General features: G+C 40.3%; 3 protein-coding genes, 1 long non-coding RNA gene and 2 pseudogenes across 4 annotated transcripts; 5 read left to right on the forward strand and 1 right to left on the reverse strand.

Moving 5' to 3' along the window:
- Positions 1-12,060: 12,060 nt before the first annotated feature.
- On the reverse strand, positions 12,061-707,614 carry LOC127484919 (uncharacterized). Its single transcript, XR_011385634.1, has 5 exons — positions 707,242-707,614; positions 671,806-672,060; positions 669,317-669,445; positions 398,937-399,031; positions 12,061-12,906 (listed from the first exon to the last, which is right to left on the reverse strand). It is a non-coding gene; the product is annotated as an uncharacterized lncRNA (long non-coding RNA).
- Positions 315,539-319,927, forward strand: DDX53 (DEAD-box helicase 53). Its single transcript, XM_002719959.5, has one exon. It carries the CDS (start codon positions 316,957-316,959, stop codon positions 318,862-318,864), a length of 1,908 nt encoding a protein of 635 aa, XP_002720005.2. The 5' UTR covers positions 315,539-316,956; the 3' UTR covers positions 318,865-319,927.
- LOC127484917 (large ribosomal subunit protein eL15-like) lies at positions 365,266-365,863 on the forward strand (annotated as a pseudogene).
- A 751-nt stretch (positions 707,615-708,365) lies between the features above and the next one.
- Positions 708,366-768,316, forward strand: PTCHD1 (patched domain containing 1). The gene is made up of 4 exons (XM_008272447.4): positions 708,366-708,432; positions 708,861-709,212; positions 747,870-748,530; positions 761,380-768,316. The coding sequence occupies exons 2-4, from the start codon at positions 708,862-708,864 to the stop codon at positions 763,032-763,034; spliced, it is 2,667 nt and encodes an 888-aa protein (XP_008270669.1). The 5' UTR covers positions 708,366-708,432; position 708,861; the 3' UTR covers positions 763,035-768,316.
- Positions 768,317-853,463: 85,147 nt separating this feature from the next.
- On the forward strand, positions 853,464-857,300 carry LOC138847694 (dnaJ homolog subfamily B member 9-like; annotated as a pseudogene).
- A 114,667-nt stretch (positions 857,301-971,967) lies between these two features.
- LOC100342329 (melanoma-associated antigen B5) lies at positions 971,968-977,624 on the forward strand. Its single transcript, XM_017349934.3, has 2 exons — positions 971,968-972,164; positions 976,075-977,624. The coding sequence occupies exon 2, from the start codon at positions 976,138-976,140 to the stop codon at positions 977,152-977,154; it is 1,017 nt and encodes a 338-aa protein (XP_017205423.2). The 5' UTR covers positions 971,968-972,164; positions 976,075-976,137; the 3' UTR covers positions 977,155-977,624.
- Positions 977,625-1,086,439: the final 108,815 nt, after the last annotated feature.

The raw sequence follows: 1,086,439 nt of genomic DNA on the forward strand, positions 1-1,086,439 counted from the left end.
GCTGTGGCCCCTTCCCCCGCCCGTTGCCCTTTAGGTCTATGGGTTCTTCTGCCTCTCGGTAGTGGCCATGACTGCTCAGTTTACTCAGCCATTCAGTTTCCAGCAGCCCGCTGTCCCACACAACGGTGAACACCTAAGAAAAGGGTTTGCATGCACATGGCAAAGCTGTGCACCCTGGGCAGGCCCCAAAGCACAGAATGGAACATGCAGGGTGCTGCCCCTCAGCGAAGAAGAGAGGCAGTCACGCCGATCTTGACAAGTTCATCGTCAGAGCCGGGTTTTGCACTCTCGTGCGGAAAGTTTCTCTCTCCATATTGCTCTATCACGTCTCCTCATCTCTAGTCCAGAAACTTTCATTTCACTCTATTATTTCCTTCAGCCCTAATTTATTTTCTTACTTGTAAATTCACCATTAAAATGAAAAGCAAAGGCATGTGCATTCGCTAGGCAGCTTCTCTGAGGTTCTTAGAGCCCTAATTATGATATGGAAACATGATTTCTAACTTTGCAGATGATGCTAAATTGAGAGAGAATAAAAACAAATGAGGAATAATTAGGTGGTGCAGCCAGATATAAAAGGATTGCCATCATTTATGTTTCTGGACTAATAGATGGCAAATGCAGGGCTGCACAGATAAATGGAAGATAATTAGTCCCCGCAAAGTATCAAAGTGGGGATCTCGCAAGGTGCTGACGAAAAGTGGCGTGAGAGAGGAGAAGCACAGTAGGGTGTGGGGGTCAGGGAGGGCGATGACAGCCTGGGGATGATTACATCATGGAAAATCTCCAGAGATCTGGCACATTCTCCAGCTACCCTTTTAGTCTGTATCCCTCCCTCATCCTGTCACATGGAGGCATCCTGGTGTTCGCAATGTGTTTCTTTAAAGCTTTACCCAGAGCCTGGCTCTGTGCACTCTTTGCATTGCAGGCAGGCTCAGCAAAAAGGAGGATGCCTTCTGAGCAAGAACATTTCTGTCAATCAGGAAATTTCACCTGCTGGTGCACTATTGCAATCATTAAAAAAGATTTATTTATCTATTTGAAAGGCAGAGTTACACACACACACATGTAAACACACACACACAGAGAGAGAGAAAGTGAGAGAGACAGAGAGAGAGAGAGAAAGAGAAAGAGACAGAGAGAGAGAGAGAATATAGGGGCCCAAGAACTTGAGCCATATTCCACTACTTTCTGAGGAGCACTACTAAGGAACTGGAAAGGAAGTGGAGCAGTTGGGACTTGAACTGGAGCCCATATGGGATGCTGGCATTGCAGCAGGTAGCTTAACCTGCTATACCACAGCCCAAACCTAATTTACCCATTTTTAAAGGCTTTGGGGGATTAAGACTAAAATGCTCTTCTAACCATTCTGGTGATGCAGAAGAGAATATATACAAGCTATTTTGAGTTTTTAATAGTGCTAGAAGTCCTTTCTGTCCAGTATTCCCTGGTCCCCTCCGAGGGTACTCTGAAGAGTGCTTCAGGCTTCAGGATCTATCCCTAGACCTGAGAAGGAAATCCAAGAAACAATCATATCCTCTCTATCTGCAAGTACTCCAGCTTTGGCTACCATATATCTTCCAGTGACAATTACACAACACTCTCTGAGGTCCAGACCACTAAAACAAAAAGAAACCAAATCACAGAAATGTATGTATGCAGCCTAAGACCAAAAGCTAGTTACTGGGGCCAGCATTGTGGCACAGTGGGTTAAAGCCCCAGCCTGCAGGGCCGGCATCCCATATGGGTGCTGGTTCTAGTCCCAGCTGCCCCACTTCCAATCCTCCCCTCTGCTATGGCCTGGAAAAGCAGTGGAAGATGGCCCAAGTCCTTGGGCTCCTGCACCTGTGTGGGAGACCCGGAAGAAGTTCCTGGCTCCTGACTTTGGATCACCACAGCTCTGGCCGTTGAGGTCATTTGGGGAGTGAAACAGTGGATAGAAGATGTTTCTGTCTCTCTGGCTCTACCTCTCCCTGTAACTCTGTCTTTCAAATAACCAAAATAAATCCTTTTTTAAAAGAACGCTAGCTAGTCATAGACCAGTCCTCCCTTCTCACTGCTTTTGACCTTTCTGTGGCATTAGACACCCAATTATGGTGGATATTCATCAAAATCTAGTCTTCTTTCTCTTCTTCCGTTTCCTACTCTCTTTCGTGGAAGGCCCCCATTCCTTTGCTTCCTGCTATCACACATTATACTTCAGAACTAAGTTCTAATCATTTGTTATCCATCAATATTTTCTGATTTTTATTGCTTTAAATTTTTCTGATGCTCAAGCTATAGTTCATAATCTGGTTTTATATTTAAAATATATAAAACATCTCATTGCAGTTAAATATAATCTTGGAGATATGATGGAAAGACTATTCCTCTTTTTCTTCTGCAGATTTAATATCTCAACGGGCCTCTGTTCCAAAGGGATAGCTCCTTCTCTGAGCTTAACTTCCATGTCCTAACTCAAATACCTTGATGGATTAGGAGTTGGGCTTTTCCAGTCTCTGTTCTCCCACTGGTTTCCATTTACTACTAAGAATACTGACACGGTCTATCTATCTTCATCAATCGCCATTTGTTAGGGTTTCCCAGCTCTTTTTATCTCAGTGGGATAAATGTATTTTTCTATCTCTACTACTGAATTGGCAGATCGACTGTCAGGTTTAGTTCCTTGAGGACAGGTCTCTACTACAACCAGCTGAAGTAGCCCAGTCTCATCTGGTCCCCATCACTTCTGGCCAGCTAATTCTGAATCCCTTCCAAGTTTGCTATCTTTCCTTCTTCAGTGTCATGCTGGTACTTTCATCGGGAGCACAACTACTGCTCATACTCTCCTCCAGAGATGGCAAAACACCTTATATACTTCATTTTTATATGCGTGTATAATAGCGCAACACACAAACACACATCACAGACCGCCAAGTTCACCAGCACCCTACACTAAAATAGTTCCAGGATGAACAGTGGAATACTGTCATCTCTGTCCACACTCAGCCCCTCAGATTATTGATAAAATAAGGATTCCTTATGTCATAAAAATTCTCTCATCTGTCACAATGGAAGAGGAAGGCAACTAACACAAGCAAGCAGTTCAGCTCTCAATATCCAAAGACAAGACAAATCCATCTCTCAAATTTGCAGCACAGCTGATATGTAGACTGACGTAGACTTACAGTAACTATTTGGTAGATCATTTTCAGATACTTAAGTATGGGCCTATTTTTAAACTCACTCAAACAGCCTGGCATTGCAGTAGGTATGGAAATGCTCTTCCCACGTACAGCTATTCATGTCTGAAAGTCCCAGGGTTCCTAGGTATGTGCCTAAAAATAGGACTCATTCCTAGAACAGATCTCTGGGTTTCTGGAATGGCACCTTGCATTAGTGTTGTGTGAGGGTGACTGTTATCTCTCCAGGTACTTCTAAGGACCTAGAAGCCAGGATGTTACATTATTCATTAAATAAGCATGCCTTCCGTTAGTTCCAGTTCTTAAAGATGGTTACTACAGAAAGCATTAGGCTCAGGACAGCTAGGCGGGCATTGTAATGGAATGTAACTTCCTTTATTTATATGTCTACTATTTTTATCATGACAATTTCCAAACACATACAAAACTATAATAAATATACCAGCTTCAATGTTCCCATCATCCAGCTTCAAAACTTAGCAACACCTTGTCAATCTCATCTAATACATACACGCTAATTCCCATTATGCTTGAATATTGTGAAGCAAACCCAACACATCAGATATACGCATCGCAGATAATCTATTTTTAAAATAGAATTTTAAAATGTCAAAATGTAAACTATGTACAACAAAATTTACCTTAAGAATGTTTTAAAAATACTTTAATAAGGTATGACTGAAGACAACTTATAAGTTTAGAGATAAGTGCATACCTGTGAAATCATTACCACAATCAAGGCCATAAACAAGCCCATGATGGAATGCTTACAAAACAGTTACCATATTACCCTCTAAGCGAATTTTTAAGTATGCATTACAATAATAGTTGTAAGACCTATGCAGTATAGATTTCTTGAACCTATTCATCTTATTTAACTGAGACTTCATAACCTTTCACCAACATATTCTCCTTTCTCCCTCCACTTCACCTCTGGCAATTAACTTTTTATTCTCTGCTGCTGTGAGTTTGACTATTAAGATTCCTCATGTAATTGGGATTATGAAGTACTCGTCTGTTTGTGTCTGGCATATTTCATGTAGCAAAATGTCGTTCACATTCATATATGCTGTTGCATGTTACATGATCTCATTTAAATAATACTCCATTTTCTTTATCCACTAATTCATCAAAGAACATTTAGATTTTTTCCATAGCTTGTTTCTTGTCAACAACACTTCAGTGAAAATGAGAGAAAATAAACAAACAAAAAGAAGAGCCACTGAAATTGGAAGAAGTAAAATTATCTCTGCTTGCAGATAACATAGATAACCCTAAAGATTCCACCAAAAAAAAACTGCTAGAAAAAAATAAACAGATTCAGTAAAGCAGCAGGATATAAAATCAGTATACAAAAATTAATTATATTACTGTACAACAGCAATGAACTATTTGAAAATAAAATTAAGAAAAAATCCCATTCATAATAGCACCAAAAAGAAAAATGTTGATTAAATACTATAAAACATTGATGAAAGAAATTAAAGAAGACTCAAACAAATGAAAAGATCCTATCTTAATGTATTGGAAGAATTAATATTGTCAAAATGCCCACAATAGTCAAAGCTATCTAGAGAGTAAATGAAATTCCTATCAAAAACCTAATGCTATTTTTCAACAAAAACAGAAAAATAATTGCAGAATTCATATGGAACACCAAAAAATGCTTAACAGCCAAACCAAATGATGCATACAAGGATTTTTACCAAGTTCATGAAGAGTGTAACCCTGGCAAAGCTTTGAAAAAATTTCAATTTTTTGCACCAAAATAAATTTATCATTTAATTCAATTTTCCATAAACTTATTGAAGTGCTTTCATAGACTCACAGGACAGAATGAGAGAGCCCAAAAATAAATCCACAAATACACAATCAACCAACTTTCAAAGACTTCTAAGAACACACAATGAGGATACGATGCTCTTCTTCAACAGCATTGGGAAAACTGGATACTGACATGGAAAGGATGAAATTACACCATGCACAAGAATCGAACAGTTGAAATATTAAAATAAACTATCTGAAATAATAAAATTTCTAGAAGTAAATATAATTTTTGACATTTGTCTTGGCATTAATTTCTTGGATATGACCTCAGCAATATAGGCAACAAAGTAAACAACAGACAAGTGGGACTAATTCAAACTCAGAAGCTTCTGCATGGTAAACAATCAACAAAATGAAAAGGCAACCTATGGAATGGGAAAGGTATTTTTTAATCATAATATACAAAATATACAAGGAACTCCCACAACTCAGCAAAAAGAAGCCCCCAAATAATATGGTTAAAAATGGGCAAAGTACCTGAACAGACACTTCCCTGAAGACAGAAATGATTAAAAGGTATACCAAAAGATGCCCAAATCACTGATCAGGGAAATTAAGTCAAAACCATGGTACAATATCATCTCATACCTGCTAGGAAGGTTATGAGCCAAAAAACACAATGTACTCAATCTTAGCAAGGATGTGCAGAAAAGGGATTCCTTGTACATGGTTTATAGGAATGTGTACTGGTGCCAGCACTATTGAAAATAATATGCAGGTCTCTAAGTAAAGATCTATCAAATGATTCAAAAATCCTACCTCTGGGTATATCTCTAAAGGAATGCAAATCAGTACCTGGAAGAAGTAAGCACTCCTATATTCACTGCAGAATTATTCACAGTAGTTAATATATGAAAGCAAATTAATAGTTCACAGATGGATAATATCATATACAAATAATGGAATATTATTCAGCTATAAAAGAAAATTTTAATGCATTCACAACACCATCATGAACCAACTAAAATTAACTAATTTCTTGAAATCACCTAGTACCTGCTCTACACTCAAATTCTCTTAACTGTCCCCAGATTGTATTTTATATAGTTCAGTTGTTCAAATCAGGATCTCAACATGGTCCACATATGCATTTTTTTTTAGGTCTCTTTCAGTTTATACCAGTTCCTCTACTCCTTTTTTTTCCTCCTGTGAAGTGAATTTGTTAAAGAAAGCAGACCATTTTTCCCCTACAGATTGAATTCATTTACAGATTTGAACAATCACATCTTCTTTGTATAATGTAACATGTTCCTCCATCATTCATATTTCCTGCAAACTAGAAGTTGCAAGTAAAGGCATCATTATATTTAGCCTCCTTGTTTCTGCCAAATGTCTTTCAAGAGTGGCATGTGACTTCCTGCCGCATCTGTCAGGAGGCCCCTGAGGGCTGGCTGCTGGGCTCTCAGTGATGCTGTGATTGACCATGGTACAGACGATTGCAGACTGACCCACCCATTTGATAGTTCCCCATCTACATTTCACCTAAAAACCTCAGTGGCCTTAGATGGTTTCTGCCTAGATTCAGCTTTTTCATTAAGGATCACCAACTATAATTGCCGAATTTACCCGTTAGAGTCTTCTAAAAAGAATATTGCCTTAGAAAGTACTCAGTTACTCTAAAACACTGTTTGAGCACAAATGGCAGGCTCACTGCTGCAGTATTTCACTTTATTTACCAATTTTCAGAATATAAGAGCCCTTCAAAAAGTTCATGGACAATGGAATTAAGAGAAGTTTATTGTAGTGCAAATGGTTAGTCATGAATTAAGCCTGTGATGATAGAGTGGAATCAAAGTATGTCTTTTCAAAAATTATAGAAAAAAAAAGAAAAGAAACAGGAAAAGGGACTGAGGGAGTGATGGTGGGGGAGGAAAGTATGGTTATCTTCTTAGAACTGTAGCTTGAAATACATGAAATCTGTCCTCTTTATACTAATAAAAATTAAAATGTTAAATTATAAAAAATCCATCAAAAGAAAACATAGCATATAAAAACATAACATATGCTACAGCTGACAATATAAGCCAGTTAAGAAAACAGATTATAACATTATATATATTTGAAATTTATGCACAGTTTTTCATAGTATGCATTTCTGTGAATTTTTTTGAAGAGTTCCCTTAATAAATTCACTCATTCATGGCAAATGGAATTAAAATATTTGCCTTTTTGGTGCAATTTTATTTTTTAAATCCCTCCATACAAGAAGTCTTCAAAAAGTTAATGAAAATATGCAGCAGGCATTGTGGTGCAGTGGCTTAACCCACCGCTTGGGATGCTGGCAGCCCACACTGCAATGCCTGGGCTACACTCTCAGCTGCTTTTCATCCGACTTCCTGCTAATGAGCACCCTGGTATGCAGCCAATGACAGATAAGGTACTTGGGTCACTGTCAACCATATGAGGTACTAGGATGGAGTACCTGGTTCCTAGCTTTGGCCTGGTGCAACCCCTGAATCAGTAGATGGAAGATCTTTCTTTGTATATATCTCTATTTGTTGCTCTGCCTTTCAAATAAATAATAAAGTAATAACAATAAAGTGAATGCAAGTATATGCTATGAATAAACCATTTTTTAATTTTGACATCTGTTTCATTATTTCAAATATACATATAATGAGACAGTGTGATAATGCATGTATTCAATGTATACTCAGTGTGTGACTATCAAATCATGTTAACATTTCCACGGCTTTAAACATTTAATAATGCTTAATACATAATAACTGCACATAATTATGTGGTATAGTGTGACATTTTAATAAATGTGTACAATATTATGGATTCAAAAATTTTCTACTATAATAAACTTACTTTTTAATTCCACTTTTCCATGAACCTTTTGAAACACCCTCATATGTCTGTTGAAACTTAATGTTTTATTCACTCAATATTATGTTTCTAAGAGTTATTTATATTTCTGCATAGAGATGTACTCACTCCTTTTTCACTACCAAATAATATTCTACAGTGTAAAAAACAGATACATATATACGTATGTACAGTATATTTTACATACATACACATTTGTGTATTAAGTTAGATTTTATATATAAACGTACAAGTATATTATGTGTGTGTGTGTGTGTGTATATATATATATATAACTGCCAATGTCCAGATATTTGGAGTGGATTGTTTCTCATTAAGGCCTGTCAGAAACAGAACACCTATAAATGTCCCATACAGGTCTTCTGGTGAAAATGTGGAAGAAGGTGTTAGGGGAGCACGTGCATGTGTTATATGCAAAGAACACATCATTTTATCAAGGGACTTGAACATCCTACAATTTGGTACCCACACGGAATCCCAGAAGCAGTCCCCTGAGGCTACCAAACAGTAACTGTATAAGCATTCAAATTTCTTGACCCTCCGTTCTAATTCATTGTCCAATTCATTTTATTTTTAATTTATGATCATTGTATATATTTATGGGGTACAATGTAATGTTTCAATACACACATGGACAACTTGTTTTAACCAATTCCACTGTCACATTGTCTTAATTACAAGAGCTTTTTAGTAAATCTTGATATCTGGAAGTCTTGATATCATTGCAGACAGCTGACTGGGAATTTAAAAACTGCAACACTGCTTTTCTTCCTACTTTGCACTTGTTGAATATGATGACTAGTGGTACAGTAAGCCTGTGTTTATAAAGTACATTGAAATTGTTTTGCAAAAATTAAAATAAAAGAAAGGAAGGAGGGAGGGAAGTATGGTAATCTTCTTACAATTGTATCTGTAAAAACATGAATACTGCTTTTATATTAATAAAAATTTTTTTAAAGAAATCAACTCAGAAACCAACAGTGTATTTTCCTTTGTGCCTGTTTTTTTTTTGCTCATAATTATGTTTATCAGATTTATGCAAAGTATTAATCTAGCAATAACTAATTTATTTTCATCACTGTCATAGTGGTAATATTCTATACTATGAAGATCTCACATTTTTCCTCTATTTTATTGTTAAATGGACATTTGGATTATTTCCAGTTTTCTTTTTGTTTCTTTATCTTGATTTTGTTACTTTTGAGCTATTAATCAAAGAAGGTGTGTTAAAATTTTCCGCTATGTATAAAATGGTGAATGTATCAATTTCCCCATGTAACGATATAAACTTTTTACCTTATCAGTTTGGATGGATATTTTATGCTCATGCAAATTTAGAATTATGCTATCTTCCTGGTTAATTTAGCTTTCTCATCATTATGTAGTGAATTTCTTCATTTCTAACAGTGTTTTTTGTCTTACAATCTGTGCAGTAAGATATGAACAAAACAAATTCCTTTCCTTTTAGTCAGTATTTAACTAGTATATTCTTTTGCATATTTTAGTTTTCTAATTTCTATTCCCCATGCTTTGGGGATGCCTTTTACAAAGACCTAAAGCTCATTAATGTTATTCTGTTTTTATCCAATATGGTAGTCTCTTTTTTTAATCGATAATTCAGTCCATTTATATACACTGAATATACATTAGGACTTGCTTCTATTATCTTATTTTTTACTTCTCTATCAATTTGCATTGATTTTTTCTTTTAGTGTTCATTGATTTGCTATTATGCTTCCATTCTTTTATATTCACCCTTGAAATTTTATCCTGAACATTTAAATAAACAAGACTATGTTAAACAAGATTTTAACCTTGAACAAGCAATATAAAGACTTTAGGACCTGTTAACTCTAAACACTCTTAAAAATTTAAATGTTAGCATTCCAGAATTATAGTTCTACCCACTGTTATCATTTATATCGATGGTTCTTCAGCTTAGATTTGCTTTTGCTTTTTTATTTTCTCAGATGGTCCTTCTATGATCATTTTATTTCTTCCTGGAAAACAACTTTTAGAAGTTCCTTTATTATACATCACTGGTAATAAAAGTCTCACAATTCACATTTATCTTCCAATATTTTTATTTTATTTTATAGATAGTTCTGTAAGTACGTAATTCTAGGTTGTTTTCTCTAAACACTCTTTTTTAGTTTTGATTTTGCTATTTAGTAGTCTGCTACCAAATGATTTATCTTTCCTTTGTGAACAGCATTTCCTCTGTATTAACAAGATTTATAAAAGGCAGAGTGAGAAAGTCAGAGAGAGAGAGAGACAGATTTCCATCTGCTGGTTTACCCCCTAAATGTCTGCAATAGCTAAGGCAAGGCCAGGCTAAAGCAAGGATCCAGGAGCTCTACTGGATGTCCCATGTAGGTGGCAGGGTCCCAAGCACTTGAGTCATCATGTACTGCCTCCCAGTTACATAAGCAATAAGCTTTATCAGAAGCACAGGGTAGCCACAACCTGAACCAGCATTCTGAAGTGTGATGTGCATGTCTCAAGTGGTGTTCAACACTGCCCCACAATGTTCACCTCAATCTTTCCTATGTTTAAGGGGTGATTTTTAACATATTTTTATCATTGATATTCTTCAGCTTCTCTATCATGTGACTTTTATAAGTATTTTGATTTATCATCTTTTAATTCATTGTTTTCTATGTTTACATTTTCTATCACTCCTGGAAAACTCTCATCCTGGTGAGAATTTCAGAAGGAAAGAATAGAGAGCATGCAATGAAGGCAAGTTGGTGATATAACTGTAGTTCATTCATTTTCAAAGCTTATTAGCATTCCATTTTATGAATATATTACCGTATGCTTAACCTATTCGGTACAATTTTTGTTTCTGTAAGTTCTAATTTTATGTACCCCCAATCCCAGTCTGTCCCTAATGACTTCTTGTTTGCAATTGCTTTATTTTTCTTTTTGAAAGTCACTTCAGGGGCCGACGCCGTGGCGCAGTAGGTTAATCCTCTGCCTGCAGTGCTGGCATCCCATATGGGCGCCGGTTCTAGTCCCGGCTGCTCCTCTTCCAATCCAGCTCTCTGCTGTGGCCTTGGAAAGCAGTGGAAGATGGCCCAAGTGCTTGGGCCCCTGAACCTATGTGGGAGACCTGGAAAAAGCTCCTGGCTCCTGGCTTTGGATCAGTTCGGCTCCAACTGTTGTGGCCATCTGGGGAGTGAACCAGCAGATGAAAGACCTTTCTCTCTGTCTCTCCCTCTCACTGTCTGTGACTCTAGCTCTCAAATAAATAAGTTAAAAAAAGTCATTTCAAACATAAGAGTTCTATATGGTATGTCTTTTTTTTTTAAAGAATTATTTATTTATTTGAAAGGCAGGGTTACCAAGGCTTCTTTCATGTCAAGAGCCTCAGGTGGTCACTGACATCATACGTAAGAGTGTTGATTGTTAAATCAACAACAGGAGTCACTGTGCACTACTCCCCAAGCAGGACCTCTGTCCTCAATGAGTTGTATCAATGGGAGTTTTCTGAAACAGTCTCTCTTTTTTTTGTTTTTGGTGTGTGTGTTTGTGTGTATGTGTACAAATTGTTGAAATAGTTACCTAGTATAGAATTGGTCTTCTGTGTACAAAGTTAAGTGAAAATTAATCTTAATGGAGAATGGGAGTGGGAATGAGAGGGAGGAGGAGGAGATATGGGAGTGTGGGTGGGAGGGCGGGTATGGTGGGAAGAATAACTATATTCCTAAAGTTGTACCTATGAAATTTGTATTCCTCAAAAAATAAACAAATAAATACTTTTAAAAAACGTTTTAAGTGGTTTTTCTCCTTGAATTTATGATGGTAACCCACATATCTCTGAATAAAATAAATACAAGGAGACTTCAAACAGTCAATGGAAAAGGAATTAGAAGATAAGCTTATTTTGGTGCAAACATTCTGAAAATCCATGCTAGAATGGCCCTAAGGATCCTAAAAAAGTTCACGTAAAAAGTTCATGCATATGATTTAAAAACTATGCATGATTTCAAATTTTTGCATCAAATAACTTATTTCTTAATTCATTTTCTACTCTTTAAAGTATTTTTACATACTTTTATTTCTCAGTGGTTAGTTATCTCCTTTTCTATTTTCTTCACCCAAATTAATTTATCTATTTTTGACAACTGTATTTTCTTATTTTAGAAAGAAACCTAGAGAGATATAAGTCAAATATGTACTCTCTAGTGACTGTCTCAAACATCTATCATTTATTTTCAATGTATTATGTTACCATACAGTATTCATTTGGTCAGATGCTTAAAATGTAAGCAGTCAATAAATAAGTTTCAAAAAGCTGAAGGTCATATGAGGTAGCCCCTAAATTATGATAATGCATTTTTTAATTCCATGATCTTAGAAACTGTGGAATATTGATTCCCTGGGTTAGCCAAGAACAGATGCAGATTCGTAGGACCCAGAGACTCTAAAAAGTCCAAAGCTCAGAATCCGGAGGGATGGATTGGATCAAATATCTCTAAGCAATGAAAAATTTTAAAAGCACCAAGACCACTGTGAGGATGGGGAGTGAAGAAGTGCACTTATGGAAGAATTCTTGGTAAATATAGTTGTGAATTATCTTGCCCAAGGCTGCTTTGGACTGACAGTCACAACCTCTCTTGCCTGAGGCAAACAGGTAATTAGCAATGACCACAGACACTTGAGCAACAACCTGCAGTAGAAGGGAAGAAGGGTACACCCAAGGGAAATAAAAAGACCCATTAAAAGTTTCTGGCTTATGAAATACAAGTTGCATGGCCTAGCATATCTAATTAACTCCCACAGTTACAAACCTTATTATACTCCACATCCTGCCTGAGGTTTCCATACTTGGCATTCAACAAACTGTTAAAACTTCAAAGATGGATTGTTTTACTTCCTTACCTTTGGCACCCGGGTAGGACTAAACAGAGAGCTGCTTTTTACCTTCTCACAGGATGCTGTATTTCATGACTTCTTGCACGAAGTAAATACCAAGAAGAAATTTCAACCTGGACATCCATCACTCTTGATCTGCTTGTTTCAGGCAAGGAAGGCCCTCTTCCTTAGGAGATCCATAGATCTGTGGGAATCAAAAGAATGAATGCCATTACTTTCTTTATTTTGTTCAATATTTCCAACGATTTGTTTATTCATTTATTTGTTTATTTGAAAGGCAGAGCAACAAAGAGAGAGGGAGTGACTGAGATGGAAACAGATGGGGTGGGGAGATCTGCCATCCGCTGGGCCAGGCTGAAGCCAGGGGCCAGGACTTGCATCCTAGTCTCCCATGTAGACTGCAGGGACCCAAGAACGTGGGCCATCTTCTGCTGCCTTCCCTGGTACATAAGCAGGGGCTGGCTCAGTAGTGAAACAACAGGAACAGCACCTTCACCTGCTGCACCACACCAGCCACCATCAAGTAATTGCTGAATACTTGAGAAGCTTCAGGCTTTGCGTGAAGTCTTGGGGATATAATGGTGAAGATATGGACAGGTCAAGAGACTCTACTTTTTGTATACAAGCAGTGGCTTGACCTCTTACACATTCCAAAAACATGACAATAACTAAAGAAAACCCATATCATCCATCCTTTTAACACCAGATACCTACAAGGCCAAGACAGACATTCCCTTTGGTATAATCAACACAACTATCATTCCATTGTGTTCTATCCGAGAGCCTCTGGGAAACTGATAACCTTGGCAAAAGACAAAAGGATCTGAAGGCTTACTGTTCTAACAGTTCCGCTTGGGAAAAAGAAAAAGAGAAAGGGGAGAAGATAGAGAGGGAAGAGAGAGTTGCATAAACTAATACAAAGACGCAGCAGATTAAAGTGCACTTATTCACTCAGCAAATATGTACTGAGAGCCCATACTGTATCAGGCACTGTTCTAGTTATTAGTAGTGAACAGATAGACAGGCTCCCTCATGGAGTTTGAGTCCTACTTGAGGAGGGGGAGATAATATAAAGATAAGTAAATATAATATGCAGCCTTTTGGACTACGATAATAGCTTAGAAGAGAAATAAAGCAAGAGAAGCAGGAAATGCGAATTATTGTGAAGTATAATTTTTGATGTGCTCAGGGAAATCATCAATGAAAATATGATGCTTGAGTAGAGAATGGAAGGGAGTGAAACAACATATGTAATTGCATGAATCACTGGAGTAAAGTATTCCACGTAGATGGAAGGAACAGCGCAAAGGTTTGGAAGCAGAGGCACGTCTGGCCATTTCCAAGGGGTCATGGCGCTAGAGTAACTGCATCAAAACAAGCATGCGTGAAAGAAAGAGGTGAGGGAGTCAGGGGGCAGCAAGAGGCTGGATCATGCAGGAATTCGGGAGTTTTAAAGGGATTTTTTATTCTGAGCAAAGTAGCAGGCCATTAGAAGGATTTGAGGAATGTCATGATCTGATTTAGTTTTTAATGAGTTATTCTACAGGGGTGGAAAGGTTAATGCAAAAGAACATACTGCGGCTGGCACCGCAGCTCACTTGGCTAATCCTCCGCCTTGCGGCGCCGGCACACCGGGTTCTAGTCCCAGTCGGGGCGCTGGAATCTGTCCCGGTTGCCCCTCTTCCAGTCCAGCTCTCTGCTGTGGCCAGGGAGTGCAGTGGAGGATGGCCCAAGTGCTTGGGCCCTGCACCCCCATGGGAGACCAGGAGAAGCACTGGTGCAGCGGGCCAGCCGTAGTGGCCATTTCGGGGGTGAACCAACGGAAAAGGAAGACCTTTCTCTCTGTCTCTCTCTCTCTGTCTCACTAACTGCCTGGCAAAAAAAAAAGAAAGAAAGAAAAAAGAAGAAGATACTGCAAGTTCATATGAGAAGCAAAGGAAGGAGGTGAATAAAGAAAAAAAGGAAGGAAGGAAGAAAAAAATAGTGTCCTCCATGCTTTCTCAAAAGAAGGGTGAAATGCTGGCACTGCTTACAAATCTCTGATGGTCAGCAAATGCAGTCCTAAAAGAGTAAAAACTAACAATCAATGCGTTCAAAACGGCCGGAATGTGGACCACAGATAGGCTTTCCCAAGATACCACATTGTCTCGTACCTCAGACTCAATTTGCTCTTTCAGTCTGTGATGAGGCACAACTTTAATAGGGTGTGACAACTGACAAGAGAATTAAATTGATGCAAATTAAAACTTTAACAATAACATTATATGGAGCTTAAAATCCTTTGCACTTTTGACATTGAATTTATACCAGTTGCTAGAAAGTGCTAGAATAAAGGATCCTCACTAAATTATCAACCAAGGATAATCCATTGTCTTTATAAGGAAAACAACACAGAAATTCCTATTATCAGTGATAGACAGTGTTAATGAAATGAAGGTAGAAGCTTTGTCTCTTTAAGCAAGCCACCAGGTATATTTTAAAATTATAATTCCTTACTAGGCAAGACAGCAATTCTGAGTGTATCAGGAAAAGAGCGCAGGGATGGGGGTGGCAGAGCTGGATCTAGCAGTCATCATGACTGCTCATTCCCAGGTCTCTCAATGACCCAGCACCGAGACAGTTAGTGACAACTATGGGGGTACCTCAAACAATTCATGGGAAACAATTACAACTTTATCTGGAGGCAAAAGATGTTGAAATCTATAGTTTTTTCAGGATACACATACTAATGAACTTTGGAAACTGCTCTTAAGCAAGAATTTCAACTTTTTTTTTGCACCAAAATAAACTTATCTTTTAATTTTATTTTCCATGAACTTTTATAGTGTCCCCATATGTGTCCATGTAGATCCAGACGTGCAAACAGGATTTTGTGTGTACGTATCATTCTCCAATTTCTAGCTCTAACTCATTTTTTGTTTCATCAGAACAAGTCTGTGCCATTTTCTTTTTTAAATAAACAATAACGTATTAGTCCTATTCTATGTCTACTATTTGCTTCAACAAACTAATCAGTCTAAGATACCAAAAACCCAGGAGTATTTCTTGAACGTCTCTTCAAACTCTGTTTTCATTGCCTCTTCAATGTTTTACATCAAAAATCTAGAATACTCAGCTACATTTCCAAGGACTTTACAATCTATATTCAATTTCACCATCGAAATCTCTGCTGCTTATGTAGCCTGCTCCTGTATGGAACTTCTGAGCCAGCCTAGCTAGTATGGCAAATCACAGATCTGGAGTGTTCCTCAGTATTCAAGATCTTTTCTTAAGTTCATTCCTGTATTTGCTATACATTAACATGATGTAAAGTCGACATGTCCCTTGTGTTTATCTCCTCCTTCACCTTTGTCTCCACAAAAAATGCAATGTATATGAGTTAAATTGATACTTTGTGGTTTGACAATTATTAATAACCCTTGTCCTGAGGAACAGTGGCCTGTCTACCTACTGTTTTATTTAGTGGAGCATTGAGTTTGTGATGACAAACTAAACTCAAAGTGTATCATCACCAAAATTAAAAGAAAAATATGGAAGGAAGAGGAGGAAGAGTGGGAGTGAGGGAGGGAGGGAGGTTACGGTGGGAAGTATCACTATATTTTTAAAACTATATATTAAATACATGAAAATTTTTCCTTTATATAAATAAAAAATTTTAAAAACCCTGTAACCCTACTTCCATAATTCAGCACTCCCCCAGATTTCCAGCTCATATCTTTCCTAGGATCCCACAGCACTTACTGAATATATCATTTATTTTAATTTATTTTTATATTACTTTTGTATAACCCAAATAGAATATATGCATATTCTTTTTTTTTTTTTTTGACAGGCAGAGTTAGACAGTGAGAAAGAGAGACAGAGAGAAAGGTCTTCCTTTTCCGTTGGTTCACCCCCCAAATGGCCGCTACGGCTGGCGTGCTGCACCAATCTGAAGCCAGGAGCCAGGTGCTTCCTCCTGGTCTCCCATGTGGGTGCAGGGCCCAAGCACTTGGGCCATCCTCCACTGCCTTCCCGGGCCACAGCAGAGAGCTGGACTGGAAGAGGAACAACCAGGACAGAATCCAGTGCCCCAACCAGGACTAGAACCCAGGGTGCCGGCACCGCAGGCGGAGGATTAACCTAGTGAGCCATGGCACCAGCCGAATATATGTATATTCTAAAAAAGTTCAAAAGTTCTGGGATCATTCTGCTTATGTGTGTGTTTTTTTTAAATAACCCCTTTGACACTGTCTATAGAGTAAACTCATTGCTTTGGGAATACTCAAATGTCTCATTAATTTATTTAACAAGCATTTTCAACAGTTACTTGAAAAAAATAATAGACAAAACAAATTTTCTCTTTGTTGGTGCATATCAAAGACAAACTATAATAGCTGACCTTAGAAGAAAACAGGACATGTAATCATAACTTGTAGTGCTTTTGAACTATACATGGTTACTTTCTTCTGAATAATTAAGAATCTCCCTTTACATTTATGTTCATCAAAGATTTAGAGTTCATCTCCAAAAGAGAACAACAAAATTCACATTAACTAATATTAGAAGATGAAATGTTACATGTAGGACGATATGTCCCTTTATTTCCTCTTTTAGTCTATCACTGTAGATGGTTAAATTGTTGCAATTTTTGAGTCATCATTGCCCTCTTTAATCACATTTCCTACTGTGTTACCAACACTTAAGTCCAGGCCCTTCATCAGTCTATATGGCAAAATGCAGGCTTAAGATGGCAGTATCATGGTATTAATGGGATAGCTATCTGAAATTGTGGTTGAGCTCCACACTCCTAGTTCCAACCACCTAACTGACACTTTCATGTTGAATTCTCATAGGTACCTCAAACTCAACAACATATCCAATAGTCAAATAGTCACAGCTAACAATATTGCAAGTCTTAAATATCAGTTAGTTTTAACCTTTTTCTTAATCTTACTATGAATAATTCATTAAATCCTGTCAATTCCACCTCAAAAATATCTTTAAAATTTCTGCTCTCTCCATAAGGACTCATCAACACTCTAGAAACAGAATAGTTTTAATTTTGTCTGTCTTTCAGGTTTTTGTTTTACAAACACACATTTGATTACGCTATCTTCCCACTCAGAAATTTTCAGTGGGTACTCGTCACCTTTACACTAGAATCCATGTACCTTGCTCTTGGGTTCAAACTCTCTAGAGCTTCACCTCACAGATTTTTTTCCAACCTTCATATCTATCCATGGTAAATATACCTGGGCACATCCATCTCTTCCCAGAATAGCTTTTCAATTGTCTTGCCCTTACTTAACCCTGAATCTCCTCTAAAAATCCATTTTGGTAAAGTGCCAGAAAGTAAGTATTCAGGGCATTGTGGGCCGTCTGGTCTCTGTCCTTACTATTCGGTTCTGCCATTGTTGGATGAAAACAATCTAAGGCAATACATAAGCAAATCAATATGGCTGTGTTCCAAAAAACCTTTATTTTAAAAAAAGCCAGAGGCTGGATTAGGCCTGTGGTTCCTGGTTTGCTGACGACTGACACAGATTACAGAATAAATTGACAATGCTTCCAAGCATTTATCAAATAATCATCTCTTCATTGAAATGTAATTAAAATTTAAAAATCCTTAGAAAAACAATAAGGGAAAAGCTCCTTGATGTTGGTCTTACCAATGGCTTCTTGGATATGACAGAAAAAGCACAAGAAACACAAGCAAGCAAAGACAACTGGGAGTAAATTAAACTGCAAATCTTCTGCACAACAAAGCAGCATTCAGCAAAGGAAAAAGACAACCTGTGGGATCGAAGGAAATATTTTCAAACTACATATCTGATGAAGGGCTAATATCCAACATTATGAGACTCCTACAACTCAACACCATAAACAAACAAATGAGCTGGTTAAAAATGGCAAAGTACTTGAATAGAAATATCTTCAAGGAAACCATACAAACAGCCACCAAGGACATGAAAAAGTACTCAACATCAACAAGGAAATGGAAAACAAAACCACTAGAAATGTTACTATATACCTGTTACCAAAACAACAGGAGAAAACCATAGAAGAATTAGTGTTGGCAAGGATGTGGAGAAATCTGAACATTTGTGTACTGTTGGTGGGAATGTAAAATGGTGAAGGTGCTATGGAAGACAGCTTGGAGATTCCTCGAGAAATTAAAAATAGAACAGCTGATGATGTGGCAACCCCATTTCTGGAGATATATATAGATATGCAAACAATTCAAATGTTCACTGACAGATAAATGGACAAACAAGTGAGCATTCTCTTGCTTATAGATCAAAATAGTTACAAAATGTTAATAATGTGTTCATTTTAAAAATATTTTTGAATCTATACATTCGTTTTCATTAACAAGAGCAATAAGACAAGACAGGGAGCAAAGCACTACGGATCTTGAAATACCATTCCTCAAACTGCACAGGAACCTTTTTCTCAGAAATATTAAACAAAATATAATTCATTTTAAAAGATTAATTCATCAGGACACCTATTTCAATTACTTTTGGGATCCAATGATAGTATTTGTAACCTTTAAAGTTCTCTCTTGTCTTATTTTTTTGTACATATATTTCATTTGCAGTTTTCTAAAATCCCTAATGAATGTACTTTATGTTTATATATAAACACATTTTCCAGTTTTTCTTAGTCTTTTTGAGATGTTTATTTTTATCTGCTTGAAAGAACAAGAGAGATCTCCCATCTGCTGGTTCATTTCTCATACGCCAACGCCTGGCAGAGCTGCTGGGTCAGGCCAAAGGCAGGAGACAGGCATTCCATCCAGGTCTCCCAGGTGGGCGGCAAGGGCCTAAGCACTTGAGCTATCATCTACTGCCTCCCAGGATGCACTAGCAGAAAGCTGGATTGACAGTGGAGCAGCTGGGACTCGAACTAGCACTGATATGGGATGCAGGTGTCACAAGCAGTGACTTAACCTGCAGCTCCACAATGTCCATCCCGTCTTATTTACATGAGCTGTTGAATCTCTACCGCCTATGAATTATCCAAGTATTTGAATTTTACAGTTTAGAAATGATACAATGTAAAACCAGGAAATCAGAAGAGCACAAACCACTTTTTAAAAGAGAAAAAAGTGGGAGCCAGCGCTGTGGCTCAGCAGGTTAAAGCCCTGGCCTGAAGCGCCGACATCTCACATGGGCACCAGTTCTAGTCCCGGCTGCTCCTCTTCCGATCCAGCCCTCTGCTATGGCCTGGGAAAGCAGTAGAAGATGGCCCAAGTCTTGAGCCCTTGCACCTGTGTGGGAGACCCAGAAGACGCTCCTGGCTCCTGGCTTCAGATCCGCGCAACTCCAGCCGTTGCAACCAATTGGGGAGTGAACCAATGAATGGAAGACCTCTCTGTCTCTCTCTCTCTCTGCCTCTCCTCTGTGTAACTCTTTCAAATAAATAAATAAAAATTAAAATTAAAAAATGCAAAGGTAATTCAATGGATAAAAGATACTAATGCAGAGAAATGGTCCTCGAACAATAAGGCAGGAAGGCAGAGAAAGAGAGATCAATTATTTCCTCATACAATACACAAAAATTAACTTAAAATGAATTGTGGTCTTAAATGTGACATAAAGTATGAAGATTCTAGTTGAAAACATAGAAGACATTTTTGTGTTTTTGGGTTGAGCAAAGATTTGTTATACAAGATATAAAAGTTACAAAGCATAAAATAAAAAGTTAGATTTCATACAAACATAAAATATCTTCCTTTTTAGGAAAATGAACAGAGAAGGCACAGACTTGGAGAAAATATTTTCAAACATCTGATAAGGGACTTACATATAGAATATCTAAACAACTTGTACAGATTATTAAGGTAACAAATAAATTGATTAAAAATGACCAAGATTGTTGTGTAAGCATTTCATCAATGACGAGATATTGAAAACAAATAAGTGCATGCAAAGATGTTCAATATGATTAGTCATTCGGGAAATGCAAAATGAAACCACAATGAGATATTACTGCAGCCATCCCAGAATAGCTAAAATTAAAACCAAATCAAACAAAAGCCGATAATATTAAGCACTGATTAGGATGTGGAATGGCTAGAATTGTCTAAACAGAACAAGTTGAGTTTTCATACTTTCCTGGCAGGAATGACACAATTACTTTTTTCGAAAAACATTATGGCTATTTCTTATAAAGGAAAACATAGATTAACTGTACAATCCAGTGATGCCAGGTTAATGAACATATGTGTCTACAAAAAGGCTTGCATGAGAAAGTTTGCAGCAGCTTTATTCTTAACCACATACAGGAAACAAGCCAAATGCTCATCAATGGGTGACCGGATACATCCATGAAGGGAGTAATTCTCAGCCACTGGAGAATGCTTACATCCATACAACTGAAAAATATTCAGCAATAAAATGGAATGAACTGTTGATACATGCAACAACATGTGTGGATCTCAAAATCATTCTACTAAGTGAAAACAAGAAAGGATGCCTAACTGGTTCATTTTATGTGACATTCTGGTAAAGATAAAGCTATAAGGCCAGAAATGAGATCAGTGGTTTCCTAGGCTGCTGGATGGAGGAGGAAACTGAGTAAAGAAAGAATGTAAGAGAACTTCTGGAAGTGACAGAAATAGTCCACATATTGAATTTTGTGGTAGGTACAAAACTGAATATTTGTCATAACTCATTGGACTGTATACCTAAAAAGGATGAATTGTACTTTAAATTATATCTCAATAAACCCAACTTTAAAAGGATGGCATTGCTCTGAGAATACTCTGCCTATCCCTATACCTTTGTTAATTTCCTGTGAATTTTCATGAGTCTCTTCCTTACCTACCTGATCTCTGCATGGGTTCATTCCAGAGCCATGCTTCAGTGATCAAAAATAATTTTCCTTCATTAATTTTTCTTTGATAGCAATATCCTAGATCATTTTTTTTGAAATTTCTTCCCATGAGTGAACTCGGGAATTTATATTTTACTTCTCTGATAAGTTCCAAATGTAGAGTTTGCTGACATTCTGCCTGACCAGTGTATAGCTGAGCATTAAATTAAAGGCCTCGTGTTTAGAAACTCCTTAACTTTCATTCATCCTGAAGTCTCACTACAGAGTGGCATTCTTTGTGCCCCAGATAATAAACTGCTTATGGCTCTTCAGCTATTAAAATTACCTGGGTTTGGGGAGGATTTAAAATAGATCTTGCTAATATGTAAAATTTCACTTTATATTTAACAATGTAAGTTCAATTATGTTCTTGTCTACTGGAAAATTACAAATAAACTCAAGAACCCAAAACCTGACATCACTCCCTTCATTAAAGAAATCTGAGACATTTATAAGCAAAAGGTTGATAGTGTGTCACATCTCCTTTAGGTAAAAGGATCCCTAGCAAGGACACCATCTCAGGGAAGGAGACAAACCTTGTGTTATTGTGCATTGAGCTTATTTGCATGCCACCCATGTCACAATTCAGGATTAAAGAACTATGGGAACAATATTACCCTATGGCAAACCTGCACCTAATTTACAAAGCAGTGAGGGTGACAAAGTAGAAAGGACAGGATTTGCAGTTCATCTGCTCTGTCAACAGATCTTAGTCTCTATGTAAAGTCTGCAAAATTAAAAGCACAATTAAAGTAGATGTTTAAAGGGTAATGGTGCATGTGTTATTTCTAAAATGCCACATAAAATCAAGACCCTTGGGAAAGTTGAATTGTTAAGTAAGAAGTACTGATTTACATTACCCAAAAATAGCAAGAGTATACCATACACACGTTTGCCTCAAATACTGTCCTTTTTAAAATAGAAACAACAGTGATTGTCAGCAGATATATTCATTTCCAAACTAAAATGTCAACAATATCAAGAGCGTGGATATGAATGTAATATATCCTTCAGAAAGTAAACATTTCCAAAACTTCTGTGACACAGACTTGTCTGAATACTTTGGATTTGGCTAGTAATTTTTTTTCTATTAACACATTTTTGACCATTTAGGATAACTGAAAAAGATGAATAGGAACTCATTTTCTTGTTATCAAAATGAATGAACATTGTCTCATAGCTAGAAAACAAGGAAAGCGGAAAAAATGTAATTCCATGTTTACACAGAGCCATTTACTTATTAATTCCACAAGCATTTAAGACAGTGTTCTGTGGGCCAGGTAGTGTTTTACTGCTGGAGAGTCATCAGTAAAAAGAAGTTACAAAGTCTCCAGTTCCTTTAGAGTTTACAGAGACCTTAACAATGCATTGTATCAAATTCATGAATTCAGATATAAGTGTACACAGTACATAAACACACAAATATAGATACAGTTAAACCATGGTGCAGTCTATAGATATTACTCATAATTTGCTTTGAATATTCTACTGTGAACTCCCTTTCTTACTACCATATATGTTTATACTTTTATTTACAAAAACTGAATATACAATTTTATATTCTCCTAATTCACTTAAAATCCCTTCTTAGTGAACATTTAGGATGTTTTCATTCTTTACATTATAAATGATACTATGATAATACATAAGCATATTTATAATAACATATATTATAATTACACATATATTTACATACTTGTCCAATTATTTCATCACAATAAATCCCTAAAAGTAGAATTTTCATAGGCTAGGAATAATTTTAAGCCTTGCATGATTTTTCTCTAGGATTGAGTCTTTTCTAAAATAGAAAAAAGAAAGTAAAGTATAACATATGTGCTTCATTCAAGATGTGAAAATAAGGATAGAGATGTATAGCAGCATTTATCCTCTAAGGTTGCCATGATGATGCCAATGTCTTAGAGTACTAGCAAAATGATTAAAAGGACAGACCAAAATAAAAAAAAAAAAACGGTTTTGAAATCATTTTCCAGAAGTGTAATCTGGAGTTAAAAACAAAAAGCCAACTGAGATCTTTTGTACATTTCAAAGTATGTATTAGATAAAACCATTAAATTTCCATTCCAAAAAATATTTTCTAATTCCGTTTTGCTGCAATATCATGTAAGCACCACATCTTTTTCTTGTTCTTGAAATGCCTATAAACCATTTTCTAATATAAGGTATTTATAAAACATAATTAAACTATAATTACAAATAAAATACCACCATGTGAACTTTTTATTCATGTCATCTGAAATAAATTTGGTTGCTTTAGCATAATACTTTATTCTGCTTAAAGGATGTGCTTTTACTATGTATGATTTTGAGAGCCAAATTGATCAAGCATATTTTTGTTATATATTCTAGCTCTTCATATGTAAATTTTATATTACAGTGACAGAAAAATAAGTTGCTAATCATAGAAAATAACAAACAGAAGGTTTATGGTAAGGAAGCATGCTATATCAAAATCAGCAAAATCAGGAAAAACCATTGTGTAATACAGTTAAAACATTTAAAACTGAATAGATTTTTTCTGATTATGAATTCATAAGAAATCAGCTACAACTAACTACAATGTGAATAAGAAACTAGTCTACCTATTTTAATTCAACACAATACAATGGAAGCAGGATAACTGTAATGATTCATGAATTCAGCTTGATGATCTTTCAGGATGTTTAACATTTCCTTATTTCTCAACAGGGTCATGCTAGGAGAGACATATGATGAATATTTCCACAGGTGTAATTGTCTCCTATTTCTCCAGTTTATAGCATCTTTTGTTCCATATTCTACAGATTTATGCTGGAAACAGTAGATTTTGAAACACACAGTTTCTTATATAAGAACTGGTTGCCAAGTAACATCAGAAGGATTTCAGGACCAAAAGCATTCTATACTCACAGAGAATTAATTTTTGCCTTGAAAGACTTAACAGTTTCTCTGCTGAGTTGCACAAAAAGTATTTTTGGGGAGATACCCTTGAAAATAAGGAGAGATTTACTATAATTACTACTTCTGCCAAGAAACTTTTGGGGGATAACTGTGAGGAAGAAAAATTCAGTGTCACACGTGGTATACCTTCACTTACTATAAAACCAAGTAGTATAATACAATGAAACATAGTCAAAAGGTAAAAGGCACAGATCTAGTATAACAGCAAGGAAATGTAAGATTAACAGGATATTAAGGGGCCAGTGCTGTGGCACAGCGGGTTAATGCCCTGGCCTGAAGCATCGGCATCCCATATGGCACAGGTTCTAGTCCTGGCTGCTCCTCATCCAATCCAACTCTCTGCTGTAGCCTGGGAAGGCAGTGGAGGATGGCCCAAGTCCTTGGGCCCCTGCACCCACATGGGAGACCCGGAAGAAGCTCCTGGCTCCTGGCTTTGGATCAGCGTAGCTCCGGCCATGTGGCCAATTGGGGAGTGAACCATCAGATGGAAGACCTCAGTCTCTCTCTGCCTCTCCTCTCTTTGTGTAACTCTGACTTTCAAATATATAAATAAATTTTATAAAAAGAGGATATTAAAATAAAAAGAATAATGTAAGACAGAATCAAAAGTGGATTAAATAAGATCTATAAAACTTCAAACAAAATGATTTTGAAATAAAATATAAAAGTCTGAAATTGAAATGAAAGACTAGAAAATGGAGGTAGAGTTATAAATACATCTATAAAGAGAATACTTTTGAAGGTATAGAAATAAATTGGTTTTAATTTTAAGGTAATAATCTTTTAAGAGATATTGCTAGAGCTATACAATTTAATATACAAAAATTAGCAAAGAAAAATCTGAGACTGATTTGAAATAAATATAAGGAGACTCAGCTATAGGCTGCCATGGTTCACTGGCTTCTTCGGCAGTGGGGACATTCCAGAAGAAGAGGAAGTAGAACCTGAGAGCTATACTTTAACAGCTCATGAAGGGAAGGGATCCTAGAGACCCACGCCCTATTTCATTTTCATCTTCTTCATCTTCCTCTTATTCTTGTACATTATTGCAAATCTTTGACATATTTTCTATAATACTTTAGTATGAATGCTTAATATGTACTTTTATGATATAATCACAACATTACCACTGCATCTAATAAAACTAACAGTCCTCTAAAATTACCTAAAATTTGGGTTTTTAAAGATTAATTTATAAGATGGAGTTCCACAGAGAGAGAAGGAGAGGCAGAGAAAGAGAAAGGTCTTCCATCTGCTGGTTCACTCCCCAATTGGCTTTACCTGCTGTGCTACAATGCTGGTCCCTAAAATTGTTTATGCTCAAATTTCCACAACTGAATTTGTTCAAATCAAGACTGAACTGAAGTCCACATATTTCATGATTGATACTTCTTGTAGGTTTCTTCTAATTCATGAGTGCCCCTCACTTCCTTTTTCCATGACATTTAACTGCATTTGTCTTAGATTTTTCTTACATTTTGCTGATGGTATCTTAATGGATATTTATCCATCCCACATTTCCTGCCAGTTGGTAGCTAGTTCTAAAGTTTGATTAAATTGAGATTTTTCCTCTTTGATGGGACTTTTCAGAGGTCATGCTGTGTCTCTTATTGCATCATAGGAGAGGCAATTTCAGGGATGTTAATATTAGTAAGCGGATGGAAGTTTTGCAAGTCTGATTCATCCATTATAAAGTTTCCCATTGTTTACCTCATAGCTTTAGCATCTATCAATAATTTTGGCCTGTATTCATTTTTCTAAGATGCATTGCAAAATGGTAAATTTAAAATTCGATAATTTATTGGAAGAACATTTATTTTGAAATATATTTTTACAAAAAAGTAAAATATTGATTCTTATGCTTAATATTTTACAGAATATTGAGTTGATGTGGCAATGTCCAAAGGTGACCAATGACATTTATTATTTTTAGTATCACTCTAAATTCATGGACTTTTATATGTGATATAAACTATTACTTACATCATTCTTGGTACTCAAATTCTCCAAACCTAGGATATGTTCTTTTCATACATTCCCCATGGTCTTTTATTGCTCTAGCAAAATTAACAGACTTATCTCATACATTTCGTATCTCAGATTTATAGCTGGTCCATCCAACAAGCTCTGATTCCTACAAGTAGGAAATAGTTTTTGGAAATCACAACCTAGGGGTGCTCATTACTATTAGTTGCATTCTTTTTGTATTTCTCCTGTACAAAGCTAAAAAATAAGGCATTTCAGAAGTATAATCATAAAAACAAATCACAGGTCCACACTGGCACTTTCAATTTAAATTTAAGATTGCCAGACTTTTTTATTTATAGCTTCTTTGACTTATCTGTATCTTTTTTCTTCTGTTTAAAATTTTGCTTCCTAAATGACATTAGCTTATTTATGTACTTTATTCTACTATTATATGTATTATCACAGTTTAGAAATAACAATGCAAAAATTATCATTAGAAATAATACTCCTGAATGTAGTTTAGGACTTACTTGTGACACATGGAAAAATTTGGCAGTGATGGATATGAGTGTGGTGATGGTATCACGGGTGTATGTGTTCAAAGTCTTGAAATCTGTATACATTCAACATATGCAATTATTTTTACAGCAACTATATATCAAGAAAATTGTGAAAGCCGGCGCCGTGGCTCAATAGGCTAATCCTCCACCTTGCGGCGCCGGCACACCGGGTTCGAGTCCCGGTTGGGGCGCCGGATTCTGTCCCGGTTGCCCCTCTTCCAGGCCAGCTCTCTGCTATGGCCAGGGAGTGCAGTGGAGGATGGCCCAGGTGCTTGGGCCCTGCACCCCATGGGAGACCAGGAAAAGCACCTGGCTCCTGGCTCCTGCCAGGATCAGCGCGGTGCGCCGGCTGCAGCGGCGGCCATTGGAGGGTGAACCAACGGCAAAAAGGAAGACCTTTCTCTCTCTGTCTCTCTCTCTCACTGTCCACTCTGCCTGTCAAAAAAAAAAAAAAAAAAAAAAAAAAAAAAAAAAAAGAAAATTGTGAAATCAGATTTATTTGTAATTATTGTTTCCCATAGGACATATTTAGCTGGAAATGAAAATACTTAGAGTTACTTGAAATAAAAATTCTCAGCATAGTTGTGCCACCAAGTAGATAGACATCTGGGCTTATTTTTATGGCTTTTATTTTAGAAATGGATTCTTTCTGACTTTGTTTTATAATCAAGAAACCCATTTATATGATTCCAAGGTCAAAATTATGGTGCCAGGTACATTCATAGACATCAATCATCTAGCCTGACACACATAGCCATGTTTTAAAGCTTTTGCTTATTTAATCTACACTTCATTGGTTAAAAAATATAATCAAATCCCATCTTTTGCTACAGATAGTGTTGAAATCAACTATAGGCATATATTAATCCATTTTTTTTGCCAGTATGTCTTTAGGATAAATTCTAATCTGAATCCAAATGTTGGATCAAAAACTGTGAGAATGAGTAATGTTTGATATTGCTAATGTCTATATGGGGGTTATATCATTATCAATAAGAATTTGTGGGTACAGGCATTGTGGCACAATGGGTTAAGCCCCCACTTGGATGCCAGCTTAACTTATTGGAGGCCTGGATTTGAGTCTCAGCTCCATTTGCCATCCAGCTGGCTGCTCATGGGCTTGCTGGCTGGGGGCAGCAGATGACGACACATGGGCGACCTGACAGAAGTTCCTGGCTTATGGTTTCAGCCTGGCCCAGTCTTGGCTGCTGTGGGCATTTGGGGCGTGAACCAGCTGATGGAGGAAATCTCTATTTCTCTCTATCTCTCTCTCTCAACCCCCCCATCCCTGACTCCTGGCTCTGTCTCAGAGGTAAATAAAATAAAATATTTTTTAAAAAAGCAATGCACAAGAGCCTGTTTGCACACAGACTTGCACATCTATGTTGGATTTTGTCCAGCAGCCAGATGAGCAACAGTATTTGATTATTGTGCACTTAATTATGCTGCTGACTAAAGCTTTGATTTTTAAAACTTAAATGGGTCAAGAAGCTAGAAATTAACAAGAACGAGACAATGAGAAAATGGAAGACACATGGCTCTCAGAAGATTCTATACAATGATAAGAAAACCAGTGCCATTTGCATCACGTCTCCCCTTAGCCACTGACTAATACTACAAAAGTCATATAACCTCCATGAAAACATTTCCCAAACTACAATATGGCAATAGAAGTCTCTTAGATTAGTTTTTTAAAAAGATTGCATTTATTTATTTGAGAGGTAGAGTTGCAGACAGTGAGAAGGAGAGACAGAGAAAGGTCTTCCATCTGCTGGTTCACTCCCCAAACAGCCACAATGGCAGGAGCTGTGCCAATCCAAAGCCAGGAGCCAGGAGCTTCTTCTGGGTTTCTTATGCAGGAGCAGGGGCCCAAGGACTTGGGCCATCCTCCACTGCTTTCCCAGGCCATAGCAGAGAGCTGGATCGGAAGTGGAGCAGCTGGGACTCGAACTGGTGCCCATATGGGATGCGAACGCCACAAGAGAAGGATGAATCTACTGCACCACAGTGCCGGCCCCTTAGATTAATTTTGCAAAGTAACATTAGATAATGCAGTGTATGTTAGGAAACTGGCGCAGTTTTAGCCAGGTTGCCGCATGGCCCAGCTACCTGAGCCAGGCTCCACCCCCATCCCAATGGGATTTGCTGCTCCTGCTTCCCTGCCCACCCTCAGGCAAAGTTTTAAAAGGGCCTGTTCCTGAACACGTGTTCTCTTGGCCCTTCTCTCCTGCTCTCTTGGTTCTGCTCTCTAGTCTCCTCCTCTCATCTCTCTTCTCCCTCCTCTCTGTCTCTCTCTCTTATAGTCTCCTTCTGTTTTTCCTTCACCGCCCCTTCACTCCGGTCTGTAGGGTGTTCCCCAATAAACCCTTTCCCTTACTCCGGTGTCCGGTGTGTTTTGCGACGGCTAACATTAATATATAACAGTGTATAGTATCCAGCTCAGTACCTCGCTCAGAATAGATGGCAAATGCTTAGATCCCATCTCCTCTCCATTCCCAAACTTTCTTCTCCACAAGGTAAGGCCAAATGCCTATTCTTGAGAAGATGAAAATGTGACGTCAGAAGACCTAAGCATACGAGGGAGTGTCTTAGCACTTTCTTTTTTCCCACTTTTCAACTGGAGATCATTATGCTTAGTCAAAAAACCCAGACTCAAAAAGACAAATACCCCGTTGATTGATTTCTTTTGATTCGTGGTAGCTAATATATAGAGAGAGTACGACAACTTACTTTATGTGAGTGAAACTGATATCTTTTGATTTGATTATTGTTTATATCCCTTGTCGAAATTCCTGCTGAACAGTGGTCTTGTTTTGTTAGGCAGGAAGTCAGAATTTAGCCTATGTGTGTGTGAGAAAGGTCTGAAGACCAGCACCTACTTCGAAAGCTCCAGAAGCCCAGTATTTTGCACTTCAAAGTCCTGCTCAGACCCTGTAACCTCCCAGGTGGTCCCAGCCCTTCCCCCAGGGAAAGCTCCCAGGACAATTCTCTCCCCTTAAGACCAAATGGGTTACCTGCCCTGACAACAGGGGGCAATAAAACCTTTACAGATGCCCTAAGGGAAGCCTCCCTACTCTGCCCGGGAGACGGCAAATCTGGGGAGGAATTTGCTAATTTTCACCCAAAAAACCTATGCTTAGTCCTGGAGGAGTGGGGAGGTGGGTAAACAGACTCCCTTAAAAACCTAGGGAGTCCAAACAGACTGCTGCTCAGCCCTCTGCCTCTCAGCTGAGCCGCCGCCTGGCCTGGCCTGCCCAGGTGTATTCTCTCCACTCAATCTAGTAACCTCGCTCTCCCACTCCGAGCAACTGGGCACTCTCCCTGTCCCTTCCATTCTGACGGAAGCCCTATCCCCAGTAAAGCCTTATCACTCCGCTCTCTGTCTCACGCCTGAATTCTTCCTTGCATGAAGACGAGAACCCCAAGGCCTTCCCTCTGGTGACATTTCAACTCTTAATTTAGTGGAGGATTAAGCCTTTTGTTATGGGAAAACGGCAGGAGAGATATTATTGTTACCCAAGCAGACAACAAAGAGATTTTAAAGTATTTATTAGAGTCAAAGGCCTCCCGTGGAGGGGAGCTTCCAAGAGAGGAATAAACCCCAAGGGACTGGTGGCAGTGGGCTTTTTAAGTACAATTTTGAAGGAAAAAAAACTTGCCTTGCGGATCAGATGGGCTTGTGGGACAAAGACCATCAAAAGACCTCATTTACAATTCTCCATCCAGTGTGGGTACTGAGCCTGGGATAGCTCGGGAAGAGCTCCCTTGGCTATTCTCATGGTAAATTCGGAGATTCAGAAGGAAGGAGGCTGGCCTGTCTGTTCTTGGAAAGAATGTTTTGGGGAAGGAAGCAAATATTTTTAACCCCAAATTCCACTGGGATTCCCTGATTACCTACTAACCCATAGGACTTCTCACACTCTGACCATAAAATAAATTTTAAAATGTTATCTCAAAAATTTTAAGGGGCCAGTGCTGTAGCGTAGCAGAAAAGGCCGCCGCCTCCAATCCAGCTCTTTGCTACAGTCTAGGAAAGCAGTAGAGGACAGCTCAAGTGTTTGGGTCCTTGCATACGAATGGGTGACCCAGAAGAAGCTTCTGGCTTCGGACTGGCTTAGCTCTGGCTGTTTTAGCCATTTGCGGAGTGAACCAGCGGATGGAAGACCTCTCTCTACCTCTCCGTTTCTGTAACTCTGACTTTCAAATAAATAAATAAATAAATAAATCTTTTAAAAAATTTTTAAAAAGGGAAAGTGAAGGGGAGGAAGGAAGGGAAGTATCATATTCTTAGAATTGCATCTGCGAAATACATTAAATCTTTCCTCTTTACATTAATAAAATAGTAAATAAAAAAAGAACATTAAAAACATGAGTGTCTGTGTGCAATTGCAATTTTACTTATGGCTACCTACATTTAAATTTCAAACATTTTTATATGTCATAAAATACTCTTTAATATTATTCCACCAGTTAAACTGTAAAGACTATGTTCAGTTCAGGGAACATACAAAAAGCATGTAGGATCCTCAATTTTGCCTTCAGGCTGTAGTTTGCTGTTTTTTAATCTTGTACTTAAGAAATAAACCTGTTGTTTTGAACTGCATTTTAACACTTTGGAATCCTTTTTTCAAAGAATACCTTTCATGATAACCAGCTTTTATCAGAATTTTTATTATTGAAATGAAGATGGGGGTCTAGTATACCTCCTACTCCTTCAAGAAACTGTTGTAGGCAGGCATATAGAATAAAATTGATCATGTTTGTGAGCTGGAAGACCACGCCTTCACCATGCCCCAGTGTGACCTCCTGCCCCTGCCTGGCCACACCTGTGCAGCCACCGGCCAATCAGGTTAATTAACCACTCCCCTTGGGAAGTGGATTAAAAGCCTGGGACACCATGTGTCCGCCCCTTTCCTTTCTTTGGTCTTTTGCCAGTGTGGGGCTACCTGAGGCCCTGTGCCTCTAGGGTGCATGGCCTTTGGGCCACCTGCCCGGTGCTTCCTGGCCTAGATGCTCCTCCACATGGCTGGCTCCTGGTATTCGATATGAATCCAGATTTCTCTCTCTCTTTTAGATAGGGCCCTCTATGCATTTCTCTCACTGAATAAAAAGCTTAAAACGTATCATACTGCCTCGTTCACTTATGCCAGTATTCAGAATTCTTCTCTGAATATTAGGCAAGAACCAACACAGGCTTATTAATATTGGGAATTTATTAATAAACACATGGTGATATCATATAGCACCCCATATTCTGACATCATATTTTGGGGGGCCTATTCCAATTTCAAATCTACCAACCTACCAATACACACACACACAAACACAATTTCTTGGAAGTATTTTACAATACATATTTTTGAAAGTCATGCAATGAAACATCAAAAATACTGGCAATTTTATACTAGATGATTCCATTTAAAGCATACAAAATCCAAATATGAAAAATCTATGGGACACTAATTGAAAGAACTCTCCAAAGGCTACCCATCCTTCAAGATTTTTTTCACAGTGTTTATTTATGCTTCAAGACACATGCCTCTCAACTCAACACTTCTCTTATCTGGTATGTCTCTACCACTTTTAACACTGTAGACTATCTCTCATCACCACATGACGATTTGAGCCTCTCTCATTTCTGGTTTGGGTATTCGTGCAGTGGTCCTGAACACATGGCACAGCAAGTTCTTAGTCACTATGTTATCCCAGATCCATCACTATAATAGCCAGATATGAATTATGATAAATGTTCTATACTCTAATCAATTCAGTGAAAAGAAAATCCATCAAAGCAAAAGTCTCATCAAGACATCCAGGGAAGGCTATCAAATGTCAGATTACATTAATAAAGGATGTAAAAAAGGAAACATTTAGTCAGCCTGCTATGTGCCACGTGCTGTGCTAATCATTCATTCTAAAATTAAAAAAAATTTTTTTGAGAAGCATTTTTATGAATGGTATAAATTGCAATGCCGTACTAAGAAAGAAAACAAAAAGTGTGGCTGATCTCAGTGCTTCTCTTTCAGATAAAATATCAGGAGTTCCTTCCTCCATGGAGCTCTGTTGACACATTTTCTAGGAAGGGAGAGAGACCTCAAAAGAAATGGATCTAAGAAAAAACTATTAAAAAGCCACTAAATACTTCCTCTGGTATCTGAAAAAACCAAGCTGCTTTTATTGCTTAATAATGGGTACCATAGATGAGTTTGCATATCAGAGTTTGATAGAAGTGACAACCTCCTAGTGTCAGGCACCAGAGTGGGGTGACTGTGGTTCCCCATAACCTAGTGTTTGAGTCATTAGAAGAAAAGATCTCCAAGGCAGTAAGATCAAAGAAGGGCAAATGCTGATTTGATCAGTACACACTGTACACATGTATTGAAATGCAGTGAAAACTTGTGGTGCCCAATAACCTAGGATTTTATGAGTAATTAGAAGAAAGGGTCTCTGGGAGATCCAAGATGGCTGAATAGGGTATAGCCACACTAACTTAAGCTGCCCTGGGATATGACAAGACAAAGGACTGACTACATTTCCAGGGGTCTGACTGACAAATTTCTGGCAGCGAAGCAGAAATAAAACAGCGGAGACTCCACGACAAGAGGAGAGAAGGCAGGGACACCGCTGCAGCCCAGCACGCAGTGCAGCCAGCTGCCAGCTATGAGCCGCCATCTTAGCACCTTAAGGCAGGAAGAAATTGCTACATGCCCTGCTGTTCAGTTTTAGTTGAGAGGGAATTCCAGTTACCCCGCTACTTTTACTTCAGCCTAGAGAGCTGTTGGGGGTCTGAGCACCTGCCTTGCCTGGAGCAGGAAAGCCATGTTGCTTTCCTTTCCTGCACAGAGTGCCACACTGAGCAGTGAAAAGCCACGCAGTGCACCTCTATTCTCCTCCTACCAGCAGCATAGAGTCAGGGCACCACGTGGGGCAAAGGACAGATCTCCTATGTCCTCCAAGTGTGGGAGTTTCTGGAAATTGGCCCCAGAGCTATACTCACACACTCTATGTGAGCCAGGGAATTTGCTTAAGCTGCTGGGTACTAACACCAGAAGTAGCCCATAAAAAAAAATCCACTCCCACCCTGGGATATCTGGGTAATGACCCCACTATATCCAGCAAAACCAGGACTATAACAATTCATTCTAAATTGCTCAGTGCCACTGGAATCCACCCAGTGGGTATAGGGAAGAACCGACCTGCATTCCACCTCTCTGGACTCAAATCCTCCACAGTAAAATTTGTAAACTTTGTAGTCACCCTGTAGGATTGGAACAGGGTCCAGTTCATATCCCATAGTCCTAGGGCTAGGGCTATAGGTATTATAAGCCCCAGCACCAACTGGACTCTCCTAGAAGGAGCTGAGGAAGGGTCCATCTGTATCAGACAGTCCTAGAGCCACGGCAGTTGGTGCCACAAGCCCCGGCATCAATCAGGCTTTCCAGTAGGACAAGGGGGCAGCCACCCTTCTCTCCCTCAGCACCAAGAACAAGGCCCTGGCTATCACATTCACCAGGCAGACTGACACCAAACTCTCTGTGGTCCAAAAGACACACAGCCAAGGAAATCCTTATTCATCTCAAAGCCACACTTCTGTCCCAATGAACTGCAGCAGACTAGTCCACTGTGTCACTTACAGACACAGCTGACATTGATTAAGACAAAAGAAATCACTCAGGGACTACATTCCTGGACTCATGTAGAACCAAAGCCAAAGCAATAAGCCAAATGATACCTGCACCTCAGCTAAACCATAAACTCTTTTCCAATCAAACCTACTCAATAAACTTGAAGGGACAAGCACATCAGATGGGCAGATGTCAGCGCAGGAACACCAGAGACATGAAGAAGCAAGGTAGCATGACACCGCCAAAAGAACACAATAATCCTCCAGAATTAGATCCTGAACTGAAGGAAATGTATGAAATGACAGAGAATTAGAAATAATGATTATAAGCACTGTTCTCAATAGTAAAAATTTGCAATCAACCAAGGTGTCCATCATCATATGAATGGATAAAGAAAACATGTTATATATTCACAATAGAATATTATTCAGCTATAAAAACAGAATGAAGTTCTGGGGCCGGGGTTGTGGCATAGTGGGTAAAGCCATGGCCTACAGTACCGGCATCCCAAATGGGCACGGGATTGAGTCCAGGCTGCTCCACTTCCAATCCAGCTCTCTGCTATGACCTAGGAAAGCAGTAGAAGATGGTTCAAGTCCTTGGAAGCTCCCGGCTCCTGGCTTCAGATCAGCACAGTTCCAGCCTTTGCAGCCATTTAGGAATGAATCAGTAGATGGAAGATTCTTTCTCTTTCCTTTTTTTTTTCTCTCTCTCTCTCTCTGTTTCTGTGTAACTCTTCCTTTCAAATAAATAAGTAAATCTTTAAAAACAGAAAAAAAATCAAATTATACCATTTCCAACAAAATGGATACAACTAGAGGACATCATGGAGAGAAATAAGCCGGACCCAGAAAGAGAAATACCACCTGTCCTCCCTTATATGTGGGAGCTCAGATTCAAAAACCAAACAAAAAAAAAAAAAAAAAAAGAAAGAAAGAAGTGTCTATGTATCAGTATTTCTGCAAATAGAATTTTGTAAAACTTTGTTTTATACCTTTGGGAAAGCAATGGTTAAGACTGTTATATTACTACAGTTTTAATAATCTGTGATTACTTAACATGTATTGTATATGGGTGAAATGGTAATTTTTCTATTCAATTATTATTTATAACCATTGTCTATATTCCCACTAAACTAGGGTCTTTTTGCTTTTTACTTGATAAACTTCTTACTTGGCAAAGTACTAAGCCTTTTTACTGCAATGTAAATTTAAAATATATTTTCTCAAAAAGTAAAAAAAAAAAAAACAGAAAGAGAAAAGGAGAAGTTAGGAGGGTGGGAGGGGAAGAGGGAGAGAGAGGGAGGGAAGGAGTTAAGGAACATCATTGTGTTCTTAGAATTGTGTCTACAAATTACATTGATTCTGTTTAAAACTAACTAAAAATTAAAATAAAAGAATTTTAAAAACAGAAAAGAAGAGTCTCCAAGGCACCAGTAATAAAGTGATATCAAAGAAGGGGAAATGTTGATCTTTTAATCAGTACACATTGCACACATATACTGAAATCTTGTACCGTAGAGACTGAAAATAGAAACGTAAATGCTTATGTGACAAAGCTCACCCTCTAACACTGATACTAGGTAATGGATGAAGAGATCTTCCTATATGGATAACCCTAGTTTCACGACTGGGAGCCCATTACATTGGGGCAACTGAAGATGATATTTTTGGGTTTGAAAACGAACAAAGCCAACAAAATATATATGCATACAACAGGGCCCGAATGGACATACAAAACAATGTGTGCTTCATTGCATCAGGAAATTATAGTGATTATTTTTCTGTACTTTTCAAATTTTCTATAATATTTTATAAGGAAAAATATAGCCAATAATAAATAGTAAGTACTTGGAAGAAAAACAGCAATATCTTCTATCAAGTTCTAGTAAGCTTATGTAATTCATGATCTCACTGATACTCAGATCCATTGAAATGAGGAAATACCAAATATGAATTTAGACACGTGACTAAAGGTAAAAGGAGGAAGAAAATGCCCTCGTGTGCCAATGGGAATATCACTCTCCTATCACAATTATGTCATTGGAAGAGGACTTCAGGACACTTTTGGAGTAAGAAACTGCTTATAAAGCTGCCAAAGGTGAACTTAATTGTTCAGTCATGTTCTATTCAGAACCATTATTTCATTTTCACTTTCTATGTGCAGTAGCTGTGTGATATAGTCATGTTTAAAGGGGTAGTGGCTCTTCATTTTCATCTGCAGTCTCTCCTTTAGGCTGCTATTAAGATTTCATGGAGTTCGCGAAATGTCCGTCCCCTGAGACCTTGCACAATGAGTGGCAAGTACAAAGACGTTTTGATGCTCAATGTCAGGAAGGACGATTCACCTAGCTGTGCCGTAGCCCAGCAACAAGGCCTGTTACGATGAGGATACTTAATAACAAATATGCTAATTTTGGATTTATATTAACTGCCCACATAAATGAAGTATGCATAATGAAATTTATCTATTGAGAATATCATATGATAACATCATATTGATTCAAATAAACAAGGTAGGGCCAGTGTTATTCTTTATGACATAATATACCAATATCTAATATTGACATCTTGGTTTGTGTCAGGCAGCATGATTTTGCAACACACAGTCTACCTATTGTAAACTTTCCCTAGTGTCTCTCAAAAAATTAACCAGGGAGCAGGCGGTTAGCCTAGTGGTTAAGATGCCCACATCTCGCATGGGAGTATCTGGGTTCAAACTCTGAACCCAGCTCCTTACTCCAGCTTCCCAGTAATGCACACTCTGGGTACAGCCATGATGGCTCAAGTAATTGGGTTCCTGCCACCTTATGTGGGAAAATTTGATTTTCCAGCTCCCAGCTTCAGCTCCTGGACCTGGCCCAGCTCTGGCCACTGCAGACATTTGAGAAGTGAACCAAAGGATGGGAGCTCTGTCTCTCTCTGAGTTTCCATTTCTGTGTCTTTTTGCTTCTCTAATCAATCAATCAATAATTTAAAAACAAAACCTAGGTTAAGAAGAAGCATGGTTCCTATGACCCCTTTTCTCCATTAGTACAGGTACTCATTTTAAAATGGGTATGGGCATCCCAAGTGGCCTTTTAACCACTATACCAAACTCCTGTCTGACTCTGCCACTTAGACTGGATTTGTACTCCCAAGAAGGCGGATCAACGCAGTGCACTACAATGCCTGCCTTTATCCCTTCTTTCCCAGTAATATGTTATTGAGAAAATCTATCCCTGGTTTTCTTACACATATTCCTTTTAAAAATAATCTGACATATTCTACAGGATTCAGTGTTCCTCTTCTTTGACCACTAAAATGAAATAGTTAAATAATGGCAAAGACCCTAGTTTCTAGGACACATTCAAGATTCTAAAACAGACCTCAAATGAATCATCATTTTCATCTTTTAAATTTATTTTGACAACTTGTGTTTGGTCCAAGCAAGTCAAGTCAAATAGGCACACAATGTCTTGCCAAGATTAAGTTCTAAACGAGAGGATACTGTTTAAGAAAGACACATTGGAAAATTCACAGACCTCAAAAAGCTGTAATGAATAGGAAAACTAGATAGCCACCAGACAATCGCTATTAGCTGCTAAGAATTAACAGGACAATTCTAAGCATCCTGTGGCAAAGAATGGTTCCAAGAGATACAATTTCAAGAATTGTTTGTTTCTAGCTATAAAAAGGGCTGGGCGAATCGTAGCAAGTAAATGATTTCTTACCCTAAAATTTTGACTTGCTGTAATGCCTGCAATCTCTCCATTTCAGAAGCATGGTTTTAAAGTTTCAATACCTCTCAGTGTTCAACGTCCCCTGGCACCAATCCTCTTCACAGACCTGTTACAATACAAAGCCTTCGGGAGAGCATGATTGGTCTAAAATGAAATGCTGTAAAGGCTTTTGACAGATAGTAAGAGCTCCAGATGCTAGAAGATACAGAAAGCGAAAGAGATTGATTAACTAAATATAAATTCCACCCCATGTTCAACTTTCCTAGTACTGACCCTTCCAGTATACACTATCTTAGTTATTTTTACTTTTGGTTTATCTGGAAAGTTTTATTATAGACCTACCTATGGCCAAGATGGCCAAGTTCCTTTGTGAAATCAAATGCACTGGAATGAAGACATTTTATCAGGAATCGCCGCTTTCTGTACTTAAATCTTAGGAGATGCTCATGTAAAATTTATGTTCAATCAAGAATAACCTTAGAGATAACAGCTCTTTCCTATTCAGCTTTATGCTGAGCACATATTAGGTGCTAAATAAAAGCATTTTGCAGAGAATAGCTCTAGAAAATTTCTAATGATAAAGATAGTTCTTTAGTGAGTCATTTTTTCCAGCTACTTTCCCATTTGCAGACTTTCACTTTCTTTTTTTTTGACAGGCAGAATTAGTGAGAGAGAGAGAGACAGAGAGACACACTTTCACTTTCTATATTGACAAAAAGAATCTAAAATGAAGAACAGACTTCAAATTGACTACATTAAAAGAAACAAACTATTTAAATCCAGTTATAAATATAATACAGAAATTATTCACCTAGAAGTTGAAAGACTTATGTCACTTAAGTGCCTGGAATATTGAAAAGCAAAGTAGGCTCGATTACTAAAAATGGAGAGGCAGAGAGAAAAAAAAAAAAAAAACAGAAAAAAAAGGACTTACTTAATGATAAAGTGCTACACTATCATAATGAAAATATGTAGGCCTTTCTAGGTTATAAATCTTAAGTGAATTTAAATTTGCAAGCATGCAGAAATAAGTATCAAGTAACCCCATACTGCACAGACCAGAAAGGAAAGCATTAATAATCCATTAAAATGAATTGGTTTTTGCCTTACTCAGGGTTCCCTGAAAATCAGTGTCTAAGACAAAGACTGCCTAGCCTCTGAAGGTTAAATGCAGCTTAACAATCTCCCACTTTCCTCCACTGATACTAGAAAGCCCAGTTCCAGAGACACCTCCTCAACTCTGGCTTTCAGAGGGTACCTCCCACTGAGTCAAATATGTCATTGCTTATTGCTGGGACTTTGTTAGTGCCTGAGGGTAGGGACTCTCCTACAACCCTTCTGGGGAACATAGTTAGGATGCAGTTTTACTGATCACACAAAATGCATGGATTCTAAGGGTCCACTTCCCTAAGCCTTTCTCACTCTGCAACTATTCCTGGACCACCACCTTGCGTCCTGCAGGCCATTACTGTGTCAAAGCATCAAAAGCCAGCTCAGAGTATTTTGGTGCAAAATTCAGGCGTCCTTGCCAATATTTTGAACCCTAGATCACAGGTGATTAAGTATAAATCAAAATGAAAATACAATAAATATTTTGTAATTGGCATATATATATAAATATAAGTAGAAACAGAAGTATATAAATATATACTTGTGTGAGTGAAGATGATAAAGGTCATTCATTCATCCAGAGTGGACAAATATTATTGGATAAAACAGAATCATTTGATTATAAATGGATTCTTATTGCATAGGTTCAGTTATATGTAAAATTGGTTTCACTGAATATTGTTTTGACTTTATTGCCACATTAACATTTTTGAAAAAGTAGTATGAAAAGTATGTGAAATTTGAAAATATTACCATACTGAGGACAACATGTTTCATATTTTATAATAAACTCCTCATTAGGAGACTCAAGAAAAAATATGATTAAATTTTGAATTTTGCAAATATTGCTGTTTGTTTTGCTATGGCCACTGAGAAACTCAAAGTTGAACCTGCATTCTACTTCTTGTTATTGAATGGGATTTTATGTTTAGGCATTTCTGTAAATTAACTGCATCTTCTGGTTTAATGTTATTGGTCTACTCTTATATTTCCAATTGATCTTTTTTATCAATTTATATCTTATTTATAGTTTATGATACTTCAAGTCCTTATTTATACTGAGATGGGTATAAATTCATCTAATCAGAAATAATGTATGTAGAGAGCTATTGCATATACCTTATATTTCAAATTATCGAAAGTGACACGGCCAAGGTGGAAGAATATAAATATATACATGAAATGGTAAATTTGAAGAGCAGTTTGGCACTGATGAAGAATAAGTAGCTATGAAGTCATTAATCGGTATATACTTGTTTAAAATGACAACATTAGTAAAATTAACAATATGGCATTAGACTTTTGTTTTCTTTCATTACTTCAAGTACCAATAACATGTGAGTAGAAAACTAGAAATATTGATTTTACTCTACATGTCTCATTTACTGCCTAACTATTTAGCTCAGGGAATTTATTTAAAATAACTACAGTCATGAAAAATATTAATACTGAGGCCATGATATGAGTTTATTTAATTTGCTAATTGAAACAATTCAATATAAATCTGTAAGAGTATGTATTTGCTGGGCAAAGTGATTAAGATCCCGCTTAGGTCACCAGCATCCTGTATCACAGATCCTGGTTTGAGTCCTGGCTCCATCCCTGATTCCAGCTTCCTACTAATGTACACCCTGGGAAGCAGTCGTGATGCTTCAAGGAGCTGGGTTCTTGCCACCCACAATGAGGGACCTAGATTGAGTTCCAAGCTCCTGGCTTCAACCTGGCCCAGCTCTAGGTGTTTCAGGCATTTAAGGAGTGACCTAGCAAATAAGAGTTCTCTTTATCTCTCTCTCTCTCGCTCACTCTCTTTCTCTCCATCTTTCATATAAAATATGTAAATAAATAGGTATTTTAAAAGTAATAAAACTATCAATTGCATAATTCTGGCTTATAAGAGATGTAATCTTACATTACAACAAATAAAACTCATTTACAGAAAACTTACAAAAGCAATATTTCAGCAAAATATAATAGGCTACATTACAAGTGTAAAATATTATTAGAGCAATTGCCTAGAAATGACAGGCTCTGTCGAAATACTACTTCACAGCCAGTTTGAATATGTTCATGCTCAAGAAATCATGGAAATAAGAATTACTGAAAGGAATGGAGCAAAGAAATATGATAAGAATCACAAATTAAGGAGAGGAAAATAGGATCTCTCTCTACATGTGTATTTTGTATATATAAAATTATCCGCATATTAGAGGACTTACAACACTTAAAATCATGAATCATTTTCTGGAATGATGTAAGAATATTCTAGTCTTAGAATTGGAGCATTTGACAAAATCTCAATGTTTATCCAAAGCTAAGGGTCAATTCTCAGGAGAAATGATGTACTCAGTACAGCAATTAATCACAGTGATGAGGAAAAAATTACAGTGGCATCTCTGTGACCAGCGCAGAGGAGGGCGGAAAAAGTCCCTTTGGCAGCTGCCTGCCCAGCTAATGGTAATAACGGATGGGGAGGCTAGAAACAAATCCACCCTACAGCCTTGTGTTCAAACTGCTTCTTAGCTACTCGTATAAAGGTAGACTGGAGTAGGCCAAATTCTAGTAAAACACAAGGGCACTGATGGCTGTACGCCTCTGGAAGGAATAAGAAAATCATACAAGAGTCAGATATGAGGTATATATGATAAATTCAAAATGTTAACCATTTTAGCAGCTTTAAAGGGAGAAACGCATTTATAAAAAGCAATAAATAATATCTTTTTAAATACCTGGTGTCATCATTTGACTGGTAGCAGCTATGTGCTCAGTGCAGCTAGATCATGCAGATTTGTTAGTCATTCTGGAAGAGGTAGGCTGTGTGTTTGGGAGCCAGTTTTGGAAACCAAAAGATCATTTATTAAATTGTTCTATTCTTTTTTTTTTTTTTTTTTTTTGACAGGCAGAGTGGACAGGGGGAGAGAGAGACAGAGAGAAAGGTCTTCCTTTTGCCGTTGGTTCACCCTCCAATGGCTGCCACGGCCGGCGCACCGCGCTGATCCGATGGCAGGAGCCAGGTGCTTCTCCTGGTCTCCCATGGGGTGCAGGGCCCAAGGACTTGGGCCATCCTCCACTGCACTCCCTGGCCACAGTAGAGAGCTGGCCTGGAAGAGGGGCAACCGGGACAGAATCCGGCGCCCTGACCAGGACTAGAACCTGGTGTGCCGGCGCCGCTAGGTGGAGGATTAGCCTATTGAGCCGTGGCGCCAGCAAATTGTTCTATTCTTGATCATTTAGCTTGCACAGTAATCATATCAAATATTTATGTAGCACTTATCATGTGCTAAGACATTTTCTTGTGACATGTGTTTATTTAGTTACCACAGCAGCTCTGGAAGTAGGTACTACTATCATTCTGACTTTTCAGATGAGGAAACAATGGTTTTGAGTGGTTAAGAGAAGGCCCAATGTCTACAGCTCGTTGGAAAGCAGTGATTATAAGATTCAAGCATTTGACCACTCATGTGGATACTGCCTCTGAAACCACTCTCCAATCAGTCCTCCAGGGGACTTCATCCTTGCTTCTTGAAAAGTCCTGGTCATATTCTAGCTGATGGATTCTATAAAAAAACAAAAAGCTTCTAGGGGCTGGCTTTGTGGCATAGCAGGTAAAGCCACTGCTGGTATCCCATATGGGCAATGGTTCAAGTCGTGGTTTCTCCACTTCTAATCTAGCTCCATGCTACTGGCCTGGAAAAGCAGCAGAGGATGGCCCAAGTATTTGAGCCCCTGCCACCCACATGGGAGACCCAGAAGACGCTCCTGGCTTCTGGATCATTGCAGCCACCAAGGGAGTGAACCAGCGGATGGAAAGTTTCTCTCTCTCTCTTTCTCTCTCTCTCCTCCCTCTATCTCTCTTTCAAATAAATAAATCTTTTTTTAAAAGAGAGAAAATTTTCTATACTATTCCAAAAGAATAATACATGATTGACAGTTATATACATGGTAAAGTATCCTCTTACTTCATTTGCAAGATAACATCTCCTACTCCTCTTCTTTCTCCCCTCCTTCATTCTTCCTTGAACTTGAAAACTCAATTTCAGATTAGAAAAGGATCCTCAATTAGAAAAGGACTCCAGAGGCATTCTTGTTTTGTATTCTCATTATTTCACAATTATAAAACCAGGGCCAAAGAGGTCAAATGATTTTGGTTGGTCGAGCTCTCCAATGTCTGAATGCACCGGCTGGAGCTTTGTCCCAACATATTCAGTATTTTTCCATGTACCTGCTGAAGGAAAGGTGTTATGAAAATCATTTTTTCTTCAGTCTCGGTAAAGGGAGCATTGCCAGTGATATTTGGGCTGCTCTCACGGTGTAATGGGAACACTGAATGAAGCTTCACTGAGCGTCTCTCCTGCAATCGGAGGCTGTGACTCTGGACACAAACGGCTCTGAACACTAATCTCAGTTCTCTATTTGAACTGAAAGAGAGAACGCAAACACATGAACATGTCAGTCTGGGGATTTAACCTGCAAAAGAAATAAAAAGGCAGACAAAAATAGAAAAACAAGAAGGAACACAGGAAATATAAAGGGAAACACCAGCTATATAGATTAGATTAACAATAGGCTCCCTGTTCGTTTTTAAGTTTCACATTTCTGATCCATCAGACAGTTTTCCTTTGACCTCCCTACAACCTTTTTTCTGTCACTTTTGGGAAAATGAATCTTTAAAATGAGTACTGATCGACTTAAGATTAATTTAAAAAGGCAGTTGTACAAACAAACATACATACACGCTCACAGTAAACTTATGCCTCTATACAGTATGAGCAGGAATGCTGACAACTATTTAGACACAGGGCAAGCCTATTATAGAAATACATAATCTTTCTGGCAGCGTTTCTTAGGGTGACATGAGTAGCTGGGGTGAAATAATTGTTCCTTGGATCGAGTGTTCTGCACATAGCATGATTCTTAACACCTTTGCATTCTGCCACCAAGTTCCAGTAGTTGCACTTAGTTATTGTGGTGACAAGACAGCACCCTTAGGCAGTTCTAAATCCTACTTGGCGTGAGGCAATACTTTACCTGAGAAGTGCTGGGACTGAGAACATTCTAGGTCCAACTTAAAGGAATTACTAACAATAGATTTTATAATTTGATTGAAGACATATTCATTGAGTGTCTGCTATGCATAAGGGCTTGTTCTTGCTGCTGGGAGATTCATGAGTAAGTACAAACAGATACAAGTTTTACTGTGGAGCTGGCGTTGTGGCCTAACCCATTAAGCCGCCATCTGCAATGCCAGTGTCATATATGGGCACCAGTTTGAGTACAGGCCTCTCTGACCCAGCTCCCTGCTAATGTGTCTGGTAAAAGCAGCAGCAGATGACCCAAGTGCATGGGCCCATGCAGCCACATAGGAGACCCAGATGAAACTCCTGGCTCCTGACTTGAGCCTGGCCCAGCTTCAGCTATTGCAGCCATTTGGAAAGTGAAACAGCAGATGAAATATCTCTCTGTGTGTCTATCTGTGTACATCTCTCTGTCTCTGTAACTTTGTGTTTTAAATAAATTTTTAAAATTTTTTAAAAAACATTTTGCTGTAATGGGGCCTGTGAGATAGCGTGAGAAATAGATATTGATTAAATGTTCACACATACACACATTCTAGGTCCAACTTAAAGGAATTACTGACAATACAGATACACACACACACACACACATATATATGTACATATGATAACAGCAACAAAGGGACACAGCATTGTTCGCACCTATAAGAGGAGGATTTGTTTAGAACAGTTAGAGAAGGTTTTTTGGGGAAGTGATAGATGAGCTGAAGTCTGAAACATAAGTAAGAGTTTACTTAGGGATGATGGAAAGCAAAGGGAACAGCATGTGCAAATATCCGCTCATGAGGTATAGCATGACAAACATGAGCAATGTGCACAAAGCTACTGGGTCTAGACCTAAGACAATGAGCCGATTCCCACACAGCCTTGAGGCCTGTGTCAATAAGTATAATTCCCAGGAATCACTATATGAATTGGAAGGAGGAGGAGGTAGATTATGTAAGACATAACCTCACCACTGGGTATTGCTCTGTGAAGCTTATAATCAAATAGGTTCTCATCTGTGTGGATACAGAGCTAGCACCAATAAAACTAACTTCAGGGCAGAACAATTTTGTGGGATTTACTCAGTAAAACTGGGACCATGCAAGATTCCATGGAAGTCTTACTATGGAAGTGTACATACTTGACAAGGAATATTGTGGGGAATCTTAAGACAATCCAGAAAAGTCAAGTGTTCCAGGGCAAGGGCTCTGAAATCTATAAGCCCAGGAACTGAGTTTTGCTCCTCAACTTCTTGTCTCATGGTAACTCTGCCAGCACCTGATGAGGATTTTCATTAGTAATCCCCCAGAGTTCTAAGCAAGATTAACTGAACTATCCTAAGGAAGAGTAGCTAACTCAATACGTGGCACATCTCAGGTACACAGATCATGCTTTTAACAAGACAGAGTTTCTTCCGTTATAAAACGAGGCTACACACTCAGAGAGTGTTGTCACGAGGGCAAATGGAAAACACTGGTAAAGAAGCACTGGTTATTATTATTATAAATAATGGGATGTTCCATAAAGCCACTCTTCATTATTATCCCTTTGTTTTCCTGACACATGGGTAAATGGCTTTGTTTAACACTGCCTTCCTCCTGGCCTCTAGGAAAGTCATGGCTGAAGGTCAAAAGAAATGATGATATGTAATTTTTTGACCTTCTGATATAACTACTACTATACTGAGATAAATGCTATAAATATACATGCGCACAAATTATCACTGGATGTTTTACAGAAAATGAACTATTGTTTAAGGTAAAGTCTGAGACAGCCTATGGACCAACATTTTGTGATATACTGACTGGCTGCGGTTCGTTTTCAAATAAATACAGTTTATAGCAATTTCCAGCATGGGTCAGTACTGTGGGGGCCCCATCTTGTATTGCCTTGGTCCACATCTAAATGTTACTGTAATGTAAATATCTTATCTCAAAAACAAAAGAAAGAAAGAGATAAAGAGAGAGAGTGAGAGAGAGAGAGAGAGAGAACAAAGGGAGAAAGAAGGAGAGGGGGAGGGAGGGGGGAGGGAGGAAGACAGGAAGGGAATGTTATTATATTCTTAGAATTGTATCTACAAATTTCATTGAATCTGTTAAAAACTAATTAGAAAGTGAAACAAAAAAAACCTACAAAAAATAAAAATAAAATGTACCTACAAGTACAGAGACCAGTTCCCAGTACACGGAGAGCTTTCGACCTCAAGTCCCTCTTCTCAGTGTTTCTCCACCTAAGGGCTATTTCTGAAAACATGGATGCTTCTTCAACCTGTGTGCTGGATAGCCTAGAAGTATCTGAGACTTAACCATCCCAGGGACTGCACTCTACACATGGTGCCTTAGGGTTGGTGGATAAATGTTTCTTCTTCCGGTTTTCTTTGATGGAACAGTTCTGAAGCATACTCTACATGGTTCCTCATAGGGTTTGTAACAGGACTGAGTCACAGTTGCCTATCTCAATAATCTGCTCCTGAAAACCTTTTGGGGATTTTTTTCCCCTTTGCTATCTTTTTCTGCCTACTTTCTTTCTTGTGCTTCTTATAATTATCTCCCAAACTAACTATTTGCACTCACTTATTAATTCACAATGTGTTTTGGGGGAACCCAAACTTAGACATAAGATTTCTATAACTGTACAGCTCATAAGGCACAATTTCTATTTCTAATAATACAATGATACCTAGTCTAAAAAGAATTATTGCCCTGCCTACTGTAAAAAGGGATATGGCTACTGTGTACTTCTCCTTAAGGTAAAAGTCCAAAATTAAGGATACATTCACTAGGAAAGAGAGTATTATATATTTAGATTATCAACACTTTGATTCTAAACTGCATTTGAACATTAGGCCTCCCTAATGCTCACAAACTATGGAGGGTCATTTACTTTAAAAGCAATGAGTTGAACAGATTCAGCAATTTAATTTGATTGATGGCTTTCTGCCTGAATGTGTTTTAACACATTTTGATCCTAATTGCCTACATTGTAGGTGTTAAGTTTGGTTTGCTAAATAAAGCCTAGAAGGAGTTAACAAACATTTCATTCAAGTGACCTACAAATATCCCCCGTGCAAGTTTTCTGGAGTGCGTCCAATAGATACTAAACTATGCAACCCAGGTCATTAGCTAGTTTAGGTACTGAATTAGTAAGAGTGATAGACCGTAAGCTCCACAAGGAAAAGAGCAATGCTTGTCCTATTTACTTCTACATCTTTAGTTCCTAACACAGTGTCTCACTCTTACTGAGTGGTAAGTTTTCTTGAATGAATGAACACATAAGCAACATCCATTTAAATGATTTTTACTATTCTCTTACGTAAAAAGATGCAAGATGATTTTGTATCAAAATGGTTGTAGATCTAAGGAAAAAAATACTAGTTTACATCTGTTCTTTATCTTCAGTGAGAAGTTACAAAGCCAGAAAGCTGCTTCACTCCTTTCTGGTCCATTTTCACATCCACTTCTGCAAAGCGAAAAGCAAAAGAAAGCCGAAAGACCGCAAGATAAGTGACTCTTAAATCATTCACCCATGTACCAATGCCATCTCACTAGTCCAAGTGATCAATTTCAGTTCACAGTTGATCACACTGATAGGTCTAAGAGTCAAAGGGATAACACAAACAAGACTAGTGTCTGCTAATACTAACTGATAGAATAAAAAAGGGAGAGAACGATCCATCATGGGAAGCAGGATACACAGCCAACTCATAGAATGGCGGATGTCCTAAATAGCACTCTGGCCTCAGAATCAGCCCTTAAGGCATTTGGAACTGGCTGAAGAGTCCATGAGAGTATTTCAGGTATGGAAAGCCAAGACACTCTGGAAAAAAAAAAAAAACTAAATGAAAGATCTCTGCGAGTGAGATCCCAGTAGAAAGAATGGGGCCATCAAAGAAGGAGGTACCTTTCTCTGAAGGGAGGAGAGAACTTCCACTTTGACTATGACCCTGTCAGAATAAGATCGAAGTCGGCGAACTCAAAAGGTTTCCATAGCCTTGGCAACTCATGACTAGAGCCTAGGGAGATTACTGACGCCATAAACAAGAGTGTCAAATTGTTAAGTCAACAACAGGAGTCACTGTGTACTTACTTCTCATGTGGGATCTGTCCTTAATGTGTTGTCCAATGTGAAGTAATGCTATAACTAGTACTGAAACAGTATTTTTTTTTGACAGGCAGAGTAGACAGTGAGAGAGAGAGACAGAGAGAAAGGTCTTCCTTTGCCGTTGGTTCACCCTCCAATGGCCGCCGTGGCTGGCACGCTGCAGCCAGCGCACCGCGCTGATCCGATGGCAGGAGCCAGGAGCCAGGTGCTTTTCCTGGTCTCCCATGGGGTGCAGGGCCCAAGCACCTGGGCCATCCTCCACTGCACTCCCTGGCCACAGCAGAGAGCTGGCCTGGAAGAGGGGCAACCGGGACAGAATCCGGCGCCCCAACCGGGACTAGAACCTGGTGTGCCGGCGCCGCTAGGCGGAGGATTAGCCTAGTGAGCCGCGGCGCCGGCCCTGAAACAGTATTTTATACTTTGTGTTTCTGTGTGGATGCAAACTGATGAAATCTTTACTTAATATATACTGAATCGATCTTCTGTATATAAAGATAAATGAAAATTAATCTTGATGTGAATGGAATGGGAGAGGGAGAGGGAGTGGGAGATGGGAGGGGTGCAAGTGGGAGGGAAATTATGGCGGGGGGGAAAGCCATTGTAATCCATAAACTGTACTTTGGAAATTTATATTTACTAAATAAAAAATATTTCCATTTGAAAAAAAAAATTATTCACCCTTATAAATACTTGCCTATCATCTATTTCAGAAAAGTTGTGTGGAGGAATCATGGGACCTCAGATCAAAATCAGTTTTGTAGGATATTTTTCATCCTACATTAGTAGGAAAAAAAGGAGTTGAGAAGACCATGTACTTCATACTTGTAGCAACAAAGCAACAGTTCATCAAGTAACTGTAAATTATCATCTATTATTAGGAGGTGAACACTTGATTTATGAGTGGTGTACCTTGGATTATTTTGAATTTTATATCAGTCTCAGTGAAGCAATGTATTAGCAAAGTTCAAAGAATTAACTTATCAAAGTAGGTGTACTTTGCCTAAGAATTGAATCTGTAATGATCCAGTATTTCCCTGCAATGTAGGAGATCAGCCTACTCAGTCTTGGTAATTTTTGATACCTGCCCCCAATCTATCTTAATACATTAGCTTCAGAAGTTTTGAAATGTTGTCTACTAATACCTAGATAATCGTTCTTCTGTGCAATAATAAGACTTATAGAATTCAAGCTTCTGTTGTGATGCCTGCTATATTCAGCTCACAGAAATCTAAAGTGTTATTAGAAACATCTCATAGCGATGACTTTAGAGTATGCTAGAGAAACTGCATAAAAAATGTGAGATAAAGCAAAGGAAGAACAGGGGCTTAGAAACAGAATATTTCATAAACGGGATATCCAATGATTCTGGAATGTTATTTGAAGAGACATTATGACACTTCCACATTTTTTTTTTGACAGGCAGAGTGGACAGTGAGAGAGAGAGACAGAGAGAAAGGTCTTCCTTTGCCCTTGGTTCACCCTCCAATGGCCGCTGCAGCCGGCGCACCGCGCTGATCCGAAGGCAGGAGCCAGGTGCTTCTCCTGGTCTCCCATGGGGTGCAGGGCCCAAGCACTTGGGCCATCCTCCACTGCACTCCCTGGCCACAGCAGAGAGCTGGCCTGGAAGAGGGGCAACCGGTACAGAATCTGGCGCCCCGACCGGGACTAGAACCTGGGGTGCCGGCACTGCAAGGCGGAGGATTAGCCTAGTGAGCCGCGGCGCTGGCTACACCTCAGCATTTTTAAAGCTTCAGTACCTCACCCTTCTACTCCGCTGAACTAGAATAGCTATACTTTAATCTGAACTCACAGTATCCCATAGCCTGGGGATTCCCAGATTGCCTTTCTGACTCTCTACCACTGCTCTGTGCCCAAGGATGGCCAAGGATTTCTCGCACCATTAACACTCAACAAACTCATTGCACTTTGCTTTTTGGATTATCCAGAAATGTATACTTTGTCTGAGATTTGAAAGCATCCTCTCTTCTCTTCTCCTTCCCAGTGCCCTTCGTCCCTCACTCTTCTTTAAACACGTGTTTCCCGGGAAGATATAGTTCATCCAGGGCTATGTTGAAGAGCTCCCCCTGCTAGCAAGGTGGTTTAACTAGTCTGCTGGCCTCTCTAGGCCTTGCCTACTACAGCCACTTCACCTTTCTGCTTAGGAGCATCCTCTGATTCCTCAAGGCCCCAGCTATGCATCCACACTCACAGAAGCATAGGAGAAGTGATTTAGCCTTTAACCATTAGCTTACTATGGCAGATTGCTTTGCCCAGAGTATCCCCAACACCCACAATGATAATATGCAGCCCAGGTCCCTTTGAGGGGACGCTCGGGGCCTGCTGAGCACTACAACTTTGCCTTGTAGGAAATAAGCAGCTTTTCTTTTAGTATCTGTACTCACAAGGTCAAATGCCTTGCTTTTGCTTGTTTATCTCATACAATTATCTTATTTAGAAAACACATATGATGTTAATAGTTATCAACATTGTCAACATTTTAGGTTTCTCGGTCTTAAGAAAAATCACAGAAAAAGGACAAATGCTAAAGGCTGTGTGTTAGGAAAAGCAGGCATGATTTGCATGTTAATTGAATCTCTACAGGACTCGGTAGCTTCCTATTATGCAGGAGATCAGTATTGACTCAGTGAGAATACCTGTGAAGCAGGAGAAAAACATTTACACATTCTGAGGCTGGTGGAATGAGATCTTCAGTGGGGTGGGTGAGGACAGGGTTTTGACATTAATTGATAAGACGGGTTTTCAAGAATATTTCCAAACACTGCAAATTTGAATGGCTTCATTTGGTTTCTAATTCCTTGTTAAATTAACATTTAACAAATTTATTTATATTGACATTGAATCTATTCTCTCCATTCACATATGTATATACATATATATTTATGTATATTCATTCTTCATTTACAGAAGGAAAAATACTCTTCACTGTAATAATTATTTTTAGATCAGAGGACTGGAAATCAGTAGACCTGTGTTTAGGTTCTGTCCCAAACTATTTTTTGTGCTTACTTTAAATCACTTAGTGGGCCTCATTACCCATACATTAAAGTCAAAGATGGTAAATTACAAGGTCTTTTGCGACCCCAGAGTTCAGTGTTTTTATTATTCCTATGCAGTAAAAAGAGCCATTTATAAAAGAGCAGATCCCAAAACACAGCTTCAGTTCTACCTAAAGCCAGAATGCCTAGGAGCAGAGCCTGAGAAGATGAACTTTCTACCAGAAATTTCCTGAAGTATTCTCAGGAGAAACCTGAAAGGGACTGAGAGCAAAGCAAGGCAGGCCAGCACTAGGAACTAAGCAATGACATGATTTCAAGGGCAATCTAACCTCAGGCTGAGCCTACAGGGAGCTCTGTAGCATAAGCTGTACCAGGGAGTTTTTCCCACCTTGACGAAAGGAATATAGGCTTTAACATGACCATCATCAACACGACCAAGGCCAAGGATCATTTTGGGAAACATAAGCAGAGCTTCCCAGGCTTTCTGGGCTATGGCAATCCTCTGTAGAAAGGGATGGGAACTGCCCACACCCCAGCAGCCAGCGGGTGGTTGGCCAAGTCTGCCGCGGGAAATCTCGATGAGGCACGTGCAGCATTTCTCAACCTAATTTTGACATCAAATGGTATTACCAAGTTACAAAACACTCATATTATTTATCTTGTGGGATCTTACAATTTCCCACACAGTAGATATTTGAAAAACACATTTTAAAGTCATCTTTTACAAAAAAAATCAAAGGTTCCTGAATAGCTATAAATTACTTTTATAATATTTCACTTGCATAATATATTGTATTAAACGGTTATTCTATGAGATAGTAGAAACTCAAACTAGAAAATTAAGGTTTCTCAAAAAATATCTAAAAGAGTGCTTGGTTCTTAAATGAAGAGCAAATAATTAGCATTAAAATGGCTGGTACACATAAATAACATGGAGTTAAAGCACCCTGGAATTTTTTTTGTACTTTTGTTCAGTGACCTCATTCCAGAAATTCATATTGCTTTTAGACCGGGCTGATTACTAGATAGCTTTGACTAGAACTTTAACACAAAAAGCGTGTAAATAACAATGAGAAAATACTTTGTTTTGTTTAAAAAATGAAATCCTACCCTCAATCCTAGAGACGATTGGTTTTTACCTAATATGTTCCCCTTAAATAGACTACAACTTGAAAAATGACTTAGGGATTTAATTCTTTAGTACCCAGATAACTTGTTTAAAAGAACATGAATGATTTCTGAAGCTGTTAATAACAGCATAGACCTACTAATATTTAAGTTGTTTACATTCTTTAAAAGGAAACATATCAGTGGTCACAAGAGAACTGTGGACTAAAGATGAGCACAAGGGAAATGAATGTAATAAAGACAAATGTGGTTGATTTCCTCATGTTGTCTTGATAGTCTTAAATGATTCTGTAAAGTAATGACCCTTAATCTGTTTCAGGTCATGGACTCTGAGAACTTGATGAAAGTTACAGATTTCCTTCCCAGAGGGAAAGATGCATACGCATACAGAATGTTCCTATCAGTTTAGGATAATTATAGGACACTGAATCCTTCCATGAACCTCTATTGTGCACAAAAATACAAGAATATTTGAAACTATGACAAAGAAATGACAGTAATAGGCCGGAAGGAAGTTTCTGTTCTGAATACATATTTCTTTTTCTTTAACTTACAGAAAATACATCTCAGGCTTGATGACGTTAATGAAGTTTAAATGAATAAGAAATACAGTTAAGCATATCTGACACAAGGAGTTTTCATAAGAAAAGAAGTAATTACAGCTGGAGTTTCATTAGGAGGACCAAGGAGATATTTCATGACTGACTAGGCTGAGATTAGATTTCTGAACCAATAAAAACTACTCATTAGGATTAGTATAATAAAATGTTGCATCTATCTTTAAATTACCAAATCATACTCTGTTTAATTACTCTCTTGACATCATTGCAGCCGCTCTGTTCTGTGGATGCAGTCTCCAGGAAACCCTTCGCAGAGTGAACACCGGTCTCTCGCTCCTACTTCTGTAAGGGAAACCACTGTGATTTATGTTGATGCTGACCTGCCAGTGTTGCGGCTCCATTTACAACCACTGGCTTTTGGAGACCTCCAGGTACATCCCTTGCCTCTTCATAAAGTTTACTTACTGCCTTGATTTTGCACAACCTGACTTTCTTCTGTTTGTCATAATCTACCACCAGCTACTTTCTTCAGGTTTTTGTGTACTTCAGATCTCCAGCAAGGCCTGTAAGCAGAATTCTGGGAACAGGTCATCTGAACAGTCCAATTCAAGATTAAACATCTTAATATACTCTTATGGCACAATGTTCATACTTAAGGAGAATCTAGCTGCTGCAGATTTTCATTTCTAACTGAATTGCATGTAATAGGAGCACTTAATCATCGTGAGATTCACTTACGTGCTCTGCAGTGCTCATGCACTCCTTGTGCAGATAAGGAGCCAGACTCATTTTTCTTTCCTTCCAAATTATTAAAACAGGTAATGTACTTTTATTAATGTTAGAACCAACTGAAATAATTCTGGGAAATTAATGCTCCAAATGAATGCAATTTCAGAGCTCACTGAGTATATTATAGGATGATTTTTTTCTTACCCTGTATGGGATGCTATATTCAGCAGTTTTGATTTCTACAGAAGCCGAAGAATAATTTCTCAGTCTTTGCTGCATGATAACTTGGTTATCTGGCACTTTTCTTGAAATGAGCAAATATCACCTTAGCTTGGGATGCTATTATATTTGAAGAGATATTCAGTTAAAATATCAGAAGGCAATGCAAAATGACTTTTCTTGTTAAAATTCTCTGACCTAAGTCCAAAGATGTAGCCTACATGCATCCCCTTGTTTATATCTTTGTCTCTTAAAAACATGCACATACATAAGAGTACCTCAAAAAGTGTGTGAAAAATGAAACTAAAAGCTGAGTTTATTTTGGTGCAAAAATTTAATATCTATGCTTTGTTGTTCATAATAAACATTTCACATGAAGTTCAAGTGAAATCTCATACATAGGTTTACCAACCTAAATTTATCTTTTGATTTCTTTTTCTATAAACTTCTGAAGTTTCCTCATACAAATATAAATATATAAGCTACATTATGCCAATTATTATACAAAGTATAAGGCCCATCTATGGGAAAGGCAGAGCAGACAGTATCTTCCCTAATGGAGCTTTTTTTCCAACTGATGAAGCTCTTTGCTTTAGAGGAGGCAAAACTCTCCTTAAGACTTGTCAAGAGGGAAGATGAAATGCAGTAGGCTCCTAATTTGGTAGTGGGAAGAGGAGGAATCCTACTTGCTGCTTACTACTGTCACCAAGAAACTGGGAGGTGAATTCCTAAGCTCAGAGAATTGAGGGAGGAAAGAAGTAAAAAGGACTAAAGGAAGAGGAGAGGGGTTAAACTGGTTTTTGGAGCCTGGAAAACTATAGGGTTACTGTGCTAAGGAAGTAAAAAGATTAATTTAGGTTTGAGCTAAGGAAGTGAAAGTGAAAGAAATTTTTTTTTCAATCCTGTCCAACAAATTTAAGTGGATGGGATGCAAGAATAAAAAGGGTAAAATGGCTGGCTTAGACAAGAAAGGGGTTTTTCGAGGAAAATACAATGAAATGAGATGGGGCAAGCAACTTCAGGGTGTTTTCAAAGGAGCGCATATGAAGAAGGCCAAATGGGATCAGGTTACTCACGAGGGTAGAAATGAGAAAGGAAGGGTAGATATAAAGGACATCGACAGAAACAATGGATTTGAGGTAAGAATTTTTCTAGCGTAAATTTTAAAGAAACTATTAATAGCAGGGGAAGGAGAGAAGGGAGGGAAGTGGTTTGGGGGAAGGGAGAGGGAGGGTGGAGGTGAGAAGAGGAGAGAGAGAGAAAGAAAGAGAAAGAGAGAGAGAAAGAGAGGGAGGGAGGGAGGAATAGAGAGAGATCCATTCATTAGTATAAGTCTTAGAGTAAAGAATCTGGAAGGAAGTAAAGCTGCAGTAAGGGAGTGGGAGATTTGCATTTTTAAAACAAATCATTTATGTGAAAGGAAGAGGCAGAGAGAATGCTCCCATTAACCCATTCCTTCCCCCAAACGCCCCTAAGGCCAAGACTGGACCAGACCAAATTTTGGAACTCAATACAAGGTCTCCTATATTGGTGGCAGGGACCAAATTACCATTGTCCCCCAGGATCTGCATTAGCAGGAAGTTGGAAAGAGGAGCTAGAGCTTAGAATGAAACCCACGTACTCTGATATGGGTCACAGGAATCATGACCAGCATCCTTTGCCCGCCCTATTTGCATGTGCTGTTTTGGGCCTTGGTTCAGGGTGATGTGGAATGGAGGAACAGGGCAACGGTGACGGCGTGAGATAAAAGAACTGAGGACTTGGCCACACAGATGCTGAAATTGCTGAGGATGATAACAGCAACTGGAGTGTGAAGGAAGACTATGGCCAGGTGATAAATTTCACAGTGACTGGATGGAGGGACCAATAAATGTCATGGAGTAACCGCCAGAATGTGCAGACGGCTAGATTGTGTGCTTCTAGGAATCTAGAATTCCTTTTTTGTAGACATAAAAGGACAGTAGCATTAAGTTCGGGTATTGCAAATGGAGAGAAAGGGAAGCTCTCTGTCCTAAGATATTCCAGACTGTAGAGCTTTGCTTGAGGATTATAGCGATCTACATCCTCTGATGACAGCCAGGATTCAGTAAAAGTAGAAAGGTAACTGGCCTAAAACAGGTGTTTTTTTTTACATCAAAATTTTTGTTTTGAGATAGTTGCATATTCACACGGATTTGTAAGAAATAACACAGGATCTCAAGTAGAGTATTGACACAGATACTCTGCAGACATAGAACATTTCTGCCACCTTCAAGATCCTCATGCTACCCTTTCACACACCCCTTCCTTGACTCCCGGCAACCAGGAATCTTGTTCTCCATTTCTATGATTCTGTCACTTCAAGAATGTTATGTAAGTAGATTGCTGTATGTACATATGACAAATAGGGGTGTGTGTGTGTGTACACACATGCATAAAGATACATGGTCTTTGTATGGCTAAATCTTTTTGGTTTTCAAGAATGTGGTAGATACAAACAGAATTTTTACCCGAAAACTTTATTTTTGAAATATTTTTGCCTAAATGTCAATCACAAAACATAAGATATGTTTGTAGACTAACACCATCCACTTTAACACTTTAGGGTCTTACACTAAAAGGCTAAGCAATATACTCTCTTAAAAAATTGTGCTTATGTATCTCCTAAGTGGAAGCTCCTACATTTTCACTGGTAAAGGCCAGCAGTTTCCAAACTGAGTAACAAGGATCCTTAGGGACACTGGAGCTTTGAGGACCATTCTGAAATATTATTGGGCTGAGGTGAGATATCAAACAAATGGGTATCTAGACCCGCTCCTTCATGTTTAACTAGAAGGATTCTGTGTTTCTTTTATTCACTGAATTTCTACATTGTCTGTTTTATTAAAATATTTATTTAAAGGAAAGGCAGAGTTACAGACAAAGACACACACACACACACAGAAAGAGAGAGAGAGAGAGAGAGAGAGAGGTCTTTCATCTGCTCGTTCTCTCCCCCAAATGTCTGTAATGGCCAGGGCTAGACAAGGCCAAAGTCAGGAGATTGGAACTCTTTCTGAGTCTCCCACGTGGGTGCAGGGCCAGAGCACTCAGGTCTTCCTTCATCCACTGCTTCGCCAGGCACATCAGCAGGAAGTTGGATAGTAAATGAGCAGCCTGGACTTGAACCTGCACTCACATGGGATGCTGGTATCACAGGCAGTAGCTTAACCTGCTGTACCACAATGCTAGCCCCTGTACATTGTGTTTTAAGAAAAGCTTACTCATAAGAAAATAAGTTTGGGTGCTTTAGATTGAAGAGATGAGTCTCAGAATGTCATTAACCTGTCCAGGTTGTGAGCTCTAGTCTTTGTTCTTCTACCTTTTGCCTCAGTTCATCTACTTCATATCTCAGCACCATAATTTCTTAATTTATAAACTGGTAATAATAAGGCTTGCCCAGGGTTGCAGAGAGGTCTAATGAGATACTGCATGGGAAGTCGCTCTGTTTGACAGATATGTAATGGAATTTATCATAATTATTATCCAGGTGAGAGACTTTAATCACTGAGTAGTAAGTCAGTGGTCTCCTAGAGACCTGGTTATACTAAGGTCAAGAACTCCTCAACCACACAATTCAGTTCATCCTCTGAAACTTCTATTATTTGTAGCATATGGGGTATAAATAACTCTGATGTCAAATTTCCTCAAAAGCCATCTTCTCAATACAATTTTGTCAATGCTGTGTTTGGTTTTTGTCAAATACCCACATACGAACCACTGAAATAAAGAACACTGTGCACCTCTTCTAGATTCATTACTGGGAACATGGTTTGTTATATTGTTGAATATTCCTCGTATAAACACTCATATTATAGGTTTTCCAGTATCAGGAAAAATGTTTCCCCTTTAGGAAGAAAGAGTAAATCTTTTTGATCAGATTACATATTCTATTGTGTTTTGCTTTTTGCTTTAACTGCCAGGAAATTTTGAATAAAATTGAATGCTTTGATATGGTATCTGGAATCTGAATACTCTAAAGCCCTTATTCTCTTTTAATATCCTTTTCTCTCTCCACATACACACACAGATACAATTTTACTATCTATTTCTAGCAACCTTATAATAACTATGTCACTTATTTTCAGTCTTTTCCCATAATTTTTGAAAATCAAAATAATATACATATTAAATAAATTTAACCTATACACAGATTTCCAGTTTATACAATTTTATTCAGTTATTTCAGAGGAAGAGGTATAGAGAGAGACAGAGAGCTCCCATCTGCTGATTCACTCCCCAAATGCCCACAAGAACTGGGGCTGGGCCAGGTCAAAGCCACAAGTTGAGAACCCCATCTGGGTCTCCCATGCAAAGTGAGAGGAATTTAGTACTAGTACCTCCCTGAGGGTGCATTAGCAGGAAGACAGAATCAGGAGCTAGAGCCAGAGGTCAAACCCAGCCACTCTAATATGGGACGTAGGCATCTTAACAGCTACACTAAATGCCCAAACGCACCAGGTAAATGCACCAGGAGGGGAGCAATTCAAGGAAGCTCTGAGGCAAAGAACTCCACATCTTGGAATACATTATGGACCCTTCTCAAAAGTTTCTAACTACAGCAATATAATTTCTGCTCATAAATTGTTCAACTGGAAGATACTCCCTGTATTAATTAATATAATATTATTTATTCTTACATCCACAAACTTTCTGCTGATTAAATAGAATTCCAGAAGATGAAAAGAAACTTGTCATAATATTTTAGTCATTATAACATATTTCCAACCATATTTACCCTCAATAATTTGCATATGCAACTGTAACACAGCAGCCTGATCAATGATACTCTCAAAGAAGACTTTAAACTTGAAAACTTGTTTCTAGCAGGTATCTGTTCTCTAGGAGCACATTATAAATTCATAATTAAAAGAAAAGACAGCAAGAAATATGAAAGAAGCAGAGATTATGGGATCATCTAAGCAAAACAAGATTATTTCCAAACATACCTCTTCTAAAAGAATAGGATATGAACAAAAGCAGATTTTGATAATGTTTACTTATATCAGACACAGACTTCTGAAATAAATATCTGAAGCATATTTTATACAAAGATAATATTCTTGGGGAGGATATTTGGCCCAACAGTTGGGATACCTATATGCCAAAACAGAGCACCTGGTTTCAGGTTCTGGCTCTGTTCCAATTCCAGTTTCCTGCTAATGTAAACCCTGGAAGGCAGCAGGTGATAGCTAGGGTGGTTGGGTCCCCTCCACTCATGCGGGGAACCTGGTCTGAGTTCTGGGCTCCTGGCTTGACAGAGCCGCAGTGGGCATTTGGGGAGTGAGGCAGCAGATGGGAGCTATCCGCCTATTTATGCATCTGCCTCTCTGTGTCTCTTTCCATCTCTAAAGAAACAAAATAAAAATGAATTAAGACAAAAACAAAATTTCCTTTTTCTTAAATGTTAAGGGAATTTCTTTTAACAGAATTTTCCAAATTATAAGGAACTTTACATGGTCAAATATTACCTTTAATATACTCTAATAATAAACATTAAACTTATTTTATATCATAAAATGCAAGTACCAAAAATGCATTGTCTATAATATTCATAGTTATTAAAGATAACTTTCAGATATTTTTTGTTTGAATCAGCATGAAAAAATTTGTGCAAGGTTTCCATTAAATGAAATCAGCATATGAAAGAGTATGGGGATTCCTCAGCAACCTGAAAGTAGACCTACCATGTGATCCAGCCATTCCACTCCTGGGAATTTACCCAAAGGAAATGAAATCAGCACATCAAAGAGTTATCTGTACCCCCACAATTATAGCAGCTCAATTCAGAATACCTAAGATACGGAGTCAACCCAGATGTCCATTAACAGATGATCAGATAAAGAAATTGTGTAATTCTGTTATATATACACGATGGAATAATACTCAGCTGTAAAAGGAATGAAATCCTCTTTTTTTATGACAAAATGGATGCAACTGGAGACCATTATGCTTAGTGAAGTAGACCAGTCCCAATAAGACAAATATCATGTTTTCGCTGATTTGTGGTAATTAATATACAAATTACAAAAATACATAATGTATATAAGCAAAATTGACATTTTGAAACTTGATTAGTGTTGCAGTGTTTATAGCCCTTGTCTATATTTTTGAGGAATAGTGGTTTTTCTCCTTACTACTTGAATTCTTGATTTAGTGGAGTGTTAATCTTGTGATTACAAAGAAAACTGAAAGTATGTCACTGTAAAAACTCAAAGAAAAATAAGACAAGGAGGAGGAGGAAGGGTGAGAGTGAGGGAGGGATGAAGGATAGGGTGGGAAATATCATTATGCTCTGAAAACTATGTATATGAAATTTGTTCCCTTTATATAAATAAAAAAGTAAAAAAAAAAAAAAAAACTCATCCACATCATTAACATTAATAGTAAATCAAGTAATTTTGAAAAAAAAAAAAAAAGCTTACCACAGCTGTAGTCACTAACAAAACAATTCAGTACTCTGTTTTTGTAGTGGTTGTTGGTCTTTACAAATAGCCTTGACAAAAAGAAGTCCCCAGTCCTGGCTGCTCTGCTCCCTGCTAATTGAGCCTAGGAAAGCAGAGGATGATGGCCCAAGTACTTGGGCCCCTACTACCCATTTGGGAGACCTGGATGAACATCCTGGGTCCTGGATTTTGTCTAGCCCAGACCTGGCCCTTGAGGCTATTACTCCTTACAGGGGAGTAAACCTGTAAGTCCTGTAAGTGGAAGCTCATGCGCTCACTCGCTCGCTCGCTCTCTCTCTCTTTTCAAGAAATACATCTTGAAAGAAGAAAAGAATGAAATAAAGAAGAAAGAAAAAGAAACATAACATCTCATAAGTGAAAAAAAGATTTTGGGAGTAGTACGGAATACTTGAAGCAGGTGGCTTCATGCGTAACCACAGGTTCCGAATGAACTGCCAAGTGCTTAGCTACCTGACACTGACAACTGATGCTGTGTAGATGTGCGTTACATACTTATGCCCTTCAAAAAAAATCTGACTCTTTACATCAACACGTATTTTAACGTGATCATTTATCACCTCACTTTGTTTCATAACAAAAACAGAAGATCTATATCACGTTCCATGATGACCTCTTCCTTTGAATATTTATTAGTAGTTCAGCTTATCCTCTTTTTATCAAATCTTGGACTTCCATCATCTTGGACTTTCATTTTGCCTAATATCCTTTTAATCCTAAAGACCTAACACTTCTTCTGAAAATTGTTAAGACAGCAGAAATTAACGTTTAACTTAATAAATATCAAGTTTACCACTCGAATCCTAGTTGTAAATTAGTAACAGGGTGACCTTAGGAGGACTGTTAAACCTCAACTGGTTCATTTACAGAGTTAACAATAATAAATCACGCAGAATGTGCCAAGGGTTAAACGAAATATTGTCTTCCCAACAGTGCAGAGTCTGAAGCAAATAATTCACTAAGTGAAACACAGACTGAAGGCATGTCTTCTCTCTCAATCTGCTCCTAGGTCCTGCAACATTCACACATATGCACTCATGAACCTAGATAGTCTTCTGTATTTCACCTACTACCCTTGGTACTGGGTTGAGTGCTGACTCCCAACAACCATGTCCACCTCAAATCTGATGATGTGGCCTTACTTAGAAATAGAATTATTGTAGATACAATTATTTAGATGCTGTTACACTGGATTAAGGTAGGCCCTAAGTCAAACATGACTGTTATCCTTAGAAGAAAAGGGAGTGGACATAGACACAGTGAAGGCCAAGTGATGCCAGAGGCAGAGCTAAGCATGACGCTTCTCCAAGCCAGGGAACACAAAGGATGCCTGGCAACCATAGAACCTATGAAAGAGACGTGGAATGGCTCTTTCCCTAGAGGCGACCGAGGGAGCGTGGCCTGCTGAAACCCTGATATTGGACTCTTAGTCCCTCAAACTCTGAGGGAATATGTTTCTGTTGTATACGACACTCCATTTTGGGTATTTTATTACAGAATTATTAGGAAATTAACACACTCTCTGTTCAGTTAATCCATGTGATTGAATTTCCCCTTTTCCTCTTCCCTCACTTCCAGTTTTCATTATCTCATCAATATAGTAATATCTTGAAGAAAAAGAAGAGGTGAAGGGATAGATGGAATATTGCTAAGGATGCCTGCCATCCTGGAGTTGTGTACCAATTACAAATAAATCAATGAAGAGTGTGACAGAGACCGGAAAACACTGTACACTTCGGCAACATAGCCCTGTATTCAACATTCTACTTCTGCATTCCCAGCGTGCACCACTGTGGGGAATTAAGTAAATAAAAAAAATACCTCATTCCTTTCAAGTCAAACTAAGTTAGTCTATTGTATTTGTATATTAATTTTATTTATTTGTTTTTACTTAAAAGGCAGACAGAGAGGGAGAGGCAGGGAGAGAGAGCTGCTATTTCACTCCCAAAATGCCCACCACAGCCATAGCTAGGTTAGGCAAAGCCAGGAGCCTAGAACCCAATATGGGTCTCTCACATGGGTGTCAAGGACCCAATTACTTGACCCACTACCTACCGCCACCCAGGATGCACATTAGCAGGAAGCTGAATCAGAAGCAGAGCCAGGACTCAAACCAGGCACTCCAGTACGGGTTGTGGGCACCTGGAGCAGTATCTTAACTGCTGTGCCAGATGTCCACCCCTTGGGCTAATCTTTTTTTTTTTTTTTTTTTTTAAAGATTTGTTTATTTCAAAACCAGAGTTACAGAGAAAAGGAGAGACACAAAGAGAGTGAGATTTTCCATCTGCTGGTTCACTCTCCAGGTGGCAGCAATGGCAGGGCTGGGCCAGGCTTAAGCCAGGAGTCAGGGGATTCTTCTGGGCCACAGAAGAGAGCTGGACTGGAAGAGGAGCAACTGAGACTAGAACCCGGCACACATACGGGATGCTGGCGCTGCAGGTGGAGGATTAACCTAGTGCGCCATGGCTCCGGCCCCCTGCCTGTGCTTTAAGAATCAGCTGCAAGGGGCTGGCACTGTGACAAAGCAGATAAAGCCACCACCTGCAGTGCTGGCATCCCATATGGGCGCCGGTTCGAGTCCCTGCTGCTCCACTTCTGATCCAGCTCTCTGCTATGGCCTGGGAAAGCAGTAGAAGATGACCCAGGTCTTTGGGCCCCTGCATTCACGTGGGAGACCCAGAAGAAGCTTCTGGCTCCTGGCTTCGGATTGGCACAGCTCTAGCCATTGAGCTAGCTGGGGAATGAATCAGAGGATGGAAGACCTTTCTCTCTCTGATTCTCTGCCTCTGCCTCTTTGTAGCTCTGCCTTTCAAATAAAAAGAAAAAAAAATCAGCTGCAATGTGTGCAGAGGTTATATGCAGAATTTGGGCCTTCCACTCCATGACTTTCTCCTTTTCAAGTTCTTGGACTTTTTTTCTTTTCCTTTTCCTTTTTCTTCTCTTTTCTTTTTCTTTTTTTTAACCTTTCATTGGCTGTGTTTCCCCCTAACCTCATTGGTTCAGTAAGTTATGGCTTTTTAGCTGAATTCCAGATGCCTACCACTGTCTTCAAGACTTGTCCTAGGTTGAAGAGCCATGAAAATGCAAAACTAAACCAGTGACATTCCCTTCTAATGAAACCACCTGGCCTGAAATTTCCTTGTAGAAATATTTTTAATCAGTTATTATATAAGAGTAATGTTAAAAAATTCATCTAATCTATTCACTCTAACTACAAGGCACTTTGGTGGTTAGTCAACATTTTCCTTAGCAGTACGTTGCAATTTGTCCACATTTTCTCTTAATCCTATATGAAAGCAATTTTGATATAAGATTACATAAGTGCTTTTTACTTTATCATACCCTTGAGATAATTTCAACTTTTACTCTGATAATGCATATTTGATTTGTATTATGTTAAATTTGATCAAGTATCTGCAAATGAAGACTTAATAGAGCCGTATTGAATTTTAATTTTTGTTTCTAACAGTATCTGTAAATCCTATAGCATTATTAATCTCTATCTCTAAATTTATGTAAGATACATTTTGTAATATATTAACCACAATCAAAAATAAAATGAGGAAAGATTAGTCTGATACCCATATGCAATACAAAGAATTTGGATCCTTAAATTATACATTTAAAATAGTAAGTCAAAATATACCATATCCCTAAATATAAAAGCTTACATTATAATATGATAAGAAAGTGTTTTCTTGCTTTAGGCAATGATTTCTTAGATGTAACACCAAAAAAAAAATCCTAAAAACAATTATACAACCTCAAAAAAATGTTTTGGCAAATAGCAAATATGTAAAAAGACAACCCACTCATGGAAGAAAATGTATCTAGATTATCTAATATGGGACTTTTCTCTAAATAAAGAATTCTTACAACTCAAGAATATAAAAAGACAAATGATTCAATTAAAACTACGTAAAGACTTGAATAGAAATTTATCCAAAGGAGATATATAGAGGGCCAATAAGAATACAAAAGGAAGTTCAACATTATTGTATGAAATATAACTAAAAAACCACAATATAAACCACTTCACATCCACAAGGATATGTCTAATCAAAAAATGACAGATTATAGTAAGTGTTGGTGCGAAGAAATGAAGAAATTAGAACCACGATATATATCCAGGACTACTATCATGTCGTACAGCTGCTTTTGCAAACAGTATTGTAGTATATGAAAGTATGGTGTAATATTATCATTTTTCTATATATTCTAAACAATGACAGACTTTGAAAAGCAGTTACCTATCCAAGTTCTTTTTTCCCAATATTGCATTCAGTTTCCTTCAACCGTAGGCTAGTTTCTTTCCTCAGACAGACAGTATCAAGCAAAGCTCAATATGGTTTGAAGTGTCCATATTAGACTGGTTGAGACTGGCACTGTGGCCCAGCAGGTAAAGCTGTTGCATACAGTGCTGGCATCCTTTACAGCACCAGTTTGTGTCCTGGCTGCTCCATTTCTGATCCAGATCCCTACTAGTGCACCTGGGAGAGGCAGTGGAGGATGGCCCAAGTTCTTGGGCCCCTGCACCCACATGGGAAACCAGGAGGAAGCTCTTGGCTCCTGGCTTAGGATCGGCGCAGCTCTGGCCACTGTGGCCACCTGGGGAGTGAACCAATGGAGGGAAGACCTTTCCCTCTCTCTCTCACTGTCTGTAACTCTACTTGTCAAATAAATAAATAAAAATCTTAAATTCAATCCCATCAAGGTGGCCTGTACCAATGCCATCTCACTAGTCCCAGTGATCAATTTCAGTTCACAATTGATCATAATGATAGGTCTAAGAGTCAAAGGGACCACATAAACAACTAGTGTCTGCTAATACTAACTGATAGAATAAAAAAGGGAGAGAACGATCCAACATGGGAAGCGGGATACACAGCCAACTCATAGAAGGGCAGATGTCCTAAACAGCACTCTGGCCTCAGAATCAGCCCTTCAGGCATTCAGATCTGGCTGAAGAGCCCATGAGAGTATTTTAGGCATGGAAAGCCAAGACACTCTGGCAAAAAAAAAAAAAAAAAAAAAAAAAAAAAAAAAAAAAAAAAAAAACAAACAACAACAACAACAACAACAACAACCACCAAACCTGAATGAAAGATCTCTGCGAGTGAGATCCCAGTGGAAAGAACAGGTCTTCAAAGAAGGAGGTACCTTTCTCTGAAGGGGGGAGAGAACTTCCACTTTGACTATGACCTTGTTTAAATAAGATCAGAGTCAGTGAACTCAAAAGGCTTCCATAGCCTTGGTAACTCATGACAAGAGCCTAGGGAGATTACTGATGCCATAAACAAGAGTGTCAATTTGTTAAGTCACCAACAGGAGTCACTGTGCACTTACTCCTCATGTAGGATCTCTGTTCTTAATGTGTTGTCCAATGTGAAGTAATGCTATAGCTAGTACTCAAACAGTATTTTACACTTTGTGTTTCTTTGTGGGTGCAAACTGCGGAAAGCGTTACTTAATATATACTAAATTGATCTCCTGTATATAAAGAGAATTGAAAATGAATCTTGATGTGAATGGAATGGGGGAGGGAGTGGGAGATGGGAGGGTTGCAGGTGGGAGGGAAGTTATGGGGTGGTGGTGGGGAACCATTGTAATCCATAAGTTATACTTTGGAAATTTATATTTATTAAATAAAAGTGAAAAAAAGAAAAAATCTTAAAAAAAAGCACAGGCAGTTCATATGTGTAAGACATTATGAGAAGCCAGCTTAGGCTACAAGAAGTGACAGAGTTTTCAGTTGCTACCTATCACTGGAGAGACAAAGTTTTGAATTTGACTTCTACCAAATTCAACTCCCACTTTATGCAAAACTGTCAACACTCTTCAGGGAATCATGACAGAATACTTATTCTATAAAAAGTATCTCTAACACTGTCCAAGATGTGATTTAAAATTATTAGACATATGGGAATACACAAGTTCCTAAAACTATATTTAATTGAGGAAAACATGTTCAAAATAAATAGGCAAAAAGGAAACTTTAACAGATAAATATTTTAGAAAGGAATATTCTAGAACTAAGACAAAAACAGAACTAAAGATAATATAATAATAGAGGGAACAGTAAAAGAGTCTTTGAGATTTAACTGGAATAGGTATTAAGAGATAAATTTATGTTGGTACAAAAGTTTTTGAAATCGATATATAGTTTTTTCATAATACATGAAACTTTGAAAAGCCCCTATGTATACACACATATACACACAATGTATAGAATTCTAAATGAATTTGGAAAGAAAGGTAGATGTTTTAGTCCAGTGTGCTATTTGATAAAATATCTTCTAGGTTTGTTCTTATTTTGTTATCAATGTCACTGTCTTTTGGGTGGTATTTACGTGTTAATGCAAACTCTGTTTCCTTTTTCCTGAAAACCTCCCCAACTCTCCCGGTGGTTGAGTGATCCCTTATGATTTTGACATCGTCATCATGTAATAAAATGATGCTTACCCCCACACTGATATTCTCATGAAGATTTGAATCCCTTGATACTAGATCATACAATTTTAGCTTGTAATTTCAAAGTAGGTGGTAATTCACAAAGTCTGTGGAAAAAAATAAAGTCATCTTTTAATTTTACTTTCATGAAATTTTCAAAGTATCCTCATAACTATGTTCAGGCGTGAAAGAGTCTATCAATTTATTTATCTGTTTGCGAAGCAGAGAGAGACACAGAGCTCCCAGCCACTGGTTTACTCCCCAAATGCCTGAAACATCTAGGGCTGGGCCAGGCTCAAACTGGGGGCTGGGAAATCAATCCAGGTCTCAAATGGGTAGACCCAATTAGTTGAGGCATTGCCTGATGCTTCCAAGGGTATACATCAACAGGAAGCTGGAATCAGGAGCTGTTCCAAACCTCCAGTCCAGGCACTCTAATATGAGATGTGGGCATTTTAATCACTATGCCAAACACCCAACATCCTCTCATTTTATCATTTAATTATGGGGGGGGGGAGAGAATGCATTTAGTACGTTATTCAGAAAGGCTATGCTTTTTCAGTAAATTTTCTCTAAACACAATGATATTATTTTCTTAACTTATACTTAAAATCATAATTGGGAAAACTGTTTCCACTAAAGTAAGTTTCGGTTTGAAATGTGGATTATTTGTTCATGTACTACAAGTGTTACATTACCAGTATAAAGGCTTTAGTAAACTACCATTGATAATTACACAGGAATAACTTTACTACTGGAATTCACTACCATCATTTGATTTCTCCATAAGCCGTATACTCTCAGTTGTAAATGGAACTGGGGTAGTCACTGGGCAATTAGTCATTTGCTTAGTGGGTTCAGGGATCTATGAAATCCTGGGACTCAGATGCATTCCTTAGACAAAGACTAGAACATGGTCAAATATTTTTTAAAAAGCTGACATCGATGAGGTCAACAAAGTGAGGGCAATTAGGAGGTTTTGGGCCCTTGTGCTAACACATGTATATGAATAAAACACATAAATTTTACTAGTAACAGGCATGATGCAATGGATATATTTGCAGGTTGAAAGATGCTTCCTGTAAACATTTAGTTTAGTTTAGTTACTGGATAATGCATTTTTATAGTATGAGAAAATGTAAGTATTAGTCCAGGGAAGCCCTCATTTAAATTATCACAAAGTATGACTTTAAGGAGTCAAAAGATAAATACTAAGGGTATTGCAGTATGTTCTATGGTTATTAATAGTAAAACAGTTTATCTCCATCTTTGTATTAAACACGTATAGACTATATTTAACTGAGATAATGAAGCTAACAACATATAATTGCTTAAAATAATAGGTAGAATCAATACTTCCAATACATTTTAAATTAACTAGGCTCTCATGAAATGAAAACTTGCCTAGCTTAAGAACTAAATAGAATAGCTTTTCAAAGCACTCACATTAGCTTGCAGTTAAAGCCTTTAACTTTGTTAATATTATAGCTGTTGAAGCATAAAACATTCCAATGAAATAACATTATTTAGCTCCCCAAATAGTAAGCTTCCACAAGAATATGAATGAACTCAATAATAGAAATTAGTAGTTTTCTGTTTGGTAAACATAATATGAAGCTCTTATTGGGTCTAATTGATATTTATGCTTATAATTCCTCTGGAAAAGCTATTTTGTAAATTATTATGAAAGCCTTCTGGATTTACAGTTGGGTGAAGCTAGCAAATGCTTTAGAGACTAATTATGTTTGAATGTGCTACTTCACTAATTTATTCACTTGGTGACCATGACCACATTAACTGACCTCCATGAAACTTGGTTTATTCACCTGTAAAATGGGGTTGTAAAACTATCTGACCTTATTGGATTGTTGTGTGAATTAAATTTAAAAAATCATTTGATCTGTGCTGAGAAAATTTCTCGTCTAATGACTACCTAACCTGGATAAAGATAGAACAGGAAAGGGAGAAAGAAAATTAAAACTGAGATAGGCATTGGTTTGTTTATAAGCCTCTCTCCCTCTTTGAATGCTTTTTCTCATATGTAGAAGAATAGAAGAATAGCATTCAGATAATAACAGGCTGTTCTGAATCTTCTTTTTTTTGGACAGGCAGAGTGGACAATGAGAGAGAGAGAGAGAGAGACAGAGAGAAAGGTCTTCCTTTATTGTTGGTTCACCCTCCAATGGCCACTGTGGCCGGTGCACGGCACTGATCTGAAGCCAGGAGCCAGGTGCTTCTCCTGGTCTCCCATGCGGGTGCAGGGCCTAAGCACTTGGGCCATCCTCCACTGCACTCCCGGGCCACAGCAGAGAGCTGGCCTGGAAGAGGGGCAGCCGGGACAGAATCCGGCGCCCCGACCGGGACTAGAACCCGGTGTGCCAGCGCCGCAAGGTGGAGGATTAGCCTAGTGAGCTGCGGTGCCGGTCAAGGCTGTTCTGAATCTAACATGCCAACAATTGTATAATATGTCCCAATTTCAAGCAATTCAAAATGTGATCAAATGTAGGCCTTAAAATTGATGACTTTTGTTAGTAGCTTATATATACTGAATACTTACAGCATAGTAAATATTATTCTAAATGTCGCACATTTATTCTTTATTCTTCATATAGTAAAAACCTGTCAATTAGCTACTAACGCTATCTCTTTTTCTTTTTTCTTTTTTCTTTTTTTTTTTTTTTGACAGGCAGAGTGGACAGTGAGAGGGAGAGACACAGAGAGAAAGGTCTTCCTTTTGCCATTGGTTCACCCTCCAATGGCCACCACGGCTGGCGTGCTGCGGCTGGCGCACCACGCTGATCCGATGGCAGGAGCCAGGTGCTTCTCCTGGTCTCCCATGCGGTGCAGGGCCCAAGCACTTGGGCCATCCTCCACTGCACTCCCAGGCCACAGCAGAGAGCTGGCCTGGAAGAGGGGCAACCGGGACAGAATCCGGCGCCCTGACCGGGACTAGAACCCGGTGTGCCGGCTCCATTTTGCAGAGATTAACTCCTCCAAGGGCACTCAGCTAACACATATGTGGGAACTTCAAAATGCTTTTGGAAAATGGAATGAAAAGATAACTTTATTTTAAAAGAGAACTTCATTTTGGTATAAATATTTTAGAAATCTGTGTCTATGAAGAGTCTTCAAAAAGTTCAGAGGGGCTGGCACTGTGGCGCAGAGGGTTAACACCCTGGCCTGCAGTGCTGGCATCCCATATGGGAGGGAGCCAGTTTGAGTCCTGGCTGCGCCTCTTCCAATTCAGCTCTCTGCTATAGCCTGGGAAAGCAGTAGAAGATGGCACAAGCCCTTGGGCCCCTGCACCCGTGTGGGAGACCCAGAAGAAGCTCCTGGCTCCTGGCTCTTGGTTCCGGGCTCCTGGCTTTGGATAGGCCCAGCTCTGGCCATAGCGGCCATCTAGGGAGTGAACCAGCAGATGGAAGACCTCTCTCTGTGTCTCTCCCTCTCTCTTAATTCTTTCAAATAAATAAATCTTAAAAAAAATGGTATAGGCTTTTTAAAAAAGTTCATAGAAAGCGCATAGTATTAAGAACTATGCATAGATTTTAAAATTTTGGGCATCAAAATTAAACATTTGAATTATATTTGCAGAAATTTTTTGAAATGCCCTCACAGAGCTGAGCCATGTGTGGGGAGGAGCCCTGGCACTGAGGCTACTTATACCAAGTCATGGCCACTACCACCATGGCCACACCTGACATGGTAAGATTGTTCTACATAGGAGTAAAGAATAGAGGGATTGAAGGGGGAAATGAAGAATGTGAACTGGGTATCATTTTTGTGCTGTCTATTATGTTGATGTACCGATTACATGACCTATATATTTATTGATAATACCTAGCGTTAGAAAGAACTGAAGTTAGTATAACCTTATGAGTTAAGGAGAATTGAATCTGAGAGTAAATAATTTAAATTATCCCAGTGAGCCAAAGTGATCTATAGATTCAATGCAGCCTCCATCAAAATACCAACGACATTTTTCACAGAAATAGAAACAACAATCACAAAATTCATATAGAAGATATACAAGCACAAAAGACTCAGAGTAACTAAAGCAATCCTGAGAAAAAAGAAACAAATCTAGAAGCATTACAGTATCTGATTTCAAGACACACTACAGAGCTCTTAAAACCAAAATAGTGTGGTTCAGGCATAAAAACAGACACAAAGAGCAGTGGAACATAATATAAAAAATCCTAAAATTAATTCACATATTCACAGCCAACTTATTTTTTAATTAATTAGTTAGTTTATTTATTTATTTGAAAGGTGGAGAGGGAGAGAGGGAGGGGGAGGGGGAAGGAGAGAGGGGGAAGGAGGGAAAGAAGGAAAGGAAGAGAGAGAAAGTGAGGGAGGGAGAGGGCGAGTAAGAGAAGGAGAAAGGGAGAGGGAGGGAGAGAGGGAGAAGGAGACTAAGGGAGGGAGAAGGAGGGAGAGAAGGGGAGGGAGAGGGGGAAGGAGGGAGAAAGGGAGGGAGGGAGAGGTAGAGAGGAAAGAGGCAGAGAGGGAGAAAGAAGGAGGAAGAGGGAGGGAGTGAGAGAGAGGAAGGGAAAGGGAGGGAGGGAGAGAGAGGAAGGGAAAGGGAGGGGGAGGGAGAGAGAGAGGACGGGAAAGGGAGGGGGAGGGCGGGAGAGAGAGGAAGGGAAAGGGAGGGAGGGAGAGAGAGGAAGGAAAAGGGAGGGGGAGAGAGGAAGGAAAAGGGAGGGAGGGAGAGAGAGGAAGGGAAAGGGAGGGAGGGAGGGAGAGGAAGGGAAAGGGAGGGAGGGAGGGAGAGGAATGGAAAGGGAGGGAGGGACGGAGGGAGAGGGAGGGAGGGAGGGAGAAGGAGAAAAGGGAAGAGGTAAAGAGAGAGGGAAAGAGAAAGGAAGGGAGAGAGAGGGAAAGAGAGAGAGGAAAAGAGAGAGGGAGAGGGAAAGAAAGCCATATTCTATCCATTGATTCATCCCTCAAATGGCCACAAGAGCCAGGGCTAGGCCTGGCAAAATCCAGGAGCCTGAATTCCATCTAGGTCTCCCACTTTGATGGCAGGTGCCCAAGTACTTAGGCCATCTTCCTCTGCTTTCCCAGGCATATTAGCAGAGAGCTGAATTGGAAGAGGAGCAGCTGGGACTTCATCTAGTCCTCTGATATGGGATGCAGGTATTACAGTGGCAGCTTAACCCATTGGGGAACAAAGCCAGCCCTAGGCCACTGATTTTCAACAAAGGTGCCACAAACATAGATTGGAGAAAGAACAGCCTCTTACCAGTGCTGGAAAAAACTGGATATACATATGTAGGAGAATTAACCTAAGTCCCTTTCACCATACATAAAAAATAAACTCAAAATGGAACAAAGACTTAACCATAAGACCTGAAAGTTTGAATAAAACAGGAAAAACACTTCAAGGTGTTGAGAAAGACAAAGCCTTTTTGATAAGGCCTTCAAAACACAAGCAACAAAAGTAAAACTAGACAAACAGGATTATATCAAACTAAGAAGCTTCTATACACAATCAACAGAGTAAGGATACAACATACAGAATGGGAGAAAATATTTGCAAACTATTCATCTGACAAGGAATTAATATCCAACTCAAAAGCTAAACATAATCCAATTATAAATGGCCAAATGATCTGAAAAGTTTTTTCTCAAGAGGAGATACACAAGTGGCCAAAAAGTAAATTTAAAAGATGCTCAATATCACTATCAGGGAAATTCAAATTCAAAGCCACCATTAGACGTCATCTCATTTCAGTCAGCATGGCTATTATCAAAAAGACAAAAGATATTAAGTCTTGGTGAGGATGTAGAGAAAAGGGAACTCTTGCACACTCTTGTTGAGAACGTAAATTAGTACAATCATTCTGAAAAATACAGAGCTTCCTGAAAAAATTAAAAATAGAATGACCATATACTCTAGCAATCCCACTAGAGTGTATATATCCAAAAGAAATAAAACTAGCGTATCAAAGAGATCGCTGCATTACCATGTCTATTACAGCACTATTCACAATAGCCAAGACATGTCATCAGCTGAGATGTCTGTCAAGACGTAAAGAAAACATGCTGTATATACAAAATGGAATGTTATTCAGCCATAAAAGGATGAAACCTTGCCCTTTGCAGCAACATGGATGGAACTGGAGAACACTTTGTTTAGTGAAATAAGCCAGGCACAGAAAGACAAGCACCACATAGTCTCACTCATTTGTGGAAAATAGGTAAATTGATAACATAGAAGTAAAGAGTAGAACAAAGGCCACAAGAGGGTAGGGAAGGGGAATAGTGAGAAAGTGAATAATGGATGCCAAAACACAGGAGAAAACAGTCCTAACATTAAACAGAGTACTATAACTACAACTTATAAAACTTGATTACTCATCTCAAAATAAATAAAGGAGAAGACTCTGAAGGTTCCTAATACATAGAAATTGTAATAATTAAGATGGAAATGCTTTTTACCCTGGTTTAATCATTATTTATTATATATGTAATTAATTATAATCACCTACTCAATAAATAAGTACAAATGTGTCAATTACATAATAATTCCAATGAAACAATATGAAAAGAAAAATACAGAGTAGGTTCCCCTTATCCATAGTTTCAACTTTCTCAGTTTCATTTACCCTTTGCCAACAATGATGTGAAGATATTAAATGGATAATTCCAGAAATAAGCAATTCATACAATTGAATTGCATGCCATTCTGGGTAGTGTGATGAAATCCCACACTGCCCCATCTCCATCCCACCAGGGATGTGAATCATCCCTTTGTCCAGCGCATCCATGCCACGTATATTACCTGCCCATTAGTCACTTCCTGGTATCACAACACTTATATTCAAGTAAACCCTCTTTTCTTAACAATGACACCGCTGGTGCCGCAGCTCAATAGGCTAATCCTCCGCCTAGCAGCGCCGGCACACTGGGTTCTAGTCCCGGTTGGGGCGCCAGATTCTGTCCCGGTTGCCCTCTTCCAGGCCAGCTCTCTGCTGTGGCCTGGGAGTGCAGTGGAGGATGGCCCAAGTGCTTAGGCCCTGCACCCGCATGGGAGACCAGGAGAAGTACCTGGCTCCTGCCATCAGATCAGCGCGGTGCGCCGGCTGCGGCGCGCCGGCCGTGGCGGCCATTGGAGGGTGAACCAACGGCAAAGGAAGACCTTTCTCTCTCTCTCTCTCTCTCTCTCTCACTGTCCACTCTGCCTGTAAAAAAAAAAAAAACAAAAAACAAACAAAAAACGATGACACCAAAACATGAGAGTAGTTTTGTGAAGCAGGTACCAGGGCATAAAAGATGGAAGGACTGATTAACTCTGGTACTAGGTGGCAACACTATAGCGCATAGGAAAAAACATAGCAATATAAAATTCAGAATCATCATGCCTTTGTTTGGTTTGATTATTTCTTTTCATCACCAAATATTATTCCATCATACGGATATGCCATGATTTATCCATTCACCTGTTAAGGGATATGCTAATTGCTTTTACAGTTTCATCTGTGTATTCTATGTGATAACCACAACAAACTATCTTCAGGTCTCTGAATTTGCCATAACTTTTAGTCTTCTGTGACACTGCCCATGTTTTTCTCTGTTTAGAATTTCCTTAATGCTTTCTTTCACTCTACTACACATCTCACTCTCAGCCAGATTTTACTGAGTATCCTTCCTACATTTCTTTATATTATTGCTTCTCAAATGTCAATGTGATTATAGGTCCCCTATAGATTTTATTAGTCTGATTTATTTTAATAGAGTCTGATTCAGCAGTTCTATAATGAAGCCTGAGATTTTTGCCTTTCTAACAAGTGTCAAGGGGATGTTGATGCTGCTGATACATGACATACTGTGATACAATTGTTTTTCCTGGCTATGCCCACTAGACAAGGAATTTCTGGATTGTGGAATCTCATATATTTGCACTGGAGACAATGGAGTCTATATTTGCTCTATATGACTTATAAGGTCTTTATTTTTGTTTGTTTTTATGATTTATTTGTTTACTTATTTATTTCATAGGGGGAGAGAGGGAGAGAGAGGGAGTGGGAGAGAGGGAGAGGGAGAGGAAGAAGGAGAGGGGGAGGGGGGAGGGAGAGAGAGAGAGAGAGAGAGAGAGCGAGCCTCCAACCAGTGGTTCATTCCTCAAAGGCCACAATGACTAGAATTGGGCCAGGTGGAAGCTAGGAGCCTGGAACTCTACCCAGGTCTCCCACATGATGGCAGGGACCCAAGCACTTAGACCATCTTCGGCTGCTTTCCCGGGCACATTAGCAGGGATGTAGATCAGAAGTGGAGCAGTCAGGACTAGAACCAGTACTCATAGGGGATGCTGGCATCACAGGCAGCTACTCAATCTGCTGCACCACAGTGCAGGACCCAAGATCTTTCACATCATTCCAAATGAAATTTTCAGATCCATTTACTTCCAGTCAATTGTTGAAGTCCAGGTATTATTACTTGTCACAAGGTAGTCTCACTGTAACTGTATTTTATCAATGAAAACATGCTAACTAATCTACAAGTTATAAATCTCTAACAGGGAAAGCTGATGGCATATACATGTACTGATCATGGAAATCAAGATGATAAAGCAAATTCATAGTTGTCTATTTTTATGTGGAAACTAGTCCTATTAAAAATATCCAATGAATACTTAGAAGAATTAACAGTAGACAATTAGGATCAGACTTTTTCCTTCCATGTGTACTTATTCATAATGAATAGGCACACAAACGTAGTCAGTGACCCCACAGAAGTCGATTTTTTGCCCAGTGGCCATATGTCTCCAGATTTTGGTAGTATAGTCCTCTAGTTATCCATGATGGCCAAATACCCACAGAAGAAACACATACCCCAAAACAATTACCTAAGAAAGTATGAAACAGGAAGCATAACTCAGGATACAAGCTCTTCAACAGGAAATATGTTAAAATGCTTTCTTCTCAAGCAGATGGAATGAATTCAAGTCCTGTGTGCTGAAAAAGTAATTCCTCAAAGCTGTGAGAGGAAGCCTTCTCCCTTTTCTGGGCCATCCATATCTAGTAACTGTTTTCCTCACCTACATTTTCCCTACCTTAAAGGATGAGTTAGCTTCTTCACATGTCAATATGCAGTAACACTTCTGGGGGGAAATTAAGATTTTCATTAATTTCATCAATTAAGATTTCATTAGGATTTCATTTTATTTCTGTCCCTGTAATTGCCTATTCGATGTGTCATATCTCCAAAGAGAATGAAACATTGGTTATTTCAAGAGAGAAAAGAACAGAACTGAAAAGCCAAAAACCAAAGGTCAGTAAAATATTGGCCAAAACACAAAATACCTCAGTGAAAGCAGAGAATGGTGAAATCTACTAAAATATCTCTTTGCTTTGGTCAAATAATTTTATGGGAGATCACCATGTTAAAGATACTTAAAGATTTTGCTGTTTTTGTGTTTCTGTGTTTACCAATTACCTTGGAAGTTTTGTGTTAATTGTTTTTAATGCTCTTTTACATAAATGTAGCAAAGTTATTTGTATATTATATAAATGCAAAAAGGGGCTAGAAGTATCATACATTCAAGAATTTTCTTAATAACCCCAGAGGGCTCCTTACAGAAACAGTTAAGCTTATTTCACTTCCATTTCCATGTTTCATAAAATTTTAAAGATTCATGTATACATTTTAAGAGTTTAAGGTTTATTCTCTATGCTCCAAACCACAGAATCCGGTATTTTCCAAAAGAGGGATAAAATGAAAAGTGTATGAGTACTTCAAATAAATCCAAATATATATCAGGAACTTTTAAACACTTAATGGTGGCTGATATGGCCTTATGCCTCTATTTCATTATTAAACCCTTCTTTTATCCAAATTTGGCCATTTTTGTATCTCCATGGATGCTCAAATATAAATTCCTCATTTTATATATGGTTTCTCTGTAAATAACTCCAAAAATATTTTGAACATTCTTATGTTGTTATTTTTCTGGCCATTTATTACACTTGGCTACTTGGAAGACATGCTGTCAATTTTCTTTATAGGAAAAAGGAAGAGAAAAGAAAGAGAAAAGATTTCTAAAAACAATAATTTATTTATATCCAAATAAAATCAACACATAACTCAGACTGAGGACATGTCCTCATTATATCCAGAAAAAAAGATTTAAAGGTACAGTGCTATATACAGAAGAAAATTTACATTCTCAGAAGAAGTTAAAGGTAAGACAAATATTTGTGTTCATTAGTTTCCTGGCAGGAACATAGCCAGAAAAATAAAATTTGACTACTTTTTCCTCACCACCAAACACACACATACACACACACACAAAATTTATTTCCAGGAATACAGAGACACTAAGATTGTTCTATATCCATATGATTATGGTATGGATTTACTATAATTGATAAACTGACTCTCTTTTTTGACTTTGGAAACAGAAAGCAACAGATTATCATCTTTGGGATGATGATACTGAGTATAACCATAACTCAGGCTAGAGATACAAAAGATAACCCAAATAGTTACTTAAGTTGGATTTAAGCCTTTTTTTCCTCATTAGTCCCTAATTTGCATAAGTCCCAATGAAATAGGTTTTTAAAATGCTTGGTCCTTAGATGTTTTGTTCCACTGCGTGTTCTTATCACTCTTTGATATTTCTGCTGCTTGTACTGGATGAATTTGCATTCTCATCCGCAATTCCTATTTGCCAATGTCAATCAGTTAGTTTGTATTTGTCTCTTGATGTAGCTTCAAAAAGGAGTCCATACTAATTCATTAATTCACCCAACAAATATTTTTGAGCTCAAAAATTAGCCTAGCAGTGTGATAGATGCTACAGATACAACAGTAAACAAAACAAAGTCTCCATCAATTTGAAGCTTATATTTTAATGACCATGATAATATGGCTTAAGCAGAGTCCAAGTATTTTTCAGTGCTTTCTTAGAGTATAGAAGGAGTAACCACATCACCAGATACCCTGTCCATTCTACTCTTGCAGGACAAAGGTAGCAAGAATAGGCACCAGTGCTTGAGTTTACAGTTCTGACCAGTGTATGTGTTCCTTCATGGTGGTAGATGAAGAAAGAGAACACATCTCCTGATTATAGATCCATGAATATTTATTTTTAAATCACAGATAATAATTGTACATACTTACGGTATATACTGTAATATTTTGGGACATATAAATATTGTATAATGATCAACTCAATATATTAAGTTTACTCATTAACTCAAACATCTATCATTCCTTTGTGATGAGAACATTCAAAATTCTTATTGTTATATTGATATATGTAATATCACTAAATATAATCACTCTTCTGTGTAATAGTATAGCAGTTTTATTACTCCTTTCTAGCTGTGACTTTGAACCTGTTAACTTATCTTTCAAGGACAGTTCTTAAATCTTTCAAATTCCTCAATTTTCTGCCATTCAAAGAATTCAACTGCCTGATGATTTCAATCAACCCACAAATCCTCTGTGAACAGCCTATGTTTTTGTCCATTTTGCTAAGGTTCATTTTTGTAGGATACCCTCATCCATATACAGAAATAGTCCATGAAGTTACAGGAAATTCATGGTATTTAATAAAATTTCTGAGCAGCTTTTTACCCTCTTACAAATTCAATTAAATAATTCAAAATCCTAGTTTCCATCCTAGCTCTGAATGCAGTCGAGAACTTAAGTCAAAACATGTCATAGAATAATTAATCTACTACTTATCAGGACAGATGATCCTCATGACTTCCTCTTACTGTGTATATTTAAAAAAATTAGGACTCACTAAAGGGATTGTATGAGCCTTCTCCAAACAGGGACCCGTGACATCCTGTATATGACTCTTAACCACACATTCAATGTTTCTGAACATTATAATCTTTTCATATTTTTCTATTTATTAAATATGAAATGCAAGGAACAACTAAATTTTACAAGTTTCTGTCTATGGTGCTGTTTAGCCTATAAAATATGGGATAATTAGCTCACAATGCTGAATCTGATCAGCTTATCAGTCTCCCCTTCATTTAACTCTGATAGGGGCTCCTCTTGGTCCTCATCTTTACTGTAAAAACTCTGCTCATGAATTTTTTATCAAAAACTAAAATTAAGAATTATATTTCTTAATAAATTGTACTTTTACCAAATATGTGAGCTTCAGAAATGCTATCATTTAACATTCTGAAAACAATGGAACACAGATTCATTTAATTAATATAACACAGATGGTGATATTATATACTCAGAAAGACTGCTTACACAAGATTATTCAATGTTAGAAGAAAAGGTGACGTAAACATATATTAAAGTGTATAGTAATTGTGAATGCCACAATGGCATATATACCATGACTTCGTTAAATTGTCCCACATTCCCATACAACTACACTTAGTAGCTCCACTTAGCTGCAATCAATAGTGTATTTTTTATTGTCCTGAAAGTTAAGGAACATTTTTCCGAGAAGAAAAGGCATTTTCAAGGTTTAATTTAAAGAACTGGCATAGTGCCAGCGCCATGGCTCACTTGGTTAATCCTCTGCCCGCAGCACCAGCATCCCATATGGGTGCCTGGTTCTAGTCTCCGTCACTCTTCTTCCGAGCCAGCTATCTAATGTGGCCCGGGGTGGGGGGCAGTGAAGGATGACCCAGGGGCTTGGGCCCCTGCACCTGCATGGGAAACCAGGAGGAGACACCTGGCTCCTGGCTTCGGATTGGCGCAGCACCGGCTGTGGTGGCCATTTGGGGAGTGAACTAGTGGAGGGAAGACCTTTTTCTCTTTCTCTCTCTGTCTGTAACTCTGCCAAACAAATTAAAAAAAAAAAAAGAATTGGCATTACCAAGTACAGTATATATTCAAAGACAACAATAAAATTTCTCATGTCTAACTCATAAACCTCTATCTTTCAGACATCTGAAATTCTACAATTATGCATTTTCTTTTCAGAAGTAAAATCATTATTTTGTCTTCTACCAAGTATCTTTTGAAGAAAACATATTAAATCTAACAGACCAAGAAGAGCATTGTAGTTAAGCTTTAAATTTTATTTTGTGCAAAGTTCTGATGGATACTAAATAAAGACAATATTTTAAAATGTATCTGTCTTACTCCTTAGACATATTAATAGCTTAATAAGTGATTGTTCAATAAGTTTAGAAAACAGATATTATCTTCTTCCTCTATGCCTAACATAATGCTAAGAGGCAAGAAAACAAAGTTATCTAAAGGATAATCCTTGACATTAAACTCTAAAGGCAGATAAATGCACAACAAATTAGATTAGCCAGGCAATACATAGTGAATTCTGCTGAAAAGTGGAATTCTTCTGGAATGGATGTCAGAGGTAACAGTAATTGATTTGGGACTTGGGCCATCACTAGACAGATTTATGAAGGCCACATTCATAGTTAAAATCAAGACAATAACTCTAGTACATGCTCTAGCTAATTTTTCAATCTAAAACTTAATTTGATTTATATTTTATTCTACATCTCTAGTTGAGTTAGAATAAGTTTAGAAAGTTTATACAATTTTTCTTTCCTTTTGATGTAGTACTTATTCAACTAGAATACTGTCTTTAGCTATTATCACCTTTCATGAGTCATGAAATGCTAACAATTCATTAAGTTATTGATCATATTTTATAATTTCTTTTGACAAAATTCAGCTTTTTAGAAACTCATAATTATCTGTTCATATATCTTAATTTTTTAAATCACTGCATTCAATTCTGCAGAGAGCTCACCTACCTCCACTGGGCAGATTCACACGTTTTTTAAAGTTTTTTTTATTTATTTGAGAGGCAGAGTTACAGAGAGGGAGGGAGGGAGGGACAGAGAGAGATATTTCATCTACTGGTTCACTCTCCAAATGGCTGCAACAGCCAGGGCTGGGCCAGGAAAAAGCCAGGAGCCTCATCTGGGACTCCCATGTGGGAGCAGGGGCCCAAGCACTTGGGCCATCCTCCACTGCTTTCTCAGGTGCATTAGCAGGGAGCTTGATTGGAAGTAGAGGTCAGCATTGAAGATGGTGGTTTCACTCACTATGCCACAATGCCAGGCCTTGGTTATTCACATATTTTAACTGTATTTGCATTTGTTTTACCAGACACATACATGTAACACAAAGTTTACCATCTTACCCATTTTCAAGTTTACAGTAGTATTAAGTACATTCATGCTGTTGTATAATCAATCTCCAGATCTCTTTTTATCTAAGTTGGTACCTGCTAAATAACAACTCCCCCTTACTGCTCCCAACCCCTAGCAACGATGCCTCTACATTGTTGCTATGAATATGACTACTGTAGGTGGAAAATTGCAGTGTTTGTCTTTTCCCCAGTTAACATAATGTACTCAAGGATCATCCTTATTGTAGCATAAGTCTGAACGTCTCTTCTGTTTTAAGGTATATATCACTTTTTAAGATATATACTACATTCTATTTATCCATTCATCTGTTGATGTGGACTTGGACTGCTTCCACCTTTTGACTCTTATGAATAAAGCTGCTATAAGTGTGGGTGTAAAAATCTCTTCAAGACTCTGCTTTCAATTGGTATATACTCCTAAGTTAAATTGTTCAATCAAACGGTAATTCTAGCCCTAATTTTTTTTAGAGGAGCCACCCTACTGTGCTCTAAAGTGGTTGCAACATTGTATACTCCCATCAACAGGGCACAAAGATTCCAATTTCTTCACATCATCACCAATACATCTTGTTTTCTGCTTTTTCTTTAATAGTACCTATCTTAATGAGTGTGAAGTAGCATCTCAAAGTGTTCTGATTTGCATTTTTTAATGATAGCATTGTTGAGCATCTTTTTATGTTTGCTGGACATTCATTTATCTTTGGAGAAATGTCTATTCAAGTTATTTGCCCATTTTTAATTGAACTGTTTTTCTTGTTTGAGTTGTTGGAGTTCTCTATATATTCTAGATATTTACTTCTCATCAAATATCTGTTTTGCCTGTATTTTCTCCCAATCCATTTCACTCTAAGGATAGTTTTCAGATTTAATTTTCTGTAGTCCATGTTTTCTTGTCTTGCCTTTGCCTTTGGTCTCATATCCAAAAAAACTTGTCAAATCCACTGTCATGAAGCTTTCCCCATACTTCTAAGAACTTTATTGTTTCAGCTCTCACATTTAGGCCTTTGATCCAGTTTCAGATCCTTAGGCTTTTGATCCAGAATCATACGCACCACATGGGAAACCTGGAAGAAGCTCCTGGTTGCTGGCTTTGGCCTGGCCCATTTCCAGTTATTGTGGCCACTTGGGGACTGAACCAGTGGATGGAAGATGCTTCTCTTTGTATCTCCCTCTCTGTAATTGACTCTCAAATAAATTTTTTAAATGTTTTATTAAATTCTATAACTTTAAACTAATTTTTAAATTATGGGATATTCAATCTATACTTGAACTTTGGGTACATTCCAAATAAGACTAAATACAATTCCAAGTTTGAATTAACAATGCAATTATTTACAATATTTGTATGTATTTAACCCTAAAATTGAATTATTCCTTCTTAAAAATAAAAACAAAGCCAGAGGCATCACAATACCTGATTTCAAGACATACTGCAGGGCACTTATAATCGAAACAGCCTGGTGCTGGTACAGAAACAGATGGACAGAACAATGGAACAAAACAGAAATGCCAGAAATCAACCCATGCTTCTACAACCAACTTAGCTCTGACAAAGGAGCTAAAATCAACCCCTGGAGCAAGGACAGGCTGTTCAACAAATGCTGCTGAGAAAACTGGATCTCTTAATACTACAATAAACCTAAAAATGGGTAAGATGGTAAACTTTGTGTTACATGTATCTAGTAAAATAAATGTAAATACATTTAAAATATGTGAATAATCAGGGCCTGGCATTGTGGCAGATGCAGAAGTATGAAACTAGACCCATACCTTACACCTTACACAAAAATCCACTCAAAATGGAACAAAGACCTAAATTTACAACTCAGTACCATCAAATTACTAGAGAACATTTTGGAAAGTCTGCAAGACATTGGCATAGACAAAGACTTCTTGGAAAAGACCCCAGAAGCACAGGCAATCAAAGGCAAAATTGACAAATGGGATTTTATCAAGCTGAAAAGCTTCTGCACTGCAAAAGAAACATAGAAAATGAAGAGGCAACCAACAGAATGGGAAGAAAATATCTGCAAACTACACAACTGATAATGGGTTAACATCCAGAATCTATAAAAAGCTCTATAATTCAACAACAAAACAAGCAATCCAGTTAACAAACAGGCAAAGAACTTGAAAAGGCATTTTCAAGAGAGGAGATTCAAATGACCAACAGACACTTTAAAAAAAGCTCAGGAATACCAGCCATCAGGAAAATCCAAATCAAAACCACAATGAAGTTTCGCCTCACTCCAGTTAGAACGTCTCTCATTTAGAAATCAACAAACAACAAATGCTGGTAAGGATGTGAGGAAAAAGGTATCCTAATCCACTACTGGTGGGAATGTAAACTGGTGTAGCCACTGTGGAAGACAGTATGGAGATACCTCAGAAATCTGAATATAGACCTGCCATAAGATCCAGCCATTCCACTCCTGGGAATTTACCCAAAGCAAAAGAAATCAGCATATGAAAGAGTTATCCACACCTCCATGTTCATTGCAGCAAAATTCATAATAGCCAAGATATGGAATCAACCCAGATGTCCATCAACTGAAGACTGGATTAAGAAGTTATGATATATATACACTATGGAGTACTACTCAGATTAAAAAAAAAATCCTGTCTTTTGCAACAAAATAGATGCAACTCGAAACCATTATACTTAGTGAAATAAGCCGGTCCCAAAAAGACAGATATCATATGTTTTCCCTGATACAAGGTAACTAATAGAGCACCTAAAATGTAATGTGTTGGAGTGAAAAGGACATTTCTTAGAATCAATAATTGTTTACAGCCTTGTCTCTTCCGATGAGGAACAGTGTTTTTTTTTTTCCATACTATTTCTTAAACTCTTTTACTTAGTGTAGGGTTAACTATACAATCATTAAGTTAACTGAGAGTGAATCTTTGTAAAATTTAAGAGTGGGAATGGGAGAGAGAGGAGGAAAGGGTAGATAATTGGCAGAAAGGAGGGTGGGATGAGAAGTATCACAATGTTCCTAAATCTATATATATGAAATATATGAAATTTGTATAACTTAAGCAAAAATTTTTAAAAAATAAATAAATGACCAAAGTAATAGTGTTTGAAGTAATATATTTAGTATTCACATCATGGGTAAACCAGAAGGAGAGGAGGAGGAGGATTTGGATGAAAAGGTACTCCAATAAACAATGGCTAAATTTTTTCAAGGTTGGCAAGAGGCACAAATCTACAAATAAACAATCTAAGAAAATACTAAACAGAATAAATTTAAAGAAAAATCATGCTGAAATACATAACAATAAAACTTTGAAACACTAAAGACAAAGACAAAACCTCAAAAGCAGCCCAAGAAAAATAATTCCTTACCTGCAGGAGTAGAATACTTTGTATGACAACAGAACTCTTATCACAAACCACATATCTCAGAAGGAAATGGCATAATATTTTTCAAGTAATGAAATGGAAGCACTATTAATCTAGAATCCTATTCTCAGTGAAAATATCCTTCAGGAATCAAAGACAAAGTAAGATATTTTCAGATGAAAGAAAATTAAGGGAATTTGTAACAAGCAGAACTACCCTAGAAAAATGTCTACAGAAAGTTCTCCAAAGAAAAACAAAGGGCAAAAGAATGATCCATTGAATATCAGGAAGGAAGAAATAATATGGTAAGAAAAATGAATGTGAATAATAGGGTTTCCATTTCCTCTTGAATTTTTAAAATTACACTTAATGTTTGAAGCTAAAATAAAAACATTATATGATGTGCCTTAAATGTATGTAGAGGCAATGTCTAAGACAATTATAAATGAGGTGGCTAAATAGCTACAAAGAGAGCTACATTTCCTATCCCTTACTCAATCCAATGATAATACCACCAAACTTAAGAAATTTGTTTTATGCACACACACACATGCACACAGAGTTGTCAAAAGGTTTGTGGAAAATATATACTATGAAAAAATAGGCATAGATTTCAAAATATTTTTATACCAAAATAAACATTTTTTGATTCCAACTTCCATAAATATTCTGAAGTATCCTTATACAATAGAAAAGAGGAAAGATATCCACTAATGAGCCTAGGAAAATAAAGACAAAACCTAAGATGGAAGGAAAAAATACTAAAAATAAAGTCAAGACTATATAAAATAGAAAATGAATGAAACCAAGAGCTGTTTCTTTGCAAAGCTCAGTAAAATGGACAAAACTGTAGCAAAATTGACAAACACAAAAGAAGACACAGGGGCCAGCACTGTGGCACAGCAGGTAAAGCCACTGCCTGTAATGCTGCCATCCTACAGGGGTGCTTGTTTGCATCCCATCTGCTCCATTTCCAATCCACATCTCTGCTAACAGCCTGAGAAATCAGCAGAACATGGTGGAAGTACCTGGGTACCTGCCACCCACGTGTTAGACCTGGATAAGGCTCCTGTCCTGGCTATTGCAGCCATTTGGTGAGAAAACCAGCAGATGAAAGATCTCTCTCTCTCTATGTGTGTGTGTGTGTGTGTGTGTGTGTGTATTTATGTATGACTTCAAATAAATAATTCAATTTTTTAAAGAAAAGACACAAATTATAAATACCAGGAACAAAACAGAATATAGCATTACAGATTTTGCAGACACAAAGAAAATATTAAGGGAATACTACAAGCAATTCTATGAACATACACTTACATTAATGAGCTGCTTCTAAAAAAACACCAACTAATAAAACTTACCCAATACAAAACATTTAATTTGAATAGCTCTATAATTATTAAGAAAATTGAATTCATAACTTATAAACTCTCCTCAAAAAGAAATCTCCAGCTCTAGATATTTTCACAAGAGAATTCTAACAAATGTTTACGAATAAATGACACCACTTTCTACATATTCATGTACAGAGAATATCACAGGAGAGAACACTCACCAATGCACTTTATGAAGCTATCATCACCCTGTTATCAAAACCAAAGATGGGAACAAAAGAAAGAAAAATAAATACCAATATCTTTCATGAATATAGATGTAAACATTTCTTAGAAAACATTAGTGAGTAGAAATAAGGAATACATGAAAAGAATTACATATTATGACCAACTGCGATTTGTTCTAGGAATGAAACACTAGTTCAATATTTGAAAGAAACAATTAATGTAATATATCATGTTAATAGGTTAAAGAAGAGGCCGGCGTTACAACTCACTAGGCTAATCCTCCACCTAGCGGCGCCGGCACACCGGGTTCTAGTCCCGGTCGGGGCGCTGGATTCTTTCCCAGTTGCCCCTCTTCCAGGCCAGCTCTCTGTTGTGGCCAGGGGAGGCAGTGGAGGATGGCCCAAGTGCTTGAGCCCTGCACCTGCATGGGAGACCAGGAGAAGCACCTGGCTCCTGGCTTCGGATCAGCGTGGTGCGCCCGCCACAGCCCACTGGCCGTGGCAGCCATTGGAGGGTGAACCAATGGGAAAAGGAAGACCTTTCTCTCTGTCTCTCTCTCACTGTCCACTCTGCCTGTCAAAAAATAAAAATGAAAAAAAAACATTAAAAAATAGGTTAAAGAAGAAAAACCACACTCTCAAATAAATCAATAAAAAGAAACATTTCACAAAATTCAACGCCAGATGAAAATAAAACCTCTTAGCAATCTAGGAAGAGATAGGAACTTCCTTAACTAAAAGACATCCTTGAAAAGCTGCAGCAAAAACCATCCTTTATGATTAAAAATAAAACTGATTACATCAAATTGAGAAGTTTCCGTACTGCAAAAGAAACAGGAAAGTGAAGAGGCAACTGACAGAATGGGAAAAAAAATTTGCAAATTATGCAACAGATAAAGGATTAATTATCAGAACCTACAAAGAGATCAAGAAACTCCACAACAACAAAACAAACAACCCACTTAAGAGATGGGCCAAGGACCTCAATAGACATTTTTCAAAAGAGGAAATCCAAATGGCCAACAGACACATGAAAAAAAATGCAAATCAAAACCACAATGAGGTTTCACCTCACTCTGGTTAGAATGGCTTACATACAGAAATCAACTAACAACAGATGCTGGCGAGGATGGGGGGAAAAGGCACACTAATCCACTGTTGGTGGGAATGCAAACTAGTTAGCCACTATGGAAGTCAGTTTGGAGATTCCTCAGAAACCTGAATATAGCCCCACCACATGACCCAGCCATCCCACTCCTTGAAATTTACCCAAAGGAAATTATATTGGCAAATAAAAGAGCTGTCTGCACCTCAATGTTTCTTGCAGCTCAATTCACAATAGCTAAGACCTGGAATCACCCTAAATGCCCATCAATGGAAGACTGGATAAAGAAATTATGGGATATGTATTCTATAGAATACAGTGGTAACAAAAAAAAATGAAATCCGGTCACTTGCAACAAAATGGAGGAATCTGGAAAACATCACGGTGAATGAAATAAGCCAGTCCCAAAGGGATAAATATCATATGTTCTCCCTGATCGGTGACAACTAACTGAGCACCTAAAAGGAAACCTGTAGAAGTGAAACTGACACTATGAGAAACAGTGACTTGATCAACCCTTGTCGTGACTGTCAAGGAACAACTTACTATTTTATTCTTTTTAATATTTTTTGTTCTACTTAATACCATCGGTTGAACTCTGTAATTAACACACAATTATTCTTAGGCATTTAAATTTAACTGAAAAGTGATCGCTGCTAAATATAAGAGTGGGAATAAGAGAGGGAGGAGATGTACAGTTTGGCACATGCTCGCTGGGACTTAACCCTAATGGTAGAGCTAGAGACGTGCCAGCGGATTCCAAGTCAATCCCAACAAGTTGGCATGTACCAATGGCATCTTACTAGTCAAAGTGATCAGTTTAAGTTCATAATTGATCATAATGATAGGATTAAGAGTCAAAGGGATCACATAAACAAGACTAGTGTCTGCTAATACTAACTGATAGAATTACAAAGGAGAGAACGATCCAACATGGGAGGCGGGATACATAGCAGACTCACAGAATGGTAGATGTCCTAAACAGCCTTTAAGGCATTTTGATCTGGCTAAAAAGCCCATGACAATTTCTCAGGAATGGAAAGCCAAGACACTCTGGGAAAAAAAAAAAAATGACCTAAATGAAAGATCTCTGTGAGTGAGATCCCAGTGGAAAGGACAGGCCATCAAAGAAGGAGGTACCTTTCTCTGAGGGAGGAGAGAACATCCACTTTGACTATGGCCTTGTCTAAATAAGATCGGAGTTGGCGAACTCAAGAGGCTTTCATAGCCTTGGCAGCTCATGAGAAGAGCCTCAGGTGATTACTGATGCCATAAATAAGAGTGTCAATCAACAACAGGAGTCACTGTACACCTACTCCCTATGTAGGTCTCTAACCTTAATGTGTTGTACTATGAATTAACAGTAAAACTGTTACTCAAATAGTACTTTATACTTTGTGTTTCTGTGTGGTTGCAAACTGTTGAAAACTTTACTTAGTATATACTAAGTTGATCTTCTGTATATAAAGATAATTGAAAATGAATCTAGATGAAGAATGGGATAGGAGAGGGAGTGGGAGATGGGATGGTTGCGGGTGGGAGGGAGGTTATGAGGGGAGAAGCCAATATAATCCAAAAGTTGTACTTTGGAAATTTATATGTATTAAATAAAAGTTGAAAAAAAATCTTAAAAAAAGAAAAATATAGAAATGCATATATAATAAAAGTAACAGTCTCAATATTTTCACAAGGAATACTAGCCAATAATTTCTGCCTTAAATAACTTTCTATATATCAAGAACTAAGAATTTGTTACTATAATACTCTTTGATGTAATCTCATTATTTTCCTTTTACAGTCACAGAGTTTATTTTGGTGAAGAACTTTTGAATAGTGAATATGACTGTACAACATGAAAAAATCTATTAAATTTTGTTGGAATTAATACAAAAAAAGAAAACTGAATACTGGGTCAGGCATTGTACTCAATGGTTAACACACTGGTTGAGATTCATGCAGCCCAAAGAGTGCCTGGGTTCAATTCCTGGCTCTAACTCATTACTTCAGTTTCCTCCTAATGCAGACACTAGGAGGCAGGATGATGGCTCAAATAGTTGACTTCTTGTCACCTATGTGGGTGACGTGGATTGAGTTCCTGGCTTCTTCCTGGCCCAACCCCAGGTATTATAGATAACTGGAGAGTGAATCACTGGATGGGAACACTTGCTTTTCTCTGCCTATCAAATTACTTTCTTTAAAAAAGATTTATTCATTTATTTGAAAGTCACAGTTAGCAAGAAAGAGAGAGAGAGAGAGAGAGAGAGAGAGATCTTCCATCTGCTGGTTGGGAGAGAGAGAGAGAATCTCTTCCATCTACTAGTTCACTGCCCAGATGGCCACAACAGCCAGTGCTGGACCAGGCTGAAGCCAGGAGCCAGGAGCCCCATCTGAGTTTCCACATGAGTGACAGGGGCCTAAGGACTTAGGCCATCTTCTGCTGCCTTTTCAAGGTCATTAGCAGGGAGCTGGATGGGAAATGGAGCATCTGGGATACAAACTGGTTCCCATATGCGATGCTGGCATTGCATAGAGAGGCTTTACCCACTACGCTACAATGCTAGCCCCTCAATTTTTTAAAATTTAAAATCCTGAATACTAATCCTTTAAGATCAGGTACAAACTAAGAATGCCCACTCTTGTACCTTCTATCCAACATTGTTCTGCAGGTTCTAGTCTATACATTTAGCCAAGAAAAGGAAATGTGAGGCATAGAAAACAAAAAAGGAGAGAGGCCAGCACTGTGGCACAGTGGGTTAATGCCCTGGCCTGAAGCGCCAGCATCCCATATGGGTGCCAGTTCTAGTCCCGGTTGCTCCTCTTCCGATCCAGCTCTCTGCTATGGCCTGGGATAACAGTAGAAGATGGCCCAAGTCCTTGGGCCCCTGCACCAGCATGGGAGACCGGGAAGAAGCTCCTGGATCCTGGCTTCAGATCGGCGCAGCTCCGGCTGTTATGATCATCTGAAGAGTGAACCAGTGGATGGAAGACTCTCTCTGTCTCTCTCTATATATATAACTCTATCTTTCAAATAAATAAAATAAATCTTTAAAAAAAAAGAAAATAAAAAATGAGCAAGTTAAACTTTCCTTGTTACAAGATATGTGTTTTTCTATGCAGAAAATTACAAAGATTCTTAAAAATTATTTCTAGAACTAAAAAAAATATGTTCAGCTGAGCACAGGATATAAGACAAACATAAAAACAGTTCCATTTCTATATATTAGCAATAATACGAACACTGAAATAAAAAAATAATACCATTTGTAATAGCTTAAGAAGATAAATACTGAGGTAGAAATCTACAGGAAGTTTGTGATGAAAACCACATAATACTAAGGAAAGAGATTATCAAATGTATTAATAAATGGAGAAGCATACCATGTTCAAGGATGGGAAGACTCAGTATAGAGTTACCAGTTCTTCCCAAATAACATATATATATTCGATATAGCACCTATCAAAACCCAAGGAAATTGTTGTATAGACAGTTTTTATAGACAAGATTATTCTAAAATGCATATGTAAACACAATGGTACTAAAATAGCTAAAACATTTTAAAATAAAAGAATGATGTAGTAAGAATCAGTTTGTTCTAATTCAAGATTTACTGAATAGCTAGAGTAATCAAGACTCAGTAGTATATATCACACAGATCAATGGAACAAAAAGATGAATCCAGAAAAAGACCGACGCAAGTGTGGTCAAATATTTTGAAAAAGGTGCAAAACCAATTAAATGGATGAAAAATGGTATTTTCAACAAATGCTGCTAGAGAAACTGGATACTCAAGTGATCAGAGTTTCAGGCCTTACGTTTATATCTCTGATGCACGTATAGCTGATCTTTGTACAGGGTGACTGGTTACAGGGGGCTCGTTTTCCATATGAATATGAAAATCCAGTTTCCCAACATCATTAACTGAATCTTTCCCCAGTCTATGTTTTTGGCACCTTTGTCAAAGACCAGGTGGCAGTAGACACATGGATTAACTTCTAGCATCTCTGTTCTGTTCCACTGGTTTCTGTATTTGTTTCTAATCCATTACCATAATGTTTTGCTTACAATAGTTCCTTGGAAAGTTTTGAAATCAGGTATTGCATTGTGATGTTGCCAGCTTTGCTCTTTTGGTTCAAGATTGCTTTGGCTAGTCAGGGTCTTTTGTGTTTTCTAGTTCTATGAAGAAAGTCATTGATATTTAGATGAGAACTGTGTTGCATTTGTAAAATCACGCTGGGTAGTATGGCCATATTAATTCTTCCAATATAATAATACAAGAGATCTTTCTTTTTTTATCTTTTATTTAATGAATATAAATTTCCAAAGTACGACTCATGGGTTACAATGGCTTCCCCCCCCATACCGTCCCTCCCACCCACAACCCTCCCCTTTCCCACTCCCTCTCCCCTTCCATTCACATCAAGATTCATTTTCGATTATCTTAATATACAGAAGATCAGCTTAGTATACCTTAAGTAAGTATTTCAACAGTTTGCTCCCACACAGAAACATAAAGTGAAAAATAATAGATGATTTTTTTTAAATGATGATGAAATCAGATCAGACCTATTGTCATGTTTAATCCCAGTGAGAGTCAAGTTGGGAATTGATAATTTCTTTTTTTTTTTTTTTTACAGAAGATCAGTTTAGTGTACATTAAGTAAAGATTTCAATCGTTTGCACCCCCATAGAAACACAAAGTGAAATATACTGTTTGAGTACTCGTTATAGCATTAAATCTCAATGTACAGCACATTAAGGACAGAGATCCTACATGAGGAGTAAGTGCACAGTGACTCCTGTTGTTGACTTTACCAATTGACACTCCTGTTTATGGCATCAGTAATCTCCCTATGCACCAGTTATGAGTTTCCAAGGCTATGGAAGCCCCTTGAGTTCTCCGACTCTTATCTTGTTTAGACACGGTCATAGTCAAAGTGGAGGTTCTCTCCTCCCTTCAGAGAAAGGCACCTCCCTCTTTGAAGACCTGTTCTTTCCACTGGGATCTCACTCACAGAGATCTTTTTGCCAGAGTGTCTTGGCTTTCCATGCCTGAAATATACAAGAGATCTTTCTAAACGTTTTGTGTTGTCTTCAACTAGTATTCACTAGTATTTTGTAATTTTTGAATCAGATCACATCAAATTAAGAAGCTTCTACACAGCAAAGGAAATAATCAACAAACTGAAAAGACAACATACAAGCTGGTGCCATGGCTCAATAGGCTAATCCTCTGCCTGCAGCGCCGGCACACCAGGTTCTAGTCCTGGTCAGGGCGCTGGATTCTGTCCCGGTTGCCCCTCTTCCAGTCCAGCTCTCTGCTGTGGCCCAGGAGTGCAGTGGAGGATGGCCCAAGTGCTTGGGCCCTGCACCCCATGGGAGACCAGGAGGAAGCACCTGGCTCCTGGCTTCGGATCAGCGCGGTGCACCGGCCACAGCGGCCATTTGGGAGGGGTGAACCAACAGAAAAGGAAGACCTTTCTCTCTGTCTGTCTCTCTCATTGTCCACTCTGCCTGTCAAAAAAAAAAAAAAAAAAGACAACATACAGGATGGAAGAAAAATATTTTCAAACTACTTGGCTGACAAATGATTACTATCCAAATTGTATTAGGAGCTGAAAAAGCTCAATAACAAAAACTCAAATGATACACTTAAAAAATGGACAAAGGATCTGTGTTGACATTTCTCAAAAGAAGAAATACAAATGGCAAAAAAATACCTTAAAAATGTCCAATATTACCTGCCATCTAGGAAATTCAAACAAGAACACAATGACCTATCATCTCATTCCAGTTATATCTGTTATCAAGAGGTCAAAAAGGAACTAACACTGGTGAGGATGTTGAGAAAAGAGAACTCTATACACTGTTGATAGGAATGCAAATAAACACAGCCATTGTGAGGACCAGTATGGAAGTTCATAGATAAAAATAAAAATGGGTGTATCACATGACTCAGCTCTCCCACTTCCCTATAGGTTTCCCAAGGAAATGAGATCAGCGTACGAAAGAGACACCTGCACTCCGAAGTTCATTGCGGCACTATTCACAACAGCAGAGATATGAATCAACCTGTGTACCTAACGACAGATGACCAGATAAAGAAAATTTGTATACACAATGGGATATTATGCAAAAAGGAGTGAAATTCTGCAATTTCCAACAAAATGGATGGAACAAGAAGTCATTATATTAACTGAAATTAGGCAGACACTGAAAGACAAACATACATTCTCTCTCATGTGGGAAGTTAAAAACACAGTCAATCTGAACATAAAATATTGATTACAAGAGGCAGGGATGGGTAAGGGTAATGGGGTTGGCAGGAGGTTAGATAATGGGTACGAAATAGCAGTTGGACAGAGGCAGTGTGTTCTGGTAATCCGCAGTGCAGTGGAGCAACCATGGTTCACAATGCTGTATCACATCCCGAACAAAGAATGAGAAGAATGGAGCTAGTAGACTGCAAACCCAAAGAAAAGTTAAGACATTGGAAAGCTAGCTGCTTGCTACGATCAGTTTATACTGTGTATATGTGTTGAATTACTGCACTGTACCTCATGAAAGTGTACAAATGTTATATGTTAATCCAAAATTCAATAAATAAGTTCTTAAAAATTTGAAGAAATCACATCAAAAACATAAAAACAAGGGTCAATGTTGTGGTGCAGTGGCTTAATCTACCACCTGCAACACCAGCATCACATGAGCACTGGGTCAAGTTTCTTGCTAAAGCACCTGGGAAAGCAGCAGCAGATCCAAGTGCTTGGGCCCCTGCCACCCATGTGGGAAGCCCGGATGAAGCTTCTGGCTCCTGCTTCATCCTGGACCAGCCCTGGCCGTTGTGGCCATTTGGGGAGTGAACCAATGGATGGAAGATCTATCTATTCATCCATCCATCTCTCTCTCTCTCTCTCTCTCTCTCTGTTTCAAATAAATAAACAAATCTTTTAAAAATCATATAAGCAAAGATATGAACAAAATTTTGTTTATTTCAGAGGCACAGAGACAGAGACCCAGAGGCAGAGATGGAAAGTGAGAGAGAAAGAAAAACAGACAGACAAACACAAAGAGAGAGAGAGAGTGAGCAAGCTCCCATCCACTAGTTACTCCCCACGTGCCTGCAATGGCCAGGGCTGGGCCGGACCAAAGCCAGGAGCCAGGAACTCAATCAAGGTCTCCCATGTGAGATGCGGGGACCCAAGTACTTGAGCATCTTATGCTGCCTTCCAGGTGCATTAGTAGGAAGCTGGACTAGAAGTGCGAAATAACTGGGGCTCCAAACAACACATCAATGTGACCTTCTAAAACATAAAAACATAACACCTGGGTTTTTGTGAATCATAAAATTTGAGCTAGTCTTCGGAAAAACCAGTATAAAAAAGAGAAAGATTGTGTTATGTAATTTTCTTTATCAGAAAGGAGAAAATATTTTAAATTTCTTATCTGAGCATGCCAGGCATTGATTTCTTAGAACTCTGTTTTAAAATGATTACTTGGGTTTTTACATTGAATCCTATCTACAACATCAAAATGGTAGATCATGCACTCATACACAATGAAGAGTTAAGCCTGAAATGAGCCATGGGTACTTTTGCCAGTGCATGGGGTGAGTTGGGGAAATTAGAGCTAAAAGAGGGAGAGAAGATTTTGAAAACTAGGATCCAGCAGTGCTTGAAAACATCTCTGAACATTTAAGCTAAATGAACTGTCTCTTCCCCACATTTATTATTATTATTATTTTAGAATAAATTTCTCACACTTATAACTAAACTGTGACTATTTTACACTATTTCCTGTCTCAAAGTTTAACACATGTAAAGATTTAGTATGACATAGGGTATATACACACTAAATATTTGCTATGATAATTCCAAGGTTGTTATGAACATTGAATTAGATATATTTTCGATCTTTCCCTCATTCAAATATTTGCATTACTGTTATGTGTCAGGCACAAGCCCATCCCTGCTCCCCACCTCCCTAGCAACAGAACAGAGAATAAAAAAAGAAAAAGAAAAACTCTGCTTTTAAGGAACTCATCTTTTGCAAGACTTTTCCTTTACCAACTTGCTGGTTAAATATTCCTCTCTTTCAATGCATGAAAATTCCTACTTACGTGGATATAAATTGCAATTTACCACTTTGGATGGCATGAGAGGAAGGAATGGCTGGATAGTGCAAACTGGTGTTCTACCTATAGATTTCTACCACCTGTTAAAGCAGTTTTGTAACAATTTCCAAATAAGAGTATGGTTTAATATTTCTCAATATCATTCTTTACATTGTCCACTCCAAAATCCACCACACCAAGACTGATACTTAAAATGTATCCACCTTGATTTATCTTTCAGCTTTTTTTGTATGGCTTTCTATTGATTATCAATTCTATTGGGGCTAATTATCATACCTTTGGAAAACTAACTAGGCTTTAGAAATATTCTAAAATTTACATTGATATAACATTCCCAAACTCTTCCAAACTATTATTTTTTTAGTATTGGAGTATTTGGGGTGGGTGAGGTTCACTCCCCGGATGCCCACACTGATGCCCCCAATGACTGAGCCACAATGAAGCCAGCAGCTGGGAAGTCAATACAGGATTCCCACATGGGTGGCAGGGATCCAAGAACTTGAGCTATCACTGGTTGCCTCCCAAGGTGTGCATGAGCAGGAATCTGGAATCAGGAGCAGAGCTGGGACATGAAACTAGGTACTCACACATGCAATATGGGGATCTCTATGGTTAAGCCAAACATTCACCCCGGCTTCCAAGAACTTAGAAAAAATGAAATGAAATGGATAAATTGTCTAGAAATTATAATTGCTGCAAAGTGACTGGAGAAGAAATAGAAAATGTACTAATACCATTAACATTTGAAGAAAGTGAATTGTAGGGAAAAAAAGAATAATAGTGATTCCTGCTTCTTAAAGATAACAGGGTCAAATGATTTTGCAGGAAAATTTGTACTAAACATTTAAGAAATGTATCAGTCCTCTCTTACATAATATATCTTAAAATACAAAAAAGGAGAGAAAGCTAATTGTCATTTGATGTAGTCAATATAATTTTGATAATAAAACTGGACATGAACAGCAAAGAAAAAAATATAAACACAGACTGAAAACTACTACACATACTTCTAGCAGAGAATTCAGCAGTGGGAAAACATGGCTGACTAGCGCGATGTTTACCTGCAAGATAAACAGGAGGACTACAGCCCGCAGTCTCTGCTGGAGCCCCTATGGTAGGATGTCCTAAAGGCACAGTCACCACTCCTGCCGACCACCAAGGTCTCTCTTGCTCTCGCTCTTGCTCTCTCCCTGGGCATGAAAGTTGAAAATATACCTTTAGAAATCAACTATCAAATCCAAAATTTGCCACCCCTATTGCTCCACAGTTTAATTGACCCTGTTCCCTCTCTCCCAACCTATACATTCACTTATTTCCCCAGCATAAGACACCCCTTGTCAATCTAGCAGCTTGTTTGTTTATCTCAAACCCCAAACGCAAACCCTGATTCCTTACCAACTCTTGACCTGCTTCATGTAACCAGTCCCCCTGCAGCCCAACCTCACTTTTAATATCCCAGGCTCATCATGCAGCCACATAAATGTTAAAGGGACCACAAAACTACAATACCTTTTTCTAAAATATAAAACTTGGTGTTGGAGTTGTGCCATAGCAGGTAAAGCTACTGCCTGAGACACTGGCACCGCTTCATGTCCTGGCTGCTCCACCTCTGATCCAGCACCCCGTTAATGGCCTGGGGAAAAGTAACAGAAAATGGAACAAGTATTTGTGTCCTTGCCACCCACTTGGAGACCTGAATGAAGTTCCTGGCTCCTGGCTTTGGATCAGCCCAGCCCTGGCCATTGCAGCCATGTGGGGAGTGAACTAGCAAGTAGAAGATTCCTCCCTCCCTCCCTCCCTCCCTTCCTCCCCTCTCTTCCCTTCCTCCCTTCCTCCCTTCCTCCCTTCCTCCCTTCCTCCCTTCCTCCCTCTCTCTCTCTCTTTCCTTCCCTCTCTCCCTCCCTCCTTCCAATTCTGACTTTCAAACAAATAAACCAAATTTTTTTTAAATATAAAATTAGCAGGAAAAAGGAACCCAGTGGCCACTGTCAAAAGTTCTGTCTGTCTGTTGGTTGAAGATCTGGTGTTCAAAATCCTCTGGTCCAGGATTAAGTTTCCTTATTTTTAGCAGCTTTATTGAGGTGTATTTGATATACAGAAACATTGCACATATTTAATGTGAATAATTTGATGAGTTTTAAAAGCTGCTTTTCAAAGATGCTTTTCCTCACATTTTTGAAATTTTATATCAATTAAAAGTTTAAAGCAGCCTTTCTAAATATAGTCATTTAAATGTTAAAACCACCTGGTTTCAAGAAGAAATAGAAAAGTCTACAGTTTATACAGCTCCTATCTTTGAACCCCCTGCCAGTTAGAGCAGACACCCGACCCCTTCAATGTGTTCTCATTCTGTTATTCTTTCTCATTTGTAGTAAATTATCTACACACACACACACACACACACACACACTGCCATGTGTTTTAGAAAACAGCCTCCTATGCAGCTCTTGCTTGAAATGAATCCAAAATGTGGGTCCCATGTCTTTTGCTCTGGACACGATCTGTTGCATAATTCTAGTCAATGAAATAGTGAGATGAATTCTTGGAGTGGAAAAGGAGGATGCAACTTTGCTTGAAAAATTTTCTTGGTTTTTGAAAAATGAGACCAAAGATGAGATCAAGAAATATTTCCTGGGGCTGGCGCTGTGGCATAGTGGGTAAAGCTGCGGCCTGTAGTGTCGGCATCCCATATGGGTACCGGTTCAAGTCCTGGCTGCTCCACTTCCAATCCAGCTCTCTGGTGTGGCCTGGGAAAGCAGAAGATGGCCCAAGTCCTTGAGCCCCTGCACCTACGTGGGAGACCCAGAAGAAGCTCCTGGCTCCTGGCTTCAGATCAGCGCAGCTCTGGCTGTTGCGGCCAATTGGAGAGTGAACCAGTGGATGAAAGACACTCACCTCCCCCCGCCTCTGCCTCTCCTTCTCTCTCTGTAACTCCAACTTTCAAATAAATAAATAAATCTTTAAAAAGAAAAGAAATATTTCCCTGGACATTTTGGTGTTTTGATGTGATGCTTGGGACTCTGGCAGCCGTTTTAGTATTATGCAGAAAACTAGAGTCAAGATTCCTTGCAATATGAAGAAAAATGCAACAGAAAGTGGAAAAATCTGGATCCTTAAAACCCTGAAACTGCCCCACCTCGTCTTATTTTCCTATTTAGTGATATAAAAAAATAAAATTTATCCTTACTATTTCAATCTATTTGAATTTATTTTTGTTCTACCTCCCATCAAAGGTAGTCAAATTGATACAGAAGGAAACATTCCGCCTTCCTTTGTTCATCTATGCATGCAGATTACTGAGCTGATACACGTCTAATTTTTATGCGATAATTTTAACACAAAACATTTGCGTTTTCATTTAAGTGCTTTTGTTTTTCTTCAACAATAGGAGTTTGAACAAGAACCTAAGGTTCATAAGAAAGGCATGATTAACAATCTGGCCTGATGCTGAGCTATCCTTACAAAGCAGGCCAGGCAAATTCCCTCTGGATAGTTCAGGTTTTATCTATTCCTTTTTCAGTAACTCACTATCAAAGACAGAATTCTTGATTAAAAAATAAAAATGGATTCTGCCTTTAACAAGATCAGAGGCACTAACTAAAACTGATGCCAGGAACATTCAAAGAAAATGAATACTATTTAGATATATGGTGCACCAGAAAAATATGAATAGAGTTCAGCATGTTTGTTCATAACTTCTAAAAAGTTATAATGGAAAATAAAACCATTAAACTAGATCAAATTTAGAGACTGCAGAACACCATCTTTTTTTCATGTCAGCTTAGAACACTAAATCAAAAATGACAATTACTTTTGCCTGTGCTTATCTCAAAGACAGCCGAGTAATGGGACTGGATGTAAGCTTATTCACCCTCGTGAATGTGAATCTAACATTTAGAGATGCTGTATTCTCTTCTGCACTTGTTTTCCCTGAAGTTGGTAGTCTATTCAATTTAATAAATTCTACCATTGTCAAGTCTGTGCAGTAAGCTCCAGGGGGATGCAGAGGGGATGGAAACAAGGCAATGGACGGGCAAGAAAGCCACTTCAAAGCTGTCTGCAAAGCTAATTAGAACGTTCGTTTCTGATGCTCTTTAATGCTGTATCTAAACAAAACATCAAAGGGCAAACAGTAATGAGATGCTATCTTCAGCTGAGAAGGAAGAAAAATGTCAAAGAAAAGATAACACTTGAACCTGGGAAGAATATGGGGGTTCCAATAATTAAAAATTTGGGTGAGGTCCTCGCCTATTGGAGGAAATAGCTGAAAGATTTTTGTTCCAGAAAATAGTCAAAATTTTACATAGTTTCTAGAAGTGGATCTCAGCCTTGGACGTACATTCCATCACCTGGGAAACTTCTGACACACTAATGTGCATTGTACACCCAAACCAGCACCTCTGGGGAAGAACCAGGGATCAAGATTTTTTTTTTTTTTTTTTTTTTTGGACAGGCAGAGTGGACAGTGAGAGAGACAGAGAGAAAGGTCTTCCTTTGCCGTTGGTTCACCCCTCAATGGCAGCCACAGCCAGCGCACTGCGCTGATCTGAAGCCAGGAGCCAGGTGCTTCTCCTGGTCTCCCATGCGGGTACAGGGCCCAAGGACCTGGGCCATCCTCCACTGCACTCCCGGGCCACAGCAGAGAGCTGGCCTGGAAGAGGGGCAATCAGGACAGAATCTGGCACCCGACCAGGGCTAGAACCCGGTGTGCCGGCACCGCAGGTGGAGGATTAGCCTATTGAGCTGTGGCGCCAGCCAGGAATCAAGATTTTATAAAGCCTTACATGACTGCAGCCTGTGGTCAAGATCCTCTGGACTCTTGGTCTAGCCTGAACCCACTCCTCAGCTCGGCACACACTATTCACACTGCTCCCTGAGCTCCTGCCAGATGGACTGTTCCTTAAGAAATTATTTCCCCTCCTCTGACCTTCACCGAAACTGCTCCCTTTTTTTTTTAACTTTTATTTAATGAATATAAATTTCCAAAGTACGACTTATGGATTACAATGGCTTCCCCCCCATACCGTCCCTCCCACCCACAACCCTCCCCTTTCCCACTCCCTCTCCCCTTCCATTCACATCAAGATTCATTTTCGATTATTTTAATATACAGAAGATCAGCTTAGTATACATCAAGTATGGATTTTAACAGTTTGCTCCCACACAGAAACATAAAGTGAAAAATAATAGATGATTTTTTTTAAATGATGATGAAATCAGATCAGACCTATTGTCATGTTTAATCCCAGTGAAAGTCAAGTTGGGATTTGATAATTTCTTTTTTTTTTTTTTTTTACAGAGGATCAGTTTAGTATGCATTAAGTAAGGATTTCAACAGTTTGCACCCCCACAGAAACACAAAGTGAAATATATTGTTTGAGTACTCGTTATAGCATTAAATCTCAATGTACAGCACATTAAGGATAGAGATCCTACATGAGGAGTAAGTGCACAGTGACTCCTGTTGTTGACTTTACCAATTGACACTCCTGTCTATGGCATCAGTAATCTCCCTATGCTCCAGTCATGAGTTTCCAAGGCTATGGAAGCCCTCTGAGTTCTCCGACCCTTATCTTGTTTAGACAAGGTCATAGTCAAAGTGGAGGTTCTCTCCTCCCTTCAGAGAAAGGTACCTCCTTCTTCAATGACCTGTTCTTTCCACTGGGATCTCACTCGCAGAGATCTTTTGCCAGAGTGTCTTGGCTTTCCATGCCTGAAATACTCTCATGAGCTTTTCAGCCAGATCGAAATGCCTTTAGGGCTGATTCTGAGGCCAGAGTGCTATTTAGGACATCTGCCATTCTATGAGTCTGCTGAGTATCTCACTTCCCATGTTGGATCACTCTCCCCTTTATTTATTCCATCGGTTAGTGTTAGCAGGTACTAGACTTGTTTATGTGCTCCCTTTGACTCTTAGTCCTTTCATTATGATCAATTGTGAACTGAAATTGATCACTTGGAATAGTGAGATGGCATTGGTACATGCCACCTTGATGGGATTGAATTGGAATCCCCTGGTATGTTTCTAACTCTACCATTTGGGGCAAGTCAGCTTGAGCACGTCCCAAATTATACATCTCTTCCCTCTCTTATTCCCACTCTTATGTTTAACAGGGATCACATTTCAGTTAATTTTCAACACTTAAGAATAACTGTGTGATAATTACAGAATTAAACCAGTCATATTAAGTAGAACAGACAAAAAAACTACTAAGAGGGAGAGGGATAATGTATTAAGTTGTTCATTAATAGTCAGGGCTATGCTGATCAAGTCACCATTTCTCATAGTGTCCATTTCACTTCAGGAGGTTTCCTTTTTGGTGTTCAGTCAGTTGTCACCGATCAGGGAGAACATATGGTATTTGTCCCTTTGGGACTGGCTTACTTCACTCAGCATGATGTGTTCCAGATTCCTCCATTTTGTTGCAAATGACTGGATTTCATTGTTTCTTACTGCGGTATAGTATTGTAAAGAATACATATCCCCTAATTTCTTTATCCAGTCTACCGTTGATGGGCATTTAGGTTGGTTCCAGGTCTTGGCTATTGTGAATTGTGCTGCGATAAACATTAGGGTGCAGACCGCTTTTTTGTTTGCCAATTTAAACTCCTTTGGGTAAATTCCAAGGAGTGGGATGGCTGGGTCGTGTGGTAGGGTTATCTTCAGGTTTCTGAGGAATCTCCAGACTGACTTCCATAGTGGCTTGACCAGTTTGCATTCCCACCAACGTGGGTTAGTGTCCCTTTTTCCCCACATCCTCGCCAGCATCTGTTGTTGGTAGATTTCTGTATGTGAGCCATTCTAACCGGGGTGAAACCTCATTGTGGTTTTGATTTGCATTTCCCTGATTGCTAGTGACCTTGAACATTTTTTCATGTGGAGACTGCTCCCTTTCTAAGCATGTTTTTCCACCCAAACCTTTGTCACTGCTAATTCTATTAGTCTTTCAGGACTCAATGTCAATCCTTCTTAGGAACTGAACCAAAATTAGACTCAACTGTTAAATACCCACAGAGCCCCGTTCCTTGCCTTTTTAGCACTCATCACAGCTTACAACCACCGCTGTGTTTGTGTGATTGCTGGTTCAAGTCTTTCTTGCCTCTAATTTTAAGAACCATGCTGGTGAGGGGTATGTGAATTGCACTCACTCTTTTATCACCAATTTCTAAAGTCATGTCTAGTGGATAATACCTGTTGGATTAAAAGTTGTGTTGTGAGTAAATACAAGAATGAAAGCCCTAAGGAACCTGATAGCTCAGGGCACAGGAGGAGCCATGCGAACTGTCCACCACAGGATATGTGTCGATTGCCTTATCAGAGAGAAACCTCCTCTCTGTGTGTAAAATACTACCTACTCGTCTACTTGACTTTCCCTTCCTTCACTTTGCTTCACAGCAGCTATCCTTACTGGCATGCTTTGTTTATTTAACTTCTGTTTCCTCCAATTAGAATTTTAGTCTATGAATACAACTTGTCTTTTTGTTTACTGTTGGAACTCTAGTATTCAGAAAAATATCTGGCACATATTAGGTGTTTAATAAGTAGCCATTAAATAAATTATACAATGTCTATATGATGTGGATGTGTTTGTGTGAGAGAGACAATGAATGAATGAATGAGAGTTGTGGTGACCAACCATACAGATTTCCCCACATACTCAGGATTTCATTGCTCAAACCTGGAAAGTCCAGTGAAACTGGGATGCATTGGTCACCCTAGCCTGTGAGTATGTTTTGAAGGATGGGCAGATGCAGAGATTCAACTGGGCAAAAGTGAAGAGTCCTAAATAAAGCAAGTGTGTGCAAAATCATATAAAATCTTGAGATTATGCATGCATATGTGTTCTGGGAAAGAGTAGGGGGAGCTGATTGGATATTGGGAGTAGTAGAAAGGGTGGATTAGATTAGATTAGATTAGGAAAATGGGAGCTTCTTCTGTTGAATTTTTTTTCCAGTAACCCATGCAATGATAATGAGGACCCATGCGAGAGAAAAGGGTCAGCACGCAAAGGGAACGCTCCGGGAGATAAGATCAACAACCACTGAAGGTGAGGGCTGAGGAGAGAAAAGGAATTGATGAGTAACTGCTGCCTTTTGTGACTGGACTGGTAAGGGCAGTGAGAACTGGCAGTGGCGCAGAACGGGGGATGATCCTCACCGCTATGAGGCTCCAGGATTTATCTGAACTCAGGAAAATTGGAAGTGTCACACCGCTGATGCGAAAGAGTGACTCGGGTTCCTGAGCAAGACTGCCATGAGACTTCTTTAGAGGCATTTATGTGTCTACCCCATTGCAATACATAGGATTCCAGGAAAGATATGCCTACTGAGTGTGTGTGCTCCCTTCCCTCTGTGGTGCTGATTTATTCAAAACAATTTCCCAACATCAACTCTAGAACAACTGAAACTCATTTTGGCACAAAGAAGTGAGGATTATCTATGTGACTGATATATTGAAAGAAACTACTGAAAAATGTATGTATTATTAACCAAGCAGATTATGTGAATATTTTTCAATGTCCTATTCTAAAGCATCACAACTACAAAGGAGCCTGCTGCCAGGGGGAGGGGGTGGTGGGGGAGACACTGGAGAATCCTTATCACAAAAATTGATGCAGGTTATCTGGCTCATCGATCTGCTGTTGCTTTCTCCCCTTACCAATTGTTTTCCTCTTAAAGTTATAAAACATTACTTTATCATATAAGAAAACAGTATTGTATACTTTAAATGTCATGTATGTATGCATATATACTGTGTGTACATATGAAAATATACACACCTGAAAGGAGAAATGGAGATAATATGGCACATGAGATTACAAGATATGACAGATTAAATGAATAGCCACCATTCTTCCTCTCTGATTCAAGCTCACTTTCCATGTGACTTTGAAGTTCTTGAAGCTCATAAGGTGAAGTTGACTTCCCCGCTCCTTGATTTTGATCATATGAACTTTGGGGGAACAGTGGAATAATAGAATTCAGTCACTCAAAGATGAGATACGCTCTCTTATGATTGGTTTACCTGCTTACACTTTTGCCATTCCCATGACAAAAGGTGCCCAGGCTAGCTCTGTTATCTGAGGAAGGGAATGGAAGACAATGTGAAGCAGCTACACCAGCCAAATCAATGTTAACTTGGATCAGCCACCCTACAGTATACCCTTAGACATGCAAGAATGTGAGAAATAAATATGTAACAGATATGCCATCAAGATTTTTGTAGTGGGTTGTAACAGAACATGTTGTTGTAACAGCTGACTACTAGAGACACTAAATATAGTGGTTTGAAGAGTAAGTTAACAACTTATACCAAACAAATAACTAACTCCAAGTATTTAGAATTCATGCAAAAAAGAAGTACAAGAAGCAGTAATGTGGATGTATTTTCACATACCAACTTTGTAGAAATGCAAGCAACTTCCAAAATATATCTCTTGACAGCTTAGTGCATTACAAATTCAATTTATGTAAAAGAAAAAGTTACAGAAAAGGTTTTTTGTGAAGGATTTTAATCAAAAGAGAAAGTAGGAATGCTCAATAACAAAATGCCTAAGATGGAATTAGAGGAAGTTTCCTGTATATAACTTACTTATTTAACAAGTATGTGTCAATCAATCCCTCTTTCCATCAGCTAGGAAGTTTTCTTTTCTCCCTTCCCCCTTGCTTTGCTTACCTCACTAGAATATGGGAGCTTCTCCCCACCCGCAGGGTAATGAGCCCTCATATAAATGACCTAAATCAGCTATCTGTCAACAAGACCCTATAGTAGCAACAAGAGAAGCAGTGACAGTTAAAGGAAAAGAATAGGTGATAACAATAAAGGGAAAATACCAGTCTTCATTTCATCAGTGCCTCTAAGTCCCTCTGTTCATGTCTGCTTCATAATTCTTTGTCTTGTGTTATTCTTCTCTCCCCAACCCCTGGTGCTCCTACCCTGGTCCCTTGTTTTCCTACACATAACTCTTTTTTATTTATATCTAACATATGGGAACTACCATACGAGGCTTAGAACTGGGGACAAGACGAATGTGTCTTCGTACTGCAGTTGATGATGATGCCTTTTTGAAATGGAACTCAAATTTAGTTTCCCACAAAAAATCATGGGTATCCATGTACCGTTTGGCTATTTGTTTCTTATGTAAGAAATCCACAAAGTATAAAAGTAACACAGTGGCACTCAGGTGTAGTTTTTCTGATATGTTATAAAAACAGTACTTAGAATTTTTCCAAATCAAAGGTGGAACAATGTCAGCTCTTTAGGTAGATGCAAGTTACTCACAATCCTAGGATAGACTGAGACATATTTAGAAGTTGAACATGTGCCCAAGCCAAAGTTTACATGGACCTTCTTCCACCACAGAAAAATGAAGTTTGAGCAACCTTCATGATATTTCAGTTTTGTGAGGAGAAGTTTTCATAATTACTCATAATCTTTGCAGATATACTATCACAGTTACCAGAATGATTATCATTGTGAGCTACATAAAATTTATAAGGGAAGGTATTTGGTGCGAAGTTTTGGTATCAGAGTGCATGCTCTCCATTCTAGCTCTTCATTCTAGCTTCCCACTAATGCGCACTTTGGGAAGCAGCAGGTGATGGCTCAAGTGATTGGCTCTCACCACGGATGTGGGAGAACCTGACTGAGTTCCAGGCTTTTTTTCTTCAGCCTGGCCCGATCTAGGATATTGATGTTGAAAGTATTTGGGGAGTGAACCAGCAAATGGAAGATTTCTCTCTCTCTCTCTCTCTCTCCCTCAAATAATGAAAAAGTTTTAAATAGAGATTAGGAAATGTCCTATGGTACAGATCCAGAGCATTCATTGGCTTCTATTTAAATAAAACTGTTCTATGAGGATGTTAACTGAAAATTTTAAAATATCCTTTTCTGAATTCTTATTTCCATACACATTCTTCTAGAGATCAGACAAGACACCAAGTTCTGAAAATTCATCAATTCCAATTAAATTTGCATTAGCAACATCCACATTTATCAAAGTGAATTCCTCTAACTACAGCTATGCTCTTCTACTCTACTCCCCTTTAACATTATTAACATTAAACTGAGTATCAGTATGCAGCTTGTACACTCTGTCTACTGTCAAACATGTACTTCAATGAAAACGCTAAAAACTAAGAGAAAAAGACAAGGACGAGTTCATTTTGTAGGTCCAGAACATATCCATCTTTGTCTATTTTGTAGTCTCAGACTCAATCGGGCTCTATAACATGGGCTAGAACCCAACACTGTACCGGGTTAGTCCACATGAAAGGTCAGGAGCTTCAGACTCTAAGTTTGTGCTTGTTGTTCTGGTGAATCGTTCTTCTCATTGTCAGCACGATGGACAGGACGATATAAAAGCGAATACCTTTATGCACGAGGAAACTCCACAGTACATGATGTCAGAGAAGTCCACAGCACTTGAATTTCCTGAATTCAAAACCATTTTATGCTCCCATTGTTGGTTCTTGCCCAAAACAAATTCTGGTGAAAGTTACTGTCAGAGACCTACTCTCTAGAGTATTTGTCAAATATCTGTGATTTTTTTTAACATATTCTCTAATTAAACTGTTTTTTCCTCATTTCTATATCTGGTGGGTCACAATTTTCAAGAACTTCCATACACAAGGTCAAAGCATAAAGGATGCTTACATACCTGTCTTCAAGAAAGCTCTAATAATTTGTTTCTTGGAATAATCCCATGCTCCTACGCAGCTGAATCGCCTGATATTTCTCTCTTGGTACCATTTCTGAAGAATAGCTCCTTGAGATGGCCAGTGACAGTAACCATGTTAGGAACACTTCAAAATCCTCTGTTATATTGGTTAGAAATCTTGGATGATATCATACACAGTTAGCACATCATTTATAGTTATTTTCTCCCTCTCTTCCCTGCTTTGTGGTGTGTTACAGGTCCATCTTTTCAAGCTTGGGATGGGATAAAACTCCATATTTGCAAAAGCTGGACTCCCTTGTAGACACAATTATATTCCTTAACTCATCTAGGTAGAAACATAAGCATGGATAGCTGGAGAACATGCATACCTCTTCATATCACCTAAGGGAGTCAAATCTCATCAAGGTAGAGAGATAATTGGATTGATCCTGAAGTATACTGACATCATTGGAAAGTAGAGTGAGCTGCATGTTAGCCTTCAAATTTGATTATGATAATTCTAAAGCCAGTGGATTTTTTTTTTTTTTTGACAGACAGAGTGGACAGTGAGAGAGAGAAAGGTCTTCCTTTTTGCCGTTGGTTCACCCTCCAATGGCCGCCGCGGCCCGCGCACTGCGGCCTGCGCACCGTGCTGATCCAATGGCAGGAGCCAGGTACTTATCCTGGTCTCCCATGGGGTGCAGGGCCCAAGCACTTGGGCCATCCTCCATTGCACTCCCGGGCCACAGCAGAGAGCTGGCCTGGAAGAGGGGCAACCAGGACAGAATCCGGTGCCCCGACCGGGACTAGAACCCGGTGTACTGGCGCCGCCAGGTGGAGGATTAACCTAGTGAGCCACGGCGCCGGCCAAGCCAGTGGATTTTAAAACCTTTCTTTTTATGCTTATATATTTGCAATCACATACCTAATTTGATTTTATAGTGTTAATCTGGGTAAGCATGGAGATAGGGAAATAGATAGGGTATTTATCATCCAAGAAAGAATAAATATTGCATATACAGTTTAGTGTATCAAGTACTGTATACTGATAAGAAATATTTAATGATGAGCAATTTCTAGAGCTGGTCATATATAAGATCAAAAATCATCATACCAGTCCAATTGTCTTATCACTGTTCCCTTTCAGGCATTTGCCTACCAACCTTAAGGTTGGCAGTCACTATTCAAGGTCAGAGGGGTGCTGGCAATGAGACTAAAGTTTAGACTCAGTTGTGAGGATCTGATATGATGTCTCCATATTCTGCAGCATAGTCAAAGCAAAGCGACAGCATCTAGACACTTTATTACCCAAGGGACCCTATGTTCCAGTGTGGGAATATATTAAAGAATATAATTATTTACATATCTGTATTATCAGCATCCAGAGGGAAAGAGGGAATGGGGTGGGGGGGATGTTCTGTATATAATTGAGTTTCAGATAAGCTCTAAAATTAAAAACAAATGACAATGAAAACTATATACCTTACAATATATGGAGAGACGGCCGGCGCCGTGGCTCACTAGACTAATCCTCCGCCTAGCAGCGCCGGCACACCGGGTTCTAGTCCCGGTTGGGGCGCCGGATTCTGTCCCGGTTGCCCCTCTTCCAGGCCAGCTCTCTGCTGTGGCCAGGGAGTGCAGTGGAGGATGGCCCAAGTGCTTGGGCCCTGCACCCGCATGGGAGACCAGGAGAACACCTGGCTCCTGCCTTCGGATCAGCGTGGTGCACCAGCCACAGCGCACGGGCCGCGGTGGCCATTGGAGGGTGAACCAACGGCAAAGGACGACCTTTCTCTCTTTCTCTCTCTCTCACTGTCCACTCTGCCTGTCAAAAAAAAACAAAAAACAAAAAAAACACAATATATGGAAAGATATACTGTTTTCATAGTTAGAAAGAAAGTATTGTTCAAATCTTAGCTGTGTATAGAACTGATCTAAGGAAAAATAGCAAAACAAAGAAATATTTACACTCCACATAAGAATTCATGTTCTAGGAAATAATGTTCAAATGTTCTTGGTTTACTTTGATATATAATCAAGGTGATTTCATGGAGCAATGTGCGCTTGTATACATATTTCACCAACAGGCTTCCTAGAATCTTTACTGAAAAGTTTTATTCCAAGAGCCCTATGTAGTAGACTGCATTGTTGGCTCCAGTGCCTCACCCTTCCTAGCATCCAAACACTTTGCTCTGACTATGCAGTTCCCTACAGCCCATGCATGAGTCGGCAGAGAAGAACCCACGCCAATCACAAACATCTCAGAATAAGTGATTAGTGTTTAAGCCACTGGATTTTGGAGTGATATGTTATGCAACACCATTGTGGCAGTAGTATACAGTAGCAACTGATCCACCCCCATGAAGAAAGTCTAGATAGCACAGTTTCTTCTTAAAGCAGCATTTGAATATGTGTGCCTAACATTGTAAAAGCTGACATGTTATGTGAAATAAGATACATCACTGCCCTTGATGAACCTCTACTGTTAAAGGCAACCGTCTTCCCTGATATAACAAATGCTCATAGTAAGGAGGCAGACTTTTCTATGCTCTTTCATTGTGATGGCTCATGAATACTGCTGTCTGGTTGTTTTAAATATTTCAATTAGTTATCCACTTTACTGTACTTTTGCCCTGAGGCTTAAAGCTAACAGTGTAATTTAAGGAGAAAGAAAGAAGACACTAAAACATTATTCTTGCTGAAGCAATGATGGAAATCATCATAACTGTGTCAAGGACATTCTTGTCAGATATTCTGGGTTCTAACCGTGCAGCCTCAAGGCAGTTGGAGCAACCCTGGGGAGGAAGGCAATTGTCATACAATGTTCATCAGTGGGCAGCTTCATTTCTGAACCTTTCTCTCCCAGTGTACGATGTCAAAAATATGAGTCATTTCTGAAAAGCTTTCCTTAATCAGTGTCTCTATGACTTGAATATATAATGTAGCTAAGTTTTAAATCTCTCAGAATACTTTTTCTCAAAATTCAAAATTCATGAGGCCAATAAATTGGGCAGTAATAATTGTGTAGTCTAGGTAACATTCATTTTTGAAGTATAGCTTGTATAAATTAAAGAGATCTTAAGTATTCAGTGTAATGAGTTTTCACAATAGTATACATCCATGCAATGATCAACCAAAACAAAATACAGAACACCTGCAGCACCTCAGAAAATTCCCTTCTGTCCTTTCAGAGCCAAATGCCCCAGAGGCAACCACTTCAGATTTCAGTCAATATAGCTTAGTATTGCCTGTTCTTAAACTTAGATACAGCATGCACTCTTCTGTGTCTAGTTTTTCCTCGAGTTAATTTTGTGTTAAGTTTACCTATGTCACTGTGTGTCTCAGTAATTTGTTCCTTTTATATTGCTGAGTTAATATACCATTATAATCATATACTATAATTTGCTTATCCATTCTTATAGACACTTGGAGTCTTCAAAATGTTGCCTGGTATAAAAAGGCTACTATCAACATTCCTGGCCAAGTCACTCTGTGTACATAATTTTTAGTGTGACCATTTCACCTGTATACAGCAAATTTTAAAGCAATCACAAATCATTAAAACTACAGTAGTTTAACATTCTTAACCATCGGTTTGACAAAGTTAGAAAACAAAGTTTTACAAAACTGTATTTGCAGCAATACTGCTACAGACAGACATTTCTTTGTTTTTCCATTTTTCCATTCAATTACTATTTACGCCCATTGTCTATATTCCCACTAAACTAGGACTTTTTTTGCTATTTAATTGTTAAACATCTTATTTGGTGACATATTAAGCCTTTTTAGTGTAATGTAACTTTAAAATATGCTATCTCAAAAATTTAAAAAATGAAAGAAAAAAAGGTAGAAGGAAAGAGGCTAGGAGGGAGAGAGGGGAAGAGAGAGAGGATGGGATGAGAGAATATAAAAATGAATAAATTGCCCAAAAAATGAGGGAGCACCAGGAAATAAACTAACCTTTCATTAAAAATTATTTTTCAGTATGGGTCTATATGTTTTCAATTATTGATACTGAAACAAATTTTGACTGAGGATGTGTTGCATCTATAGACACATTTAGAGAGAATGGGGATCTCAGGAGTATTCGTTCTTCAGAGCCATGAACCTGCTATTTTTCTCCATTCACTTAGGTGTCCTTTCATTTCTCTCATTAAACATATCCTCAAGTACACTATTTAAGATCTTGTAGATTTTTTTAAAGATTTATTTATTTATTTGAAAGTCAGAGTTTTACAGAGAGAGGGGAGAGGGGAGAGGGGAGAGGGAAGAGGAGAGGAGAGGAGAGGAGAGGAGAGGAGAGGAGAGGAGAGGGGAGGGGAGGGGAGGGGAGGGGAGGGGAGAGGAGAGGGAGAGAGAGGTCTTCCATCCACTGGTTCACTCCCCAAATGGCCACAATGGCCGGAGCTGTGCCAATCCAAAGCCAGGAGCCAGGAGCTTCTTCCGGGTTTCCCATGCAGGTGCAGGGTCCCAAGGATTTGGGCCATCTTCCACTGCTTTCCCAGGCCACAACAGAGAGCTGGATTGGAAGTGGAACAGCCAGGTCAAGATCTGGTGCCCATATGGGATTCTGGTGCTTCAGGCCAGGGTGTTAACCCACTGTGCCACAGTGCCGGCCCATGATCGTGTAGATTTTTAAAACTTGATCTTTCAAATGTTTATAGTACACAGAAATACAATGATCTTTTGTATATAATGAGCTTTATCCTATTAATTTATTAAAGTAACATACTAGTTCTAGAAATTTTCTTTGAAGATTCTATAGTGCTTTCTACATAAAAAATCATGTCATCTATAAATTGGGACAGTTTTCCTTCTACATTTGTAATTCCTTTTCTTTTTATTTCCTTGTAATCAAAGTTAAAATTTTAGTACAATGGTAGATGGAAATGGTTAAAGTAGATATCCTTGCCTGCTCCATACCACACACATACAAATATATGATTAGATTATAGAGACAGCTGGGCGGCGCCGTGGCTCACTAGGCTAATCTTCCACCTGCGGTGCCAGCACACCTGGTTCTAGTCCCGATCGGGGTGCCGGATTCTGTCCCAGTTGCCCCTCTTCCAGGCCAGCTCTCTGCTGTGTCCAGGGAGTGCAGTGGAGGATGGCCCAGGACCTTGGGCCCTGCACCCACATGGGAGACCAGGAGAAGCACCTGGCTTCTAGCTTCCGATCAGTGCGGTGCACCGGCTGCACTGCACCGGCCACAGCGGCCATTGGAGGGTGAACCAACAGCAAAAGGAAGACCTTTCTCTTTGTCTCTCTCACTGTCCACTCTGCCTGTAAAAAAAAAAAATTATAGAGACATCTAACATATGAGAATTATATAAGCATGATATTTCTTTTCTTATTCCATACAGATTTATATCTCTTTTCTTGTTTTTTAGAGTTATAATTAATTTTAAAAATATTTTATTACACAGTACTAAATTTCACTTTTTTAAAGCATTCATTTATTTATTTGAAAGGCAGAGTTACAGAGAGAGAAGGGAGGGAGGGGGGCAGAGGAAGGGAGGAGGGAAAGAGAGAGAAAGAGAGAGAAAGAGAGAGAGAGAGAGAGAGAGAGAGATCTTCCAAATGCTGGTTCATTCCCCAAATGACCGCAATGGCTGGAGCTGGGCCAGGCTGAAGCCAGGAGCCAGAAGCTTCTTTCCCATCTCCCACAGGTGCAGGGGCCCAAGGACTTGGGCCATCCTTCACTGCTTTCCCAGGCCACAGCAGAGAGCTGGATCGGAAGTGGAGCAGCAAAGACTCAAACCAGCACCCATATGGGATGCTGGCACTGCAAGTGGATTGACAACCTCTTATTGGAATGGCGTGGACTAAAATGTGCAGTCTCTAAAAAAAAAAAATCAGCGTTTGTGGAGCAAGTCTTTTTTGTGTGTGCACCCAGGACTTTGAGTGTTTTTCCACATTTTAGGATGAATCCAGAGATATATCACAGACTAAGACAGAAGGAATAATACAGAAAGGCCACCTGAATCTAGAGCCAGGTCTAACGGCGCCTATGTTTATGTCAATCATTGCACTGGTATCCTCCAAGAGTTCTGCTGCTTTGTATTTTAAGCACATGGATGTTTCAATTTTTAATTTTTCATTTATATAAAGGGAAAAAGTTTCATGTATTTCATATATATATACAGTTTTTTTTAAAGATTTATTTATTTATTTGAAAGAGTTACACAAAGAGAGAAGGAGAGGCAGAGAGAGAGAGAGGTCCTCCAACCACTAGTTCACTCCCCTATTGGTCACAACGACCGGAGCTGTGCCAATCTGAAGCCAGGAGCTTCTTTCAGGTCTCCCACGTGGGTGCAGGGACCCAAGGACTTGGGTCATCTTCTACTGCCTTCTCAGGCTATAGCAGAGAGCTGGATCGGAAGTGGAACAGCCGAGACTCAAACCAGTGTCCCTATAGGATGCCAGCATTGCAAGTGGCAGCTTTACCCACTATGCCACAGCATCTGCCCCCATATTTACAGTTTTAAAAAGATGATACTTCCTACCATACTCTCCCTCCCTTCCTCATCCTTCTTTTATTTTTCTTTTAATTTTTGCAATGACATACTTTCAATTTACTTTATAATCACAAGATTAACCTTGTAACAAAGAATTCAACAATAAATATAAAAATCACTGTTTCTGGGGCCAGTGCACTGGCACAGCAGGTTAATCCTCTGTCTGCGGCACTGGCATCCCGTATGGGTGCTGGTTCAAGACCTGGCTACTCCACTTCCAATCTAGCTCTCTGATATAGCTTACGATATCAGTAGAAGATGACCCAAGTGCTTGGGCCCCTGCACCCGCATGGGAGACCCGGAAGAAGTACCTGGTTCCTGGCTTCAGATCAGCGGAGCTCCAGCTGTTGCGGCCATCTGGGGAGTGAACCAAGGGAAGGAAGACCTTTCTCTGTGTCTCTCTCTCACTGTCTGTGAGTCTAACTGTCAAATAAATAAATAATTTAAAAAAATACTGTTCCTCAACAATAGAGACAATGTCTATAAACAATTATCAAATCTCAAAATATCGATTTCACTCATATAATCAAAAAGTTTCAACGCTCAAAAAGTTTCAACTTTTTGTACTCTGCACATAGCTTCATTTTGTCTTATTTATTCTGCTCTTTCATATCTTCCTCTTTTGTTCATTTGCAGTTTTTTTTTTTTTTTTTACTTCTTCCCACAACTCTTCATGTCTATTCAAACACTTCTTCAACTCAAATTCCAGATTTTTTAAAAACAAATTCTTGACTTCCAGGCTGGCCATTGGTTTTCAGCTGGGCATCCGTGCGCCTATGCCTCTACTTGTTCTAGCTGCTCTGTGGCCATCTGCCAGCTACAGCGTTCAGTGACTTCTAACAAAGAACACAACACAGAACAATCCAGAATATCAAACTCCTGAAGCACTTAAGTCCTACATCGTATATTATCACAACAAAATTGTAACAGAAATCTGTAACAAAATGGTAGTTGGGAAATACCCAGCTTACAAATTAAGTAGAAAGTTTCTAAATATTTCACTGTTCAAAAAAGAAATTAAAAGGTAAATTAGAAAAGTATTTTGAATTGAAAGAAAATGAAAACACAACACAAAGTTTCTGGAGATGCAGCTAAATGAGCTCTTAGACATGTAACACATTAAATGAATGTATAATTAAAAAAATGGTTTCAAATCAACACTCTCGTCTTCCACCTTAGGAAACTAAAAATAAGGGCAAGTTAATGGGTCCAGCCCCGGGATGTAGTAGGTGAAGCATCCACCTATAGCACTGGCCTCCCGTATGGATGCAGCTTCAAGTCCTGGCTGCTCCTCTTCCAATCCTGCTCTCTGCTGTAGCCTGGGAAAGCAGTAGAAGATGGCCCAAGTGCTTGAGTCCCTGCATCCTCACAGGAGACCAGGAAGAAGCTCCTGGTTCCTGGCTTTAGGTTGGCCCAGCTCTAGCCATTGCAGCCATTTAGGGAGTGAACTGGCAGATGGAAGAACTTTCTCTCTGACTCTCCCTCTGTCTGTCTGTAAATCTATCTCTCAAATAAATAAAGTTGTTTTAAAAAGGGCAAGTTAAACTCAAATTAGACAGAAGCAGTGATATAATAAATATAAAAGAACAAATAGTGAAATAGTTAACTGAAAACTAATAAAGAAAATCAATGAAACCAAAAGCTATTTTTAAAGAAATTAATAAAAGTAATACATTTCTATCCAGGCTAATCGACAAAAAGACCCTAATTACCAATATTAGAAAATAAAAAGGGGGTGTCACTATAATGCTTTCAGATATTAAAATTCTAACAAGGGAATATTATGAGTATCTTTATGCCTATAAATTCGGTAACTTATATAAACAGGACACAGAAAGACTTGTATGTAAATTTTATGATAGCTTTATATATAAGATCAAAATACTAAAAAAATTTCATTGTTCTTCACCTGATAAATGGATAGATTAAAGGCAATACAGTCATGTAATATGTTCACCAATAAAAAGAAACATTATTAATAGAACATCATGGACGAATCTCAGAAGCATTATGCTAAATCAGATAATCCATATACCAAAAGCTACATTTTGGATGACTTCAATTTTATGACCTTTTGCAAATGTAGAATTAAAAGAAGATAAAAACAGAATTCACAGGGTCTGAGAAAGTGGGGACAGGGATTGCTGTTGAAAGGTACACAAGGGGAATTTCTGAAATGGAGATGTTGTTAGATCTTGATTATGATGGGAGTCACACAACTATATCCACTTGCCAAAACTTATCAAGCACACAAATAAAAGAATAAACACTTTCTGACATAACTTATACCTCAAGCAACTTGTTTAAAAATAAAGAATGAGGAACCAGCTTCTGCTTCGTCTATTATGGTGAATTGGGTGAAAACTCTTCCTGTTGTATTATTTCTAGAATCTGAGTGACATCACACGTCTAGAATTATTGCTTGGTTTGAAAGAAATTACATGAAAAGCTCCCAAAGCCCTCTCTCCCAAATGTATAGAGAATTAAAACCATGGAAGCAAACTAACATGGAATGTAGACAGAAAAAGCAACCAGAAAATAAAGGCCAAAAAACTATATACTAACACAAAGTAGTTCTGCTTCTGACGAACAGCAGCAATAAAATAAAGTAGGAGAATATTATTTTTTAAAGGTTGGGAGAAAACAATTTTCAGGCAACAGTTATGTAAGTTTAACAAGTGGTTTCAGTAATAACATTATATAAAGATACTTAAATATAAACACAAATTGTGTAAACTGAGCGAAGTAGACTTTCCCTTACAAAATGTCTAAAAGATGTACCCCAAGTAGAAAGAAGTACTGAGATTCATGAGAAAATGCACAAAAAAATCTCCAAAGCTGACAGATATGTGGATAAATCTAAATGATAAAACTGCTTTTGTAATTTATGGGTTTAATAAAGCAAAACAAAAATACATTCCTGCACAAAAAATATGTGACGCTTGGAGAGAGATGATTTGGATTAAAATAGAAGACAATTGTATTATGCAGTAATATGTAAAGGACATGGATTCAATTTAGAATTTTTCAAAGAAGTCATTTCAGGTAATGTTTTCATTCTCACCATCAAATTCATAAAACAGAAGGGGTAGAGGGAGTTTAAAGTTATAAAAAGAAAAACTCAACCCAAAATGGGGCAAGAAGGGAAAGAAGAAAAGAACTACATGCAAGGAAAAATAGACAAAGCACAAAATAGGATTTAGACTCTAATCAAAATACACTATACATAAAAAATCATGAAATATATATGCCAGTTACAAAGCAGAGATTTTGAAATAAGGTCATCTTAATAGCCAAGTATGTTGCAAGTAAAGAGACATCTAAATACAAGAATGCAGCAAGAAAAGTAAAAGAAGAGAAAGATAATCCAGGAAAATTCTAATCTAAAAAGGCTAGTTTAGCTTTAGTAATGTTAAATAATACAAAAATATTATGCAGGGTATGAATTAATAATGATTAAAGAGTTGGCCGGCGCCGCGGCTCACTAGGTTAATCCTCCACCTTGCGGCGCCGGCACACCGAGTTCTAGTCCCGGTCAGGGTGCCGGATTCTGTCCCAGTTGCCCCTCTTCCAGGCCAGCTCTCTGCTGTGGCCCGGGACTGCAGTGGAGGATGGCCCAAGACCTTGGGCCCTGCACCCCATAGGAGACCAGGAGAAGCACCTGGCTCCTGCCATTGGATCAGCGCCATGCGCTGGCTGCGGCGGCCATTGGAGGGTGAACCAATGGCAAAGAAAGACCTTTCTCTCTGTCTCTCTCTCTCACTGTCCACTCTGCCTGTCAAAAAAAAAAAAAAAAAAAAGAGTTAATTCACTGGGAATATATCACAGTTCTAAATGACTATGCACTATAATTATAAAGCCTCAAAACACAGGAAGTAAAAATTAATTGAAGTAAAAAAATCAATAAATCCAACACAATTCTGCCTATATGTTTCTTCTATATCCTTACCAGATTTTTTATCCGAGAATCTGGACATACTTATTAGAATTCCTAGACATATAGGACAAATTGTAAACTAATTCAAGAATAGCTATTTGTAAATATTATATTTTAATTTGCTTTTACTTGTTAGCACTGACAGAGCAATTAGAAAAGTTGATCACATTCTAAGTTATAAAGCAAGCATTAGCAAATGTCACACAATTGACATCATGCAGTCTATGTTCTCTGATCTCAGCACAACTAATGTCAGAACTAGTTCTACTTTTAATTTTATCAGGAAGCGCCACACTGCTTTCCATAATGGCTATACCAACCACCATTCCATCAGTGTTCACAGGTTGACTTTTCCCTCCACCCTTGCCCATATTTGTTGTCTTTTTAACAATACTCATAGCCATCTTTACACTTGTAAGGTGATACCTCATTTTAGTTTGATTTGCATTTACCCAGTGCTTAGTGAAATTGAGCACCTTTTAATAAACCTGTTGGCTATTCAGGTTTGTTCCCCATTTTAAATTTTTTTAATTGTTTACTTTTTAATTTTAATGTTTTGCTGTTGAGTTGCATAGGTTCCTCACATATTTTGGGTATGAATTTCTTATCAGGCATATGGTTTACAATTATATTCTCTCAATGTGTTGGCTGCCTTTTTCATTTTGTTGATCATTTCTTTTGCTATGTAGATGAAGTCCTAACTTGTTTTGCTTTTGTTGCCTGAGCTTTTGGTGTGATCTCTAAAAAATCATTATGAAGTCCAATATTGAGGACATTTTCCTTTGTATTTTCATTTAGAAATGTTACAGTTTCAAGTCTTATACACAGGTTTTTAATCCTTTTGATGCTGATATTTTTGTGTACTGTGTGAGATAAGGGTCTTAACACCATTTATTGAAGAAACTACCATTTTTCCATTGTGTTCTTGGTACTTTCTCAAGCATTAGCTTACCATATACATTTGAGTTTATTTCTCGGTGTTCTACTTCCGTTCCATTAGGCTATATGACCCAGCAAGTCAGTTTCACTACTGGCTATCAACAAAACAAGATGAAATTATCACCCTGTAGAGAGATCTGTGCTCTCCTGTTAACTATATTTTCCAAACTAAATGGATGAATGGATAATGATAAAGTATAATCGGCACATACTAATGACTTGAAGACAGGGTGGGTGGTCTCTGTGTTTCAAAATTTCACCTGAAATCTTATTTGCAGAAATAGTTGTATTTTAAATAGATCAGAGGAATTTCAGCCTATCCTACTTGATTTTTATAACAAATGCTAATTAATAGAATGCTAATTACTGATTATGTATAATCAGTCTTGTTGAATCAGATCTATTGTTTACTATTCATTGCTTTAAGATTATTTGGATTTGAGACTTCTGGATGTTAAGTTTGATAAATCAGATAAACAGTACTCTTTGCTTGAAATCAAAACTAAATTTAAATAAATAACTTCATCTAATTATCTCATTACTCCTGACTGATGATTCTCATTTTGTTCTCACATGAACAACATACTTAACCTCTCTTTTCTGGACTCAGCCAAATTCAAAACCAGGAGTTCATTTATTTAGGAAATAAGTTTGAATACCTACTATGTGCCAGACACTGTACAAGGTAAAGTGGATAAGTGGATATGGGGTAAACAAAACAGTCATGGTTCCTGAATTTACAGATCTTCTCTTTAGAGTCCATATTTCTGAAAATCACTTTGGAGTGCCAACGGTAAAATGCCAAGGGTTTTATGAGAGTGTATATCAGAGTGACCTGATTTAGCATGAGGACTAAGAGAAACTATTCTTGAGAAAGTGGCAATTAAATTTGGACCCAAGGGATAAATGAGAGTTACTCAAGAAGAGTGGTGTGAAGGGCACAGCCAAGATAGAAACGGAATGGGCGAAGGCCTTGCAGCAGAACAGAACCTCAAAGAGCAGTGCAGCAACAGCAGGGCGAGAGAGGAAACAGGAAGGAGCCAGACTATGCCCGGTAAACCTATTTTGGAGAAGTATGCTCTTTGTTCTCAGAGTCACTGGAAGTCACTACAAATTTATTTATTTATTTATTTATTTTTGTTTGTTTTTTTAACTTTTATTTAATGAATATAAATTTCCAAAGTACAGAATATGGATTACAATGGCTTCCCCCCCATAACGTCCCTCCCACCCACAACCCTCCCCTTATCCACTCCCTCTCCCCTTCCATTCACATCAAGATTCATTTTCGATTCTCTTTATATACAGAAGATCAGTTTAGCATACATTAAGTAAAGATTTCAACAGTTTGCTCCCACACAGAAACATAAAGTGAAAAATACTGTTTGAGTACTAGTTATAGCATTAAATCTCAATGTACAGCACACTAAGGACAAAGATCCTACATGAGGAGTAAGTGCACAGTGACTCCTGTTGTTGACTTAACAAATTGACACTCTTGTTTATGGCCTCAGTAATCACCCGAGGCTCTTGTCATGAGCTGCCAAGGCTATGGAAGCCCCCTGAGTTCACCGACTCTGATCATATTTAGACAAGGCCATGGTCAAAGTGGAAGTTCTCTCCTCCCTTCAGAGAAAGGTACCTCCTTCTTTGATGACCCATTCTTTCCACTGGGATCTCACTCGTGGAGATCTTTCATTTAGTTTTTTTTTTCCCCCCCAGAGTGTCTTGGCTTTCCATGCCTGAAATACTCTCACGGGCATTTCAGCCGGATCTGCATGCCTTAAGGGCTGATTATGAGGCCAGAGTGCTGTTAGGACATTTGCCATTCTATGGGTCTGCTGTGTATCTCACTTCCCATGTTGGATCATTCTCTCCCTTTTTTATTCTATCAGCTAGTATTTGCAGACACTAGTCTTGTTTATGTGATCCCTTTGGTTCTTAGTCCTATCATTACGATCAATTGTGAACAGAAATTGATCACTGGGACTAGTGAGATGGCATTGGTACATGCCACCTCGATGGGATTGAATTGGAATCCCCTGGTATGTTTCTAACTCTACCGTTTGAGGTAAGTCAGCTTGAGCATGTCCCGAATTGCACATCTCTTCCCTCTCTTATTCCCACTCTTACATTTAACAGCAATCACTTTTCAGTTAAGTTTCAGTACTTAAGAAGAATTGTGTATTGATTACAGTATTCAACCAAAAATATTAAGTAGAACAAACAAAAAAATACTTAGAGGGATAACATATTAAGCTGCTCATCAACAGTCAGGGTGAGGGCTAATCAAGTCACCGTTTCTCATAGTGTTCACTTCACTTTAACAGGGGAAGTCACTACAAATTTAAACAGAAGACTCAATTGACTAGATCTGAAATACAGTAAAACATCACTGCTTTTGTGGGGGATGAATCTGAAAGAAGACTAGCTTTGGAGAACAATGTACTTTGGGAGCTAACATGGGGCACTTGCAATGGCTCAAGTGAGAGACAATGGGAAGAGGAGAGAATGCTTTGGATTTGAGTTACATTTGGGAAGTAGCAGCAACAGAAGCTGAGGAGAAATTGAATGGGGAGAAGAGAAAAGCAGGTGACCTCAAGAATGGCTCCAGGGGTTCTGGCATCTGAATATTAACAGACATTTTTATAAGGGCAGGAGGGAGCATTGAAAAGAAGGAGGTCGACCAGGTACAAGTGGGAATAACAAGTTCAGCTTTCTGTAAGTTTAGATACCTTTGAAATATCTAAATAAAGATGAGATGTCAAGTAGTCTGTTGGATGCATTGGTTTAGATTTCAGAAATGAATTTTTTTCACATTTAGGAGAATGAAGAAAGTATTTCAAGATACGTGACCTGATTGTTAGAGAATGAGTCAGGGCTGAAATCTGAGAACCACTGGTATCTCAAGTTTGCTTGGAGGAAGATGGAGCCCGAGAAGAGATGAAGGAGCAGCCAGAGAGGTGGGGAACAATCATGTGTGCTGTCACAAAAGTTAAAGGAAGATAATACTTTATGAAGGAGCATGAGACCAGGTGAACTATGCTCCTGATAAGTGCTGAGTGAACTAGAGAGCGTTACTGGATTTAATCACGTGAAGGACAGTGCGACCTTGAACATATCAATGCAGTGGTTCACTAAGTGGGGAAATACACTTGATTCTATTAAGCTAAAAGGAGTCGGCACAGCATAACAAACTATAAGAGTGAAGCCACTCATGGCAAAAAGCGAGAAAAATTTGCAAACAATTCATTCTTCTGACAAAGGATTAATATCCAGAATATATATGGAATTCAAAAAACTCAACAACAACAATAACAAAGTGATCAAGCTAATAATCAAAGGAGGGGCTGGCTCAGCCAAGCAAACTCCCCTGAGACTACAGGCAGGCTGCCATTTCTGATCGCTTGCCCCCCAGAATAGGCCTGGGAAGGGCACACCTGCCCCCGAGTATTGTGGCCTCAGAGGCAGCAGGACCTTAACTGCTGCCAGAATTTGTGAACTTGCAGGAGCATTTGAATGGGCCTGTCTTTGAAGATGAACACCACCATTCTGTTCTCTGTCCTGGATCACCAGACAAGATTCCTTTCCCACCTAAAGGTGTACAGCAGCTGTGCCTACCTGCTCACTGGCTTGTAGACTTGCTGGTACCCTCTACTAAAAAGCACGGGCCAGAGCAGTCTGGGGATCACTCTTCAGGTGAAGATGTCCTTGTTCTAGCTCATTCATTTTTGAAACCCCACAGCAGTGTAGCAGGTAAAGTTGCCGCCTGCAGTGCTGGCATCCCATATGGGCACCAGTTCTAGTCCTGGCTGCTCCACTTCCAATCCAGCTCTCTGCTATAGCCGTGGAAAGCAGTAGAAGATGGCCCAAGTCCTTGGGACTGCATGGGAGAACTAGAAGAAACTCCTGGCTTCGGATCAGCTCAGCCCCAGCTGTCGCAACCATCTGCAGCGTCTCTCTTCTCTCTCTTCTCTCTCTCTCTCCCCTGCCTCTGCCTTTCAAATAAATATTTTTTTAAAAAAAAGCAAAGGATCTGAACATATATTTTTCAAAAGAAGAAATACAAATGCCCAACAAACATAGGTGAAAATTCTCAGTATCACTAGCCATCAGAGAAATGCAAATAAAAACCACAATGAGATATTATCTGACCCCAGTTAGAATGGCCATTATAAAAGAGACAAAAAATAGCGAATGCTGCTAAGATGTGGAAAAAGGGAATCCTTATACACTGCTGGTGGGAATGCAATTTAGTTCAGTCATTATGGAGAACAGAATGGAAGTTCCTCAAGAAACTGAAACCAAATCCATCATTTGACCCAGCTTTCCCATTTCTGGGACTATATCTGAAAGAAAAGAAATTAGAAAATGAGACAGTAGTACTTGTTATGTATTTCTGTTAGACCATCACAAAACACACCAAACACCGGAGTAAGGGAAAGGGTTTATTGGGAAAAAGCCAGCAGGCTGGAGGGAAGGAGCAAAAAAGGAAAAATGGAGGAGAGTATAAGAGAGACAGAAAGGCAAGGAGCTAGCGAGGAGAGAAGAGAGAGAAGAGAGACGAGAGGAGGAGAGGAGAGCAGACGAGAGGAGCCAAGAGAGCCACGTGTTAAGGAGCAGGCCCTTTTAAAACTTTGCCGGAGGGCGGGCAGGGAAGCAGGAGCAGCGAATCCCATTAGGATGGGAGTGGAGCTGACACCAGTGGTTGGGCCATGTGGCCACCTGGCTTCCAGCAATGGCTGGGGGGAACCAGGGCCTAGGTTGTAAATCAGGGAGTAGATCGCACCATAGATAAAACTGCGCCAGTTTCCTAAAATACTTCCAAGTTCCTTGCAGCACTATTCACCAAATCCAAGATATAGAATTAATCTTGGTACGTCCTTGTGGATAAATGAATAAATACAATATGTAGATATACACTGGCATATTATTCCGCGATAGGAAAGAGTGAAATCCTGTCATTTGCAGAAAAACAGATGGAACTGAACTCATTATGTTAAGTGAAACAAGCTGTACACAAGAAGACAAATACTGCGTGTTCTCATATGTGGAAGTTTAAAAAAACTCAGTTTAATCTTAGACTGGTGAACAGTGTACGCTGAGAAGGGTAGGGGGACAGGGGATACAGGTAGGTTATCTAACAGTACCGAAACAGAAGTAATAAGTCCTAGGGTTCCATAGCACTGTGGGGCTACGACAGTATACAATAATGTATTGTGTATTGTATGAAGAACTGGAAGAGCTCATTGGCTATGAATATAAAGAAAAGATAAAGAAAGGAAAATACTAATTATACTAATTACCAGAACTGAGCAGTTTATACTGCATCCATGTTAAAATATTACACTCTGTTCCATAAACAGGTACATGTTTTATATATTAATGCAAATTTTAAGTGAGGGGCCAGCACTGTGATGCAGTGGGTTAGACTGCCACCTGAAACCCTGGCATCCTATGTCAGAGCCCAGGTTTGAGTCTGGACTGCTGCATTTCTGATCCAGCTCCCTGCTAATGCACCTGGGAAAGCAGTGGAAGATGGCCCAGTTCCTTGGGCCTCTGCCACCCACAAGAAAGACCTGAATGGAGTTCTAGGCTCCTGGATTTGGCCTGGCCCAGCCCTGGCTATTGTGGCCACTTGGAGAGTGAACCAGCAGATGGTAGATCTCTGTGTGTGTGTCTCTCCATTTTTCTTTGTAACTTTGCCTTTCAAATAACTAATGGATTTGTTAAAAAATTAAAATAAACAATAAAATAGATAACATCTATAATCTACTAAATTAGTCATATTTTTTTTTAAGATGTGTTTATTTATTTAAAAGGCAGCGTTACAGAAAAAGAGAGGCAGAGAGTTCTTCCATTCACTGGCTCATTTCCAAAATGGCTGCAATGGCCAGGACTGGGTCAGACTGAAACCAGGAGCTCCAACAAGGTCTTCCACGTGGGTTGCAGGGGCCCTAGGACTGGGGACATCTTCTGCTACTCTCCTAGCTGTGTTAGCAGGGAGCTGGATTGGAAGTGAAGCAGCCGGGACTCACACCAGCACTCATATGGGATGCTGGCATGACAAGCAGCAACTTAACCCACTGTGACATGACATCAGCACCAAATCATAGTTTTTAAGCTGATTTGCTTTATGACACATAATATTTTAAAAATGTGCATATATTCATTGTTAGCAAAAGAGAATATATTCTACAACTGTTGCAGTATCCTACATATTTAAAACAGGGCATTTTATACATTTTATGCTTTAAATCCTTTATATATTCATTCTTCATGTATCATTGTTTTATCAGTTAATAAAAGGACTATATCAATATTTTCCACTACAGTGTTTATTGTTAATTTCTCTAGATCTCCATTCAGTTCTATCAATTTTTATTTAATAAAGGTTCATCCATTGTTAATAGCATGTATATACATATGTATATTGCATATATATATATATTTGCTTATACATATTTCATACATATATATCCTTACTTTATTTTGAAATGTCTCCTTCACGGGCATACCTAACTTAAAGGGGAAGTCCAGACATGCAATTTACCCGTGTGCACAGGAAGAAGAATAAAGAGGTTTACAGAATAGACACGCAATCTCTATTAGTAGGACAGTGTGAAACACTGGTGGGGCTGTAGTTTAAACATAACTTTTGGCCGGCGCCGCGGCTCACTAGGCTAATCCTCCACCTAGCGGCGCCGGCACACCGGGTTCTAGTCCTGGTCGGGGCGCCGGATTCTGTCCCGGTTGCCCTTCTTCCAGGCCAGCTCTCTGCTGTGGCCCAGGAAGGCAGTGGAGGATGGCCCAGGTGCTTGGGCCCTGCACCCCATGGGAGACCAGGAGAAGCACCTGGCTCCTGCCATCGGATCAGTGCAGTGCGCCGGCCACAGCGCGCCGGCCGCAGCGGCCCTTGGAAGGTGAAGCAACGGCAAAGGAAGACCTTTCTCTCTGTCTCTCTCTCTCACTGTCCACTCTGCCTGTCAAAAAAATAAATAAAAAAACATAACTTTTATACCCTGATGAGAGGAATACGAACTATTATAACCACATTGCAAAACCATGTAGCAATATATGCCCCAGGAGACAATTTCAAGAATTCTCTTGTTAGAGTTGGATTGCTCTTGCCACCCCAAAAACGCTCCAAGAGACCTTCTCTCATGCAATTAACAAAGGGTAAGGTTTATTGATGATCCAACATGTCGGGGCCCCCGTCCCAGTACAGGCGAGCGGCCCCAAATAGTCTTGGGTTGGGGTTTTTATACACGTTTAAACAAAGAAAATTAATCATTGCATAGATCAGACAGAGGTATAGGGTAAACAATTGATACAAGTTAAGTGATTTTACAACCAGTTGATTTATGAATACAGGGAGTACAGGATATCGAGTAAGGGCCTGATTAGACCTCAGAGAACCATATGGCCTATACAGGGAGTATCAAAAAGCCTCCTATTGCCAAAAGGGAGGGCCACACAACAAACACAACAAGGTTGCAGGAACTGCCTTGATGATACCTAGGAATGCAGCCGAATGGCGATAAGGGACACATGGTGGGGTCAGGGTTCCAGGAGGCAGAGATATATGGTGACTTCTTCTATCTCACTTAGGTGAAACTAAGGTTACGCTCACATTGGGGTAATTTACTGACTAACTTTATAGACAATGGCTATGCAGAGCAAGTCTAAGGAGGTCAGGAAAGTTCACCAGAGGAGGTGGGGGGGGCGGCTTTTAACTTTTTAACCCTTCACTCTCAACATCGTTATTTCTAAACCTGTCATTGTTACCTTTCAGCACTGTTATTTCCTTTCTCTTTTAAATTTTAAATCTATTTATTTATTTGAAAAGGAGGAAGACAGAGAGGGAGCACACACTCCAACCCACTGGTTCCCTCCCTAAATGCCCACAATGGTTGGGACTGGACTGGGCTGAAGCCAGGAGCTGGGAAGTCAATCCAGGTGTGGCATGTGGGAGACCAGCACTGCAGCTATGAGATCTGCATCATCAGGGAGCTGAAGTCAGGCGCTAGCGCTGGGCACCAACCCCGGCATTCTGACATGGGACACAGGCATTCTAACCAGCAACTTAACTGCTAGGCCCGACACTCATCATTTTAAAATATTACAAATCATTAAGAATCAAAGCCTAAAGAAAAACAAATTTTAATTACTTAATCAATGGCATCTTATAAGCATGAGAGACTTCAAAAATTGATGGAAAATGAAACTAGAAGATAAATTGATTTGTCACAAAATTTCCACAATACACATTGCCCATTAACTTTTAAAAGACATCACATACATATCTCACAAATTAGATGAGTCACAGAAATAATGAGTAAACAAATACATCAAAACACCGTATAGCACCATATAGGCTACACCATTTTCATAAAGCTCAAAACACCCCGGGTTCTAGTCCCAGTTGGGGTACTGGTTCTGTCCCAGATGCTCCTCTTTCAGTCCAGCTCTCTGCTGTGGCCCGGGAAGGCAGTGGAGGATGGCCCAAGTCCTTGGACCCTGCACCCGCATGGGAGACCAGGAGGAAGCACCTGGCTCTTGGCTTTGGATCAGCGCAGTGCACCAGCTGTAGTGGCCATTTGGGGAGTGAACCAATGGAAGGAGGACCTTTCTCTCTGTCTCTCTCTCTCACTGTCTAACTCTTCCTGTCCAAAAAAAAAAAATCAAAGAAGTCCCACAATTATACAAAGGGAAAGATTAATATAAAATAGTAGTAGTTCTTTAGGAAATAAATAGACAAGATGTGAAAGAGCTTACAGCAGGTCTTGGTTAATAATATTCTACTTGTTAGATTAATTTTTGGCATGCATTTTATTGTGCTCCCTAGCTTATAAATGCTTAATGCACTTGCTGTATCAAATAATCATCAGTTAGTAGATTTAAATAACTATAAATTATGAATGCAAAGTTGTGAAATAAATTCTTCATATACAAACATCGTTTTAGAAAACCTTGACTGTGAAGAAGAGAGTTGTGTTTGGAAGTGACTGGAACTCAAGGAGCACGTTTAATATTTTATTCAATAATGAGGGAGGCTATAGCATGTTTGGTGAAAGAATGATCCAACAGAGAAGGCAATTTTGAAGTTACAAAAGAGAAAAAGAGCTTATGGAATCATGTCCTTGAAAAGGGGGGAAATGATGGGATTAATTTAAAATGCTGATTACCAGAGCTGAGAAGTAGGGGAAAGGAGGCTGGGGAGGGATTTGATAATGGGCTCCCAAATGTAATGCATTCTAGGGTTTTGCAGCATCAGAGTTGCGACAGCAACACATGCTGATGTATAATATCCTGTAAAAAGAACTGAAACAAAGGAGTTGCTAGCTTCTAAACAAAGAATAGAAAAGGAAATGAAAAGGCTGATTGCCTGGTATGTTCAGTTAAAGATATGTATATGTATTAAAAATTTGCATTGTACTCCTGACAATGTCCAAGCACACATGTTAATACAAAATTTAATTTTTTGAAAAAGAAAATACGTAATCAAATGAAAAAAATTAAAAAGTAGACATGCAAGGACTATGGCTGGAGAAGAAAAGAAAACACATTTGATTGTGACTTGACTGAGGAATAAATGGGCCACTAACACTTCTAGGAAAAATTATCTGACTTCTTCCTTAAAATAAGACTTTTTTTTTTCAAAATGTGAGAAACTACAAGGAAAATGCCTTAGCACCCCTTGCACTTAAATTACTTCTTGAGGTGAAGTATCAGCAGCAGGTGTAAAAGCTAAGCGTGCTCTATGGCCTCACAAGTAGAAAAGTACAAGACTCACTCACACACTGATGATCCCTAAGCACTTTCTATCTTTAGCTTCTCTACTTGTCCTGGCCACCTTGCCTGTTAATCTTTCATGAAGTGAACCAGCAGATGGAATATACTCTTTGTCTCCCTCTTCCTCCTCCTCCTTCTCTCTCTGTGGCTTTCAAGTAAAATGTTTTTAAAAAGAAGGGATTTTGATACACTGCTTCTAATCTCTTAGAGACTATCTGAAAGACATCCCTATCTCTCTTTTCTCATCAGAGCCTTGGAAAATGGTCCTCAGAGATCTGCGTCTGGTCCACCACCGATTCCCATCCCAGTACTATGAGAAGCAGCCTAAAACACTAGCAATTCCCTATGAATTTTACAAGACTCACCAAGAAGAGTAGAAAACCACAATAGAAACATTTTAGGGTTTCTCCTAAGTTTCTTTTAGATTCTCAGAGAATATGGGGCAATGCTTATTTTCACTGTGAGTTTGTGTTTCTATTCAATTAAACATTTGAACACTTGCACAAAGAAAACTTTAGGGTAGAAATTATATAGAAACAGCAATTGATTTTTGAAGCAAAAGCTTCACCTTGTATCAGTCAAGTAAGTATAGAGACGTCACCAGTAGTGCAGTTACAAAGGTATGTTAACAAAAGAAGTCCACCGTAAGTATGAGGCAGGGCTAAGGTGCTCCATCTTGGAGAAAATATACTACTGCAGGACCTTATCTTCAGACTTCTAAGCCTAGACTCTAGATTATTTAAAATGTTGCTCAACCAAAGTTAGAGAAAACTGAATTCAGGTCATACACTTGATCTAAACCTTTTTTACAATAAATAAACTGTACTTGAGAAAATAACTAACATTACTCATTTCCTTAGTGCTCTAAGTACCAATAAAAAAACTTTCAGATTGCTAAGTCTGACTAGAACTAGGACTCATGGAGGTATGGGAAGCTATCTTACCTAGGTTGAGTGAAGGACTGTCTGTCTCCATTCTAGGTATATACAGCTGTCTAGAAAACGGATATAATCCCAAGACGAACTTCTTCCCTCAAAGTGACAGATACAAAGGGTATTTGAGGTTATCTTAACCACTGTCTCCTCTTGAGGGCCACTTGCCTATGCCGACACATCAGAACACTCATAGGATTTGATGCATTGTACCCATCACAGCGTATTTCCCCTTGGGCAAATTAAGATGCCAGTTAGAATTAAATGAAATACAGAAGGTGGACACCTAACTCCAGCATCCCTTTAGTTGATCTTCACCATTCTCATATAAATGACCCCCTTTTTTGTTCCTTCCCCTTGATTCCAGCATAGCAACTTCATTCCATTTCAAACACCCTGCCCTCAAATTGGCCATCCCATTTGAAGTTAGTGTAGCTACCCTTCTCCCTTATCCCTTTAGTTCCTATTCCATTCTATATTTTCTATAGCAGGACCTATAATACTGTTTTTGTTAGCCATGTCCCATGCTAAGGCTTCCACCAGAAAATTACAAGTCCTTGCATATTTCACAGAATAGTAAAGAAGTTCTCTTTCATTACTTGCTATTAATAATAAAAAGGTAGAAAAAGATTTCTTATTAGGTCAATTATAAAGGCATAAGCTGTTTTTATCCAATATCTTGGAATTCAGGGCATATATTCTGCCATGGTGATTTACATCTATCCTTAAACTGGTACAGTTTCAGTGTAATTGGGTAGGTTACAGTTGCTATGCCATAGGCCAACCTCCAGTACAGGCTTTAGACATTTATTCTGTACTTAAATATATCTCAATATCCTTATGGATACATTTATAGATATTCCTAGTATAGATAAATGATACATTTTAAAGGAATATATAATCATGATTCTCATGCAAACATAAGATGAATATGTCAATGACTATATTTTTCAGTTAATGAGTGAACCACTAAGATGTTGTACATGGTTCAAAGAAGAATCCAAGGAAAAGACAAATACATGTACAGTCAATATCTATTTGGGATTCTGCAACAAACTGCTGTAACCTGGTTTACTTATAAATAACAGAAATTTATTTTTCACAGTCGTGAAGGTTAGAGAGTCCAACAACAAGGTGCTTGTGATTTCGGAGTCTGGTTCATAGATGGCAACTTCTTGCTATATCCTCACTGGTGGAGGCATTGAACAAGCTTCTCTGGGCATTGTTTAGAAAGACAATAATCTGATTTATGAGGGTTTTGCCTTCAAGACCTAGTCACCTCCCAAAGGTCCCACTTCCTAATATCATTGCCTTCGAAGTTAGAATTTCAATATATGACCTTTCGGGAGATGGAAACATTCATATCATGGCATATGTCAACTAAGAATGATGAAATTCATTTGCTTAACTGATGCAAAACTGGTTAAGAATGACAGAGCAATAAACAACTGCTTCCCTAAATCTGTAAGTTGCATTTCTATGGACATGCATTATTTCCCTTATTATCAGCTTTCTATAACTTACAGTGTTGAAAAAATATCTCAAAGTAATGAAAGACTGATCTAACCAGGGAGGATGCTTTAGACAGGACATTCACTAAATCGTTTCCCCTTCATTTAAAAGTCTCACAATTTTTCATGACCATGTAGTAGGTTTCATAACACCTTCTTGGCTGGTATTAAATATTTTTTTAAAATCCAAGATCTGAGAGGACTTTTAAGAATGAAATCCGTGTCAAAAGGTATCTGTACTCCTGTGTTTATTGGGGAACTATTCACAACAGGCAAGAAATGGAAACAACCTAGGTGCACATCCACTGATGAAAAGGATGAATTCTTGTCTTTTTCAACAATATGAATGGACGTGGAAGTCATTATGTTAAGTGAAATAAATCACACAGAGAAATACAAGTATCACTTAATTCCCTCATATGTGGAGTCTAAATTAAATGTGATACCAAAGAAGCTAAAAGTATAATGGTGGCTACCAGAGGCTGAGGAGGGAACGGAGAAGGAAAGTTGATTAATGAGTACCAATGGGGATGGCGCTTTGGCGCAGTGGGTTGACAGTGCCTGCAGTGCCATATTTGCACCAATTCGAGTGATCCAGCTCCCTGCTATTACGTCTGAGAAGGAAACAGAAGATGGCCCAAGTGCTTGGGTCCTTGCACCCATATGGGAGACGCAGATGAAGCCCCTGGCTTTTGGCTTCAGCCTGGTCCAGCCCTGGCTGTTGTGGCCATTTGGGGAGTGAACTACAAGATGGAATATTGTTCCCTCTCTCTCTGTGTCTCTCTCTCTCCCCTCTTCTCCCCCCTCTTTCTGTAACTCAGCCTTTCACATAAATGAATAAATCTTTAAGAAAATTAGTACCAGGTTATAGTTATATGGTAGTAAGGATTTCTGGGATTCCTCTGCACATTTAGGTGACTATGGATAATACTTAATGTACTAGAAGAAATGATTTTGGATGTTTTTACCATAAGAAACGCTAAATGGTTGAGGAGATAACATATTTACCCTGTCTGGACATTATACAATATACACATGTATTGAAATACAACATAGCACACCACAAACACAATTTTTTTTAAATGACTCTTTTATACCAGCTAGAGGCACCAGAAAAAAAAGGGAAACAATTTTGTAGTGAAATGTTGTATTTTAAAAACACTGTACATTGACACAAATATATATGAAGTAACACAGAGATATTCTGTATATCATTTTCTCAGTTTCCTCTAGCACTAACATCGTTCAACACTATAACATAATATCACAACCAAGACACCAGACACTGATTTCCACCACTATAAGGATCTTTTCTGTTTCCCTTCTTTCTGGGATTTTTGATAAGTATTACATTCAAAATACATATTAACTTTGGAGAACTGACATGTATGCCATGCTCAGTCTTCTAAACTATAGATATGGTACACTTCTCCATTTATTTAAACCTTCAATTTCTGTCATCATTATTATACAATTATAGGCATACAAATCCTGTTCTTGTTTTGGTTAAATGTTCACCTAAGTATTTTTTTTTTCAGTAATTTAAATAGTTTTTAAAATTTCAATGTTTTAAATTTCATTGTTTTCTTATTTTTCCCTTATGGGCACCCACGGTGATTACATTGGGTCCACCCAGAAAATCCAGAAATTTTCCTTATTTCAAATTTCTTAATTTAACCACCTCTACATAGTATCTTTTGTCATGTAAGGTGACATATTAACAGTATTACATGTATGTTGTAACATGCAACTCTTCATGGGTCATTGTTATGCCTACTAAATTCTATCTAACAACTGCCATACAGGTATATCCATCCCACTAATGAAATACATTGACAATACCTCACGGTTCTCAAAAGTTTCAACCCATGCAGGGGTGGGAAAGTTCTGGCCCACAGGCCATATGAGGCCTGAAAATCATTTGAACTGGCCCTGTTAAGGCAACCACAGGGGGAACTCAAAATGCAATAAATTGATAGTAGGCTATTTTTCAGTTGATAATGGTGTATGATCCATGTGATAAATATCCAAATGGCCCTTTGCAGAATTAAAGGTTTCCCAACCCTTCTTGACAACTCAAGTCTAAAATCTCATCTCCCTCATGTCAAGGGGAGGGGAGGGAGTTGTTGGATTTGGTGAGAGAAACAGGGAAAAGTAGGTCTGCTCCATATTTTTGTAAGTCCTAGAAAGAATTTCCATAAAGCTTTCAAAAACTACTTTATATACGAACATCCATTCTTCTGATTTTGCTTTCAAATTCCACATAGCAGTATTTTCCCCAACAAGGTGTTTCAGTTTGTTCCATTAGTCATCAGAATGTAAGTATATTTTAAAATTTTGATCGATAGGATATAAAAGGCCAGTTTATCTTGCTGTAAGTATACCAGAGCACTTTGAACAAGTTTCTGTAGGAAGGAAGGAAATCATACTTAATTCACTGAGGTATTTATTTTAAAGCATTTTAGTTAGTGGAGACTAAATTAATTTTTAAGATATCTGTGTTATTGGCTGGCACTGTAGCACAGTGGGTTAAGTTGCCAACTGTGATGCTGACAGCCCAAAGGATAGCTGGTTTGAGTCCTGGCTGCTCCACTTCTGTCCCAGTTCCCTGCTAAAGAGCCGGGAAAACAGAAGATGGTCCAAGTACTTGGGACCCTGAACCCATGTGGGAGACCAAGATGGAGTTCCTGGATCCTGGCTATAGCCTGGTCGTGCCTCGACTGCTGTAGCCATTTGGGGACTGAACAAGCAGATATTCTCCCTCTCTCCCTCTCCTTCCTTCCCCCCCTTCCTCTCCCTTTCCCCCTCCCTTATTCTCTTCAAATCTTCTAATTTTTTTTTAAAAGTAAATCTATGTTGTCTTTCAAATTTATTAGGAATTTATTCTGTAAATTACTTCAAAAATAAATGCCAATGAATAATTCCTCAAATCATTCAACACTGATTTAAAAATGTAATAAAAGCAAAATTATTGATCAAAGTAAGTTCCTCAACTTAAAATGATATACATTTTTTTGGTTTGGCACAAGTTTTGCATATAGACTTTGAGGAATAACCCTTGGTTGGGCCCACATTCTAAGAATGTATGCATGAGTCACAGAATTTAGCCAATTAGTGTATACTGGACACAAATTATTTTTCTAGTTCTTTAGAGATACTGAATATGTGCCAATTATTATAGAATATATTAAGTAACAGGCATGGTGTTGTGTTGTGCTTCAAAAAGCATTAAGAAAATTTACAAAAAAACATTAAAACATTAAATTGCAAATTAATGTGTATTGTTAAAGCATTTTCTTTCATTGTTTGCATTTTGAAAAAAGAACTTTAAAACTTACATAAATATGTAAGAGGAAGATAATGAATTCCCAAATGTCCTTCAGTCAGATTTATTGTTTGAATATTTTGTCACATTTCCTCTCTCACATCTCTATATGCATGATCTATAATAAAATTATATTTTATTACATAAATAATACATCAAACATTATGTTTTATATTATAATATATAATAATGAAATAATGTTATTGATTTTGCTGAGTTGTTGACTTTAATAATTTGCCAGCAATATAATCCTTTGCTCCTCAATACATTAGCTGTATATCCTAAGAAGGCCATTCTCTTACTGGTACTATCATCAATTCTGAGGTAGACAATAGTGAAATATTATTATCTAATAAATAATATATATTCCAAATTTTCCAACTGTACTAACAGTATTCTTTATATTGTTTTCTCAAGTATTTTGTCCAGGACTCAACTGTACTTAAGGATCATGTTTCCTGAGTCTCCTTTTACATGGAAGGGTTCCTTACAGTAGACCAGTTGTAGAATTATCCTCACCTTAAGTTTCATGATTTTTCCTGTTTGTTTTTATTTTTTAATTAAGAAATTTTTAAATTAAAATGCAAATTCAATATATGTATGATGTACATGATGTCTAGAAGTATATATACATAGTGGAAGGGTTAAACCACACTGACAAATACAATGTCTCTTATAATTTATTTGTGGTGAAATCACTTAAAATTCTCATTCTTTTCTAGAACTTTATAGCATTCCATTGTGTAGATGCACTAGAGTTTATTCAGCCATCACCATGAATGGGCATTTAGTTGTTTCTGATACTTTACAATTGTAAATAATGCCACAATAATTAACTTAGTTCATATTTTGTCTCATTGGAAGTATGCAACATTTTAAAATGGGTTAAGTTACAAGTTCTATAACAATTAAAAATAAGTCTCGGGTTGCTACCAATGGAATTTTACAAAATCTAAATCAAATAATACCACCACGGCCGGCGCCGCGGCTCACTAGGCTAATCCTCCACCTAGCGGCGCCGGCACACCGGGTTCTAGTCCCGGTTGGGGCGCCGGATTCTGTCCCGGTTGCCCCTCTTCCAGGCCAGCTCTCTGCTGTGGCCAGGGAGTGCAGTGGAGGATGGCCGAAGTACTTGGGCCCTGCACCCCATGGGAGACCAGGATAAGCACCTGGCTCCTGCCATCGGATCAGCGCGGTGCGCCGGCTGCAGCGGCCATTGGAGGGTGAACCAACGGCAAAGGAAGACCTTTCTCTCTGTCTCTCTCTCTCTCACTGTCCACTCTGCCTGTCAAAAAAAATAATAATACCACCACTACTCACCCACCTATGATGCCATGTCAAAACAGAAATAGACATAAGGTAAGTGGAGATCAAAATAATTGATATAACATAGTTAAAGGAGAGGCTTTTGGTGCCCTAGACCAAATCCCTTCAACCCACCTTCAATTTAAGCTACATCTGTTGTGAGTACCTTCTGTGTCTTAACAACTCCCTACCTCAATCACCAACACATTTTCTGTAAAGCCTCAGAAACTTTCTCAAGAGTCCAGTAGAATACTCCAAATATGAGTTCTTAGGGGTACACTCAACCAGTGAAGGACAGGAGTTGGTGGGTAAACATAGCATCTCAGAGAGACAATTTCAAATGTACCCAACACAGTTTCATAGGATTGTGCTCCAATGGTGCACGCCAGTTACAAGTTCAATAACACATTTCTTACTGATTTTTCTTCCTCTACTGTTCCATTCTTCTCATTCCCTCACTTTGACTCACAAAGTATTATTTGCACTCAAGTCTTTTTTTCATACTGTGCTTTGGGAGGAAAATTGAACTAAGATTTACAGCAATTTACTAAGCAAGCAATTCCTGATCACTACAGTGCCTATAATATGACTTCCTACCTTTCTAAAACATTTGGCATGGATATTAAGACAATGTGAAAAGTAGCTAAGTTAGCTTAAAACAAAAGAGACTGAATCATCCCTATATAATTTTTCTCCCAAGTTCTTCAATAAAATAATTCACCACACTCTTTGGTAGGTATAAATGTGGGAGAAAAAGTCAGAAAATTTAATAATAATGATAATGAATATCAGAACAGGAAAAATATAATGTTGATACCTAATAACTTCTATTTAAAATCCTAGGGAATAAGTCATCTAAAATGAAGTCATTGATGAATATGACTAGCTCCACCTTTAAATAGTCTAATGGGGTGGTAAAACCACTGTCTTTAAAAGATAAACTTTCTTACAGGTATATATATATAAGAATTTTTCACAAGTAAAGCAAATCCAGAAAACAATCATCAAATATGTAGAAATCTAGAAGCTCTCCTCTCTAATACCTGTGCCCTCTCCCGGATACTACCACCAAAATGAAATTATTTGATTTGACTCCTCTCACTATAAATTACTGTTACCTCCTTTTGACCTTTATATGAATGGACTCATGCAGTATATATTCTTTTGCACTGAACTCTCTTTGCTTAGCATTGTAATTGTGATATTTAATAAAATAATTAGATATGGTTATAATTTATTTTAATTACACAATTTTTTTCATTTGGTTGTAGAATTGGATTGTTTCCAATTTTGAGTATTATGAATAATGGTACTATAACATTATATATCAGAGTTCCCTAAGTGTATGGTTGGGTCACAGATTATGTGAATATTCAACAATAGTAAACATTACCAAATAGATTTTGAGAGGTAATTTACACTCCTGCCAGTAGTATATTATGGTTCTAGTTGTTCTACACCCTTGCAATTTTACAGTCTTATCACAGTTTGTTTTGTTTTTAATGTTAGCCTTTTTTGGTGAACTTAAAATAGTAAACTTCTTTGTGGTTTTAATTGCATCTCTTTGCTGTGTTATAAGGCTGTTTCTTTTCATGTTTATTGTACATTACATATCTTCTTTTGTGAAGAGCCACTCAAATCATCTGACTACTTTTAAGTTGCCAGTCTACTTACTTTTTATTTTTGTTTTTATTATTTTTCATAGATTTTTAGATGTGAGCGTTTTGTCATGTGTGTGATATACACATACACATGAGAATATACATATGTGTGTGTTGATAAATATTTTTGTAATCTACCTTTTTATATTATTAATAAGGACTTTAATGAACATGCTTCATAATTTAAAGGAAGTCAAATTTATAAATAAAATTCTTTCATAGTTGTTACTCTTCAAATTCTAACATCAGGACACATCAAAAAGTTGATGGAGGATTAAATAAGTTTATTTTGGTACAAAAATATATGAAATTTATATATATGAGAGGTTTTCAAAAAGTTTACAAAATGTATATTATGAGAAACACTGTGCTTGAAATCTTCGCCTACCACAATATAGTGAAGTAATCCAGTGCTATCTTCCAGAAATGCTATTATTTTTCATATTCAGATTTAAAATATACCTTAAAACTGAGTTCTTGATGGTACGAAGTAGGGGTCAGAATTCATTATTTTGCCAAGTAGGCATTTAAAATCCCCAGTAACATTTATTGGAAAGTTCATCTTTTCCATATGGCATGGAAGTGACATAATCTATTGGAATATTTACTTATTTTTACACCAATACCACACTCTCTTTATTACTATAGTTTGACAGCTAGTGATATGTCTTCTGAAAGCTTTCTTAAGTATAGTGCTGAATTTCTTAAAATTTCAAGAGTCATCATTGTCAATTATCTTTTTTCTAAACAAAGCTACTGAGAAATCATTAATATGGTTTTTTGTCCTCAGGTTATAAACTCAGATAACCAATGTAACTCGAAGGCTATAAATCTAAATAAGAAGCTAGCTTGTAATTGTCTTTAAGAAACTTTCTAGCTCTGTGGGGAAAAGGTATGTTTCCGAACTGGCCATCAATCCGACCACGGCACAAGTCGGGTTTCTTAGGAAGCATATTCTGAGATTAGCGGGCCAGAGGCTTATTAGAGTGCACTCTTGGAAACACACTCTCTGGAAAGAAATAGAAGGGGATAAAGTACAAATGAGCAGAAAGATGGCCTGCAAGGAAGCCTCAAGGAAAGCCTCCACGGATTGTATTGGTAATTCTGAAATGAGAATGACCCTTCAGAATCTGTAAGTTGAACAAAAAGACCCAGGCCCCTTACCTGTCCTGATTAATCACTCCATGTATGCAGTCATTGAGCAGGTGGCAGCACCGGCCTTGTAAGAAGCAGGCAGTTGTAGGCTTCCTGCCAACAGCAACCCTGGCAGTTGAGGGCATTGCTCTGTTATTTCTATACCAGAATCTCACTAGCATATCACAAAAACCAACACAGGCCAGATACACTTGCATCAGCAAGATTTAGGAAAATAATTATCCACTCACTTTCACTTTAAATCTGTTTTGAGGCTTTAAAGTTTCTTACAGTTATTTATCATAACATACATCATTTTGGATTAAGCTTATTTCTCTACTTGTCTTTGTGCTCTAAGTTCTTGAGCTGAGAAAACAAGTTTTATTAGCGTTGGTATCCGCAATAGCTACCACCAGGCCTGACTTAGCGTAAGTGTTCAATTATTTGATGAAAGAATAAGCTCAAATGTGTAACTGTTTGGGTAATCTTAGCAAATGACTCAGAATTATATACACCTGTCTGAAGTAAATTTTAGTATCTACACAGAGCCTCTGTCTTCATGTCTATTCAAAACTACAGTTTTATCAGTGGTAAATAAAGAAGTGTGTGGGCCAGCAATATGGCACAGTGGGTTTAGCAGCCACCTGCAGTGCCAGTATCCCATATGGGCGCAGGTTTGGGTCCCAACTGTTCCACTTCCAATCCAGCTCCCTGCCAATGTTCTGTGAAAGCAGAAGATGACCCAGGTGCGTCAGCCCCTGCAACTGACAAGGGAGACCCAGATGGAGTTCCAGGCTCCTGGCTGCAGCCTAGACCAGACCTGGCCATTGTAGCCATTGGGGGAGTGAACCAACAGATGCAAGATCTCTCATTCTGTCTCTCTACCTTTCCATCTCCCTCTCCCTCTCTCTCTTTCAAATAAGTAAATAAATCATTTTTTTAAAAAAGAGAAAAAAGGGAGGAAGGGATAACGAGTAAATGTTCCATCTGTGAATAGCACGAGACAAAGGACAGCAGCTTTACTGAATGAAAGATTTGGGGCCAGCATTGTGGCACAGCAGTTTAAGGTGCCACTTGTAAAACTGGCATTCCATATGAGCGCTGGGTGGATCCTGGCTGCTCCACTTCAGATCACTGCTCCGTGCTAATGTATTGGAGAAAGCAGCGGAGGATGGCCCAGGTTCCTGGGGCCCTGACACCCACGTGGGAGATCTGCATGGAGTTCTAGGCTCCCGTATTTGGCCTAGCCAAGCCCTGGCCGTTGTGGCCATTTGGGGAGTAAACCAGCATTAGGAGGATCAGTTGATTAATTGAACAATCTCTCTCCCTCCCCCTCCTCTCCCTTCCTTTCTCTAATTCTGTTCTTCAAAAAACCAAATAATTAAAAAAAAAAAAACCATTTAAAAAGACTAAACATGGGCTGGAATAGTAGTATGCATCGAATGAGGTGAAATTCTAGAGGAAATCATGTAAGGAACTGTCAGTGCATTCACCCAGACAGGTTTTCAGCTGGTTCAAAGAAATTTCAGAAAAAGACCCAGGATTTTTGATGCCTGTGAGACTGACAAAAGTTAGCATTATTATTTACCTACTTTAAATATCCAGTGTCATCTTAGCACTTACCAGTAGAGACATATAACCGGGGATCCAGGGTGCAATGTCCTTGTTCTAGCTCAGACTGCCATATCACCTAAGATTTGGATTCTGAGCACTGCCATTAGAGGATAAGGATCAGACAATTTGGAATCCATTTGCAGGAAAGCAAGATGACTAATGGCTAAAGGAATGTTTGTGGAACTTTTGGCAAACCTTTTAAACATAGCTATTTTGGTAGTTAAGCTAACAAATATGAACCAAATAATTAATCACTCTAATTAAAATAGCTGAAGAAATTTGAAAAATGTACTTGCAAATGGAATCCAGCAACATGTTAAAAAGACAACATCACAAATCATAATATTTTTTCTAATAATATAGTGTAGTTAATTGTTAGAAATGCTATGGATCACATCATTGCTTCAGAGAAAAGATAAAATTGTTCAACCAGGAATTTAAAAAGCAATTAATGAAATGTAAGATCAATTCACGTTTTGAAAATTTAAAAAAGCTCAAATTAGAAATACATAGGCAGGTTTTGAACATTCTGGTTTATATATTTTTCATACTTAAAACATTGTCTTAACTGGTAAAGCTATATATGTACTCCCATTAGAATCAGAAATATGATGATTCTCCTTACTTTGGTTTGTCATTACAAAGTAATAGAGAAATCAATAGATTATAAATACAGAAAATGAATAAGCAACATCATCAGTGATCGAAAATGATAGCATTACTTGTTCTACAACAATAATAGCACAGACTGAAAAATATTTCAATTATTAAAATACTGGTAAGACAGTGAGTTATATAATAAGTATACAACTAAAAGGCAAACAGCTGAAAATATGATTGGGGGTATAATAGAATACACACTGCCTTCAGATTTAAAATAAAATAGATATTATCCAAAAGTAAACCAGATTAAAAAATGTGCAGGACCCAGAGTTAGAAAAATATCCAACTTGACTACAGACCGTAGAGGATACTTCCATAAATTGAAGAGAGACAAATTATGCTATTGGTTATTTTGAAGATGCTAACTATCTCCAAAGTACTCTCTAAATCAGATGTAACCCAAGAAGCCAGGCAGTTCTAATTCAAATTCTGTATGATGTTCATTTAGGGAAGGAAAAAAAACTAAGAATAAGCAAGAAGTGTTTTAAATGTAGGATTTGTCTAACCATATATCACAATGTGTTCTAAAGTTAGGGTAGTTAAAACACTGCAGTACTGTTATGGGAATAAACAAACTGAAAAAAATGCTAAAAAATCCAGAAGGATGTATATTTAATAACTGATTATGTGAATATAAACTGAACTAAAAGAAAGAAAAGACATGGTAGCATATGGTGCTGAAGCAGCACTACTGGGGAAACAATAGTTAACTTCTAAGTGCCAAAAACATCACAGGTAGACGAATGATATGTATTTTTAAATAGGTCAGTAATTTCTAGAAAAATAGTACATTATCTTAGAGCTAGTAGATCTTTCCAAAACCAAATGGGCATAAAAACAAATAGGGGAACTTTTTAAAAAGACATACACTTAACTTCACAATGCTCTTTTAAAAGTTACAAGAAGTGGAGTGGGCATTTGGTGTGGGCCACATCCCACACCTGAGTACCTGGGTTCGAGACCTGGCTATGCTCTCTACTGCACCCATCTTCCTGCTATTGCACACTCTAGGAGGCAGCAGCTGATGCCTGAAGTATTTGGGTCCCTGTCACCCATGTGGGAGACAATAACTGAGTTCCTTACTTGTGGCTTTGGCCTTGCCTAATCCTGAATTTTGCTGACATATGAAAAAAAAATTTAAGTTTTTTAAAAAATAAGCAGAACTAAGAGGGAAAATGAGAGCCAGGGAATTATCTGAAAAATGACAAAAGGTGAATAGTTTTACATGTAAGTAATTCTTAAAATGGATATCCTATATAGGAAATATGGGGAAATAACAAGAGTGGGCTATTAACAAAGGAAAAATACAAATGGTAAATAAACTTATAAATTTGTTTAATATTGAAAGAAATGAAGATATTTTATCCATATGCATTCACTTGTTCAAATTTCTGTCAGGTACTGTTGTGGGTGATGAAGAACAGAGATAAATAAGACAATACCCTGCCCTCATGAAAAATAGACAATAGTAATCAAAATCCACAGCACATATAAAGATACCATTGCATGCTTAAGCTCCAGAGATCTTGCAACAGAGTGCTTAAAATGAGCAATACATTTTTGTGTACTTAAAAATTTGTCAAGAAGACAAATTTTACCATGTGAAAGAGAAAAATAAAAGGATACAAAGGAACCTTTTGGAGGTGACAGGTATGTTGGTTAACCAGATGGTAGTGATGGTAACCTGAGCATACACTAATGTCCAAACTCTCTTACTGCATACACTAACTATGTACAGTTCTTTGTGTAACAATTACATATCAATGAAGCTAAGGAAAAATCTTAAAAGAAACACGCAGGCAAAATACATTCAGCATGATTTCAGAGAGTAAGTATATGAAAAATATAAAGTAGAATAAATGGATAGGGAGCAAGTAGGAGGACTAATGAAATGGGAGAAAATGACATGATCTTTCTGAAGGCTGATTTGGAAATGTGCATCAACCATATTACAAATTTCCATGCTTTTTAAAGCCTTTTTATCTCAAAATAATTCATAAGATTCATAAGAAACTGCAAAATTAGCCAAGTGAGACTACATCAAACTAAGAAACTTCTGCACAGCAAAAGCACCAACACTCAACTGAAAGAAAAGGCAACCCACTGAGTGGGAAGAAATAATGCCAAGTCAACCCAGGGCTTCTAGGACAAATACTGCATGCTTCCACTTGCTTCCACGTATAGGAAATCCCTCAAATAAAAAGAACTCATAAAAGTATAGAATAGAACAATGGTTTCCAGGGGCAGAGGGGAATGGGAAATGAGGAGTTCCTAACCAACGTGCATATAATTTCAATTATGCAAGATAAGTAAGAGCTGCAGTATAACATTGTACTTCCAGAGAGCAGTATGATATAATTATTAGACACTTAAAGTCTGTGATGAATATAGATCTCACATGAAGTAATCTCAAGGAAAACGAAATAAATCAATTTCTAAATTTAAAAATTAAAAAGTTACAAATGTAGGAAAGCTTGTCTGTGATTGCTTCAGCTGCCTTTCCCCAACAGTAGCGTCTTACATAGGCATGCTAAAACAGCACAACCAGGAAATCAACACCAGTATAATACTCTTAGCGAAAACTATAGAGCTAATTTCAGTTTCTCAGTTTTCACATTACTCATCCATGTCTTTCGCCTGTGGTACTGTGAAATTTTTCACATGTATAGATTCACATAACAGCCACCAAAATCAAGATACAAATGGGTTCCTGAACCACAAAAATTCTGTCATTATACCCCATTATAGTCTATCTCCCCAACCCCAAACCTTGGAAACCGCTGATTTCTTCTCCATCACTATAACTTTGTTATTTTGAAAGTGCTATATAAATGGAATCACAGAGTATATAATCTTATAAGAATAATTTTTCTCCCACTCAGCATAATACCTTTGAGATCCATCCAAGTTTTTTGTATTAATAATTCATTTTTCCTCATGGCTGAATAGTATTCCAATTACATGGATGAACAAGTTTCTTTATCAACTCACCCAAAAAGAACATTTGGATTGTTTCCAGTTTTGAGTTATTATCAAAAAAAAGCTGCTATGAACATTTATGTATGGGTTTTTATGTGGATACATGTCTTCTTTTTTCTTTTTTGAAACTGTATATTTACTTGAGGTATAGAGAAAAAGAGCTATCTCCTAACTGCCACTCCATTTCTCAAATGCTTGTAACAGCTGGGGCTGTTCCAGGCCAAGGTCTGGAGCTAAGAATACAATCCAGGTCTCCCATGTGGATGGCCAGGGACCCAGCAGGTTGAGCCATTACCTTCTGCCTCCCAGATATGCTATGCTTTAGCAGGAAGCTGGAAGAGGGAGTGGTACAAGACTCAAATCAACGCATTATGATATGGGATGTGGTCATCCCAACCGCATCCTAACCCCTAGGCCAAATGTCCACCAGCACTCCACACCCCCCATTTCCAAATCTATAGGGTTAACACTCAGGATCGCAGTTGGTAGGTCCTATGGCAGCTATACCACACAACTTGATAAAAAACTGTCAAGCTATTTTCAGAAGTTATTTCACTTTACTTTTCCACCAGCAATATATGACACATACAGCTATTCCCAATTCGGCTAGTATTTGACATTGCCACTGTCTTCTATTTTAGACTTTCTGACAGAGGTATATTGGTGTAGAGGTTTTAATTTGTACTTATCTAATGACAAATAATGCTGAACATATTTTTATTTGTACTCTGTCCATTCTCTTTGGTTAAATGCTTGGTCAAGTCTTTTTCTTGCTTTCAAACGTGACTATTACCTTTGAGTTCAGAGAGTTATTTATATATTCTGTAAGTAAGTCCTATGTCAGATACGTGATTTGAAAACATTTCTGATATTCAGGGACTTGTATTATTCTCTTACCAGATTCTCTCAGTAAGCAAAAATTTCAAATTTTTGATGAAGATCAATTTATCATTTTTTTCTTTTATAGATTGTGCTTCTGGTGTCATGTCTAAGAACTCAAATCATGAAGGTTTTCTCTTATGTTTTCTTATAAAAGGCTTACAGTTTTAGATTTTATATTTACATCTGTAATCCATTTCAAGTTAATCTTCATAGAAGGTATGGCGTTTAAGCTGAGGTTTAGTGTTTGGTCTAAGGAAAGAAATCATCATTCCTCCACTGAATTTCTTTTCCACTCATGAAAAAATAAGTTGTGTAGACTATGTATCAACTGTGGTACTCTCTATTCTATTCAACTGATCTACATATATGCTCATTTTTTATGACACAATCTTGCATTTGTATATTTTGATTCAACAACTTTATTTTTACGATTTTATTGATAAGAGATAAAGATAAGAACTGGACATTAGAGATACATGTACATGAAAACAAGCTCATGAGCTCCTGTAGTGCTTGGCATTTGGTGAAGTGTTTAAAGGCACTTACTTGGGATACCCTCATCACACACTGGCATATCTGGGTTTGAGTCTCGGCTCTGCTCCTAATTCTAGCTTCTTGCTAACGCCCTGGGAGGCTACAGATGATGACTCAAGTACTTGGGTCCTTGCCACCAGTTCCAGTCTCTGGCTTCATTCAGCCTGGCCCAGCCCCAGCTGTTGCAGGCGTGTTGAGAGTACACCATCACATGGGAAATCTCTTTATTTCTCTCTCTCTCCTTCTGCCGTTCAAACAAATAAAAATAAATTTTAAAAATAATCATGTCTTAGAAAAAGGAGAGCTGAAGTGAGAATGATCACTGCAGTACTTTTTGCATATTGAAAAACTAGAAACAATTTAATGTCTGACAACAGAACACTGGATAAAAATTTCAGATTCCCATAATACAGTTCACTCAGCTAGTGAAGAAATATTTATTTTATTTATTTGAAAGGCAGAGTTTCAGAGTGGGTGGGGGGAGAAATAGAGATAGAGAGAGGTTTTCTATTCACTGGTTCACTCCCAAAATGGCCAAAATGGCCCGATTTGGCCAGAGTGAAGCCAGGAGCTCCTTCCAGGTCTCCCACTTGGGTAAAGGGGCCCAAGGACTTGGGCCATCATCCACTGCTTTCCCAGGCCACATCAGCAGTGAGTTGGATTTTAAGTAGAGCAGCCAGGGCTCAAACCAGTGCCTAGCAAGTGGCGGCTTAATCTGTTATGCCACAGCACCGGACCCCTTTCTCCCTATAAAACCTAGTGATGGTAGATAAATATGTTACATTTTAACATACAAGGGTACTTTTAAAAATTAATGGGAAAACGATAGTATGAAAAATTTATATGTGGATTTCAAAAATTTTGCATCAAAACAAACATGTTTTAAATCCATTTTCCATGAACTTTTTAAAATATCTGCATAAATTCACTGGAAAAACTGCATTCTCCAGGAACTAGCAATGAAGAGGTTCCTGACAAAGAGAGAATTCCCAGAGGGAATGATGATTTTGTGGTAACCCTAGGCACATTACTAGGCCAATAATAGCAAGCTCTTGATTTTAATTCACATGAATTCATGGGTGACAATAGCTTTTCTCACTCAGGGTTGGACACAGAAAGTAAGATCTGGAAATGAGATCCTCGGAAGATTATGATCCTAGAAAACAGGAACTAAAAACACTCTACACACCTACTCAGGGAGCCAACAATAAATGTGCAGAGAGAAATTAAACTCCTGTAACTGGTCCTCACATAGGTAAAGTACACTTACCCTAAGGAGTCTGCAATGAGTAAGCATAAACATTTCAATTGTGCCTTCAACACACACTCTAAACAGTCTAGGCAGATTAAAAGGAACAAACACAGACTCTAGGCTGCCTAAAAAATTTTAAAAATATAGATGGCTGGAGCCGGTGCTGTGGCATAGCAGGTAAGGCCACTGCCTGCAGTGCCAGCATCCCATATGGGTGCCGATTTGAGTCCTGGCTGCTCCATTTCTGATCCAGCTCTGTTGTGGCCTAGGAAGACAGTAGAAGATGGCCCAAATCCTTGGGCCCCTGCACCCACGCAGATGACCCAGAAGAAGCTCCTGGCTCCTGGCTTCGGATTGGTGCAGCTCCAGCCATTGTGGCCAATCGGGGAGTGAACCAGCAGATGGACAACCTCTCTCTCTCTCTCTCTCTCTCTCTCTCTTTCTCTCTCTCTCTTTCTCTTTCTCTCTCTGCCTCTCGTCTCTGTGTAACTCTGACTTTCAGATAAATAAATCTTTTTTTAAAAAATAAAAATATAGATGGAATCATTAACCATGGTAAAGTCAAGATATACTACAAATAAGAGAAGACTTTTGTTATGAGTTTATAACCATACTGCTCAATACAAACATCAGGCAGGCCACAAGTAAGTATGAGTCATCTATGTAATTAATTTTAAATGTAATTAAATTTCCAAATTAAAAAACTAAATGGGTAAAAATGTTAATAATATAGTGTTAACTTCATTTTGATTATATCATGTTTTTCCATATTGTCATCGAAATCCATAGTATATCTTACACTTAAAACACATCTTAATTGGGGCTGGTGCTGTGGTACAGCAGGTTAAAGCCCTAGATTTCAATGCCAATATCTGATACGGGCACCGGTTCAAGTCTCAGCTGCTCCACTTCTGATCCAGCTCTCTGCTAATGGCCTTAGAAATCAGTGGAGAATGGTCCAAGTGCTTGGGCCCCTGCACCCACATGGGGGTCCTGGAAGGAGCTCCCGACTCCTGGCTTCAGATCAGCTCAGTCCAAGCCATTACAGCCAATTGGGGAGTGAACCAGTAGATGGAAGACTTCTCTCTCTGTCTCTACCATTCTCTGTAACTCCTTCAAATAATTAAAATAAATATTTTTAAAAACCGCACATTTCAAGTGCTCCAAGGCACTTGTGACTAGTGGCTATCAAAGTGGACAGCACAAGTCAAGGGAAAATATGTATAAAATGAGTAATGTTTCACATTCATTCGTTGAGCACCTGTGATGTGCCAGACACCAGGAAAACTGCAGTGTACTAAATAGACAAAGTCTCTGCATTCATGGGAGTTAAGTACCAGTTTATATGTAGGACAAGGAGGAGGGGACATGGAGCAATACGTAATTAACTGGAAAACATTTATTAGATGGTAATACATCATATAGCGAAAAGTAAAATAGGCCAAAAGCAACAAAGAGGATGTGCATGTATGTATGTTGTGTGTGTGTGTGTGTGTAAGGGGTTATGTAGATGTTATTTTATATTGGGAAATCAATGAAAGCCCCACTCATAAAATAATATTTGAGCAGGGACTTATAAATCAAGGACCAAATACCACAGAATATCTGGGGAAAATATAGTCAAAGAAGAGTTCAATGCATGGATTAAATAAAGGATTAGATACAGCAGAAGAGAAGATTAAAATACAATTCAGATAATACAAAAATAAATATTTTGAAAAGCTTTCCAGCTATAAAATAGCTATATTTTATAGAAATGGCCAGAAGGAGCTTCTAAAAATTGAGATTAATATTAAAAATAACTTGATAAGCACTGTCAAATCAAAATACAATGAGCCACAGAGAATTTTCTGTTTTCCAGCAGTTACATTGAAAATGTCAAATTAAATAGGTAAAATTAAATGATATATTTTACTAACAATTGAAAGATAGATTCAAAATATGATTTGAACATGTTGTACTATGTATGTTTCACTTGTTTAGTGGCAACATGTAACTAGTATTAATCATATTAGGCAGTAGAGTCTAAGATTTTGCATAAATTACTACAGACACTCCTTTAAATGCTTAGCAAACTGTAGACAAATTAAACTGAAAAATAAAAACCAAAAGATGGAGTTAATTCAATGAACATTTTAGGAGATGTTGCCTTTTTGGGGCAACTTGATTTCATTCAGTTTTTACAGCTCTGCAGGAATCAGGCTATTCAGTCTTGGACTAACCCAGTTGATGAGACCATTTCAATCCAGAAAGAGATAAAAACAAAAAGGAGGCAAGGTGAAACACTGAGACAGTGAGAGGGACAGAGAGAGAATGAGCCCATGTGCTTGTATGCACACACATAGAGCAACGGGATGGATGGCAAGGGAGTTGGGGAGCAGGGTCCTCCATTTTAAGTTGTGCCCCGTAGCAGAGATCACTACAGACTACAGCGGTCATAGTGTGAAACCCAGAGACAAGAATTCATCCATTTCCACCTTTCAGAAAGTCCCACTTCTCCAAAGAAAGCAGACTTGAAATCAGTCACTTCAGAGAAAATGGAGCTCAATTCAGCTAAGGCATTGGGGTGGTGCTAGAGTTATTTCCTGGCAGTACCTTAAATATGTAGAATGTGCACTAGTTATACGGTGAATTCACACAGTACAACACGGAGTGGGAGATAGGATGGTTGCAGGCGGGAGGGAGGTTATAGGGGGAAAAAGCCACTATAATCCAAAAGTTGTACTTTGGAAATTTATATTTATTAAATAAAAGTTTTTAAAAAATGTAGAATGTGGGGCCAGCGCTGTGGCGCAGTGGGTTAACGTGCTGACCTGAAGCACCAGCAACCCATATGGGTGCCGGTTCTAGTCCCAGCTGCTCCTTTTCCTATCCAGCTCTCTGCTATGGCCTGGGAAAGCAGTAGAAGATGGCCCAAGTCCTTGGGCCTCTGCACCCACGTGGGAGACCCGGAAGAAGCTCCTGGCTCCTGGCTCTGGATGGCTCAGCTCCGGCTGTTTTGCAGCCATCTGGGGAGTGAACCAGCGAATGGAAGACCTCTCTTTCTGTCTCTACCTCTCTAACTCTGTCTTTGAAATAAATAAATCTTTAAAAAAATGTAGAATGTGATTTTGCCTAAGAAGTACCTAAAAGAAAAGCCAGATCCTTTGCCCTGGGTTCCTCAACTAGGAAGTGTATACTATCTCGCATGGAAGGGACTCAATTCTTGAGCCGTCCTCTGCTGTCTTCCCAGGTGCAGCAGCAGGAAGCTGCACTGGAAGCAGAGTAACCAGGACTTGAACCAGGCACTCCAATATGGCATGTAGCCATCGCAAGTGGCAGCTTAAGCTGCTGCACTACAAGGTCCTCTCAAAGAGTAGTTCTTAAATAATGTGTAAGTATACTTCATAATAATTTACTTTTGATACACTAATAATATTCAATTAACATCATAATTAAGCTCACAAAAAGGATATTTACGTTTAGAAAGTTTCCCAACATCTGTTTCTCAGTTTCCCAATTTCACTCACAGTAGCCATGTATCTCTAAGTGTCACATCTTCAGAGACAACTTTATACCAAGTTAGGCCTTACAGTTATTTTCAGATTCTTCCTTATATCTGACAAGTTTTTTACCTAAAATGTTACTACCCATTTTCACAGATATTTTTTCATGGAGTGGTTTTATTTGCTGCTTTCCAAGTATATGAAAGCTGTGATACACATTTCCTTTGTATCATTTTGTTTTGGCATCTGCTTAATTTCCAAATATAATGATATATAAAAAGTGCTAGCTTAATTTAATATACAAACATCACAGAAGTCTCTATCCAGAAGAAGCCATCAATAGGACCAACACAACACTTCCAAACATTCCACAAAGCTGATTCAAACAATCAGAGAAATTAACATTTATTATTTAATAATGGTTGGATACTATTTCAAATTGAAAATGTAACTGGTTTAGAGTATTGTTATAAAGCTTTTGAGGGAAGCAAAGCTGATTTTACAGATGGGCAAAGGCCACCTAATATCGTCTACCACTTAGTTATTTGCTTGACAGCTAAATCCTCTCATTTACCCAGGTTATTGACACACGCGTCACATTATGTTACTAACCTTGAAATTTTCCAAGAGATTGTTCCATTCTGCAAATATAGAACCACATTAGGGAGAAGACTTGAAGGCTACCCACTTTGTTCCCAATACTCACAAATTCTTCAATTTGGTTCAAATGAGTCTTTAACTCAAAATTATACTGTAAATTGAATACTTCAACACTGTTGGAAAACACTGTGAAATTTATGGATTCCTGAGTAAGGCAGCTGGGTCTGAGGTTTGGCTCCAATCCTATCCACCACAATGCCACAAATCCAGCAGCTCCTCAGTTACTCTTTCCTTACGTTATTGGTTTTCCCTCTCAGCTAGGAGAATGGACTCCACTCCATGAGGAAGGAGGTGCTACTGAAAATATTCTTTCAATCTGGGAAAACCAGTAGGATATTTTAGATAATTGATAAAGAATAAAGGCAAGGTGAATGACTGATAGAACACGAACTATCATGGGGGCAAAGAGAAGCATTGCAGATTATCTATATAACCACTTATTTATCTATAAACGTGTCTGTTTTGAAAGAATACTCATATCATCCACAAAACACCTATGACACGGGTACTGTTATTCCACTTTTAAGAGATGAGAAAAGTGATGCTCAAAGAGGTCATGTATTTTTCCCAGAGACAACAAGACTAACAATGTTAGACTCAGAGCTTGAAGATGAAAGTTACTCGTGCTCAATCCTATAACGCGCCCAATCCCCTAAGAGGATCAAAAAGTATGAGTCCGATTATTGCATGTGGATGGGGTCCTGAGTGAAGAATCAAATCAGACTCAAAGTTTTTAAATGCTAATATTAAGAAAAATTAAAGTCAGAGAAGGAACTGATACTGTACAAGAAATGTAAGCAGGAGATCCATAGAATATTTAACATGGAACACACTGCGTTAAAGTGGGACTGGACATCCCAAAGGGAGCTTCCAATATGCTGCTGGAAATACTGAGTTGGAGACTCTCAGGCCTGACTCCACGTACAGTGAGACTGGAGGCTATAACAAGGCATATAAATTCTGGATAGGACACTTTCAGGTAGAAGTCACCAACAGAACCTGCTAAACATCTCTCTTTAGGCAAAAAGAATAAGTAAATGAATGAAATATACAGATAGTGATGAAGTAGGCAGAGATATGAAAAAGACTGTCAGGTTCATAGTGTTTTCTATTTATATTTGTTTACATATAAAAACTAATACCAGTGAGGAAATATAACCTTTCAACAACATCCAAAAATAAAATGACTTAATCAGGATTCCAAGTTAATTTTGTGAGACATGTGGGAAAAAGGGTACCCTACTGCACTGTTGGTGGGAATGTAAACTAGTACAACCATTTTGGAAGACAGTAGGGAGATCCCTCAGAAATCTGCAAAGAGAAATACTTTAGCTTTTTTAAGGAAAATATACAGTTCATTATCATTATCTATTTCCATCTTATTGTACAACAGAATACCAGAATCTCTTAATTCTAACTACAATGGAATATTATTTAACCACAAAAGGATGAAATCTTGTAATTTGCAACAACATAAATGGAGTTTGAGGCCACTATGTTAAGTGAAATAAGCCAAGCATAGAAATAGAGGAACCATGTGATCTCAATCATATGGGGAATCTAAAAAATAATCTCACAGAAGTTAAGAATAATCTTAGTCTCTTGACTCCTGGTTTAATTTTTTCAAAAGTGTTAACCATAGCACAATACTTTACCTATTTTACTATACCTAGGTCACACTTATCACGGACTTTGCCTGAAAGTCCTCTAACCTATATTTTCATCCACCTGTGGTCTAGACAGAATCTGCATGACTTCCTGCAAGAAGTAGTAACAGGGAGAAATGATTAAAGATATATACCTCTGAGTATAAATAATATGCACTTTAGTTAACTTTCAGAATTATACAATTTTACTTCCTGAATCTCAATATTCAAAGAATCTACTATGTTACTTAGCAGAGACTTACCATAGTTTTTCTATTATCTGCTGCTTTACTTACGAGCTTTTCTCTTCTCCTTTAGAACCTGAAATTCTTGAAGATGTAGACTGCTTTATGTGCTGTAGTTTTTTACAAGAGATAGCATAGCATGGTGTAGAGTATACATGGCATAATGAATGCATAATTTTTGAAATCCTAATACTGATACAAAATGTGAGAAAGCTTTGGAACAAATTTTCCAAAGGTATGTTTTAAGCAGTCATGATTCAATTGCCCCATGGAAAATGTTGTGTAAAATCAAATTATTTTTACATTTTTTGACACCTGCTTCATGCTTAATTCAAACAGGCAATTCTGAATACAGCAAAACTAAGTTAAAGAGAAATTCAGGTAATAAGCATACTAGTGATTTTTTTATCATTTTCTACAAATAAAAAGATAAAGCATCCTCATTATAGATGAGGTGGGCAAAGCAAAACTGAAACAGAAAAAAAATCACTAATAACCCCACTATCAATGCATAGCTACAGATGATAATCACTTTATTCTTTTTTATACTCATAGACACACATATTTTTACACAGTAGAGTTGAAAATGCATGTGTATTTTGTACAGGTTAAACAACATGCTATATTTGTTTCTAAAAATCCATCAAAACATTATTTTAAAACATGAATAATAACTCAGTATGCAAGAACTACAAAAAATTCATAGGAAACTCATCTCTGGAGCAGAACACGGGAACGGGTCGAAGTACAAAGATGTCCGGCTCAGAGGACTTCCTTCAAGGCAAATATAACAAGACATCACAGAGGAAAAGAACCGTATTCACTGATGAACAGCTTGAAGACTTGAACATCTTGTTCAGTAAGAACCCGTACCCAGACCGTGACCTTCAGGTAGAAGTAGCCTCCAAAATGAACATAGACCCCACGGTGGTGCAGGTCTGGTTCAAGAACCACAGAGCAAAACTCAAGAGAGCAAAATCCACTCAAGTTCCACCCCCGCAGGAAGCTCAGCACCAGACACCCCTGGAGGACCCAGTCACACCCGACTCCTTCCAGGCGCCAGTGGAAGCACCAGCCAGATACCATGACGCCTACCCCCAGGGCCTCACTTACCCGCACCTCAGCATCTACCCCAGGCTCAAAGTCCCCAGGAACCCCTCTGGAGGACACCAAATCATCCACTTCGGCTGCTGCGAAGACACCACCATATACAACCTCTACCCGCTCTGGGACCCCACGGTGCAGCCAGGACCCGGCTCTGCCGCTGCCTCTTTCTTTGCACAAAGCAGACAGAACCAGAACGATTTCCAGACACAGAAATAACTTCCAGCCATAAAGAACAAACAACGATATGGTGGCTGGGTTTCAAAAACACCCTGGGGCCGGTGCTGGGGCTCAGTGTGTTAAAGCCCTGGCTTGCTCCAGCTCGAGTCCTGGCTGCTCCACTTCCATCCAACTCCCTGCTAATACACCTGGGAAGGCAGCAGAGGACAGCCCAAGTCCTGAGGCCCCACATCCATGTGGAGACCTGGAGGAGGCACCTGATTCCTGGCTTCAGCCTGGCCCAGTCCCAGTCATTGTGTCCAATTGGGAAGTAGACCAGCAGATGGAAGACTCTCTCTCCTTTTCTCTTTCAAATAAATAAAATGAATCTTTAAAAAAAAATTCATAGGAAAGTAAAATTTAGAGATAAATTCAAATACTTTATACACAGGTTAGGGGTCAAACTCAATTAAGTCAATGATTTTCTCCAACTGATAGGGCAAACCTGATCATTCATTTGGCACCTATAACATAGGATAGTCTTTATTAATTCATCTTCTTGATAATTACCTTTCAAAGACGATAATTAAAAATGACTTCCACTCTGAGTTATTTTGCTGTGAGACCGCAAAGTTTTGTGTCAGCTGGTGGGTTTGGGTTGATTGACTCTTCTCAGATGCAAATTATATAACTGTGAGGTTAGAAAGCTGGGTTGTGGCTATGAAACTGTCTCTCCATATGCTTCGCTCAGATTCCACAAACCTCACCACTCTAGGCTTCTTCATTCTTAATAAGTTATCACTATCTATAGTGTTTGCAGGACTGAGAAGATGATGTTACTGTAAGAAACAGCATATGCTGCATACAAACAGGTCAATAACCAGCTCATTTTGATATATGTCAAAGCTTATTTTATCCAGGGACACAGTTTATCTGTTTTCAAAAATCCATTTTCAGGGGAATCCTGCAGGCTAAATCATAACATCATTCCAGTTAGGCAGAGAAAATAGCTTCAGCTACAATCTGCCTGATTGCATTCAAAGCACATACATGTTTGCAATCAGGTTCTCCCCGAGATTATACATATTTCTGCTCTGTCTGAGGAAAAGAAACATGAGATGCTTTCTGTGTAATTGCTAGATTGCGAATCTAGCTTGAAACTGTACCTAAAGGATCAACGAGTTTTCCATTTGAAAATGTCAGTATTAGAAAAGGGTAATTTTGCTTTAAAATTGCACTTAATGATTTTTCTGGTTACAAAAATAGCATTTGCTACAGAAAATTAAGAAAAAGGCATCAATAAAAATTATAAATGACTTCTAATCTTATAACCTAGTGAAACAATTGTTATTTATAATACAAAATCCATGCACGCAAGGACATCTTCAGAGTTCATGGAAAATGTCTAGTATGGAAAACCTATGCATAGATCTCAAAATATTCTGCAACAAAGTTTTACCTTTTAATTCTATTTTCCACATTCTAAAGTACCCTAGTACCTCATGAACATTCTGCATATGCAGCACATTTTACATACAACTCTTCTTAATTTTTCATAGTGACTGATGTTTTCTCTTGGCTTTCATAAGAAAATATAGAACTTATTTAACTGATACTGTACTTTTGAAGTTGAGTTCTTATCTATTTTCTGTAACTACAAATAAGACTATAACTAGCGTTTTGTATAGCTCTGTTTCTCTAAAATAAATTTCTAGGAACAATAAATGTAAAAAAAGGAAATGAACAGTCTAAAGTATTTTGACATATATTCCTATATTGCCATTTAAATATATAATTAGTTGACACTGAAACTGTACTAGTTGACTGTAGCAAATGCTCATGTTACCATAGCCATAGCACCAGCCTATACCAAAGACAGTATCCATGCCATCTTCTTGCATCTGTCTGCCTAGGACACTCTCCTGTCCCAGAACCCTGTTCGGTCCACTGGTGGGACAAGCAAGAAGTGTGTGGAGAACAATGAGAATTACTCTCATCTGTTTAGGATCAGCAGTTCATATATAAATTCCCTAGATGCTTTTACCTCTTCATGTGATGCCTTGGAGTTTGATTTCATCGTCTCTTGAGGATCTGCTGCAGGATTGAATTCCATCTCCCACAATTCACTGGTGCTCCTTGTTTTGCCTTTATTCCCTTCCCTGTCTCACTTTCTCATCCCCTTGCAATGATTCCTGAGACCACTTCCTGAAAAAAGTACTTATATCCAAACCCCCTGATCTGAGTCTGCTTTTGAGGGAACCCAAACAAAAATGAACTCCCATTTTCTCTTCTAGATTCAGGCTAACTTCATTCACGGAAAAAGATTAATAAAGATTAATATAGGATTGATAATACCTGGGGACTGAGTGACTATTCTAGAGAACTGTGAAGTGGTGGGGAAGTAAAGGTCTTAGAACACTAACAGGGTAGTTTACATTTTTAAGTAGCCTAAACACCATCAAAAAACTGCTCTTTACTCAATGCAAAATCGAATTCACATATTTATATCATAATTCTCTATTTAAAAATGAAAATTCTAATAACATGCCTATTTAGACTACAGTATTAAAGGTCTCGGGGTCCTTTTTGTGCCTGGCAGAGGAGTTAAGAGAGCCCAATCCAAAGAGAATGTATCTTGTTTGTGTTTGGCAAATCTATTTCTTTATCATGTGAGTAACTCCTAGATGACTAATATAGTATGAACTAAAAGGGAGGATTGCAGAGGAGGAAAGTGACAAGGATGGAAAACGCTCTCTGACCAGATTTATATGGTAGCTAGATACAAAGGAGTGGCACTGTTGGTTGTTTATGAGGACAAAGACACAAACAGAACATTAGATGCTAGCCATTAGTGCTGTCCCAAAGAATTTCCCGTGATGACGGAAATGTTTGATATCTACACGGCCCAGTGCAGTAACATTTGTAGGGTTAATGAGCACTTGAAATGTGGCTAGTGGGGGAGGCATCTTGTGTAGCAGTTAAGTCACAGCTGGGAATGTCTTCCTCTCAGCGGGGGTGCCTGGGTCTGAGTCCTGGCTTGGCCTCTGACTTTAGCTTCCTGGTAAAGAGCACCGTAGGAGGTAGCAGGTGATGGCTCAAGCAGTAGGGTCCCTGCTATTATTTGAGGACACCTAGATTCAGTTTCTGGCTCCTAGTTTCAGCCTGTTTCAGCCCTGGCTGTTGTAGATATTTGGGAAGTGAATTGGCAGATGGAACATCTCTGTCTCCCTCTCTCCCTCTCTCCTTCTTTTTTTCATTTCTAATTTTGAAAAAAAAATAAAAAAAATTTAAAAAGCAGTGTGGCTAGTGTAACTAGTATAACTAAAGAACTAACATATGAATCTCAATGAATGTAAATTTAAAGAATTACATTGGCTAGCGGTTATCCTATTGGACAATGGAAATATAGGCCCTACACTGACTATAACACACTCTACTTTCCAATCTGTGTTGTGAACCGAATTATAAAAAATGTTCTGTTCTACAAGAGCTACTTTAAATTCTTCCGCTGTGTATGCTGGAGGGTGGGGGTGGGAGGGAGAGATAAAGACATTAGTAATAATATCCAGTATTCAGGGCACTATGAATCAGCTACTCTTCTAAGCATGTGACGGATTCTAACTAGTTTAAATGTCATCACAACCTTCTAAAGCATATGCCGATATTACTTCCCTTTCACAACTGAGCAAGCTGATGCGTGGAGAGGCGAAATGACTAAATCACACAGCTAGGGAACTTCAGAGCTGGCAACTCAACCAGTCTGTGCTCCCAATCACTAGGCCACACTAGCTTGAGGGCTTCAGGGTTTAGCAAGAGGACTACTTCTCATCACCCAACATATAACAAAAAAGCAATGCTAAATCATGTGCCTTGTTATGAGCAAAGCAAGTCTCCCTGCATCTTTCGGGCTTAAAAAATATTTGGGTGCTTTGGTTTGCTAAATAGACCAATTCTACTTAAAAACATTCCGCAACAGCAAAATGTGAAAGAAGTCTTTCCTTCTGATCCCAACTGATGGCTTCCTGGATGAATATCTATTTTTATTGCTCTGGCTGAAGGAAATAAAAAAGATAACTCACACATTAAGTTCTCTCTTGGATCTCTGCTGTGTTGCTCTATCACACACTTTTTGTTAGAACTTGCACTGAAAGAGTAGAGAATTAGCAATGGAAATCCACAAAGAAATTTACAAAGAAGAAAACGCTACATTTCTTGAGGGAGTTGACAGGATGTTAAGGTGGTATATTCCAGTTTAAAAGGAAATACAAAGTCAGAGGTGGAATACTGAGGAAAATTGTGGAAATGATGGATTTTAATGTTTGGTCCCTGACAAGATTTGGCTGAACCAGGACAAGTGCGAGGAAAATCCTTTCACATCCATGTGAGGGACTCAGGCATAAATACTCAGGCAATCTTACTGCTTCTAACTGATTCTAAATGAACCTGAGTCTACTTTTCAGTCAGCTGCTTGGGACTGCCTCTGAAACAACAGGTTCAACAGCTGCGAGATGGCTCTCAAGGGTGGCTGTGGGCTGGGGCCAATGCGCCAGGGACAGGAAGTCCACTGGAGGTTGTTCACCACTGTGTTAGGTTTAAAGGTGAGGGCATCCACCAGAGCAGGTGGGCGCCCCTCCCGGGATGCCTAGGACGCATCTTATAGGTGATAGAGGGCAATTACTACAAGGCTGCTCCTGTAAGAACCCATGGAGGGGCAGAGTAGAGAGAAAAACTGGAGGCCCTGCAAGGAGACAATAACCGTATGTCCCCAAACCAAAAGCGAATACTGGAAGTGTCTAATCATGGGACTGTCAGTCAAATCGGCCTCAGGGATGAGGGGTCAGGTTGGGAGGTGTCTCAGGAAGTGTTCAATAGCATCTGAGATTATTGGGCCTAGAATCTTGCCTAGGAACTCCCAGGCAAAATTAAAATAATGGGGCAATGGTCACCTGATAAAACTCTCCTCCACCAGGATTAAAAGCTTCAATAGTCAAATGCAGTACCAGAGGGACCCTGGTGGCTCACTAAATAGACCCAAAGACCCTGTGACACTCGGGAAAAGAATGCAATGCATATCGGAGCACATGCAGGGAAACCGAGGCAAGAGGCCAGGCAGGAGACAGGGTTCTAACACGGGGAGTCGGAGTAGAGGGGCTGGCTCTTCACAACTCACTTGGGCTAACTCTAGCATGTCAGCAGGCCAGGTGGTGGTGCAGGCAAGAGGAGGCATTTTTCTGTAAGCTCAGGGGCCAAAGAAATAAAGTAGATGGTTTGCTTCCTGGCTGGAATGAGAGAATAAAAATAGCAGTGTACTTCAGGTCTTCTGTCTCTTGAGTTGGAGACATCTCTCAAAACTCTCTCGCTGTCTGAGGTGTCCAGACTGCACTGAGCCCACAGGGAAGGGAGGAAGGTGAGAGTGGGGCTAGCACGTGTCACTCACTCTGCTCAGCCTTCCACGCCTGTAGCCTAGCATATATATTTGTCAGAATAGCACATGCAGGGAGTGACCTGTTCCCTTACTGGTGGTGTGCTAGACCGGACCTCTGCCTGGTCAAATATATACTGTTGCTTTGTTCTTTTGCATAAGGAAAAATAGTTGACCTTTGCCTCTTCACCTTGAGTCTGGTGTAATAGGCCTGATTTCGACAATGAGCCTTCATGGCAAGAGCCTTAGCAGAGGTGTTTTTAAGCTAGAGTTTGGTGAAAGAGTGCCAGTCCTGGTGATCACCTAGGTTGGTGACTGGACAGGTGAAGTCACAAACAAGCAGAGTGGGGGAATAAAATTCTCCCCAGTAAACCTCCTCGGAGGTACATACCACAAATAAGTGACTCAAAAGAGGGAACTTGAGAAGGAGTCTAGGGGATACCAGAGATATGCGGAGATGTGTCTATATAAGGTCAAGGCCACGAGGTGTAATCATCTAATGGGAATCTAGACAGAAAAGCTACCTGTCTGCAAACGGGATAACTGAACTTTACCAGGACTAGCAAACAAGATATCTAGTAAACAGCTGCTAATGGGGCCAAGAAATCAAGTTTGTAGAAAGTGACACCTCGTGAGGTCAGGAAAGCATTTAGAGGAGCAGAGAGAGACAGCGGTCAGGAAAACATTGAGGCGTGGAGCCTGGAGTCCATGGCCTCGCTCCAGACTGCACCGTCTCACCGACAGATTCATCTTCGAGGAAGGAATAAAGCAGTTTTTGAATGCAGTTTTCGACCGACACCCTAATGGGCTATCGGGGTTCGGTGTCGAGTCAGGGAGTCCTTGAAAAACGCCTTCTCCCAGTTGCACACAAAGGGCTGATCCACACCGGAGAAGAGACGGGTTAGAATAGAGTGTCAGCGGCCGGTGCCGCGGCTCACTAGGCTAATCCTCCACCTGCGGCGCCGGCACACCGGGTTCTAGTCCCGGTCGGGGTGTCAGTTCTGTGGCAGTTGCTCCTCTTCCAGTCCAGCTCTCTGCTGTGGCCCGGGAGTGCAGTGGAGGATGGCCCAAGTGCTTGGGCCCTGCACCCGCATGGGAGACCAGGAGGAAGCACCTGGCTCCTGGCGCAGCATGCCGGCCGTAGCAGCCATTTGGGGAGTGAACCAACGGAAAGGAAGACCTTTCTCTCTGTCTCTATCATTGTCTAACTCTGCTTGGCAAAAAAAAAGAAAAAGACTAGAGTGTCAGCTCCAGGGGATTGATCTGGCCTTAATCAGCAAGCCTGGCCCCTGAGTCTTAAGACTGGTAGCCATACTGACTGCTTTTAACTGGTGAATAGAGACCCGGCGTTTCTGAGAAAATGTAGGTTACTATGGAGGAGACCGCATGCTCACTGCAGTTGCTATCCGAGTCATGGCACCAAAATATTATGGGAAAACAGTGGCACATAAATTATTATTACCTCGGTTTTTGTCTCACATGGAAGAATTTCCAAGCAGACAAGGCAAAGAGAAAAGCAAGATCCAGAGGTTTAAAAGCAAGACTTACTAGAGTCAGAGATCTCCAGCCGGAGCTGTTAGTAAAATGGTGCAGTCCCGACACCATCCGAGGCTCTAGCCCCCATCACCATTGCTGGGAGCCAGGTGGCCCTGATATCAGAATTGACCCCCTAAAATATGTATCAAAATGTGGCCCCTTAAAATTCCCCAGAGGTCGAGTCTGGGGTGCCACATATGTTATCGAAACTTGGGGTGCCATACAATACCACCATATGCTTATTAATAAATCCCCAATATTAATAAGCCCGAGTGGGTTCTTGCCTAATTAAAGAAGAATTCTAAATACCGGCATAAATAAACGAGGCAGCATGGTACATTTTAGGCTTTTTAAAAAGATGTACAGGAGAATGAGAGCTTTATCTAAGAGAGAGGGATAAATCTGGGTTCATATCGAGCACCAGGAACCAGCCACGTGGAAGAGCATCTAGGTCTGGGAGCCTAGGGCGGGTGGCCCGCAGGCCACGTACCCTGGAGGCGCAGGGCTACAGCCAGCCCCTACTGACAAGAAGCCAGGACAAGGGAAATGGAGGAAAGGGTTGGACACACCCTGGCCCAGGTTTTTAATCCACTCTCAAAGTGGAGTGGTTAATTAACCTGATTGGCTGGTGGGCACTCAGGCGTGGCCAGGTAGGGGCATGAGGTCACACAGGGGTGTGGTGAAGTCCTGGTCTTTCAGTTCACAAACAATCAATTTTAACCTGAATGCCTGTCTACTTTAGCCCCAGGGCCCAACCACCAAGCTTCACCCCCACCCTAATGGGATTCCCTGCTCCTACTTCCCTGCCCACCCCACTCCTATCCCCCTACAAAGTTTTAAAAGAACCTATTCCTTAACACATGGCTCTCTTTCCATCTCTTGATCTCTCTGTCTCTCTGTCTGTCTCTGTCTCTTGATCTCTCTCTGGATCTCTCTTACACTCTCCTCTTTTTCCTTGTCACCCCTTCCCTCCAGTCTGTCGGGTTTCTCCCAATAAACTCTTTCCCTTACTCCAGTGTCTGGTGTGTTTTGTGATGGCCTTACAGGAGCAACATAGAGATGGGCTACAAGAGAAGCAAAATCCCAAAGGACCCTGTGGCGCTGGGGTTTTTAAGCAAAATTTTGGGGATGAAACTGTCAATCAATAAGGTGAGGCCAGTGCTAAGAAAAGACCTGATTTACAATTCTTTATCCTGCCTGGCTTGCTCAGGATAAAGGAAAAATCCAGCACAAAGGTGGGAAACCCAATTTGTTTTCACAATGAACTGGTGGCTAGGAAGGCTGCTGTCACCACTCCCTTGCTATTCTCAGGATAAGACTGGAATCTCCCAAGGAGTGAGCAGGCAGGCACTTCTCATCTTGCTAGGGATAAATTTTTGGAGGGAACATTTTCCACTCCAATTTCCAGACTGCCTATTAAATCCATCTGACTGCTCATACCTGGGCCCCAGCACCCATGTGGGAGATCATGAAGAAGCTCTTGACTCCTGGCCTCGGCCTGGCCCAGCCCTGGTCATTGCAGCCTACTCCAAGGGGAGTGAACCATCAAGATGGAAGATCTTGCTCTCTGTTTGTCCCTCGCTCTCTGTAACTCTGACTTTCAAACAAATAAATCTTTACAAAAGTACTAATCTTGTTGGAAGTGTTCATATTTTTGAAGATAAGTAAATATATAAAGTATGCTAAGACAGATTCTCAGACACTGAGCTTGACACTAGCAAGACAAGATGGACACCACGACTAGACTGCGATCTCCAATCTTTCCAAAAATAATGACGGTACCTACACTAGAATACAACATTTAGTTTGTTTTCAAAGTTATATATTTGGTAATTATGGAAGCTAAACTCAACTCATAGGACCACAGATATCCAAGAGATTTTCCAGGTTCTCAGCATCTGAAAATACTTGGAAAACTATACCAGTTTTTTTATTATTGAAATTTTTAAAATGGCTAACCAAGTTCTAGTTTTTGTATTCTTATAAAAGGGGATTGGGCCGGCGCCGCGGCTCACTAGGCTAATCCTCCGCCTAGCGGCGCCGGCACACCGGGTTCTAGTCCCGGTCGGGGCGCCGGATTCTGTCCCGGTTGCCCCTCTTCCAGGCCAGCCCTCTGCTGTGGCTAGGGAGTGCAGTGGAGGATGGCCCAGGTGCTTGGGCCCTGCACCCCATGGGAGACCAGGAAAAGCACCTGGCTCCTGGCTCCTGCCATCGGATCAGCGCGGTGCGCCGGCCGCAGCGCGCCGGCCGCGGCGGCCATTGGAGGGTGAACCAACGGCAAAGGAAGACCTTTCTCTCTGTCTCTCTCTCTCACTGTCCACTCTGCCTGTCAAAAATAAAAAAAAAATAAAAAAAAAAAAAATAAAAGGGGATTGACATGCAAATGGAGTAAGGCCAGAAGAGGAAACAGTGTGATAATGCGAGTGGAATTTAGTGGCCAGAGTTGATACTGGAGATGGAGGAATTCTTCTAGGTCCCATGTTAAAAGATCTTTGGTTTTTGTCTTGAAGATGGAGAAATCTTATCAAAAGGTTTAAACAGGATTCAGTTTATATAGATTTTCAGTTTAGATTATAATTTTGGTAGAATTTTGAAGGATACTTTTTGAGAGACTGCAGATTTGATTCACAGAAAAGAATTCATGAAAGTTTTGCAATGATATTTGCTTAAATTGAATGCTTTGATATTAAACTATTAAAACTAAAAGCCACTCTTAAATGAATAGACCTGGGTTCAAATGATATACCTGAGTATAACTTCTAAATAATCATTACAATCAAACCAGTTTTTGATATTCAAGAATCAGCTATAAGTCAACTGTAAGTCAATTCAATATAGAGAATTTTTTATCTAATACAAATAATTAGGTAACAGATTCCTTTAGAAAAAAATTGAAGTCTCAAATCTAAACAACATTTTAATCTAGACTAAATGTAATCTAAATTAAATCTAGATTAAGAACTTGCTGCGAAAGCCAAAGTACTGCCCAAGGATATAAGACACTGAAAAATCCCAGTATTAAAAAGACCTGACACTTACTCTCAGCCTCTTTTGTTTAGAATTACATAATGTATTTCAGTACAAAGCTGCCAGTCACCATGAACATAGTTAGAAGGAAATTTAAAGGGGTTAATAGAAGATAAATTCTGTACTATATGAACATAATAGTAAAAGGGTTCTAGTAACACCATATGGATGGTCAAAATAGATTAAAAAACACTTTAAAAGAAATATAATATTCAGAGTCAAGTTACTATAGCATAATGCATGTCAGCGAAAAAGTAGGACAAGAGACAAAGGATCTTTACTAGTCACAGGAGGTGGTCTGGAGGAGGAGATTCAGTACCAACAGTGAGCAATAAATGCCAGGAGAAGATTTTTTAAAAATATATATTATTCAACTTGCGGGCTGCTTTATTTTTGTCAAATTGAGGGCAGGCCATAACCCTTGCCACCAACCAGACCCCATAGGAGAACATGTAAAGCATTGAAACAGAGAACAAGCAGCAGAAAGGAAATTTAGAGAGGGAAGAATCATTCCTGGGGAAACAAACAATAGATGTTCTGTCAAGGATACAACAGGATCTGTGTATTAGGAAATTCAAAGCAGCAGCAGTTGGAGCTTCAGAAAATCAACTGAAGATGTGTATTAAACAGTAAACTGAGAAAAATTGGATTAGGACATTGAGAATTTTTGCAGTTAGTATAAAAATCTCATAAAAAAAAAAGTGATAATCTGATGCAGATCAGTGTAGGTACCACAATGGCAAACAGAGAAGAACTATTATAGTCCTAGACCATGAAAATTTACCTTCAACTACTTCATTAAGGATTTCAAAGAGGAAATTATTTAAAGGGAACAGCAAAATCAAAATGTATGCTATTTGAAGTTTATATTTTAATATAATCTTATGGTTATATTCATCACACATATTCCTATGGATCTAAACAAACTACTTTATATTTAATTTGCCATTTCATGGATGCATCATCATATTTTCATTCCAATGTGTGGATAGTGTCATTTTCAAATAATCTTCTCTATTGGATTTACCTGGTCTGATGTTAAAAGAGGAAGTTTAGGGGCTGTTATTCAAACAAAGATACTCAAATAAAATCCCTTCATTGATGTTTGTCCTTAACATTCTCTTGGCCAAAAAGGATATACAAATTGAGCATCAAACTTTTAGTTCATCGATGTTTCTTAAGTGCCTGTCACAAAGTAGGTTCTGATGTTTTAAATCACTAATTTTTTTTACTGAATGGTACCTTAATAAACATTATTCGTGATCAATTATGTCATGTAAGTTATTCATTCATGGTATACTACAATCAACCCCTGAAGAGAGTCTCAGATAAAATTTTCATATTTATTAAATAAAATTCTGTAATTTATATATTCTAAAAATAAGAAACACACAGGAGTTCAAGTCCTAAAAGTCATGAACCTGATCACCATGGCTGATCTGAACTTGGGCCACAATGATTTTTGGCCTGGGGAACCTATTTTTTTTTTCTATTTATCAGGAGGCATCACAAGGATCAAGACCCCTGAAATCTCCTTCAGCATGACTTCTTCACCAGGATGTGGGGTTTTCTCCAAGGCATCTGTATACAGTCAGAAGATCCCGCATCCCTGGTAAAGAATTCATACTGTATCAATGAACAAAGTGGGTTAAAAAGGTCAGAAGCATGGTCCTGTTCTCTATATCAACACTGTTTCCACTTCTGGCCAGCACACCTTACATGAGAAAATGACAAACTAGAGTTTTTGTGGAGAAAATGCAACCAGAATGTCGAGGAGACTCTAAATATTGCTGTATGGAGAAGACTTAGAGGGACTCATGGCTTGACTCTTCCCCCAAAAATATTTCCTTAACACTTTTCCAACTTTCAGTAAATGATTCCTCTGTTCATCCAAATGTCAAACACTTCTTTTGCCTCTGAATTAAAGATCAATATTCAATCCAATTATAATATTAATGCTAATGCAATTATTGCTGATACTAGTTAAACATTCACTGAGTGCTATACTCTGTCAAATTTCATACCAGGAAATTTATATCTTCTTGCTTATCTTTATAACAATTTTACCTTCCACTTTTCAGTTGTTGACTTCCAGACTTAGATCTGATAATACACTTGCACATAGTCACAAATGGTAGAGTTGGGATTTAAATGCAAGTTTGTCAGATTTCACAATGTGAACATGTGATATCAGTCTCCAAAAGTATCGTACTTTTCCCCACTTTGCCTTCTATAATGCTACTAATCTCATTAAAACCAGCATCATCTCTTACCTAGACTATTCCAGTATTTTTGCAGTTGAAGTTGCGGTATTTATCTGCATTCTATCAATGAATCCTGTTGACAGGCTCACAATATGAGTATTTTATTACTGAAATGTGAAGAAATTTAGATCAGAGAGGTTAAATGTTCAGAGTCAAACAGCTGGTCAACAGAAAAGTCAAATCCACCATATAATATTCAACAACTTAAACTCATCTTGGACCAGTCTAAATGGATAAACTTAGTGGAATGAAACTAAATCATAGATTCTTCCCCTCTCCAACATTTAATACATTAATGAAAATAATAACAATACCAGAAAAATAATATTTACTATTTCCAGCCCAATGAAGCAACAATACTTAAAGCACTAAACTTCAAAAAATGATAACCAAGGAGAACAGCAGAATCTTTCAAGGAAGAAACAAAAGTTTTGTGACCAGAGAGTGGCCTGTGAACCAGTGTAATGAACTGGCAATGCCATAGAAATCCGTAGATATCCATGAGCTAGAAGAGAAGTAAACTCGGTGCTGCTCTCTCCTTCCTCTTCTGCCTGGGGATGGGTTATGTGATGCAGCAAACGTCAAATAGAATGACAAAAGAAGGGCTTTCTAAGAGAAGCAAAGGCTGCAGGATCATACAGCCAGGGAAATGATTTGAAGCCAGATCATATCTCTCCATCAAAACAGGACACTGCCCTGACTGGAGAACATTAACCTGGACTTATGCATTTTAATGAATTCTCAAGAAACAGAAACAGATCGCATATTCTACCAAAGACTGCACAGGACTTCAGTGGAATTTTCCTGCCCTCCCAGACTCCACACACCTTCAACATCTAGTCCCTAAACGGATGCTCAGATGTTGGAGAGAGTCAGCGCTAATCAGGCAAAGAGAAAACAGAAGTCTGCACTACATGTCTCAATATGGGAAGGAAGACTAGAATAAAAAAGATAAAATAATCTCCAAGTATGTAGACATATTACAAGAAGAAAAATAAAATATAAAGATGTGAACCCCTTTGATATAAAATATAATAGAATGAAAAGAAAGAAAATAGTATCTCTCACAGAACAATTTAATAAGAACTTGGAGTCATGAGAACAAGAAAAGATAAAATTAAAATCATTGAAACAAGGGGCCAGCATTGTGCCATAGAGGGTAAAACTACCTCTGTGACCCCATCCCATATGGGTACCAGTTCATGTCTGGCTGCTCCACTTCTGATCCAGCTCCCTGTTAGGGGCCTGGGAAAAGCAGCAGCAAGTATTTGAATCCCTGCCACCCACATAGGAAACCCAAAATAAGCATCTGGCTTTGGACTGGCCCAGCTCTGGCTGTTGCAGCCATCTAGGGAGTGAACCAACAGATGGAAGATCTCTCTGTCTGTAACTGTGACTTACAAATAAAAAAATAAATTTTTAAAAAATAATTAATAAGTAAAATCATATGAAAATGGAGATGGCCAGTCTTAGGAGCTGAACTTTAAAAACCAAAGAATATAATTTCATATTCAATAGAGAAATTAGAAATAGCAAAAACAGTAAACAGAAAAGATGAAAGTTAAATTATTGATATGAAAGGAAATGTTAAGATAATCAGGGTGAGAATTATAAATTAAAGACTATAAAGATAATTATAGAAAAAAAATAAGGTATAGATATTAGATAGGCCAATTTTAAAAATAAATTATTGGAAACAGCCAAGGTGACCTTCAGTAGATGAATGGATAAATAATCCGGGTAATCCATAAAAGGGAATATTATTCAGCACTAAGGGAAATGAGCTATCAAGCCATAAAAAGACATGGAGGAATCTTAAGTGCATATTACTAAGGGAAAGAAGCCAATCAGAGAGGCCACCTACTATCTGAGCCTGGCTACATGATATTCAAGGTAAGGTAAAACTATGGAGTTAGTAAGGTTTAAAGGGGGTAGAGAAGAGGGAGGGATGAAAAGGCAGTACACAGCAACGCACAGAACCTTGAAACTATTCTGTGTATACTATAATAAGAAATATACATCATTACATATTTGTCAAAACCTGTATAATATACATTACCAAATATGAGCTCTAATGGAAACTTTGGATTTGAGTGAAATAATGACAGATGGTGGGTATCAATGTAGGTTCACCGATGTTAACACATACATCACCCTGGTGTGGGATGTTGTTAGTGAGAGAGACTGTGTTGGGGGTTAGCAGGGTGTATATGGGAACTCTCTGTACCCTGCTCAATTGAAAACTTAACACTGTAACTATAAATAAAATCTACTAAAAATTAATGGAATAAAACTCACCAAGTATATATGATTATTAATATAAAATATTTTTCTGAATTATAAAAAAGAACTGAATCTGCAAATTAAAGGTTCAAGAGATATTCTTGAAAATATGAAAGAAACTCATTCTGGTAAAATTATTGAATTTTACTATAAAGACTTCTTCAAGTAACCAGCCAAAGCTAGAAATATACAGGCAGGAAAGCAGGATATTCTCAGATTTCTCCACAACAATCTTTAATGACAGAAGACAATGGGTAATGGTCCCACATTTTTAGTGAAAAAAGTTATAACCCCAAAACATTATAATAAGTCAAGAAGTTTTACCAAGACAAAGACAACAGGCATCAGTTTTCAAACAGGAAAGAATTAAGGAAGGTAGTAGTATACACCCTTCTTGAAAGAAGTATTTGATAACAGAACCCAGACAATAAAGCAATTAATCACAGGAAGTATTCAGTAATGGCTATAGCAAAAGTCCAGATGATGAGCATTAAACTCATGTAAGCACAGAAAAAATACTAAGCAGATGCAAAAACTAATGGTCTAGGGCGGAAAAAAAGAGTTTTAATGCCTAACAATATTCACATAAAAAAAACTAAACTTCACAAACAAATCAGCAAGTAGGGGTAGGGTGGGAGGAACCATGTAAAAAACATTATCTGTTTTTACATGCTATAAATTTAAACAAACTTTTCTAAAATTCAACCATACGGTTAAGTACTTGAGTGAAAAATATACAGATAAATGAAAACTAATAGGTCCAACCTCTTCAAAGTATTCAAAATCTATTTAAATTGGGAGGGAGCATCAATGAAACTCAGATACCATTAAACTGTTTCAATTTAAAAATTATACTTTGAGAGTTAAGAATAGCTTCGTGATGGACTACTAGTCAGCCATATAAAAATTTTAAAAACCATAAAAAATTAAAATCTGTCTTTTGCAACAAAATGGATTTAAGTGGAGACCATTATACTTAATGAAATAAGCCAGATCTTTCCCTCAAAACAATCAAAATATCATCTTTTCTCTGAGATGTGATAGATAAGAGTACAAAAATAATCTTAAAGTATAAAAATAAAACTGACATTTTATTATTTCATTATTGTTTATGGCCCTTGTCTGTATTTCTATGACACAGTGGTCTTTCTACTTTTCACTTCTTGATAATGGTGGTTAGTGGTGCATTAAGCCTGTGATTATAAAGTAAATAGAAAGTATGCTATTGTGAAAATTAAAAGTGAAAAGAGAAAGAAGGAAAGGGGGCAAGGAGAGAGAAGTATAGTTATATATCTATAAAACACATGAAATTTCTTTTCTTTATATTAATTTTAAAATGTCCATCAGAGTGAAAGAAACAAAAACGGTTTCTCATTTCAATAAATAAAATGCAAAATGATATTAACATCATTCCAATCTCAAAAATATTTCCTCATAAATTTATTTAGTTCTATATCATTAATTCTTCTGTTAATTTGCAATCTTCTATCATGAAATATCTCTGATATGAGACTGAAAAGATTACTTAAATTCCTAACAGTCACAGTATATCTTCACAGTATTATCAGCTCTAAACCTTATCTAAGAGTCAATTTTCTGAATATAAAAAGCTCATGGTATACAGTCAAGTCCTTCCCACTAGACTCTTGATCTTGTTTTAGTTACAAATTTTAGCCTGCACCTTATAGCAGAGCCTGAGTAAGCATCAGGTGGAAGGAGGAAACTGTTCAAAAATAAGATAGAGTAACTGTGCCTAATTTATCAGAACAACCAATAACATATTAACATAGAGGGGTAAAACTCTCTACTGGGATGTACCAAATTATATTTTATTTTTCCTAGAGTTGGATCATTGATTCCCCTAAAAGTGACACAATGTAAACTTATGGGCATTGTGAAATCTCTAGGATCTTGACATAAAACTTATGAATATTTCTACCAATAAAGATTTCCTTAGAGAAACTCAACCTTGTGGTCGGCACTGTGGCACAAGAGGTAAAGCCTCCACCTACAGTGCCAGCATCCCATATGGGTGCGGGTATGAGTCCCGGCTGCTCCACTTCCGATCCAGCTCTCTGCTATGGCCTGGGAAAGCAGTAGAAGATGGCCCAAGTCCTTGGGCCCTGGCACCCTTGTGGGAGACCCTGAAGAAGCTCCTGGCTCCTGGCTTCGGATGACTGGCACAGCTCCAGCCCTTGCAGCCAACTGCGGAGTGAACCAGCAGAGCGAAGTGCTCGCTCGCTCTCTTGCTCGCTTGCTGTCTCTCCCCCTCTCTCTCCCTCTCCCTCTCCCTCTCCATGTCTTCCTCTCCCTCTCTTCCTCTCTGCATCTTTCTCTCTCTGTGTAACTCTGACTTTAAAATAAACAAATGAATCTTAAAAAAAATTAACTCAACCTTGGAAAGGCTGAACATCTTTTTTGATTTGGCAATTCTTTCCATGAAACATTTATAATAGTGGTAAACTAAGATGTATAGAGCTATCAAAAAAACACTACGGCTGGCGCCGCGGCTCACTAGGCTAATCCTCCGCCTTGCAGCGCCGGCACACCGGATTCTGTCCCGGTTGCTCCTCTTCCAGGCCAGCTCTCTGCTGTGGCCTGGGAAGGCAGTGGAGGATGGCCCAAGTGCTTGGGCCCTGCACCCCATGGGAGACCAGGAGGAAGCACCTGGCTCCTGCCATCGGATCAGCGCGGTGCACCGGCTGCAGCGGCCATTTGGGGGGTGAAGCAACGGAAAAGGAAGACCTTTCTCTCTGTCTCTCTCTCACTGTCCACTCTGGCTGTCAAAAAAAAAAAAAACCACTAATTATTTCTGGCATCCCTTCATGATAAGGTCAAATAGCCAATTTTTATGTTTTGCAGGATGTCTCTAGGAAATCTCAGTTAATTTTAAGTGTTAAATGTAATCTAAAATTCTTGTTTATTAATGTAGCATTTGATCTTAGAAAGGCATAACAGAAATATTTCAGAGGAAATTTGGTCACTATACTAAGAGGGAATCATGGTTACCTGAGAAACAATACCTATTAATGAAAGGCAAAATAAAAACAAAATAAAAACAGAAAAAATAAATGTTTATAACGAATATTAACTCTTTCACATATGAGGAACCATTTTTGTTTGGTTCAAAAATTATAATCATTTCCTTTGCCACAAGTCACTCCTCTGAGCTCAACAACACGCCTGAATGTTCATTTACTTTCTATCAGGGAAGCCAGTTTCATTGATGGGGACAAATATTGTAACCGTCCCTCCCTTCCTCCCTTCTTTCCTCCCTCTCCTCCTCATTTCTCTCCTATCTTCCTTCCCCTCCAATTCTTCTGTCCTCTCACCCCTCCTCTCTTGTCTTCCTCCCCTTTTTTTTGGTAGATTTTATTTTATTTATTTGAAAGTCAGAGTTACAAAGAGAGGTGGAGACAGAGAAATGGCTGAAGCCATGCTGATCTGAAGCCAGGAGCCAGGAGCTTCTTCTCGATCTCCCACACGGGTGCCAGGGCCCAAGGACTTGGGCCATCTTCTACTGCTTTCCCAGGCCATAGCAGAGAGCTGGATTGGAAAAGGAGCAGCCGGGACTTGAACCTGCGCCCATAGGGGATGCCAGCACTGAAGGCCAGGGCCTTAACCTGCTGCGCCACAGTGCTGGCCTCTGAAATGCTATTATTTTCCTTCCCTGAAGTGTGCCTGCATATGGAGTTTCCACTTCTCAACAGAATCATATTTTCTACTTTTGTTGACTTGATGATTGTATTCTTTATTATTAATTTTTGAAGAGTGCTGCCTCTAAGAGAAAGAAAGGAGGACAAGGGGGCCAGCGCTGGTTCGACACCTGGCTGCTCCATTTCCAATGCAACTCTCTGCTGTGGCCTGGGAAAGCAGAAGATGGCCCAAGTGCTTGGGCCCCTGCACCCATGTGGGAGACCCAGAAGAAGCTCCTGGCTTCTTCTGGCACAGCTCCAGACATTGCAGCCATCTGGGGAGTGAACCACCGATGGAAGACCTCTCTCTCTGCCTCTCCTCTCTCTTTGAGACTCTGACTTTCAAATAAATGAATAAATATTTTTTTAAAAAAGAATAGCATTTCATCACTACTCCATTAGAAATGGAGTATTTCACATATAGAAAAAGGGTATTTTACATATAGAAAAAAGGGTATTTTACATATAGAAAGAGAAATTTTAGTTTTATATTAATATGATATTTGATTACAAAACTTACTCAAACTGAACCAACTTTGTCAGAATTTAACTACTTTGTTGCTTCTTTCCATACTCAAAATTGGAAGCTATTATAAACACAAATAAAAATTCACTTTTGCAAGCTTTTCAGCTTCCTGTATATAGTCTATGCCCACAGAGAATACAGTAAAACTGCTTTCTTCTCCCCTACAGAACAACATTCATTTCATTTACAAATGCAAGGAGGCAGCTTCAGTTCTCCGTCAGTAACGCTGCTTGCACAGTCTGAACCATATATAGCCAACATTAACTAACTTGAATGCTTATAGAGAAAGGCTGAAGGGCATATATTTAAGAACATTCAAATACAAGGATTTACCAGACTAACAAAGCCCATAAATACACATAGCACTACTTCTTGCAACTGGTCTCAGGCCTTTTACACCTAAACATGCCTTTTAAAATAACTCAAAGAATAAGCTATTCTATAGCATATTAGGAGGAAATAAAGCTAAATAAAAATATATAAGCATATAATCACTGTTTCAGTATCCAATAATTCTTAAATATTATCTTGGTAGTTAATAATTATCCATAAATTAATTCAAGATTAATCCAAGATTCTAAACTAATGCTGTTTAATATTGTGTCTAAATTGCTAAACTATAAAACATGATTATTGTTAGTACAAAAAGTTTGTCAGAATGAATCAATAAAGTTGGATACAAATTTATATGTTTCATAAATTTGAAAATTATGGAAGAGTAATATGAAGTTATTTTATTATTAAACCAAAATTAGAAGTTTATAAAATCCAGAATAAGGATTCTCTTTATGAGGGAAGATAAAATCTTATTAAAATTATAAAATATACACTGATATTATACCACATTCTGATAAACTGAAGGAAATAATACATAACTATTTTTCAACCAAAATTACTAATTTAAATCTCACTAGACAAAATATTCATCTTTATTATGTGTACTTGCCTTTTTCAAACATTACTAATTTAGTAATTTCTAGAATACTAGAAGTTCAATTTCTTTATTTCCTGTGAACTTCAACAATATTCCATTTATAAAAGTACACATTTATCTCTAAAACCAATTAGTACAGAGTTCCTTAAAGACATGTAATAATGTAATATATTGATTCTCTCTGAAGATAGAAAAATATTTCATACTCATATAACAAAAGATAAAGGTAAACAAGTATCTTTCTCAAGAACAGAGGGGGCCAGCGCTGTGGCATAGTGAGTAAAGCTGCTGCCTCAGCGCCAGCATCCCACATGGGCACCAGTTCAAGTCCCGGCTGCTCCACTTCCAATCCAGCTCTCTGCTATGGCCTGGGAAAGCAGCAGAAGATGGCCCAAGTCCTTGGGCCCCTGCACCTGCGTGGGAGACCCAGAAGAAACCCCTGGCTCCTGACTTCAATCCTCCCAGCTGCGACCATTGCAGACATATGGGGAGTGAATCAGTGGATGAAAGACCTCTCTCTCTCTCTCTGCCTCTGCCTCTCTGTAACTCTGCCTTTCAAATAAATAAATAAATAAAGAGAGAGAGAGAGAGAGAATGAATGAATGAGTTCTTCCATCCAATGGCCCACTCCCCAATCGGCCACAACGGCCGAAGCTACGCCAATTTGAAGCCAGGAGCCAGGAGCTTCTTCCGGGTCTCCTACACAGGTGCAGTGTCCCAAGGATTTGGGCCATCTTCTACTGCTTTCCCAGGCATAGCAGAGAGCTGGATAGGAAGTGGAGCAGCTGGGACTTGAACTGGCATCCATATGGGATGCTGGCACTGCAGGCGGTGCCTTTACCCGCTACGCCACAGCGCCAGCCCCTTAAGTAAATCTTAAAAAAATAAAAAAGGACACAGACATATGAAGATATTTTAAGTATAGCTCTACAAATTTAGCTTCAGGTCAGAAGTGAATATATAATAACAAAAATTCACTAGGAAAAATCTCCACGTTATTTTCTCTTTCCAAGATGGCAAGGAAGTCTTGGTTGATTTTTAGATCACAAGCAGAAGACAAGTCATAAAGACAAACACTCCAGATTTTCTGTTGTCCTCTATCCAACACAAAATACATATTCATCATTTATCCCACAGATCATCAAATGGTCACATGATAAGATCAAAGACCCAGTGATTGTAGCCACCAATACAGAAAAACTTCTCGGCCACGTATTAACCAGAAACAAAAGTACAAATCAATATGTACTCTAAAAAAAAAATTCAAAAACAAAAATAGCGAGTAAACAAAGCCATATTCCTATTGCTCGGGGTTTATTTTGAGAGGCTGATACTGTCCCTGTGGTGCACTGCCTCAGCACTGCCATTTCTTTGGCTCCATCACGTGATACCATGTAGGCATCCAAAGTAGATGAGTTTTAAAACTGTGCATTGTGGCACAGCAGGTATAACCGCTGCCTGGCATCCTGTATCGGTTCGAGTTCCAGCTGCTCCACTTCTGAACCAGCTCCCTGCTAATATTTGAGCATTTGAAAACCTAGGTATTAAGAGGCAATGTTACAATGAGCTTTCTGAGTTACATACAAAAGCACGCAGTGGCCTATGTGGCCAGAAACTGGAACTTCTGGGACAGGATTGGCTGGTAAAATACATGATATCCAGTTCAGAAATCTGTAGACTTCAGATCCACAATGAGGTGTTTTGGTAAACTATAAAGAACACTTAAATGTGTCTTTAGAAAAATGCAATTAAAATATATTTATTTTGCTAGAGTTTTTTTTGAAATCTGTATTTCATAAAGTGAATTTTCTATGAACAGTTTGAAGACTTCTTATATGCATGGATTTTGAGTTTTTTTGTACTAATTAAATTTATCTTTTAATTCCATTCTCCCTGAACTTTTTGAAGTCTTCTCCTATACAGCACATGGTGCATGCATTTTTATTTGTCAAAACCACCAGCTCTAAGATGGGGTGATCTGTCCCACTGGACAGAAATTACATGCGCTTCTTCCAAACAAAAATTTACATGTTAACCTGTGCCTCTCCAGAAATACAAGATAGTCCAGACAATACAAAATCGAATCCAGAACTGCACTGAGAGAACTCCAAGTAATCTCTAGTAGAATATGTTATTTTTTACAATATAATGTTGTGAACCAACATATAAACCATATCAATATAGATTATATACGCAAGTCCATTTATAGTCAGTTTGAGAGATCATTAGTCATTTCTTCCCGGGTACTGCTTGCATTCAAGAACTATTCTCATACTTGAGCCTGCATATCACAAGCCAGCATTATGGCGCAGTGAGTTAAGCCTCTGCTTGCCAAGCCACTATCTCATATCAGAGTGCCAGTTTAAGTTCTGGCTTCTCGACTTCTAATCCAGCTCCCTGCTAGTGTGCCTGGGAAAGCAGCAGATGATGGCCCAAAAACCTGGGCCCCTGCCACCCATGTGGTAAACCAGGATGGAGTTCTTGGCTCCTGGCTTCAGCCTGGCCCAGCCCCAGCCATTGTGGCTGTTTGGGGAGTGAACTAGTAGATCTAAGATCTCTGTCTCTCCCTCTTTTCTGTTGCTCTGCCTTTCAAATAAATAAGAAAACCTTTAAGAAGACCATATGTATAGGTATACAGATGCAGTTTGGAAAGGTTATTTTTTAGTATTGTGGGTTTTTGAATTGCAGAACAATATTTGCTTCAGGTAAAAAAACATAGCAAACTTTAAAATCAGATGCAAGACAAAAATGGCTCATAAGAATTACTTCAACAACACTAGTGCTGCATTCCCATGCTGTGTTCATTTCTCTCTAAAGGAGACTAAGATAGGCCATTCTGCACTTGTAATGTATGAGTCTGTCCGTAGAGAAAGCATCTTAGCCAGCAGGAAACTATGTGAGAACTATATAAATTTGGCTTTAAAGGAAAAAAAGATACTAAGTAAATGATCTTAAATGTAAAACTTCAGCAAAGCTAAAAATCTACCCAATAGCTAGAAAAACAAAAATAAACATATGGTAACTATATAACATTATATCTGTAATATAATCTGGCTATTTTATATGTTCATTCCTTTGTCAAGGATTTACTGGGCTCTACATATGTGTTAGACACAGTGACACCAAGTGGAATCCCTATCTTTGTGAGCTTATATTTTGTTAGTACGTACACAAACAAAGAGAACAAACAAATGAAAGACTACTAAAACAAAGCCCAGGACCCAAGCTTTAAAAAACTCTTTCCACCAAAGGATTTTAGAACTCAAAATTTATCTTTTAAAGCAGTGTCAGTTTAATAAAAGAATGGTGCTAGCTTCACAACAGAATTATGACGCTTGCTTGTTCGTTCAAACTTTGGCAACTCAGGAAGCAATGTCAAAAACATCATCGGACAAAACGTCATTTGCAGTAGGCAAAGAGTGAAAACCTAAATTTAAAAGTAGAATTGTAAAATATTAGAAAAGAACTAATATTTGGATTCTCAATTATAAAAGTAAAAGTAATGATTACTACAGAATAGCACCTCAGCAGGAGAAAAAAAAATCTCTATCTCTTCAGACATTATTTAAGCAGTGGTCAATTTACAAGATGAAGACTTACCTGAATTAACTGGAAAAAAATGATCAAAATACACAGAAACACCCCATGCTTCAGATATAAATACCCTTTCGGTAATTGCAATATTGAGTTGCTTATCCAGAACGGAATCTCTCATTGTGAGAATACAGATGTTACGGAGTGTGCTTTATCCATTTGTGTCCCTCTCTCCAAACTTCTATAGCTAAAGTTGACTCTGTGGCCCAATACAGCTAATCAGATGAAAGCAGAAATCTACTGAGAGGTCAGCTCGTAAATCTTCAGTTTTCCTGAAAAGTGAAATAATTCTAGCTGGCATGCTTTTAAGCCATTACCCTATTGTCCTTCTTCCTGCCCGGAATGGGGAATGATAGCTGAAGGCACTGTCACCGCCCTTCCAGCCTGAGGACCACAGCCTTACCTTGAGGCTGGCGGAGAAGGAAGCCAAAAAGGACTGTGCATTACAAGGACGTCCTTGAGCAGCTGTGTTTCCTCTGTGCTGCCTGTCTCTGGACTTCTCAGTCTTTGAAAAAAATTCAGGTAAACTCCTATGTGGCAAAGTCATGTGATGGGGTTTATCCTGCATGTGGCTGTATCCAATCCTAATAGTGTGATGAAAGTGGATGGAGAACGGGAAGGGAGAAGATAAACATTTGCATTTTGAAATTGTACCCCAGGGTAAGTCTCATGTGAATTTACATGCTCTATAAAAGAGAGACTATTACCCTACCTTCTATCTTCTAGAACAAACTTTAATACAAATCACTGGCGGTGACTGTTCGGATGCAAACTTGGATTCAACTGGTCTGCAGCAGAGCTCCTGGTATATGCAATTGGAGGCAGCTGCCAGGGGGCACTGATCGTACTATTCCCTGTACCACACTGAGTAGCATGAGGAGCTGGACACTAAAGTGAACAAAAATCTTAATTGCAATTGTATAACCAGTCCATTTCAATTTGGAGAGCTCTGCTTAACTGCATCTGAAAGGTTTCTTTGAGTCCAGGGCTTTATGATGAACAAATATACTGGAATCCATCATGTGGAAATAATAATACATGGTATACAGTGAACCCTCTAGCGCTCTCTCTCTCTGACATACACACACACACACACACACACACACCACACCACTAAAGTATAGTTTTCAACATTTACATCATTCCATGGCAAAGATTTGTTCAAAAATAATGAATAAATCATTAAAATGTTAAGACTGATTTCAGGGAACATTTGAGAAGCTAGCTATTTATAGGGAACTCAGTAAAGAATGCTAGCATAAGACTACTGGCCTCTGTCTATGGAGCAATAAACTAAATGGTGAAGTTATTTTTTCTAGGACATAGAAATGATTTGCATTTACACTGAATAAAAATATGCAATTTAGCATGGGATGTCACTATGTCCATTATCTTTAATCAACAGTGGCAATAGCGTATTCGTGAGTAAGATATACACACATGAGATAACATGATTACCAAGTGTTACTGGGACACAAATGATATTAAATCCAAACCAGACTTTTTGGGAAAAAGAAAATGCCTTAGCTCCAAGTATCTGGTGTAAATGTTATGTCCCGATTTGCTTCTATTCTTGTTCTGGTTCCTTCTTATCCACTGATCCTTGGCTGTGGCACAGGCTAGTTTACCATCCATGACATTCTATGGGGAACAGATCTCCTTGTTTGCCATAGGGAAAACCCCACTGACATCTCAGTAGTACTGTAAGCAACAGCTCAAAGTGGAGACTCAAGTACAGAAGCTATGCCCCTTTATTTTAAATAGTTCTGTATCTTAACTGCTAATTACTACTTAGCAAATGGGTAAGAATTCTGGTACAAGGGATATATCTCTTCCAACGCACCCTCCGCCAGTCAGAGTAACTAATGCAGTTCCGCGTGATGAATACACAGATAATTTCTTCTTTCAGCCTTTCAGGCCAAGAGCCTACCCTGGCTTTTGGAGAAAGAAAATAACTTCTTAAGGGAACACAGTCTCAAAACTTTTGTACACATTGCTAAAAATACCATAGCCCAAAACTCATTTCTGCTTATGGCTGAATGAGGAGGTGGGCAAATACTCCTCCTCAAAAGTAGCTAAAAGCTGAAGAAAAATGATAAAAGGCAACCACTAGAGTACTAAGGCAATAAGTCAAAGCCATGCAACAATGTAAGAAGCGTTTATGTTTGAAAAATTGCCGAAGTTTTTGTGAGAATAGCAGGAGGCCGTGGCATTACTGCCTGGGCTTGCACCCAACACCCTTCCCGTTCCATTGCCATGTATACTCTGCCATGAGGACTGACAGTTTCAGAGACGTGATCAAAACAGACTGAGCCTCTTTGACTGCACAACAGCAAAAAATACATTCATTCCAAGTGCACCAGGAACATTTACAAAGACAGACCATAAACTGGGCCATACTATACCCTTAAATGTAAATAACATTAAGAGGATTCAGATCACATTAAATATATTCCCTTATCACAATGACATTAAATTAGCTACCAATAATGAAACATGTCTGCAGAATCCCCAAATATATGGAAACTAAACACCATATTTCTAAATAAACCATGGGTCTAAGAAGCAAACCAAAAGTGAAATTTTAAGTCTTTGAAACTGAATTAAAACAAAAACATATTAAAACATGTGGGGTGCCTCTAAAAAGGTATTAAAGGACAAATGTGCATATTAGAACAAAGAGGATTCTCAAATCAATGACCACAACTTCTATCTTGAACTGAAAAAAAGAAGAGAAAATTAAGCCCCAAACAGATAAAGAATGCACTCAAAAAAATCAGAGTAGAAAGTGATGTAGCAAACATAGAGAAAAATTAAGGAAACTGGAAAATGTTGTAGAACTGATAAACCTTTTGCCATATTACCTGAGGAAAAAAATCACAAATTATGACTATCAGGAATAAAAGAAATGCATCAATACAGAGTCTAGAAAATTTAAGATTTATTATGAGTAACTTAGGCCAATAAATTAAAGAGTTTTCAAAAAATGGGCAAATTGCATAAACACATGACCAAAGCTCACCAAAGAGAGCACACTGAAGAAGAAATAGAAAACATAAATAATCATGAATATATATATACACACATACATACATATATATATATATATATTAGATATCCATATGCATATGAACTTAAAGTTGTAGTTAAAAATGACATTCTACAAAGATAACTCCAGGATCAGATGAGTCTATTGATAGATGATTTCTACCAAATAGTTAAGAAAGAAATAAAATCTATTATACAAAAACTGTTATAGAAAGTATAGTAGAGGGGCTGGCACTGTGGTGCAGTAGGGTAATCCTCTGCCTGCAGTACCGGATTCCCATATGGGTGCCAGTTCATGTCCCAGCTGCTCCACTTGCAGTCCAGCTCTCTGCCATGGCCTGGGAAAGCAGTGTAAGATGGCCCAAACACTTGGGTCCCTGTACCTGCGTGGGAGACCCAGAAGAAGCTTCTGCCTTCTGCCTTTCGATCGGCCCATCTCCAGCCATTGCAGCCATTTGGGGAGTGGACTAGCAGATGGAAGACTTTTCTTTCTGTATCTCCCTCTCACTGTAACTCTACCTCTCAAATAAATAAATAAAATCTTTAAAAAAAAAGAAAGCATAATAGATAGGATTCTTTCACTCACTCACTAAAGTCAATGTTATGCTATTACAAAAATAAGCCAAAAACATACAAGAAAATAAAAAACTAAGCACCAATATCATTTATGAATATACACGCAGTATTTCTAAAACAAAATCTCAGCAAATTTTATCCAACAATATTAACAGTAAGAACAAAAGAATAGACTTTCAAAATGGCAATGGATAAATCTGAAATGACTTTAAAAATTCTTGGTTAGAAACTAAGTGCTTCAGAAATTAACCCTGAGAACAAGAAACTTAGAATTGATACTAAACAGGTAGGGTAATTAGAAGGCATTTCCAAATTTTCCTTTTCTATTTCCTAAGATCATTCATGCCTCCTCTTTCTACCAAAAACCTCTCAATTTCATTCTACACAGAATCCTGAAAGTAAAGCGATAAACTACGGTAATGGAACATCTATTTTGTAGATGGAGAGGTAATGAGGACACGGTGGAAGAGTAACTTCAACTCTTAATTAACACTATACATAAAAAGGAATCCAAAGTAGATCACAGACCTAAATGTAAAAGTTAAAACTATAAATTTTCCAGAAGGAAACATAGGAGAAAATCTTCATAACCTTGTCTTGGGCAAAATTCTTTATGTGGTCAGGTAGCTAGATACAAATGACTGGGAAGTGGTTTTAACATCGTCATCCAATGGGAACTCAGTCAAACCAGAAAAGGCGAGTTCACGGAACATGTTCAGTGAGACCAGTTTTACACTGGCGCATCCCTACTTCATTATAAGATCATTATAATATAATTAGCATTGAGGTTTTGTCCCATTCCCTTGCTCCCTGCCATTCCCAGTGCCTGCTGGGAAGTCACTTGCACAAACAGCTTAAGGTACAATTCCCAGATAGTAGTCAAAAAAAGTCAATCAGGAGCATCACAGCCGCATCACCAGTCAATGGCTCTCACAATTTAGGGATAAAACCCCAAACCCCAAACCAGAGAAGAAGAGGGTCACATACACTCCACAGTGGACCAGAATGGGCTTCGAATGGATGTCAACAAACTTTTGCTTTACTATCCACACTTTTGTCTTCTGGAGTATAATTAATTACTCCATCAGTAAAAAGAAACCAAGGCAAGCCAGCTGGTGCAGGTTACAATATGACACGAAATCACCCTCCATAAAAGAACAAATTGATAAGCTGGACTTCATCCAAATGAAAAACTTCTGCATTTCAAAAGGTACTATTTGGAGAATGCAAGACAAAACAGATACTGGGAGAAAAATACTTTTAAAATTATATATATGATAAAGTATATCTACAAAGAAAAACAATTTTTAAAAATATACAACATATTAAAGTAGCCATTTCACAAAAAATATTATGCAGATAAAAACATGAAAATCAATATATGTTCAACATAACTAGCCATGAGGGTGTTGCAAACGGAAACAACAGTAGCATACCCTGCAAAACCATTAGATTGGATGAAATGCAAAACTCAGACCATGTCAAATGTTAGGGGGGATCCCTTCTTCATCACTGAAGAGTACCGCCTCTCTGGAAAACAGTTTGGCAGTTTCTCACCAATCTAAACATATTCTCGGTATATCATTCAGGAGCTGCTCTCCTTGGGATTTACCCAAACAAGCCAAAAACTTACCTTGACACGAAAGACTGCACGCGAATATTCTAACAGCAGTATTCGCAAGTGCCAAAATGCGGAAGCAACCAACACATCCTTCAATAGGTGAATAAATAAACAGACAATTGTACATGGTACAATACAGTATTATTCAACAACAACACAAAATCAGCTATCAAGCCATGCGAAGACACAGGGTAAACATAAATGCATATTACCAATCAGAGAAGGCTCTATATACTACACTTTCCCACATAAATGGCTAAGCAATTCTAGAAAATACAAAACTATGGAAATAATAAATATATCAGTGGTTACCAAGGACTTGGTGGAGGAGGGAGTAAGGAATAAATAGGTGAGGAATGGAGAAATTTTAGGGCAGTGAAACTATTCTGCTTGAAACTCTAATAGTGGACACATGCCACGACAGCAAGAGTGGACAGTAATATGTCAGTATTGGCTCTTCAACTATAACAAAAGTACTATACTAATGCAAGATGTCAATAACAAGGGAAACTCTTAAGAGAGTGAGTGGGTGTGTGGGAACTCTGTACTTTTCATTCACGTTTTCTGTGAACCTAGAACAACTCTACAAAGTTGATTAAAGTATACCCAGATAAATAAATTGATATAGATGCACACATAGATACTATCTAAACCATTATTATGTTATTACATAATCCTTGGGAAGTTTCAACAGATATGATTCCCTGTTTATAAATGTGACCAAGACATCCAAAATCCAATCGGTAAGGTTGTCAAAATAACAAATAAAAATGGGGAAGGTTCCTGTTCTTCCTATTTTTCAGGACCACTTTGCTACACTGACTTACTCATGCTGCTCTGCTAAATTATACTGAACAGGACCAAATTGATCTCCTATTTTTTAAAGATTGATTTATTTGTTTATTTGAAAGACAGAGTTGCAAAGAGGTAGTAGCAGAGAGAGATCTTCTATCTGCTGGTTCACCCCTCAAATGGGCGTAACAGACAGAGCTGGATGGACCTGAAGCCAGGAGCTTCTTCCGGGTCTCCCATGTGGGCGCAGGGACTTGGGCCATCTTCTGCTGCTTTCCCAGGCCACAGCAGAGAGCTGGATAGGAAGAGGAGCAGCCGGAACTGTAACCAGTGCCCATATGGGATACCAGCACTGCAGGCGGTGGTTTTACCCACTACGCCACAGCACTGGGCCCTGAACTCATATTTTACTACCTTCATGGATCTCATCATCTGTTCTTAAAATATACTGAGTATTTGCTATATATTCTAGGACTGAATCACGTCTTCTTGCTTGAAGAACACATTTACCTTCTCAAGTATTGCTTCTTATTCTTAAGGGCAGAGAACACGAATCTTCTTCAGTGTTCCTCATAGACCTCAATATCAAGAAAAATATAAAGCGGGTTTAAAAATATTGCTCGTTTATGCCTTCGAACAAGTATATTATAGCGTAAGAATGCCTGAATAGCCTGAACTTGCTATTGATTTCAAACTTACAGTATTTGAGTTGAAAACACCTCTTCTTAAAAATGCCCCCAGGGCCGGCGCTGTGGCTCACTTGGTTAATCCTCCGCCTGTGGCGCTGGCATCCCATATAGGCTCCAGTTCTAGTCCCGGCTGCTCCTCTTCCAGTCCAGCTATCTGCTGTGGCCCAGGAGGGCAGTGGAGGATGGCCCAAGTGCTTGGGCTCCTGCACCTGCATGGGAGACCAGGAAGAAGCACCTGGCTCCTGGCTTCGGATCATCACAGCGCCGGCCGTGGTGGCCATTAGGGGAGTGAACCAACAGAAGGAAGACCTTTCTCTCTGTCTCTCTCTCTCTCATTGTCTGTAACTCTACCTGTCAAAAAATGCCCCCCAAAACATAATGAATCTATGCTTTATAATTTTGCAGTTATATAAACCCTCAAAGTTTATGTCATCTCCATACAAGGCCATGACATTCATCATCTCTCCAACAAAAGGAACAACACTAAGACAGATTTTGTTTGTGTCTTCTGCTTGGACATTTCTGTTACTTCCTATCCTCCAGGAGGAGAGATGAGGCGCGGGGTGTGAAAGGGTAAATTGTAGAAGCCCCTGGAATAGTTAGGAAAATGGGGAATCACATATTAAGTGACAACGGACCTGAAGATGAGGACAAATGACTTAGAACTTATTTGAAGTAGGCATGCTAAGGGACTTCTCTATGTGATAAGTGCAAACAAAGGATATATAACTGAGGAAATAGGGTAGAAAGACTAGGTTGACAGAAAGAGGAGAGATTTAAACATTTTATATGCATTATAATTATAAAATGTTTCTGTATCTTCAAAGTCAAATCTATAAATATAAAATTTTCCAAAAATTTAGCTTTTATCTCTATCCTTTCTCCTTATTTTCTACCTACAAGGTAACAGGAATTTTAGCTTAAAATACTTTGGCTGGTAATCTCTGATGAAACTTAACCTGCAATGAAAATAACGTTGATGATATGAAAAAAAGTCAACCCAAACCAAGGAAAACTAACCTATTAATCTAATTTCAGAATCTGGTATTAGTGTTAGTTAAGACAAGGCAAAGAGAAAGAGAATGAAACCCTGTTGCTGATCCACCTTGGTAAGCTCCCCTAAAAGCGACTTGAAAGATCTTGTGTTCCCCTGAATCATTTATTCAGAAACTCAAAGCCTATACCAACTGGAGGGCTGGGTATTTAGCCTTCTACCTGATGGGGCATCAAACCACCTCCCACCCATCTCACCGGCCACTGTGTATCTTGCTAAAATGATTTGGATACTAAAAATTTCAGAAGGCCATAAGAATCAAAGTACATAGGAAGCTTTCTGCAGCATATTAAATTCTCAAACATGGTACCTGCATATAAACCATCATAGGCAGAAATAGATAACATAAAGATCTAAAGATAATGCACAAAGGAATTATATTTTTGAAACCTGGTAATTCCCTCACATGATGAGGATAAGGAAACATTCCAAATCAGCCCAATAATCTTATGTTGGAAAATACAATGAAGATTTCAGGGAATTTGTTGTAGATGTCAATCAATATTCTAGTTGTTGATACAAGATGCTCAAGCTGACTTACCTCAAACGGTAGAGTTAGAGACATACCAGGGGATTCCAATTCAATCCCATCAAGGTGGCATGTACCAATGCCATCTCACTAGTCCCAGTGATCAATTTCTGTTCACAATTGATCGTAATGATAGGACTAAGAACCAAAGGGATCACATAAACAAGAATAGTGTCTGCAAATACTAGCTGATAGAATAAAAAAGGGAGAGAACGATCCAACATGGGAAGTGAGATACACAGCAGACCCATAGAATGGCAGATGTCCTAAACAGCACGCTGGCCTCAGAATCAGCCCTTAAGGCATGCGGATCCGGCTGAAGAGCCCATGAGAGTATTTCAGGCATGGAAAGCCAAGACACTCTAGGGGAAAAAAAAAAACCTAAATGAAAGATCTCTGCGAGTGAGATCCCAGTGGGAAGAACGGGTCATCAAAGAAGGAGGTACCTTTCTCTGAAGGGAGGAGAGAACTTCCACTTTGACCATGGCCTTGTCTAAATATGATCAGTGTCGGTGAACTCAGGGGGCTTCCATAGCCTTGGCAGCTCATGACAAGAGCCTAGGGTGATTACTGAGGCCATAAACGAGAGTGTCAATTTGTTAAGTCAACAACAGGAGTCACTGTGCACTTACTCCTCATGTAGGATCTTTGTCCTTAGTGTGCTGTACATTGAGATTTAATGCTATAACTAGTACTCAAACATTATTTTTCACTTTATGTTTCTGTGTGGGAACAAACTGTTGAAATCTTTACTTAATGTATGCTAAACTGATCTTCTGTATATAAAGAGAATTGAAAATGAATCTTGATGTGAATGGAAGGGGAGAGGGAGTGGGAAAGGAGAGGGTTGCGGGTTGGAGGGACGTTATGGGGGGGAAGCCATTGTAATCCATAAGCTGTACTTTTGAAATTTATATTCATTAAATAAAAGTTTAAAAAATTAAAAAAAAAAAAGAGAGAGACTAGATAAATAGTGGGGCCAAAGGCATTCACATACTACCAATACACAAACATCAGCTTGGGATGTTTATTTATGCAAGTGAGGATGAGCAATACAGAAGAACAAAATACTATGATATCTATGAAAAATAGGAGAAAGCAATACCAAGTGTAAAATTCACAAAGGGTGAAGTTCAAATCCTTAAAAGATCACAAGATGCAACATCACAATGACCTAAAAGCACAGACAAAAAGAAGCGACAGTGGGACTATATACTGCATAAAGAAAAAGTGGATGGTACGAGAAAGGACTACAACGAAATTAAGAACACTATACACAGAATTAAATTCCACTAGAGGCAGTAAAAAGCAGAATTCACTCTGAAGATCATTGGATTAGTGGAGTAATAGTCACATTTTAGAAGCTCTTAGAAGGTAATGGAAAAAGGAGACAGAGTTTAAAGTAGTTGACAGTGCAAGGATATAGAATAAAGAGACAAGGCTGATTGAAGAATTAAAGTCTTTTTCAGGAAAACAAGGAACTAGAATAGAAGCAATGATCAAATGAATAATAAGGGGAAAAATTAACAGAAAAAAATACACAAAGCCACTGAAGGAGCTCACCATATCCCAGGCAAAGATTATTAGAAGAATCCTATTTCAGACATACTGACAACTTTTAAAATGTTGGCGAGGGAACCTGGGACTAGAAGGAGGACGAACTAACTCCATTCTCCCACTCTGTCAGAATGTGCACAATGAACCAAACAGGATACAAGTTTGGATGTAACAGCATTTGCCCATAAACAAGATATAGGTTTTGACAAAAACAAGTTAGAAAAGGTTCCATTAACACTGCCTCTGACTTCTCAGTGGCTAATATATGACCACTTCACTTACTCTTTGGAGAAGCCATGTTAGACTTGAAAATACCACTAGACTGTGAGACCTCAGTGGCTCAATTGCTTTTTCACCAGCCCCTTTCCTTTGCAGGGCGGTTCTCTGCTTCCTACTCAAATAAAACTTGGCATCTTCTCTTTTCACCATTGTGTCCTGTCTTATAAATTGTCATCAACACCAAGACACCAACCCAGTCTCATTTCACCAGTTGTGCTACAACATTATGGGGAGAGATTTATATGAAGGGTCTACAAAATGTTCATGGAAATGCTTATTATGAAAAAAATGCATGGATTCCAAAAAGTTTTGGCAACAAAAAAACTTACCTTTAAAAATTTCATTTACCGAAACCGGTGCTGTGGCATAGTGAGTAAAGCCGCCAACTGCAATACTGGCATCCCATATGGGCGTCAGTTCAAAAACCGGCTGCTCCGCTTCGGATCCAACTCTCTGCTATGGCCTGGGAAAGCAGCACAAGATGGCTCAAGTCCTTGGGCCCCTGCACCCATGTGGGAGACCCTGAGGAAGCTCCTGGTTTCTGGCATCGGATTAGCACAGCTCCAGTCATTGTGGCCGACTGGGAGTGAACCAGTGGAAGGAAGACCTCTCTCTCTCTCTGCCTCTCCTTCTATCTCTGTGTAACTCTGACTTTCAAATAAATAAATAAATCCTTTTTTTAATATTTTATTTATTTATTTGAGAGGCAGAATTACGGACAGTGAGAGGGAGAGGAGACAGAGAGTGAGAGAGAGGTCTTCCTTCCATTGGTTCATTCCCCAGATGGCTGCAATGGCTGGAGCTGAGCTGATCCAAAGCCAGGAGCCAGGTGCCTCCTCCTGGTCTCCCATGCGGGTGGCAGGGGCCCAAGGACCTGAGCCATCTTCTACTGCTTTCCCAGGCCGTAGCAGAGAGCTGGATTGGAAGAGGAGCAGCCAGGACTAGAACCAGTGCCCATATGGGATGCCGGTGCCACAGGCATTGGATTAACCAACTGTACGATGGGGCCAGTCCCAAATAAATAAATCTTAAAATAAAATTTCATTTATTTGTTTGATATGGGCTGTGGGCATCCCAAATGGCAGCTTAACCAGTTGGGCCACAGTGCCTGCCCCACACATCTACTCTCATATTTCTAAGCTTAACATAATTTGCAACATGATTAAAGAAACTTTCTAGAAATTACGAAATACACAAATAGGTACTAATGAGATCATTTATAAGTTTAAGATCTTACTGAAGACATCACAACGGAGAATAGAGTATCAATACCTTGAAGACACTGTATTTATGATATAATAGGTCCTAGTGACCTGATTTCAGCTAAAAAAGTTTCAATGGGTTATCAAGTGGATATATGCTAAGTTCCTAATCTTAGAGCTCTTAAATTCTCAGAATTCCATGATCATACAGAAACATCTTAAATTTCAAGAGTATTTTGGGTCAAAGTTCTAAAATATTTCAAAGAAATAAGTTAGGGCCAAATCATGCTATTTTAGGACCTGGGTCAGCTGATCTGCCATTATTAAAGGGTGACACATATGTGACTTTCCTAGACCTGGTCCTGTTTATACTATTGTTGATCACTAAATGTCTGCTACTCATATATACTTCTCCTTTTCATTCTCAAAAATGTTCCAGCTTAGACAAAAAAAGTAGAATCTATACTTAAATAATATATTAACATTTCTACAAATGTAATTTCACAAAATTTGCAGTAGGAGCCTAGCTTTGGTCAATATATTCTAGCAAGAGTCTTACTTGAAAACAATATGTTACTTTACAGACGTCAGCTTCTATTTGAAGTCTTTCCTTAGCTTTTCCAAGAGTTGTCAGACCCAGCATCTAATTTTACCTATGTTCACTTCACAACATTCAAATCACACTGTGATTCAGGACTGTGTACAGGTTTTCACAGGACTTGCTGTCAATAAGGATTGATCTGTAAAATAAGTCTGTTTCATTTGGTTATTTCCTCCCAGAAACTACCAGACAGTATTGTCTATGTTAAACATTCACTCACTCACCCCTAGGGCAGATTACTCTCTTCTAATTGGTTCCCCCTTTCTCCTCCTCTTGTCAATTGGAAAGTTGCACCAGGAAAAGCAAAGTCCCTGCTAAGAGCACATAAGGCATTTCCAGTGGGCCTACTTAAAAGGCAGACAACTTAAAATCCGTTTGTGTATCAATTATTTTTCTTCACATGTTTTAAGAACCATTACAGGGAGACAGGAAGGCCAGCAGCTGTTTATGATCCTCCTAAGGGTCCATCTGAGACTCTGCAATTTTATCCATTTCCAGGTGTGGTTTTCTTGTGCACTTTTTATTGATAGAAACATGTGAAAACTAGAAATCCTGCCCAAACTGCTCATCTCACAGGTAAGGAAACTTAGGTTCAGAAAGCTCACTGCCTTTCAAAGAACAATTTAATTACTGTTTTCTAGTTTTCATTGCACAAGAAATTCCAATAGAAAACAATTCCTTCTCATGCTAAACATTAAATGTTCTCTTAAGCAATTTTTACTACAAATTTAATCTGAACATTTTGGGAGGGGGCGAGTACTTTCTCAGACATTGGTTATAAAATAATCATCTGTTCACCTGTGCTGGTATGATTGTATTATAAAAGAGAGACACCACATACACCTATTAGGCTCAACTAATTATGCAAAATGATGTTTCTTTTAAAATACATTCATCTTTGTGGGAATAACAGAGCACAACCAAATGCCAGTCTTCCTTTCATTTTCCTTTTTCTTATGTCCTTTACTTCGAAAAAGTATCTTAAGAAACATAGCCTTTTTGTCTATCCTGACTTCCAGTAAGTACAAAGTTTCATATGTTACCATGACAACCTTTTTTCCCAGGGCTCCCTGCTGCACTTCATTTGCACTAAACAAGAATAATCATTATTATTCAATAAAAGATACAATAAATTTCTTTTGAATAGTTTGCAATATTACTCGAAGACATCCTTCCCACACAGTGAAATGGCTCTCTGAGGGAGAATATGCTGAGTTTTCCTAAGAGAATGTCACCTTGCCACCTCGCTACCAAGCAGGTATAGTCTTGAGTACAGCCTATGATATCTCTACCTTCCATGCGTTTGTTATTTATTTCTACTATGAATACATTTTTATTTAACTGAAAGTTCAGGTGATATTTCTGATAGTTGGTAACTTACCATTTCTTCAAATTACCGCATTTCTCTGTATGTATTAAATGATGGCCAGTGTATCAGGAATTTTTCTCTAAAAATAACTTAAAATTTTTAAAAACAGCTTTCAAAATGAGTACTTTTAACCTCACGAGATCAGCAAGATCAGAGGTGGAGTAACTTTGAGAAGGGGCCCGATCTGGAAATCAATTTCTTTTATTGTTCTCTGCCTTCCCCTGTATCTATTTCTTCCTTAGGTTACTTTCCCATTGTCAGCCTTTAGCTTCTAGGAATTCCAGGCTTCCTTGTTTGGGTTTGACATCAAATTAATGTAAGTCCGGTGCCCAAATTCTGGATCAAGCACTGTGGTTACACAGAGCCAAAAATCAAAAGCAGTCATACTGGTCTGCACTGAGTCAGTTTGTTAGCAGGAAACTGTGGCTAACCCATTGAAAGCCAACATCAGCCTATAAAACACTAAGCATTAATGTACAGCTAGAACTTAATGGAAAAATTCATCATATTCTCCTCCATACTAGGCTCTGTGAAATTATCAAAAAATAATAATTACAGAGAAAACAATGTACTTTAATTTATCTTTAGGGATTATTATTGGAAGGTTCTTCCACTCTATGATTTGCAATTTTTCACTAGAAGTATTTTATTTTTTTTAAACTTTTATTTCAAATATTTCCTGTTAATGTTAAATTTTCCAAAAGACTAAGCTTTTTTGAGTACAAATTTCATCATACTGACCAAGAATCTGAGCACATATTTCACTGAAATGTTCTCATTCGGAGACAAAGAGGATAAATCAGGTTAAAAACAGAGAAGTAAGTAGCTTGGAAAACGCACTCAGACACTTGGCTCAAAAAGTTGAGTCGGAGATCTTTCAATATTGGGTTGATTTTATTCAAGTTTGAGCAACCTAGATGTAAGTACCTACATACACACAATACTATCTGCTTCAGGCATCAGGAAAGCAAGGAGTTATGAAAAGATTTATTTTAAAATTATGAATATCACAAAGAAAACATTAGACCATATCATTGTAACAAAAACAAAATATGTCTATCAATATTAGCTATTATTTTTAATTATCTATGGGAGCAAGGACCATAAATTTTTTAGGGATAGGGTCTCTATCTGCACACTTCTTCAATAAAGCAGTTCCTGCTTCGACAGAACTCACAGGTGCTGTGGTATGTTCATTGCCCGTCAACCTTACCTCTCCCGTTCGCCTTGTTGGGGAGTGCCTGTACTGCCCCTGCTGTTGCCAGGGGCCAGCCTCGGGCTTGAGACCCCAACAAGTGGCGCCCAGCGTGGGGCATGACCGGCTCGAACGAGCCCTAAAGAAGGACTGACTCTGGCCCGGGAGGACTGACTCCGGTCAAAGCAAAAGTACCAGCAGACACGGCTAAGTGAGGCTCTCAAGGTAAGGTATCCCCGAAAGGATGGGGCAATCTCATGCTAAGTTTGAGGACCCAGCGCCTAAGGTCTTTGATCAAGTACACATATACATATGAGTACACACACATACATACACACACCCCACCTACCACACCAAACTAAGCAAAACTGATATATTTTTAATATTTGATTCTTAAGATTTTAAAATTAAATGACATTCAATTAAAATAATTTCCTGAAGACATAGAAAATCTAAATAGACAAATAACCAAGATGGAGAGTAAATCAGAAATAAAAACCCCCAAACAAAGAAAAGCCCAACACCAAATGGCTTCAATGATGAATTCTAGCAGACTTTTAAAAAAGAACTAACTCCAATTTTTCTCAAACTATTCAAAACAATTGAAAGGGAGGGAAGCTTTCTATGAGGCCATCATCACCTTAATTCCAAAACCAGAAAAAGATACAACAAAGAAAGATAACTATAGACCAACATCACTGATGAACATAGATGCAAAAATCCTCAACAAGGGCCCAGCACTGTGGCTCACTTGGCTAATCTTCTGCCTGCAGCGCTGGCATCCCATATGGGCACCGGGTTCTAGTCCCAGTTGCTCCTCTTCCAGTCCAGCTCTCTGCTGTGGCCCGGGAAGGCGGTGGAGGATGGCGCAAGTGGTTGGGCCCCTGCACCCACGTGGGAGACCAGGAAGAAGCACCTGGCTCCTAGCTTCAGATCGGCACAGCGCCGGCCATGGCGGCCATTAGGGGAGTGAACCAACAGAAGGAAGACCTTTCTCTCTCTCTCTCTCTCTCTCTCTCTCTCTCATTGTCTGTAACTCTGTCAAATAAATAAATAAATAATCTGTAAAAAAAATCCTCAACAAGATACTAGCTAATTGAATACCAAAACCCATCAGAAAGATCATTCACCTGGATAAGTTGGGATTTATCACTGGTATGCAGAGATGGTTCAATATATGCAAATCAATAAATGTGATACTTCACATTAGCAAACTGAAGAATAAAAACCAAAATCAATAGATGAAGAGGAAGCACATGATAAAATCCAACATCCTTGAGAGAGAGAGAGAGAGAGAGAGAGAGAGAAACAGATATCAAAGGGAAAAAATTAGAAAGGAGGAAGTCTCATAAGAGTCTCATAATGAAGTCTCATAAGAGAATTTGCTGAAGTTTTAAGATATAAAATCAACACACAAAAATCAATGGTCTTTGTATACACAGAAAATAAAATGGCTGAAAAATAACTTGCAAGATCAGTGCCATTCACCTAGCTACAAAAATTTAAATACCTTGGAATAAATTTAACCAAATAAGTGAAAAACCTCTAATATTAATAATAATTAAAGAAATAGAAGACAAAAAATGGAAAAATATTTCATGTTTATGTATTGGAAGAATTAAAATCATCAAAATGTCCATACTACTGAAAGCAATTTACAGAGTCAATGTGATTTCAATTAAAATACCTTCCCAAATTCTTCCCAAATCTGGAAAAAAATGCTAAAATTCATATGGAAACACAGAATAGCTAAGGCAATCTTAAACACAAAAACAAAGCCAAAGGCATCACAAAACCAAATTTCAAGGCATACCACAGGACAGTTATAATCCAGCCTGGTACTGGCACAAAAATAGACATGTAGACCAAAGGAACAAAATAGAAACCCCAGAAAATCAATACATTTATCTACAACCAACTAATTTTTGACAAAGGAACTAAAATCAATTTCTGGAGAAAGGATAGTCTTTTCAACCAATGGTGCTGGGAAAATTGGATGCAGAAGTATGAAACAAGACCCCTACCTCACGCATTATACAAAAATCAACTCAAAATGGATGAAGGAGCTAAATCTCTGACTGGATACCAACCAGTTACTCAAGGAGAACACTGGGGAAGCTCTTCAAGACATTGGCATAGCCAAAGACTTCTTGGAAAAGACCCCAGAAGCAAGGCAATAAAAGCAAAAATAGACAAATGGGATTATATCAAGCCAAGATGCTTCCGCACTGTGAAGGAAATGACAATATGAAGAGGCAATTGAAAGAATAGGAGAAAACTCTTGCAAACTATCCAACTGATAAAGGAATAATACCCAGGATCTATAAAGAGCTCAAAAAACTCAACAACAACAAAACAATCAAGTTAAGAAATGGGGAAAAGACTTGTACAGACATTTTTCAAAAGAGGAAATTTAAATGGCCAACAGACACTTGCAAAAATGCTCAGGATCACTGGCCATTGGGGAAATGCAAATCAAAACCACAATGAGGTTTCACCTTACCCCAGTTAGGTTGGCTCTCATACAGAAATCAAAAAAACAATAAATGCTGGAGAGGATGTGGGGAAAAAGGTACCCTAGTGGTGGGAATATAAAGTTCTACAACTGTTTAGGAAGACAGTATGGAGATTCCTCAGAAATCTGAAAATAGGTCTACCATATGATTCAGCCATCCCACTCCTGGGAGTTTACCCAAAGGAAATGAAATCACCATATGAAAGAGTTATCTGTACCCCCATGTTTATCGCTGCCCAAGTCACAATAGCTAGGTTTTGGAAGCAACCTAGATGCCCATAAACCAATGACTACATTAAAAATGTGATACACACACACATTATGGAATGCTACTCAGCCATAAAAAATAATTAAAGCCTGCCTTTTGCAACAAAATGGATGTAACTGGAAACCATTATACATAGTGTTGTAAGTCAGTCCCAGAAAGACAAATACCATATGTTACCATATGTTTTCCCTGATCTGTGGTAAAAGAGTACCTAAAATGTGTTTTGGGTTGAAATTGAAATTCTGAAATTCAATGATTGTTACAGCATTTGTCTTTACTGGTTGAAGAACAGTGTTTTTTTTTTTTTTTTTCATCTCACTATTTGCTGAATTCTTTACTTCGTATAGGGTTAATCTTATGATTGTAAAATAAACTGAAAGTATCTTATTGAAAAAATTTAAAGGAATAATAAGAAAGGAAGGATGAAGGTGGGTGGGAGGGAGGTTAGGATGGCAATATCACTATGTTCCTAAATCTGTGTATAAGAAATACATGGGGGCTGACGCTGTGGCATAGTGGGTAAAGCTGCTGCCTGCAGCACCGGCATCCCATATAAGCGGCAGTTCAAGTCCCGGATGCTCCACTTCCAATCCAGTAGAAAACAGTAGAAGATGGTCCAAGTGCTTGGGCCCCTGCACCTGCATGGGAGACCCGGAGGAAGCTCCTGGCTCCTGGCTTCAGATTGGCATTGCTCTGACCATTGTGGCCATCTGGGAAGTGAACCAGTGGATGGAAGACCTTTCTTTCTCTCTCTCTCTGCCTCTGCTTCTCTGTAACTCTGCCTTTCAAACAAACAAACAAACAAATCAATCTTTTAAAAAAAAGAAATACATGAAATTTGTTTACCGTAAATAAAATTTTTAAAAAGTACCTAAAAAATAAATAGCTCTTTGGAAACACTTCTGTTACATGAAAAAATAAACTATGATACTAGAGCTCATTATTAAGAACCTCAATCCTATTGAGTATTTTGCGTCCAATTTTTAAATTGCTTACAATGAGCTTTTCTTCAAAATAGAAAGCCATGATGAGATGAGGCAGGTTTATTACCAGTCATTTTGAGGAGAGAGAGGAAACGTTGAAGATGTGAATTGACTGATTAAATTAATACACAGTGGACCATGACCAAAACAGGATTATAAATTGTTTCTCAGATCTTCATCTGTGAAACCTAAAATTCATTTTAAAACACAACTAAATTATCAGCGCATGAAAGTCATGAATTTCTGTGGTGGGCACTTGGCCTAGTGGTTAAGATGCCAATTGGGACAACCATAGATCCTATCAGAGTGCTTGGATTCAAGTTCCGTGTCTGTTCTGGATTCCAGCTTCCTGCTAATGCACGGCCTAGGAGGCAGTGAACGATGGCTCAAGTGCATGGGTCCATCCTGGACTGAGTTCCAGGTTCTTGGCTTCAGCCTGGCCCAGTTTCATCTATTGTGGGCATTTGGAGAGTGAACCAGTGAATGGGAGATCTCTCCCTGACTCTATTTCTATATGTATCTCTCTCTGCCTTTCAAATAAAATATTTTATGATTAATTTCAGGTATTAAAGAGAATCTCCCAAGAGACTATGCTGAATGTGTAGAAAATGAAAATCCTAGTAGCTTCATGTTGTGATATCATGACATTAAAAACTTTCTCTAGTTTCTATATTTGTGTTAAATATTCTGTCTTCCAAGATTTCTCAGGAAAGAAAAAAAAAACACACACTGATCCAGGACAAGTTACTTGAGTTAATTTTAATTCTTGGCTCAGCAATTGTAAGAAATCTGGCAAATTACTAAAAACAATTCTGTTTCCACATGAAGATTATTAGCATTTTATAGTGATTTGTGTTTTATTATAGAATTTTTAAAATAGCCATCTGAACTGTTTTTAGTTACAATAGTTCTGACACCAAATGTGTAGGTTTTTTTTTTCCAATACCAACTACCAGTTCTGCTATGCTGCAGAAACCAATTGGGTGTCCTACAATTCAGCCCAATCCTGACAGCGACTACGGAGAGGGAGCACAGACCTCCCAGGGTAAGTGCTCAGGCCCACAGGACCGCTCTCACATCATATGCAGGGCACAAGTCTCAGGTTGCCACTTATATTTCCGACCAACTGGCTATAAACTGGGGTTCCTGTGACCCCCTTCCCAGGTTTGATAATTCGCTAGAATATCTCACAGAACTCAGGAAGGCACTTTTCTTACTTTTACTGGGGTGTTATAAAGGGTACAAGTCAGGAAGAGTTGATGAAAGAGATGCATAAGGAAAGGTTTGTGGGAAGTGAAGATACACTGAGCATCCTTGCCCTCTGCCTGCAGGTGCGCTACACTGCCAACATGTCCATGCATTCACCAATCAAGAAGTTGTCCGAACTGGATCCTTTTGGGGCTTTTATGGAGGCTTCATCATGCAGACACAATTCCCACTGGCAGAAGCTGTGGGTGGGGTTGAAATATAAAGTCCCACCGAGAGTAGAATCATCAAAAAGGGATGTTCCTAACCCCAGAGAACCCAGGGGATTTAGGAGTTCCAGATAAGACACCAGGGCAAAAGACATAATACCTATTTTTTATTGTATTGTACAAATTGATGAAGCTTAAAAACACAATTAAGAGTTTTGCTTCTTCTTTTGGTTTGATACATGACAACAGAGTCAGAAGCAACATTGATTTTTAATGACTATTTCATTAAAATAATTGAATTACAAACTCAGAAGCACCTTCTAGCAAATCATTGGATCATTGTGTTTGATATCTCATTGCCATATTAAAGTTACATAATTTGGGGTGCGCTTACATTTCTATCTATACTAATACCATAAATAGTGGATGAGATTCTGGGAAAATACATGTAAACCTATGGCACATTAAATACGATTCTTATCTGACAACAGGAGTTATGCATGTTTATTCTTTTAAGCAAACACCTAAGATACTCACTTATGTACTTTCAAATAGCTTCATTTATTTATATGTCCTGTGAGAGAAGAGAAATTATCTTGATAACAGTTATTTATTCCAAAGCCTGCTTTCCATGAGTTTTCAAACCTCTTGAAACACTGTTTCCTTTCACCATGCTTGAAAGGAAAACACTAGGCGTAGGAAAACGTTACCCTCCAGTTCACTCCCCATTTCCTGATGGATGTTCCTTTATCTCCAGGCGAAAAATATTCCCCTTCTCTTTTTCTTCTCTCCCTCCCTACTCTATCTCCCTGTTAATAGGATGCTCCTGTAAGTGAAAAGAGCAATGACTCAGCCTAGTGACCCAGGAGCCGCCAGCTGGTTCTCAAAGGGTAGGGCTGTCAAGGGAAAGAAACGAACAACATCCTTCCCTTTCACATTCTCCCCTACAATTTAAGTGCTTCCTGTTTTTAATTTCCCTGCCTAGATAAAATACTAGACAGGACTCTTTTCACTCCACTTTCTGCTTCTGTTGTCTGGTGCTTTTACTTCAGCTGAGGTCAAAGAGACGAATGTCCAGGCTATTAATCTCGTGCAAGGAGCAGCAAGTCTCTGCTCTAATGATGATGTATAATAACCATGAGTTAAGAGGAAATCTTCCTCTTTGTGCTTTATTAAGCACACTTCATTTTTTACACTTACCAAACTTAGTGCAACTTAGAAATGTATCAATATTTTCTCCCTATTATCCCCTCTTTCTTTTAACTAATGGGGAAACCACTTAAAATAATTAACTGTCTGAAATTGGCTTAGAATATGTCTAGTTGCCAAAGTCTAGTTTCAGTTCAACTCCACCTTCAATGGCATAATTTTTCTTAAAGCTCAGGCCCCGTGCACCTGACTGAAATTCACAGGTTTAAGTAAGCACTGTTCTAGAAGCCCATCAGCTTACAAACTCCACGAGGAGAGAGATCCCCTCTCTTCCAATCACAGTTAAATTCACATGATCCAGCACTGTTCAGGCACTTGATTCACACTGTCCAGTGAGTGAATAAGCAGATATCTCTCTACCAAGCCATCAAAAGCTTATTCCAAATAGTATTATCTTTATAATCTCATTTTACATAACAAAGAGCTCACTTAAATTCTTAAATTAAAGAGACATTTTATGCTAAACTACGGGGTATAGGACACTCACAGAGGATTTTGTGTGATTAAGTTATTATTATAACTGACACTGCACCAAGAGGATACTACTCCCCCACAGAAATCACGATCTACATCAGGAAATTAGAGCAGAACAGTCACTCAGCTGAGCTGTTGTTTGCTTGTTTATTACTAGTGTTCCATGTTTGGACCGCATCCACCGCCCCTCGTGGAGGGAACATTCTGTCAGCATTCCAATTTCCATGAATGTTCTGTTGCTGGGATCATATTCCTTAGAGGCTGACTAGTGAGACACTGTAGAGAGTAAATTGTGCTTAATTAGTTCCATAGACATTTGCTGAGCAACATTTATGTGCACGGAAATGTACAAGGTCCTATGGAATTCATCTGTGATTAGGAAAGAAACACATTAGTCAACAAAGCAAGAAAATAAAGAGAAACCCAATTTAGCTGCAACGCTAACCACTTCACCCTCTTCCATACACTTTGGAATATTCTCAAATGTAACCTGCAATATTTCAAAAGTGTGTATGAAGGAGAAAAATGGAAAGTCTAGAACATTTCATTATTATTCTGCTGGAGTATTCAAGCATATTCATGCAGATGCAGTAGTTACTTTAATTACAGGTGAGTTTAAACTTACCATTCCCATCTTTCATTCCTTCCTAAGAGCTATGATGTGGTCATGTCTTTGAAAAACTTCCCGCCTCAGCAGGAAACACATGGGCAACTTCTTAAGATACAGTTCACTAGTCCTCATTTATGGTTCACTTTCCTTTTTAAACACATAGATTGATTTATGAGGCAGAGTGACAGAGGGCAGGGGGAGAAAGAGCACAAGAGAGCGAGAGAGTGAGAATCTTCCGTTTACTTGTTCACGCTCCCAAACACTTGCAACACCCAGGGCTCAGTGAGGCCAAAGCCAGGAGCCATAAACTCCATGAGGGACTTCCATGTGGGTGGCAGGAATTCAAGTACTTCAGCCATTATCTGCTCCCTCCCAGGCACACTAGCAGGAAACTGGACGGGAAGAAGAGGCTGCACTCGATCCTAAGCACTCTGATATGGGATGTGGGCGTACCAAGCAGTAGTTTAATCAGCTATGCCACAACACCAGCCCCCGATGGTTAACCTTCATTGTTCTTGCTGCCCTCACAAGGTTTCCCCCAGTCTCAACTCCAGCGGTCTTTTCCCCATCATTTACTGTACTTCCGTCATCCTTTATTGCATTACAGGGTGTGGCATGAAATTGATTAAGTCTCAATTCTGTAAGAATCCCTTGTACAGTCCTGCTGTCTGAAGTGCAGCTGGCATCTTGTAAGTTAATCAGTCTCTGCAGTCACAGAGGACACCCGCACACAGCTTGGCCTCATGCTGTCACCATCTTGAAATTCTTCATAATTTTACCTTTGAACTTGTGCTTCCTAAGTCCAATGGGACAAAGGAGAATGCATGTGTAGAAAGAGGGTGTGTGGAAGAAAGACAACAGTTTGCTGGTACCCATAAGGCACCTTTTTCATGCTTTCTGAGCAAGAGCCCTGCATTTTCATTCTGAACTGAGCTCCACAATGATGCAGTCAGTCCAGCTTTAAGGAGAAATACCTGAAAATTGGATCCAAGCTAGACTTTATCCTAAAGAACACTTTAGAGCATTTGGTTCTCAAAACTGTTCTTGGAACACCCTTAAGAGTTTTGCTATAGTGAATCTTTATGATAAATACAGTGCCTATCTAGTAAAGCAATCTAATTATCACAGGCTGTATTAATTACCATAATAAACTTCACTCCAATCGGACTCTAGGTAGACAAGTCTTCCAGCCTCAGGCCTCTCCTCATTAAATTGCAATTAGCATGATAAATGGAGAGTGTGATTTTGCTGTAGCCAGTATTAGCCCTACTTACTCATGAGGTGACAGGAGAAGCCATCAGAGACAAGAATTAAAGATATTTAAGTAACAAGGAAAATGGCAGGATTTGCTGCCATCTGACCATTAGGCCAACACATCTGTGTGCAGGTATACCTTATATACTTCGGCTGTAATTGATGAAGACCTCCAATAAGCACTGGCATTAATATCAGTTAATACTTTGGGGTGACTAAGCACAATTTGTCCTTAGAAGGTCATAAGTGTTACAACACAGCCATAATATTAACAAAGCATTTATGAGAGATCTTATGGAATAAAATGGCTACAATGGACGACCCCTCAACTAGCATGTGTTCATAATCAGATGATGAGATAATTTATATTTGCCAGTGGTCTGGCTCCAATAGCATAGAAGTATCACATGTATTCACATTAATTTAAGATTCATCCCTTAAGAAGCTGACCTTGGTGCATACAAATTTATTGAAACATAAAGCTAAAACAAGTTACAAAATTTGATTTTAAAGTGTGAAGACATGGTGTCCTCCAGCAAATTCCAGAAGAATCCCTGCAGCCATGCAGCATACTCACTTCCACCCTGAGTGTCTCTGAATGGGTTTCTGTTCCTTCCTATCATTTCCTGAGATGAGTTATATTGAAAATTGTCATTTTAATAAATTTGCAGGAGAAGGCTACCTTTTTTACAAAATACCCTATCATATTCTGCTAGCATATTAAGTTCTTTAAAAAGAAGTATCATCTACTGTATTGATTTTACTTGGACAACTCTAGAAAGGTTGGTTATTTTTTCTTCTCTGACCTCATCCAAATATTCCATTACCAACTGTTCTTGCATCAAATGGAAAGGGCAGTCTCAGGTTTGGTTGCACTGACCCAACATTAACATCTGCTGAGAGATTTATTCCCCCAAGTGGAGCCTGACACTCAGGAAGTTTGTTTTTGACACTTGGTCATATCCTTCTATTTCCGTAAGAGTGATGAATCATATAGATGGATCTCTGGGTGCAGGCCCAGAACAGAAGATTCTTTTTTCCTCAACTTACTTCTCAAACTTTTCCTTTAATATGTCAGAAAACAACGCAAACAGCAAAGCACAGAACACACTTTATTGATGTTTCACGTGGTCTCAAGTGCCTCATGGCTAAAAGCATTCTATTGCTCTCTTCAAGTTGTTTGTCATTACATTTAATTAGAGGACAATATTCAGTATCGATCCACAAGCACAACTGCATTGCAAAAGCAAATGATGTGGAAGGAAAGAAAAGACTGACTATGGTTAGCTCTTCTTCCTGCTTCTTAATGTTCTCCAAGTCAATCTCGACTGAATTTTTTAGATCCCAGCAAGAGGATGGATAGTAAACTTAATTGTCCCTTTATCATCCCTCATACTTCATCCTTTAAAACACTTAACTGATTGTAGTTTCTCCAACAAGCCATTATTTTAACTCTTGGTGCCTCTGCATATATTTTTCACTCCCTTGTGCATCTGGCAAAGGTAAAGACACTTTAAAACCTAGTACAGATAATTTCCTTCCTCATCTATTCTTTCCCTGAAAGTTAAGCACATTTCAGTGATTAGCTTGGGTGTGAGTATAATATAGATAACACCAGAGTTACACTTACTGCACTGGTTCTACTATGCTTTTTGCATTGACATTTCTATTTCTCCAGGATATTAGAACCCATTCTCAGCAAAACTTTCTGGAATTCAGTAGTTTCATAATTTACAACATTTAGCTTTTGAACATTAACTGTAAAAGTCTCAAATTGCAGCAATTTTAGGTTCAAGGGTTTTTTAAATCCTGTAATGGACAAAATAACTTTTTTCTAATGCAGATACACTGTTTCCCCTTGACTCACTTCACCTGCTAGCACTAAAGTCTGTGCAGTGTCCAAGTGGACTGCTGATGGATAATTACTCTTGTCAGGTGCTTTTGACTAGCATCAAAATTGGGCCCTTTATAGCACATATTCAAATAAATGACAGCTCAAGTCAAACCTATCTATCTCCCTAAATAGGTAAAACCATTTCCCACCCTTCAAACATTCTTTTCTCTTCTCTAAGGTTATGTCAAAAATCATCATGATTAATAGTCAACATGTCCAATCTACTCAACGGAACTTCGGAAGAATTTATCTTTCTTTTAGAATTCTATGGGAAATAAAATCCTTCCAAAGAAACAGTACAGCTCCAAAAACTAGATGAAAATAAATCTCTCAGTAGCAGATAGTCATCAGCATTAACATAATTACTGCATGGTAAGTAAAGCTGTTATCAAACTACTGCATTTGAGTCAAGATGAAATCACTCATTGCATTTTCATTCATTTATACCTTTCTTATACTTCTTTCATAATTTGTGAGGATTTATAACAATTGAGAGACAGTAACTTGATAACTGGTATGCTTTCTTTTCCCAGGAGGATAGTGATGTTCCACAGACTTCTGCAAAAACAGTGTTGAAGAGCAAAGAGTTTCAATATTAATACAGGATCCCCTTTTCCACACTTGACCTAGAATTCTGTTCCTCAAAAGGGAATAGGATCCTTGGAAAGTCATATATCCAGAAAGAAAATATTTTCAAGAAATCATATTGAAAATAAAGGATGTTCATTTTCCTACATATGTGGCTTATTTATGTGTTTATTTATTTACTTTTTGAGAGGGATCTCACAGAAGAGAGATCTCCCATCTGCTAGTTCACTGTTCCAAATACTTGCAACAGCAGGAGCTGGGCCAAGCTGAAGGCAAGAGCCTGGAACTCAATTTGGGTCCTCCCGTGTGGGTGGCAGGGACCCAACCACTTAGACCATTACCTGCTTCCTCCCATGGTACACATGAACAGAAAACTGGAATCAGGAGTGGAGCAGGGGCTTGAAACCAGGCACACGATGTGGGATTCACTGTCCTAAGGGGTATGTTAATCGCCATGCCAAACACTCGCCCCTCATTTTCCTTCTTATTTCAATTTCCATCCACATTTGCTCTCCTTTTCTTTCTCTGATTCATGACAAAAGACAAGAATGCTTACCACATGTCCCAGGTATACACATGATCCATATTTCAGGTCAGGATGAGTAGGAGGTGTATGAAACAAGAAACTAGAGAAAAGCAAGTTGATGAAGGAGAGGGGTGAGAGATGGACACTATGTTAAATTTAAGTTCTGTTGAACAACAAACTTTCTAACTATGAAGGACATTCTTAAGTTTCTGTAAGATCTCTAAGACACAGCATCAATCAAGCAAGTTGCTGAAGAACCATGCAGGATATCTAAAGGGATAAGAACAGATTTATCTTTATAAAATGGGAAGACTGTCTATTGATTAAATGGCACTTGCTGTTCTAAGAAGAGATGACATTCCAATAGAAATTAAAACACACTTGCAGCTGCACATCACAGACTACTATTTATATGAGAAGGAAAGGAGGTCCCTCATGTTCTACTAATCACTGTCACACAGAAATGTTTCTACTACACAAACAATTGCACTTTGGAAAGGTAATCTAAGTAAGGCTAAAAATCTCCCATGTTGTGGCTGCTGTGATTTCTCAAATCAGCAACCATGCAGAGAAGAGTCTTAAATAAGAATTTTTCTCCTCTCTTCCCCCATCCTCTGCAGATTCTCTACTTTTCAAATGCCAGCAGACGGTAAATATCCGCACATCAGAGCGGTCACAATTGACAGTTATATTAAGGATGCATTTCTGTCATTTCCAGGGGAGATTTAGGAAATGCACCATAGTTCTGGGTAATACTAGAACAGCAGGTGAGTCTAAAAAATAATTTTGTTTTTATATTTCAGAAATAATTCTGTTTTATACTGACAGATTACCACTCTTCCAAAGATGTATCAAAAAGTCCTAAAATAAAAGCATTGTTTTCCCTTTTTGCCTCTTCTTCTGTCTTGCTGAATTTTTTAATTCAGCTATTCAACATTCCAATAAAAATGCCAATTTCGTAAGACCATAAATCATCAAGAAACAGATACACCACTGAATAGTAAAATGACCAAGGATTTAAACAGGCACACAAACATATCTAAATATCCAATGAATATATGTGAAGGTACTCCAAATTGCTAGTCACCAAAGAAATACATATTAAAACCTCAGTAAAATATCATTAAATATTCATTAGAATGAAAAAAATTAAAAGACAGCCATTATATAATATGATGGTATGGAGCAAGTAGAACTTCCATAAACTCCTGGTAGGACTGTAAATGAACTCAACTACTTTGTAAACTGACACCTCATCAGTGTCTATGTGAGTGGGACGTGGGCAAGTCTCAACTGTTTTTGAAAATAAATATGTAGGGGCCAGCACTGTGGTGTAGTGGGTTAAGCTGCCGCCTGCTGTGCCAACATCCCATATGGGCGTCAGTTCAAGTCCTGGCTGCTCCACTTCTCATCCAGCTCCCTGCTAATGTACCTGGGAAAGCAGTGGAAGATGGCCAAGTCCTTGGGCCCCTGCACCCACGTGGGAGACCCAGAGAAAGCTCCTGGCTCCTAGCTTCGGATCAGCGCAGCTCTGGCTATTTTGGCCAATTGTGGAGTAACCAGAGGATGGAAGACCTCTCTCTCTCTCTCTGCCTCTCCTTCTCTCTCTGTGTAACTCTGACTTTCCAATAAATAAATAAATCACCAAAAAAAAAAACCGACAAGAAATATGTATAAAATAAATCCATGTGCACAAGTGTTAACAGCAGCTTTCTTTGTAACAGCAAAAAACTAAAAACAACCTAAATGCTTTGCCACTGTAGCATATATAAGTAATTGTGATAGGATCAAAAGTGAAAGGTTATGCAAAAATCAGTTAATGATATACTGCTATACAGGGCAAAATATATGAAATTCCCAAATACTGATGTAAGGAAAGCCAGACCCCAATGAGCGATGGGAGAAATCCAGATGGCAGTTATCTTGGGGCAGGAAGTGGTGCTGGCGATCAGAAGGGGCGGCGAAGGAAGCTTCCTGGGTGCCCTGCATGGTCTGCTTCTTGGTTCATGTTCTCTGCGCACGTAATGCTTTGATGACATAGTTTATTTAAAAAAGAAAAACAATGAAGGACCATTGTAAGCACATTACACTTCTTTGAGATACATAATTTTTATTTCAACTCTCCAAATTGTTTCTTAAATCCGTTTTCTCTCCTCTAGACTCCTTAATTCTCCCCGATGTGATTCAGGCTGTCAACACTTCTTCCCTCGCAGCAGCCTGCAACCCAGTCTTCCTGCTTCCAGTCTGCTCTCACTCCCATGCATTCTCATTCTCACTTCACTTGGTTAATAGCACATTTGTATTTTACAATATATCATATACTAATATCATATGCTAATAAACGTGCACTTGAAGGGATAATCATAAACAGACAATAAATAAGATGAATGCCCGTGTACACATACCATCCTGTCTAGTAGACATTACTTAGAAGTTTTTTGTTGTCCCATAACAACCATGAACCCCAATGTCCCTGTCAGAGCCATTCAATATCATGAATTCTGTTAAACACATCTTTGCTTTTATTTATAGTTTTACAACATAACACAGTTAAACTAAACTAAAAACTGTAAGCAAAATTTTGCTTGATTTTGCCTTTTTTTGAAATTTTAATTAGTGGAATCATATTGGTGTTTTCTGTTGTGAACTTTCTTTCTTCACTCTGATACGTTAGTACATTACTGAGATTAGAACACACAAATGCCTATGCATTTACTCCTTTTTTCACCATCAAATAATATCAATTTTATAAGTACACCATGATTTACAGTATTTCATTTTGATATATGCATTTTTATAGTTTTTTTGTCATCACAAAGGGTAATCTTAAGAGCAATCCTTTGCATGTTTCAAATATGTACAAGAGTTTGGAGGGGATATGTCTATAAGTGGAATTACTGGGTAATTTAGTTGGTACTACCAATGTATTTTCCAAATTATTGTCCCACATCTCTGCTTAGTATTGTCATTATTTTTCATCATTCTTGTTACTGTATATAATTTCATTTCAACATTTTCTTAATTTTAATAGACATTTCATTTGTATTCCCCCTTCTATGAAAATACTGATCATGTTATTTGCATCTTTCCTTTTGTCATTTTCTAAATGACTTTTTTTAAAAAAAAGATTTATTTGTTTATTTGAAAAGCAGAGTTACAGAGAGAGAAGGAGGGAGAGAGGGAAGGAGGGAGGGAGGGAGAGGGAGGGAGAGGGAGGGGGAGAGAGAGAGAGGGAGAGGGAGAGGGAGAGGGAGAGGGAGAGGGAGAGGGAGAGGGAGAGGGAGAGGGAGAGAGAGAGAGAGATCTTCCAACCACAAGTTCACTTCCCAAATGGTCACAATGGTCAGGAATGGGCAGGCCGAAATCAGGAGCCAGGAGCTTCTTCCGGGTCTCCCACATGGGTATAGGGGCCCAAGGACCTTGGCCATCCTCCACTGTTTTCCCAGATACATCAGCACAGAGCTGGATTAGAAGTGGAGCAGCATCGCTTCTTGGCCTTTTGGCTAAGATCAAGTGTAGAAGTGGAGCAGCCAGGACTTGAACTGGCACCCATATGGGATGCCAGCCCTGCTGGCTGTGGCTTAACCCACTGTGCTACAGCATTGGCCCCTCTTGCTGATTCCTGATAGTGTTTATATACTCTGAAAGCCACAGTAGTCTGTTCTTCAGTTATCAGAGTTACAAATATCATTTCCCACCAATGCTCGTCTCTCCACATTTTTATTGTATCTTGGTGTTCTTAAATTTTATGCATGAAATTATCAATATTATTCTTAACAGTTTACATTTCTATGTTTAGTTTAAGAAGTTCTTCCTGATCCAGTGGTCATAAGGATTTATTCATTATTTATTCAAAAACTTAAAGTATCATCATGATCAATCTGGAATTGATTTTTGCATATGGATAATGTCTCTACTTTTATATTTTTTCCCATATAGTCTCCTTACCATTGGAGACTCCTTACCATCTAATGAATAGAACAGGCATGCCCAGCGATCTATAGTGCCTCTCTTTTATATATCAAGTTTCCATCTACATATGGACTATTTTTTCACCCACTTAGCCCTGAGCCAATACCAAAGTGTTTTAAGACATTTTTAAAGGACAAAGCTAAGACCATCTTTCATTTATTAAGTTAAGATGAATTGGAGTTAATAGCAATAATTTAATGATTACTTGTTTTATAGTGAAGAGCTACTAAACAAACAATAAAATGAAAAAGTAAAAATAGTTTCTTTTGCACAAAAAATTATCAGAAGACTTTCTTTGCACATAGAATTTCTCATCTACTCATTTGGAAATTCAATTAATTATGTTTTGAGCACTTTCAGTGCTTGCTTTCTAAATTGTACAACCTAGGATACTTCTTACTACATACAAATAATGGTTCCATTAAAATTCTTTCTGGGTCAAGTTACATTTTTCTTAACCCAGGACATATCTACTTAGGAAAAATATGAGAATGTACTAATGTTCAGTTCTTAATTATCAAATTTATTCAATAAAATTACTTCTGGCTGTGACTTCACACAGAAATTTTACAAATATTCATCACATCTTTATTAAAAACCAAAGGGCAGTTTTTCAGGGCCAGCACTATGGCACAGCAGGTTAACACCCTGGCCTGAAGTGCCGGCATCTCATATGGGTAAAGCCACCAACTGCAGTGCTGGCATCCCATATGGGTGTCAGTTCCAGACCTGGCTGCTCCACTTCCAATCCAGCTCTCTGCTGTGGCCTGGGAAAGCAGTAGAAGATGGCCCAAGTCCTTGGGCCCCTGCACCCATGTGGCAGACTCAAAAGAAGCTCCTGGCTTTGGAAAAGCACAGCTCTGGCCGTTGAGGCCAATGGGGAGTGAACCATCAGATGGAAGACCTCTCTCTCTGTCTCCCTCTCCTTCTCTCTGTGTAACTCTGACTTTCAAATAAATAAAGAAATCTTAAAAAAAAAAAAAAAAAGGCAGTGGGGCCAGTGATATGGCTCACTTGGTTAATCCTCCACCTGTGGTGCCGGCATCCCATATGGGTGCCGGATTCTGTCCTGGTTGCTCCTCTTCCAGTCCAGCTCTCTGCTGTGGCCCAGGAAGGCAGTGGAGGATGGCCCAGGTCCTTGGGCCCTGCACCTGCTTAGGAGACTAGGAAGAAGCTCCTGGCTCCTGGCTTTGGATCGGCATAGCTCTGGCTGTAGCAGCCAATTGGGGGATGAACCAACGGAAGGAAGACCTTTCTCTCTGTTTCTCTCACTGTCTAACTCTGTCTGCCAAATAAATTTTTAAAAAGGCAGTTTTTTTTTTTTTGTCTTTTGAAAGATTCTTAAAACTCTGCCATTGATACTTCCTGCATCCTCTGACATCTCAGGTGTATGATGAGTATTCCAGACTGGGGCCTGTACAGTCCTTCTGCACGTTATTTGTACTTTAGAATCGTGCTACACTAATCAAATCAGAATATCTGGGGCTAGGACTGAGGTATCAGCAGTTATTAAAGTTTCCTAGGTGTTTCCAATGCATACTCCTAGTTGAGAACCACTGCTCTACAGTAAGGAATTCGTTAGCCAAATGTCACTGAAAGTGCTAAGTAAGCAAATGATACAATTCTAAAGATCATATAAATTATTCGGTATACATACTACCATGATTTTTGTAATCTAAATAGTTGTATCAATTCATTTACTTTGCAGTGAAAGTCTAATATGTGGAATATCTGATCATCAGAACTCAAACAGTGCACACTAAGTAAACCTTACACACCAAAAGTGTAACACATCACACTCTACCATGTTTTCTAGTAGGTCATAAGCTTTTCCGGAGCAGAAGTCCCAGCTAGTTCAACTTTGTATCTTTGGAATCTAGCATAGTGACCTGGTTATAGGTAACATGAAAACTCATCAGTATCTATTTGCAATAATAGGGTCATAGACTATTCAGACCACACAGCTACCTAAAGCAAGCTTGCCTCTTTACTCTATTGTTTCCTAGTCTGATGCAATCCCATTTGCCTACTTTTTTTTCTTTGTGTTGTTTGAGCTTTTTGAGTCAAATAAAAAAAATATTGCCCATACCAATGTTACATAGTTTATTTCCCCTATGTTTTACTCTAGCAGCTTTATATTTTCAGATCTTATGTTTATGTCTTCAATTCATTTTGAGTTGATATTTTTATATATATATATAGTGTGGCATAAAGATCTAATCTCAATCTTCCGCATGTAGCTATCTAGGTGTCCCATTACCCATCATGCAAGACCCTCTGCTTTCCCAATTGTTTGTTCTTGGCAACTTTGTCAAAAACCAATTGACTATGAGCATGTGGGTTCATTTTGTGCCTTTCTATTCTTTTTCAATGATCAATCTGTCCATTTTTATGCCAGTGTCTTGCTTTTTAATGACTAGTGAGGTTTGCAATATCAATCAGGTAATATAATACCTGCAATTTTGTTCTTTTTGCTCCAGGTTGTCTTGGTTATTCAGGAATTTTTATGGGTGCATGTGCATATTTGCACAATTTTTTCTGCTTCTGTAAAAAATGCCATTGGAATTTTGATAGGGATTACACTGAATCTGAACATTGCTTTGGGTGATAGAGACATTTTAATAATGCTAATTTGTACAATTCATGAACATGGAACACCTTTCCATTTATTTGCGCATCCTTCAATTTCTTTTATCAGAGTTTCATAATTTTCAGTGTACATACCTTTCCATAGTATTATGGTTATTATGTTCACCTCTCTTATGTGGCTTTGATTGGGATGTCCATGACATTTTTTATTGTGGCTTTGAAATTTAAATAACCTGTAAACTGTGTTTTGTGTCCTAACACAAGAGTTATGATTTTGAAGGGCACAGGTTTGTTACATGACTCAATCAGCCCTGTGAAACCTTGAACTTAGACAATTAGCTAGTGTTTCATTTATGTGAGTAAAATCAGTTGTAAGTTGCTCCTAAAGCAGTAGTTCACAAACTTGAGCACACATCAGAATTACATGGAGGGTGACCAACAAAGGTTAAACACAGATTACTAGGCCCTACCCTATAGTTTCTTAATTCAGTAGCTCTGCAGAAAGGCCTGAGAATTTGCATATCTAACAAATTCCCAAGGAATGCTTATTCTTTCTCTCTTCATAGTAGCTGTTATAATATAGTCCTAATATGTGCTCCTAATTTTCTACATCAGTATTCTTCTCTTTGTTAATGAATTTAGAGGAGCCTGTAGAGAAAAATATATACTTAATCTCCATGAGCTTTCATGAAAAATGACTCCTTTTACAAAACCTAGCTACTCCCATGATTATAGGGTGGGCCATGGGTTCAGTAAGTCTTCTAAGAACCTGTAATCCTTGCTAGTCTCTCGATTTACTATATGTTTAGTTATCTTATTATTTTCTTAGCTGTGCTTTGTCTATGAAGTTTAATAATGTGTTAATGAAAGTCATACTCACATGCTGTTGTATTGGAGTACTAAATTGGTGGAACTGATTTTGAGGAAAAAAGGCAAACTACAATGAGGTTTTAAGCATGAATTGTGCATGAGAGGTGGGTATGATATTAAGAGAAACCCTAACATGTTTTCAAACTAAATTCAAAGTATGTTTAATAAAAAAAAAAAAAAAGAGGGTGGAGCTAGCATGAATGATCCGAGTGGCTGTATGGCACATTTTGGCTAATGTGATGGGCTGTATTGTGCTCAAGAATAATCATCCTGGAGGATGAATTGAGATGGAGAAGGTCAAATAATATTTCATCTAAAATATTCATTTCCGATTCAAGGTACATGTGGACAAGAACATCTTATGGGAGTAGGATGGAGATGTAGGAAGTGGCGGAACGTGCTTCCTGAGGTATTCTGAGTGACACTGATGCCATAATAATACACAGTGTTCTGGCTCCCCAGTGACACAATATGACAGAATGTATAATAATCATTCTCCCTACCTCAGTTCCTAGAGGACACTTGGAAACATAAAACCTTCTTGACACCTTGAAGGTTCTTCCTTGTGAATTCTGGGTGACAACTCCTTCAGCTCAGATAGCGGAGTTCATGTGAAAGGCACTGAAAACAGTGTCAGTGATGATGTATCAACTCCAAGTTCAAAATTAGCAAAGATGGTAGTTACAAAAACATAAGCAGAGCCAGAGACACACTCTCAAGTCTACAGTTTCTGAGTTGCCTTAGAAGGATTGAGAATTTCCAGAAAACACCTTGGCAAGAAAATGATGCGGTGACACGAATGGGATGACTTCTAACTAAACATGCTTGATTATCATTAATAGAAATAGGTCATGGACAATTTACTAATTACTGTTCATCGACAGCCTCAGACTGGTGAAAGTTAGGGAATCTCAGGTTTGGTTATACAGAATTATGGTAGATGAATCTGGAAACCAGCTACAGATAAGAAAATATATTTTGATTGCTTACTTAACTTTGCAATGAAGTCTCATGATCTAAAAGAACGGAACTGAGTATATCAATTTTTCAAAGAATTTGGTCATGTTGAACAATGAAAAAAATGAAAAGGGTTACAATAAAAACCAGGCTATTCTGTTATTTAAAATGAGTTTAGTTTGTTATTGTTATTATATTTCCTTGAGGCATAATATTAAAAAGTTTATCAGAGATCTTTCTAATTGCTTGATGCTGACATTTAGTGCTATAAAGATTTCTCTTTGAAACGTTTTTGCCATCTCCTGTAAGTTTTGGTATGTTTTTTCTACTTTTATTTACCTCAATAGATATTTAAATTTCCTTTTTAATTTATTCTGTGACTCATTTGTTGTTCAGAAGTAGGTTATTTAATTTCCATGGATTTGGATAATTTTTTAAAAGATTTATTTATTTATTTATTTGAAAGAATTACAGAGAGGCAGAAGCAGAGAGAGAGAGAGATAGAGAGGTCTTCCATCCTCTGGGTCACTCCCCAGATGGTCACAATGGCCAGAGCTGCACTGATTTGAAGCCAGGAGCCAGGAGCTTCTTCCAGGTCTCCCACGTGGGTGGAGGGGCCCAATGACTTGGGCCATCTTCCACTGTTTTCCCAGGCACATTAGCAGAGAGTTGGATTCGAAGTGGAGCAGCCGGGACTTGAACTGGCACACCCATATGAAATGCTGGTGCTGCAGGCAGCACCTTTACCGACCAAGCCACAGAGCCAACCCCAGGATTTGGATAGTTTAAAAAATTTTTCTTATTACAGATACAAGTATGGATGGGGAGAAGTGGGAACAGTTAGATGTAATTAGATAGCATTAATGCACCTCTTTGACACACAAAAAGGAATAAAAAATACTGAGTGTAATAATAAGTAAAGTTTAGTTGTGTGACTTTCTATTCTTTGTAACTTTAAATATTAAATACTAAGGTTAAATGTCCAATGTTCAATGTAAATATACATCAGCATCCTTCTAAACACCATTTCAAGAAAATTGAGTAGTTGTTTTTTGCTTTATAGCCTAGATCACACTTACAATGAAATAATTATGTGTATGATAATTTTTAAACATCCTATCCCTTTGCCAAATTTAACATTCTATGGGGGGGGGGACCGGTGCCATGACTCACTTGGTAAATCCTCCACCAGCGGCACTGGCATCCCATATGGGTGCCAGGTTCTAGTCCCAGTTGGGGCGCCAGTTCTGTCCTGGTTGCTCCTCTTCCAGTCCAGCTCTCTGCTGTGGCCCAGGAAGGCAGTGGAGGATGGCCCAAGTGCTTGGGCCCCACACCCACATGGGAGACCAGGAAGAAGCACCTGGCTCCTGGCTTCAGATTGGCACAGCGCTAGCTGTAGCAGCCATTTGGGGAGTGAACCAACGAAAGAAGACCTTTCTCTTGGTCTCTCTCTCACTGTCTATAACTCTACTTGTCAAATAAAATAAGAAAAAGATTCTATGAGGGAACAGACTCATTCTGTTCACAGAATTACCCCGAGTGGCTGGGACATTGTAAGTCCTCAAGAGGAAATTCACTGAATGAACGAAGGACTTACTATACCCCTATTTAACACAAATGTGGGAATGGTCATAATTTATTGACTTTTATTTACTCAACCATTTACAAACATATTAATATATGCATGTATACATATATATGCATATATTTAAAGGGTTATATTCTTTATTAAAAATCTACAAAGCATAGAAAAGGCTTAACTGGCAAAGCAACAAGTCTTCATCTGAAAAAAATAATCTTAGACCTCAAATATCTCACCTTCTGATGCCTCATATTCCAACATTTAAGATAACTTCATGGGGCTGGCGCTGAGTGCCGGCATCCCATATGAGCGCCGGTTCGAGTCCCGGCTGCTCCTCTTCTGACCCAGCTCTCTGCTATGGCCTGAGATGGCAGTGGAAGATGGTCCAAGTCTACGCACACCTGCACCTTTGTGGGAAGACCTGGAGGAAGACCTGGCTCCTGGCTTTGAATAGGCACAGCTCTAGCTGTTGCAGCCAAGTGGGGGAGTGAACCAGTGGATGGAACACCTTTCTCTTTCTGCCTCTCCTTCTCTGTTAACTCTGGCTTTCAAATAAATAAATAAATCTTTTAAAAAAAAGGTAACTTCACAATTTTCTACATTGCTAGTCCAAGGGCTCTATTTTATAATGCCAACTCTTTGGGGGAGGGGTTGTTTGTAGTCCAGAATATATTAATGCAAATTAGTTTTGCCCTTTCGCTTTCTTTTTTTAATAAATGTAAATTTACAAAGAACAACTTTTGCATTGTTGTGGCTTTTTCCCCCATAACCTCCCTCCCACCTGCAGCCATCCCATCTCTCACTCCCTCTCCCATCCCACTCTTCATCAAGATTCATTTTCAATTATCTTTATATACAGAAGATCAACTTAGTACACACTAAGCAAAGATTTCAACAGACTGTGGGCTTTTTGTGTTCCCCAAACTCTAGATTGAAATGATTTTGGTGCAATTTTCAGTCTCTTAATTAATACAGTAAAATTATATACAGATTACAAAGAGTGAAAGGCTTAAATACAATAAGAGGGTGATGAAAGGCCTCGTGTACTTCCTGCTTGGTTGACAACTCTCATGACTTATTCAGTAACAATTGCAACTCTTTAATAATCGGTTATTCATCCTAGAGGTAACTGATTGGAGTCATTAGTAGCTAAACCTTTCTGATATGTTTCTGGTAAAAGTATTATTGACATACAATACAGAAAAATGTTCAACGCACAAATTTACAGCTCCTTCAACGTTGACAGAGTTAACAAATTCCTATAACCAGTGCCCAAAACATTAGAAGCCCACTGAAACTCCCTTTGCAACTCTTCCAGTCACTGACTTTTTGCAGCACATATACATTTTCTGACATATTTTTTAGCATTCAGCTGCCTCTAGAATGTGTAGACACTTGTCATATTTTTCTAGCTTCTAAACGCTATCCAAAATTCTCAGACACTAAACCCAATCCTATTTGACATTCTCTGACAAATCTTTAAAGTTAAAAGACCAAACTTCTTAAAATAATTTTGATATCCACCCAACAAAGGAGAAATAACTAATTTTTACATTTAATGTCTGATAGTTTCCATTAAAATCATATCAGGGAATTTATTTCACCTGTTCTTACTACTTCTTGCCTTGAAAAATGGGAGAATGAGCACTGAAATTTTCACCTAGAAGTAATTATTTTCAGAGTCAGGTTCCAGTCAATGTTTTACTTGCACTAGGTTCAAGAAGAAAGACATACACATTCTTATCAAATTTTAGGTTTCAAGGATTAGACCTACAAGACACCATACTAATCATTAAATCCAAGCAACTCAACTTGCAAATGAGAAAGTGAATGCCCAAAACATGAAGTGTTTTATTATAATCGAGGTTAAGCAGACCTGCCTTAGAATGCAAGTCCCCCAAATGCAGTGCCTGGCTCTTCGCAAAGTATAGGCAGAAGCTCCTTCTACGGAGTTAGATGAACTAGATTTGATCTCTGGTTCTACCACTGACTAGTTATGTGAGTTTAGACAAACTGCTCATGTTTCTAAGCCTTGATTTTCTCATCTTCATAATGAGTTATCGTGATAATTGAATGAGATAAAGCAGGTAAAATATTTCACATAGTATTTGGCACATAGTAAACACCCAGAAGATGAGTTATTACAGCTGCTCTTGAAGCTTTCAGAAGAAAATCCATGTGACTTCACCATACCTTTCCATAAATATAAGACATCTGGCATTTTACAGAACTCTTAGCAATGTCACACTGGGTTTGGCTCTCACTGTCTGGCAGCTTTGTGACATGTTCTATAGTTTTCTCTAAAACTCATGAACAAGAGGGAAAGTAATATAAAGCAAACATCATCCTTGGTAGCTGGTGCTTAGTCTCCTTTGTGGTTTCAATATCATAAAATAATCTATTCCCTTATAAGATTCACTCTTGACTGTTAAGTATCTTTCTCTTTTTGAGATGTGGGAAATAAGGACTATTCACTGACCAGCAGTTAGGTAATTAAGTGTTGATGTCAAGACAGCTCAGAAAGACACTTCTGGGAGGTGCAGCAAAATTGCTTATAAAAGGATGAGAACATGGCTGTTCGCCACCCTCTCACCTCTTCCTTCACACATGAAGAGTTGTGGAACTCTCCTTCCTTGATTTGGACACCAGCACAATGTAGCTTAAGAGGAACTGACGTTATTAGCAAACACATTCCACCACTGGAACATTTTGTTCTCGCAAGATTTCTTTTTTGCAAATGTTCCATTGTTCAATAATATCTCCCACATCTCTATTTTTTTTCTTTGCATTATCCCACTAAAATTCATTTTGATTTAATCTTCTTTCAAACTATCACGGATGTTTTGGGCAGCAGTTTGACATTCAGTGTCAGGTATTCATCCAAGGTTTTTAACATCTGAGAATTTAATGTATTTATTATGCCAGCCTCTGAGTATTTTTATATTTAACAGAATAGAAGACAAGGTACGAATAGCATTTGATGTATAAATCTGTTCCTATCATTCAAATATTGATATGGTCCATTATCCAATGCACGTTGAATAGAGCCTTTCAGATACCTGTGAATCTAATTAAGTGTATAATTATCTTGTTCTTCAATCATTCTTTTGTCATCAAAACAAAGGGACAATGAATCTTGACTTTCCCCTATAAAAATAACATGACTAATGCCAGGCATTTTCCCCAGTATATGGACACTCACTCTAATACCAAATAACTGATATTGATCAACCATATTAGAACTATCTCAGGTCAAGTTTCTTGTTCTAAAACACTCTTATTTAGTTTCAATTTTGTTTTGTCAACTTGGAAAAGCAGAAAAAAAGGTAGAGTGTATTAAATTTTTCTAATTTTTGATTGAAATCTAAATATGAGTACACATTCCCTGGAATAAACACAAAATTCAAAGACATATTGGTCAGTTTCACACACTAGAAATAATTTTACACTCCGTACAGCATAACTGCCTAAAAAAAACTCTCTTGAATAATCCTTGGAGTAGACATCAGGTAAACAACTTAAGATCCTATTACATAGTTCTCAAAGGAAATACTTAAATGCCTCAACATCATTTTGATTCAGTAAATAAATGAGAGCCCTGGCAATCGAAGAACATATCTCTCACATGGAGGTTTACTTGTTCAACAATCTCCCTGGGAGTTTCAAGACACCCATCTGCAGATGTTGTACTTTTTACTGGACTTTATGAAACACATGCCTGACAACAAAAACCAATCTGTTCAGTCAGGAGCCAGGTAATACTACAGCATACTTCATGAGAGTAAGATAAGAGTGGTGGCTGGAAACGGATGTGGTTGTCCAGGGTCAGTTTAAGAGATCCACTGTTGGTGGGAATGCAAACTGGTAAAGCCACTGTTGAAGACAGTTTGGAGAGTCCTCAGAAACCTGCATATAGCACTACCACAGGACCCAGCCATCCCACTCCTTGGAATTTACCCAAATGGAATTAAAGGGGAGAAAAAAAGAGCCATTTGCACCTCAATATTTGTTGCAGCTCAATTCACAATAGCTAAGACATGGAATCAACCTAAATGTCCATCAACGGATGACTGGATAAAGAAACTATGGGATATGTACTCTATGGAACACTATACAGCAGTAAAAAACAATGAAATCCGGGCATTTACAACAAAATGGAGGAAGCTGGAAAACATCATGTTGAGTGAAATAAGCCAGTCCAAAAGGGACAAATATCACATGTTCTCACTGATTGATGGCAACTAAACGAGCATCTAAAATGATACCCATTGAAGTGAAATGGACACTATGAGAGACAATGACATGATCAGCCCTTGTCTAGACTGTTGAGGAACAACTTACTATTGTATTCCTTTTAGTATTTTTGTTGTTGTTGTTGTTGCTCTGTTTGTTCTACATAAGACCACTGGTTGAACTCTGTAATCAATGCACATTCATTCTTAGGCGTTTAATTTTTTATTTAACTTTTATTTAATGAATATAAATTTCCAAAGTACGGCTTATGGATTACAATGGCTTCCCCCCCATAACGTCCCTCCCACCCACAACCCTCCCCTTTCCCACTCCCTCTCCCCTTCCATTCACATGAGGATTCATTTTCAATTCTCTTTATATATAGAAGATCAGTTTAGTATACATTAAGTAAAGATTTCAACAGTTTGCTCCCACACAGAAACATAAAGTGAAAAATAATAGATGATTTTTTAAATGATGATGAAATCAGATCAGACCTATTGTCATGTTTAATTCCAGTGAGAGTCAAGTTGGGAATTGATAATTTCTTTCTTTTTTTTTTTTTTACAGAAGATCAGTTTAGTATACATTAAGTAAAGATTTCAACAGTTTGCACCCCCATAGAAACACAAAGCGAAATATACTGTTTGAGTACTCGTTATAGCATTAAGTCTCAATGTACAGCACGCTAAGGACAGAGATCCTACATGAGGAGTAAGTGCACAGTGACTCCTGTTGTTGACTTTACAAATTGACACTCCCGTTTATGGCATCAGTAATCTCCCTATGCACCAGTCATGAGTTTCCAAGGCTATGGAAGCCCCTTGAGTTCTCTGACTCTCATCTTGTTTGGACAAGGTCATAGTCAAAGTGGAGGTTCTCTCCTCCCTTCAGAGAAAGGTACCTCCTTCTTTGAAGACCTGTTCTTTCCACTGGGATCTCACTCACAGAGATCTTTCATTTAGTTTGTTTGGATTTTTTTTTTTTTTCCAGAGTGTCTTGGCTTTCCATGCCTGAAATACTCTCATGGGCTTTTCAGCCAGATCGGAATGCCTTTAGGGCTGATTCTGAGGCCAGAGTGCTATTTAGGACATCTGCCATTCTATGAGTCTGCTGAGTATCTCGCTTCCCATGTTGGATCACTCTCCCCTTTATTTATTCTATCGGTTAGTATTAGCAGGTACTAGGCTTGTTTATGTGCTCCCTTTGACTCTTAGTCCTTTCATTATGATCAATTGTGAACTGAAATTGATCACTTGGACTAGTGAGATGGCATTGGTACATGCCAACTTGATGGGATTAAATTGGAGTCCCCTGGTATGTTTCTAACTCTACCATTTGGGGCAAGTCAGCTTGAGCATGTCCCAAATTACAGAAAAGTGATCTCTGTTAAACATGGGAGTGGGAATAAGAGAGGGAGGAGATATATAGGTTGGCACATGCTCACTCGGACTTACCTCCAATGGTGGAACTAGAAATGTGCCAGGGGATTTCAACTCAATCTTACCAAGGAGGCAGATACCAATGCCAGCGCACTTGGTAAAGTGATAAGTATAAATACACAACCAATCAAAAAGATAGGGTATGTGTCGATGAGATTTCACAAATAAGACCAGTGTAAGCAACTAATAAAGGATAGAATTAAAAGGGAGAGAATGATCCTGCGGGGGAAACAGGACACACAGCAGACTCATAGAATGGCAGCACTCCTGCCTCGGAATCAACCCTTGGGACATTCGGATCTGGCTAAAAGGTCCATGAGAGTCTCACAGGCATGGAAAGCCATGACACGGTGGCAAAAAAAAAAAAAATCTAAATGAAAGATCCTGGTGAACAAGACCCCAGCAGAAGGAACAGGCCATCAAGGAGAGAGGTGCCTTTCTCCGAAGGGAGGAAGGAACCTCCACTGTGATACAGCCTTGACTAAACAAGTTCAGAGTCAGTGAACTCAAGGGGCTTCCATAGCCTAGACAGCTCATAGCAAGAGTCTCGGGTGATTGCTGACGTCATAGATAAGAGTGCCAATTGTTAAATCAACAACAGGAGTCACTGGGTACATGCTCCCCACGTAGGATCTCTGTCCTTAATGTGTTCTACTATGAAACTTAAAAACAACACTACTAGTCGAACAATACCCTATACCTTGTGCGGTTGTGTGAGTACAGCCTGTTGAAATCCTTGCTTAGTATATACTAAGTTGATCTTCAGTATATGAAGGTAATTGAAAATGAAACTCGATGAAGGGCGGGATGGGAGAGGGAGTGGGAGAGGGGAGGGCCACGGGAGGGAGGGAGGGAGGTTGGGGGCGGGGAGCCACAACAATACAAAAGTTGCAGTTTGTAAATTCACATTTATTAAATAAAAAACTATATAACAAACAAAAAGAGAAAAAAAAGAACTTAATACTTTACACTTTTAGTATTTTTTATGTTCTACTTAAAACTATTGAACTCTGTAATTAATACACAATTACTCATAGGTGTTTAATTAATGCTATAACTAGTACTCAAATAGTATTTTACACTTTGTGTTTCTGTGTGGGTGCAAACTGTTGAAATCTTTACTTAATATATGCTAAATTGATCTTCTGTATATAAAGATAATTAATCTTGATGTGAATGGAAGGGGAGAGGGAGTGGGAGAGGGGAGTGTTGTGGGTGGGAGGGAAGTTATGGGGGGGGAAGCTATTGTAATCCATACGCTGTACTTTGGAAATTTATGTTCATTAATTAAAAAAATAAAAAAAATAAAAAAAGAGATATATAGCAATCCATTTCCTGACATTATGAAAAGCCACACCTCATGTAGAGAACACAATTTAACTGTAATCTACTGAGGGATTTGAACAGACTTCAAAACTGATATTGAGAATTCAAAGAAATATTGGTAGTTACTGGTTTTTAGTTATATGTACCAATTATTTATCTCTTGTCTCACAGCTTCAAATATACAACATTATGGTTAGAACTCTAAAAACTATCTTTTTCACACTTTAATGCCACTTGAGAAAGACAAGAATGTGGGAGAAAAGAGTAGATTGTGTTTTGGTTTCATGTCCCAACATCAGCAATTCCTTTTGGTTTAATTTGTTTTTGAAATTTCCAGAACAAGCCTCATTATATGTACCCAAAGGTATCAAAAATATGCAGGTATTTCTACGTCTTCAGAGATCTGAGTACCAGCTACATGGAGTCTCTCCTCTAAGAACCTAAGGTATCGGAAGTAGCTGGGTGGTGAACTCATTCTGAGTAGGAATTCATCCAGTCCCTTCTTCCAAGCTCCTAAGTTCTGGTTGTCCTATCTCCCTTCCTTGTGCATTCCTAGACCTGGAAATAGTAGATGCTACCTTGAGTTATCTTCGGGTTACCTGGTTTTCTTTTTGCTGTTATAGATGTCTAATACATTTTTGTAGTTTCCTATATTAATTTTTTCTGTTGACTACCTAGTGAGATTTCTGCTTAATAAACTAGATCCTAACATTATAAAATGATATTTATGTTTTAAAAACTTTTTTTGTAAATTTTTTAAACTCTTAATTTTTTTCATAACATTAAATACAAGTCAAGTAGCTTTGGTGTACATTCATTTTTTGAGAAACAGAACATTTAGCATTTGTAAATTACCAAGTTAATGAAGTGGTTATTTGAATTTTAAATTTAAATTTAATTTAAAAATTTAAAAATTAAATTTCAATTTAATTTATAAATACTTGTTCAACAATTATAAACACTTGATTCAGAGACATTTTCTGAATTGGATTCAATAATAAACTTTATTCTTGTTGATTGAGAAAATGTTTTCCAATTAGTATTTGCTAACCTACCATCATGAGAAATGAGCCCGATACTCACTGAATGTGTCCACACAAGCAATTAGAAGGTGAGACTGATGGAGACTAGTGTTTGTTAACTGTCTATATGGCATCTGAGTATTTTCAACAAATGCATATTCCTTAGTTTGTCTTCATGGACTTCTATGAGGTAAATATGACTGCAATTTTATAGAATAAAAATATAAGGGATGAGAGGATAAATTATTGCCTAAGGTTATATAGTTGCTTTGGAGCAGAGGTAGAAGTTTAACCCAAAGGTCTTCTACCACTTGAATTATATTGCCTTTCTGATTAAAAGCCACAATTCCTAGCATCAATGAACTTATAGACACATGACACAATCATAAATATTACTTAACATTTATAAAATTAAAATATAAAAGTCTAGTGAGTAAAGACTTGATTATTTAATGTAACCATAAAATATTATATATTCCTTAATTTCACTATGTAAAGCTAAAATATAAAAGGTATAAAGAAATAATGTAGTTTGTCCTTCTGCTATTAGACAAGACTTCACCTAATGCTCATGATAAACTTATAAAAACAAAAAAGAACTAATTAGTATGGGAGAAGGAAGATACAACACTGAAGAGTCTAACTGGATTTTGTTGAAATAAGAAATGGCAGACTAAACAATAAATTGGGAAACTGTACAGTTATCTGAGTAGAACAGAAATAATACCTGATCAGGGACATAGACACTGTGATTTGAAATCCCATTTTGCCACTGACTCACTTGGTAACATTTGACAAGTAATAAACTGCCTGATTTTTACCTCTCCCTAAAGAAAACAGAGGGAAGATATGATAGTGACAGTCCATATGACAGGACCATTGTAAGAAATAACTATTCAAAGAAATAATTCTAAAGTAACTCAAAAACATCAAATAGTACATAATAATTTGATAGACAAAAATAATTCAAATTTCCAGGTGACTATAATGATTAAAGTGATTCTCTGAAAACAGGGCAAGATATTATGTTATATTATATATACTCTATTAAGAACTTGTTTCTATTTTCTTTCCACTCATTTCCATAGGAAAATCAGGCTTATGAAGTTTTGAGGAAACAGAAATTGTGCAAGCATTCCGATCCAGGTCTCCAGAGGCCACTGAGCCAATCTACACAATCCATTCCCCTGAATGTTCAGTTTTGTCCAACCCAGTCACACTTCCACAAATACACCCAAGGGTTACATGGAGACACTCAGAACATACACACTGTCTGTGAAAGTTTGACAGAACTCCAGGATACTCAAGTAAGTGCATAACTTGCTGGATCGTAGAAAGTCCTGAAGCAGAGGGAATCAATTTGCTGGCATGTGGGAAGGTCCTTGACAATAAGAGTGTTCAGAAAATAATGAATAGCCATAATCTGAGCCAAAATATAAGTAAAGTCTTAATCAGAATATATACCTAAAACAAAATCTAAGAGTCAATCTTCAATACAACTCACTGGATTCAGAATCTAAGATAATTTTGGTATTGTCACCTGGGAGAATGGGCTAGTCGCATGAACTTGGATATGATAACAGCATATACTGAGAAGAAGGGTTGTACCTAGGGCGATTTTTCTGATGTAACAAGAATATGTGGATCCAAGGACTCAGTTTTGGCTACTTTCATTAAGACAGAAAATCAGGCCCTCATCATTAAGCCAAGATACAGGTCTTTGCCCCTCCCATACTCTAGAAACTACAGACATCCAAGAAAATATGTGGATAAGCCCATGGTCTATCAGAGGAAGATTCAAGAATTAGATTCTAAAACTCTGACCAAGGTGTTGAGAACTCCTAGGGTCAGTTGGTTTTGAGTCACTTCAATCACTGCCTTCATTCCGACCCCCTACCTCCAGGCAGCTAAGGGCCACTGTAAGCCTTCTCTTGATCTCTGGAGGAGGGAGGGGGCGGTTGCTTGATGTTTTCTCAGTCTAGACTGCACTTATTTCAAGGCCAAGGAGAAGAAAGCTTCAGATTAATAGAAGATTAAAATGGGGAACTGTGCTGCAACATGGAAAGAAAGGGCAATAGAGACCTGGAATTCTTTATTAAGTGAGGTATGTATTCTTAAAATTATTAAAATAGCCCATTAAGTATCAAATTAAACAACACTAGAAATGAATATTAGCTTAAATTTAGCAGCTATTTTATAGAATTGATGCAACTGGCCTAGCAATAGGGCTAAAAAGAAAAACATACTTAAAAGGAAAAAATGAATAAAATTAATTAACTGAAGGATTTCTAACTGACAAACATTAGAAGCTCAAGAAAAGTTTGAGAGCCAGCACTGTGGTGTAGCAGGTAAAGCTGCTGCCTACAGTGCCAACATCCAATATGGGCGCAGGTTCGAGTCCTGGCTGCTCCACTTCTGATCCAGCTCTCTGCTGTGCCCTGGGAAAGCAGTAGAAGATGGCCCAAGTCCTTGGACCCCTGCAGCCACGTGGGAGACCCAGAAGAAGCTCTGGCCTCCTGGCTTCAGATCGGCCCAGCTCCAGCCGTTGCGACCATCTGGGGAGTGAACCGGTGGATGGAAAACCTCCCCCTCCCTCCCTCCTTCCCTCCCTTCCTCCCTCCCTCTCTCTCTCTAACTCTACCTCTTAAATAAATAAATAAAATCTTTAAAAAAAAACCTATCTGGAATTTAAAAAGAGATTCCATGTCACAGAAAGATGGAAGGTGAGTGTCTCTTAAAACGCAATGTTTTCATTTAACACTTCTTTAGACTTTGTGTGCCTAGAACTTTCTAAAATTATAAAAAAGTTATTTGAGAGATGGAAAAAGGGAGAGTTAGAGAGAGGGGAGTGGGCAGGGAAGGGGAGGAGGTGGGAGAGAGATCGCCCATTTGCTGGTTCTCTCCCCAAATGCCTGCTATGACAAAGCTGCACCAGGCCATAAGTGAGAGCCAGGACCTCACTGTAGGTCTCCCGTGAGGGTTGCAGGGACCCAACTACTTGAGCCATCACTGCTGCCTCCCAGGGTGTGCCTAAGCAGGAAGCCAGAGTCAGAAGCTGGGGCCAAGGCTGGAACACAGGCCTTCTAACACGGCATGCAAGCATCCCAACCAGCATGTTAACCACTAGGCCAAACACTTACCACTTCTAAATTTTTGACATTTATTCATTAAGTCCTTAAAACTACCCCATGAGATAGTTGCTGCTTTATATCCATTTTACAGGTGGAGAAACTGAACCAAATAGAGGTTAAAGGAATTGGCCAAAGGTAACATAGTTTAAAAATTGTGGCACTGAAATTCGATTCCAGGTAACCTGATTTCAGCATTCTGTATTGTTAATCATTACTCAACTTAATCAAGAGCTGACTTATGACTAATGATTCCAGGTATAAGATAGCTTTCTTCAATACCTCACTGCATCATGATGATTCTTGTTTTAGGACAAGATAATACAGATCTATTCAGAATAGATTGTGTCAATAATTAGGTTTAATCACCTGATGCTTCCACTTTGTAAATACAGTAGAGTTGCTGAACAAGGCTGTTATGTGGGAATCCAACCTGTACTTGAATAAAAAAATATATGGCTTTCATTTGTTTCACTAGTAGAATCTGTGAAGCACACTTGGATCTCTTATACCCAAACCATGAAGGAGTAGCACTCGAATCTAGTACCTTAGAAGGTCAGATGGAAACAATGTTTTACCCAAGTATCTGTGGCCACATGAAACAGATCAAAAATCAGTGAGCGCCAATGCTCAGCCAACTCTTAGTGCTGGGATTTCAGATGGCAGCTCAACCAGAAGCCATACTATTAGCTGTGTATTTGAATGATGTCCAGAGATGATCACTGTCCTCATTTTTTAGAAACAAACAACCGCAGAATGACAAATAGGCTGGCCTGAAGTCACAGAAGTGACTACGAACTGAGCTATATATTTCAAGCCAGTCTTCCAACCTTTGTCCCTTGACCCTGAAGCCTGCTTGCTTGCTTACCTCAATCTAATGTTGGCAAAAGTGATGTCAAAAGAGAGAATGAAGATAAAAATACAGGAAACGCTTCTTAGAACAGGTTTTAACATTGAAAGCTGGATGACAAAAACACTCTTTAGCTTATGATTTAGAGAAAGGCTCTATGTAATACCAACTTTTGCAGTATTGACAATTTATAACCAGGTAGTTGAAGTTATTTGGTGTAAATAACTCAGTGGTGTAAGATTTACCCTCTACACTGCAGAGACAACACAGGGAAAAGCAAACGCTGCCACGAAGTGTTCATAATTTGTGTTTGTATAAGTCAGGATTCCTAGGAAGAAACACAAATCATTCTAGTTGTTTTAAGAAAAAAAATGATTTAAATCCAGGACTTAGGTGTTATAAAATCACTGGAAGCCCTGAAGAAGTAGGAATCAGGTGCCATCACTAAAACTTAGATTTAAAATTATGCTGCCATAGATGTGACCCAAGGATCAAGAAGCCGTATTTGGACAACTGCCTCTGGAACCCGACAAAGTTGGTTACTTCATTCTAAGACCCGGATTTTGACTGACAGCTTCTCTACACTCTTGGTCTTTACAACCTTTGTAGAATTCTAGAATTCAGTCTCTGCCCAAAGCCTGCCTTCCAAACCTCTCATGAGGGAATCAAATTTAAGGGATGGAATTCTAAATCAATTAATAATAATATCAATCTAGAGTCCTAGCTCTAAGGGAGTGTGGAAAATGCAGTTGTTACTTTCTAGCCTTTGCAACACAGACAACATAGACAAAGGTAGGGATGGATGAGGAATTCCAATCAATCACATGCAGCATGGTATTAGCATTGTATAATTCAATTATAAGCAAAAACACTTTAAACACAGTTGTGGAAAAAACAAAAGTACGACTTAAGACAAATTCTGTTCACTATCTCACGTACAGTTAAATAGGCAGTGACGAAAGAAAATAGTCTGAGTATTATCTTGTGCATTTCATTCCTGTTGTCCAGCTCTGAAGTATGGAAGACAGCTTGGAGAAGAACCAAGAATGAAAGGACTTTTTTTATTATTCAGTTTTTCAATGTTAACTTCCCTGAGGCCCATTTTAAGTCCTTAGTTTAAACTATTCAAGTCATCAGCAGATATGGTGACTGGGATATAAATTTCATTCATCTCATAGTTCTGCCCTAAAGGGAATGTAAGGCTAAGTGTAATTCTGACCAAGAGCTGAATGTCAGACCCTCTACTCTTGTGGTTGTGTGTAACTTCATTGGATTTAAATATTTCAATGATGTTCTACGTTAAGGAAGAAAATAGTATACTTACAGGGTTTTCTCATGATCAAATTGACTAGTTTTAATAATGTTTCCAACATAAATGCTAAATGACAGGGCAAAAACAAATAGTAATCTACAAACAACCCAGTTAAGAAATGGGCAAAGGACTTAAACATGCAATTCTCAAAAGAGGAAAGGAAATCCAAATGGGCCAACAAACACATGAAAAAATGCTCAGGATCACCAGCCATCAGGGAAATGCAAATCAAAACCACAATGAGGTTTCACCTCACCCTATTAGAATGGCTCTCATACAGGAATCAACAAACAACAAATGCTGGTGAGGATGCAGGGAAAAAGGTACACTGTTGGTCGGAATTCAAACTGGTACAGCCACTGTGGAAGACAGTATGGCGATACCTCAGAAATCTGAATACAGACCCTACCATATGACTCAGCCATTCCACTCCTGGGAACGTATTCAAGGGAAATGAAATCAGCATATCAAAGAGTTATCTGGACCCCCATGTATATTGCAGCTCAATTCACAATAGTTAAGATATGAAATCAACCCAAATGTCCATAAACTGAAGACTGGATAAAGAAACTTTGGGATATGTACACCATGTGATACTACACAGTGGTTAAAAAAAATGAAATCCTGTTGTTTGCAACAAAATGGATGCAACTGGAAAACATTATACTTAGTGAAATAAGCCAGTCACAAAAGGATAAATACCGTATTTCTTTCTGATCTGTGGTAACTAATAAAACACCTAAGAGTTAATCTATAGATGTGAAATTGACACTTTGAGATATGATGACTTGAACAGCAGTTCTCTTGACTGTTAAGGGATAGTTTTTTTTTTTCATATTATTTGTTGCACTCAGTATATAGATAATCATATGTGTATAAAGTTAATTGAAAATGGATCTTAGTAAAAAATAAGAATGGGAATAGGAGGGGAAGGAGGGAGAAGCGGGGGGGGGGGGACTGCATAGGGTAGGAAGAATCACTATGTTCCTAAAATTGTATTTATGAAATGCTTGAAGTTTGTATACCTTAAATTAAAGGTTTCTGGGGGAAAAGTAGTAACCTATACTTCAGACAGATTATCAGGGCCTAGGATAAATTTAGGTCATCTGAGTCCTAATCAATACCCTTTCTATTATATTAGCTCACTAATTATATCTCTATCAATAAAGAGAATGCACATAGTCTTGTGCAGACTAAGCATACATAAATGTAGAGATTCTTTCAAGTGTAGAATACACCCGCCTGAGGCATTTAGAAAGTTCTAAAGAAAATTTGTAACTTAAAGAAAGAGAAACCTTTGTAAGTAATTCAAGTCATCTACATCATTAGTTGATTCAAATGGCTTTTCTTTAAGAAAAAATAAATCTAACATCAGAACAAAGTTATCTAATCACTTAGAAAATATATTCCATTGTTCATATGGATTTTGAAGTTTTCATCTTATATTGATCATTTAATTTTGGATGAATAAATTCAATGTTATCCAGTTAATTATATAGAAGAGAATAGTAGAATCATTGTGAGTGATATGTTGTAGACCCTAACATAAACTAATATTGGATGTAGAAAATTCTGTAACTCAATGATAGTATATAACTGCACAGAAATGTTAAGAAAAATAGATAGCATTAATTTTCTTATCCAATTACCCAGAAAACATATTCAATATCTATCCATACATTCATTTGAGAAATACTTATTGATCACCTACTGTGTCATGGCTTATTCTAAGTATTTACAAAATAAAAATGAACATCAAAAGTAATTTACAGCTAAATAGGCAAATAGATGGGGGGATGAAAATTAAATTTTGTAAAAGCCACAACGGTGGTGTTACAGGACAGTTTCCATGACTCTGAGAAGCCTAGTTTGGCAAGAAGTAGATTAGAATGTGCTATGTGGATCGCCACCTACAGAAGAATGGAAAGAAGAGGGCTTTGGCACTGGAAAGGTTTATCTGCCATGTAGTCTTCAGAATGTGCTCAGCCAATAAGGCGGGGAGCTCCGAAGCTGGCGCAGTGCTCCAGAGCTGCCTTCCCCCAGAACAAGAGCTCAGGCTTTGCCAAGGTCCGTAACATCTCAGATGTTCCATATCAGACGTCGCTGCTCCTGGGAAGGAGGCGTGAGGTTGGGGGAGGTAACTCCTTCCAGGACAGGGAAGTTTACAAAGATGGCTGACTCCCGAGAACCCTCAGTAGCCACAATCACAGCAGAGGAGGGGAACTGAGGCTGGAATAAGCCCTTCACTTCTAAAGCACAATTTGAGCGACCAGTAGAGAATCCACAAGTAGTATAGACGGAGTGTTCTGGGGGTTAGCCTAAGGCAGTAGTGATGTGGGTACAAAGTACTGGTTGGAAAAACACTGAAGAAGTATTTTAACCAGAACCTGAGCTATAGTGAGGATTCTTCCAAGTCACAAAGCTAGGAGAAAGCTTTCCAAGCAAAAGGAATAGATGTATAAAGCAATGGAGGTGAAAGAGCAAAGCATAATTGGAGAAAGGTGAAAATTAATCTGAGTGGAAACTGGAGCAATTTTAGGGAGGAAGCAAATGGAGCCAAAGGAAAGGGTCAGGGAAGGGATTTTTTTTTAAAACCCTGGAAACCAGGACAAGAAATAAGTACTCTGTTCTATTAAAAAAAGATCTAGCTCTACCCAGAGTTTTGAAGGAAGTAAACGATAGGATTTTTACCGCTACATACTATCTGCACACACCTGCAGGGTACAGAGTACACCGATGCCATGTGTGGTGATTAAGACCAAATAATCAGCATTTCCATCTCCTCAAATACAATTACTTCTATATATTGGAAATCTTCAAACTCTTCTTTTCTAGTTATTCTGAAATATATCATAGGTTGTCAGAGACTAAAGTTACTCCCTCTTAGGCTACGGAGCACCAGAACTAACTCCTCCTATCTGACTGTATTCTGGTATCCTGTATCCAACCTCTGTCTGTCCTCCAGCTCCTCTGCCAGTCACAGAAGCCAGTGATTTCATTTTATCTTTATTTTTTATTTAAAAGGCAGAGTTACACAGAGATAGAGAGGAAGTGGGAGAGAAGAAGGGAGGGAGAGGGGAAGGGGGAGAGGGAGGGGGAGGGGAGAGGGAGGGGGGAGGGAGAGAGGGAGAGAGGGAGGAGAGAGAGAGAGAGAGAGAGAGATATCTTCCATCCACTGGTTCACTCTCCAAATGGCCAAAATGGCCAGGACTGGGCCAAGCTGAAGCCAGCAACCAGGAGCATCATCTGGGTCTCCCACATAGGTGCAGGGGCCCATCGACTTTGGTCATCTTTCACTGCTTTTTCAGGTGCGTTAGCAAGGAGCTGGATCAGAAGAGGAGCAGCAGGTACTCCAATCGGCACCCACGTGGTATACTGGCATTTCAGTCAGTGGCTTAACCCGCTATGCCACAATGCTGGCCCCAGTAATTTTATTTAAAAAAATAATTCATTGAGCACTAAGGATGGATGTTTGGAACAGAGAGAAAGCAAGGGCAGGACAATGCATTCCCAAAATTTTGAACACTGAGTTGTGATAGTGAGTCGAAACTGTTTTCTCTTCAGGGAGAAAGGAGTTTAACGTGATGTAAACAACCAAGTATAGGTTCCATCATATCGTCAAGAAAAAAATTAGTCCCCTCTTGCCCCCAGACGCCACATACAACACTATCCAGGCAGCAAAAGCTTCTTTCTGTTTTCAGTACGAACAACAACTGCTAGCATTGAGAAATTCAGGCAGGAGAGGCAAGTATAGAAATGCCTGCCTGTTTAGAGAGAAAGGTAGATTTAAACAGCCACCAAACACAAATGGCAACCAAACATGAAGAAATACCAATAATAATCTGTCAATCTTATTAAGCACAATCAATTTCCTGAGTTATTTCTCATTCAATGACAGATGAACAAGGTGACAAAACTCCACACAACAGGACATAAGAATATTCTACTCTAGAACATTTGCTAAGCAAAAAAAATTTGCTGTGCACAGTGTGAATTATTGGTGACTTTAGTCAAACCCAGTAAAAATACTCTTTGAAATAAGAGATAAAATATGAGGTAGTAGTACAATAGTCTGACGAGAAAAGTTGGATGGCAAAGAGATATTTATGTATTCATTCAATAAATATTTATCGAGCTGCCATAGGTTGGCAGAGCTAAGAGGCAGACCCTGAAACAAGGATTTCTGTTCAGGAGGTTTTTAAGGAAGTGTTTCCAGAATAGATCAGTGAGGGAGTGGGGCAGCTTCAGCGTGAAGTGTAAGTTGCCCCCACTGCTCCCACCCCAGTATTCTCAGATCAGTCAGCCTTAGGCAAGGCTACACCCACAGTGGCTGTGTGTACTCTCAGGTGATTGCAGCTCTCAGAGCAAAGGAGCCAAGCAGCTGCAGAAGGCAAACAGTAACTCCCTGAAGAGAGCTGCACAGGCTATGCAGGTGTTTGAACAAAGGACACAGCAGCTGGGAGAGAGACACACGCAGACAGTACACGGGATCCTAGGTGATACAAACACCTGTTTTGAAATTGATGCTGGGGTGCCTACTATCAAAAAGATGAACAAAGCAGACCAGGATCCCTGCACTAATGCATCTTATATTATAGGCTAGGGAATAGAGACAATAAAGAAATAAACCAAAATGTAAACAGGATAGGAATGGATTACATGAGTACAATAAAGAAAATTAGCTTGTACTATGTAAGAGAGAACAAGGGGACTGGTGTTGTGGCATAGCGAGTAAACTCAGGGCCTGCAGTGTCAACATATGGGTGCTAGTTCATGTCCCAGTTGCTCCACTTCCAATGCAGCTCCCTGCTAATGCACCTAGGAAAAGCAGCAGAAGATAGTTCAAGTACATGGGCTCTTGCACACACATGGGAGACCTGGAAGAAGCTCCTGACTCCTGGCTTCAGTCTTGGCCCAGCTCCAGCTGTTGTAGCCATTTTGCAGAGTGAAAGAGTGGATCAAAGTTTCCTATCTCTCTTTGGTTTTCTCTCTTTCTGTGTGATTCTGCCTTACAAATAAATAAATAAAAAGAAAACAAATACATCATTTTTAAAAAGAGAGAATGAAAGGGCATTTTTCTCTTTAAGAGGCAGGAAAGCTTCTTGGCAAAGGAATATTAGAAAAGACATGGATTTTGTATCTTAATGAACTCTAGCACAGCTAGATTACATGAGAATATATAACAAAGTAAAAATCTAGTACTAGAATAAAATCTGTATTGAAAACATCAAGGAGAACTCAGTTTTACAAAACACAGACTCTGAAGTTCAACAGCAGATTTTCTAGGTTACTGCCTTACTCCCTGAATTATAACACCACACGTGTTGGGACAGCAAACAAAGTCTGAAATCCAAGAGGGATGGGGATTCGGATTAAAGACCCCACATATAGGTACAGTTGCTGAAAGGGCACAGAGTTAGTGGGCAAACTCGTGAAAAATGGTAGGGATGCATGTCTGTCTTGGTCATGATTTCACATGGAACTGGATGGCAAAATCTCAAGTGGCAACCCCTGAGCTGCAGCTAAGTGAGTTTGAGGTTTAAATCCATACTGTGTCTGTATGGTCCAAAAAACCCAAAGTGAAAATTAGATTACAGGATTCTGGGGTGAGAGTGTCTCTGGTTTACTGGCAAAAAGCAAACACAAATTCCCACTGGAACAGTGCACTTTAAATACAGGCACCAAAGTTCCAAAAAACATGAGCTCACAGTAAAAAAGAAATCATGAAATACATGAGCAAAACAGAAAAACCCTGAAGACAAACTAAACAGAACCGTAAAGTATAAAATCAGGCTCACACAGGTGGGAGATTTTGGTATTACCATATATAGATTATAAGTCTTTTTTATATAGTTATAGGACTAGAAAATCAAGGATATTTCAAAAAGTTTATGGAAATAAAATTAAAAGATAAGCTTGTTTTGGTGCAAAAATTTTTTGGAATCTGAGCATATTTTTTATAATATGCACTCCATGAGCTTCTAAAAGTACTCTTGTGTAACAACAGAAAAAGAGATTATAAGAATCACAAGAAAGATATGAATCAGAACCTGTTAAAACTTTGAGTTGAGGATGGCGCGGTGGCGCAATAGGTTAATCCTCCGCCTGCTGCGCCAGCATCCCATATGGACGCCGGTTCTGGTCCCAGCTGCTTCTCTTCTCATCCAGCTCCCTGCTGTGGCCTGGGAGAGCAGTGGAGGATGGCCCAGGTCCCTGGGCCCCTGCACCCATATGGGAGACCAGGAGGAGTCTCCTGGCTCCTGGCTTCGGATTGGCACAGCTCCGGCCGTTGTGGCCATTTTGCAAGTAGGCCAATGGAGGGAAGACCTTTCTCTGTTTTTCTCTCTCTCACTGTCTGTAACTCTACCTGTCAAATAAATAAATAAAAATCTTTAAAAAAAATTGAGTAATGAAAATCACGGTGAGGCAATATTGGAAAAGATAATGGATAAGAATATTCCAATAACAGAAACAAGACAGAGTTTATCACCTGTACATCCACCTCTTGCAACAGTATCTGTGTATCGCAAACTTCAAGAAGAAGTAAAATGGTCCCAGAAGGATGGACTGAAGTATAATAAAGAAGTTTAGAATTTAAAAAGGGGTTAGCATTGTGTCGCAGCAAGCTAAGCTGCTGCCATCAATGCAGGCATCCCATAATGGAGTGCTGCTTCAAGTGCCAGCTGCTCTGCTTCCAATACAGCTCCTGCTAACACACTCAAGAAGGCAGCAGAGATGGCCAAAGTGCTTGGACCGCTGTTCCCCTTGTGGCAAACTCAGATTCAGTTCCTTGCTCATGGCTTCAGCCTGGCCCAGATCTGGCCATTGGAAGATTTCTCTCTTTCTCTCCCCCCACCTCCCTCCCACCCTCCCTCCTTCCCACACCTTTCCCAATCCCTCGTTTCCCCCCTTCATATAAATAAATAATTTTAAAAAATAAAAAAGTAAACAAGTAGACACAGTATATAATGTTCAGTGTAAAAGACAATAATAATAGTAGCACTGACTAGATGAGTTTCAAGCAACCATGGAAAAATGGAAATCCTAAACAACAATTCCAATTAAAGAACAAGAGGGAGGGCAGGAGTTAATGATTTTGTTTTCCAAAGTCCATGTGTTTTTCAGAAAATTAGCAAATTATAAAATAATTTTAAACTTCAAATATTATTACAACCATTGAGAAAGAAAAAAATCAGTTCCTGACTGCTTTTAGTTCAGTGTCGGCCTGGCTGTAACAGCAAGGTCATAGTGTTCTACTGTTGAACCTAAACATCAACATCATATGAGGTCACTCTGAGATCATTATGGCTCAAGACAAAAACAGGCCCACAATGCAATCATGTCTGAACATAGGAAACACAAGAACCTTCTCGAAATCACAACCAAGTATACTCCATTGTGGCTAGTATAAATGGTTGTTGCTTCTCACCAATTACAGTTTTAACTCAGTTCCTTTACACTTCCTTTCTGTCTGATTACAAGTATGTGTCAGGTGGCCTTTGAGCCCTTTATCAGAATAATCACAAAAAATCAGAAATAGAACTTATCTCCAAACTAGCAGAGAAAAAATTGTGGAATGATGAGACTGAAGAGGTGAACTAAAAAAATCCAAAAATAAATTTTTAAAATGGGGAAGATGACAAAAGAAGGCATAAAATTATGTAGTAGAAAACTATATCCAAATACATTAGTAATTCTAATCAAGATAAGTTTACTGGGGCTGGTGCCACAGCATAGTAGCCTGCCTTTCAAATAAAATAAACCCTTAAAAAACCCCAAATATGTAAGTTTACTAAATTCTATAGATATAATAAAAGATTATCCATTTTGATAGGAAAATCATTAAGGGATGCAGAAAGACTTAGAATCAAAATTGGACAAAGAAATGGAAAAAATGATTGAAATAAAGCTGATATGTCTAAATTAATATTTGATAAAATAAATAAAAGCAGTATAACTAAAATGAAGTTATAAATGTTAGTGAAATAGTCACCTAGAACAGTTTAAGTTATTTTCACATGTGTGCTCTCTACTTCCTCCACAATAAAATTCAATGAAATTTTAGCTGGATATAGCACAGACCTGAATAAAGCATATTTCCTGGCCTCCCTTGCAGCTAGAAGTGGATATAAACAAAAGTACTATGGGCAAATAATCAGTATGTTAATAAAAATCAAAACCATAACATTTATAGAGAATAATTAATGAAATTAAAATAGGAATTTTAGTGAAGTTAAAGGAGGAAACAGGGACACCATGATTATCCTTAAATATGTGAAAAGCTGGCATATGGAAGAGGGATTAAGTTTGTTCTTTATGAATTTACAGAGTGTATTTGCTAAACAGTTGAAAATGCCAAAGTTTAGCTTCACACAATAAATACACTACATGGCTACAGACCTCTATAGTTTCAAAAGCAGGTTTGTTAATTCAGTTAGAACAGACTATACCTGAAGGGTTTCAAGCTACATGCATAGAGTTTTTCATCAGAAATACTGTATAAAGAAATCAACCTCTAGGCTCACTTCCAAATTTAAGACTCCACGACTCTTCTTGTCTAATTTAAAGTTCATTTGTCAAAATGGCATTATGATGTAACAACCAAATTTTGATCATTTCTATATAAATAGAGAACATTGAAGCAATTTCCCAGAAAACTCACTCTACTCTTTTTTATTCCTGTAAGCAGGTTCTTCACAGATGATCCAGACCAATCTTCATATGACTGCTTCCCCATCCCTTATGTAATGACATTCCATTCTAAAATTACATTGTGGGATAGATTTCAGGGCAATTGTTCTGAAGAGATCAGACAATATCTAGTCAAAAGTTTCTCTGAAATGTTAGCGTATTTTATTAAATACCATAGTTTAGTTAACTGTGCTAGTGCTTAGTTATTCAGAGAGCAAACGGCTCTAACTTTAAATTCATTTTTAATATAGGTATTTTATGAATGACATCAGTGCTGACTTCTCTCAGATGCTGATGCTATTTAGTACACATTATAGAACTGACAATATCCCTTCCACAATCTATCACAAGACTTGGAAGCTAAAAGAAAAGATGAGCCACTAACAAATGAGAAAAGATCAAGTTGATAAATGATTAGAAGTAGTATATTTGTCTTTATTATCGCTTCCTTTAAAATATTACATTTTTCTTCTTCCTCCTCTTCAAAACAATGAAACCATTATCCAGGCTCAAAAGCCATTTACATAAATACAAACTATTAAAGATCTCACGTGCAATACCTTCCATGTTTAGACAAGAACACAATCCATTTTTCTAATAGGGCTCAACAAAAGTTTACTGAATGATTTAACATGCCCACACTATTCTGCAGTATGTGAAGAAGTGTGCTGTAATTTGAATAGTTACAGGAGCAATCAGCTTTGGGAAATACTGGATTTAAAAAAGACAAAACATGATACTTTAATGTGTTCTCTGTAAAGAGTTTCATGAAGTAACTACATCAAAAAATAATCAAGAGGGAGAAAAACAATACACCCACCATTTTTCAAACTACATTTTTCTCATAGAACTGTCTTTTTGTCAGAATATCTAGTTAGTATCTTCCAGGCCACACTTCTGATGCTAGCCAGTTTGACAGACGTGAGATTAGTTATTTCCCAACTATGTATTAAATGATGGACAAAACATTAACAATTCATTTAGGAATTAGGTATTGATTCTTGATTCAAGGAAAATTTTTCTATAACTCTTCCCTGACAGAAATCTAGCAACTACATGTTGCAGACTCCATTGTCACCAGGGTTTTTAACAAGATCCTAACAGAGAGGCACCTGCCAGAGATGTGCACGGCACTAGACAATAAGAGCATTATTTTTCTCTGGCAACTGCATCGTGAAACATGGGCATCAGCAGATGGTAAACGTCCTGAAATTCCCTCATCTGACTTTTATTCCCCCAGCCTTCAGTGATTATGTGAGCCTTTAATTCCCAATATTAAACCTCTTCCAGCTTGGAAATACCTAAAAAAGCTGATGTTTTCTGAACCAAAGCTTAGCCAGTGAACTAACAGGCACAGTCAAGGACAAGAAGCCAGGGTGAATAAAAGTATCCACAGGCACTTTTAAAGGGAGTCCCGACACTGGTGATTTATAGTCAGAGGTGAATTTAGACAATTGGATTAAATCCTGAGATTTATAAACATGGGATCAGTGGTAGAGCAGCTGAGTAAACTCTACTCAACATTGTCCTTGCTGTCAAGACAAAACAGACACAAATAGATTCTGCAAAATAATTGGTGGAAATTTTTCAACTCATAAAAAATGGATCATCATAAATATCCCAAAAACCTGGACAAGATGTCAGGACCCCCCCAACCACCAGATTAATGTAATCACAAACAAGATGATAAATTAAGCAAATGTCAAGCTTAACAACCTAGGTCACTGCCAAAAGTTAGGCTTATTCCCATTGTGAAAGACTCTGGTGGTTATGTTAACTGATGACTCCCTTACTATCATATTATTTCAAGGATTTAATTAGTTGCATCATCTGAGATTTCAGAAAATGCTAACTGTTTTTAGACACTGCAAAGACTGCTGAACGTGGGCCCTGAGAGCTTGGGGAATATACTCAAATTTCCTGTAACACAGGCATTCACAGAAGTAAGTCAACTCCGTTATGTTCAGGCTTCTGGCTTGTACAGTTTTTTTGCATAAAGCAAAACAGCTAAGCCTTTAGAGTTTTCAATTATAAAAGACATATAAATTACTTGGTAATAGACTGATATTAAAATATAGGTAGGCTCTAAGCCATCTTTCTAAATATAATTTCCATCCACATCATAACAAATATATTAGAATGCACCACATTCCATAGTTAATATAAATATTTTGATATGTAATAGAATGTTTTCACAATTTTTATTTAATATTCTGCATAATTTATATAATTTGTGATTAGACACAACATCTCAGCAATCATGCTGCATACTGAAAAACTAGAAAAACCACAGAATCAAACTTCAGTAGTTTTCAAAGGTAACAAAGTTTCTAAAGACTACCAAAGTTAACAGTAAATGAACTTACGCTTAAAGAGAGTACATATTCTAGACATTCAATGAAATGCAACTTGACTTTGCAGCTTTCCTTTTCATATTTTAGTGCCAATAGTTTTTTTTCTTAGAAACTTTAGAAGCTTTTGAGAAACTGCTTGGTATGAGACCTGAGACCATTATAAAACAATTTCCAGCTTGGGCCAAGAGTATGAATTCATATGGTCATCTAAAATTTAACAAGACAAGCTTTCTTCTCAATCCAAGGCGCTAGAAAGGGATAAGGAGAAAGAAATGGATCTATCTGTTCATTTCTTATTGCAGTCCACTTAGAAATCCACATAGCCTCTGGTATTGTACTAAATACCATCTCTCCACTCCAATATCCCATAGTCAGAGGTGCTTTCTCTGACATTTTTTGGTCACTTCCTACAAGGCACAGTGATGGTCTGATCTTACCAAAGCAACCACAGGCATGACTCAAAACTCAGTAGATCTATAGCAGGCTAAGTTTTAATCTGATAACTTTGTATGGCCATAAATGCGGTTATAAATATCCATATGGCCCGTGGTAGAAAAAAGGTGCCCAGTGCTTAAATTTATGTTAATTAAATTATTTTTAATCTAAAAGGGCATGAAAAACTAGTCACATTGTGATTAAGCCCTCCCTTCCTACCCTTTTTTTTCTTTGTTCTCTCTCCTATGAAAAGCTGTCTATTTACCTAATCTATATAGATAGAAAGATACTAGGGACTAGGAATGAAGCTCATCAGAGTTAAATATTTAACATTCAAGCCGACTGTGGCAAATGATTTCTATGATATAAAAATACCAATAGACAATTGATTAATTAAAGTATAGTGCAGCTGATCGATAGAATATTATGCAATCACTGAAAATGGTCATCTAATCACATATCTTGGCAATATAATATAAAATACCTATTACGATATACAGTGTTTTCAGGGTTTATAAATAAATGTTTAAGAAAAACCTGGAATTATAAACACCATAATAATAGCAGAGGTACTGGCTCAGTGATAATTTTTCTTCCCTTATGTCTTCTCTATTTTTTGCTATTTTTTAAATAATAAGCATGTGGCACTCATGTACTCAGAGAGTAATCCTATTTCTAGTTTGGAAAAGACAGAGAGACAGAAATAAGGAAGGAAAGGGGAGGGTCGGAGGGGAATAGAAAAAAGAGAAAAGTAAAAGGGAGGGAAGAAGAGGAAGGGAGTAGGAGAGGGGAGAAAAAGTAGGAGAAAACACCCACCTTCCCCACCCCCACCCCCCACTGGCATAAAATGGCAGTACAGCTATCACTAACTACATTCCACCTCATTTGATGGAGGCTAAAACCACATAGAAACACATTAATTTTTTGTTATATTGAGTACCTATCAAATGTTTCACAAAATAACACCATGTCTTCTGGAGATCCCAGCTTCCCTTCAATGAACAAACTGGAGTGCTCCACAGAAACATATTCTACATTCAACTGCAAACATCTCCTGTAATCTCTACACTCAGACCAATTCAAGTACATTTTCTAAGTATTCTTCTTTGAGTCTCATTATCAAACATTAGTTCTATCGCCACTTTTGTATCAGGCTGCTCATCCTATGCACATTTTTCTCAATGACACAGATGTTAGTGGCGTTTTTACTAACAATCTCAATGTGTTTTTTATGCTTGATGCCATAACTTTCTTTGAATGCTGCCATACATGTATTTTCATCTTAATGTTAATATTTGATAAGACAATAAACAATGTCTGGAAATCCTAGAATTCCATAGAACAGTTTGAATGTGACTTGTTCAAAGGTTCCCTATTTTTTTTCTACTCTCGTAACGACAGGCGTACCTGTCTGAGGGCCACTCTTTCTAAGTCTTCAAGAGGAAATTGTCTTTGATTTGTTTTGACGGTTACTTTTCTTTAAGTCCAAGCTATTGTCTTTATTTTTCTCATTGATTTAGATATTGAGATCTGAAGGAATTGTAGTTTTCCCTTGGCCATGCAGCTCTGTCCAGCTGGCTGCTAGTCAAATTTCTATATTGTATCTAGAGATGAAATAGCAAGTTGGTGATGTCCATAGACCTTCAGCTAGCAGTCTTTTTCCAGTTCTTCTATGATTACTGAAACCAAATCTCCATTTTTCCTACTGTGGACACTCCTTTGTATTGTTCAGGAGAAGGAACAAATAATAAAAGGTGATAATAACAGTGAACTGTAAGTTATGGCACCTGTCAGCATGCAGCTCCTACTTCAGATCCAGCTTCGCCCAGGCAGTCTGTATTTCCTAGCATGTGATTGTCACGCCCCCTCCCTACTTGCTATTCAATTAGTTTCTCCAAGTTGTGTAACTGGAGACATACAGCGAGAAAGTACCTCTAGGAATGGAGAAGAGTGAAAGTTATACCAACCCACAGACACGGAGCCATTTTGTAGAAAGGCACTTTCATTTCCGGCCAATACAGTAGTTCCCCTTTTCCATAGCTTCACCTTCTACAGTTTCATTTACCCACCATCAACCATAGTCTAAACATATTACATGGAAAATTCCAAAGATAAATGTAGGCATCATATAAACACTGTATCACCTCACATCACAAGAAAATAATGAATGTAACAAATATTTTGAAAAATAAACCATATCACATAATTTTATTATAGTATATTGTTATAATTATTATTTTTTTAACTTTTATTTAATGAATATAAATTTCCAAAGTACGACTTATGGATTACAATGGCTTCCCCCCTATAACGTCCCTCCCACCCACAACCCTCCCCTTTCCCACTCCCTCTCCCCTTCCATTCACATCAAGATTCATTTTCGATTCTCTTTATATACAGAAGATCAGTTTAGCATACATTAAGTAAAGATTTCAACAGTTTGCTCCCACACAGAAACATAAAGTGAAAAATAATAGATGATTTTTTAAATGATGATGAAATCAGATCAGACCTATTTGTCATGTTTAATCCCAGTGAGAGTCAAGTTGGGAATTGATAATTTCTTTTTTTTTTACAGAAGATCAGTTTAGTATACATTAAGTAAAGATTTCAACAGTTTGCACCCCCATAGAAACACAAAGTGAAATATACTGTTTGAGTACTCGTTATAGCATTAAGTCTCAATGTACAGCACATTAAGGACAGAGATCCTACATGAGGAGTAAGTGCACAGTGACTCCTGTTGTTGACTTTACAAATTGACACTCCTGTTTATGGCATCAGTAATCTCCCTATGCTCCAGTCATGAGTTTCCAAGGCTATGGAAGCCCCTTGAGTTCTCCGACTCTTATCTTGTTTAGACAAGGTCATAGTCAAAGTGGAGGTTCTTGATCAGCATAGCCCTGACTGTTAATGAACAACTTAATTCATTATCCCTCTTAGTAGTTTTTTTGTCTGTTCTACTTAATATGACTGGTTTAATTCTGTAATTAATTCATTATCCCTCTTAGTAGTTTTTTTGTCTGTTCTACTTAATATGACTGGTTTAATTCTGTAATTAATACACAGTTATTCTTAAGTGTTGAAATTTAACTGAAATGTGATCCCTGTTAAACATAAGAGTGGGAATAAGAGAGGGAAGAGATGTACAATTTGGGACATGCTCAAGCTGACTTGCCCCAAATGGTAGAGTTAGAAACATACCAGGGGACTCCAATTTAATCCCATCAAGGTGGCATGTACCAATGCCATCTCACTAGTCCAAGTGATCAATTTCAGTTCACAATTGATCATAATGAAAGGACTAAGAGTCAAAGGGAGCACATAAACAAGTCTAGTACCTGCTAATACTAACCAATAGAATAAATAAAGGGGAGAGTGATCCAACATGGGAAGCGAGATACTCAGCAGACTCATAGAATGGCAGATGTCCTAAACAGCACTCTGGTCTCAGAATCAGCCCTAAAGGCATACGGATCCGGCTGAAAAGCCCATGAGAGTATTTCAGGCATGGAAAGCCAAGACACTCTGGCAAAAAGATCTCTGTGAGTGAGATCCCAGTGGAAAGAACAGGTCTTCAAAGAAGGAGGTACCTTTCTCTGAAGTATATTGTTATAATTATTTTTATTAGCTATTGTTTTTAATCTTTTACTGTATCTACCTTATAAAATTAAACTTTATAGTGTCTGTCATTGTTCCACAGTGGGATAAGCTTCTGCCTGCAAGAGAAATATACCATATAGGGGCTGGTTTGAGTGTTTGAGTCCAGCTGCTCCACTTACAATCTGGCTCCCTGCTAACGTGCCTGGGAAAGCAGTGGACAATGGTCCTAGGGATTGGGCCCCTGACCCCGATGTGGGAGACCCAGAAGGTGTTCTAGATTCCTGGTTCCCAGTTGTTTCAGCCATTTTAGGAGTGAGCCAGTGGATGGAAGATTCTCTCTATCTCTGTCTCTGTCTCTATCTCTATCTTTATCTCTTCCACTTTCTCTTTCTCTCTTTCTCTATCTTCGCCTTTCATATACATAAATATTTTAAAAATTAAACTTTATAAAGATATAAAGTTATGTTATTATGTATATATAGGAAAAACATACTATACAGAGTTTAGTACTCTTGGTGCTTACAAGCATCCACTAGGGGTGTGGGTATAAATCCCCCATGGATAATGGAAATCTACTATATTAACCTTTAGGTTCTGAGCAGAAGACATATTAGATGCAATATTCATATTGGACTAAGTCAAAGAATTATCTACCTATCTGCTTTTTCAGAATCACCACCTAATCACCAGTCCCTTTCAAATTCTCCATGGCCCAACTGAGCTAATTATCGTTCCTTTAATATGCTATTTCTTACTAAGTAAGCCCAGGGAAAGCTTCTGTCTTGTTTGCCATGACTTTCCTAGTACTAACAATGTGCACAGTATACAGCAGTAGCTGCACAAATATTTGTTGAAGCAATAAATGAGTATTTCTATGCTGCCTTTTCTCCTGTATATGTTTCTGATAATGCCCTTTGTCTCACTTTTCTATTTCTCATTTATAAAATTACTTCCTGTCATGTTCTGAGTAGAGCAGAATGAACATCTCCAAGCAATGGTAGTTGTTTTCTCACCTATTATAATACACACCATAGTATACACACCAGATTTATCCACGTGAGTGACCATTAGCCTGAGGGCAGTAATCATATTAATTTTATCTTTATGACCCCAAGCATGATGATACTTGGTGTTTAATAACTAATTATTGGATAAAATATCTTCTATCCTCAAATGTAAGCCTCTTTTATAATAACAATAAAATAACAAATATTTGTTGTCACATCATGGTTAAGAGCTAAACAGCTAGAGATTATACCCCAGCTTTAACCCTTACCAAGTAACATGTTCTTGGGTATCCTATTTAATAGTAATAGTATATAGAAAGTCATTAGAATACTGCACGACATTTCAAAAACATTCAATACCTGTTAGGAATACTGTTATAACCTCACAGTGTTACAGGTCCTATACAAAATATAATTCATTACCAAAACAAACGATAAAGGTAATTACTTTAAAGATGATAAAACTAGGGTAAAGAGAGATTCATCAGTTTGCTCAAGATTGCAAAATTATTAAGCATTAAAAATCTGTGTGACTCCTAAGTCTGAAACACACAAATTTCTAAAAGACCCTGAACACACAACAGAGGTTACATTGTATGAGTCACTATTTGTTCTATTTATTTGAAAAAACACACTCATATCCATCATACCTAGCATTTATCTCAGGTCATGTGGCATCATATTTAAGAGCTGGCCGGGGTGCTACAGTCAGACTAAAAAAGCTTTTAACCCTAGTTTGAACAATTTGTTAGCTAGTGATCTTGGCCAGTTGCATAAACTATCTAAGCCTCAGGATTTGTTTTTTAATAAGCATGATAATATTAAACTTAGAAAATTATTTGTTCTAAGGACCAAATTAAATCAACTGGTGCAACAAGCTTAGAAAAGTGCCTGGTGCACTCAAAGCTGTATAAAAGTAAGCTGCCATCCATCACTGGTTGTCAACCGTAGTTATTTTATTGGTTTCCTTTTTGAATTGTAGAACATTCTGCTAACATTTATAAATCATGGAGGTTTATCCTTCTCAGAGAATTCCCCCTGAGCCACACCACCTCCCTCTTAGGCTGGCTTAGTCCCATTTTCCCCTATGTCCTCATCATACATGGAACACACATCCACTTTCAGATAGGAGTACATGGGAAATGATCATTAGGTTCCCCCTTTATGGATTACAAGGGAGAAAGAGAAAACAAAACATTTTTCAAAAGGTGACCAACTGCATAACGAAGCATCTACGAAACATTCCAACAGCTTCATCTACGTGCCTGAAGCACAGGCTGCTTGTCCTAGGAGAGATGGCAGCAGCAATACTGCTGCCTCAGTATCACTGGACAGCAGCACCACTGGACAGTTTTGTGCTAGATAACGTGCATATGAACTAACCAGGTAAAGGAAGCCCTAATTTGTACAATTTGCCAATTTTCATAGCATAAATTTTCCTACCCTGGCCCATTTCAAATGATCATCATGGGATCATGGAAAGTGGAATTGGAAAGAAAAGTACAGTAGCACTTCATTATACAGTATTTCTAGCATGCAGATAGAATATATCTAAAGAACCTTAGGACTGAATGGGATTTGAGTATTTGTTTTATTTTATAACGTATTAGTTGTAAGTTCATAAAATTGTGTTCTCATTGGATGTGTCTGCTCACAAAACTGCTGAGAATATCCCATAAACTTTTTAAAAATATTTTTTATTCCGTGGCGGCCATTTGGGGGGTGAACCAATGGAAAAAGGAGAATCTTTCTCTCTGTCTCTCTCTCTCTCTAACTCTGCCTGTAAAAAAAAATATTTTTTATTCATTTGCTTGAGGTAGAGTGACAGACAGACAGAGGGAGAGACACAGAGAAAGGTCTTCCATTCACTGGTTCACTCTCCAATAGGTCACAATGGCAGGAGCTGAGCCAACCCAAAGCCAGGAGCCAGGAGCTTCCTCCAGTCTCCCACACAGGTGAGGGGGCACAAGCACTTAGGCCATCCTCCACTGATTTCCCAGGCCATAGCAGAGAGCTGGATTGGAAGAGGAGCAGCATGGAATAGAACTAGCACCCACATGGGATGCCAGTGTTGTAGGTGGAGGCTTAGCCCACTATGCCACAGCGCCAGCCCCGTGTGCCAGACTTTTAAAAGCTGGTAGAAGCTGCCACCAGCAAACACAAGAATTGTGAATCCTGGGCAGAAGAATGCAGGTTACTTGATTGAGGCGCCAACCTTAAGAAAAACACTGATGTTTAGACAGATGTAAAATGTCTATTTATTTATCAGTTAATTTACTGAGAAGAGAATGTTTATTTTGAATGCTCATGGCCACTCCAACCACTCATAGGAGAGAGTGTGTAAGAAAGGAACATAGAACGGAGAAGAAAAACAGAAGCATTAACCAGCTGAAGCTAAATTATCTAACTTTTTAAAATTCATTTTTAGTTGACACAAAGTTTACGGGGTTCAGTGATATTTTGATATATGTATACTACATGTAATGACTAAATTAGGATTACTAGTTCATCTATCACCTCCAACATACATCATTTCTTCACAGTGAAAACAATCAAGATCCTTTCTTCTAGCTTGAAATACCTGATTTCTGCAAAATTTTCTAAAACATTCTATCATCAGAATACATCACCAGAACCTCTCCAAGCTCCTCAGAGATCACATAAGAATGAGCCTCAAAGCTCAAACTTCATGAGCTCAATAGTGAGTTCACCTCTGATTCTTAGTTATGAAGACTGAGCTAGGTCACTTGTTTAGATCAGCGAGATATTGCATAACCTGGTAAATTATGAATCTCTGATGCACTTTCGAACTCTTGGTCAAAGCACACTGCATAATGATGTCCTCGTCGGAATGAACAGGCACACGAATGAGTGAGGCAGTTCTGCTGGGTCCTGTTGCTAATAAGGTAGCACATGCCCTGTTTAAAGTAGGTGCCAGTACCCAAACCAAAAGAGGTCAGCACGTGAACGAGTGACCTCTGCCCCCGTGTTCACTGCAGCTCAATTCACAGTAGCTAAGATATGGAATCAACCCAGATGTCCATCACCTGTTCACTGGACAAAGAAATTACAGTATGTAGACACTGTGGAGTGCTACTCAGCTGTAACAAACAAGTGAAATCCTGTCCTATGCAACAAGATGGAGGAAACTGGAAGCCATAATACTTAGTGAAATAAGCCAGTCCCCAAAAGACAGCACATGTTTCCCCTGATCAGGGGTAACTAACAGAGTGCCTAAAATGTAATGTATTGGAGTGAAACGGACATTTTGAGATTCAATGATTCTTTACAGCCCTTATCTACTGTTGAGGAACAGTTTTTTTTTTCTCTTCATACTATTTGTTGAATAATTTACTTAGTGTAAACTATACAATTATTAATAAATGGAAAGTAGATCTTTGTAAAATTTAAGAGTGAGAATGTGAAAGGGAGGAGGAGGAAAGGTTGGAGCATGAGGGGGAGGGAGGAGAGGGGGTAAGTGTCACTATGTTCCTAAATCTGTATGTATGAAACACATGGGACTTGTTTTTATATAGCTTAAATAAAATAAAAAATAAAGTAGGTGCCAGCTGCTAAACTGAGAGTTATTTTTGTTATGGTGTACTATGAGCTCAGTATTATCAAATATTCCAGTATTTTAGAAGAAATAAGAAATCTAAAATGTTATACAAAAATTCTGGATTTCTAAATTCTAGCAAACAATTTTTTAATCCTAAAGTTCAAATAGAACTAGGTCTGTCATTCTACAAACTCTGCCTAAGATACATTACTTGAGTTCATGGCTTTGTTTACATTTCACCCTGACTGCCCTTCATCCCTCATGACTGAGACGTGGGAGAATATGCACTATAATAACAATTATTAGGTGGTACTGTAATTGTGTATCAATGAGTTTGTCTCTCAACTAGGTCATGTGTTCTTTGAGACCATGGTTGACATATTTCTCTATTTTTCTGGTGTACAGAAAACATCCTGGTCGCTGAGCTGGGCACAGCATCAATACTGCACCTCTAGTCAGGGTAGCAAAGAGTTGATGAACATGAGCTCCAGGACCATTTACCCTGAACTAGAATTCCAGTTACTAGATTTATTACTTGCATGTCTTTAAGCAAGTTACTGTACCTCTCTGCAGCTCAGTTTCCTTATCTGTAAAATGGAAATGAAGTGCTTTGCAATAAGTCTAACATATAAAGCCTTCAGTAAACACCAGCAAATATTAAACTATTTGCATGTTTGTTTCTAAAATGCAAATACTACTTCTATCAGTTGATCATCAAACCTGAAAAGGCTATTCTACTATCTCCACATAAAAACAGGGGCCCATGTTGTGGCATACCTGATTAAGCTGCTGCTCACGACACCTGCAACCCATATCAGGGTGGTGCCTTGATTCCTGAATGCTTCCTTCCAATCCAGCTCCCTGCTAATGAACACAGGAAGGCAGCAGAAAATGGCCCAAGAACTCGGACCTCTGCCACCCCTGTTGGGACAACACGGAAGGATGCAGCCATCTGGAGAATGAACCAGCAGATATATATTCTCATATTCTTTTTTTCTCTCCCTTTCCCTCTCCTTCCATTTCTCTCTCTCCCACCCCACCTCCTCAGTCACTCTCCCTTTCAAATACATAGATATTAATAAATAAATACATTATTCCTGTTATTCTTACTAACACAATAGCTTGTATTGGTCTATGCTTTCCAATTTTTTACTTTTTTTTCATGCAGAATTGCATACTACTAATAAAGTATCTTACATGAATTAGTAGAGGTAACTTTGTACTGAACTATGGCTTCTACAATCTTGAGCTGAATATAAGGCCTGGACTATAAAACCTTTCACATGGGGCATGTACATGGCTTATTCCAAATTGCTTGCTTGTCTGGTTAATGTGGGACATGACCAAATATTCATCCAAAAACTCTGAGCTAAAAAGTGGGACAATTCTTAGCCATTCCTATGAAGGAAGTTTGGAGATTACAGAAGAAAGAGTTGATCTCATTTTTTTTTTTGATAACACATCTTTGTCCCCCACTAGACTGAATTTTAAGGCATATGCCAATTCCCATCCCCATTCTTAAGATCTAGCATCATGTTAGTTCTTAAATTTTTGATATAAAATCAAGAGAAATCCCCAAATAATTCCCACTTCCTATAATAAAGGACATTTGGGGGAAAATGAACTAATATTTACTGTGACTTCATTATGGGTCAGATTATTTGCTAGATAAATTACAAAAAAACAGTTTCATCTGTTCACAAACCTGATTTATGGTCTCTGTTGTTCAGAAAAGTAGACTGGTACTTGTTTTATGAAAGGATTTTTAAATTTTTAAAATTTACTTATTTTTAAAAATTTTAATACTCTGTATTCAAAGGCTTAATTCACTACTAACCATAATATTCAACAAGCAAAAAGTGGTAAGACCAGTTACACAGGAGTAGAAACAAGAGCTAAAAATGATAATCATATCCCCAAATGACTATTTCATTCATATACATTTTTTGATATTTCATGTTAACTGCCACACAGAGAAAACATGATATTTGTCTTTCTGAGACTGCCTTAGTTCACTAAGCAAAGTTGTTTCCAGTTGCATCAATATTGTTACAGAAGACAGGACTTAATTTTTTATGGCTGAGTAGTATTTCATAATACACACATACACACACACACATTTTCTTTATCCAGTCATCAGTTGATGAACAACTGGACAACTGGGTTGATCCCAGACCTTAGCTCCTGTGAACTGAGCTTCAATATACGTGGGGGTACAAATAGTCTTTCATATGTTGATCTCATTTCCTTTGGGTAAATTCCCAGGAGTGGGATGTCTGGGTCATATGGCAGATCTATATTCAATACTCTGAGAAATCTTCATACTGTCTTCCAGAACAGTTGTATTAGCTTATATTTTCACCAGCAGTAGATTAGGATACCTTTTTCTCCACTTCCTCACCAGTGTTTATTGGTCTTTGATTTTTGGATGATAGCCACTCTAACTGGGGTGAGGTGATACTCATTGCGATTTTTATTTGCATTTCCTGATAGCCAGGAATCCTGAGCATTTCTTTCATGTGTTTGTTGGCCATGTGTATTTCATCTTTTGAAAAATTGCCTTTTCTTGTCCTTTGTCCATTTCTTTAAAAAATAGATTTATTTATGTGAAAGGCAGAATTAGAGAGAGAGAAAGAGAGGTCTTCCATTCATGGATTCATTCCCCAAAAGGCTGCAATGGCCAGAGCTGGGCCAATACAGAGCCAGGAACAAGGAACTTCTTCCAGGTCTCCCACGCAGGTGAAGGGACACAAAGCTTAGGCCATCTTCTGCTGTTTTCCCAGGCACATTAGCAGGGAGCTGGATTGGAAGTGGAGCAGCTGGACTCAAACCAGTGCCCATATGGGATGTTAGTGCCACAGGCTGTGTCACAGCGCTGGTCCCCTTTGCCCATTTCTTAACTGGACTGTTTGCTTTGTTGTTGTTAAGCTTACTGAGCTTTTTTTAGATCCTGATATTAATCCTTATTAGTTGCATAGTTTACAAATATTTTCTCTCCCATTCTGTCAGTTGCCACTTGACTTTGTTGAGTACTTCCTTTGCAAGGCAGAAGCTTCTCAGCTTGATATAATCCCATTTATCTGTTTTTGTCTTTACTGTCGGTGTTTCTGGGGTATTTTGCAAGAAGTCTTTGCCTATGCCAATGTTTTCCAGTTTTCCTCTAGCAATTTGATAGTTTCAGGTCATAGATTTAGATCCTTGATCCCCTTTGCATTGATTTTTATTTAAGGTATAAAGTAGAATGTCTTTTTTTTAGTAAGATTTACTTATTTATTTATATGAAAGAGTTACCGAAAGAGGGGGACAAAGAGGAACAGAGAGAGAGAGACAAAGAGAGAAAGAAAGATGGAAAGAAAGAGAAAGATAGAGATTTTTTTCAACTGCTAGTTGACTCTTCAAATAGCTGCAGTGGCCAGGACTGGGCCAGGCTGAAGCCGGGAGCCAGGAGCTTCTTCTGGGTCCCTCACATGGGTTCAGGGATCTAAGGACTTGGGCTTCCTTCTGTTGCTTTCCTAGTTCCATTAGCAAGGAGATGGATAGGAAGTGGAGCTGGATTCAAACTGGCATTCATATGGAATATGTTGACTTCAGATGGCAGCCCAACCTGCTGCACCACAGCCCCAGCTCCAGTGTTCTTGTTTCATACTTCTGCATGTGTAGATCCAATTTTCCCAGCACAATTTGTTGAGGAAATTTTCCTTTTCCAAGGGATTAATTTTAGCTCCTTTGTCAAAGAATGGTTGGTTGTAGATGCATGGATTAATTTCTAGGGTTTCTATTCTGTTCCATTGGTCTACATGTCTATGTCTACTTTTGTGCCAGTACCAGGCTGTCCCATAGCATACCTTAAATTTTGATATTGTTTTGTCTCTAGCTGTGTTTTTGTTGTTTAAAATTGCTTCAGCTATATAGGGTCTCTTGTTTCCATATTAATTTTAGCATCATTTTTTCTAGATCTGAGAAATACCATTGATATTTTGATTGAGATTGCATTGAATATCTTAATTGCTTTTGACAGCATGGACATTTTGATGATATTAATTGTTTCAATACACAAATATGGAAGATTTTTCCATTTTTTGTGTCTCTTATTTCCTTCTTTAATGTTTTATAATTTTCATTGCAGAGATCTTTCACATTGTTGGTTAAATTTATTCCAAGTTATTTAATTTTTTTTGATAGCTATTATGAATGAGTCTGATCTTGTAAGTTCTTTCTCAGCCATGGTATTATCTATGTATATAAAGGCTATTGATTTTTTGTGTGTGGATTTTTTTATCCTGCCACTTTACCAAACTGTCCTATGAGCTCAAGTAGTCCCTTAGTTGAATCTTTTGGTTCCCCTCTATTTAGAATCATGTCATCAACACACAGGGACACTTTGACTTTCTCCTCTCCAATTTGGAACCATTTTATTTTTCTTGTCTAATGGCTCTGGTTAGAATTTCTAGAACTATATTGAATAGTAATGGTGAAAGTGGGCACTCTGGTTTGGTTTTGGATTTAGTGGAAATGCTTCCAACATTTTCCCATACTATATGATACCAGCAGTGAGTTGTCATATATTTCCTTGTTTGTTTTGAATAATGTTCCTTCCATACCCAATTTGCTTAAGATTTTTATCATCAAAGAGTATTGTGTTTTATCAAATGCTTCTTCTGCATCTATTGAGATAATCACACTGTTTTTATTCTTCAATTTGTTCATGTATCACATCCTCACCATTAACAATGAAGAAGATAGTATGAATCTATGCTCTTTACAACATGAATTTGACTCTTTTCATGTTAACTCAGCACTGAACATTTTAATTAGAAAAAAGAAAAAAAAACATTATTTAAGGAATCAGTAAATTAATTACAAAAATAATTAGTTGCACTAACATTTTAAAATTTATATTTATCCTGACAAAACACTTACCGTTTATCTCTGTTGAAAAAGATAGAAATAAATTTCTTGTTCAGGGATTTTAAAAATCAATGTTGTTAAAATGTCTACACTACCTAAAGCTATCTACAGATTTACTGCAATCCCCATCAAAACACTGATGACATTTTTTTACAGAATTCAAAAAAATGTAAAATATATATTGATCCACAAAAGACCCACAATATCATAAGTCATCCTGAGTAAAAGTAAGCAAGCAAGCAAGCCAGCAAGCTAGCTAGCTAGCTAGAGGCATCAAATGATCTGACTGCAAAGCATACAACAAAGCTACAGTAATTAAAATAGCATGGTACTGGCATAAAAACCAACACATAGGTCAATGGAACAGAATACAGATCCCAGAAATTGATTATATACATACAGCAAAATGATTTTTGACAAAGGTACCAAAAACAGACATTGGAGAAAAGACAGTCTTTTCAACAAATATTTAATGCAAAGCAGGATATGTGTGTATAGAAAAGTAAAATTAGATCATTACCTCTCATCATATACAAAAATCAACTCAAGATGGATCAAAGACCTAAATGTAAGTCATGAAACTATGGAATAGCTAGAAGAAAACATAGGTGAAACACTTCAAGACACTAATGTAGGCAACATTTCTTTGGATAAGATCCCAAAGACATAGGCAACAAAAGCAAAACTAGACAAATAGAGTTATATAAAACTGCACAGCAAAGGAAAGAATCAACAGAGTAAACAGACATCCAAAAGAATCGGAGAAAATCTGACAAAGAATTAATATCTAGAACATATAAACACCTCAACAAACTCAGCAACAAAAAGGCAAGCAATCTTGTTAAGAAATGGGAAAAGGACCTGAATAGGCAGTTTTCAAAAGAAATGCAACTGGCCAAAATGTTGATGATTAAAATATTCAGTATCATGGGCCATCAAGGTAACACAAATCAAAAACACAATGAGAGATCACCTTACCCCTGTAAGACTGGCTATGACAAAAGAGGCAGAAAATGACAAATCCTGGTGAAGATGTACAGAAAGGTGAACTATTAAATACGGTTGGCATGAATGTAAATTAGTGCTTTCACTATGGAAAATAGTGTGAAGGTTCCTTAAAAACTAGAAATAGAACTGAACTGTTTCAGCAGTCCCACTACTGGGTATATATCCAAAAGGTATGCAATCACTGCATCTAAGAGATACCTGCACTACCATATGTATTGCAGCACTATTCACAGTAGCTAATACATGGAATCAACCAAGGCGTCCATATTCAGATGAATGGATAAAAATAATGTGGTATAAATACACAATGGATTATTATTCAGCCATAAAGAAGAATGAAATCCTGTCATTTGCAGCAAAATAGATGGAACCAGCAGAGATCACATTAAGTGAAATAAGCCAGACACAGAAAGACAAATACTGAATGTTAGTCTTCATGTGGTCAATAAAACAAAAACTCTATCAGAATACAGAATGGCAATCATGAGAAACTGAGAGGGGGAGTACTGGGGATAGAAGGAGTTTGGATAATGGGAGAGGCAGATCAAAGGAATAGGTTCCTAACATTACACAGCATAGTGGAGAGAACACAGTTCATAATAACTTAGTATGCATTGTATGAACAAACAGATGAAAGAAGCTTTAAGTCTGCAATCATAAAGTAATTTTAAAGAATGGGAAATGTTGATTATCATGATTTCACCAGTATGTACTGAAATGTCACACTGTAGCCCATAAATATGTACAATTATTATTGATAAACATTTTAATATAAAGATAAATGCACACTAAGATGTGTCACTGAATTGGTTAGGAATATCTGCTACCTACAGCAATTTAAAACCAATCACTTTACATTTAAGCCAGATACAGATTACTTTAGATTCTAATAGAAAATGTATGTTGGATTTCAATGCCTGGAACATAAAACATAAAATGACTGAAGTGCTCTGGGTTTCTGTTGAAATACAAATCTGTCATGTCATCCACTTGCACCCCCACCAAGTAACTTCCACGTTTCTTCATGCAAGTTCTAATGTTCTTCAAAGGTCTGACTTTTGGCCCATGTCTGTATCTCATGCCTTACTTCGCCTCTTCTAGAAAACCTCATACTGCAATTCCTTCAGTAAGTCATACTCTCCCCTGATGTTGAATCTTTTGACGTATCCTGCTGCTCTCCCACTTTAGCCATCTAACCAATCTTCACCCTTCAAATCATCTCAGACTAAATATTACTGCTAAGCAAGACTTCTAGAATCCCAACATACAGGATTGGGCACTGAAACATATGTCCCCATACCCAGTCACCTCTTTTCAATATAGCTTTCATCTCACTTTGAAGCTATTGTTAAACCACCTCCCCTCCTTCTACCCTTGTTAATTATCTGTAGGCTTTGAGGGAGGGAGTGGAGAATTATGTTTACAATGCTTATCAGAAACTTCGCAGCATCTCCTAAAACACCTGACACCAGTGTGTACATATTGTATCCGTTGAAGTAACTTTACTTATAGCTGAATGAAGCAAGTAATTTGCTTGTTACAATAAAGAAATCTCACAGGTATCTGTGTAATATTAATATCTGATTTTGGATGTTGATAGTAGATTTATTCCATCTAGTTAAATACAGGCGATTAAAAGCTTAAATATAGATCCATAGGGCTGGAAAGGCCATTAGAAATCATCAGGTTTAACCTTTTTATTTTCCAGAAAAGGAATTTGGGGATGAAGTAGTAAAATAAATGATCCTTTTTGCATGGCTCCTTGGACCATCAACAAGCTATCTATTCACTGGATATCTAACAGATGCCGACTTATCACTCTACCAGCCAGTGGTAGATGAAGAGAGAAGAGACAAGAACAAAATCCCTGCCCTCACAGAGAATGAAATCCGCTTGAGCAAACAAGACTTTCATACATCAAACAATTAGAGGACAAGGAATAAACTAAGTGCTAAATTAGGCAGAACAGTCATTCAAAGTGAGGGGAAAGATAAATTACCAGAGGAGCTCAGATTGAGCACTGACTACCTCGTGACTACTCTTGGAATCCGTCCTTGTGTTTCTGACTGTCTCCAATGTCATGGTCAGCTCTTTCAGGAAAGGCATATTTTTGTTGCTTTCATATTTTCTTTGCCATGGATTAGTACTTATCAGTAGAAACAAAAAGAATGTATCCTGTCACTTGGATTTGTAAAAGAAACCCTTCAGAAATAACAATATTCTCTTCCATTTGATAATATTAAGATTTTATCAAAACAAATGAATTAAATTTAGCACTAATATTGTACTCAAATTTTATTAATCCTGTTAAACTATCACCAGATTTTCTTTCTATTTCCTTATATACAGCTACACATATACATGGATGTGTGTGAACACATGTATACATACACACACACACACACACACACCTTGCAGGCCTATGCGTCTTTAAGAACACAGCAACTTTTTTATATTTAAATAATTCAGTACTTTTAGAACTGTGACCTCAAGTTCTCCTGTAGATCTTTCTTGCCCGATCGATTAGAATATCTCACTATTCTCAAGAAGCTTTAGAATGTGTCCCTATCATCTAATTCCCTGGGAATCACATAGGTCTTCCTATCACTTCTAGAAGATGCCGTGGTAAGAAAAGACCAGAGACGTAACAGGCTGTATCTTCCCTGTGCGCATAGGATTCCTTCCCATTCCACGATGCTGCAAAGCCACATAAGAAAACAGCTCGATCCTCTCAATACTCTTTTCTAAACTGAGTTTCTTGTTCTTTTCAACCTTCCCTAAACTACTCAGGCAAGATTAGTCACTCTCCGTACACCTACAGCTCTCTATCGAAACATCTAAAGACATTTCACATAGAACTGAACTGCAATGATTCATCACCGGGTTTTTCCTGTGCTAATCTATAACTTCCTGAAAGCAGATCTCCTCAGTTAAATTTTTACCTAGCTAACTGCCTGACACATAGTCCCCGAATACGTTTTGCATGAATGAAGCCAGAAGTGATTTGAGCTTAATTTTCATTAAATCAATCTGTCTAATTTTTAAGCAACTTTCTTAACTATGGTACAAGCTAATTAGTTTTCTGGTACAGGCAGTCAAATTTTGAGTGCATCATACTCCTTTGTAGAAAAGTATTTTCAAGGGAACCATAACATAGGTATTTAAACAAAGATGGAATCAGAGTCCTAAAATTACAAGCCCTAGGCCAAAAGAGAATATAGTGCAAGTTTATAGAGTGAACTAGGTTTTTTATCAAAGCTCTCCCTTGGAAAATATTGGCTTGCTCAGTGGCCTGGTATCTTGAACATTGACTTGACCTGTTTTGAGTTGTTAGTCTGACCCCAAAGTACAACCAATAAAATATTCACAGCCTCCTCTAAGGTACATAGAATTTTATTAGTTTTATACGGTGCATACACTGCACATAGAAAAAAAGGCAATGAGATTCAGATGGATTGCTACCTCATGGTGACTGGGGCAACAACTGTGAATGCAATTTAATGTAGACAAATGTAAAATGCTAAGTCTAGAGACAATGAACCAAAGCAGAGTCCATATTAAGTGATAGCAATGCAATGCAATGATCAGGAAAAGGATTTAGTGATCCTCGAGTGATAATGCTAGAAGCTAAGTGCTCAGAATGGTTTGCCAACTGGGCAAAAGTCCTGTGTGAGGCACAGGATGCAAACCAAATTATCTGGTGACAGTGTTGTGAAATGACAGCAGTTACATACCAAAATCTCCGCATATGGCTCTGTCACCATTTCGCCAGAAGGAAATAAACATAGCCAATTTCGAGTTGGTGGGTTACAGAGAGCTGTGGCATATGAACACATTTAAGGCAGATACTAAGAAAAGCTTCCTGCCCCTATGGGTTGTGAAACATTAAAATTCCCTAAAAGAACAACTGCAATATCTTATTTTAAGTGAAATTTTCATTTATAGTGTTTTTGCACTAGCAATCTCCTTTGATCTTCACTATAAATATGCAGGTTGCATAAGAAAAACTGCATTTCCATTTTACAGAGGGTTAAACTGAGATTTACCAACCAAAGGTTAGTGCTGTTTCTTTTACCTTAACATCTCTTCTCTAGACATTACTAAGGGAAAACTTAAAACCCAGAATTTTAAGGAATCATACAGAAAGGGATATTTCCTTTGTGAAAACAGAAGACAGACTTTCATTTTTAAAGACACCCTCCCAGGGCAGCAGAGGATGGCCCAGGTGCTTGGGTGCCTGCACCCATGTGGGAGACCAGGAGGAAGCACCTGGCTCCTGGCTTCGTATAGGCATAGTTCTGGCCATAGCGGCCATTTGGGGGGTGAAGCAACAGAAGGAAGACCTTTCTCTCTCTCTCTCTCTCTCACTGTCAGTAACTCTACCTCTCAAATAAATAAATAAATAAATAAATTATTTTTTAACTTTAATTTAGTAGATATAAATTTCCAAAGTACAGCTTATGGATTACAATGGCTTTCCCCTCCCCCATAACTTCTCACCCACCCAATAAATAAAATCTTTAAAAAAAAGACACCCTCCAAGATAAAGCTGTAAATTCAGTGTGCTGGGCTACACACCTTGAACCCAGAATAGATTAAGTGTCCTAACTATGAAGAACAACTCTAGCTGCCTATATATTTACAAAGATGACCCATAATAGTATCTGCCATAATCCATGCCTTTTTACAGTGTGACCTTATTACTCTTCCCATGAAGACTTGGGGCATTCTTCTTATCTCCTTGAACGCTGGTGAGCTTTACGATGTGCATGTAAACAATACAATGAGGGAGAAGTGAAACTGAGTGTAGGTTATCAAAGGGGCTTCCGTCTTGTCAATGAGAGTATCCCGTATGGAAGACTTTAACCACCAGGAGGCTGCCATGCTGTAAATAAGCCCAGACTGGCCCACGCAGAGAAATCACATAGAGAAAACTGGCCCTACACAAAAAGAGAGGTTCCTGGAAAGCCCTGAAGTACCCCGCACTATTCTAGCTCTATCAGACTGCAAATACAAAGACTGGAAGCCAGAGTCATCCAACCAAGCACTTTCTTAATTCCTGTCCCACATGAGAGATAATAAAATGATTTGTTGTTGTGATGAGCTATTAAGTTTATAATGACTTGTTATGCATCAATAGTAACTGGAACAGAATGTAAATGTCAAAGAGCAGTAGGCATTTTTAAATGGTACCCAGAATCCTCTTTCCCTTCCTAATAGCACTATAATTTCCTTAAAGGATTAGATACATTCCCTTTCCCTCGGCCAGGGGGAAAACTCCCTCCCTGGACTTTTACTCTTAAACACAATGATAAGGGTGTCATCTATTCACCAAACATCACAGGTGCCCTGATGAGATGCTACCGAATGAGAGAACTCCTTCCTGAGCCTTTGAACTTGTCCTTTTGTTCTGCTCCACTCCAGGCTTCTCTCCTCAGTCTTCCTTACAGTGCTGTAAGTTCCCCCCATCCTTTCAGTGAGTTCCTGTTCATTTAACCCAGATCAAGTCACTTTATGTGACTTACAGTCAATGAATGCCGACTGATACATTCACTCTTATCTAAGGAAGAACACATTATCGTGGCTTTTGTAAGATAAAATGTGATACACAATAAACTACACATGCAAATATTTGTGGATCTCTGGCAAACTTTGGTGTTCCATGCTTTTGAATCTGTCACTACAAAGGAGGATACTGAACACAACTTTCACCCCTATAAGTTTCCTCATGTCTTTCTGTAAACTTTCCATCATGCCCTTCCGTAAACTCCATCCCCAAGCACCACTCGCCCAGAGAACTAGGTCATGAATGTGGGACTTAGGACTTCAACAAATAGAAGAGCTGAACTGATATGAAGGATGAGTTTTCATTTTCTAGAGTTTTATATCAATAAAATCATACACTTATTTTCACCTTCTTTCTTTCTCTCAGCATATGCATTGTGAGATTCATATAAGTTGTTGTATGTATTCCATTGCATGGATATTCCAAAGTTTATTGTGTATCCATTCAACAATTGGCAACAGACATTTGGATTGTTCCCAAGTTTTTAGTATTATGTTGAATACTATAATGAAAATTCATAAGTCTTTTTGCATTACATGCTTTTATTTTACTAGGTGAATGTATAAGAGTGAAATGGATGGGTCATACTATAGGTATCTGTATCTTTTTCAGATGTCATCTGCATATTTCACATATTACTACGTGTCCACTAGCATTGTGTAATAGTTTCAGCTGCTCTACTACATTGCCTACTGTAAACTTAAATTTTGATAATTCTAATGGGTCAATGACACTTTATTGCAATTTTCACTTCTTTCCCTAGGGCTTAACAATTTTCATTCTTATTTCATTTACGTTTGTCAGGTTCCATAAGGTTTCTCTTAATAGCGGGTTATTATATCCATCACGCAAATAGATTTCTGATAAGTCACCTTGTTTTTGCCCAGTTCTAAGCAATGGACATGGCTTAGGCTCAAACTATATATTTACGTAAAATAACATACAGAAAAATATTTTAAGATACCAAAAATGATAAATGATGGCCCTTGGGTGTTAGGACTACAGGCCAGTATTTTCTTCCTGGTTCTTTAAACTATTCTTATTTCTGAATGTTTGCAGTAAGTATGTACTTCTGGAGAAAAAAAATTAGATGGAGGCAAACGGAGCCATACTCCTTGGATACATAACTATCCTGCCAGAAATTATGTTCCTCTCATTCCTTGTGACATTAAGAAACCAAGTAGAAAATAATCATATGGTGGCCACTGGTTGTTTACTCATTTCCAGATTCAATTATCTAGAATGAGGGAAACATTCAGCAGAGTATGTTATTCTCCCAGAGAACTGAGTCATGGCCGAGGGGTTTAGGAGTTTGACAGAGAAGCCCTGAAATTAGATGAGGTTTACAGCACATGTAGCAACATCAACTCCTCCTCCACGTGAAGTATTGTTCACACTCTGAAGACAATAGTCAAAATTTAAAACCATGACAGCAAGAAACGCACACAGAGCCTCACTCAGAGGCACGCACGCATGTCTCAGTAGAAAAGTGACAATGTTCTCTACAGATATTCAAAACAGTTTCCTAAGTCCAGCTTTTGGAGACTCTTCCCTGGAAGAGCATCCACAGTAAGTGACACGTGGGAACCACAGAGCAGACTAACTTTCTAAAGGAAGCTCCAGTAATTCAGATGTGAAGTTATTTACAGAGGCAGGCATTTCACTCCTGTTATTTCGCAAACAGGAGTTCCAAGTCAAAGTTCTTTACACCCCTCAACTCATCTCGCAAAGGGAAGATGGATTCCTGAATCCAGATTTGTTACTAGTGACGATAGTGAATTCTAAGACTGCTATGAAATTTTTAAGATATAATTGCTGGGGCCGGCACTGTGACACAGTGGGTAAATCCACCACCTGAGGCCGGCACCCCACACAGGCTCCGGTTCAAGTCCCAAGTGCTCCACTTCTGATCCAGCTCCTTGCTAAGGTACCTGGGAAAGCAGTGGAAGATGGTCCAAGTGCTTGGGCCCCTGCATCCATGTGGGAGACCTAGAAGAAGCTTCTGGCTCCTGGCTTTATACTGGCCCAGCTCCAGCAATTGCAGCCATTTGGAGAGTGAACCAGCAAATGGAAGATTTCTCTTTCTCTCTCTAATAAATAAATATTTTTAAAAAGATATAATTGTGAAATGCTTTTATATTGGTGTCTCTTGGATTAGGACCAAAATCAAAAAGCATTTTATTTAAAACCCAGATGCATACAATTTGATTCATTATAACATTTCTGTATTGGCACATTCATATATTCACAGGTATCAGTGTGTATCTATAATCATGTATCTATAAAATGAGTAGTTAAGAAAAACTACAACAGCATATGGCATATGCTAGCATCTCCTTTAGACCCAGATATCTACTAGTGGTGACACTCAAAATAAGAAATAATTGTGTGTGTATGAATCAAGGCAGTAGTTACTTTGGAGATCAGATCTGGCACTCAGCTCCAGTCTGTGCAGGAACACAGAACAGCAGACACATTACACTCAGAGGGAACAAACACAGGACGTCCCAGAGCAAGCTTCATACAATACTATAGAGCAGCCAAAAGAAGCAGGAGTGGAAAAGAGACCATTTCTCCCTCTATCTTGTGGGGAGCAACTCGGACTAGACTAAGTTACTGGAATTAAGACTTATTCTATGCATCTGCTCTCCCACAATATGGCACTGGGAGAGGAGGAAACAGCTTCTACACAGCTGCCTCCAGTTCAACCAATAAACTGTAGGACCTGCTCCTGATTGGAGGAGAGCAGCGTACTCAGCGTTGTGGGTAGCAGAGTTGGGATTGGTGGAAGAGGACTATAAAGGAGGAGAGAGACAACATGCACCAGGAACATCTAAGGGGAACATCTATCTGAAGGAACACCTGTGCAGCCCCCGAGAGAGCCGGCCGGCGGTGTGCCGCTCCCCCGCGGAAGTGGGGAAGGTGGCAGGGGGAACTGCCCTTCCACGGAGGTGGAAGGGATGGTAGCCAACCCGGGAAGAACCAGCAGCAAACCCGGGAAGGGCCGAGCAGACAAAAAGAACAGCGCAGGGTTCTGTGTCGTTCCTCCACGAAGAGGGGGAGCGACACTATCTAGCATGCAAAAGTAGAAATTTCTATGTCTTCACGCTAGATAAGTCCTTAGTTTTTGGACAATTCAGAGATAAAGGAGAAGGCTCGTGTAGGTGATCTACTTATAAATACTAATACTTGTGGGATTACAGATCTAAACTGGAAAAACTAGTGAGTCATGAGTCAATTTATTCTACCCTTAGTTGCAGTGTACCAAATGATTATCCTACCCCAAATTTTCATGTTAAAATCCTAATCCCCAAAGTCTTGGCATTAGGAGGTAGGGACTTGGAGAGGTGCTTAGGTCATGAGAAGGAGTCCCTGAGAATGGGATTAGTGCCTGCATAAAAGGGGCCCCAGAGAGATCAGTTTACCCTTTGGTCATACGAGGTTACAATGAGAAGATGGCTCTCAGGAGATGGCCCCTCTCCAGACAGGATATATGCCTGCACCTTTATCTTGTACTTACCAGCCTCTAGAACTAAGAGGCAATTTCCTGTTGTTTTCAATTGATCCAGTACATAGTATTTTGTTATAGCAGCCCAAATCAGACTAAGACAGTAGTTATAAGAAGCCATAGGGGGCTGGTGCTGTGGCACAGCGGGTTAAAGCTGCTGCCTGATGTGTCGCATCTCATATGGGTGCCAGTTTGTGTCCTGGCTGCTCCACTTCCAAACCAGCTCCCTGCTAATATGCCTGGGAAGGCAGCAGCAGATGGCCCAAATGCTTGTGCCTGTGCACCCACATGAGAGACCCAGAAGAAGCTCCTGGTTCCTGGCTTCGAATCAGTTCAGCTCTGGTTGTTGCAGCCATATGGGGAGTGAACCAACAGATAGAAAACCTCTCTGTCTCTACCTTTCTCTGTAACTGTCATTCAAATAAATAAAATAAATCTTTTTAAAAAAGAAGCCATAGCATTATAGCAAGCATAGTTGGCAATTTCAGCACAATGCATCACAGTACAACTTACTCTGTAATTGTCAGGCTCTAGATAAAAAAAAAAAAAAATCACACTCTTTTTCCAACCACATTGGACTAGCTCTCATAGTACTTAGTCATGCAAGAATTGGTCCCCTGTAGTCCATGTGTCACGAAATACAAGTTAGAGCCCCAAAGATTGTATTTCTCTGTAATAAGCTTAAGCACAAACATTAGGAAAAAGGCAGTATAAATGCAGGACTGAGTTCAAAGGATGCAGTCTGGGAACACTCTATGTCCATGTATGTGTTGGTAGGCAGCACTGATCAGCACTCAAAACCGCAGTATCGGGGCCGGCGCTGTGCTGTAGCCGGCAAAGTCGCTGCATGCAGTGCCAGCATCCCATATGGTCGCCGGTTCTGGTCCTGGCTGCTCCACTTCCAATCCAACTCTCCTTTGCCTGGGAAAGCAGTGGAAGATGGCCTAAGTCCTTGGGCCCCTGAACCCACGTGGGAGACCTGGAAAAAGCTCCTGGCTCCTGGCTTTGGATCAGTGCAGCTCTGGCCATTGCAGCCAATTGGGGAGTGAACCAGTGGATGGAGGACCTCTCTGTTTCTCTCTGTCTCTCCTTCTCTCTGTGTGTAACTCTGACTTTCAAATAAATAATAAGTTCTTTTTTTTTTAAAAAAAAACTGCAGTATCCAAAAATTTCAGTGGCTAATCTCAGGTAACATCTATACCCAGGTAGGATGAAATGAGTCTGGTAGAAAACAGAAGAATAATAGGATTTCAAACCAAGCATAGTTTTCCATATTGGGCACAGACAACGGAATTAGGAGAGGGATGGTAATAGTGAAAAATAAGCAGGCAGAGAAGTATGCAGAGCTCACACAAGGCAATGTGGCACTGAGTTCTTGTCAACAGTAATTCTAAATGTCAGTGTCTAGTGGGTATTACACTATGAGCTGCTTGCCTTGGTCAAGAATAGATATAAAAATAAACTGGCTGAATGTTCTAGTTAAAGACATCAATGACTTCTGCAGAAAGTTGGAGAGGGAGAGAGACAGAACTTGACAGTCCCTAACTTTTTCATACATGCAATCTGCTTTTGTTTTTTCAACAGAAATTCTATCATCTCCAAGATACAGTGCTGAGTAGATAAAGAATGAAGGAGGCATGGTTACTGCACTCAAGAGTTTTCAATGTAGTCATTCCTCATGTACTTGAGCCATCTAAAAGTAAAGGAAGTTAGTGTTTTATGAGAATGATATGACAAACATTGCATCAAGAACATAAGGAAGGGAAGAGCTCTTAATATCAGAGGTAAAAAACAAGTACAGAATTTAGAGCAACACAACAGTTGAGCTAAGACATGAAGGAGGCATCAAAGGAGAAAAGGAGAGGAGTTGACATGCATAGAAAGAACAGGACACAGAAGGAGTAGAAAAGGCGGGAAGTGCATAGTTTGTAGAGAAATGTTCTTGCACTTTAATTTGCCTTTTAGAGAACAGGGAAGTGTTGTTAAATGCATACTGGGATTCAGTTGGGCCTATGCAAGTAGCCTGAAGCCCTGCCAAGATTACAGAGGACACTAGTGCTTCAGGTACATGGCAGACCAGCCTTTCTGTAGTAAGGTGTTGGGAAAATTTATACAAATATGGCCACAGTGACTGGTGTGGGGTTTAAAGTGGAATGAAGTGGGTGACAGAAGCTGAGATTGGATCATGGGTGACCTAGAATATCAAGTACAAGAACATAAACATTGTTACAGCAGGTTCTGGGGAAGCATTAAACACGGAGTAGTTTCATTGGATTCATCAGTATCATTACATGGTCGACAGCAGTATATTTTACAATACAGATCTGAGCTGGACATTCATCTTCACAGAATCATTTGGATTTAAAGAATGCTAGAGAAGGAGTCAAATGACTAAGGTAGCCTGCTTGAGTAACTGCGCCATAATGAGATAGAAGTGAGTAAGACAGGAGAAGCCTAAGAGAGAAAGAGCTGGGCAGTGTGTAGGGAAGGGAGGAGGGAAAAAGGAAAGAAGTTAATTCATATCCTTAAAGTGCAGTGTTTCCTAACCCTGAGTGTTTCCTAACCTAGGTGGCTTTCAAAAGTACTGATGTGGGGTCCGTGTTGTGGCACAGCAAGTTAAGCTACTGACTGCAACGTTGGCATCCCATGACTGCCAGTTTGAGTCTTACCTGCTCCATTTCTTATCCAGCTCTCTGCTAATGTGCCTAGGAAAGCATCAAAAGATAGACCAAGTACTTGGGCTCCTGTAACCCACATGTGAGACCCAAATGAAGATTCTGGCTCCTGGTTTTGGCCTGGTCCAGCCCCAGGAGTGAACCAATGCGTGGAAGTGCTCTTGCTCTCGCTCTCTCTCAGCCTTTAAAATAAAATAAATAAACCATTTTGAAAGTGCTGATGTTTGGTATCACTCATAAAATTTCTATAGTAATTGGTATGTGGAATAGACTGTGCATCAAAATATCCTAAAAGCCTTCAGTCAGGGCTGGCACTGTGGTATAGAGGGTAAAGCTGCAGCCTGCAGCAGTGGAATCCCATATGGGCAGTCAGAGTCCCAGCTGCTCCACTTCCTATCCAGCTTCCTGTTAATGCACCTAGGAAAACAGTGGAAGATGGCCCAAGTGCTTTGGCCCCTGTACCCACGTGGGAGACCAGGAAGAAGCTCTTGGCTCCTGGATTCAAACTGGCCCAGCTCCAGCCACTGCAAGCCTTTTGGGGAGTGAACCAGTGGATGGAAGATTCTCTCTCTCTCTCTCTCTCTCTCTCTCTAACTCTGCCTTTCAAATAAATCTTTTTTAAAAAAAAAAGTCTTTAGTTAATTCTAATGTGTATACAAAATTAGTAACCAAAATCATAGCTATGGAGCATGCCCTAATGCTGTACAATTTGAAAATGCTTCTCTTATTTTATTTTCACTGTAACTTGGCATAGGAATCTATCTCAAAGAAGTTCATACTAATTAAAACTAGGGCAATTTGAGCCTCAAAGGCTAATGCTAGAATAATTAGAACATACAAAATACTTTCTCAAAAATTGATGCATTCATGAGGTTTCTTTTTGAGGTGATGCAAATGTCCTGAAATCAGATTGATTCTGGAATTTTCAGCCTCCAGAACTGTGAGACATAAATTTCTATTCCTTATAAGTTACCTACTCTGTGGTATTTTGCAATGGAAGCACAAATAAACTGAGATAGCGTACCCACTTGATATGATGTGATGAGAATGGCACTTAAATTCTGTAATCTTCCTCCCTCAAACTCACAAGTACATCCTGACCACAAGCCAAACATCGGGTAACACTCATTCGAGGGATATTCTACAAAGTTCTTGACTGGTATTCTTTAGAATTATCAAGGTCACCATAAGTAAGTAAAGTCTCAGAAACTGTCAGAACCAAGAGAAATCTAAAGAGAGGTGGTGACTAAGCATAGGGTACTATCCTGGAAGGTATCCTAGAACATCTGAAGGGCATCAGGAAAAAACAGAAAATATTAAAAATATGACCTTTGGGCTAACTATGATAAGTGGGCCATATAAATGTAAGATGCTAAAAATAGGGGAAACTGGGAGTGAGGTGTAAGAACTCTCTATCATCCCATTTCTTGCGTGATTTTAAAAGTTTTAAAATAAAATATATACTTAAATAGCCCTATGTAAAAGCTCCTTTGCATATCCAAGGATCAAAATAATTCAATATCTTGGAGTTTTGGCAAACCCAAACAAAACAGGTGTAAGGACTAGATTCTAAGCCACCAGATGAGGCTGGACAATCAAGTATATTGTGAATGTTGAGGGAGGCCTCAGCCCAACATTTGGGAAAACAAGAGAAGAGGTTCTACAAGAGGACCACACTAGGAGCTGAGCCTCAAAATGTAACAGGTAAAATGGCGGTGCTTCTCTCCCCAACCACTCTGCATTCCTCAGCAAGTCCTGACGGTGTTCGATCAGTCCCTCTTATGATAGTCCCCTCCTCAAGGGACGCCTCTCAAGGGTTTTTGGTAAATCATGAACTGAAGATTCAATCAGCCTGCATTTGGCACCCTGGTATCAGAAAGACACTCATTTAACTTCCTCCTCGCTCTTAGAGAATTCCTTGTGGTCTTTCTCTAAGGACCTCTCCCATTAATAGTCACATCTGTCAGACTGGACTTTTTGTCCTCCTCTATCCCAGTGGTCTAAGCGCTGGTTCCACATTAGAGTTACCGTAGGAAACTTTGCAATTTCTTCATGTCTAGGGCACACATAGATATGTTAATCAGAATTGCTGGTGTTGGGATTCAGATACTCATATTTTTATAAATTTTATGCAATTTCATTTTACTTAGAATGAGGGAGGGGAGAGAGAGATCTTTTATCTGCTGGTTCACTTTCCCAAATGCCCATAACAGCTGGAGCTGGGCCAGGCCAAAACCAGAAGCCAGGAACTGAATCCAGGTCCCCCAAGTGGGTGGCAGGGGCCGAAGTACATGAATTATTGCCTGCTGCCTCATAGGGTGTGCATTAGCAGAAACTAAACTTGGAAGAGGCTCTGGGACTCAAACCCTAGCACTCTGGACATGAGACACTGGTGTTCCAAGTGGCATCTTAATTGCTATGCCAAATGCCCACCTGCCTGGATATCACGATTTTTTTTTTTTAAACTCCCCGGGTGATTCCAGTGTGTAGGCAGTATTGAAAGCCATCGCCTATCAACGCTTCTCTTTCCTTTAGAATCAAAGTTCTAACTAGAACAGCTCACCCTAGCCAGTTAAAAGCCCACACTTCCCAATTCATCTGCAGCCATTCCTCCTGTCTTTCCTCCCACTGCTGCATTGAGAATGATCTCTTAGTTGTTGGACCAGAAAATTGCTGCTCATGATTCCTCCTCTAAACTATGATAACACATCCCCAATGTCTATTTCTAACACTGTCCCTGGGCCCCTCTCATTCATTCTTATTGGTACTCAAAAAAGATGCTTCTGAATGCATATCTAATCATATTCACACTCCCCAGGTTAAAATAATTCAGTGCCTCTTCATTTCATTGAGGTTAAAAGCCTAAATCTTACCCCGCCATCCACAGCCTATAGTAGATACTGCCAGGGTTCCATTCTTCCACCCCAGCACTCGCCTTCCGTGTGTGTGCCAACAGCTTGATACCACAAGCATATGAAGGCCTCTGCCTGAGAACTTTTTCCAGCCTCTGGGGCAAGCCCGAAGTGCCAGTGAGTTACCCTTCCTGGGAGCAGCCCTCACTCAATAACAGATGGGAAGCATTTGCAAGAGATTTCTGCCAGTGTCTGCTGGTCAAGTGGGACAATTCAGAGATGGATATTCTTTCCAGAGGGAAGACTGAGACGCTCCTGTTGCACGCTTGCCAGTTGTCCAGTTGTAACCTGCTCTCCCACTGCCCTTCTCTACCAGGGTTTCTTGGCATCACCTCCCAAATGAACCACTGGCATCAAACTACTTAGGGTCTGTTTATGGAGGAATCAACTTGAGACACAGGCCCCTTCGATGTCTGCCTGTTCTCTACTTCAACTTTGCCATTCCTGCCTTGTCTTTTTAAGCTCCAGCTTACGGGACGACTTCACACACAGCTCTCCAAAGGTAACATGGCACCTTACACTCTGTTCCTTTGCAGATGCTACTCACTTTATCTGGAACACCCTTAATTTCACCTTTCTTCACCCAGAAAATTCTAGCCTGTCCTTGCAAACACAGCTCAGTATTCACCTTTGCCCTGATCACTGGCATCCTCTCCCTGGGGTATGAGGGTATGAGATTTTGGTGTGTTCTGATGTTACTCTGTGCATACAAACCTGCTCCCCAGTGGGCTGTAGGCTCTCTTAGACTCTTCTCCAGCCACATACCCAACTCCCATCCCACACCCACTCCCAGCAGGAGAAACAAAATGAGTCAGCAAGTGTGTGTTGAAGGGATATATTTTCCATGACCCACAGCCCCTTTTGTTCTCATCCCTTGAGAAAATATTCAATGAGGAACTCAGTGTCTTGGTTGAGAAACAAAACTATTCTTAGATTTCCCAATAATTGTTGCATAATTACAAACATTATCAGAGAACACATTATTTGCATAAATACAGCCAAACACATATTTTGGTTCAGTGCTGTTGATATGTTTCACCAAGAGTCTTAGCTTTCTAGCTTGGCATTTTCTTATTATCTCTGAATTTCAATGTTACCTTCCAGGCTTTGCAATTAAGTAAATTCTTAGAATTTTAAGCAAATAAGCTTGCACCATTTTAAAGTGACAAAATATCCACAGGCACTACTTAATCCTCTATTTTCCCTTTTGAAGGGGCTTCTCAGTTGTGGCTGACAGCTTTGTGACTGCAGATCCCCTCGTCCAGCAGGACTGGACTTTCTATTATCCACACCACAGCACTCTGCGTCCTCTGCAGAATATATTTCTTTGCAGTGTTTCAGCAGGAAGACCCTGGGAGGATGACTCATCGTCCTTATCCAGAGAATCGCCCTTGAGGCCACATTGAGCCGCATTTCTCACTCTTACAGTATAGAACAGGCTCTGATCAAAAGCCAGTGTTCTATTTACAGATAGGTTTCCTACCTAGGCAGGAAATGACACTTTCAAAATGCTTAACAAGGGAGATTCGATGTAATTTCTTAGGTCCAAATGCAATACAAGGCAATAAATCTACTTTAAAACACACTAAGTACTCACTGCACTCAGCCTCCAACCTGGGCAATTTTTAGTTGCATATTTTAGGGATATTTAAATACGTGTGCTGACAGTTTATAATTAATGATTAGTTTTAAATGGCTAACATTATCATGCTTGCATCCAAGTGGACAAATCTGTGAACATTTCAAACCATCTTTAGATTATCTACTCCTCTGTCATAACGATGGCTGTGCTATCCAGTTACTGTCCTTTGGAAGCCTTTTTCGGGGAACCCCCATGCTTATACCTCCTTCCTGGCACTGTTACTGAAATCAAGAGCATTGAGGCTATGGGTTAATTACTTAAGGAAACAGCGAAGTCCAAGATAAGGGTGAGGAGCAGGCTGCAAGGGGGTCAGAGGCAGAGGGTGAGAGTAGGACAAGCCTGAGGCTTGACCTTGGACAACAATAGCCCAGATAAGCAGAGCAGGCCAGTGCAGCATGCATGTATCAATCATGGGAGATTTACAAATTCCAAGAAGGCATGAGGTCTCAGCTCTCTGACAGCCAAGGGCACCACAAACCACTCCATGTGAGAAGCTAAGATTAAGGGATGCAGTAAATGAGCTTATTGAAAGCTTGCAACAGTATGGGGCACTGGGTGAGGGCCCAAACTCTGGAGTCAGACCTCCCAGGTTCAACTCCTTACTCTACCAACTGCTGGCTGTGAATTACATAATGTGTCTCTGCTTCAGGTCTATTATCTGCAAATGAGGGTAAGATAACACGTGATTTCCTCAGTTGTAATAACCCCTTGATTCTAAGGGCCAATATTAATGTGCCTCAAAGAACAGGAAAAAATTAACTATTAAACTTGTAAGATGCTATCCACTGCAAGACACACAGCTTTGAGATGTTAAAATTAGGGGGAAAGGGATGTCTTAGAGTCAATGAAATTCAAGTTCAGGAATGTAGGAGTATCAACCACATAGAGCTATTAGAAAAATTACATAAGCTATTGTATAAAAAGCACAACAGCACTTAGCACCAGATAAATGTTCCTTGCAGCCCATGGATGTGGACTGGTGAGACCTGTTTTACTTGTGACACTTAGGTGTCTGAACATGGGTGTTTCTATTACTATATTTCTCATCCTTGTCTTCAGTCCCCCTCCAAAAATACGAAGCCTTAAGAACTCAAACTCTTGTGATGTCAGAATGAGCCAATTCTCTGACTGCCAAAGTGGCTTCTGCTTCTGATTCCTAGTCAGACTTGGAGTTGAGATGATGGGTGGATATGTTATTGGCATAATGACAGTGATTATTTCACAATGTATATATATAGCAAACCACCATATTGTACATTTATATATATATATACATTTTAATTGTCAATCATAGCTTAATCGTCAAAAATTAAAAATTAGTTTTACTTTTTATCTGAATCTCTGTGTCCCCATCTTCACTAATTTTTGAACATCAATATCATATCATTTATCTGATTTTCAATGCCTTTAAGAACTGTTACAACATCTTATTTGTCATTTTTAAATTGACTTAAATGAGAGGCCAGTTCAAACTCATTAGGAACTCTTGAAAATACTTTAAAAATAGTTCCTAGGATAAATAAATTGCTACAAATAATATAAAAAATAGCTATTCAGTTCATACCCAAAACTGACAAAAGCAGTGCAAAAAAGAAAATTAGGGATCTATCCTACATACGAAAGTTATTACAAAACTCTATATTAAGAACTAGAAACGCCGGCGCCGCGGCTCACTAGGCTAATCCTCCGCCTATGAGCGCCGGCACACCAGGTTCTAGTCCCGGTCGGGGCGCCGGATTCTGTCCCGGTTGCCCCTCTTCCAGGCCAGCTCTCTGCTGTGGCCAGGGAGTGCAGTGGAGGATGGCCCAGGTGCTTGGGCCCTGCACCCCATGGGAGACCAGGAGAAGCACCTGGCTCTTGCCATCAGATCAGCGCGGTGCACCGGCCGCAGCACGCTGGCCGCAGCGGCCATTGGAGGGTGAACCAACGGCAAAGGAAGACCTTTCTCTCTGTCTTTCTCTATCTCACTGTCCACTCTGCCTGTCAAAAAAAAATTAAAAAAAAAAAGAACCAGAAAAAAAAATCAATGACAATACCAAACCTTATATGACAAGTAGAGTTTTTACTAAAATACATATGTAACTTAAGAAAATATTACATATATGGCATATCAAAAATTCAAAGTAAAAGAAACTATATATGTCACAGACATTTAGTAAAAAATTATTGTTACATAAAAATTATAAGAATATCATCTCATTTTGGTTAAAATGAAAAAAATATTAGAAATCACCAATTAACACAAAAGTCATCCCATTTAATTTAATTCCTAAATAAAACAATTTCCCTGTTGATCATATTGCTACTTTTGTTGGTGATCTGGAAGTGCCAGACAGTGCAATGAAAGAGAAAAATCATAACATTGAGAAAAAAGAAGACAATTTCCTTATAAAAAATACATAGTTTTCTGAAAAATCTTTAAAATCAATCAATATTTAGAAAACTCACAAAATAAAGCAATATATAGAAAAATTCAGTGTTCCATTTATCATAAAGTAGTAGCTAAATGAGAATAAAAATAAAACATACAGAAATACCCTAACAGATTTGGGGCATAGGTCGATCTAGGAAAGATTGTTTGTATAAATGGAAATACCTACCATGATCCAACTGTAATAAGTGAATCATGAACATTTCAGTCTCCTCCAAATTCATTGATAAACTTAGTAACAAAATTTCATGATTAATAAAATGGATCTCAAATGGGAGAACATCCTATTAAATAGCTTTTTTTTGTTTAAAAAAATGGTTTCAAAGAGTAAAAATGTTAAGCAGGGCAATGGACTTGGTTAAGTTTCCACTGCGACCCTAACTTTTTGATAAGATGGCGTATGAGCAGAAGTTCTCAGGCCAACTGGTTTGAATTGGTAAGATGCATGATGGCTGCCAACAGACCGAAAGCCTCATTATAAAATCATTTCCATGCTAAAAAAACAATTGCCATGAGCATGATACTTGACAACTCTCATGAAAACCAGAAGAGATCATAAAAGGACAAAAAGAAGGTATCTCCATGATTATGAGAATTCCACTGTCCTTTGCCCAGCTGTTAACACTCCTCCCACTTATCACCACATCCCTCTTCCTCTTTTCTACTGCCCTTTATCTGCCCCCCCCCCCAGTCCCCAGCAGGTTGAATTTATTTGTTGGGGGAGGGGGCTGGTGAGAGGAGTCCGGGTTTGTGTCCTGGTGTGGATGACAATTTACAAGACTGGACCCAGGGCTGGCACTGCCGTGTAGCAGGTAAAGCTGCTGCCTGCAGCACCAGCATCCCACATGGGTGCTGGTTCGAGTCCCAGCTGCTCCACTTCTGATCCCGCTCTCTGGTGTGGCCTGGGAAAGCAGTAGAAGGTGGCCCAAGTCCTTGGGCCCTACCCATGTGGGAGGCCGGGGGAAGAAGCTCCTGGCTCCTGGCTTCGGATCGGCTCAGCTCTGGCCGTTGCAGCCATTTGCGGAGTGAACCAGCAGGTGGAAGACTCTGTCTGTCTCTGTCTCTGTCTCTCTCTCTCTTTTTCCCTCCCTCCCTCCCTCCCTCTCTTAACTCTGCCTTTCAAATTAATTAATTAATCTTTAAAAAACAAAAAGACTATACCCATACAATGAAAGAGAAACTCCGAGTGAACAGAGTGGCTGGAACAGAGACCAAGCCACTGGGTCTCGCAGTCCGGGGCTATTTGCATGTTTTTAACATGTCATCTCCAAAGAGCAAACGCAGTGGTTACACATTAGATCAGCTACTGTGAAGACGGGGGCAGTCTTAATGGAGCCTTTTCTACTTTATTGCTGCCAAAACCTAAATCTGGATTGTCCGTTGGCAAATATTTCTAAGAATGGGCTTCCATCCTGATTTGTTTAGTGTGTACGTGCTGGCAAGAAGCTGCAGGATGGAGCCGGTGTGGCCTGCTTCTAGTCCCAGGCTCCCTGAGTTTGGAAGCCAGGCTCTCAAGTCTCCGATCCTTGGCGGCTGAATAAAGTTTCTGCAGTTGATGCTCAGCTTCAGTTTCCTTACGGGCTTTACTGGCACTGAACAACTGGGGGACCCGACCCAAAAAAGGAGGGTAACCAGAATTTGTCCCATGCTTAAACATACTGCAAAGTTAAAAGCAATTAAGATAACATGCCCAGATCACAATGGGTATTCTATACATCTCTCTCTAATAAATAGAGCATGAATTAATATACGGATCAATAAAATGGAACAATTAGTCTTGAAATGCACCCTAAACTATATGAAATGTGGTGTACTTTAAAAAAACAAACAGGGGAATCTTAGCAAGCAATGAAGAAGGAATACAAGCTCAAAAGTTAGTGCAAACTTTTCATGTTTGTAAAATGCCACATTAGGGCTTCATCTACTCACACATCAAAACACATCCTAGCTATAGGATTTATAGTAAAGTTTTTTAATAAGAAAATTGAAGCAAAAATAGTCAGCAAAAGATAAAAATTAATTCTTCTAAAATCTCAAAGTGTTTTCACCCCTAAGGCATCACAGTAGTCATACATGCAAAGATCAATTAGGGGGATATACCCGTGACAGGGAGCAAAACACAGCGGTTAAGAATATGGGTTCTGGATCCAGGCTTCCCATACCACAGCTCAGCCACTTACTAGATGTGTGATCTTAAACAAGTTCCTTTACTTCTCTATGCCTAAATTCCCTTATGTATAAATTGAGATTTAATGAGTTTCTACTGCATAGATACGCCATGAAGATAAAGTGAATTAAAATGTGAAAAATTTACAAAAATGCTTAGCACAGAGCAAGTACTGCAGACATTATTCTACATAGATATAAAAATCATTAATATATATGTACATATGAATGACAAGGACTGTGGGAAAAACTAAATATCAGATTGAAAAATATTACCAAAACATAACTGGGAAAATGGATTAATATTCTTATTTTTTAAGAGTATAACTCATTAAGCAAAGTGTTACAGTCAAGAAAACTTAGAAGGAGCTACAAATTCTAGACGATGGTAGCTTAAAAAGGCAGAAGACTGGAAGAGCTGCTTTGGGGACTTTGCAGTTCTCAGAAATGCAGGTTGCTTTTCTTTTTCTGCTCCCCTGTTAACCTTTCCCAAGGTCACTTCTTGGGGCACAGTAAGTAGAGTTGTAGCCATTATATTTTCATTCCAGGCAGCAGGGAAGAGGAAAAGGCAAAGGAAATCAAATCCCCTTCCTTTAAAGGTCTCCCCCTAGACTTTGCACACCCATTTGCTTGCATTATATGACCATGCACAATTGCATGGGAAGTTGGGAAATGCAGTCTTTATCTCCACAGCCACATGCTTAGCTAAAAACAGATATTTTAATACTTAAGAAAGAAGAGAGATGAGTCTCTGGGGAAGGAATGTAGTCTGCAGAACAGGCTCAACGCTATCCGGCAAGAATCGCATGAGAACGAGCGGTAAAATGTGCACAGCAAGAGAGCAGGGCTCCCAGGCTGCTTTCATGACTGAGACATACTATAAGCTCTTTAAAAAGCAAATTTTAATGCCTTTAAATGTCTTCAAATATCCTTATATTTTAACCCTACAATTACATTTTAGGAAAACACAGTATGAAGATAATCACAGATACAGGGCAAAATGAACATACATGATTATACAAGGATTATTTACTATATTACAGTACTGAAAAGTGGAAAATAACCCTAACTATCCACCGATATTAAGTATGGCCATAAAATGCAACGCTGTGAAGCCAGTGAAGACACAAAGAAACAGGTAAAGGAGAAGATGGGAAACAGGGAGGAAAAGAGAAGGGGAGGAGGAGATAAAACAGGATCAAATTAATCTAATGTTTCTTTTGTAAATACCTATTATATTAACATCTAACCTTTACTGAGCAGTATGGTAAGTAATTTTTAGTATCACCTCATTGAATCTTTTTTTAAAGATTAATTTATTTGGCCGGCGCCGCGGCTCACTAGGCTAATCCTCCGCCTAGCGGCGCCGGCACACCAGGTTCTAGTCCCGGTCGGGGTGCCGGATTCTGTCCCGGTTGCCCCTCTTCCAGGCCAGCTCTCTGCTGTGGCCAGGGAGTGCAGTGGAGGATGGCCCAGGTGCTTGGGCCCTGCACCCCATGGGAGACCAGGAAAAGCACCTGGCTCCTGGCTCCTGCCATCGGATCAGCGCGGTGCGCTGGCCGCAGCGCGCCGGCCGCGGCGGCCATTGGAGGGTGAACCAACGGCAAAAGGAAGACCTTTCTCTCTGTCTCTCTCTCTCACTGTCCACTCTGCCTGTCAAAATAAAAATAAAAAAAAGATTAATTTATTTATTTGAAAGGCAGAGTTACAGGGAGGGAGGGAGAGAAAGTGAGAAGGAGAGAAGGAGAGAGAGAGAGGTCTTCCATCCGCTGGTTCACTCCCCAAATGGCCACAATGGCTGGAGCTGTGCTGATCCAAAGCCAGGAGTCAGGAGCCTCTTCCAGGTCTCCCACACGGGTGCAGGGGCCCAAGGACTTGGGCCATCTTCTACTGCTTTCCCAAGCCACAGCAGAGAGCTGGACTGGAAGTAGAGCAGCCGGGGCTCAAACTGGCACCCATATGGGATGCTGGTGCTGCAGGCAATGGCTTTAGCAGCTATGCCACAGCACCGGCCCCCTCATTTAATCTTTACGTTACTCTATTAGCACATATTGTTATTAACCTCCTCTTGCAGATAAGAAAACTTTGGTATAGAGACTACCCAAGTTGTATGACTACCCAAAGTTATACAATTACCAAATAACAAAAGGAGGATATTACACCAGTAGGTTTAAATCCAAACAGGAGAAAGAGGCAAAGAGAAGGAAAATGCAACTAAATGCCAGGACTGGTAACATTGCTGATAACATTGATGACTTATTTTCTTCTTTATCCTTTTGTGAATGTCTAAAAATGTGACTTGATGAATATTCGCTTTAATAATGAAGATGATAAAAGAAAATCCAAGTGTTACTAGCATGTACTACATCAACTCAGGTTGTAGACTGAGATTTCACTTGTTTATAAATCTGTACTTATGCATAATTTATTGTACCTTATCTACAGAAATGTTATTTTTTTTTTCTTTTTGGCCATAGGAAGAAGAAAAATGTCTCCCACTTCATTGTTAAGTTATGCTCCTGATTGTCTCGGCAGAATGCCTGACAGATAGTAACTACTGCTACTCAGAGACACCTGAATATACTATACTAATATTCAGGGCCTGAAATGTAGGACACTCGGAGTAGAGGAAGAATGACAAGTTAATGAGTTTTTCTTCTGAGTAGTGGGCATTCGGTGCAGTCAACATATCTTTTCTTTATGGCGGGGCACAATGTGGAACACACAGGAGGCACGGGATCCCTACATGCTGAAGAAAGGAAATAAAGTGCTCTGAATTGCAATCTGGGATCTGTGCCATGCTGTATCTTTTAAACATGGTGGTAGTATTTTATTCCCCAAATATTTTGAGCCCAGGCTCTGTGGGAGGTACGGTGCCAGAGTCACAGAAGCAACAGTGAAACAAACAGGAGAGGCTCTCTGCCTTCAGAGGTGTAGAGCAGGGCTCAGGGGGCTTCGGCATGCAGGACAAATCCAGCATGCTGCTGCTCTACAGTCCATGAGCTAAACCACAAACTGCAAACCAAATAGCACAACACTAAGCGTACTTCATGCTATGGGAAAATGCATCTGAAATACAATTGGGGGGTCTGAAAATAAACTTTTATTCCCTTGTTTACACAATATTTTTATTCAAGGCCAATGAGGAATGAGACTTTATTTTTTATTAAATGGCACACTAGCCCTGCTCCTCAGACTTTTCCGGCAATTAAAATAGATGCCTCTAGGATAGGGGTTGTCAAACATTTCCATAAAGGACCAGATGGTAAATATTTGAGGCTTTCTGGGTCATATATACTGTGTTGCAACTACTCTACTCTTTCTTCCCACACAGAAAGCAACCATAGGTGATATGTAAACAAATGGGTGGGCTGTGTTCCAATAAACCTATATGTTAACCCTCATTTGTCAACTGACTTTGCTTGTTGTGCATTCTAAGCAGAGCCCAGGTAAACCAGTTTGCCCAAGAAAAGTGGGAAGGTAGCTATTTATTTACTACTATTAACTATTTATGAGGTGGATGCTAGCAGAAAAGTAATATATGGATGTGAATTATATTCAGAGAAAGGGAAAAAAGATAAACCCATAAACACTACTCTGTTTTAAAATAACTTCTTTGCACACTTAATTAGAACAGGATACTAATCAAGTATTCAGTTTTATATCCTCTAATTAAACACTACTGATACAAACATTATTGATACAAAATATAAAGTCTCTTTGAATATACTGCCCCAAATGGTGAATCTATAAACATTGTTAAGAAACAAAAACTGTATTCTCAACATCAGTTCTTGGCAAGGCTATGAGCTAGAACTCTCACGTGTTCCTGGCAGGAGTGTAAGTTGGTAAAACCACTTTGAAAAATATTTGATGCAAGTCTACCAAAGCTTAGTATGTGTGATGTGTGCTCTGATTCAATAAAGCTCCTAGCATGTGCTCAACAGAAATGCACACATACCTGCTGGATCTGTGCTCAGGCACGTGGGATGAGGAGGTGCACGGGGACAGAAACTAGAAGGACACTCATGAGTAGGACAGGCTTTACTCAGCCAGCACCCCGACAACCCACGGGGTACCTTGGACAGGCTAACGAGCAACTTCAGAGCCTTTCTGAAATTCATACCTCTTCATTCTCACAGGGGCAGGTGAAAGTACCCAGGAAACATATCTGCTTGCTTGTCCTGGCCCACGAGCTAGAGGAAAGAGATCTGCGCCCAACTCTGCCCACAGTTTCTTATGCATGTTTTACAGACAACAGCAGCAGGCAGTCAAGGAGTTACGCCCAGAATTGCATCAGTTTCCGGGCCTGCTGACCAGCAGCAAATGTAGCAGCTACTGGGCCTGCCCAGTTGCCATCACTCCTCTGTGAGACTTTTCCCTAATGTCATAATTGTCGAGAAATCTACAATTGGCTCTGTCCCATTTACATCCATAATCTCTGTATCTAGCAGAGTGCCATCACAGATAACACTAATTGGCTGAGTGAAATATTTTGTCTTTTAAACAAACCTTTTTTTGAAAGAGAATGATTCAGGAAAGTGCTCACAAAACAAAGTTAAGTGAAACAAACCAAGGTATAAATACACACACATATATTCACACACAATGATACCACTGCTATAAAACTCACAAAAAGTATATGCAAATGCCAAAGTAGAAAACTAGGAAAATAATTTCTTTAAAACAGCATGGAAATTATTTGTTTACTTGTTCTTGCTTTTCCTTATTTTCCTAATTTTTTAATATTTAACATATATGGATTTAAAATAGCTAAAAAAAAAAAAAAGACAAGAGTTCAAGAGTTTGATGGACTCTGAAGAATACCCAGATTGGCCCCGAGTAACATGCTGAAAGGCCAAGGATTCGACACAGGCACTAACCTGCAGCTCACCTTTGGGTCACCACCCGTGCCTCCTCTCCACTGACACTGACATGTGCTCTTCTGTCTCTCCCTTCCTCAAGGCCTGAGACCACATCTCCTCTATTCGTTTTTTTTTTTTTCTTTTTTACGGAGAAAGAAAATACCTTTTTTTCCTCTCTTCTGTTCCAAGACAGCAAGCAAGCCTCAGATGGCCTTTCCCTCCTCCCACAGTGGAAGCAATGGTTTAGCACTCCAGTAGACTTTTTCCTGCGTCTCCACACGTCTACAGATCCATTTCTTTTGTCTCTTCACTGTAGATTTCTGAAGCTTAATTGACTATGTGGGGGAAAAGCAGCCAGGCTAGTTTGCTAAGGTTCCTGAACCGGCACCTTCTGCCTCCTTCCTATCTTCCAGAACAATAGGTGTCTGCTTAGATTTCTCTCTGCCTCAAGTTTTCTTCTCTCCTGGAGGCAGCTTTCGGGCGTGAGCTCTCCCAGGTCCTGCACCCCATCGGGCTGTGAACCCAGACTGCCAGTCTCTACCGAGTGACTCAGACACACGAGGTGAAAGAGCCATAATTATTCCACAATATATCCTGTACTTTTCCCCCAATGCAACAGATTAAAGGATGATGAAGGAACACTTCATGCCCTCGGAATGGATATGTTTAGTGGGAAAATAGCCTCAGAGAGCTTAGGGCAGAGCTTGGGGAAATAGAAAGGTGTGAAAAAGAAAGACGCAGCCAGCAGCGAACATTTTCAATTTTCTAGTTTGAAAGACCCTACAGCCAAAGCAGATGAAAACTGCTAGACCTTAGAAGAACCCTTTTGGATCACTGACAGCCTTACTTTTACTCATAAGTGTGTGGAAGATCACAGGTTTAACAGGTTCCCTCGCAAATACATAGCCTGCAATCACAGAAGTATCTACACACTGCCTATGTCCTTGCACCTTCCGTGACAAATGAGTTCCCAGGAATTTGCAATAAATACAATCATGAACAGGAAAATTCCCAGCTGCTAGGTACATCGCCTAGTTGCCAACCTAGCATTCTGCTAATTTTGCGTTGTTAAAAGGAATATAAAGAAAAAAAAAACACCAAATTCTATCTATGTTGATTGGTGTTGGGGACCTACTGACCCTCTCTTTCCTGCCCCAGTTTATCAGTGAGTCACCATGCGTATGGACTCACCAGCATGCTAAGACCTGACAACGCAAGTTCTACCTCCACAGGCTCACCTTAGCAGCCAGTAGCAAATGATATTGACTGTCTAGTTTACTTCTAACCAATGTCTTAGCTTGGATTCTCAGAAGCAGAATCTGAGTCAATGGTTTGGATGTACACAGTTGATGTGGAGGTGATCTTAGGAAGCACCGAGAGATGAGTGGTGAAGTCAGGCAGGGACAGGAAATGAGCAACTATAAGGTGCGCTGTGGGTTACTGGGCTCAACAGGATATTTAATGATCAAATCTTTTTTTATTTAATAAATGTAAATGGATGACTGGATAAAGAAATTATGGGACATGTACTGTATAGGGTACTATACAGCAGTAAAAAACAATGAAATCCAGTTATTTGCAACAAAATGGAGGAATCTGGAAAATATCATGCTAAGTGAAATAAGCCAGTCCAAAAGGGACAAATATCACATGTTCTCCCTGATCGATGACAACCAACCGAGCACCTAAAAGGAAACCCAAATCTTGAGCCATCATCCGTGGGATCAGCACCCAGGAGCACTCATTCTCTAGCCCCCTACTGGCCTGCCCCTATGACTGTGGAGCCTGTTCCTGTAACTAGGCAAAGTCTTCAATAGAGAGAGAGAACTGTTTGTGTAAGAGTTCCCTGGGGGGTATGGAAAGGCAACCACAGCATTTACCACACCATTTTATGAAGAGCTCTCAAGCATACTGATTAATTAAATCCACATTAATATTGACATCACTTTTTTAATGCTAGAATTAAGTGGAAACTCTAAAGGTTTTCAAATGTGAGCACTGCCTATATTCTCGGGAGTATCCAAAAGTATCTGGGATATTTTGTGATCTCTCTTTCAGTAAGGGCTTGCCACATCCAGAAGAAACGCAGAAGGTACTGCAACTGACTTGTGTTGGCTTTTGCCTTCTTGAGCAGTTAGATAATGGAAAATAACCATTCAGACATAAGGGATTTAGGGACTGTCAGAAAGAGTTTGTCAAAAAAGTTGGATTTATTTCACCTTCCTAATAATAAGCTAAAATTAGTCACCACTGAATAAATCACAAAGGTTCCTGGAACCTCTTCTCAGAAGTTTGCCAAGTTAGGATGCATAAGGCCTTGCTGTTTGTGTTTCATTTTAACTTTGATTCCTATTTGGCTGTAGCATAGCTTTAGCCATGTTGTCTGCTCACATCTACATGTAGTCACATTGCCACATAAGGAACAACAGGGTCAGAACCTGCTGAGCAGATCCCACGAGAAGACTTACTTAGTCCTTCTTCCTAAAGATATTTGCTGAACCTGTATGATGTCTGGCAATGAGCATAGGCTGAGGATTCAAAGATCAGCTAGATGTTTACATGTTCTCAAGGACTTCACCATCTAACAGTCATAAAATCTGGTTATAACATGGAAAATGAGAAATTGGATTACCTATTGCTGTCAAATTAAATCCAAGTCTCAGGGTACCCCCCCAAAAAAAAACGTTATAAATGACATATAATGGCAACATCAATGAATGAGCCTAAAACTTGGCCAGAAATGAGACCTTGGCTTTCATGAGTCTCCATTCATGCTTTTCCCCTGGAAGACACTCTCCCTGCCATACTCCAAGTGTGGCAGAGCAATCAGCTTCACCACTAAGGTAGATTTAGTCCTGTTTTAGACTTCATAGCAGGAATGCAGGAGGTGATTCCTGGATACTTATTGTCCCCTTATGCTTGCGATATCTGCTCATCTTGCATGAATGAATTTTTGTCTTCGTACTATGTTAGTATTAAACATTTCCCTAAAACTCAGCCCACTTGACTGGAGCCCTAATTCTTTCCAGACATCTAAGTACATTCTTCTTCCCAAGATGGATGGGCCATCTTGCCATGTGTCTCTTCCAAAATGTCTTACAATGTTCCTAGATTCTATCATGATTAATCATCATGTCCCACAGTTGGATAACTTTGAGTACCAAACATGTCCCTGTTCCAGTACCTCCAGCTAACAGACAGGACATGTGAGAATATTAATGTTGCCAAGAACGAAAGAGCTAACATTTATTCACACTCACTATGTCCGAGATAGTAGATGATACCTGATTTTGTTTAATCCTCATCCTGTGAGAAATATATTCTCTGTAGCCACATTTTATAGAAGAGGAAATAGGACTTAAAGGAGTGAAGTAACATAGCTTGCATAAAGAATAACTGAGGCTAAGATTTGCTTATGTTGAAGTCTCCTAGTCATGCTCTACAGTGCTTTCACCGAACCATCTTTGCAGATGCTATAGGTAGGGGCAGGGGTGATGTCAACTCTCTTGGGGATACACCCTTTAGGAGTTGTCAGTTCCCAACCATGGGCCCACAAGGACCCTATATTCTACTTCCTTCCAGAAGCCCAAGTATTATTAAAATCCCAAGAAATCTCACAGAACATACATAATAACATATGTTATATGGCTTAATTTCCAGATTATTTTTTCCCAACAAGATAGGAAGTGTTTTCAGGATATTAATAATGAAAAATTAATCCAATTGCATACAGGAAGGTTAAAGCAGGCAGCTGCTGTCTGTGTATTTCAATAAAGAAACTTCTGAGGCAGGGGTTGTAGTACAGTTGGTTAAGCTACTGTTTGGGATATCTGTATCCCATATGATACTGCCTAGGATAGAGTCCTGTCTCCACTTCACATCCCGCTTCCTGTTAATGAGCACCCTGGGAAGCAGAAGATGATGGCCTAAGTGTACTTGTGTTCCCGCCTTCCAAAGGGGAGACAATGATGCAGCCCCTGGCTCCAGGCTTCAGCCTGGCACAGCCTCAGCTATTGCAGGCATTTGGGGAGTGAACCAGCGGATGGAAGAATCAGATCTCTCTCTCTTTCTCTCTTTCTCTCTTTCTTTCTTTCTCTCTTTCTCTCTTTTTCTCTTTCTTTCTCTTCCTCCCTCCTCCCCCCTCGCTCTGCCTTTCAAAAAAATAGACTTAAAAAAGAATCTCCAGAACAAGAGTCTAAAAACATTCTCTGATGAACTTAACTGCAGGACTGTCACCCACATAATTGAAATAATAACCAGAAGTGCTAAGTGTTCTATTTTCTGATTGTCCTTCTAATATAGCAATTATAACCAAACATCCAATATTGACCCTGGAAATAGTTTGAATTTAAGCCACAATATATATATGAGTAGCATAACCTACTGGCAAGAATGAGGGCAAAGTTCATAACTTCTCCTGGAATCATTTCTGCCACTCCCTCTGCAATCACCTTCTAGTTTAAGTGACAGTTTTTAGGTGGCATCTTACAATTTTGGGAACTGCTGGCATGTCATTGACAATAATTCTGCTTTATTATTTTGAAATTTCAGCTGCTCGACCACAGCACTATACGCCTAACCACAAGCCTCTGTGGACCAGCTGACTGCATGGCTTTGTGGTCTGGTGGTAAGGCCTTGGCAGGATTTCCCATTACTATTCAATTTCCTCCATCTCAATTACCCCATCATTTGGCACCATTGTGCATTAAAAAGGTCAATGTATAAGTAGAAACTCCATTGAAAGGTTGAGGGAAAAGCTCAGGTACTTTCTAGAACCATGAACATAATCATCAGACATTGAACTTTCGTGCTATCCTTAAGTTGTGACCATTCTTTTTCTGTTTTAAAAATAAGACATGGGGCAGAAGCAGTAGCACAGTGGGACAAGCCACAGCCTGTAGTGCCAGCATGCCATAAGGCTGCCGATTCAAGTCCAGGCTGCTCCACTTTCTGATCCAGCTTCCTGCTAATGGCTTGGGAAATCGGCAAAAGACAGCACAACTCCTTGAGCCTCTGCACCCACATGGGAGACCCTGAAGAGCATCCTGGCTTCTGGCTTCAGCCTGGCCCAGCCCTGGTTGTTGCAGCCATGTGGGGAGTGAATCAGCAGATGGAAGACCTTTCTCTCCATCTCTCTTTCTGTCTCTGTAACTCTGCCTTTCAATTACATAAATCTTTAACGACAACAACAAAAAACCCATGTAATACAAGTGATCCTAAAGAGGAGAATTTATGTAATTATTACTGATTATGCATTTTGGGGGGTGTGATATTCCAGTGTATGCAACGATACATATGACAATGTTGTGCTGATATTCCTTTATTCTAAGTGCTTTCCAGTTCTCTGTATGTGCAGCACAGTAGATGAGAGTAATCCATTCTTGGAAGGACACTAGAAACACACAAAGAAAATTCTTACTAAATGTGGGAGTTGTGAGTAGCAATGTGCAACAAGACCAACATTTACACATGAGAGTAAGATTACCTGGCTTTGTGGCAGATACATCCTCCCAGCTTCACTACCCGTATGTGCATCAATGTGTGTGCACATTCATACCACACACACACAGTACAAATAGCTGGCTGAGCAGATTTGCAGGCATAATCCTATCTCCCTGCAATAGTCCATCAGGAACAAGCCTATTTTCTCTACCTTTACATAGATGCATTGAAACACTTAGAGATATTATGATCCAAAGCCTCAACCCAGTTCCTAAAGAAGCCTCAACTTATAGTTTAATAATATAAACAAGGTCTCTTGGTGTATTTTTCCTTTTCACTACTGAATGTCCTTAACACCAAGCAGGTGAAAAGTCTTAAATGCAGGAGCTGACACTGTCAACAGCAACAGTGAATACAATACAGAACATTTTACTTTTTCAAATCCTTTTAAAACATGACTCACACATCATTCCCCCCTCATCATATCATTGACATAGAACACATGTAAACATACACAGATATACCCATTCCCATTCCTCAAACACACACAGTCAAATAATAGACATCCATACAAGCTCAGACACACATATACAAGGGTACTTCAATCGCGGAAAAATGAAATTAAAAGATACGCTTATTTTGGTGTAAACATTTTTAAATTCATGCAGTTTTTCTATAATATTCATTTTCCATGAAATTTTTGAAATAGCCTTTTACACTTAAGCCTACCCACTCTCCCTGCCTCCCTCCCAAACTTTGAGGCAAGGGCAGGAATTTCCAGGGAGCAACGATTTATCTGATAGAATCAAGCCTAAGATTTGGGATCCCAGGAGAATCAGAAAGAAAATGGGATATAGTAGTAAGTAAAGGAGAGTTTGGGGCTAAGGAAATAGGGCTGTAAACATTGGGTAGATATTTGCATATATTTTAGTTCGGGGTCCTCTAGAAGCAGAGCCTGAGATAAGGATTGGAGAGCAGGGAGTCCTCACAGAAGGGAAGCGGAAATGGGTGGGAAAGGGAAGACAACTAATAAAGGGAACACAGTGAGCAAAGGTCACTGTAGGGAACTAGAGCTTGAGTCCTCCAAGAAAATCAGGGACTCAGTGTAAGACAGGAACTCAGAATCATTGTTTCCAACTCAGGGGTGAGGGAGATAGAGATATGTAACTCAACTCCCTTCCACCACTGATTGAGGGCTGAAGGGGAAGGCAGTGATTAATTCCATGACATGCTTTATGACCCGGGTAAACAAGACTCTGGGAGACAGGGAATATTCTAAGACCAATCAATAAATGTACATGACAGCAAGTTGCATGAATGATGGGGAACACAAACAGTGTATGCTAAAACACACATTTTCTTCTGTCTGCATTTTAGTATGTTATAGCCTGTGTGTTTTAGTGTTGCTATGTGAGCCAAAGTGTGTCTATAACATACAGCACAAGACATTCTGTACCTCAGACAGAAGAGTAGGCCAACAGTGAAATCAAAGGGACTCTCCAAATGGCAAGGGAAAGATCTACTGAAAGGAAAAACAGAGTGACTCAATTGTACATCATGTACACCAGATGTTGGCTTTAAAATGCCACAATGATAAAATGTTTCTGCAGTAGACAGAAATAGCATTAGTTCATTCCAACACCATGAAAATTATGAAGAGAAACACATGCCAGAGTCACCAAGAAGTGACAGTTCTCTGGATTTTTAAAAATCTCATAGTCAAAGATCTCATGGTTTTCAAAGTTGATCTACAAGAAATAGTGTCAGAGAATTGGGATACCTAGCAATTTTGGGAAGAGACATGAACTTCCAGAGACTGATATAAAAAGTTCATAGTAGCAATATTCAGATGCAGAAGATAGTTCACTGGCTGCTCTAGAAATTGGCAGATGGCTCAATAAAAGAGAAAGTAGTCAATTAAGCAAGAAGCAACAAAGAACTCAAGGTAGACTGCAAAAATGGCCACAGGTCTTCCCTCCTCCTCACCAGATCCTTGCAAACACTGTGTTTTATAACTCTACCCGTCAGGTAGTGGTATCTGGTTCTTCACAACTCGAATTTGGGTTGGTATCCTGGTATAGAAGCTTCCTTAACACAGGCACAAGCCTAGATGATGATCAACAACAGAGAACCAGTGTCCTCCTCCTTTGTCCCTCCTTCCCAAAATGCTAGCAAACTGCCAGACACTTCAGACACGTAACCAAAGTCCAAGTAATATGCTGAGCCTGGCCCAGATTAGATGAACTGGGGGAAAGATGGTGGTTGTTATAAGTGACTAACATTTGGTGGGGAGAGAGGTAGGTTTGTCATGTAGCAAATACTTACTGTCTCAAGACCCTGTTAGGATTTCAATAACAACACCATTTCCAAATTCACAAATATTAACGGCTCTCCCATGGCCTCACACTATTCTAGGTTCAGAGGTTACACAAATGACAAAACAAAAGGTAAAGTGTCTATCATCATGGAATTTGTATTCAAGCTGTCAAGAAATCTCTAACCAAATAAAATAAGCATAAAATATGCCAGGTGGTGGTAAGTTTTAAGAAGGAAAGTAAAAGGAGGTAAGAGATTCAGCAACTGATGGAGGTCCTGGGCACTGTTACAAAGAAGAGTTAGGAAGGTCTCTGTGAAACTGCCATCTGCACTGGCTTCCAGCTGCTTCTGCAATTCTGTCTCCCACCCCTCTTCCTGTCGCTCACTCCATTACAATTGCACTAGCCTTCTCCTTAACCAGCCATACAAACTGTTGCCTCCATTTCATTTATGAGGGTATTTGCAAGAAGAACCTCTGACTGAGGGGAACCAGGAATAGATTTGATGTTATTAGAAGTGGGTGATATTGGAAAAAAGAGTAATACTACAAATGGTTAGCATCATTCTCTTCTACAGTCTTAAATGGAAGCCCTCTCGCCAAGTGGGTTGAAAGTGTGATTCCACGGAGAGCCTTCCTAAGATACAGCATCATCTACCTGGTAAATCGGGAAGAGAGATGTCATGACTGTATTTCTTAATGGGGATACATAGACATTTTCAGTACAACCAGCTTCTTACCATCAGAGAACCTTAAGCTAGGAGTGGATTCTCTTGATCTAAGAAACCTGATATACAGATTCAGTCCCTATTTAAACACTTGATTGTCACTGTGTTTCCTTTGCAAGGCTCCCAGTGCCACTGTTTACAACCTTCAATTGTCACAGAATTTAGAAAGGATGGTAAAGTTCTCTACTCTTTGTCCAGCCCCAAGAGGTAGTATTATCATTCCATTTTTCTAGATCAAAGAGCACAGGTTCAGTTAAATTTACATAGTAAATTATCTATGCAAGATTCAGAGTTAAGCTTGTCTCATTCCAATTATACTAGAGTGTTACATTTCCTTATCTGAGTCCCTCAATCAGTAAGTCTTGAACAATGCAAAATAAGCCCAGCTCCACTTCTTTTACAATTTGAGGACAGCTCTGATGTCTCATCTACATTTTCTTTTCTTTTCAAGGTTGGATGTCTCTCCAGTTCCTTTCATGTTTCTTTAGCTGTGTGGTTGGTAGCCCTATTTCTAAATCTTAGTGAGGATGTTCTAAGACGAAGGGGCCTTGTCTGATACACACAGTTTGAATGAACATCATTGTAAAACCTCACTTGAGCTGGACACTAGTTTTTCATTTTTGGAATCTGAGATGGGAATATTTCCTCTCCTCCATCATAGTGACTGGCTCACATTAAGTGTATGACTAATAAAACCTTTAGATGTTTTCATCCTAAACTGGTCCTCTCTCTCAGTTGCATGTAATTTATTTTCATATCTAAATGTATATCTATGAAAAAAAAAAGGAGTGCTTCCTGTGGGAGGTGACCCCAGCAAACTTCAGTACTGAAAGAAAGAAATGAGGCAGGGAAAAGAGAACATCTCCTAAAGCATCTCAGCCAAATTCCCACTATGGGCCACTGCAGCACTACTGCTCCAGAGAACTCTGGGCGACTGTGCAGAACACATCTCAGAGTTATGCCACTGTGCAACGAGGGGCTGGATTATTTTCCCATCAGCAAGCTAGAAGGAGATAAATACATCTTTATATTTTTACCCCCTGCCCCTCACAGAAAGGCCCACAAGGGCAAGCAAAAAGCCTTCAATTATTTCACCCAGGAGACACTAGTTGCCTGTGCTGCAATGATGTTAAAACAGTTGTCCCTTGACCAGGAGGAAGCACCTGGCTCCTGGCTTTGGATCAGCGCAGTGCGCCAGCTGTAGCAGCCATTTGGGGGGTGAACCAACAGAAGGAAGACTTTTCTCTCTGTCTCTCTCTCTCTCACAGTCTAACTCTGCCTGTCAAAAACAAACAAACAAACAAACAAAATGCAGTTGTCTCTCAATATCTGCAGGAGTTTGGTTCCAGGAGGTGTCCCTCCCGGCTACACATACCAAACTTTGATGATGCTCACATCCTTTCAAGGAAATGACACCGCATTTGCATATAACCCATGCACACCCTCCCGTATATTTTAAATCATCTCCAGATCACTGACAAAGCCTAACACAATGTGTTATGGAAATAGTTGTTATACTGTATTGTTTAGGGAATAATGACAGAAGAGTCTGTGCATATTCAGTACAGACACACTTTTTTTCCAGAATATTTTCAATCTGTGGTTGATTGCATTCACAGACATGGAACCCTCTGATACAAAGGACCGATTGTGAATCTATGTTGACAATTCATTAAGCAGGCCTGAAACACCTTTACCTTCTGAATAGTTATAGCACTAAAAAATAACCTGTTTTTTGAAAATGGCTATTTCTTCAAAATAATTTAGAGTTCAGAATTATGTAGACTCTCACCAAGCCTCCTTTCAGTAAATCAGGATTAATTCTCATTTGACATAACTTACAATCTAATCCTCTTTACCAGGAAAAGTTCAAGAAAATATTCCCTGTGTGGTGTACATCTTCTACGTCTTTTATCCTCAGGAAGACAGGAACAAGAAATGCTCACTGTCTCATATCCAGAGGACTTTTGGTTCTTTAGACACTTAACCAATATACCAAGTAAACAAATTCATACAGCAACAATAGGGCTGGCTTACTGTGCCAAATTTTATTTTCATTAGTTTTGAAAAAAGACTTTTAACATCCTCATATTTCCTATGCTGGGTGATTTTCTGACACATAACAGACATGTTGGAAATGAAAACATAAACAAGTTCAATGTCTTTCCTGCAACAAAAGAATCCGCCCTTCTTACAGAGAGACAAGGCTGAAGAGTGGCCTAATTTCATCCATCAGGATATGTATTCCAATTAATGAAACTCCACCAAGAGATCAATGATGAGCTAAGCCTAGAAGGGAAGAGCTCTGCTCTCTCATTTGCTAAGTGTGCCTTCTCATTTTCATCAGTATATCTGACTACGTTAAACAGACCAGAATATTAGACAGCTTTCATCATGTAATGTGCTTTGAGGTTTGTTTTTACAGTGAGATGTGGGTCTAAATGAAAAAGGTTGGAGAACATTAAATATCTATGAGATATTTCTGTGGTTTGACTTTCACTGTCATGTTCAAACTTATTCTCAAACAATACATTTCTTGGTTCCTCTAAAATATTTTGATCATTAACTTTTTATTATCTCCTTTGCAACAAGGTTAAAAATTATTGGCCTATTACAGCACAAAGCAGGATTGTTCAACGAATAGTATACAAATCTTCATGCTCAAAATATTGATGGTTCTTTCATGCCTCATAACATCCAAAGAACAACACAGTAGGATAGTTGGAAAGAGGCTTATCAAGATGATCTAATATAACCCTTCGGCAGCCCAACTTTTATCAAACTGTTCAGTTAGATGCTTTCATTCAGAACAGAGAAGGCGAATGCGTGGTGCCAGCATGCTGCCTCCCCTCATCAACATGTGACCAACAGCACAAAGCAGAACCTTCATAATTAATCCTTCTCAATTCCACCCTGCAGGCAGCCATGATCAATTGACCAAAGTGGGCACTGGGATGAAACCAGCAGCCCCCTCACTGTTTTTTGGCAGTTGATGCAATATCTAGATATGTTTCCCACCAGGAAACTTATACTCACTTCTAAGGCAAATATGCTCATTCCATAAAGACAAAGTAACAGGTACATATGTCCGCTCAACTGTTTCATCCAGTAAGAAAAATGTAAAGCAAGAATTGCAAAGGCGTTGGGCAATATACTCAGCTTCATGGATGTTTCATTAACTACAAAAGGTACAAAACATGTGCTGCCCCAGTTTATAGGGCAAAATTACTCTTGGAGAAGGAACATGACTTCCCTTTAGCATAAGCCTAAGCACACAGTAAACATAAACAGTGCTTTTTGGTGAAAGAATTCTTGAAAAGAACAATTCAGCTTGAAATTTATGGAGCAAAACATGCCGCTCCTCCATAGAATAAACAATTGAGACTTGCTGTAAGGGTGTGACTAAGAATGACAAATCTGAATTTTACTTATGTCCCTCTAAGAGGAAAGGGATACCTAATTTGGTCCCCTATTTCTTGAATGATATGCTGTTGTATTTCCAGCACGGATTTGCATCATCTCATAGTCCACGGGAGTCCTGACCTGGATATTTCAATCAGACTGTTACAATGCTTTATAAAGGAGCTCTCTGCTCACCTAGCACACTTGGAAGACCCAGTCTTCCTTAATTACCACTGCCAGCTATCAGCTAATATCAAGAGGTAAATACACAGAGAAAATTATGTTCTACTGGATACATTATTCCTCCTATTTCTATCCAGAAGATTTTCTTTGCAACATCATATCATCAAATAAAAAAGTTTATTCTTTCTAATCTGTATTCCCTTCTATAGTGCCCATTTTTCTCACATGTACATAATATAAGCCAGCAATTTCCAGACTTTTCAGGCAATCCTAACAGTCCAGCCAACCAACCAATTTGATAGTATATAACCTTTTGTTTTTCATTTCAAGGATGACACTTCCCATTGCAGACCAAACTTGCCATTATTATACCAGCCTATATACTGCTGGTTCCCTTGGAAATTGCCTTTTCCATTTCTGACATTGGTTGTACTCTTTTTTTTTTTAATTACTTATTCATTTGAAAGTCAGAATTACACACAGAGAGAGAGGAAAGGGAGGAAAGGCAGAGAGAGAGAGAGAGTGAGAGAGAGAGGTAGGCCTTCCATCCACTGGTTCACTCCCCATTTGGCTGCAAAGGCTGGAGCTGCACCGATCTGAAGCCAGGATCCAGGAGCTTCTTCTGGGTCTCCCACACGGGTGCAGGGGCCCAAGGACTTGGGTCATCTTCTACTGCTTTCCCAGGCCATAGCAGAGAGCTGGACTGGAAGTGGAGCTGCCGGGACTAGAACCGGCACCCATATGGGATGCTGGTGCTTCAGGCCATGGCATTAACCTGCTGCACCACAGCGCCAGCCTCTGGTTGTACTCTTAACAATTCCAGTGAGAGTCTTCTCATGTGGTTCTGAAAAAGACGTCTCCAAATCTTAATGGAACACAGAATCAAAAAGTGACTATCAATTTCCAAACACCTGAGGATTAGTCTTTTGTTCCTCTCTGAATGTTGTCTGCAACCAAAGATATCACAAAGTAATGTGATGTGTGGTGGTTCAATAATGAATATACATAATTCAGATACTGCTTGAATGGAGCTACTATTACTTGGCTTAATCAGGATGTTGCAATCTTTTTATAAAAATTTATTTATTTATTTGAAAACAGAGTGACAGAGAGAGAGGAAAAGACAGAGCAAGATCTTCCATCCACTGATTCACTCCCCTGAATGTTCAACATAGCTGGAGCTGCACCAGACCAGAGGCAGAAGCAGAAACTCCATTTGGGCCTCTGACCTGGGTTACAGGGGCCCAAGTACTTGGGCTGTCTTCTGCTGCTTTTCCAAGTGCATTATCAGGGAGTGGGATCAGACTCTAAACACACACTCCAATATGGGACACCAGCATCGCAAGCAGTAGCTTTCCCTGCTGTAATTGCAATGTGGCAGAAGAAACCAAAGTAGGCCTGGATTTCTTCCACTCAGAAAAGCTGTACCATAAGTAATTTTTACAAACTTGTTGGCTCAGTTTTCAGCAGATGAACTAGATGTGTTGACAGGAAAAGAAAAGAGGTCAAGAATAATGAACTATACAATTAATAATTGTGATTTATAAAACCGTTAATATAACCACACATACTACTAATAAATGCACATGGTAAATACAGCACCAACTCTAATTATTCATCCAAAAGGACAGGTGAGTTGTTGAGTTAGTGATTCCCCACTCTTCTTCTGTCCTTTCCTTATTTGTGTGCCAATTTGGAGAGGTCTCATCTTTGTACCAGGGACAATTAGCCAACTCCACAAAACTCCTACCCGGTCACTGATGATCTAACATTCTCTAGCTCTTGTCATTCCCAATCATCTCCAATTCAGTTCTGTGCTGTATTGCATACGGGCAGGATTTCTCTCTTTAAACAATATGCTTGCAAATAAGGGCTGCAAACAACCTCACTGTTTTCTTAAAGTAGTCCTTTTCTCCCAGCGACAGTGCAGGAGATGGAGTTCTCACCTACACAGTCCTGAATTTCTCAAAGAGATACAACACATTCTAGAAGATGCAGTATTCAAAAGAGCTCCCCAGCGGAAAACTGATTTTCTTGTCACACAATCAAACTAATATTTTCCATTTAGCTATTTCATGCCCAATCATGTATGGACTAGAGTAACCAGAATCTTATTTTTCTGGAAGAAAGATCAAAGTAGAAAAATATCTTACAGCACTTGTTCTAACCTCCAGGATTAGAGAATTCTAGTGTTCTTGGTTCATTTTGTCAGTCACTTCATCGGCATCGCTTACTGACTATCCACTATGACATTCTGTGCGGATCACAGTAGTAGGAAGTAGACATGCTGTGGAAATTCAAAAGCTTTTCTTAAGTTCCCATCTTAATGGAAAGATATGTCCAATAAATCCTCATAGTTCATTTCAGAAAAACACACAAGCACTGTAGACTATTCATTAATTCATCTCTCAGCTCCTAATCCACCCGTACACAGACAGGTGTGTGATGCGGCTGCCAGGGCGCTGCAATCCACATTTCAGCCTAGCTGGCTGGAGCCCTGTTAGGCTCTGGAAGGGATTGCAAGGCTAGGGGAAGAGGGATGGATGGACTTGCTCCTTCCTGTCTTCTTCCTGTGACTATTCTCAACCAATACTCTTCCGCCACTTCAGCGGCAGTGCCACCTCATGACAGCAGCTGTAGTCTTCGGTTTCTCAAATACCTGCATAGCCAGCTTCACGACTGTCTCTTTGCGAACACCAGAACCAGCCACCCATAGAGTTCTGGGCAAGTTCAAGTTCAACCCTATGGAGATCCTCCTCTGAGCATCTATATTAAGAATTTCAACCTCTTCTTTCTGTTTTCTTGGTCCCAGTGGTAGACACTGCTTTCTGTAGCACTGCTTTCCCTGATTCCCTAGTATTCTCTTCTTGTCTTTTTTGATTAGCCAAGGACTTGGGTGCCTTTCTCCCACGTGGGAGACCTGGATTGCGTTCTGGGTTCCCAGCTTCATCCTGGCCCAGCTCCAGATGCTGTAAGCATTTGAGGACTATCTCTCCCCCACCCTCTCCCTCTTCCTTTTCAGATAATTTTAACACATTTTAAATTAAAAATATAAGTGAAGAGAGCTATTACTTATTACTGGTACCTGATTGATCCAAACCCCAAGTGTACACAGACTTTACAATGCAACAGGTTTTTGGAAACCCTCTGAACAAATCAGGGAGCTTCAAAAGTCCTACAGAGTTGAACTGCTGGCAATATGTACCATTCTTAGCAACTTTTCAATGAGTATACAAACTTATGAGATTTAAAATAACTTATAGCATTCAATGATATACAAAAACCTCAAAACTATGTATATATATCTGAGTTTTCATGCCAGCTAGCCCTTCCTTCATACCCTTTCCCCACAAGAGACACAGAAGCCTCACAATCCTGAATTTAATAACAACATGCTGGGTAGTTGTACAAGGAGCCCCTGCAGCTGCAGCTATCCCCTGGTTTTCACTGCCATGCCCAGTTCCTATTCCTGTGCTCCTGTTCCACTATTGGATCGACTCCATCTGATGGCTTGTAGCCCCAAATCCCTTGCCAGATTGCTTTCCCAGAATGCCAGAACTGGTGAATTGACTTTGTCAGACTCTGCTTCAACCCAGATCATCTATCCTGGAAAAAACTGCCACCCAGAGTTTCCTGCTGGCAAGACTCCACTAGCTGTCTGAATCTTCTGGAAGACAATGGCAGCCCATTGTCTTAACATAAATCTATTAAAGCATAAAACACAAATTCTACAGCTCAGTCAATCCTTCTAGGGCCTCAAGGTCTCTACTTATGCCCTGCCCTTTGCTAATCAAAGATAAAGGCCTACCAAGTTTGCCAACTACAGCCATAACATTTACAGCAATATAATTAATTACTCAACTCCCCCTTGAACACAAGACTCAAATGTGGAGCCACTGATTGGATCTGTAGTGTGTGTTTATGGAAGAAAATTCATGTGTGATCCATATTATTTAAAGATTGCTTCTTGTAAATTCAATGAAACTCTCTAGAAATTTTTTAACAAAGTAGACTGGGGCAAGGAAGGTTCTAGACATGAAAAAACATTGCATGAGGAGAGGCTGCCCTAGCAGCAGACTCATTCCCAAGCATATCCATGGTGATAAAAAGAAAAAAAGAAGCAATGTTGACTTCATGCAAAAAATGTCTTCCTCTTCACTCTGCACATCTCAGTTCCAACAGATAGCTCATGCTATGGGCATCTGCTTCACTTTCAGATCCTCATAGATTCTGAAGAAAGAACTTGGGAGTCAGCTCCAAGATCCGCTTCAAATAACATGATCTACCACACCATTTGATTTGTTTGCTCCTTTATGTATCAGTTATGTCCATTCATTTACCTCTTATCTATGACTGCATTGCCCCTAACAGGGCATAGTTGAAGAGTCATAAAACAGATTGTATGGCCCAGAAACCAAAAGTAGGGGTGGACATTTAGGATGCCAATTGGAAAAGTCTCATCATCTATCACAGTGCCTGGGCTTGAATTCCAGCTCTGGCTTCCAATCACAGCTTCCTGCTAATGAGCACCCAAGGAGGCAGCAGGTGATGGTTCAAGTAATGGGGTCGCTGTCTTCCATGTGAAGTTCTAGGTTCCTGGCTTTGACCTGGGCCGGCCCTGGCTGTTGCTGGCATTTGAGAAGCAGCAAATGGAAGCTTTCTTTTCCTCTCTCCCCCACCCTCTCCCCCCTTCTCTCTCTCTCTCCTTCTCTCTCTCCATCTCTCCCTTTCTTTCTCTCTTCCTTGCAAATAAAAATAAAGCATTTTTAAAAACAATAATCACTACCTAGCTCTTTCCGGAAAAAGTTTTCTGATCGCTATTTGTAATCACTTTTAGAAATGTACTCTATCCTAAAATGAAGGAAAGTTATGTTTTAGTTCAGTACACTCTATTGCTATGTGTTTTGGGAACACGGTGAGGGATATATAAAACCAATGGCCTAGAATAAGCTGACCATATATGAAAGCTTGAAGATTATTTGTCATTATCATTTCCTAGCAGCCAGTTTTCACTATCTGTCCTGTATTAAGCACTCTGTATTATTTCATACTCTTTCAGCAACATAACATATATCATTTATTCTATTTTTATAGAGTGGGAAATAGAGAAGTTAAGTAATTTTAGCAAAGTGATTCAGGCAATAACTGGAGAAAACAGGGTACAAATCTTAAGGTAATCCATTTTATAAGTCTTCTCAAACCTTAATATGCATAGCAATTATGAATGGACTCTGTTAAAATACAGATTCTGATTCAAAAGTTTTGGGATGAGGCCTCAGATTATTTATTTTTAACAAGTTTCAAGTGATACTGCTGGATTGGAGACCACGCCAAGTAACAAAGCATTATAACATACTGCACCTTGTTGAATTTATTGGAAAATGTTCCATCTCTCCAGCTTGGTTGACAAAATCAATGACCAGAGTTGGAAGTACTAATTTAGTAATATCAGCATTAAGAATAGCTGATATTGACATGCTGTTATGAGCAAATGATTTGAATTACTTCATTCTATACTCACAGCCAGCCTATGAGGTAAATATCATTGTAATCCCATTTTACAAAAGAGGAAATTTAGGCTCAGAGAAGTGACTTATACAATGTCACACAAATATAACTAGAGGAAGCAAAAAATTCAACTGCACTCTGTCTGAGATGTTCCCTACTCAGGATCACTGGAGTTGACTACACCTTATTGCTTGTGTCTGGTTACACAACAATGACAAGAGCTGGCATCAGGTGCCTCAATCTTTACCTGCACTAAGAAAAAACTCCTTCATCAGATCTGATCACGGTATGAATTGGTATGAATTTTATAAACAAAACTAGCCCAACTTCCAGTGGTGTCACAATCAGTCTTGTTCTCACAGACATACACGATGCAAAACACAAGGACTCTGCCTTGCCTAAGTCCCATTGTTATAGGAAAATTCTTGTTACCTCGGCTCTTTGTCTCACATGGAAGAATTTCCAAGCAGATAAGCAGAGAGATTGAAAAAGATTTATTAGAGTCAAAGACCTCCAGCCAGAGCAGCATGGAGGGGGCTTCCATGAGAGGAAAGAACCCCAAAGGGTCCCATAGCAATGGTTTTTTTTTTTTAAGTACTTGACAATCAGATTGACATTCAGTTACCAGGTGGGGACAAAACCCAAAGGACTGATATATAATTCTCTATCCTGTCTGGCCTGCTCATGATAAAACAAAAGACCATCCAGAAGGGTGGGACAGGTAACTTGTTTTCACAGGAGGAGCTCCCTTGCTATTGGAAGGAACGAGTGTGGCCTGTTTGTTGTTGCAAAAGATAATGTTTTTAGGGAAGGAAGCAAATATTTTATACCCCAAATTCCACTGGGATCCCTTGACTACCTACTAACCCATCCAATTCCTCACACCATCTTATGTTGAAATATTTCACAAAAAGTTTCCATCTTGTTTTCTTCAATCAAACATTCCAATGTTCCACCTCAAACTACATTCTGCCTGGGTAGTGTTCTGACACCTCACCAATTACATTTATCCTAAGGTGCAGATAATAATACCAATGGTTCTCTGGCTGCTAGATCGTCTGTACTCGCTTGGTTTATGAGCCTAAATTTATGCCAGTACCATGCTATTCTAGATACTGTAGCTTTGTAATATATTTTGAAATCAGGAAGTGTGGTATTTCTATCTTTGTTATTTTTTCTCAATACCAGTGTGGCTCTTTGTCTTTTATGGTTCTATATGAATTTTAGAATAGCTTTTAATATTTCTTTAAAAAATGCCATCAAGATTTTAATAAGGAATGAATCACATCCCTTTGGGAATTATGAACATTTTAATAATATTAACTGTTCCAATCCATGAACACAGGACGTCTTTCCATTTGTTTGCATCTGATTTATCAGCATTTTGTTGTTTTCGGTATATAAGACTTTAATTTCCCTAGTTTATTTCCAGGTATGTTGTTCTTTTTGTGTATAGCAATGTACATATATTCTGTACTATTCTACATAGAGTCGCCAATAACCTGTTGCAAACTTAAGTTTGCTAAAAGGAGTAGATCTCGTGTTTTCTTACCATAATACTGACACTACTAATAAAAACTTCCATGTTTCATCACATTTGTCATTGATAAAATCTGTGCCACTCTATGAAGAGAATATTTAGATAACAGCCAGACAGCCTAGAAAATACCACTTGATGTTCTCTCTGAATGGTCTTTATATAGCCACACAAGTTAATTAATTTTCTGCCATACTTCACTGGGGTTATAATCTTTTTCAGCAAATTGAGACAAAGACTCCATAATGAGAACAAAACTGTATCAAGCACTATTTCAGCAAAAATTGAAAAATCAAAAGTGATAATATTTCTGAAGTAATGGCTATGTTGAAAAGAGTAAATACCATCAAATGCATCTATTTTCCTGTCAAGTGCTATAATGAGACTGGCAGAAAAACAAGATGCCACATTAATCCTCTCTTAAAGGCTGTTGCCTTTTCTTCCATCAATTTACTACTCCTATCATTTAGGAATATCAATAAACTCCCAAAGAGAAGCTCTGGCAGTTGTTAACATTGTCATTTTGTATTTTCCTTCTCCTACAAAGACTTAAGTCACTTGCTATCTCTCTCTGTAGTAATGCACACTGCAAAGAATTGAGCATAAGCCCTTACCCCAAATCCTCAGTTTGAATGGTTTTATCAACTACAAGCAGTTCTGAAGCCCCTAAGGAAAGCAATAACAACTTGTGTCACACCAGCTTGCCTTTTTTTAATCCCAGATTATCACAACTGAATATGTTTATTGGAAATGGTTTCCTTTTCTTGCTTTCCCCATGTTCCCACAGCCTATTGTTAATTGCCCTTGTGTGTTAGTCAGGAAAGCTGTTTAATTTGTGGCACTCAGGCTAAGCTGTGCAACCTTGGAAAAATAACAATTTCCTTGCACCTCAGCTTTCTTATTTGTGAACTGCCATGTTGTTAGAGGGAACTGTTAGATGATAAAATTAAATAACATGTAAGAAAAGGGAAACATATTCAGAAACCTAGGATTGACACAGTTTTAAATATTATTTCAAAATTGAGCTATAACTCACAAACTGAAATTCATCCAATTTAAAGTGCTTTATTCAATATTTTTAGTACATTTTCAGAGTTTTGCAAGGATGACCAGAACCTAATTTTAGAACATTTAATCCCCCCAACAGAAAAACTGTTAACAGTTACTACCCATTATTCCTCCCACCTTGCTTCAGAACTCACCTCCCCTCTTCCCTACCTCTCTAGCCCTAGGAAACCACTCATCTATTTCCTGTGCATAGTTGTCCAGTATTGACAGTTCATATACAACGAATCATAAAATGTGGTCTCTGTGATTAGCCTCTTGCTTTACTTAATATTCTACAGCATCATCTATGACATAGCATTTATCAACACCCCAATCCTTCTTACTGTTATTATTTCCTTGTGTGGATATAACATTTATTTTTCACAAAATCTAATCACAGTTGATAAACACTGTTTTTACTTTTTGATTGCTATGAATAATGCCTGTATTTACATCCACATGCAAGTTCTTATGTAAACATGTTTTTATTTCTCTTGACTAGATAACTGCAGTACTGCAGGGTCATATGGTAACTTTATATTAAACATTTTGAAAAACTGTCAAAATGTTTTTCAAAGTGTCTATGCTGCTTCACATTCTTACCAGTAATTTATGAGCTGAAATTTCCCCTCCATATCATTGATAACAGCTATTATTTTGTCTTTTATTCAAGTCATCTGAGTTGATGTAAACCACTAGCTCACTGCAGATGTGATTTCCCTGACCCTAATGACTTAGAATTTTGAAAATTTTTTCATGTGCTCATTGGCCATTTGTACCTCTTATTTGAATAAATGTCTATAAAGATTTATTCCATTTTTAATTAGGTTATCTGTTTTTAAATTCTAATTTTTTGAGAAGCAGAGAGAGAGAGAGAGAGAGCGAGTGAGCGAGCTGCTATACACTTGTTCACTCTCAGATAGCCACAATGGCCCCAAGCTAGGGCCAAAGCCAGAACTCAACTCAGGCATTCTACTTGGGTGGCAGGAACCCACCTAGCTGAGCTATTGTAGCTGCCTCCAGAGGTCTGCATTAGCAGGAATGTGGAGTCAGGAGACAGAGTCATGTACTAAACCCAGGCTTTTGGGTGAGGCACAGGTATCTTAACCGGTGTCTGAACTATTAGGTCAAATGCCTGACCCATTTGTCTTTTTGACTGGTAAACATTGTTTATATACAATCTGTAGACAATACCTTTCAGACAAATCATGTGCAAATATTTTCTCCCATTCTGCGTTATCTTCTCACTGTCTTAGAATGTGTGCTTTGAAACTAAACATCTTTAATCCTGAGGAAATCTGATTTTTCTCTTTGTTGTTTTGTTGCCCTTGCTTTTGGTACCATACCTAAGAAAACAGTACCTAATCTACAGTCACAAAAGTTTAAACTATAAAATTCTTAGAAAAGACAATATAGGAGTAATCTGTTACATTTAGGTTTACAATCCATTTTAATTTTGTATATAGTACAAGGTAGATGTTTAAATTTTGCATGTGTACCTCTAGTTCTCTCTGCACCATTTATTGGCACATAATAAGAGCTGCAAAATTTTAAACTGTTTGTTAGTACTTCCATCATTAATACAGATATTACTTTATCACAAGATATCCTGTTAGGGCAGCAACACAGTATTTATATATAAACTGACATCATTCTCTCTAAGCCTCTTAAAGGAAAATACTAGAAAACACACTAAATGGAATCACTGAGGAATAACACAAATCTCATGAATCTTAAAAATCTGTGAGTGAGGTCCTACACCCCCTCCTGCATTTGAAGCGCTTCAGAAAGTATGAGCCTGCCACAAATGAGCTGGTAAATACTGACGCAGGAAATTCTACTGAATCATTCCTTCCCTTGGGAAAATATAAAAATGTTTCAGCCTGTCAACCAAGGCCTTTTGCAATCTGGCCCAAACTTCCTCTTGACCATTATTCCCTAACTTCGGCCCTGGCCTGCCACACTCAGTGGACCGTTGCCCCTACTCTAAGAGTCTATATATCTAAGATAACATTGGATGTCTTGAAAATCCATGGATTTTCATAGACTCCTTCCTTCCCTGAGAATGATCCTTTCTTGTCTTTTCCCCAGTCTCTCTGCCCATCACAGATACACACAGATACTCTCGCAGTCATTGCCTTTTACTTAGTAATATCCAGTGCTTTTATATGACTTCTCCGGATTCCCTAAAGTGCAGCAAAGAGCGCTACCTCTTTAGTTCATCTGTAATGGAGTAAATCACTTCTCTTGCTTTATCTCATTGTGTACTAGATTCCTTTAAAATTGCCATGGAAAATGGAATTATAAATTTATTTTCATGTGAACGTTTTGAATTCCATGCATGGTTTCTCATAATATACACTTTCTGCAAATTTTAAAATTTTTTTATTAATATAAAGATAACAATTTCATGTATTTCATAGAACTGTAAGCTTCTTGAAAACCTCATATATATGAATTCCAGAATTCTTTGCACCAAAATACACTTATCTTTTAATTCTGCCTTTCCCCATTTTATAGTATGCTCGTTTATACTGTTAAATAAATTGTAATGCTTGCTTCTTAAATGTAATTTTCTTCTTCATTCTTCTAGTAATCTGTTGAATTTGAGTACAAAAGAGAATTCATCCCACCCCATAACAAATGGGAAACTTCACAGTCTTCTGCATCCGCCTATTCTTCTTTCTTGAAAGTAGCTCACTGGATGCAATGTTCAAAAAAGCAGCATTCAAAATACCCCCATACAATTTTACTTTGAAGCAGGTGTTCCTGACATACAACTACACTTAAACCCTGAATTTATCATGAGACTAACCATGAATCACAGCTATCTATCCCTATGAAAACACTTGGCTTTAGAGAACAGTCTGAGAGAAGCTATCTGGGGATGGGGTGAGAAGCAACACAGAGGTATGCAGTAACTTTTTTCTTGAGCAATGTTTATGAAGGTTTCTTATTTTTTAGGGTCGAGGAGCCTTAAAATGATTAACTGGAGCACATGAAACTAGGGCCCTTTCAAAACTATTATTTAACTTCACTGATGATCAGAATATCAAAGTGGAAAATAGATGAATTTATAAATAATGTAGTTTATTCCAGAGTCTTTGTTGATCTGTTTACCCAGAGATGATAACTCCCTGCTTTGTCAGCCACTTACCTTTGTACATATCTCAATGTTTGTACTTTTTTCACTGAATTTCGATCATTTAATTAGAGGACTCTCTTTGCTCTGTGAGACAAATGTCATTATTAACTCACTGTCCCTCACAGAATTCACGGCAAATAGTAGACTTTTAATTCTTTAATTCATTAAAGATGAATGAATAAATAGATGCTATGTTAGCTGTGTAACTTGGAGCAAATCACTTTTAATCTCTCCAGACCTGAGCTGTCTGGTACAATAGCCACTAGCTACAATGTGACCAGTAAGCCCTTACAGGCATCCCACATGGCTGCTGATGTGAGTACAGGCTGGTTTACTTCCTATCCAGCTCCCTTCCAATGTGCTTGGAAAAGCAGTGAAAGATGGCCCAAGACCTTGAGCCCTTGCACCCACATGAGAGATTGGGATGGAGTTCCAGGCTGCTGGCTTTGGCCTGGCCCAGACCAAGCTGTTGTGGCCTTTTGGGGGAGTGAACCAGTGGATAGAAGATTTCTCTCTCTCTCTCTCTCTCTCTCTCTCTCTCTCTCTCTCTTTCTGTAACTCTTCCTTTCAAATAAATAAATATAAATAAATAAATCTTCAAAGAAATGTAGCTATATGTGTCATGTATCATTTGATATTGAATACTTGATACAAAAACTAAAATGCAAAATACCTATATAAGAATAACCAAGTAGCCTAGCATGAAAATGCCTATGCCCCAAAACAGAGTTCCTAAGTTTGACTCTCAGCTCCAGTTCCTGGCTCCATTTTCCATTTTCCTGAATGCATACCATGGGAGGTAATGGTGAAGATCAAGTAATTGAGCTTCTATCACTCATGTGAAATATCTGGATTGTGTTCCTTGCTCCTGGCTTCAGCCAGATTCAGCTCTGATCATTGTGGTCTTTTTGGGGAGTGAACCACTGAATGGGAGCTGTTTTTTTCCTCACATATTTAAATTAATGAAATAACTCACTAATAAAGTTTTCACATTGACAGCATGTTAAAATAATAACATCTGGGGTATATTACATAAAATACACTATTTAAATTATTTCACCTGCATCTCATTATATTTTTCACTTATTTAGAAATAATTATGGATTCCCAAGAATTCATAAGAATATTACACAGAGGTTCTGAGCACCCTTCACCAAATTTTCCCCAGTGGTATCATCTTATATAACTACTACAGTACAATATTAAAATCAGAACATCAGGAAACGGATATTTATACCATCTACAATCCTTATTCATATTTTACTGGTTTTATATGCACATACTGGATTGTATGAGCATGTGTGTGAGAGGGTGGGAGAGAGTTTTGTGCAATTTTATTCCATGTTTAGCTGCATAAAATTACTACTACCATCAAGATATTGATGTATACCATGATATTTCAATGCAGGTATAGAATATATATGGAGGTGGTAGGTAGAGGGAGTCAGATAATGGGTACTAAAACCCAGATGGAAATTATAGGCTCTGGTGCTATTATTATTCCTCTTTCATAAGTGATGCATGCCCTGATAGTTATGGTTTCATTTCTGATATTTTAAGATATATGTTCTTTTATCTTTTTGTTAATTTATTTTTTATTTAGTAAATATAAATTTTCAAAGTACAGTTTATGGATTACAATGGCTTCCTCCCCCCCAATAATTTCCCTCCCACTCACACCCCTCCCATCTCCCGCTCCCTCTCCCATTCCATTCACATCAAGATTCATTTTCAATTCTCTTTATATATAGAAGATCAATTCAGTATATATTAAGTAAAGATTTCATCAGTTTGCACCCACACAGAAGCACAAAGTGTAAAATACTGTTTCAGTACTAGTTATAGCATTAATTCACATTGGACAACACACTAAGGACGGATCCCACATGAGAAGTAAGTACACAGTGACTCCTGTTGTTGACTTAACAATTTGACATTCTTATTTATGGCGTCAGTAATCTCCCTAGGCTCTAGTCATGAGTTGCCAAGGCTATGGAAGCCTTTTGAGTTTGCCGACTTCGATCTTATTCCGACAGGGTCATAGTCAAAGTGGAAGTTCTCTCTTCCCTTCAGAGAAAGTTACCTCCCTCTTTGATGGGCCCGTTCTTTCCACTGGGATCTCACTCGCAGAGATCTTTCATTTAGGTCTTCTTTTTTGTTTTTACAGGGTGTCTTGGCTTTCCATGCCTGAAATACTCTCATGGGCTCTTCAGCCATATCTGAATGCCTTAAGGGCTGATTCTGAGGCCAGAGTGCTATTTAGGACATCTGCCATTCTATGAGTCTACTGTGTATCCCGCTTCCCATGATGGATCGTTCTCTCCCTTTCTGATTCTATTAGCTAGTGTTAGCATGCATTAATGGTATTTTCCCATTGGGGCTGAAATATCCTTGGTTCTTCATACACTGATTTTAAATTCTGTCTTGGACATTCAATGTATTATGAGACTTTGTATGTTATTTATGTATTCTGTTTTTAATGATTTATTTATTTATTTGAAAGGCAGAGTTACAGAGACAGAGAAATGATAAAGAGAGAGATTGTCCATCCATGGGATCATACCCCAAATTGGCACAAAGATCAGAGCTGGGCCGGTCCAAAGCCAAGGAGCCAGGAACTTCTTCCAGGTCTCCCACATGGGTACAGGGGCCCAAGCACTTGGGCCATCCTCTGCTGCTTTCCCAGGTACATTAGCAGGGAGCTAGATCAGAAGTGGAGCAGCTGGGACTTGAATTGGTGCCCATAAGGGATGCTGGCACCACCAGTGGTGGCTTTACCTGCTATACCACAGCACCAGCCCCTGTATTCTATTTTAGCAGTGATCCATTGTCACTATCTTGGTAAGGACAGTTGGGCCCAGCTTCTTTACTATCAGGCAGGTATGAAAGGTGAAGTTCCCCATTCAGTCTACACATACAGTGTTTAGAGAGTATGGGAGGTATTGGCACTGTGACATAACAGGTAAAGCTGCCACCTGCAGTGCAAACATCACATATGGGCACTCGTTCAAGTCACAGCTGCTCTACTTTCGATCCAGCTTCCTGCTAATGAAACTGGAAAAACAGTAGAAGATGGCCCAAGTGCTTGGGCCCCTGCACCCATGTGGGAGACCTGGAGGAAAGTCCTGGCTCCTGGCTTCAGATCAGCCCAGCTCAAGCCATTGCAGCCATTTGGGGACTGAACCAGTAGATAAAAGATCTCTTTCCCTCTGCCTCTGCCTCTGCCTCTGCCATTCAAATAAAAATATTTTTAAAAAGGAAGCTTAATTAATTCCTTCTGGGTGTGTATGGAAATGCAGTCATCCCACGTGGTTTCTACTTGACATGATGGGAGGTAGTGGTATGCAAAGAACCATCTCATTACTTCTGAGAAGTGCTGAAAATTTAGTTTCTAAATTTTGTCTCATTGCACACCACACAGTGGGAAGACAGAGGAGCATCTCATCACCAGTAGATGAAGGCAGAAATCTAGGCTACCCACTTGACCTCTGCTGATAGGAACAGAATGGTGTGCAGTGATGTATGAGTAGGGAAGTGTGGAGAATCCCACAGGAGTCCCAAAAGAGTTATGGAGCACTGCTAAGCCAAAAGGAAAGAGAAAAAACAAAACCAATATTGAGTTACTTAAGCTAAGGCTGCAAAGCAAAACCAAAATGGAGTTACTTAAGCAAAGGCCACTAAGCACCAGGAACTGCCCAGACGATCTGTCAGAACAGACACGAGTGGTGGAGCCTGATAAGGACAGGAGGATATTACATCATAAGGAGAAGCCAACCAGCTGACTACTACATTACTTCACCCACACGACTGCACCACGATTGGCCACACCCAGAAGACCACCATTGGTCACACCCAAACGCCAACATATGGTTGGTGACACCCCAATAGATGAGCCTGTGATTGGTGACACCCCAATAGATGAGCCTGTGATTGGTGACACTCTAGAAAACACCACCCACCTACTCCACAGGGGGATAAAAAGGCAAGCCTCACAACTGCTCACCCCTCAGGGACCATGGCTCAGTGTGAGTGATGGTCAAGTGGATCCACCTCATCTTGCTGAAACTCTGCCCAAGTCTTTGCTAACCAAAACTCTGCTTGCCACTCCACTGAATCCAACCTCGCCTGGACATCCCAGCCGCTGCCAGAGGTGACATTGGAGCTGGACCAGACTTCTTAGCTGTGACTTCTCCAACCCTTCACCATCAAGCCTACTGCCCGGAGTGCCGGCCATCTCACAACTACTGCCATAGTGACTTCTGAGATCCGTCTCTGAGTGGTAACAGGGACTTTGGACTCTGGACTTTTCATGACTGTGATACGAACATTGAGAATGCAGCACTGGTATTACACCCTTAGCCATGAGTGTTTAGATAGATTATGCTTTCGATGCTTCATACATGTTACTATTGCTGGATATTTTTAGAGATTGTCTTACTCCTAGATGTGTGTTATGACCTGTGGACTAATAACATATTGAGTGGTACTGACCTTTACATGTGTGAATTGAATATATATATTGAGTGGTACTGAACAATAAATTATATTGAAAACACTTTCATGATTCTGTGTGATTTTTCCCCATGCTCCGTCCAACACGTTGCATTAGGCTTGTCAAGCTGCGTGGCAAGTGGCGCTCACGACAAGATGTTACTGTCAAAAATGTTTCTTTCTTGTTCAGCTGCTCATTTCCTGGACTTTTTGCCTAAGAACAAGTTTTTCTCATGCATTTCAATTTGGGGGAGGGGCTACGTGTATATGTGTTTCTGGGTTGCAGGCTTGTCCAGCACCCACTCTAGGGTATATGGGTTGAAGAAAGAAAACCCAGGAACTCACCATTGTGTCATTCCTGAAATGCTGAAGTGCCTGAGTGGTTTGCCTTCTTCCCCTCATATTTCAGAGTCTTACATTTGTTATATATGTATCCAGAATTTAACCTATATTTGGCAGATAGAATAGGGAGAAATGTGTCTATGCCATGATGACCCAAATGAGAAGTGTCCTCCTATCTTTTTGTAAAAATGTGCCTACAACAAAGTTTAAAATTTTATTTGTGACTTACCTCAAATGTTTGCCTTTTCAGTTTATGCTTCTGGTGTCTTTTCCAAGAATTCTTTGTGCTAATCACTTGCAGTGTTTCTGCTATGTTTTTCTTCAGTAATTTGATGGTTTTAGATCTTATATTTCGATCCTTGATCCATTTTGAATTGATTTTGTATAGAGTATAAGGTAGGATCCTTTTTTCATGTTTCTTCATGCAGAGATTCAATTTTCTCAACATCATTTCTTGAAGCTATCATCCTTTCTCCAGGGATTGACTTCAGCTCACATGTCAAAGGTTAGTTAGTTGTAGATGTGTGGATTGATTTCCAGGGTCTCTGGACTGTTTCATTGCTTAACATATCTATTCTTGTGCCAGTACCAAGCTGTTTTGATTACAATTGCCCTGTAATATTCTTGAAATTGGGTACTGTGATGCCGCCAATTTTATTTCTATTGTTTAGGAGTATTTTAGCTATTCCTACTCTCTTTTGATTCCTAGTGAACTTGGAACTAATTGCTATAAAGTCCTCAACACTGATTTCATTGTATTCCATAAATTTTGATATGTTGTGCTCTCATCTTGGTTTGTTTCTCCTTTGATTTCTTCTATGACTTGCTGTTCATTCAGGATCATGTTGTTTGCCTACATGTGTTTTCATATTTTCTAAAGATTCTTAAGTTGTTGATTTCATCTTCATTCCATTGTCCATTTGGTCAACTGTGTAGCCTAGTCCTCTTGTTTCTCCCATCCAAATACTAACCAGGCCCAATCCTGCTTGGCTTCCAAGATCGGGCTTGTTCAGGTGGTATGGCTGTAGACTAATTCTCTTCTTTCTTTAGTTGATTTTTTATCTAGTTGATCTACCTATTGACAAAAATTGGGGTGCTGAGGCCCCCCATTATTATTGTATTGAAGCCCATTTCTCCACCTATACCCATTAATATTTGTTTTAAAAATAGCCAAGTGCCATAGCATTGGGTGGATATACATTTACTACAGTCACATCTTCCTGTTGAGTTGGTCCCTCAATCACTACCTAATGTCCTTCTTAGTCTCTTTAACAGTTTTTATATTAAAGTCTTTTTTTGTCTGATATTTATATGGCTACTCCTGCTCTTTTCCTATTTTCCATTCACATAGAATATCATTTTCCGTAATCTCAACTTTCAGTCTGTATGTATCTTTATTGGTGAGGTATTTCATATAGGCAGCAAATGGATGTGTCTTGCTTTTTAATCCCCTCAGTGAATCTGTATCTTTTAATTGGAGAATTTAGGCCATTTACATTCACCATAATTCTTGGTAAGTAACAACTTGGTCCTGCCATTTTCCCATAAGTATTCCTATTATTTGAGTTTCCTTCCATGTTGCTATCTTTCTCTCTTTTTGTGTGTTGCACATCCTTAAGTACCAATTGTAAGGTTGGATGAGTTTTAACAAATTCTTTCAATTTCTGTGGGTTTTTTGGGAAAGTTTTTATTTCACTTTCATTGATAAATGAGAGCTTTGCAGGGTATTCTGGATTGACAGTTTCTTTTCTTTTAGCACTTGGACTATGTCTCTCCATTTTCTCATAGACCATAGGGTTTCTGATGAGAAATCAGCTGTCAATCTTAATAAAGATCCTTTGAAAGTAATCCAGAATTTCTCTCATGCACATTTTAGGGTCTTTTCTTTGTGTTTTACTTTTCAAATTTGACTATAATGTGTCATGGTGAAGATCTTTTCTGGTCATGTGTATTAGGAGTTCTATCTGCTTCCTGTACTCAGATGCTCCTATCTCTCTCCAAATTAGGAATGTTTCATGCTATTATTTCACTGAATAGATCCTCTTTTCTCTCTTTCTACACCTTCAGGAACTCCTGAGACATGTATTATTTGGTCATTTGACAGTATCCCATAGATCCCAAACATTATATTCAGTTTTCCTAATGTTTTCTTCCCTTTTTTCTGTCTGAGATATTTCTAAGGATTTGTCTTCTAGTTTGGATATTCTTTCCCCTGCCTCACTCAGTCTGTTGTTGATGCTTTTCACTTATTTTTTATTTGACATATAGAATACTTCATTTATAATATGCAAGTTTGATTTCTCTTCAATCTCTCTACCTCCTAGCAGAATTTCTCATCCAAGTCATGTATGGATTTATTTAACTCATACATTTATTTCTATGTTTGAGTAATCTTATAATCATTCTTTTGAAATGATTTTGAGGCATTTCTTCAATCTCTTCATTTTCACATTCTAATGTTGAAGTAGTGATGTATTCCTTTTGGGTAGGCATACTGTCTTCCTTGTTCTTGTTTCTTGAAGTTTTACTCTTTTTTTATAGGCATTTGTGGAAACATCTGTTGGTTTTCTCCTCTAATGGCTTTTACTTTGAAATATGTCTCTGTGGCTTAATGGAGTGGATATCCAGAGGTGTGTGCTGCATAGGACCAGGGAGCTCTGGTGAGTTCTATAGTGTAGGGCAAGAGCCCAGAATGACACACCAACTGGGTGTGGTAGATCTCCTCTACAGTCAGCAAGGGGAAGGGTATGATCACATCTGTGGTCCCGATCCACAGCCTCAGTTCCTTTCTGTCAAGGTGAGCCAACTGCCCAGGGTAAGCACACATTGGTTACACACCCCACCCATGCAGGCACATGAGCTACACAAATGATCTACATGCTCCTCCGTGTGAGCACAGAACCCTCTGCAATGACCCACCCCAGGGAGTCAGTGAATTCTGAACCTCTGAAGCCAGACACACAGTGATTGTCCAAAGATACAGCCACACCCAACACCCTATTGCACAGGCACATAATTCCCACAGTCATGATGTGCAGAGTACTGACAATCACAGGGAGCAGGGTATCCACTCAGCCCCATGAACCACTCCTCATCCACAGAAAGAGCTGCAGCATTCCTAGAGCCAGCTGCCTGCCTGATAGAAGCTGGCCAGTGCTCCACGTTGCCAAATTGAGTCCAGGTGTTTTGACAGTCCGAGGAGGGGAACACTTCACAGGCCTAAGTGGGTTCCCCATCAGACTCAAGGTTAGTGGGGACTGCAGATTTATTCCTATGTAAAATCCCATAATTGTAAGGGTTCTTGTTCGGCTTCCCCATACTATACAGACTGTGTTGATAATTCTATTGCTCTCTCTATTTATCTACATCAGAGTTACCAGAAATCAAATAGTCCTGAAAAGGCCTCAAAATATAGGAAAAGGCTAATTGAAGGTTATCACCTTTTTTATATCAATGGCAACGTGTCAACACTTCCATAGAAAGTGGTTAGTAAGCAAGAATTTCTCCAAAAGAACTTATTTCAAGTGTTAATCAGCTTGTATAATCCTTTACTGTTTATTCTGAAAGGAGAATTAATTACCTCATAGCCTTGCTTCTTCATATACCTACATAACGCATATTCCCTTCTCTGTAGAGAATAAACTAAATTTGACAGAGGAAGGTTTAATGCAGAGCTAAAAATAGCACTGTAATCTCCTTGAAAGAACTCTCAGCATTCCCCTCCCTCCTTTTAAACTTTCCTTTTCTGAAACTGCTAATGAATGGTTCTTGTATCCTTGCGATTTTCTTCTTCATCCTACATCCTCCCACATATTTTGAAAGACTATTAAAGTTCATTTTCTTCTAATATTCATGATTAGAAATTTTTTAAAAACCTGCTGGGTCCTTAACAACAATTCCGATAATATGCCCATGAAATCATGGTTTCTTGGATGCCTGTTTTAAAAATTAAGACAGTATCTTTGAATCTTAGGTACAAAAAGTAATGTTCCCACTCCACCACTAAAAAGTTCCCCCTTGTTCTAGTGTTCTCTCACCCCAATTGCCTCCTTTGCAAAATGCGTTTTTCGATCACTCCACGAAACAGGCCTTCTAGAAGAAGGTCATTGTTGATTTGGTCCTGTCAAATTCAGTAGTTCATTTGCCTCCTTTCTTTAAGGATTGTACACTGTTTACCATATTTCCTTCACAAGTTCTCTTGCCTCATTTCTCGTGATGTCACTGCTGTCTTCTGATTCTTTTGAAACACTCTTGCCTTTTCACCTGACTTCTGGCCTCTGTGTTATCTAATCACGTGAAATTTTTAGTTTCTTAAGATATTCTTAAACCTGTCTCTCATTATTCTCTGTTTCTTAGCAATATTCATTTTCACAGTTTCGACTGTAACTTCTATACTGATTATTCTCAAACCTCTCTTCCTATGTTCTCATCTGAACTACAGTCCCAAAACCCCAGGCTCATTTAGAATTTCTACTGATATCTCCTCACACCACCAGACACTGCACCTGACTAAAAGCAAAATCCTCTGATTCGTAGTCTTTTACTGTACCCACACATGGCAGAAAAAGTCAAGTGTTTCTCTCAGGTCTCTTATAAGCACAAGCAAATCCTATTTATGAACACTCTGCTTTCATAACCTAATTGCCTCCCATATGCCCCATTTCCTAAAATCATCACCTTGGGGATTAGGATATCAACAAATGAATTTTGGGGGGATACAAACCTTTATATTACACTATTTTTATATTTTATTTTATTTAATGAACATAAATTTCCAAAGTACAGCTTATGGATTACAATAGCTTCCCCTCCCATAACTTCCCTCCCACCCACAACACTCCCCTCTCCCATTCCCTCTCCCCTTCCATTCACATCAAGATTAATTTTCAATTATCTTTATATACAGAAGATCAATTTAGCATATATTAAGTAAAGATTTCAACAGTTTGCACCCACACAGAAACACAAAGTGTAAAATACTATTTGAGTACCAGTTATAGCATTAATTAAACACCTAAGAGTAATTGTGTATTAATTACAGAGTTCAACCAATAGTTTTAAGTAGAACATAAAAAATACTAAAAGGGTAAAGTATTAAGTTCTTTTTTTCTGTTTCTTTTTCTTTTGTTTGTTATATAGTTTTTTTTTATTTAATCAATGTGAATTTACAAACTGCAACTTTTGTATTGTTGTGGCTTCCCCCCCCCACAAACTCCCTCCCTCCCGTGGCCCTCCCCTCTCCCATCCCGCCCTTCATCGAGTTTCATTTTCAATTACCTTCATATACTGAAGATCAACTTAGTATATACTAAGCAAGGATTTCAACAGGCTGTACTCACACAACCGCACAAGGTATAGGGTATTGTTCGACTAGTAGTGTTGTTTTTAAGTTTCATAGTAAAACACATTAAGGACAGAGATCCTACGTGGGGAGCCTGTACCCAGTGACTCCCGTTGTTGATTTAACAATTGGCACTCTTATTTATGATGTCAGCAATCACCCGAGACTTGCTATGAGCTGTCTAGGCTATGGAAGCCCCTTGAGTTCACCGACTCTGAACTTGTTTAGTCAAGGCCGTATCACAGTGGAGGTTCCTTCCTCCCTTCGGAGAAAGGCGCCTCTCTCCTTGATGGCCTGTTCCTTCTGCTGGGGTCTTGTTCACCAGGATCTTTCATTTAGATTGTTTTTTGCCACCATGTCATGGCTTTCCATGCCTGTATATTACACTATTTTTTATAGCAGTGCTTACAAGTACTTGATTTTAACATACCAGTAAGATTTTAAGTTTTATTTTGGCTACTGGCAAAATACTGTGCCCTAGGAAAGATCTTTTAAAAATCATTTGTGATCTTCAAAAGGATATTTTACAACATACAGGAGGGAATAATATTAGAATAAAGAAATTTAAATTGGGGGCTGGCGCTGTGGCATAGTGCTCACAGTGCTGGCACCCCATATGGGTGCTGGTTTGAGTCCCGGCTGCTCCTCTTCCTATCCAGCCCTCTGCTATGGCCTGGGAAAGCAGTGGAAGATGGCCAAGTCCTTGGGCCCCTGCACCCATGTAGGAGACCCAGAAGAAGCTCTTGGCTCCAGGCTTCAGATCTGCGCAGCTCTAGCCATTGCAGCCATCTGGGGAGTGAGCCAGCAGATGGAAGACCTATCTGTCTGTCAGTCTGTCTCTCTCTCTTTCTCTGCCTCTCAAATACATAAATAAATCTTAATTTTTTTAAATAATTAAATTGAATAAATTTAGATTTGTGGAAAAAATTATCCTTAATTTCTTTCATTTTGACATAGGTCAGAGTAAACGACCAGGGATATTGTTAGGCATTTGGAACCTCCATAATTGTCTCCCACACCTATTATTTATATAACATAGACAATTGTTATTTGGAGAGTTTCTCCTATGAATCAATCACATAGCTTTGTGTGTGTGCTTGTGTGAAATGAGTACTAGTATCTCCATCTACAGTTAGCAAAACTAAGGCATAAGAAGTTTAGAACTTTCTCAAGGACTCACAATGAAGAAATGGTTCAAGTGAGATTTGAACCCAGTTATTTAGGCTCTCATTTGCTTGAGTGCCTCCCCACACTAAGGACTCTACAGGGTAGCACAGTCCTGTGTACAAAATAAACACACCAATAAGTGAATGATGACGACACCTTTTGCTACAATAGCCACATCTTAAGTGATGTTATGATAGATACATTTCATCCAAATATATATATATACATATATGTGTGTATATATGTGCATATATATATATATATACACATACCCAGAGAGTTCAGTCTGTAAGAATATCTTGGCATTAACTTAGCAAAAGGAAAACTGGGGGAAATTAGAATAACTGAAAAGTATTGCACCAGGCATCCCTCTAAGCAAAGTGTTGAAGACTGCCTTAAATATACTCTCATCACCTTTCTCCTTCCTTGGTATAAAACTTACCCATCTTTAAGAAAAACTCAGTCCCTTCCTTCTTTGCCTCCCTATGCCCTATAATAATCTCTTATCCCACTATGTCACTAGGAATCCTCTAAATGACGATTTTGCACTTTTTGTCTTCTGTTTTTTCAAGAGCATGTTAATAAGGTACCAAGCTACAAGCCACAACGTTATATATCTAATGGGAAAATTTCAGACACACAAGATAAATTCATTTTAGAGATACATGGAGAAAAGAATATCATTGTACTGGGCCTTAATTTAGGTGACCAATGGTTTTCCTAACTGATAAGGTCAATTACAATAGTCACAAATAACTCTGAAAGGACACTTCCTCTCAGTATCTGCAATAACCATGTAAATCTTTTGATAGTTTAGTTTCAACCTAGTAACTCGCCATCATAATGGGTCCCATGTTAAAGTGTACTGCTTTGTACTCAGACTTTACAACTAGCCCTCTACCAACAGTACAGCCTTCCTTCATTTCACTTTCATGAACTCTGCTGCTCTTTCTTATCACCCACATAAACCACAGAAGTAGAAGCAAGTCACTTCACGGTATCTGAGGAACACTCCTTGTCCACAAGGCAAGAAATGGTTTCAGAGTTACACTCTCCATGATTTGAGCAGCCCTAGCAGAGTCCAGAACTATTTTAATACATCAATTTCATTGTCTCTATAGGAAAGAACAGTATGACCTCCAATACCTCCAACATTTCTAATATTCCATTGTTTGCTAACATCATGCTTTGTTCAAAGTAAAGATAAAAGCAAAAAAACTAGACATAAAAACACACTCTTCATCATGTAAAAAATCACATTTCACTAAACAAATTTCATTTTTGAATAATTAATGAATTAGAAGACATTGGGAATGCTTTAAAAACTCCTAGTATAATCCGTGAAGTACAGAGGAATTTTGATATGATTTGTTCAAAATACATCTAGTTGAGCCAAATGGGAAAAAAAAAAAAAACCCACATTGGTTAAATAATCTGTATTTATCCAGAGCAGTGTTTTCCAAATTATATTACAGCAAAGTAACTAGTTGTACAAAATGTTAATAAGAATTACATTTAAACAGGAACAGGGCCTTTGAGGGTTACCTGGATTTAGGGGCTCACTTGTGAAAAACAGAATACACAGAGGGAGAAAGAATTTCCCAGTGGCCAAAACCTGAGTAACACTACTTAACCACGTAACTGATGTTAATATTACCAGTAATGGGCCATGCTGTTATCAGGCGCCACCTCCTCAATATAATGGCATGAGGAGGACACTATGTGATTTTTTTTTCCTGTAAATTCAATGTCCTAGTCTAATCATAATAAATGACATCATGCATACTCAATGTGAAGAACATTCTGCAAAAAGTTTGATCATTATTTCTCAAAAGTGGCAAGATTATGAAAATAAAGTCTGAGAAAGCCTCACAAACCACATGTGAGAACCAAATGCAGTGTGGGCTTCTGGTCCTCCGGGATTCTGCCCAGGGCCTTTGCAGGCACTTGGGGAATGAACCATCAGATGGAAGTTCCTTTGTTTCCCCTCCCCTTCCAACTCTCTCAAATAATAAATAATTTTTAAAAGAAAAATACATCAATATAAAGCTAGTAATATAAAGTCTGGAGCTTAGTTAATTATCAAGAGTGATTTCCTATAGTTGACAAATATTTCATGATAACAGAAGGTGACAACAATTAGAGGAAGCTGAAACTGGTTAAGGGGTATATGGGAACTCTGCTGCACTCTCTGTGTAACTGTTCTAGAAATCTAACATTATTCCCAAGAAAAAAATCTCCGTGAAAAACAGATAAGGAGTTCCACTGGGAATTTCATTTGGGAAACTCTGGGTTAAATGACTCATTTTCTTCAAGGCTTGTAATTATCAAAGCTTCTATAATATCTACCGAGAGCTGTTGCTTTAACAGGGGCTATGCAGTACTGTATCTCACAAATATATTTAGCCAGCAACCTTTACTCTTTCTTCGAAAAGCATCTTTCAGGAAAAATGACACAGAGAAGGTTTCTCCCACCTGTCACAGACTTCTATTTGATACTGTTTAAATTTTAGTCAACAATTTTGGCCAAAGAGAAAAAGATGCTATGGCTACTGAATTTGCAGAACACTTAAAACTAGAATATAATATATATGAGAGAATAATTATTAAAATCACAATAGGACATATCAATGAAAATAAATTAGATACATACTCTACTCTTAGTTAAGCAAATGTTAATTATTTGCATTTATTTGAAAGGTAGGGGGAGAGAGAGAAAGAGGGAGGGAGAGAGATCAATCTCCCATTCACTGGTTCACTCCCCAAATGCTTGCAACGACCAGGCTAGACCAAGCTGAAGCCATCAACCTAAAACTCACCCAGATCTTCCACATGGGGATCCATGACCAACACTCTTGAGCTATGAGCTAACTCCTAGGGGTACATCAGCATGAACAGGGAGCAGAGCCAGGACACAAACTCAGGCATTATGACACTGACACAGCATGCACACTTATCAAGTGGTGGTTTAACTGTTGCACCCAACAATTGCCTCTAATTAAACAAATGTACAACAAAATAATCAACACAGTAAGTACAGGTTAAAAAAAAAGAGAACTTAAATACCAGTGTTGTTACTGTGAGCAGTTTTGTGTTTTAGGATTCCTTAGGTCAATTAGTAGAACTATCAAGTTCACTGAAGATATCCTAATACTGGAATTCATTTCTTTGTTTAGTTCTTGGTGTTATAAAAGATATGTAAGATCCTGGGAACAAAATGATGCACATCTTAGAAACCATGTCATAGACCATGATGCTGAAGTAACTGGGACTATTACCCTGATAAAGAGAAACCTGAAGGGGATTAAACAGTGGTAAGTACATGGGATTACAGGGGGAACTGAACCTATTCTGTGTCATTTCGGCAGTCAGAACAAAGACCTAAGGATGCAACAGGCAGCGCATTTCAATTCAATATTACCTTTGTAACGGCCACATAATCGGGTGGGCAGCCCCGTGATGAACAAAGCCCCCTGACCTCTAGAGCTATGTGGTGTTTTAAGAATTATTTTATTTATATGAAAGGCAAAATTACAAAGAGATGAGGGTGGGGGGATATCTTACACATCTGCTAATGATTACAAAGCCCCCAGATGGCTACAAAGGCCAGAGTTGGGCCAGGCTGAAGCCAGGAGTCAGGAACTTCTCCCAGGTCTCCCATGTGGGTGGCAGGGACCCAAGTACTTAGGCCATCTCACGCTGATTTCCCAGGCACATTAGCAGGGAGCTGGATCAGAAGTGGGGCAGCTGAGACATGAACCAGAGCCCACACAGGATGCCGCCGTTGCAGGTGGTGGCTTAACCTGCTGAGCCACAACACCAGCCCCTGGAACCGTTTTATCTTTTTTAAGATTTATTTTTATTTAGTGGTAAAAGAGAGAGAGCCAGAGAGAGAGAGAAGTCTTCCATCCACTGCTTCACTCCCCTAATGGCCACAAGTGCCAGAACTGAGCTGATCCGAAGCCAGGAGCATCTTCCAGGTCTCCCACACAGGGGCAGGAACCCAAGGACTCAGGCCATCTTCCACCACTTTCCCAGGCCATAGCAGAGAGCTGGATTGGAAGTGGAGCAGCCAGGACTCGAACCAGCGCCCCTATGGAATGCCAGCACTGTGGGCTGGGACTTTAAACTGCTGCATCACAGCGCCAGCCCTGGAACTGTTTTAATATAAGTTAAATGCCGCAAGTCCAGATCGCTACCATGGTTTTTTCCACATTGTACCTAATAAATGACTTACACATAACCTTGCATTGCTAAGATCTTAGTAGCTATGAAATCATATGGAAGGGGAAAAAAGGGGCGCTAAGAAAAGTGCCAAGCCCTGCTTCAAGGCTTCTCCTAAGCTGAGTCATAACTAATTCCAGGAAATTGAATGAAGCACCCAGGGCACAAAAATTAATGAGGCACTCACTCCCAGGGTGCTATAAGCGCCTGCAGGGCCACTCCCTAAGAGTGAGTATCTCTTTAAATACTACATCATCAATGCCTGCTTACATCACTTGGTCCTGGCTTTGTGATTGGTCAAACTGCCAAGGCCCTCCCCCTGTGCCCTCTGTAACTGCTGTCTGTTGCTACGGAGCCTGCGGACAGAGAGGCCACAAACCTGACTTCTCAACCGGTGTGCTGCCCGCAGACATGCTCTCTTCTAACCGTATGTAGGCCAAAGGCCAGCGCCGGTACCACCACAATATGCCGTGGACCCCAGAGCAGAAGAGGGCACAGCCTAATTCAGGAGATCTTGGGGCCCGCCAAAATGGCGGGGTTGGCAGAGGCCGAGGCAGGGCCAGAGACGGTGGCGGTGGTGGCAGCAGCTGGAGGGGCCCTGCTAGTGATTTGGGGGCCTCAGGCTCCTACGAACCACCCCTCTGCTTTAAACTGAAAAACAACGTGGTTGGTGCCATAGTTGGTCGCGGTGGATCAAAATTAAAAGATCTACAACGCGTGACAAACACTAAAATAAAAATTGTAAAGGGGGACTTTGACTCAGAAATAAAAATTTTTGGCAGTAGTGACATGAAAGAAAAGGCCAAAGCAGATATAGACGCTGTGGTTAGAAGACAAGAAAGGTACATCTCAGAATCCAGTGTTGGCCCTGCCACATCCCAGTCCTCTGTAACAAGCTGCTCAAGTTCAGGCAACACCGCTCGAGAAGCTCGGCCATTGTTAGATTGGGACCAAATTCGTATGCAATTTGTAGAGTGGGAGAAACGGAAGTGGGCAGATTTACCACCAATTAAGAAAAACTTTTATATAGAATCAGAAGCTACAAGCTCAATGTCTAAAATACAAGTAGATGAATGGCGAAAGGAAAATTTTAACATAACCTGTGAAGATTTGAGAGATGGTGAAAAGCGCCCAATTCCCAAACCAACTTGTACATTTGAGGATGCGTTCGCGCAGTATCCTGAGCTTATGAGAAACATAAAGAAGGCAAGTTTTCAAAAGCCAACGCCAATTCAGTCACAGGCGTGGCCAGTTATTCTACAAGGGATAGATCTTATAGGGGTAGCCCAAACTGGAACTGGTAAAACACTCTCCTACTTAATGCCTGGGTTTATTCATCTTGATTCTCAACCAACATCTAGAGAAGAAAGGAATGGACCTGGCATGCTAGTCCTTACACCCACTAGAGAACTAGCTCTTCAAGTAGAAAGTGAATGTTCTAAGTACTCGTATAAAGGTTTTAAAAGTAGTTGCATATATGGTGGTGGAAATAGAAGGGGACAAATAGAAGACATTGCCAAAGGTGTAGATATCATTATTGCAACTCCTGGAAGATTGAATGATCTACAACTGAATAACCATGTCAACCTAAGAAGCATAACCTATTTGGTCTTGGATGAGGCAGATAAAATGCTGGATCTGGGCTTTGAACATCAAATAATGAAGATTTTACTAGATGTGCGCCCAGACCGGCAGACCGTTATGACAAGTGCAACTTGGCCGGATGCCATCCGCCGACTTGCACACTCCTACCTGAAAGACCCTATGATGGTTTACGTTGGTACTCTAGATCTGGTTGCTGTAAGTACAGTGCAGCAGAATGTAATTGTGACTACAGAAGAAGAAAAACGTGCTCTTGTACAAGAATTCCTAGAGAACATGACACCCAGAGACAAAGTCATCGTGTTTGTCAGCCGAAAAATCACTGCTGATGACTTAGCAAGCGATTTGGGCATCCAAGGCATACCCATAGAGTCACTGCATGGTGATAGAGAACAAAGTGATCGAGAGCAAGCTCTAGAAGACTTCAGAACCGGAAAGGTGAAGATACTCATCGCAACTGATTTAGCGTCCCGGGGTCTTGATGTTAATGACATCACACATGTCTACAACTATGACTTCCCACGAAATATTGAAGAATATGTACACAGGATAGGACGTACTGGAAGAGCGGGAAAGGTTGGAACATCGATTACCCTTGTTACTCCAAATGATGCAAAGATCGCTGATGAACTGATTAAAATTTTGGAACGAGCAAATCAAAATGTCCCTGAAGATCTTGCAAAAATGGCAGAAGGATACAAGTTCCATAAGAAAAGCAGCACAGAAAAAAACTTCAAAGTGTTTCGAGGAAAATATAAGAACTTTTATTAATATTTACAGACACTTAAACGATTATTAGAAGATTCAAGGCATTGCGTAAAGTGTTCAAGAGGAAACATACTGGCAGTTTGAAGATGCAATGTGTTCTTAGATAATGCTGCTTGGTTTTCAATATTGTGCATGTTCTTCAATAAAAATATTAAAAAGAGCGAGATTGTCTATATGGTGAGAATTTAAATGTTATATGTTGGTTAAAATCTAGTTTATTTTATAACTTGCCATGACCATCTGTCTTCTCTAAAAGACTTGGTAGAAAATAACAATGGTGTTTTTCTTAATTTAAAATAGTTGTACTTAATTGAAACATAGCTTTCTTTTTTAAGGTTTATTTATTTATTTGAAAGGTAGAGTTACAGAGACAGAGAAGGAGAGACAGAGCAATCTTCCATCCACTGGATTGCTCCCCAAATGGCTGCAATGGCCAGGGCTGTACCAGTCTGAAGCCAGGAGCCAGGAGCTTCTTTTGGGTCTCCCACAGGGGTGCAGGGGCCCAGATACTGGGGCCATCCTCCATTGCTTTCCCAGGTACACTAGTGGGAGAAAAATCACAAGTGGAGTCACTGGGACTCAAGCCGGCACCCATATGGGATGCCAGCACTGCAGGCTGCAGCTTAATCCATTGAGCCATGGTGCCAACCCCAAGAATAGCTTTCACGGAGCTCATCCCAATCAAAATATCCTCTCCCCCTATTGGTTGGTTCCACAACAATCCCTAAAATATGTCTCTACTTTTCTCTATTTTCTTCACTTCATTAGAAAATAAGGGCTAAATCTTCTAGAAGATTTACATAATTTTATTTTATCACACATAGGTAACCAACAGAGCAGAGTGTGTGACTCATTAGGAATAAGATCCTTACAGGAATTCTATCACTAATCATTAGTTCAAATTTTGCTTTCCTTAGGCCTCAATTTTCTGATGCATAAAATGGTATATTACATGGCTATAATAAATAACTTGAGTGTTTCCTTAACCTCTAAAATTCTATGGTATTAAAACTAAAATGGTTTATCCCCATCATATATTGACATTTTATTGTCTGATCTAAGGAAATTCTATCTTGGTACAACAAATTCAACAAGAAAGCTCTTTTAATGACTAGAATAATATATTCTGCATTTTTAATTCATTCTTGTAATGCAATTGGAAGATTTTAATTATTTGCTTTTTCTTTCATATTTTATTTCAATTAGTATTGAAAAGATACTCACATGAAGGAAAAATGAATGTGAAAGAAAAAAAAATTTTAGTGCAAAATTTCATTTTTTAATTGAATTTTTTTATTTAGTAAATATAAATTTCCAAAGTACAGTTTATGGATTACAATGGCTTCCCCCCCCATAATTTCCCTCGCACTCGCACACCTCCCATCTCCCGCTCCCTCTCCCATTCCATTCACATCAACATTCATTTTCAATTCTCTTTATATACAGAAGATTGATTTAGTATATAGTAAGTGAAGATTTCATCAGTTTGCACCCACACAGAAACACAAAGTATAAAATACTGTTTCAGTACTAGTGATAGCATTACTTCACATTGGACAACACATTAGGGACAGATCCCACATGAAAAGTAAGTACACAGTGACTCCTGTTGTTGAGTTAACAATTTGACACTCTTGTTTATGGCGTCAGTAATCTCCCTAGGCTCTTGTCATGAGTTGCCAAGGCTATGGAAGCCTTTTGAGTTCGCTGACTTCGATCCTATTCCAACAGGGTCATAGTCAAAGTGGAAGTTCTCTCCTCCCTTCAGAGAAAGTTACCTCCCTCTTTGATGGGCCCGTTCTTTCCACTGGGATCTCACTTGCAGAGATCTTTCATTTAGGTCTTTTTTTTTTTTTTTCCAGAGTGTCTTGGCTTTCCATGCCTAAAATACTCTCATGGGCTCTTCAGCCATATCTGAATGCCTTAAGGGCTGATTCTGAGGCCAGAGTGCTATTTAGGACATCTGCCATTCTATGAGTCTGCTGTGTATCCCACTTCCCATGATGGATGGTTCTCTCCCTTTCTTATTCTATCAGTTAGTATTAGCAGACACTAGTCTTGTTTGCGTGATCCCTTTGACTCTTAGATCTATCAATGTGATCAATTGTGAACTGAAATTGATCACCTGGACTAGTGAGATGGCATTCGTACATGCCACCTTGATGGGATTGTATTGGAATCCCCTGGCACCATTCGGGGCAAGTCCGATTGAGTATGTCCCAAATTGTACATCACCTCCCTCTCTTATTCCCACTCTTATATTTAACAGGGATCACTTTTCAGTTAAAATTTAAACACCTAAGAATAATTGTGTGTTAATTACAGAGTTCAACCAATAGTACTAGAACAAAACAAAACAAAAAAACACTAAAATGGATAAAGTATTACATTGTACATCAACAGTCAGGACAAGAGCTGATCAGGTCACTGTTTCTCATAGTGTCCATTTCACTTCAACAATTTTCCCCTTTGGTGCTCATTTAGTTGTCGCCGATCATGGAGTACATACGATATTTGTCACTTTGGGACTGGCCTATTTCACTCAGCATGATGTTTTCCAAATTCCTCCATCTTGTTGCAAATGACCGGATTTCGTTGTTTTTGACTGCTGTATAGTATTCTATAGAGTACATGTCCCATAATTTCTTTATCCAGTCTACCGTTGATGGGCATTTGGGTTGGTTCCAGGTCTTAGCTATTGTGATTTGAGCTGCAATAAACATTAAGGTGCAGACAGCTTTTTTGTTTGCCAATTTCATTTCCTTTGGGTAAATTCCAAGGAGTGGGATGGCTGGGTTGAGTGGTAGGGTTATATTCAGGTTTCTGAGGAATCTCCAGACTGACTTCCATAGTGGCTTAACCAGTTTGCATTCCCACCAACAGTGGGTTAGTGTCCCTTATTCCCCACACCCTCGCCAGCATCTATTGTTGGTAGATTTCTGAATGTGAGCCATTCTAACCGGGGTGAGGTGAAACCTCATTGTGGTTTTGATTTGGATTTCCCTGATTGCTAGTGATCTTGAACATTTTTTCATGTGTCTGTTGGCCATTTGGATTTCCTCTTTTGAAAAATGTCTATTGAGGTCCTTGGCCCATCTCTTAAGTGGGTTGTTTTTTTGATGTTGTAGAGTTTCTTGATTTCTTTGTAGATTCTGGTTATCAACCCTTTATCTATTGCACAGTTTGCAAATATTTTTTCCCATTCTGTCGGTTGCCTCTTCACTTTCCTGACTGTTTCTTTTGCAGTGCAGAAACTTCTCAATTTGATTGAATCCCAAATGTTAATTTTGGTTTTGACTGCCTGTGCCTCCAGGGTCTTTTCTAGGAAGTCTTTGCCCATACCTATATCTTGCAGGGTTTTTCCAATGCTCTCTAATAATGTGATGGTGTCAGGTCGTAGATTTAAGTCTTTAATCCATGTTGAGTGAATGTTTGTATAAGGTGAAAGGTAGGGCTCTTGCTTCATGCTTCTGCACGTGGAAATCCAATTTTCCCTGCACCATTTATTGAATAGACTGTCCTTACTCCAGGGATTGGTTTTAGATCCTTGATCAAATATGAGTTGGTTGTAGATGTTTGGGTTGATTTCTGGTGTTTCAATTCTGTTCCATTGGTCTATCCATCTGTTTCTGTACCAGTACCGTGCTGTTTTGATAACAACTGCCATGTACTATGTCCTGAAATCTGGTATTGTGATGCCTCCAGCTTTGTTTTTGTTGTACAAGATTGCATTAGCTATTCGAGGTCTCCTATGTCTCCATATGAATTTCAGCATCATTTTTTCCAGGTCTGAGAAGAATGTCTTCAGTATCTTGATTGGTATCGCATTGAATCTGTAAATTGCTTTGGGAGCATGGACATTTTGATTTATTGATTCTTCCCATCGATGAGCATGGAAGATTTTTCCATTTCTTGGTATCCTCTTCTATTTCTTTCTTTAAGGTTTTGTAATTTTCATCGTAGAGATCTTTAACGTCCTTGGTTAACTTCATTCCAAGGTATTTGGTTGTTTTTGTAGCTATTGTGAATGGGATTGATCTTAGAAGTTCTTCCTCAGCCGTGGCATTGTCTGTGTATACAAAGGCTGTTGATTTTTGTGCATTGATTTTATATCCTGCCACTTTGTCAAACTCTTCCATGAGTTCCAATAGTCTCTTAGTAGAGTTCTTTGGGTCCCCTAAGTAAAGAATCATATCATCTGCAAAGAGGGATAGTTTGACTTCTTCCTTCCCAATTTGTATCCCTTTAATTTCTTTTTCTTGCCTAATAGCTCTGGCTAAAACTTCCAGAACTATATTGAATAGCAGTGGTGAGAGTGGGCATCCCTGTCTGGTACCAGATCTCAGTGGAAATGCTTCCAACTTTTCCCCATTCAATAGGATGTTGGCCATGGGTTTTAAATAAATTGCTTTGATTGTGTTGAGGAATGTTCCTTCTATACCCAATTTGCTTAGAGTTTTCATCATGAAAGGGTGTTGTATTTTATCAAATGCTTTCTCGGCATCTATTCAGATAATCATATGGTTTTTCTTCTGCAGTCTGTTAATGAGGTGTATCACGTTGATTGTTTTGTGCACGTTGAACCATCCCTCCATGCCAGGGATAAATCCCACTTGGTCTGGATGGATGATCTTTCTGATGTGTTGTTGCATTCTATTGGCGAGAATTTTATTGAGGATTTTTGCATCTATGTTCATCAGGGATATTGGTCTGTAATTCTCTTTCAATGCTGCATCTTTTTCCCGGCTTAGGAATTAAGGTGATGCTCGCTTCATAGAAAGAATTTGGGAGGATTCCTTCTTTTTTGATTGTTCTGAATAGTTTGAGAAGTATTGGAGTTAGTTCTTCTTTAAATGTCTGGTAGAATTCAGCAGTGAATCCATCTGGTCCTGGGCATTTCTTTGTTGGGAGGGCCTTTATTACTGTTTCAATTTCTGTCTCAGTTATGGATCTGTTTAGGTTTTCTGTGTCTTCCTGATTCAATTTAGGTAGGTTGCATGTGTCCAGGAATTTATCCATTTCTGATAGATTTCCTTGTTTGCTGGCATACAAGTCATTGTAGTAATTTCTGATGATTCTTTTTATTTCTGTGGTGTCTATTGTTATGTTTCCTTTTTCATCTCTGATTTTATTGATTTGGGTCTTTTCTCTTCTTTTTTTAGTTAGTTGGGCCAATAGGGTGTCAATTTTGTTTATTTTTTCAAAAAACCCGCTCCTCGTTTGGCTCATTTTTTGTAATGTTTTTTGGATTCAATCCTGTTGATTTCTTCTCTGATTTTAATTATTTCTCTTCTCCTACTAGATTTGGTTCTGGTTTGCTGTAGGTTTTCTAGGTCCTTGAGATGCGTTGAAAGCTCATTTATGTGGTGCCTTTCCAATTTCTTGATGTAGGCACCTATTGATATGAACTTTCCTCTTAACACTGCTTTTCCTGTATCCCGTAAGTTTTGGTATGTTGTGCTGTTATCCTCATTTACTTCCAGAAAATTTTTTATTTCTCTTTTGATTTCTTCTATGACCCATTGTTCATTCAGGAGCATGTTGTTCAATCTCCATGTGTTTGCATATGCTCTAGGGATTCCTGAGTTGCTAATTTCCAACTTCATTCTTTTATGGTCTGAGAAGCTGAATGGTATGGTTCTAATTCTTTTGAATTTGCTGAGGCTTGCTTTATGGCCTAGTATGTGGTCAGTCCTAGAGAAGGTTCCATGTACTGCTGAGAAGAATGTAAATGCTTTCTGTGTAGGATGAAAAGTTCTGTAGATATCTGTTAGATCCATTTGGGCTATAGTGTCGTTTAAATCTACTGTCTCCTTGTTGATCTTCTGTCCTGTTGATCTGTCTATTTCTGAGAGTGGAGTATTGAAGTCCCCCAGTACTATTGTATTGGAAGCTCTCAAGGTCCAAAGAAAAATTATTAAAAAGGAAAACATTAAGAATTCATTGAATGAAATTTTTTGGTCACAGGAACCAATTTTAGTAAAATTCTAATTATATCTGATTCTATCTCTATGCTTTATTCAGAAGTAATATGCATTTTACAACTTAAAAATTAAATCCTCACAGTGATGCTATATAAAGTCTAAAATTTTATTTTCATGCCAATTGTTTTATTTTCATGCCAATTGTTGAACTCCTTATTTAGAATAGAGTTGATCTTTTCTGTATAAATTTAATTGAAAATGGATCTTAGTGGAGAATGGGACTGGGAATGAGATAGAGGAGGAGGTGGGGTGGGAGTGTGGGTGGGAGGGCAGGTATGGTGGGAAGAATCACTGTATTCCTAAAGTTGTACTTATGAAATGTGTGAAGTTTGTATTCCTTAAATTAAAGGTTTCTTTGGGGTGAAAAAAAAATACCGATAGATCTTGGAAAAAAAAATCAGCGTTCATGAAAACATTAGAAATAGTTAAGTTTTAATGTCTGTGGAAAAATAAAGACAAAAATAATGCAACAATATTTTTCCCTGGCATGCCTTAACTCTGTCTTTAAGAAACAAAGAAACTAGGGGCCAGTGCTATGGCATAGCAGGTAAAGCTGCCACCTGTGGAGCTAGTATTTCATATAGTTGCTGCCCATATCCAATCCAGCTCCCTGCTAATGTGCCTGGAAAAGCAGAAGATGGTATAAGTCCTTGGGCCCCTGTGTCCACGCGGGAGACCTGGAGGAAGCTCCTGTCTCCTGGCTTTGGATCGACCCAGCTCCAGCCATTTGGGGAGTGAACCAGTGGGTGGAAGATATCTATCTATCTATCTATAATATATAGAGAGATATATATCTGTGCCTCTAACTCTGCCTTTCAAATAAATAAATCTTTTAAAAAATAATGAAACAAAAAATGAGTGTCCAAGTTTCTTTTTTTTAAAAGGAAGCAATTAAGGGAAAAAGAGGTAAATACTGTATGTATACATATCTGAGGTTTTAAACCTTAGAGTATATGTTACTTACCAGAATTGCTCTTAGGGGCAATGCTACATTTATTAGAAAAATGCAACAATTAAATGAGGAGATAGTGAGGTTCCTCAGTCATGTCTAAGTAACAACAAAATCGATCACTCAGTGTCTATGAGTAAGAAAAACACAGCAGTATTCATAGACTGAAAAGAAGAGCCGGCATATGGAGAAAGGTAAGTGAGATGGAACCACAGTTCTCAACTAGTGGTAATTTGCTCCCTAAGACATTTGACAGTATTTGGAGATAGTATGGGTTGCTACAACTTTGGGTTGGGGGGTGAGGTGCTAGTGGCATCTAGTGGGTAGAGGTTGCTAAAAGTCCTACAGTCTACAGGACAGCCTCCCACACTAAAGAATCACCTGGCCTAGAACAATGGTTGTGAGACAGTGAATTCCTTTGAGAGCATATGCCAAGTGGAGCAAAAGAACCAAAACTAATTCCATAGTAACCAAGAAGATTCAAAGGAAATTCAAAGGAAAAAAAATAGGCTATGATGTTACATTTTGTGGATTGTACTGAATAAAACCCTCCAAGTTTCCTACTTTGGTAGAATCTGCATCTGTGGTTATCCATCATGATCGATTTTTTCAACATTTGGAGACGTATTTGTCATAATGCGGAGGGGGCACTGGTGGTAGTGTTATGTCCTGGATAGAGTCTAGCGGTATCACAAAACATCCCACAATGCATAGGACAGTCCCACACAAAACAACAAACAGAAAGCAACATAGCAGGTAAAGCCACCGCCTGCATTGCTGGCATCCCATATGGACACTGGTTCATGTCCTGGCTTCTTCATTTCCAGTGCAGCTCTTTGTTAATTGCCTGGAAAAATCAGCAGAAGATGGCCCAAGTGTTTGAGCCCCTGCATCCACGTGGGAGACCAGAAAGAAGCTCCTAGCTTTGGCCTGGCCTGGCCACAGCCGTTGTGGCCATCTGGGGAGTGAATCAAAACTTGGCAGATTGTCTCTCTCTCTCTACCTCTCTCAAATAAAATAAAATCAATCTTAAAAAACAAACACACACAAGAATTATCTTTCCCAAAATGTCAATAGTACCATAGTCAGGAAATTCTGAAATAGATTGAGGGAAGAAAAAAAAAAAAAAAACTACCTGATTTCAGAGAAACCTGAAATCATGGGAGGACTTCAGAGAGGGAAAGAAAAAGGATACTTATTTGTTGTGCACTGCAAAATACTCCACCAACTTTCAAGCTAGTGATGTAATACATATTTTTCAACTGGAGTTGATTTTGCCCCAAAGGGATCTTTGGCAACCTTTAGAGCCAGTTTTTGTTGTCCCCACCAGGAGGCAGGATTGCTACTGTCCTCGGGAAGGTGGAGCTCAGAGACAAAATCCTGTAATGCATAGGACAGCACCCTATAACAACGGATTTTTCAACCCAAATGATATTGAGGCCAAGAAACTGTGGTTTACACACTGATCACTACTGTTTTTATGTGAGTGGATTGTCTTTCAGCAGTTCTACGTATGAATGGGAACAGATTAAAAGCAAGGCATTGAGACTGCACTAACAAAGCAGCAGAAGATGAGGGTATAGCTGACCCCAGAGCAGTTTCTGTGAGATTCCTAGCATGGTGCCTGACATGTAGTTGACATTCCACAATGTTACATCCCTTCTACCCTGCCTCTCCAATTACCCATTATATGTTCTGGCAGCTGCGCAGCCCATTTCCTGCATTTGGAATGCCTCTTCTTTCATCTGCTGAACCTGATGATAGTCATCATCCTGGGTCCAGCCAAGGGGATCACACCTTCCCCACTCTCCTACTCGCTCCCCCTTATTTCAAACACTTCTACAGTTCCTGTTCTCTAACAATAATGTTTACGCTTATAGTACAATAGCTGAAAAACTCAAATAATTTATGAGAGATTGCATTGTCAGATATTTAAATACATCATAAAAATCTATCAATACAGTTTATAGGGTGGGCATTTGGCCTACTGGTTTAGATGCCTGCATCCCACATCAGAACTTGGGTCCCAGCTTCCTGCTAACGCAGACCCTGGGAGGCAGCAGAGATGGATCAAGTAATTGGGACCCTGCCACCCATATGGGAGTCCTGAATTGAGTTCCAAGCTCGCAACTTTTGTCCCAGCACAGCCCTGGCCATCACAGGCATTTGGGTATATGGATGGCAGATCTGTCTCCCTCTCCTTCCCCTCTCTCCACTTTTCAAAGAAATATTTTTAAAAAATTTTATCCAGCTTGACTGAAAAACCATGATGCAAAATTGCCCAGAGCTAAATGTGACTAAGAATCTAGATGCAATAAAGGCAGAATTTTAGAGTCGGAGTTGTGGCATAGAAGGTTAAGGTGTTCCTTGAAACACCTGTATCAGACCACTGCTTCAAGCCCTGGCTACTTTACTACGGATCCAGCTCCCTAATGCACTGCAGAAAGCTGTGAGGGGCCAGAGCTGACACATAGCGGGTAAAGCCACTGCCTGCAGTGCTGGCACCCCACTTCCCATCCAGCTCTCTGCTGTGTCCTGGGAAAGCAGTAGAAGATGGCCCAAGTGCTTGGACCTCTGTGCCCATGTGGGAGACCTGGATAAAGATCATGGCTCCTGGCTTCGGATTGGCACATCTCCAGCTGTGGCGGCCATCTGGGGAATCAACCAGCGGATGAAAGACCCCTCCCTCTCTCTCTTTCCTTCCTTCCCTCCCTCCCTCTACCTCTCTGTAACTCTGCCAAATAAATAAATCTTTAAAAAAGAAAACAGGGGAAAGGGAAGGGGCAGGGAAGAAGAGAAGAGAGAAGAGAGGAGGAGAGGAGAAAAAGAAAAAGAAGAAGAAGGAGAAGGAGAAGGAGAAGGAGAAGGAGAAGAGAAGAGAAGAAGGAAGGCAGGAAGGAAAGAAAAGAAAGCAAGCTGTGGATAACGGCTCAAATACCTGAGACTTTGTCACCCACTTGGGAGACTTGGATGGAATTCTTGACTCCTAGCTTCAGCTGGGCCAACCCTGGCTACTGTGGGCATTTGGGGGATAAACCAGCAGATGAAAGGTTTCTGTCTCTCCCTCCCTCTCTGTCACTCTGCCTTTCAAACAAATAAATAAATACAAGAATCCTTTAAAAGGTTTAAAAAGTAGAATTTCAAATCACTTAAAAAAGGAAATTTTGCAGTGGGCATAGTGGTATACCAGGTTAAGCTACCACTTAGGACACTTATATCCCATGTTGGGCTTCAAGTTCAAGCTTGGCTACTCTGCTTCTGATCTGGTTTCCTGCTGATATGCCTAGGAAACAGCAGGGGATGATTCAAGTACTTGGTTCCCTACCACCAGTGGGAGATCCAGATGAATTCTGAGCTCCTGGCTTCAGCTTGGCCCTGACCTGGGTGTTGCAGCAATTTGGGGAAATGAACCAGTAGATGGAAGCTCTCTTTCTCTGTCAATATGCCTTTCAAAAAAATAATTATTTTTCAAGAGACAAAAGCAACACCTCAAGAATTGTTGCATGTCTCCTCCAAGATCTGTGAAATCAGAAATCCTGAGAATAAGGCTCAAAATTTCTTGCACATACAAGTCTTCTAGGCAATTCTCATTTGGGTTACATTTTGAGCACTACCACTTTTAGAGTAACTGTCTCTTTGCTGACTTTGTGCCTGATGGCCATTATATTGTTTCCCAAAGAAAAAATACACTAGATACAGATAAGTAAGTCCCTCATTTTCCATAAGATTAATTATGAATAGGTTCTAAAAATTCACATACTGACATTTATTCTTAATTGATAATTATTCATACATACCAATATGTACATACAAGCATATTAATCACAATGGTAATTAAATTTTTTTAAAATTCGAAGTCCAATAATAGGGTACTAGTTAGATAAATTATAGCATAATCATTCTTGTTTTGGAATAGCAGAAATTATGTTTTTTTTTTCAGGTTTGATTTCTTTTTTAATCAGCCCCATCAAAAAGTAAAGGGATTTGAAAATTTTTAAATAGAACATATCAGTAAGCTTATCCATTCCAAGGTTTTCAACCGTTTCCTTTTTGCTGATAATTCCAAAAACCATGTCTCCAACTCTCATTTCCCCAAAATTGTCCTGTCCCATACTTTCAACCACTTTCATTATGACTCTGCAAGGATATGGCTAGAACTCAGAATAATTACTCCAGAAGGAGTCACATTTCCAGCTAGCCCATGCCAAGGAAGGCAGGACACTTAGCTCCTCACCACTCACAGAGGCGTCTGAGCAACAGCATGGGCATTACCTGGGAGCTTGTTAGAAGAGCTGACTCTTGGGTCCAACCCAAGACCTACCAAACCATGATATACTTTTTAGCAAGATCCTTAGGTAATTTGCATAGAGATTCGAGTTTTAGAAGCACTGAATTAGACATGTAGAGTTTAGGGTATGACAACATTGCGTTTGTTTCTAGCTCTGTGACTTATTGGCTGTAGGTTGTTGCATGGGTTCAAAATTAGTCAGATAGGTGGACTAAGTCCTAGTGTTCAATCGCCCAGTCGGGTGACTGCAGTTAACAATATTGTACTGCGTAATTCCAAATAGCCAGAAGAGAGGCTTTCCGGTATTCTCACTACAAAACAAATGATAAATACCTTGGTTTGATTATTCCTTGATACATGGACAAATCAACTATTGATAATTTCCCAGCAAGCTTCCCTAACAGAATAAGCTCTTAATAAAACTACTAGCAATGCATACCAGTATTAGTCTTCAATGGCAGTTGTCACAAACTTAGTGGCTTTTAAAACCACAAAAAAATTATTCTCTGACTGTTCTGGAGGCCAGAAGTCCTAAATCCAGGTGCTGGCAGCATCGGCTGCTTGCAGAGGTTCTGAGAGTTTGTTCATCTCTCGTTCCTAAGCCCCTCGGTAGCTGGCAGTCCTTAGTATTCTCTGCTTGCAGGTGCACCTCTCCAGCCTCTGCCTCCATGTTCACATGGCCTTCCCTGTGTCTCTGTGTGTCTGTTCCTCTTCATAGAAGGACGTCTGTCAGGGCAGGCATTTGGTGCAGTAGTGAAGACGCTGCCTGGGATACCTGCATCCCTTGGTAGAAGGCATGGGTTCAAGTCCCACTCTGTTCTCAACTCCAGTTTCTGGCCAGTGTACACTCCAGGAGGCAGAAGGGATGGCAGCAGATGTCGGGTTATGGGGGGGAAGCCATTGTAATCCATAAGCCGTACTTTGGAAATTTATATTCATTAAATAAAAGTTAAAAAAAAAGACATTAGGGTGCAGACCGCTTTTTTGTTTGCCAATTTAAATTCCTTTGGGTAAATTCCAAGGAGTGGGATGGCTGGGTCGAACGGTAGGGTTATCTTCAGGTTTCTGAGGAATCTCCAGACTGACTTCCATAGTGGCTTAACCAGTTTGCATTCCCACCAACAGTGGGTTAGTGTCCCTTTTTCCCCACATCCTCGTCAGCATCTGTTGTTGGTAGATTTCTGAATGTGAGCCATTCTAACCGGGGTGAGGTGAAACCTCATTGTGGTTTTGATTTGCATTTCCCTGATTGCTAATGACCTTGAACATTTTTTCATGTGCCTGTTGGCCATTTGGATTTCCTCTTTTGAAAAATGTCTATTGAGGTCCTTGGCCCATCTCTTAAGTGGGTTGTTTGTTTTGTTTTTGTGGAGTTTCTTGATCTCTTTGTAGATTCTGGTTATTAACCCTTTATCTGTTGCATAGTTTGCAAATATTTTTTCCCATTCTGTCGGTTGTCTCTTCACTCTCCTGACTGTTTCTTTTGCAGTACAGAAACTTATCAATTTGATGCAATCCCAATAGTTGATTTGGGCTTTGACTGCCTGTGCCTCCCGGGTCTTTTCCAGAAATTCGTTGCCTGTGCCAATATCTTGAAGGGTTTCTCCAATGTTCTCTAGTAACTTGATGGTGTCAGGTCGTAGATTTAGGTCTTTAATCCATGTTGAGTGGATTTTTGTGTAAGGTGTAAGGTAGGGGTCTTGCTTCATGATTCTGCACGTGGAAATCCAATTTTCCCAGCACCATTTATTGAATAGACTGTCCTTGCTCCAGGAATTAGTTTTAGATCCTTGATCAAATATAAGTTGCCTGTAGATGTTTGGGTTGATTTCTGGTGTTTCAATTCTGTTCCATTGGTCTATCCATCTGTTTCTGTACCAGTACCGTGCTGTTTTGATTACAACTGCCCTGTAGTATGTCCTGAAATCTGGTATTGAGATGCCTCCGGCTTTGTTTTTGTTGTACAAGATTGCTTTAGCTATTCGAGGTCTCTTTTGCCTCCATATAAATTTCAGCACCATTTTTTCCAGATCTGAGAAGAAGGTCTTCGGTATCTTGATTAGTATTGCATTGAATCTATAAATTGCTTTTGGGAGAATGGACATTTTGATGATATTGACTCTTCCAATCCATGAGCATGGAAGATTTTTCCATTTCTTGGTATCCTCTTCTATTTCTTTCTTTAAGGTTTTGTAATTTTCATTGTAGAGATCTTTAACGTCCTTGGTTAAGTTTATTCCAAGGTATTTGATTGTTTTTGTAGCTATTGTGAATGGGATTGATCTTAGAAGTTCTTCCTCAGCCATGGCATTGCCTGTGTATACAAAGGCTGTTGATTTTTGTGCATTGATTTTATACCCTGATACTTTGCCAAACTCTTCTATGAGTTCCAATAGTCTCTTAGTAGAGTTCTTTGGGTCCCCTAAATAAAGAATCATGTCATCTGCAAAAAAGCAGTCTGCACCCTAATGTTTTTTGCAGCTCAATTCACAATAGCTAAGACCTGGAACCAACTTAAATGCCCATCAAAGGTAGACTGGATAAAGAAATTATGGGATATGTACTCTTTAGAATACTATACCGCAGTAAGAAACAACGAAATCCAGTCATTTGCAACAAAATGGAGGAATCTGGAACACATCATGCTGAGTGAAGTAAGCCAGTCCCAAAGGGACAAATACCATATGTTCTCCCTGATCAGTGACAACTGACTGAACACCAAAAAGGAAACCTCCTGAAGTGAAATGGACACTATGAGAAAAGGTGACTTGATCAGCATAGCCCTGACTGTTAATGAACAATTTAATATATTATCCCTCTTAGTAGTTTTTTTTGTCTGTTCTACTTAATATGACTGGCTTAATTCTGTAATTAATACACAGTTATTCTTAAGTGTTGAAAATTAACTGAAATGTGATCCCTGTTAAACATTCGAGTGGGAATAAGAGAGGGAAGAGATGTATAATTTGGGACATGCTCAAGCTGACTTGCCCCAAATGGTAGTTAGAAACATACCAGGGGATTCCAATTCAATCCCATCAAGGTGGCATGTACCAATGCCATCTCACTATTCCAAGTGATCAATTTTAGTTCACAATTGATCATAATGAAAGGACTAAGAGTCAAAGGGAGCACATAAACAAGTCTAGTACCTGCTAACACTAACTGATAGAATAAATAAAGGGGAGAGTGATCCAACATGGGAAGCGAGATACTCATCAGACTCATAGAATTGCAGATGTCCTAAATAGCACTCTGGCCTCAGAATCAGCCCTAAAGGCATTCGGATCTGGCTGAAAAGCCCATGAGAGTATTTCAGGCATGGAAAGCCAAGACACTCTGGCAAAAAGATCTCTGTGAGTGAGATCCCAGTGGAAAGAACAGGTCTTCAAAGAAGGAGGTACCTTTCTCTGAAGGAAGGAGAGCCTCCACTTTGACTATGACCTTGTCTAAACAAGATAAGAGTCGGAGAACTCAGAGGGCTTCCATAGCCTTGGAAACTCATGACTGGAGCATGGGGAGATTACTGAGGCAATAGACAGCAGTGTCAATTGGTAAAGTCAACAACAGGAGTCACTGTGCACTTACTCCTCATGCAGGATCTCTGTCCTTAATGTGCTGTGCATTGAGATTTAATGCTATAACGAGTACTCAAACAATATATTTCACTTTGTGTTTCTATGGGGGTGCAAACTGTTGAAATCTTTACTTAATGCATACTAAACTGATCTTCTGTAAAAAAAAAAAAAGAAATTATCAATTCCCAACTTGACTCTCACTGGGATTAAACACGACAATAGGTCTGATCTGATTTCATCATCATTTAAAAAAATCATCTATTATTTTTCACTTTATGTTTCTGTGTGGGAGCAAACTGTTGAAATCCTTACTTAATGTATACTAAGCTGATCTTCTGTATATTAAGATAATCGAAAATGAATCTTGATGTGAATGGAAGGGGAGAGGGAGTGGGAAAGGGGAGGGTTGTGGGTGGGAGGGACGGTATGGGGGGGGGAAGCCATTGTAATCCATAAGTCCTACTTTGGAAATTTATATTCATTAAATAAAAGTTAAAAAAAATTGCTAATTTAAAAAAAAAGACAAAAAAATTATACTCGCCCAGCATCTCAAAATGTGATCTTGTTTAGAAATAGGGTCTCAAGGTGAGATCATACTGGTCTTGAAGTGGCTTTGAAATCCATTGATAGATGTGCTTTAAAAAAATTTGTTTACTGATGTGTAAGCGAGAGAGCGAGGGGGAGAGAGGGAGAGGGAGAGGGAGAGGGAGAGGGAGAGGGAGAGGGAGAGGGAGAGGGAGAGGGAGAATGTACTGATTCACTCCCCAAATGCCTGCAACAGACTGAAACCAGGAGCTGGGAACTCAACCCAGGTCTCCCATGGGGGTGACAGGGACCCGACAACTGAAAAGTGATCGCTGTTAAATATAAGAGTGGGAATAAGAGAGGGAAGAGATGTGCAATTCAGGACATGCTCAAGCTGACTTGTCTCAAACGGTGGAGTTAGAAACATACCAGGGGATTCGAATTCAATCCCATCGAGGTGGCATGTACCAATGCCTTCTCACTAGTCCCAGTGATCAATTTCTGTTCACAATTGATCGTAATGATAGGACTAAGAACCAAAGGGATCACATAAACAAGAATAGTGTCTGCAAATACTAGCTGATAGAATCAAAAAGGGAGAGAATGGTCCAACATGGGAAGTGAGATACACAGCAGACCCATAGAATGGCAAATGTCCTGACAGCACTCTGGCCTCATAATCAGCCCTTAAGGCATGCGGATCCGGCTGAAATGCCCATGAGAGTATTTCAGGCATGGAAAGCCAAGACACTCTGGGGAGGGGGGGGAGAAAAACCCTCAATGAAAGATCTCCGTGAGTGAGATCCCAGTGGAAAGAATGGGTCATCAAAGAAGGAGGTACCTTTCTCTGAAGGGAGGAGAGAACTTCCACTTTGACCATGGCCTTGTCTAAAAATGATCAGAGTCAGTGAACCCAGGGGGCTTCCATAGCCTTGGTGGTCATGACAAGAGCCTAGGTTGATTACTGATGCCATAAACAAGAGTGTCAATTTGTTAAGTCACCAACAGGAGTCACTGTGCACTTACTCCTCATGTAGGATCTTTGTCCTTAGTGTGCTGTACATTGAGATTTAATGCTATAACTAGTACTCAAACAGTATTTTTCACTTTATGTTTCTGTGTGGGAGCAAACTGTTGAAATCTTTACTTAATGTATGCTAAACTGATCTTCTGTATATAAAGAGAATTGAAAATGAATCTTGATGTGAATGGAAGGGGAGAGGGAGTGGATAAGGGGAGGGTTGCGGGTTGGAGGGACGTTATGGGGGGGAAGTCATTGTAATCAATATTCTGTACTTTGGAAATTTATATTCATTAAATAAAAGTTAAAAAAAATTTTTTTGACAGGCAGAGTGGACAGTGAGAGAGAGAAACAGAGAGAAAGGTCTTCCTTTGCCATTGGTTCACCCTCCAATGGCCACCGCAGCCGGCGTGCTGCAGCTGGCGCACTGCGCTGATCCAATGGCAGGAGCCAGGTGCTTATCCTGGTCTCCCCACACGGGTGCAGGGCCCAGCACTTGGGCCATCCTCCACTGCTCTCCCAGGCCACAGCAGAGAGCTGGAAGGAAGAGGAGCGACCGGGACAGAATCTGGCGCCCCGACCGGGACTAGAACCCGGGGTGCCGGCACCGCAGGCGGAGGATTAGCCTATTGAGCTTCGGCACCGAACTCACAAGTCCTTTTAAAAGATTAGTCCAAATGGTTTGGTTGCAAATCTGTTCACTTAGGCACTTACTAAACTGTGATTCATGACAACAATAAAAGAAAAATGAGAAATGAGCTCACGAAACACTGCAGGAAAGCCTTCATTCTCATACCTGGGTCAAAGAATGGGAATATTTGGGACAAGCCAAAGAATGTGCCAGTGAAATAAATCACAAATTCAGTAATCAGTGCATAACCATTAATAGCTGAATTTTGGAGAATAAAATCATCAAGTGCCATCACAGCAATACTTAGGGCAGCAGACATGGGTGGTTTAGCTACCTAACAGTAACTCTCACCACTTCCCTCCTGTATCTCTTCCTATTTGCCAGTAAAAACCACTTCCCATGTCAGAGGTTGCAAAAAACAATTCCTTTTCCTAGCTGACCCTGTAACTAAGGCATGTAACACAATCTGGCCAAAAGAGGATGCTCTCCCTCTCTTACAGAGGTGGGTGAGGATAAGCTCTTCTTCCTGCCTTTGTATACGGTTATGCAAACACGTTAGCCTTGACAGTTATTTTCAGACAATAAGAGAATAAACCTGGAGGAGATTAGCAGTATTCTAAGCATGACTAGATGGAAATGTGGTAATACCTAGACCCTGGATAACGTAACTGTGTTGCAGAGAAAGAGCTTGATGCTCAGCGACAAGGAGCAAGGCTAACATACAGCCTCCAACTACAGTCAATGACAGCCTCTGAGCTAAAGCCAAGCTCTTACAGGAAGCCCCAGTCAATGACTGAGTACAGCGTGACACTAGAGCCCAGCTATTTCTGTGCAACGTAAGATTCCACCATGGGATCTGGCATCAGGGCTTCATAGGTAAAGCCACCACCTGTGATGTTGGCATCCCATATGGGCACCAGTTTAAGTCTCAGCTGCTCCATTTCTGATCCAGCATCCTGCTAATGTGCCTGGGAAAGCAGAAGACAGCCCAAGTGCTTGGGGCCCTGCACCCACATGGGAGACCTGGAAGAAGCTCCTGGCTCGTGGTTTCAGTCCAGCCCAACCCTGGTTGTTGTGGCCATTTGGGGAGTGAATCAGCAGATGGAAAAGCAATCTCTCTCTCTCTCTCTCTCTCTCTCTTTCTCTCTCTCTTTGTGTGTGTGTGTGTGTGTGTGTGTATGTGTGTCTGTCTCTCTCTCTCTCCCCCTCTGTGTAACTGTACCTTTCATATAAACAAAGTTTTTTAAAAAAGATTCCACTATGCAGTGTGTCTGATTTCTCAAATCCTCACTTTATTTTAAGCTATTCCTACCCACTTTCCCTTCCTTTTCCCTCCTCTTTCACAGGTATTAGACCTGAATTGCAGTCAGAAAGATTTCCCTGAATATTCCAAATACTTTCTTCCTCATGGTCCACAGGAATTAAACCCAATAATTACTGGAATCAATACACATAGGAAAACCCTACCTCTGAGCTTTGCATTATATGAAACAGTAAATGTGCTTATAATTTAAATTATTAGTTGAGCATTTTATTACCAGCAGCTCAAAGCATTCTAATAAATTGAAAAATAAAAAAAAAAAAACAAGGAAGAGCCATAAAATAGTTTGTATTGAGGCAGTGACTTTTCCATCACTAGGAAAAGGTTCCAATGAGATATACTGTACTTGGAAAAGAGCTGACCATAATAAGTAAATTAAACTCTTCTCCTGGATGTTTGTTTAATGGGGACACTGAAAAAGTAAGATTCTATGGGGAATTCCTGTAATTTTATTAAAATAAAGGAAGCGTATCAAAATAATCTAATTTTTGAACAGTCAGCAGCAATTAGAGGAAGAAGTGAGAAACCAGCAGAATAGAAAACTTAAGCCACAATCGTGAAAAGACCCAATATCAAGGTCATCTGAACCCACAACTTTAACAGCATTCAAACTTGGCTGCACTTGGAGTACATCACTGGCTCTGACAGAGTTGAAACGTAGCCAACCAGAGAATATTATGCAATCAACAGCATAGAGGGGTTAGGGTGAATCGTTATATCTAATGGGGATATGTAGTCAAAAGCTATAGGAATCTTCTCTTGAACAAAAGGATTTTTTTTTTATTTTGACGGATAGAGTTAGTGAGAGAAAGAGACAGAGAGAAAGGTCTTATTCCGTTGGTTCACCCCCCAAATGGCCGCCACGGCCAGAGCTACGCCGATCCGAAGGCAGGAGCCAGGTGCTTCCTCCTGGTCTCCCATGCGGGTGCAGGGCCCAAGCACTTGGGCCATCCTCCACTGCCTTCCCGGGCCACAGCAGAGAGCTGGATTGGAAGAGGAGCAGCCGGGACTAGAACCCGGCACCCATATGGGATGCCGGTGCCGCAGGTGGCGGATTAACCAAGTGAGCCACAATGCCAGCCCCCGAACAAAAGGAATTTTTAAAAACATCTTTTCAAACCCAAGAGGATTAATGTGAGAGGATCTACTGGGTTGTTTTTCCTTCTCCACCTGAGCTTGAAAATTCAATTTAGGGCCGGCACTGGGGTTCACTAGGCTAATCCTCCGCCTTGCGGCGCCGGCACACCGGGTTCTAGTCCCGGTCGGGGCGCCAGATTCTGTCCCGGTTGCCCCTCTTCCAGGCCAGCTCTCTGCTGTGGCCAGGGAGTGCAGTGGAGGATGGCCCAAGTGCTAGGGCCCTGCACCCCATGGGAGACCAGGAGAAGCACCTGGCTCCTGCCCTCGGATCAGCGCGGTGCGCCGGCCACAGCGCACCAGCCGTGGCGACCATTGGAGGGGGAACCAAAGGCAAAAAGGAAGACCTTTCTCTCTGTCTCTCTCACTAGCCACTCTGCCTGTCAAAAAAAAAAAAAAAAAAAAAGGAAAGAAAATTCAATTTAGAAAAAAAAAAGGCAAAGGCAGAGATAGTATTTTCTACAAGAACACAGACAAAGTCAGCAAAATATTTTTCTCCCTCTTCTCCCTCCCCCTTCCATCCTTGTAACCCAAGTGTCCTTTCCTTAATAACAAAGATGGTAATTCAGGATTTCTTGGTGTATTGATTGGAAAGCAAATCTATAATTAAGTGGAAAGATGGAAGGAGAACTGCTCCTCTGTTTTTATGCTGACTCTTCCATTTTACTTCCCAGTTACTGCTGAAGCTGTTCAGTGCCATTCAAGTTCACAGAACTACTGAATCTCTCCTCCTCACCTAGCACACACACCGTATTGAACACCTGCCATTACTTTTCCTCCGCAAATATTATCCTTCACAGTTCCGCCCCTCCCCCACCCCCACCCCACCCCCCACCCCGGCAAACTTTTGTTTTCTTCTAGTTCTTCCAACAGGGTAAAATGTCTGCAATGACTTTTATCCAGCTTAATAAGGATCATTCAATCTTCCTAAGCTTGCAGTATGCGGTGAGCTTTCAGTAATAAGTACACCAGCATCTTTTGGGGTCCTAATTAAAATTTCATTTGGAATCCATTTCTCAAATTAAGCAAAATCTCCCTGAAGCCCAAACTAATTGCTTTCAGGCTCATGCCCTGTGGGGACCTATATGCTGTTTTCTGTAAATGTTTTAATTTTCTCTTGTATCAACCAGTGTGGCTTTGTCATTGTTTTCCTGGACATTTCTAGTTTTGTCTTTTATAAGCTCGTGCTCCAACTCACACCCTTTTGTAGTACCTTTACATGAAGCAGCATATACATCCAGTTCAGACTTAATTCTGCTATCTCATGATAAGAGATGATGTGAGATGATGTTTTCTATCTTTGAACACTACCTCTTTCAGACCTGTTTCTGTCATTCAAAGCTCAGAACATCAGACACAGTTTGTAGAAGAAACTGAACTTACTGTTCAATGTAAATTAAAAAAATTTCCCACTTCTTTTTTGGGAGATACTGTTTGGTGCTCCAAGATGCAAATATAACATAATGGCTAAATACGTACTTTTAGGGCTCAAAAACAGTGTGAGTCTCAGTTTAACCCCTTATAGTCAGGTGAATTTGGAAAGTCATACAAACATCCTAAGTCATGGTATGTTCAGTTGTAAAATATTGACAGTAGCTTTAATTTGCACCTGATAAAGAATAATTGATATAAAGTACTCAGGATAAAATGTGAATTTTATACTCAGTAACTTTTTACAATAGGAGAAGACAGTAAGAGGTAACAATCAGCCCAACTACACCTAGTTGTCACTCCCACAAATTACAAATGTTAATGTACTATAAAAGAATCCCCAAACAATGATGGTTTTGTTTGGGAAGGTGTTTCCATGGGGAGGATAACTGTTCAGTCTATCAGTAGAATGCATATGTTCTTGACTTCTGGTTTTCTTTACATTCTGCTTCCATTCTCTCTCCATACATTGCCTTTGGCTGTTTCTCCATGTACATGCATACTGTATAGCTCTATGCTTAACATTACATCTGCTCAGGCCTTCAATCTAGGCTGACATAGACTGCCTTAGTCTCAAGTTCAAATCTCTGTAGGATAGGACCTGATTATGCCAATTTGGATCAGGTGTCCATTTATGGATGAATCAAGTGTTGTGGGTGGGAAGGCTAGTAGTAGCAGGGCCCTTTCACAAAAATCTGCCAGGTAGAAGGAAGGGAAACTACAGGAAAAAAATGACTTTAAAAGCTACAGTATTTCTCTTTTCAAGAAAACTTATACACATTTATCATATTATAGATAGAGTTATCTCTTCAAGTTGTCATACAGAGAATATTAAAGTTGTTTTTAGCATTTCTTTAAAATATGAGCGTTTTCCTACTGTCTAGAGAATCAATTCATTATTATACCAATTATTATTTATTTAATCACATACTTTATCCCATTCTTTCTGGCACTTTCATAACATCATCTGACAAGCAGTATCTACTTTTAACAAATTTTAATAACCATTTTCCAAGGACAGCACTCACAATAATAGTTATAGGGTATTTCCCAAGCCTACTTTTCACCAAATTTGAAGTTGCTAAATTAATAAACTTTAATGTCAAAATAAAGCAATTCCTATGACTTATCTTCCTCCAAAAGACTTTTAAACGAAAGTTCCACTGTCATCATAATATTTAGATATTTACAATTTTAGCATTAAAAATACATGTTGAGCCTTACACATAGGATTTATATAAGTCATTTCTTAGCACTACTTTTCATATCATCCTTAACCACAAACAAATTGGTTTAGGAGAACCTTCTCTTCCATCCAAATACTAAACAGGCCGAACCCTGTTTAGCTTCTGAGATTAGAACAGATCTGGTGAGTTCAGTGTGGTATGGTCATGGACTAGAACATTCTCAACCACAATATATTTTTCTTATTTACTACATGTCTAATTCATTATTCGTATTTCATACCTTTATGATTGATGTGGTCTATTATTATATAAATTGTTATGCTGAGATTTAACTAACCTATATAGAAGACTAAATAAATATTAATTACTTTGGCTGTTTCAGAAAATATCTGAGTGAAATAATGATTATCACAGAAAATATAAATATTAAGATTATGCATATTACTTAAGGATCAAAGAGAAGGAAAAATGAACTGTGATTCAGAGTGCACTAAATAATTGGGGAATGATATTTTAAAAATACAATTGGCTCTTGCAGAGGAAATATTTAATGGAATCTTTTTGCCAGATGCATTTCTTTGCTATGATACAGATGTCTATTTACTTTTTTGAGATATTCAATCATATCAGATGTCATGTTATATACAGGAGTTGAGGGTTCCTGTATATCTAGTAAACCTCAGAAAGTCACAATTCAATCATAATTTTGTGTAGATAAAAGAATCAATATCCCAGACCACTTGTCTTCCATGCAATGATGGCCAAAGCCAACAATCTCCATTACTAGATTCAACACTCATTACTGGGGCCAGCATTGAGGCACAACAGTTAAGTCATTGCTTACAATGCTGGCAATGTCTTAGGAGAGTCCTGTTTGGAGTACCAGCTGCTCCACTTCTAATCCAGCTGTCTGCTAATGCACCTGGAAAAGCAGTGGAAGATGGCTCAAGTATTTGGGCCCCTGCACCCATGTGGGAGGCCCAGATAATGCTCCTGGCTTCAGCCTGGCTCAGTTCTGGCTGTTGCAGCCATCTTGGGAGTTAACCAGTGGACAGAAGATCTCTTTCTCTCTGTATCTCTCCCTCCCTGTCACTCTGCTTTTCAATTAAATAAAAGAATTATTTTAAAAGAATTATTGTTTATTCAGAAACTTAATTCCATGGGATTTCATGGTAAACCATGGTGCTTACTGAGTCACTAGTGAGAGCTAAATGAAAGTTCTATGCTCTTGTGCAAAATCTATAGGTGAAGACACAGCACTTGAGTGAACTTCACAGGATGGCTAGAACCCTACCATCTATCGCCTTACCTACCAGTAACAAAATGAGGAAATATGCATGTACAGATGAGCCCCAGGTTTAGATAGCAAAACTTTGGAAGTATGTGATCTCTGGTAAGTATATACATTCCAAACTAGCATCTGTGCTCAGATAGATTAATCTCAGGAGTAAAGAAGATATTCTTTATGGATTCATTATTTTTCCAGCCATTCTATACTCCTTGGATTATGAGGTAGGTTAGGGGCCTCCTCTGATATCACTATTAAACAGCTCATCATGTGACACTGGGATCTACCCATGTTCCTGACACTACTTATAAGAGAAATCCTATAGTAGGGCTACAGTGTCTCTCCTGGAGCTGAGATAGCAAAAAATATGTCTAGCTTTGAAAACAGAAAGGTGGGTCCAGGACAAACCCCACTATGTTATTTATGTTCTTTCTTTAAAAGTTAAGGAAACACATAATTATCTAAATATATCACTATGCTCCTAAATTTGTATTATATGAAATACATGAAATTTGTTCATCTTAAATAAATAAATTGAAAAAAGAGATGACAGATGTCTACATCTAAATTTAGCAAATGTTAATACTCTGTCGAATTTGTTTTAGATCTTATTTTTAAGAATTTAAAGAATGTAGAGAGGATAAAATTTTCTTTAAGGTTTTATTTATTAGTAAGGCAAAGTGACAGAGAGAATGGGAGAAACAGAAAGAAAGAGAAAAATTATATTATCCAATTTCCTCCATTGAAATCTGGTAGTAATTGCTCTTCTAAAATCGGTCTGTATTCTTCCCATGTATACTTCCTATGCTTACTACTTATATTATGCCTATAAATGATATATAGTGTTATTTATCATGTTATAAACTTTACATAAATAGTGTTATGCCATATGAGCCCTTCTGAAAATTTTCTTTGCTCTTTATGAAATTCATCAATGCTGATTTATATAAAGATGGTTCATTCCTTTAAATTTCTGGATAGCTAATAATTTTATGATCATGGGATGATTTATTTCTCTTATTCTATGGATAGGCATATAAGTTGTTTTGAGTTTTTTTTTTTTATTTTTGCCATTACACACACTGTCATAGCGCACATTTTATACCTATCTCCTTGTGCATGTATGCAGGAGTTTCTCCAAGGCACAGACAAGTCTTATATTCAAGTGAAATACATCAGTATGAGTATGCCAGTCATTTGCAGCTTATGTTGGTTTCATTGGCTGGTACTCCTAATAACAGTTTTTAAATATTTTCAGTATCATCCCTGGATATATCCCCGGAAGTGCCATTGCTGGGTCATAAAGAATGAATTTCATCTTTATTAAATATTTTCCATAGCTCAAATTGTCTAAGCCAATTTACACTCTTAAGAGTTCAATATGTGCATTCCTATTCAACCAAAGGTGGTATTGTTAGTCTTTCTAACTTCCACTGAGTTTCTTTTGCATTTTCACTTTATTTGAAAAATTCCTAGGGAGGGAAGAGGGCAAGGGAAGGAGAACAAACAGAACCTCCTGTCTACTGATCACTCTTCAAGAATCTATAATAGTTGGCAAGGGGCCAAACTGAATCCAGGAGACTGAGCTACATCCGGGTTTCACACATGGGTGGGAGGAACCCAAGTACTGGAGCCCTCATCTACTGCCTCCCAGAACGCACATTACCAGGAGCTATATTGGAAACAGGTCTCAAACCAGGAACACTTTCGTTCCAAACCACTAAACCACTAATACAAGATGTGGCTCCCCCAAGCACTGACTTAACCACTGTGCAAAATACAACCATCCTATGATTTTAATTTGTAGTTTCTTGATTACTTGTCAGGTGAAACATTATTTATTGGCCATTCATTCAGAATTATTTTTTAAATTATTTAATTATCTGAAAGGCAGAGTTATGGGGTTGGGGGAGAAACAGAGAATTTGAGGGAAAAGAGATCTTTCATCCTTTGTTCACTCCCCAAAAGGCCACAATGGCCAAGGCTAGGCCAGTTCAAAGCTGGGAGCCAGGAACTTCCTCCAGGTCTTCCACATGGGTGCAAGGGCCCAAGGACTTGGGCCATCTTCCACTACTTTCCCAGGTGCATTATCAGGGAGTTGGATTGGAAGTGGAGCAGCAGGAACTTGAACCGGTACCCATATGGGATGCCAGCATTGCAGTCAGTGGCTTAATACACTAAGCCACAATGTAGGCTCCCAGAAATGTATTTATATTGCCTGTTCATAGCTTTTTCTCCATTTTTATAGGGCCATCTATCTCTTTCTAGTTGATTATAACTGCTTGCTATTTCTCCTGCATATTAATTGTTTGTAAATTATACAACTTGTTAATATCTTCTTTGATCATTGGCCTATCTCTCACTTTCTTTGTGGTGCCTCTTAGTCTGCAAGATGCCACTATTTGTTAACCTTATGGATTTGGACAAACCACTTGAACTCTCAATGTCTGATTGAGTCATTTATAAAATGAACACAATAATGTGTTCTTCACAAGACTGCTGTGAATAAAAAAGTTAGAAAACAAATGCCCCAGGCTGAGAAGTATGCAATAAATAAAGAATTTTCTTCCAGTGGCTCCACTCTTAAAGAGGAAATGAGATCACTGTTATGCAAGTATCTGCATTGAGCCTATGGTGAGTTAAAAAACAAACTACTTGGATGCTTGAACAGAAAGATGAGCTGGGGCCGGCGCCGCGGCTCACTAGGCTAATCCTCCGCCTTGCGGCGCCGGCACACCGGGTTCTAGTCCCGGTCGGGGCACCGGATTCTGTCCCGGTTGCCCCTCTTCCAGGCCAGCTCTCTGCTGTGGCCAGGGAGTGCAGTGGAGGATGGCCCAAGTGCTTGGGCCCTGCACCCCATGGGAGACCAGGAGAAGTACCTGGCTCCTGCCATCGGATCGGCGCGGTGCGCTGGTTGCCGGCCGCGGCGGCCATTGGAGGGTGAACCAATGGCAAAAAGGAAGACCTTTCTCTCTGTCTCTCTCTCACTGTCCACTCCTGCCTGTCAAAAAAATAATTAAAAAAAAAAGAAAGATGAGCTGAATAATTATAAAACTCATTCAAGTATTTATTGAAACTTTCATATATGACAGGCACAGAAATAGAGCAGGAAGCAAAATAGACCAGGGCTTGTTGTGAGAGAAAGAGAGAGAGTATTTAAACAAATAAATTTTTATTCTCCATAACATCAGGATGAAGAAAACTAAGAGAATATATGGTGATTACAAAATGAAAGACAGCACAACTTCCTACCGAGTGGCCAGAGAAATCCTATCGGAGAGGGAACTAAGGCAGAAATCCGGAAGAACTGAGGAAGCCAGAAGCCCGAGGAAAGCAAGTGGAAAGGTTCGGAGATGTTGGTATACTTGTCAGTCAAGGAGGAGGACAGTGTGAAGAGAGGAAATGACAAGAGAGTGATAGGAAAGGGACTCAGCAGCCCAGTAATGACCTTGATGGGCATCATAACGATTTTTGATTTTATCCTAGGCATGATGGAATATTCTTGAAGGGCTTCAAACAGAGAAGTAGCATGTAACAATTCATGTTTTCAAGTAATTTATCCAACTACAGGATGGAGAAAAGGCTGCACTTATGTAGGAGACAGAGTAAGCCTGCCTTGTTTACACTGAAGCTTTATAAAGACATTCTAATAATTCCCCCAGGACTCACAAAAATAAGCTATTCTGAAATCTCAAATGCAGCAAGTAGCATTATGCCTATTTACTCTTACTGGGCAATCTATGTTTAATACAAAACAGAAAAATGTAAAACAGTGGCGAAAACAAATGATAAAACAACAATATTGAACTTGTTTAGCTCTCTAAACTGGCCAGGTTGTGCATTTTTTCTCTGGCTTCAAAAAATAAAGGTCTATTTAAGGTTGTTACCACCTGTAGATTGAAAAAGAAGTAGCAATTGACTGAGAAAAGCAGTTTACTCATGATCATTTGGGGGCATAATTACTTGGTGACATGGAGAGGTCACACCTAACCTTCCCTTTCAAAAATTGTTGGCTATCTGATAATGAAATTTTCCCAGTTCTCTATCACTCTCCAAGGTGTTCTCATCGATTTTTCTCCCTGTTGCTTAGAATCTAACACTATTTAATTAATTAATTTCTCTTACACAAATAAAAAAACTCAGCACGACCAAAGTCAGAATGGTCAACAGCTCAACTCTTCCCTGCCTCCCAGCTGTATCACCCTATTAGGTCTAAATCTCCATGCCTGTCTGTCAATCCACAGATGCTTCATATTCTACTCAAAAGTTCCTCTTCCTGCTCTGAAATCCCTCATTTTATTTCTCATGAAATTATTCCTAAAGTAGATATTCCCAAATTTTGCACATTTAGACTTTGGAGCATTTCTCAGGTCATGCTAATGCTGGTGTGATCCAAGAATCACACTTTTTTTAAAGATTTATTTATTTATTTGCAAGTCAGAGTTATACAGAGGAGAGGGAGGGAGGGAGGGAGGGAGGGAGGTCTTCCATCCAATGGTTCACTCCCCAGATGGCCGCAACAGCCTGAGCTGTGCTGATCTGAAGCCAGCAGCCAGGAGCTTCTTCCAGGTCTCCCACACGGATGCAGGGGCCCAAGGACTTGGGCCATCTTCTACTGCTTTCCCAGGCCATAGCAGAGAGCTGGAAAGGAAGTGGAGCAGCCAGGTCTCAAACCAGCACCCATATGGGTTGTGGGCACTTCAGGCTAGGGTGTTAACCCACTGTGCCACAGCGCTGGCCCCAAGAATCACACTTTTTAAAAAACTAGTTGTTGGGCTGGCACCTGGCTCACTTGGTTAATCCTCTGCCTGTGGTGCCAGCATCCCAAACGGGCACCAGGTTCTAGTCCCAGTGGTTCCTCTTCCAGTCCAACTCTCTGCTGTGGCCCAGGAAGGCAGTGGAGGATGGCCCAACTGCTTGGGCCCTGCACCCGCATGGGAGACCAGGAAGAAACACCTGGCTCCTGGCTTCAGATCGGTGCAGCGCCGGCCATAGCGGTCATTTGGGGAGTGAACCAACGGAAGGAAGACCTTTCTCTCTCTCTCTCTCTCTCTCTCTCTCTCTCTAACTCTATCTGTCAAATAAATAATAAAAAATAAAAAAAACTAGTTGTTGACTTTAATATATTTTTAAAAATTATTTATTTATATAAGGTGAAATTTCATGCATTTTACATATATAGATATACAGTACACAGTGATATTTCCCACCCTACCCTCCCTCCTCCTTCCTTATTCTTTCTTTTAATTTTCACAATGACATACTTTCAATTTACTTTATAATCATACAGTTTACACTCCACTAAATAAAGAAATAAACAAATAGAAAGAAGAAAAAAAACCACCACTGTTCCTAAACAGTAGAGACAAGGGCTATAAACAATAATAATCAAATATCAAAAAACTCAATTCTACTCATATATATTATATTTTTTGTACTCTATTAGTTGCCACAGATCAGGGAAAACATATGATATTTTTGCTTTTGGGACTAGCTTATTTCATGAAGTACAATAGTTTCCAGTCACATCCATTTTGCTGCAAAACATAGGATTTCATCCTCTATATTGATGAGTAGTATCCATAATTCCATTTTAAAAACCTACATTTTCTTTATCCAGTCATTCATTGATGTGCAACTGGGTTGATTCCATATCTTAACTATTGTGAATTGAGCTGCAGTGAACATAGACATACAACTCTTTCATAGGCCAATTTCATTTCCTTTGGGTTAATTCCCAGGAGTGGGATGTCTCAGTCATCTGGTAGATCTATTTTCAGATCTGAGGACTCTCCATACTGTCTTCCACAATGGTTACACTAGTTTATGTTCCCAACAACCGTGTATTATGGTACCTTTCCCCACATCTTCACCAGCATTTGTTTTTTGTTGATTTATGCATGAAAGCCATTCTAACTGGCTGCATGGATATGGCTTGAAACCATTATAGCTAGTGAAACAAGCCAGTCCCAAAAAGACAGATATCATATGGTTTCCCTGATCAGAGGTAACTAACAGATTACCTAAAATGCAATGTATTAAAATGAAATGGAGATTCTGAGGTTCCATGATTATTTACAGCCCTTGTCTCTTCTGTTGAGGAATAGTGTTTTTTTTTTTTTTTTTCTTCATACTATTTGTTGAACTCTTTCACTTAGTGTAGGTTTAACTACATGATTTTTTTGATTTGTATTTCCCTGATGGCTAGGGATCCTAAGCATTTTTTCAAGGGTCTGTTGGCCAGTTGAATTTCCTCTCTTGAAAAATGCCTGCACTAGTCCTTTGCTCATATCTTAACTGGATTGTTTGTTTGTTGTTGTTGAATTTCTTGAGCTCTTTACAGATTCTGGGTATCAACCCTTTATTAGTTGCATAGTGGGGAAAAAGGTACCCTAATCCACTATTGGTGGGAATATTAACTGGTCCAGCGACTGTGGAAGACAGTATGGAGATACCTCAGAAATCTAAATATAGACCTATCATATGATCCAGCCATCCCACTCCTGAGAATTTACCAAACCAAAAGAAATCAGCATATGAAAGAGTTGTCTGTACCCCCAAGCTCATTACAGCTCAATTCACAATAGCTAAGACTTGGATCAACCCAGATGTCCATCAGCTGAAGACTGGATAAAAAAAAAATTACAGTATACACACACTATGGAGTACTATTCAGCTGTAAAAAAAAAATCCAGTCTTTTGCAACAAAATGGATGTGGCTTGAAACCATTAGAGCTAGTGAAACAAGCCAGTCCCAAAAAGACAGGTATCATATGGTTTTCTGATCAGAGGTAACTAACAGTTACCTAAAATGCAATGTATTGGAATGAAATGGAGATTCTGAGGTTCCATGATTATTTACAGCCCTTGTCTCTTCTGTTGAGAAATAGTGTTTTTTTTTTCCTTCATACTATTTGTTGAACTCTTTCACTTAGTGTAGGTTTAACTACATAATCACTAAGTAAACTGGAAATAGATTTTTCTAAAAATTAAGAGTGGGAATGTGAGAGGGAGCAGGAGAAAGGGTTGGAGCATGGGGGAGAGGGAGGATACAGGCAGAAGTATCACAATCTTCCTAAACCTGAATATATGAAATACATGAAACTTTTATAACTTTAATAAAATTTTAAAAAGAAAAAAAAGCACAGTGACAGAGAGACAGACAGAAAGAAAGAAATCTTCCATCTTCTGGTTCACTTCCCAAATGCCTGCAACAGCCAGGTTTGTGCCAAGACAAAGTTAGGAGCCAGAAACCCCATCTGGATCTCTGACCTGGGTGGCAGGGACCCATGTATATGGGTCATCTTCTACTGCCTTCCCAGGTGCTGCAGTACCAAGAAGCTGAATTGGAAGCAGAGCATCTGGGAGTCAATCGGGCAGTCCGATATACCATTGCAACATTGCAAGCAACAGCTTAATCCTCTGTGCCACAATGCTGGCCTCAGACTTTAAAAAAATTAGTAGTTATTTGGTGGAGGGATGGAGGGAGAGAGTGCGAGAGTGAGTGAGTGAGAGTGATAGTGAGACAGAGACAGAACTAGCTCCTATCCACTAGTTCACTCCCAAAATGCTATAAGACCTGTGGCTGTGCTGATGGCAGGAAAAGCAACTGCCTGAGCCATCACCTCTTGCCCACCAGGGTATGCATTAACAGGAAACTCGAATGGAGAGTGAAGGCAGGACTCAAACTCATGCACTCCAAAATAGGTTACATGTATTCCAAGCCAGACGTTAATGACTGCACCAAATGGCTGCATATGAGGGCCACACCTTAGTATAAAGGTCCTGGGATGAAGATAACAGTTTTAAATATTACTGAAATATTCATGTCTATATTTTCATATATATAATATATTTTTACTCAGGGTTTGCCAAAGAAAAGACAAATAGAAAGGGATGTGTGTGTATGTGTGTGCATAAAATGTGGGCAGTGTTTAAAAATACAGGGGGAATTTTAAAAGTTCATGGAAATTGAATTAAAAGGCTATTTTGGTATAAAATTTTTGATGTATCATTTATTAAATAGAATACACATGTCCATGAGTATTTTGAAGATCTCTCATAAGCATGGATTTCAAGAAAAAAGCACCAGAATAAACTTACTGTGTAACTCCCTTCTCCATGAAATTTTTGGAGTGTGTATATGTGTGTGTGTATGTATTTCTATGTGTTTATGAAGACAGAAAGAGACTTACCATAAGCTTGTGGTTCACATGAGTATGGAAGCCAAGATGTCATATAACCTGTGATCTGCAAGCTGGAGGCCCAGGAAAGGAAGTGGTTATAGTTCCAGCCCAAGCCTGGAGGCCCAAGAACCAGGCTAACTTACAGTGTAAATTCCCTTTGCAGGTCAGGAGAACACCGATGTCTCAGCTCAATCAGTCAATGAATACCAAGACTTCTCTCTTCCTCTGCATTTTTGTTCTATTCAGGCCCTCAAATGATTGGGCGAGGCCCACTCACGTTCGGGAAGGGTAATTATGTTAGTCTCTTCCCAATACTACTGTCTTCTGGAAACACCTTCATAGACACACCTAGAAATAATATTTAATCAAATATCTGCATAGCTCTAGTCAACCTAAAGTAATAAAATTATCTGTCACAATATTATACATATAGTTTTATATGTATATAAGAACACTTTAAAAGTTCATTGAAAACAGAATAAAATTATAAATTTATCTTGGTGCAAATTTTGTAAAATTCATTTATGTGAGACATCTTCAAAAAGTGCATAGTAGGGGCTGGCATTGTGGCATGGTAGACTAGCCACCACATGTGACACTGGCATCCCATATGGTACCAGTTCATGTCCTAACTGCTCCATTTACAATTCAGCTCCCTGCTAGTGGCCTGGGAAAAGAAGTGGAAGATGGGACAAGTGCTTGGGTCCCTGCATCCATGTGGGAGACCTAGATAAAGCTCCTGGCTTCTGCCTGGTGCGGTCCTTGCCATTGCAGCCATCTGGGGAGTGAACCAGCAGATGGAAGGTATCTCTTACTCTGAGTTTGAAATTAATAAAACTTTTTTTTAAAAGTTCATGGTAAATGCATATAATAAAAACCATGTATTTAACAAAAGTATTTGTACCAAAATAAATTTGTTTCAATTCCATTTTCCAAATTTTTGAAGTACCCTTTATATGTATATAACATACACAACACATACATAATATGTAAACATAAAAATATATATACATATATATTGGAGTTTATTTACAACAATCACTATTTACAGATAAATAAGTATCTTGTGACTTAGGTAAAACACAGCATTAAGGCTGCTATGTAGCAGGTAAAGCCACAGCCTGCAACAGTGGAATCCCTAAAGGGGTGCCGGTTCACATCATAGCTGCTCTACTTCTAGTCCAGCTCTCTGCTATGGCCTGGGAAAGCAGTGGGGGATGGCCCAAGTACTTGGGCCACTACACCCGTGTGGAAGACCCAGAAGAAGCTCTTGGCTCCTGGCTTTATCCTGGCCCAACCCCAGCCATTTTACCCATCTAGAGAGCGAACCAGCAAGGGGAAGATGTATTTATTTATTTCCTTCCTTCCCTTTCCTTCCCTTCCTCATTTTCCTTCCTTTTCCTTCCTTCTTTTTCCTTCTTTTTTCTTCCTTCCCCTTCCTCCCTCCCTCCCTCCCTTTCTTCCCCCCCGTTTTCCTATTTTCCTGTCTTCCTTCCTTTTTTCTGTCTTTGTGTCTTTCGTTCTTTCTCTCTCTCTCTCTCTCTCTCTCCCTTCCCTCCCTCCCTCCCTCTCTCTCCCCCCTTACTCTCCCCCCCTTTCAAATAAATAAATAAAATACTTTTAAAAAAATAGCACAAACAAGACTAGTGTCTGCTAATACTAACTGATAGTAAAAAAAAAAAAAAAGGAGATAACAATCCATCATGGGAAGTGGGATACACAGCAGACTCATAGAATGGCAGATGCCCTAAATAGCACTCTGGCCTCAGAATCAGCCTTTAAGGCATTTGGATCTGGCTGAAGAGCCCATGAGAGTATTTCAGGCATGGAAAGCCAAGACACTCTGACAAAAAAAAAAAAAAAAAAAAAACAACCTAAATGAAAGATCACTGTGAGTGAGATCCCAGTAGAAAGAACGGGCCATCAAAGAAGGAGGTACCTTTCTCTGAAGGGAAGAGAGAACTTCCACTTTGGCTCTGACCTTGTCTAAATAAGATCGAAGTCAGCGAACTCAAGAGGCTTCCATAGCCTTGGAAACTCATGACTAGAGCCTAGGGTGATTACTGACGCCATAAACAAGAGTGTCAAATTGTTAAGTCAACAACAGGAGTCACTGTGTGCTTACTCCTTATGTGGGATCTCTGTCCTTAATGTGTTGTCCAATGTGAATTAATGCTATAACTAGTACTGAAACAGTATTTTACACTTTATGTTCTGAATGGGTGCAAACTGATGAAATCTTTACTTAATATATACTAAATCAATCTTCTGTATATAAAGATAATTGAAAACGAATCTTAATGTGAATGGAATGGGAGAGGGAGCAGGAGATGGGAGGGATGCGGGTGGGTGGGAAGTTATGGGGGGGGAGCCATTGTAATCCATAAACTGTATATTGGAAATTTATATTTACTAAATAAAAGTTAAAAAAATATGACCCCAATTTCTCTTTGAGCATCATTATGTGATAGGGAGAGAGCAAGCCTAAACTTTCAAGTAGAAAATCATGAAAACCTAAGTGTAACATGGTTAGTAATTCACCACCTTGTATTGATCCCATCAATAGCTACTTCCCCTACCATATAAGATCATTTTTAGGAAAAGGGGAGCTTTGTCTTTATCTCTGGTGACACTTTTTGAGGCCCACAGCTCACAATATTGAATGTGCTCAGCCTTCAGCTCTGATTCCAAAAATCTACTCCCAGAACCAGCAGCACCCAGGCACTTGTTCGTGTTTGATGAAATTTTGGGCCCCAGCCCAGACCTACTGAATCCGAAATGCTGTTTGTAGAAGCCCATGTTTGAACCAATCCTCCAAGTGATTCTGGATTTTGAGAACCACTGCTCTGTAAAAGCAGTTGTTTTATTTCCATTTCTGGATTTTCTTAATTCACTGCTTCAGACTGATTAAAAAAAGAACTCACAACTCTCAGAAACTCTATCTGCACAGTGCTTTGCAAACAAAAATGAATTAATACCAACCTGATGTAAGGAGGAAGATTAGTGTAATTTTTCCAAACAATTTAGAATATATATTCCTTCATTACTAATGCAACTGTTAGCTATTCATTGCACAAAGAAGAAATCCCAAAATGTGACACAGACATTAAAATTTAAAATTTGAGGAAATTTATAGCAAGGAGTAAGCTCTCAGGAGGTCAGCTTGATATTGCTTTGAGGGCCACTTCTCAATTTCTTACACAAAGAATATCTAGGCATTGTTCTTTTCTCATATCAGAGTTTATTTCTTCTGGGAAGAAGCCACTTGAACCATCCTTTCCCTATAATTGGCTATTTATATGCAGCTATTACTGGCAAACCTGACCCTCTTGAGGACCACTGCCCACGACCGGGCATGATTTTGAGTACTATATGAAGAAATGTCACCAAGAGATGAGAATCTAACTATGCAACCACCCCGGGCCTCTTAAGCCTTCAATGGAAAAATGTCAGGAGGGCCACACATGCAGCCACTTCAGTCCTGGGCCCCACCAAAGAAAGTATTTCTCACAATTGATAAATTCTAATATATTTCTGAGTGGGAAAATGCCCGAGTTTCCATGATCACATTTAATGTGGGCAATGGTCTTGGAGAGAGATAGAAATAGTTTCATATCATTTAGGACTACAATTCATAACATTTCAAAAATAAATCACAGTGAATCACAAATATCCCTGAACTGCATTTTAATCTGCACTTTTTGTGAGACTTATTTATTTATTAGAAAGGCAGAGTTGCAGAGAGTTGAGGGGTGGGATCTTCGATCCGCTGGTTCACTCCCCACATGGCCACAAGAGCAGGAGCTGGGCCAATCTGAAGCCCAAGCCTGGACTTGGGCCATCTTTTACTGCTTTCCCAGGTCATCAGCAGAGAGCTGGATCAGAAGTGGAGCAGCCGGGACTCAAACCAGCACTCATACGGGATGCTGGCTCTGCAGTTGCAGCTTTATCCACTATGCCACAGCGCCAGCTCCTAATCAGCACTTTTCTGAGAAGCTGTATTTCATGTTCTTTTACTCACCATTTACACGTTCACAACATTTTCATTTAATATATATTGACTCACTAAAAAGCAACCTCCTAAAAATTATCTTAATAAATAGCCTAAGAAAGGGAATGGATTAACAGTTTTTTTTAAGAACATAAACAGGGGCTGGGACTGTGGTACAGTAGGTTAATCCTCTGCCTGCAGTGCTGGCATCTTATATGGGCACCAGTTCTAGTCCCATATGCCCCTCTTCCAATCCAGCTCTGCGATGGCCTTGGAAAGCAGAAGATGGCCCAAGTCCTTGGGTTCCTGCACCTGGTTCCTGGCTTCAGATCAGTGCACTTCCAGCCATTGCGGTCATTTGGGGAGTGAACCAATGGAAGGAAGACCTTCTCTCTGTCTATCCCTCTCATTGTCTATAACTCTACCTCTCAAATAAATAAAATCTTGTAAAAAAAGAACACAAATATTAATGAAAGATTTAAGCAAAACTATTAATGCATTTATGATAGCAAATTTTATATGTCAACTTGAGTGGGTAATATTGCCCAAATATTTGGTCAAACATTATTCTGGATCTTTCTGTGGTGATGTTTGTTGGATGAAAATAACATTAAATTGATGGACATTGATTAATGGTGAATACAGTCCAAAAGTTGGCGATACCTCATCCAATCAGTTCCCCTGAGCAAGAAGGAATTCTGCCAGCAAACTTCAACTCTTCCTAGCCTACCTCATCAGACTTCAGGTCCACCAAGTCTCTACAATTATGAGCCAACTCCTTAACATAAATCTCTCTTTCTCCCTACCCCTCTACACAAACACACACACACACACACACACACCCCAATATGGGTTTCATTTCTCTGGATAACCCTGACAAATACAAAACTGTTGAGGGATAATTTTTAAAGTAAACTCAAATTATTTGATTAACTCCTTAATTAATAAGGAAATTAGGATTTACAGCAGATTCAAAAGAATTCAAATTGTATAACCGAATCAGTAACACTAAAACTAATTTACAAATCAATGTAATAGTTTCCATAGATAGGAGAAAAATCTTCCCTGCAGAGAACATGTTAGTATACAGACGAGTGTCACTGAAGTATGATATGCATTGCTATGACAGTTATCTATAACTTAAAGAGTTGTAACCTCACTCAAGCAAATGCTAGACAGAGTTTCCAAACACTTAGATAACTGGGAAGTTATATTACACAATGCTTCATTTTACATGGAAGACTTCCACCTTATGGTCTTTTGCAATTTTTTTCTAATGATGGTTTTCCAATGTAAGATAGGGAAAATAGGAGTACGTATTTAGGTATACACACTCATATATATATATATATATATATACACACACATATACATATACATATACATATATACATATATATATACACACAATTTTCCCAGGAAACTCTAAACTATCTTACTGGACCGCTGTGAATATATGTGTAACGTATTTATCCTGCAGTGATGGTCTTAACAAATATATATGTGTGTGTGTGTGTGTGTGTGTGTGTATTCCAAGTGGATCCATTCAGGGCCCAATATCACCATTTTTAGATTTTATTCTGAGTCTGTCCCTGCATATCCTTTCCTTACATCCTTTTCCCTATCAAAACCTGTGACCAGAAAATAAATTCTTACACAATTAGGTGAAAACGCAAGTACATTTTAGTGATATTAGAGGAAGTAGCACTCAAATGAGGAAAAAATCTTTACACTAGATAAACAGAGTGTTAATGTTGAGATTTTGAACATCAACTGTAGAGTCACAAAGGTGTTTCAAGTCCAAGAAATCCTTCCTGAGACTAGAGATTATGGTATGTGAAATAGGCCAAGAATGAAAAATAGTCCAGGATTCATTCATATGTAAAGTCTACACAATAAAACGGTGATCTTACAGAAGTTAAAATCCTAATGGTTGTACCATGGTCTAGGGAGAGAAGGGGAGAGAGTGGGATATGCAAAGGTTGATTGATGGGTACAAGGTATTTCATAGATAGGAGTGAGAAGTTCTGAATTTCTTCCATTGCACAGTATAGTGACTATAAATAATCTTAATGTGCTTCATAATTCTCTGTTAAAAAACCAGAAGATAGTATTTTGGATGTTTTCATCAGAAAAAAATAGTAAATGTTTAAACAGATATACATTTACCATGATAGGACATTATACAATGAATTCATGTATCGAAACATCATGTCACCCATAAATAGCTATAAATTTATGTCTGTTAAAACATTTTTGTAAAGATTTATTACTTATTTGAACGAGTTAGAGAGAGAGAGAGAGAGAGAGATCAGTCTTCCATTCACCAGTTCAATCCCCAAATGACCACAACAGTGGAGTCAGAGGCTTCTTCTGGGTCTCCCACATGGAGGCAGGGGCCCAAATAGTCAGGCCATCTTCCACTGCTTTCCCAGGCCATTACCAGGGAGCTGGACTGGAAGTGGATCAGCCAGGACCCCAAATGGTGCCCACATGGGATGTCGGCACTGCAGACAGCAGCTTAACCAGCTGATTTTAAATAAAGCCTTCCCGAATTCCCTAAAATTACACACCTGAACAGTCCTCCTATGCCTTTATTACTAAGATCACACTCATAAATCTCACATAGTATTTATGTGCACATACACATATGTGATATTAACAATGAATTATACTTACAACCTTGTCCTTTGTTTTGACACTTAATGAAATCTATTCTGTAAAGTTTACTTGACAGAACCCCTGAAGTGCAAATACTCCCTTTAAAGCAGCCACCCTGTTGTGCTTATTTACTGATGCATGGGCAGTGCTCTTCTTAAAGAGAACTTCTTCCTGGAAAAAGAAATCAGCCTTTAAAATGAAGATAGAATTGTATCTGCCTGGCATACTCAGCATGGCCCAGTCTGAAGAGAGGGCGATAAATGTGCTAAATGCACCTGAAAGGATCTCCCTTCTCCTTCAATGTGGCAATACTTAATTCATTGGTTTTGTAGCCAGTGCTGCCAAGAAAAAGGTCCCCCTTCATCTTTGGCACTAAAAGAAATGCCCATCAGTTCATTCAAGACTTTGTTCCAGCTATAGAAGTTCAGAAAGTAGAATTTTATCTTCTTGACACATGTTGTTTTAGCTCTTAGAGAAATAAATGGTTTCTATATTGCACATCATTATTCATATGCTAAGACTTTCTTCTGAAACATCTGAAAAAAGATTTGCAATTTGGATCATCCCTTATCATTTTGATTTGTCTTCAGCTCAGGGAGTTCCATGTGTAGAAATGTTTCATAAATATTCAACATTAAGGCCACAAGAAGGAAAGCAAAGGGGGGGAAACCCTAATATTCTAGCCCTTAAAGGTTCAAGTTAGAAAAACAGTGCATGATTTCCACACCAAGTAGTAGTTTCAAGAGCTACTACAGGTCAAATCCTAATAAAATTTCAATTCCTGTCCAGGACTGAGCAACTGAAGAGGGATTGGGGAAAAATCAAAGAGTTCAAAAATGAAAATGACAAAGTTGGAGACAGGGCTGAAAAATAAGATCTTTGCAGAAAAAGAATTTAAAAACCGAGAAACAATTTAATAAGCAACTTCAAATGATGACAACCAATTAAGGATTCCATGAGGATCAAGATAAAACAACAATATTAAACCCAAGACAAATAGGTTAGGTCAGACATAAAGGAATTTTCTCTCAGAAATAAAGATGATAAACATGATAAAACCTCAACCTTCATTTCATTTGATTGATTGCTTTGAGATTTACTTATTTATTGAAAGAGTTACACAGAGAGAAAAGGACAGGCAGAGAGAGACGGAGGTCTCCCCTGGACATCCTATCTTTCACCAGCTTCTATTACATTTTCAGGATTTATGCATCCTCCTTAGCACAGAATCACTACCTAACATTCTCAGTAGTGTTCTGTTGCATGAACGTGTATCAAAAAATGTTTTAGCCATTTGATGAAAGAAACTTGGATTATTTCTAGTTTTTTCCATTATCGACTATGCTCCAATGAATATTCGTGAAGAGCTTTTACTGTGAACATAAATCTTCATTTATTAGAATACTTAAAAGTAGCCAGCGCCCCGGCTCACTAAGCTAATCCTCTGCCTGCAGCGCTGGCACACTGGGTTCTAGTCCCAGTCAGGGTGCCGGATTCTGTCCTGGTTGCCCCTCTTCCAGTCCAGCTCTCTGCTGTGGCCCGGGAGTGCAATGGAGGATGACCCAAGTGCTTGGGCCCTGCACCCGCATGAGAGACCAGGAGAAGCACCTGGCTCCTGCTTTCGGATCAGCGCAGCGTGCTGGCTGCAGCGGCCATTGGGGGGTGAACCAACGGAAAAGGAAGACCTTTCTCTCTGTCTCTCTCTCTCACTGTCCACTCTACCTGTCAAAAAAAAATAATAAAGAATACTTAAAAGTGAGCTTGTTAAACCATATAAAGTATAGGTTTATAAGGAACTGTTGGGCCGGCACCATGGCTCACTTGGGCAATCCTCTGCCTGCGGCGCCGGCATCCCATATGGGCACCAGGTTCTAGTACCGGTGGCTCCTCTTCTACTCTAGCTCTTTGCTATGGCCCAGGAAGGCTGTGGAGGATGGGCCAAGTGCTTGGGCCCCTGCACCCGCATGGGAGACCAGGAAGAAGTTCCTGGCTCCTGGCTTTGGATCAGTGCAGCTCCAGCCATTGCGGCCATTTTGGGAGTGAACCAGCAGAAGGAAGACCTTTCTGTCTCTCTCTTTCATTCTCTATAAATCTACCTGTCAAATAAATAAATTTTTAAAAAAATTATAAAAAGGAACTGTCAAACTTTATTCTGAATTGTGATGTCATTTTTTTTTCATTCCATCAGCAATGAGCAAGACTTCCAGTTGTTACATTCTAGTCACCTTTTGGTATTGTCACTGTTTATTACTGTCACTTTAATGGGAATTCAGTGATGTCTCATTTTTTTAAGATTTATTTACTTATTTGAAAGTCAGAGTTACACAGAGAGAGAATGAGAAGGAGAGAGAGAGAGAGAAAGAGAGAGAGAGAGAGAGAATATGAATGAGAATCTTCTATCTGCTGATTCACTCCCCAATTGGCTGCAGTGGCCAGAAATGCGCCAAACCAAAGCCAGGAGCCAGGAGCTTCTTCTGGATCTCCCATGAGGGTGCAGGGGCCCAAGGACTTGGGCCATCTTGTACTGCTTTCCCAGGCCATAGCAGAGAGCTGGATAGGAAGTGGAGCAGCTGGGTCTCAAATCAGTGCCCTTCTGGGATGCCAGCACTGCAGGCAATGGCTTTACCCATTACACCACAGCATCAGCCCCTCATCGTTTTGAAAAGCTTATTTATTCCAGAAGCAGGGAGTCAGCAAGAGAGAGCTCTCACATGATACTTCGCCCCCAGAATACTTACAATGGTCAGAGACAGGCCTAGGACTAGAGCCAAGAGCTCACTCCAGGTCTCCTCATTTGTCCTAGGGACCCAGCTACTTGGGTCGTAACCTGCTGATTCCCGCAGTCTGTCCTTGCCATAGTGCTGACATTGGGAGCCAGAGTTAGGCAGCAAACCCAGGTAACCTAAGTCAATTCTTTCAGAGATAATCTGCTGGTGACAAATTCTCTTAGTTTTCCTTCATCTGAGATTGTCTTTATTTCACATTTCAGAGGGATTTGTTTTGTTTGAAATAGAATTTGAGGGGGCCTGCAGTGCCAGCATCCCATATGGACACCAGTTCGAGTCCCGGCTGCTCCACTTCCAATCCAATCTCTGCTATGGCCTGGGAAAGCGGTAGAAGATGGCCCAAGTCCTTGGACCCCTGCACCCGCATGGGAGACCTGGAAGAAGCTCCTGGCGCCTGGCTTCGGATCAGCACAGATCTGGCCTTTGCAGTCATCCGGGGAGTGAACCAGCGGATGGAAGATCTCTCTCTCTCTCTCTCTGCCTCTCCTTTCTCTGTGTAACTCTGACTTTCAAATAAATAAATCAATCTAAAAAAAAAAGGAAATAGAATTTGGTGTTGACAGTTCTTCCATTTATGACTCTGAAAATGTTTCCATTTCTTCTACCATCCATCATTTCCGACAAGAAATCAGCTCCTAGCTGAATTATCATTCTCCAATAAGTACCATCATGTTTTTCTCCCTTTTCAAGCTGGGTGTGGTTTATCAATCATAACAAAAATACTAACATGAGATGTTAATAGGGAAGGATGAATGTGTTTTACCGATTATGACAAATATATAATATTAATGTGTTAAAACAGGAGAAGCTAAGCATGAGATATTGGGGAACTCTTTGTACTACATCAAAATTTTTGTTTTGTAAATTTAAAACTATTCTGAAGTTAAAAGTTTTTAAGATATTCTTTATTTGACATTAGTTTCTAGTAGTTTGATTACAGCCTAAGTGTGGGATTCTTTGTGTTTATTCTATGTCAGCTCTGCTGAACTTCTTCAATCTGCATTAGGTTCATGTGCTTCACCAAATCTGCGTGGGACTCGGCCATTATTTCCTCAAATATGTTTCTGCATGTCACTTGTTCTTGAATTCCAATAACCCAGAATTAGACTGTGTTATTATTCCACAGGTCCCTGAGTCTCTGCTCATTTTTAAAAGCATTTATTTTCTCAAACATTCAAATTGGATAATTTTTACTGATGCCTATGCTGATTGATCTTAATTATTTCTTCACCTTACCTCTGCTGTCCAACTCTTCCAGTGAGTTTTCCATTAGCTTCGATTAGTTTATATTCCAAATCTAAAATCTTGATTCCATTCTTTATATTTTCTATTTCTTTGCTGAGACTTTCTATCTCTTCATTTTTTATAGAGTGCTCATCTTTACTCATTTGATGCATTTTTATGATAGCTGATTTAAAGTTTTTGTCAGAAAATCCCAACAACTGTGTAAACCTAACTATTGCTGTCTATTCATAATATTTTCTCATGAATGATTCTCCTTATATACTAATTTTGCATTATACTATAGATATTTTGAATATCATGTTATATGACTTTAGGTCATGTTGAAATGATACGAGAGTGCTCATATTATTAGTTTTGTTTTTAAATTAATATCTGAGAAGCAGAGGCAGAAGGAAAGAGCTCCCATCCATCGTGTATTCTCCAAATGCCCACAATAGCCAGGACTGGGCAGAGCTAAAGCCTGGAGCTGGGAACTCAATCAAGGCTTCCCATAGGGGTGGCAGCAACCCAACCACTGGAGCTACCACTGCTGCCACCCCGTGTCTGCAGTGGCAGGAAGCCGGAATCAGGATCCAGAGCTGGTTACCAAACCCAGGCATTCCAATATGGGATGCAGGCATCTTAACTGGAGTCTTACCTGCTAGGATAAATGCCTGCCTCTGGTATTACTAGTATAGCAGTAATTCCATTGGGTTTAGGCTACAAGTTGCGGCCAGCCCCTGTAGGTTGTAGTTTTAATGCCAATTCCAGTTTCAAAGCCCTTTCAGGACAATTTCAATCTGCCTGCCATGTGTACTACTTAGTACTCAATCTGGAACCTAGGCAGTAGTCTATTCTGTTGTTCAGGTCTCAAAGTCTATGATATGCTGCACAGGTCACCTTGCACACACAGCTTTGGGTGAGTTTGGGGCTTCATAAAGAACTGTGAGAGGTTGTTTTCCAAAATTGTTCTCTCGCCACCTCCCCAGGACATTCTGGTTCCCAGGGGCTCCTCTTTATGGTCCTCCATCCAGAAAGTTGGGGCTTTATTTACCTCACCTCACTGCATATCTCCAGCCACCTACGCTACCTTTAGAGTCAAGTAACAGAAAGGGGAAGAAAAATCTCAATAGGAGCTGTATTATCATTTTGGAATCTCAGTTCCTTCCAGCAGAGAGAAAGGTTTCTCTCTCTCAGTTTTTGTGTCTGCTATGGGTTATGGTCACTATCACATCTACCTCACCTGCTACCATGGGATTGCTTGGGCTGGGGCAGGAGAGGATGCAGAAAAGAACGAACAAATGGGAGATATCCCAACTCTGAGCCTTAGGAGACCACTGCCCTGTTTCTAGGGCCAGAAATAAGAGGCCTTCTCATGGATGGATGGATGGATGGATGGATCTCTCTCTCTCTTTCCCCTACACTCCCCCCCCTCCCTCCCTCAGTCTCTCCTTCCCTCTTCACCCTAAACCTTCTCCTGGGTTTCAGGCTGCATTGTCTTCACTCGGGGGAATACTATGGGAAAACAGGGTAATCTCACTACCAATCTGGTACTACTTTTAATTCTAGTCTCTTTCCCCCTTCTACCTAGTTCAAAGCTCTCAAATAACTGCTCTATCTGTTCCTTTCAGGTTTTATAGCTAGATTTACTGGAAGAAACCACAGAGTTGCTCATCCAGCGTTACCTAGTACCAGAACTCCCCTGACATTTTATAAATTCGGCTCTTTGTTGAAGGCTTCCTTTTTATAAGTTGGACTAGAAAACTTGTGAGCTCATGGATTTTGTGTTTTTCACTATGGCAGCTCCAGCCTGACATACAGTTGGTGCCTAATACAATTTTTGATGGATGACTAAGTAATTGACTAAATGAATAAGTGATGATATTGGATTAGTTTTCCTACATCCTAACATTACTGATTTTAAAATAGTAATTTTATTTTTCAATTTTAGTTAAGGAGACAAACATAATATCTTATTAAGAAATACACTTAATTCAGATGTACTGTTGTAACTACACATGAAAAAGATTCACATTTCTTACAGAGATAATAAACTATAATTTCATTGGGCCCAAATTCACCAGAAAAAATTGGTCATTTTACCTACAAAATAATTTGTATTCAAAAGTGTAATGGTCATCCACATTTCAGCTAAGCAAAAAAAAAAAAACACTCCTCAAACTATTTGAAGGAATAAACATTCATCTGTCCCTTTAATGATAAATGTTTTCATTCCTGTATTCATCAGCATGCCGACATCATTACAAATTCAAAGATAAACCCTGGCAGGGATGTGTCTGTCTTTTGGGTCAAACAGACACCCTAGTTAGTTAGTAGCTGGATTTGAACTTCTAACCATTTGACCTGTTACAGACATTTTGCATGATGATTTTAGCTTTGTCTTGAACTATTACAAGGAAGGAGGTCAATTTAAGCATTTTTAAATGCTGCTCCTATCAGCAAAGACACTTAACAGATCCACAGACTTTTAAAAAGTCAGTAATCCAGGCCAGTGCTGTGGCGTAGCAGGTAAAACCGCCGCCTGTGGTGCCGGCATCCCATATGGGCATCGGTTCAAGTCCCAGCTTCTCCACTTCCGATCTAGCTCCCTGCTATGGCCTGGGAAAGCAGAAGATGGTCCAAGTCCTTGGGCCCCTGTACCTGTGTGGGAGACCCAGAAGAAGCTCCTGGCTTCAGACTGGCATAGCTCCAGCCATTGCGGCCACTGGGGAATGAACCAGTAGACGGAAGACCTCAATCTCTGTCTCTGCATCCCTGTAGTTCTGCCTTTCAAATAAATAAATCTTTAAGAAAAATAAAATAAAAATTCAATAGTTCACATAGAAGGTCATGATAGTAACTGCTAAATGCCAATTCCTTTATTAAGTTCTTTTTTTAAATGTGCACAGAGGGAATAGAGAATGTACGCTGTACTCAAAAGGTAATAAACAAAACATAGACTATGGTTGGTTAAAGAAACCTTAGTACTCTTTACTTAAAATCAGAAACATTCTCACAGAAAGCACAGCACCAACTTGCAAATAACCAGGATGTTCTGATGTCGATGGGTCCATGGGGGTACAGAGGACAGGACAATGCCACCAGTAACAATTTAAAGCTGCTCTGTCGTGCTATGCTCTTATGTTCTCCGTCCAAGGTGACAGATACAGTTGGATCATTCTGTCAACAGAGCCTAGTAAGATTCCCAGAAAATACTCTCTTTCATATGCATTTTCTCCACTGAATTTAAAGCTTATTATTTACATGGCTTTATTCTTCGGAGTGCCTTAGCAAAGTCATCATGAGCTGTTGCTGGGTCAAATTCCATTGTCCAGGCTCTTGCTATTGAATTGCAGATGCCTGTCTCTGGCCTGCACCCTGAACTACTCTTACCCAGAAATGGTCATAAATACACAATGTCCAGAAGGAGCCTTGCTTTCCAGGAGAACATGAGGTTTCACTGTATAAGCAGACTGGTGTGCTTATTCTGACTTTCCTGAAAGGCAAGGGCAAAGGTGATTGGTAGCAAATGAAGATATAGAGGAAAGAAAAGTCTTACAGCACTTTGTACATACGCGAGAAGCTATATATTTGATAATCCAAATGCTTGCCTATAAATCAGAATTTGGGGTACTAGTGTAAAGTCTGTGAATGATTACGGGATTGCACGTTTGGTACTTGCCCTAGACTATTTTTACAAATTTTGAAATTAACAGTGACAACACCAATCCTTGTATTTGGATAAGAAAAGTCACCTCGTCCTGAATAATCACTGCCTTAATGTTTTTCTCCTTGTCAATCGACTTTTCCAGGATGGCATTGTGGTACAGCGGTTAAGGCAATGTTTCCAATACTGGCATCCCATACTGGAGCACCCGCTTGAGTGCTAGTTGCTCCACATCCAATTCAGCTCTCTGCAAACACGAGGGAAAGCAGTGGATGATGGCCAAAGTACTTGGGCCTCTTCCACCCACATGGAAGATCTGGGTAGGACTCCAGATTCCCAGCTTCCACCTGGTCCAGCCTTGGTTGTTGTGGCCATGAGGAGAGTGAATCAGCAGACAGAAGATCTCTCTCTCTCTCGATGTCTCTCCCTATCTCTCTAGCACTGTGCCTTTAAAATAAATAAAAATCATTATGTATGACACAAGAATCCAGGGATTGTGAGAGAAAGGCTCCTTCCTTTCTGTCTGCTGGCGGCCATCAGAGGTGACCCAGGATGGGTGCAAACAAGTACATCCAGGAGCTACGGAAAAAGCAGCCGTCGGATGAAATGCACTTTTGTGGTAGGTTCTGCTGCAGGCAGGACGGCCAATGCTCTGTGTGCCACAGGACACCCTGCCCCACCTAGCCCACCTAGCACACAGACAGGGATTCAAGGCCTAGCAAGTTTATGTCATATATAGGATTTGTGTGCAATGTAGCGGCCACGAGCACCCAGTTCCTAAGGGCGCAAGCTACCACAAGCATGTCCATCATGGTGTTTGCATGTAGCCAGGCCGCTGTGAGAAATGAGCTGGGCGGCACTGTGGGGATCTGACAGGCCTGAATTCTTACTTGGCTGCAGATGCCACATTCAAGTTCTTTGAGGTTCTCCTCATCGATCCATTCCATAAAGCCACCAGAATTCCTGACACCCTGTCAATCCCCAAAGCAGTCCACAAGCACAGGAAAATGTTTGGACTGACATCTGCAGGCCCCAAGAGTGGTGGTCTTGGAAGGACCATGAGGGCCACCACACCACTGGTGGGTCTCATGGTACAGCCTGGAGAAGGTGGCAGAGCCTCCAGCTGCACTGTTATCACCAATACAAGTAATGTTTGTCACATCCAAACCTAATCTACCATTTAGGTCAACTGTGTCTGCTTAAAGGTGTTACTTGTCTGTTAAAACGATTCTGCAGGTTATTTCATGAACACTTTGTCAAATTACGTAAGTTAAAAGTACAACAATGTTTGAAGACTAAGTGGTGTATCTTGTTTCTAATAAGATAAAATTTGTCTTCATTTTAAATTATTAGGAAGTTATATGTCAGTGTTAAAAACGTTGCATGGTATAATAGGTATAAAATAAATTCCTTAAAAGAAGAAAACAATACAAAATCTTAAATAATAGTGATTTGTGCAGAATTCTTTCTCTTTTTTAATGGTCAAAGAATCCAATCATTTTGAGTATGTTTTTCATCCCATGAAATCCATTAGCATATCTCAAGGCTCTTTTTATTTTTTAAAATTTATTTATATATTTGAAAGGCAGAGAGAGAGAAAGAGAGAGAGAGAGAATCTTTTATCCACAGATTTACTCCCCAAATAGTCACAACAGCCAGGGCTGGGCCAGGCCAAAGCCAGGAGCCAGGAGCTTTATCCAGGTCTTCCATGAGGTTGCAGGGGCCCAAGCACTTGGGACATCCTCCATCGCTTTCGCAGGTGCATTTGCAGAGAGCTGGAGAGGAAGTGGAGCAGCGGGGACTTGAACTGGGGTCCATATGGGATAAGGGCACTGCAGGTGGTAACTTAATTCACTACATTACAGTGTTGGCTCCCAAAATTATTTCTTTATTTTTAAATACAATGAGTTAACTAAAACATATCTCAGTGCCATTAATTCCAAATAATTTTTCCTGCTATGAATCATATCCGTTAAGTTTCTGGGATTTTTTCCCTTTACTTCTGAGAAACTTTCCTCTATAATATCTCTAAATATTTTTTGCTTTAATTTTATAATGAAATTTTATTTTCAATTGTCCTTCTAATTTATGTATAAGCTAGTAACATGTGCTATCTTAACGCTCAACTTATTATTCACTCTCAGTTTACACCTTATTCTTCTCTAGCTTCTGAACCTTGTAATTTATGCTATAACTTAAGACTCTTTGTGAATTCTTCCACAATATCAACAGTTTTTAAATACTTTTCTTCTGCATCTTAGTTCTTGTTTTATTCCAGACAGGATACTTTCGATTTTACTTTGGTTCGCAATTTTCATTCACTTTCTCTTTTATTGATTTCCTTTCATAATATCACATATTCTTTTTTACTTTTCAATCTCATACTTAATGCGTTTATCTCTTAATAATTTTTATATATTTTTTTCTTCAGTTATCTGTTTAAATGCATTCACCTTAACACCATTCACAACTTCATCCATTATTTCAGATTCTTTTTCCTGTTCCTCTGAGCTTCAGTATGAACGCTTTTATATTCTTACTTCAATTTAAGGGGTTGGGGAAAGATTGAACATTTTATGTGGACTGTGTGAAACACTTTTTAGGAAGTTTTAGCTCTGTGTTGTCTTACGAACTCCTTTACTAAGGTCCAGCCTGTCCTACTTGTTCTCTAAACTCTGCACTGTTCCTCAGAACAAGTCTTGTTCTCTTGTCCCTGGATTTCAGAGTCATATAGTCACAATGAGGTTTTTCTAGATTTTTCCCAGTAATGCTTACTTATCCCCATAGTATTTTTCTCCAAAATAAATGGCATTCAGGGGGATTCTCAGGATTTTATTGAATCCCTTTCTTTGCTGAGGTTATTTTCTGCTACACTAGAACTTTTTTTTTTTTACTACTTTTCAGTTTGTAACATAATCTGCTCTCATTTTTCTTATCTGCCTTCTCTTTATTTTTAAACCTTGAAAAACCAATGTATAGTTTTTTGTAAAAGCCATAAGATAGAATCTTGAATGTTTTCATAAAAAATGATGAATGTTTGAAGATAGATATGTTTACCCTGATTTGGACATTATACAACACATAAATCCATTGGAACACCATGTGATACAATATAAATGCATACAAACTTTATGCATTACTAAAAATAAATAATTCAAAAAATTCAAATAAACTGATTTTTCTGTTTCATTAATAAGACTTTGGGAGAAGAATTTTCTGTGATCTTTTCCCCTTTAAGGACTGTTTCATAGTCTTGTATCTGTACCATTATTTATTTAGTTTCTATCACTTGCAACATTCATTGGATTTGTATAGTATGATACTTAAATATTACAAGCAAATACACTGTGAAATTTATAATCTTGTTGTAATACTTCAGGACGTCTAAACAGAGGTAATCATATCTACTGAGGTCATTACTGGAGGCCTCGTAAAAAGCAAATACAGAGGGAACACCCTATGAACAATCCAAGTGCAAAAAACTGCAAATACATGGAAAGCTTTGTGATTTTTGTTGTTGTTGTTGTTGTTAAAACAGTGGCTATATGACCTGCCAAGTTCAATGTATTCAGAGGTGTCTTATTACAATGCTGGACTTCACACATCCTGTGGAGGTAAAGATGTGGCTTCATAGACCAGAGGTGGAGTTTCTAGATTTCTAGTCACATTTCTAAACAGATCATGGGCTCTTGAATCTCCAACTGCTGGTTATCCCCTGATCATCTTCTAGGCCCCAATTCTTAAAGCTAAATAAATGATTTGTAACAAAATTCATGTGAGCTTAATTAGGTACATGAAGAATTAATCAAACTACCAACATTTACTTTAAATATAATACTTTCCAATTCAAAAAGAGAGAAGTCATTTCAAATCCCTGAAGAAAGTCTTATCTCTTAGGGTGAGTATTTAGCCTGGACACAGATATCACTCATAAAGAGACATTAGTGTTGGAAAATGTGGGGTCTGAAATATAGGATGAGATACTCATGAATTCATCCCTCTTCCTCCAAGATTACAGGCTCTGGACACATTTGTTCTTTGGCAAAGATGTGACTGTCCATGCTTTGGAGTTTGCTGCATGCTGTGGTTTGAATATGACTTCACCTCCAAACTAATGCATTTTACACCCATTAGTCAAAAGTTAATGACACAGGGTAGAAATTTAATCCAATTATGGTGTTTAGAGGTGGGGTCTTTGGGTACTGATTAAGACTAGATTTTTCAGTAAGGTACTGCCTCCATGACTGAATCCTGTTGGCTTAGTAAAGACAAAGACAGACACCATACAAGCATGAACAGGTTCACATAGCTTCTGTGTTGCCTCAGGACTCTGCCAGCAACGTCATTATCAGAGGCCACACCACTGACATATGCTTGATCTTAGACTGTGAACCTCCAGAAACCTCTTTTCTTTATAAAGTAGCTTGTCTCAAATAGTTTCTTATAGTAATAGAAATCTGACAAATACATGACAGTATGTCTTAAGAAAAATTTCCAGGGACCAGTGTTGTGGTGTAGCTGGTTAAGCCATTGCCTATGGCACAGCATCCCATATAGGTACAAATTCGAGTCCCAGCTACTTCACTTCAAATCCAGCTCCTTACTAATGACCTGGGAAAGCAGTGGATGAAGGCCCAAATGCTTGGGTCCCTGCACCCACATGGGAGACCTGGAAGAAGCTCCTGGCTTCAGACCTGGCCCAGTTCTGGCTATGTGGCCATTTTGGGAGAAAATCAGTAGATGGAAGACCTCTCTGTCTTTCTGTAACTCTGCCTCCAAATAAATAAATCTTTTTTAAAAAGTTTTCAACATAAGACTATAAATCATGCTGGCAATGATGAGAGTGGATGGTACTAGTAACTATTTAGCGAATTGCTCCTTTCAAGTGGAGCTGGAGAAAATGCTGATTGTTAGCTTTTGCAGTAGTATAAATATTCCCACTATGCTTGATTTCTAGCTATCAACATGATGTCCCCAAAATACATGGGAATACATGTGCCACAATCAGCGCTCACCATCAGCCCCAGCACATTACTAGTATAGCTTAAAATAAAATAAAGCAACAACTTCAAGCACATTGTAAACGTATGCAAGATTACCACTCTACAGCCAGCACTGCCATGCAACTGTTTCTTGTTTTGAAAGAAGCAATGCTGTCGGAAGCTAAAGTAAAGAAAGAGAAACATTTTTTTCTGTACCCAGATTACTTGGAATAATTCCATCTATCTAAATCCTGAAAATAATTAAAACCTAAATAGTAGCAGTCTTCCCCTTTAGAATTCCATTTTTACAAAGTAGTTCAGTTACTAGTATCAACAGCATTATCAAAATGTAAACTTTCATTATACCTTTTAACTTCTGAAATTATAGTCATTAATGAGGATTATACAAATACCTGTTATAAGTTAAGGCAAAACCCACATACAATTAAATACAAGCCACCGCAAGGATAAATAACAGTTACTACTCTAAGGTTACTTCATACACTGTTCAATGACAACTGCAGCTGTGCAACTATTTAAAGTGCTGCCATGAAATTAATATAATGTATTATTTTTAAAAGTGCTATGTGTGGCTCTTGGAGATGAAGAAATCTGAGTGGGTGGTAGAGAAAAAGAGAAACTGATAACAGAATAATCTAAAAGAAACCTTAGCAATTTTGATTCATTTGTAAGGAATCTCTTAAATCCCATCAACTGGACATTTTTTTATGTTCAGTATAAATTCTTACCCACTTTTATTTCCCAGTCAAAACGTAAAAACCCTATGCTTCAATGCTTTAGAATTCTAGACTCTGCTTTTCAAGTTTCCAACTACCTACTGAAAAAAGTGTAAGCCTTAAAGGGATAATGCCCAATTGACAAAAATGGATTTTACTTCCTACGCATAACAGTGAATCTTTGGAGGATTGCTGAAAGCATAGTGCCTTCAACAGACCTTTAAATTTCATGGGTCTTGAAGAACACAAAACGCACAGCTCCTGGGATAAGTGGTCACGGCATCCAGTGATCCCAAATGACCAGTTGGGTTTCCATTCACTCTAGGCCAGGCCTAGTTATTCTGAATGCTGAAAACATGAGTACCTTAACACAACCTAATCCTATTTACTGTGTCCCACGTGTGAATGTAAAGCAAAAGATCTTGTTGTAAGTTGGGTTCCCTGGGAATCACCGTCTGAAATGAATTTTAACATGTAGCACATTCATTAAGGAGTGTCATCAGGATCAACACTGTGGAAGGAAGGGAACGAAGCAACAGTGGGCAGGAGGAGTTGCTGAACTAAAATGCAGGTCCAAGAGTGGCCTCAGTCAAAGTGGACCTCAGATGGCCCAAGATAGCCGTGAGTTTATACTGCTACATTTACCATTCAATGCACACAACATCTCAGGAGTTGCTGTGATAATAGACAACACAGTCCACCTCAAGGGACGAAATCTGACAGCTGTTTTCTAGCAGCTGACCTGGCAGCTGAGACAACAAATCCTTTAGTGAATGGAGATCAGGGAAGAGCCTCACTGTCTACTGCAGATCTCCAAACTGGGTTTCTTCAACAGTGCTCTGCCTTAATACCATTCACTTTCTCAACACAACCTTATTCACGCAGTCTCTCAATATATACTCATACAATGAGGCATGGGGGGCAAGGAAAGACACACCTCTACAACTATGAAAGTGTAGCTGCCTTTTATTCCTGCATGTGAAATACATCAAAGCCCATTCCCAAAGGAAGACTCCATTAAAATGTACAATCTCCTCCTTAAAAGCATATTGCATTAGGCATCCATTATTACTTGGCCTAACCACTGTCCCCAGCTTCTTAGTAAGGAGGTCTTGTTTCCCTGCCCGAAACCCGGGGTTGAAATTCCTCAATTCATATGCTTTAAGGAGTAATGAGTTATCACCTAAAACAAGGCCTGTCGGCAAATGTTTGCTTTTGCTTTCTGGCCTGACTCTGAAAATGCCAATACTTCCTGAGTAGTACTACATTTATGGCCAGCCATTATTTATTCTCAGTCATCTTCATTCATCAAATTGCTTCACAGGGAGGGGAGAACATAGCCAAGCCACATCATGAAGCTAATGGACAAAAGCAATAACTGAATGGAGTGTACAAGGGGAGGCAGAGGAGCAAAGTGGGCCAAAGAAAGAGCATTACGAAAGATTGCCACTTTCCAAATTTCACTTACATCTGGTGCTTCATGTATAGCTTTTGTGACAGTCAAGGGAGACGTGCTATAGTCTACACATATAGATTTCCAGATATGAGACAAAACATGTGGTCTTTGTCTCTCTGTATTTGGCTTATTTCGCTTAACACACCTATTTCCAATTCCACCCATTCTACTGCAAATGCCAGGATTGCATTCTTTTTATGGAAAGTAATATTTCATTGTGTACATACACCACATATTATTTATTTTTTTCCTCCATTGCCTTCCCAGGCCACAGCAGATAGCTGGATCAGAAGTGGAGCATCCAGGATTTGAACTGGTGCCCATATGAGATGCTGGCATTTTTTGCAGGCAGCTGCTTTACCCACTACGCCACAGCCCTGGCCCCACAACATATTCTTTAACTACCCATCCACTGATGGACATATAATTTGATTCTAGATAGACAGAAAGATAAAAACGTGGATGACACATTATTTGATAAATAGACACTCTAATACACCATTTTTACATTTTATGATCTTTGTCTTGAATTACAAGTTATGTGATATTAATATACCTACCACTGATTTTCATCTATTTCCCTGTGTATATCTAATTCTCAAGTATTCTAAACATTTTTGCTTGGATGTTCCTCTTACACGTAGCATACAGTTCAATTCACCATGTGACCCACTCTGAAAACCATTTTATCCTGATAGATATTTACTTTTGTTTTTTTTTTAAAGGGTAAATTTACTGGGATGCAAAACAATTTGAAACCTATGTATAGCTTTTCTGATAATATACATTTCCATGAACTTTCAGAAGGCTCTTTGCACTTTAAAAAATAAAATGCAGTAAAACATTAACAATTAAGCTTTAAAAAAGGCACATAGAAAAATTCAATTATAAAGCTATATACACATTTTCTTTTTTTAAAGATTTATTTATTAAAAAGTCAGAGTTTCACAGAGAGAGAAGGAGAGGCAGAGAGAGAAAGAGGAAGAGGAAAAGAAAGAGCGAGAGAGCGAGAGAGATCTTCTATCCACTGGTTCAGTCCCCAATTGGCCACAATGGCCGGAGCTGTGCTGATCCGAAGCCAGGAGCCAGGAGCTTCTTCTGGGTCTCCCACATGGGTGCAGGGGCCCACAAACTTGGGCCATCTTCTGCTTATTTCCCAGGCTACAGCAGAGAGATGGATTGGAAGTGGAGCAGCCAGGACTCGAACCAGCACCCACATGGGATGCCAGCACTGCAGGCAGTGGCTTCATCCACTATGCCACAGCGCTAGCCCCCATGCCATTCCTTTCATGAGAAACACTCCCCTTGCTTCCACACCTCTAAAGCATGCCTGTCATTCAAGTTTAAGTTTAAATCCTACTTTATCCACAAACTCTTCCTCAAATACTATAATCATACTTCTTATCCAAGTGCACAATGCAGAATGTCTCTAACAGCTAAAATTCATAATTATTTTTGGCAGTATTTCAATTGATTATCTACTGCATGCTATGTAATATACTTATAAACTTCATATATTTTATCACATTGAACCTTTGCATGTGCCTTGTTATCAAGCTTTGAGTATGCCCATTCAACATACAGGAAAACGGAATCTCGGTGAAGAGAAACTGTACCACAGGCAAAGTCGGAGGGAAAGCTGCTCAATCCAGTTCACCTAAACAACCATGTTCTTTCTATTTTGCCTTCATTATGTGTGCTTCTCATTTCCCTCGAGTAGATCACAAATACCTTCAGAGGAGGACTATGTGTGAGGCTACTTCAAAAGGCTTATGGAAAAATGGAATGAAAAGGTTAAGTTCGCCACTGTTCAAAAAATTGTTTCTAAGGCTGATTTATTTATTTGAAAGGAAGAGTTACAGAGGAAGAGGGAGAGACAGAAAGAGATTCTATTCCCCAAGTGGCCACAACAGCCATGGCTGAGCCAAGAGTTTCATCCAGGTCTATCATGTGGGTGGTGGGGCCCCAAGCACTTGACCACCTTCCACAGCTTTTCCCAGATCATTAGCAGGAAGATGAGTCAGAAGTGGAGTACCCAGGATGCAAAGCGGCGCCCATAGGGCATGCTGGCATTGCAGGGAGGGGAGGCTTTACCAACTACACCACAACACCAGCCCCCTCGAAAAATTATGCAATCCACACATAGTCATTTTCAAACTACAAACTTTTCATGATCATTTTCTAGACTCCTAATATCTCTTTCTTGCAAATCTTTATACCTACTCCACATTGTCAGGAGTGGCAAAGAGCATATGCAATCATAAATGTGTTTGAGAAAAACAGGGAAAAGAAGACATGAAATTCGTGTGTCAGTGAGTAGATTCTTCCAAGCACTCCAGACGATTATTCTTGAGAAACTCAAAATTTACCAAAATGATATGTAGTTCATAAAAAGATAAAGAACAATTTTATATCCGTCCTTATATTTCTATGTTTTGGTGCCAATTTGTGACTTAGTTAAGACTTTAGCTTTCTTATATGGTAATACAGAAAGCAACTGATTGGGGAAATCGATTAAGAATTGGGGTTATCAATGGCTTGAAGAAGCTTAACATAGATACATATCTAGCTGCCTTTTATTACAATAAATTGAAATTATTTATCTTCAACTGATAACAATACAAACGGAAACACTTGGCAGCTCCCTTGAATATCTAATGAAGGATTACCCGCACACTCACATTTATATCCTGTACTGTGCATAGCACTGAGAAAAGGCCAGGAGAGTGACAATTCCTTAATTAGTTAGTGCACAGTGACAAATTGGGGCAACTTGTTCTGGAATCTGCAGGGAGGGAGGAGACGGTAGATTGGTTTAAACGTCTCCCTTTCTTCTCTATTATATGTTTCACAAAGCATGCATTTTTATTTCATTGTTAAAGATGTACAAACCTAAAGAAATAAGATTCACTAAATGCCATGCTAAAAACCAAATGGAGGGTTTTGCTTCATTTAGCACCTAAATCAGCACTACTTCACTTATCAAGGCAGACCTGAAACCTCCTTTTAACAATTTTTCCTGTGATATGAGGAAATCAATTAGTACCGACTACCAAATTTTATCCATCAGTGCCCCCGATGGGCAAGCTATATGAAAAAAAATAGGTAATTTTCCTTGCAATGTTATCCTGTAAGCTGTTGCATCTTTCAACTAGAGTTATGATTCAAATTATTTATTGAATTACATCAAATGCCATACAGAATTTAGTAATGATAGCTGTATGCAATAATTACATGCTACACTGCCTCCTTTGGAAACCATGGTAACTGATCAGTTACTGTTTCAGCCACCAGGGCTGAGAATGGCACTGAGGAAAGAACATATCCGTCATCACAGACATCAGAGTATCTTAAGACTCAGTTTGGGGCTGGTACAGCCCAATATGGGCACATTCTGGGCAAGTACTTGCAGATGGAACATGTAGAATGGTTGCAGCATCACGTAGAGGCCTGCACTCTGCTGAGGCAGGCTTGCTCTGGGCACATACCACCGCCAGGTTCCTGTGGACCTCTTGTGCATCTAAGATTGCACAGGGCCTGGTGACTGTGGAACCCAGGTGTGAAACTCAGCATTGAGCAGTTTTTAAAGGTTCCTGTTCCCAGGCTATTGCCGCAGACTGAACCTCTGGACCTTTTCAGTGTCAAGTGCAGTTCAGTAGTAATGGCTGAGCACTGTTATACCCCAGCCAGCATTTTCAGTGGCTGAGAAGTGTGGCATCAGGCAGTGGGCCCACCTCAACAGCAGACTGAAAACAGCAGTGTGAGCTATGCTCCTGCCCCCAGAATGAACTGGTTTTGGTGGGCTGTGGATTCTAGGTGTGACCTCATCTAACATTGTGGCAAATTGGTAGACAGAGGGTAAGGAGTGTGACCATATCACAAGCCCAGGAAGTGGCTTCTAGGGATGGACTCCCCATTTTTAGATAGTCACTGAGTTCATACTGAATACACATCAAATGTAGATTGGAGGAAAATTTGATTTTGGATAGTATTATAGGACTGAATCAGTAAAAAAATTACTTACCAACAGCTGGCCTAGGGCAACCCTTACCTTAAGGTACTACCCAGTGCTCAAACAGCAGAAACATCCAGGGATTCAGAGAAAACAGACTGCTTAGAATTTCTACAAGGACAGCCACAAAACAAAGTCAGATTACTAAAACTAATCCTTCATTGTGCAGATGATGCCATTGAAGAAACAAGCATTAAGTACTCCTGGGGACCTATGATCTCACATAAGAGCAAAATAAGGTACCAGAAGCCAACAATTTAGGAATCTATATGTCTAAATGCTTGAAGATTTCAAAATAAATAATTTTAGGGAAATTCAATGAAATTCAAGAGAGCACACAGAAATAATTTAGTATTTTGAGAGATTTGAGTGGTAGAAGTAATTAAAATCAAGCAGAAAATCTTCAACTGAAAAAGTACAATAAATAAAATAAAAAATTTAACAGAAGGCATCAAGGGAAAAATAAATAAAACATCAGAGAATAAGTGAACTCAAAGAAAGGCTATTTAAATATATACAATTTGGGGGCTGGTATGGTGGCATAGCAGGTAAAGCCGCCTCTTGCGTTGCCGGCATCCCATATGGGTGCTGGTTCTAGTCCCAGCTGCTCAACTTCTGATCCAGCTCTCTAGTATGGCCTGAGAAAGCACTAGAAGATGGCCCAAGTTGTTGGGCCTCTGCATCTGCATGGGAGACCTGGACAAAAGCCCCTGGCTCCTATCTAAACATCAGCCCAGCTCCAGCCGTCGCAGCCATCTGGGGAGTGAACCAGCAGATGGAAATCCTCTCTCTCTCTCTGCCTCTGCCTCTCTGTAACTCTTTCAAATAAATAATTCTTTTTTTTTTTTTTTTTTTTTTTTTTTTTTATCTTTTATTTAATGAATATAAATTTCCAAAGTACGTCTCATGGGTTACAATGGCTTTCCCCCCCATACCGTCCCTCCCACTCACCACCCTCCCCTTTCCCACTCCCTCTCCCCTTCCATTCACATCAAGATTCATTTTCGATTATCTTAGTATACAGAAGATCAGCTTAGTATACCTTAAGTAAGGATTTCAACAGTTTGTTCCCACACAGAAACATAAAGTGAAAAATAATAGATGATTTTTTTTTAAATGATGATGAAATCAGATCAGACCTATTGTCATGTTTAATCCCAGTGAGAGTCAAGTTGGGAATTGATAGTTTCTTTTCTTTTTTTTTTTTTTTTTTTAACAGAAGATCAGTTTAGTGTACATTAAGTAAAGATTTCAACAGTTTGCACCCCCATAGAAACACAAAGTGAAGTATACTGTTTGAGTACTCGTTATAGCATTAAGCCTCAGTGTACAGCACATTATAATTTGGGGCATGCTCGGGCTGACTTGCCCCAATTGGTAGAGTTGGAAACATACTAGGGGATTCCAATTCAATCCCATCAAGGTGGCATGTGCCAATGCCATCTCACTATTCCAAGTGATCAATTTCAGTTCACAATTGATCATAATGAAAGGACTAAGAGTCAAAGGGAGCACATAAACAAGTCTAGTATCTGCTAACACTAACCGATAGAATAAATAAAGGGGAGAGTGATCCAACATGGGAAGTGAGATACTCAGCAGACTCATAGAATGGCAGATGTCCTAAATAGCACTCTGGCCTCAGAATCAGCCCTAAAGGCACTCGGATCTGGCTGAAAAGCCCATGAGAGTATTTCAGGCATGGAAAGCCAAGACACTCTGGCAAAAAGATCTCTGTGAGTGAGATCCCAGTGGAAAGAACAGGTCTTCAAAGAGGGAGGTGCCTTTCTCTGAAGGGAGGAGAGAACCTCCACTTTGACTATGACCTTGTCTAAACAAGATAAGAGTCGGAGAACTCAAGGGGCTTCCATAGCCTTGGAAACTCATGACTGGTGCATAGGGAGATTACTGATGCCATAAACAGGAGTGTCAATTTGTAAAGTCAACAACAGGAGTCACTGTGCACTTACTCCTCATGTAGGATCTCTGTCCTTAATGTGCTGTACACTGAGGCTTAATGCTATAACGAGTACTCAAATAAATAATTCTTTAGAATACATACATACATACAACTTTGGGGGGAGGCATTATGGTGCAGCTCAGTCCTTGCTTGGGGACACCTGAGTCCCATATCAGAGCAAGTTGGAATTCTGCCTACTTCACTTCTGATCCAGCTCCCTTTTAACATATCTTGGGAGATGCCAGATGATGCCTCAAGTTCTTGGGCCCTAGGAGACCTAGATAGAGCTCTAGGTTCCTCATTCCAGTGTCACCAACCTTTGGCTGTTGCAAGCATTTGGAGAATGAAGCAGCAGATGGAAGATATCTCTCTGTGCGTATATCGCTCTACCTTTTTTTTTTTTTTTTTTGACAGGCAGAGTGGACAGTGAGACAGAGAGACAGAGAGAAAGGTCTTCCTTTTTCCCTTGGCTCACCCTCCAACGGCCGCTGCGGCTGGCGCACGGCGCTGATCTGAAGCCAGGAGCCAGGTGCTTCTCCTGGTCTCCCATGCGGGTGCAGGGCCCAAGCACTTGGGCCATCCTCCACTGCACTCCCAGGCCACAGCAGAGGGCTGGACAGGAAGAGGAGCAGCCGGGACAGAATCCGGTGCCCCAACTGGGACTAGAACCCAGTGTGCCAGTGCCGCAGGCGGAGGATTAGCCTAGTGAGCCGCGGCGCCGGCCACTCTACCTTTCAAATAGATGAAAGTAAATTAAAAAAAAATTCTTTAAAAATAAAATACACAGTTGGAGGGAAAAGAAAAAAGAAAACAAGAGGAATGAAAAAAGCTTGCAGTAATGATTATATACTATAAATAAAGCAAACATCTGAGTTACTGGGGTTCAAGAGAGACTTCCGAATGCCAAAGCGATGTAAAGCATATAAAAGAAATCATTGAGAGAAAACTGCTCAAACCTAGAGAACGATATAATTATCCAAGTGCAGCAAGATCAAAGGTCACCAGTCAGATCCAACCCAACAAATTCTGCCCCAAGCCACATAATAACCAAGATCTCTAGGGTTAAAAGTAAAGAGGAAATTCTTAAAGTTCCAAGAATAAAGAATCAAGTAACATGGAAAAACAATCCCAATTCACATGACGGCAGGCTTTTCAGCAGAAAACACAGGTCAGGGGGGAGTTGGATGAGACAGTTACAGTAGTGAAGGAAAAACAATTACCGGCCAAGAATACTATTCACTCAACAAAGATATCCTTCCGATATGAGGGAGAAATAAAGATATTCCCAAACAATAGCTGAGAGAATTTATCATCAGAAGACCTGTCTTACAAGAAATGTTCAAATGAATCCTTCAAATTGAAAGAAAGGAAAGAAATAGAGCACAAATAAAAGACACCCAAACTTAAAAATAGAAAAAAAAAGCAATAAACAGCTAATCCTTTGAAAAACAAAGTTGATTAACTGTTATCCAGGCTAATAAAAGAAGAGAGAATATTCAAATACATGGAATAAGAGAAGAAAACAGAGAAATTGTTAATAACACCACAGAAATAGGATTGTTAGAGATTACTATGAACAACTACATGGCAACAAATTCAATAATCTAGAAGAAATGGACAAACTCTCGGCACACATACCTTGCCAAAATTAAATCACAAGGAAATGAAATGCTTAAACAGACCAATAATAAATAGTAAGACACAATTAGTAATAAAAAGACTCTCCCATCAAAGAAAAGCACATGAACAGATGGCTTCATCTTTGAATCCTACTGAACATTTGAAAAAGAATTGACACCAATCCTTCTTTAATTATTTCAAAAAATAGAATTCTTCCAAATTTATTCTTTGAGATCAGTGCAATCTTGATAACAAAACCAGACAAGGACACACACACAAAAGCTACAGGCTGCCAATATCCCTGATGAACGTAAATTTTAAAAATCCTCAATAAAATACAAGCAAATCAAATACAGCTGTGCACATTAAAAATTTATTCGCCATGATCAAATAGAATTCATCTCAGGAATACAAACATGCTTCAACATATACAAACCAATAAATGTTATGTATCTCATAAAAAAGGGCAAAAATCATATGATAACCTCAATAGATGAAGAAAATCATATGATAACCTCAATAGATGAAGAAAAAGGTTTTGATGAAATTCAACACCACTTCATGAGAAAAACCCTGAGTAAATTAAGTACAGAAGGGACATTATTGACCACAAAGATGGCTATATATATAAAGCCAATTCCTGACATCATATTGAAAAGAGAAAAGATCAAGGCTTTCCCTCTAAGATCTATAACCAGACAAGGATGCCCACTTTCACCATTTTTATTCAACACAGTATGGCAAGTTTGAGTCAGAGCAATCAGGCGTGAGAAAGAAATAAAGCACATCCAAATCAGAAACAAGTAAATCAAATTGTTACTGTTTGCAGATGGCATGATTTTTATACAGAAATTCATGCAACAGATGTAGTCCAAAGACTACACTAAAAAGCTGTTAAAATAAACAAATTCAACCAATTGGGAGGCTACAAAATCAACATACAAAAATCAGCATAATTGTTATACACGAATACTAAATCATTTGGAAAAGAAATCAAGAAAGTAATCCCATTTCCAACAGCTACAAAAAGTACTTGGGAATAAATTTAACAAAAGAGGTGAAAGATCTCTTCCAATCCATATTTGTGGATTGGAAGAATCACTGTAATTAAAATGTTGTCACTAACTGAAGGGATTTACAGATTCAACTCAATCCCTATTGAAATTCCAATGAAATTTTTTGGCAGATTTAGGAAAAACCACTAAGAAAAATAGAAAGGAATGACAAAATAGCCAAATACCCTAAACAAAGAAGTCTTGAGCAAAGACGATAATTCAAGAGGAATTATAATACCTGATTCAGACCCCAAAATCACAAGAAACGAAAACAAAAATAGACCAATGGTATTTTGTCAAACTAAAGAGCTTTTGCACACCACTGGAAACAATCAATAGAGTGAATAGACAACTTACAGAATGGAAGAAATATTCTCAAGCTATACATCAAATGGTTGCTATCTAGAATATATAAGGAAATTGAAAAGTTCAGGAGTCAAGAATCAAATATCAAATTTAAAAGTGGGCAGTAGCTCTAAAAAGAAGTAATTCTCAAAGGAAGTCACATAAATGGGCAACAGGTACATGAAAAAAGAAAACTCAGCATAAACCAATAATTAGAGAAATGCATATCAAAACCACAATGAGATATTACCTCACTCTATTATACTGGTTATTACCAAAACACAAATGATAACACATGTTGGTGAGAATGTGGAGAAAAGGGAATTCTTGAATGATGTGTTCGTGGGCATGTGGAAAACAGTATGGTGGCCCAACAAAAAAACTAAAAATAGCACTGTCATATGATCCAGCAATCCCACACAAGGGTACAAATTCAAGGGAAATGGAATTCATCTGCTGGAGAGACATGTGCACTCCCATATTTACTCCAGTACTATTCATAATGGCCTAGAAATGGAAACAAACTGTCAATTCACTGATGAATGGGTACAGAAAATGTGGTGGGGCAGGTGCTGTGGCGTAGCGAGTAAAGCTGCCTCCTGCAGTGCCAGCATCCCATATGGACGCCAGTTCAAGTCCTGGCTGCTCCACTTCCGATCCAGCTCTCTGCTATGGCCTGCAAAAGCAGTAGAAGATGGCCCAAGTCCTTGGGCCTCTGCACGCATGTGGGAGACCCAGAAGAAGCTCCTGGCTCCTGGCTCCTGGCTCCTGGCTTTGGATTGGCACAGCTCATGCTGTTGCGGCCAACTGGGGAGTGAACCAGTGGATGGAAGACCTCTCTCTCTCTTTCTCTCTCTCTCTCTCTGCCTCTTCTTCTCTAACTCTTACTTTCAAATATATAAATAAATCCTTTAAAAATTAAAAAAAAATGTGGTGGGAAGCAGGATACACAGCAGACTCATAGAATGGCAGATGCCCTAAATAGCACTCTGGCCTCAGAATCAGCCCTTTAAGGCACTTGGATCTGGCTAAAAAGTCCATGAGAGTTTCTCAGGCATGGAAAGCAGAGACACTATGGCAAAAAAAAAAAAAAAAAAAAAAAAAAATTACCTAAATCAAAGATCTCTGTGAGTGAGATCCCGGCAGAAAGAACAGGCCAAAGAAGGAGGTACCTTTCTCTGAAGGGAGGAGAGAATTTCCACTTTGACTATGGCCTTGTCTAAATAAGGTCAGAGTTTGTGAACCCAAGAGGCTTCCATAGCCTTGGCGGCTCATGACAAGAGCCTTGGGTGATTACTGACGCCATAAACAAGAGTGCCGATTGTTACATCAACAACGGGAGTCACTGTACACTTGCTCCCCATGTAGGATCTCTGTTCTTAATGTGTTGTACTATGAGAATTAATGGTAAAACTACTACTCAAACAGTACTTTATACTTTGTGTATCTGTGTGGGTGCAAACTTTTGAAATCTTTACTTAGTATATACCAAGTTGACCCTCTGTATATAAAGATAATTGAAAATGCATCTTGATGAAGAATGGGATGGGAGAGGGAGTGGGAGATGGGATGGTTGCAGGTGGGAGAAAGGTTATGGGGAGAAAGGCCGCTATAATCCAAAAGTTGTACCATCGAAATTTATATTTATTAAATAAAAGTTTAAAAATTAAAAAAAGATGTGGTACATATACACAAAGGAGTGTTATTCAGCCATTAAAAGGATGAAATCTTGTCATTTTTTTTGACAGGCAGAGTGGACAGTGAGACAGAGAGACAGAGAGAAAGGTCTTCCTTTGCCATTGGTTCACCCTCCAATGGCCGCTGCGGCCAGCGCACCGTGCTGATCCGTTGGCAGGAGCCAGGTGCTTATCCTGGTCTCCCATGGGGTGCAGGGCCCAAGCACTTGGGCCATCCTCCACTGCACTCCCGGGCCACAGCAGAGAGCTGGCCTGGAAGAGGGGCAACCGGGACAGAATCCGGTGCCCAAACCGGAACTAGAACCTGGTGTGCCGGTGCCGCAAGGCAGAGGATTAGCCTAGTGAGCCGCGACGCCGGCATGAAATCTTGTCATTTTTAACAACAAGGGTGGAACTGGAGATTAAGTGAAATAAGAAAAGTAATAATTATTCATCCATGGAGGTTTAAAGTAGGTGATCCTACAAAAGTTAAAAATAGAATGGTGGTCGCCAGGGGATGGGGCAGGAAGTGTCAGGAGTAGTGGGGAGAGGAAAGGTTGATTGACAGGTAAGAGATTACAGCTAGATAGGAATGCGAAGCTCTGGGATTCTATTGCATAGTAGGGTGACCACACATAATGTATGTTTCTCTATTAAAACATCAGAAGACAGGATTTTGGATGTTTTCACTATGCTTCAATAAAGAAATGTTAAATGCTTGAAGACATAAGTATATTTACCCAATCAAACATTTTAGAATGTATACGTGAAACAAAATACATAATACTCCACAAATATGCACAATTTAAAGAAATAAATTTGAATTGAAATTCTACCATTTCATGGCAGCACACAGGTTGTTAACTTTACTGGTTTTCTTTTCAACACAGATAAACATAACTGTCCTGGAGTGTTGTCATAAGAAATAAATATTACAGTCAACGTAGGTGGTACATAGTAGGGACAAAACATCTATTTCCTCACTTAAAATTCCACTCTACAAATGCAACTTAGAGGCTTCCACCAAATTTATAATCGGAAAACAAACCTGATTTTTCACATAAGTGGCTTCTAAGCCAAATTTTCTCTCATCCAGGATCTGTACAGTTGATTTTCTGAACCTAAAAACAGGATTTAACATTTATAGCCATTAAACTTCATCTTGTTAGCTTTGGCCAGAGTTCCAGCCTGTCAAGATCGGTTTGAATTACGATGCAGTTACTCAGTGTATTAGCTATTGCTCCAAGGTTTATGTCATCTGCAAATTTGATAAGTATGCCTTCTATGTCATTATACATATCATTAAAATGTTGAGTAGGACAAGACCAAGGGCAGAGATATTCTACATTTTTATTTGTTTTGAAGCAAGGAATATACATGGGGTGGGGGAAGAGGTGAAATTGTTTGATGAACTATAAATCCACTTAACTGAATATCACCCAGTCCACATCTCTCCATTTTTCTCTACATGGATTGCATAAATATTTTTGTGAAATATGTTTGTTGAAATATATTAAATCACAGTGCATTGTGCCTATGAGATTTTCTCTCCTATTTCTACCTAAAACTCAAACTAAAAAGTGAAACAAATTAGTTTGCTATGATTTATTCTTAGTGAACCTATGCTGTCTCCTGGCAATTATTTTTAAATTCTCAGTCTCCATCTATTAACAATATTTAACTTCAACAAGCAATATTTAGTATTACAGTCACTGGTAGCATATGTATTATGATTGAAAATTATTAGATATATTTTGCATAACTCTCAAAAAGAATTTCATGTGTTTTTTTTATCATGTATAAATACCTTTCCTATAGCCAAGTATGCAATTCATCTAATTCTAAAGACAAATTCATTTAAAGCTTATAGGTATGCCTCGTTCCTACATTTCTCAATGTTTACTTCCCTCTTCATCATTTTTATTCTACTTTCGATGCATTTAGTACCATTCTTCTCAAAATAAAAGATAAACCTGACAGAAACTGAGTAATTCCCGTTATTTTTTCCTCTGTAATCTCTTTCTCTGGAGAATACCCTTTCAAAACCTAGACTGATGAGCAGTCTCCCTCTGCAGCCACAGAGGTTTTTAAATGGCTGCCCCTCCAGCAACATGCTGCAGATCCCTGCTCCTTCTCAGATCTATTTCAGCTCTGTGTTAAAACCCCTAGAAATGAGATAAAATTGTTCCTTTTTGTAAGCACTTTTGTGAGAATGATCTTTTCATTCAAAAAAAAAACTGTTTGTTCTCCTATTTTGACACTGTATAAGTATCCTTCATCATTCATATTCATGGCACAATCAGTTAAAACAAATGGAAATCTTAATTTCTTTGAACTTTACTTGCTGTCAAAACAAACCATACTCAACAGTCTATACACATGCACATACATACTTACTCTGTCGGGTCCTTTCTTCTCCCCTAGTCTTGCCACTATTCATTCATCAGTCCATTTTTAATAACCTATGTGGTATAAACATCAGTGCTCAAGGTGACAGTGACCCTTCCCAAAACCCAGTGGTAGAGATCACGAGGGGCCTGTGGTTAACTCTTTTCAAGGACTTCTGTGAAGGACTTTCTCAAGATGTATGCAAGCTTCAGTAAATAACCAAGAGATCTCACATAGCCAAGTTTTTGCTAATCTCTGTACATGCTCATGTGTGAGGTTAAGTTAGCTGTGCTGTGACAGCAAAGTAGGGCAACTCAAATAAATTACCTATTTATTCTGATCAACTTCATGGAAATAATATCATTGCATATAGATATGAATAGAAAAGGTATAGTTTTACAACGTGGGCTCAGAGGCAAAGGGAGACTAGCCAAATTCTCATGGCTAGTAAGAGTGGAAATTGGAGGTGACTTGGCTTCTGTGACTAAAACTCATGTAGACACAGGCACATACCCTGGCAACACATAACGAACTAAAAGGGCAAAAGTCTCTGGAGTTTCTGGTTACGTAGAGAAGCATATAGAGAATGGTGCTCTATTCTTTTCAAAATGTTTACACTCGTGCCTCAGTGTCCCTCTTCTGCTTAGTATCTCAAAGTTGTCCTGAGTGCTATGTTTTCCTTCTAACATGCAGAGGTTGGAGTTCTTAAGAAGTTTGGGAAAGGTCAAGAAAATGAGTTTGAAGGATACATAGCTAGTAGCAGCCTTGAGAAATTCCAACCCCAATGTACCATGAAAAATTCCAAGCACTATTTTTGCCACTGTTCTCTACTTGACATGCATGACATTAGGACTGGACACAGCAACATCTCCATACATGCATCAGAAAAACTAAATGCTTCCACCACCCTGCATATCAGAAGAGCTGCTGGACCATGTCATGTGGTACCTGCTTCTGCCTTCCTAATCTTCAACTCGTATATATTCCCTGGGCAGAAGCTAGATCAGATAAAGAACATATTACCTGCAAGGGAACCTGGGTAAAGCAGTCTTTAACATACTCATCTTTGGGGCACTGGGAGGCAACCAGAAGCAGATTCAGAGGGTGTTGAGCAACTTTGTTGTAGGACATATCAGGGAACTTTTTTTTTTTTAATTCCCATTTCCTTGCTAAGAAATCAATTCACATCTTATGCAGAATCATGGGATTGCTCCTGGATGCATGCCCCACAGTAAGTTGTTCAAAACTGGGATCATCTCAAAATGTTCTCTTGTAATAATGTTAAAGATAAATAAATACTCAGTGTTGTACACATGATGATTCTTGCATTTCTCTTATGGCTTGCTTCCATTGCAATTAAGGGCCTCAGGATCTTGAGTTGTGATTTTCACATTTATAAAACATAGCTTTGGTATTCAAAGTACAGATGAATAGGGTCTTTAAGTGTAACAGAGAAAGCCAATGCAGAACTCACAATTCCATAAAGCATACTACAAACTCTCCTTTATGGCCAGCGCAGTCTGCCCCGGCTTCAAAAGCAGTAAATCCATCTGTTCATATCTCTCTCTTAAGAAAACATTTGCCCCTGTTCTCAAGGAGACACGTTTTACTTTTGCCTATGATTTCAAGAATTCATTAATCTCAGAAATCAAATACTAGAAAAAAAAGGATGTCACTGAAAGAAAACATGACGAATAGATCTGGGAGATACAGAAGCAGAGGGAAACTCAATGGTATTTTAAAGTTATCACTAATTTCCTTATCCAGCGTGAAAACCAATGGTTTACAATTCCTAAATTAAGGCCTTGAGGTAACATTAAAATGTTGTATTTTTATCTGTATAACTAATTAAGCCTTATTGTATTACTTCTAAAATTGCCACTAAAAATACATTTGTGCTTTAGGGGGTCTTGATTGCCACTAACTAGGCCCTAGGATAACTTGGTGAATGATACCTGTCAAAAAAAATCTATTTTTCAAGCAATACTCATTGACATATAATTTTCATAAAGATAATTGTTACACACTAACATGTGAACATAATTAATATACACAACTTGTTGGATTTGTCTTTATGAAAACATTCATGTTACCATCACCCCAATCCAGGTAACAAACATATCCATCACCTCCAAAAGACTTCTTGCGTCCTGTTACGGGCTTCTGTGTGTGTGTGTGTGTGTGTGTGTGATGAAAATTCAATATGAGATTTGCCTTATTAACAAATTTTAAATACATAATATCTTACTGAAAATCATTGGCACTATGTTATATAGCAGACTGTAGCCAAACATTTGTGCATTCATTTATCCATATATCCATATGGCCCCAGAATGAGTGGGTGGGTCCCTCTCAGTAGGGAGCATTTGCTTACTCTTTAGAGATACACAGATCTGGCCATGCTTATAGAATAATAACTTGACCAACCTACTTCCCACTGCTGGAACAAGCCACAAGACAATTAGAACATCACCATGTTTATGATGATAGAAACCAGGGAAAACAAGGAAGACAGAAGAAGCATAAAAGGAAAAGTAAACATTAATACAAAGGAAGACTGAGAGAACAACTCTGTTTTGAGCTATCATTTTATCAGCGCCATGGAAGGTCACTTTCTGGATTGTGGATTTGCTCGTGCTTTCCTATTCTTTATACTCTTGCTTGACCCTGGATCATTTGCAGAATACTTGACCCAGCTTTGAAGGAAAAAAATGAAAGTAATGGTGTTGAACATGGAATGTGGGCAATATATAAAATATGTACAGCTAAAACACTACAGGAATTCAAAGGAGAGGTTCCTATACAAGCTTGTATACAAGTCATTTCCCACAAATTACCTGTCCTTTATTATATATATATATATATATACATATATATATATATATACTTTTTGACAGGCAGAGTGGACAGTGAGAGAGACAGAGAGAAAGGTCTTCCTTTGCCGTTGGTTCACCCCACAATGCCCACCGCGGCCGGCGCGCTGCAGCCGGCGCACCATGCTCATCGGAAGCCAGGAGCCAGGAGCTTCTCCTGGTCTCCCATGGGGTGCAGGGCCCAAGCACTTGGGCCATCCTCCACTGCACTCCCGGGCCACAGCAGAGAGCTGGACTGGAAGAGGAATGACTGGGACAGAATCTGGCGCCCCAACCGAGAATAGAACCCGGTGTGCCGGCGCCGCAAGGCAGAGGATTAGCCTAGTGAGCCGCGGCGCCAGCCTATATTATATTCTTTATAACATGCATCATAGTATATCATCTATCAATAAACACATTTTGAAAAACAGACTACTATTAGAGGAAGACATATTAGCCTAAACCAGTGGGTCTTCAAATTTAAAGCACTTCAAAATCCCCTGGAGGGTTTTTTAAAACCCAGATTTCTCTGCCCTACCCCTGGAGTTTTAGATTCAGTGGGTCTAGGGTGGGGCCTGTGCATTCACATTTCTAATACTCAGCTGTTGCTCATATGAAGACCTCGTTTTAAGAACCACTGCTTTACCAAAACTAATTTTTTATTTTCATTATTTTTAGATTTATTTATTTATTTGGAAGTTCAAGTTGCACAGAAAGAGAAGGAGAGACAGAGAGAGAGGTCTTCCATCTGCTGGTTCACTCCCGAGATGGCCACAATAGCCAGAGCTGCGCCAATCCGAAGCCAGGAGCCAGGAACTTCCTCCGGGTCTCTCACAGGAGTGCAGGGGCCCAAGGACTTGGACCATCTTCTATTGCTTTCCCAGGCCATAGCAGAGAGCTGAATCGGAAGTGGAGCAGCCGGGACTTTAATTGGCACCCAAACTACATGCCGGCACTGAAAGCAGCGGCTTTATCCGCTATGCCACAGTGCCGGCCCCTCAAAACCGATTTTTAAAAATTTTCAAAAAAAGGGGTTCTCAACTATCGTTGCACATTAGAATCATCCAGCAAGATTTCAAAAGCTAAAATTCTGAGGTTCTATCCCAGATCAAGCATACTGCAATAAAGGGAAGGGACCATCAGAGAGGCAACCCCACCAATAGTTATGATGGGATTCAGGTGACTGTAGCCTACAGACAGGGTTAGAAACATGCTTTAGGTATACATCATCCAATTTCAGCTAAAAGAGTTTTATGAAGAGGAAAATACATTTGACCTAGATTCAGCAATTGATCCTCTGGTATGTAAGCCTTACATTTCTAAGTGATGATAGGTGGTTAATCTGTACAAATAATTAATGTACGCCTCAACAAAAGAATGAAAAATAAACACTGCTGTATGTACACAGGAATGGATTTTTTGCATCTTGGGTTAAAGCATCTAATAGCAAAATGCTAAGACGTAGTATACCTTGAAAAGCATAGGTTTAAGCAAAGAGGGTAGCTTTTGGAAAACCATATTGGAAGACTAAAAGGAGTGACTTTAACGATCATGTAGACAATAATTCTGAAGGCGTAAGTGCAGATTTTGAGTAACACCATTTACAAAATGTGAAAATAGGAGTAAATATTTAACACAGTGGTTGAGACACCACTTAATATACAGATCCCAGACCAGAGTGTGTGGGTTTGAGTTCTGCTCTGTTTCTGATTCTGCCTTCCTTGCAATGCACACCCTGAGATTTAGTAGGGATGATAGTTCAAGTAGTCGCCACCCATGTGGGAGATCCTATGGAGTTCTGAGATCCTAGCTTTGGCCTGACCCAACTCTTGCTGTTGCAGGGCATTTGGGGAGTGAACCAGCAGCTGAAAGATGCTTTAGTCTTTCCATCTCTCTCCGTCTCTCATTTCTACTTTCCAAATAAAAATAAAATTTTTCAAAAAGTGAAAACAAAGTAATATTTTTAAAATAAGTGATGATTTATAAATGTGATTATAAGTATACATGTGTAACATCATTAATACATTGGATATTAGCAGTAGATATTTGAGCAATAGACATTTCCACAGCTCATATATTCAAGTTGTCCAACATTTTCTATTTCGCCTTTTTATTGAGTATCATCTCATATTCAGGCATATACAGAATTTGTGTTTGAGAGAATCAAGGATGTCTTTGCAAGAGAGATGGTATTTGATCTGCTCTTCATAAAATAGTTAGGTGTTAATCAAGTAGCTCTAGAGTAGGAACTTCTCAAGCAAAAAAATATCACATGAGTTAAAGAATGGTAGTTAGCAGTAGAAGGTGAATAGTAAGAATACCGGGCCAGGGGCCAGCAGGGTAGCACAGCATGGTTAAGCTGCTGCCTGAGATGCTGGCATCCCATATGAGCAAGGATTTGAGACCCAATGGCTCTACTTCCTATCCAGTTCCCTGCTAATAAGCCTGGGAAAGGAAAAGATTGCCCAAGTCCTTGGGCCCCTGCATCCACTTGGGAGACCTAGATGGAATTCCAAGCTCCTGGTTTTAGCTTGACCCAGCCCTAGCCATTGCCACCATTTGAGGAGTAAATCAGTGGACAGAAGATATCTCTCAGTCCCCCTCCTATCTCTATATCTCCATCTCTTAAATAAACAAATAAATCATTAGAAAAAAAGAAGACCAGGCTGAGAAAATAATACACCATTAAATTATGGAGATTTAACATCAATGTAAGGAAATTTTACTTTTATTCAGAATCTTTCTTAAATGATGCCTCCTTCAGCATCAAACATCTGAATAAAAACTTTCAAAGAACACTAAAAGGTGGCTTAAAAACTGTAATGTTAGTCCTCATTTGACTTCACAAAACTCTATGCCCACAGATTCCCATGTGCAGTTAGAGACCCTGAGGAAGAATCTTTTTGGAGCTGGCATTGTGGCATAGTAGGTAAAGCCATCAGCTGTAATGCTGACATCACATATGGGCACTGGTTTGAGTCCTGGCTACTCTGCTTCCCATCAGCTCCTTGCCAATGTACCTGGGAAAGCAGTGGAAGTGGGCCCAAGCACTTGGGCCCTTGTACCCATGTGGGAAACCAGATGAAACTCCTGGCTCCTGGCTTCGGCCTGGTCCAGCACTGGCCATTGCAGCCTTCTGGGGAGTGACCAGTGGATGGAAGATTCTCTCTCTCTCTCTTTCTCCTTCTCTCCTTCTCTCTTTCTCTCTCTGTAACTCTTTCAAATGAATAAATAAATCATTAAAACAAATTTGCAACATTCTAAAAAATAAGTTAACTTTTTATATTAATTTAATATTTCCGTTATCTACTGCTATGTAGTGAACATCTCAAAATTTAGTGTTTTTTTTTTTGTTTTTGTTTTTTTGTTGTGTTTTTTTTTTTTTTTTTTTTGACAGGCAGAGTGGACAGTGAGACAGAGAGACAGAGAGAAAGGTCTTCCTTTGCTGTTGGTTCACCCTCCAATGGCTGCCACGGTCAGCACGCTGCGGCCGGCGCACCGCACTGATCCGATGGCAGGAGCCAGGAGCCAGGTGCTTTTCCTGGTCTCCCATGGGGTGCAGGGCCCAAGCACTTGGGCCATCCTCCACTGCACTCCCTGGCCACAGCAGAGAGCTGGCCTGGAAGAGGGGCAACAGGGACAGAATCCGGCGCCCCGACCGGGACTAGAACCCGGTGTGCCGGCGCCGCTAGGCGGAGGATTAGCCTAGTGAGCCACGGCACCGGCTAAAATTTAGTGTTCTATAAAAGTTCTTATTGCCTTCCATGATTCTGTAGACTTAGGATGTATTTCTTCTGACTCATATGGTATTGGCTGAAATACAGTAATATATGGAGAGTTCAAGACAGCCACATTTACATGCTGGTAGCTGGATGGTTGTTGATCCAGAGTTGTCAGCTTTGGCTCTTCTAGGAGTATGACTCTCCACATTGCCACTTGGCCTTCTTGACAATATGGCGAACAGGTTCTGAGGATAACAGTGTTAAAGGTGCATGGGTGAACCACGAGTCTTTTAAGGCTCATCCTTGGCTATTACATGGTATCACTTGAACTGTATTTCATTCCCAACAAGTTACAGAGATAAACCAGAAAAGCAAAAAGATACAGACTAAACAAGAAAAATAGAACAGTGTATCCAAGACCTGTGAGAGAACTATAAAAGGGATAGCTACATGTAACGAGAATACTAGAATGAGAAGAAAAAAGATCAACAAATGGAAGAAATGCATGAATCAATGACGACTCAGAATTTTCTCAAACAAGAGACACTGAAGTCCAGAAAACATCGACAAAGCAAGTGTCCAAAGAACCACACCTAGGCGTATTATTTTATAAGTACAGAAAATCAAAGATAAAGAAAACGTTTTGAATGAAGCCAGAGGGGGGAAAACATCTTACATATAGAATAACGTAAGAATTACATTCAGCTTTTCCCCAGAAACGATGCAAGCAAGAAGATACTGGAGTGAAATACTTAAAAGTGCTGAAAAAAAAAAAAACTTAACAAACCAGAATTCTGTAGTCTGCAAAATTATCTTTCAAAAGTGAAGGATAAATACTTTCTCAGACAAACAAAAACTGAGGTAATTTCTTGCCACTAGACCTGCCTTGTAAGAGGTTCTTTAGAGAGAAGGAAAATACTGTTTAGTCTAAAATTCACACCCACATAAAGAACACTGAAGAAGGAACACGTGAAGGTAAAAGGAAGTTTATTTTGCTTATTCTTAACTGATCTAACAGATAACAATTTGTTCAAAATAATAATTATAACAATGCATTCCATCGTGTCCCTTCATATGTACATTGTGTGTATATATCACACGTATATGCGTGCTTTTATAAGCGAAATGTGAACAGACAATACCAAAAGTGAGCCCAAAAGGAGACTCTGGACACTGGATGATAATGATGCATCACTGCACACCTACCAGCTCTAACAAATATACTCCTCTGGTGAACGAAGCTGGTAACAGGGAGAGGACATGCGGTTTATGGACTATCTCTGAACCTTCCTTTCAGTTCTACTATAAATCTAAAACCATCCTAAATTTTTTACAACAATAACACCATAATAACACTATAATGAGCACTGGAAATTATCACTGAATTCTCACTCAACATCAATTCTCACAATCACCTTATTAGAAAACTATGATTACCTCAACTTATAGACAGGCACAGGGAAACCTGAGGAGTAATTCATGTTGCCTGAAGGACACAGCTAGCAACACAGATAAACAGGTTTCTAACCTAGGGGCTGACTTCTCCTGAAAATGGCCATAATAGACATTTTTGGCTTTGCGGCTTAGAAGGTCTCTATCACAACTATACATCTACTCAGCTCTGCCACTATAGCAAAAAAATGTGGCCAAAATAATATGTAACATAATGAACAAAGCTGTGTTTCAATAAAACTTTATTTACAAAATCAAGCAGTGGAGCATACAGCCTACAAGCTGTATGATTTTCTGAACCCTATTCTTCCCCATGATTGTCCCAAGCATCTTAGATTTTATGAAAGAAAGACTTTTATATCTCTGTATTCCACTGGACATTTAGCACAGAATCATATATGTATAAGTACTCAATTCATACTTGAAGCAATGGTCAATAAATAAATAAATTCAAACAATACCTACTGTTTCCTAGGCATTGTCATAAGTACTTGCCACACAAAGATAACTGAAAAAGCTAATTAAAATAGAATTAAAAGGTAATGTACATTTACATCAATTTTTTGATTATCATTTATATATCAATGAAAAAAATAGAAATTGCTGCCCATGAAGGGTTTATAATCTGGAAATCTTCAGATCATTCAGCAAGATTGTACTTGTTTTATATTGTTACCTTAACAAATTACCATGAACGAGGTTTAAAACAATACAAGTTTATTATTTTGCTGTTCTATAGGTCAGAAGCCGAACATGAGTTTCACTGGGCTTAAATGAAGGCATTAGCAGGGCTATGTTCTTTTCTGGAGAATTTAATGAAAGACACATTTCTTCATTTATTATGGTTCTTGGCAAATTCAGTTCCTTTTTTTAAAGGTCTATTTATTTATTTGAAAGGTAAAGTTATGGGGGGGGCAAAAGAGAGAGAGGGAGGGAGAGAGGGAGAGGGAGAATCTTATATCCACTGATTCATTCCCCAAATGGCTCTGAATGGCTATAATGTCCGGGTCTGAAACCAGCTGAAGCAGAGCCTAGAGTTTCTTCCAGGTCTCCCCTATGGATGCATGGGTTCAAGCACTTGGGCCATCTTCCACTGCTTTCCCAGGTGCATTAGCAGGGAGCTGGATTGGAAGTGAAGCAGCCAGGTCTTCAACTGCCACCCACATGGGATGGCAGTGTCACATGTGGTGGCTTTGCCGATTATGCCACAGTGCTGGCCCCAAAGTTCAACTCCTTAAGTACAAGCTCCTTACCATGTCAAAACCAGCAATGGGGCACTGAATCACTATCTTGCTGCCCTCTTTCTAACTTCAGTCGGAAAAAACTCAGAAAAGAATTTTAAGGACTCGAGAGTTAGATCTGATCCACGAGAATCATTTCCCTGTCTCAAGGTCCTTAACCGTGGTTACATTGGCAAATCCTTTCGTCATGAAAGGTAACATCTTCACACGTTCTAGAGATTCAGACAGACAGGGACATCTTTTATTGGGGGGAGGTGGGTGCATTATTCTGTCTACCACAGATAACACCATAGAACTACATATTAAACTGGATGAATTTGATATCTGCCAATGGGCTATATTTCTAGTAAGTCAAAATAGGATATAAATGGTATTTATTAACATATGTGATAACCCATTCATAGCAGATAGAACTAATTATACATTCCCCAGTTTCTCTCAGACCTGTAGACTTGGAATTACTGATTGTTTGGTCAGTCTTAAGTAATGCCAGCAGTGTTTCAAAAAGTATTACCTCAAAAAATTAAAAACACATAATTTCCTTATAATCCTGACATATCTAGGAGGAACCCTCCATTTTGAACCCATATTGTGCATTGGGACCTGCCTTTAAAAATAGGATTTCAACATGTCATTGGACTGAAGCTTTGTCCCTGACCTTACGATGGCATCCAAGGCCACTTGAATGGGTCTGCACCTTAGTTTCTGATTTCTCTTTTAGTTTCCTTATATTAACTAGAGTGTTAGCTGCGAAGCTGCTCTCCTCTGGGAACCTTGCCAATCCCTCCAACTGCATTTATTTTCCAGGCATTAGTCAGGTCTTCCTACAACTGAGGTGAGCAATGTCCAACTAAAACCCAAGATTTTCACTTCCAGAAGAGCCACTGTATGGTGTACCCAACCTGTTATTGATGACTCATACTACTTAAACCAGTCCAGGTTACCCTAAGTCACAAAACTGAGGCTTGGTGTGGCCATCATTCTAGTTTTTCAACCTTAGTGTAGTTCCCCAAATCAGACCCTATATTATTCTTTATCTTCCTTAAAGGTCCTACCATCCACTAATGCTCATATTAAAAACTTGGAGATTCAATTGCACTCTGATTTTATCTCCCATTTGCAAACACCAGCTTGCGCTGGGTACTCCAGAGTGCTGAAGAAGAGTTCTGAAGAAGGAGTGTGCAAAGGCAGGAGAAACAATTTCTGTTTTAGAGACAAAGCACATTTTCACAACCAGATTTTCAGAAAACCTTACTAATGCAGTGCCTCCAGGGCAGAGGGAAAGGTTCTGCATATTCTTTGGAATGGACAGAGACTTGTATGGAGGATGGAAAGTTCTGATTTGAGTAGCAAGAATATTAATCTTACAGTTTTAAAGACTTGGTTGGTTATCCAGAGTCTGTCACCTTCTTTGACAATTTTTTCAACTAAGCAATGCAAATAATGCCACTTCGCGGGTTGTTGCGAAAATTAAACAAGATAATGAGTATGAAAGCACTTCGTAAATGCCTATGTCAGCTGTTATCATTGTGATTATTCCACTAATGCCCTCTGTCTCCACTGCAACAAATATTACAACTCTTCAGGGCTTGCATAGAATATTTTCATGGTAATCAATCATATCTATTCAGTATACCATTTACTTTTATAATCATAGCAAAGGTCATTTTCATCTAATCTTGTCCATCAAGTTACATTTTGGACCAAGTTCAGGCTAATCAAACTTGCCAATATTAGGATATTACACTTGGCTCTATTTAAAGCTTCATTCAACCGCATTTTTGAGAACACAAGCCAACATTTGTGCATATTTGTAACATAAATCATATATAAACAAGATGCCAAAAGCAGTCCTCTCTTTTATGAATCGGTCTCTGATTCCCAAGACAGAATTAGCCCCCTCTTCTATTTTCCATCACGCATTGCCAATATTATTATAGTACTTATAATTTGGCATTGTAATGATAGCTGTGACATCCTTCCACAAGAGGCTGTCAACAACCTTAGGACTGGGATTTAGACTTTGTATTCTTACTCATGGTATACAGTAGACAACCAAAATGTGTTTATTGAAGCAAAGGGGGCTCAAGCTGTAAGAGAAATCACTGCTAATCACTTCCAGCATATTTTAGATATTCGGGGATTCCATATAAAGGTGAAACAAAGTAAGGAAAAACAATTCTCTCAAAAAATTTCATTAACCATTCTATAGTACGTTTAAAAGGTGTTATAGTTGTTTGTAAGTACAATGTAAATTAGATCGTCTCAAGCACTTCATATTAGACATAGGTGAAGGGAGAAGCAACTCATTTGACCTTCTCAGGTCCTGAATGAGATGACCTGTATCTTCCAGAGAAGGGGAAAGTTTAGACTTCACTTAGGAAGAAAGCCAGTATCATATATAGAAAATGGATGCGTTGCTATAAAGGAAGATAGATATGGAGGAAATTTTCTCATTCAGAAAGTTGTTTGTTTTTTATTATTTTTTAACTTTTATTTAATAAATATAAATTTCCAAAGTATAGTTTATGGATTACAATGGCTTCCCCCCCATAACGTCCCTCCCACCTGCAACCCTCAATTACACAATTTCATGTGATAACATCACCTACCATGTTATCATTAATTCCTTCTTGGCACATCTTTGAGTTAAAAATCAGTCCATAGAGGGGCTGGCATTGTGATGCCACTGCTTTTGCTACTTTCAAGGCAGGCATCACATATCACAGTGCCACTTTCATCCCAGCTGCTCTGCTACAGATCCAGCTCCCCACTAGTGGCTGGGAGGGCAGCAGCAGATGGCCAAAGTATCTGGGTCCCTACCACCCATGTGGGAGATCCAGATGGAGATCAGCGTTCCTGACCTCAGCCTGGACCAGCCCTGGCCAATGTAGTCATTTGGGATATGAACCAGAGGATGAAAAGATCTCTCTCTTCCTCTCTCGGTATCCCTGTCTCTGTCTGTCTCTCTCCACCCCTCCCCCTCTCTCTGTTGTTCTGCCTTTCAAATAAATATTTTTAAAAGATTAGTCCATATAACTTTCAGATTAAATGCAAAAAAATATTCTGTGCTGCAAGATGCATTTTGGAAGGCACTAGATCGCTACATGATCCCCTTGAGTGAGATGAGAGGCCAAGGTTTCAATGACTACCAGACGATGCTTTAGTCATATCTCTCTCAATATTGACTTGCTCCCCTTAAGGGTCTTATTAAAATGCTTATTCTGATTCGATTGGCCCAGAAAGGGTATTGAGAATTTGCATTTCTACCAATTTTAGAGTTGATGCCCAAGCTGCTGACTGACACACCACACACTGAGTAATAAAGTTCATGGAGACACTGGAAATAAGAAAATTTATCAATGAAATTTCTAAGGTTAATCACCACTGTATTTTTCCTATGCCACTAGATATGGATATTTTCCCTATTACCTTTACTTAAGAGAATAATTACTATAATAAGCAGTCTTGAAATGCTGAACCTTTTAGTCCAAATCTGATCACTATGTAAAAGGTGTCTCATACAATGATTAAGAAATGAAATATCTTTGGCAGATGAGGTATTATATTTAAGCTATATGCTTTTCTTTATCAATTCCTGTCTCTATGACTCAATTCACATGTGACTTCTGAAATACATTCTTGATGATATAGTCTGTGAGCAATGCAGAGTGCAGAGTTCAATAGTCCCACCCAATAGCAAGGCTTAAATGTTCAACATGCACAGGAATAAAAGAGCTTCCCATCTCATGTGAGTATTTCCAGTAATGAGATAGTTCTTGGGATAATTGAACTGACCAAGACAGCCAACCCAGACAGATCATAATCAGCAATGACAAAATGAAGAGCCTTCAAGGTAAAAGAGTTGTATTTTCCAGTGTTCAACATATTGGATTTTTAGACATGCCCTAGAGGTAGAAAACTGCATCCTCTTAAACTGATTCTTCATAGCACTAACATCACTTATCCTAAGAATTCAACAGTATGATTTATATACCACATGATAGAAGAACTAGAGTCTTCGGACAACATAAATACTTCCACGGCAGTATTCAAAATCTATAGGCCCTCTTCCTCAATTTGAAAGTTTCCCACCTTTGTTAATACTCTTTGTTCTCAGTTTACCTTAATCAATTGGTATACTGTATCAAGTTATGGATAGCTAAATTCTATGAAAGAAATAATATTTTAAATGCACTTAAAAATAAACTACTATTTAATTTTTTGATGAATTCCCTGTAAAGAAATAAATTCTTCTTTGAGAATAATCATCTCCAAACACTTGTTATCATATATTTTTCAAGTTCTTATATCATTATTTTAAAGCATTTCCATTTTACACATAACTATGTATCTCTGTTTTGTTTAATTTTACAAGGGGAAACCAATATCCATGGGATGGAGAAATACTCAGAGCTAGCAAGAGCGAGAGGTGGCTACAGGTAACATGGATGAAAGGGTATGGGGGTAGATCCATGACCTGGAACCCAGGGAGACCTGTGGTTGTATGAAAGGAACACCCGGTGCCCTTTAATGCAGGAGTACACTCTTTCCACTGGTTAAAGCCAGTCCTGATTGATAAAGTTCATAGAGTTCACATTCCTAAAGCACAGAGCTGGGTAGAGAAGCATGGAGATGCAATTTCTGGGGCCAGAAAGAGAACTGAGAAGTGGTAGGCACAAGGAGCATTTGGAAAATCAGAGAAATAAGTGGATGTTGACTTACTGAACGGAGAAACCACCAGTCTTCCCTGCACAGTCAGATCCAGAATGACAGCAGCCAGGCATTCATACCCCAGCAGGAGACTTCTTAGCTCATCCCTGGGGAACAAAAAAGAAATTACAGAAAAACAATTAAAATTTTGGAAGATACGATAAATAAAAAAAATACAGATAAAACAGGTGGGGCCGGCACAGTCGCACAGCTGGTTAACGCCCTGGCCTGAAGCGCCAGCATCCCATATGGGCGCTGGCTGCTCCACTTCCAATCCAGCTCTCTGCTATGGCCTGGGAAAGCAGTAGAAGATGGCCCAAGTCCTTGGGCCCCTGCACCCACGTGGGAGACCTGGAAGAAGCTCTTGGCTCCTGGCTTCGGTTTGGTGGAGCTCCGGCCATTGCAGCCAATTGGGGAGTGAACCAGCGGATGGAGGACCTCTCTCTCTGTCTCTCTCTCTCTGCCTCTCCTCTCTCTGTGTAACTCTCACTTTCAAATAAATAATCTTTTTTTTTTTTAAAAGACAAGATAGGCAAAGTAGAGGATCAAGAATTTCAGCATTCAACATGAGTAACTGTAATAGAGTTCCAGAAATAAATAAAATGGAGGAGAGCAAATCATCGAAACATAAAATTCAATATTTCAAAATTCAAGAATACTTTTCAGGTGGATTTCCAGATTGAAGGGATTTGCCAAGTTCGCAGCACAACAGATTAAAATAGGTCTTCAGCAATGGAACAGTACCATAGAGTTTTCAGAAATTGAAGATACAAGGAGCTTTCAGAGAAAGAAGAAACTCGTGTCATATACAAAGGGTTGAAAAGAGAGCATTTCAGATTTGTGAACAGAAACATAAGCAGCTAGAAAGCAACGCAGGAATGCCTTTAAACTTTCAAAGGAATACCATATCTAACTTGTAATTCTATAATTAGCCAAACTATCAGTTAAGTAAAGGCTTTTTCAAATACACAAAAACCCAGAAGTTTACTTCTTAGCATCTGTTTCTCAATTAGCTCCTGAAATATATGTTATACCAAAGGGAAGGGTGTAAACTAGAACAGAGGAAGAAACATAACACAGGAAACAGAGAAACCAGAGACAAAGATATCCTCAAATGACCCACATGCACCCGGCTTGAAGAGTAATCAGTCCAATTTGTAGAGAATTCTGAAAAAGACCTTAAAATTCCTGATAAGCTTGAATGCATTAAAGAATATTTAGACAATTAGGGGAAGTAGCTAAGCTAGTAACAACTACATACAAAATTATGCAACCACAATACAAGGCAACTATTAGTTTCCAAAAGAAAATATATCTTTCAAGAAAAAGGAAGAAAAGGAAGAAAAATATATTATGTAGCTCAGAGATAGTGTTGGTATCATTTTACTAATATAAACACTGAAGATTGTACAACCTTATGCTATAAATACATTGGGAGGATAGAATGACAGGAACTTTCAATGTGTGTGGATGCAAAGAAAAAAGAGCTCTTCATTTTCCTTTCTGGGATGTCAATCAATATATTCAAATTTAAGAAATCAAGAAGTAAGAATAAAACCATGTTATTTAGGGAAATGGAGATAAATATGGGTACAACCAAAACATTATTGTAGCATTTTCTGTACTGTTCTGCACAGAATATATATGTGGAAATATACAAAATTGTTAAATTTAAAATATAAAATAAATTCCCAAACCATTAAGTTAAGCTTATATAGAATATGTTTTTGTTGGGTGTCATAGCTCACAAATTATAGTGTATAATTCTTCTCTTTCTCTTCACATTTTTGATATTCCTGAAAAGGGAAGTGCTTGTTATTCTAATTATTTCATAAAATATAATTAAATTTGAGTTTTAAAATAAATATTTTTAGTAAAATATTGAGAGAACCTAGACAGTTTTGAGAATTTCTTTCATTGCTATCACGTTGATTAACCTGTGTACTGTATTTATACCTTTATGACTTGAAATTCTTCTTGAGGGACCAGCATTGTGGCGGAGCAGGTAAAGCAGACGTCTGCAGTGCCAGCATCCCATATGGGTACTGATTCAATTCCTGGCTACTCCACTTCTGATCCAGCTCCCTGCTGATGGCCTGGGAAAGTAGAGGAAGATGACCCAAGTATTTGGGTCCCTGTCACCAGCGTGGGAGATCTGGATGAAACTCCTGGCTTTTAGTTTTGATCTGGCCCAACCCCGGGCCATTGTGGCCATCTGAGGAATGAATGAGCTGATAGAAGATTTCTTAGTGTCTGTCTGTCTCTCTCTCTCTCTTCTCTCCCTCAACTTTGACTTTCAAAGGAGTAAATAAAATTTTTAAAGAACTCTTCTTGAAAACTGTATTACCCCTAAGGAAATACTAGAAGTTTAAAATAATGGAAACTCCTTGTTATATAGTAGACAAAAATTACAAATCTTATTTTCTAAGACTGACTGCCTTTCTTCGTCGAGACTTTGATGAACCATTTCTAATAATGACATTTTCCCAGGACAATTTTAGGATGTACTTTAGAACTCTTAATTAGGTTCTGTTGCTTCAACATGCCAACACTACAGCATATCAACAATGTAATTTTTTCTTCACTTTGTGCAGTGTGTCATAAAATCTATAACAGAAAACTTTCTCTTACTGATTTCACCATCCTCTTAACTAGAAGAAAAGAAGGAAATGTAGATTCACATTCTGTTTAGGACATGAATGTGAACTGAGATGTACACTAAGAAAATATAAAGACATTTCTAATTCATTTGCATGGTGATTTGATAAGAATTTATGTTCATGACTACTTAGGTTATATAAAAATGAATAGGAGAATATAAGAGGAGAAACACCATTATGAATTCTAAATCAAAAGATTAAAACATAGTAATATCAGGCTATTTGATTCAGATTTTATGTTCATGTTCATGTACTACTGCCAAAAAGCTGCAAAATAAACACTATTGTAATACTTATTTTACAGATAATGAAATTGAGACATGATAAAGTAAAAATTTTTACTCTTCTAGAAAGTTGTACGTCTAAGAAATAAGTCTAAACATCTTTGAAACAAGGTATTCTTTTAGCCACTATTCTAAAACACTTCATATTTAACTTTTAACTAATGACAGTCTTCAAATGGATTACATTTTTGTGTTGGAAATATAAGATGAGATTATCTTTCTCCTCAATGTTCTTTTAAAAGATTTGTTTATTTGAGAGGAAGGGTTAGAGTCAGAGAGAGAGGTCATTCCCCAAATGGCTGCAATGGCCAAGGCTGGGCCAGGCTGAAGCCAGGAGCTTCATCCAAATCTCCCATGTGGGTGGGCAGGGGCCCAAGCACTTGGTCCATCTTCCACTGCTTTCCCAGGCACATTAGCAGGGAGCTGGATCTGAAGTGGAGCAGCTGGGACTCAACCCAGTTCTTGTATGGGATGCCAGCATAACAGGCTGCAGCTTAAACCTCTGCAGCACAAAGCTGGCCCCAGTATGTTTCAATTGTTTGACTCAGCACTGGAAATGCTGCATGTTTTAAATGATGTGGGTGATAAAGTGATTTTGTAGCCACACCCTTCATCTGTTAACATCTATCACCTAACAAGGCTTCCTTTTTGTCCACAGTACTTTTCACTATCTGACATTATATATACACTACATCCATTTGTTTATGTATTTTTTACTTCAAATATAAATTCTTTGAAGATAACAACTTTGTCTTACTTTGTATTATAATCATTGTAGACAGAACAGTGCCTACCACAAAGAACTCACTCAATTAATACCTGCTGAATGAATACATTTATGAATAAATTATTTTTCAGTTGCAAGGGGCTATCATCAGATAGTTTAAACATGATAGAATTCTATTACATATATGTATTATATACAGTATATAAATTCCTAGTGACCTGCAATTTTATTTCTAGTCCAAAGTTGCTTTAATTAGCATGAAAAAGTATTGTTACTTTAAGACTACTTATAATTTTATCTCATTTTGATTTAATTACATTCCCAAGAAATACATCTCTACTCACTCTAGAGTAATAAAAGTTGTTCTATAGAAAACATGTTAACAAGATTATCTAAGTGAGAGATAGAATTGTTCAATGGGCATTTCTGCTTATAATTCATTTGTTATTTTAAAAACACAGAGGCATATAAATGGAGAATTCTTCAAAAAAGTTGCTCCTTGTATAGAATTCAAAATCTTTCCATTATATCGCCAACATTTTTATCACTCACATGCTATGCTCCAAGCATTTTGGTGAGAAGCCCTTCATGAATAAAATGTACCAGTATCTAAAATTTGTGAAAAGGATACCTCGGGCATACTTGAAATGGAGCACATTTTGACACTTCCCACTTAGATAATTCATACTCCAGGGGCCTTTTTTCATCTTGTATATCAAAAAGCTGGAAAACTTCCACAGACAGGATGGGTAAATTCCCCAAGCTAAGTGCCATGTTTCTAAAAGGAGTGGGTTAGGGCTGCTCCATACCAACAAATGACATTTTCGAAGGTTCAAATCTACTAAAGCTCCCTCAAACAAAAACATTTTGTCCTTTGGTGGTGATGTGACACTGCCTAATGAGTTCTCACTCTCTAGAAGTATGAACATATACCACCCAGTTATATTACGAGCCACGCCCAGGAAATAATGGACTTGTTATTCCTAGTTTTTGCTCATCTGATAAAGTTAATAACACAAAATAACAAAAATAAATGATCAGTGCAGAAAAGATGCTTTTTCTGTGACATTATCACCCACCTTAATGTTAACTAGAACATAATGGACATATGGAATACTTCTTAAACACCTCTCTCATCCTGATGATTTTTGCCTCAAAATTCTGTTTTTTTCGATTGAATCACAATTCATTGCTGACCTTCAAAACATCTCAAATACTATAATATATATTGAAGCATAGCTGAACTCACTAAAGATGCTGATAATTTCCTAGTTACAGAAACCATATTTAGTTATTTGCATTCTTGTCTTGTTTGAATTTTCTGTAGCATTTAAAGCTGTCATTTCCTTCATTCATTCAAATTATGGTAAACTTACTTCATTATAGATGATATGAATATAAAAATGAATAACTTAAAAAAGTATCCAAACTCAAGAAAATCTATAAGCTGAGGACAAAGCAGTGTAGTTCCAAGATGATTATAGAGTGGGAGTGTCACAAAACATTAAAAAAGATAATGCAATAACAGGGGGCTCAAGCTCCAGACTTTGGAGATTAGGAAAGACTCCCACAGGAAATGACATTCAAATTAAGCTTGGAAGAAGTAGTCAACTCACCCAGGGAAGGGACCATGAGAGGGAGTTGCAGAAGAGGAACTTGTTATAAATGAACACAAAAGCAAGGAGGAAGAGAGAATGCAACTCAAGATGGCTGGGGCTTAGAATGTTCAGATCAAAGAAGTGATCCAAAGCAGAACATACAGGTCTGAGTACATTTGTCCTGTCAAGGAGTCTGAAATTTATCCAGAAAGGAATGGAGAGCCCCGAACCTCGTTCAAAGACAGTCATATGACTGGTATGACTACATTATGAAGAACTTGTGAAAGGGGCTAAAACTGGAAGTAGAGGAAAAAGTTTGGGGCCTTTGCAGGCATTAAATGGTGGCATCAGCCAGAGCAGTAACAGTAAAGAGTAAAAGGAAGTAGATGGCTGGATTTCATAGCTATGCAGGATGTAAAAGCAGTTATTTTTAGTGGCGTTCAGTGGATTTTAGGATATAAGAGGGGTGAGTGAAAGATGACTCTCAGATGTCCTCATAGAAACCATCATGTCAAAACTGAGTTGCCCAGAAGATAGTTGGATACCTAGGTCAAGAATCCAGTAGAAAGAACTGGTTAGAAGGTGGGACTACCCTGGTTTTCATTCTGCATCCTTGGCTATTGTTTTTCTGAACTTATTTTCACTTATAGTTAATATTCCCCATGGTTTCATTCTCACACACTTTGCTGGTGGCTTCATATGTTTTGACATCCAGCAATGTCTTTGAGTTCCCCACAAAAGCATTTTATTTTGGAGGTGATCCCAGGAAACACAAAGAAAGGAGTAGTAAAGTGAGACAGAGAAGAAAAACTAACCAATGGAGGGTGAATTTTCAAACAAGTTATGACTGCGGATAACTAGGAGTAAAGCCTACTGGGGAACTATAGGAAATTATGTACTAGAGTAACTTCAGAGCTATCCAACATGAGAGGTGAGGAAGCTTAGACAGACATCAATTGCCATCAGTACTTGGTCAAAGGCTGCTATGCTGCATCTTCTCCACTGCTGGGAAAATGGGTAGAACAGGCCCTGGATTCCAGAAAAAACCTTTAGTCACAAAAATATAATTGAAAATCTTCATTGCAAAGATAAAACCCAAGGACCCAGGAGCAGCACACCAACCCAATCTACTACAACAAACGTATGATTCCCAAATCAATAATTTTAGCACAAGGACAATATATAAAAGTCACATTCCATTGTGGAATCATAAAGTACCATCTATAATGAGCTGCTGATTAAATGGACCCAGAAAAAATAAGTCAAGGTATAGAACCAAACAAAGCAGAACCAAAGAGATAGAAGCAAAGATTAAGCATTTAGAAGGCATGAGAGACAATGGTCTTGCTATTCAAAGTTTTGAGGGTCAGTAGCAACACTATCACTTAACATAAGATACAATCTGACTGAATTAGAATCTACCAAATAAAGATCACCAGCTGTTACCCATGCATGTTAAAGTTTGAAAAATGCTTTTCTCTCTTCTTTAGAGCTTGTATCACCATAGCAAAGCCTTCTTCAATTCACACCTACCTTATCAATTGTCTGCCTTCCCTAATCTCTTCAAATAGCCCCTAGATCTATTAAACTGTATAAGCCAAAAATCCAGACCCTTCTTTATCACCCCCCATTGACTATCTCCAGGAACTTATAGCAATGCCATAGTACAGGTCTGAACCCTTTTCAAAAGATTATTGCAACAACTGTGTTTTGTTATTGATTTCTGGATTTTCCTGCCCTGATTTATCCCCCAAAATGAAACTGAACAACACTTAAAGTACAAAGTACCATACTATTCCCTTACTTAACATTCAGTGGTCTCCTATCAATTTTAGGGAAAATTCCTAACTACTAAATTTAACACCATAAGTTTAGCTATGATCTGGTACCTACTTTACCTCCTTGCAAATACACTGGCCTAATTCAAACCATAGCACCAAATGCAAGGGTAACTCAAGCAACTAGCATTTTACTGAGAATTTAGCATTAAATTTAGTACTGAATTTCCTGTCAATTAAGTCCTAAAAGACATAAGGGTTATATAATCTTTATCTTAGAAAGTTTCGTGCTTTCAAATTTTCCTTTCAGCCCTGGATATAACAGCAGGTATTATTCCATAAAAGACCCCCTCCTTCCAAGGATGATCGATCATCAGGGGTTATTTCCAGGTTCTAGGCCATATGCTACTTCAAAGTGAAAATCTGAAGTGCTAATGAACCGAAGTGGTCTATTAACCACTACTCTGAATTTGCAGATATCCTTCACCTAGGACACAGATAACAGTCGTCATTTTTCTTGAACACTAACGTCATAAATGGGCACTGTTCCTGTCTCACTTACCCTTAGCCAGGCACTTCACCTTGGGCTGGAGCCATGAGAACCTTCCCCAAGTATCTTCCTCAATTTACAGAGCTAAAGCAGAATACCTGAGACCAGATAATTTGTTAAGGATAGAAATTTATTTCCCAAAATTCTGTAGGCTGGGAAGGCTAAGATGAGGGCACTAGAATCTGATGAGAACTTTCTTCCTGCATCCTCACATGCCAAAAGGAAGAGGGAAAGCCCACTCCCACAAGGCAGTTTTGTAACAGCATCAATCCAAGCATGAGGGCAAAGCTCTCATGAGCTAAACACCTCCCATTAGGCCCCATCCCTGAACACTGTTGCACTGAGGATGGAGCTTCCAACACATGAATTTGGGGGCATTTATTCAAACCATAACGCCCAATATAAGGGTAAATCAGACTACTATCATTTTAGATCAATTGGTTAAAGCAATAAAGGGATTTCTGGTATTAACCTTTGAATGGCTTTATTACCTGAGTCATACTGTAAGGAGAATGAAACAACATTATGAACAATGTCTGTAACAATATCTTTTAACAATTAAGAAATATTTACAGAATTTAAAAAATGCTTTATTGAGGGGCTGGCACTGTGGTATATAGTAGGCTAAGCCTCCACCTGTGTTGCCAGCATCACATGTGGGTGCCAGTTTGTGTCCTGCCTGCTCTTCTTCTGATGCAGCTCCCTGCTGTGGCCTGGGAAAACAGTGGAGGATGATCCAAGTGCTTGGGCCCCCGCACCTACAGAACAGACCTGGATGAAGCCCCTGTCTCCTGGCTTCGGATTAGCTCAGCTCCAACCAATGTAGCCATTTAGGGAGTGAACCAGTGGATGGAAGACCTTTCTCTCTCTCCCCCTCTCACTGTCTGCAATTCTGCCTCTCATAAATACATAAAAGCTTTTAAAAATGCTTTATTGATACATAAATGATCTACAAAAACTTCACATTCTTTAATTATTTTTTAAACAAAGATGTATTCTATTTATTTGAAAGACATAGCTACAGAGAAAGATAGGGACAGAGAGAGGGAGAAGTCTTCCATCCACTGGTTCACTCCCCAAATGGCCACAATAGCCAGAGCTGAGCTGTTGTGTAGCCATAAGCCAGGAGCTTCTTCCAGGTCTCCACATGGGTGCAGAGGCATGAGGACTTGGGCCATCCTCTGCTGCTTTCCCAGTCACATTAGCAAGCAGCTGGATCAGAAGTGGAGCAGCCGGGACTAGAACCGGTACCTATATGAGTTATGGGTGCTGCAGGATGGGGCTTTAACCTGCTACACTGCAGCACCTGGCCACCAAAAAACTGCACATTCTAATGTATACAATTTAATCAGTTTAGACATATGACCACGTCTGTACATCATCACCATAATCAAGGTAATAAATATCCATCGCTTTCAAAAGTCCCTTTGTGGTTATGTGTAGGAAGAAATTTCATTATGAGATCTAGTTAAGTATCCAATTTTTAAGTATGTAATACTATGTTATTAACTATTCAAGGCAGTAAAAGCAAAAAATAGACAATTAGGACTGTAGCATAGCAAACTAAAAAGCTATTGCACAGTTAATAATAAATAAAGGGGCCAGAGCTATGGTGTAGCAGGTATAGCTGACGCCTGTAGTGCCCACATCCCATAAGGGTGCCATTTCGAGTCCCTGCTGCTCCACTTCTTATCCAACTCTCTGCCTGGGGAAGCATTAGAAGATGGCCCAAATCCTTGGGCTCCTGCACCCATGTGGGAGACCCAGAAAGAAGCTTCTGGCTCCCGGCTTGATCTAAAGCAGCTTGATCGGTGCAGCTCCAGCAGTTGCAGCACTTGTGGAGTGAACCAGTGGATGGAAGACTCTCTCTCTCTCTCTCTCTCTCTCTGCCTCTGCCTCTGCCTCTGCCTCTGCCTCCCTGTAACTCTGCCTTTCAAATAAATAAATATATCTTTAAAAAATAACAAACACGTGCAAAGGCAACCTATTTAACAGGAGAAAACATTTGCTCAACATTTATCTGGCAGTTAATATTCAGAGCATATAACAAACTCCTCCAATTTGATGGCAAAAAAAAAAAAACACTAAGATAACACAATTTTTTAAAATCAGTGAAGGACTTGAACAGACACTTCTCCAAAGGAGAAATAAGAATGATCACAAAATATATGAAAGGGTGTCAAATATTATTGATCATCAGGGAAATGCAAATAAAAAACACAATGAGATATCACTTAACACCTCATAGGATGGTTTTATAAAAATAATAATAAAAGGGAGTGTTGGCAAGGTTGTGGAGAAAGAGGAACCCCTTTTAATGGTTGATGGGAATGTAAAGACAGTCAGTCAGTACGGAAAACAGTACAGAACTTCCTCAAAATATAAAATAAAAAACAGAATTAACATGTGACTGAGCAATCTAACCTCTGGGCATATATCCAAAACAATTGAATTCAGAATCTTAAAGAAATATATCCCATATCACTGCAGAATTACTCACAATACACAAGATATGAAAACAACCTAAAGGTTGGTTGGCAGAAAAATACATAAAGAAAATGTGGCATATGAAAAAAATGAAATATTACTCTGCCTTAAAATGGAAGGAGATCTGACCACAATATGGATAAATCTGGAGGAAATTATGATAAGGGAAATAATCCAGTCAACAAAAGATCAATACTACATGATTCCACTTACATAAGGTATTAAAAATAGTCCATCACAGTAACAGAAAATAGAATTATACTTGCCAGAGGCTAAAAAAGGGAAATAGGGAGTTATTTTCAATAAATTCCCCATTATTCAAACACTATATTTTTATATTATTTTATTATAGAATAATTTTTATTGTATAAATAAAAAATAAATATGAAGGATGTGTTACTTTCGCAACCTTAAACAAAATCAACTGGGCTTGGGGTCAGAAGGTTTGGTTTGTATTCCAGATTGCAATTTGTTACCAGCAGGAACCAAAGCAAGCTAGTCTACTAATGTCACTTTCCTGATATAGAAAATGTGGATAAAAACATTCAGGATAATGTTGGTAAGAGAGTTGAATTAGTCAACAGATGTGAAAGCAACTAGAACAGTACCCATTATACAGTAAGCACAAAATAAACATTAATGTCCTATTTATAATTCTCCAACATCAAATATCCATCAGCTAGGATGTTTTTCAGGGGTAGCAGTGAATTTCCATGATAAATTCACCATTTAGCAATACAAAGAAAAAAAGCACACCAGTCAGTAATTTCTATAAATAGCAATATGGCTACTATGAAATTGCTCTTGCAATAACACCTAGCAATGCTCAACAAAAAGGAAACCTATAAAACTACATTCATTTCACAAGAAAAATGAATTTATATGCCAGAAACGTAGATTTGAAAGTCAAATTACAAGCAAACTTTCGGAAATTATCAAAGCAAAATTCTCACTGATACAGCAGCCAGGTTAGTGGTTGATATTGAAAGAGCAGATATACTCAAGGACTTGTATGCCAGCAAACAGGGAAACCTATCAGAAATGGATAGATTCCTGGACACATGCAACCTACCTAAATTGAACCAGAAAGATATAGAAAACCTAAACAGACCCATAACTGAGACAGAAATTGAAACAGTAATAAAGGCCCTCCCAACAAAGAAAAGCCCAGGACCAGATGGATTCACTGCTGAATGCTACCAGACATTTAAAGAAGAACTGACTCCAATTCTTCTCAAACTATTCAGAACAATCGAAGAAGAGGGAATCCTCCCAAATTCTTTCTGTGAAGCCAGCATCACCTTAATTCCTAAGCCGGAAAAAGATGCAGCACTGAAAGAGAATTACAGACCAATATCCCTGATGAACATAGATGCAAAAATCCTCAATAAAATTCTCGCCAATAGAATGCAACAACACATCAGAAAGATCATCCACCCAGACCAAGTGGGATTTATCCCTGGTATGCAGGGATGGTTTAATTTGCGCAAAACAATCAATGTAAGACACCACATTAACAGACTGCAGAAGAAAAACCATATGATTATCTCAATAGACGCAGAGAAAGCATTTGACAAAATACAACACCCGTTCATGATGAAAACTCTAAGCAAACTGGGTTTGGAAGGAACATTCCTCAATACAATCAAAGCAATCTATGAAAAACCCACACCCAACATCCTATTGAATGGGGAAAAGCTGGAAGCATTTCCACTGAGATCTGGTACCAGACAGGGATGCCCACTCTCACCACTGCTATTCTATATAGTTCTGGAAGTTCTAGCCAGAGCTATTAGGCAAGAAAAAGAAATTAAAGGGATACAAATTGGGAAGGAAGAATTCAAACTATCCCTCTTTGCAGATGATATGATTCTTTACTTAGGGGACCCAAAGAACTCTACTAAGAGACTATTGGAACTCATAGAAGAGTTTGGCAAAGTAGCAGGATATAAAATCAATGCACAAAAATCAACAGCCTTTGTATACACAGACAATGCCACGGCTGAGGAAGAACTTCTAAGATCAATCCCATTCACAATAGCTACAAAAACAATCAAATACCTTGGAATAAACTTAACCAAGGACGTTAAAGATCTCTACGATGAAAATTACAAAACCTTAAAGAAAGAAATAGAAGAGGATACCAAAAAATGGAAAAATCTTCCATGCTCATAGATTGGAAGAATCAATATCATCAAAATGTCCATTCTCCCAAAAGCAATTTATACATTCAATGAAATACCAATCAAGATACCGAAGACCTTCTTCTCAGATCTGGAAAAAATGATGCTGAAATTCATATGGAGACACAGGAGACCTCGAATAGCTAAAGCAATCTTGGACAACAAAAACAAAGCTAGAGGCATCACAATACCAGATTTCAGGACATACTGCAGGGCAGTTGTAATCAAAACAGCATGGTACTGGTACAGAAACAGATGGATAGACCAATGGAACAGAATTGAAACACCAGAAATCAATCCAAACAGCTACAGCCAACTCATATTTGATCAAGGATCCAAAACCAATTCCTGGAGTAAGGACAGTCTATTCAATAAATGGTGCTGGGAAAACTGGATTTCCACGTGCAGAATCATGAAGCAAGACCCCTACCTTTCACCTTACACAAAAATTCACTCAACATGGATTAAAGACTTAAATCTACGACCTGACACCATAAAATTATTAGAGAGCATTGGAAAAACCCTGCAAGATATAGGTACTGGCAATGACTTCTTGGAAAACACCCCAGAAGCACAGGCAGTCAAAGCCAAAATTAACTATTGGGATTGCATCAAATTGAGAAGTTTCTGTACTGCAAAAGAAACAGTCAGGAGAGTTAAGAGACAACCGACAGAATGGGAAAAAATATTTGCAAACTATGCAACAGATAAAGGGTTGATAACCAGAACCTTCAAAGAGATCAAGAAACTCCACAACATCAAAACATACAACCCACTTAAGAAATGGGCCAAGACATTTTTCAAAAGAGGAAATCCAAATGGCCAACAGACACATGAAAAAATGTTCAAGATCACTAGCAATCAGGGAAATGCAAATCAAAACCACAATGAGGTTTCACCTCACCCCGGTTAGAATGGCTCACATTCAGAAATCTACCAACAACAGATGCTGGCGAGGATGTGGGGAAAAAGGGACACTAACCCACTGTTGGTGGGAATGCAAACTGGTCAAGCCACTATGGAAGTCAGTCTGGAGATTCCTCAGAAACTGAAGATAACCCTACCATTCAACCCAGCCATCCCACTCCTTGGAATTTACCCAAAGGAAATTAAATTGGCAAACAAAAAAGCAGTCTGCACATTAATGTTTATTGCAGCTCAATTCACAATAGCTAAGACCTGGAACCAACCCAAATGCCCATCAACAGTAGACTGGATAAAGAAATTATGGGACATGTACTCTATAGAATACTATACAGCAGTCAAAAACAACGAAACCCGGTCATTTGCAACAAGATGGAGGAATTTGGAAAACATCATGCGGAGTGAATTAAGCCAGTCCCAAAGGGACAAATATCATATGTTCTCCCTGATCGGTGACTACTAACTGAGCACCAAGGGGGAAACTTGTTGAAGTGAAATGGACACTATGAGAAACAGTGACTTGATCAGCTCTTGTCCTGACGGTTGATGTACAATGAAATACTTTATCCATTTTAGTATTCTTTTCTGTTCTAGTACCATTGGTTGAACTCTATAATTAACACACAATTATTCTTAGGTGTTTAAATTTTAACTGAAAAGTGATCCCTGTTAGGAATTAGGAAAACATTATGTTGAGTGAAATAAGGCAATCCCAAAGGGACAAATACCACTTGTTCTCCTTGATAGGTGACAACTAACTGAGCACCAAAAAGGAAACCTGTTAAAGTGAAATGAACACTAGGAGAAAAGGTGACTTGATCAGCCCTCACCCTGACTATTGATGAGCAACTTGATATGTTATCCCTCTTAGTATTTTTTTTTGTTTGTTCTACTTAATACAATTGGTTGAATACTGTAATCAATACACAATTCTTCTTAAGTGCTGAAACTTAACTGAAAAGTGATCACTGTTAAATGTAAGAGTGGGAATAAGAGAGGGAAGAGATGTGCAATTCGGGACATGCTCAAGCTGACTTACTTCAAATGGTAGAGTTAGAAACATACCAGGGGATTCCAATTCAATCCCATCAAGGTGGCATGTAACTCCAATTCATCTTAACTTAATAAATGAAAGATGGTCTTAGCTTTGTCCTTTAAAAATGTCTTAAAACACTTTGGTATTGGCTCAGGGCTAAGTGGGCCAAAAAATAGTCCATATGTAGATGGAAACTTGATATATAAAAGAGAGGCGCTATAGATCGCTGGGGCATGCCTGTTCTATTCATTAGATGGTAAGGAGTCTCCAATGGTAAGGAGACTATATGGGAAAAAATATAAAAGTAGAGACATTATCCATATGCAAAAATCAATTCCAGATTGATCATGATGATACTTTAATTTTTTGAATAAATAATGAATAAATCCTTATGACCACTGGATCAGGAAGAACTTCTTAAACTAAACATAGAAATGTAAACTGTTAAGAATAATATTGATAATTTCATGCATAAAATTTAAGAACACCAAGATACAATAAAAATGTGGAAAGACAAGCATTGGTGGGAAATGATATTTGTAACTCTGATAACTGAAGAACAGACTACTGTGGCTTTCAGAGTATATAAACACTATCAGGAATCAGCAAGAGGGGCCGATGCTGTAGCACAGTGGATTAAGCCACAGCCAGCAGGGCTGGCATCCCATATGGGTGCCAGTTCAAGTCCTGGCTGCTCCACTTCTACACTTGATCTTAGCCAAAAGGCCAAGAAGCGATGCTGCTCCACTTCTAATCCAGCTCTGTGCTAATGTATCTGGGAAAACAGTGGAGGATGGCCAAGGTCCTTGGGTCCCTGTACCCATGTGGGAGACCCGGAAGAAGCTCCTGGCTCCTGATTTCGGCCTGCCCATTCCTGACCATTGTGACCATTTGGGAAGTGAACCTGTGGTTGGAAGATCTCTCTCTCTCTCCCTCTCCCTCTCCCTCTCTCCCCCTCCCTCCCTCCTTCCCTCTCTCCCTCCCTCCTTCTCTCTCTGTAACTCTGCTTTTCAAATAAATAAATCTTTTTTTAAAAAAAAGTCATTTAGAAAATGACAAAAGGAAAGATGCAAATAACATGATCAGTATTTTCATAGAAGGGGGAATACAAATGAAATGTCTATTAAAATTAAGAAAATGTTGAAATGAAATTATATACAGTAACAAGAATGATAAAAATAATGACAATACTAAGCAGAGATGTGGGACAATAATTTGGAAAATACATTGGTAGTACCAACTAAATTACCCAGTAATTCCACTTATAGACATATCCCCTCCAAACTCTTGTACATATTTGAAACATGCAAAAGATTGCTCTTAAGATTACCCTTTGTGATGACAAAAAAAAACCTATAAAAATGCATATATCAAAATGGAATACTGTAAATCGTGGTGTACTTATAAAATTGATATTATTTGATGGTGAAAAAACGGAGTAAATGCATAGGCATTTGTGTGTCCTAATCTCAGTAATGTACTAAGGTATCAGAGTGAAGAAAGAAAGTCCACAGCAGAAAACACCAGTATGATTCCACTAATTAAAATTTCAAAAAAAAGCAAAATCAAGCAAAATTTTGCTTGCAGTTTTTAGTTTAGTTTAACTGTGTTATGTTGTAAAACTATAAATAAAAGCAAAGATGTGTTTAACAGAATTCATGATATTGAATGGCTCTGACAGGGACATTGGGGTTCATGGTTGTTATGGGACAACAAAAAACTTCAAAGTAATGTCTACTAGACAGGATGGTATGTGTACACGGGCATTCCTCTTATTTATTGTCTGTTTATGATTATCCCTTCAAGTGCACGTTTATTAGCATATGATATTAGTATATGATATATTGTAAAATACAAATGTGTGTTAATTACAGAGTTCAACCAATGGTACTAGAACAAAAAAAAATACTAAAATGGATAAAGTATTACACTGTACATCAACCGTCAGGACAAGAGCTGATCAGGTCACTGTTTCTCATAGTGTCCATTTCACTTCAACAAGTTTCCCCTTTGGTGCTCAGTTAGTTGTCGCCAATCAGGGAGAACATATGATATTTGTCCCTTTGGGACTGGCTTAATTCACTCCGCATGATGTTTTCCAAATTCCTCCATCTTGTTGCAAATGACCGGGTTTCGTTGTTTTTGACTGCTGTATAGTATTCTATAGAGTACATGTCCCATAATTTCTTTATCCAGTCTACTGTTGATGGGCATTTGGGTTGGTTCCAGGTCTTAGCTATTGTGAATTGAGCTGCAATAAACATTAATGTGCAGACTGCTTTTTTGTTTGCCAATTTAATTTCCTTTGGGTAAATTCCAAGGAGTGGGATGGCTGGGTTGAATGGTAGGGTTATCTTCAGTTTCTGAGGAATCTCCAGACTGACTTCCATAGTGGCTTGACCAGTTTGCATTCCCACCAACAGTGGGTTAGTGTTCCTTTTTCCCCACATCCTCTCCAGCATCTAGTGTTAGTAGATTTCTGAATGTGAGCCATTCTAACTGGGATGAGGTGGAACCTCATTGTGGTTTTGATTTGCATTTCCCTGATTGCTAGTGATCTTGAACATTTTTTCATGTGTCTGTTGGCCATTTGGATTTCCTCTTTGGAGAAATGTCTATTGAGTTCCTTGGCCCATCTCTTAAGTGGGTTTTTTGTTTTGATGTTGTGGAGTTTCTTGATTTCTTTGTAGATTCTGGTTATCAACCCTTTATCAGTTGCATAGTTTGCAAATATATTTTCCCATTCTGTCGGTTGCCTCTTCACTTTCCTGACTGTTTCTTTTGCAGTACAGAAACTTCTCAATTTGATGCAATCCCAATAGTTGATTTTGGCTTTGACTGCCTGTGCTTCTGGGGTGTTTTCCAAGAAGTCATTGCCGGTACCATTTTAGTATTTTTTTGTTGTTGTTCTAGTACCATTGGTTGAACTCTGTAATTAACACACAATTGTACTTAGGCGTTTAAATTTTAACTGAAAAGTGATCCCTGTTAGGAATTTGGAAAACATTATGTTGAGTGAAATAAGCCAATCCCAAAGGGACAAATACCACTTGTTCTCCTTGATAGGTGACAACAAACTGAGCACCAAAAAGGAAACCTGTTAAAGTGAAACGAACACTATGAGAAACGGTGACTTGATCAGCCCTCACCCTGACTGTTGATGAGCAGCTTAATATGTTATCCCTCTTAGTATTTATTTTTTGTTTAGTTGTTCTACTTAATACTTTTGCTTGAATACTGTAATCAATACACAATTCTTCTTAAGTGCTGAAACTTAACTGAAAAGTGATCGCTGTTAAATATAAGAGTGGGAATAAGAGAGGGAAGAGATGTGCAATTTGGGACATGCTCAAGCTAACTTACCTCAAACAGTAGAGTTAGAAACATACCAGGGGATTCGAATTCAATCCCATCGAGGTGGCATGTACCAATGCCATCTCACTAGTCCCAGTGATCAATTTCTGTTCACAATTGATCATAATGATAGGACTAAGAACCAAAGGGAGCACATAAACAAGAATAGTGTCTGCAAATACTAGCTGATAGAATCAAAAAGGGAGAGAATGATCCAACATGGGAAGTGAGATACACAGAAGACCCATAGAATGGCAAATGTCCTAACAGCACTCTGGCCTCATAATCAGCCCTTAAGGCATGCAGATCCGGCTGAAATGCCCATGAGAGTATTTCAGGCATGGAAAGCCAAGACACTCTGGGGGAAAAAAAAAAACGTAAATGAAAGATCTCCACGAGTGAGATCCCAGTGGAAAGAACGGGTCATCAAAGAAGGAGGTACCTTTCTCTGAAGGGAGGAGAGAACTTCCACTTTGACCATGGCCTTGTCTAAATATGATCAGAGTCAGTGAACTCAGGGGGCTTCCATAGCCTTGGCAGCTCGTGACAAGAGCCTAGGGTGATTACTGATGCCATAAACAAGAGTGTCAATTTGTTAAGTCAACAACAGGAGTCACTGTGCACTTACTCCTCATGTAGGATCTTTGTCCTTAGTGTGCTGTACATTGAGATTTAATGCTATAACTAGTACTCAAACATTATTTTTCACTTTATGTTTCTGTGTGGGAGCAAACTGTTGAAATCTTGACTTAATGTATGCTAAACTGATCTTCTGTATATAAGGAGAAACGAAAATGAATCTTGATGTGAATGGAAGGGGAGAGGGAGTGGGAAAGGGGAGGGTTGCGGGTGGGAGGGATGTTATGGGGGGGAAGCCATTGTAATCCATAAGCTGTAATTTGGAAATTTATATTCATTAAATAAAAGTTTGAAAGCAAAAAAAAAAAAGAATGTATGCAGAACTATACAGCTTTATAGCTAAAAACTTCCTCTTCCCTCTCTTATTTCTAATCGTATTTTTTACTGAGATTTATTTTCAATTGACTTTATACACATATGATTAATTCTGTTATGGAAAAAGTTCAACAAATAGCATGAAAAAAATGTTTCTCAACAGTCAAAACAAGGGCTGTTCAAGTCATTGCTTCTCAAAGCGTCTTTTACAGATTGTCTTTTAGGTGCTTTGTTAGTTGTCACAAGTCAGGGAGAACTGATGGTATTTGTCCCTTTGTGAAAGGCTTATTTCATGAGTAGGATATTTTCCAGATTCATCCATTTTGTTGCAAGTGACCGGATTTCATTTTTCTTTTACCACTAGGCAGTATTCCATAGAGTATATATCCCATTATTTCTTTATCCAGGCTTCAGATGATGGGCATTTAGGTTGATTCCATGCCTTAGCTATTATGAATTGAGCTGCAATAAACATGGTGGTGCAGATAACTCTTTCATATGCTGATTTCACTTCCCTTGGGTAAATTCCCAGGACTGCAATGGCTGGGTCATATGGTAGGTCTGTAATCCGATTTCTGACATATTTCCAAACTGGGTTCCACAGTGGTTTTACCAGTTTACATTCTCAACAACCGTGGATTAGGGTAGCTTTTTCCCCACATCCTCACCAGCATTTGTTGTCTGTTGATTTCTGTATGAAAGCCATACTAAATGTTGACCATTTGGATTTCCTCTTTTGAAAAATGCCTGTTTAAGTCCTTTGCCCACTTCTTTACTGGGCTATTTTGTTGCTGTGCAGTTTCTTGATCTCTTTTTATATTCTGGTTATTAATCCTTTATCAGGTACATAGTTTGCAAATAATTTCTCCTATTCTGTCAGTTCCCTCTTCACTTTCCTGAGTGTTTCTTTTCCAGTACAGAAGCATCTAAACTTGATGTAATCCATTCGTTAACTTTGGTTTTGACTGTCTGTGCCTCAAGAAACTTTTCCAAGAACTTTTCGCCTGTGCCAATGTCTTACAGGGTTTCCCCAATGTTCTCTAGTAATTCAATGGTATCAGGTCATAGATTTAGGTCTTCAATCCATTTTGAATGAATTTTTGCATAAGGTGTAAGGTAAGGGTCCTGCTTCTTACATCTGCATGTGGACATCCAATTTTTCCAGCACCATTTGTTGAAGAAATTGTCCTTCCTCCAGGGATTGTTTTTAGCTCCTTGGTCAAATATAAATTGGTTATTGATGCTTGGATTGATTTCTGGTGTTTCTATTCTGTTCCATTGGTCTATCCATCTTTTTTTTTTTTGTTCCAGTACCAGGCTGTTTTGATTATAACTACCCTGTATTATGTCTTGAAATCTGGTATTGTGATGCCTCCAACTTTGTTTTTGTTGTATAAGATTGCTTTAACTATTTGAGGTCTCCTGTGTCTCCATATGAATTTCAGCATTTTTTCTAGATCTGAGAAGAATTTCTGGTATTTTGATTGGCATCATATCAAATCTGTAATTTCTTTCAGAAGAATGGACATTTTGATGATTATTCCAATCCATGAACATGAAAGATTTTTCCATCTTTTTTGTATCTTCTTCTATTTCTTTCTGTAATGCTCTGTAATTCTCATTGTATAGATCTTTGACATCCTTCTTTAAATTTATTCCAAGGTATTCAATTTTTTTTTAGCTATTGTGAATGGGATTGATTTTAGAAGTTCTTTCTCAGCCTTGGCATTGTCTGTGTATACAATGGCTGTTGATTTTTGTGTATGGAGTTTATATCCTGCAACTTTACCAAACCCTTTTATGTGTTCCAATAGTCTCTCAGTGGAGCTTTTTGAATCCCTATATCTAGAATTATGTCATCTGTAAAGAGGGATAGTTTGAATTCCTCCTTCCCAATTTGAATCCCTTTTTTTCTTGCCTAATGGCTCTGGCTAAAACTTCCAGGACTATATTGAATATCAATGTTGAGAGTGGGCATCCTTGTCTAATACTGGGACTCAGTGGTAATGCTTCCAAATTTTCTGGCTGTGGGTTTGCCATAGATTCCTTGATTGTGTTGAGGAATGTTCCTTCTATACCCAATTTGCTTAGAGTTTTCATCATGAAAAGGTACTGTATTTTATCAAATGCTTTCTCTGCATCTATTAAGATAATCACATGGTTTATGCTCTTCAGTTTGTTAATATGATGTATCACACAGATTAATTTGAAAATGTTGAACCATCCCTGCATACCAGGGATAAATCCCACTTGGTCTGGGTGAATAATATTTCTGATGTGTTGTTGGATTCGATTTGCCGGAATTTTGCTGAGGATTTTTGCATCTGTGTTCACCAGGGAAACTGGTCTGTAATTCTCTTTCTCTGTTGCATCTTTCTCTGGTTTAGAAATTAAGGTGACACTGGCTTCATAGAAAGAATTTGGGAAGATTTCCTTTCAATTGTTTTGAATAACTTGAGAAAATTTGGAGTTAGTTCTTCTTTAAATGTTTGCTAGAATTCAGCAGTGAAGCCATCTGGTCCTGGGCTTTATTTTGTTGAGGGCCTTTATTACTGATTCAATTTCTGTATTGGTAATGGATCAGTTTAGGTTTTCTATGTCTTCATGGCTCAATTTAGGTAGGTTGTAGGTGTTGAGGGAACTATCCATTTCTTCTAGGTTTCCCAGTTTGTTAGCATACAGCTCTTTGTAGTAATTTCTGATGATTCTTTTTATTTCTGTGGTGTCTGTTGTTACATTTTCTTTTTTCATCTCTGATTTTATTGATTTGGGTCTTTTGGGTCTTCTCTCTCCCTTTTTTGGTTAGTTGTGCCAAAGGTGTGTCAATTTGTTTATTTTTTCAAAAAACCAGCTCTTCCTTTTGCTGATCTTTTGTATTGTTTAAATTCAATTTTGTTGATTTCTTCTCTAATTTTAATTATTTCTTTTCTCATTTTAGTTTTGGGTTTGGTTTGCTATTGTTTTCCTAAATCCTTGAGATGCATTGATAGCTCATTTATTTGGTGTCTTTCCAATGTCTTGATGTAAGCACCTATTGCTATAAACTTTCCTCTTAACACCGCTTTTGTTGTATCCCACATGTTTTGATATGCCGTGTTGTCATCTTCATTTGTTTCCAGAAATTTTTTTGATTTCTATTTTGATTTCTTGTATGACCCACTGCTCATTCAGGAGCATGTTGTTCAGTCTCATGTATTTGCATATGTTCTAGAGATTCCTGAGTTGCTAATTTCCAGCATTATTGCACTGTGGTCAAAGAAAATGCATGGTATGATTTGATATTTTTGAATTTGATAACTTGCTTTATTGCCTAACATGTAGTCAATCCTAGAGAAAGTTCCATGCTCTGTGAGAATAATGTGCATTTTGCAACTGTAGGATGACAAGTTCTGTAGATATGTTAGGTCCATTTTGTCTATAGTGCTGATTAACTGCTGTTTCCTTGCTGATTTTCTATCTGGATCATCTGTCCGTTGCTGAAGATGGGTTATTGCAATCCCCCATTACTATTGTATTTGAGTCTATGTCTCCATTTGGATCCCTTAACATTTCTTTTATATGGCTAGTTGCCCAGTAATTACATGCATATGCACTTACAATAGTCACATCTTCCTGTTGAATTGATCCATTAATCATTAAATAGTACCCTTGTCTCTTTTAACAGTTTTTGTGTTAAAGTTCATTTTGTCTGATGTTAGAATGACCCCACCAGCTCTTTTTTGATTTCTGTTGGCATGGGACATTTTTTTTTTTTGATCTTTTCACTTTCAGTCTGTGTGCATCTTTGTTGGTAGCAAGTGTTTTTTCTAGGCAGTGCTCAGTGTAAGCTCAGATTCCCCAGCAATGTCTCTCACCGGGTAACCAGGGAGCCCTGATCCTGTGCAGCCTCCGACAGCGACTGCCCCGAAGTCCAAGCCACATCCTGAGTCTTCCCACACAGCCTCAGTGATTTCACAGTTGCAGCACACAAGCCTCCCACAGTAATAAGCACTAAGCCCCTATATGTTCTCCCCACCAGACTCAGGAGTTTCTGCGTGGCTGGTTGGTGGGCAAGGACATGAACTGGCACAGCTGTTGCATATGTCCAAAATGGTGCCTGCTGTCTGTCAGCTTGTTATAGGACACCATTGCAGTGCGATCAGGGAGTGACCCGCCCTGTTTTTCTCCTCTAGTTTGGCGAGAACACTATCCCCTCATGGGGCTCCAAGCAAGATTCCCTCTAGGCTCTTCCTGCAGCTTTTTCACCAGTGGCTTAGGCTGCTGCAGTCTGTTCTTACCTCGCTCTCCAATGCTGGTCTGAAGGCTCTCGGTTGCTGGGATTCTGAGTTGTGCATATCCACACCCTCCACATAGGTCCACTGTGTCCCTCTAATTTGTGTACAGTTTCCTCTGCTGTTTTCTCCTTAACCCTTCCCTGAGACTGCACTCTTTCCACTTCTTTTAAACTATCCTGTCCTAGACTACAGCAGTAAGCTCCTTCCCTACTCCACCATCTTAATCCAATCTCCAATATATTTTCATTTATGTTGGGAAAACTATCAAAGAATGGAGCTGGTGGACCCGTAAATTTATAAATTTATGTTTACCTCTTAAACAATCTGCTACATAGTTTTCCGAGTAGCTTTATCATTATCTACTGTATCAGTGATGGGGCAGATTTGTTGCTCCACATCCTTATCAGCATTTGATATTGTTAGTCTTTCAGATTTTAGCCAATCCAGTAGGCGTGGTTTTAATTCTCATTCCTTGGAAGTAATGGTGTTCAGCATCATCGCATAGACCATTTGTACATCTCCTTTTGTAAAATGTTATATTTAAATATACTGCCTATTTGCTTACATTGATATTGACCTTTTATTTTTTAAGTTTATTTTTTTTTTGACAGGCAGAGTGGACAGTGAGAGAGAGACAGAGAGAAAGGTCTCCCTTTTTTCCATTGGTTCACCCCCCAATGGCTGCTGCGGCTGGCGCACCACGCTGATCTGAAACCAAGAGCCAGGTGCTTCCTCCTGGTCTCCCATGCAGGTGCAGAGCTCAAGAACTTGGGCCATCCTCCACTGCACTCTCAGGCCACAGCGGAGAGCTGGCCTGGAAGAGGAACAACTGGGACAGAATCCGGCGCCCCAACCAGGACTGGAACCCAGGGTGCTGGCGGCACAGGTGGAGGATTAGCCTAATGAGCCGCACTGCTGGCCAATTTCTTTATATATTCTTGACATGAAACTTTGGCTTTAATCCATAACAAAGATAATAGATGAAGATTTGTGGTGGATAAAAGCAAGATTTTGAAGCTGAGGCATTCTTTACAAAATCTTAAGAAGGGCTGTGTCTCCAATAAAAGATACTCTACCATTCCAGAAAAACAGCGAGAATAATTGCCTCAGCCTTTTGTCTAAGTTGAAAAAATGCTGTCTTCTGAAAATGAGACCTCAAGATGGTACCACACAGGGGCCGGCACTGTGGCACAGCAGGTTAAAGCCCTGGCTTGAAGCACCAGCATCCCATACAGGCGCCAGTTGTAGTCCTGGCTGCTCCTCTTCCCATCCAGCTCTCTGCTATGGCCTGGGAAAGCAGTAGAAGATGGCACAAGTCCTTGGGCCCCTGCACCCATGTGGGAGACCTGGATGAAGCTCCTGGCTCCTGGCTCCGGATCGGTGCAGTTCTGGCTGTTGCGGCCATCTGGGGAGTGAACCAACGGATGGAAGACCTCTCTCTTTGTCTCTACCTCTCTAACTCTGTCTTTCAAATAAATAAATAAAAGAAAAAAAAAGATGGTACCACACATGCATTTTGAGTCCAAATGTGCCCTCCTAATAATGCTGGATTTTCCAAACTGAAATTGTAACATAAAAATTAGTTCTAAGTTGATCATATTCCTGGGGTGACAAGCAGAAGCAACCACAACCCATTCTTTATGTTTCCATAACCCAGGTATATTAATTATCACTATAAAATTGCTTGCTAAAGATATACTTTTTTTAAATGAGGAAATAATCCATCCTAAACGCCATAGATGATACACAAAAAGCCTGGATAGACCTCAAAATCTCTGAGTGAACAGAAAAATATTTTAAGGAATTAAGATATATATTAGACATTATAAGGAAAGAACAAATTCTATGGAAAAAGAAAAGGCAGATTTGAAAATAAACTGAATAGCTTGTGTACCAAGCAACATGGTTTTGCAAGGCTGAAAGCTACCTGATGCGGGAGGTGAGTTGAGGTGGTCCTTAAAATCTCATTTATTGGGGGCAAACATTTGGCATACCAGGTAAAATTCTGCTTGGGATGCCCGCATCCCATACTGGAGTGCCTGGATTTCAGTTTAGTCTCCATGCCCAACTCCAGCTTTCTGCTAATGTATACCTTTGAAGGCAGCAGGTGATGACACAAGCAGTTGGCTACCTGTGACCTAACAGCTCCAGCCTGACCCATCTCAGTCCTGGCTGTTGAATGGTATCTGGGAAGTGAACCAGCAGATCAAAGATTGATTTCTCTTTCTCTCTCTCTCTCTCTCTCTCTCTCCCTCTCCCTCTCCCTCTCTCCCTCTCTCCCTCTCCCTCTCCCTCTCCCTCTCTTCTTCTCTCCTTCCCTTTCAAATAAATAAAATGAAGAATTTTTTAATTAAATACGATCCCATTTAGTGCTGATATTCTTTGATTTTACAGGGTAGCTGTCATTTTCAGATCCTGCTCATCTGCCAGGTGAATAGACCAGTTCTGTGTAAGTTTTGTCCTTGTTTGTTGTCCTAGAGGTTTGCAGACGTGAGGCAAGAAAGTGTTGAGCAGTAACTGTACCTAAGTTGAGTCTTTGAAAACATCTAATCACTTACCTAACAAAGTGCAAATGAAAAACACAGGGACAAAGTGCAAGTCTTCTCAGAGAGACTGACAAGGGTAACCATCTGCTAGTCCTTCCTTCGAGCCAGTGCTCAAGCTCATCCACCCACAGTAGCCTCTGCTGGACCAGCTCACTGATGGGAGCGTCACCACCTCCGGCAGCTTTCAATTCCATTTTGTAGCTATCTTAACTGAACATAGTCATTACGCTGAACCAAAATCAGCTTACTTGTTGTTTCTCCAAACATTTTCCATTTCTGCTATTTCAAGTTTTCAGAACAAACTTAATCTCTCTAAAAATAGCAAACAGAAAACATCTATGCCTAGTCAACATTCAAACTGAATATTCCTGATTCCTTTCACTAGTCACCAAGGAACATGGCTTGGAGTACATTGACCATTCTAATCACTCTTTTTTAGCAATGAACCAGTTTGTCACCATTTTTCTTAAAAGTGACAATCAGAACTAAACACAATTTTCACTTTGTAGTCCAACAATGTGAAACTAAGGTTGAATATTTCAACATATATATAAAACAAAAAAAAAGTTACAGATACAAGGACATTTTAAAACCTAAACCACAGAATTCACTGCTTCCCCCTAAGGAATAGGCAGATCACGTAAGGAAAAAGGTGAGAATAGCAGTGACCCTAAGTACTATAAATAATGATATTATCTTAAAGTGCCAGTGTCAAAGATTCTACACCATACAAAGAAGGAATAGTTATTCTTTTTCTGTCTCAAATGTATGGAATATTTACCCCAAAAAATCAATAGAACTTTAGCCAATCTACTGTAGAACTTTCATTGAACTAGACATTAATAACAAAACGATTATAACCACTCAGAAATAGAAAAATTCAACTTGAAATAAATTCAACTAAAACAGAACCCAAACTGTATGACCAAACTACCTACATATTAATGATGCTAAGAAGCCTACATATGAAATTTAGGCAAAGTTTGCTGAAATGACTACTTAGAGCTTTGAAGTCTTCTATGTCTACAAAGATGGTCAGCTCAAGAACTTAGAAAAATCACATAAAAATAAATGTTATTTTAAATACTAAGAAGCAAAATAAAATAACAAGGAGTAGAACTAATAAATAAAACCAAGAGCTCATACTTTTAAAGGACCAATATAATTGCCAACCTCTGAAAAATCTGATAAAGGAAAGTGAAACCACAAATATGCAACATGTGATATCAGAAAAGGTACACCACACAAAAATGGAGATTTAAAATATATGAAATTATAACTATTCCAATAGATTTGAAAATATTAACCAAGTACTTGATTTTTCAAGGGAAATTAGAAACTGGCCAAAATGACCTAGCAAAGGTAAAAATTATCAATAAAACAACACTTGCTGAAGAATAAAGTTTAGGGCCTGCAAATTTTATGTTAAAATGGGAGTATTATCTATCAAATAGTCATATTAAAGAAAAAATAATTTCTATATAGTTTAAGCTACTCCAAAACATACAGAAATGAGACTTCCAATTTACTTCACACATCAAATCCTAAAAAGGATAGGACCATCAACTGAGTCCAAATCACATGCAGACATGGAAGCAAAGTTCTTAAACTAACAGGAAAGTCAATCCATCAAAGGAATTCAAAGGAATTCACTGTGATCAAAGCTGGCTTATTTAAAAAATGTAAAATTGGTTTAACTCTGAAATGTCTATCAATGTATGATCAGCCTGATGGAATTTGACAGGGCATCTGATCAAACTCAAAAGGTACTCATGATTTTAAAATTAAAAAATCTCATAGGTTAGCACTTTCTTAACATTAAAAATATATTAAAAAACCACCCATATCATTATGCTTAATGATGAAATATCACAGGAATTACCATCATCATTAGAAACATGTTATATTAATCATCCTCATTTTATCATTACACGATCCATACTTGTATTAAAATATTGCATTGTATCCCACAAATTTGTACTATTATAAATCAATTAAAAAATACAATTAAATGAACAAGGAAACACATTCAGATTAAACTAGGTAGTAAGCACTTATGAGACTAGAAGCCAGTTTGGGTTTTGTTCCCTACTGAATCCCTAGTGACTAGCACTATACCCAGTACTCCTTTCTTCTTTTTCACTCTCTTTTGCTTCTTCTCAACTTCTAAATCTTGTCTCACTGTTTACGCATACTTCCTTGGTGGCCTCATCTAGTCCCATGGCTTTAAAGGTTTACTATATGCTAATGACTCATAATATTTCCAGTCTATTTTGCTACTTCATATCTGTAAAACAGAACTCTCAGCTTTTGCTCTTAAAAATAAGTTCTACCCCAAGACTCAGCCCTTCTCAGTAACAGGTGCCACTATCTGGTTACTTAGGCCAGCAATCTAAGCACCTTCTGTTACTACACCTTAACTTGCCACCTACTAACCTCAACTAGCCTTCAGCAAAGTCCATTGGCATTAATACAAAATGCATAGTAAATCTCACTATTTCACATACTAGCATTGCTGATCACCTGGCTCAAGCCCCAACTCCTTTCTCTTGGATAATTACAAAAACTTCAAATTAACTTCCCTGTTTACACTTTAATCCTCTAATGTCCACTGTACCAAGTAGCCACAGTATTCTTTTTTTATATTTAATTATTTGAAAGGCAGAATTACAGAGAAGAGAGGAAGACAGGGGAAAAACAAAGAGACAGAGATAGAGAATGATCTACCATCCACTGTTTTACTCCAAAAATGGCCACAATAGCCAGGTCTGGGCCAGGACAAAACCAGTAGCCCAAAACTCCATCCAGGTCTCCCACGTGGGCAGCAGGGTGCAAGCACTTGGGCCATCCTCTGCTGCCTTCCCAGGAACACATGCAGGGAGCTGATTCAAGTCCCTGTGATACTGGGATGCCAGAATCACAGGAGTAGGCTCAATCCACGGCACCACAATTCCAGCTCCATCAAAATATACTTCAAGACCAAATTATTTATCTTTCCCTTCTTTAAAATTATCCAGTGGCTTCCCTGTAACTACAAGAGAGCCTGCAGACTAACTCTGACTTCAAAGTCTACCTCTTTGACACCCACCAACCACACTCCAGGAATAACTTTTTCTTGACCCTTAAACATCACATGATTGTTCTTTCTCAGAGTCTTTTTACTTACTGCTTATTCTAATAATGCTCTTCCACCAGATTTTCCTAATTGCATTTTCTTCTTATAAATTTATCTCAAAGACATCTATGAAAAATCTTTTCCAGATTTAAAATAGTACCCTAGTTCTCACCATTGTATTTCTCAACTACATTTTCTTCATGCACTTATCACTTGATACTTTATAAAAGTGTATTTATTTGTTTACATATCTCTGTTTTCCTCTGCTATAAGATTCTTTGAAGGTAATGTGCTCATGAATGCAGAGATTTCGTATAATTATTTTTAAATTTTTGTTTACTTATTTAAGAGGCAGAGAATGACACAGGAATTTCCATCTACTGGTTCAATCCTAAATCCAAATGCTTGGGAGGTGAGAACTCAGTCCAGAACTCCCGTGTGGGTGGTAGGGACCCAACTACTTGAGCTATCACTGCTACCTCCCAGTTCGCATTAGCAGGAAGCTGAAATCAGAAGTGGATACTGAACTTCAACCCAGACACTTTAAGACAGGATCCTAATTGGTGTCTTAGCTGCTGTGCCAAACACTCGCTCCAGAGTTTGTGCATTTTAATCCATCAAATTTCCCCCATTGTCTTGGGCATGTATTCTTTGAAATGATCATTAAAGCCATTTTGTCAATATTAAAGTATTGTTGAAAGTTTTATTGGAATTGCATTAACCTTATACAGTGGAATATTGTAGGTACACTTTAAATAGTAGGCAGATAATAAATCTCTCGAATAGTGAATGAGGGAACTCTTAAGGAATACAAAACTAACAATTATCATTTGTATCTAATATCACCTCAGAAGTTCTAGAAAATGCCATATGCTAAATAAAAGCACCAACAGATTTAAATATTAGACAAAACTTTAATTAGTTGCAAATAATATGATTATCTTTCTAACATTACGAGAATCATCTTAAAGCAATTAAAACTAATAAGAGATTCAATAGAGTGTCAAGTTACAAGTTACAGAAACAAATCTTTACACGTACCAGAAATAACCAATTAGAAAGTATCACAGAAATACTATTAAATTGTACATAGCAGAAAATATATGCCCTACTGAGGAAGAGACATAACAACAATTTAAGCTGTAGAATGGATAAGAAAGAAATTACAATACTCAGGGATGCAAATGAATACTGAATAATTGCAAAGTTATACCATATCACTTTGTAGGAATACTCATAGTTTCAAAAATATAACTTTCCTCAAATGAATATAAGAGTAAAATAAAATTTCCGAAAAATATTCATGTATTGATGAAATGACTTTAATGATTATTTCAGAGAATAAATGCTCACTAAAAGCTAGAAAACTAATATGGATGGATCTATCCTACCACATATTAAAAAACTAATTAAAAATTCAACCATTCCTGGATTATACAGATGGAGCAGTGAAGCAGAAAAGCAATCTACAAAACAAATATTCATTAATGCATAATAAAGGTGGCATTTTAAATCATGAAGAGCAAGTTATTTACTAAAAGGTATTAAGAACACTAATGATTTTTAAATCAGCCAATCTCACATCTTATAGAAAATTAAATTACAAAATACTATAAATACAAATATAAATTACTTCTCAAAAAATAAAAGATTCTTCTTTTCTGATTCTGGTTATAACTGTTACAACTATATTCCACATGCCTCTTACACTTTTTTTTTTTTTTTGACAGGTAGAGTGGACAGTGAGAGAGAGAGAGAAAGGTCTTCCTTTTGCCGTTGGTTCACCCTCTAATGGCCGCCACGGCCAGTGCGCTGCAGCCAGCGCACCACGCTGATCCGATGGCAGGAGCCAGGTGCTTCTCCTGGTCTCCCATGGGGTGCAGGGCCCAAGTACTCGGGCCATCCTCCACTGCACTCCCGGGCCACAGCAGAGAGCTGGCCTGGAAGAGGGGCAACCGGGACAGAATCCGGCGCCCCGACCGGGATTAGAACCCGGTGTGCCGGCGCCGCAAGGCGGAGGATTAGCCTAGTGAGCCGTGGCACCAGCCCCTCTTACACTTTTGTCTTTATTTTCCATTTTTTTCTCCTGCTTCAGTCTGCATATTTTCTCAGAACCAAAATTACTCCTTTATATTTTATTTGTAATACTTTTATTTGTAATAATTGAGGTAAGAAATTATTTGGAATGAGACAGGATTCCATCAAAAATAACAAGGAGTCAGGTGAGGGAGTGAGATTTTTAGAGGATCCAACTGCCAATAACTAAAGGAATAGAAGATTAAGTGCCACCAAGAGGTCCAATGCATTTTTGCTGTCCTCAGTTAGAGGCAGTATTTCACAATTTTACAAACATGGATATCATCAAAGATTTTAACCAAAGAGTAGGCTAAGATCCTTATCTATTATATTCATACCATTTCATTGATCCAATAGTCCAATTTGGTTACTTCTTTGTCCATTGGAGAGGTATATGCTTAGAAACTATTGCTAAATATGGAATTTTATACTGGTCTCTAGGCCATAAGAAACGTTTCTAGAGAGAAAAGATCAGCAATTAGCCAGGAATATTACAAACTTGCCATTTTACCTCTCTGCTCATTTAGGAAACAGACAAAAGAGAGATATTTAAAAGTTCAATAATTAAAGGGCAATCAGTTTATACTTCCATTTTAAAATCCATAGATTTCAGGTTTTGAATCCATTAGCATTTAGAGATTATGCAGATAAAAGGACAGGCACTGGCAGCAGCAGACTCAAGACTGGGAAATATGGATCTTCTATAAATTCAGGGACACATGTCATTGTTTTTTGAGCACACAGGAAAATGCCTAAAGGCCAACCAGTTGGGGGTAAATTATTTTTGAGGAATAGACTCCAATATAAATTGCAAGGAGGTGGCTATTTACTGCCACAGGGTCAGATCAAAGGAACGTGGAATGTTCCCACGTGTGTGTTAATGATTTAGTAGTCAAAGTAAAGCCAGGTGCTGTTCTCAAAAATTGCTCCTGGGGCTGTTAATATTTAATTTAGTTCTAGTCCAGCTGCAAAGGGTTACAGGATGTAGTCCTCAATTTGAATGACTACTGCCCTCTTAAAATTCTGCCTCTGCGCAGTGTAAGGAACTTCTTTGATTGCAAAGTTTTCAGTGAAAAGGTGTTCCTCTCTGAAAACAAACTGTCAATTGCATGGAACCTGAAGCAGCTGACTAAGGAAATGGTGGGCTGCTCCTTTTTCCCAAGGTAACATCATCCAGTCAGCAAGACTTACTGGACGACCTCAAGAGCCCCCAACACCGCTGAGTGATGGAGCAGTACTGACACCAGCCCAGTGCTATCTGAAGTAGTGTACTTAACTCATAAGAGTCACAGTCCTATTTTCTGGCTTAAGAATCACCATGCGAACTTTGAGTAACAACCACCATGTAAGTATTCTGTGTATTCAGTTGCATGCACTGTAAACAGGAAATTTCATCTGTATTCCTTACAACTTAGAACACCTTCATTCTAACATGTTATCAAATACAATATCACGCATGGAAGAGGCGACTATGGTAAAAGTGAAACGCAAACTGCCTGCTAAAGGCCATCTTTTATTACAGCTCAAATTTGTTTCCTACATACCTGCAGTTTTCTGAAACAACTCAAACACAGATGAATTATTTTAAAGCTGTTTTTCTAAGATGAAATACTTGAAACTTTCTTATAAATGAGTTGAACTAATTTTAAAAAAAATACCAAATCTGAATTTACAATGTCTTTGAAAGCACTGTGCATTTTAGTGGGGAGAAAAAAGAAGTGCATCTTGTATGAAACTATACAAAAGCTGCGTTACTCTGAAGGCAGCCCATTGCAAATAAGGATCACTGTGACCTCTAGTTCTTATTCCATACAATTACCTATAATTTTTGATTGTTTTCATCTTCGTATATATTCCTACTTGTCTAGCTCATTATTTAGAATTTCAAATGTTTTGAAAGATAATAGACAATAAAAGATCAGAGAGTCTATAAATTTACAAATACTAATATTATGAACTATGCAAATTCTCATAAGTCAACGACCTACATTGGGTTAAATAAATTCTGTTTATATACAACAGTACTTGAAAATTCTCCGTAATTCTGAGCTCATTCCCTGACATTTAAGATTTAAGTACTTCAAAGGCATTACTCTTTACCCATGAGCATCATTGGCTTAAAATAATAAAAGAAGAAGAAATGAACCCAGGATCCAAAGAAAAAATTGCTAATGTATCACAATGCTCTTTGATCCAATGAACAACCAACAACCAATATAAAACTCATAAAATATAAAAATAGGAGCACACTCTAGCCATCTTGAAGACTGGGATTTTTTTAATGACTTTTAAAAAATGGTAGTATGACACGTGTTGGCCTAATTTGGAGGACAGAATAAAGTCTATGTTGATTACAAATTTTCAAAGGAACCACACACCCAAAATTATTTCTCAGTTAAGATCAAAGTAAACAGCAGCCATTAGGACTGATGGAATAATTTAGTGTCTCTCTTTATCTCAGGAATTGTAAGAAAAGTCCGTGAAGAAATAATAAGTGCTAAAATAACTCTACATCAATCTGCCATTCTGATTCAGACATTGCAAATATATAACACATTGAAATCATCACCCCACTGACCCACAAAATAAGTGATTCTCAGTGAGGATACTAAACAAATACCCTGCTCCTAGCAAACTGGAAAAAAAAAAGGCAGGGGGGCATTTTACATATTCTTTCTAGAGTCTTTATGATGCTAATGAAACAAAGATATCTATGTCCATCCATGCTGATTATAGAGTGATATTCTTACTAAATAATTGTTAATCCAAACCAAGTTAGGACAGCTTTATTGATAGGATTCAGAATCTTACAACCTACTTAACGTGTAATCTCCTGGGAGATAATCAGAGACAGTCATATGAATTTGATAGTAAAAAAAATCTCTATATTGGTAACAATCCAGGCCTTAGCTAATCTGTAACCCATCTTAGCCTCTTTTGACTTTGTTAGTATGACTGTTTTCTTAGACACATAAACACCTTGGAAACAATGAAGGCTATGAATATGCATGTGTGCTTAATCAGTGTTATTTGCAATGAAGTCAAATGAAAGAATAGATGATTTAATAAAGTATATAAATTTCATAAATGTCATTTTAATTGGATATAAACTAATTTTTCCTATGTGATACTCTCAAATTTGTATAGCTACACTATCATGTTTAATGTTCCATGTTCTAGCTTTTGATGACTTGCAATTAATGTTGAAAAACAAAATACTACTATAGCATAATACTCACAAAAAAAAATGTTCAAACATAGCTTAAAGAACTGCCTACGTGGAATACAATTCATTCTACATTTTAGCAATTAAAATATAGTATAGATACCTTAAATTTCTCCATTTCTACATTTATTTTAGCATCACAATATCTGAAATATGGAAGCAATCTTAAGTGTTTGTTAAGGAATAAATGCATACAGGAAACGTGCTATATATTCACTGTGGAAAACTAGAGTTTTTTAAAAGAAAGAAATCCTACCATTTGTGGTAAGATGGATGAACTGAGGACATAATGCTGAGTGAAACAAGTCAGGCACTGAGAGACAAATACCATGTGATCTCACATGCATGTAGAACCTCAAAGTCAATTTCACAGAAACAGAGGAGAAAGGCACTTACTAGAGGCTATGAAAATCTCTTACATAAAATGCTGTACTGCCTACATTTAACCTATAATCATCATCCCATATACTCTAATCACTGCTAGATTACTTATAGGGCCTAACATAATGTAATGCTACTAAGTAGTCAGACCGCGCTGTTTAGGAAGTAATGACAAGGGACAAAAGAGCCTGCATGTGTTCATTATAGATAGATATCTTTTTCTGAGTATTTTCAGCTCACGGTTGATTGAATCCATGGGTGCAGAAACTACACACACAGAGGGCTGGCTGCACCATGGATTTCAAAAATTGCTAAAAGAACAGATTTCTAACATTCTCCCTTCATTTGGTGGTTTAATCTTTCTACAATGCATATATGGTTCAAAATATCACACTATGCTCCATAAATACACATAATACATATATTAAAATTTTTTAAATAAAGACATGCCCCTATATACAGTCTATTCCAATTTTTAGTTATATTTTAAAAAAGAGAGAAAAGCTCCAAGTTGAAACAGCTCCATACTATATGATTCTAATAATATGCCATTCTGAAAAAGTCAAAACTGAGAAAATAAAAAGCTCAGTGGTTCCCAGAGTTTAGGGACAGGAGGATGACAAGGCAGAGCAACACAGGATTTTTTAGGTCAGTGAAACTGCTCTGTATAAAACTACAATTGTAGATGCATGTCATTATACACTTATCAAAACTCATGGAATGTCCAACACCAAGAATGAGCCCTAACGTACACTATTGACTTTGGATGATCATGATGTGTCCTTACATGTTTCTTGATTATAACAAATTCACCAATCTGATGGGGGTGGGGGGGGAGTGGTGACAGTTGGAAAGGCTGTCCTTAGGTGAGAACAGCTTATTATAACATGGTAATTATATCTATTTTTGTTCAATTTTGTTGTGAACCTAAAGCTACTCTAAAAATGAAGTTTATTGATTAAAATAATCCATAATGTTAGACGAGAGAACCATAATTCAAAATAACATGTATAATATTTAGTGAGAATAAAATATTATGGGACATGAACTGTTCTTAGTAATAGCAATAGTAATATTAAATGCATAGATTATATCTGAGAACCCAAAAAAATCCCAAATAAAAATTTCATCTATTTTATTTAAGTTTTAACTGCATGCTTGTTTATCATCAAACTTCTAAGATATTTATATAAAGTTTGGTCACGGTTACCCAGATGTATACAAACACATACACACAATTTTGTTTTTGTTTTCTACGATATTTCCATTACCTGGGGATAGTTCATCTATTTGATTTTCCCAATATTCATACAGTTTTACCATCAGGAAATAGCTTTAGAATATGTGAATTTATCAAGAAAATAATCCATATTCCTGCTTAATGAACTCACGTGGGTATTATATTTAGTATGTGTGTATGACATACTGAAATTCCATATTTACAATTGAAAGTATTGTCCCAAGACACCTCCCTCCTCAAAAGAAATACCCTGAAGGGAAAATATTTAACATAGGATTGAGAGGCCCAAGAGACACATCTTTCCCAAAAACACCTTCTTCATTTGTCTTCCATGCTGTCAAGTATCAACCAAAACACATTCATCATTTGAAAAAATTTTTTGACTGTATATCCAAAATGGAGGCCAATGTGGGTAGTGGTGACTATTAGCCCCACTAATTTAGGGAGTTGGGTTTTAAAGTCTATGTAGGAAAAAGGAAGGTAAGACCAAGGTAGAACTGAGACAGAATACCAGAAATTTGGAAGGGTTACAGGTTTAGTTAAATACTCAAGAAAAAGTAGAGGAGGTCAAGGACAAAGATTTCTCTGCCTGAACTCTGCCGACCTGCATTTTATGTAGTTTTAAATTCACATTTGCACAACCTGCAGTTTAGAAACCCTCAACCTGAGAAATTAACATTACACATCGGTCACAGGATGGTGACAGCCCAGGGCTCCCAACAGAAGCAAACGCAAAACTCCTTTGGAAGCATGGTTACATCATGCAGGCATCATAAAGATCCTCATAGGCAGGAAAAAAAAAAAAAAAAAAAAAAAAAAACAAACAAACAAAGTCTCACTAAAGATGAGTTTACAATCCAAAGTTACCAAACCCAATAGCAAACAATTTGTTATGAGTGATAATTAGCAGTCCTACACAACAACAAAAGCTAAAACCCAATAACTTGAGATAATAGAAAATTACAAAGAAATTATATAACATATAGATAAAGTGGTGAAGTGACGAAGCAAAAATTAAAGCCAGACGAAAAAAATGAATATTCTAATAGGACAAATTTGAAAAATAACTAGAACTTCTTGAAAAGAAATAGCCTTGCTGAAATTAATCAAAACAAGGACAAACACAAAACAACACAATCTTCCAACTTTACTAAGTTTCTGATAAACTTGCATACACTTGCCACCATGATAGTGACAACTGACAGACATCATCGAGTAAAAGTAAACAACCGAAGTCGTTTGAATGGTCATTGGGGATGCAAAACAGCAGATGTTTACTCTGTGGACCATGAGGATAAAGGCAATCAGCCAAGGAGGTGGAAAGGCCAGACAAGTGCTTATCATAGAATTCGCTGCCCATTTCAGGCAGGCCGAAGATGAAGGGGTTCAGAGCACCCCACTTGAAAGCACGGCAGAAGCAGGCCTGAGAGGCATTGCCCTGCAAGTCTGGAAAGTGCAGGGCCCTGTGCTACACGCCCATAGAAAGTGAGGAGGAGGAGGAGCATGGGATGAGGTTTGAAGAAAAGTCCGAGGAGCCGTTTACTGACGAGGGCTGATGCCAGAGTACGTGATACTGAGAAGCAACTGAGTAAACAGACTAAAATGGAGCCACAACGTATACTCAAGAAAAGGGGGAGAATGGGACAATGAGTGACGAACCAAACAGAGTGCTCTGTTCTTTTTGTTCTTTTTTTCTTTTTGAGGATGAAAGGAGCCCGTGGAGAGATCACAATGTTACAGATACTAAGACAGTAGGAGGAACTTGTTTATTGAAATTAGCTTCCTCACAAACAGGAGTAAGAGATACACAAATGCAGAGGCTAGAGCTTGAGAACATAAAATTCTTATTCTGAAACTACAAGAGAGAAATCAGATGTAGGAAAGATATTTATGCAGAAATATCCATGCTGTATGATTTCTGTAGGAACTAGGGAAAAAGATTATTAACTAAGAGTGAAGATATGGAGGCTGGCATTGTGGGGCGCCAGGGTAAGCTGCCTCTTGTTGTTTCAAGTCCCAGACGCTCTGCTTCCAATTCAGCTTCCTGATGATGCGCGTGGGAGGGCAGAGGCAGCTTGGGTCCCTGCCACTCACGTGGGCAACCAGGATGGTGTTCCTGACGCTGGCTTTGGCCTGGACCAGATTTGGTTGCTGCACCCATTTAAGGACTGAACCAAAGGGTACAAGATCTCTCTCTCTCCCCTAATTCTGCCTTTCAAATAAATAAATAAATAAATAGGTCTTTTTAAAAAGTGGGATTAATAGCATACTTAAGGAAAAGGCTAAAGAGAAAAAATAGTGAGGATATCTCTAGAAAAGAAAAAAGGCACCAAGTAACGTGGACATACAAATAGAAACTATGAGAGGTTGAAGGACACAGACTGTAACCACAAGGTGCCACACGAATCCAGTAGCAATTCCATAAGGGGAGAAAAGGGTGAGGAAAGTTCCTGCTACAGCCCCTTTCTCTACTATCACCATTACTGCCCTCGCTGCCATACTCTCCCATAACCATTCCTGTAACTACACTGAAGAATCAATGTTGTGGGTTGGCAGGGAGCCCTGGAGAAGCCCTTTGAGAGACTGTGTAAAACCTACAACTTTTTGTTTTTTGACAGGCAGAGTGGACAGTGAGAGAGAGAGAGAGAGAGAGAGAGAAAGGTCTTCCTTTGCCGTTGGTTCACCCTCCAATGGCCACCACGGCCAGCCACGGTGCGCCGGTGCATCACGCTGATCCGATGGCAGGAGCCAGGTACTTCTCCTGGTCTCCCATGCAGGTGCAGGGCCCAAGTACTTGGGCTATCTTCCACTGCACTCCCTGGCCACAGCAGAGAGCTGGCCTGGAAGAGGGGCAACCGGGACAGAATCCGGCGCCCCGACTGGGACTAGAACCCGGTGTGCCGGCGCCGCAAGGTGGAGGATTAGCCTAGTGAGCCACGGCGCCGGCCCAATTATTTTCACCACCTCCTCACACCCCACCAGCACTGCAGTGCTGCCACAATACCCCCTAGCGAAGACCAAACGGGGCCAGATCCTGCTGATCTTGTCTCAGGAGAAGCGGCACAACCAGTAAGAATCTGGGGGCAATGTGGGGGAGACACAGATGTGTATTTAAAAGCTTTCTCCAAAACAAAAGAAATATCCCATTGCTATACCTTCTGCCTCTGGCTCCAGCCTACAGCCGTCCTACTGACAGCCACTGGTTTCCCCGAGGATTTCCCATAGCTTATTTTTCTCTAATTCATGCTCACTTCCTTTTCGGTAGTTTCTATAGGGTTAATTTTGTGGGAGAGAGCTAGCAATCTGTGCTTTATAAGTGAGTTTACAATTTTTGGGTAGCTGTATTTTCTTTCATATTATTGTATTTTCCTTCTACTTATTGCAGTGTATTTAAATACAGCTCTCATGCTGCTAAGCATCCTTTATTTCAAACATGTGTCTGTATGTTCTTTTGTGTTTTATGTTAAAAAATGCATCATCTGAGAATAGTAGCTATGCTTCTTCGATTATAATCCCTGTACCTTGTTTTGCATTGGCTGTCTCAAGGGGGATCCTAGGTCCCCTAATACAATATTGAATAGAAGTCATGATACTCGGCAGTCTTGTCTGGATCCCATTATATGATTTAGTAAGGCCTTGCAATTTTGTAATACCCTTTATCAAGTTAAGAAATTTCCTTCTAAATCTATTTTGCTTAGGGTATTTTTTTTTTTAAATCATGAACTGTTGTACTTTATTCAATCTCTTTTTTGCATCCACTGGGCTGTTTTTCATCTTTAACATGCTAATGTGGTGAATTACATTATTAGATGTTTTCAATGTTGAAACAAGCTTACAGTCCTAAAATAACCCAACTGAGTCATGACACCCCAATACTGTGCAATTCTTAGTTTCACGTGTTAATAATGTGTTTACAGTTTCTGCATCCATATTCATGAATAAGAATGCACTATAATATTTCTTTTTTAATAGTATCCTTACTTGGTATAGGTATCTAGGTTACATTTACCTCTTAATACGAGTTAGAGAATTTTGGGGAGTTTCCTAAATATTAGGTTTATCGGTATCTGAAGTATTTGGTAAATCATCTGGGCCTTCACGTATTCTTTGCAAGAAGTTTTATATTCAATGATTCAAAGCTGGGGTGTTGTGAAGGCAGTAGTTTAGCCTAGCAGCTAAGATACCCACAATCCAAACTGTAGCACCAGGGTTTGACACCGGGCTCCCGCTGCTGACTTCAGACCCCTGCTAATGCAGACCCTGGGAGGCAACAGTGATGGCTCAAGTAGGAAACCTGCACTGACTTCCTGCTTCCTGGCTTTGACCCAGCCAATCCTCAGCCACTTTGAGCATTTGAGGAGTGAACAAGCAGGCGCAAGCTCTGTCTCTCTCTCTCGTTCAAATCAATTAATTCCAAAATGTTAATGTTTACAGGACCACAGATTATTTCCTGAGTCAGTTTTGTCATATTTTCCTAGTATTTTGTCTACTTCAAACTTGCTGGCATCTGCAGTTAGGTCTTCTACTTGTTGCTTATTTGTACCTTTGTTCTTTTCATCAGTCTGGACAGAAGTTTGTAACACTTTTATTCTTTTTAAAAATACAGTCTATGGCCTGTGGCTACTGTATCTTCTTCCTATTTAATTCTGATTTATAATTTGATTTCTTTTCTTCCTTCATTCTTTGAGTTTGGTCTATGCTTTCACTCATGTCTTTAGTCAGATTTAACTCATTTGTTTCTTCCAGTCTTACTCTATACACACTAAAGGTTTCTTCTTTGATACATAAAGTCATTTAGAGGTATGTCTTAAGTACACAAATGTAATTTTTTGTAACTTAACTGCACTGTGATAGGACAATGCCTTCTGCAAGCTATCAAATTCACTGAAATTTGGTGGTACATTTTCAATAATCCAGCGTAGGGTGTATTTATATGTTTTCTAAGAAATGAAGGTATATTCTTTAGTTTTGAATATAAATTTTTTGCTTAGTTGATAAAATATTAAAAGGATTTTTGGTTGATATATTGCCTTGTATATTTGAAGCTACACTATTAGCTGCATACAAGTAAGAATAACTCATTTTCCTGCCATGCTCAAAGTTCTCTTAATATATAATCGACATGTTCATCTCTGGTAGCATTTTTACCTTAAAATCTATTTTAGTCAATATTTATAAAGTTTTATCAGTTTTCTTGTGGTTAGGTTATTCATAGTACATGTTTTGTCATCCTTTTACTTTCAACATTGTTTATTTTTAGTTATATGACTTTTATAACATTTACCTTGAATTTTTAAATTCAATCTTACTGTAACTAGAAAGATTACTCCATTTATATACACCATGATACACACATATGCATATATATTTAAGTTTCATTTTATATTTCTCTATTTTCCTAATTTTTAAATCCCCAAATCCCCCATTCTCTTCCCTTTGTCCTTTTATCATTTTTTTTAAAGATTTATTTTATTTATTTGAAAGACAGAGTTACAGAGAGAGGTAGAGACAGAGAGAGAGGTCTTCCATCTGCTAGTTCACTACCCAGATGGCCGCAACGGCCAGAGCTGTGCCGATCCAAAACCAGGAGCTTCTTCCAGGTCTCCCAAGTGGGTGCAGGGACCCAAGAACTTGGGCCATCCTCCACTGTTTTCCCAGGCCATAGCAGAGAGCTGGATCGGAAGCGGGGCAGATGGGACTAGAACCAGCACCCATATGGGATGCCTGCACTTCAGGCCAGGGCTTTAACTTGCTGTGCCACAGTGCTGGCCCCTGTCCTTTTATCTTAAAAGTTGATTAAGGTGCATGTTTTTCTTCAATGAATATTTTTCTCTGTACTTTTCTTTTGCTGAGTAAAGTCTGTTCAGCAGTCATTTTGGATAATTTTGCAAACAAAGTAAACCTTCCAGTGTCTAAAGTGAATCTATATTTTTAGATTCTAAACAAAATATATTTTCTAAAATACTCTAGCTTTAATATCTTCAAAATGTTGCTAATATTGTCCAATACTATGATTCTACTCCTGATTAAACCTTAGAAATTACATATTACAATTTTCATATTTTGATGGTATATACTTATACAATATACCCATGTTTTGATCATACTTTTGCCTGTTACTTTGAGTAAAATGAGACACCACTGCAGAGTTCTGACCAAAGTCCTGAAGCTCAAAGGTGCATTGTGTTCCAAGATGCTGACCTCCATGGACTGCTGATACATATCAACTAGGCCTCCTTGCCATCTGGCTTCCACGTGAGCTTGGCTGGCTGGTGGGAAGCACCAGCAGGAAATCAGAGAAAACAGGAGAGAGTTTGGAGTGTTTCTTCTCCTGGTTTCTCTTCTGCTTGGCTACAGTACAGTAGTGGCTACATTCACCTATCTAGCACGACAGACCCTTTCAGGGAGAGTCCAGGCATAAAGACAATCCTCACTTCCTCTAATAACTGCTCCCTCCTGCCCTTTCCCTTTCAAAGGGTGGCAACTGGCAACTGCTTACTGTTGGTATCAACACCAAGTACCTTACCATCCATTGTTGGTTACCTTAACCCTAACAACCCCTCCATAAATAATCACTTCCATTTTTAAAAATCTTCAATTACTCTTTTGGGTATGCCACCTGTTTCTTGCTGAGCTCCTAATCAATATAAAGGAAGTACCAAAACATTCCTTCTACTAATGTTTCTCTAATCATAGGAGCTTTCAGCCACGTGTCCTACTTCCTTCACAAAATAACTGTCAAACTATATAAACTCTTGAATTTTCTCCCATACCTGGAGCTTTTGTGTGAGAGTAGAGGCTGAAGGTACTGGACACTTATTCAGAATCTACTATTCATTACATTTTGTAGTTATCATTCTCCACTGAAGACAAATCATACCTCCGTGGGGCCGGCGCCGTGGCTCACTTGGCTAATCCTCCGTCTGCGCGCCAGCATCCCATGTGGGCACCGGGTTCTAGTCCCAGTTGCTCCTCTTCCAGTCCAGCTCTCTGCTATGGCCTGGGAGTGCAGTGGAGGATGGCCCAAGTGCTTGGGCCCTGCACCCGCATGGGAGACCGGAAGAAGCTCCTGGCTTCGGATCGGCGCAGCACCAGCCGTGGCAGCCATTTGGGGAGTGAACCAACGCAAGGAAAACCCTTCTGTCTCTCTCTGTCTATAACTCTACCTGTCAAAAAAAGAAAGAAAGAAAGAAAGAAAGAAAGAAAGAAAGATCATACCTCTAATTGGAACGTGAATATATTTTAGGTATTTCTCTTTTTTTCTCTGTTATTATTTTTACACCAAGGAGATCAGACTATAAATCAAATCTCAGGGCTCGTGCACTCACTCCCTTTCAAAGAATTATAACAATAGTTAATCCCTTCATTGCTAAAATACTGCATATGCCTGAGGCAGCAAGAATGCCACAAAGAAAAAAAATATTGGCTAAGAACTCCACTCCCGACAGTGAGAAAAATGTGGCATTTTCTAAGTAGGATCTTAGGATTATTTTATTTAATGGGTTGTATTATCATCTGCATGAAATTTGCAATCCCTTACAATCTTATACTTAAAAATATTGAAGCAATTCATCCAGTATTTATTTTTGCTAAATAAGAATCATTAAGATCCAGGAAAAATAACTAGGTATTCACTGCTTAAGGTTTCTAGTATATGAGAAAACTTAATATTGACATTCAAATATTCTATTAATATTTTTATTATTAAAAACTTGTTTCCTTATGTTGACTCAACATCTACACAACCAAAGTATCTACTAATTTGAGACAAATACGATATTAGGAAACAAGAAAATGGAAAAATCTTCCATGCTCATGGATTGGAAGAATCAACATCATCAAAATGTCCATTCTCCCAAAAGCAATTTAGAGATTCAATAAGATACCAATCAAGATACCAAAGACATTCTTCTGAGATCTGGAAAAAATGATGCTGAAATTCATATGCAGGCACAGGAGACCTCGAATAGCTAAAGCAATCTTGTACAACAAAAACAAAACCGGAGGCATCACAATACCAGATTTCAGGACATAACTACAGGGTAGTTGTAATCAAAACAGCATGGTACTGGTACGGAAACAGATGGATAGACCAATGGAACAGAAGAGAAACAGCAGAAATCAACCCAAACATCTACAGCCAACTTATATTTGATCAAGGATCTAAAACCAATTCCTGGAGCAAGGACAGTCTATTCAATAAATGGTGCTGGGAAAACTGGATTTCCACGTGCAGAAGCATAAAGCAAGACCCCTACCTTGTGCCTTACACAAAAATCCACTCAACGTGGATTAAAGACCTAAATCTATGACCTGACACCATCAAATTATTAGAGAACATTGGAGAAACCCTGGAAGATATTGGTACCGGCAAGGACTTCCTGGAAAAGACGCTGGAGGTGCAGGCAGTCAAAGCCAAAATTAACTATTGGGATTGCATCAAATTGAGAAGTTTCTGTACTGCAAAAGAAACAGTCAGGAAAGTGAAGAGGGAACCGACAGAATGGGAAAAAATATTTTCAAACTATGCAACAGATAAAGGGTTAATAACCAGAATCTACAAAGAGATCAAGAAACTCCACAACAATAAAACAAACAACCCACTTAAGAGATGGGCCAAGGACCTTAATAGACACTTTTCAAAAGAGGAAATCCAAATGGCCAACAGACACAGGAAAAAATGTTTAAGATCACTAGCAATCAGGGAAATGCAAATCAAAACCACAATGAGGTTTCACCTCACCCCAGTTAGAATGGCTCACATACAGAAATCTACCAACAACAGATGCTGGCGAGGATGTGGGGAAAAAGGGACACTAACCCACTGTTGGTGGGAATGCAAACTGGTCAAGCCACTATGGAAGTCAGTCTGGAGATTCCTCAGAAACCTGAAGATAACCCTACCGTTCGACCCAGCCATTCCACTCCTTGGAATTTACCCAAAGGAAATTAAATTGGCAAACAAAAAAGAAGTCTGCACATTAATGTTTATTGCAGCTCAAATCACGATAGCTAAGACCTGGAATCAACCTAAATGCCCATCAACAGTAGACTCGATAAAGGAATTATGGGATATGTATTCTATAGAATACTATACAGCAGTAAAAAAAACAATGAAATCCGGTCATTTGCAACAAAATGGAGGAATCTGGAAAGCATTATGCTGAGTGAAATAAGCCAGTCCCAAATGGACAAATATCATATGTTCTCCCTGATTGGTGACAACTAACCAAGCACCAAAAAGGAAACCTGTTAAAGTGAAATGGGCACTATGAGAAACGGTGACTTGATCAGCCCTTGCCCTGACTATTGATGAACAACTTAATACGTTATCCCTCTTAGTATTTTTTGTCTGTTCTAGTTAATACTATTGGTTTATTTCTGTAATTAATACACAGTTATTCTTTTTTTTTTTTTTTTATTTTTTGACAGGCAGAGTGGACAGTGAGAGAGAGAGACAGAGAGAAAGGTCTTCCTTTGCCGTTGGTTCACCCTCCAATGGCCGCCGCGGCCGGCGCGCTGCGGCCGGCGCACCGCGCTGATCCGATGGCAGGAGCCAGGAGCCAGGTGCTTTTTCTGGTCTCCCATGGGGTGCAGGGCCCAAGCACCTGGGCCATCCTCCACTGCACTCCCGGGCCACAGCAGAGGGCTGGCCTGGAAGAGGGGCAACCGGGACAGAATCCGGCGCCCCGACCGGGACTAGAACCCGGTGTGCCGGCGCCGCTAGGCGGAGGATTAGCCTAGTGAGCCGCGGCGCCGGCCCAATACACAGTTATTCTTAAGTGTTGAAACTTAACTGAAAAGTGATCTCTGTTAAATATAAGAGTGGGAATAAGAGAGGGAAGAGATGTACAATTTTGGACACGCTCAATTGGACTTGCCCCAAATGGCAGAGTTAGAAACATACCAGGGGATTCCAATACAATCCCATCAAGGTGGCATGTATCAATGCCATCCCACTCGTCCATTTGATCATTTTCTGTTCACAAATGATCATAATGATAGGACTAAGAGTCAAAGGGATCACATAAACAAGACTAGTTTCTGTAAATACTAACCAATAGAACAAAAAATGGAGAGGACGATCCAACATGGGAAGCAGGATACACAAGCAGACTCATAGAATGGCGGATGTCCTAAACAGCACTCTGGCCCCAGAATCAGCCCTTAAGGCATGTGGATCCGGCTGAAGAGCCCATGAGAGTATTTCAGGCATGGAAAGCCAAGACACTCTGTCAAAAACAAAAATGACCTAAATGAAAGATCTCTGTGAGTGAGATCCCAGTGGAAAGAACAGGTCATCAAAGAAGGAGGTACCTTTCTCTGAAGGGAGGAGAGAACTTCCACTTTGACTATGACCTTGTCTAAATATGATCAGAGTCGGTGAACTCAAAAGGTTTCCATAGCTATGGAAACTCATGACAAGAGCCTAGGGTGATCACTGATGCCGTAAACAAGAGTGTCAATTTGTTAAGTCAACAACAGGAGTCACTGTGCACTTACTCCTCATGTAGGATCTCTGTGCTTACTGGTTTGTACATTGTGATTTAATGCTATAACTAGTATTCAAACAGTATTTTTCACTTTCTGTTTCTATGTGGGTGCAAACTGTTGAAATCTTTACTTAATATATGCTAAACTGATCTTCTATATATAAAGAGAATTGAAATTGACTGTTGGTGTGAATGGAAGGGGAGAGGGAGCGGGAAAGGGGAGTGTTGCGGGTGGGAGGGAAGTTATGGTGGGGGGGAAGCCATTGTAATCCATAAGCTGTACTTTGGAAATTTATATTCATTAAATAAAAGTTAAAGAAAATCACTGGAAAAAAGATGTAACTAAAAATCAGAGAGAATAGTACAGAACAAAAAAAAATAAAAATATTAAAATGAAAAAAAGACATCTATATTTAAGCAATTTTTCTCTGTTTCATGTGTTAACTCATTTTATCACCAGGACCCAGCACATTGCCTGGTACATAGTAGGCTATCAAAGTTACTGAAGGATTTGGTCAGCGAGGATACTTAAAGATACCTGTAGTACATTAAGACCTCCACCAGGTCTTCTTTAGGGTACTCATGCCAATTCCCTTAATAGTATTCAAGTGCTACTTTCTTTTTTTTATAATACTTTAATATTTTTCCACTTTTAAATACTGGTTTTAATTTTGTGATTATAACATGGAAGATCCCACTGTATTATTTAAAAAATCATCAGAATGGTAAAGCTATTTAGAAGTTACGCCACACTCCCAAGGTACTTTAGCGATTAGGTTTCGAGTCTGCAGATGAACAAGGAAGACCCCAATAGAGTCTGTACAACCTGGCTGATAGCACTGAAGACGCTAGACTGGACAAGCAACTGGGAAGCCCACGGGACCCACAGAACCAGCGGAGCCCAACCACGCTGTTCGGCTGACTACACAGGTGGGAAGCCCAGCTCCTCCCCTCCTGGCTCCTCACACCTCCCTCCCAGACCTCGGCCCGAGTCAAGGGTCCTGAATTACGAGTGAACACTGTGCTCTCCTGCCCTGTCCAGCAGGCACACAGGGACAAAACCTCTGCATTATCAATGAGTTTCAAATTTCCAGCAGCACAAGAGTAGAAAAGAGAATAAAAGGACAATATTTTTTCTTGTTTCCTGGGGATGAGAAAACATCCTGAACACCCTACGCAGCAATGAGCCGTCAGGCTCTGAGTGCCGTCTGCAGGGCCAGCCCCTCTCCAGCCCTGGCCTCTGTGGGCTCTTCATGTCCCTGAATCACCTCCAAATCTGACTGGGTGGGGTTAACATCGTGAGAACCAGTGCAGTTCTCTCTGGGTACAATTTGTCTTTGCTTTTCTTCCTTTTTTAATGCAAATATTTTTAGTATAATCATTTCATTTACAGAATAGATTGCAGAAGTGTATCATCATATGTAACGAAAAGGCAACTAATGATAATGGGTTTTGGATACTATTTTGTACATTTCCACACTTGTAGAAAATAATTTTAGAAAATTGGTTCAGGCAACGTTCCTGTGTGTGCACACGAGCTACCAGAAACGGCATGGAGACATTCACAGTGAGCAAAGTGCTTCTGGGAGTCCCGACAGCGGCTCTGCAAACTCTCCCCGCCCCACCCCCATCCTCCCATCCCACCCACAGCTGAATGTAAAATGAAACACACATTTGAGGTAGACATTTTGTTTTGAAACATCACAATATAAAATGCTGACTGGGGATGTAGTTACTGATACGATCACTTGTCTTGTCTGCCCAACTGGCATTTCCACTGCAGAGGCTCAAGTGATACTTTCTAAACATACTAAAACTGATTTCACTCATTAGGACACCCTCAATGTACACATGACCATCTTAAAATATGATAATTAACAATAAGCAAATGGGTCTTAAAACAGGTTGACAAGACAATGCTAAAATGTATCTATTCTTTCTTCCTTTATTTAAAGTATTGCATTTCTAGTCATAAAATGTTTCAGCTCATCTAATAATACCACTCACATCTTACACAGATCTTACTTAGTTAAAACAGCCACATTTTTAACTTATTCATACACTATTTCTGGTGTCAATTATAACATGCAACTTGTTCAATTTGTTAATGTTGAACTTTTTTTTTTTGACAGGCAGAGTGGACAGTGAGAGAGAGAGACAGAGAGAAAGGTCTTCCTTTGCCGTTGGTTCACCCTCCCACGCGGCGGCCAGCACACTGCACCTATCCGAAGGCAGGAGCCAGGTGCTTCTCCTGGTCTCCCATGGGGTGCAGGGCCCAAGCACTTGGGCCATCCTCCACTGCACTCCCGGGCCACAGCAGAGAGCTGGCCTGGAAGAGGGGCAACCGGGACAGAATCCGGCGCCCCGACCTGGACTAGAACCCGGTGTGCCGGCGCCACAAGGCAGAGGATTACCCTACTGAGCCGCGGCGCTGGCCTAATGTTGAACTTTTTTGAATGTTGGAAATGATCTTTTAAAAATAACAAAAAGTGACAGTAAAGGAGTAAATGCATAAACAATGATCAGCAATAAGTGCTATCACTAAAGTGAACAAGGTCAAGGAGTTAAAAAGGAGTGACGGAGTGGGCATTTGGTACACTGTTGAAGGCACCACTTGGGATGTGCCTGGGTTGAAGTCTGAACTCCACTTCTAACTCCAAATTGTTTCTAAAGCACAGCCTGGGAGGCAACATGTGATGGCGAGTACTTGCGTCCCAAAAACCCACACAGTAGACCTGGCTGTTGCAGGCATTTGGGGAGTGAACCAGAAAATCGAAGCGTGCTCTCGCTCACGCTCTCTCTCCCTCTCTCTCTCCCTCTTATTCTCATGTAAAAATTTCTAAATTAAGTGTAGTTTTCTTCATAACATGCTTTTCCACGAACTTTTTGAAGACCTTGTGTAAACCACGGCAAGGGAATAGGATACGTGATGTGCGTCACATTTTTAAACAAAGTTTGGCTACTCAGTGGAGGGGAGACAACCACGGGAGAAAAAGACTGAGTAGAAGAGCTATTAACAGATTCGGCGGGAGGGGATGAGCATTAAAATTAAAATTAGAGCATTAACCCAAGGACAGAGGCTTCATATCAATCTCTATAGTTCTTTTAATTAAACTTTTTAAAAATTTAAGAATAGTTTCAGGTTTAGAGAAAAGTAGCAAGAGAGGAGAGGGATCTAGCTTCCCTGACTGCTAACATCTTACATGAATAAAATACCTTTGCCAAAAGGTAATAATGTTGACACGTACATATTAAGTGCCTATTTTGTTCACATTTGTTTCATTTTTCCTTATTGTTCTTCCCCCACCCCCAGGATCCCATCCAGGATACGATGTTACATTTAGTTGTCATGTCTCCTTAAACGACTCAAGGTTGTGACAAGCTCTCAGACGTTATTTTCTTTTTTAACTTTATTTTTAAGGAATTTATTTTTATATTAGAGTCTCAAGGTCACGGCAAATGCAGGGTAATTACTACAACATAATTCTCATCAATTCTCATGTGAATGTGATACTGATACAAGAGAAAAGATTCAACACAGTTCATAGAAACAATTCTAATCATATAATGATACTTCCCTTCTCATTCTACCTTTCATTTTTAATTTTTTAAATAACATATTTTAATTTACATTATAATCAAAGCTTAATGTTCCACTAATAGAGAGTTCAACATGTAAAAAGACCCTAGTTTTTTATCCCCTTGATTGTTTTGTGTATTACTGGCCAGGTCTTTTACAGAATCCCCTCAACAGGAGTTTTATTTATGATGTTTTAATCAATTAAACTGGAGCAATCAGTTTTGTGGAGGAAGACCACAGAGGCAAATTGCCATTCTCATCCTGTCACTTCAAGAGCACATGTTGTCAATAAGACTTATCACTGGTTGTGTTAACCTTCATTATCTGGCTGGGATACTGTTAGTCTTTTTTTCCTGCTGTCAAGTTACCATAGTATACCGATCAGAATGAAGTCAGAATGCACGACCCACATTTAAGAAGCAGGGATTTAAGTTCCATATGCTTAACAGGGGACTAGCTAATCAATTATCTGGAATTTTTCTGCACGAAAGACTGGTCTCCTGTTCCTCATTTATTTAGTCAATTGTATCAGTTTGTACTCATGTTTATTTTACATTTTGGATTACACTATAATATATTTATTTGCTAGCTCAAATTGTCTCACCTTTGACTACTGGAAGCTCTTTCAGTCTGTTTCTGTGTATTTCTGACATTTTTCCAGCATTGCTCTTTGATTTTCTTTCCATTGTTGTTTTTTAGTACTCCTTTACTTTCTGGTACTATAAGATGTTCCAGGCTCATATTGTGTTCCCTATCCCAGCCCTAGAATCAGTTCTCCAAGGAAGCCTGATTCCATTACTGAAGAATGGAATTAAAAAGCAAGAACTGGACATCAGATATGCTCATTTCTACCAGAGTGTTATGGCTTCTTAGGCCCTTTTAGCTAACAATGGTAAGTGTGTATGGAGAGTAATCTGCATACATACCTATCAATATTTCACTATTAGACTAAATCTGAGTTCATTCTAATAATTCTAAATCTAATCCACTACCACATAAATCATTTTACCCTCACTGCTTACTCATCTGTCACCACACACACCCCAACAGTGAGAAATCTGGCTCCCTACATTTGTGTTCCATTTACTGATTTGTTCAGTTCCGTGATACGTCAGTATCAGAATTACTCATGAGTACTCACACAGAAACATTATCCACTACAGTACAGTGCTTAAGACTTTGTTGTGTTTAAGACTTACTTTATTCCTATCAAGGGTAGAGTTACAGAAAGAAAGGGAGAGAGAGATCCCCCTCCCTCCCTCCCTCTCATCTGCTGGTTCACTCCTCAAATCACAACAGCAGGGATGGGTTGCACTGAGGCCGGGAGCTTCATGTGGATTTCCCATTTGGGAGGTAGGGCCCAAACAGCTGGATCATCTTCAGCTGCATTCACAGGCATATCAGCATGGAGCTGGATCAGGAGAACAGCAGTGAGGACTTGAACTGGCACCCATTGGGTATGCCAGCGTCACAGGCTGCAGCTGAGCCACAAAGCCAGCCATTTTTCTGCCTTTCAAGTCTTTACTAATTTCCAAAGTTCTTTATATAAAGCCTTTGTCCCTTGTTCCCTTCAATCAGGTGGCTTAGCTGTGATGTTTGCTGTAGTCCTGCATTCCATCCTGGGTATCTAGACCTCCCAAATAACTCTTTAAATTGGTAGACATTAGTGTTCTCAGTGCTGCAAAGTTCTGTGAACTTTTCCAAATGCATATTGTCGTGCATTAATCACTCTAAAAAGTTCCTTATGGTTCACTTATTCAAGTTTCCTCCATTCCCTTGGCAACCACAAATCTATATATCATTTTTACAGTTTTACCTTTTGCAAACTATCTCATTGATGAAATCATGCAGTAGGTAGCCTTTTAATACTCGCTTCTTTCACTTTGTAAAATATCCATTTATTATTCACTCATTATTTTACAAGTCATGAAGCCCATGCCTTTTTAAAATTGTTACACACACAGAAACACATTTATTCATTTCAAAGGCAGAGTGACAGGAGGCGGGGTGGATAAAAGAGACAGAAGGAGGGCTCTTCTACCCATGGGTTCATTTCCCAAATTGCCCACAGTAGCCAGGGCTGGGCCACACTGAAGCCAAGACCAGGAATTTCATTCCTGTCTCCCATTGGAATCCAAGTACTCAGACTACTGTCTGAGGCTTTCCAGATGTATTAACAACAAGCTAAATGGAAGGCAGAGGCAGGACTCCAGCTCAGGCACTGCACCATGCTATGTGGTGTCCCAAGCAAAGGCTTACCCAACTGCATCACAACATCTGCTTTCAGCTCATTGCTTTTTAATACTGAGCAGCATTCCTTTTGTACGGAGGTGCCACAGATTGTTTATTCATTCACCTGTTGGAGGACATCATGATTACTGTCAGTTTCAGGAGACTGTAAATTTCCTATCGGCATTCGCATGCTATTCATTGGTAGGAACATAAGTTTTCAAATCAGTTGGGTATATACTCAACTGAATACAAATTGATAACTCCTTTGTCTAAAAAATTATCTATTTATATTTGAAAGGCAGACTTACAGTGAGAGACAGAGAGGGAAGGAGGGAAGATAGGAAGGGTCTTCCATCCACTAGTTCACTCCCCAAATGCCTACAATGGCCAGGGCTGGGTCAGGTTGAAGTCAGGAGCCAAGAGCTTGTTCTGGGTCTCCCACATGGGTGCAGGGGCCCAAGCACTTGGGCCATCTTCCACTGCTTTCCTAGCAGCATTAGCAGGGAGTTTGATCAGAAGTGGATTAGGCTGGCGCCGTGGCTCACTAGGCTAATCCTCCACCTTGCGGCGCCGGCACCCCGGGTTCTAGTCCCGGTTGGGGCGCCGCATTCTGTCCCAGTTGCCCCTCTTCCAGGCCAGCCCTCTGCTGTGGCCAGAGAGTGCAGTGGAGGATGGCCCAAGTGCTTGGGCCCTGCACCCCATGGGAGACCAGGAGAAGCACCTGGCTCCTGCCATCGGATCAGCGCGGTGTGCCGGCCGCAGCGCGCCAGCCGTGGCGGCCACTGGAGGGTGAACCAACATAACACACTAGCTCCTGATACCTTCTAAATAAAATTAGAAAAATGATCATTTCTTTGATAGCTCTAAGTAAATACAATTGCTGGATTGCATGTTAACACTATGTTCAGCTTTACGAGAAACCACAATACCGTCTCCCAGAATAGCTGTACGATTTTGTATTCCCATCAGCAATGAACAAGACTTCACTGAAGGTATTCATAAAAAAGATCCCCCACACCTTCAGCAGCAATTAGTATCAGGTTTCTTTGTCTTATCATGCCAATGATATTGCAGATACTCTGATCAGTTCTGTTCCTTCAAATTACCCCTCCCTTCCACATCAACTCTTCTCTGTTGGCTAACTGCTAAAGTAAGCGCAGCACAGCAGCTCGGCCAAGCCTAGAAAGGAAACTAGCAGGATAGGAAGTAAAATACTTGTCAGATAGTCTGTGTTCACATTCTCCATCTGTCTTTACTCTGTACTCTGTTTTTCTCCCTGCTGGCTGGTGCTTTCCGGATAGATATGTGCATAGTTAATTTAAAAGAACCAAGCCAACACATCATCCAAAATCTGACAGATTACATGATTCAGGATCTCTAAATTCAAAATTTTGAGTAAGCATTATTAATCAATCTGCTTAATCCTCCTAGATCTTCCACTCTAAGGATTTCTTGGAATATTTTTGAGCAAGAGATATTCTGAAACTGCCCGCTTACTGAGTAAATATATTCAATAAAGAAAATGACTCAGATCACAGTATTCTCTCATCCTTTCTGAGCCCAAATCTGAAAGAACCAAAAAGCCACTTCCTATTAGTCCAGTGGCGAAAGCAGTGAGGCCATGACAAGTCTTACATTATCCCTCTGTCCAGTCCTCCTTCCCAGATCACCTGCTATTTCTGGGTATTCATGTCTCAGAGTTCAGGAACCCAAAAGGGACCCTGCAATCAGGTAACCCAAGAATTTAATTTCTTCCATGTTTTGTTTAAAAAACAAACAAGCCCCGGTCGGCGCCATGGCTCACCAGGCTAATCCTCCACCTGCGGCGCCAGCACCCCGGGTTCGAGTCCCAGTTGGGGCGCTGGATTCTGTCCCAGTTGCTCCTCTTCCAGTCCAGCTCTCTGCTGTGGCCCGGGAGGGCAGTGGAGGATGGCCCAGGTCCTTGGGCCCTGCACCCACATGGGAGACCAGGATGAGGCACCTGGCTCCTGCCTTCGGATCAGCACAGCGCGCCAGCTGCAGCACACAGGCTGTAGTGGTCACTTGAGGGGTGAACCAACGGAAAAAGGAAGACCTTTCTGTCTCTCTCTATCACTAACTCTGCCTGTCAAAAAATTAAAAAAAAAAAAACAAGCAAATATGGGGCTAGCGCTGTAGCACAGTGGTTTAAACCACTGCCTGTAGCACTGGCATCCCCTATAGGCACTGGTTCGAGTTCCAGCTCCTCTACTTCCAATTCAGCTCCCAGCTAATGGCCTGAGAAAAGCAGAAGAAGGCCCAAGTGCTGGGCCTCTGCCACACACATTGGAGACCTAGATGAAGCTCCTGGCTCCTAGCTTCAGTCCAGCACAGACCTGACCTGGCCACCTGGGGAGTGAAGCAGCAGATGGAAAATCTCTCTGTCTGCCTTTCAGATAAATACATAAATCTACAAACTACAATGTAATTACTATATATTTCATAGAAAAACCATTCTGAAGTTTGTCCTGTGAAGGCAAAATAAATTCCCAAAACTAAAAGCAGAATGCACAACAAGGCTATGACATGTGGCAATAAACAGTGATCTAGATTTTATGAAACTTTGTGTTGAACATGGGAATTACATGATCATTCTTCTAGAAAGCAAAATCCCATTACATCAGGCCTATACGTAATGATTGTTTCACAAAAATAATGTGAGGTATTAATCAAATTGAAAAGCCCTGGCCAATGGCCTATACAGCAATTTCCCCCTCATTTAACATCATCCAACTTTAAAATACATTTGTATTTACTTCAGGGCCTTTGAAAGATCCTAGTTGTTGTATTCTTTCATCCCTAAGGTATGATGTGTTGATTTCTTCCCCATACACACAAAGTAAGACACCATGTTTATAAGACAATAAAGAGAAACAAATCGAAGTTAATTAAAAAAAAACACAAGACATTAACATTTAAAAGGGTCCCAATCAGTAGTGAGATAATTAAAAGACCGTGAGGCAAGAAGCTAAAGCAACAGCTGTACTGAAGAAGTCGTGCCTCTCTGTCAGTTAACAGAGGACTACATTTTATCTCCATACTGGGGACAATTGCTTCTTAAATACACTGTTACCAGATACGGACATTTGCTTGCCTATTTCAATGAATCTCCATATCCTAGAAAGCATACTTTCGGGGGCAGAGCCAAGATGGCAAAATAGTAAGGGCGTGCACTGATAGTCCGGAAAAATATAGTTTAATAAAAGTGGAGTTACTGTAGTTTCAGGGAAAGGTTCAGGAAAAAAATTGTAGAGCAAATTCTTCCGGATACAGTGGATGTGACACGGAGGACCTACAGGGAGAGCAAGGATGCCCATGGCTAGGGAGCCCAGTCGCAGAGTCTACTCACCAGCGCTGGAAGGGGAAGTGAGACAAAACCTCAGTAGCTCGAGACATTGGTGGGGAAACGGCAGAAAGAGCCTAGAGGGAACCAGGTTTGAAGCCCCGCTGGGGAAAGTTCACCAGGCTAACTAGAGGACACGAGCCTCTCTCTCCACTCACCTTACAAAGGTAAGCAAGACAAAGAGCAGGCACCATTTTGGACATACGTAAAGCGGCGCTCGCCATCAGCCAAGCAGAAAAACCTGACTCGAGTGGGGAGAAATAACAGGAGGCTAGGCCCTAGTGAAGGTGTGGAGCTAATGAACTGAGACTGTGAAAATCTGAGGGTGGGCGAGAGAACTCACCGAGTACACAAACTCAGAAACCTTGGCAACACAGTGGGAGACTGCAGAGAAACCTGAGATCACACTGAGGGCTACATAGACCCTTTGTGTGGTCCTTGGGGCAGAGCAGACGAATATTATACACACAGGGGACAGATTTCATACATCAACTACCCTCAATTCTGCTCAGCTGTGCAGAATTACTTCCCTTCTGAGTTAAAAAGAAAAAAAGAAAAACAAGAGCGCCGGGAGAGCGAGAACAACCTGGGTGAGTCACTTTTGGCACACCCTTAACCCTGAAGAACCAAACAGAGCTCTCAGGCCACACCCATCACAGCCTCTAAGGATCCATCAAAAGAAGACAGTCCACTTAATCTAGAGTCATAGTATAACAAGAAAAACCACTACAGTGAAGAATTTAAACAATATCTCCACAATGCCAAACAACAAATGCAGAAACCGAGGAAACAAGAACAAGGAAGACACTATGACGCCCCCAAATGAACAAGACACCCCAATTCAAGATTATGAAGATGATGAGATAGAAGAAATGCAAGAAATGGATATAAAAAATTGATAAGAACATTAAGACGTTCTCAAAAACAAATTCTTGAACTAGAGAAATCCTTACTGGATAGGATAGAAAATCTCTCTCACGAAAATGAAATATTAAGGAGGAATCAAAATGAAATTTAGCAACTAGAACATGAAACTATGATAGTGACGAGAAATCATAATGAAGTGAAGAATTCAATAGATCAAATGACAAACACAGTAGAGAGCCTTAAAAACAGAATGGGTGAAGCAGAAGACAGAATATCAGACTTAGAAGACAGAGAACAGGAGAGGATACAGTCAAACCAAAGAAAAGAAGAGGAAATTAGAAATCTAAAAAATATTGTGGGGAATCTTCAGGATACTATTAAAAAACCCAACATTCAGTTCTAGGAGTTCCTGAAGGCATGGAGAGAGGGAAAGGATTAGAAGGCTTTTTAGTGAGATACTTGCAGAGAACTTCCCAGGTTTGCAGAAGGACAGAGACATCCTAGTACAGGAAGCTCATAGAACCCATAATAAACACGACCAAAAGAGATCCTCACCACGACACATTGTAATTAAACTCACCATAGTGAAACAAAAAGAAAAGATCCTAAAATGTGCAAGAGAGAAACGTCAGATTACTCTCAGAGGATCTCCAATTAGACTCACAGCAGACTTCTCATCAGAAACCCTACAAGCTAGGAGGGAATGGCGAGATATAGCCCAGGTACTAAGAGAGAAAAACTGCCAGCCCAGAATATTATATCCTGCAAAGCTCTCATTTGTGAATGAAGGTGGAATAAAGACCTTTAATAGCAAACAGAAATTGAAAGACTTTGTGGCCACTTGTCCAGCCCTGCAAAAGATGCTTAAAGATGTGCTACACACAGAAAGACAGAAACATGGCCATCAACATGAAAGAAGGCAAAGGAAGAAAATTTCCCAGTAAAAGATCATAGGAAGCTCAAAGCATATATTAGAAAATATCTTTAGGAAAATGGCAAGGCAAAGTCAATACTTCTCAATAGTCACACTAAACGTTAATGGACTCAACTCTCCAGTTAAAAGACACAGACTGGATGAATGGATTAAGGAACAAAACCCATCTAATGGCTGCCTACAAGAAACACATCTTTCCAACAAAGATGCATGCAGACTGAAAGTGAAAGGCTGGAAAAACATACTCCATACTAACAAAGACCAAAAAAAAAACCAGGTGTAGCCATATTAATATCAGACAAAATAAACTTTAACACAAAAACTGCTAAGAGAGACAAAGAGGGGCTCTATATAATGATTAAGGGTTCAATTCAACAGGAAGATATAACGATTATCAATGTATATACACCTAACTACAGGGCACCAGTTTATTTAAAAGGTATGTTAAGGGACTTAAAAGGAGACTAAGCTTCCAATACAATAGTACTGGGGGACTTCAATGCTCCACACTCAGAAATAGATCAACCGGACAGAAGATCAACAAGGCAACAGCAGATTTAAATGACACTATTGCCCAAATGGATCTAACAGATACTACAGAACTTTCAATCCTACATTTAAAGAATTTACATTCTTCTCAGCAGCACATGGAACCTTCTGAAGGATTGACCACATACTAGGCCATAAAGCAAGTATCAGCAAATTCAAAAGAATTAGAATCTTATCATGCAGCTTTTAGACCACAGTGGAATTAAGCTGGAAATTAGCAACTCAGGAATCCCTAGAGCATATGCAAACACATGGAGACTGAACAACATGCTCCTGAATGAACACTGGGTCATAGAAGAAATTAAAAGAGAAATCAAAAATTTTCTGGAAGTAAATGAGGATAACAACACAACATATCAAAACTTATGGGATATGGCAAAAGCAGTGTCAAGAGGAAAGTTTATAGCAATAGGTGCCTACATCAAGAAATTGGAAAGGCACCACATAAATGAGCTTTCAATGCATCTCAAGGATCTAGAAAAACTGCAGCAAACCAGACCCAAATCTAGTAGGAGAAGAGAAATAATTAAAATTAGAGAAGAAATCAACAGGATTGAATAAAAAAAAATTACAAAAAATCAGCCAAGCGAAGAGCTGGTTTTTTGAAAAAACGAATAAAACTGACACACCATTGGCTCAACTAACTAAAAAAAGAAAAGACCCAAATCAATAAAATCAGAGATGAAAAAGGAAATGTAACAACAGACACCACAGAAATAAAAAGAATCATCAGAAATTACTAAAAAGAGTTGTATGCCAGCAAATACGGAAATATATCAGAAATGGATAGATTCCTGGACACATACAACCTACCTAAATTGAACCATGAAGACACAGAAAACATAAACAGACCCATAACTGAGAAAGAAATTGAAACAGTAATAAAGGCCCTCCCAACAAAGAAAAGCCCAGGACCAGATGGATTCACTGCTGAATTCTACCAGACATTTAAAGAAGAACTAACTCCAATTCTTCTCAAACTATTCAGAACAATCGAAAAAGAGGGAATCCTCCAAAATTCTTTCTATGAAGCCAGCATCACCTTAATCCCTAAGCCAGAGAAAGATGCAGCATTGAAAGAGAATTACAGACCAATATCCCTGATGAACATAGTCCTCAAAATTCTGGCCAATAGAATACAACACATCAGGAAAATCATCCACCCAGACCAGGTGGGATATATCCTTGGTATGCAGGGATGGTTCAATGTTCGCAGAAAAATGTGATACACCATATTAACAAACTGCAGAAGAAAAACCATATGATTATCTCAATAGATTCAGAGAAAGCATTCGATAAAACACAACACCCTTTCATGATGAAAACTCTAAGCAAACTGGGTATAGAAATAACATTCCTCAATACTATCAAAGCAATTTATTTAAAACCCACAGCCAGAATCCTATTGAATGGGGAAAAGTTGGAAGCATTTCCACTGAGATCTGGTACCAGACAGGGATGCCCACTCTCACCACTGCTATTCTATATAGTTCTGTAAGTTTTAGCCAGAGCCATCAGGCAAGAAAAAGAAATTAAAGGGATACAAATTGGGAAGGAAGAATTCAAACTATCCCTCTTTGCAGATGATAGGATTCTTTATTTAGGGGACACAAAGAACTCTACTAAGGGACTATTGGAACTCATAGAAGAGTTTGGCAAAGTACACAGGCAATGCCATGGCTGAGAAAGAACTTCTAAGATCAATCCCATTCACAATAGCTATAAAAATAATCAAATACCTTGGATTAAACTTAACCAAGGACGTTAAAGATCTCTACGATGAGAATTACAAAATCTTAAAGAAATGGAAAAGAATACCAAAAAATGGAAAAATCTTCCATGCTCATGGATTGGAAGAATCAACATCATCAAAATGTCCATTCTCCCAAAAGCAATTTAGAGATTCAATAAGATACCAATCAAAATACCAAAGATATTCTTCTCAGATCTAGAAGAAATGATGCTGAAATTCAAATGGAGACACAGGAGACCTCGAATAGCTAAAGCAAACTTGTACAACAAAAACAAAGCCGGAGGCATCACAATACCAGATTTCAGGACATCACTACAGGGCAGTTGTAATCAAAACAGCATGGTACTGGTACAGAAACAGAAGGATAGACCAATGGGACAGAATAGAAACACCAGAAATCTACCCAAACATCTACAGACAACTTATATTTGATCAAGGATCTAAACCAATTCCTGGAGCAAGGACAGTCTATTCAATAAATGGTGCTGGGAAAACTGGATTTCCACGTGCAGAAGCATGAAGCAAGACCCCTACCTTGCACCTTACACAAAAATCCACTCAACATGGATTAAAGACCTAAATCTATGACCCAACACCATCAAATTATTAGAGAATACTGGAGAAATCCTGCAAGATATAGGTACCAGCAAAGACCTCATGGAAAAGACCCCAGAAGCACAGGCAGTCAAAGCCAAAATTAACTATTGCGATTGCATCAAATTAAGAAGTTTCTGTACAGCAAAAGAGCAGTCAGGAAAGTGAAGAGACAACTGACAGAATGGGAAAAAATATTTGCAAACTATGCAACAGATAAAGGGTTGATAACCGGAATCTACAAAGAGATCAAGACACAACAACATAACAACCCACTTAAGAGATGGGCCAAGGACCTAATAGACACTTTTCAAAAGAGGAAATCCAAATGGCCAACAGACACACGAAAAAATGTTCAAGATCACTAGCAATCAGGGATATGCAAATCAAAACCACAATGAGCTTTCACCTCAACCCAGTTAGAATGGCTTACATACAGAAATCTACCAACAACAGATGCTGGCGAGGATGTGGGGAAAAAGGGACACTAACCCACTGTTGGTGGGAATGCAAACTGGTCAAGCCACTATGGAAGTCAGTCTGGAGATCCCTCAGAAACCTGAAGATAACCCTACCGTTCGACCCAGCCATCCCACTCCTTGGAATTTACCCAAAGGAAATTAAATTGGCAAACAAAAAAGCAGTGTGCACCTTAATGTTTATTGCAGCTCAATTCACAATAGCTAAGACCTGGAATCAACCTAAATGCCCATCAACAGTAGACTCGATAAAGGAATTATGGGATATGTATTCTATAGAATACTATACAGCAGTAAAAAAAACAACGAAATCCGGTCATTTGCAACAAGATGGAGGAATCTGGAAAACATCATGCTGAGTGAAATAGGCCAGTGCCAAAGGGACAAATAATTGTCACCTGATAGGTGACAATTATCCGAGCACCAAAATGGAAACCTGTTGAAGTGAAATGGACACTATGAGAAACAATGACTTGTCAGCCCTTGCCCTGAATGTTGAAGAACAATGTTATACTTTATCCATTTTAGTTTTTATTTTGTTCTACTTAATACTATTGGTTGAACTCTGTCATTAATACACAATTATTCTTAAGTGTTGAAACTTAACTGAAAAGTGATCTCTGTTAAATATAAGAGTGGGAATAAGAGAGGGAGGAGATGTGCAATTTAGGACATGCTCAAGCTTACTTGCCCCAAATGGTGGAGTTAGAAATGTGCCAGGGGATTCCAATTCAATCCCATCAAGGTGGCATGTACCAATGCCATCTCACTAGTCCAAGTGATCAATTTCTGTTCACAATTGATCATAATGATGGGATTAAGAGTCAAAGGGATCACATAAACAAGACTAGTTTCTGCAAATACTAACCAATAGAACAAAAAAGGGAGAGAATGATCCAACATGGGAAGCGAGATACACCGCAGACTCATAGAATGGCAGATGTCCTAAACAGCACTCTGGCCTCAGAATCAGCCCTTAAGGCATTTGGATCTGGCTGAAGAGCCCATGAGAGTATTTTAGGCATGGAAATGGGCATGGAAAGCCAAGACACTCTGGCAAAAAAAAAAATGACCTAAATGAAAGATCTCTGCAAGTGAGATCCCAGTGGAAAGGACAGGTCATCAAAGAAGGAGGTACCTTTCTCTGAAGGGAGAACTTCCACTTTGACTATGACCTTGTCTAAATGAGATTGGAGTTGGCAAACTCAAAAGGCTTCCATAGCCTTGGCAACTCATGACAAGAGCGTAGGAGATTACTGATGCCATAAACAACAGCGTCAATTTGTTAAGTCAACAACAGGAGTCATTGTGCACTTACTCCTCATGTAGGATCTCTGTCCTTAATGTGCTGCATATTGTGATTTAATGTTATAACTAGTACTCATACAGTTTTTTTCACTTTGTGTTTCTATGTGGGTGCAAACTGTTGAAAGCTTTACTTAATATATGCTAAACTGATCTTCTGAGAATTGAAAATGAATGTTGATGCAAATGGAAGGGGAGAGGGAGCAGGAGATGCAGGGTTGTAGGTGGGAGGGAAGTTATGGGGGGGGAAGCCATTGTAATCCATAAGCTGTACTTTGGAAATTTATATTCATTAAATAAAATAAAAAAAAAAAGAAACCATACTTTCAACATAGGTGTGATTGTCTCTCCTGCTACTTTCCCACAAGTGACAAACTTTAACCATTGTCACACAATGACTGTCTAATATAAGGGAGCAATCTGGTTAGGCTATGAGTTACAGATCTAAATTTAGGTTCTCTTGGCAAAGGTTGAAGGGTTTATGCTTCTTTCTTACTTGAATTGTAAACTTGTGCTGCCACATGCACAAGAAACGACTGGGTGAGCACCATATCCATTTCTTTTCGTAGACATCCAGCTAGACTGTTAGTTCACAGCTGTCCTCACAGGTGTTACCATGACAAAATTTTATCCGATAAAATATGGACAGAATAGACACATGCCACATCCAAGCTTGACCCATTCCATGCTCGGTTCCTTGTGCCTCACCCCCTGTGCTGTGTGGCCTTTGAACCTAAGCACAGACGACTATGGGGCCACAAGATGGAAGAAGTCCAGGCGCGCAAGTCATCACAAAGAATATAACTGCCGCCACTAAGGAACAGTGTGAGTGAGAAATGTTTTTATTATGTTAGGGTTTCTCTTTCAGCAGCTGGCATCACCTTAACTAATACACTACAGTTGTCATCATTATTTGCAGAGAACCAAAAGCAGAGGCTTCTCCTGTTACAGAGTTGTCACAGTCACAATTTTCCCAAGAGTGAAATTGCCTGAGACACATTCTTAGGCAATGCCAGAGCAAGAAAAAGCTTTTCTTGTGCTGTCATCGAAGGAGTAAATGGAATTCTGTACCAAGGCAGGAGACTCAGTGTGAGTCATTTGTCCTTCACATACCCAGGGAAAAATAAATGCTGTCCCAACTTCCCTCAACGCATGCCTAATACATGAATGCACGCAACTAAGAAAACCTACTGACTGGAAAGCAAATATGAAACTTACATGTTAACATTTGAAACCATATATACGAGGTCTTTAAAAGTTCATGGAACTGGGTAATAGGAGAAATTATGCATGGATTTCAAAAAAGGATTGCAGGAAAATCATCTTTTGATTCCACATTCCATGAACTTTTAAAAGTACCCTCGTATTCTTTACAATCTTTTCATAGTTTCTTCAACATGATACAAAACTTTCATTTATTCCACACATTCATTAAGCAATTAGGAACTGGGAAGCACTTCATCAGAAGTGACATGTAAAACATCTCCTTCAGCTGTTGAGTCAATTTCCCGAGAAAAGATGAGCACTGAAACGTTCTTACAAGTGAAACCCAGGCAGACTACATTGCATCAAGTAAACTCAATTTGTGATGTTATGACTCAGCAGCAGACTTTGTCAATTTTTTTTTGTCTCTGAATGAGAAAATGTAGTGACTTATTCATGATCCTCCATACACAATATCTAATAACCTCAAAGAAAGAAGGTTCCTGATTTCCAGTAGAAACAGACACCTTGGCCGAACAGGACCTGGACCATCAACAAATGTTAATGTTTGTTGTGGGGAGCAACTCGGACTAGACTAAGTTACTGGAATTAAGACTTATTCTATGCATCTGCTCTCCCACAATATGGCGCTGAGAAGGGAGAAACAGCTTCTACCCAGCTGCCTCTCACCAACTTGACAAGCTGCAGGAGCTGCTCCTGATTGGAGGAGAGCAGCGTACTCGGTGTGTGGGTAGCAGAGTTGGGATTGGTGGAAGAGGACTATAAAGGAGGAGAGAGACAACATGCACCAGGAACATCTAAGGGGAACATCTAAAGGGAACACCTGTGCAGCCCCCGAGAGAGCCGGCCGGCAGTGTGCCGCTCCCCCGCGGAAGTGGGGAAAGTGGCAGGGGGAACCGCCCTTCCACGGAGGTGGAAGGACGGCAGCCAACCCGGGAAGAACCAGCAGCAAACCCGGGGAGGGCCGAGCAGACGAAAGAACAGCGCAGGGTCCTGTGTTGTTCCTCCGCGAAGAGGGGGAGCGACATAATGGTGCCGTGACTCGGATATGAAGCTTAGGCAGGGTTTAGTGTCGTTCCTCCATGAAGAGGGGGAGCGACATAATGGTGCCGTGACTCGGATATGAAGCCTAGGCAGGGTTTAGTGTCGTTCCTCCATGAAGAGGGGGAGCGACAGTTTGTCATTTAAGCATTGGGTGCTATAGGAAACACAAAGCTGAAACAGTTCCTAACCACCAAGCATTCACTCTGTGCCAGGGGCAGCAACACAGCACCAGCTTCAGGCAAGAATGCCCACGCAGAAAAAGCTTCAGAAAGAGATGCAATCCAATTTGGATCCAAGAGAAAACTGCAGATATCATTTCAAGAAGACAAAAAGTCCAAGTGCTACCAAATTGGTGGAAGGATAAGGAGAGTTGGTCTCTACAGAAGATACTGTCCTTGTGTTTTATACCACAGGATCCTGTTAGAGACTGTCCAATTTTGCTCCCTTTTCTATGTGTGCCCTACAGTTGATTCTTGCCTCCATTGCATTTACTGACATCACCCATTGACTGTGAGCTCCTCAACAGCAAGACCATGTCTTGCTCATGGATCTATTTATCATCCCACATTTAGCTCAGGGCCTAGAAAGAAAAGAGATCCAGTAAATGCAGATGCAGCAAATACAAAAGGCACAAATGGATGAACGGATGGGAGACAGGTATTTGCAGTCAGTCATAGGCATTTCCCTCAACGGCAGTCACAACAGTACAACGCACTAAGGAAATACAGAAATATTTTTCAGGGTGGTCCAACCCTGCCACTGGAAGCATATTCATCAAAGAGAACTACTTACCAAAGAGCTAAATTTAGCTGATTTTTAACACATACTAAATATTACCAGGTTCACTCTCTGAGGTGTCCATGTATGTGCATTAAAAACTCAGCATTGCTGACTAAATCACAATTTAATCTCTTGCTCTAATCATAGAGTGACTGTAAAATCTAACTTCTGAAAACTACACACCTAATGTGGGCAAATGAATTCATCTCATTATGAACTGTCTACAGACAACATGTCCACTTCAATAACAGGCTTCTAAAGATAACAAATACACTGATTACATAAAACAATCTGTTATCAGAATTTGTCAGAGTTGCTCTAGCCAAATTGTATTTCACACGTGGCACTTCAGACAAAGACATGATCACGAGGGATAATTCTGGAGAATCCACCAGGCTTTTAGGTCATGGTAACAATACTCTTCTCCCATAATAGAGTTGAGAGGCATAAATAGGGCTTTCAGTCCTAGCTCATTGGTTAGGAAACAAGGCTTTAGTTCTAGCTAAATTGGCAAGCAAAAAAAAAAAAAAAAAAAAAAAAAAAAAAAAAAAAAAAAAAAAAAAAAAACTCAACTTCAATTATTTGATGAAAGTAAGATTTCAGATTTCTTCCAAATATAAAGCATAGAAATATACAGTTTTCAGTTATGTTGTTGGAACACAGCATTTTGTGGCATGTTTAAAGTTTTGAAATTTGTTTCTGTATTAGTTTCTAAATTGAATAGAGAGATTTAAGTAATACTTTTTTCTAAGTTAAAAAATAAGTATCTTCATCGAAGTATTAAAATAAATAGCCTTGCTTCCCTAGAGCTATCTGGTGAAAAGGCATTTTTATAAACTCAACTAACTTACCAGAAAAAAACTTGTTAGGAACATTACATTTTATTTCTATAAAATTACTTCTCATATACACAAACCACTTTTAGTAGTTTGAACTAATGTTTGCCTAAGGTTTCTATTCTTTCTTAGTTTGAATGATTAATAAATACATTTCCATGGGTCAACATCTACATTCTTATTACAATGTTTGTGCATCATTCATGGTGTTGATGTACCACAGGTATTGTTCTTCCAAAACATATATAATTTAGTTCTTTTTTTAATTGGAAAGTTTTTATTTGATTATGTTCCTAATAGTGTGTTTGCCAAGTCAAATAGATTGCCAAGCTGCTCCCCAAAAAGTTAAATCAATATAAAATACAGGTAGTAATGCTCACTATACTGAATCACATTGAAGGCACACCATTAATTTCTACCACTTAGAAAGTTGGAAAGGCTGTCAACTCAATGGTGGCTTGATGAGGGAGGGTAGGAAGTATCATTATGTTCTTAAAACTATATGTATCAAATACACTAAATTTGGCACTTTTACATAAATAATTTTTAAATGCTATAAGCAACCCAATTTCAAAGAAACTCAAACATTAAGAAATGTGCATCTTACTACCATTTAAATGCAGGATTCTTTTCAGCACTCTACTAACATGTGTGTATTAACATTTTCCCTTGTTAGTATTAGTTTAATGTGTATGATGTTCCTGAACTATTTCAATTTGCATTGTAACTACTAATAAGGCTGAGTATTTTGTATGAAACGATTTCTTCACGTGTAAATTACCTATTCATATCCATTGATCAGCAAGGGGAGAATTCTATGAATGTTAGAAGGTACTCTAAAAGCTTCGTGGAAGTGGAATTAAAAGGTACTATTGGTGTAAAAAGTTCTAAAATCCATGCATAGTTTTTCATAATACACATTTTCCATGAAGTTTCTGAAGACCACATATATTATATATACTACCCTAATACATATTATGTACAATTATATATGTAGTATATATTATACGTTGCATGTATTATTGTATATATTATAATACATATTACAATGCTATGTGTAATATATAGTATAATTATATGGAAAATATACATTATACATAATATAAAAACACATTACATTTTATATCACTGTTATACATTTGCATGTAACACATGATACATATGATGTAGTATAGTTTTTATATATTATATATGAATAATTTCCATGTTTTATTGTATACTGCATATATACCTTTATTATATATTGCATATAAATATTACACATATATCATTCTATATTATAGTATATGTCATATGTAATATAATGTGTCATGTCACATGATATATGCACTAATATATATTACATGCATGACCCATAATATAGATCTGATACATATAATATATATGCATATGTATCACATATGCACAGTGCATATTATATGTGCAACAGATGATATATAATACATATAATATATATTAGTGTACATATAATACTATGTCATGTATTATATATCCTATAGTATATCATAGTAAAATGAATATGTATGTGAAACACAAATTTATAAAGACAGATAATATGTTGTTTATATATAAGAAATATAATTAAATATACATATTAGACTTATAAGAGAATTTAGCAAGTATTATGGGCACATGTTAAACTAACCCACTCTGCTCTGCTTCTCCACTTTTATATCTGCTATATTGCATTTTGAATGAAATAACTTTTATGCATTTGATTTTATCTAGATTCAAAATCTCCATTTCTTTAATAGTCATAAATGTATCCGCTCTCTGCACAACATAGCAATATGACAGTTGCTACCATTTTTATGTTCTTTTATATTAACTCTTCACTGCAATTGAAATGTATTTCAGTGAGAGTTTAAGGTTTGGTTTCCATACTGCATTCTAGTTTTACCAGGTATATAAAATTTGTGTTCTTTCTCCCATAATTAATTTGCTTCTAATTTTTTATCCAATTCAGATACATATATAAAAATGCAGTTTACTAAGTACGAACTACAATATCATAATATCAATTGCTGTTTGTGACAGATAAGAAATCACACATTTTATAAATGAAGAAACTTAAATGACTCAGAAAAAATCAAGTAAAATAGCCAATGTTATATCAGTGCATGAAAGAACCATGATTCTTATCCCAGTCTGGAATCTTCCATTACCTCACCCCAATAAACATAGTAATTTGAATATTTTTTAGGAAACTCGATTCTACTCTGCCATGTAATAAGTTTATATCTAACCCAATAGTCTGTTCTTTAAACTGCCCATTTAAAATACATTTTAGTGCCGGAATATATTTATTAAATCGGGTGAGACAATGAACCATCATAGCATCTTTATTTTCTTAAACTTTTAGTATTACTATCCATTCATTCTTCCAGATGAAAAGTACTATTATTACTCTCAAAATGGATGAATTATTCTATGAAGATATTAGAAAAAGATTCCATCTCCACTGTACTTATGATATATCACCTTACTCCTACATATTTTTCTTCATTCTCCCATGGAGTTCCACTGTATTCTACAATAAATTCCACATATATTGATTATTAACACCAAAATTACATTGAAGTTATTATAAATGGATCTGTATTTATTGTATCATCAGTATGTCTGTCATTAATGTACTAGTATGAGATGACTATGAGTGCATTCACTTTATAGCCTGTGACTTTCCTGTGAATTACTCCTTCATAATTTCTTTAATATCCTGGGTTGTCTAAGCAGACATCTTTTACAACATTGTAAAGAAAAATTTCCCTTTTACAGATGTACCTTTAGTTTTTCTTCTGTTTCCAACAGTCTTCTGCCCACATTCCTAGTGTTGTATCTAATGAGGGTTTCAATGGCAATCCCAAAGATTTCTCTAATTAAAAGGAGTAATTCCATTGCTTCCCACGTCTTTTTAGTTTTAAATACAAGCTATGTATATTTGAATTTTAGCTTACATGATAGTTTCTTTTATGACTTTTTCTCATCTACTTAGATAGTTACGTGATATTTAATTTGTGATAAACTATAATGATAAGCCATAAAGAACATCTGGGTTTAACAACATATTCATTCAACAATGTTTGCTGAGATCTGTTAACACTGGACAAGATGCAACAGTGATCAAAACAGATGAAGTCTTTGCTTTCATCAAGCTTCATTTTCTCTGGATGACAGTTAAAATGGAGAATGATAACAATGTAATGATATATTCTGTATGTAAAAATTGTATTTAAGAACTTTGGATCCAGAGTAGAAACAAAAATGGTTAGCAGAGGGTCTGTAACTTGGTTCTTTTAACCTTGGGGAATATTTGAATTGGTTTTGATTTCAGCCAGATCTCTTTATAAATATACTGATAAAATTTACTATCTAGAAGATAAACTCTCCCAGGATTTATCTAAGGAGTTCTTCCCTCAGGGTACAACTGCTCTGTTTGGATTGCTTATTGTAAGTAACTCTTCACTTTGCAGACTGATGAGTTTAAAGGGGAATCGAAGTTCATCACCTAGGCCCTTCTGGCTAAAAGGCTAACAAGATTAAAAAAAAAAAAAAAGTGCTCCTGACAATAAGTGAATTTCTTGGGCTACCTTTTATCACTCACTGTTAGTCCTCATTATCCCTATTGCAAACATCTCCTGGCATGGAATGCAGATTACAAAGATGCAGTTTATGGATCTGGAGCACCGCAAGCATCCATGGGGTATTTGCCCAAGCTTCTTCTGGGTATCCTTTGTTAACCACAGCACTGGGAAAGACCTACTGCACCGGAATCTGACATCTCAGTATTGTATCTAATCATAACTATAACATGTCACCTGGGTTCCTCTCTACCCCTCTCTGCAGGTATTTAACCCTATATTATTCCTAACCAAGACCACAGTAACCAACTCAGTTCTACACACACATTACCTGGGCATGTATCAGGCACTGACCCGATACTGATAATACAAAGACAAATCAGTTATGACCCTTGGCCTTCTTCAGACCCTTTAATGCTGGAACATGAAATTTGTCTTGGTGTCTTACGTCAGGTATGAAGCGTGCCTACGATGATTGCTTGTGGCCTGAACACTCACTGAAATGTAGCTTCCCACAAACTCCACCCCATCATCATCAGTATCTTCATCATTCATCAGACAGAGATTCTGGCATGATTTCTACTTATTGAAGCGATTCCATAATGGAATAGGAGTCCTGCTGGAGTTATTTTACAGGTAGAAGCTGGCAGTATCCATTCCATAGCCCCAGTACCTGCCTTGGAGGTATCTGTAGGTGAGTTCCTGTATAAATTGCTCTCTCTCTGTCATTCACCTGATAGAGGAGAATGCTGGGTCCACTCATGAGGCAGCCCAAAAATGTAGATGAAAGTTAATGGAATAATACCCCAGCATCCTCAGCCCCGAAAAGAACCATCAGTTTTGAGTCATTTATCGACTAGTCTCTCTAGGACTCCCTCTGCCAGCTTCCCCTCTTAGCAGAGTCTGAGCCCAAATCTTGATAGGCTCTCCAGTTTGTTGATTTGCCTCCTTTCCCTTTAACCTTTCCTCAGTTTCTCACAATACTTTTGGGGTCTGCCTCACAAAAAGACTACCTGCTGTGTAGTTGAAATGCTGAAAGGCTAGCAAGATACACAAATGAGTGATCCTGGAAACAAGTGAATTTCCTGGGCTAACTTTTATCACTCCTAGTTAGTCCTTATTATTCCCCTCCTAAACATACCCCTGCATGTTATGTCTCACGGTCTGATTTGGGACAATCTAAACAGGACAAGAATTCCTGACATTTTCTTTGCTGTGACAGTCCTCTCTCCCCAGAGTTACATCCCACCCCAGACCCCTTACCCAATAGCCAGAGACCAGTGAATGTTGGGGAAACAGAGCAACTATAAGACTCCCTTGTTCTCAACCAGATAGGCTAATTTGGGTATTTCTAATAGACTCATTCTCTGCAGCTCTTTAAAGCATTGCACATTAGACTAATGTTTAACAGATGCCAAGACTATTTCTAAAGCCAGATGAATTCCTGTAGCCTGATATAATTCTGCAAGTTTTTCCCACTACTCACCACAAGCCAAAAACCCAAATAAAAAGCCAGCATTTTTAGTGTTGTCAATGCAACACTAAATTGATACCTAAATTATCCATTGCTTGCCTCTTTTATTACACAGTATTATTTTTGAGGACACAAACTATTTTGTATTCAGTTCCTAATATAAAGATGCTTTCAAAAAATAGTTCACATATAAATGAATGAATTCAACAATAGCCTGCAAGACATTTGAAAACAGGGTTCCAGCAGAGTTTTTAAGCACAGTATATGAACTGAATTCAACATCTCCCCCTTCCTAGTCCCCATGTTGTTTTGATTCCAGCTTCAGTAAATGGTTTTATTGTTTTCATCTCACTAAAAACATAAAAAAGAAATTACACATCACTTAATGATTTGGTAGAACTTATCTGCATACTGTATGAACCTGGTTGCTGTCTTAAGGGTAGATTTGGCAAACTCTTCCACCTTTTTCTATGGATATTAGTTGCAACACATTATATAATGCTAGCCTCACACTATTTTTATACTTCTCATATTTGTAATCTTATGAATGTATATTTTAATTGAGTCCATAATTATCCACTGGTTATCAATCCTCTCAATTTTTCTTATTCCCTCTCTTTCAACATAAGCTTTCCCTTTTCTTTTTTACTTGATTTTTTCTGTTTTAGTCTAAATTCATTTCACTACGTATATTCAACAAGAAAGGAATTTGCATCATTCTAGTCCTTTAGCTGAAAGACAACTTTGATGTTCTTATTTGTTATTGCTATTATCCACCACATTTCCTCCCTGGTCCAGGAATTATCAGGAGACTGCTTTGTTTTCATGCAGGTGCCCTATTTTACAATTGAAAATTTGTACTCATCGGAAAATGTAATTTTTTTCAGTGCCTTTGTGTCCACATATATAATTTTCTATTAAAAACTATGTAAACTTCAAAATAAATTATTCTACTTTCTAAGAGTTTTCTTCTTTTTCCTTCTCATTTTGCACCTGTACTTTTTAGATGATAATCGGAATTCTACACATATTGGAGACAGGTATTTTGTTTTATATTTTAGATGTTTGCAGTTTAATAGCTGTTAGATATGAATTCAACAGTTTCATTTTGGTTGCTTAATTTATCTTCCAATGTAATAATCAATGATCTTCTGTATATAAAGAGAATCGAAAATGAATCTTGATGTGAATGGAAGGGGAGAGGGAGTGGGAAAGGGGAGGGTTGCGGGTGGGAGGGACGTTATGTAATCCATAAGCTGTACTTTGGAAATTTATATTCATTAAATAAAAGTTAAAAATAAAAAAAAATTACTTTAATACTAAAATAGCAACACTCAGCCTTGTATTCTGAAATAAATAGACCTTAGCTAATCAGTTATTTTTCTGCACAAATGCACCTTAATCTTTTATGTCTTGTTTTTATTTCGTATTTTAATATAGCTGTTGACCTTTCTTACATTTAATGTTATGATTGATTTTGTATCATTCTCTATCACTCTCTCTTCATTTTTCATGTTGTTATTGACATGTTCTTTATATTCATGTTTCTGTGAAAGACTTCAAAATCCTTATGCTTAGCCACAAGATAATTTGATATACTTTTCTAATATCATTATATGCCACTAACATTTGTATGAAGCTTTATGTTTCATAAAATATTTTTATGAAGCCTTGTTATGTGCATGTTCATTCAGTTACTTGCAGTATTTCCTAATAGTAATATCAATTGTTTTTTCCAATGCTTGTCCTGTCTTAATCTTTCATTTGAGTAACCAGAGAATTTCATTAACATGAGTAGGCTTTATTCAATCAACTGAAGACCTGAATAGAACAAAAAGACTGAGTAAGAGAGAAATCCTGCAGTGTGGCTGCTCTGAGTATGGACAACCATTCTTTTCCTGCCTTCAGACTCAAACTGAAACATCAGCTCTTTCTGGGCCTCCTCTCCTGCCTGCTGGCATTTGGTTATAACTTCGCCAACACTTTCCCTCAGGTCTTAAGCTTCTTGACTGCCGACTGTGGGACTTGTCAGCCTCTGTATTTGCAAGATCCAGTCCCTTATATAATACCTGTCCCATTCGTATTCCCTCCCTCCCCACCCCCACACATTTCTCTGGAAAACCCAAACCCAAACTGAAAATTACCAATTTATTCCCAGGCAATCTTAATTATTGTTGGAAATATCATCCAAACATCGAAAGAGGCTCAACTGGTACCTATTATATTTTGGCAACAATACCTACAGCTTCTCCCTAAATCTTGAGTATTTTCTACAGTTTTCTTTTCAGTAGGAAAGAAGACACATCCTTCATGGAAAAGTCTATCATATTCCTGAAAATCATTTTTAAATCTTCCTCAGGGGGTGTCTCCTTTATTCTGAAGACTTTCATTTCCCTCTTCACCTCAGAAGTCTTGACTTTGTTTTACTACACTAACATTCATTATTAAACTTGTACAAAAATTTTTTTAAAAAAATTTAATAACACCCCCTCTAGTTCCTTACAGGTAAAAAGCTATTTACAGTTCATTGTATAGCACTTTAAAAATAACAGCATACAGGTGTATCTTTGTAAAAACATATTTAAAAGTTTTTAGCAGTTTGCCATATTCATTTCATATGTATACACATGCTAGTTTTTCTTGAAAACAAGGATATTAATATTACATGAGCCGGCGCCGCGGCTCACTAGGCTAATCCTCCGCCTAGCGGCGCCGGCACACCAGGTTCTAGTCCCGGTCGGGGCACCGGATTCTGTCCTGGTTGCTCCTCTTCCAGGCCAGCTCTCTGCTGTGGCCAGGGAGTGCAGTGGAGGATGGCCCAAGTGCTTGGGCCCTGCACCCCATAGGAGACCAGGAGAAGCACCTGGCTCCTGCCTTCGGATAGGTGCGGTGTGCCAGCCGCGGCGGCCATTGGAGGGTGAACCAACGGCAAAAGGAAGACCTTGCTTTCTCTCTCTCTCTCACTGTCCACTCTGCCTTTAAAAAAATTATTACATGAGGTTTATGACAATGATCATAAAGAAGGGTACATAATTAAGTGAACACAGTATTTATATACCAAATACCCATGCACTTTTGTACTCTGTATATAAACTTGTAAGAGAAAACATGTGCTATTTGTCTGTCTGGCTTATTTCACCTAGCATAAAGATCCCCAGGTCCATCCATTCTGTTGCAAATGTAAAGATTTTTTTTTTTTTAATGGCTGAGTAACATTCCACTGTGCGTGTGTGTGCATGTGTGTGTATGACATTTTCTTAATCTAGTCATCACCCGATGGATATCTAGGTTGATTCCATATATTTGCTATTGTGAATGCGGTTACAATAAAATGGAAGTGCAGGTATCTCTTTCATATGCTTACTTCATTTTTTTTGGATATATTCCCAGAACTGGCATAGCTGGGTCACATTGTAGTTCCATTTTTAGCCTTTTTGAAGAATCTCCATACTGTTTTCCATAACAATTGTGCATTCCCACCAACAGTGTATTATAGTACCCTTTTCTCCACAACCTCACAAGCATTTGTTATTTTTTGACTTTTGGATGATAGTCCTTCTAACTGGAATGAGATTAAACCTCTTTGTGCTTTTTATTTTTGCATTTCCCTGGTGGCTAGTAATCCTGAGCATTTTTTTCATGTGTATTTTGGCCATTTGTATTTCATTTGAAAAATGTCTATTCATATCCTTTGCCCATTTCTTAACTGGATCCTTGTTTTGTTGTTGAATTCCTCCATCTTCTGATTTATGCCAGAATTAACCCTTTATAAGATGCATACTTTGCAAATATTTTCTCCCATTCTTTCAGTTGTCTTTTTTTTTTAAAGATTTATTTATTCATTTGAAAGTTGGAGTTACACAGAGAGAAAAGTAGAGGCAGACAGAGAGAGAGAGGTCTTCCATCCGATAAATTCACTCCCCAATAGGCTGCAATGGCCCGAGCTGTGCGGAGCCGAAGCCAGGAGCCAAGAGCTTCTTCTGGGTCTCCCACATGGGTGCAGGGGTCCAAGGACTTGGGCCATCTTCTACTGCTTTCCCAGGCCATAGCAGAGAGCTGCATTGGAAGTGGAGCGCTGGGCCTTGAACCGGCGCCCATATGGGATGCTGGTGTTTCATTCCAGGCTGTCAACCCGCTGCGCAACAGCTAGGGCCCCTCAGTTGTCTCTTGACCTCGATTCCTCTGCTGTACAGAAGCTTCTTAGCATGATATGATTCCATTCGTCTACTTGTGCTCTCATTAACTCACCTTTTTGGGTCTTATCCAAAATGTCATTGCCTAGACTGATGCCTTGGAGTATTTTCCCCTTGTTTTCCTTTAGTAGCTTAACAGATTCACATCTTAAATATCGATCTTCGAACCATTATGATTTGATTTTTGTATAGGGTATAAGACAGGGGTCTTGTTTCAAACTTCTACATGTGGAAATCCATTTTCCCAACATCATTAATTAAATCAACTGTCCTTTCTGCAGGGAAGGAACATTTATCAAAGATAAGTTGCTTATAGACGTGTGAATTTATTCTTGGGGTGTTTTTTTTATGTCCCATTGTCTATGTGTCTATTTTTATGCCATCACCATGCTATTTTGGTTAGAATACCCATGTAGTACATCTCAAAATGTGGTATTGTAATGCTTCTTTGTTTTTATTGCATAAGATTGCTTTGGCTATTCATGGTGTTACGTCTTTCCATATGAATTTAGGATATTTTTTCTAGTGTGTGAATAATATCATTAGTATTTTGATGAGGATTGTGTTCAGTTGATAAATAGCTTTCGGGAGTACAGATTTTTGTTAATTTTAATTCTTCCCATTCATGAACATTGAAGGCTTTTCTGGCTTTTTGTGTTGTCTTCCATTTATTTCATTACTGTTTTTTCCTAATATTCATTTATTTTATTTGAAAGGCAGAATTACAGAGACAGCAGGAGAGAATGAGATAGCTAGAGAGAGAGATCTCATCCACTGGCTCACTCCCCAAACAGAAACAATGGCCAGGGCTAGGGCTGTGCCAGGCCAAAGCCAAAAATTTCATCCAGGTTTCCTACATGGGTAGCAGGGATCAAGTTCTTGGTTATCTGCCACTGCTTACCCAGGTGCGTTAGTAGGGAGTTGCATTGGAAGTGGAGCAGCTAGAGCTTGAACCTGCGCTCTTCAGGGATGCTGGCATCACAGGCAGCTGTTAACCTATTATGCCACAATGCCAGTCCCTGCTGTACCTTTCAAAGTTAATTTATTGATCTGTGGTTTATTCATAGTACTGGCATTCAATATTGGGATATTTTATGTACTTATTTGCATCTTTTATGAGTGCTCAAAATTATACTAAGACTTGAGCCCACTTATTATGGGATGAAAAGATAGCTCTCTCTTTGATACCTGATTTCCTATACCTCTATAAGCAAATGGGCTTAACAGAGCTGGGGGAAATACTATAATGGCTGATAAAAACAGCTAGTTCTGCATTGTATTTCTTAAGATATTTTTCTAGTACACGGAGTTTTTTCAGCCCATGTATCCTTAATGGAAGAATTCATAATAAAAATTATGTATTCATCATGCATGCTTTCTTACAGATGCAGTCCACTTTCAGTGGAAAAAGACTTTTGGATTTTGTTTACTCCTGCTTAATTTTGGATAATACATATATTTTTAACTTCAAAAGATCTAAAGAATTTATAAAAACAATTCTTCTACCCTCAGTCACACATATAGACATTAGTCCCACTCTTCAGAAACTATTTATAATAATTTAAATTTTTGTGGTGATTATGTTCCCAGCTTCTTATAAAATTTACCTTACTCTATACTTCTTCCAATTTATGGCAGTATTAAATTCCAGTCTTGTTTGCAAGGTATAGTCTTCTAAATTCAAACTAATTTTCCCTTTTATTCACTTCTCTACTATCTCTTATCTTTCAGATTGCTAAAAAGAAATTTCACACTTTTTCTGCAGGTCAACTCCTGTCCATAGCATCAAAGCTTTGAGTATCTTTTTTTATCTGCCATGTCATAAATTTTATAAAGTGTCCAATTTCTTTCTTTATTCACTCACTCGATATTCATTAGATCCCTTCAAGATAATGACCATTTTTTTTTTCAGATTTAGGAAACATATCTGTATCTTTATTTTTCCCCTTTGATTTTCCATTCTCTCTCTAGAACTCTTCTGGTTAGATGCTAGTCCTATCAGAAGTATCATTTGGGGCCGGTGCTGTGGCGTAGTGGGTAAAGCCGCCGCCTGCAGTGCTGGCATCCCATATGGGCGCCGGTTCTAGTTCCGGCTGCTCCACTTCCCATCCAGCTCTCTGCTATGGCCTGGGAAAGCAGTAGAAGATGGCCCAAGTCCTTGGGGCCCTGCACCCACCCACATGGAAGACCCTGGAAAAAGCACCTGGCTCCTGGCTTAAGATGGGCACAGCTCTGGCCATTGCGGTCAATTGGGGAGTAAACCGGCAGATGGAAGACCTCTCTCTCTCTCTGCTTTTCCTTCACTTTATCTCTAACTTTCAAATAAATAAATCTTTTTTAAAAAGTGTCATTTGTGTTGATGATCATTTCTCTCATTTTTTAACAGATGGTCCATTCTGAGATTTATCCTAGATAACGTATTTTTTAAAAGCATCAATTTAAAACTATATACTGGAAATCATACTTGTAATCCAAGAATGCTTTCTTGTTCTCTTTTGCTTTACATTGTTGTCTGCCTTTGTGCTGTATTCATTATCTTATCATTGTAAGGATATTAACTACAGATTTGTGTGATTCTGTTTCCAGAACTTTTTGTCTTATAGGGTCAGCTGATCTCATCTTACATATTAGCTGCTGGTTTTGTCACGAATCTCGCAGTCTTTGGTGAAGCTTCCAAAATTAAAATAAATAGCTAGGCTACATTTAGATCTTATCCCACTAGAATTCACTTTGGATAAAGACTTTTGTATATAAATACGGCTGTTATGTGGCATACTTCCTTTTTCTAAGGCCTTCTAACTATAAAATGAGGATACTAGTGATGTAGGATAAACAGGCAACCAGTTATATTTGCAGAGCTAGATAGGCAAGCATCTAGTTAGGTCTGTGGGGCTGAATAAGTACACAGCTAGTTAGGTCTGCAGAGCCTGAAGTCACAAGCTGCTGTTCTGGGCACCCCCTACTTGTCAATCAAAATGTCTGCCTTCCCATAATGCAACTCTTGCAACCAGGGCCTGCATATAAAATGCTATAAAAGGAGAAGCCGAGAAGATGGCCATTTTCTTTTTTTTTTAACTTTTATTTAATGAATATAAATTTCCAAAGTACGATTTATGGATTACAATGGCTTCCCCCACATACCATCCCTCCCACCCACTACCCTCCCCTTTCCCACTCCCTCTCCCCTTCCATTCACATCAAGATTCATTTTCGATTATCTTAATATACAGAAGATCAGCTTAGTATACATTAAGTAAGGATTTCAACAGTTTGCTCTCACACAGAAACATAAAGTGAAAAATAATAGATGATTTTTTTTTAAATGATGATGAAATCAGATCAGACCTATTGTCATGTTTAATCCCAGTGAGAGTCAAGTTGGGAGTTGATAATTTCTTTTTTTCTTTTTTTTTTTTTTTAACAGAGGATCAGTTTAGTATGCATTAAGTAAAGATTTCAACAGTTTCCACCCCCATAAAAACACAAAGTGAAATATATTGTTTGAGTACTCGTTATAGCATTAAATCTCAATACACAGCACATTAAGGACAGAGATCCTACATGAGGAGTAAGTGCACAGTGACTCCTGTTGTTGACTTTACCAATTGACACTCCTGTCTATGGCATCAGTAGTCTCCCTATGCTCCAGTCATGAGTTTCCAAGGCTATGGAAGCCCTCTGAGTTCTCCGACTCTTATCTTGTTTAGACAAGGTCATAGTCAAAGTGGAGGTTCTCTCCTCCCTTCAGAGAAAGGTACCTCCTTCTTTGAAGACCTGTTCTTTCCACTGGGATCTCACTCACAGAGATCTTTTGCCAGAGTGTCTTGGCTTTCCATGCCTGAAATACTCTCATGGACTTTTCAGCCAGCTCCGAATGCCTTTAGGGCTGATTCTGAGGCCAGAGTGCTATTTAGGACATCTGCCATTCTATGAGTCTGCTGAGTATCTCACTTCCCATGTTGGATCACTCTCCCCTTTATTTATTCCATCGGTTAGTGTTAGCAGGTACTAGACATGTTTATGTGCTCCCTTTGACTCTTAGTCCTTTCATTATGATCAATTGTGAACTGAAATTGATCACTTGGACTAGTGAGATGGCATTGGTACATGCCACCTTGATGGGATTGAATTGGAATCCCCTGGTATGTTTTTAACTCTACCATTTGGGGCAAGTCAGCTTGAGCATGTCCCAAATTATACATCTCTTCCCTCTCTTATTCCCACTCTTATGTTTAACAGGGATCACATTTCAGTTAATTTTTAACACTTAAGAATAACTGTGTATTAATTACAGAATTAAACCAGTCATATTAAGTAGAACAGACAAAAAAACTACTCAGAGGGATAATGTATTAAGTTGTTCATTAACAGTCAGGGCTATGCTGATCAAGTCACCGTTTCCCATAGAGTCCGTTTCACTTCAGGAGGTTTCCTTTTTGGTGTTCAGTCAGTTGTCACCGATCAGGGAGAACATATGGTATTTGTCCCTTTGGGACTGGCTTATTTCACTCAGCATGATGTGTTCCAGATTCCTCCATTTTGTTGCAAATGACTGTATTTCATTGTTTCTTACTGCGGTATAGTATTCTAAAGAGTACATATCCCATAATTTCTTTATCCAATCTACCGTTGATGGGCATTTAGGTCGGTTCCAGGTCTTAGCTATTGTGAATTGAGCTGCAATAAACATTAGGCTGCAGACCGCTTTTTTGTTTGCCAATTTAAATTCCTTTGGGTAAATTCCAAGGAGTGGGATGGCTGGGTCGAACGGTAGGGTTATCTTCAGGTTTCTGAGGAATTTTCTGTTATAAATTCAGCTTAAAGGATCTACAATCATCTTTGCAGCTCTTGACTTTTTGCAGGACCACGAAAGGAGCGGTTCCATTCTCCTTTCTATTCTTGGACAGCTTTTCCCTCTGGCAGGTATAGCACTCAGTTTCCTTTTCCTCCCTAGTTGTGGGCGACTCCTTGGCCCACTCAAGTTGTATACTTCTCTGTGTACGGTGGCCCACGCTTATACATCAATGTGTGTTTGTTCCCTCACTGCCAAATAAACTGTTCTTGTTTGCACACAATACCAGTCTCCACTTAGCATTTCTACCTCTGTGTGCAATAAGAGTCTGGATGAAAAATTAGCCCATTGCCCGTATCACCGGCACCCGCAGTAGTCCTATTTCTTCATAGGCAGTTTGCTCATTTTCATTAAATCAAATTTTTTTTACGTCTATGTGGTTTGTTCATACTTTTTCCTTTTTCTTTGATAGCAAAATGCTGAGTGACTTATCCTTTGGCAGCCCAAGTATTTTGAAGGTAAGGTGTTAGATTATAGCAAGTTAATTGGAACAATCATTCTTCAGGTACTCCCATTGTGCCGGTAACTATCTCACTCTCCCCAGGTAGATTCCTCCTCCATTTTCTAGCTTGCTGTTTCCCCCTTTGTTTTTTCTATCAACAGGCATACACACCTTCTTTATTGGATGGAATACATTTCATTCTTCTATAAATTTGAGATTCTCTGCGACATTTGGGTTCACTCTTTTATTATCACTTCATTGTCTTCTTAGGAAAGAAAGGAGAGAAATACATGGGTCTGGTCTGCCTTCTTGAACCAGAAGTCAGGATGGAGCCTTCTGTTACTTTTCCAATAAATAAGAAATGTCAGGGATCTACACTAGTAGGTATCAATGCATGGGCATTATTATAAACTGGAAACATATTAGAAATGCAAATTTTCTACCACTAGATCCACTGAATTGAAACTCCGGAAGTAGGGCCCAGAATTTTGCGTTTAAGGCAATCTGTTCTATTCTTACATTTGATAAGCTCTGAACCACACCCACCCTTATCCATCTCCCTTAAGCTTAAGGATACCCATTTGCAGCTCCATGGACCACAGTCTGTTTGGCCCAGCCTGACTCCCATCAGCCATGGCCCTGCCCCCTTTTCAGTTAATGTCTGTTGATTTCCACATGAAGGCCAAACCATCCCCCAGGTTCTAGATGCAAAATGTGTTGTGACAGCTTCAATACTGGGACCATGTCTGTATCCCTTTGCTTCACCTTGTCTCAACCTGCACAGTAACATAAGCTATGGTTTTGATAGTTTGAGTCTATCTATTAGAGGTTCTTGTGCTGGAAGATTTGTCCCCAGTGTGGCACTGTTAGGAAGAAGTAGGACCTTTAAGAAAGATGGAACCTAGTCGAAGGTAATTATGTCACTGGTGTTGCCACCTTCAGAAGGGGTTAATGTAGTTTTTAGCAGGACACTGGTTTATCTTTTAAGAAAATAAGTTGTTACACTAAGAGAGTAAGCCTGGCCCCTGAAGCCCTCTTTCTTCTGGCCTCACCAAGTTGACTGCTCTCGCTCTCACACACACTCCCATAATGCTTCCATCTGTCATTTTCTGATGCAGCTCAAGGCCCTCACCAAAGGCCAAACCACAAGAACCATGCAATCTTGGATTTTCAGCCTCCACAACAGTGAGATAAATAACTATTTTTTATATTACCAAGCCCCAGGTATTTTTATAGCAAAAGAAAACAGACTAATATCATCACATCCCACTTATGATAACTAGACATCTGCCTTCATGTCTGTTGTGATACTTATACTAATACTATAGGAACTGCGGGAGACTGCCCTGCTAGCTCCCATTCCACTGGCTTTGGATATGCATGAGATGAAATTAATCAAAGTAGCTAGAAACACATCCCCTCCTTGAATTTAATTTTCCAGGTTCTTTATTATGTGCTGGCCACTTGTCAAAATGTCCTGGATGCTGTGTTTTCTCGCTATATTGTCTTGTATCTTCTATTGGCACTTGTCCTCCAGTTTGACAATCCAGGCCTCATGGTAATCCAATGTGTATCCACAGAGGGGAAATCAACCAGAAACCTTGGTAGCATTTACTCTGCACCCTAATGAAAGAAGCTGACTGGTCACCCACAAAATCGATCGGCAACTGACACAGGCAATTATGTGTGGCATGCCATTTTTAGAGTATCATTTGTGAGTACATTCAGACTGGTTCTAAAGAGGAAAAGTGCATTTGCCAGGTGACCTGCAGAGCAGCCTGCTGGGGAAGAGTAAATAAGGAGAGGAGTGACCTTTCTGTCCCGGAAAATGACACCTTAGCCTCCCTCTTGGGGGTTTCCATGACTCGCTTTGGTAGAGGCCGGCCTGCTCCATCTGTAGCCATCTCAGCAGGGATCCATAGGTGGTACAGCAAACAGCAATGAGCAATTATCACACTCTGAACAAAGAAGTGGGAACGGGCTTGGCAGAAGAAGAAATCCCTTTGCAGGTTTCTTGCAACCTACCAAACCATGGACAGCATGTTTATCCCCCTTGGTCTTTCCTTCCTTCTCTGGACTCTGAAACAGTAGAGGTGCTTTCTCATTAAATGCATGTTTTATTCTTGAATATATTTATAGGACAAGTAAATAAAGTGGATTTTAAATTCCAAGTCATGTAACCTCATGAATAAAAGGGTCTTCTGTGTCCTAAAAATACTCAAAATAGCCATTAAGAGATAAAAAATAACTAAGAGCCTCATTTCCATTCAATACCGTAATTATAATTATAGATTAAAATCTACCTTGATTCAGATTTTTGTATAATTTACTCAATAAAAGTGATAGTTGAGTCATTTTGAATGAATGTTATTACAAATAAAATTTCAAGTGGAATATTTTTCTAGAATTCACACAATCAAACTATTATCACATTAAGGTGCCAAGGAAAAACAATATGAGAGGAAGGGATAATGGACCATTCCATTTATGAAATTTCTGGCAATATGACATGTCTTAGAAAATTTTGATGTGTGGATTTATAATATATTTCTAGTTATTACTTAGATAAAAATAAAACAATTTAAGTATTCTTAGAAAGCATTGTGCTAAGTACTAGAAGTTATAAGAATGTATTTTTTCCTTGAATAAAATCATTGTGTCACTGTTGATTTAAAAAATATATGAACACACAGAAGAAGAACCACAAAATATATTCGGTCGTTGTTTGTTGTTGTATTGATACAAGGGAGCAACAATTCCTTTTACCCACATGCATCACTTCTTGAGTACACATTAATTCAAAGACATTAGTGTACATGTGGCAAGATCTATCTTTCAATGTACTTCACCCCACCCTCCAGCTAATAAATAAATGGTTTCCATTTTTAATTATTGTTAAGAAAAATGTTAGGATAAATGGATAAATTAAAATGTTAAAATAAAAACACTTCAAATTATTAGAGTTCCTTTTCTTGTTTTTTTTTTTATTCCTAGTAACTGCATATAGAAATTCAAGGAAAAAAAGAACTAAAGTTGTCATAATTTTTCACACTAATTTTTGTTGAACTATCTCTTATTAGAAAACATAGGTAACTAGAATAACAGCAATGTATGAGATTTCTTTTTTTTTTTTTTTTTTTTTTGGACAGGGCAGAGGTTAGACAGTGTGAGAGAGACAGAGAGAAAGGTCTTCCTTCCGTTGGTTCACCCACAAATGGCCGCTATGGCCGGCACGCTGCGCTGATCTGAAGCCAGGAGCCAAGTGCTTCCTCCTGGTCTCCCATGCTGGTGCAGGGCCCAAGGACCTGGGCCATCCTCCACTGCACTCCCGGGCCACAGCAGAGAGCTGGACTTGAAGAGGAGCAACCAGGACAGAATTTGGCACCCCAAGCAGGACTAGAACCCGGGGTGCCAGCGCTGCAGGCAGAGGATTAGCCTAGTGAGCCGTGGCGCCAGCCAATGTATGAGATTTCAATCAAAGTTTTTTGTTTGTTTGTTTGTTTTTGCATTTCACAGAGCTTGTAGAGTATAAATAGGAAGAACTACTACATACAGTTATATAAGATTTACGCTCCATCAGTCAAGGTTACAACATCCACATAGTCTGCACTGTGAATGGGCAGCAAGTTTGGGGTTCACACATTTCTGCACTTCTGAAAGTCGCTTAGCTTCACAGAGGTAATTTGGACTCCAATGTAAAAATGTGATCCAGTAAAATGCCTCATCACCACATTAATTTCATTCACATATCTGCAATGCATCAACTGGTATCATTTTCATTCTATCAGAAAAGATTACTTGCTGCCATTTAAATGTCAATCCTCTATTTGAAACCTGTCAATCCTTAACCCTCCCACCCTACAGCTACCACTCTATGCAAGGTAGTTTGGAAAGAACCATGTGACACAATAGTATGTCCTGTTTATCTCTGGTGTTGTTTTTAAAGATTCTGGGTCTGTGAGATTTCATTAGAAACTAACAGCATTCATAGCCACATTCTACTCCATGCCCAGAAGGAAGCTCACTTCATACATGTCATTTAATATTCCAGGAAAAGCACACAAGTTCACACCAAGAAGTCCTAAGAAATGGATGCAAAGACTACTACTCACAAGTCGAATGTGAATCTGGGGAAGATTTTCTACTGATTGCTTATTTTCCTAACTAGGAGTAATCTTTCATAATCTCTAAGTCCCTGACCTTTCAAGACAGTCAATTTCTGATTGTCAGTGACAGGAGCACAGATACAAACCTCTGCTCAATTCATGCACTTTTTCTTGATTTATGAAGTGGCATTGTGAGGAGTCAAATGGGTAATAGGCAGTCAGGGTGGTCCCCTGGCAGAAATTTGGAATAGCAGGTGCCTACTCCCCCCAAAAAGGTTATTTTTAGCAGATGAAAGTGCCCTGCTTCCTTGGCAATCTCTGTTATCTTGAGCAGATCAAACTGTCTTGCTTTTCTAGAAATCTCCAAATTTACAAATTTACCGTGAGAATAGCAAGGGAGTGGGGATTTCTCCCCCACCCTTATGGATGATGTTTTTAATCATAAGGGAGCCATACAGGGTGGAGAACTGTAAATCAGGTCTTTTGTGGAGTTTATCTCCAACTTGTTGATGGAAAGCTTGGTCCCCAAGATTGTACTTAAAAACCAGAATGCTATGGGGCCTTTTGGAGTTTTTTTCCTCTCTTAGAAGCCCCCCCTCCAGCCACTCTGGCTGGAGGTCTTTGATACTAATAAATCTTTGTAAATCTCTCTGCCATCTACTAGGAAATTCTTCCATGTGAGACAAAGAACGAAGGTAATAATAATTTCTCCGCTGCCGATTTCCCTTAACAGTACTTAAGGCCAGTATAACAAACACAAGAGTTGGGGAATAAGAAGACAGACTTAAGCAAACTTGAAAAAATTGACTTTATTTCTATCTTTTGGAATAGTTTTCTGTTGTTCTGAGCAAACAGCCATTATCTACCAACCTAGAGAAAACATTTAAACTATATTCTCTTCAGGGCCAGTGTAATGGTACAGTGGGTTAAGCCACTGCCTTTGATGCCAGCATCCCTTTTGGGAATGTCCGTTCGAGTCCTGGCTCCTCTGCTCCCAATCCAGCTCCCTTTCACTGTGCCTGGGAAAGCAGCAGATGATGGACCAAGTACTTCTGTCATGGCCACTCATGTCGGAGCCCAGATGGAGTTCCCAGATCCTGTATTCAGCCTGGCCCAGCCCTAGCTATTGTGGCCATTTAGAGAGTAAGCGGAAGGACTGAAGCTCTGTCTTTCTATCTCTCCCTCTCTCTGTAACTCTGCCTTTCTCTTTTTAAATTCATTCATTTATTTGAATGGTGGGGGGGGGATAGGTATTTAGTTACTCTACCTTTCAAAATTAAAAAAGAAAATCTTTAAGAATATACAGAGGCCAGTGGTGTGGTGTAGCAGGTAAAGCCACTGCCTGTGATGTTGGCATCCTATATGGGCACTGGTTCAAGACCCAGCTGCTTCACTTCTGATCCAGCACCCTGCTAATGTTCCTGGAAAGCAGCAGAGGATGGCCCAAGTGCTTGGGCCCCTGCATCCACATGGGAGATCAGAAGCAGCACATGATTACTGGCTGCAGCATGGCCCAGCCCCAGCCATTGCTGCCATTTAGGCAATGAACCAGCAGATGGGAGTTATTTCTGTGTGTGTGTATGCATTTAACTCTGACTTTCAAATAAATACACACACACATAAACACACATTCATTTTCTTCATGTAACAAGCCAAGAGAAAGTGATAGTGATAGGAGTAATTAGTCCATCCAGTGACTTAACTGATCAAGTTTGACTTCAGACATATAACACAAGTCTAATTTTTAGCCATGCCTCGTCCTTACTTGGTCCTTTCCCTATCAACTTCAAAAACACGTAAATACCCCAGGGCTTTTTGAGAGAAATATCCCAGGATTCTTGAGAGAACAATCAATTCTCCAAGTTGGCTGTACCTCAGAATCCCATTCTCAGTGTTAGTTAACTACAGCCTTCAGTAGGGTCACAAAAGGCTATGAAATAGTGTTACAGACAACAATGTAGACAGCAGGTATGCAGAGGGCACTCAGCAATGAATGATTACACTACGGAGACACAAGGAAATCAACTGGGCCAGGCTACCTGCAAAACGTGTTTAAGATGAACCATATTTTGTGTAATGTAGAGAGTGGTGGTCTTAGAGAGATGGAATTATTTGTTTGCTATCTTAGGTTTGCTACTTACGAGCTGGATGACTTTGAACAAGTCACTGAAACACTCTCAGACTTGGTTTTCTCAACTGTAAAACTGAGATAATACCTGTCCTACCAGCTCCAGGATATTCAGGATTGTTGAGGGAAAAAATTATACAGCTAATGTAAATATCTTTTGTGGACAACAAAGAATTATACACAGCTAAGACATACATTTTGTGGAAGGCAATAGTCAGAGGACTGGGAAAATATCCTTGAAGTATAGTAATAATAAAATGTGACAACACTGGTAAAAAAGCAAAAGCAAAGTTACTAATCATTTCCACTCTAAAATAAATCAGTAGAAAAATCTTCTGTCTCAATGGAGTCAATATAAAGCCTTTCTTATCATTTCTAAAGTTTTTAATTCACTAACATTTAGAAGAAGCCAAAATTTACTGCACGAAAGTCTATTGGTAGCAGAGATTGTTAGGTGCCTCCTGCGTATTTACTCTTCTTCTTCCTCATAACAGAAACCTTGGCTTGCGGAGGGTAGCAGAATATAAAGGAAGAAAGAGGGTGCTGGCTGGAGAGGGGAGGGGGGGTCTGAAGAAGCCTGCAGTTCTCAATCTACCACACAGATGTGTAGCCAGTGAAATGGAAGAAGCCTCTAGGTGAGAGTTCTATGACACAAAAGGGGTCTGATTCAAGTGATATCATGCATCTTTCACTTTTCCAGATGCCCTGAGCTTGGCAGTGAAGAGTGAAGTTGTAGCAGCCATCTTTCATGGATAGAAGCCAAGAGCTCAGATGACGATAAAGGGAACAATAGGAAGAACAGGTGAATCCAACATACTTGACCCCATGCACTGCCACCATCAAGCTTCATTACATTAGAGGAAAAAAAAATATTTTATGTAATTCTATTATTTGCCTTTATATGTTTCTATTTTCTATTCTTAGCAATACCATCTCTATATTTCATAATAATGATTATAGGAGTATTTTCTATGTACTGATAGTATGCTATCTAGACTTTATTCTATAGTAAAGCTTTCAAATTCATGAATAAGTTCCTAATTTATAAAAGTAAACTGTGTCAAATAAGATATCACATCATTATATCCAAGGCTCTTTCACGTAAAATTTTCTGTCCCATTATCTTAATTAACATCCGTAAGTTTAGTTCTGCTGTTGATTTTTTTTTTTTTAATATTCCAGGCAAAGCCAGAACATATCCTATTGGCTTCTGCAGGAACTAAAGTTGCCAAGACAGCTGGAAAAGACTGTGCATGCTCCTTGGACCTTGCAGTCAAGCTTTGTGTGTACTTGGGAAAAACAACTGAGAACTGATTTACATAATAAGGGTGAACTTGCATTTCAAAGCCACACTTAGTTCAAGCACCCAGTCCTCATACAAAGATAAGAGTATCTAGGCCGGCGCCGCGGCTCACTAGGCTAATCCTCCGCCTAGCGGCGCCGGCACACCAGGTTCTAGTCCCTGTCGGGGCGCCGGATTCTGTCCCGGTTGCCCCTCTTCCAGGCCAGCTCTCTGCTGTGGCCAGGGAGTGCAGTGGAGGATGGCCCAGGTGCTTGGGCCCTGCACCCCATGGGAGACCAGGATAAGTACCTGGCTCCTGGCTCCTGCCATCGGATCAGGGCGGTGCGCCGGCCGCAACGCGCCGGCCGCGGCGGCCATTGGAGGGTGAATCAACGGCATTGGAAGACCTTTCTCTCTGTCTCTCTCTCTCACTGTCCACTCTGCCTGTTAAAAAAAATAAAAAAATAAAAAAATAAAATAAAATAAGAAAAAAAGATAAGAGTATCTAGAATCAGCTTGTCCAATTTTTTCTCTAAATATTTACACGAGATTTCAATGGGAAGTTACTCATCATACTGGACCAGAACTACTTTGAATGGACCATGAACTAAGCTTTAGCCCCACTCATTTTCAGACATAAATCACCACTCTTACTGTGATTAGCTGGCATCAGTGAGAATAGAGTACAAATTGTTCCATTTTTCCTACATACAAATGGATATCATAAAGATACATAATGCTTCTAATTTATAGTATTTAAAAAACGGAATAAATCAAGTCACTTGTATAATACAGTACTTCACCAATTCTGCTTTTGATTGAGGTTATTTGAATGAATGTCATTTCTTTTCTCTTCAAACTATGAAGATCTTTAAAGACATTAAGAGCATCTCAATCATTTTTTTGCTCCTCAAAAAACCTAGCACTGTATTTCAGTAAAAGTTGGTTCACTTGAATTCACTCGATTATTCAATAAACAAGGGGTAGCCGGCGCCGCGGCTCACTAGGCTAATCCTCCGCCTAGCGGCGCCGGCACACCGGGTTCTAGTCCCGGTCGGGGCGCCGGATTCTGTCCCGGTTGCCCCTCTTCCAGGCCAGCCCTCTGCTGTGGCCAGGGAGTGCAGTGGAGGATGGCCCAGGTGCTTGGGCCCTGCACCCCATGGGAGACCAGGAAAAGCACCTGGCTCCTGGCTCCTGCCATCGGATCGGCGCGCTGCGCCGGCCGCAGCGCGCCGGCCGCGGCGGCCATTGGAGGGTGAACCAACGGCAAAGGAAGACCTTTCTCTCTGTCTCTCTCTCTCACTGTCCACTCTGCCTGTCAAAAAAATAAAAAATAAAAAAAAAAAATAAAAAAAAAATAAAAAAAAAATAAACAAGGGGTATTTCAAAAAGTTCATGGATGATGGAATGAAGAAAAATTGATTTTGGTCCAAAAACAAAAAAACTAGATTTCAAAAATCCTTGCACCAAAATACAGTTATCTTTTTAAATTCCATTTTTCCATGAACATCTTGAAGTATTCTCCTAATGATATGGTGACTCTTAGTTGACACACACAGTTTAACAGTACAATAGATTTAGATTGTGCCGTTCACTACCATGTGAGCGCAGGTGTATCACTCTCTCTAAACAATGGCTTCTCATTCACAAAGAGACAATAATACTTTCTTTCCACTGCAAGTCTTAATGTCACTGGGTGTGTCAAACTCAACAGACCTTTAAAATACCTTTTGTAAGGTACTTTTGTTATATGTGAAACTGCAGTGCAATATTTCCATAATTTGTTTCAAGATCTTCAGGACAGGATTATTTTTTGCCTCTGTTTAACCCCAATGAATCTTGGCTTTGTTTTTGAAATCAAATATTCTTTGCACAACTCTGCAGCATTGCCACTGTGCCGATTCTACCCACGCTCAATTTCGATCACTTGTCCAGTGGGTACTGTTCAAGCATAAGAAAGGATTTAAGGCATCTTCCTTATACAATTACCTTTTTTCAGATATAACGTAGTGTCAGAGAAAAAGCTGAGCTATCTCATACATCTTCTGTGAGGCCCTTAGCACTCAGTAAGTCAAAGTCATAAGAAAAGAGAGACAAATGCAATAGGGAACACGGGTGGGTTCCCTGCCTCCCTCACATGGTCATTGTGCAAATGGGTGTAGAAGTATTCAGCAAACCGCCTATCTGGAGCAGCTGGAGCTTTCCTACTGGGCTGATTTAATCAGTGGGTATTTGTATCAAGAGTGCAGTTTTAGACCTCTGGTTTACCCATACAGAAACTTGAACGCAGATTACAAACCATGGCGAACTTATATTTGGATTACAAACCATTTGGAATTATCAACATGGACAACATTTGAACCAAACTTATACATATGCAAACTCCAAACCTTACTTCAGAATTTTGGCTAAAATAATATACAATTATGTGATTGAAAAAAATCATAGAAATCAATTACTTAACATCACAACTAGTCTTTCTGAATCACTCAAAACACGCCAACTAGGGGCTGGTGCTGTGGCGTAGCAGGTAAGGCCACTGCCTGCAGTGCCAGCATCACATATGGGCACCGGTTAGACTCCTGGCTGCTCCATTTCCAATCCAGCTCTCCGGTACGGCATGGGAAAGCAGTAGAGGACGGCCCAAATCTTTAGGCCCTTGCATCCACATGGGAGACCAGAGGAAGCTCCTGACTCCTGGCTTCAGATCGGCGCAGCTCTGGCCATTGTGGCCAACTGGGGAGTGAACCAGTGGATGGAAGACCTCTCTCCGCCTCTCCTCTCTCTGTATCTCTGTGCAGCTCTGACTCTCAAATAAAATATATAAATCTTTTTTAAAAAAGATAAAAATAAAAGGCAAATTAATGCCTCTGGAGACATTGAAAAACAAACAAAAGAAAACAAAATACACCAACTAGGTCAAAATCAAACAAAAGTGCATCACCAATATAGTAAATGAATGATCCAAGACAGTACAGATACCCACAAAAGAATAATGTGACATGCTTTCAAATAAATACGATTCTCTAGGGCCTCCAGTAATTTAATTAAAATTTTAAAATTCAGAAAAATATTTAAGAATATTCCTCTTTCCTTATTTTCCCATGGGGTAAAAAATCCAAAGACTAAAATAGCATGCTACCTCAATAACTTTTAATTAGCATTTATTGATCCGAAGTTCATGTGAAGGAGCTGATTACCAAATCAGACTCTCCTGAGTTAAAGATACTACCCGGTAATGTGCTTTCCTCATCATTTCAAGGACATAAGAATTCAGGAGGCATAGATAAAGTAGACAGAGAGGTTCAGGACATCAAACACAGGCTTCCCAGTGCCTTCCTTCTCATATCAGACATGCACTCCCTGGCCTCCGAAGATGAGCTTTCCAAGTCCGGTGTGCATAAAGCAGAGAGTATTCTAGAGTACAAAACATGTCAGCTTACAGCCAAAGGGGTCAGCAGTTTAGATGACATTTTTTTAGGGGGTCATGCTTCACAAATACATAGACCCCAGATGTGTTTATCGTAAACAATCATAAATCAGAAAAAATATGCCAAAAAACGATCAATTTTGCTCCCTGTGACCACCATTATTCTATTCACCAGGAGATCACGTATTAGCACGTTTACAAGGATATCAGGCCAGGTCACCTGCCTTCCCGTCTTCTCATAAATATTCCCCAAGTAAGGAGGGAGAAAGGAATTGCAGAACAGCTGCTGAGCTCCTTCCTTCCCAGAACCCTCACCACGTTCCAGGCATCGTTCCTAAATTGTCTTATGTGAGCCTCTCAACTCTGTGAGGCAGGGACTATCAGTCCATTTTCCAAATGATGAAATTCAAGCATGGAAAGCTTATTCAACTCACTGATAGCCCCACAGACAGAATGTGGCAGAGCAAGGATTTAAGTCCTGGAATGTTGGCTTCCGACCGTGTTGTAAGGCATGACATGGTGTACTTCTCTAATTACAGGTCCCTCTGCAATCTTTCTTTTGAGGCTGAACAATACACGCTTGGGATTAAGAAGGATAATGCTTTGGTAAGTTTTCTTATCTTCCACTACAATGAAGATGAATGAAAATTACTTTATATTCTTCCTGTTGAAGGCTGGGTCCATTTTCCCAGCCCTTGAATCTGGCAGGAACCTGCTCATTTTTACAAACAATTAAAATGGTGGAAGATACACTGTGCCAGTTTGGGAAAGAACATTTAAAAGGCCTGGGAGATTTTGCCTCCTGGCACCCTGAACTACCGTCGGAAAGATCTGACTACTATGATGAAGAGATCACATGTAGATGCATGGCAAATGAAGAGATAAAGTGACCTGAGTCCATGTTTGCAGCCATCCCTGCCACATTTCTAGGCATGAGTCATGCAGTTGTCTTGAACCCTCCAGACCAGACTATCTGGTAGATGAATATCATGGAATTACACCAATCAACAACATGAGAAACAGAACAACCACACAGATGAGCCCTGCCTGAATTCCTGACCCACGAAATCATGAGAGAAGACAAATGGCCTCTCATTCTCCATGATGCACCTGGGCCCTGGGAATCCTTAGAAGAGTAGAAATCACTATACCACAGAGACAGTGGGAAAAGAAAGAAATAGGGTGGCTGCTTTATTTTAAACAAATGCTTAAATTTTATGTCTTCTCAAATAACAGAAGTAGAAGTGAAATTGCCTTTAATAAATGATAAGAGCTTGTAATTTAAAGACCCTAGAGTTTGGAAAAGTTACTTCATAATTGAGTTTGCAAGAGTCCAAAGTACAAGCATGGATGAGAATTTGAAGAGTATCACACATTTCTGTTTTCAAAGAAAAATTCTGTGGGAGGTTAAAATTACACAAGAGCACACATAAATTGGCACAGCTATGTTAACATTAATCACATGTACACTATGATAAATTTCTTAAAATGAAAACACAAATATTTTTTTCTGGGTAGGAGCTGTAGGTATTGCCTCAAGGGTAATGAACCTATTTGCCTCTTTCATGCTTAAAACCCCATGACTTTCTTCCATTATAGATGGAGAATAGGACTGAAGTCATAACCCTGCACATGCGTGCAGTGCACCTGTCACCTCTACTCTGAAGTTTTTTTACTTTACTTCTGCCTGACCTTATTTCATTCTACCTCTAACACCCAATATTGCATATGCACATGCATACACACCTAAACACACACACACAAACACACACACACAGAGAGGCATGAAAAGCCTTAGCAGTGGCAGCAACAAAGGCCGCCTTGTTCTTTCTTGTCTGTTCGTACTGTTACAGCTATCAGATAGTCTATCAAAATTTTTAAGTCACTAAGCATGCATATCTCCTTATTTAAACCCTCCAGCTCTGACAGCAACATTGTGGCACACTGAGTTAAACCATGTTTGAGTGCCAGTTTGCAGCCCAACTCTCCACTTACAATCCAGGTTCTTGCTAATGCAGCTGGGGGAGGGGGGATGACAGCCCAAGTGCTTGGGCCCCGGCCACCTTTGTGGGAGACCTGGATGGAGTTCTTGGCTCCTGGCTGTGGAGTGGTCCATCCCTGGCTGTTTTAGACATTTGGTGAGTGAACCAGTACATGAATGATATTCTGTGTGTGTATGTGTGTGTGTGTGTGTGTGTATCTTTCCCTCTTTGACATTATGTCTTTCAAAATAAATAAATGAATACCTGTTAAACTTTTAGCTCTGTGCTGGATGATTGGCATAGCAGTGAAGATACCCACACCCCATTTTTCAGTGCCTGGATTCTGTAACTTCCTCCAACTCCTGACCCCAGCTTCCTTCTGATACACACCATGTGAGGCAGCAGTCACAGCTCAAGTAGTTAGGTTCCTGCTACCCAACTTAGAGACCTGAACCAAGTTCTGGTATACATTGCCCTCACTCTCTCTCCCTCTAATAAAGAAATACATTTTTAAACTTCAGCTCTAAGATGTCATATGCATAAAAATAAATATGGCACACTTAAATGTAAAAAGCAAGCACACTAGCCATCTAATTGAATAGGAACACAAAAAGTCACAAGTAGTTTATAAATGCTAGTTACTAGATATATACTACAATTATATTCATACAGCTGATATTTACTGAGTGAATGTATATTTTTATATGTTGCCTGAGCAGAGCAGTGCCATTCTATCTGATACACTGTTCACATAGCCCTGTGAATGTCGCCATCATTTTACCCATTTGCCAGATGAGGAGACAAACTCCAAGAGACTGATTTAGAAAGGATTACATAGATGTCATCAGGCAGCAACCAAGAACATTGGTCTATCTGACTGCCTTTGCCCATTTGTGCTACTGTAATAATATATCTGATACTGGGTCATCCATAACCAACAGCAATTTTTTTTCAGAGGTCTGGAGACTAGAAGTCCAAGATCAAGGTACCAGAAGGTTCGGTGTCTGGTGAAGACTTTGATACTTATTCCAAAATTTTGCCTTGTTACTGCATCCTGAGGAGATATATGTTGTGTCTTCATATGGTAGCAAGGAAAAGGAGTAAAAGAGGGAAGCAGGTAGCTCACATCTCTTAAGCGGGCACTAATCACCCCCTAAGGCCCCACTTAATACTAACACACTGGTGACAGAGTTCCAGTGCATGAATTTTGTTGAAGAACTTTCTAAATATTTTTGCTCATAATTAACAGGATTTATATTATTTGTGGAAAAGGGAAATCCAGTTTTTAATAAATCTCCATAATTTTTTGGCTATAAAGAAGCCATACTACAAACAAGAACTAGGCCCTCTGATAATTAGTGTTATTTTTCCAAGAAGCTAAATATATGAAAACTCTAGTAGGAATGGTAACTATTGGTTGCCTCCAAATTTTATGATACATGTCACAAAATAAACCCCACAATGAGATGTGATTTTGTGGGGCCTAGGAAGCGTGCCAGTGGTCTAAGTTGCTGATGCCTCATCCCTTAGCATTTAGCCTCCCTCAGAAATCACAGCACTGTGGATAGTGTCTGTACATACCCAAAGCTTCCTTCAGCCAGAGACTGTGTCACTAGCTCCCAGGATTTTTTCTGGCTGCAAGAGTTATCTCAACTCTCTGCAAAGGAGGCTGGAAAAGCCAGGAAGTAAACACTCCAAGAGCAACCCTTAACCACTGTAAGATAGGAGGTGGTCACCAAATACTTTTCCCTCCATTCTTCAGTGAGACAATTCCACTGTGTTCCACACAGACTTTCAAAGGTTCCTGGTGGGACTGAGACCCAGTCACTCAGCAATGGTCACCTGCTCACTAACATGTGCTTACGTGACTCTCCTTCGTTTCACCTTCCCACAACCTTGTCAGACTTCCTGGGATCATCTCCCAAATAAACTACTTCTACCCTGCAGTAAAGCATACTTTCCAAAGGGAGCTGCACCAATACATCCCTCTCACGTGTTTTTCCTACAATGGGACATCCATACTCGAGTATGGAAGACGTCGAGTATCTGTTCCTTCCTTCTGAATCGGGGCTGACAGATGCTTATGGCAGAAGACATGGAATGGAGCTGCTGAGGCTAGTTCATAGCAGGAACTGCAGATGGCTACCAGACATTTCTGGGAAGCTCACTCTTGGAATCAGCCGTTCTAGTGCAAGGAAGTCCAACAGCAACACAGAAAGGCCAGATGTAGTTGCTCCCAGTCAACAGCCCCAGAGAAGGTCCTAGCCACGACCCAGCATTAATGCCAGACAGGAGTATGTCTTCAGATGACTCCAGCCCCCAGCCAGAAGCCAAGTAGAGCAGAGATAAGACGCTCCCACTGAGCCATGCCTAAATAACATATTTATAAGCAAAAAAAAAATAGTATCACTGCTTTAAGATATTTAAACTTTGGAGTGGTTTGTTAATTAGCAATAGAAAAATGGAATATACTCAAATTCTTCTCTCAGGGTCTTCTTTGAGAAGTCAGTATTCAGGGTCATTCAACTAGTAAATGGCAACAACAAATGTGAACCTTAACTGCCTCCTCAGAGCCTATGCCAGGTCCACAGTACCTCAGTGCCCGCGTATTCAGTCAAGTAACTACCTGCGCTCCTCAACTCAGAGGTCCCAATGTCTCAGAGAAGCCAAGAGGGCATTGTGTTCCTCACAATTCTTGTTATGTAATAGACACTAAATCTGAATACAAAACAGTCCTGAATGGTTGTGCCTCAATTATTTTCACTGTTCTTAACTCTGACATTCCAAGTCTTACCCATTATTCCGGGTAATTTTGCCAGTTTCAAACCAGGAGAAAATTTAAAGGACATTACTGCAAAGGAGAAGAAAAATATAAATAGCTAATTATAGGCTTTAGTGTTTTGCTTTTCATCAGAGTATTCTCAGCTGAGCAGTTAAAGCTAGGCACATTTTCAACGAATTACAGATGAAAAAAATAAAAGTGAACAGTGATTCATCTAGATTTCTGTCCAGTGTAGGCTTTAGAATTAATGTTGCTCACAAAAGGGTATAGAATTGGAAACATACTGTATTTTCTTAAAGAATTTTCACTCAGTAGATTTGTCTTCTTAGGAAGAGTATATTACTAAAAAATTAATCCACAAATTTAAACCTCAGAATCTGATTCAAAATATAATCATAATTCTCACTACTAAAATCAAATTAAAAGGCAATTCCAGTATCATTATGCCCTAAAAATATTACCCACCACATTAAATCCACTGCAGCACATTCAAATAAAGACCTGCTACAGGAATTAGCACATGAAAAGAATACGGCTTTACTGCCCTAAAATTCTCTCATACATCAGGAACAAAGAACTATTGTTACTTAACAGAGGTTAACTACAAGAACATCAGTTTCAAAGATACAAAACATCAACTCTATCAAACCCTTCAATCTGTCATCCTGACTTGCTTTGTAAAATATGCTGCTGCAGCTACTTTAGTGCATGTATCTAACCTAACTGGTTTTCTTTTGATAAAACTTATTTACTTAACTAAGTTTCTATTTAAACTCCATCACTCAACCTCTGGCATTTTTCTTGACTCTAAGATATTTCCTTAATAAACTATACCTGGAGATTAGTTTCTGGCTCACTCTTCCATTTTCAAACAAAATAATGATCATTTAAGTCTTTCTTTTGAAAATGTTCACGGATTTTGGGGGCCGGCACTGTGGCGCAGGGGGTTAACGCCCTGGCCTGAAGCGCCGGCATCCTATATGGGCGCTGGTTCCAGACCTGGCTGCTCCTCTTCCAACCCAGCTCTCTGCTATGGCCTTGGAAAGCAGTGGAAAATGGCTCAAGTCCTTGGGCCCCTGCACCCATGTGGGAGACCCGGAAGAAGCTCCTGGCTCCTGGCTTCTGATGGGTGCAGCTCCGGCCACTGCAGCCAATTAGGGAGTGAACCATCGGCTGGAGGACTTCTCTCTCTCCGCCTCTCCTCTCTCTGTGTAACTGACTTTCAAATAAATAAATCTTAAAAAAAAATGTTAATGGATTTCAATCAAATCTAGTTAGAGGTAGAGTTTGAGAGAGTTCACTAAGTGAATTCTGACCCACTTTTTATTGAACAGCACTAATAAAAATAGTACTTCCACATAGACAATTAATTCCAAGAATCATCTGTTAAGCATTGGACCTACCAGAAAGTATGAGGAATGTTCCAAAATTTTATTGATGATACATATTATGGATTAAAAGTTGAGCATGGATTTCAAAATATTTTCACATCAAAATAAACTTAGTGGTGTTAGGTAGGAAGTTAGATATGAGCTTATGTGTGTATGACAGGCCTAAAGAGAAGACATCTGTATCCATGTATACATCTACATCTCAAAATCATCCCGATAATGTTTCAGGGGCAGCCTGGCATTTGCATCCTGCCCTGCCCCCTTCTACCTGATAACCTGCCAGGTGGAGGTCCCCGCCCCTTCTGCCTGACAAATCTTCCACAATCTCCCAGATGTAGCCCAGTATCTGCATTTCAAACACCCTGCTCTGATCCCCATTCTCTAGGGGGTCCTGCTCACCCTTCCTCTGAACCCAGGATGCCAGCTAGGCTTCCTCCTGTCTGATACCTTCAAGGGAAAACTCAGATAGGAGCTTCTTTATATTTACAGCCATAAAATCCTTTGTTTCAGGAGGAGATGTGTGAAGACAGAGATCCATCTCCTTAAAACAACCTCCCCACCCCACCCCCGGCCTCAACCAGACTGCGCGCTCAGCCCTCTGCCTCTCTGCTGAGCCGCTCACCTGGTCTGGCCTGGTGTAATCTCTCTACTCAACCATGTAACCTCGCTCCTTCCCCCTCCCCCAAGTCCAAGCGACTGGGCGCTCTCTCCCAGGTCCTGTCTGGAGAGGTACCCATCCATTCTTACGGATGTCCCTTCCCTAATAAACTTTGCTACTTTTACTTTCCACTACTCTGTCTCACGCCTGAGTTCTTTCTTGAGCGAAGACAAGAACCCTGCATTTTCTCCGGTAACAGTGGGGCCAGTGCTGTGGCACAGTGGGTTAACACCCTGGCCTGAAGCACTGGCATCCCAGCATCCAGTATGGATGCCGGTTCAAGGCCCGGCTTCTCCATTCCGATCCAGCTCTCTGCTGTGGCCTGGGAAAGCAGTGGAGGATGGCCCAAGGGCCCTGCACCCAAGTGGGAGACCCAGAGGAAACTCCAGGCTCCTGGCTTTGGATCAGTGCAGCTCGGGCTGTTGCGGCCAACTGGGGAGTGAAACAGCGGATGAAGACCTCTCTCTTTCTGCCTCTCCCCTCTCTGTGTAACTCCAACTTTCAAATAAATAAATTTTAAAAAGAAACAAAATAAACTTAGCTTTTAATTCTATTTTTTGATGAACTTTTAAGTAACCCTGTATAAAGTCTACAAAATGAATCCCTTGTCAGCTAGGAAATTGCTGTCTACTGGGTAATGGGTATTGTTCAGAATGTTTTATGAGACGGAATCAAAAGTACTAAAAATTCCCATCAGTTGCATGCAGTTTCACAGCTTAAGTCTTCTAAGGATCAAGGAATTCTCCTATAGAAGCCTTATTTTGTATCCAAAGTACATAGACACTTTCTAGTTTTCTTGCTTCTTCTAAAATTTTAACACAGAGACTATTATGAGACTTAGTGAAGGCCTTGTCCCAACCTTCCCTCCTCCCTCTCCTCTTCCTCCTCTCCTGTGGGGAGCAACTCGGACTAGACTAAGTTACTGGAATTAAGACTTATTCTATGCATCTGCTCTCCCACAATATGGCGCTGAGAAGGGAGAAACAGCTTTTACACAGCTGCCTCCAGTTCAACCAATAAACTGTAGGACCTACTCCTGATTGGAGGAGAGCAGTGTACTCGGCGTGTGGGTAGCAGAGTTGGGATTGGCGGAAGAGGACTATAAAGGAGGAGAGAGACAACATGCACCAGGAACATCTAAGGGGAACATCTATCTGAAGGAACACCTGTGCAGCCCCCGAGAGAGCCGGCCGGCGGTGTGCCACTCCCCCGCGGAAGTGGGGAATGTGGCAGGGGGAACCACCCTTCCACGGAGGTGGAAGGGACAGTAGCCAACCCGGGAAGAACCAGCAGCAAACCCGGGGAGGGCCGAGCAGACGAAAGAACAGCGCAGGGTCCTGTGTCGTTCCTCCACGAAGACGGGGAGCGACATAATGGTGCCATGACTCAGATATGAAGCCTAGGCAGGGTTTAGTGTTGTTCCTCCACGAAGAGGGGGAGCGACATAATGGTGCCGTGACTCGGATAGGAAACCTAGGAGGGAAGAAACGGGAAGAAGTGGGAAATTACCGGAGAGAAAGACTAGCAAAGAGCCTAGGGGAAAGCTGGACGGAAAACGTGCCGGAAGAAGCTATCGAAAGCCTAGGCATAGACTCGGATACAGACTGTGGGAAAGAAGTTAGGATTTAAAGTGAAAGCAAGAAGAAACTTAGACTCAGATACGGACTGCAGGTTGAAAGTGAAAGTGAAACCTATAAGAAACTTAGACTTGGATACGGACTGTGGGTAGAGGCCAGGAGAAATGAGGGAGGAATATTGTTAGACGAAAACTTAGGGAAACATACCGGGTAGAGAAAAATGTTAGGGAGGATGAAGCCGCGAGTGCAGGCCGAGGCGGAGACGTAAGCCAGCTTGGAATTCTTCAAGTCAGCCCGGGGGGCAAAAGGTGAAAATCTGGAACCAGAGGCAGAGACATGGGCCGCCAGGTTGGAATCCGTCAGATTAGCCCGGGGAGCAAAGGACGGGAAGCCAGACCGAAAGGCGCAGACGCGTGAGCTAGGTTGAATTCGCCAGGTTAGCCCGGGGAACTTTGAATACCGGTGGTGGCGGAAACGTAAGCTACGCTGTGTGACTCGCGGAAGCCGCCGCATGCAGAGAGAGCGCGCGGGGCGTGAATAGATAGGGAACGTGGGGCTAGCGCGAGGCCGTGGTGTGGGCACGAAGGGGCGCGGAGACCGCAGAGTGCGCGCACGAAGCCGGGAAGCCGCGCAGATGAGAGAAGCGCAGGCTGAAGCGGCTCGGAGCCGGGAAGCCGCCGCCACGGGGCGAGGCACCGAGAAGCAGCCTCGGGGCGGGCGCCGGGAAGCCGCAGGGATAAGAGAAACAAAAGTTTAGAAGTAAAATGAGAGAAATAGGAATGCTGGCAGATAGAAGTAAAATGGGAGAGATAGGAATGCCCAGAGATAGAGAAATAGAGAAAAATAAGGCCTCCCCTCAACATGGCAATGAGAGAGCTTGGATTCGGTCTGCCTGATTAGGGAGGTGGTGAGCACCTGCGGGCGGCTAGCAGCTTATGCGCCGCAGGTCACCGAAGACAGGCACGAATTAACATCAATAAGTCTCCCCACAATACCGCAATGAGAAGGCTTGGATTCGGTCTGCCTGATTAGTAAGGCGATAAGCACCAGCAGGCAGCTCGACCAGAGTATGAGCTGCAGGTCACCGAAGATAGGCACAAATCAACACCAATAAGTCTCCCCACAATACGGCAATGAGAAGGCTTGGATTTGGTTTGCCTGATTGATAGGGCTTGTAAGCACCTGCAGGCAGTTCTAGCAGAGCAGAGCATGTGCTGCAGGGCACCGAACACAGGCACGCATCAGCGCCTAAAAACCTCCTCACAACATGGCGAAGAGAGGACCCGGACTCGGTTTGCCTGATTGATAGGGCTTGTAAGCACCTGTGGGCAACTCTAGCGAGCAGAGCAGAGTGTGTGCCGTGGGGCACCGAAGACAGGCGCGTATTAACGCCAAAAATAAAAAGAAAGGGGGATCTGTGGGGAGCAACCCGGACTAGACTGAGTTACTGGAATTAAGACTTATTCTATGCATCTGCTCTCCCACAATATGGCGCTGAGAAGGGAGAAACAGCTTTTACACAGCTGCCTCCAGTTCAACCAATAAACTGTAGGACCTACTCCTGATTGGAGGAGAGCAGTGTACTCGGCGTGTGGGTAGCAGAGTTGGGATTGGCGGAAGAGGACTATAAAGGAGGAGAGAGACAACATGCACCAGGAACATCTAAGGGGAACATCTATCTGAAGGAACACCTGTGCAGCCCCCGAGAGAGCCGGCCGGCGGTGTGCCACTCCCCCGCGGAAGTGGGGAATGTGGCAGGGGGAACCACCCTTCCACGGAGGTGGAAGGGACAGTAGCCAACCCGGGAAGAACCAGCAGCAAACCCGGGGAGGGCCGAGCAGACGAAAGAACAGCGCAGGGTCCTGTGTTGTTCCTCCACGAAGACGGGGAGCGACATAATGGTGCCATGACTCAGATATGAAGCCTAGGCAGGATTTAATGTCGTTCCTCCACGAAGAGGGGGAGCGACATCTCCCACACCCCATTTCCTCCCTGGAGTCAAGATCCTTGCTGCCTCACCAGACCCTTCTCAACCCTTTGCAATGCAAATGGCAAAGCAGATAAGCTGCACTGGGCAGCTGGGAATCAGGTAAGAGAAATTCCCTGAGGCTTCAAACAGCCTCCTCCTCAGCTGCCAGCTACCTTCTACCCCCTCTGCCCTGTAGTGGCAAATTCCCTCCTCCACGGGATAAAAGCCTGAGTTCTAGATGTGTCTGGCCCCGCCATCTCTCTGGAAAAACCTCCTTGCTTCCAATAAAGCAATCTGTCTCTGTTGAGGTCATCTCCGTCTCCCTTTTCTGTCTCTCCATTCGGGGGGTACAAAAGCCCAGAACCCCAAGCTATTCCAAACTCAACACTTAGCCCTTTTAGAACTAGGCCATTGAAGCAGAATAACCAGAAACAATATAAGGAACTCATAAATTATGGCGATGACTAATGAGAACAGGGTAGGCTCATCTCCCTTCAACTGCAAAAAGGGGATGGTTGTTATATGTGCTTCTCCTACAATTACTCTGACACTCAAATGTTGGTACGAACTCAGTATAAATGATGACATGCTATAGAACCCTACCAGAGCATATCTCAAATTAGCTATCTGCCCTCAGAGGACTGGCACTCACTGGTATCACTACATCCTCAACTTAAAAGGACCTTTGGGTCTTATAATCCAGTACCTTGGCCAGTGCTAGAATCTTCTTCCTATCTATGTCCCACCAAAAAGGAAATACTGGCTGTCAAACGCCTGTCATTTTGAGAGCTACCTGCAGCCCCATGGCATTGACGGCCAGCCACTGCAGCTCAGCAGCTCTCCTTAAGCTTCTTTCTGGCTGGAGCAAGAAGTGACAGGTAAGCGACAGAACTGAAACTCGTGTTCCACCTCCTTCCCCTTTCGGGTTAGGTTTTACAATTACACTTGATATTCTCATTTCAGGAATAATATATCTTCTCTCACCTAGCACAGGCCCTGGAACATAATAAGTGCTCAATATATTCTGAATGTTAAATAGGTAAAGTGAAGAAATGTTGCCCTCCAAATAGCCTTCGTAATCTCTTTAATATTTGGAATTTCATTAAAAGGAGGCATGGGCTAAATTATAAATGACATAATGAGAACTGAGAGTAAAAATTAATATTGTAAACCAAGTTGAGTTTTAGGATAATTCGTTTCTATAACAACACAAAGTATCAGATAGTATTTCCTCTTGAATAATAGAGAAGATTGGAGCACAGAGTAAGAACTGGTTAAAAAAAACTATTTGGCTTGTTTTTATCATCATACAGTTCAGAATAATTTGAGGTGAGATTCTTTCAGAATGTGGCTGGGATTTTTGTTAGTGGTGCTTCAAATATAGGAGAACCACACTGAGGCAGGCAGATTTACAAAGTAGAAGCACAGGAATTAGTCTGCGAAGAAGTAATACCAACTTCCTTCAGGATTAATAATGTGATAAATTCCTGCAAACCTCTCTCCGGGAGCTATCAAGAGAATAAAAGGTCTTACATGGAACCCACAGCAGAATATGCAGCAATCTCTCTGGAAACCCAGAGGGACCATCTCAAGTCTAAGGGCTTAGAGACAGCTGCAGGCTAGACCTCAAAAAAGAATGTATGGCAAGAAGAATCCACTTCTCCCCAATCTTCTTACCTCCTCACTCACATTTCCTCCCTTTCCTCCCACATCAATGAGTGTGAAATATATGTACAAGACAATGTCAAAAAGTCTGTGGAAAATATAATTAAAAGATAAACTTGGGGCAGTTATCTGGCTTAGAATGTAAGACCTGCTTGAGAGACTGCTAACCCACATCAGAGGGCCTGGGTTCAAGTCCCAGCTCTTCCCTGATTCCAGCTTCCTGCTAACGTGACGGCTCAGGCATCTGTGTCCGGGCCAGCTGTCAGAGACAAGCACATGGCCTGAATTCTGTTAAACGCTCAGATTTCTGAGACCACTGCAAGGCTTGGACTCTGCTGAAGGCATGCTTGGCCAGACTGCAAAGGTGAGCAGTCAAGTTCTGTCAATGGCAAAGGAAAAAATAAAAGTCCCTGCTGTGAACACTGAAGCTCCCCATTGTTCCCCGTTTCACTATGTTTAAACGCCTTAATCATGAAATCCCGTGTTCATGAAAATGCCCATTTGTTATGATTACTTGATCATATCATCGTTGATAATAAACACTTGGAGTAACCAGACATCTGGGCCCCCGCTTCTGCCTCCACCTTTGGCAGCAGAAAGAGTGTTCCCTGTTTTCCCCACTTTAACATTTCTAATCTGAGTCTGCTTCCTTAATCTATGCCATGCCATCCTCTTTCAGGTCAACCTGACACCCTGCCATGCAGGCATTTGGGGGAGTAAACGAGATGGGAGATCTCACACTGCCTCTGCCCCCCAACCCCACCTTTTTTTTTCTTTTTTAGCTTTTATTTAATGAATATAAATTTCCAAAGTACAGCTTATGGATTACAATGGCTTCCCCCCCACCATAACTTCCCTCCCACCTGCAACCCTCCCCTTTCCCGCTCCCTCTCCCCTTCCATTCACATCAACATTCATTTTCAATTCTCTTTATATACAGAAGATCAGTTTAGCATACATTAAGTAAAGATTTCAACAGTTTGCTCCCACACAGAAACACAAAGTGAAAAATACTGTTTGAGTACTAGTTATAGCATTAAATCTCAATGTACAGCACATTAAGGACAGAGATCCTACATGAGGAGTAAGTGCACAGTGACTCCTGTTGTTGACTTAACAAATTGACACTCTTGTTTATGGCATCAGTAATCACCCTAGGCTCTTGTCATGAGTTGCCAAGGCTATGGAATAAGATAAGCTTATTTTGGTTTGAAATCCCTGCATACTCCTCAAAAAGTGCAGTGAAACTTGCGAGAAAACTATGGAAGGATTTCAAATTTTTTCTCACGATCAACTGCTTTAATTTCATTTTTCTACAGCTCTTTGAAGTACGCTCATATTTCCCTTTTCCCACTCCCAGATTATTTGAAACAAATGATGGGAGTGAAGCACAGCCCTCAGCAGGCACAGAATCCTACCACGTAGTCACATGTATGACTGGAGACGCACAGGCTCTCCTTCCTTTGCCACTGACATAGTCATCAAACCCCAAAAGACCTGTCTTTTTTTTTAAAGATTTATTTATTTATTTGAAAGTCAGAGTTACACAGAAGGGGGAGGGGAGAGGGAGGGGAGGGGGAGGTCTTCCATCCACTGGTTCCCTCCCCAGATGGCTGCAGGGGCCAAAGCTGTATGGATCCAAAGCCAGGAGCCAGGAGCTCCCTCCGAGTCTCCCATGTGGGTGCAGGGGCCAAGGACTTGGGCCATCTTCTACTGCTTTCCCAGGCCAGAGCAGAGAGCTGGATCGGAAGTGGAGCAGCCAGGTCTCGAACCAGTGCCCATTGGGGATGCTGGCACCACCAAGCGGCAGCTTTACCCTGCAGCGCCAGCCCCAAAAGGCCTGTCCTAAAGGACATTGTCTGGAGTCCTTCCTCTTTGACCTCCTTCCCCTACCTTCACAGCTGCCTGTGTGAAACTGTCCTGAAGCATCCTCAATGTTCTGGCTGTCCGATGAACGTTCCCGCTGATTTTTCCCTTTGTGGAACTGAAGGAGGGGCCCAGCTATGGGCACTTTCAATTTCACCTTTTTGGCAAATAAAACCACAAAGGAAACAGAATATCCACAAGCCAGACCTGCGACAATGTGGATGAATTTCAGAAACATAATACTGAACAAAATACACTAGACAAGAAGGAGCACCTATGCTGCCACAATTCTATTTTAAACAAATTTCAAAAATAGGCAAAATGAAGCATGTTGTTGGAAGTCAGGACGGTGGTAACCTTGGGATGGGCGGTGGGGAATGGTGACTAGAATCCAGGGAATGTTCCATTTCTAGATCTGGTTACCTGTTAAAAACTTTTGAGAATCATGCACACTTACCATTGCTATATTTATGTTATAGTCTAACAACAAGTAGGGGAAAAAAGGAAATCCAATACCAATTGCCACACACAGAAACTAACCTCAGAAATAGTTACACTGAGAGTAAAACTGATTTCAACTTTAATTACATTATCTGGCCTGTTGAAAGCTCCTCAAATTTCTCTTACATAAACAGGAAGTTAGCAAATATAAGACAAATTGTAAATAATCACTGACATGAAATAACGAGTATCTCCTTGTAGTAATTAGATGGATTCAAAGAAAACAGTAAGCGGATTGCCTTACCATGTAATTTAGTGTTAGTTCATACCCATGCTAGAGTTCCCCTAAAAACTTATAAATCTCTAGTACCATGTGATCCATGTTTGGGGAAAAATCCTGATCCACTTCAAGACCATTCTGAAGACTTATTTCTCACATTTGTGCCGTGCTCCATCTACTTGAACCCCTCAAAACCAATGGTAGCTCCAATCCAACAAGCGTTCCGTATGGTCCCTTGCATCTAATGTCTGGTCCTCCAGCCTTCTCTGGAAAATAGTAGTTCTCTATGCCAATCATTACCCACAGAGCCCTCTGATCTTGATTTGCATTTCCTGTTCTCAGCGCATCTTATGGTGCTATTGCAGCATGCATACTCTACGAAGCATGCAAAGAGATTAAATCATTTTAATGAAATTTTATCTTAAAATCTATAACAAAAAACTTGGTAGGATAAGCACTTTCAATGATGTGAAGTCCTATTAGAGGAAATAAAGTAGTAGCCAGTAGTTCCCTATAAAACTTTAATGGAGTGAGAGACACCTAGAGTTTAGTGCATCCTGTGACAAGGAAGGTTTGACAACTTCAGAAGTTCATTGGTCATTTCTAATTTGAAGCAGATCTAATTCCATATCTAAACATGAGAAACATGAACATGTCAAAATCAAATGTACAAAATTCAAAAGTATTGGTTATAACTGATATTCTTAGAAAGGTATGTTTTCTCTTTACTTTTAAAGAAAAAATTTTCTAATTTAAATTGATTTTTCTCCATGATTTTCTCATCCAACACTTTTCCTCATGACAAGTGGTTTGGAAATAAGTGATTTTCTATTTTCTTTCTTTCTTTTTTTTAATCTTTGACAGGCAGAGTGGACAGTGAGAGAGAGAGACAGAGAGAAAGGTCTTCCTTTGCCGTTGGTTCACCCTCCAATGGCCACCGCGGCGAGCATGTTGCGGCCGGCGCACCACGCTGATCCGAAGCCAAGAGCCAGGTGCTTCTCCTGGTCTTCCATGTGGGTGCAGGGCCCAAGGACTTGGGCCATCCTCCACTGCACTCCCGGGCCACAGCAGAGAGCTGGCCTGGAAGAGGGGCAACCTGGACAGAATCCAGCGCCCCGACTGGGACTAGAACCCCGTGTGCCCGCGCCACTAGGTGGAGGATTAGCCTATTGAGCTGTGGCGCCAGCATGATTTTCTATTTTCCCATCTACTTATTTATTAATATGTTCTCATAAGTAGGATGGACAATAGAGGTGATTGCTTTTGTTTAGTAACATCAATTCACCACACAGTGGTTAAATATCCCTTTTGTTATCTTTTAATATTTTGGCCATTTTGTTTCAGAATGGGAAACGTTGCAAGGGTTCTCTAAATCCTTTTTGACTTAAAACAACAACAGCCTTTTTTCTGATTATATAAATATGACCACTGGACAATATTTAGAAAATGTACAAGTTAAAAATACAGGAAATATATGTAAGAAAGTAAAAATACCCCACAGCTGATGTTTTCAAAGTTAAATTACAAAGAAAGTAATGATTTCCTGTAGACTGTTCTCTGCTGCTTTGTTCTCTGACTAGCAGGTTTATGGTCAGGCGATATTAATACTCACTGTCCAATCTTTTGGTTTCTGTCAAATTCAAGAGGTTACATATGTTAAAGATTTTTACTTTATTTTCTAGAACATTAAATATGGAAAAAATAGTATAGGGCTTTTTGAATCTAATGTCTAGTCATATTTCTTATCCTAATCTCAAAACTATAATGTCAAACATTCTACAAAACATAGATTTCAGATACCTAAGGCAAATTTTTTAATTTGTTTGAAAGATGGAAGGGGAGAGATTACATATTTTGCTTAAACACAAAAGGTCTCAAAAGCTAGTTACTGATTTGAACATCCCACAATTTATATTCAAATGTGTATTTTATATTACAATTTGGAATATAATGACAATAACAATGCTTTTTGTTTCTTAAAATCCATCTCAAAAAATACAAACAACATGTACCAATGCCATCTCACTAGTCCAAGTGATCAATTTCTGTTCAGAATTGATCATAATGATAGGTCTAAGAGTCAAAGAGATCACATAAACAAGACTAGTATCTGCTAATACTATCGGATAGAATTAAGAAGGAGAGAAATACCCAACATGGGAAGCAGGATACACAACAGACTCATAGAATGGTGGATGTCCTAAACAGCACTCTGGCCTCAGAATCAGCCCTTAAGGCATTTGGATCTGGCTGAAGAGCCCATGAGAGTATTTCAGGCATGGAAAGCCAAGACACTCTGGCAAAAAAAAAAAAAAAAAATAGACCTAAATGAATGAAAGATCTCTGTGAGTGAGATCCCAGTGGAAAGAGTGGGGCCATGAAAGAAGGAGGTACCTTTCTCTGAAGGGAGGAGAGAACTTCCACTTTGACTATGACCTTGTCTAAATATGATCAGAGTCGGCAAATTCAAAAGGTTTCCATGGCCTTGGCAACTCATGACAAGAGCCTAGGGTGATTACTGATGCCATAAACAAGAGTGTCAATTTGTTAAGTCAACAACAGGAGTCACTGTGCACTTACTCCTCATGTAGGATCTGTCTTTAATGTGTTGTTCAATGTGAATTAACAGTATAACTAGTACTCAAACAGTATTCTAAACTTTGTGTTTCTGTGTAGGTGCAAACTGTTGAAATCTTTACTTAATATATACTAAATTGATCTTCTGTATATAGAGAATTGAAAATGAATGTTGATGTGAATGGAATGGGAGAGGGAGTGGGAGATGGGAGGGGTATAAGTGAGAGGGACGTTATGGAGGGGGAGCCATTGTAATCCATAAACTGTACTTTGGAAATTTATATTTATTAAATAACAGTTAAAAATATACAAACAAAATTGGCTACAACTATCTGAAGGGGAAAAAATAAAAATATCTATTGCATGCTGCTAGTTTGAACTTATAAACAGAGAAAGTGAAATTATGATTATGACTTTGGTCAATCCAAGAGAGAAAATACTAACAGCCAGAGCTGTGAATGGTAAAATGGGATCTTTCATGAGTTAATCCTTTGAAATGGAAGAAATTCAGAGTAATCCTGTGTAGCCATGTTCCATAGATATGGTCTGTATGTTTCCAATGAGTCAAAGCCAAGACAGGACGAAACCTGATGCCTCAAAAGCCAAGTTCTGCAATACCCAAGGGAGTTCCCCACCAAGACTTCAGTTTTCCCATCGTGCCACAAAGTATCTCTACACAGTGGTCAAATCCATGGTTTGTATTAGTACTGGTATAAGGATACAGGGTTGTTTACTGCTGATTTCTATTTGAAATGGTCAGTACTAAAGCTTCAAAGTTATTGGCTTGACCATCACCTCTTGAAAGAAGTTTGTACAAGAGTCACTATCAACTTTATCCTTTATTTCTTCAAAGGAAGTTAATACTCTACTAAAACAGAATGTAAGTACTTTGCTACCTTTTTAGAAAGTCAAACTAGGACTTCAAAGCTATTCTACAACATGACCAACAAAAGGGCAGAAGCATTAAATGTAAATACAACCTCATCACATTTATGCAAGATAATGGGCATAACATCCTCACGGGCCATGTGCGTCCGTATCAAACACTGCCATCACTGCCACCACATGCATGGCTACATGCCAGATTCAGTGCAAAAAGGGAAGCTCCGACTTCCCTCCCCACTGGGATAAATGAGAGCAGGGGATCCCATCAGTCTTCACCATCACGGATCCCTCTAGTTCTTGTCACTGCTGACACTCATAGTCATGACACCTAAGAACAGCACAGTAGCTGCCAATGCTAACCTCTGCTACTGGAGGTTCATGGAGTCTGTGTTGTTATGCCCTCCCCATAGCCGGAATCCCTGCCCTCCACTGAGCTAGCACATTCACATGCCTCTACCACAGATACACACACACACACACACACACACACACACACGTGAAGTTCCCCAGCAAAACCATCCTTAATTTCTGGAGGAGGTGACAGCTCACTCAGAATAAGCAGGCATCATTGATAGGAGGCTATGAGAAATGCACACAGAAGTACCAAGGAAACATGAAACCAACAAAGAAACAGTATTTTTCGAGTAAAACCAACCTGAAACAAATGGAGAGATGAGTTTTGGCCAACGTTTATTCTCAAAATAAAAGTATCTTACAGAACCCAGTGGGATACATGTAAATACAGATAGATAGCTGAATGGAATCAGAAAAACAATATGTGAATAAAAATATAAGTTAAGCAAAGAGCTAGGAACCATAAAAATAACAGCCAAATAAAATCTGGGACACAGGAATAAAAAGTGAGAATTAAAAAGTTCAATCAAGAGTTTAAATAGCAGACTTGATCAAGCAGAAAAGAGGGTCAGTAAACTCAAAGGCAGTTCTTTTGAAATTATCAGAGGAACAAAAGAAAAAAGAATGAAAAAGCTTTATGATCTATGAGACACCGTAAGTATGAGTAAATGAATTTAAACTCACTAACCAATAGTCAGAAAATATCTGAATAGATTAAAAAACAAGATCCATCAACATATTATCTCTGAAAGTCTCACTGTAGATTCAAGGATACACATTGGCTGAAAGTGAAGGAATGGAAAGATATGTGATGAAAATGATAACCAAAACAAAGTAGGACTGGCTAATGCTTATATCAGACAAAGCACACATTTTAAGTCAAACTATCTGTACAGACTGTGGGGAGCAGCTCGGACTAGACTGTTACTGGAATTAAGACTTATTCTATGCACCTGCTCTCCCACAATATGGCACTGGGAGAGGAGAAAACAGCTTCTACGCAGCTGCCTCCAGTTCAACCAATAAACTGTAGGACCTACTCCTGATTGGAGGAGAGCAGCGTACTCGGCGTGTGGGCAGCCGAGTTGGGATTGGCGGAGGAGGACTATAAAGGAGGAGAGAGACGGCATGCACCAGGAACATCTACGGGGAACATCTAAGGGGAACATCTAAGGGGAACACCTGTGCAGCCCCCGAGAGAGCCGGCCGGCGGTGTGCCGCTCCCCTGCGGAAGTGGGGAATGTGGCCAGGGGGATCTGCCCTTCCACGGAGGTGGAAGGGATAGTAGCCAACCCGGGAAGGACCAGCAGCCAACCCGGGAAGGACCAGCAGCCAACCCGGGAAGAACCAGCAGCAAACCCGGGAAGGGCCGAGCAGACGAAAGAACAGCGCAGGGTCCTGTGTCGTTCCTCCACGAAGAGGGGGAGCGACACAGACCAAAAAAAAAAAAAAAAAGGTTACTACATAATGACTGAAGGGTCAATTCAACAGGAAGATATAACAGTTATATGTAAATGGGGATACTTCAAAAAGTTGTAGAAAATGGAATTAAAAGATAAGTTTATTTTGGTACAAATAGGTTTGAAATCCAGGCATAGGGTATTTTTCATGATATGCATTTTCCACTCTCTAAAAACCCCTTGGATAGGGAGTCATCCATTAAAGTAACATGGTCTATGAGGCCAAGATCACCCTGATACCAAAACTAGATAAAGATATGAAAACAAAACAAAACTACAGGCCCATGTCCCTGAAAATAGTTTTAAAAAAACCTCAATAAAATACCAATAAACCAAATTCAACAGTATATTAAAATGATCATATCATCCGATAAAGTGGGATTTACTTCTAGGATGCAAGGGATAAACAAACGAATGTGATACAACATACAGGCATAAGGGTAAAAAAAACTACAATCTTCATAATCAATGCAGAAAAAGCATTTGCATGTACTTATGAAAGTTTACCATCCATTCATGATCAAAATTCTTAGCAGAACAGGTATTTAAGGAATTTACATCAACACAATGATAGATGTGAAAGGCTATATATGATGGGGCTGGTGCTCTGGCATAGTGGGTGGAGCCGCCACCTGCAGTGCCATTTCAAGTCCCAGCTGCTGCACTTCCGATCCAGCTCTCTGCTGTGGCCTGGGAAAGCAGCAGAAGTTGACCCAAGTTCTTGGGCCCCTGCACCCGCATGGGAGACCCGAAAGGGACTCAAGGCTCCTGGCTTCAGATCAGTGCAGCTCCGGCCATTACAGCCAATTAGGGAGTGAACCAGGGCCTCTCTCTGTATAACTTTCAAACAAATAAATAAATCTTAAAAAAAAAAGGCTATATATGAAAAGCTTGCAGGTATCATCATAGTCAATGTGAAAAAACATCTGCTACAAGGCAAGAGCGCCTGTTCTCACCAGGTCTTTTTAACAAAGAACAGCAAGTCCTAGTCAGACATGATCATACTTTATATTCTAAACAATAAACACTAACCAAAAAACTAAACCAATTTAGTAAAGTTACAGCATACAAAAGTAACACACACAAAAAAATGATGTTTCTATACACAAATGCCAAACTATCTTTAAAAAAAATTTATTTATTTGAAAGGCAGAGTTACATAGAGAGAAGAAACAAGTAAGAGGGAGAAAGATCTTCAGTCTGCTGATTCACTCCCCAAATAGCCACAACAGCCAGGGCTGGGCCAGACTGAGCCAGGATCTTCATCCAGGTCTCCCACATGAGTGGCAGGGCCCAACTACTTGGGCCATGGTTACGCTGCTTTCCCAGGCATATAAACAGGGAGCAGGGTAGGAACTGGAGCAGCCAGAATTCACAACAGCACATATATGGGATGCCTACATTGCAGGTAGTGGCTTAACCTGCTGTGCCACACCAGCCCCATAAACAGTGAACAGTCAAAAAGGAAATCAAGGGCCAGCACTGTGGTAGTAGGTTAAGCCTCCGCCTGTGGCACCAGCATCCCATGTGGGTGCTGGTTTGTGTCCCGGCCACTCCTCTTCCAATCTAGCTCTCTGCTAATGGCCTGGAAAAGCAGTTGGCCCAAGTGACTGGGCCGGCGCACCCATGTGGGAGACCCGGAAGAATCTCCTGGTTCCTTGCTTTGGATAGGCCCAGCTCTGGCCTTTGCAGCCATTTGGGAAGTGAACTAGTAAATGGAAGACCTCTCTCTCTCTGTCTCCCTCTATCTGTAACTGTAACTCTCAAATAAATAAATCTTAAAAAGAAGTCAAGCAAACAATCCCATTAAAAATATCAACCAAAAGAACAAAATAGTTAGGAATATTCTTAACCAAATAAGCAAAAGACTCCCAAGTGTCTTTCAAAGAAAATCAAAATGTATTTCCAAATAAATGACAGTGTTTATAAGACATTGTTAACAAAAAATTTCAAAGACAGAGAAAAATGGAAATATGTTTCATGTTCAAGGATTGGAAGAATTGTTAAAATATCCTTGGGATCAGCAAGGTGGCACAGTGGGTTAAGTTGTCGCTTGCTACACCAGCATCCCATATTTCAGTGCTGCTTTGAGTCCCACCTCCTCTCCTTACAACACAGCTTTCTGCTAAGGTGCCTGGAAAGGCAGTAGATAATAGTCCAATACTTGGGTCCCTGCCAACCATTTGGGATATCCTGTTGGAGTTCCCAGATGTTGACTGTGGCTTGGCCCAGTTCAGACTATTTGAAAGCATTTGGGGAGTAAGCCAGTGGTTGGAGGCTCTCTCTCTCTCTCTCTCTACCCCTCTCTCCCTCACTCTGCCTTTCAAAGAAATAAATCCTTTTTTAAAAAACAAGTCCTTATTACCAAATGTGATCTATGCAGTCAAAAGAACTCCCTATTAAAATTTTATTATTTCATTGACATTCTTACAGAAACAGAAAAAGCAATCCTAAAACATGTATGAAACCACAAGTCTCAAAATTCTGCTCCCTCCCCAAAGTAGTCTTGACCAATATGATCAAAGCTAGAGGCAACACACTCCTTGACTTCAAAATAAAAAGTATTGAAACAGTACAATAATGACATAAAAAATCCACAAATCTATGATAAATGGTATTGAGAAAATGAATATGATGCAAACACAGATGAATGAAAGTAAACTATATCTTACACTATATTAAAAATCAATGCAATGGGTTAAAACTTAAATATAAGGCTTATAAGCTCAAAACTACTAGCAGAAACCTAGTGGGGGGCCAGTGCTGTGGCATAGCGGAGAAAGTCACCACCTGCAGTGCTGGCATCCCATATGGGTGCTGGTTCAAGACCCACCTGCTTCACTTCCGATCCAGCACTCTACTATGGCCTGGAGAAGCAGTAGAAGATGGCCCAAGTCCTTGGGCCCCTGCACCCACATGGGAGACCTGGAAGAAGCTCCTGGCTCCTTGCTTTAGAAAAGCACAGCTCTAGCCATTGTGGCCAATTGGGGAGTGAACCAGCAGATGGAAGGGGTGTGTGTGTGTGTGTGTGTGTGTGTGTATGTCTGCCTCTCCTCTTTCTGTGTAACTCTGACTCTCAAATAAATAAGTGACTTTTAAAAAGAAAAATCATTTTCTTTCCCTATTGAATCACCTTGGTGTTTGAAAAAAAGAAACCTAATGGAAAAGTTCTTGGCATTGGTGTAAGCAATGATTTTGGGGAGAGGGAGAGGGAGAGGGGTTTATGATCTCAAAATCACAGGCAAGAAGAACTAAAAGAGGGGCCAGAGCTGGAAGAAGCTCCTGGTTCCTGGCTTCAGATCAGCACAGTTCTGGCCTTTGTGGCCAACTGGGTAGTGAACCAGCAGATGAAAAACCTCTCTCTCTCTCTCTCTCTCTCTCTCTCTCTACTCTCTTTCAAATAAATAAATCTTAAAAGAACTAAAAGAAACAAATGGGATTGCATTAAGCTGAAGAGCTTATCTACAGCAAAGAAAATCATCAGTGAAAAAAGGATCCTTTACAACAGGAGAAAACAACTGCAAACAATGCATCTGATGAAAGGTTGCTACCCACAATACATAAGAAACTTATACAACTCATCAGGAAAAAAAAAAAAAGCCCTCATCTTAAAAATGGGCGAAGGACTTCAATAGATATTTAGCCTAAATTAAGATATCAGAGTATCTGGGTTCAAGCCCTGATTCAGCTCCTAAGCTCAGCTACCTGCTCACCCCGGGGGATGGTGGCTGCAGCACACAGGGCTCCAGTTCCAGTCTGGCCCCAATAAAACCTTCCCAGATACTTGGAGAATAAAGCAGTCAATGGGAGATCTCTTTTTGTCTATGTCTTGTAGCTGCCCTTCTCTGTCTCTCAAACAAACAAAAAACTTAAAAAGACATACAATTGACTCATTGTATATGAAAAGATGCTTAACATCACTAGCCATCAGGGAAACGCAAATCAAAACTACAGTGATATATCACTTCACACCTTTAAAATTCATCACAAAAAAGAAGAATCATAATAGGTGTTGGTAAGGTTGTAGGGAAAAGGTAACATTTATACCCTGCTGGTTTAAAATATAAAATTGGTACAGCCAATAGAAAATAGTATGGAGGCTCCTCCAAAAACTACAAACAGAACTATCTTGTGATCCAGCAATTCCACATCTGAGATATATCCAAAGGAAAGAGAAACAGTATCTCAATGAGATACTTGTACTCCCATGTTCACTTCAGCAATATTCATAATAGTCAAGATGTGGCAACAATTTAAATGTCTGCCAAACAATGAATGGGTAAAGAAAACATGAGATACAAACACACATACATACTGCTCCTAGAATATTATTAACCTGAAAAAAAGAAGCAAACTGCCATTTTGAACAACATGGATGAATATGAAATATATCATGCTAAGTGAAAACAAGCCAAATGCAGAAATATATATATATTGCAAGATGTCATTTATACATGGAAATAAAAACCTCAGATGTATGGAAACAGATAATAGAATGGTGGTTATCAGGGTATGGGGAAGGGGGAGATGGGGAGACATTGGTAAAGGGGTAAAAGTCTTTTGCAAGAAAAATAAATCCTGGAGATCTAATGTACAGTGATTTGACTATGCTTAACAATACTATATTGACATTTGCTAAGAGAGGGACCCGCACTATGGCTAAGCTGGTAAAGCCAATGCCTGCAGTGCTGGCATCCCATATGGGAGCCAGTTCGAGCCCTAGCTGCTCCACTTCCAATCCAGCTCTAGCTATGTCCTGGGAAAGCCAATGCTTGGGCCCCTGCACCTGTGTGGGAGACCTGGAAAAAGCTCCTAGCTCTGGATTGGCACAGTTCCAGCTGTTGTATCCATTTGGGGAATGAACCAGCAGATGGAAGACCTCTGTCTCTCTGCTTCTGTAACTCTTCCTTTCAAATAAATAAATAAATCCTTTTAAAAAAAGATTCACACCTTTCTAAAAAAAAAAAAAGGAAATTTGCTAAGAGGATAGAACTTAACTGTTCTGACTATAAAAAAAGGTAATGGATACGTTAATTAGTTTAGTAGTGGTGACTATTTTAAAAGATATACCTATATCAAATTCATTACCTCAAATATATACAATTTTTTAAACTTTTATTTAATGAATATAAATTTCCAAAGTACAGCTTATGGATTACAATGGCTTCCCCCCCCCATAACTTCCCTCCCACCTGCAACCCTCCCCTTTCCCGCTCCCTCTCCCCTTCCATTCACATCAACATTCATTTTTAATTCTCTTTATATACAGAAGATTAGTTTAACATATATTAAGTAAATATTTCAACAGTTTGCACCCACATAGAAACACAAAGCGAAATATACTGTTTGAGTACTAGTTATAGCATTAAATCACAATGTACAGCATATTAAGGACAGAGATCCTACATGAGGAGTAAGGGCACAGTGACTCCTGTTGTTGACTTAACAAATGGACACTCTTGTTTATGGCGTCAGTAATCTCCCTAGGCTCTTGTCATGAGTTGCCAAGGCTATGGAAGCCTTTTGTGTTTGCCAACTCCAATCTTATTTAGACAAGGTCATAGTCAAAGTGGAAGTTCTCTCCTCCCTTCAGAGAAAGGTACCTCCTTCTTTGATGACCTGTTCTTTCCACTGGGATCTCACTCACAGAGATCTTTCATTTAGGTCTATTTTTTTTTTTTTTTGACAGAGTGTCTTGGCTTTCCATGCCTGAAATACTCTCATGGGCTCTTCAGCCGGATCCACATGCCTTAAGGGCTGATTCTGAGGCCAGAGTACTGTTTAGGACATCCGCCATTCTATGAGTCTGCTGTGTATCTCACTTCCCATGTTGGATCGTTCTCTCCCTTTTTTATTCTATCAGCTAGTATTAGCAGATACTAGTCTTGTTTTTGTGAACTCTTTGACTCTTAGACCTATCATTATGATCAATTGTGAACAGAAATTGATCACTTGGACTAGTGGGATGGCATTGATACGTGCCACCTTGATGGGATTGAATTGGAATCCCCTGGTATGTTTCTAACTCTACCATTTGGGGCAAGTCAGCTTGAGCATGTCCCAAATTGTACATCGCTTACCTCTCTTATTCCCACTCTTATATTTAACAGGGATCATTTTTCAGTTAAGTTTCAACACTTAAGAATAACTGTATTAATTACAGAATTCAACCAATAGTATTAAGTAGAACAAACAAAAAATACTAAGAGGGATAAAATATATACAATTTTTAATTCTCAACTGTATCTCAGTAAAGTGGAAGAGGGAATTCTTGTGTGCTGAATTGGAATACATCCCTGCTCTTAAGCTATGGTCGCCAATCTTTTGTGATCATGCATACCACTTACTCATTCACATGTTGAATAGATAACTTATTGACTGTATACTATATATCAGGCATGATTCCAGACTAGGGGTCAATACACTTTTTTTGTATAGGATCAGATAATAATTATTTTTGCCTTTGAGGCTACTTGGTCCCTGTCATACCTACTCAACTCTGCCCTAACAACATGAAAAGCAGCCACAGAAAGTACACAAATGAATGAGTATGGCTATGTTACAATAAAATGTTATTTACAAAAACAAAAGTAGATCAGATTTGATTCACAAGCAATTTGTCCATGGAACAAAAATTCCTTTCATCATGAAGCTTACATTTTCATAAAATCAATCAAAAATTAGCACATATCCCCAAAATATGCACATGTATTTATTTCTGGTATCTGCATAATGCCACATAAACACATTGTGAACATACAACTTATCCAATATTGTAAACCATAAGATTTAAAATAGTTTGAACTTTTATATTTTACTTTTTGATAATTTTATTCAGCTTTTTCATTATTGTTACATTTTAGTGAGCAATGCAATTGAATAATGTTTATCATTTTCAATAAATATCAGTGTTACTTAAAACTGCAGCTTATGGGGCCAGTGTTGCGGTACGATAGGTAAAGCCACAGCCTGCAATGCCAGCATCCCATATTTGTGCCAGTTTGAGTTCTGGCTACTCTACTTCCAATCCAACTCCTTGCAAATGTGCCTGGAAAAGCAGCAGGAGATGGCCCAAGTACTTAGGCCTCTGTACTGACATGACAGACTCTGAAGAAGCTTCTGGCTCCTGGCTCCAGTCCGGTCCAGACCTGGCTGTTGAAGCCCTTTGAGGAGCCATCAGTAGGTAGAGATCACTAATTCAGACTTTCAAATAAATAAAATAAATCTTTAAAAAAAACACATAGTTTAACAGCTTATTATTCTAAGCCAGTTGTTAGGCATTTGGGTTTTTAAATACATGCATATTTTTATTTTTCATCTACTTGAAAGGTGTAGTCAGAGAGAGAGAGAGACAGAGACAGAGAGAGACAAAGAGATCTTCCAACTACTGGTTTATTCCCCCAAATGCCTAGGACTCCATCCAAGTGTCCCAATACATAGCTGGGGCTCAGACATTGAGCCATCATCTGGGGCCTCCTTGGATGCAGGAGCACAAAACTGGATTGGAAGTGGAGTAGGCAGGGCTTGACCCAGCACAGCATTATGGGATGTGAGCATCACAAGCAGCGGTTTAATCGACTGTGCCACAAAAGCTGCCCCAAGACACTTGGTTTTGATGGTTGCATAACAGAAAATTAAATCCATCTTACAAAAACATATGGCTCCAAATCGAAGAATTGCATTATTGGCTATGCTAATTAAGCCATGATTGCTATTTTTAAATCTCATTCTCCAATTATGCAAAAATTTTCACTAAATTCTTCCTCAACATAAACAGGTTGTTACTGCCAACTAATTCTAAGGTAAATATTGGAAGGTAAACAGACATTCATTGATTACCTGAAGGAACAAAAATTCATTGAAATCATCTGAAATATTTTTAAAGATTGTTTCCAAGTTCATAAAATATGCTCAGAGTTTTTTTAAATATATGGTATACCTACCTGTTTTTAAGGGACAAACTACTATTACTAACACTCAATAAACTAACAATATACTAGGGGAGGGAAGAGTGAGGGGCCCTTGCCAAGATCTCCATGCAGTGGAGTGCACACCCTTCTCAGAAGGAAGCTCACATGTATCACACGTAACACTTCAAGGGTTTCAAGAGCAAGCCTTACATTTGATATCACTGAATCTTACTCTTCTCTCCTTCTTACCCCCTTCTTCATTCCTACCCTCTTCCCTGTCTTCCATTAGTATAGGATTGAATAGACTGGCGTTTAAACTTGATAGGTCATGCAGTACAACATTCAGGATTAACTAACTGTGAAGACAATTCTTCTGAGCTATTTATTTTGTCTGTATTTTACATTCACAGTTCATACTTTCAAACACTATTGTCTATTTGCACAGGATTTCAACCTACATTGTTAAATGTAACTGAGAGATTCTAATCTCATTTGCCTTCTCTGCATGCGTATTCTTGACAATAATAACAGTCTATCACAACATACTTGGTATAAGAACACAGAGATGATTTCAATTAAATGATTATCTTTCATACCTAATTCAAGCTCAATCATTTGGGTGACTATTTTTGGTTTCTAACTATGTCTACTACAGCCTGGAAGTTAAGATCAGTAAACTCTCCAAATTGTCTGACAGAATCCTCAAAATTTCAGATGAACTTTAGCCAAATTCTGAGTCCCTAATGAGAGGTTATTAATTCATAGTATGTTTGTGGCCATGAAAGGACTGTTTAGAATTTCAATAAATGTCATCTAGGAAATTAAGCAAAAAGTAATTAGAAAGATTTATTATCTGATTCCCTATCACCTTCATGGTAATCCAAAAGAACGTGTAATAAAGAATGAGGATTGTCAAAACCTAAATACCTTATGAAAAAGGCCTCAAAACCATCCCAAAACATCCCCAAAGTCTCAGCACTCTTCCTTACTCAGGTGACAATCTACAGCTTTCTTTAAACTTTAGTTAAATCACTTCTAGAAAATTAAATGCAGAGAATTTCTATCTTTTTATGTCCTCTAGCAGCATTTGCTGAAATTAAATACCATGTTGGCAAAGTTTCCAACTCTATTTTAAATTTTCACAAGCCACAATTGAAGAAAATCTCAAAATATCGAATTTTTCTTATATTCCTGAAAAATAGGTGGGAAGTATTTCCATCATGTGGTATTTTTAATTCAGGAAAACTCTTGTCTGAACATCATTAAGTATTGTAGCACTATGATTCTTCTTCAAATGTATTTCAGACACATAGAATGTAAAAATGAAATTAATGTGATATCCTCTTATAAATGGAATAGTTAGAGCATCATTCTATGGTATGATCACCCCGTAAAAAAATCTACCCACATCACAAATTCAAAACCAGTAAGAGTTTAGCAAGGTTACTCAATTTGTCAGCTTTAAAAGCCAGTAATATTATTCTATATAAAGAACAAGCAACTAGAAGATATATTCACACAGAAGATACAATTAATCAGAGTGCCAAATTTTATAACATTTCTGGAAATTAACTATTAAAAATACAAGGGACTACTGTAGAAAATTTTAATTCTAGGATATAACAGACTCTGAAAAAATATTTCAATTTTCCCCAAATTGATCCACAAATTCAAAGCAATACCAATAAAGATTGTAGCTGGATTAGTTTTAGTCAGCTTGATAAATCTCCTCTAAAATGTGCCCAGCAGCCTAAAGGTCTACAGATAACTAAATCAATTTGCAAAAGACAATCAAAGCATAAAGAGTTACTCCGCCAGATATAAGACATATTCAAAGTCATAATGAAAGAAAACAGAATGGTCCTGGTTCAAGAGTGAATAAAGAAATTGGTGGAGCCGGAGAGTGAGTCATAACTGACCTATGTCCCTAAGATACAAGAAAGCTGGTGCCACACACAAATCAAACGACAAACCACCGAGTATACAGTGGTGAAAAATCCTTTTGAAAAAAATTTAATTCCTATATAACATCTTGCCAAAGATGAACTCCAAGTAGATCAAAAAACTAAACAGGATAAATCAACTAGGAGCTAAGAAAAGACACTGGAAGCAAATAGCCTCCTAACCTTGGGATGGACAAGGATTTAAATGAATTCCAAAAAGCATAATCTCTAAAACACTCAAGAGTGTTAAATCAAAATTAAGAATTTTACTCCATGGTAAAATCAACAGACAAAAGACAGAAGAGGAAAAGTCATCTGTAACATCTCAAATTGCAGGGAATTAATATCAGGAATATAAAAAGAATAGCAACATGACAAGGAGTGCCCCAAAACAGGCAAGGGAAACCAACAGGCAATTAACTCAACAACAAAGTCTAGCATATTGAGAGAGATGCTTAAACTTACTAGTAACCAGAGAAATGTATCACCTTAATGTCACACTTGTAACCGATTAGCAAAAATTAGAAAGCTAGTATTCCTGTTAACTATTGTTATACAACAACTTCCCACAAATCAAAGTTGCTGAAAACAGCAGGAACCATCTTGTTATTTCTCATATTCCACATGGAGGAGAGACTGAGACAGGGCTTGGCTATAAAGTTTAGAAGATATTTGAAGCCAGAGAAGCTGAGGTAGACGAGGTATCTCTGTCTCCTCATGTAGCCATATCCTTGGTAGCCCATTCATATGAGCTAGTTGTGGATTCCTCACAGCACAGTGGCCTCACGGCCATGAGACCACTTACATGGTGGCTCGGGATTCAGGGCAACCATTCCGACAAGCAAGATGGAAGCTGAATCACCTGTTACGATCCGGCCTCCAAAGTTAAACAGTGCTACTCTTGCCGTGTTCCTTTGGCTAATCAGTTACAAAAAACTATCCACATTCAAGAGAAATAGACTTTCACTCCCCTTCTTGATGCTGACTGGTAAGATTCTAGAAGAGCACACAGAATGGGAGATTGTAGCCATCTTTGGAAAATGCAATCTGCCACAGTCAGATAACGCTAAGCACTGGGGGGCATGTGGTTAAAATATTGCAGAGACGGGTGCAGATATTCTGTAAGGCAATCTGAAAGTGCTCAAACAAATTTGTCTATCCCATTTGATTCAACACTTTCATTCCTGGATAAATATCTTTGAAATTCTTTCTTACAATCTGTAAGGGCACAAGTACAAGGATGTTTATCACAATATTCTCTCAGGTAGTGGGGAGATGGAGATAATATGTTTTATCACCAGAGGAACAGGAAGAAAAATGTGATGGATATATACTATGGGTTATTATGCAGCAATTTGAAACAACAGGATAGGTATACAGGTAGAAACATGAATAGAATATAAAAATTACAAGGCTGGAAAACACAGTAAGATCCACAGCACAATACTATAAATATTTTTATTAAAAATCTATGCGGGGCCAGCACAGGAGTAGCAGGTAAAGCCACCTCATGCAGCGCCGGCTCCCATATGGGTGCCAGTTTGAGTCCTGGCTGCTCCACTTCCAATCCAGCTCTCCGCTATGGCCTGGGAAAGCAGTAGAAGATGGCCCAAGTCCTTGGGCCCCTGCACCCACGTGGGAGACCCAGAAGAAGCTACTGGCTTCTGGCTTCAGGTTGGCACAGCCATTAAGGCCAACAGGGGTGTGAATCAGCAGATGGAAGACACACTCACACTCTCTCTCTCACTCTCTCTCTCCACCTCTCCTTCTCTCTCTGTGAAACTCTGACTTTAAAGTAAAATAAGCAATTTTTTTTATTTTTTATTTATTCAGTTGACAGGTAGAGTTACAGACAGTGAGAGAGAGACAGAGAGAAAGGTCTTCCCTCCATTGGTTCACTCTAAATGGCTGCAATGGCCACAGCTGTGCTGATCTGAAGCCAGGAGCCAGGAGCCTCCTCCAGGTCTCCCATGTGGGTGCAGGGGCCCAAGCACTTGGGCCATCCTCCACTGCTAGCCCAGGCCACAGCAGAGAGTTGGACTGGAAGAGGAGCAACTGAGACTAGAACTGGCACCCATATGGGATGCCAACACTGCAGATGGAGGATTAACCTAGTGCGCCACGGCGCTGGTCCCTAAATAAATCTTTAAAAAAATTTGTGCACAAACAGTATTTTTTTGCACATAGAAATAAAAGGCACACTTAAGCCAATCAAATATTTGCCTATGGGCAGGGGAGAAGGTTTCAGAGTAAGGCTGGGGGATGAGAAGGAAAAAAAAAGTGATTAAACAAATAGAGAGAGAGAGACTCAAACATTTGACACAGCAGTCAAGATGTAATCTTTAAAGGCATAATAATACCAGTTGTACCAGGCAGAATCGTAATAAAAAAACTAGAAATTCAGAGGAAAACTTTGGCCAAGTTATAAACTTTACTAAGCTAAGTTTATTAATCTTTCAAAGTATATTTTGAAATGCAGTCAATAATTTGGGATATATAAGGAACATTTTTAGGCAGAAAATATCTCTCAGGCATCTTTACATCAAAAGGTGTCACTTCAGTTAAGACTGGAACATGAGTACTTTAAAGAATATATTTTAACAACATAATGGTTCCTAAATTTGTGCTGCTTGGGCAAAAAGCAATGAATGAGGTTTTATAGGTAAATGCTAATGTAAATTACAATACACACTTGCAAAACAACAATACACATTTTACCATAAAGGACTTTTAAATGTCTGCCTATGGGGCAATGAGAAGGAAGTATGAGGTTGGAAGAAAAATAATTCATTTAGATTCAAAGCTGCATTTAAATTCAAAAGCAAGCAACAGAAATATTTTTCCCCAAGAGTTACATTAACCACTTGATTATTCCTATTAATATATTTTAATCTTTATGATGTCTCAGAGATTGAATCTGATTTAAAACAATAATGAAACAACCACAAATCAATGGCAGAACCCGGGGAGACAGCCAAAGGCTTTGTTTCATTTCCCTGATGGAACTCTGACAAGGGAGTACAGTGTTGCCTGACTGATGTGTGCCTTCCTTTACTTGGCATTCTCATTTAATAATGTAGTCGCAGTTGTGAGACTTGAGGTTCCATCACAAGAGGTAGAGAGGGCTGCAGGTAAACTACAATGCTATGAGAATATCAGGTCTTCAGAGTGGAAGAAATATCAAAGGCAACCACGCCATAGGTTTCCACGCCAGGATCCTTTATAAAATTAATAAAAGAGTACTTCAAATTCCAGTCCCCAGAACACACCCTAATGAGACTGGCGAAGTGCCCTGCAATGCTCCCTCTTTCTCACTTGGAACCTAAGAAACATTGAACAGTTTACATTCAATCCATTTCTCAAGGTCACCTGCACTAAATCTGTTTACTGTGTATTCACTTCCAAGGACTCTAGAGAAGGATTTTTTAAAAACACAGATCTAAATTAAACATTTTAATGAGATTCTAGAAATGACATATTAACAACCCCTTGGGCTTTTATTTAATTTTTATTTATTAATTTAGTAGAGAGACAGAGACAGGCACAGAGACATAAAGAATGAATGAGTATCTCCCATCTGCGAAGTCATTCCTCATATGACATGAATGGCCAAAACAAGACCCAGGCTGAAGCTAGGAACTAATTCTAGGTCTCCCACGTGGATGGCAGGGAATCAATTACCTGAACCATCACAACTGTTGCCAAGGGTGTACATCAGCAGGAAGCTAGAATAGAAAGCAGAACCAGGGCTCAAAACCCAGCACCCCAACCTGGGATAAAGATGTTCCAAGCCAGGGCTTCACTACTGCACCAAACGTCCTCCACTGTATTAACTACAGTGAGTACGTATGTGCTAGACAATTTTTAAGTGCTTTATATTAACTCACTCAACTCTTACAACAATCCTATGAGGTTGCTGTCAATCTTATCCCCATTTCACAGAACCTGAGAAACAGGTATAAAGTAACTTATTTAAGGCCACAGAGCTAACTAAACTGTAGAACTGGGATTCAAACCTAAGCACACCAGCTCCAGAAACTGTACCCTTAATCGGAATTCATTAGTATGCCTTTTTTAAAAATCACCAAAGGAGAGACTACAGCAGCTGGCTAACTATGTTGCTTTACATGGTATTGCTCAACAGTTCAACTTGCCTTTCATAACCACTCTGAATGAACCATGTAGCCCTCTTCAAAGAAGCTGGATTACCTACTCTCCAGAAAGGTACTTCAGATCCCCAATATTTAACTTTCCTATCTATAAGCATGTGACACATCCACAATCTCTAGTATACAATTCCAAAATCCAAAATGCTCTGGAAACCCAAAGTGCTTTGCTCATTAAGTCAATTCATTTGATGTGACCTGTACTCACTCAAGAGTCTCCTCCCCTGCCCTTCCTTGTCCTCATGTCCAATCTCATTTTGTTATGTTTTCCCTGTAGCCACCTGCCCTTTCCAGGCAGACCCAACTGCTCCTCCTGTTTTCCATTTCAGATTAGAATTTCAGTTTAAGTCAATTATATTTGTCAGCTGCATATTCTCATCCTCTTCTCATGTAGTTAAAAATCACCTACAATGCTCTAAAATCAGGAAAAAATGAAGTTCAAATTCAAAACTTAAGCTACCAAAAGTACAATAACTGGTCAGCTATAAGGCAAAACATGGTCATAGAGGACCCTAAAAATTATCTCTGGATGCATGGGTATGTGGGAAAAACAACATGTGACACTAGAACGAATTAATATGAACACATTACAAGGTAATAAGCAGGACATTGAAATATCTCACGCAGGTATGTTTCTACAACCTATAGCAAAGTGTTGGGCACTGATGAAGACAATGATTATACCAGCCAGAATCTATCAAAGAATTCCATGATGAATATTCAAGTAAGTCAAGTAGCTTACAATCTTCATATTGAGAAATACTGTTTTGTTTTTATTATGATTTTTTCCTAAAGAAAAAAATTAAAAATTACTCATTGCTGCTTTTATTAACTAAAGGTATAACAACATTAAAGACAAGCTATCATTTTGTATATGAACTTGATGAGATTTAAATTGTTGTTTTGGGAGGTCGGCACTTGGTCTAACAGTTATGACACTGGTTAAAATGCCTACAACCCATATCCGAGATCTTGGGTTCAATACCCAAATGCAGCTATTGAGTCTAGCTTCCTGCACAGATCCTGTGAAACAGAAGTTATACCTCAAGTTGTTAGCTTTCTGCAACACACCTGAGACTTGGATTGAGTCCCAGGCTCCTGGGTTCACCCTGGCCCAGGTCTAGCCATTGTGGGTATTTGGGGAATGAACCAGCATATGGGCACTCTGCTTGTCTGTCTCTATCTCCATCTCTCTGATTCTCAAATAAATAAAAATATTAATTTTAAAATAATAAAATGTTTTTGGGGTCCGTGCTGTGGCATAGCAGGTAAAGCTGCTGCCTGAAGTGCCAGCATACCATATGGCCACCAGCTGGAGTTCCAGCAAGTCCATTTCTAATCCAGCTCTCTGCTATGGCCTGGGAGAGCAGTAGAAGATGGCCCAAGTCCTTGGGCCCCTGTACCTGCATGAGAGACCCAGAGGAAGCTCCTGGCTTTAGATTGGTGCAACTCTGGCCATTGTGTACAGTTGGAGAGTGAACCAGTGGATGGAAGACCTCTCTCTCTGCCTTTCCTTCTCTCTGTAACTCTTTCAAATAAATAAATTTTAAAAATAATTAAGTCATCATTAACTTATTTTAAAAAATAAAAAATACTGTTTTCTTTCTGAAATGCCATAATTATAGATTGCCAATTTGTTTTGCAACCCATGAGTTTTGACAGTTAAGAGATGGTTGTTTCAGTCTGCAGATATGAGCGTGGAAAAAAAAAAAAAAAAACTACCAGGTTTTCAAATTCTGAGTTCATTGTAGCACTCAATGCCCTTTGATATTTTAACAGAGAAGTTAATTTGTTTTTTTTTTTTTTAGTAGGGCTCTGACTAATATGAATGTTCATAAACTAAGGCCATGTAACACCAATAGCATAGGTTATAAAGTTTAAAAAGGCCTTTTGAGGGGTTTAACACTGAAATTTTCTGCAAGATAAACAATGGCACAGATAGTTAGGTTTCCCTTTAGGGAACAGTCACTCAAAGTCAGCATCATATGCAATAGCACAGTGGTATATGAAATCAAGCCTTTTAACATTTAACATTTCATTCAATTATAACATATCATCCAAGGGTTATTTGCATTTTGAAATTTGGTTTCGTCTGAGTAACAAATGGAAATAAACCAGACAAAATCTCCTTAATGAATTCAGTTGTTCTAACTCAGAGATTTCTGTTTTTTCTTTGTTATGTTAAGAATTACTTTGATGCTGCATTTTCCTAAGTAATACAGCTGGAATCTAACCAACATGGTGATTCAATTCGTTAATAGATTTACCTGTCTTGAGCAAGTGACCTCATAAGCTCTTTTCTTTTTCTCCTTACTCCCACTCACCACTACTCCCACACTAGAAATGCCAATTTGCAAATGCCTCGTTTTTATCTTTATGCACACTGTTTGTTTATCATTTATGTCGTAGTTCTGCCACCACCATTTTCTCATTTCTGTCATGGTTTATTCTCTCATCTCTGGTCACACTTCAATGTGTCATATGGGTGACACAAAGCTGAAGTGGCTGAGTTTATAGCCCATGAAATTTTGATGACAGTTAAGTTAATTTTGCATGAAGATCAAGGAGCCAAAGCTGTAGAAGTCATTCATAGAAAACGACTTTGCAAGTGGAAGGTTACTGTCTGGTTTAACTGGGCCCAGCTCCTCGCCTGAGATTATTTTAAATTGCATTATTCGCAGCACACTGCCTGTTTGTAACAGCGCTTTGCTTTCCAAATGCTTTATAGTTTTCAAATGACAGCTTCTGTATGATTTATTCATTTATTCAGTCATTGAAAATACAATACCCCTCTTTACAATACAGTTTGGCTCTAACGAGATAATTAAGCAGGTGAAAACCTAGGATATTTCTTTTTACAATTATCAAATTTTGTTTTCCAAACAGCCTCAGGCTCACGAATCTCTGAAAAGCTGTGTATAGGTAATCTAACAGAATCTGTTAGCAATTTTAACAGCCTAGTTTTTAAGATGCAATCGAATTACAGTAGTTCATTCATTCACAAAAATTCTGGAGATAAAATGGTGAACTTTTAAAAGGAACATAGTCTGTGCCCTTGCTGAGGTAGCAACTGACTGGGGAATAAAATTTGCATCAATCTCATGATTTTAATTATTAGATACGTGTTGCTACATAATATATTACCTCGAACCCTAGTGGCTTACAACAAAAAGCAGCACTTACTGCCAAGTTTCTGAAGGTCACCAATTCCAGAATGGCTTAGCTGGATGACTGACTCAGGGTCTCTCATGTGACTGGGGTCACTATGTCTGCTAGGGCTGCAGTCATTTATTAGGTGGACCAGAAATTCTACTTTACTTGATATAACCCTGGCTACATTCCTTTTCCTGGCACACTTAGGATTCTCATTCCCCATCATTTTCAAAAGTGTCCTGAATTGTACAAAACATCCATTGCTGAATTAAGAAGTGATATCCAGAGCAGAATGCCCCTAATATGAAAAAAGTTGCAGTGTTTCAACCAGTTCTACAGTACTGTATCGCTTTCCACATATACAAAAAATTGGCTTTCTTTTCTTTCTGCTCCCATGTCATCTAACCAGTCCATCAACTCTGAGGGCATCCAATATTCATCCAATATATTTCCAATTTCTTAAGTCAGCCTAAATCAAGTTCTGTTGCTTATAACCCACAAATCCTAAACTGATACAACCATGCTAAGGTAACTTTTCCGTTATGCTAATAGCAATGTAAACTTATAGAAAGGTTTAAATATAGTAAAATGAGGGAAGGAATTAAATGTGCATTTTTCCTCTACAGTCAAAGGCGAGGTATAGATTGAAAATAGGTAGGAAGATTGTATGGTGGGCAAAAGATTGTTGAGAGTGGCCAATTGCTGGAATCCTTTTTGTGGATAGTGAGGTATGGAGCTGACCAGAAAAAACTGAGCACGATATCAAGGACTGTGGAGAACCCTATTAAAACCAACTGTCATTGATTGATAAACAAGTACCAAACAAAAGACTATCCAGAGATGGCTTTTTCCAGGTATGTGCAAGAAAAATAAAGGGGACAAGGGAGTACCATAGAGCAATGGGACGCAATTACAGAAATAGCATGCCACGGAATCTAAGCTGGATGAGGAGAGAGAGAATAAAGGACTCAAGAAAAGCACTACCAGGATCAAAGAATGAATGAAGTCCATATGGCCCATATTTTGGGTACATTTTCATTTAACTACACTGGTACTAAATCCAAAATATGAGTACTTAATTTTATTGGTGGAAAATCTGTGATGTTTTATTTGGACTATGGCAGTGTGAGATGCAAGAGGCATAGAGTCTTCATTATCTTTCCTCTCAAACAAGTGAGGCTTTAAATTCCTGCATCAGGAAAAGAAAATGAAGAAATGGGAAGAAGGAAATTACATTTGTGTAATTCAAACTGCAAAGTACCAAATTAAGCATAGAAAAAAAGGCAAAAGAATGTTGTGTACCACGAGCAGCCATATTGTCCACAAGTCAGTCACTAGATATGTCTGAGTCTGCAATGGAGACTTTAGTTACCAGACTGGCTGTAAAAGCTACACCCAAAACCACTCATCCTGACATGGACAAAGTTTGGGATCTATCCAGGAACCCAGAAGTCAGAGACATCTCATTGCTCACTTCCACTAAAACAAAATAACCCAAGGCATCCTTCACCAGAACCTTAATGACCCATGCCAGCTCTGGAGCCTCTTGGACAGCTGTCTTGCCTCAGAAGTCACATTCAAGAGATAAAATTAAGTCTAGAGAAAAGCAGGTCATTATCTGATAATTATTTTTGTAAATTCTACTATGTGCCATTCAGAATACCAGGTACTAGAGATACCATGGTTAATAAACAGAAGTGGTTCCTTTCTTCATAGACCTTATCACATATCCAGGCAGACATTAAGTGATCACTAATACTTCAGCAAACAATTGAGTCATACAAAGACCTATAGTGAAACACATGGCATTCCATAGGTGTTCAGTAATGTTCAGGATTTACTAGTCCTAGCAGTAGGGAGAGGAGGTATCAAAAGAATTCAACACTGATGTTCAGATTTAGGGATCAATCAGCTTGATGGTGTGGGCAGGATTTACTAACAGAATCTAAAGATTCTTTTTTTTTTTTTTTTTTTTTGACAGGCAGAGTGGGCAGTGAGAAAGAGAGAGACAGAGAGAAAGGTCTTCCTTTTGCCGTTGGTTCACCCCACAATGCCCGCCACGGCTGGCGCGCTGTGGTGAGCTCACCACGCTGATCCGAAGCCAGGAGCAAGGTACTTATTCTGGTCTCCCATGGGGTTCAGGGCCCAAGGACTTGGGCCATCCTCCACTGCACTCCCGGGCCACAGCAGAGAGCTGGCCTGGAAGAGCACCCCAACCGGGACTAGAACCTGGTGTGCCGGCGCCGCTAGGTGGAGCATTAGCCTATTGAGCCACGGCGCCGGCCCAGAATCTAAAGATTCTTAAGAGGAATCACTTTGGGCAAGGAAGGTCCTGAATTCAGTTTGGGACACGTTGCATTTCAACTGATTATTAAGCAACCTAGTACAGATATATACTAGCAAATTGGATAAAAGATTCTATACTTTGGAAGAAAGATTTGGCTAAGAAGGACGGATTTTTGTCCAAGTTACTTCTTTGCTCCAATGATGTACAATCCTAAACACCACTGGAATCAATGCCAAAACACTGTAAGCAAAGTGGGTGAAGAGGAAAGAAAGACTTTGTTTCACATTTCCTTTCACCACAGGCCAGTTCAGCTCAGTAATCGAAACTGGTCTTAAGCAAAGTTATGACAGAGGCAACAGGTACCTTTAACATGTCCTCATTTTATTACCATAGCACCGTCTCTAAAATACAGAGTATAACAATAGCTTCCCTCTGACCCATGGGATTAAAATCAAGCTTCAGGATCTTTCATCACCTCGTTTCATTCCCTTCGATGGTCCCCGAAAATCTCCAGGACACATTCCATGTCACAGAAATTTTTTTCTTCAACCACATCAGTACTGACATGGTCCATTCATCAGTCCATGTTGGTTCATGTCTCTATACCTCATTTATGCTGGCACTTCTCCCTCAAATACCTTTGCCCTATTTCTCTGCCTGGAAAACATCCACTCTTCTCTCAAGCCCCTCTTCATTTACTCACTCACTGAATCAACATTTTGAGCCCTGTATGTGTGAAGTATACTCTGTTAGCTGTTTGGCATGTGGAGGCATACATGCTACATGTACTATATCAGAGAAGGACATGTAGAGCAGGTGTGATCTGCTTATCATTTTCTCCTCAGTACTGGTAAAAGGCCTTAATATGTGCAACTTGTCATTCATTTTATATACTATACACACACATATATAATCAGATACACAGATTATATACACACACATATATACATACACATAAATAAACACACACATATATGTTCACCATATGAACACATTATATGTGTGTATATATATGTGTGTATGTTTATATATAAAATCAGTTGCCCATATCTGTGCATTTTGCAACCACGGATTCAACCAATGGTGGGCAGAAATAGTCAGGAAAAAACTGCATCTGTATTAAACATTTTTCTTGACACCATTTTCTAAACAACATAGTTTAACAACAGACTGCATTGATGTTTACACAATATTAGGTATTACAAGTAATACACAGGTGATTTCAAGTATATAGGAAAACACGCCTATGTTATAAACCAATGCTACGCCATTTTACATAAGAGACTTGAGCATCCACCACACATTGTGGTATCCACGGAGCAGTCTAGAACCAATCTCTTCACATATACTGAAGGAAAACTGTATCAGTATAGATATGTGTGTTTAGTTTTTTTTTTTTTTTCAAAATACTTAGTAGACAGAGAATGTTTTATTTTATTGTTTGCTAATATATTCTTGATCTTTTTCCATACCTTGTTCAAAAGCTGGTAATTTTTTATGAGCTTTTGCCTCATAATGGTACTTAAAATTCCCACTACCACCAGCCCTTTCCGGCTTTGTTTGTCTCTTGGAAGCGCCTCCTTCATGCCACTCCTGCTGGAGGTCCTTGATTCTGATAAATACTTTTAAATCTCTTTGCCATCCGCTTGGAAATTCTTCTTCCATGTGAGACAAAGAACTGAGGTAACAATAATCTCTCGGCGGCCATTTTCCCCTAACATTAGTAACAATAATCTCGTCAGTGTTGATTAATTCAGAAAAACTTGATCCTCCTGCATGCTGAACTCCCTACTCCCTATACTGGCCACAGATATGTTACAGTTCTCCACTTCTTTGGATCAACAATTAGAATCTGTACCACACTTTAGAGATGCAAAGTGAAGAACTGACATCAGTTATATTTTAAGTTATTGTCATATGTAAGGAAAGATTATTTGTCTCTTGGTTGCTTGGGGAGTCCTGAACTATCAAAAAATGAGGGGCCGACGCTGTGGCGCAGCACATTAATGCCTTGGCCTAAAGTGCCAGCATCCCATATGGGCCCTGGTTCAAGACCTGGCTGCTCCTCTTCCAGTCCAGCTCTCTGCTATGGCCTGGGATAGTGGTGGAAGATGGCCCAAGTCCTTGGGCCCCTGCACCCATGTGGGAGACCTGGAAGAAGCTCCTGGTTCCTGGCTTCGGATCGGCACAGTTCTGGCCGTTCTGGCCAACTGGGGAGTGAACCATCGGGTGGAAGACCTCTCTCCCTCTCTCTGCCTCTCCTCTCTCTGTATAACTCTAACTTTCAAGTAAAATAAATAAATCTTTAAAAAAATGAGATACTGAAATGTAACCAAGACCATGTTATTCATACATAATAGGACCAACAGCCTGTATTTCATGATACGGAATTCCATGGATTTTACTAATGTTTATTTCTCAATATCTTGACATTACATATTCATGAAGGTATTAAAGAATGAAAATACTACAAAGCTGAGCTTACAGGACTTGCTTAGAGATAGAAATTCTTCTTACCCTTAGTTATATGAGCAACTGGAGAAGAAAGGGCAGTGACAAAAAAATGTAGACAACATAAATCATTTGAAGAAGCAGGGAGTGACAATTTTGATGAACAACACGTGGCCCTTCCTAACTGAGAATATATAAATAAGAGGAAGGCAAATATTTGGATAAAGGGATTTGTTTAAGACCAAAAGCCAAGATTCTTCATGAAACTCAAAACGCATTTCCTTAACTCTCTTGATCCTCAACAAAACTAAGAATCTTTTACTTTAAAAAATATGAATAATTAGTTCCAACCAATGCTGTTGTAGCCAAAGTCATAGAATCAATCAATGAAATGAGGATCAATTTAATTCTGCTTCAAAACTATACCCTACATTGAGTAACTTGAAGTTACAGATCATTGATTATAAAAAAAAAAAAACTAGATAGGACTGTTTGAATGATATAAACCCAAATCATCCCTGCTAGGCTAGGGAAGTGCTCAAAAGTACCAATACAGTACAATTTATAAAATGGAAACATGGAAGCAAATGAAAAAAAAAAAACAGACTATTTACACATAAGGTAGTAATTTTATGTAAGCAATAAATTAAAAGATAATTAAAAGACTATACCCACAGAAAAATGCTTATTAATCATGGTAATTAAAAACACAATTGAAGATATACACTAATTATTTTAAAAGTACGTATTCAGATAAAAACTGAAAAGACATCTGAAAATATGAAAATGTAAGCTACAATGTTGGGTACATCATGGGTGATTATCCTCTCATTTCTATAATTTTGATAATACTATCATTTTGTATAAATCAACTGCATGTCAAACCGATGGGGCTTCAAGAGCAGTATCTTTATATACAGTCGACAGTATTTTATTATTGCCAGGGGAAGCAACGCTGTCATTTTACTTCCTTCTAAATTTTGTTTTAATTAAAAATGGAGAGTGATCCTATGACAGGCTAAGATCAAATAAACGACAGCTCAGCATTTGTGGAAAAAGCTAAGACTTGAAGCCAATGATGAATTAGCCTAATTCAGGGAATAATAACATCACCAACTGAACTGTCATCTTAGTTCTTAAGAGCAGCAAATGTGGACAGATGCAGTGGAGGATTTTCACGTCTATTACCAAAATGTCTGAAGTGTCAGTGATGGCTTATAATCAGAGACCTTGGTTTTATTAGCTTTCACTATCAAGCGTGTCCAAGGAATACTAAAGTCTCACTAGTAGGAAACCCTTTGAGTTGATGGATGCATGACTGACTGCACTGACAATGAAGATTCTAGGTTCTTGCAGGAAGACAGAAAGCAACAGAAAAATGAGCAAAGAATTACAATTATTATCGTATACATAAGTACTTAACATAATAGAATGCACACATCTCTCCACGTGGTAAGTCAGTAAAACTCTACCAGTGTACATATTTAATATTTAATTTTGGTAAAGCATTTGAAATTCTGAATCAGGACTCATAAAACTTACATTTCCTAACAATGATAAACTTTGTAGAACATTTCAATGTATTCAAAACATATTAGCTTATTTTATCCCACATGATCATAGCATAAAGACATAAGGCAGACATTTTTATTCCCATCTCACACATGAGAGGGAAAGAATTTGAGTAGCTGCTGCTTAGCTACAAAGCAGAAGAGACCAAACATAAATTCAAGAAACCTGACTCAAAACCAATCATAAGTTTTGTTGCCTCAAACAAACAGCATTAAAATGATTAAAGAAGAAATCCAAATTCCAGCTAAATCAATATTTAAGTCACAATTTGGACTCTCCTCTACCGCTCCCAGGGTGACTCTGCCCTCTCTGAAGGAAGAAAACTCAGTCATACTAATGTGTTAGAAAGGTGCTGGGGGCTGGCACTGTGGCACAGCAGGTAAAGCTGCTGCCTGCAGTGCCAGCATCCCTTACGGGCACCGGTTCTAGTCCTGGCAGCTCCTCTTCCGATCCAGCTCTCTGCTATGGCCTGGGAAAGCAGTGGGCAATGGCCCAAGTCCTTGGGCTCCTGCACCTGAGTGGGAGACCTGGAAGAAGCTCCTGGCTCCTGGCTTCAGATGGGTGCAGATCCGGCCTTTGCAGCCAATTGGGGATTGAACCAGCAGATGGAAGACATGTCTGTCTCTCTCTCTCTCTCTCTCTCTCTTTCAAGTCAGTAAATCTTAAAAAAAAAAAAAAAGGAAAAAGGTACTGACTACTAAGCTCCCATGTTGGCTTTTGCATTAGGAAGGCTAAGAGAGAGGATTTTTAAAAACAAAGAATGGACTAATGGGGGAATTTCTAGAACTACTAAAAACAGAGGAGAAAAGTACTTTGGGGCCTTCAAATAATGCCATTGCAGGATCATTTCTTCTACTTAGTCTTGAGATTGATCCTGCATTCTTACCCAAATGGGTTATCACCTATGGTAAAGTATAAAGAGGAAAAAAGGTTTATCTACCATATACAAGCTGTGAGATCTAGGACAAACAAGATGGAATGCTTCCAAATTCCCATTTCCTTATCTGAAGAATGGGAGTCTTTATTTACACTAGGGGAGTGAATATAAAATGAGATAAAACTTCATTTCAGGAAAGGGACGATCATTATTCTTAATATTTTCAGCTGGTTGTTTTTAGAGGCTTTTTTCCTTCAAAATCAAGTTACTTCCTCTACCAATGTTATTTTAGAAAAAGCCTCATAAATTTTACAATTTACTGTTAGCATTGCAAAAAGATGAGCAACTCATCTAATATAATGAATGTATTATAAAATCCATTTTTATAACTTTGAGAATTATCTAGAAGCTTGGGAATTAGCATGAATTCAAAGCACTCCAAATGTGGTGGTTTTTTTTTTTCATTTTCTAATCATAAAGAAGGTGCACATCGCACTATTGGTTTAGGTGTACATGTAGATAGTTTGTGTATCGTACACACACTCAGCCTCCACAGGATAAATCAAAAAAAGTTTACTGTCTCCATCCCACTTTCCCTAGTCATTATCATGTTTTGATAGTCCTTTGGGTGATTTGTCTCCCAAAGTTAATGTTCTCAAATTTTGATGGTACATAGGCATATGCCTGTGCACTGGAGATTTCAGAGCCTGAAATTTGATAGGTTCATCCTATCACACTATTTCTTCTTTTTCATGACCAACACAAGTCTTGTACCTTATGGTAAATATCAAATTTCTGACTACCATGTTCATGAAAGTGCAAATATTCATTGAGAATATTTTCATATTCTATCATACATCATTCTTAAGCCACATGATTTTCATATCTCTAAACTAAAAGTGATATCCTCTGAAGATGAGACACAGACAGGTACTTTTGAAATGTGGGAGAGTAACAAGTTTGATCTGGAATGTAGCACACATGCACAAACACGTACATAATGGATGTTAAAGTGACAGGGCAGCAAAGGAGTTGAAATCATTCATATGTAGTGCTTCTTTCCTACTCAGCATCTATCCCCTACATACAAGAACCAATGAGAGCTCCAGTGGGAGGTCTTTGGCTTCATCAGGGAGGGGGTACCAAAGGTTAAAGAAACATTCTTAGTTTTCCTAGGAAAGCTTCTACAAGATTTCCTCCTTTTGGATGCCATCATGTACAAACATGGAATCCAGCTAGAGGAAAAAGGAAGGAAGAAGAGTGAAGAAAATCATAGGAAAACAGAGCCAGAGGCACTGGATCAAGTGTCTCTGAAGCCCACTGCACTACTGGATATTTTCATGTGCAAACCAGTACATTCTTCTATGTATAATATAGGTAGGGTCAGATTTTCAATGACTTGCTGCTTATTCAGCAAATGATATTTAACCCATGACAAATGCTGCAGTATGTGGGCCTTAAAGACACTGCACTCTGAGTAACTTTGTTTTTAAATAACAGGCATATATACTATGTTACTTGGTATAAGTAAAAGCTAGACAAAGAAAACACATGTTACTATCCAAACCATGCCATCTAACTGACAAAATCTAGGTTGAAACAGTCCTGTCTCACCTTTCCTGACAATTTTCTTCCTGCAGGTTGCATTTTCTCATCACTAAGATTATCTATAAACTAGGGAAATGTTCTCCTAAAATGTCACTTTCATTTTGCAACATTTGAATATATAATTATCCATCTAAGAAAAATAATCCATTTTAGAAAATTAATTATTGAGTGTATAAAGTGCTTTCATTCTTACAATCCATAATGTGAACTGGCTGGATCATAATTAATGCTTTCTAGCATGATTTTTATAAAGGTGTTTCTTGAATCAGATCTGACAGCCTACTTGCCCAACTAGGCTCTTAGTCCTTTAAGACCTTAATAAAACAAAAGTGATCTTTGAAATAGGAATGGAAAATTAAATATACTATTCCTATTTCATATCTACTATTTCTATTTCCCAAATATTTATAATGGCACGAGAAAATAACAGAATTATTGTACTTGTTTTTGGCCATGAAGCTATCTATTCATCCCTTCCTAAAGAAATAGCGAGTGAAGCAACTTTATCAGAACTGCATATCACAATCTGTCCTTTGACCTTGTATTATGTATTTGTAGCTTTATTTCTATAAACAATATTTTAGTAAGTAATATTTTAATTGTTATTTTGAAGCCAAACCAAACAGTATGATAAAGTTACTAGCAGTAAAATAAACATTCAGGAATCTATGTTGGCTCCTACCCAAAGAATTTTAATCATTAACAGATTTAAACTGAGCGATTATGAGATAAGATTTCTGACTGGATGGCACTCCTTAGTCAGTCTGAACTATTTGGGAAAGAACCATAGCAGTATCTCAATATTTATCTACAGTTCATTAAAAATTGTTAGGTTTGTAGATTTTGTACAAATGCTTGCTATTAAAATATCCCTGTCTACTCTCAACACTTCTAGATGTTTGGGGTCTCCTGAAGGAAATCCTCACTGATAATACAGCTTCCACCCCTGTAGTAAACTCTCTGGGTAACAATATGCCAGGTCAATTTCCATTAAGGTTCCAGTGACCCAACTTGCACACCTGGTCTAATAAGGATTTCTTAGTCTGTTACTACAAGTTTTATTTGTCTGGTTGTCAGTTGCTATAAGGACATTATCTTCCTTCGTTTTAACAGATTCTGGCACTCACAAAGGCCAATGGAAAAAGGAAAACTCATAAGGACATCCCCACCCAGGTCCTCTATATTAAAATGCAGGGATTAAAAAATAGGAAATGTACATGGCCAGTTATCCATGCATCTTTAGACCAACAGGCCATATTGGTTTGAAGGAATTATTCACATTAAAAGTAATGGAAAATCAGTATCCCTTCAGTTATCAACATTCACTTTTGCGTTTAGCCTTCATCCACTGTTTGCAATACTCTGCAGGTGGGTTTTGGTACACACTGATGCAACCATGAGAGTGAGTTTGTTAGTGGAAGTGGATGAGGTTGATTGACAAAACTGCAATGGAAAAATGGGATTTAATGTATTGGCTTTTTGTCTTCAAAGCCCTAAGTGTCTGTAGACAAAGGTTCCACTACACATGATTTTGTGAGGAGTCAGATGGGTTAATAGGTAGTCAGGGTGGTCCCAATGGAATTTGGGGTGTAGAATATTTGCTTCCCCCACCCTCAGAGTGTTACCTTTAGCAAGTACAAACAGGCCACCCTACTTCCTTTTGGATCTCCAAATTTACCATGAGAATAGCAAAAGGGTAGTGATCACAGTTTATTGTAAAAACAAGTTACCTATCCCACCCTTCTGGATGGTTTCTTGTTTTATTATGAGTAAGCCAGATAGGATAAAGAATTGTAAGGTCTTTTGATGGGTTTTGTCCCTGCCTCATGACTGAATGACAATTTGATTGTCAAGTTTTTCTCCTTTCAAATTGTACTTAAAAACCCTAGTGCCACTTGGGGTTTTTCCTCTCTTGGAAGACTCCCTTCCTGCCACTCTGGCTGGAGGTCTTTGACTTTAATAAATCTTTTTGAATCTCTCTGCTTATCAGCTTGGAAATTCTTCTTCAATGTGAGACAAAGAACCAAGGTAATAATAATTTCTCTGCCACTATTTTCCCATAACAATTTCAGAGTTTAGGCAAAGTACTCAAGAAAGAAACTATCAAAGTTATTTAAAATTGGTCTTTTTCACATATAAAGAGTTGTCCTCCAGAGAGGTATGGCATTAATTGCTACTGTGCAGGTGAGGTTTCTGTCCCGAAACTACCATAGACAGAATGACTTTGATGGAAATATTGGAGTAAAGGAATCTAATTAATTTAAAATAACAGGCATTGGGAATTGAGTGTAAAAGAGGATCTGTAGACTTAATCAACTTTTAAAAGCTAAAGATATTTCAAAGGGAGAGGTTTAAAAGTAATGTTATAGGGGCCAGTGCTGTGGCAGGGTAAGTTAATCCTCCGCCTGTGGCGCCAAGATCCCATATGGGCACAGGTTTCAGTCCCAGCTTCTCTTCCGATCCAGCTCTCTGCTATGGCCTGGGAAAGCAGTGGAAGATGGCCCAAGTCCTTGGGCCCCTGCACCCACGTGGGAGACCCTGAAGAAGCTCCTGGCTTCTGGCTTCGGATTGACTCAGTTCAGGCCATCGCTGCCATTTAGGGAGTGAACCAGTGGATGGGAGGACCTATCTCTCTGCCTCTCACTGTCTGTAACACTACCTCTTAATTAAATAAATAAAATCTTTTAAAAAGATAATGCTAGACAATAACACATCCTCTAAGACTTGGGTCAACCATTAATATAAGAAACTGAACAAAACAAAACTCAAGGAAGATCTTTTTTTCATTTTTATTAATATAAAAAGAACACATTTCACGTATTTCATAGGTACACTTCTAAGAAGATAAACATATATCCCTCTCTCCCCACTCCTCTTTCCCAATCCCACTCCTTACCCCCTTTCTTTTCATTAATTTTTATTTTTTTTAAAGATCTATTTATTTATTTGAAAGTCAGAGTTACACAGAGAGGAGAGGCAGAGAAAGAGAGAGGTCTTCCATCTGCTGGTTCACTCCCCAGTTGGTCACAACAGCCAGAGCTGCACCGTTCCGAAGAGCAAGGAGCCAGGAGCTTCTTTGGGGTCTCCCATGTGGGTGCAGGGGCCCAAGCACTTGGGCCATCTTCTACTGCTTTCCCAGGCCATAGCAGAGAGCTGGATCAGAAATGGAGCAGCCAAGTCTCAAAGCAGCACCCTTATGGGATGCCAGTGCTTCAGGCCAAGGCGTTAACCCGCTACGCCACAGTGCCAGCCCCATCTTTTCATTAATTTTTAAAGACTTAATTTTAATCCATTCTATACTCACAGGCTTAATTCACCACTTACCATAATATTCAACAAGTACAAAGTAGGTAGACCATAGCTCGACAGGAGTATAAACAAGGGTTTAAAAACAACAATCATATCACAAGACAGAAACGATTCATCAAACAAGCAAAAACAACTTGAAAAACATAATGTTACTTGGTTTAAAGTAGAACACGATAAGCAGCCTAGGATTAACTTTGAGGAATTTTGGAAGAAAATGACACCTGTCCTTTAAAAACAAGATGCAGTCAAAATGATTTAGTTTGTTGAACATATATACAACATTTGAATTTCTATCAAAAGCCCTAACATGATACATGCTATGAATTAATCACCATTAAGGCAGAAACCCTAAGCCAAGCATTCATGGAGTCATGAATCAAACCAAATTATGTTCTTTGGACAACTAAAGTTTAGAACAAAGTATCCTATAAAAGATGCCAAAGATTGTAAAACAAGGGAACATTCTATTTCCATTCAAAATACAACCACAAAAAACACATGCTGTAAAGACAAATATTATACCTCTGTTACCTTTATGATATGGCCAAGTTCCTAAATATTTAAATGACCAGATATTTTATATTTAAAGCAATCCAATGGCACCAAAACCTGTTAACACTTTGGAATCCATACCATATGTCTGCCTATTCTCCTAAATCTGGATACTTAAAGTTCTTTCCACCTGCTTCAAAGCCAACCTCAAAGTAGCCAGTGGATAAAGAAGAGTGGAGTTATAAATGCTCTGTCAAGCCAAAAAGCAAGCATGTAAATACCTTAAAAAGATTCTTCCCTAAGGCAGAACAAAGAATGTTTGCTTACACATTTATAAATAAAGTTCAGTCAAGCTATAAGGGAAATACAGTCTAGAGGTAGTCATAGAGGTAGTCAGGGAGACAGTCCCGTGAATCTACAAAGTAATCTATTTCCACACAAAGGACACTCTTACCAACTTCCTCCTGGGACAATAAATAATGGCTAATCATCCCAGATGGTGTGAATCTAAACTTATCAGTGACAGATACTAAATCAGGCCATTCTGATGTGTGCAGTGTTATTACAGTTCCAATGATTTCATACCTATGGGACATTCAAACTGCTAAGTAGCATAATTAGTTACAGATAATTCCAAGACATTAATCATGATTGGGATAAATCCTTGGAACAAATATTGAAAATATTCTTTATCATCTATATTCCCAAATGCCTGAAAGGGATTAATTTGCTACTAGGCTTCTAAGCATGCAGACATTTAAGGCACACCACTTTTTAACATCCAGAACTGATATTCCATCAGACACTTTATGAAATGAAGAGTTATCTCACCATTACTTTTGTAATTGCTCAAGTTCTAGTTGAATGAGACATCTACTATTATATTCAACAAAACTTTAACTTGAATTTTATTCATTTCAACTATTTCTTAAAATAATGCAACTGTCCTTTTATCAAGAGACGCTAATACCCCAGGAGTAATTGTGAGGCGAATGCATTTTGTATGAGGGTCTTCCTAGTGCTTATTTTAATACTATAGCTCGCTTTCAGGAAACATGTCCTGTCAAGCTCCCAAGGGTCCTTCCATCTAATTCCCCATTCAGGCAAAATTTCCCTAGCAGCCCAACTCTTTTCAAAACTTACTCCTGCCATGCTCCAATTTTTCTGAATCAAGACCTTCACTACTCATTCTCTGTAACCAAGTCATTCCAAGTACTAACAAATGAAAACTTAAAGAAAAATAGTCTTCCCCAACATAACAACTAAATTTTAAATCGATAGGCTTGAAAATGAAGACATCTGAGGGAATGTGGTACATTGGTCTTTGGTGACCCCATAAACTGACAGGGGAGCAGGTAGCTCATGTTTGGAGTTGATTTTGATGTAATAGGCCCATTCAGGGTATGTGACTTACCAACATGAGAGTTGTTGCAAGCGTTCAAAAGCACTACTTGGGGAACCTTCAAAATAACACATACTATGAAAAAAAATGCATGGATTTCAAAAATTTTTGCACCCAAATTATCTTTTAATTACATCTCTCCACAAACTATTTGAAGTTACCTCACATGCTGAGGATATCATAAAGCACTTATGTGTGTCTTCTCTAGATGTTCTATAAATTGTCTACCACTCCAAATCCTAAATCTGTTCTTCTAGACCATGAATCCTTTAATATAGTTTATGGTGGTTCTATAATAGAGACTTTTTTTTTTTTTTGACAGGCAGAGTTAGACAGTGAGAGAGAGAGACAGAGAGAAAGGTCTTCCTTCTGTTGGTTCACTCCCTAAATGACTGCTATGGCCGCCGCGCTGCACTGATCTGAAGCCAGGAGCCAAGTGCTTCCTCCTGGTCTCCCATGGGGTGCAGGGCCCAAGGACTTGGGCCATCCTCCACTGCACTCCTGGGCCATAGCAGAGAGCTGCGCTGGAAGAGGAGCAACCAGGACAGAATCCGGCACCCCAACCGGGACTGGAACCTGGGGTGCTGGCGCCGCAGGCAGAGGACTAGCCAAGTGAGCCGCGGCGCCAGCCGAACATTTTAACTTTTATGAGATTAAATCTGTTCATTCGTTTCCATTAACTTTTGATACTATATATAATTCTTGCTAATTTTCTTCCTCTCCGTAAGTTAATAAAAATATTCCCTTGAATTATCTTCAAGTACATTTACTTTTAAATTATATTTACATTTTCAATGTATCTGGAATTTATTGTGACCATAGCATGAGCTTAGGATTTAACTGCATGTTTTCAAAATTGGTAGGCAATTGTCCTATTATAAACATAAAAAGCCACCAATGCTCCAAAATATGGTTAACATGATGCAAATTAAATAAAAACATCTATAAGATGTAATACTATGTAACTCTGTATTATTAAATGAAGCTTAATTTTACAAACAACGTATGGGTTGACCTGCTACAATGAAGAAAGCACGTGTGTTATTGTTACAGGAAAACTGCAGCGGAGAAATTCCTGTTACCTCAGTTCTTTGTCTCACATGGAAGAAGAATTTCCAAGCGGATGGCAAAGAGATTTAAAAGTATTTATCAGAATCAAGGACCTCCAGCAGGAGTGGCATGGAGGGGGCCTTCCAAGAGAGGAAAAAACCCAAAAGAGTTCTGTTTTTCCTACTAAATCTACTTATATAGCTTTAAAACCTTAATTAAAGTATATACATATTTCACACAATGCAAATCTTCAATCAGGACATAAGGCTAGCTTTAAAAATTCATGGAAAAATGGATTTAAATGATGTTCACCTTGATGTAAAAATGTATGAAATCTATGCATTGTTTTTATAATCTTTTTATGAACTTCTAAAATATTCCTCCTGTACATGTATTTCGAAATGTTTGCACCAAAATAAACTTATCTTTTCCACATTTTGAAGTATCATTGGATACCTTCCAAAGCACTAAATGCACAGAAAAATGACTTGATAAGAAACCCCTTTCTCTCTTACTTCTGTTGCTGCACTGTAACATGCACAGGAAATTAACCTTTATTGAGTTTAGCCTCAGAGGTTTTGGAGTTGTTAGAGCACTTAGCCTACTGACAGACTACAGTCCCTTTTCAATGAACTTGCATGCTACTCTGGCAAATGAGAACTGCATTTGAAAAGCTAAGAGCCTGAAGGGGCCAGTGCTGTGGCATAGCCGGTAAAGCTGCCGCCTGCAGTGCCAGCATCCCATAAGGGTGCTGGTTCTAGTCCCAGCTGATCCAGCTCTCTGCTATGGCCTGGGAAAGCAGTGGAAGATGACCCAAGTCCTTTTCCCTTTGCGCCCGGAAGAAGCTCCTGGTTTCAGATCCGTGCAGCTCCAGCCGTCGCGGCCTACTGGGGAGTGAACCATGGAAAGAAGACTTCTCTCTCTGACTTTCAAATAAATAAATCTTTTAAAAAAATCACTATTTTCTAAATTTGTATATATAAAATATATGCAATTTGTTAAAAAAAAAAAACAATGCTTGTACTAGTTTACATTCCCATCAACAGTGTATTAGGGTACCTTTGTGTCCACATTCTCACCAACAGTCATTATTTTTTGATTTTTGGATGATAGTCATTCTAACTGGGCTAAGGTGAAACCTCAGTGTGGTTTTTCTTTTCCCCATCATGGTTTTTAACTTGCACGCCCCTGAAGGCTAGTGTTCCTGAGCATTTTTTCATGTGTCTGCTAGCAATTTGTATTTCATCCTTTGTGAAAACAGACTGAAGATGCCTCAGAAATCTGAAAGTACATCTACCATCTGATCCAGCCATGCCACTCCTGGTAATATATACCCAAAGGAAATTAAACCTGCACATAAAAGAGTTATCTGAACCCCCAATTCATAATAGCCTAGATATGGAACTGATCCATATTTCCATCAACCGACAAGTAGATAAAGAATATGTGGTACATATACAGGATCCAATACTACTGAGCCATAAGCAAGAATAAAATGCTGGCTTTAAGAAAAAAATGGATTCAAGTGGATACCATTATGCTTACTGAAATAAGTCAGATCCATTAAGACAAACATCCTATGTTTTCTCTGATGGGGTGCAGCATATAGAATAAAAGTATATAAAACCAAACTGACATCTGTGCTTTGATTTTTGTATATAACTCTTGTCTACATCCCTGTCGAACAGTGATCTATCTACCCTCTACTTGCAGGGCTCTTTGGTTAGAGGAGCAGTGAGCCTATGATTATAAAAGAAATTGAGAGTATGTTATTGCAAAAAATGCAAGGGGAAGAGAGGAAGGAGGAGGGAGATGGAGAAGTCCCATTGTATTCTCAGAATCTTATCCAGGAAATTCATGAAATCTGTCCTCTACGTTAATAAATTTTAAAAGTATAACAATAAAAAAAGACATGAAAGGTGTAAAAACCGTGTCTTTTATAATGTGAGAGGAAGGAGTATGTCCTTTTCTCATGTGAAAACTTGTCACTTATGTCAAAGTTCTGTATATTTTTCAATAAAATTGACTTTAGTGTAAAAAAAGAATTAAAATATTAACATTGTACTAACAAGAAAGAAGAAGAAACCCACTGAAAAGTTTAATTTATAAAAAGATAGTGCTGGTCAAGTTTTGATAGCATAAAGTATAGAGGAGGTATGTGAGTCAAGTGTGGAATGGGGAAATTAAACATATTAAATAGATAAGTTCCACTAGAACAGAATTTTTTATTGAGGCCTGTCTTGTGGCATAGTGGGTTAAGCTGTCACTTTCAATTCTGGCATTCCATATTGGAATACCAGCTACTATGTGCTTTCAATCCAGCTCCTTGCTAACACATCTGAGAAGACAGAAGAAGACTGTCCAAGCCCTTGGACCCCTGCCACTCATGTGGGAAATACAGATGGAGTTCTGGGCTCCTGGCTTTAACCTGGACCATTCCCAACTATTAAGGCTATTTGAGGAATGAACCAGTAGGTGGAAGCTCCCGCCTCCCCCATTACTGTACCTTTCAAATAAAAAAATAAACCTTTAAATATAATTTTTATTAAGTAATAGTAAATACTGAAAATGTAGATTATAACCTTATTACATTCTCCTCCATATCAGCACAAAGACATTGAGCTTCATTTTCAAGAACCAGTATGACCAATATTCTATCTGATGCCAAAGCTGGTTTCCAAAGTAGGCTATCTCTGAATCAGCAAGTGGGTTTCTTTCAAAATCAGAAACAGAACCGCCATATGATCTAACAATCCCACTACTGAGTATATAGATCCCAAATACATGAAATAATTGTATCAAAATAATTGTATTCACCTTGTTTATTGAAGCACTGTTCATGATACCCAAGATATGGGGTCAGCCAAGGTGTCCGTCCTCAGATTAATGAATAAAGAAAACGTGGTATGTATATACAATGGAATATTATCCAGCCATGATTTGTACTTGGCAGCAAAATAGATGGAACTGGAAGACATCATGCTAGGTGAAATAATCCAGGCACAGAAAGAAAACAGTATATTTTATTCTTTATATATGCAAACAAATGAAAATTGGCTGGATACAGAATGGTGATAGTTAGGGGCTGGGAGGAATGAGAGGGATGGATGGGGTGGGGGGTTGGGTAATGGGTATCAAATCAGAATTTGATAAAATGCAGTAAGTTCCTAGTATTATACAGCATAGTAGGTAGACTATAGTTCACAAAAATCTAGTAGATACTTTATGAACAATTTTTAAAAAGTATCAAGTCTCTAATAATAAAGTAATGTCAAGGAGAAATGTTGATTACTGTGTTCTGATCAGTGTACACTGTATCTATGTATTGCAATAGCACACCGTAGTCCATAACTACATAAGATTGTAGACGAAAATTTTCTCCAAGAAATAGCCTCAAAATAACTTAGCAATGTCTGACATGGGCTACTGAGGAAGGCATTCTTCATGCTGGCTATGCGCTAATTCTGCTAGAGGCAAGGATGTATCTGCGATGTGGAGAAATAGGGAGTTCCGGCAGTGTTTGTACAAGACAAATCTGCCCTAAACTTGATGAGACAAGGAAAGACAGCCCAGTAGGACTCAGTGAGGTCTGAGGGGGATAAGTAAACAAAGTTGAGTGTAAGGTTTTGAGTCTTGACTCTTAGAATACAGCTAGCATTTTCAAAAACAGATAGTTCAGGAATGAGAGTTCATTCTCAGGTATAAAGTCATGGATTTTTTGAGCTAGCGATTATGTGGACGTATCTTACAAAAATGTTGTGGCAGGATACTGGAAATGCAGAATAAAGAAAAGAAAAAGGGAAGCTGTTTCTCATTTGCTCTTCCAGAAAGCATCATGCCAGAAAAAATATTCATGATCTCATTATAAAATAGCCCAAATCAATATAACCAAGTTCCAAGAAGAGGATGTTTTAACAATCCACTGGGTAGAATAATAGAGAATTTATTTTCCCCACACAAAAAATGGTTTTAAAAGAACCAAAATTTGGGGGCCGGCATTGTGCAACAGCAGGTAGAACCACTGTTTCCGATGCCAGCAATCCACATAAGCACTGGTTCAAATTCTGGCTGCTTCACTTCCAAATCTGGCACCCCGCTGATGTTCCTGGGAAGGCAGCAGAACATGGCACAAGTGCTTGGGTCCCTGCCATTCACATGAAACACCCAGATGGAATTCCTGGCTCTTGGCTTTCACCTGGCCCAGCCCCTGCTGTTGTAGTTATTTGGGGAGTGAACCAGTGGAGAGATGATCTCTGTCCCTCTCTGTGTAAATGTCTTTCAAATCGCTTTGAAAAAACCATATTTTCAATGCAATGATTCAAGTCTTCTTAATCTTCAGATAAACTATCTCGTACTTATTCATTTTACATTTAAGTTTAGATTGATTTGCTTTTAACCAAACTGATATTTTAGCTTCTTTTTTATTTGGAAAGCAGAGTGACAGAGAAAGAGACAGAGAGTTCTTCAATCTGTAGGGTTCACTTCCCAAACGGCCACAATGGCGAGGCCTGGGGCAGGCCAAAGCAAAGAGCTTCCTCCGTTTCTTCCATGTGGGTGGCAGGGGCCCAGGCATTTGGGCCATCTTTTGCTGCCTTCCCAGGTGATTCAGCAAGGAGCTGGATCAGAAGTGGAGCATCCAGGACTCCTATCAGCATGCAGATATGGGATATCAGCATTGTAGGCAGCAGCTTAATTTCATGCACCACAATGCCAGCCCCTTAGCTTCTTTTAAAGTTTATATTTAGAAGAAAAATTTGCCCAGAAAAATCTACCTGTAATTTTACTATATACCCATGTGCATGGCACAATTTAATTGGCATTGATAGTTGCTTGTCTGAACTTCAACACTCCAATAAGGAGATAAGGCTGGAATTATAATTACCACTACACAGATGGGTTCAAAATACAGATGAACAGATGATTTGCCTTGCCTGAGGACCGCACAGTAAATTTATTGACAGAAATAGGATTAAGAATCAGGCCAGTACTGTGGCATAGTGGGTAAAGCTGCCACCTTGGTGCTGGCATCCCCTGTGGTGCTGGTTCCAGTCCTGGCTGCTCTACTTGCGATCCAGCTCTCTGCTATGGCACGGGAAAACAAGAGAAGATGGCTCAAGTCCTTGAGCCCCTGCAATCATGCAGGAGACCTGGAAGAAGCTCCTGGATCCTGGCTCCAGATCTGCCCAGCTCTGGCCATTGTACTCATTTGGGGAGTGAACCAGCGGATGGAAGACCTCTCTCTCTCTCTCTCTCTCTCTCTCTCTATATATATATATATATATATATCTGCCTCTATAAATCTGTCTTTCAAATGAATGAATAGATAAAAAAAAGTATTGAAGTCTCCTACTTTGGAATCCCATGGCTTGTTTTTTAAATAAAACATCACAGACTTTCTGCCACTGAAATATTTGGTTACCTATTGGGCTTTTGAATTTTATATATTCTTATTTTCCTAACAATTCCATGATTAGGTTATTTATCTACCTTTTCTATTAAATTGTGTTTACTTGCCCCAAATAGAACCAGATTAGGCCCTTTATGAAAGCTGGAGCTATAGTCCATAGTAGACTCAAGAAAGATTGATGGTATCACACAATATTTAACTATTGTCAGTAAAAACAAAGTAGTGAGGTAAAGTGGTTTCAATTACACAATCAAAGAGTTGCCCTATTTCGATGGCAGACTGAATTCAACATGCTTGAAGGAACTTATTCTTTTCTATTCTTAACTATATAGAATATTAGGAATGAAGGGTTTTATTTATTATGAACAAATACTATATATGCTGGAAAAATAGTATCTCACCTCTGCAATACTTTTCTTTATCCCATTATGATATCCCTCTCTGTGTGACTAAGTTGCACATTTGGGACTATCTAAAGGTCACTGAAATTTTTACAGGTTTTTTTAAGTGGTCTATTTCCCTTATGTCACTGGATAAGGTTTTATTTGGAACTTTTCATGCATTAGCTGACAAGATGTGACCCTGGGAGAAGGATAGGAATATTGAGACCTCCAGGATATTGACACCTATGTACAAACTTGTTTATGGTCAACACTTTGAGAAATAAAATATTCTGGGCCAGCACTGTGGCACAGCAGGTAAGGCCCCTGTCTGCAGTGCTGGCATCCCATATGGGCACTGGTTTGAGTCCTGGCTGCTCAACTTCCGGTCCAGCTCTCTGCTTTGGCCTGGGAAAGCATTAGAAGATGGCCTAAGTCCTTGGGCCCCTGCACCCATGTGGGGGACTTGGAAGAAGCTCCTGGCTCCTGGTTCCTGGCTTCAGATCAGTCCAGCTCTGGCTGTTGTGGCCATTTTGGGAGAGAACCAGCAGATGGAAGACTTCTCTCTTTCCCTCTCTTTTTGTGTTTCTCTGCCTCTGCTTCTCTTTAACTCTGCCTTTCAAATAAATTAATCTTAAAAAAAAGAGAAAATATTCCTACTTTACACCAAGGGTAAAAATTATTATCTATCTGAAGAGCAAAGACCATCTTCTATATGCCTTTTGTGTAAAAATTGCTTACAGAAAAGACCCCAAGTCTCTGCTCTTCACTCCAGTCGAATCCTTTGCAATTTGGTTTGGAAGCTCCTCTGATCCAGAGCTGTTGTCTATTTTCCTACTCTCTGAAGCTGGACTGTCCCTGTGACTATTTGGCAAATGGAATTTGGCAGCTGTAACCATAAGCCAGTGTTGAGCCTGAGCATTCTTTGCTCTCTTTGAGCCAATCACCATTTGAAGAAGTTTGGGTTAGCCTGATGAAGTGTGAGAACTCAGGCAGCAGAGACAAGTTGTCTTAAATCAGGACATTCCAGACAAGCCAACACCTAGCTGAGCCAACAACTAATCACCAATACATGAGCAAACTCAGCTGCAAGCAGCCCTAATTACTGATTCACAAATCATGAGCTAAAGAAATGACTGCTTGGGGGGGCCTACATTGTGGCATAGTGGGTTAAGACACTGCCTGCAATGCTGGTATCCCGGCTCAAGTCCCAGCTTTTCCACTTCTGACCCTGCTCCCTTCTGATGTGGCTGGGAAAGCAGCAGAGGACAGATCAAGTGCTTAGGCCCCTGCACCCATGTGGGAGACCTGGAAGAAGCTTTGGACTTCTGGCTGCAGCCTGACCCAGCCCCAGGCCTCTGAAGCCGTTTGAGGAGTGAACCAGCAGATGCAAGATCTCTCTGTCTCTCCCTCTTTATAACTCTGCCTTTCAAATAAATAAAAAAAATTTAAAAAGAAATGGTTATTGTTTGCTAAGTTTTGGGGTGGTTTGTTACACAGAAAAAATATCATTAATGCATAGAAGGCAGGCTGACATGGGAAGAATCCCATATTCCTACCCAGAAAAGACCTGTCAAGAGTTCCATGCTTTTAAGAATTCCCTACAGAGGTAATTGTCCACGCCTCATTTTAGATTTACCCAGTGCTAGCCAACAAGACAAGAATAGTTAGCTGTGATCTCTGAAAGTCTGATATTTATTGCATTACATTACCCAGCATTGGGATTAAGGTTTAAGATGGCTTTTGTTCTCATTAACAGGCTTGCAAGCAGAATAGACCCTCCTGCTGTGCTTCCTAATTCTTTATGACACATCCTTCTATGTTTTTTGGATAGGGGAAGTCTGCAGTGGCCACTCACTGTCCTACTGGATATGGTCTATGAAGCAAGCCTGTGGTCCTTCTCCATTTCCTGTACAACTGCCCTGCAAAACCAGTTATATCCAAATGTAAGTCCAGATTCAGGGTGGAGTAGCAGTAAACGTTAAAATGCTCATATGAACTACAGTTTCCAGCACAGATCAGCAACTGAATGTCTTATATCCATTCTCACCAACAGAAAGCCAAGAGGAGAAGGGATGGGGCTTAGCACTTCTTCCTCAAGAACTTCAATAACTGGGGAAATATGGACCTGAAACATTTAACTATATGGTGAAATAGATTCCTTAGATTTCTAGATTATAATTCCACTATCTTTCATTTCAGGTTTTATGGAATTATTGTAAGAACAGAACCCTAACTCTGGCTTTTTTTTTTTTCTAGAAAATGTATAGGTAATGTGTGGAGGGTGCAGGCATGCAGCATGAATATGAATACAACGTACGGCTGCAGCAGGCAACAGCGCGAGCAGGTTGAGTTGGAGGTGAGACCAGACTGCAGCAACCCATGGTGATACAGCCAGAGGGAGAGCGTGGCGTGAGTCCGGACTGGAGCCCTGGGGGCTAGTGTTTGCTAGCGGCTGCCCACGGACATAGTGGAAGTAGAGGGGGCACACTTATCTTGGCCCAATTCCCCACAACAGTGCTCGCTGTCTAGCTGAGAAAGGCTGGGTTCTATTTTCCGTTTGGGTGGAAGCTGCAGAAGATTCTGCATGTGCACACTGCAACTGGCTGAGACAAGACGCCATCTTCTCCACAGTACTGGTGGCAACATTCAGCCAGTGGCTCTTGTGTACATGTGTGATCCAGAGATTTTAATGGAGGCAACAATCTGCAGTCCCCATTGACTATGAGCCTGGCTATGAGGTGGTTGGTCAACCACATAGGATGGTAAGGTGCCCACAGCCTCCCAGGAGCAAAACGCCTAGGCGGAGCTGTCTCAGGGAACATCTGCCTCTCTGTTGACTGGACAGGCTGGCAGGGCAGAGAGAAACCTCTGCCCCCAGCCACTGTAGTAGCTTTGTGTGCCGAGACAGTGGGGACTCAGCGGTTACGTGAGAAGTCGCAAGGTGTAGCTGGGTCTCCGGGAAATCACTGGGTGTGGCACCACATGCTCGGAGCTCCTTGGTTGCCAACAGCAGATCACTGCAGTGGGAACTGTGCTCACAGCGAAGACTGCGCAGATCACTGGTGCAGTTCATACTGTGGCATGGAACACGCTGGGGACTAACACCCAGGCACTGACGTCAACCACGACCAACTTATGTGTTATACTCACCCCACCATGGAGCACTGACCAAAGCTCCCTGGCCACACCCACCACACACCTCTTGGTATTTACTGAAATTGCAGATGTTCCAATAAGCCATAGAGACATAGCTCAAAGATGAAAGCAAACAGAGCATAAAAACAACAATCAACTCTACAAATAACTACAAACAAATGCAGAAATTCAAGAAACAAGAATAAGAAAGACACCATGACCAATCCCAAAGGAACGCAGAAATATTTCAATATTAGAATGTGAAGATGAAAAGATTGAGGATATTCTGGAAATGAAATTCAAAAAATTAATCATAGGATTACTCAAAAAGCAATCAGAAGCAAATCTATGACTAAAGAAAACCATACATGACATGAATGACATACTATAGGGCAGTTATATCAAACAGCCTGGTACTGGTACAAAAACATACACATAGACCAGTGGAACAGAATAGACACTCCAAAAATCAATCGACATAACTACAACCAACTTATCCTTGACAAAGGAGCTAAACTCAATCTCTGGAACAATGACAGTCTTTTCAACAAATGGTACTGGGACAACTGGATCTCCACATTCAGAAGTATGAAACTAGACCCATATCTTATACCTTACCAAAAAGATCCACTCAAAATGGATCAAAGACCTAAATCTATGACCTGATACCATCAAATTACTAGAGAACATAGGGGAAACTCTGCAAGACATTGGCATAGGCAAAGACTTCTTGGCAAAGACTCCCAGAAGCATAGGCAATCAAAGCCAAAATTGACAAATGGGATTACACCAAGCTGAGGAGCTTCCACACTGCAGAAGAAAACACTCAGCAAAGTGAAGAGGCATCTGACAGAATGCCTCTCTCTCTCTCTATTCCTTCCACCTCTCCTCTATGAAACTCCGCCTTTATAATAAATAATGTTTTTTAAAAAGTTTGTGTTTTGTATGCATACACACAGAAATCTAGTTATTTTGGAAAGCATATTAGCAAACAAGGAAATGTCACCTTCACTCCTATTAGAGTGACTATTATCAAAAACAACAAAGATAACAAGTATTGGTGAGGATGTAGAGAACAGGGAATATTTGTACAATGGTAGTGGGAATGTACATTAGTATCACTATATGGAAACATTATGCAGAGTCCTCCGAAGATAAAAATAAAAATAGAACTACCTTGTGATTGAACAATCTCACTATTGGAGATATGTGCATGTGCATATGCATATATGTGTATTATGTATCTCTAATGGAATGAAATCCGTATCTTAAAGATATATCTACACTGCCATATTTATTATAGGACTATTCAAAATAGCCAAGACATAGTATCAATGTAAATTTTCATAAATGAATGAATTGGTAAAGAAAATGTGATACAAATACGCAGTGGAATATAAAAGAAGAAAAATCTGTAATTTAAAACAATATGGATGAACCTTGGGGAAATTATGTTAAGTGAAACAATCCAGGCACAGGATGACAAACACTGCATGATCTAATATGTGGAATCTAAAAAAGAATAACACACAGAAATAGGGAGTAAAATGGTTGTTATCAGGATAGGGGATAGGGGGATTAGGAAGATATTAGTCAAAGGTCACTGAATTCTGACTTCATGGGACGAATGAGTTCAAAGGACATAGTGCAGATCATGATGACTGCAATCAAAAACAAGAGATTTATATATGTGCTTTTTTGGTTTATGATGGGGTTATCCTGATAAAGCAATCTATCACAGACTGAAAATATCATAAGTTGAGAATGCATTTAATGCCTAACCTTCCAAACATTTCAGCTGAGCAACGTAATATAGCAGAGTCTCAGCTGTTGCCCTGTCCTAACCACAGCAAGGACTGAGAGCTGCTACTGACTGCTGCAGTCCAGCATTTCAAGACAGCAAAAGATTATGTGTCCCCAGCTTTGGGAAAAGCAAAAATTTCAGAATTCACTGTACTGTCTCTAATGAATACACATCACTTTTGCATCACCATGAGGTTAAAAAAAAACTCATAAAACAAACCAGTGTAAGTCATGGACCATTTTTACTTGAAAACAGCTAACAGGTAGATTTTAAGCGTTGTCACCACAAAAAAATAAGTATGTGAGGTAATGCATCATTAATTTTCTTGATTTAGCCATCCTACAATGTACATGTATTATCAAAATATCATTTTGCATATCCAGAAACATAATTTTACTCAATTATGAAATTAAATTTATGCAATCTAAGTATTAATTCCTTCATTGTAGTTTTTCTAAGATGACTCTCATTGTTCAAAATTTCTATTGTCTTATGATAGATGCTGAGAGTTGGTAATTAATCTAGTGGTTAAGATACCTCCCTCTCATATCACAGTACCTCGGCTGGATTCCCAGCTCTAGCTCTGTAAATTCAGAGCCTGGAAGATAGCAATGATAAAAACTCAATCAATGGGGCTTATGCCATCCACGTGGGAGAGCTGTGTTGAGTTCCTGGCTCCTGGCTTCAGCTTTCTCAGCCACTGTACGTATCTACGGAGTGGATCAGTAGTTGGTTCAGCTCATACTTGTGTTTTCTCTGTGTTTTAAATAAATTATTTTTTAAGGAAAGAAAAAAAGATGCTTAGATCATTAGTTCTCAGTCTTTCTTATTTTTCTAATATAACCCTAAAAACTAATGTTTTCTAAGTATCTATATTCAACTGCATAGTACATGCTTTGATATATTCATCTTTTATTATAGTTCAGTTCTAAGGCATTAACTTTATTTGTAATTCCTTTTTCACAAAATAACTACAGTTATCTAAAATTATAAGCAATTTTAAAATTATCTTTTTAATTAACTTTTTTTTGACAGGCAGAGTTAGACAGTGAGAGAGAGAGACAGAGAGAAAGGTCTTCCTTTTCTGTTGGTTCACCCTCCAATGGCCGCTGCAGCCAGCATACCACGCTGATCCGAAGCCAGGAGCCAGGTGCTTCCTCCTGTTCTCCCATGCAGGTGCAGGGCCCAAGGACCTGGGCCATCCTCCACTGCCTTCCCAGGCCACAGCAGAGAGCTGGACTGGAAGAGGAGCAACTGGGACAAAACTGCACACCAACCGGGACTAGAACCCAGGGTGCCAGCGCCATAGGAGGAGGATTAGCCTATTGAGCTGCGGTGCTGGCTTTAATTAACTCTTCACAGCATTTTGGTCAGGCTTGCTTCATGTATCAATGGGTGATAATATTTTAACCTGTAGTCTGTCCAACAGCAGCATAGTTGGTAGCAGTAAGATTTCAGGTAAGTCTATTAAGTTGAGACGTTAATTATGATGTCATAATCTTCTTTAAGGTTATCAGTTTTTGTCTGTTTGATATATAAATTACTAAGAGTTCTATCTGTCAGTGTGTCAAATTTTCATTGTATGATCAACCACTTTTGCTATATTGCATGTGAAATTAACAGATGTTACACCGCATATAAATTAAAGCTGTTACATCTTCCTAGTGAATTGATCATTTTATCCTTATGTAATGAGATCTTTAATAGGGTTTTTTATTTGAACCATTTCTGTCTCTGTTAATGTACGTACTGTGGAGTCATTTTGGTTTTTATTTGTTCAGCAATCGGCAAATAGGAGTACACATTCGGAAATAAAGCAATGTGAGCATATAGAGAACTATTGAAGGATGCTCTGGGAAGGCTTCCTGTTGAGTTCTGAGCAGAAGTCTGAATGAGAACACAAAGCTCCATGAACATCTTGGAGCACAGGGTTTCAGGTAGCAGGAATAGCACAGGTAAACAGTCGACTGTGCTAGCTTTGTCTGCAAAGCTGGAAGGAGGCCAGTATGGTTGAAGAGGAATAAACACAGTAAAAAGGGTTACATGACATGAGAAAATAGAGACACTAGATAATGCAAAAATTCTTAAGGTACAGGACGAGTTGAAATTTTATTCTAAATAAGAGCGAAAGCTATCAGAGCATTCTGAACAGAGAACGGACATAACTTACATTTTAACAGTATCAATATTACTCCCATGTTTACAAAGATTTATGGGGTTGGGATTGGGCATTCATAAAGGGTAAAAGCCAAAAGAAAAAATTAGCCTCATTTGGAGTATATTTTTTTTAATTTATTTGACAGATAGAGTTAGACAGTGAGAAAGAGAGAGAAAGGTCTTCCTTCTGTTGATTCACTCCCCAAATGGCCGCAACAGCCAGAGCTACGCCGATCTGAAGCCAGGTGCTTCTCCTGGTCTCCCATGCGGGTGCAGGGCCCAAGCACTTGGGCCATCCTCCACTGCCTTCCCGGGCCACAGCAGAGAGCTGGCCTGGAAGAGAAGCAACCGGGACTAGAACCTGGTGCCCATATGGGGTGCCGGCGCCACCGGCGGAGGATTCACCAAGTGAGCCACGGCGCCGGCCCCTGGAGTGTAGTTTCAAAGCTAAAACTCATTGGAGGGGTCAGTGCTGTGGTGCAGTGGGTGAAAGACCCGGTCTGTAGTGCCAGCAGCCCATATGGGTGCTAATTTGTTTCCTAGCTGCTCCACTTCTAATCCAGCTCCCTGATAATGTGCCTGGGAAAGTAGCAGAGGATAGCCCAAGTACATGGGCCCCCATATGACTCAGAAGAAGGTCCTAGCTTCGGATCTGCTCAGCTCTGGCTGTTGTGGCCATTTGGGAAGTGAACCAGTGGATGGAAGACCCCCCCATCTATCTATCTATCTATCTATCTATCTATCTATCTATCTCTCTCTCTCTCTCTCTCTCTCCCTACCTACCTACCTACATCTTTCAAATAAAAATCTTTAAAAAAATTTTAAAACTCACTGGATTTGCTGATAGATTATGTAAAATATGAGAAAGGAACCAAGAATAACTTCCATTTGCTCAAAATGAACAAAGAACAGACTGAAATTTACTAAAATGGGATGACTTCACAAGAAATGGCTTAGAGCCATTAGGCAAGAAAAAGAAATCAAAGGGATACAAATAGGGAAAGGAGGAAGTCCAACTATCCTAATTGCAAATGACATTATTCTATGTGTAGGAGATATATAAGACTCCATTAAAAGACTATTGGAACTCATAAAAGAGTTTGGAAAAGTGGCGGGACATAAAATTAACACACAAAATCAATAGCATTTGTGTACACAATGTTATGGTTGAGAAAGAACTTCTAAGCTCAGTCCCATTCGCAATAGCCACACACAAAAATTAAATGCCTGGGAATAAATTTAACCAAGGATGTCAAAGATCTCTACAATGTAAATTATGAAACATTAAAGAAATGGAAGAAGACCCAAAAAATGGAAAAATCTTTCCTGATCATGGATCAGAAGAGTTCATATCTTCAAAAAGTTCATACTACCAAAAGCATTCTACAGATTCAATGTGATCCCAATCAAAATACCAACGACATTCTTCATAGATCTTCGGAAAAAAATGATGCTAAAATTCATATGGAAACACAAGAGACATCAAACAGCTATAGTAATCTTATACAACAAAAACAAAGCTGGAGGTACCACAATATCAGATTTCAAGAGGTACTGGGGCTGGCGCTGTGGCATAGTGGGTAAAGCCGCTGCCTGCAGTGCCAGCATCCCAAATGGGCACCGGTTCAAGTCCCAGTTGCTCCACTTCCAATCCAGTTCTCTGCTATGGCCTGGGAAAACAGAAGATGACCCAAGTCCTTGGGCCCCTGTACTCGCGTGGGAGACCTGGAAGAAGCTCCTGGATCCTGGCTTCAAATTGGCACAGCTCCAGTCATTGCAGTCAGTTGGGGAGTGAACCAACAGATGGAAGACCTCTCTCTCTGCCTTTCCTTCTCTCTCTGTGTAACTTTGACTTTCAAATAAATAAATCTTAAAAAAAAAAGACATACTACAGGCAGTTATAATCCAATCAACCTCATATTGACATGAAAACAGATGAGCAGAATGGTGGAACAGAACAGAAACACTAGAATTAATCCATTCATCTACAATCAACTTATTTTTGACAAAGGAGCTAAAATCAATCTCTGTAAGAAGGACAGTCTCTTCAACAAGTGGTGTTGGGAAAATCGGATCTCCGTATGCTTCTAGAAGCGTGAAGCAAGATCCCTACCTTGCATCATACACAAAACTGCACTCAAAATGGATCAAAGACCTACATCTATGACCCAATACCATCAAATTACTAAAGAACATTGGGGAAATTCTGCAAGGCATTGGCACAGTCAAAGACTTCTTGAAGGCCAGCACCGAGGCTCACTAGGCTAATCCTCCGCCTTGCAGCGCCGGCACACCGGGTTCTAGTCCTGGTCAGGGCGCCAGATTCTGTCCCAGTTGCTCCTCTTCCAGGCCAGCTCTCTGCTGTGGCCCGGGAGTGCAGTGGAGGATGGCCCAAGTGCTTGGGCCCTGCACCCCATGGGAGACCAGGATAAGCACCTGGCTCCTGCCATCAGATCAGCGCGGTGCGCTGGCCGCGACAGCCATTGGAGGGTGAACCAACGGCAAAGGAAGACCTTTCTTTCTGTCTCTCTCACTGTCCACTCTGCCTGTCAAAAAAAAAAAAATTAAAAAAAAAAGACTTCTTGAAAAAGACACCAGAAGCACAGGCAATCAAAGCCAAAATTGAGAAATGGGATTACACGAAGCTGAGAAGTTTCTGTACTGCAAAAGAAACAGGAAAGTGAAGAGGCAACCAACAGAATGGGAAAAAAATTTGTAAACTATGCAACTGATAAATGATTAATATCCAGAATCTATAAAGAGCTCAAATTCAACAATAAAACAAACAATCCAGTTAAAAATTGGGCAAAGAACAAACAGGCATTTTTCAAAAGAGGAAATTAAAATGGCCAACAGACACTTGAAAAAATGTTGAGGATCACTAGCCATCAGGGAAATGCAAATCAAAACCACGATGAGGTTCCACCTCACTCCAGTTAGAAAAGCTTACATACAGAAATCAACAGATGCTGGCAAGGATGTGGGGAAAAAGTTACCCTAATTCCACTGTTGGTCGGAATGTAAGCTGGTAAAGCCACTGTGGAAGACAGTATGGAGATACCTCAGAAATCTTTATATAGATGTACCACATACCCAGCCATCCCACTCCTGAGAATTTACACAAAGGAAATAAAATCAGCTGATGAAAGTTACCTGTACCTCCATGGTTGCTGCAGCTGAATTCACAGTAGCTAGGACACAGAATCAATCCAGACAGCCATCAACTGAAGACAGGTTAAAGAAATTATAGAATACTACGTATCAGTAAAAAAGAATGAAATCCTGTCTTTGACAACAAACTGGATGCAACTGGAAACCATTATACTTAGTGTAATAGAGATTCAGAAAAGGTGGATTAAGGAACAACAAACTGCGCTAGACTAGGGATAAATGGGAAAAAAGTGTAGGAAGCGCACTTTCAGGGGAGAATTAGAAAACCACACTGGAAATTCTAGAAAAGGAAGAGGAATGTTGTGCACCTGCAAGGAAGGTATAGTCATGCAGTACAAACAGGGACGCAACACATGACTACAGAAGCTGAGAGCAAGTGGATGGCAGCTTCGAGATGGAGGTGAGATCAGGCTGCAGCAATCTGTGGTGATACAGCAGGAGGGAGAGCATGGCCCGAGTTTGGACTAGAGCCCTAGGGGCTAGCACTTACTAGCAGTTACCTGTGGACCCAATCCAAGTAAATGGGGCACATTTATTTCACTCCATGCTCCGCAAAACAGCATCCCTCAACCCAGCCGAGAAAGGATGGGAGCCATTTTGGACTTAGTGAAATAAGCCAGTCCCAAAAAGACCAATACCATATATTCTCCCTGACTTGTGGTAACTAATAGAGCATGTAAAAGGTAATCCATGGAAGTGAAAATGATATTTTGAGATGTGATGATTTTGAACAATCTTTGTCTTGACTGTTGAGGAACAGTGGTTCCCCCTCCCCCATACTATTTGTTGAACTCTTTACTTAGTGTAGGATTACTCTTACATGTATAAATGTAACTGAAAATAGATGTTAGTAAAAAGTAAGAATGGGAATAGAAGAGGGAGGAGGAAGAAGGGTGGGAGTGCAGGCAAGGGGGAAGGTAGGGTTGGAAGAATCACTGTATTCCTAACCTTGTATATATGAAATGCATGAAGTTCATATACCGTAAATAAAAAGTTCCTAGTTAAAAAAGATAGAGAAGTGGTTTGCATGATGTAAATCTAGACATTATTTTGTAACATTCTAAGTTTAAGATGTTTAATAGTCATTCAAGGAGAGATGTGTTGTTGGCATTGGAACCAGCTGTTGACATTGGAGTTAGTCTACATATGCAAGCTGAAGATAGAAACGTGAGAGTCATCACCTATGAAGGCCGTCTTCAAAACTGAAATGTGATGGGAGCACCTAGGGAATGAGTAAAGATGGAGAATAGATGTAAGGATGGAGCCCTAGGGCAATCCGATGTTTAAAAGTGGGAGGATTAAAAGAACACAAAGGGAAGTGAGACAGCCACATCCACAAGACCAAGGGGAGAAAGTGACTTAAATAGAGAAACTGCACTGCATCTGAAGGAAAATGATGGGTCAAGTAAGAACTGACAATGTCTCATTCTGAGGCTATCAGTTTGAGTCACTTAGGGAACCTGGAAAACAAGTTATTTCAGGAGATATTAGGGATGACTGCCACATTGGAATATGACTGCATGATATGAAGGAGAGAAATGAGAAATACTAACTAGAGAAAACTCAGGTTTTTTTTTTAATATAAAAAGGAATAGAAAAACGGGGCAGCAGGGGCAGACACTGTGGTGCAACAAACTTAGCCACCCATTGAGATGCTAGCATCCTATACTGGAATCACTGTTCAAATCCTGGCTCCTCCGCTACAGGCCAGGCTTCCCACTAAGGCAACCTGGGAAGCCTCAGGTAATGGCTCATGTGCTTGGGCCCTGCCCTATGGGAGCCCCAGATGCAGTTACAAGATCCTGGCTTCAGTCCGGTCTAGCCCTTGTTGTTGTAGCCATTTGGAGACTGAACCAGTGGATTGAACACATTCCCTCACTCTCTCTCCATTTATATATATATATTATATATGAAACAATATATATATATATATTATATATGAAAACAAACATTTAAAAAGGAAGGGTCTTCAGAATAGTTCATGGAAAATGTTTATTAGAAAAACAACTGCATGAGTTTCAAAACGTTTTTAAAAGGAAAAAATGGGGACATATCAAGACAAGTGTATCTTTAGGGTTTTATTTAGATGGAAGTGAATAATGATGGGGAAAAATGGTTATGCAGAAATGGACAAAGTTGGCAACTGCAGGAATAAAGTGCTACTAATGCAGTGATCACTTTTTCTATTTTTTTAAGGTTTTGTGGGCCATACTAATCAACTCTTTCACTGTAGCCTTCCACAGCAGCCACAGACAATATTTAAACAAATAAGCATGGCTGTGGTTGAGTATCACTTTATTTTCAAGAACAGGAAGCCAACTGGATTTGGGAGGAGTCTGCCAACCCTTGTTCTGTTCAATAAATATTTTCAGAATAGGAATCAAATTCATTTGAACAAAATGGAAAATTATATAGTATATAGTAATATAGTTAGACTCTTACCATAAAAGATGGATTCCATTTCACCTAACAAGTTGTTGCCTGCCTGCAGGGAGGTCCCTAGATCTGGACTAAATTATTCTCTACTTAGTCCTATTCTGTTGAATACCATCAGCACTCACTATAAAGATAAGGAAAATATGCTTAACATTACATATAGCTGAAATAGAATTTTTTTTTACAAAGGAAATTGGCTGAAACTAAAGTTTCAGAAGAAAGCTTGTTGAGTCCAAAGGAACCTAATTATTAACTTGTAACCACGCAAGGAATATTTACATGTTATATTGTCACTGGTTCAATTTCACTGAAAGAAATTATGAATGACTGACAAAACTGTATATGGGTGAAATTGTCACTTTTTCATTCAATTATTATTTATAGCTATTGTCTATATTCCTACTAGAATTGTTTTGTGTTTTACTTGTTAAATTTCTTATTCAGTGAAGTATTAAGCCGTTTTACTGTAATGTAAACGTAAATATGTTATATCAAAAGCTAAAAAGACAAAAGAAAGGTAGAAAGAGGGAGGTAGGGAGGCAGGGAATATCATGTTCTTAGACTTGTATCTAACAAATCATAATCTATTAAAAATTAAAATTAAAGAGGAAAAATATAACTGGGTAAAACAACCAAAAAAAGAAAGCTTATAATAAATTTTACTATTTCATTAGATCTAACATAGAAATCCACATATAAAATACCTGAAGATTTCAGTTGACTAAAATTTAAGCTCCCTATTTTTCAAAAGAATGATCTAATTTCCCAAAGACCTAACACTCCAAATTAACCTATGGTGATAAACACTTGTATACAGCACCCAGAACAACAGAGAGAATCATTCCAATGTGGAGACTTGTACAACATTCTGGGCATTCGTGCCCACCCAGGGACACCAAAAAAAAAAAAAAAAACCATTCTGGGCACTACATTTGGAGGAGGGGCAGGGGGATTCTGATCAATTAGAGCCCTTTCATAAGTGAGTGGGCTAGGATGAAAGGTCAGAAAAAAACACATTATATGTGGAATAGTGGAAGCATCCAATGAAATTTAATACAGAAGATATTGAATATAGGTGTGAGAATTCTTCACTTTAAAGACCAGCACAAGAAAAGGAAAATAAGAAGCCACTGGTAACAGAATCTCTCAATACTGAACAATGTAAGGAAGATTTCCCTAACATTTAATCAGGTCTGGTGAGCTCCCTGAAAGTAATCAGAGTATAGATGTTGCAAAGGAGACGGTTTTACTATTAATATTTAGGCATTAAATTTCTCTTCAGTAAAATAGGAACATTTACCGTGTACCTCTTGGAGAATTTACTAATAAATTGGCAGGGACCCCTTTCAATTTTTTAAGGAAACCAGGAAGATTAAGATAGATTTAGGCAGTGCCTAGGAAGTAACTGGACCATGGAAAACAAAACATCACTCAATATTTTCTGTCATTAAAGAAGCTCTTCCATCATGACTGTTCAGCCCATTTTAGACGTCTTTCTGGAACACTCTAAAGGCTCTGCCTGGGCTGTCAGCCGTAGGGTTCAGCAATGCAGCCACCAAGCCATCATTTTTCCAACTCATTAGACCGTATTATTAGAGCTGTTGCCACTACAACCCTTAGAGCTCAGGGCATAAATATGTCTGAGCCTAAGTTTGGGAATTCAGAGTATATCCTTTAATTTCTTTCTTCTTATTTTATTATTCTTAATTTAATAACATAGTTAAGGAGGACATTCTTAAAGCTTAGAGTGTGAGTCTTTTGCCTTGATACGTTTTTGCATACCAGGATATTTCTAGAAGAAACATCCTTAGTGCTTCTCCATTCCAGAAAAGGACAGGTCACGCGTCGCTGGTGGCCTGATGCGGCTCTGCCATGATCAGTCAAGCACGCAGAATGCCAGACATCAACTGTTTCAACATCACAGGAAAGTCAAGCTCAAGAACACCATGTTTGGCATTTTCCTATTCCAGATGATTTTCTAACCATTTTACCAGTGAGTTTTACAATAAGATGTAATTTTAAGGGCTTAGTGTTTCTTGAGAGATGTTACCTAGATGTTCATTTCTCACCATTATTTGCTTTGCCCCTGGAATCACACAAGCTAAAAATCTAATTACATTTGTTGACATCCCTCTCACAGTTTACTTTCCAGGTACACAATTACAAAGCTCTACTGACAACACAATTGTAACTAACAATCGCATAACATTTTATCATTGATAAAGTGTTTTCACGTCCATCACCTCATGGAAAATTCCTGTAGTGAGTGACTCCTCACTAAATGTTATCAACATAGTGTTTGTTACAAACTCACATAATTCAAAGATTTTAGGGTATTTTAGGGGCAAGGTAATGAGATGGACTCTGTAGTGCCTACCACAACAATCCATATTCAACACTAAAAAGACAAATGCAACCAGACAGATTCTGAATCAATGCAGCTTTTTTATTTTGCATGTGTCAGACATAAGTCCCAGATGTGCAGCTTCCTAGAGATACTGCAACAAAGAACCAAAAAACCGGGTGGCACAAAACAGTTCCAAATTGATTTTCTTGCTGTCGCTCCCCGTCTTCGTGGAGGAACGACACAGGACCCTGCATTGTTCTTTCGTCTGCTCGGGCCTCCCCGGGTTTGCTGCTGGTTCTTCCCGGGTTGGCTACCGTCCTTCCACCTCCGTGGAAGGGCGGTTCCCCCTGCCACTTTCCCCACTTCCGCGGGGGAGCGGCACACCGCCAGCCGGCTCTCTCGGGGGCTGCACAGGTGTTCCTTCAGATAGATGTTCCTGGTGCATGTTGTCTCTCTCCTCCTTTATAGTCCTCTTCCACCAATCCCAACTCTGCTACCCACACGCCGAGTATGCTGCTCTCCTCCAATCAGGAGCAGGATCAGCTCCTGCAGGTCATCACTCAAGTTGGCGAGAGGCAGCTGCATAGAAGCTGTTTACTCATCTCCCAGCGCCATATTGTGGGAGAGCAGATGCATAGAATAAGTCCTAATTCCAGTAACTTAGTCTAGTCCGAGTTGCTCCCCACACTTGCAATTCTAGAGGTTCTAAATCCAAAAGGAAGGTGTTAAGAAAGTTAGTTCTTTGTGGGGGCTCTGATAGAATATTCCATGTCTCTCAGCTTCTGGCAGCTGCCAGCAATCCTTTGTGTTCCTTGGCATATGATCATTCCAATCTCTCCCTCTGTATTCACATGACATTATTCCTGTCAGTGTTCATATGTGTCTTCTTAAAAGAACACAAATCATATTAAAATGAAGGGCCACTCTAATAAAATATGACCTCATATTAATTTAATTAAATCTGCAAAAAACTATATCCTAGTAAGGTCGCATTCACAGGTGTCAACATTTAGGATTTCAACATGTCTTTTGAAGGAACTCAGTTCAACCCACATCACCAGCCTTACCAAGTAGTAACAATAAAGTTTTGTCTCTTTTTATACTCCAAGTGGTATCATCCCTGTTCAACATAGAAATGTTTCTTAGTCATTTGTCCTAAGTGCCCCAGAATGTTTTTGCACTCTAGAACACACAGTGCTCCTGAAAGTGTCCTCCCATTAATTCTGCTCCGCCTTCTCATTCTCTTGTCACATGGCCAGCCTGGGCATTGACGTTGCCCTTCGTGAGAACATCACTCTGTCTCAAAAAGCTCCACATAATGGTGCCTGCTACTAACTCCTCTCTAAGCCTAGGAGTCAGTGACACTACTCATGAGACTAACTCAGACACATCCACTTGAGGTGCCAAAAGCTGCCTGACTAAATCCTTGTGGGGATATTGTTGCCATTGCTACCTTTCTTTCACTGACCAGGGAAGGCCACAGGCTAACCGACCTAAGTCTGTCTGTTCCCTTATAGCAAAGGAAACCAGCTTATTCCACCCAAATTACCCCAATCCTCCTTACACGTTTGTCTCAGACAATTTAGTGTCCTTCTATACCAGGACAACAGCCCACCTTCTCTCCTGTCCTAGGATAAACCTCTTCCCAAGGAGACATACACAGTGAAAATCCACTGCCAGCCTGGAAGAAGCTACCATCTCTCATTTGCATGTGGGTTTATCTTATGATCTCAACAAGCATAAAATCCTGTGGTTGAGATAGTTAGTTGACGATTATGCTAATCTATTTTCTGTGAGTATATCAAAATATCTGAGGTAGGCTATTTTATAAAGAGATGAGGTTCACACTATGGAAATCTGGAGATATCTCTGAAACGTGAATATAGCCCTACCACACGACCCAGCCATCCACTCCTTGGAATTTACCCAAAGGAAATTAAATTGGCAAATAAAAGAGCTATCTGCACCTCAATGTTTATTGCAGCTCAATTCACAATAGCTAAGACATGGAATCAACCTAAATGCCCATCAACAGTAGACTGGATAAAGAAATTATGGGATATATACTCTATGGAATACTACACAGTGGTAAAAAAAATGAAATCTGGTCATTTGCAACAAAATGGATGAATCTGGAAAGTATCATACCCAGTGAAATAAGCCAACCCCAAAGGGAAAAATACCATATGTTCTCCCTGATCTGTGATAACAGAGCGCCTAAAAGGAAATCTGTAGAAGTAAAATTGACATTTTGAGAAGCAATGACTTGAACAGTCCTTGTCTTGACTGTCGCCGAACAGTTTTTTTTTTTCTTAATGGAGAATGAGACTGGGAATGAGAGAGGAGGAGGTGGGGTGGGAGTGGGGGTGGGGGGGTGGGTATGATGGGAAGAATCACTATATTCCTAAAGTTGTACTTAGGAAATTTGTACTCATTAAATAAATGGTTTCTTTGGGGAAAAAAAATAGAACCAAGTTACCAACATAAAAAAGTGAATAAATTGAAAGTGATGAGGTTTATTTAGCTCATAATTCTGCAGGGTCAAAGGCATGGCAACACCATCAGCCTGGCTCGGGCAGATGGCATGACAATGGTCAGAGCACATGTGAGAAGAAGCGATTGATCACATGACATATTAGGAACCCAAAGAGGCTGCAGACTGGCCAGGTTTGTTCTTTTCTAACAACCTTCTCATGAGAACCAGTTCAGTGGTCCTTTAAGACTGCCTTAGTCTTTTCCAAGGGAGCATCACCAAATAACCAAACTGTCTTCCACTAGACCCTGCCTCTGAAAGGGTCTACCACTTCAGCATCACCACACTGAAAACCAGGCTTCTAACATAACTTCTTGGGGACAAACCACATGCAAAACATAAAAACCACACAATACACAGTCTTCCCCTTTTCTTTGGTAACAATTATATTTTTGGATGTGAAAATTGGTACAGCAATAAATATTTCTCCAAACTTCCACTGCACAATGAGATGTAGACACAAGTCTTTCTGTAGGGCTTTCAGGAAATATCTTTACAGGGGCCTATCTTAGCTCCTCCCTTTTTTTTTTTTTGTTAAAGATTTATTTATTTGAAAGAGTTACACAGAGAGAGGAGAGGCAGAGAGAGAGAGAGAGAGAGAGAGAGAGAGATCGAGCTTCCATTTGATGGTTCACTCCCCAACTGGCCACAACGGCCAGAGCTGCGCTAATCCGAAGCCAGGAGCTTCTTCCGGGTCTCCCACGCGGGTGCAGACGCCTAAGCACTTGGGCCATCCTCCACTGCCTTCCCGGGCCATAGCAGAGAGCTGGATTGGAAGTGGAGCAGCCAGGATTTGAACCAGCATCCATATGGCATGCCGGCGCTTCAGGGCAGGGTGTTAACCTGCTGTGCCACAGCACTGGCCCCTCCTCTTTCTTTTTGACTTGAACATACAGCTGGCACTGCAGCAGCCACTTTCTCATCATGAAGTAAACTTGAGGAAAACAGTCACACATTAAGGATGGCGAAGCTAAAAACTGAATCCTGACAGTTTATTGCAGAGGCAGCAAAGCAGTCTTAGACTTCTTTCTCATTGCCACCAGGGAACATCGGGCAATGTCTGGAGACATTTTTGACTGCCACACCTGGGGAAGGGTATTATTGGTACCCAGCAGGTAAAGGCCAAGGAGGAAGCTAAACATACTTTTGGTTTTTAGAATTGATTTGAAAGGCAGAGAGATAATAACAAACTCATGGAGACCACCTCTCACCCACTAGTTTACTCCCCACATGTCTGCAACTGCCACAACTTGGCCAGATTCAAGTTTGGAACCAGGAATTCAATCTGGGTCTCTGAAGAGGGTGACAGGGACCCAAATACTTGAACCATCACCTGCTGCCTCCCAGATACCCATTAGCAAGAAGCTGGAAATACTAGTTGAGCTGGGACTCAAACCCAGGCAATGCAAAATGGGATGCAGGCATCCCAAGCAGCGAGTTAACCACTACACCAAACACCCTCCGCCTCCCAAGCTTAAACATCCTATAATACACAGGACATCTTTCCACAACAGAGGATCAACCCCATCCAGATTGTCAATGATTCTGATGTCTCGTGTTCAAGGATAAAATCATCTGTTATTTGAGGTCCATGTTTGTTAGTAATCAAAAGTAATTCCTGTTCTCAAAATTAAGGTTTTTTTTTTTTACTGTTACGTTGCCACATGTGTAAGCACCAGAGTGAATGTCGAACAAAATTCTTGCATTTTGCAACTCATGCTTTGTTTCTACTGCCAGGAGAGATGAGGCAGGGCATCATTAGCAGAGTTACTGTATCACTGCTCTCTAAGTTGAAATCAATAGGTTTGATTTCCTAAAATGCTTAACAAAGAATTACTATATGATCCAGCAATTCTATTCCTAGGTACGTAGCCCCCAAAACTGTAAGCAAGTATTCAAATACCTGTACACAAATGTTAACAATGGCATGTTTACAGTAGCCCTAAAGTAGAAGTAATTCCAATGTCTATCAGTGGATAACCGAGCAAAATATGGAATGCAAGCATGCTTCAAAAAGTGTGTCCAAAAATGCAATTAAAAAGTTTCACTGCAGAATAGTTTTGAAATCCATGCATAATTTTTTCATAATATATATATTCATGAACTTTTTGTAGAACAATTTTAAGCAGGGATTTCAAAATTTTTCACCAAAATAACTGTGGGGAGCAACTCGGACTAAGACTGTTACTGGAATTAAGACTTATTCTATGCATCTGCTCTCCCACAATATGGCGCTGAGAAGGGAGTAACAGCTTCTACGCAGCTGCCTCCAGTTCAACCAATAAACTGTAGGACTTGCTCCTGATTGGAGGAGAGCAGCGTACTCGGCGTGTGGGTAGCAGAGTTGGGATTGGTGGAAGAGGACTATAAAGGAGGAGAGAGACAACATGCACCAGGAACATCTAAGGGGAACATCTAAGGGGAACACCTGAGCAGCCCCCGAGAGAGCCGGCCGGCGGTGTGCCGCTCCCCCGCAGAAGTGGGGAATGTGGCAGGGGGAACCGCCCTTCCACGGAGGTGGAAGGGACAGTAGCCAACCCGGGAAGAACCAGCAGCAAACCCGGGGAGGGCCGAGCAGACGAAAGAACAGCGCAGGGTCCTGTGTTGTTCCTCCACGAAGACGGGGAGCGACATAATGGTGCCGTGACTCGGATATGAAGCCTAGGCAGGACTTAGTGTTGTTCCTCCATGAAGAGGGGGAGCGACAAATAACCTTTTTAAAAAAGATTTCTTTCTTTATTTGAAAGAGTCACAAAGAGAAGGGGGAGGAAGAGAGAGAGCGTGAACTTCCACCTGCTGGTTCACTCCCCAGCTGGCCACAATGGCCAGGGCTGAGCCAGGCTCAAGCCAGGAGCTTCATCTGGGTCTTCCACATAGATGGCAGGGGCCCCAACAATTCAGTCATCTTCCTCTGTCTTTCCTATACCATTAGCAGGGAGCTGGGATCAGAAGTACATTAATTCCATTTTCCACAAACATTTTCAAGTACTCTCCTGTAATGTACAGTGGTATATTACTCAGCCATAAAAAGCGATGATGAATCACTAACATATTACCTCAGAAACATTATGCCAAGAGATAGAGGCCAGACAAAAAGCTCTGTATTTCACAATTCCATTTATATGAAGTGTCCAGAATAGGTGAATTCAGAAGGACAGAAAGCACATTAGGGTCAGTGGAGACTGGAAGAATGAGGGGTGACTGTGTAACAATATGGGGTCTCCTTGGGGGGTCATATAATGTATTGGAAGTACAGAGGTGATTGTTATATGGCATTATGAATGCACTGAAATCTACTGAACTGTACTGTTTAAAATAGTTATTTGTAAAAAGCAATAGGGTAATCTTGGTTGTCTCTGGTTCAGAAATAGTTATTGTGGTGGGCAGTCATTCAGCTTGGAGGTTACAAGTCCCTTGGAGGGTCCATAACCCATATTGGGGTGGCTGGGTATGAGTCTGGGCTCCACTTCTGATTCTAGATTCCTTCTAATGTTTCTAAAGTGCATCTGGCAGGCAGCTGCTGGCTCAAGTAGTTGGGTCCCTGCCAGCCATGTGGGAGACCCAGATTGAGTTGCAGGCTCCTGGCTTCAGCCTGACCCAGCCCTGGCTATTGAAGACATTTAGGGAGTGCACCAGGGGTAGCTGCTCTCCTTATCCACATGTGTTTCTGCTACTCTAATGAATGAATTTTTTTGAAAATTGAAATACAAAATACTAAAAATTCATTATTTGGGACCCACAGAGTTTCCTTAGGGACCAAATTCTTTGCTTCAGAAATTAGACTCACTGAGGGAAAATTCAGCATCAACATCTCAATCTGCCACAAGTACAATGGTCTTTATATCAATTATTTGTAAGGTTTGAGAATTAGAAATGACTAACCCTCACAATTCCAAAATTCTTAAGATAACTGCTTCTTTCCTGAAAGGAAGAGACAAAAAAGGAAACAAAATATTTAAATGAGTGCAGAAAATGTTAACAGCAGGAATTCTGCTGGCAATCTAGGCAAGTTCCAGCATCCCCGTCTACAGTTGTCTTCTAAAATTTGGTAGTATTGTTATATAAATGGTTGAGTATTAAGGTCACCTTGTGTAACCAGTACTGTGGCATACTGGGTAAAACCATTGCCTGCAGCACAGAGCACTGGCATCCCATATGGGTGCCAGTTCAAGTCCTGGTTGCTCCACTTCCAATCCAGCTCCCTGCTAATGCACCTGAGAAAGCAGCAGAAGATGGTCCAAGTTCTTGGACCCCTGCACCCATATGGTAGACCCTGAAGAAGCTCCTGGCTTCGGATCAGTCATTTGGGGAGTGAACCAGTAGATGGACAATCTCTCTCTCTCTCTCTCTCTCTCTCTCTGCCTCTGCGTAACTCTGTCTTTCAAATAAATAATACATCTTTAAAAAAACAAAACAAAACAAAAACAAAAACAAAAGGTTACCCTAGTCTAAAATATGCTTTGCACGACTCTGGTGAAATTCCTTCATATTATAAGAATTCTATTTAAAGGTTCTGTGGAGCACATTTCAGAAATCTATGAATAAGCTAGGTTTGCATGTCAATCTATTTGAAACTAGAATTAAATTCACTTTTCAAAGAGTTTTTTTTCTAACTAGGCTGTTGGCAGAACTCTTAATTTGAATGAAAGTGGGTAAAACAAATAAACCTTCTAACTCCTCTCAGCTATTTATGGGTAAGAAGTCATGGGAGGAATGTTCATTTCCTCCATTTCTACAAAAGGAAAAAATACCCTCACGGTGACCACATAATTCAGTTGATTTATGTTTTTCTTGTGTCAGTACGTGAGTCCAAAAAAGAACACGATGCATTTTCACCCTTTTTTCTGCCTCTGTGAAACGAATGGCTACATTCACAATGCAGTAATTAAAAAGAGAGCAACGCTCATGTGAACTTATATACAATGGCACATTTTAGTTTTCAAACTATCCTGTATGTATCATGTAATTGAGTAAGCATCGCCAATACCTCCAACTCTTAGAAAGAACTTAGGGATCAATTGGTCAAAGTAAAATTTACTTACACGTACTTCTAAATTTAAAACAGCTTTAGCTTTTTCCAAGTACATTTTTATGAGCTGAAGCTAAATGAGTTGGCAATTAGATACTTTAAAGAAACATCAAGACAAATGTTAAAACTAAATATAAGATGGTTTTTACCACTCAATCCTTTGAAAATTCCTTCTAGATAACTCACAATTAAAACTGTCAGCACTCAAACACTCACCCTAAATTCTTTTGCACCCATTCTCATTTATGTTATGTAAAGCATGTGAACCCAGATCCAAATTATGTGAATTTTAATTATGGTTACACAATTGGTCACATTAATTTTAGAACCATGAGTTTTTACAGATACAGGTTAATGGCAGAATATATGTATTTCTTCAGTGTTAAGTTGAGACAAGAAGATGTGGTAGTTGATAAAGGTAGAAGGTATAAAAACCAATGATGTATCAACAACCTGGGAAGAAAAATGCTGAATAGATTTTTTTCATTGCCCTAGCCATATCCCTGTACCCTCATCATTTCCTAAAACCCAACTTGCAACTGCCAACATCTATATTTCTTTGCTGAGGGCTTTTTCTGGTTTCCAAAGCCCACTCTTCCCATGCCAACAGCAGGCCAGAAGTGCCAAGTAATTAGCCCTCCACTAGGAAGAGCCCTCATCCAATGAATGCCAGGAGTTGGCATATAAATACTCCTCTTCCCTTGCCTCTCAGATGGCACAACTTAAAGGCACAATCTACACTATTGTGTTCTTTTGTGCGCTCTCTCTCTCTCACACACACACACACACACACACACACACGGCTGCCAAAATGGAGTACACGTTTCTCAGTCTCCCTTGTAAATTAGAGTCACTAGGTGGCAAGTCCTTGCCAATGAAAGGCAAGCTTAAGGGCAAAAGAAGAGGGGGTCTTCAAAAAGTTTGTGACAAAAAGCATGGATTTTGCAAACTTTTGCACCAATAATCTTTCAATGTCACTTTCTGTAGACTCTCTGAAGCACCTCCATATGACTTCCGTATTACTTGCTTCAAAGCAATTTTTTTTTGCCATCGACATACTTTCTGCCCTCCTTTCTGAAAGCAGGAATATAGACATTCCAACGACACAGCTTCAACCATGCCAGTAAGGATCATGTCTTAGAGGATTCAAGATCAATGACGTGGAAGGTCCCTGAATGACAAGGTTCAACAGAAATGTCCTCACACTTTATTTTGTAGTCACTGTTCTTTCACTCTACTATAATATTCAAAGAAAGGCAGACAAAACAATTATCTACAAGGTAATATGTCAGGACATGATATCACTATAGGATGAACCTGTAAGCAAATTCTACATCTATACAATGATGATGCCATCAGTTCAGAGACCCAGATGTCCCAATGCCATCTCATCTTCACCCTTCAATGGTCTCATTAATGTCATCTCTAACTCTTACGACCTTCAAGATGCCAAGGGAAGCATGAAGCCCTTTGCAGGATATTTCAACACTGAGTATAGATCTCAAGCTTACTTAAAATCCACCCCCCAAGGAACGAAGAATGGCAAAAGGACAATATGGAAATGGTGTTCAACTTGATCAAGCATATCTCTAATGTGCTCATAATGTCAATTCAACCAAATTAGCCACATGCCACATTGACATCATCTGAAATGATGCAATTCTCCCCACTCAAAGTGAGTAAAAGGCGATACACAATCACAAACAGAATTGTTTCCTAACTTAGACCAGATGGCTTTTGGCTGCCCAAAAGAAAAAAGCCACAAAAATAAGTAGGAAAAGCTGTGAAATGTACATAGCAGGTACAGTGTCTTTCTACAGAAGAGAGGCACAGGTTAGAATTGCTTTATTTAAGAATAACAGCTTTTGGCCGGCGCCGCGGCTCACTAGGCTAATCCTCCGCCTTGCGGCGCCAGCACGCAGGGTTCTAGTCCCGGTCGGGGCGCCAGATTCTGTCCCGGTTGCCCCTCTTCCAGGCCAGCTCTCTGCTGTGGCCCCGGGAAGGCAGTGGAGAACGGCCCAAGTCCTTGGGCTCTGCACCCCATGGGAGACCAGGAGAAGTACCTGGCTCCTGCCATCGGATCAGCGCAGTGCGCTGGCCGCAGTGCACCGGCCACGGCGGCCATTGGAGGGTGAACCAACAGCAAAAAGAAAGACCTTTCTCTCTGTCTCTCTCTCTCACTGTCCACTCTGCCTGTCAAAAAAAAAAAAAAAAAAAAAAAGAGTAACAGCTTTAAAACTGAATTATCTAATGATCCTTCTTCCAACAAAGTAACCAAACTAGTTTGATGAAAGAAATATACTTCTGATTTTCAACTACTATGATTGTCACAGTTTCTCTCAAGATTCATTAGCAACAGTCTGTTGATCAGACCTGCACCTTTTCACTGTTTCCATCTATCATTACAGTAGGAAAACATACACAAGACAGTTGGTTACTATGAATAATCAAGCATTCTGAAATTGTTGGGAAACACATACTCAGTCCCAGTAACACCACATTCTGGCTCACTAGATACTGATGATAGAAACTCAACTTTATACACATTATTCATTTCAATGTTTTTCTTGTCCTAGGACTATTTCTATGGCAACAGTTCTCAATCTTAGGTACACATTAGGAGATTCTTAGATCCCAATATCTGGGTCAGATCTTACACTGATAGCATCAAAATTTCTTTAAGTATCCAGATATTGGTAGTTGCCAAAAAATCTTCTCAGGTGTTTCCAATGTGCGAAGTTTCAGGACCCCAGGCACAGATCGTGTTCTATACTTAGTTAACCAACTTCAGGGCTTCTGAACAGTACTAAATGAGAACTACAGTTCCAACTACCCACCAAACTCCATGTTCAGTAGAAATGCAAGAATGACAAAGGCATCTGGGGAAGACAGAAAAAGCAAAGCTTCTCAAACTTTAATGTATACGTTAATCACCTTCGGATCTTGTTAAAATGCGGGTTCTGATTCAGTAGGTCTTGGGTGGGGCTTGAGACTAATTCTAACAGGCTCCCAGGTGACATGCCAGTGCTGCTGGTCCATGGGCCTCCTCCTGAGTATCAAGGAAAATCATAACCTCAAGTCATGAACACTATATGACAAGGGCAGAGTGCTCTGGTACGCTTAAGAAAGAACAAAATCCACAATCCTACAAAATGTTGGCCCCCTTCAGCCTTTTATTTTTCTCATCTTTAACCCTTCCTTACAGTTTTCAATTTTTTTTAATCTGTATCCTGCCCCAGCTCATATTTATAGAAGGTTCTAAGAATTTTTATGATAAAAGTCTGTAAGGAACATTTTAGGAAATAGTGTGAGCCAATAAGATTTGCCATACCCAACATCAATGCAATCCAAAAAATAAGTGCATAAAAGCAAAACTGAGATAGGAAAAGAGTGATAGAGAAACACAGAGCTGAAACACACCTGGGAGGTCAAACCACCCATTTCCGTGCCCTCTTGGTGAGTCCATAACTCATCCTAACTCATGCTTTCCACTCTGTCTAAGGCAAAATAAGGTCATTTGCACTTGAAAGCAGCACTTAAAGAGAAATGTTGCCTTCAAAATCCCCAACACTTAGATGTTTGCCAGAAATAATCTTTTGAAAAGTAAAATGTAACAACGCCAATTCAAGTAAAAATTCTAAATAAACATATACCTCTTGATTCTTTAAAATAACTAGAAGAAAAATTAAAATGTATTCTTGCTTTTTCAGAATCTGTCTGCCTTCTTAAAAGTAACATGTACAGTATATTCTTCAAGTGTCTCAACAGTCCTTTGATTCCACTAGATTCTGCTGTGAGCAAATACCAAAGTCACTTTTAAATTCTTCCAATAAGGAGGGCAGGATCACATGTTGGGCTAAGTAAGTGGGACTAGGATTCCCTGTAAAGTAATTAAATAGCTCTCAATATCAAAAATTAAATGAAAGTCAAAGAGAAGGAAGAAAATAAAGGGTATAGGGCAAAGGGGAAGAGGGGGAGAAGCAGCATCCAAGAAGATGAAGGCCTCCATAGGAATGAAGAATGACTCTCCAAGGTGAGCAATGATTCTCATGGTGTTCCTGGCCTGAGAATTCTTTTTGACACATGTATCTCCTTGCAACAAGTAATATTAGTTTCTTCTCACTTGTCATCACTGAAATGAGAATTCCTCCCTAACCTGCGCTTAATATAGACCAGATCGATTTCTAGCGTTATGGGCAAGCTGCCATGGTAGAGAGTGAGTGGTCTGCGATTCTGACTCCAGTTCTGTGATTTCTTAAATGTAGTCTGCATTTGGGGAAATTATTTAAATTCTAATAATTCTTTGAGCTTCCGGTTTCCTCTCTTCAAACTGAGAAAAACATAATGATGACAGGGCTGTGGTAAGAATAATTCTATATTTAAAATGTGTGACACTGAAGATTCTTTCAAATCGTTATTACTAAATTCTAATAAAGATCATAAGCCTTTTAAAAGCAAATGTTATGTTTTGTCTTTGTAATTCCCTGTGCATTAGATGAGCTTAACAAATTAATGATGCTTATGACCTAAGCATTTGTCTAAATATGATCTAATCCTCTGCTTTCTCTCTGCTCTCTGAAATATTTGGGCGCCGACATAAACAAACAAGAAGCCTGTGGGCCCAGTGTAGGAAATAAGTAAGTTTTGTTTCATTTGCACTGTGCTCATTAGAAACATTAAATGAGTGGATGACATTTGAAAATACAATTTACTATAAACATCCATTTGAAAAATCAGAAAATCTGACAGTAGCCCAGCAATCATGCCATCACCTGGAGCTGAAAAACAAGCCCTTTTAGATATGTTTCTCTCTTTGGCCACTTTGTCTACCTACTCTGCTTCATTCCTTTAAGTTAGGTAAGTGGCCCCTATAGACATGAGTTCCACCCTTACCCTATGGGGAAAAAAAAAACTATGAGATGATTGGGCTACTAAAGCACTTCTCTGAAACCATAGCTGAGTTTCAACTTGAGTTTGTACACCACACGGGAGAACCCCTGATGTGTTTCAAGAGGAACTAAGGGGTTGCAAAATGTCATTTTTAAAAATATTTTTAAAGATTTATTTACTTGAAAAGCAGAGTTACAGAAAGGCAGAGAGAGAGCAAGGTCTTCCATCCACTGGGTCACCCCCAAAATGGCCACAATGGCCAGAGCTGGGCTGATCCAAAGCCAGGAGCTTCTTCCCGGTCTCCCATGTGGGTGCAGGGGCCCAAGAATTTGGGCTATATTCTATTACTGTCCCAGGCTATACCACAGAGCTGGATCAGAAGTGGAGCAGCCGGGAATAGATCTGGTGCCCACGTGGAATGCTGGCACTGCAGGCAGCAGCTTTAGCGGCTACACCACAGCACCAGTCCCATGAGTAATATTTTCAATTCAGATTATCCTCCCTGGCCTTGTACCCCCCCCCCCCGACACAGCTCCTATTAGAGTGAAATTTACTATTCAGAAAAGGGGATTCTAAAAGAGCTGCAGGGCATATTGAGTTGTCTCAGCAGCAACAGGGGCTAATGCCGTTAGTACAGATGATGGCACCTTTACGACCAACGTGGGCGCCCTTGGGGCAGACACCAACCAGAACCAGGAAAGGATAGTGTCTTTGTTGGCAGCAGAAGCTCTGTAGCATCCAGTGAACCTTGCCAACAACAATGTCTGACATTTTAAGTGGCCACTGCAAAGGAGAAGAAAAGGGCAGATTCTAAGACACAGAAGTCAATGGGTTTATACTTGATGTGAAAAAGACATATTCTGAACTCTTCCAGAATAATTTGAGTTGAATCTGAGAAGTAGATCCCCATTTGAGGGGGTATATACACTGGAGCGTGTGAATACTGCTTGGTGTTCACAACCAAATCTCTAGGCTTACCCACAGGGTTGGGTACAAAATTATGAGGCAGCTCACCCTGGAACATGAAAAAAATCCAACAAGAGACTTGATTGCATCAAGCACTTTGTCAGTCCTTGAGAAGGTATCCAAGGCAGTGAAACAAAGTCATTGACTTTCAAAAATCATCTCTTCTTTTTCTCAAGAAGTAAACAATGGAAAAACAGATTATCTTCATTCAGCAAATCCCCAGTTTTGGGTTTGGAGGGCTTAGAGACGTTGTGAAATCAAATCTTGTGTTATATTTTTCTCTTGGCTCACTTTTTTTGAGAACAGTTTACGGGCTATTTGGCTGGTCAGACATGATCCCTTCCTAAGAAAATATAGGTGCTCAGAGAGTTAACTTCTGCTGCCACTATTAGTATGTTTGTTTAATTTCATTTAAAATTTGTTTTTGTACTAGGATTCTTTTTAAAAAATTGTAATATATTGCAGGATTTATAACTAGGAAAAAAAGAGGCAATTCAGCAAATGTTATCAGTTGTTTTTGCAAACTTGTAGGTTGATAATTACCAATCTGCTTTGTTTAAAAAAAAAGTCACTCTTCATTAAATTTATTTAAAAGTATTAAGCAGAGAATTCAGATTTTCATTGCTTAATGGTCCATCCCAAATTGTCAATACACTGAATGTTTTCCCTTGTTCATCCTTGGCAAAAGGCGCCACATGGATTTTGCTCAGGTTCAACACAAAACACTGTTGCTGTTTCTTCCAGCTCTTTCCTTTGTTAGTAAGAAAAAAAAGAAAAGGTTTGATTCCCATTGCATTGCAGGAAATATGGTTGTTGGTGTTCTGGAGAGTTTTCTTCTAAAAAAGTCTCTTTGGCATGGGAATACATAATTTATTACGTACAGCACCCAGGGTAATTCTAGGAATAGTAGTAACTAAAGGATAAAAGTGTTACAAGCTTGGTGAACAGCATATGGGAACTCACTGTATTATCTTTGCAACCCTTCTGTAAATATAAAACTATTTTTAAATAAAAAGTTTTAAAAAGTCATAATTACTGCCTGCTTTTTTTAATGAAGTATAAGATTTTAGCAACTGGGGCCAAAATTGTGGCACAACGGGTTAAAAAGTGACCTGCGATGGTAGAATATCATATGAGCACTGGTTCAAGTTCCAGCTGCTCCACTTCAGATCCAGCTGCCTGCTAATGTGCCTGGGAAAGCAGCAAAAGATAAACCAAGTGATTGGACCCCAGCTACCTAAATGGGAGACTCAGATGGCATTCCAGACTCCTGGCTTTGACCTGGACCAGCCCTAGTGGTTGTGGCTATCTGGGGAGTAGACCTTAAGGTAGAAGAACTGTCTCTCCCTCTCTTTCTCTATAACTCTTCCATTAAAATAGGTAAGTCTTAAAAAGATTTCAGCGATAAAGAGACTGAAGCAGTTAATAGAAAATTCAGAAGATTTTCTAAATATTTAGATGTTATATTTTCATTCTTTTTAAAAAAAAAAAAGATTTATTTGAAAGGCAGAGTTACAAAGAGGCAGAGGCAGAGGCAGAGGCAGAGGCAGAGAGAGAGAGAGAGAGAGAGATCTTCCATCCATTGGTTCACGCCCCAGTGGCCACAAGGGCCGGCGCTGGGCCGATCTGAAGCCAGGAGCTTCTTTCAGGTCTCCTCCACAGGTGCAGGGGCCCAAGGACTTGGGTCTTCTACTGCTTTCCCAGGCCATAGCATACAGTCAGATTGAAAATGGAGCAGCCAGGACTTGACTCGGCACCCATATGGGATGCTGGCCACTTTGTCAGACCCTGTTTTCATTTTCTTATGACACAATTTATCTATGGTTATCTTGTCAATAGTATATCTTAAATTGTATTAAAAAATCAACCTTCAATACATAAGCATAAACTCTGTAAGGATGATTATTTTCAAAATAACCCTCAACTGCATTGCCCTGCCTTGTCCCACAGATTGGGGAAGGTTTTATTTCAAAGTCTCAAGATAATAATAATTAGAAAAACCTTAGGCAAAAACCTATTTTCCCTTTTAGATTCTTAGCAGATACCACTATATTTGATTTTTTTTTATTTATTTTTTTTATCTTTTATTTAATGAATATAAATTTCCAAAGTACGACTCATGGGTTACAATGGCTTCCCCTCCCATACCGTCCCTCCCACCAACAACCCTCCCCTTTCCCACTCCCTCTCCCCTTCCATTCACATCAAGATTCATTTTCGATTATCTTAATATACAGAAGATCAGCTTAGTATACCTTAAGTAAGTATTTCAACAGTTTGCTCCCACACAGAAACATAAAGTGAAAAATAATAGATGATTTTTTTTTAAATGATGATGAAATCAGATCAGACCTATTGTCATGTTTAATCCCAGTGAGAGTCAAGTTGGGAATTGAAAATTTCTTTCTTTTTTTTTTTTTTTTTTTTTTTACAGAAGATCAGTTTAGTGTACATTAAGTAAAGATTTCAGTCGTTTGCACCCCCATAGAAACACAAAGTGAAATATACTGTTTGAGTACTCGTTATAGCATTAAGCCTCAGTGTACAGCACGTTAAGGACCGAGATCCTACATGAGGAGTAAGTGCACAGTGACTCCTGTTGTTGACTTTACCAATTGACACTCCTGTTTATGGCATCAGTAATCTCCCTATGCACCAGTTATGAGTTTCCAAGGCTATGGAAGCCCCACTATATTTGAAAAAAAAAAATACTCCACGAGCTCACATTCGTCTAACCCTGGAGCTGAAGTTGGATTATCCCTTACAGCAAAGCATACAAATTTCTAATATACCAAGGCACAAGAGAAACTTTAAAGGGGTCAAGAATTGACAATAAGAAAATACCCAAGCTATGTAAGCAAACCGTTCAATCCAACAGTTGCATTTGTAAGTAGCTGTTTTAGGGACAGCTGAAAGGATACTATGAAAATTCTTTATAGCTTTCCTTCATTTTGATGATGATGATGGTGATGATAGACATACATGAGTCCTTAATAAGCATTACAAAACAGGTACTGAGGTAATGATTTCAACTATATTATCTCCATTCCTGCAACATGACTATGAAATATTTGTTTTTCCTATTGTATCCATTAAGAAATTTAGTCAGTGGGAATTTACTCCATGACACATTATGTGTCAGAATGCCACATTTCTTTATTTTTCTAAAGCAAACTAAATTTGGTCCTAAACTCTGATCCACAAGGTCAATTTTGGGTTCATTGAGGATGAAGTGAAATCAGGAAAGGAGAAAACAGCAGAAGCAATTTCACATAAACAAGTGTTTTCTCAGCAAAGGGATAGCCCATGCCATGCTTTGAACCATTCCTTTACATTTATTTGAAATGTAAATGTCCCTGGGCATCCTGCCGTACTGGGCAACCCTACCTGTCAGCAGTCAGCAGAGCCAGAGCACGCAGCTCCCAGTCACTGGATTCAGAGGAAACAGGCACACAGGGGCATGCGCTTCTGCAAACACCCTAACTGCATCCAGTGCTCTGTTCCCCACAAACACAGCCCTGAAGACGTGTTTTATATATTAAAAATAATTTTTTAAACTACAATTTTCCAGCACTGGCAATCTTACTTAAGAAGAAATTCACGGAGGAGGTCAGAGTATGGAGTAAGCCAAGCGAGCTCCAGTAGTTGAAGCCGGAAGTGGAGTAGTGACACCCGGCCCTGTCCCCTCAGCCAGTTGCCGTCAGGCAATGCTTCCTGCATCTCTCTGCCAGGCAGTATTTCCTAGGTTCAGCAGCAGCCTCTGTGCAAGCACGGAGCAGGCTGGGCATGTTGGATGGCAATGCCCCAGGAGTTACCCTAAATTAGTGAGCCCAGCTTCCCCACCTTCAGAGCAACTCGGAAGCATGGTCCACAGTTTCTCAGTGGCTTCTCAGAAGGATGGAGCCCAAGAGGCCCATCGCAGTATCTTGCCCATGAGTATAATGTCATTGGTTTTGCTCCATTCTCCATTTCATGTCTTCATTTCCTCACTGTGTGTCCTGGGATCGCTACGACAAGGCAGAGGGAACACACAGAGCTATACCCATCCTGCTGCACCAAACCAGATGTCCCTGAGAAATTCCCACACCATTTGAAAACCATAGCTGCTCTAAATCACTTCCTTCATTTTTAAGGGTCAGGATGCTACAAATAATTCTTACCATGTTTCCAGCAAAACAGACGTTAGTATGGGACTTTGGTGTCCACTGCGACTGTGCACCCCACTCAAGTGACACCATTTTCTGGAGTTGAGTACCATACAATACCTCTACTACCACAGTGACAAGATAGAACAGGAAAAGAAGTCAAATGCAGTATTTCTGACCTTAATGGAACACAGACATTTACTATTTAACACCAGGAATCCATTCCCAAGTTTCCCATTATCCATCTAGGTCTTTCTTATTATTTTCAATGGGAAAATATGTAACAGCTGAAAATCCCCAATTTCTCAAAACGTATTTGAAGCACAGTAAAATGGATGCACGTACACAAAGAGATACTTAGGCTGCACAGTGCTCTGATCCTCATGTTATGGTCCCCAGTTCATATAGCTATGAAAACACAGCCTCTTTGCAATAACACCGACACCCCTCTTAGGGAAGGCTACATAAATGACATCAGGTATTTTTTCTTGACACCCTGGTTCACAGGGACATGGCATTCCACAAAACTTTTGAACCCAACTTTGGATGCACATTAGAATTATCTCAGAAACTTAATCCCTATGTCTAGACCACACCCCACACCAAAGGATCCAGAATCTCTGGGTGGGGTCCCATTCATATCAAATGATTCCAACAGGCAACAAAGGCTGAGCACTACCATGTTAGATACATTTGAAATGCATAAAGATTCTTGCAGCATATCCTTTTTCTAGTAACATTATATTGGGTTTGGGAGATAGGATAGAAAATTCACTATAGGAAATACTGGTTGAAAAAATATTGGCTTAAGAGATACATGTGTTATTTATGTGAAGTCAAGTATTAAAAAACAGCAAGTGTTCTGCCAGGAAAGTAATAACCAGGAGGCATTCTGTGGGTTATGCTTTTAACTGTTCTGGGGAGCATTAATTGTGCATGCATAACTGCAGCAAGGGATTTCATTTGCAGTTTTTATAAATTACTGATAAATCTCATTTTTTTGCTCTAAACTCCTGGTGTTTAGTGTATCTCATCTCTGCCATTTTATTTATGTTCTCCTTTTAAAAATAATTCTTGTCTATGTGAGTACAACAGAAAACTGCTATACTTGAAACCTTCCAAATAAGCTATGTTTTTTTCTCACTTCCAGGCTTTTACCCTTGCTTTACTATCTCTTTGAAATACCCTTCCCCACTCTTTATCTAAACTCTTCTAGATCTCTCCTCAACCTTTGAGACTCAGCCTACAAGGTACTTCCTGTGGGGAAATCACCCTCGATCTCCAAGAGCAGGGTTCCCACAACACGCCGCCATCACTTTACTATAGGATCTGGCACTTGAAATCACCCGACCCACAGTAAGTGTCTGAAGTATTTGTTAAACCAACGACTGAAGTCAAGGCTATTCATTTCTAGCACCACTATCACCACCAAACCCCAACCCCACCAACATCTCAATCAAATATCATCCCTTGAGCCACATGTCCTGGCTGCTGTTCAATCACACACAATTCTTACCCTGTATTTTTTAAGATTTATTTTAGCCGGCACCACGGCTCAATAGGCTAATCCTCCACCTAGCGGCGCCGGCACACCGGGTTCTAGTCCCAATCGGGGCGCCGGATTCTGTCCCGGTTGCCCCTCTTCCAGGCCAGCTCTCTGCTGTGGCCAGGGAGTGCAGTGGAGGATGGCCCAGGTGCTTGGGTACTGCTCCCCATGGGAGACCAGGAGAAGCACCCGGCTCCTGCCTTCGGATCAGCGTGGTGCGCCGGCCACAGTGCACCGGCCGCAGCGGCCATTGGAGGGTGAACCAACGGTAAAGGAAGACCTTTCTCTCTGTCTCTCTCTCTCTCACTGTCCACTCTGCCTGTCAAAAAATAAAAAAAAAAGATTTTATTTATTTCAAAGACAGAGCTATAGAGAGAGGTAGAGACAGAGAGAGAGGTCTTCCATTCACTGGTTCACTCCCCAGATGGCCGCAATGCCGGAGCCGTGCCAGTCTGAAGCCAGGAGCTTCTTCCAGTTCTCCCATGTGGATGCAGGGGCCAAAGGACTTGGGCCATCTTCTACTGCTATCCCAGGCCATGGCAGAGAGCTGGATCAGAAGAGGAGCTGCCAAGACTAGAACCAGTGCCTATATGGGATGCTGGCACTTCAGGCCAGAGCTTTAACCCACTGCAACAGCGCCGGCCCCCATTCTTACCCTTTAAATATTGGTCTGGGTAGTGTTGCTCATGCTGCAGATATCTCAGCAGGCAATGACTCGAAACTCTAGTCTATACAAAACCAAAGTATTGCTCCATTCCCTAATTTGTGGGAGTCCCATCCACAGCCCATCCAGGGTCATATTGCTACCCCTGGTTCAAATGTCCCAGCCATGGATAAGACTGGTAGCATCAGCACCATAGCGATGGTAGGGACAAGAGATATTATTCCAGGATATTGCCCCTGCTGATCTTATCCCAACACAGTCTAACTTGCTTGGACCTTTGACCCTCTGTCACTTCCTGACATGGTCATGTGGGATGCAGAACACAAATGCTAATTTGGTTTGTGTTGGGTACCATCAAACCCCACCTAGCATAAATAGACTTCCATCCTGAAATTCTTGCTTTCTCTGGTAATAATGGTATTAGTGCAATGAAAGACAACACCAGGCTATCATAGCCTAAAGCTAAAACATCCTAAGCTATATCCCACATTAAATTCTTAACAGTATACTGGTGAGGAAGAAAAAAAAAAAGTAGAACAGCAAGAGGAAGGTATGCATGAGCAAGCAATGTAAGAACATTTTCCCAAGTTCAAAATGAGTAGGAACTCTGCAATATTTAAGTTCACAATTCAAATAAAGTATTTAGTTCAATTCTATTTCTTGCTGACAAATTCTGCCTCTGCAACCTAAGGATAAAAGCTGAAAAGCTTTTTCAAATGGTAATTGCCTACACAAAACAAAATTCTGATGAGTAGTAAGTGTGTATTAATTAGAAACATATGGGAACTGATTTCCTTCAAATTAAATGCAGTTGTGAAACATGGGAGTAAAGGAGAAGTATTTGGCAAAATATTCTTGAGTCATGCTTTTTATTAAGGGAGATACATTTATTCAGTTTAAAAGACAGCTATATTTCTTTACTTCTGGCATGTGGGCCAACTCAGCAATAGTCTTCATCAGCAAGAATATCATTTATCTACTCTATATTATTTGAATCGTGGTTCCTTTCTTAACTCTCTGGGAAGAGTGGAGGGGAGACATTTGGGGTGGAAGGATTTAGGTGTATCTGAAAATGTTTCAATTCTTTAAACACATCTGAAAGAAGGATGGAAAAATAGTAACATCCATCAAATCCGGATGGTAGGTGCATGTGTCTATTTTATTTTCAATATGTTTTGGGAAGAACATCACAAATTTCTAATAAAAGCATGCAAGCAATATGTCATGGTAGATAACAGGATTTGGTTTGAGATACTTTTTACTAGTTCCACAAGCTATGTCTCATTTTCCCAATCTAGATGAGAAAGTCATGAACTTGTTCCTAACTGAAGGCTGAGTACTAGCTATTATTTGGAGAAGAGACACATGCACCCACGTCTTAGGTTAGTCTGAAAACAGACTTTGAGACAGAGATTTGTGTGTGAGCTTCATTATTGAGCGCTCTTGGGAAAACCATTCACCGGGTGTAAATGTGAGCCAGGCTGGGCAGAGAAAGCGAACCATGATGCAGTTGCTACAAGAGGCTTCAGCCAACTCCATGGGGTGATGCACTGGAGCCGAGATGGTCCTTCAGAATTATGCACGATCATAGTAAGGGCGACCAAACCTTCTAACACTACTTCAGCCTCTACATCAATGGATGAAGGCTACTCCTAGGAAAAGGACATAACCATGAGTAAGGATGTGCCCTTCAGCCAAAGGCAACGCCTGGAGAGGAAGTAAGAGGACAACTGTCAACAAGTCATGGCCTCACCAGCTGAGGCATGAGGGCCTCAACTCAGGAGGGAGGCTCTTCAGTTAAGTATCACAGCATGCACTGTAGTCAGTATGTCAGTAAATCAAGGGACATGGGACAGAGGTAGGACATGGTTCCAAGGGTTTAAAGGGTAAACAGGGTTGGGTTTCCGGGATCTATGTGGGACAGGATGGGGTCAGAAAACATGTCAGAGAAAAATGCTTATGGCAGGATGAGACTTCTCTAAGTCAGACTCTTCACATTCCTTGTATCTTATGGTGTGCCCCTACTGTTCTCTGGATGAAAATTTATTCTTTTAAAGATTACTTATATGAAAGCCTGAGTGACAGAGGATAAGATACAGACCTTCCATCTGCTCGTTCCCTCACCAAATGGCCATGTTGGTCAAGGTAGGTTCAGGGCAAGAGCATGACTTCCATCTGGGTCTCCCATGTGGGTGGCAGGGGTCCAGGCACTTGGGCCATCCTCTGCTGCTTCCCCAGGCACATTGAACAGGGAACTGGATCAGAAGTAGACTAGCCAAGACTCAAACCAGCACTGCAATATGGGATATTGGCATTGAACATGGCAGCTTAGCCTACTGCATCTCAGTGCCAGCCCCTCTGGTAGAGAATTTCTTTGTCAATTTCTGTTTTGGTCAGGAGTTTAATAATGAAGCAAGATACACACCTAGTATAAGTGGGGTCACATGAACAGGGTGTCAAACTAAATAAACCAAAATGTTAAAAGTCTGCTAAACAAACCAGGCCACTAAGTTAGCCATCCCCTCTTCACCACCACACCCACATCAAGGATATTCAGTTTCTAGAACAAAATCTTGAAGTCCTGGACTCTGTCTGTAATAGGGAGAGAGCTATTTCCTTGTAAGTATCCCCTCCTCCCCATCGTTCCGAATGCTATGGGTGAACTAGGGCAAGCATTTCACATCTCAAGAGGAATCGGGTATTTTTAATTTTTTTTTTACCACTTTGAAACATTCAGCCTTTTCAGAAAAGAAATTTAAAATTTAAAGCTTGATTATATTTAGCCAAAAACTCTTCTGTAAAGTTAAAGCAGCTTTCCTAAGCAGGCTGTATTATCAAAGTGAGATAGCACAGCTTCCCCAAGGGAATATTTTTACATGAAATTCAGAGACTACATTTCAACAAGGGCTTAAATGCCATACTTGGACCTACCAGTTATATTTTATCAACCGTTACAGGTCACTTAGACAAATGTCCTATCATATGCCCATTAAATTGCCCCTGATTAACCCAATTTGGATTAAATATTCTTATTTGTAATGACCGAAAACTTTGCAGTCAACATAATGAAACCTGAAAGAGAGAAGGGGGTGGGGGAGGGAGAGAGGGAGGGAGGGAGTTAACTGTGTACTTAGCTGTGCAATAGGAAGCCTTTACTTTGGCTCTGTCCTTTGACACTGTTTCTGTGACCAAATGCTTAAGCTTCTTTGCATTTCATTGTTGGCATTTCAACATTACTACAAGCACATATTTCATCAAATTAGCCCTACAAGGTCTGGATTAAAAACAAAACAGGTAATTATCATTGATTGCGGCTGAATTGTATATTTATTTTCAGATTTCTTATCTGGAGTGACATAAATAGATTGGTATAATGGAGTAAAGAGGGTTTGAATCAGTATACTACATTGCAATGGTTTATAGTGGTTTCTAACAATAATGTAACCAACTTAGACTACATTTTTTATTACATTGCTATGCTGCTTTAGTTGCTGATAACACTGATGTCAGCCCTCTATTACCCACATTGGGTGACTTTATTTTCTATACAGTTCAAGGCCAAGTATACCGTACACCTGGTTCCAGTAATTCATTCACACAAATGAGAGGAAACAATAGACATAAACTACCATTCATGTAGCTTTCTAAAGACTATCCATATACTCCCCCTCCCATTGCTAGTACCACTAGGGAAAAAAAATAGAATAACCCATGTTAAAGCTTTTGTCATGGAGAACTATGCCTTCTGACTTTACTGAAACTAAAACTAAACAAGCACACAGAAGGCCACCTAAAAAGAAACATGATGGAAAATTCCTCCCTCTTCTTTAGCTTTGCAAAAGCAATTTTTCTTATTATATTCATTTATGGTTTTGCTAAGAGAAATCATGTATGTGGTGAAGGCATATGTGGGTGAGTTGTTTTTATTAGTCTTAAGACTAAATGACTGGGCTGATGTACCAAATATAGTGACCATAGAATTCAATCAGCACAATGTTCTTTTCTCCAGAAACTATGAACATATAGGGCTACTGATTATTGAGAAATATCATTATACTATGTTCTCCATTGCATGTGGTTTCAACCATTTAGAATTGTGCAATCCATTCTTAGCTTGCAGCCAACACAAAAACAGGCAATGGGCCAGGGTTCTGAACATAAGCCATAATGTGCCAATACCCCGATCTAGATCAGTAGTTTCCAAACTTGCCTGCACATAGAATCACCTAGGCGATATTTTAAATTTTCAGTGTTTAATAGATACTGCACATCAGTTAAGTCACAACTTGGGGAAGATCCTCTTATCAGTTTAGGCAGTTCCTCAGATAATTCTAGGGTGCAGTTTAGATCTCTAAATTAAGATTATTCTTAGATTTATTAACTGCATCATTTGACTCTGACTTCGTCATTCCTAATATCCCTAACAAATTTGTGTTAGGCAAAGGGAAGATTTCACAATCAAAAATGTGATAGTTAAGAAGTAAACTGAGGGGGCCGAGCGCCAGGGCTCACTTGGTTAATCCTCTACCTGCGGCAGCGGCATCCCATATGGGTGCCAGGTTCTAGTCACAGCTGCTCCTCTTCCAGTCCAGCTCTCTGCTGTGGCCCTGGAAGGCAGTGGAGGATGGCCCAAGTGCTTGGGCCTTGCACCCGCATGGGAGACCGGGAGGAAGCATCTGGCTCCTGGGCTTTGGATCGGGATCAGCGTAGCTCCGGCCATGGTGGCCATTTGGGGGGTAAACCAAAGGAAGGAAGACACCTCTCCCTCTCCCTCTCTTTAACTCTATCAAATAAAAAAATAATTTAAAAAAAAAGAAGTAAATTGAGTCATGTTTGAAAATTAGTCTGAGACAGGTAGTTCATTTGCGGACACGATTCCAGGCAGAAAGAAATGGGGACAGGTAAGAACAAAATAGGAAGGAAACAGTCAATACAAAGATATATTATCAAGCTGATCACTGCAATGGGCGACTGAGGCTTTTTCCCACTCGGATCCACTGAGAAGCAATGCGGAACATACTTCCTAACTGTCTGCCTAGGAAATAAAGCAGATGAGTATTTTCCCACTGGCTCCCATCCTCTACTTCAAAGGATTGCCCCTGGGATTTACTCTCTTATTTTCTAGTTGTACATACTTGTGCAATGCAACCAAGTGCCAAAAAGCAAGCTCCAGGCAGCCAAGGCCACATGGTGTTGGGCAACATGTGCTGAAAACTGGTTGCCACAGCAATGGCTGAAGATGGGCTGACAAGAGGCACCCAAGATACCATCTGAACATCATGAGTACTTCAATAGAAACTCATGAGTACCTAATAGGAGATTCACTACAGGCTTGCTACAATGCTACCCTAGATAATGCTAGGGACTGAATTGTATGTCCTCCCACCAAAAAAAATTATGTTGAAATCTTAACTTCCACTGTGATGGTATTCAGAGGTGGGGCCTTTCAGAGATAATGAAGTTTAGATGAAGTCATAAGGGTGAGGCCCTCATGATAGGGTTAGTATCCTTAAGCTATGGTTTGAATATTTGTTCCCCTAACCCTCAGGAATTTAAACCTCAAAGTCTTAAATTAATAGTACTAAGAGTATGGGAACTCAATCCAATTATGGTGTTTAGAGGTAGAGATTTTAGAAGTAATTGGATTGGATTAGGCCATTAGTGTTGACCCCACCATGGTTGAATGCTGGTAGCCTCTTAAGAAATCACAGATACAGACAAACAAGCATGCTCCTTATCTGTTGACATGTGATGTTCTGTGTTATGCTGGTACTCTGCCAACAAGAACACCATCACAGGGCCAGCGTCGTGGTGTAGCATCTTAAGCCTATGCGTGTGATGCCAGCATCCCATATGGGCACCAGCTCCGGGACCAGCTGTTCAGCTTCCAATCCAGCTCCCTACTAAGGCTCTTGGGAAAGCAGCAGAAGATGCACCTAGTGCTTGGGCCCCTGTACCCATGTGAAAGACCAGAATGAAGCCCTTGGCTTTAGTCTGGCATAGCCCCAGCCATTGTGGACATCTGGGGAGTGAACCAGTGGATGAAATATCTCTGTCTCTCCTCCTCTCTCTGTAACGCTGCCTGTCAACTTAAGTCTTAAACAAAAACACCATCACTACAGGTCAAACCATTGGGCCCTGCCTCATCTTTGGGAACGTCAGGAATAATGAGCCAAAAGAAAGTAATTTATAAAATTAGAGTATCTCAAGTATTTAATTGAGTGGCCGGCGCCGCGGCTCAATAGGCTAATCCTCCACCTAGCGGTGCCAGCACACCAGGTTCTAGTCCCGGTTGGGGCGCCGGATTCTGTCCCAGTTGCCCCTCTTCCAGTCCAGCTCTCTGCTGTGGCCCCGGGAAGGCAGTGGAGGATGGCCCAAGTGCTTGGGCCCTGCACCCCATGGGAGACCAGGAGAAGCACCTGGCTCCTGCCTTCAGATCAGCTTGGTGCGCTGGCTGCAGCGCGCCGGCCGCGGCGGCCATTGGAGGGTGAACCAACGGCAAAGGAAGACCTTTCTCTCTGTCTCTCTCTCTCACTGTCCACTCTGCCTGTCAAATAAATAAATAAATAAAAATAATTGAGGTAACAAAAAGTTTACTAGGATAACTTATAAGAAGAGATAATACACCAAGAAGAAAGCCATGTGAGAGCCAGGGAGAGATGACTTTCATCACATCTGTAAGAAAACAAATTCTTACTGTTTAAGCCACTCAGTCTATGGTATTTTATTATGGCGTACCAAGCAGACTAATATAGCCAACTTCTCCTTTAAAACACAACATCAGGGCAAGCATTGTTGTGTAGTATATAAAGCCACCGCAATGTTGGCATCATCCCATATGAGTGCCAGTTCAAGTTCTGCCTATTCTACTTCCGATCCAGTTCCCTGCTAATGGCCTGGGAAAGCAGCAGAAGATGGCCAAAATGTTTGGGCCCCTGCACCCAAATGGGACACCCAGAAGAAGCTCCTGGCTTCAGCCTGGCCCAGCCATGGCCACTGTAGCCATCTGGAGAGTGAACCAGCAGATAGACAATCTGTCTCTCCCTCTCTCTCAGTAACTCTGCCTTTCAAATAAATAAAATAGATCTTTTTTAAAAAAGTCAGTAGTGATATCTCTAATTTTAACAGTAATTTTAGAAGTCAGAATTTACCAAAGTTAAAATTAAAGTCTTCCCTAAATGTCCCTGTCTTTTGTCACTATTCTAATAATTGTATCAAACTGAAGTTCAAATCAGATCAGAAAATGAAAAGAATATAAAATATACACACAAAATCCCTCCACATTAAAAATAACTACTGTTAATGGTTTGGGCTATTTTCTCCCAGTCTTTAGACATTTTTGCATAATTGGGTTAATTGTTGTGCATACTTCTTAAATTTTATGTTTTTGAGAGGCAGAGAGAAAGACAGGGACAGTTCCCACCCACTGGCTCATTCTGCAAATGCTCACATCTGGTGCTGGGCCAAGCTGAAGCCAGAAGCCAGGAACTCAACCCAGGTCTCAGGAACCCAACTACTTAAACCCTAACTGCTTCCCCCCAGGATGCATATGAAGAAGCTGGAATAGGGTACAAAGTCTGGAGGACTCAAACCAAGCCACTCTCATATAAGCTGCTAGAGTCCCAAGAAACGTGTTGACTCCTATGCCAAAGAGCAGCTTATTTCCTTTGGATTTTATGACTTAAAATCCTTAACCTTTAGTCACAGACTACCTCCCTTGGCCCTTTTTAAATGCATTCTTTTTCCTAACTACCTTCATTACAAAGGTACTTCAAAAGTTCATGGAAAATTGAAATTTTTGGACAATTTCACTATTAATTCATAAGTCTTAAATAATTTTAATAAAACACAATATATAGTTCTATGCAGTTGTATTCATAGTTGATTACATTTGCCAACAAAAACTTCTTCAATAACATAAAATGAATAAATTTTAAGCACAAAAATGGGAAAAATGATTGTATTTCATCAAGAATTTTAACACTATTTAAAAGTTTTAAGGTGAATTTTTAATTCGTTCACATATATTTGGGGTATTCAAAAATTCTTGCAAAATGCATATTATGAAAGAATTAAGTGTAGATTTTAAGTAAAAACCATGATTTAGATCATATTTCAAGGAATATTGCTAACTATTAAGGGATTAAGATGGCAGAGAAGGGGGGGTAGCTTACTACATAGTCTAGGAGAAGACAGTTTAAAAAAGTGGAGAGAGTGTAGTCTCAGAATTATGGAGAAAATGGCAGAGCAAACTCTAGGCAAATTAGAGGGACACAGTGAACCTACATGGAGGGCATGGACACCCACAACTCAGGAACCCAGCAGCCAAGAGCTTCTACACCAGCATTGGAGACAGAAGACCAGAAAACAGCAGCCCAAGCCACTGGCAATAAAAACACAGTAAGAGCCTAGAAGGAATCTGCCTTGGAGCCCCGTGGGGGATAGTGCAACTGCCAAACTAGAGGAGAACAAAAAGGAGGGGCACGTTTCTCTCTCCCCAGTCACCTTGCAATGGCATCCTATAACAAGAAGATAGAGAGCAGGCACCATTTTGGAAATATGTAGTTCATGCCCACACTCAGCAACCAGCCAAGTGGAGACTCCTGAGACTGGTGGGAAGAACTGACAGGCAGCTAGGTGCTTGTGACTGTGGGAGGCTTGTGTGCCAGGACTGTGAAAAAAACTGAGGCTATATGGGAGGACTCACATAGTGGCTAGGATTTTGGGCAGTCACCATGGAAAGCTCCACGTGCTCAGGGTTCCCTAGTTACCTGGTGAGCAACTTCACTGCCAAATCTGAGCTTACACTGAGGATTGCATGGATCCTTTGTGTGGTCCTTGAGGCAGAGTGGAGGAATATTATTTACACTGTGGCTAGCACAAAGGCACTCATCTCCTTTGAAGAGAGAAGCTCAGCTGACCAGAATAAACCTCCCCTTTGATTAAAAAAAAAGATTTATCATGCAAACCCCTGGGTGTGTTACCTTAGAAACACCCTTCACTCTAGAGAACTGAACAGAGCTCCCTGGCCACACCCATCATGCGTCTCTAGGTATTAACTGAAAGCAGACACTCTACTAATCTACAAAAACATTGTACAAAGATAAAAGTCATCACAGCAAAAAAACAAGAAACCAATGAGTATTTCCACAAATGCCAAGTAACAAACACACCAATTCAAGAAACAAGAATAAGGAAGAAAATATTGATACTTCAATAAGGGATGACTTGAACAGCCCTTGTCTTGACTGTCAAAAAAGTTTATTTTTCTTCTTCTTCATACTATTTGTTGAACTCTTTACTAAACAGAATCAATCATATGTGTATAATATCAATTGAAAATAGATCTCAGTAGAAAATAAGATTAGGGATACGAGAGGGAGAAGGAAGTTTTTAACTATAAAGTTGTATAGTTCTTCATACATTCCTACAGACTTACTTCTAAGGGTACAGTTTAAAAACTTGCCATGGGACCCCAAACCCCATTAAGCTGGGTGGTAAATATGTCATCTTAACAGTTAAAGTGATCACATGAAGTGTTTAAGTGAGTATATAGATAGGATTAAGTGTTGAAATGATCATATAAACAGGACCGAGTGTCTGGTAATAACAGAATTAAAAAGGAGAGAATGTTCCACCAACATGGGAAGCAGTCCACAAGCAGACTCATAGAATGACAATCACTTTAAGTAGCACTCTGACCTCAGAATCATCCCATGAGGCATTCTGGTCTGGCTGAAGCCCAGGAAAGCATTTCAGGCACGGAAAACCAAGGCACTTTTACATTAAGGGTATCTGTGAGAGAGACTCCAGTGGAAAGAAGTAGCCATCAAAGAAGGATGTACTTTGTAAGGTTGGATAAGTGGTGACAAGTTCTTTCAATTTCTGTTTCCCAAATTCATCCAAAAATGAGAGGTTCACTTCCCAAATGGTTGGAGCCAGGCCAATTGGAATCCAGAACTTTTTTTTTTTTTTTTGACAGAGTTAGACAGTGAGAGAAAGAGACAGACAGAAAGGTCTTCCTTCCGTTGGTTCATCCTCCAAATGGCTACTACGGCTGGAGCTATGCTGATCCAAAGCCAAGAGCCAGGTGCTTCCTCCTGGTCTCCCATGTGGGTGCAGGGGCCCAAGCACTTGGGCCATCCTCCACTGCCCTCCCGGGCCACAGCAGAGAGCTGGACTGGAAGAGGAGCAACTGGGACTAGAACCTGGTGCCCATATGGGATGCCAGTGCTGCAGGCAGAGGATTAACCAAATGAGCCACGGCACCGGCCCCTCCAGGAACTTCTACTAGGTCTCCCTTGTGGGTCCAGGGGCCAAAGGACTTGGACCATTCTCCACTACTTTCCCAGGCCATATCAGAGAGCTGCATTGGAAGTGGAGCAGCCAGGTCTAAAACCAGCACCCATATGGGATGTGGGCACTGCAGTTGGCAGCTTTACCCATTATGCCACAGCACTGGCCCTAAGGTTTTTTTCTCTTAAGACTTCAACTATGTCTCAATATTCTCTCCTAGCCTGTAGGTTTTTTGTTGAGAAATCAGTTGGGAGTCTAATTGGAGATCCTCTGAAAGTACCTTCCACACAGACCCACAGTCTCCTTCTTCCTTCTGTACAATCTCCACTGCGGATTTCTCTCTAACTCTCCCTGGAACACACTTCCTCCACTTTTTACTACTATTTTCACCTAGCCTAAAGCAATAAATCTCCTTTCCCTATTCTGCCATCTTGGAATCCCCTGGAAAATCTAGTTACAAGATACTTCTTTTGGTAGCAAAAAATAAAAATCAGATTATGGATAGTTTTCTTCATAGTACGCATTTTTCATGAACTTTTTGAAGACCCCTTAATACCAATACCTTGAATGTTGTCTCCCTCAGATCAATCCACAGGTTTTAAGACTCCTACTTGTTTTACAAGCCCCAAATAAACTAAAACTTCCTAATGATCCATCCTTAGTATTCCCTATTTCCCTTGAAGTTCCACCATTTTTTGAACTTTATTTCTAAATTCTATCATTTTATTCTACCACAGGACATATAAGAGTAGAGTATTATAATTTTTGTGGACTATATCATCTTTTCATTCTCTATCTTTTCTCATCTTTTCTACCTCTATCTTAATAGATGGTCATTTCTACAATGGCAGGGCTTGTGTTATCCATCTGCCTTTCTCACTGTGCCCAGTAGAGTGTCTTGCTCATAGAAAGAACTCCATAAATCCTTGTTGAATGAATGAAGTAATATTAAAATTATCTGAGCTGTAAGCCATGCAGCACAATTCTTGATACTTGATACCTATACGTGGGCAAATATTAAAATCCTGAAGGATAGAGTATGTGTGTGCCATTGTAGATATGAAAAGCCACAGGGTTTCTGAATGCATTTCACTTAGAAGTGTTACTCTGTTCATATCACAGTAGGCCATGGATGCCGTTAGGAAGAAGTATTTGGAGTAATACTGCCCACATCTCTTAACAAATGAACTCAGTATCAGGACTCGACATTGCAAGTGCACTCTTCAGATTTTAAGTAAGTACCTAGTGAGGCCAGGCTGCTCTGTCTCCAACCCTCTAATCACCTGTGGGAGCACCTCTTTAGCAGAAGTCTATCAACAAAGGAAGGTTGGTGATATGGTTCAAAGAGGTTAGCCTCCCTGAGGCACAGAGCAGGGCAGAAAAGAGTAGACTGTTCTTGGATGAAAATAATTTAAAGACAATGGGAGCATGGTTGATAATGGGCTTCTTGTATTTCACAGTTCCACATGAGCTGGAGCTTTCCATCTGAACAAGAGGTCTACTGTTGTTAGATCCTACAGCCAGCCACCTAGGACCTGTATGACTTACATCCCTGTCAGTCCTGCCCCTCTCAGGTCAGTATAGGATCATACTGATGCTTTACAGCACATCATGACTATTGACATGCAGCATACACGCCAGCTGCATACCTGTTCGTTTTTCACAATTACAACTAGGCAATCTTGAACCCAGAAAAATATTGATCAGCATGTTGTTGATCTTTCACATAAGGAAAAACACAGGACTATTTCTCTGTGTCAAAGGGGAGATATTATTTTGGTCTGACTGAATGTATTGTAAGCTCAGAATTCTAGTTAGCTACTCATGTTTTTGTCAGTCCTTGCTCCAGCAGAATTAGTCCTAATAATTCATCTCTGGGTTTTCCAGGTACCAACCTTTCTATCAAACCCATTGTATCCACCCAAATATCTGTAGGACAACTATGTTATGATTTTATTCTTGTTCACAGAACCAATTTATAATATTTATTTCTTCCAATAAGCTGATTTCTTTATCTTCCTATCTGTTGACGAGCATCAGATTAATGGGTTAGTAGCATTCTATCAGCCAACACTATGAGGGTATCTGGTTGCTCCATCAGTAAGTCATGTTTGCTGTTGCTCGCCCAGAACCAGTATCATTTTGGGTACATATATGAGACATGGAGGGCTCCAACATGCTTCCCTTTATATACAATCTGAAAGGCACAAAGTTCTGTGGGGACTAAGCTAGCTAGTTGCTTTGTCCATCAGTTCTTCTTGGCCATGGAAGCTATTTGGGCCTGGTCAATGTTGTATAAGGACAAGTTCTATGGTGCCAAAACCAGAAAAGGAATGCTCAACTAAAAGGTTATAACATACCTTTAGTACTCCTTTCCATAGATACTCAGGGTCAGAAACATGTTAACAGTTTCTTAAAATCTGAGCTTCGAGGAAGCATCTGACTCCAGGGGTCACTCATTTGGTCTTCCCACTTGGTATCCTTTTAGAATTCCAAAGCATGGTGTATATACATGTTTATTTTTTTTTTCCAGAACAGCAATATATACCACTATCCATGCAGATTTATCTCTTTTCAACCTAACTCAGTGGCAGCAGCCAGGAGTGACCCAAGTGGAGTGTATATACCCTCCAGAATCAGAATCACTTGTTTCAAGGAGGATAATGTTAAACCCCTCAATTCTCTTCAATTGGCAAATGTTTTTTTCCTATCCACTGAATCACAAGAAATTTAGCAGAATTTAATAACTAATGTTTCTTACATTTCATTCTGCATTTTCTGCACTGTATGTGGTGTAACACTATCACTGGGGTATGTGGCACCGTTAGCTCCATCTCTCTATTAATTAGGATTCATTGATGTAGTAAGTCTCAAAGAGAGTTCTACCGTTCATGAGAAGGCTAGACTTCATAATCCTGTGGCAAGACCATGAAAGGACATTGCAAACTCTCCTAAGTAAAGGCAAAGTGAGGTTGTCTATCTTCCATCATTGGCTAAGAAAAATGACATTTGCCAAAGCAATTACTTCATGCTGTGTATCCAGGCCTGAGTGACCCGCTTCTCAACTAGAATCATGTTGCTTCTGCTATCTCCAGAGAAGATGAGAACAGCAATACGCCTTTTCTTTCCAACTTGTTTATCTATGAAAGTAAGTTTAGCCTTCTTAGGCTAAAAGAAAAAATCGTGAAAAGAGGGAAGAATGCATATTTTCAAAGTTGTCCAAGAATTCTGGGGTCTTCACTACATGGACGACAAGAAATTATTGGTTTTGTAAGTTTTTAGAAGAGTTCAAGTATTCGGAAATACATTTAAGTCTGTCCCCATGACAAGAGGCTGACCCCTCCACCACAGCCTTCAGGGAAGCGTTACTTAATGGATTAGTTCCTGAGAAAACATTAGTTAAGATGAATCTCATTGCTAGTTGCTGGTCTTAGAAGTTTTAAAGATCTATTTCAAAAGTTAAAAGTTGGAAAAGGGAGAGCCTTTTTAAAGAAGGAATCCATAACTCGATTTTTTTTGAAACAGGAATTCAGTCATTCTATTGATAAGTTTGTGTTGCCATCAAATATGTATGTTAGTTTTAAAAATGGCTGAAAAACAACATCGCACTCCATTAAGTGAAAGGGTATTGACTCACTTCAGCCCAGGTGCACATTTGCCCTTCTCAGAAGCCGCAATCTGAACACTTTTGAGTTTGTATGCCTTTTGGTGGGTCATGTGCTTTCCAGTTATCCACAGTCCCTACTGCTCCATATGGTTTTATACCTAACCACTTAACATATTTGGCACCTTCAAGACCTGTGAAGCCATTTGAAAGTAAAATTCCTGCTATTCATAATCACATATAAATTATGTAGGAACTACTCACTTGATTAAAGTGCTGGTGCCATTTACTTGGCTGAGAAAATATGAAGAGCTTTTCTTTAAGCAGCAGGTTCCTCCCCTGCATTAAAAATGGATTGAACTGGTACATTAAAAATGGATTCAACTTGAAAATAATTTGTTTTACACTGAACTTCCTAGAAACACAAGTACTGAACAAACTAAATACTTGGGAAATTTATCAAGGGAGGAAATAAATTTGAAAATGTTACCAAAAAAATTTGAAGACAAAAGCGTTTAGAAAATAAACGAATTGCTTACAGTAAAATACAAGGAAGTCAGACTTCAGAAGGAATGGTTTTGTTTGTGTTTAATGGGGAAAAATATAACATTGCTGTTCGTCTGTACATGGTAGATAAACAGTAGTTTTCCCACATGATTATCAAATCCACAAAGCTGTGCCATTTCTTCCAACATCAGCACTGCTCAAGTTGTTAGAACCTGTTAGACGACTGAGGCCTACAGAGATCATCTAAAGGATAGTTGAATCTGATTGCTAAGGAAAGCCTCCCCCCTTACCTGAGACATTCCAAATTGGTAAGATAATGCGTTTAAAATGTCACCAATCAGCCTGTCTGTCTCCTACCCACCTTATCAGGGTCCATGTGTCCATGTGCACCTCCCAACAAGCCACCTAGGAAGGGACTGCCTGCTGCTAAATGGAATGAAGCCTGGCTTCAAAGCCCCATCCTCTGTCTTGGCAGGCTCAACCCCTACTCTTTACTCACCCATTCTGCCACCGCTAAAATAAAGTCTTATCTACTTTAAGTGGCCTCCTTGCCTTGTTTGAACCGTAAAATCCTAAAACCTAACAGAAGTTGGGGTAAAGTTATTATAGCTGGGTGACTCTAGGCATACAGGAAACATCCAAGATATCATTCACTTTGAGATCAGAACTGGACAACTAAAGAGAATGATGGTATTTTTTGGCTCAATGCACAGTACAAGGTAGATTTTCCTCCTAAGTGCAAAGTTTCGTTTCCACGAGGAGCAGGCACTTTGAAGCTGTCTAAAGCTGAGTTTGGGTCCCAGCTCTGCCACTTACAAGCTGCTGGCACTCAACAGTCTCCCTCTTCCCTGCTGCCTGAGCACCGGTGCTGGACTGCACTCCTCAGCCTCCACTGTAGTTCCATGTGACCCTGAGACTGAGTTCACAAGTAGAAGTGATGTGTGCCACTTCTAGACCTGCTCCATCCAAACCGCCTACGCATAATTCTCTATGTTCTCTCTGCATCAGCCCCCTGTGGAGGGAGGGCTCTGAGGATCCATGAGGAGTGTGAAGCCACAAGAGGGAAGGAAGCAGCCCTGAGTAACTGTACAGAGAAGAACTGCATTCCCTTTCCCCCACGCATGTCACCTTGCATGGAAGTAGGTTACTTCTTTTGAGCAAGAAATACTTTTAAAAATCCCAACCGTACTGGAGTTATCCTTTACAACTATTGGCTTATACTGACAAATTAACACTGTAAGACAGTTTAAAGTTACAGAACTTCTCAAATTCAGTGTCTCCATTAGTAAACTGTTAATAACAATGTATCTAATTTGGGGAGTGGATGTGCAATTTACTACGAAAATGTCTAGAACTGAGTGTAGTGCTTGGCATACAATCATCACTGAGCTGCAGCTTCTCAAGTGATTCTGGCCATTTCTTAGCTATTCCATTATTGGACGGACTGGGGGGAAAAGTAAATACAATTATTTATTTCTGCTTGGCCGTATCTTTCTTATTTTCTCACATTCAGAAACCGTGCTAATACCTTACATACTGATTAAGTACTCCTTTGAAGATCTGGAGTCCTACAGGGCTGGGATTAATGTTAAAGTGGGTAAGTCACCATTTCAACAGCTGCTTGACCCTCAAGAGTGTACCCAATTGCTCTCCAAATGGAAAACCGAGAAGTCAGTATTAGTCATTATGTCCCTGAAAACAAAAACTCAAACTTCACACCACCACGGAGTCAATAAACAGTGTCCTACCCAAAGACTGCATCAACTGAAAAAGATGCTGCCTTTTCCGTCATCATGAATTACAAGGTATTAAGGTCCCACAGGCTACAGTACTTAATAAATGGCCTGGCTTAATAGATGGTAACTAACTACACTGAGGAAATCCCCATCTGCCCACGCCACATGCTATAGTGTGCCAGGTAGGTAAGACCTGATTTCCTGCTTAGATCTTCTAACGTCTGTCTCCTTTGGATAAGATCCAGAGGCAAAGGAAGTTTGTTCCTTCTTTGAAACTTGTTCTACTCAACTCCCTAGGTTATGCATCTGCACGCCTTGACCTGGTAGAACTTTTTTTGTTGTTTTTTAATCACCAGGTTCTAACAATTTTTTAGGGAACGGAAATCAGGTCAAATTCTTTAAACAGGAGGGTAGAAGATCAGGCCCCAAACTTAGCTGGCTCTCATTTTGATTTCACCTGGCCAGTCAGGTAACACTGGGCTGGTTCTAACAGCTAAACATGCAAAGCACCCAAAAAAAAAATGGCAAGAGGGGCAGCACTGTGGCATAGTGGATAAAGCCACAGCTTCTAATGCTGGCAACCTGTATGGTTGCCAGTTCATGTCCCAGTAGCTCTAGTTCTGATCCAGTTCCCTGCTAATCTGCCTGAGACAGCAGCAGAGGATGGCCCAAGTCCTTGGGCCCCTACCACCCACGTGGGAAATCTGGAAGAAGCTCCTGGCTCCTGGCTCCTGGCTTGGGCTTGGCCCAGCCCTGGCTGTTGTGGCCATTTGGGGAATGAACCAGCAAATGGAAGAAGTACCTAACTCTGATTTTCAAATGAATAAAATAAATCTTTAAAAAAAATAACAGTACTTCAAAAAGTTCATGGAAAAATGGAACTAAAAGGAAGTTTATTTTGGTACAAAAATAATTTAAATCCACGAATGAGTCTCCTTAAAACATGTTATTTTTTCACTGATTTGTTCAAGAAGCTACAAACATTTTACTTTCACAAAGAGCTTTGCTCAACATAGTGTAGACTATAAGGAGCATTTTAAATTTGAAGGGGAAGGCAGCTTAAGGGTCATGTTAAGTTTTGTTTTTAAGAACAATCCTCTCTCCAGGGGGAAAAAACACACACAAAAATTGTCTAGCATTTCCAGGCATTTCCAGGCCTATAAATCTGCAAAAATGGTTTCCACACTTGACGATGCATGAGAATTCTGTGGAGGTCTTTAAAAAAAAAAAAAGATTATTTGAAAGGCAGAGATATTGAAAGGGGGAGAGAGAGTGAGAAGAGAAAAGAAGGGGAGAGAGAAATCTTCTACCCAGTGATTCACCCCCCAAATGGCCAGGGCTAGACCAGGCCAAAGCTAGGCACCAGATACTTCTTCTGCATGGGTGCTCGAGCCCGGACACCTGGGTCACCTTTCCACTGTTATCCCAGTCTCATCAGCAGGGAACTGGATCGAAAATGGAGCAGTGGGACTACAAACCGGCACCCATATGGGATGCTGATGCTGCAGGTGAGGCTTAACCTTCTATCCCACAGCACCAGTCCCTCCATAAAGTCTTCTTAAAGCAGGTCCCAGTCTCTGCTTCTAGGAGGCTGAGTGGGTAGGGCCTGAGAATTCTGAGAATTTGCATCTCTTAGAGGTTCTCAGCGATGCTGATGCTGCTGTGCCTGGAACCACTTTCTGAGAAGTGCCTCTCTTCAGACTCTCAGATAGATTGGGTTGATGACATCTGCTCCAAGGGGCCCACTTGAGAAGGTTTCAAATGCTGAACAAGGGGCCATCTGTAAGTCACAGGGCAGAAGATAAAGGTACCTAACTCTCAGCTTGGGCACCACTCTGTGGCCTTCAGCAAACACACTAGAGCTGCTGAAATACTCCTGGTCTTTTTGTTTGGTTCCTTTGTCTATGAATTTTCATGTGAAATTTTTAAAGACCTTTCATATATAAGGATCTCAATTGTTGCACCAAAGTAGTTATCCTTAAATTTCATTTTAATTAACTTTGTTTTTAAGATTTATCTTTTTTAAAATTTATTTATTTATTTGAAAGGCAGATTTACAGAGAGGCAGAGGCAAAGAGAGAGAGAGAGACAAAGAGGTTTTCCATCTGCTAGTTCATTCCCCAGATGGACTCAATGGCTGGAGCTGGGCTGATGTGAAGCCAGGAGCTTCTTCCAGGTCTCCCCACTGGGTACAAGAGCCCAAGGAGTTGGGCCATCTTCCACTGCTTTCCCAGGCCATAGCAGAGAGCTGGATTAAAGTCGAGCAACCAGGACTCAAACTAGCGCCCATATTGGATGCCAGCATTGCAGAAGTGGCTTTACCCACTACGCCACAGTGCCAGCCCCAAGATTTATCTACTTTTTTTTGAAAGGCAGAGTGACAATCCAAGGAGGGGGTTGGAGGAAGAGAGAAGAAAGAGATAAAGGGATGGATCTTCCATCCACCAGTTGACTCCACAAATGGCTACTATGGCTTGGGCTGGGCCAGTCTGAAGCCAGTAGCCATAAACTTCATCTGGTTCTCTGTATGGGTGGAGAGGGACTCAATCAAATACTGGGGTCATCATTTGCTGCCTTCCAGGTTGTATGAACAGGGATCTGGTTCAGAAGCAAAGCAGCTGGAATTTCAACCAGCGCTCCAATATGGGATACCAGATTTAGGGCTTAAACCACTAGTGCCACAATTCTGGACCCTCTCATGGAAGTGCCCTTACAATGTACTTGTAAATAAACCCATGGCAAATGATGAAGAGATTTTGCTACCTGTCACCTAGGAGCTGGCAACCGTCTCTCCAGGGGGTCACGTAACCATCTGTGTGCAGCAGCTAAACCAGCTCGGTTTGCTCTACTTGAGCAGGGACCGGGAAGCCAGAGCATGAACACTCAGGTCACACATTAGTAGACACAGCCAACATCCCCAAATGCTACTGGTCACTAATGCAGCAGCAAGTCTTGCTGCTGCAATCTCCAGGCAAATTATGTTAAATTATGGTGATTTTCGTGTTGACTTGGGCTCACAAGGGATCTCAAACATTCTAAGAACCTTTCAAACCAAAATTTTTTTTTTTTTTTTTTTTTTTTTTTCTGACAGGCAGAGTGGACAGTGAGAGAGAGAGACAGAGAGAAAGGTCTTCCTTTTGCCGTTGGTTCACCCTCCAATGGCCGCCGCGGCCGGCGCGCTGCGGCCGGCGCACCGCGCTGATCCGATGGCAGGAGCCAGGAGCCAGGTGCTTTTCCTGGTCTCCCATGGGGTGCAGGGCCCAAGCACCTGGGCCATCCTCCACTGCACTCCCGGGCCACAGCAGAGGGCTGGCCTGGAAGAGGGGCAACCGGGACAGAATCTGGCGCCCCGACCGGGACTAGAACCCGGTGTGCCGGCGCCGCTAGGCGGAGGATTAGCCTAGTGAGCCGCGGCGCCGGCTCAAACCAAAATTTATTTTAAACTCACTTTCATTTCAAACTAGATGAATACACGCCACGCGGCCCCTTTTCAAAGTTTCTGTGAGAAATTAAGCAATGACCAGTGCACAAAGGGCACAAGGAATCACTGTCCAGCCCCTCATTTAAAACCCCTTAGATGGCACATCTTCAGATGCTTAATCAAGCATCTTTAAAACTAATCCTCAGGGTTTTGAGCTGGTTTAGAAAGCGTGAAGATTGTATGGACATGTGACAATCTGGAAACCCATGCCATGGAAATGGAAAGCAACCCAGACCTCACTTTCTAGATTTACTTGTTGTTCAATAATTCTGCCCCAACAAGGAATTGTATCATTGACCAAATTTCCTCGGAGGAAACCAGACTTTTCCTAATACTAAGTATTGAGAATCTGATTGTAGAGCCTCACTGTCACTGACGAGAAAATGTAAACTCCAAAGATAAGTGATATGGAAATGATCCATTAAAACAGATGGGTAGGGAGAAAAGAAATCTAAGTCTAATTTGTGGAAAAGTAGGTTTGGGTCTGAGGACCAGAGGATCATACTCCCCACTGTCTTAGATGCAGTATATAATACGTTTTGAGCAGTGGAATTGCCATTTCACATCGAATTAGCCACATGGAACCCAGCCCAGGCTAGCCCAAGGCAGATTAATGGCAACGAAATTTGAGAAAATGCCTTTGGGGCCTTCTTGAACTACACGTTATTGTATCTGAGGCTTTTACAAATGCATTTTCCCCTAAATCATGGAGTGGCACATTGCATGAGCTTCTTATTCTTATAATGATATGGCTCTTTTCCCTGAAACTAGACAGAAGTCGGAACCCTCATTAAATGTTTACCATAATAAATGGCCTATTATATCTCACTTTGCTAGGTTATTATCCAATTAGTATAAGCCAAGTCTGTGGAAGTAGCTAACTGAACTCAGTTAACATTTATTAAAGAAATTTACTTATCCCTGTATTGACCTGTTTAGAACACTGAGCCATATTTTCTGGGACAGATTAAGAAACAGATTCCAGCCTGAATATAGAAGCCTTTTCTCCCTTTAAATTAAATCTATATGAGGAGCACAGAACTTTTACAGCCTTTATTTGAAGTTCCAACATGAAGTGATATTCTGTTGAACACTTTTTGGGTAGCTATGGCAACAATGATTATCACCACATACTACCAACCAAAATACCACCTGCATCCACGTCTATTCTAAACCCTTAATTAAAAAGAAAAGCCCAGTTCAAATTTCCAGTTGGTAAATTTGAGAGAAAACTTTTTTAAAAATTGTTAGGAAATCTATTTAGGTTTTGCTTCTGTTGGGTTCATGGAGTATATTTTGTTGTTATTGTCTTTTCTTCCAGGAAAACTTAAGTCTAACTCTGTCTTTTCCACCTCATACCTGAACCACCCCCATTGTTAAGTGTCTCGAGAAACAGAGATTTCAAGATTTCGTTAAGAGCTAATCAATAATGAGAACTCCAGGAATCTCTCAAAAACATACTCCCTTCCAAACAATTATGGATATGCATGAGAATTTTACGTATGTTTTCAGTTTCTCTGTAAGGGTAGGAGGAAGAAAAACAAGAAAAGGAGGTAACGATGGAAGAAAATGGAACCCAGAAAGGGAAAACGAGCCCAGAACCAGAAAGATAAAGCTACTGGGGCCACCGTTGTGGCTTAGCAGGTAAAGCTACTGGCTGAGATGCTGGCATCCCATATGGGTGTTGGTTCAAGAACTGGCTGTTCCACTTCCAGTCTAGCTCCCTGCTAATGCTCCTGGGAAAAGAAGATGGCCTAAGTGCTGGGGCCCCTGCACCCACATGGGAGACCTGGAAGAAGCTCCAGCTTCCTGGATTCAGCCTAGCACAGCCCCAGCTGTTGCAGCCATTTGGGAAGTGAACCAATGGATTGAGTATCATCTCTCTCCCCTTCCTTCTAACTCTGCCTTTCAAATAAATAAAATCTTAAGACAAAAAAGAAAGAGCAAACTATTTAAATAAGTGAGGAAAAAGGCAAGTAACAAAATGTGCAGCAGACACAGGCTTCATACAAGCTTAGAATGGAACTGGCTCCAGTCCTTCAGCTCGGTTGCCATGGCCTCTGTCCTGTAACTTTGCAGAGCCCACCCACTCTAGCATCTTCAGAATCAGTCATGCTTTGGCCAATGGAATATTAGCAAACGTAACACCAGAAGAGGCCTGACAAGTGCTTGTGAAAGTAGACTTGCTTTCTCTTGCCTTTGCCACTGCTATGACAACACCCCTCGGGCTAGCCTGCTAGAGAACCCAAGACACGTGGAGCTGAACTGAGGCATTTCTGTCTTCCCAGCCAAGGCCATATTAGATCAGCAGACAGCTAACATACCAAGAGGAATCTCAACAGAGCTGAGCTATTAAGAAGAAACCTACCTACTCAACAGGCAGCTGACTGCAGACAAAGGAGTAAACTCTGCTTGATTCAATAAACAAATATACCGGAGGATACTTCAACAACCTCATGAAGGAGCAGTGTTTGGCCTGGAAGTTGAGGTTGGGATGCCCATATCCCTTACCAGAGTGCCTAGGTTTGATTCCTGGCTCCTCTCTTGATTCCAGCTTGCTAATAATGCAAACCCTGGGAGGCAATAGATGGTGGCTCAGGTAGTTGGGTCCCAGCCACCCATGTGGGAGACCCAGATGGAGCTTCTAGCTGTAGCCTGGCCCAGCTCCAGCTTTCCTGATGCAGGTATTTGAGGAATAAACCAGCAAACGACATGGGAGCGTTAGGTAGGAAGTTAGACATCAGCCTATGTGTGAGGGGGCCCGGGAGGAATCCGATAGCAGCTGCAGAAGCTCCCCTTGGAAGCAGCCCAGGATTTTCACCGCAAAGTCCTGCCCAGACCCTGCTAACTTTACTCCAGGTGGTCTCAGCCCTTCCCCAAGGGAAGCTTCCCAGGACAATCCTCTCTCCTCAGCACCAGATCGGTCACCCAGCCTGCTAATATGGAGCAGTAAAACCTTCACAGCCTTCCTCCAAGGCAGGCACCCTCAGGGAAGCTCCTGTGCCTAGTATCACTGGGCTCCCCAGTCTGACAGCACTGAGTAGTAAACCCTTGGGGAGGAATTTTCTTTGTCCTGGAGGGAAAACAGCAGGAAAAACTAGACCCTTTCCCGTAGAAGCCCCAGTCTGAATACAGACTGCGCACTCAGCTCTCAGCTGAGCCGCCCGCCTGGCCTGCCTGGTGTATTCTTTCCATTTGACCATGTAACCTTGCTGTCCCCCAGTCTGAGTGACTGGGCACCCTCTCTCAGATTCTGTCCCATGCCCTACCCCAGTGAACGTTGCTGCTTTGCTTTTCACTGCTGTCTCACGCCTGAATTCTTTCTTGAGGGAAGACAAAAACCTTACTACTACTCATCTCTGCAAACAGGAGGATTGCCATTTTTGCCTTCCCCCCGCCTCTATTTTTTTTAAGTGCACAGGAAATGGAATTAAAAAATAATCTTGGGGCTGGCGCTGTGGTATAGCAGGTAAAGCTGCAGCCTGCAGTGCCAGAAACCCATATGGAAGCAGGTTCTAGTCCCGGCTGCTCCACTTCCAGTCCAGCTCTCTGCTGTGGCCTGGGAAAGCAGTAGAAGATGGCCCGAGTCCTTGGGCCTCTACACCCATGTGGGAGACCCGGAGGAGTCTCCAGGCTCCTGACCAGATCGGCACAGCTCTGGCCGTTGCAGCCAATTGGGGAGTGAACCAGTGGATAGAAGACACCTACCTACCTATCTCTCTCTCTCTCTCTCTCTCTCTCTCTCTGCCTCTCCTTCTCTGTGTAACTCTGACTTTCAAATAAATAAATAAATCTATAAAACAAACAAAGATAATTTTATTTGGGGGCTGGTGTTGCGGTACAGTGGATAAAGCCCCTGGCTGCAACACCGGAATCCCACACAAGCCAGCTTCCAGTCCTGGCTGCTTCACTTCTGACCCAGCCCCCCGATAACACACCTGGGAAAGCAGCAGCAGCCGATGGTGCCTGCACCCACAGGCGGCACCCACATGGAGTTCCAGGCTCTTGGCTTCGACCTGGCCCAGCCCTGGCTGTTGCAGCCATTTGGAGAGTGAAAAAGTAGATGGAAGATAGAGAGAGAGAGAGATTGGTTGATCTAACTCTGCTTTTCAAATAAATATTTTTTTTAAAAAAGGTCATCTTGTTTTGGTACAAACTGTTTCTAAAACCCACGCATACAGGGAGTCTACACAAATTTCATGAGCCAGTATAGTATAGAAAAATTATGCAAAGATTTCAAAACATTTTCCACAAAAGTAAACTTATATTTTAATTCCATTTCCTATGACCTTTTGAAGCATCTCATATTGTTGTAAACCTCATAGGGAGATTTGTTCTACAGCAGTGCTGTGGTAATAGATTACCAATACAGGCACCTGCCCAATTGATCAAAGACCTTCATTCTATCTCCATTTTATTAATGTTATATTAATGCCTTCTACCATAGGGTCTTACAAATAGATTTCAAAAGTTCATAGAAAACATAGAAAGTAGAATAATCCTAACATAAATACAGTAAATGCTAACTTCTGAACACAATTGTTGTTAACCACAAAAATAAAACCCAGGACACCCTCCGAGGTAAAATCATTGGGCTTATACAACTACAGAAACTTGAAAAGATGCCAGTCAATCCTGTTTTAGGAGAATTAAATTTAATTAAAAGGACACAAGCAACCATTACCCATAGTCACTAAGGTTGCACCAACAACCTTAGTTGTTGGCACCAATTCTCAGGTGCTCCCTTAATTGCAGCGGAATAGCTGTAAGGGGAAAGGAGGTTTCTCCAACTGTGGGCTGGAGGGTAAACAGTGTAGGTGATCTCTGATGAATCTACGCTGCCGACTCCAAGATCTGAGGCAACAGCTGCTATCTACACCACACTCCCTAGCTTGCCATAAAAATAACAAATGAATTGTCATTTAAACCAAAAGAAAATACCTTGGAAACGTATGTGGAGGAGTACTATATGCACTTTCTGCAAACTGTATTGTATAAAGGAAAGCACGACTGCAAAGAGGGCAACACAAGCAATCCGGACAGACATGTTTCTTTCTCCTATAAAGCTGAGTTACATTTTCTTCCAAATGCTAAGTGCTGGGAGAGGAGTGCTTAGAGGGTTATTTGCAAAGGGGATCTTGTGGACTAACTGAATGAGACAATACTCTGAATCCCAAATCATGTATTTAATCACAGCTCCTGTTAGGTATGCAGCTGAGTAACCAAGTAACACTGTGTGGAAATAACAAAACGGATTCGTGATTGACTGCAGTAATCAGGGAACAGTGGCATGAGCAATCCCGGAATCATATTATTATGACCTCCGAAGGCATTTTCTGATTGACAATAACTTGAAAAGTAGAGGGGAAAAAAAACCCTTAGGAGAATCTCAAGTATTTCTATTTTTTGTCTTCTGATTTTTTTGCAGCTCATCTTGTGGTTCTCACAGTATGGCGAAAGTCGCCAATATCTCTCTTAAACAGCCAGAACCTCACTTGGTGTCACATCTTCCTCAGGTGCATTTATTTGGGGCACGGAAAATGACACCCCAGAGCCTGTGCTTTCACAGGCTCAGATGCCTTAAAATCTCTCAGAATCCAGGTCTCTCTGACTTACTCTGGCTTCTCCCCCTCTGGTGTAGACAGAAGCTTTCTGCAAAGTTTCCTTGTCAGACCAAAGGTGCGATCTATCCAAGAAGAAACAAGTACCTCACAGAGATCTTTCATTTCGGTCATTTTTTTTTTTTGCCACAGATCCCAGCGGAAAGAAGGGGCCATCAAAGAAGGAGGTACCTTTCTCTGAAGGGAGGAGAGAACTTCCACTTTGACTATGGCCTTGTCTAAATATGATCAGAGTTGGTGAACTCAAAAGGCTTCCATAGCCTTGGCAGCTCGGAGCTCTTGACAAGAGCCTCAGGTGATTACTGACGTCATAAATACGAGTGTCAATTGTTAAATCAACAACAGGAGTCACTGTGCACTTGCTCCCCATGTAGGACTTCTGTCTTCAATGTGTTGTACTATGCAAATTAATGGTAAAACTAGTATTCAAACAGTACTTTACACTTTGTGTGTCTGCGTGGGTGCAAACTGTTGAAATATTTACTTAGCATATACTAAGTTGATCTTCTGTATATAAAGGTAATTAAAAAAAAGTCGTGTCTCAAAAAAATTACAACAAAATCCTTTAAGAGTGCTGATAAAATGGAAGAGAAACACAGAAGTTAGGTTATTAAAAATCAGGTCAGATGTTGATAGACCTTGATAATCATGCATTGACTCAAGAATAACGGAGTGCCACTGAAGCCCCCTTTAACTTCATAATACCCAAGAATACTTGCTCCCCACATCTCACTACGAGCCCCAGGGCTCTGTGAAAAGCAAATTTATTTCATCTTCCTTGCCCATACCTGGTAGGGTTTTCAACATACTTGGCAGATAGTAGTTATACAATAAATTCTGCTCATTCATCTTTAAATGGTAGAATAAAATGAACATTTATGTTGCAAATGGTGCCTGTCCCCATTTTTTTGAGATTCTATGTCACAGAAGAGGACTTTGTCTTGTTTTAACCTCATTTTCTTCTGCCCCAACTTTGTCTTCACTCCCTCTCTCATTCCACTATTGTCTTTTATATAAATAGGCCCATGTACATGAGTAAGACGACCTCCAGGATCCAACCACCAAGCATTCCTTTGTTCCCGTCTACCTTCATTGTAAGTGATACACATGATATGGATGATAAAGGACACGGAGCACACATGGCACTCTCTATATGCTAATCAGACTCTGTGTCTTCCTTTAATATTCCGAAATAACTTCTTCACTTCTCCAAAACTGTGATAAGGGCATGGAGGAGAGCCAGATTGAGGAGGTTTAGTCCTGATATAATGGTACGGATTTTCATTTGCAGAGAAAAACAGGAAGGATATAATAAGAGAAGTATCTATTCATTTTATACCTGGAAATATTAGGAAAGCCTTTATCTTATACACGCAGATTTCTTCAGTACCTAGTCATACATTCATGTATTAATTCATCCAACATATTAATGAAATGCTTCAATATCCCAGGCACAGTGCTAGGACCTGAAAATACATTTTTAACTGAAACAGACAACTTTGTAGCTCTGTTATTAGGATAATTTTGACAGTAGAAAAAATGGATTTTGAGCCAAAAAGAGCATTGGTCACGGAAATACTGGCCAGGTTAACTTACGAAGGTCATCTTACTTCTCCAATACTGTTCTAGCCTGTAAAATTTAGGTAACAATATTCATTCTACCTTCATACCAGCCGGAGCTCTATCAACTGTTGTCATTTAAGTGACGGCACAGTACAAATCCCTTTCATCAGTATCATTTTGAGTTTTGTGGAATAGAAGAATGTCTTAGGGAGATCACTTTAATGCGAGGACCATTGTATATATCATTACTGTCATGTAACAAGAAGCCATAAACTCTCAGCAGAACAGAATAATAACCATTTATCTTCATTCTCGTTGTTCTACAGGTCAGCTAGGGTAGCTCTACTTCAAGCTGCAGATCTGCGGTTCACCTGGGATGGCTCTGCTCCATTCATCTCTCATTCTACTGGGACGAATGAGCTAATAGGGAGGCATGTTGTTTTCATAGCAATGGCAGAGGCACAAAAAAGCTAAGTTTAAAAATATGAGAGGCTTCTAACGAGCTAGGTTCAGAATTTCTACACTGTCATTTCTACTTCCATGGTAAAAGAAAATGGTAAAAGAAAATCATATGGTCAAGTCCGACACGAGTCATGTAAAGAAACGCATGCCAACAGTAGTGGGCAAAATGGAATGGATGCTTGCAGAAGAGTAATCTAAGTCATCCCAAATCTCTTTTTCTGTAGCTAAGGCCTTAAGGCTTTTTTTTTAATAATAATTCTGGATGCAACTTATACATTAAACATTCCACATTCTGGCTTAAGACCCACACCACGTTAATTTGTAGAATGTTTGTTAGCCAATTCAACAGCCATTACTAAAACTCAATTGGAGAGGTTAGAAAGAACAATGTTTCCTTCCCCACCCTCCCAACCCCTATGGGTAAGAATGGGGCCCAGTTCTGTGCAATTAAACAGAATCTGACAGACATATTTGAAAAAACTTTTGTCCTTTTTAGAAAGGGGGCAGATAAGAGAGCTGGATGGTACCACCATTTTGTCTCCTTCTCCCCTATATGAACGTGTAAATGATGTCTGGAGCTATAGCATCCATCTTACAACTCTACATTGATAAGCTGGAGTATGGAAAGCCATCACTGTATGACTAGTTCCCTGGTGGCATCATTAGGCATTTTATCATGTAAGTAAATAAAAGCTTACTTATTAAAGTCACTTTTGTATTACTGGTAGATGAGTAATTTCTGAATTTCCTATTGGAAAAATCTCAACTCTTCTGCCTAGTTTCCCATGTCCACATTAACTTAGCCTCCTTTTGCCTGTCTACCCTTTGCAAAAATGCACCCTCAACTTGAAAAAGAGGGCTCCTCTCATGTAACTTTGCCCTTGGAATGTCCTCTCTCTTTCCATTTGCTAATTCAATTAGAATCCATCATTTAAAACTCAATTCATGTCCAATTTTGCCCAGCAGTTCAACCTACCATGAACCCTACCCTTTTCTGAAAATCAGGTGAGAGTTGATCTAGCAAGAATTCAGGTTATGGGGCCGGTGCTGTGGCACAGCGAGTTAAAGCCCTTGCCTGAAGCACCAGCATCCCATATGAGCACCGGTTCTAGTCCCAGCTGCTCCTCTTCCAATCCAGCTCTCTGCTATGGCCTGGGATAGCAGTGGAAGATGGCCCAAGTCCTTGGGCCCCTGCACCCAAGTGGGAGACCAGGAAGAAGCTCCCGGCTCCTGGCTTCAGATCGGCTCAGCTCTGGCCGTTGCAGCCATCTGGCAAGTGAACCAGCAGATGGAAGACCTCTCTCTCTGTCGCTACCTCTCTCTGTAACTCTTTCAAATAAATAAAATAAATCTTAAAAAAATTCAGATTAGCTTTTGTGTTTTCCACATTTCTTTAGTAAGTTACTATCTCTTAATACTTAAAGAGAGTATTTCTTACGGGTGGTCCCCATAGTTATGAGTGCCAAAATCTTAAAACATAACACAATACAGGAAGTGCTATTATAAATAACATAATTCTCTAAAATCTGCAGTTCATAAAGAAACCAATATCAAAGAAATTTTTATTTATTCAGTTGTCTGTAACTTACAATCTATTTTCCATAAAAAAAGTCAACAAATGCATTTTTCTACAGATACAAATAGGGGAGTATCTATTCAACTTTCTTGCCTTGGGCTATATTAATTCATTTATATTAATCCATTTGTCTGACAATTAAATATTTATCTGGTAGGTATAATATGCCACAGAGTATTTACTTCGACAAGCTTTCTTTCCCACATTTCCACTCCTGCTCCTTTTCAGGACACCAATGTCTTCTGCCATCCTAAGCTGCAGCTCTGACTTCTCCTTGGCTCTCAAACAGCCTCATATTGCCAAAGTGATCTACATCTCCCTCATCACAGGGCCGGTTTTTCCAGATACTGATCTAAATTACACGCTAGGAGAAAAGTAATCTAACGGTGCTAATTCACACCAGCTATGAATCACTGACAGCCACTTATGGGTCACATGTGCTCTCACTTTTTTGTTCATCTTTAAACTCCACAGACTTTCATTCCAAATGTCAGTGGAGAGCGTGTACATTGTCAAACAAATCATCAGGTAGCAGATAAGCTACCTCTCATCTGAACCCAGAAGCAACTGAAGCAAAATTTCTTTTCCTACTTCTGAACTGAAAAATTTTTAAAAAACAGCACTGTTGATATATGGTAACATACAATAACTTGCACATATTTAGGGTAACATTTGATAGCTTCTCTTATGTGTACATCCTCATAAGAGCATTGATACCATCAAGAGAATGAACTTGTCCATTATCTTTAAGCTTCTTCGTGTCCCTTGGTAATCAATGATATGCCATCACTATAGACTAGCTTCCATTTTCTATTTTTTAATATAATTGGAATCATAGTGTATAGATAAATGAAAGGACAGATGGATGGATACAGTTATATTGGTTTCATTCAACCAGCATAGTCATTTTGATACTTATTAACCATGATTTTAATTTATCAGTAGTTCATTCCTTTTTACTGCCAAGTTGTATTCTACAAGGATATACCATTTCTCTTACCCATTCATCCATTGATGGATGGGTGGAATTTTACCGATTTGAGACTATCACAAATAGCATTTCCCTGTGACAAAAGAAATTGAAGAAAAACCAATAGAAAGATATCCTGTATGCATAGATTGGAAGAACACCACTAAAATGTTATTACTCAACAGATCTACAAATACAATGTAGACCCTAACAAAATTCCAGTAGACCCTAACAAAATTCCAGTATCCTCCTTCATAGAAATGGGAAGAAATCCTAAAGTTTACATGAAGGCACAAAAAAAGAAATACCAAATACCCAAGTTCATCTTCAGCAAAAAGAACAGAGCTAGAGGTATTACACTACCAGATTTCAAAACATATGAAAAAACTATAGTAATCAAAGAGTATGGTACTGGCAGAAAAACAGATACATTGATCAATGGAAAAGAAGAGAACACCTGGAAATAAACTCATCTATTTATGATCAACTGATTGTTGACCATGATGCCAAGAGAACACAATGGGGAAAGAACAGTCTCTTAATTAAATTGTATTGGGAAAACTGGGTATCCACATTCAACGGAAAAAAAATGGACCCTTGTTTTACCCCTTATGCAAGAATCATCCTAAAATGAATTAAAAACTTACACAAAAGACCCGAAACTAATACTAGAAGAAAACACATGAGAAAATCTCTGCAGCATTGCTTTGAGTGGTGACTTCTTGGATATAGCCCCAAAAACACGGGTAACAACAAGAAAAAGAGAGAAACAGATTGCATCAAACTAAAAAGCTTTTTCACAGTACAGGAAACAATTAACAGAGCAAAGAAACAAGTCACAGATTGAAAGAACACAGATTGGGAGAAAATATTTTGAAAACATACGTCAGCTTAGGGCTAATATCCAAAATACACAAGGAACTAGAGTGGTGTTTGGTACAACAGCAATTAAGAAGTTCTTTGGGATGCCTATACCCCATATGTGATTACATGAGGTTGAGTCTGTGTTCAGCTTCTGATTCTAGCTTCCTGCTAATGTGCACCCTGGGAAAACTGGTGATGCAGCTCAAGCAGTAGGACCCCTGCCACTAACATGCAAGGCTCTGAGTTCTAGGCACCTGCTTCAGTCTAATCCTGGCTGTTGAACACACTTGGGGTGGGGTGTGAATCAGCAGATGGAAAATCTTTGTCTGCCTTTCATATACTATGAAAGTACATTTTAAAATTAAAAAAATATTTACAGAAGGAATTAAAACTGCTTAGAAGTCAACAGCTAACCCTATTTAAAATAAAGAATGTGAATAGACACTTCTACAAATACAAATGGTCAACAAATAGATGAAAAATGTGCTCAATATCTGTAGTCACAGAAATGCAAAATCATACTACAGATAATCATCTTACAACTACTAGAACTGCTATTATCAAAGAGAAGAAAGACAACTGTTATCAAGAATATGAAGAACAAGGGATCCTTGTGTACTCCCAGTGGTACTATATGCCAATACAGACATTTTTGAAAACTCTGTAGGTATTCTTCCACAAACTAAAAATAGAACTACCACATGATCTAGCAATACCACTTCTAGGTATGCATCCAAAGGAATTGAAATTAATATGTCAAAGAGATGTCTATACTCCCATGTTCACTGCAGCATTATGTATAATAGCCAAAAACTAAAAACATCAAAAGTGCCTAATAACAAGCAAACAGATTTTTTAAAATGTGGTATGCAGCATGGACATTTCACCTAAAAATTAAGACATCCATCAAGATGTCTGTGACCCACATTAGAGTGCATGATTCTATCCCTGGCTCTAAGTACTCATTCTAGATTCCTGATAATTTAGACCTTTGGAGGCAGAGGTCATGGTTCAAATAGTTTGGTTCTTACTACTCATGTGGAGAACCTAGATTGAATTTCAAGTTCCCAGCTTCAGAAATCATCCCCAGACCACTCTATGGATTTGGGGAGTAAAGCAGCAGATGGGAGAATGCTTTCATGCCCTCCCCACAAATAAATTTTAAAAATTAAAAATGTGGTATACATATGCAATAGAATACTATTCAGTCTTTAAAAAGCAGGACGTTCTGTCATTTACTATAATAAGGATCCAAGTACAGAGATACAAATGCTACATGGTATCACTCATAGATGTACTTCAGTGGAATCCAGAAAAGTCAGTCTCATAGAACCAGACAGTAGAACATGGTTTCCAGAAGGTGAGGGAGTATGGTAGACAGGGAAAGGAACGAGATTACACCAAGGGTCTAAATTTGCAGCAACAGGAATAAGTTCTAGTCATCTACTGTACAGCTTGGTGACCAGTTAATAATTATGCATTGTATACTTCAAAATAGCTAAAAATATTCTTATGTTCTTATCACCAAGAGATAAGTATTTGAGGTAATGGATATGTTAATTTAGCCAAATTTGGTCAGTCCATAGATACACATGTAATGAGACATCACATTGTAATCCATAAATATTCACATTATCAGTTAAAAACAAAAAAAAATTTAGAACTAAATTTCTATGAACAGTCACGTCAAAGTCTTTGTATAAACATATTCTTTAAATTCTCCGGTAAATATCTAGGAGCGGACAAGTTAAGTCATTAGGAAACCAACTTTTTTGGTTTTAGGGTTTTGTTGGTTTGCCTTTTTTTTTTTTTTTTTTTTTTTTGGTATTTTAAGATTTCTTTGAAAAGCAGAGAGTGACAGAGATCTTCTATCTGCTGGTTTACTCCCTAAATGGCCAAGGCTGGACCAGGCTGAAACCAGAAGCCACAAACAGCAAACGAGTCTCCCATGTGGGCGGCAAGGGCCCAAGCACCTGAGTCATCTGCTGCTGCTTTCCAGGAGCATTAGCAAGAAGCTGGATTGGAAGTGGAGCAGCCTGGACTCAAAAAAGTGCTCACATGGGATGCCAGCGGAGCTTTTTTATTTAATAAATATAGATTTCCAAAGCACAACCTTTGAATTATAGCGGCTTTTTCCCCCATAACTTCCCTCACACCCACAACCATCCCATCTCCCACTCCCTCTCCCATCCCATTCACATCAAGATTCCTTTTCAAATGTAATGTAAGTGCCTTTGTTCCCTACTCCCTGGCAGGTGCTGTGTCTTCTATATTTTGTGCAGCCTCTATAGTCAGTGCTCAGGAAAAAAGAAAACATGGTGGAGCAAAATCAAAGTCCCCAGGAAAAGCAACTTATTCTACATTACAAAATCCACTAGTGGGAGAACCAGAAATGTACACAGAGTACATACTATAATACGTAATTTACAGTAAAAGATTCAAATTTGCTTTCTAAGAAAAATCCCCAAAGCTATTTAAATATTTGGTGGTTACATTGTAAGCTTTGATTTATCTCAATTTAAGATATAGAAATAAGAGTATACCTTAAACATCGATTTTCCTAAAATGTCCTCAAGTATTTTTTTAAGGTGGAGAGATATAGGGAATATATAATCAGAATTGTTTCCTGCCTTTAACTTTTCAGAACTTTTAAGCTGTGACAGCATCAAGGAGGGGTATTTATATGATAGGACTGGGCTCTTGTTAATTATAACATGGATTAACTGATTATTAAATGTAGAATATATTTTTACAAGTATCTAACTTGTTTAACTTGTTGCTCTTGTTAATTACAACATGGATTAATTGATCATTAAATTTAGAGTCCATTTTATAAGTATCTAACGTCAAATTGTGTTTAGTAACTTGGGTTTGATTAACAGCAAAACTGAGTTCTGAATTTCTTTTATACTAAAGTGACAGTACATTAGTTTTGTAAAACTTTCTGTGCTTGAGAATGCTTTTTATGTTAATTATTTAATCATTTTTAGGTAAGGTTTGCCTCATGTTCTTACTTCTTTTGCATTTCGCTGGATCTGTGCTGGGTTTAGCGTTCCCTTATTTAACCACTACATAATGACAGATGAGTCATTAGGCATTAGCATTTGTGGTTAAAATAATCGTGGAACTCCACACTGAGGAAATTCAATGCAGGGGCAGAGACCTTGTGGAAGGGCTTTGACACGGTGGCAGATGTGAAAAGAAGCTTGAGTTAAGTTTCCTTATACAGAGAGAAAACATTTAAATTGAAAACAGTACCTTAAGTAGAGTCTAAACTTTCTTTAAAGGCACTTTGTATTTTCCCAAAGACTTTCCAGATCTGTTTGGTTGCTCAATCTGCTGAGGACAGCTCTGACTTTATTACAAATCTGCTTGATGTATTTATATTGTGACATTGTAATATTGCCATTCTATACATTTTGGCTCTATGAAATATGTCTTATTCAGTACTGTGAAAGTTGTGATGTGCATTGAGCTGAATTCTGTTTACCAGTTTCAAAACCATCCTGTGATCTGTGGAAAGGAAGTAAGTAAGACCTCTGAAATGGGGTTTTCAGAGCATTTATTTCAGACTGAAATGCCATGTTCTTAAGCCAACTTTAAATTACATTTATATTTTTGGTATTATGATATTGATTTTGAAAATATTTCCTGATTTATTCAAAAGAAGTGACTTATTTACAAATCAAAAAGAAAACGACTGTCTCTTTGGTGTTTGATATAACGTAATGGCATTCGAAAACCTTTGAGAGTGTTCACTTAGTGAATATATGTGAGAACATCTTTATATTCTGAATAGTGTTCCACTGATCCTTTCAGACATTTGATATGAATTCAGTTTTTGCTTAAATAAGGATTTTATTTGCTGTTAGGATAATTTAATTAAGTGTACTTATGTAGAAAGTTAAAGATAGTTTACTTATTTGATTTTTTATTAGGTGATTTTGACATTAGTACACATTCCCCAAATGTACAATTTAATCTTGATTTCTTATCAGAGTCCAGACTCAAATGTCTACTTATAAATGTATTCTTCCACAGTACTATTGTCAGTTTCCCTTCGGTATATCACTGAAAATTTTATGTCTCCAAAGGGAACTTTCCATAGACTTTTTTTTTTTCTAACAACACGTCCATACTCAGGGTGTAGGAAAAATATGTTCCATTAAAACCCTATTCACCTGTCACCAGCATAAGAGAATGAGAGCTTTAATGGAAATCAGAAAAATTGTACTAAAATGCAATGCATTTTCTTCTCATTTTCAGCAAAAACCCTGCAAGCAAATACTCATTGACTGTATTTCTGCTCTGAAGATGCAGATACAGTGTTAGTCACTCATGCCTTTATTTATTTATTTTTTTACCATCCATGTACATTCCTTTCATTTCGGTAGCAGTTGTAGTTCCAGGGCTTGTTTTGTTTTTGTTGTAATGTTTGAATTCTATTTAATATCAGGTTCTAATATTGCTACCTTTGGTTCCTTGTGCAGTGTTAAAAGTAATACACATTCTTCTTTCATACACCAGATATATAACAAAAGCAGCTTTGTGTAACTATAGTTGTTTATTTGGCTATGTCCAGTTACTACATTAAGATCTCACACTGTGTAATGTAACTTTGGTTTGCTTTTCAGTAATTTAAGATGTTCTCTTTCCAAAATACGAACTTCAAGATTCACTAAAGTTTTGTTTTAGCAGTGGTTCAAAAATTCACAAATTGCTTTTGTAATAATTTGCAATTAATTATTCCTTTATCTATGACACAATAAACCCAAGCCCGTTGCTCTCTCTCAAAAAAAAAAAAAATTATTCCTTTATCTTACAATTGTTTAAGCCTGTGATCTTTCCTCTCCCAACTAAGAATGTTTCAATAAATATAAGAAATGCCAAAAAAAGAAAGATTCATTTTCAATTATCTTTAAATACAGAAGATCAACTTAGTATATACTAAGTAAAGATTTCAACAGTTTGCACCCACACAGACACACAAAGTACAGAGTACTATTTGAGTTGTAGTTTTACCATTAATTCCCATAGTACAACACATGTTGTACTATGTGACAGAGATCCTACATGAGGAGTAAGTGAACAGTGACTCCTGTTGATTTAACAATTGACACTCTTATTTATGGCATCAGTAATCACCTGAAGCTCTTGTCATGAGCTGCCAAAGCTATGGAAGCTTCTTGAGTTCACCAACTCCGATCTTATTTAGACAAGGATGTAGTCAAAGTGGAAGTTCTCTCCTCCCTTCAGAGAAAGGTATATGGCCCGTTCTTTCCACTGCGATCTCACTCACAAAGATCTTTCATTTAGGTCATTTTTTCTTTTTGGTTTTTTTTTTTTTTTTTTTTTTTTGCCACAGTGTCTGGCCTTTAAAAGCAATCTTGTGCAACAAAAACAAAGCTGGAGGCATCACAATACCAGATTTCAGGACATACTACAGGGCAGTTGTAATCAAAACAGCATGGTACTGGACAGAAACAGATGGACAGACCAATGGAACAGAATAGAAACACCAGAAATCAACCCAAACATCTACAGCCAACTTATATTTGATCAAGGGTCTAAAACCAATTCCTGGAGCAAGGACAGTCTATTCAATAAATGGTGCTGGGAAAACTGGATTTCCACGTGCAGAAGCATGAAGCAGGACCTTTCCCTTACACCTTACACAAGAATCCACTCAACATGGATTAAAGACCTAAATCTACGACCCAACACCATCAAATTATTAGAGAACACTGGAGAAACCCTGCAAGATACAGGCACAGGCAAAAAATTCTTGGAAAAGACTCCAGAGGCACAGGCAGTCAAAGCCAAAAATACTTTAAGATTTATTTATGTACTTGAGAGGCAGAATTCAGTGAGAGGAAGAGACAGAAAAGTCTTCCATCTGCTGGTTCACTCCCCAAACAGCTGCAACGGCCGGAGCTGAACTGATCCAAAGCCAGGAGCCAGGAGCTTCTTCAGGGTCTCCCACTTGGGTGCAGGGGCCCAAGGACTTGGGCCATCTTCTGCTGCTTTCTCAGGCCACAGCAGAGAACTGATTGGAAGTGGAGCAGGCAGGACTTGAACCAGCGCCCATATGGGATGCCAGCACTGCAGGTGGAGGCTTTACCCACTGCACCACAATGCTGGGATCCCAGAGGAGCTTTTACCTACTGTACCACAATGCCAGCCCCTTAAAACATCTTCTAAAACTGAGAACTTTCTCAGTCATTTCCAAAATATTAGCACTAGAACCTGTGTTTGCAGCTGCACAGGTCAGAGACATTCAATTGTCTCGTGTTTCTAAGTAGAGAATTGCCCATGGCTGGGAAACAATTCTTCATGAGCACCTCCCATTCTTGCACACCTTCTGAGCAAAAGCATGGACAGTTCTCCTTCTAGAAGATCTTCTCAAGGATGTTTACATAAATAACAGAGAGCCAGGACTAGAGTGAGGCAAATGTGGCACCAGGGCTGCCAGTTCAAGGAGGTACTCATTCCTAGGGCTGTACAAGGGGCCCAGCGTCAGTACACCAGAGTGAGTACCTCCTTAACTGCTGAGCCACAGGCACCTCCCTTGCTTCACCCTAGCTGCACAGCATGTGGCCTTGGCAACTACAGTGCCTTCCTCCAGAACAGAGGGCAGATGCATGAGCACTTAATATAAAAAAGGTACTATCTTCCTCCTGGGCAAAGCACGGACAGGTTGCTAACAGTCAGGGATCCTAAGCTAGGAAGAAACCACGCTGTGCACGTGGTATCCACCCAGTCATGCCTGTACGTCGCTTCCATGGGGCCTGAAGGAACTGATTCACACATGAAGGTCATGATGAAAGCCATGCAATTAGTATATTCTTAGAGTCAGGAGCATCATACTGTCTTCCAGCATCTATAAAACTGTGCCAAGCTCACGTGTAAACTTGCAAGCAAATAAGAACCTCAAACTCGTCATGGGTGTTGATACCTGTTCCCACAGAGATCTCAATCTATTATCTTGGTGCCCAACTAAGAGAGAACTACCTATGGGCCAGCATTGTTGTTTATCAGGTAAAGCCAACTCCAGCAATGCTGCCATCCCATACAGGCGCCAGTTCATGTCCTGACTGCTTTACTTCCACTCCAGCTCTTTGTTAATGCATCTGAGAAAGCCACAGAAGACGGCCTGTCGCTCCCCCTCTTCGTGGAGGAGCGACACTAGACCCTGCCTAGGTTTCCTATCCAAGTCACGGCACCATTATGTCGCTCCCCCTCTTCGCGGAGGAACGACACAGGACCCTGCGCTGTTCTTTTGTCTGCTCGGCCCTCCCCGGGTTTGCTGCTGGTTCTTCCCGGGTTGGCTACCGACCCTTCCACCTCCGTGGAAGGGTGGTTCCCCCTGCCACTTTCCCCACTTCCGCGGGGGAGCGGCACACCGCCAGCCGGCTCTCTCGGGGGCTGCACAGGTGTTCCTTCAGATGGATGTTCCTGGTGCATGTTGTCTCTCTCCTCCTTTATAGTCCTCTTCCACCAATCCCAACTCTGCTACCCACACGCCGAGTACGCTGCTCTCCTCCAATCAGGAGCAGGATCAGCTCCTGCAGGTCATCACTCAAGTTGGCGAGAGGCAGCTGTATAGAAGCTTTTTACTCCTCTCTCAGCGCCATACTGTGGGAGAGCAGATGCATAGAATAAGTCTTAATTCCAGTAACTTAGGCTAGTCCGAGTTGCTCCCCACAACGGCCCAAGTGTTTGGGCCCGTGAACCCATGTAGGAGACCCAGAAGAAACTTCTGGCTCCTGCCTGGCCCAGTGCTGGCCATTTCAGCCATCTGGGAAGTTAATCAGTGGATTGAAGATCTCTGTCTATCCCTCTGTGTAATTCTGTTTTCCCAAATAAATAAATCAACCTGATGGGGCGAGAGGGGGGAGAGAGAGGGGTGAGAGGTGGGGAGAGGGGGAGAGAGAAACTATCTAGGAGTATAGGTATCAGTTCCACGCTCTTGGGCAAAAAGTCTGAGTTCATCCCAATCCCTCTGCATAGTATTATTACATTCACTTAATCACTAAACAAGCATTTAATTATCTCTGAATGTATGCCAAACACCATCTTCGGCAGGGACAGAAAATGGATGTAATTTCTGTCCTCCTGTATTCACAGCCTTGTGAAGGAGAAAGACTTACACATTTAAAAACATGCAGTTGAAGATCACTGCTCTAACAGAGAAGAGACTTCTGGGCAGTCATCACAAAGCTTAAGCTTGAGCTGAGTCTCTAGAAACAGCAGGCGTTCACTGGAGTGAAAGCGCCAAGTCGGGTGGAGACAGCAGGTACTTGCAGTCATACATGAATCCAAGAGAAAGGCAAAGTCAGGGAAGGCTGCGGTTACCGTGGCTGAGCTAGACTGCGCATGTTCAAGAGCAGGGCAAAGGCAGGAGGAGCATGGGTTTCTGATCGTGTGATGGGGAACTCAGCAAGTGGATATATGAGAAGAGTCTGGAAAACCAACATAAGCAAGTATTGCTGTGAGCAAAATGGGGGTTTCAAAGTTTGCTCCTTTTTGTTTTGCTTTTTAAGCAGCAAAACCACCAGATTTTTATTTATCACATTGCATTATGACTTTTTTTTAAAAGATTTATTTAAAGAGGCAGAGTTACACACAGAGAGGAGAGGCAGAGAGGCAGAGAGAGAGAGATCTTCCATCCGTTGGTTCATTCCCCAATTGGCCACAACAGCTGGAGCGGTGCCGATTAGAAGACAGGAACCAGAAGCTTCCTCTGGGTCTCCCATGTGGGTTCAGGGACCCAAGGACCTGGGCCATCTTCTACTGCTTTCCCAGGCCACAGCAGAGAGCTAGATCGGAAGTGGAGCAGTCAGGACTCGAACCGGCGCCCGTATGAGATGACGACACTGCAGGTGACAGCTTTACCCGCTACACCTCAGAGCCGGCTCCGCATTATGACTTTTTGTATCCATAGAATATTTCCCTGCTAGGTTTAAGCTTGTGAGATTGCAGGACTCCATCTTGTTCACCTCTTCCCACCAGTTCTACCCTAGGAACAGCATTGCTACTCAAGAAAAAAGTTAATTAAAACATCCTACTCAAGTAGTTACTCAGCACACACTAACTCCCCCTGGCAGATACTCTGTACATAGTATGGGCCTCAATGCACCCCCATTTGCCAACAATGAAAAACTTGAATATTTGATACTGTTAAACAAGTTATCATGAGACCGTATCTCACAAATTTTCTCACTTTCCATGACTGTATTCATGAGATATTTTCATCACCTTATATGAGATACTAATATTGTACTTATCTCTAAAACTTTCTATTCATTTTATTAAATATACTGCTTTTCAACTTATAGGGTGGCATGTATTATTCATTGACATGTCTGGGCTCATGGTAAAGATTGTATCTCATTTTTTCCATGTGTCAAAAGTGGTCATTTCAATTGAGATACAAATCACATTTAACTGAACTTAGAACTAATTATCTTATTTCCAACTTACTTTCCAGGCGCCTTCCCCGTGAAATGAAAAAGTCCTTCATCAGGATGCTTATAATCAGTTCATATACCAGTATTCATTTTCTCTAAAACATTTCCTTAGGTCTTGAAATTTTGATATGATAATTAAAAAGTGGAAAACTCTAAGGAAAATACAGCCTTTTGTCACAAAGAGAGAACGCTTTATTTATATATATACACATATATATTGTATCAAAATTTTACCACTCAATTCACTAAATCTGCCCTTTCTATTTCAATTTAAAGGTGTTTGGTAAAACAACTTAGAACTTATTACCCAAAGTTATTCTTATTTTAAATGTATTACAACATTTCTTAAAATTCTCTCATGAATATAATTTTGCCTGCAGTTTCTTATACTTTAACAAGATCAGAATTTGCATAGAAATATTCCCTTTATTGATAGAAAAACAATACATCTCCCGCTGAGGGTCAGGCTCGAGCATGAGAAATACAGAAGCCAAGAATTGTTCATGATATCTAATTTGCTCTAGCTTCTTTTCTCATAAGCTGATTTCGCCATCTAGAAATAAAAGGGCACGTCAAAAAGTTCATGAATACACATTATGAAAAACTATGCGAGGACGTCAAAAAAACTTTTTACACAATCAACTTTTTTAAAAAAATTTATTTGAAAATCAGAGTTACACAGAGAGGAGAGGCAGAGAGAGACAGGTCTCCCATCCGCTGGTTCACTCCCCAATTGGCTGCAATGGCTGGAGCTGCACCGATCTGAAGCCAGGAGCTTCTTTCCGGGTCTCCCACACAGGTGCAGGGGCCCAAGGACTTGGGGCATCTTCTACTGCTTTCCCAGGCCATAGCAGAGAGCTGGATCGGAAGAGGAGCAGCCAGGACTGGAACGAGTGTCCATATGGGATGCCGGCACTGCAGGCCAGGGCGTTAACTCGCTGTGCCACAGCGCTGGCCTCAATCAACTCATCTTTTACTTCCATTTTCCATGAAGCTTTTGAAGTCTCCATGTGGAAATTTCAGCTTTTCCTGTGTTTACCTTCTTCCACGTAACGATTACAATTGCTTCTTATAAATAACACCACTAATATGCTGTGGCAGCTCTCACCAATATCATTACCACCACACTTTATTCTGATGTTTTAGAATCTGACAAAAGATGTAAAGAGAAGCCAGGTACATTTCTGCTAGTAAACACTGTCAGGAATTATTTTATTTGCTTGAACTGATTGTGTGAGAAAAGGGTGTTGAAGGTTTCGTCACTATGTTGCCATCTCAGACCGGTTCCATCTATAAGCACAGAGGTACCCAGTCGCCAACGAAATCAAGTGAAGAGCCCCAACTGCACTGCTGTTGAAAATGACTCCCCTTCAGGGGCATCTTAAGATGCAAATAAGACAGACCGGAGTTTTCTCTGAACTACTGCCTTCTAGCCATATGTCACGCAACACCTAAGCTTTTTTCCTTTTCTGGAACACAGGAATAATTAATGCCTATCTCTTAAGGCAGTGTAGAGCTCAAATGACACAATGCAGCATAAGGTAGTTCATAAATTCAATCTAGATTTAATTTGGTAATCTTTGGCCTTATGCATATGTATTTTCACCAAGCCAAAATTATATGCATGCCCATCTTCTTAACACAATCAAGAAAAACAGTCCCGTTTAGACCTCCCGCTCCAGTCACATCCACTTGCACATCAACAGAGCAATCATTTCACTGGACAGAGCCGAGAGGAGCAACCTTGTTCCCTCCAGGGCACCCATGTCAGCATGCAGAGTGCAGAGCTCACGGAGGAAGCGCTCAGCCTTAGGACTCAGATAGTCTACACTTGTGACTCATGCTGCCGAAAGGCCTTTCACACTGGCTCTACCAATTCGTACACTAGCAGTGCCCACCAAAGGACCCATTTCCTCTATTCTCAATATAGTCAGAGAGTTCACTCTGATGAATGCAGAAATGGCATTTAGCTGATTAATGATGAGAATGAAGTTTTCACATAATGCATTATATGAACTATATCTTCAAACTGCCTTGTAATATACTTACCCACTTTTCTATTACATGCTTATCCTTTCTTTGTGAAGGTATAGGGGTTCTTTATGCATTTTAGATACCTCGCCTTTTGTCACACATTCCCTGTTTCTTTTCATTTTGTGTTATAACATCCTTTGACTTGCAAACATGTCAATATTGATGCAATGTATAGTTTTCCTTTCATGTTTTGTACTTTGAGATTTTTATTTTTAGAAGTCTCCCATGATAAAGATTTAGCTATAATTTCTTATATTTAAGGGTTGCTTTTTAAAAAACTTAAGCATGTAATTCATCCAGATTTTTTCATGAACAATTAGAGAAAACAATTTAGGATTTTCTATCTATATGAAAGTCATTTTCCTGATTTTTTTAATATCCCTTCATTTAAAATTTCTTCACTGAATTTTTAAAGATTTAGTATTTATATATTATAGGCAGAAATACAGAGAGAAGAGGGAAGGGGAAGAGGGGGAGGGGGAAGTGGGGGGGAGAGGGAAGAAGGGGGAGAGGGAAGAGATGAGGGAAGAGAGGGGGAGAAGGAAGAGATGAGGAAGGGGAGAGGAAAGAAGGGGACAGGGAGAGAGAAGGGAATAGAGACGAGAAGAGGAGGGCTAAGAGGAAAAGACAGAAAGAGGTAGGGGATAGACAAGGTGGGACAGAGGGAGAGAGACAAAAGGGTGAGGGAGAGAGAGACAAGAAGGGGAGAGAGTAAGTGAGCAAAGAGAGGGGGAGAGGGGGGAGAGGGGGGAGAGAAATCTTCCATCTGCTGGTTCACTCCCCAAGTGACCACAATGGCCAGGGCTGGGCTAGGCTGAAGCCAGGAACCAGGAGCTTCTTCCAAGTCTTCCATGTGGGTGCGGAAGCCCAAGGACTTGGGCCATCTTCTACTGCTTTCGCAGGCACATTAGCAGGAAGCTGGATGGGAAGTAGAGCAGCCATGACTGAAACTGGAACGCACATGGGATGCTGGCAATGAAGGCAGAAGTTTAACCTTCTACGCCACAGCTCTGGCTCCTCCTCAGTGATTTTTAATATAATCTCCTTCACAAAGTCATCTTCCACGTTTCTATGTTTGCCATTCTAGTGCCCATGTATTTGCCTCTTCTGGCACCAAAAGCATTCTATGGTGGTTACTATAGTTGTGTATATCTTAATGTTTGCTAAGTTCCATTTACAAACACATCTTTTCTACCCATTTACCATTCCAAGAAGATTTTAAAATTTAGATAAATTCTCAGAATTTTGGTATTAGTGAACTCATAATTTGGACAGGATTGACATCTTTACTAACATTTTGTATACCATTTGAATATCATAGCTTGTATATGCATTTATTTAGGTGCTTTTTATACTTCAAGTTGTATCAATTTTCCTTACTGATCATGTACCCATTTTCTTATCTTTCTAGCTTTACCAGCTTTGGTCTTGTTGAACAGGATCTTATTTCTTACTTATTAAAATCATGTCTGCCAGCATATGGGCACACTTAGTATTTTATAGTGATCATATCTCAAGAAACATGTCTGAACTCTTATTAGTTTTATAGCATAGGTTTATCCTCTTGGATTTTCTGTAAATGCTCTGTAAATAATCACATTTTGCCTTCTTTCCTTTTGAAGCCCTGATACTTATTTCTTTTCCCTGTTGTATTACATTGTGAGGACACCCAATATAATACTAAATCATAAGATAAACAGAGGCATCTTCACGTCTCAGACCAAAGCTCAATTCGAATACTTCATGTCTGCAGGAATTATATTTGCCAAATCTTTATTTCTGTTTGCTGTGAGATTTTTTTTTTTTTACTAACAGGTTTTAGAATCTTATCTCTTCTTTTTCTATTGATTGGGACAAGTTTATATACAAGTTTTAATTTGCTGACATGGTGAATTCCACTAACAGTTTTTATGGTATTTTAACATCTTGAATTCCTGGTATCAATTCCCACCTCATTTCACAGCTTTGCTACTTTTCCAAATTCTATTTGGGTTTTCACATCAATGTGTTCAAGTGAGATTGGCTATAACTTTCAGTTGACCGTATCTGGCTTCAGTATGCCCAACAGAAAATGAGTTTTATGAGTTTTCCTCTAAATATATTCCAAGGCAGACTTTATAGAATGGGAGGTACCTTTAAATGCTGGTAAAAATTTACCCGTAAAATTGTATTGTCTTCAAGTTATCTTGAGGTGGGAGGAGCATTTTTTTTTAACTTTTAGTTAATGAATATAAATTTCCAAAGTACAACCTTTGAATTATAGTGGCTTTTCCCCCATAACATCCCTCACACCTGCGACCATCCCATCTCTCGCTCTCTCTCCCATCCCATTCTTCATCAAGATTTTCAATTCTCTTTATATACAGAAGATCAACTTAGTATATACTAAGATTTTAAGAGTTTGCACCCACAGACACAAGAAGTACAGAGTACTGTTTGAGTACTAGTTATAGCATTAATTCACATTGTACAACACATTAAGGACAGAGATCCTACATGAGGAGTAAGTGCACAGTGACTCCTGTTGTTGACTCAACAATTGACACTCTTGTTTGTGGCGTGAGTAATCTCCCTAGGCTCTAGTCATGAGTTGCCAAGGCTATGGAAGCCTTTTGAGTTTGCCGACTTCGATCTTATTTAGACAAGTCCTCATTGTCAAAGTGGAAGTTCTCTCCTCCCTTCAGAGAAAGGTATCTCCTTCTTTGATGGCCCGTTCTTTCCCTAGGATCTCACTCACAGATCTTCCATTTAGGTCTTTTTTTTTTTTTTTTTTTTTTTTTTGGCCAGAGTGTCTTGGCTTTCCATGCCTGAAATACTCTCATGGACTCTTTAGCCAGATCCAAATGCCTTAAGGGCTGATTCTGAGGTCAGAGTGCTGTTCAGGGCATCTGCCATTCTATGAGCCTGCTGTGTATCCTGCTTCCCATGTTGGATTGTTCTCTCCTTTATAATTCTATGTTAGTATTAGCAGACACTAGTCTTGTTTATGGGATCCCTTTGACTCTTAATCCTATCAGTATGATCAATTGTGAATGAAACTAATCACTTTGACTAGTGAGATGGCATTGGTACATGCCACCTTGATGGAATCCCCTGACATGTTTCTAGCTCTACCATTAGGGGTAAGTCCGATTGAGCATGTGCCGAACTGTCTATCTGGGAGGAGTATATTTTAAACTACTGTTTGTGTTTATAAAAAAGTAATTAAAAAGTCAATAAAAAGATTTATTTGACAGGTAGAGTTACAGACAGTGAGAGGGAGAACAAGAGAGAAAGGTCTTCATTCCACTGGTTCACTCTCCAAATGACCACAACAACTGGAGCTGCACCAATCCAATCCAGGATCCAAGTGCTTCTTCCCAGCCTCCCATACAGGTGCAGGGGCCCAAGGACTTGGGCCATCTTCTACTGCTATCCCAGGCCACAGCAGAGAGCTGGACTGGAAGAGGAGCAACTGGGACTAGAACCGGTGACCATATGGGATGCCAGCGCCGCAGGCAGAGGATTAACCTAGTGCGCCATGGTGCCAGCCCCTAATTCCTACTTTTGAAAAACAAGTAAGATAATAAAGTAGATCAACTCAAAATAACTTCATTTTCTATCTCGGCACCTATGCTGTATTTTATCCATGGTGATCTCCAGTTATGCAACTTACACATTATATCCACTTCCCACAATGGCCTCCTCTGGGTAGCTCAATTTGGGACTTATTCTACATGGTGTGGCTCACATATAAAGTTAGCTGCAGAATTAGAAAAAAAAATTTTAAGCACTTTGAGTACCTGCCTGGTAAGAGGAGACAGGATTTAAAGAACCAACACAAACTAGGAGCAGTCTAAAAAGTGCTCCTTCGAAGTGCCTAATGAGCTTTAGACTAGAATGCTAAGTTTTAACTAAATGCCATTTTGTTGTTTTCAAACAGTACTGAAGATCTCCACATTTGTCTTTGTCACTTATAGAAGAAAATTAACCTACAGATGCCCGAAAATGTCAAAGTTACTCATTACAGGGGTGGCGCTGTGGCTTAGTGGGTAAAGCCACCACCTGTGGTGCCATCAGCCCATATGGGTGCTGATTCGAGTCCTGGCTCTTCCACTTCCAAGATGGTACACAATGTCACTAGGCACTATGTTACTGGGACCACCATGGTATATGTCACCTGTCACTGACTGAACTGTGACGTGGTACACAACTACCTATCAAGTTAGTGACTTAATGAATAAAATAACACCAACAGTTCTGTGTGAAACAAGTGGCTAAGCAAGATGAAGCAACCTGTGCAGCCACACAGCCTGTCAGTCGCTAAACTTAACATTCACTTATACAGCCTGGGCTCAGGTGTTGGTCACCTCTCCAAGTCCACCTCTTCTTAAAATCACTTCATTGAAAATCAGTGTAGCAGAAAAGACTTTAAAGATTGACTCACTGGGACTTTAGTTTAAATTGGCTGCAAAGAAGTACTACTACTAAATAATTGGATGTTTAAACACAGATTAGACCTGGTAACGATAAACAGCCAAGTTTTGGCTCCATAATTTTCTTACCAGACTTTGTTGATATCAGCAACCAGGACATTATTACAGTCCAGTTTTGCATAACTTCTCACTCATTTCCTTTTACATCTATCCCTACCAACTCCTCCAGCCCAAGGTGACTACCCATTTACTTGGTTACTACTTGCAAAGCATAGAAAACTGAAGTCTGTAAGGCTACATCAAAAACATTTTAAGAACACAGAAAAGTTTATTTGGGTACAAAAAAAAAATCCATGCACAATTTTTTTCATAAATGCATTTTCCATGGCCTTTTTGAAGCCCCTTATATGAATTTCCAAATTTTTTGTACCAACATAAACATCATTTAACTCGAAATTCCATAAACTTTTTCAAGTTGCTTTCTACCATGTGGCCTCTTATGTCTGGCTTCTTCAACCTAGGTTTCTGAGTTAGTCTATAAATAGCATACATCAGTAGTTTTCTACTTTTTATTGCTGAATGATATACTACTGTATGAATATACCATAAGCGTTTATCCATGTGTCAGCCGGTAGACATTGAGATTGTTTTCACTTTCCTCCAACTTAATATTCCTGTAGCTCGGAACTTTTTGCTCCTATTCTGTGCTCTCTCCAGAGCTGCAACTTTTCAATGACTATGTGTGACTGTAGAAGATCAGGTCTGATGACTCAGCTCCCTCTACCAACTTTGACCCTCCTTCAGCCTCTTGTTGAGTGGATTACAGCAAAACTGGCTTCAAGGACTGGTGAGGCCTCTATGTGGCTATATTCATCTCAGTTTTTCAAAGCCACGTTATACGCAAGGTCATTTATTTAAGGCATTTTTTTCTAGCCTATCAGGCTGTGGTTATAGTTACACAACTCTAATTATCCTAAAAGTCCAACTCTACACTTAAAGTGGGTGAGTTCTAGGATACATCAACTATATGAAACCTAAACGATAAGGTTGAAAACTGTCAACCTGAGCAAGAGGGACAATCTCCAAGACCCACAAACAATCCTGAATGAGTCCACCTGGCGTTCATTAGATTCAAGTTAATCCTGCCTGCAAAAACCACACTCACATGCCAAGTCTTGGTCTCTGTCATACTCACCAGAACTATACAACTCGAACAGCACACAAGGTTAAGACAAGTTTTTTATTCCATCAGGACTACATTCAAGCCCTGCATATGCCACTTTCTTAAAAGGAGAAAAAAACTCCTTTACCTGTTTATTTAAAAGGCGGAATGACAGCCGGTGCCGCGGCTCACTAGGCAAATCCTCCGCCTAGCGGCGCCGGCACACAGGGTTCTAGTTCCAGTCGGAGCGCCGGATTCTGTCCTGGTTCCTCCTCTTCCAGGCCAGCTCTCTGCTGTGGCCCGGGAAGGTGGGAGACCAGGAGAAGCACCTGGATCCTGCCATCGGATCAGCGCGGTGCGCTGGCCGCGGCGGCCATTGGAGGGTGAACCAACGGCAAAGGAAGACCTTTCTCTCTGTCTGTCTTTCTCACTGTCCACTCTGTCAAAAAAAAAAAAAAAAAAAAAAGGAAGAATGACAGAAAGAAGAGGAAAGAGATCTTCCATCCACTAGTATACTCCTCAAATGGCCACGACAGCCAGATCTTGGCCGGGCTGAAACCAGGAGCCAGGAGATCAACTTCAATCTCTCCTGTGGCTGGCAGGGGCCTAAGTAATTGTACCATCCTCCACTACTTTCCCAAGCACATTAGCAGGGAGCTTGAGTGGTGGTGGAGAAACTAGGATTCAAACCAGCACCAATACAGGATGCCAGCGTCACAAGGGGCAACTTAATCTGCTGAGCCCCATCTTCAATTTCTTAGCAAGGTAAGTTACCCAAGGTTTAAGGTAGAGGTAACAAATCAGAATACAAGACACCAAGTTAAATTTCAATTTCACATCAATAGTGAATGGTTTGTCGACACAGTCATACCTCAGTATTAGTATAGGATTGGTTCCAGAATTCCCTGTCTCAAATACCAATGTCCACAGATGCTCAACTCCCTTACATAAATGTAACGCGGTATAATATTTGCATATAATCCATGCACATATTCCTGTATACTTATCTCTAGATTACTTGTAATACCGAATAGTGATCAAGTTGCATTGTTACTAGAATGATGAAGAAAAGTTTATATCTGTTCAATAAAGATAGTTTCTTCCTCAAATATTTGCAGTTGGAGATGGTTGACCACAGATGTGAAGTCCACATATGGAAGACTATCTGTATATGTACGTCCCATGCAGTATTTGGGGCATGTGCATATTAAAAATTTGCCACTTATCTGAAATGCAAATATAAGCAGGTGTCCCATATTTTAGCTGGCAACCCTACCAAATTTACATACAACCTCAGTAATGTGGGAGATGTTGATAAAACAGAATTATAGGATTTTGAGATTTAAGAGGCTAAATACATTAGCAAATGATCCCTAAGAAGTAGCTTGTTATAACTGTGCTTCTGCCTTAACGACATCTTTAAATGTCGAATCATGAGTATGGAGACCCATCTTGAGCCACAGCTAGCTTTAATGGGATGTTAACAAATCATTCAGATCTTGCTAACTTCATCTCATAGTATGAAGTCTGACAATCTTAAAGCTCATCTTTCACCATTGGTGAAGTCCTGGGAATTCACAACACGTAGTTAGTAAACATTGTTCTGCAACCAGAACCTTTTCCTGGACTATCTTTGATGCGACCTCCTAAACTTGCACTCTTCCATAATGAGGCCTGTTCTTAAAGCCTGACCTATATGGATTTGATGTACTTAACACCAGAACAGACAGCTCTCCAAGTCTCTAGAACAGCCAACTGCAAGCCTAAGTTTATTGGACCTGTGGTAAACAGCTTCAGGCTAGCTGATAGATCAGATAACTTTCATATTCCTTTCTCCTTCCAGAAGCACTAACACACCCAGTAGAAAACAAAGCAAGCAAGCAGGAAACATGCAGTCCCATAATAGTTTTAACAGTGACAACATGTAAGAAAAAAACAAATAAATCCTATATTAATTCTTCTTACAAATAGACTTTTTTTTTTGACAGGCAGAGTGGATAGTGAGAGAGAAAGAGAGACAGAGAGAAAGGTCTTCCTTTTGCCCTTGGTTCACCCTCCAATGGCCGCCACGGCTGGCGCGCTGCGGCCGGCACACCAAGCTGATCTGAAGGCAGGAGCCAGGTGCTTCTCCTGGTCTCCCATGGGGTGCAGGGCCCAAGGACTTGGGCCATCCTCCACTGCCTTCCCGGGCCACAGCAGAGAGCTGGCCTGGAAGAGGGGCAACCGGGACAGAATCCGGCGCCCCGACCAGGACTAGAACCCGGTGTGCCGGCGCTGCTAGGTGGAGGATTAGCCTAGTGAGCTGCGGCGCCGGCCACAAATAGACTCTTAAATTTCCTTTTATGATTGTGTATTTGTAAGATATTTGGAGAAACTAATCATTAACAAGTATTTATTGCTCCATAGGATAATACCATAAGGTCACTTCTATTTGATTGTTGCCAATTTCTTATTATAGATACTAACAAAATAAGCCTTGTGCAAGTAATAATTTGAATTTCACTTAAGAAATATTCCAAGAAATCGAGTTATTACACAGGATAATGGTCAAATTTATTTCTGGATGTATTATACTAATTGATACTACCACTAGAAGCATGAATACAATTATACTTCAAAAGGTTCATGGAAAATAGTTCCAAATTTTTTTGGTACACAAAGATCTAAAATCCATGTACATTCTATCACCTCCATGAATGTTTTGAAGTTTCTTCAGATACAGGGGGTATACTATTATAACCACCACATCTACATGCCAAAGAGTTTTCCAGTTGTTAAGGGGGAAATATGGCAATGTTGATAACATAAGATAGCCAATTTTTCTTTGCCTTTCTCAGCAGGGTCTTGGTCTGCATGTATTAGCATAGGAAAGGGACAACCAGTAATTCAAAAGCGCAAGGCAAATATTTATTCCTCATCCTCTGTTGGCCTACAGAGTTCTGTGATGTGAAGTGTAGCTTTGATATAATATTTATTATTAAACTATTTGTGGTTGGAAGCAGATACATAATAATCAATTCAAGTATGGCAACATTACAAGAAAGACGTGGATACAAGGTAGTCATGCTTATGTGTTCACGTACTGGAGTTTCAATGTATGTCACCAGACTGCCCACTTGTATCAGTCTCTGTTCCATGAAGGATGAACTACAGGTAATCATGATCATGGATTTCAGAGAGGTAAAAGCCCTAGGACATTAGTCAAAACCATCATTAGTTAATGACATCATAGCAGTTCATTAGGGTTAACTCATTGGTGTTCAACCAGTGGTATTCAATCTCCATTTTCCTAGGCTCAAAGCCATGGAGTCCTAGACTTCTAATTTTTGCTATTAATACTCTTGGCTTATGTTGTTTGATTTTATATACCTGTTGGTAGAAAAGTAACAGGACGGCCGGCACCACGGCTCACCAGGCTAATCCTCCGCCTTGCGGCGCCAGCACACCGGGTTCCAGTCCCGGTCGGGGCACCGGATTCTGTCCCAGTTGCTCCTCTTCCAGGCCAGCTCTCTGCTATGGCCTGAGAGTGCAGTGGAGGATGGCCCAAGTCCTTGGGCCCTGCACCCCATGGGAGACCAGGAGAAGCACCTGGCTCCTGCCATCGGATCAGCGCGATGCACCGGCCACTGAGGGGTGAACCAATGGCAAAGGAAGACCTTTCTCTCTCTCTCTCACTGTCCACTCTGCCTGTCAAAAATAAAAAATAAAGAAAAGTAACAGGACAGAAAGAATCCAATGTAGAATACATACTTCTAGCTCCGTTTCTGTACCAAACTCTGAACAGAATCCCGAGTTTTATTTCAGTGAATATTAACTTATCTGTGTAATCATTATCAGTTACTTAACATACACGTAAACCCAAGCTGCAGAGCTAGATAAAAATCTAGAACACCACATCTATACAAGAATGATCATCCATAGCCAATGAACTCATTTTAGTTTGATGTTCAGTTTACTAAAGTCCAAGTCTAAACCAGGGCTTTTGGCCCACATTTAACCTTAGGAAGAATTTAAGGCATTTGGCAGCCTCCCAAAGAATTTCATGTATGTCAGCAGAGAACGAGGAAAATATCCTAGAGCTCTGTAGTCCCTTCACTTCAGAGGTTCAGACGTCACAGTCCAAAGCCATGCTCTTTACACGGCACCAGTCTGCCTCGTCTCCTCAGCTCCTGTCCTCTTTACATAGGGCGCGTGCTCCCCAATGCACCACAGCCTCAATCTCCTACCACCACTCGTGGGCCACTTCCTCTACCTCAGTGACCTACTTGGGCACTGTAGGTTTTTAAGTTAGCCAAGCACGGTCCTCGACGCACACCCTCAGCTTTTCTGCTTCTCCCATACAGAAGGCATGCTTAGCCTTCAACAGGCTCCAAAGCATTTCTGACCATGACAATGAGGCTCAACAGCACTTTAACCCGAGATTGACAATACAGGTGGTATACCAATCTGTGAAACCCTTGTTTTAACCAATTCCTTTTTTTTTAAAGATTTTTATTTTAAAGAGTTACACAGAGGAGGAGAGGCATAGAGAGGTCTTCCATCCAATGGTTCACTCCAACTGGCTGCAACAGCCGGAGCTGTGCCAATCCGAAGCCAGGAGCTTTCTCTGGGTCTCCCACGTGGGTGCAGGGGCCCAAGGACTTGGGCCATCTTCCACTGCTTTCCTAGGCCATTGCAGAGAGCTGGATCAGAAGTGGAACAGCCGGGTCACGAACCGGCACCCATATGGGATTGCCAGCACTTCAGGCCAGGGCATTAACCCACTGTGCCAAAGCACTAGCCCCAAGAAGCCCAATTCCTATACTCAAGATTATACCAAACGTTCAAAGTATGAGCCAAAAGAACGACAACAACAAAAAAGGTCATACATCTATGCAAAGCTGTTCTGAGTCTAGAACACTGAAGTTTGCATTGAGAAATTCTTCATCCATTTTCTATTGCAGTGACTAAATACCCGTAGCTAGGTAACTTGTAAACACAGGAGTTCTAGAGGTCTAAGAGCATGGTACATGGCATCTTCTCACCTCTGGCGAGGACCTCGTGCCAAGTGGCATCACCGTGTAGTGCAAGGGTGTGCCAAAGACAGGTCACATGGGAAGACAGGAACAAAGACTCACAAAGTTACCAGGCTGCTTTGAATAATGCACTGTTTGGGGACTTCGCCCAAGAACATAGCCCCCCCCCCAAAAAAAAAAAAACATTCGTTCTTAAGACCGAATCACCTCCCACGAGGGTCCAACTCTTAAAGGTTCTGCACAGGGCTGCAGCAGGTCAAGTTGCTGCTTTCAAGACCAGCATCCCCTACCCGAGTGATCGTTTGAGTCCCTGCTGCTCTACTTCCAGTCCAGCTCCCTGCTAACATGCCAGGATAAGCAGTGGAAAACGGCCCAAGTACTTTGGCCCCCGTCAGCCATGTGGGTAAACTGGATGGAATTCCAGGCTCCTTGCTTTGGCCTGATCCAGGCCTACTTGGGCATTTTGGGTAGTGAACCAGCAGGTGAAGACCTGTCTCTCCATCACAGTGCCTTTCCAATCAATCTTTAAAAACAGATCGATTCTACAACCTCTCAACATCAGCACACTGAGGACCAAGCTTCTGGAACATTCACCTTCTGGGGACAGACTATTCAACCCTTTGCAGGTACCTTCAACAGCAGACCAGCAAGCAATGAGGAATTTCCCTCAATCATTAGCTGGTGGGAAGGTGGCTGCTCTGCAGGTTCACGGCTTACCGTCAGAGAACACTTGCCTCCTCCTAGATTATCCAGCAGCCTTCAGTCCTAGCCTGCCAGTCAGCTTTCACTGGGTTAGAACAGGGGGCAAAGTCTGGGGAGGAAGCAAGCTAGCAGAGTTTGCAAGTTTTAACAGCTTGATGTTTGTCACTTTTCTACTTTGGGTTCTTAAAGAGATTTAGGACAGGAGTGACAAATCAAGCATGCATCTGCTCATCAGGTTGTCTACCAATTCTTCCCTCAGCCTCCAGGATACTCAAAGAACAGACTCCAAAGTTGTGCTATGAAGAAACATTTGTTTTCCATGATAAAAACTGCCCAGCCAGTAAGGCATGTCAGCCATGAAACCTTCAGGAGAGAAGCAAGTTCAGTCCAAGCGGAGAAGAGGGTCACCTTGGCCATTTCTTTTGCCTTGGGTGAGGCAGGCAGGTGACAGAAGGGAAAACACCAATTTTGGTTAGCAAATGGAGGATTCCACTCCAAGTTGCATGACGATCAGGTATTTGGCGATTGAATAAGCGGATCTAAGATCTCTCTCCCTTTCTCTCACACATACACATTTAAAATACAGGAAGTGTCTTCAGTTGTTTTAAGACTACACAGAAATTATGTTGGTAACACCCTACTGCTGTGCTACTCAGACTATAGCAGACCAAGGAACATTACTGTCACCCGGCAATCCTTGCGAACTGTTAATCTGCAGACCCACAGACAGAGGGGGAGGGTTTGAGAGTTTGCTTTAACAGACCTTCCAGGTGACTCATATGCACCAACTCAAGGTGAAGACGCACTAACCACATCTCTATAGCGCCCACAGTATGACACACAAGGACTCCAGAAAAGTTGAAAAAACACGTGCACACACCAACGCTACCGCCATCAACACTGACACTGAACATAACCTGCCTTATGTTCACCTTCTCCCACTGGCTTAGGGTTCTCACAAAGCAAAGCCAGTTCACAGCAACATAGATCCTACATGGATAAGGCTCCTTGGCAAAAACGGTGGTGCACTTCTAAGAACTGATTTAGAAACTACTTTCAGCCCTAAACCTTCAAGTATAGGGAGTGTGTTTGAAAATGGACTGTCATTCCCTTTCGGTCAAGTTGCTGCTAAAATCCGAGGCTCCTGTGCTAGAACTGCAGCAGCTTTAAAAGCATGGATTCAAACTCACCTGACTTTTTGCCTTAGTTTACCTCTCTCATCATTCACTCACCCACCTCACTGACTGTGTAGGGACCTAAGGTTATAGATTCAGCTGTTGCCTTTTCAAGCCCCATCTATGAAGACTTAAAAAAAAGAAGATTGATTGATTGCTCTCGTCTGGGAACATGAAGTTACATCCGAACTGCTACTAAATATCCCATTATGCTTGGAAAAGCACCTCAAAGACACTTCCCTGCCGGCCATCTGCAAGGCCAGCCAACTCACTTTCCCTTTTGTATGAGACCGAGGCCCAGAGTAGTAGGTTTCCAAGTTTTCCCCTGCAATGAACGCTGCTCACAGGTGTTTGGGTAGTCACCCACAATGGGCCAGCATTACACATTCCACATTCCACACCTGGAATAGTGTGCTGAGTGCGGTGCGCTGCTCGTCCTGCCTGGACCCTCAGGTTGCCTCTCAGCTAAGCCCCCTTAAGGTCACTGCAAAAAACATACTAAGTCAATACTCCTTTGATACTCACCCATAGTTGAAAATCCCTTGCCAAAGAGGTGACCCAAGAATCAACAAACCTGAAATGTACACAAAGTTTCTGGATTCCTGAAGAACCACGAGTTGTTCATTACAGATCCTATCTTCAGCAGAAAAGTCTCCCAACCCCAGCTTATACGAATGCCAACAGGTGATAGGAAATTAGAAAAATAAGGGGCATGCGAAGACACTGCATCATGTTTAGTCTCGGATAGTAGTTCAGGCTGTACCAGGTAGGCCGGAGGTCAGTTCTTTCCAATATGCATAAAAGTAAACTGTGAATCATGTTCAAATAACGTGGCTTATACATCGGTAAGCCTGAGGTGTGGTTGAAGACTGCATTTCTAACCAAGCTCCTCTAAGGAAGCTCCCCTAACATGCAGATGCTGCTAATCCTCAAACTACACTTTGACTAGCAAGCCCAGAGTCATTGATACGGCCCTTAAAAACACAGAGTAACTTATTGCTTACTTTGATGTGAATTCTGCACGTCGACTGCGACCAGAACCTTAAAGCCAAATTGCCTGATCCTAACAGGAAAGTAATCCCATTCAACCAGGAACAAACAAGTTGATCTGGAAGCTCCTGTGTGGTGGAGGCTCCCATTGAAGGGGTCTGGAGACAAATAGAGACATGAGGAAGGGGGGATAAATCATCAACAGTCATAGAAACAACAAAGCCGACCAACTGCATAAAGAAGTCTATGTTAGCATGGTGGAGAATGAGGTAACTCGAGCTATCTGCTGAAGTCAAGCATTGAAGAATGCCAGGTAAGAATTGGCCAGGCCTTGGAGACCAAACTCACTGGCACGGAGCAGGCAAACCTCCAAGCCTTAAAACCGAGCAATAGAAATCATCATATGCCAACGATGAATGCCAGGGTGGGCACCGGGACACAGAAGGGAAGTCGGCAAGCAGGCAGACGGCCAAACAGGAGGAGCAAGTTTACCTGATCATCTTTAGCTTCCAAGAGGAACTGAGCGAGGGAAACAACAGTATCCCAGCCCCAAAGAAAATAACAGCGCCAGCAGTCCTGGAAAGACGAGGGTGCTGCAGCTGCAACACTGTGTAAAGATGTGTTAGTGGGGCTCAGACTCCGCCAGTTGGGAGTTTGGGCTTCCTGAACTCTGCTAAAGGCTTAATATGCGTTCTCAGCATAGATTGGGCCCAGAGCCTGGGGCGGGGCAGAATCAGCACGTGTTTAAGTGACTATAGCTGTGAAAACTGGCATGGGGCTAAGCAGCCCAGTACAGCAGTGAGTCCCAAAGTGCTGCAGTAGCAGCAACACCTGGTAACCCACTAAGACATGTACAGAACTTCTTGCCACTCTCCAAATCTAGCGAAACAGAAACTCTGGGAGGTGAACCCCAGCAAGCTGTACTTGCACAAGCCCTTCAGGAGTCTGATGCCCCAGGATCAAGCTTGGGAAATTCTACAGCAGAGCCTATGGAAAGTAGAATTGGAGACAAGGCCAGGTGTGCCAAAGGGAAGTCATAAAAGGCAGCCTTGACAAAGATGCTTTCAAAGAGCTGGTAAAGCTGAAACCACTTTACAGGGGATGACAGCTCAGTAGAGAAAATGTGAAACTTGCTGAATTCTTTATTTAGAGGCAGCTTAGGCTTGCGTTTATAAAAGCAAGTGCAAAGTATGTTGTAAAAATTAAAAGAAAAATAAGAAAAGAAGGAAGAGGGAGGGTGAGAGTGAAGGATGGAGGGAGAGTAGGGTGGGAAATATCACTGTGTTCTTACAACTGTATATGTGAATACATGAAATTTGTTCCCTTTATATTAATTTTGAAAAGTAAAACTAATAAAGCATGCTTAGGGGTTAACAAATTTGGGCAATCCTATTCAAAGGTAGAATTTTATCAGTGTTCAATCATCCAACCATGTGCACGATATTTTGATTATGATAATGGGAGAAATCTTGACTGTCAAGACGGGTCAATTCACATCACGTGTTTGAAAATCCTTCATGCTGTATTTTTTAGAGTCACCTAAAAGAAGTGTTATTTGGTGCTAATGTTTGTGAGGATATAATCTCAGAGAAGAACAGGTAATCTTCATGAACATATCATGGTGGACTTACGTGATCCATTTGACAAATATATTTTAATAAATATATTTATTATATAATTATTATACTTATTAAATAATTATATATTATGTTTATTAAAATATGTTTTATTAAATAGATTGTATTTATTAAATATATTTCATTGAAAAATAATTTTGTTTTAAATATGAACACAGGTGTAGGACCAAACTATATGTGCAGGTTTTTAATTATATTTGTTGACTCAGCAAATGTGTTTTAGATGTCTATTCAGACACTAATGATTTAAGATAAAAAAAGCATAATCTTTGAAATATCTGCAATGTAGTGCTGGGGATGTGGTGTAGAATAAGGCTATACACTAACAGCTGGCACAGCTGGATTAGAGATTTTCCCGGGGACCTATGGGAACATAGAGATTGTCCAGAGGTATTAGAGAAGCCTTCTCAAAATAGAAAAATGCTCAGTTTGACTCTGAAGAACAACAGGCAGAGGGGATGATGTTCAGGAAGGCATGGAGGCAGGAAGTGCCTGCTAAGAAGTGCAATGGCTGTGCAATGGCTGCAGGGAAAGGACATGAGGCTAGAAGCCTAGTAGGCAGATACCAGCCCATGGTGGCGCCGAAAGCCATCCTGGTAAGAGCAATGCAAGGAGCAGCAGGAGCAGATGTGCCCTTCCTAAGTTATATGGGGAATACACTGAACAGAGTGCCAGAAAGGAGGCAAGCAAGAGCAGGAAGGAAAAGATGGCCACAGCTGCAGTGATGGACTAGCACATTAGAGAAATGAGGCAGTTCTAAGGGTGAGCAAGGCGTCTGATGGGACAACATTGAGACACACTGATGCACCCAGATCAATTGCAGGATGGGCCCTAGCAATTTATTATTAGCAACAAGTTGGCAATCAGTTTCATTATTTTTAGGAACCAGAGATGATTTTAGGCCATCCCTGTAATAATGTCACTCTTACTTTTCAATCTGCTTTCTGGAGTAGAAGGGCTCACCGAGCCCACAGGAGTTACCACACATCTGTGAGCAAGGCATTTGGGCCTCCAGCAGTGACAGGATGGGAATGCACCCCCTTCCTCCTGGGGCTGTCCACCTGTTGAGCGGCTAGTGGCTGGTAGATTATAACCTCACAGGCCAGGAACAGAGTTCCCATCAGCTGCAGGCCATCTTAGCTGAGCATCTCAGCATATCGGCGAGGGAAAGAAAGGGCAGCTAAGTCATGATCCTCTCCTCCTCCCTCTAAACTCCTCAAGAAGAATTCTGCAGGTACTCAGGAAGGTCTCTGGAGGCCCCAGCCTCGTCACGCTCTGCTGGGAGGGGCTTCCACGACAAAAACAGAACAGAAGGGAATCTCGCTTTCTCTTCTGCTGCGAGATCCCTTCCCCTCAATTGGATCACTGTGGAGTGCTGGGAACTGTGGGTGCCTTCTACATGGCAAGGTGAGGAAAGCACGTCAGGTTGGGCCTGGCCATGCTCCTTGTCTGAGAGAAGAGGAGGAGGAGAGAGATGATATCAGCAGAATTATTAAGGATCATGCACAATCTAGAGCAGCTCACGAGCTAGGAAGCGCGGGCGTCTGCTCACCACACGGGCCTAGGCCATAAACGCACAGTCAGCATATGGCTCAAGTTCCCTGCCATACCCCATCCCCTGAAGCATCGGGAACAGACACTCTGACTCTGCTCCCGGAGGTATGACTAACACCAAGTAGGGTAGAGGATAACTGAATAGACAGCGTCAATGTTGTAAAGGCCCTGGAGGGATTTACAATAAAATACTAACTAGCAGTTTTTCCTGAGTGGTAGGATTTCCGGTGATTTGAAAAATTTTCTTCTCTTTCGTCATAAAAACTTTCTGATGGGTCTGATGGATATTATCTCCATAAGTAATAGTAGAAAGTAAATTAAAACTATTGAGAATAGTATTACTATGTTGGATGAAGAGTAATATTTTTTTAAAAAAAATATCATCCCACATATATAGAATACATACTGTATAAGGTGTCTTCAAAATATTCATGGAAGCTGTGTGTTAAGAAAAAATTATGCAGGAATTTCAGAAAATATTTGCTCCAAAATAAACTTATCTTAATTCCACTTTTTATGCACTTGCTGAAATACCTTCATGTGTATACACACACACACACACAAGTACATAAGAAAACACAGACTTAAGGTGATGAACTTACCACAGGAGGTAAATATTTTATAACTAGACAATATTGAAAATACTGTCCATAATAGGTCTAAAATGTATGTAAAACCTACCCAAGTGCTATTAAAGAGATTACTATCCACAAGTGTGGAACTACTACATAATGTAAGTTCTCAAATATAAACCTGGTATGCTAGAATCTCACTTCAATGTTCTGAATTATATACTGCTTTCTTAGGTGTAGAAGCTACAACAGACAATCAGCACTTCAAAGATTTTAAAAGATGTCTTTAGACTGGGAGAGACTGAAATAATTCATAATAATGAGAGAGAAGGAGTTAAACCAAAAGAAAAGACTGCAGTATCAGAGAAAACAGCTAATGCCTCCAACTTAAAAATCAATGTGTATGGATTTTAATTGACTTGAATCCTGCTTGGAGTTTTCTGATATTGCCATTAATTTTAAAGAGATTAAACCAACACAGTGCGGGAAAATGCTTATAAACCACAGAGATAACAAAGATCTCATATATAGAATATATTAAGAACTCTCAAAACTCAATATAGCTGAGGCCAGTGCCGTGGCTCACTTGGTTAATCCTCCACCTGCAGTGGAGGATGGCCCAAGTGCTTGGGCCCTGCACCCGCACGGGAGACCAGGAAGAAGCACCTGGCTCCTGGCTTCGGATCAGCGCAGCGCCGGCTGTAGCAGCCATTTGGGGAGTGAACCAACTGAAGGAAGACCTTTCTCTCTCTCTCTCTCACTGTCTATAATTCTGTCAAATAAATTTAAAAAAATAAAAAAAACTCAATACAGCATTCTAATTGCTCAGCAACTTTTTAAAAATTTTCTATTCATCCTAGTAATTATTATTTCATCATGGTTTTGATTTATATTTCCCTAATATCTAATGATGTTAGGAATCTTATATGTTTATTGGCCATTTCCATGTTTCCCATGGAGATTAGTCTTTAGCCATTCTTAAATTCTGATTTTAACTTTTTTGTTGTTGACTTGTAGGAGTTCTTTATATGAGGGAGCTTCAAAACTTCTGAGAAAATTAACATTATCATTTTCATTGTTATTTATCTGAAAGACAGATGGAGAGAGAGAGAGATATCACTCATCTTCTGGTTTACTCCCCAAATGCCTGCAACAACCAGGACTGGGCCAGGCCAAAGCCAGGAGTCTGGATCTCAGTCCAGGTCTCTCACATGTATGACATGGCTCCAACTGTTTAAATCATTGCTATTGCCTCCTAGGGTGTGCATCAGCAAGAAACTGGCATCTAAAGTGGAGCCAGGACTCAAACCCAGCCAGTCTAAGATGTGAATGTCCTAAGTGGCAATATAACTGCTATGTCAAATACCCACCCCACTAAGCAGTGTCTGTTTTTGTTTTAGACTTATATTTTGAGCATGAGCCTGAATACTTTTTTAAACAGCCATTTTAAAAATTTACATATTTATTTATTTGAAAGGCAGAATTACAGAGAGAAAAGGAGAGACAGAGATCTTCCATCTGCTGGTTCACTCCCAAAAGGACCACAACTGCCAGGGCTGGGCCAGGCCAAAGCCAGGATCCTGGAACTTCACCTGGCTCTTTCACATGGGTGCAGGGACCCAAGTATTTGGGCCATCTTCCACTGTTTTCCCATGTCCACTTGCAAGGAAGTGAATTGAAAACGTAGCAGCTGGGACTCAAACCAGCTTTGCCAGTTCCCCAGGAGGCAACTTAACCCACTGCACTAAACACTACCCCCTGCATTATCTTTTAATTGCATTTTCCCACAAACTTTCTGAAGCTCTCAAATACTCCAAATATTGATTTTTTTATCAGATATATGATTTACAAATGTTTCTGCTAATTCTGTATAGGGTAACTTTCCACATTTCTTTTTTTAAAAGACGTGCTTTATATTTTAAAGGCAGAGTTACAGAGAGAGGGAGACACTGAGAGAGAGATCTTCCATCCAGTAGTTCACTCCCCTAAATGGCAGCAGCCAAGGCCAGACTAGGCCAAAGCCAGAAGCCAGGGGCTTCATGTGGGTCTCCCACGTGGGTAGCAGGGGCCCGGGAATTTGGGCCACCTTGCACTGCTTTCCCAGGCACATTACCAGGGAGCTGGATCGAAAGTGGAGAAGCCAGGACTCAAACTGGCACCCATATGTGATGCCAGCACTGTGGGCTGCGCCTTAACCCGCTGCACCACAGCACCAGCCCCCTCCACATTCATAACAGTGTCCTTTGATGTAGACACGTTTTTTGTTTTAATCAAGTCCGATTCGTCTATTTTTCATCAGTTTATTGTTTTTAGTGTCATATTTAAGAAACTATAGCTTTTTGGGGCCGACGCTATGGCGTAGAGGGTAAAGCTGCCACCACCTGCAGTGCGGGCATCCCATTTGGGCGCCAGTTCGAGGCCCAGCTATTCCACTTTGGATCCAGCTCTCTGCAATGGCCTGGGAAAGCAGTAGAAGATGATTCAAGTCCTTGGGCCCCTGCACCCGCATGGGAGACCGGGAAGAAGCCCCTGGCTCCTGGATTCAGATCAGTGCAGCACCGGCCATTGTGGCCATATGGGGAGTGAACCAAGGAATAAAGACCTCTCTCTCTCTCTCTCTCTCTCTCTCTCTCTCTCTTTCTGTGCCTATGCCTCTGCCTTTCTGTAACTCTGTGTTTAAAATAAATAAATAAACCGTTTTTTAAAAAATAAACTATTGCCTTTAAACGTCAATGTAGAATTAGCATTTGGCCCAGCAAGTCCACTCCTAGGTATGTATCCAAGAGAAATGAAACTAGGGACTCAGGCAGCTACTTGGCACAAATGTTCATGGTGGCATTATTTAAGCAAGCAAAAAGATAAAAACACCAGAGTCCATCAACATAGGAGTGGACAAGCAAAATATGTTACAGCCACACAATAACATATTATCCAGCCATGAAAAGGAATGAAGGTCCGATACCTGCTACAATGTAGATGAATCCTAAGTGAAATAAACTAAACAGAAGAGCAAACATTGTATGGCTCCACTAGATGACATTATGTTACGTGAACTAAGCCAGGCACAGCAAGGCAAATAAATGCTGCATGGTCTCACTTGTGGAAGCCAAAGTGTTGATCACCTCTAGGTAGAGAGTAGAATAGATAAAGGGTGAATAACGGGTATCAACAGTTACGGAGTGGTGGGAATAGCTATGTTTTTAGAGCCCAAATGGGCAATTGTAGCATACGATTAATTATAAATTTCAAAACAGCTAGCTAGCAGAGAAGAGTTTAAAAGTTCCCAACAAATAGAGGAGATGGAAATGCCAGCTACACCAATCTGCCCACTACATACTGTATACACATATTGAACATACACCATAACTCCCAAGTAGGTGCAAATAGTATATAAATTTTAAAATAAAAAACATACAAGAAATATATAAAATTGGCAAATTTATAGAGCCAGAAAGTAGACTAAAGGTAAATAGGAGCTAGGAGGGAGTGGGGGATGAGAAGTTAATGCTTAATGGGTGCTACATTTTGATTTGGGGTGATGAAAATATTTCAGAGATAGTAGTAAATGTTATTAATGCCACCGATTTGTACACTTAAAATGGTTAACATTGGGGCAGGCACTGCGGCTCAGCAGGTTAAGCTGCCACTTGGATGCCAGCATTCTGTGTGGGAGTGCTGGTTCAAGTTCCAGCTGCTTCATCTCAGATCCAGCTTCCTGCTAATGTACCTGAAAGCAGCAGAGGGCAGCCCAAGCACCTGGGTCCCTGCCTCCCACATGGGAGACCAGCATGGAGTTCCAGGCTCCTGGCCTCGGCCTGGCCCAGCCCCAGCCACGGTGGCCATTTGGGGAGTAAACTGGCAGATGTTAAATGAATCTCTCTCTCTTCCTCTCTGCCTCTCTTCCTCTCTCCCTCCCTCTTGGTCTTTCCCTCTTTGTCACTCCACCTTTCAAATAAATAAAAAATAAATCCCTTTTAAAACGGCCAATTTATATTATCTATATTTTATCACAATTCGTAAAACTCAACAGTTAAAAAAATCCAATTACAAAAGAGGTAAAGAACACGAACAGACATTTTCACTGGTGAGAATGGCATATAAGCACATAAAATGATGTTCCACTTCATTCATCATTACAGAAATGCAAATTTTACCCACAAAGAAGTATCACTATATCCTTGTTAGAATGATACAATAAAAAATAGTGGAAGACAAAATTCTGACAGGGAGGAGAAGCAACTGGATCTCTAATACTGGAAAACATTTTGGCAGCTTCTTATAGAATTAAAATGTGATTAACATAACATGGCAATCATAAAAGCTGACACATGAATTTTCATAGCAGCTCTATTCTAAATTGTAAAAACTGGAAAAAAGCCAAATGTCCTTCAGTGAGTGGATAGTTAAACCTGCTCTGGTCAATTCACACAATAGACTATTAGTCAACAAGAAAAAGATACAGACTACCAACTCAAGCAATACCCTAGGTGGGCCTAAAAAGCATTATGCCTAATGAGGGAAAAAAGTCACTCTCCAAGGACTACATGATTTCATTTATATAATATTCTCAAAATGATAAAACTAGAGATGGCGAGCAGATGAATAGGTGCCAGGGTGTGCAAATATAAAGGGATAGCAGGAGGGAATTACTTTGTAGTGATGGAACAAATCCGTATCTTGATTGCACTGGTACTTACATGAATCTACACATAGAATGAAATTGATAAAATACACACACAATGAATTAATGTCAAAATGGTGACAAATGAACAAGCTCTGAGGTCTAGTTAACAGTGTTGTGCCAATATCAGTTTCCTGGTTTGGTATTACAGTAGAGCCATATAAGATATCATATTGGGAGAAGCTGAAGGAAGAGTGCAATGGACTCTAGGCTCTACTCTGCAACTTCCTAGGAGTCTATACTTATTTCAAGATTAAAAACAATGTAAACATGTCTAAGTTGGTATATGACAACATTTTTCTTGCTTCTTTAGCAAATGGGAAATTTCTTATAGAATAGTTGTTAAATTGATACACATGGCCTTCAAGAGGTTAGCAGAAAGGCACATTATGAAAAAACTCTGCATGGATTTCAAAAGCATTTGTACCATAATGCTTGACTTTCAGTCCCATTTCTCGATGAAAGTTGAAGAACATTATTTATTTATTTGAGAGGCAAAGAGACAGAAACAGGTGGAGGGGGCTCTCATTAGCTGGTTCTTTCTCGAAATGCCCACAAGGCCACTGCTGGACCAGGATAAACCTAGGACATAGTAACTCAATCCTGGTCACCTATCTAAATGGCAGGAAACCAACTGAGCGTCACTGCTGCCTTCCAGAGTTTGCAGTAGTAGGAAGCTGGAGGCAGGAGCTGGGGGCAGGTAGCAAACCCAGGCACTCCAGTGTGGGATGCTGGCATCTTAAGTAGCTCCTTAACTGCCAAGCTAAATGCCTGCACCTCCACAGACTTTTCAAACTACCTCCTACAGTATAATGAGGACCATAGTACTAAATTTTGTCTTGTACTCTAAAAAGTCTCCTTTAAAAATTGGTATATTATTTTTCACTTTATGTTTCTGTGTGGGAGCAAACTGTTGAAATCCTTACTTAATGTATACTAAGCTGATCTTCTGTATATTAAGATAATCAAAAATGAATCTTGACCTGAATGGAAGGGGAGAGGGAGTGGGAAAGGGGAGGGTTACAGGTGGGAGGGATGGTATGGGGGGGAAGCCATTGTAATCCATAAGTCGTACTTTGGAAATTTATATTCATTAAATAAAAGTTAAAAATAAATAAATAAATAAAATAAATAAATAAATAAATAAAAATTGGTATATGAGAATGAATACAGAATACAAGAAACCAATAGAAAATACACCCAGTGCAGACATGGCCAAACATAAATAAAACTAAGTAAATGATACTTTTTTTTTAAAAAAGTATATAGTGCACCAATTCTTCCCATTGCCCAAATTATCCATGTACAAAATCCTTATGGTTGTGGATTTATTTCTCTATACAGAAACAAAGTATATAGGTATGTATCATTTTTCTTAGGAGAAGGTGGGTAGGGATAAATGTAAATGTTTCTAAAGAGGAAACTTGAAATTGTAAAGTGACCAAGTAATCAAAGTATGTGGCAGAGTAGGAACAGAGGGCTTAGCAGTGATGCCGGGGGGTGGGGGGGGGGACAACAAAAGCTAGGAAAAGAGAGGCATGGGGTTCAACTCAGACTTTGTAGTGGGAAAATATAATAATAAAGAACACTCAAGTGACAGCAAAGGGAAAAGTTCATCAGAATACCTTCCGAAGTCTGACCCCTGCCTCCTAACCCCCCTTGAAGGGGGTTAATCTCCAGTTACTAAACATTGGTTAATCCCCAGTTACTAATCCCCAGTTACTAAACATTGCATAAGACTGACTGATAGGGGCTGGTGCTGTGGTGTAGCGGGTAAAGCTGCCGCCTGCAGTGCCGGCATCCCATGTGGGTGCCGGTTCAAGTCCAAGCTGCTTCTCTTCCGAACCAGCTCTCTGCTATGGCCTGGGAAAGCAGTAGAAGATGGCCCAAGTCCTTGGGCCCCTGTACCTGTGTGGGATACCCGGAAGAAGCTCCTGGCTCTTGGCTTCGGATCGGCCCAGCTCCAGCTGTTGTAGCCATCTGGGGAGTGAACCAGTGGATAGAAGACCTCTTTTTCTCTCTGTCTGCCTGCACCTCTTTGTAACTCTGTCTTTCAAATAAAAATAAATCTTTTAAAAAAAAACTAGTGGGAACAATATCATATATACAGTCTGTCTGCCACTGACCGGTGTATGACAGTGTATGATTGTAATAAAGTATAATCTTGAAAAATAAATATTTAAAAGATTTTTAAAAGACTGATTGATAGTAACCGTGAGGCTAGTTCAGTTTGACTTAACCTCTTTATGATGATGCCCCAGTTATTTTTATAAATAATCTTGGCAGAACCATTTGACCTTCAGCTTCAACAAAATCCACAAAGGAAATAATAGGTATATAAGGAGAAATGAGACATTTAAAAGATATAATAGAACAAATAATAGCAGGAACATTTACTTAACAAGCATTTGGTCTCAGGTTCTAAGTGCTTTTGTGCATTATTTAGTTAATACTTACAATATCCCAATGGGGTGGGTACTATTATTATAGCCACTTCCATTATACAGATGAGAAAACTGAGGCACACAAAGGTTAGGCACCTTCCATGAAGTCACACAGGAGCAGTGGAAAGTGTTCATTTGAACCCTGTCTCAATTTACTGAACAGGGTAAAAGGACAAAATAAATAGGAAATAGGGATTCTTCCCCAAAGAAATTTTGTCTTCAAAATCATTCCTATTGTCTTCATTTTGGTGAGGATATTTCCTACTTATTCCCACATTTTGAATTCATAAGGGCACTTTTCAATCAAACGTGGTCTGCTCAGAAACAACCTCAAACAAAATGAAGGCAATAAGAAATTTTTAAAAAATGCATTTTCCTGCTTTGAGTAATTTGGCTTCACACAAACACAGTCTCTTGAAACCAGATATCCTCTGGCAAGTCCTAGTCCACATCCACCAAAGAAAACATAGTAAACAATTTAACTGCCACACATGTCACATTATATCCAATGGAATGATGCAGTGTTGGTCCTCGGCAGTGGTTCTCAAATTAAGGCATTATACAGAGTTAGAAATGCCTGAATGCTAATGAACACAGAAGCACAGTCTTGTTAAATTGGGATAAGGTCTGAGTATTGGTATTTTACATAGTAGGTCCCTGGGTGATTCCTATACTGGCCAAATTTTGAGAACTACTGGTCTACAAGGTTCTGGGTTCATGCTAATCCAGATTTTAATGATTCCTAAAGAGAGGAAACTGATAATTTATAGGAAAAATCTGAGACTGCTGGAATGCTGTCATAGTAGACAGGCTTCATGCCACAGCCCACCTCTTCCATGTGTCTATCCATCATAGCTGTCATCAGCCCCCCACAGCGGCAGTGCACTTGTCTGCATCTCCCAGTGTAAACTGTCTTGTCAGATACTGTCTCCAGAGTGAACCCAACATGTACACAGAATTACACAATAAATATCCGTTGGATAAATAAACTGATAGAAATCTACCAGCATTGAAACTGCAGAAGAGGAGTGTTGAGGGTACTACTGAAAACCTATAAATGTAACTCCAAAGGGCATGTGGTTCCAGTACTGAGACATTGAAATGTGTGCAGCCAGAGGTGACTTCCCTTCAATACTAAGGAGTTGGGTGGATGACCAGTTACTGATGCTGAATTCTGAGCCTGTATTCTCCCTTTCAGTGAGAGACTTGGGTACATATTAACATCCTAGGGTTTCCTTAACTTCTCCCTAAACCATGGATTATTTTCTTACTTACCCACCACGTAAAGGGTATTTGAATTGAGCAATTAATGACCTGGCCGCCTTAAAAAATATCAAATGCCTTTCAAATGTTTATTATATGGTCCCAGGCCTACCAATGCTGTGACAGGAATTTCTTTTAGTGAATTAGATGTTGTTTAAATGCAGCAGAATGACCTTTTAATCATGAAACAAATGACTTACTATCAATTGAACAAGAGTAGTATTTTCACAACTTGAAATAATCCAGTCTAAATCACCAAATACAAAGAATATATACAAAATGGTACCATATTCATCCTGAATATGGTTTCTAATGAACAAAAGAGCAGTTCACAACTTGTGCGCCACACTGGCATTGTTATCCGCCAGTGGTGAGGCAAGGGTGTGAGTTTTAGAAAGAATGAGATCTGAGCTTACTTTCAGCTTGGAAAGTCACTGAACTGAATAAAATTTCAGTTTCTTTGTCCCTAAATGGGGAGATAATCATGTATTCCTTAATGGGTTATCATAAAAAATCAAGCATGCAAAAAGTGTTGAGCTCAATGCTTTAAGAAGACAAGTGCTTGATGATCATTGTATGGTGTTACCATCAGTCTTTCCATGCCAGTTAGCATCTAGGGCTTAGATGGAATAGGCAGTCTATTGCTGCCTGTTAGTTCCTTCCATCATATCACAACACAGTCTAGATCAGTTCCACCTTGATGCCCTAAAACAGCTACGGAAAACATTCAATAAATGGTAATATTTAACTACATCTTAAGAGATGAGCAAAATAGACTACTGGGCCCCAGCTGGTACAGTCATCCATAGTCCAGTCAGCTGGGGCTAAGAAGGACTGGAAACAGGTAAAGCAGAAGAACATGGCTACCTAGGAGGGTTTCCTTTGAAAAGGGAAATGACTCTCACTTTTAACACCCATGTGCCCAAAAGGCCCTGTTGAGCTACACTGACCTTCTTACCAATGTTAATGCATAGTTCTCTTCCATACTTGATTTGCACACTTGTGTGCAAGTGTGATTATTGAACTAGCAGAAAACTCTAGTAGCCAATCTCCTGATGTTTTGCTCAGACTTTTAGACCTTCTCTGGATCTGCAGCAGAAAAAAAAAATTTCAATTTTCAATCTGGCCCTACTATCTCAGGAGGCTAGCTTCTAGAGCATCCTTTTCTCCATTGCTGTTTTCTGCCACACAGGGATACTCTCAACAGACTCCCGCACAGCACCACATGCAATAATAATTGCTTACTTACGGGGTGCCTCTTGCGAGCCAGACACCATATATGCAATCCCGTGAAGTAGGCATGGTTATTCCACTTTACAGATGAAGAAACTGAAGGCTTTATGAGGTAGGCAACTTGCACAAGGTCATAGGGCAAGTACAGCTGAGCTGGGCTTTAAACTGAGGTCTTTCTGGTGCTATGTAACAGGGTCTTTCCTCCCCCCAGCGCTTGTGGTGGTGCTGTGAAAAACGATACTCTGCTTTGAGGTCTGCTTAAAGAGCTTTTTCAGCTTAATGTGTTGTGTTCGTGTCACTTCATTTCACCACAGCCACATAGGCAGAAACTGCTTAGGAACCTGCTGTCCCTGGGCTGGGCTAACATACAACTCCAAGTTGTACCTGGGAGAGCAGTGTTTCTATTAAATTAATGTGCTCCAACATGAGTGCATCATTCTAATCACCTGAGAATAGGAAAAGTCTTATCAAGAACTTGCTATTCATTTTAAGCCACTTTAATCCCCTCTGGTTTGATGCAAATTCATTTCATTAATAATTAACAGTACTTGGCAAGGCTTCCTCTCAGCCCCAGTTCTTGGTTGGCATTCCACTTTGCTGAACCTGAGAAAACTCAGGGTCGAACCAAGGGGGAAAAGAAAGTGAGAGAGCAGGGTCTGACATTAACCCATTCACCCCGACCCCTGTGGAAAAGGCAGGATAACGATTGAAGCAATAGCTACTGGCATTATTTGTGAGGCAGTGTGGATGATCCTTCTAGTTCATCTTCTTAAATATTACATCTTTAATGAGCTCATCCAAGCTTTGATAGCATGGCTTTAAACCTTCCTTTTGGGTAGATATTATGGATCGGTGGTTCTCAGCCTTGGCTAGGAATCAGAATCACCACGAGTACTTAAAAAGTACGCATAAAATCTACTAAAACTGAATGTGCGTGTGCCTTTTGACCCAGTTCTTCCACTCATAGGCATACATCGACCAAGAACACACACACGTGCACTGGATGACGCATCAGGATGTTCATAGCAGCACATGATGGCCCCAAAGTGAAAGCCCTCAAATGCCCAGCAGCTATAGACTGGAAAATACATTTCCACACAGTGGAATAACACAGCATGTGAATGAGTGGCATACAACTGCACACAACAGTAGGGAAGACTCTCACACACATAATATTGAAGATAAAATCCAGAAACAGAATAATATATACTGTACGCTTCTAAACAAAAAACAACAAAAATTAATCTACAGCATTAGAGATCAGGAGAGCAGGGGATAAGCGACTAGAAGGAGCTTCTGGGATGCTGGTTATATTCGGCTCCTTGATCTGGGTGTTGGTTCCATATGTGCATTTATGATGGAGACACATCTTTCTGTGCATGAATTTGGCTTCAATGAAAATCTTAAAATATGCACACTTAAACCTACTCCTACTAGTGCAGTATTTTCCATACATACACACACATATACACAACAACCCACAGAATTCACCTAGGGAGCCTAATTCAGCAACCTTGGGGCCCCCTACACCCTTTTTTAAGCTTTTCAAAATTATTTAATTCTACCAGTGTCATCTCAATATTCTTAGTCTTCCCTCCCCTTCCACTGTTTGCAGTAAACTTCAGTGGAAAAACAATTTAATTCCATTACCATCTGCATGATACTAAAATATATGGGAACTTAAAAAAAAGCAAATCAATTTATTGAGCAAAAGGATAAACTGTGAATAATGTAAACTTCTCATTTTCAGCTTATAAAAAAGGAGCCAAGGGGCTGGCAACGTGGCTCACTTGGTTAATCTTCCGCCTGCGGCGCCGGCATCCCATATGGGTGCCGGGTTCTAGTTCCGGTTGCTCCTCTTCCAGTCCAGCTCTCTGCTGCGACCCAGGAGTGCAGTGGAGGATGGCCCAAGTGCTTGGGCCCCTGCACCTGCATGGGAGACCAGGAGGAAGCACCTGGCTCCTGGCTTCAGATTGGCGTAGCTCCGGCCATAGTGGCCATTTGTGGGGTGAACCAACAGAAAAAGGAAGACCTTTCTCTCTCTCTCTCTCTCTCTCTCTCTCTCTCTCTCTCTCACTGTCTAACTCTATCTGTCAAATCAAAAAAAAAAAAAAAGGAGCCAAGAATGATCTTGAACATTTTTGCTACATGGGCTTTACTACATTATCTGCCTTTTTCCATACGAACTACAAAATAATAACAGCTAACACATGTGCAGTGCACTACAGAAAAGTGATTTATGTAAACTAACTCATTTAATCCTCATAATCCCAGAACCACAATTTGTATTCTAACATGCTGGTGTCAGTCTGTGCTCTTAATGACTTCACTACATTCCTGTGTCTTTTATGTTACTCAGTATATTGTTCCCATTTTAAACGGACTCTATTCAATATATTTGTAGTAAGTGGCAAGCTGCAGTCACTTGAATATTGGCGTCTCTGCTGAAAATTACACGTGAGCTGGCTGAAATCAATAGGACAAGTTTACATCAATTCGTCAGGTGCTGGGAGAAAGAAGAAGGTCAGACACAAGACAAAAAGGCCCTGAGCTCAAGGAAGCTCCTCTCAGTGTTATTTCCGTGTCCACAACACTGAGCGAACAGGTGCTGTGCTGGTGCAGGGGACCAGACAGGGACTGAAGTCCAGGGCAAGGTACAAGGCCCCAGAGACCTCCCCACCCAGCAGGCAGATGCTGGCCCAACAGCAGGAGAGTAAGGAGAAGCTACATTTGTGAGCAGAGGTCATGAGATTGTAGCCCCCCTCCCAGGGAGGGGGGTGCCTTCCTAGTCACTGAGGGCGGGAAAGGCCTCTGGCCGGCTGATGCGGGCTGAAGGATGTGGAGGGAGTAAAGGCGAAGGTGGGCGGGTGGGCGGGGGTGCAGACGTGCGGATGCCTGTGTGAGTAACCGCGTAACCGCCATGTGAATCAGGAGGAGCGAGCCCTGGAACACATACAGGAAAAGCGTAATGGAACCTCGGGCTCCTTTTCCTTTTTCATTATAGAGATCACCTGGAATCCTCACACTTGAAGCACGAACCCAGACGCCCTTGTATTACATTCCTAGTTGGTCTCAAAGCCTGGACTACAGTAAGACAAAAACACTGTAGGACAGGAATTAGAAACAGGACTTTCAAGTCAGCATATGTTAAAGAATTCAAGATATCAAAGTGAAAAGGGCAGCAATGGTGTTTATCTTTTCTGGAGACAATGAGCAACAAAGATCCAAGACAGCAGAAGAGCAGACCCTGGATGCTACACTCACCAGTCACAGGTCTTCCTATAGCTCTGCAGGCCAGACTTCCCCACTCGCCACCACCCACCACTGCTGACATCAGCTCTGGCAGAAAAGCGAGGGGACCCCATTCAACTCAAAGACTTCAGCAATACATGAAGAGTGTGGTTAAGAACACATCCTGAAGCTGCCTGAAAAAGCTCAGAATACAGCCAGATGCAAAGAATGAATGGCATTTGCAAGTCAAAGGCACACTACTTCCTGGCTGAGCCACTATCCAAGGTCAAGCAATGTGACCTTTTGAAAATGTAAATCTGTCACGGGCCACACCCTCTGCCAAGAACATTTCACTGACATCCATTTCTCACAAGCTAAAAATACAACATTCTAAAGTAGCCTGCAGGTGTTGCCTGGTCTACTTTCTACCGATCTCTCCATTCCTATCTTGCACTCACTTTCCCTCTGATATTTCCCCTAAAATAGCCTTCTTACCCTCCCTAGCACTCACAATGTTCCATGTCACCTCAGGGCCTTTGCACATACTACTCCTTCTTCTTGGAACACTTTGCTCATTTCATCCTTCACCTAGTTGGTTCCAGACAAGCCATCTGTGATTTCCCTGATTGTGTGTGTGTGTGTGTGTGTGTGTGTGTGTGTCTGTGAGTGTGAAGTCATGATTGTTTGATTAACGTTTATCAGTTCCTTAATTACACAGGCTATAATCTTGTCTGGGCTTGCTGACTTGATATCCACAGTCCCAGGCACACTTGGTGGGTCTTAGTAAGGGTTTCCCAAATATCCGTGGTATAAAGGAGATTCAAGGAGCACCTCATTCCTGTGACTCCATGGTTAGCATAAGGCTATGCTTCCAGGTCACTATGCATAAGGAAAAAGCTGCTTTTTAATAACAGCATATTACATCTCTGCAAGAGGCAAACAACAATTGAGGAGGATGGACTACTCCAGTCAAGTAGTCCACTTCAAATGATCCTAGTTACCCAGGCGGAAGGTGCAGCCCAAAGCCTTGCAGTAGGCATGCGAAGGAAGTAAATACTTAGCTGCTTAAATCTCATGTTTATCAAACAATATTCTGTCTATAACTGCATGTGGTAGTTGTTTCTTTTAAGGCGACATGTGTGAGGAATGCTTTACCCTAACATGAGAAAACACTAAGCTCCTGCAGTGAAGGCCAACAAAGCCAAAGAAGATAACAGTGGAATTCCAGAAGGCCCTTTGCTGCTAATAATTTACATCCTAGACCAGTGCTTGTTGTCCTCTTTTATACAATTTCACATCATTATCTGTGCTCCCTACCTGTGCCTTTGGGACTTGGGAGGAGTTGATGAGGTGGTGCTTGTGGAAAGCCTGGGGCCAGGGGCACTCTATTATTAGAAGAGTTAAGTAAAATGTAGCTGCTGGGAACCCTGGGGTGGCTTCCCTCTGAGCAAGGCGGACACCAGCAGAAAACAGTACAGTGAAACATGAAGGACAAAACTGCCACTTGGTGACTTCACGAGAACAAAAATCATCCTTGCTTTCTGCACTTTTTTTTTTAAGATTTATTTATTTGAAAGGCAGAGTGAGAGAGAGCGAGAAAATCTTCCATCTGCTGGTTCACTCCCCAAATGGCCACAACAGCTGGGGCTGGGCCAGGCTGAAGCCACGAGCCAGGAACTGCAGTGGAGCCCTGAAGGGACACTCAAATGGGATGGCTGCATTGCAAATGGCACCTTAACCCACCGCTCCACAATGCCAGCCCCTTCTTTCTGACCTTCTAACTGACCTCTCCAGTCTACTAGCCACTAGGCACACAGGGCCATTTTATATAAACTAGCCAACAATTTTATTAATTCATAAAACTGAATTTTAAATAGCCTCGTGTGACCAATGGCTTCCACATTAGATAGAGCAGCTGGAGACCATTTCCATCACTACTACTGGACTACTGGACAAAGGCACTGGGAATCTAGAAGAGTCTTTTCCTTTGGACTGTTTCGCATGTGAATCCCGTTATTTGACAATTTTAAACCCTCACCCAGAATCGGGATTTGGAACTTTATCAACCAGAAGAGAAATTACTCACAGAGCGGAAGAGAAATTACTCTTAAATGAAAAATGGCTTCCTTTCAAATTTGTTTCGCGTTTTACGTGCTGTCTCTGCCCAGTTAGCACTACTGATACGTGCAGTGCAGAATGGGTTAAATGGTTCTCAGTTGTTTCTGCCTCACATTTCTCAGTGCCCTATCTATGTAAGTGCTGATTTCTGGGCAAATAGGGAACCATCTGGGTGACCATGCAAACAAAGATTCATGACTAAAATGTGCTGGATCTGGCTGTCCGCAAGATAAGAGACAGGTCACTGATGTATTCTCATAGGGAACAAATCCCTGCTTACATGAAATGCTGCTTCATCTCATTTATCTCTTTAGAGTATTTTCATCTTGTTGGATTAGAGGGTGGGGTAGGGAACAGAAAGGAGCCCAGTGCATTCTAACTCTGTGTGGGTGTCTCCCTGGCTTGGTTACCAAAGAAACCATTATGTTTCATACTATTCAAATAATGGCTCTACTCACGCTCTAAACACTTTCTTCTTTTCTAACCTGACTGCACTGCAGATTTAGAGCCACCATCTGTTGGCCAGCCAAAGAGAAGGGTTTCGAGAAATGTCATGGCCCTGCCCACACTGTTTTAAGTCTTGGTCTCAAGACTGCAACCTAAGAAGTCTGCTTCCGAAACATATATTTCCCAGTCAGGCCCAGGACGCTGTCTCCATGCACCACTGTACTGATAAACTGAGCAAGTTCATCTGCAGACTTTCTGTGAGGCTACCAAGCCTCCTGCCACCAGGGCTATGAGGCTCCTCTCGCTGTAACTGCGAGGGCCTTGCTGCTCCTGCTCCGAAGCATGGTAGGGGAGTGCGTGCCTTCACCCCAGGTGCTGGAGGAAGTCATGTCTCCCTCCCATGGATGCCCACTGCTCATCTCCAGAGCAACAAATGCAGCAGCTGGGACCACCTGTTACCATGGCTGCCAGACTGGGCTGTGCCCTCCACAGCCTCCGACTCCAAAGCAGAATCCGGGAGGCCAGGATGTGCATGCTCCTACGAGAGATTTTCTGGAAAAGGATATCGTTTTCATGCCCTCCCCCGACCTATTCTTTAGACGCACAGAGGCAAATTGCCTATGAGTCAGGGGCAGGCAGGAACTAAGCAACGAGGCCTTCTTAGAAACCTGCAGGCCTCTGCACGGAAGGTCCCGAGCTACTCTCCCGAACAGTATGGTTACTGCTTCAGCGCTTTTACATGAAAAGTTGAAGAGCTTCCAAATGTCTTTTAGATGGGCATCTAAGTATAAATCTGGTGAAATTTTGCAATCTGTTCAACCACAAGTGTTACTGATTGTACCTTAAGAATAAGCTATTATTCTTAAGGCTGGTAGTGGCTTCCATTAGGATGAGCACAGACATCGCTTTTCTATAGCAATCCTTTAAGTCAGGGGCTGCTAAGATCTTTGGATCAAGCAATCTTCCCATGCAAAACACTTTTTGCACACCTCCAATTACATGTACCTTTATTTATAAGGTATATACATACAGTCATAATATATTGTGCCATTACAAACCATGCTCCCTAACTTGAAATGCTAAAAGCATGAAAAGTGAAAATGCAATATTTTAAAAAATTATCTTTAACTCTGCTTCATTTATTAAAGGTTAAAAAGTGACTTTTACTCTCACTAGGGAAATATATGACATTTTGTTCCCTCCCTAGTCTGCCATCTTGGAATTCCTAGTAGGAGAAATATGAACAAACTCGCTCCTTTATTTATTTTTTTAAGAGTTATTTTATTTATTTGAAACTCAGAGTTACACAGAGAGAGGAGAGTCAGAGAGAGAGGCAGAGAGAGAGAGACAGAGAGAGAGAGAGACAGAGGTCTTCCATCCGTTGGTTCACTCCCTAATTGGCCACAACGGCCAGAGCTGTGATGATCCAAAGCCAGGAGCCAGGAGCTTCTTCTGGGTCTCCCATGTGGGTACAGGGGCCCAAGGACTTGGGCCATCTTCTACTGCTTTCCCAGGCCATAGCAGAGAGCGGGATCAGAAGAGGAGCAACCAGGACTAGAACCAGTGCCCATTTGGAATGCCAGCGCTTTAGGCCAGGGCTTTAACCTGTTGTGCCACAGTGCTGGCCCCTCTTTTATTTATTTTTTAATGTAGTTTAGTTTAAACATCTTAGGCTTTATTCAGTTCATTTCAATACTTGGTTTTGAAAGCTGTGATGGTCATAGAAAGGATGGGGGAGAAAGAAAGAGAGAGAGAGGTCCCACAAAATGACATAGATCCAAATGGAAGAAATAAGGTTATTTTAAAACTTGATAGTACATACTGCACAAAATCCAATATCTAATAATATATATAAAAACAGGTATATATCTACAAGTTATATAAACTATATAGAGATATGTCATATTTATGTAGAGATATACATAGATATCTACATAAGCAAGTATTATATTAAGTATGCTCCATTAGTTCACATTTATATTTTAAGAATTATTTATCTAGGGGCCAGCACTGTGGCAAAGTAGGCTAAGCCTCTGTGGCACCAGCACCCCACAGGTTCATGTCCTGGCTGCTCCTCATCCGCTCCAGCTCTCTACTATGGCCTGGGAAAACAGTGGAAAATGGCTCAAGTGCTTGGGCCCCAGCACCCACAGGGGAGACCTGGAGGAAGCTTCTGGTTCCTGGCTTCAGCTTGTCCCAGCTCCAGCCGTTTCGGCCATTTGGGGAGTGAACCAGTGGATGGAAGACCTTTCTCTCTGACTCTCCCTCTCTCTCTCTAACTCTACCTCTCAAATAAATAAATAAATCTTTAAATAAATAAATAAATCTTTTTAAACAAGAATTGTTTATCTAGAGAACTGGCATTGTGATGTAGCAAGTAAAGCGGCCACCTCTAGCACCCACATCCCATACGGGCACCGGTTCATGTCCTGGCTGCTCCACTTCTGATCCAGCTCCATGCTGATGGCCTAGGAAAACAGCAGAAGATGGTCCAAGTGCTTGGGCCACGGCCATCCATGTGGGAGATCCAGATGAAGCTCCTGGCCCCCGGCTGCAGCCTGGCCCAACACTGACCGTTGCAGCCATTTAGGGAGTGAAGCAGTAGACAGAAAATCTTTCTCTTTCTCTCTCTGTCTCTCTCTCTCTCTCTCTCTCTCTCTCTCTCTGTAACTCTGCCTGTCAAATAAATCTTTTTAAAAACTGTTTATCTGAAATTAAAATTCAAGTGGCAGTCTTCAACTGTGTCTCAAACTTAATCAGTGGTAAGTAAATTTTCTTATTTTTCTTATTTTTTAAACCAAAAGTAAATATAAATGGGAATTTCAAGATTTTCTTCCTGCATGCTCAGCAATGGAGCACATGCCTAAGAACCTACCACCAGAGTCCCTGAACAAAGCAGCATCCTCCTGAACGAGCTGAGACAGTTAGATGGCAACAGGAACTCCATCTCCCCCACTTCACTTAAGTTCCTTAAGCTGCTGCCTCCTCAACCCCTCATTACAATAAGTAAAATCCTGGCTCACTGTTAAGACTGACTGATAGAGAACCTTGGTTTTTTTCTGGCCAAAAACTCCATTCAGGGAGAGAGGGGAAATTATAGGCACAGCAAAAAGAACTTGAGCCACACGTGTGGGCACATGTGTCAAGTTGCCCATCCACGTTACACCTGTATTTTACAGGAGAAACAGCGGGTACACTTTGCCCTTTCCTCTTCCCCCACTGGCAACCATTGAAAGATCACAGTCTGGGACCGCAGGGATCATGGCCTAAAGAGCTCAAGGTCTACCACGGCTAGAAGGTGTGTCACTGTGCATTTACACTAAATAATTCTGAACGGTAAGTTCAACGTAACCACACAAGTGACTAAGCATTCACGTTTTCCTGCCAACTTTGGCTACTACTGCCCAACATCAACAAAGCATGCTAGAAAACCTCTGAAAGACTCACTGGAAGCCGTGTTAATGGCAGCACAACAGCCGCAGTGCTTGGAGTAATGAAGTAGCCAGTATTAGTGAGGGGTTTATAGGGAACTGTAGGGCAAGAGGATCTACATGATTTCAACACAAGCAGGTTCCAAAGGGCCATGGCATTACGAGTATTACCCCCACTGCTGCTTCCTTCTCGTGAAGGTGGGAAGCAACGTGATACTACCCAGCAATGGAACATCTGACAATTTAGAACACTAATACATGGGATCCGGATAAGAATAAATCATAGTTGCACATGTACATGTCCAAACATGAAAGTACTGTGTCTCTAACCATTATCCTAAATCTTCATCAATAAAATGTCCTACCTGTTAATGGTTCGTGAATCCTAACTACATTCTTTACACAATTAGAGGCACTACACAAAAGAGCTGCCAGGGGCATCACACATTGTAACTGAGTACCAACTCTGTGTCCCTAGTAATGTGCTGAGGGCTATATAAACTTTCTGTCGTTAAGAGAGAATGTGTTAAGCCATGAGAAATAATCAATTGCTTTGTGTTAAGCCACTGAATCTCAGAATTAGCTTACTAAGCAGCAATATACAATACATAAGAGATAACCTACATTACATTAAAAAAAAAACCCTTCATCCATTTTTTGCAAACTGCTATGGAGCAGACAGACCTCAAACTTTTGTGTCCCCCTTTTACAAATGCAGAAATTGAGTCCCAGGAAGGAATGGGAGGGAGACTGGCAAGAGCAGGCCAACGGGTTTCACCCGAAGAGGTGTGAAGGCTGCAGAACCAAACGAAAGGCCTTGTTGAGCCAGTCTGGAGCCAGGGTCTTGCCTCACAGCCATCTTGACTCACTAGGACCTGGGGACAATTTGGTAGTGACCCAAGTGCTTAGTGCTGTGTAACCTCTCAAACACACTACGCTCAGACCAGGAGGAGAGAGTTGCAGATGTGATACCCCATCCTGGGTCATCTGAGGTCACTACGATATCCCTTGAATTATCAAGCAAATACCCATGTTTGATGTTTAATTCATGCCACACAGAGGAAAGAGAATGACAGGGACTATGGATGCACTGTAAATGCATCCATGCCAGCTAAGGCAGAGGGTTGGGGACAGATGACATGAACAGCAGGATCCTCATAAGTTTCTCCAGTCATTTCAGCCCCAAGATCTCAGCATCACTTGCTGCCAGCTCCCTCCACATAAAGGAAGCCAGATGGGGTTATTCACCCCTGATCGCTTGACATCTACCAAGACAATCCAGGAAAGTCATCACGAGTGCCTGGTGCTGGAAGACAGAGGACACTCTTCCGACCAGTTCACATCACACAAAAGGCTCCAGCGTGACCAGAGATGAGAATATAGCTTTGTCTCCTCCTTTCTTGCCAATTAGTCTGTGACATCTATTTCAAAGGTGTGTTTTAATCCCATCAAACACAGGCCAAGCAGAATGGAAGTCAAGTTATAACAATGTACAGTTGTATTAGAGAGAGAGAGAGAGAGAGAGAAAGGGAAAAGGGGGAGAGGGAGAGAGAGAAAATAGACTATAAAAGGAGTTCAGGCCAGCGCCGTGGCTCACTAGGCTAATCCTCCGCCTGCAGCGCCGGCACACCGGGTTCTAGTCCCGGTTGGGGCACCAGATTCTATCCCGGTTGCCCCTCTTCCAGGCCAGCTCTCTGCTGTGGCCCGGGAGTGCAGTGGAGGATGGCCCAGGTCCTTGGACCCTGCACTCACATGGGAGACCAGGAGGAAGCACCTGGCTCCTGGCTTCGAATCAGCGCAGCATGCCAGCCATAGCAGCCATTTGGGGGGTGAACCTACGGAAAAAGGAAGACCTTTCTCTCTGTCTCTCTCTCTCTCTCTCACTGTCTAACTCTGCCTGTCAAAAAAAATAAAATAAAAAGGGAGTTGAAGCTTCACTGTCATGGTTGGTCTTGATTAGTTTCATCTGTCTCCTTGCTCATTTCTCTGCAAATTAAAAAGTTTCTTGGAATAAGATCAGAGGACACAGCAGTGAGCAAAACAAACACAAATCCTCATACATCCAAGTTTTGAATTGTGGGGAGAGGTGAAAGAGACAGACAGTCAACCACAGGGCATGCTCGGTAATAACTTCCACAGAGAAGTATGCATCAGGAAGGCAGGAAAAAGGGCCCAAGGTGGGTGGCGGATGGCGGTGGTGGTCGTGGTGCACTTTTAAATGGAGTGCTCCAAGAAGGCCTAAGTGCAGATGGAGCATGCAGCATTTACCCAACTTATCTGATCAAGGACACCATTCATCACAAAGCAACACAAAGCACAGAAGTTAGCGAGTGCTGTTTTAAAGAGTAGCTTCAGCTCAGGAGGAGAAGCGTATAAACTGGGAATTGTATCTGGTTACTAATAATGAAAATATGAGTGTTCTAGACCCTCCTGAATTCAAAGCTTCCATTCTCACGCTTGCTCTAGGCCAAGATGGTTTCTTTGTCTCCAGGCATCATACCTGTGTGCCAAGCAGAACGTTCCCTATTACAGTCTTCTCATAGGCCCCATGTATTTTGCCTACATCTCACTCTAGGAAGAAAGCCTCGGGATGTATGGGATGTATCGTGGCCAGACTGTGACTTACACTAAAACTAAGCTCCTTGCTTCTTCTTTCCCCTCTCCTCCCCTTTCCTCTCCTCACCTCTCTTCTCCTTTCCTTTCCTTTCTTTAGGAAGAAGAATGCCAATTGATAATCTGCCCCAGGAAAGAAACAGAGTAGCCTGCAAGGGACATCCCAGTCTACGAAAGGGCAGCTTTCTATTCTTTTTTTTTTAAAGATTTATTTATTTATTTGAAAGGCAGAGTTACAGAGAGGCAGAGACAGAGAGACAGAGAGAAAGAGAGGTCTTCCGTCCACTGGTTCACTCCCCAGATGTCTGCAATAGCTGGAGCTGCACTGATCCGAAGCCAGGAGCCAGGAGGTTCTGCCAGCTCTCCCACGTGGGTGCAGGGCCCAAGGACGTGGGCCATCTTCTACTGCTTTCCCAGGCCATAGCAGAGAGCTGGATCGGAAGTGGAGCAGCCGAGACTCGAACCAGAGCTCATATGGGTTGCCGGCACTGCAGGCAGCGGCTTTATCCACTACGCCACAGCGCTGGCCCTGGCAGCTTTCTATTTTAACACTGTGCACAGTGCAGCCTCAGCTCCAGAACCCATGTTTCCTATGGGAGCCTACAATTAAAGCTTCGTGGCACAGAGACTCCCATGGTAGGATCAGCAGCTGCCATCATTTGGGGCCGTGCACCATCCTGCTCCTGTTCTGTCCATTTACCACCACCCAGAAGCCAAAATGTCATATCTTTCAAGTAAAGCTAGTCACATCACTTCCCCGCTGAAAACTGCTGACATGTCATCACACTTAGCGTATGTTCTAAACACCACGAGGTGGGCACTGCCTGTCTCCCTGGCTCTGCTTCTTCCCGGCTCCTCCCCTCATTCATACACTCCAGCCGCACTGGACTTTCTGTTACTTGAACACCACAAGGCCATTCCCACCTGAGCTCTTTTATCTGGCATGTTCTTCCCCAGGTGGCTGGATTCTTCTTACCATTCATATTTCCTCTAAAATAGCCACCTCCTCAGAAGGCCTTCCTAGAAATTGCACCTGACGAAGTCTCAGTGCTATTAGACACTCCCTAACACATCGCTCTGTTATCTTCATGCACTTCTAACTAGTTAAATTGCATATGCGCAGACATCTGTTCTCTTGGTCATTATCACCACTATTAAGATCTGGGAAGGTCGAACTGCTTCCTTTGTCTTCCCCGTCTGTCTCGCCAGCAGCACCGTGAATGGCGCAGGGCAGACCTTCAGCACTGTTGAATGGATGACAAGAAGGGCTCTCACTCTCTGAGTCACTTTTCTAGGAACACCCTCAGTTTGGTGGAAGCCTTCTTAAACAGGCTCCGAAAAACACTGCTCAATTCGGAGAAGCATATCATTAGCAGAGAACACTATGAATGAGGAATTGTGTTTTTGCCTACGGATACATGGATCCATTTTGAGAAATTTCTGGGCTGAGGTCCCCACATCAGTAATCACTGCCCCTATCATGCAATGTGATACTGTACGATCATCAGTCAAGGCCTGTACAGCCCAGCAACCCTCGGTCTCCATGACACCAATACAAGATGCACAAGTATATACTGCAGACACCTCAAAAACAAAACATTGACCACAGAACCATTCTTCTGGTCTTCATGATGACTTTTTTTTTTTTTACAGGAAGAGTTAGACAATGAGAGAGAGAGAGAGGCAGAGAGAAAGGTCTTCCTTTTTCCGTTGGTTCACCCCCTAAGTGGCTGTCGCTCCCCCTCTTCATGGAGGAACGACACTAAACCCTGCCTAGGCTTCATATCCGAGTCACAGCACCATTATGTCGCTCCCCCTCTTCATGGAGGAACGACACAGGACCCTGCACTGTTCTTTCGTCTGCTCGGCCCTCCCCGGGTTTGCTGCTGGTTCTTCCCGGGTTGGCTACTGTCCCTTCCACCTCCGTGGAAGGGCAGTTCCCCCTGGCCACATTCCCCACTTCCGCAGGGGAGCGGCACACCGCCGGCCGGCTCTCTCGGGGCTGCACAGGTGTTCCCTCAGATGTTCCCCTTAGATGTTCCTGGTGCATGCCGTCTCTCTCCTCCTTTATAGTCCTCTTCCACCAATCCCAACTCTGCTACCCACACACCGAGTACGCTGCTCTCCTCCAATCAGGAGCAAGTCCTACAGTTTATTGGCTGAACTGGAGGCAGCTGTGTAGAAGCTGTTTTCTTCTCTCCCAGCGCCATATTGTGGGAGAGCAGATGCATAGAATAAGTCTTAATTCCAGTAACTTAGTCTAGTCCGAGTTGCTCCCCACAGATCCCCCTTTCTTTTTATTTTTTGGCGTTGATACGCGCCTGTCTTCGGTGCCCCGCGGCACACACTCTGCTCTGCTTGCTAGAGTTGCCACAGGTTCTTACAAGTCCTATCAATCAGGCAAACTGAATCCGGGTCCTCTCTTCGCCATGTTGTGAGGAGGTTTTTAGGCGCTGATGCGTGCCTGTGTTCGGTGCCCTGCAGCGCATGCTCTACTCTGCTAGAACTGCCTGCAGGTGCTTACAAAACCTATCAGGCAAACCGAATCCAAGCCTTCTCATTGCCATATTGTGGGGAGACTTATTGGTGTTGATTCGTGCCTATCTTCGGTGACCTGCAGCTCATACTCTGGTCGAGCTGCCTGCTGGTGCTTACCGCCTTACTAATCAGGCAGACCGAATCCAAGCTCTCTCATTGCCATGTTGAGGGGAGGCTTTATTTTTCTCTATATCTCCGGGCATTCCTATTTCTCCTATTTTACTTCTATCTACCAGCATTCCTATTTCTCTCATTTTACTTCTAAACTTCTGTTTCTCTTATCCCTGCGGCTTCCCGGCGCCTGCCCCAAGGCTGCTTCTCGGCGCCTCGCCGCCCTGCGGAAGCTTCACGGCTCTGCGCGGCTTCCCAGCGCCTCGCCCCGCCGGTGGGCTCCCAGCTCTGCGCAGCTCGGCTTCGCGCGCACACTCCGCAGTCTCCACGCCCTTCGCGTCCGCACCACGGCCTCGCGCCAGCCCAGCGTTCCCTATCTATTCACGCCCCGTGCTCTTTCTGCACGCGGCGGCTTCCGCGAGTCACACAGCCCCAGCTCACGTCTCCGCCACTAGTATTCAATCTAAGTTCCCCGGGCTAACCTGGCGAATTCAACCTAGCTCACGCGTGTGCGCCTTTCGGTCTGGCTTCCCGTCCTTTGCTCCTCAGGCTAATCTGACGGATTCCAACCTAGCTCATACGTCTCCGCCTCTAGTTTTAGATTTTTGCCTTTTGCTCCCCGGGCTGACTTGACGAATCCCAAACTGGCTTACGTTTCCGCCTCGGCCTGCCCCCCGCGGCTTCAATTTCCCTAACATTTTTCTCTACCCGGTATGTTTCCCCAAGCTTTCCTCCAACAATACTCCTCCCTCATTTCTCCTGGCTTCTCCCCACAGTCCGTATCCGAGTCTGTTTGTTCTAGCTTTCACTTTCGCTTTCGACCTTAGAGATTTCTCCCAGCTTTCCCCCGTAGTCCGTATCCGAGTCTATGCCTATGCTTTCAATAGCTTCTTCCGGCACCTTTTTCGTCCGGCTTTTCCCTAGGCTGTTTGCTAGTCTCTCTCTCCGATATTTTCCACTTCTTCCCGTTTCTTCCCTCCTAAGTTTCCTATCCGAGTCACGGCACCATTATGTCGCTCCCCCTCTTCATGGAGGAACGACACTAAACCCTGCCTAGGCTTCATATCCGAGTCACGGCACCATTATGTCGCTCCCCCTCTTCATGGAGGAACGACACTAAACCCTGCCTAGGCTTCATATCCGAGTCACAGCACCATTATGTCGCTCCCCCTCTTCATGGAGGAACGACACAGGACCCTGCACTGTTCTTTCGTCTGCTCGGCCCTCCCCGGGTTTGCTGCTGGTTCTTCCCGGGTTGGCTACTGTCCCTTCCACCTCCATGGAAGGGCAGTTCCCCCTGGCCACATTCCCCACTTCCGCGGGGGAGCGGCACACCGCCGGCCGGCTCTCTCGGGGCTGCACAGGTGTTCCCTCAGATGTTCCCCTTAGATGTTCCTGGTGCATGCCGTCTCTCTCCTCCTTTATAGTCCTCCTCTGCCAATCCTAACTCGGCTGCCCACACGCCGAGTACGCCGCTCTCCTCCAATCAGGAGCAAGTCCTACAGTTTATTGGCTGAACTGGAGGCAGCTGTGTAGAAGCTGTTTTCTTCTCTCCCAGCGCCATATTGTGGGAGAGCAGATGCATAGAATAAGTCTTAATTCCAGTAACTTAGTCTAGTCCGAGTTGCTCCCCACAAGTGGCCACTATGGCCGGCACGTTGCGGCCGGCGCACTGTGCCAATCCAAAGCCAGGAGCCAGGTGCTTCTCCTGGTCTCCCATGGGGTGCAGGGCCCAAGCACTTGGGCCATCCTCCACTGCACTCCCTGGCCACAGCAGAGAGCTGGCCTGGAAGAGGGGCAACCGGGACAGAATCCGGCGCCCCAACCGGGACTAGAACCCAGGGTGCCGGCGCCACAGGCGGAGGATTAGCCTAGTGAGCCGTAGCACCAGCCTTAATGATGACTTTCTATCTTAACAAGCAGTCTAGAAGATTTCAGCTTTTTGAATCCATACCATTGTTTTTAGGGGAGATGACACAGGGAACACTATGCCTTCACAGAGGACCATTTTCTTTTCCTTCTGGGCAGATGCCTGGATTACAGTTAGGAGAAGCAGTGTCATTGAGTCTGGCCAATGAAATATGGATGGAAGTGATCTACAGGATGTGATAAAAGGGGATTGGATCCCTCAATGACTGAACAGAGTCACCTACACCCCCTACCTGAGTTCAAATGCGACATGGGTGACAGATAAACTCTTACGGTATTAAGCACTGAAATTTTCAGAATTGTTTGTTTTGACACTTACCTTACTCTTTACTTATACACAGGAGTAAAAGAAAGACCCTGTGATAATAGTAATGTTAAATTTTCAAAGAAAATATAATTCAACTTGCTGCAATCTCAGGCACTTTGGGCCGCTACAGATGATGTAGTTTAAACATCAGGGGAAGACTAGCAAAAAGCTAGCGGCTTCTTAGATGACATAAACATACTGTATTTGCTTTTCAAGTGCTGGAAATGTTTCTAACGAAAACATAAAAGAAATATTTTAACAGCCTGACTTGGGGAAAAGCTCAACATGAAGAGACCAAAATGGTTTTTCCCAAAGGGAAATAACTCAATGTGTTCCCACAGTCCTGCCCAGGTTTTAATCAAGGGGCATTTGAAGTGCAGTAAAACTGCTGGACTTCTTCTGAAATTTAAGGGAAGTTTTGTGGTAAGGATAGGATAATATTTAGTTATCACTTAATTTAATATTTATTTTTCTAGTGGGACTTTTTAAATTAGAGAGACTATCCAAAGTCCATATGCTGAAAGGCTCCTCTTTATCCTTAAAATGTACCTGCTTGGGATTCACAGGATCAGGCTTCTGTATGATCACTCTTCAAACACTTCTTGCTAGAATTTTATCTTCAGCTCATTATGTCTTCCCCAAGAATCATGAGGTGATTCTGTAGAGTTTCATTTTTCCTGTATTGACTTCCACTCTGTATATTCACTACTAATAATAATCAATAGCAATAATAGCATTTCTAGTGGACACTAGAATTGACAAAAAGCTTTCATATCTATTATCAACATTTATAATACTTTAAGTAACTATTTATTTCTGTATTCCAAGTGTGACACTTGTAAAATTATAATTTCCCAAATTCTTAAGATTTCTTGGATTACCACACCCCTTTACACTAACTTCATACAAGAGTTACTATGCATTGTAATGCATTTTATAAGAAAAAAGTATTAATTACCTCTAAGAAAAATTTGATCTGCAATATATTTTTTTGAAAAACACACTCACCACATTTATGGAGGCCTTTTTCAAAAACAATTCCTTTGTTTCACTTGTCTCTTCGAATACACCCATTTGCTTTTCCACTGCCATTAAGTTTTCAGTCTCTTGTTTGAAATTCATATCCTGCAAATATTTCTAAAAGAGAAAAACCAGAGACAAATGTTAAGTGAGCATACACAGAAGATTATCTTTGGATGATGTGATTTCTTTCTCATATGAGTTCAATTGGCTTTTCCAAATACAGCTCATTGTATAAGTAAAGGTAAGTAAAAAATAAAAATGAGCACTTCTTTTAGTCACCCAGCTTTTGGTATATAATTACATCTAAGGACTCATTGGTCTTAGTAGTCTCTTATCTTCAACTTCATTTTGAAAAAGAGTAATACAGGGGCCGGCACTGTGGCATGGTGGGTAAGGCTGCCACCTGCAGTGCTGGCATCCCATATGGGCACCGGTTCTAGTCCCAGCTGCTCCACTTCCAATCCAGCTCTCTGCTATGGCCTGGGAAAGCAGTAGAAGATGGCCCAAGTGCTTGGGCCCCTGCACCCGCGTGGGAGACCTGGAAGAAGCTCCTGGCTCCTGCCTTCAGATCAGCACAGCTCTGGCCATTGCGTCCATTTGGGGAGTAAACCAGTGGATGGAAGAACTCTCTCTCTCTCCCTCTCTCTCTGCCTCTCCTCTCTGTAAATCTGCCTTCCAAATAAATAAATCTTAAAAAAAAAAAAAAAGAAAAAAGAGTGATACAGAAAAATGCACTATGTCAAGCAGAATTCTTTCTCCTGCTCCAAAGAAGACTGTTTACAAATGAACACCTTTTGGAGGCACCTGTTTCCTTTCAACAGGGATGACAGATACAGTTTGATTGAGAGAAATGCCAATCGTGTCATGAGTCAGATGGATTAACTTTCTAATGTTTCTTCCCTGACAGTAAATCTCAAGTTTTACTCCTATGCTTAGCAAAATATTTTTAGAAATATTGTTTGTTCAATAGAAATGATGCATTTTACTACTTCTTAGAGCAAACCATTGATCCCTATCACCGTGGCATTAGGTAGGCCTCACAAATCATCCAGGCATCTGCCCTCGGCCTCAAATCACTCACTGACACAGCAGTAGAGAAAAGAGAACTGCCAGTCAGAATGAAGGAGTCAGCAGGAAAAGGTTTTGAGCTATCTCTATGTATGACATTTCCTTTCACTTAAAGACCTCGGGTATTCTAATTTCTTTTGCAATTTCTTCTTGAGAACTTTTCTCATAAAATACATTTTAGCACAGCAAAAACTTTCCTTACAGGTATTTTTGAGTTTTGAAAAATTGTATACAGAGCCATGCTACATACTATTTATGAGCAAATTTTAAAACAATCCTTGAACCAACACTAACATGTATAGACTTTACATATTTGTGGATTTACACATACACATCAGCATTTAGTGATTTAAAATTCCTACTTTTGGGGGCAGCGCCGTGGCTTACTTGGTTAATCCTCCGCCTATGGCACCGGCATCCCATATGGGTGCCGGGTTCTAGTCCCAGCTGCTCCACTACCAGTCCAGCTCTCTGCTGTGGCCCGGGAGTGCAGTGGAGGATGGCCCAAGTGCTTGGGCTCCTGCACCTGCATGGGAGACCAGGAGGAAGCACCTGGCTCCTGGCTTCGGATTGGTGCAGTTCCGGCCATAGCGGCCATTTGGGGGATGAACCAACAGAAGGAAGACCTTTCTCTCTGTCTCTCTCTCTCTCTCACTGTCTAAAACTCTACCTGTCAAATAAAAAAAATAAAGTTCCTACTTTTAAAAATTATCAGTACTCTCACTTAAAAATTCTCACCTACTTTGTTGACATTCCCTTTATTTTTAGGGAGACTCAGATGAAATTCTTTTAACATGGATAAACTTCTCCCTTCAAGCTGCTTCAAGTTATCTCACATTTGCTAAAGGCTTCCTTTTTGGGCAGAGCAAATTTCTCTTCTTTTTCTCCTCCCTTACTCCACAAGATTTTCCTCCTCAGAGGCCATGGGAACACAGCGCCTCTGGAGCTATCTTACAACAAAAGGCTAGGATACAAAGCAGCATTGGTCCCGAAAACCAGAATCCATGATTAGACAACCACATCAAGGTTGGATCAGGTTTAATACTTGTCTTTGTTCCTAATCATAGAGATTTTTGGCTACCCACAGCTGCTATCTAGTCTTGACAGAGTTTGGCCTCTGCAAAAATCATCGGTGGAACCTGACTGTAATAATTTCACTTAAATACAATCCCTTTCTGTTATTATCTCCAAAAACCTCACAGCCACAAAGCTAAAGGCTGAAGAGATCAAAGGAAATCAAAACAAGTAAATGTAGACAAATCAGAAAGAATCAGAACTGTGATCACTAAGGGTGGAAAATCCGTAGTGCGGTAATATGTTAGGTAGCATAGGTTAAGCTGCTATAGCAAACAGGCCCCCTAAATATATAATGGCTGAAAGACAACAGAATTTCATTTCCTGCTCACATGATAATCCAAAACACGCTTCACAGTCATTGGGCAGCTCTTCTCCCATGTGGCGATTCAGCAATTCAGATTCCTTCCACCCTGTGGGCTCTGGCATCATGAGGGTCTTGTAGCAGCATTCAGTTGACAAGGAAAGAGAGCATGGTGGGACTGCCTACAGGAGGAAATGAGACATAGCATCCACTCTCATTCTACTGGTCACAAGTGCACATTCAGCTGTGAGGGAGGCTGAGGAATGGAACCAAGCAGCATGCCCTAGAAGAAAAGGAAAAAGAATTTGCTTATCAGTCAGCAACCTCTGACTTAAGTGGCCTGTACCTACCTGTTTTATACATTAACAAGTCTATAATACATTTGCTCAACACAACACAATAGACAAATTTTTTAAGACTTATTTATGTATTTGAAAGGCAGATTTACAGAGAGGAGAAGGAGAGAGAGAGAGAGAAAGACAGGTCTTCCATCCACTGGTTCGCTTCCCAAACAGACTCAATGGCCAAAGCTGGGCTGATCCAAAGCCAGGAGCCAGGAGCCAGGAGCTTCTTCTGGGTCTCCCATGTGGGTGTAGGGGCTCAAGGACTTGGGCCATCTTCTACTGCTATCCCAGGCCATAGCAGAGAGCTGGATCAGAAGTGGAGCAGCCGGGACTCGAACCGGTGCCCATATGGGATACCAGCACCACAGGCAGTGGCTTTATCCACTAAGCCACAGTGCCAGCCCCATGATAGACAAACTTGACTTGATAAAGTGTTGGATGAATGTTGCAAGTAAGGAAATAAACTATTATGATATTTCATTACATTATTTTTGACACATCATTTTTTTGTATAAAGATAGATGTTTAATTTAATATTCGATTAATATTAACTTAGAACAAAGACAGTCCAAAACATAGTCTTCCTTATTTTAAAATCCCAGCCTCATATTTGATTCAAATTCCAAGCCAAGCTGACCAGTGCCTCTAGAGGCATGGAACGGGTATCAAACAAGGTGAAAAGTGCTGCTCACACACTACTCTCTTCCCAGCCCAGACTCCTCTGGGTTCAAAGCCAGATGGGGAGGAAAAGAGAAATATTTTTTCAAGTCTTCCTTCTGTTTATTGGTTATAACTGCAGTTCTCTTGTGTAGTGGTAGTGATGGTCACAAAGTCTATAGACAAATATTTTTAAGATTTATTTATTTATTTGAAAGATTTACGGAGAGGGAGAGGGAGAGGGAGAGGGAGAGGGAGAGGGAGAGGGAGAGGGAGAGGGAGAGGGAGAGGGAGAGGGAGAGGGAGGTCTTTCATCCACTGGTTCACTCCCCAAATGGCTGCAACAGTCGGAGCTGGGCCAGGCCGAAGCCAGGAGCCTTCTTTCTCTAGGTGTTACTACCATCCTTTCTATCTCTGACTGTCCTGGGTTTCTTCTGTGAGACAGGAATCAAAATGCCAGCTCTGGGACTGGCATTGGTGCAGCAGTAAAGACACAGCTCGAGATGGCCACATCCCATATTGGAGGGCCTAGGTTTCAGGCCCAGCTCTGCTTCTGATTCCAGCTTCCCACTAATGTGCACCCTGGCAGGCTGTGGTGATGGCTGATTTTTCAAAGACCCCCATGGAAAACCCCTGAACAGTGCCCTGGACTGATGATCCAGCTGGCCTCAATCTCACTCCTCCTCAGCATCCTCCCCATGGCATTTGCTGATGGGACTCCCCTGCCAAGCTGGCAGGCCCCTCAGAACGTAAGGAAAAGAATTTCCTCTCTAGCTACCCTCTGTAGTGTCTACTCAGGCACAGGAGACTCTCCTAATCTTGCCATGCCAGGGAAGAATGCCCACGGGATATTTGGCACCCTCAATCTTGCAGGAAGGAGAGGACAAGCTGAGTGCTCCATAGAGAAGTGGGGAGGAAGGAATGGCTGCCACTTCACCAATCTCCAACTCCCCTTCAGGGACGCCCTACTATTCCATAGCCTACTTTATGTGATGGAGGCAGAAGCACACAAGCACACAAAGGGCTTTGGAGCCTGTTCTGCTGAAATGATGCCTCTCAGTAGCCAAACCCCGGAGGCTGTCCCCATGGGCCACAGTTCTCTGAGCTCAAACACAAGGGACTTGCCTTTTGTTCTCGGATGTTAAGTTCTAGTCAAAATTCCAGGAAAAAGCCCACTTTGCACCTCACACCATGACTCTGAAATGATTTCTTTGTCAACTGAAGCTTTGACATATTGGAACAGTGAACTTGATTTCTAGCTTCCAAATCTGGGAGTTATCTCCAAGGGAACGATACTAGTCCCTTATCAAAAAATGTTACTATCCTGTTAAGATAATTACTGCCATCCAATCCAGAAAAATCACTGACCTTTGGACATACAACCCTGCAAAAATCAGAACCTAGAGCACTTTTACTCTTGATGTTTTATCTAAGAGAAACACAGAAACAGCTATGTGTAATCCATGTAGTGTAGGCTTGGAAAATATATTCGAATTGAGCCAAACAATCTGCAAGTAGAAAAGCTTTTAAGCGTTCTATATAATTTAATTATGAGCACTTCCCCCTACCCCCTAGGGAAGAAACTTGCTAAAAATGTGTATTAATTTCTTGCTCCAGAGGCAGGTTTGAGAAACTCCAAAAGAGGACCTAAATTTGGCATTCTAATTAGAATTGCTGTAGGAAATGCCTGTTTTGTAGAGTAACAAGTAATCGGCTAGACAAATACACCCCCAACTCTCTCTCTATTGTCTGTCTATCAACAATGATGCATTGGGAGATGGAATTCTGCAGTTTTCAATTTTGATTTGAACCATTCTATAATTTACAAATTTCTACCATGAACATATATTAATAATAAGATAAGTGATGACAATATTTATAAATTATTACATCTGCCAAACATTATGATAAACTTCTATACATATACCCTATTTAAACCTCAAAACAGGACAATAATGTAGGAACCATGATTATTCTCATTTTATGGACAAAAAAACTACAACCTTGAAGTTTTTCATTGCACAGCTAGAAAGACGGAACAGCTAACAGGTAGCAAAGCCAACACGAAGTCCATGTCTATCTGGATCTGCATTTGCATTCTTTCCATGTGGCATAACCTTAGCTGGATCACAGATCAGAAGTGGGTCAGTCATGCTCAACATGTCCAGGAGCTTTATTTTCCTGATGCAGAATGTAAAAGGGTGCCCTTCATTTGAATGCAGAATAGGAAATGGGCAAAGGGGATGAAAACTGGTGTCTAAAAACTGCCTTTGCTTCCCTCACAAAGCACATGAAGCAATGTGAAATGAAGAGAGAAGAATGATGTGAGCATAAACTGAAGACCATACGCTAAAGTGCAGCTGTGGCCGGAAGACCACAATTCAGGAAAACTTCTCCTACTCAAGAGTCTAATGTGTAGCTGTCTGCCTCAGCCAGTTATAAACCAGAGCACCCCAAAATTAGCTTAAAGGCCTTTACAATAGCATAGGTGCCCACCAAAGTCTATAAAACTTAATCATATTAGAAATATATAAAGACCACTGATCTCCAAATGATCGTTTATTTAAACAAACAAAAACCAGTAGATTAGAAACAGCACACTGACCACTGAAGAAACTATCCTGGATGACAACAAAACATCAATAGAGCAGGCAGAAAAACTATTCTAAGTCGGGCAAGTAGTGAGCATTAGGAGAAAGGGCCACCTTAGTCCTCCGTGTTTTAGTAATCCCTAAGGACTTCACGGTGTGCCAGCACAATCAAGAAGCAAAATATTTGGATACGAAAGGCTAGTGGAGGTCACTGAATGTCACCCAGAGCCCTTATTTTATAGTTGAGTTGTGAAAGTACAAAATTAGTGCTGATCATAATTATAATCCTGACTCATTAAGAAGCAATGATTATGTCAAAATGCTAAGTTTCAGAAAGATACACAAAGAGGAAAAAATAAATGTAATGACATTTACACACAAACACTTTTACTTTCTGAAAAACATTCTTCTGTAAAATATCTTTCCCTTGATGAGATCAGATACATGAGTCATTATGGCAAAACCTAGTAATAACGTTAGTAGAGAACATTTAGCTTTTTCAAAGTCTACCATCTCTTTTATTTTTAAAGATTTATTTTTATTTATTTGAAAGGCAGAGTTACAGAGAGGCAGAGGCAGAAAGAGAGAGAGAGAGACAGAGACAGGTCTTCCATTTGCTGGTTCACTCCCCAGATGGGCTCAATGGCTGGAGCTCCACCAATCCGAAGCAAGGAGCCAGGAGTATCTTCAGGTCTCCCACGTGGGTGCAGCAGCCCAAGGACTTGCGGCATCTTCTGCTTTCCCAGGCATAGCAGAGAGCTCAATTGAAGTAGAGTGGCCAGGATTCGAACTGGCACCCATAAGGGATGCCAGCACTGCAGGTGGCAGCTTTATCTGCTATGCCACAGTGCCGGCCCCAACCATCTCTTTTCATCTTCACACTCTTCCCATGAAATTGCTAGGATACACATTTGGTACAGCTGTCCTCACTTTATAGATTTGTTTCAATAAAGCCACTAAAGGATAGTGGAGCCACTATTAAAACCTGGTTTCTTAATGCACAATTCTGTGCATCTTTCATCTGTGTTTCACTGATCATTTCTTCTATGGGAAGCGACACTAGGAAATGAAATAGGTACCTATGAACAGCTGGCTGTGCAATACCAGGTATGCAATCATGCATTCAACAAATGTTCATTAAGTACCTGAATCAGTTAGCCCAAAAATACTTCAGAAAACCACTCCAAACCACATACATCTAAAGACTAACCCTACTTTCCCAGATCCTTGTGATGGACGAGGGTCAACTGATTGAGGATGGTCTGAGCTGAGCAACTGTGCTGCTCCCATCTGGGAGTGGGCTGACCCGGCCTGGCGTGGCTGTGGTAAAGCTCTGCTACAGATACTTCTCCTCCTCCTGGAACTAGAAGGAGAGCCCAATCATGTACCTCTCATCCCAACAGCAGGTGCACAAGACAAGCTTCATTTTCAAGTACTTTCCATGCTTTTCGTTTGCCTTGTAAGCCTTTAACCACTAACATTGGCCAAAGCAAGTCACATTAAACAAATGCAAAACCAGGAGGCAGAAACATAGATTTGGCTGCTTTGATGGCACAAACCACAGGGCCAGATAAGAAAGGATGTGCACAACAAGAGAGTGAAAAATTGGGCCTATGAATGCAGTTTATGACAACATCTACCATATGCTAGGCACTGTGCCAGGCGCTAAGGAAACTCTTGACCATGACAGAAGCTGGCCTCCTGGAGCTTACAGCCCACAACTGAGGAGTAAACATCCAGCCATACAAATTCCTGCATGGGATTTCAAAATGCGATAGTGAAGGTAAATATGCTACTCTCTCGCCATATCTTGCTTTTCTGGGAGGTACATGTGCTTTAAGAGGTCATCCATTATTTTGATCTCTTGTCACACTGCTCCTGTTCTATTGTCATGCATTATGAACATGATTTCATAGGACAGCGTTGTTCAAATGAGTAATCGTGTTTATTTGGAGAACCAGTGGGATGGCACTTCTCCACTCTTCTGGCTCCAGGTCAGTGTGAGAATCAGTAAGTAGGATGGGAAAACCCTCATCTCAAGAAGCAAAGCTGCATTCCAGGGCTTCACACCTTAGAAGCATCCTGATACCAATCCTCCTTGCAACACAGCAGGCCTTACTTCATTCAAAAATCTTTACCGGGCGCCATCTATGTACCAGGCTCAATGATCAGGGCTTTTCTGTTTAATGGCTCATCTAAGCCTCATACTATCCTTGTGAGTAAAGCTGGTACAAGATTTATTCCATATTCAACAAACAGCTACTAAAGTACTAATTCTATACCAGGCACTGGGCCTGCCAGGTGAGAAATCTATATTTCTGGCCCTCCAGAAGCTCACATTCTATTAAGAGAGACAGACCTGTAAACAATACAATTAAAATATAATTAGGTAAGTGCCTTATAGGAGACAATGTACTTTAAAACATTATGCAAATATAAGCTATTATAATTAAGCATAGCTGTAGGTCTCAAAGACCTCATCCTGTTTTCAGAAGTGCCTAATTTACCTACAAGGAAATCTGTGGTACTGAGGCAATTTGAAGCGGATGGAGGAATACCCTGATTCCAAAACCATATGCCACTGCTGCTTCCACCTTCTGAGAAAATATGATTAAAAGGAAGGAGGTGGGGAGCAGGATGCTTACCAGCCCAGCAGACAGGCGAGTATCTTTGGAGATTCAGGAGAGGACTCGAGAAATACACGGGCCCTGGACAGGAGGTAAGAAAAGAGAAGGAAAAATTTCCAGAAGCCCAGGAATTGAGGAACCCAGGACACCAATCTAAAAAATCAAAGTGGAACATGGAGTGACCTTCTCTGGGCACAGGTTCTAACTTCCTTGATAGGAAATCAATGCCTATGAATTCCAGAGACAAACAAGAGTTTGTTTATCAGCTTTGGCACTTTACAAATAATTGTTTAAGCAAACAACCGACCTACATCTTTATCCTTCTCCTTCCCTCCACTTCTTTTTTTCTTTCCCCAATATTTCCTAAAATAAAGCATGCTAATTGCTGGAAGGTACATGATGACATCAGTCACTGAACCAGCTTATCTTATCAAAACCTTTCACTGACAAATATAAAACGTTTTTAATAAAGCACAAGTCCTCACACATAAAGGGAGTTATTTATCACAAATTTAAAACCCCTTTAAAGCCCAATCACTGGTGATTACAGATGTTACTTAGAATATCAGTGCCACAATCTCAGTACCGCTCTCATTAAATGACTTTGCCAAAGTTATGAAACCTTCATAATTCCATGAAAAATGGGTGTCTCTAACAATACCATGTATAATTAAGCGTATATTGCTGTGCAGTTGGAAAATTCCATTGTCACCTGCACCAGCCTCAAAGATCAATTTGCATACATGGATCAAAGGGAATCTTACAGCTTGCAGGTTCATTTAAAAGTGAACCAGGAGGATTTTAAGACCTTATTACGTCCCTCACATTAATCAGAATAAGGGTGTTTTGACTTGTAAACAGTACTTTATAAGGGATTATGAGGGAGATACATTCATCTCTTGCTTGAGTTTAACTTTTCTGATGTGTTCACTTTCATTCCCTGCTTCTCTCCAACCTCAATATCCTTAAACCTTGTTCAAATTAATGATATATTTTAAAGGCAAATCAAAAATTATATTATTCCTTTCAATTTAAAATGCAAGGCTTCAGCGGGTTCCCCAGAAGTGCAGAAATAGAGAAAATATTACTGACATGAAATAGCAACGAAAGCCCTCTAATCTGCATTTTGTGCAACATCCTACGGCACCTGATGGCCCAGGGAGGGCTAGGCCAGGCTGAGGAGGAATGGGAAGCAGAAACCAAGGTGAAAGTCAAAGACACACTTCCTTTGGTGACAGGGGATCACTATGACAGTTCTTTATTTGTCTCTCTGGCTCCCAGCCTACTACTCTATACTTTACCCTAGGATCCCAGAGCTGGAACTCTGCAAGTAGGCTTCTGGGATTCCCAGGCTAGCTGGCTCCCTGTGTGGTTCTACCAACAGGAGACTGAAACTGGAGGATCCCCTGGAGTTTATTCAGGGCATGGTTACGGGGGAAAGGGACTCCGAGTTTCTTCTTTCCCAGTTTCTGTCAGCCTCTCTGTAATGGCAGCCTCACCTCACAGTCTGAGATGCCAGCAGCCACTGCAGGATGCGCCATCTGTGCTCCCTAACTCACTGGGACATGCCATCAGAGCACCCATCCTGTCACCCCTCATAGGCTGAGCACCAGCAGCAGGACACCTGCCACAAAGAGATCAAGGCAGCCGCCCCCATCAGGGTCCTTCCCCCACTAGAACCACTGCTTGTGGACTAGCAGTGGGTAAGTACATTCTGAAATTATTCATCTCGGGCTTTCTTTTTTGCACTTGAGCTTCCAGTGCCTATGTAGAGAATTCCTGTACTAAATCCCTTCCATTAAAATTCCTAGTGCAGTTCCGCTCTTCACAGCTAGATCCTAACCAAGAGGTTCATCCAGACAGTGACTGACAAGAAAGGAAGAGAGTGGATCTTTCCATTGCTAGTGAGATTGGGAAAAAAATCAATATGCTACTTTTAGGGGTTGTAGAGGTGATTTTGATAATTTTCCAGTTTCCCACCTCTATTCTTTCCTATCCCCTCCATAGTGTGGTTTCCCAGCCATCTTAAGAAGGCATTCTGTATGCATCAAAAGGTGGCATCAATGGAAGAGTCATGTGGCCATCTGCAAAGAAGTCCTTTGTCCATTAACTGCTGGTCCCCCGGGGAAACGCACCTGTTGCATATGTGTCACCATTAATGATCCACAATGATTCTAGGCCAGCTGTGATCACACCTCTCTCACCATTTCTTTCAAGAACTTCCCTCATCTGCCAGTCAAGGGAGCTGGCACACAAGGTACCAACCTCCACAAGAATTAGAGACCACACACGTAATCATGCTTAGACTTCGGCATGAGGACAAAGTCAATCCCACAGAGGAGTATAGTAGGCAGAACGTCAGCACGTGGCTTTCCCAGCCACATGGCTTTCCCAGCCCTTGATATTTAACAACCCCACAGGTAACTGCAGTTTAGAAGATAAGATTGCACACCTTCCAACACAGCATAGATCATAGCCCAGAAACGCATGCAGGCTGAAAAAAAGTCATTTAAAAACTGGAAATTTGTAGCTGACACTGTGTAGAAGGTTAAGCCTTCGCCTATAGTGCCGGCATCCCATATTGGTCCCAGTTCGCATCCCAGTTCAGCTCCCTGCTAATGTGCCTGGGAGGGCAGCCACAGATGGCCCAAGTCACCCAGGGAAAGCTCCTGGCTCCTAGCTTTGCCCTGGCTCAGCCCCAGTCATTGTAGCCATTTGGGGAGTGGGGAGTGAATCAGTGGATGGAAGATTGATCTCTCTCTCTCTCTCTCTCTCTCTCCTTCTCTTCTCTGTATCTCTTTCAGATAAATAAATAAATCTTCAAAAAATAAAACAAAATAGAAAATTAAAAAACTGGACACTTTCACATTGGTTTTCACACATGAATGCCATAATTATGTTGTAATATCTACATCTACAGGGTATCATTTTCCCTAGTGTATTGGTTGTGCTCTATTTTGTTTAACTACTAACCAGTGAATATTTCCAGACATGAGGCAAGATGAGTCCCTACGTCAATAACTTTAGTTTTAGAGAAGATCACTTCTAAAAATTCTTAACGCAAGGAATCGAGGGGAGAACTAAAAAAGTGAGTTCAGGCAGGTGTTGACCACAGCACTGAGCTCCCCTTCCCGAGCAGCACTGAGCCCCTCGTGCCCAGAGCTAATATGACCTCGAGAACAGGAAGCCAGTTTTTGGCTCAGTGATTTAGAGGCAGTGGGGGGAGTTGGGAATAAATGCTAATGGGTTTCAGTCAAACCCAAAGCAAAATACAAGCCAGCCAAAGTAAATATTTTTTTATTTCCACTTCCAGTTGACATTTGTGCAGCAGGATCAGGCCTTACTCTGATAAATAATTTTTTGAGTTAACAGTCCCTGCTTTCGTTTACCTTTTAGTGAGAAAAACACATGGAATCATCTAAAGGAAATGGAGCATAAGACAAGTGTTTCACGGTGGTTCCATTATATTTATTTACCAATTCCTCAGGCTAATTGCTGGCTCATCTTAAATTCTACTCTTTCCCACGCCACCTAGTCTCTACTTCACACAACACACATATGCTTCACACACCTAAAGTACCACACACCAGTATTTTCTCCATTATTTACCACCATTCTTCTCAACCTTTCTTCATTACATACCTTTCAAGTAGGGCTGGCACCATAAAGCCTAATTTATAGGGCAACTTGCATTCAGTGTGATAGCTCTTAAGTTATATCAAATAGGCAGGAAAATTTACTGGTAAATTTTTTCATTTAAATCTGTTCATATTTTCCCTGTCAATTGAAAGTTGTATGTAATGTAAATAAATGTACGATGCACATTTTTCAGACAATTGTTTTGTGATGTCGCTGACATTTGCTAAATATGCCCCCAAATGCATGCAATTTATCTAAACAACAGGAAAGGGGCCAGTGCTGGCTGGCATAAACCACCAGTTTTGGTTTTGTTGTTGTTTTTTGACAGGCAGAGTGGACAGTGAGAGAGAGAGACAGAGAGAAAGGTCTTCCTTTGCCGTTGGTTCACCCTCCAATGGCCGCCGCGGCCAGCGTGCTGCAGGCCAGCGCACCACGCTGATCCGATGGCAGGAGCCAGGTACTTATCCTGGTCTCCCATGGGGTGCAGGGCCCAAGCACTTGGGCCATCCTCCACTGCACTCCCTGGCCACAGCAGAGAGCTGGCCTGGAAGAGGGGCAACCGGGACAGAATCCGGCGCCCCGACCGGGACTAGAACCTGGTGTGCCGGCGCCGCTAGGTGGAGGATTAGCCTAGTGAGCCGCGGCACCAGTAACCACCAGTTTTCACACAGGGTTCATTCCTTCTTAATTTGTGGACTTATTTGTACTTGTTGAAGATATGTATGTGTCCTGTACATTTATTATATACCATATGCCCTGCTGACATACCCAAATCATTATCAATTTGAACTACATGCCTCCATGGGCTTTGGGGGACACTCCTAGCACTGGGGCGCACACACACAGAGGTCTCAGTAGAGATGCTGCAGGTTCCTTGCCCACAGCCTATTGTGGCTCATGATTTCCATACACACCTATGGCTTCCAAGGAAATTCTCTGTGGCTCTCTGCCTGAAGGTTCTCCCTAGCCACAGGATCATACTCTGTGTGCACATGGGGCAGGCTGTGAGGACCAGGACTTCATGTCCCTCCCAGTGGCTATCAAACAACGGAGGATGTAAATGTGCAAATGCATACCCCCACCTTCTCACCCCTTAGGTGGCAAAGCCTCCCAGGGGACCATAGCAGGGCTCAGGGCCAGTCACCCACAAGAGAAACCCTATCATTAATGTGCCTCTATTGGTTTTCTTCCTTTCCTTATCTCACTTTCCACATCCCCTCCCAGGGCTTTCTAGAATCACCTTCCAAATACATCACTTGCATCCATATCTTCTATCAAGATTGGCTTAGGAGGGACCCCATTCTAAAACCACTCAGCAAATGTTTTCAGTAATAGACATGGGTTTTTCTTCCCTACATACTTGAAATATGAAAGGTCTCCTATTTGGGAACAGCATAAATAAAATGACTTTGGAGGTCTATCTTCAACATACACCCCCACCTTCCTCCACTGGAAGTATAGGCAGGCACCCAAATCTACTATATATCACTAGTAATAAAATGAATTTTTGACCTGCAGGCCAATGAAGCATTTTGATAATAAAACACTTTGACTAAACTGGGGTGGGTCTGGGCTAGTGGAGTTGAGTCAACCCCTTCTTTCCCAACACAGACATTGGTAACTCTGTCTGGATAAATAGCTCCAGCTCCTTAAACCTTGTCAACTTCCAGCCCAGAGTTTACAGAGAAGCAGAGGGGTCTCTTGGGAATAGCAGTGCACAATTCCAACCCTTTCTGTGTGGGTTCAACACTATCAAAACCACTGCATGGTGCTGAGTAACGCCAGATAAGAAGAAAGTGAAATGAGCTCATGAGGTGACAGGGTGACCGCTTGGCTGGATTCAGCACCAGGACTCAGCTTGGAAGGGGCAGTCACAGCATGTTTTCTGGGAGGCTAAGGTTGGAATCTCTCTTGACCCATGGACCACTCCTAATTGAGCCCAGTGCAGAGAAAGGACGTGTTCTGCATTGCCCTCACTCAACAAACATTACCTCTGGCTTGGTTCAGAGAGAACAGTGGCAAACAACACAGACCCGTCCCTGCCTTTGTGCAGCTTACAATAGAGTGCAGAGGACAAATATTAAGCACGTAAGCAGACTGATAAACACCTACAAATTGGGACAACAGGAGAATCTAAATGATACCAGGAGTCAGGAGTTTTCAGGACAAAGAAGACATAAAAGGGGGAGGCAAGAAGAAATAGCCTGAGTGATGGAGGGCATGAGGGATTTTCAAAGAACTGAATGAAGTCCAATGTACATAAGCTCAGGAAAGAGAGGCAGAGGCAACCTAGAACACTGTCTGACACGCTAAATGTGCAATAAATACTGTATATTGAGAGATGCATTAGAAAAGCCCTTAATTCCTCAAATGAAAACTTCAGCCTGTGGCAAACGTTTGCAACATCCAATATTTTTTCTAAAATGCTATTAGCTACTTTCTGGTCATTAACTGCCTACTTGGACTGGACAATGGGCCTAATGGTTAAGACACCAGTGAGGATTCTCACATCCTACACCAGCGTATCTGGGTCCAAGTTCTACCTCTACATTCATACTCCAGCTTCCTGCTAATGCACACACTAGCAAGCAGCAGTGATAGCTCAAGTAGTTGGGTTCCTGTATTGGAGACCTGGGTTGAGTTCCCAGGGCCTGTCTTTGGACTGAACCAGCCATTGTAGGCATTTGGGGAGTGAACTAGAAAATAGGAAGTATATATCTCTCTCTCTCTCTTCCTCCTTTCCTCCCTCCCTCCTGCATTCCCCTCTCTCTGCATCTCAAACAAATTAAAATTACACAATACTAATTCTTGGCTATCTCCCTCTAGAGCAGTTAAATCAGAAAGCTTAGGAGGTGGGGCCTGAGCCTGATTAGTTTTTAAAACTCCCCCACTGGCCGGCGCCGCGGCTCACTAGGCTAATCCTCCGCCTAGCGGCGCCGGCACACCGGGTTCTAGTCCCGGTCGGGGTGCCGGATTCTGTCCCGGTTGCCCCTCTTCCAGGCCAGCCCTCTGCTGTGGCCAGGGAGTGCAGTGGAGGATGGCCCAGGTGCTTGGGCCCTGCACCCCATGGGAGACCAGGAAAAGCACCTGGCTCCTGGCTCCTGCCATCGGATCAGCGCGGTGCGCCAGCCACAGCGCGCCGGCCATTGGAGGGTGAACCAACGGCAAAGGAAGACCTTTCTCTCTGTCTCTCTCTCTCTCTCTGTCCACTCTGCCTGTCAAAAAAAAAAAAAAAAAAAAAAAAAAAAAAAAAAAAAAAAAAACTCCCCCACTGCTGTAATATGTGGTCAGTTTTGAGAACCAGAAAAACATCTTAACATAATTCAGTTTATTAATGGACAGCTAACCAGCTTGTCACCAAGCAAGGCCTCAAATGGAAGATAAAAGAGGCAAATTGAAATTGGAATCAGGAGGAGTTAACAAAAGCTTGACCTGGGCTAGACACTTTCCATTTATGATGTTATTTAATATAGAAAAAATCCTACAACTCTTTTCATTCCATTTCATAGATGAAAAACAACTGCTATTCAGAAAGGCAAGTTGCCCAGATCACACAAGTAAATGGTGGAACCAGGTTTCCTTGGATGTTCCAAATACTACCCTCTATATAGCCCCAGACTGCTTTCTAAGAAAGTAGTACATGGTTGCTGCCCTTGAGAAACTAAAATTGGAAATGAAATTCCACTATTTGCAGCAAAATGGATGCAACCAGTGGACACGATGTTGAGTGAAATAAGCTGAACACAGAAAGACAAATATGATACACTCTCCCTTATGTGTGGGAGCTATAATTCAAAAAGCAAACCAAAAAACTAACTGATTGAGAATGTTATACTACTATAGTTTTAATGATCTGTGATTACTTTAAAATTCAGTCTATATGGGTGAAATGGTCATTTTTTTCATTCAATTACTGTTCACAGTAATTGTCTAGATTCCCACTACACTACAGTATTTTTGCTTTTTACTTGTTAAGTTTTTTATTTGGCAAAATATTAAGCCTTTTTACTGTGATGTAAATTTAAAATGTGTTATCTTAAAAACTAAAAAAATAGAAATAAAGGGAGAAGGAAGGAGGATGGGAGGAAGAAAAGGGGTGGGAGGGAGGAAGGGAATATCATTATGTTCTTAGAATTGTAGCTACAAAGCACAAAGAATCTTTTAAAAACTAATTAAAAGTTAAAATAAAAAATTGTTAAACACACTGCTTTGGTGCTTAATAAAAAAATAAATCATTACCTAATTCACATTCTCCTTCTCAACCTTTTCATTTCTTTACAGGCAGTTGGGGACAATAGTTGCTTAGCACACTTTCAAAAATCAGCTGGGACAGAACAGTTTTTAAAAAGAGGAAAGAAAGAAATGAGAGAGTGAGAAGGCATCAGGACTGAGAAGAGCTACAGGGCCCAAGTACCAGGGGACCCAAGACCAACTTCACATAACTCACCAGTTTCCCCATGGGCAGTGCTGTCAGCTCCAGAGGGCCTCTAGGCAGCTCCCCTCACTCAGACCCTGCCGCCTGCCTTGTTGTGGAGTCACCATCACCCTTCATACATCTCTCTGATACTTCACATCTCATCCAGCACTGAGTCCTACTGTGTGTGTGTCTCTAGACGGGCCCCAGCATCTGGCCATTTCTCACACCTGCACAGCTACCACCGCATCATATGGACTGAATATCTGCATCTCCTGAATTCCTATGCAGAAGTCCTGATGTGGAGTGTGACGGTGTGTTAAGAGATGGGACTTGGGGCAGCTGACTAGATTTCAATGATGGCGTGAGGGTGGGGTCCACAGGATAGGATTAGTGACCTTATCTGATCAGAGCATCCCCGCTGCTGTTTGCACTAGATCAGGTTGAAGCAAAAAGGTCATTTGCTAGGAAATGAATCTGCCTGCACCTTGATTTGAGACTTTGAGCCTTTCAAGACTGTGAGAAACAAGTCAGTTATTCAACCCCACTCCCACCCCCACCCCCATCCATGGAATCTCTTTCTAGCAAGCCCACACAGACAATTGCCATGGCTCCCCACTGGAACAACTGCTTCCACCTCTTCCCATCCTTGCCACACACAGCGACCAGTGTCGCTACAGGGAACGCATCACAGAACACCCATCAAGCAGTCTGTTCCTCTTCAAACCTCTGGCAGCTTCCCATTCCCACAGACCAAAGTCCTCAGTGCCCACCATGGCCTCTGTGGCCTCCGGAGCTCTGACCTGCCTATCTCTTCAGCTCCAGTCTTGCCAGGCTCTCCTCTACACTGGCCTTCTCCCGGTCTCACCATGTGTTGCTATCTTGGGACTCTCCTACATGCCATTCCTTCTATCTGGAGTTCTTTTACCCAGGTCTTGCATCGCAGCCTGCTTCTCATTCAGCATCCAACTCCAACTTCACCTCTTCAAAGAAGCCTTGGCTGACCATAATCATTAAACCCCAATCTCCACGTTGTTGGTCACCGACAAGGCAATCAATAATTATTTGCTTACTAGTGGCCATGCCTTTTTTTAAAAAATAATTTGTTTATTTATTTGAAAGGCAGAATTACACAGAGAGGAAGAGAGACAGAGTAAGAGAGAGATCCTCCATCTGCTGGGCCAGGCAAAAGCCAGGAGCCTGGAGCTTCCTCTGGGTCTCCCATGTGGGTGCAGGGGCCCAAGGACATAGGCCATCTTCTGTTGCTTTCCAAGGTACACCAGCAAGGAACTGCATCAGAAGTGGAGCAGCCAATTCTAGAACCTGCACTCCTATGGGATGCAGGCACTGCAGGGAGAGGCTTAACCTTCTATGCCACAATCCCGGCCCAATGCTTATACCTTTTTAAAAAGTGTAACTTAACTAATTGCATCCCTAGCCAGAAAGATTGTGACTCTTTATTTGGAAATTGTATTCATCACCCTCTGTTTGACACACTCTTCAGCCTTAAACTCATCATTAGTTTTCATTTCCCTGTTTGCAAAATGAGACTGATGATTACCATGAGTCTTGAGGTGACCTTCTGACTTAGGGCTCGATATGAATTAGCAATTAGACTCCCAGTGCCATATTCAGAAAGAGGGAGGACCCAAAGCCAAATCCTTTTCTTGCACCTTTTCCTAGCATCTGATGCTGGTGTTTCATTTGCAGTTAGCACACTCAGGGAGGAGGTAAATAAACAGTACAGCGGCTGACACCCTGTGAGTGCCCCTTAGATCCAATCCAAGAAGGAGAGCCACGAGCAAACTGTCACAAGAAACCCTCAGAGGGCCAGAACAGACTCTAAGCCCATTAATCTCCTGCAAGATAACCAAGTCCACTGCCAATAAAAAATTAATGACACCATTTCCTGAACTTGGCATTATCTAAGAGACCAAGCAGACCCAGAAAATGGAATACAGTTTCTACTCCAGATCCCTCAAGAAAGGATGGATATGCCTGGGACCAATGGCAGAGCTGCCCCCATGTTTAGTGTCAGGTCTTCTGCCTGCCTTCTCTAATTACAACCTTAACCTGCTGCTGTGTAGGCCCCTCTTTTCTCCAGGAGTTAGAACCCTGTGCTCCCCACCATGAGGTGTGGAGGTCTGTAACTAGGATGGGAAAAATTTACCCTTTTGTTTTCTCTAATCTCTAACCAAAATGTAGCATTTCCTTCAAGTCCACATGGCCAACAAACTGCAACAGTACTAGCAGGGCCTGTGAGTTTGTCACTAAGAAAATCCAGTCGTTTTCATATCACATTTCAGTTGTTGCAGATATCCTGAAATCCTTTTCACACTCATCACTACTTCAAAATTAAAGCAGCTTTGAAACTTGTTGCTAGATCTTGTTATTTAGCATGTTAATAAAGGAACAGCTGTATTATTCTAACACCAACCTGATCTTTTAATACATTTTGATAGCTGTGCTTCAATGTAATTGATTTCTATTGTTACCCTATGTATTTTATTGTATGCATTTAAAAACATTTTCTGGGCCAGTGCTGTGGTGTAGCAGGTAAAGCCACTGCCTGTAGCACCAGCATCCCATATGGGAACCGGCATCCATATGGGATGCCAGCACCGCAGGCAGAGGATTAACCTACTGCACCACAGGGCCAGCCCCAATAAATAAATCTTAAACAAAATAATAATAATAATAATAAGCATTTTCTGAGAGGGAGCTCACCAGCTTCACCAGCTTTGCAAAGCTGTCTGTGGCAACAGGAAGATGAAGAACACCTGTCTTGGCTCCCGTCCTAGGTCATGCTGATACATCAGAGGTCTGATACATCAAGAGAAGTTTCTTAGGCAACTTTGCAACTCAAGAAAGGTTCATGACACCTGTCTCCCCGACACTGCCTCACACGGTCCTGTGTCACTGTCCCAGGACTGTCAGCTTTTGTGGGCCACATTACCCTTTTATAACATCTGTCCCCACCTTTAATGCTCTCTCAAATGCAAAATAAATCACACACTGCAATTAAAAACCACTCACAGGTCAGCTTCGCCAGAAATTCGGATTCCCCAATCTCACCAACAGCCATGGCTGCCAATCACTTCTAAACGAATGCCCTATGCTCCTGCTGAACTAGAGTCTTTTTACTTTCTAGTTCTTGAACACTTAATTTGTAGAATATTAAGCTTTTCACTATAAAAATCTGTTACCTCAAAAATGACAAATACGAACCTAAAAAAAGTGAATGCCCTTGTGAGAGAGCAGTAGCAATGACCCTGCTGTTTTCTACCCCTGCCTCGGTATTTTCTTCACTCGGCACCCTGCTGCCACCAGAAGCTCAGCCCAGGACAGGCTGCTTCTCCCTTAGCGATCCTGGAAGGCAGGAAGAGGATGGGATTCCCGTAACCAAGCAGGCAAATAGGCAAATGCCTACAAAAAGGGGTTAATAAGGGACTCTAAATAACAGCCAAGTTTGCCGGGACACTAAAGGAAAGGCAGCACCACGTACAAACAGGAGTCCAGAATCAAGCTGGTTTTCAGAGAACAGATTTCTTCTCCCAGAATGCGTCCAGTCTGGCTTCACACTGGCTGGCCTGGCGCTGATCACTGGGCACTCAAGTCCCTATTATTTGCCTGCTCTCTGTCTGACTGGGATGTGAAACTTGGCAACCAGAACCCTACCCAGAGGGAGCTCATAGTTGGCACAGCTGCTAGGCCTGGCAGCAGCCTCAAGCCCTGCCAATGTCAGCTTCCTGAATTCTCTCCAGGTGTGGGCAGAGTAAGCGGACAAGGGGCCAACAGTAGAATCCAAGAGAAAGCCAGTATCTGAGGAGCAGAGAGAGGATATGGATCCAGGAGAGGAGCTAGCAAAGGAATGAATGACGCTGGAGAGGAGCTACCCCAAAGCAGCAGGAAATGAGCACTGTGTGGAGCCCAGTTGAGTGGTCTTCTCTTTGGCTCCCTCTTGAGGCCTCTACTGGTACTGCACTCAGCCCTAGGCCCCAGCCCAAGCCACAGATAACCCTAACACCATTGCATAGAGCAGGCACAGGCACATGTGCCAACACACACACACACACACACACACACACACACGTTCCTTCCTGGTCCTCCCAACATGTATTTCCAACCTTCTTCCTCTTTTTTTGAGAGATGTTAAAAGACAATCTCTCTCCCAATCTCTCTTGGTTGGCAAGCAAGACTATTAAAAAAAAAAAAAAATGCTGGAGCCAGCACTGTGGCGTAGCAGGTAAAGTCACCACCTGCAGTGCCAGCATCCCATATAGGCGCTGGTTCAAGTCCCAAATGCTCTGCTTCCAATCCAGCTCTCTGCTATGGCCTGGGAAAGCAATGTAAGATGGCCCAAGTCCTTGGGCCCCTGCACCTGCGTGGGAGACCCAGAGGATGCTCCTGACTCCTGGCCTCGGATCTGCGCAGCTCCGGCTGTTGTGGCCATCTGGGGAGTGAACCAGCAGATGGAAGAGCTCTCTCTCTTTCTGCTGCTGCTCTTTCTCTCTCTCTAACTCTGACTTTCAAATAAATAAATAAATCTTAAAAAGAAGAGGAGAGGAGAGGAGAGGAGAGGAGAGGAGAGGAGAGGAGAGGAGAGGAGAGGAGAGGGGAGGGGAGGAGAAGAGAGGAGAGGAGAGGAGACCTGCTGCAGTGATTCTGGAGAAAATATTACTTTCCTTACTAAAGAAACAGATGTACCTTCCCCCTTCTTCATGTCTTAAATGCAGACCTATCTGGGTTCAGACTGAGCAGCAAGCCAGTCTCTTCTGGTTGATTATATGTAGCTCTCACCAAGCTAGACCTCAGTCTCGTCTCATCACCCCAATTCCCTACTGAGAACTCCCACCATGCACAGATGCAGAACAGCCAGGCCTGTGCAGTTTTTGACACCAATTTTCACAATTCACTTCAAACCCCCTCTTCCCTAAAGTTCTCCCTCATCACCTTGGCGTGAAGTGACTTCTTCCACCTTTGAATGTCATTTACGCATGCAGTTTGCTACTGCTGAACAGTTAGGCACGGTTGTGTAATGTTATTAGCTGTCTTTCACCTCCAGGAAGCCTCTCTGACCCTCTCATTCTGAGTTTGATACCCCAAAAATCAACTTTAAAATGTCCTATGCTTTTTCCAGCTAAGACCTCACCCCATTTTTGCCGGCTTCTGTCAACTTCTCTGTATCTTCTGGTAACCTATAACCTTGAGATAGAAATCACGGCTTACTTATCACATAGATCAGTTCTCAGATTGAACCAGGCACCTGTTAGTTGCTAAACAAATATTTGCTGAATAAATTGACATCCTTATCTCCCCACCAAGATACCAAGCTCCTTGAGAACAAGACACTAGTCTTTGTCTCCTTGCTTTCCCTGTATGATGCACACAGTGAGCCTCAAATAAATATTTGGTCAGTGATTTACAGGGAGAGAAAACAGTGTTTTACTTCAATAACTTCCACTCATCAACTAAGGAACATGACTTTATATACACATACATACTGATTGTGAAATATGCATGCATAAATACATACAACACTTAGCCAAGGGATGTCAAATAGAAGCTTAAGCAGGTGATTTTACCCACCAAATTGCCCAGCAGTTTGACTTGATCCTCCAATTGTCCCTGCATCATGCAGAGAGAGCCTCTATTATTGTCTTACAAAAGGCTTTGCAACAAAAATCATAAACAATTAAAAGGAACCACTTCTGAAGAAGCTATCAAATAGAACAGAGCAAGATGAGAAAGTTCTCTCACATGTAAGAGCAAGGAGACTTCTAAAGTCAGTATAACACTGATACAAATATCCTGTGACACTGCTCACAAAAGGGCCATGGCTTACCAGGACACGGCTAGAGACATCCTTGAGATAGCCTTACAAGGCACGGCCTATCACGTACAGCAAGAGCAGACCCTGCAGACGTGATGGTCTTCATCTCTGGTGTTTCGGTATTTAAAAATGATTACCTCAGTCCCCCTTTTTCTGGATAGGAAGTGGTAGCTAAGTGATTCTCCCAAATAGGAAGTCAGGTGAGGGGGAAGTGAAGTGGAGACAGCCAGAGGATGGGGTGGTGGGTAAGCTGGACAATGAGAGCACATATTTTCAAATAAAGAAGGGAAGACTGAAGGGCATTTGCTAAGTTACAAATATACAAATTCTTGGAGGGGAAAAGGGATGAAAAATTAAGAAAATACCTAGGGGTCTTCTAGCATAAAACTTCAAATTGGGTAGAAAAAATATGCAAAACATATAAAGTCTGACTATTTTCACACTGTAATATTCAAGCCTGCAGGAGACATAAAACAACCTCAAAAAATGTGAGGGTTTTATCAAAGTTCAAAATTCTCTTGGATCCCAAATCTTAGAGCAAGTGTTTAGTCCCAGTGCTCCAAACCCTGGAGAAGAGGCATCAGCAGGGCCTACCCCCTAGTAGCTCAGGGTAGGACAGCATTTGGAAATAGGGCAATTGCAGATGTAATCAGTTAAGATGCTGCCATACTGGAGTAGGTGGGCCATACTCAATATGACTCATGTCCCTACACAAAGGGGAACTTGGAACACAGACACATACACAGGGAGAATGCCATGTGAGCATCCACACAGAGATCAGGCAATGCCTCTACAAGCCAAGGAAAGCCAAAGGTTGCCAGCGAGCCACCAAAAGCTTACAGTGATGCATACAACAGATTCTCCCTCACAGCTCTCCAAGGAACCAACCCTACCCACACCTCTATCCCAGATGCTGGGAGAAAAAACATTCCAGTTGTTTAAGTCACAAATTTTTTACTATTTTGTTAATGGCACCATAGGAAACTAATACACCAGATTAATAAGCAAGACTTCTGATGCTTGAATTAGCAGGTGCTATCTCTGTGGGAGAGTACCTCACCGCCACTGAGGAATCACCACTGCCTTAGTTTGCAGATTTAACTTCTTCAAGTTGCCTTCTGTCTCATCCCTTCTTATGTATTTACTTCCATTCCACAGTTAGCAAAATCTGTGTTTACTGATTTCTAAGGCTGAATTGATGCAAAGCCATCTGTTAAATGAGAAATATTCCTGTATATATGAGATAATCAACAAATATGGTTTCAATTAATTATTTTAATTACTATTTAAATATTGACTTAGACTGTATCCATATGATGTCAAAATAACTGATCTGCATGTGAATATTTCAGCCAAACAATTAGCTATTTTGCCTATATAATGCCAAATAATGTGGTTGGTTGTTGCTCTATTCCTGGAGTTGACTAGGTTGACCACCAATTTTTGGCATCAAGAAGTGTAGCTTAGATTCCCTTTGTGAATACCAGGAGACCAATCCAGAGAAATAAAATGTCTTTCTTTTCTTTAAACTCTCAAGTACTCTTAGTAATAAAGTATCACAGTGGAGGGCATGTTTCACTTAGATAGCATCACTTAATAATATTAATTAATAGTCCTTTCCTGTGGGATTTTGTAACAACCTTATTTCATCTTTATTGTTCTACAGGGGACTTTGTTGCCATGGCTTGGGGAATACTAACTGCTTCACAGAGACCACTGTATTAACATTCTAGGTGAGGCAAACTAAACAATAAGCCTATCAGGCTAGTAATAAATACGGAAGCAAAGAAGCAGGCAAAGGGTCATGAACACATATTTTCTCATTTTCCTCTTTTCTACATTCCCTAATTTTGTGCACTACTCACTGGTCAGAATCAAGGGAACCAGATGGAGAGATGTAGAGTGGAACTGGCAGGAGTGATTTGAACTGGAGAAAGGGGAAGACATGAACTGGGCAAACTTTCAAATGGGTCCAAACCAGATCAACTACTGTAACTCAGACCCTGGACCTGTGGCTACCCTCAGAACCATAAGTAAGTGTTGCCACATTATGTTTTATAGCCTCCTCACAACTCCCTCTGAGTCTTTCACTTCCTTCTGGGCTCTCTCTCCTTTCTTTCCATTCTGAAAGTAAAATGAAAGAGCATCATAGTGGTCCCCATATCCAGTCTTAACAGCTCCGTGGCTCAAAACAATCCACCACACCCAAACTGGAGAGTCTACGGAAGGTTAGGGTGCCACAGCACAATATGGACATCACAGTGAGAAATTCAGGATTCCTAAACAAACAGCCTCTCACATCTGTGTAAATTATAGATTGGTCCAATCTGATATATTTTCTAGATAGCCTCACTGATTCTTATTTGGATAGTATGGGGATTTCATTATAAGATTTTTTTTAAAGGAAGAGTTTTTCTCCCAAAAAGGACAATTTTATTTTATTTGTTTGAAAGCAGAGATCCAGAAAGAGAGAACTCTTCCATCTGCTGGTTCTCTCCCCCAAATGCCCACAACAGCTGTGGCTAGGCCAGGCCAAAGCCAGGAGCCAGCAACTCAATCCAAGTCTCTCGCATGAGTGGCAGAGACCCAACAACTTGAGCAATCATCTGCTGCCTCTTAGGATACCCTATAGCAGGAAGCTGGAATTGGAAGTAGAACCAGAACTCAAACACAGGCACTCTGATACAGCACAAGGACATCCCAAGTGACAACCTAACTGTTCTGCCAAAGGCCCTGCCCAAACAAGAAGAATTTAAAATACAAATAAAAAGTGAGATTGCAAATGTTTTGTGAAACTAATATCTAGTAGTAAGTAAATTTAGAACTAACATTTATAATGATTTAAAAACAAACAAAAAACACGGATGGTAGAAATGTAAAATGGTTCAGACACTTTGGAAAACAGCTTAATAGTTTCTCAAAATGTTGAGCATGGAGTTACCTAATGACCTAGCAATTCTACTCCTAAATATATACCAACAGAAATGAAAATTTATGTCTACATAATAACTTGAACAGGAAGGTTCAGAGCAGCATTATTCATAAAAGGAGTAAAACATTTCATTAAAATGGTCTCATATTTACAGAGCCTCCCCACAAGTGTCAATGAAAGAATAAGTGTTGAATATATAAAATGCTGGTACTATTTTCTTCAATGTGATTGCTACCTGGGTAAATTAAAGCAAGTTCATGTGTGTGTGTGTGTGTGTGTGTGTCCTAAAAAAAGTATAGTTGTCCTTTAGTGCCAAAGTGCTGCTTCCAGGAGCCCAGCAGACACCAAAATTTTTGGATGCTCAAGTCCCTTATATAAAAATGATATAGTGTTTGCATGTAGCCTATGCACATCTCCTGTAGGCTGTAAGCCACCTCTAGATGACGTATAATACCTAATACAATGTAATGCTATATAAATACTTCTTATACAGTACAGTTTAGGAATAATGGCAAGAAAAAATCTGTACATGTTTAGTACAGATGAAAGTTTTTCAAATATTTTTGATCCACAGTTGGTTAAATCTATGAATGCAAAACCCACAGCTATAGAGAACCAACTGAAGAAGGGAATGAGGGCCTTATATACAGAGGGTATGGTCTTCAGTCATCTTCTGGGATGATTCCTAGCAGGCCATCAGAAGGGCAATCTCCAAGTGTGCATTATAAAGAGCACTGAGGTGAGCCAAAGAGAGGAGGTTTTGGAGATAATTTTACACAGGAAAACCGAACATTTCCTCCACCTTCTTCTCCCCCTCCTCATTTATCTCTTCTCCTTTTTCAAATTAAGTTGTCTCATTTAAGCACCTGGCCCTAAAAGTTAACTCAGTTTCCTTGGGAGCAAGAACATTTATTAGTCCAAGTGAATGTCTACATTATGAAACTGGCCTAATGGATCACAGGCTGTACCTTGTGGATCCACCTGTCCATTGGCCCTTCTTGTCAAGCTGTTGATGCAGGTAGGCAGATAGGATAAAATTGATTAGATTTGTAAGCTGGAGACCATGCCCCCTGTGTGATCTCATGCCCCTACCTGATCTCACCTGGACCTCCACCTGCCAATCAGACTATGCAACCACTCCCCTCTGAGTGTAGATAAAATGCCTGAAGCATGGTGGGCGTCCAGGTGAGATCAGGTAGGGGCATGAGGTCATACAGGGGGCGTAGTCTCCAGCTTACAAATATAATCAATTTTTTCCTATCTGCCTGCCTGCATCACTCTCATGCTCAAACCATTACACTCAGCCCCCCTTTTGTTATAATTTAGAGATTAATACAGTCCACCTTTCTAACTCCCTCACCCCATCAAGGAAGCTCTATTCCCCAGTGCAAACTGATACAAATAAACTAATAACTCTGGGGTTGGATATGATGTGGCATGGTTGTTTGGAATGATACTATGTCTTCAGAGGCCATGAAGCAGTATCTTAGCTCCATTTTGTAATCATCTTAATCCTGCCTATTTTATTTTCCTAAAAATGTATCAGCCTTTCCCTTTCTCTGCTTCCAGCTTACCCTCCCTTATCCACTTTCTATGTGGCCACCAGGTTTACAAGTTATAAATAGAAACCCTGCATGAACTCCCACATTTAAAGGCCTGAAATGGCTCCCCTTTGATAGAACAGACAAAAGCCTCAGCCATTCTTGCTCATTGCCTAAAAGATAGATAAACACTGGAATGTATTCCTTGCCCTTGAATCTCAATTGAGTTTCATTCCCCATTGCCTCCATACCCCATTCCCCATAGCCACCTGAAAGACCAGTTGCTCCAACACTTGAAAGACCAGTTCCAGGAACTCCCCTCCACCTGCTGCCCTCTACCCCACTCCCATCCATAGCCCTCCTTCTGCCACCTGTTCCATCAATGTGCACGTGGGCAGTTGGTCACCCACCTCTGCAAATTTATTTTCTCTGAATAAATTCGGTCTGGCTGTAAATTTGTTCACTGCCTCCTCTCTATTCTGCACCTCTTTTCCTAACATTTTGGTGCCCCGTGTGAGGAGGCACCAATCTGCACCTCTTTTCCTAACACACATCACCTCCAGAATAAATATCCAGCCCTTTATCTAAGCTTGGCAACTTCTTTTTAACCCCGCTCCTGTCTACTTTTCCAAACTACTGCCAATTCATCCTGAACTATTTGTAGTTCCCCAACAAGCCCAGCTCTCTATGCCATCCTAACAGTTTCAAATGTTATTCCCTCTGGGAAGGCTGGGATGGGTAGCTTATTTTCACAGTAGACTGGGAGCTCAGAGGAGTGGAGTCACCACTTCCTTTGCTGTTCCCACCATAACACTGGAAGCTCCCAGGAAGTGGGGCAGGCAGCTTTGGGGAGAAGTATGCAGTGGGATTTAGCACCTTGATCCAGCTAAAGATAACTTTTGGGGGAAATAAACATTTTGCACCCTCAGTTTCCAACCTCACTGCCTCACATTGGGAGTGAGCTCTTGAGATACAAAAGTGGGCCTTGCTTAGGAGTGCTGTGTTAGTAGTAACTGGGCCAAGGGTGGGATTTTTGAGACGAGAGAATTTTGTGATACTTCACATACAGTCCTTGACAAGCCTGATGGTCCCATCCGCTTGGGCTCTAGGATAATTTGGTAAAAAAAAGTTTTTTGCTACCTCGGAAAATGTTCCCTTTTCTATCTTAGCAAGGCTATGAGGCCGGGACAGCAGTGTAAGCAGAGGAGGACCAAGAGACGTAGCCAGCAATCCTCCGAGACTGGTGCTTGTGTTAGTTAAGAGTGGGAAAGTGAGATTGAGTGTACATTCTAAGCGATGCACAGCAAGAAAATGCTGCCAGAGGGTCGCACAGGAGGGAGGCAGGGCAGTGGTCAGGAGAAGCTGCAGGAAAATCAGCTTTGGAACAGAAGCGTGGAAGCTGATGGGCTGCAGTGGAGGTGGCTTCCAGCCCTGTGACTGTGCAGCCCTTCTCAGTGAAAGGAGCCTTGCGTTCCCAATTTTGTCATCACTGTGTGAGGAGTCAGGTGGGTTGACAGGCATTCAGGTTGGTCTTGGTGGAAATTGAGGGTGCAAAATGCTGGCTTCCCCAAAAGTTATCTTTAGCAAGGTCAAAAGTGCCTGTCCTACTCCTTAGGAATTGCCAATTTTACCATGAGAATGGCAAAAGAATGGTGCTTCCCTCCTTCTGAGCTCCCGTTTTATTGTAAAACAAATCAGCTATCCCCTCCTTCTGTTGGCTCTGTTGTGTTATCAGGAGCAAGCCTGACAGGTAAAAAGATTGCAAAGCAGGTCTTAAGATGGGTTTGCCCCCTGCCTTGGTACTGACTGACAGGTTCTTTCCCTCAAATTTGTGCTCAAAGACCCCACTACCACCAGCCCCTTTGGGCTTTTTCTCTCTTGGAGTCCCCCTCCAGGCCACTCGGGCTGTAGGTCTCTGACTTAAATAAATCATGCTTTTAAATACAAAAAAAATGTTATTCCCTCTGCGCAGAATATTCTTTTCCTTTATGACTGGCTGATTTACTCTTATTTAACAGCTTTACTGAGGTATAATTTACATACCACTAAATTTGCTACATTTGATGAATTGCTAACCTTTGAGACTCCATTAGGATATCCTGGTTTGGGTTGGGTTCTGCCAAAGACAAAATATGAAACAAAACTGTGGATGAAAGTGGTTTATTTGGTGGGAGATTCCCAGAAAGCAGGAGAGAATGGAGAAGGGGAGACAGAGAAAAGCCAATAAAGGATGCATTGATCAGCATAAGTGCATTAGTGCTGTAGCCCACTAGGGCTCCCCTCCTCTGGGAATTCTCTGAGAGCCTGTAGGATATATAGGGCTGGGACCAGCACTGTGGCGTAGTGGGCAAAGCTGCCACTAGCATTGCAGGCGTCCCATATGGGCACCAGTTCAAGTCCTGGCTGCTCCACTTCAGACCCAGTTCTCTGCTACGGCCTAGGAAAGCAGTGGAAGATGGCCCAAGTCCTTGGGCCCCTGCACCCGAATGGGAGATCCAGAAGAAGCTCCTGGCTCCTGGCTTTGGATCTGCGCAGTTCCAGCCATTACGGCCAAGTGGGGAGTGAACCAACGGATGGAAGACCTCTTTCTCTATCCGCCTCTCCTTCTCTCTCTGTGTAACTCTGACTTTCAAATAAATAAATAAGAAAGGCAAAGAAGCCTGCATATTTATCGATTTTTCCTATTCCTCATTGAGGGCCACTCCTAAGGGTATTAGCTCTCTAGCACTTCCAGCACATTCCATAGCAAAGGATATCTCAAACAGAGAGAAGCAAGAAGCCCTTAGCATATATGAGATCTAACTGGAGGGAACATTCAGGCTGGCCCAAGACAAGGGCGCAGCCCCAGATGGCATCTGCACACATCATCTGTAACACTTTCCCAACTCTCACCTCTGCTTTTTAGGCTAGGTTAAAGGAACCCTCTCACTGGCCTCATAGCACTCCAAAGTCTTAGCCACACTACACGATTTTCTTGTCTCATTTGTTGACCTCACTCCACTGGACTGCAGACACCTTGAAGGCAAGGTCTTTAAGACCTCTCTTCATGCTTTGCATTTAGCAAAGTACCCTGAATCTAGCAGGGCCACTACTGTATATGGTTTGTTCAAAGCCCTTCACATTCCTAATCAAGTTTTACATCTAAAACCCTCCCTAGCAGGGAGATAATATCATCATCTTTGTTATTCTTATTTTATGAGCCAAAAATCTTAAATACAGTGATGTAATAGAGCTAAGTGGAGGACTATATATTCTGATGGCTAGGATAGTATATAGTTCCCATTGCTTGGTGCACTACGGGAGGTAACAACATTCCCCTATGGCTAAACTTTTCAAGTCATGAGAGAACAGACTTTTCCATATCTAGAATAATCCCCCTTTGCGGTATTCAGAAGATGCCTGAAGGTGGAAGCAAAGCAGCTCTAGAAATGCCAACTCCTGTGCTTTCTCTGAAAAAGGGACCTCTCAATTTCCTCTTCCCCAATTAGCCTCTCCCAGGAGCTGCCTCCTGACTTAACTTTTCAATAATTCTAATATTTGTGAATATGTAAATCACATTTTACTATTAATTAATTAACCAGCATAATGTCATTCATTGGAAGGAAGCGATCAGCCATGGGGAACAGAATGCCTTGTAGCTCTGTCATTTTAAAAGTCAAAACAAGAAGTACACAGTTCTAGTAACAGAAGGGATGAAGTGCTTTGTTCTTAAATTGTGGTCTGGAGTATGATTTTTAAAAAGGATTAAATATATAAACATCAAAGAAAGATTGCTCTGAAGCCAAGAGTTGTATCAGGAAACCCCTGCTTTCTTATGCCCCCTATGTTCAAACATAAAGCAATGGATCTGGTGATTAGAATGGCCTCTGTTCCCTTTGCACAGTAAAGGAAAAAAATTAAAGACACTTTCCTTTAGCAATATAATGGCTACTGGTGAACCAATTAGAAAAATGGAAGAATTTCAACATGATAAGGTCAGAGTCTATTTGGTTGCCTTTTCTGTTATGCATTTTGGAACCACTTGACAGTTTTCCATTTTAACATTTTAAGGGATTTTTTTCTTGGTAGAATTCAGACAAGGACTGCAGAAGTTTTGCCATCTGCAAAAAGAGTGGGTTGGATTAGATCAGCAAACACTTTGGGTTCCATAACAATATTTTGTTGGTCCACAGAACTCCTCGAAGAAACAGCAACATTAAAAATGAATCTTAACACTGGAAAACTGGTTAGGATAGGCCACAATATTGCCACTGTACAACACTATCAAATGAATAGCAAATACAGAAATAGCACTAGTTTATAATATTCACGGCACATTATGATATCTGAATAAGATATTTTTGACACATTATGATACCCAATCAAGGCATTTTAGAAAAGAATTCAAGTAGTTTTCTGCTTAAAATCAGAATAATTGAAGAGAAAAACATGGTTTTCGTTATCAGACAGTCCTGAGTTCTATTTGTACTTCCATTACAGAATAACCCTGGAAAAGATATTTCGTCTCTTTACTCCTCAGTGTCCTTTCCTTAAAATGGGTTTCATAATACTTACTAGCCAACAGAATGATTGCACAAATTACATAGGCTAAGATACTTGAAACTGTCTGGTGTTAAACTTGGCATATAAAATGTAAAAAAAAAAGTTCTTTTCTCCAATTTTCTATATTTCCTCTACATTTTCAGCACAATTACCCCTAAAATGTAAGAGATTATATTTTTGGCATTTCTAACATTTCCCTTTCTCTCTCTCTCTCTCTCTCTCTCTCATTTCTCTCTCCTCTCCTCCTCCCCCATATTTCAAAATAAAAATATAAAAGAGAACCTCTTAAGCTCTGAAACTTCTCTAAAACCAATTTAGAAGTGATGGGGGTTAGAAAGGGTAGGGGTATCAAGGTTTAATCAGATCTGTCCCTGGTGCTGAAAGTGAATCATGTCTCTAAACTTGCCACATTTAGATGAAATGGAGGGAAATCTAGTTTCACTAGTTTCATTTAATGAAGAATCTGAATTGCACTCTGTTTGCTATTTAAGAAGTTAAATTACTCAGGTTCCCTCTTCTATTAAGTTCAAAACCTTAAGAGCATCCCAAGGAAAAGATAGGAAAGTGGAAATCTCCACTAAGCCAGCCCATCAATGAAAAGGCTATCATAAGGCTGATGTGTGTTGAAACAGAATTCCCTGCCAATTCATTTGAGTTACACATTAGTTTTTGTTTTGTTTTTATATTTATTTTTATTTAGTTGAAAGGCAGAGTTACATAAAGAGAGAGGGAAAGACAGAAAGGGATCTTCTATCTGCTGGTTCACTCCTCAAATGGTTGCAACAGCCAGAGCTGGGCCAGGCTGAAGCCAGAAGCCAAGAGCCAAGAGCTTCTTCTTGGTGTCCCACGTGGGTGGAACGGGTCCAAAGACTTTCCCTGCTTTCCCAGGCTCATTATCAGGGGGCTAGATTTAAAGTGGAGCAGCTGGGACTTGAACAAGTGCCCATATGGGATATCAACGCTGCAGGTGGCAGCTTTACCTGCTAAGCCAGAGTGCTGGTCCCTATAGATTAGTTTTTAAATGCATGCGCACGTTATTATTTTCAATGTTCTCAGTGCTTCATACTACTCCTTGTTTAAACAGAACTGTGTCTACCAGTGTCTCATTAGCCCAGTTTAGCAAAAGATGTTCATTTACAAATAACACTACTGGTTTGCACATTAAATGTGCTTATACAATTTGAGGACTATTCTTAAGTCAGCATTCCCCCCTACCATCTTATTTACCATCTGAACTTCTCAGGTAGATTAACACATGTTTTAAATATGGGGAATGAGAATTGATAACTTATTCCTTTATTTTTCTCCAATGACCATCATGTCCAATAAAATGACTTTAAAAGCCATCTTTCAGAATGTGGAAACACCCTCATCCTCCTCCAGTGATTTGTATTTTCCTTTAACAAGCTATCAACATGTATTTACTCAAGCCTGCTCTGTACCAACTCCCAGCAAGGAGCATCTAAAGAATCAGAAGTTAAAAGTAAGATGCTCAGCTTTTAGGAAATTAAAGTTTTGTTAAGAGAACAGTAAAAATTATATACTATTTTACATATACTATGTAATATATGTGTATAACTATAAGAAACATTAGATAACAAAGAAATTCAAAATAGCAAGCAAGGTGTTAACTCTAGGCTAAAAAGTATTCTACACTTAATCTTAGCCAAAGGCCGAGAAGCTAGGCTGAAAGTGTTCTGAGACCAGAGATGAACCAGATATTTATATGCTTTTTATGAGCCCCCACACACAGGTGGGACAAGGCCTCTTCCCTGGCATTTACCTGGCAAGTTCATATTTTAATCTTCTGTATATTTTACCCAACCCTATTAGATTAAAAATTCCTGGAAAGCAGGAAATCTCTTCTTGGTTTCTCCTAGTCCTTGACCATAATCAGAACATGCTCAATGAACTAACTCAAATAAAGTTGTCCAACAGAGCTAAACAAAATAATCTCAGTTGTGGCAGTCTAAGAAGAGTTATCAAAAATGTGGGCTGGGATTTTGAAATAACTTTGAAGAAAAGGGGGATCTGAAAATTGGAAAGAAGGTAAATCCAAGCTTTCTGTTATGAGAGAGAAAAAAAGAAAAGAAAAACAAAGGCTGGAACTTGGCCACCTCAATCCACCAGCGGCATTGTGAGCACAGACACCTAGCTAGTGTGTGCCAAAATGTTTTCCCTTGAACCAATACATGAAATATCTCTCTCTTAGCCCAAAGTCCTATGTTTATTTGGGAAAAGATTTCGCATGACTTTTTACCTTACATCATCATGGATCATTCTTCTAAAAGGCTCATGATGAGAGCAAGAGTCTGCTAAGTTGGCAGAATATGGTGAAAATCCCAGACATTCAATAAACACACTTCTGGCCAGGGATTAGCTACACACAGCAGTGTGTCTCCCCATCTTAAGCAGATTGTTAGGATTTGCCACACATGCTTTCTTTCTTCAACTGCAGTTCCACTATCTGTAAAAGTCTTCCTTTGGGTACTATTTCAGGGAGTACAGAATTGCTTTGCATAAAGCAGCTTCTTGGTCGAAACAGGGATGAGATCCAGTAGTTGTTTCATGGAGACATCCCTGCCCAAGGTAACTGTGACATTTGTCAAAGGAGCTTTGGCTTTCCCTGCAAGTATTTCCATTATTTAATAAATCTTACCTCGATTACTTTAGAATAGCAGAAGCACCCATCACTCAATGATGTGCTGGTATCATCAAGATGAGGAAGGTATGAACACACTATACTAAGTGCCACCCTCCTCATGATCCTGCTATGTGCAGTGATTTCATAGTTGAGATAGAACTGCTTAAAGATATATGTTTGAAAACTGCTTAAAGATAAATGTTTGAAAACATTTTGTTGTTTCTCAGGCAACAGATGGTGATATGACTGAAAGCTAATGCTTGACCCATTTGCTAGACAAAAGTAAACCCTTGTTCCTAACCTTACGAAACTCAATAACTTCTCTTTAGAATCCTTAAATTCCACACCACAATTAACCTCTCTGGCATCTGTGAGAAAGACTGAGCCAAGAGATTGATTCCAAATGTATCAGATGATAGAAACCCCTGTAGAGTGGGACTAATTCAGTATTTTATCAAAGAATTTAATCTCTGCAAAGGAATGCACTTGTTCATCCCAACCAAACAATAATTAGAAAAGCATCTGTTAAGAGAAGAGAATTCTACTTAAAATATAGTTGTGTATATTTGACCCTAAGAAAATAATTAGAGATGCAGTCAGAGATTTCTATTCAGAATGTTCATCTCAGCATTATGTATAATAGTAAATTTAAAAAACAAATATTTAACAAAATGGTATAAGTTTTTAAAATTAAGGTTCAGCCATATGATATTATTCTATGTTCAGTCACTAAAATACTTTTTAACAATATTAACTTGCACAATAAAATGCTCATGATTTTAACTGGGAAAAATGCTTACTAAACAGTGTTTACTATGATACTCAATTTTAGAGAAATAAATTATATAAATATTGCACATACAGTGTCCATGCCCTCCTGCCAAAGCCTCCCAGGACCACATCAACAGCGGCAGGGAGGGAGAACACACATTCTGGAGAACAAAGGGGCATCTCAACCAGAGGGTGTTGGAAAGGACTTAACATGATATTTGGGCTTGTGTTACGTGTATTGGGGGGGATAGTTTAAGTCAGTGGGCTTTGCTTTGCATCAGATAGTGTGAGGAAGCAGAGATAATCTTATGATTGGATGTCTTCATAAATCTTTATCTGCAGAGAGAGAAGACTAGAACAAGGAAAAAGCCATTACTTGTTTTTAAAAGACCACACTAGTCACTCATAGCAGGCAGGATAAGGACATGCTTGGCCATTTTTTGTGGTGGGGACAAGACTGGTGTTTTGTCTGTAATGAGGCATGATTATGGAGTGGTCCTAATTTTGTCTTTACCTACCACAGTGGCATAATGCCCTCATCGGACATTAGTGCTTTGAAAAATGGCTGTGAGTGCCAGCTCAGCTCCCAGTAACATGGAGGCCCAGCTGATGATACCAGGGCAACTCCTGGATGTGTGGGACTGCTTTTCTTTTCACACATGCAGAAATAGCAAAGACTGGAATTATAACAAGTATCATTTTATTAGATGTTTGTGATATTCCAGGCACTGTTTTAGGTGCTTTTTATCTTTGATTTAACTCTCACAGCTACTCTATGGGATAAGTACCATTATCATTCCCATTTTCCAGAAGAGGAAATTGTGGCAAAAAAGGTAAAGTTATTCACCCAACATATAGTTAATAGTGGAGCAAGGATTCAACTCAGCCACTACCAAACTAACAGTCTTAACCTCAGAATTATATTGTCTATGTTTACCATAAATTTTCAACACAGGTTATCTTTGAAATGTAGTGGGAGTTCAGGGATACAGGTATTTTGGTTCATTTTTATATTTTGAAAATAATCTAAAATATATATTCATTTTTAATCAGAAAAAGTCATGATTTCTGAATGTACTCACAGAAGCTCTGTTCCCAAGGCCATTGTCCCAAATGCAAACCCAAATTTTTGGTAGTAGCAATGCTCCTGTGAATGTCTAAATCAAGAGTAGAAAAATCTGTTCATTCTCATTCTCTCTCACTCACTCCAATTCGATTTAGCCAACACTAACTGGATTACCCACAATAAAACGTGTGTGAAAATCCACTCTCAGGCGGTTCTATCCCTGAGTTTACACAAGCAGGTGCAAGTTCTCCAAACTAAAAGCAAATATTTGATCTTAAAGGAAAGGCCCTTCAATGTGGGAAGCCAACACTCCCACCTGGGTTAGCTGAGCATTGCTGGGTTTCTCTAGCTCTAAGATTCGGCCCAGGCACTAAAGAGCGGGTACTCCTGATATTCATCCTGCATAAGAGCTGTCACTAAGTGGCGGGAAATTTTAGGGATGAGAGCAAACCAAGGTTGCGAAGCAACCGTTTGGAGGGACAAAGATTGCAGGACGAAAAGAGCTACGCTAAAATGCAAAGGTTCCCAAGGAGACCTGTAGGCTGGTTTCCCTTCTCTTACTTTTGCCCCTGTTCTGGCATTAGGGCAAGGGAAACATCCCTGTTCCTGCCCTTGGCAGAGACAGAGTTGTGACCTCAAGAGAGGGGACCACCCACTACCTGCCGCTGGCTCAGTGTCGAGGAGCGGGACCGCAAAATTCCACACTGCCACCCCCCAACCCCACCCCCAGCCATGCCTTTCCGCCTTTTCGTCTGCCCGGGCTGGGAGCCACTCAGGGCATCCACCCCGCCATTTAGCACCTCGGCTGCGCAATGGTGGGTGGTTTCCCAAAGCGCGTGCCCTCGCAGCCACTCGAGCTCGCCTCGCCGCTTGCAGGGGCACAAGTCAATGAGGCTTTTCCCTCCGCGATCATCGTGAATCAGCAAAGCGCTGCAGAGCAGCCGCGTCTCCGCGAACACAAATTAGGATGCTGGGGGAAGGGCCAAAAGTGTGCAGGGGAATCTCTAGTCCCTTTCAATGAATCCCTCCTTGGGAATGGCAATACTGGGGGAATGGGGGTTGGCTGGAAGCTGCAGGATTTAGGAGTCCTGGGGAGCCTCTGGGAACTGAGAGTTGGGTGGGGAATGGCGTGGGTGAGCAAAGTGGCCAAGAGATGGGTGGAAGGACCAGGGAGCGCAGCTGGGCAAGTGCGCCCTTGGAGTGGGCAGCGCAGCAGTAGCAGGTGTTGCTGAGGGAATGTAGGGAAGAGGGTCGAGTATGGAGGAAGGGAGGAGAGGATCAAAAAGGAATTCCCAGTTCGCGACTTCCTGTTCTCAACGTGCAAGTTCCCAAGTTCAGTTTGAGAAGTAGACGGTCGCTTGGCATTGGGGATGGGCTCCTTAGGGTAATGCTTCCCAGAGTTGCATTCTCCCATCTCTCTCTCTCTCTCTCTCTCTCTCTCTCTCTCTCTCTCTCTCACACACACACACACACACACACACACACCTTCCTCTCTCCCGTTTCCCCTCTTTCCCTCTTTCTCCTCCTCCTCCTGTCCCTATTCCGTCTTCCTAGGGCTTTGATTAATATGCATGTCCATGCTCAGTAGTGCGGGCCACACTCCGGGGACCGCGCCTCCGGCAGCCGCTGCCTCCCGCTGGACCCTTGGCACCGCGAGGCAGAGCAGGAGAGATCAGAGGCTTAGGATGGGGAAGCCAAGCGCCTGGAGCCTAAGGACCCCTCATCCCCTCCTGGTCCCCCTCGCCCCTCCCCCCGGCCGGACAGAGCGCCTCAATGACCCAGACTCTGAGATCCGGCTCGATCTGCGTTGCAATGGACTGACCCAGAGGCTTAGAGCGCGCAACCAAACGCACTAAATTGTACCTGTGCGTGGCCGTTCCCGCCGCCGCCGCAGGTCTATCCCGGGCCCAAAGCCGGCGCCCGCCTTCTCGGGGAATTCTCCGGAGGGGGAGTGCGAGGGGAACCAGAGTGGCTGCCTGCTAGCTCACGGCTGGCGCGTACAAGCACACGCCCAACTTTGCCCAGCCGTCGGCGCCCCCCGGGCTCCCCCGCGCCCCCTGCGGCTCGGCACGCTCGGAAACCTGTATCTCTCGGGTTTGAGATAAGGTTCTCCCCACTTTCACAGTCTCGCATATGTAGGAGAGGGCGGAGAGAAGGGGGTTAACGCTACTGACTCCCTGACTAGCCTTTCTCAAACACTCTACGCCCGCAGGGGCACCCGCGTCAGCCCCGCCGCACCAGGTCCCCCAGACCTGCCAGTGACGACAGAGAGAGGAGGAGGAGGAGGAGGAGGAGGAGGAGGCGGAGGCGGCGGCGGCGGCTGCTGGGCGGAGAGTCGGGAGCCCGGGAGCCCTGGCGACGGCTGGTTCCACCAAGTGTCTGTCATTATCAGCACTTTTATTACTGGGGGACTTGTGAAAAGGTTGGGGGACGCAGGGCAACACTGCCCAGCCCCAATCCACTCTGGAAGGACCTTGCATTCGGGTGCGAGAGAACAATTCTCCACGGGCACATTTCGGGTAGACGTGCTCCCGGCGCACCCCAATCCCACGGTCCCGCTGAAGCTGCAGTGTTGGGGCTATCTTAAATGGCTCTTACTTGGGAGGAGGCGTGATTTCCACGTTCGAGCGTCTTCGCTCCCCACCCCCTCTCGGCACCAGCCAGTGCGCGCCACCACCTGAGCCTGGCGAGAGCGGGGCGCACGCAGTCTTCAGCCTGCTCCCTTCCGCCTCTGGGTAGACTCGGCTAGGAGCGGGTCTGCCCGACAAACCCCCCGCCCCTCGTCCGCTCCGCGAGAACTCTTTACTTTTTTTGTTTGGAAAATCGGGGCGATTTCTTTATTTATTTCTGGGTCTCCCCGGAGGAGGGCAGGGGAGAGGAGGGCGAGCGGCGCGGGCCGGGCCGGGCCGGGCCGGGGGAGGGGAGCAGAGGGAGGGGAGGGGACTGGGTGTAGCCTGAAATTCTCCGTCCTCGTGTTCCAGGGCTGGCGCGCATAGTCTCCAGGCGATAGCGCCGCCGCTCCCCCGCCACCCTGTCGTTGGCCTTGGGGGTCGGGTGAGTGGGGTCATGACGCGCCGTGGGGGCTGCCCGGGGCCCCGGCCGCGCTGAGAAGGGACGCGCCCGCGCCGCGAGGAGACCCTCCGGCCGGGAGGCGGCGGCGGGTGGGGAGGGCGCAGGGAGTAGGGCGGGGTGGGGGCGGCGCGGAGGCCGCCAAGCTGGGGGGCTCTCCGGGTGGGCGCGGCCGCGGGCAGGAGGGCGTGTCTCCAGCCCGAGGGGACCCTCCCGAGGCGCGGCGCGGGACTCCCCGATGGTGGTGCCCCGGCTTCGGGAGAGCTCAGGGTCTCGCCTCCGCCGCCGCCGCCGCCGCCGCCGTCGCCGCCGCGGGCGCCACCACCGCCGCCGCCGCCGCCGCCGCCGCCGCCGCCGCCCGAGCCCGCGCCGAGCGTGCGCCTCGCCCTCCTCCCGCGCCCGCTCTGCTCTAGGATGCTGCGGCAGGTTCTGCACAGGGGCTTGAGGACGTGTTTCTCCCGGCTCGGCCACTTCATTGCCAGTCACCCGGTCTTCTTCGCCTCGGCGCCGGTGCTCATCTCCATCCTGCTCGGCGCCAGCTTCAGCCGATACCAGGTCGAGGAGAGCGTGGAGCACCTGCTGGCGCCCCAGCACAGCCTGGCCAAGATCGAGCGCAACCTCGTCAACAGCCTCTTCCCGGTCAACCGCTCCAAGCACCGGCTCTACTCGGACCTGCAGACTCCCGGGCGCTACGGCCGGGTCATCGTCACCTCCTTCCAGAAAGCCAACATGCTGGACCAGCATCACACCGACCTGATCTTAAAGGTGAGAGGGGGGCGGGTGCGGGCAGCCTCCGCCCGTGTCCCTGTCGCGGCCAGGCTGGGTGAGCGCGGGGGTCCCGGCTGAGAGCGCCGCTAGTCCTATCCCAGGAGGCTGCCGCAGGAGCTTCCCTGCACTGCGTGCCCCTGGGTGGCCACCCCGAGCCTCCCAGGTTTCCTCCGGGTCCGGGTCCGGGCCCGGCCCTGCCCGCGCCGCCTCCACCGCCACCCCGCAGCTGCTGCAACAGTTGGGGCGGCGGCGGCCGCGGTGCTGTGGTCGGTGCGCTTGTTTTGGTCGCAGTGGGCTTGGGGGTGGGGAGGCTTTGGGGTAACTGGGCCAAGGAAGGAGTAGAACAAGAGAAGACATTCTAGAAAGTCTTGGTACTTGAGAACAAAATACCGTACTTGGGGGAGATTCCAAGACACCTCTCCACTCCCCGTTTTTTTTCTCCCCTCCTGGGGCCGCCGAGTGCTTGGAGAAAGGCTGCTTGGGGGAGGGAGGTTGGGAAGGGGCTGAGGAATGGGAGGCGGGATGGCGAGGAAACCGCCTCCCAACCAGCCAGAAAGAACTGGGGCGCCTGGGGAGGACTGGGGGCTGACTTGCTGCCGACTTCCCCGGAGCGAGGTGGCCATCTCTGCCTTTTAGGGTAGGAGATGAGGTTTGAAATTCGCAGTTATTTCATCTTGCACGGTAGTTCCTCTCTGAGAAATGCAAAAACTTCTTTGGGCAAAGAGGGAACAAATCCATCCACTTTTATTTGGGTGCATTTGAGCTTAGGGGTGAGGGGCAGAGCCCGAAGGGTGAGAACAGAAGCCTGGTTGTGTAGCCCGGAAAAGAACAGGAAACAGCAGCCGGTTAGAGGGTGACACTCTTGGAATCCGCTTGTGCCATCAGCAGGAGGTGGGAATCTGATATGGAAAGTGAGGTTAATGGCAGTAAGTTTCAGGAAGTTCCTAAGAAAAGCAGAAGAGTGAGGACTAGAGATGTGAACAGCCGAGACTGCAGGAGGGAAAAGCAAAAATAGGTGAGAAGGTTCCATCTAAATGGCTGGTGGGGATGTGGGCTTGTTTACTTAAGGTTCTCCTCCTGGAGGGCAGAAGGGAACCAGCCTCAGCTGGGACCCCGGTGTGGAGGAATGGGAGGTGCTGGGTTTGTGTGGGTCTTTGGTCCAGATATGGCAGCAGACTCCAGTTAGATGTCTAGTTTACCTATTGTAAGAAGCGTCCACCCGTGAACCAGGGGAACTCTTGTTTTTTCCTCCATAAGTAACAGTTTATCCCTAGAGACAAGCTAATTTCCCTCTATTATTTCCCTTCCTCTGTGGACAGGTTATCAATGAGCAAGATTAGTACTGAGGGGAACCTGCCTGGGGGCTCAGTGGAATTAGGACCTTCCCACACCGAGTGGCTCATGGACATTTTAATGGCACTCAGATCATCACGTATATTCAGTCACACATTGCAGAATTTTCTTCATGTTAATCCTGAGATGTTTTTCTCATGATTGTACTTCCAACATCCAAGTGTTTTTTTTTTTTTTCAGTATTCCAGTGTACATATTTTGACACACAGATAATGCTGCTTCCAGTGCTTTCTCGTGAAAACATGCAGTGGATTCATCACCATGTTAAGGAAACTAGAGATTTAGTCAGGCCAGACGGTTGGAAATGCCCTGCTTTTTGGTAGATGATCTACCAAATGATGTTTCTCTTTGTATTTTTGTCCAAGGCAGTCTTTCCATTGGCTTTTTCTCCCCTAACAAGGCATCACTGTGATGGGCAGTCGCGGTTCCATTCACTCTCAAGGTTAATGAGACATCAACAGGCACATCAGATCTCTTTGCAACTGTATTCTTTCTCCCCCGCTTTGATTTTGATCAGTTTAGGACAGAAACGAGTATTATAAGAGAAGGTTAGGACTGGAGAGAGGAAGGCTGGCTTTGCCTCCATGTCTAAAGGACAAGTGGGAGAGTCAGTGGATTGTTTTGAGAAATGGGATAGTTTTTCATGCTGGAAGTGTCTGGGTAAAATCAAAACCAAGCTGACTAGTGGTCAGAACTCATTTCTAGCTGATAGCTCTCTGGCCGCATGAGTCCATACAGCTTATAAAAACCCTGATTTATGAAACCTAGGGAATGGCCTGAGATTTAAAATGATATATTCATTGTTTCTTTCTTCATCCAACCCTTATTTTTGGTAGGTAGGGAGCGGGGAGACAGGGAAATGGCCGTTCAGTAGTCATGGTAATGTAAAGTGTGGGAGTGAGCACTTATTTCTTTTCCTCCATTTAGAGACATGATGACTTATCCTTTACAAAAGGTGTTAAGAGTGCAAGAGTCACAGTTATTGCCATTATTAGTGTCATTCTGATACTCCGTTGCTGGCATCAAGGATAGCACCACCAGCGAACACTGTACACAACAAAAAACAGTCCTGGCCTGTTTGGACGCATCACATTCCAAGTGAAGTGGCCAGAGCAAAAGAAGGGTTGGAGGCTTTCTCAGGCCCCACTACCAAAGTGGAGGAAGTAACTGGCAGGGTTTTACAGGGTGAGCTTCAAGCATGATGTTTCTTTCCTCATTATGTTTTGGGGTTGTACCTGTTCAATGAAGGAGATCCTTCTTGGAATACTAGTGCAGCTGGTTGCTGACCAAAAATAGACTGGGAGGGTATGATAACAAAATACGAGAAGACACGTTTTCCCTTTTTAAAAATGTAATTCAGAGTATCATAGAAAAAAATCTACATTTGAAAATCCCACTCATTTGGTTTGAAAGAATGTTTTCAAATTTGTTCAAGTGACATGATCAACATACTCAAATTTGGCAGCACAGAATATGACTCCAAACCATAAGGGGTGACTCTCCCTAGCAGTAAGGGCTACAAGAAAAAGATGTAATTTGCGGCAAAAGAGGGTAGAACCTAACAGTGCTGGTCAAGGCTCAACCATTGATTTCTTTATTTTACTAGAAAATTAAATTTAGCTCATTATATTCTTAACAGAAAACCTATGATACTCATCTTGGTACAAATTTAAAAGTAGGGTGTCATCAGCTTGTACAGATGTCTCTTTGTAATCAATTAAAATGAAGTATCAAGAAGGTCCCATAGATAATTGATCCAGGATATGACTAATACTTAATTTATTCCAGAATCACCCATATAGAGAGAATAATCAGCTTAGACCAGTCCTTATGGGAATATCAACTTTACACCACATTATAGGTAATAAACATAGAGTATGTTTAAAAACCCTAAACTGGGAGAGGTGCTGTTATCCCATTTTACAGATAAGAAAACTCCTTAGAAGCTAACTGACTAGTCCATAGAAAAAAGACAAGGACCGAACCACTGCTGGGATCCAGGTTTTGATCTCTAAGCCCAGTGCTCTTTTCACTATCATTCACTGCCTTTTCGTATGATAAACTATTTGAATGAGTTAAAGTGTACATTGTTGTTACCCATGTGAAATATATTTGACCAGTGTCTTATATCCCAATTTATACTATTGTTCTAACAGTGGTAAATGGATAATAAGGAAATTTTCTTGACTGATTCTATCTGGTATCATTGAAAATCCACCAAAAAAAAAAAAACCTGAAAATGTCCAAAGCATAACATATGAGCAATTACCAATATACAAAGATAGAAAGAATCCTGGAAAAATCTCTGGATGACTGAACAAAAGTGTTTCCTGTTTGAGTGATGGACATGATCGGGCTCCAGGTGGATTCAAATCTAAGGGATTACACAGTCCCTAGAAGACAGTAGTCAAGCAGACATTTATGTGACAGGCGAAGAAAATTCCACCAAAAGTACTTTGAAAGTTTTTTCAAAATGATATTTTTAAAACTTTACAGGCAGTTTCTAGGCTTCTCTTTTTCTAAGATAACCATTTGCCCTTCTTTGATAACCTCTGAAGTCCTAACACAACATATTTCAGTGTTGCAATTACATAGGGACATTTCCTATGTACAATGTCCTCTTCTTCAGAGGAATCTCATATTTTATTTCAAACCAAGGGAAGGACACATCCCCAATAAACATAAGTTAGAAACAAGATTAATAGAACTTAACCTGGAGTTATTTAATTTAAGTTTTCTAAGGATAGCGTAACTGTTAGCCCAAGGTTAGGAAGACCAGGTAGCTGGATAGAGATCTCAGTTTTTCCAAATACTGTCTCAACACTTTCCACCATTATGGGAGTCACCATTATTTCTTCCTCTACAATCTAAGGATTGGCAAATTTCAGTCTACATTTTTACCTTATAATAAGTTTCTGCTTTTTTAAAACATTGTAAGCAAAAGAAACACAAAGAAGACTATGTAGCAGAGATTCACCCGGCTTGCAAAGCCTAAAATACTTGCTTTCTGGCCCTTTACATAAGAAGTTCCTATGTTGTACTTTGAAATTCCAATACTGGAATAATTTCAGGAGTTAAAATAATCTAGAAGGCAGTAGTTCTCGACGTGGTGTGACTGTGCCCTCCAGGGGACATTTGGCAATGCCTGGGGGCTATTCGGTTGTCCCGACTCGGGTACGGGGTGCTACTGGTATCTAGTGGGTAGAGGCTGAGGATGCTGCTAAATATCCCTTAATGCACCGCACAGCCCTCACATCAAAGAATGATCCGGCCCTAAATGTCAACACTGCCACCTTTGTGTTTCTTTTCTTTCTCATTAGGATTTATTTCAGCTATACTGATTATGTAAAATGAAAAAAGGCCAAAGAGAAGTTCCTATCCAAAAATCTTAAATTTTGAGGACAGATACTATGACTTCTGAGGTAATGCTCTCTTGGGCAATTGGGCAGAGACCAGATTTTCCAGTGTAATCTTTTCCAAGTGGCAGTTATCTTGCTGTCTCCCCTAGCTCTGTCCTTTGTGGTCTAAATTCCACCCACTCTAGAGGAACCCAAGAAACTAAATGCAATCTAACTGCTTGAACGGCAAAGCTGCTAAGTTGACACTGGCCTTTGAGGCTTGTCAGTTAGTAGAGTGCCAATTATCAGCACACCGAAAGCCTCAATCTGTAGCATTTGCCCACTTAGGCCACTGTGTAAGACCCTACTGTGAGTGATGACCTGTTGAGGAGGTAGGAGGCAGCACTTTGTTGCCTATTCCAGCTGCTCTGCTTTTCTGAGCATAAAATGGCAAAAAAAAAAAAAAAAAAAAAGCCTGCATCCAAGGAACATGGAATCAAAGAACCTGGGGTTTGGAAGGCATGTTAAAGGTCATCGCTGCAGACACTGAGGCTGGAATCTACTCTTAGCATCTCAGGGTGTTTTGTCTGATGACAGCTTCTACGATGCCTTGGGCAGTCCAGTCCTTTTTGTGAGTTATCCAAGTGGCAGATGCTCTTAGAAAAGATTCAGTCCTGGCTGGAAAGGGCAATACTTGTGTACTTGCTGGGCCAGTCAGTTGCCTTTGACACTTCATTTTTGCACCAGGAGAAAATTAGGAAGAGGCTGAGATAGTTTTTCATTCTCCTTTCATTTCATAGGAGGTGTATCCAAATAATCAAAGTGCAACTTCACTCCAGGGTTGCCTGACCTTTAAGCACGTTCCATTTCTGTAACTAGTATTTCGAATGTCCACCCCACTCGTCTCATTTAGATTTGGGAAGCAGTCTTCTACTTTGCCCCTGGAAGTAAGCATTTGGGACAAACTATGGTTACACTGAAATCTCAACTTAAATCCACACTGTGAGAGGAAGCCCAACTTTTTAATGCCATATTAGAGTTAGGGAAGCATGACTAGATTTTTTAAATGAACACAAAACTGATCCTCTCAAAGTTCACTGGACCTACATACCTCGCAGAACAACTGTGAAGTTCTTATAATAAATAAGAGAAGGAGAAATAAGCTAACATTGTTTTCTATGGGAGAGACTATAGCATCCCTTTGGCACAGGAGCTAGGGAGACATGAGATGCTATTGAGCTGATCAACTTTGACTCTTTGGGATGTGCCATCTGGTACCTGACTTTGGGGGCTCAGTGTGAGCCCCAAGTGATACTTGAGATTGGCTTAAAGCAGACCTTTGAAGTCACCTGCTTGGTAGCACATCACAGCAAGCAGGCCTGTCTGCAGCACTGCCTGTGTCTCCGCCACATACCCAGAAGGCCACAGAACTACCGAGGAATCCTGCCAGACTGATTTAATGACCAGCAGGGGAGGTGAGTAATCTCTACCCTTTAAAAGACAAGAAAAAAAGGAAATCAAAATCAGTTGTTATTTCATATGGGAAGCCTTGAGTAATATGTCATATTATGTCGTGCCTTCAACTTCAGAATTCATATTTTGAACAAAAGGAGGCAATGAGGGAATAGAGAAGCTATTTTTATCATCTTGCTCTCTAAGAAATTCTCTTGAGAATATCATTTCTGTAATTTTTAGAAGATCCCCGTTGTTAGGTATCCACTTCAGGCTTATTGCATGGCATCCAGGTACAGCTGAGATGAGGATTTGTTAGAGTGCAAGCATTTTTCTTGGGAGGTGCTATCAGAAAATGCTGACTAGGGAGGGGGAAACTAAAATACAAAGTAGAAGCCAATCGGGATTATTAAGCAAGTGTCTACTCTGGGCACCTGGGGCCCAGTCTCACTGGGGAACTTTGGGAGATATATGGATCTGAGAAATCCCATCCATGGTTGAAGAAGCTGGATATTTTTTCCGCAATTACAGCTACCACTGGTTGATCAGGCTGCACACGGGGGCATTAAACTCATGGCATTTCCATATGCTGTGTTTGCCCCTACAGGCAGATTTTTATTTCATTTTAAAAGCCTCACATAGAGCACTATAGGTGTTTGTAGTAAGTGACATTGCTGTATCGGGGTGAGTGTGAACAGAGGGAATATGGGTGGGGCCTTGAAAGCATCCTTCTTAAGGGTCTTGGAGCCATCCAGAGATGTAGGGCCCAGGTTCTTCAACGATATCCATCCCTTCACTCCACAAGATGACTGTGATGCAATCTTCATGAAGCTTACAGTTTAGAATGATCCCAACATAACTGTTTAGATATCTTGAATTTGATCTGAATCATGGGATGCCGGTAAAGATAATTCCAGACAGGACCTAGACACCCCCCAGGACATATGGTTTTAGATGTAGAACCTCCACATTTGAGTGGCACACACCCAGCCACTCTTTCATTTATGAACACGAAAGTCTGCAAGCCCCCATTTCAGAGTCCCCAGTTTCACACACCTACTTTTGTTGTTATCATCCCTAGAAAAGCCCTCCAACCCTTCTTCCTTTAAGGTCCAACTCAAAAGTTTCCTATTTTATGCGGTCTCAGTTTCATGTCTTCTTTCACTTACATATATCTGGCTTTCCTTCGTATCCACATTCTTTAACACTTAGCTGTAGACCATTATGCAATTCACCTTATTGCTATATAATAGTTTCTCTTGAGCAAGATCTTGAACTCTTCAAGGACAGGAACAATGTCTGAAACAGCCAAATCTCTCCTAGAGTCTAGAATAATGTGGCGTGTGTAGCAAGTGCTTAATAAATTGTTGCTGGCTGATGGTTTGTGGAATGGGAAATGTGCTCTCCTTCTGTATTGATTTCTTTTGCTCAGATATAATTTTGCCTGCTAGCATAGCCATGTGATTTCTTTAGATCTATCTTCACTTTTTTTTCCTTGACAAATCTTGATTTCAAACTTGTTGTTGATAAGCAATAAACTCCCATTCTGCTTCCAGATCTGCTGGCATTTACTTTAGTGAGGAGAAGTTCTTAGAAAACCAAACACATAACCACCTCTGGTCTCAGTGCAGCTTGGAAAGCGTAAACTTGAGCTCACTCTCCACTCAGCAGTCTGTTCCTATGTGGAGGAGTGCAACACTCTGCAGCTAGTGAGTACAAGCAAAGTCAGCTCAACACACTACACATGCGCTTTTTGGCTTGACGTTAAGTCTTGAAATGTAGGCCATATCCATACTCAAATGCAAATGTCAAAATACTTTTAAAAAATCACTAAGTGGTTTTCACAGCCAAAGCATCAGTGTTCAAGAGATCACCACTGTGACGTTATAGAAAGTATTGTTCTAAAGGGTGAACTTTAAAAAACAATCCTGGCTCAAAATCAGCCTACCTCTGAGTTTAATGAAAAGACCAGAAATGTTCATTTAACAGTATTGAAGGCAGTGGTTCCTTTGCCCATTCTTCCAGGAGGCTCTCCTCCTTCGTCAGTTCCATCTCAGTGCCTCAAGAAACAATGCATCTCTGCTCTAGAGCTGTCATTATAAGTGTTCAAACGTCACTGTGACACTTGTTACCTTCATTTCATGAGTTGTTGGCTTTTGTTTTTGTTCTTGTTTTGGTGAAACATGTAGGCAAGTGGTCATACCGAATGAAGATAATCTGCACACAGACATCACCTGGGCATCTTGTTAAACTAGATTCAGATCCAGCAGGTCTGAGGCAGGACCTGCCGGTCTGCATTTTTAATAAGCACCCACATGATGCTGATGCTGATGCTACTACTCAGCAGGCCACATCATGAACAGCAAAACTCCAATACAGCTACTGTAGATGAAGCACTGCATCTGGAGCCAGAAGAGCCAAGCACAGGTTCCACCTTTCGGCAAGTCACCTAAACTTGCCGACCAACAGGTTCTAAGGGTGAAATACAATCTCCTATATCCACTTTACAAAAGAACACAGTGAAGTAAGGGATGTGAAGGTGCTAACTGTAGCCTTCTGTAATGCATGTCATCATTACTACTATTTGCCTTGAAAATGCTGGTATCTCCCCACACGGGACAGCTCTTTCAGAGCCAGTATTGCCTATTGAGTAAATATACATGCAGGCATTTTTTTCTTTGCTCCAACTGGCAATAATGGGTGCTCAGTCTACATTCTCAGTGCTCAGATTGGCAAGTTGCTGGTCTTTACTGACTCCATCTGCGTCATTACAGATGACTGCATTCATCCTACTGCTGAGCACGCAGCTCCTCTGGCTGCAGACAGTTCTCAGGCAGGCAGAGCCGTAGCGCAGACTGGCACATTGCGTTCCCCCTCAGCAAGGTGGTTTCTCAGGCTCAGAACCCCATCTTCATGCTTGACAGGGCTCTGCACACAGAGAAAACCCTTGCCTCCTGCCCAGGGAAGCGCCTTTGGAATTAAAAGCTCTGGAAAGTGGTGGGTTCTGTTTTCAAGGTTATCCTCACTACTCACAGCATGCCAGAAAAAGGAAACCTCCAGCAATTTAGGAGAGAGAATTCATAATTCTCCTCTCCCACCTCATTTACATGACTACAGTGTTTCCTTGGGAAATCTTGCCCACATAAGCAGATCTGCAAGCACTTCAAAGGGAAGAGTGTTATAATCACCAGAGATCAGGAGAACCAGGCGAACTGATCACTGTAAGGCCGTTTGAAATTGAGAGGTTGTGGGATTTTGCTACTGGCTAGTTTGATCATTTAGGTCAGTGCACTTCCCACCCACCCCTTTTCCAGATTTCTTTTTATAGGGTTCTAGAAGAAATATATAACTATTTAGTCTCCAAATCCACTAAAAAAGATTTCTCGGACTGCCTTGTACTCTATGCCTAATCTCTTCAAACAAAACTAACTTCAGTGTAAGTGGGAGATAGCAGTGTGTCTCACATTTGAACCTGCTTCTGAAGTCCCTGGGATCCTCTACAAACATGCAGATTCTGATGCAGCAGGCCTAAGACTCTGCACTTGTAACAAGCTCCCAGGGATGCCAGTGCTGCTCTCCTGCGCCGCACTTGGAGGAGAGCAGTGCAGTAGTGGGCCTGAGGAGCCCTGTGAACCTTTGTATCTCCTGAGCACAACTAAATTGCCCCTATAAGCTAAAGTAGCTTCTATAGGCGCCCCACCTTGAGCAGGTAGCCCCTGGAGGACATGTCTGAATAGACAGGCCTCCAGCCCTGGAGCTTTTCTCAATCAGTAGGTCTGGGATGGAGCTCAGGCATTTGCATTTCTAACAGTTTCCCAAAGTGATGCTGCTCCTGCTGCGCCAAGGACCACATCTTGAGGGTACTGCTATAAAATCATCCTAGTAATTACCTGCCAGGACTAACTCCAAACATGCAATTTTCCCCTGTAGAATCTGGCCAATAGATAGAGTAGGGTACAGAATTTATTTGTTCCGCAGTTCATTCTGATGGATGCCGTTGTTGTAGCTGTTATATAAAGGTTACTACATAAATCTGAATATGTGAAGTTTGCGGTACAAGGCAGGCATTTTGGAGAGAGGGGCTTGAGTCCAGGCTCAGGGTAAAGAGGCTGCGTAGAGGAAAGAACACATTGAGGTGGAAGAAGAGAGATACCCAGCATCTCCCATACACAGTGGATGTTGTTGCTACTATCACCACATACCTATTGACCAGGCTTACTTTCTACCCAAGACTTCCCTTACAGAGTCATCTGTCCTTTATCTTTGCATAAAGTCCTTAAGCAAACCAGAAGGCACAGCAGGCACAAATAGGAGCTCCATGCTGTATTTTTGAGACAGGCCCCAGCTCTATGGCTGTGTTAGAGAAGAATTATTCATAACACTTATTAAAGAAATGCTAAGGCAGATTTTATTCAGGGGGACCACTGAGGTAGGTATGGGAACTGCTGCAGTGACGTTTTGTGCTAACGGAGAGAGATCAGGCTCAGCTGCATACAATAAGGAAAAGTGAGAATTCACAGCCAAGGAGTAGGGTGTGGTCAGTGGATGGAAAATTTCTAAGGGGAACCATCAGAGGTAAGGGAGGAATTCTGGCTAAACTGACCTTCTAGGATTCTTGATGAAGGTAGACAAAGGTGATCATATATCACCTGGGGGTGGAGGGAGATGGAGAATTTGGTCAAACATCCAGGGAAATCAGAAACAGGCAGTGGGGGATTCTGGCCAAATGGACTTGACATAATTCTTGCTAAAATTGAGTGTTGCAAAAATAGACAAGGAAGTCTAAAAGCTGAGGCCTATCCGGAAGAGGGTTCAGAGAAGCTTGACTAGAGTTTGGCTAAGGAAAGAGTCTTTGTTACTCGCCAGAGGTGAGGTGTCCACAAGGACATCCTTGCAAGTTAATGTTCATTCTCAAGTGCTGTTTGCTGTCAGTGCTGTTAGAGGCAAAGGAGAGCAGCAGCTGAAGTCCAGTGAGTTCCAGTTTAGTCTTTGTGGGGTAAGCACTGTTCCAGAACCCCAAAGTTCTGTGTTTCAGGCTGTAAAGTATTAATCTGTACTTGATTAAGTAATTTAACTCTTTCCAGGTATGCGTGTTCTAGTTCCTCACCCATAAAAATAGGATCAGTAATACTACCATTGCAAAATTCACCCAGCATTCTCCATAAGAAAGGCCTATGCTCCAAGGGATTAGATGTTCCGGAGCACAATTCTAAACTGTATCTTGGGTACCTCCTGACTATAATCCCCATTAGCCTTCCTGCCTTACCTGAAGGGGGAAAGTTAATGGATCAGAGATTCAGAAAATTGATTTGGAGCACTTGAACCAGGAAAGGGAGAAGACAGGGGGCAAAAAATAAATCACTGAAAAAATGCTTGTGAAAATCATAGACCCAAGGCATAGGCCTACTAAAAGACTGAGATTTCATTGGATGATTATATAGAATTTCCCTTTCTCATACTTTACTCCTACATCAACAAGGCTCCACCATAGTAGAAGTAGATTATAGCTGAAAGAGCAACAAGAGTCAGTGCCGCGGCTTAATAGGCGAATCCTCCACCTGCAGCGCCGGCACACCGGGTTCTAGTCCCGGTCAGGGCGCCGGATTCTGTCCTGGTTGCCCCTCTTCTAGGCCAGCTCTCTGCTGTGGCCCGGGAGGATGGCCCAAGTGCTTGGGCCCTGTACCCACATGGGGAGACCAGGAGAAGCACCTGGCTCCTGGCTTCGGATTAGTGCGGTGCGCCGGCCGCAGTGCACCAGCCACAGCAGCCATTGGAGGGTGAACCAACGGTAAAGGAAGACCTTTCTCTCTGTCTCTCTCTCTCACTATCCACTCTGCCTGTCAAAAAAAAAAAAAAAAGCAACAAGAAGCAGATCCTGTCTAAGGAGAAGTATAAGGAGAAGCACAAAGGTAACAGCAGAGAAAAAAACAAGGACAACAGAAATTTGAGGCTTCTGGTATGTACAGCTACAACAAATATGAAATACATACCAACTCTTGAATAACATAGATCTTTACTGCAAGAAAATGTAGAGACAAAAGAAGCATCAGAATAAGATGCAGATATGACAGATGTTAGAATTATCAGACAAGGAACTTAAAATAACAGTGATTAGTACTTTAAGGGCTTTATTGGAAAAATATACATCATCAAGAACAGATGGGTAATGTAAGAAAGAGATGGACTCTCAGGCTGAACGAAAAGGAAATAGTTGAGATAAAAACACTGTAAAAATAGTGAAGGGTGATTTTGCTGGACTCATCAGTAGACTCAACACAACAAGGGAATAATCAGTGACATTAAATATAGGCAAGAGAAACTTCACAAACTGAAACACAGAGTTGAAAGAGTGAAAAAAAAAAAAAACACCTCAAACAGAATATCCAAGAATTGTGGGGCACTATACACATAATGAATACTAGAAGGAAAAGTGAAAGTGAAGTAGAAGATATATTTGAAAATATGATGGCCAAAAACTTTTCCAAAATTAATGACAGACACCAAACCACAAACCCAGGTAGCTCAGAAAACACCCAAAGGCTCATAAAATCCACCTTAAATGTATCGTAGTTGAACTAGAGAAAACCAAAAACAAAGAGGAAATCTTTAAAGAGACTAGAGGAGGGGAAACACATTACATAAAGGAACAAGGATAATACTTACACTAGACTTCTCAGGAAAAAAGCAAGAAGAGAAAGCATGAAGTTAAAAATTCCTACTGACCAAAAATTCTGTATCTAAAAAATAATGCTTCAAAGAGAAGGAGATAAAACAGAGATAAAAACAGAGAATTCGCTGTGAGTGGACATGTCATACAAGAAAAGTTAAATGACACTATTCAGATAGAAGGAAAATAATATAGCTTAGAAACTCAGATCTACCTAAAGAATGTTAAAGAACAAATTAAGGTAAAATATTTCTATTCCATTTTTAATTGATCTAAAAGATCATTTAAAACAACAGTAACAATGGACTGAATGATAACATGTGGATAAGTGAAATGAATAGCAGCCTTATAACAGAGAATATGAGGAAGGAACTGGGAACCTGAGGGTACTTTGAACAGTTTGGGGCAGGTAGTACAGCAGGCTAAGCTGCCACTTGGGACACCACATCCCATATGGAGTTCCTGGGGTAGAGTCCTCTACTTTATGATCCAGCTTCCTGCTAAGGCATACCCTGGGTGGCAGCAGATCATGGCTCAAGTACTTGAGTCCCTGCCACCTACATGGCTCCTGGCTTCAGTCTGGCCCAGCTGTGGTTCTTGCAGGCATTTAGAAAGTAAACCAGTGGATAGAAGATTGCTCTATCTCTTTCTCTCCGCTTTTCAAATAAATGCTTTTAAAAGTAGTTTAAAACACAATTAAAAGATAAATTTCTTTTGGCACAAAAACCTGAAATCCATGCATAGTTTTTTTCACATTATACATTTCCTCTGATCTTTTTGAAGACCCCTCATAGGCATGGAATTCAATTTGCACCAAAATAAACTTATCTTTTAATTCCTTTTTCATGAAAGTTTTGAAGTATCCTCATACTCTATTATAACATAACTTTATTATATGTTAAGCAGTATGGTAGTATTTGAAGGTGAACTGAGATTAGTTATGTGTATTTTAAGTGCTAGAGCCATCATTAAAATTTTTTAAAATACCTACAAATTGAAATATTAAGAGATTAAATGCTCAGTTAAAACCAGAGAAGGCAGAAAAGGAGGGTAGAAAGAAACATGGAACAAATGTAATAAACGGAAAACAGTTACATCCTCAGTAGCTATTAATCCAACTATACCAATAATCAGTATAAAAGTGAATATTATAAATACATCAAGTAAAGACACTGTCAAAGGGGATTATGAAAAAAAATAAAACCCAGATGTTGTCTACAAGAAACCCACTTAAATATGAAGACTCAATAGGTTAAAAGTAAAGGGATAGAGATACACCTTTTCAAAACTAATCAAAAGAAAACCTGGAGAAGTCATATTTATTTCAGACAATGCTAACTTCATAACATGGGACAATTATCAGGAGGCAGATTACAATTACATACTGATAAAAGGATCAGTTGTCCAAGCAGATAAAACAGTCCTAAGCATGTATGCACCTAAGAACAGAGCATCAAAATATGAACCAAGAACTGAAAGGTGGAATAGGCAAATCCACTGTTACAGAGAAATCAACAACCCTCTCTCAAAAATTGATAGAGTAAGTAACGATATAGATGACCTAGACAGGGTAAGAGGCAGGATGTCTACTATTATGGGAAATGTCATAATCCAACTTTTATAAGGATAGCTGTTACAGAAGTATAGAGGTTAAATTGAAAAATGAAGCTGCTGGACAGAGAGACCCCTTTGTCGACATAGAGAACTATTATTAAGTTTGTAAGCAAGTGGCTTTAAATAGGATAACTGCAAAAGGAAAATGAAGGAGATAAGTTACACCACCATTTTCCAAAATGTGTTCTTGGAAGGTTCCCTTTGGTGGTGCAAAAATATCAGGTTCTGTGGCCAGGTAACTTTGACAGACAATACATGTGGGATAGTCACATTCCCATATTAAATGCATATTATCATATTCAAGGGTCTAAAAGAAACCTATTTACCTCTGTCTAGTTTAGCATTTCTCAAATTTCTTTGATATGGATGTTTTTACTCTTTTGGTGAACCCTATTAACATCCCAAGTGACTAAAGTACTTCAGAACATACACTAAAAGTTCAAGGCCAAAAATAGGGAGCTGGAATTGAGGATCATTGGTTGTTGGAGTAAATTAAGGGAAAGGGGTGATTTTGGCTTAGAAGTTTCCCACCTGGGTGAATAGAAAGGCAATGAAGCTGTTAACCATAACAGGAAACAGGTGGAAGGACAAATTTGGAGGAAAAGATTCATCTGTTGGATATCTAACAGGTAGTTGCAATACTTCCTTCGCCTGCATTTGCAGATCTTCAGGAGGCAGACAGAAATTCAGATCTGGAGTTTGGAAGATAAGTGAGGTATTGATGGGAATTGAAAATTGGTCAGCATAAAAGTGACAAATCAGATCTTGGAGATGGAATTAATTGCCCATGAATAATTTATTCTAAGGGGACAAGATCAGAAGTACCAGAGACAATGTTTGAGTAAATGCAAATTTACAAACTGGAAAAGATAAGGTTAGAAGGATCTTAAGAAAGCTAGGTCAAGCTAGAAGGAGAGGAGAGAGCTGAGTGATGGAAATCATCATGGGAAAGCGAGTGGGTTTCCGTTACACCACAGATACTTACTCACCAGGCGCGTAGTAGAGGACAGAGCAGTTAAGAACCCATGTCCATACTGTGATGGAGCATACAGGATTCCCATGAACATCTTTACATGCTTAACCATTTCAGATATTTTTGAATATTCCATTCCTTGGTCGGTGCCGTGGCTCAATAGGCTAATCCTCTGCCTGTGGCACCGGCACACTGGGTTCTAGTCCCAGTCGGGGCACCGGATTCTGTCCCGGTTGCCCCTCTTCCAGGCCAGCTCTCTGCTGTGGCCCGGGAGTGCAGTGGAGGATGGCCCAAGTGCTTGGGCCCTGCACCCCATGGGAGACCAGGAGAAGTACCTGGCTCCTGGCTTCGGATCAGCACGGTGTGCCGGCCGCAGCACACCGGCCACAGCAGCCATTGAGGGGTGAACCAACGGAAAAAGGAAGACCTTTGTCTCTGTCTCTCTCTCTCTCACTGTCTACTCTGTCAAAAAAAATCCATTCCTTGTATAACTGAAAACTATGTATATCTGCAGAGAATATAGGAAGATGAAGACTGAATAGCCATTGGACTTCTTGGATGTTATTACTGATTTGTGGTTGCATACAAGGGAGAGTCTGGACTAAATTGGTTTGGGAGTGAGAGATGAGGAAATGAAGTTAGCAAGCATTACTCTTTGAAATGTAGTTGGAGACAGCAAATATAAAAGGCTCCTCAAAAGGGGGTAGATATGGAAGTAACAGGAAGTGACATCGGTTAATGAGGGCGTCATTGAAATAGGGGAGAGACATGAGCGTATTTTAAAGCTCCTGGACAGAGTTAGTACAGTTTGAGGATAGGTGAGAAGAGGGGATAAATTGTGCTAGGAAGAAGGAAAAGAAAACCAGAATTCAATTAAAGGAATGAACCTTACAGAGAGGGTGGGTCATGGCCTTGATTTTCACAGGCGTGGAGGATGGGAGCAGCTATAGGTATTTTATGAATATGATGGCAGCAAGATGAGGGTAATATCCATCTTATGACTTGGGTTTTTTCCTACCATGTGGAAAACAAGGTAAGCAGCCACAAGTGAGTGTTGTCAAGTGCTTAAGAAACATCCTGGTAACTGTGGGCTTGATAACCAAGCATATAGTTAATGAAAAGCGAATAGGTAGTAACATGTAAGCCATCAGAATTTGGTATGAAAGCAAGGAGGCAGTCTGTTTCTCATCTGTTTCAAGGTGGGCAAAACTGTAAACAAAAAGTTGAAGTGGGGCACATTGTGAGAGTTCACACAGGATATATTTAGATTTCCAAAGAAGAAGATGGGTTATCTAGAAGGAAGGATTTCTTAATTCCAAGAACTTTTGGATATTTGAACAGCTTATTCGAGGAGACTGAAATGACCCAGAATGGTTTAAACAGAGGTTGGGATGGTATGTCCTCCAGGGATCATGGAGCCATCAAATTCCATCACATGTGAGTGGTTGTCAACTCAGCCTACATGTGAGAACCTCCAGAGGTTCATATAGCTTCTCTTTCCATTGGTCTGAAAGCAGGGTGGCCTACTCTAAATGTGGTCCACAGATCGGGGGCATCAGCAGCAGCAGGTTGTTACATCTGCAGACTCCCAGGCTCCAACCAGACCCACTAAATCAGAATTGTCAGTGCAACAAAACTTCCAGGTGATTTGCATACACATTAAATTCTGAAAAGTGCTAGACTAGAGCATGGCCTTGAGTAAGGCCCAAACCTGGATACCTTCTTGAAGCTCCCATAGGAAATTTTAATGTGCAGTTGGAGTTGAGAATGATTTCCAGACAGAAAGATCATTTTGAAATTGAATTCAGCTCATGTGGTAAAAATTTCATAGCATTCAATATGCACAAGAAAAGAGTGTGTATAAAAACCAGTAAAATCCAAATAATATCTACAGTTGTACTAAAGCCAGTTTAATGGTTTTGCTAATGCGCTATGGCTGTATAAGATGGTTTCATTGGCGGGGGTACTGGAGGAAGGACACACAAGAGCTCGGAACTGTATTTGCAACTTCTTGTGAGTCTTATATTTAAGAATAAAAACATAAAAAATGAACATTCTCAGCTAAGAGTGAGCCTGCCTAGGATGAGGAGCAGCTATTCTCCATCATCATCTAAGAAGCAGGTTGCATCATTTTTTCAGAGGGGTCCCACTGGAGGATTTAAACCAGAGGGAAGATAGGCTTGGATTTGTGTTTTAGAAAAAATCAGTCTGGTGGCAGCATGGAGAATAGACTGAAAGCAAAAAAGATCAGTTAAGAGGCTGTGTTTGTCATCCCAACAGATTCTTTTTTTTTTTTTTAAGATTTATTTATTTTACTTGAAAGTCAGAGTTTCACAGAGGAGAGGGAGAGAGAGAGAGAGGTCTTCTCGTTCACTCCCCAATTGGCCACAACGGCTGGAGCTGCACCAATCCAAAGCCAGGAGCTTCCTCCAGGTCTCCCACATGGGCCATCTTCCACTGCTTTCCCAGGCCACAGCAGAGAACTGGACAGGAAGTGGAGCAGCCAGGACTAGAACCAGCGCCCATATGGGATGCTGGTGCCTCAGGCCAGGGCGTTAACTCGCTGCGCCACAGCGCTGGCCCCCATCTCAACAGATTATAAGGACTGTAACCAAATCAGGACCCATGGAAATGGAGTGGAAGAGGATGGGTTTCATAGATTTTGGAGCTAAAATCAACAAGATTTGATGAACGATGATGCAAGGGTTCTCTCAGCCTTGGCTGTGTGTTGCAGTCCCCTGGAAGCTTTTAAAAATATAGATGCCTGAGCCCTTGCCAAGAGACTGACTTAATGGTTTGAGAGTGGGCCCGTGCAGCTGAGTTTGTCAAGTTCCACAGGTAGTTCGAATCGACAGGGTTAAGAGGGGCTGCATCAGAGACTTAGGCAAAGAAGTGGGAAGTGCACAGTCAGCTTCACAGGTCTCCAATTCCAGTGTACCAGAAAGCAGCATTAGGGTGAGGAGGAGACAGCAAAAGTACAATCAGAACAAATCAGGGAGGCAGCTCTTACTCTTACTCTTTTTTGTTTTTGACAGGCAGAGTGGATAGTGAGAGAGAGACAGAGAGAAAGGTCTTCCTTTTGCCGTTGGTTCACCCTCCAATGGCCGCCATGGCTGGCGCACTGCGGCCGGCGCACTGCGCTGATCCATCCAATGGCAGGAGCCAGGTGCTTCTCCTGGTCTCCCATGGGGTGCAGGGCCCAAGCACTTGGGCCATCCTCCACTGCACTCCCGGGCCACAGCAGAGAGCTGGCCTGGAAGAGGGGCAACCGGGACAGAATCCGGCGCCCCGACCAGGACTAGAACCCGGTGTGCCGGCGCCGCTAGGCGGAGGATTAGCCTATTGAGCCGCGGCGCCAGCCACTCTTACTCTTACATTTGTTTTCTGTCGACAAAAATGGTAAAACTTTGGAGTTAGAATATGTAAAGCCGTAATCCTTGCAACCTAGCCATCTTCTCATGGCCTCACTAAACAAATATAGTTTGGTGAAAATATAACAGTTCAGTCATTTGTGTCATCGAAAGGTAACCCCAGCTTATTAAATACACACACATATTTCTTTGTCAATCCCAGATTTTCAAAGTAGACAAATCCTCAGGAGGCTGGGATACAGTGGGTTGGGAACAAGGGGAAATTTTTTGTTTTCACTGCTGTTAGCCCTCTACACACTGGAGCATCCTCTAGATACCATTTCCATCTTCCTCCATTTAAGTCTTTCATTGGGGGTTGGTTTAGTTTTACCCTTTACCCTGCTGAGGCTTTTTTTTTTTAATCCAGTGAAATGCCATAACAGGTCCAGTGTGTGGCTGCTCCTGCTCCCTCCCCCACGCTCAGCAAGGCAGCAGGCACAGCAAAGGCTCCCTAGCACTCGCTGTTAACAGACCTCAAGATTCCCCGGAAGGCGTTCTAAAAGCTTGGCTCCTGTGCTCAGACTCACAGGTGGGAAGCAGCCAATGGCGGATGGACTGTCTTACGGTGATCTGCCAAAGCCATTATTCTCCACCTCATAAAAACAATCTGAGTGTCGCTACTGAGAATTGCTGGCTACCTGTTGGGATCTCTCTTTATAAAATTGTGTGCAGAGCACCATGAAAATGTCTCTACTTTGAAATGCTCTGCTTCTTAGCATTCCAGTTTTCCCCTTCAAGGACATGTTTGCCCCACTTTTTAACTTGAAAAGGTTGAAACCCCACTGGTACCCATTATAATAATGCATAAACACTTCATAACATATGATAAGCACATCACAGATTTCCACAATTATTGTAGTGTGGTAATTTGAGGCAGAAATCATTAAGGTGGCATTCACAGGGATGCTGCTATGTTCAGGTTCTTCCATTACATGATGTCTCAGCTTTCTTCCAGCTCTGTTACTTACAATGCACAGAGTAACACCTAAGCTCATCTATTTCTTAAATGAAATCAAACTTAGTTTGACATCTGTAGGTTGTAGCAAGGCCGGCGCCGCGGCTCACTAGGCTAATCCTCTGCCTTGCGGCACCAGCACACTGGGTTCTAGTCCTGGTTGGGGCACCGGATTCTGTCCCGGTTGCCTCTCTTCCAGGCCAGCTCTCTGCTGTGGCCCGGGAGTGCAGCGGAGGATGGCCCAAGTGCTTGGGCCCTGCACCCCATGGGAGACCAGGAGAAGTACCTGGCTCCTGCCATCGGATCAGCACGGTGTGCCGGCCGCAGCGGTCATTGGAGGGTGAACCAATGGCAAAGGAAGACCTTTCTCTCTGTCTCTCTCGCTGTCCACTCTGCCTGTCAAAAAAAAAAAAAATTCCTCTATTCCTAATCCCAATGTGCTGTTCTTTCTAGAACTGCATATAGGAACACCAGCCTGTGTATTTCTCTGAGAGCTGGGCTGGAAACACATTGCTATCCTGTTTTTGTTTGTTTTTAAATTGCTACACTATCTTGACTTTTATAGACATAAAAGTGCATATACTCATTTTCACAGGGATCTATTATTATGTTTTTGGTTCCTTTTGTTTGTTTATTGCTTGTTTTGTTTTGTTTTGCTTTTTCCCCCTGAGTCTTTAACAACTAGTTAATACTTTTGCTTAATCATTTCTTAATATTTAATGAGGTTTCAAGGCATGCAAGGGAAGCGGTTTAATGTATGCTTGTGATGCCAAGGAGATTGTATGAGAATGTTGGCTTCTCCACAACACTTCTGTCTTGAGTCGTGTGTACCTACTCTGAATTCACTGTGCTGGGAGTGCAAAGACTGAGACTCAACTCCTTCCCTCAAAGAGCTGAAAGAAGATGCTGTTATATAATATGGCAAGTGACATAACGGATTTGTTCAGTCATGGGGAACAAGGAAGACCTAATCTTCATTTGCATGGCAAGCTTCCTGGAGGAGGTGACACCTAAACTGAGCCCATTGCATACAAGGTCAAGTTTCTAGAACAGAGGGTAACTTAGCTGCTCACTATGCAGCCTTCTCTGAAGCACCCCTAGCTTTTTATTCTGATTCCTCAGCTTCTCCCCTACAACAGAGGACAGAGCGCCACAATATACCCTGCCTCCCATCAAGTACACCACTGCAGATATCGTGTTTAGTCTCCCATCCAAGTACTAACCAGGCCCGACCCTGCTTAGCTTCCGAGATCAGACGAGATCAGGCGCGTTCAGGGTGGTATGGCCGTAGACAGATATCGTGTTTAGTAAATCTTGCTGTTGTACTTCCCACAGAAAGAGAAGCGCTTCTTCTCACAAAGAAGACAACCCTCACATCAAGAAAGAGGCAGTTGTTCTATGACAATAACACCATTAGACAGCCAGGAAGAATGTGGGCTTTCTAGGCATGAAATTAAAACCATCGTGTGCCTCATGAACAGTGACTCCTGGAATAGGAGCCAGGCACATTTTCTGATTGAAATGGGAAGAGTACTGAGCAGCTGTGATGTGCTTTTCGGCCAGGCATGGTACATGTATTGTCTCAGTCAGGAATCGACAACAGTGTGAGTGAGTGATCGCTTTTTGATGATGGGGAGACTGAGGTTCTAGAAAGGTGGCTTGCTCCAGATCATCAGGAAATGACTAACTTAGTTGGATGCACCAAGTCTGTTACTCCAGTGTCAGTTTCTTTTCAGCACTCCAGGCTGTCTCCGGAGTTCTTCCTTCTTGTAGTGCTTACAGCCAGTTTCACTGGTTTTGAACTTAGTTATTCTACAAATGAATAAGGAAAAAGCAATGCAAAAGCTAAAGGGGCAAAAGGCTTGAATAGACACTTAGAAAAGGAAGATGGACACAGAGCTAATGAGTACCTGGAAAGGTGCTTCAGTTCAGTAGGCATGGGAATAAAAAATAAAATAGGAATAAAATAAATAGGAATAAAATAAAATTTAAAAAAATGAGATATAAGCCTGCATTCACCAGAATGGTAAAAATTTTAAACACTTATAATACCAAGTGCTGCTGAGTATATGGGTAACAGGAAATCTCATACATTGCTGGTAGGGTTGTAAAATGGTTCAAATACTTTGGAAAACTTAACCTAAATATATGTCTATTCTATGATCCTGAAATTGTTCCCCTGAGTCTATACACATTGGTTTTCTAGAGCTCATTCCTAATAGTTCCTAACTCACATCCCCTTGGTAACCTGACAGCTTTCATAGTGGGGGTATTAGCAAACACTTATAAACCAGAGCTCTGTTTGTAAAGGAACTGCTTGATAAAACATTTACCAATACACTGTGTATACCTGAGAAATGAAGACTTATGTCCACCAAACGCTATAAGAATGTCCATAGCAATTCTATTTATGAGAACTCAAAACTGGAAGCAGCTCAAAAGGTTCACCAATAGGAGAATGGAAAAAGTAAGTGTGGTATCTTTACAGAAAAGGAATGCCATGCAGCAAAAATAAAATTATAATCAACAAACTACTTATAACATGGATGCATATCATAGGCCATGGGTTGAGTACAGTAACAGACACAAAAGCATGCAAACTGCAGGATTCCATTAATAGGAAGTTCAAGAACAAGCAAAATTGATCAATGTTAGTGGAAATCAGAATAGGTTTGCTCTGGAGATAGTGGAGCTGTTGACTTGGAAAGGACATGTGGTGGCCTTCTGGGTGCCACAGCTATTCTGTATCTTTATCTCAGCAATGTTTCTATGGGTGTATGCACATAGAATGCATGAAACTGTACTCTTAAAATTTGTACAGTTTAGACATTATACTTCAGTAATGATTGCAGAGGCACATATGTGCATGCACACACACACAAACCTACACATTCTATTCAATGCTCATGTCAGTGGGGCAGACAAGTTAGACTACCTTGCCAACAAGACAGAGCTTCCAACAAAGGCGAGTACCAACAAGAAGGAAGGCAGCCTGATTTTTGGCAGAAAAACCAGTTCAGTTTTACTGACATCTGACACACTGCCATCATAAAGACTTTCAACACCTGTACTAGTAACGGTGCTGGTGCCTGGAGAATTTGTCTCCACCATCACATACTCCCTGGGCACATCACTGCCTGGGAAAGAATCCAGTGAACACATCAGCTGTTCTCCCACACATCTACTGCTGTAACAGCAGAAATTGAGAAATGTAAAGATAGGGACTCTCATCCAACTTGGGCAATATTCCAACATTTTCTGTCAACAAAGAACACTGAAACCTAATACCTTCACCTGCTGAGATGTTCCCAAAAATGCAAAGGAGCTTCTAACTATATTTTTAATTTTCTGTCAAATAAAGTAAAAGCCAAAGAAAACCCTGTTTCCTTTATCGTCAGCATGAAGAAAAATTAGAAATGATATCATCTCACAGATCTCCATTCCTCGAAAGATACAGGCCTAATACATTCTTGAGGCTTTATAGTACATTCTTGTTAGCAATATACCCTGGAACCAATAGGTTTTACCCTTAGTGGGAAGACTGAACTATGCCTCAAATGCAGGAGACGTGCAGTTGATAGCATCAGGCCATCTACTTGATGGACTATCAAGGGCCATTGGGGAAATATTTATTGCATACCTACTGTGCACATACTCCGGAAAATGTGTCTGCCATGAAAAGATTCTCTGAAGAGAATCTCACAAGATGCTAACTTTACTCCCTGAGAGTTGACTTTTATTTCCATATGACCATTTTTGAACAGACAAGATACTGTGGAGTGGGCTTTAGACCAATGTAGTTTTTTAGGACTCAGAAACTCTAGTCCAGAGGATTTACAAATTATTGGACATTCTCTTAGTTGGGGCTCCTCCAAAAGCTGACCCTGAAAGAAGAAATCAAGTAAAGCAATTGATTTGGTATGTGAGGGGCAATCAGATGAGTGGGCAAAGGAATGAGACATAAAGGGTCAGGAGTCTAAAGCCTCATGTCATTACACAGGCCATTGCTTTCAGCAACTAGAGCACAACACCACTGGGGAAGCTCTGCAAAGTGGTTTGAAACACACTCACCCCAAGGTGATCCCTCATGGAGAGGGAGCTGGATACTGACATGCCAGCTCCCATCTCCTTGGTTGAGGACTGCTCACAGGGATGTTAATTCCACAGCACTTCTGCCCTGCCCGAGCGGATGGCCAAGTGGGCTCTCTGACAAAGAAGTGTGGGTGCTGGAATCTGAAGTCAGGCAGGTGTGCTCTAGAGATAAGGAACAGAGAACATGAACAGGGTGCCAACTGCATTTGCTACAGAACAACTTGAAGCAACTGACCAGGAATGTCTGTGCTTCTATGGCCTATGACTGTGCTTTAGAAGAATGTGCACAGAAAAGTTAAAGGCCACATATCAGCTAGATCTGCACATGGTGATGAATGGCACATTAAGATACAAATCAGAGAAATGTCACCCAAATGCTTTATCAGTACCATGAAGCTGAGAATTGACATACAATTCTACTACCTGAGTTATTCCCTAAGCTATGCTTTCCAGATCTATAAAAGGTAAAGATATAAACCTTCTGCCTCCTTCAAGCCAGTATCGCCACCTTGGTTCACACCTTCACTTCAACAGTGAACTAGCTAGTGCATTAGTGATTTATTCCATCTCTCTGCCTCCACTCTCCAGCTTTCTCAACCCAGCTATCACACAGCAGATAGTCATTTTCCCAGGACACAATTCTGATAATCTTGTCTCCTGTTTAAAACCTTTTGTTGATTCCCAGTTGACCACAGGACAAAGTTGGTCTTCCAAGTTCATCAGACAAGGAATTGTGTGATTTGGACCTTGCTTGACTCTTTTTAAACTTTGTATTATTTTCCCACCAGCCTTAATTACGTCCATGTCCACTGACATTCTCTTTTATGCTTCTGAGACTGTGCCCTTGCTATACCATTCTCCTGATGTACTCTCTCCACCAGTTCTACACCCCTAGCCAAGTCTGCCCATGATTAACCCCTCCTCATTCTTACAGCTTAATTTAAAAGTTATTTCTTCCAATAAGTCTTCCCTGATGCCCAGCAGGCCAGCAAGGGGACCGTTCCCTTTATACCCTGCACTTCTCTCAATTCAGAACTCCATACAACTTGTAATTGCCTTGTTGCCTTTTTTTAAGATTTATTTATTTATTTGAAAGTCAGAGTTACACAGAGAGAGAATGAGAGGCAGAGAGAGAGGTCTTCCATCCAATGTCCCACTCCCCAGATGGCCATGACAGCTGGAGCCGTGCTGATCTGAAGCCAGGAGCGGCCTCCAGGTCCTCCACGTGGGTGCAGGGGCCCAAGGACTTGGCCATCTTCTACTTCTTTCTCAGGCCATAGCAGACAGCTGGATTGGAAGTGGAGCAGCTGGGACTCGAACCGGCACCCATATGGGATACCGGCACTGCAGGCGTCGGCCCCAATTATTGCCTGTCTTTATTCCCCAGAGTTTGAATGCTCTGTGAGGGCAGAGGTATATCTGTCTTGTTCACATGATCTGAGGTAGGATTTACTACTAGTTACGAAGAAATTTCATTGAACAGATGAATGAGAAGATCCTCCCTCATGTGGTCCATGCCTCCTCTTCAAGTTTGTATTTCATTGCATTTCACCCTCCTGCTACACACGCTTATACAGACACACATACAATACACATCCTGCACACCAAAATACTAGACTTCCTGTACCCCACTGTACTGCCCACTAACTGTTCCTATTCTAGCACTGTAACACTTCATTTTGTGGTTTCCCTGTGTTAACCAATTCTTAAGAATCCAAGCCCCTCCATAAGTTTCTTGAGAATAGAATTATATCTTAATGTTCCTTTTCTCCCCAGGGCTTACAAAACATCCAGCACAGTGTAGATACCTAATACACGTTGAGGAAATGTATTACTGCTATAATTTGGCAATGTGCAGAAGACTTTCTCTGTATGACATCTGATTCTCAACAAAGCAAAAAGACTGCACCCCCACCTTCCTGGTGTCAGAGATCCATCGCGGATCCCTTGAAATTTTTCATCAGCCAAGTCAGTGAGCCGTTGTCAACATTAAAGCAAGACAGAATCAGCCAGAAGTGACATCTTTGAGCATTAAAGCAATCTTTGCTCCTGGCTGGGCAAACCACTTCCAGAAGCCACATGTGTGAGAGAGCGCTGAGTAGAAGCCATCTGTCAATTCCAGCAGGGCTAGTGTGCTCAGGGAAGGTAGCTAAAATGTTCTGAAGATCCTGTGGATGCACTCTACTTCTGCAGTAGCAGACAAAACTGCGCTTCAGGACAGCTGAATCCTGCAAACATTAGAGAGCGTCGACATGGAAGGAAGTTGCAATGCTGGTGTGGTTGGAAGTAGTTAGTAACGGAAGGTGGTTTTTCAGATTCCTTTCCTAGGGGCCTTTTTGATAGCTGGATAGTGTCACATGCAATATCCTGCGTCCCACCAGCAGTTATTGGCTGCAGACCAAAGGCCTGCCATCACAGGTCCACTCTAACACATAAACAGAGGAAGCTTTATCAGTGTTCACATCCTTTAGACATCCACAGATAGAAAGAGCTTACATCATGGTTTGCCCATGAGGGTCCCATTTTATGCCTGTTGTTCATATGAAATTAACAGTGCCATCTTGTATTCTCCAAAGTGTTCCAATTTGGATAATAAATTATATGGCCATACTAATCATAGATAGCATTAACAGCAGGGGCAGAATCTTCACATGGGCATGGAATTGGGTGATAGATACACAGGAATTTTTATATTAGTCTCTAGATTGCTATATCTTTAAAAAATTTTTTCTTCCTCTAATCCTATACACACACAAAATTCAAACTCTCCTATAATTAAATATAGCACACAGATCAGTCCTGAACTGCCTACCTAAATTGTTTCTCTGCTCTTAGATTTTTTAGATTATATCTAAGCATATCCATTTGTCTAATGAGGCTAGCCATTTGTCTGCAGCATGTAAGCAACAGGACCAAATTCAATGTCATCTGTTTACTTAAGATGTAAATGATATGCATGTAGCACAGTAGCCTTTGGGTACAAATGAAGTATCATTCAATGTCACCAGAGAAAATATAAACCAGCAAGGAAGAATAAAACACTGAAGGTCCAGCCAGCACATCATGGTGGGCTCTTTTTATGTGCCAGGCACTATTCTAGGTGCCTGGGATACAAGATAGTAAAACAAAGTCCCTGCCCTCATGGGAGCATATATATTCTGGTGTTAAACAGTCTTTGGGGAGAGATAATACCCAGGTATTGTGAAACCCCTAATTGCAATCTGATGTTTTGGAATAAATCTCCAGATTTCCAGCCATTTTACTAATATGTCCCATAATTTTTTTTTAATTATTCCTTATGTGTGTATCCATGGCAGGGGAAAGAGTCAAGTAGGAAACATACACGGTGAAAGTCTTGCTCTTTTCACATGTTTTCTTCATCTCCAGCTGCTTGAGGCATGCTTGTCATTGGTAAATGGGTTGTGGCTTTTCTCTGAGATTTCTGTTGTAAATATCTGGCGCTCACTGGGTTTGACCACCAAGACTCTTGGTGCTTTTCCTAGGTGCTTTGTAATATTTGAATCCTTGACTTTGCTGTGTCATCACCACCTCATGCTGTGGGTTGACTGTTCTTAAGCCTAATACCAGAAAGTAAATTTATTAATATCTAAATTCCAAGGCAGAGAGATTATGAGATAAAGGCTTAATTTTGCTCAAGAAATTCCCACTAAGAGACAGACTTCTGAGCTTATGAACTAAATCTGGGATGATCCACTTAGAAAATTTGTGATCATGGAAAGTTATTTAAGCTCCTTGAGACTCAATTTCCTTGTCTGTAAATGGGGTACAATGTCTACCTCCCTGGAGTAGTTGAGATGATAGATGTAGCATTCTTGGCACTAGGTCCAACACTTGGTAGGCACGTAATAATATCTTTTAGCTTCCTTATTTTGAGTCCCCCATCTTTCCTTGCCAGAACTCCATAATTTTAGCCGATGTACCTGATAATCTAGAGAGTGAACATGAAGAAGATGGGATGATTTTTCAGGACAGAAGCTTATATTAGAATTAGGGAATGCCAAGTATTAAACGATACTATCTAGCTATGCTCTTCAAGTATTTGTACTGAAGCATGCTACCAACCTCACTTACCCTTAGTCTCTCAGCAAAGCTGTAATCAAAAATCTGTCACCTTTACAATTCATTGAATATACTTTTCAGTGGAAGAAGTTCTCTCATTTAAAGGGAAAAAATTCGGGGCTGAGCAGTTAAAACCAAAGGTGGAAATGGGTTTTTCTATTTGTTCATTTGGTTTTGCTATCAAATATTTATTGGGTGCCACTTGGGTTACAGATTATACTGAACAGTTTACATTCAATTTCTCATCCTATTGTTCCCATCTTACAGAAAGGAAACTGAGGCACCCATCAACTAAGTACAAAAGCTGGGATGCGAGCCTAAGTAGTCTGGCTTCACCATGCCAAACTATGCCACCAACATTAGCATGACACAGAAAGAGGAAGGCCTTAGCAAGCTGAATCAGAGAAGTTATAGCCTTGACAATTTGCTCTAGGAGATCTCTTCAGATCAGGGAAAGGAAGGTAACAGCTGAGACTCTTGTGATTTTTAAGGGCAGTCCGTTTGGATGGAAACTTTGAGAACAGAGAAAAATTATTTCCGGAAAAAATGCATTATTCAGTAATATGCCCTTTAATGAATTACATCAAGAACTCACTCTTGTAAGGCGCATGGTCCATCATTCAGGAGAGCCATTACCATGTCATGAGGTGGAACCATTTCACCAGCCATAATTTTCATTGTTCTCCAGCTCAGTTCCCATTAGAAAAACTTAGCACATCGTTTTAAAGAAAGAAAAAAAACACCCAAGAACTCATTTGATGGAGACACTTATTCATCTTTTTTTTAATTTAACATCATTATTAATTATTCAGTTTCAAATATTTCAGGAATGTGGACTCTGTGGCAGTTTTATTTTATTCATAAGCAGAAAATACTAAAAATGTGAATTTCAGTTGCCTGCAGGAGCTCATGTCCACAATGTGTGCAGTCCTGGTTTTGCCTGTAGAAAAGGGAATGAGTGGATGGACATGTGAGAGCTTTCCTAGCCCAGATTTCTCTTTCTGGTACCACCAAGCCATCCCTTAGAAACCAAACACAATTGTCTGATACACAGCCTGAAGAAGCTCAGGTTCTGACAGGACTCACAGGGAGGAGGAGAGAACAGGAAGGGAGAAGAACACTCCCTGGAGGTTAGTTAGGTGAGCCACATAAAATTGCCACTGTTGAACCACGTTTTAGCCTTTAGAAAGGGCAGTTCCATAAAGTTTAGCCTAATCCTAAATGCTAGCCCAGATACTTTTTACTCTTAGACTCATATGTGACCATAGTGATTCTTTAAAGTAAGAATTATCCCCATTTTACAGATGAAGAAGCTGAATTAAATGTTCAAGTCGTTGTCTTAGTTTGCGTTCCTACAGAAGCTGACTTGAAGTCAAGGACTCCATACAAGTAATATATATGGATGACAAGCCCAGGAAACACTAGGAAGAGAATGGGAACATGGGACATGGAAGGGAAGCATTCCGTTATGAGGGCATTCTTAAGCCAGTTTCCCTGTGGACAGCTGGAGGCTAATTCTGCTGGGGAACTCTGGGAACCTATGCAGAACACATGCCTCAGCATTATCCACCTAGGGGCACAAGAAAACTGGGCAGGTTACATACAGACTTTCTTTAGTCATAGGTTCAGGCTGCTTGGGATTGAGAAAGTTTGTTAATGTCCTAGTATTTCCACATTAGGTTAGAAATAGGGTCAGAGGGCACTCATGTGGTAAAGTGGGACATAGGGCAGTGCCTAACTGTAGCTCCAACAGTCCCTCATCTGGTACTAACAGAGATAGAAGTTGGACTTGTAGCATTCTACCTTCAAAACCCATTCCACCATCTCTCTCCCTCTCTGCCAAATAAATAAATAAGGAGCACGTGTTCAGCCTAGCAGTTAAGATACCTGTATTCTACATCAGAGTACCTGAGTGTGATTGGTTTTTTGCTCTGGCTCCTGACTCAAGCTTCCTACTAATGCAAACCCTGGGAGGCAGCAATGATGATTAAATAACTGGATTTCTGTCACACATGTAGGGACCTGGCTTATGTTCACAGCTACTGACATTGGCCTCAGACCTGTTTTTTGCCAGGCCACTGTGCACATTTAGGTAGGGAGGGAACCAGCAGGTAGAACTGTGTTTCTGTCTCTCTTTCTCCTCTCTCTCTCTCTCTCCCTCCCTCCCTCTTTAAAATAAATATATTCTTCACACAAAAGTATAAGGTTCTTTCAAATAAGGAAAGATCAGGGCCCCAGGACAATCAGCTATCAACCCTTAAGTTTTATCGGGACAGCTGTAAGATCACTAATGAGAAGAAAAATTGTCTATGCTTCCTGCTGTATAATAATAGCAACTATATTTGTGTAGCCTTCTCAAGTTTACAAAATGCATGCACATTCATTGCCTTATTTGGCCCAGATTATGCCCATGAGACAGAGTGGAGTTCATTCACTCATGAGATTATTATATCCATGTATTTCCTCCATAACTATTGAATTTGTGTTCCAGGAACTTTCTAGATAATACAGATATACAAGTAGACCAAAGAGTCACTCACTCCAACATGGCAGAACTTATATTCTAAGAGGAGTAGCAGAATAAAGAAACACAAAACATAGTGTCAACACATGATTAGTACCATGAGAAAACTGAAAAGGTGATGGTGATGGTGAAGTGATGATACAACTTTCATAGATGTCTAGAGGAAGGACAATTCAGGCAGAATCAAGAACAAGATGAGCAGTACAACATGAGCTTGGCAAGATACAAGTCCAGAGAGGTAATAAGGACAATTTCCCAGGTCACTAGCCACAGTCAATATTTGGGTTTTGGCTCTGAGTGTGACAGGGGACCATCGGAGGATTTAGAGCAGGAGAACAGCACGTTTTCTTTTTCTTTTTTTTTTTTTTAATATTTATTTGTTTATTTGAAAGTCAGAGATACATAGAGATAGGAGAGGCAGAGAGGGAGACAGAGTCTTCCATCCGCTGGTTCACTCCCCAGTTGGCCACAACGGCCGAAGCTATGCCAATCTGAAGCCAGGACCAGGAACTTCTTCCAGGTCTCCCATGTCGGTACAGGGGTCCAAGGACTTGGGCCATCTTCTACTGCTTTTCCAGGCCATAGCAGAGAGCTGGATGGGAAGTGGAGCAGCAGGGTCTCAAACCAGTGCCCATATGGGCAGGGCATCAACCCACTGCACCACTGTGCCGGCCCCAACAGCACGTTTTCATAGGTTCAGGTTTTGTTTATCACCAAGTCTCATGGCAAGCAAAACCCAGAACCAAAACTAGCATGATTCTGTGCTCCCACTCAAATCTATGATCGTTTACTAGAGCTGAATGTCCGTGGTATCTTGTTTTTTCTGTCCCTTACATGGTTGTGTATGGTTTCCTCACCAAATCTTAAAACAACTGTTGCTCTCTATGCGTTTGGCTCATTGGGACTTGCCTTTGCCCTTCTGCCAATCAGCTCATGAGTATCCTGTCCTCTTAGAGTTATCCAGTGAAACATGCCACCCATAAACTTACTCAACTGGTATGTAAGCTTGACATTGAAACTCAAGCAATGACATAGAGAAATTTAAAAATAACAACTCTAGGGACAGGCATTTGGTACAGCATTTAAGATGCCACTTGGGATGCCTACATCCTGCGACCCATATAGGAGATTTGGACTGAGTTCCAGGCTCCTGAATTTGGCCTGGCCTAGCCACAGATGTTCTAGGTATTGGGGTCATGAACCAGCAGATGGAATATCTGTCTCTATTTCTCTGCTTTTAAAATAAGTAAAAAAGTTTTAGAAAAAGTTCAGTTCAGAAATAATAGTAATAATAATAACCATGGTAATCAAAAAGTTTAACGTTACACATTTCCAGGCATCTTCATGATTTCAAGGATTTTTTTTTAAATCAAGAACAAGTGAAATTTTCTGACATTAGACTAAGAAAATAAGATTACTGAACCTTTCGTTCACTATATTCTATTTCTCATCCAGGCCATGAACCTTTCGTTCACTATATTCTATTTCTCATCCAGGCCAACATGGAATCATGCAAAAGGTGCAATGAGATATTGCAATTGCTTTTTTCTTCACCATTACTACTTTTCGTTTCTAACGTTTCAGATTACTTTCTCCAGATCCAAAGCTGCTTTATTTGGTAAATTACAATGTGGGGCTGCTTTGGCTGCTTTTCAGTGTCAATACCCACAATAAGAGTGTTTACCCCTTTGTCAAGTGAGGAGCAAAACAGAAGCATTCTGTCCCTCCAGACCTGCACTGGCTTTGCAGTAGTGACAGAAGTAAACATTTGCCTTCTGTCACTGCAGCAGGTCAGCGTGACATCAGGCACACATGTGCAGAGGAAGCAAGTGGATAGATAGTCACTTGTTTGGCTATATCTACAGCTTCAATTCTGTGTCCTCTGGAAATGTAATGTTTCAAAGACAGAATGATATTTCTGTTCACTTATTAAGGGATGACTAACTCGCTTTTGGCTGCACTACAAATGAATCACGGTAACAATCCCCAAATTGCAACTTCTGGTGTTCTGATGTAATGCATTTCTATTAAAAGAAGAGGAAAGAGAGTGGGTGAGAGTGAGATCATGCAAAGACAGAACATAACACCAAGGGAGCTAGTGTAATTTATGAACTGCAGAGACCAGATCCATCTACATCATTTAAGGTGTTTTCTTGTGTTCTGGGTGAGGATGCTTGCCACTTAGTACCTACCCATTTACAGTTGTAGAACATATACTCAAATCAAGACCTGGAATCTGGAGGGGATAGAGTGAAGAAAACATTTCATTTAGAAGTGGAAACCAGATGTTCCTTGAAAGCATTTATAAGGAATTTTGATTTAGTATCATGTGGAAGTAACACTTAGGGGCAAATGATGCAGGTTAGGAAGTCAAACTAACAGTCTCCCTTTTTACTTTTGTTAAACATGCATGCATCATTCTTTGGGAGTAACAGAAAGAGGGTGAGAATGTGAGACAAGGAGTGAAAAGTAGCTGTTAAAGGAGTGTCTTCAAGCAAACCGCCACTGGAGGTGACTGGGGCTCCATCCCACTGGGGACCTGGAGAACCTGAGCCTCCTCCAAGTCCTCCTTCACATGTACCATTGCTGGGACATTGCTTGAGGCCTATCCCAGGGCGTGTTAATTGTCCTACATAGGCAGGGTGGCCTTCCTGCCTCCCCTCTTCCCTCTTCAACAAGAAGCAGATCTTTTTCTTAAAGATTTATGATTTGAAAGGCAGAGTTAGAGAGAGATGTCTTTCATCCTCTGGTTCACCCCCAAGATGGTCCTAACAGCCAAGGCTGAGCCAGGCCAAAGCCAGGAGCCAGGAGTTTCTTCCAGTTCTCCCACATGGGTACAGGGTCCCTAGCACTTCAGCCATCTTCTGCAGCTTTCCCAGGCCATAAGCTGGATCAGAAGTGGAGTAGCGGGGACCTGAACCAGCACTGATATGGGATGTCAGCTTTGAAGCTGGGGGCTTTTCCTGCCACGCCACAACATTGGTCCTAAGAAGCAAATTTTTGAAGAGCCAAAAGATATGGTATAAGATCCTCTACACCCACAGATATTTTTCCTGTGTTAATCACCAGTAAGGAACAATCACTTCCTTCCTCCAAGATCCCTTGTGTACTTTCCTCTACAAGGTGTCCCTGCTGTCTTCTGAGGAAGGTCTGAGTGTGCCAAAGAGAGGCAGAGAGGAAATTAGACTCTGGCCTGTCGTGACCAGCAGTCCACACTGGCTCTGTCCCAGACTCTGGCAGAAGGGGATTACAAGAGCCAGTGCCTCCCCAGAATGAAAAATCACTCAGAGAGGAAATCATTTTTTTGTCAATAAGCCTATTTTTTTAATCCTGTTTTCTTTCTGAGTTTCAACTACTATGAGATCTGTCATTGCTCTAAAAAGAACTTCAATATTGATACCTCATTGATATTTATGAAGCTAACTCTCTCTTACCCATTATCTGATTGTGTCATTTTGGGTGTCATTCATCATAGAATTATGTAGTGTTAGAAACAGAAGGATCTGTCCTTAAAGATTAGTGAGATGAGCCCAACCCCCCTTTTTTACTTACAAACCTGAGACCTGAAGTCTCAGGAGGGTTTCTGACATCCCTAGGGTAAGCAGCAGAAGCCATACTGGGAGCCAAAACTTACTGCTAGATTCCATTACACACCACAGTCTTTGAAAAATTTTATTTGGCAACTCCAGAGGCTGGATGAAGAAGAGTGGTTGGTAAATTCAAAACTCACCCCCTTCAGTACCTGTTAATATTGCCATGACATGTTGCTGTCTGAAAATGAGGTTTGGCTCTTTTCTTGTAGTGGGCCCCAGATCTCCAAGTGCGGCCATCCCACAACTGAGTCATTATCCACTGCTAGTCATTTGCACTAAGGAGGCTGCAAAGTCTTCATTATCCCCCTACGTCTCTTCCTGACTGCTGAATTTGTGTCAGTCTAGGGCGAAGTATACTCCTATAAAGTAAAGTCCAATTTAGATTCCTGATGTGCCTTTTACTTACTGGGTCATCTTAGCTGAGTTATTTAAATTCTTTTTAAATTCTTTTTATTATTTATTGGAAAGGCAAAGAGACAGAGAGAAAGCTCCCATCCACTGTTTTATTCCTCAAATGCACACAATGGCAGGGGCTGGGCCGGGCCAAAGCTGGGAGCCAGAAACTCAATTCAGGTCTCCTCCACATAGTGGCAGGAATCCAGATACTTCAGCTGCCACCTGATGGCACTCAGGGTCTGCACTGGCAGGAAGCTGGAGTCAGGAGCCAGAGACAGGAATCAAACCCAGGCATTCAGTTGGTGGACATGGGCACCCTCACTGCTATGCTAAATGTCTGCTCTGAAATTCTTTAGATCTTAGTTGCTCTCCCTGTAAAATGAGGATAACAATGTAACTACTTCCATGGAGTTGTATTTGAATAAATTTTGAAAACAGTATAGATAGTATTTAGCAGAGAACTTACTATTGCTACTATCATTCTTTTTTTTCTTTTATTTGACAGATAGAGTTAGACAGTGAGAGAGAGAGAGAGAGAGAGAGACAGAGAGAAAGGTCTTCCTTCCATAGGTTCACCCCTCAAATGGCTGCTATGGCCGGCGCTGTGCCAATCCGAAGCCAGGAGCCAGGTGCTTCCTCCTGGTCTCCCATGCAGGTGCAGGGCCCAAGCACTTGGGCCATCCTCCACTGCCTTCCCAGGTCATAGCAGAGAGCTGGACTGGAAGAGGAGCAGCCCAGACTAGAACCTGGTAACCATATGGGATGCCAGTGCCTCAGTGAGCCATGGTGCTGGCCCACTATTATCATTCTTAACCTGAAGGGCGATAGGAACAAACAAGCTAAGAAGTTAAACAGTGTGTTCAGAGCCTTCAAATCAATGTCAGTTTAACATTCAGTTCTGGACTCTGGCAGCAAATAAAATAATGATCAAGCATGTCATGATCAGAATTAACATTGGGTTGGGCTTTACTAGTGCACAGTGCTTGGTGTGTTTACTCATGATCTTCCCATTGTTTTGGATATTGTATGTCATGTGATTTTCCATGTGTGAGTACAAGCATGCAAAATGTAGGGAAATTATCCTATTATTGACAACACAACCAATTTGATGAGTACTCTTTGGATGTTTGTTTAGTGAATAATCTAGAATCTATACATAGTTATGGAACCATTGATTATATGTTGACTCATATGACAGATTCAGATTATGCTGATGGTCAAGACTATTATTTTGTGTCACTTTTCCTTTTCTGAGCATCTCTTATCTATTTCAATAGTGAGGTCATGTGGTATGTGATTATCAGTTTTGTGGATTAGCTGAAACACAGCTTCAATTTCTAACTTCTTTTTCCTCTCTGAATATGTCTGGTACCACAGTTCAGAACACTACTAATATTCTTACCACTCTGATTGGGGCTCCTTTAGAAAAGTGAATCAGCAGTCTAAAACCATGTACAGATAGATGCCCAGGTAGCATGTGCAGTGTATCTACCCAAGGCATTGTGGACAGCTATGAGCGGGTGGTGTTGCATTCTGATGTGCAGTCATAAGAACCAAAGATCAGAACTGAGCCATTTCAGAAGTCATAGATAGAACGGAGTTTCAATTCTCCTTATCCATGCCTCTCATTACCCTTTCACCTCCACAGACTTCGCCTGCCATGTGGGTGGCTTCAGCCAACACTCCCTCTCTGGCTGCTTTGTCACTGTGCCTCACTCTGATACTTAGAAGCAAGAGTGACACATGCTCTACCCACCACTCCATCAAAAATTCAAGGCAGCCACACCTCACACCAGCTTATGCTGAGTTGAGAAACCTTTCCATTTTCCAAGGCTCCCTCCTGTGGTTTAGTGGTACTGCAATGTATGGGTCTAGGGGTCATAGAAGTAGACTGCAGATCACTAAATAGTTGACAATTCCCACCCAACAGGGCATGGTCGCCTTAGAGAATGGATGGAAAATATCCCCTTGCTATAATTGGGTTCAGCCCTGTGGCTTAACACCATCTTATTTGGCAATCTTTTTCTCTTGACATATTTAGTAATCACTCTAAGGGAGATTTATTACACTGCTCATGGTCACAAACAATGCACTAAATATTACACATGTGCATGCTTTCAATGCCACTCCTTTTCTAGCCTAGTCTGAGTCTCTCCCCAAAGTCTTAACTCTTATCAAAACTCTCATCTTTAAATTTCTCTTGGCCCTTCCTTCTTCCAAAATAACATTTTATGCTTTGGAATTTTTTTGTAGTTAGGAGTTCTTTTAATCAAAATTTGCTAAACCATGCTTAGGGAAGAACAGACGAAAACACACTTTCACAGCTGAAAACCACTGAACACACTGTATTCGCCATTAATCCTAAAGCACAAAAACTTAGCATATGGTGGGGTTATGAAAATAGCTTCCTAGGTATCTCTCAGAGACTGTGTGTGTGTGTGTGTGTGCCAAACATAATACAATAAAGTGTTTTCTGAACCTGAATGTTGGTAGCCATGAACAGAGGTGGGAGAAAGGGGCACTGAAAATTGGGATTAACCACTCACACGCTGTGCTGATGAAAGGACTCTGACAGCTAGTGCCCCTCAGACAGTTTCAACAAAGCACAGTATCCCAATCACTCAGGCACAGGCATAATGAGATGTCTTAACAAATAATCCATGTAGAACCAATCTGAGGGAAAATACATGAGAACTAGGGAGACGCTTTCAGGAGAGCCTGCTCATTGCTAGGCATGTTCTTTGATATGCTCATTCACCAACACCCAAGCTACATGTCTGCCACTCCCACCAGGAGAAACTGCTGGCTAACGGAAACAGTTGCATTAGAGACCAGTGTAGCTACAGCTGTAACAGTAGCCTGATACCATTTAAAAAGAAGCAATCAGGCCTACTATGCCTAACTGTAGGGCTGCCCTGAGCCTTGGTTTCTCACCTGTAACATGACTTGTTGAGAGGATATAAGATATGATACATGGTAGTAGCTCATTTAAGTCTCTTACTGCCTCCTCCTCTTGCCTTGTTTTCTCATCTTATCATACCTGAACTGGAGCCCTTGTGAATTTTAGGCAATAAAAACGCAAATCTAGGAATTCGTTGCTGCCAAGAACCTTCACTCAGCTGCCAGCATTGCCAACCTAAGACATATGGTAATGAACTAAGAACACAGGTGCCTAGTGTAGCCCAGTGCTCTCTCCCTTACTACGTGAGTGACCTTGGTCAAGTGACTTGGCTTCACTATCTCAATTTTCTCATCTGTAAAATGAGGCTACTACTACTATCTAATTTGTAGTTTGCTTAAATGAGTTCCTCTAGGTAAAGGGCCTGTAACTGTGCCTGGCGTGTAGTAGCAGAAACTGTTAAATTACCACTTGTATTCTTACACTACACTTTGACAGATTTTCAGTACGTGAGCATGGCAAATTCTACGTCAGGCAAGGGATGTAGTGTGAGTCCCATTGTGCTCCTTTAGTGTGAGTCCCATGCATCCCAGCAAGGCTCTTAACAGATACAGCTCCCTTCTCATATATGCAGACAATGGAAGCCAGAGAATACAAGGGCCTCAAAGTATACCTCTTGTCTTTCATGATACAGTGAATGAATTAGACGAGGTGATCATTTAACTGCCCTGCAAAGGGGCAGTAAGAGACAGACCTGCACAGGACCTCTGCATTCGGAATTGAACCTTAGTACACTTCTTACATTATGTTTTTAAGAGGCAAATGGAACAAGGGACCCATACAAGGTTTTCAAACATTAGAGATCAATGAGGATACAAATAAAGAATGGGTGGAAATAATGCTGGTACAGCACTTGTTGAGTTTTAGTTGCATCAGAATCCCCTGGAGGGCTTGGGAAATTCCAAATTCTTAGCCTCAAAGCCAGAGATTCTGATTACAAGGTCTTGGTGGAGGGAGAGGGTGGATTGGGGAGTGCCAGTTTTCTCTTCTGACATGCTCCCAGATTGTGCTGATACTATTGGCCCAGGGGTCACATGGTGACAGCCACCGATCCAATGTGTTTTGCGAACCAACTACCTATTTCTGATCTATGGTTATAACCTTTATTTGAACTCTTTAGCTTAGAGATGGAATGAATAACCCCCCCCCAAAAAAAAAAGGAGAAACATTTGAACTTATAAACCTAGTGTCACTTATTAATGTGTAATTTTCAGTAATAAACATTAACTGTCATTTTTTTCCCCTTAGTTGCATGCTGCTGTGACCAAGATCCAGGTTCCAAGGCCTGGTTTTAATTACACATTCGCTCACATATGTATCCTGAATAATGATAAGACTTGCATCGTGGATGACATAGTGCACGTTCTTGAAGAGCTAAAGAATGCTCGGGCCACCAATCGGACCAATTTTGCTATCACATATCCGATCACTCACTTAAAGGACGGGAGGGCTGTGTACAACGGGCACCAGCTTGGGGGCGTCACAGTGCACAGCAAGGACCGGGTGAAATCCGCAGAGGCAATCCAGCTCACCTACTACCTGCAATCAATCAACAGTCTCAATGACATGGTGGCCGAGAGGTGGGAGTCCAGCTTCTGTGACACTGTCAGACTGTTCCAGAAATACAACAGCAAGGTCAAAATGTACCCTTATACTTCCTCGTCACTGAGGGAAGATTTCCAGAAGACCAGCCGTGTGTCAGAACGCTACCTGGTCACCAGCCTGATCCTGGTGGTCACCATGGCCATCCTCTGCTGCTCCATGCAGGACTGCGTCCGCAGCAAACCCTGGCTAGGCCTGCTCGGGTTGGTGACCATAAGCCTGGCCACTCTTACCGCAGCCGGGATCATCAATCTTACTGGGGGGAAATACAATTCCACCTTCCTGGGAGTCCCATTCGTCATGCTAGGTAATTACTGCCTTTCATTTTTTCTGTTTTTTTTTCTTGCTGGTGTTGGTGACTGGGTTCCTAAAAGGCCAGGAGTAGCCATCTAACAACTTTGTTTCATTTGTAGTGTCTTCATTTTGCCCAGAAGTCCTGGGACTGATGCTCTAAAATGCTGGTCATCAGCAAGAAGCAACCTAATCTAAATGTGCCAGAAATCTGAAGTCCAAAGTCCTGGGTTCCAGACCTGGTTCTCCATTACGTAGCTGTGTGGTATTTAACAGTAACCAATCTTCTCTGTGCCCTAGTGGCTTAGGTTGTGCTTTTCCAGAAGCAGCCTCTGAGTCACGGATTCAGATACAAGTAGTGTATTTGGGAGGTAAGAGCAGGAAGCACCAGTGTGGGAGTGAGAAAGTGAGATAGAAAGATCATTGCTGTGGGCCTGTGGCGCAGCCCCTGCAGGGCCCTATGGGAGAACATGTAGGACATGCCTCAGGGCGGTCCTCCCTGAGCAGTGAGGAAGCTGAGCTATTCACCCAGAAGCACTGTGTGTGATTCACTGAGGGTTGTTGCCTAGGGCAGTTAACTCCTCAACAATCCCTAGGGAAGACTGAGCACACTCCAGCAGCCAGATAAAGCCATCAGGTGACTTTCCAGTAAGAAGCCTTCAGTGAGCTCAAGAATGGTGAGTGGGAGGGCATGGGAGCTGGGCATTCATGATGTCTAATACCCTCAGTTTCCCCTATCTTATGGATAGCATGGATGTGAGCATCACACAGAAGGGCCTGATAAATGTACAAGAACTTTGAAAGAAACATGTGAGACACCAGCAGGAAGAGACCTTTTTTCCTGTTCTTGCTCTAAACCCAGGAGAATGTTTGAAAGTGACCACAATGTGTGTTTCCAGGGTATTCAGTCAGCTGGGGGGTGGGGTGGGCAGGAATTTCCCTGATAGAGATAAAATCAAAACAAAGTCTTTGTGGGCACTAACTCAGTTGTTCTGTCTATCCAGTATGGAAGATGGCATGCCCAGCAAACCTGATGGCTGGGTCACTGAAAGCCAAGAATTCAAGAGGTTAGCTTACCCTCTTTTCTTTAGCAAAATTAAGGTGTCATTTGGAATCAGATCCTAACGTGACAAACAAGTAGCATTTTGTTGTTGTTGTTGTTGTTGTTGACTGAGAAATAGCCATGGTTGAGTTCACTAGTATGCCTGATGCCCTATTTTAGAGTAGTAGGAAAGCAAAGAATTTCCATAGAAAATCTCACTTACAAGTTAAATAATAAGCAGCACTAGTAGGGCTGCAAGGCCACATAATTACATCCTCCTCCTTCGATGTTCTGTGGCCTGTGAGAATTGAGACCTAGTCAATAAACATATACTAGTAGATTTTGTGAAAAGTAGGGCACTGCGGGGAGACTGAGCAGCCTGAGAATTTGCTAGATCAGTTTGCTTGTCATTGCCTAAAACAACAGAGAAGGAGGCTGCAGTACTTCCTCCTGAATTGAGTCTGTTACGAAGACAGCATAACTTGCCTCTCTTAAAATAACCCAAGATCATGTGGGTCGATTGTGGAATACAGGGCAGTTTCTTGAAGAGGGAGTAGGACTGAGTATTAGTAACTTCCATGGAGATTTGAGTCAAAGTCTAAATTAAGATATTTTGCTCATGATTAGTCACATGCTTCAGTGTTTTCTGGGTTTTCTTTTAGCTTTTCATTTTAAAAATACAGTGGTTTCTTGTTGTTACTTTTTCGTGGGAGGAAGATAAACAAGAATAAGAAAAGAGTTGGGAACTGAAATAAGATAGTAAGATTTCTTAAGTTGATGGAAGAAGGATATCAGAGCTGGAAAAAGGACTATTGGTGCTGGTTTTATGACATTTCAAGTTGTTACCAGTGAGTTCAAAAGCATGTTACAATATTTAAAACTCTTCAAAATTAACTGTACCAAGAAAAATGAAATTAAACCATTCAAAAACTTCTTAGAATAAATTTTAAGTAAAGTAAAATAGCAATATTCAAAGCTCTTAAAATTCATGAAGTAAAATTAAATTAAGCTATTAAAAATATCTTACAATTAATTTTATTAAATAAAGTACACTAATACTTCTTAAGCCTTACTTTTGTACTTTAAAAAAATTCTTACATGTTGTAAGTAAAAATCAACACAAGAAAGAACATGGCAGATAGTACAAATTGTAACAGAGAAGGACGTAAGAGATGGTAGGATAGAAAGGTGCTGTTAGCATGGGAGTGTGTTTAAAAATAAAGTCAGAAATAGACCCACAACTCTGCAGAGATCAAGTATCACTGAACTTTACATCAGAGTTCAATTCAGAAAAACCTGGCATTTGCAGAGAAATAGACCAAGCACTGCAGGTGTCCAATACTCTCTTGTTTGCAATCTGTGAGGAATGTTACATGTATTGATTCAATGGCAGTTTTCCCTGCTGACAGTCAGTGTGCACCCTTTCTGTGCATTTTCAGCCAACGAGTTCTCAAATTACTTAGTCATAACATGAAAGGAAGCTACAGGTTTGAGTAGCTTAGGCCCACTTGCAATAAATACTTTGCGCATGTAATAGGTAGTTAATATGCTCATAAAGCTATCAGTGCCTGGATTTAGGATGGTTGCCCTTCTGTATTTCTCAAATAAACTCTTCATTGTTAACAGTTTGAATGTAAAATGAAATAAGTAAGAGCAGGTTTGTACCTATTGCATGCAAGGGCAAGGTTTCATTCTGGTGCTTTTGATGAGCAGTCCTAACATGCTAATAAATATTTCAAAAAGCCAAGAAGAAATGCAGTGTTGTGCTAAGGATTTTACACAAGTCAATTAACTGTTTGGCCAGTACTTAAATATGCCTGTCTCTAACAGAAAACAGTATATGTAAGTAAAACTTCTTGATTTAGTATGTCATATAAATAAAATAGCAAATCAAATTAAGTGTATGTATATACCCTCATTTTAAAATGAAATGTATCTTAAAAAACGTCTTAAATATAGATACTTCCTTGGCCACCAATAGGTGTATAATATGATAAACATTATAGTTTAAAAATTCAACAAAGTAAATGTTCTCAGTGTGATGCCAGTAACATAAGGCCAGATCCAGCCAAATGCCAAAATGGCAGTAGATTTAGATTGGAAATTTTTAAGACCACATGTGTCAAGCAGCATTGACTTGACAAAATTCCAAAAGAGGAAAGAATTTGAATAAACTCAGAGTTCGCCATAATGGGATGTGATTCTGTGTTTCTAGCCAAGATGATATGTGACATCTCTGGCAATAAGAATATATCCTACACAGATGAATCATTTTGGCAATGATGTAAGCATAGCTACATCATGATTTAGAATGTTTTTAATCAGAGTCGTGCATATTAGATAATTCCACTTCTGCCAAAACCTCTGTCCAGATGAGTCAGATCAGTTTATTTAGAGCTGAAATCTTAAAAGATCCACAGACATTTTTTAGTTACTATAATTTAAAGAAGAATTTGTTTGCTCTATATACTTGTCATGCATAAAAATAATAGCCCTTCTTTCCAAATTATATGGATATCAGGTAGTGAGGTACTTCAATTTCCATTTGTAAATAGGATATTCATAATTTTAATCTGCTAGGAATTTTTTTAAGGGATGAGGATTTATACATCATTGTTCTCCAGTTGGGTTGATTAAGAAATTACCATAGTTTTTGTAGGTACAAGCTCTCCTTGCAGGTTTAATAGTAACATAAGCTTTGCTGATCTGACAAAAACAGGGAAGGATTGGAATGCTGAAGAACATAGAAGGGGACAGAAAGAAGGCTTTCTCCCTTGTGCATCTGGAAAATTTGTTGCTTCATGTATATTCTATACGACTAAAAGGGGAGAACTGAAGTCATGATGAAAATAGTTTGGATCTCTGTATCTGCATGCTAATTTAGCTTTTAAGGGTCACTTTGAATTTATCAGGATACTAGAGTTCTAGAGAGGAGATGAGGTGAAATATACTCACCAAGCTGCATTTCAAGTGTTTGGAGTTTTGAGTAGGTCAAATGTCAGATACAGGGCTGCTCTCTTGTGAATTATGCTATCACACCACTCAAATTGAAGGATGTGAAAGAAAGAAAGGATATGGATTAAGTGCTAGGAGGAGAATAGTAGCAGAGGAGTTTAGCTTAGTTTAGTCATATATTCGAAGACTGTCTGTATTTAGCCTACACCATAAGATTGAACTCAGTTCTCCATGAATTTATCCTCATGTGATGCCACTGAAATATGATGCAGTACATGGAACTCATAAAAAGGGCCAGGGGCAAAAGTTCACATACAAGAAATTTAGTTCAAACAGATAAATTGGAATTCTTATTTATTTTTGTTTTAGACTTAGGTTAAACCTAAAGGATTTTTTATTCTGATGTATTCATAAAGCTTTGAGAAGCATGGGGAAGGAGTCAGGCAGATAATTATAATGTTTAAACCATGTGAAACTGCCAGTATTCAATTTCATACGGTTCATTCTAATACATGGAAGGGCTGGCATTGTGGCACAGCAGCCCATATGAGTACTAATTCAAGTCCTGGATGCTCCACTTCTGAGCCAGCTCTCTGCTAATGCACCTGGGAAGGCAGCAGAGGATGGCCCAAGTCCTTGGATCCTTGCCACCCACGTGGGAGTCCCTGATGGAGTTCGGGGCTCCTGGCTTCAACCTGGCCCATCCCCGGCTGGCTATTGCAGCCATTTGTGGGGTGGGCCAGTGGATGGAGTTATCTTTCTTTTTCTTCCCCTCTTTGTGGCCCTGCCTTTCAAATAAAAAAAAAAAAAGCTTGTGGAAAAGTAAAATTAAAATGTATATTGTTTGAAATACATGCATAATTTTTTAATAATGCACATCTTCCATGAATTTTTGAGTGTCTCTGGTACATTATTATAGAAATCCATTATTTCCAACAATATGACAATCTCCAGGTAGAGTACAAGCATTAGAGTGTTGTGGAAATACTCTGACTATAAACCATTAATAGACTCAGTACTCTCTAGAAAAAAATATTGGTTGATAACTGCTTTTGTTGTTTACTTTTTTATGTACTTCTAATTTAAAACAGCAAAATAATTCCATACAATATTTTGAAAGTTTGTTTCCTGAACATATTTTCTGTAATGGGCCATGACCATTATGGACTAATTTATAAGGAATTTTTATAGCCTCCTTTTGTGATTAGTTCTTATAGTTTTATTCTTATGCTTCACCAACCATATTACAGTGAGGAGTGGGTGGAGAAAAATTGGTTTGGTGAGATGGAACAAAGCAAGTTTTACTCTCCTATTCTTAACCATAAGGTATGACAAGGTATGACAAGAACATACCACGAGGTATGACAAGAACAGGACGGTCCTATTCTTAACCATAAGGCATGGCAAGCACCAGTCCAGGAAGGCAGAACTCAGTGAGGCAGAGGAATTCAAGGGATCTGTGTCTTTGACCCCAAGTCACCAAAGAAACATCTGAGTGGTTTATCCACCCAGTCTTGCCCACAAAATGGGGGAACAGCAGGTTCACACCTGTCAAGAAGGGTGGGTAGCAGGAGGCAACAGCATAACACTGAGCTGGAATAAAACAGACCCTGAGGAGAAACACCTAGTATGTAAATTGAGACTAGAATCTCAGAAAAGCAGTTAGGCCATCTTGACCAGATAGATCTACAAGAGCTCAGAACCCAAAATATTCATAATCATTATCAAGGAAACCCTGCACTTTACTATTTTGCCAGTCAAGAGCCAAAATGTAGACAGATGGAGCCCAAGAGAAGAACTCAAGTCCCTTTGCATTGATTGGTGTGGGAGAATGACATTTCCCTGCCTCATCAGGAAAATAAGTTTCACATCAACCTACTATTCATCTGCGTATGTGTGTATATATAAAATCTATGTGCATAATGTCACATTAGCTCTATTATATAATTATCTCATTATGTATTTATGTATAGTATGTTCACATCATATACAGCATATGTTGACTATTTAAATATAAGTACTATACATTTTTCTATATATTATATAGTATGCACTCAAAGATTTTTATATGTAAATATATAAAATATATTTAATAGTATATTGCCATATTTGTATATTATACACGTGTCTTCTACAAAAATCCATTATACAATGACCATAGCATATATTATAGGCTTTATATATACACACTGATTTTATTTACATAGTACATATATATACAGTATGTAACTATCTTTAAACAAGGAAGAGTTTTTAGAAAATTCATTTCTTGAACTGTCATATTCAGCTATCTACTGAAGGGAAATCATTTCTCAGACTAAAATGTAGTGCTGTGATTAGAATTATCAAAATGTGACTAAGTCTCTGGTACAAAGAATAAGATGTGTGTATTCCTCCCTGATGTGAGCATCTGTCTTTATTTAAGCAGAATACACCTTTATTCTTACTCTTAACTGTGAGACAAAACAGGCTGTGATAAAGCAAACAATTCAGCTTATAAAGTAAATGTTTATAACTGGCAAAGTGTAAATGTAACCCAATTAATGAACTTCTCCCTGGAAATAGATGTTATTCAATCCAGCCACATATACACTTTTAATTTCATCTCAAAAAACAAAAATTCATATATATATATGTGGATGTCATCGAAACAAAAAAAATATAAACATGAGCAACTTAGGAAAGTTTATTTAAGAACAAAATATGTTTTAAGAAGATTTTGCTCATGCATTATATTCTATGGGTTTTCAAGAATAGTCTTTTTATTTCCATATACGAAATCTGGCAGTGCCCAGGCATGCTATATATGGCTTCATTGTCTCATGATGTTAAATGTTTTAAGATTGAAATTGAAAGATCATCCATCAGCATTTCACCTCCTCATCTTCTCAGCCATTTCTCACTCTGAGGAACTCAGGCTGAGGAAATTCCGCTGGTGTGGAAAAGATTAAAGTGTCAGGAGCACTCAAAGGTGTTCATCAGCCTGTATGCTTTGTCTGTGTGTACTGGAGAAGGCAGGAGAAGAAAAGTTGAACTTAGAAAATCCAGACATATAATTGAATCAATTTGAGTATTATTATTTATTGACAAAGAAAAAAAAGTCACTCAGACTGCCTCTGATAGCAAAACCATTAAATAAATTTAAAATTTGATTCATTTTACAAACAACTTTCCAGAAGCATATCTACTGGGCAAAGTTAGGTTAACTCTCAAGTATTTGTTAATGGATTCCTGCCTTAGTGGATCATAAACAACCCTGAAGGCCTTGGCCAGGCCCCAGAAAAGAGTCTGGGTGAGAGTGGGACTTAATCTGTGAGTATGCCTCAGAGTCACTCTAAGTAAATGGAGGATTAGCTGTTGAGTTTTTTCCACCATTAATGTTACTTATCATTTGTGTTGCTTTTTCCCTTCTTTGGCTCCAAAGCCCAAAAGTTAATTGCATACAGAGATACAAAAATTCTTAGTAAAAGAAGAGGAATTATTAGCCTAAATCTTTTAGTATTTGATTTTCCCTGAAATCTACTAGTAATAGAATTAATAAAAGCAGTTTCCTTTCACAGATCACACTCTTGGTGCCAACTGTGTCTGAATATTAGTGAAGAGCCCTACTGTTCTTAGCCCAGGGCTTGACTAAAAGCCTATGTTGCCGGCCAGCACCACAGCTCACTTGGCTAATCCTCCGCCTGCGGCACCGGCACCCCGGGTTCTAGTCCCGGTTGGGGCGCCGGTTCTGTCCCAGTTGCTCCTCTTCCAATCCAGCTCTCTGCTGTGGCCCGGGAGTGCGGTGGAGGATGGCCCAAGTACTTGGGTCCCTGCACCCGCATGGGAGACCAGGAGGAAGCACCTGGCTCCTGGCTTCAGATCGGCGCAGCAGCGGCCATAGCAGCCATTTGGGGGGTGAACCAACGGAAAGGAAGACCTTTCTCTCTGTCTCTCTCTCTCACTGTCTAACTCTGCCTGTCAAAAAAAAAAAAAAAAGCCTATGTTGCCTCAAAGCATTAACTCATGAATTAGACCTTAGATGCGTGCATGTGTGTGTGTGCATGTGTGTGTTGACATATACTGATATGCATGAGTATGTATCCATGTAATGATACTGGCATGCAATGCAACAAACATAGAAACAAGCATCTTGAGTGTGCTTTTAAACAAATGTTTTAAAGCCTTCTTTATCTTCCAAATCTGATGTAATCAATAAGTGTTGGCAACTCTTCAGCCTGACACCATGACTGTATGAGAAGGAATGCCCTGGGATGTTGGTCAGTTCCTGATACCCCATCCTCTGGTAGTCCTTTACTTCCAGGTCTCGGGCTGTGACCTGTTCCTCTGATGATGAGCCATGGCTCTCATTACTATCACAGGACCCCTGGTCATCAAGGTCCAAATCTGTTCGGAACTGTGGATTTGGTTAGCTCCCTACCATCACCCTCAACCCCTGCTGTGAGCTCCTGCTACCAGGGAGTCCTGAAGAACTGACAAGGGAAAATTTCCCTTGTCCAAGTGATGTTTTGTGCCAATAATCTAGAATCTTTGGTCATATTTAATAGACACAATTAGAGAGATTTTACTTTGTAGGGAATGTTTTTAAGGTTAAAGAGCAAACAGCAGTGCTTTTGCTTTTCAAGCACTTTGTAGAATGGGAGAAACTGTAGTTCAGTATCTGAAAAATACCTTCTATCTACATGTGGTGTGTGCTCTCTTCTATCTGATAGAGTCTTGTTTGCTGGGCTCCAGCTCCCCAAAGGTAAGTGACGATGGATGGATGGATGGATGGATGGATGGATGATTGCTAACCAAGGGAGCCGCCCACTGAGAGGGGAAAGTGGGGTCCAACAGAACCTACCAAATTCTTTTCTTCTCTGCCTTTCCTTTCCTTGACTTGATTGGCCCAGCTTGTGGTGTGGTAGTAAGAGATAAGTTAGGGTTGGCTGGAGGAAAAACTGTGAGGAAGCTACTTTCCATGCTGCCTTGCCATTTCCTCTTTAGTCCTTCCCTAGTCTCATTTTCTGTCTCATTTCCAAGACCTGAGGGAAGCTGCTTTAATAGACTGTCTCAGAGGAGTTTGTATTTAAAAGGATACCTCTGAAGGCCAAAACCAAGGGCATACAGGTATAATTCTGGGCAAAGCATGTGTTTGAGGAGGAGGGGGAAGGAAGGATATCTCTCAGGTCCTAAGGCTTAGAATGTGTCTACCCTAGAATACCTTAGAATGTATCCAGGTAACAAAACAGGGTCCCCACAGTTAAGCTTTCCTTTAGGGTACCAGACCAACCTCTTCAGCATAAATACCCCACTCTGAGGCAAGTCAAGCACCATCCAGGTCTTCCAGGCTACTCATCCCTGAAGGGTGACTGCAGCTATGTTGGCACTCATCCCTCCCTTGACTGAGCTTCAGGAAGGAGGTCCAGTTATGGCACCAGCAATTGTCCCAGAAATCCAAGGTCTCTTCAAAAAAGACACTGCACAGGTCCACTTGGGGGTTTAGGATATAGGCATCTGCTGGAGGGGTATGGCTTGAGAAACAAGAATCTGGCCCATCAGGAATGGGAGCAGGGGCTTTTGGGGCAAAGGTAACAAGGACTAGCAACCAATCCTAAGTGATCAGGTAGAACAGATTCTTTTTTAGGGTCTCCTCTGGCCTCTGGGTGTCTGCATGTACACACACCTGTAGCAAGAGGGATGAAAGATAGGCATCATTTTCTAACACCCATAAGAATAAAATTAAAATTCTCTTTGGAGCTACCCATAGAACCAACAACATATAAAAAAGAGGACACAATTGAAAAGATCATACTATAGAAGGACAGACACTGAAATCACAGCAACTGAACTCAAGAGACAAGCTGACAGCCCATTTCTACCTTTTTTTGAGTTGGAATTTTTTTTTCATTCTAAACACTGGAGCCTCACTCACTATTAGCCATCTAATAGCTCTACTAATTCAAATTCATTTTCTCAGTTAGCTTCCAAGATTATTCAACAGCAAGGTAACAAATGGACTTGTATTGTGTTTTCCAACAAGAGTCAGGTCAGATGATGTTATTATAAAACAATACATTGGTTTTCTAAAGGACTACAAAACAGACTTAATTTAAATTTTACTGATGACTAATTCTGGTTCTGCCATATGCATCCATATTTTTGTATCATATTCAATGACTCAGAAATAAAGCCCTTTTATTTATTTGAAAGGCAGAGAGAGAGAGATCTTCCATCCACTGGTTCACTCCCCAAATGGCTGCAATGGCCAGGGCTGGGCTGAGCTGATGCCAGGGCACTGGAAATCTACCCAGGTCTCCCACATGGGTGCAGGGGCCCAAGCACTTGGGCCATCTTCCACTGCTTTCCCAGGCATATTAGCAGGGAGCTGGATTGGAAGCAGAGCAGCTGGCATTCCAACAGGTGCACACATGGGATGCCAGCATCACAGGCGACAGCTTAACCCACTGTGCCACAATGCTGGCCCCAAAGCCCTTTATTTTTAATTTTTTAAAGAAAGCTTTAATAAATATAAAATTCATAGGTACAGATTTTTGGAATATAGGATTTCTTCCCCCATACCTGCCCTCCTACCCCCACTCCTGTCCCTCCTCCTATTCCCTCTCCTTTCCCATTCTTCATTAAGATTCATTTTTAATTGTCTTTATATGCAGAAGGTCAACTCTATACTAAGTAAAGATTTCAACACTTTGCCCCCGCAGAGACACACAAAGTATAAAGTACTGTTTGAAGACAGGTTTTACCATTAATTCTCATAGTACAACTCAATAAGGACAGAGGTACTACATGGGGAGCAAGTACACAGTGACTCCTATTGTTGATTTAACAATTGACACACTTATTTATGACGTCAATGATTATCCGAGGCTGTTGTCATGAGCTGCCAAGGCTATGGAAGAGTCCACAAACTCTGTCAGTATTTAGACGGGGCCATAAGCAAAGTGGAAATTCTCTCCTCCCTTCAGAGAAAGGTATCTCCTTCTTTGATGGTCCATTATTTCCACTGGGATCTCACTCAGAGAGATGTTTCATGTAGGCCATTTTTTGCCATAGTGTCTTGGCTTTCCATGCCTGAAATGCTCTCATGGGCTTTTTAACCAGATCCTAATGTCTTAAGGGCTGATTCTGAGGCCAGAATGCTGTTTATGGCATTTGTCATTCTATGAGTCTGCTGTGTGGCCTGCTTCTTGTGTTGGATCATTCTCTCCTTTTTAACTCTATTGTTATTAGCAGACACTTGGTCTTATTTATGTGACCCAAAGCCCTATTTAATGCAATTTTTGTTTCCAAGAAGAAAATACTGTAGAAATGGGATTTGCCATCAGTGATCCCTTGAAGGAGTCTGGGGAGTTTAGGTGCCTTCAATTTAATAGAGGTTAAGGTGCTAGTTATCAAATTGACATTCTTGACCAGACCTCTAAAATTGGCTGTAAAATTATGCCTAATAAGTTGAAATAAATGCTGAATCCCTCTGAGGAAGCAGGCCTTTATCATTACTATGAAATGGGCATTTAGGTTTGAGGCCAGGACTATACAATAAGGATATAAATACCAGTCTGGGAATGAAGGAAGACATGTGCTCAGTTATTGTACACACAGGATAACAGTGACTCACTTTGCTCAGCATTACGCTTGACTGGAGATTTTAAATTCCTTTTTAAAAACAAGACTATTGTACCGTAGGGTAACGATTTTATTATCCTCAATAATGGGACTGAATATGCCCAAGCATGGAAGCAGAAAATTAGATCTGCTGGTCCCAGTGCCATGACAGGGGTTATCGAAATCTGTGATGGGTCACTTCAGTGGCCATTCCAATGTAGCTGTGGCCTGGAAACCCAGGGAGGTGCAGTGCGGAAGTGTCTGGCGCCAACCGAGAGAGAAGATAGAAGTCATGCTAGCTCTCTCAAGCATTAGAGTGGAGTCAGATATTGGGCACTTACTGTATCTCTGCTACTTCAGTGTTGCTAGAATACTAACGAGGCAGGAAAAGGCAATAAGCAGTTAAGGAAAGAGGTTACTGACCTGGCTCCCTCTCACAGAGGCCACTGCCAAATCGTGCAGAGAAGCCAGCAGAGTCACTGCCTGCTTTATATGTCATCTATGAACAACCAAAATTGGTCGTAAAGATTCCTAAAGACAAAATGCAAGTCATAAACCTTAGACCCGAATTCCAATTTTTAGCCATAGCAGGGAGAGTTCATATGACTCTTTTTCCTTCTGAATTTCCTCCCATCTTTCCTCTTTACTTAAACTTGTTCCTACTTATTTTGCTTTCCTTTGTTTCTTGGATTTATTGCTTCCTCATACTCGGAGAAGAAAAAACAAAGAGGCTGTGGTTTAGTTTCTTGTCTCAAATTAAATACAGCACCCCTTCCCCACTAAAGCCCTCCACCTGACCAATTTCAAATGTGGAGATGTGACATTAACTCAGAACCCTCTGTGCACTGCCTTCTGATGACTCCGAGCCAGAACTGAGGGCATGGAAAGCAAAATGATGAGTGTCCAGGCATCCTTTCTGCAGCGTTCCACTACATTGCACCAACAACCCTAAGCAATTACTATAAACAATCAGCCAGAAATGTAGGCACAAAGCCAGTCAGCTTTCTACATGCAAAAGTTCAACCAGCTTTCTTAAGCCAGAAGGAATCATGAAGATCTTTGCTACACTAGCTGCACTTTCATGATTCACCAAAATATGAGTCTACCTCCCCGTAGGAGAAATCATTGGCATTTGCTGCAAACCTCTCACCTCTAGGGCTGGTTGTATCTCCCTTGATTCGGTAGTTCCCATGATCAAGTTGGTTCCCCCTCGTAAAAAAGATTAATTCTTTAAATTTTGGCTCTGATCTTTTTCTGCCCCCTCAGGTCATGGATTATATGGGACTTTTGAAATGTTATCCTCCTGGAGGAAAACTAGAGAAGACCAACATGTTAAAGAGAGAACTGCAGCAGTCTATGCAGACTCCATGCTCTCCTTTTCTCTCACCACTGCCATGTACCTGGTCACCTTCGGCATAGGGGCCAGCCCTTTCACGAACATTGAGGCAGCCAGGATTTTCTGCTGCAATTCCTGTATTGCAATCTTCTTCAACTACCTCTATGTACTCTCGTTTTATGGTTCCAGCCTCGTGTTCACTGGCTACATAGAAAACAATTACCAGCATAGTATCTTCTGTAGAAAAGTCCCAAAGCCTGAGGTATTGCAGGAGAAGCCGGCATGGTACAGGTTTCTCCTCACAGCCAGATTCAGTGAGGACACAACTGAAGGAGAGGAAGCGAACACTTATGAGAGTCACCTATTGGTATGTTTCCTCAAACGCTACTACTGTGACTGGATAACCAACACCTATGTCAAGCCTTTTGTAGTTCTCTTTTACCTTATTTATATTTCCTTTGCCTTAATGGGCTATCTGCAGGTCAGTGAAGGGTCAGACCTTAGTAACATCGTAGCAACTGCGACACAAACCATTGAGTACACTACTGCCCAGCAAAAGTATTTTAGCAACTACAGTCCTGTGATTGGGTTTTACATATATGAGTCCATAGAATACTGGAACACTAGTGTCCAAGAAGATGTTCTAGAATATACCAAGGGGTTTGTGCGGATATCCTGGTTTGAGAGTTACTTAAATTACCTTCGAAAACTCAATGTATCCACTGGCTTGCCTAAGAAAAATTTCACAGACATGTTGAGGAATTCCTTCTTGAAAGCCCCCCAGTTTTCACATTTTCAAGAGGACATCATCTTCTCTAAAAAGTACAATGATGAGGTTGATGTCGTGGCCTCCAGAATGTTTTTGGTAGCCAAGACCATGGAAACAAACAGAGAAGAACTATATGATCTCTTGGAGACGCTGAGGAGACTTTCTGTCACCTCCAAAGTGAAATTCATCGTCTTCAACCCATCCTTTGTGTACATGGATCGATATGCCTCCTCTCTGGGAGCCCCCCTGCACAACTCCTGCATCAGTGCTTTGTTCCTGCTCTTCTTCTCGGCATTCCTGGTGGCAGATTCTCTGATTAACGTCTGGATCACTCTAACGGTTGTGTCCGTGGAATTTGGAGTGATAGGTTTCATGACATTATGGAAAGTAGAGCTGGACTGCATTTCCGTGCTATGCTTAATTTATGGAATTAACTACACAATTGACAACTGTGCTCCACTGTTATCCACATTTGTTCTGGGCAAGGATTTTACAAGAACTAAATGGGTAAAAAATGCCCTGGAAGTGCATGGGGTAGCCATTTTACAGAGTTACCTCTGTTATATTGTTGGTCTGATTCCTCTCGCAGCTGTGCCTTCAAATCTGACCTGTACACTGTTCAGGTGCTTGTTTTTAATAGCATTTGTCACCTTCTTTCACTGCTTTGCCATTTTACCTGTGATACTGACTTTCCTGCCACCCTCTAAGAAAAAAAGGAAAGAGAAGAAAAATCCTGAAAACCGGGAGGAAATTGAGTGTGTAGAAATGGTGGATATGGATAGTACCCGAGTGGTTGACCAAATTACAACTGTGTGATAGTGTCTGCTTGGTAAATTTTCACCCTAGGTCTTATCAAGAGCAAAGAGATTATGTTAATGAAACAATTACATTTGAAGTTCTTCCCTTTTTAAAGGATAAGAAATAGGCATTGAAAAAAAGTAAAGGACAAGGGGAGTGGAAATGGGCATGATATATTTTCAATCTTCAAAACAAAAGGGTTATGAGAATTTATAGACCTACAGAGAAAGAGAGAGAGAGAGAGAGAGAGAGACTGATTTACAGTCTCTTAAACTAACATCAAAAAGAAGAAAGCTTATTTACAAGCAAGATCCTATTTTATCCACAATGTAGGTGTTGCTGGTGTTGTGACAAAACCTACCGACTAAAAGGTCAGCTGCCAAGGCAGAAACAGCTTTTAAGTGTTGTTGAAACAGTAAGACGTGCAGAGTTTCTGCAGAGCAGTAGCTCCAGGCAGGATCTGCGATTTGAGATCTTAGCCATCTCATCTAGCTCCCCAACATCTTGGGAGATGCTTGTGAAAGTTCTGACCAACATAAGCAGGTCAGAAGCAGACATGGTATAAAGTGGCCATCACCCATGGACTGAGATCGAGTTATCCCTAAATTCACCTGGGTGAGGCAGTTTTGTTGTTTAGAATGAATTTGTCATATTTCCCCACTGATATACTTTTTAACACTGGTGTAGTTTGGTTAATACACCTGGAAACCAATGAAAGCTCTAGCTTTGCAGAATCAAGGCAACTCTATTTTGGAATATCTTGTCACTTGTCACCGAATGGGTACATTTCAGTAGTTCCAACTTTTGGCAGCAGACTCTGAGGACCCAAAGCCACAGAGCCAAACCCAAATGCCTGGCATGATGGAGGAAAAGCAGGTGTCTACTTGAACCCAAAGACAGTACCTCTGTTGAAAAAACAAATAGCCAGCTGATACAGCTGTTGGTGGTTTGGCCCTACATGCATTTTGCATGGATGCCCAGAAACATCTGCCTGCACATGGCTGAGGAAGGGAAAATGAACACTGAAACAATTATTTGCCATAGCTTTCAACTTGTGATGCCAGCCTGCCTTTGCTGTGACAAATAGAGGGAGGAAAAAAAGATCTTTGGTAAGTCTAAGTCCTGACACTTGAAACTATAAAAGTATATGGAGATAAAGGCCTAAAAGGAAGACAGGTGGAAATGACTGGGGAAAAGTGTGGGGAAATGACTGGTGACAGTCAAACTTTCCTTCTAAACTGGTTGTTCCTCAACTTACTGGCCCTCCCCACTCACCTGTTCCAGTACTGCTCTACTTCATGACAAGGCCCTTCTGTACATCAGCAAGCCTAGTCGGTTATACTGTTGACTTGCGGTCTCTACAGAGGAAACAGTCCATGGCTCATTTTAAAACAGAAGTGGTTTGCCCTGAAGAGGCTATGTACCTGCCCCAGACCCTTGAATTCCTTAAAATCTATACAAATGAAGCTAAAACCTGGTTACATTTGAGGCAAAAGTCTGCAGAATTTTTCCCTTTTAGAGATTTAGCTTCTTTAGACATCTATAGTGATAAGCATTTCCCAAAAGCATCTTACCTTTCTGGACCTTAGCAAATGTACTGTGCAACTTCCCCATCCTCAGAAGAGGAAACTGACACCTGGGACAATAAAATGACTCACCCAGGTCATACCATTAGAGGATTTCTATCGTTTTAGCATGCCTTAGACAGGGCAGACCAATTTTCAGTTTTCTCATGAGACAGCTATTGAGCCCCCTCAAAATACATTTCTAAGGAAGGAACACAATTTTAGCCACAGGGCAGACTTTTTTTTAATGTCTAGAATTAAACTGTTTGGAATTTGGGTTTGCCAATGTTTTTCCAAGCAGCAAAAAAGCCCAAACGATTCACAAATAACCAAACCAAGTACAAACTTTTGCTTTCTATTTCGTGTATTGTTGTCCACACAGTTTTAAATGCATATGCAGGGGATCATGGGTAGTGCATTACACACTGGTTCAGTCTCCCCTGAAGACACACTAAGTGATCATACCCAACATGTTATGCACTCAACAAGAAGATAATGAGCTTTAATCTGAGGACAAGTACAGTCCTCCCAAAAGGGCAAGTTTGCATAATAGATCTTCAATCAATTCTCTCTCCTAGGGGCCTGCAACGAGGCTATTATTTATAAAACACAACTGAAGAGGGGATTGGTTTTATTCTTAAATCATATGTTGCTAAATCATTTTCTGAACAGTGTATTCTAAATCCCCCATTGATGTAGTGTCAGCCACGTGGAGCACCTCAGTTCAAAGTGACCCCACAAAACTGACACAACATGCACACCAGTTAAATGGATTTTGTTGAGAATTTAATCATTCAATTTGGTCAACCAGAATAACTTACTGTGGAACTTTGTTTTATGACAGATAGTTTTCCAATTTGATTGAGTCTCTGTATACCCTGGGATATTGCATTTTAAAATGAAGGGCATTTTCAAAATTGTCAACTTCTCTTTTCAGCACTTGAAATCAAGGCTTATGGAATTCTGACTGTGAAACGAATTTTTCTACTGGGGGACTATGCATGCAAAGACTTATTATTTATTGTTAGATAATTATTATTTATTTGTTAATATTTACTATCAATTATTGCTCTGATTGCAGTGGTTTAGCCCCACCATGGAGAACACACTTTAGATATAACTCAGAATCACACACCCATAAAAAGTTACATCTTTACTTCCTGAAGGTTTATTTTTTGAATTGCTACAAAGAAGGAAGGAATGATCCCGACAAACACTCGAAGGAGATTTTTTCTTTCAACTAATTCCACCCGAGACATTAATGTCCACTTTACCAAAGAAACATATTTGATTAGCGTTGAATTGGTGTTTGGTGTTTGTTTACCAAAGAAAATATTCCATTTATCAAAAATATTTCTCTCCTGTTCAATGCAAAAACTGTGATACTTGGGCTTTATTGTCCATTCATAAGGAGTATAAACAAAGTAAGATAACGGTGATAATATTCTCTTAGGTTCAGCAGAAGATGTAAATTCACAAGGAACTTAGGAGTTTGCAAGAAAGAAAATGATACTTGAAGCAGGGCATTATGCTTTAGTCCTACAGCAATGTTCCAACAAGGCTCATCAGGGCTCCTCAGGCTAAAAGAACTACAGTTTGTTCCAGAGAAAAAAATAAGACAAACCCTCATGAAAATTCCTCCCCAGTGTTCCAGCTTATAAGTTGTGATTTGAGTTTCAGGGGTTGGGTTTGTGTTGTTTGTTGTTGTTTTGGGGGGTTTTGGTGTGTGTTTTGCTTTGGTTTTGTATTACTTGTTTGTCTGTTTGCTTGTTTTGCTTCTGCCTTTCCCAATACTTCTAACCCCTCAATTTCAGTCAGAAGCAAGATCGTCAGATGCCATCCTCCATGGCCACAGTTATTTATGCAATATACCACCTGAAACAAGGCCCTTGATAACCTTTTTATTTTAACTAACCACCACCTCATTGTAAGTGGCATTCTGGGACCATGACACCACTCTTCTCCAGCCCCAGTGACACAGCTTGGCTGTGTCCATCACAAGAACAGGTGGGATAGGATGCTACTTTGGGAGTGTGGTATGAGGCAGAGCCTCTTGGACACAAACGGTATCCTCCTCACAATGGCTTTACTCCTTTGGGTCCTATTCAAGTATCCCTGTATCTTGTAGTTGTGTTGAACCTCTGAAACTGTTTTACCATCTATAGTATGGGATAATAACAGGAAATATCTTAAATGCAGCAACTAATGAGTGCTGAATATTGCTCAGATATTGGTCTAGAGAAAGGGGACTCAGCAGTGAACAAATCCAGTTTTTTAAAAATCTGCCTGCATACAGCACACATTTGATGCTGCGGGTTTGCTGTGAGATTGAAGTGAGATGACATTTAGAAGGCACTCATGGAAAGGCATGACAAAGAGAAGGAACTAAAAGCATTATTTGTCAGTTTCATGCCATAGCACTAGGACTCAGGCCATGAAACAACAGAGAAGTAGATTTAGGCTGAAGAATTGGGCTATATAAAGATATGATGAGTTGGTGCAGAAGGTAATTAATTCCCCATCATTTTAGGTCACTAAAAATTAGGCTGTATCACCACTTAGTGGGGCTAGTTTAAGAAGGTTTATGTCCTGGAGGTTGGAGTTGGACTGTGATCCTTGAAAAAATGGGATTTAGGTAAACAGAAGTTGAAGATGGGGAGGGGATGGTACTTATTATTTAATAACTATGCCTGGTTTGTCTGAAGACATTTGAACATTCCCTTTGCATAATTTGCTTTTATAAGTTTGGACTAAATAAAAAAGTACCAAATATTGAAGACATAAAGTTCCTATGTTTTTTAAAGTATGATAAATCTGCAATGCAAAGGAAAATATCAAATTAGTGCTGCACTGGATTATTTGGCAAAGAACTGAGAATGGCTACAGCTAGCACATTGCAGCGTTCCTCCCTGTGGTGGTTACAACTGTTTATTTCTGTTTCATGCCAATCCAGGGGAAAGCAAAGAGGAGAGTGAATGGGCTAGAATCTGTTCACCTGAAGAGGCAGTGTCAGGATTTCCTCCCTAGCCTGCCTCATCTGCCCTCCTTCTGCCCATGTGACCTGTTTGAAATCCTCTTTGATATCTATGAGGGTGCCATGCAAGGAAGAAGACGGCCAGAGAGCTATGCCCTCTGTGTACACTTTTAGTCAGATAAAAATTAGTACCACAAGGATTCGAAGGAGCCCACCTGGTGGCGAAGGAAGGCTTCTTTTCAAAGTACAAAGAAAACAATGTGTATTGAGGAGGCAACCCACAGAGGAGCCTTGGTGGAAGGAGTGATGTTCCTGTCGAAAGTGCCAGCTTCTTCTCCCTCCAGAATGTTGACACCAGATGAGTATTTGGACAGAAGATTACCCTCTCACTTTTCACATGAGAAAACTGAAGCCCGGAGAAGTGAAATTAAGTTCACAGAGCTAGTCAGCAGCAGATAGAGGACTATAATAGAAGTCTAGTTTCTAGTCTCAGTTCCTTCTCCATTTTGCCACTTTACTGCCAAATTCTGTGTATCTAAATTATGGGGTTTTAACCTGGAGGTCATGAATGAGTTGGTGGGAGGAGGGACTCTGAGCTCCCTAAAATTAAATTACATGCAAAAATGTGTGTATGTGTTCGATATGTGCATTTTCCTAAAGAGACGGTTCATAGTTGTCATCAGATTCCAAAAGAGGTCTGTGACCCAAAAGGGGTAAAGAACCACTGTCCTAAATTAATAAAGACCTCATTGGGAGTGTGATCCTAGTGTCCTCATTTTGGCTAGTGGGCATTCAAGAACATTTCAACCATCTTCTAAGGAGCCAAAAGAGTTCCCAAGCATCGGTGTCTACATGCCATGCCAAGTACTTGCCTCTGTTCCTTTATTGTTTATCCATTCATGCACTTATTCTGGCAACACATTTTCAGTGCCAATTTACGTTTCAGCAACAAATGAACACGATCAAGGCAGCACCAGGAAAGGATCTCTGTGCTGTGCCCTTGTTGGCAGAAGAAATACCAGGTTTCTTCCATTTTTACTGCTGCAACACACAATATATACCCTCAAAGTTATGCTTACCACCACACACCCAGTGGGCAGACAAAAAAGCCAATATATAGAAGTGTGTACTGTCAAAGAACCAGGGGACCAGCAACCTACTTCTAGCCTATTTGCAGCTACAGACCGAATCCTTGGAAGGGCTGGTCCCAAAGTGAGTACTATTCTGAAAGGTCTAAACAGGCATGCCTGCACACACTTGCAGCAGCTGACTCTCAAACAAACTGGGAAAGAGTAAGTCTCATTCATCTTAACAATGTGTCTTTAAGATGGGTACATTAAGGACAAGTGTTAGACATACATGAAAATAAAAGCCCCGTTCTCTTGATTCCTGGGCAGAAGCTAGATACAGCATAGACTGACACAGGAAGTTTGAGTATAAATGACTTATATTTGCCGATAATGCTTCTTTTGGTATAGCTTTAAGCACAAAGGAAGTCACCTGGGTTAACGTAGGACAAAGCATTCACTGCCTGGTCTTCCTTGAAGCACCATGGTGGCACTGATCAGTGTCATTTACATTACCATCTGCCCTACCATAATAATGGAAACTTTCTACTGAGATGGAGAAATATTATTTCCACTATGTAACATCTGATGTGATGGGTGAGGGCCTTTGTCCATTGGGCTCTACATGGTGCTTTACATAATTCCTGCAAAATGGCATGCCAGGTCTTTCTTCAGAAAATTCATTGGATTCCTTTTGGCAAAACAATGTCCTTGATTTTCTAGGATGACCATGAACATGTCTGGCTCAGCCTTTCCAATATTTATTCTTTAAATTAACATCCTGCCAAAATTGCCTTTGCCTTCTGTCCTAGAATTACCAAGCTATAATGCCTCCCAGAACTGTAGATGGCTGGGCAAAATTGGTAATAACCCACTGGCTCTGTTTCACAAATATGCACACATGAATATATACACACGTATAGAATATGTATACACATATACATATGCACACACATACAACTTTAGCAAACACATACACACCACTCTTTCAATAAACCTGTCATGGTTTAGGCACATTAAAAAACATTAGCTGGCCCAGTTCTGAGATTCTGTGGGGTTTTGCAGGCCAAAAGCTGCATCTTTCTGCAAGAAAACATTTTTTAAAATTCCTCCTTCTATATGCTTTCTGTGCAGAGCACATTTGAAAGCAGCCAGACAATAGACTTTAAAGAAAAGAAACCTTGGAAGGTAAGAATGTACTTTGCAAATTATAAATTGCTAATAGTTTCATAGTGGAAAAGCTACCTTTGATGAATTTTCCAGGTCATCAACAAAAGTAGCAGAAACCCAAAATCATAGAATCTCTCCCAACATCTGGAATTTCAGAAATGTATCTACAATCTGCTTGGTGATCCAGAGAAGGGGAAAAGAAATAGAGAAAAAGGGAGGAAACATGGAGTAAACAATGCTTCTTGGCAAGAGTGGGCATTTTACATTTTTCCCCAGCATCAGTTTAATGGGATCTCAAGAAAAAGAGGTGTCATCCAGGGAAACTGGGTGATAGGAAATATCAATTTTGGAGATAAGATACACAGGCAACAGAAGAAGTATCTGACCACAAACTTCTCCATCCATCTCTCTCTCTCTCTCTCTCTCTCTCTCTCTCTCTCTCTGATACACATACACATACACACACACACACACACACACACACACACACACAATGGGGAGTAGACATTAAAGGGAATGCTAGTGCATTTCCTAACAAATTTTGGCATAGAGTGTAACATAAAAAAATTAATTATTGGGAAGCTGAAACCAATCAGATTTGTAGGGAATAACTGAATATAAAAGCTGAGAATAGTAGAACCATTCAGGATAAAAATAAAGCAAAAATTACTTTTTGAATAAAGTCAAAGTATCCTACATTTTCTTTGGAATTATTAACCTACAGTCCTCAATAACTTGGTCAGAATATACTCAGCTTCTCTCCCTATTGTTTGACATCTTTTTAAAAAAGATTTTTATTTATTTATTTGGGAGGTAGAGTTACAGACAGACAGCTGTTCCATCCACTGGTTCACTCCCCAGATGGCTGCAACAACCAGAGCTGGGCTAATCCAAAGCTGGGAATCAGGAGCTTCCTCCAGGTCTCCCAAAGGGGTACAGGTGCCCAAGCACTTGGACCGTCTTTTACTGTTTTCCCAGGTCATAGCACAGAGATGGATCAGAAAAGGAACATCTAGGACTTTAACTAGCTCCCATATGGGATGCAGGTAGCAGTTTTCCCTGCTATGCCACAATGTTGGCCCCTTGTTTGATATCTTAATTCAGCCACCCACTACTTGTGGAATTCCAGCTTAAATTTAAATCAGAAGTAGAATTATCAAACGCTGAACCCAAACAAAGAAAATTTCAGCTTGGCTTTCATAATTCCTTGGTCAAAATTCTCTAATTGTCTACATGTTTCAAAGCTGTAAGAAGTGTGACTACATACCCAGTGCCTCAAGTTTTTTTAAAAACATCAAAAATAACCTCTGCCAATAACTTAATAATATAGTCATAACAGTGAAATGTTCCTTTAGCAGTCCAATTTTAATGGGTGAAAAAACAGAAGGGAAAAGACTGTATGCCAAATATTTAGTGATGTTGGAAAGGATCCTCATTCTAGACATAAAACAGTTTCAATATTAAGACATGGCCACTCTTGCTATCATTGCTGACAGAATAGGTTCCTAAAATTTTATAAAGGAATCTATAAATAGGTTCCTACTATTTTATAAAGTTTTAGACTAAATCTCAATAAGTTTTTAGGTCCCATCCATGACAACAGATCACACCTTGTTAATCACAGTAACCACTAATGCAGTATACAAAAATCTTGTCTATTTTTCCAAAAAGTTATCAAGGCTAATTTGTGTTTCTCAGTGTTTTATTTGGGTTTCTTCACACTAGGCAAATAGACGGTTCTGGTAATAGTAAATTATTTTTAAATCAGGAAAAAATATCCAAATGCTAGAGCACAAAATTAGTTCAGCTTGGTCAGTTTTGAGTCAGATAAACACTAAACTCTACTGGAAAATATAATGTAGTCACACCCTGAGCTTAATAAAGTATGAGTCACTTCACTTTTATCCAAGACAGGCAGTGCCTATTCATGTAACATTTCATCAAAAACTTACCCAGAACAATTTCCCACAAAAAAGTTAAACCATTTTCTAGCACGGAGCATTAACTAATAAACCATCATTTCTACCTAAAGACACACACACACCCACACACACACACACACAGCCCTCTTCTGGTGTAACTTTATTTCCTGACACCTCTTTTGGTGCCTCTCTATTTCATCATAAGGCCCTTCTGTACCTTAGAACAAGCCACGAAGTTTATATGTTAACAAACAATATCTAAAAAAGAAATGTTTCATTGTTCTAAACAGAAAGGGCCGATCTGAAGAAGCCACATATACTGCCTGAGATCCCTGTATTTCCTTTAGGTCTACAAAAGTGAAGCTGATTACATTGAGGCAAATATCTACAGTATTTTCCTTTTTAAGATGTTTAAGGAAAATCAATGGAATGACATATGGTCAACTGTTTCTGGGGAAAAATTACAAAAATTTTGTAATACTTGAGTTTCTGTAATGCCCAAAATATGTGTTTACATCATCCCACACCTCCACAGAAATGAAATCAGCTGGGAAATCCATCCCACTGATGATAGGCAATCCCATAGCTCCTCTCCATCTGACCAGCTTTCACCAAAGGGCAATGTTTCATGCTAGCACTTAGAGTTTTGGAGTTTACAGACTGTAGAAGCCCCCAGACCAGTCAGCACACTGTACCTAGAAAATGACTTCCGTCAAGTACAGTGAATCCTTTGATATCTATCCTTTCTTATTAAAATCCCATCTTCAAATGAAGCATCCTGTTTTCAATCTTGGTATCCAATTCCAAATGTAAAAATTTCAAACTTATTACTTTCCTTTTTCTTTTGTATCTGGTTTTAACTGACAAAATTTTACATGTTTGGTGGGATTCAATGTGATGTTTTCATATATGTATGAATCATGCAATGATTAAGTCAAACTAATTAGCATAGCTATCACCTCACCTCTTTATTTAGCTTTCCCTTTTTCATGCATGTTTCTTTTTTTCTTTTCTTTTTTTTTTTTTTTTTTTTTTTTTTGACAGGCAGAGTTAGTGAGAGAGAGAGAGACAGAGAAAAAGGTCTTCCTTTTTTTCCATTGGTTCACCCCCCAAATGGCTGCTACGGCCAGCACACTGCACTGATCCGAAGCCAGGAGCCAGGTGCTTCCTCCTGGTCTCCCATGGGGTGCAGGGCCCAAGCACTTGGGCCATCCTCCACTGCCTTCTCGGGCCACAGCAGAGAGCTGGACTGGAAGAGGAGCAACCGGGACAGAATCCGGCGCGCTGACCGGGACTAGAACCCGGGGTGCCGGCGCCGCAGGCAAAGGATTAGCCTAGTGAGCCGCGGCGCCAGCCTCATGCATGTTTCTAATCCTGAACAGTCACACACCAAAGAGCAAAATGGCAATAGGCTAGGGGACTATCTCCACTTTACTTTCTTTTCCTTTTTTTATTTCCTTTTTTTTATTTAATAAATGTAAATTTACAAAGTACAACTTTTGCATTGTTGTGGCTTTTTCCCCCATAACCTCCCTCTCACTGTTTAGTAGCCACTAATATGTTCTTTGTTGTTTAATTTTGTTATGTTTTTTTCTTAGTGAGAAATCAAAATAAGTGTATATGATTCAATATTCTACAAATAGAGGTTTGGGGGTTTTCCATTTGTTTAGTAATGGGTATCTCTATAAAACCTTGCATATGGTGACTTCTTTAACTGAATGGTCACAATATCATATCTCTGTCTTTGGATAAAGGGAAGAAAAATCCAATTTCTGGCATTGGTTTAATATATGCTTACAAATGGGGCAATAAAATTATAGCAGGAAGCACCATATGTGACTACCTCTCAGGCTGACAGAAAACCAGCAAAGCCCTAACTAAAAGCTAAGTGTGGCCCCTCTTTTCTGTAGAATTCTGGTTTGCCAAGGGCATTTAGGGTGAGGGGAGATTAAATGCTGGGTGTATTAGTTGTAAAACAAACCTGTATGGAGAGTGAGGAGGAAAGTCTCGGAAGAGAGTAACAGAGAAATATTTATGCATGGGTGTCAAATTGTCAGTGGTTGGTGGGTGGGTTTTCTTCTTTAATTCATTCACAGGGCTACCTGCATTGACAGCAATTACCACATCACAAAGAACATTTGAATCCAAAACTATGTTAAAGGTACCAAATTACAATATTGATCTTTCTTATAATGTAAAGATTCAAGATGATTTCCGATTTTATCTCAATAGTATTTAGCTAGAACCCAGCAGCTGGGAATAGCAAAGGAGAAGTCACACTCATACTCCTGTCTGTTAAAGTCCTTATTTAGCCCATTTCCATGGAAACTGAAATCAACTCTCTCTCTCTCTCTCTCTCTCTCTCTCTCTCTCTCTCTCTCTCACACACACACACACACACACACACCCCACCTGGGAAAAACTATCGAGAGTTCAAGGTATATGCATGCATCTAAGTATCCAGAGAATAATTTCTCATGTACAATATTATCAGTGATAAATCTTTAACAAAGGTAAGAAAGGCCAGAGAACCAGGCTCACATAACTTTCTCAGAAGCCAAGCTTATTATAATGCAGATGAAAAACCTAGGTTAGAAAACTAAGTATATTGAACCAGGCCTTCACTACCAAATCCTTGGGGGCATTCTCGTTCATAACTGCATGTTCAATTAATTTAGCTAACTTGGAAATATTTCATGGTGAGAAGACATCCACAGAAACTAAATTTAATCATTTGGATTTTTGCCTACTTTGAGGTTCTCCAAAGCACAGACATTTCCCTAAATAGCCCAGAAAATAAGGACTAAGGGAAACAAGAAAGTACATGAGTTCATTAAATTTTTCAACATACACTTAGTAAGTTAACATCCTAAGGCAAAATAAAATGTACATCTCCCAGATTTATGAAGCTATTTTTATAATAAATGATTCCATCTTAGTCTAAATTTTCCTTAAAGACAATACTCAAGTTGCTGTCTTTACAGTGGCACTGATAAAACCTACAGTAAGGTTACAAGAAGAATGAATACTGTCCCTTTCCATATGCTTCCAAGGCAATCATCAGGCAACCTGGATGCTTCTATACATTGATAAGTTTTGATATGGGGAAATATTTTACTTCCCATATCCATTCCCTTTTTTTTTCTCATGAGAAAAGCTAAAAACAGAATATTGTTTAAAGGATTTTCACTTTAAAATGGACTGCAATTGATAGTAAGTTTTCTTAAATTAGGTTCTTTTGCCATAACCTTCTACATAGTTGTTGAGTGTTGCAGCTCATGAATACTTACATCTTGCTGGAATCCCAAATGGGAAGAAGAGTTGTATACTTAAGTGATAAAAATCAACAGGACAATAGGGTTTGTTCTTAAACATTAATGTTTGTATTGTAAAACCCCATTGCAGCAAATGCTCATTTGTACTTCATATAATAAACCACACTTAGTATGCTTGATCTTCGCCAAAAGGCTGAGAAGAGATATAAGCCATGCTTAGTATAATGCAGATGAAAAACCTAGGTTAGAAAACTAAATATATTGCAGCAGGCCTTCACTGCCAAATCCTTGGGGCACTCTCGTTCATAACTGCATGTTCATGTACTCTGATGTGGACTTAGATGGGAAAGTGCTGATAATTCGCATTCAAAACTGTGGTGAGGGAAACAAGACTTTCAGAAAATGTAAACAGCATTTTCTACAATTAGAAAACAGATAAAAGGTATTCAAAACCACATGTGGGGGCAATGATTTTACGTTATAAAGTAGAAAAGACATCCTTAGGGATACGTGCTATCTTCCCCATGGGTGATAAACTGAGATGAGATTTCATCACCTATACAGAAACCTCCATTTCTGCTGACAGCATCACTGATTCACAAGAATAAAACAAACGAAAAATTCCCTTGAATCATAGTACTTAAACCATCAAGTTCAGAAGCAGCTGTTGGGCCTAGCCCTTAAGATGCTGGTTAATAGGCTCACATCCCACATCAGAATCCCTAAATCTAGCTTCCTGCTCATGTGCACCCTGGGAAGCAGTGACAATGGTCCAAGTAATTGGGTGGAAGAATTGGATTCTGTTATAGGTTCCTGACTCCCAGCTTTAGCCTTGGCCCAGTCACAGCCATCACAGACATCTGGGGAGTGAAATAACAAATGAGAACTCTCTCTCTCTCTCTCAATGTGTGTGTGTCTGTGTGTGTTTCTCTATAAATATCTCTCTGCCTCTCAAAAAAAAAATCACGTTCAAAATCATTCATTGGGAAGAAGACCTTAAAAGAATGTGTAATAAATACCTATTACTTCAGTTTAAATAGGAGTATAGTTGTTGAATCTATAGGAATGCAGGATCCCAAGGTGTTAGATATATCTGCATTTATATGAGTTAAGAAATGCAATCTTGTTAGTAAAAGGGATGTAACTTAATTTTTTAGCTGACCTTGCATTATAGAAAAATGACCAACTTACCCCAAAACCTGTAAGTAGTACTTGAATGTGGTTAATAGGTATTAAAATTGATGCTCCATGGCTAGAAAGTAAATTTTACAAAGATCTAGTAATACTGAATAATTTCTGTGCATGTAACACATCCAGTGCTTAAACTTGAAATAACTATTGTTATGGTACCCTGAAATTTTATCCAGCATTCCTTTTATGGATATGAGGAGAAAATCTGGAAATTCATCAGTGTTATGAAACGCAAATCCATAATATATCTTTTCTTTCAGTCCTCTATGGTCTGGGAATTTCCTTCCTATTACTAAATGGATGAAAAATTGTTACAAGTAAAATATTTTGTTCATTGTTATTAAGCTGGATATTTTTTCTCTCTCTAGGAATTCTCTTCCCCATCTAGTATTTCTTTACTATTTCAGACAACCCAAAATAAAAAAAAAAAAATCCTTAGACTTGCACCAGTATGACTAAAACACACCCAAAACAAACTTTTGCATTAGCAAGCATTCCTGGACTCCACAACAGAGTGGTTGATACAGTTCTCAGATGAATTGTATCCTTTTTTTTTTTTTTTTTTTTTTTTTTTTTTTTTTTTTTTTAGACAGGCAGAGTGGACAGTGAGAGAGAGAGACAGAGAGAGAAAGGTCTTCCTTTGCCGCTGGTTCACCCTCCAATGGCCGCCGCTGCAGCCGGCGCACCGCGCTGATCCTGGCAGGAGCCAGGAGCCAGGTGCTTTTCCTGGTCTCCCATGGGGTGCAGGGCCCAAGCACCTGGGTCATCCTCCACTGCACTCCCTGGCCATAGCAGAGAGCTGGCCTGGAAGAGGGGCAACCGGGACAGAATCCGGCGCCCCAACCGGGACTAGAACCCGGTGTGCCGGCGCCGCAAGGTGGAGGATTAGCCTATTGAGCCACGGCGCCGGCTGTATCCTTAAAGTGGTAGAATTATGCACCAACAGCTAATGAACACAATTACAAGCTAAAATATTGTGACACACTGTGTAATGTCATACAGTCAAATGCAATGTTGAGTAAACAGACACCTTGGTCATTTTGTACTTACTTATAAAGATTTAAAAAATAAAGCACACAACAAAAATTAAACACATAAGTGTCTCTATCACATGACTTTGACCATGGAACAGGGAAAACACAAACACCACTACAAAATGTTCAGCCAAAACACAACATTAAAGGTAAAGCAGGTGCTGAGTTGATCATTTATATTGCCAAACGAGAATCTTTTCATTCAGGTATTATACTGTAAGCATTTTTTCAGGTTCTGGTTGATGATGCCTAGAAGCCTGTTATTAGCATAATAATGAGGGAGATGATCCCTCCACAGGATCAGACTCAGAGACAAAGATGTAGATGCAGCTTTTCTGCTTAGGAAATGATTCCAGCATTATCCACAAGGAAGAAGGTGACCACCAAGGGTAAACTAAAAACTGGATAAGGATGCAGAAGAACGAAGGCTACTGGCATGCTCAACCCAGAAAAGATCATGGCCAATCAGGTACTCTGGAAACTAGGTCACTCTGAAGTATCAACAGGCTTAAGGATCCAGGTGACTGGAGCAAACCCAGGCTCTAGTGTTATGACAAACAGCTTTAATCCCAAGTTTATCTTGCTATGTATAAGAAGCTCCATATCCAGTGGTGTGCTGATGAACTTTAACAACTGGCTATCCTGAAAAGGGGGCAGGGCATAGTCTATTCTAAGCTACTCATGATTTAGTAACTGGCTTTCAAAATTCCTCAAAATTTAGCAATTGGTTCTGAATGTATGAACCAGCTCCTACACATTATTGCCTGTATCTCTCCACCCAACATCCAGCCACCTTCTCAGGTTTGAAGGGCTAATGACTAACCACTGAAATACATCCAGTTGCTGGTGTTAGAAGTTATGCCTCTAACTACCTCAGTACCCCTGGGGGTTGATGACACTGCTTATTTGGTTCTTGCAGATATTCATTAAAGGCTGACCTTTTGGCACCCTCTGATTTCCCTTCATTGTCTCTTGCACAGAACTTTTGAAGTCCCTTAAGTTCCTTCTGGCAGAAGTGTTTCTATGTCAAATTTTAGCAGTCCTTTACCCCAACCTGAATACTGAAATCTAATAATATGTCTGTTTCACTCTCTGACTATTCCAATAGTTTATTGGCTAACATGTGCCCTTTATAAGTAAAATCAAACTATACTCATATCCAAAAGCAGAAGAACCCTGAACTTCCATGAGTACTTAAGTGAATGAAGACTTACTACACCACAGTCCCTTGCTTAACACTCTTCCAGATATTGTATTTAATGAAGGTTATGTCTTCCCCAAACCATGAACAAAATGTTGCACATTCAGTTCAACAGAGAGGCATGTTAAGTTCACACATCTGGCCTCCTCGACATCCAGAGTTTAGGGAAATCATGGTTAAAGAGACAAGACAAATCTAGGAAATATCTCAGCTTCATCAGAAGGATACAAATCCAACTGAAATACATTACTGCAACATCTGAGAAGGAAGTATTTAAGATTACCAACTCCTCTGGAAAATAAAACATTCAAACTAAAAGGGAAGGAAGGAAGGAAAGAGAGGGTGAGGGAGGAAGAGAACATCATTATAATAACTGTATCTGTGAACTACACTGAATCTATTCTCTTTGTATAATATCACAGTAACATGAAAAAATAAAGTATCAGATGGTAAAAAAAATGAAACATTTTTAAAACATTCTACAGCCATTCCACTGTGATACAGTTTAATTGATTTCTATACTGCAAAGTGAGTTTTCAATACAAATCATAATGTATTGACAAAAAAACCATTCAACTTGCATTTCTAGAGACTCTCTCTATCTGTTCTCCAATAGAGCTACTTAGATAAGTCTTCAAGTGTTAAGCATATGTTGTACTCTGTGATTCAAGAGAAGCAAACTAACACTAAATGTTCAGAACTGAACAATAATTTGGCAGAAATAGCAGCAGGTATCATTGCTTATCCTCAGGATCTGTTAAGGAGCAGTGATTTCTAATTTCCCCAAGTTATTTTGACCATTTCTTATCATTAATTCCCAATTTACACCCGGGAATATGGTCTCTAATTCAATTTGCACGGGGCAATTACTTTTCTCTTCATCTGCAATACTTGTATCCCGTCATACAGAATGTCCAGCTTCAGGAAGCTGGAGACTTGACTACAATAGTCGAGTCTCCCAAATGGTTGGAGCAGAAAATCAAACTCAATGAGGCAGAAGAAAGCATGAAAATTTGGTACATATGACGCAATACATACACATGGGATAAAGACAAGACAGGTATGACAGACCAAACACTTAAGGGAGATATTTTGTTTAATGACAAACCATTCAACCAGAAATCAGCCCTACTCCAGCTCGAAGTTTTTTCTCCATGCTAATTCATTTTGTTTTCTTCTGCAGAACCTAATTTATCCTGCCTTAAAACTAGGTTTTGCCATTAAAAAGCAACTATAGTCTTCCTGCTGGGGCAAAACGTGTCTTACTTCCAAAATATCCTTTCCTTATCTTCCAGCTTGACATCTTGCCTCTATCTCAGGATCTTACTTGCTTTTGACTCCCTAACTGTTAGCCTAAATAATTTTACAAATTTTCTTTAATTTTTTGGTAATAACAGTTATGTTTTAAAGTCCTACATTGCAAATATCTTGTACTATTAGTCATAAGTTTTGACTCTGTTTACACAAGTCTCTTGTGTGGTTATTGGTCTACCCGTATTCTTTTAATCCTTTAATGCTACTTTCTAATTTTGAATTTGACTTTTTTCACTGAGGTCTACAACATAAGCATTTTGACATCATGGTGGTTTTTACATGTCCACAAATTCACTGATAGTCTTCCATTCAAAGAGCAGAACCTAATCACTTCCCTTCCCTAGAATGCAGGCTATACTTAGTGACTTGTTCTCAAAGAACAGAATGCGCCAACACTGAGATGTATGACATCTGAGACTAGTTCATAAAACGCATTGTGGCTTCTCCATTGTTCGTTTTTCCCCATCACTTGCTCTGAAAGAAGTTAGCGCCATGTGATAAGGATACTCAGGCAGCCCAACAAATGTCTCCTGCCAACAACCGGTACCAGCTTGCCAGGCATACAAATAAGTTATGTTGGAAATGTGTCCTCCAGTCTCATCAAGGCTTCAGAAGACTACATTCTAGGCCAATATCTTCAATATCAAGAGAAACCCCAACCTTGAATGATCTAGCTAAGCTGCTCTGATTTCTGATCCACAGAAACTGGGATCAGTAAATAAATGTATATTGTTTTAAGCTACTAAATTTTGGGGCCATTTATTATATAGCAGTGCTTAATGAGCATAGCTGTTTTAAATTTTTTATAAATATTTTAATGGATGTATTTTGTATATATTTATATGTACATATTAATATACACATGTACTTTTTCAATAAGTAATCTATGTTAAAAAGCATAATGTCAACAACATCCTTCATGATAAAATCCCTCCACAAATTAGTATACAAGGAACATGCCTAAAAATGTTAAAGGCAATATATGAAAAACCTACAGTATCATACCAAACAGGGAAAAGCTGAAAGCATTTCCCCTGAGATCTCTAACAAGACAAGGATGTCTTCTTTCACCATTCTTATTCAATATAATATTGGAAGGATTATCCCGAGCAATTAAGGAGGAAAAAGAAATAAAGGGCATCAAAATTGGAAGAGAGGAAGTCAAATCGTCTATGTTTGCAGATGACATGGTGCTGTACATGGAAAAATCTAAACATTCCACCAAAAACTCATTATTTAGAACTGACAGAAAAATTCAGTAAAGTCACAGGATACAAAATCAACATTAAAAGTACTATTTTTGTTAGTTAATTAATTTATTTATGTTTATGGAAGACAATTTCATAAGTACAACTTTAGGAATATAGTTATTCTTCCTCCTCCTCTTCTCTCTCTCCACTTCCCAGGTCCATTCTCCATTAAGATTCATTTACAATTAAATTTGTACACAGAAAGACCAACTCTATACTAAGTAAAGATTTCAACAATCTGCATACACACACACACACACACATAAAAACTGTTTGAGAAAAAGTTTTACAGTTAACTCTCATACTACAACTCATTGAGGACAGAAGTCCTGCATGGAGTGTTAGTGCACAGTGATTCCTGTTGTTAATTTAACAATTAACAGTGTTATGTATGACATCAGTGACCACCCAAGGCTCTTGACATGAGCTGCCAAGGCTATGGAAGACTTTTGAATCCACAAACTCTGTCAGTATTTAGACAAGTCCATAAGCAAAGTGGAAGTTCTCTCTTACCTTTAGAGAAAAATACATCCTTCCTTGATGGCCCCTTCTTTCACTGGGGTCTCACAGAGATCCTTCATGTAGAACATTTTTTTGCCACAGTGTCTTGGCTTTCCATGTCTGAAATGCTCTCACAGGCTTTTCAGCCAGACCAAGAAGCCTTAAGGGCTGATTCTGATGTCAGAGTGCTATCTAGAATGATTGTCATTCTATAAGTGTGCTGTGTGGACTGCTTCCCATGTTGGAAGAGTCTCTCCTATTTAATTCTATCTATTATTATTATCAGACAACTGATCCTATTTATATGATCACTTTAACACCTAATCCTATCCATATGTTGACTTTAACACTTAATATGGTCACTTTAACAATTAAGATGGCATTTCAACCACCCATTTAATGGCAAGTTTTTAAACAGGACCCTTAGAAGTAAGTCCGTAGGAATGTATGCAGAACTATACAGCTTTAGATTTATAAACTTCCTCCTCCTCTCTTATTTCCACTCTTTTATTGAGATCCATCCTAAATTGACTTTATATACATATGATTAACTGTATGTTAAATAAAAAGTTCACCAAATAGTATGAAAAAAAAAAAAAAAGGAAACCGTTCCTCAACAGTCAAGACAAGAGCTGCGCAAGTCATCCCTTCTTGAAGTGTCAGTTTCATTCAGGAGCATGTTGTTCAGTCTCCAACTGTTTGCATATGTTCTAGAAATTCCTGAGTTGCTGATTTCCAACTTCATTCCATTGTAGTCTGAGAAGTTTCATGGTATGATTTCAATTTTTTTGAATTTACTGAGACTAGCTCTATGGTGTAATATGTGGTCAATCCTAGAGAAGGTTCCATGCCCTGGTGAGAACAATGTATATTCTGCAACTGTAGGATGAAGAGTTCTGTAGATATGTGTAGGTTTACTTGGTCTACAGCATCGGTTAATTCTGCAGTTTCCTTGCTGATTTTCTGTCTGGTTGATCTGTCCTTTGCTGAAAGTGGAATATTGAAGTCCCCCATTATATTGTATTGGAGGCTATGTCTCCTTTCTGATCCCTTAACATTTCTTTTAAATAGCCAGGTGCCCTGTAATTAGGTGCATATATGTTTATAATAGTAACATCTTCCTGTTGAATTGATCCCTTTATCATTATAGAGTGCATTTTTGAAGATACTCATTTGTTTACTTGTTTTTTCGTTGGGCTGACTTTTATCTTTGTACTATTCCTCTGTAGATAAGTGGAGTGTCTGCTTTTAGTGAATATCTAGAGGCATGTGGTAGGTTTGGCCAGAAAGTTCTGTTCAGTTCTCCAGGGTGAAGGGTGTGTCTAAAGTTACACACCCAGATTTGGCATGATAAATCTCTTTTTTTTAATCAGAAGGGAGGTTTATTCTGCTCAGCTGAGCTCTTCTCCTCAAATGAGACCAGTGCCTAAGCGCCAGTCCCAGTGGGTATAATATTCATCTGCTCTGCCCCAAGGATCACACAAAGGATCTGTGCAGTACTCAGTAAAAGCTCAGATTCCCCAGCAATGTCCCTCATTAGATAACCAGGAAGCCCTGAGTGTGTGGAGTCTCTTACAGTGACTGCCCAAAGTCCCAGCCACACCACGAGTCCTCCCACACAACCTCAGTTTTTTTTTCACAGTCCCAGCACAGAAGCCTGCCACAGTCAAGCTCCCAGCCCTCACTTAGTTCTCCCCACCAGAGTGAGCAGTCTCCACTCAGCTGGCTGCTGGGTGCATACACAAGCTGGCACAGCTGTTACATATGTCGAAAATGGTGCCTGCTCTATCGACTTGTTATAGAACGCCACTGGAAGGTAATCAGTGAGAAAGAAACATGCTCTTCCTTTTTTTCTCCTCTAGTTTGGCCGGTACACTATCCCTCAGGGAGCTCGAAGCCAGGTTCCCCATAGGCTCTTCCTGCAGCTTTATTGCCAGTGGCTTGGGCTGCTGCAGTATGGTCTCACCTCACTATCCAACACTGATGTGTAGGCTCTTGGCTGCTGGGGTCCTTAGTTGTGTGCACCCATGCCCTCCATGTAGGTCCACTGAGTCCTTCTAATTTGTGTAGAGTTTCCTCTGCTGTTTTCTCCGTAACTCTTCCCTGAGACAGCACTTGCTCCACTATGGCTGGCACTGCGCCGACCCGAAGCCAGGAGCCAGGAGCTTCTTCCTGGTCTCCCAAGCAGGTGCAGGGGCGCAAGCACTTGGGCCATCCTCCACTGCCTTCCCAGGCCACAGCAGAGAGCTGGACTGGAAGAGGAGGAGCCGGGACTTGAACCCGGCACCCATATGGGATGCCGGCACCGCAGGCAGAGGATTAACCAAGTAAGCCACGGCGCCGGTCCCAAAATTTTTAAACATCAACTACATGTGAACATAGAATGTTGATTAGAAGAGGCTGGGAGAGATGACAGGGATAAAAGGGTTTTGAAAAATACAGAGGAAGAATGGTGTGCTTCATTAAAGATATACTAATATGAAACATGAATAGGGGAACTAGGATAAGGGTATTTGGAAACTCTTTGTATTACTACCTCATAACTTTTGCTTTGTAAATCTAAAACTATTCTTAAATAACATGTCAACAAATAAAATGTTTTTTAAAATGAAAGCTTAGAGAGAGTCTGTTTTATTCCTAATACCTGTCACTTAATTTTCAAATCAAAATAATGAAATGGTACTTTCCTAGCTTTTCTAAAATGCTGGCTTAAATCTTCAAGTCTCCTGCCTCACATGCTACACTTAAAAAGCAAAGAAAATTACAGCCTTCACAGCACATGGGGGGAAAATTAAAACAAAATGAAACCTAATATATCTTAAAATATTTCCTTTATGTTATGATCAGAGAAATAATCTATTCTTTTAGCTCTCTTTCAAGAGCTGAGGACATTTATGGCTTTTCTGATAACTGTACTGTAATTTTGATTCATTCAATTGGTCCTAAAGAAGAAAAAGTATGAACCACACATATACACATATATATTGCTATAGAAATACACATCCCACACAATTATTGGGATGAAACTTTAGACATTCACATAATCACTAAATATTTTTGAGCACTCACTTCTATTACAAGCACATGGACACAACTGTGAACACGGTAGACATTTGGCTCCCATCAGAAAGCTTACAATTCAGCAGGCTAGGCAAACAAAGTGAACAGGTTACCAAAATCCATAATGCTGTGTATTAAACTGGGGAAGGTGGGAGTAGGCCTCTCTAGGTAAAATGATTTTTAAACTGAGGTAAATATAGGATGTGCTGGTAAAATGGCTTTTTAGAAAAATGAATTAAAGTCCTAATTCATAGTGTTTTCCAATATCCATAGTATAAACACTCCCACCACAGCCAATTTTAAGCTACTAATGTGAAGTCACTGATTGTGAAATGTGAAAGAATTATCTATACCACAAGCAGGTATAGACAGCCCCAGAAAACCCGTGGAAATGCCTCATGAATTGCTGTGTTGTCTCTTCCTTATCTCTCCCCCACAGCCTTTGTTTAGGCTGTCCTCTATCTCATTTAAATTATTTCAATAAATTCTAATGAACTCACCATGGCTAACTGACTCCCGATTCTTCTAACCTCTTCCCATCTACACTCCCATGAAGCCTCTTCTGTGTATAAAGCTAAGTAGCTCATCATTGTCTATAAAATCAAAACTTATTAACATTGTATACAAGCTGCCTCATATGCTGTTTTGTTTGTCTATTTAACCTCAACTGCCACCACCTCTTCTGATATCCACTATGCAGTAGCCATACTAAATATTCATCCCTGACCTGTTAGTCCTAGAACACACCATCTGTCCTGCCTTCAACAGTAATAGTAGCATAAACTCATATTCATTGAGCACTAACTAAATGCCAGGGAAGATGTCAAGCACTGGAAACATAAAAATAATTAAGTAACAGTTCTAGATTTCAGTACCAGTGGGATAGGCAGACAAACATGAAAATACTTTTTTCAAAATGTTTTGAGAAAAACACTTTACCTACAGGGATGGATACAACACATAATCAAGAACAGTAAACACCAACTGAGTCATGTAATAGAGACTAGAATGTTGGTGGTAAATAACAATTTGGTAAATACATGAGTTAGTGACATAATGCAGGATCAGGGAATACTTTGAACAAGAAGTACCATTCGAATAAGGGAGGACCCACAATTATTGTGAACATTCAGATATATAAAAGCCCATTGCTTACTGGAGAGAGAGAAGACCATAAACAGAATTTTTAAAGATGACTTGTAAAGACAATGAATTCTGAAGACATCTCTAAAGACCTACTGAGCCACTAGGTCTCCAAAACATTGCAAGCTTATGCAATACAGTATGGCTTTCGGTGCCTTTCTGATGCTTGCCTACCAAGACAATCATCTAAAGAGGGTTTAAAATGAAACAGATTCTAGTCGTACAACCAGATCTCTTAGAGGTATATCCTATGCATCTTTATTTCCAAAAATCTCCCCCAGTCTTTGATGTGTATCCCTGATTGAGAACTATTGCATAGACTTTATACCTCCATGAAAAAGGCAATGTTGTGATTATATATTTAGCGAAGAAGGGAAAGGAGAGGGACTTGGCAAAGGCAACCTTGTGATAGCCTCCTACGTCTAACAGCAGATATTCATGAGCCGTCACTGCAGCAAAGGACTATGCCCAACAACACTTCAGGTGAGACTCGCTATCACTGCAGCTGCATTAAATTGCAATTGGTGTGGGTTATTTATTTATTTTGAACCTCTGTATATGAACTGGGAGGACAGCCTCAAGTGTCTGTTCTTGTTATGATGCTACTATCTTACAGAGTACAAAGAGAACTGGGAAAGGGGGAGGGAAGGAAGAACTGCATTATTCCTCCCACTCCAACAAAGAAGACAATCTAATCTGAACAAAGCTATGAATGTCTTTCATTTGGGCTAAAATCAGACAGGTTTGTATACTCTGCATTTGTTTTCGATATGAAACTCTTCAGAATGAGGATTTCATGTCTACATTAGTTATCTATAGTAATTAAAACAAAGCCCAAGTGATCTTCAAATGAATGGGTAAATTTCTAATACTTTATGGAAAAGTTACCCTCAATTTTTTAACTTTATTTAAAACACAAGTCTTCAGTGTCTTTTCATAGTTCAAAGTAATATAAAGTTCACCATAAAAATTTAAACAATGCAAAAGATGATAAAAGAAAGCAAAGTACCATATACCCCCCAAGAGAAAGTACTATCTATTGTTAGCCTTGAAAACTTCTACATGCATGTAAACTAAAAGCAATTATCCAATACATACTGTTCTGTAGTCTTTTAAGAATCATTTAATATGTTGTGGCATTCACATACAACTGACTAAATACAGCCTGTCCTTTAAAATAAACACCTATTTTCTCATTGTATGGACAGACATTTGGGTTCATGCCAGTTTTGCTAATATATAGAATACTATAACAAAAATCCTTTTGATTCCTACAGGATTATCTTCTCAAATTAATTACCTTAAAGTGAATTACTGAGATGAAAACAGTGAACACTTTTTAATATAGGCTTGCCTTCCAAAAAGTTCAGTCAATTTAGACTGCTTCCAAAGTGTAGAAGATTGCCTGTTTGTTCACATCTTCATCTACTCTGAGTACTAGAAATCTTTTGAATTTTTGACAGTATGGTATTTCAAAAAATACCACTCCATTGTCATTTAAATTTGTTCTTCTCTAATTATTGTGAAGTTAAACATTTTCTCTGTTTATTGGCTTTTTTTTTCTTTTTTTTTTTTTAAAACTTTTATTTAATGCATATAAATTTCCAAAGTACGACTTATGGATTACAATGGCTTTCCCCCCATACCGTCCCTCCCACCCACAACCCTCCCCTTTCCCACTCCCTCTCCCCTTCCATTCACATCAAGATTCATTTTCGATTATCTTAATATACAGAAGATCAGCTTAGTATACATTAAGTATGGATTTCAACAGTTTGCTCCCACACAGAAACATAAAGTGAAAAATAATAGATGATTTTTTTTAAATGATGATGAAATCAGAGCAGACCTATTGTCATGTTTAATCCCAGTGAGAGTCAAGTTGGGAATTGATAATTTCTTTTTTTTTTTTTTTTTTTTTTTTTTACAGAGGATCAGTTTAGTATGCATTAAGTAAGGATTTCAACAGTTTGCACCCCCATAGAAACACAAAGTGAAATATATTGTTTGAGTACTCGTTATAGCATTAAATCTCAATGTACAGCACATTAAGGATAGAGATCCTACATGAGGAGTAAGTGCACAGTGACTCCTGTTGTTGACTTTACCAATTGACACTCCTGTCTATGGCATCAGTAATCTCCCTATGCTCCAGTCATGAGTTTCCAAGGCTATGGAAGCCCTCTGAGTTCTCCGATTCTTATCTTGTTTAGACAAGCTCATAGTCAAAGTGGAGGTTCTCTCCTCCCTTCAGAGAAAGGTACCTCCTTCTTTGATGGCCTGTTCTTTCCACTGGGATCTCACTCGCAGAGATCTTTTGCCAGAGTGTCTTGGCTTTCCATGCCTGAAATACTCTCATGAGCTTTTCAGCCAGCTCCGAATGCCTTTAGGGCTGATTCTGAGGCCAGAGTGCTATTTAGGACATCTGCCATTCTATGAGTCTGCTGAGTATCTCACTTCCCATGTTGGATCACTCTCCCCTTTATTTACTCCATCAGTTAGCGTTAGCAGGTACTAGACTTGTCTATGTGCTCCCTTTGACTCCCAGTTCCTTCACCATGACCAACTGTGAACTGAAACTGATCACCTGGAACAGTGAGATGGCATTGGTACATGCCACCTCGATGGGATTGAATTGGAATCCCCTGGTATGCTTCCAACTCCACCACTTGGGGCAAGTCAGCCTGAGCATGTCCCAAATTATACATCTCTTCCCTCTCCCATTCCCACCACCATGTTCAACAGGGATCACATTTCAGTTAATTTTCAACACTTAAGAATAACTGTGCATCAATTACAGATCTAAACCAGTCATATTAAGTAGAACAGATAAAAAAAACTACTAAGAGGGATAATGTATTTAGTTGTTCATTAACAGTCAGGGCTATGCTGATCAAGCCACCATTTCCCATAGTGTCCACCTCACTCCAACAGGTTTCCCTCTTGGTGTTCAGTCAGTCGTCACCGATCAGGGAGAACATATGGTATTTGTCCCTTTGGGACTGGCTTATTTCACTCAGCATGATGTGTTCCAGATTCCTCCATTTTGTTGCAAATGACTGGATTTCGTTGTTTCTTACTGCGGTATAGTATTCTAAAGAGTACATATCCCATAATTTCTTTATCCAGTCTATCGTTGATGGGCATTTAGGTTGGTTCCAGGTCTTAGCTATTGTGAATTGAGCTGCAATAAACATTAGGGTGCAGACCTCTTTTTTGTTTGCCAATTTAAATTCCTTTGGGTAAATTCCAAGGAGTGGGATGGCTGGGTCGGACGGTAGGGTTATCTTCAGGTTTCTGAGGAATCTCCAGACTGACTTCCATAGTGGCTTGACCAGTTTGCATTCCCACCAACAGTGGGTTAGTGTCCCTTTTTCCCCACATCCTCGCCAGCATCTGTTGTTGGTAGATTTCTGCATGTGAGCCATTCTAACCGGGGTGAGGTGAAACCTCATTGTGGTTTTGATTTGCATTTCCTTGATTGCTAATGACCTTGAACATTTTTTCATGTGCCTGTTGGCCATTTGGATTTCCTCTTTTGAAAAATGTCTATTGAGGTCCTTGGCCCATCTCTTAAGTGGGTTGTTGGTTTTGTTTTTGTGGAGTTTCTTGATCTCTTTGTAGATTCTGGTTATTAACCCTTTGTCTGTTGCATAGTTTGCAAATATTTTTTCCCATTCTGTCGGTTGTCTTTTCACTCTCCTCACTGTTTCTTTTGCAGTACAGAAACTTCTCAATTTGATGTAATCCCAATAGTTGATTTTGGCTTTGACTGCCTGTGCCTCCCGGGTCTTTTCCAGAAATTCTTTGCCTGTGCCAATATCTTGAAGAGTTTCTCCAATGTTCTCTAGTAACTTGATGGTGTCAGGTCGTAGATTTAGGTCTTTAATCCATGTGGAGTGGATTTTTGTGTAAGGTGTAAGGTAGGGGTCTTGCTTCATGATTCTGCACGTGGAAATCCAATTTTCCCAGCACCATTTATTGAATAGACTGTCCTTGCTCCAGGAATTAGTTTTAGATCCTTGATCAAATATAAGTTGGCTGTAGATGTTTGGGTTGATTTCTGGTGTTTCAATTCTGTTCCATTGGTCTATCCATCTGTTTCTGTACCAGTACCATGCTGTTTTAATTACAACTGCCCTGTAGTATGTCCTGAAATCTGGTATTGTGATGCCTCCAGCTTTGTTTTTGTTGTACAAGATTGCTTTAGCTATTCGAGGTCTCTTGTGCCTCCATATAAATTTCAGCACCATTTTTTCCAGATCTGAGAAGAAGGTCTTCGGTATCTTGATTGGTATTGCATTGAATCTGTAAATTGCTTTTGGGAGAATGGACATTTTGATGATATTGATTCTTCCAATCCATGAGCATGGAAGATTTTTCCATTTCTTGGTATCCTCTTCTATTTCTTTCTTTAAGGTTTTGTAATTTTCATCATAGAGATCTTTAACGTCTTTGGTTAAGTTTATTCCAAGGTATTTGATTGTTTTTGTAGCTATTGTGAATGGGATTGATCTTAGAAGTTCTTCCTCAGCCATGGCATTGTCTGTGTATACAAAGGCTGTTGATTTTTGTGCATTGATTTTATACCCTGCTACTTTGCCAAACTCTTCTATGAGTTCCAATAGTCTCTTAGTAGAGTTCTTTGGGTCCTCTAAATAAAGAATCATGTCATCTGCAAAGAGGGATAGTTTGAGCTCTTCCTTCCCAATTTGTATCCCTTTAATTTCTTTTTCTTGCCTAATAGCTCTGGCTAGAACCTCCAGAACTATATTGAATAGCAGTGGTGAGAGTGGGCATCCCTGTCTGGTACCAGATCTCAGTGGAAATGCTTCCAACTTTTCCCCATTCAATAGGATGTTGGCTGTGGGTTTTTCATAGATTGCTTTGATTGTATTGAGGAATGTTCCTTCCAAACCCAGTTTGCACTCGTCCAGCCCTGCAAAAGATGCTTAAAGATGTGTTACACACAGAAACACAGAAACACGGTCATCAATATGAAAGAAGGTAAAGGAAGGAAACCAAGGAAGGAAACCTCACAGCAAAAGATCACAGGGAATTCAAAGCATATATTAGAACTTATCTTTGGCAAATGGCAGGGCAAAGTTACCACTTATCATTAGTCACTTTGAACGTGAATGGCCTGAACTGTCCAGTTAAAAGACACCGATTGGCTGATTGGGTTAAGGAACAAAACCCATCTATTTGCTGCTTACAAGAAACACATCTTTCCAACAAAGATCCATACAGACTGAAAGTGAAAGGCTGGAAAAAGATATACCATGCCAACAGAAATGAAAAAAGAGCGGGCGTAGCCATCTTAATATCAGACAACATAAACTTTACCACAAAAACTGTTAAGAGAGACAAAGAGGGACACTATATCATGATTAAGGGATCAATTCAACAGGAAGATATAACAGTTATCAATGTATATGCACCTAACTACAGGGCACCAGTTTATCTAAAAGATTTATTAACGGACTTAAAGGGAGACTTAGACCCCAATACAGTAGTACTGGGGGACTTCAATACTCCACTCTCAGAAATAGACAGATCATCCGGTCAGAAGATCAACAAGGATACAGTAGATTTAAACGACACTATAGCCCAAATGGATCTAACAGATATATACAGAACTTTCAATCCTACAGCTAAAGATTTTACATTCTTCTCAGCAGTACATGGAAGCTTCTCTAGGATTGACCACATACTAGGCCATAAAGCGAGTCTCAGCAAATTCAAAAGAATTAGAATCATACCATGCAGCTTCTCAGACCATAAAGGAATGAAGTTGGAAATTACCAACTCAGGAATCCCTAGAGCATACGCAAACACATGGAGATTGAACAACATGCTCCTGAATGAACAATGGGTCATAGAAGAAATCAAAAGAGAAATCAAAAACTTTCTGGAAGTAAATGAGGATAACAGCACAACATACCAAAACTTATGGGACACAGCAAAAGCAGTGTTAAGAGGAAAGTTTATATCAATAGGTGCCTACATCAAGAAATTGGAAAGACACCAAATAGATGAGCTTTCAATTCACCTCAAGGATATAGAAAACCTACAGCAAATCAGACCCAAATCTAGTAGGAGAAGAGAAATAATTAAAATCAGAGAAGAAATCAACAGGATTGAATCAAGAAAAACATTACAAAAAATCAGCCAAACGAAGAGCTGGTTTTTTGAAAAAATAAACAAAATTGACACCCCATTGGCCCAACTAACTAAAAAAAGAAGAGAAAAGACCCAAATCAATAAAATCAGAGATGAAAAAGGAAATGTAACAACAGACACCACAGAAATAAAAAGAATCATCAGAAATTACTACAAGGACTTGTATGCCAGCAAACAGGGAAACCTATCAGAAATGGATAGATTCCTGGACACATGCAACCTGCCTAAATTGAACCAGGAAGACATCGAAAACCTAAACAGACCCATAACCGAGACAGAAATTGAAACAGTAATAAAGGCCCTCCCAACAAAGAAAAGCCCAGGACCAGATGGATTCACTGCTGAATTCTACCAGACGTTTAAAGAAGAATTAACTCCAATTCTTCTCAAACTATTCAGAACAATCGAAGAAGAGGGAGTCCTCCCAAATTCTTTCTATGAAGCCAGCATCACCTTAATTCCTAAGCCGGAAAAAGATGCAGCACTGAAAGAGAATTACAGACCAATATCCCTGATGAACATAGATGCAAAAATCCTCAATAAAATTCTCGCCAATAGAATGCAACAACACATCAGAAAGATCATCCACCCAGACCAAGTGGGATTTATCCCTGGTATGCAGGGATGGTTTAATGTGCGCAAGACAATCAATGTGATACACCACATTAATAGACTGCAGAAGAAAAACCATATGATTATCTCAATAGATGCCGAGAAAGCATTTGATAAAATACAACACCCGTTCATGTTTATTGGCTTTTATATAAATTTCTTCTCTTGAGAAGTGCCAAGTCATTTTCCCATTTTTTTAAAAATATGTTTTATTTATTTGTGAGGCTGTGTGACAGAGAGACAGAGCTCTCCTGTGCTTGTTTGCTCACCAAATGCCCACGATAGCCAAAGATGGATCACAATATAGGTCTCCCATGTGGGTGGCAGGAACCCAATTAGTTGAGCCATCACCACTGCCTCCCAGGATGTGAATTGGTGGGAAGCTGGAGACAGGAGCCAGAGCCAGGAATTGAATACAGGCACTTTGATGTGAGACAGGGACATCTTAACTGCCAGGTAAATGCTTGTTTCCCCAATTTTTAAACCATCTATCAATTTATAAAGCTGTCTTTACATAATAAGAGTATGATCCTAACATTGTTGTTTCTTTGTCATATGCTTTTTAACATAGGTTTCAGTGTTGCCATGCCAATTTTATTGCTGTTACTATTATCATTGATCTTCATTTTCTTGAATGTAGTAGGGACTTGAGGTCAAACTAAGGAAATTGTTCAACCTCTCCACAATTCACACTAATTTCCCTATTATTCTTGTAGTAATTACATGTTTTTGCTTTTCACATTTTGCTTTGTAATCCATTTGTAACTTATTTTTGGTAATAGTATGAGGGGGAAACCAATCTTTTTCTTTCCAAAAGAACACCCAAATGTCCAAACACTATTTAGTGAGCTACACTTCTTTTATTTTCAGATAGGTTCATGTGTTTAGCTGTTTACATTTTGTAGGAAAGTGTTCAATATCAGCAGATTTAGTTTCAGATACTCCTTTTCTTTCTTGTTTTAAGCTTATATTCTTTGGGTTATAGAAAGCCAGGAGTAAGTTTAGTAGATTTATCCATTACATGCTGCATTCACAGAAGTAGATGATCTTATTATATAATGCATTTGTACCAGGTAATGCTCAGTAGAAAGAACACTCACATAATCTACTCAATTGCTTTTCAAACTGCTCTGAAAATATACCAGACACATAATATGGAATAATGAAAAAGAAGTTACACTGATATTGGAAGCAATCACAGTGTTAAACTAGCTTAAAATCAGACATTCTATCTTTTTTAAAAAAAAGTTTCCTTAACACATACACATTTACTTCATGATGCTCAAAATTCATGGGACATGGGCCTCATAGTATAGAAGATTTAAAAGAGAGTAGACCTGAAATGGATATGTAACAAACACAAGATATAAACTTAGGGCACTGAGATCCAGAAGCCATTTGTTACTGTAGTATAACCAGGCCAATCCTGACTGAAATAGTAGTTAAATTAATTTTGGGGTAGGGTACAAGTTGAATTTATAGAGAAAGTAACATATTGAGTTGTACCTTGAAGGCTGAGTGGAAATAAGTAAGGAAAGTACATTCAGGGCAGAGCTTTTGATGTGAACAAAGACTTAGTAGTGTGGAAGCAAATACAGCCAGCCCTCTGTATCCACAATATTCACATCTGTGATCCAACCAACTGTGGAGAGAAAATATTTGGAAAAAACTGTATCTCTACTGATATGTACAGACTTGTATTGATCATTTTTCCCTAAATAATAGAATGTAACAACAGCTTATATATCATTTACATTTTATTCAGTATAAATAATCTAGGGATGATCTGAAGCATATGGAAGGATATATACCTGTAACATGCAAATACTATGCCATTTTATACAAAGAACTTGAGTATCTGATGATTTTGGTATCCAGAGGTTCCTGAAACATATTTCTCACACATACAGAAGGATCACTTCTTACTGTGTAGGCAAGTTCTTGTAATCTGTAAAAAGCAGGATGGAGTCAAATATTAAAGACCCATTTGCCCTGCCAGAGGATAGAATTTACCCTGCTGTTAACGAGGAAAATATTTGCAAACTGTGCATCTGATAAAGGATTAATATCCAAGATCTAGAAAGAGCTCAAAAAACTCAACAACAACAAAATATACAATCCAACTAAGAAAAAGAAAAGGGAGATGAACACGCATTTTTCAAAGGATGAAATACAAGTGGCCAACAGACACATGAAAAAGTGTTCAGGATCACCACCCATCAGGGAAATTCAAATCAAAACCACAATGAAGTTTCACTTATCTGACCCCAGTTAGAATGGCTATCATCCAAAAATCAAAAAATAATTGCCACACCCAGCACACATCTTTGGGTATTCACAGAAAGAGCAGACAGTTCACTAAGCCACAGAACCATAGTCCAAAGATAAAAGCCATCACAGGGGAAAAAAAACCCAAACAAGTATCTCCAAAAATGCCTAAAAATAAATGCAGAAATTCAAGAAACAAGAATAAGGAAGACAACATGACGTCCCCACAGGAACACAGTAACACTTCAATACTAGAATGTGAAGATGAGAAGTTTGAAGAAATGCTGAAAACAGAATTCAAAATATTCATCACAGGATTGTAGGATTACTTAGAAGCAATCAAGAGCCAAACTAAGAATTAAAAAAATACATATGTGAGGAGAGGTACAATTTGGGACATGCTCAATCGGACTTGCCCCAAACAGTAGAGTTAGAAACGTGCCAGGGAATTCCAATTCAATCCCATCAAGGTGGCATGTACCCTTGCCATCTCACTAGTCCAAATGATCAATTTCTGTTCACAATTGATCACAGTGATAGGTCTAAGAGTCAAAGGGATCACACAAACAAGACAAGTGTCTGCTAATACTGATAGAATCAAAAAGGGAGAGAACGATCCATCATGGGAAGTGGGATACACAGCAGACTCATAGAATGGCAGATGTCCTAACTCGCACTCTGGCCTCAGAATCAGCCCTTAAGGCATTCGGATCTGGCTAAAAAGCCCATAAGAGTATTTTAGGCATGGAAAGCCAAGACACTCCGGAAAAAAAAAAAGAAGACGACCCAAATGAAAGATCTCTGCAAGTGAGATCCCAGTGGAAAGAACGGGGCCATCAAAGAAGGAGGTACCTTTCTCTGAAGAGAGGAGAGTACTTCCACTTTGACTATGACCCTGTCGGAATAAGATCGAAGTCGGCAAACTCAAAAGGCTTCCATAGCCTTGGCAACTCATGACTAGAGCCTAGGGAGATTACTGACGCCATAAACAAGAATGTCAAATTGTTAAGTCAACAACAGGAGTCACTGTGTACTTACTTCTCATGTGGGATCTGTCCTTAATGTGTCATCCAATGTGAATAATGCTATAACTAGTACTGAAACAGTATTTTACACTTTGTGTTTCTGTGTGGGTGCAAACTGATGAAATCTTTACTTAATATATACTAAATTGATCTTCTGTATATAAAGATAATTGAAAATGAATCTTGATGTAAATGGAATGGGAGAGGGAACGGGAGATGGGAGGTGTGCGAGTGGGAGGGAAATTACGGGGGCAGGGGGGAAGCTATTGTAATCCATAAACTGTACTTTGGAAATTTATATTTACTAAAATAAATAAATAGAAAGAAAACAGGATCATCCTTCCAAAATGACCTCTCAAAAATATTTATTTATTTATTTATTTGAAAGTCAGAGTTACACAGAGAGAGAAGAGGCAGAGAGAGAGAGAGAGAGAGAGAGAGAGAGAGAAAGAGAGAGAGATATATCTTCCATCTGCTGGTTCACTCCCCAATTGGCCCCAACGGCCAGAGCTGCGCCAATCCAAAGCCAGGAGCCAGGAGCTTCCTCTGGGTCCCCCACCCAGGTTCAGGGGCCCAAGGACTTGGGCCATCTTTCACTGCTTTCCCAGGCCATAGCAGAGAGCTGGATTGGAAGTGGAGCAGCAGGGTCTCGAAACGGCGCCCATATGGGATGCTGGCGTTTCAAGCCAGGGTGTTAACCTGCCGTGCCACAGCGCTGGCCCCAACACATAATATTTTCAGCACTCCAAAAATTGTCATTGCTAGGCAGTCACTTCAAAAGCAGTATCAGGCAATCACTGCTTTGCTTAATGTAAATATATTAAATTTCACAGATATATGGGGAATCATATCACATGTTCTTTTTATGTCTGATTTATTTTACTAAGTTAATGGTTTGAGATTCATCCATGTTATCTCATGTATCTGTAGTCTATTTTTTTCTTGTGAAATAGCATTATTTTGAATGAATACAGCACACTTGTGTATCCACCATTCATTTGGAGGATATTTGTAATATATTAACTTTCAAGCTGCTCTGAATGAAGTTATTACACGACTGTCTGGATAGTTGTTTTCATTCTTGCCACAGACTGAGTATACATGCTCTCCCCCAAACTCATCTTTTGAAACCTATTTCCCAATATGATGAATATTTGGAGGATGAATATTTAGGAAGAGATTATGTCACGGATGGATGGATGCTTTTTGAAAAGAGATCCCAGGGAATGCCCTCACCTCTTTCCCCAAATGGCGATAAAGTAATTCCACAGTGTACAGCCTGATTCCACCCTACTAAACTGTGAGAAAAGAATTTCTGTTGGTGATAAGCCTACAAGTTTAAGGTTTTTTGCCATAGGAACCTGAGGTGATGATGTTTTTGATAAATTCTTCTTGATAAATGAGTGGATGTGCTAGATTTTATGGTAATTACTTGGTTGTGATTTCAAGAAATTGCCATATATTTTTGCAAATTGGTGAGATGAATTTCAACTCACTGGGACAATAACTCTGGAATTGGTTAAATTTGATATTCACCAATTCTTTGATAATGTTAAACTTTTTAAAAAAGATTTATTCATTTATTTGAAAGACATAGTTACAGAGAGGCAGAGGCAGAGAGAGAGAGGGAGAGAGAGGTCCTCCATCCGCCAGTTCACTCCCCAAATGGCCACAATAGCCAGAGCTGCGCTGATCCAAAGTCAGGAGCCAGGAGCTTCTTCTGGGTCTCCTAAGTGGGTGCAGTGGCCCAAGGACTTGGGCCATCTTCTACTGCTTTCCAAGCCATAGCAGAGAGCTGGATCAGAAGTAGAGCAGCCAGGACTTGAACCAGCACCCATATGGGATGCTGGCGCTGCAGGAGGTGGCTTTACCCCTTCACCCCAGTGCTGGCCCCAGTGAAAGTTTTTAACTTTAGCCAATATAATGGGCATCTAGCAATATCTTCTTGTGGTTTTAATTAGAATTTCTCTGATTATGTTCATTTTTATATATTCATTGAGAATTGCTTATTTAATTCTTCCATCCTTTTTATTTTATTTTATGGTGGTATGTTTTGAGGATAATAATATGTGTTTTCCAGCCTGTGTTTTATTTTTTACTCATTATCTTCATATTCTAAAATCCACTGTTTTAGAGCCAGTGCTGTGACATAGCAGGTAAAGCTGCCACATGCAGCTCTGGCATCCCATTATCTACACTAGTTCGAGTCCTGGCTACTCCACTTCTGATCCAGCTCCCTGATAATGGCCCTAGGAAAGCAGTGAAAGATTGCCCAAGTGTTTGCATCCCTGCTTCCACATGGGAGACTCAGAAGAAGCTCTTGGCTCCTGGTTTCGCATCAGCCTAGCTCCAGTCATTACAGCTCTTTGCAGAATGAACCAAGGGACAGAAGATTTCTCCCTCTTTCTCTCTCTGCCTCTGCCTCTCTGTAACTCTGCCTTTCAAATAAATAAGTAAATCTTTAAAATGAGAAAATAAAACTCACTCTTAAAAATACCTTTGAATAAATTTAACCAATGAGGTAAAAGATCTCTACAATAAAAATTACAAAATATTAAAGAAAGAAATAGAAGAAACACAAAAAATGGAAAAATCTTCCACATTTATAGATTGGAAGAATCAATGTTATCAAAATGTCCATACTACCGAAAGCAGTTTACAGATTCAATACAATAACAATCAAAATACCAATGATAATCTTCTAAGATCTAGAAAAACATGCTAAAATTCATATGGAAACACAAGAGACCCAGACTAGCAAAAGCAATCTTAAATAATAAAAACAAAGCCAGAGGCATCACAATACCAGGTTTCAAAACATATTATAGGGAAGTTATAATAAAAACAGCCTGGTATTGACACAAAAACAGATGAATAGACCAATAGAACAGAATAGAAACCTCAAAATCAATCCATGCATCTACAAACAACTAATCTTTAAAAACTTAGCTAAAATCAATCCTTGGAGAAAGGATAGTCTTTTCAACAACAGTGCTGGGAAAACTAGATCTTAGCATGTAGATGTATGAAACAAGACCCCTACCTTACACCTTATACAAAAATCAACTCAAAATTGACAAAGTAAATCTACCACCTGATACCATCAAATTACTATAGGAGTATAGGCAATAAAAGCAAAAATAGACAAATGGGAATACAACAAGATAAGAAGCTTCTCCACTGCAAAAGAAACACTCAACAAAGTAAATATGCAACTGACAGAATGAAAATATTTGCAAACTATCCAACTGATAAAAGATTACTATCCAGAATCTAAAAAGAGCTCAAGAAACTCAACAACAAAACAAACAACCCAGTTAAGAAATGGGCAAAGGACTTAAACAGGCATTTTTTTAAGAGATGAAATTCAAATGGCCAACAGACACATGAGAAAATGCTCAGGATCACTAGGCATAAGGGAAACGTAAATCAAAATCACAGTGAGATTTCACTTCACCACAGTTAGAATGGCTGTCATACAGAAATCAACAAACAACAAATGCTGACAAGGATGTGAGGAAAAAGGTACCCTAATCAACTGTTGGTGGGAATGTAAACTGGAAAAGCCACTATGGAAGACAATATGGAGATTCATCAGATTTCTGAAAATAGATCTAACAAATGACCCAGCCCTCCCACTCCTGGGAATTTACCAAAATGAAATGAAATCAGCATATGAAAGTTATCTGTACCCTCATGTTTATTGCAGCTCAAATCACAATAGCTAAGATATAGAGTCAACTCAAATGTCCATCAGCTGACGACTAGGTAAAGAAAATGTGGCGTATATACACTTTGGAATATTATTCAGCCATAAAAAAGAATTGAATCCTGTCTTTTCCAACAAAATGAATGCAACTGGAAACCATTATACTTAGTGAACTAAATTAGTCCCAAAAAGACAAATACAATACATTTTCCTGGATCTGTGGTAACTAATAGAGTACAAAACAATGTAACATATATTAGTGAAACTGACATTTTGAGAATTGATTATTGTTTTCAGTCCTTGTCTCTTCTTTTATGGAACAGTGTGCTTTTCTTCTTAGTATGTGCTGAATTGTTTACTTGGTGGGGGGTTAATCTAAGATTACAAAATAAACAGAGTATGTCATTGTAAAAAATATTTTAATGGTGTAATATGCCATGTAGAATACAGCAGTGAGCATTTATTAGAAAAGAAAAGATTTTTTTGTAAACATTAGAAATCAATGCTAGGAATTATTTTTCATACAATAGGATTTTCTTAAATTTTAATTAAGGTATACAAATTTCATGCATTTCCCATACACAGATTTAGGAACACAGTAATACTTCCCACCCTACCCTCCCATGTGCCCATGCTCCAACCCTTCCTCCTCCTTCCTCTCCTATTCCCTCTCTTAATTTTTACAATGATCTACTTTCAGTTTATTTTATGTTCATAATATACTATGGGTCTTTTTGTTCAGAGATTACTCTCTTCTCCATTGCTCTGGTTGCATCCCCAACACATGCAAAGAATTTAATATTTCCTAATAATTTTTTCCTTCAAAAGAAAAATCTGCATATATGATGCTGATGACCAGAGGCTAGAAAGTGTGAGAGAAAGGAATTTGTATGGGGGGGGGGAGCTGGGTGTGGCTCATTAATTGTGACAAATATACTAATATGAGGTATTAATAGGGGAAATAAAGGGAAAGGTATATGAGAACTTGTTGTATTACTACCTCACCAATCTTTGCTTTGTAAATTAAAATTATTAATAAAAAGGTCAGTCTGAAACGTTTTTTGAAACATCACAAAACAAATCCATACCAAAATAAAACACATATTTTCATATATATATATCTTTTATATATATCATATATATATAAAGAAAATGGTCTATATATACAAAATGGAATACTACTCAGCCATAAAAAAGAATGAAATCCTTTCTCTTGTAACAAAATGGATGCAACTGGAGACGATTAGGCTTAGTGAAATAAGCCAGTCCCAAGAACAGAAATATAATACATTCTCTCTGATATATGGTAGTTAATATAGAATGCCAAAAAATTTATAAGCATAAAACCAACATTTTATGATTTGATTATTGTTTAGAGCCCTTGTCTATATTCTTGTGGAAGAGTGAATTTTCTACTTTTTACTTTTTGAACATTATGGTTAGTGGTATATTAAACCTGTGATTATAAAGTAAAATAGTAATATAAAAATTAAAGTAACAAAGAAAGGATGAAGGGGGTAACAGAAGGAGGGAAGGAAGCACAGTTTCTTAGAATTTTATCTGTGAAATACATGAAATCTGTTCTTATATTAAAAAAATAAATAAAAGAATTCTGAGTATAAAGCCTCAGTTACCTTTTGATGCTCCGAGTGAGCTCATCTGTAATACCCTAGGCAAGGATTGGCATGGACGTAGATAAATCACTCTGTGGAATCCCAGACCTAGAAGAGGGACAAGGGAAAGCCAACAGTGATAATGCTTGGATGATTGAGTTTGTAGCCAAAAACAGTTGAAGGCAACTGAAAGCAGAAAGGAAACATCTAAAAGAGAGTTTTTTGCTCCTCCAAATTTAGAACCCTTTAAACTGAAAAGAGGCTAAATGATATACCCGCAGAGCAATGAAAGCTGAAATGGAGTCCAAAGAGACCTGTAGGACACTTGACTCAGCTCAAAAAAGAACAATAATGGAGGGAAACAATTCTAAGGGGCCAGTCCTTCACTATTTCTGAAGAAAACAGCTTTAGGACACATGGCGAGCTTTAAAAACTCCCCAGACCTGGCTCTGTCTGGATACAGAGCAGAGGAAGAAAATAAAAATGGGGCAGGGTGACAAGAGGGCAGAGAGTGTGACAAGAGGGCAGAGTGGCTGACAGCACACTAAAAGAAGCTTATGCTGGGGGCCAGCATTGTGGCATAGTGGGTAAAGTCACTGCCTGGGACACCAGCATTCCATACCGCCACCAGTTTGCTTTGCAGCTGCTCCACTTCTGATCCAGCTCCTTGCTAATGGCCTGGGAAAGGCAAGAAGATGAAAAAAGTGTCTGGGCCCCTGCCCCCCATGTGGCACACATGGGTGAAGCTCTCAGTTCCTGGCTTCAGTCTGGCCCACTGCTGGCCATTGCAGCCATCTGAGGAGCAACCCAGCAAATGGAAAATCTCTTTCTCTCTCTAACTCTGATCTTCAAAATAAGTAAATAAATCTTTTTTTTTTTTTTTTTTTTTTTACAAAAGCAGCATATGCTGTATGCCAGGCTTTAGCTTTGGTAATAGTTGTTTCTTTTCTTGTTCTATTTTATTTCTTGATTAAAAAAAATCAGTCTAAAATAGTCTTCAAATCTGTCTCCTTGTCACCAAGTGTTGCCTACTAAATTGAGACAGCTTGTTTTTTTCCCTTGGTATATTAGATGATTATTATACATGAATACCTATCTGAGATTTTTTTTTAAACAATAGGTTGACTAGTGGGCACTAAGTTACAGTAAAGTTCTGCTGCTCTACTGCACAGTGGGGTGACAATAGATAACAATAATATGTTCTGGGGTCGACACTGTGGCATACTGGGTAAAGCCACTGCCTGCAGTGGCAGCATCCCATATGGGCACCAGTTCAAGTACTGGCAGCTCCACTTCCTGTCCCGCTCTCTGCTATGGCCTGGGAAAGCAGTAGAAGATGGCCCAAGTCCTTGGGCCCCTGCACCCATGTGGGAGACCCGGAAGAAGATTCTGGCTCCTGGCTTCAGATCGGTGCAGCTCCGGCCATTGCAGCCATCTGGGGAGTGAACCAGTGGATAAAAGACATCTCTCTCTCTCTCTCTCACTCTCTCTCTCTCTCTGCCTTTCTGTAACTTGACCATTCAAATAAATAAAAAAATCTTTAATAAATAATGTTATATTTATAAACAATAATATATTGTCTAAAAGCTAGAATATTTTGAATATTTTCAACATAAAGAGATTATAAAGTTTTGAGGAAACATGCTTCTGATTTCAATATTACACAATGTAAACATATATGGTGAGGCCGGTGCTGTGGCGCAGCGGGTTAACACCATGGCTTGAAGCGCCGGCATCCCATATGGGCACTGGTTTGAGACCCGGCTGTTCCACTTCCAATCCAGCTCTCTGCTATGGCCTGGGAAAGCAGTAGAAGATGGCCCAAGTCCTTGGGTCCCTGCACCCACGTGGGAGACCCGAAAGAAGCTCCTGGCTCCTGGCTTCGGATTGGTGCAGCTCCAGCTATTGTGGCCAATTGGAGAGTGAACCAGCGGATAGAAGACCTCTCTCTCTCTCTCTCTCTCTCTCTCTCTCTCTCTCTGTGTCTCTCTCTGCCTCTCCTCTCTCTGTGTAACTCTGACTTTCAAATAAATAAATAAATATTTAAAAAAACATGCATGGAGACATTTCATGGTACCCTATAAATATGTGTAGTTCTTATTTATTAGGAAGGAGCAGGGGGGATGGGAACATGGGCAGGATGCAGGGTAGGGAGGGAAGTATCATGCTCTTTAATCTTTATATATAAATTACATGAAATATGTTCACCTTATATAAATAAAAATGTTTTATTAAAAAGAACCAAGACAGAAAAAAATGATAACGCTAGTAGAATGCATATCTCTGTCTCATGCATAGTTAAGTGTGTAACAAATGTTGTTTGTTGTTTATCACTAGTCATCATGGAAATGCAAATCAAACAACCCAGTGAAGAAATGGGAAAAGGGTTTACACAGACATTTTTCAAAAGAGAAAATCCAAATGGCCAACAGAAACATGAAAAAAAATGTTCTGGATCACTAGCTGTCAGGGAAACCCAAATCAAAACCACTATGAGATTTCACCTCACTCCAGTTAGAATGACTTACATACAGAAATCATCTAACAACAAATGCTGGCAAGGATGTGGAGGAAAAGGTACCCTAATTCACTGCTGGTGGGAATACAAACTGGTGTAGCCACTATGGAAGACAGTATGGCGGTACCTCAGAAATCTGAATATAGACCTACCATAGGACGCAGTCATCCCACTCCTGGGAATTTACCCAAGGGAAATGAAATCAGCACATGAAAGCGTGTTCTGTACTCCCATGTTTATTGCAGCACAATTCACAATAGCTAAGATATAGATTCAACCTTTGTTCTAGCTTGAAATACCTGATTCCTGCAAAATTTTCTAAAACATTCTATCATCAGAATACATCGCTAGAACCTCTCCAAGCTCCTCAGAGATCACGTAAGAGTGAGCCTCAAAGCTCAAACTTCATGAGCTCAATGGTAAGTTCACCTCTGATTCTTAGTTATGAAGACTGAGCTAGGTCACTTGTTTAGATCAGCGAGATATTGCATAACCTGGTAAATTATGAATCTCTGATGCACTTTAGAACTCTTGGTCAAAGCACACTGCATAATGATGTCCTCGTCGGAATGAACAGGCACACGAATGAGTGAGGCAGTTCTGCTGGGTCCTGTTGCTAATAAGGTAGCACATGCCCTGTTTAAAGTAGGTGCCAGTACCCAAACCAAAAGAGGTCAGCATGTGAACGAGTGGCCTCTGCCCCCGTGTTCACTGCAGCTCAATTCACAGTAGCTAAGATATGGAATCAACCCAGATGTCCATCACCTGTTGACTGGACAAAGAAATTACAGTATGTAGACACTGTGGAGTGCTACTCAGCTGTAACAAACAAGTGAAATCCTGTCTTATGCAACAAGATGGAGGAAACTGGAAGCCATAATACTTAGTGAAATAAGCCAGTCCCCAAAAGACAGCACATGTTTCCCCTGATCAGGGGTAACTAACAGAGTGCCTAAAATGTAATGTATTGGAGTGAAACGGACATTTTGAGATTCAATGATTGCTTACAGGCCTTGTCCCTTCCATTGAGGAACAGTGGTTTTTTTCTTCATACTATTTGTTGAACTCTTTTACTTAGTGTTAAGTAAAACAGTTAACTATACAATCATTAAGTAAATTGAAAATAGATCTTTATAAAAATTAAGAGGGAGGAGGACGAAGGGCTGAAGCATGGGCAGGAGGGACGGTGGAGGGAGGGGAGTGTCACTGTGTTCCTAAATCTGTAATATATGAAATACATGAAACTTGTATAACTTAAATAAAATTTTTAAAATATTTAAGGCTGGCACCACAGCTCACTAGGCTAATCCCCTGCCTGTGGTGACGGCACCTCAGGTTCTAGTCCCGGTTGGGGCACCAGAGTCTGTCCCAGTTGCTCTTCATCCAGGCCAGCTCTCTGCTGTGGCCTGGGAGGGCAGTGGAGGATTGGCCCAAGTGCTTGGGCCCTGCACCCACATGGGAGACCAGGAGGAAGCACCTGGCTCCTGGCTTCGGATCAGCGCGGTGCGCCGGCCACAACACAATGACTGTAGTGGCCACCTGGGGGATGAACCAATGGAAAAAGGAAGACCTTTCTCTCTGTCTCTCTGTGTCTAACTCAGCCTATAAAAAAATATATATTTATATATTATATATAATATATTAAAATACGTATAATATAAAATATTATAAAATATATATGATATTATATATAATATTTAAAAGGTTTGTTCCTTATATGTTGAAGCTAAAATTTAAAAAACTCAAAATATTTTTTAAATTTTTAAATAAAATAATTTTATGAAAAAGTTTTAAAGGTTTAATGCTAGGATTAGGGACCATACAGTGTAGGATCCTTAGATTCAGGGCATTTTTTGACAAAATACAGGGTCCTACAAGATAAAAAGCCCTATATTTCATTATACTTTCTCTAATTCCCACCTTTTCTTCTTTTAAATTTTATTCTGTTAATACTAACACTTAACATGAGATACACCTTCTTAACAGATTTTTTTAAAAGAATTATTTTATTTATTTGAAAGAAAGAGTTACAGAGAGAGGTAGAGCCAGAGAGAGAGAGAGAGAGAGAGAGAGAGAGGTCCTCCATTCCACTGGTTCACTGCCAAATGACCACAAAGCGAGAGTTCACCTGATCTGAAGCCAGGAGCCAGAAGCTTCATCCAGGTTTCCCATGCGGGTGTAGGGGCCCAAGCACTTGGGCCATCTTCTACTACTTTCCCAGGCCATAGCAGAGAGCTGGATTGGAAGTGGAGCAGCCAAGTCTCAAACCACAGCCATATGGAATGTGGGCGCTACAGGCCAGGACTTTAACCCGCTGCACCACAGCATCGGTCCCAACAGATTTTTAATTATACAATACAGGCATACTGTCATGCAGTGAATCTCCAGAACTTAATTATGTTATGCAACTGAAACTTTGATTGAAATACTCCCCATCTCCCCCATACCCACCCTATAGTCCTGAAAACTACCAATCTATTCTCAGCTTCTTAGGAGTTTAACTATTTTAGTTAATTCATATAAATTATTTAAGAGTTCAGGCAGAACCTCAGGGTTCACCTGTGTTTTCACACATTGTAGTATTTCCCCCTTTTTAAAGTTAAATAATATTTCATTGTATGAAAATATAACATTTATCTTTTCATTCATCAATGAGCATCTAGGTTGCTTCTGTTTCTAGCTATTGTGAATAGTGCTTCAACGAATAGGGAAATGCTGATAAGTCTTCGAGATCCTGGTTTCATTTTTTTTCTTAAATACCTACAAGTGAGATTGCTGGGTCATATGGTAGTACTATGTTTTAATGTTCTGAGGAACTTCTGGATGATTTTCCATAGAAGCTATATCATTTTGCATTCACACCAACAGTGAACAAGTGTTCCAGTTTCCCCACAATCTAATATGTGATGCCTTTCATTTTTTTCATAATTGCCATTCTAACAAGCATGAGATGATACTGTAGTTTGACTTGCATTTCCCTGTTGATTAGTGATATTAAGCATTTTTTCATATACGTGCCAGCCATCTGTATGTCTTCTTTGGAGAAATGTCTGTTCAGGTCCTTAGACCATTTTTCAGTTGAGTAATTAGTTGTTTTTTATTTGTTCATTTGTTTGTTTTGCTATTGAGTTGTAGGCATTCCCTATATATTTTGGAAATTTAAATTGTCCTTGTTTGCCAATGACATGATGTTACATATAATAAACCCTAGTTACTACCAAAAACCCTATTAGAATGAATAAATGAATTCATTAAAGTTTCAGGACACAAAATCAGCACACAAAAATCAGCTTGATTTCTATACACTAATAATAAATTACCTAAAAAGGAAATTAGGAAATAATTTCATTTCCAATAGCGCTGAAAAATAAAATACTGGGATTGGCATTTGGCCTAGTGGTTAGGACACCACTTCGGTTGCCCACAGAGTACCAGAGTACCTGGATTCAAGTCCTGATTCCATTCTCAACTCCATGTTCTGGCCAATGCACACCATAGGAAGCAGCAGATGATGGCTCAATGGCTGAGTCCCTGCCACCCACACACTTAGATGGGATACCTGGATTGAATTTCTGGCTCCAAGTTTATATTTGGCCCAGCCCTGGCTGTTGTGGGCTCTCTCCTGCTTCCTCCCTCCCTCCCTCCCTCTCTGTCTCTGTCTCTGTGTCTCTGTCTCTCTCTCTGTCACTCAAGTAATTCAAATAAATAAATAAATAAATAAGGAAGTAAAGGACATACACACTCAAAAACTACAAAAGATTTATGAAAAAATTTAAAGAAAACACCAAAAAGTGAAAAGATATCCTGTGTTCAAGGATTGGAAGACATAACAGTATTAAAATATCCATACTACCCAAAACAGTACACATATTCAATGCAATTTCTTTTGAAATCCCAATGGCATGTTTTGCAGAAATAGAAAAATAATCTTAAAATTGATATGGAGGCCGGCGCCGCAGCTCACTAGGCTAATCCTCCGCCTTGCGGCGCCGGCACACCGGGTTCTAGTCCCGATCAGGGTGCCGGATTCTGTCCCGGTTGCCCCTCTTCCAGGCCAGCTCTCTGCTGTGGCCAGGGAGTGCAGTGGAGGATGGCCCAAGTACTTGGGCCCTGCACCCACATGGGAAACCAGGATAAGTACCTGGCTCCTGCCATCAGATCAGCGCGGTGCGCCAGCCGTGGCCGCCATTGGAGGGTGAACCAACGGCAAAGGAAGACCTTTCTCTCTGTCTCTCTCTCTCACTGTCCACTCTGCCTGTCAAAAAAGAAAAAAAAAATGATATGGAAACACAGGTATCCCAAATAGCCAAAACAACCTTGAGAGAAGAACAAAGCCAGAGTGCTCACATTTCCTGACTTCAAAATGTATTACAAATTTACAGTAATCAAAACAATATAGTATTGGCATAAAGACAATGGATAAGAATAGAGAACCCCAGAAACAAAGTCACACATATATGGCCAACTGACCTTTGAGAGGGAACTAAGACTGCACAATAGAAAAATAGTAGTCTCTTCAACAAATGGTGCTGTCGACCCACTGGATGCTCACATGCAGTCCTATAATGTGTACCGAAATCAACTATATGTCTGTGAAAGACTTAAGAACTGAAGCTATAAAATTAAAAGAAAACATATGCATACAGCTTCCTGATTTTAGTCTTGGCATTGATTTTATGGATATCATACCAAAAGTACAGTCAACAAAAGCAAATATGGGCAAGTGAGACTAATGGTAAAGTTTCTCCATAGCAAAGGAAATAATCAATAGAGGGAAAAGGCAAACTATAGAATTACAGAAAACATTTGCAGACTAATTTCTATGCATTATTCAAGATCTAAGGCAACTCCTACACACCCCTGAGAAGTTTTTTTTTTTTTTTTGGCAGAAACAATTTACAGAAATTACTGTTTCCCAATAGCACTTTTTGTTTATAGCTGGTGATAGATAATTTTATATATCAATTTAAGATGGCCATGGAGTTCTCAAATTAAAAATTAGCTCTAAGTATGTCCGGGACAATATTTGCAGATGATACTAACATTTGAATCAACAGACTCAGTAAAGTAGATTTCCCTCTCCAGTGTGGTTGGGCATCATTCAATCCACTGAAGGCCTAAATAGAAGAAAAGATACAGGAAGAAGGAATTTACCCCTTTTCTTCCTGCCTCACTTTTTAAGGCTGGGTATCTCTTCTGCCCTCAGCCTGGGTTTGAATCATTAGTTCTTCACTTTGAAACTCTGGGTCATTTAAAACCACTGGTTTTCCTGGGTCTCTAGCCTACAGATGGAATATCTGTGACTTCTCAACCTCCTTAACAATACTGAGCAAATTCCTCAGTATAAGTAAATAAATAAATATTATTGCATTGCTTTCTTTGGAGAACCCTAATAAATACTGTTATTAACATTAAATACTTGTATATTTTATGGGATATCTGGCATCTACTTCATCTTCTTTATGATTTAACATAGAATCATAACTCTGTAATGATAGTCACCTTCGATGTTAGATGTAAAAGTTCTGTCTCACAAACACATTAACACCTACTTAACAGCTATTTTTGTGCTATGTTGTAACTATTCACAGGATCTAGTTGAACACTGATGAATGCATACACGAAAGAGAGAGACCGGAATACACGTGAAGGCTACAGAATATGCTTAAGTCAATCAGGAGACTTGAGTAAAATTTTAACTTGAAATTTGACAGCTTTTGTTATATTATTTAGTGACTTGAAAAGGGTAAATCCTTGAGGACAGATGAGTCCTCTATCCTATTATATTGATTTATTTTTAAATCACACTTGTGTTTATTTTCATATTTCAAATAACATTAACGTAGGTTATGAATTTATGCTGGTTAAAATTTAAAGGAAAATGTGCTGGAAAAAAAAAGATTAAGAAATTCTTCTCCATAGCATTTGCCTGAATTTGTATTTTAAGTAATAAGACAAAAGGAAAATGTCGTTTGTGTCCCTCCAGTTTGATTCAAATATGGACCCCTGAGGTGTCTGCCCATGGACTCAAAAAGCATTTCTCTCAATGAGAGCATGCCACCTACCACTTTATAATCAGCAGCACTTCCACCAGAACCAATCAAGTGCTCACATCCCCCTGAGGGATTCTTACCTTCTTTCCTTCCTTCCTTCTTTCCTTCCTTCCTTCCTTCCTTCCTCCCTCCTTCCCTCCCTCCCTCCCCCCCCCTTTTTGATTCAGCATGTAAGGAGGCAGATTGGTTCTGGTGTCACTCATTTATTTTTTTAACTTTTATTTAATAAATATAAATTTTGAAAGTACAGTTTTTGGATTATAGTGGTTTTTCTCCCCATAACCACCCTCCACCCACAAACCATCCCATCTCCCACTCCATCTCCTATCCCATTCTTCATCATGATTCATTTTCAATTATCTTTATATACAGAAGATCAACTTAGTATATACTAAGTAAAGATTTCAACAGTTTGCACCCACACAGACACACAAAGTGTAAAGTACTGTTTGAGTAGTAGTTTTACTGTTAATTCGCAAAGTACAACACATTAAGGACAGAGGTTCTACATGGGGAGCAGGTGCAGAGTGACTCCTGTTGTTGATTTAACAATTTTCTTATTTATGATGTCAGTAATCACCCGAGGCTCTTGTCACGAGCTGCCAAGGCTATGGAAGCCTCTTGAGTTCCCCAACTCTGATCTTATTTATACAAGGCCATAGTCAAAGTGGACGTTCTCTCCTCCCTTCAAAGAAAGGTATCTCCTTCTTTGATGGCCTGTTCTTTCTGCTCGGATCTCACTCACGGAGATCTTTCATTTAGTTTTGTTGTTTTGTGATTTTTTTTTTTGCCACAATGCCTTGGCTTTCCATGCCTGAGAAACTCTCATGGGCTTTTCAGCCAGATCTAAATGCCTTGAGGGCTGATTCTGAGGCCAGAGTGCTGTTTAGGGCATCTGCCTTTCCATGAGTCTGCTGTGTATCCCGCTTCCCAAGCTGGATCGTTCTCTCCTTTTTAATTCTATCAGTTATTATTAGCCGTGGTTTCACTCATTTTAAAAGTTTCTTGGGGCGTCTGCAAATATTAGCTGATAGAATAAAAAAGGGAGAGAATGATCCAACATGGGAAGTAAGATACACAGCAGACCCATAGAATGGCAGGTGTCCTAAACAGCACTCTGGCCTCAGAATCAGCCCTTAAGGCATGCGGATCCGGCTGAAAAGCCCATGAGACTATTTCAGGCATGGAAAGCCAAGACACTCTAGGGGAAAAAAAAAAAAAAACCTAAATGAAAGATCTCCGCGAGTGAGATCCCAGTGGAAAGAATGGGTCATCAAAGAAGGAGGTACCTTTCTCTGAAGAGAGGAGAGAACTTCCACTTTGACCATGGCCTTGTCTAAATATGATCAGAGCCAGTGAACTCAGGGGGCTTCCATAGCCTTGGCAGCTCATGACAAGAGCCTAGGGTGATTACTGATGCCATAAACAAGAGTGTCAATTTGTTAAGTCAACAACAGGAGTCACTGTGCACTTACTCCTCATGTAGGATCTTTGTCCTTAGTGTGCTGTACATTGACATTTAATGCTATAACGAGTACTCAAACAGTATTTTTCACTTTATGTTTCTGTGTGGGAGCAAACTGTTGAAATTTTTACTTAATGTATGTTAAACTGATCTTCTGTATATAAAGAGAATTGAAAATGAATCTTGATGTGAATGGAAGGGGAGAGGGAGTGGGAAAGGGGAGGGTTGCGGGTGGGAGGGACGTTATGGGGGGGAAGCCATTGTAATCCATAAGCTGTACTTTGGAAATTTATATTCATTAAATAAAAGTTAAAAAAAAAAAAGGAGAAAAAAAAGAGAAAAAAGTTTCTTGGGGCTGGTACTATGGCTCAGTGGGTTAAAGCTGTGGCCTGCAACACTGGCATCCCATATGGGTACCAGTTCGAGTCCTGGCTGCTCCACTTTTGATCCAGTTTCCTGCTAATGCACCTGGGAAAGCAGGGAAGGATGGCCCAAGTGCTTGGGCCACTCCAAGCACCCGGGAGACCCAGAAGAAGCTCCTGGCTCCTGGCTTGAGATTTGCCCAGTCCTGGCTGTTGTGACCATTTGGGGAGTGAACTAGAGGACAGAAGATCCCTCTGTCTCTGTCTCTCCTTCTCTCTAACTCTCCCTTTCAAGTAAATAAATAAATCTCTTTAAAAAGAAGTTTCTTTTAACAGAAATAGCAGAGACTTTGTAGAGTTTAATTAGTAAACCTCAGTCTTATACAGCTGCTCTGAGCACTGATAAAAACAAATACAGAATGACTGTCTGACTTAGTGTCTGTTTTGCCTTGTGTCTCTGCTACTCTATTAGAAGGGAGTTTTCTCCCTTCATACGTGCTTCTACATTCATCCTTTCAGGGAATACAGTTGTAACTCTTCTTGGAGAACATCCACTTGAGATGCATTTACCATTTTTTCATACAGAGCATATCCACTGTGTAATTCAAATGTAAAGGAAGAGAATAACTTACATAGATTAGAGATACATTTAAACTTCTGCTGGGCTTTGACTTTGACAGACAAAAACCACAGAAGCCAACTGTTTCTTTTTTAAGGATGAATTAATCCAGTCATATCTAGTGTTTTAAACTATTTTCCCATGAATTAGGATCAGTGGCTATATTTACCCTGTTATATTGTTTATTATTAATGTTAAAGACCTAAGAGGAAAAATATAAGCCACAACAGAGAATTAACTCCCACAATTCACAAAAATCCAAGCAGCTATGGAGGCTTCTGAAGATGGGCTCCTTAGGTACTGAGAACCAGTAAATCACACAAGGAACCTCGAGAACTGGAATTCATAGTGAGGATCCACAGACCCTAGAAGAGGAAAATTATTGGGAGCATAGGAAAATCTGTGGATTGGTTGTGATTTCCTCTCTTGCAAACTACATAATCTCTTATTTATGGCTTCTCTGAGGCCATGAGAGTATCTTTTGCCTCAACATCTAGCCTGCCATGGGACCTCCTGACTACTGACTCCAGATCATGAGACTTCTCTAAATTCAGGCTTTCAGTCTCATTTCCTGATGCTAACTTCCTCATTTTCTCAGTTTAGATTCTCAAGCTATGGTCAGGTACATACCCATGGTTCCTTCAAGCATGTTCCAGGAGAGGGAATCACCTGACCTCTGTGAGAATATCCCTTCTAGAGGGAAACTTAGTGCTCAATTACTCTTAAAAGGAGTTTCAAGACACAGTTTAGCAAAAAAAAAAAAATGGGAGAACAGGCAGGTGCAAACTCTCATTTCCCCAAAAGAACACCTCCTCCCAAAGAAAGAAGAAATGGTCAAAAACAACTGCCTGAGAACTTTGGAAAACAATCATTTAGAAAAATCAAACAAATGCTAAATCAAGAAAAAGCAAAGTGCAAAACAATAGGAAAGTTTTGTGGCATTTTAGATGCTCCTACCCCATCCTCTTCTGGGCACAATAGGAATCTTGGCCCACATTCCAGTGCGGAACCCTGGTCACTGGTTCTTGAAGGAGCAGGGCAGACATTGTTCACAAATTATTGTTTATGTATATTCTAACCTGTCAGGACCAGGTTACTAACACATGACACATTTCACAGCTTTGCCTTACTCAGCCTCAGCCTGGAAAAAAGCAGGATATCACTAAAAGATACTGCAAGTCCAATTAACAACACATTAATACCAGGGGAAAAGATTAACATTGAAACACAGAATAGACTACCTAACCAGGGATGGGGAATCTTTATTCTGCAAAGGGCCATTTCTATTTATAACATCATTCATGGGCCATATAAAATTATCAATTGCTATAGATTTATTGAATTTCAAGTCCCACCTTGGTCACCCTGTCAAGGCCAGACCAAATGATTTTGCAAACCTAATATGGCCAGTGGGCTAGATGCTCTCCATCCCTGATAAGGCCTGGGAACAATGTTGGGGAGAATTTCCTTGGGAAATCAGAAGATTCAATAGCACCTGTGTATGTGACAGGTAATTTAGAAAGCAACCCACATGCCCAGGATAAGATGCTCTGAATAAATTTGGAGAGACACTAAGCTTTCATGTTGGGCTGCACACTAGACTCAGTGCAAGCAAGGCTAAGCATGGAAGGACAGCCCTGGAGCAAAGTCAATGGGCAAAGGCTTGGAGGGATATTATTCATTCCTATATGTTGTTGTTTCATTTTGTGTTTGTTTTTAGCTCTTGGCATGCAAGAAATCTCCGTCAAATTCAACATAGAACTGGAAGTACTAACAAAAGTAATCACCTAACAAAAATAAAAGGAATACAAAATCACAAAGACAATAGTTATCCCTCTTTGCAGATGACATTAATTTATATGTAAAAAACAATATAAAGATGCCAAGAAAAAGCCTGTTAGAACTAGTAGACTTATTCAGTAAACTAGCAAGACATTAGAAGAACCAATGAACTTGAAGATAATGTAAGTGAAATTATCAAGTCAGTACAACAGAAAGAAACAAGATCAAAGAAAAATGAACAAAACATACATGTCCTAAGGCATAACATAAAGCAGACAAATCAATGCATTAGAGGCTCCCAGAAAGAGAACAGAGAAATAATGGGGTAGAAAGAATATTTGAAGAAATAACAATCAACTATTTTCTAAATTTTGTGAAAATACTAATCCACACAACCAGAAGCTCAATTAATTCCAAGTAGGATAAACTCAGAGAGTGACACTCAAACACAATACAAGGGTACATGAGAAGAATATGAAAAGCTGCTCAACAACACTAATCATCAGGGAAGAGCATATTGAAACTACAGTGGAATTGGGATAGTCATTATAAAAGAAAACAAGTTTTGGAGTGGGTGCTGTGGCATAGCTGGTAAAGCCACCACCTGCAGTGCCAGCATTCCATATGGGCCGCTGGTTCGAATCCTGGCTGCTCCACTTCTGATCCAGTTCTCTGCCATAGCCCAGGAAAGCAGTGGAAGATGGCCCATGTCCTTGGGCTCCTGCACCCACACAAGAGACCTGGAAGAACCTCCTGGCTCCTGGCTTCAGATCAGTTCAGATCCGGCTGTTGCAGCCATTTGGGGAGTGAACCAGTGGATGGAAGACTTTCTCCCTCCCCACACCCCCACCTCTCTCTCTAACACTGAGTTTCAAGTAAAATAGATAAAATCTTAAAAAAAAAAAAACACCATGCCCTTGGAGAATTAAAGGAATGGATCATGAAAAAAAATCTTAAAAAAAAAAAAAACAGGTTTTGGCAAGGATAAGGAGAAACTGGAAGTCTTGTGTACCGCTAATGAGAATATAAAATGGTGCAGCTGCAGAAAACAGGATGATGGATCCTCAAAAAAAAATAGAGAATTGCCTTTGATCTAGCAATATTCACTGGGGTCAAAGAATTAAAAGCAGGAACTATAAAAAACAATGTTCATAGACGCATTATTCACAACAGCAAAAGGAAGAATCACCCAAATGTCAATCAGTGGATGAATGGATAAACAAAAGAGGTATATTTTTCCATACAATCAAATAAGTCTGAGACATGCCACAACATGGATAAACCTTCAAGACATTATGTGAAGTGAAATAAGCCAGATACATTCAGACAAATAATGTATGACTCCACTTACATGAGGTATATACAGTAGGAAAATGCACAGACAAAAATTAGAACAGTGGTTCCCAGGGTATAAGGAAGGGGGTTTGGAAAAAATTGCTTAACAGGTGGAGAGTTTCAGTATGGGTTTGATGAAAAAAATTCTCCACAGGGATAGCAGTGATGATCACATCACAATGTAAATGTATTTAATGACACTACACTGCAGACTTAAAATGGCTACAATGGCAAATTTTATGGCATAGATTTTACTACAGTGTTTTTAATCTCAAGAATCTTTTAAGAAACCAACACAAAATACTTATGCATCACATTTTTGGCTACAAACGTAACCAGAGGGAAATAAAAAATCATTTGTTAAAGTACCTCTTTCCCTGTTCTAATGCTGGAAACACTGTTTTATGTTTGGCCTTTCTGTACAGATAATAGTTTGTTCTGAATGCAGTTCTTGCCTGAAATACATACTCTGGAGCATTTAGAAAAAGAAGGCAAACTGAAAACAAACAAACCAGTAACCTTCAGCTACCTTTTCATAAAATCAAGCCTTAGCCCTGCGGTTTAAAAAAAAAAATTAAAATCCTGCTTTCTCTCCTCCCACCTCCACCCCCAAAAAAGCATGAGCAAATAAGAGGTGAAATTTAGGAGATTCTCATCCTGCAGTCACTGTGCGACTCTGATTGACATGATTATTTATTGCCTTAGTTTCCTCCTATGTAAAATGAAGATACAATCTATCTTATCCAAATCATAGCACTGTGAAATTAGACTTATTTCATATTTAGAGAAATTCTGGAAGAGTTATTAAATACAGAGTGGGGCAGGGGGCAGCAGACCTATCTAATATAGGAATGTACCAAGTCACAACTTATATCTTATTTTGTATCAGTTGGGGTCCTGGAAGGAAACAAATTGCACATTTAAAAACAAGAGTGGGTTGGGCATTTAGCACAGCAGCTGAGATGCTGCATAGGACACCCTCGCTCCATGTTGGAGTGCCTGAGTTTGAGTCCAGACCCCATTTCTGATTCCAGCTTCCTGCTAAAGCTAACCCATGGAGGGCAGAAGACATACTTGGGTCTCTGCAACTCATGTGGGAGCCAGATTGAGTTTTCAGGTCCCAGTGCTGGCTTGGCACAGTCCTGGCAATTGTAGGCATTTGGGGAGTGAACCAACAGACAGAAGTGCACATTCATTCATTCATTCATATCTCTCTCTCTCTCTCTCTCTCTCTCTTCCCCCCCCTCCCTCTCTCCCTCTCTCTGTCAAATAAAATAAAAATAAATAATAACTTACAAATTTCAAAAAAAGTAAAAGGGCAGATGAGGATAGTTAATAGAAGGACCTCGTAGGTTGATGTGGACAGGGTAAGGAAAGTCATCAAGAGATAGTGAAGTACACTAAAGGGAGCAGCAATGAAAAGTCAATAATACTCCAAGCCCAACGGTATGCTTCAGTACAAGACACCTAAGAATCCTGGGTAAAATATAACAAACCTCCTTTTAAATTTATGCCTGAGCTTGCAGGAGAAATCACAGGACCCAAAATGAAGCAAATGAAAAATAAAGCGGTAAGGATATGAGTCAATTCTGAGGCATCTCTGAAAGTTTTGCAGGGCTTGATAACACTTGGGAGTCACTGCATGTCATCATAGTCCAGTTTCTGTTGGTGTAACTAAATATCACAGACTGGGTGCTTCATAACAAATAGTTTATTCAGCTCATAGTTCTAGAGTTTAGGAGGTAGAGGGGTTACATCTGGTAAAGGTCTTCTTGCTGAGGGGATACTGTAGAGTCCTGAAGTACACAGGCCATCACGTGGCAAGTGGGACGCATAAATGAGGCAGAGCCAAACCGGCTTCTGTCTGTAAGAGATCATTCTTGAGACAATCCATTAATGTATTAATTCCTCATGAACCAATACTTCACAGTGGAGACTACATTTCAGTGTGAGTTTTAGTAGAGCCATTAAAACCACAGTACTGTCCATGCGGTGATAGGAGACAGGGCACCATGCTCACTTCAGACAAGGAGTTGGAAGGCTAACCTCTCATTAACAGGTAAACAAGAAAAATCCATATTGTCTCATTGCCCATGCTTTAGGTGGTAAGAAAAAAAAATCTTTCCCAACAATTCATAATACTTGACTTCCCCTATATTTAGGGTTTGAAACTGCTCTGAAATGGTTTTTGAACCACAAACACGAAATTAATGTAAAATTCATCTTAGTTTGGTAATATCCTAGGGGCCCCTGACGAGCAGATACAACAACCTCTAAATAGCAGCCTCTGATGAAGTCCATTGCAGATGAGTTTATATTCCAGAACTATATAAAGGCAATGAGAGTATCAGTTGTGCTTGATAATGAACTACCTCATAACTTATGATGGTTATTTATTTGGCTTGTAATTGTGAATAAGCAATTAGGACTGGGCTCAGATGAGTAGTTCTGATTTTGGCCATGTTCCATTAAACTCAATCACAAGACAGCAGACGTCTGCCACTTTAACTGAAAACTGATTCATTTAAGATGGTTTAGCTAGGATGGTATGTCTCAGCTTTGCATAGGTATTTCCCATCATATAATGCTGGGTACTAGTGGCAAGGGTCCCAAGGAAGTAAGCATAAACAGTGCAAGAGCTCTTGAGGCACAGGCTCATAACTCAAACAATGTTGCAATCACCTGCCTTCTACTGACCAAAAAAGTCATAGGGATACCCCAGATTCAAGGGATGGAGAGGTAGTCTCCATCATTTGACAACAGTATGGATACAGTCGGGGCAAAATGCATGGATACTTTTATGGTCTACTAAAATGAGTAAGAAGATATAAATCAATAAGAAGACATAAAGTTCACGTTATGTGCAAATGTTAGGATACTACAGCTGCGGCCAGCATTGCTGCACACAGATTAAGCTGCTGCCTGCAATGCCAGTATCCCATATGAATACCAGCTGGAGTCCTGGTTGTTCTCCTTCTGATCCAAATCCCAGCTAACGTGTCTGGGAAAGCAGCAGAAGATAGTCCAAGTGCTTGGGCCCCTGCTACCCACATGAGACACCTGGATGGAATTCCAGGTTCCTGGCTTCAGCCAGGAGAGACAACGTGAGTGTGTGCACTTCCATCTGCTGGTTCACTCCCCAAATGCCTGCAACAGCCAGGACTGGGCCGAAGCCCAGCCACCATGGCCATTTGGGAAATGAACCAACAGACAGAAAAATCTCTCTGTCTCTCCTTCTCTCTCTCTAACTCTGCCTTTCAAATGAATAAATAAATCTTTTTAAAAGAGACACTACCGCCACAAGAGTTAAAAATAGGGTTAAAATCTTCAAACCTGCAGATATAAAAAGGAGAAATAAACAAACCAAAAATCCCAAACAAAAGCTAAGGGATTTCACCACCACCAGACCTTTTAAGAAATGCTAAAAGTAATTCTTCAAGCTGAAGAAATACTGATTTACAAATATATATATATATAGTAAACTCATTGATAAAATGAAATACACAAATTCTGAATACCCTAATACTGTAATGGTAGTATTTAAATCATTTATATGTTTAGTGTGATGGTGAAAAATCAAAACATTAAAAGCTGATAGCTATAATAATTTGCTGAGGTCTACTAATACAAAAAGATATAAATTATAACATCAAAAATGTTCAGTGTGGGAGAGGAGATTAAAATGTAAAGTTTTCATATAACCAAACTTCAATTATCCCTTAAAACAGTCTATCATAACTACAAGACTTTTTGGTAAGCCTAGCAGTAACCACAAAGCAAAAAACTATGGTAGATATGCAAAAGATAAAAAGTAAAGAATGAAAGCATACCACTACAGAAAATTACCTAATCACAAAGGAAGAAAAAAGGATAAAAGAAATACCGAACAACTGTAAAGCAATTAACAAAATGGCAATAGTAAGTTCTCATTTGTCAATAATTATCTTGAATATAAATTGATTAAATGATCCAATCCAAAAACAGAGTGGATACAAATGCAAAAAAGAGACTAGGGGCTGGCGCTGTGGTGTAGCAGGTAAAGCCACTGGCTGCAGTGCCAGCATCCCATATGGATGCCGGTTCAAGACCTGGCTGCTCCACTTCCCATCCAGCTCTCTGCTATGGCCTGGGAAAGCAGTAGAAGATGGCCCAAGTCCTTGGGCCCCTGCACCCTCATGGGAGACCTGGAAGAAGCTCCTGGCTGCTGGCTTTGGATTGACACAGCTCCATCCATTGCAGCCAACTGGGGAGTAAACCAGCAGATGGAAGACCTTCCCCCCGCCACCACTCTCTGCCTCTCCTTCTCTTTCTGTGTAACTCTGACTTTCAAATAAATAAATAAATATTAAAAAAAGAAGACTCAACTACACGCTGCCTATAAAAGGCTCATATCACATTTTTTTTTTTTACAGGCAGAGTGGACAGTGAGAGAGAGAGAGAGAGAGACAGAGAGAAAGGTCTTCCTTTTGCCGTTGGTTCACCCTCCAATGGCCGCCGCGGCCGGCGCACTGCGGCTGGTGCACCGCGCCTATCCAAAGGCAGGAGCCAGGAGCCAGGTGCTTCTCCTGGTCTCCCATGGGGTGCAGGGCCCAAGCACTTGGGCCATCCTCCACTGCACTCCTGGGCCACAGCAGAGAGCTGGCCTGGAAGAGGGGCAACTGGGACAGAATCCGGTGACCCGACCAGGACTAGAACCTGGTGTGCCGGCGCCGCTAGGCGGAGGATTAGCCTATTGAGCAGCAGTGCCGGCCCCTCATATCACTTTTAAGAAAACACATAGACTAAAACTGAAAGGATGGGAAAAGATACTCCATGTAAATGAGAACCAAAAGAGAACACCAGATAAAATAAACTTTAAATCTAAACCTGTAAACTTAAAGAGGGTCATTAGAAAGGATATAACAAGAGGTTATCAAGAGGATATAGCAGGAGCCAGCATTGTGGCATATCCCATATTTGAGTGCCAGTTTGAGTCCCAGCTGCTCCATTTCTAATCCTGCTCCCTGCCAATGGGCCTAGGAATGCAGGGGAAGATGACCCAAGCACTTGGGACCCTGCCAATGTGGGAGACCCAGATTGAGTTCCAGACTCCTGTCTCAGATATGGCCATTTGGGAAGTGAACAAATGGATGGAAAATCAGTCACTTTCCCTCCCTTTCTTCTTTTTTTAAAACTTTATTTATTTATTTGAGAGGTAGAGTTACAGATTGAGGGGAGGAACAGAGAGAGAGAAAGCGAGGTCTTCAGTCTGCTAGTTGAGTCCCCAAATGGCCCCAACTGCTGGAACTGGGCCAATCTGAAGTCAGGAGTCAGGAGGTTCCTCTGGGTCTCCCACACAGGTTCAGAGGCCCAAGCACTTGGGCCATCCTGCATTGCTTTCCCAGGTGATTAGCAGAGAGCTGGATTAGAAGTGGAGCAGCCAGGACTTGAACCCACACCAGTACAGGATGCTGGAGCCTGGTGCCACTGGCAGAGGCTTAGCCTACTACGACACAGTGCTGGTCCTCCTCCCCTTCTTTCTTCCCTCTCCCTCCCTGTCACCCTGCCTTTCAAACAAATAAATATATCTTTTTTTAAAAAGAGTATATAGGAACTGTAAATATACGAGGGTATTTCCAAATTTGGTGGAAAATGGAATTAAAAGATAATTTTGGCACAAAAATCTTTTTTTATTTTTTTATTTAGTAAATATAAATTTCCAAAGTACAGTTTATGGATTACAATAGCTTCCCTCCCCATAATTTCCCTCCCACTCACACCCCTCCCATCTCCTGTTCCCTCTCCCATTCCATTCACATCAAAATTCATTTTCAATTATCTTTATATACAGAAGATCGATTCAGTATATATTAAGTAAAGATTTCATCAGTTTGCACCCACACAGAAACACAAAGTGTAAAATACTGTTTCAGTACTAGTTATAGCATTACTTCACATTGGACAACACATTAAGGACAGATCCCACATGAGAAGTAAGTACACAGTGACTCCTGTTGTTGACTTAACAATTTGACACTCTTGTTTATGGCGTCAGTAATCTCCCTAGGCTCTAGTCATGAGTTGCCAAGGCTATGGAAGCCTTTTGAGTTTGCCGACTTCGATCTTATTCCAACAGGGTCATAGTCAAAGTGGAAGTACTCTCCTCCCTTCAGAGAAAGGTACCTCCTTCTTTGATGGCCCCGTTCTTTCCACTGGGATCTCACTCACAGATATCTTTCATTTAGGTTATTCTTTTTTTTTTTTTCCAGAGTGTCTTGGCTTTCCATGCCTGAGAAACTCTCATGGGGTTTTTAGCCAGATCTGAATGCCTTAAGGGCTGATTCTAATACCATTGGTTGAATGCTTTAATTAACACACAATTATTCTTAGTCATTTAAATTTAACTGAAAAGTGATCCCTGTTAAATATAAGAGTGGGAATAAGAGAGGGAGGAGATGTACAGTTCGGCACATGTTCACTCGGACTTACCCCAATGGTAAGAGTTAGAAACATGCCAGGGGATTCCAATTCCATCCCATAAAGGTGACATGTACCAATGCCATCTTACTAGTCAAAGTGATCAGTTTAAGTTCATAAATGATCATAATAATAGGATTAAGTGTCAAAGGGATCACATAAACAAGACAAATGTCTGCTAATAATAACTGATAGAATTAAAAAGGAGAGAATGATCCAACATGGGAAGCGGGATACACAGCAGACTCATAGAATGGCAAATACCCTATACAGTACTCTGGCCTCAGAATCAGCCCTTAAGGCATTTGGATCTGGCTAAAAAGCCCATGAGAGTTTCTCAGGCATGGAAAGCCAAGACACTGTGGCAAAAAAAAAAAAAAAAGACCTAAATAGAGTGCTATTCTAATGCGATTGTCATTCTATGAGTCTGCTATGTGGACTGCTTCCCATGTTGGAACATTCTCTCCTTTTTAATTCTACCTATTATTATTACCAGACACTTGATTTTATTATTTATGATTCCTCTAACACTTAATCCTATCTATATGATCACTTTAACACTTAATATGATCACTTTAACAATTAAGATGGCATTTTTACCATCCAGCTCAATGGGATTTGGGGTCCCATGGCAAGTTTTTAAACAGTACCCTTAGAAGTAAGTCAGTGGGAATATATGCAGAACTATATAGCTTTTCAAGTATTTTTTTTACCACAATGGTATGAAACCAGGAATATATAGGAATTTTGGAAAATTCACAAATAAATGGAAAATGAAGAACTTGTTAGTGAACAACCAATGAGTCTATCAGGAAAGCAATAGAAATTAAAAAATATCTTGAAACAATCAAAGATGGAAACAACATACCAAAACTTATGGGATGCAGCAAGAGCACTTCTAAGAGAGAAGTTTACTGTAATAAACACCTATATATTTAAAAAAATACAAAAGATTTCAAATAAATAAGCTCATGTTTTGCCTCAAGGAACTAGAAAAAAGAACAAATAAAACTTGAAAAATGTAATAAAAATCAGTAAATGAATGACAGTATTAAAAAAATCTAAAATCACATGGTCTCAAGTAATAACACATTGCTCAAGAATAATTACAATATACAGGTAAAGCTCAAAGCATGCAAACAACACCATATACTGCTAATACTATATATTAATTTCATGTCATAAAATTATTTAAAACATGTTCAGAAATGAAACACAGCAAACATAACAGAAGTGGTGTGCAATAATGTTTTACCTTTTGAAAACTTCATCTGTCTGACTATTCAAGTTATGTAATAACATATAGGTTGCATTTCACCATTCACTCCACTTTGGGAGAAAAAACAATGAATGCACTTAGAAACAACTGGGGGAATTTGATTATAGGCTGAATGTTAAATAATATTAATAAAATTTCACTAATTTTAGGTACAATAATAGCATGATGGTCATGTAAAAGAAACAAGTGACTTCAGTGATGCACACGTATAACTGAAACAATATGATGTCTAGCATTTTAAAATATTCTAGCAAAATTTTAAAAGGGAGTAGAGGAGGACAGACGAAAATTAGGTTGGCTAGATGCTGATAATTGTTAAAGCTGAAAAATGCTATGTAAGTAATCATTGTACTATATGTTTTTACTTTGGTACACTTTTAAACTTTTTCACAGTAACATTTTTATATACCATATTATATCATACTAGATTATATTAAAATGTTATAGCTTGAAAAACCTGGAGGCAGATACACAGATATTCATAACTTCTCTTCTTTTTCTATGTTTGAAATACTGCTTACATTTTAAAAGGAAAAAATGATTAGAAAGCACATGAAGCTTTCTCACAGATACTTCTGTAATACTGCTCTTTGAAAGCTCAACAGAGCCCTAGGCAAAAAAGTAGGCGTTTAAAAAAGAACTTTATCTTAGAAATACGTCACAGGCTCCAGAAAAATCCCAAGACCTCAGAATTCATTTCTAAACTAAATTGTACACGATGCAGGAGACTCCTGCACTTGTTTTCCCTTTGTATTTCAAAAGAGCTGTCTTGCCCTTTTAATACAAAGCCTACTTTATTCCTCCAAAAGAATTCCCGCTGCTTAACATTTCTGTGCCACCCCTCCCCCACACTGTGCTGTTTAAGTAGGGTCAATGACATATGCTCCCCTTGGAGGAAAAGTGTTTGCCCATAAGAAGTAATTTACCTCTTGGAGTCAAAACATACCACTTCACTCCCAGAAGACTGTATGCTTTGTCCTGTCAAAACATAGGACTGTGTATGGGGAAGGTGGAGAGGGGGAACAAATTTGCCAAGTTAATGAGGCAGGAAGCATGGGATAATAGAAAAAGCACTAGGCCTGGAGCCAGCCCCACCGCATAATAGCTGCATAGCCTTGGACAAGCTCTTTTAACATCACTGCATTTCAGAGAAATCATGGTCAGTTTAAATCAGTGGTCTTCCACTCTGGCTGCACCTTAGAATTCCTGGAGAGCTTTTTAAAAGCTCTAATGCCCAGACTGCACCCTAGTAAAAAAATCTCTGGAACAGATCTTAAGCAAGGAACATTTGTAATGTTCCTCAAGTGATTGTAATGTGCAGCCTGGGTTGTGACTGACTGGTTTGGAACTCTACGGCCCCCTCCAGCTTACCATTCCACTGAATATCTCTCTGTAGGGAACTGTGAGAGCAGCTTTCGTTTTTTACCATTGTGCAATGCTTTCCCCCACACCTTCTTCCAGTAATAACCACCTGTTGGAGAACATACTCCATGTAGTTTGATGGTAATACCTCCTTCATCTTATATTGAGTGCTCTCTGATTGTTGTTATACTGATTACAATACATGACATTAAACACAACAGAGCAATAGTTACAGCTGTGCCGAATGAACATTCAAAGTCTTCAGAGTCCACAGGCTAACGGACCCAAATAAAACGTCCTAAAGTACCAGTTTTTTGTTTGGTTTTCCTTGAATTCAGAAGGAGGTATTTAGAAATTCATTCAGTGATAGAATATGTAATATTTTATAAAGCTCTACTTATGACAGTGGTCCACTCTACTAAACTCCTAAACATTCTTCTGTTAAAGAACATTTACAGCTTGAGTATTTGAATCCAGAAAACCTGAGTCCATTGCCTAAACTCTTTTCTTTTTAAAGATTTATTTATTTATTTGAAAGGCAGAGTTACAGAGTGGCAGAGGCAGAGAGAGAAAAAAAGAGGTCTTCCATCTGCTGGTTCACTCCCCTAATGGATGCAATGGATGCAATGGATGGAGCTGGGCTGATTCGGAGCCAGGAGCCAGAAGCCAGGAGCTTCTTCAGGTCTCCCACATGGGTGCAGGGGCCCAAGGACTTGGGCCATCTTCTGCTTTCCTAGACCATAGCAGAGAGCTGGATTGGAAGTGGAGCAGCCAGGTCTTGAACCAGCGCCCATATGGGATGCTGGTACTGCAAGCAGCAGCTTTTCCCACTACACCACAGTGCTAACCCTGTCTAAACTCTTTAACTGCAAGGTCATACCACCCCAGAATAAACAATGGGGCATTCTACTTATTTGTCTTATAATTAATAAAGAGTACATAACCTTTTGGGGAACCATCATTGGCAATACAAAAAAAAGTAACTATGCTCATTAACTTAACATATTACAATTCAAATACTGTCTTAAAAACATGTCATTTGGCTATTTAACTTTTTATGCATAGAGAAAAATTCCTGCTGAAGTGGGTTAATTGTTCTCAGATCACATTTAAAGGACTAAGCTATCTGTCACCATTTTATTCTCCACGTCCAAACAACTTAAGGAACTTGATTGTGACTCAGTTTCTCCATTTCCCTCTGACCACCTGAGTAAACACTTGAGCCAAGGAGAGAGAAACTAAGCCACACACTATATTTATCTTCAGACCTACAATGTTTTTAAGACACTAAAAAAACAGATCAGAGCCATATTTTTATTTTAAAATTGAAAGTTATCTGAAAGGTATATACAACTGTATGTAACCAGATTTGTTTTTATTGAGGACTCACATCAGAGGAGACTAGGGGGAACTGTTAACTTCAGAATTAGTCTACAACAGAATACTCCCTAGACATTTTCCACATTCATTTCCCCATCTACTTCAATGTTGTCTAATTCCTTCCAGATGCATCTTAAAACTTAGCTAAGGAAAGAAAACATTAGAGAAATTCTAGAAAGATACTCATGATGAACTTAAGGTGAAAACGTATCAGGAGGACCAGCAGAAGAAGGATGGGAGGACAAAGAAGAAAGAAGGAAGAAGTCAGTGCCCCAGCCCAAAGCTGAGGAAAGCAATGGTGCTGTTCTTCATTTGTCCCCCATTCCTAGCCTCTGATGAACTTTCAGCCTTCCTCAAATTCTCCCCTAACATCCTAGCCAAGTTCAATGTGAATAGCTTTCAGTTCCTGCCTACTGCTAAGAAAACAGAGACCCTCAGTGAAAATATTGACAAACCTCCTAATGCTACCATAGTCAGTAAAAAGAGTATGTGAGGTTTTTCCAGTTTCAAAACAGTGCCCTCAAAACAAAGCTTTCCACTCCCCTTTCTCCTTATTCTTCAGCTCTTTAGAGAAAGTAAAATCTGGAATATAAGTAAACAATGGTTTCAACTTTGAAGCAGAGATTATGGTATAAATTAAATTACCTTTAAAATTAAACTTCAAAATTAAATATACTGTCTTTTTAAAATAAAGACAATTTAGCATGGTTTTTTAATGATTACTTTTCATAGTAATAACTAGATATGGCAAGCACAGTCAAGGATCCCATTCTTAATTGTCATATCACAAGTATAAGCACACTAGTTAAACAAAGTCAAAGAGAGCTTTGACTGGAATTCATGCTTTACTTTCCATACTTTATCAGTTGAAGGTGTTGTGTTTTTGGAAATTTATGTTTCCATTATACATCATGTTTTAATACCAAGTTCACATTTGCAAAATGCCCCATAGATGACAATCTTTGATATAACTGAGGGTTCACTAAAATGATTCTTACATCAATCAAATCAGTCAGTGATGTCTTTCAGTATCACCTGTCTTCATGATGAGGGAAGAGACTGTTTTGAGCCAAGAAGGCTGGCAGTATTCAATGAATCCCTGATCCTTGCCCAGAAAATCCATGAACAGAAATGTCATTCACATTAGAGGTTTGAATGGAGTTGGAAAACATTTAACAAACTAAAGATGTGAACTAGGAAAGTAAAATGGCTTTAGCTCTTATCCACTACAGAGTAAATATGAGCTATGCTTTGTAGAAATATCAGTGATCTAGAAAGGAGATCTGGTTTCTGGCCCAGGCTCTGCCATTAGTTGGATAAGGTGTTTTGAAAAAAATGTGCAGTCATTTTGAAAGGGTTTATTTATCCCCAAAGGTCATTTATGGAGTCTAGGCCAACACCCTCAGGTTAGATTAATTCCAAAGTACAACCAGCATTAACAGTCTATAACAGGATGACACAATATGAACCTTTGAATCAGATCCTCGTATGAGAGTAGACTTGGACTTGAGGCTGGAAAACCAAGGGACTTCCAACAGCAACATCAGACTATGAGAAAGAAAAAAAGGAGATTGTTTAAAAAAAGAAAGAAAAAGACGGTATGGAATTGGCATTGTGATGCAGCTGATTAAGCCACCATTTGCAACACTGACATCCATTATCGGAGCTGCTTCTGATCCAGCTCCCTGCTACTGTGCCTGGGAAAGCAGAAGATGGCACAAGTACTTAGGCTCCTGCCACCCATGCTACCCATGTGAAAGACCTGGATGGAGCTCCAGGCTACCGCCTTCAGTCTGAACCAGTCCCTTGGCTGTTGCTGCCACTTGGGGAGTGAACCAGCAAATGAAAGATGTGTGTGTGTGTGTGTGTGTGTGTGTGTGTGTGTTTCAAATAAATAAATATTTTTTAAAACATACAGATAATAGCATAAATAGTTTCTCAAACAAAGTTAATAGAAACAAGCCAGAAACCAGAGGGTATAAATCACGATTCCTTTCACATAACCAGGTAAAATTCATCTATGATATCAGAAGTCAGGTTAGTGATTACCCTTGGAAGGGAACACAACAAAGACTTATCTGGTGCTAGAAAGGCTCTGCTTCTTGATCTGGCTCTTGGGTGCTGGTTACAAGTGTACGTTTACTTCGTGAAAATTAATTAAGTTATATATGCCCTCTTCCATATAAGATACTTCAAAAACTTCATGGAAAATGGAATTAAAGGATAAGCTTAGGGGCTGGCACTGTGGCATAGTGGGTAAAGCCGCTGCCTGCACTGGCATCCCATGTGGGTGCCAGTTCAAGTCCCGGCTGCTCCACTTCCAATCCTGCTCTCTGCTATGGCCTGGGAAAGCAGTGGACTATGACTATGACCAGAAGAAGCTCCTGGTTCCTGGCTTTGGATCAGCTCAGCTCTGGCCATTGCGGCCCATTGGGAAGTGAACCAGCAGATGGAAGACCTCTCTTGCTCACTCTCTCTCTCTCTCCCCCTCTCTGTGTAACTCTGACTTTAAAATAAATAAATCTTTTTTTTAAAAAAGGATAAGCTTATTTTGGTGCAAAAAATAGAAATTTTATGAATATGAGGAGTCTTCAAAAAGTTCATGAACATGTATGTTATGAAAAAACATGCATGACTTTCAAAATTTTTACAGCAAAATAAATATAACTTGAAACTATTTCAAAATAGTTCTAAATTTATGACAAAAATTTTGAAGTACAGTTATCATATATCCCACACCTAACTTCCCTTATTATCTTATATTAGTATGAATATTTGCCACATTCAATAAACTACAACCAGATACACTGAATATTAACATCTCATATTAGCATGATATATTTGTCACAATTAATGAACCAGACCCAAGTTCCCCTAATTTTTTATTGAAACTACTTCTATCCTTCCAAGGTGTCCATCATCAAATGTGTGTGTAAAGATAATATGGTATGGAGCTGGCACTGTGGCGTATTATGCTAAGCCTCCACCTGTGGCGCCAGATACCAGTTCATGTCCCAGCTGCTCTGCTTCTGATCCAGCTCTCTGTTATGGCCTGGGAAAGCAGAAGAAGATGGCCCAAGTCCTTGGACCCCTTCACCCACATGGAAGACCCAGAGGATGTTCCTGGCTCCTGGCTTTGGATTGGTTCAGCTCTGGCCACTGCAGCCATTTGTCAAGTGAATTACTGGAAGGAAGACCTTTTTCTCTGTCTTTTCCTCTCTCTGTCTATAACTCTACCTCTCAAATAAATAAAATCTTACAAAAGATAATGTGGTATGACTATATAATGGAACACTATTCAGCCCTAAAAAAGAAAACTCTGTCAAAATAAATACAGGGGCCAGTGTTGTGACATAGTGGTAAAGCCACCACCTGCAGTGCAGGCATCCCATATGGGCACCAGTTTGAATCTTGGCTTCTGCACTTCCAATCCAGCTCTCTGTTACAGCCTGGGAAAGCAGTAGAAGGCGGCCCAAATGTTTGGGCCCCTGCACCCACTTGAGAGGCCTGGAAGAAGCTCCTGGCTCCTGGCTTCAGCCTGGCCCAGCTCCGGCTGTCGCAGCCATTTGGGGAGTGAACCAGCAGATGGAAGATCTCTCTGTCTCTCTTTCTCTGTCTCTCTCTCTGCCTCTCTGTAACTCTGCCTTTCAAATAAATAAATAAATCTTAAAAAAATTAAAGAAAAATTTCTCTTTAAAAAATAAATATACCATTTAACTCCATTTTTTGCAAACTTTTTGAAGTACTCTTATACATATATTTCAATAAAATTTGCATTAAATATATACAGTTGTATATTCTGAAATCTAAATACATTCAAGATAAACTAACAGCCCACCATAGATACCAAGAAATTCTATGTGTAGGAATAATAATCCTAGACATAGAATTCTGTAGGAATCAGAATTAGATAGGGTATAACTAAGATATCTCAGGATAAGTAAGTCTGGGGTCAAGTGTTTCCGAAAGAGCTTAGAAAAAAAGGTTTGGGTGCGGAATTTAGGACTATTAAAGAAATGTTTTCAAGTGGGAAAAATTATATATATATATATATATATATATATATATATATATATGGGGAGCAACTGAGACTAGACTAAGTTACTGGAATTAAGACTTATTCTATGCATCTGCTCTCCCACAATATGGCGCTGGGGAGGAGTAAACTTCTACGCAGCTGCCTCTCACCAACTTGACTGATAAACTGCAGGAGCTGATCCTGCTCCTGACTGGAGGAGAGCAGCGTGCTCGGCGTGTGGGTAGCAGAGTTGGGATTGGTGGAAGAGGACTATAAAGGAGGAGAGAGACAACATGCACCAGGAACATCTATCTGAAGGAACACCTGAGCAGCCCCCGAGAGAGCCGGCCGGCAGTGTGCCGCTCCTCCGCGGAAGTGGGGAAAGTGGCAGGGGGTGCTGCCCCTCCACGGAGATGGAGGGGTCGGCAGCCAACCCGGGAAGGACCAGCAGCAAACCTGGGAAGAGCCGAGCAGACCAAAGAACAGGGCAGGGTCCAGTGTCGTTCCTCCATGAACGGGGGAACGACTATATATATATATATATATATAGAGAGAGAGAGAGAGAGAGAGAGAGAGGGAGAGAGAGAGAGAGAAGAGCAAGTCATAATTTGGTCTGGAGTGTGCTCCTTCTATATTTCTTGAAATTCACAAGGGAAGGAACTATAAAACTAATTTGGGCTTTAGCTCTGCATTCTTCCTCTCCTGCATTCCTGTGGCAGTTAGAGTGGAGTATTGTGTCACACAGCACTCACCCATGGGCTAGTACCTAGTCTCACTGATCTTTATATACATAGCATCAGAAACAATGACTAGTGCATGGTATACACTCAGGAAAATGCTTATGGTGCTTCTTAACTAACAATGAACTAACTAAAGACTTAAATAGGTACATAGAAACTGTCTTGTACTGTTGATTTGTCCTATCATTGTTTATGTTAAAAATCACTGAGTTGGGGGGTATCAGAAATTTTCTAGAGCAGTCTACAGTCCAGTAGGCAAGGATAACTCAGAATTCTCCTCTTGACCAGCAATCAGCACAATACAGGTGTGTTGAGGATCAGCAGAGCAGGCAGCGACATGGTAAAATCACAGCCCAACTCTATACCAGTCAGCAGCTGCTAAGTGTTCCTGCTGGACTGAACTAGTTCTCTGGGACTAGACAGATAAGAGCAAACTCTAGTCAAAATCTGCCAGCAGTTTTGCCATCTGTCTGCCTCATACTACCTGCAAGCACTCCATACACCTCAGCCCCAAATGCACTGGGACTCTTGCTCCCAGACCCAAAGTATGGTCTTATTCAGATGCCCTATATCTTAGCAGGAGCATTCTCTTGGTGACTGAAAAACATGACCATGACCTGGCCTCTCTCTTTTTTAAAAAGATTTATATATTTCTTTGAAAGTCAGAGTTACACAGAGAGAGGAGAGGCAGAGAGAGGTCTTCCATCCACTGGTTCACTCCCCAACTGGCTGCAACAGCCGGAGCTGTGCTGATCCAAAGCCAGGAGCCAGGAGCTTCTTCCGGGTCTTCCACATGGGTGCAGGGGCCCAAGGAATTGGGCCATCCTCTACTACTTTCCCAGGCCATAGCAGAGAGCTGGATCGGAAGTGGAGCAGCTGGGACTTGAAACGGCACCCATATGGGATGGTGGTACTTCAGGCCAGGGTGTTAACCCACTGCACCACAGTGCTGGCCCCATCATAACCTGGTCTCTTACACTAATCCACACTATTGTGGTAAAGGGAAACCATTTTAAGGGACACCTAGTATCTTTATTCCATCGCTCCACCTTCCCTCTCAGGTAGATTAAAACAGCACTCTCTGTTCTAGGTACTACAAAGAATGAAACTATAAGAAACAAGAAGAACTACAAAAATAGTTGAATTCTTTGAGACTAGTAGTCCTGATCCTGAGAATTTATAAAAAGGAAGTATTTCAACAAGGGAAAAAAGCTACATATCTGCAGAAATTCATGTAAGCATTATACATAGTAGTAAAAATGTATAAATAATTTAAATGTCCCACAATATGAAAGTGGTAATTTATGACACACTGGCTCATTGTAGTACTTTGAAGTTATTCAGAATAATTATGAAGAATATTTTAAAAATGGCAACATACACAGTAGAGTGGTATGCTTTTAAAAGCAGAACTCAAATTTGTATCTCTGCTTTGATTGCCATCTGTTATAATATATATGAATACAGATAGAGAACAGAAAGGAACACGAAGTAAAATGACATTAGATGCTAGAGCACTGTGGGGTTACAGATACTTTTTATTCGAGGATCACCTAATACTTCTAAGTCAGAATAATTGACAATGTGTCATCATCTTCGTTTCATTTAGTAGATCAATTAAAACCCAAGAGAATATACTGTAAGAAATGTTGAAACTGCATTTAAAAATTCACTTTCATATTACAATTTCTAGAGGTCAAGAACTAGGTCATTCAGTTTTTAATCCTTTGTGTAATGCTGCATAGTATCTCATGCACAGTAAGTGTTCCATGAATACTGCTGAATTGAGAAGGAACAGTTTCCCCCCACATCACTCTAAAAAGGTACAACAAATTTAGGGAAAACAAATACTCACATTAAAAATAATGGATCTGGGAGCGGGCACTTGGTAAAGTGGTTAAAATGCCACTTGGGACACCTACATCCTATATCAGAGTACCTGGGTTCAAGTCCCAGCTCTGCTTTAATTCCAGCTTCCTGCTAATACACACCCTAGAAGGCAGCAGATGATGGCTCAAGTAGTTATGTTCCTACCTTCCAAGTGGGAGACCCAGATCGAGTTCTTAGCCCCCAACTTTGGCCTGGCCCAACCCTGGCTGTTGTGGGCATTTGGGAAGAGAATCAGCAGATAAGAAATATTTCTGTCTCCTCATATCCCTCTCCCTCTCGAATAAAATAAATACTTTTTAAAAATCTAAAGGATCTATCTTGAATCAGATTCTTGTATATGCAGGCCCTGAGACAAGGATTCAAGTTTAAGTACTTTGGAAAACGATTCCAAGAAGCTATGGTAAGTAGGAGAGACTAGAAATAAGCCAGGGAAGGGAAAGAAGCCAGTTTAGGGTGCAAGACTGAGCAGGTTACTATAGTGAGCAATTGCAACTCAATCCTACTAAGGAGCTCTGCAATATACTGTAGATCGTGACTCGGAAATACCCTCCCAAAGTGGGAAGAAGTTGCGGAATTTATCCACCAACTTTCCAACCCATGATGACCTCCTAGGGCATTCCCTAGCCCTGCACACATGGGCTGAGCATAATCCCAGCAGAAAACCTCACAGGCAGGAAGAGTGAACGTTCCCTGTAAGAATTTAACATCCAGATTTACCAAAATCAGCAGTACATATCGAGAGGCTATGGTAGAGATGCTAACAGTGTCAGCCACAGGATCTATATAATAGATGCAAAATGGGCAGTTCATACAGAGATCAACCCAGTGGCAGAAGTGGAGTTTGAAATGATCCTTCAAGGAGTAAGGTGCAGGTGAAAATCATAATCCATGTTTCAGAGAGCTGCAGGGATATATGCATTTACCAACACATTCAAAACTTGATAGAGGTTCAAAAAATGCTGGTTTTAACTTTGTCTTAGTCAGAAATACAGAGAGCCCTGAAAATGCTCTTCTGAGAGTCTGCTAAAATTCTAAGTGACAGATGGAGAAGATGGAGCATGAGCCAAGTTTCAGGGCTGTGTGTGCACAAGGGGTGAGAAGGAAACAAGGCTAGTGAGAACAGGTCCCTTCGTGGCACCATTTTTATAAATTTCAGTGAAACAGAGGAGAGGAAGAAGCTACGGCAGGTGGCAAGTAGAGAGATATGGAGGCTGCCCAGGACATCAACTCAAACTCCACTAGAAACAACTGGACAGATTTGTATTAAAGTAGCTTGGATGAATTGTGGTCCCTTCCCATAGGAAGGAAAGGTGAACTTTGTCCACTAAAGGATAAAGGGGGAAATAGTGGTGGTAGTGGCAGTGGTGAGAAACTTGGAAAGTATCCCATGCCATGCCGCCAACCACACATTCACAATAGAACCAACAGTCAGAAGGGGCTTGATGAGCAGTGCAAGGGCCGCCATCTTTCCCAAAGCCCTGACTACCCAGCAACTGATATGAGCATCAGCAGCTAAGTAGAGAGACCCAAACCACGGCTAATTCACAGAAATCAAATCCGTATCACCTGTAGGGTTTGCATCAGCGAGGAGAGGGGCAGGGAGAAGGGACACAAGCAGCCGTGTGTTAGGATGCTAAGGGACAACAAGAAGCAAGAAAGTGTGAGGACCTTCTCAATAACGAGCTTCCTGAGCTACAACCAGAAATCCTAGCCCTCTGCTTATGGGTTCTGGGATTTGCATGTCCCAGAGCACAGCTGTTGCATATTTTTTTTTCTCCCAGAGATCACACAAATGTTTCAGGTACTCAGAAGAGTACATGTGTCCTTCATAATTCTCAGTGACTCCTGCTATATACTGGAAGGAGCCCTGGACAAATCAAACTCATTTGTTCTGTGTTTCTCCATTCTAGCTGTGGCATACCAGGCAAAGCAGGTCCTCAGCTGATAAAATACTGTTAAAATGAAGCTTATTGATAAATGCTTAGTTGCTATAATTTGTCACGCACTACTGTAGCTGCTCATTCTAGACTCACCAAAACCCTGATGGGTAGGTGCTGATATCACTGCTGTTTGTATAGATGAAGAAATGAGGCGCTAAGTGGGGCACACAGCAAGTAAGGAGCAGATGTGAAGTTTGAACCTGGCAATCTGGCTCCAGGCCAAACTTCTTTTAGTTTTTAAGGCAAGTTTATTTTGATGTAAAAATTTTTTTAAAAATCCATACCTACCTTTTTTCATCTTATTAATTTTTTGTTTAATCTGTAACAGTTGTATATTTTATCAGTACATACAGTGCAATATTTCAACACATATATACAGCATGAAACAATCAACCCAGGAAACGAGACTTCCCATCTCCCTATCTTTTTCGTGTTTTGAGCCTACCAGCTCCTCTCCCCCGGTTCTTTATACAATATATAATACCATTTAAATACTATGTTCTACCACCTCTCAGGAGCTGAAAGTAAAATGCTTCATGTACATGGAGGTTGGACTCAACACTTTATCTCTTTGCCTTTGGAAAAGTAACACAGTGCAGTGCATAAAACTTGGACTGTGGAGTCATCATAACCTGAATTATTTTTAGTTGTGTGATCTTGGTCAAAATATATCATCTCTGAGCTTTGGTTTCCTAAAAGTGAAACTGGAATTACAATTCCTATGTCAGAAGGGCTGCTGGATAGGTGAATTCACCAGTGCCACACCTGGCACTTGATAAGTGCTCAGATAAGTGTTAGTTTTAACCCTATTCCCAGTTTGGCATATGCAGAGTGTTGAAATTGCTTTCTATGAGTATCCTAACATTTTGAGCCTTTTTCTTCTCGGATAACTCAATGTGGAGAAACAGAACAAATGAAAACCATGCAGGCATAGTATTTCAGGTTCTCTCTTGAAAGTTTCCTGGAATTTTTCCTGATGGAAGGAAAATAAGAAATAGCAAAGATATTCGGGAAGGTACCCATCCCTGTAATAAATGACACCAAATAAGACTTCCTGGGCATCCAGGGTGATGGGCATCTTGTTAACATAATCAGCTGGTGTTCTGCCAAATTCCTCTTTTCCTGACTAAACCTACTGGAAAGCTTATTTAACCTCTGAGAAACTGTGAAATGCTGCATTATGACAGAGCATTTTCAAAATTCTTTTCACAACCCCCCAAAGTTTTAAGACAAATCCACTTCCTTCTTTCATTGTAGGGGAACAAAATTGTTACCCAAACCCTGGAAAAGCCTAAGTTTCATCTCCCTGCCCCCTGCCTCTACCGAGACATTTTACCAATTACTGTAAAGAGTGGCTCTACCTAGCACTGCCTTCCAGAACACCTTTCTACTAAACTATTTTCTTGAGAGCACAGCAACTTGCCAAAGAGGAAATAGCTCTCAGTATCTTTTTTCATAACCTCAATTAGAATAAAAATCACAATCACAAATATGCACTGACACAAACACCCTATAGGTTAAGTTGTTTACACCTGTCTAGAAATTCTCACAAAACCCTGATCAAATTTGTTCGATTTGGCAGAGGATTCCAACACTTAAAAGAAATTAATAGGCAATATTTTCAACATCTCCCTTGAATTCTCAAAGCTGTATCTGAGGCAACTATAAAAACCCATGGAATTAATTCCATCCTCAAAAATCAAAGCAGCTGTGTTAATAATTAACTTAATAACTTCAAAGTTATCTCAATTGTGCCTACAACTCTAGCATAGGCGGGGCCAGTACCGTGGCTCAATAGGCTAATTCTCAGCTTGCGGCACCGGCACACCGGGTTCTAGTCCCGGTTGGGGTGCTGTATTCTGTCCCAGTTGCCTCTCTTCCAGTCCAGCTCTCTGCTGTGGCCCGGGAGTGCAGTGGAGGATGGCCCAAGTGTTTGGGTCCTGCACCCGCAAGGGAGACCAGGAGAAGCACCTGTTTCCTGCCTTTGGTTCGGCATGGTGCGCTGGCTGCAGTGCGCCGGCCACAGCGGCCATTGGAGGGTGAACTAACGGTAAAGGAAGACCTTTCTCTCTCTCACTGTCCACTCTGCCTGTCAAAAAAAAAATTTAGCATAGGCAGAGATCAAACCTGAGACACAATTCAATTTTCCAAATTATGAACTAAATGCTGATGGAGGGTGAAAATACTAGCCCAAACATGTGTATTAGATCAACCATCATTTATATCATCATTGTCACCATCTTGTTCTTTGCATGAGAAGTTAACACTAACATACTTTTAGTAGGCTCTGTTATTGAAATGTTTTGTCTGTTAGAATACTGAATTTGTTCTAGACATCTTTATTGAATTCCAATTCTGACCAATATTTTCAAGCACACTATCCAGGCCTAACTGAGCAGTCTATGGCCAAGTAAGCTAACTGCTTTACCAGGTAATCAAACTCATGACCATGGCCCCATAGGAATCTAAGGAGTTAGGATGATTCGCACAGAAATCAACTGCACAACAATTACAGGCTGAGCATTCTTAAACCCAAAATCTGAAACCTCAAATTATCATAATCTGAAATTTTGGGGTGCCAACCTGAACACCACAAGTGACAAATTCCACATCTGATCCCACATGACAGATTGCAATCAAAACACAGGTGCAAGGGCCAGCACCATGGTTCACTTGGGTAATTCTCTGCCTACGGAACCAGCATCCAATGTGGATGCTGGTTCTAGTCCTGGTTGCTCCTCCTCCAGTCCAGTTCTCTGCTGTGGTCCTGGAGGGCAGTGGAGGATGTGGAGGATGGCTCCTGCACCTGCATGGGAGACCAGGAAGAAGAACCTGGCTCCTGGCTTTGGATCAGCGCAGCGCCGGCCGTGGTGGCCATTTGGGGAGTAAACCAATGTAAGGAAGACCTTTCTCTCTCTATCTCTCTCTCACTGTCTATAATTCTATCTGTCAAATAAAAAAAAAGGTGCATAAACAGCACTCTGGCCTCAGAATCAGCCCTTAAGGCATTCGGATCTAGCTAAAAAGCCCATGAGAGTTTCTCAGGCATGGAAAGCCAAGACACTGTGGCAAAAAAAATGCAAAAAAAAATCTAAATGAAAGATCTCTATGGGTGAGATCCCAGCGGAAAGAAAAGGCCATCAAAGAAGGCAGTACCTTTCTCTGAAGGGAGGAGGGAACTTCCACTTTGACTATAGCCTTTTCTAAATAAGATCGGAGTTGGTGAACTCAAGAGGCTTCTGTAGCCTCGGCAGCTCATGACAAGAGCCTCGAGTGATTAATGACATCATAAATAAGAATGTCAATTGTTAAATCAACAACGGAAGTCACTGTGCACCTGCTCCCCATGTAGGACCTCTGCCCTTAATGTGTTGTACTATGAGAATTAATGGTAAAACTACTACTCAACAGTATTCTATACTTTGTGTGTCTATGTGGGTGCAGTCTGTTGAAATCTTTATTTAGTATATACTAAGTTGATCTTCTGTATATAAAGATAATTGGAAATGAATCATGATGAAGAATGGGATGGGAGAGTGAGTGGGAGATGGATGGTTGCAGGTGGGAGGGAGGTTATGGGGAGGAAGCTGCTATAATTCAAAAGTTGTACTTTGGAAATTTATATTTATTAAATAAAAGTTGAAAAGAAAAAAAACACAGGTATACTAAAAATTGTATAAAACTGTCTTTAAGCTATGTGTATAAATACACATACAACATAAACGAATTTCATGTTAAGACTTGGGTCACATTCCCAAGATATCTTGTTATGTATATGCAAATATTCCAAAATCTAAAAAATCCTAGTCTGAAACATTTCTGGTCCCAAGCATTTTAGATAAGGGATACTCAAACTTTATGAAGTGCCTGAAGTATAACCTAAGGATCTGAAGTAAGTCAAATAAAAGATGCACTACACTGTCATTATTATTTCATAGTGGTGATTAGAATCATGTACTTAACCCCAAACTATTAAAAATCACAAGAAAACAAATGATCCTTAAATTTACTGAGGGACTTAAATTTATGACTCAGTAGAGTGAAAATCATATACTTCCCTCAGTAGAAGATGTATCTGTACATCTCAAGGAAAGAAGAACACATTTTATTTAGCCTTAATGATACCAGATTTTTGTGCATCTCACTATGTTATGGTGGGTATCCTGGTTTCTTTAAGTTGCTGTAACAATTTACCATAAAAACTTGGGTGGCTTAAAACTTATTCCCTCACAGTTTCACAGCTCCGAAGGCCAGAAGTCTAAAATCAAGCTGTCAGCAGGGCTTTATTTCCTACGAAGTCTCTAAAGAATCCTTCAAGCCTCTTCCTAGCTTCTAGTGGATGGTGGTAATGGAGATGCTTGGGTGGCAGCTGCATCACCCCAGTCTTGACCTCTATTATCACACAGCCTTCTGCCTTCCATGTCTGTGTGTATCTTCAACCTCTCTTCTTATAAAGAAACCACTCATTAGAGTAGAGCTCATCCTAATCCAGTATGACCTCATTCTGACTAATTACATCTGCAAGGATCCCAGTTTCAAATAAGGTCACATTCTGAGGTTCTGGGTGAATGTGATTTTCTGGAGAACACTATTCCACCCATTACAGGGAGCATACCCAAATTGCCTTTGTGTCGAAGACACACAGCTCTTACCAGATCTCTTATAAGGCTTTTTGGCTCCATCTAAGAGGTGGACACTGCAAACTGTTTTTCCTTCCAAATCTCCAAACTCCAGTGCAATGTGATAGTCTGCAAAGAATGCCCAAGACAGTATATTAAACATGTGTGCATTTTTTACCTTCTTTTATTTGCCAAAACATGTTAACTCTAGACAAAAGTTAAAACCGCCAGAGAAAGCAGCATCAGCAAAAACAGCAATTTAAAACTAAGACTTCGAAACTTCTGACCAAACATTAATTCACATTAGCCAAAGAAGAAGATAGTTGTAGTATTAAGCCAAATCGATAAAAACTCTGGAGCACTTCTTTTTCCAAGGACTAAAATGGTGTAATCCCCCAACCAAATGTCAAATGCAGAATCTCAGCCCCTACCAGGAGGCTCGCAGAATAAGAATCTCCACTTTAACGTTATTCTCCAGATGATTCATATGCGCTGTTCTAAAACTCTCGTGCCAAAAGTAAAAAAGAAGTCTAACCCTTCCACATAATTCCACACTTCCTGGCAGGAATGGGTATTTGTTTTGCTGAGGGGTGATAGGGAATGTTAAATACATACACACTCACACATACTGGTCCTTTGCCTTCCCACAGAGCAGCAGCAGCTTTCCAAATGAACAAGCTGTTTCCATGACACCATACCCTTAATTTGAAGCAGATACACCAACCACCCAGGAGCAAGACAGCACAATGCACCATTTCATATTTATTTTATTTGGGTTCTTGGCCTCAAACATCTCCTTGAAAATGAAATCTTTATGAAAAAACTAATATTTGAGGCAACACTTTAATTGGCAAATGTGTCTCCTTTTTTCTTCTATAAGTAGGGCACTCTGAATGGTTCTGTGTTAAATCTCTTGTCATGGTTAATCAGTCTGGGGTAACAACATGAATGGCTAGTAAATTAATTATACTATTGTGAGTATGTGGTCTGCCCATCTAGTGAATATTTTCTTTGCTGAAATTCTATGCCATTTTATTCTTAATATATTTTTAAATTCAATTTCTTCTTTCTGTGAAAATGTATTTTTTCTCACTCTTCTGAACAAATAATAGAAAAACTCACTCTCTATCTCTTTGTTTTGCACCATCTGTACTTAACAATATGCTGACATGAGAGAGACAAATTCAGGAATGTGACTACAGGAAATTCATTTGCATTAACATCAGCCTGGAAACAGTGAATCAAGTCCTAGTTTCTCCCTAAAAATCCTCCCTTAAATGTTTCTCTCCACAGCTTTTCTAAGTTAATTTACCCAACCAACAAACTCAAAGCAAAACAACAGTGTGCCTAAAGCCAACTGGCTAAAAATAGCAGTCTTGGAGTGGGCATTTAACCAAGCAATTAAGAGTCCCATGTCCCACATCAGAGTGCCTGGGTTCAATTCCCAGCTCCAGCTCCTGACTCCAGCATCTTGCCAATTCAGCCCCTGGGAGACAGCAGGTTATGGGTCAAGTAATGACTCTCTGCCACTCGTATGGGAGACTTGGATTGAGTTCCCAGCTCCTGGCTTTAGTTTGCCCCAGCTTCTGCTGTTGTGGGCATTTGGGGAGCAAACCAATGGATAACAGCTCCTCTCTCTCTGCCTCTCAAACAGATAAAATAAAAATGGTCAAATCTATTCTGCAGGGAACAGACCAAATCCGAAGGTACACAAAGGAGTCACGTGTAAAGAGGGGAATTAAATAAGCACATATTTGATGCATCCCACAGCCACAAAACTACAGGCTCAGATGCAAATCAGCTTTGCTGTCAGAAGGTTCAGGGAGGGTTATTAGAAATTCTTCACAGCCTTTTCTAGCCCATGACACCTATCAGACTTTTACCCCCGTGCTCACACACCAAGTAAACTACAAAAAAAGCAATCATTGCTTGAATGCAGAATTCCCAAGTGCTTAAGATAACTAGAGGTCTGAATTCGAGGGGTTCAGCCCGATCCTTGCCTGTATGCTCCTGAAGTTCCGCCATTCAGTTCCAGAACTGCAGGGTATGAATCACTGCCGTAAATCACCTTGGATTTCTAAATATATAGAGAGAGTTTAGGGGAGAAAACAAGGTGACATTCTCTCCACAATCTTCAAGAAGAACTGGCTGTGTGACAAGAGCCAGCGCCAGGGGAACCCAGCCATAGGAAGGAAGAGGCAGCCCAGAAAATTCCTCCCAGACAGACGGAGGGATAACAAAACAAGATAAAGGAGCTTGGAGTGAAGCAGGGACTGACAAAACAGAGCCGAGCTTAGAGCTTAACCAGCTGTCTCACTCTCGTTTAAATTTCTGAAGTAGGCACCTGAGCTGCATTTGCTACACAGGTGTTGCAGCCACTCTCCCCTCCCACCTCTCCAAGAAGATGTGGCCCATGTCTATTTTGCTAGTTACTGTGTCTCAAGCATTGAGCACACAGAAGGGCATGCAGTAGGAGCTCAATGTGTACTTGTTGATAGAATGACTTGGTCAGTTAACTGATTAATGAAACAAAATGGTTTCCAGCAAAGGTTATAAAATATTCGTTTTGGAGAATTATCATTATAATTATTACAAAATGATACCTGTGTTCTTTAGGGAAGGCGTAAGAAGGATTTTTTCCTATAGAGAAAATAAAATCACATATTAAATCGAAGACTTTTTAACGTCATGAAAGGAAACTTGTGTTTTCTATTAAACCATTATACATAAGTTGAAACATATGCATGAAATTAGTTTGGCGCCAAAATTTATCCTGCACTGACAGCGTAGTTGGACAGAAAAGCTAGGCTGGCTGAAGTTACTGAGCTTCTACCAAAGTCCCTGTGCAGTACTTTGCCTTTGTAGTCCACAACAACATGCACCTTTTCCTGGTTTCTCAGATTCAAGCACACTATGGAAGTTGATGGTAGTTGTGGGTAAACTTCTCAGACTGAATGAATCAAGCAGGTTTATGAACCAACATGTAGCAGTAATCAACAAGCATATGAATCAGATACTGACTAGAATACAGGAAAGAGACTACGAAAGATGCACATTACTAGCATACTGGTATGTACTAGAAATATTAAAAGTGAGTGAATCTTGGCAATAAAAATGTTCCAATTGTCTTGCAGATGCTCTACTAAGCAAGACATCTTAATAGCTCTTACACTATCTGGAATCCTTGACCCAGCTCCATTCGACATCCAGTAACAGAAAAGATGGACCTAAACAACTCACAGTCCACACAGCAGATACAGAAGGGGCAGCGGGGCCCTGTATGGAGGAAATTGATGCCAGTGTTCCTTTCAGCACTAATAATCTCTCAGAATCTGGACTGCCCAAGCCATATTAGCCACTGGACACAAAAGTGAACTATAATATAGTGTTCCAGCTTTCTAATCCCTCCTTGGAGCCAGACTGTTTATAAGGGGTACTTCATGTGAGCTCTGCACTCTGCTACCCTTCTGCTACCATCCTGCCGTCCATGGAAGCTCAGCCATGGGTACCACCAGAGCTTGGGCCTTAGGCCTTGTTACTCACTGCAAATCAGACAGAAAGTTACTTCCTCCTCCCTGCCTACACAGGGACAACTGTCATAACTGCTCTCCAGGCCACATTGCTAGCAGATAGCAGCCAGTTGCCCGACCCTATCCCGTCTGGCTCTGACCCTTCCGGCTCTGACCCTTCCTAGACATGCCTACTGTGTCCCCTGCAGCGTTCAGCCTGAGTCCTTTCTCTCAGTCTGTGTGAGCTGAGGCAGAAAGCACCAGGGAGCTAGTTACCCCAGCAGCAGTTCTCAAGCAGGAAAGATGGAATTGGAGGCTAAAGACCCTAAGCTTCCTTGCCCTTTGGGTGGGATAACTCCGAGGCATGTTTTATATTATCTCAGACGCCCAGAACAGGACTGAGCTCCAGTTACTCACAGTAGTGATCAGCACAACAGTGTGCTCTTTATTGGCATCTGTTACAAAACAGACATTTTTGTTTGTAACAAGGGCCTCATTTCCAAGCAGGGAAACGCTCCATTGCTTCTGTTCCCATGCAGACAAGACACTACGATGTCCTAGGAAAGGGTAAGTGTAGCAGACATGTCAGCAGCTGGCTGTATCACCTGAAGCCTTACCATTGTGAGCACCTGGTTCACTGTCAACTGCCAGCTCCTGCAGTTCAACACCCGAGAGCTTTCTCTGGCTATGAGAGTCCGCTCTGTGTGGAAGTGGCAGGAAGCCGATGCACCCAGAAGCAGCCCTTGATGGATGGCTGGGTGGGATAGCTCTGAAACATGTATCATTAACTGGCTCCCAGTGTACCCAGTGGAATCAGGTTCCAGTTACCCATGGTGCTAACTGGCCTGACAACACAGCCTTCTCTTCCCTATCTCACTTCCCCACTCCTCTGCCAAGATACCTGGGATCCGTTTTCAAATGATCTATACCAGAATCTTTGCTTCAGGGTCTGCTTCTAGAGGAAGATAGGCTAAGAGACACAACTCTAAATGTCTAGAACTCTAAAAGGCAAATGAGCAGCCAGAAAAAAAGTATTAACCCTTAGATTCCCAAAGTCTGTCTCCTAAAAAGGTTGCTATGAAGGTTGAATGGAACCCTTGGGGTTGAAAGGACTCAGAATTATTGACCAAAAATCTAATCTAAAGAAACATTTTTTTTGACAGGCAGAGTTAGACAGTGAGAGAGAGAGACAGAGAGAAAGGTCTTCCTTCCATTGGTTCACCCACAAATGGCCGCTATGGCCGGTGCGCTGCGCCGATCTGAAGCCAGGAGTCAGGTGCCTCCTCCTGGTCTCCCATGGGGTGTAGGGCCCAAGGACCTGGACCATCCTCCACTGCACTCCCGGGCCACAGCAGAGAGCTGGACTGGAAGAGGAGCAACCAGGACAAAATGTGGCGCCCTGACTGGGACTAGAACCCGGTGTGCCGGTGCCGCAGGCGGAGGATTAGCCAAGTGAGCCGCAGCGCCGGCCAAGAAACATTTTTGAGGCCGATAGTAAATTACCAAATTCTCAGCTACTTTGGTTCTTAACATATCCCTTGTGTCTGCTCCAGGTAATTTAATGGGCTTCCTAAAGGAGCACTGCCTAGTCAATCTTAGAAAAGCTTCCAACTGTAGTTAACATACACTTACAAAATATTAAATCATTGCAGCCATTTGTTCTGCACCTTTCCAAGTGCACTTTAATAAAATTGTCATAATATCTTTTATTCTTATTATAAAAGTAATAGAGGCTCATTGGAGATAATTCTAAAAATACTGAAAAATGAAAAAGTTCCATTACCAGAAAAATTCACTATTAAATTTTGATGTTTTGTCCCCCCCCCCTTTCTCTTCACACACACACATACACACACAATTGAGATCATTCTATATAACACTTTAAAATAAACATAGTGACAGCTCTAAATTTGCCCCAATCATTAGGTCTGGGGAATCATGAATAATATCAAATCAACAAACAATATATGAAAAGGCATAACTTTAGTTATCTCTTTCATCTCATCTCTCTCCTCCACTCTGATGAAGCCATTTTATATGAACTGACTTTTTTAACTGAAGCAGATTGATTAAAATGTAACAACCTTTTTCTTTTCTGCCCATCTTTCTAAAACTGCTAATGAACAGTGAACTGGTCAATCAGCAGGTGAGATTAGAGAAAAGGGACGGGGCAAAGTTGATGCAGATGAGAACTTGCTTCAGATAATCAAGGCTGATTGCACATTCACTTTCCCATGAATGTCTAAAGCTGTGGAGGGCAATTACCAAATGCATTAAGAGAAGGGAGCTCTATGTTGCTTCCTTTGTCAACTTGGATGTTTTGCACTATTAGAAACCTCTTTCCGGGAGTCATTTTTAGTCAGTATGTTAAAGGAAGAAGGCTCCCAACAGCTGTGCTCCTGAATTTGGGGAAAGGTTGGAAAATATCCCTTCTGAGATAACAGTTAATCAGAGCTAGCCTATAAAATAAAATAAAAGGGCTAGCATAGAAAAGACAGATAACTCATCTAAAAGATAACTTCTAAAGTCATTGGTTGCTGATAAAAGAGAGTGATTTTCTAAATCCCATAAAGGGGCTTGGGTTCTTCCCTAAAATGCAATCTAAAATGTAACTACTGAGAGATTACCTACATTCTTGGAAACCAAATTCTCTGAAATGAGGAACTGCATAGTGACAGAAAACCATGAAAATTGAAAAGGGATGGAGGAATAGGGCTGTGATTAAAATTAATGCTTACTGAATACAAGGTATGCATTAGGTTAGGTGCTTTATCAGTTAAGCCTCAAGTTAGTTGATGAAACACATTTTATTCTTTCTGCTTTACAGATGCAGGAACTGAGGCTCAGAGAGATTAGGTCATAAACAGCCAGCAGGTACAAAAGCTGGCACTCCAATCCATGAGTGCCTTAATCTAAAATGTTGGGTGTCAGTGTTTATTAGACATATTTCTTTTTTTAAACTTTTATTTAGTAAATATAATTTTCCAAAGTACAGTTTATGGATTACAATGGCTTTTCCCCCCCCATAACTTCCCTCCCACCCGTACCCCTCCCATCTCCCACTCCCTCTCCCATTCCATTCACATCAAGATTCTTTTTCAATTCTCTTTATATACAGAAGACCGATTTAGTATATATTAAGTAAAGATTTCATCAGTTTGCACCTACACAGAACATAAAGTGTAAAATACTGTTTGAGTACTAATTATAGCATTATTTCTAGAAACAGAATGCCCTAATTCTGTTAGATTATGGTTAGACATAACGTGTACTTTTACAACCAGCTACAAAACTGATGGGAGTATTCTTTAAATCCATCCAATTCCTGTTTCTTACCAGGTAAACATACGTTATCCCCTCCTGAATAAGAAACCTCTGTATAAATTATTGTGAGTAGTTATCCATACAAAGAGTTCACAATACAAGTTGATAAACTGGTAACTTGTGACTTCAATTAATCCAAGAAAAAACCACTGGATTTGCTAACCATAAACTACTTAGTCCACTTTGTCTACCATACCGTTATCCTTTCTGATAAAATGTATACTCATAAAACCCTTCTTTAAATAGCATGTGCTTCACCAAATCAAACATAGACATCTCATTCCTCTAACCAGGTAGTGTTTTAGGAATTGGCGTGTAATTGGCATGATCAATGAAATGAAATGAAATGGAATCAAATGAAATGAAAATGGAAGTAGGCTGGGGAGCTTCTGGGAAGAGTTTCTTCATTCTTAATGAGAAGCACTCTGCAGCTCCTGGAAGAAATGTGTAATTTCAAACAATGTACAAGGTAAACAGAGACTGTGCAAAGTGAGCCTGGCACATCCTGTTTTATCCGAAAGTAAATAAGCTTTCAAAGATGAATGAGATCATATTCAAAGGATATACAGCCAACAGGAAGAGCCTCCCCTCAATCAAAGTTGGGACAACTTCAGTATCAAAAGGATAAGGACTTTAATTAGATGAAACACTTAGAATGTTAGAAAACCATGAGTTAAAAATAATATTCCAGGGGCCGGCACTGTGGCGTAGTGGGTAAAGCCGCCTCCTACGGTGCTAGCATCCCATATGGGCACCAGTTCCAGTCTCGGCTGCCTCACTTCCGATCCAGCTCTCTGCTATGGCCTGGGAAAGCAGTGGAAGATGGCCCAAGTGCTTGGGACCCTGCAGTCACGTGGGAGACCTGGAAGAGGCTCCTGGTTCCTCGCTTTGGATTGGCGCAGCTCTGGCCCTTGCAGCCAACTGGGGAGTGAACCAGTGGATGGAAGACCTCTCTCTCTCTCTCTCTCCCTCTCCCTCTCCCTCTCTTCTCCCCTCCCTCCCTCCTTTCTCTCTACCTCTCCTTCTCTCTGTAACTCTGACATTAAAATAAATAAATCTTTTTTTTAAATCCTAAAAAGTAAAGTCAAACAAATTTAATCATCATCATTACACCAAAACCTTACTCCAAAAATTGGCAATTAAAGTTTAAGACATAATCACTGATCTTGCCTTACTACTACAAATGGAACTTCAGATTAACCTGATAAAAGCAAAAGGTTGGTTGCTTTCTTTTCTGCAAGAATTTCAGCTAATAAATATCATTTTGTAAACTCTAATGAAATAATTTGATTCAGGCAGATATCTTCATTGGAAGCTAAAACCATGAGGTAAAAAGGTTAATGGGAAACTACAGAGTTTCATCTGTGCCAAAGTATCAACCTCAAAATTATCTACTCATTGCAAGGAGGGAAAATGTTATACAATGCTATTTTCTAATAGAGAGCTTGGGCTGAATAACTTATTTTGACATCACTACATGACTGGTTTTAACACCACTGAAAATGAGGCAAACAGACATTACATGCCTCTTAAACATAATGTGATAGCACACAAAATCGGAAGTATTCCTTCCAAAGATGTTTAATATGAATTCTATACCTTGTTTACATCTAACATACAGTGTACAGGAAACACAGGGGTCAGAGAAATACTTCAAGAAAACAAAGACTGGGACCTTTAATAATTCAATTTTATGGGAAAGAAGAGGGAAAATATTCTAGAATCAAGATTAAAGATATGGGTTAGTGCTGTGGTGCAGTGGGGTAAAGTCCCAGCCTTTAGTGCCAGCGTCCCATATGGGCACCAATTCAAGTCCTGGCTGCTCCACTTCCAATCCAGCTCCCTGCTATGGCCTGGGAAAGCAGTAGAAGATGGTCCAAGTCCTTGGGCCCCTGCACCCGCATGGGAGACCCTGAAAAAGCTCCTGGCTCCTAACTTCAGATCAGCTCAGCGCTGGCCATTGTAGTCATTTGAGGAGCGAATCAGTGGATGAAAGACCTCTCTCTCTCTGGCTCCACCTCTCTCAGTAACTCTGTCTTCGAAATAAATAAAATAAATCTTAAAAAAAGAATAAAGGAGATTTAGAACATATAATAATGATACGTGATTCATAATGCTTGGCTGGATCCTGTGTGCCAAAAAAAAAAAAAAAAATTAAAAGGGAAACATAAAAATATGCCAAAGTATTCATATCATTTACTTTCTACATCTTGTAAAATCAAAAACCATTTCAGGGGGCCAACGCTGTGGCATAGCAGATGAGGCTGCCACCTGCAGTGCCGGCATCCCATATGGGCACCCCTTCAAGTCCCGGCTACTCCACTTCCGATCCAGCTCTCTGCTATGGCCTGGGAAAACGGTAAAGGATGGCTCAAGTCCTTGGGCCCTGCACCCGTGTGGGAGACCTGGAGGAGGCTCTTGTCTCCTGACTTCTGATCAGCATAGCTCCGGACACTGTGGCCAACTGGGGAGTGAAGCAGCGGATGGAAGACTTTCTCTGTCTCTCGCTCGCTCACTCTCTGTCTCTGCCTCTCTTTCTCTCTGTATAACTCTTTCAAATAAATAAATAAATCTTTAAAACAAACATTTCAGTAGAAATAACCACAAAAGTATGACAAGACAAACAATAAAAAATTTTTAAAAACGCAAAAAAGAGATTTTGGGAAAAATTTTAATGTTTGAATACAGACTGGAGCATTAGTTGATATTAAGGGATAATTATTCACTTTTAGGTCTGATAATCATAATGTGATTAATTAGGGAACTACCACTTTTAGATATGTATTCTAAATATATTATTTCCATGATATCAATAATTACTTTAAAATTATTCACCAGCCCGCGCCGCGGCTCACTAGGCTAATCCTCCGCCTAGCAGTGCCGGCACACCGGGTTCTAGTCCCGGTTGGGGCGCCGGATTCTGTCCCGGTTGCCCCTCTTCCAGGCCAGCTCTCTGCTGTGGCCCAGGAGTGCAGTGGAGGATGGCCCAAGTGCTTGGGCCCTGCACCCCATGGGAGACCAGGAGAAGCACCTGGCTCCTGGCTCCTGGCTCCTGCCATCGGATCAGCGCGGTGCGCCGGCCGCAGCGCGCCGGCCGCGGCGGCCATTGGAGGGTGAACCAACGGCAAAGGAAGACCTTTCTCTCTGTCTCTCTCTCTCACTGTCCACTTTGCCTGTCAAAAAATAAATAAATAAATAAAAATAAAAAATAAAATTATTCACCAAAAAATTATCAAAATGTTAACAATGGGGGCTAGTGCTATAGCAGGTAAAACCACTGCCTGTGGGGCCAGCACTGCATGTGGGCACCAGTTCGAGTCCCACCTGCTCCACTTCTGATCCAGCTCCCTGCTGACATGCCTGGGAAAACAGCAGAGTATTTGAGCCCCTACAACCATGTGGGAGACCTGGAAGAAACTCCTGGCTCCTGGCCTCAGACCAGCCTAGCTCTGGCCACTTAAGCCTTTCTGGAGAGTGAACCAGTGGAGGGAAGATCTCTCTGGTTCCCCTCTCCCCAATAACCCTGTCTCTCTAATAAAATAAATAAATCTTTAAAAAATGCTTACAATGATTACACCTACATTTTAGATATAGATTATTTCTCTTTTCTAAAAAAGATCTACTCATTTATTTATTTATTTGGAAGAGTTACAGAGAGGCAGAGGCAGAGGCAGAGAGAGACAGAGAGAGAGAGAGTCTTCCATCAGCTGGTTCACTCCCCAGTTGGCCACAACAGCCAGAGCTGGGCTGAATTGAAGCCAGGAGTCAGAAGCTTCTTCCAGGTCTCCCCCATGGGTGTGGGGGCCGGAGGACTTGAGCCATCTTCTATTGCTTTCCCAGGCCATAGGGAGAGCTGGATCAGAAGTGGAGCAGCCGGGACCCGACCTAGCCCCCATATGGGATGCCAGTACTGCAGGCAGAGGCTTAGCCCACTACGCCACAGTGCTGGCCCCAGGTTATTTTTCGATTGTTCTATTTCTCTGAAAAATTGAACTTTTTCATACTAAACAGCCCCAGAACCATGAGGAAACATTTCTCTTCTAGTGGATGTTGTTGTGTCTGTATATACTCCAGGAAATTAAGGCAGCCATCTTGGTACTATCAGGAGAGCAAATCTCAAGGGAAAAGCTAGCATACTGAGGGTGCAAGTACAGGAAGATGGAAAGCGAGGTTCTGATGGCATAACTGAGACAGCCCTATGCTCCTACCTCTGAGCTTTTCAAAATGTGAGATATTATATTTTTCTTATTATTTATGCCATTTTGAATTAATGCTGTTTTACTCATAGTAAAACTAGCCTAGCTAATGTAGTTATAGAAAATCATTTTCCAAGGGCCCCACTTCATTTCTTTGCTCTTCCTGCAGATACTCACATGCCTTGCCCTCTCACTTCCTTAAGGGCTCTGCTCAAGTGGAGCTTGTTCCAGAAATCCTAGCATGATTCCCCTGCATAAAATAGCAGTCTCCCTTCACTCAGGTAAACTGAGAAATTCTTAAGCTCCTCAACACACTGGAGACTAGTCCTTGCACCAATGTGCAAACTCCCAGGAAGGAAAAAAAGAGTACCCTTCTTGAAATTCTCAGACCTTTTGATTTACTCATGTCTCTCAACACTTACTCTGTTTTGTCATGGATTGTATTTTTAAGTATACCTTATCTCTCCCACTAAATTCCATGTAGCATTGCTGAAAGCAGTTTGTAACAGCCCTTGAGAACCAAATATGCATCTTTTCCCAACTCTACATTTAATGATGTCAGGTTGGTGGCTTGAGATGAGGGGTGCTGGGCATGACTACATTGTGGAAACAAGCAAATGCTACTAATTCTGGCTTCATTTTCACCCTGAAAAACTAGTTGTTAAATATTTTATCAGCATACCATGATTCCATGTCTTACTTTTACGTTACATGGATTACACAGCTCAGTGCCTTTTCTCCATTAACGAATATTTATTAAGAACCAGATGGGGGATAGGTGTTTAGCTTAGTGGTGAAGATGCCCCTTAAGATGCCATGACCTGGGGCTGGCATTATAGCTTAGCAGGTAAAGCCGCTGTGTATAGCACTGGCATCCCATATGGACACAAGTTCATGTCCCAGCTGTTACACTTCCAATCCAGCTCCCTGCTAACTACCTAGGAAAAGCAGCGGAAGATGGGCCAAATGTTTAGGCCCCTGCCACTGACGTGGGGGACCTAGATGAAGCTCCTGCCTCCTGATTTCAGCCTGCAGCAGCCCTGGCCATTGCGACCATCTGAGGAGTGAACCACCACATGGAAAAACTCTCCCTCTCTCTCCCTTTTTCTCTTTCTCTCTCCCTCCCTCCCACCCTCCCTCCCTCCCTCCTCTTTCTCTCTCTCCCCCTGTGTGTACGTGTGTGTTTACCTCCCTCCATCCACCCATCCCTCTCTCTATATAACTGATTTTCAAATAAATAAGTAAATCATTATTTTAAGAAGATGCCATGACCCAATTAAAGTGAATTCAATACCCAGATCCTGGCTCCAGCTTCCTGCTAATGCAGACCCTGGGAGGCAGCAGTGATGACTCAAGTGGTACCTGCCATCCACATGGGAGACCTGGATTGAGTCCCAGATCCCAGCTCCCAGCTCCCAGCTCCCAGCTTCAGCTAAGGCCAGCCCTTGCCTTTGAGGGCATTTAGGAAGTGAACCAATGATGTGAATGCTTACTTGCTCTCTCTCCCTCTCAAAAATAAAGGGTTCTTAAAAAGACAGAATGGAGAATTCCTCAGAAATTGAAATAGATCTACCATATAACCCAGCCATCCCACTCCTGGGAATTTACCAAAAGGAAATCAGCATATGAAAGAATTATCTGTACCACCATGCTTACTGAAGCTCAACTCATGAAAGCTAAGATATGCAATCAATCCACGTATCTATCAATGGATGACTGGATAAAGAAATTGTGGTATATATACACTATGGACTACTACTTAGCCATAAAAAATAAAGATGTCTTTCACAACAAAATGGATGCAACTAAAGACCATTATGCTTAATGAAATAAGCAGTCATCAAAAAGAAAAATATCATGTTTTTCCTGATTCATGGTAACTAATACACAGAGTACAAAAAAGATAATATAAATGAGTGAAACTGACATTTTGAGATTTGATTATTGTTCATGATCCTTGTCTATACTCTTGAGGAACAGTGGTTTTTCTACTTACTGCTTGTTGAATTCTGTATTTATTTTAGTGGAGTGTTAAGTTTGTGATTATAAAGAAAACTGAAAGTATGTCATTATGAAAATTAAAATAAAAATAAGAAAAGGAGGGGGAGGGAGGGTAGAGTGAGAAGCATCATTATGTTCTTAAAACTGTATACATGAGCTGGTTCCATGGCTCACTTGGCTAATCCTCCACCTGAAGCGCCAGCACCCGGGGTTCTAGTCCCAGTCGGGGCGCCAGATTCTGTCCTAGTTGCTCCTCTTCCAGTCTCCTGGCTTCGGATTGGTGTAGCGCCAGCCATAGCGGCCATTTGTGGGGTGAACCAATGGAAGGAAGACCTTTCTCTCTGTCTCTCTCTCACTGTCTAACTCTGCCTGTCAAAAAAAAAAACTATATGAAGTGTGTTCCTTTTATATAAAAAATAGGAACCACTATGTGCTAAGCAAATGTTCTCAGCTCTGGGAGTACAACAGTAAATAAAAGAAACAAAGTCCCTTCCCTCTAGAGTGCTTACATTCTACAGTGGCAGACAAGCAACACATAAATACATATAATGTCAGAGGTCAAAACAGAAAAACGAAAGCAGGGTAAGAGAATAAAAACAGATTGGCTTTGGCAAGGGGAGGATGCTAATTCACATAGGATGTCAAACTAGGGTCCCCTAAGAAATTGGCATTTGAGCGGAGATCTGGACAAAGTGACAGAGTAAGCCATGTAAGGTATCTGCAGGAAGAGTACCTGAAGAAGAAGGAATAGGAAATACATAGACTCTGAGGAGGGAGTGTTCCTGATGTGGTTGAGGAAATGCAAGGAGACCAAAAGAGTCAAAGAGGAAAAGTAGTAGAAATGATATCATAGAGGTAGCTAGACTGGTTCATGTAGGCAATTGTAATGACTACATTTAATTTTAAGCATGATGGTAAATCATTGAAGAGTTTGGATTAGAAAGTGATAGGTATATTTTAAAGGGATAATTCTGGCTGCTAGACTATAGGAAATTAAGAGTAGAAACAAGGAGACAAGTTAGGAGGCTATTAGAGTAATCTAGTTGAGGTTTGGACAAGTAAGACATGATATTCAGTTATTCGTGCAAACATAACACAAGTGGATCATATAAAACGGGGGTGGGGGCGGGCTATTCAAACTAAACCTATAGTAACTCATAAGAGAACTTTAGATAAATGCGGAGATTCCAGATCTCCTATTTGAATCCTGGAGCAATGCAGGACAGAGTATCTCCTTACATAAACATACCTAGACATGCAACCTTGCACCATCTCAAGAAAGGATACATGTGATAATGTACCACTCCACAACAAGTTAGAGGCCCCACACTCCTCTATTATTCCCCTACTTTTTCCTTGGGTCATATCCTGGGTTGTCTGAGCCTTCCAGAGGAATTAGTCACTCACATTCCTTGGCCCACCCACTTATAATTGTTCAGATTGAAAAAAATACAGTAACAAAAATGGTTGTCATTAGAGCAAGGGCTGTTTTCCCTATATGTCACAAAAGTCCAAAGGCTAATAAACCCTGGTAAACAAGGGTAGTAGATGTGGGGATGGTTAAGCAGTGCTCAGCTTTAGAATGTAGAGTAGACTGAACCTGTTAACAGTTTGGATGAGGTTGTGCTAATAAGAAAAGAATTTGGGGCCAGTGCCGTGGCTCACTTGGTTAATCCTCCACCTGTGGTGCCAGCATCCCATATGGGCACTGGGTTCTGGTCCCAGATGCTCCTCTTCCAGTCCAGCTCTCTGATGTGGCCTGGGAGTGCAGTGGAGGATGGCCCAAGTGCTTAGGTCCCTGCACCCACACGGGAAACTAGGAAGAAGCACCCGGCTCTTGGCTTTGGATCGGTGCAGCGCCAGCCGTAGTGGCCATTTGGGGAGTGAACCAATGGAAGGGATGGAAGGAAGACCTTTCTGTCTCTCTCTCTGTCTATAACTCTACCTGTCAAATAAAAAAAAAGGAATCAAGAATTTGGTCAAAGAAAATGAGTGGGTATTGGTGCCCTTTACTAGACAAAGTTTGAGTGAAAACTATTTTTGGAAAGGTAAATCAAGAGTTCTCATTTGGACATGCTAAATTTGAGAATCCTATTATAGGACAAAAGGGCAATGTTAAGTAGGCATTTGAATTTACATTTTTATGTCTAGATTTCAGAGGATAGGTCATACCTAGAGACATATTTTGGAAACCATCAAAGTATAATAAAGCCACAGGAGCAGAGTAAATTATTCAGTAAATTTGAGTGAATGAACAAGTGTCCTAATAGTGTTTGTGCATACAGAACACAACATAGATTTGGACTGAAGATAATCAGTGGTATTCACCACTTTAGTAATTTCATGATTAATTCTATAGGAGTCCCAAATAAAGAGAAACAATTTGCCTACCTTCAAGATGCTTATGACAGAATTGAAGAGACATGAAAAACACGCACATGAATTTTAGAAAATAATAGACACAGAGTGGAAGAAAACATAACTATAAACTGAACCATAAGCAACCTTAAAATATTGTATATCAGAATTCAGATTTTCAAAAATTCTGTACAGAATAATTCTGCACGACCTTTTAGGATTCCAAGTCCCTTTAGTTCCGTATTTCTCTACCTCAGCTGTATATTAGAATCCCCTGGAGAAACTTTTAAAGATACTGAAGTCCCATCCCCAGAGGTTCTGATTTAATTTGCCTTGGCTATGGTCTGGGCATCAGAATTCTACAAATTCTCTGGTGACTCAGATGTGCAGACAAGATTGAAAACCAGTACTTTAATGTAAAATGTCTCTGGCCAAAATGCTGGTCATAATAATGAGTTCTTTGATATATATATGAGGGAGCATAATAAACCTGTTGGACCTAGTGTACCAATAAGGCTTTGGTTAATAGAAAGGAAAAATATTAAAATTCAAATTACAAAAGATTATATCAGTCATATCTATAGTCAGTATTCAAACATAAAAATAGACTCACACAACTGTTTGGTATCTCAAAAGTGACCAAGGTTCAATTTATGCAAACTGTATTATTTCTATAGCTGGATAAAATATAACTAACAATAACAGGAACAAAAATAAATTAAAACGTAGAGCGGAGTGAGTTTGAGAGAGCAGAGTGAGTTTGAGAGAATGCTGCTGCTGCAGCTGACAGAGCATGAGGTCCAGGTACCAGCAGCAGTGGGGCGTGCGCCGGCTCCAGTAGGTCGCAAGGCCAAGGTGATGGACCAGGCCCTCAAAGCCAAACAGAGCTGTTCATCAGCTTCACCTGTGCCTCCACCGTGTCAAAGAGCAGCAGCCATAAGAGAGTGCGGGATATTAGAAATAGCTGTTCACCAGTCAGTTTTCATCTTTGCAATCTGCATTTTGATGATAACAGAGCTAATTCTTGTCGCTCCCCCTCTTCGTGGAGGAACGACACTAAACCCTGCCTAGGCTTCATATCCGAGTCACGGCACCATTATGTCGCTCCCCCTCTTCGTGGAGGAACGACACAGGACCCTGCGCTGTTCTTTCGTCTGCTCGGCCCTCCCCGGGTTTGCTGCTGGTTCTTCCCGGGTTGGCTACTATCCCTTCCACCTCCGTGGAAGGGCGGTTCCCCCTGCCACCTTCCCCACTTCCGCGGGGGAGTGGCACACCGCCGGCCGGCTCTCTCGGGGCTGCACAGGTGTTCCCCTTAGATGTTCCTGGTGCATGCCGTCTCTCTCCTCCTTTATAGTCCTCCTCCGCCAATCCCAACTCGGCTGCCCACACGCCGAGTACGCTGCTCTCCAATCAGGAGCAAGTCCTACAGTTTATTGGTTGAACTGGAGGCAGCTGTGCGGAAGCTGTTTACTTCTCTCCCAGCGCCATATTGTGGGAGAGCAGATGCATAGAATAAGTCTTAATTCCAGTAACTCAGTCCAGTCCGGGCTGCTCCCCACAATTCTGGCCTCAAAAAGCTACTATGTTATCTCAAGTGAGCCAAAGTCAGCATCACAGCGCCAAATCAAGAAGGCTTTTCACAAACTGGCCGTAAAGTATCACGACAGAAATAAGAGCCCTGATGCTGAAGCAAAATTCAGAGAGATTGCAAAAACTTATTCTCAGATGGTAACAGGTGAAAAGAGTATGATACACTTGGACACACCGCTTTCATTAATGGTAAAGGCCAGAGAGGTAGTGGAAGTCCTTTTGAGCAATCATTTAACTTCAATGTTGATGACTTACTTAAATTTTTGGTCAAAACCAAAACTGTACAGAAAGTATTTTGAAAATCACTTCCAGACACAGCAGGATGGTTCCAGCAGGCAAAGGCATCATTGCCAGGAGTTTTCTTTCCGAGGTAGACTGTTTGAATACATGGAGAAAATGTTTTCTTTTAGTAGCTTTGACACCACAAATCAGCACACAGTACAGACTGGAAATAGGTTCCACGGATCAAGCCAGCACTGCAGGACTGTCACTCAATGAAGAGGAAATATGGTTACCACATACGTTGACTGTTTAGGACAAAATAGTTCATTCTTTTTCTGTTTTAATTAAATTCAGCTAGTTGACCTCCTCAGTATCTTTATGGCAAAACAGTTTTCTGTGAACTATTTTTGACAAGTGTATGATTTCACTTAGTTTAAGCGATTTGATATGGTGGCTAAATATATTTATATTGTTTTTGAAAAATTCAACATTGAGCAGTAGAGAAAATATAATTATTAGTTTCACTGATTAGGAAATTTTCTTTCTAAAAAGATATAATTTTGCTTGGTCCTTTTTTCCTACATGTTAATGTGTCCAGTTTTATTACCAAAAAAAGAACTGAGTTTGCCTAATAACATATTGGACTAAACTTTCAAAGTTACTGCACATTTCAATTGTGTAAACTTGAGTGATTTCCGCTGTGAAACCTTTGCTAATTTTTAATTGCATGCTCTGTAGCATCTGTGATGTGAGTTACTAAATGTACATGGAACTGTATAATTGAGTCGGCAAAAGAGAGCAGTATTTTGGTTAATTGCCAATGAAAGCTTTAGAAAGGTAAGGTTTCTTATTTACCACAGAACCATGCCTTTCTATAGTAGAACTGAGATAAAGTAAATGATTGCATTGCCCCTTATCGTTTAGGCTGAAAAAAGTTGCAAACTTAGGAAATATTGCCAAGAGATAGTTATGCGGTTGGTCCATGGCTAATGATTTTATAATGCTGAAATCATGGCTATTTACACACCTTTTCACATTTCTTTCTTAGTTGTTGGCATTCTAGGTTTTAACTGGAATTTATGTATTTTCTTGTGTATGTGTAGTTCCTCTACTTTGCATTCATCTTTATACAGAGATTGACTAATACCTCACTCTGTAAAACCAGCCAATAATTTCTGGGCAACTTCGTTATGTGCAATATTTTTAAATCCTAAAAAATGTGTGCTTCTGTTTTCAGATAGACTTATTTCTTTAGTTCTACACTTTCCACATTATACTCCATTTGAGTAGTAGTCCTATAGACACATATTAAAACTAGTAAATGTCACATACAACATTGTGTGTGAGAGAAATATAAACATTTACAACCTACTTAAAAAAAGAAATTAAAAAGTAATGGATAGAGACAACTAATTCCAAGTAATAACATGCAGGAAGGCCTGAATTTTAGAATATTTTAAAAGATATTCAGCTGTAGGGGTTTCTCAAAACACAACAGATAGGATAATCATTTGTTGATTAATGAAGACACCAAGAAACTTGCTTGTAATAAATAGTTGAGTATTATGTTTAACCATCATCTAATTTGTTGGTTTCAAAAGTGCCAGAAAATATTTAGAAGGTTTATTATTGAGGATAGTTTGCTTGGTTAAGCAGTATATATATTAGCTTACCAGGAAAATTTACTTTGTGGCAAAAGTGACATTTCAAATAAGTGGGAGAAAAAATTTTATAATAACTTGTATCAGGACAAGTAGCTAAACATTTGCAAATTACATAAAGCTGAATTCCTGCTCATATCTTACACACACAAAAAAACACTATTTATGAAACAAACATATAATTGTAAAAAAATAATGAAATAACTAGAAGGAACTTCTGTTCCACTCAAGAGTGAATTTGCTGGTTTTTTTTAAAAGATTTATTTGTTTGTTTGAAAGTCAGAGTTACACAGAGAGAGAGAGAAAGAGAGGTCTTCCACCTGTTGGTTCACTCCCCAATTGGTCGCAATGGCCAGAGCTATGCTGATCCGAAGCCAGGAGCCAGGAGCTTCTTCGGGTCTCCCACGCAGGTGCAGGGGCCCAAGGACTTGGGCCATCTTCTACTGCTTTCCCAGGCCATAGCAGAGAGCTGGGTAGGAAGTGGAGCAGCCGGGACTCAAATCGGTATCCATATGGGATGCCAGCACTTCAGGCCAGGGTGTTTACCCACTGCACGAAAGCACCGGCCTGGTGAATTTACTGTTAATCTCGGTGTACAGAAAGCCTTTCTAAACAAGAGTCAAATTCCAGAAACCAAACAATAAAATATCAATAAAATTGACAACAAACTTACAAAATATCTTTATGAAAACAAAGTATTTTTTACGATTTATTTCTTTATTTGAAAGGCAGAATGACAGATATAGAGAGAGAAAGAGAAAGAGATATTCCATCAACTGGTTCACTCCCCAAGTGGCTGCAAACATCTGGGGCTGGGCCAGGCCAAAGCCAGGAGCCTGGAACTCCATCAAGATCTCCAAGTGGGTAGCAGGGGCCCAGGTATTTGAGCCATCTCCTGTTACTTACCAGGCATAGTAGTAGGGAACTTGGTCTGAAGCAGAGCAACCAAGATTTGCATCGCTGCTCCGATATGAGCTACCTGCAATACAAGTGGTAGGTTAACCCACTTTGCCACAATGCCAGACTTGAACAAACTCTGATTTCTTATAATCAAGGAAAATAAAATAATGATACATAAAATATTTTTAAATAATAAAAAATGCCTTATTTCCATCCATTCACACTATAAAAAATGTAACCAAACTTTTACAGAAAAAAGGCAAGGGATATAGATAGAAAGTTAAAGAGAATATAATCAATCCCATACTAGAAAGTATTTTATCTAAATATAAAAATATTTATAAATATAAACAAAACATCAGTGCAAATGCATTTTATGTATCAAATTTATAAAATCCAATGGTGTTTACTTGGTTCCAGGATGAGAGAGAGAATATGTGCTTTTCCCAGTTCTTCCCACTAAGTACAGCTAAACATGCTGGATACTACATATAAAATACAAGAAGAAATATGGTAATAAATTCCCAGGCTTTTATTTTTGCTTAGTACATTCATACCTGGAGAAGCCAGTAATCCAGGAACACCAAAAGATAGAGACAAAACAGCTGTAAGAAAAGCCTGAAGCCTAGACCTAAAAGATCAGGCAAAGGAAAGCCTAAAAAGATCTTTAGACAGTAATTGCCTAAATCTAGCCAAATACCAAAAACAAACAAACAACAATAAACCTGTAGCCCAATCACCATCCCCATTGGCAAAGGCTTAATGAGGAGACTACAGTTTGATGCTTGCTGCAACAATAAAGCACATTTCCCCCTACTGAGGTGGTATCAGAAAAGGCTGAGTGAAGACCTAGGTCTTCATCTCTGCTGGATACTAATTAACACCACCCCACACTCTGTGGTGTCTGAGCAGGCCCATGTAGGGAGCAGTAACAAAGCACCCTGGCTCTGGCTTAGCAGAGAGGATGCCAATGGAGGCCTAAGGGGAAGCCTGAACTTTGACACCAGCCTACAAGTCATTAGGTACCCATCTCCCACGGGATATGAAAAAAAGGCCAAGGAGAAAACTTGGGTATCTACCTCCACCTGGCAGTAAGGGTAGCATGCCTTTACATCCAGAGGAATGGTGTCAAAGGAGGGCTGTTAATACAGAGGGTTGAAACAATACCCACCGAGCAAACTGTTGAAATCTTTACTTAATGTATGCTAAACTGATCTTCTGTATATAAAGAGAATTGAAAATGAATCTTGATGTGAATGGAAGGGGAGAGGGAGTGGGAAAGGGGAGGATTGCGGGTGGGAGGGACGTTATGGGGGGGAAGCCATTGTAATCCATAAGCCGTACTTTGGAAATTTATATTCATTAAATAAAAGTTAAAAAAAAAGAAACAATACCCACCATCTCATAAATAGTACCCATAATTTCAACTGATGCTTTTCTGGGAGGTTTTGGCAAGCAACAATAGTCCTATGTTATGTCCTCAAGACGATTCATGGAAAAGACTCTGAGAACTACAGTTTTCTGCTAACTAGTATCTTCCACAAGTCACTTGATACAGATTTGGAACTTTCATATGTCCAACTCATATTTTTATATGCTATAAAATATTCTTTAGTCTACCCAGTGGCTAACTTTAGCACTATCCCCAACAGAACATTTTGTTCAAATTGTACTACTAGTAACCCCTTTTGTAGAGTTAGTTTTCCAGATCCACTCATTCTCACTCCCTGTTTCAACCCAGTTCTAGGATGCTGCAAAGCAGACCTGCTAGTAGCTGAGCTGGAAGGAGTCTACACAGTTGCCAAGATTTCTTGTTGCGTGTAGATAAATAAATCAGGTACTGTAGAGATTGAACTGCAAAAAGATAATGAAAAGGCTTCTGGGTTAAAACAGGCAAACCCTTCATATGGCTCATTCTTTTATTTATTCAACTTTGCTTAATCTGGTTCATGGGGACCCTAACAAAGCATACTCCAAATTCTCAATCCTAATAGCCAAAATAGTAGTCTCTCTAGTACAATGTATTCTAAATATTTAAATGTTTGCATGCAGCAAACTATAACATAACAAATGTCCTCTATTTGGCTAGAACAATAATAACTTTAAGAAATCTGTGATTATGAGGACATCATAACATTATTGGTATGCTGTAACTGGAAACCAAGAATGATAACTGACAGTAATGCAAATGCCCTAGGTTTTGGTCAGGCTCTCCATTGGGTGATTATGAAACCAAATTATGGGGAAAATACTGTATTAGCTTTTCACTACTACAACAAAATATCTGAAACAAGCTAATTATGAAGAGAGGAAGTTTATTTTGGTTCATGATTTTGGAGGTTCACAGTCTAAGACAAGATACATTCCCCAAAGTTGGAAGCATTTCCACTGAGATCTGGTACCAGACAGGGATGCCCACTCTCACCACTGCTATTCAATATAGTTCTGGAAGTTTTAGCCAGAGCCATTAGGCAAGAAAAAGAAATTAAAGGGATACAAATTGGGAAGGAAGAAGTTATACTATCCCTCTTTGCAGATGATATGATTTTTCATTTAGGGGATCCAAAGAACTCTACTAAGAGACTATTGGAACTCACAGAAGAGTTTGGCAAAGTAGCAGGATGTAAATCAATGCACAAAAATCAACAGACATCGTACACACAGGCAACGCCATGGCTGAGAAAAAACTGCTAAGATCAATCCCATTCATAATAGCTACAAAAACAATCAAATACCTTGGAATAAACTTAACCAAGGACATTAAAGATCTCAACGATGAGAATTACAAAATCTTACAGAAAGAAATAGAAGAGGATACCAAAAAATGGAAAAATCTTCCATGCTCATGGATTGGAAGAATCAACATCATCAAAATGTCCATTCTCCCAAAAGCAATTTATAGATTCAATGCAATTCCAATCAGGATACCAAAGAGATTCTTCTCAGATCTAGAAAAAATGATGCTGAAATTCATATGGAGACACAGGAGACCTCGAATAGCTAAAGCAATCTTGTACAACAAAAACAAAGCTGGAGGCATCACAATACCAGATTTCAGGGCATACTGCAGGGCAGTTGTAATCAAAACAGCATGGTACTGGTACAGAAACAGATGGATAGACCAATGGAACAGAATTGAAACACCAGAAATCAGTCCAAACTTCTACAGCCAACTTATATTTGATCAAGGATGTAAACCAATTTCTGGAGCAAGGACAGTCTGTTCAACAAATGGTGCTGGGAAAACTGGATTTTCACGTGCAGAAGCATGAAGCAAGACCCCTACCTTACACCTCCCAAAAATCCACTCAACATGGATTAAAGATCTAAATCTATGACCCAACACCATCAAACTATTAGAGAACATTGGAGAAACCCTGCAAGATATAGGCACAGGCAAAGACTTCTTTGAAAAGACCCCAGAGGCACAGGCAGGCAATGCCAAAATGAACAATTGGGATTTGTCACTCCCCCTCTTCGTGGAGGAACGACACAGGACCCTGCGCTGTTCTTTCGTCTGCTCGGCCCTCCCCGGGTTTGCTGCTGGTTCTTCCCGGGTTGGCTACTATCCCTTCCACCTCCGTGGAAGGGCAGTTCCCCCTGGCCGCATTCCCCACTTCCGCAGGGGAGCGGCACACCGCCGGCCGGTTCTCTCGGGGGCTGCACGGGTTCCCTTAGATGTTCCCCATAGATGTTCCCCGTGCGTGCCGTCTCTCTCCTCCTTTATAGTCCTCTTCCGCCAATCCTAACTCGGCTGCCCACACGCCAAGTACGCTGCTCTCCAATCAGGAGCAAGTCCTACAGTTAATTGATTGAACTGGAGGCAGCTGTGCGGAAGCTGTTTACTTCTCTCCCAGCGCCATATTGTGGGAGAGCAGATGCATAGAATAAGTCTTAATTCCAGTAACAGTCTAGTCCGGATTGCTCCCCACAGATCCCCCTTTCTTTTTATTTTTTAGCGTTGATACGCGCCTGTCTTCGGTGTCCCGCGGCACACACTCTGCTCTACTTGCTAGAGTTGCCACAGGCTCTTACAAGTCCTATCAATCAGGAAAACCGAATCCGGGTCCTCTCTTCGCCATTGTGAGGAGGTTTTTAGGCGCTGATGCGTGCCTGTGTTCGGTGCCCTGCAGCGCATGCTCTGCTCTGCCCGCAGGGGACTTACAAGACCTATCAGGCAAACCGAATCCAAGCCTTCTCATTGCCTTATTGTGGGGGAGACTTATTAGTGTTGGTTCGTGCCTATCTTCGGTGACCTGCAGCTCATACTCTGGTCGAGCTTTGCTGGCGCTTACCGCCTTAAATCAGGCAGACCGAATCCAAGCCTCCTAATTGTTGCATTGTGGGGAAGCTTTACTGATGTTAATTCGTGCCTGTCTTCGGTGACCTGCGGCTAGCCGCCCAGGTGCTCATCGCCTCACTAATCGGGCAGACCGAATCCAAGCCTTCTAATTGGCATGTTGAGGGGAGGCCTTATTTTTCTCTATTTCTCTATCTCCGGGCATTCCTATTTCTCCCATTTTACTTCTATCTTCCAGCATTCCTATTTTTCTCACTTTACTTCTAAACTTCTGTTTCTCTTATCCCTGCGGCTTTCCGGCACCTCGCCCCGCCGGCGGGTTCCCGGCTCTGCGCCGCTTCAGCCCGCGCGCCTCTCTCATCTGCGCAGCTTCCCGGCTTTGCGCGGCTCGGCTTCGCGCGCTCCGTGGTCTCCACGCTTAACCCTTTCGCGTCTGAACCACGGCCTACGCCAGCGTTCCCTATCTATTCACGCCCCGTGCTCTCTCTGCACGCGGCGGCTTCCGCGAGTAACACAGCGTAGCTTGCGTCTCCGCCACTAGGATTCAATCTAAGTTCCCCGGGCTAGCCTGGCGAATTCAACCCAGCGTACGTCTCCGCCCCACGATTTGGCTTCCCGTCCTTTGCTCCCCGGGCTAATCAGACGGATCCCAATCTGGCTTACGTCTCAGCTTCTGGTTTCAACTTCTCGCCCCCTATTCCCGGGCTAACTTGAGAACCCCAAAGTGGCTTTCGTTTCCGCCTCGGCCTGCCCCCCGTGGCTTCAATTTCCCTAACATTTTTCTCTACCCGGTATGTTTCCCCAAGCTTTCTTCCAACAATACTCCTCCCTCATTTCTCCTGGCCTCTCCCCACAGTCTGCATCCGAGTCTGTTTGTTCTAGCTTTCACTTTCGCTTTCGACCTTAGAGATTTCTCCCAGCTTCCCCCCGTAGTCCGTATCCGAGTCTATGCCTAGGCTTTCAATAGCTTCTTCCGGCACCCTTTTCGTCCGGCTTTTCCCTAGGCTGTTTGCTAGTCTCTCTCTCCGGTAATTTCCCTAGGCTGTTTGCTAGTTTCTCTCTCCGATATTTTCCCAGTTCTTCCCGTTTCTTCCCTCCTAAGTTTGCTATCTGTCCTAGGTTTCCTATCCGAGTCAGGTTTCCTATCCGAGTCACGGCACCATTATGTCGCTCCCCGTCTTCATGGGGGAACGACACTAAACCCTGCCTAGGCTTCATATCCGAGTCACGGCACCATTATGTCGCTCCCCGTCTTCATGGGGGAACGACACTAAACCCTGCCTAGGCTTCATATCCGAGTCACGGCACCATTATGTCACTCCCCCTCTTCGTGGAGGAACGACACAGGACCCTGCGCTGTTCTTTCGTCTGCTCGGCCCTCCCCGGGTTTGCTGCTGGTTCTTCCCGGGTTGGCTACTATCCCTTCCACCTCCGTGGAAGGGCAGTTCCCCCTGGCCGCATTCCCCACTTCCGCAGGGGAGCGGCACACCGCCGGCCGGTTCTCTCGGGGGCTGCACGGGTTCCCTTAGATGTTCCCCATAGATGTTCCCCGTGCGTGCCGTCTCTCTCCTCCTTTATAGTCCTCTTCCGCCAATCCTAACTCGGCTGCCCACACGCCAAGTACGCTGCTCTCCAATCAGGAGCAAGTCCTACAGTTAATTGATTGAACTGGAGGCAGCTGTGCGGAAGCTGTTTACTTCTCTCCCAGCGCCATATTGTGGGAGAGCAGATGCATAGAATAAGTCTTAATTCCAGTAACAGTCTAGTCCGGATTGCTCCCCACAGGATTGCATCAAATTGAAAAGTTTCTGTACTTAAAAAGAAACAGTCAGGAAAGTGAAGAGGCAACCGACAGAATGAGAAAAAGTATTCACAAATTATGCACCTGGTAAAGGTTTAATAACCAGAATCTACAAAGAGATCAAGAAACTCCACAACACCAAAACAAACAACCCACTTAAGAGATGGGCCGAGCATTCGAAGATGGCGGAATAGTGAGGGCGCGCACCAATAGTCCGGGAAAATTTAGTTTAATAAAAGGGGAGTTACGGTAGCCTCAGAAAAAGAACCAGGAAAATATTGCAGAGGAAACTCTCCTGGATCGAGTGGCTGTGAATCGGAGGACCTCCTGGGAGAACAAGGTCGCCCACCGCGTGGAAGCCAAGCCGCGGGAGCCGCGGGAGCCGCAGGGTCTGCGCGCCAGTGCAGGCAGGGGAGTGCATGTCACACAGATGCCAGCGGGGAGAGTTGGGACGTCCAGGGCTCCGAGTCCACACATCGGCGCTGGAAGGGGAGGTGAGCTCAATAACCCGAGACATTGGCGGGGAAACGGGGGTCAGAATCTACAGGGGAGCCAGAAAGTGCAGCAGACTCACTACCGGAAAGAAGGAAAAAAAAAAGGTTCGGGGTTTCTCGCTCTGCCAACCTTGCAAAGGTTGCAAGGCTGCAAGGCTTGAGTTTGCAAGAGACAAAGAGCAGGCCCCCTCTCTGGACTTACATAACAACAGGGGAGAGCTAAGGAACTGAGTCACTACAATTCAGTAGCCTAGGCAACCCAGTGGGAGTCCAGAGGAGAAACGGAGCCTACACAGACTCTTTGGGTAGAAGCCAGAGACTGGAAGCTAAATACCATCAATTCTGCACAGCCATGCCGTGCGGTATTACTTACCCCCTGAATAAATAAAATAAATAAATAAATAAATAAAAAGAGAGAGATTTACCACGCATAACCTGAGGGTGTCACCTTTGCACACCCGTAACCTGGAAGAACCAAGCAGAGCTCTCAGGCCACACACATCTCAAGCCTCCAAGGCTCCTCCAACAGCAGGCAGTCCACTTAACACGGACATAGTATAAAATAAAAAAAAAATTAAAAAAAAACGCACAGTGACGAAAAAAGAATTAACTGTGCCAAGCAACAAACACAGAAATCGAGGGAACAAGATCAACGATGACACTATGATGCCTCCAAATAAGCAAAACACCCCAAGCCAAGATTATGAAGACGATGAGATAGAAGAAATGCAAGATACGGATTTCAAAAAATTTATGATAAGAACATTTAGAAGTTTTCAAAAGCAAATCCTTGAACTACAGAAATCCTTATTGGACAGGATTGAAAATTTCTCTCGTGAAAATGAAATTCTAAGGAAGAATCAAAATGAAATGCAGAAACTAGTAGAACAGGAAAGTGTGATAGTGAAGAGAAATCAAAATGAAATGAAGAGCTCAATAGATCAAATGACAAACACACTAGAAAGCCTTAAAAACAGAATGGGTGAAGCAGAAGAGAGAATATCGGACTTAGAAGATAGAGCACAGGAAAGTATACAGTCAAACCAAAGAAAAGAAGAGGAAATTAGAAATCTAAAAAATATTGTTGGGAATCTACAGGATACTATTTAAAAAACCAACATTCGAGTTCTAGGAGTTCCTGAAGGCATGGAAAGAGAGAAAGGATTAGAAGGCCTTTTTAGTGAGATACTAGCAGAGAACTTTCCAGGTTTGGAGAAGGACAGAGACATCCTAGGACAGGAAGCTCATAGAACCCCCAATGAACATGACCAAAAGAGATCCTCACCACGACACGTGGTAATTAAACTTACCACAGTGAAACATAAAGAAAAGATCCTAAAATGTGCAAGAGAGAAACGTCAGATTACTCTCAGAGGATCTCCAATCAGACTCACAGCAGACTTCTCATCAGAAACACTACAGGCTAGGAGGGAATGGCAAGACATAGCACAGGTGCTAAGAGAGAAAAATTGCCAGCCCAGAATATTATATCCTGCAAAGCTCTCATTTGTGAATGAAGGTGAAATAAAGACCTTTCATAGCAAACAGAAGTTGAAAGACTTTGTGGCCACTCGTCAAGCCCTGCAAAAGATACTTAAAGATGTGCTACACTCAGAAACACAGAAACACGGCCATCAATATGAAAGAATGGAAAGGAAGAACACCTACCAGTAAAAGAGCATGGGAAGCTCAAAGCGTATACTAGAAAACATCTCTGGGAAAATGGCAGGGCAAAGTCACTACGTATCAATAGTCACATTAAACATTAATGGTCTGAATTCTTCACTTAAAAGACACCGATTGGCTGATTGGCTCAAAGAACACAACCCAACTATTTGTTGCCTACAAGAAACACAGCTCTCTAACAAAGATGCATGCAGACTGAAAGTGAAAGGTTGGAAAAAGATTTTCCATGCCAACAGAAACCAAAAAAAGCAGGTGTAGCCATATTAATATCAGACAAAATAAACTTTAATACAAAAACTGTTAAGAGAGACAAAGAGGGACACTATATAATGATTAAGGGCTCAATTCAACAGGAAGATGTAACTATTATAAATGTATATGCACCTAATTACAGGGCACCGGTCTATTTAAAAGATATGTTAAGGGACTTAAAGGGAGATTTAGATTCCAATACAATAGTACTGGGGGACTTCAATACTCCACTCTCAGAAATAGACAGATCATCTGGACAGAAGATCAACAAGGAAACAGCAGATTTAACCAACACTATTGCCCAAATGGATCTAACACATATCTACAGAACTTTCAACCCTACATCTAAAGACTTCACATTCTTCTCAGCAGTGCAGGGAACCTTCTCTAGGATTGATCACATACTAGGCCATTAAGCAAGTCTCAGCAAATTTAAAAGAATTAGAATCATACCATGCAGCTTCTCAGACCACAGTGGAATGAAGCTGGAAATTAGCAACTCAGGAAACCCCAGAAAGTATGCAAACACATGGAGACTGAACAACATGCTCCTGAATGAACACTGGGTCATTCAAGAAATCAAAAGAGAAATCAAAAACTTTCTGGAAGTAAATGAAGATAACAACACAACATATCAAAACTTATGGGATACAGCAAAAGCAGTATTGAGAGGCAAATTTATAGCAATAGGTGCCTATATCAAGAAATTGGAAAGGTACCAAATAAATGAGCTTTCAGCGCACCTCAAGGACCTAGAAAAACTGCAGCAAACCAAACCCAAATCTAGTAGGAGAAGAGAAATAATTAAAATCAGAGAAGAAATTAACAGGATTGAATCCAAAAAAACACTACAAAAAATCAGCCAAGCGAGAAGCTGGTTTTTTGAAAAAAATAAACAAAATTGACACCCCATTGGCCCAACTAACTAAAAAAAGAAGAGAAAAGACCCAAATCAATAAAATCAGAGATGAAAAAGGAAACGTAACAACAGACACCACAGAAATAAAAAGAATCATCAGAAATTACTACGAGGACCTGTATGCCAGCAAACAGGAAAATCTATCAGAAATGGATAGATTCCTAGACACATGCAATCTACCAAAATTGAACCATGAAGACATAGAAAACCTAAATAGACCCATAACTGAAACAGAAATTGAAACCGTAATAAAGGCCCTCCCAACAAAGAAAAGCCCAGGACCAGATGGATTCACTGCTGAATTCTACCAGACATTTAAAGAAGAACTAATCCCATTTCGTCTCAAAACTATTCAGAACAATCGAAGAAGAGGGAATCCTCCCAAATTCTTTCTATGAAGCCAGCATCACCTTAATCCCTAAGCCAGAGAAAGATGCAGCACTGAAAGAAAATTACAGACCAATATCCCTGATGAACATAGACACAAAAATCCTCAATAAAATTCTGGCCAATAGAATACAACAACACATCAGGAAAATCATCCACCCAGACCAAGTGGGATTCATCCCTGGTATGCAGGGATGGTTCAACATTCGCAAATCAATCAATGTGATTCACCACATTAACAGACTGCAAAAGAAAAACCATATGATTATCTCAATTGATGCAGAGAAAGCATTCGATAAAATTCAACACCCTTTCATGATGAAAACTCTAAGCAAATTGGGTATAGAAGGAACATTCCTCAATATAATCAAAGCAATTTATAAAAAACCCACAGCCAGCATCCTATTGAATGGGGAAAAGTTGGAAGCATTTCCACTGAGATCTGGCACCAGGCAGGGATGCCCACTCTCACCACTGCTATTTAACATAGTTCTGGAAGTTTTAGCCAGAGCCATCAGACAAGAAAAAGAAATCAAAGGAATACAAATTGAGAAGAAAGAAGTCAAACTATCCCTCTTTCCAGACGATATGATTCTTTACTTAGAGGATCCAAAGAACTCTACTAAGAGACTATTGGAACTCATAGAGGAGTTTGGCAAAGTGGCAGGATATAAAATCAGTGCACAAAAATCAACAGCCTTTGTATATACAAGCAATGCCACAGCTGAGAAAGAACTGCTAAGATCAATCCCATTCACAATAGCTACAAAAAACAATCAAATACCTAGGAATAAACTTAACCAAGGACGTTAAAGATCTCTACGATGAGAATTACAAAATCTTACAGAAAGAAATAGAAAAGGATACCAAAAAATGGAAAAATCTTCCATGCTCATGGATTGGAAGAATCAACATCATCAAAATGTCCATTCTCCCAAAAGCAATTTATAGATTCAATGCAATTCCAATCAGGATACCAAAGAGATTCTTCTCAGATCTAGAAAAAATGATGCTGAAATTCATATGGAGGCACAAGAGACCTCGAATAGCTAAAGCAATCTTGTACAACAAAAACAAAACCGGAGGCATCTCAATACCAGATTTCAAGACATAGTACAGGGCAGTTGTAATCAAAACAGCATGGTACTGGTACAGAAACAGATGGATAGACCAATGGAACAGAATTGAAACACCAGAAATCAACCCAAACAGCTACAGCCAACTTATATTTGATCAAGGATGTAAACCAATTTCTGGAGCAAGGACAGTCTGTTCAACAAATGGTGCTGGGAAAACTGGATTTTCACGTGCAGAAGCATGAAGCAAGACCCCTACCTTATACCTTACACAAAAATCCACTCAACATGGATTAAAGACCTAAATCTACGACCTGACACCATCAAGTTATTAGAGAACATTGGAGAAACCCTTCAAGATATTGGCACAGGCAAAGAGTTTCTGGAAAAGACCCAGGAGGCACAGGCAGTCAAAGCCAAAATCAACTATTGAGATTGCATCAAATTGATAAGTTTCTGTACTGCAAAAGAAACAGTCAGGAGAGTGAAGAGACAACCGACAGAATGGGAAAAAATATTTGCAAACTATGCAACAGATAAAGGGTTAATAACCAGAATCTACAAAGAGATCAAGAAACTCCACAAAAACAAAACAAACAACCCACTTAAGAGATGGGCCAAGGACCTCGATAGACATTTTTCAAAAGAGGAAATCCAAATGGCCAACAGGCACATGAAAAAATGTTCAAGATCACTAGCCATCAGGGAAATGCAAATCAAAACCACAATGAGGTTTCACCTCACCCCGGTTAGAATGGCTCACATACAGAAATCTACCAACAACAGATGCTGGCGAGGATGTGGGGAAAAAGGGACACTAACCCACTGTTGGTGGGAATGCAAACTGGTCAAGCCACTATGGAAGTCAGTCTGGAGATTCCTCAGAAACCTGAATATAACCCTACCATTCGACCCAGCCATCCCACTCCTTGGAATTTATCCAAAGGAATTTAAATTGGCAAACAAAAAAGCGGTCTGCACCCTAATGTTTATCGCAGCACAATTCACAATAGCCAAGACCTGGAACCAACCTACATGCCCATCAACGGTAGACTGGATAAAGAAATTATGCGATATGTATTCTTTAGAATACTATACCGCAGTAAGAAACAACAAAATCCAGTCATTTGCAACAAAATGGAGGAATCTGGAACACATCATGCTGAGTGAAGTAAGCCAGTCCCAAAGGGACAAATACCATATGTTCTCCCTGATCGGTGACAACTGACTGAACACCAAAAAGGAAACCTCCTGAAGTGAAATGGACACTATGAGAAACGGTGACTTGATCAGCATAGCCCTGACTGTTAATGAACAACTTAATACATTATCCCTCTTAGTAGTTTTTTTGTCTGTTCTACTTAATATGACTGGTTTAATTCTGTAATTATCACACAGTTATTCTTAAGTGTTGAAAATTAACTGAAATGTGATCCCTGTTAAACATAAGAGTGGGAATAAGAGAGGGAAGAGATGTATAATTTGGGACATGCTCAAGCTGACTTGCTCCAAATGGTAGAGTTAGAAACATACCAGGGGATTCCAATTCAATCCCATCAAGGTGGCATGTACCAATGCCATCTCACTAGTCCAAGTGATCAATTTCAGTTCACAATTGATCATAATGAAAGGACTAAGAGTCAAAGGGAGCACATAAACAAGTCTAGTACCTGCTAACACTAACCGATAGAATAAATAAAGGGGAGAGTGATCCAACATGGGAAGTGAGATACTCAGCAGACTCATAGAATGGCAGATGTCCTAAATAGCACTCTGGCCTCAGAATCAGCCCTAAAGCCATTCGGATCTGGCTGAAAAGCCCATGAGAGTATTTCAGGCATGGAAAGCCAAGATACTCTGGCAAAAAGATCTCTGTGAGTGAGATCCCAGTGGAAAGAACAGGTCTTCAAAGAAGGAGGTACCTTTCTCTGAAGGGAGGAGAGAACCTCCACTTTGACTATGACCTTGTCTAAACAAGAGTCAGAGAACTCAGAGGGCTTCCATAGCCTTGGAAACTCATGACTGGAGCATAGGGAGATTACTGATGCCATAGACAGGAATGTCAATTGGTAAAGTCAACAACAGGAGTCACTGTGCACTTACTCCTCATGTAGGATCTCTGTCCTTAGTGTGCTGTACATTGAGATTTAATGCTATAACGAGTACTCAAACAGTATATTTCACTTTGTGTTACTATGGGGGTACAAACTGTTGAAATCTTTACTTAATGCATACTAAACTGATCTTCTGAAAAAAAAAAGAAATTATCAATTCCCAACTTGACTCTCACTGGGATTAAACATGAAAATAGGTCTGATCTGATTTCATCATCATTTAAAAAAATCATCTATCATTTTTCACTTTATGTTTCTGTGTGGGAGCAAACTGTTGAAATCTTTACTTAATGTATACTAAGCTGATCTTCTGTATATTAAGATAATCGAAAATGAATCTTGATGTGAATGGAAGGGGAGAGGGAGTGGGAAAGGGGAGGGTTGTGGGTGGGAGGGACGTTATGTGGGGGAAGCCATTGTAATCCATAAGTCGTACTTTGGAAATTTATATTCATTATATAAAAGTTAAAAAAAAGAAATAATTGTGACAATAAAAATAATCTCCAAAAGAATGATTGAAATTTCAATTCTAAATGATTTATTTTGTATAATTATCAATATAGGTTTAATGACATTCTAATATGTAAAGTAATAAGCCAACACTTATTAATAAAATATAGAAAATTTCAAAAAGAAAAACAGAGATGGGCCAAGGACCTCAATAGACACGTTTTAAAAGAGGAAATCCAAACGGCCAACAGACACATGAAAAAACGTTCAGGATCCCTAGCCATCAGGGAAATGCAAACGAAAACCACAATGAGGTTTCACCTCACCCTGGTTAGAATGGCTCACATACAGAAATCCACCAACAAAAGATGCTGGCAAGGATGTGTGGAAAAAGGGACACTAATCCACTGTTGGTGGGAATGTAAACTGGTAAAGCCATTATGGAAGACAGTTTGGAGATTGTTCAGAAACTTGAATGTAGCCCTACCACATGATCCAGCCATCCACTCCTTGGAATTTACCCAAAGGAAATTAAATTGGCAAGCAAAAGAGCTGTCTGCACCTCAATGTTTATTTCAGCTCAATTTACAATAGCTAAGACATGGAATCAACCTAAATGCCCATGAAGAGAAGACTGGATAAAGAAATTATGGGATATGTACTCTATAGAATACTATACAGCAGTAAAAAAGCAATGAAATCTTGTCATTTGCAACAAAATGGAGGAATCTGGGAAATATCATGCTGAGTGAAATAAGCCATTCCCAAAGGAACAAATATCATATGTTCATGACAATAGACTTGGGTGATTTCTGATATCATAAATAAGAGTGTCAATTGCTAAATCAACAATGGGAACCACTGTGTATCTACTCCCCAAGTAGGATCTCTGTCCTTAATGTGTTGTGCTGTGCGAATTAACAGTAAAACTACTACTCAAACAGTACTCTATATTTTGTGTGTCTGTGTGGGTGCAGTCTGTTGAAATCTTTACTTAGTATATACTAAGTTGATCTTCTGTATATAATGATAATTGAAAATGAATCTTGATGAAGAATGGGATAGGAGAGGGAGTTGGAGATGGATGGTTGCAGGTGGGAGGGAGTTTATGGGAGAAAAGCTGCTATAATGCAAAAGTTGTACTTCAGAAATTTATATTTATTAAATAAAAGTTGATAAAAAGATATATCCCCCATTGTTTTGGTAGCTAGAAATGGCATTCTTGCTGGTAGTCTCAAGGTAGTACAGAGTACCAAATGGCAAAAGAGAGCATAAATATATATGTCTACATCTCTACTTATAAGCCCCATGATTTAATCATTGCACCCTTACCCTGATGATCCAATCGAATCCATTCCAATCACCTCCAAAGACCATAACTGGACCTAGTTTCCCCCTCTTAGTACCATGAATGTAAGACTTCAGAAACCAAATATTTAACACATGGACTTTTGGACAACATTTTTAAAAATATTTATTTATTTATTTGACAGGTAGAGTTACAGACAGAAAGGAGAGACAGAGGGAAAGCTCCTCCATCTGCTGGTTCACTCCCCAAAATGGCTGCAACAGCCAGAGGTGAGCCGATCCAAAGCCAAGAGCTAGGAGAATCTTTCGGGTCTCCCACGTAGGCGCAGGAGCCCCAGCACCTGGACCATCTTCCACTGCCTTTCTAGGCCATAAGCAGAGAGATGGGTTGGAAGAGGAGCAGCCAAGACATGAACTGGTGCCCATATGGAATGCAGGTACTGCAGGCAGAGGCTTAGCCTAGTATGCCACAGCACCAGCAATTAGAGGACATTTAACAGCCAAACTAACAGCCACACATTGTCTTTTACCGAGTTTTTACACTAGACCACAGCAGACCAGATTAAATCAAAATGGAGTCACTCATGCTAAATTACACATGATCAACTTGAAATATTAGGAAAGCAGATACACACACTCCTTGCAAGAACACTTATTCCTGCAAACAGGAGATCCTAGTCTACCTGATTCAGTATAATAAGGAAGTCTTCTCTGCTTTAACCCTTCCAGAAAAAGTAAACTTAAGTAGATGGTTGTTAACCAATGATTTTTTTTTGTTCTATGTACTTTTTCCCACCTATTAAGCTCACTGCTCTATTTTCCCCAATGGGAGCTCTCATTCTATTTTGTAGAATGGAGGCTATTCTGATGCTCAAATTATCAAAAAAAAAAAAAGCCAACTAGGTCTGTAAACAAATTTGATGTAACTTTGTCTTCCAACACCATAATATAATTTAAAAAATCACATGTCAGGGGCTAGCATTTGGCCTGGTGGTTAATATGCCACTTAGGAAACCTGAATCCCATATTGGAATGCCTGAGTTCAAGTCCTAGGTCTGCACCTAGGACTTCTGCAAATGCATTCCCTGAGAGCCAGCACGTGATGACACAAATGGCTGGGTCCCTGCCACTCATGTAGGAGATCTGGACTGAATCTCTGGCTTCTGGGTTTGGTGTGGCTCAGCCCTGGCCATAGCAGGTACTTGGGGAGTAAACTACTAGATCGGAGCTCTCTCTGTTCCTCTGCCTCTCAAATAAACAAGTAAATAATTTTTAAAAGACAAACCTTTTAAAAAATCATTTCATACCAAAATAAACAAGGAAAATCTCAATTTGAATAGTAAAAGACAATCAAGAAACACTAACACCAAATGACCAAAATGTTGTAATTATATTACAAGGATTTTTAAGTTGCTACCATAAAAAAATTCAACCATGAACCCACTCAAAATACATGGAAAAATAAACTTTTAGCAAATAAATAGAAACTATATGTAGAAGAGCCAAAAAGAAATTTTAGAACTGAAAAATAGAATATCTATATAAAAAAACTCAAAGGATGGACTCAAAAGAAAAATGAAAATGATAGAAGAAAAAACTGATATCAAACTCAAAATCTTCTGCACTGCCAAAGAAACATTCAATAGAGTGAAGAGGCATCAGACAGGATGAGAAAAATATTTGTGAGTTATCTATCTGACAAATCATTAGGATCCAAAATATATCAGCAACTTCAAAAACAACAACAAAAAACAACCAATCCAGTGAATAAATGAGCAAAGGACTTCTCAACAGACAGTTCTGAAAAGAAGAAATACAAATGGTCAAAAAAATATATGAAAAAATGCTCAACATCACTACCTATCAGGGAAGTGCAAACCAAAATCACAATGAAAAATCACTTCACCTCTGTCAAAATGGCTAAAATTCAAAAGACAATGAGGATGTGGAGAAAGGCAACTCTTATACACTGGTGGTAGGAATGTAAATTAAGCAGCCATTATGGAAAACAGTATGGCAATTTCTTTAAAAACTAGAAATAAGGGCCAGTGCTGTGGCACCATGGGTTAAAGCCCAGGTCTGCAGCACTGGCATCCCATATTGGTGTGGGTTCGAGTTCCAGCTGCTCCACTTTTGATACAACTCCCTGTTGGTATTCCTGAGAAAGCAGCGAAGGATAGACCAAGTCTTTGGGGCCCTCCACCCACGTGGGAGACCTGGAGGAAGCTTCTGGCTCCTGGTTTCAGATCGTCTCAGCTCTAGCCATTGTGGCCATTTGGGGAATGCACCATGGGATGGAAGACCTCTCTCTCTCTCTCTCTGCCTCTCTACCTCTCTGTGTAACTCTTTCAAATAAATAAAATAAATCCTTAAAATAAACTAGAAATAAACTTGTCATATGGTCCAGAAAGACCACTTCTAGGTACATGCCCCAAAGAGAGGAACACATTGTATTAAAGAGATACCTGCAGGGTTGGCGCTGTAGCATAGTAGGCTAAGCCTCCACCTGTGGTGCTGGGATCCCATATGGGCGCTGGTCCATGTCCCTGCTACTCTGCTTCCAGCACAGCTCTCTGCTAAAGCACCCAAGAAAGCAGTGGAGGATGGCCTAAGTGACTGGGCGCCTGCACCCACGTGGGAGACCCAGAGGAAGCTCCTGGCTCCTGGCTTCAGATCGGCTCAGCTCCGGCCATTGTGGCCATTTGGGGAGTGAAAAGTAGATGGAAGACCATTCTCTCTGTCTCTCCCTCTCTCTGTCTATACCTCTATCTCCTAAATATATAATTTGTTTTTTAAAAAAGATACCTGCACCATCATTCTTATAGCAGCACTCTTTATAGCCAAAATTTGGAATCAATCAAGGTGTCCACCATCAGATGAAGATAAATAAAATACGGTATATATGCACAATTGAATATTATTCAGCTACAAAAAATAATAAAATTTAGCTTTTGCAGCAAAATGGATGCAACTGGAGAGTATCAAGTTGAGTGAAATATGCTGTACACAGAAAGACAAATACTACATGTTCTCCCTTATATGTGGGAGGGAAAATTTTAAAAAAATTTTAAAAAGAAAGAAATGCCTGTGTGTACCAGTATGGCTGCAAATATAGTTTTGTAAACTTGGTTTTATACCTTTGTCAAACCAATGGTTAAGAATGTTATACTATTATAGTTTTAATGATCTGTGATTACTTTAAAATTTACTGTGTATGGATGAAATGGTCATTTGTCCATTCAATTACTATTTATAGCCATTGTGTATTTTCCCATTAAACTACAGTATTTTGCTTAAAAGAAGAAAAGCAAATCTCCAACACCAAAACCTGTGCATAGGGTATACACGACTCCTTTTGCTTTAGGACCTTTTTATCCATAAATTTCATGCCAATGTGGATAAAGCCCACACAAACTTCATGAAACCAATGTAATTTTCCAGCCCTAGCCAACAATGCTTTAACAGTATTAAAAGGCTGTTGGTAATGACATTCAGTTTTACTAGAAAACAGTACCAAAGGGAGCCACAGTAAAACAAGTTTATGATTTCCCATAATTTAGTCATTATACTTTAAAGAAATAATTTCTCCCCAACAACAGACTCACTAGAAAGCTTTATCCATGCTAAAGACCCAGAAATCAGTGTAAAAGTTGGTGAGTTCTTCTCAATCCTTTACAGAAATTACTCACACAACCAAATGGACTTACTAAAAATGACTGTTCATTGCAAACCAAGCCAAAACATCAGCTTGGCATCAGAAATAAGTTACAGGCATTTCCTATGTATTTTTCCAGAGTTGTATAGATTTAATTCTGAGAGCATCAAATTTCCCTTCCAAGTAAATGGCAGGCCCTGCTCTTTAGCAATGATTCTACTTCAGCTAACAGTAGCTACTCTATGAATACCAGAAACATCTCACAGGTGGTAACACTCACTGTACTATTGACATCCAGATTGTATTTTGACACTTTAAAGAGATTTTGCAAAAGGTTTTACCTCTGTATTGACAAGAGAGCCATACAAGAGGAAAAAATAGTACATACATCCTTGAACCATTTATAGTTAACTGGTAATTTTGGTAATATAATGAAATGTGATTTTGACTACTCTCCCTTGCATAAGCTTTGAGCATAACCATATAATAGGCCTAGAGGGAGCCAGCTAGGTGTTTGTCAAATAAGCATAATGGTATCTGTGTGAGTATTAGTTATTTCAGCAGAGCTATTTGCCTTTCAACTTATAAATTTTGTTTAATTCAAAGACAAAGAATGACATAAAATTTAGCCTTGGGAAAGGAAATTATCTGGAATGTCTTTACCAAAAAGCTATTATAAGAAATACCTTGTAGGGGGCTGGCATTGTGACACAGCAGGTTAAGCCATGACCAGCAACACTGGCATCCCATATCTGAGTGCTGGTTCAAGTCCCTGGCTGCTCCACTTCCAATCCGGCTCCCTGATAATGTGCCTGGGAAAGCAGCAAAGGATAGCCCAAGTACTTGGGCTCCTGCCACCCACGTGAGGACACCCGAATGGGGTTTCTACCTCCTGGCTTTGGCCCTGGCCATTGTGGCCATTTGCAGGGTAAGCCAGAGGATGAAAGATCCCTCCCTCTCCCTCTCCCTCTCCCTCTCTCATTTGTCTATTTTTGCTTTTGTTTTCTGTGCTTTTGAAATTTGAACAAAAAAAAATCCTTGATCATTTCAATGGGCTGAAACATTTCCTCTATGTGTTCTCCAAAACTTTTGTAGTTTCAGGTCTTAAATTTATGTCTTTCATTTATTTTGAGTTCATTTTAAAGATTTATTTATTTATTTATTTGAAAGTAGAACAACAGAGAGAGAGAGAGAGAGCAAGAGGGAGAGGGAGAGGGAGAAGTAGAAGGAGATGGAGAGGAAGAGGGAGAAAGATCTTTCATTTACTGACTCACTCCCCATATGGCCACAACAGCAAGGGCTAGCTCAAGCCAAAGCCAGGAGCCTGAAGCTCCACACAGGTCTCCCATATGGATAACAGAGGCACAAGCAGTTGGGCCATCTTCCTCTGCCTTCCCAGATACATTCGTAGGAAACTGGATGGGAAACAGAGCAGCAATGCCAGTATCACAAGCAACAGCTTAAGCTGATAAGCTACAACGCTGGCCCCCAATTGATTTTTTTTAATAAGGTGAGAGATTAGGGTCTAGCTTCATTCTTCTGTAGATTTTCCCAATGCCATTTACTGAAAACACTGTCCTTTAGCCAATGCATTTTCTTAGTACCTTTGTCAAAGATCAGTTAGCTGTAGATGCATGGCTTTACTTCTAGACTCTCAATTCTGAATCAGAAAACATTGGTCTACATGCCTGTTTTTATGCCAATACCATGATGTTTTTATAATTATGGTTTTTTATTTTTATAGCTTTTTAATATAGTTTAAAGTGGAGTAGCATAATGTCTTCTGTTTCTTTTGAAAGATTTATTTATTTATTTAAAAGTCAAAGTGACAGGGGGCAGAGGGAGAAATGCGGGGGTGGGAGGAGATCTATCTTCTATCTGCTTCACTTCTCAAATGGCCACAACCAGATCCAGGCTATATAAAATCCAGGAGTCAGGAACTCAGTCCCAGTCTCTCACATGGATATCAGGGGCCCAAGTACTTGGATCATCTTCTGGTGTCTTCTCAGAAATATTAGCAGGAAGCTGGATCAGAAATAAAGTAACTGGGACTCAAACTGGCACCCCAGTACAGGATTTTAGTATAACTAGTGGCAGCTTAACTGACTGTGCCACAACACCCATCCCCCCTGCTTTGTTTTCTTCCGTTTTTGACTTATTATTGTTTTTAATACACAGTACTGATATGACCATTGGGGTAGAACAATGCTGAGATTGTGAAAATGTGTTTGAATGTGTGTGTGTGGATAAATGTTATAAGATTTAAAAAGTATGATATCGGCCAGCGCCGCGGCTCACTAGACTAATCCTCCGCCTGTGGCGCCAACACCCCGGGTTCTAGTCCCAGTTGGGGCACCTGTTCTGTCCTGGTTGCCCCTCTTCCAGGCCAGCTCTCTGCTGTGGCCTGGGAGTGCAGTGGAGGATGGCCCAAGTGCTTGTGCCCTGCACCCACATGGGAGACCAGGAGGAAGCACCTGGCTCCTGGCTTCGGATCGGCGCAGCGCTGGCCATGGCAGCCATTTGGAGGGTGAACCAACGGAAGGAAGACCTTTCTCTCTGTCTCTCTCTCTCTCTCTCACTGCCTAACTCTGCCTGTCCAAAAAAAAGTATGATACCAAAATGTACATGTACATGATCATGCTGTTAAAAATATAAATATTGTCATATAAGTAGAGTGGACATTAGTATATTATATTAAATACCTAATGTTAACACTCCTCTCCTTTCCACATTTTGCTCTTTGCAGTTCCCATCTGCACTGCCACAGGAGAAGCAACCATATTAGCATCTGATCTTACCCTCTGCTCATGTTTGATAAATACAGAAGAGTGCACATGACAAAACACTGGGCCACTGAACTCCTTCCTTAGTATGAGGGTACTTTAAAAATTCATGAAAAAAATGAACTAAAAGTTTATTTTGTTCTAAAAAACACTTTTGAAAGTTATATACTTTTTTTATAATATGTACTTTTATGAATTTTTAAGGCCCGCCTCCTATTTTTGGATTTGTATTAGAGAGTCACACATTTTCTAGTAATTGAAGTTGAAAGAAGATGTACAACTATAGAGTTATCTCCAGCTGGCTTCCTCACAATTTGATGAAGATGAGCTGCAGAAAGAGGAGAGGTCAGAGATCGTAAAAAGCCCTTAGAGCATTCAAAAGTTGTTGTGGTAACCCATCTCTACCATATCCCATCATTCCTCCTTGAATTCTATCATTTAACAGGTATGCTTTCAGTGAGTGTCCATTTCTGAAGCAATTTCAAGTTGGATTTCTGTACCTTGCACCCAAAAGTATTGTAACACAGAAAAAAAATATTGGAAGCATAATATAATCATATGTGGTAATCACAAAAACATCATATTTACCCCAAAGTTGAACAAATACTACAAGGATTATACCATAAATTTCTTCTTTTTAAAGATTTTTTTAAATTTATTTGAAAGGCAGAGTTACAGAGAGGTAGGTGGGTAGAGAGAGAGAGAGAGAGAGAAAGAGAGAGGTTTTCCATCTGCTGGTTCACTCCTCAAATGGCTGCAATAGCCGGAGGTGGGCCGATCCAAAGCCAGGAGTTTTGCGGGGTCTCCCAACGTGGGTGCAGAGGCCCAAGCACTTAGGACATGTTCCACTGCTTTCCTAGGTCACCAGCAGGGAACTGGATGGAAAGTAGAGCAGCCAGGACTCGAACTGATGCCCATACGGGATGCTGGCACCACAGGCCAGGGGTTTAACCCACTGTGCCACAGCGCCAGCTCCATGAATGTAAAATTTCTAGTCTTCCTCTAAGTACAGTGGAAGCCACAGAGGATTTTGAGGGAAAAAGAAATGTGTCTTTTAAGGAGAATATGCTTGTAAAGAGAAGTTAGCCTTCATCCCACCCCACAGAATGGTAGACATGGGATATCCTACTGGAATGACACATATGAAGAACTACTTCATATCAAAATTATTGCCGGTCATGTACATGAAAAGCAATCAAGGCCATAATAAAGAAGACAATCAACTTGTCATGGGTAATCATATAAGAAAGTGATGAGTTTTTTCTTCTTCCAACTCCCAAGTCCAGTACCAGAGGATTAAAAAGAAGAGAGCAAAAGGCTGTATCTCTCTATTCATAATATTCTTAGGAAAGTAAATACTATTTTAAGAGAAGAATGATGCTACATACAAATATTCACAACTCTTAACAGCTTTCATGTTAATCACCTCCTCTTTACCTTAGAGGAAACTTAAGACTTGGGAGAATGTTCATTAGAATAATCCAAAGGACAACCCAAGTCCTATATGGTTCTTTAATGACTAAAATGTTCTGGAACCGGAAATTCCATACTGGGGCCGGCACTGTGGTGTAGCAGGTAAAGCCACCACCTGCAGTGCTGGCATCTCATATGGGAACCGGTTCGAGTCCTGGTTGCTCCACTTCCAATCCAGCTCTCTGCTATGGCCTAGGAAAGCAGAAGATGGCCCAAGTCCTTGGGCACCTGTACCCACGTGGGAGACCCGAAATAAGCTCCCAGCTCCTGGCTTCAGGATGGCCAAATGGGTAGTGATCCAGTGGATGGAAGATGTTTCTCTCTCTCTCTGCCTCTGCCTCTCTGTAACTCTGACTTTCAAATAAATAAATAAATCTTTAAAAAAAGAAATTTCATATTATAAAGTATAAACTGGATACAGAGTAGAAAACATAAAACAGTAGTAATATAGAGAATGAGTGTGTAAAAGTCATCTCAACAGATGCAGAAAAATTATTTCACAAAATTCAACATCTACTCATGAATTAAAAACAACTCAGAAAACTGGGGCTAGAAGTAAAATTCCTCAATCTCATGAAGGACATCTACAAAAAAAAAAAATACAGCTAATATCATACTAAATGGTGAATGGCAGAAGCTCAGCTATGCTAAGAAAAGTTGCCAGGTCAAGAGTATCCAATTAAAGTAACAAGACAAAAATAGAAGTTAAAATAAAGCTTTTAATGACTTATTGCAATAGTATAAACAAAAGGCTAAAGCTAGAAAAAGTGCTGACTCTCTCCCCTTCCATTTTCTCTACTAGTTGAGGGTCCAATAGGTCTGCACAGATGTAGAAGGGGTGCACATTACTGAGAGAGCCCCAAGCAAAAGGCTTTTGTAGTTTTATAGATCCAGGCCAGGAAGAAGGAGACAGAAAAGGATAAAAGAATAACAGTACTGAGCACTAAGTCAGAGCGGGAAATAATGTGTTCAATGTTCATCTGTCCCAAAAAGGAGGCATACCGCAAGGCTGTTGAGGAAAATCTTGGCCTGACAGGTGCCAAGGCCAGGAATGAAAATAAGAGTATGTGTAAAAGCCCGGCCAGCCAGAGAGACCTGAGGAGTCCTTACTGCAACTTCCTCCAGAGAACACAGTGCACTGGCTATGTAGTAAGTATGCTGTGGAAAGGGCAACTGTCCCTGTGAAAGCGACCAGGTAACCCCTTTGAAAGTGCCTATGAAAAGGCTTGATAAAGCACACAGAGGTATTTTGATCAGGAGCCAGAATGCTCAGTGAGAAACAGAATGCTTTCCACCTGAAAGCAGGAGTAAGTGAAATCTGCGCACTCTTTCTACACCTACTCAATGTAATACTAACATTCCTAGTCAGTGCTATCAGACAAGAAAATAGGAATAAATAGCATAGCATATAGGTTTACAAAACACAGGGCTGTCTAGGTGGAAAACCTGAAGGAGTCTACAAATAAGCTACCAGAACTAACAGGCATGTTGGTAACATTGATTACAAAAATCAATGTATTTCTATACTCTAGAAATGAGCAATTGGAAAATAGTTTTCAAAACACCATTTACAGGTGATATCACCAAGATGGCAAAATAGGATATATCAGCTTCCCCCTTTGCTCCTCCCCCTGAAAATAACAGATAGCTATTCATAAACTAAATTGGCCCAGAGAGGGCTCAAGGGCCCATCAAAGAATACAGCAACTGAGTAGAACAAAACAAAATAGACCACAACCATACAGAAAGAATTGCTTATGAGGATGGCCTACCTTGAGATGTAAAGAGATGGCTAGGAACAAAGAAGACAGGCAGAGGCTACTTCTATCAGTCACACAGCCAAAACCACCATGGTTCCCAGCAGTCTGTTCCATGGAGGACAACAGCATCTCTTGTCATTGAGGTAACCAACAGATATTCCCACTGCAGAGCCCCACAGGGGTTGGAAAGGCTGCACACTCTTCCTGCATACATGAAGCAGCTGCTCCTGAGCAGCTTCTGGAAAGGAGCTGCCAGCTATCCCAACTCTGTGGCTATCTTACCCATATCCCAGATCCAAGTCCTATGGCTATAGCAGACCTGCCCACATCTCAGGCACAAAGCCATTGCCACAATAATCTAGGTCGTACTGTGAGTCTCAGAGCCAAGTCTTTGCTGCACATACCCATGCTCTAGGCACTGGCTCAGCTGCTATAGAGAATGAAGCCTCATCCTCACCCTGGGACTGTTCTAACTCTGTACATACCAAGGCTCCAACTCTTGGCTTCCCAGTTACTTCTCAAGCACCTGTACTTTGCAAACTGTTACCAATGCAGGAGTAGGGATATCTGCCCCATGCACCATTGCCATTACTTCCCCAAGTGCCAGAACTATAGTCCTCCATATCAACTCAGGCTTCAGGTTTTGGCTTCATGGTCACCCAACAGACACCATTCATCAGTCACTAGAACCACCAAAGGAAATTTAGGAAGATCTTAGTAGCCATTGCCACCATAGACCCCAACAATCTTCAGTACCAATGCAGACAACCACAACATTGACCACAGAGCAACCCTGAAATATCACTACCAACCTCAGCTGACAAACATATATATCTGTGCCTTCAATATCAACAAATAAACCATAAAATACTTTGGTATAAATCTAGCAAAATAAGTGAAGATATTTATGATAAAATCTATTCCATCATGATAATAGAAATCAAAGTTGACACAGAATACATGGAAGGGTACACAGTTTTAACAAATAACAAAGATCAACATTGTTAATATAGTAATTATGCCCAGTAATAGTAATTATTGAGATTCAATGTAATCTCAATAAAAGTCAACAAGTCAAGTCTAAAATATATATGAAAAAGGAAAGGAATCAGAATAGTAAAAATCATTTTGAGAAAGAACAACACTGAACAACTCACATTCCCTGATTACCTGACTTCTCATAAATAAAGTAATCAAGACAGTATGCTACTGGCAAAAAGTTAGGCACATACATCAGTGGAACAGAATACAGAGTCTAAAAATAGACCTACATAGGGTCAATTGATTTCCAATAAAAGTGCAAATGAAATTCAATAGAGGAAAAAATAGTCTATTCAAGAAATGATGTTGGAAAATTGATTATTTGGATTCTATAATGAAAGGGAGGGAGGAAAGGAGGGAGGGACGGAGGGAGGGAGGGGAGATAAAGAAGGAAGGGGAGAGAGAGAGAGAATCTTAACTTGTTATTCACACCATTAAAAAAAACTAACTCACAGTGGATCATAAACTTAAATGTAAAACCTAAAACTATAAATATTCTAGAAGATATGAGTCCTACAGGTTTCCAAACACAGAATATATAATTGAAAAAAAAGATAAATTACACTTCCTCAAAATTTAAAATTTCTACTCTGCAGAAGGCACTAAGGTAATAAACCAATAGTTTATAAACCGATAAACCACAGAATGGTACAAAATATTTGTAAATATATATCTGATAAAAGACTTGTATCAGAAATATACATATATCTAAAGCTAATTTAAAAATAATAAAATATGTAAATTATTTGAAAAACACTTTACCAAAGAAGATACATGGATAGCTAATAAATACATGAAAACATGCTTAATGTTCTTCATTATTAGGAAAAAACAAATTAAAATTACTGCATTGAGATAGCATTACAAATATATTATAATGGTTAAAATAAACTAACTGCCAAGAATTGCCAAGGTTTTGGAGCAATTGAAATTCTCATATATCACTGGAAGGAGTGCAAAATAATATAGCCATTATGTATCATGCTTGAACAATATGTAGCCTTCTCTCACTTAGCATAATGCATTTGAGATTCATTCATGTTGTTACAAGTATCAATACTTAGTTTCCTGTAATTACTGAGTAATATTCTGGTTTATGGATATACCATATTTTATTAATTCATTCACCTATTGCAAGGCATCTGAACTGTTTTTCATTTAGAATGATTATAAATAGTGCTGCTATAAACATTCATATACAGGTTTTCAGGTGGACAAAATTATTTCTTGAGGATAAATGCTTAACAGTAAGATTGCTGAGTCATATGAAAAGTATGTATTTAACTTTAGAAGAAACTGCCAAACTGTTTTCCACACCAGTTATACAAAACAGTAAAATTTTAGGAACAGAAAAAGCCCAATGGCTCCCAGAAGCTAGGATAGGGAAAATTATTTTACTACAAATGACCACAATAAAATTGCTTGTGTGACATAATTAAACAACTCTACAGCTTTATTATGATGCTTGTCACATGACTGCATGAATTTGCAAAATCTCATAGAATTGTATACTAAAAAAGAATGAATTTTATGTGCGTAAATTATAGTGCAATACATCCGACTAAAAAAATAGTCATGCAGAAGAACTGAATGGTAACACTGGGACAGATTTCAGATGGCATTCCCATTCCCATTTATAATAGCAGATAACTTCCTTAGTGGGATACACATGGTTTTTAACCATTTAGCCACTGCCTGCTGACCTGAGGCAGACATTATTTCGTTTGAATCTCATCTTAACAAGGACCACCCAACCTTGTATGTTTTCACTGTTGACCGTGGTCTCAGTGCTTCCTACCAGTTCCCCTGACCTCACCACATGCTTGCTTTAACAGCTACACACTCACAAGTCTTCTTACCCACTAGGCATATAACTCAAGGACAGGCCTCTTAAAAACTCCCCCAAGCCACCAAGAAAAGGACCCCCACTTTCTCAGTTTGCCATCAAAAGAGTGAATTGGGCATAAATATAGATAAATGTGTACATGTTTCCTTAGCATTCACCGTAACATTTCTGTGAAGCTCTTCAGAGACGACCCATCTTTTATTCTCCTTGCTAATCCATGTACAGCATAACTTGACACCTCTATTGCCGAAGAATTCTGTAAGTCTGATTAATAGCAGCAAAACTAGGAGCAGCAGGGAGCCTGAATGTGGCACTCTCAGGCTCTCATGCAGCAGTTTTGCAAACTGACTAACCAAATGTTAGTCACAGTGTAGATAAAAGGACCTTTACTATTATATCCATGTTTGGACCCTGAATTCTAATACCACTCTCAGTAGTTGGAGTCTATCATTCTGCTTCTAGAAAAGCAAGCTGTCCACCCTTATTTTTTCCAGAGAGGAAAAATTCATAATAAAAGAAACAATTATCAGGCAGAATCTGAAGAAAATAATTTTAAACACATGTTCAAAGTACTTCTTGCAGGTATTAAAAATAGCAAGACTTGATCAAAATGAAGTGAAAATAAGCCTATCAAAGACATAAGGTTTTGACAAAGTAGTCCATGACAACGATTTTACATGCTTATGGGTCTTTATCAATTATTTATAACTTCAGAGTCATGCATGTTCTGTGCCAGTATTAGACCCCTGATTAAGTATGATTATCACCACATATGTTTTTAAAAATTAAAAGGGTTCTCTCTTCTTTTTAACAGCTTTATGGATGCATAAAAACCCACACATATTTAATTTATACAATTTGATTAATTTAGAATTAGGAATGTATGTACAACAGCACCACTATATTCAAGGTAGTAAACACATCTATTACCTCCAAAAGATTTTTCACCCCTTTTGTGGTTTTGTTTTTCTTGTTGTAAGAATACACACAAAATCTACCCTCTTAATAAAACATTAAGTACACAACTCAATTTTTTAACTATAGGCACTATGTTTACAGTGTATCTAGAACATACTTATTTTGCATAATTGAAACCTAACACAACACCTTCCCATTTTTCCCTCCTCCCAGGCCCTGGCAGCCATCATTCTATTTTATGACTCCACTAATTTAACTACTCTAGATACCACATTTATGTAGAATCCTATAGTATTTGTGCTTCTGTGACTATTGCATTTTACTTAGCAGTGTGTCCTAGAGGTTCATCCATGTTGCCACATGTGGCAGAATTTCCTTATTTTTAAAGACTGAATAATGTTCCATTATTCTGTAACATATTGTCCATACTTATGGATCCAGAAATAATAGAAATGTAGGTTGTTTGCATATCTTGGCTATCATGAATTATGCTGTAAAGAACAAAGGCATCCATGCATCACTTTGAGATCCTGATTTCAATTCTTTTGTACATATATCCAGCAGTGGGATTGCTGGATCATGTTGTAATTCTGTTCTTAACTTTTGGAAGAACCTCCACACCACTCTCCATAGTGGTCGCAATATTTTACATTCTCACCAATAAAACATAAATGTTTCAATTTCTCCACATCCTGTGAACACTCCATTTTTTAGATTATAGCTATCCTAAGAGCTGTGAGGTGGTATTTTTATTGTGATTTTAATTTGCATTTCCCCAATTGTTAGTTATGTTGACTGTATTTTCATATACCTGATGGTTATTTGCATATCTTCTTTAGAGAAATGCCTACTCAAGGCTTTTGTTCATTTTTAATTGGGATTTTGGTTTTTATTGCTATTGAGTTATGGGAGTTTCTTATTTTTTGGCTATTAACCCACTATCAGATAAGTGATTGGCAAACATTTCCTCTCATTCTGTAGGCTGCCTTTCCACTCTATTGATTGTGTCTTTGCTGTGCAGAAGCATGTTAGTTTGATGTAGTCTTATGGTTTAAGTTTTGGTTTTGTGTGCATGCATTTTGGTGTCAAATATAAGAAATCATTGCCGAGATCAATGTCAAGGTTTTCTCCTCTGTTTTCTTCTAGCTTTACAATAAGTGCACCTATGTCGTTGAGCGAGTCAGTTTTACTTTCTTAAAACCCTCTTTTTCCTTGGATTCTGAGATTCTATTTTCTTCTCATTCTTTTTTTTTCCTTTTGAGATTTATTTACTTGAAAGGCAGTTAGAGAAAGAGAGACACAGATTTTCCATCCACTAGTTCACTCCCCAAATGGCTGCAAAGGGTGGGGCTGGGACAGTTTGAAGCCAGGAATCTGGAACTCTATTTGAATCTCTCATGTGGGCTGGCAGGGGCCCAAATACTTGGGCCAATTTCACTACTTTCTCAGGTATATAATATGGGATGACAGTGTCTAAGTCAGTGGCTTAACCCACTATACCACACCAGAATGCTGCATAAAAGAAAAGTATAGAGACAGAAAAACAGATTGGAGAGCTCTACAAAAACCCCACCTATTCCTCTGTTTTAACTACTCCCTGGTTTCCAAACATATTTCTCTACTGCAGACTTACTTTCTGATCTCCAGGGTTATCACAGTCTAGCTATTTGTTGGAGTACCACACTTCAAAGCATCCCAACACAAACTCATTCTCTCTCCCCATCCATTTCCCCAACATATGCTTTTTTGTTTATTACATATTTTAGCAGTATTTTCCAGGCATCAGTTCTTTCTAATTTAACCACCTAAGCATCTCCTGAATCCAACTCTTTCTCTTCATTCTCACTCTTTCAGCCTTACTTCAGGCCATTTTTAGCTCTTGGGTGAGCTCTTACCATAGCTCCTATTTGCTTTTCCTACTTTCAGCAATATATACACACAATTCTACCCCTTGCTTCTATATCCTTGCCAAAAAAGGTCTTTCTAAGATGTAACACTGATAACATCTCTTCTTTGGGCAAAATCTTCTAGAAGCTAACCATTGTGTACAGGATAAAAACAAACTGCCTTAACAGGCTGTATAAAACCTTTTATAATTTGGCTCCTTACTACCTACCATTTCTCATGTTCTATTTAAGCTTCAAAACTCACTCATATGTCAACTTGTTTACCAATCCTTCTCCCCACAGTTAAATTAGGCTCTCCTACCCTTATATCATGTACCTAATATTCTTATCATTGTTACAATAAATTATAAATTATTTGTCTGTATGAGCTACTCATCTAAGATGAGCTGCATGAGCAAACATTTATCTAGTGTTCCTATCTATACAGTTAGTGTTTGTTTTCAATCACCCAATAAAGGATGAATGAAAGACTAAAGTAGAGAAGAAATAAATTAGTGAGCAAGAAGTGGCTGCTTAATTTTGTAAACATTCCAACTAGATTTCCTAATTATCTCCAATGAAAAAATCCCTGCTATCCATAATCATTTGAGCAATTGAAACTGCTATGTTGGCTTATATTTGGACAATAACTATAAAATAAAAATAAAGCCTTGTTACATATTTCCTGCTCTGAGTAATAACCTTGAAAACAAGCCATGAAATTTCCCCATTAAAAAAAAAATCTCAATGATGAGGTCTCTGCCTTAGTAATAAAATCCTGGTAAACACCGTGACCATTTATTTAGGAGAAGAATGAGTTTGCAGCCTCAAGTGTTAGACTCTAATGGAGAAGGAGTCAATATAACCAAGAAGAAAATCCCTGCCACATTAAAAACTGAAAACTGTATTATCCTGGAATATTCCAGGTCAAATTCAAGACGAATCATTTTTTGACATTTAAATAGGTGCAAATTAAGTAGGATGACGGGTACATTTCATACAAAATGAAATCTCTTACAATCAGACCACAAAAAGCTCTTTTTTCTGGTACAATTTTTGTAGAATATCCTTAAATCTCATATATATATGCACAAGTATTAAATGGACTCAGATGAGAGAGTAGCGCAGCCAGTCTGTTCAGATGAACGAATGAATCAGAGACAGACAATCACTACTCTTGTTTTTCAAAGTAAGTTAAATTTATTATCTTTTTTCTGTCATCATCAATTGCAATGAGGTTATATACCAGCAGTCTGGGAAACATTTACTAACAATCCAGAAGACCCTGATCAGCTACATCTAATTTGTACTCCTAACCACATGGACCAGGAAAAAAAAAAAAAAAACAACAGAAGAATTTGTTGGAACATTGCAAATGCCACAGAGGTAATGGAAAACATAAGCCAAATTTCAGTCACTGCCCCAACAGACTTGATAATGTCATATAATGCTGATATGAACTTGGAATTGGAAAGCAATTAAACATTTGTCAAAATCAAGTTTTTTCTATTTGCCTCAAGTTCTGGGTTTTCTTTAAAATAATTTTCAATATTTCCTGAGTGATTTATCTAACAACTTTGCAAATTGGATATATTTATTGCATTTAACATGTTACTTCAAAACACATATATAGTGAGATAGCTAAGTCAAACTAACATATGCATTATAGGAGGAATAAATTCAAAATATCTATCACACAACTCAGTGGCTATAGCTGGTAACAATGTCATCATATTCTTAAAAATTGCTAAGAGAATAGATTTTAAGTGTTCTCAACCAGGAAAATGAGAAGTTGTCATTTCATGTCTTCCTACACTTTGAGAAAATTTTATCTATTTATATTTTCAAAATCAGAGATAAAGTGTCTTGGTCAAGGGCCCAACCATCTGGCACATTCAAATAGGTTAACTTAAGCAGAACCTATTTTTTAAAAAGCTCTGTTAAGGGGTACAGGCAAGATTTAGAGGAACCATAAGTAGCCCACTTTTAAAAACACAGGAGCAGTTAACAATCCCTAAGCTCAAAGGCAGGAGGGAAGAGAATCATTTCTAGAAGCCAACAGGGGAGAGATGTATGACATCTTCATAAGAGCAGTGACCTTCAATAAACATTTTCAGTCCAAGGTGACTTCACAGGGAGGAAGCCAGGGAATAAATACCTGATCTTGTTCTTTTCCCTTTCTCTCACTCCCTCTCCCTCTCCTCCCCACTTCTCTGACCTTCTGCAGGGACTTTCATGAGCAGAACTAACCTGGAAGTAAGAGGGAAAAGGAGCACTTTGATGAGATTCATATAGGTCAGCAGAGCAGGGTGAATATCAGAGCAGAATGGCTCTGAAAGGACAAATGAAAATTGCCCAAATGCTCCACGTGTTGTGGGGAAACAATTTGTTCTCTTATTCATCATCTACATCTATTGAATGACTACTATCGATAATATATAGTTAATTATAAGAACATGATGGCAAAGGGGGTAAAGGAGGTTGAATATAAAGGGAAAGATCACAAAGGAAAAAAATAATTTTCCCACAAGAAGTCCAAATTAAAACAAGCTTCTAGCCATGGTGAAATTTATTAAATTACCATATCTACAAGTGAAAATCTACTCAGAGTATGGTCTGTGGTCTGTGGAGCAGTAGCATCAGCATTATTTGGGACTTGTTAGAAACACAGACTCTCAGGCCCACCAACTCAACTAGATCCCCTGGTACCTGTTATGCAAATTACAGTGTAAGCACTACTATAAGGACTCCCTAGAGTTACTCAGGGAAATACCAGAAGATTTGAGTAATGAAATAATTAAATAAATAAAGTGAGATTTAATAGGGAAAGGTACATAAGGAAAGTATACTTGACAAGGATATGAAAATTTATTTTACAGAAAACATGTTTTAAATTATCTCATAAAGTTAAATAGCAAATATAACTAATCAGTAACTGAATATATAACATTCATGAAATAATACAGTAAAAACAGAGTAAATGCTGTTTCTGATCTAAAAAATCTTATGCTTCACAATTGATCATAATGAAAGGACTAAGAGTCAAAGGGAGCACATAAACAAGTCTAGTATCTGCTAACACTAACCGATAGAATAAATAAAGGGGAGAGTGATCCAACATGGGAAGTGAGATACTCAGCAGACTCATAGAATGGCGGATGTCCTAAATAGCACTCTGGCCTCAGAATCAGCCCTAAAGGCACTCGGATCTGGCTGAAAAGCCCATGAGAGTATTTCAGGCATGGAAAGCCAAGACACTCTGGCAAAAAGATCTCTGTGAGTGAGATCCCAGTGGAAAGAACAGGTCTTCAAAGAGGGAGGTGCCTTTCTCTGAAGGGAGGAGAGAACCTCCACTTTGACTATGACCTTGTCTAAACAAGATAAGAGTCGGAGAACTCAAGGGGCTTCCATAGCCTTGGAAACTCATGACTGGTGCATAGGGAAATTACTGATGCCATAAACAGGAGTGTCAATTTGTAAAGTCAACAACAGGAGTCACTGTGCACTTACTCCTCATGTAGGATCTCTGTCCTTAATGTGCTGTACACTGAGGCTTAATGCTATAACGAGTACTCAAACAGTATATTTCACTTTGTGTTTCTATGGGGGGTGCAAACTGTTGAAATCTTTACTTAATGTACACTAAACTGATCTTCTGTTAAAAAAAAAAAAAAAAAAAAGAAACTATCAATTCCCAACTTGACTCTCACTGTATTAAACATGACAATAGGTCTGATCTGATTTCATCATCATTTAAAAAAAAAATCATCTATTATTTTTCACTTTATGTTTCTGTGTGGGAACAAACTGTTGAAATCCTTACTTAAGGTATACTAAGCTGATCTTCTGTATACTAAGATAATCGAAAATGAATCTTGATGTGAATGGAAGGGGAGAGGGAGTGGGAAAGGGGAGGGTGGTGGGTGGGAGGGACGGTATGGGGGGGAAAGCCATTGTAACCCATGAGACGTACTTTGGAAATTTATATGCATTAAATAAAAGATTAAAAAAAATGAAAAAAAAAATCTTATGCTACATAAATTCTTTAAAAGTTCTCTAAAGAAAGGAAAAATCTATGTTGTTTTAACTGGATAACTTCTACTTGAGTTTTGTGCTTTGCTGTTTTTAATCTTAATATTATTTTCCTTTCTATTTCAGGCCCAACTCCGGCACTTAATGAGTGTTCAATAAATACTTTTTGATTGATTGAAGCCGAACTGTTTTCAACATTATGTGCAAAACTGTAATAATAGATCAGCATCTAAATCTAGTTGTAGATTTTCTTCTGCTTAGAGAACAGCACCATCTACTGTTTACCCAGAAAGCACTATCTCTTATCAAGCTTAATATATCTTACCAAGCAATGTTAGAAAATTCTACTCCTAAAGTTAATCCACTGTGCCACGTCTTTCTACTTTATTACACTTTTAACAAACTCTTAGAATAACTTCAGCTCCTTTTCCGCCATATCAGTTCAATTCTGAAATACCAGCAGCACTTTCATTTAGTGGGAAGATAACCCTGCATCAACATCTGCCACACCAACCCATATCCTCTTACTTCAATCCTTACCAACTCTGTACACGCCACCTAATTTCAAACCTACAAAACCTACATGCCTGTCCCTGTGGCCTCTCCTAGGCCAGTGAAGCCCACCTTGCTACTCACACAGCAGGCCAGACTTAGCATCGACCCTGCCCCCAGAAGCTCTCAACCAATGACTAATGGGAGATAGCAAATAAACGCCCCAACTCTCTTGCCCCTTTGGAGGGAGGCTGTTTCCCAGACTTGCCTCATGAGATTACATACAATCCTTTATAGCAGTGAATTTTTTGGCTGCCTTCTCTTTCCTGTCTCTCTTCTCTACCCTCCCACCTTATCCTCCAGATAAACTACTTGTACTTGAGTCCTTAACTTGAAGTCTCCTTCTGGAGAAACCCAAATTAAGACATTCTTATTGCATCATATCACAGCCAAAGCCATTTGCTAAGGAGACAAGTAGGAGGGAAACGTGCCATGCATGAGAAGGCTCATCATTTACTAACTCCTTTCAATCTAATGCTACAATCACTTCATCACAGGAACTTACATGATAGCAGAGACATTGTTTTATTCACTGCTCAATTGCCAATATGTAGAAGAGAGCCTAAAAATAGCTAATGCTCAACAGATATATGTTGACACATAAAAACATGTTTCTGAGCCTTGAAAGAATAAAGTGGCAAAAAAAGAATAAATATATAAATCTGGTTTGACCTATGTATTTCAACTTGGTATGCTAAAATAATACATGAATAAATTTAAAATTTTTTATAATACTATAATCTCATCTCAAAATTTAAATGAAAATATAAGACCCAAATTATTTCCATATAGTAAATTAAACTATAAAGGTAACTTGTGTCCATTTCACTTCCAACAGGTTTCCTTTTTGGTGCTCAATCAGTTGTCACTCATTAGGCAGAACATATGATATTTGTCCCTTTGGGACTGGCTATGAGAAACAGTGACTTGATCAGCCCTTGACCCGACTGTTGACAAACAACTTAATACTTTATCCCTTTTAGTATTTTTTTGGTCCTACTTAATACTATTGGTTGAACTCTGTAATTAACACACAATTATTCTTAGGTGTTTAAATTTAACTGAAAAGTGATCCCTGTTAAATATAAGAGTGGGAATAAGAGAGGGAGGAGATATACAATTTGGGACATGATCAATCTGACTTGCCCCAAATGGTAGAGTTAGAAACGTGCCAAGGGATTCCAATTCAATCCCATCAAGGTGGCATGTACCAATGCTATCTCACTAGTTCAAGTGATCAATTTCAGTTCACAATTGATCATAATGATAGGTCTAAGAGTCAAAGGGATCACATAAATGAGACTAGTGTCTGCTAATACTAACTGATAGAATAAACAAGGGAGAGAACGATCCAACATGGGAAGCGAGATATACAGCAGACTCATAGAATGGCAGCTGCCCTAAACAGCACTCTGGCCTCAGAATTAGCCCTTAAGGCATTCGGATCTGGCTGAAGAGCCCATGAGAGTATTTCAGGCATGGAAAGCCAAGACACTCTGGCAAAAATAAAATAAAATAAAACCTTAAATGAAAGATCTCTGCAAGTGAGATACCAATGGAAAGAACAGGTCATCAAAGAAGGAGTTACCTTTCTCTGAAGGGAGGAGAAAACTTCCACTTTGACTATGACTTTGTCTAAATAAGATCAGAGTTGGCGAACTCAAAATGCTTCCCATAGCCTTGGCAACTCATGACAAGAGCCTAGGGTGATTATTGACACCATAAACAAGAGTGTCAATTTGTTAGGTCAACAACAGGAGTCACTGTGCACTTATTCCTCATGCAGGATCTCTGTCCTTAATGTGTTGTTCAATGTGAAGTAATGCTATAACTAGTACTCAATTAGTACCTTACACTTTGTGTTTCTGTGTAGGTATAAACTGTTGAAATCTTTACTTAATATATACTAAATTGATCTTCTGTATATAAAGATAATTGAAAATGAATCTTGATGTGAATGGAATGGGAAAGGGAGCGGGAGATGGGAGGGTTGTGGGTGGGAGGGAAGGTATGGGGGGGAAGCCATTGTAATCCAAAAGCTGTACTTTGGAAATTTATATTTATTAAATAAAAGTTAAAAAAAGTTAACAATTGCCAAAAAAAGGTAACTTGTGTGTGATTCTGAATATACAAGAAAAATGTGAAAAAAAAATAGAATAAAGTAGCCTATGGCATCCAAGGTTTTATATAAAAATATTAATTTCATTTAGTTTAGTTTTTCATATTTTTCATTATAGAAATATTTTCACGAAACTCAGATATATAGGCCCACATCTGACCCGCTAAACCAGTTAGAGTCCATAGCACTGAAATTAAAGTGTACTACAGATCTGATCATTTGTGACTGAATGCATATTAAGATATTTATTTCCAGGGATCATGTTCAGTTGAATTAAAATTTTAATGAGTACTATTATTAGAAAGATGTTACTATGAAACTTTTTATTGATGCCTAAAGCTACATAGGCTTTTACATATTTAATTTCTTCATTTTCCTATACAAAATAGAGCTTGGTTTTCAATTGATTATGCCTTCAAATTTAGCATGCATTTTAGGTTTTAGCTGTTAAAACTGATTATATTGAAACATTGATGTGTTCTAGTATATGAGGTCTTTTGTTAATCAAAGGGTACTGTAAGATTAGAGGAAAATCCCTTAATACTATAAGTGTAAGCCAGGACAGAAGGCTGTATCTTGCTTCACAAAAGCTATAACGCATGCTAGTTGCTAGTGAACTAACACCTGGACAGTAGGGACTCCATTTTATAGCACCAGAGACTTCATATTGAGAAATCACCCTCCACCACCACCACCACCATGAGATTCTGTTCTAAAACTAGGATCTGGAACTCAGACAATAACAGTACTAACACAATAAAAAGACACTGCATCCCACTTGGCAGAGCATAGAAACTTCCTAGCACAATTGTTCAAACTTAAAACAGATAGACTGGGGGCCAGCTCTGTGGCGCAGTAGGTTAATGCCCTGGCCTGAAAGCCAGCATCCCATATGGGCGCTGGTTCGAGACCCAGCTGCTCCACTTCCAATCCAGCTATCTGCTGTGGCCTGGGAAAGTAGTAGAAGATGGTCTAAGTCCTTGGGCCCCTGCAACTGCGTGGGAGACACAGAGGAAGCTCAAAGCTCCTGGCTTCGGATCGGCTCAGCTCCAGCTGTTGCGGCCAATTGGGGAGTAAACCATCAGATGGAAGACCTCTCTGTCTGTCTGTCTGTCTGTCTGTCTCTCTCTGCCTCTCTTCTCTCTGTGTAACTCTGACTTTGAAATAAATAAATAAATCTTTAAAAATAAATGAACAAAACAGATAGACTGTACTTTAATTAATGTTAAGATTGCCATTTTTCTACTGCCAAGATTGTAATTGATATTAGTTTTGCATAGGCCTTGGTCAGCTTGACCCTAGAAAACATGTATGCTTCCTCCCCTTCTTATGGTTTTTGCCTTTATAAACCCTGTTGCTCTGAGCTTCAGATCAAGTGTTCTTTAGGGGATGAGCCAGCTCTCCACTGCCAGCAATAAAGGACCATCAAATTTTATCAATGTCTGATTCTCCTCTGTTTGCACTCACTCAGGCACAACACTGGTAACCATTCATCAAGGAAAGTAAGGTAAAAAGGGATAAGGCAGCACTTAGGAGTGCTGGCCCTCCAAAGTATAATCTACATCCCAATCCTGTGGCCTGGGAAGGCAGTGGAGGATGGCCCAAGTGCTTGGGCCCTGCACCTGCACTGGAGACCAGGAGGAAGCACCTGGCTCCTGGCTTCAGATCGGCGCAACATGCTGGTCATAGCAGCCATTTGGGGGGTGAACCAATGGAAGGAAGACCTTTCTCTCTGTCTCTCTCTCTCACTGTCTAACTGTGCCTGTCAAAAAAAAAAAAAAAAGAACTACCTTCCAAGAGCAAGCAATCAATGACCTAAAAAGACCTTCCATGAAGTCCAACTTCCAGACACCATAATTGGATCAAGTCTCCAGCCTTAATCCATCAATCAGAAACATTAATCGTCAATCCATTAACAATTAGGGATTATATATCTGCATATATACATATATTCATATGTATATGCATATATCTGGGAGCCATATTTTGTTGCAACTACTGCAGGGATTTAGCAAAAGGAGTGGATATGGGGTAGGGGTGAGTCTAATGATTGTTACCTTGACCTGGCCTGTTAAGTTCCTTTACTATAAAACATCTTATGAAAAGAATTTGTTACCTATAGATCTGAAACAGATTAATATTGCATCTTCTAACTGCTAGGTTTTTCCAGAAATGAATACAAATCAAAGGTTCACATTGCACCTGAAAAACATACATTAATATGATTGTTCATTTGTTTAGACCCTTTATTTCCACATAGTCTAAATGAACCTCAAGCACTACAGAATCACATTAGTTGTGACTAAGGACTGCTCAAGGGATAATCCTTTCAGTTTATACAATAAAATCATGCTCAAGATCAACTCTAGGCAAAAAAATAAAGCACATCCTATATAAAAAAATTAATCATCCCACCTTCCCACGATCCATCCCCTAGTCCAACCAAGAAAGTTTCAGGTTGAGTTTTTTTAAGTTAAAACGCTTTGTTCTTTTTATTTTCCATTGTATAAAATGAGACACATTAAGAGCATATTTTAAAATTGCAGAGATAAAAATGTTACCTCTTAAATTTTTTAAACATGTATAGACTTTATTTTCCAGATTCTAATAAGTAAGTCATGGTAATTTTAATGATTCAGTTTATTATTCCTCCTGAATAAATAGGGTAGAAAATGGTAAGGCTAGCCAAGTAGGTGTATTCATAATAAATCCAGGACCACAGCACAAACTACATTCACATTAGAATCCAAACTGCAAACAGAAAAGCAATTTAAAGACTGAAAAATATGTGTCTCAAACCATGTTTGTCATTTTCAGCTCAGTTTACTAATGTAGTTAATGATCCAGCCCAGAACCACAATAAACACATGTCGACCAGTTTGGAATTCGAGAAAAGTAGATTAAATACTAAAGTGATCAAATTGAATACTACAGTGATCAGGGGCTGAGTTTGTTGACACAGTGGTTATTAAGTACATAGAAGTAATACATTCATGAAAAATGTTATCACAGACACTTTCAATAATCTCCTTCTCTTACATAGTAAAAGAACTCCTGATTGTAAGATAAACTCATGTCCTCTCCCCAGTTTAATATATTCTTTGTGTTGATTGGCAGGTAGGTGTGGTTCCATGTTTCTATGTTCTGGTCTACTGAAGATGAATGCAAGTAATGTTTGTAATTTTATGCCATTTCATACCCTTCTTGCTGACTGGAATTCAGATGGTAAAATAATCATCTTGCAGATGGGGTCAACATTCCAATGATGGCAGGAAGAGTAACAAGATGGAAGGCGCCTGGGCCCTGGATGACTTCTCAGTAGAGTGTTACCATAACTGTTGAGACTTGACTGAGAAATAGACAAACTTCAATACTGCTTAAGGAATGGTTAATTTTAATCTGTTGAATTTACAGATGTAAGGCAAATAATTTGTTACTAGTAATATCTTGAAAATAGAAAACTGAAAATTATTTGTTTTTCTACAAATTATAGCAATAGTCCTATTATAAGACTACTCACACTGACTTACATTCCAAAATGTTTTATAGAGAAGCAGAAAATGAAGGTAACATATGTAACATTTCAAGAATTGTGCAAAGTTCACAGTACACCTTTAGAATGTGTCCAACATGTGAATTCCTCTGGTATGTGTACTGTAGGCTGAAACATTTCCTAAACCCAGAAAACGTGCAACAGAGAAAGAGAACTACAGACCAATTTCCTTGATAAACCTAGATGCAAAAATCCTCAACAAATTTCTGGCCAACTGAATCTAACAACACATCAGAAATATCATTTACCCTGACCAACTGGGATTTATCCCTGGTATGCAAGGATGGTTCAACATTCACAAATCAATCATTTGATACATCACATTAACAAACTGAAGAACAAAAACTAAATGGTTACCTCAATAGATGCAGAGAAAGCATTTGATAAAGCACCCTCTCATGATGAAACTCTAAGGAAACTGGTTATAGAAGGAACATTCCTCAACACAATCAAGGCAATCTATGACAAATTCCAGCATTCTATTGAATGAGAAAAAGCTGGAAGCATTCCCCCTAAGATCTGGAACCAGACAACAAATCCCACTTTCACAATTTGTATTTAATATATACCTGGAAGTTTTAGCCAAAGCTATTAGAAAAGAAAAAGAAATCAAAGGTGTTAGGAAAATGGTGCAGGCACAGTCTTATCTGTGGTGTGATCTATGCCTGATTTACATCCTATACCCCGGTTCCGCCGCCACTGCTGAAAGCCAGATAGCCATATGGCCCAAACTACCTGTGTCAAGGTCCACCCCCAACCTAATGGATTGGCTAATTTCTACCTCACTGCCCGCCCCCTGGAAAAAGTATATTAGACCCCCTTCCCAGACACACAGCCCTTTTTTCCCTTCACCGCCTCACCCCTCTGGTCTGTTGGGTTTCCCCCAATAAACCCTTTCCCTTACTCCCATGTCTGTTGTGCTTTGTGATGGCCTAATAGGAATAGATAACATTGGTGCTGTGACTCGGATAACCTTACATTGGTGATCCAGCGTCCCCCAGTGCTCTGGGATCCTAGATTTCTGCCAGTCTCAAAACACACCCCTGGGACTCCTTCCACACCACCGAACACTCTGCAATCTCCATCCATACATCAGCCTTCCAAATTCTGAGGTAAGACGTGGAACGGGAAGTTCTCACAGTGACTCTTTAATTTTGAGTTGTGGCCTACTGTCGTCTGCTTGTCTGAGGCTGTTCGAAGTCATAGCACTAGACACTAACCACAACTCATACTTAAGGCTTTTAGTCTCTACAGACACTGTGTCTGGGCAACAGTGGGTGTAAGTGACGACTCAACCTCTGTTCCCCTTTTTACAGGCTAGTCCCCGGGCTCCAGTGGGCACTTGGGTGATGGCCCCGCCTTCTGCTCCCATTCCTCTGTTAGTCAGACAGCCAGGACTTCAAGGACACTTGCTGTCCACTGATCTGACCTATTGAGTCGCCATGGGAAATTTCTCCTCCCGTGTTCCATCCGATTCTCCTCTTGGGTGCCTTTTAAGTAATATGGTCCCTCTCAAATTGGCCCCAGCCCTCAAGTGGTGATGCGTCATCTTTTTCTGTAATCGAGTGTGGCCCAAGTATGACCTTGACGGTCAACTGGAATGGCCACTCCATGGTACCTTTGATCCTGATATCATTCAAGACCTTTATCACTTCTGTGAATATTCGGGAAAATGGAAGGAGATACCATACGTTCAAGCTTTTTCCTATCTTCGACTAAACATTCCCTGTGTACTTCTTGCTCTCCAGCTCAGGTCCTTCTGGTCTCTAAGACTCGCACTAGGGATCAAAGGCCTGAGCAGAAAACCCCATCTTTTACCTCTAATCCTGTTACTGCCACTACCACAGCCTCCTTTGATCCGGCAGATGAACCTCCCCCTTATCACTCCAATCCACAGGCACCAGCTCAGCCACCTCCCAAGGCCCCAGCGGCTGAAGTTCCAGCACCATTATCTCCCATGCAGCAGCTGTGGAATCCACCATCAGCTCTGGCCCTGACTACATCATCACCTCCCCCTCCTGCCAAATTCCAGGGGGCGGTGTCAACTTCTCCCACCTCCACTGCAACCTCTTCTGTTGTATCTCAAGCCCCTTGCTCATCTATTCCTCAAAACCATTCTCTGCCCATGTGTACTTCCTCTCTAGCTCCTACCCCCACTCCTACTGTGCCTCCCCCCACCTTATTGCAAGTTCCTTGCTTATCCTCAGAACATTCCTGCTCCCGTCACACCTGCCATACCCTTAACCTTGTCCCAAATCCAATCTACATTTCAACCTTCCCCCTTGCCTGTACCTTTCCCAGATCCACAATCAATCCCCACCCTGCCTCTCCCTCAAGCCCCTCTCCCACATCCCCCTGCGCCCAGTCCCCGAGTCACTTGCTCCCAAGCAGCAGCCAGGGAGCCCACTTCCATGCTACCCCTACGGGAGGTGGCAGGGTTGGAAGGCATCATAAGGGTTTGTGTTCCTTTCTCACTTGCTTATCTTTCACAGATTGAACAAAAACTGGGTTCCTTCATCTCTAACCCAACATCGTACATTAATGAATTTTGCTATTTAACCCAATCTTACAATCTGACCTTTCATGATATCTTTATGATTCTCTATAATACCCTTCTCCCAGAGGAGCAAAGGCAAGTTTGGGACCAAGCCCATCTCCATGCTGATGAGATCCATCAGATGGACCCTTGTGGGGAGCAACTGAGACTAGACTAAATTACTGGAACTAAGACTAATTCTATGCATCTGATCTCCCACAATATGGCGTTGAGCAACAGCAAACAACTTCTACACAGCTGCCTTGCCAATTTGACTGATAAGCTGCAGGAGCTGATCCTGCTCCTGATTGGAGGAGAGCAGTGTGCTCGGCATGTGGGTAGCAGAGTTGGGATTGGTGGAAGAGGACTATAAAGGAGGAGAGAGACAACATGCACCAGGAACATCTGAGGAACATCTGAGCAGCCCCTGAGAGAGCCGGCCGGCGGTGTGCCGCTCCTCCGCGGAAGCGGGGAAAGCAGCAGGGGTGCCGCCCCTCCGCGGAGGCGGGGGGCTGGCAGCAAACCCGAGAATGGCCGGGCAAAGAGAATAGCGCAGGGTCCAGTATTGTTCCAACGCGAATGGGGGAGCGACAGACCCTGCCCATCCCATAGGTGCAGATGCGGTCCCGAAGCAGGATCCTATTTGGGATTATCTCTCCCAGTGGTATAAAAGCCAGAAATCATTTTATTACCTCCTTGTTAGCTGGCCTAAAGAAATACACCAGAAAGGCTGTAAATTATGATAAACTGGGAGAAGTTATTCAGGATAGAATGGAAAATCCCTCTGCCTTTTTGCAGCGCCTAACACAGACTCTCCTCCAATATACCAACTTAGATCCAGAGTCTCCTGATGGCTGCAGACTTCTTATGAATCATTTCTTTGCTCAGAGTTTTCCAGATATTAAGGCAAAGTTAAAGCGGCTTGAGAAGGGTCCATTAACTCCACAGGCAGAAACTCTAGAGATGGCCTTTAAAGTATATAACGGGAGGTATGAGAGAGCCCGAAAGGAAAAACTCCAGATGCTGGCCAAGGTTTTCCAGCAATTTGCTGCCTCCAGTAACCCTACTAACTACAGGAACCCCGCAGACAGCAGGAACCCTCCAGGTCCATGCTTCAAATGTGGCCAAAAGGGTCATTGGGCCAGGATGTGTCCTAAACCCAGAGGCCCACTGGGTATTTGCCCAAAATGCCGCCAGAAGGGCCACTGGGGAGTGGACTGTCCTCTTGTCCATCGAGGCTGTAGGCCATCCTCCCCACCTATGCCCTGGGTTGACATTCTGGGACTGGCTATTGAGGACTGAAGGGGCCCAGACTCCTGCCACTCGACTACAGCCATCACTTCGTGGGAGCCCAGGGTAACTGTGATGGTAGCAGGTAGGCCAATTTCTTTCCTTATTCACACAGGGGCAACCTTCTCAGTCCTTACCCAGTATTGGGGGCCTACCTCTGCTGCCTCAACCTCCATAGTCAGGGTGGAGGGAAAGCCTTATAGACCCTTACAGACTCCAAAACTGTTCTGCATAATTAATATGATACCCTTCTCCCATTCTTTCCTTGTTACACCTCATTGTCCCACATCCCTCCTGGGGAGGGACATACTCTACCGATTTGGTGCTCAGGTGGTTTTTACCCTTCAGCCTATGGCCGTGTCCTCCAGCTCACCTTTGCTTCCCTTTTTACTATTCCTCTCTCAAGATAACCTGGTCCCAGCCACCCTACCCACATCAGGACCCCTGTCCACAGTCAACCCACAAGTATGGGACACTAGCCACCCCATGGTGGCAGCTGATCATCCTCCTGTCCAAATAAAGTTACAAAATTCTTCCCCATTTCCTTCCCAGCAGCAATATTCCCTACTTCTTTCCAGCCTCTGAGGTTTAAAGCCTATAATCTCTAAATTCCTCCATCAGGGCCTACTACACAAGACTAGCTCCCCCATAACACCCCAATATTGGCAGTCAAAAAGCCTAATGGGTCCTTTCGCCTGGTACAAGACCTCCACCTTGCTAATGCAGCTGTAGTGCCAATACACCCTGTGGTCTCCAAGCCATACACCCTCCTTTCCTCTATCCCTTCATCCACATCTCATTACTGTGTATTGGATCTAAAGAACACGTTCTTTACCATTCCTTTACATCCTAATTCTCAGGACATCTTTGCTTTCACCTGGACTGACCCGGACACCCGAGTGTCCACTCAACTAACCTGGACCGTGCTCCCTCAGGGGTTCCGGAATAGCCCCAGCCTGTTTGGTCAGGCCTTGGCAAATGATCTGGGCACCCTGAACCTAACACCCTCCTTTCTTCTCCAGTACGTCTATGACCTCCTCCTTTGCAGCCCCTCGGAGGTAGATAGCCAGTGACAGACTGCTACTCTCCTCAGCTTCCTAGAAGCCAGAGGTTATCAGGTATCCTTCGCCAAAGCACAGCTCTGTGTGCCTGAGGTAACCTATCTTGGGGTTCATCTCACCTCCACCCTCAAATATATCACTGTGGACAGAAAGCGCCTCATAGCTGACCTCCCACCTCCTTCTACCAAGGAAGAAATTCTTTCCTTTCTAGGCCTGGCAGGATTTCTACGATCCTGGTTTCCAAACTTCTCCCTCTTAGCCCGTCCACTCTATGAAACCACAAAGGGGCCCCTCCCAGGAGCCCCTTGTGACTCCAATTACCTCCCAGTATCGTAAGCTCCAACAGGCTATCCTACAGGCCCCTGCCTTACACTTACGAGATCTCACACAGCCCTTCCTTGTTTATGTCACTGAAAAACAAGGAAAAGCCTTGGGGGTTCTCGGACATCAAGCTGGTCCCTCTTTTGCTCCTGTAGCCTATCTCTCAAAAACTTTAGACGCCACAGTTAAAGGTTGGGCACCCTGCTTACAAGTGCTAGCCTCAGCAGCGGTCCTCATACAAGAGTCAAAGAAACTCACCTTTGGCTCACCACTTACTGAGGATCAGACTTCCACAAACTGGAGGTCAGGAGCAAGGAAAACATTCCTCAAACCCACAGCTGTCTTTCACGAATAAAAGGACTGGGATTATGTGGCTCAAACAAGTCCAACACTGAGTTTGAACCACTTTTTTCTGAGACCCCATTTCCTCTCCCCTAGCAATACCATTGTAGCCTCTCCTCACACCACCTATCAGAGCTTCTGACTTACAAAGGCCTTCAGTCTCTTCCACCATCTCGCATTCTGGCCCTTCAGGTAGTGCTAATCGAGGACCCTACCCTCACATTTAAACCTTGTCCTCCCCTTAACCCAGCTACTCTCCTTCCTCCTCCTCCATCTGCAGATTATTCAGTACCTGTCCACTCCTGCATTGAGACTATTGAACATCCGCTACCTCACCCCTTGAACATCCAGGAGGATCCCCTCGTTAACCCCACTCTAGTCTGGTTCACAGACAGTAGCTCTTTCATGAGGGAACAAAAAAGGCAGGATATGCTGTGGTTTCAACCACCGACACTGTAGAGGCAGGCCCACTCCCTTATAATACTACTAATCAGCAGGCCGAGCTCTATGCTCTAACCCGTGCCTTTACGCTGGCAAAAAACAAAACTATCACTGTCTCTATTGACTCAAAATATGCCTTCCATATTCTCCTATCCCACTCAGCAATTTGGAAGGGAAGAGGCCTTCTTACTACTAAGGGGACAGGCATGTCCAACTCTACTTTCATAACCCCTCTCCTAGAGGCAGCCCGTCTTCTGACAAAAATCAGACTTGTCCACTGTAAGGCTCATCAGACTGATAATTCTGCCATCACTGCCGGTAACAACAGGGCAGATCAGGCAGCTCATCAGGTGGCGCTGTCCTCTTCCTTCTGGTGCGTCTTTCATTCCACCTGCTATACTAGCAATCCGCCCCCAGGACCAGCTGTCTCAACAGCCCTCCACTCAGGCTATCTTATTCTATCTCCACCACTTGTTTCATCCCAATGTCTCTTCTCTATTATCGTTTGTCAAACAGTCTCTTCCTCTCTCACCAGAAGATGCCAAATATCTTCAAGAACTCACCTCTTCTTGTTCTGTGTATCAAAGGACAAACCCTAACTCTAACCTCCATCCTCCACCCTTCCCTTCTCATCAGGCCAGAGGACACCTGCTGGCCTCTGACTGGCAGGTTGATTTCACCCATATGCCCAGAGTGAGACGTTTTCAGTATCTCTTGGTGTTAGTAGATACTTTCTCTGGTTGGGTCGAGGCTTTCCGTACTACTAACAAATGGGCGCTAACAGTTTCCAACATCCTTACTTCAGGAGATTATCCCCTGTTTCGGGTTCCTAGCTCACTGAAGTTGGTAATGGTCCTGAATTTACATCTCAGGTAACTCAGCTGCTGACTAAGGCGCTTAGCATCCCCTGGCATTTCCATATCCCTTACCACCCTCAATCCTCAGGAAAAGTAGAAAGGGCAAATCGTACGCTAAAAAAAATACTAAACTTTCCCTTGAGCTTCACCTGGACTGGACTAAACTACTTCCTCTGGCCCTGCTCCGTATAAGGGCCCTTCCAAGAAAACCTCTCAATATTTCACGTTTCAAACTGATGTACGGACGTCCCTTAATCCCTCCAACTGTACACTCTCAATCTTCACTCTTACCATCCCATCTACTCTCACCTCTCCTCAGGTTTCTCCAATCAGAGCTACAGAAATATACAGACAGCTACTGCCCAGCTCCAAGTCCAACTACCTCAGACAGCTCTCCTCCCATCACAGTGGGAGATGAGGTCTTCCTGTCCTCTTCACACCTTTCCTTACCCCCACTCCCACTAAACTACAGGCTAAATGGACAGGACCTTACCGGGTTATTCTCACTACTCCTACTGCAGCAAAGTTGCAGGGAATCCCTCACTGGATCCACTTCACCCACCTTAAGCATTCCCCTCCCCCTCATTATACAGTTACTCCCACGGGGCCACTCAAAGCCAAGTTCACCCAGACTCAAGCTCCATTACCAATGGTACCTGAAAACTCAGACCCTCCTGTGCTTAATGAACCCACCTCAGAGAAGCAGTAATCATCCAGCCATCCGCCAATCCCAATACCAGGTAAGTACTGATCCCCTCTTACACAGCTACCAGCTCTTCAAACAACTCCTGTGGGAAGAGTATCAAACATACTCCTTACCCATCGACCCCTCTCGGCTCCTTACAGATATTGAAAACTTACACCTCCAGGAAACTTTCTCAGACTTCACTCCCTCTGAGATCTACACTTTCCCATACCTTCTCCTATTGTCTCACTCCCTCTTCTATACACCACGATGAATCTCTCAATAATCTCATTCCTTCTACTTCTCTGTGTCAGTCCCACATCCTCAGCAGCCCCGAAGCACATTATGCATGGCAATTTCAGATATATGCCACTTTCACCCCATCCAAACTACTCAGTGTGACCTTTTGCCCCACCATGGGCTATGCAGGCCGGATCACTTTGTATTTTAATTTCACTCAGGCCTGCACACGTAACTGTTATGACTGGGCTAGATATAGTTTATCTCACTTCATAGCAAATCCGTATTATTTGTGCCTAACTAAGGATAACACAGGCTCATGTAATGATGACTATTGGAAAGGGTGCTCATCATGGTCCTGTAACTATTATCACACCGATCAAGGACAGGGCCTCCCCAGAAAGCAATTTCATATGGTCCTCCCCCAGATAAAAACCACTCTAAACAGGAAGCCACAGATAGGCCCTGACTACTGGACCCAACCAATTTGAGGTTCATCAAAAGGCTTCCATAGCCTTGGCAACTCATGACTAGAGCCTAGGGAGATTACTGACGCCATAAACAAGAATGTCAAATTGTTAAGTCAACAACAGGAGTCACTGTGTACTTACTTCTCATGTGGGATCTGTCCTTAGTGTGTTGTCCAATGTGAAGTAATGCTATAACTAGTACTCAAACAGTATTTTTCACTTTGTGTTTCTGTGTGGGTGCAGACTGATGAAATCTTTACTTAATATATACTGAATTGATCTTCTGTATATAGAGATAATTGAAAATGAATCTTAATGTGAATGGAATGGGAGAGGGAGCGGGAGATGGGAGGGATGTGAGTGGGAGGGAAATTATGGGGGGGGAAGCCATTGTAATCCATTAACTATACTTTGAAAATTTATATTTACTAAATAAAAATAAATAAATAAATAAATAAATAAATAAAAATACCAAAGACATTCTTCTCAGATCTGGAAAAAATGATGCTGAAATTCATATGGAGGCACAGGAGACCTCGAATAGCTAAAGCAATCTTGTACAACAAAAACAAAGCTGGAGGCATCACAATACCAGATTTCAGGACATACTACAAGGCAGTTGTAATCAAAACAGCATGGTACTGGTACAGAAACAGATGGATAGACCAATGGAACAGAAGAGAAATGCCAGAAACCAACCCAAGCATCTACAACCAAACTTATATTTGATCAAGGACCTAAAACCAATCCCTAGAGCAAGGACAGTCTAGATTTCCACATGCAAAAACCCACTCAAAATGGATTAAAGACCTAAATCTACAACCTGATACCATCAAATTACTAGAGCGCATTGGGGAAACCTAGCAAGACATTGGCACAGGCAAAGAGTTCGTGGAAAAGACCCAGAGGCACAAGCATCAAAGCCAAAATTAACAAATGGGATTACATCAAATTGAGAAGCTTCTGTATTGCAAAAGAAACACTCAGGAAAGTGAAGAGGCAACTGACAGAATGGGAGAAATTATTTGCAAACTATGCACCTGATAAAAGATTAATAACCAGAATCTATAAAGAGATCAAGAAATTCCACAACAACAAAACAAACAACCCAATGAAGAAATGGGAAAAGGGTTTACACAGACATTTTTCAAAAGAGGAAATCAAAATGGCCAACAGAAACAAGAAAAAGTGTTTAGGATCACTAGCTGTCAGGGAAATGTGAATCAAAACCACAATGAGGTTTCACCTCACCCCCATCAGAATGGCTTTTCATACAGAAATCAACAAACAACAAATGCTGGCGAGGATGTGGGGAATAAGGTAACCAAATCCACTGTTGGTGGGAATGTAAACTGGTAAAACCACTATGGAGGACAGTATGGATATACCTCAGAAATCTGAATATAGGCCTACCATAAGACCCAGCCATTCCACTCCTGGGAATTTACCAAAGAGAAATGAAATCAGCATATGAAAGAGTTATCTACACGCCCATATTTATTGCATCTCAATTCACAATAGCTAAGACATGGAATCAACCCAAATGCCCAACAAATGAAGACTGGATAAAGAAATTATGGGATATGTACACCATGGAATATTACACAGTGGTAAAAATAATGAAATTCAGTCATTTGCAACAAAATGAATCTGGAAAATGTCATACTTAGTGAAATAAGCCATTCCCAAAGGGACAAATACCATATATTCTCCTTGACCTGTGATAACTAATAGAACACCTAAAAGGCAATCTGTAAAAGTAAAATTGACACTTTGAGAAGCAATAACTTGAACAGCCCTTGTGTTAACTATTGAGGAACAGTTTCTTTTTCATACTATTTGTTGAACTCTACTTAACACAGAGTTAAACACATGTGTATAAAGTCAATTGAAAATAGATCTCAGTAAAAAATGAGAGTGGGAATAAGAGGGAGGACAAAGAGGGGTGGAAGTATGGGTGGGAGGGCAGGCATAGTGGGAAGAATCACTATGTTCCTAAAGTTCTAATTATGAAGTGTATGAAGTTTGTAACTAACGTTGTATAGTTCTGCATACATTCCTATGGACTTACTTTTAAGGATACAATTTAAAAACTTCCCATGGGAACCTCAAAATCCCATTAAGTTGGGTGGTAAAAATGCCATCTTAACTGTTAAAGTGTCACATGGGTAGGATTAAGTGTCTGGTAAAAATAATAGATAAAATTAAAAAGGAGTGAATGCTCCAACATGGGAAGCAGTCCACATGGAAGACTCATAGAATGACAATCGCTGTAAATAGCACTCTGACTTCAGAATCAGCCTTTAAGGCATTCTGGCCTGGCTGAAAAGCCCACAAGAGCCTTTCAGTCATGGAAAGCCAAGATATTGTGGCAAAAAATGTCCTACATGAAGGACCTCGGTGGGTGAGACCCCAGTGGAAAGAAGTGGTCGTCAAAGAAGGAGGTACTTTTCTCAGAAGGGAGGAGAGATTTTCCACTCTGCCTGTGGCCTTGTGTAAATACTGTGGAGACTGTGGATTTAAAAGGCTTCCATAGCCTAGGCAGCTCGTGTAAAGTGCCTTGGGTGATAACTGATGTCACACATAAGAATGTTAATTGTTAAATTAACAGCAGGAGTCACTGTTCACTAACTTCCTATGCTGGACCTCTGTCCTCAAAGAGTTGTATTATAACTACATTTAAGTGCATGCAAAATATGTATCATTCTTGGGTGCTTCTTTAAAGTTAATTAAGTTTCTAAAAAATGAAGTGAAATTAACGTCAAGATGCAATTACTTTGAACAGCCCATGTCTCAACTGTTGAGGAATGTTCTTTTCCTGTTTGTATCATTTTTTAAAGATTATTTCCATGATCTATAACATCATGTCTTGACTGAAATATCTATTCTATATACTTAGGTTTATAAGATCATATGTCCATAATGTTAGGGTGCTTGAAAAGGTTCTAATATTAACATTCCATGATATTTCATCTTTGGCTTGTTCTGGCCAATCTATGCAATTCTGTAGGGGTATTTTACAAACATATCTTTTATCTTGATTTTGTCAGCTGTTAATATTCACATATCAGTTGTCATGTGAAAAGCAGTAGCAAGCTGTAATTCTCATTATTTCATATTTGAGTATCCTCCATTCTTTATCACAGATAAAAATATTTTAAATGTGTGAACATTACAAATGCATCTAAATTCTGCTAAGCTCCAAATGATGGCAGTGTAAGTGCAAGCAAGTTCTCTCTCTCCTTCTTTCTCTCTCTCTCTCTCTCTCTCTCTCTCTCTCTCTCTCAGCTTCCTCATTATTTTATAATGAGGAGTTTCCTCTAAACAAGTGTTTTCTGAGCTGCAGATTAGGAATCTATTAGTGAATTGTAAAATTGATTCAGCATTTCAAAAACATCCTTTTTTAGAAGATTTATTTATTTGAAAGACAGAGTTACAGGGAGATGTAGAAAAAGAGAGGTCTTCCATCTGCTGGTTCACTCCCCAGATGGCCACAAAGGCCAGAACTTTGCCAATCCGAAGCCAGGAGCTAGGAGCTTCTTCCGGGTCTCCCACGTGGGTGCAGGGGCCCAAGGACTTGGGCCATCTTCCACCACTATCTCAGGCCATAGCAGAGAGCTGGATCAGAAGAGGAGCAGCCAGGACTAGAACCAGTGCCCATGTGGGATTGCTGGCACTTCAGGCCAGGGCTTTAATCCGTTGTGCCACAGTGCCAGCCCCTCAAAAGCATTACTTTTAAGGAAATAAGCCAGAATAGGAAATACTAGAGTGCAATTGTTTCTTGAAAAGTATTTTCATAAATATGTATATATAGTTCCATATACAACAGCCCCTTATTCACAGGGGAAATGTTCCAAGACCCCAGGGTATAAAACCACAGATAATGCTAAATGCTATGCATACTACATTGTTTCTGTACATACCTCCCTATGATAAAGTTTAATTCATAAATTAGTCACTGCAATAGATTAATAACAACAAAATACACTGTAATAAAAGCTATTTGAAGGGCCAGAGTTTTGGTGCACCAGGTTAAACTACTCTTGCGATGCTGGCATCACATATCAGTTCAAGTCTTGCTAATCTGCTTCTGATGCAGCTTCCTATGAATATGCCTAGAAAGGTAGTAGAACATAGATAGTACTTGGGCCCCTGCCAACCATGTGGGAGACCAGGATGGAGTTCTAGGCTCCTGGCTTCAGTCTGGCCCAGCCCTCTCTGTTGCAGCCATTTGATGAGTGAATCAGTGGAAAGAAGATTCATATTCTCATTCAATCTCAATCTCAATCTCAATCTCTCTCTCTCTTTCTCTCTCTCCTTCTCTGTCACTCTGCCTTTCAGATACATAAATCTTTTTTAAAAAGTTTTGTAAGGCCGGCGCCGCGGCTCACTAGGCTAATCCTCTGCCTTGTGGCGCCAGCACACCGGGTTCTAGTCCCGGTAGGGGCGCCGGATTCTGTCCCGGCTGCCCCTCTTCCAGGCCAGCTTTCTGCTGTGGCCAGGGAGTGCAGTGGAGGATGGCCCAAGTCCTTGGGCCCTGCACCCCATGGGAGACCAGGAGAAGCACCTAGCTCCTGGCTTCGGATCAGCGCGGTGCGACGGCCGCGGCGGCCATTGGAGGGTGAACCAACAGCAAAAGGAAGACCTTTCTCTCTCTCTCTCTCTCACTGTCCACTCTGCCTGTCAAAAAAAAATATCCTAAAAAAAGTTATGTGAATGTGGTTCTCTCAAAATTTACCTTATTGTATTGGACTCATTCATTTTCCTCCTAAGATTTAAGATGACATAAGCCTATATAATGAGATGATGTGAGGTGAATTATATAGGCATTGTGACATTGCATTCAATAACTTCATAAGGGTTATCTGAACATAAGCACTGTGATAGCTCAACATCAATCTGATAATAAAGATGGCTACTAAGTAATCAATAAGCAGGTAGTATATATAACATGGATATGCTAAACAAGGGGCTGATTCGCACTCCAGAGAGGACAGAGAAGGACAGGGTTAGAGCTCATCATTCTAATCAGGACAACAAATGATTTAAACTCTAGGAATTGCTTACTACTGGAATTTCCATGTAATACTTTCATACCATGGTTGATCACAAGTAACTGAAACCATGGAAAGCAAAACCACAGGGCAAAGGAGTCTACTGTACAATACGTATATTTGTTTCCATTTATTCAAGGGTACTTCACATTTTAGTGCCCCAAATTTTGATATTTATGCACATCTTTCTCATAACACACATTCTCTGTGAACTTTTTGAAGGCCCTTTGTAAGCATGGATTTCAACTTTTTTGCACCAAAGTAAACTAATTGTTTAATTCTACTTTCTATTAATTCTTTAGATAGCCCGTTTATTAGAGCTACATACATATATGTGGGCATATATGTTTAAATGTACTGGCTTACAATGCAAAATTAAGTTTTTAAGTGTGGATTGTGGTCAAAAAACTCCAAAGCCACAACTATAGTTAATATCTCAGGTTTCTAACAGCTTTGAATCTACACTGCAAAATATGAAGATATTTCTACTGCCTATCCTAGAACATCCCAAGATCCTTCTTCACACTTTGAGAAAGCAAAAATCTCAGTGGATCACAACAAATGTTTATTCCCTACTCATATCAGGGGTTAGCATCTGTTTGCCTGCTGCTACAGTTCCCTGTGTGCTTTAATTGTGGGGTCCAGCTGAGGGAAAAGTTCCTACTTGGAATAAGCCTTTTTAATGGTAGATAGGATAAGAGAGATGGTAGGAGTTTGTGCTCAGAGGTGGCGTACATCAAATCTACTTATATTTCAACAGCTAAATTATATTAACTCCATCTTACAGAAGACAAAGCAACTCTTATGGCAAAAGGCAAGGTTATATAAACTTCTCACCAGTAAGGGAGCTAACATTTGAGAACAGTAATACAATGTAACAGAACAATGTATTTGTCTCCTTTTCCTTCCTAATCCCTATGTTCCCTAAGTAGGAAAGAAGCCAATGTCATGACTTATTTAAGTTGTGACTTGGTTAGTTTCCTCTGGGTTTCTATTCATATACTTCACACTTAATTTGGGTCATTATCTTGCAAACATACTGGAGACTTTAAAGCATAACTTGAATAGAGCAAATCCACCAGTGTAATGAAAACATTACCTCAAGGATATATAAGGAAGATAAAAACAATCACCAAGAAACCAAACAAATTTTACAAGCGAAAAATAGCCCCCCCCCAAAAAAAAAGGTTACCATAAGTCTTCTTCCTAAGGGCGCCAATGAATTCCTATAAACCCAATACAAATAGCATTAAACACACTTAGCAAGAAAGCAGATTTTTAAGGTATATACTGAAAGTACTCATTTTATGTACAGTTCTCCTCTGGAAGTTTATATAAGTAAATGTTGTTGTCATTTCCTCAAAACCAAATTATTAGAGATTATACATTGTAATGCTTCTTTTATAACTTGAAAATAATTTAGAAAACCATAAATCCCAAATGCCTAATGCTCTCTGGGAACACTTTAAAAATGACAAATTTGGTATTCATAGGAGAACACTGTTTAAATTTTTCAACTCCTCTGAATCATTCCAAATCAAATTATAGTAGATATGTCTTATCCATATTAAATTCTAAACTATGCACTTATATAGATAACTAACAATTTATTCTTTGGCAGAACATGAACAAGACTCCAGTCAATTTACATGACACAAGCCAAGCAAAAATAATACTGCTGCCAAGTCTCAAGTGTTCCACCCAAGGAATTTTACCAAAAAAATTAGTGGAAAACAATACTTTAAAAATAACTAATCTGACTCCTGGCTTCGGATCAGCGCACCTCTGGCTGTTTTTGCGACCAACACGGGAGTGAACCAGCAGATGGAAGATCTCTCTCCCTCCCTCCCTCCCTCCCTTCCTCCCTCTCTCTCTCTCTCTCTCTCTGCCTCTCCTCTCTGTGTAATTCTGAATTTCAAATAAATGAATAAATCTTTGGGAAAAAAGAATGTATGAATGTACTTGGGAAATGGAGTTTCAATAAACCAGCCTTGTGCAGTACACAAGCACATACTTCTATGTAATGGCCATTCACAAAAACTATCCTTACAATCTTGAGTGAATTCTTACTCATCAAAAAAAAAAAAACGCATTTATTCAACATCTGCTTCATCCACAAATGGACACTCTCCTCACCAGTTACAACCTTAAAGGGAAGTGTGAGAAGGGTCAAAGTGGCACTTTGCTTGGTCCAGGGATGACTTTTAATGATTAAATGACATGCTGATCTCATTTAACTGAGATATAGAGAGAGGGATGAAGTATGAAGGAAATTTCCCAAAGGTCAAGGGGAGGCCACACTGACAGCTCATCTTAGCTCTGGGAAGAGCATAAAACATAGGATAGCTATTTATGTATAAGGTAACTGAATTGGCATTTGAGCGTGAACTCTTGAAGCAAAGGTGTTGCTTACAAAAACACCCAACTATTTTACCTGTGACGTAAAGGAGAAAAAGAAGGCTTCCCAAAGAACAATTTAGGCATGGAATTTTAAAAGTAGATGAATAGGCCCGCACCATGGCTCACTAGGCTAATCCTCTGCCTGCAGCACCGGCACCCCAGGTTCTAGTCCCGGTTGGGGCACCAGATTCTGTCCCGGTTGCTCCTCTTCCAGTCCAGCTCTCTGCTGTGGCCCGGGAGGGCAGTGGAGGATGGCCCAAGTGCTTGGGTCCCTGCACCCGCATGGGAGACCAGGAGGAAGCACCTGGCTCCTGGCTTCAGATTGGCCCTGGGCGCAGGCCGTAGAGGCCATCTGGGGGGTGAACCAACGGAAAGGAAGACCTTTCTCTCTGTCTCTCTCTCCCTCACTGTCTAACTCTGCCTGTCAAAAAATTAAAAAAAAAAGTAGATGAATAATAAGAATTACTTCATCAGATCATTTCACTTGACATATAATAAAAGGGATCCAAACACTTTGATGACTCTCTCAAGGTCATCTAGCTAATTTTTTTTGATAAAAATTGGGTTCAAACCCATATGTCACTACTCATAATTCACTGCATTTTCTGCAACAACTCTGAAACTCCCATTTCAATACTGATTTCTCAACCAAGGAGCATAACCACAATACTAGTGAATAATATTTAATGATGAGGCATAAATTAAACTTCTAGAGTGATAGAAATATTTTATTTTGGTTGGGTTGTTCGTATACATGTATATACATTTGACTGTATACTTTAGATTTATACATTTCATCATAAATTATTTTGTTATTGAAATAATAAATATTGTTAACTAAAGATAGTAGAAAATTTCAAAAATTAATTACATAAGAAAATCTGCATAATATATATTAAGTTTATGGTGCCTTTTCTGACGGCATATGGAAAACTCAATCTGGGGTAAAGATTAAGATACTAAACTTTATCTGAGTGGTACAAACTTAACGTGGGGGCAAGGAAAAAAGGAGAAACAAATAAGGAAAGATGCAAAGCATGCAGTGTTATGCATTACTTATCAAGATTACTGTTTCGAAGGAGCCATGAAGAACCACTGCAAGTCACTCAACAGATGTGTCAATTCAGCATAATTTCTCCAAAAGCTTTGCTACAAATACTTGTACGCAGAAACACAAAAAAAGGAAGAAAAAAAATCTTTCTTTCTCCTATTTTCCCACTAGCCAACATTCTCTCCCATACTTCCCAGTAATATGAGAGTAGTTCAAAAAGTTCATGGAAAATGTAATTAAAATATAACATACCTTTTTTTTTCATAAACTTTTTAAAGTCACTCATATTAACTGGCCTCTGGAAAGTCACTCATGAAATCAGATTACAAACTTCATAGAGTGGCTTTTCGTCTGAGTCTGAATTTAGAGGGGTGATTTGGTGCAGATGGGATATTCACCAAATGGGTAAAAAGAAGAAAACAATCCAAGAAACCTGACATGGCACAGAATTGTAACCCCACACAGCTCAGCAAGTACGTTGTAGAATAACATGTACATTATTTTCCTACTTTTTATTAAATAAATAATACTGGGGAAATATATACTTAAATAGCCCTTAGGTACTAAAGTTACTGCTGATTATCTCTCTACTTTGTTCTTCTCTGTGTTTGTTAAATTTTCTACCCACCTCCTCCAAATATCAAATACTCAAGTCTCTTCAGTATTTAGGCCTACTGAGGATTTTTTTTTTTTGGAATTTAGTCACCAAAATCAGCATGTAAAGTAAAAATTGAATATAATAAAAATCACTTTTGAAAATTCCCTAAATTGATCATAACAAGTAGTTTACTGTATACAAGTGATAAATTGTGTATTATCAATAAATCATTTGATTTTATTTATTTCAAAGATGTGTGCATGTGTGTATGTGTGTGTGTGTGTCTAAACCCAGTTTAGGACTGAATCTCATTCAAAGTGTGAGAACTTCTAGGCATTATGGAAGGAAGTAACACAATCAAAAGTTTGTTTGCAGGTGCCTAGGCAATGAGACCAAACTGCCATCAATGTAATGTTCTCATACTTGGGGAAACTCCTTCCCTGGATCAGAGAGCCACTCAGGTGCTATCACCTAATGACAGGCTGGATTGCAGAAGAGGAGAAGCAAAAGTAGTACTCAATAGGCTGCTGGAAGTTTCTAGGGGTAAGATGAAGAAGGGATCAAAACACAAGTGTGAAGAGAAAGAGATTTCCAACAAACTAACATGTTTGTTCAATTCAAAACTTTAAATTAAATCTATCAAAAATGATCATGGCTTAACGTTTGAAAAGATAACTTGCTTAATATGTGTGTATAATATATACATATATACACACATACATCTGCTTTGAAATAAAGAACATACTAATGATGAAAATGGAACCTCTACTGCTGTAACTGAAACAGTAGTTCCTATCGACTTCTACCCCTTGACCTGTATTATTCAGATATCATTAAATATCTAAGTGCCAATTTGTGGAAAGTCTCTCCTCCACTAGAATATAAGCTCTGAGAGGGCAGGGCTTTCTGGGTTTTGTTCACTGCTTTATCCTCAGTGAGCTAAAGAAGACTATTTAACACAAAATAGGTGTTTAATAAATATTTATTAAATTCTTAGTCTATCTTAATGTTGAGCCTCTATTGGCCAACATTACTTTGATATCAAACCAAAATATATGACACAAAAAGAAAACCACATACCTATATCCTTAATGAACTTAGATTCAAAGATTCTCAAAAAATACTAGGAAATCACACCCAAAATAACATTAAAAATATCATACTCCATGATCAAGAAATTCAAGAGTGGTTCAACATTCACAAATCAATACATGTCATAAATCACATCAATAGAATGAAAAACAAAAACCACATGGTCATCTCAATAGATGCAGGGAAAGCATCTAATAAGATTCAGTACCCCTCCATGAAAAAAACCCTCCACAAATTAGGTACATAAGGAATTACATAGTAATTTGATGGTGTCAGATCGTAGATTTATGTCTTTCATCCATGTTGAGTGGATTTTTGTGTAAGGTCTAAGGTAGGAGTCTTGTTTCACATTTCTGAATGGGGAGATCCAGTTTCCCCAGCACAATTAGACACAGTCCTTGCTCCAGGGATTGATTTTAGCTCATTTGTCAAAGATAAGTTCGTTGTACACGAATGGATTGATTTCTAGAGTTTCTATTCTGTTCCACTGGTCTATATGTCTGGTTTTTTGCCAATACTAGGCTGCTTTGATTATAACTACCTTGTACTATGTCTTGAAATCTGGCATTGTGATGCCTAGGGCTTTGTTTTTTATTGTATAAGATTGCTTTAGCTATTCGGGTTCTCTTTTGTTTCCATGTGAGTTGTAGCCTCTTTTTTTCTAGATTTGAGAAGAATGTTATTGGAATTTTGATTGGGATTGCACTTAATCTATAAATTGTTTTCAGTAATATGGACATTTTGATTAAATGAATTCTTTAAATCCACAAACATGGAAGATTTTTCCATTTTCCTGTTTCTTCTTCTATTTTTTTATTTAACATTTTGTAATTTTCCTCAGAGAGATCTTTCACTTCCTTGGTTAAATTCATTCTGAAGTGTTAAATTGTTTTTGTAGCTATAGTAAATTGGATTCATCTTAACAAGTTCTTTCTCAGCCATGGCACTGTCTATGTATACAAAGGCTATTAACTTTTGTGTGTTAATTTTTTTAAAAGATTTATCTATTTATTTGAAAATAAGAGTTACAGAGAGAGACTGAGAATGAGAGAGAGAGATCTTCCATCCTCTGATTCACTCCCAAAATACCACAACAGCCAGGGTTGAGCCAGGATGAAGCCAGGAGCTAGGAGCTTCCTCCAGGTCTCCATTGAGTACAGGGGATCAAGCACTTAGGCCATCCTCTGATGTCTTTCCAGGTGCACCAGCAGGGAGCTGGGTCAGAAATGGAGCAGCTGGGACTCAAACCAACACTCCTATGGTATGCCAGCATCACAGGTGGCAGTTTTACCCTCTGTGTCTCAATGCTGGTCATTGTGTGTTAATTTAATATCTGGGATTGGACTGAGATGGCAGAGTAGGGAGGGAGCTTACTGCTCTAGTATAGGAGAAGATAGTTTTTAAAAAGTGCAGAGAGCATAGTATCAGCGAAGAGTTAATGAGAAAACAGCAGAGGAAATTCTATGCAAATTAGAGGGACACAGTGGAATTAAGTGGAGGGTGTGGGCACACACAAATCAGGACTCAGCAGCTGACAGTCTGCATCAATTTTGGAGAGTGAGGTGAGACCAGATGCAGCAGCCCAAGACACAGGCAATAAAGCATGGAAGGAATCTAGCTTGGAACCCTGTGGGAGATAGTCTATCTGCCAAAACAGAGGAGGAAAAAAAGGGGGGGGGTCACATTTCTCTCTCCCTAATAACACTGCAACAGCACCCTGTAACAAGCCAATAGGGAGCAGGCACCATTTTGGACATACATAACAGCTGCACCAGCTTATATCCATGCTCAGAATCAGCCGAGCAGAGATTCCTGAGTCTGGCAGGGAGAAATGACAGGGGCCTGGATGCTTTTGACTGTGGGAGGCTTGTGTGCTGGGACTGTAAAAACACTGAGGCTGCATGAGAAGACTCAGGGTGTGGTTCCAACTTTGTGCAGTCACTGTGGGAATCTCCAAAAGCTCAGAGCTCCCTGGTTCCTTGGTTAAGGCATTTCTGGGGAATAAGCTTACACCAAGGACAGCACAGATCCTTTTTGTGGTCCTTGTGGACACACAGATGAATATTATACAGACTGGGGCTAGTGCCCAGGCACTGGCGTGTTTGAGGAGAGGAAGTGAGCTGAGTCTACACCAACAGAGCCAGAAAAAACCTCCCCCCAATGAAAAAAAAGATTTACAATGCCCAACCTGGGTGTCACCTTAATACTCCTGGCCACACGCACCACATTGCCTCTAGGTATGCACAGAAAGCAGATACTCCAAAATTCACACATAGTTCGAAGATAAAAGCCACAAGAGAAGCAGGAGGAGGAGGAGGAGGGAAATGGGAGGGGGAGGAGGAGGAGAAAAAGAAGAAGAGGAGAAAAAGAGGAAGAAGAAGAAGAGGAAGAGGAAGAAGATGAAGAAGAGGAGGAAGAAGAAGATGAAGAAAAGGAAGAGGAGCAAGAAGAGGAAGAGGAAGAAGAGAACGAAGAAGAATAGGAAAAAGAGGAATAGGAAGATGAAGATGAAGAAGAGGAAGAGGAGCAAGAAAAAGAGTAAGAGGAGGCAGAAGAGGAAGAAGAAGAAGAGGAAGAAGAGGAGGAAGAAGAGGAAGAAAAAGAGGAATAGGAAGAAGAGGAAGAGGAAGAAGAAGAGGAGGAAGAAGAAGAAGAGGAATAGGAAGAAAAAGAGGAAGAGGAGGCAGAAGAAGAAGAGGAGGAGGAGGAAGAAGCAGAACAAGAGGAGGAGGAGGAAGAGGAGCAAGAAAGAGGAAGAAGAAGAGAGAGAGGAGCAAGAAGAAAAAGAGGAAGAAGAAGAGGAGGAAGAGGAGGAAGAAGAAGAAGAGAAAAAGAAGAGGAAGAGGTAGAAGAAGAGGAGTAGGAAGAAGAAGAGGAAGAAGAAGAGGAAGAGGAGCAAGAGGAAGAGGAGGAAGAAGAGAAAGAAGATGAGGAAGAAGAAGAAGAGGAAGAAGAGGAAGAGGAAGAAGAGAAGAGGAAGAAGAAAAAGAGGACTAGGAGGAAGAGGAAGAAGAAGCAGAAGAAGAAGAGGAAGAGGAGGAGGAAGAGAAAGAAGAAGATGAGGAAGAGGAAGAAGAAGAAGAGGAAGAGGTAGAAGAAGAGGAGTAGGAAGAAGAAGAGGAAGAGGAGCAAGAGGAAGAAGAGGAAGAAGAAGATGAAGAAGAGTAAGAGGAAGAAGAGAAGAGGAAGAAGAAAAAGAGGACTAGGAGGAAGAGGAAGAAGAAGCAGAAGAAGAAGAGGAAGAGGAGGAGGAAGAGAAAGAAGAAGAGGAAGAGGAGGAAGAGGAAGAGGATTAGGAAAAAGAAGAGAAAGAGGAAGAAGAGGAACAGAAAGAAGAAGAGGAAGAGGGGAAAGAAGAAGAAGAGGAAGAAGAATAAGATGAGGAAGAGGAAGAACAGGAAGAAGAGGAGGAAGAAGAGGAGGAAGAAGAACAGGAAGAAGAGAAGAGGAGCAAGAAGAGGAAGAAGAAGAAGAGGAAGAGAAAGAAAAGGAAGAGAAAGAAGAAGAGGAAGAAGAAGAAGAGGACAAGGATGAAGAGGAAGAAGAATAGAAAAAAGAGGAAGAGTAGAAGAAGAAGAGGAAGAGGTAGAAGAAGAGGAAGAAGAGGAGGAAGAGGTGGAAGAAGAAGAGGAATAGGAATAGGAAGAAGAGGAAGAGGAAGAAGAGTTGGAAGTGGAAGAGGAGGAAGAAGAGGAGGAAGAGGAAGAGGAAGAAGAAGAAGAAACAACTACTAATGAGTATCTCTACAAACGTGGAATAATAAATGCACCAATTCAACAAACAAGAATAAGGAATACAAATGAATACAATACAATTTTTTTGACAGGCAGAGTGGACAGTGAGAGAGACAGAGAAAAAGGTCTTCCTTTTCCGTTGGTTCACCCCCCAATGGCCGCTGCGGCTGGCACGCTGTGGTCAGTGCACCGCGCTGATCCGAAGCCAGGAGCCAGGTGCCTCTCGCTGTCTCCCATGCGGGTGCAGGGCCCAAGGACAATATATTTTTTTAACTTTTATTTAATGAATATAAATTTCCAAAGTACAGCTTATGGATTTTTTTTAAAATTTTTTAAAATTTTTTTGACAGGCAGAGTGGACAGTGAGAGAGAGAGACAGAGAGAAAGCTCTTCCTTTGCCGTTGGTTCACCCTCCAATGGCCAGCGCACCGCACTGATCCAATGGCAGGAGCCAGGTACTTATCCTGGTCTCCCATGGGGTGCAGGGCCCAAGGACTTGGGCCATCCTCCACTGCACTCCCTGGCCACAGCAGAGAGCTGGCCTGGAAGAGGGGCAACCGGGACAGAATCCGGTGCCCTGATCAGGACTAGAACCTGGTGTGCCGGCGCTGCAAGGTGGATTAGCCTAGTGAGCCACGGTGCCAGCAGCTTATGGATTACAATGGCTTCCCCCCCCATAACTTCGCTCCCACCCGCAACCCTCCCCTTTCCCGCTCCCTTCCCCTTCCATTCACATCAAGATTCATTTTCAATTCTCTTTATATACAGAAGATCAGCTTAGCATATATTAAGTAAAGATTTCAATAGTTTGCACCCACATAGAAACACAAAGTGAACAATATTGTTTGAGTACTAGTTATAGCATTAAATCATAATGTACAGCACATTAAGGACGGAGATCCTACGTGAGGAGTAAGTGCACAGTGACTCCTGTTGTTGACTTAACAAATTGACACTCTTGTTTATGGTATCAGTAATCACCCAAGGCTCTTGTCATGAGTTGCCAAGCTGTGGAACCCTTTTGAGTTCACCGACTCTGATCATATTTAGACAAGGCCATGGTCAAAGTAGAAGTTCTCTCCTCCCTTCAGAGAAAGATACCTCCTTCTTTGATGACCTGTTCTTTACACTGGGATCTCACTCGCGAAGATCTTTCATTTAGGTCTTTTTTTTTTGCCAGAGTGTCTTGGCTTTCCATGCCTGAAATACTCTCATGGGCCTTTCAGCTGGATCCACATGCCTTAGGGGCTGATTCTGAGGCCAGAGTGCTGTTTAGGACATCTGCCATTCTATGAGTCTGCTGTGTATCTTGCTTTCCATGTTGGATCGTCCAAGGACAATATTTTAAATTTTTGTGAAGATAAAGAGATAGAAGAAATACCATAAATGCAATAAAAAACTGATCATAGAATTACATAGAATTAATCAAAAGCAAATGCACAAACTAATGAAATTTGTGCATGACATGAAAGAAAATTTCTCCCATGAAACTGAGATCTTAAAGACAATGGAAAATGAAACCCTGGAAACAAAGAATACAATAGAACAAATAAAAAACACAGTGGAGGGACCAATTCTGTGATTTAGCAGGTAAAGCCGCCACCTGCAATGCCAGAATCCCATATGGGCACCAGTTCAAGTCCCAGCTGCTCCACTTCTGATCCAGCTCTCTGTTGTGGCCTGGGAAAGCAGTAGAACATGGCCCAAGTCCTTGGGCCTCTGCACCCACGTGAGAGACTAGAAGCTCCTGGCTCCCGACTTTGGATTGGGGCCACTCCAATTGGGGAGTGAACCAGCATTTGGAAGATCTCTCTCTTTCTCTCTCTGCCTCTCCTTCTCTCTCTCTGAAATTCTAACTTTCAAATAAATAATCTGTAAAAAATGCAGTGGAAATCATTAACAATAGAATCAGTGAAGCAGAAGAAAGAATATCCAACTTAGAAGACAAATCATAGAAAATTATACAGTCAGAAAAAAACAAGAAGAAATTAGAAGACAAAAAGAACACTGTTGGGAATCTATAGGATACTATCAAACGACCGAACATACAGGTTCTAGGAGTTCTTGAAGGTATGGAAAGACAGAAGGGATTAGAAGGACTTTTTAGCGAAATAATAACAGAAAACTTCCCTAATTTGGAGAAAGAAAGGGACACCCAAGTACAAGAAGCACATGGAACTCCTAATAGACATGACTACAAAAGATCTTCACCACAAAACATTGTAATCAAACTCACCAGAGCAAAACATAAAGAAAATATGCACAAGAGAAATGCCAGATTACTTTCAGAGAATCTCCAATTAGTCTCACAGTTGACTTCTCATCAGAAACCCTACAGGCTAGGAGAGAATGCTGAGATATATTCCAAGTCGTGAAAGAAAAAAAGTCAACCCAGAATACTGTACCCCGCAAAGCTCTCATTTATGAATGAAGGTGAAATAAAGACATTCCATAACAAACAGAAATTCAAAGAATCTGTCACCACTCAGCCAGCCTTGCAAAAAATGCTTAAGAATATGCTGCACATACAAATACAGAAACATGGTCATCATTATGAAAGAAGAAGGCAGAAAATCTCCCAGTAAAAGTACAAAGGAAACACAAAATTAAAAATAGGAATATTTATGGAAAAATGACATAGCAAAGTTATTATTTACCAATAAGAATCTTGAATGTAAATGGCCTCAACTCTCCAGATAAAAGACACAGACAACCGACAGAATGGGAAAAAATATTTGCAAACTATGCAACAGATAAAGGGTTAATAACCAGAATCTACAAAGAGATCAAGAAACTCCACAAAAACAAAACCAACAACCCACTTAAGAGATGGGCCAAGGACCTCAATAGACATTTTTCAAAAGAGGAAATCCAAATGGCCAACAGACACATGAAAAAATGGTCAGGATCACTAGCCATCAGGGAAATGCAAATCAAAACCACAATGAGGTTTCACCTCACCCCGGTTAGAATGGCTCACATACAGAAATCTACCAACAACAGATGCTGGCGAGGATGTGGGGAAAAAGGGACACTAACCCACTGTTGGTGGGAATGCAAACTGGTCAAGCCACTATGGAAGTCAGTCTGGAGATTCCTCAGAAACCTGAAGATAATCCTACCGTTCGACCCAGCCATCCCACTCCTTGGAATTTACCCAAAGGAAATTAAATTGGCAAACAAAAGAGCTGTCTGCACCCTAATGTTTATTGCAGCACAAGTCACAATAGCCAAGACCTGGAACCAACCTAAATGCCCATCAACGGTAGACTGGATAAAGAAATTATGGGATATGTACTCTTTAGAATACTATACCGCAGTAAGAAACAACAAAATCCAGTCATTTGCAACAAAATGGAGGAATCTGGAACACATCATGCTGAGTGAAATAAGCCAGTCCCAAAGGGACAAATACCATATGTTCGCCCTGATCGGTGACAACTGACTGAACACCAAAAAGGAAACCTGTTGAAGTGAAATCGACACTATGAGAAACGGTGACTTGATCAGCATAGCCCTGACTGTTAATGAACAACTTAATACATTATCCCTCTTAGTAGTTTTTTGTCTATTCTACTTAATATGACTGGTTTAATTCTGTAATTAATACACAGTTATTCTTAAGTGTTGAAATTTAACTGAAATGTGATCCCTGTTAAACATAAGAGTGGGAATAAGAGAGGGAAGAGATGTACAGTTTGGGACATGCTCAAGCTGACTTGCCCCAAATGGTAGAGTTAGAAACATACCAGGGGACTCCAATTCAATCCCATCAAGGTGGCATGTACCAATGCCATCTCACTAGTCCAAGTGATCAATTTCAGTTCACAATTGATCATAATGAAAGGACTAAGAGTCAAAGGGAGCACATAAACAAGTCTAGTACCTGCTAATACTAACCGATAGAATAAATAAAGGGGAGAGTGATCCAACATGGGAAGTGAGATACTCAGCAGACTCATAGAATGGCGGATGTCCTAAATAGCACTCTGGCCTCAGAATCAGCCCTAAAGGCATTCTGATCTGGCTGAAAAGCCCATGAGAGTATTTCAGGCATGGAAAGCCAAGACACTCTGGCAAAAAAAGAAAGCAAACAACAACAAAACCTAAATGAAAGATCTCTGTGAGTGAGATCCCAGTGGAAAGAACAGGTCTTCAAAGAAGGAGGTACCTTTCTCTGAAGGGAGGAGAGAACCTCCACTTTGACTATGACCTTGTCTAAACAAGGTAAGAGTTGGAGAACTCAAGGGGCTTCCATAGCCTTGGAAACTCATGACTGGTGCATAGGGAGATTACTGATGCCATAAACAGGAGTGTCAATTTGTAAAGTCAACAACAGGAGTCACTGTGCACTTACTCCTCATGTAGGATCTCTGTCCTTAATGTGCTGTACATTGAGGCTTAATGCTATAACGAGTACTCAAACAGTATATTTCACTTTGTGTTTCTATGGGGGTGCAAACTATTGAAATCTTTACTTAATGTATACTAAACTGATATTCTGTTAAAAAAAAAAAAGAAGAAATTAGCAATTCCCAACTTGATCCTCACTGGGATTAAACATGACAATAGGTCTGATCTGATTTCATCATCATTTAAAAAATCATCTATTATTTTTCACTTTATGTTTCTGTGTGGGAGCAAACTGTTGAAATCTTTACTTAATGTATGCTAAACTGATCTTCTGTATATAAAGAGAATTGAAAATGAATCCTCATGTGAATGGAAGGGGAGAGGGAATGGGAAAGGGGAGGGTTGTGGGTGGGAGGGACGTTATGGGGGGGAAGCCATTGTAAACCATAAGCCGTACTTTGGAAATTTATATTCATTAAATAAAAGTTAAAAAAAGACACAGACTGGCTGAATGGATTAAAAACCATGATCCATTTATTTGCTGCCTACAAGAAACACATCTCATCAACAAAGACGCATGCAGACTGAAAGTGAAAGGATGGAATAATATATTCCATGTCAACAGAAACCAAAAAGAGCTGGTGTAGCCATCTTAATATCAGACAAAATAAACTTCAACACAAAAACTGTTAAACGAGACAGAGAATGGTACTATGTAATTATTAAGGGACCAATTCAACAGGAAAATGTTACTATTATAAAAGTATATGTATCTAATTTCAGGCACCTGGCTATTTAAAAGAAACGTTAAGGGATCTAAAGGGAGACATAGACTCAAATACAATAGTAATGGGGGACTTCAATACCCCACTTTCAGTAATGGACAGATCAAACAGAAAGAAAATTAGCAAGGAAAAAATGGAGTTAATTGACACTATAGACCAAATGGACCTAACAGACATCTACACTACTTTTCAGTCTACATCTTGGGTGTTTCATTAAAGTTAATTAATTTCTAAAAAAAAGAAGTGAAATTAACTTCAAGATGCAATGATTATAAAAAGCCCTTGTCTTGACTTGAGGAACAGTTTTTCAGTTTTTTTGTTGTTGTTTTTGTGTTTTTTGTTTGCAAATTATTGAACTCTTTACTTATTATAGAGTTGGTCTTCCATTTATAAAGTTAACTGAAAATGAATCTTAGTGGAGAATGGGACAGGGGATAGGAAAGGGAGGAAGAAGAGGGGTGGCAGAGTCTGTGGGAAGGCAGGTATGGCAGGAAGAATCACTCTATTCCTAAAGTTGTACTTATAAAATGCATAAAGTTTGCATTCCTTAATAAAAGGTTTCTTTGGGGGAAAATTTTATATCCTGCAACTTTACCAAACTCTTTTAAGAGTTCCAATAGTCTCTTAGTGCAGTCTTTTGGACCCCTATATATAGAATCATGTCATCTGCACATAGGGATAGTTTGACTTCATGCTTTCCAATTTGTATCCCTTTGATTTCTTCTCCTTGTCTAATGGTTCTGGCTAAAACTTCCAGGACTATATTGCACAGCAATGACAAGAGTTGGTATCTTTGGTTCTGGATCTTAATGGGAACACTTTCAACTTTTCCCCATTCAATAAGATGCTGCCTCTGAGTTTATCATAAATTTCCTTCACTGTGTTGAAGAATGATTCTCTCTATACCGAATAATCTTAAGGTTTTCATCATGAAAGGATGTTGTATTTTACCTAATGCTTTCTCTGTATCTATTTAAAACAAATGTTAATGGATCTAAAGGAAGGCATAGACTCTACAACAACAGGGACTTCACCATCCCACTTTCATCAATGGACAGATCACCCAGACAATAAATCAACAAAGAAACAACAGAGTTAACTGACAATATGGACCAAATAGACCTAACAAGAGAGAGAGAACTATATACAAATATCCCTAATAAACGCAGATGCAAAAATCCACAACAAAAACTAGGTAACTGAATCCAAGAAAACATCACAAAGATTATTCATTTGGACCAAATGGGATTTATCTCTGGTATGCAAGGATGATTCAATATTTGCAAATCAATAAATGTAATACATCATATTAACAAACTGAAGAATAGATATTTTTAGTAACAATAATGCATGAATGACTGTCCTATTCGTTAAAATGTAATGAGGATGAAAGACACTGTGGCAAAAAAAAGACCTAAATGAAAGATCTCTGTGAGTGTGTAAGATCCCAGCAGAAAGAACGGGCCATCAAAGAAGGAGGTACCTTTCTCTGAAGGGAGGAGAGAACTTCCACTTTGACTATGGCCTTGTCTAAATAAGATCAGAGTTGGCGAACTCAGGAGGCTTCCATAGCCTTGGCAGCTCATGACAAGAGCCTAGGGTGATTACTGACGTCATAAATAAGAATGTCAATTGTTGAGTCAACAACAGGAGTCACTGTGCACTTACTCTCCATTTAGGATCTCTGTCCTTAATGTGTTGTACTATGTGATTTAATGGTATAACTAGTACTCAAACAGTGCTTTATACTTTGTGTTTCTGTGTGGGTGCAAACTGTTGAAATCTTTACTTAGTATATACTAAATTCATCTTCTGTATATAAAGATAATTTATAATGAATCTTGATGTCAATGGGATGGGAGAGGGAGTGGGAGATGGGATGGTTGCAGGTGGGAGGGAGGTTATAGGAGGAAAAAGCCACTATAATCCAAAAGTTGTACTTTGGAAATTTATATTTATTAAATAAAAGTTGAAAAAAATGTAATGAGGGTGAAACACAATCATTATTTTTCTATACAAACTTTTTACATTTGCAAAAATAGCACAGTATCTGTATCATAGATATTAAAAATATCTCATACACTTTGTTCCAGTAATTTTTCATTTAAAAATAAAAAGTATGTATAAGAATGTTTATCACAACCTTATTTAAAATAAATTTATTTAAACTTTAAAATAAATTTATTTAACCTTATTTAAAATGAAATAAATCCTACTGGAAACAACTTGGTTTTCCAACAACTGTGGAACACTTTTAAATGATTGATTCTTCATCCATCCACAGACTATATTTATCCACATACTATACCCAAAAATTTATTTATATTTTTCATGTAATATTTAATATGTGAGAAAATTCTTATGATACACTGGTTAGTAGAAAAATAAAAGAATACTGAGGCTGGTGCTCTGGCACAGCGGGTTAAGCTACTGCTTGTGATGCCAGCATCCGACCTCGGAGTGCTGGTTCTAGTTCCAGCTGCTCTGCTTCTGATGCAGCTTCCGGCTAATGAGCCTGGGAAGGCAGCAGAAAATGGCCGAAGTACTTGGGCTCCTGCCACCCATGTGGGAGACTTGGATAGAGTTGATGGCTCCTGGTTTCAGCCTGGCCCAGACCTGGCTATTACGGCCATTTGGGGAGTGAACCAGTGGGCAGAAGATCCATCTCTCTCTCTCTCTCCCTCACTCTCTCTGACACCTCTAAAACTCAGTCTTGCAAATAAAATATAAACAAATAAATCATTTTTAAAAAGGTAATACTAAACTACACAATGATATGTTTGTGCATGGACACACTTTGAAAATATACTTTAAAAATTATACCAAGTACATGATATAAACATTATAAAACCAAAGCATATAGGTTTAAGTGGATGATGTAAAAGTAAGCATAACAATGTCCTGATAGTTTCCATTCACTCTTTTTTTTTATCTTTTATTTAATGAATATAAATTTCCAAAGTACGACTCATGGGTTACAATGGCTTCCCCCCCCCATACCGTCCCTCCCACCCACAACCCTCCCCTTTCCCACTCCCTCTCCCCTTCCATTCACATCAAGATTCATTTTCGATTATCTTAATATACAGAAGATCAGCTTAGTATACATTAAGGAAGGATTTCAACAGTTTGCTCCCACACAGAAACATAAAGTGAAAAATAATAGATGATTTTTTTTAAATGATGATGAAATCAGATCAGACCTATTGTCATGTTTAATCCCAGTGAGAGTCAAGTTGGGAATTGATAATTTCTTTTTTTTTTTTTTACAGAAGATCAGTTTAGTGTACATTAAGTAAAGATTTCAATCGTTTGCACCCCCATAGAAACACAAAGTGAAATATATTGTTTGAGTACTCGTTATAGCATTAAGCCTCAGTGTACAGCACATTAAGGACAGAGATCCTACATGAGGAGTAAGTGCACAGTGACTCCTGTTGTTGACTTTACAAATTGACACTCCTGTTTATGGCATCAGTAATCTCCCTATGCACCAGTCATGAGTTTCCAAGGCTATGGAAGCCCCTTGAGTTCTCCGACTCTTACCTTGTTTAGACACGGTCATAGTCAAAGTGGAGGTTCTCTCCTCCCTTCAGAGAAAGGCACCTCCCTCTTTGAAGACCTGTTCTTTCCACTGGGATCTCACTCACAGAGATCTTTTTGCCAGAGTGTCTTGGCTTTCCATGCCTGAAATACTCTCATGGGCTTTTCAGCCAGATCCGAGTGCCTTTAGGGCTGATTCTGAGGCCAGAGTGCTATTTAGGACATCCGCCATTCTATGAGTCTGCTGAGTATCTCACTTCCCATGTTGGATCACTCTCCCCTTTATTTATTCCATCGGTTAGTGTTAGCAGATACTAGACTTGTTTATGTGCTCCCTTTGACTCTTTCCATTCACACTTGAAAGGTTGGCAGGCTGTCAAATGCACCCCCTTGGGTGTGGAGATCCTACTTTGAAGACTGAAGTTGTTCAGTGGACTCAAGCTGCAGCTCAGCCAGCAAAAATTCCTGTCATATTTTGAAAAATAAGCAAATATTTAAAGGTATTTTTCTTTTTGGGATTGAATTTGTTTCAGAGAGAAATTAACCTTCTGTTCCTCTTTTTTTAAAAAGATTTATTTATTGAATAGCAGAGTTACAGAGAGAGGGACAGAGAGAGAGAGAGATCTTCCACCTGCTGCTTCACTCCCCAGATGGCTGCAACAGCCAGGCTGGGCCAGAGTGAAGCCAGGAGACAGGAACTTCATCTGAGTCTCCCACATAGGTGCAGGGGCTCAAACATTTGGGCCATCTTCCACTGCTTTTTTGTCATGCTGTTAGCAGGGAGCTGGATCAGAGTGGAGTAGCCAGGACTCGAACTGGCACTCATATGGAATAATAGCATCTCAGGTGGTAGATTTACCCATTATGCCACAATGCTGGCCCCTCTCTTATTTTGTTATAAAAGAAGTCTCATTAGCCACTGTGACTGGGGAAAAACAACAGAACAGAATTATTCTGGCCTTCTACGGATAAAAAGATCCTCTCTGGTTACATCTTACCATCATTCCTTTATCTTCCTTGATGTGTAAGTTTTTAAATACAAGGAATTTTGAAAAATCTCATGAAAATGTAATTTATATTAAAAAATCTGTGAGTTTCAGATTTCTTTTGCACCAAAAGAAATTAAATTTTCTTTTTTTTTACTTTTATTTAATGAATATAAATTTCGAAAGTACAGCTTATGGATTACAATGGCTTCCTTCCCCCACAACTTCCCTCCCACCCGCAACCCTCCCCTTTCCCACTCCCTCTCCCCTTCCATTCACATCAAGATTCATTTTCGATTCTCTTTATATACAGAAGATCAGTTTAGCATACATTAAGTAAAGATTTCAACAGTTTGCATCCCCATAGAAACACAAAGTGAACAATACTGTTTGAGTACTAGTTATAGCATTAAATCACAATGTACAGCACATTAAGGATGGAGATCCTATGTGGGGAGTAAGTGCACAGTGACTCCTGTTGTTGACTTAACAAATTGACACTCTTGTTTACGTCATCAGTAATCACCCAAGGCTCTTGTCATGAGCTGCCAAGGCTATGGAAGCCTTTTGAGTTCACTGACTCTGATCATATTTAGACAAGGCCATGGTCAAAGTGGAAGTTCTCTCCTCCCTTCAGAGAAAGATACCTCCTTCTTTGATGACCTGTTCTTTACACTGGGATCTCACTCACAGAGATCTTTCATTTAGGTTTTGTTTTGTTTTTGGTTTGTTTTGTTTTGCTTTATGTGTTTGTTTGTTTTTTTGCCAGAGTGTCTTGGCTTTCCATGCCTGAAGTACTCTCATGGGCTTTCCAGCCAGATCCACATGCCTTAAGGGCTGATTCTGAGGCCAGAGTGCTGTTTGGGACATCTGCCATTCTATGGGTCTGCTGTGTATCTCACTTCCCATGTTGGATCGTTCTCTCCCTTTTTTATTCTATCAGCTAGTATTTGCAGACACTAGTCTTGTTTATGTGATCCCTTTGGCTCTTAGTCCTATCATTATGATCAACTGTGAACAGAAATTGATCACTGGGACTAGTAAGAAATTAATTTTAATTCTATTTTTCTAAAGAACTTTTGAAGTAGTTTCTACCTTGTGGAATCTATTTATTATAAGTTATTTGAATTCATTTCTTGAATGTGATACGGTATAAATCAAGAAAATTAAAATGTTCATTTCTTCTTCCATTGTCTCAGAAGCATCCTTTACTCATAGTTCCAAAAGACCACATTAAAATATCTAGTGTTGTGGCATATTGAGTAAAGCCATAGCCTGTAATGACAGCATTCAATATGGGTGCTGGTTTATGTCCTGGCTGCTCCACGTTCGATCCAAATCCCTGATAATGGCCTGGGAAAGCAGCAGAACATCACCCAAGTATCTGGACCCTTGCTACACATGTGGAAGACCTAGGTAAAGCTCCAAGTTCCTGGCTTCTGCCTGGCCCAGGCCTGGCCATTGTGGTCATTTGGGCAGCCAACCAACAGATGGAAGATATATCTCTCTTTGTCTCCCTTTCTGTAATTCAGCCTTTCAAATAAACAAATAAAAAGCTTAAGAAAATGCAAAATATAAATAATGGCTTCTTCAAACTTATTAAATAACTTTATGTATTTGTGAAGTATATTAAGACCAGACTACTGCAGATTACAAAAGATCACAGCATCCTATGTGACACAAGTTTATTGGTAATTATATATAAGCAAACTTAAATATTCAGACTTAGAGATATTTTGGCATAAATCAAGTTATATATTGAATATTGAAGATAAGCCCAACAAAACCACTGTAATTCAGTAGTAAATTATAAACCATTTTTTGTAAGAAGTCTACACAAACTTAATGATTTAGAAAGTAAATACAAAAAAAGGCAAAATTTATGATATGGTTTACTTAGTAGGGTGTAGTTAGGGAAGTAAGGCCCCAGTGAAATTCAGTCTTAAAATGAGCAAAAACTGTCCTGATTTTGTGAACACCTGTGCATGAAGAGTGAACACAGAGGTGATTTCATAAAACAAGAAACAACAAAAATATCTGAGAATATGCATTAAGAAGACAGAGGCCTACAGCTCCCTTTTGATGTATCTGTGAAAGCAGTGGAAGATGGTCCAAGTACTTGGGCCCTTGCCACCAATGTGGGAAACCTGGATGGAGTTCTAGACTCCTGGCTTCTCCCTGGCCCAGACATGGTTGTTGTGGGTATTAGGGAAGTGAACCACTAGATGGAAGATCTCTATATCTGTCTCTTTCTGTCTTTCTGCCTGTCACTCTTTCAAATAAATAAATATTTAAAATATGATAGAGGCTTAATATTTTTAATTTTAAGTTAGTTTTTAACAGCTTCAACGTGATTTGTAGATACAATTCTAAGAACATAGTGATATTTTTTCCTTCCATGCTCCTTCGTTCTCCTTTTCTTTTTTATAGTTTTTGAAATAACATATCTAAATTTTATATTACAGTAAAAAAATTTACTTCATCAAATAATAAGTTTAAAAAGTAAAAAGCAAAAGGACCATGGTTAACTGGGAATACAGACAATAGCTATAAATGATAATTGAATGGAAAATGAACCATTTCATCCATGTATAGTAAATTTTAAAGTAATCACAGATCATTAAAGTTATAGTACTATAATATCCTTTTTTAAAAGATTTATTTATTTATTTGAAAGGCAGAGTTACAAAAAGGCAGGGGGAAGAGAGGGAGGAGGAGAGAAAGAGGGAGGGAGAGGGAGAGAAGGAGGAAAGGACAAAGGGAGGAAGGGAGGGGGAGGGAGAGAGGGAGGGAGAGAGAGGGGAGGGAGAAGGAGAGGGACACAGAGAGAGAGATCTTCCGTCTGCTAGTTCACTCCCCAAATGGCCACAAAAACTGGAACTGGCAGATCCAAAGCCAGGAGCCAGGAGCTTCTTCTGGGTCTCCCACACCAGTGCAGGGACCCAAGGACTTGGGCCATCTTCCACTGCTTTCCCAGGCCACAGCAGAGCGCTGGATCAGAAGTGGAGCAACCGGGACTCAAAATGGTGCTCATATGGGATGCTGGCACTGCAGACAGAGGCTTTCCTTGCTATGCCACAGTGCTGGCCCCAGTATAACGTTCTTAACCACTTGTTTGACAAAGTATACCAGATTTCAAAACATACTACAGGGCAGTTATAATCGAAACAACCTGGTACTGGCACAAAAACAGACATGTAGACCAATGGAACAGAATAGAAACTCTAGAAATCAATCCAGTCATCTACAAACCAACTAATCTTTAACAAAGGAACTAAAATCAATCCCTGGAGAAAGGACTATTTCTTCAACAAATGGTGCTGGGAAAACTGGATCTCCCCATTCAGAAATGTGAAACAAGACCTTACACCTTACACAAAAAAACACTCAAAATGGATCAAGGATCTAAATCTACCACCTGACACCATCAAGTTACTAGAGAACACTGGGGAAACCCTGCAAGACACTGGCATAGGCAAAGCATTAATATCCAGGATCCATAAGGAGCTTAAGAAACAACAAGAACAAAAAAGAATGTTGGGCTTTTTTTAACATTATTGCTTTTATTTGAAAGGCAGAGTTACAGAGAGAGAGACAGAGAGACACAGAGACAGAGACTTCCATCCACTGGTTCACTCCCCAAGTGACTACAACGGCTAGAGATGGGCCGATACGAAGCCAGCAGCCAAGCGTTTCTTCCGGGTCTCCCACGTAGGTGCAGGGTCCAAGCACTTGGCCCATCTTCTACTGTTTTCCCAGGCCACAGCAGAGAGCTGGATCAGAAGAGGAGCAGCCAAGACTCAAACGGGCACCCATATGTGATGCTGGCACTGCAGGCAACAGCTTTATCCACTATGCCACAGCACCGACCCCAATGTTGGGTTTTAAATGATGAGCAGCAACACAGGCATCTTCATCTGAAGAATGCCACTAGATAGTGCCAGCCAGACATTTTATTATTTACTCTAGGGTTTAACTAGTAACATAACAATTAGGAATGTACAGCTGGACTAATCATTGTAAAAAGAATAACAAGCAGACATAAACAAGGGAGGTAAGCGTCATGGGACATATTTATAGTAGGAAGCAAAAATTCAAGTTGCTATTGGCGGTCATGTTGCTCCTGGTTCATCTTCTATGTTCTTGGAGTATGATTAGGAGTTTTCCTAAAATCAGTATCTAATAATGGCCCAAACTTCTGGCTTACTCTAGTTGCCTTCCATTTAGGAAAGATATGCCTATACAAGGCCTACATAGGCAGAAGCAGGACCACAGCCATGTCCAACATTCAGGAGGCTATGACCTCACTGTGAAAACTAACGTGGTATCCACTACAAAAAAATCCTGTTGAGAAATGGGGAAAGGACTTGAACAGGCATTTTTCAAGAGAGGAAATTCAAAAGGCCAACAGACACATGAAAAAGTGCTAAAGATCACTAGCCATCACGGAAATGCAAATCAAAATCACAATGAGGTTTCACCTCACTGCAATCCAACTCCTGGGTATTTACCCAAAGGAAATAAAATCAGCATATGAAAGAGTTATCTGTACCTCCATGTTCTTTACAGCTCAATTCACAATAGCTAAGATATGGAGTCAACCCAGCTCTCAATCAAGTGAAGACTGAATAAAGAAATTGTGACATATGTACACTATGGAGTACTACTGAACATTAAAAAAATGAAATCCTGGGGCCAGCACTGTGGCACGGTGGGTAAGGCCATCGCCTGCAGTGCTGGCATCCCATACGGGCACTGATTTGGATCCTGACTGCTGCATTTCTGATCCAGCTCTCTGCTGTGGCCTGGGAAAGCTGTGGAAGATGGTCCAAGTCCTTGGGCCCCTGCATCCCTGTGGGAGACCTGAAAGAGGCTCCTGGCTTCGGGTCGGCCCAACTCTGGCTGTTGTGGCCACTTGGGGAGTGAATCAGTGGATGGAAGTCAGTCTCTCTCTCTCTGCCTCTGCCTCTGCCTCTCTGTAGCTCTGTCTTTCAAATAAATAAATAAATCTTTTTTTTAAACTTTTATTTAATGAATATAAATTTCCAAAGTACGGCTTATGGATTACAATGGCTTCCCCCCCATACCGTCCCTCTCACCCGCAACCCTCCCCTTTCCCATTCCCTCTCCCCTTCCATTCACATCAAGATTCATTTTCGATTCTCTTAATATACAGAAGATCAGTTTAGTATACATTAAGTAAAGATTTCAACAGTTTGCTCCCACACAGAAACATAAAGTGAAAAATAATAGATGATTTTTTAAATGATGATGAAATCAGATCAGACCTATTGTCATGTTTAATCCCAGTGAGAGTCAAGTTGGGAATTGATAATTTCTTTTTTTTTTTTTACAGAAGATCAGTTTAGTATACATTAAGTAAAGATTTCAATAGTTTGCACCCCCATAGAAACACAAAGTGAAATACACTGTTTGAGTACTCGATATAGCATTAAATCTCAATGTACAGCACATTAAGGACAGAGATCTTAAAAATGAAATCCTGTCTTTTGCAACAAAATGGATGCAATTGCAAACCATTACATTTAGTGAAATAAGCCAGCCCCAAAAAGACAAAAATCTTATGTTTTCCCCGATCTGTGGTAATTAAGAGTAACAAAAATGTATAGTAGTGAAATTGACATTTTGAGATTCAATGAATGTTTACAGCCCTTGTCTCTACTTTTGAGGAACAGTGTTTTTTTCTTGATACAATTTGTTGAACTCTTTACTTGGTATAGAGTTAATCTAACAAGTATAATTTATCAATAATCTTATAAGTATAAAGTGAAAGTAGATCATTATAAAAATTAGAAGTGGGAATAGGACAGAGAGGAGGAAGAAGGGTGAGAGCATGGGAAAGTGGGAGGGTATGGTGGGAAGAATCACTAAGTTCCTAAATCTATATATATGTCATACATGAAATTTGTATATCTTAAGTGAAATTAAAAAGAATCTATCCCTTTAATCTTATTTTGGTTTTAAATTAATGTTATGAAAAAAATTTTTAAATAAATATTTATGCTATGCCATTGTTGTACTAAGTAGCAGTAAAGGACAAGGAATCCATAAGCTTTCAAGTATCAAGTCCTTTATTGCTGAGAGCTCCAGCTAATCCCTTCCTCAAAAAATACTGTTGAAAGAAATTATAAGGCTAGAAAGTCCTGGGAAAACACCAAGACTGAACCATAATGATGTCACCTGAAACCATCATATTGCCATCTTTATTTTGAATGAGGTAAATAAATAAGAATATAAAATGTGATTAATATTATTATTAATCTTTACTTTCTCTTAATAAATTATGCTAATAGAAATTTAAATTATTAACCAGCTAGCAGATGCTATCAAGCAAATGAGGATACATTTAAAATAACAAGTGTTAATTATAATTATGAAACAAGACATACGTTGAAGACAAGCTGTTTCAAAAAAAATTTACTTTGGAATGATCAGGTATTGATTGAAAAGTCCATTTTATGTTAAGGGGAGTCTAATCTTAAGTATATTTTCTTAGAAACAAATTTTTTTTAACTTTTATTTAATGAATATAAATTTCCAAAGTACAGAATATGGATTACAATGTCTTCCCCCCAATAACGTCCCTCCAACCCGCAACCCTCCCCTTATCCACTCCCTCTCCCCTTCCATTCACATCAAGATTTATTTTCTATTCTCTTTATATACAGAAGATCAGTTTAGCATACATTAAGTCAAGATTTCAACAGTTTGCTCCCACACAGAAACATAAAGTGAAAAATACTCTTTGAGTACTAGTTATAGCATTAAATCTCAATGTACAGCACACTAAGGACAAAGATCCTACATGAGGAGTAAGTGCACAGTGACTCCTGTTGTTGACTTAACAAATTGACACTCTTGTTTATGGCATCAGTAATCACCCTAGGCTCTTCTCATGAGCTGCCAAGGCTATGGAAGCCCCCTGAGTTCACTGACTCTGATCATTTTTAGACAAGGCCATGGTCAAAGTGGAAGTTCTCTCCTCCCTTCAGAGAAAGGTACCTCCTTCTTTGATGAGCCATTCTTTCCACTGGGATCTCACTCACGGAGATCTTTCATTTAGGTTTTTTTTTTTCCCCCCAGAGTGTCTTGGCTTTCCATGCCCGAAATACTCTCATGGGCATTTCAGCCGGATCCGCATGCCTTAAGGGCTGATTATGAGGCCAGAGTGCTGTTAGGACACTTGTCATTCTATGGGTCTGCTGTATATCTCACTTCCCATGTTGGACCATTCTCTCCCTTTTTTATTCTGTCAGCTAGTATTTGCAGACACTAGTCTTGTTTATGTGATCCCTTTGGTTCTTAGTCCTATCATTACAATCAATTGTGAACAGAAATTGATCACCGGGACTAATGAGATGGCATTGGTACATGCCACCTCGATGGGATTGAATTCGAATCCCCTGGTATGTTTCTAACTCCACCGTTTGAGGCAAGTCAGCTTGAGCATGTCCCGAATTGCACATCTCTTCCCTCTCTTATTCCCACTCTTATATTTAACAGCGATCACTTTTCAGTTAAGTTTCAGCACTTAAGAATAATTGTGTATTGATTACAGTATTCAACCAAAAGTATTAAGTAGAACAAACAAAAAAATACTAAGAGGGATAACATATTAAACTGCTCATCAACAGTCAGGGTGAGGGCTGATCAAGTCACCGTTTCTCATAGTGTTCATTTCACTTTAACAGGAGAAACAAATTTTTTAAAAAACAAAGAAGATAGGCCATCGCCGCGGCTCAATAGGCTAATCCTCCACCTAGTGGCACCGGCACACCAGGTTCTAGTCCCGGTCGGGGCACCGGATTCTGTCCCGGTTGCCCCCCTTCCAGGCCAGCTCTCTGCTGTGGCCCGGGAAGGCAGTGGAGGATGGCCCAGGTGCTTGGGCCCTGCACCCCATGGGAGACCAGGAGAAGCACCTGGCTCCTGCCTTCGGATCAGCGCAGTGTGCCGGCCGCAGCACGCCAGCCATGGCGGCCATTGGAGGGTAAACCGACGGCAAAAGGAACACCTTTCTCTCTGTCTCTCTCTCACTGTCCACTCTGCCTGTCAAAAAAAAAAAAAAAAAAAGAAGATAGGTATAATTGTGTTAACATTTAAGTAAAAACAAATTAACAAATTTTTAAATGGCTCCCTTTATTCAAAGAAAGAAAACAAAGTAGACGAAATAGAAATAAAAGTTAGACTTCTCTGATCATACCTAATTTTATGGACTTCTTTTTGGAACCATGTAACTAATATAATTGGGATAGAAAAAAATAATTACATTAAAATTTCAACAAAGCAATCCCTAAAAATCAGGAGCAAAATTGAACAAATTATCCAAATAATGTATTGGTTTTGTAGCATAATCATTAAGATAGGAAGAATTATATCAGATGAATATAAATCATTTAAACTTAATTATATATCCCTAGTGGTATGTATCCTCTAACCAAAAAGAGATAAAATAATATTTTCAGTAATTATAATGCTGCTGGTGATAGTAGTGTTGGCACTATTAGTCTGGAACTTGCGAGAAAAAGTAAATATTAATTGTGCTGTAGTCACTGGAAACCTGGACATTTTAAAAAGGGAGAGAATAAATTTTAAAAATGTATTATTAAACTTGAATTATTAAATTTTAATGCATTTTATCTTGCATGGGTGTGTATATATATGTATATACAAATGTATGTGTACATGTATACACACATTTGTACATACATACCTATATGTACATATTTCTAGCTCTACCCACTGAAAAAAATCCTAGATGCAGTGATCATCATGGTAGCAATGAGCTCCTCTTGTGCCCTGATTGTGGTCTCTAAACATCATTTCTCACTAAAAGAAAGCAGAGCTCATTGGAGAATGACTAATTATATGTCATGAGCAGGAAATGTATACAATGAGTGTAAATTGTTTTCCACACAAGAAATCTACAATGTTATTTATCAAAGACTACTTGGGAACATGTCAAAAGGAACCTTGCACCAACTTCAAGAGGGTTCCAATGACAATTTTAGCATCACTCAAATAATAGCAGTAAAATGAAATATATTTAAGAGGTCATAATAGCATGAGCTATTGCACTGAATATGGTGCTCTTTTCAAAGGCATGGGAATAAGTAGGAAAAAAACTGGTGGTTCATGAGTATAGAAAAAAGAAGAAAGGACAAAGAAAAGAAGAATGAAAAAACATGGCACTCTGAGATATCAGAGCCAGTTTCACAAAAAAAGCTGACAAAATGGACAAAAGAATTTGGACAGAGCATAAGAGAGTAGTTTAAAAGAAAAACAAGAAGGGCTGGTATTGTAGCAAAACTGGTTAAGCTTCCACCTGACACCAGCATCTCAGATGGGCACCGGTTCAAGGAAAGCAGTGAAAAATGGCCCAAGTCCTTGACCCCCTGCACTCTCATGGGAGACCTGGATGGAGTTCCAGGCTCCTGGCTTCAACCTGGCCCAGCCCTAGCAATTGTGGCCAACTGGGGAGCAAATGAAAGCACGCTCTCTTTCTCTCTCTCTAACTCTGCCTTTCAAATGCATAAATTTTAAAAAGAAAGAAAAACAATATAAAAATTAAATAACATTTGGTCACAGAGATTTTGGGATAGACTTAAGGATAAAAAAAACTTCCTTTGAATATTTCTGCATATGTATTCCGGGTTATAGGATCACTTTTAACCAGGTCAATATGTTTAATGAAAATGTTTAGTAAGTTTTCATTATCTCAGCCACAGATATTGAGATCTTCCCAGGTAATTGCTTTTGTAGCAACAAGTAATCACTCAGCAAGCTTATATTGATTATATGAATTATGAGGAATGCTAATAACCACTAGTCACCAAATCACGTTCAACCAGAGACCTTGTTTCCTGATTATACACCAATACCCTTCCATACTCAACAATAAAAATAAGAGGCAAAGTATATTTCCTGGGTGAGAAACACCCCCAAAATTGGGATTTTTGTTAAGATTTAGTGACACAACAGAGTATCAGACAAACTTTAAAATGAAAATTATAATTACTTGCCAGAAAGTGCTAGAATGTTTATCATAGAATGTTAACAAAAGCAGAATGCAAACAAAGAGCATGGTCATGCATCAAAACCCACAACTATTTAATGATATATTTCCACATATAAAGTAATATACATGGGGCCAGCATTGTGGCGCAGTGGGTTAAATCACTGTATGCAATGCTGGCGTTTCATAAGAGCACCAGTTTGAGTCCCAGCTGCTCCAGTTACCACCCACCTCCCTGCTAATGGATCTGGGAAAGCAGTGGAAGATGGCCCAACTGCTTGTGCTGCTGCCACCCACATGGAGACCTGGATGGAGTTCAGGCTCCTGGCTTGGGTCTGGCCCCTCACTGGCTACTGTGGACATTTAGGGAGGGAAACAACAAATGGAACATCTATCTCTCTCTTTCTCTCTCTTTTTGAAATAAATAAATCTTAAAAAAAAAACAGTAATATACAAAAATAAAAGCAGATGATCCAAGACAGTTGAAGTGTGAATGATATCTAGTCCTTTCATTTTTGTAAAACTTTAGTAGTTGTGATTCTGAAAACAGTAGCAAAAGGCAGAGAAGTAGTGGCAATGTTTGAGACTTCTAAATAATAGGAGCATATCCATTTTTAAGGAACTCCAAGAGTAAATAAAGTCTTCATGTATCAAAGAAACAGGAATGCACTTCTGCTCAGATTTGCTTCATCTAAGTCCCTGCTTGGAAACTTGGGAGGTCAAGAAATTATTCCTTTTTTAAAACAATTTATTTATTTATTTATTTATTTGAAACGCAGAGTTATAGAGAGGCAGAGGTACGGGGTGGGGGGGTCTTCCATTCACTGGTTCACTCTCCAAATGGTTCCAACTCAACAGCCAGAGCTGCGCCAATCCGAAGCCAGGAGCCAGGAGCCAAGAGCTTCTTTGGGGTCTCCCACACAGATGCAGGGGCTCAATGACTTGGTCCATCTTCTACTGCCTTCCCAGGCCATAGCAGAGAGCTGGATTGGAAGCAGAGCAACCAGGACTCGAACCAGCGCCCATATGGGATGCCAGCACTGCAGGCAGCGGCTTTACCTGCTATGCCGGAGCACCAGCCCCAGAGAACTTATTCTTACGAGTGTCCAGTACCAAACAAAGAACAAGGAGAATGGATGTCAAATTCAAGTATGAAATCTCTACCCCTAGTGTTAACCAGGGACTGGGCTCATCCTTTTCATGTCTTTCAAAATGAACACTATCTGCATGTCATTCTAATAGCATCTAGACTAGTGCTACCCAATAGAAATATAATGTAAACCACCAATCCAACTGTACATTTTCTAATAGTTACACTTTTAAAAGTAAAAAGACTCAGATAAAATTAATGTTAATAATGTTATCATGGGGCCAGCATTGTGGCATAGCAAGTAAAATCAGTGCCTGATAATGGCTTGGAAAAAGTAGCAGAAGATGGCCCAAGTGCTTGGGGCAGCCCTGTGCCCACGTGGGAGGCCCAGATGAAGGTCTGGCTCCTGGCTTCATCCTTGCCCAAGTGTGGCCATTGCAGCTATCTGAGGGGTGAACCAGCAGACAGAAGATCTCTCTCTTGCTCTATAACTCTTTTAAATAAAAAAATTTAAATAATGTTATCAAATTCAGTATATTCAAAATATTACCATTTTAATATGAAATCATATTTAAAGTTATTAAGATATTTTACACTTTTCTATATTAAATCTTTAAAATCAGTGTGCTTCACATTTACAGCACATTTAAATTCAGAGCAGACACAATCTCAAGTACTCAATAGCCATATCTGACAAGTGACTGTCACACTGGAAAGTACAGATTCAGATTTATATATAATTTTGTTAAGTGATTCTTTTAACCAAATAATCCGGTTTTGGTAAAGTTGAAACAAATTTGGAGAATTTCAACATGTAATTAAAATACAATGACAATTTTGTAACAGCAATGAAAATGAATGTCCACACTAGCAAAGACTGTTATTACCACTATATGTTTGCAGCTTCAGTGGCTTTCTTCTTATGAGCATTGCTGTGGTGCTGGCAGTTGTGATTAAGCTACTCATCAATTATGTACTATTTCTTCAATTATTTTGTTTAGTTGGTTTTCAAGCACCTTAAAAGCCTGCCAACGTGAGATGGTACATTTTTTAAACTATTATTTTACTCGACTTGCTTAAGACTTAATTAATCCAAACTACATTTAAAATGCTCCTATTTATTTTCATCACAAATGCAGGCAATTTCAAGGCTACTTTTAGAATAATCACATTTTCACTTTGTGAGCTTTCTTTTCAAAAAATTTGTTTGAAAAGCAGAATTATAGAGAGAAAGGGAGAGACAGAGATTCCATTCATTACTTTACTCCCAAATGGTCACAATGGCTGGAGTTGAATCAGGAAAATGGAACTCTATTCTAGTCTACCATCCCCACAAGCACTTGGGCCATCTTCCAATGCTTTCCCAAGCACAATGCTAGCCAGATGCATCAGAAATGGAGCAGCCAGGACTGAAATTCATGCTCCCATGAGATACTGGCTGCTACTTTGTGAGTTTTACTTTTATTGTATCTTATTATGTATCTATTCCATTAATAAATACTTACTGAATATCAACTCTGTAGGCACTCTGATAGGTACTGGGGATACCCTGAGAAGAAATGCAAATACTCTACCCATTTACTTTCTATTCTAGTGCGAGATGCCACAGCGACTACATTATTCTAAAATACTCAGATCATATAGTGTGATAAAAATTTATCTTTTAATTACATTTTCCTATGAACTTTTTGAAGTGCCCTCATACTACACAAAGAAAAAAAGCCAACTGGAAGAAAAAATGCACTATTAAGCAGACAAAAAGTTTAGCACGAATATGAAATGGAGGCGTGAGACAGTGAGTAAATCAATTACACTAGCACAACTGTGGGGAGCAACTGGGAGCAACTCGGACTAGACTAAGTTACTGGAATTAAGACTTATTCTATGCATCTTCTCTCCCACAATATGGCGCTGGGAGAGGAGGAAACAGATTCTACACAGCTGCCTCCAGTTCAACCAATAAGCAGCAGGACCTGCTCCTGATTGGAGGAGAGCAGCGTACTCGGCATGTGGGTAGCAGAGTTGGGATTGGTGGAAGAGGACTATAAAGGAGGAGAGAGACAACATGCACCAGAAACATCTAAGGGGAACATCTATCTGAAGGAACACCTGTGCAGCCCCCGAGAGAGCCGGCCGGCGGTGTGCCACTCCCCCGCGGAAGTGGGGAAAAGTGGTAGGGGGAACTGCCCTTCCACGGAGGTGGAAGGGACGGTAGCCAACCTGGGAAGAACCAGCAGCAAACCCGGGGAGGGCCGAGCAGACAAAAGAACAGCGCAGGGTCCTGTGTCGTTCCTCCACGAAGACGGGGAGCGACATAATGGTGCCTTGACTCGGATAGGGAACCTAGGAGGGAAGAAATGGGAAGAAGTGGGAAAATACCGGAGAGAGAGACTAGCAAAGAGCCTAGGGAAAAGCCGGACAGAAAAGGTGCCGGAAGAAGCTATCGAAAGCCTAGGCATAGACTCGGATACGGACTGTGGGAAAGAAGTTAGGATTTAAAGTGAAAGCAAGAAGAAACTTAGACTCAGATACGGACTGCAGGTTGAAAGTGAAAGTGAAACCTAGAAGAAACTTAGACTTGGATACGGACTGTGGGGAGAGGCCAGGAGAAATGAGGGAGGAATATTGTTGGAAGAAAACTTAGGGAAACATACCGGGTAGAGAAAAATGTTAGGGAAGATGAAGCCGCGAGTGCAGGCCGAGGCGGAGACGTAAGCCAGCTTGGAATTCTTCAAGTCAGCCCGGGGAGCAAAAGGCGAAAATCTGGAACCAGAGGCAGAGACGTGGGCCGCCAGGTTGGAATTCGCCAGGTTAGTCCGGGGAACTTGGACTGAATGCCGGCGGTGGAAATGTGAGCTACGCTGTGTGATTCGCGGAAGCCGCCGCGTGCAGAGAGGCACGGGGCGTGAATAGATAGGGAACGCGGGGCTGGCGCGAGGCCGTGGTGCGGGTGCGAAGGGCGTGGAGACTGTGGAGTGTGCACGCGAAGCCGAGCGGCGCAGAGCCGGGAGCCCGCCGCAGGGCGGGCGCCGGGAAGCCGCGCAGATGAGAGAAGCGCAGGCTGAAGCTGCTCAGAGCCGGGAAGCCGCCGAGAAGCAGCCTCGGGGCGAGCGCCGGGAAGCCGCAGGGATAAGAGAAACAGAAGTTTAGAAGTAAAATGAGAGAAATAGGAATGCTGGCAGAAGTAAAATAGGAGAAATAGGAATGCCCGGAGATAGAGAAATAGAGAAAAATAAGGCCTCCCCACAACATGGCAATGAGAGAGCTTGGATTCGGTCTGCCTGATTAGGTGATAAGCACCAGCAGGCAGCTCGACCAGAGTATGAGCTGCAGGTCACTGAAGATAGGCACGAACCAACACCAATAAGTCTCCCCACAATACAGCAACGAGAGGGCTTGGATTCGGTTTGCCTGATTGGTAGGGCTTGTAAGTACCTGCAGGCAGTTCTAGCAGAGCAGATCATGCGCTGCAGGGCACCGAACACAGGCATGCATCAGCGCCTAAGATCCTCCTCACAATATGGCGAAGAGAGGACCCGGATTCGGTTTGCCTGATTGATAGGACTTGTAAGCACCTGTGGGCAACTCTAGCAAGCAGAGCAGAGTGTGTGCCATGGGGCACCGAAGACAGGTGCGTATCAACGCCAAAAATAAAAAGAAAGGGGGATCTGTGGGGAGCAACTCGGACTAGACTAAGTTACTCGAATTAAGACTTATTCTATGCATCTGCTTTCCCACAATATGGCGCTGAAAAGGGAGAAACAGCTTCTACACAGCTGTCTCCAGTTCAACCAATAAACTGTAGGACCTGCTCCTGATTGGAGGAGAGCAGCGTACTCGGTGTGTGGGTAGCAGAGTTGGGATTTGTGGAAGAGGACTATAAAGGAGGAGAGAGACAACATGCACCAGGAACATCTAGAGGAACATCTGAAGGAACACCTGTGCAGCCCCCGAGAGAGCCGGCCGGCAGTGTGCCGCTCCCCCGCGGAAGTGGGGAAAAGTGGCAGGGGGAACTGCCCTTCCACGGAGGTGGAAGGGACGGTAGCCAACCTGGGAAGAACCAGCAGCAAACCCGGGGAGGGCTGAGCAGACAAAAGAACAGCGCAGGGTCCTGTGTCGTTCCTCCACGAAGACGGGGAGCGACAACAACAAAGGGATTCTTCCCTAAATTAAAATGTAATAACCTCAAATATTTATAATCCACTCTACTGACATTTATTTATCATGAACATGTATATACACACATAAGTTTAAATAAAGGCAGATTATAAATCCAGTTTTGTTGAAATGGAAATGTATTAAATGTTATTTTACCTAAGTGTCTCTTAACCACATAAATGCACAATATGACATCGCGTTTGAGGGGAGGTTGTTTTTCTAAAAAATAAATGTTATTTTGGAACATCTTAAAAATGTGTGAATCACACTATATCCTTTGTAACATTAATACAGAATATTTGCAGGATAGAGCTTAGTGCTCTGGAGGGAAAAAGTAAGGGCTTTGCATTTTAAAGGAACTAGGCTCAGATCATAACCCTATAACTTAAGAGTTGTATGGCTTTGGACAAGCCACTTCATTTCTTCTTTAAATATTTTAGCAGTAAAAAGTGCCTTATATGTCTTTATTTTTAAATTTTCTTTAAGATACACAACTTTCATGTATTTCACATCTATAGATTTAGGAACATAGTGATACTTCCCAAGCTACCCTACCCTCCCTCCCACCCACACTCCCACCCTTCTTTCTCCTTTCTCTTCTATTCCCTCTCTTAATTACAATGATCCACTTTCAGTTTATTTTTAAAAGATATTTCTTTTTTTTAAACCTAGATCTTGTCATCATTGATAAGTATTTCCTGTTTTTTTGTAAAGATTTATTTATTTATTTGAAAGAGTTACACAGAGAAGGAGAAGGGGAGAGGAGGAAAGGGGGTAAGGGGAAGATGGTGGGGGGGGGAGTCTTCCATCTGCTGGATCACTCCCCAATTGGCTGCAATGACCAGAGCTGCGCCAATCCGAAGCCAGGACCCAGGAGCTTCTTCCACGTCTCTCATGCGGGTGCAGGGGCCCAAGGACTTGGGCCATCTTTCACTGTTTTGCCAGGCCATAGCAGAGAGCTGGATCGGAAGTGGAGTAGCCCGGTCTTGAACTGGTGCCCATATGGGATGCCAGCACAGCAGGCGGTGGCTTAATCAACTACACCACAGAGCCAGCCCCTCAGTTTACTTGATATTCATGAAATTAGCTCTACACTGACAAATAAATTCAACAAATAATATGAAAAAAAAAAAAACACTGTTCCTCAACAGTAGAGACAAGGGCTGTAAACACTTAACTTCTATGAGTTATCTCCTCTGTAACATTACAGAAATGGTATCTAACACAAAAGGGTATTAGAATGGGACTCTTCATGCCTAAAATAATAGGTATTAGAACACAAGTGTGAAATCAGACTCCCCACTGAGTGACTACAGAAATGGCCTATGACACATCTCAGATATGCTGTGCTGTGTAATAAACCAATTCATAACCTTATAACTTAGCTCTTAAAACTGCAAACCTATTTTTCTCTATGAATTGTCTTGGAATCTCTTTTGGTCTGGCCCAGCTAGGTTAGGACTAGATGATCTGGAATGACTTCTCTGACCTGCCTAGCTGTTGATTTTACATGAGATGAGATAATGGGGCAAGCTTAACCATATGACTCTCACCATATAGCAGGGTAGCTGGCCTCATTCACATAGAGGTAATCACAAGGTTCGCAAGAGCAGTAACAGAGGTCAAGCCCCAGTGTGAATTACCTTTTAAATCTTCATTTATATCACAATTACTATTATTCCACTGACAAAGCAAGTCACATGGCTAATCTATCATAATTCTTGAATCTCTTGGCAAGATAATGGATATGCAAAGGGGCTTTAGGACACAGTTCTTACTGCTAGTCAGAGCTCAAAAAAATATACATTGAATGGATAAAAAAAAAAAAACAAATGAAGGAAGAAACTGAAGGGATAGTTGTGCCATTAACCAAAATAGGAGGTTGAGGAGAAGGCGGCTTGAGACTAAAGGGAGACAGTGAATTCCATTTCAAATGCATAGAACCTTGAAATACTCATGGGACATTTAAGAAAAGATATACAGCAGACAACTGGATATGCATTTCTGGAGAGCTGTGAAAGGACATCTTGGAGCTATTTAGCTAAAATAGATGTTTTATTTGGATCTGTCCTTGGTTAATTGCAGCTTAAATGGCAGTGTTCTGAAAGTGCCAAATTTCCTCAAATCTTAGATGTGTTTTTCTGTCTACATTCTAATAGTTCTATTGGGATGTATGTTATATCCTGTATACATATAACATCATAGCATTCCTATTTTTTGGAAAAGATGATGCTAAATCAATGAAGCATTTTAAGTTATGGCCGGTATTTGGCCTAGCAGTTAAGACTCCAGTTAGGACACCTTTATTCCATATTAGAGTGCCTGGGTCAAGTCTTAGCTCCACTTCCAACTCCAGCTTCTCACCAGTGCACACCCTGGGAAGTAACAGGTAACGAAGAAAGTACTTGAGTCCCTGCCACCCACATAGGAGACCCAGATTCACTTCTAGACTCCCAGCCACAGCCTGGCCCAGCCCTAACCATTGTAGTCACATGTAGTCACACTCTTTCTTGCTCTCTCGCTCTCTCTCCTCCTCCTTCCCGCCCTCCCTCTCCATCTTCCTCTTCATACTCTTCTTCCTCTCCCTCTCCTTCTCTCCTCTCCTCAAATAAATAATTTTTTAAAAAATTTAAGAGGGCATCTTAAAATCAAGAAATAATGATAAATTCTAAACCCTTGAACATTCCAGGAGTAGGATTTAATTCATTAGATAGGGCTATTATCAGTAAAGACTTGATCAAAGAGTTTATTTTGATACTTTAAAAAACCTCTTCCCTTTTTACTTTTACCCATCTCAGAAAATGCCACCACCATTCAGCCAATTGATAAACTTACTAACCTGACAAATAGTCTTTCTTCTTCCTTGTCCTTCTACAATATCCAGTCCACTGCAATATTCCACAAAATCTACCATGAAAACATGACTCAAACTCATCTTTACTACCCCCCACTACTCTAAGTCAAACAATCCATCATCATATCAATAGCCTGGACTATTTGATAGCCTCCAAACTAGCCTCCTTGCTTCCACTACAGCCTTTGTCATACTTTCCACATGGCAATACAAAGATTACTTTAATGTAAGCCATATTATATCATGCACCTACTTAAAATTCTTCAAGTTCCCACTGTAGTTGAATGCAATCAAAAATGTTATCTACAGCCTTACGTGAATATCAAGCTTCTGGTAACTTCTTTAAAGTCATCTTACACCACTCTCCACTTTGTTTTACAACACATATTTTCTCAACTTTCCTAATTTTGGTTAAGGTCTTTCCCTACTCAGAGCCATAATCCATGCTATTCCCACTGCCCAGTCTACTCTTTTCCCATCTCTTTCCCAAGTTCACTCATATTCTATCTCTTAGGTCTTAGCTTAAGTGTTATGCCTTCAGAGAACATTTCTCCAACATTTTCTCTAATGTCATTCTTGGTTTTTCTTTGAAGCAATTATTAACAATTCTAATATTTATGTATATTTCATGTACATATGTATAAGCATATATACATACAAAGTTACCTCAAAAAGTTAGTGGAAAGGAATTCCAAGAAGGCTGAATAGGGAAAAGATACGCTGTTTTGACCAGGGGAAGATAGCAGAAGAAAAGCAAATGTGGTGTATTCCCAGGGAGATAACTGGAGAAAAGTCTGCCACAGAAATTCTAGAAAGAAGAGGGATGTCAAGGAGCAACAGGAAAGAGCAGATGCACAGCAGCAAGTGGGGATACCACAGACAAATTCTGCAGCGGGGGGCTGGAGAAGACATCAGTTTCTGAGTGCAAGGTGAGGACAGATTGTGGCAGCCCATTCCACTGAGGATACTGCATGAGGAAGAAACTTACAAAGGTGCCATCTTGACACCAGTAGAGGCTGCCGTGGTTCTTGCATGTGTGGCCAGGGAATTATACCAGAGGGAAAAATCCACATTTCTCATTGACTTTGACAGGGAGCTGGGCACTCACACAGGATTGTGAGGTGATTCCATCCTCTCAACCTATAACAGGTTCCAGGGCTCAAACTGCCAAGGTGGAACACCACAGGCAGCTGGCTCTGGGAAGGTCTCTGCTCCCTCTGTGGATGAGGCAGGCTAGCAGAGTTGAAAGGGGATCCTCTGCAATCTGTGATGGCTGAATCCTTGCACTTTATGACTGTGAGAATTCTGTGATGGCACAATAGGGTACGCTGGGTCTCTGGGCAATCATTGTGCCTGGTACAAGAGGCTCAGAGTTCACTGACTCGCTAGGGTGGGCCATTTTATAGGATTCCATGCTCACACTGATGATTGCACAGATCCGTTGTGCAGTTCATCAGTCAGCATGGCTGAGGGTTATATCCACTGTAGGCTAACCCCAGACACTGATCACCACGGAAGAGAGGAGCTAAGGTTGTGATTATGTCAAGAGACAGGATCATATCCACTCCCATGCTAAAAACAGAGAAGATCCACCACGCCCAACATAGGTGTCTCCCTGTATTCTTGCCCCACCCTTGAGCACTGACTGGAGCACCCTAGACCCACCCAGAACACATCTCTGGGTATTGACTGAAGGAGCAGACACCCATTAAGTCACAGAATCATAAAGATAAAAACAATCAGTGGAAAAAACCAACAAGTGTTTCATTAAATGCCTAAAAACAAAACACAGAAATGTGAGAAGCAAGAATAAGGAAGAAAACATGACTCTCAAAAAGGAACAAAAAAAACTTAAATATAAGAATGTTAGAACAATGAGATGGATGAAATACCCGAAAAGGAATTCCAAAGAATGATCACTGGATTACTCAGAAGCAATGAGAAGCAAACTCATGAGTTAACAAAATCCACACATGGTATAGATGAAAAACATTCCCATAAGATAGAGATTTTGAAGAGAAATCAAACGTAAATATTAGAAATGAAGAATTCAATAGATCAAAAAAAATACAGTGGAAAGCCTTAACAACAGACTTGGTGATATAAAATAAAGAATATCTGAGCTAGAAGACAAATCTTTGGAAATATTTCACTCAGACCCCCCCCCAAAAAAAACCAAAAAGATTATAAAATTTCAAAGCACTGTTGGAGATTTATGGGATACTATTTAATGACCCAACATCCAGGTCTTAGGTGTTTTGGAAGGTGTGGAAACAGAGCAAGGATTAGAAGATATATTCAGTGAAATAACAAGAGAAAACTTCTCTAATTTGGAGGATAAAAAGGATATCCAAGTACAGGAAGCACATAGAACTAACAGACAACACCAGAAAAGTATTCACCATGACACATTTCAATCAAACTTTCAACAGTAAAGCATAAAGAAAAGATGCTAAAATGTGCAAGAGAGAAACACCAGATTACCTTCAGAGGATCTCCAATTAGAATGAGAGCTCATTTCTCATCAGAAAAACCCTACAGGCTAAGAGAGAATGAAAAGACATAACCAAAGTGTTAAAAGAAAAAAACTGTTTACCCAAAATACTGTACCATGCAAAGCTCCCATTTACAAATGGGGGTGAAATAAAGACCTTCCATAAACAAACAAAAATTGAAAGAATTTATCACCCCTCTCCTAGCCTTACAAATGATGCTTAAGGATATAACGCACACAAAAAGACAGTAATCACTATGAAAGAATGTGAAAGCACAAAATCTCTTGGTAAAAGTACAAAGAAAATCCAAAGCAAACAGTAGGACCAAATCGTTACTTACCAATAGCAACCTTTTTTTCTTTTTTTATTTAATGAATGCATTTTTACATAGATACAACTTTAGGAATACAGTGTTTCTTTCCCTCATGCCCCCCACCACACTCCCTTCCCACCTCCCATTCCCTCTCCCATCTCCTTCATTATGGATCATTTTTAATATGACTTTATATATAGGGGACCATCTCTATGCTAATCACAGAGTTCAACAATTTGCCCCCATGCCCACACACAATATATAGAGTACAGTTTGGGGAGAGAATTTGCAGTCGATTCTCATATTGCAATTCAATAGGGGAGCAAGTGCACAGTGACTGTTGTTCCTTGAACAATTAACACTCTTTTTTATCACATCAGTGATCACCCAAGGCTCTTGTCCTGAGCTGCCAGGGCTATGGAGGCCTTTTGTGACCATGGACTCCATCATTATTTGGACTCAGCCATCAGCAAAGAGGATGTTCTCCTCTCCCTTCAGCGAAGAGTATCTCCTTCTTTGATGACCCTTCCTTTTCTCTGAGGTCTCGCAGAAGAAAGTGTAGGGCTGTTTTTTCCATAGAGTCTTGCCTTTCCATGCCTGAGATGCTCTTGCAGGCCTTTCAGCCTGACCAGGAAGCCTTATGTGCTGATTCTGAGGTCAGAGTGTTATTACTGCAAAAGCCATTCTAGGATTCTACTGTTTGGAATGTTTTCCATGTTGGTACCTCCTTCCTTTTTTAATTCTATTACTTTTACTTGGTATTTGATGTTATTTATGCCATCCCTTTTAAACTTAGACCAGCCTATCTGTTGCCTTTATCACTTAAGTTGATCATTCTAATATTGAAGATGGTGTTTATACCACCAATTCTTATGGGTTTAGAGCCCCATGATTAGTTCTTAGGCTGTACCCTTAGAGATGAGTCTATATGCTTTTATGCATAACTACACTTTTTTTACAGTTTTAGACTACTGCCTCCATCTCTTATTCCCTCCTTTTTTTTAGCTGGTATATTTTTCCAATTGCTTTAAAATACAAATAATTAACTCTTTGTTACATAGAGAGTTCAGCCTACAGTGAAGTAGATGAGAGAGAGAGAAAGAAAGAAAACAGAGGAAAAAAACTGACAAAACAAAACCAAAGGGATATACACAGTAAAAAGTAACAATAGTTAACTGTCTCTGGACAATCAGGTCAAGGGTTCTTGAGGACATTAGTTCTAAAGGTGACTATTTCGCTTCTATAGCTTTCATTTTAGCTGCACTGTTAATTCTCCTGAATCAGGGAGAACATACCGTGTTTGTCTCTTTGGGACTGGGTTATTTCACTGAGTATGAGATTTTCCAGCTTGCTTCATTTTGTAGCAAAGGACCAGATTGCATCCTCTTTTACTTCAGACCAATATCCCTGATGAACACAGAAGCAAAACTCCTTAACAAAATATTAATCAAATCCAAAACACATCACAGAGATCATTCACCTGGACCAAGTGGGTATGCAGGAATGTTTCAACATAAGCAAAATAATAAATGTGACACATCACATTAACAAACTGAATAAAACCCATATGATTATTTCAATAGATGCTGAGAAAACATTTGATAAAATACAACATCTTTATATAATGAAAACTTTAAGCAAAATGGGTATAGAAAGAACAATCCTTGCTGGCGCTGTGGCTCAATAGGCTAATCCTCCACCTAGCGGCACAGGCACACCAGGTTCTAGTCCCAGTCGGGGCGCCAGATTCTGTCCCGGTTGCCCCTCTTCCAGGCCAGCTCTCTGCTATGGCCCGGGATTGCAGTGGAGGATGGCCCAAGTCCTTGGGCCCTGCACCCATATGGGAGACCAGGAGAAGCACCTGGCTCCTGCCTTCGGATCAGCGCAGCGTGCCGCCCGTGGCGGCCATTGGAGGGTGAACCAGCGGCAAAAAGGAAGACCTTTCTCTCTGTCTCTCTCTCTCTCACTATCCACTCTGCCTCTCAAAAAAAAAAAAAAAGAAAAGAAAAAAGAAAGAAAGAACAATCCTCAATGCAGTCAAGGCAATTTATGACAAACCCATGGCCAGTACTCTGTTGAATGGCCAAGGATCAGACAAGGATGTCCACTTTCGCCATTGCTATTCAGTGTAGTTCAGAAAGTTTCAGCCAGAGCTAACAGAAAACAAAAAAGAAATCAAAGGGATACAAACTGGAAAGGAAGAAGTCAAATTATCCCTATTTGCAGATGACATGATTCTAAATATAGGGGAACTAAAAGATTTCACTAAGGAATTACTGTAATTCCTAAGTGAGCTTGGAAAAGTTTAAGAATATAAAAATGACACACAAAAATCAACAGCTTTTATATACACAGACAAAGCTACAGCAGAAAAGAACCTGTAGGATCAGTCTCATTCACAATAGCTAAAAAATTTTTTTGACAGGCAGAGTGGACAGTGAGAGAGAGAGAGAGAGAAAGGTCTTCCTTTTCCATTGGTTCACCCCTCAATAGCTGCTGCAGCCAGCACGCTACAGCCGGCGCACTGCGCTGATCCAAAGCCAGGAGCCAGGTACTTCTCCTGGTCTCCCATGCAGGAGCAGGGCCCAAGGACTTGGGCCATCCTCCACTGCACTCCCAAGCCACAGCAGAGAACTGGACTGGAAGAGGAGCAACCAGGACAGAATCCAGTGCCCCGACTGGGACTAGAACCTGGGGTGCCGGCACCGCAGGTGGAGGATTAGCCTATTGAGCCATGTGAAATAAATTTAAACAAGGAGGTGAAATATATCTATGATGAAAAGCACAAAACATTAAACAAAGTAGATGATGACACAAAAAAAATGGAAAAAAATCTTCCATGTTCATGGACTGGAAGGATTAATATCATCAAAATGTCCAAACTATTGAAAGCAATTTACAAATTTAATGCAATCCCAATGTAAATACCAACAACATTCTTCTCAGACCTATAAAAAATGATGCTAAACTTCATATGGAAACGCAAGAGACTCCAAATAGCTAAAACAATCTTAAATAACAAAAATAAAGCCAGAGGCATCACAACACCAGATTTTAAGACACACTACAAGGGCAGTTATAATCAAAACAGCCAGGTATTGGCACAAAAACAGACATGTAGACCAATGGAAGAGAATAGAAACCACAGAAATTAATTCATGTTTCTATAACCAACTAATCTTTGATATAGGAGCCAGAATCAATCCTTGGAACAAGGACAGTCTCTTCAACAAATTGTGCTGGGAAAACTGTATCTTCACTTGCAGAAGTATGAAACAAGATCATCTTAGACCTTACAAGGTCACCTTTAACCATACACCTTATACCACTCAAAATGGATCAAGGATCTAAATATATGACCTGATAGCATCGAACATTGGGGATTGAGGAGAACATTGGGGAAACCCTGAGAGACATTGGTATAGGAAAAAAATTCTTGGAAAAGACCACAGAAACAAGGCAACCAAAGTCAAAACTGACAAATGGAATTACATCAAGCTAAGAAGCTTCTGCACTGCAAAGGAAACACTCAATATAGCAAAAAGGCAACCACCAGAATGGAGAAAATCTCTGCAAACTATGCAACTGATAAAGCATTAATATCCAGGATTCATAAAGAGTCCAGAAACTCAAAAACAACAAAACCAACCATCCAGTTAAGAAATGGGCAAAGGACTTGTACAAGCATTTTTCAAGACAGGAAATTCAAATGGCCAACAGACACATGAAAAATGCTCCGGATCACTAGCCATCAGGGAAATGCAAATCAAAACCACAATGACGTTTCACTTATCCCAGTTAGAATGGCTCTCAAACAGAAATCAACTGGGGCCAGCACCGTGGGATAGTAGATAAAGCCACCACCTGCAGTGCTAGCATCCCATAGGGATGATGGTTTGAATCCCAGCTGCTCTACTTCCAATCCAGCTCTCTGCTATGGCCTGGGAAAGAATCACAAGATGGCCCAAGTGCTTGGGCTCCTGCACCCACGTGGGAGACCTAGAAGAACCTCCATTCTCCTGGCTTCAGATCAGCACAGCTCCTGCTGTAGCCATTGGGGGAGTGAACCAGCAGATGGAATATCTCTCTCTCTCTGCCTCTGCCTCTCTATAACTCTACCTTTCAAATAAATAAATAAATCATTTTTAAAAAACCAAATTAATAGAAATCAACAAACAAAAAATGCTGCCATGAATGTGGGGAAAAAAGTACCCTAATCCAATGTTGATAGGAATGCAAACTAGTACAGACACTATGAAAGATAGTATTGAGATTCCTCAGAAATCTGAAAATAGACATACTATATGATCCAGCCATCCTACTCTTGAGAATTTATCCAAGGGAAATTAAATCAGCATATGAAAGAGTTATCTGTACCCCCATGACTACTGCAGCTCAATTCACAATAGCTAAGACATGGAATCAACCCTGATGCCCAACAACAAATGTTTGGATTAAAAAATGTTGTATAAATACACTAGGGACATATAAATACACTCAGCCATAGAAAAATAACAAAATCCAGTATTTGGCAACAAAATGGATGCAACTAGAAACCATTATACATGGTGTAATAAGCTGGTCCCCAAAAGACAAATATCATGTTTTCCCTGATGTGTGGTAACAACAGAGTTTCAAATAATGTAATGTGTATGAGTGAAATTGACATTTTGAGAATTGATTATTGTTTAGAGCACTTCCATCTACTGTTGAAGAATAGTGTTTTTTTCTTCTATTTATAGAATTATTATCTCAGTGTAGGCTTAATTTCAGAATTATAAAATAAACTGAAAGTATGTCATTGTAAAAATTGAAAGAATTAATAATAAAGGAAGGAGGAACAAGGGTGGGAGCATGGGTGGGAGGGAGGGTAGAGTAGGATGTATTACTATGTTCCTAAATCTGCACATATGAAATACATGAAATCTGTCCACCTTATATAATGAAGAAAAAGTTGGCTGAAAATCAAATTAAATATAAGTTTATTTTGATGCAAAAAATGTGAAGTTCATGTATAGTTTTTTCATAATATGCTTTCTCCATGGACTTTTTTGAAAATCTCATGTGTGTGTGTAGCTGTGTGTATATGCGCACATGCACAAGCCATGTTTTTCCCCCCTCTATGAACCATGAATTATACAAAGGGAAAAACTATTCCTGTCTTACTCACTTTTATATTATCCTAAACATCTAAGTTACAGAGGCCCTCTGGGCCAGTATAGCATACAGGACATAGTAGGCATTTAATAAATATTTATGAAGGAATAAATAAATAAATATCTCATCCATCTTCATACAAAAGAGCTAAATCACCAGTCACACATAAACATAGTGGTTTCAGCTAGACAAACTACAAAATCATTGCTCAGATGAATAATGGACAAAAGTTACAGGTCTTACAAACAGAAGGACAAAAGACTTCCTGTCAAAAGTTTGCAGTAACAGGCGTAATACATTAGCAAGAAGTAAAACTTTAAATTCTCTTAGCAATACCAAGAAAACAATGTTTAACATCTAAATATGTGGCAGAAAATGAGCATTTTCTACAGATACCAAGGATCATGATACAAGTAGCTGAATTTCCGGGACTGACCAGTATGTGGCAAAAATGGTAAAAGGTGGAGTCCAGCAAGATGGCAGAATAGGAAGGGTAGTAGTCCAGGAAGAGACAGTTTAATAAAAGTGGAGATACTGCAAGTTCAAGGAAGAGTTAGAGAAGAAACAGCAGAGGAAACTCTTCCGGAACTAGTGATTCACGGTGGACCTACATGGAGGGCACAGGCACCCATGGCTCAGGACACCAGCCATGGAATCTATGCACCAGTGCTGTAACGGGAGGTGAGCCAAAAGCTCAGTAGCCCAAGACACCAGTGGGAAAGCAGAAGGAGGAGCCTAGAAGGAACGAGGCTTGAAGCCCCATGGGGGAAAGTTCACCAGGTTAACTAGAGGAGAGAGAAAAAAAAAGGACCAGTACGGACACGAGTCTCTATCTGCTCACCTATCAAAGGCGAGCAAGACAAAGAGCAGGCACCATTTTGGACATATATAAAGCGGCACCCGCCATCAGCCAAGCAGAAAATCTTAAGGAGGAATCAAAATGAAACACAGAAACTAGTAGAACAGGAAAGTGTGATAGTGAAAAGAAATCAAAATGAAATGAAGAACTCAATAGACCAAATGGCAAACACATTAGAGAGCCTTAAAAACAGAATGGGTGAAGCAGAAGAGAGAATATCGGACTTATAAGACAGAAAACAGGAAAGTATACGGTCAAACCAAAAAAAAAGAAGAGGAAATTAGAAATCTAAAAAATATTGTTGGGAATCTACAGGATACTATTTAAAAAAATTTGGGTTCTAGGAGTTCCTGAAGGCTTGGAGAAAGAGAAAGGATTAGAAGACCTTTTTAGTGAGATACTAGCAGAAAAAAATTCCCGGGATTGGAGAAGGACAGAGACATCCTAGTACAGGAAGCTCATAGAACCCCTAGCAAACATGACCAAAAGAATCTTCACCACTACACGTTGTAATCAAACTCACCACAGGGAAACAAAGAAAAGATTCTAAAATGTACAAGAGAGAAACGTCAGATTACTCTCAGAGGACCTCCAATTAGACACACAGCTGACTTCTGATCAGAAACCCTATAGGCTAGGAGGGAATGGGGAGATATAGATATATCCTGCAAAGCTCTCATTTGTGAATGAAGGTGAAAAAAAGACCTTTCATAGCAAACAGAAATTGAAAGAATTTGTCGTCACTCATCCAGCCCTGCAAAAGATGCTTAAAGATGTGTTACACACAGAAACACAGTCGTCAATCTGAAAGAAGGTAAACGAAGGAAACCTCACAGCAAAAGATCACAGGAGGTTCAAAGCATATATTAGAAAATATCTTTGGGAAAAAGGCAGGGCAAAGTCACTACTTATCAATAGTCACATTGAATGTTAATGGCCTCAACTCTACAGTTAAAAGGCACAGACTGGCTGAATGGATTAAGGAACAAAACCCATCTATATGAAGCTTACAAGAAATACATCTTTCCACCGAAGATGCATGCAGACTGAAAGTGAAAGGCTGGAAAAAGATATACCATGCCAACAGAAATAAAAAAGAGCGGGCGTAGCCATCTTAATATCAGACACCATAAACTTTAACAAAAAAACCATTAAGAGAGACAAAGAGGGCCACTATATAATGATTAAGAGATCAATTCAACAGGAAGATATAACGATTATCAATGTATATGCACCTAATTACAGGGCAACGGTTTATTTAAAACATATCTTAAGGAACTTAAATGGAGACTTAGACTCCAATACAATAGTATTGGGGGACGTCAATACTCCACTCTCAGAAATAGACAGATCAACCAGACAGAAGATCAACAAGGAGACAGTAGATTTAAACGACATTATAGCCCAAATGGATCTAACAGATATCTACAGAACTTTTCATCCTACACTTAAGGAATTTACATTCTTCTCAGCAGCCCATGGAACCTACTCTAGGACTGACCACATACTAGGCCATAAAGCAAGTCTCAGAAAATTCAAAAGAATTAGAATCACACCACGCAGCTTCTCAGACAATAAAGGAATGAAGTTGGAATTTAGCAACTCAGGAATCCCTAGAGCATATGCAAACACATGGAGATTGAACAACACGCTCGTGAATGAACACTTAGTCATAAAAGAAATGAAACGAGAAATCAAACACTTTGTGGAAGTAAATGAGAATAACAGCACAACATATCAAAACTTATGGGATACAGCAAAAGCAGTGTTAAGAGGAAAGTTTATAGCAATAGGTGCATACATCAAGAAATTGGAAAGGCACCAAATAAATGAGCTTTCAATGCATCTCAAGGATCTAGAAAAACTGCAGCAAATCAGACCCAAAACTAGTAGGAGAAGAGAAATAACTAAAATCAGAGAAGAAATCAACAGGATTGAATCAAAAAAAATTACAAAAAATCAGCCAAACGAGGAGCTGGTTTTTTGAAAAAATAAACAAAATTGACACCCCATTGGCCCAGCTAACTAAAAAAAGACAAGACCCAAATCAATAAAAACAGAGATGAAAAAGGGAATGTAACAACAGATACAACAGAAATAAAAAGAATCATTAGAAATTACTATAAGGACTATTCAATAAATGGTGCTAGGAAAATTGGATTTCCACATGCAGAAGCATGAAGCAAGAACCCTACCTTGCACCTTACGCAAAAATCCACTCAACATGGATTAATGATCTAAATCTATGACCCGACACCATCAAACTATTAGAGTACAATGGAGAAACGCTGCAAGATATAGGTACTGGCAAAGACTTCTAGGAAAAGACTCCAGAAGCACAGGCAGTCAAAGCCAAAATGAACATTTGGGATTGCATCAAACTGAGAAGTTTCTGTACTTCAACAGAAACAGTCAGGAGAGTTAAGAGACAACCGAAAGAATGGGAAAAAATATTTGCAAACTATGCAGCAGATAAAGGGTCAATAATCAGAATCTACAAAGAGACCAAGAAACTCCACCAAAAAAAAAAAAAACACACTTAAGAGACGGGCCAAGGACCTCAATAGACATTCTTCAAAAGAGGAAATCCAAATGGCCAACAGACACATGAAAAGATGTTCAGGATCACTAGCCATCAGGGAAATGCAAATCAAAACCACAATGAGCTTACACCTCACCCCGGTTATAAAGGCTCACATACAGAAATCTACCAACAACAGATGCTAGCGAGGATGTGGGGAAAAAGGGACACTAACCCACTGTTGGTGGCAATGCAAACTGGTGAAGCCACTATGGAAGTCAGTCTGGAGATTCCTCAGAAACCTGAATATAACTCTACCATGCAACCCAGCCATCCCACTCCTTGGAATTTACCCAAAGGAAATGAAATTGGCAAAGAAAAAAGAGGTGTGCACCTTAATGTTTATTGCAGCTCAATTCACAATAGCTAATACCTGGAATCAACCCAAATGCCTATCAACAGTAGACTGGATAAAGAAATTATGGGACATGTACTCTATAGAATACTATATGGCAGTCAAAAACAATGAAATCTGGTCAGCTGCAACAAAATGGAGGACTCTGGAAAACATCATGCTGAGTGAATTAAGCCAGTGCCAAAGGGACAAATATCATATGTTCTCCCTCATCGGTGACAACTACCCGAGCACCAAAAAGGAAACCTGTTGAAGTGAAATGGACACTATGAGAAACTGTGACTTGATCAACCCTTGTCCCAACTGTTTATGTGTAATTTAATACTTTATCCCTTTTAGTATTTCTTTTGTTCTAGTTAATACTATTGGTTGAACTCTGTAGTTAACATACAATTATACTTAGGTGTTAAAATTTAACTGAAAAAGTGATCTCTGTTAAATATAAGAGTGGGAATAAGAGAGGGAGGAGATGTACAATTTGGGACATGCTCAAGCTTACTTGCCCCAACTGGTGGAGTTAGAAATGTGCCAGGGGATTCCAATACAATCTCATCAAGGTGGCATGTACGAATGCCATCTCACTAGTCCAAGTGATCAATTTCAGTTCACAATTGATCATAATGATAGGTCTAAGAGCCAAAGGGATCACATAAACAAGACTAGTGTCTGCTAATACTAACTGATAGAATAAAAAAGGGAGAGAATGATCCAACATGGGAAGTAAGATACATAACAGACTCATAGAATGGCAGATGTCCCAAACAGCACTCTGGCCTCAGAATCAGCCGTTAAGGCATTCAGATCTGGCTGAAGAGCCCATGAGAGTATTTCAGGCATGGAAAGCAAAGACACTCTGGCAAAAAAAAAAAATGACCTAAATGAAAGATCTCTGCAAGTGAGATCCCAGTGGAAAAAACGGGGCCATCAAAGGAGGTACCTTTCTCTGAAGGGAGGAGAGAACTTCCACTTTCACTATGACCTTGTCTAAACAAGATAAGAGTCGGAGAACTCAAGGGGCTTCCATAGCCTTGGCAACTCGTGACAAGAGCCTAGGGAGATTACTGACGCCATAAATAAGAGTGTCAACTTGTTAAGTCAACAACGGGAGTCACTATGCACTTACTCCTCATGTAGGATCTCTGTCCTTAATGTGTTGTTCACTGTGAATTAATGCTATAATAGTACTCAAACAGTATTTTACACTTTATGTTCTGTGTGGGTGCAAACTGTTGAAATCTTTACTTAATATATACTACATTGATCTTCTCTATATAAAGATAATTGAAAATGAATCTTGATGTGAATGTAATGGGAGAGGGAGCGGGACATGGAAGTGGTGTGGGTGGGAGGGAAGTTATGGGGGGAACGCCATTGGAATCCATAAACTGTACTTTGGAAATTTATATTTACAAAATAAAGTTAAAAAATGTCAAAAGGTCCAGAGGAAGACCACAATAACCCAGGTATAGGAGGTACTGCTTGTTGTCATCCAATGTCCATTCTCCCTTTCTAAGATTTATTTATTTGTTTGAAAGAGTTACACAGAGAGAGGAGAGGCAGAGAGAGAGAGGGAGAGAGGTCTTCCATCTGCTGCTTCACTCCTCAGATGGCCGCAATGGCCGGAGCTGCACCCATCCAAAGCCAGTAGCCAAGAGCCTCTTTCTGGTCTCCCGTGCTGGTGCAGTGGCCCAAGCACTTGTGTCATCTTCCACTGCTTTCCCAGGCCACTGCAGAGAGTGGATCAGAAGTGGAGCAGCTAGGTCTCGAACCGGTGCCCATATGGGATTCCAGCGCTTCAACCCAGGGTGTTAACCCACTGTGCCACAGAGCCGGCCCTTCTCCCCTTCTTTATAATAAAATTTATGCTGATTATGGCTGCCCAACTAAAGCCTGAATTTCCAGGCCTCCCTTGCTTCTATGCATAGTCATGTGATAATGTTCTGGCCAACAGAATGTGGACATAAGTTATATGTGTAATTTTTAGGTCTCACCCTTAAAAATGAGAAGCATGTTTTCCTTTCCTCCCTCCTACCATTTATCCTATCCTGCTGTCAGAATTATTAATATTGTGGCCAGTATCTTGAGTTATACAGACAAGGGCAGAGGATGGACAAAAGAACAAGATAGAAGGGGACTGGATCTGTGTACAACCATGTATAGCAGTGTTATCATACCATTATTACCTAAAAGAGAAAATTTTATTTTGTTTAAGCCACTGTTATAATTTCAACTTGTCACAGGCAGCTGAAGATATACCCTAATAGAGGGTTGTCATGCATAAAGAGAAATTCAGCCTTCAGCAGATCAGAGACCACTCTTTTAGTCACTCCTAGGAAAGGGTTTTCATCTGTTCCTTGAGCTGGAAACTGGAAAGTAATACCAAAACTCACTTAACTGAATTTATGATGGCTGCATACAATTACATAATATTACTTACATATTAAAAAGTATATGGTTCCCATTAAGTCAAATGTATTCCATTATTCTTTTTTAAGATTTATTTATTTATTTGAAAGTTAGAGTTACAGAGAGAAAGAGGGAGAGGGAGAGGGAGAGGGAGAGGGAGAGGGAGAGGGAGAGGGAGAGGGAGAGGGAGAGGGAGAGAGAGATCGCCCATCTGCTGGTTGACTCCCCAAATGGCTACAATGGCCAAAACTGAGCTGCACTGAAACGGGGAGCCAGGAGCTTCTTCTGGGTCTCACACATGGATGCAGGGGTCCAACCACTTTGGCAATCCTCAGCTGCTTTCCCAGGCACATTACTAGAGAGCCAGATTGGAAGTGTAGCAGCCAGGACTTGAACCAGTGCCCATATGAAATGCCAGTGTCACAGGAGGTGGCTTTACCCCAACACCACGATGCCATACTGTCGCTCCCCCTCTTCGTGGAGGAACGACACAGGACCCTGCGCTGTTCTTTCGTCTGCTCGGCCCTCCCCGGGTTTGCTGCTGGTTCTTCCCGGGTTGGCTACTATCCCTTCCACCTCCGTGGAAGGGCGGTTCCCCCTGGCCACATTCCCCACTTCCGCAGGGGAGCGGCACACCGCCGGCCGGCTCTTCTCGGGGGCTGCACAGGTGTTCCCTTAGATGTTCCCCTTAGATGTTCCTCGTGCATGCCGTCTCTCTCCTCCTTTATAGTCCTCCTCCGCCAATCCCAACTCGGCTGCCCACACACCGAGTACGCTGCTCTCCTCCAATCAGGAGCGAGTCCTACAGTTTATTGGTTGAACTGGAGGCAGCTGAGTAGAAGCTGTTTACTTCTCTCCCAGCGCCATATTGTGGGAGAGCAGATGCATAGAATAAGTCTTAATTCCAGTAACTTAGTCCAGTCCGGATTGCTCCCCACAGATCCCCCTTTCTTTTTATTTTTTGGCGTTGATACGCGCCTGTCTTCGGTGTCCCGCGGCACACACTCTGCTCTGCTTGCTAGAGTTGCCACAGGCTCTTACAAGTCCTATCAATCAGGCAAACCGAATCCGGGTCCTCTCTTCGCCATGTTGTGAGGAGGTTTTTAGGCGCTGATGCGTGCCTGTGTTCGGTGCCCTGCAGCGCATGCTCTGGTCGAGCCTGCAGGGGCTTACAAGCCCTATCAGGCAAACCGAATCCAAGCCTTCTCATTGCCTTTTTGTGGGGAGGCCTTACTGATGTTAATTCGTGCCTGTCTTCGGTGACCTGCGGCGCATAAGCTGCTAGCCGCCCAGGTGCTCATCGCCTCACTAATCGGGCAGACCGAATCCAAGCCTTCTAATTGTTGTATTGTAGGGAGGCCTTTCTATTTCTCTATTTCTCTATCTCCGGGCATTCCTATTTCTCCCATTTTACTTCTGTCTGCCAACATTCCCATTTCTCTCACTCCACTTCCAAACTTCTGTTTCTCTTATCCCCGCAGCTTCCCGCTGCCCGCCCCGAGGCTAATTCTCGGCGGCTTCCCGGCTGAGCCACTTCAGCCCGCGCCTCTTTCATCTGCGCAGCTTCCCGGCTTTGCGCGGCTTGGCTTCGCGCGCTCCGCGGTCTCCACGCCCTTCGCGTCTGCACCACGGCCTCACGCCAGCCCCGTTCCCTATCTATTCACGCCCCGTGCTCTCTCTGCACGCGGCGGCTTCCGCGAGTAACACAGCGTAGCTTACGTGTCCGCCACTAGCATTCAATCTAAGTTCCCCGGGCTAGCCTGGCGAATTCAACCCAGCATACGTCTCCGCCCCATGATTTGGCTTCCCATCCTTTGCTCCCCGGGCTAATCAGACGGATCCCAATCTGGCTTACGTTTCAGCTTCTGGTTTCAACTTTTCGCCCCCCATTCCCGGGCTAACTTGAGAATCCCAAAGTGGCTTTCGTTTCCGCCTTGGCCTGCCCCCCGCGGCTTCAATTTCCCTAACATTTTTCTCTACCCGGTATGTTTCCCCAAGCTTTCCTCCAACAATACTCCTCCCTCATTTCTCCTGGCCTCTCCCCACAGTCCGCGTCCGAGTCTGTTTGTTCTAGCTTTCACTTTCGCTTTCGACCTTAGAGATTTCTCCCAGCTTCCCCCCGTAGTCCGTATCTGAGTCTATGCCTAGGCTTTCAATAGCTTCTTCCGGCACCCCTTTCGTCCGGCTTTTCCCTAGGCTGTTTGCTAGTCTCTCTCTCCGGTATTTTCCTGAGTCTATGCCTAGGCTTTCAATAGCTTCTTCCGGCACCCTTTTCGTCCGGCTTTTCCCTAGGCTGTTTGCTAGTCTCTCTCTCCGGTATTTTCCCAGTTCTTCCCGTTTCTTCCCTCCTAAGTTTCCTATCCGTCCTAGGTTTCCTATCAGAGCTAGGTTTCCTATCCGAGTCATTTCTTCCCTCCTAAGTTTCCTATCCGAGTCACGGCACCATTATGTCGCTCCCCCTCTTCGTGGAGGAACGACGCTAAGCCCTGCCTAGGCTTCATATCCGAGTCACGGCACCATTATGTCGCTCCCCCTCTTCGTGGAGGAACGACACAGGACCCTGCGCTGTTCTTTCGTCTGCTCGGCCCTCCCCGGGTTTGCTGCTGGTTCTTCCCGGGTTGGCTACTATCCCTTCCACCTCCGTGGAAGGGCGGTTCCCCCTGGCCACATTCCCCACTTCCGCAGGGGAGCGGCACACCGCCGGCCGGCTCTTCTCGGGGGCTGCACAGGTGTTCCCTTAGATGTTCCCCTTAGATGTTCCTCGTGCATGCCGTCTCTCTCCTCCTTTATAGTCCTCCTCCACCAATCCCAACTCGGCTGCCCACACACCGAGTACGCTGCTCTCCTCCAATCAGGAGCGAGTCCTACAGTTTATTGGTTGAACTGGAGGCAGCTGAGTAGAAGCTGTTTACTTCTCTCCCAGCGCCATATTGTGGGAGAGCAGATGCATAGAATAAGTCTTAATTCCAGTAACTTAGTCCAGTCCGGATTGCTCCCCACACCATACCCTACTGTTTTGTTGTTTTTTTTTTACAGGCAGAGTGGACAGTGAGAGAGAGAGACAGAGAGAAAGGTCTTCCTTTGCCGTTGATTCACCCTCCAATGGCTGCCGCGGCTGGCGCGCTGTGGCCGGCACATCGCGCTGATCCGAAGCCAGGAGCCAGGTGCTTTTCCTGGTCTCCCATGTGGGTGCAGGGCCCAAGGACTTGGGCCATCCTCCACTGCACTCCCGGGCCATAGCAGAGAGCTGGCCTGGAAGAGGGGCAACCGGGACCGAATCTGGCGCCGCGACAGGGACTAGAACCTGGTGTGCCGCGCCGCAAGGTGGAGGATTAGCCTATTGAGCCATGGCGCCGGCCTGTTTTTTCATAATATTCCTAAACATCAAAATTACAGAGGCCCTCCGGGCACTGCTACAAATAACACTGGATTTCACCTGTCAACTGCAGTAAAGATTTGTGGGCTTATAATGGGTAAAAACAAATAAGGAGCTTCCTCATACCTATTCCCAAGCCACAACTCTTATAAATGCACAAATCCTGACTCTTGCACCCATTGCAAAACATTACTTGAACCAAGCTTTCTAGCTGGTTGTAAAATATGCTATACTGTCATGGGCTTTTCAGCCAGATCCGCGTGCCTTAAGGGCAGATTGTGAGGCTAGAGTGCTGTTTAGGACATCTGCCATTCTATGGGTCTGGAGGTCTTCCTTTGCAGTTGGTTCACCCTCCAATGGCCGCTGTGTCTGGCGCACCACGCTGATCCGAAGGCAGGAGCCAGGTGCTTCTCCTGGTCTCCCATGGGGTGCAGGGCCCAAGGACTTGGGCCATCCTCCACTGCACTCCTGGTCCATAGCAGAGAGCTGGCCTGGAAGAGGGGCAACTGGGACAGAATCCGGCGCCAGGACCGGGACTAGAACCTGGTGTGCCGGCGCCGCAAGGAGGAGGATTATCATAGTGAGTGGCTGAAAAGCCCATGAGTGTATTACAGGCATGGAAAGCCAAAACACTCTGGAAAAAAAAAAACACCACCCAAATGAAAAATCTCTGCGAGTGAGATCCCAGTGGAAAGAACAGGTCATCAAAGGAGGAGGTACCTTTCTCTGAAGGGAGGAGAGAACTTCCACTTTGACTATGACCTTGTCTAAATATGATCAGAATCGGTGAACTCAAAAGGCTTCCATAGCCTTAGCAACTCATGACAAGAGCCTAGAGTGATTACTGATACCATAAACAAGAGTGTCAATTTGTTAAGTCAACAACAGGAGTCACTGTGCACTTACTCCCCATGTAGGATGTCTGTGCTTAATGTGCTGTACATTGTGATTTAATGCTATAACTAGTACTCAAACAGTATTTTTCACTTTGTGTTACTATGTGGGTGCAAACTGTTGAAATCTTTACTTGATATATGCTAAACTGATCTTCTGTTTATAAAGAGAATTGAAAATGAATCTTGATGTGAATGGAAGGGGGGAGGGAGCGGGAAAGGGGAGGGTTGCGGGTGGGAGGGAAGTTATGGGGGGGAAGCCATTGTAATCCATAAGCTGTACTTTGGAAATTTATATTCATTAAATAAAAGTTTAAAAAATATGCTATACTGTGACAGAACTACATTTGAGGTATTTTAATAGGGTATATTAATTTTTTTTTGCCCCTTCCACTATCTTCTTCTCTTTGTTCCCTGTCCTTCATCAACTACAACAAATGGCTCCATTATCCCAAGGCTTCTGGTTGGGTTTGATCAATAGGACAACAGCACAAAAGAAAGGTTGGGATATTTAGTCCCTTTACTTCTTCCCTGGCTGACCACTGTTCTGCAGCATCTGTTTTCCTCTGTTTAAGGTGACAGTTTCCGCAGGTTGTCTTTTTTTTTCTTTCTTAAAAGCAAAGTACTTCCTTTATTTCAAATCTCTCTCTTTCAAAGTTATCTAGGAGCCAGCACTGTGGCATAGTGGGTAAAGCCTCTGCCTGCAGTGCCAGCATCCCATATAGGCACCAGTTCGAGTCCCAGCTGCTCCATTTCCTATCCAGCTCTCTGCTATGGCCTGGCCAAGCAGTAGAAGATGGCCCAAGTCCTTGGGCCTCTGCACTCATGTGGGAGACCCAGAAGAAACTCCTGGCTCCTGGCTTCGGACTGGCGCAGCTCCGGCTGTTGTGGTCAATTGGGGAGTGAACCAGTGTAAGATCTCTCTCTCTGCGTCTCCTTCTCTCTCTGTGTAACTGTTCCAAGTAAAATAAATAAATCTTTTTTTTTTAAATGTTATCTAGAATTTCTGTCATGTTTAAGTAAGATCATACCATCCTATTTTACATGGAACAGTCAATTTCCCAGGAGAATTTTACCTTCACCAGACTAAAAACATTATTGCCTGGAAAAAATAAATAAAATAAAAAATGTGAGAAACCTGGAGTCATATGTTCTATAGTTGAGTTGCAGCTCCATATCCTACCGACTTATTCATATTCAGGGTAACTTCTTAATCACAGGTTGTCTTTTACAGCTACAACAGTTTCTCAAACTATAATATGCACACAAATACATGTGTCTTTATTAAAATGTAGCTTCTAGTTTAACAAGTGTAGAAAAGGCCTAAGTTCTCAAGTGATTCGGGTGGCTTGAACAGGAAGGCTATTCTATAAGCAGCACTGAGCCACAACTCTCACCAGGTTCTGGTAACAGCTCCCTCCACTTTAGGTATGGGGATGGAAATTATTGCCAGCTCTTTCTAGCCACAGGATCATTCACCATTCCTTATTGGAATTTAATTTAATTAAACTTTCATTTAATTCCATTCAACTGCCTTTTGAGTGTGTCCATACAATGGACAAATGGAGTTATATACTAAAATCAAAATACATCAACAGTCAAGTGACATACTATAAACTTGTGCTTTTCCAAATCTGTGTTCAGGGCTGGTTGATATTAATATTAATAAAATGCCTTATACAATTATCAAAAATTACTGCCTGTGTCTCTAAGTACAAATGAGTTCTGTAATATTTCTTAAATATTTATTTATTTGAAAGGCAGAGCCAAAGATAGAGAGAGAGAGAGGGAGGGAAGGAGGGAAGGAGGGAGAGAGGGAGAGAGGGAGAGAGGGGAAGGGGAAGAGAGAGAGAGAAAGAGAGAGAGAGGTCTTCCATCCACTGGTGCACTCCCAGATGGTTTCAATGGCTGGTCCTTCACCAATCTGAAGCCAGGAGCCAGGAGCCTCCCTGGGGTCTTCCATGCAGGTGCAGGGGCCCAAGGAACTTGGGCCATCTTCCATTACTTTCCCAGGCCATGGCACAGAGCTGGATCAGAAATGGAGCAGCCAGAAGTCGAACTGGCACCCATATGGAATGCCAGCACTGCAGACAGCTGCTTTACCCACCAAGCCACAGTGCCAGCTCCTTAATATTCTTTTAATCCATAGCAGTCCTAAATCACTTTTGCATCCAAGTACAGAAACCTCAAGTCCAGGAAACAGAAAAGTGTTGTACACTTGGGCATTTGGGAAATTTTTCCCAGTATCATGGAAGGAACATTTTCAAAACAAAACAAAATCATCGTGTAAACTGAGAGAATTCATGGGTAATATTTAACAATCTGCTTGGAAGATACAAGAATATGAGGATTCTGACTTTTAGCAGTGATATAAACAGCCCCATCATGGTAGATTGAAACTACTAATAGGTAAACAAATGGCCCACAAAATTTTATACGCATCCCTTGAAAGCTAGCTCTAATCCCCTACTAACCCATACCTAAAGCCAATGCCATTCCTAAAGAATACTTACCAGATCAGTACATTTACTAGTGAGTAATAAAAGTTTGTATTTTGTAAAAAAGAAAAACCTGTTATTCACCTGTCCAAATTGGGAATTCAGAGAAAGTATGGAGTTTGTTGGAAGTCCGTTTTCTTTAAAAAAAAAAAAGATTTATTTATTTATTTGAAAGGCAGAGTGAGAACGAGAGTGGGAGGCAGAGAGGGAGGAAGGAAGAGAGGAAGAGAGGGAAGGAGGGAGAGAGAGAGAGAACGTAAGAATCTTCTATCCACTGTTTCACTCTCCAAATGGACACAACAGCCAGAACTGGGCCAGGCTGAAGTCAGGAGCCTAGAACTTCCTTTGGGTCTCCCATGTTGAGTGTCAGAGGCCCAAGGGCTTGGACCATCTGCTGCTGCTTTCCCAGGCACATTAGCAGAGGCTGTATTAGAAGTAGAAAAGCTGGGACTCCAACCAGCACCTATGTGGGATGCCAGCATCACAGGCAGCGGCTTAACCTACTGCACCACAAAGCCAGCTCCAGTTCCTTTTTTTAAAGACTTTTTTTATTCATTTGAAAGAGAAACAGTTGGAGAGAGAGAGAGAGGTCTTCCATCTGCTGGTTCACACCCCAATTGGCTGCACTGGCTGGAGCTGAGCTGATCCAAAGCCAGGAGCCAGGAACCTCCTCTGGATCTTCCACGTGGGTACAGGAGCCCAAGTGCTTGGGCCATCCTCCACTGCTTTCCCAGGCCACAGCAGAGAGCTGGATCTGGAGTGGAGGAGCCGGACTCAAACCAGCACCCATATGGGATGCCGGCGCTTCAGGCCAGGGTGTTAACCCACTGTGCCACAGCGCTGACCCCTTCCTTTCTAATAATATGTAAATCCTTTAGAAGCGACATGCAATGTGAACTCTCAGTGACGAAGAGAATGTATTTTCTGCCAGCCATCTCCTATCCCAGACCCTCTGCCTTGTTCTTCAGCTTCCTTGTCGCTCAACACTCTGGATTCAGAGATGTATTCTCTGCAGTATTTAAAGGAGGGAGACTAGACAAGAGTTTGTCAGGTTGGTGTTGTGCTGCAGTGGGTTAAGCTGTAGCTTAGGCCACCCACATCCCATACAGGATTGCTGTTTTGAGTCCTGGCTACTCTGCCTCCAATCCACCTTCCTGCCAATGTACCTGGGAAGGCAGCAGCAGATGGTCCAAGTACTTAAATCCCTACCACCCCCAAGGGAGACCCAGATAAAAAGATCTCTCTCTCTCTCTCTCTGCCCCCTCCCTCCCCATCCCTCTCCCTCTCCCTCTCCCTCTCCCTCTCCCTTCCATTTCCCTCTGTCATTCCTTCAAATAAAAATAAATAAATCTTTTTTAAAAAGAAAAGAAAAAGAGGTCGTTAAGGACTGGCGCTGTGGCTCACTTGATTAATCCTCCGCCCGCAGCGCCGGCATCCCATATGGGCGCCGGGTTCTAGTCCCGGTTGCTCTTCTTCTAGTCCAGCTCTCTGCTGTGGCCCGGGAGTGCAGTGGAGGATGGCCCACCACATGGGAGACCAGGAGGAAGCACCTGGCTCTTGGCTTTGGATCAGCATAGATCCAGCCGTAGTAGCCATTTGGGGGGGGGGGTGAACCAACGGAAGGAAGACCTTTCTCTCTGTCTCTCTGTGTAGCTCTACCTGTCAAATAAATTTAAAAAGAAAAGAAAAAGAGGCCGCTAGGATAAGATGAGGAACTGGACGGACACTGACTGAGGAGAATAGCACCGCTCACAGAGGGCAGAGCAGAAAGCCCGCCACCTGCTCTTAGACCATGAGAGCCGGGCAGTGCCGCCGGCTGTCCCACTGACTTCCGCAGTTTCTGAACGCTGTGCAGGCCGTTAAATAGGGGCGTGGCGGCGGGGGGTGGGGCGGGGTGGGGGTGGGGTTGCTGTGCATTCCAGCGGGCAAGGGTGGCAGAGGGGCGGGCCTAACGGTTCCCGCAGGAATCAGATTGAGGATTCCCTGAGACCAGGGGAACCAAGCGCCCCAGCACAGAGGGGGCGCCAAAGACACGGAGCGTGAGCGCACACCGAGGGGTCGCTCTTTGACAACAGCAGTCACTTCCGGCCGCGCACGCTTCTGGGAGCGGAAGTGCTTTAGCTTTTGGCGGGCGGCCGCGTGGCGAGCGACGGAGGGGTCCAGAGTGATCAGGAGGCCAGGTGAGCCGCTTGCGGGAGAGAAAGAGGAACACGCGCCTCAGAACAGCACCGCGAGTGCCGAACCCCACAAAGCCTCGGCCGCTCTCAGTCCTGGGGGGCCGCTGAGCCGAGGCGGCAGTCCGCGGGGGTCTCAGGAATGGAGGCCCCTGGTAGAAGTGGGTACCCCTCCCCCATTAGCAAAGGGCAGAGGCGCGGGCGGAATGTGAGTCAACATCGGGAAGCTCGGGTGTACAGACCCACCGGGCCCCTCCGCCAAGGACTAGGACACGGGGGTCGTGAGTGCGAGCCAAGGACTCGAACACAGGGGTCCTGAGTGCGAGCCCTCTCGTTTCTGATGAGACTGGCAAGCTGAGCCCCTTGGCCTGAGAAGGGGCCCAGGTCAGAGAGGAAGGCGTTCTGCAGGGCATCCAGAAAAGCCCTGAGAAGTTCCTAGGGGACGACCACCCCCAGCAAAGTGAGGTGGCCTGGCGCCTGCCCCTGCCATCAGCCCCAGCAAACATAGGCCTGCTCTCTGGCTGATTCTGCCCGGCGGGCGGTCACAGGGACGCGAAGGCCTTGGATGGCAGGAAGGGTCCTTAGGTCAGCAAACGAAAGTACGCCGAGCACCAAGAATCAGGTGAATGATCCGGTCAGAGGACGGAGGGAGCCCACACCCTGCGGTGGCCTGGGAGGTCTGTGCATGGGAGACATGTCTCGTGCTCACTTCCTCCTGTGGATGTGTCTCGTACTCACTTCCTCCCGTGGACATGTCCCGTGCTCACTTCCTCCTGTGGACGTGTCTTATGCTTCCTCCCGTGGACGTGTCCCATGCTGACTTCCTCCCATGGACGTGTCCCGTGCTCACTTCCACCCGTGGATGTGTCTCATGCTCACTTCCTCCCGTGGACGTGTCCCGTGCTCACTTCCTCCCGTGGACGTGTCCCATGCTGACTTCCTCTCATGGACGTGTCCCGTGCTCACTTCCACCCGTGGACGTGTCTCATGCCCACTTCCTCCCGTGGACGTGTCCCATGATCACTTCCACCCGTGGATGTGTCTCGTACTCACTTCCTCCCGTGGATGTGTCTCGTGCTCACTTCCTCCCGTGGACGTGTCGCATGCCCACTTCCTCCCGTGGATGTGTCGCATGCCCACTTCCTCCCGTGGAACAGTCCCGTGCTCACTTCCTCCCGTGGACGTGTCATGTGGACTTGTCCCATGCTCACTTCCTCCCGTGGACGTGTCTCGTGCTCACTTCCTCCAGTGGACGTGTCTCGTGCTCACTTCCTCCCGTGGACATGTCCCGTGCTCACTTCCTCCTGTGGACGTGTCTCGTGCTCACTCCTCCCGTGGACGTGTCCCGTGCTCACTTCCTCCTGTGGACGTGTCGCGTGGACATGTCTCATGCTCACTTCCACCCGTGGACGTGTCTCGTGCTCACTTCCTCCTGTGGACGTGTCGCGTGGACATGTCTCATGCTCACTTCCTCCCGTGGACATGTCCCATACTCACTTCCTCCCATGGACGTGTCGCGTGGACATGTCTCGTGCTCACTTCCACCCATGGACGTGTCCCGTGCTCACTTCCTCCTGTGGACGTGTTGCATGGACATGTCTCGTGTTCACTTCCACCCGTGGACATGTCTCATGCTCACTCCTCCCGTGGACGTGTCCTGTGCTCACTTCCTCCTGTGGACATGTCCCATGCTCACTTTTTCCCATGGATGTGTCCCGTGCTCACTTCCACCCGTGGACGTGTCTCATGCTCACTTCCTCCCGTGGACATGTCTTGTGCTCACTTCCTCCCGTGGATGTGTCTTGTGCTCCATTCCTCCTGTGGGTGGACATGTCTCATGCTTCCTCCCGTGGACGTGTCCCGTGCTCACTACTCCCGTGGACGTGTCACATGGACATGTCTCATGCTCACTTCCTCCCGTGGACGTGTCCCGTGGACATGTCCCATGCTCACTTCCTCCCGTGGACGTGTCCCGTGGACATGTCCCATGCTCACTTTCTCCCATGGACGTGTCCCGTGGACATGTCCCATGCTCACTTTCTCCCATGGACGTGTCCTGTGCTCACTTCCTCCCGTGGACATGTCTCATGCTTCCTCCTGTGGACATGTCCTGTGCTCACTTCCTCCCGTGGACGTGTCTCGTGCTCACTTCCTCCTGTGGACGTGTCGCGTGGATATGTCTCATGCTCACTTCCTCCCGTGGACATGTCCCATACTCACTTCCTCCCATGGACATGTCGCGTGGACATGTCTCGTGCTCACTTCCACCCATGGACGTGTCCCGTGCTCACTTCCTCCTGTGGACGTGTTGCATGGACATGTCTCGTGTTCACTTCCACCCGTGGACATGTCTCATGCTCACTCCTCCCGTGGACGTGTCCTGTGCTCACTTCCTCCTGTGGACATGTCCCATGCTCACTTTTTCCCATGGATGTGTCCCGTGCTCACTTCCTCCTGTGGACGTGTTGCATGGACATGTCTCGTGTTCACTTCCACCCGTGGATGTGTCTCATGCTCACTTCCTCCCGTGGACGTGTCCCGTGCTCACTACTCCCGTGGACGTGTCACATGGACATGTCTCATGCTCACTTCCTCCCGTGGACGTGTCCCGTGGACATGTCCCATGCTCACTTTCTCCCATGGACGTGTCCTGTGCTCACTTCCTCCCGTGGACATGTCTCATGCTTCCTCCTGTGGACGAGTCCTGTGCTCACTTCCTCTGGTAGATGTGTCTCGTGCTCAATTCCTCCCATGGACATGTCTCATGCTTCCTCCTGTGGACATGTCCTGTGCTCACTTCCTCCCGTGGACGTGTCTTGTGCTTCCTCCCATGGACGTGTCCTGTGCTTCCTCCCGTGGACATGTCCTGTGCTCACTTCCTCCCATGGACCTGTCTTGTGCTTCCTCCCGTGGACGTGTCCCGTGCTCACTTCCTCCGGTGGACGTGTCCCGTACTTACTTCCTCCTGTGGATGTCTCCGATGCTCATTTCTTCCTGTGGCACGGTCCGTAGGAGGTGCTGGTGCTGGTGAAGGTAACATGTCGTTTCTTTCCTCAAAGAAAAGGCCTAATGCCCATAGTAGGATAATTTCCGGGAATGAGATCAGCGCCATGACCTTTGAGGGATATACTGACAAAGGGGTTCCACAGAGTCCGTCCCCTATTCTCAGTCCTAGGAGGCCACGGGTAGGTGAGGTGGCCTCATATCCTCCTAGGAGTCTCAGGTGACACCGACAGGAAGAGAACTCCCAGGCCATGTGAGGGATCACGGGAAGCTTTGAAGGGGACCACCCACATGTGAACAGATAACAAAGCATCACAGCCCCCATGTTGCATTCAGCACATGAAGGTCCATGGCAGAACCATCTGTGAGGCTCCCTCTCACTTTGGATCAGGGTGAAGGGGGAGGACATCTTTGGTGCTAGGGTACAGGGCCCAGGCAGCAGACAGGAGGGGTATTGAGATCAAGAACAAGAACTACTGACCCAGGCATCCCATGACCAGCAGGGATCCACATCTCAGGTAGCCCCTGACACGGAGGGTAGGCAGGGGGGAGTTCCTTCACTCCTCCTCTAGGGTCTTGGGGAGGTGCTGGGAAGAGCAGAAGAGAGGGGACCAGGACCTGTTGACAGATGTAATGATTGTGATTTTGAATGAAATGATCCCCCACACCCCGAAACAGGACCCCCACTGCAAGCCCCTGCAACGACCTCAGAATACCCCAGGAAGGGCTGGCCAGCTACAGCCCAAAGCTCACCCTAAATTCCTCCCCAGGGGCCAGCCTGACTGGAATAACAGGAGCCCTGTGGGTTTCTAGAGCAGTGCTCTCATGGAAACCCACAGGACCCATCTCGGTAGAAGCCACAGTGGACTTCTGTGTCGATGGAGCTCATACCATCTCATTCTCCCCTCTCTAGCTACCTACGGCAACAGCTATCCTGTGCACACTGCTCTCCCTGCTCTCCTTACCTAGAGTCATCATGCCTCGAGGTCAAAAGAGCAGGCACCACGGCCGAGCAAAACGCCGACATGACCAAAATAAAGCTCAGAGGGATGGTCAGCAAACAGCCACTGCAGCAGAAGCACCCCCTCCCTCCCTGCAGAGTCTACCTGTTGCTGAGTCATGTAGCACCCCCCAGGAGCCCCAAGGTGCAGCACATGCCACCGCTGCTTCTGCAGCTGATTCTTACACTGCCTCTGGTAACAATCCCACTGGCCAAGATAAGGAAAGGAAAAGCACCTACAACACCCTAATCCCCACACACAGCTTAGACAGAGAGCTATGTGGGATGATTGTGTTGTTGGAGCAGTTCCTGCTTTACAAGTATAAAATGAAACAGCCCATTTTTAGGGCTGACATGCTGAAGCTTATCAAACGGAGCCACTTACACAAGTTTGATGAGATCCTTAAGAAAGCCTCAGAGCACATCGATATTGTTTTTGCTCTTGAAATGAAGGAAGGCGACTCTGCCTTCCGCTCCTATGACCTTGTCAGCAAACTGAAACTCCCCAACAACGGAAGGGTGCGCCCTGGCAGAGGGTTACCCAAGACCGGCCTAGTGATGAACATCCTGGGTATGATCTTCATGAAGGGCAACCGGGCCACCGAGGAAGATGTCTGGAAATTGCTGAGTATGATGGGAGTGTATGCTGGGAGGAAGCACTTCATCTACGGAGAGCCCAGGAAGCTCATCACCAGAGATTTAGTGAGGCTGCAGTACCTGGAGTACCAGCAGGTGCCTGATACTGATCCTGCACGCTACGAATTCCTGTGGGGTCCAAAAGCCCATGCTGAAACCAGCAAGATGAAAGTCCTGGAGTTTGTGGCCAAGATCAATGACACCGTTCCTGCTGCCTTCCCATCCCAGTATGAAGATGCTTTGAGAGATGAGGAAGAGAGAGCCCGAACCAAACATGCAGCCATGCCCAGCAATGTTGCCAGAGCTAGTGGCGCCCTCAAGTTCCGATGTTCAGTGTGTTCTTCCACCCATTCTTAGCATTCTGATAAGAAAGTATGATATGGATATTGGGATTAAACAATCTCCATGTCAAAGAATTCTACAGTAAAATTAGTGGAGTAATGCAATGGGGGAAAATAGTTACTTCCCCTAATTTCCTTTTAGTCTAGTTTTCTAAAATTAAACAATGTATACTCTTTCTTAGTTTATTTTGTAAAGTAGGAAAAATTAAATCTTATTAAGTTAGACTTCATGTCTCTTCACTGTTTTCTTCACCAAATATTCATTGAGCATCTGGTACTTGGAAGGCTCCTTCGTAAGAATGGATCTTATGATAAGGAAGACCTGGCACCTGCTCTGAGAATTGTGGGGCCTGCAGGCTGTAGTCACACAAGTGAGATATGGAATTATCCTCTGTGACCTATAACAAAAGTAAAATGAATCCTTGAGGTACAGGCTGTTCCTTATGAGAGCAGTCAGGTAGAAATTGCTGAGCAAGTCAGTTTGGTGCATTGGGAAACTTGAACCGTCTAGTTGGATGGATTTAAGTTTTATTTAAAATGTATACCAGATTAATTGACTCAGTAGATGTGGTCGATAGTGTCTGTGCCCTCAGACAGTGTGCTTCAGAGTTGAGAGAGAAGACCTTTGAATGAGTTTTCTCAGGCTGCCATAACAGAATATCAAAGACTGTTCAGTTTAAACAACCGATACTTGTTTCTCACATTTCTGGATAATGGAAAGTCCAAATTCAGTTCCTGATGATGGTGCCTTTCCTGGGTTGCAGACAGTTGCCTTCTCACTGTCCTCACATAGAGGGGAGAAGGAGAGAGGGAGGACAAGGTGAAGTGGGAAGAGGATGAGGAGGGGGAGGAAGTACAGGAATGAAGAGGGGAGGAGAGGAAATCTACCTTCTCTTATATGCACACTAACCCCAACAGGGGGACCCATCCTCATAACATCATCTAAAACTACCTCCAAATCACTATTTTTAAAAATCCCATATATGAAAGCAGTATTGTTTGGATAAAAATCATAACTGCCACTCATTAAATACACAGGGCACAGGCATTGTAGCACAGCAGGCAAAGCCACCACCTGCAATGCCAGGATCCCATATAGGCATGAGTTCATGTCCCAGCTACTCTACTTCTGATCCAGTTCTATTTAATGGCCTGTGAAAGCAGAAGAGGATGGCCTAAGTGGTTGGGCCCTTGCCACCCATGTTGGAGACCCGGGCTGCTGGCTTCAGCATGGCCCAGTCCTGGATGTTGTGGAAATTTTGGGTGAGAATCAACAGATGAAACATCTCTGTATCTCTATCTCTGTCTCTCTGTCTCCATAACTCTCATTTTCAAATAAATTTTAAAAATCTTTAAGCATGCAATATTTGCCAGATATCATGACAGCTGCTTTCTAAAAAACACATATGTTCCAATACTCCTACAAAACACATTTATCTTAGTTCAGAAAGCTTTAACATAATGCCACAGACTGAATGAGTGGCTTCAACCATAGTCATTTCTTGACATGCTGGAGGCCGGGAAGTCTAAGATCAATGTGCCAGCATATTGGCTCCTGGACAGGGCTTCCTTGCAGACAGCTGCCTTCTTGGCCATGTCCTTATATGATGGAGAGGGAATAGATGTATTTGGATTCATTTTTCTGAGGGTATTAATCTCATAATGCAGGCCTCACCTTCATGACCTCATCTAATCGTACGCATCTTACAAATTCACTCCCCCCATATCATCACATTGCGAGCTAAGATTTCACCATATAAATTTTGGAGAGACACAAGCACTCACTACATAGCTGGGTTTACTGAACTTAACTGGCAGATGAAGAACATATAACATCCTCATATTCACAAGGTGGTAACTGATACACACTTCTGATCTGATTTCATCTAGGACACAAGTTATTCCATTACTCCCGGCCTGAAGCTGACTTTGTTTATCTTTTTTAACTTGTTTCCCTCACTACTACAAAAATACACCTCAGACAACTAAAAGGGAAAAAAGAGCTGGATATTTGGTGCAGTGGTTAAGATATTACTTGACGTGTCTGCACTGTGCTGCAGTAGGTTAAGCTGCCACCTCCAATACCAGCATCACATATGAACACCAGTTCAAGTCCAGGCTGTTCCACTGCCAATCCAGCTCTCTGCTAATGCACCTGGGAAATCAGCAGGAGATGACCCAAGTACTTGGGCCCCTGCCACCCACTTGGGAGATCCAGATGGAGTTCCAGGCTCCTGGCTTCAGCTTGAAACAGCCCTGGCTGTACAGGTATATGCGGAGTAAGCCAGAAGATGAGAGCTTTCTCTGTCTACCTCTCTTTCAAATCAAATGAAAATAAATAAAATCAGTTTTAAAAACCAAAGACTTTGTGCACAATGGACTGGATTTGATGGAGTCCATAGCCAGAGTAATAAGAAAAAAAAGATTAGTTGTATTAAAAGAATGAGATAACATTTGCTAACAATATTAAAGTCTATAAATACAATGCCAGTTAATCTCAAAAGATTTGGGATCTAACAAAGTTATCTAACTCAGTTTCTTTCGAATTTTAAAGCTCATTTATTCATTTGAAAGGAAGAACAACAGAAAGAGAAGGAGAGAGAAATCTTCCATTCATTAGTTTCCTCCCAAAATGGCTGCAACAGCCAAGGCTGCATCAGACTAAAGCCAGGAGCCAGGAATTCCATCCAGGTCTCCCATTCCAGTAGCAGGGGCCCAAGCATTTGAGTCAACTTCTAATGCTTTCCAAGGCACAACAGCAGAAAACTGGACCAGAAATGGAGCAATCAGGAAAACTAGTGCCTACAGGGGATGTCTACATCACAGACAGTGGTTTAACCTGTTGCGCCACAATGTTGGCCCCTGAAAGTTAATTTCTGCTGCCCAAGTAGAGAAGGCTGAATGACCAACTTGTATACTGGATATTTCTCTTTAATTATAAAGATCTAATTCAGTGTTTCTCAGAAGTGTGCTCTCTTGACCATCTGGGCCTAAAGCACCCGGGCAACCTGTTACAGATCACAGGCTATGCTCAATAAGAATCTCCAGAAATGCATCCTGAGAATCTGCCTCTTTAATGAATTCCCTAGGAGACTTGGATATATTTTAAGAACTCACATTTCAAGGCCAGTGTTGTGGCATAGCGAGTAAAGTCACTGCAATGCTGGCATCCTATATAGGTGCCGGTATGGGCACCATTTTGAGTCCTAGCTGTTACACTTCCAATCCAGTCCCCTGCTAATGCTCCTGGGAAAGCAGCAGAAGATGGCCCAAATGCTTGGGCCCGTGCACCCACACGAGTGACCCAAAAGAAGCTCCTGGCTCTAGACTTTGGTCTGACCCAGTTGTGGCCATTTGGGGAATGAACCAGTGGATGGAAGTCAATGGTCTCCCTCTCTCCCTCATTCCCTCCCTCCCTCTCTACTTCTGCCTTTCAAATAAATAACATTAAAATTAAAAAAGAATTCATGTTTCTAGTCCTTGCTACTGCCACACTGAATGCAGTTTAGATAAAGATTATTGGTGGCATCAGAGAAAGGAGGTTATATACTGTGAAACATTTCAGCCTACCATATATACTATTCCCACTGGTCTCAATTTCAAAATGTCACAGCCTAAGGGTGGTGGTGGTTTCCAATCTGCCGACACTTTACAACCAAAACCAGCCTCTGCTCTGGGAAATTATACAAATATACAACAGGGACAGGCTATGCTCCTTTCCTGATTCTGAGTTTGACATATAAAGCCAACATTCATCATAAGGGCTTCCATAGGTAATCTTGAATAAAGTATTGAAATATGATCACAGCCATCAGTGTCCATTATGAATCCATGTATCACAAGGAACTCTAAATGGAATCCACTTAGTGTCTCACTACACAAATGTGGTTCTTGAGCCAGCAGTATCAGCATTATTTGGGAGCTTGTTAGAAATAAAGAATCTTGGGGGTTGGCGCTGTGGCATAGTGGGTAAAGCTACCAGCTGCAGTGCCAGCATCCCAAGTAGGTGTTGGCTCGAGTCCTGGATGCTTCACTTCTGATCCAGCTCTCTGCTATGGCTTGGAAAAGCAGCAGAAGATGGCTCAAGTCCTTAGGCCCCTGTACCCATGTGGGAGACCCAGAAGAAGCTCCTGGTTCCTGGCTCCTGGCTCCTGGCTTCAGATCAGTCTAGCTGCAGCCCTTATGGCCATTTGGGGAGTAAACCAGCAGATGGAAGAATTCATTCTCATTCTCTCATATATTCTCTCTCTCTCTCTCTCTCTCTCTCTCTCTCCTTCTCTGTAACTGACTTTCAAATAAATAAATACATTAAAAAAAATAAAGAATCTTGAACCCAATCTTGGGAGGTGCAATAATAGGAAGACCTTATTATTTCTTTTTTTCATTTATTTGACAGGTAGAGTTATGGACAGAGAGAGAGAAAAAGGTCTTCCTTCCATTGGTTCACTACCCAAATGGCCGCTACAGCCAGTGCTGTGCCAGTCTGAAGCCAGGAGCCAGGAGCTTCCTCCTGGTCTCCCATGCAGGTGCAGGGGCCCAAGCACTTGGGCCATCCTCCACTGCCCTCCCGGGCCACAGCAGAGAGCTGGATTGGAAGAGGAGCAACCGGAACTAGAACCCAGTGCCCATATGGGATGCCAGCACCGCAAGGCATAGGATTAACCAAGTGAGCCACAGCACTGGCCCCCATTATTTCTTTTTTTAAGAATTATTTCTTGGGGCTGGCACTGTGGTGTAATAGGTTAAGTCTCTGCCTGAGGTGTCAGCATCCCATACAGCTGCTGGTTTAAGCCCCGGCTGCTCCACTTTCAATACAGCTCTCTGCTAATGGCCTGGGAAAACAGTGGAAGATGGCCCAAGTGCTTGACTCCTGCAGCTGCATGGGAGACCCGGAAGAAGCTCCTAGCTCCTAGTTTTGGATTAGCCTAGCTCCAGCCATTGTGGCCATCCGGGAAGTGAACCAGCAGGTGGAAAACCTCTCTCTCTCTCTCTCTCTCTCTGTCTCTCTCTGTCTCTCCTTCTCTTTGTAACTCTGCCTTTCTAAATAGATAAATCTTTTTCAAAAAAGATTCTACAAAAGTCACGTAGCTGCAACCTAGGAAACTGTTCATAAAAGCTTTTTTAAAAAAAAGATTTATTTATTTAGAAAGGCAGAGTTACAGAGAGAGGGGGAGAGACAGAGCAAGAAAGAAACCTTCCATCTGCTGGTTCACCCTCCAAATGGTTGCAGTGACTGAAGCTCAGCCAGGATGAAGCCAGGAGTTTGGAACTCCACCCAAGTCTTCCACATGGGTGTCAGGGGCTGAAGCATCTTCAGCTGCTTACCCAGGTGCATTAAAAGGGAGCTGGAGGATCCTATTATTTCCTTTTTTAAAGATTTATTTATTTACTTATTTGAAAGGCAGATTCACAGAGAGGCAAAGAAAGAAAGAGAGAGGGAGGGAGGGAGGGAGAGAGGTTGGTCTTCCATCTGCTGGTTTGCTCCCCTAATGGCCGCAAAGGCTGGAGCTGTGCCGATCCGAAGCCAGGAGCCAGGAGCTTGCTCCAGGTCTCCCAGGTAGGTGCAGGGTTCCAAGGACCCAGGCCATCTTCCACCACTTTCACAGGCCACAGCAGAGAGCTGGATGGGAGGTGGAGCAGCTGGGACCCGAACTGGCACCCATATGGGATGCCAGCACTGCAGGCGGCGGCTTTACCCACTGCACTACAGCACCGGCCCGCTATTATTTCTGAAAAATACCCAGACGATGCTGGTGCTGCTAGCTCAGGAATGAAATTTGTATAGTGAGACATTAAGTTACTGGATTCCATTTGGAGTTTCTTGCTCTACAAGGATTCACATGGGACACTAGTGATTGTGATTGTATTTCAATACTTCATTCATTTTTATCAGCATTATAAAGTAATTCACATGCATTCTAAAATTTGGGATCATTACCTTAAGAATATATGTGCTTGGGGCCGGCGCTGTGGCATAGCGGGTAAAGCTACCACCTGCAGTGCTGGCATCCCATATGGGCGCCAGTTCGAGACCCAGCTACTCCATTTCCGATCTAGCTCTCTGCTATGGCCTGGGAAAGCGGTGGAAGATGAACCAAGTCCTTGGACTCTGCACCAACATGGGAGACTAGGAAGAAGCTCCTGGCTCCTGATCGGCTCAGCCATGGCGGCCAACTGGGGAGAGAACCAGCAGATTGGAGACTCCATCTCTCTCTCCCTCTCTCTCTCCCTTTCTCTCTCTCTCTCTCCCTCTCTCTGCCTCTCTCTCGCTCTCTCTCCCTGCCTCTCCTTCTCTCTGTGTGTAACTCTTTCAAATAAATTAATAAATCTTAAAAAAAATAGAATATATGTGCTTGGGGCAGGTGTTGTGATACAGCAGTGAGGATGCTGCTTGGTAGCCCTGCATCCCATATCAGAGTGCCTGGGCTCCAGTTCTTGCTCCAAATCTGATTCATCTTCTTGTGAATGCACACCTTGGTAGCCCACAGATAATGATGGATAAGGTATTTGGGTCCCTGCCACCCACATGGGAGACCCATATTGAGTTCTGACTTTAGCCTAGCCCAACCTCAGCTGGTGCCCACATTTAGGGAGTAAATGAACAGATGCAATCTCTCTCTCTCTCTCTCTCTCTCTCTCTCTCTCTGTGTGTGTGTGTGTGTGTGAGAGAGAGAGAGAGAGAGAGAGAGAGTCTCTGTCACTACTTCAAATAAATAAATAAAATTTCAGGAAAAAATAATACACGCATTCACATGATTTTATTTAACTGCTTGTTTATTTCCCAATTTCCATTCAAAAAAATCTTTTGCAACCACCCAGCATAAGTGTTCTTTGACATTTGAATTCTGTATCTGTGCCCTCATCACAATGTGCACGAGACCCTCAAAAAAAATTTTAATCAAAGTTCTAGGTGCTTTCCAGAAAAAAAAGTCATTATATATAAAATTAATGTGTTCATACAGCATTCTTCATAAATCTGTCTTGAGATTTTAACTTGCTATGTTTTAGAAAGCCATTTGTAACATATTTACATATGCTCATTAATATCTATACTCAGAATACATTCAGTACTCAACTGAATGAATCAACTACACTCCTTTTCATTGTAAAATTGAAGAAGTTTTTTTTTAACTTTTTATTTAATGAATATAAATTTCCAAAGTACAGCTTATGGATTACAATGGCTTCCCCCCATAACTTCCCTCCCACCCACAACCCTCCCCTTTCCCTATCCCTCCCCCCTTCCATTCACATCAAGATTCATTTTCAATTCTCTTTATATACAGAAGATGAAGAAGTTTTAAATAAAGACCAGTGAAACCAAATGTTGTCATCCTTAAAAACTAAAGGAATTACAAGACTATATAACTGAAAATTGTGTTTATATAAACTGCTAACTACAATAACATCAGAGAAACAATTTCTGAATTGCAAACGTCGTTATACTGTTAATTTTAAAATAAGTAAAATGAAACTTCATTTAGTTAATGCTAAGTCATTAGCTGACTTAAAATATCTGTGCTTTGCTTTGTAATTTTTATGTTAATTTGACAGTAGTTGTTTAACTTACACTTAAGCATAGGCATTTAATTTAGGTTCTATATTATATTATGATTGTACACAAATGCAACATGCCAAGAAATGCATATTTTAGAATGAATTTTCATTACTTGAGTTTTTCCTCTATGCATTAATATATTACTATAAAAATTTGCTGTTTTGCTCAGGTTCCAAATGTTTCATCTGGAACAAAAAATTAACTACATAAACTACAGATAGAAGTAATAAGTTCTGGTGTTATACAGCATAGCAGGGTGACTACAGTTCAAAATTACCTATTACATATATCATGAATAAAGAGAACAGAGGAGCTGGAAGTCCCCAAATATAAAGTGATGATAAGGAGAGGAAAATGTTAATTACTCTGATTTTTTTTTAATTTTTTAAGCTTTTATTTAATAAATATAAATTTCCAAAGTACAACTTTTGGATTACAGTGGCTTTTTCCCCCCATAAATTCCCTCCCACCAGCAACCCTCCCATCTTCCCACTCCCTCTCCCCTTCCATTCACATCAAGATTCATTTTCAATTATCTTTATATACAGAAGATCAATGTAGTATATATTAAGTAAAGATTTCAACAGTTTGCACCCACACAGAAACACAAAGTGTAAAATATTCTCTGAGTAATAGTTATAGCATTAATTCACATTGAACAAAACATTAAGAACAGAGATCCTACATCAGGAGTAAGTGCACAGTGACTCCTGTTGTTGATTTAACAATTGACACTCTTTATTTATGACATCAGTAATCACCCTAGGCTCTCGTCACGAGTTGCCAAGGCTATGGAAGCCTTTTGAGTTCGCCGACTCCGATCTTATTTAGACAAGGTCGTACTCAAAGTGGAAGTTCTCTCCTCCCTTCAGAGAAAGGTACCTCCTTCTTTGATGGCCCGTTCTTTCCACTGGGATCTCACTCGTGGAGCTCTTTCATTTAGGTTTTGTTTTTTGTTGTTGTTGTTGGTTGTTGTTTTTTTTTTGTTTTTTTTTTGTTTGTTTGTTTGTTTGTTTTTTGTTTTTTTTTTTTTTGCCAGAGTGTCTTGACTTTCCATGCCTGAAACACTCTCATGGGCTCTTCAGCCAGATCTGAATGCCTCAAGGGCTGATTATGAGGCCAAAGTGCTGTTTAGGAAATCTGCCATTCTATGACTCTGCTGTGTGGCCTGCTTCCCATGTTGGATCATTCTCTCCTTTTTAATTCTATCAGTTAGTATTAGCAGACAGTAGTCTTGTTTATGTGATCCCTTTGACTCTTAATCCTATCATTATGTTCAATTGTGAGCTGAAACTGAACACTTTGTCTAGTGAGATGGCACTGGTACATGCCACCTTGATGGGATTGAATTGGAATCCCCTGGCACGTTTCTAACTCTACCATTTGATTTTATCAGTATATTTTGTACACATTTATTGAAAATACTACACCATACCTATAAATGAAATCAAAAAATTAAAACATTTAAGAACATGGAAACATCAACTAATCTGATTTCAATATCATACACTGAAATATGTATCAAATTATTACACTGTACCCCATAAATATGTGTAAAGTTTTTAAAGATAAAAAAGCAAAAAATGACAATATAATCACTAAAAAATTTCTACTAAAGGATTTTGTGTCAGAGTAAAATCATGGCATTCTTTTTGTATGTATGGATTAAAATGATAATAGCTTTTCTTACACACTCATTAATACCACCTGGTATCTATTAATAGACTCAACTCCTGTCCTCTAAGTTCTTATAATCTCTGCTCAGGAACTTATGGATCTCAAACATGCTCATAGTTATTAGTTACTTAAGAAAGTCAAATCAAAATCACAATGATATACTACTTCACATATACCTGGATGACTACAATTAAAGAAATGGAAAATAACCAGTGTCAATGAAGATGTGGAACAGCTAGAACCCTCATGCAGTGCTGGCACAGACAGCATTGACCACTCAGTTCTACTCCTAGGTGTATTCAAAAGAAACAAAAATATGTATCAAAACAACTAACTGTGCACAGATATCCACAGTAACATTATTATTTTTTTTTTTGGACAGGAAGAGTGGACAGTGAGAGAGAGAGACAGAGAGAAAGGTCTTCCTTTGGAGGGTTCACCCTCCAACGGCCGCCGCGGCCGGCGCACCACGCTGATCCAAAGCCAGGAGCCAGGTGCTTCTCCTGGTCTCCCATGCGGGTGTAGGGCCCAAGGACTTGGGCCATCCTCCACTGCACTCCTGGGCCACAGCAGAGAGCTGAACTGGAAGAGGGGCAACTGGGACAGAATCCGGCGCCCCGACCAGGACGAGAACCCGGTGTGCCGGTGCCACAGGCGGAGGATTAGCCTATTGAGCCGTGGCACCGGCCCCACAGTAACATTATTTACAATAGTCAAAATGTGTCAACAACTCAGAAGCCTATGAATGAATAAACAAAATGTGGTATATGCATACAATTGGGATATTATTAAGTCACAAAAAGGAGTGAAGTCCTGAGCAAGTACAACATAGATAAACTTCTGAAAGAAGCTAGCATAAAAGGTCACATATCATATGATTCAATTTATGTGAAAAATCCAGAATAGGTAAATTCACATAAATAGAAAACAGACTAGTGTTTTCTAGAGGCTGGTAGGAGGAAGAAGGGGAAGCAAGTGCTTAACAGGTATGGGGATTCCTTTTTGACTGAGTAAAATGACACAGAACTGGATAGTGCTGATGACTGTGATGAATGTATACGATTAGTAATCTACTTAATACCACTGAATTGTGCATTTTAAAATGGTTGATGGGGTGGAAGAGTAACAGGGCAGCTTAGGTGAACATTTCTCCATAGAGATTGCAATTTTAACAGCTATAAACATACCAAGCTGCTTTCACAGGAACTACAGAAGTCAAGTAAGAGAACACAGAACCTAGTTTTAGTATAATAAGGAAAGATGCAATGAAGAAAGTGGGAAGGAAAGAGTTTCCTGTATCACTCCTACCCCAGCACCAATTAGCACAGCAGGGAGGATGCTTTGTGTCATGCATAGGAAAGTGAATTAAGTCAAGATCTTAGGCCTGAAATCTAGTACCAGGCCCACCATAACAAGAAGCAGTGCTCAATAGGGCCTATAGGCCCTGACCCCAGGCTTGTACCTGAGACTGAGTTTTTGGACCCTCTCTAGTCAAGCAGTTAAGGAACTGCCTATGTCTCTCTTTCCTTGATCTCTGACAGAGAAGCAACACTCTGGTCACTAGGGAATAGGGAAGAAAAAGGAACAAGGACCTTGCCTTGCAGCTCAGAGCTTGGTCACTAATTTGAGACCCAGTATCTGATAAAATCCAAAGGCCTCTATTCCCAAGCCAATGCCTGCAAAGTCTCTATACTTGCCCCAGAATTAGGCAGAGAGAGACTTGTGCCCTAGTGGAAAAACATTTTCTTGGAATGTATCTCCTTGTCTTGGCATGTATAACTAATAGTGTCATGTGGGCCTGGTGTGCACCCCTAAGATTGCACAGAACGTGGTGACTGTGAAGCCTAGGAATGACCTGCCTTGGTGCTGCCTGGGTGGCCAATAAGCTTTCTTTATCACCCTTCTCCCACTTTCGGCCAGACAGTAAGTGAACATATGACTGAGTCTTAAGATTCAGTGTAAAGACCAACAACAGAATAATCCTAATGGTCTCTGTCCCAGGCCAGTACCGTGGGTAGAACCTCTGGAACCAGCCCAGTGCAAAGCAGAGCCATGTGGGTCCAATGTATTGGAATGACTGTTACAGCTACCACTACTTTTGACCAGTTGCAGCAGCCATAGGCTATAAGTCCATCTTGGATGGATATAGGCCATACCACTGTGGAATTCAGTCTTAATCCCTATGCTGCACTGACCTGGGTGTGCTGTGGTGTCTGGGTATAATCTGCCATTGTGGCATCACTGATGGCCAGAAGAGTAGTAATCTGCCATTGTGGCAGCACTGGTGGCCATAGGACTGGACATCTGGACTTGTAAAGATGGAATATCTCTTCTGTAATTGGTTCATTCTGAGAAGAACACCAACTGCATATTTGGAACAAATCTGAGTTCACGGCATCACTGAGGCAGTCATGACTGATGGCAAACTGGCAGGAGACATGTAGCAAACTTCAACTTAGTTTGCCATCTAATGCTAAAGTGATAGAAGTATCCACAGGTTCAGAAAAAATGATTGTACTGCTCATAATATCTGAAAAGACAGCCACAAAGCAAGCCATATCAAGGAGACTTGGGAAAAATAACCAGTCCTCCAACACAGACATGATGTCAAACAAACATCAAGAACTCTCAGGTGCCATAAATAAGAGTGTCAATTGTTAAATCAACAACAGGAGTCACTGTGCACTTACTCCTGATGTAGGATCTCTGTCCTTAATGTGTTGCACTATGTGAATTAATGGTATAACTAGTACTCAAACAGTATTTTACACTTTGTGTTTCTGTGTGGGTGCAAACTGTTGAAATCTTTACTTAGTATATACTAAATTGATCTGTATACAAAGATAATTGAAAATGAATCTTGGGCCGGCACCAAGGCTCACTTGGCTAATCCTCCACCTGTGGCGCCGGCACCCCAGGGTTCTAATCCCGGTTGCTCCTCTTCAGGTCCAGCTCTCTGCTGTGGCCCGGGAAGGCAGTGGAAGATGGTCCAAGTGCTTGGACCCTGTACCCACATGGGAGACCAGGAGTAAGCACCTGCCTCCTGGCTTCAGATTGGCGAAGCACACTGGCCATAGCGGCCATTTGGGGGGTGAACCAACGGAAAAGGAAGACCTCTCTCTCTCTCTCTCTCTCTCACTGAAAAACTCTACCTGTAAAAAAAAGTTCACGTGAAGAATTTTAAAAATAGACATTTTAAAGAAATTCAAAGAACTTCAGGAGAACAAAGAGAAGCAATTTAATACTCTAACACAGAGACTTGACAGAAAGATGGAAGTAATTTTTAAACATCGAATAGAAAATTATTCCATTGAAAAGTATAGTAAATGAAATTAAAAATACAAAAGAAGGCATCAATAGAGAACAGATCAAAGAGAAGAAGCATCAGTAAGCTTGAAGACCTGCTATTAGAAAATATAGAATAAGGCCAGCGCCGCGGCTCACTAGGCTAATCCTCCACCTTGTGGCGCCGGCACACCGGGTTCTAGTCCCGGTCGTGGCGCCAGATTCTGTCCTGGTTGCCCCTCTTCCAGGCAAGCTCTCTGCTGTGGCCCGGGAGGGCAGTTGAGGATGGCCCAAGTACTTGGGCCCTGCACCCCATGGGAGACCAGGATAAGTACCTGGCTCCTGCCATTGGATCGGTGCGGTGCACCGCAGCGCGCCAGCCGCAGTGGCCATTGGAGGGTGAACCAACGGCAAAAGGAAGACCTTTCTCTCTGTCTCTCTCTCTGTCCACTCTGCCTGTCCAAAAAAAAAAAAAAAGAAAATATAGAATAAGAGGAGAGAAGAATTAAGAGGAATGAAGAAACCAGATGGGAACTTTGGGACAGCATGAAAAGAGCAAATACGCAATTATAGTCATTCAAAAGAACTTGCAAAGGCCAAAAGGGTATAAAGGATATTTAAGACCTAAAAACAGAAAAACTCCCAAACCAAGGAAAAAATACAACTAGCCAGGCATAAGAAGGACAGAGATCACTAGCCACATTCCACTCAACCAAGTATACCAAGACATCTGACAATTAAATTCTCCAAAGTAAAAGATAAAGACAAAATTCTCAAAGCTACAAGAGAAAAGAAACAACACATAAAGGGATCCAACTTTTCCTGAGAGCAAACTTCTCAATAGAAACTTTATAACCCAGAAGGGAAATGGGATAAGATTTCCACAGCACTGAAACGAAACAAAAAAATAAAACAAAAACTACCAACCATGAACACTGTATGTAATAAAGCTATCCTTTTGACATTTGCAGATAAACACTAAAGAGAATCTATCACTACCAGACTTGTATTACAAGAAAGGCTAAAGGGAATTCCACAAATTAAATTAAAGAGATGCTAACGAATAAGAAGAAAATACCAAAATGGAATAAAACTCACTAATAAGGGTAATTATACAAACAATTTGAGAATTCTCTAATATAGTAAATATGGTATGTAAGCCATTCACATCTTCATTATGTAGACTAAAAAGAAAAACAACCAAAACAATAATTACTATGTTCAGAGACAGGCAGTATAGAAAGACATAAAATAGAATAAAGAAAGGTTGAGCTCTGTAATTAATACACAATTACTCTTAGGTGTTTAATTAATGCTAGAACTAGTACTCAAATAGTATTTTACACTTTATGTTTCTGTGTGGGAGCAAAATGTGGTAATCTTTACTTAACATATGCTAAATTGATCTTCTGTATATAAAGATAATTGAAAATTAATTGTGATGTGAAGGGGAAGGGAAGAGGGAGTGGGAGAGGGGAGCGTTGTGGATGGGAGGGAAGACACGGGGTGGGGAGAGGAGGCTATTGTGGTCCATAAGCTGTACTTTGGAAATTTATGCTCATTAAATAAATTAAAAAAAAATAAAAATAAATAAAAAAGAAAAAAAAAGAAATTCAAAATGTGGGGAGGAAAGAAGGGTAAATGTAAAATTCTTTATTTGTATTTCTTATCTCGTTCATTTTTGCTTATTTTCCTATACTTATAATCAGTGTCATGTTACTCTCATTTCAAAGTAGCTAATTATAACCAAAAAACTTTTTTTGTAGGTCTCATGGTAAACAGAAAAAAAGATATTATAGAACTAACAAAAATGATAAACAAGGAATCAAGGCACCCTACTAGAGAAAATCATTTAAACACAAATATGTTAAGAGAGGGACACAGTGTAGTGAAATTTTTCCAAATTAAAACATAAAGAAAAAATTCTAAAATGTGCACAAGAGAAATGCAGGATTACTTTCAGGGGTTCTCCAATTAGATTCCCAGATGACTTCTCATCAGAAATTCTATAGGCCTAGGACAGAATGGAGAGACACAATACAAGTCTCAAGAAAAAAAAAAAACTGTCAACCTAGAATATGACATGCTGCAAAGCTCTTTTATGAATGAAGGTGAAATAAAAACCTTTCATGACAAACAGAAATTTAAAGAATTTGTCACCACTTGTTCAGCCTTACAAAACATATTAAGAATATGCTAAACACAGAAACAGAGAAGCATGTTAATCACTATGAAACAATGTAAAAGTCAGAAAATCTCCCAGTAAAAGTACAAAAGAACAATGTAAAAGTCAGAAAATCTCCCAGTAAAAGTACAAAGGCAATCAAAAGAAAACAATAGGAATATTTATGGGAAAATGGCAGGTCAAAATTGTTACATAGACTGAAAGTGAAAGAGATACTCCATGCTAATAGAAACCAAAAAAGAGCAGGTATCCCCATCCTAATATCAGACAAAATAGACTTTAACACAAAAACTCCTAAAAGACATGAAGAAGGGCACCATGTAATGATTAAAAAACCAACAACCCAATTAAGAGATGGGCCAAGGACCTCAATAGACATTTTTCAAAAGAGGAAATCCAAATGGCCAACAGGCACATGAAAAAATGTTCAAGGTCATTAGTAATCAGGGAAATGCAAATCAAAACCACAATGAGGTTTCACCTCACCCCGGTTAGAATGGCTCACATTCAGAAATCTACCAACAACAGATGCTGGCGAGGATGTGGGGAAAAAAGGACACTAACCCACTGTTGGTGGGAATGCAAACTGGTCAAACCACTATGGAAGTCAGTCTGGAGATTCCTCAGAAACCTGAATATAACCCTACCGTTCGACCCAGCCATCCCACTCCTTGGAATTTACCCAAAGGAATTTAAATTGGCAAACAAAAAAGCGGTCTGCAGCCTAATGTTTATTGCAGCTCAATTCACAATAGCTAAGACCTGGAACCGACCTAAATGCCCATCAACGGTAGACTGGATAAAGAAATTATGGGATATGTACTCTTTAGAATACTATACCACAGTAAGAAACAACGAAATCCAGTCATTTGCAACAAAATGGAGGAATCTGGAACACATCATGCTGAGTGAAATAAGCCAGTCCCAAAGGGACAAATACCATATGTTCTCCCTGATCGGTGACAATGACTGAACACCAAAAAGGAAACCTCCTGAAGTGAAACGGACACTATGGGAAACGGTGACTTGATCAGCATAGCCCTGACTGTTAATGAACAACTTAATACATTATCCCTCTTAGTAGTTTTTTTGTCTGTTCTACTTAATATGACTGGTTTAATTCTGTAATTATCACACAGTTATTCTTAAGTGTTAAAAATTAACTGAAATGTGATCCCTGTTAAACATAAGAGTGGGAATAAGAGAGGGAAGAGATGTATAATTTGGGACATGCTCAAGCTGACTTGCCCCAAATGGTAGAGTTAAAAACATACCAGGGGATTCCAATTCAATCCCATCAAGGTGGCATGTACCAATGCCATCTCACTATTCCAAGTGATCAATTTCAGTTCACAATTGATCATAATGAAAGGACTAAGAGTCAAAGGGAGCACATAAACAAGTCTAGTACCTGCTAACACTAACCGATGGAATAAATAAAGGGGAGAGTGATCCAACATGGGAAGTGAGATACTCAGCAGACTCATAGAATGGCAGATGCCCTAAATAGCACTCTGGCCTCAGAATCAGCCCTAAAGCCATTCGGATCTGGCTGAAAAGCCCATGAGAGTATTTCAGGCATGGAAAGCCAAGACACTCTGGCAAAAGATCTCTGTGAGTGAGATCCCAGTGGAAAGAACAGGTCTTCAAAGAAGGAGGTACCTTTCTCTGAAGGGAGGAGAGAACCTCCACTTTGACTATGAGCTTGTCTAAACAAGATAAGAATCGGAGAACTCAGAGGGCTTCCATAGCCTTGGAAACTCATAACTGGTGCATAGGGAGATTACTGATGCCATAGACAGGAGTGTCAATTTGTAAAGTCAACAACAGGAGTCACTGTGCACTTACTCCTCATGTAGGATCTCTGTCCTTAACGTGCTGTACACTGAGGCTTAATGCTATAACGAGTACTCAAACAGTATATTTCACTTTGTGTTTCTATGGGGGTGCAAACGATTGAAATCTTTACTTAATGTACACTAAACTGATCTTCTGTAAAAAAAAAAAAAGAAAAAAAAAGAAATTATCAATTTCCAACTTGACTCTCACTGGGATTAAACATGACAATAGGTCTGATCTGATTTCATCATCATTTAAAAAAATCATCTATTATTTTTCACTTTATGTTTCTGTGTGGGAGCAAACTGTTGAAATACTTACTTAAGGTATACTAAGCTGATCTTCTGTATATTAAGATAATCGAAAATGAATCTTGATGTGAATGGAAGGGGAGAGGGAGTGGGAAAGGGGAGGGTTGTGGGTGGGAGGGACGGTATGGGGGGGGAAGCCATTGTAACACATGAGTCGTACTTTGGAAATTTATATTCATTAAATAAAAGATAAAAAAAAAAGAAATCTTTACCTAATGTATACTAAACTGATCCTCTGTAAAAAAAAAAAAAAAAAAAGAAAGAAATTGTCAACTCCCAACTTGACTCTCACTGGGATTAAACATGACAATAGGTCTGATCTGATTTCATCATCATTTAAAAAAAATCATCTATTATTTTTCACTTTATGTTTCTGTGTGGGAGCAAACTGTTGAAATCCTTACTTAATGTATACTAAGCTGATCTTCTGTATATTAAGATAATCGAAAATGAATCTTGATGTGAATGGAAGGGGAGAGGGAGTGGGAAAGGGGAGGGTAGTGGGTGGGAGGGACGGTATGTGGGGGAAGCCATTGTAATCCATAAATCGTACTTTGGAAATTTATATTCATTAAATAAAAGTTAAAAAAAATAAAATAAATAAAAATAAAATAAATTAAAATTTTTTTTTAAAAAAAGAGTGGGAATAGAAGAGGGAGGAAGAAGGTTTGGAACACAGGCAGAAGGGAGGGTAGGGTAGGAAGTATCACAATGCTCCTAAATCTGTATGTGTGAAATACATTTAACTTGTGTATCTTAAATAAGAAAAACATTTTATGGTATTCCATATATATGTGCTATTTCTACATGTCAGTTAAAAATAAAAATATGGTAATAAAAACAAATATAGGAAAAACAGATAACAGTTTTCTTATTATATGAATTTTACTTCAACTAAAAAACATAAAAACATACATATACAAATCTAACTGTACAAAGCTAAACACATACACACACATACAAACGACCATAAGTAAAATTAAGGAAATCCAAATAAGATGGGTGGATTGTGTCAATATCAATATCCTGGTTGTGATATGGTACTACAGTTTTGCAAAGTGGTACTATTGAGGAAAACAGGATATAAAGGGCACATGGGACCTCTTTGTACTATTACTTACAACTATATATAAATTCATAATTATCTCAATAAAAATTTCTTTTAGAAGAACTTACTTGGAATGTGATCTCAGAGAGCAATAGAAGGTGAGTTGTGAAGTGGAAAGACCATTAACCTCAGTACCACTATGGAGAACCACACTGAATATTGAATCATCACCTTGATGAGGAAACTGGCACTCTATAAAACACATACCCCAGAACTATCTCTACTAAAGAGAAAGAACTGCTAGCTGAGGGCTGCTCCCAGAGTTGGGGAGAAGGGTACAGTAGGTTTCTTCATGGAAAGCCATCAATCCCAAGATGCAGATACTGAGAGCTGGAAGTCCTCTGAGCACACTGAAGTCATAGGCCTGAGAGTTATCAGCATGACACCAATAAAGCAGGTTGCATAATCTTTTGAGTAAATCCTTATGGCTAATATCCATATCCAAATTTCTCAACGCTTAACTGGTAAGACTTGGTGGAACAGAGAAAAAACTTTTAATCTGTGAAATCGGTTATTATCAAGTAGTTTGTTATCCTCATAAAACATTACACTGAAGAATTTCTGCATGTACTCACTTATATAAACATACATTACAGATAGCTAGTGGTCTTTGTCAGTGTGGAGTTCCTGTGGAAAAAACTTTTTTACCAATAAGCTTCCTTCAATCCTATCCTATCCCTGTTTAGAAATATCTATTTTTAATTAAGTTACACTTAGCTAAACTGGGATTTACCATAGCAAAGTACCTATATGATTTTCTGCTTGACAAAACCAATGCAGTTTGTATGTACTAAGCTAAAAGCAGATAAAAATCTTATTTTAAATTTTGTAGATATTCTGTTATTCCATTGCAAAACTAACATTCTTGTTCTTCAATTTCAAGTTTTATTTCAACACAAACAACTTCATGGCCCATCATGGAAATCCAAGGATACATAATTTTAAAGCTTACATTATAGGAGATACATAATTAAAGGACCCATGTTTCTGTGAGAAATGCTATCAAATACAAGTCATGAGTCACCAGAAACCAAGAAACCAGGCCTAGGACCCAAGTTTTCTTGTCATTTGAATGGAAAGTAATTTATTGAGGAAAAAACTTTATTGACACTTTATTTAACAGATTTAATAAATAAAACTTTGTTTTACTTTCTCAAAAGGAAGTAGTGTTTCAGATTAATTTTCACCTTTCCAGAATTTTTTTTCTAATTTTCAAAAAGAATTAACTTTTTTTAATCTTTCTTTTTTTTCTTTATTTGACAGGTAGACAGTGAGAGAGACAGAGAGAAAGGTCTTCCTTCTGTTGGTTCACTCCCCAAATGGCTGCTAAGGCCAGCGCTGCACTGATCCGAAGCCAGGAGCCAGGTGCTTCCTTCTGGTCTCCCATGCAGGTGCAGGGACCCAGCACTTGGGCCATCCTCCACTGCACTCCCAGGCCACAGCAGAGAGCTGGACTGGAAGAGAAGCACCCGGGACTAGAACCTGGCACCCATATGGGATGCTGGTGCCACAGAGGATTAACCAAGCGAGCCACAGCGCCGGCCCCAGAAGAATTTTCAAAACAATATAAACCATATAAGGATACAAAATGTAATTGTTAAAAAATTGTGTGCTGCTAATGGAACTGCAAAGAAACATTTTTGTTTTCAAATACTTATTCTATGATAGCAGTCCCTTCATTTGTTCTTAGAACTCCCTCTAGAACAGTTTCTGCTGCACCACAGCAGTTTTGATTTGCTGTGATTCCATTTTCATTCATCTGAAGATATTTTGTAATTTTCTTTTTTAATTCCTTCTTTGAACCTGTGGTTGTTCAAGAGAACATTATTTAATTTCTATATATTTGAAATTCTTCCTATGACTGATTTTGGTTTCACAGCTTTATTGTTAGAGAATATAGCTAACATGATTTTTCAATACAGATTGTTGAGACTTGTTCTGTAACCTAACATATGATCTGTTTTGGAGAATGTCCTGTGTGTGCTTAAAAAACAGTATATATTGGGCTGGCGCTGTGGCACAGCAGGTTAACACCCTGGCCTAAAGTGCCAGCATCCCATATGGGCGCCAGTTGGAGTCTCGGCTGCTCCACTTCCCGTCCGGCTCTCTGCTATGGCCTGGGAAAGCAGTAGAAGATGACCCAAGTCCTTGGGTCCCTGTACCCACCTGGAAGACTCCGAAGAAGCTCCTGGCTCCTGGCTTCAGATCAGCGCAGCTCCGGCCACTGCAGCCATCTGGGGAGTGAACCAGTGGATGGAAGACCTCTCTCTCTGTCTGTCTCTACCTCTCTCTGTAACTCTCTCAAAAAATAAAATAAATCTTTAAAAAATAATAAAAATAGACAGTTCGGGACGTCAGCGGCAGACTCAACACACCAGCGCTGGAACGCGAGGTGAGCCGAACCTCAATAACCCGAGACACCGGCAGGCAAGCGGAGAGAGGAGACTAGAGGGAACGACCCCCGGGGCGGGGGGGACTTCACCAAGCTAACTGGAAGAGAGAGAGAGGGAAAAAAAAAAAGGTGACTGGTATGGACACGGGTTTCTCTCTCTCCGCTCACCTCTCAAGGGCGAGCAAGACAAAGAGCAGGCGCCATCTTGGACATACGTCATAAGCAGAGCGACCTCAGGTCTGCACCGGCCCTGAGCCTAGCAGTAAAACCTGACTCTGGGTGGGGCGAATTAACAGGAGATTAGGACTTAGTAAATTTATGGTGCTACTGAACTGAGACTGTGAAAAAAGAGACGGTGGGGGAGAGAACTCACGGAATTCACGTGAGCACTCTCCAGAGACGCTACAATTCCGTAACTTTGGCAACCCAGTGGGAGACTGAAGGAGAATTTGAGCCCACTCTAAGGGCCGAACAGATTCCCTGTGTGGTCCTTGGGAAAGAGCTTCTGATCTCTGGCTCCTGTGGGTATATCATTTGCCTGCTAACTACCTCCAACTTTGTTCAGCTGTGCAGAATAACTTCCCTGTTGAATCAAAAAAAAAAGAGAGAGAGAGAGAGAGAGAGAGATAGGTTTACCACGCCTAACCTGGGAGTGTCACCTTTGGCACACCAAACAGAGCTCTCAGGCCACACCCATCTCAAGCCCTAAGGCTCCATCAAAAACAGATAGTCCACTTAATCTAGAGTCATAGTATAACAAGAAAAAGCACCACAGTGAAGAAACCAAATATCTCCAATATGACAAATAACAAACGCAAAAACCAAGGTAATAAAAACAAGGAAGTCACCATGAAGCCCTCAAATGAAAAAGACACCCCAATTCAAGATTATGAGGATGATGACATAGAAGAAATGCAAGAAGCAGATCTCAAAAAATTGATAAGAACATTAAGAAGTTCTCAAAAACAAATTCTTGAACTACAGAAATCCTTAATGGACAAGATAGAAAATCTCTCTCGTGAAAATGAAATATTAAGGAGGAATCAAAATGAAACGAAACAACTAGTACAACAGGAAACTGGGATAGTGACTGAAGTGAAGAATTCAATAGATCAAATGAAAAACACAATAGAGAGCCTTACAAACAGAATGGGAGAAGCAGAAGAGAGAATATCGGACTTAGAAGACAGAGAACAGGAAAGGATACAGTCAGACCAAAGAAAAGAAGAGGAAATTAGGAATCTAAAACATATTGTCGGGAATCTTCAGGATACTATTAAAAAACCCAACATTCGGGTTCTAGGAGTTCCTGAAGGCATGGAGAGGGAGAAAGGATTAGAAGGCCTTTTTAGTGAGATATTAGCAGAAAATTTCCCAGGTTTGGAGAAGGACAGAGAAATCCTAGTACAGGAAGCTCACAGAACCCCTAATAAACACGACCAAAAGAGACCCTCACCACGGCACGTTGTAATTAAACTCTCCACAGTGAAACATAAAGAAAAGATCCTAAAATGTGCAAGAGAGAAACGTCAGATTACTCTCAGAGGATCTCCAATCAGACTCACAGCTGACTTCTCATCAGAAACTCTACAAGCTAGGAGGGAATGGCAAGATATAGCCCAGGTACTAAGAGAGAACAACTGCCAGCCCAGAATATTATATCCTGCAAAGCTATCATTTGTGAATGAAGGTGAAATAAAGACTTTTCATAACAAACAGAAATTGAAAGAATTTGTTGCCACTCGTCCAGCCCTGCAAAAGATGCTTAAAGATGTGTTACACACAGAAACAAAGAAACACGGTCATCAATATGAAAGAAGGTAAAGGAAGGAAACCAAGGAAGGAAAGCTCACAGCAAAAGATCACAGGGAATTCAAAGCATATATTAGAACTTATCTTTGGCAAATGGCAGGGCAAAGTTACCACTTATCATTAGTCACATTGAACGTGAATGGCCTGAACTGTCCAGTTAAAAGACACCGTTTGGCTGATTGGGTTAAAAAACAAAACCCATCTATTTGCTGCTTACAAGAAACACATCTTTCCAACAAAGATCCATACAGACTGAAAGTGAAAGGCTGGAAAAAGATATACCATGCCAACAGAAATGAAAAAAGAGCAGGCGTAGCCATCTTAATATCAGACACCATAAACTTTACCACAAAAACCATTAAGAGAGACAAAGAGGGACACTACATAATGATTAAGGGATCAATTCAACAGGAAGATATAACAATTATCAATGTATATGCACCTAACTACAGGGCACCGGTTTATCTAAAAGATTTGTTAACGGACTTAAAGGGAGACTTAGACCCCAATACAATAGTACTGGGGGACTTCAATACTCCACTCTCAGAAATAGACAGATCAATAGGACAGAAGATCAACAAGGATACAGTAGATTTAAACGACACTATAGCCCAAATGGATCTAACAGATATATACAGAACTTTCAATCCTACAGCTAAAGATTATACATTCTTCTCAGCAGTACATGGAACCTTCTCTAGGATTGACCACATACTAGGCCATAAAGCAAGTCTCAGCAAATTCAAAAGAATTAGAATCATACCATGCAGCTTCTCAGACCATAAAGGAATGAAGTTGGAAATGAACAACTCAGGAATCCCTAGAGCATACGCAAACACATGGAGATTGAACAACATGCTCCTGAATGAACAATGGGTCATAGAAGAAATCAAAAGAGAAATCAAAAACTTTCTGGAAGTAAATGAGGATAACAGCACAACATACCAAAACTTATGGGACGCAGCAAAAGCAGTGTTAAGAGGAAAGTTTATAACAATAGGTGCCTACATCAAGAAATTGGAAAGGCACCAAATAGATGAGCTTTCTATTCACCTCAAGGATCTAGAAAACCTACAGCAAACCAGACCCAAATCTAGTAGGAGAAGAGAAATAATTAAAATCAGAGAAGAAATCAACAGGATTGAATCAAGAAAAACATTACAAAAAATCAGCCAAACGAGGAGCTGGTTTTTTGAAAAAATAAACAAAATTGACACCCCATTGGCCCAACTAACTAAAAAAAGAAGAGAAAAGACCCAAATCAATAAAATCAGAGATGAAAAAGGAAATGTAACAACAGACACCACAGAAATAAAAAGAATCATCAGAAATTACTACAAGGACTTGTATGCCAGCAAACAGGGAAACCTATCAGAAATGGATAGATTCCTGGACACATGCAACCTACCTAAATTGAACCAGGAAGACATCGAAAACCTAAACAGACCCATAACTGAGACAGAAATTGAAACAGTAATAAAGGCCCTCCCAACAAAGAAAAGCCCAGGACCAGATGGATTCACTGCTGAATTCTACCAGACATTTAAAGAAGAACTAACCCCAATTCTTCTCAAACTATTCAGAACAATTGAAGAAGAGGGAATCCTCCCAAATTCTTTCTATGAAGCCAGCATCACCTTAATTCCTAAGCCGGGAAAAGATGCAGCACTGAAAGAGAATTACAGACCAATATCCCTGATGAACATAGATGCAAAAATCCTCAATAAAATTCTCGCCAAAAGAATGCAACAACACATCAGAAAGATCATCCACCCAGACCAAGTGGGATTTATCCCTGGTATGCAGGGATGGTTTAATGTGCGCAAGACAATCAATGTGATACACCACATTAACAGACTGCAGAAGAAAAACCATATGATTCTCTCAATAGATGCCGAGAAAGCATTTGATAAAATACAACACCCGTTCATGATGAAAACTCTAAGCAAACTGGGTTTGGAAGGAACATTCCTCAATACAATCAAAGCAATCTATGAAAAACCCACAGCCAACATCCTATTGAATGGGGAAAAGTTGGAAGCATTTCCACTGAGATCTGGGACCAGACAGGGATGTCCACTCTCACCACTGCTATTCAATATAGTTCTGGAGGTTCTAGCCAGAGCTATTAGGCAAGAAAAAGAAATTAAAGGGATACAAATTGGGAAGGAAGAACTCAAACTATCCCTCTTTGCAGATGACATGATTCTTTATTTAGGGGACCCAAAGAACTCTACCAAGAGTCTATTGGAACTCATAGAAGAGTTTGGCAAAGTAGCAGGGTATAAAATCAATGCACAAAAATCAACAGCCTTTGTATACACAGACAATGCCATGGCTGAGGAAGAACTTCTAAGATCAATCCCATTCACAATAGCTACAAAAACAATCAAATACCTTGGAATAAACTTAACCAAGGACGTTAAAGATCTCTACGATGAAAATTACAAAACCTTAAAGAAAGAAATAGAAGAGGATACCAAGAAATGGAAAAATCTTCCATGCTCATGGATTGGAAGAATCAATATCATCAAAATGTCCATTCTCCCAAAAGCAATTTATAGATTCAATGCAATACCAATCAAGATACCGAAGACCTTCTTCTCAGATCTGGAAAAATTGGTGCTGAAATTTATATGGAGGCACAAGAGACCTCGAATAGCTAAAGCAATCTTGTACAACAAAAACAAAGCCGGAGGCATCACAATACCAGATTTCAGGACATACTACAGGGCAGTTGTAATCAAAACAGCATGGTACTGGTACAGAAGCAGAAGGATAGACCAATGGAACAGAATTGAAATACCAGAAATCAATCCAAACATCTACAGCCAACTTATATTTGATCAAGGATCTAAAACTAATTCCTTGAGCAAGGACAGTCTATTCAATAAATGGTGCTGGGAAAATTGGATTTCCACGTGCAGAATCATGAAGCAAGACCCCTACCTTACACCTTACACAAAAATCCACTCAACATGGATTAAAGACCTAAATCTACGACCTGACACCATCAAGTTACTAGAGAACATTGGAGAAACCCTTCAAGATATCGGCACAGGCAAAGAGTTTCTGGAAAAGACCCGGGAGGCACAGGCAGTCAAAGCCAAAATTAACTATTGGGATTGCATCAAATTGAGAAGTTTCTGTACTGCAAAAGAAACAGTCAGGAGAGTGAAGAGACAACCGTCAGAATGGGAAAAAATATTTGCAAACTATGCAACAGATAAAGGGTTAATAACCAGAATCTACAAAGAGATCAAGAAACTCCACAAAAACAAAACCAACAACCCAATTAAGAGATGGGCCAAGGACCTCAATAGACATTTTTCAAAAGAGGAAATCCAAATGGCCAACAGGCACATGAAAAAATGTTCAAGGTCATTAGCAATCAGAGAAATGCAAATCAAAACCACAATGAGGTTCCACCTCACCCCGGTTAGAATGGCTCACATTCAGAAATCTACCAACAACAGATGCTGGCGAGGATGTGGGGAAAAAGGGACACTAACCCACTGTTGGTGGGAATGAAAACTGGTCAAGCCACTATGGAAATCAGTCTGGAGATTCCTCAGAAACCTGAAGATAACCCTACCGTTCGACCCAGCCATCCCACTCCTTGGAATTTACCCAAAGGAATTTAAATTGGCAAACAAAAAAGCGGTCTGCAGCCTAATGTTTATTGCAGCACAATTCACAATAGCTAAGACCTGGAACCAACCTAAATGCCCATCAACGGTAGACTGGATAAAGAAATTATGGGATATGTACTCTTTAGAATACTATACTGCAGTAAGAAACAACGAAATCCAGTCATTTGCAACAAAATGGAGGAATCTGGAACACATCATGCTGAGTGAAATAAGCCAGTCCCAAAGGGACAAATACCATATGTTCTCCCTGATCGGTGACAACTGACTGAACACCAAAAAGGAAACTTGTTGAAGTGAAAGGGACACTATGGGAAACGGTGACTTGATCAGCATAGCCCTGACTGTTAACGAACAACTTAATACATTATCCCTCTTAGTAGTTTTTTTGTCTGTTCTACTTAATATGACTTATTTAATTCTGTAATTAATACACAGTTATTCTTATGTGTTGAAATTTAACTGAAATGTGATCCCTGTTAAACATAAGAGTAGGAATAAGAGAGGGAAGAGATATATAATTTGGGACATGCTCAAGCTGACTTGCCCCAAATGGTAGAGTTAGAAACATACCAGGGGACTCCAATTTAATCCCATCAAGGTGGCATGTACCAATGCCATCTCACTAGTCCAAGTGATCAATTTCAGTTCGCAATTGATCATAATGAAAGGACTAAGAGTCAAAGGGAGCACATAAGCAAGTCTAGTACCTGCTAACACTAACCGATGGAATAAATAAAGGGGAGAGTGATCCAACATGGGAAGTGAGATACTCAGCAGACTCATAGAATGGCAGATGCCCTAAATAGCACTCTGGCCTCAGAATCAGCCCTAAAGGCATTCAGATCTGGCTGAAAAGCCCATGAGAGTATTTCAGGCATGGAAAGCCAAGACACTCTGGCAAAAGATCTCTGTGAGTGAGATCTCAGTGGAAAGAACAGGTCTTCAAAGAAGGAGGTACCTTTCTCTGAAGGGAGGAGAGAACCTCCACTTTGACTATGACCTTGTCTAAACAAGATAAGAGTCGGAGAACTCAAGGGGCTTCCATAGCCTTGGAAACTCATGACTGGAGCATAGGGAGATTACTGATGCCATAGACAGGAGTGTCAATTGGTAAAGTCAACAACAGGAGTCACTGTGCACTTACTCCTCATGTAGGATCTCTGTCCTTAATGTGCTGTGCATTGAGATTTAATGCTATAACGAGTACTCAAATAATATATTTCACTTTGTGTTTCTATGGGGGTGCAAACTGTTGAAATCTTTACTTAATGCATACTAAACTGATCCTCTGTAAAAAAAAAAAAAAAAAAAAAAAAGAAAAGAAAAGAAACTATCAACTCCCAACTTGACTCTCACTGGGATTAAACATGACAATAGGTCTGATCTGATTTCATCATCATTAAAAAAAATCATCTATTATTTTTCACTTTATGTTTCTGTGTGGGAGCAAACTGTTGAAATCCTTACTTAATGTATACTAAGCTGATCTTCTGTATATTAAGATAATCGAAAATGAATCTTGATGTGAATGGAAGGGGAGAGGGAGTGGGAAAGGGGAGGGTTGTGGGTGGGAGGGACGGTATGGGGGGGAAGCCATAGTAATCCATTATTCGTACTTTGGAAACGTATATTCATTAAATAAAAGTTAAAAAAAAATAATAAAAATAAAAATAGTATACATCCTACTGCTGTCGCATTCAACAGTCTGTATCTGTCTGTTAAGTCCACTTGTCAAAAGTGAAGTTTAAACGTTTCCTTACTGATATTCTATGTGGGTGATATATCTATTGCTAAAGGTAGGGTATAGAATACACTACCATTATTTTACTATGCTTTATCTCTCCATCCAGATCTATCAATATTTGCTTCATCTGTTTTGGTGCTCTGATATGGGTGTGGGTGTGTGTGTGTGTGTATATATATATATATATATATATATATTAATTATACCCGCTTGATTAACTGAACCCTTAGCCATTATATAATTACCTTCTTCTCACTTTACAGGCATTAACTTAAAGCCTATTTAATATCATGGAAGCACAGATACCCTTGATCCCTTTCGGTTTCCATTTGCATAGAATATCTTTTTTCATCCTTCTGCTTTCAGTCTATGTGTATCCTTAAAGTTGAAGTGATTCTCTTGCAGGTAGAATAAAGCTGTTTTTTTTTTTTAAAAAAAGATTTATTTATTTATTTGAAAGTCAGGGATAAAAAGAGAGACACAGAGAGAGACAGCGGTCTTCCATCAGCATTTTCACTCCCTAAATGGCCACAAAGGCCAGAGCTGGGCCACTGCTAAACTAGAAGCTATATCTGGGTCTCCCATGCAGATACAGGAGCCCAAGGATTTGGGCCATCTTCTACTGCTTTCCCAGGCCATAGCAGAGAGCTGGGTGGGTAGTGGAGCAGCCAGGACTCAAACCGGAACCCATATGAGATGCTGGCACTGCAAGCAGTGGTTTTACCCACTATGCCACAGCACCAGCCCCTATAGCTGGGTTTCATTTTTTTATTCATTCAGCACTCTATTTTTTGACTGGAAAATTTATTCACACACAAGATAATTATTAATAGGTAAGAACTTACTATGATCATATTGTTAATTGCTTATTACTTGTTTTATAGCTCCTTTGTTCCTGTCTTCCTTTCTTGCTGTCCTCCTTGTGATTAGCTAGCTGATTTTATATAGTGAAATTCTTTGATTCCTTCCTTTTTATCTCTTGTGTATCTACTACAGCTATTTACTTTATGGTTATAACGAAGCTTACAAAGTGCATCTTACAGTTGCCAAGGCTATTTAAAGCTGATAGTAACTTTGATCCAGACCTGTGTGTATTGATGGTCCTCTCCCCCACTTAATGTTCTATGATTGTTCAGAATTTTCTCCACAGACAAATCCCTCTACCTGCAAAGGATGAGTGGCCTTTTTTCCAATCTTGGTTGAGATCAGCTTTAAACCATGCCCATCAAACAGTCTTGCCAAGGGTCCAGGAACCCCCCTCATTTCCTCTCCTCTATGAAATCCTCTCATTACTTGGTTAATGCCACTACTAGGACCATTGGTTGCTATTCTCACCCTGCCTTTTATACTACCACGTCTATTTAAGTGTTTACAGGAGGTGATAATAGAACAAACTAAGGTCTTCACCAAGCAGGCAGTCAACCAACTGCTGCTACAGGGATATACTCAGCTCCCTACCCAGTAGACAGCGGCTTGAGACGTCACTGCATGCCAGCGAAGAGTACTTCACTGTCCCATGTCAGCAGGAAGTAGCTCTAAAGGCAGATCATCATCCCTCTACCCCTCCTGGACTTTTGGGACTAATGTAATCCCATACAACTCTTGCTTTGTAAAAAACAGAAGGGGGAAATGTTAGTAAAATGGCACAGTCTTATCTATAGCATGATCTACACCCTGACACCCCCCTAGGCTCTAGCCCCCGCTGCCATGGCTGGAAGCCAGGTGGCCACATGACCTAACCACAAGTGTCAGTTCCACCCCCACCATAACTGGATTCACTGCTCCTACTTCCCTGCCCACCACCCAGCAAAGTTTTAAAAGGACCTGTTCCTGAACATGTGGCTCTCTCTCAATTCTGTCTGTCTGTCTGTCTCTCTCTCTCTCTGTTGATCTCCCTGTTGAGCTCTCCTTCTCCCTCTTTTCCTTCTTTGACCCTTCCCTCCAGTCTGTGGGTTTCCCCAAAAAAACCCTTTCCCTTAAAGGGTTTTTTGATCCTATTTTTAATAAAACTCAAAATTAATTAAAAATTTTTGAGGTCACAATATAAAATTTTATATTTTTATTCCTTGACAAGTTATAAGCATTATTTTAATAAGTTTTCTTTTCAACCTACATATTAAATATATGAGATTTATACACCACCATTACAGTATTAGAATATTCTGAACTTGACTGTATACTTCATTTTACCAGTGAATTTCATACTTTCATATTACTAGTTAGCATCTTTTTTTTCCTCTGCTTAAGGAACTCTGTTTAGCATTTTTGTGAAGGCAAGTCAGAGATAATCAACTGCCTCAGCTTCTGTTTGTGCCCATGGAAGCACAGTGACATCTACCTCTGTGTCCAAAATGACTAAACATGTTTAGGACGTGTCTACTACCCTTGACTAGAAGATAAACCCTCTGGTTCCAGATGGAGAAGTTCTAAGGTGTCACCTCTGCCTTAGCCCTGCCTGTTTTTGAAAGAATAAAGGTCTGGAGCCAGCATCTTCATGGTTAAGCTGCTGTTTGTGGGTACGGGCATAACATATGCACAACAGTTCAAATCCTGACTGCTCCACTTCCCATCTAGCTCCCTGCTCACATGCCCGGGAATGCCGTGGAGAATGGCCCAGGTGCCTGGGCCCCCGTACCCATGTGGGAGACCCAGACAGAGTTCCAGGCTCCTGGCTTTGGCCTGGCCCAGTTGTGGCCCTTGCAGCCATCTGGGGAATCAAACAGCAGGTGGAAGAGCTCTCTCACTCTCTCTCTCTCTAGCTCTAAAATAAACCTTTAAAAAAATAACAAAGCTAGGCTGGCGCCGCGGCTCACTAGGCTAATCCTCCACCTTGCGGCGCCAGCACACCGGGTTCTAGTCCCGGTCAGGGCGCCGGATTCTGTCCCAGTTGCCCCTCTTCCAGGCCAGCTCTCTGCTGTGGCCCGGAAAGGCAGTGGAGGATGGCCCAAGTCCTTGGGCCCTGCACCCCATGGGAGACCAGGAGAAGTACCTGGCTCCTGCCATCGGATCAGCACAGTGCATCGGCCGCAGCACACCGGCCGTGGTGGCCATTGGAGGGTGAACCAACGGCAAAGGAAGACCTTTCTCTCTGTCTCTCTCACTGTCCACTCTGCCTGTCAAAAAATAAAATAAAAATAAAAAAAATACAAAGGTTTGCGTAGAAAGGTGGTGCAGAATGTGTTAGATAAGCATCAATCAGAACAGTATGTCACAAAGTTTTCTAGGTCTTCGTGCTCCCCTCCACTGCCATTACTCAAGTGTTTGTGGCTATCTATCTTTCGTGACCCTTCCTCATTACTCATAAACAGGCAAAGGCCTATAGTGGTGGGATTTGCACACCACTAACAGGCCCTGCTGCCTCAAACTCTCTGCCATCCCAGAAGCCACAATGTCACTATGTCACTGTTAGGCATGCACTACACATAGAATGGCTGGCAAATGAGTAGCCCAGTTCTTAGGACCCTTCAAGTTGCTAAAGGGAAGGCATTACTGATAAAACCCTGACCCACAGAACCCTGAAAGGACTTCAGATCAGCCCTCATTAAACACTGCTCTGGGCAGAAATTGCCACAGGATACCAGATGACCTTGAAATTGTGAGCCTGGGGCCGGCACTGTGGTGCAGTGGGTTAATGCCCTGGCCTGAAGCACCAGTATCCCATATGGGCACTGTTCGAGACCCGGCTGCTCCACTTCCTATCCAGCTCTCTTCTATGGCGTGGAAAATCAGTAGAAGATGGCCCAAGACCTTGGGCCCCTGCACCCACGTGGGAGACATGGAGGAAGCTCTTGGCTCCTGGCTTTGGATCAGCACAGCTTTGGCCGTTGTGGCCAATTGGGGAGTGAACCAGCAGATGGAAGACCGCTCTCTCTCTGCCTCTCCTCTCTCTCTGTAACTCTGACTTTCAAATAAATAAATAAATCTTTAAAAAAAAGAAATTGTGACCCTAAGAGAGATGTTGACTCTCATTTTTTGTTCACTTTTTAAGTTTTGTATTAGTGGCAGTTTATCAGAATATATTGTTGGAGGCGGAGCCAAGATGGCAGAATAGTGAGGGTGCACACTGATAGTCCGGGAAAAGATAGTTTAATAAAAGTGGAGTTACTGTAGTCTCAGGAAAAGGCTGAGGAAAAAATTGCAGAGGAAACTCTTCTGGATCTAGTGGATGTGACACAGAGGACCTACGGGGAGAGAAAGGTCGCCCACCGCATGGAAGCCCAACCGCAGACTCTGCACACCAGCGCTGGAAGGGGAGGTGAGACAAAAACCACAGTAACCCAAGACATTGGCGGGGAAAGGCAGAAAGAGCCTAGAGTGAACAAGGCTTGAAGCCCCACTGGGGGAAGTTCACCAGGCTGACTGGAGGAGAGAAAAAAAAAACGAATAAATAAGGGGAACCGGCACAGACACTAGCCTCTCTCTCCACTCACCTTACAAAGCTGAGCAAGACAAAGAGCAGGCACCATTTTGGACATTCGTAAAGTGGCGCCCACCATCAGCCAAGCAGAAAAACCTGACTCTGGTGGGGAGAAATAACAGGAGGTTAGGACCTAGAGAAACTGTGGAGCTAACGAACTGAGACTGTGAAAATCTGAAGGGGGGGGGGTAAGAGAACTCACCGAGTACACAAACTCGGTAACCTTGGCAACCCAGTGAGAGACTGTGGAGAAATTTGAGACCACACTGAGGGCTGCATAAACTCTTTGTGTGGTCCCAGGGGTAGAGCAGACGAATACCCACAGGGGCCACATTTCATACATCAACTACCCTCAATTCCACTCAGCTGTGCGGAATTACTTCCAAACTGAGTCAAAAAAAAAAAAAACCAGTGAGAGAGCGAGTGAGAGAACAATCTGGGTGAGTCACTTTTGGCACACCCTTAACCCTGAAGAACCAAACAGAGCTCTCTGGCCACACCCATCACAGCCTCTAAGGATCCATCAAAAGCAGACAGTCCACTTGATCTAGAGTCATAGTATAACGAGAAAAAGCACCACAGTGAAGAAATCAAAGAATATCTCCAGAATGCCAAACCGAGGTGACAAGAACAAGGAAGACACTATGATGCCCCCAAATGAAAAAGACACTGCAAGCCAAGATTATGAAGATGATGAGATATGAGAAATGCAAGAAGCAGATCTCAAAAAATTGATAAGAACATTAAGAAGTTCTCAAAAACAAATTCTCGAACTACAGAATTCCTTAATGGACAAGATAGAAAATCTCCTTCGAGAAAATGAAATCTTAAGGAGGAATCAAAATGAAATGAAACAACTAGTAGAACATGAAACTGTGATAGTGACAAGAAATCATAATGAAATGAAGAATTCAATAGATCAAATGACAAACACATTAGAGAGCCTTAAAAACAGAGTCAGTGAAACAGAAGAGAGAATATCAGACTTAGAAGACAGAGCACAGGAAAGTATACAGTCAAACCAAAGAAAAGAGGAGGAAATTAGAAATCTAAAAAATATTGTCAGGAATCTACAGGATGCTATTAAAAAACCCAACATTCAGTTCTAGGAGTTCCTAAAGGCATGGAGAGAGAGAAAGGATTAGAAGGCCTTTTTAGTGAGATACTTGCAGAAAATTTCCCAAGTTTGGAGGACAGAGACATCCTAGTACAGGAAGCTCACAGAACCCCTAATAAACACGACCAAAAGAGATCCTCACCACGACACATTGTAATTAAACTCAAAACAGTGAAACATAAAGAAAAGATCCTAAAATGTGCAAGAGAGAAACATCAGATTACTCTCAGAGGATCTCCAATTAGACTCACAGCTGACTTCTCATCAGAAACCCTACAAGCTAGGAGGGAATGGCAAGACATAGCCCAGGTAGTAAAAGAGAAAAACTGCCAGCCCAGAATATTATATCCTGCAAAGCTCTCATTTGTGAATGAAGGTGAAATAAAGTCCTTTCATAGCAAACAGAAATTGAAAGAATTTGTCACCACTCAGCCAGCCCTGCAAAAGATGATTAAAGATGTGCTACACACAGAAACACAGAGACACAGCCATCAATATGAAAGAAGGTAAAGGAAGAAAACCTACCAGTAAAAGAGCATAGGAAGCTCAAAGCATATACTAGAAAATATCTCTGGGAAAACGGCAGGGCAAAGTCACTACTAATCAATAGTCACATTGAATGTTAATGGACTCAACTCTCCAGTTAAAAGGCACAGACTGGCTGAATGGATTAAGGAGCAAAACCCATCTATTTGCTGCTTACAAGAAACACATCTTTCCAACACAGATGCATGCAGACTGAAAGTGAAAGGTTGGAAAAAGATATACCATGCCAACAGAAATGAAAAAAAGCAGGTGTAGCCATATTAATATCAGACAAAATAAACTTTAACAAAAAAGCTTTTAAGAGACAAAGAGGGACACTATATAATGATTAAGGGTTCAATTCAACAGGAAGATGTAACTATTATAAATGTATATGCACCTAATTACAGGGCAGCGGTTTATTTAAAAGGTATGTTAAGGGACTTAAAGGGAAACTTAGATTACAATACAATAGTACTGGGGGACTTCAATACTCCACTCTCAGAAATAGATCAACAGGACAGAAGATCAACAAGGAAACAGCAGATTTAATCGACACTATTGCCCAAATGGATCTAACAGATATCTACAGAACTTTCAATCCTACAGCTAAAGATTTTACATTCTCCTTAGCAGTGCATGGAACCTTCTCTAGGATTGACCACATACTAGGCCATAAAGCAAGTCTCAGCAAATTCAAAAGAATTAGAATCTTATCATGCAGAATTTAGACCACAGTGGAATTAAGCTAGAAATTAGCAACTCAGGAATCCCTAGAGCATACGCAAACACATGGAGATTGAACAACACGCTCGTGAATGGGCACTGGGTCATAGAAGAAATAAAAAGAGAAATCAAAAATTTTCTGAAAGTAAATGAGGATAACAACACAACATATCAAAACTTATGTGATACAGCAAAAGCAGTGTTGAGCGGAAAGTTTATAGCAACAGGTACCTACATGAAGAAATTGGAAAGGCACCAAATAGATGAGCTTTGAAAGCATGTCAAGGATCTAGAAAAACTGCAGCAAACCAGAATCAAATCTAGTAGGAAAAGAGAAATAATTAAAATCAGAGAAGAAATCAACAGGACTGAGTCCAAAAAAAAAATTACAAAAAATCAGCCAAGCGAAGAGCTAGCTGGTTTTTTGAAAAAATAAACAAAATTGACACCCCATTGGCCCAACTAACCAAAAAAAGAAAAGACCCAAATCAATAAAATCAGAGATGAAAAAGGAAATGTAACAACAGACACCACAGAAATAAAAAGAATCATCAGAAATTACTACAAGGACTTGTATGCCAGCAAACAGGGAAACCTATGAGAAATGGATAGATCCCTGCACACATGTAACCTACCTACATTGAACCAGGAAGACATATAAAACCTAAATAGACCCATAAGTGAGACAGAAATTGAAACAGTAATAAAGGCCCTCCCAACAAAGAAAAGCCCAGGAACAGATGGACTCACTGCTAAATAATACCAGACCTTTAAAGAAGAACTAACTCCATTTCTTCTCAAACTATTCAGAACAATCAAAAAAGAGGGAATCCTCCCAAATTCTACAAAGCCAGCATCACCTTAATCCCAAAGCCAGAGAAAGATGCAGCACTGAAAAAAAATTACAGACCAATATCCCTGATGAACATAGATGCAAAAATCCTCAATAAAATTCTCGCCGAGAGAATACAACAACACATCAGAAAAATCATCCACACAGACCAGGTGGGATTTATCCTTGGTATGCAGGGATGGTTCAATGTTCACAAATCAATCAATGTGATACAGCACATTAACAGACTGCAGAAGAAAAACCATATGATTATCTCAATAGATGAAGAGAAAGCGTTCGATAAAATTTAACACCCTTTCATGATTAAAACTCTAAGCAAACTGGGTATGGAAGGAACATTCCTCAATACAATCGAAGCAATTTATGAAAAACCCACAGCCAACATCCTACTGAATGGGGAAAAGTTGGAAGCATTTCCACTGAGATCTGGTACCAGACAGGGATGCCCACTCTCACCACTGCTATTCAATATAGTTCTGGAAGTTTTAGCCAGAGCCATCAGGCAAGAAAAAGAAGTTAAAGAGATACAAATTGGGAAGGAAGAACTCAAACTATCCCTCTTTGCAAATGATAGGATTCTTTATTTAGGGGATCCAAAGAACTCTACTAAGACTATTGGAACTCATAGAAGAGTTTGAAAAGTAGTAGGATATAAAATCAATGCACAAAAATCAACAGCCTTTGTATACACAGGCAATGCCATGGCTGAGAAAGAACTGCTAAGATCAATCCCATTCACAATAGCTACAAAAACAATCAAATACCTTGGAATAAACTTAACCAAGGACGTTAAGGATCTCTACGATGAAAATTACAAAATCTTAAAGAAAGAAATAGAAGAGGATACCAAGAAATGGAAAAATCTTCCATGCTCATGGACTGGAAGAATCAACATCATCAAAATGTCCATTCTCCCAAAAGCAATTTACAGATTCAATGAGATACCAATCAAGATACCAAAGACATTCTTCTCAGATCTGAAAAAAAATGATGCTGAAATTCATATGGAGGCACAATAGACCTCGAATAGCTAAAGCAATCTTGTACAACAAAAACAAAGCCGGAGGCATCACAATACCAGATTTCAGGACATACTACAGGGCAGTTGTAATCAAAACAGCATGGTACTGGTACAGAAACAGATGGATAGACCAATGGAACAGAATAGAAACACCAGAAATCAATCCAACCTTCTACAGCTAACGTATATTTGGTCAGGGATCTAAAACCAATCCCTGGAGTAAGGACAGTCTATTCAATAAATGGTGCTGGGAAAACTGGATTTCCACATGCAGAAGCATGAAGCAAGACCCCCACCTTACACCTTACACAAAAATCCACTCAACATGGATTGAAGACCTAAATCTACAACCCGACACCATCAAATTATTAGAGAATGTCGCTCCTCCACGAAGAGGGGGAACGACATAATGGTGCCGTGACTCGGATAGGAAATCTAAGAGGGAAGAAACGGGAAGAAGTGGGAAAATACCGGAGAGAGAGACTAGCAAAGAGCCTAGGGAAAAGCCCGATGGAAAAGGTGCCGGAAGAAGCTATCGAAAGCCTAGGCATAGACTCGGATACGGACTGTGGGAAAGAAGTTAGGATTTAAAGTGAAAGCAAGAAGAAACTTAGACTCAGATACGGACTGCAGGTTGAAAGTGAAAGTGAAACCTATAAGAAACTTAGACTTGGATACGGACTGTGGGGAGAGGCCAGGAGAAATGAGGGAGGAATATTGTTGGAAGAAAACTTAGGGTAACATACCGGGTAGAGAAAAATGTTAGGGAGGATGAAGCTGCGAGTGCAGGCCAAGGCGGAGACATAAGCCAGCTTGGAATTCTTCAAGTCAGCCCGGGGAGCAAAAGGCGAAAATCTGGAACCAGAGGCAGAGACGTGGGCCGCCAGGTTGGAATTCGCCAGGTTAGTCCGGGGAACTTGGATTGAATACCAGTGGCGGAAACGTGAGCTACGCTGTGTGATTCGCGGAAGCCGCCGTGTGCAGAGAGAGCACGGGGCGTGAATAGATAGGGAACGCGGGGCTGGCGCGAGGCCGTGGTGCGGGCACGAAGTGCGTGGAGACCGCGGAGTGTGCGCGCGAAGCCGAGCTGCACAGAGCCGGGAGCCCGCCGCAGGGCGGGCGCCGGGAAGCCACGCAGATGAGAGAAGCACGGGCTGAAGCGGCTCAGAGCCAGGAAGCCGCCGAGAAGCAGCCTCGGGGCGGGCGCTGGGAAGCCGCAGGGATAAGAGAAACAGAAGTTTAGAAGTAAAATGAGAGAAATAGGAATGCTGGCAGATAGAAGTAAAATAAGAGAAATGGGAATGCCCGGAGATAGAGAAATGGAGAAAAGTAAGGCCTCCCCTCAACATGGCAATGAGAGAGCTTGGATTCGGTCTGCCTGATTAGGGAGGTGGTGAGCACCTGCGGGCGGCTAACAGCTTATGCGCCACAGGTCACCGAAGACAGGCACGAATTAACATCAATAAGTCTCCCCACAATACCGCAATGAGAGAGCTTGGATTCGGTCTGCCTGATTAGTAAGGCGGTAAGCACCAGCAGGCGGCTCGACCAGAGTATGAGCTGCAGGTCACCGAAGATAGGCACGAACCAACACTAATAAGTCTCCCCACAAGACGGCAATGAGAAGGCTTGGATTCAGTTTGCCTGATAGGGCTTGTAAGCACCTGCATGCAGTTCTAGCAGAGCAGAGCATGCGCTGCAGGGCACCGAACTCAGGCACACATCAGCGCCTAAAAACCTCCTCACAACATGGCAAAGAGAGGACCCGGATTCAGTTTGCCTGATTGATAGGACTTGTAAGCACCTGTGGGCAACTCTAGCAAGCAGAGCAGAGTGTGTGCCGTGGGACACCGAAGACAGGCGCGTATCAACGCCAAAAAATAAAAAGAAAGGGGGATCTGTGGGGAGCAACCCGGACTAGACTGTTACTGGAATTAAGACTTATTCTATGCATCTGCTCTCCCACAATATGGCGCTGAGAAGGGAGTAACAGCTTCTACACAGCTGCCTCCAGTTCAACCAATAAACAGCAGGACCTGCTCCTGATTGGAGGAGAGCAGCGTACTCAGCGTGTGGGTAGCAGAGTTGGGATTGGTGGAAGAGGACTATAAAGGAGGAGAGAGACAACATGCACGAGGAACATCTAAGGGGAACATCTAAAGGGAACACCTGAGCAGTCCCCGAGAGAGCCGGCCGGCGGTGTGCCGCTCCCCCGCGGAAGTGGGGAAAGTGGCAGGGGGAACCGCCCTTCCACGGAGGTGGAAGGGACAGTAGCCAACCCGGGAAGAACCAGCAGCAAACCCGGGGAGGGCCGAGCAGACCAAAGAACAGCGCAGGGTTCTGTGTCGTTCCTCCACGAAGACGGGGAGCAACAGAGAACATTGGAGAAACCCTACAAGATATTTGGACCGGCAAAGACTTCCTGGAAAAGACCCTGGAGGCGCAGGCAGTCAAAGCCAAAATTAACATTTGGGATTGCATCAAATTGAGAAGTTTCTGTACTGCAAAAAAAGTCAGGAGAGTGAAGAGACAACCGACAGAATGGGAAAAAATATTCGCAAACTATGCTACAGATAAAGGATTAATAACCAGAATCTACAAAGAGATCAAGAAACTCCACAAAAACAAAACCAACAACCCACTTAAGAGATGGGCCAAGGACCTCAATAGACATTTTTCTAAAGAACATCTGGTCTCCTTCCAGGTAATTTTTTTCCTATTACAAATATTCGTATGTAAGTTTTTGCGTGAACACAAGTCTTTATTTTCTGAGTAAATTTTCATGATTGCAATGTCTGGGTCCTAGAGTAGTTGCACGTTCACTTTTTTAAAAATCTGCCGGGGCTGGTATTGTGGCATAGCAGGTTAAGCCACAGCCTGCAATGTCATAATCCCATAGAAGCACCAGTTTAAGTCCAGCTACTCTAATTCCAAGCATGTTCCCTACTAATGTCCCTGGAAAAAGCAGCAGAAGATGGCTCAAGAGCTTAGGCCCCTGCCATCCACATGTGATATGGATGCAGCTCTTAGCTTCAAATAAATGGTCCTGCACCAGCTGTTGCAGTCATTTGGGGAGTGAGCCAGAGAATAAAAAATCTCTGGGTGTGTCTGTGTGTGTGTGTGTGTGTGTGTGTGTGTGTAACTCTTTCATATAAATGAATAAATTTTTAAAGGAAGCAGCCAAACTATTTCCCACAGTTGCTGTACCATTTCACATTCCCACTGCAATGTACTGGTAATCTACTTCCTCCATATCCTAACCAGCACTGGTGTTGTCATTACTTTTTACTGTAGTCACTGTGAATGTTAGGTATTCACTGACATCCTGTTGTAGTTTTAATTTACATTTCCCTGATGCTGAGGTAATGATCTGGAACATCATTTTATGTAACAATTTTCCATCTTTATATCTTCCTCAGTGATATGGCTATTCATGTTTTATGTCTAATTCCTGATAAATATGAGTTCTTTGCATATTCTAGATCTTACTCCCTTTTTCAGGTGTATGGTGTTAAAATACTCTCCATCTCTAGACCACCTTTCAAACTCTTTGCATTGGCTTTTCCAGAGCCAAAGTTCTTTTTTTAAAAAAGAAATCTGTTATTTAATGAATATAAGTTCCATAGGTACAGCTTTAGAAATATAGCGGATGAGGCCGGCGCCACGGCTCACTAGGCTAATTCTCCGCCTTGCGGCGCCAGCACACCAGGTTCTAGTCCTGATCAGGGCGCCGGATTCTGTCCTGGTTGCCCCTCTTCCAGGCCAGCTCTCTGCTGTGGCCAGGGAGTGCAGTGGAGGATGGCCCAAGTGCTTGGGCCCTGCACCCCATGGGAGACCAGGAGAAGCACCTGGCTCCTGCCATTGGATAAGTGCGGTGCGCCGGCTGCAGCGTGCCGGCCGTGGCGGCCATTGGAGGGTGAACCAACAGCAAAAGGGCAAAAGGAAGACCTTTCTGTCTCTCTCTCTCACTGTCCACTCTGCCTGTCAAAAAAAGAAAAGAAAAGAAAAGAAAAGACAAGACAAAGAAATATAGCTGATGAGGTCGAATTTATCAAGATTTCCTTTCATGGATGGTGTATTTGTTCCTAGGATTTCAGATAAAGCACTTTTGTTAAAGAAAACTGAACTGGGATGAGTTAAATAATATTTACTTCATCAAGAAATAGATTCTAGAACTTAGCAGCACTACAGACAAAAGATGTTTTAGGGTGGCCCTTACATTCAGAGGTGAGCTCCATTTACAGCCAGAAAAACAGGCAATGACATATAAAGTTACCTGATTGGTACACCTGGACATTTGCCTTATTTGAGCAAAATCTGTCAGCCTACAGCCTATGACTGTCTGAGGGATTAGCTGCTACGATTGACTGAGGCTCAGTGGCTTGGTTACCAGGGCATAATCTTAGGTCAGGTTATGATTGGCTTGCGTATCAAAATTAGTTGCACTTCACTATACAAGGAAGATACTTTAGGACAAATTTATGACTCAGGTATCGAAGCTACTTTAGGCCAAATTCATTTCAGTTTAAAACTGTGGACCAATGGCAGGCATTGTGGCCAAGTGGGTTAAGCTACTTTGGATGCCCACTCTACATAAGAGAATGCTGGTTTGAGTCCCAGCTACTCTGCTTCCAATTCAGTTTCTGGGTAATGAGGCTGGAAAGGCAGTTAATGATGACCTAATTACTTAGGTCCCTGCCATCCATGTGGGAAATCCAGAGGGAGTTCCAGAGTTATGACTCCAGTCTGGCCTTCAGCAGCTGCAGATACTGGGTAGTGAATCATTAGATGGAATGTATATCCCTCCCCCTGTCACTCTGCTTTTTAAAATTAATTAATTAACTAACTAGTAAGTAACCTGAGAATTATTCAAAAGGAATGTCAATCTTTTTTAACTTTTATTTAATAAACATAAATTTCCAAAGTACAGCTTTTGGATTACAGTGGCTTTTTTCCCCCATAACTTCCCTCCCACCAGCAACCCTCCCATCTCCCACTCCCTCTCCCATCCCAAGGAATGTCAATCTTGATAGAAAATTTCTATGATGTATACATAGAACAAAATATCACACTATAAACCCACAATTACACACAAGTATTATTTGTCATTTAAAAAATAAACTGAGGGGGGGGCGTGCTGGCATTGTCGCATAGCAGGTGAAGCCACTGGAAGGCAGCAGGGGATGGCTCAAGTAGCTGGGTCCCTGCCACCCATATAGGAGCTCTTAATGGAGTTCACAGCTTCTGCCTCCAGCCTGGCCCAGCCTCAGCCACTGCAGCCATTTGGAGAGTAAACCAGCAGATTGAAGTTATTCACTCTTGCTCTCGCTCTCACTCTCTTCTTCCCTCTCTTTCAAATACATTTTATATATACACATGTATGTTTAAGGCTATTGTCATGGACAACATGTGAACCTTTAGGAATGGAATGTAGTATGTGCATTCTCCACTCTCATGATAGAGACTTAGAGCACATGAATCCTAACTCCTAGCAAATGGGGAATAGCTTCAGAAACCCTGTCTTGTCTTCCCTGAGATTATGACACCCATGAAGTAGCGCCCTGAAAAAGGCATGATGAGTAGATATAGGGAAGTGAACTGCACAAGATCCAGGGTCCACAGACACAGTCACATTAAAACACAATAACCTGGGCCCCTGCCAGATCTAGGGCTAAGCCCAGGGAACCTGCAACCCCAACACATCGCATTACAAAAGGAAAACGTGGAAATTAGTGTTTGTCAAAGTGAAGGACTGCCTACACTGGTGGATTAGTATTGACTAGATGTCTGAAGCTGCAGTGAAATCAATAATCAAAATATTCCAAATTAGGCCAGCTCCGTGGCGCAGGAGGTTAAACCTCCATCTGCGGCTCCAGCATCCCATATGGGCACCAGTTCTAGTCCCAGCTGCCCCTTCTTCCAATCCAGCTCTCTGCTATGGCCTGGGAAAGCAGTAGAAGATGGCCCAAGTGCTTGGGTCCCTGCACCCACATGGTAGACTGGGAGGAAGCACCTGGCTGCTGGCTTTGGATCAGCGCGGTTCCGGCTGTTGCGGCCATCTGGGGAGTGAACCAATGGAAAAAGACCTTTCTCTCTGTTTCTCCCTCTCACTGTCTATAACTCTACCTCTCAAATAATAAATAAAATCTTTAAATAAATATTCCAAATAATTTTAAAAGGACGATCAAGGTAGTGAAAAAGACCCCTGAGCAAACCAAAAAGTTTAAGACCCCAGGCATGAAAGTTCACAGACAACTGCACACTGAAGATGATAGATCAATAGACATTCCCTCTGAGAACAACCAGGAGACTTCAGGCCTGGAGAGAACAGAAGGGAGCCAATATGTCACAGGGTGTGGATGCACCCTGATACTCATAGAATGATGGGATGGAGGGATGCTAGATTCCCCTTATATCTGAAATATGTAAATAAGGAAATGTACCCACAGTGACAACAACCAAAGGTTTGGTGAGTAAAGATGTAATGAGCAGGGGCTGGCAATGTGGCATAGTGGGTTAAGCCACTGCCTGTGACACTTGCATTCCATATGGGTGCTGGTTCAAGTCCTGGTTGCTCGACTTCTGATCCAGCTCTCTGCTAATGGCCTGGTAAAGTAGTAGAAGATGGCCCAAGTGCTTGGGTCACTATCAGCCATATGGGAGATCCGAAAGAAGTTCCTGGCTCCTGGCTTCATAATGGTCAACCCAGGCATTGTAGCCATTTGGGAAGTGAATCAGCAGATAGAAGATATTCTCTCTCTCTCTCTCTCTCTCACCTCTCACCTCTCACCTCTCACCTCTCTTTCCTATCTCTTTCTCTGTCAATCTTTTAAATAAATAAATAAACGTTTTTTAAAAAATGTAATGAGTCAGACATATGCTGAAATACAAGCAAAACAGCCTGAGATATAAGCATTTACAAATACTCCAAAGGTCAAAACAATCAACTCCAAAGAACCCATATCCCAAAGATAGTATGTTGTCTTGCCAAAAGCCTATGCCAAACCGGGTTGGCACATATCCCAAAACATACCTCAGCACATTAAAGTTGAATTGGGAGAAGGAAGAAAGATATCTTGGGATAATAAATATCAAAACAAAAAAAAGGTATCTTGGGGAGACTTGAAAGAGCGGTAGGTATGTTCTTCCCCGTATGTCATCTAGTATTTACCCTTCCTCCAACCTTATAATTACATATTCTACTTAAATGGCATGTTCTTCCTGGAATGATCCAACATGGGAAGTGAGATACACAGCAGACCCATAGAATGGCAAATGTCCTAACAGCACCCTGGCCTCATAATCAGCCCTTAAGGCATGCGGATCCTGCTGAAATGCCCATGAGAGTATTTCAGGAATGGAAAGCCAAGACACTGTGGGGGGGGGGAACCTAAATGAAAGATCTCCACGAGTGAGATCCCAGTGGAAAGAATGGGTCATCAAAGAAGGAGGTACCTTTCTCTGAAGGGAGGAGAGAACTTCCACTTTGACCATGGCCTTGTCTAAAAATGATCAGAGTCAGTGAACCCAGGGGGCTTCCATAGCCTTGGCAGCTCATGACAAGAGCCTAGGGTGATTACTGATGCCATAAACAAGAGTGTCAATTTGTTAAGTCAACAACAGGAGTCACTGTGCACTTACTCCTCATGTAGGATCTTTGTCCTTAGTGTGCTGTACATTGAGATTTAATGCTATAACTAGTACTCAAACAGTATTTTTCACTTTATGTTTCTGTGTGGGAGCAAACTGTTGAAATCTTGACTTAATGTATGCTAAACTGATCTTCTGTATATAAAGAGAATCGAAAATGAATCTTGACATGAATGGAAGGGGAGAGGGAGTGGATAAGGGGAGGGTTGCGGGTGGGAGGGACGTTATAGGAGGGAAGTCATTGTAATCAATATTCTGTACTTTGGAAATTTATATTCATTAAATTTTAGTTAAAAAAAAAGAAACCAAAATTACTTTCTTCATTGTTTACTCTATTGGGAGCTGAGCACTTCATATTCACTTCTCTGTTTTTAAAAATCTGAACCACTTTTCGATGACACCTTCTTCCTGGAAAGGATAAGAGGTATAAATAGCCCAGTAAAGTTCCCAACCACTGTGTACTTTTGCCATAAAGGTAGCAACACTAATTGAATGTCATTAGCAAATGTAAATATAAAACATAGTTAATAAACAGACCTAGCAAAGAATTTTTCCATCTGTGATGTAGATGGGGTTGCCAGTGCCATATTCAGAAAAGAGAAATACCTCACATCATGCTCAGTGGTAACCTAGGGCAGAAGGCAAGGAGTCAGTTCTATCACTCTGCATATCCACACTGGAAATCCCTGTCTCTGTGCATCTGTCAAAAAGGGCATATTTTCCAGATATCTTTGGTCTCACAGTACTGTAATTATTGGGAAGTATTCTGGGGACAGGACCTAAATTGTAGATGTATTACCACATTTGAGGCATGGTTTGTCTAAGTGGCCAGGGCTTTTAACTGGGCAGTACAGGCATGATGAACTTACTGATTATACTGATTATTTTATCCTCAGAAAGTCTTTATCTACCCATACCATTTGGGACACAAAAAGGAGGTCTGTGTCTTGTGCAAATGGCTCACCACAGAGGCTGGAATTTGTTATGCCATGCATCCAGCTGACAGGCCCAGTCCACAACTTTAGCGCATGGACACATAGCCAGGGCTCAGGCAAATAACAACAATGTATGTTTGGGGGAGAGGGGAACGTTTCAGGGCAAGCACCACAGCCCAGACCACGCCCAGTGAACAGAATTCTCCTTTTCCACACACAAGAACAAGCAGTTTTCTTTGGGGTCATATAATTTATGTACCCCATTATAACCTATCTGTCTTTAACTTCAATGAATATAACCATGAACCACACACAGGCATCCTCAGGAACCTGAGTACAAAATTTGAGAGAAGGCTGATGAGAAGACACACACTTCGAATCTGGACAGCCTTATCTGGAAGGTGAATGGATACTTTTCCCTTAATCTCTGAGACAGACACCATTAAAGTCTAGTTCACTTCTTTTATACTCATGAGGGTAAAAGTAAACTTTTACTTCACAGAAGTTTTTTGGGCAATACCCATATGATGATGCCTCACTTGTAACTCATCCCATAACAGAGAATTAGGTTGCAGCAATCCAATTTGTTCTTGCTTTATTAATCTTTCAGAGTCACTCTAACGAGGTAGCAAAAATCTACTGAATGGGATCCAAAGGTGGCAGCTTTAGGCAACTGCCAGGAACAAATTTCACAGGATGTCATTGCACAGTGATGATTTTCTTTTTTTTTTTGCCACAGGTCCTAGTGTACCTAAATATCAGTCACTGATACTTTCTCTCAAAAAGCTCTGCGTGGATGATGTGGCTCAGTGGATACATAGTCGCTACAGCTTATTGGACAGTTTCTAAGTCATGTTGTTGGTCAATGATGATACCTTTCTAGTAATCATATATAATGTGCTGAGCAGGATCTCCATGGGAGGTATGAATTGTATTCCAATACTGAATACAGTTATTGTACAGTTTGTCACAATTCCTTTATGCATATTTTAAATATATCAGTTTCCCTTTAAAAAGTTAGACATGCCTTGAAACATTACTGGTAACTTCTGCCAGGTTAGTATTCAAGCTCTGGATATTCAAATATGAAACCTTCTATGTAAGAGAGATGGTATGTGATCCTTAGCCTTTTCAATCAGGAGAAAGTCATCCCTATAATATACCAAAAAGACAATTCTAGTGAAGTTAAAATTGTTTCTCTTTTTCTTGGTTTATCTAATAGTGAAAAATCAACAGAGGTTTTATATACTCTTGGGACAGCACAAATAATATGTGTTATAATCTAAGCCCAGTGAAGATAAATAACCTCTGATACCCTAGATACAGTGGGATCTAGAAAAAGCATTAACATGTCTACAACTACAAATGTGACTCTGTGTATATTTTGATATCTATAAGAGGAAAGGCAGAAAAGACTACTACTATATTGAACTTCCAATAAAGCATAAGCCTCAAATATCCTTTCCATTTTTCACAGAAAAGATAGTGCTAATTTTAGATGGTAAAAATTTTTTATATATGATAGCCTCCATTAGTTTCTTGATTGACATGGAGACCTTCACTCATCCACCCAGCTGCCAGCACACAGTATACTACAATGCTTTATTAATAATTCCTCACATCCAGGCTGGGAAATCATGGTAGTACCCAGGTTGTCCATTTATCCCACCACTACTGTTCTATTCATGGCATTTCTAGATTAAGAATAGTAGGGGGGAAGGCACTATAGTGTAGCCGGTAAAGCAGCCACCTGTAGTGCCGGTATCCCACATGGACACTAGTTCAAGTTCTGGCTGTTCCACTTCCAATCCAGCTCTCTGCTATGGCCTGGGAAAGAAGTAGAAGATGGCCCAAGTCCTTGGGTCCCTGTACCCATGCGGGAGACCTAGAAGAAGCTCCGGACTCCTGGCTTCAGATTGGCCCAGCTCCAGCTGTTGTGGCCATTTGGGGAGTGAACCAACAGATGAAAGACCTTCCTTCCTCCCTCCCTCTTTCCCTCCCTCCCTCCCTCCCTCTGCCTCTCTGAAACTCTGCTTTTCAAATAAATAAATAAATCTTTAATAAGAAGAATAGTCCTTGGAGCTGGCACTGTGGCACAGTGGGTTAAAGCCCTGGCCTGCAGTGCTGGCATCCCATATGAGTGGTGGTTCAAATCCCAGCTGCTCCACTTCCAATCCAGCTCTCTGCTAATGCACATAGGAAAGTAGCAGAGGATGGCCCAAGTCCTTGGGTCCCTGCACCCACATGGCAAACCCATAAGAAGCTCCTGGCTCCTGGCTTTGGATTGGCTTCTAGGCATTGCAGCCATTTGGTGAGTGAACCAGTGGATGGAAGACCTCTCTCTCTTTGTCTCTACCTCAGTCTGTAACTCTGTCTTTCAAATAAATAAAACAAATCCTAAAAAAAAAAGAATAGTCCTTACAATCAAGAGAAGAATTAAGCATACTTAACACAACTCTTGTACAACATATTCATCAGTAACAACATCTTGACCAAATGGGCTCAAAATAAACATTTGTTGTCCAATATGAGAGTTACAGCCAAAGCCAAAGATTTTGATTGGCCCATCGAGACCACTAAACTGCTCTTTAACTTGTATGCCATAGTTGTAAAAAAAAAAAAAAAAAAACTCTGAAAAGGTTCAGCATATTTTAGTGCCCTCAAGTTTCCATCACCTTAGTGCAGTAGGCATCAAATTACAGTTCCCTGAGGAGGAAACCTGAACTCTAACCTATATCACTTTGTTCTTGAAAGAAAAAAGATTTGGATAAAAAGCTGGCATTGATGTTAGATCAATAGCCTTCTGAACAGCACATACCTGGTAACAGGTTCTAGGATTTCTTGTTCTTATAGGTATCATTGGCAAAGTGGTCATGGCCAGATTATATTGGAACATGAGGTTCATCACAGAGAGCCAGAATACCTCTGCTTCTTGTCCTTCAGCATAATTGGCAGGGCTCCCTCACCTGTCAGTCAAGTATTGCAGCACACATAGTTTCACTGGAAATTTGACCAAACCTATCACTACTTTCCTATTCTCTGTATTTATGGACCTCAGTACATTTCTGTATAACTTACTGCCCTTTCTCACTGAACAATTGATAAATGAGGTCTACTACTACCTACTGGATCCTCTACCATGCTTCAATAGTCTATCTGTGGGATCTTGTCAATATTCTTCCAAAGGGGCATTGTGATGTTATCAATCTCCAAAAAGAGGGGTTAAAAAATCTCAAAACCAGGGGACAACATTGCAGTGTAGCAGGTAAAGCCACCACCTGCAACACTGGCATCCTATGTGGGCACTGGTTCAAGTCGTGGCTATTCTATTTCTGATCCAGCTCCCTGCTAATGGCTTTGGAAAAGCAGTGAAAGATGTCCCAAGTGCTTATGCCCTAGCACCCATGTGGGAGAACCAGATGAAGCTCCCAGCTCTTGCTTTGGCCTGGCCCAGCACTGGCCATTATGGTCATCTCAGGAGTGAACAGGCAGGTAGAAGAACTCTCTCCATGTCTCCTCCTCTCTTTCTCTGTACCTGAGCATTTTAAGTAAATAAAATAAATCTTCTTTTTAAAAAAATTTCAAACCAAGTGAGGGAAAGCTTCCTGTAGTTTTGCCTCTTTAACTGGAAAACAAATGAGCAAACTTCACCAGCAGGTTTGCCAAAGCATTCTCTCACAAAGACAGAAATCACTGATTTGTGAAGACACCAGTAGTTATTATCTTCTCACATTGTTCAGTGTGTAAGCTTTATATATTATATATATATTATATATTATATATATTATATATACTTACTTATATTATAATATATATATTATATATTAAGTATTGCAATTGCAGGGAAACTATGAATTTTGTTGAAGGGTGTGAGGGTCTCTGGCTGATGAGTATCCAAGGCCATAGGGAATGACATCTTCAACTTGACAGTCAACAGAAAATCATTATACAGTGAAACTTTGGACATCAGTGGACTTTTAATCTGAAACTACAGGAATAACCACAATTCCAATATGTTAACACATTTCAATACTAATTGCAGTCCATGCATGAGGGAGAACCTTACAGACCAAACTGATTTTGAGTCTGGCCAGGAGCCCTAGCAGGGATCAGGGTACCCACCTAATCCAGTGAAGGAAAAGCATATTTCTTTCTTCCTTCCTCCCACAAGCATGCTGGGCAACTAGTGTGGAGAATGTACCATCTTGACACCAGAAAAGGCTTCAGACCAAATAAAACTATAGACCAATATCCCTGATGAATACAGATGCAAAAATCCTCAACAAAATATTAGCTAATCAAATCCAATAACACATCAGAAAGATCATTCACCTGAACCAAGTGGGATTTATCCCTTGTATGCAGGGATGGTTCAACATTCGCAAATCAATATGATACATCACATTAACAATTTGAAGAATAAAAATTATATGATTATCTCAATAGATACAGAGAATGTATTTGACAAAATATAACATCCTTCCATGATAAAAAAAAACCTTAAGCAAATTGAGTATAGAATGAATATTCCTCAACAAAATCAAGTCAATATACAACAAACCCACAGCCAGCATCTTATTGAATGGGGAAAAGTTGGAAGCATTTCCAACTAAGATCTGGACTAATTGAAAATCGAAGGAAGGAGATTATGACACATGATGACACTTCTCAGCTCTGCACAAGCCTAAGGTTCTGTAATTTTAACATGGCCTCAAAATTATCAAACACAGATCTTCACTGAGGAAACCAAGTAGTCCAAAGATCCTTTCTTTACAAGTAAGATAGAATTTCACACTGGAGATAATTTGATATTTAAAATACCCCACAAACAAGCAGGAGGCTAGGAAACAGAAATCTGAAGGGTGTCTCAAATGTAGTGAGGTCTCCAGGTTCTCTACTATATCACAGAATGATGGGATGAAGGGACACTGGCTTCACACACATTATACATCCTTCCATTAATCCCATGGTTTCTCTTAATTTTACAAATTCGCCCCCTTTTCTTTCTTGTTTCCTTTCCCTTTCCCATTTTTATCTACTTTTCTCAAACTGAATGAATTCCATAAAGAATGCAGAAGTTTACTGAGGAAAGGATAACAACCAATCAATGATATTGTACCATGAGTGGCTAGACAAGTAGAATACTCATGGGATATATATCTACATACTCAACTCCCATTTCTAATTTAGATTTGCATGAAAATCACAGTAGAACACAACCAGATTCTCCTTCATCTCTTTTGACTAAAACTTTCCGCCATTTCAACCAGCAGACCCAGTACATTGCTCCATAAGGGTACTATAACCTTAACATCCTTCACAAAAAGTTGGTTAAAAAAATCTCAGATGCAATCTGTCAAAAGCATTTGGGGCCCTTTTTATACCATCCATTCAGGAAGTGTGGCCACAAGCTTGACATAGAGATTGTGTCACAGCAAACTCTATAAGCAGTAACCATACTCATGGGCTCTAGATTTCTGGCCCAGTGAGCAGCAGAGCATAAACAGTCCAGCAAACATCCTGGGTAGAAAAAAGTACTGGGGATAGCTTTATAAAAACCAAGCAGTATTACAGACAATGCCACGGATGAGAAAGAACTTCTAAGATCAATCTCATTCACAATAGCTACAAAAGCAATCAAATACCTTGGAATAAACTTAACCAAGGACAAAATCTTAAAGTAAGAAATAGAAGAGGATTCCAAAAAATGGAAAAATCTTCCATGTTCATGGACTGGAACAATCAACATCATCAAAATGTTCATTCTCCCAAAAGCAATTTATAGATTCAATGCGATACCAATCAAAATACCAAAGACATTCTTCTCAGATCTGGAAAAAATGATGCTGAAATTCATGTGGAGATGCAGTAGACCTTGAATAGCTAAAGCAATCTTGAACAACAAAAACAAAGCCTGAGGCATCACAATACCAGATTTCAGGACATACTACAAGGCAGTTGTAATCAAAACAGCATGGTACTGGTACAGAAACAGATGGATAGACCAATGGAACAGAATAGAAACACCAGAAATCAATCCAACCTTCTACAGCTAACGTATATTTGATCAGGGATCTAAAATCAATTCCTGGAGCAAGGACCGTCTATTCAACAAATGGTGCTGGGAAAACTGGATTTCCAAGTGCAGGAGCATGAAGCAAGACCCCTACCTTACACCTTACATAAAAATCCACTCAACATGGATTAAGGATCAAAATCTACAACCCAACACCATCAAATTATTAGAGAACATTGGAGAAACCCTGCAAGATATTGGCACAGGCAAAGACTTCTTAGAAAAGACCCCGGAGGCACAGGCAGTCAAAGCAAAAATGAACATTTGGGATTGCATCAAATTGAGAAATTTCTGTACTGCAAAAGAAACAGTCAGGAAAGTGAAGAGGCAACCGACAGAATGGGAAAAAATATTTGCAAACTATGCAACGGATAAAGGATTAATAACCAGAATCTACAAAGAGATCAAGAAACTCCACAACATCAAAACAAACAACCCACTTAAGAGATGGGCCAAGGACCTCAATAAACATTTTTCAAAAGAGGAAATCCAAATGGCCAACAGGCACATGAAAAGATGTTCAGGATCACTAGCCATCAGGGAAATGCAAATCAAAACCACAATGAGGTTTCACCTCACCCCGGTTAGAATGGCTCACATACAGAAATCTACCAACAACAGATGCTGGCGAGGATGTGGGGAAAAAGGGACACTAACCCACTGTTGGTGGGAATGCAAACTGGTTAAGCCACTATGGAAGTCAGTCTGGAGATTCCTCAGAAACCTGAATGTAACCCTACCATACAACCCAGCCATCCCACTCCTTGGAATTTATCCAAAGGAAATCAAATTGGCAAACAAACAAGCTGTCTGCACATTAATGTTTATTGCAGCTCAATTCACAATAGCTAAGACCTGTAATTAACCTAAACGCCCAACAACAGTAGACCAGATAAAGAAATTATGGAACATGTACTCTACAGAATACTACAGCAGTAAAAAACAATGAAATCTTGTCATTTGCAACAAAATGGAGGAATCTGGAAAACAATATGCTGAGTGAATTAAGCCAGTCCCAAAGGGACAAATATCATATGATCTCCTTGATCAGTGACAACTAACTGAGCACCAAAAAGGAAACCTGTTGAAGTGAAATGGACACTATGAGAAACAGTGACTTGATCAGCCCTTGTCCTGACTGTTGATGTACAACTTAATACTTTATCCCTTTTAGTATTTTTTTGATTTAATACTATTGGTTGAACTCTGTAATTAACATACAATTATTCTTAGGTGTTAAAATTTCACTGAAATGTGATCTCTGTTAAATGTAAGCATGGGAATAAGAGAGGGAGGAGATATACAATTTGGGACATGCTCAAGCTGACTTGCCCCAAACGGTAGAGTTAGAAACGTGCCAGGGGATTCCAATTCAATCCCATCAAGGTGGCATGTTACCAATGCCATCTGACTAGTCAAAGTGATTAGTTTCAGTTCACAATTGTTCATAATGATGGGTCTAAGAGTCAAAAGGATCACATAAACAAGACTAGTGTCTGCTAATACTAACTGATAGAATTAAAAAGGAGAGAATGATCCAACATGGGAAGTGGCATACACAGCAGACTCATAGAATGGCAGATGTCCTAAACATCACTCTGGTCTCAGAATCAGCCCTTAAGGCATTCAGATCTGCCTGAAATCCCATGAGAGTATTTTAAGCATGGAAAGCCAAGACACTCTGGCAAAAAAAAAAAGCCCTAAATTAAAGATCTCTGCGAGTGAGATCCCAGTGGAAAGAACGGGCCATCAAAGAAGGAGGTACCTTTCTCTGAAAGGAGGAGAGAACGTCCACTTGACTATGACCTTGTCTAAATTAAGATTGGAGTCGGCGAACTCAAAAGGCTTCCATAGCCTTGGCAACTCATGACAGTTACATAGTGTGATTACTGATGCCATAAACAAGATTGTCAATTTGTTAAGTCAACAACAGGAGTCACTGTGCACTTACTCCCCATGTAGGATCTTGTCCTTACTGTGTTGTACAATGTGAATTAATGCTATAACTAGTACTCAAACAGTACTTTACACTTTGTGTTTCTGTGTGGGTGCAAACTGTTGAAATCTTTACTTAATATATACTAAATTGATTTTCTGTATATAAAGATAATTGAAAATGAATCTTGATGTGAATAGGGAGGGAGTGGGAGATGGGAGGGTTGCGGTGGGAGGGAAGTTATGGGGGAGAGCCACTGTAATCCATAAACTGTACTTTGGAAATTTATATTTATTAAATAAAACTTAAAAATACCAAGCAGTATTGTCATATTCGACACAGTCAATGGATCTAAACATGAAGCAAAGTCTAACAGTCCTGGCAAAAAATTCTCTAATCTCCTGTGATAATAGGTTCAGCAGTACCATAATTAGAAAAGGTATTGACTAAAGCCCATGTCCAGGGGTATATTTAAAAACATGGTGGGTGCCATTCTAGTACTTCTGGCTATAGGACCTGGAGATCCCACAGTACTTAGCTGTGCAGCTGGCAGTCTGCGCACACTTCCAGGCTCCTCCTTGACCTCATCTGCTCAAACTGCTAAGTCTTGTTTTTGAGCCACATCCCAAATTGTGGATGGCACTCTTCCTAATCTGTGTAGGCAAGTCTGATGAGCTTGTTGATTCCACTAATTTTCCCCCAAAGAGTCCTCATCCATGGCCATTCACAAATCACAAGAACAAGAAGTGTATGTCTTTGGCTTTCTGCTAATAATACTCATTCTAAAAGAGTCTAAGAATTGATCATCTACGTTGTTGGCTGCTAGCCACCCATCTACACTGCCAGAACACTGGCTGCTGCCCATGAGTCTGTAAAACTGAAAAAAGAAATATTTTCAGGCTTTTCTCCATGACAAGCATCATAAGCCAGAACTCACTCACTGACCTGAATAACCACTCTGTTAATAACTATAAACCATTTTCTTTGGGACTGTATAGTGGCACTGACCAGATAACCCACTGGCCTTTAACTTTGTTGATAAGTCCATGAACCAGACCCAGGCATCCACAAGAAACATGGTTTACTGAAGCCATCACAATAACAGAGTATCAATCTATATTTTTAAGACAGCCAGACTTGGAAAGCAACTGGACACATTTTCTGCAGATATCAGATACCATTAATGCCCAGACTGTTTATCACTTTTATATATCACTTCAGGGTAAACACAGGTACTCATTGGGCAAAACGCCTTTAGAGGATTATCATTTGACCCATCTTTCGATATGGAGAGTGTATCGCCGACTTTGTTTCTTTCTTGATTTCCATCAGCAACTACTAACAAGCCAGTAAAACTTTCTCAACCAGAGAATAAGCAGTGGTTGTGTCAGGCAAGCACCACAAACAAAACCTCAAGTGAGGGGCTGGTGCTGTGGTACAGCAGGTTAAGTCACAGCCTGCAGCATCGATATCCGGTATGGGTGCTAGTTCAAGTCATGGCTGCTCCACTTACGATCCAACTCCTAGCTAGTGCATCTAGGAATGCAGCAGAAGATGGCCCAAGTCCCTCAGTCCCTGCACCCATGTGGGAAACCCAGAAGAAGCTCCTGGCTCCTGGCTTCAGCCTGGCCCAGCCCCAGTCTTTGTGGCCATTTGGGTAGGATCCAGCAGATGGAAGCTAGCTCTTTATATCTCTCCTTCTCTGTCTGTAATTCTGCTTTTCAAACGAATAAGTAAATCTTGAAAAAAAAAAAAAAGAACCTCAAATGATAACATTACCTCTCCATACTTACATCTCACAGAAGGAACAAATGCTGAAAATACTGCAATTGCTGATTTATTTTTATACTTTTATTAATAATAACTATGCATATTGATGGGCCACAGTGCAACATTTGCAAACATGTATACAACCAAATCAGGGTGCCAACAGTTCCCATTCCATTCCCATTTCAGACTGAAAGGACGGTAAGAGTACACCTTGGGAATCAACAGCATTTCTGTCATTTAAACAAGACAGATCTTTGATTTGTTTTTCTCCCTAAATCCTTCTTTCTCAGGACTGTACCTGAGGGATGAAAATGAAAAATTGGTCAACTCAAAAGTAGATGCAGATAAGAAAAGCAATGACTAACACAACAATATGAAGAAACAAGTCCCCTTAAAAACACTATAGTAATAGCCGGTGCCGTGGCTCACTAGGCTAATCCTCCGCCTAGCGGCGCCGGCACACCGGGTTCTAGTCCCGGTCGGGGCGCCGGATTCTGTCCTGGTTGCCCCTCTTCCAGGCCAGCTCTCTGCTGTGGCCCGGGAGTGCAGTGGAGGATGGCCCAGGTGCTTGGGCCCTGCACCCCATGGGAGACCAGGAAAAGCACCTGGCTCCTGGCTCCTGCCATCGGATCAGCGCGGTGCGCCGGCCGCAGCGCGCCGGCCGCAGCGGCCATTGGAGAGTGAACCAACGGCAAAGGAAGACCTTTCTCTCTGTCTCTCTCTCTCTCTCTCACTGTCCACTCTGCCTGTCAAAAAAAAAAAAAAAACACTATAGTAAGACATCCCTGTGTAAAGAGTGGAGAGGAAGCTCACACTGGAGAAAATCATCCAGAAACAAGAAGGAGACTATTAACCAACACACAGCTCTAAAGAGTCACATAAGTATCAGGTAGCACATAACACTCCAACAACTCAAGAACAGGGGATGAATGGATACTGTGTTACATGCACATCATATTCCTCCTGTATTCTGGCATTTTCCCAGTACACATCTCTTTATTTCCCCATATTTTTCCAACTCTTTCATGCTCTCATTCATTGCACTGAGAACAGCCACAAAGAATGCAATGATTTTCTAACTGAAATTGGACTCAATATTTCAAGATGTTACAAGAGTAGCTACACAAGGAAATCTTAGAATTAGAATGCATTTGGAAATGACTATGTTTCCTAAATTAAATGTGTCTAAGAATTAATGCACATAATATTCAGTATCTTTTTCCTCTCTTTTCACAATAAACTTTGGCTATTTCAAACAGCAGGATCTCATCTGTATTTTACATAAAAGTCACTGTGACATTATCAGGCTTCACAATAAGATTAAGATTTCAAGATGTTGGGGCCAGTACTGTGATGTAGCAATTTAAGTTGCTGCCTGCCATCACAGCATCCCATATGGGCACTGGTTCATGTCCTGGATGCTACACTTCCAGTTGAGCTCCCTGTTAATATGCCTGGGAAAGCAGCAGAGGATGGTCCAAATGCTTGGGCCCCTGTACCCATGTGTGAGACCTGGAAGAAGTTCCTGGCTCCTGGCTCCTGGCCTCTGGCTTCAGTCCAGCCCAGTCCCAGCTATTGCAGCCATCTGAGATGTGAACTAGCAGATGTATTTGGGAAGTGAACTAGCAGATGGAAAATCAAACTCTCTCTCTCTCTCTCTCTTTCTGCCTTTCAAATAAATAAATAAATATTTTTTAAAAAAATTCAAGAAGTAAATCTGTAAAAACCAGTACCTGAACCTCCCAATCCATTCCATAACTCAGAGTGGGAACAACATGGCCATTCAGCCTCCAAATAACTTGCCACCATATCCCAAGTATATTGGGACACACTTCCTACTTTGGGGTGTGGAATTCTGATATATTTGCAATCCAAATGGCAGAAAGATCATATATGCAAGGACTTCATTTTTGTTAAGCTGAAGGCCCAAAGTGGACACAGGGATTGAATCAATACCTGAAGTTAAAGTCACCAGTCAAAAGTTGCCAAGTTATTTTAAGATGTATTTATTGATTTGTTTGAAAATCAGAGTTACAGAGATAGAGGTAAAGATAGAGAAAGAGGGTCTTCCATCCACTGGTTCACTCCCCAAAATGATGATAACAGCTAGAGCTGATCCAGCCTGAAGCCAGGAGCTTGGAACTCCATCTGGGTTTCCCACATGGATGGCAGGGGCCCAAACACTTTGGCCATCCTCTGCTGCTTTCCCAAGCACATCACCAGAGAGCTGATCAGAAATGGAGCAGTCAGAACTCAAACTGTTGCTCATATGGAATGCCAGCATCATAGGCAAGTGACACATTAGCCACAGTATGGCCTCTACTGCTGCCAAGTGTTTTTAAGGGACCATCAACAATAGTAAAAAAAAAAATCTCCAGGGAATGCCCACTAGTCTAAAAAGGAGTACAATTTTTAGTGGAGCTAAATATAAATAAAGATGACAATCTCCCCCAGACAGAATAAAAGGCAGTCACACATATGAGACTGACATGCAGCCTACTGCGCTAAGGAGGCAATTCAGTCACATATATGGTGAGGTCTGCATAGCCCCTGAAAACTTTTAGAACTATGACTTGATAGGATACAGGTTTTCTCCACTTTTGAAATGAGTAATATAGATAAGTTCATGCACCTGAATATCTACAAGAGCCTAGAGAGGGAAGTGTTAATGGTCAGAAACATTCCTGAAAGACTTCCTTGAACAGGCTATTGAAAGCAACACACCTTAGAATAGCTTGTCCAGGGTCCAGCGCTGTGGCACAGTGGGTTAATTACCTGGCCTGAAGCACTGGCATCCCATATGGGTGCTGGTTCAAGACCCGGCTGCTCCACTTCTGATCCAGCTTTCTGCTGTGGCCTGGGAAAGCAGTAGAAGATGGCCCAAGTCCCTGGGCCCCTGCACCCATGTGGGAGACCCGGAAGAAGCTCCTGGCTCCTGGCTTCGGATCAGCGCAGCTCAGGCCATTGCAGCCAACTGAGGAGTGAATCATCGGATGCAAGAACTCTCTCCCTCTCTCCCTCCCTCCCTCCCTCTCTCCCTCTCTCTCTCTCTGCCTCTCCTCACTCTGCCTCTCCTCACTCTGTGTAACTCTGACTTTCAAATAAATAAATCTTAAAAAATAAAAAGAATAGTTTGTCCAGAGGATACAGAAGCCAAAACAATAAATACCAAGTACACAAATTCTAAAGTGTTGTTCTTGGCTATCTTGGCAAAACCTGAGCCAAAAATGGTTAAGCAGACAGCTGCCTATTTCCTGCCGCTCAGATATAAAACACTGAGGCAGAAGGAGAGGAGAGGCTCTGGAGGGAGCCATCAGTGTGGTAGATAGATGTTTCTACCCTACCCTGACTCTGGCAACCTAAATCCATTCTGCACCTCAAAACTAAACCATGGGAGGTACCTGGGGAAATGCCACATTTAAAGCCTGATTGGCTTTTTTAGACTATGCTCCACTGGGACCTGGGTGTGGGTTGTTCCCTTATATTATTCCATCTGGTCTAAGAATGCAAGCCATCTTTCCATTGCCCCTGATGTTGAGGATTGATATGAGACATGATTATTACAACAAAATTCCCATGAAGCCTCCTACTACTGCGTAGGAGTAGCCTCCTCCTACTATCTTTTCCTATGCAGGTGGTATCATTATCTGATTGGATGTGGTCCTTGAATACAAATACAAAATGGAATCCAAACAAATTCCTGGCACACTGATTTCATTTGTTATGGGAAAGAGAGCAGCAGTGCTAGTCCTTAAAAATGTACCTACTGCATCCATGGCCAGTAGTCCCTACAGAGATCTGGGCACTAAGTATGGTACTTCAAGCTTATGAGAATAGAAGATTCCTCCCTCTACTGAATTATGAAGCTAACATTCCAGACACATTTCCTGGGCTTCTTTGGATCCACTTATTGAAATAAATAGTCTTATTTTGGGACTGCATCCTAAACTGGAGTTGGATTGTCATGCTTTATTGTATAGTATATCCAAGTTGTGATTCTAACCAGGCCAGGACATGTATATAAAATAGTATGTCCCTGGATATACTATTTTCACTTAAAAATGGATGTTTCCTGGGTAACATCTATCTTGTTGGTGTTACTTGAGACCCGGATGTGATAAGGAAATCAGGACATATCATACATGAGCATTCTTTGTTTCTCTTTTAATGTCCAACAGCACACACTAACAAATCAGCAGTAGCCTCCCAATTGGGGCATACTAGGTGGTGATTTTATGCATATAGCAAGATAAATCACAAGGAATGTCACTTCCTAGTGATCACACCTTTTGCTTAAATTCCAGTCTGTCACTGACATTTTCTCTCAGAAAGGCTTCACAGAGATTTGCTTGAACATAAAAGTAGTGTATATAGCTTATTGGAGGGTTTCTAGGGCATGCTTTGGTCAAAGCAGCTGACTTTTGAGTAATCTTAAGTAACAAGCTTAGCAGGATTCCAATGTAAAGTATGAAGTACATCCAATACTGAACAACCTCATCGTACGCTGTGCCAAATTTTGTCTTCTAGAGTAATTACATCATCATTTTCACAGAATACATTCAGAGCTTGTTTTCTGGACTTACTCCATGTGGTTTCTACAAATTACACCTTGTTTAGCTGGCTATTGTTTTTATAGAGTTAAATTCAAGTTTTGTTACTCAGACAGTTCACTGCCTTTACAATACAGAGGCTATGTTTTCCATAGCCCTTACAAATATAATAATGTCATCCATATGGTGATATCAAGACAGCCCTTACTGGGGTTTCTATCTATTTTATGTTTCATCTATATAATAAAGAAAAATAAAGGATGACTTTGATGGTCATGGGACAGCATGCTCAACAGGTTACAATGTAAGCCCCATGAAAGCATATAGGGTTTGGTGCTATGGATGTAGTAAGATCTTGAGAAATTATTAGCATGTACACCACCATGAAGGAGCCCTTCAGGAGCCATTCCAATCCAAGGAATGGATTCCTTGAAAGTGATGATATTTGAAAACACAGGTACAGAGAGTGGCAAGATGGAAGAATAGGAAGGGAGCACACTGATAGTCCAGGAGAGACAGTTTAATAAAAGTAGAGATACTGCAGGTTCAAGGAAGAGTAGGGGAAGAAACAGCAGAAGAAACTCTTCTGGAACTAGTGATTCACAGTGGACCTGCGTGGAGAGCGTGGGAGCCCACAGTTCAGGACACCAGTGGCAGACTCAACACACCAGCGCTGGAACGCGAGGTGAGCTGAACCTAAATAGCCCAAGACACTGGTGGGCAAGCGGAAAGAGGAGACTAGAGGGAACAAGGCTTGAAACCCTGTGGGGAAAAGTTCACCAGGCTAACTAGAAGAGAGAGGGAAAAAAAAGTGACCAATATGGACACGAGTCTCTCTCTCTCCGCTCACCTCTCAAGGGCGAGCAAGACAAAGAGCAAGCACCATTTTGGACATACATCATAAGCAGGGTGACCTCAGGTCTGCAACTGCCCTCAGCCAAGCAGAAAAACCTGACTCTGTGAGGGAAGGTGAAATAACAGGATATTAGGACCTAGTGGGTGCGTGGTGCTAATGAACTGAGACGGTGAAAAAAAGAGACAGTGGGGGAGAGAATTCAACGAATTCACGTGAGTATTCTCCAGAGACGCTACAATTCCGTAACTTTGGCAATCCAGTGGGAGACTGCAGGAGAATTTGAGCCCACACTGAGGGCAGAACAGATTCCCTGTGTGGTCCTTGGGAAAGAGCTTCCAATCTCTGGCTCCTGTGGGTATATCATTCTCCTGCTAACTACCTCCAATTCCACTCAGCTGTGTGGAATTACTTCCCTTTTGAATCAAAAAAATAGAGAGAGAGAGATTTACCATGCCTAACCTGGGAGTGTCACTTTGGAACACCCTTAACCCTGAGGAACCAGAGCTCTCAGGCCACACCCATCTCACCTCTAAGGCCCCATCAAAAGCAGATAGTCCACTTAATACAGTCATAGTATAACAAGAAAAAAACATCACAGCGAGGGAAGAAGAATCCAAAGAATATCTCCAGAATGCCAAGCAACAAACGCAGAAACCAAGGAAACAAGGAAGACATTATGACAACCCCAAATGAACAAGACACCCCAAGCCAAGATTATGAAGATGATGAGATATGAGAAATGCAAGAAGCAGAGCTCAAAAAATTTATGATAAGAACATTTAGAAGTTTTCAAAAGCAAATAGTTCAGCTACGGAATTCCTTACTGGACAGGATAGAAAAACCCTTCGAGAAAATGAAATCTTAAGGAGGAATCAAAATGAAACACAGAAACTAGTAGAACATGAAAGTGTGATAGTGAAGAGAAATCAAAATGAAATGAAGAACTCAATAGATCAAATGACAAACACATTAGAGAGCCTTAAAAACAGTCAGTGAAACAGAAGAGAGAATATCGGACTTAGAAGACAGAGCACAGGAAAGTATACAGTCAAACCAAAGAAAAGAAGAGGAAATTAGAAATCTAAAAAATATTGTCAGGATCTACAGGATACTATTAAAAACCCAACATTCGGGTTCTAGGAGTTCCTAAAGGCATGGAGAGAGAGAAAGGATTAGAAGGCCTTTTTAGTGAGATACTTGCAGAAAATTTCCCAGGTTTGGAGAAGAACAGAGACATCCTAGTACAGGAAGCTCATAGAACCCATAATAAACACGACCAAAAGAGATCCTCACCACGACACATTATAATTAAACTCACCACAGTGAAACATAAAGAAAAGATCCTAAAATGTGCAAGAGAGAAACGTCAGATTACTCTCAGAGGATCTCCAATTAGACTCACAGCTGACTTCTCATCAGAAACCCTACAAGCTAGAAAGGAATGGCGAGAAATAGCCCAGGTACTAAGAGAGAACAACTGCCAGCCCAGAATATTATATCCTGCAAAGCTCTCATTTGTGAATGAAGGTAAAATAAAGTCCTTTCATAGCAAACAGAAATTGAAAGAATTTGTCACCACTCAGCCAGCCCTGCAAAAGATGCTTAAAGATGTGTTGCACACAGAAACACAGAAATACGGTCATCAATATGAAAGAAGGTAAAGGAAGGAAACCTCACAGCAAAAGATCACAGGGAATCAAAGCATATATTAGAACTTATCTTTGGCAAATGGCAGGGCAAAGTTACCACTTATCATTAGTCACATTGAACATTAATGGCCTGAACTGTCCAGTTAAAAGACACCGATTCGCTGGCTTAAGGAACAAAACCCATCTATTTGCTGCTTACAAGAAACACATCTTTCCAACAAAGATCCATACAGACTGAAAGTGAAAGGCTGGAAAAAGATATACCATGCCAACAGAAATGAAAAAAAGCAGGTGTAGCCATATTAATATCGGACAACATAAACTTTACCACAAAAACTGTTAGGAGAGACAAAGAGGGGCACTATATAATGATTAAGAGATCAATTCAACAGGGAGATTATCAATGTATATGCACCTAATTACAGGGCACCGGTTTATTTAAAAGATTTGTTAAGGGACTTAAAGGGAGACTTAGACTCCAATACAATAGTATTGGGGGATGTCAATACTCCACTCTCAGAAATAGACAGATCAATAGGACAGAAGATCAACAAGGAGACAGTAGATTTAAATGACACTATAGCCCAAATGGATCTAACAGATACCTACAAAACTTTTCATCCTACACATAAAGCATTTACATTCTTCTCAGCAGTACATGAAACCTTCTCTAGGATTGACCACATACTAGGCCATAAAGCAAGTCTCAGCAAATTCAAAAGAATTAGAATCATACCATGCAGCTTCTCAGACCACAGTGGAATGAAGCTGGAAATTAGCAACTCAGGAATCCCTAGAGCATACGCAAACACATGGAGATTGAACAACATGCTCGTGAATGAACACTGGGTCATAGAAGAAATCAAAAGAGAAAACAAAAATTTTCTGGAAGTAAATGAGGATAACAGCACAACATACCAAAACGTATGGGATACAGCAAAAGCAGTGTTAAGAGGAAAGTTTATAGCAATAGGTGCCTACATCAAGAAACTGGAAAGGCACCAAATAGATGAGCTTTCAATTCATCTCAAGGATCTAGAAAAACTGCAGCAAACCAGACCCAAATCTAGTAGGAGAAGAGAAATAACTAAAATCAGAGAAGAAATCAACAGGATTGAATCTAAAAAAAAATTACAAAAAATCAGCCAAGCGAAGAGCTAGCTGGTTTTTTGAAAAAATAAACAAAATTGACACCCCATTGGCCCAACTAACCAAAAAAGAAAATACCCAAATCAATAAAATCAGAGATCAAAAAGGAAACATAACAACAGACACCACAGAAATAAAAAGAATCATCAGAAATTACTACAAGGACTTGTATGCCAGCAAACAGGGAAACCTATCAGAAATGGATAGATTCCTAGACACATGCAACCTACCTAAATTGAACCAGGAAGACATACAAAACCTAAACAGACCCATAACTGAGACAGAAATTGAAACAGTAATAAAGGCCCTCCAAACAAAGAAAAGCCCAGGATCAGATGGATTCACTGCTGAATTCTACCAGACATTTAAACAAGAACTAACTCCAATTCTTCTCAAACTATTCAGAACAATCGAAAAAGAGGGAATCCTCCCAAATTCTTTCTATGAAGCCAGCATCACCTTAATTCCTAAGCCAGAAAAAGATGCAGCATTGAAAGAGAATTACAGACCAATATCCTTGATGAACATAGATGCAAAAATCCTCAATAAAATTCTCGCCAAAAGAATGCAACAACACATCAGAAAGATCATCCACCCAGACCAAGTGGGATTTATCCCTGGTATACAGGGATGGTTCAGTGTTTGCAAAACAATTAACGTGATACACCATATTAAAGATGGCAGAAGAAAACCATATGATTATCTCAATAGATGCAGAGAAAGCATTTGATAAAATACAACACCCTTTCATGATGAAAACTCTAAGCAAACTGGGTATGGAAGGAACATTCCTCAATACAATCGAAGCAATTTATGAAAAACCCAAGGCCAACATCCTATTGAATGGGGAAAAGTTGGAAGCATTTCCACTGAGATCTGGTACCAGACAGGGATGCCCACTCTCACCACTACTATTTAACATAGTTCTGGAAGTTTTAGCCAGAGCCATTAGGCAAGAAAAAGAAATTAAAGAGATACAAATTGGGAAGGAAGAACTCAAACTATCCCTCTTTGCAGATGATAGGATTCTTTATCTAGGGGATCCAAAGAGACTATAGGAACTCATAGAAGAGTTTGGAAAAATAGCAGGATGTAAATCAATGCACAAATATCAACAGCCTTTGTATACACAGGCAATGCCATGGCTGAGAAAGAACTGCTAAGATCAATCCCATTCACAATAGCTACAAAAACAATCAAATACCTTGGAATAAACTTAACCAAGGACATTAAAGATCTCTACGATGAGAATTACAAAATCTTAAAGAAAGAAATAGAAGAGGATTCCAAAAAATGGAAAATCTTCCATGCTCATGGATTCGAAGAATCAATATCATCAAAATGTCCATTCTCCCAAAAGCAATTTACAGATTCAATGTGAAACCAATCAAGATACCAAAGACATTCTTCTCAGATCTGGAAAAAATGATGCTGAAATTCATGTGGAGGCACAGGAGACCTCGAATAGCTACAGAAATCTTGTACAACAAAAACAAAGCCGGAGGCATCACAATACCAGATTTCAGGACATACTACAAGGCAGTTGTAATCAAAACAGCATGGTACTGGTACAGAAACAGATGGATAGACCAATGGAACAGAATAGAAACACCAGAAATCAATCCAACCTTCTACAGCCAACTTATATTTGATCAAGGATCCAAAACCAATCCCTGGAATAAGGACAGTCTATTCAATAAATGGTGCTAGGAAAACTGTACTTCCACATGCAGAAGCATGAAGCAAGACCCCTACCTTTCACCTTACACAAAAATTCACTCAACATGGATTAAAGACCTAAATCTACGACCCGACACCATCAAATTACTAGAGATCATTGGAGAAACCATGCAAGATATAGGTACCGGCAAAGACTTCTTGGAAAAGACTCCAGAAGCACAGGCAGCCAAAGCAAAAATTAACATTTGGGATTGCATCAAATTAGAAGTTTCTGCACTTCAAAAAAACAGTCAGGAAAATGAAGAGGCAACTGACTGAATGGGAAAAAATATTTGCAAGCCAGAGTCCTGGCTGCTCCACTTCCAATTCAGCTCTCTGCTATAGCATGGAAAAGCAGTAGAAGATACTCCAAGTCCTTGCATCCCTGTACCCATGTGGAAGACCCAGAAGAAGCTCCTGTCTCCTGGCTTCAGATCTGCCCAGCTTTGGCCTTTGCAGCCATCTAGGGATTGAACCAGCAGACAAAAGAACACTCTCTCTCTCTCTCTCTCTCTCTCTCTCTCTCTCTGCCTCTCTATAGCTATGCCTTTCAAATAAATAAATAAAAGCTTTTAAAATAAAACATCTTGAAAACAAAAAAGCTACAAACCAAAGTTAAAAGAAAACATTTGCAGAATGTCTGTATACACTGTGGCATCTCACAGAATGAAATGAAAGGTTAATATATTTCCCACATATTACATAACCTCACTTATTTCCTGATTTTGTCAAAATCTTCTCCCCTTTCCCACATTTTTTTCTCAACTTTTCCCTAAGTCATCTGCATCCTTATTCATTATGCTATATGATATTTATTAAGAATTCAATGGCTCTCAGAATTAGTATCTTACCCCCAATCATTCAAGTACAATCTCTGAGATTTATCAGAGAAAATTCTATAAGTTGATATGAACTGTGAAAAGTATACATAGAAATGTACTAGCGGTACACACACAAAAAAAATGTAGCTAGTGAAGCTGTTGTAAGCCAGACATGTTTCTAAAAGTCTGTATTGAACAAGATGCTGAAAGCAACGCTTATAAATTTCAAAAGGTAACATAATAATTGCCCAGTACAACCATATTCTGATGTAGGCTCTCCTGCAAACAATGGACCAAAAGTGGTTCTGCTGCCATTATTTCATGATCCAGCCCAAAAGTATAAAATAGTTGATTTGAGGGTAATATAGAATTTTTTTTGACAGGCAGAGTTAGACAGAGAGACACAGAGACAGAGAAAACGGTCTTCTTTCCATTGGTTCACCCCCCAGATGGCTGTTATAGTCGGTGCACTGCACCGATCCGAAGCCAGGAACCAGGTGCTTCTTTCTGGTCTCCCATGCAGGTGCAGGGCCCAAGCACTTGGGCCATCCTCCACTGCTTTCCTGGGTCACAGCAGAGAGCTGGACTGGAAGAGGGGCAACCTGGACAGAATCTGGCACCCCAACAGGGACTAGAACCTGTGGTGCCGGCGCCGCAGGCGAAGGATTAGCCTAGTGAGCCATGGCGCCAGCCAGTAATATAGAATTTTAATGATAATTGTCAATGTTATAGACATATTCCTCACCATCCTGAGACTGGGCCACCTTATCCCACTCCCAAAAGATATAATTAAACAATGTATTTAAATTGGAAATATCCTTTTAAGGAACTGCTGCATTTAAATCAAAACTGACTTTCTTAATCATGTGCCTCAGTGACAATGAGCATATCTGTTCTCTTGTTCGTTTTGTTTTTTTTTTTTTCAAGATTTATGTATGTATTTGAAAAGCAGTTACAGGGCGCAACTTCCCTGGCCCCCGCTCTGTTGCTCTGTTGGGACCAGGGAACCTCGCCCAGGAGCAGAATCCCAATAAAAGCCTGTGAATTAATTGATTCGTCTACCTGGGAAGATTTGTTATGTGCCGGACACCTTGCAGATGGTGCCAAAACCCGGGAGCCGAGGGTTCGTGCCTCCCCTTTCTGGGTTCGAGGCCCCCTCGCTCCTTGAACCTGTCTGGTGCCCCAGGCTGACTACGGACCATACTCAACCAACTGTAATTCCTCCCCTGCTCTCCCTCCCTCCTCTGGGTTGGCCCAGTCTCTGCGATCTCCGGCTAGCTTGCCGTCCAGACAGAGACCTCCAAATCGTGCGTGCCTGGGCTCTATTCTCCGCTGTTTAGCCTCCCAGCGGCTGTGGAGACATCCCGCCGCTGGCTTGGCCCCATAGAGGACTGACCTCTAATCCGTCTGCTGAAGTCCAGGACAGGGGATGCCTTGACTGAATTTCAGTAGATCCGGGCTACCGGGGAGACCACGGGATCCCCGAGGGTGGGACTCAAAATGCCCCCTGGCCTGCCTGCTGAAGAACTTGAAGAAACTTGGACTGGCCCAGGACCTACGGAGTAAACGCCTAATCTTCTACTCCACCCAGGCATGGCCTAATTACCTTGAGAATTTCTGCCGCAGGGAGAGAAAATGGTCAGAGGTCCCATATGTCCAGGCTTTCTGAAACCTCCGCTCCCATCCTACTCCCTTCTCCCTTACTTTCCTCTCTGCCTGCTTCACAGCCCAGGTCTTGCTGGCCAAGATCAGGCCCCCACCTCCTAAGGGCGCCTCTTCTGTGTTACTGCCAAACTCTCCACCCTCCACCTTTTCAGACCCTCCTGAGTTCCTGGGGACCCCACAGCTAGCCAGGAACCTCCCGCCCCCATATGCCCGTTCTTCCGCCCCGCACCATATCCTGCCCCTCCCTCTAGCCCCCATCACCATTGCTGGAAGCCAGGTAGCCACGTGGCCCAACCACCAGTGTCAAGCTCCCCCCACCCCCCATCCTAATGGGATTCGCTGCTCCTGCTTCCCTGGCTGCCCTCCGGCAAAGTTTTTGTTTGTTTGTTTGACAGGCAGAGTGGACAGTGAGAGAGAGAGACAGAGAGAAAGGTCTTCCTTTTTTGCCGTTGGTTCACCCTCCAATGGCCGCCGCGGCCAGCGCACCGCACCTATCCGAAGGCAGGAGCCAGGTGCTTATCTTGGTCTCCCATGGGGTGCAGGGCCCAAGTACTTGGGCCATCCTCCACTGCACTCCCTGGCCACAGCAGAGAGCTGGTCTGAAAGAGGGGCAACCGGGACAGAATTTGGTGCCCCAACCGGGACTAGAACCCAGTGTGCCGGCGCCGCAAGGCGGAGGATTAGCCTACTGAGCCGCGGCGCCAGCCCCGGCAAAGTTTTAAAAGGACCTGTTCCTGAACACGTGGCTCTCTAGCCTCCTCCTCCAGTCTCCTTTCTCTTCTCTCTCCTCACTAGCTCCTCGCCTCTCTTGTCTCTTACACTCTCCTTCTCTCTTTTTTCCCTTCTTCACCCCACCCCTCTGGTCTGCTGGGTTTTAGGCCAAGTGCCTAAGCCCCTTGTTGCCAACTGAATATGACATCATGGGCCTAAGGTGTTCTTAGGAAAAAGGCAACTGTAACTGTAACTATACACTGAGTTTGAAGGAATTTCTCTTTGAATCTAGGAAGATCACTACCTTTGAAAATATTGCTTTGTAACTTGCTGAACTTATTTTGCAATTTATTTTAACAGGTTTCCTGGTAATCAGTACTCAATGAAACAGCAGTGGGTAATTGGTACTTGTTTTAGATGAATGCAATTTTAATTTTAATTGAATTCAAGTAGAGATATATCATATCAGCATCTTAAGTCATTTAGGTGTAACTGCTCATTTATTGTACACTGTTGTATACTCAGCATGTTAAATTTGTGTTAAAAATGTTATAGAAATGTGCATTTGGTAAGGAAGTTTAAAAGGAAAGAGTTATTTTGAATAAAGAAAGGACAGGTTTGTAAGACTGACTTCATCCTGATGGCTAGTTTACTCTAGACTGGAATTGAAATGATGGAATGTTTCAAGTAAGTTGAAGAGGGTGTGTGGAAGTCACAGAAGGTTATGAAAGAAATCTTGGATCTTAATGATAAAGCCACAGAGGCCTAAAGAGTTAAATGTTCTGTAAAATCGTACAGGTGCTTCCAAAAATGCTATGTGAAGTAAACACATGCCTCTTGTTGAGTTTATAAGTTTATAATTTTAAACGTGGCAACTTAGTCTTTTGTCATCCACAGTTTTATGTATCAGATTTGCTGCTCATAAAACTAAAGCACTGTTGGTTCTGTGCTTAGCTGTCCTCCTATAGGTTCTGATGCACTTTTTCCAGCCACTTCTATTGTATTCAGTACTTTGGGACAGCGCTGTAAACAGATGAAGCCAATAATGTATTATAGGTACCAAATGAAAGTATGGTTAGCTGAGGTTACTAAGAACAGAAAGTAATTTGAGTCAATTGGTAAATTAAAAAACAGTTAAAGTTTAAAAAGCTAGTATTGAAACTGCTATATTTGTTATCTAATGATTGAAACTGCTTTCTAAATTTTCATTTGATATTGCTATTGTCAGTAAGTGATCTGGGACTTGAGCACCCCCTTGACTTGCATCCTCTGGTCTGCTTTAACAAAAACCAGGAGGAAGAAAAAGCTAGGCATCAGAAATATAAAGATAGTTGGCAGCCTATTAATGGCTGTTCTGTACAGTGATCTGCCCTCAAGGAGATCTAACAGGCCAGTCCACTGCAGTGGCTTTCAGTGTGGTAAGCCTGGGCTTCAGCAGAAATCAGCTTGTGATGGGCCCTGGCAGCTCTGCCAGCCAAGATCTCTGGAAGTGGAACTGCCCTGGAGTTGAAGGACTTCAGGTCAGAGCCACGGATCTTATTGGTTATAAGCTGAAAAGCCCTTCACTCAGCGCAGCTTCCAAAGTGACCACCGCAGCTGAGGGGACGGCCAAGTAGGGTCAGCAACATTGCAGGCAGAACTGTAAATTTCCTGTTAGAGATGCTACCTGCCTTTACCTGGCCAGCTCTCCTCCCAGGCCAGCTAGGTAATGGAAGTCAGCAGGGTGCTTTCCCAAGGAGGTTCACACCTCCCTTAGGATGTACCCCATGTGAAGAGATAGATAGGTCTGGGCCTCCTAACTTACAAGCCTCCACTCTAACATCAGTGACTACTCCCAACCTGTGGAGTACTGATGGTCCTCTCCCCCACTTAATTTGTATGATTATTCAGAATTTCTCTACAAACCCCACTACCTGCAAAAGTTGAGTGGCCTTTCCCGGTCTTGGCTGGGATCAGATTTAAGCCACATCCATCAAACTGTCCCCACAAAGGTCCAGAGACTGCCCTCATTTCCTCTCCTCTATGAAATCCTTTCATTACCTGGTTAATGCCACTCTTAGGATCATCGGTTGCTATTCTCACCCTGACATGTATACTACAGTGTCTGTTTAAGTGTTTGCAGCAGGTGATAATGGAATGAACCAAGGCCTTCAGCAACCAGGCAGTTAACCAGATACTTCTCCATCCATACATGCCTGTCCCTGCAGAGCCCCAAGATACCCCCAGCGGTCCCCTGTAGACGATGTCCCCAGTCAGCAGGAAGAAGCCAGAGAGACTCATTGTCGCCCCCTTTCCTATCATCAAAAGGTTGGGATGGTACCTTTGGGACCCGCAAGGAGGGAAGGCCTACACTTCCGGGAATGGAAAGTTCCTACCTGTACTTCCAGGGAAGAAAAGTCCTTGTCAAGGTCCTTGCGGGTGCCTAAAGGTCAACCACTGAGGATCAGACTCACCTCAACCTTTAACCCCCACGCCCTGAATCTATAAAAGGAGCACTCCCAATCTCTGATGCGCGACTTCCCCAGCCCCCGTTCTGTTGGGACCGGGGAACCTCGCCCGGGAGTGGAACCTCAATAAAAGCCTGTGACGGGACGGGACGGGACGGGACGGGGGAAGGGAAGGGAAGGGAAGAGAAGGGAAGGGGAGGGGGAGGGGGAGGGGGAGGGAAGCAGTTACAGAAAAAGAGACAGATCTCCCATCCTCTGGTTCACTCCCCAAACAGCTGCAACAGCCAGGGTTGGGTGGAGCTGAAGCCAGGAGCCTCAAACTTGATCCAGGTCTCCAATGTAAGTGTCAAGGGCCCAAACACTTGGGCCATCTTCCGTTGCTTTCCCAGGCACATGAGCAGAGAGCTGGATGAGAAGTAGAGCAGCCAGGATTCAAACCAGCCCGCATATGGGATGCCATTTTTACAAGCAGCAGCTTAACTCACTACACAACAATACTGACCCCTTCAGTTGTTTTCTTTAAGTACCTGAGCCATTATCCTAATGGTACGTGCTACCTGAGTATTTTATAGAAAAAATGATCTAGCAAACATCCCACATAGTTCAACATGCTAGGTACGACTTCACATATACTATGCCATATTGTCAAATTGGATGCAATCAATGAATCCAAACATGAAGCAAAGTCAAATTCATATTGAATTTCTAACAATGTCTCAGAAGATAACCTTATTTGAAGACAGGTCTTTGCAAGAAATCAAATTAAAATGAGACCATCAGGCCAATATGACCTGTATCCTTGTTAAGAACAGGAAATTTGAACACAGGCATATATTCACTGGAAATCTCATATAAATATGAAAGTGGACATATGTAAGCCAAAGTTAGAGTCCTATAAAAGTCTCTTCCATCATATACCTCAGAAGGAACCAATCTAGCCAGCAAATTGACTTATGACTTCTAGCTTCTAGAATTTTGAGACAAATTTCTGTTGTTTAACCCATGGAGCTTGTGGTACACAGTTACAACATTCCTAGAAAACTATATTAAAGGCTTGACAATAAATATTACAGGTTTGACAACAGACGTCAAACACATCCCTATTCTAAAGTGAGATGGTAAGCCAACTTGTAAAGTCATCAACACAAATGGATTCTACCAGCACAAATCCATCATTTACCATGGAGATATAAAAGAGAAGAAGAGTAGAAGAACAGTGTTATTAGAGAGAATGGTCAGTGTGGTGGACAGTTTCCCCAAACTCATGATGGCAAAATATTGTTTTCCCATGACACAAATAATGGATGAAGAGTTTCAGAAAAGTCGGCTGATATCCTTGGTGGTTATGAGACATAGAATCTAGTATTTGAATCACAGGTAAAATCCAGAAAGTGAGGCTGGAGTTTCCTGGAGAAGGAACAATAAGAACGCACCTTGGAATGAGCTATTTATAGAATAAATCCACTATTTATAGAATAAATTGCTTTGTTCTACTAAGACCTGTTCCCTCCAGGGACTGAATCAGAGAGATGAAAATGATCAATTTGTCACCTAGGGAGTATTCAGAGATAAGTAAAGCAAAAATTGGTTTGAAAACGTGAAAAATGGGAATCTCCCTGACAGAAATCCCTAAAACAAAGGCCCCTTCACAGAGAATGAGAAAGAAGTCCATACTATTAATGATACTCCAAAAACATACAAGGAAGTTACTAAAGATATTACTAAAAGCACTTATATAAGTGGTGGAGTCTTGGGGAAAACCATGGCAGTCAGAGAAGGATAGGACAAATGGTAATTGATTACATGCACATTACACCTATATTATGTTCCTGAATTTCTCCCACTTTACCCTCTTTTTTCATGCCTTCCCCCTTTTCTCCTTTTCTCTGCTTTTCCCATGTCTCCCCTATTCCCACTCAGAATGCTGAGTGATTTTACAAAGTGCAAGCATTTTCTAACCAATAATAAATGCCCCAATAACTCGAGGATACTTTCTTGGGGTATCTGGGAAAATTCCAGGTAAGACTATTTGTACATACTCATCTCCCATAGGAATGGCTTCCAACATTAGATGTGCCTACAAGTGAATGCAGAACAGATCCACAGCCCTATTTCTATCTGCAAGGTCTCATTAATATTTTTTTCAAAAGAGCATTGTGACATTATCAAGCTTCAGAGGAAGGGAATATAAACCGTAAGAATTAAATCTGTCAAAAGCAGCTGGGATCCTGAATTCATAGTTCATATGGGAACTGGGGTTGAAAGCAACAAGAAGATGCCTCCCCAAGGTGACACCACCAGCTCACATGCAAATTTGGGATCAAGCCACCTATCTTGCTGTCTAGAATCAAAATGGCAGAAGGAATACACAAGATGTGAGCTCGTATTAATGCTAAAATGAAAGGCTAAACACAATGGCTACCTTGATTGATTCTAAATCTGAAGCTGGGTTAAAGTCACCAGCCAACAAATGTCAGTATTTATAAGGGAAAAGAAGCTCCCAGAGAATACCCACTATATAAACAATCTTGACTAAAAATGAGAGGACAGGGGTGGCATTGTGGCACAGCAAGTTAAGTAATCACCTATAATGCCAGCTTCCCATATGGGTGCTGGTTCAAGTACCAGCAGCTCCACTTCTGATCTGACTCCCTGCTAATGTGCTTGGGAAAGCAGCAGAACATGGCTCAAGTACTTGAGCACCTGACACCCAAATGAGAGACCTAGATGAAGCTCCTGGTTCCTGGCTTTGGCCTGGCCCAGCTCCAGCCACTGCAGCCATTTGGGGAGTGAACCAGCAGATGGAAAAATCTCTTGATAGATAGATAGAATAAAAATGTTGATCAATCTATCTCCCTCACTCTAACTCTGCTTTCAAATAAAATAATTTTTAAAAGTCAGAGGATAACTTCACAGTGGAGGTAATATAACATAAAAATTCTGAGACAAAAAGAAGGCATTGCCTCCAGAGAGAGCCGAGTACATATATGGCAGAGTCTGTATGCACCCTGACAATTCATGGAACAATGGTATGAAGGCATACAGTTTTCCTTCCACTTTTGACAAGTCAATGGGTAAGTTAATGCACCTGAGAATGAGTACCTACAAGAAAATAGCAAAGGCAGGCATAGTACAAAGATAAAAGATGCCACAGTGAAAAAACAGAGATACCAACAAGTATCTCCACAAATACTGAAAAACAAATGAATCAATTCAAGAAACAAGAATAAGAAAGACAACATGACACCCCCCAAAAAACACAACTAAATTCTGAAGATGAAGAGGTTGAAGAAATGCCAGAAATGGAATTTAAAAACTTGATTACAGGATTACTTAGAAGTATTCAGAAGCAAATGCACAAACTAATGAAATCCATACGTGACATGAAAGAAAATTAGTTATAATTCCTTAATCATGTGACTTGGATGCATTGTATTAGTTAAAATTCTGACACCTTTGAGTCTCTATTTGTGTACCAAATGGGGTGCATTAGTTTACCAATCCCAGTGAGGGGCTTTTAAAAAAATTTTTGGCCTTTTTAAAACTATTGTTTTCTAAACACCACTTAAGCTGAAAAATGCTATTTCAGACTGTCATGCCACTCCTGGGGTATCAAATTTCAGGAGACCAAGAGAGTCAGCCTAAGGCCAAAACAAAAAATTAAAATAAGGACATGAGGTGGAAGCAAGATGGTGGTATAGCAGCAGGACGTTCTGAGCTAAATAGGGAAAAATGGATAATTAAAGAGTAGGTGGATACAAGCAGGCGGCCGAATCACAAAAAGTTCATGTGGAGTGGCCCAGGAGTCTAGCAGAGATGGCTTGGGTCCATGCCAGGGGAAGAAGAGAGGTGCCCGAGGTATATAGAAGGAGGGGCACAGGGACCCACCAAGGAGACAGGCGCCACTTCCTCAGTGAGCCAGGGGAGAGGTTGCAAGGCCACTGAGATCAAACAGTGATGAGTAGGGAAATTTGGTGAACAGCACTTGGAGCTCTAAGTGGGAAGAAGGAGAAATTCTGGGGGACAGGCAGAGAGGTTGAACACACCATGATCTATCAGTGTGTTTCTCCTCCCCCCTAATCAGAGCTACAGCCAGTGGGGAGAAGCCATATTGTTTACATCTTTGAGTATAGGCAGCAGGCTGCCATTTTTACCTCCCATGCGCAAACCCATCAATTGCAGGGGCCACTTCCCAACACTCCCCACCAAGGAACAAGGATCACAACAATTCAGAGTGATTTCACCCCCCACTATGCAAGTGGTACAACGAGTAATACTAAACAATGAAAAACCAAGCTCGTTTTACAAACCAGTGAACAGGGAGCCCAGCCCCAGTAGGCAAAGCCCTGGTGCCTGCCTCCATCAGGAACCAGAAATAAACAAAGCTCCAGAAGGTGGAGCTGCGTGCTTGCACTTGCAATGGGCACAGACACATAGCAGATCACAGCAGAGGCAAGTCAGTTTAAAAATAAAACAAACCAGAAACCAAATAGAAATGCCAAAGAACAAAGGAAAAATCCTGAATAAGAATAAGGAAGAATTAATGAACTCGCCAATGGAGCAATTCAAATCTTCAATAATGGAGGTTGAAGAAGAAATTGAGACTATGCCAGAAAAGGAATTCAGAAATTAATAATCAGATTACTTAGAAGCAATCAGAAACAGATTCAAGATCTGAATGAAAAGCACTCCCAAGAAATTGAGATTTTAAAGAGAAGCCAAAATGAAATACTGGAAATGAAAAATTCAACTGACCAGATAAAAAAATGCATCAGAATCTCTTAGTAATAGAACAGATGAAATATAAGAGCGAATGTCAGAACTAGAAGACAAACTTCTTGAAAGAGTAGTCAGATCAAACACAAGAAGAAGAAATTAGAAAATTAAAATTCACAGTTGGAGATTTACAAGATTCTATCAAGCGATCCAACATATGGTCATAGAAGTTCTGGAAGGTGTGGAAAGAGAAAATGGATTAGAAGACCTTCTTAATGAAATTATATCAGCAAACATCCACAACAGGCAGATCGAAAGAGACATCCAAGTACAAGAAATACACAGAACTCCCAATAGACACGACCAGAAAAGGAATTCACCACGACATATTGTGGCAACACTCAGCTCAATGAAACACAAAGGACAGATCTTAAAATGCGCCCAAGAGACACGACAAATCACATTCAGAGGTAATCCAATTAGACTCACCTAGGACTTCTCATGACAAACCCTACAGGCAAGGAGACAATGGCAAGATATATTCCAAGTCCTAAGAGAAAAAAAACTGTCAACCCAGAATACTGTACCCTGCAAAGCTATCATTTATGAATAAAGGAGAAATAAGGAATGTCCACAACAAACAGAAATTGAAAGAATTTGTATCTTCACGCCCAGCCCTACAACACTGGCTCAAGGATGTGCTATACACAGAAACACAGAAACACAAACTTCACTACAAAAGATGGACGCAGAAAATGACCCAGCAAAAGTACAAACAAAATCCAAAATAGATAAACAGGACTATTTAAGGAAATATGGAAGGAAAAAGACAATATTTAACAATAGTCACACTGAATGTAATGGGCTCAACTCCCCAGTTAAAAGACACAGACTGACTGAATAGATTAAAAAAGAAAACCCATCTATCTGCTGCTATAAGAAACACACCTTACCAACAAAGACACACAAAGACTGAAAGTGAAAGGATGGAAAAAGATATTCCATGCTAACATAAACCAAAAAGAGCTGGTAGGGGCCATCCTAATATTGGAAAAAATAGACTTCAACACAAAAACTATTAAAAGACACAAAGAAGGACACTATATAATGATTAAAGGATCAATTCAACAGGAAGATGTGACTACTATAAATGTATATATGCACCTAATTACAGGGCACCTAGCTATTTGGAAGAATTTTTAAGGGATTTAGAGGGAAATATAGACTCAAATACAATAGTAACAGGGGACTTCAAAACCCCACTTTCAGCAATGGACAGATCAACCAGACACAAAATCAACAAGAAAACAACAGAGTTAATTGACACGATAGAGCAAATAGACCAAGCAGATATCTACAGAGCCTTCTACCCTACAGCAAAAGAGTACACATTTTTCTCCCCAGTGCATGGAACTTTTTCTAGGATTGACCATATGCTAGGCAATAAAGTGAGTCTCAGCAAATTCAAATCAAAAAAAAAAAAAATCAAAATCACACCATGTGCCTTCTCAGACCACAATGCAATGAAGCTGGAAATCAACAACTCAAGAATTTCTACATCATATGGAAACCCAATGAGAATGAATAACATATTTCTGAATGAACAGTGGGTCATAGAAGAAATCAAAAGAGACATCAAAAAATTTCTGGAAACAAATGAAGACGACAATACAACTTACCAAAATTGTGGGATACAGCAAAAGCAGTTTAAGAGGAAAGTTTATAGCAATTGGTGCCTACATCAAGAAACTGGAAAGACACCAAATAAATGAACTATCTATGTAACTCAAGGATCTAGAAAAGCAGCAGCAAACAAAATCCAAAACCAGAAGAAATAATTAAAATTAGAGAAGAAATCAACAAAATTTGAAACCAAAAAAAAAAAAGATCAGCAAAATGAAGAGCTGGTTTTTTTGAAAAAAAATAAATAAACAAAACTGACACACCATTGGCCCAACTAGCCAAAAAAAAGGAGAGAAGACTCAAATCAATAAAATTAGAGATGGAAAAGAAAATGTAACAACAGACACAACAGAAATAAAAAGAATCATCAGAAACCAGTTGTATGCCAACAAACTGGGAAACCTAGAAGAAACAGAGATTCCTGGACACATATAACTTACCTAAATTGAGCCATGCAGACATAGAAAACATAAACAGGCCCATAACCAAGACAGAAATTGAATCAGTACTAAAGGCCCTCCCAACAAAGAAGAGTCCAGGAACGAATGGCTTCACTGCTGAATTTTACAAGACATTTAAAGAAGAACTAACCCCAGTTCTTCTCAAATTATTCAAAAACAATTAAAAGAGAGGGAATCCTCACAAATTCTTTCTATTAAGCCAATGTCACCTTAATTCCTAAACCCAGAAAAGGTACAACAGAGAAAGAAAACTATAGACCAATCTCTCTGATGAACATAGATGCAAAAATCTTTAACAAAATCCTGGCCAATTGGATCCAAATATACATTACAAAGATCATTCGCCTGGACCAAGTGGGATTATCCCTGGTATGCAGGGATGGTTCAACATTTGTAAATCAATCAATGTGATACATCATATTAACAAACTGAAGAACAAAAACCATATGATTTTCTTAATAGATGCAGAGAAAGCATTTGAAAAAAATAAAACACACATTCATGATGAAAACTCTAAGCAAATTGGGTTTAGAGGAACATTCCTCAACACAATCAAGGAAATTTATGACAAACCCACGGCCAGCATCATACATATTGAATGGGGAAAAGTTGAAGGCATTCCCACTGAGACCTGGTACCAGACAGGGATGCCCACTCTCACCACTGCTATTCAATATAGTACTGGAAGTTTTAGCCAGAGCCATTAGGCAAGGAAAAAAATCAAAGGGATACAAACTGGAAAGCACAAAGTTAAACTATTCCTATTTGCAGATGGCATGATTCTATATATAGGGGAACCAAAAGATTCCACTAAAACACTATTGGAACTCACTGAAGAATTTGGTAAAATAGCAGGATATAAAGTCAATACACAAAAAAATCAACAGCCTTTGTATACACAGAAAATGCTACAGATGAGAAAGAACTTCTAAGATCAATCCCATTCACAATAGACATAAAAACAATCAAGGACTTTTGAATAAATTTAACCAAGGAAGTCAAAGATCTCTACAATGAAAATTACAAATCACTAAAGAAAGAAATAGAAGAAGATACAAAAAATGGAAAAATCTGCATGTTCATAGATTGGAAGAATCAATATCATGTCCAATCTTCCAAAAGCAATTTACAGATTCAATGTGATACCAATCAAAATATCAGATATTCTTCTCAGATCTAGAAAAAATAATGCTTAAATTCATATGGAGGAACATGAGACGCCAAATAGCTAAGCAATCTTATACAACAAAATCAAAGCTGGAAGCATCACAATATCTGACTTTAAAACATACTAGAGGGCAGTTATAATCAAAACAGCATGGTACTGGTACAAAAATAGATTGATAGACCAATGGAACAGAATAGAAACCCCAAAAATCAATCCAAACATTTATAACCAACTTATATTTGACAAAGGAGTTAAAACCAATCCCTGGAGCAAGGACAGTCTCTTCAACAAAGAAAACTGGATGTCCACATGCAAAAGTGCTGGGAAAACTGGATGTCCACATGCAGAAGTATGAAGGAAGACCCCTACCTTACACCTTACACAAAAATCCACTCAACATGGATTAAGGATCAAAATCTACAACCCAACACCATCAAGTTAATCGAGAACATTGGGGAAACCCTACAAGACATTGGTATAGGCAAAGAATTCCTGGAAAAGACACCAGAGGCACAGTCAGTCAAAACCAAAATGAACAAATGGGATTACCCCAAACTGAGAAACTTCTGTACAGCAAAAGAAACAGTCAGGAAAATGAAGAGGCAACTGACAGAATGGGAGAAATTATTTGCAAACTATGCAACAGATAAAGGATTAATAACCAGAATCTACAAAGAGATCAAGAAACTCCACCACAAAAAACAAACAACCCACTTAAGAGATGGGCCAAGGAGCTCAACAAACATTTTTCAAAAGAGGAAATCCAAATGGCCAACAGACACATGAAAAAATGTTCAGGATCACAAGCTGTCAGGGAAATGTGAATCAAAACCACAATAAGATTTCACCTGACCCCAGTTAGAGTGGTCCTCATACAGAAATCAACAAACAACAAATGCTGGAGAGGATGTGGGGAAAAGAACACCATAACCCACTATTGGTGAGAATGCAAACTGGTAATGCCACTATGGAAGATAGTATGGAGATACCTCAAAAATCTGAATATAGACCTACCATATGACCCAGCCATCCTACTCCTGGGAATTTACCCAAGGGATATGAAATCAGTAAACAAAAGAGCTATCTGTACCTCCATGTTTATTGCAGCTCAATTTACAATTGCTAAAACATGGAATCAACCTAAATGCCCATCAACTGAAGACTAGATAAAGAAATTATGTGATATGTACACTATGGAATACTACACAGCAGTAAAATAAATGAAATCCAGTCATTTTCAACAAAATGTATCAAGCTGGAAAACTTCATACTTAGAGAAATAATCCAGTCCCAAAGAGACAAACACCATATGTTCTCCCTGATCTGTGAGAATTGATAGCACCCCTAAAATGAAAGCTATAGAAGTGAAATTGACACTTTTAGAAACAACCACTTGAATAGCCCTCGTCGACAGTTTTTTTATTGTTATTTTTTATTTTGTATTTCCTTTCTTTGTTTTCTTTCTTTTTCTTTTCTCCTCTTCATACTATATGTTGAACTCTTTACATAATAGTTTATCATATGTATATAAAGTCAACTGAAAAAAGTTCCCAGCAAAAAATAAGACGGGGAATAAGAGAGAGAGGAGGTAGTCTATAACTGCAAAGATGTATAGTTCTGCATACAGTCCTAAAGACTTACCTATAAGGGCACAGACTAAAAACTTGTCATGGGACTCGAATCCCAGTAAAATCGGTGGTAAAAATGCCATCTTAATTGTTAGTGATCTTATTAACTGTTAAAATCAAAGATTCTGAGGCAAAGCAGAATTTTCAGTACCACTTAAATTGTTCCATAAAAATTAAAAAAAAAACTTTCTAAAGTTTCAACCTCAGAAAATACATAAACTGGGCCGGCGCCATGGCTCAATAGGCTAATCCTCCACATGTGGCACCAGCACCCCGGGTTTTAGTCTCGGCTGGGGCACCGGATTCTGTCCCAGTGGCTCCTCTTCCAGTCCAGCTCTCTGCTGTGGCCCAGGAAGGCAGTGGAGGATGGCCCAGGTCCTTGGGCCCTGCACCCGCATGGGAGACCAGGAGGCAGCACCTGACTCCTGGCTTCAGATTGGCACAGTGCGCCAGCCATAGCGGAAGACCTTTCTCTCTCTCTCTCTCTCTCTCTCTCTCTCTAAATCTGCCTATTCAAAAAAAAAAGAAAATATATAAATTGTCTTTAAAACACATTACAAACACCTTGAAAACTTTTATATACATCGATAAGCTCTCATAAACTCTCAAAAAAAAAAAAAACTAGCCCTCTGCAAAAATCCTTCTTATCTCTCTGCTTGAATTCCATCAGCACTAACAGCACATTCCCAAAGCAAGAAACAGCATAAAAGAAACCAAACCACACTTTTCCAAAAGCCACAAGCACTGAGGGAAACCAGAAAAGTTGCCTAAGCTCTGTTTGCTCATTTTGAATGAAAAAGCCAGCCAGAGCCATGGCTATAGCTTCTTGAGCAGCTGGGGCAGGGCAGGACCAGCTGTGGTGCCACACAGAGCAGCAGCTGCTGCTATGGCCGAGGCCAGGGCAGGCAGCTGCAGCACGTTAGCACTGTTTGCCCAGCTGCAATTCGGTTGGTGGCTGTTTTAGGAGTGGTCCAAACCCTGCACACCTGAGCAGGCCAGTGGCTGCGGAGAGAGAGAACTGTGGCTTCTGAGCCCATTTTGTCTGCCTTGGCTCCCACCCCTCCCTGAGGAATGCACCCACCACAATGGCTAGGTTTCATGGGGTTGGAGCAAGGCAAGTGGCATGAAAGCACAACCAGCCGAGCCCGGAGTGTGCACTCTCCAAGGGGACGATGGTGCCCTGTGCCAATCAAAAACCATCCCTTCCCCCAGCCACAGCTGAGGCATGGCACACAGGTTGACTGCGCTCCCTGATCTAAGGGGAAGCCAACAGAATGCAGAAAGATAAGCAAAGTTAGAAGCCAAGGGAAGCAGTCTCTTTCCATATTGCCAGATTTTTTTCCCCTTTAAACGAATCAAATAATAAATATTGCGGAGTCCCTCCATTATTAAAGGTCCCATCTGGGGTGCCATTATGATATTGTCTTGCTTATTAATAATTTTTCAATGTTAATAATCCTGTGAGTTCTTGCCATTTATTCATAGAAGAATTATGAATACTGGCTCAAATAGACCAGAAAACATGGTAAGTTTTTAAGCATTTTTTTTTTCAGCGAGAGAAGTGCACAGGAAAATGAGGGCTTTAATTAGGGAAGAAAGAAGTCTAGAAGCTAAGTTGGGTCCGAATGAGGCAGAGAGCAGGCCTTGAGCCTCATGGAGCAAGCAAGCAGGCAGGAAAGCAGAGGCAGGGTGGCACCCATAATACCTCGCGCCCGAAAGTACAGTGCAAAAGGGGTGCAACAAGGGCTGCAAGAGTAAATTGAGATCTTAAAGAGAAATCAAAATGAAATTTTGGAAATGAATAATTCAACAGAACAAATAAAAAATGCAGTAGAAAGCCTTAACAACAGAATTGGTGAAGCAAAAAAATATATACAACTTAGAAGACAAAGCACAGGAAATTATACCATTAGACCAAGAACAAGAAGAATAAATTAGAAAACTAAAAAACACTGTGGGAATCTACAGGATACTATCAAATGATCCAACGTACAGGTTCTAAGACCTTCTGAAGGCATGGAACAAGATAAAGGATTACAGGCCTTTTTAGTGAAATGATAACAGAAAATTCCTCTAATTTGAGAAAGAAAGGGGCATCCAAGTACAGGAAGCACATAGTACCCCTAATAGACATTACCAGAAAAGATCTTCACCACCACACATTGTAATCAACAAAACATGAAGAAAAGATTCTAAAATGTGCACGAGAGAAACACCAGATTACTTTCAGAGGATCTCCAGTTAGACTCACAGCAGACTTCTCATCAGAAACCCTACAGGCTAGAAGAGAATAACAGGATACATTCTAAGTCTTAAGAGAAAAGAAATGTCAACCCAGAATACTATACCCTGCAAAGTGCTCATTTATGAATGAAGGTGAAATAAAGACCTTCCATGACAAACAGAAATTGAAAGAATTTGTCACCACCCGCGCAGCCCTGCAGATGATGCTTAAGGATGTGCTGTACACAGAAACACAGAAACATGGTCATCACCATGAAAAAACATAAAGGAAGAAAATCTCCCAGTAAAAGCACAAAGGAAATCCAAAGTAAAAAAAAATATGAATACTTATGGGAAAATGGCAGGGCAAAATCATTACTTATCAATAGTCAACTTGAATGTAAATGGCCTCAACTCTCCAGTTAAAAGACACAGACTGAATGGATTAGAAAACAAAATCCATCTATTTGCTGCCTACAAGAAACACATCTCACCAACAAAGATGCACACAGACTGAAAATGAAAGGATAGAAAAAGATATTCCATGCTACCAGAAACCAAACAAGAGCTGGTATAGCCATCCTAATATCAGGCAAAATATACTTTAACACAAAAACTGTTCAAAGAGACAAAGAAGGGCACTATGTAATGATTAAGGGATCAATTCAACTGGAACATATAACTATTATAAATGTATATGCACCTAATTACAGAACACAAAAAAAAAAGAATATAGCAAAGGTATGCTGGGTCACATTCATCCCCTTGAAAGAATGCTTTGAATAGGATGATGAAAACAACATGTGCTAAAACAAACATAAGAGTTTGGCCAGGGGCCTGACGCTGTAACACAGCAGGTTAACACCCTGGCCTAAAGTGCTGGCATCCTATATGTGCACCAGTTTGAGTTCCGGCTGCTCCTCTTCCAATCCAGCTCTCTGCCATGACCTGGGATAGCAGTAGAATATGGCCCAAGTCCTTGGGACCCTGCACCCATGTGGGAGACCCAGAAGAAGCTCCTGGCTCCTGGCTTCAGATCGGCACAGCTCCGACCATTTTGCAGCCATCTGGGGAGTGAACCAGCGGATGGAAGACCTCTCTGTCTCTACCTCTCTCTGTAACTCTTTCAAATAAATAAAATAAATATTTTTTTAAAAAAAGAGTTTGGCCAAGGGACCATGTTGTGGCAAAATGGGTTAAGTCTGCCATGCCAGCATCCTATATGGGAGCCAGTTCAAATCCTAGCTGCTACACTTCCAATATAGCTCCCTGCTGATGGCCTGGGAAAAGCAGCAGAACATGGCCCAAGACCCTGGGCTCCTGTACCCATGTGGGAGACCCAGATGGAGCTCTTGACTTCTGTCTGAACCAGCCCTGGCTGCTGCAGCCATTTGGGGAGTGAACCAGTAGACAGAAGATCGATCTCTCCCTCCCTCCCTCCCTCCCTCCCTCCCTTCCTCTCTGCCTCCCTTATTCCCTCCACCTCTTAAATAAAACAAACCTTTTTTTAAAAAAAAAAAAAAAGAACTTAAAAAGTTTGGCCAAAAGCTACAAAGGCCAGACCAATAAATGCCAAGTAACACATATTCTATTCTAAAGTGTGCTTCTCAGCTATCTTGTTAAACCTTGACAAAAACTGGTTAAACATACATTAGCCTAGTGCCCACCTTTGAGAAATAAAGAGTTGAGGGAGAAGAAGGAAAGGATTTTAGAAGGAGTTATCAGTGCGGTGGGTATTTTCTTCCTCATTCTCACTCTAGGTCTTCTGCACCCTTTCTCCAACCTCAAAATTAAATATTCTATTTAAATAGGAGTTAATGGCTGGAGAAATACCACATACAGAAACCAAATTTGATTTCTTAGGAATGAAAAAAATCTCTCTTTGGATCATTTATAAGAAGATTCTTCCTTCCATTTCCCTCCAAAAATTCAATAATAAAAATATCAAAAAGACATCTTTTTTAGAAGAGGCTGTACAAATATGGACAAATAATTTCTATAGATGGTCATCTATTCTTTGATAAAGCGAAGACAAGAACTTGGGGCTAGAGCTTCCCTCACCTGAGGTTCCAATATAAGGGACAGCTTAGGAATAAACCATACTACCCACTTGCAGAAGAAAGGGCTTTTTTCCAAGAATGTGCAAATCCTACAAGAGTTAGTGCCCTAAGATGATACAAAAAGGAAAGCATACTGGGGTCCATGTTGTGGTGCAGCAGGTTAAAATACCACCTGTGATGCCAGCATTCTGATCCAGCTCCCCGGTAATGTGCCTCGGAAAGCAACAGAGGATGGCCCCAAGTGCTTGGGCCCCTACACCCACATAGGAGACCCAGATGAAGCTCCTGGCTCCTGGCTTCAAACTGGCCCAGCACTGGCCACTGTGGCCACTTGCAGAGTAAACCAGTGAACAGATTTCTGCCTCTCCCTTTCAAATAAATCAATCTTTTTACAGGGGAGATAGAAACATACTAAAGGAGCACCTAGATGGACAGAGCCTCACAGAAGGGTGAACCATAGAAATTCTTGAGAATTAAGGGGAGACTTGGGGATGGTCCAAGCACAAGCACTGTATGTATCAAGAGTTGGAAGTCTGAGGTGTCTGAAGAAGACTGAATATGCTCCCCATGAGATCAAGAGCTCGGGATTTTCTTCATATTATAGGGCCCTAGATTTCTATTATAAATTTCTCCACCCTGCAAAGGTACCTTCTCCCATTATCCCCTCAATGGTTGGTCCGTGTCTAGAGAGATGAGAAAGATCAATAATAAAATTACAAGAAAACAGTGGGAAGGTAAAAAGATACAAATTAAGCTTACCCTACCTGCATATATATGCATACCACTTGAGGAATTATAAACCTCATGAAGTATAATTTGAACAGGCAGAAAATTCACAATGCTCAAGAGTTCTATTTTTGTATTACATTAAATAAGCATCCACTTGCTTGGAAGTAGCCACAGGATCTTTGGTTATTTAAGAATTACCAGATAAGGATGGTATAATTCTGAGAGTTTCTACCACACATGGGATGAATCAAGCCATAAACCAGTTTTCATTCATGCAGAAAAGAAGAACACACTTTCCCTCTGCCTCCATGAAGGCAGCCCAACAACAAGGTAATTGTAGGTAGAAAAAATAATAAATTCCCATTAGAACATGCTCCAGTGCAATTGCACAACCTGACAAAGTGAGAACAGCAGGAGAACACTCCTGCTCTGGACTAACTGAGAGCCCAAAGCAAGAGATTAGGTATGTGTTGACTTCTCAGCTGTACACAAGCCCAAGTTTCTGGTACCTACAGGGAAAATGTCACATTTAGACCCCAAACTAACTTTATCGCATGTGTTCCCCACTGAGAGCTTCTCATTTTGAAGATTCTTCCTTTAAGAATCCTAGTCATCTTTCAATAGCATCTGTTGCATGGGGATAAAAGATGGAAGGAATGACCCACTGAGTGTGTCACAATTTAGCCCAATACTGTGTATATTTCACTAAAAAGGTAGCATATTTGTCATATTGCATGTGGATAGTATATCCAAATATAAAACACACTCTAATTAATAAAGTCTTTTCATAGAACTCTATGGTGGGCCGGCACTGCAGCTCAATAGGCTAATCCTCCACCTAGCGGCGCCGGCACACCAGGTTCTAGTCCCGGTCAGGGTGCCAGATTCTGTCCCGGTTGCCCCTCTTCCAGGCCAGCTCTCTGCTGTGGCCAGGGAGTGCAGTGGAGGATGGCCCAAGTGCTTGGGCCCTGCACCCCATGGGAGACCAGGAGAAGCACCTGGCTCCTGCCATCGGATCAGCGCGGTGCGCCAGCCGCAGCGGCCATTGGAGGGTGAACCAACGGCAAAGGAAGACCTTTCTTTCTGTCTCTCTCTCTCTCACTGTCCACTCTGCCTATAAAAAAATAAAAAATGGCCTTCAAAATATAAACAAAAGATAATCCCTGAGAAAATGCACTAGTCCTGCTTTAAACAAAGAGGAGAATTTTGCACTGGAGATCATCTAATATTGAGTACTTCTGAAAACAAGAAGAACAAACCAGAAAGCTGAAACAAGTGTCACATGTGGTGGGTTCTTCATGGATTCTGCCATCTTATGGAATGATGAGACGAGGAAACACTGATTTTGAAGAAACTAATTTTTGAAATATGTAAAGTAGATGAGGAAATGTACCTGAAGTTCATACACTTAAGGGAGCAGTCGGGGTTGGCGCTATGGCGCAGTGGGTTAATGCCCTGGCCTGAAGTGCCGGCATCCCATATGGGCACCGGTTCGAGACCTGGCTGCTCCACTTTCAATCCAGCTCTCTGCTATGGCCTGGGATAGCAGTAGAAGATGGCCCAAGTCCTTGGGCCCCTGCACCCATGTGGGGGACCCAGAAGAAGCTCCTGGCCCCTGACTTCGGATCACCACAGCTCTGGCCGTTGCGGCCAATTGGGGAGTGAACCATCGGATGGAGGACCTCTCCACCCACCGCCTCTCCTCTCTCTGTGTAACTCTAACTTGCAAATAAATAAATAAATCTTAAAAAAATAAACAGCTAAGGGAGCAGTGAGAGGAGGTGCTGCAGGTCACAGGTCCCTGAAAGCCTGTGTTGAATAGGAAATTGAAAGCAATACATTTTGAAGTATAAAAGATTTGTCAGAGCATTCACAAGCCAAAATAATAAGTATCTAGGATAGTACCTGACTTCCTGCCAAAAAAACTGAGCAAAACTGAGTCAGCAGACACTAATTAATTCTTAATTCAGAGTTAGAAAAATTTGAGGTGCAATAAAACAAAGAAATTTTGCTAGAGTTACTGGTATGATAGATACTTTCTTCTCAAGACTCAGACCACACCACTTCCCCGCCTCATTATTAAACATTCCATTTTTTTTCTATTTCAGTTTATTTTTTCCCAAAGAAACCTTTTATTTAAGGAACACAAACTTCATGCATTTCATAAATAGAACTTTAGAAACATAGTCATTCTTCCCCCCATGTCCGCCCTCCCACCCTTGTTTCTCCTCCCTCTCCTATTCTGTCTTATTTTTACTAAGATCTATTTTGTTTTTTTATTTATTTGTATGCATCTCATAAATACAACATTAGGAGCACAAAGAAGTACCCAAGAATGATACATCCTTTGTGATCACTTAGACTTAATTATCACTTATGAGGCATCAGAATATCCCTCACTTAATGCATTAAAACAAAGTTATTCTTTGAGATCAAGTTTTGCTATTAAGTCTCACATTACAACTCTTTGAGGAAAGAGTCCTTCATGGGAAGTTAGTGCACAGTGACTCCTCTTGTTAATTTAACTATTAACACTCTTATGTATGACATCAGTGATCACCCGACGCTCTTGACGTGAGCTGACTAGACCATGAAAGCCTTTTGAATCCACAAATTTCGTCAGTTTTTAGACAAGGCCATAAGCAAAGTTCTCTCCTCCCTTCAGAGAAAAATACATCCTCCTTTGGCAGCCAATTCTTTCCACTGGGGACTCACCCACAGAGGTCCTTCATATAAGACATTTTTTGTCAATAAGATCTATTTTAAATTAAATGTATGCACAGAAGATTAACTCTATACCAATCAAAAAGTTCAACAAATTGTATGAAAAGAAAACCACTCCTCAACAGTTGAGGAAAGGGCTTAAACATTCCACTTAAATGACTGATATCTGTGGGAAAAAATGCCACATTAGGCCACAAATTAACTTTCTTACAAGTGTGCGGTACTGGGAGCTATCAGTTCTCCATTTCTTGTTTTTAAGTTTTTTTCTCTAAGAATTCTAGTTGCAGGGGGTGGGGAGCACTGTACCACAGTGGGTTAAAGCCCCATCATGCAGTGCTGGCATCCCATATAGGCGCCGGTTCAAGTACCAGCTTCTCCACTTCTGATCCAGTTCCCTGCTAATGTGCCTGGGAAAGCAGCAGAGGATCGCTCAATAGCTTGGGTCCGGGCACCCATGTAGGACACCCAGAGGAAGCTCCTAGCTTCAGATAGGCTCAGTTCCAGCCACTGCAGCCATTTAGGGAACGAACCAGAGGATGGAAGAACTTCTCTCTCTCTCTCTCTCTCTCTGTCTCTCTCTGTCTCTATCTTATGCTATGCCACAGCACCGGCCCCAATATTTTAAGAAAAAAAAAAAGGCCGGCGCCGCGGCTCACTAGGCTAATCCTCCGCCTAGCGGCGCCGGCACACCGGGTTCTAGTCCCGGTCGGGGCGCCGGATTCTGTCCCGGTTGCCCCTCTTCCAGGCCAGCCCTCTGCTGTGGCCAGGGAAGTGCAGTGGAGGATGGCCCAGGTGCTTGGGCCCTGCACCCCATGGGAGACCAGGAAAAGCACCTGGCTCCTGGCTCCTGCCATCGGATCAGCGCGGTGCGCCGGCCGCAGCGCGCCGGCCGCGGCGGCCATTGGAGGGTGAACCAACGGCAAAGGAAGACCTTTCTCTCTGTCTCTCTCTCTCACTGTCCACTCTGCCTGTCAAAAAAAAAAAAAAAAAAAAAAGAAAAAAAAAAAAAGAATCCGAGTTGGGGCTGGCATTTTAGCACACTGGATTAAGCCACTGCCTATGACACTGGAATCCCACATAAGAACCAATTCGAGTCTTGGTTGCTCCACTTCTGACTCGGCTCCCTGCTAATGCATGTGGTAAAGCAGCAGAATATGGCCCAAGTACTTTGGTTCCTGCCACCCTGATAGAGTTCCAGGCACCTGGTTTTGGCCTAGCCACTGTGGTCATATGAGTACTGTACCAGCAGATGGAAGATATCTAGGTTTGTCTCTCTTCCTCTCTTCCTCTCTCCATCTTTCTGAAACTCTGCCTTTCAAATAAATTTTAAAAAATAAATCTTAAAAAAAAGAATATGGGACCAGCATGATGGCAATTTAAGCTACTATGTGTTGATGCCTGTATCCCACATGGGTGCCAGTTCAAGACCCAGCTGCTATACTTCCAAGTCAGCTCCCAGCTAATGTGCCTGGGAAGGCAATGGAAGATGGTCCAAGTGCTTGGACCCCTGTCACCCATGTGGGAGACCCAGATGGAGTTCCACACTCCTGGCTTCAGCCTGGTCCAGCCTGGGCCACTGTAGCCATTTGGGGAGGGAAGTAGTAGATGGAAGATATCTATCTATCTATCTATTTCTCTCTCTAACTCTCCCTTTCAAATAAATAAAAAATTTTAAAGTAAAAAAGAATCTTGATCATCTTTTAATGACCTGCTGTGTGGAAATTCAACAGTGAAGGAATGATCTACCAAAAAGTTCACAACTTAGACCATTGCTAGGTACACACCAATAGAAACATGGCATTGTTGTCTCATTGCACGTGGATGGTAAATCCAAATACAAAACACACAAAAAAGTCCTTGCATAGAATCCCTCCATCTGCTGGGGACACAAGATTGGCAATAACAGACAAAGATAAGGGATCAACTGCAGTCAATGCCCAACAATAACCATAAGTGAAGAGAACAGGACAGGTTGACATCTCTGCATTTGGAAGCTAGAGATACAATACTAAACTCACTTGGGTAGCTGACACTCTCTTCACATCTATCCAGGTGGCAATGGTCTTATTTGAACAAGAAATGTCTTCTCAGCTTGTTGGTTGCTAGCATTTTAATGTCAGAGGGTCCTCCTAATCCATGTGCATTCACATGAAACAAACAGATGTGGCAATCTGTACAAGCAGCTGATAATGTACGCCACCTTACAGGATGAGACTTAATAACCCAGTTGTTACACTGCCAAGTACTTTTATCCATACTATTAGTCCATGGTTACCTGCCAAAGAGGCAGTCTAAATGTAAAAAGGAACATTTAAGAGCTAATTTTGTAAAAGATTTATTTCATTTATTTGAAAGAGCTACAGAGAGAGGCAGAAACAGAAAGAAAGAGAGGTCTTCCATCCGCTGGTTCACTCTCCAAATGATCACAACGGCCAGAGCTGAGCTGATCCAAAGCCAGGAGTCTGGAGCTTCCTCTAGGTCTCCCACACAGGTGCAGGGGCCCAAGGACTTAGGCCACCCTTTACTGCTTTCCCAGGCCATAGAAGAAAGCTGGGTCAGAAGTGGAGCAGCTGGGACTCGAACTGGTGCCCATATGGGTGCCATAGCCTTCAGATACTGTGTCCATAAAAACTAAGAATGTTTGGAGCATTATAATTTCACAGCTAGATTTACCTCGCCATCGGCACAGTAAACAGGCAAAACCTCCCTTTCAGACCAAACAAAGGGAAAGTTTTAAAGTGAGGACATAGCTTTCCTCAAGGGCATTTTCCACCTCAGAGAAAACCACAATCAGAACATACAGCCTGTGACTACAGACTTCTAGTTTAGGCCGCCAAAGATGCCCAAAGATGGGACTTGGGCATCCCCTTGACTGCATTCTCTGGTCTGCTTTAACACACACACACACACACACACACACACACACACACACAGGAATGAAAAGAAAGCTAGGCATCAGAAGCAATGTGCAATGTAAAGATAGGTGCAGGGCTATTAAAGGCTGCTCTGTACAGTGATCTGCCCTGACAGAGACCCAACAGGCCAGTCCACCGCAGTGGCTGTCAATGTGGTTAGCCTGGGCTTCAGCAGAAGTCAGCTTATGAAGAGCCCTGGCAGCTCTGCCAGCCAAGAGTTGGATCACTGGAAACAGAACTGCCCTGGAGTTGAAGGACGTCCTGGTCAGAGCCACAGATCTTGCTGGCTCTAAGCTGAAAAACCCTTCATTTGGCCCAGCTTCCAAAGTAACAACCACTGCAGAGAGGACAGCCAAGTAGAGCTAGTAACACTGCAGGCAAAACTGTAAATTTCCTGTTAGAGATGTCACCTGCCTTTACCTGGCCAGCTCTCCTCCCAGGCCAGCTAGGTAATGGAAGTCAACAGGGTTCCTTCCCCAAGGAGGTTCACACCTCCCTTAGGATGTACCCCACGTGAAGAGATAGATAGGTCTGGGCCTCACAACTGACAAGGCCTGAAAGCCCACCTGATTAATTATCAAGCCCCTTCTATCAGTTTATATTTGCCTCTCAGAGAACTTATTCATGGCTTGACAGCACCATTCATCTAATAATGACTGTGTCTTTTGTTCTAGACCCTATCTAGCCCATCTGGGGTCTCATTCCTTTGTAATCACAGCCTCTACTCTTACATCAATGGCTCTACTCCCACCCTGTGTATACTGATGGTCCTCTAACCCACTTAATGTTTTATGATTGTTTAGAATTTTCTCCACAGACAAACCCCTCTACCTGCAAGAGACAAGCGGTTCTTTCTTCCAGTCTTGGTTGAGATCAGCTTTAAACCACGTCCATCAGTCTTCCCAAGGGTCCAGAGACCTCCCTCATTTCCTCTCCTCTATGAAATCCTCTCATTACTTGGTTGATGCCACTACTAGGACCACTGGTTGTTATTTTCACCCTGTCTTTTATACTACCACATCTATTTAAGTGTTTACAGGAGGTGATAATGGAACAAACCAAGGCCTTCACCAACCAGGCAGTCAACCAACTGCTGCTACAGGGATATACTCGACTCCCCACCCAGGAGACAGTGGCTTGAGACATTTCCCGATGCCAGCAGAGAGTAGCTCATCGCCCCATCAGCAGGAAGTAGCTCTAAAGACAGATCATCATCCAGCTACCCCTCCTGGACTTTTGGGACTAATGTAATCCCATACAACTCTTGCTTTATAAAAAACAGAAGGAGGGCCGGCGCGGTGGTGCACTAGGTTAATCTTCCACCTGCGGCATCGGCATCCCATATGGGCACCAGGTTCTAGTACCGGTTGCTCCTCTTCTGGTCCAGCTCTCTGCTGTGGCCCGGGAAGGCAGTGGAGGATGGCCCAGGTCCTTGGGCCCTGCACCCCATGGGAGACCAGGAGAAGCACCTGGCTCCTGGCTTCAGATCAGCGTGGTGCACTGGCTGCGGCGGCCAGTGGAGGGTGAACCAATGGCAAAAGGAAGACCTTTCTCTCTGTCTCTCTCTCTCACTGTCTAACTCTACCTGTCAAACAAATAAATAAAAATCTTTTAAAAAAATGGGGGGCTGTGAATCTTAAAAAAATGTTTGAAACATATCTGCTGTCAAATCCCCAACACATCTTGACCAGTGAGTGAACAAAGCCTCCTTAACTAGTTGGCAAAGGTTTAGAGTCTCAATCAGAGACCTGTTTCTTAAAAAAAAAAAAAAAAAAGTTGATGGTGTCAGTGTTGTCATGTGGCAGGTTAAGCCACTGCCTCTGACACTAGCATTGCATACAGGCACCAGTTCAAGTTGCGGCTGCTCCACTTCCAATCCAGCTCCCTGCTAATGTGCCTGGGAAAGCAGTGGGAGACAGCCCAAGTGCTTGGGCCCCTGCCACCCATGTGGGAGACCTACATGGAGTTCCACACTCCTGGCTTCAGCCTGGATCAGCCCAGGCCATTACAGACATTTGGGTAGTGAACTAGAGGGTGGAAGATCTCTCTTTCTCTCCCTCTCTCACTCTTTCTAACTCTGTCTTTCAAATAAATAAATAAATCTCTAAAAATATAAAAGTTTATATAGGAAAGAGGTGTTGAATATGTTATATAAACACTGGTAATAAGAAGATAGACCTCCTGTCTGTCAAATAAAAATGAATGTAAAATATTAAAGAAAATATAGACTCTAAAGGTAAGTATTATTAAAAGCCAAATACCTTAAAATTAAGAACTTCTGTTCATCAAGAACAAACCTACAAGAGTGAAAAGATGAGCCATACACCAGGAGAGGGCCTTTGCTGTGCTACCCTGTGACAAAAAAAAAAAAATTGGTATCCAGATGACATGGACACCACAAGTCTGTAATAGTCAGCTTTTAATTACTTTAACTAACAACTTGAGAAAAGCTTGGGAAGGAAGGTTTCTTTTAGCTCACAATTTTGGAGGTTCACAGTCCAGGATCGGGTGCCCACAGTGGTTCAAGCATCTGGTGAAGGTGAAGGCTGCCAGTAGAGAGTGCATGTAGGAGGAACAATCACATGGTGAGCCAGGAAGCAGAGAAACACAGGGAGTAGACTCTTCCTCTGTGTCCATGTGTCTTTCTTTATAAAGCCATCATGATTCAATCATGGGCCTCCACTCAATCAATTGATTCCAATCCGATTACTTCTCAAAAGCCCCACCTTCAGAGGCCAGTGCTGTGGCACAGTGAGTAGACACTGCCTGCAGTGCCAGCATCCCATATGGGTGCCACTTCGGGTTGCAGTTGCTCCACTTCCAATCCAGTGCTCTGCTATGGCCTGGGAGAGCAGTGGAAGATGACCCAGATCCTTGGGCCCCTGCATTCATGTGGGAGACCTGGAGGAAGCTCCCAGCTTCAGATTGGCCCAGCTTCAGCCATTGCGGCCATTTGGGGAGTGAACCAGCGGATGGACGACCTCTCTCTCTCTATGCCTTTGCCTCTGCCTCTCTGTGACTCTGCCTTTCAAATAAATAAATGAATCTTTAAAAAAAAAGTACCCCACCTTCAGACACCATAATTGTATCAAGCCTCTACCCTTTTACATAAACTAATAGTATGAAGCATCAATCATTAACCTAAGAGTTTGGAGTTTAAACATCTGCTTGAGTTAGAAAGCCAAATCCCGTTCAAGCCATAACATAAATAACTTTTTTAAAACAATCTAGTTTAATTTGAATGACAAAAGATCTGAAGAGGCACTTCCTGAAAAGAAAACACAGATATAAATAAACATGTGAAAATATGTGGCGCAGCAGGTTAAAGCCCTGGCCTGAAGCGCCGGCATCCCATATGGGCGCCAGTTCTAGTCCTGGCTGCTCCTCTTCCCATCCAGCTCTCTGCTATGGCCTGGGAAAGCAGTAGAAGATGGCCCAAGTCCTTGAGCCCCTGCACCCACGTGGAAGACCCCGAAGAAGCTCCTGGCTCCTAGCTTCGGATCGGTGCAGCTCCGGCCACTTTGCGGCCATCTGGGGAGTGAACCAGTGAATAGAAAACCTCTGTCTCCACCTCTCTCTGTAACTCTGTCTTTCAAATAAATAAAAATAAATCTTTAAAAAAAGAAAATATGCCAAACTTTATTTGTAATCAGGTCAGGGAAATGCAAAGTATAATCAGAGAGGCATATTATGTCAGTCCCATCAGCTTGACAAAAAATTTAAAGTGTGAAAGTATAAGAATTAAAGGAGGTGCTGAGTCACTGAATTATTTTTTTATTTTGGATGTTTAATGCTTATTTATTTGTTTTTATTTATTTGAAAAGTATAGAGGAGGGGAGGGGAGGGGGGTGAGAGAGGTCTTTCATCTACAGGTGACAGCCAGGGCTGGGCCAGGCTGAGGCCGGCAGCCCAGGGCTCCATCAGGGTTTTCCAGGTGAGTGACAGAAACTCAAGTACTAGGGTAGTCATCTGCTGCTTCCTGGGTTGCACTAGTAGGAAGCTGGATCATAAGTAGAAGAACCAGGACTTGAACTGGCAGTGTGATATGGGTTGTGGGTGTCCCATGTAGCAGCTTAACTCACTGTGCCACCCCTGCTGCATTCTTACACACCGTTGATAGGAGTATAAATTATTTCAAACATTTTGGAAGACGATTGGGCACTATCTAGTAGACTGGAAACGTACATGCCCTCTGATTCAGCACTTCCGCTCTTTGACAGCTGACTGAGAGAAATTCTTGATATAGATAGAAGAATGTTTCTAGTAGCACTAGCTCTACTAGAAAAAGCATTCATCAAAGTAGAATGTATTAAAAATTGTGGTATATTCAGATAATTGAATACGATACAGCAGTAAAAATGAGAAAATTGTAGTTATTTGCAAAAACAAACCATGGATAATCTTAGGAACATACTAAATGGAAAATGAAAGATCCATACAGTAACATTCCATTTATGTAAAGTTCAAAACATGCAAAAGTACATACTATGAATGTTCAGGCATACGGGCATACAAGTGCATGTGCTAATATAGCAACAATACTGGGCCAGCGCCGCGGCTCACTAGGCTAATCCTCCGCCTGAGGCGCCGGCACACTGGGTTCTAGTCCTGGTCGGGGCACCGGATTCTGTCCCGGTTGCTCCTCTTCCAGTCTAGCTCTCTGCTGTGGCCCGGGAAGGCAGTGGAGGATGGTCCAGGTCCTTTGGCCCTGCACCCGCATGGCAGACCAGGAGAAAGCACCTGGCTCCTGGCTTTGGATCAGAACGCGCCGGCCATAGTGGCCACTTGGGGGGTGAACCAACGGAAAAGGAAGACCTCTCTCTCTGTCTCCCTCTCTCTCACTGTCTAACTCTGCCTGTCAAAAAAGAAAAAGAAAAAAAAAAGAAACAATACTGAGGGAATGGGGCCGGCGCTGTGGCACAGTGGGTTAAAGCCCTGGCCTGAAGTGTTGGCATCCCATATGGGCGCCAGTTCGAGACCCAGCTGCTCCACTTCCAATCCAGCTCTCTGCTTTGGCCTGGGAAAGAAGTGGAAGATGGCCTAAGTCTTTGGGCCCCTGCACCCGTGTGGGAGACTTGGAAGAAGCTCCTGGCTCCTGGCTTCCGATTGGAGCAGCTCTGGCCGTTGCGGCCAATGGGCGAATGAACCATCGGATGGAAGACCTTCCACTCTCTCTCTCTCTTTCTCTGCGTAACTCTTACTTGCAAATAAATAAATAAATCTTTAAAAAAAATACTGAAGGAATGATGAGGAAAAAATAGGATCTGAGAGGGACACATAGGGGCTTAGATGTTTGATTTTTTTTTAACAGGATGATGGGTTCATCTGTGATGTATTGTGTTGTATTTTCTTATTTTTAAGCATTTATAAATGTTATAAAAACTTATAAATATTGTTTTGTGTGCATTTAATAAAGATAAAATTTCAAAAAAAAAAAGGAAGAAAGACTTCAGCAAGGTTTTACATATTTTCCTGGTCTTCCTCCTGTCAGTACCCAGGTGTTTGTGGCCTAATCAGCATGAACATAGGGACAACAGACAACTAGGCGATTTCCACTCCTTTCCTTCCAGCACAACTGGCTGGGTTCCCATTTCTGCCAGCCAAAGAAGAGTCTTGTATAGTTCATTGTACTTTCGCCCAAACCTATCCTAATGTGCCTTCCTTTATGATAATTTGAGGAGCGGGTATCAACACATCACTGCAAAACCATCCTTGATCAGCAAGGAATCGTTTATCTGTGGTCAGGGATACTGATCAGAGGAAAGGAGTCTCAATATCCCAGAGATGCAGACGGGAGCACAAAACTATGGAACAATTTCCTTGGATGCAGGGCTCTAATCCCCTTTATGTCTAGTGTGAACTACCTTTGCAGGTCAGCAAGTGTCTCAGGAACAAAGGAGAAAGATCAGCTGGTCCCCACTCACCAAGGATTTTACAAATGCAGTCTGCGGCACACTTGGGAATGCTAAAGGGTTTTATAACTGCAGCTCCTTCCTGGAGTTGGGTGGAAATTAAAAAGTCTTACGTCTCAAAAGACCATAAAGGAAATTAAGCAACTACCTCATGACAACCTTTCATAGGAGACAGGGAAATAAACAGGCTATCACCTTGGAGCAATGACTCACAGGCCCCTCCTCCTCTTGCATTCTGAAGGGACCTCAAAGTATTATGCCACATGCAGACGACCTTTACTCAACATTTTCCTTGCATGACCCATATGGATATTTCAAGGACACAAAAGCAAAAACACAGAGTCAATGTCCTATAGATAATACCAGAGCATTCCTCCTCCTCTGACACCCATATAATCACCCCATTCATGGAGAAAGTGAAACCATCCATCACCTACCACCAAACACCCCGCAGAACCCTGACTTACATCAACAGAGACCTCTAATGCATTATAAGAGACGACTGACACAAAACTAACAGCATCTGAAAGCTTCAGTCATGACCCTGACTTAGAGGGATACAGAGATTGGTGTCTAAGTCCTTTAGAAAAAGATTCTGAGATGGGAGTTGCTCCTTTCAGAAGTGAAAAACAGGGCTTCTTTGGAAACTAGCAACAATTCCACCCCCTGTAGAATAAAGATTTGTGTTCTCCTTGTGGATATGTAGACACTATGAAAAGTATTATGGGGGCCGGCACTGTGGCATAGCAGGTAAAGCCATGCCTGCAGTGCCGGCATCCCATATGGGTGCCGATTCGAGTCCCAGCTGCTCCTCTTCCAATCCAGCTCTCTGCTACAGCCTGGGAAAGCAATGGAAGATGGTGCAAGTCCTTAGGCCCCTGCACCTACGTGGGAGACCCGGAAGAAACTCCTGGCTCCTGGCTTCAAATAAGTGCAGCTCCAGCCGTTGCAGCCATCTAGAGAGTGAACCAGTGGATGGAAGACCTCCCTCTGTCTCTCCTTCTCTCTGTGTGTAGCTCTGACTTTCAAATAATTAATAAATCTTTAAAAAAAAGAAAAGACAAGTATTATGGTGGGCTTTTCTCCTGAAGAAGGAAAGACAAAAATCACTACCCTTGCCTCAATTAAATGACAAAGGCTTTGGAAAACTTGTCTTTATTCCCCATCAGAATTTGTGAAACACATGATTTAGCGACTGACTCTCACAGGAGAAGTAAAGAACCTAAGGCTTCAAAGATTGTCCAGTAGGAGATTCTAGGCATCAGTCTACTCAACAAAAAAAACTATTGAGCTGGCAAAATCTGCCTGAAGCATCAGTTTCATAGCTGTGCAAACTAGTTGAACACTCACAGCATCAGGGGAGTATGTGGTGAAGAAAAAGGTTGAATATTTTTAGTGAGTTTGGCCCTCTAGGAATGTTAACTCTCCAGAATTTAGAGAAGCACAGGAACTATTGGCTGAATCACAAAGGAAGAGAAGTTACACCTCTCCTGTGAGAGGCACCTTAAGAGGACTGGTTTAGGAGAGAACCATACTTCCATCACACAAAGGAAAAAGGACTGTGTTCTCCTTGGGAGACATGTGGAGCCTAAGAAAAGGAGTCGATGGGCATTTTCACTCATCAGAGAAAGACAAAGATCACTTGACTTCTGCTTCATGCAAATGACAGAGGTTCAAAAAGCTCTTCTATGATTCCTGACAAATGAACCAGTGTCTGCTTTATGCCAGTGATGGCAAGAACCTGGAGCTGAAGAATTCCTAAAAACATAATGAGAGAGCCAAAGGGCTCTAGAACCAAAACATAGGACACAGATGAACCTAAATCTCTCCTCGTATCAGTCCTCCCCATCACCACCCCTTCAAAAATGATTAAGACCTGCAATACTGAGTATTTAGACCTGAACTGAAGCTTTATACTTAGCATACTTAGCATCTCATTTCAGGGTGACAAAATATCTCCCATGAACATATGTAAACATACAACATGATGATGGGGCCACGGTAAAAAGACGCAACCAGCACAACACCTGTATAGTTGGGCAACTGCTAAACCTGTCATTCATTAATACATGTCTGGACCTGCAGCACACATTGATTCAAACAAAACAACTGGAGTATACTGTGAGAAAAATTGAGTACAAAATGAAGGACTAGATGTACTGGCCACCCCAGAATGAACACATGATTGAATCCAATAGCTATTGGGCCTTTTCAATAAGCCTTTAAATATATGTGTTCCTAGAGCTCTGGCCTAAATCAGTCAAAAACAAGAGGTAACTGCCCCATTCATACGGATGTTCAGGGCCAGGTCCACATGGAAATGGGATCTGTACAGATACTGCCACCAGCACAAAGTAGAAAGCATGCTTCCTACTTTAGCATGAGGAACCTCAATGTGTGGCAATTTAAATACCAGAAAAATTAAAAATGTCTAGAACTAGGATTTACTATGTTGAGTACTAGACAAACTAGTCACCATAATTGAACTGACTGACCCTTGAAGAAGGAGTAGGAAAATGATGTTTTTTAAAGAGAACTTAGAAAACACCCACTGAATATTCATGTTCAAAGTTGGCAGTTAATTTTTCACTAACTATAATTCAATAAAAAATTCTGAGAACAACATGGAAACACTGACTCTGGATAGAGCTAAAGGCAGTCAGACATATGGCAGGGTCTGCATATGCCCTGAGAACACAAAGAATGAGGAAATGGAAAGATACTAACTCACCTCCTCCCCCTCCCCTGCCCCACTTTTGAGGTAAGTAAAGTAAGTTAATGCACTCAATACCTACAATAAGATTGTCATGAACAAAGATGCTATGGGTCAGACACGTCCTTCAAAACCTACATTTCATAGAACACTGAAAGCCAGTATCCTCAAATATAACAGTTTTGCCAGAAGTTCCAAAGACCAAAACAATAAATTCCAAGTACACCATATTCTAAAATGAAGTTCTAATATATCTTTTTTAAAAAGTATTTATTTGAAAGACAGACTTACAGAGAGGGGTAGAGCTGGACAAAGAAAGGTCTTCATCAGCTGGTTTACTCTCCAAATGACAACAGCCAGAGCTGAACTGATCTGAAGCCAGGAGCCTGGAGCTTCTTTGGGGTCCCCCATGCAGGTGCAGGGGCCCAAGGACATGGGCCATCTTCTACTGATGTCCCAGGACATAGGAGAGAGCTGGATCAGGAGAGGAGCAGCCGGGACTCGAACCAGCACCCATATGGGATGCCCTCGTGGCAGGCAGGGGCTTTAACCTGCTGCATCACAGCACTGTCCCCCTCTAATATATCTTACAAAAACTTTGACCTAAACTGATTCTGCTAGATTAGCCCATCACACATCTCTGGGATGTAAAAATGTTGTATTGAAAGGAAAAGGGGCTGGAGCCGTGGCTCACTAGGCTAATCCTCCACCTGCAGTGCCGGCACTCAGGGTTCTAGTCCCAGTTGGGGCGCCGGTTCTGTCCCAGTTGCTCTTCTTCCAGTCCAGCTCTCTGCTGTGGCCTGGGAAGGCAGTGGAGGATGGCCCAGGTCCTTGGGCCCTGCACCTGCATGGGAGACCAGGAGGAAGCACCTGGCTCCTGGCTTTGGATCGGCCCTGTGCACCAGCCGCAACGTGCCAGCCATAGCAGCCACTTGGGGGGTGAACCAACAGGAAAAGGAAGACCTTTCTGTCTCTCTCTCACTGTCTAACTCTTCCTGTCAAAAAATCAAAATAAAAAAAAGAAAGTAAAAGGAATTTTGAAGGAAACTTGACATTTTATTCCCCAATCTGATTCTGGGCCTCTTCCATGCCCTTTTTATCCTCATGATGAAACATTGTATTTAAACAGATGTAAAGCTGGGGAAGTGCCACATTTAGAAACCAAATTGACTTTCCTCAATATATTCTACCCTGAGACCTGAATATTGATTGTGCACTTATCTTATTCAGTGTCAAGAATCCATGTTATTTTTCAAATGGTACCTGCTGTTGCTGAATAAGACAGAGCATGAAAGGCCTACAAAATGTCCTATGAAGATACCTATCAACACATTTTCCCTAAAGGAAGTCCCTTTTTCTGATTGGATGTTGTTGGTGAATATCAGTATATAACACAGTCCAAATAAGAGCCCCCTCCAAATGACAAAATCACTTTTGTTAAATTTTTTTCAAGATTTGCTTTATTCATTTGAAAGGCAGAGTTAGAGAGAAAAAGAGAGAGACAGAAAGAGAGGGATGTTCCATCTGCTGGTTCACTCCCCAAATGGCCACAATGGCTGGGGTTGGACCAGGCCAAAGCCAGCAGCCTAGAGCTTTATCTGGGTCTCCCATATGGGTATAGGAGCCCAAGTACTTAGGCCATCCTCTCCTGCTTTCCCAAGTGCATTAGCATGGAGCTGGATTAGAAGCAGAGCAGCCAGGACGCAAAATCCTACATAGGATGCTGGCATCACAGGCAGCAACAACCTGCTACAACACAACAAGGCCAACAAAAATCACTTTTTTTTAGATTTTTATTTTTATTTATTTGAAAGACAGAGTTACAGAGAAAGGCAGAGACAAAGAAAGAGGTCTTCTGTCCGCTGGTTCACTCCCCAGATGGCTGCAATGGACAGAGCTGTGCCGATCCGAAGCCAGGAGCCAGGAGCTTGGGCCATCTTTTACTGCTATCCCAGGCCATAGCAGAAAGCTGGATCAGAAGAGGAGCAGCCGGGACTAGAGCTGGTGCTGATACGGGATGCCAGCACTTCAGGCCAGGGCATTAACCCGCTGTGCCACAGCGCTGGCCCCAAAAAAATCACTTTTAACTCTGTTTTTTCAGAAGTTCTACAACTGCATTCAGACATTTTTCCAAGAACACAGACTTTGGATATGTTTGCAGACACTATAACACAAGTTTGCAGGAGAACACTACTCACTTGTGGCGGAACCTTGAAAAGTAAGGGGTGGGGAGCATGCAGGGAGAGCTACTGGCACCAGTAGGCACAGATTTGTACATTTTTGACCATTCTCAAACCACAAAAAAAAATTACTTTGAAAAACAATTAAGAACCAATTGGATAGGTAATTACAATTCTACCTACTGCTGCTTTGCCCACCAAACTTTTTTCTTTTTTTTTATTATTTATTTTGACAGGTAGAGTTATAGACAGTGAGAGAGAGAGACAGAGAGAAAAGTCTTCCTTCCGTTGGTTCACTCCCCAAATGGCCGCTACAGGCGGTGCTGTGCTGATCCGAAGCCACGAGCCAGGTGCTTCTTCCTGGTCTCCCATGTGGGTGCAGGAGCCCAAGCACTTGGGCCATCCTCCATTGCCTTCCCAGGCCACAGCAGAGAGCTAGACTGGAAGAGGAGCAACCGGAACTAGAACCCACGCCCATATGGGATGCCGGCGCCACAGGCGGAGGATTAGCCAAGTAAGCCACAGCGCCGGCCCCAACACCAAACTTTTTTCAATAGGTAATGTGTACTATTACAGTCTATGTTATCCCTAACTTGGCCCACACACCCTGAAAGACTTTAGACAGTGGAAGGACCCCATACCTCCCCTTTACTCAAGGACAGCTACCAGATTTGGGGAGTTGTATCTCTCATAATCTGGCCCCCACTGCTCTAGCAAATCCAAGGGAAACTTTATCTCTCTTAACACAACCCTACTATGTGACCATATCAAGGTGTCTCATCTCATCCAAAGACCCACCCTACACAATCCCAGGTGCTACTCATACTAATGCACTGTCCATCCTAATAGGAAATTCCAATTGCTCACTGGAGGGAACTTATTCCCTCCTCTTATTCACCACTTGGGTGACAGCAAGCAATACTAGATGCTGGAAAATACATGTAGGCACTTAAATGACCAGTATGACCTCTTTTCTAATAAAAGGGAATGATAATTTTATCAGGCACACTTTTGAAAGCAAGTATGCCATTTCATGCACAAAAACATGCAAAGTCAAGGTCAGTAAAACTATAAAAAGCCACTTTTGCTCCAGGAAAAATATAAAAGCAAACTACTTTTACATTGAGATACTTTAACATTTACAAAGAAGGCAAAAAGAAAGAAGTAAAAGTATCAGCTCCCCATGAACTTCATCCCACACACCAGGATAACAAAAGGAGATGAAAAATGGCAGTGCAGATTGTAGGATACCCCCTTGTAAAGGGTCCATATGGAAAGTCCAGCTAAGTGGTTTTCTATTCTCAAATCATCCTCGCAAGGGCAGAGCAGAAATCCCCATATCTCAACACACCTTAAATTAAATGAAAAAAAAAAAAACTGCCTTATGAGGATGAAGGCTGCAATGGCTGGCCCAGGTTCAACATTTCAGAAAATTTCATTCATGTTCCCTGGAGTTGGAGTGGCACAGGCCCAGTGACTGATTAACAACGTTAGGGGAAAAATGGAGCTATTGCTGCCTCTATGAGAAGTTACAAAAGGGGGCTCGCTTGGGAAACAACTGCACGCCCAGCAGCTGCAGCAGAAAGAACCAAATTTTCTCAGGCGGCCATGTGGGCTCTACAAAGAGTGTGGTAGGCACTTTCTCTAACATCACGAGGGAGGGACAACTGTTTCCCCCTTCCTCAAGAAAACAACTGTTTCAGAGAGCTTGGCTTATGTATCCTGGAGCTAAAGCAACACTGAGACTACTATCCAATTCTTGCAAATGAAGCCAAGAACTTGGGTCAGGAACTGCTCAGATCAGAAACACAATGGAGGGGGCCAGCTTATGATATTTTGACTACTTGCAGACGAAAGGGCTGCATTTTAAAGGAGAGCAGGTGGACTCTGCAAAACTTAGTCAACTAACATTGTATCAGGAGACAAGCTCCCCAAAGATGAACCTAGAGAGATTCAAAATTCTAACAAACCTGAGAGCGTATGTAACCCTGAGGTTTGCAGGGAGTCTAGCATCTAGTCAGTAGCTGCACCCACTTAAAGGAAGATGGACAAAGTATCTAGGGATGGAGCTGTCTTGCACCTGTGTGCTTGGACATTCTTTGATGAAAGAACTTTTTTTCATGGAATATCTCTTCAGACTTGTATTTTGCAGGCCATATTCTGGAGAACACTTCAGAGCAAAATGTTGGAGTGTGATATTAGTTCTTTTGAACGAACTGAACCTCCACAAGAGCCTCCACACATGTTGTCACCCAATGGCCAAAGCACTCTAGAACTAAAGCACAGGAAGTAGATGAAGCCAAATCCTTCTATCAGTCCTCCCCAGCAGCACCCTTCAAAGATGATTATGAAGACCTACAATACTGAGTATTACGACCTGTACTTAAGTTGTACATGTAGCATCTCATTTCAGGGTGACAAAATATCTCCCATGTAAAGGTGAAGAAAATGAGGTTCAGAGAGATTAAATGCCTACCCCAAGGCCACATGGCTTATAAGTGGTAGAGCTGACACTAGAACCAACAATGATTGATGAGGTCTCACACCAGATAGAAAGCTACTCTGTATCCTTCTAGCCATGTAAACCCCCTCTTTCAGAGTCACCCTGAGGCCACAGCAGTAGACAAGCACTATTACTACATGGAACCATAAGGCTGTGCTCTAGGAGAAAGAAGTGTTTGAAATATATAAAGAGTATAATAAAATGCACCCACATTGCCTACAATTAAGAGCATCTGCTGAAGATATAAGGAGTCAAACTCATTCTCAAAAATCTGTATCAAATAAGATGCTGAAAGTAACATATCCTCTCATGAAAAAATCCTTTCCCTCTCCCTCTGTAACTCTGCCTTTCAAATAAATAAATAAATCATTTTTAACAAAAAAAAAAAAAACACTTTACTCCAGTGTCTGTTGCTGAATTCTCTCTGGGGTAATCTTGCAGTTCAACACTTATCAGGCTATTCATCTACAGATCATCTGGGCCAGGCCAAAGTCAAGATCCTGGAACTCCATCTGGGTCTCCCACATGGGTGGCAAGGGTCTAAGTACTTGGTCCATCTTCCACTCCTGTCCCAAGCACATTAGCAGAGACCATGATCAGAACTGGGGCATCCCTAAATAGCACTCTGACCTCAGAATCAGCCCTGAAAGCATTCGAATCTGGTTGAAGAGCCAATGAGAGAATTTCAGGCAAAGAAAGCCAAAACACTGTGGCCAAAAAATGATCTATATGAGAGATCTCTGTGAGTGAGATCCCAGTGGAAAGAATGGGCCATCAAAGAAGGAGGTACCTTTCTCTGATGGGAGGAGAGAGCTTCCACTTTGACTATGACCGTCTAAATACTTACAGAGTTTGTGGACTCAGAAGGCTTCCATAGCCTTGGCAGCTCATGACAAGAGCCTCCGGTGATCACTGACATCATAAATAAGAGTGTCATTTGTTAAATCAACAACAGCAGTCACTGTGCACTTGCTCCACATGTAGGACCTCTGTCCTTAATGAGCTGTACTATGAGAATTAATGGTAAAGCTCGTCTTCGAACAGTACTTTATACTTTGTATGTCTGTGTGGATGCAAACTATTCAAATCTTTACTTAGTATAGAGTTGATCTTCTGTATATAAAGATAATAAAAAATGAATCATAATGAAGAATGGATGGGAGAGGGAGTAGGAGGTGGGATGGTTTGGGGATGGGAGAGCAGGTATGGGGGGAAGAAATTTATATTTATTAAATAAAAACTTTATTTAAAAAAAAGAAGTGGAACATCTAGGACGTGAACTGGTGCCTATATGGGATGCCAGGCAGTGCTTAATCCACTGTACCACAATGTCATTCTCTGTAACAATGTATTCTCTGTGTGGATCCAGAGAAAGGAAATATGATGGAATTTTCTTCACTAGCAAGATAAAAAGATGAAGAAAAATTCCCCTTTGCTTCAATAACATGAAAAAGACCATTTGAAAGTTTATCTTATACCTGCTGGAGTTTATGAAACATAGGTGTTAGCATCAGGCTCATACAAATGAAATCAAGGACCTGGAGCTGAAGTTTCCCTGTTAGAATAAGAGTCTAGATTGGGAATGAACAACACTTTCACCATATGCAGAAGAAAAGGCTTGTAAGTTCCAATGTCCACTGGTGGAGGCTACAATGTTGAGTGACTTCAGACTGTATTAAAATTAAAATACCCAAAAAAGAGGGACCACTACAAAAGGGAAGAGATTCAATACAAATCTTCTCACTTAAGAGACTAGGCAGAGGCTCTGTTACAGACTGAATCATGTCTTTCCCAAAATTCAGATGTTAAAAATGTAACAAAGAGGACCTGAAAACATAAACTTATTTGTAAATAAGAAGTCTACAGAGTCATCAAGATAAAATGAGCCACCATGGTGGCCCTATTCTAATACAACCGATGTCCTTATGGGAAGAGGGAATTTGGACAAAGACACAAATATAGGAAGAACTCCAAATTGAGACAGCTCGATCAGATTGTTCCCTCGCAGTCCTCTAAAGGAATGAAGTCAGCCAGTATCTTGAATTTTGACTATTCACCAACACAGAGATATAAAATATTTGAGGTAGAGGGGGAAAAAAACATTTTCTTCACCTCATGAAGGAGAAATAATGATTGCTTCTTCTTTAATGTGAACCAATGACAAAGAGCTCCAGAAAAGTTAACTGATACCCATGAAGGCTGGGGCATGAAGGAACTACTTTCTGGCTCATAAAAGGGAAAACAAGAGGCTGAGGCTGGAGGCACTCCTGGAGAAGGAACAGAAAGAGTTTACCTGGTGAAGGAATAGCAATTCCACCATGAAGAATAGAAAGATTGGGGCCAGCACTGTGGCATAGTGGGTAAAGCCACTGCCTGTAGTACCGGCATCCCATATGGGTACTGGTTCAAGTTCCAGCTGCTCCATTTCAAATCCAGCTCTTTGATCTGGCCTGGGAAAGCAGAATAAGATGGCCCAAGTTCTTGGGCCCCTGCACCTGTGTAGGAGACTCCCTCTTCCTCTCCCCCTCCCCCTCTTTTCTTTTCTTTCTTTTTTAATAAAGATTTATTTATTTACTTGAAAGTCAGAATTACACAGAGAGAGAAGGAAAGGCGGGATGGGGGGGGGGGGGTCTTCCACCTGCTGGTTCACTCCCCAATTGGCCGCAACGGCCAGAGCTGTGCTGATCCGAAGCCAGGAGCCGAGAACTTCCTCTGGGTCTCCCACCTGGGTGCAGGAGCCCAAGGACTTCGGCCATCTTCCACTGCTTTCCCAGGCCATAGCAGAGAGTTGGAAAAGTGGAGCAGCCAGGACTTGAACCGGCGCCCATATGGGATGCCAGCACTGCAGGTGGCGGCTTTACTTGCTATGCCATAGCACCGGCCCCTCTTTCCCTCTTTCTTTCCTTCCTTCCTTTTTTTCTCTCTTTCTCTTTCTCTCTCTTTCATTTTCTCCTCTCTCTCCCTCCTTCATTCCCTCCCTTTCTGTAACTCTGCCCTTCAAATAAATAAATCTTAAAAAAAAAAAAAAAAAAAAAAAAACAGAAAGATCACTGTTTTCCAGAGTCAACATGTGGCCCTGAGAAAAAGAAGAGCCTGAGGATAAGAGAACCACATGAAAGTACAAAAATATCCCAATCCCTGTAGGTACCACAAAAGGCTAAGGGACGTGAGTGAGTTTAAGTGAGCAGTCAGAGGAAAGTTTATACATGTGGCAGAGGCACGTGTGAGGACTCTGAAGGAAATGAACAGACCTGAGGAAAATGAAAACGTCCCCATGACAGCATCCACTCAAGATTTCCTCCATATCTCAGAGCTCCATACCCACACTGCAACCTAACCAACGGTACAAGAGTGTACTCTTCTCCCTAAATCATTCTCCTTCTCTGGAGACTCCAAAAGGGGGAATCAAAATGAGCAAATAGTCAACTGGGATATAGATGGAGAAAACAAAGGGCAAAAAATAGCTCCCTATTTCCACTCTAACTCATATGCACACCACTTGCAGGATTCTCATTATCAAGTAGGTCTTAGCTGGGAATGGAAGATATTTCCCAAGATTCAGGAAATGATATGTTGGTTACTACAACAGAATAAGCTTCATACAAAATGCAACTGGCTACAAGACATCTGGCTCCATGAGAATAATCAGAGTGGGAAGAATTGCTGTATTCCTAAAGCTGTACATATGAAATGCATGAAGTTTGTATTCCTTAAATAAAAGGTTTCTTTGAGTGAAAAAAAGAATAATCAGAAAAGCTACTAGAACATCCTGGGCTCTTTTGCCCCCAGACATGGGAAGAACAGGTCCACAACACAGTTTCCACAGGAAAAAGAAAAACAATGAAATTGTTTTCTCTCAGACCTCATTTACATCAGCTCATCTCGACTTGAAAAAGAAACAGCGATCCAATTCCAAAATGACTATGCTTCAAAATTATGACAACCCAGAAGTAATCGTAAGGACTGTAGAAGAGTTATCCATACTAGCACTATATCACAGCACAATGCAAGAGATAATGACACACTGTGACCTCTCAACTATCCACAAGTCCATTTTTCTTTTACTTTCTAAAGGATCTTCCAAATTATCAAAGAAATGACCAAGAATCCTGACATGTCACATTAGCATAGGAAATTGAAGTAAAAATGCTAAAATTGGTGATTTGCAAAATGAAGGGCTCCTAACAATAACTGGCCTAGTTTCACCAGATACCTGAAACTGCGATAAAATCAACAGCTAACAAATATTAAGCATTTTAGGATAAATTTAAATATTCAAAACAGGCTATCTCCCAAGCACCCAGACCTAAAAATACAGGAACATTATCACAGTGAAGATAATCTAATATATGAACTTTCTCAGGGAAAAACCAAGAAGACTCAGACTCAGAGAAAGCTGAAAGCTGTTACATACATAGGGAGTCTGCATGTTCCCTGTCAATTCCAACAAGAGTAGGATGAAGCAATGCAGTCTTTAACCCACCTTAACCAATCCCAAATTCCCAGTATTCTCCAATGTATCTCCAATGTATCTACTCCTCCCTCAAGTTCCTCTTTCTTTTTTACATAGAGAGAGGGACAGACAGAAACAGAGATTTTCCAACCACTGGCTCACTCCCCAGATAGCACAATGGCTGGGGCTGCGCCAGGCTTAAGTCAGGATCCATGAGCTTCATTCAGGTCTCCCATGTGGGTGGGAGGGGGCCAGACATTTGGGCCATCTTCCGCTGTTTTTCCCAGGCCACTAGCAGGAAGTTGGATCAAAGTGGAACAGCTCAGACACAAAAAGGCGCCCATATGGGATGCTGGCCTTGCAAGCAGTGGATTCACCTACTACTGGCCCGAATTCTTCACTATCTATACTTTTCCAACATCTCTCTTGCTGTCATTCTGATTAGTGGTATTTGTAAATGATTCAGTGCTTATCTGACTCAGGTTAGGTTTTCAGTGTTACAGGAGGCTTCTTTTTTTTAGAAAACTTTCATTTAATAAATATAAATTTTGAAAGTACAACTTTTGGATTATAGCGGTTTTTCGCCCATAACTACCCTCCCACCCGCAAACCATCACATCTCCTATTCCCTCTCCCTTCCCATTCTTCATTAAGATTCATTTTGAATTATCTTTATATACAGAAGATCAACTTAGTATATACTAAGTAAAGATTTCTACAGTTTGCATCCACACAGGCACACAAAGTATAAAGTACTGTTTGAGTACTAGTTATACCGTTAAATCACATAGTACAACACATGAAGGACAGAGATCCTACATGGGGAGTAAGTACACAGTGACTCCTGTTGTTGATTTAACAATTGACACTCTTATTTATGACGTCAGTAATCACCCTAGGCTCTTGTCATGAGCTGCCAAGGCTATGGAAGTCTCTTGAGTCCACAATCTCTGTCAGTATTTAGACAAGGCCATAATCAAAGTGGAAGTTCTCTCCTCCCTTCTGAGAAAGGTACCTCCTTCTTTGATGGCCTCTTCTTTCCGCTGGGATCTCACTCGCAGAGATCTTTCATTTAG

Source organism: Oryctolagus cuniculus, chromosome X (assembly GCF_964237555.1).
Source record: "Oryctolagus cuniculus chromosome X, mOryCun1.1, whole genome shotgun sequence".
NCBI lineage: Eukaryota > Metazoa > Chordata > Mammalia > Lagomorpha > Leporidae > Oryctolagus > Oryctolagus cuniculus.

Coding starts and splice junctions, on each gene's coding strand:
- PTCHD1 (XM_008272447.4), top strand. CDS start 708,862: ATGCTGCGGCAGGTTCTGCACAGGGGCTTGAGGACGTGTTTCTCCCGG. Junction 709,213..747,869: donor ACACCGACCTGATCTTAAAG/GTGAGAGGGGGG, acceptor TTTTCCCCTTAG/TTGCATGCTGCTGTGACCAA. Junction 748,531..761,379: donor AGTCCCATTCGTCATGCTAG/GTAATTACTGCC, acceptor CTGCCCCCTCAG/GTCATGGATTATATGGGACT.
- LOC100342329 (XM_017349934.3), top strand. CDS start 976,138: ATGCCTCGAGGTCAAAAGAGCAGGCACCACGGCCGAGCAAAACGCCGA.
- DDX53 (XM_002719959.5), top strand. CDS start 316,957: ATGCCGTGGACCCCAGAGCAGAAGAGGGCACAGCCTAATTCAGGAGAT.